Genomic DNA, 975,175 nt, shown 5'->3' on the forward strand with positions numbered 1-975,175 from the left:
AATTAAAAATTAATTAGCATGCTTTTTGATCGTACTAGATGATATTAGTACACATCCCTATGGATTATTGTTGTGAATACATACTATCGTAGTGATGTTTGTTATTCTTACAAACGACATGCACAACAAGACATGGCTGGTACTACTATCTATTGGATTTTGCAAACTAAAGGCAATACATAGTATTAATCTTCAAGAATAACACATTGTTGTCTAAAATTATGTAGTAATCATTAACACAAAATCAATAAAATTCCCACCCACATCATACACTAGGCCAGGCCCATCCAATTCCCTGAATTATAAACAGACACAATATATTATAATCCATACGTTTGCTAACCCTCACAAACCTTAGTAATAGTTGCAAACATGAAAGCCTCCCCCAACAACCAAATTACTACACATATTAAAACAAAACAACAGCTAACATATCAATGTAAATAAGTTAAAGTTTGCCCTCCAAGTTGTCCAAGGCCATACCGGGGCCAGGGGCCAGCCACTATGCCCAATTCCTTTGTTACACCCTGTCTGAACTAAAGCTCCTACATTCTGGAAACTACCCACTCAACCACCCTATTGGCCCTAGACTGACTAGGCAGGGGATTTCTTCCCAGAAAATTTTTATTTCCCCCCACAAAACAGGACTTAACCAGATACAGAATAAACATAGGCCCCCGAGTTAACAATCCTCTATTCAAACACTCGCTACCTGGCAAAACACAAGCTTGATATATTTCAATTACTGGAGTCTACTCAACCAGATGTCCTCTTTCTAACGGAAACTTGGCTTTCACAGGAATCCGCCCCTGATATTCTGGTTGTGCTTCCCAACGATTACTATATCCTTCATGCGAATCGCCCACCAGGAAAAATTGGCGGAGGAGTAGCTGCCATTATACGCCAGGAACTAAAATTTACCTTGCTAATTTCGTTAGATTTATCTTCGGTAGACAATCTAGTTATCAAACTGGAGTCAGTCTCAGCTCCCTTAATTTGTGTATTGCTATACAGCCCCTCCCCCCCGAACATGCCCCTGTTCCCCACTCCTTGGGCGAACAGATAGCCCACCATGCAAAAATCTTGTTGACTGGCGACTTCAACTACTAGGCTAATGATACCCTGGGTGGACCTCAATCTGCGTAACTGACTGACCTACGCAATGGGTTAAACTTTATTCAGCAGGTTACTTCTGCTACACACATTAAGGGACACATATTAGATCATGTATGGACAGCCAATCTCATAGTGGCTGCATTAACAGTCTCTCCTTGCACATGGTCTGGCCACTACCTAATACAGTTCGTTATCAACATTATAACTATGGTCAAACCTCCAGATGTCAAAGGGTCCTTTGCCCAGAATTGGAATAGCATTGATAGAGACATTTTTTGTGATACACTGGAAAATACAGTCCCAGTTAACCAGCCGTCCATCAACATCAGTGAGGAAAATCTCACAGCATTTCTAACAGCAGCCAACAACGAACATGCTAGGCGCCATGATGCTCAGAAATGGTTCTCTGCTGACCTAAAAACACAAAAATTAGCCCTTTGCCAAGCTGAAAGCAAATGGAGATGTAGCTACTCTCCTGATAAAAGAGAGGCTTATTTAGCTCAACTTAAGGAGTACAGAAAATCAATCTCTACAACTAAGGCTGCCTATTTCTCTGCAAATATTTTGATTTCCACCAATAGGTCAAAAGAAAATTTTTCAATTGTCAATGAACTATCCAACCCTGATAGATTCACAGTAATACCAATACCATCTCAAGCACTTTGTAATTCCCTGAATACCTTTTTTATCTATAAAATTACCACTACTAAAACCAGTATCCCTACCTGTTGCACCCTCGAGGTACTACCATCAATGCCGAAAAGCCCTGTTCCCTTGATCAGTTTCTGGCAATTGGCAGTCAGGCATTTCTGGACCTTCTGTCCAAAGTAAAATCTGGGTCACCCACTGATAGCTGTCAGCCCCACATCTTAAGTTTCCTCTGTACTCCCCGGGCTTGCCCTTTCTCTCCTAAATGAGTCACTGTCTCAGGGTTGTGTCTTAAGAGCTTTTAAAGAAGTGATTATTGTTCCCCTCCTGAAAGAAACATGCGCTGAACCCCAGACTTTGACCAACTATCGTCCAATCTCTCTGCTTCCATACTTGGCCAAGGTATTAGAATCCCATGTGGGCAAATGCTTGTTCGCCTTTATCGAATAGTCGGAATTCCTCGACTCCCACCAAGCAGGGTTTGCCCAGCCCACTCAACAGAGGCAGAGATATTGACTGTGCTGGACACATTTCAGAAGGAAGCCGATAAAGGCTCTTCCCAGGCCCTGGTGCTGCTGGATCTTTCCGCGTCTTTGGACACAGTAGACATGGTATCTTGATTGACCATGCCCAGGACGCTGGCCTCCAGGGATCAGCTCTCAACTGGATAAGGTTGTTTCTGGAGAACCGCTCCCAGTCCGTTTGCTTATCCCACTTCACTGCATCTGAAACGAAAACAACATGTGGAGTACCTCAGGGTTCCTCGTTATCTCTGCATTTGTTTAACCTTTACCTTCTTCCACTGATCTGGTCCTTGAAAGAAAGGAAGGTGTGCACATTCAACTACGCAGACGACCTACAATTAATGTTTACTATCAATAACACACCTGATTCTGTGTCCGAATTTCAAGCTACTATAAAACATCCGTAATTGGATGAACAGCAACCACTTAAAACTTAATCCTGACAAGACCGAACTTATTCTAATAGGAACTCACATTTTTGGCCAACTGAGCTGGGTTTTTTCCCCACTCCAGCTCCCTCAGTTAAGCATCTTACCCCCATGAAAACCCAGATTGGATTGGTAATTTCCACCTGCTTCCTTCAGTTAAGAAAGATAAGGAAGATCACTAGACTCCTTACGAGGGAAGCACTGGTACAGGTTGTGTTAGCCATGGTTATATCACATATAGATTATGCCAACTTTTTATATTGCAGCATCCCATCATATCTTACTAAAAGATTGCAACTGGTGCAGAACCAGGTGACCAGACTGATCTTCCAGCAACCCAGATGGCAACACGTCTCCCCTCTCAAGAGGATGTTACACTAGCTCCCCATTCTATTCAAAGTCCATTGTCTTATTTTTAAGTCTTTGCATGGCGCAAGCCCAAAATTAATCTCTAGCCTTATTTAACCTGTGCTCAGCCCACATGAATATTCTGGTCACACCGCCCTACAAACTGAAGCGTCAAGGCGGATGAAAAAAATGTCTTCACTTTGAGAGATAGAAATAATTGGAGCAGCAGATAATAATATGAAAATGAAATAAAAATTTGTTCCAGACCTACCAACAGGAAATCTAATTGACGTCTTTCACAAGATATTAATAAATGGCCTGGAAAATTGGAAAATAATTGGAAAGGAGAGACAAATGTAACAAAAATTGAGAGATGCTTTAAAAAATGTACAGAATGAGAGAGCAATAGAAATAAAACATTCTGATAAAGGGGACAATATTGCCATCCTCAACAAACATTAATATGGCAATGACGTCTTGAGACAGTTAACAGACACAGATTGCTAAAAAATATTGCCCAATAATCCTATCAACGAACTGTAAACATGCTACACAGAAAAACTGACTGGATGGAAAAAACAGAACTATACAAAAGTTTACTGTGCCATCGGACCCAACCTCAAATCAGAACGAACGTCTTGGGTTGCTTGTGTTCCAGGTCAGGGAGGGCCCGGCAGTTCTAACTAGACTATTCCTATTGAAGCAGGATCAAGACTTTTTTGCATATGGCCTGATTCAAACTGAGGTAGCATAGTGGGCAAAAGAACAATAGTGTTGGAATGCTACCATGAGCCTTTTCCAGTAATCCCATTTATTGCAAGCATACTCCCATCACCTTTTGTGTGTTAGATAGAAAAGAAAGCAATTATTAGATAGATAAATTCACATTTTTGATGCCCAAAGACTCAATAATACCTACCATATACTTTCTACCACAATTTCATAAGAGCAAAATAAATCCACCAGGTAGACCAATGGTATCATCGAAATGATAAATTTTCGAAAACATGTTAATTTACATAGATTATTTCCTCACTCCATAGGTGGAAGATTTCAGCTGCTTTCTATGAGACACTACTGATTTGCTGTGTCACTTACAAAACATTCAATGGTCTTTTAATTGCTTGATTGTGACATGATGCGGTATTGCTATATACAAGCATTAAGTATGAAATTGTAAATATTTTGTGAACAAAAGGAACACTAAGGGGTCTATTAGGATGGCGGTCGGATGGCTGCTGCTGAGCCGGCGGCGGTCATCTGCCCGCGATCACAACCCAGAAAACCGCTGGTCCCATTAGCCTGGCGTGACGGCCGCGGTGGTGAGATTTTCCGCCCCCCACTTTTCCGCCGGTAGCAGTCCGCACTCTTGCCTGGCGGGCAGAGCTGGACTGCTAAAATGGGGCCAGTGCAGGGTCAGGCTCCGCCGGCATGATGATGATGCCGGAGGTAGCCAGCCTTTCCACGGAGGTGGAACCGCCATGGAATGGCATGCGGAGAATGTCTCCGGGGGCACATTGCAGGCCCCCAATGTTTTTGGGGGGGTTTGGATGTACTGGGGGTACCCATGGTACCCCCCTACATCTCCCTGTACCAGATGGCAGGCACTGTGCAGTGCCTGCCACGCAGTGCAGGGATATGCTGGACATGCTTTTTTGGACATCACGGCGGTGCTGCTGGCAGCAGCAACCGCCGCAATGTTAAATGCCGCGATCGTACCTCCGGGGTTGGATTTCAACTGCGGAGCATACTAATTGGACCGGCGGTTATGCCGCAGTCCTAGCTGCCGGTGTTTTCCCGCTACCATGGCGGTCGGATTGATTTTCCGACCGCCATCCTAATAGACCGCTAAATATTTTGAATACACCCTCACGTTGCTAAAAAAGATGAGAATATATTTAGAGAACAACATCTTTCTGTTAAGTGGTGAAATATGGAAACAAAAATCTGAACTGCCATGGGTGTTTCATTTTGGCCAAACTTTGCAAAGCTCACCATGGGATAGGGGAGAAAATGATAGCTTGGGCTCAAAATAAAGAAAATATGAACAAAAGATAATCTGGCTAAGATTCATTGATGAGCTGCTGAATATTTATGATGGAACAAAAAGACGATTTTGAACAACATTTTAGCCTCAAATCGAAATGAATACAATTAGCTGAAACAGAGTAACATATCCGGACACTGAGATCTTCATTGAGGATGATAAAACCCAGACCACATTGCACAGTAATCATAAGACAACCAATAGTGTATTACGTGCGACCAGCTTTCAGCAATAAAACCTACAGCACAAACCTACAGCAAACCTCATGGAGAATTTTTAGAGTAAAAAGCAATTGCTCAAACGAAGTAGAGCTGCATAAATTGACTGAAGACACTATAGACATTTTTTTTACAAGGAGGATATCCATAGCAAGGGGCCGATTCCGATTCCGGCCGCAAAACGTACCGACCGACACGGACCGGGAACGGAGACCGACCGACACGGACCGGGTGCCGTACGACCAGTGCAGTACGATGCAACGCGTGTGAATTACAACCGACACGTATGGAATACAAGCCGTACGACCGAGCCGTAGGGAAACCAGTAATTCGCCCGGAAACGGGACGCGATTCGCACCGACCGACACGCACCAGGAATGAACCTGACCGACACGTACCCGCGATGTCCGATCCGCGCAGTACGATGCAATGCGTGTAAATCCAGACCGACTCGCACGGAGCCCAAGCCGCATGACCGACATGCACAGAAAACAGGGACCTGAAGCAATAGAGATCTCCGCGACCGGCGCGTATGAAACACAGAAGAAAGTCAGCGTGAAAGACCCGGAGAAGCGCACACGAGCCAACATCAGCATCCGTCTTGGTCGGAAGAACGTCTCCTTCATGCCTAGAAAACCCAAAGGGAAAAATACAAAAAAAGGACGAAACAAGCAATGACAAAGACAATAAATATCCCAAATAAAAAAATTGGAACAAAGACACACCCACAACTCCACCTATATAAAGGACACTAATCACTACCATGATCCTTTGCAAATTCAAGAGAACAGCCAGCAGAGAACACCATCAGACAGCAACCACAGACACACTCACAACTCACCCATCACACAACTTTCACACCATTAAGCACCTCACCAAAAACACTCACACATACACCTTGCAAAACTGACACTCACCCACCCTCACTTGCACCCTCACACACACATCACTCACCACCAACACCCATCACCATGCCCCCAAAGAAGAATCCAAAGTTCACAGATAGTGAGTTAGAAGTGCTGGTCGATTAAATCATCAGAGTAGAGCCACATTTGTTTGGTACATTGGTCCAAAGGACCCCCATGTCACAGAAAACAAAGATGTGGGCGAGGATCGTGGACAAGGTGAATGCACAAGCACCAATGTTGCACACAAAGGATGATATCCAGAACAGGTGGTATGACGTGTGCAGAAGGGTCAAGAAACTCATCTAGAAGGATCACGCCTTGAGTCAGCGCACTGGTGGTGGACCTCTTGCCAAACCAGTATACTTCAGGTCCTGGGAGGAGAAGGTGCAGGACATCCTACCACCAGAGAGTGTCCATGGTCTATCAGACATACCAGAGCCTGGTGAGTACACAACCAATATACTCAATATTGTGTGGCAAGGGGACAGTGAAACCATGCACCGTTAGCAAAGCCACAGTAACCAATAGATAATCACCCCAAGATGTGTATGCTAGTCAGACAAACTCAATACCTGCCATCTCAATGTGACTAGTGGAATAGTGGGTATGCAGGTGAAGTGAGTGTATGCAAAAGCATGATGGGGTTTGTAGTCACAGATAATGCTCCCCCTCCCAATTGGCCCATCAAGACCTCTCTGAACCATGCCCACATCACAGGGAGTGAAAAATGACTGACAAGATGGCTGACACAGGGTCCTGCTGTGGGGAGCACAAGGCCCTGGTAGGGGTTGTGCGCAAATCAGAAGCAGGACACCACTGCCTGACATCCTGACAGCCAACTTGCACACCCTCCGATGGAAGCACGTTTCATGGTGGGATGTCTGGCCGGGTGGGAAGGAGGACTGACAGCTCTGACCATACTTACCAGCATGTGTAGACACACACACCCCTCAACACAAACTCCACACAACTCACCAGGTATAATGCATTGACTCACATTGTAGTGAAATATCACCCAAAGATACACCGCACTGGGTTCTGCCGTGTGAAGCACAGGGGCTCTTTTTGGACTTGTAGCCAAACAAACACCAGGACTTCACAGTCAGCCATCTTGCCATTGCTGTCACACTCTCTCCCAGGGAAGCAGATCCAAAAGGAAGGAAGTATGGGCATGCTGGGAAGGGGGGTGTAGCCAAAAGCATGATGGGAGTTGCAGTCACAGAAAATCCCCACCCACCCACATGGCCCAGCAAGCTCACACTGAACCATGCTCACCTCACAGGGAGTGGAAATGGACTGACAAGATGTCTGACGCTGGACTCTGTTGTGGGGAGCACAAGGCCCTGCTGGGAACTGAGCACCAACAAACACCAGGACTGCACAGTTAGCCATCTTGCCATTGCTGTCACACTCCCTCACAGGGAAGCAGAGTCAAAAGGAAGGAAGTATAGGCATGCTGGGAAGGGGGGTGTAGCCAAGAGCATGATGGGAGTTGCAGTCACAGACAATCCCCAACATGGCCTAGCAAGCTCACACTGAACCATGCTCCCCTCACAGGGAGTGGAAATGGACTGACAAGATGCCTGGCACTGGACTCTGTTGTGGGGAGCACAAGGCCCTGCTGGGAACTGGGCACCAACAAACACCAGGACTGCACTGACTGACATCCTGAAAGTTAACCTGCACCCACTGCAATGGTGGGACGCTTCATGATGGGATAACTGGCCTGGGGGAGAAGGAGGTCCTGACCTGAAAACAAATAACACAGATGCTGGCCATACACACACCTTCTATGCTAGAACACATTGCACACGTGGTAACAGTCACTCACAAAGATAATGCCCGGGCAAGATGTCTGACACATGGGCCTGATAAATGATGTGGCTGAAAATCACACATATGTACCGGCAAAACCAAACACGGTCGCACACACAGCCATTGCAACCATATGTTCAAACTCATTGTCTGGGGATGCAGTGTCCAGGGGTGCCCCCTGGCCTGGCTGTGGAGGTGTGTCTTGCAGATGACAAGTGTGGAGATCCATATATAGTACATTGCACAAAACACACAGGAACTCACATATACATCATTGACAGGGGACATCTGACAGTGAATGGAATGGACACATCAATATAGCTGACACCGTAGCATGGTCTCATTCACACTCGGTGCTGTTGTGAGCTGCATTCCACTTCTACATCATGCTGCAACATATGCATCCTTCACACAACACACCACTCACTGACATAGACACTGTAGACACAAGGTCTAACCTGGACTGCATTGGAGGAGACATGCTACTCACAGCAGCCAAACCGCAACACACACAACACTGGCACTCACTGTCATGAGCATTGAAAACCAAAGTGCTTCCTTGCCCAATTCATGTCACCATGGAGAACACTGACAAGTCAAATCACATATGCACGTACAAAACTCAGCACCAGACTCATTAACGATGGGGACATCATCACTTCTGAAATGAGATGGGAACTAGGAACACTGTAAAAAAACACTTTCTCCCAAGAGATCACAGGCATACAGGACTGTGACCATGTTGTACCAATACACCAATGTGACACACAAAGACTAGCAAAATCTGCTACCACACATGCCCCAATCTTACAACATATCCTCAGTGGAATCGCACGTATGTCCCTGTTAAAGGTCAAATGTGTACAGGGATGACACACCTGTGTCAGCAACGTGTTGGCCCTTGAGTAGTAATGGCCATGTACAGCCAAATCTATACACGAGCTGGTCATGCACACACTTTGACATGCACATTGAAATGCTTCATGTTGGCTGGGCAATGTGCCACAACAATATCAATCTCTGTCCGTGACAACTTTGGACAACGCAGTGTACAGGCACGCATCCTGACGTACAGTAGCAAATGTCATGTATGTGAACCATTGATGCCTGTAGAAACATAACTTGCATTGTGTGTCTCTTCCAAACACAGGTGGTGCTGGGGACACAGCAACAAATGAAGAGGAGTCCCTGTCCCAGACTCCGGTGGACTCTCAGCTCTCTGGTGTGGATCAGTCTCTGTCCTCTTCGGATGACGAAGAGCAACCTGGCACCTCCGGTGTGAGTCATCATGCAGCACCAGCAGTACAAACATCTGCACCCCCTGTACCCACGCCTCCAACATCTGGCAACAGACAGGGCACCCCCGCCAACACAGACAGACCAAGGACACAGAATACCGACAGCACAGGGACACAGGACCCCCAGGAAGCTACGGACAACACCACAAGTAACAACACCCAAGCGGGCCCAGTGTCACCTGTGCGTGCCGCCGCAGGTCCTGCCCGTGTAGCTAGGCGTGGTGGGTGGGGTGGTAGGCAGAGGTCGCGGCTTGCAGAGTGGTCTGGACTGCATGATGACCTCCAACTGGCACGCATCATAGATGCGTACCAGGATAGCACAGGAGGATTCGGCCAGGTTGTTGGGATCCTCAAGGACATTCAACAGGAGCAGGCTGCCCATCATGCTCGCATGGAGGCAAAGTGGGATGCACTTACTGCGGTGCATAGGGACATACTCACATGCCTTCGCCAGATAAGCACCAACATGTCCACACCTCCCTGTGCGGCCACAACATCTGTTGCCGCAAGATCTGCCAGTGCCACAGGGAGGGAGGATGACTCTGGCAGAGAGTCCTCTGCACCGCAGATGCCTGCACCTGAGGATCCCCCCCGAAGAAGAAGAGGGGTCATCCGAAGAAGGACAAGTGAGACGCAGATGGCCATCCACATCCCCCAGGGCCTCAAAACCTGTTCTGGAAAATGTTCTTTGTGCGCAAACCGTTCACCTTGTCGTATCTAACCCAACTCGCCTACATGACATGGAGGGTTCATGTTGGTCCAATGTAGCAGATGACTGTGGACTTTACTCTGGACATTTCATCTACTAACACTTCCAACTCTACTGTGAACTTTGGATTCAAAACCCAATGTGCAGCACCCACCATCCTGTGCACTATCCTCACACATGTTTGTAAATAAACTCACCAGTACACTATACTTGCCTCTGTTGTGATTCCAAGTTGTTATGTGTCATGGAGAAGTTGATGTGCTAAAGAACACAGTGCATGCCAAAAACTACAGCAATGTGATCACCGTTATGCAAGTCATGGTGATGTGACACATGTGAGGGAGACACACCACTATGGCACCGCAACACATACTCACCATGGGCATGTAACTCATCCCATACAATGATGTTGACCTGAAATACAGTGGAATGCACAGACACCACACGTATCCACAGTCAGTGGTAACAAGCCCACAGGTGAGGTAAGCAAATGTCAGTCAGATGTGGGAAGACAGACAACGCACATAACAAAGCGAAGCACAGGTTCATTACACATCAGCAACATGTTTATTCCATAACAGTTGCAAGGTAATTCTACGTGACAGTGGACACACGGTCACAAAGTGTCGGAGAATTGATGTCCAGGGGTGTGTGGTACTTCACTTGATGGGAATCAACAACTTTCACCCTGGGGTTGGATTCTGGGTGTTGGGGGTCAGTGTTGACCAAACAGGCAAAGTACCCTGGGAAGGAGAGACATAAGACACAGTCAAAAGCACAGCAGAACAGGAGAGAAATGCAATACACATGCACAAAACATGTCAAAAGAAACCGACACAGAAACAAGTTAGCATTTCAACACTATTGTGGAGTACAGACCACCTGAAAGGACACATCACTGCATGCATCCAGTCAAGTAGCACACAGACACACTCAAACAGCAACAGAGCAGCCCCAACACATTCCAGGCTAACTCAATACATTGACATAACAACCCTGTAAACTCACATTCAGGTGAAGAAGTTGTTGATGAGCTGTGTGCGGACGTAACCCTCATCATCATCATCACTGGCAACGTGGCTCAGGCCTGGATCCTCCACAGGTGGCGGATGTAGGTCATCATCCTCCTGGATGAGAGGCAACTTCTTCCACACTGCCATGTTGTGTAACATGCAGCATACAAGGATAATTTTGCACACCTTTGCAGGGTCATATGGGAGGGCCCCTCCGGTCTTGTCCAGGCAGCGAAAGCGGCTTTTCAGGAGACCAAAGGTCCGCTCAATCACCCTCCTGGTCCGACCATGTGTCACATTGTAGCGCATCTCGGCTGGGGTCACAGGGTTCCTGAGGGGTGTCAGCAACCACGGCATGTTGGGGTATACGGAGTCACCTACATACAAACAATTGAACAATTAGCTGAGTTTTGAAAGAGGGTGGAATACAACATTGCCAAACACACACAATTTTAAACAGTCAGTACACACTGATTTGGCATCTGTGACATCAGCGTTGCAATGCGACTACTCCTCATGATGTAGGCATCGTGCGCAGAACCGGGGAAACGTGCACACACATGTGATACACATGTCTGCAAGACATACCACCAGAGCATTGATGGAGTGGAAATGTTTCAGGTTCCGGTATGCCTGCTCATGTGCCAGTGGTGGTACCAGGGCCACATGTGTACCATCAATAGATCCGATGACGTTCGGCATCCTCCCCAGTGTATAAAAAGCATCCTTTATGTCAGTGAGTTGACCTGGGCTAGGAAACTTGATGTACAGGTCAAGGAAATGCAACATCCCCTCCAAGACACCGCGTAGCACACGACTGAGCATAGTTTGCGACATATCACCAGCAGTAGCCACACTGTACTGGAAGGTACCAGTAGCAAAGAAGTGCAGGGCTGCCATCACCTTCACCTCTGGGGTCAGTGCTGTAGGGTATGTCCGGCCAGGTAGCAGATGCGGCGCCAACTGCTCTGCCAACTCCTCAATCAGTGGCCTGGTGAAGCGGTACCGTCGGATGCAGTCGCGTTCCTGCATGGTTTCAAGGTCTGGGAACGGTCTATGGACAGCTGGTGCCCTGCAGTACAGAGATGAACAAATGAAGATTGTCGATTCATCCACCCATGTAAAATATCACATGATACATCATGACAATACACAATGTACTGAGGTGTGTGCTGTTGGGTATGGACACATATGTCACCTACATGCCCATCACCTCACCTCTCAAGTCCACATGTCTACATAAGTTCCATGTAGCGCAATGGCCAATCATTGGGCTGTGTCACAGTACCTATGTACTGCTGTCACGTTCCAAACACACACCACAGTGACAAGTGATGCCTGATGTCTCTCAGGCATCACAGCACTTTGACATGCAGATACCCAGGGTCCCTGTATTGCCACATGGACAGTGGCATGACATGGCGTATCATGTACACGCCACAAAACAACCATGAGTCCCACAGGTAGTGGCCACTGTTGTCTCTGCAGGCCCTAAATGGACGTCTCATAGACACACACACAACATCAATGTTGATGCACAAACCACATGGATGTGAAGACTGTCTCCCATTGGGCACATTTGATCAGACACATCTGAGACACAACATGCACACAGACTGTGGGTGCACAACAGAATTGTGGCTATGGGTCTCACTGTGACATACATACCATCACACCCAGGACTCGGGGTGTATGTGACATGTCCTAAACATATCCAACCTGCAACTGTGTCCATGACTCATGCCCATAACTGTACAGTTGCACATCACAGTGGTAATGTGCACAACACACAAAGTATTCTGTTCCCATGAACACGTGCACAGCCTGGGAGTGGCTGGCCCAAAGTTCCACACAACAAACCAAATGTTGCCCCCCCTACACACACAGGTAATGCAGCCTTACATGCCATGGGACACAGTGTGGCACATGCTGTAGTGTGGTAGGTGTGCACCTGAGTCCCTGGCAAGTAATTGTGTGTGGAAGCCGTCAAAAAGTCACACCAATGTCAACCGACACGGGTGACTTCTACAGAGACGCATTGCACAGTTCAGGACCGAGCCGTGCGCATGCTTAGCCATTGACTGCAATGAGAACCGATGTGGGTGACTATCATGCATACGCTTCGTGCAGTCATGGACCGAGCCGTGCGTATGCTTAGCCATTGACTGCAATGTGAACCGATGCCGGTGATTATCATGCATACGCGTCGTGCAGGCATGGACCGAGCCGTGCGTACGCTTAGCCATTGACTGCAATGTGAACCGATGCGGGTGACTATCATGCATACGCATCGTGCAGGCATGGACCGAGCCGTGTGTACACTTAGCCATTGACTGCAATGTGGACCGATGCGGGTGACTATCATGCATACGCGTCGGGCAGGCATGGACCGAGCCGTGCGTACGCTTAGCCATTGACTGCAATGTGAACCGATGCGGGTGACATTCATGCATACGCTTCGTGCAGGCATGAACCGAGCCCTGCGCACGCATTGGCCATTGAATCGTATGGAGACGGGTGCGTGTGGATTTTCAAACTACACGTTGTACAGTCATTTAACCGAGCCGTGCGCACCTATTGGCTCTGGACTGTCATGGAGACGGACGCGGATTCAAAACTTGTACGAGTCGTGCGCTTGAAATTCAGTTGGATGCCTACAACAATGTTGCTATTTCCAGGGTGTCATGAAGGTGAATATTTGAATGATGCGGAAGACGTGTGAGAGTTGTACAATTCCATGGATTGGCCAGATTCATAGAATGCAACCGTATTGGACCTATCACTTGGGACACATGGCACATATTCTGCCTCTGCAGCACAGATATAAGACTGGCTGGCCCCCAGGGAGCTCACTTGCCTGCACTACTTGCTACTGGACTACATCTCTGCTACCAGTGCTGCTGTCTCTGCATCCTCTGGCTACTGTTATAGCACGTACTCTGGAGAGGGCCCCAGCCTTCACTGAGGAGCAGAACCTGGCCCTGCTGGACAGGCTCCTTCCACAGTATTGCAAGCTGTATGGGAAACCAGGGGAGCCGGTGAGTGTGCAGTCCACTGCCTTCCTAATTGTGCATGTTATCTGACTAGCAGTACTAGCAGTGTGTACACCAGTGGCAAGCGTACTCACTGAGTACTTTCAACCCCCAAAGTGTGTAGGTACATGTGATGAACAGGTGTTCTGCAGCAAAAGTGCATTTGTGCAAGCTTCAACTTCCCAGGCTATGTTAACATGTCAGACATGCAGGGCATTTCTCAATTTCCATGGGTGCACTACCTGTGTAACTCATTTTCCTTTGTGATGACGACATGTATGACAACATGTATATCCAACTGTGTGCAGTACAAATATGGGGCATGTGTGTTAAAGGACTTTTAACTTTGTCATCCTCACAGGTTTATGCCCACCAGAAGCAGGAGATCTGGCTGACCATCACCCGGGCAGTTCGATCAGTGGGGGTCTACAAGAGCCAGATCCGCAACTGCCAGAAGAGGTGGCAGGACCTTCAGGGTTGGACCCGGAGGATCGCAAGGGTTCAGCTGAAGCTGTCGCCTCTTCGCAGGAGGGGCGGACACCGGACCCTGACCCCCCACATGCTCAGGATTCTGGTGGTGGTCATCCCGGACCTGGATGGGCAGCTGAAGGCCAGACAGCAGCAAGGAGGGGGTAAGTCCATGCCTAATCTGTGTACCATGTCTGACATGCTATTTGCAGTCTTTTGGCCTGGTCACACTTCCACATTACGTAGGTCTTGTAGTCCAGGACTCATGTCCCTCAATTGTGTGATCCACCCTCCTCATCTGATCCACAGGTGTGGACCCTACAGTCTGTGGCTTGTGTCACTAGGGCACTGTGTCCCTGCAGTCAGCTGTGCTTCAGGTTCTGGACAGCATCTGGTACCGTGACTCTGTTGTGTGTTTCATGGGTGGGTCAATTGTTTACACAATGCCTGAGATCTGACATGTGATCTGTGTGTGCCCTTGATATGTGTTCCAATTGCTGGTCTGACTCGCCACATGTGCCTGGGGTATTTCAAACACACCCATGCAGCAGGGGACTCTAAATTTTGGGCCTCAGGAGTATGTATATCAAGTGTGTCACACTTGCTTAGCCACCTGCCTACTTTCCAGGGCTATACACCTTTTGCACGTAGACCTGGGCAGTCAAGCCTACTCAAGGGCATTTAGAAACACTCTGTAATCCCACTCCTGTGTATCAACTTACAGGTTGTGCTTAGTGATATGTGCCTTCAGGTGTCTGCCTCTGTGTCATTGTGGTGTGGCTTCCTTTTCAGGACAACTGGGGTGTTCATGAGTTTGAGGGTCAGCAGGACATCTGAGATGTGACTATAGGAGACGAGACCTGTGTGACATATAGGTGGGTGATCACTTGCCAGTGCACAATGGTGTATGCAACTGTGAACTTCAGGCAGCTGTGTTTCATGCACATCAGACTGTGAAGTGCTCATGTACAGGGAGTTGTGTTTGCAGAGACTCATATGTCTGTTTTGTATGATGTGGGGTCATCTGGGTCTGGGATATGTTGTTTGCAGGGGATGGACAAGTGTACTTGTCAGCTGCAGAGTTTGCTTTACACATGACCTATGATTGTGACACAGTGCATACTGTTGTTGTCTGGATGCCCTGCCCCTGTGACAGGAGACAGTGATGACTGACTTTCCAGGCATGCATGTGCCATGGCATTTAACTTGCTATGAGTGATCCTGCATTGGGGTCAAATGTGCTCCATGCCCCCCATTGTGGCATTGACTATCAGGACATGAGAACATCATTGTGTGTTTTGCTGGTATGTATCACAAGCATGTGAAATGAGACTCTGGCCATCCCTTCTTCCTGACACCTGTACTGAGTCAGTGGCAGGTGATGTGATGTGTGTATAGTAACATACTCCTACATGTTCACTTGCATGTCCAACAAATGTGTCTGCACATTGGGGAATTAGCATCCAACATGCAACAGACATATGGGTGCAAGTCCAGGAGGGATATGAGTGTCATGGTTGATGGTGAGACTGATAATTGGCTTATTCAAAACAGTGTGAGCACTTTGAGCAGGGTTCAGCTGATGATGCCAGGGCTTGCCCTGTGATGTGCTGTACTCACTGTGCTGTGTGCAGTCAGTGCAGGTGACTGATGTTGTTCTTTTTTTCCTAATTCTATCCAGATACATCCACGGCCACAGGTGGGGACAGCTACACGGACCAGGAGGAGCCACAGAGCCAGACTGGGATAGAAAGCGAGGATTGGAGGGACCCAGTGGCACGGAGGGCGAGTGGAGCCACACCGAGGAGTCCTCTGCACCATCCACCCCAGCTGAGGACCACAGCAGCTTGGAGGATGACTCCCTTGTGGAGGCGGGTGTCAGCAGCCACCAAACCCCAGCTAGTGAGGCTGCCCCTGCCGCCGCCACCACCACCACCACCACCACCATCACCACCACCACCCTCTCATCGGCTCCCATCCCAGAGGTCCGTGGAGGCTCCCATGTTCGGGAGCATGTCTCCTTTGTGCCAGGCACCGCCCCCCCTGCCCCTGTGTCCCCTGCTGGCCTGAGTGTGGAGTATGTGGACTTGCTTTGACAGATCCATGTAGGGCAGACATCAATGCTGAGTGTCCTCCATGCACACACCAGTCTGTTGACACAACTGGTGTCGTTCATGGAGGGCATTTCATCGGGCATGTCTGCCCTACAGAGGACCAATCAGTCCCTGGCCTACTCCCTGATGGCAGCAGTGTCCCTCATCCAACAGTCCCACACCCCTCCTACCGCTGCCCCAACCACGATTCCTAGCACCCTACCTGTCCCAAGCACACACACACACCAGCACATTCACCAAAACCTACAGACACGGGCAGCACACAAACACCCAAACCAAGGTCTAGACGTGCACACAATCAACCTCAGGGGACTGATACCACACTCACAGGGGATGGTTTGCAAACACACACACAGGCATCCACAACCACTTTGCAGTCTTCCGATACCTCTCCCTCCAAGACCCCTTCCCTTGCCTCACCTGCAACCCCATCCCCCCAGAAGCTCTTCCTCTGTGGCCTTGGCCTCTTCCCCACCAATCCAGCAGATCCAGCTTACAAGGGGAAGAGGAAGTCCCCACACACAAAGGGGAGTGCCCCTCACACCCGGAAACCCTCCCCCAGGTACAGTCAGACTGAGGCCCCCACCCGCAAGTCCCCCCGAGCCGGAAGAGCAAGAACCTACCCCCGCCCCGCAGCTCCACGACACAGTCTCCGTCCTCCATCCCCAGGCCACCACTCCAGAGGTTCCCCCGCCAAACCCTGCCCCAGGTTCCCCCACCCACAGATACACCATCCCCAAAATGCTCCAGCCCTCCCCCCCCTACCACTTGCTCTTCCACCCCCCCGGGTCAGACTGTTTGTGCCACTGTCCTGCCGACCTCACCTGAACCCCATTCCGCTCCCATGGAGTTGGGCACTGCAGTGGAGTCCACGACCACCCCGTCTGACTTGGGCACTGCAGTGGGGACCCAGTCCACTCCATCTGACCTGCCCACTGCAGTTGTGCCGGCACCCACCCCATCTGGCTTGTGCACCACAGTTGTGACTGCACCCACTATGTCAGACACCTCCACTGCAGTTGCCAGTGACACTTCTGCATTCACCACCCCTTCACTACCTCCTTCTGCTGAGCCCTGATCCTGTCCCTGCGGTGCCTGGCCTGCCCCCATGAATGCCCCTCCGAGTGGATGTCCCCTGTCCTTACCAGTGTAGGCAAGCAACGTGTGGCAGTTGTCACTCAAATCACATTGTTGACATTTGGATATGGACTGGCCATTGGCCTTTGTTTTGAAAGGACTTTGCATTTGCATTTCAATTTTGCTGAATAAAGCATTTGTATTTATCCTTGTGAATTTGATTTAGCTGTACATTATGTTGATGATGTTTACCATGACCTTGCAGTTATAATGCTGGATTTCCAATGTTGAATACTGAGGTGTTGATGTGATGTACTCCATGTGGTCCATGAGATATGTATCCTATTCTGGTCGGTATCCATGTCATCCTTTGGAGATAACTGGGTGTATCATGATTAACAATTTGTGAACATCTCTGTAAACATTTCATTTGCATGGTCACATCTGGGGCTTGGGAAGCACATATGATGTGCTTCCCATTGTCCAATTTGTCTATTTCCCTGACTGTGGGCGCATCTCCACTGGACCTGCAGGTGTGGGCATCATTGGTGTAGGAGCAACTAGGTCCTCTGTGCAAGTTCCTGGACATATGTATTGAGTATGTGCAGATGACTTAAGGCACACGCCCATACCAAGGCTGTTGTGACCAGAGCCTTCATTGGGTGGTAACTGATGGGTGACTGACCAAGTGTTCTGCTGACATGACTGAGACCTACTGGGACTATGTTTGGCACAGCTGAGCTTCCACAGGAGTTGAGTCCCCTCAAGTAAGTGTGTTGTTCCGTAACATTGCCTGGGCCTATGGTGTGTGTTGTGTGAGCATGTGTGTGTGTGTCCACATTTTTTTTATACACAGGCAGTGTTCCCTTGATATGTTCCTGTTGTTGATGCTTGCTGAGTTGTACTGTGTTCATCCCACATCTTTGTCCTGGGCTACCAGATGTGTGGGTGCATGACACACTACTGTTAATTGGTGTTTCATCATTGGGATTTGTCAGTTTGGAGTGGTGATGATGTGGTCAGACTCAGATGGGACACAGTCAGGGGTCCCCAAGGCACTTGTTTGTTCACAATATCATGCAGTTGTCCCTAGGTGGTACCTTTCGGTGATTGAGACATGTGTATGTGTTTGTGTTTGTGACTGCTCCCTCTTGTCAGGTTCTGGGCTGCAATGTTGGCAGGTGTCAGCATGTGTGCCTTGTGGTTCTCCTTGGCTTCTGCATTGTCCTGGGACTGTGGCAGGGATTCCAAAGGTTACGGGAGCTTTGACGTCATGGCCATGTACCACATACTAGGCAGTATGTCTGTCATTCACCAGGGTTGTAGACTGTCCTTGTGTGATGAGTCTGTGCACCTTAGTTCCTCCCATCATTACTGTGTTTGTCATGGGTGCATGTGCAATGTCACATGTCCATGTAGGCTTCACAGATGCACATTGGTGCAGTTCAGGGTGTGTGGTGTTGAGGATGGACAGATGTGAATGTTTGCATGGATCGGCCCCTACCTCCCGTTTGTCCATGGATGACGGGCCATGCTGAGTGATTTGTGTTTGTGTAGGTGTGATGTACGTTTGTGGCACAGGACACATGTCTGGGTTTCACAGTTTTTACGACATCTACCTCTGTCATCACAGTGGACGTATCATGCATGCTTGTGTCACCCCAATGTATGGTCCCTGGGGGTAGTGCTGTTGTGTGTCAGTCTCTTGCTGTTTTAGTTGCTGTTCATTCCAGCTTGTGTCACGTGTGTCTGTTGTGCTCCCTCTCATCTCACAATGCCTGATTGCCCACTAAGGGGGGCCCAATGATGGGTTACTTTTGTATGGCACTGTGTCCACATCTGTCTCACTGTGGTTCAGCCCCCCTCATGTGTTGTGTAGTTTCACCGGGATACTGAGACACACACACACATGTTGTGTCAGATGTGCAGTGTGAGGTAGCCTGTTTGTGTTTGTGCATCTGCACCAGTACATTGGTATTGCTGTTGGGGGCCATTGTCTGGATGTTGTTTTTGTGATTTTCCCTGCTGTCCCTGTGAGTCATATCACATCATTCTGCACATTCATCCTGGTTGTTAGGTCCCATTGCTGCCATGGAATGGGAGTTTGCGACCTGACACCTACAGTCTACACAGGATGTATTGATTTGTGTGTCTATTTTCGAGATGTGTGTATGCTTTGGGATGGTCACTTCTGCTTTTGTGTCATTGTACACTGTATGCAGTGTCAGCCCCCATGGGTGGTGATTGTCTGCAGATGGCCGAGAGTATGTTAGATTTTCACAGCACTGTTAGCCTCACCACATCTCTGTGGGTATGGGACACAACCACTACTTTGCCACAAAAGTGTTTCATGTGTTGGGACCAGGAATCATACATGCTGTTTGGTATTTGCAGCTTTGATCATGATGACACTTAACTTTTGGTCACTATGATGAGGGGGGTTTTAGACCCCATCGCCAAAATGCTCAACATTTGCTGCAGTTTGGAACCCCACACTTAACTTTTGTTCTACACAGTGAGGGGTGTTAGTGCACATTGACACAGTGCTATTGTGATGCTTGCCTTGTGTAGGCCACACTCAGTTTTTGGTAACACATGTGATGGTAGTTACATTGTATTATTCGAAGTCATATTCACTGTTGTGGGCATTTGTCACAGACTACACACAGTTGTCATGATGTTAGGGGGGAGGTATTTTGCTGACATACCTAATGTTGGTGTATGATAGATGAATGGTGCATCACACATCCTATGGGTGGGGGTGGCAGGAGTGATGGGCAACAGGTCCCCTATGGGTGGGGGTGGCAGCAGTGCTTGGCAACATAAGCCCTATGAGTGGGGGTGGCAGGAGTGCTGGGCAACATAAGCCCTATGAGTGGGGGTGGCAGTGGTGCTAGGCAACATAACCCCTATGAATGGGGATGGCAGTAGTGCTGGGCAACATAACCCCTATGAGTGGGGGTGGCAGGAGTGATGGGAAAAATAACCTCTATGAGTGGGGGTGGCAGAAGTGATGGGTAACATAACCCCTATGTGTGGGGGTGGCAGGAATGATGGGCAACATAGTCCCTATGTGTGGGGGTGGCAGTAGTGATGGGCAACATAACCCCTATGAGTGGGGGTGGCAGTAGTGCTGGGCAACACAACCCCTATGATTGGGGGTGGCAGTAGTGATGGGCAACATAGTCCCTATGAGTGGGGGTGGCAGGAGTGATGGGCAACATAGTCCCTATGTGTGGGGGTGGCAGGAGTGATGGGCAACATAGTCCCTATGTGTGGGGGTGGCAGGAGTGATGGGCAACAGGTCCCCTATAAGTGAGGGTGGCAGGAGCGATGGGCAACAGGTCCCCTATGAGTGGGGGTGGCAGGAGCGATGGGCAACAGGTCCCATATGAGTGGGGGTGGCAGGAGTGATGGGCAACATAACCCCTATGAGTGGGGGTGGCAGGAGTGATGGACAACATAACCCCTATGAGTGGGGGTGCCAGTAGTGCTAGGCAACATAACCCCTGTGGATGGGGGTGGCAGGAGTGATGGGCAAAATAACCTCTATGAGTGGGGGTGGCAGAAGTGATGGGTAACATAACCCCTATGTGTGGGAGTGGCAGGAATGATGGGCAACATAGTCCCTATGTGTGGGGGTGGCAGGAATGATGGGCAACATAACCCCTATGAGTGGGGGTGGCAGTAGTGCTGGGCAACATAACCCCTATGATTGGGGGTGGCAGTAGTGATGGGCAACATAGTCCCTATGAGTGGGGGTGGCAGGAGTGATGGGCAACATAGTCCCTATGAGTGGGGGTGGCAGGACTGATGGGCAAAATAACCTCTATGAGTGGGGGTGGCAGAAGTGATGGGTAACATAACCCCTATGTGTGGGGGTGGCAGGAATGATGGGCAACATAGTCCCTATGTGTGGGGGTGGCAGGAATGATGGGCAACAGGTCCCCTATGAGTGGGGGTGGCAGTAGTGATGGGCAACATAACCCCTATGAGTGGGGGTGGCAGTAGTGCTGGGCAACGTAACCCCTATGATTGGGGGTGGCATTAGTGATGGGCAACATAGTCCCTATGAGTGGGGGTGGCAGGAGTGATGGGCAACATAGTCCCTATGTGTTGGGGTGGCAGGAGTGATGGGCAACATAGTCCCTATGTGTGGGGGTGGCAGGAGTGATGGGCAACAGGTCCCCTATAAGTGAGGGTGGCAGGAGCGATGGGAAACAGGTCCCCTATGAGTGGGGGTGGCAGGAGCGATGGGCAACAGGTCCCATATGAGTGGGGGTGGCAGGAGTGATGGGCAACATAACCCCTATGAGTGGGGGTGGCAGGAGTAATGGGCAATATAACCCCTATGTGTGGGGGTGGCAGGAGTGATGGACAACATAGTCCCTATGTGTGGGGGTGGCAGGAGTGATGGGCAACAGGTCCCCTATGAGTGGGGGTGGCAGGAGTTCTGGGCATCAGGTCCCCTATGAGTGGGGGTGGCAGTAGTACTGGGCAACATAACCCCTATGAGTGGGGGTGGCAGGAGTGATGGGCAACATAACCCCTATGTGTTGGGGTGGCAGGAGTGATGGGCAACATAGTCCCTATGTGTGGGGGTGGCAGGAGCGATGGGTAACAGGTCCCCTATGAGTGGGGGTGGCAGTAGTGATGGGCAACATAACCCCTATGAGTGGGGGTGGCAGTAGTGCTGGGCAACATAACCCCTATGGTTGGGGGTGGCAGTAGTGATGGGCAACATAGTCCCTATGAGTGGGGGTGGCAGGAGTGATGGGCAACATAGTCCCTATGTGTGGGGGTGGCAGGAGTGATGGGCAACATAATCCCTATGTGTGGGGGTGGCAGGAGTGATGGGCAACAGGTCCCCTATAAGTGAGGGAGGCAGGAGCGATGGGAAACAGGTCCCATATGAGTGGGGGTGGCAGGAGTGATGGGCAACATAACCCCTATGAGTGGGGGTGGCAGGAGTGATGGACAACATAACCCCTATGAGTGGGGGTGGCAGTAGTGCTAGGCAACATAACCCCTATGAATGGGGATGGCAGTAGTGCTGGGCAACATAACCCCTATGAGTGGGGGTGGCAGGAGTGATGGGCAAAATAACCTCTATGAGTGGGGGTGGCAGAAGTGACGGGTAACATAACCCCTATGTGTGGGGGTGGCAGGAATGATGGGCAATATAACCCCTATGTGTGGGGGTGGCAGGAGTGATGGGCAACATAGTCCCTATGTGTGGGGGTGGCAGGAGTGATGGGCAACAGGTCCCCTATGAGTGGGGGTGGCAGGAGTGCTTGGCAACAGGTCCCCTATGAGTGGGGGTGGCAGTAGTACTGGGCAACATAACCCCTATGAGTGGGGGTGGCAGGAGTGATGGGCAACATAACCCCTATGTGTTGGGGTGGCAGGAGTGATGGGCAACATAGTCCCTATGTGTGGGGGTGGCAGGAGCGATGGGTAACAGGTCTCCTATGAGTGGGGTTGGCAGGAGTGATTGGCAACAGGTCCCCTATGAGTCGGGGTGGCAGTAGTGATGGGCAACATAACCCCTATGAGTGGGGGTGGCAGTAGTGCTGGGCAACATAACCCCTATGATTGGGGGTGGCAGTAGTGATGGGCAACATAGTCCCTATGAGTGGGGGTGGCAGTAGTGATGGGCAACATGTCCCCTATTAGTGGGGGTGGCAGTAGTGATGGGCAACAGGTCCCCTATGAGTGGGGCTGGTAGGGTTGATGGCCATGCAACCCCTATGGTGGCCTGTTGCTAGTTGATAGGATATGAATCTTTTGGGTGTGTGTGACATTTGGCGGGTATGTATCAATTGTTTGTGTGGTGGGTGTCTGACTTACCGTCTGCGCCGTCCGCGTCTGTTCCTGATCCGGTCATAGATGTACAGTACTGGTATAACCTGCGCGATGGGATTCATGATGTGTTCGTCTCGTACACGCTGCTTGTTGCTCCGTCTCGTACCCGTTGCTACCTGGTCCGTCTCCTAGCAGTGGATTGTGTTCTGGCGCGAATCGTACCTGATATGCTGCTTTCCCGGATGCTGTGACGTGCTGTACGTGGCGACCCGTCCGGTGCGTATGATTTGTGCATCGTACTTGTCCGGCCGGAAACTGCTGTGTGAACTGCTTCCGGGCGACTCGGTTCGACGATCGGAGGTACGGCTCGTACGTAAAATGAAGCTTGAATCACAGCCTACATGTCGGTCGGATTTGTGTCAGTTATGCGCATCGTACTTCATTGCCCGGACGCACCGGCTCCCGGAACGTGTCGGTCGCAAGGTAAGGCTACGAACAGCTCTCGAAGAGCTGTCCGACCCGGATCGGAATCGACCCCCAAGTAGTTAAAAAGAGTGATTTGAGAGCTACGGAGCAGAACATTTCAGAGCTGGCGACTAAAAGGAACTAAAAAAGGGATAAAAAGGAGACAACAAGAACAAAGTGAGAATGGTGATGGATAATTCATAGGATGGAGAGAATGATAATGGATTATTCAAAGGAAGCTAATACTATTGAAAGAATACTCAATAATAATTTGAAAACTCTCAGAAGTGACAACATTTAATTCAATGCTGGATGGTTAACCCAAAATAACTTTCAGGAGAATAAAAATCATCAGAGAAAAAAAAAGTGCAGAGTCATTTTAAAAATAAAGAAAAGAGTCATTGGTGGAAAGATCAGACAGGATTATAAAAATGAAGTCCTTGTCAAATTTGTGAGATAGCCACACTGACCAAGGAGTACATGTTTAGAGATAGAGGAGCAAGAATAATCAATAAATTTATCAATTGCAAAAACACATTTGTAGTGTATATACTGAAATGCCTGTGTAATTTCCAATATGTGGGCAGCACAACCTGAGAACTCAAGAACAATAATGAATAAGAACCGCAGCTTTTCAAGTGCTAGGCATTTTGAATCATAGCATGAGAGTCATTGGCTCAAACTGAAAGGTAATCTGAGACAAAATCCTAACTTTACGACTTTCGGTATTCACAAAAGGCATTTAGGAGTAGTAAAGTTAGGAATCCTAACTTTAGTACTCAACTGAGAAAAATCCTAACTTTATGACTTTTGGTATTCACAAAAGGCATTTAGGAGTAGAAAAGTTAGGATTCCTAACTTTAGTACTCCTAAACTGAGGTCCGGCGGAAGGCCAGGAGATCGCGCAGCAGCCAGGTCCATTGAGCCCGTAGCGTCTCCCTCCCGCCGTCGCTAGCTGTAGTGGCCGCTGTGAGGGGGGAGCGCACGATAGAACTTCATCCCCCAGGTTCCCCTGGGGCTGGGAACACGCCGCCAGCGCGCACGGAGGCGCTACTAAACGGAACCTGACCTCGGCGGAGCGGGGGACTAACCTGAGGTCCGGCGGAAGGCCAGGAGATCGCGCAGCAGCCAGGTCCATTGAGCCCGTAGCGTCTCCCTCCCGCCGTCGCTAGCTGTAGTGGCCGCTGTGAGGGGGGAGCGCACGATAGAACTTCATCCCCCAGGTTCCCCTGGGGCTGGGAACACGCCGCCAGCGTGCACGGAGGCGCTACTAAACGGAACCTGACCTCGGCGGAGCGGGGGACTAACCTGAGGTCCGGCGGAAGGCCAGGAGATCGCGCAGCAGCCAGGTCCATTGAGCCCGTAGCGTCTCCCTCCCGCCGTTGCTAGCTGTAGTGGCCGCTGTGAGGGGGGAGCGCACGATAGAACTTCATCCCCCAGGTTCCCCTGGGGCTGGGAACACGCCGCCAGCACGCCCGGAGGCGCTACTAAACGGAACCTGACCTCGGCGGAGCGGGGGACTAACCTGAGGTCCGGCGGAAGGCCAGGAGATCGCGCAGCAGCCAGGTCCATTGAGCCCGTAGCGTCTCCCTCCCGCCGTCGCTAGCTGTAGTGGCCGCTGTGAGGGGGGAGCGCACGATAGAACTTCATCCCCCAGGTTCCCCTGGGGCTGGGAACACGCCGCCAGCGCGCCCGGAGGCGCTACTAAACGGAACCTGACCTCGGCGGAGCGGGGGACTAACCTGAGGTCCGGCGGAAGGCCAGGAGATCGCGCAGCAGCCAGGTCCATTGAGCCCATAGCGTCTCCCTCCCGCCGTCGCTAGCTGTAGTGGCCGCTGTGAGGGGGGAGCGCACGATAGAACTTCATCCCCCAGGTTCCCCTGGGGCTGGGAACACGCCGCCAGCACGCCCGGAGGCGCTACTAAACGGAACCTGACCTCGGCGGAGCGGGGGACTAACCTGAGGTCCGGCGGAGGGCCAGGAGATCGCGCAGCGGCCGGGTCCGTTGGGCCCGTGGCGTCTCCCTCCCGCCGTCGCTGGCTGTGGTGGCCGCTGTGGGGGGGGAGCGCACGGTGGAACTTCGTCCCCCGGGTTCCCCTGGGGCTGGGAACACGTCGCCAGCGCGCCCGGAGGCGCTACTTAACGGAACCTGACCTCGGCGGAGCGGGGGACTAACCTGAGGTCCGGCGGAAGGCCAGGAGATCGCGCAGCAGCCAGGTCCATTGAGCCCGTAGCATCTCCCTCCCGCCGTCGCTAGCTGTAGTGGCCGCTGTGAGGGGGGAGCGCACGATAGAACTTCATCCCCCAGGTTCCCCTGGGGCTGGGAACACGCCGCCAGCGCGCCCGGAGGCGCTACTAAACGGAACCTGACCTCGGCGGAGCGGGGGACTAACCTGAGGTCCGGCGGAAGGCCAGGAGATCGCGCAGCAGCCAGGTCCATTGAGCCCGTAGCGTCTCCCTCCCGCCGTCGCTAGCTGTAGTGGCCGCTGTGAGGGGGGAGCGCACGATAGAACTTCATCCCCCAGGTTCCCTTGGGGCTGGGAACACGCCGCCAGCGCGCCCGGAGGCGCTACTAAACGGAACCTGACCCCCGTGTTGCGGGACCGCGCGTGGGTCGGCGCCGGGAGAAGCCCGGGACAAGGGCGGGACCGTCTGTGGCCGTCCGGGGCCGGAGGAGGCCAGGCCGGGCCCCGGATCTTGTATTTTACGGACTTGTAAGTAAGCAGCTCCATTGTTATATCCCTGTCCTGCAAGTTTTCACATTTGTCAACCCTGATGTCGAAGTCCAGGTCATCCAATTTATCCGGCACAAGTGAAAAGAGGACCATGGATAATTATCTTGTTAAAGTCGTCAATAAGATCAACAAAGACAGGAGACTCTCCTTGGGTAGACTGAGCCCTGAAGCTTCTCCATCAAACACAATAGCTTCTAATACTAAAACACCTTTTCCTGAAAGTTGTAGCGCAAATACTAACACTGCAGACGTTAATATTGATGTACCTCATGATTTGGTAAACGCTGAAAGCATGGATGAACATGTTTCTCTAAATGACTCAACTTCCTCACAGATTTTAGTACCCTGTTTAAAGATCACCCCAACTCCTTCTCCCATGCAGAGAAGAGTGCGGGCGTGTAGGAAGGCTCCAGTGAAGAGGGTGGTAACTCGAAAGTCAAAAAAGCAAGGTCTACCTCAATCAAGCAGGGGGGTTACACCAGACTCATTAAAAGAAACCTTAGTGTCTAATGACAATGTCGAGGGGGGTTTTTTCACCCAGCTTCAATAGGTCACTTGGTATCTGTTAAAATGAATGATGGTGCGCAGACAGGGTCTTGTATAAAGGATTGATGATTTATTCTTCAAGACAGATCACTTGTTACATGTTACAGGAAGATGTTCTGTTCCTTCTTAATGCCCCACCAGGAGCAGCGTCCTCCCTGCTCAGCCCCTTCTCACCAACTGATCTACACTAGAATCCAAACCACCCTCAACATTCTATCATACCTCATCAAAGGCTGAGCAGGCAGGCAGAGAACCAGAGTAGGGAGAGTGTATAGAGAATAAGCACATTACAACACATCTCCCCCCTTATAATAATTGATAACAATCAAAATGTGTTATGGTGAAACAACACACACTCAGCATAGGAGGATGCATTAATACAACTAATTAAACAACACCCCCCAGCTATAATGATCATGTACAATAAAATGCATGAAGATAATATCACACACATTTAGTAGAAAAGGAGGATGCATCCAAAACATTAAACACCATCCTTCCCCCTAATAATGATCATAAACCAATTGCAAGGCTAGCATTAAAACTCATACTAAAACTATGGGCACAGAACACAACACCCCACAACGTACCCACTGTGCCTCATACAAAGGCACAAGACTGCGGCAGAGCAGGGATCTACAACCCTAAACTGCACCAACTATGACAAGACAGATCTACCCCTAAGACAGATCTAAGACTAAAACTAAGCAAGACCAGACTTACTTTAAGACTCAAGCCAAACTAGGGCATTTTCTAACCCCAACACTCACGCAAACTCCACGGGTATTCATAACCCAAGACAAATTGCAAGGCAACTATAACCTCAAAACAACCTCGCAATAAACTATGGGTAACCATAACCCATGACAAATTTAGGGTATCCCTTAACCCTGAAACACACTCGCAAAACACTATGGGAATTTATAACCCATGTCAAATTTAGGGTATCCCTTAACCCTAAAACACACTCGCAAAACTCTATGGGTATTTATAACCCATGACCCTTTTGGGTATCCTATTGCGTAAAGGCACTAAACTTGTGGAAATATAATACAAAGCGCAACCCTAAAACAAGAGATAAACCTGTGATTACCACCCCGCCATTAGATGTCCCACCCAATGAAGGGAAACAAAAACTGTGGAATATCATAATACAAACAAAATTACATAAAATTTACAAAAACTTTATATGCACAATATCTTAAAACTGTATGCCACACCGGTGAGCGATCTCTCACCCGAAAACATTTCCACCACTCTTGTCGTGAAATCATCAACTCTCCAAACAGTTATGTTCAGCCCCAAAGTCCTGTAACAGGAACAACCTCTGTTAAACTACACATGTTCACGTGAAACGGGAACAAGAATCTGCCTCCGAATACTTTTCCAAGTGAAGGACTCCAAACTTCCACTCACCGCCGATGTAACAAACAGTTTCAGTCTTCTGAAAAGTGATCCAGACAATTACCAGGATCATAAGCGACCCACTTACACCAGTTAAAGTGACCTACTCGATCATCTTCGTGCTTCATGAAACTTTCCTCAACGTAACGTATAGAGAAAAAAAAAAAAACTGGTTGTCAAAAATACGTGGTTGGCAGAATACAGCTCGCGTCTAAAATGACGCTTACGTGGTTGGCAAATGTTGACAGAAGAACTCAAAATGGCAGCACGTTTTTCCCGCAGCGTCGAGTGGCTCACGGCACGTTCTGTGTGCCAAACATCCAAATGAACGACCAGGAAGACGTCATAGAAGACAGTATGAAGCTAGCAGCGTCTTCTTGAAGGTAGGCATTCACGCACCATACAGAGCTCGTGCAACATTTGTATTTAAACTAAAATGGGCGGTTGAGATCACTGCGACCAGAGGTCTCAAAACGGACATAAAAATCAATGTTAAAACCTCAAAAATAAGTCTCACTTGCCACTCCACGTAACACGTAATCGTCCCCAACTTGCCAATGACACTGCCCATCCTCATACTTTCCTTTGTGTGAATTTTCCACACTAAGAATGGCCCACAATGCTCATATATCATCGTTGTGAGAGGAAACTGCCATGAAATACATCAAAACTTGTTAAATCGACGTAAAACCATGAGGCAAAAACGTATTTCTTGGTTTTTTTTTTTAAACCCTCAAAGACACCTCCAGATGTCAGACTTGGCGTACACTGTATCCAGAGTGCACTATATGCTGTAACTACTCCCTCAAGCTCCTCCAAAGTAGCGCCAACAGCAGGAATCCTCAGAATATGGCAAAACTCCACATACCCCAGAACAGGAGCAGGCTTTAACAACAGAAATCAGCAAACCCAGGCTAGAGCTGACCGTTTCAGATAGTCAGAAATGTCCTTTGGGGAAACACTCACCCAAGTCCATCATCTGGCACATCCACGACAGGGCTGACCGGTCTTTTGGTCACTGGTGGGGCTTGTGGAGTGCAAGATTACTTCTTTTTCCATGCGCTTCTTCAGTTCCCAAACCATCCAAGGTTGGCTTTTAAGTTCCACAAATCCAAACTCCTATGAAAGTACACGCAGGTTCTTTAAGTCGTCGCCAGTGTTAAAATGAATGATGGTGCGCAGACAGGGTCTTGTATAAAGGATTGATGATTTATTCTTCAAGACAGATCACTTGTTACATGTTACAGGAAGATGTTCTGTTCCTTCTTAATGCCCCACCAGGAGCAGCGTCCTCCCTGCTCAGCCCCTTCTCACCAACTGATCTACACTAGAATCCAAACCACCCTCAACATTCTATCATACCTCATCAAAGGCTGAGCAGGCAGGCAGAGAACCAGAGTAGGGAGAGTGTATAGAGAATAAGCACATTACAACAGTATCCATCTTAGAGTCCAAACTGGAGGCACTAATTAGCCCTTTGTTGGCGAAGTTAGATTCAGTCTCTTTAGAGGTAGACAGATTGAAAGGCCTTCTGGATTCTTATTTAACTCGACCTTCTTCCCTGATAACCCCTCAATCGGCCCTACCGGCCTCCGCGGGCCATAGTCTATTGGATAGCGTCCCGGACCCCATTTTACATCCGCCTGGAATTTACAGCGAGGGAGGTCCTGGGGGCCCGGGGGGTAGTAGTCAGTTATGTCGGCCCACAAACGTTTCATCTACCACGTTACCAGTACATTTACCAGTGGCTACACCTTCTACTGTAGCCACCTCCTCAGGTAAATCACATTTAGTACAAACACGTTCTCAGAACATCCAGAAGCATTTAGCTGAGGGAGAAGTTTTGGGGCCTACCAAATACAAGAGAAATCATATTGTCAACCTCCCACCACAGTGCGTTCCTTACACAGTGGTATTGATTAATGTCCCTGAGGTTGACTCCTGTATGTCTAACTCCAGGCAGGAAATCCATGACTCTCTAAAAAATAAATCACTTGCCTGGCTTAACAAAAACTGCGGCTTTCCGCTGGCATTTTCTAATGACATATTATCCACTCGCAGAGTTGGTTGGATAGGGGACGGCAGGAAAACTACAAGAGGGGACTGTATTATAGTCAATTTCAAATATCCACAACATGTGGCTACCGTCCTCTTAAGAGCTGCCTCCTTATCCAAACAGGATAACGTAGTTTCTGTTAGACCTCTCGGTTATTTTTATAGTCATTTGAATTGCACACAACAGCGACGGCCCCAACAGCCCGAGCACTATGAATTTGGTACAACTAGGGGTGGGGTTGGTTGCCTTTCTAATATGCCACCGAGAGCCCCGATGCATCTTAATGGTGGGGACACTCATGGAAATTAGCCACCTAGCAGGCAGTGGGATTATATTCTCCCCCTTTCTAATCGTTACTCTGCCTTGTCCTCATTGGAGGAAAATGATTGACTCTCTGATACAACCAGGAAGCCTCCCGAGTCACCAGCCCCATTCCTCAAAATTGCCACTTGGAACATTGCCGGCTTAAAGAACAAAATGGGGAACATGGATTGGCTATTGTCATTAAGAGGCTATGATATTATCGCGTTACAAGAGACATGGGACCTGTTGAACAACTTTTCTCTGGATGGGTACAGCAGCTTTTTTATTCCAGCTTCCAGTAGTATGGCCGGACGCCCCAAGGGGGGCCTGTTAACCCTATTTAAACTAGACATCAAAGGGTCACTTAGTCAACATTCATCTGGCTCTGAAAACTGTTTGATCGTAGAACTTGCATCGCAGGAAAAGGTTAACATACTTTTTATTAACTTTTATAACTCTAATGCCAATGATTGTACCAGTCTCAATTTAGAAGTACTGGACAAATTCTTGTCAACCTATAGTACTAACGTACACACTTATGAATTAATATTATTAGGGGATTTTAACATACATCCATGCCCTTTATTATGCACTGGTCAGGATGTTGATGTCCCCCCGTTCTCATCCCAAGTGCATTTAGAGCATACCAGGCGTGGTGATTTGCTTGAAACCTTTTTGGCTAGCTGGAATTTATATGAATCAGCCTGTGGGGATGGAAATACTAGAATCCCCTCGTTTAAAGGAAATGACAAGGGCTCTATCATAGATTATATATTTTTGACTCCTTGTTTGTTAAGTAATGTTATCAAATATTACACAGAGGTATCAGTTTTTAGTGATCACAATCCTGTAGTCATAGAATTTATGCTTGTTAATGTATTCTCTCTTAAATCAGTAAAAGTTAGAGGGGGAGCAGACCTTGTGGTAAAAGACCAAAATCGCAGGTTGAAATGGGCAAAAATAGTTCCTGAAACCTTTTTAAAGGAGGTGTTGCACAGGAGGGGGGACGAAGTTGCAATTTGTTTATCAAATAGAATTGAATGTTATGAGGTCATAGTAGCCTTTGATAACATTTGTAATGAAATTGATCGTAGCCTCCAGATAAAATCTAGTCCGATGGTCCGCGTGGGAAACAGATGGTTTGACAAGAAATGTTCTAATGCCCACAGGGACCTATTAAAAGTATTAAAGACAACCCCCAAAAATAGGGAGGATATAGCGAGTGCTAGGTCCATATATAAAAAAAACACTTTTAGAGAGAAAGAGGGCTCTAAAAGACAATGCCTTGGCTCAGCTATTGGACCCAGCAACACTAAAAAATAGTGGCCTTTTTTGGAAAACAATAAACCAGCCACTCTTTTTAGAGGACTCACATACCCCTCTGGAGGCCAATATTCCCGACGAGGGTTGGATTAGACATTTTAGCGAGATTTACACGGATCCCACTGGCACTGATATTGACGTTGTTTCTCTATTAGTGGAAGAAGGGATCCCGTGCCCTGTCAAGCAAAATGTTATCTTTGCCCCGGAAGAAGTGGAATGGGCAATTGAACTGTCTCCAAAAAACAAAGCCCCAGGCCCTGATGGGGTGCCAGGGGACGTCTTTAAATATGCACCTAAGTTCTGGTCCAAAATCCTATGCAATGTCTTTAACGTTCTTACCACCGATAAGATTCCGGACTCATGGAAAAAGTCTATTATTATACCGGTCTTTAAAAAGGGTAACAGGCAAGATCCATCCTGTTACAGACCGATATCTTTAATTGATTCATCGGTGAAGATATTGGGTAGGGTCATCCTATCTAGGTTGAACGACTGGATTACTGAGAAGGGGATACTATCCAATATCCAGTATGGCTTTAGACCCAAAAGAAGTACAATTGATCAAAGCCTTAATCTACATTTACTGGCCGAAAAATATACGAAGGCCAGAGAGGGGTTCCTATACCTGGGGTTTATGGACCTCTCATCAGCCTTTGATCTTGTTAATCGCTCTAAATTGTGGAATATCCTGCTCAACATAGGCTTGGATAGGGCACTAGTTTATCTTTTGGCTGACCTCCACTCTAATCTAACAGCCGCGGTTAGAGTCACCTCGGAAGGGCGTTGCACCAGCTACTTTAAGTCAGAAAGAGGGCTGAGGCAGGGTTGTATTTTGGCTCCCCTCCTCTTTACCATTTACATAAATGCTTTGGAACCCTTCCTTAAGGCGGCAACTCTAGATGTCCCACGTATAGGTGAACTTGGTATTCCAGTCCTCCTAGTCGCAGACGACGCTGTTTTGCTTTCACGCACCGGTGTAGGTCTCCAAAGGTTATTGAATGCATTTGAAGCCTTTATGAGTACCCTGGATCTCAAGATTAACGCTAAAAAATCTCAAATTTTGATTATGGGGAGGGGTACGAAAAAGAGGTCAATAAAAACTTTTACATGTGGGAACCATGAGCTCAGTAGAGTAGCCACCTTTCCATATCTCGGGATCATGTTTGATGAGAAAGGCACTTGGGGGCCCAACATAAAAAACAGAAATATTGCTTTTGCTAGATCTTCTTTTGCCATCCAGAGTTTTATAAAAAAACTAGGAGCAAGACCTATAGTCACCCTGTTAAAAATTTACAAAGCCAAAAGTTTAGCGATAGCAACATATGGCAGTGCTATTTGGGGCAATTGCTTGACGGAATGTATTCAGATCACTGAAAATAAATTTTTAAGATCTGTCCTTTCCGTTCCCCAGTCAACTTCTACTTACATCGTACACTCTGAACTTGGCTTGGGTTATATTACTGACCAGATTAAAATGGCCCCTGTTCTGGCTTGGTTGAGGACCTGGCTGAATCAGGATATTCCCCTCAACCATATCATTATAAAAGACTGCATGCAGCTAGATAGAGCTTGTAAAATACCGTGGCTAGTCTACATTAAAAATAGCCTCCTTAAGATAGGGAGAGGAGATCTCTATTCATCTCCGTCTACAATAACTGTACAAGATCTAGTTCAGATCAAAGGACTGTTGGGAGATAGGTTACGATCTGACAGGGAACAAATAGAACATGAGAAACCTATGGTAAGGGCGGGTATTATTCTAAGCTCTCATGCTGGTCTTGAACCATATTTATCCATCGTCAACCTGCCTTATCATCGCTTTCTCCTAACCCGTTTTCGGTTGAATTTAATCCACTTATCCTTGGGTCATTTCCCGACCTGGTGTTCTCCCGAAAACGCCCTACCCTGTAACTGTGACAATTTCTCGACACAGAACACTTTGCATTTCTTGATGTTCTGTGACCACTTTATGGACTTAAGAAGGAAATACTTGCTCCCGATCCTTAGAGAGGCTGGGTTTATACAGGTCAAGCCCGCTCTTTTATTCTTACAGTTATTACAGACCCCGAGGATTACCTTTCACGTTGCTAATTTTTTAGTGGGGGCGATTAGAGTCAAGAAAAGGATGGTGATAGATATCACCCCAAACTTGGGCCCTTAAAAACGTTGTACTGTATTTTGCTCACGGCTAGTGGTCATTTGATGGAAGATTTTTATATCGATTCTATGTAAATGTTTTGTATAGTTCATTTTATCTTAACTGACCTCTTTTTAACGTACATATAGTATTGAATTTTATAGCATGTATCTATTTTAGCATTATTTATGTGTATATAATGATTAATTGCATACGAGATATGTTCTTATTTTGTATTAATTGTATTTTCTTTTGTTTGACTGTATTTAATTTTATCCCTTGTCTTTTTATGATATTGATTTATCGAAATAAAGTACTATGACTGACTGACTGACTGACTACTCCTAAACTGAGAAAAATCCTAACTTTATGACTTTTGGTATTCACAAACGGCATTTAGGAGTAGTAAAGTTAGGATTCCTAACTACTTTAGGAGTAGTAAATATAGGAATCCTAACTTTACTACTCCTAAATGCCTTTTGTGAATACCGAAAGGCGTAAAGTTAGGATTTTGTCTCAGATTACTTTTATGAATAGGGCCCTGAGATTCCAGCTCATAGACACAGTGAATAGAACTAGAGAGACTATACTACACAAACTGTAATACTGATACATCCAAAACCTTGGAACAATGACCCCTAAAGAGCTGAACCATGATGAAGAACTGTATTGTCCACCTAGCATATAACTGGTCATGAAGCACTTTGTAAATGAAAGCTATGTGATTAAAGTTGGAAACAACAAACCCCAGAATGCCAGCAAGACAGACTATGGGGATCACGTTGTGATGATGACACCTAAGCAACATAGAGAATGGACTAAGCTACCAAAGACCTGTTGTAGGTTGAAATGCAGTGGTATTTTATTATTGTGCATTTTGTGTGAATAAAAAGCAATTCACACTCTTTCATGAGCGAATTCCTGAGGTTTTTCTGAGAATCTTTCAAAGAAACTGGTATGGTTTAATATTACGGTGGGTCCCATGACCAGCAATGCTCTATTAAACAAAAAGAATATTGAGCACCATTTTGGTATTTCAGACCCATTAACTCTCACAGTATTTTATTTTTATATATTTTTTCTCATAGTTTATATATTTATATATATATATATATATATATATATATATATATATATATATATATATATATATATATATATATATATATATATATATATATTAATGTTACATTATTAGATGTAAAAAGGGTAAATGTTTTGGTGAATTTAAGTTGTTTTTGAAAAAAATATTAATAAGTTAGTTTTTAATTGTTTAACTATTTAAATTTTAGCTGTTGTGGATTTATTTTTGACAGTTTGGTTTTATTATATTTTTTTAATGTTTTTTGAAATTCACAAATTTCCCCAAATTGGTTAGGTTTCAAGTGGGAATACTAAATATGACCTCATCCAAAGTCTAACACTTTCCCCAATGTGGTTAAGTATGGAGTGGGAATAGGAAATGTACCCTCCCTGCCCCAAAGTTCAACTTTTTCCCCAATGTGGTTAGGTTTGAAGTGGGAATACTAAGTCTAAATCCTTCACACAAGTTGAACACTTTACCCATTGTGTTTAAGTTTGGAGTGGGAATAGTATATCTAATATCCCCAAAGTCTAACACTTTCCTCAATATGTTTACATTTGGAGTCGGAATAGTAAATCTAGCTTCCCAAAGTCTAATACTTTCCCCAGTGTGGTTACGTTTCGAGTGGGAATAAATCATTTTATCCCTCTCCACTTTCCTCACAACAGTTGTCTTTAATTTGTTTATGTTTATTTACTATTATTTAATTTAGAGAAAATACAAATTTAGGCTACTATTTTTTTTTTTTTTTTTTTTTATATACAACTTTTTATTGAGTTTAAAGGAGCACTCCTGTAGCGGTACACAGCTGGTTCGCCTACAACCACAGGGGCCGGCAGCTACCACATTCAATTAACAAAGGGCGAAGGCCCAACCAATCAAGAAGATATGCCACGACCCAGGAATAGCTATAAGTACAGGTCTATCATGTTCAAGGTCCCTCGGCCCCAAATCTCCCCACCCAGTGACATCTCCAGGGTATACCAGCGGAGACAAACAATCGCAGGGTTGCCATAGGTCAGCAGCAGGCTCAAAGAATGGCTACATGCCCCGTTGTAGGATCGGCCTGTTGCAGGATATCGAGAGTGGAAACCCCTGTGTGCCTCCTATGCCTGACATATAGTTACTGCACTTGCGCCGCCACCCCCGCCCCCTGAAGAGAGGCAACATCCAAACAAGTGATCTCCGGGCGGGAGTCCCACCCTTCCCACTTCTCTTCCAGCCGCTCATGGTCACACCTTCAGCATGCAGTGGCGGGGGGCCTAGGGCGATGGGAGCGCAGTATCTCTCAACAGGGGCCTATCCGGTAAGGGGCGGCTTAACCACTATTAGACGAGTCACGCCTGCAAGAAGCCGGCCATAGGGCATTTCAGATTTGACAGCGATAGAGTGGTGCGCGAAGCCCCCGGGGCCATCCCTGAGACCAGGAGTGCCCACCATACAGTCAACTAACCGGGGGAAAAACTGAGACAAAATGGGGGGATAGGGAGGATACCAGGGGGGGTGGGGGGAATGGGGGGGGGGGAACGTCCCAGGCGCGGGGAAAGCCAAAAACGTCCGCTACATTACCCCCTAAAAGGTGGGTACCGCGGTGTCCCGGCGCAGTAGAGGCGGAGTCTCCTCGCCAGTGGGCTGAAGGGCAGTGGCCGGCTCTCCCTGCCCACTACCCGACACCCCCCAATGACCTCCCGGATCCGCCGGGCATACAACATCGTTGAAGAACCTCAGGGCCCGCAGCCGTGGCGGCTTCATTCGGGCATGTTCCAACCGCCCCAGGTGGTCCACCAGGGGCGCCCAGAGTTTCCTAAATTGCTACTATTTTTTTTTTTAAATGATTGAGAATTTTAAACATTGTTTAAAATATAAAAAATATTTTAACAGTTTTATTTAGCATAAAACATGTTTTTTAACAAAGATTTTTAACGTTTGTAGACAAAAGAAAATATAAAATTATTTGTCTATTTCTTCACTTTTTGAGACATTAATTGTGTGTTGTTGCTTAAGTTTTTAACACAAATTCTCACATTTTTAATTTTATCTTATTTTTTGTGTTTCAATTTTTTATTGAAATTTACAAAAGAATACATATAGTATAATAACTGTTTGCATTATCATACAATAAATATATAAGAAAATTATTATATATAAGCATATAATAAAACGTTCTGAATAATTAATCATATTATATAATTTAATAAATACAGAAACAGATCCATGCAAAAACAAATATTTGACTTTATATTGAGGCCATAAAAGATGGAATTACGGGAAGGGGGGGGGGGAGGAGAGAGAAAGGGAAGGTAAAGAAGGGAACACAAAAGAAAACGATAAATGAAAATGTACACAAATATAAGACATAATGCTATATAAAGCTATATAAATATGTTCCTGAGAAAAGAAGATACTCTAGAAAACCAATAAGAATAGAGAAAAGATGAATATAAGGGATAATAATTTCACTTGATGTATAAATTTATATTAAAAGATACAGAATTATATGTAAGTGTTCTGGTGAGTAGCTATTAAAAACAACAACAAATAATAGGTAGACACAATATGTATTAAGATTTATTAACCACCAATAATGAATGATGAATGAGAATGAAAAGGGATAAGAATTAAATTACTGCGTAGATGGGTCATTAATATTAGCATCAGTATTTAAAGCTAGAAAAGGTGACCATACTCGAAGAAAGAGATCAGATTGATGCTGTATGTTGTATATAATACGTTCGTAGGAAGCTGTTTGAATCATGGCCACCATCCATATTTCTTGTGATGGTGGTTGAGGTGACTTCCTTTGCCGTAGTATACAAATTTTGGCTGTAGCTAAGGCTGTGTGTAAGAGTCGGGCTTGTGGTTTAGAGAGTGATTGTGATTGACGTGTATCATGCAGAAGAATGGTAGCATGCGAAAGTGGAGTTTGTAGAGGCATCGTGGAATGTAAGGTTTTACCTATATAATTCCAAAAGGGTTGGATCACTGGACATCCGCAAATGATATGAGAAATGTTACAAGACGTACTATCACATCTCCAGCAGTTTGAATGGGGAAGCAAGCCAGCTTTATGCAGTTTTGTTGGTGACCAGTGCCAATCATGTAAGATCTTGAATAAGCAAAATTTCAATTGTGCTTCACGTGCACCCTTGTTGAGATTGTTAAGAATGTCAGACCATTCATTATCAGTATAAGAGACTGATAATAAGGTTTGCCATTTAGTACGTAAAGTTTGCGATAAGGGTTGAGAAAAAAGATGCGAAGTGAGAGTTTGGTAAAAGCCAGATGTAGCTCCTTTCATCTTACCCCAAGTGTGGAGATATGTTACAATTGGTGAGTCAGGCAAGAGCCATGGTGGAGGTCCTAGACTCCTCCGTAAGGATTGTCATAACTGGTTGTATTTTGAGACTTGTATATCAGGCAAATGGAATTCTTCCTGCAGTTGGGCAAATGATTTAATATCTCCGTTTGAAAAAAGTTGATCTAAGGTGGAAACACCTGCTGTTTCCCAAATAGGCCAAGATATTGATTGTCTATTAATACGAATTGCAGAATTATTCCATAATGGGGCTTTTCTATGAAGACGAGGATGTGAGCCCAGTAAGCGGTGTGCCCTTTGCCAAGCAGCACACATAGCCGACAAAATAGGATGTGTGGTGGAGTCTTGGGGACGTTTATCTTATTTTTAAATTTTTATGTGTTAAAATCACTATAAATGATTTTAATTCTGGCAGTATTTTATGATATATTAGGAAATTTTTATAGAAGAATTTTTTAAAAACATTTGTTGCATATACATAACCATTTTTTATTTTTTTTAGAAAATATATTTATTATTTTCATTTATTTTTACCATTGGTTAGTATAGTAAGAAAGACTGCTTTATTTCTATTTTTCGCCACTTTTTTTTAACCACTGGCTTTATTTTGTAGTCTGGTTTTTTGTTCAAATATCTTTATTGCATTTTTTAATTTTGTAACCATCTAAGGTCGTCCGAGGTATCATACATACATATACGGATCAGCATTGTAAAAGAGTACATATTGCTGAGGAGCATAGCAGAAGCATGGTTACAAAACATGTGTGTACATATACGACTCTACAGGTTTATTTTGTAGTCTGTTTTCAACATTTTGGATGCCAGTGTCCGTGCCTCCCAGATTAGCAGTTCCTCATTGGTGTTCTCCAGTAAAGGTAGGTTTATTTATAATCTATATTATAGAGTTACTTTGTGTGGGGGTAGTGGGTAGTTTGTTAGTAGGGTTACTATTTGTATATTACTATGTTATGTTATAGTTAGAGTGGTGTTTGCCCTAATTGTTTGAGGTGTGAACAGTATATCTAATTCTGTTTTAGTGTGTATGTATTTTTATTTTAAGAAAGTATGCTATATTTTAATTTGAGGTGTAATAGTATTTGCCTGAGAAGTGTTTATTTTTAGGGTGGGTTTTTCTGTTCTGCTTTTCTTTACATGGTAGACAGTGGACGCATACATTTCTTCAGAAGGAAACATATTTGGGATTTTTTAACCAGCATTGATTTTATGTTTCCTTGTGTTCTGCGGTTTTCTGAAAGCGTTATTTTAATTACTAATATTTCTTCCGTTTTTTGTAGCTTGGGTGGCTTTCCTGGATTTTGTATGGTGTTAGTGGATGGATTATAATTGTTAGATGTAGTTTTTCATTTTTCTGGACACTATTTTGTAAATATTTTGGATGGATTTTCTGTTTTTGAGAGTTTTGTATTATTTACAGGGTACTTCTGCTTCAAAATCATGAGTAAGTTTAGTTTTATATCATTAATTTGTTGGGTGGATTTTATTTTTAGTTTGTTTGTGTTTGTTCATATTTTCCTATTTTGGAATTATGTGTAGTATGTACCATTGTTGATCTTCGTGTGATGTATATAATTCTATGTTAGCTTTGTTCCTTAGAAAATGTATTTTATAGAAATAATAATTATTATGGTAATTTTATTACTAGAGATCCAACATATTTGATAGTTTATATTTTATAACATTGTGTAGGTTTTGATTATTTAATTTTGTTAGTCTAGTGTTAATGTCATTTATTTTCCCGTGACTTTTTACAGTTGTGTTCTGGCTATTATTTCAAGGTAAGATAGACCTTAGTTGCTAGTAAACAGCTGCACTTTGTTTGGTAGCATTTTATGCATTTGTTTATTTTTTTTATTTCAGTTGTGAGTATAGGGTGGCATCTTACAATTGGTCCATGGAAGGCATTGTACCACTCTTCCTCTGCATTGTTGGTTTTTACTTTGTTGGACATGGTGCTATCGTAGACATTCCACCATTGAATGTGAACTTTTGGTTGGAGCTTGCTTCCTGCCCCATGCAGGTGACCAACCGAAGTATCTTTGAAATATTCCATTAGTGGCAAGTGTTTGTTTCATTTCTTTGATAGTATGGGGATTCTATAAACATCTCATACTGTTTACTTACTTTTGTGATAAGTTTGTATACTAACGCTCTTCATTTTTTTTACTTCATATGCAAAGTCTGCATGTGCTGCGTGTTCTGTACTTAGGGCCTCATTACGATGTCATTCGGAAAGTCTCCGAATGGCATTCAGTTTGACCAAACCTGTGTCGGAAGCCAAGTTTTCGACCAACTTGGAAACATTTCCAACCGACCGATCACAATACAAGGTAGTCAGTCTGTCATTCCGAATCAGTTCCGACCATCTGAGTCAGTCGAGCCGAATCGTAGAACTCCAAGGGCAGTGTTTCCGACCGAACGATTACGATGTTGGATTCCAACAGCAGTTACGACTCGGTCTGTCTGACACAGATAGGCTGTCAGAAACTGACTTTGGGGGCCCATAGCAGGCCCCCCTCACCAGGAAGACTCTGGTTGGGGACCGTGGGGGTACCTATGGGACCCCTCTTTCCAACCATGCACAGTGTGGCAGGCACCATGGGGTGTCCGTCAAAGGGTGCAAGGTTTTCCGCAGCCACCCCTTTTTTCAATGGGGGCCTGTGTTGTCGGTTGTAACACAGGCTCCCATTGAAGTCAATAGGAGCCCGACCGGACGGTGTTCGGAAACATCATAATTGGTCAGTCGGAGTCCCCGAATAAGAGTCTATCGGAAACCATTCCGACAAGGAGTCCGTCGGAATGCTTTCCGACCAACATCGTAATAAGGCCCTAAGTGTAGATTTTTGTAGGTGCCTCCATATACTGTGGTAGAAGTAGCAGTTGAACTATTGTATTGCTGTGTATGGTAAACCTTTAAGATAGTTGAAATCGTGGCTTAATTGAAATCAATAATGATTTTTGGGGATTGTAATTATTAGTTTTTTACTTCATTAACGTTAACAGTTTGTTATAGGTTGCACTTTGCTTGTTCAGCATTTGTGTAGTGTTAATGTATAGTTTATATTTACGTAAATGGTGGTGGCCATGATTAAAATTTTCCATCCATCTCCCACGTGCTACATTGTGTTAGGATTAATAAATTATTGTTAGTTGCATAGAAAATGATCCTTTTGTCATTATTTTCATTGTCATTCAAATCTTGGTTAGTATGTGTTATTTTTAAATGTTGGGGGAATTGTGTATTAAGGTAGTTGAAATCGTGGCCTGTTTGAAATCAGTAATGATTTTGGGGGATTGTAATTATTTGTTTTTTACTTGATTAATGTTAACAGTTTGTTATAGGTTGCACTTTTCTTGTTTCGCATTTGTGTTATGGGATTGTCAATGTATAATTTATATTTATATAACTGGTGGTGGGCATGATTTCAATTTGCCATCCATCACCCATGTGTTGCATTGTGTTAGGATTAATACATTCTTGTTAGTTGCATAAAACAACGATCCTTTTATCATTGTTTTAATTGTCATTCAGTAAGAAATCTTGGTAAGTATGTGTGATTTTAAAATTTTGGGGGAATTGTATTACTTCGGATAATCGGAGTCCGTCTAATGACATTAGTGGGGTGGGGCCAGGTCCGCACCACCAAAGCTGTGGTTAGACTGCCCGCCAGATTTTCCTCCTGTCTGGTGGGCTTTGTTTTTGACGTTCCCACGGCGGTGCCCTGAAAATGGGCACCGCAATGGGAACGCCAAAAACAGTTCCTGCACGACATGGACTGAGAAGTCTATTGCGTGAAGGAACTGGTGTGCATGAACACAGGGGGACACATGTTGTGCCCCCCTGTGTGCATTTACAGGGCAGAATGCACCAGGGGGCCCTGGAGGGCCCCTTTATTTCCCCTCCATCACGGTTTTCATGACAGTGGAACCGCCATGCAAAACTGTGGTGGAGAGGAAACTTGTAATATGCTTGGCAGGATCATGGCGGTCCCGCTAAGCATATTACTGCCTCCTGAACACCGCATCACCGCCCACCTAGTAATATTGTTGCTAAATGTTTTACATTATTCACTTATATTTTTGGAGATTGGTTCTGTGTTATTTGGAGTGGTCTTTGTCTTATTTCATTGTTCTCTTCTAAATTGTACTGTTGAGAAAGAGAAATGTATTTGTTATTGATATTAACATTTTTTAGTTTGCACATTTTTAGCTATTTCTAAAACAATTTTTAAAAAGTTTTTTTCATTCAATTTTTAGCAGTTGCATTTCATTTTCTTTTTTAAATGTACTTGCATTTTATTTTATGTTTGTTGTTATTCAATTTTATAATAGTTTTATGGCTTGGTTTTCTTTTTGCATTGTTTGGTATTATTTTTTGGCAGTTTTGTTACCTGTGATTTTGAGATATAGAGCCCCATTGGCAGTCGGACTGCCCTCCATCAGGGTGACAGAGTAAATGACTCCATCACCCTCACAGAGGTTCTGACGGCGCAGCGGATATTTCTAGCATAGGCAGGAACTGCCATCATGACAATTTCTGTCAATGTATTGTGCTTTCTTCTCTCTGGGCTATGCTGGTGTAATCATCTCTAGCAGTTTTTCTTGGATTCAGATACTATAGGTGAATATTTGCCATACCTCAGTGACACTATACTTTTATCCAGGTCCCTACTGGGATCTCCAACATGCCAAAAAACTGAGAAACTGTTTAGCTAGCCATGGTCTCCACACAGAAGGAGACAATAACTTTCATTTGGGACATCCTATATACCTTGTTCTATTAGTTTGTTCCAAAGGCGTCCACCGTGCCAAGAGTTATCTTCTTTGTCAAGTGACTGCTGATTCATTTGGCCCCAACAAATCCTTCAATCTTCAGAAACATTTTCTTTGCTAATTAGATAGTCTCCTCTTACACAATCAACACCAAAGAGTGGGAACCCTGCTCAAGCTTCAACAGATGCACACTTTGAATTTCTTTACCGCAACCCAGAGCACCTGTCCCTCACTGCAGAATGTGATGAGTGGCTTCAGAGTCTCTGATATCTTACAAATATTCCCCTGAATTATTGGGTGCCTTCTATAGGGTTCTGGGGTCCACTGCACCACAGGTATGCTTTCGCTACTACTCAAGCTATGCTGAAGAAGATAATGTTACAACAAACAAATGATGGACGGAATGCTGACAATGCAGGCATTCTCCCCCAGTCAAGAGATGTGGGTTAAATCCATCGTTCTTTTGCCCACTACGCCACCCCAGTTCAGACATGGCCATATGCAAATCAGTCTTGACCCTGTGCCTCATGGGAACAGTCCAGCCCGAACTGCCAAGCCATGTCTTCCCTGGACCGGAATCAAGCATCCTAGGACCGGTTTCTGGCTATCAGCCGTCATCAGCCAGGATAGCTTGACTCCAGTGGCGTAGTGAGCACGGGTCCCACGTCTGGGAATACCCATCCCACTTAGGGCGAAAAGCGTTACAACAAACAAATGATGGACGGAATGCTGACAATGCAGGCATTCTCCCCCAGTCAAGAGATCTGGGTTAAATCCATCGTTCTTTTGCCCACTACGCCACCCCAGTTCAGACATGGCCATATGCAAATCAGTCTTGACCCTGTGCCTCATGGGAACAGTCCAGCCCGAACTGCCAAGCCATGTCTTCCCTGGACCGGAATCAAGCATCCTAGGACCGGTTTCTGGCTATCAGCCGTCATCAGCCAGGATAGCTTGACTCCAGTGGCGTAGTGAGCACGGGTCCCACGTCTGGGAATACCCATCCCACTTAGGGCGAAAAGCGTTACAACAAACAAATGATGGACGGAATGCTGACAATGCAGGCATTCTCCCCCAGTCAAGAGATCTGGGTTAAATCCATCGTTCTTTTGCTCACTACGCCACCCCAGTTCAGACATGGCCATATGCAAATCAGTCTTGACCCTGTGCCTCATGGGAACAGTCCAGCCCGAACTGCCAAGCCATGTCTTCCCTGGACCGGAATCAAGCATCCTAGGACCGGTTTCTGGCTATCAGCCGTCATCAGCCAGGATAGCTTGACTCCAGTGGCGTAGTGAGCACGGGTCCCACGTCTGGGAATACCCATCCCACTTAGGGCGAAAAGCGTTACAACAAACAAATGATGGACGGAATGCTGACAATGCAGGCATTCTCCCCCAGTCAAGAGATCTGGGTTAAATCCATCGTTCTTTTGCCCACTACGCCACCCCAGTTCAGACATGGCCATATGCAAATCAGTCTTGACCCTGTGCCTCATGGGAACAGTCCAGCCCGAACTGCCAAGCCATGTCTTCCCTGGACCGGAATCAAGCATCCTAGGACCGGTTTCTGGCTATCAGCCGTCATCAGCCAGGATAGCTTGACTCCAGTGGCGTAGTGAGCACGGGTCCCACGTCTGGGAATACCCATCCCACTTAGGGCGAAAAGCGTTACAACAAACAAATGATGGACGGAATGCTGACAATGCAGGCATTCTCCCCCAGTCAAGAGATCTGGGTTAAATCCATCGTTCTTTTGTCCACTACGCCACCCCAGTTCAGACATGGCCATATGCAAATCAGTCTTGACCCTGTGCCTCATGGGAACAGTCCAGCCCGAACTGCCAAGCCATGTCTTCCCTGGACCGGAATCAAGCATCCTAGGACCGGTTTCTGGCTATCAGCCGTCATCAGCCAGGATAGCTTGACTCCAGTGGCGTAGTGAGCACGGGTCCCACGTCTGGGAATACCCATCCCACTTAGGGCGAAAAGCGTTACAACAAACAAATGATGGACGGAATGCTGACAATGCAGGCATTCTCCCCCAGTCAAGAGATCTGGGTTAAATCCATCGTTCTTTTGCCCACTACGCCACCCCAGTTCAGACATGGCCATATGCAAATCAGTCTTGAACCTGTGCCTCATGGGAACAGTCCAGCCCGAACTGCCAAGCCATGTCTTCCCTGGACCGGAATCAAGCATCCTAGGACCGGTTTCTGGCTATCAGCCGTCATCAGCCAGGATAGCTTGACTCCAGTGGCGTAGTGAGCACGGGTCCCACGTCTGGGAATACCCATCCCACTTAGGGCGAAAAGCGTTACAACAAACAAATGATGGACGGAATGCTGACAATGCAGGCATTCTCCCCCAGTCAAGAGATCTGGGTTAAATCCATCGTTCTTTTGCCCACTACGCCACCCCAGTTCAGACATGGCCATATGCAAATCAGTCTTGACCCTGTGCCTCATGGGAACAGTCCAGCCCGAACTGCCAAGCCATGTCTTCCCTGGACCGGAATCAAGCATCCTAGGACCGGTTTCTGGCTATCAGCCGTCATCAGCCAGGATAGCTTGACTCCAGTGGCGTAGTGAGCACGGGTCCCACGTCTGGGAATACCCATCCCACTTAGGGCGAAAAGCGTTACAACAAACAAATGATGGACGGAATGCTGACAATGCAGGCATTCTCCCCCAGTCAAGAGATCTGGGTTAAATCCATCGTTCTTTTGCCCACTACGCCACCCCAGTTCAGACATGGCCATATGCAAATCAGTCTTGACCCTGTGCCTCATGGGAACAGTCCAGCCCGAACTGCCAAGCCATGTCTTCCCTGGACCGGAATCAAGCATCCTAGGACCGGTTTCTGGCTATCAGCCGTCATCAGCCAGGATAGCTTGACTCCAGTGGCGTAGTGAGCACGGGTCCCACGTCTGGGAATACCCATCCCACTTAGGGCGAAAAGCGTTACAACAAACAAATGATGGACGGAATGCTGACAATGCAGGCATTCTCCCCCAGTCAAGAGATCTGGGTTAAATCCATCGTTCTTTTGCCCACTACGCCACCCCAGTTCAGACATGGCCATATGCAAATCAGTCTTGACCCTGTGCCTCATGGGAACAGTCCAGCCCGAACTGCCAAGCCATGTCTTCCCTGGACCGGAATCAAGCATCCTAGGACCGGTTTCTGGCTATCAGCCGTCATCAGCCAGGATAGCTTGACTCCAGTGGCGTAGTGAGCACGGGTCCCACGTCTGGGAATACCCATCCCACTTAGGGCGAAAAGCGTTACAACAAACAAATGATGGACGGAATGCTGACAATGCAGGCATTCTCCCCCAGTCAAGAGATCTGGGTTAAATCCATCGTTCTTTTGCCCACTACGCCACCCCAGTTCAGACATGGCCATATGCAAATCAGTCTTGACCCTGTGCCTCATGGGATCAGTCCAGCCCGAACTGCCAAGCCATGTCTTCCCTGGACCGGAATCAAGCATCCTAGGACCGGTTTCTGGCTATCAGCCGTCATCAGCCAGGATAGCTTGACTCCAGTGGCGTAGTGAGCACGGGTCTCACGTCTGGGAATACCCATCCCACTTAGGGCGAAAAGCGTTACAACAAACAAATGATGGACGGAATGCTGACAATGCAGGCATTCTCCCCCAGTCAAGAGATCTGGGTTAAATCCATCGTTCTTTTGCCCACTACGCCACCCCAGTTCAGACATGGCCATATGCAAATCAGTCTTGACCCTGTGCCTCATGGGAACAGTCCAGCCCGAACTGCCAAGCCATGTCAAGCTATCCTGGCTGATGACGGCTGATAGCCAGAAACCGGTCCTAGGATGCTTGATTCCGGTCCAGGGAAGACATGGCTTGGCAGTTCGGGCTGGACTGTTCCCATGAGGCACAGGGTCAAGACTGATTTGCATATGGCCATGTCTAAACTGGGGTGGTGTAGTGGGCAAAAGAACGATGGATTTAACCCAGATCTCTTGACTGGGGGAGAATGTCTGCATTGTCAGCATTCCGTCCATCATTTGTTTGTTGTAACGCTTTTCACCCTAAGTGGGATGGGTATTCCCAGACGTGGGACCCGTGCTCACTACGCCACTGGAGTCAAGCTATCCTGGCTGATGACGGCTGATAGCCAGAAACCGGTCCTAGGATGCTTGATTCCGGTCCAGGGAAGACATGGCTTGGCAGTTCGGGCTGGACTGTTCCCATGAGGCACAGGGTCAAGACTGATTTGCATATGGCCATGTCTAAACTGGGGTGGTGTAGTGGGCAAAAGAACGATGGATTTAACCCAGATCTCTTGACTGGGGGAGAATGTCTGCATTGTCAGCATTCCGTCCATCATTTGTTTGTTGTAACGAAGAAGATAATGTGGCAGACTTTCTTGTTTGCCTTGAGTGCCTAAAAACCTTCACTTCCATGTTACATTATTCTTGCTTCTGCCTCCTATACTTGTAGACCAAAGGGACTACAAACCTCTGTAGGGGTGTCCTGACAGACATGTTAAGAGAGAGATAAATAGTGCCCCAGCGGTCTTCGTGGACGCTCCCCTGTTGGCCAGTCTCCAGCAGAGGTGAGGAAGAGGTACACGCTGGTGTTTGCAGTTCCCACAATCCCTGGCTCTAGGGAGAAATCAGAGGTTCTCATGCCCAACACCGATCTTGAGAATGCCTATAAATACCCTTATGGCTCAATGAGAACACCTTTCTACAAAGAAAAAAGATGCACAGACATACAAGCTTCAGTTCCTTAACCACATCTCAGAGCGCCTGAGAGACAGACAATACATAAACACATTTCTTCCAGTTCCTTTACCAATGAGAACACCTTTCTCCAAAAAAGAAAGCCACACAAACATGTGCTCCAGTTCCTTCACACCACTGAGAGCAAATGCCCTTCACTGAGCTCAAGAAGCTCCAAAGCATGTGTTGGGCATAAGCTTCTCATGCTAAACACAGTTCTTGAGTACACCTTGCAATTACCCTTAAGAGTAGCCAAATCAGAACACCTTGCTCCAAAGAACAAAGATACCCAACCAGATTATTCATGGGTTACCCAGCTCATTTATGGCATTCCCAGGAATCCGAGAGGAAAGGATAGGAGAAAAAGGGGGATATATTTCATTTTAGAAAGCAATAAGGTGCCATATAAGAAGGTGTTTCATCTCGAAGAATGGGTCGGTCCAGGAGGTAATTCTAGTTTCAAAGTAAATGCTATTAGAGTTGGGTTTTAAAAGCATTCACTATGGAACTACCAAGACCTATTCAGTGGCGAGAACTCAGTTTTATAAACTAAAACATTTGCAAACGTGTATGATAAATAGTTTTAACATGCATGTAATACTTATCCTTGAGTTTGTCACTCTGATCGAGTGCATGTCTTGAAAGTTGACATGTATCAGATCCATTGGCTACCAGTCAATATATGCATCAAGGGCAATACCCATCGAGATTTGAAAAAGAAATGGACATTGACAGGCTTTTCTGCTTCTCTCCCACTGGCCATTCTAGCAAAGCAAAATAAAACCCAAAATGTTTTTCACCGTGTATGCTTTGCAAGACTTTTCCATGAGTAAGCTTAGGGGGTATTAAAATCAAATTCCCTATCTGCGCCTAGGAAAAGGCTAGAAAAGTGTACCAAAGAAAGTTCCTGCTTAGTTTTTAAAATCTGATTTAATGATGAAATGCAGTATCTATCGGCCGATGTGTGGTGGAATTGTAGGAATGTGAATTAGAAGTTGATGTGCCAGGAGCTAAGAATTACATTGCATATAGCTTGTTAGAGTGGGAGAAAAAACACAAGGAGTCTTTAGATGAGGAAGAGGAGCATGAAGAATTTGAAGTCTGTTACCTGATGAAGGGACCAATCAATGAAGATGAAGGGAAAGCCTATATGAATTTGGATATGATATTACTGTTATGAATATTGTGTCTTATCTATTCTTGGTGTTCTCCTGCATGAGTTACATGTGCCAGTCAATCAATCAATCAATCAATCAATCAATGCTGGCTGCATATGTATAATATGACGCATGGTTAGTTTACATTATTATGTTCTGCAATATGATAATTAAGCTAACGTGAATATACTTGGAGCATTTAATCTAAATGCTGACTGCTTTATTTCACAATAGCTGATTTCTAAGAATTTCTAGACGGTTGACAACTCTGTTATTGTTGTTATTTAAAGAAACACAATCTCAAACAATCAGAATAATTAAAAGAGCATCAAGCCACTGTCTGTTAATTGTTTTGCTAAGAGTTTCTAAGAGCAATGAGACTAGTCTATAAAAGCTTAGCATAGAGAGAGAGGAGTAGAGGGGAATCTTCATGCCAGACAACATTAAGACAGGCGGTTCAAAATCATATAAATCGTCCTATTTGAAGGCTACCGGGGGTCTGAAGTGCTTAGCCGTCGCCTGGTGACTTAGCAGTACAGCTGGCCTCATGAGAACACCAGACTTTGGTATTTCATTAAACATAGAACTCCATCCTTCAAACAGGTATGCAATTGTGCACCCTCTCTGAAACATGGACTAGGCTTTATTTTCTGCTGTGCTAGAATTATATTAGAGCTTAGAAGTAGCAGAGGGTGGGCAGGTATGCTATAGAATAAAGAGAAGAACATAGAGAATACAACTAAGGAAATATCATTGAGAATGTGGAAAAACAGAAAGCTGATGGAAAGGAAAAAACCTTCAACAACAAGAAAGCAATGCATGCCACTAAGATAAAGACAGAAGATCTAGTGATGATAAAGGCACCTATAGGACATGAAAAATGGTCTAAATATATGAGCCCCATCAAAGTAATAAAGTTGGGAATAGGAATAATATCAAGGAAAGAGAAAGGAGAACGGGGATTCAACTCAGTTACTTAAAAGACTTTATAGCAGGTTTTGCATAAATTGTGCATTTTTTTTTCATCTCATAAAATCGTTCTAACTTACCCAATATTTTAGTTTAGATGAACTAAACATCATTAGTTCTGTATGATGCAGGATTACTCAAGTTTTTTTGTTGATGAATTTGTAAAAGAAAGAGGTGTGCTGTATAGCAGTGTGGTGATGAGCCAGGATTCTCAATTAATCAATCAATCAGGGAATTGAGACGCTCGCTAATCACCCGTGACGTTCTCAAGGTGCTGGAGGGGGAGGGTCAATTTCTGAGTCAGCCGAAAAGCCAGGTCTTGAGGCTCTTCCTGAAGGTGTGCAGAGTAGGGGCCCGTCTGACGCTGACCGGGAGCTCGTTCCATGCTTTAGCAGTGACGTAGGAGAAGGCTCTTCCACCCACTCAGGTTCTGCTGATGCATGGAGTTTCTGCTAGGGCGAGGTCAGCGGAGCAGAGGATTCTTTTGGGTATGTGGGAGCAGACTCTTTCGTGAAGGTATTTGCGTCCTGTGTTTTGGAGAGATATGTAGGCGTGGGTGAGAGGCTTGGAAGGTTACTCACTTCTCGACGGGGAGCCAGTGGAGGTCTTGCAGGTGTTGGGTGATTTTCTCATGTTGTGGGATGCCAAGGACGAGTCTGGCCGCAGTGTTCTGGATGGTCTGGAGTTTGCATAGCAGGCCTTTGTTGATTCTAGCGTAGAGGGCCGTTCCGTATTCCAGTCTGCTAGTTATGAGTACATGGGAGACGGTCTTTCTGGCTTCAGGGGGATCCACTTGAAGGTCTTGCGAAGAATGCTTAGGGTGTTGAAGCAGGTGGAGGTGACGGCGTTGATCTGGTAGGTCATGGTGAGGGAGGAGTCGAGTATGATGCTGAGGTTCCGTGCGTGGTCTGTGGGGGTAGTGGGGTTGCCGAGGGCAGTTGGCCACCAGATGTTGTCCCAACCTGAAGGGGTGGGTACAAGGACGAGGACTTCTGTCTGCTCTGAGTTGAGCTTCAGACGGCTGCTGCTCATCCAGGCTGCGACGTCTTTCATTCCTTCCTGGAAGCTGAGTCTGGTGGCTTTGGGGTCCTTTGTGAGGGAGAGGATGAGCTGGGTGTTGTCGGCATAGGATACTATGCTGAGTCCATGCTTTCTGACGATGGGGGCAAGGGGGGCCATTTAGATGTTGAAGAGCGTGGGACTGAGCGAAGGCGGGAGTCTGATCCTTTGGGTTCTGCCGGCGAGGAAGGAGCAGAGCCAGTTGAGGGCAGTTCCCTGTATGCCGAAGTCGTGGAGTCTGGCTGCGAGAGTGTGGTGGGAGACAGTTTGACGGCTGCAGAGAGGTCTAGTAGGATGAAGGCCGCTGTGTGGCCTTGGTCGAGGAGAGTGTAGATGTCATCCTTGGCGGCGAGGAGGGCGGGCTCGGTGCTGTGGTTACTGCGGAATCCGGATTGGTAAGAGTTGAATATGGCGTTCTCTTCGATGAAGTTTTATCAGCTGGGCGTTGACGATCTTCTCTGTGAATTTGGCTGCAAAGGGAAGGAGAGAGATGGATTTGTAGTTTTTCAGGTCTGTTGGGTCTGCAGAGGGTTTCTTGAGGAGGGGCTTGACTTCTGAGCGTTTTCATTCATCGGGGAAAGTGCTGGATTCAAGGGTGGCATTGATGGTGCGTCGCAGCTCGGGCGCTATGGCAGCGGCGTCTCTGTGGAAGATGTGCGGGCAGGGGTCCGTGGGGGCTCTTGAGGGAGCGCTCTTCATGGCTATGGTGGTATCTTCTGTGGTGACCGGGGTCCAGGTGGTGATGGTTGGCTGGCTGTCATTGCTGGAGGAAAGGGTGGTTTCTGGAGTCTGTTCACTGAAGTTGTCGTAGAGGGCCTTGATTTTTAGGTGGAAGTAGGAGGCGAGCTTGTTGCAGAGGTCGTGGGAGGGTGTGACGTCCGTAGCTTCGCTGGGAGGTTTAGCGAATTGCTGGATGATGCTGAGGAGTTCCTTCGAGTTGCTGGAGTTGGTGAGGATTTTTTTCCGGATGAAGCTCCTTTTGGTGGATCTTATGAGTTTGTGGTATTCTGTCATAGTGTTCTTGTAGATTGTCTGGTCTTCAGTGGTTTTGCTCTTCCTCCATCATTTTTCGAGACATCTTCAGGTGCGTCTGGATTCTTGGAAGTTGGTGGTGAACCAGGTGGCCTTCAAGGGGCGTTGTCTGTTGGGGTTGAGGAGGGGTGCAAGCTTGTCTGCGCAGTTGGTGATCCATACATGTAGTTTTTTGGCTGCAGAGTTAGCATCAGTCAAGGCGGGCAGGTCGTGGATGAGGGTGGAGTTGAGGTGCTTCTCTGTGACCTTTCTCCAGTTCCTTCGTGGTGGGCGTGGAGTTGGTTTGTGAGCGGAGGCAATGTTGATTCTGAGAGGAAATTTGGAATAGTTGCAGAGCAAATAAAAAAAAAGATGATGGTGGAAGAATGATTTGAGTGTGGGGAGAAGGGAGATGCTAAGGAGACTAATTGGATCTCAAAATGTGGATCAATCAATCAATCAATCAATCACAGAATTTATAGAGTGCACTACATACCCGTGAGGGTCTCAAGGCACTAAGAAGGGGTGGGGGGGCTGCTGCTACCGCTCGAAGAGCCAGGTCTTGAGGAGCCTCCTGAAGGCGAGCAGGTCCTGGATCTGCCGTAGGTATGTTGGGAGGGTGTTCCAGGTCTTGGTCGCGAGGAAGGAGGAAGGAGAAGGATCTGCCTCCGTAGGTGCTTCGTTGGGTTCTGGGGCAGCGGCGAAGGCGAGGCTTGCAGAACGGAGCTGGCGGGCGGGGGTGTAGAAGTGGAGTCTGCTGTTCAGATAGGCTGGTCCAGCGTTGTGGAGTGCTTTGTGTGCGTGGGTGAGGAGTTTGAAGGTGATCCTCTTTTTGATGAGGAGCCAGTGCAGGTCTCTCAGGTGAGGGTTGATGTGGTTGCGGCGGGGGAGGTCGAGGATCAGGCGGTCCGAGGGGTTCTGGATGCGTTGAAGTCGTTGTAGGTGTTTGGTGGGGATTCCGGCGTAGAGTGCGTTGCAGTAGTCCAGCCGGCTGCTGACGAGTGCTTGGGTCACCGTTCTTCTGGTTTTGGTTGGGATCCACTTGTAGATCCTGCGGAGCATGCGGAGGGTGTTGAAGCAGGAGGAGGAGACAGCGTTGACCTGCTTGGACATGGAGAGGGAAGAGTCGAGGGTGAATTCCAAGTTGCGTGCGTGGTCCGTAGGTGTCGGGGCTGTTCCTAGTGCAGTTGGCCACCAGGAGTCGTCCCAGGCAGATGGAGATGGGCCGAGGATGAGGACTTCTGTCTTGTCCGAGTTCAGCTTCAGGCGGCTGTTCCTCATCCACTCGGCTACAGCCTTCATACCCTCGTGGAGGTTGGTTTTGGCGGTGTGCGGGTCCTTGGTGAGGGAGAGGATGAGCTGGGTGTCATCGGCGTAGGAGATGATATTCAGGTCGTGTTGGCGGGCCACTTGTGCGAGGGGGGCCATGTAGATGTTGAACAGCGTAGGGCTGAGGGATGAGCCCTGGGGAACGCCGCGGATGAGGTCAGTAGCTTCTGCTCTGTAGGGTGGGAGGCGGACTCTCTGGGTTCTGCCGGTGAGGAAGGAGGACGTCCAGTCCAGGGCTTTCTACCGGATTCCGGCTTCTTGGAGGCGCGCTCTTAGTGTGCGGTGGCAGACTGTGTCGAAGGCGGCAGATAGGTCCAGGAGGATGAGGGCAGAGGTTTCCCCATTGTCTAGTTGGCGTCGGATGTCGTCTGTGGCGGCGATGAGGGCTGTTTCGGTGCTGTGGTTCCGTCTGAAGCCTGATTGCGATGGGTCCAGGATCTTGTTGTCTTCAAGGTGGCGGGTCAGCTGTATGTTGGCGATCTTTTCGATGACTTTTGCCGGGAAGGGGAGCAGGGAGATGGACCGGAAGTTCTTGAGGTCTTTGGGGTCCGCCTTGGGCTTCTTGAGGAGGGCGTTGATTTCGGCGTGTTTCCAACTTTCCGGGAATGTAGCTGAGTCGAAGGAGATGTTGATGACCTTCCGTAGTTGGGGTGCGATGGTCGCGTCTGCTTTGTTGAACACGTGGTGTGGGCAGGGGTCTGCTGGAGATCCCGAGTGGATGGAGTTCATGATCTTGTGTGTTTCGGTGTTGCTTACGTGGGCCCATGAGGTCAGTAAGTTGGTGTTGTATGGGGTGGGGACTGACGAGGTCGGGGTGGTCGGAACGTTGAAGCTGTCGTGGATGTCGATGATCTAGCGGTGAAAGAAAGTGGCCAGTGAGTCGCATAGTTCTTGCGAGGGTGGCATGTCGTTGGTGTTGGCGCTGGGGTTCGAGAGTTCCTTTACGATGCTAAAGAGCTCTCTGCAGTCATGTGCGTTATTGTCCAGGCGGGTTGTGAAGGATGATCTTTTGGTTGTTCTGATGAGCTGGTGATGTCTGCGGGTGGCGTCCTTGAGGGCTGTGTGGTTGTCCGGCGTGCGTGCGTTAAGCCAGGTCTTTTTCAGCTTCCGACATGTGTGTTTGGAGGTCCGGAGTTCCTCAGTGAACCAGGCGGCCTTTTTGCTGGGATGGTTGATGGGTGTTTTTTTTAGCGGGGCGAGAGTGTTGGCGCAGGCTTCGATCCATTGTCTGAGTTTCCGGGCGGCAGTGTCTGGGTCAGCGGGGTCGCCAGGAGGGTTCAGGGCGAGGATGGAGGTCAGCTGGTCCTCGGTGACTTTGCCCCAGCAGCAGCGGGGCAGCTGTTGGGTGCGGTGGTGCGTGGTTGGCTTCTTGAATGTGAAGTGGACGCAACGGTGGTCGGTCCAGTGAAGCTCGGTGGTGTGGTTGAAGGCGACATGGAGGCTTGTAGAGAAGATGGGGTCGAGCGTGTGGCTGGCGGCGTGGGTGGGTGTGGTGATGAGTTGTCGGAGTCCGAGGTTGGTGAGGTTGTCGATCAGGGTGGCGGAGTTGGAGTCGTTGTTGTTCTCGAGGTGGTAGTTCAGGTCCCCTAGGAGGATGTAGTCTGTGGAGGCGAGTGCGTGGGTGCTGGCGAGGTCGGCGATGGAGTTGCTGAATGGGGCTCGGGGTCCGGGGGGTCTGTAGACGAATGTTCCTCTGAGGGTGGTGTTGGGGTCGGTGTGGACCCGGAAGTGGAGGTGTTCGGCGGAGTCGAGGTGGTCGTCTGCGAGGGTGTGGACCTGAAGTGTGGATTTGTGGACGATGGCTATTCCTCCTCCGTGTCCATGGGTGCGGTCTCTGCGGGATAGCTTGTATCCGTCTGGGATGGCTATGGCGATGTCGGGTGCTGAGGAGTCGTTCCACCAGGTCTCGGTCAGGAAGGCTACGTCCGGGGCTGTTGTGTCGAGTAGGCCCCAGAGCTCGACGGCGTGTTTGCGCGTGGAGCGGGTGTTGAGGAGTATGCAGCGGAGGTGGTTGGATCCGGTCCTTGGGGGCTTGGTGGTTCTGTTGCAGGAGAAGCTGCAGGTGCGGCACGAGAAGGGTCTGTGGGTGCGTTTCGGGGCAGCCTGGAAGCAGTGGTTGTTGCTGCCGGTATTGAGGGCGTTGAGGGTGCTGGCATCGTACCGGAGTCTGGCGTTGCGAGGGGCGCGGGGTCCAGGGGACCTGGCGCTGGGCGCGGTCCAGGCGCGGACGGGCACAGACGGGCTTGCCGTTGGCGCGCCTTCGACGCGCCAACGGCGCGTCTGCTGCGCTGCCGTGCGGCGTCCTCCATTTAAGGACAAGTGGGAGGGAGGAGCAGCTGGGAGGCGGGAGCGGGGCGGCCAATCGGTGGCTACCGTGGGAAGGGGGTGGGGCCGCAGGGAGGCAGCGGCGGGAACAGAAAGAAAAGTGGGCGGCCCGCAGGGGGCAGCAGCGGGAAGCGGGGAGCGAAGGGCACGAACAGTAGCGCTAAGGAGCGCGAGATAGACCTGAAAAGTAAGCACAGATGGGGCACAAAACAGTAGTGCTAAGGAGCGCGAGATAGACCTGAAAAGAAGCACAGATGGGGCACAAAACAGTAGCGCTAAGGAGCGCGAGATAGGCCTGAAAAGTAAGCACAGATGGGGCACAAAACAGTAGCGCTAAGGAGCGCGAGATAGACCTGAAAAGTAAGCACAGATGGGGCAAGGAGCGAGAGACACACGGACACTCACCGAGTAAACAGAGGAACAATTAGTCAGCACCGAGCAGGCAGCAGTACAGGGGGCGCGCCGGAGGCGGGCTCACCATGGCAGCGGCAGCGGAGGGGGACACGCGCACTGTGGAGGAGCCGAGTGGCGTGGGGAGTGACCCGATCTGCGAGCAGGTCAGAGTCCCACCCACTGCCGCGCGGCGTCCTCCATATAAGGACAAGTGGGAGGGAGGAGCAGCTGGGAGGCGGGAGCGGGGCGGCCAATCGGTGGCTACCGTGGGAAGGGGGCGGGCCGCAGGGAGGCAGCGGCGGGAACAGAAAGAAAAGTGGGCGGGCCGCAGGAGCGGGAAGCGGGGAGCGAAGGGCACGAACAGTAGCGCTAAGGAGCGCGAGATAGACCTGAAAAGTAAGCACAGATGGGGCACAAAACAGTAGCACTAAGGAGCGCCAGATAGACCTGAAAAGAAGCACAGATGAGGCACAAAACAGTAGCACTAAGGAGCGCGAGATAGACCTGAAAAGTAAGCACAGATGGGGCACAAAACAGTAGCGCTAAGGAGCGCGAGATAGACCTGAAAAGTAAGCACAGATGGGGCAAGGAGCGAGAGACACATGGACACTCACCGAGTGAACAAAGGAACAATTAGTCAGCACCGAACAGGCAGCAGTACAGGGGGCGCGCCGGAGACGGGCTCACCACGGCAGCGGCAGCGGAGGGGGACACGCGCACTGAGGAGGAGCCGAGTGGCGTGGGGAGTGACCCGATCTGCGAGCAGGTCAGAGTCACACCCACTGCCGCGCGGCGTCCTCCATATAGGGACAAGTGGGAGGGAGGGGGAGGCGGGAGCGGGGCGGCCAATCGGTGGCTACCGTGGGAAGGGGGCGGGCCGCAGGGAGGCAGCGGCGGGAACAGAAAGAAAAGTGGGCGGGGCCGCAGGGGGCAGCAGCGGGGAGCAAAGGGCACGAACAGTAGCGCTAAGGAGCGTGAGATAGACCTGAAAAGTAAGCACAGATGGGGCACAAAACAGTAGCGCTAAGGAACGCGAGATAGACCTGAAAAGTAGGCACAGATTGGGCAAGGAGCGAGAGACACACGGACACTCACCGAGTGAACAGAGGAACAATTAGTCAGCACCGAGCAGGCAGCAGTACAGGGGGCGCGCCGGAGGCGGGCTCACCACGGCAGCGGAGGGGGACACGCGCACTGAGGAGGAGCCGAGTGGCGTGGGGAGTGACCCGATCTGCGAGCAGGTCAGAGTCCGATGAGGAGTTTACAGCAATAACATTATAAAGGCTGTAGTTACAACTTCTGAAGCATTGTCTTTAATCAACCTCTCAGTGTAATTTGCTTGTCTTGAGCCATAACATGTGCTGAGTCCTGCCGTCCTGATACCACCTCCTTTTCACATTGCCTGGCCCTTCCATGGGGGAGGAAGATTCTCACCTAGGCGACACAGAGTGCAAGGATGCCATTGCTTCCTATGTGTGCTTCAGCCCTCACTACCATCATCATTCCTTTTGCTTTCCCCTGAACCACAAACTGCTCCGGCTTGGTGCTGAGTCTCAGGAGGGTGCAGGTGGTACAAAACTGCACAGCTCTGACTTCTGAATAGTGCTGAAGTCTAGCACCATGTGAATTTGCCCCGGGGGCCTTCAGCCCCTTCATCTCACAACCTTCTGCAGCCTGCACATGTGGATAAAATGGTCCAGTAGAGAACCGACTGGGAGATGTTGAACCACTGCAAAGTGTGGAGGAGGAGCGAGGTTTTGCCTGAGTGTTCGGTGTACGTGTGACTGTGTCTGAAAGAGTGTGAATGCGCATGTCATTTGTGTGACAGTTTCTGCCTGATGGGGAGGTACTTGTGCATGGGTGTATATGGCTGGTAAGGGGGTGGCAGGAAGAGGGCCTAGAGAAGCTTTCCACTATGTTTTAAGAGGGATGAAAAGGTGGGTGGGTTTCTAAAAGAGAAGTGGTCAAAGAAGATTTACTAGAAATGTACTCCAAGAGGCATGGCCTGCGTGGCATTGGTTCTGTAAACACATTCCATGTACTGGAATCTGTGACCTAATGTGTGGTTCTAGAATTTTGTGAGGGGACAGTTAGTGCTTTACTAGTGAGCATCTGGCAGGAGGCTGGGGTCCTTTCCCCAAATAAAGAGCACAATTTCACCTTTTACTTCTGCATATCATTACTGGATACCACAGCCTACATCATTAGGGGGTTGAATAACATCTTGACTAGATTCCTATGTTTGACACAATGTGCCATCTAAACAGTATTGGGGTTGACTCTCTGAGCTTTCCAGACAAGTCATGCAACGGTGAACATATACACCTAAAACAAGTCAGACCTTGTGACTTTGGCAATGCTTGTTAGCAGGTAGATAAGTATCAATGGCAATATTGTTGTAAATTATTAGAATTAAAAAAAATCAAATTCTGAGACTGTGAATTAAACATTACTAAGACCTCAGTAACTCCTGCTCTCCCCTTTTCTACTTTCCCCTGCAACTTCTCAATGTTAGACACATACACGCCTTTTCTCCCCGCATCTTTCTGAAATCCTCCATCTACAAATCTCACTCGGCATCTCCTTCATTTTTTCTTTACATAGTTTTATATAGCGAGAAATTGACCCAAAAGTATTGGGTTTCAGAGCGCTTTACATAGCACCAGTTGCGTTACATGAGGACACATTCATTTTTGATAGGCACTGGGAGATTAAGTGATTTGTCCAGAATTACAGGATGTTCAGCATCATTGCCGAGACTCAAACCCGGTTATCCAGATTCGAGGTCGACCACCCTAGCTGTTAGGCCAACTCCTCTCCTCTTCATCAGTATCTTTTCGCTGACTTTCTATGTGTGCTTCCCTGCGTCACCTCCAGTGGCGTCTGGTGGAATTTGAAACTGGTGAGCCGTAAGCAGAACGAATGCGCGAGCTCGCTCGACGGCAACAAGGGGGGGTTCGGGAGGTTCTCCCCAGTGAAGATTTTTTTTTTTAATTGGCATCTTTTTGGTGCGATTTTCAGCACTATTTCTGTGTTATATGGACTAAAAATTCAGTTCATCTAGGCATTCATAAAAGAAAACTCGTACATTATTTCAGAGAATTTCTGGGTTGCCAAGCAAGTCTGACTTCTGAAGAGGGCAAGGGTAGTAAGCAAGACTGCTTTGGCTCTACCCTTTCCAATAGAAAACACTAGTTAGCGATGTGAAAAAGTTCAATGGACAAACCTGGGGTCTAGGGAGAGTCCCTCTCCTGAGAGAGAAATTTAAAAAAGATTGGCAAATGGTGCATTTTAAAGCAAATTAATGCAGCGATAAAGCAAGGCTTATTAAGCAGTGGGAACGTATAATCATGAAATATTAAACACATTAAAAACTGCCCCGTATCTTCTTGCATTCATTTGTTCAACAGTTACTGTAATATGTATATTGTTCTGCATGACAACTTTAGCCCTTTAAAATGTATGCATGCCCAGTGTCTTGCACTGCATGCAGCATTAACTTTGGAAAAATATGCTCTAACCAGACACCAGGAAGCACCCACAGCAGCTCGCTGTAACCAGTCATATAGAAATATGTGCAGACCGGTCTTTAAGTGAGATGAAAAAAGTGGGTGCTCCCTATAAAAAAACGTGTCAAATACATTTCTGTGATTCCCATAGTGTGTCATCAGACCGGTATTTTGGTTTCTCTCTTAGATGTAATTTTATCCAGATAAATGGCACAGCAACTGACATACGCCTAAAGCCTGTCAGTATGACTGGCTTTGTCACTGGGTGTTAGCCGTTTAAGATAAATGAGTAACAACAATGATTTCTTATAAATAATTAACACTGAAAATGTTTAAATTCTGAAATAGTGAGTCTGTGAATTAAACAGCATTGAGACCTGTGGAAGGAGTTTTGGCCTTCAATTATGTGTGCTTTATGTTAGATATGTATCCTCTTTTTCTCTGCATATCTTGTCCATCTGCACATCTTCAACCCCCTCTCTTACTCTTCAGCATCCTCTTTTCACTCTTCCCCGAATGCCCTTCCTCACATCTCTATCACTTCACCGCCCCAAACATTCACTGCACTCCCTCAAATATAATCACTTTAATTTCTCTTACTTTTGCCTTGAAAATATTTTGACATTAGTGTACCCCCTTCACACACATTTCCACAGAATTTCAGTTGCAAATGGAATACACAAGCATTGTTCTGTGTGCTCTGCAGAGAGGCCAACCCACTGACATGCACTTTGTTTGGCTTTAGCCTTAGCGCCTGCGTGCTCAATCAAAGCCCCTCATAAACACCTGGTATGGCTCAAGCCTCAAAGTATGCCCAGAAGAAAATACAGATAAACAACATTATAAAATAGCTAACTCGTGGGGAATGCAAGATCAAGTAAACATGTAAAAAAAGAGAGGAACTAAATCGCTGCAATGCACTCCCTTGACGTTTTTAACATTCATTGTTTGCAAATCAATCCATGTTTTTGGCATCAGTGTTAACTTAGGGGCATGTACACAGGGTCAGTGTTAATGCCATACATCCGAGGACTGGCCACTGTAAGCACATGTTACACAGTAATCACATATCTCTCGCGTTGGGCCTGACTCTGATATTTGGATCCATTTCACAAGGGAGCAAATGCCGCAGCTCCACTGCGAGCAATGTCCAAAGCAATGTGCAGCGAGGGCCTGGGGTGCCAGTGGGGAGGTAAGCATGATGAGGGGTCTCGGCACAATATACAGAACACAGCATTAGCTTGCAAACACTTAGTGAGGGGACACCGTAACAGGGTGTTACAACTTAGCACAATAAATAGTCATGGGCCGATTAATGGATTTCAGCGGATTCCCGCCCCGCGCAGGTAATGACTTCCCCGTTCTCATTACTAATGCAACAGCCACCCGGACAACGGATAGAACAAAACATAGTGTGTAGCAAAATGAGCATCACAATAAGGGGTAGCGAGAAAACAAAATCTCAGTACGCCCCAGAACTAAGCGGAGTCAGACCTTGTCAAAATGTAGATTTTCCTAATAAGTTATGACGGAAAGTCTTAATTTTATTAAAGACACGGAGGCGAGTATTATGCTAACTTTTCTTGCATTTATTTCAATAGCAGCAAGATAAGCGAAAAACTACACTCCCCAGAAGGCTGTAGGAGAAACTACTGGCCAATGGGGAGAACAATACCAAAAAACAAACCAATCAGGACAGGCCAACCATATATGGGCTTATCTGACCGCAAGCAGTCCTCTTTTCTTGTGCGAATCATGAAGAAGTCGAAAACAAAGGAACCAAAAATAACAGTAAGTAAACAGTCAATATCCAGGTAAAGAGTTCTTGAGTCATAAACACCATGGAGGAAACATCCTGAGGAAACCATGAAGGCAGACAGATGGACGTGGACGTCGAGAACTCCGGTGAGGTAGGACCAGGCTCATGAGGAAGGCGGTGGTAACGCTGGAGTACCTAAGGGGGGGAAAAAAACAGAACAAATTAGAGCTGTTGTGGAGGGATAATACTCGCCTCCGTGTCTTTAATAAAATTAAGACTTTCCGTCATAACTTATTAGGAAAATCTACATTTTATGGCAAGACCAGAGGCTCCTATTATGCTAGTTCAAAGCATATCAACAACCAAAGAAGAAGCAGTAGCCACAGGTTTACAATAGAAGGACTTGAAAACATTGTCGTTAGACCAATCTGCTGACTTAAGGATATCTTCCAGGCGGGAGCTTGACCAAAAGGCTTTAGAAGCCATGGCGCCTCTGGTAGAATGAGCACCAAACACAGAGGTATCAATGCCCGCAAGAGACATGATCCAACGGACCCAACGGGCCAGGGTAGCAGAAGAAATAGGACGGTGAGGTTTGCGGAAAGAAATGAGCAATTGGGTATGAGAAGAAGTCCTAAAGTCGTTACAACAAACAAATGATGGACGGAATGCTGACAATGCAGACATTCTCCCCCAGTCAAGAGATCTGGGTTAAATCCATCGTTCTTTTGCCCACTACGCCACCCCAGTTCAGACATGGCCATATGCAAATCAGTCTTGACCCTGTGCCTCATGGGAACAGTCCAGCCCGAACTGTCAAGCCATGTCTTCCCTGGACCGGAATCAAGCATCCTAGGACCGGTTTCTGGCTATCAGCTGTCATCAGCCAGGATAGCTTGACTCCAGTGGCGTAGTAAGCACGGGTCCCACGTCTGGGAATACCCATCCCACTTAGGGCGAAAAGCGTTACAACAAACAAATGATGGACGGAATGCTGACAATGCAGACATTCTCCCCCAGTCAAGAGATCTGGGTTAAATCCATCGTTCTTTTGCCCACTACGCCACCCCAGTTCAGACATGGCCATATGCAAATCAGTCTTGACCCTGTGCCTCATGGGAACAGTCCAGCCCGAACTGCCAAGCCATGTCTTCCCTGGACCGGAATCAAGCATCCTAGGACCGGTTTCTGGCTATCAGCTGTCATCAGCCAGGATAGCTTGACTCCAGTGGCGTAGTGAGCACGGGTCCCACGTCTGGGAATACCCATCCCACTTAGGGCGAAAAGCGTTACAACAAACAAATGATGGACGGAATGCTGACAATGCAGACATTCTCCCCCAGTCAAGAGATCTGGGTTAAATCCATCGTTCTTTTGCCCACTACGCCACCCCAGTTCAGACATGGCCATATGCAAATCAGTCTTGACCCTGTGCCTCATGGGAACAGTCCAGCCCGAACAGCCAAGCCATGTCTTCCCTGGACCGGAATCAAGCATCCTAGGACCAGTTTCTGGCTATCAGCTGTCATCAGCCAGGATAGCTTGACTCCAGTGGCGTAGTGAGCACGGGTCCCACGTCTGGGAATACCCATCCCACTTAGGGCGAAAAGCGTTACAACAAACAAATGATGGACGGAATGCTGACAATGCAGACATTCTCCCCCAGTCAAGAGATCTGGGTTAAATCCATCGTTCTTTTGCCCACTACGCCACCCCAGTTCAGACATGGCCATATGCAAATCAGTCTTGACCCTGTGCCTCATGGGAACAGTCCAGCCCGAACTGCCAAGCCATGTCTTCCCTGGACCGGAATCAAGCATCCTAGGACCGGTTTCTGGCTATCAGCTGTCATCAGCCAGGATAGCTTGACTCCAGTGGCGTAGTGCGCACGGGTCCCACGTCTGGGAATACCCATCCCCCTTAGGGCGAAAAGCGTTACAACAAACAAATGATGGACGGAATGCTGACAATGCAGACATTCTCCCCCAGTCAAGAGATCTGGGTTAAATCCATCGTTCTTTTGCCCACTACGCCACCCCAGTTCGGACATGGCCATATGCAAATCAGTCTTGACCCTGTGCCTCATGGGAACAGTCCAGCCCGAACTGCCAAGCCATGTCTTCCCTGGACCGGAATCAAGCATCCTAGGACCGGTTTCTGGCTATCAGCTGTCATCAGCCAGGATAGCTTGACTCCAGTGGCGTAGTGAGCACGGGTCCCACGTCTGGGAATACCCATCCCACTTAGGGCGAAAAGCGTTACAACAAACAAATGATGGACGGAATGCTGACAATGCAGACATTCTCCCCCAGTCAAGAGATCTGGGTTAAAACCATCGTTCTTTTGCCCACTACGCCACCCCAGTTCAGACATGGCCATATGCAAATCAGTCTTGACCCTGTGCCTCATGGGAACAGTCCAGCCCGAACAGCCAAGCCATGTCTTCCCTGGACCGGAATCAAGCATCCTAGGACCAGTTTCTGGCTATCAGCTGTCATCAGCCAGGATAGCTTGACTCCAGTGGCGTAGTGAGCACGGGTCCCACGTCTGGGAATACCCATCCCACTTAGGGCGAAAAGCGTTACAACAAACAAATGATGGACGGAATGCTGACAATGCAGACATTCTCCCCCAGTCAAGAGATCTGGGTTAAATCCATCGTTCTTTTGCCCACTACGCCACCCCAGTTCAGACATGGCCATATGCAAATCAGTCTTGACCCTGTGCCTCATGGGAACAGTCCAGCCCGAACTGCCAAGCCATGTCTTCCCTGGACCGGAATCAAGCATCCTAGGACCGGTTTCTGGCTATCAGCTGTCATCAGCCAGGATAGCTTGACTCCAGTGGCGTAGTGCGCACGGGTCCCACGTCTGGGAATACCCATCCCCCTTAGGGCGAAAAGCGTTACAACAAACAAATGATGGACGGAATGCTGACAATGCAGACATTCTCCCCCAGTCAAGAGATCTGGGTTAAATCCATCGTTCTTTTGCCCACTACGCCACCCCAGTTCGGACATGGCCATATGCAAATCAGTCTTGACCCTGTGCCTCATGGGAACAGTCCAGCCCGAACTGCCAAGCCATGTCTTCCCTGGACCGGAATCAAGCATCCTAGGACCGGTTTCTGGCTATCAGCTGTCATCAGCCAGGATAGCTTGACTCCAGTGGCGTAGTGAGCACGGGTCCCACGTCTGGGAATACCCATCCCACTTAGGGCGAAAAGCGTTACAACAAACAAATGATGGACGGAATGCTGACAATGCAGACATTCTCCCCCAGTCAAGAGATCTGGGTTAAAACCATCGTTCTTTTGCCCACTACGCCACCCCAGTTCAGACATGGCCATATGCAAATCAGTCTTGACCCTGTGCCTCATGGGAACAGTCCAGCCCGAACTGCCAAGCCATGTCTTCCCTGGACCGGAATCAAGCATCCTAGGACCGGTTTCTGGCTATCAGCTGTCATCAGCCAGGATAGCTTGACTCCAGTGGCGTAGTGAGCACGGGTCCCACGTCTGGGAATACCCATCCCACTTAGGGCGAAAAGCGTTACAACAAACAAATGATGGACGGAATGCTGACAATGCAGACATTCTCCCCCAGTCAAGAGATCTGGGTTAAATCCATCGTTCTTTTGCCCACTACGCCACCCCAGTTCAGACATGGCCATATGCAAATCAGTCTTGACCCTGTGCCTCATGGGAACAGTCCAGCCCGAACTGCCAAGCCATGTCTTCCCTGGACCGGAATCAAGCATCCTAGGACCGGTTTCTGGCTATCAGCTGTCATCAGCCAGGATAGCTTGACTCCAGTGGCGTAGTGAGCACGGGTCCCACGTCTGGGAATACCCATCCCACTTAGGGCGAAAAGCGTTACAACAAACAAATGATGGACGGAATGCTGACAATGCAGACATTCTCCCCCAGTCAAGAGATCTGGGTTAAATCCATCGTTCTTTTGCCCACTACGCCACCCCACTTCAGACATGGCCATATGCAAATCAGTCTTGACCCTGTGCCTCATGGGAACAGTCCAGCCCGAACTGCCAAGCCATGTCTTCCCTGGACCGGAATCAAGCATCCTAGGACCGGTTTCTGGCTATCAGCTGTCATCAGCCAGGATAGCTTGACTCCAGTGGCGTAGTGAGCACGGGTCCCACGTCTGGGAATACCCATCCCACTTAGGGCGAAAAGCGTTACAACAAACAAATGATGGACGGAATGCTGACAATGCAGACATTCTCCCCCAGTCAAGAGATCTGGGTTAAATCCATCGTTCTTTTGCCCACTACGCCACCCCACTTCAGACATGGCCATATGCAAATCAGTCTTGACCCTGTGCCTCATGGGAACAGTCTAGCCCGAACTGCCAAGCCATGTCTTCCCTGGACCGGAATCAAGCATCCTAGGACCGGTTTCTGGCTATCAGCTGTCATCAGCCAGGATAGCTTGACTCCAGTGGCGTGGTGAGCACGGGTCCCACGTCTGGGAATACCCATCCCACTTAGGGCGAAAAGCGTTACAATAAACAAATGATGGACGGAATGCTGACAATGCAGACATTCTCCCCCAGTCAAGAGATCTGGGTTAAATCCATCGTTCTTTTGCCCACTACGCCACCCCACTTCAGACATGGCCATATGCAAATCAGTCTTGACCCTGTGCCTCATGGGAACAGTCCAGCCCGAACTGCCAAGCCATGTCTTCCCTGGACCGGAATCAAGCATCCTAGGACCGGTTTCTGGCTATCAGCTGTCATCAGCCAGGATAGCTTGACTCCAGTGGCGTAGTGAGCACGGGTCCCACGTCTGGGAATACCCATCCCACTTAGGGCGAAAAGCGTTACAACAAACAAATGATGGACGGAATGCTGACAATGCAGACATTCTCCCCCAGTCAGTATGCTCAGACGTGAGTCCCTTGCTCACTTTGCCACTGGATTCAAGCAAGCCTGGCTGAAGACGGCTGAAATGCCAGAAACCGGTCCTAGGAAGCTTATTTCCGGTCCAGGGAAGACATGGCTTGGCAGTTCGGGCTGGACTGTTCCCATGAGGCACAGGGTCAGACTGATTTGCATATGGCCATGTCTGAACTGGGGTGGCAGAGTGGGCTAAAGAACGGTGATGGATCAAACCCAGATCTGTTGACTGGGTGTGAGTGTTTGATTGGTTCTGACGCTCCCTCCATCACCACCCCCTTTTGTGCCGCTTTGTTCGCCATAAGTTGGCAGGGTATGCTCAGACGTGAGTCCCTTGCTCACTTTGCCACTGGATTCAAGCAAGCCTGGCTGAAGACGGCTGAAATGCCAGAAACCGGTCCTAGGAAGCTTATTTCCGGTCCAGGGAAGACATGGCTTGGTAGTTCGGGCTGGACTGTTCCCATGAGGCACAGGGTCAGACTGATTTGCATATGGCCATGTCTGAACTGGGGTGGCAGAGTGGGCTAAAGAACGGTGATGGATCAAACCCAGATCTGTTGACTGGGTGTGAGTGTTTGATTGGTTCTGACGCTCCCTCCATCACCACCCCCTTTTGTACCGCTTTGTTCGCCATAAGTTGGCAGGGTATGCTCAGACGTGAGTCCCTTGCTCACTTTGCCACTGGATTCAAGCAAGCCTGGCTGAAGACGGCTGAAATGCCAGAAACCGGTCCTAGGAAGCTTATTTCCGGTCCAGGGAAGACATGGCTTGGCAGTTCGGGCTGGACTGTTCCCATGAGCCACAGGGTCAGACTGATTTGCATATGGCCCTGTCTGAACTGGGGTGGCAGAGTGGGCTAAAGAACGGTGATGGATCAAACCCAGATCTGTTGACTGGGTGTGAGTGTTTGATTGGTTCTGACGCTCCCTCCATCACCACCCCCTTTTGTACCGCGAAGTCCTAAAGTCAGCAGATTTCTGCTCATAAGCTTTTAAACAGTGGGGGGGAGTTGGGGAAAGTTTCAAGTACTAAATACTGCATAGACATTATTTATAGCGGGGGCGGATACCCCGGCAGGCCTTGTAACACTTATTCTAGGATACTGAAGAATGTAACTATACAGCGATGGAATTCTACCACACACGAAGTAGGGTGTGATATGTACAGAATAAGGCTGCTACAAATGTATACTATAATGTCTTTGTACCGTGAAATCTCGAAAATCAATAAAAAGTTTTCAAAAACAAAAAATAAGCTTTTAAACAGCGACCCACACATAATTTCGGTTGAGCTGGGAAGTAAGGATAAAACACTGATTGTAAATTTGTCTTTGTGCGTCTCTGCACTTGAAACAACACTCCAGTAGGGGAATACTGCCTAGAAGAAAGATCTAAAGCCCTAACATCAGAGACACGTTTAATTGAAACTAAACATAACAACATAGTAAGTTTTGCAGATAACATTTTTAGAGACAGAGTAGCATTGTCAGGCCAATCCATAAACAATTTAAAAACCAAATTAACGTCCCATAAAGAAGAATACTTAGCCAATGGAGGTTTGGAAAATCGGACTCCTCTTAACAAACGACAAACCAGCGGATGAGAGCCCACTGGTTTATTGTCGATGGGATGATGATTAAGTGAAATGGCTGATCTGTACAGGTTCACCGTGCGATAGGACTTGCCAGCGCTGGCTTCCGAGGCCAGAAAATTAACTATGAAAGTCACAGAGGCTGAAAAGGGATCGATAGACCGTTCCAGACACCAGCTTGACCAAAGAGACCAAGCGGAATTGTATGCTCTGGAAGTGCCGGGAGCCCAAGCCCGGCTGATAGAGTGAAGCTTCCTGAGAAAGGAATTGGTCAGTAGAGAGACGCCGGAGAGCTTCCAGGCCGAAAGAGTCAGGGACCGATCCAGAATGAGGGAGTGAGGGGAACCTCGAGGATCCAGAAGCAGATCTGTGGAATGAGGAAGAAGGACCGGAAAGTCCACCGCTAGTTCCAGCAGAGAAGGAAACCATATCTGGGATTGCCAAAAGGGCACTACCAGGATTAGAGACGTTTGTTGGCGTCGAATCTGGGAAAGAACCCTGTTGATCATAATGAAGAGAGGAAAAGCGTAATTGAGATGAAGAGACCAATCCTGAAGGAACGCATCGGTCGCTAAAGCTAGCGGATCCGGGCGCCAGCTGTAAAAGCGAGGTAACTGGGAATTGAGGCGGGACGCAAATAGGTCGATGAAGAAAGGGCCCCACTTGAGTGAGAGAGAATGAAACACGGAGGGAAGTAACCTCCAGTCGCTGGAATCCCGGAGAAACCGAGAGTGCCAATCCGCTACGGAATTGAGATTGCCGGGGAGATACTCGGCTTGGAGGGAGAGATTGTAGAGAAGGCAGTAATGCCATAGACTTTTGGCGAGCTCCGCCAGGGGTTTGGATCTTGTGCCACCAAGACGGTTGATGTAACGGACCGCAGAAACATTGTCCATCCTGAGAAGAACCGTGCAACTTACCTTGTTCTTTGCGAGGCTGCGGATTGCAAAGGAGCCTGCAAGCATCTCTAAACAGTTGATGTGCAATGACGACTCCTCTAGAGACCATGTACCTCCAGTCGAGATTGGTCCACAACGGGCGCCCCAACCCGCCAGGCTGGCATCGGATTCTAATACAAGATCTGGGGCCGTGGTGAAGATGGTCCTTCCGTTCCACGCATCTAAATGGTCTATCCACCATTGAAGTTCGGAGCGAGAGTCTTGGTCTAGGAGGATAAGATCTGAATAAGCCAGCCCCTGACGCAGATGTCGTATTTTTAAACGCTGAAGGGCTCGATAATGAAGAGGACCCGGGAAGATGGCTTGAATGGAAGCGGAGAGAAGCCCCACGATCCTTGCCAGGGAGCGAAGGGAGATTCGGGGAAGAGAAAGAACGTGAGAAATTTCTGATCGGATATTTGCGATCTTTTCGCAAGGGAGAAAGAGAGATGCCGAGGGAGAATCTACGCGAAACCCCAGGAAATCCACACTTTGGGAGGGAATCAACATGGACTTGTCTGGATTGATAAGAAACCCGAGATCGAGCAGAAGGGATTGGGTCACCTGAAGGTCCCGCAGGAGACCTGATTTGCTCGCGTTCATAAGAAGACTATCGTCCAGATAGATAATCAGACGAATTCCTAAAGCTCGAAGATAAGCCACTACGGGCTTCATGATTTTGGTGAAACACCAAGGAGCCGAAGAAAGTCCGAAGGGGAGCGAACAAAACCGATAAGTGACGTCCAGCCATTGAAACTGGAGGAACTTGGAATGTGAGGGATGGATAGGAACTGTCAGATACGCGTCTTGAAGGTCCAAGCGGACCAACCAATCGCTGACTCGTAGAGTGTCTCGCAGATGAATAATGGTCTCCATTTTGAAATGTCTGTAAACAACAAACTGATTGAAAACTTTGAGGTTGATGACCGGGCGCATCTTTTTGTTCTTTTTGCGAACCAGAAACAATGTGCTTAGAAATCCTGAGGGATCGAATGGGAGTCTTAGAATAGCTTTCTTTGTCAACAGGGAATGAATTTCTTGAGAGATCAGACGCGACACGTCGGCGGAAAAAACCAGAGGAGGAGACAAAGTATCCTGGAAAGGAGGAGCGTAAAACTCTATGAGATAGCCTTGGACAGAACTGAGAACCCAAGGGTCTGAGGTTAAAGTTTGCCATTTGCTTAGAAAGAGCGCTAAACGCCCTCCCACGGGAGGGCCAGAAGACAGGCTTACCTTGTTGGGAGAAACTGGAGTTGTTGTTATTGCCTCTGTGGCCCCTCTGACCACGTCCCCGGAAGCCACGGCCACGTTGGGGGTAGAACTGTGGCTTGTACTCTTGATAGCCGGCATTGGAGGCGCCTCGGGAACCTTGGGAACTGGAAAAGCGGCCGGAAGAGCGGTTCCTACCTCTGCCGGCCCTGCCGAAAACCCGGGGGGCAAAAACTTTTTTGATGGAAAGCTGGGCCTTGTCGAGAGAGGCAAAAGTGGAAACAAATTTAGACAAGTCCTTGACCAAAGAATCACCAAAGAGGATGCCATCCGCTTTGACCCCGGGGTCCTGAGAAGCCAAATTGGCTAATTTAGGGTCCAGTTTAATAAGGAGACCTTTACGTCTTTCATGTGTGATGGCGGCATTGGCATTGCCCAATAAACAAAAGGCACGTTGGGCCCAAAGAGAAACTTCTTCGGGATTCAACACCAGCTCTTCTGAGCGCGCTGACTCTGCCAGATCCAGAATGCGGGCAAGGGGGCCCACCATATCCAAGAGTTTGTCCTGACAAGAGGACCATGCTCTGTCTACCCCCTTACGAGGGTCCTTTCCGAACTTAGAAAAGAAGGTGAGGAGCGGTTGATCGATGGTGGATTGACCGTAATGTTAGAGGCCAAAGATGGTTTGGGGCATTCAGAATTTAGTTTAGCTCTCACCGATTTATCTAGAGGATGTCGCAGCTTCGAAGAAATGTACTCCCCCACATGGGGAGTGGGAAACCATTCCGTAGAGTTTGGGTGTCTAATTAAAGCAGGGTCAAACATAGGCATCCCCTCAGGGTCGAGAATAGGTTCAGACTCGAACGGGGACAATTTCTGCTTTTTGGGCGAAGAATCGCCACCACCAAATAGATCAAAAATAGTGTCATCATCTGTGTCGCATAAATCATCATCATCCATGTCCAGGATTGTATTATTGACCAGCTTCTTAGGAACCTCCACATGTTTGAGTTTGGCTTTACTTTTGCCAAATGTCAAAGTAGACCCCTCCTTTGACTGAGGCCTGGGAGGAATAACATCCTCAATCTTGCGCGAGGGAACCTCGCTGCTCGTAAGCGACACCTTTTTAGTTAGAAGAGTGGCAGGAACGAGTTTTCGTTTTCTGCTTTCCCCCGCAGACTGGGCCAAAGCTTTGGTCATAATACTGATGAGAGAATTTTCCATGGACTTTGACACTCTCTGCATAGAGTGTTCTACCGCAGTCTCCACAGAAGAATGAATAAAATCGCTCAAATCCGATTTAAAATTAGTATTCTCCTCATTATCAAGCTCAGGAGAGCTGGGAACCTCCATATTCACAAAACTGGCACACAAGGGGCTAACCCTGTCAAGAGAAAAAGGGGGGCGTGTACCAACAAGCTTGCCGGAGAAGGAAAAGCCTGAGGAGGTGTGTTCCAAAGCAGGCAGAGGAGCGCTGAGGAGAGCGTGAGGAAACGACTTAAAGATAGGCAGGCAGCGGTGAAGAAACGATGCGTCACCGAGGCAGCCTGAGGGAAGAACCGGCCAAGTAAGCAGAGCGCGCGCGCGCGTGAGCAGACGCGTTCAGTTGAAGAGCGAGGGGGAAATGGGAAACACGCTTAAAAACGAAGCCGTAACCACGGCGAGCAAGCATGCAAAACGCTCGAGGAACGAAGCGGAAACAAGGTGAAAATACATATGTGAATATGGCTAAACAATTGAGCACAACAGAATATTAAGAGGAGAAATAAAATAATCGACTTATCTGACTGCAAGCAGCAAGAAAAGAGGACTGCTTGCGGTCAGATAAGCCCATATATGGTTGGCCTGTCCTGATTGGTTTGTTTTTTGGTATTGTTCTCCCCATTGGCATGTAGTTTCTCCTACAGCCTTCTGGGGAGTGTAGTTTTTCGCTTATCTTGCTGCTATTGAAATAAATACAAGAAAAGTTAGCATAATAGGAGCCTCCGGTCTTGCCATAAAATTAATGTATTCAAACATGTTCTTATAAAATATTCAAACAATCACATAAAATGAGCATGCGAAGATGCGAAGCGCTAGTATCCGCCATGGTCAAGCCAGTTGGCAAACAGCATATGCACCCTTGGCGACAGGCTTGTACTTAGAAACTAATCAATAAGTATCAATTGCCTTGGACTAAACTAGTCCAGTACAATGACAAAGGATGAACCGGTCTCAGGAGTGATTTAATATCACTGGGGCGAAGGGAGAAGATAACACGGGCTCGGTGTATATATTGTGAAGCTAAAAATGCCAGTCAAACGAATGTGTCAATGTTATCATAGCGCTGCGATACACGAAAGGCACTTGACATACCCTATAAATAGAAAGTAAATGCCAACTTTTGCAAGGTTTCCCCTCCTACCCAGACCGTTTCACCCCAAGACACCGAACAGACCCGTGGATGTGCTGCCAGTGGTACTCCTCGCTCCACACCCCAGACATGGTGCGCACGTCGCAGGTCCCCTTCTCGGCCTCCGTACCGGCTCCATGCCCTAGTGTGAGTGCTGTGCTGAACTGAAGAATGACATGACAGCGCTTCTCCCAGTCCCACTCAAGTGTGAACACGCCAGAAACCCAAGAGCCGAGCCCACCGTCCGCATCCACATGAATTTCAGGGCACATGTGACATTTCAAAAGCGAAACCATGCAGTTTAAAACGTGATGGTGATATAGGCAATTATTCAGGACTCAGAGAAGCACCCCTCCTACACCCCTCCCCCTCTCGGGATGACCAATCCACTACCTCTTTGTCTCCTTCGGCCGCAGCCTGGCCCTCCCCCTCCCATTGAAATGAATGGAGTTTTGTTAACTCCTTCCCGGGCCACTGTAATGTGCGCCCGAAGCCTCCTTGTAGATGGCAATGTAATTCACAGCCATTCCCTCCATGATGACATCACTCTCTTCGTGTGTGCTTCGAGGGCGAGCAATAGTCCTCGCCCCAGCCAGCACATGCGCAGGAGGTCCCTGGCCACACCCCTTGCTAAAAAAAAACGGAATTTGTATTCAACACGAAGCAGTGAGCGCTTCTGCTCACTGCTGCGTGTTGAATACAAATTCCGGTGTTTATTTTTTAGGAAGCGAGCTGCTGCTTTGTGTACACAATCTCTCTTATCTCCTCCCCGATCCTAGTCCCGAAGCTAGTGAGGCAACGCCCCTTTCGCCCCTTAACACCAGCCGCCACTCTCATCTCACCATGCTTCACTCCCCTCCAACTCTCTCTACTGTAGACATCTTTATGACCCACTGAAGAGAAACCCGTCCCTTTTACGAACAACCACATGCAACCTGGTGACAGTTCATACACAGGGCCTTATTCGCAAAGGTAAACATACTTTTTGGGAGTAAGTTTACTATTAATTTGCTATTCGCAAACTACGAGTGCAATTTTATGTGTAATATTTTTACAACAGCAGATTGGCCTATCATTTAATGTGCGGATTTCTTCACATTCTTAAAGATAGTACACGCAAAACTGCACGCGTAGTTTGTGAATAGCAAAAAATAGTAAAGTTACACCATATGTTTGTTTACCTTTGTGAATAAGACCCACAGTGTGCACTATAGAAGAGTCAAATGTGCATTAAAATGAAGTACAGAACAAACCACACATATCGGCAAAGCAAATGCTCTTAAGAAACGCAAGATAAAGAAAAACGTGAACTACCCGCAAGTAGCGCATCACTGACTTGAATTACCATGGCTTTTGACACATTGTTGAGAAATGTATCAGAGTTTTGGCCTATAAAGTTAAGTACATCAATAAGTCACTGAGCAGGTGCACGACTCGCCCCGTCCCTTTCAAAGCCCACCAGCCGCCCCTGAGACACTGTACACCTCCCAGCAGCATGCACACAGCCTATGCCTGCACACATCGCACGCGCCGCGGCGCATCAGATCAGTACCCGACCACGTGACGCGCGTTCCAGCTGACCGAACCACGCTGCTAAGTGCGCCTCGTTGACTCTGCAATGTGCACCTCTCTGAATGCCCTCCTGGTGCGAGTTTTTAAACCATCAATTCCTGCAGCAAATAACCCTGTTTTAATTAAATACACCACACTTGTCAGAGTTTACCCAGACGTACTATAATACACCTCGCAAGCAACCCGCGCTCGTTGTTTTTCGCGCGAGAAGCATTGTGTTTAATTGTCAGGCGCGCGCGCACGCGTTACTCTAATTGCTTAATTGAAATGCGTCTTGGAGAGCTCTGTGCACCTCCTAATCGGAAAACTTGCGGAAGTAATTGTGCGTGCACGCCCACGTCACAACCGCTCAGGCGCCAAGACCGCGCGGTGTTAGTATTGTCCTCGGGCATCTTATTGTCTGTCTTTTTGTAAACCCTCCTCCTCACCCCCGCAGCCTCTCGGCGCTGCACAGTCACGGTGGTGCACAATTAAGAGTTTTCCAGTCGACTGCTCTGTGACAATGACTCCTTCAGACCTGAATAAAATATTCAGTAATGAGCCATCTCAGGAGGTACCTGTGGTTCTCGACTGGTGTCCTGCAATAATAAGGCAGGTTGAGAATGATAAGGCAGGTTGAGAATGATGTGGCAGGAAAATAGCTCTGTACTGGTCGGGACCCAGCCAGTGCTTTAAATGGAAATGTAAAACACATTTGCAATGCAATAAGTCTCGCATTTGCAAGATTTTGAACTATTGGCATTGTAAATGACAATGCCTTTTATGTGTTTAAAAATCCTGCAATCATAAAAGGCATTGTCATTTACAATACCAATAGGTCAAAGTTTCGAAAATGAGAGACCTATTGCATTGCAAATGCTTGTTATTTCCTTTGAAGAGTTCTTGTTGACTCTGTTTCAGAATTAATCACACCCCTATGCTTCTCCAAACCCCTCTCCAAAATGCAGTTTGACAAAGTGCTTCTACGTTAGGTAATAAATTATGTGGGAATGCTGAAACTGTGGATAGATTATGTGGCGAAAGTGGGGTGTGGATCGATGCTGGAGCTGTTGAGAGATGTGACTGTTAGGAGTCTAAATAAGTGACCCACAGCTCTTGGCATGATGGGCCTACAGGAAGCAAGTGCAGCAGTGGGAAGGTTCCGGGGCTTTGGGGCGAGCTTAGGCGTAACTAGAGTTGCTGCTAGATGTACTTGACTTGTGAGGAGGTACGGCGAGTGATGCTGATGCAAGTAAAGAGACTGGATTCGTACGAGATGATGGTGCCGGAGGGAGATGATGGGACTGTGAAGAGATGCTGAAGCTGCAGAGGTGGCCCAGAGTAAAGAGCAAGTATGAAGGAACGATGGCTTGTGAAGAGTTTGTATTTAGATAGGAGGCATGTGAATGGATGGGGTGGTGAAAACTGCAGCGGGAGAGAAAGGATGGAAGATGCAGGGTTTGCTGACACAGAGATGGGACCGTGAAGAGAGTCTGGGGCTATGGTTGGATGGAGCCGTGAATAGATGCTAGGGCTGTGGCGAGATGGGAGAGTGAAGAGGGGCAAATGATTTAGACAGATGTGATCGTGAAAAGCCACAGGGGTTGTAGAGGAATGAAAGAAATTTGAAGAGATGCAAGGGACATGGCAGTAAAAAGATGGAAGGGGCTATGAAGAAAGGGGGCAGTAAAGAATCGCTGAGTCTGTAGATGGATGTGACACCGATGAGATTCAAGGTATATAGAGAGGGACGAAGTAGTTAAAAGATGGTGGGTCTGTTGAGTAATACAGAAGTGAAGAGAAGCGGGACGGTTGAGAAAAGCAGTGAAGTCATGTAGGAGGTGAGGAGAAATGAGTAATTGACGAGGGGCAGGAGCTGTGGAGATATAAGACAATGACAGAGGCTGTAGCGAGATGTAACAGCGGAGATGCGGGGCCATGGGGAGGTGGGGCACGGAAGAGTTGTGTCGCAGCGGCCAGAGCGGCTGACTCCGGAGCCCAGAGCTCGCGGTTCGAACCCCGGCGCCAGCGGCAGCTCAGCTCACCATCATGTGACTCTGGGCAATAGCTCACTTTACCTCCCTGGCTACCCTTGGGCGCGCTTCACAAATATGGGAGTTAGGATAGAAGAGTTGCAGAGACTGTAGAGCGATGTCACAGTGAAGAGATGAGGAAATTAATAAGTGGGGCCTGTGGAGGAATTGGGAAGTGAATAAGCAAGGGTTGTCATGTGAATACACAAGAGATTCAAAGCCTTTGGATGGAGAAGACAGCTAATAGATGCAAAGACTTTGGACAGAAAGCCAGGAAGTGATGCAGGGTTGTGGAGTGACAGGCTCATAAAAAGAAGTAGGAGCTCAGGAGCGTAGCTTCAAGGAGGGGATTGAGGTGCTACAGACACCCTATTAAATGTATTGTGAAGTATATTGTTGGGTACAGGTGCTCTCAGTCGGGTATGGTGAATTCTCTGCTGAATTTCACACGGATTTCTAAATATACACAGAGACGAAAACCCACACTGTTGGTTGATTTACAAAATACTATGTTTCCTACCACTTACTACCCATAACAAGCAACATTCCCCTCCGTCTCCACTGTCCCTTACACCCCCCAATGCCCTGCTTGTCCTATTGTTGTATTTTAACTAGACAGGCTGCCAGTGTGATTGTTAGAAAATCTGAAGCTCGCGCCCTCCCAATCTTTCTCACCAAGATACATGCCTGCAGGTGCCATGGAAAGCGGAACCTATAAACCGGATGGATCCATGACGTTTGTGCATTTCATGTTGAAATATGTACTTTTCACAGATTTTGGTGTAAATAAAGAGGAACAAAAGAGATTCGACTTGAGGCAAACCATAGACGTATTGGTTTGGACAACAATGATAATTCAGCCCTCTTCCTTTCACATGAAAACCTTAACTCTTGACACCCCATCCCCATATCAGTGAATCAAAGTTTCCCATACAAAACCACGGAAACGACTGGACCAACTGGAGACCAGAATCAGGTCATAAGAATTTGTCCGGCCTAGGGGCTCAGATCATCACCTGTGGATGCCCACTACCGAACTCAGTGGTTGTCCCAGATTTAAACCACCGATGCCGGGCCCCAGCAGAATCCCCACGTCATGTTGCCCAGATGCCAGTCCTACCCTGGGCTGAATAAATTGACTGGGGAATGGTTATATATGGTGGGCCCCCAGGGTTCCGACAAGTATGGAGATTATTATCCAAGTATAGCACGCTCACCCGTGAGGGGTGACCGCCCCACAAATGCCATCTGAAGGCCAACAAAGATCAGCTTCATTAAAGAGAATAGCTCTTTCTGCATTGAACGGGAGCTGTATGCATATTGATGCGGTGTATTCTGTAATATTCTATATGTTAAGATTTTTTTTTTAAATCGGGTTTATTTGTAAGGTGTGCAAAACAACAATTGATGGACAGAATGCAGAACAATGTCATACATTCACCCCAGTACAGAGATCTGGGCCTAAATCCATCGTTTTTTTGCTCACCATGCCATTCCAGTTTGAACCCAGCCATATGCAAATCAGTCTTGACCCTGTGCCCCATGGGAACAGTCCAGCCCGAACTGCCAAGCCAGGTCCTCCCTGGACTGGAAACAAGCATCCTAGGACCGGTTTCGGGCTTTCAGCCCTCGTCAGCCAGGATAGCCTGATTCCAGTGGCATGGAGAGCAAGGGACTTACGTCTGAGCATACCCTTCCCACTCGGGGTGACAAATGCAAAAACAACAATTGATGGACAGAATGCAGAACAATGTCATACATTCACCCCAGTACAGAGATCTGGGCCTAAATCCATCGTTTTTTTGCTCACCATGCCATTCCAGTTTGAACCCAGCCATATGCAAATCAGTCTTGACCCTGTGCCCCATGGGAACAGTCCAGCCCGAACTGCCAAGCCAGGTCCTCCCTGGACTGGAAACAAGCATCCTAGGACCGGTTTCGGGCTTTCAGCCCTCGTCAGCCAGGATAGCCTGATTCCAGTGGCATGGAGAGCAAGGGACTTACGTCTGAGCATACCCTTCCCACTCGGGGTGACAAATGCAAAAACAACAATTGATGGACAGAATGCAGAACAATGTCATACATTCACCCCAGTACAGAGATCTGGGCCTAAATCCATCGTTTTTTTGCTCACCATGCCATTCCAGTTTGAACCCAGCCATATGCAAATCAGTCTTGACCCTGTGCCCCATGGGAACAGTCCAGCCCGAACTGCCAAGCCAGGTCCTCCCTGGACTGGAAACAAGCATCCCAGGACCGGCTTCGGGCTTTCAGCCCTCGTCAGCCAGGATAGCCTGATTCCAGTGGCATGGAGAGCAAGGGACTCACGTCTGAGCATACCCTTCCCACTCGGGGTGACAAATGCAAAAACAACAATTGTTTGATTGGTTCTGATGCTCCGTCCATCACCACCCCCCTTTTGTACCACTTTGTTCGCCATAAGTTGGCAGGGTATGCTCAGACGTGAGTCCCTTGCTCACTTTGCCACTGGATTCAAGCAAGCCTGGCTGAAGACGGCTGAAATGCCAGAAACCAGTCCTAGGAAGCTTGTTTCCGGTCCAGGGAAGGCATGGCTTGGCAGTTCGGGCTGGACTGTTCCCATGAGGCACAGGGTCAGACTGATTTGCATATGGCCATGTCTGAACTGGGGTGGCAGAGTGGGCTAAAGAACGGTGATGGATCAAACCCAGCTCTGTTGACTGGGTGTGAGTGTTTGATTGGTTCTGATGCTCCGTCCATCACCACCCCCCTTTTGTACCACTTTGTTCGCCATAAGTTGGCAGGGTATGCTCAGACGTGAGTCCCTTGCTCACTTTGCCACTGGATTCAAGCAAGCCTGGCTGAAGACGGCTGAAATGCCAGAAACCAGTCGTAGGAAGCTTGTTTCCGGTCCAGGGAAGGCATGGCTTGGCAGTTCGGGCTGGACTGTTCCCATGAGGCACAGGGTCAGACTGATTTGCATATGGCCATGTCTGAACTGGGGTGGCAGAGTGGGCTAAAGAACGGTGATGGATCAAACCCAGCTCTGTTGACTGGGTGTGAGTGTTTGATTGGTTCTGATGCTCCGTCCATCACCACCCCCCTTTTGTACCACTTTGTTCGCCATAAGTTGGCAGGGTATGCTCAGACGTGAGTCCCTTGCTCACTTTGCCACTGGATTCAAGCAAGCCTGGCTGAAGACGGCTGAAATGCCAGAAACCAGTCCTAGGAAGCTTGTTTCCGGTCCAGGGAAGGCATGGCTTGGCAGTTCGGGCTGGACTGTTCCCATGAGGCACAGGGTCAGACTGATTTGCATATGGCCATGTCTGAACTGGGGTGGCAGAGTGGGCTAAAGAACGGTGATGGATCAAACCCAGCTCTGTTGACTGGGTGTGAGTGTTTGATTGGTTCTGATGCTCCGTCCATCACCACCCCCCTTTTGTACCACTTTGTTCGCCATAAGTTGGCAGGGTATGCTCAGACGTGAGTCCCTTGCTCACTTTGCCACTGGATTCAAGCAAGCCTGGCTGAAGACGGCTGAAATGCCAGAAACCAGTCCTAGGAAGCTTGTTTCCGGTCCAGGGAAGGCATGGCTTGGCAGTTCGGGCTGGACTGTTCCCATGAGGCACAGGGTCAGACTGATTTGCATATGGCCATGTCTGAACTGGGGTGGCAGAGTGGGCTAAAGAACGGTGATGGATCAAACCCAGCTCTGTTGACTGGGTGTGAGTGTTTGATTGGTTCTGATGCTCCGTCCATCACCACCCCCCTTTTGTACCACTTTGTTCGCCATAAGTTGGCAGGGTATGCTCAGACGTGAGTCCCTTGCTCACTTTGCCACTGGATTCAAGCAAGCCTGGCTGAAGACGGCTGAAATGCCAGAAACCAGTCCTAGGAAGCTTGTTTCCGGTCCAGGGAAGGCATGGCTTGGCAGTTCGGGCTGGACTGTTCCCATGAGGCACAGGGTCAGACTGATTTGCATATGGCCATGTCTGAACTGGGGTGGCAGAGTGGGCTAAAGAACGGTGATGGATCAAACCCAGCTCTGTTGACTGGGTGTGAGTGTTTGATTGGTTCTGATGCTCCGTCCATCACCACCCCCCTTTTGTACTTATTTGTAAGGTGTACCTGTGCAAAATGAGAAAAATGTATTCTGCCACATTCTGCTACTGTTTAAAATTCCTCCTCTACCCGGCAGGTGCAGTGGCACCGGGTTCCAGACAAGTGAGGGGATCACTGCATCCAAATTAGGTGTGTTGACAAGAATGTTTAGAGAGTTGGTGACAGGCCAGGCCCATGCATGCGCCTGGGCCCTCGCCAATCACAAAAAATTTGGTACAAACGTGATTAAATTTAGAAGCACATCTGAAAATACTATGTTAGTCTCTCGCCCCTCTTGACTTGAGTTGCGCAGACCACTGCATTCTTTTAATGCAGTTCATCTCATCTTCAGAAAGGTGAACGAATCACACATATTCAATAGGCGGGAAGAGTGGAGAAAGCCCAGGGTTCGGGCTATAGGTTTATCATCTGATAATGGTACCTGCTTGTTTTTGAGAAGTGCTGGTACTCTCCAAATAAACGTATTAGGTCACTCTTGAGAAGTGCAGGCATTCTCCCTCTCAAAATACAAAAAGTGCTGGTACTCAGTACCGGCCCACTTAAAGCGCTGCTCCCAGCAGTGCACATCAATCGTGACATGTCTCAACTTCAGTACACTCCCACGTGACTCACGACAGGTGAAAACGGACAGGTATGCCTTCTACTTGTAGGGCCTGGCGCCCCTCAGCATGACATTCGCCCCCACCTCAGTCTCTCCTCGAGCACCCCGTCCGAAGTAAATAAATGGGGATCCTTTTTTATCACCCCCCACACACCAGTTACCTTTCTCCTTGTATCCAGTGTTTAAAATCTCTCGATGTTGCCCACGCACTGCTCTTTACGTCAAGTTCGCCCAGCCAGGTCCCAAACTCTAACGGGGTCTGCTCCTAGAACGCCTCCCTCATGGGACCAGCTCCTTCCTCGAGCCATTCATTAGGCAGGGCGTGCTCTGCCCCCTTTCGGTGGGAAGCTCTTCTAATTCAATATGTCTTAATTCACATGACTTCGTATGATCTCCCTCCCCGAAGGCAGTGCGGGTCACCCGTCTCTTGATCAACGCCAGGCCGGCCCCCCCTGTCCAGAAAGTGCAATAAAGTGTCCAATTAAGTCCCTTATTATGATGTTACACGAGAAAAAAAATGCAACAATGAGCAAAGAAATTCTAAGTGAAAATAATTTTTCAAATATTGCATTCATCTAACTCCACCTGTGTATTATAGGCACAACGTAAGTTATACAAATAAGGCAAACAGGCGTAAGTCTCCAATATATGTGAAAGGCATGCAGTACTTATATTCGATCATACGTCTATTCTGAATGGATTGCACTACAATGGGTTTACGCTGTTGTGTATACATTGTATAAACATTCTTTGTGAATGGAGGCCCACTCTTTCCTTACATCACTCTCTACTTCCAACTTTAGTTTCTCTCTCTCTGAACCCTCCTGGCCGAATCCTCTCTAGAAAAACGCTTGTATGGCAGCTCTCTCTGACATAGTGTCACACTCCCTTCCTCCCCTCTGGCATAACAGACCCCCGCCCCATCTAATTAAAGTGGACTGCTATAACTTGTACCACTGACCCTGCTCCAGCCTTCTGCTCTGCCAGGCAGTGCCCAGTTGCCTCTTCAAACACCAAAACAACAGGGATAACTTGTATTCAGCACGTATTTCTGCTTACAGCACCAGTGGGTCAAATTCCAAGATTAATAACACCCTCATGCCACTGGAAGATTTCAATTTTTTTAAATGTATTTGGTAAATTAAATTGTAGGGGCTAAATGCACTAGGCTTCTCAGATGTTCGTGCCAGTCCCGCTTTTATGTATTAAAGAACACTTAGTTCATTAAAAAGAACACATTGTGAATAGTGCCATCTAGTGGTCTAGCTAAGTAAGCAGCCTCATTATTAGTAAAGACGGCATGCTTGCAATTACTCTAGAAACAAGAAAAAAGTGCTGAGCGGCTAATTAAAAGACACCGTGTCACACCGTGAGTAAAAGATCCAGTCCGGGTGGGCAAGGCCAAAAGGACACAGGGCGGCAACAAGGAGGGACTAAAAAGCCTCACTGACAATAGAAAGCCAGGGTTTAGCATGCACGATGACGAAAGCCAATGGGAAAAAGGGGCGGAGCCTAGACTTCACTTCTGAAATTGTCTTGATTACAAGAGGCCTCGCAGAGTGAGCAACGCATGCACGCTGCAACGCTAGGCGAGACCTAAAAATCACAGGTACTGAATTTTTAGAGTACCTATCTGCTCCTGAAATGTGTCGGTACTCGCCTATTAAATATATTTCAGCAGTCCTGAGAAATGCTGGTACTCTCCATTTGAAACTGAAGCAGTGCAGGTACTCAGTACCGGACAGTACCTGCCCATTTAATGCACTGGACCCAGACCTGGCAACTGACAAGGTTCTGCAGGGTGAGGCACTCATCACACAGCCCCCTGCTAAAAAGTCACTATCATGCAGGCAAAGTTTTAAGGCATGGGCAAAGTGGGCAATAGACTAGGGCCCGTACTTAACAAAGGGCCCTGGGGAAAGTGAGCTTTCTCTATATCTCACTTCTAGTTTTATATCTGATCCTCTCTCCTTCTCTCTGCCAACCTCTGTATCTCTTTGCCCAATGTCATTTTAAGGATTTGTGCGGCCCCCGAAATTACATATTTCAACTGTTTTTGTGTGACCTCATTTCTAAGTGTATGTTTAGCAGGCATCAAGAGGGGTTGGATTAGCAGAAAATGGGTAATAATGTTCAAAGTTGTCCAAACAGGCCTCCAAAATGTGTCCTGCCTGAGACCTTGAAAAAAACCTTGAGATGACACTATCACACGACGAACAGTAACGCAAAGTGGAATCCCTTGCACAAAATAGGTTTCCAGCATTTGTGTAAGGGTTCTGCACTGCTGGCGTCAATTTAGGGTCTCAAAACCTCCCCAGACATGGGCTGCAGCTCAGCTGGTTCCCTGCCAGCCTTGCCATTCCCTGAAGTCTGAAGGCCCGGCAGAGAGACACTGTGCAAAGTTGGCCATCTTATGCATCTTAAGGGGACTTGTAGTTTCTGCACATGCTTAGTCAGATGTACATGCACTGTAAAGTGGCAGTCATCTTGGATTGGGGAACCTTCAATGTGCCACATATACTCAGAGCAATATTATAACACTCACTACAAAAGAGCATGGAAGCACAACACAAACACAACACAAACACTTCTCAACTGTCTAGCTTTGGATGCCTCGCATACCCATTAGTTCTTATCTTGCTCTGCTTTCTAGGATAACTCTTGTTCCTGAATTGTGAAAGACTTTGTCACACATCCTGTTCCCGCCCTGTGTAAGACTCTGCCCTGCTTCCCATTCCTGCTGCATGTGAAGTTTCATCTGGTTCTCTCATGTGCAAGACTGAAGAATGTTCTAGCTGATGCGTCAAGAATTTTCAAGTCTATTACAGACACGGAGGCGAGGATTATGCTTCTCTTTTCCTTACTACCAATTTCAGCAGCCAATCACAGTAAAAACAAAACAAACTACATTACCCATGTTTCCCTGTACCTCCCATATCACATGCTCCAGTAGTATGCAAGCCACTCATATAAGTGTCGATACCACTATTTTGTGAACTCTTTCTTTGAGATAAGACTATAAGTACAGAAAATTCCAGAGGGAAACAGGGTAATAGTCACCAAAGTTCTAATCTATTCAAACGTGGACTCAAAGCTTCCAGGTGATCGAACAGGGATGTCCAACAACCAACCGGTACTCGTGAGAAAATTCCAAACTGGGCCTTCAAGAGCGAAGCAAGGCATCAAGCCCTATACGACTCCTCTCAGGGGAATGCTGTCCATCAGATCAGGGTTAGCATCCCAACTGTTCTTCTGGTCGTTTCCCGAAATAGAAAGTAACCAACGTAAAGTCTGGCCCCAAATTAAGTATTACAGACTATTGCTAACAATTATTGGGTGGGAGAAGAAAAACAACACAATTGTTATGTCAACACATTGTTATGACAGTTTTCAAAATTGTATCAATGCACCAAATAAAAATGCATCTAATGAGTGGGATAATCCTCGCCTCCGTGTCCTTTTTAGAATTGAAAATGCTTGACGCGTCAGCTATAAAAACTTGAATTCTATGTCAGGACCGGAGGCTTCGATTATGCTATTTTAAAGCTGCATTACCACCATAGACGCCAGATTCACAATAGGTGTATAGTAATATTTATTAAAAGACATTTCAGAAGACCAGTCTGCAGCTCTCATAATGTCCTCTATGCGAGAACCCAAAGTATACGACTTGGGTGCCATGGCCCCTCTTGCGAAATGAGCCTCGAAAACAGATATGTCAATACTGGCTTCTGCTAGCAACCATCTCATCCACCTGGCTAATGTAGCTGACAACACCGGTCTGAAAGACTTCTGTAAGGCAATGAGTAATTGACCCCCAGCTTCCTGTCTCACATCACAAGTAGAGATCTCTTAATCTTCTAAATATTAAATCACACCTAACTGAGTATTATCTGGAAAACTCAGGTAGATACCAACCTGGTATTTGATTTGGTCCGGGGAGTGATAGTGAATGTAACTCCTTCTAGAGAGAAAACTCTGCCTGCCAAATCCAGAGCACGCACATCTGATACCCTTTTACATAAGATCTGATATAATAACATTGTAAGCTTGGCCAAAACCTGTTTGCGTGACAAATACCTGTTTGCTGGCCATTGCTTCAAGAATATGAGGACAACATTCACATCCCAAATAGATGCAGAGTCGGAGGGTTGATCATACAATCCCTTTCATTAATTTGCAGAATGAAGGGTGTTCACCTACTGGTTTACCTTCTATTGGACGATGAAATTATTCACCTTCCTGTATGCTAACCCAGAAGATGCCAAGTTTGAAAGAAAATGTATTACCATACAACACTCTGCCCCCATGGAATCAACACCCCGTAAGTTGCACCAAGCACACCATCGCTTCCAAGCTGAGGAATATCGTTTGTGGGTGCTACTTGCTCAGGCTTGTCTAATGAAAACCGCAGCTTGTTGCAAAATGCCTGGGCTATACCATCTTTCTCTGAAACCATCCAAGTCATCAACTTGAGTTGCCCTGATAGGACCAACAGATGAGGAAGTCTCTTCAGATCCAAGGGGAGAACCGGTTGAACTGGGAGTTGAACTGGAGGAGAAATCATTAGAGTTAGAGCTACCGGGAACCAAGGTAGAGCCCTCCAATATGGGGGTCATAAGAATTTATATGATCTCTGACGCCGATTTGCGACTGGACTCTGGGTATCATCAGGAATGGGGGAAATGCATAACCCCGAATCTAAGACCAGTCCTGGAGAAACACATCTGTCGCTCGAGCTTCCGAGTATGGACGCCTACCGAAAACATTTGCAAGCTGCCAGTTGAGCCGGTATGCAAACTGTTCCACTCTGCACAGACCCCACAAGCTGTCCAGTTGTTGGAACACCAAAGGATTCAGTCTCCAGTCACTGAAATCCCGTAAATGACATAAGTTCCAGTCGGCTATTGTGTTTTTCTTGCCCGGGAGATATGCCGCTGTGAGGGAGATGCGATGGCCGAGGCAGAAGTGCCAGAAATCCTTGGTAATCTCTGCCAGTAAACAGGATTTTTCCCCCCAACCTATTGACGTATCAAACCTCTGAGATGTTGTCCATCCTCAGCAATATACAACAATCAGTCTTGATAGGAGAGAGACTCCTGATGGCAAAAGAGCTCACCAGGAGTACCAGGCAATTGACGTGGTGGCTCAGTTCCACCTTTGACCACCAACCCCCTGTCGACACTGCACCACACCACACCTCTCCCCTCAACCCTAATGGCTGGCATCCATTTCTATCACTATTTCTGGGGAGGCGCCGAAAATGGTTCGACCATTCCAGGACACCATGTGTTCTAGCCACCATGTAATCTCCGTCCAGGCTTCGCCCAAGAGGAGAACCTTTTCTGTGTATGAGGGGCCCTTCTTCAAATGTTGAATTTTTAATCTCCATAGGGCTCTGTAATGGAGGGGACCTGGAAAAATGGGCTCGATCGAGGAAGCCGGAAGGCCAACATTTCTGGCTATTAACCCCAATGATACAGTCTGTCTGCACAACGCATACCTCAATTCCCTCTTGATATTGCAAATCTTTTGGGGCGGCAGAATCAATTGTGCTTTGACCAAATCTATCTGGAATCCCAGAAATTCCATCTGTTGAGCCGGAGACAGTACAGACTTCTTGAGTTGAATAAAAATCTCAAACTCTGAAGAAGCTGAATGGTCCATGACAGGTGGGTATTGAGCGTCTGAGAGTCCTGGGCCATCAAAAGAAGATTGTCTAGATACACAATTTGACGTGCCCCTGCGCTCTCAGCGACTCCACCACTGGTCTCAACAGTTTGGTGAAACACCAAGGAGCTGATGAGAGTCCAAAGGAAAGGGATGTGAATTCCATGCCCTGACCTCACCACACGAACTGTGTGAACTGTCTGTGAGGGGGAAAAATGGAAACAGAAAGATAGGCATCCTTCCGGTCTAGGCAGATCATCCAGTCACCTTCTTGTAGGATATCCCTTAGCAAGAGAATGCCCTCCATTTTGAAATGCCTGTACAGTATCCAGCCATTGAAATCTTTCAGGTTTAGGACTAAATGGGGACCTCCACCCTTATTTTTCGACCAGAAAAATAGGGCTTATGAACCTTTTGGTATGCAGTACTGAGAGACAAATTGCCCCTGTGTCCAAAAGTGCTTGAATGTCTGTCTATATAAAAGATTGTTCTGTTTGAGAAAAATACACTTGCCTTGGTGGACCAGACTGAATTGTGGAGTTGTAAAACTCCAGGTTGAAACCTTGTATGTTGTCTAGCATCCATGGATCCATGGTGATCCGTTTCCAGTTGTCTGGGAACAAACCCACTCTTTCCCCAATAACACTTCGGAAATCTGAATAATTCTTACCAAAATATCCTGTGTCCTGGATGGAGCCTTGTTGTCTGTGTCAGGAGCCATGGTGGAAGCGGGAGCGAACACCTCTGAGTCGTGTGAGGTAGAATGTGGGTCCTGTTTGGTCTCCATACCAGCCACTTCAGCCTCGGGGTAGTATCCATGGTGAGAGCCTTGTTAGGGTCCTCGGCCTGATGCACGTCATCCGTAGTACCAAGCCCTGACAAAAAGGCCTCTCCGGAATACCCTTTTGAGTGACATCTGGGCCTTGTCAATTTGTTGAGTAGGCGGAGTAAAAGCTGGATAGTTCTTTAACAAAGGGACACCGCACAAAAGGCCATCTGCCACAAAGCCGGCTTCTGAGGTGGCTGAATTATTACGTTTCGGGTCTATGCTCATGAGACTAGATCTCCGGCGTGGATACAGTTGCTGTTACCTAGCGGGCAAATAGCTCTCTGCGCCCAGCCTATCAGATCATCTGTATTTACCGGCGAGTTTGACTCTTTGGCATAGTATGCCAACTCAAGAATTTTGCTCAAAGGTCCTTCCATGTCAAGGAGCTTATCTTGACAATTGCGTCATGACCGGTCTGGGCCCTTCTTAGGGCCTTTCGCATATTTTTTTGCATAAAAGTGACCATGGTAGGGTCTATCTCTAGCGCATCTGCGACCTTACCCGCAAGGTCTGGCTGTGGGTGAACCCAGACCTCCTTATAAAAACTTTGGCAGATGGGGGATTGTACATTCTTTGCAACTTCTGGGGGGGGGCAATTGTAAGCTCTGGGGTGAATTATTGCTGTGGGCTCAAAGTGGAGTACCCTAGGGGTCTTAGCAGGGGCTTTTTTCTTTTTACCAGGCTCTGGTTTATCACCCTCATCGCTGTCACCAGTGTCTGAGGAGGAGTCCGATCCCAGGGTATTGGCAAAAGAAGAGCTACGTGATTGAGAGGACTCTTGTCGGAGCGCTATAATCATGCTCAGACTCTCTCTTACGCCTCAGCTTCTCAAATGCATCTGCATGTACATCTGCCTGGGATTTGGCCTTGGTTTTGTCTTTTTTTGAAAGGACAGGGCTTTTGCTGGCTGGAGAGATCAGGGGTTGCCAGCCCTGTTGGCGTGCATAATCACGCAAGTGCCCAGTAAAGGGACCCAGAGCCCGTACCAGCGACTTATTCACTGATTGCTGCACACTGTAATCTAGTGCGTCCACTAAATCCAGCTCACACTGGTCACCAGCATCATTCTGGTAGTAGTCTACCTCAGCCTCGAAAGGCTCCCATTGTGCCATTCTCTGGATAAAGTATTGGATACACAGGAGATCAAGAGAAGAAAGGGGAAGTGGAAAAAAACCCTGCCAGGCAAATGTGGAAAAATCCCACCTAGGCAGTGCCTATGTAATTTAGTACAACCCGGTGCATAATCTGCACTCAGGGCTTAAGGGGAGCATTCCTACATGCCACCACACTAAAATCAAGGTTGTGCTATGTGCAAAAAATGCCTGCGAACGCTCTGATCACTTTCCCTGAGCATCGTGTTTGAACTCTGCACATGCTTGTTGTGGGGCTATCACTGTAAGGAGAAATAGGACTGCACTCATCACAGAGACGCGTGGTCCGCTTCCTGCCCCCACTCCACAGAGGCTACTCAGGCGTCGGAAATCCGACTGCCATTAAATGCAGGGGAGAAGAGTTAATTACCAATTAACCCTCACGCTGCAATGTGCATAACGTTAGAACCAAAAAACGTCATTAATGCCGCCACACATAGCACGTTTTACAACAACAAGGGAACCTAATTAATGGTCAGGGACCTTGGGTATCAATTATTTCCAAAGAACAGCACCCTGAGACAATGGGATGTCCAGGAGGGGTCTCAGCGTTCTTGTGTGGCTCCCATAAGAATTCTTTATATCCTGAGACACCATCTTCCTTGCCTTACCACTTCTTAATATCTACCCTTCAGAATTCTTCATTCCCCACTCCAATATGGCGGTACCACTTAACCGTCGCACGTCTGTTCACGTCATCACGTTGTGTCCTCGTGTTCACATTAGTACGCTTAATCACACCCACCTGGCTCCACATTGACCAGCAGAATCTGGTCTACGACTACAGTAAGAGCACTTAATTCCCTTGCCTCAGCCCTAATTTTGAAAGGCAATTCACGTCACTTACTCTCCTTTTTACTCTCAACTAGTGACGGGTCCTGGTCCGTTAGCTTTCACTCAATTTTGACCTTACCGTGCTTCATCCACCCTAAACAACAACATTGGTTGCCTCAAACAGCACTTTACAGTTTGTAACCTATTGCTCTGCACATTGGTTGTTGTTTCTCCTAATGCATGATTCCTTACGATCAACCAATTTCCCAATTCCCACCAGTAATTGAGCGTTCGGACCTGGTTCACTCAAACGTTTGCCGTCTGACCACCGGGATCCGGACGCCCTCCCGCTAATCGTTGTACATCGGCGTACTTGTGACCCCCCGCGAGGCAGGGATTCTCACACCACTGCGCTCAGGGTCTGTATTTATTATTCTTCACCTGATTTCAACTCATTATCTTATGATTCCTTAATAATAATTCCCCTTATCTCCTTCAGAATCACTAAGAACTGTTTTTCCCGGTTTACTCTACCGCTCTACGGTCTGAACATTCGTTCTAGGGTTAGTCATTACTTAATATGTGTCACACTGGACCTAGCATGCCCTACCCACCACAATAGTTTCTCTTAATCTATCACTGGAGACCTCTCAACACCTCTTAACACTTCATGGTATGCAATGGCAGCGTTGTGATTGGCTAGGACGCTGTATGTACAGGCGTCTATGGGGAGGCCGTTTTCTCCATGTAGGCTGAGAAAATGGGAGAGTGCTCATGACTGGTTTGGTCAGCCCGGCCGACCAATCAGTCAACGGCCATAACATTGGGCTAGCCACTCCTCCCCGACCTGCCCACACTCCCACCCCCAACCAGGCATATCTTTCTTCTGCTTTCTCGCAGTGCGAGAAGCAGATACGTTTTTACGTTTCTGCTACTCGCACTGCGAGAAAGCAGTGGGGCGACGCTCCAACGCCCACGTGGAGGAGCCGCCCCTGCATCACAACATTTCCCCTTTAACAAATATGAGAAGGAAAAGGAACAGAGCCACAAAAAGCAATTAAAAATGTGTTATGCAATACAGAAATTTTTCACATACAACATTCATTATGCAGAAGAACAAACTTGTCTTTAAACCTGCGAAGTAAAATGATTTTTTTTTTCCAGAATATAATCTTTAAATCTATAAGGTAATTTTCTAGAACGAACATTCTGTCTGTTGACTGTCACCTCACTCAAGGAAGTCACAGGGAATAAAACATCTTGTGGTGTCACAGAATCTCCTTTAGAAATTGTGGCAATAGCATTAGAATATGCAGTGTCTTGTAACCAATTATAAGATTGACTCCGGTCAGCATTAAAAACAGAACGTGCCTTGATGATATCTGCCTGTGAACCAGTAAGTAGGATCAACCTACTCTTGTTCCACCAACCCCTGTTTTGTAATAAGGCGGTACCTTTGCTCACCTGAATGACCAATGCAGGTGACGAATACCTAGATGTTCCTTTTATAACTCTTTTGGGCTTTTTGATTCTGACCCAATCAGCCACCTTTAAACCTGATCTTTAAAATGCTTACTAGAGTCAAAATGAGACTGCGTGACATTTTGTTTATCCTCAACTTTGGATTTAATGGAATCCAGAGATTTCATTTCTTGAGCGCTTCTGCTAACAAGCCAATTAGGACACAAATGGGAATGAACTTTCCTCCCTCTAAGCAATGTACACGGTGCGACCCCAGTGGTACTGTGAGGTGTGAGGTTGCATGACCAAATCTTGGGGCATATTATCAAGTGGCAGCGATAATTATCGCTGGCCACTCTTTGCGTGAGGATTTTTATCGCCGGCTACCGCTGGAAATTATCACCATGCTAGCACCGTATTAACAACGCATAGCGCAATGGCGATAATTATTCCAGCAATAGCGGTGTTTTACATGGAACATCGCTGGTTTTCCAGCGATGTTCCATGGAAAACGGCGATATCCATGATGATAGGGCCTGTGGTCTTAGCCACACAATCCACCCCCCATGTTAGGTATGCCTTAGTCAGGAATTTAACAGTTGTTAAATTCTTGCATAAGGCATACTTAACGCAATTTCAAGTATTGCTAGCCCTCGTTGATAATATCGTGAAGCTGCCTTTGCGATATTATCCCATGTTGTTTTCACAGCCACGCCTCCTTTGCATCTCATTATCGATGCGAGGCGAGACGTGTGGAAAACGGGCGCTAAGTCAAGGAATCACGCGCTAGCTTGTCCTTGATGATAATGCGATAAAATTATCGCCGCTTTTTGCCTGAAAACGGACGTTAAAGCGGCGATAATTTTATCCCGGCCCCTTGATAATATGCCCCCTTGTTCTTTACAAATTCTTGAACATTTAAACCCGAGGACAATGCAGTCTGCACACACTCCTTGGCCATTCTGTTCCCCCTTTTAACTAGGTCATTGAAGGAGGGTGAGTACAGAGCCACTTTAAGGTGTTGGAAATCATTATGCTAAAAAACATACACAATGATTGTGAAATGAAAGGGGTTCCGTTGTTTGTGACAATTTTTTTGGGTGGTCCCTCCAATTTGAAAACATGTTCTACAAATCTTATGCCATTATCAGTAGTGGGACCATCACAAAACCAGTAAAACATCCTAAATTAATCCACTATTAAGATTAGGTATTTGTTCTCAAAAGGCAACATTTCATAAGGACCAAAAAAGTCAAGATCAACTTTTTCCCAGAGTCCTTCAGGAAATGGTACAGGATGTAGGGGTGTGTTAATGGTTTTCCAGCGTTTGTCAGAGAGCAGACATTCTGCACAACTCTCAATAGTTAATCTAACTTGACTCGCCAGAGAAGGCCACCAATAGTATTGTTTAAGGCGTTGACATGTTCTGGTTACCCCTAAATGACCATGATAAGCTATCTGAATGATTTCTTTATGCAGACTTTTTGGAGGAATGAAGAGATCATGACGCATCATCATCTCATCAACAACTGACAGTTCTGATGCCACAAAGAGAAATTCTTAATCTCACCAGAAAGAGATCTGCTTTCTGGCCACCCTTTGATAATTAATTCCTTGACCTTGTTGAGGTAGAATCTTTGGAGTACGCCTCTCTCCAGGTCCCTTCAGAAATAGGAGCCCGCTCCAAAACAGCTTCCACTGCCACAACAACATACTCTATATCCACTGTATCATTCTCTACACACTCAAGAGACATGCATGATAAATAGTCTGCTCTAAAGTTCTTCCCACCGGGTAGATGCTTGATGACAAAATGATACTCTTGTAATGTAGAGAGCAAACATAATAACCTATCAAAAGCCTTATTAGTTCCTCCGACACTGAGGATATACATTAGTGGTTTGTGATCTATAAATACTTCACATTCACAAACCCAAATGTATGGCTTGAACTTGTGTATTGTCCAGACAAAGGCGAGTGCTTCTCATTTGATAGTCCTGTGGCGTGTTTCAGTGGGTTGTAGTGATCTGGAAGTGAATGCAAAGGTGTGTTCCTTGCCACCAACCAATTGCCCAAGTACAGCACCGAGTTCCAGCAAACTTACATCTACATTCAAAAAACATTTGCATTCATCCTGAAAGGGTTGCAAGGCTGGTGCCTGCTCAATAATGATTTTGACCTTGTCAAATGTTCACCCAAATGAACTTGGCACCTTTTCTAAGTAACGCCCTTAAAGGTTCTACACTTTGAGCATACTCATGCACAAAGCGAGCATAATATTCGGCCAACCCTAAGAATGAACGTAAGGCTTCTTTATCTCTAGGTGGAACAGCTTTACTTATTACTTTGATTAAGCAAAATGTGGGTTTGATGCCTTGTGTAGACAAGGTGTGTCCCAAATAATAAAGTTCTTGATCACCAAACTTACATTTCTCATGTCTGATGGTCATACCAGCATTGCATAATTTTGATAGAACTTTGGCCAATGTGACGTTATGGACCTCGTGACTGCTAGTGTGCAACAGAATGTCATCCTGGTTAGCTTGGACTCCAGAAATGTCTTCGGAAAGGGAATCCATGAACCTCTGGAAAACGCTAGCAGCGGAGGCCAAACAAAACGGGAGCCTGAGATACTTGAATGCCCTAAAGGGAGTCACAATAGTTGTAAGTTTTTGGGACCCAACGGTAAGGGGAATTTGGTGATAGGCAAAGAGAAGAATTTGGAGCCCCCGGACCAGCCAAAAGTTCATGAATTCGGGGGAGGTGATGAAAATCCACAAGGATACTGTTATTTAAAGAGCGCAAGTCCGCACATAGTCTCACCTCCCCAGACTTTTTACTTACAACTACAATGGGAGATACCCAAGATGAAGAATCACATGAAAAAATGATTTCCTCCGAACAAAGATTTTTTATTAATCATTTCTGACACTTAGAGGCAAAGGTCCAACCTTATGTATCACAGGTTGAGCATTTGCTTTAAGTCAAATTTGGTGCTCAAAATCTAGCACTGTGCCTATTTTATCAGAAGAAAACTGTGGAAAATTGGTTAATGATGGTTTCAATATCCGGAGAGGTACCTGGAAAAGAAGCTTTGTTAGAGTCTACAATAATATCTACAGTACACGTCATCTTTTATGTAACCTTCTGGAAGGTCACCTAGCACAACAGGATTATCCAGACCGGGCTTTAAGTAAATTCCAATTTTTGCTAGATCTTGCCAGCCTAAAATGCTTATCCCTTTAATGGCTACATACACTTTAGTAATGGTATGTCAGCCTGATCATACCACGTTTGCTCTAAAATAACCAAGCATGTAAATTTCAGTTTCTCCAAAGGTTTTAGGATTGCGTCAATCTGAGAGAGCGATACAGAACCAATCCATTTCTCCTGAAACGTAATATCTGATAGAATAGTGATTGGTGATCCAGAGTCAGCCATGACTTCAAGTGGTACACTCCCAATTATGGCCTCACACCATGGCTCCTTTGCATTTCGTACTTCACTTATTGAGTTGCATTCAATTGTTAGAACCACATTACTGAGTTCCTCACAAATGTGGGCATCTTCAGTGATGTCAATGCTGTTGATCTTGGTTTATCTCTAGGTGCTCTTGCAAACAGCTTGGAAATGTCCGATTTTTTTGCATGACATGCACCTTTTTCCAATGGCAGGACTATTGAGATTTGAACCACATCTAAAACATATAAGAGATTTCTTAAATGGGGGTTTACCGGGATTGTTGCCAGCAGATATAGAACTAATGGAATCCTCGGCGTGTAAATTGCCTGAGCTGACTGACTGTCCTTCATGAATGGCTCTGAAAGAAACCATTGAACGTTCTACTCTATCATTTGTCAAATGAATAGTTTCAGCCAAGGTGGAGTTCCTACAACTCGAAAGTCTTCTCTGAACTTTTTGAGAATAATATGCAAAGACAAATTGATCTTGTATTGAGATGTCCATGCTGCTCCAAACTCACAAGTTGAGGCTAGCATCATAAGTGCTGCTGCATAATACTCAACCATTTCATTGGCGCTTTGTTTCCTTTTGTTGAAATTGTGATGTTCAAGCATAATGCTTGGTTCTTCAGCATATTGCTTGCCCATTCATGCTAAAGCTTCCTTGTAAGGATCCCAGCCATCTCCTGATCCTCCTTGCGGTATGAAATGTGGCAAGTGCCCCTAATCCAATGCAACTATACAGGACTGCCGCTTTGGGTGCAGGAGAAAAACATGTGCCGTCGATTGCCACCAAATAGTTCGCAAATATTCTTACCCATTGGCGCCACTTAATGATTGGTTTACCAAGTGCTTGTAAGAACAGTGGTGGTGCAGTGATTTGTTGTGAAGAGGCCATTATCACAGGTAAGGGTTAACTTTAATTGAGAAAAGTGCAAGCTTGTAGTGAGTAGCAACAAGCTAATTGTATGAAGTTTTATAGTCAGTGAACAAATGTCAAGGATACTGAATAAAAACAATATAACTTTAAAAGGTCCAACTGAATAATAAATATTGTCTCTGTACCCATAGACAAAAATATTTCCAGTGTATTGCAGAAAGAAGAAAATAAAATATATGAAACAAAAGTGCCTGTGAAATACCTGTGTTTCTTGAAAGCAGCTTGTGAGGAGGAAGTGCTGCCAGAGACTTTGTGTCTGGGAAAGTCGAAAGGGCAACTGGGAGGCAATACTGTAGTTGCGTGAGTGAAGGGGTATGCACAGAATTTCAACGTGCTGCAGGTAACAAGCGCCAGCAGGCTGCGCTGCATAAAGCTGAAATAGGAGACAAGCACTGCCGTAGAATGTGCTGTTGCGCAATAAACAGACCACGCTGTTGTCTTAAGCGTAAAAGGCCATTTATTAGGACCAGGCTGCATAACAGTAACAATAACCAAAACAACATTAAATCAGTAACAACTCCCCACATCACTCTTCAACCCTTCACTCCTTTCACCCACTCCAAACTCACATTTTGTACCACTCCATGCCCCTTCCGTTCCTCATCCATTTCACAAACCTCCTAGCATCCTCTCCGATATCATCTGCCATTTCACTCATGCCTCCATTACCCCCACCTCGTTCACTCTCCCCCCCCCGAGGGATGGGTGTGCCCGCTAATGACTCCCCCCACCCCTCCAAAGTACCGCCAACCAGGTAATCCCCTTTAGGGCGGTTACCTGACCCCCCCCCCCCCGGCTGGGCAACCACTGCGTCCCCGTCTACTCAAGCATCCCTGCAACACCAAATTGCCTCATTCCAGAGCTTGCTGACCACATCTCTCATCGCCATCATGTAATACGCATTCCCCATCCTGGAAAGATGCACTCCGTCATCCCTAAACAGTAGCGGTTCCTCCAATCGCAGTCCAGGGTGAGCAATAACCTTAATGTCCTTGTCCCTACAAAAAACTTGCATTGCCCTGTTAAGCTTCCGTCATACTTTCTCAATAGCCCCATGTTTGATAGCACCCCTCCATATTCTTCTCGGAACAAATTCAGTTCAAGCAAAGCAGGTCCCTGCCAGTCTGTGCTTCAAAACCTCCAAGTCTCTTTGCATCTGCTGTAAGAGCACCAAACCCGACAGCCGAACCAAATCATTCTCTCCCAAATGGATGATCAACAGATCAGGGCATCCCTTCTGTGGGACCATCTTCGCGAGCCAGGGCAATAGTGGCCCCCATCGCATTCCCCCTTTTCCCCACCAGTGCACCTCATGATGTCCTTTGAGTCCCAGGTTACGGCCGTACACCTGTTGCTCCGCATACTTTGACGCCCAATGCACGAAAGAATGCCCCACAATCCACATGACCGTCTTGGCCCCAGGTCCGCCCACGCAACCTACGAGAGAAAACAATGTTAAAAACACGTATTGAGCCAGCCACCCCATCCACCCACGCCCCAGCTCCATTCGCCCAGACCCTTCACTTCCGAACATACCGCTCACAGCACCGGGACATCCATCTCCCAATCTGCCAAATCCTATCCCAGGACCACCCCAGCGGGGCCGCCGCCCCAATACGGAACGAGTGTGTCCCAAAACCTGCTGGCTCCAAGCCCAAGTGCACTAAAGCCTTACGCAACACCGCCAACAACTGCCCTGCTGTCACCATCTCACTGGACATGTGACACAATATCTCGCCACTCACAGCCTGCATGAAAAACACAAACAACCTCAATTCAGCCACCGGGCACACACCCCCAACTGACCTGTTTTGGACTGACCCAACCAAATCCCCAGTCGCCTGGCATCCAACCTGATCTCCTCATTCCGCCTACCAGCCAACGCCTGCGTGCCCAACACCTCATAGACCCGAAACGCCCCAAAAAACTTCCAAATCATGAACAAACGGAAAATTCGGACCTCAAACTCGTCATAACAACAGAGCGGCAAAACCGCAACCAACCTGACCAACACTTCAAACGTTATGGCCTCCCGCAAAACCCTCCCCCCCCCCGTTCGCTTCCTGGTCCAACCTCTGAGCGCCCTACTCACAATCACATCTTTCGTCGGGTCAAAACGAAAAACAAACAGCAATAAAACGACACTCCTGACAATTTCCCTGAAATAGTCGCCGCCGACAGCCTCTTGTCCTTGCAATGCAGTACAAACTGTAACACTCCTTGCTCCACTGCTGCACGTTCCCCAAAAGCAGAATCCCCGCGCCATCCCATAAAGGATCCAAACTCAGCCCACACCAGTCTGTAGATCCGCCTGGTGGTAGCAGCAATAGAGTTCTCAACTAGGCCTATCACCCTCACTCCCCCAAGGCCCAGATGTCGTCCAGCAAGCACGGTCTTGCACAGATCCGCTCCTGGTGCCAATCACCGGAAACGCTGCCACTGCGAACGAGACAAAGCATCCGCAATGTCATTATTCTCACCAGGAACATGCTTGGCTCGAAAAACCACATTCAAGCGTAAACATTTCAACATGAAACTCCTCAACAAGCGCAGCACTCTGAGGTCCCTTGCCCTCTGTCGGTTGACCAATTCGACCACAGTCATGTTGTCCACATGGAACAACACCGCCCTGTTCTGAAACTCGGGACCCCACACTTCAAGAGCCACCAGCAAGGGAAAGAAATCCAAAAACGCAATGCTCCTCCCCTGCTTCATCCAGTCAGCCGGCCAGGTCTCCGCGCACCACCTACCATCCCAGAAAATTCCAAAACCAGCTGCCCCAGCCACATCTGAGTAAATTTGTACTTGCCAAACCATCCTTTCGTCCACAAAGTCCAAGGGCACCCCATTGAAATCAGTCAGGAACGTCAGCCATGTTCTCAAGTCCGCCCGCACCCCCATGGAGATCCGGACCCTGTGATGGGGAAGGACCGCCCCCGACACAGCCATGCCGAGCCGTCTGCAGAACATCCGTACCGCCCTGACCACCCTGAACGCGAAGTTCAAGAAACCCAGCAGTTGTTGCACCACCCTCAACGCAATCCTCTTCTCTCCGATCACCCATATGAGGCACGCCTGTATTTCCGACACCTTCGCGGCCGGGAGCCGAGCTGTCCACTGGTTGGAATCCAGCTCAATGCCCAAGAATGTCAAGATACAGCATGGCCCACTTGTCTTCTCAGGGGCCAACGGCACTCCAAACTGCTGCAACAACTCTTAGAACCATGCCAGAGCCCTGCCATAATCCCCTGAGCACGCCTTCCCTAGGAACAGGAAATAATCCAGATAGTGCGTGACGTCTCGATGCCCGCTAAGGTGCGTAAACGCCCACTGCAAGAAAGTGCTAAACATTTCAAACAACACGCATGAAATCGCACACCCCATGGGTAGAACTTTGTCCACGAAGATGGCCCCGCCAAACTGCATTCCCAGAAGTGCGAAATCCGGGGGGTGTATAGGCAGCAGGCGGAATGCCGACTTCACATCGCAATTCGCCAGTTCCACCCCTGGTCCACACACCCGCACCAGGCGGATCGCATCATCCACCGACGCGTAAAGCACCCGTGAATCTTCCTCCGCAATGAAATCATTCACAGACTGTCCCTACAGCCAAGAAAGGTGATGTATTATGCAAAACTCACCCTCTTCCTTTTTCGGCACCACCCCCAACGGGGAAATAATCAAGTCATCCATTGGCCAGTCATAGAATGGGCCCGCAATCCTCCCCTCCTCCACCTCCTTTTGCAGTTTGGCCGCCACTACCCCTGGCAATTCTTTGGCTGATTTAAGATTGTCGGCCCACCTCTTCCATCTGGGACCTTGATAACCTACCCGAAAACCTTCCGTAAAACCCCACTGAATCTTCAACGCTGCTTCCCTGTCTGGGTAAAGGGAGAGCCACGGGGCCATCGCCTCTACCTTAACCGGTGTAGGGGCCCTTCTGTCCAGCCTGACCCCTCTCTTTCGAGTTCCTCCACTGCTCTGAAGGGGTGGCCAGTGTAAGGCATTGCGTAAGGGCATGTTTCCCCCCACACTTCGAGCATTCATGCTTGAACTTGCACTGATACCAAGAACAGTAGCCCCTGTTGTAGCTCCAACAGGCCCCGGTATTGTAGCTGCCTGGCTTGGTAGCCTGTCCTGCGCTACCTGTTCTGGCTGCGGTCCCCCCTGCCCCGCTTTGGGTAGGACGCGGCTGAAAAGACCGATACGTGACCGGCAAACCTCTAGCCGTGTGAGTCGATGCCGAGTAATGCGTTGATGCCATCCACTGCATCCACAGTTCTTGATCCACCTCCCCCCTGTGCTTGTCCGGATTCACACTAACCCGAGCCCTAAACTCTTCGTCATAACTTAGCCATGCGAACCGCCCGAATTGCATTTGGGCCTTCTTGATAATGTCCATATACTTCAGCAACGCTATGGCCCTGTCCAGATGCTTCTCGTAGTATATGCTAGCATAAATGAGAAACGCCGATGTCCAGTTTTACATGTTCACCGGTACCCTGGGCCACCTAATCAACTCCCGTTCCTCCTCCTTAGAGCCTTCCTTAGCCTGCACTTCCCGGTGTAATAATTTAAACACGTCTCCATATTCATGTTTCCATATCCTGCTCTTAATTTTGTCCGACAGATGCAACCCCAGTGGCATGGCCAAGCCCATGTAGGGCAGCTTCTTCGGGTGTTTGTCATCCGACTTGTCCCCTTTGTCCTCCTTCCCGTCCACCTTGTCCGTCTGCACTCCCGCTGTGGTCACCGACTTACCTCCTATCTGCTTGTCCACTGGCGTGGGCCTGCCCTTCGGTATTCCAATAACCTCCCTCACTGAACCCTCTCCCACTCCGATCGACCTACACGCCTTCTTCCTCCCCCCTTTCGGGCCACCGTCCCATGCTGCCCACCAAGAGCCCTCACCTGCTAGTGACGAGTGTCGCTCTCTGAGCCGGCCTCTGGAGGTGGAAGCCTGGCGTGTCTCCGCTTTCTCCTTCCCAGATGGTTGCCGCTGCACCTGTAATACACCAAGGTCTCCGTTGCCCTTTCCCGTGCCCGGTCCGTCATCGTCATCCCTCACCTCCCCGTCCTCAAGCTCCTCACTCTCATCCTCATGGTCCAACTCAACCTCAGGCTCCAAACCCACAGGCGTCCACAACACCTCTCTCACCGCTCTTTTCACAGCTCTTTGCCACTCACTGCACATGCCCCACGACCCCCCTTCACACACGACGCCGTTGCCCGCTCCCGCGCCGGAGGGATGGCGGCCGCGGACCGCCCTGCTGCTTCCTGACGGTGACATGGGGCCGTCTTGCGCCCCGCCATGCACCCCCGGACTCTGCCGACATCCGCCGACTTAGAGCCCCCCTACCCCTCAGGTCGCTCCAACCTGAGTGAACCCCGGCACCATCAGGCCTCAAGCCGTCCCGGCCGTCCCTACCTGCACCTGCGACCCTCTGCAGTTCTCCTCCCCCCCCAGACCTGTCTCTCCTCACCTTACCCAACTCCTCCTGCTCTGCCCACCTCTCCTCCTCTGACGTGGGAGTAGGGGGCCCCTCAATCTCCTCTTCCCAGACCGCTCCAACCCTGTGCGCGCTCTGCTCCGCCCGCCTCGCCTCAGAAAGTTGCGCCAAAATGCGCTGTTCACGAATCCGGTCGTCCCACGCCAATGCCTCCCAACTTGGGAGGGGAGGGGGGGCAGTAGCCCTGAAACCCCCATCCAGGCGGCAAAAACCAAGTCTGTGGAGGCAACACCCGGCCAAAATCCCCCCACCCGACCCCCTCCTGCACCCCCGAACCAGAAACCGCAAATACCTGGGTGGATGCCCTGGACCCCCTAGAGAGGTCGATGGGAGCGTCGTCCGTGAAATCTGTGCCCCCAACTGCCCCCCTGCACCAGCCCCAGCCCCTACAGCCGCCACTTGTGCCTCACCACACCCCCCTTCCCCTCCACCACTCCTGATCCATGCCCAGACTGCCCTACAGCCACCAGAGCTATGAGAGTCCCGCCCGCCCCCGCCCCCGTTCCCGCCTCCTGAACTGGGTGGGGCCCGCCCCCCCTCTACCACCACCTCCAACGGTCTGGCAGTGCCACCTGATGAAATTAGCAGCTCCCTCGTGGCAACCCTTGTGAACGCGCGCCCCCCCCCTGCCCCTTGTGCCTGAAATTCAAGCTGGGGGAAATGCAACCGCGGAGGCAGGCTCTTCCGTCAGCCCCCGATAGCCGGCAATGCGCGGAGCGTGCCCCTCCCCCTCCCACGCACTGAAGACACGGGCGGCGGTGGCAGCGGCTCCTCCTGACATGCAATTACCGCTGCCGCCACCCCCGCCGAAGCAGCCCGCTGGGTCTGCTCAAACACCACCCACGCCTCCCCAAGCACACCGGGCCAGAGGAGATCCTCCCGCCCGGCACGCCCCAGCACCAGTAAGGCCCGCCTCACCTCCTCATTAGATGCTCCTGCCATACCGCCTTCGTCGCGACACTCCCGCCGGTGATACACCCCTCCTCGCAGAGACCGAAGAGACCGCGCACGACAGGCTCATCTCCCACACCGCAAAATTCTCTCCACTCGTTCCTAATCCCTGCACCTACGCTAAAACCCTTCGCTAACTCCCACCCGATGGTACCGAGCGCAGGAAGAAGAAGTCGCCTTCCTCCCCTGCACTCTTACACCCATGCCCTAACTCCACCCCTTGACCCTGCCTGGTCCTACTCCTGCGCGAAAGACCCCGGGGGAAGACTAGTCTGCGACTCTGCTTCCCCTGGGGCCCAGCACGGGCACGCACACTCGCACATGACCTTCCACACCCTGCCATTGAGCGTGCTGCAGGAGCGTGCGCACACACTCATGTGACCTCACAGGCGTAGACGTCTGCAGTGGAGATCGATGGAACGAAGTGAGCAATTGGTCTGGAATGGCTCCAACAAAGTAGGAGACCATCAGCGACAGCGTGATTCAGTAATGAAGAAGAGATGGGTCGGTGGGTGCGAGGAATTCCAAAAGTCTACAAAATCGTCACCAATATTTGGAATGATCGAAGCACAGGTGGTAGGATATCCGAACATTAGTTTATTAAATATAGGACAAAGCACCCACGACCGGGAGCGTCCGGCATCCGCAGATCCCAACGGCATCTGGGGAGTTGCTGTGAGACCCGCAGTTGCTGTTCCGCTGCCCGAGCGTGAAACCACAATTGAACAACAATGTCTGCATTAATGACATCAGTCTCAAGGAGATTGCATGCACCTCCCCCAAGAGGAGTGAGGCGATTAATTACATAACAGAGAATCATTAAGGTAGTCAGTGTGGAAGTGACAACACATGATGTTACATGACGAAATACCCATTGAATATCAGATACCAAAAAAGACTTTGAGTTTTTTGTTCAACATGAGGAATGGAGCCAACTGCCAGAGTGGGGGTGGGGGTTGGACAAAGGGATCTTTGACCCCACCCCCAAAGAAAATCCATTGAGGTCCCAGACTTAATTGCAGCCATCGATGTTTTACATTTAGAGGTGCCAAAAATGTCCTGCAATTTCAAAAAAAAATCTGCCATTAACTAAACCAGTTTGTTCTTGTCCTATTAAATCGGGTAAAAATCTTTCAATTCTTATCAGCAATTTTTTTTGTAAGTTTTACATTCCGAGTATATTAAGGAAATAGGACTAACATTTTTGCTCAACGAAAGGTCCTTTTCCTTTTCAGGAAAAAAATAGCATTGCCTCATAAAAATTATCTCTCAGACCTGCTAGAGAAATGAAGATAATGGGGAGTAGTAATCATTTCGAAATTCAAAGCTTAGAACGCTGAATATTTAACTCAACAGTAAATACATGAAGCCCAGGAGCATACCCCTTGCAAAGTCTGTTAAATGCCAAAATAATTTCCTCCACCTCTATATCTTTTCCTAAGGATGGCATATTAATCTGATTATGAACTTCTTTCTCTAAAGGTAGAAAATAGTTTATAATTATTCTGAAGGATAATCAACTGGGGCATATATTTGTATTTTATAATTGACTGTGCAATTAATTAAAATCATTACAGTAAAAGCAATCAACATATTACTATTAAAACAATGATAAAACTTCAGTTTGTGAGTGGGGGGATTTACCACCCCTCCCCTGTTCCCCCATGATCAACCTTCCCCAAGGAATTGTACCTACGGAGTTGCAATCAGAAATCCCACGATGTTCTGTGAAGATGGGAAGCATTATGAAGCTGTAACTCATTCCCCTTGACCACTGGTCAGTTGTCCTTTGAGGCACTATCCTTGGGGGTGTGCTGGGAGTGCACGGAAGCGACTGTTCTCAATCGGGACCACCTCAACTGTCTCCCGCTGGATTTTTTTAGCTCTTCCCCTCTGTATTATTACATTCATTTGCCATTTTTAGGGCGGTCCTGATGTAATGAATGATTTTCCCCAGTCTAGCTAAGGTAGTCGTGCTGGAATTTGAAAAGCATATGGCTGACACTTCGCTGCAAGATTTTATTTCGTTGATGGTACAAATTGGGCGCAGTAGACGCCGGCGTTCATCGATGAGATTGGGGCAACAGCATAGGAAGTGCAGCCACGATTCCCTCCTATAGGGGCAGAGTCTGCAGTTTGTGGCATCCCCCTTCGGGCCCAAGCAGGGTTGAAGTCCACGATACCTAAAGTGGTTAATCTCATGGACAGGATTTTCCTTCGGGCCAATGGAGGGAGAGCGTCGCTTAAGTATGCCTGGGCTTCGCCTACCATGTATGAGCTGTTCAGCGGGTCTAAGTGTGAACTTGAATGAAGAGAGTTACGATGAAGATCAAATTAGATGTCGAACACTTGTTTATTTATGGCTCTTTTCCAGGCGTTCATCGGACATTCTGGCCGCGATAAGCTCTCTAACTGGGGCGTATATGTCACAGTATTATTTCAGAATCTTTAAAAACATGCTTGATATTATTATAAACAATATTTTATTATGAAACTCCTTTGTTATTATTTGAGATTGTTAGCCAATCATTTCCTCAATTTCTTACGACAGCTATAAAACTATGCATTAACTTTGGGTAAGAAACTACAAACACTTCGGGCCTCATTAGGATGTCGGGAGGACCGCTACCGACAGGCCATCGGTGGCGGTCCACCTGACCATCTGACAGCTGGATTAGGATACCCGCAGTTTAGAGCACAACGGGCGGGGCGACAGACTGCCGCCTCCTACAGGCTTAAGGAGCCCATTGGAGCAGCGGTCGGACAGTAATCTCTACAATGAAGGCACTGCCTGCCAAGGCATCACTTTAGGGATTATGATGTCCATTTCGAACAGCCTTTTCATGGTGGTTCCACCACCATGGAAAGACTGTCAGAAAGGGACTATGGGGGCCCCTAGCAGGACCCCTGTCACCTGTGGGCCAATGCTATGTGGTCATGTCCCCCCAAACATCCATGCATCGTGTGCCAGACACTACACGTGGCATGGATGTTTAAAAAACATGCTTTTTACTGCTGCAGCTTGTGCAGCGCCATTTTCCAGCCCGCAGCACAAGACGCAATAGTAAACGGCATGTTTCTGACCGCCTATACAGTAGTCTGAGCGTAATATGGAGGGCGGAATTGTCGACCGGTCTCCATCCCGCTGCATTGGCGATCGGATGCTCGTCTGACCGCCATCGTAATGAGAGCCTTTCTGTAGACTTCTTTTGAATTCTATTTTTCAAAATCATCTTTCTTGCTTGAAATATAAAATGAATGTTCAAGTTGCTTAATACCCTTTAATGTGGCAATTGATTCTATCTCAGGTCCTTTTCTTTGGAGGCTACGTATTAGATTATGAAACCTATCTGCAGGCTTTAAAGCATCCTAAATCAAACAAATTGAATAATAATGTAAATTGTTAACCTTAAAAAAATCCTCAGCAAATGTCTTTAATTCTGTAATAAAAATGTTAACCTTCAATAAATGATTATTGAAGCACCATTTGCCAGGGCCTAGGGTATCAGGCAACAATATAGATCAATAACTACTAGAGCATGATCCGAAATCAATGTAGAGCCTATCTCTGCATTAACTAAGTGTTGTACACGTTTTCTTATGCTATGTCTTGAAGACATTGACTACATGTAGGAATGTCCTTGATCAACATAAGTGACAAGTCAGAGTGGTGCAGTCATGTACCCTTCCCCCAATTCTTCCACTGGCGCTCATCTCCCCATGTATGTGGCCATAGTGGCCTGCAGAGCAGTAGTACTGTTTGGGCTACTAGGGTTATGCGGCATAGAGGACCACATTTTGTGGAAAGTCTTTTTTAATTATGCAACAAAAATGCTAATTATGCAGCACATTCTCTGGCATTCACTTTAGGTAGAAACAGCTTTTCAATTAAATCTACACATTTTGCAATATGTGTGGTAAATGCAGTAAATGCATTCTTATGGGTTAAACGCTAAAGCCACAGAATCACACAAATACACGCATCCTCTGCAGACACAGAATCAAATAAATCCCCTGACCCTTACCCTTTTCCATAGTTTAAAAAAAAATGTATTCATGAAAGGTATACCTAAATGTTATAATGGAAATCCGTGCCCGTTGTAGAATTTGAAGAAAGCCGTTTTTTTTAAGATAACTATCCCAAAATAAACATGTAATATAAACATACATAATGGGTAACATGTAGTATGGTGCTATATTGCAATCTTGAAGTTCTACATTTTCAAACCATTGATGATGTCAACATAACCATGCAATGGCAATGATGGAACAATTTACAAGGTTATATATACTACATATATGTATTCTATATGTGTGCATATGCCTGTTGGTTTAAAAACATTTACACTGCTATAAATGGCTACAATACATTTCATAAATGATCTAACATTATTAATTAAGTTTAATAATAAATCAATCAATTCAATTTCTATGATCTAAATTCAAATTACAGTTAAAGTTAGGCAAATTTAATAATTAAATAATTTAAATTATTTAAAATATAAATTCAAATTCCTATTGTTATATAGCTGTATTTAATGATATACAATTACATGCCAAGAGTTATGTAAACAATCCTTAGACTGTTTTAAGAAGCGTAAATAAAATTCAAGTATATATTTTGATTATATAAGAGTATATGTACATATGTTAGGTTCTAATATATAGCAGTATTTAATGATATATAATTACATGCAAAGAGTTATGTAGACAATCCTTAGACTGTTGTAAGAAGCGTAAATACAATTCAAGTATATATTGCGATTATATAGGAGTATATGTATATATGTTTGGTTCTAGTGTTATTACATATGTGTGTATGTGATAATCTAAACATATATAAATATGTATGTGTGAATGTCTGTCTGGTGCACCCCGTCTTGACCCATCGGTCAGCGGAATGTGGGGTTCCACTGGTCACTTGCCGTCCTTCATTCCGTTACTTTGTTCATGGTCCTGAGTCGTGAAGCGAGAATAGAAAGGATCCAGGAGCTCCGGAAGTGGTAACGTCAAATACCACAGTTGCTCTAGCTTCGCTGAAGTCTTATGCACTTTGCAGCTCCAGTGGTTGCTCCTAAAAAAAGTAAAGAGAAAACTGAGAGCAAAGCTCAAACAACCTTGTTACTGAATTGACGTAGAGAGTGAACACTGTGGCTAATGCCCTAGAATATGTGCAGTAGGCTTTCATATCTAAATGATAAAAGGCTCTACGACTGAAGTTAAATATTGATGTTGGGTCAAATTATTTTATTGAGGGATAGGCCCATGTTCATAATGGTTTAAATGATAAGTAATAGATATGTTAAATTTGTCAAACAAATGCAGAACTAATGGTCATTTTGTAAGTCTTCTCATACTGAATGTGACATTCTCCATCTAGAAAAATAAAGGTTCAGTTCAAGCTGTCTGCAGCTCCTCAAATGGGCTTGACCTCATCTGAATGGTTACACCTGAATGTCTGTTGTATTTCTGATGCAAATTTAGCCAAAGTGCATTGATGATCTTTTACCTGTCATACAATTAAGTAGAGGTATTTAACGCTTTGGATCCTTTTTCCTGTACCATATGTCCTTGCCTCAGGATCGATTGTTATCACCATCCCCTTACCAGTCGTAGCTAGACCAGTGCTTAATTTGAGCTAGTGGTTTTGGGTGCTCGGCACCGGCACTTAATTGCCTGGACAAGCACTTATGACAGCTGCCACATGGTGGCACTGTTTGTGTAATTGAAAGATGTGCAGAAAAACTGTTGTTTGTTAATTCAATATACATTAAAAACAACTAATACCTGCCACCCAAGACATTCTTAAAGCTTTGCGGCCTCGAACAGGCTATATTGTCATACTGATAGTGTGATGGTTAGTAGTTGCGCAAGTACAGTGGCAATGTGTGGTGCAAGCTGCAGTGGCATCCTGACGAGGGCCTTTTAAAAAAAATACAAATTAAGCACTAAGCTAGACTAAAATTAAATTTTCAAGTAAAGAAAAATTATTCATAAATAAAGAAGAAACAATCAAGTAACCATGCGTAGCACTGGCTCCGCCTATGATTGGCACCTGTGATGCAGGATTCGTTTGTTCCAGTAACAAGAGGAGTTTCAAGCTGTAAATCAGTTGTTACAAATATGTAGCTCATTTTGTTGTGATGTGAATGTTATAAGTCTATTATTGACCTTAAAATCAAGTCCACCTTTGAAATGTAGAAGGACACTGAAAAGACTCCTTGATTCCTTTCCCTGTCTGGCACCTCCTCTATTGCTTATTTGAGCAGTAACAATGCAAGTTCTTTCAACACAAGACGTGCATGGCCTTCTCACATGATGGTGGGATTTGGAGATATATTTGATAGTCTTTGCAGGAAGTGTATGCAGAAGCCTCTTTCATTCCCTAGTACTGTGCAGCAATCATAAGGTGCAAAGAAGTGCTTTGTGTTATGCAAACCTCACTAGTAAATAAACAAATCGAATTGTCGTGTGTGTTTGGGCAGTATCACTAGAGTTGAATCCGTACAATCATGTTTGTGTTAACTAGCTCTCAAGCTAGTGCACCTTAGTCTGTGTCCTTTGATCTCCTCTCGCGTAGTTCCTACTAATCTATTGGATCAGCGCATTGTTCGGACAACAAAAACTTGGGGCTTGGTGCCTACACTGATTTCGGGCACCCCACTGGATTTGTTGGCCTATAGACAAGCTAGCTCACTGCAAGCCCACCTAACTTACCAAGTAGCAAACAGTTTCTGGCGACCACCGAACATGACAACCCTGATCCCTCAGGAATCGTGGAAACAGTACAGAACCTTTCGCTCAGTCACTTGTGCTCACTTTTTCTCAGAGAAATATACAGAGAATACACAGTGGCATGTTTTCAATAATATTTATTGAACCAACGTTATTCTTACATAAAATATGTGCTGTAATTATTAGCAGACAGAAGCAAATAAAGGAGATTACAAGCACCAAAAGAGTAAACAGTAGATACATTTCTACCATGGTGCTGAAGCAATGGATATATGCGGGCATATATGTAAAACGGTAATTTAACGTATTCCCACGATGCAAACCCTACTCTAAGTGTACCTAGAGTGTGTGTAGGTGTAGAGCCAAGAATCCCCCCTAGGGATGCTCCAAAGCCCTTTACCTGATGGGTGAGAGTGAAGGACCCGTCTTGATCTCGAGTTGGACACCCCTCACGGAATGTCAGACTGGTGCGTGGTGATTTCTCAGCATTCATGGACCTTCGGGTGTCAGCATAAGTGCCTCCTCCACCAATCTATCAGGATGCCCAATATTTATAATAAAAAGCAGCCTTCGCAATGTGCGCGCTAGATTAGTGACATTTTGGTATGTGGATAGCACTGTCGCCCCGTGGATGAAGATAGGCTCGATGTATAAACCAAGTCGTTTTATCGAAACTAATACATTGCCGTGCATGCAAATGTGTGCAAAAGGTCACAGCTGAAATGTTATTTCCTAGGACAATGTAAGGAATGAGCTGCCTTGCTACATGGGCCTAACTCGGGAATATAACACTGCCGGATTTCTTGATCCGCTTCCGCGCCTCACCGTATCGATCGGGAACATATTTTGCGGGGGCTTAAAATAATGTCCATCACAAATCAGTGGAGTAACCCAATAATGCAAACACTGAAGTATTTTACAGGTCACCAGATTTCAGTAATTTCAGTTCTGACCGGTGAAGATTGGAATTAGTGGCTTTGTGTTGTCCACACCCCCAGCTATGACGCTTTGGCTTGAATAGCTCCTGTATGCTGATTTGGCGCAGCGAGCTCCTCTCGCGACTGCTTCCGAGACAAACATGTCCTGATTAAAAGCCTCTGAACAATACAGACAGTACGTCTATGAACAGCAAAGTCACATTTTAGAAGGCGTCGTGGGATGAAGGGGAGCCAACATGGCTGCGCATGCCTAATTAACTCGCTGTCGCCTGCTTGAAGATGTTTATTTTCTGCTGCGGTAAACATGGGGCGCGGGAGGAACAAGGGAGTTTTCGCCTCCATAGTGAAAGGCAGCGCGCGCCGCAAAGGGCAAGTTATTGAATAATCATGAACTCGTAGGCCCTGCTGGCTGGAGAACAGAACAAAATAATCAAAAGGTGAACATAAGAGGAATATTTTTACGCACCAAAGAATTGTTTCTTAAGAAGGCGAGCTCAGCTGCGGGGAACGGCGCTGGGCTTTGGCAGGAGTCGCCGGCTCATTAGTAGTACATTTTTGTCTACTCTAAATTAGTTATTTTTTTTCTTTCCTTATGTCGCTTGGGCGAAGTTTACAAGCCGTTTTGTCAAAAACAATGATTTTCCGTTTTTGTGTTTTTTTTCTTCATTGTTAGCTCCAAGTCCTCAATTGCCAAGGTTGTAGTTACACAGTCTGGAAATAATGTCACCACATCTCAAAAAGCCTCAGGTGTAGGTTTAAAAGAAATTAGAGCTGCGCAAGATTTAGGAGAGGGAAAATGCGTTTGTTCTTTTCCTCCGAAAGGACACGGGCTTCTTGGCGCTGACTAGAAAACGCAAGAAGATCGCTGTTAAACCATTTAGCGCCCGAACGCACGTATTTTTGGTGTGAACCCACCAAGTAGCAAACTGCAATACAATTTTTTCAGGTTACCCTAAAGAATTTGTATTCGCACTGGTTACACCTACGGATTTTATATTGAGATTATTTGCAGAGCAGACCAGAGTTCATTGATTATGGGTTGACAACTCCTGCCTTATCTTTGCAAAAGGCCAGGTGATCAGTAATGCTTGGACTAGTTACTGGTAATCTTCATAACTCGTCATCCCATTCACAAATATTTGCGGTGTTCCTACCTCCGACACAGGCATTCATTCCAGTGCTTAATTTGTGCTGGTGGTTTCCAGTGCTGGCACCGGCACTTAATTGTTAACACCGGCACTTGTGACTGTTTGCTTGCCACATGGTGGTGCTCTCAGGCTAATTTAGAGATGACCTCAACAAAAGTCAATTATTAATTGACTATACACTAAAATGTCTATTACCTGCCACCCATGCTGTTCTTATAGCTTTGGGGGCCTAGAATAGTCCCAATTGTCACCCTTGTAGGAGTGTGATGGTTAGTAGTTGTGTTGGGTCTGTCATTGGCGGCGCTGGCAGGAGCAATCGATGGTGCAAGCTGCAGTGTCCTCCTGACGAGGGCCCTGGCACTTATTTTTCTACAAATTAAGCACTGCTCCAGAGCTATAGGCTGAATGATAGATAGACTGTCCCACCTACGGAGCATTCAAGAGGACTGCCGTTCCCTGTGTCCTCATGTAATCCAGCTCAGTCGATGGTGGGGCACTCAGGGACCGTGGGGTACTCAGGGACCGTGGGGTACTCAGGGACCGTGGGGTACTCCGGGACCGTGGGGTACTCAGGGACCGTGGGGTGGAGGGAGGACTGTATGAGTGAGACAAGGAAGCAAAAGACTACTAGCAATGAAGATCACCGATAAGTGATCCAGATATTACCTCCGCTTCCATTTCTTCGTCCCAGTCATAAACATTTGAGGATTACAAAGGAAGTAAGTAGTCCATCTCTCTATCTTAAATAAAATCAGATGACAGACTGATGATGCTTCAGACGAAACACATACAGCCCATGAGAGAATGGACTGTAGAACCCTGAAACGCAAATTTAGTCCATCCTTCCTAAACCTGCCTTGTGATTCATAGCGGTCAATAAAAGTATAATGAGAAAAAAAATCTCAGAGAGAAGAAATCCTCTTACCTCAGCCCAGGAAGCTGCTATACCTCTGAAAGAATGCAGCACGCACAGAAAGAGGAAGAAACTAGGAGAAATATAGACATTTCTCCTCGTTACACCTTCCCTGGGAAGGCGTAACTTTTTGGCACATTCCCCTCTGGGAATGCATCAAAAACCACAGGAGTTGTCTGGGAACGCCCATGGAACGCCTTTCCAGGCCAGCGTAACGCAGCGACTTGCGCTGCATTGCATTACTTTAGATTTATGAAGCCACTCGGGCCCGCACAGTGGCTTTGCGTGGCTTCATAAATCTTGCTTAAGGAGGTGTCGTGCTTGTACCACGCTGCGTGGTGCAAACATAACACAAACCTCCTCATAAGTATACCCCTTAGGGTTTGATCACAAATGTAGGCAATACCACAGAAAACTACACATTTTCAGTATATGATGATATTTTATCATATCTTTCCAAAGCTAACATTTTATACCTACATTTTTTAGAAAATTGAATACATTTTATAGTGATTGGCGGTACCAGCTGAATCTTTATAAGGCTGAAGGTTGTGCCATTAAATATATTTTATCTTGCCGAAGACTTCCAGTCGTTTGCTTTAGCCTGGAACAATAGCAAAGTTAAATGTATAGGAAAATGGTAGGTAATTCTAACAGAGTCACGTTAACATATAATCTTGATGAATTTAAAAAAGAAGTATCAATTTGATGGTCACATGGCCAACTTTATTTTTGTCATGGTGGGGTAGATTAAATACATAAAAAATTACGATATTCCCAATTGTTAATTTTTTTCTCTTAGTGATTCCTATTAGAATTCCTAAAATGTTTTTAAGAAAGGCTGTATTATATTATCTAAATTACTCTAGAATAAGAAGAGAACTAGGATTTTGCTGAAAAAGTTAAGAGAGCAGAAATAAAAAGGGTGCTGTTAAGGTTCCAGATTTCATTAAATATCATTCTGCTTTTGGGTTACGACAAAATTGGAGGGATTTTCCAAGATTTAAAGTGACCGATGGCGCATTCCATAAAGTGGCCCATGGAGCATTCCAAAGTTTGTTCTTTTGCTCTTAAAGAAAGTGTTCATATAGCTAAAACAACGAGATTTGTATAATCCCCTATGATCTGCCACCCCTGCTCCTTCCTGCAGCCAATTGTAGTTAATGTACTTTACATCAATTAACAATTTGTATCACCTCCAATGTGGTATAAAAAAAATAAAAAAATTTAAGAATCAGGTTATTTATTGGCAAAAAAGAGGGTTGTGGGTATTTGCTGGATGTCACAGCTATTCCAAAATAACAATAATGCCGCCTTTACAGAGTTAAAACAGCATGATAGGGCAGACACCTTTAAAACATGGACGCTGATTCACCGAAATGCCAGGTATAGCAGAAGTGATATCACATGCTCTGTCACCCCAGATCATGTCACAGGAAGTGACATCAACGGACCGTTGACATGGTGACATCACAGGAAGTGACACCATCTGAACTTTGGACCTCTGTGACATGACAGGAGGTGACATTGCATGATTCTTTGACCAAGTGCCATCACAGGAACGGACAGATCTATCTTTGGTTAGTTTCATCACACAAATAGATTGGAAAATCTCTAGCAGATACAAATGAGCTACTCTATAAACAAGCATACTTTATTCAAATTCTATTTAAAATGCTTCTAGATACATTGTCAGTATCAAACTGTATCTTCAGTTACAGGTTTGAGATAGTGCAACAACGTTTAAGAGCCTTTTAAATAGTGAACAACAATGAAAAATATGCTGATCATGTTAAAATAAACTTATATCAAATATGTGTTATAGAATGAGTCATACGCATATAACGCTTAGCACAAGTTTACATGTACCGTGTTATGAAAGCTCAGTCTGGGAAAGTAGGTCACAGTGCTATTTAAAGCAGGTCACGTTCTCCCAGCTACCTTTTTTCCACAACTTGGTATACATCCTTGCCCAGGTGAGGAGCTATTGCAGCTTCCCAGGCTTAGTGGACAGCAAATTTTGCACAAAAAAAATGGAGACCTCTCGTGCTTAGCAGCATGGTAGATGTTGTTTGCAAAGAATACAATGGAGAAGCGAGCAGGTGTCTCAACTTCAAATTATGAAAATATACATTTTATTCATATATAACAGCTCCTTGAGTGAGGGCCCTTGGTCAACACAGGCTAAAATATCGCTATTCTTTCCATGCCTGCAAAAAAATCACACCCACCCAGCCAACTCATAACATTGCAGTCTGATCAACATCACACACAGTGGTTCCCTCTGACCATGTCCAAACACACAGATACTCACCGGTGCTCAAAGAATTACACAGGCTGTCAGTGAAGAGACGGATTGAGTTTAAGGCTCTTTGCATCGATTTTAAGGCCACACATGACATTGGGCCTGCCTTTTTTAAACAGAATCTACAGCCTTACATCCCTGCTTGCCATCTTCGTTCATCTCATCCCCATAATCTGATAGTGCCGAAAACAATGGGAAAGCAAGGGAAGTAAGGGGTGCGTCCGTATCCCCTGTGTAATATATGTTAAACAATGATGGACGAATCCAATCTATTTGTGGCACTATCACTGGTAGGCAGTGTTTGGAACCCACTGGGTTTGGTAAAAGACCCCTCACACACCAACCTAGTTGGTGTCATGCTTCATCATTGGGGTCCCAACCGGGTTGTGCTACGACGCCTGATTACAGAGGAGCTGGTGTGGTGCAGAAATGTGATGTGGTGTGAATTAAAAATACCTATGAGAATCCTTGCCTCTTTATGTTTATTACTGGCGGCTCAGGATATGGTTAAAAAGTATGTGTGATGCAACTAAAAAAGAAATAATTATCTTGTAGTTGGCTATGTGATGACCAGACTGTGGAACTCTCTTCCACTGAGGTTGAAAGAAGAAACTCACCTGTTGGCCTTTAGGAAGGCGTTGGAGACTTGGCTGTTTAATCTCTGATGTGGTTCTGAAACCGTCCAGATGGTCCTGTTTGATGAGCTAGCGCCTTGACACTCTCGGGTGAATGTTTCGCGCTTTACAAATTTCTTTTTCATTTCATTACATTTCACGACAAAACAACCTTCCTCAAACCACTGTTAAGCCTACTAAAAATCAGCCAAGCTCGACACATTACAAGGCAATACCAATAGCAGATGTGCACTATGCAAATTCCAACATGTAAAGAGTGCAGTAGAGCTAGAACTGTTAGTGCTTGCGGTGTGGTCACATCCTGAGCATCACTACTTAAGGACCGTGAATGCTTCTTTACACTTTGCATATTAAAATCATGATTGTACCTTCCAATTTCAAAAACAGTTTGAGAACTAATAGGAGAGGCACGTGAGAATGAAGGAGGAGGGTGAAATAGAGCCAGTGAGAGGAGAATGAGAGCATCATCACATCTGGGAAAAGATAATAAGGAAAAAAGGGGGAAAGCAAGAAAATAGAAGTGAGAGGGTCACAAGTGGAAGATAGTGAGAGAGGGCAAGGAAAGGAAGCTGTAGATGGAAGGTCAATGAAGGGAATGAAAGGGAATCAGCCACAGGTAGAGGTAGGAAGGTAGGTGTGCACAAAGAAGAGAATGATTGAAAGAGACAATGAGATGCTGAGATAATAAAGAGGAGAATGTTTGAAATATAAAGACTGCAAACAGTGAGCCTAAGAAAAAGAAAAGTAATGAATGAGACTGAAAAGCCAGGGGAGTGAAAAAAAACTGGCAGAGACAGAAGTTTCAGAAAGTAGAACTGATGGACAAACAGGGAGAGGAGAGAAAGAGAGAAGGTGATGTAAAAATAAAGAGTTGGGGAAACAGGACTAAAATAAGAGATGAGGTGAAAGAAACGAAATGTGGAGGGGCAGAAACCAACAGCGTGAAAAGACAGGGAGAGAAAGAAAAGAACAAGAAAACAGAATGGAGACCAAAACTCTGGGAAAGTGAGTGAGAGAGAAGGGGAGAGAAATACAAATGACAGGAAGGAGAAATAAGTGCATGGATGAATGGAGATAGGTGCCAAAAACATCAGCCAGAGAAGCTTGAAGTGAATGAGGATAAGGAATGAGTAGGGAACACAGATTTATATAATATTACCCAGTTCAGAATATACTCATCTAATCTTATTGCACCTTTGGGTCCATCCTGTAGAAGGAAGCAACAAGATACAGGTATTTTCTTTGGAGAGGTAACTGATATTTTTTCCTGCACACAAATTATGCTGCTCAAAGTGTTCGGCAGTGGGTTTCGAAGGGTGGGCATTGAGGGAAAGCAACATTCCTTTTTATCTGAGAGAAACTCGCCTATTTTATCAACTATCTCCCAAGGCATCAGCGTGTGACACTGCCACGCTCAGGGACACCCAAAACGTTCAATAGGGGAATCCAAATTATCCATTTCAAATTCATACCTCTGAAAAGGCAGGTATGGATAGTGGGAGACGACTCTACAAATTCCTATTCAGTGTCCAGCAGCGACTCAGTGCCTCGTAGTAAATGTGCACAAACATCATCTTACTGAAAAACTATTCCCAGATAAAATCAATACATGGTTATGAAGGTCTTTAAGTACTTGGTGTTGGTTTGGGCGGCAGAGAAATATCTGTATTTCTATGCATAGATTAGCCCTGCCGGAGTCAGACAATTCACAACTTTATTAGAGCAAGACAAGTATCATGCTCCACTACAGGTGCTCGGTTCAGTCTGACATGAGTGGGGAGAGAGAGGGACAAGAATTATCCAGATACACAATGATTCCTCTGACTTGGCCCCGGCACTGGAAAGCCATTTTCAAGCCTGAGCGCTGCAGCTTCTTTTTGAAATTTCTCCCCATACTCCCTTGGTCAAACCTGTTATTTTAAAGTGGGGGTTGAGTCAGCCTGCAGTGTGTTCTGAACCTAATCAGGATGTGAAGTTGGTGGGAATCCTAAGCAAAGACCAGTTTAGGAGTTGAATGTAACTTTCTTTATTGAAACTAGAGTCACTGCGTATGGCAGCAGGCAACCCATTAAATAACTGCCTTCACGGTTTCTCTGTGAAAACAAGCATTCTATATGAAACATACCAACATTGCATAACAAGTAGCCTATAGGAACCAATCATTAGTAATAATGCCACACAGGGCCCTCCCTCACCCAACAAAACCCCAAAAACTAAATCTATGACAACACAAGTCTGTTGAAATTCCCGATTCTACCACCATCCAGTATAGGTACAGTCTTAAACATCTTGGTCACTTTGTAGGGCTTCCTGAAGTGAGAAAACTGACTGCGAATTGTTTGGCAACTTAACCTTCAACATATCTCCATTCTTAATATAAGGTTTGACCACCTTGGAGCGATCTTACCTATCCTTTCTCACCTCCTATAAATGAAGTTCTCTTGATCTCCCCCTCTCTATCAAGTCTTCCACATCCGAAAACTTAGTGAAAAACTCATTTACCCTTGGGAACACACTTTAGCTCAAGGCATACGCTTCTTAAAGAGAACAAATGGACTGAAACCAGTGGTGGTACGAGGGTTAAATTATATTCTTCCACTCTGCGTGTCACCATGTCCACCCAACATGCCCCATTAGATTTTTCAATTCGTATAGTCTCTTTTAACATTTTATTGAATCTCTCTATCATACCATTCATCCCCGTTTTATATAGGGCACATTTCTTAAGAGTAATGCCTCTTCCTTTCAAAAATTCTTCCATGGCTTTCAAGGTCAACTGTAATGCATTGTCTGTAAGTATATATTTGGGATTTTCTTTTCTGGCAAACACATCTCCCAAGAACTTGATCACTGACAAAGTGGTAACCCTCTGTAGTGACCACAACCTCTGGACATTTTGAGAGCATATCCTTCACTGCTAATACATACCTCAAAGTGCTACCCCCACTTATGGGTCCCACAAAATCAAATAAGATTTCATCCCAAACTTCATCAGGAATATCTCGATAAATCCTCGAAGGTGTCCTTACTTTCAGAGTATTGTCGCTCAAACTGCACTCACAACAGCCCTGAATCATTCTTTCAACCATAAGGCCCATACTTGGCCCCCATTCGGTACACCTTGATCTCTTTTTCGTTTTACAAATACCGTGAGCCAGGAGCACAAGATGCTCTCTCACCTCAACAGGAGGAACTAATCTGCTCACTTTCAACAAGAGATTGTTGTTAACGAGTAGTTCCCCAGACACTTTAGTAAAAGCTGATGAACTCTTAACCTGATGCCCTGAACTATCTCCTGCAACAATAGCATCACTCAACTGTTTCAACATCTAAACTTTTTTCATCTCAGAAATTCACTCACTCTCAGTAACACAAGCAGATGTGATGATACACACCTTGAAATCTTCGTCCTTCCACCACATTTGATCATCTTCACACGACTCACGAGTAATATCAAACCATCTGGGTAAACAATCTGCGAGCTTATTATCTACACCAGGAATATACTTGACCACAAACTGAAAGTCCTGTAATTGAACCTGCCACTTACAAATGCGTGAAAAAAATGCAGTCTATTTTTTTTTACTAAAAACTTTGTAAAGTGGCTTATGATCTGATTGAACCACAACCTTGACGCCCCACAAAAACTGCTTACATTTCTTCAGGGCCCAATAAACTGCTAAGGCTTTCTTCTCAATAGTCAAATAATGTAACTCAGTTCCTTTCAAAGATCTGAAGGCAAATGCTATAGTAACTTCACTGTTGTTCTGAATCTGTTTCTAAACAGCCACTAGCCCTTTCATCGGTATCATTATACAACAAGGGAAACCCGGAGTAAAACGTTTCTAGCATGGTACTGAGGCAAAACTCACTTTTATGTCGACAAATTCCATCTGATACTCATTGGTCCGAGAAAAAGGAACCTCCCTTTTTTTAAACAAATTCCTGATATCAAAGGAGTGCTTGGCAAAATTAGGAATGAAGCTAGAATAAAATTCAGCCTTCCCTAAAAAAGCTTGTACATCCTCATTCTTGCTGGGTTTGGCTAAATCTTTGATGGATCTCTAAAAACAGCATGCCCTATTTAAGATATCTCAGGATGACAAAACGTGCACTTATTAATTTTAAGGGTAATACCTTTCATACTAAAGATCTTTGACACCTCTTGAACTTTAGGCAAATGTTCTTCAAGGGTATCAGTGAAAATCAGATCATCTTGAAAAGATTTGACTCCAGATACTTTGCCCAATAAATCATTATAATTCTTTGAAAGACTAAGGCAGCTGAACAAAGACCATTCTGTTAAAATGGAACACTTCAAAAGGGAGTTATAAATGCAGTAAGATCTTTAGACTTCTCACTCAGAATAATATGGTGATATGCAGATGTTAAGTCAAGTATTGTGAAATACTATGAATTGCCAAATAAACGTATCATCTCCATGATGTTGGGCAAAGGAAACTTGTCCTCAACGACCTCTTCATTGCGGTGTCTAAGATCAGCACACAATTTGATGTCTCCAGGGCTCTTGGTAGCCACAACCACTGGTGTGACCCATGGAGAAGGTTTTCAAGCTACAGGCTTGGCTCCTTCCTTCAGACCTATGTGATGCTAGTAATCCTTGATACATCCTATTTTGTCATAGAAAATATTAGGACATTACAACCTGAGCATTTCAAGTATGGTGTCCACCTTCCCGACTTGCACTTGTGGGTTAGAGTTAGGATCTAGATAAATTCCAAAAAGCTTTTGATGCGGCCAGCTCAACACCGTATACCCATGACTGGAACATATATCTTACCGAAGGCACAATCACCACGAAAGTGTATTTCTTCTTCAAAATAGCCAATGAACTCAATAGGTTATCCTCTGATGTGAAGCTAACCAAATCTATTTTCATATACTTACATCATTTCATAAATTCTCAGACTGTTTCCTCTCTGAGCCCATATCAAAACACTTAGCTATCATATATCCTTCAATGGATCTTTTATGTGAGTTAACATGGACTAGGATATTAAGAGAACATGCGGCAAATCCTTATGATTACCTGGAATAAGAAGATGCCAAATTCATGCTGAAATACAATCAACCTTTCTATAGACGTTAAATTATAAAACTTATGAGAAGAAATTTCACACCAAAAGGACTCAAATATGATCAAATGTATTCATGTAAACTTTTATCAAAGCCTCAATTTGAATGGTCAAGAAACATAAATCAAATGTAAGTTTTTGTTTATAGATACCATTTAGTACAATTAGTCACGCAATGTCATACAGATTTGGTAAAGTAGACATATGCTGATCACCTAGGGAATAAGAGAGAGAAACATTTGGAAAAGACAAGTTCAGCATTTAGGTTATACAAACCAAATATGCAGAGTTGAAGCGTAAGGAGTCACAGGAATGAGTTCATAAACTCTCCAGCTGAAGAGTTTTACCTGCCTGCAAAGTACAGGTTGAGTCAGTTCCGAAAGTTCAGTTAAAATGGGTTTGGCATGGGAACAAGAATCAAAGTTCAGTCCAACAGCATGCCAGGCAAGGATATTGAAAATGATAACCAGTACAGACTCCTCCTCTAAGGGGGCAATTATGCTTCCAAAAGTTCTCAGTTTATGCCCACAAAGTATCCGCTCCATCGTGCGTTATGGTTTCAATTGGTTGTCCACAGTGGACTGCTCACTAAAAAATCGGGTAGCATTAAGTAATCCTTTGGCCAAATCATCGATTTTGACAATTTTATCATTTTAATCCTCTCCTCGGAAGTTCAAAAATTCATTTGTTCACTGTCTGTACATTCCCAGTCGCTCTCTATGGGTTTGCAATTGTATTGATACATTTCTGTCAAAAGCATTTCTGAATCAGAAAAAAGCCTGTTGTTCATAAGCATGAAAAGAAACATCCTGAAAAGTTCTCATAGCATCTGTACTACTTCAGCTAGATTCTGTTTTTCTAAACCGGGAAAAAGAAACATTTGAGGCCTACATGAAAATGTACTAAATCATTACCACGTTATGATCAATATAAAACGCACATAATAATATGAAGAATTCAGCTTTTCTCAGTAAAGTCACTCATCATTATTTTCTCCAGAAGTTACATGTCAATATTAGGTACTATTATAAAAAATAATATTTTACACGTTTTTATTTTTCAGATTAATATGCGAGCCATTTTTGTTATTCACGTTTATATTCACATATTACTAAAATAAACTGCGAATCTTGTTACTATCAAGGACTATTAAACTAAACATTTTAATCGTTTCAAGTGTTTCATTACATAAACAAATAACTTTTTCTCTCTCTTCATTTGTGTCTTTTCACAATTTCACGTGTCAGAACATTTCTGCATGTTTTTACGATGCAGTAAAAGATCTCATGATTTCAGCTTCAACTCATTTTGCATAGTAATTTAAATCATTGTCGAAATTCTCTTCTAGAGAATTGATAGAGGCAATCATCTTTAAACTTTTTCACTCCATCACCTCCATAACTGTAGGGAGAAACATCTGAGTCAGATAGTGGGAGCTTCTCTTGAAGATATCTAGCATAGTCAACATCTAAGACCAAAGACAGTCTTGCATCTGAGTCCATTATCATAGATATATCAATAACATTGAGTTTCTATTATAAAATGCTTCACACATAGAAAGAGGAAAAAACAAGGAGAAATAAAAATATTTCTCCTTGCTACGCCCTCCCTTGGGAGGGAGCAGAATTTGGAATCATTTCTAGATCTACTTCTTATGGTAAATCTGAGAATGTGTGAAAAATGCATGGGTGGATGGGTGGGTATACCCACGCTCTACCCATGGAACACCTCCCTGAGGGGGCATAATGCAAGGCAGTGATTTGCGCTGCCATGCTATGCTCCAGATTTACCAAGCCATACAGGGCTACGTAAGGTGGCCTTGTGTGGCTTGGTAAATTTCATTCTAGGTTCTTCATCGCCCTGTTTCCCCTAGCATTGGGCAAGGGCGATGCAGAACCTTTGATAAATCTGCCACCTAATTTCTTAATAGAAGACTCAAATTAATTCAGGGAGGCATCACCATCATCTTCTCTGTCAACACTGGGTAACATTTACAAAATGTCCTGCCCTTCAGCATCTACACAGTGTAAAAACATGGATGCTCTTTTTCATGAGATACATTTGTACCATACACCCTAAATAGTTATAAAGACCTCTTTCCATTTTCCCCAAGGGAGCACAGCATCACAGTTGTTAAGAAAAAAGGTGGTGTAGAAATGTTCTGCCTGACAAATGCAATGACTCTAAAATGGAACAAGAAACAACACTTGGAGAGAATAAAATAAAAAAAAAATGTAAATATTACAAAGGTAGAACACAGAAGAATCACCTGTGACAAAGAGCACAACAAGAAATTCTAAACCAAAACACACATTACTCAAAATAAAACACAATCCACCTGGAAGAATAAAAGTTAAAGCAGAATGCAAATGCAAATAATAGAGAATAAAATCCTTACGGTATATAATGAAGAGGTTTAGCAGGAAGTTGAAGAATAAATGCTGAAATGTTGCTAGAAGATCGTGGTCCTAATTTTGTTACAATGACAGAATTTAACCTTTGAGTCTTTGCAAGAAAATCAGAGTTTACCTTCTGTTTTCATGAAAATAGGTGGAGTTTCCTATAATATACCAGTGGAACCTGGCAATCCTACCACCAAGAATAGACTGCAATCCAAGGAAGTCTGTATAGCAGAATCACATAGCTGCCAATGTTTGAGATTGGTAAGTGTGACTATTTTATAATTTTAGTGTTATTTTGAGTGACATTTCAATGACTATGAGTGACACTGTCTCGCGAGCAAAATTAAGGAATGAAGACTAGGAAAATATATACATTTCAGAAATTACACCCATTTGAGCAACAAGAAACTCTAAGATGTTAACTGCTGCAAAGCACCAGAAATGGAAGGGCACTAACCTAATGCCCTTGTAAAGTCAGAGGCACAACACTGCTGTTTACTGCTGCAACTAGGTGGGGTCGGGGAAAAAAAGAAGGCAGCTGCCGATGTCGTTTATGAGAAAGTGACTGTCTTTCACACACGCACTGGCTCAGCCGGCTGCATGCATTCACTCAGCTGCTGTCTCGAATCAGGATGCACACTGGGCTGTGAGAGGTGCTCCCAGAACTGGTGGCTGCACTGTGCAGGAGTTTGGAGAGAGGCCTGCTTGACCTGGTATTTGAAGATAAGCAGGGCACAAGTCCTATAAAAAGAAGTGGGGGGACTGACCAAGTTAGCCTCTATGCAAGTGACATCATGACGCATGCACGACGTAGCGCTATGAAAGAAATATAATAGTGCTATTTAAATTATTTGTGTAAATACTGGGACAGACCACCCCATCTGAGTCTTACAGTGTCTGCACTTATATACCGGGACAGAACAAAGGCAAAAGCAGGCCTCTCTTAAGTACCTGTGAAGAGATAGCAAGCTGTGTGCCTTTGTTTCCCCTCTGTGGCATTTACTGGAGGTAAAAAAAAAAACAAAACAACCATCGCTGCCTGCACGTTGCTGCCGGAAATGGAAAGCAGACAACCTGCAGGCGCTGCTGAACATGTCCCGGTGTCTTACACCATGACAAGTTCAGCATATTTCTGTGGGGCTCAACTTCTTGGCAGGGGGGACAGCGTCCACCCTGTAAAAAGAGTAGGGGGACGCCCTGTACCTGCGTGTACCCCCGACTCATGCCCTGAAGCATCACCTGCTCCAAAGTTCTAGTGTTGCCAGGCGACAACAACAATTCCAGCGGGCCCGGGCACAGGTAGGAAATTGAACAGGGGACACGTGCTGCCAGAGCCTCCGACACTGTTGGCAGACAGGCCGATTGTTCTAAGGGCACAAACGGAGAGCTCAAAACAATGGATTACCAACAGAAAAATAATTCGTCATGCCAGCTTTCACCAGCCTTGGTAAGCCCACCGGGCCCCAGGCTTTTTTGCTGGCAATCAATAGATACATAGAATCTGGGGTAATGGTATGCGTTGATACAACGTGGTTGTTGTAACAACCACGTTGTAACAACATGCAGGGTGACGGTTTCGTGGTCAGGGTTGTTTACCGATGCAAAGGGGTATCACTAGCCAGGCTGCTCTCCTGTAGGATGTGAGAGGCACAGACATGGATCTAAGCTGTCTCATCCTCCATAATTAGTCAGCTGACTCACGGACCCTCCGGCACACAGTCTAGGTCACAGCCCAGTAGCTCCCACAGACATATCTGAGCATCAAAATAAAAATCATTAATTATAGCTGAGAGTTCGACTGCCCCGTGGTCCGGCGTGCTGCTGGCCCGCTACCTCAGTTTAGTTGCACCAGTATGGCTAGTCTATTAAAAACCAAATAACCAATATGGCACAAGTTTACATGAAGATAGTTTAATGCTGGCTCACTCTCTCTTAAGCACTTCTAGAAGGCGGGCCCCCTGCAGGGACAGCCCGCAACAATTTGCCGGGCACTCCATGACAGTACTCACTCTGGGGGGCAGGCTGCACACTCGGACTGTCTTCAGCTCAGTCGCTGGCACTGGTGGGTCAGGCCTAGTGAGACGTGATCGCTGCACAGGCTCCATACCGCCATGCCGGTGAGCATTTGGCAATACTGAGCTGCTTGGCCAGTTTTACCACAACGGCAAGTCAGCCTTGGCCAGTGCTGTGTCCGGGAATCGATCCTCATCCAGACCGCCGTGGTGCGAGCGGGAAGGAAGACCGGCACTGCCATTCAATTGCCTAAACTAACACAGCTGCAGCCAAACCGTTTTAAAATGCTGTGCCCTTGTACCGCCGTGGGTGGCACCGGCAGCCGGACTGACGCTGTGACTTACTGACCCCTGACCTTTTCAAATTTCTCAAGTCTCACAAGTGCACTGTGTCTTATAAGCCAAGCCACTGGGCAATGACTCTGCAGTAATGCCGCGTAGTGTCGGCCTATGGTGTGTCCAGTCCTGTGTTGTTACATTCTGACAGAGTACAGCGCTGCGAGCAGATCATGAGCAAGTCCCTGAAACCTGCTGGGAACAGCAAGAAACGGGCGCTGCCACTCAGTCATGGTGCATCATAGCAGTGCTCCGGCTTGACAGCAGAGGAGGCGCTATAATGCGCGACTTTGTATTTCAGTGCTTTGATGCAGACCACCACACTGAAATGTGTTAGTCTAACGCCTGATGCGTAGTGCTTGATAGGGCTGGAATCAGGCAAGTTCCAGATAGGATCCGTAGGGTCCCCAAGGTCCGGAGAGGGGCAAGAGTTCAGGCAGGGGCCAGGCAAGCGCTGGTATTACTGCGGAGTACAATGGCAGCGTGCACACAAAAGCGCAGGCAAGAGAAATGCGTGGTTTGCGCACTGGCGGGCCCAAACACAGGCCAAAAACAAGCAGCGTAGTATGCTGTGGAAACGGCTCCTGTGGATGCAGGCGCATTAAGAAATCCAACAGCAATTGAACAAATGATTATAAACAGGGAACAGAAAAAAAATGAAGCAAATCCCAAAACAATGGTCCACAATAAAAAGGCACAGTGATTATATTACTAATGACAGGAAATATAAGACCCCGACAGGAGCCAAGTATCTAGAGTAATAGTCACGTTGATGGTATATAAATCCTTGAAAATAAATAGTAGCGACTGTACAAAGAGTCCAAATCACCTGTAAAGTACAAAATAAAGAACAATACCTTGGAGGACGATGAGGGGAGAAAGTAATCAGCACTCAGTAGTACAACAATGAAGCAAATTCAAAGGGGCATATTTAAAAGCCCCAATGCCACCGGGGTGGCACTGTTTGACACTCTGGTGGCGCTGTGTGCTGGCCCATATTCACAAGGCCACGCAAAGCCACTTTGTATGGCTTTACACAGCCTTGTAAATATGGCCGCGTTTCACACAGTATTCTGTGTTAAAGGGGTGTGTTATGGGTGTTGTGGGTGGTCCCACGCAACAACCATAGCTTTTTGACACTGCTCCAGATTTACAAGGATTGGTAAATCTGAGGCAGCGCCAAAAACGAATGCCTTTCAAGGGGAAGAGTTTAAGTGGCTAATGAAAAGAAATGCTTCTATTTCTCCTCGTTTTTTTCTCTTTCTGTGTGTGCTGCATTCTGCAGCATGCATAGAAGGAGCAAAACGCCATTAATGATTGTTTATGTGGAGGTAGGTGTCCCCTCCTGCACAAACACAATCATCCCTGCAACGCAGGCTCCCTTGCACTATGGTGCCAGGGTGTCTGCATTGGCACACGGTTGCTGTTTTAGCGCTGGCGCAGGGGAGAGCACAGGGGTGCACCATATTCCTGTAAATACAGCGCATCCCTGCGTTTGTGAAATGAGAAGCTTGGCGCAGCAAAATTGCTTGTGGTGCCGCGCTGCACCATTTCATTAAAAATATCCCCCAAAGCGTGTTGAAGTTTCCCCAAAGGTAGGTCCATACGCCACTCGTCACCAGTGTGAAGTTGGTAGGAATCCAAAGCGCGGACAAGTTTAGGAGATGAAGGTAACTTTCTTTATTAAGATGGAGAAACTCTTTGACAATAAACATTCCACATGGAACATACCAACACTGCCTAACAGGTAGCCTACATGGACCAACCATTAGCAGCAATAGCACACAGGGCCCAACTAGAAACCAAAATTAGCTCTTGCAAAATTATTCATACCAGCTCTACACTGCAAGAGGCCATGGCTAGAATGGGAGCATTGTGGGCATGGGTGGGTGATGCTGATCCATCCTGCTCTGAAAGCAGTCTTCAGCCCTAGGAGAATATGGCAGAGTGGATAAAAATGCCTGTTCGGCCTTACTGTCAACACTAGTTTTACTACTATCATTTGTCCCAGCTTCCATCCCCACCTTCCCATACATCCTGCTCCTCACCGGATCCTATCTTTTGTTCCTAGACCTCGTCCTCCTCTGGTTCCCCACTCCATGCTTTTTGTCTTACCATCCCTTCCCCAGCTCCTTGGCTTGAAGGACTTGGAAGTCATTTATTCTTTACCTGGCTCTATGACCCATGGTGCCTTCATCTCCCGTCATTCCAATGTTTGTCTCAACCCAGTACTTGGTCCCATGCCCAAGAGGCATTTGACTCTTTCTTAATCTCTATTCTCTCCAGCCCACATCCACCTTCCTCATGTACCTCTTCAAACCACCTTACAACCATACATAACTTCTGCTAACTCCATATGTCTGCCCGCTGCACTCATTTCCATGTGAGCCATTGGCCAAAGGCAGGTGGCTTTTCTTCTGCTGATCTAACACTTGAAGGAGCAAAACAGTAATTTCACATCACCGAGTCTGAATTTCTCTTTTTTCAAATGTGCTCACCCTACTAATACCGACTGTGATTTACTGCCCTTATCGTGCATATTCCAACTCTGCCCCTCCCCCCTGCTCCCCCATATATTGGCTGCACGCAACCATTACTCCATTAAAGATGCTGTTATTCGGCTCCGTCCTAAAAGTTGTCTCTTTACTGCTCTGTCCCTTTTAAATTGTGTTCTATTTCTCTTCTTCTTTTCCTTTCTAAACTTATATAGCATAGAGATTTCACTAAGCAAAGAGTAGCAGTGACACACTCTTGTATTACTCCTGAATTCCAAGAGTTAGCCAGAAGTACTCTAGGCTTACTCGTCGAATGCAGGAGTACTAACAGAGTAAGACACAGCAGAATGTTTGTGACTCAGGCCTATTATGTACCATCACCTCTTTGCTTGTTTCGACCCTAGTGCCCTCAATTAGACCTTAGTCAAGCGATTCTGATGCGCCTTGGCAGGGATGAAGGATGGCGGTGTGAGCTCCGGTGCTCCGTCATCTCTCCCTCCTTGGGGCTCAGTAATTCCCCCACTGGCCTGCATCCCCTGTGTGGTAGGCCTAGGGGTATCCCTGGAGACTTCTGTAGCCCATGAAATATGAAACGTCTTCCTCCCCCAGGACATGATTGTAGCACACTAGGAATGGCCAAGAACTGAACTCCTTGGGGTTCATGCAACTCTTTAACAAAAGTGAAACCTCGATTGTTTCCCTGCTGGCATGTGCACACGTGCTTTACAAACTGGTATTTTTTAGCACATTTGTGGTTGAAGCCCCCCCTCCTCATTTTTCTCCCCATATCCAGCCCAAAACACCTACTAATTCCCTCTGTTCTGTCTAAAATCTAGAATAAATTGTCCAAGGTTATTCCAAGGTGATCGATTTCACTCGGCCAAGGTCAGTGTGCGGGCTTGCCTTGCTGTCAGACCCAGGCATTTGCGGATGTGGCGAGCACCACCCGCGCCCCACCAAGTCTCACTCTACCCTGAGGAGGAAGCACCTGGCGATAAGTAGACTGAAGGGGTGGGAGGGAAGAGGGAGGGGATAGGAGGTGTCTCTCCATGGCATACCCTAATCCTCAGGTTCCACTGGCTGTGAGTCGTACACCTCAGGCCTTGTCACCCAAAGGGGACACTGAGTATGAAACTGTGATTAATCTGCTTCACCAAACCCATTTACATGACGCACACATACATCCAGTCTGTCCAACTCCCCTGGCATTAATATCCGCAGTTGGGTTAGACTGTGCTCGCTGTTAGTTATATCTGACAGTATTGCCAACCACCATATGATGTTAAGCTACACAATGAGGAACCTTTCTTCGTGCCCATGGGTTTTGAGCCTGTGAGTGGACGCCATTCACTCAAGCACAGTGCCGCGTTCATTCACACTGTGTCCTCCTTGGGTCAGTCAAGTGTTGTGCATGCTCGTGATGTCCTTCAACCTTGCAGTTGTGGCAGGAGGGAGAGGTAGGGTTCAAGCACCACTGGGCAAGTACACAGCACAAGGTGCACGGGGGTGGGCGGGCGCACAGGGAGGGCGCCTCCACTCTTGGCTTAATCCATCTTTTCTGCAGAGGTTGCTGCAGTTTCAAAGCTGGAGACCCTGTGCTGGGCACCACTAGACAAGAGATCGGGAACAGCCAAACAACAGGATGGAAGCTGAGCCGAGCCAACAAGACAAGCAGGGTTTGCAGACATGAGCGTGCCATGCTGCTCCAAAGGCCATATATTTGGCATGAGCAATTCAGGTCGTGTGCCTGCATCACCTTGGGCCATTACTTCACTCGACAACCCCAGTAGCTGAGTATGTGGAGACAGGAGAGGTGGGATGGGGGCCCATTGAGTGCAAAGGCGGCTTGAGGGAGGGCAGAGACTTTGGGAGTGAGGGGGTTGATCAAGACATAGGTGCAGACGGTAATTTGTTATAGGGAACCACGTTATGACACCATCGCCATAAAGATGTCCATGTCGCTGACAGACAAGATGCTAATTGCGCCCACTGCTTTCTTCTTCTGCATAAGCTCATAAACGTCACAACCGAGTTCATACCAAGCAAACCGCATGAATGCATCTTTGCCCACAGAGTACATTCTACTAGGTCCTTCAGATTGTGGAGGTGAAAAGGGACAGGTAGGAGGGGAGATTTTCATTGCCTGTGTGCAGTGTATCCCACATAAATTCTCTCTCTGACTCTCTGTCTGCTTCTGGTGACCTAGCATTGTTTATATCAACTGACATCTGTTTAATCTGAATGGCGATTATCTCTGGAGTTTGCAAAGTTACAGGGCTGGAGTAGGGCTGCTGAGAAGAGGCCCCAGAGATACCAGACCATACCTACAAGAATATGGCAGAGTGCGGTGTTACACCAAAACTGGTAACGCCGTGCTCCGTCAGTTTCAAAGTGCAGGGATGCGCTGTATTTACAAAAATACGGCGCACCCCTGTGTTTCCCCTAGCGCTGGCGCTTAAGAAGCTGTCTTGCGCCAGTGCCCACTTAAGCCATTTTGCTAGGGTGCCTGTGCTGCAGGGGGAGTTGTTTATGTGCAGGATGGGACACCTTCCTGCACATACACAATCTTAACAGGTGATTGCTCTATCCATGAGTGCTGTGGAATGCAGCACACGTGGAAAGAGCAATATACGAGGACAAATAAAACATTTCTCCTTGTATCACCTGTTTAAGACAAGGCATTTTCAGTTCTTATTTTTGGTGCTGCCCCATACCTTGTAAATATGGGGCAGCGTCAAAAAGCAATGGGTGTTGCGGCGAAACGCCCACTGCAACACCCATTGCTCACCCCTTTCACGCTAAATGCTGCGTGAATTGGGGCATTATTTACAAGGCGGCGTTAAGCCACATTTAGTGGCTTAACGCTGCTTTGTAAATAAGATGAAGGACTTAACACCACCTGAATGTCGCAAAAAGTGGCATTTACTCCTTTTAAATATGTCGCACAATGTGCTGTATCTGTCTTCACCCTGCATGGCCTAAAACCATAGCAAGGATTCTTGCAGCAAATGTTTGTTTTCTGAGGATTTTAAATGTCACTGTTCTTTCAGTTTCTCAGACCTCATGGCTCCAATCTTCGGGCCTCATTTATGGGGGTCACGCAATGCAGCGTAACAAGTCTCCTGGCTGCGCCGCACTCGGTGACAGGGAAAAGGCAGGAATGCACCGTATTTAAGGCAATGCAGTGCAGAATGCAGCACACATATAGGGAGGAAGAAACAAGGAAAAATAGAGATATTTCTCCTCATTATGCCTTCCCTGGAAATGTGTACGTGTTTGGCGCATCCCCAGGTGTACAAATTCTTGTAAATCTGGGGATGTGTGAAAATCCAGTGGATTTGCATGAGAACGCACATGCAAAACGCCCATGGAACGCCTACCGAGGGCAGAGTAACGCAATGCAGCAATCTGCGCTGCTTTGCGTTACTCCATATTTTTTAAACTAATCAGAGCCATGCAACGTGGCTTTGCGTGGGTTCAACAATCTAATTTCGAGTTTTGCGTCTCACATGTACCGCATTGCATGGTGCAAATATGACGCAAGCCTCTCACAAATGAGGCCCGAATCTCTATGATTTCTATAATCTGATCCATGTTGGGCTGTAGTTATATATTCTATGAGACCCAGAAGCAAAACTCACCACTAGGTGCCATTGACAGGCTTTGTTTTCCTGTCCCGTGCAACAACTGGGGCAATAAAGCACTATCATGGGTGTGAGGGCCTGTGTTTGCAAGAGGGCTCTAGGTGCTCAGATTTTGCATGCTTCTTGGCCTTCCAGTCTCTTGTCTCTCGATGCAGATATGGACAAGCAGTCAAGACCAAGCTCATGGGAGGTGGCATATGGTGGAGTCTAGGTACAGTGCAAAACAGTTATCACAGTCCCAGTGAGGATGACATGTCCAGAAACAGTTGTGAGTTTTCCATAAAACTCTTTGATAATATTTCACAATATAAATATGTACTCTAACAACTGCATCTGTCTCTACAACTAGCTCACAAGCTAAGCGGGTGATGGCACTCTCTAAGCAAGAGGATGAGGAACCAAATAACAAAGGTTGTCTCAGGCAGGGCCACCAAGGAGCTCACTTGCATGTGCACTTATCCCCTGGAGCAGATCTCCCCAGTCTCTGGTGGGAGGTGAAGAGGGTTCAAAAGCACTGTGAACTCTTTGGCCAGGCTTGGGAATCCACTTAGGCAAAGCCAGAAGCAACATCAGAAGGGCAATCCAGCAGAACCTCAGCAGGGCCTTCTTGCTCCTTCCTAACCAGGACTAAAATTAGGAGCACACTGATCCATGTTGTAGAAGGGATGTGTTCGATATTGTTCAACAAGCAAGAAGGAAACCTCAGTTTTTATGTAAACGTCCCAGCCATTGGGCAGCAGTCCGCTGCCAATCAAAAAGTACATTCCACAAATCAAAACCCCACTATCCAGGATATTGGAGGGTGCCACTTTGCTGGATGAGCTTTTGTGAAGGGAACCCCTTGCTCACCTCCTAGAATGCATTACAGTGGTCACTGCATACATACACTGCCTAAGGTCCTGCTCTAGTTGGAAATCTTGGGTATTCCTGCCAGACAGTCCTGGTACAAAGAAACTATAGAAGAACAGGATAGTGACAAAGGGCTGTTCCTTGTGTCCTCTGTGGGCTGCATCAATTCATGCCATCCCTAAAAGTATACAGATGTTCTCAGTCATCTGTGGGTAACTTTAATGACAGAGTATTAATAGTAATCACAAACTATCTCTGTGTGCACATTTGTTCACAAACATTTCAAACATAGAAAAATTAAACTCGAAGGGCCTTATTCACAAAGGTAAACTTACACTTTTGGTTTAAATTTACGATTTATTTGATAATCACAAACTACACGTGTATTTTTACGTGTAGCACCTTTATGACTGCAGATAATTCCCCATATAAGATAGGACAGTCTCTGAAATCACAACAGTGCTACACGTAAAACTACACTCGTAGCTTGTGAATAGCAAAAAATAACAAACGTACGCCAAAAGTGTTTTCCTTTGTGAATAAGGCCCAAAGTGCCCTCAGTTGGCCAAAGACAATGGATCGCACCTACACAGGGTGGTCAGTAGGCATCACCCGTGGGTGCAGCTAATTACTGCACCTCAAAAACTAAAGTATACTTTTCCAGCAGAGTGCCGGTTTTTAGTTTGAGAGTTCCCTCAGAATCAGGGGACCCACAAACTGTTGCCGAAAACCTAATGGACAAGGGATCTTTTGGGGAAAATGATGGCAAAGGCAGAGCTCCACAGTGTGTCAGGGACCTTTGACCTTACAAAGAGGATGCTCGTGATTGGCTAGGTAGGTTGCTCTTTAAATGAAACCTAAAGGGAGAAAAGGATTGAATATTTTTGATAATTGAATCTCCAGCATGAAAATGAGGGAACTACACAACCTAGGCACGCTACTAGTTTCAGTTTGTTACTGGGATCGGAAGATGAGGAAAGACTATAAAATTCAATGGCATTCTCTCTCTTAAATCTAACCTTAATAAGATCTCTCCAGCACCTACAACCCTTCCACTTGGATCCAAATGACACTAAAGCAATTGTCTCTCTTGCAGATTACCCTGGCCCTGAATCTTCCCCATAAACCAAAGTCTCTATATTGCTGTATTACTCCTCATTCGTGAAGCACAAAAGACCTGGTTCTTCTCCACCCATTTGACACATCCTTTGTGACTTGCAGTCCACCCAGCTCCTTCAGCTCTCAAATGGCCAGCCTAGGCTTGATTTTGTCTGCTTGTACTTTGTTTCTTGTTAGGTCCAAAACTGGTCTACATAAAGCACTCAATTTCCCCTGTGGGTAGAAATGCTCTATGACATTTTGTTAATAAAGTATCAAACATAAATATGGCAAACAAGCTGCAACCCTTTAACTCAAAAGACATTAAGGGCCATATGTAGGTAATTTATATTTACCGATTCTTAAATACCGAATTTTACCAATTCGGTATTTATGAATCGGTAAATATAATGTAGGTAAAAAATCAGTAAATTTTACCGATTCGGTAATATTCGGTATTACTGATTCGGTATTAACCGAATCGGTAATAAGGAATACCTTCCTATTCATTCCTATGGGCCAGGAGGCCCATAAGAATGAATGGGAAGCCATTGACTATTACCGAATCGGTAAATACCGATTCGGTAATAGGGGGAGCAGATTCAAGGGTGGCAGGGTGTCACATTGACACCCTGTTGCACCCCTGAATCCTGCATGTGTGCACATGTGGCGCACATACATGCCCTAAGGGCATGTATGTCTGCCACATGGCATATCTAGAAAAGCACAAATGTGCTTTTTAACAGGTATTCAGTATTTACCACCAACCTGTAGTTGGTGGTAAATAACGAATCCTTGAAACAAAAAAGCACTCACTTGAGTGCTCCCTACATAGGATTTGAGGATTCGGTAATTTACCGAATCAGTATTTTACCGATTTCTTAAAATACCGATTCGGCAAATTACCGAATCCTTAAAACCTGCCTCCTACATTGGAAAGGGCTAAATACCGGTCGGTAACGGGAAAATTACCGATTTTCGGCCGTTACCGACCGGTATTTAGCTATCTACATATGGCCCTGAGTGAGCAACTGGTGTGGACCCTTGGGAACAGGATAAACACAGTCATACTTCTTGGCACCTTTGATACGGTGCCCCGATTAATGCAAGACTAAATCACAAAGGAGTACACAGCTATCTTCTGAGGACACAACATTTTATACGCTTCAAACTTTTGATGTTTAATGGTTGCTGCTTGCAATCTCAGAAATAGGATATTACAATTGCATTTGTATCTATAGGTGCACACTTTTCAAAAGAAGATACTTTAAATACACTTCTCTGTAATTTTTAGTGCCACCTCAAAACCAGAATCCTCAGTGCTGTCAAAAGGAAAGATTGGAGTCTAGAAAAAAATCCAGAAGATTCTATTCCCGAATCAAATGGGTGAGATTCCACTCAAAGAAAGAGCCGAAGGGCACAACTGAAGCAAAGCTGTTAAAGAGGATGAGAAAAGAACAAATTCTATGTATGAGGGGTTTAGCTTGGGGCGTATAGAAGCCATCAAGGCCTCAATGCTCAGAGATAGTCAATCAGGCAGAGAGTTTGGAGGGTAAACATTTTGAAAGTACAGTTGTGTATCAGGGATAGAGCGCTCCTTTATCCAGCTGTCACATTCATTTGCAATGTGAACTTTGATTGTTATATGGTGCTCAGTTTCTCTGTGGAAGACAACTGCTATACCTGTAAATCACGTACCATTAAGTGAATCCATTTGGTCATATCAGATATATTGTATAAATATAAAAAATCTAGGGGTATATTCTCAAGAACGTGTGATAACCATCGCAAATTTAGCTTAGCGTAACTTTGCATATCGCAGTCCATCACAGGAAAAGAACACCATGTCAACGTGGTATTCGCAATCCGGCAGCACCATGCGATAGTCACACGATAACACGTTAAACACAACGCCACACCGCAAAAATGCGAAACACCAAAGCCAAAAAAGTAGCGATGAGGCCAACCGCGATACAAAAATCAGCGATAACCAGTGACAGGCCTGCAATTCCCACGCCTCAAGCGGGAAAACGCAGCATAAAAGCAGAGCACAAAAACGGCGAGATGACAATGTACGAGAACACTCCCACATCCGTGACGTAGAACAAATGACCATCGTCCCGCATCACATAGGCATCTCCACACAGTCACAATGTCCAATGACATGCAGCCTGCATGTAAACTGCTCCAATGCAGACACATGCTTGAAACACGCAGTGAAACCGCATTTTCCAACGGCATTGCAGAGGGACAAGCAACCCCTCCAGCACACAGACGTGTCATGACCATGAGCAATCAATCATGACAGCGTGGACAAATGTTGGGGCAGTGACTCCTGCTTACGTACATGTTGCACATGTTGTGGGATCTGAGTCACAGGGGGCATCCCTGCATCAAGGTGGTACATAACCGACCCCACAATGAGCCCTGATGTCACATGTAGGCCAGAAATGGCAGCCAAAATGGAATGACCGTGGGCACATTTGAAACGCCGAAGAGTGGTATACCCTACCAACTGTGACTCACAGGACTGACAGTTCGAATACGTGACACCACAAACAGTACCACTGCACAGAGGTGACACACCCACCATCCATGAACACATCACAAACTCGCCATCAACACATGTCGCACTCACACCTGACTGAGTGACGTACCGGTACAGATGAGTGACATGCACTTAGTGAATGTAGGTTTGTAAGGCATTTATTTGCAAATTCCGTGCCTGTGGTCAATCTGTGCTGTCCCATGAACGCCAAGGACAGTCACAATGTGACTTGATCATCTAAAGAAATTTGTAACGATGTCGTCCCTGCGGGCGACTCCTGAGGCCGCTACAGTGTGGCATGATCCACCATCCTCATCCTCATCATCCGGTGCCTCTGGGACTGATATCCATGGTGCCTTGCTGCGTACACATATGTTGCGCAGCACACTGTGTCATTGGTGTGTGATATGTGTGACTATGTGATTCCTGGATGACATGTACTGCCTGTTGCACATGAGTGGCATCAATGTGTAGTACGTAGCCTCACTGCTGCTCCACTCTCCCCCCGAGCCTATTCACCAGCGTTGCGCAGCGTGGTTGCATCACCTGCCCCCCACGGCACACCATTGCCATGCCCGTCTGCGCATGTCCACAAGCCTGACAACGACACTGTGATGTAGTATGCTGAAGGTGTGCGGCCACATGCGTGTAAGCCTATGGTAAGGACAGGGCGGACACAGATGTAAGGTACATGCCTGGCTGACCTCGCCCTGCGCTTGAATGTAGACCTCTGGCCCATGCTGCGGAAATAGCGACACACACAACATTTGGCATGTATGTTCCCGGACCCCTTGCGGGCTTGCCCACCCTCATGTACCCCTCGTATGAGGCCGCATGCTGTGGGCATGCCACGAAGCAACATCGCCCATTGCGTGATGGGTGGCGCCGGCACCACACCAGACACACACGCATCAGTTGCCTCTTTCTCAAGGCCGAATCTCAACCACGCCCAGAGCCACGTGTCGAAAGACCACACGCCATGCAGTACTCCAGTCAACTCACTTACGCTCACAGGGGGGTCCGATACAGCCACGTATCAAAGGTCTACACCACTGCCTGAGATGACAAGGTTGCGCACGCTGTGCACAGCACGATGTGATGTGGTATGTCCCGGGGCCCACATGATTACATAATGATCACATGGACACAATGAGATAATTTGTGGAACGGGCACGTGTGCCCGGCACCTTTATTGCCAGGGTCACACGTCCAGTGACGCCTGTGCTGTATGGGTGTTGGTTGATGTAAGCAACCCCTCAGGGGTTAGCTGGTGCTGCCAACAACTACAGCAGTGATATGACAATCAGAAGTTCAAAGTACAAACAGCAAAGGTCCATGAATTGAGCTGCACAGAGTCAGTGACACAGGATGCACTGCGACAGACACAGGCACACCCGCAAGAAACAGTGACTTGTGGTGCACTGAGATAGGGCCACAAGAGCTGAGCGAGTGCCCGTCGATGTCCCCGGAGAATGTCGCGGAGTGTTATGGGGGACAGTGTAAGGTGTCCATCCAGGTAATGATGCAGAGGGCAGGAGCAAGGAGAAACAGGCATAATGTAGGAGATGAATGCTACAGTCTCCTGTATCCCACCATGTGAGTATCAGCTATGTGATAAAGACAACCCCCAGGCCATGGACTCCGAAGCCAAATTAGTCCAACGGGAGGGTGCCCATGACTCCCGTGGCACAGTGTCAGTGGCACCAGAGCTGGAAGGGGATGCAGTCTGCGATGAGGCATGTACACTGATATCAACTCTGTAATTGACAAATCAAGCGTCTGTTCCAAATGAGTGTCTGACTCGACCGCAGTGTGTGCCGGAGGCAGGGGTCATCATGGGGCAGCCGCTGTGTAGCCAGCTCCTCCTGCATCACTAACACATGGCGTTGGAATGGCATGTGGAAAGGTTTCCTGAGTGATGGAGGTGTAGGCACCAGAGCAGGGCGGGTGTGCACACAGCGATGATGCCGTGTCCTGGCTGGGACGGGGATTGAAAGGATTTGTGCCGAGGCCTGCTGGACCGGTGTGTAGGCCTAAGGCAGAAGTCTGCAAGGGCCCACAGACACGTGTGGTCGGACTGCTATGCAAGGAGTTGGTGGCACCACATCGAAGGGAGTATAGGGAATTGAACTCTGCCTTAAATATGTACTCTGCCATTGCGCAATCACAATTCAGTTCCAAATGTGCAACCTACTTGTCCGCTGTGTATGCCGGTGGAGTGCGTCAACGGGAAGGAGTACTGCGTGACTTTCTCGCGGAGGCTGTGATGGTCTGAGGACTCGGCCATGGTCGCGGGCCACAGGCGTGGAGCTGGCACAGGCACGTGGTGAGCACTCATGGAGACATGCCAGTGTCGGCAGGTGAGCAGTGTGGCCAGGATGCACAGGGGCAGACGAGACTGGTTCGGGGAGCTGCTGCCCGGGCTGCGGCAGGCACACATGATCGCAGGCACCGCCGCACACGGCGTCGGCCTCGTGGCGGGGTGAGAGGCGCCACCCTGGCAGAGACGTTGGGCATTCCGGAAGAGAACCACGCCCAGGGCTACGTGCTTTTTATTCACACCCCTGTGTTGGCCTGGCGTACCCAGGGCAAGCCCACTACGCACACGCTTACAGGGGGGGCATAACAAGCTACATTTCCGAGATCTTCCCCACTGTCTGGGGTGACATGGTTGCGTCCACTGTCCACAACACTACCACCATCAGCAGTATTTGTCGGCATGGATATGTCTGCAGTCTGCATACTGCTGTCTGTCCAGCACATCCACGCCACAATTGGCAATGTGTGCATTCTCATTCATGGGTCACTCGCCTCCTTCGCACATGCCTGGTTGCCACCTACCTCCACATTTCGCTGGTGTGTGGCTGATGTGCCATGCCGTTGGTGGGTCATGTACATGGATAGCCCAGGTTGCCACAGTAAGTTGTGCTGTCGGGTCTGGTGGGTGCAAAAATCAACAGTTGATGGACAGAATAAAGAACAATGTCATACGTTCACCCCAGTACAGAGATCTGGGCCTAAATCCATCATTTTTTTGCTCACCATGCCATTCCAGTTTGAACCGAGCCATATGCAAATCAGTCTTGATCCTGTGACTCATGGGAACAGTCAGCCCGAACTGCCAAGCCAGGTCCTCCCTGGACTGCAAACAAGCATCCTAGGACCGGTTTCGGGGTTTCACCCCTCTTCAGCCAGGATAGCTTGATTCCAGTGGCATGTGGAGCACGGGACCCACGTCTGGGCATACCCATCCCACTCGGGGTGACAAATGCAAAAACAACAGTTGATGGACAGAATGCAGAACAATGTCATACATTCACCCCAATACAGAGATCTGGGCCTAAATCCATCAGGTCTGGTGGGGGGGCATATTGTTTGGCATGTTGTTTGTGGGTTTGTGACATGTGTATTGCCAGAGTTGTGGGTTGCATGATTGTGGAGTTGAGGTGTGTGGTGTGTTCATTTGGTACTTACCAACGAGCACTGCATTTCCGTAGGTGCCATCTTGGAAGCGCCGGTTGATGATAGACTGTCGAAAGATGTATGAGTCGTGCACACTGCCTGAATAGTTGGCCACGACATTGGTGAAGAGTCCCCGGTGGTCCACTATTGCCTCCACATTGATGGAATGCGTGTGCTATCTGTTGCGGTAATTGTGTGCAGTGTCGGCAGGGAGCACAAGTAGGACATGTGTGCAGTCAGTTGCCCCCAACACATGCGGAGATCCAGCTATGGCGTAGAATCCTTGCTTGGTCCCAGCTGTTCCTGCGCAGTTTGGGGGAAGTATAGGTACTGGAGTACCAAGCTGATGATGGTATCCAGGACAGGTGTGAGGAACTTGGATTGGGCCGGCTGTGAGACTCCTCCAACTATGGCAGTTGTTGGTTGGAATGTCCCAGAGGCCAACAGGTGCAGCACAGCCAGCAGCTTTGTCTGCAGAGGGATGTTGGTTGTCCGCTGTGTTGGTACTGTCAGCCTGTGGGCAATGATGTTCAGGATGCGTAGGATGGTTGTCATTTTGAGCCTGTAGTGGGCAATGACATGCTCTGGTGTTACGTCTGTGAGGCTGGTGCGTTTCCTGAAGGTCCGCTGTCTTTGTATGCGCTGCCTCTGTGGTGGTCTGAGGGGGGGGCGGTGGTGGTCCGGGTGGTCCGGGTGGGGGTGGCGGTCCTGGTGGGGGGGAGGGTGGCGGTGGGTGTTGTGGCCCTGTTGGGTCTTCGAGCTGCATGATGAGTAGCTCCATGGCATCTGTTGATCTTCAGGCGTGGCTCTGGGCTTGGTTCCCTTTCTGTTGCCGGTTGTCGTCCGACTTTGCACCAGGTCGGAGCAGGTGTTAACTTCCTGCTGCAAACACGCCTTATCGCCTCATTTGGGATCTTTTTGCCATTGTGGCTGGTCGTTGAGAATGTTGTGGAGGGGTGTTGTTGCGGCTTTTTGCTCGGGAACGCCTACTCTGAATCTCATTAGCGATAGTTGCCGGGGTCATATGTGGCGATGTTTTTAGAGGATGCTATCTCTGAAAAACTGGTGATATGGGCTGTTAGCACCGGCTTGTGAATGGGGCGGTAACTTTATCGCGAGTTTGGCTGCGATAAAGTGCCGTTAACTCGGCGATAGCTCCTTAAGAATATGCCCCCTATTTAGTTAGAATACTGCACACCCAACCAGCACAGCAGAAGATATCCTCATGCCATGTGGGCAGGTAGGGAAAAAACCGTTACAAAGCACGCATTACAACGCACGCTTTTACCACCGCATGCCATTACAACGAAAATGGCTTGCTGTAGGGGGCATAAGGTGTTGGATTTAACTCCAACACCTTCCCTACTGTTGCACATACTGGAGTTGGAATAGTAAATTATACTATTCCAAACTCCAGCGCACCACCGACTGCAAGTCGGGTTAAAAAATTGCGTTGTAACGGCATGCGGGGTAAAAGCATGTGTTGTAACGTCATACAATCGGGCAGGTACCACTCTGTTCACAACAACGTAAATCTCCAATCACAAACTGTGAGAAAATGCCCCCTTTTGTGTTGCCACTCCCATTTTATTTTCTGAATTGTTTTTTTGCACATTGGGGAGCTGCTGTCCAGTGCCCAGTGTAGGTGCTTTGACCACTAAACCATGTAAAATTTGACTAGTCCCTGATTGACGTATTTAACTCACCTGTATGGCCATAGTATAAGGTGTAGAAACGATACCCATCGTTTGGAAGGGTAAATGTTGCCTGAGGACTGCAGCCCTTGTTGTGCCATCCAATAGTGTGACACCACAGGAAAACATGGATCCAAGCCTACCACTACAGCCAGGTTGCTACAGTTTAAACCTGAAGCCTGACCTGTCAGGGGAAAACCTTCCTTTTAATTATTAATAAGTCACCCCTATGCAGAAACAACACCTTCATAGCCCTTGATGCTTTCATTACCCTACCAAGTTCGATTTACCCATTTTATTGGCTTCAGAAGGTTGAAAGGCTGGGGGGATCTGTCAGGATTAAGGTTTGTGAATAGTACATTGCTAACAGAGCTACACGATTTCAAGTGCATGTGCGTTTTCCAGCTGAAAAGTCATAGATGAACCATGCTTTGAAAGGAGCCAGGCAGCATGTTGAGCCCTTGTAGAGGACTATGTTCTTGTGTTTATGAAGTATTCAATCATGCCTGAAGACACAAAACCACTGCAGCATGGAGCTGGTGTGCCCATATGGAGTGCTGCAACTACCAGAAAAAAGTAGCTCCGAAACCGCAAGCAGTGGAAGGACACTGTGTAAGAAAGTAGTACATGTGCCATGCTCTGGGGGAGGGACAAACACAAGAGGAAGTGAAGCCGGCACGCTCTGACCAGAGAGATGCAAGGAAATGAGAGTGACAATTAAGCTAACCAATAATAAGCAATTGGCAAGCTCTGACCCCTTTTTAAGTAAAGAAAATGTCTTGCAAGCGACAGCGCATACGCTGACTCAGGTGAGACCAAAAAAAGCTGGAAACTCATTCTTTATTCAAGCCACACAATATGCCCGACACCCCCAGCGGAAGAACTGGCCCCCTTTCATCTCCCGTGCATCTCTGTGGTTAGTGTTGGCATCTTTTTGGGGGTGGGAAAGCATATGCTCAATGTTCTGAAATCTGCGAAAATCCTCATACATTTTTCAATATAGGCCTAGATTGAGAAGCACATGAACGTAAAATGCTGCAGCGCATTAAAACATAACATTTGAATTTGCTTAGAAGAAGTAAGTACATTTGTACTGACCGTGAAAGGCTATTCAGAGGAGGAGGGTGGATTAGAACATTGTTTTTTTAGTTTGCCAATCTTTTTGTAAACAGATAATTGATTGTTCAATTAAATTAATTGTCCTAATGCTGCCAAATGGTGTCGTAGTTTCTGGGGGCATTCCAATAGGCTGACCCCTCCAGATGGTGTGTTATTTTCAGGATCTGTCCTTAGCTATGTGTTTTTCATACTTCCTTGTTTATCAACTCGCTGCAGAGTGGAGTTCATTATGAATGGGTCAGTTACATTCAGTGACTCAAAATGGCTGAATGGTAGAGTCAGCACAGGGCAGAAATGGGGGCAACCAACATAGTAATGATGCATTACCTTACTAGTGTGTGAGGCTTAGAAGTGGATCTGCAGCAGCTGGATAGGAATGAATGCTGTCTTTAAGGCAGCTCGGGGAAAGACAGCAGGAGAGTCAGTGGAGCTCGGAAGAATGAGAAGCTGGTGTGAAGGAGCAATACAAGAAAAACATTTCCAGATGGTCAATCGTCTGAAAAACAAAATCTGCTTCTGTGAAAATGCCAAAGAACATAGTGCTGCAGAAAATGAATGTCCATTCTGGGAATGAAATCTTGGATTATCTTGTATCTTGCTGCCCAACACAGCAGTGGGGTCCCTGAGTTTTGTAGAACCCGCAAGTAGGGTTGCCATCTGGTCATTTATTTTACAGGCCTGCTCTGTATTTTTAATTCCAGACTGGTAAAAAGGTTGAGAAAAACAATGAAATCTGGTATTTATTCATTGAAATCATTTAAAAAGGACTTGAGGTTTGGCTAAATCGTTTCAGAATGACTATTAGAGCACATAGAAGTATAATTGTCATGTTCCAAAGGTATCATGACAATTCTACACAAATTGATTTTTACCTATCAGCTCTTGGCTGTTCCAAACTAACAAAACATATCCAAATGGTAAATATGTTTTCTAAGAAAAGTGGCAACCCTAAGGACATGTGATACCTAACTTAAAGCCTGATGCACAAATCTTTTGCAAGTCACAAACCAGTCACAAACTCGTGGCGGAGGCCCTACAGTTGTAGGGAAGTCTCTACACTATAGGCAGAATCTCCAAAATGAGAATTCTCATTCATGAGGGGAATTGCTAATACTATTGGGCCCATTACCATGTTGTTGGTACCGACACTGACCTGTCGTCGGTGTCGGTCCCACTGACATCCCTAACTGCGGTCAGACCAACTCATTAGGATGCAGTCGGTCTGACCGCATTGGCCCAGGGACCGACCAACAGCTTCCGATGGGCTCAAGGAGCCCATCAGGTGGTTGTCTGATCGCATTCCCCGCCTTGGAGGCAGTGCCTTCTCAGGCACCGTTGTGGGAATTATGATCCACTTTTTTGCCAGCCATTTTACATCGGTTCTTCCGATATGAACAGGCTGGCAGAAAGGCTTGGTTGGATACACTTGCTGGGCCCCTGTCCTCTGTGGCCCTCCGCCATGGGCCCTGGAGGGCACCTGTTTTGCCCCCGTAACCATCCCTGCATCGTGGGGCTGGCACCGCATGGTGCCTACCACAGGGTGCAGGGATGTTTCCATACAGGCCTTTTGGCATTGAGGCTTGTGCTGCGGCACTTTCCGGGCCGCAGCACAAACCTCAATGTAAAGAGGCATTTTTCCAACCGACTTCACGGTGGTCGGATCGTAATTTGGCGGGTGAAACCGCCGACTACCTGTTGGCCGTTCCCATTCCCGCAACAATGGCAGTCAGACGATTGTCCAACCGCCATCGTAATCGGCCCCTATGTGTGAAATAATCAAGTTTGCAAATAGTTGCAAAAACAGCTTTTTTGGTGAGCAAATTACCATCAGGTGAAAGTAGGTGGTCACCAGGTGCAAACTACAGCAAGTACTGTCAAAGTGGATCTGGCTTGTGATAAGGTCTTCATTTTGAATAAAAACAAAACAGGGCTATAATGAAGGCCTCCTTACTACCCGGATGAGCAGATAGCAATGCTAAGGGCCTCATCACAGATGTAGTGGCAGAATGTCCGGGAGTACCCAAAACGTATACATGTTTACATGATGGTTGTCTATTAGTTAAGTAACTAAAACAGTGCATGTAAGAGAATTTTCTCTCTAATGGGTGGTCTTCACCAGGGCAGTGGCGCCCTAAGGGGAAGTTCACAATATATTTAGAAAGCAATCACTAATTACATGCGGTGCCTAAGGGTAGAGGAGGATGTAGTAATCAAGGAGGCAGAGAAAGGGGGAAATGTTGTCTTAATTAAACGTACTGATTACGAACACGAGATCCTTACACAGCTTAGTGATCAAGAATATTATGAGACCCTTGATGCCAATCCAATATGGAATTTGCCTTATACTATTAATCAACATCTGAAACTATGGCGTGAACAAGGGTTGTTGGATGATGGAAGATGATGAATATATGTATTTAAAAGTGGGTAGACCGAGATATCCATGCATTTATACCCTACCCAAAATACAAAAAGACCTCCCCTTCTCTCTCGGCAGACCAATCATATATGGGAATTATAGTCCTATGGAATGATTGTCAGAATATGTAGATATTATTCTGGAACCTTTGGTCAGCAATTTACCTTTATATATTTGCGACACCAAACACAGATGTACAAGCTATATACACGAGCATCAAACGCAATACAGGGTTGCATGTAGTTAGACGTATCCTAAATACTAGATCGGCGAGTTTGTGGCATCATACAGAAAGGTTGATCAATATGATACAATTGATTTTAGACAATAATCTCTTTTTATTCACAGACACATGGTACCAACAAAAACAAGGCGTAGCCATGGGCTCCAGATTCTCTCCCTTGTATGCCAACGTGTTCATGGAGGAGATGTGGATCTTGGGCCCCATGGGCAAAGAAAGGAATGACTCAATTTTGTATTGGGGACGTTACATAGATGATTGTTTGATGGTGTGGACAGGCACAGTGGAGAAACTCTAGGGATTCGTTGAATACTTGAACAGTAATCAGTTTAATATCAGGTTCACAAGTGAATACAGTCAGAATGAAGTCATTTTTCTGGATGTTGAACTATATATTAAAGTTAATAAGATACAAAGTAAATTGTATCGGAAACCGACTGCCTGTAATGCTGTATTACATGTTAGAAGTGCGCATCCTCAACATCAAATAATGACAATCCCTTTTGGAGAATTTATAAGAGCTAGACATAACTGTAGCCAGGATTCTGATTTTATAGAATGTATAAAAGATATGACATTTTAAAGGGCGAGGATATGATCACAGGTTACTGAACAAAGCCAGATACAGGATAGAGTGAATCGATAGACAGGATACATTGAAAGAACACACCAAACAAGATGTACGAAAGGATAAAGTACACTTGGTGAAAGACTATACTAAATTATCAGGACCATTAATATGCAGCCTGAAAAAACACTGTTATGTACTTAGAGCAGATTAATCACTGGAGGGGTGTATTACTAGCAAGCCAGAGATTACATATCATAGAGGAACTTGTTTACGTAACCTGCTCAGTCCCAGCTATTTATGTGCCAGAACGAGTACCATTTGGATGACACCCTACACACTTTTCCCATGTTAAAAACAATGCAAAAGTGGTGCAAGGGGCTTGTAAATCTGCCCCTTGGTTTCTTCAAGTGTGGACATTGTGTGAACTGCAAATGGGCATATGTTAAAAAAGAGGGTTTGACGGTCCGCACAATAGAAGATACACTATCAAATTCTGTATTAATTGTAACACTGCAGGGTAGATTTACAAAAAAGTTGCGCAATGCAGCGAAGCCCCTCGCGAGGGGGCAGGGAGGGAGCAGGGGAGCGCCATATCTTCAAAGATATGGCTCTCTCCTCCCCTTTTCCTTGCGCCGGTGCTGATTTCAGCAGCCGTGCGCCATGCACACACCTTAGCACTGTAGCACTAGGGTGTGTGCATGAGTGTAGCATTGGTTTTGTACAGGAAGGGTACCTTTCCTGTACAAAATACTATGCTAGACATGATGGAAAGCTTTTCCTACTTTTATGCAAAGTCTGAAAAGGAAGGAGAAATGAAAGCATTTCTTCTTCCTTGCGCCTAGTTGAAAAGGGCGCAGTTTTCTCACGCTAAACCCTATCTAGGTGTCGATTCCGATCTGGTAAAAATAATTTGCGTACGACCCGCATCCATATTTTTTTACGTACGAGTCGCACAAGTACCGTACAAACTGGCAAGTACGATTGGGACGTGAAAAATAACTACGAATAGTGTTGGGAAATGTCTACGAGCGTGCGTCGGAAAGTGACCACGTCCGAATATCGTCTGGAAAAGTGTACGAAAGTGATCCGGACAGTTTAACTTACAAATCGTAAAACACAAGTCCGAGCGCGCAAGTACGATCCCGACCGCCCGTCCGAATACACAATTGCACGTAAAAAGGCCCGTACGGAGCCAACGCTGAAGCACACATATACACGGGTAAACTCATGCCCATGTACGAGCCGTACAGCCCCCCCCAATACGTCTGCACCGTACACCACCCTGTCCGCACTGTACCCCCAGTCCCCCCACCGCATTTACTTGCCGCACACCAACACCGAACCCCAGCACCCTCACACAGCATCGCGAATGTACGGATCGTACCTACGCGAAAAAGACACATACAGAACCAGGACATTGGAAAACAGCACAAGGAGGGCCAAACCGACTCGCACAAACACACAAAACACGTCTACACAACAAAATACAACTCAATGACTGACCTGCCACATCCAAACTGGCCAACAGAGGCCCCAAACACAACCACCTCTTATAACACACCCACCAAAATTCAAACACAGCCACACCCACAAATTGACCAATAAAAAGGCCCCACACCCAAACCATGAGCCCTTGCAACAGACCTACTGCGGACAGAGCTCACACACAAACCACCCCACAGAACTCATACCTTTGCAACACCGCCACTCACACACCTTCACACAACCTCCCCCACAAACATCCCCCTCTTCACAGTCTCACACACACACATTCACACCCACAACCGCCCACACACACACCCCACACCATGCCCACAGAGAAGAATCCAAAGTTCACTACAGCGGAGCTGGAGCTCCTCGTCAACAAAGTCATCAGAGTCGAGCCACAGCTGTTTGGAACAATGGTCAGACAGACCAGCATATCTGAAAAATCTGCCATGTGGCAGAGGATTGTCGACAAGGTGAATGCTGTTGCGCCCGTTCGAAGGACCAGGCATGAATGCCAAGCCAGGTGGTACGATCTGCGCAGGGCGGTCAAGAGGAAGATGAATGAAGAACATACCCAGACCAACATCACTGGAGGTGGGCCGCCCCGCAGACACGTACACTACCATTCCTGGGAGGAGAAGGTGATGGCCATGCTACCGCCGGTGGGATTACACGGAGTGGAAGGAGTCGCAGATCCTGGTGAGTACACAAACAACTCACGTAACATGGGGGGAATGGCATCCACACCCCAACAACAACAAATGCACGCACCCACCCCCAAGCACTCACCGCACACAACCACACTCAATAATCACGCCCATGCCACGAACGTCACCATTCACCCTTCACAAATCAAGGCAAGGCCATGTCCAAGGCTACAACAACCACAAACACAAGACAGGATGTCCGGAAGGCTGGGAGGGTGGGCCCCACACAACACATCGTGAAAATGAGACGCAGACACCAATGTCCCAGCCCATATGGCATAGGGACATACCCATGCACAATGCACAGGGACTGGCAAACTACTAACAAGGTCGCTGACACTGGGCCCTGCTGTATGCAGCACAAGGCCCTCCTGGGACCACTGTACACTCAAACACCAAATCCACAAGCACAGGCATCTAGCACAGGAACTCACACACACTGTCATGCCAGCATACACCATGGGGGGACACACACATCACCTGGGAGACCCAATGACAACTCACACAACACACCACAGCACGCCCGGTCACACCCCCCCCCACACAAACACACACCCCCGGGGCAGGCAACGGATACACCCACTCCCACAATGGACATGTGACACAACAAAACCAATCCGGAGCCAAGTAAGCATCAGAGCCAGGCGGGCAACTAGAGCCAATTTACGGGGGGGGCAGGAAAAGATTTGGGGGGGGGGGCTAAATCAACCAGCCATAGGCGGAGTGGCTGTAAGAAGGGGTGAAAACACAACAAAAGCCTCATTTACGAGTAAATGGTCTACCATACACCTGTGAAGTACTCGGGTCCGGCTGCAATTAGACGGACGCCAGCCCGTGAGGCTGTCTCAGCCGGTCTGACACACATGACGGGGGGGGCAGAAGCCCGGTGAGCCCAATGGGTGTTGCGCGCCTGATCAGAGCCAACTATCTACAGGCCACACACTCAGGAGAACATCCCAATCTGTCCCCCGCAACATACCCATCCCCAAGTGGACACTGAGAGGAATGCCAGGGACATCCAACTACCTGGGGGAACTGTGTCAACTTGAATATGTATGAAACATGGATGTGGCATGAAACAGCATTAACATTGTCTCTCTCTCACACACAGGGCGACGTCGACGATCTCCCCCCAACACTGGGGGGGAAGAATCACAGTCCCAGGCACCGTGTGAAGACAATCCCACCGGCAGCGACGACTCTCACCACTCCGTGGATGACCCCGACCAACCTGGACCCTCTGGTGTACAAGCACCTGCAGCACCTGCGTCAGGTACATCTGTGCCAACCACCACCCCCATTCCCGCCACATCCCAGGACACACCCAGGATCCCTGCTCGCACTGAACAACACAGCCAGTCTGACCAGGAGGGACAACGTTCTGCGGGCACCCAGGAGGAGGCAGACAACCCTGCCGATGCCATCCCTCAGGGGTCCCGTAGACCCGATGTGCCCACAACGGCAGGCCAGGCTCGTGTGGGCAGGGGTGGTGGGAGGGGAGGCAGGCAGAGGCTCGAACCTGACCAGCCAGCTCAGGACCCCGGTATGGCACACATACGCAACATCCTGGACTCATACCGGCGTGACACCAGAGGCATCGAAAGGTCGTGTCCAGACTTTCCGGGATGCAGGGGACCCTTGATGAGATAAAGAACCTGCAGGTCGAGCATCATGCAAGTCACCAACAACACCAAGGACGGATGGAGGCAAGACTGGCTGAGCTCCTGGCGGTGCACAGGGACGTGAGCCAATCACTCCGTCAGATCGCCCAAAGTCTGGCAAACCCTCCCTGTGCCACCAGGCGTAGACCAGCACCAGCCACAGGGAGGGAGGAGGAGGAGGATTCATCTGATGGAGCATCCCTAACATCGTCAAGGCCTGCATCTGAGGGTCCCCGGAGGAAAGTGGGTCGTCCACGTAAAAGACCGTGAGAGTCAGCGGACCATCCCCATCTCCCAGGTCACCTGGCCTGGCACCTGGCCCTCTGGCGCAACAGCAGCACCTCACCCAATGACATTCTCTGACACATGGACTTGCTGGTCCCAGTCTGACCAATGATGACCAACACTGTGGTCTGGACTCTGATAACTTCCAATGCCAAGGATGCCATCTCCCCCAGTGAACTTTGGATTCTATTCCCCCGGTAGAGCACCTTAGCACATGTACCAAAAGACTCACCCCACCAAAAATAAATTCACATTGTTCTGCACAGGAGATGTTGCTGTCAGTTTGCCTTATTCTACGACATATGTGTGTGGAAATGTCTAACTATGCCTGAGTGTTGAACCAACTCCAGCCATCCATCCCCTGGGAACAGAGTGTGGTACAGGACACACATGGGTCACAAGTATCATTCAATGTAGGCATGGAGCACAACACTCACCTGTGATGGCCTCTGGCTGCTGAGGGGGGGCTTGCTAAACTGTGCGGACAGACCTATTTGGGAGATCATCATCAAGGCGTAGAGGCCATGGCCCATGTGGAGGTACCCGGGAAGGGAGTCCCAGGTATTTGTGGCCAGGTGGGAGAACTATGTCCTGTATGCTGGAGTACGGTGGATGGGAAGAACGGTGGCCAGGGCAAGGTTGGATGCACGGAGATGGACCAACGGGATCTAGGATGACAGACGTACAAGGTTGGTGTGGGGTCGGGTTTGTGGACTGCCTCCTGAGTGTGGGTGGGGTGGGTGGGGTGTGTGGAGGACATCCTGCAGCAGACAGTGATCCATTGCAGCTATCTATGGTGGACGGTAAGGTGGCTGGGGCGCAGGGTGTAGAAGCTGAGGTGTGCAGATGCCCCCTGGAAGTGGACCAGTGTCCTTGGAGTTTGGATGTACTTGCTCCGTAGAGGGCAGGGCAGTATATGAGATGGATGTCGTCATGGACCTGGGGGATGGTCTGTCGTACCTTGGAGTGGATCTATCTGTGGATCATGTGCATGATGCAGAGGGCGTTGCAGCATGGGGTACAGATGCTGTGGACTAGCATGGCAAATGTGAGCGAGCCAAACATGATGCACAACATCTTGTGAGTGTGGCCACTGTGTGCCTGTGCAGGGCCTGCAGCAGCAGGCGCCATCTCCCTGCCAAATGGCCCATCTTGCACACAAAGACTAGGATGTCAGAAGGACAACTGCAAAAGGCGCGTGTGTAAAGTGAGGAGTGTCCAGTGTCACATGGCACACCCAGAGACAATGCATGCACAATCCCCAAAGAACCATTACACCGGATCAGGAAACTGAAGGCCGACCTGCGCACTGGAGACACACCCTCAGCAACTGGTGATGGCCCATTGTGTGGTTGACCTCGCTAAAAAACATAAACGACCATGTACTACATGCCCAATAGGGAGCCTAATCCATGAACAACTGCATGCATGTCGCTAAACTACACATGCACTCCTATGCATTATCTACAGCAAGTATGCCAGAGATGCCGCATGCCAAGTGGCAAGAGACCAGCATTGACAGAGACGAGGCACCTTGGAGTATGACGAACACCTTTATTACTCAGCCTCACACTAATGGAGTTGCATCCATTGGAACAGAATCACAGGTCATTCGGCTGAACATGTGTGACCCACACTGGACACCCCCTGCAACACACAGATGTGGTAAATCCTACTGAGCTGGCACACAAGTGAAGGGGTTGAGCCTCACACCCCTTGCTGCACACGGCGAGTCTACAATTCCACATTGAGCCTCATATGGGGATGTCCCACACCATGTCCAGCATGACCATCCCGTATGTTCCTGAGGGACGTTAGACACACATTGATGCCTTAATCAGAATCCACAATCCATGACAGATGACTGTCAGGAAGGGTGACTATCAATTCATGGGAGCCATGCAACACGTCACGTGGCCCATGGTGAGTCAACATGTATGCATGGTAACACAACATGCACAGGAGCAGTCCCCACATATCACAAACACGTACCATCCACAAAACGCCATGCTGCACTCCTTACCCAAAAATACTTTTCACCATCTCTGTGCATGTAACTCTGATCCAGCACACGTTGCAAAAATCATGAGGAATAGCAGGAGTGCAATGATGACATGAGCAGACGACAGCCGCAGGAACCTGGGGAGGACAGACACACAACAAGTCAGCGAGGAGCTAGTAATCCGCAGACATGTACATGCACTCTACAGGATTGATGTTGTCACCATGGAAATAATGATTTTTGTGTTCCTGCACAAATATGGGGAATGGCATTAGCACTTGTATGACACATCAGAACACACCTCCAAGTCACTTGGCACACAGTCAGCTCGACACACACATTGCAACACATGCCACACAAGGCACTAAGCGTGCACACTCAGACACAGGGACTCACCATCATGAGAAGAAGTTGCGGATCAGCTGACTCCGGATGTCCTCATCCTCATCCTCACTTGCCCCGTGCCCAAGCCCTTCATCCTCCACGGGTGGATGATCTTGCTCATCAGTATCCAGGGTGAGTGGCACGGCCTTCTCCACTGCCATGTTGTGCAGCATGCAGCACACAAGGAAGATTTTGCAGACCTTCACCGGGGCATATGGGAGGGCGCCGCCGGTCTTGTGGAGGCACCGGAATCTGCTCTTCAGGAGTCCAAACGTCCTCTCAATCACGCGCCTCGTCTGCCCATGGGTGTCGTTGTACCGGTGTTCTGCGGCTGTTCTGGGGTTGCGGAGAGGCGTCATCAGCCATGGCATGTTGGGATAGCCAGCGTCCCCTACATGGAAACATCATGGACAGAAGTGGGTCAGGAGAAGCAGTAAGATATGAAGAAATGGCTAAATACAGGACTAACAGATTATACCCACCAACAAGACATGCACGTTCGTTGCGCAGCTGCAGCATCATTTCAGGCACCCTGCTACGCCTCATGATGTAGGCATTGTGTGCTGATCCTGGAAAACGTGAACAGACATGGGATATCATCATGTTAGCAAGACATACCACAAGGGCATTGATGGAGTGGTAATGCTTGTGGTTACGGAAGGCTACCTCCTGTGCGTGTGGTGGCACCAAAGCCACATGTGTCCCATCAATGGCCCCAATGACATGGGGCATCCCTCCCAGGGCATAGAACTCACCCTTGACACCTGTCAACTGCTCACGAGTTGGAAAGGTAATGAATTCATCCAGGTGTACCAACATGGCCTCTAACACATCATGCAGGACACGGCTGAACATGGTCTGGGACATGCCACCTACATCAGCTATGGTCAATTGAAACGTACCCGTGGCAAAGAAATGTAGGGCTGCCGTCACCTTCATCTTGGGTGTCAGTGCAGTAGGATACCTGTGTAGCGGTTGGAGGTGTGGCTCGAGCCTTGTGGTCAAGTCGTCAATCAACGGTTGGGAGAAGCGGTAGCGGCGTATACAGTCACGTTCCCTCATGGCAGCCAAGTCTGGCATTGGTCGGGGGACAGGCGGTGCCCTGCAGAAATTTGGAAGAAATAACGAAGATTGAGTACAGCACTACACCACTGACAATGGACTGAGCACATGTTCAGCAGCTACTACACATATGCTACATACAGAGTCTGTACTGTGCAATGCATCCAGGACACGTATGCCAGCCAGGTAACACCCCTAACAACAGTCAGCTACACACGTGGGTGCGCAAGGTCAACATGACATGACATGGAACTTGCTGTGGGCCAGTGTAAGTGAAGAGGCTGACGCATTACAGGAGTGACAGACATCCACATATGTGCATAAGAAGGATGTATTATCACACAGACCGGTTGCGGGACACTAGAGGCACAGGTCGCATGTCCTTGAAACAGGACAGTCCACACACCTTGCCATGAAGGGGAACATGTCAGGTATGATGACACATACATTGAGACTTGTCTCGCAAGTCCATGTGCGATGCATACATACACCCGTTACGTCTGATTCCACATGTGGCCTGGTGTGCGTAATAGTGTGCCATGCCCATCGACATGCACACACATGTTGGATGCAGCAAATGCAGATGCATGTCACGGAACTAATACAGCTAGCTCATGGGAACACATGACACTCACATGACATAGTCACAATGTGCAACGCCGGTAGTTACATGTGAGGTGTCATTATCCGTGTCCCTGGCATCGGGGGACAGTTGCGGGTGTAGGTGACTGTGCCATGCCAGTGATGCAGTGCTCGACTGTCCCCAGTGAGTAGCTCCTCTGTATCGATTTAGAACAAGTAATTTGCTGTTGTGTCATGCTCCCCATTGTTTCCCAGTGGCATGGTGGGTAAACCAACTGTGTGGTGCAGGGCCTACATATGTTTGTAGTATTGTAGATGTCACTCATGTTGCCGTTAATGCTATGCGCTGTGTCCTATGTAGATTGGACTCATGTGTCATATGTATACAGGTGTCTGGTCATTTCCTGTCTCTTCACCTTGGCCACAGCATCGTCGGGGGAAACCGAGGTAGACACTGGCATGGCTAGGCGACAACAGGTGCGTGAGAGACGGCAAGGAGGTGTATTTAAGAGGTGAAGGGTGCACTTCCACTCCGGATCATTCTGTGGTGTGTAGGCACATTCAATTGCATGGTGCTTGTTACATGCACGCTCATGATGTAGCTTGTATTCTGATAGGGATTCGTGTGCCAGTCATGACCCCGTCTTGTGCGCTGCTTGCTAATGGTAATTATGTGCTATTCAATGCTGAAGCTTGCTGTGGGATGCTTCCGGCAATTTCTGACATCGTGACTGTATCACTACGAGTGGTTTTCTGTCATTTCGACCTTTTCCCACCCCCGCATAGCCGGCTGGATGTATCCATCTGGCCTTCCATTACAACCTTGAAAGCGGAGTACAACAAGATGAGCAGTATAAGGGCTCCATTGTCTCAAAAACAAGTCGTGTTGACTTCATCCCGAGAAACATTTGGCCTTCACGTAGATCACACGCGCACAGAGGTGCAAGCGCTTTTTAACACTGTTCTCCCACTACATATTTGGGACTCGGATTCAGACTATCTTTCATACCTCGTCAACAGGTGGCCTGGCTGTTTTTTTCTACATTGTGGGCTCCGGCCTCGTGACCTCCTTCCAAACTCTGTTTGGTGTGATCCCCGCATTTCATCATTCGATTTTGTCTACCGTCTTCGGAGGTGTCCCTTTGCTTCTCGCCCTCGTAGCTGGGGTGCCATAATTGATCTGCGTACTACGCTGTGGCTTCACAACTTGCGTTACAAGACAGCATGCACCGGCTGCTCCATCTTCGGAACATGATGCTTGAATTATACGGCACTCTGCCGCTGGCGACCTTAAGCAGTGCTTATGGATTGTCCTTCCGGTTTCCCTTCTTTACCTGCGTGCAACCTGTCTTTCATTGCCTAGATTGTCCATTCGAATGGGCTCTGGATTTGTGCCTGTCTAACTCGGTGCCTCCTGACCCGGATTTTGATGGACTGATGAGCCCCTTAGTGGCTCATGAGTTGGACTGTTCTGGCGTCAGTGTCATGGCCTGCGCTGCTGCACATGGAGTCCTAGGGAATTGGGACATCGGAACTGCAGCAAATGATTTCTTATCCAGAAGTTATCCTGATGTCCCCACCTGTTGTCCACAAATAGTGCTGGATGGCCCGATTGTTGAGGAACACGTGTGTTCTTTCCCCCTGCTGAACTGGATGGCAGACAATTTTTCGAAATGTGCAGATGATTTCCTCTTGGAAGCTGTTGCAACTTACAGTGCCTATGCCTTGATGGATTGACTTTAGCCCTGCTCATTTCATGGTGCATCCGTCGATGTGATATTTTTCTCCCCTTTTACATGGTTAATTGCCCTTCAACATCGTTCATGATTGACATTTATTTTCTGACTTTTTCGCTTCCCTTCTATGGACTTCCAGTTCATGCCCTTGGTTCCGTTCTATCAAACTTGAACTCTGCGTTCTCGAATTTGCGCCCCTAGTGGTAAGTGGTACGGACAAGGGGGGGTGTAGTGACGATTCCTATCTCCCTATGTACAATGCTAAGTTGGCACCACCGCGTTAGTTGTCAGTAAGCCATCTTGCCACTTTTTCTTCTTTTGCACGCGACACTGTGGTTGCGTGGTATTACTTTTGAAATGCCTACTCGAGTTTACTTCACATGAGGACTGTCTGTTGATTGACATCCTTCACAGTGAGCAGCGAGCTTGTACTGTGCATTGTGTACACACACAGTCAGGGTGACTAGACGGTGCATGTTGTTGTGTGCAGGTTGATCGTCGCACTAGTTAGCCATTACATGCACGCAGCTGCAGATACCTGATAGACGAGTGCTTGCCATATTGCAGTGCAGCACGTTTTCGTTTCATTGTGATGGAGGACTTTTGCAGGAGATGGGACTAGATGATCCTGTGATGTGATTCCACTGAGCTGATCTGTACGGTGGGGGGTCCCCCGCTCTAGCTTAGGGACCTGCTATTAGTCGAATGATACTACTATTAGTTTACTGTCGACAGGAAGGTTGCTGTTTCCACTGTCAGTTTCTTATGATTGCTCCTTTCAATGTCTATGATATTGCAACAATGCTGATGTTTCTGCCCTTAACCATTTGTCTGCTTATGTTAGCCACAGTCCTGCATCTTAGGACGCGAGGTTCATTGAATGTACTCATTAAACTTTACCTTGTCTGTGTCTATTCTGTTGTGGACTGATCTGTGAATCATGACGAACAGGTATGTCTGATTCCCACCATTCCTGAGGATGTTGTAAGTCGCTTGTTCTGGCTTGTCTATACATTGGGACCGCCGGACCCAACCTCGGATATCGAATGGGACACTTAGCTAGTCGGATGTGGGGTTCTGGGTTCTGAGGGGAGTTTGCGGTACGCCAAACATGTCTCCTTCGTGCCAGGCACCGCACCCCCTGTGGTGGGGTCGTCCGTCCCTGCACCCACGACACCTACCCGTGCCCCTCCTGTCCCTGCGGTGCTGGTTCTTCCCCCCACATGATGCCCCCCCTTCTGTGGATGATATGGTACAGTGTACTGTGCAGGCGAGCCTGGGGAGACGCGTCTCTACGTGTCCCCCCCCGGGACTTCGCATCTGGTGTGGCCATGGGCTTGTGGAATGGTGTACTGTGGCTACTTTTCTTCGAGATGCTGAATGTGGTTGTTATTTTATCGTTTGCACACTATTTCTATTCTGGTATTGCTGCTGGTGCTGCTGCTCCCTGAGTTGGGGTGGTGATGATGTGTTGGGTGTCTGGTAAATGTTGTTGTGTCCTGGTCATGGGGTGGACCCTGGTATCTGCATGCCGTCACAAGGTGTCTGCATATATTCGTAGGTCATGTTAGCTCTTACTGCATGGTGACATTGTCCCAAGGTGTGTTCCTTCCTCTGTGGCACCTGTCATCTTCCCTGCAGGGTGTTTCCCAATTGTTGTGCTGAGCTGCGTCAACATTGCCTTGGTGTGTGACACATCCCTTCGACTTTGGCCATGCATGCTCTGCAATGTCTCCACCTGCATCGTTTGTAGCATCCTTGGTGGGCACTGTACTTGTGTATGGCGTATATTGACATGACTTCATGTGGACATTTTCCCTTTTCCGCACTTTGCATGTGTGTACTCCCTGCCTCACACACATGTGTTACGTGTTCTGCAGGGTATTTGGGCACCTGCCTGACAATTGTGGGCATTGTATCTGTGTGTACTCCACCCTTTCACTTCCATGGGGGGCAACGACTTGTTGGCTGCCCCGGCACCTGTACATTCCTATCATTCGTGGAATGTGGGTGACAGTGTGTGTTCCCTTTGGCTCTCATTGTTTAGTGGTGTTTGACATGAGGGTGCAGTCTTGTGGCATGATCTCAGTGTGTGTATTGTGCTGCCTCCTCCAGGGGTGGGTATGCATGTGTAATTTGTCCTCACACCCACATGTGGTGTGTCATGCAGTGGGGGTAGGACGACCATCCTCCTGGGAGTGGGACACTGCTGTCTGTGATGTGTTGTTATGGCACTATCATCATTGTCCTAAGTTAGGGATACGTACATTCACCCATGGAGCTGTGGTCATCTGATAATGATGTACACCCCCCCATGTCTCTGTCCACTGCTGGGGGTCCTCGGCACCCACCCCTCATATGTCTGGGCACTGCTGGGAGTGATAGGCACCCACCCCTCATATGTCTGGGCACTGCTGGGAGTGATAGGCACACACCCCTATGTATCTGTCCACTGTCGTGGTACGAGCTGTACCCACACGCTGATGGCCTGGGTGGGGCCCGTACCCCTAGGGCACCCCAACTTTGGGGGTGCGGCCCGTACCCATGCCTTTGGGACGTGGGTATAGGCCGTACCGGCGTAGTTGGTGTGATGTAGGGGTGGGCGTGGTATGTGCCGTACCCACGCGCTGATGGTCTGGGTGGGGCCCGTACCCCTAGGGCACCCCAACTTTGGGGGTGGGGCCCATACCCATGCCTTTGGGACGTGGGTACAGGCCGTACCGGCGTAGTTGGTGTGACGTAGGGGTGGGCGTGGTATGTGCCGTACCCACACGCTGATGGTCTGGGTGGGGCCCGTACCCCTAGGGCACCCCACCTTTGGGGGTGCGGCCCGTACCCATGCCTTTGGGACGTGGGTACAGACCGTACCGGCGTAGTTGGTGTGACGTAGGGGTGGGCGTGGTATGTGCCGTACCCACGCGCTGATTGTCTGGGTGGGGCCCGTACCCCTAGGGCACCCCAACTTTGGGGGTGCGGCCCGTACCCATGCCTTTGGGACGTGGGTACAGGCCGTACCGGCGTAGTTGGTGTGACGTAGGAGTGGGCGTGGTATGTGCCCTACCCACGCGCTGATGATCTGGGTGGGGCCCGTACCCCTAGGGCACCCCAACTTTGGGGGTGCGGCCCGTACCCATGCCTTTGGGACGTGGGTACAGGCCGTACCGGTGTAGTTGGTGTGACGTAGGGGTGGGCGTGGTATGTGCCGTACCACCATTGTGGTGGTGACGGGTACGCGTCCACGTCCACTTCCGTTGTGGCGGGACGTGGGATTGGTGGTCACGCCCCCCGAAGTGACCAGTCCATGGTGGCAATTGCTGTGCATGATGTTGTAGTTATTTGTGGGGTGTGGGTTATGATTCCTGGCCCTTGCACACACACACACCCCCCTTTGCCCCTGGGGGTTGTTCTGACCTTCTGCGGCGTCTGCGTCGGTTTCTGTATACGAGGTGGTAGGCAATGAGGGCCAGGATGACGCGTAGGTTGGGGTCCATCGCTGTCCCTGGCGTGCCGGGGCTCCTTGTTCGCGGCGTCCTCACTTTCCCGGCAGTTTTTGGCTCCCGTAAAACCTGCTGCGTGCGGAGTGACGTCGGCACGAATCGTACTTGCTGGTCCGTAAAACGCTGCCTGACTCCGTCCGGATGTCGCATGTGCGCCATCCCGAAAGAGATTTGTATGTGAAAATTTTGCCGGTCAGTGTTTTTTCCGACTCGGGCGGTAATGGTATTTCTGTGCAAATCGTACTTGCGAGTTTGTAAGGTGTTTTTCCCGGGTAACAGCCGGACGGAAATAACGCTCCGTCCGACCATTCGTAACCGGGTTTTACAGGATCGGAATCAGCACCCTACTGTTTTTAGTAAATTGGATTTTAATGTGAGAAACCTTGGGTGGTTGCATGGGAATGCCCATGCACCACCGTTGGCACGCCCCTATGGCGCAACGTAACGTGTAGAAGCGCACTGTGCAGCTTCGCATTACTTTTACGTTATTTCCAGCGCTAAGCAAGTTTAGCGTTGGAAAGTTATTTAGGAAAAAAAGATTTTGCGCTATTTTGCGTTACTTTTGTGACGCAAACACGGTGCAAAATCTTAGTAAATCTCCCCCCAAGTTTGTTGTGTACATAATAGAATGTAGGTGTGGTAAGAAGTATGTTGGCAGTATGATTCGATCATTAAAAGATAGCATAGGGGATCATATGAGAGCAGTGAAACAAGCTGATATTAGGTATTCCATTTCCCAACATATATCAGACTGCCCAGCGCAAGGCAGGAATACAAGTTTCACGTTTTATGGTATTGACCATGTACAGAGACATCCCAGTGGGAGTAAGAGGGCACTTATGCTGAGAAGGAGGGAATCGACTTGGATCTTGAGACTGCGGAGTGTGGAGACAGGTCTGAACGTAGATCATGAGATGCATTACTTTTTAGGCACATGAACCTTTGCAATATCACATTGTGTATTGAGTCAATAGCGCAGTGTGGGGAGTATGGGTTTCACATCACAAATTAGAGACTGTGTAGCATGTAAAGGTTTGGAAGCTGTACTATCTGTATATCGAGCCCAGAGTAGAAATCATGGGGCATATGCATCAACCAAACGAATACCGATTCCTTAATAGCGAAAAATAAGGAATCGCCATTAAGGAATCGGTAATTGGCATGCATCAACAGATTCGGTGAAATTTAGCGATTCCTTAAAAATCGCTAAATTTACCGATTCCTTAATAGCGGGGCACGCAAACGGCCTCACTAGCAAATAGCGAGTTCGGTAATACCGATTTGGCTAATAGCGAGTTCGGTAATACCGAGTTAGCTATTACCGAATCGGTAATAGCGAAATCGCAAATTGCTGTGTCGCTCCGGGAACGTGCTGATGACATCACCAACCAGGAAATACTGCTGCCCCACCCACATAGCCTCGACAGAGGAGCAGACAGGAGCTGGAAATAAGGACAGGCTGTGCAGAGTGAGGCCACACCGATTCTGCTAATCACATCAGACATCCATCATGTCGCAGGAAGTGCCATCCAGCGCAGAATCTGCACGCAAGCGCAAGAAGAAGTTTTCGGACAGGGAGCTGGAGTACCTCATCGAGGGAGTGTCCAGCAAACACGACCGCCTCTTTGGCAAGCTGTCCCTCAAGGTGCCTGAGACAGAGAAGCGGCGCATCTGGCAGCGCATCCGTGAGAGGGTCAATGCGGTTGGCGTCACTACCCGCAGCATCGACGACCTTAAAAAACGGTGGTATGACCTGCGGAAGCGCGCCAAAGAGAGGATTGCTGAGAGGCTACGGGAGGCAAGAAGGACTGGAGGCGGAACATCTACTGCACCATCCAACACAGCCCTGGAGGACCTTGTGGAAGGGACCATAGAGCGGGAAGCCGTCGTGGGGGTGACCCAGATGGACACGTCCGGCGCAGCCACAAGTGCCCAAGGTAAGATGCATGCCTGTGCCACACCCAGCATAGCGTAAATCCATACCCATGCCCCCAGCCCAATCTCACTGTGTCTGCAGCTCTGGCACAGACAGCTCCACACATGACACTACTGCATCTTGGGAGTTGTAGTCTAGTCAGACCAGAGTGCATGTACAGGCGTAAATCCTATGAGCATACACCACATATTTTGTACATGGCTGGAGACTGTTCATTTGTTGGACAACAGAGGGACATTAATGGGTACAACACTAATCATGCACTGTTTCACACACAGATGCATCACCTGGGGACTCTGACGACAGCGACCAGCTGATCACTTCGGAGACACCCGTGGAGTCAGGCCAGGAGACAGCGCAGGATGCGCACACATCGCCAACACCTGCCACCCCACCAGCACCACCTCCACCAGCGCCACAATCAACGGCACCAGCACCAGTGCCACAAGCTAAGGCACCAGCACCTGCGCCACTAGCCAAGGCACCAGCAACAGCGCCACAAGCAACGGCACCAGCAAAACAGCCTGCAGCTAGTACAGCCACAATACCGCAGAGGCACAGGCACCAAGTTGCGCCCTTGCAGGAGATGGTAACACCCCCCCCGCAATTGGCACCCAGGCAGCGCACATCCACACCACCTGCTGCACCACCTGGAGGCTCAACACACGCACGGCGTCACAGGGCCCGTCGCAGTTCCGTCTCCTCAGCAGACCAGGATGTCCCAACAACCTCTGCAATCGAGGAGAGGATGCTGCGTACACAGAGCCTGCAGGGACGACATGTGGCTAGCATTAGCTGCAATATCGTGCGCCTTGCGAGGGAGATGCGCGCCATGACTGCAGCAGTCACCGACATGGGCTCCGCGGTCAGGGACATGGGCACGGCGGTCAGGGACCAGACCACTGCGGTTGCTGATGGCAATGCTCAGCTCAGGGAGGAGGTACGTGAGCTCACCCGTGCCATCAGGGAGGGCCATGAGTCCCAGAGGAGGAGTAACCGGCAGCTAATGTTGCGTTCCGCCGCCGCTACCAAGGCCATACAACGGCACAGCAACTGCACCGCTGTGTTGGCACGCCGCACAGTCTCCCTGCAGGTGGACCTTGGGCACTTCTGCGGGGATGTGGCTAAGTCACTGGGACACATCACCACTGCTGTGGAACAACTTCAGAGCAGCACATGCAGTGCTGCAGCATTGGGAGGGGATGACACAAGTGAGGCTGCCTCCAGTGTCAGCAGCGTGTCACTGGCAGAGGCCAGCACCAGGCGCCGCAGTTCGCGTGCCTCCACGGGGACAGGCCGTGGTGAGGCATTGGATGCACCTGAGCAGAGGCTTGGTGTACGTGGCAAGCGCCACTAGACATTTGGACATGCTGCAGGACCATGGTGGGGCAACCATGCCCATCCAATTATTGTGTTTGCACAGGCCTGACTTTAAGGCACCTTTTATTTACATGTATGCAATCGGAGCATGATTCACAATGCTAGTTCTGTTGCACATTCCTCAGTGCTTCTGTGCATTAAACAGTTGCACCCAAAACCAACTTGTAATGTCTCATTTTACCCAGGGTCAAAAATGATTTTGCATTATGTATGTCCGCCTCCTATGGCCCTCTGCTGTGTTTGGGATGTGTGCGGGTCGTCGTTGGGCGGGTGGTTGGTCAGCCTGGTGGTCGTCATCCCTGTCCACCTCCATGGGTATCCCCCTTCTGGTGGCAATGTTGTGCAGCATTGCACATACAGCAATTATCCGACAGCATGTTTCTGGTTGGTATAGCATGGCTCCGCCAGTCTTGTGGAGGATACGGAAGTGGCTCTTGAGAATCCCAAAAGTCCGCTCTATCACATTCCTCGTGCTGATGTGTGCAGCGTTGTAGCGATGTTCCTGCGGGGTTGCTGGATTTAGGTATGGGGTGAGTATGTATTCCCGCAGGGCGTAAGCACTGTCACCTAGAAGATAGAAGCATAGACTTAGCATTGGTGATGTACATACATGTGTGGTGTTGGTGTGGGGAAGCGTATTTCTACGTACCTAACAGGAGTCCCTCTCCAAATTCTCCATTGATTAGTCGCCTGTGCATTCCACTGTTGCGGAAGATGTATGAGTCGTGTGTGCTCCCTGGGAATTGTGCCACTAGGTCCGTTATGATGTTGTTGGCATCGCACACAACCTGCACGTTGATCGAGTGGTATGACTTGCGGTTCCGGAATAGGTACTCATTTGCTGACGGAGGACATATGGGGATATGCGTGCAGTCGATGCATCCAATCACATGTGGAAATTGTGCCACCTGGTAGAAAGCCTGTTTGGTGCGGTCCAACTGCTGTGGGGTTGTGGGGAAGCTGATGTGTGTGTGGAGCATAGTCAGCATGGCATCTAGGAATTTCTTGAAGTAGTGTGACAGTGCGCTTTGCGAAACACCTCCGGCCACCGCAATTACCCCCTGGAAACTCCCTGAGGCCAGTAGGTGCAGGCTGCATAGGACCTGAACGTGCGCAGGGATGGCATTTGTCCGGTGTGTCTGGTGCTGCAGTAATGGTTCCAGGTCTGCAATCAGGCGCATGATCATAGCGCGATTGAGGCGATACTTCTGGTACACCTCGTCCTCATTCTGGCCGAGCAAGGTTATGCGCAGTCTGAAAACTCGCTCCTGGACCCTTCTCCTGCGCTGTCCTGCTGCATTGATCCGCATCCTCCTTGCAAGCACGTAGAGGGCAGCCATTTTGTGGGAGCCAACAGGGTCTCCTGGGCCACATTTAAGGGTTTAGTGATTGCCTCAATCATTTGCACATGTAGGAAGAATTTAGCCTCATCTTTTTTTTTTTGTAACTTTACCTCCAGGTTTTGATTCCCCTTATTTAGCTCTTGCAAAATAGCGATTTTTGGGATTTTCGTTATTAGCGAGTTTTGTTGCATTGGGGTGCGATTCGTTATTTGCTATTGGCACTTTCCGGGAGCTAATAGTGATTTCGGTAATTGCGAATTCGGTATTTAGCGATTCGGTAAATTAGCATTTTGGGTATTAGCGATTCGGTATGTTCGAGGTTATTTATTTTGCGATTCGTTATTTGCTCGGGTTTTGGGTTGATGCATTGGGATTGGGTATTTTTCACGCAATACCGGGAGCTATTAACGATTCGGTATTTTACCGACTGGATTTTGGCTTGATGCATAAGGGTGTCTGTGTTTATTAAAGTGCATTATCATGTGTTAGGGGTGGGATCTGATACGCAGAAAGGAATTGCGACATATGTATATATCGAAACTATACTTTTGTACCCGTGTGCTGCTTGTAACGAGAAAATGCTGTGCACACTGAATTCACGTGTCAGGGCATTCGGTTTTGGTAACCACATTCTTAACACTTCAACGCAAGGTATCTACATTACATAATTGCCATCCCCTGGGGCTAGAGTTCGTTCGGTGGATCGAGCCGGACTACGCATTGGATATGATGTATTTTTGAGCTATTTTTAATTTTTTAATTTTTATCATTTCAATCTTGAATTATTACACACTACTTCCGTTAAAATAGTTAGGATAGGGCAGAGTATTTTTCTTGATCAGAATGATAAATCTCACAGGAATGGGTGGGTGATATTTTACGAAGAGGGAATAAGGATCTGTACTCAGAGAATGCATATATTTCAATATGGCGCCTGCACAGACTGGCTGGGACAGTCCTTTACTGAAGAAAGACAATAAGGTTATTATGGAATATACAAGTTCCAATATGGCGCCTGTTGCCACTTGTTAAAACAGTCCTAATTTTATGTTTGTGTCCACGTCACGTTGACACGATGAACGAGGATTTTCAAATGATATCTGATGGTATGCGGAAAACGCACATCTTCCTCAGCGTACTCCCGGAGTCAGCACAGGATATAGAGGTGGGGGGCAAGGGTTACCGCGGTACGCTGAGAGTAGTGATAGTTTCACGTGCACATAGACTCTCGTCTGTTTTCTCTATAGACACAGGAGTGAAGAATACTTGGTAACAAACGAATACAGCGGTGCATTTAAACGTGTCTTGGGATAGAATAGTTAGAATGAGAGACCGTCTAAAGCCAAGCAAGAGGTGCTAATGGTTTAAGATTTATAGTCAGAGATGGAATTTGATATATGTGTATATTTCTTTACACTACGTAGTGAGCAGGTCGTGTTATATATTAATGTCATGATGGCTGACAGGCTCATTTTGTGTATTTATCAGTAGATCTGACTCTGGGGACTATAAACACTTGATTATGGATACTTGAGAGGAACTTTTGCATCTGGTACGGAATTATCACCGGATGGATAGTAGGTGCATTTTTTGTTTGCACAGATGTTAATGAATTTATTTTACACTTACCATTGTATAGTTAAATCTTCAGGCCTTTCCTGTTACAGATATAAGGGTATTTGGCACCATTTTGAACAAATTTGATTTTCGGCCTAATATTTTACCTATTCTCACAACCAGGGTCTTTTTCCTTTTCTCCTTTTATGTTTTACACTGATCTGCATGTCATAACACGGGGATAAGGTGTGCATGGCAACTCGCATTAAAAATACTGGACAAATACAGTTTGTATTAGTACTGCCAATTGGTTGTATGTTGGGAACAGATCTGTGAATTGTATCTTTATTGTTATCTTTATATGATAATAAAGAATTTTGATTAGCAGAAGTACCACCCCTGGGTTTTCACTATATGATCATACATTTGGCTGTTTGAGGTTTTTGTTTTGGAGCATGAGAGAACTCCACGAATATCACCAGGGATCATGTGTATTAAATAAGAATTGTCATAGTTGTAGTACTGATCTTTACTTATATGCAATTTCTTAGCCCTGAAGATGTCCCGATAACTGAGACGAAACATGTGTTAGCTAAGCACAGAGGATTTGGTGAAGAAGAACAATAAAGAAGTGGATATACATTAAATGCTTGAATTATTTTTCAATTGATTGTCATAAGCGTGTGCTGGGGAATGCAATAATAGTGCATGTAAGAGACATTTATTAATCCAGTACATACAACATTGCCATCTGTTACTCACATCCTACATTAATTATCATAACCCAGTGAGGGAAGATTTAACATTGCTCAAAGACACACACAGTCTACTGTACAGCACACCTCTGGCTTACTTAAAGCAGATTACGGTGTCTGCCCAAAAGTGGAGGGGCACTGCAGTATGCAGTGTACATTTGGATGTTGTGTATGTTGTGTGTATAAATTATTAGTTGTGCGCATGTGATAAAGTCACTAACCTGTTAGGTCCAGATAAAGGTTTCAGTAATTTAAACCTGAGCTGAACGCTTAGTAGCTATGGCACAGAGCGTACAAGTTCAAACTTAGACAAAATGTGTAATGCATTTAAAAGTACCAAAGCAGATAAAAAGTAAAAAAATAAAATTCTATACAAATCTCACTCAAATATAGAAACATTTAGAAAATGTTAAAAAAAAATAACATCAAAACAACATAAATCCAATAAGGGGAAACATAACTACCAATTTTTAAATATTTAAGGCAAAAAGCACCAAGAAAAAGAAATGCGCTAATGAGTAGTCATTGTTTGTGAGTGACTAAAACCAAGGTGTATTTTCAGGTCGCCCACATTGGAGCGCAGGTTGGATACGCCTAGCAGGTTTGTTAGGTCAATGATTTAGCATTAGGATTTATAAACATTTTGCGCAGCGTAGCAAGTGAAGTTTCTGAACTGCATTGCGTGAACGGGATAAAGCAAAACTGCTCCATTTCACTGCACCACATGTTCAAGGAAATGGCCCTGTTATACTTTCTGCTGGCGAACGCTCAGCTGCTTAGTGTCAGCACAGACACCCTTGTGCCATAGTACGATGATGGTGGCTGCGTTATGGTTAGGCTAGGTTTTGTGCAGGAAGAAAGAGGTACGTTCCTGCACAAAGAATATCCTTAGAGACTTTTTCCACTTTGCATGTCTGCTGCAGAATGCAGCACATATGCAACGAGGAAATTAGCATGGAGAAATAAAGATATTTCTTCTCATTATGCCAGCATCAAGCAAATGCACCATTTTGGAGCAAACACAAGTCTACATCTCTTTGTACATATAGGTTTGATCAAAATCCATAGGTGGATGCACGGGAACGCACATGCACTACCCATGGAATGTCTTTCTGACACAAAATAATGCAAATCAACACTTGTGTTGCTTTGTAAATACCAAAATGGATTTTGCTTCGGTCAGCATCAAAACGGTGACGCAAACCTGATGCTAAATCTTTGTAAATCTGGCCATAATCTCTGTAATGAAAGTTTACATCCTCCAGCTGGGCAAGATTGCATGCAGTATTCAATGAAGCCTTTCAAACCCAGCTAGCTCTTGATTAAGGTCCTGCTGAAAACGTTGGTTAGGTGGCAAAAGCTCATTGTAGGTCATAGCAGGAAAAATTCATATTTCACACCCAGGGAAGGAATGTATGACGTTACAACGCATGCCTTTACAACACAGTTTTTACATTGCAACATCCTTTACAACGCATTCATTTACATTGCATGCCAGTGCATCGCATTTTCAAAAACTACCTGTACAACGCATTCCATTACATCGCATTATACCTTTACAACGCACGCCAGTAAAAAGCATACCATTAGATAGCTTTTAAGGTAAATGTTGGATAGTATAGGGGTAATACTTACTATTCTAACTCCAGTGAGTGCAACAGTAGGGTAAGTGTTGGATAGTGTAAGGGTACTATGCGTTGTAATGGTATGCATTGTAATGACTTGGGATGTAATGCCTGCTTTGTAGTGACATGCATTGTAATGACATGCGTTGCAATGACATGCGAAGTAATGGCTGCGTTGTAATGACATGCGATGTCAAGGATGTTGCGATGTAATGACTGCTATGTAAAGGTAGTGCGATTTAATGACTGCATTGTAAAGGTTGTTTCTCCCAGGGAAGTCTTCTCATCGGCCAGTTACTTTTCGTGCCTTCGTCTGGTCAAGATTTCTACAATCCGATTTAGGGCCTGTTTAGATCCTGCTGGATGGAATACTCCATCACACTTGAGACGGAAATCCCTTCCTCTGTTTTACAAGTACCATAGGATATAATGCACTTGTATCTGGATATCCGTCAGGTTTTCTATCCCCTCCATTAAAATATAAATCAAGCTCTCAGTCTCTTTATCGGAACTCAGAATCCTCCAGCGGGACAAGGGTGTGGACCGTATTTGACAATGAGTTCCATGAGACCGTGGTGGAGTGTAATTTTGATGCATAGAATGTGACAAATAAAGATTTATGTAACATTTACCTATTAATGTATCAGAGGAATTAACGTTTTACATCTATCACATTGTGAGGTTAATAAAATAGAATGTGTATGTATAGACTAATGTTTAAACATTTATACGTGTAACAAGAATTATTTCCATGCAGTTGCATTTGGACATCTTCGTAATTCTTTACAATTTATTCATGTATTAAGAATCTGCATTTATTATTGTGTATAAATGTGCATGTATTCTGTGACCCTGTGCACTGCTAAGTTGACAAGAGTAGGCCTTAGGAAACCGTTCAGTTCAAGCTCACGTTTAACGTCTAACATGTAGTTCATATTTAACCCTCTATGTAGAATGTATTTACTTGTATTTTGTTTCCACTATAGGTGTGGATAATGCCTCATTAGTTAGCATAGGAGGATTTTGTTTTAATTAGATAGCAAGGTATGAGATGACGCAGTTTGGCAAGGAGAGTTCTCATGAAGGAGGAAAAGAATGACCAAGGACAAATTAAGTTGCAACTTACCGATGTGGGAAAGGTGGTGCAAGTATCCAGTTGTGACGGAATAGTGGAAAAGTACTAGCGAAAGTCATGTGGGATTGTCTACCTTGAATATAATTGATATTTTATGCTGTAACTTAGGGCTCTATTATGATATCGGGTGGATCGCCACCGCCCCGGCCGGCCGTGGCGATCCACCCGCCATCTGTGCCTGATTTACCCCCCGTCATATTAGTATGGCGGGGGGTACCGCGGCGTACAGAAAGACTGTCCGCTGCTTTTCCGCCGGCAGGCAATCGTTACGATTGCCTGCCGTGCGGATCTGGGGCATGATATGATGGCGGTGCCGAGCAGGCACCGCCATCCATATTATGATGAGCATTTGTCAGGGCATTTCCATGGCGGCGATGCCGCCATGGAAAGGCCGGCGGAGATTGCTTTGGGGGCCCTTTACAGGTCCCCAGGGGTGTGGGGGCCTGCACTTGGGGGGTACCTATGGTACCCCCTACATTGCCATACACAAGGAGGCAGGCACCATGCGGTGCCTGTCACGTTGTGCATGGCAATGCACAACATGCCTATTTAACATTGCAGCTGGTGCTGCTTACAGCACCGCCCGCCGCAATGTTAAAGTCCAGAATGCGCCCGCCAGTGTGGCGGGCCATCCTAATTGGCGGTTGGTTTATCCGCCCGCCATCGTAATGGGGCCCTTAGTGAGGGACAGGAGAGACATTTTAGGACCTCACATGGAGCAGATCTATGCGTCTGCTTGTGTGGCTTTATGCTATGTGACCCATGGTTGAAGTGTCTTCTACTGAAGACTCCAACATCTGACACCTTTCTAATGTCACCTTTACTAGATGCTTTTTAGTTTAGGGTTGCCCCTTTAAGGCAGTGTAGTGAAAGACAGCTTGCTCATGCTTACCTTGGAGAATCATTTGGTGCAGTTAAATACTCAATTCTTTATCCTGATTATTTGTATTGTCATCATAGAGTTAGTCTTCTGCTTTGTGCTATATAGGGTAAATATCTTCAGGAGATTTTGACTTATGTTCTTTCCGTATTTCTATATGATAATGTTGAGACTGGTTTATATTGATTTGTTTCTAAATTTATAATTAAATTATACTTAACTCAGATTTAGTTGTCAAGTGGATTATTGTGTAACCAAATTGGTTACACTGTATTGAGATTCAAATATGATTGTTTTCTCCCTCTTACTTCTCAAGCTGCTACTAAGACCATATGATAGGAGATAAATGTTTAAGTGGGCCCAATCTCTTGCACCTGGTAGCAGAGGATGGTTAGCACTTGAAGTAGAGGGAGATAGAATATAACCTAGAACAGTCTATACCCCAACTCCGGTGGCCCTAGTCCAGAATCGAGACGTGGAGACTTGAAAGAGTTCTAGTGGCGTGCTTTGAAACATCAGAGGAGAGAGTATTAGTAGTGTTGTGTGTATGAGGATCATGCTTAGCTTGCGGTGCAATATTGATTGTGTGAAGTCTGGCGGAGATGTTATGAGACTCGTCTGAATGTGATGTTAAGTTGTTGAAGTTGTTGTTGAAGTTGCTATCGGGTCCAACCTGACCTAAGATCCTGGTATATATAATAAAGGTGCAGAAGATATAGTGCTGTAATTGCCTGCTAATTTTTTGAGGGGTTTGCCGTGAGACGTGGTTAATGGCCCAATTGAGATGGGGAACATTCGTGTGCAAGATAGAGTTGTAATTAATGTGGTGAACCTTTTTGCACAGAAGAGAAACTATACTGATTTAAGTGATTCCCAGCTGGTCAAGGATTAATTTGTGAACATGTGTTCTTTGGGTGATTGAATTATATTGATTCTTTTAGCGAAGCAGACAATTGTCATTTTTAGTATAATCAAAAGTGAGCAGGAGAGAGAGTGTGTAGAAGGTTTTGAAGAAGAGTGAACTGCTGCGAGGAGTGAGAGTGGCGTCAGAATGTGCCGTGCCGGGATAGGTTGGTTGGCGTAACGCTGTGCTGGGATTGGTTGAAATTGCCATTCAGATGCTGTGCTGTTATTGGTGATCATATTGCGGCGGAACTTGAAATTCGTTTAATTGTTATTTGAGTTGAAATTGCTAAAATCAAAGATTGAAAATTGAGATGCTTTAAAGCAGTAAGAGATATGAGACGAGGAGACGTAGATGTAGCTACTAGAACTGGCGAGAAAGTGCCACTGGAGGATATGCCAGCTCATCATATAGCGATGCATGTAAGGCTCCATACTATTATCTGCCCCACGAATTGGCACAAGGTCACAGAGAAAGAGGGTGCATTAATGTTTCCACACTATGGTACTTTTAATTTGAGAATAATTGATCATTTGATAGGAATATTGTTTGCAATGAAACCATTACCTAGATCCACACAGTTTGAAGCACGTAAGGCGTGGGAGCATTCAGCGCATGTAAAACAAAGAGACAAATATCAAGGGAGGATGAAGAAAGCGATGTGTTCATTTGCAGACGCAAGATGGGATGAACAACAAAAGAGATGGATGCTAGACATGATTGAGGGAGTGAGGTTATCCCCTGCCATAAGAAGTGTGGGAAATGATGCTGAGTGAAAGAGAAAGGAAAAGAAAAACGAGGGAGAGGGGCATCCAGACAGTGACAGTGATGTAGGTGATAGCCTTTTAGATGGACGTCCAACCCCATATAATCAAACCCACTTTGGAGGTGGGGGAAATACGAAGTGTTATGGGTAGTTCTCAAAGTGCTTCAGCATCAGCTGCTTCTAGTACTGGTGTTGTCGGGTTATATCAACTGGCAAGACACAGACTATAGCAGGAGTCAAAATGGGAGTGCTTTTCCCAGGCTCTTCAGGAAATTGTAACATCAATTTGGCTTCAAAACTTCCAGATGCTCTTAGAGTACCAGTTTCTATTGGTCCTATAGTCCCTTTGTACGATCCTAGTCCTGCTAGGAATGAAAGTGGGAGAGAGCCTGCTTCTACAGAAGCGAAGGTGCCAGAAAGAGGAGCAGATAGCCAGAGAATGCAGTTTGTCCTATTGGTTCCAATGAATGTGAGCTCACCGTGTGCAGCAAGTGCAGATCCTTCTGTAGTACAGAATGGATTCAGACCGATAAGGTATTTTGCTGGATTGGCAGGTATGGATTCACCTGTATGGGAAACTTTCCTGAATGTACGGAATAGTAAGCCCCAAGGCAGCACTACACAATAAAGGGCTTCTGAGAGTCAACATCTACAAGATTTAGAAGAATGGTTGAAGGAGCATAATAACAATAATTCAAATGAAAATCAGAGTGCAGAGGTGAGCCATGGAACTATACAATCGTCTGTTAAGGTAGATTTGATAGACGTGGGTAAATTAAAAACCGAATTGGATGAAATGATAAGTGGGGGTTTGGAGCTTAATCGAAAAGCTACCTACCAACAGAATGAATTGTTATTCATGAGTAAAGATGTCGATAGTAGAGCAAGAAAGGCTCATGATAAATTATCTGAATTAGGTCAGAGATATTATGTTGATATAGAATGAACGAAGGCTTTACAGGAAAATCATAGACTTGCATTTAGCGATCAGCACATAGAGAATCACAGATTACCAGGATTGAAGACCCAAATTAGAGAATGAATTATAAACATTCAGATTTGGAGTACTTTGGACAGGATCACTAACATAATATTGATTAACAAAATTTCCCCATACACAAATATCGACACATAAATATTGATGTAAAAAATATCATCATCCTATCTTTATAATGTAAAGTATAAAAATATAAATGTAAAATTATCGATGTACAAAATATCGTTTTTTAATCTATAAAAAAATGTTAAATAAATGAAATAATAAAATTAACTCAAAAAAATTATTTAGATGGAATGTACATTTTAACAAATATAATAAATAAATAAAATGTAAACAATGTAAACATACATATATGAAATGTAATATATATATAAGTATATTTTCGGTAAAACAATTAATAAACTAATAATTTTAATTTATTTTAAAATGTTATAAATATATACAAAATTACAAATAAATATATATATATATTCATACAGCTACAACATAAAATCTAATAAAAGAAAACATATTATAAATTGAAACATTAAAATATTTAATAATTTTTAAACTTACATTTTCCACTCCACTGAGTGCAACAGTAGGGAACGTGTTGGATAGCGTAGGGGTAAAATATAATACTCCCCCTGAAGTCAATTCAAAATTAAAAACAAACAAAATATCAACTACAATACAAAAAATATTAAAAACAAACAAAAAAATATATAAAAATATTAAAAATTACAAAAGATAGAAACATATTATGTTAAAAAAATGTACAAGTTGCCTACAAACATTATTTTATCAAAAAATATGGGACATTTCGGACCAGACATGACTGGTAATTGATTTAAACCAGCGGTTGGAGGGAGACTATGTGTCCTAAAACGGTCAGGTTCTTTTTTGGATCGTATCCACGTTAAGCCAAATGCCGAATACCTGGGAACGCCACAGTGTAACCTGATGCCCGAGACAGTTGCTGGAATTACATCCGTAATTGAGACTATGATTGAATAAGGCATTTTCAAAGAGATCCTGGGAAGTCCATGTAACTCACCCATTATGGGCTTGCAGAAGCTGAGCGGTAAGTAACGCACAGTACATAAGCTCAGAAAAATTAACAATTCCTTTTTGTTCCTTGGTACCAAATCCATTCGTGATTTTGTTTCAGATTCCATGTGAGACTGAATGGTTCACTTTGATTGATCTTTGCCAGGCCTTCCATGAGGAAAGCCAATTCTTATTCGCTTTCTGGTTGGGGAATTGTGTTTTAACATGTCCCACAAGGTTATACAGAGAGTCCTTCCATCTTTAACCAGATCTTGAAGAAAAATCTGGAGTTCCTGTTTATGTCCTGTAATTCTGTCCTAGTCTAGTATATCGATGACCTTCTGGTTGCATTGAATACTCAAGAAGCATGTAAAACTGATAAAATTGCCCTGCTGAAACAATTTGGCTGAAAATGGACATCAATGTCCCAAAGTAAGTTGCAGTACTGTATGACAGAAGTCCTCTACTTAGGACATCACATTGTGAAACGTGCGAGAAAGGTGTCACACGGATAATCTCAGCGATCATGCAAATGAATCTGCTTTGCACACAGATACAAGTCAGGATGTTTCTGGGAATGGTGGATTACTGTCTTCAGTGGATGCCCAACTTTTCCCTAGTGGCCAAGCCTCTGCAGAGGTTGACACATAAGAATGTGTCCGAACTGGTGCCCAGGGACAATGATTGCTTGAATGCATTCCTGGTGCTGAGAGACAGCCTTTGTCTCGCTCCTGCATCAGGAATGCCAGATTACAACAAATTGTTTTAGCTCTTCTGTAGTGAACGACAAGGTTGTCCACTTTTAGTATTGACTCAGAATCATGGAAGACCTGTTGCCTATTTTTAGCTACTCTGAGTCCTGTAGCATCAGTGTTGCCTGAATGTCACAAATCCGTTGCTGCAGCAGATGGCAGCATAGAGAGATGTGAGAGCATTGTAATGGTTCACCCTTTGATTGTCTATGTACCGCATTCAGTTGCAATATTGCTGACTCAAAGTCGTACTCAACACCTAACTAATAGTAGGCTCACAAGGTATGAGCAGGCTATTTTGGCTGCTGAGAACATCACCTTCAAAAGATGTTCAGTTCTGAACCCTGCAACTTTGCTCCCTTTAACTGATTGTGATGAGGATGAGATTGAAGTAGAACATGACTGTCTCGATGTCACTGAACTATGTGCCAAGCCCCGTCCTACCTTTACTAACGAGCCATTGTCTGAATCTGATTACACCGATTGTGGATGGCTCTTGTCTCAAGGACAATCAGGGAAACCTGAGGGCTGCTTATGCTGTCTGTACTGTTATAGGAGTGGTGGAAGCTGCCTGGCTTCAAGGAGTATTCTCTGCGCAGGTGGCGCAACTTACCAGAACATGCTGCATTTCAGACCAGCTAAAAGTGACAATATTCACTGATAGGCAGTATGGGTTCGGGGTCGTTCACGACTTCAGACAGTTATGGTCTCAAAGGGGATTCATGACCTCGTCAGGGAACTCGATCCACATTGGAGAAAATGTGAGAAAACTTTTAGAGGTTCTGCGAATGCCAGCACAAGTTGCTGTCATTAAATGCTCTGCCCATTGTAAGGTAAACTATTTTGCGACAATTAGAAATTGCTACGTAGACAAAGTTGCACGTTATTGGGCATTAAACTTCTACACTTTCAGTGGTGAATACACAAATGAGGGAGCTGATGAAACCAATTTCCACCTTTTGATGACAATTGCTGATACATGGGAGGAAGTAAAGAGATTACAAGTGGAAGTTACTGAGGAGGAACAGCAAGGTTGGATCAGAGCAGGATGTGTGAAACGAGATGATGATATTTGGGTTTCAGGAGATTGAAGACCAATACTGCCTAATAGGTATTTTGCCACCGATGATGAGGTATTATCATGGGTCAATGCATGTAGGAAGGTTTGCCATGGTGAGGTTGTTTAGGCAGACTTGGTTTGACTCGAAGTTTCGAGTGATGGCTGAGGCATTCTGTGACAGATGTGTGATTTGACAGCAAATGAATGTGGGAAAAATAACTGCTGTTACACTGAGTCATATAGTGAGATCTGGAGGTCCTTTGAATGCCAGTATGCAATGGATTGAGGTACATTCTAGTAATAGTGTGAATCTTTTCACATTGGTTGGAAGCCTACCCAATTAGGAGATGTGACAGCCTCACTGTAGCTAAGCTGTAGTTGAGGAAACTCCTTCCGAGATACAGATTTCCAACCTCTTTAGAATCAGACTGAGGAACTCATTTTAATAACAAGGTTCTGAGAATGCTATGTGCAGCGTTGCAAGTGGAGCAGAGATTACATTGCAGTTATCGGCAAGAAGCTTCAGGTATCGTGGAACAGGTCAACGGCACTCTGAAATCCAGGTTCGCTAAAGTGTGTGCTTCAGCCTCTCTAAAATGGCCTGATGCTTTGCCCCTTGTGCTGATGAGTCTTTGCAGTGTACCAGATCGAAGGACAAGAGCTATGCGGTTGCCTGATGTGCCTGCAAATGTGCTTGTGAACATCACAGACAATTTGGTGTTTGATTACTGTAAAGGTTTGGCTGACGTGGTTTGTTCTGTGTCTCACCAGGTTGAAGCGATGACAGCACCACCACATCAGGAGCAGTGCCATGACCTTAGTCTCGGTGAGTGGGTTGTGAGGAAAAACTGTCTTAAGCACCATTGGCGTCGCACCAGGTGATTTTGGTCACTATGACTGCAGTGAATTGGAGTGGTCATCCTAATTGGATGCATGCGTCCCGCACTTGCAGAGTCCCATGTCCCCTTGACAAAATAACAACGCCTCTCCCAGAAGAGATGCCAGCAGTGGTCAAAAGGTCATGGGAAGAGGTCAGCCAAGCTGCAGGGGACCAGACAGAGCCTGAGACAGCACTTGAACGATCTGAGGGGGGTCTCAACGAATCTGAAGCTGAATCTGAACTAGAAGAAGCTGATGCTGTGGTGGTAAATGAATCAGATTCCGACCTCAAAGAAGGAACTAGTGCTGTTGGACCATGAGCAGTGGCGGAAAAAAGCTGGCCAAAGAGTAAAGAAAGGAGAAGGTTAAGTTATCCTCTGAAAGAATCTTGCACCCAGCACGGAGCCATCTGGTGAATCTGAGCTGAGTAGAAACTAAACTGAAGGATCAGATCTCAGAAGGTCAAAAAGATCCAGGGTGCCTTGTTGAAGGTACTTTACTCCTGAGTGGACTTATCTTGCTACTGATGACAATGAGAGCGGCTTCTGGAAGTTCTAGAATAATAGTGGAAAACTGAGACTTTCGGAACTTGATATGAACTATCTCAGTACATTTGCACTTGCTTTCCACAAAAGACTAGGTGCTTTGAGGAAATTAGTGCTGAATGAATCTAAATAGTATGAAAACTAACATTACTAGTCATAGGTGTAGATACATTATGGGGCCGATTCCAATCCTGGAAAAATATTCCCCGTACAAATCGTATCTGGAGTTTTTTCCGACCGAATCGTACAAGTCCCGTACAAACTGGCAAGTACGATTCGTATGGGAAAAAGTCCATAAGAATCGCATTGGGAAAATTCCCCCACACGTCCTCGGGTCGGGAAAAGTCTCCGACACGTCCCTGGACATTTTTACGTACAAATGGGAAAACTGAAGTCCGAATGCACAAGTACGATCCGTCCCATCCGTCCGATTGTACAACTGTATGGAAAAAAGACCGTCCGGAGCGAACTCCCATAGCAACCATGGAGATGTCCCAACAGGTGCCCGGTACGTGCCGAACAACCCCCCAGGCCCACCCCGTGTGTACGCGCCGTACCCCCAGCCCCCCCGTATGTACGGAGCATACCCCCAGCCCCCCGTATGTACGGAGCGTACCCCCAGCCCCCCCGTATGTACGGAGCGTACCCCCAGCCCCAGCCCCCCCATATGTACGGAGCATACCCCCAGCCCCCCGTATGTACGGAGTGAACCCCCACCCCCGTATGTACGGTGCAGACCCCCAGCGCTATGTGCTGGGGTACGCTCCGTACATACGGGGGTGGGGGTACGCTCCGTACATACTGGGGCTGGGGGTACGCTCCGTACATACACGGGTAGGGGTACGGCGCGTCCATCCGCGGGGGTGCTGGGGGTCCGGCACGTACTTACGGGGGGGCTAGGGGGGTGTTCGGCACGTACCGGGCCCCCTTTTCCTCACGCTTCGCGGCGTACTTCGCTTTTCCGGCACTTTTTGGGTGCCGTAAAAATATTGCCGTCCGGAGTGCTGTCGGTACAAATCGTACTTACTGGTACGTAAAAAGCTGCCAAACTCCGTCCGGACGTCACGTCCGCGGTGTCCCGGATCACATTTGTATGTATTTTTCTGTCGGTCGGTCTTTTTTCCGATTTGTACGGAAATGGTGTTTCCGTACGAATCGTACTTGCAAGTTTGTAGGGTTTTTTTACCGGATACGAGTCGGACGGAGAAAACGCTCCGACCGACAGTTTGTACCCGGTTTTTCAAGGATCGGAATCGGCCCCTATATGTACAGTATTAATAATTGTAGTGTTAGGTTTGATAGCGTTAATTGTAGGGTTGTATTTGAGTTCGACTAATGTCTATTTATGCCCTGGTGCAAACAATCTCACAATGTAACTTACTCCTAAAATCTAAGATGGAAAAAAACATTTCTCCCTCATGCAAAGCCTGTATACCTGCCCAGAGGTAGGCCCAGGGAAATAAATGCTGCCCCTACTTTCTGGTCACTCAAAACTGGTTTTGGATGTACGTTCCCTCCTACTGGGATTGCTGCTAGCCTACAGGGGAAAACAAAGTTTTGCATTCCCCAGGTCTCACCTTACATTTGCTTTTTACAAGTTAATGAAGTTCCTGTGTTCACCCTAACTAGTCTTTCTGCAGTGGGAAGAAAAACACAAGACGAAAGGTCAGTTTATTCTCACAAGCCCATCTCTAGAATTCGGAATATGAATAAAATTTGAGCGAATGCCCTCTGTCTGAAAATTTCCTAGTATCCACTGCTTCCCCTGTTTTATTATGGTGCACAAACAGATTTTCAGTGTATTTCTAAGCTTTCCAAATGTTGGTAGATATAGTAGATGAGGCACAATGGAAAAGAGGTTGACCAGGATTACAGACTTTCAAGTGCAGGAGTTGGTCTAGAATTCAGTCCTCCTAGTTCCAAAGCTGACACGTTAACAACTAGGTCACACCCACGTGCCCCTCGCCCAGCAGTGGCGTTACTGTCCCTGGGAGGAGGTTCATTCTCAGTTAACTGAGGCTCTCCGGCCCGTGTACGGACATATAGATAGTACTCGTAAATGCACTTTGTGAATTCTCAAAGTTGTAAACTTGATTGTTTGGTCTAAGTTTAGACCAAACGTCTAAGTTTACCTTTCTGAATCAAGCCCCTCAAGTGTAATATATCATCTTTAAATCTTTGGAGATCTTCACATAGAGTCATATCATCATACAGTTCCCTATCTCATGTGACATATATACACGTTTACGATGGAGTACGTTATCAACCAAACTATAGATCAGGCCCTAATAACTAATATCTTTGCTCTCGCTAAGTGACTTTTATGGTAAATGTCAGGTGTGAAAATGCCACAGCGTTTAAGCACAGTAGTGATTCCATATGCAAAGACGTGGACAGATAGGAGGCTTGGAGCGGGAAAAGGTGTAAAATGTGAATTGGAGGTTGGCATCACGTCAGTGGGTTGATCATCATGGTGACTTGATTGATGAGATATCTGGACCTTGCACTTTGACTCCGTACGAAGGTATGCTTCACACATATAAATGGAATACATACATTTACATTGTTAAATATATATAATCACTTAACTATTAAATTACATTCATAGACTAATAAACATTAAAAATAAATTATAATTGAATTTAATTCACACTCTATTGCCCTACAAACCCAATAACACACTACTAAAATCTAAATTACTAATTCAAACTTAAAAAACAAAATAAACATTATAAAGTCGCAAATTACAGTTAAACAAATGTAAAAACAATAACCAATTAAGAAATGTACATAATTAATAACAATAATATTCAAAAATGTATTATTAAAATTACATTAACCAATTTGCAACAAAAAAAGAAATAATAATGTAGTTATTTTCAACTCTATTCCCCTACCAACCGATCAACCCACTGCGGCATCATAAATTAGTAATAAAATTGCAAAAAAATTAATTACCAATTTAAAAAACCAACTGTTAAAAAAGTAAACTAATAATACCTATAAGTTAAAATAATAACTAATATATACTAAATTAATTAACAATTATATTTATTAGCACTGGTAAAGTAAACAAGATCAAATACAATGTTATTCTTAAAAACTATTATATACAAAACAAAACTTTTCTTGACTTCAATATTCTGCTACACAATTTTTTTGTAGTGACAATATTTTGGATATGATATTCATGTCACATGTTATGTGTGTGAATCTCCTCAACTAGAATAGTCAGTAGTGACCTGGAAACCCCATGGAAAAAGGGCTGAGAACAAACTAAAATATAAATAGCAAAAAAAATGAAAAATCTAAAATAAAAAGTGGCAAAAAGACAATGGGCCTGATTACAATGTCAGGAAGACCACAACCGACCAACCATCGGTTGCGGTCCGCCATACATCTGCCCCTGCGGACTGCATTGCGATGCGGAGGGCCAAGGCATCGGGTGGAGAGACCATCTGCTGCTGTTCCGACAGGCTCCTTGAGCCCGTCGGAGCATCAGAAAGACTCACAATCCCATAATGGGGGCGGAGCCTGCCTCAGCTGTGCCGTCTGGATTATGATGTCACTTTCTGACAGCCTTTCCATGTCTGCATTTCCGACATGGAAAGGCTGTCAGAAAGTGACATTGGGGGCCCCTAGCAGGCACTTGTTCCTCCGTGGCCTCCGCTATGGGGCCTGGGGGCACCTATAGTGCCCCCCTAAACATCCCTGCACCGTGTAGAAGCACTACATGTTGCCTGCCACACGGTCCAGGGATGTTTACAAACACCCATTTTTCAATGACAGCTTCTGCTGTGGGCCTTTTCTGCCTGCCATACAAGCTACCATTTAGAAATGGATGTTCCCGACCGCCCATAGTGGAGTCACATCCAAATTGTGCGGTCGGAACTGCCGACCTATGGTTGGGGGGTTCCAATCCGCAACAGTGTCGCCCAACATCATAATCAGGCCCAATGTTGCGTGCTCACGACTGAAAAGGAAAGAGAGCATAAGATTTCCTCATTTGCTGTCATTCGCACCTACTCCCCACCCCCGCCCGTGCCTTCCTCCAGTATCATGTGTGATTGTTACTTAGGAGAATGGAGCACAGCACACGTGGAGGTTACACTTCAATGTGTAACAATATGCTGTGCTGTCTAAAATAACTGTGGAATGAAGAGTACAATGGACACACCATTGTCACATGTACACGCAATGAGGTTTAGAGCAGTTGAAAAAAGAGAGTTGTTAACACCGCTGTAAGAGTGATAACATACAAAATCCTGGTCTGAAGGCCGCATTAAGAATCGTTCACACAAAGAAGACAGAAGCCATTGGCTAAAAAAAATGGAATAGTTGGAACTCAGATGTGTGGAGTGGCCTTGAGCTGGCACACACAGTTTGGATGTTCAATAGTCTGATCACAGACCAATATATAACCTAGCATTTTTTCACAAGATTCTGCATTAATAAGAACAAGAACTGGTTTACTTTCTAATAAACAATGAGACTTATATGGCAATATCCAGCAGTGATTTAGAAATCATGAAAGATCTGAAAGCACCACAATGACTGCACTTTAGAGCAGCCTGTATATTTAAAGGCCAACAAGGGAGTTAAACAATGCCATGAGCAACCCACGTTCTCTGTGTTTGTTTACCAGACATGTTTGCATCAAAATTCAAGTGATCTCAGCAGGCCACCACCCTCTGACTGACATTAATCATATATGGTGCAAACCGAGATGAATAATTTATCAAATTCACGGAATATTACATCACACCCTTTAATTCTGTGAATGTACAGTTTAGTAATTGTTCTTCTCTAAGAGCATGGAAGTCTTATGGGATGGCAATAGAATCTGAATATGTTATATCTGGAAAATAATATATTATTCAGATAGTCTCTGCATTCCAATAATTCCCGTAATGCATTTAATAGATTCCTTTTGGGAATAAAAGGAACAAGCATTTAGAAGTGCAAACAATTTAGCAGCATCCGGTTCACATTTTTCTTCCTCTGATGAAACTGGATTTTGAAGAAATGCAGCAATATATGTCCTATCAGTGAGATGTTGTATGTGAGATCTGATAGCTGCAACCGAGTATGTCTAAGTCCATTCCTGTCAAAGTTTCCCTATGCCCAGTGTTGCCTTTTTGAATATTCAGACCCAGTTTTCATTTTATTTTGGGACTCCCCCACTGGTAATCCTGAAGTCTAACATTGGGGCACTGCTATCTAGTGCTCTGAACCCTAAAACATATCAAAATTGGTTTAAAGCTGATTTGCACATTTAACTTCACTATGAAACCAAACCATAGTATATGCACCGAAACAGCCCTCATCGCCGCCACCGACGACATCAGGGCCATGCTGGACAACGGAGAAACCGCGGCCCTCATCCTCCTGGACCTTTCGGCCGCCTTCGACACCGTCTGCCACCACACCCTCTGCACACGCCTCCACAATGCTGGGATCCACGACAAAGCCCCGGACTGGACCACCTCCTTCCTCACCGGCAGAACCCAGAGTGTCCGCCTCCCCCCTTTCCGTTCTAAAGACACCAAGATCATCTGTGGCGTACCCCAAGGATCGTCCCAAGCCTGACACTCTTCAACGTCTACATGGCACCGCTCGCCAACATCATTCGATCGCACGACCTCACCAAGGCCCCTGATGGAGCAGGTAAAACAAGATTTTGTATACCTCCTCTAATTTGCATGAAATTAATTACGTAATCATTCTAAAATTAATTTACATAACATGTTTGAAGTGGAAGTGGTACTAATCAATATTTGCACCTTGATAAACATGAATACACGTGGGACTAAGTTGCTAATTGCAGGACAAAATTAAATAATTAACAATGGTACGCAAACTAACCTTAGATTGTGTTGGAATAGTAAAATTACATGGTTTATATTGCTTCGTGATTGTATTGCGGCTTAAAGTTATCGTATGGTAAGTATTACCGCTTTAAATGCTGCTGCAGCTAGGAAGATACTAATATATATTATTAGTGTGGGTTTAAACATTAGAACTTTAATTTCTACATATTAATTGCTGTTATGTCTATTTTCGCTTAGTTAACATTCGGGCCTGATAGGCCGCAGTACTCAAGATGGCGTTCTCTGAAGTAGATGCCACCATGTGCGCACTATGATTTCTGCGCATGCCCAGATGGCTCTGGAAATCACGAGGTGAAATGAAATCGTGTTCCCTGCCAAGGTCGATGTGTTGGGGACTTGACCGCAAGACAGTAGATGAATGTATGAGAACCAAGGAAGAGACAAAGAATGAACCTGTCAATAGGACCCTTTTGCCTTGAAAAGATACATTTTCCTGGTCCCCACATGAGAATCGGAAGAACCATTACAAATTGTGAACTCTTGTGCCAAGTCACTATGCAGAACCAGAAGGAGAGTTCTTGTTGGGTGGTTGATCCTTTTTATTTTTCGACCTTTCTATTTTTTCATTAATTTCTATGCTGCCAGTCTGGGTGTGGAATTTATCCATGCTGCGGATTGATGTATGGACATTGTTGAATTTCTGAACTTTATATATTTAGAGTTATTGCGTTATATCCTGTATTCTATCTGATGGTTTGATCCCTTGGTGAGGGTCAGACAGCCTGTCTGCGGGAGTCTTTACCTGAGAACGCGGATAATTCCTTATTCGATCTGAAGCTATTCGTCGCCTGTTCATTGGTATTGCGTATTTCTAAATGCTTAATTACTCTTTAATAAATGTAAAATTCAAATGATGAGCTGTAGCAAATAAATGCAAGATTAAAGGGATTGATTGATGATTTAGATAAACAAAATTGAAATAACAAGAAACGAGTTTGTGGTTCTTAAATTAATCACTGAAGATATCAAATGTTTTCCTAGACTTTAATTGTGGTTTAGCTGGTTCTAATTCACCATCAACAAGACCAACTAGTTGGTCTATCGACCAAACAGTGGAGTGCCTTGATGATAAAGTCAGGATTCTGAAAGTTGTATATAGAATGTGTATATAAAGTAGTAAGAAAATTAATCCTGATAGATGATATGGTACCCACATGTCCAGCAGTCCCTTCTCCTATGTACAGATTCGAGTGAGTTTTGTGTGGATGTGAAGTGTGTTGGTGTTATGAGCCCCACCAAGGAATGCATGAATGAACTTTTGTGAATAAGAATCTGTGACATAAGGAGAATATGTAAATTTTGTCTTTCGCACTGGATCAGTATTTCATGGTAGCAGAGGTGATGGTTTCTATTGTATTGGTTTGGTGCTTATTGATTTATGTTTAGCACTTTATGTTGAGTATTGTTTATGTTAATTGTAGTTGGAAATTTGAAGCTTCCGGGAAATAGGGAGTGGATTTATGTGGCAAGAGAAGTCACATGGAATCGAACATTGTCTGGTTTCAAGAATTGTGATAACACGGAATTGTGTTATGTTAGGGAAATCTCCGTATGAGTGTGTGTGAGTGAAATAGCAATAGGTTTTCTTGTGAAACTCTGGCCTTAATTCTCAGGAGCATTGTAGTCTCCACATGTGTTTTATCCCCAGAGAAACGGGGTTGCCTTTTGCTTGTTAGAAGGGTAAGGTAGAGGGAAGTGCTACTTTATTGGCGAAACGAAAAATTCTGTGGTAGGGTAGAGGTAAGCGCTGCCTACTGGAAAGACAGAATTCTTGTGTAAATGAACAAAGCTATCTCTTTTGTTTAGCGAAACAGGCAATGGAGATGCATTTATGTTGTTACTAACAGATTTTGAGAAAGGATAACTTAAGAAAAGTTTGCCGATACATTTTGTAAAGGAGGGGTCAGCAAGAGCAGGAGTAGTGGGAAAGGCTGACGACAGAATGACCGTGCTGAGATTGGTCAGTTGCGGAAAGACAAAGCTTTCACTGATTGGTGCGTTAGTGTGAGACGCACTAGGATTGGAGAGTTACAAGGGTGACATAAACGCTCTGGATTGGTGCATATGTGTGAGTCGCGCTAGGATTGGTTAGAAAACAGAGAAGCAGGGAAAAGGTGAATTGCGGAGCTTAATTGATTAAGAGTTTTGGAAAATAAAATAAAGATGATGTATTATGATCCACCTAAAAAGGAGAAAAAGTCATGGTTTGGAAAAATCAAAAACCTATTCAAGAAAGATAAGTCGATTGTAACTAGAGATGGACAGATACTTCCTCCACCGAAAATGCCTGCATCCTTTATGATGACAAAATATGGTTATCATACATGCATTTGGTTGGAAAATTGGGTAAAATATACCAAAGATGATGGAGTACTAGCATTTACGGAGAATGGTTCATTTAGTCTAGCTGTACTACGAAATTTAAGAGATGGAATGATGAGATTGGAACCAAAACCCAGACCTACCCAATTTGAGGCTTTGACTGAATGGGAAGAAGAAATGTATGAACGAGAAAGGTATCGGAGTGAAAGAAGGTATAATTATGTGTTTGGTAGACATTATGGTCAAGAAAGCCATGATGACAGAATGAGAAGATGGCGTAATGCGATCATGACTGATGGCATGTTTCCTCTGAGAAGTGCTGGAGATACGGGTGGTAGAAAATGTATGGAAAAAAGAAATAATACGGAGTCAGAAGGTTACAGATATGGAGTGAGTGAATCTGAGGATGAAGTGCTGGAGGACATTTTCTATTAAAAAAACACCTCCATATGAACAGGATTCTGCGATGGTGACACCAAGTGCACCGCCAAGGGAAACTGTTACAAATAAAGGTTTTGAAGAAATGCCAAATAAATTTGGAAAAATAATCCTTTTTATGATTCAGAAATGTCACAGACTGTAAGATCTGATAATGAAAAGTATGTTGAATTAGCTAGAACAACACAGGAATTAACTGAAAAGATTAAAAAATTAACAAAGAATATGGAAGCAGTGACTGTGCCTGTAACTATAGGACCAGTGATACTAGTTTTTGATAAACAAAAAGATAATGAGCATTGTTTAACAGTGCCGTATAATTGTGGTATGCAAAAGGAGAAAGAAAGGAGTAGTTCAGGAGAAAATGAATGGAAGGTTACTGCAGGAATATCAGGATTAAGTACACCAAAAAATTTAACTGTAAACCAGAGTCCAGCAAGTAAGACACCTATGGCAACAGAATCAGCCACAGAAACCCCAGAAAAGATGGTAGATAAAATGAGAATAGCGACAACCCCTGTACGACCAACGTCTGAAGAATTAAGTGGTTGGTCAAGGAGTTTGCAGAAAAAGGGTACAGAACCACAACCGTTAGATGTGGCGAAATTAAAAATAACTTTAGAAGAATTAATTGTAGGAACCATTCCAACAGAAAAATTAAAAGCATACCAAGATGAGGAATTAATGTTTTTATGTAAAAGCATTACTTGGAGAGCAAGAACTTTGCATGAAAGTTAGAAGAGTTAGCGAGTGAAATGGGAATAGATTTTGAAAAAATAAGGTCATTGCAGAAGCCATACAGAGTAGATTTTACTGAAAAGGACATTGAAAACTTGAATACTACAGGAAGTTTAACCCAAAATAAAGAGTTAATTGCATTATTAAGAAAATGAGGTGATGTGGACCGATGGAAAAGTAGATGGTTTAGAAGGAGAGAGGAAACTACAGACAAAGCCTCTCTAGCTTTCCCAATGACAGAGAAAGAGCCAGTGGTAACAGAATGTCCCATGAGAGAAATTCCTGGAGGAGGATATGTACATGTTCCATGGACTAGACAGGATATTTTGTTATTTACAAATGATTTTCCAAGGTTGAGAGAAAAACCAGTTGAATGGTATAGACAGGTAGATAGGTTTGTCCAACTTTCAAAAGTATTATGGATAGATCTGAATGGTCTTTTTGACATTGTGCCTGCAGATTTATGGACAGAATGTAAGATCACTATGGATTGGCCAACCCAAGAGTATCCTAGGGATCCTAAGACAGGAGCCCCAGATCCAGAAGTAATGAAAAAATATGATCAAGTAATTACGTTTCTGAAAAATAAAGTACCTCCGAAAGAAACTGATTGGGTAAAAATTGACAGAACTCACCAGGAGGTTAAAGAATCAGTGCATGCATATTACGAGGTTACTGTTGGCTTTTAAGCAATATAGTGGAGATGAGAAACTAGGTGAAACGGATTTGAGTCATTTTGTTTACAGATTTGTCTATGTTTTAAGGCCTGAAGTTAGTGAAATGATTAAACAACATATGGTAGACTGGCAAAAATAAAAAAATAGACAAAGTGTTGCGTCATGCAAAATATTTTAGTGATGAAATTGAAGCCAAACAACGCAAGTTGAAGGAAAAGGCAATGTGGGCACAGGTTAAAGTAGCGGAGCGACAAGAAGCCCAGTTAATTGAACAAACCAGTGGAATAGGGCAAGCAAGACCAAAACCTAATATTGGAAAGGGAAAAGGGCAGATTAGCATAAATGAAGCTAAAAAAAAGTGGCCATGTCATAGTTGCGGAAAGTTAGGACATTGGAAATCCGAGTGTAAATTGCCACTGAAACCTAATGGTGATAATTCATCATTAAATCCGCAGGTGCAGAATGAGGTGAGTTGCCAACCGCCGCGACAGCAGCAGGTTGTTACCCAACAGTGTCAGGTGCCAAAGACACCTTTTCCACAGAACCTAAATCCTCAAAGATACAGTAATGAGACAGGATTCTATAACGAAAAACAGGTAACAAAGCTACCGCACGCTGGTGTCATTTCGCAGTATTGGCTGTAACGCGATGAAAGTGAGTCAGAGGAGCTCTATTGACGGTGCCTAGGAGAGAAAGAGGAGTGCGTACTTGGCACAACTCTAGAAGTAGACCAGACTGGACCCTTTGTGGATGGAAAGGTGAATGAAGTAAATGTTACTTTCCTAGTGGACACTGGTGCTACTCGTTCAACTGATAGATCAGCTGAAGTAAAAAATCTTCCTCTCTTGGGTGAGACAATCCAAGTGGGTGAAGTTTCTAACAAACAGATAAAAGCCCATCTTACCGATCCTGTCAAGGTTAGAATAGGGAAATTTGCTGATATGCATCGCTTTGTAGTATGTGACACTAGTCCCAGAAATCTGTTAGGTAGGGACTTACTTTGCAAAATGAACTGCACCATCTTTTGTACACCTGATTGTATAGCTTTTGAAACCCCAGACGATGATGTTCTTTATAGAATGACAATGGCTGACCTAGAACCAGAAATTACTGATGCATTTGTTGTATTTGATCCAGAGGGAATACCTCAGGAATTAAAAGAAACAGTGAAAACAGAAGTGTGGGATTTTACAGGAGAAGATGTCGGATTAATGAAAAGGGTAGATCCTGTGAAAATAACTGTAAAAGAAGGAGTAAATTACCCGAATACTCCTCAGTACAAGTTGACACCAGAAATAGTTACAGGAGTAATACCTGTTATAGACAGAATGATTGAACAAGGAATTCTCAGAGAGATAATGAGCAGTTCATGTAATTCACCGATTATGGGTTTGAAAAAGCCAAATGGGACATTTAGAATAGTGCAGGATTTGAGAAAGGTGAATAAAATTGTTATTCCTTGCTGCCCCATTGTGCCAAACCCTTCACTAATTCTATATCAGATTCCCTATGATGCAGAATGGTACACAGTCATTGATTTGTGTCATGCTTTCTTTTCTATTCCATTGCACCCTGATAGCCAACAATTTTTTGCGTTCCGGTTTGGCGAGCGTATTTTGGCATGGTGCTGTACCCCTGAAGGGTATACAGAAAGTCCTTCAATATTTAATCAGATCTTAAAGAAATCACTGGAAGATTTAAAGATGCCAGAAAGTTCAGTGCTAGTCCAATATATCGATGATCTATTAGTGGCATCGAAGAGGCGAGAAGCCTGTGTTGTTGACACAATTGCACTGTTTAATCATTTGGCAGATGGAGGACTTAAAGTATTACCATCAAAATTGCAGTTTTGTAAGAAAAAAGTACAATACTTAGGTCATAAGATTGAAAAAGGCCTGAGAAAAGTAACATTGGATAGAATTAAAATCATTAAAGGAATGAGAGCCCCAATGACACAGAGAGAAGTCAGAATGTTTCTTGGAATGGTGGGATACTGTCTCCAGTGTATTAGTAATTTTTCTTTGATTGCAAAACCTTTGGTACGTTTGATAAAGAGTGATGTGAGAGATCCAACTGAGCTGAACAAAGAAGAGATGAAATCTTTTAAACAATTGAGAGACGGCTTGTGTTAAGCACCGGCTCTTGGAATGCCTGATTATGAAAAAGAATTTGAGCTCTATTGCAGTGAAATAGATGGATGTGCTCTTTCCATGTTAGTGCAGAGACATGGAACATTGAGACGACCAATTGCCTATTTTTCCGCTGTACTAGATCCAGTAGCTGTAGCATTGCCTGGATGTTTGAAAGCAGTAGCTGCTACATGTAAGAGCTTGGAACAAAGTGAAGGAATTGTAATGGGATATCCTGTGAGAGTGTTTGTTCCATCGACATTACTGCCGGGTGCTGTGAATGCGGAAGTAAAGGATGATGTTGATCATGATTGTCTGAAAGTGCTTGATTTTTGCACCAAACCACGTCCTGATATAAAGGATGTGCCTCTGAAAGAATCTGACTATGTGATGTTTGTAGATGGGTCATGCCTAAGAACTGAAGAAGGAATTTTGAGTGCTGCATATGCTGTGTGCACTGTAGCAACCGTTTTGGAAGCATCTTGTTTGAAAGGAGTACGATCTGCTCAAGTTGCCGAGTTGTTTGCATTGATTAGAGCATGCAAGTTGGGAAAGAATTTCCGAGTCACTGTGGTTACTGACAGCCAATATGGGTTTGGAGTGGTGCATGACTTTGGGCAGATTTGGTCCCAAAGAGGTTTCTTGACGTCGAGTGGAACTCCAATTAGAAATGCAGAAATAGTTGGCAAGTTACTTGAGGCGATACAGCTGCCTAAACAAATAGCTGCCATAAAATGTACAGCACATAAAAAAGGAACGGATTATGTGTCAGCTGTTAATGAATTTGCAAATGACATAGCCCAATACTGTGCCCGAAATCTCACTTCATTGAATCGTAACAGGGAAAAGGAAATAGATTTATGTCCCTTGCTTTTTACTAACACAGTAAGTACATGGGATGAGGTGAGACAGTTACAGGAAGCAGCAGAGGAAGAGGAGAAAAAACAATGGATAAAATCGGGATGCACACAATGTGAGGTGGACAGAGTTTGGATTTACAGAGACAGAAGACCAGTAATGCCCGATAGCACGATCTCTACCATGGCACGGATGTACCATGGGCAGGCCCACATAGGAAGGGACGCCATGATTAGACTTTTCAAACAAACTTGGTATAATGCAAAATTCCGGCTTATAGCTGAGAGCCTTTGCCAGAGATGTCTTATATGCCAGCAATTTACTCCAGGAAGGAAAACTGTGGTGAGCTTGGGAACTATAGGACGGGAGGGAGGCCCTGTCACTCGTATGCAGCTTGATTTCATTGAAATGCCCTCATGCAACAGGCTAAGATATGTACTGGTGATTGTTTGTCTGTTTTCTCGTTGGGTTGAGGCTTACCCGACCAGGAGGAATGATGGAGGTAATGTAGCAAAACTCCTACTGAGAGAGTTCATTCCTAGGTTTGGTTTCCCAGTAACAATTGAAACAGATAGAGGAAAACATTTTCAGAATGAAATTATAAAACTGATTTGTGAAGCATTCGAAGTACAACAAAAATTGCATTGTGCCTACCGACCAGAGGCTTCTGGAGAGTTAGAACAGATGAATGGCACAATAAAGAACAGATTGGGAAAAATGTGTTTGGCCACAGGTCTCAAATGGCCAGATGTCTTGCCTCTTGTCTTAATGAGCATTAGATCAATTCCTGATAGGAAGACTGGTCTGAGCCCCCATGAGATTATAATGGGCAGAACAATGAGACATGTTTTCATTCCTGTCAACAAACTGCTGCCTATATCTGATGACTTCGTCTCAGACTATTGTAAAGGATTGGCTGATATGGTACATTCCGTTTCATCAGGTTGGACCAGATGCGACCACTCTCGAAAGGAAACCAGCTCATGATCTGAGTCCTGGAGATTGGGTCCGCACAAAAGTACACCGAAGAAGAAATTGTCTGGTTCCACGCTGGGGAAACCCACGTCCAGTGATTCTGACAATGACAACTGCTGTAAAGTGTGCAGGGGTGAAGAACTGGATTCATGCCAGTCACACTCTTTGAGTCCCAAATCCGGGAGATCAATCTGAAGAACAACATCGGGTAGTATCAGATACCAGTTCGGAATCAGAAGAAACAAAAACAAGACAAAAACCAGAAGCAGATGAACATGGTCAAAGTCAAATTATTGGTCAGGAAAATGTACCATTAAGACGACGCCTTGAAATTTCATATACTAGTTCTGAATCTGAGACAGAGCAAGCAGGAATACGAGAAAGAACTAATCATGAAACTGGAGAATCTGAACAAGTAATCTTTGACAAAAAAATCCCGAGTACAAGTACAAGAGAAATTCCTCCAGAAATTATAGAGATAGAAGGAGAGGAATGAGATACAAAGAGTGAGGGTGAAGTGATTGCAGAAGAACCCCGACTAGGTTTAGGGATACAACCCAAACAGGTAGAAAAAGGGTCAGATAGTCAGCAGGAAGATTGTGTGGAAGAAACACGAGGAGGGATAGATTCAGACAGTGAACCTGAAATATTGAGAATAAAATTAAAGGAAAGTGATATCCAAACGGAGACAGAATCAGAAGAAAGTGAAACAGAAAATAAAGGGGGAAGAAATTTGAGAAAAAGGGCTTGGAAAACCGAACGAGAAGAGAAAGGATCTAAATTGTAAAGGCCATTGAAAGAATATGTTTGGCCCAACAAAATCAAGAAATTGAGATACTGATTGACAAGAATAAAGCATGATAATGCTGAACAAGTGAATGAAGTGTCCAGTCATGAAAAACAAGAGGACACGGATCAGAAGCACTTGCAATGCACAAAGAGGATAAAAAGGCCTAACCAGAAGAACAAGTCACCGGAATGGACATATGTGGCACTTCCTGATATACAAGAGGAAGCTGATAGCCAAGAAAGTCTGAGAGTGACTGTGCGGAGGTGAACAAGGAAGAAGAAGACTCGGATATCCTGAGAGTAATATTTTCTGACACTAGAGAAGAAACGGATGACCAAGAAATTCTGAATGAAGACTGTGAGCTCATGGATAAGGATGATTCACACATGAATTAAGAGGCAAAAGACTCGGAAAAGAATTGAAAGCCCGGATAAGACCAACGACCAGAAAGAACCAAGTAGGCAACTAAAGCTTTAGGTTTAGACAAACAAAAATTTTGAAAAAAGAGGTTAAGTCAAAAGACACTGATCACTTACAACATGGCAAACACTGAGAATAGAAATCCAACATGTGGATTTTTTCGGAAATGGTGTAAAATGTGTTTTTGTTGTACAGGATTATTAATGCTTGTTTGGATTATATTGGCAATAACAATCTCATTTAGAATAACATTTGAAAATGTAGACAGACACACAATAAATGGAACTATTAGCTAGTACTCTGATGACAGTCATATCACAAAACTGGTAGATAGTCCAGAACTTCACAGAGATAAGTCCATAAATGATTTTTCTAAGAATGTTTTCACAAAGCTATTATATGAGTATGTAGAAACAATAGATGTTAGAAATTGTTACGTTTGTATGCAGCTGCCTACATTTGTATCTGAAGGTGTCACTTATCATCATCTTCCTTTGACATATGGGATAACTTGTAGGGCTATATTATCAAGGAACGGCGATAATATTATCGCCGCTTTAGCGGCAGGAAACTGCCGCTAAAGCGGCGATAATGGGCTCGATAATATGCCCCTGTGAATTCCCATAGAAGCCCAGGTTCTGGTGTGAACCTGGGCTTCTATGGGAATTCACAAGGGCATATTATCAAGCCCATTATTGCCGCTTCCTGCCGCTAAAGCGGCAATAATGTTATCGCCGTTCCGTGATAATATGGCCCATAGTGTCCTAGCAAGTTTGTTTTATAAAACAGGCAAATTAGAATATTATTACACTGACATAGATAATATTTTCTCACAATTTCCTGTAGTTCCTGAATTAAACAAGGTAAAGCCTGTTAAAACTCTTGGCGAATTTTTCCTAGAAACAAGAAAACTAACCTTAGAAAAAAATTTGTTTAGAAACAACCTTACTTGTAATTTAAGAAAAGAAGAGAAAACTTTCCTGAATATGGTGGAAGAGAGGAGAATTAAAATGCAAAAGAAAGTGACTGGGGAAAAAATGGAAACACCATCTTGGGATGTTTGGAAGGAAAATTATTTAAAGGGAGAAACAAACCCGGCAATGGCTTTAGATTGGCCCCAGAAAGGGAAATTATGCATAAGTAGAGATAATACTGTATATGATAATTATTTTGTGGGTGCAAGTGAGTGCCAGGATTCATACAAAATCTTGGGAGGATGGGTATTTAAAGGAGGAAAAGATCCAGTATTCCCTGGAATATATTACATCTGTGGAAACAGAGCTTATTATAGGTTGCCGGACCATTGGTACGGAACTTGCTATTTAGACCTGGTCTTTCCAAAAATATTTCATGTGGAAAGGGGAGAAAATGGATTGCATGAAATAGGTAGACAGCTTACACGTAGAAGAAGGGACAGTTGGTCAGAAATTTATGGTGATATTTTCGGAGCACTGATACCAGCAGTTGGAATATCTCTGAATTCACATAAAATTAGAAAATTGTCTACAGTTGTGGATTGTTTATCAACAAACACAGCTGGAGGGTTCTTAATGGTAAATACCAAAATGGTTGCCATGAGAGCTATGTTAATGCAAAATCGACTTGCCCTTGACATTATATTGGCAAAAGAGGGAGGAGTCTATGGAATACTGAAAGTACAACATTGCTGTACTTACATTCCTGACAAAAGTCAGAATATAAATAAATATATTAAGAATATAACTGAATTGCATGAAGAAATTGTTCCAATGGAGGTCGAAGGTGTATGGGAAAAACTTGGTAAAAGTTTTTCCTCTATTAAGAATTTGTTAACAAAATCAGGTAGCTCTTTTGTGGGCAAAATACTAATACCTGTGACTTTTGTGATTATTGTAGTGTTAATATTGAGTTTAGGATGTCTGTGCATTAAAAGAAGAAAACTACAAAATAAGATAAAAAGAGAAAACAAGAAAAATAAAGAGAAAGAAATAAGAGCTAGAGACATAGAGGAAATAGAATTAGAAGAATTTAAAGAAAATGTGTACAAGAAAACAAAGGATAACAGTGTAAAGAACACTATTGTTTAAACTAACACAAGCAAGTTAATTCGAATAAAACCATTTCCTTAGACAAATTTAGTGAAATTAGTGAGTAGTGGTGATGGTAATAAAATCACCAAAGGGGGGAATGATGGAGCAGGTAAAACAAGATTTTGTTTACCTCCTCTAATTTGCATGAAATTAATTACGTAATCATTCTAAAATTAATTTACATAACATGTTTGAAGTGGTACTAATCAATATTTGCACCTTGATAAACATGAATACACGTGGGACTAAGTTGCTAATTGCATGGCAAAATTAAATAATTAACATTGGTACGCAAACTAACCTTAGATTGTGTTGAAATAGTAAAATCACATGGTTTATATTGCTTCGTGATTGTATTGTGGCTTAAAGTTAACGTATGGTAAGTATTACCGCTTTAAATGTTGCTGCAGCTAGGAATATACTAATATATATTGGAATTAGTGTGGGTTTCAACATTAGAACTTTAATTTCCACATATTAATTGCTGTTATGTCTATTTTAGCTTAGTTAAAATTCGGACCTACTAGGCCGCAGTACTCAAGATGGCGTTCTCTGAAGTAGATGCCACCATGTGCGCGCGATGATTTCTGCGCATGCCCAGATGGCTCTGAAATCACGAGGTGAAATGAACTCCTGACATCGTGTTCCCTGCCAAGGTCGATGTGTTGGAGACTTGACCGCAAGCCAGTAGATAAATGTATGAGAACCAAGGAAGAGACAAAGAATCAACCTGTCAATAGGACCCTTTCGCCTTGAAAAGATACATTTTTCTGATCCCCACATGAGAATCGGAAGAACCATTACAAATTGTGAACTCTTGTGCCAAGTCACTATGCAGAACCAGTTTGCACTGGGAAGAGTGCAATGAACTATTGATAACCCTGAACTGTTCAATCAGAACATTTGGTCTGCCCCTAAAGTTGCCATATTTTGTATGAAGTAAGACAAGGAAAGGTATAATAACCCCTCATCAATCATAACGAAAGAGTTGATTGGGATATAGTTTTGCAGTTGCTGTAGTGGCCATTGCAGTTGCTGTTTGTTTTGGGTTAATCTTAGAAGGAGAGTCCTTGTTGGGTGGTTGATCCTTTTTATTTTTCGACCTTTCTTTTTTTCCATTAATTTCTATGCAGCCAGTCTGGGTGTGGAATTGATCCGTGCTGCGGATTGATGTATGGACATTGTTGAATTTCTGAACTTTATATATTCAGAGTTATTGCGTTATATCCTGTATTCTACCTGATGGTTTGATCCCTTGGTGAGGGTCAGACAGCCTGTCTGAGGGAGTGTTTACCTGAGAACGCGGATAATTCCTTATTCGATTTGAAGCTATTCGTCGCCTGTTCATTGGTAATGATTTATTGCGTTTTTCCTAAATTTATGTTTAATGGAATTTCTAAATGCTTAATTACTCTTTAATAAATGTAAAATTCAAATTATGAGCTGTAGCAAATAAATGCAAGATTAAAGGGATTGATTAATGATTTAGATAAACAAAATTGAAATAACAAGAAACGAGTTTGTGGTTCTTAAATTAATCACTGAAGATATCAAATATTTTCCTAGACTTTAATTGTGGTTTAGCTGGTTCTAATTCACCATCAACAAGTCCAACTAGTTGGTCCATCGACCAAACAGTGGAGTGCCTTGATGATAAAGTCAGGATTCTGAAAGTTGTATATAGAATGTGTATATAAAGTAGTAAGAAAATTAATCCTGATAGATAATAAGGTACCCACATTTCCAGCAGCCCCTTCTCCTGTGTACAGATTCGAGTGAGTTTTGTGTGGATGTGAAGTGTGTTGGTGTTATGGGCCCCACCAATGAATGCATGAATGAACTTTTGTGAATAAGAACCTGTGACATAAGGAAAATATGTAAATGTTGTCCTTCGCGCTGGATCACCACTGCCAAATCCAACCTCCACGAAGTAATGAAGGCCATCGCCGAATGGATGATGAACAGCCGCCTGAAACTGAACTCAGACAAGACGGAGGTCCTCACCATCGGATACACCCCCTCCGCCTGGGACAACTCATGGTGGCCGGCCGCGCTGGGAGCTGCACCGACGCCCACTGACCACGCACGCAACCTGGGGGTCATCCTGGACTCAGCGCTGTCAATGACCCAGCAAGTAAACGCCGTCTCCTCCTCCTGCTTCAACACCCTCTGCATGCTCCGCAAGATCTACAGATGGATCCCCACCGGAACCAGAAGGACGGTCACCCAGGCCCTCGTCAGCAGCAGGCTGGACTACGACAACGCTCTCTACGCAGGAACCTCAGCCAAACTCTAGAAACGACTACATTGCATACAGAACACCCCTGCACGCCTCATCCTCGACATCCCCCGCCACAGCCACATCACAGACCACCTGAGAGACCTGCACTGGCTCCCCGTCAACAAGAGGATCCCCTTCAAGCTCCTCACCCACGCTCACAAAGCACTCCACAACACCGGACCAGGGTACCTCAACGAACGACTCACCTTCTACATCCCAAACCGCCTGCTTCGCTCCGCTGACCTCGCCCTCACCACCATCCCCTGCATCCAACGAGCGACCGGCAGCGGCAGATCATTCTCCCACCTCACCACAAAAACCTGAAACACCCTCCCCATCCGCCTGCGACAGACCCAGGACCTGCTGGCCTTCAGGAGACTCCTCAAGACCTGGCTGTTCGTGCAGTAGCATCACCCCCCCCCCCGCGCAACCCCTTCCCCCCCAGCGCCTTGAGACCCTCACGGGTGAGTATTGCGCTCTACAAATGAACTGATTGATTGAGTATATGGTATAGAAATACTCACATGGCAGGGAAATGTAAACGACACTTGTGGACTGCAGCACCTAATGTGCCATCCACTACAGTGGCAGTGAAAACATGGCTTCAGGCCTATCCGATGTAGCATGGCCGCAGCAGCACGAACCCTGCTGCGCAGACCTGTCAAATGCACCCTTTTGACAGAATTAAATAAAGTCACCTCTAAGCCCCCCTAGCTGCCCACCCAGTAGGGTGCATTTGATTTAAGAGTTGAACATGTGTGACATTGGAAATGGCATGTTCCTCCAGTGACTAGGTCCATAATGACATTGTCAATGGTCAGCCAGTAGCTGGTACATAGGACACATCAAAGTATAGATTATACACTTTAATCTATAACCTTCAACCTGTATCAGCTACAGACTCCATTTAAAGACTTACAACAACAAAAGTCCAATCTGAACTAAGTTGGATTTTATTAAATACAAACCTTTACCCTGCCTGTATCTGCTGAAGTCTAATTTGCATCAGCTCTACAGAAACTACCCAGTCTGTACTTTTCCAGAATTAGGTGTGAAAGAGGTGTGAAAACTACTCCCAGATCAAGGAGAATGGCCTGGGAGTGGGGAGGTGTTTTCTTTCCCAGGTCCCAGCGTTTGTTCCCCTAGACCAGACCAAGTGGGAGGAAAGCTATCCCCCCCCAGAACTGGTTTAGAGTGACCACAGATGAGGGGACTGCTCATTACCCTGGAAACACCTTTAGGAAGGCACACCGGCTCTGCACACAGGGAGAATGGTTTCCCCATCTTCAATTTTGAGAGTGAGGGGCACTGTGGGTCTGTTTACAGTAAGGAAAACAGAAACTGCTGAAAAGGTAGGTAGGCATTGGCCTGACAACATTTTTGGCATTGGTCAGATAGGGACTTGAAGTGAATTAGGATGTCCCTCACTCACAGACTGGTGAACGTGGCAAAGCTTGACCCCCACCCAGACTTCCTCAGAACATTAACTGAATCCGTAAAAGATCAGATGAGGACTGGACCTGCTGTCTGTGATGTGAGAGGAGCCCTGAAGGCCTGACCTGCTCCCTCTTGCACCCAGGACAAAGTGATCTGTAAGGGTTGCGTGGCTGATCTCCTGTATGTCTGTAGGGACACAAAAGGCTGGAAGAGGACTTGCATTGGAAATAACCAGCCGACAAGTGGCAAATGGACCTCGACTGGACTTTGCTGTTGGTCTATGCCTGACACCCTGAGAGTCACAACGTGCTCTCCCCCGAGTTCCATGTGACTTTAGAAGTGTACTCCTGTTGTTGTTTGGTCACCAGAAGAAAGTTTGGAAACTTTGACCTTCAGAGGGCCTGCTGGAAAAAGTATCCGGCCTGCATTTTTCTACAGCATCCTGATTGAATTGCGGCTCTGTCCCAGTCAAGGCTCCCAGCACCTCTGAAAAAACACCTAAATTACATTCTGCATTGGAACTTATATCATTTTTAGTGAGAAATCTCCAAAGCTTAAGGGCTCCAGTAGGGCCAACCTGCTCCTTGTAGCAGGCCTTAGTTACCACAGCAGCGTCTACAATTTCAGCAATGGCCTGCTCTGGGAGGATTGTACTTTTCAAAAAGTTAGGACTTAGAAATGTTTCTGAACTTTTTCACTTACAGACTTTCTCCTGGACCAATCCACTTGTATCCGACCAGGATTCCATCATGGTAGGCCTCAAATCTCACCCGGGTCACGGCCTACTGCTTACATAGTCCATCATTGATGCTTGTGCTTTTTAGTCCTATTTTCACCTAAATCTTAAAAAATTCAGTCATTTTTTTTCTTTGTTTTGCTCATAAACATTTTTGATTGTTACAAAATTGGCTGTTGAATTTTGTTTTTTTGTGACTTTTTCTACTGTTTATGCACTGCTTAAATGCTTTACACATATTTGATTTAAGCCTGAATGCTTTGTGTCAGGTTACTGAGTAATGAGCACTGATTTATTTATTTTCATTTGTGTGACATCTAGCAGGTTGTGGCTTTATCCTTTGAGGTGGACGCTTGTCTACCCCAAATAATAATCTAGTTTCTACCTAATATCTGATCTACTTCTTAATTGACATGGCAGGAAGCTTATCATGGAATGCTGGATGCACTCATTTGAATGTATGGGCCACATTCCTTTGCCTTTTGAAGCATAACGTAAATATAACCATTACTGACTAATGTTTTTGTCTGTTTCTCTGAAAGGTTCTGACCCTGGGGCTAATGTTGGAAATCTGAATAATTCTTTTGAGATACTAACCAAAGTTGCATTTCTGTGGCTACAGCTATCCCTAAACATGTAGCCTAATATATACTTGAATTTTATAAAGAGAAATCATAGTGGTACATAGAAATAGAGAAAGGTGTGTTTCTGCACTTTGGAGTTCCCCGTGTACAGTTAAGGGAAAATTATGCATTTCAAAATGTGTAAGTAGTTGTTATATCTGAGACAACAAATTCACAACTGCTGGCAAATGTTAGACCTGTCAGCCTTAGGATTGTCTTTTACCAAACGTGTTGCCTTCTTCCTTGAGTTTTTCTGAATTAGGTTTTGCTGGCTTTAGAACTCTGTGCATGTTACCATTGCTAACCAGTGCTAAAGTACTCCCTAAAACATGGTAAAATTGGATTGCAGCTTATTGGTACACTTAATTTACTTATAAGTTCTTTGTGAAGTGGTATACTAAGGGGCCTGTAGCACTTATTGTGCCACCCACTTAGGTAGCCACTTAAAACATATATCAGGGCTGCTATTGCAGCCTGCATGCAGTTTTAACCTGCCAATTTGACTTGACAATATAACCCCCATGCCTTGCCTAAAACTGCCTTTTTGTTACATATACGTCACCCTTAAGGTAGGCACCAGGCAGTCCATGGGGTAGGGAACATTGTAATTAATAAGGCCTACCTCTCCCTTAGGATAACATTGGGATGTCTTATTACATTTAATAAGTGCTGAAGTTTGATTGGGAGCAACTTGGAAATTCATGTTTAGTGTCTGAGAACTTGTAATTCAGACTCCTCATTATTGGTAAATTTGAATTTTAAATCACAATTCTATGCACTTGTCTACTTTAAAGAAGGCACCAGGTATAAAAATAATATAGAACCGTCCGACCCACTCTTCACTACACTCCCGGACCTGCTGAAGACTCAGAAGAAGGACTGCTGTGCTGGTCTGCTGCAAGAAGGACTGCTCGTCTGCTGCCTGCTCCTCTGTTGCCCTGGTGCCTGAGTGAGAAGGACAGGACCTGCATCTTAAACCAGGACCACCAGAGTGACTCCAAAGGCAAGTTGGCTGGCTTCCTGATCAGAGCCTCAGGGACAGAAAAGGCTCCACCCACCTTAAACACGACACCTGGAGTCTGCCTGCTGAGAGCCCCATCCCCCCGAGTGGTGCCACTCAATCCTGGTCCCTCAGAAGTGGACCTGGAGGTGCTCTGCCACCCCAGTTGTGGTCCTAGCAGAACTGGTGCAGTGCCCTGCATCACCTTGCAGCTCATTGGAACTGCCACTGTGCAGCACATCTCGACACAGGACCTCACATCACAGCCTTCCAACAACTCAGAACCCCCGCTGCGCGATGCATCTCAAAACAGGAACTCGTATCGCAGCCTCGCAGATCCTCTGAACTCACGCTGTGTGACACATCCTCAATGCAGGACCTCGAACTGAAACTGCACAACGCATCCTCAACGCAGGACCTCGCATTGCAGCCCACAGCTCCTCTGAACTGCTGCTGCCGCAAGATGCATTCTTGAAGCAGGACCTCGCAGTGCTCCAGAATCAGGAATTAAGGTACTTTGTTCAGTGGGCTCAACTTGGTTCCTGTATCAGGCCCGCTCTCCATCGCGGTTAGCCTTAACTTCTAGCTTTGTCACGGCCCGGTGCGACCAGATAACCATAGTCGGCGCTTTTTATCGAAACCTCTAAAATTGTACATCTCTGCTTCTACTGTACTAATGGACTCCAGGTGCAGTCAAAGATTAGAGAGGAACTTTAATCCATTAAGGTAACTGAGCTGCCGCCATAGTACAAATGTACTCTCTCTCTCTCTGCTCCGTCAGTATCAACCCCCAGCTGTGTACATTCAAACAACAACATCCTCAATAGGAACCTGAGGAGTAGGAGGTTCTACTCCAGGCACAGATGTTCCGGTGCGAAGCAGGATACAACACATCTTCCCCTGAATCAAACAAAGGTTTTTAAATTGTATCACCTAAAAGAATGTTCACAATGGAATCAATCAACATATGATACGGAGCACCTGAAATAGGACCGACCTTCCTATGGTTATGAATGTTATCAGCACCTGAGTCACCTTCCCCCACACTAAGTACCAGATCATTCAAACCTTCAGTGTCAGACTCCAAGTCATCCTCACAATCAGACTCGATCACACACGCAACGGATCTAAGTGTATTGTTCTCCTTCTTCTCGCAGACCTTAGCTAAATACATACTTTCTTACAATAATTGCAAGTTACATTTTTAGCTGGACACATATTCCCACTTTTGCCATGTGGAGAATTTCCACAACGGAAACACATATTGGAAGATGGTGCATTAGTTTTAGCAAGACAACCCTTTTCTCTTATCTTTCATATGAAAATCAGTCATTTTGTGAGAAACTTTACCAGATTTAACTACACTTATCAATTCTGGAGACTTCTCCTCAAGCTTCCTTACTGAGATGTGTGAAATTTCAATACTTTTGATGACTTTGTCTAATGATGGGTACCCATGGTAAACAATTTTTATCGGATCGGATTGTCTTTGCACTGGCAGACAAACTGATCTCTAATTAACTGAACAACATATTTATGGTATTGCCCCCCCCCCCCCCAGCATAAGTCAACTGTGTATGCAGACAGTTGCTGGGATGGATGCTCAGGGTGGTAACTGAGATACATTGAAATGTTGGGCATGTGGAAGCGTTGACGTTGCAGATGCAGAATCGAACTGTTGCATAACAGATTCTTCTGAATCCTCCAAAGTGTCGGTGTTGTGGGAGCTGATGAATCTTGGGGTGCTGACAAATAAATGAGAGAACTGTCCTGAAGAGGATTGAGCCAGAGATTATGCAATGTTGGTGTTGGCTCGATCTGAGCAGAATCAGTCGCATTGCGTGGGTTTGCGCAGTCAATAAAACCAAAGGTGACTCTTTGATCCTGATAATGATGGCAGGATCACATGTACGCAATTACTGACACTCCTAAGTGCTTCTAACGCATTTTCTTTTGTACAAGCTTGCCTGGTTTAGGTGTTAACCCATCACTTGCAGCACTTTTAGGGACAGCTTCGTGTATCGATACCAAATGTTCTCTCTTCTCTTGCAGGTCCTGAATAGATCAAAGTGTGACTGTTGTTGAGGTTCTGGACCTGAGAGATCTTGAAATGCCTGAAGGATTTGGTATGGGTATGATCTTGAAGTACATTCCTTGGGAAATTTTGGAGGGCTCATTATGGGCTATATAAATTATTACAGTGCTAAGGAGTGAGTTCTGCTTATGTTAACACGCTACTCAGAGGCTCATGACTGATCATGCCATCAGGAGCAGAAAGGGGTGGAAGAATGCAGAGGGCATGGTCGCTGCTTGCACAGAGCCTTGCATCTCAGAAGGATGTATTTTTGTAAATCACCTAAATAAGGACAAGTAGGACTACATATCCCATGAGCCCCCAAGACTCTCATGAGACTTGCCGAAGGTGGCGGCCATCCATCCAGATTATGAACTCTTCAAAGTTTACTTTTTTCTCAAGGAGTCATCCTTGGGGATTAAAAACCTTATAGCATTTGTTTGTTTTACACAGAGTCATTGCTAAGGATAACAAACTTGATAGTATTTGTTTGCATGCATTAGGATTCTGAACTTTCACAGTTGCTGCTTCACGTAGAGTCAGCCTTACGATTCAGAACGTATTGTACTGCACTGGAATCTCACTCAAATGCATTAGGAACTATTTAAAAACTCCTATGTAAGTAAATGAGCACTATATATATATATCGTCATTATATATATATATATTCAGTGAAAAAACCATAGGTTTCACACATGTTATAGTTAGCTGGACATTTTACTCGTAAAAAACCAATGAAATTGCCCCGTTATAGTTAGTTCAGCTAACTATAACTCGCGCGCCCGCAATGCACTGCTGATGACGTCACATATTACATCACTCATGACATGGTCAGTGACATCACTCATGACATCACTGATGACATCTCAAATGACATCACTGATGACATCACTGATGACATCATCCAGTGAATGTGTGTTTTTCTGAAAATTAAATATGTTTTATATATGTATATCTCAAGGTCGATGGAAGAATAAATGGGTATATAAGTGTCTAAATGGATGATTTGTTTTTGAAAAATTGATTGTGTAACTGACTGATTAAGTGTATCATAGTGAATACATGGCTTAGTGAGTAATGTTTAAATATGTAAATATCTGTATCAGTCTCTCAGTTTGTGTATAAGTGGCTGCATGGGTTGGTGAGTAGCTACATGGGTGTCTATATAGGTTATTAGTTGGTTTTTTGAGTATCAGTCTGAGTGTCTGCATGGTTCGGTGGGGGGTATTACGTAGTGCATAGGTGCATGAATGAGTGGCTCACTGTTTGTATGTGTTGAAGACAGCATGTGTGCAGGACTGTATGGGTGGATGAGTGTGTGAATAGGTGTGTTAGTGAGTGACTGACTGTCTCAATAGTGTCTTTATGAGTAACTACATATGTTTTAAACTAGTATATGTGACTATTGGTGTATATATGTGAGTATATGTGAGAGTGAGAGATTGAAAGAGTTCCTGTATGAATAAGTATGTGTTTCTATAAGTGATTGTTTAAAAGACTAAGTATGTGTAAGTTTCCGTAGAAGTAAGTATGGTGGTGTGTGTATAACTGTATATGCAAGTAAATGTATGTTTGATTCTTTATTAGCATGAGTGACTATGTGTGTGAGTACCTCTATGGATGAGTGGCATTGTGTAACAGGATGTATAGGTGTATGAGTACATATGATGAGTGAGTACATGTATGAGTGACTGTATAGGACTGTTGGTGAATGAGTGGATGTGTATGTGGATCTTAGAATTACTGAAGAGGTTGTTGTAACTGGTATTGGTATGTCTATTGTTTTGAACATTGTAGTTTCTATTTTTGAATGTGTGTATCAAAGGTTATATTAGGGTGAGAGGAGGTCTGCCACTCTATCACAAGGATGATGTCATCAGTGATGTCATCAGTGATGTCATTTGAGATGTCATCAGTGATGTCATGAGTGATGTCACTGACCATGTCATGAGTGATGTAATATGTGACGTCATCAGCAGTGCATTGCGGGCGCGCGAGTTATAGTTAGCTGAACTAACTATAACGGGGCAATTTCATTGGTTTTTTACGAGTAAAATGTCCAGCTAACTATAACATGTGTGAAACCTATGGTTTTTTCACTGAATTTCTATGGTTTTTTAAATGCTAATTCCTAACTATAACGTGTGTGAAACCCATGGTTTTTTCAGTGAATATATATATATATATAGAGATATAGAGATATAGATATAGATATAGAGATAGATATAGAGATATAGAGATATAGAGATAGATATAGAGATAGATATAGATATAGAGATAGATATAGAGATAGATAGATAGATAGATAGATAGATAGATAGATAGATAGATAGATAGATAGATAGATAGATAGATAGATAGATAGATAGATAGATAGATAGATAGATATATTGGAGAAGTGTAGCTCACTGGTTAGAGGAGGCATACCCTGAAGCAGAGGTCAGACCCGGGACCAGGGTTCAATTCCCGACGCGGCAGGGTCCGGAGCCCAATTGTCCACGGATATGAATTATGGAGTATGACCCACTCGCCGCGCTGGAACCTACGAAGGCAAGCTAACACAGCAAATCTCAGTGCTGCGCTGGAAGGGATTCGGTGTGGAGAACTTCCACACTGATCGTGCTGGGGACGCGATGCTTTGGACGGAGTCTAAGAACAGTAAGCATTTGCGATAACAAACATTCACGTGACTGCATTGATTTTAAGATAAAGTGCACCGGCAAGACGCAGTGAGCACGACATCAGCTGTGCCACAAGAATTAAGAACTGTCGGGATACATCCAGCATTACAACATTGTTTCGAGTGCATTATGGAACATGCAGGCTCACAGATAGTCACGTGACTTTACATTTAAATGCGTGCATCAACGCACTTGGCGGTCAACTTCCTTCCGTGACCAAGGCTCATCCGCCGAAACATGTTGGAATTTAGGAAGCTTTCGTATGCCGCATGACCCTGAATAAAGCCTGTCTCCTCAGTATTGGGCTTCTTCTTGTTTCTTTTGAGTGAGGATTTGACGGGACCCCTCCGTGCCCGCCTAAGAAGCCGCCCTGAAGGGTCAGGGACTCCATGCCGGAGGTTCTTGTATGGATATGAATTATGGAGTATGACCCACTCGCCGCGCTGGAACCTACGAAGGCAAGCTAACACAGCAAATCTCAGTGCTGCGCTGGAAGGGATTCGGTGTGGAGAACTTCCACACTGATCGTGCTGGGGACGCGATGCTTTGGACGGAGTCTAAGAACAGTAAGCATTTGCGATAACAAACATTCACGTGACTGCATTGATTTTAAGATAAAGTGCACCGGCAAGACGCAGTGAGCACGACATCAGCTGTGCCACAAGAATTAAGAACTGTCGGGATACATCCAGCATTACAACATTGTTTCGAGTGCATTATGGAACATGCAGGCTCACAGATAGTCACGTGACTTTACATTTAAATGCGTGCATCAACGCACTTGGCGGTCAACTTCCTTCCGTGACCAAGGCTCATCCGCCGAAACATGTTGGAATTTAGGAAGCTTTCGTATGCCGCATGACCCTGAATAAAGCCTGTCTCCTCAGTATTGGGCTTCTTCTTGTTTCTTTTGAGTGAGGATTTGACGGGACCCCTCCGTGCCCGCCTAAGAAGCCGCCCTGAAGGGTCAGGGACTCCATGCTGGAGGTTCTTGTATGGATATGAATTATGGAGTATGACCCACTCGCCGCGCTGGAACCTACGAAGGCAAGCTAACACAGCAAATCTCAGTGCTGCGCTGGAAGGGATTCGGTGTGGAGAACTTCCACACTGATCGTGCTGGGGACGCGATGCTTTGGACGGAGTCTAAGAACAGTAAGCATTTGCGATAACAAACATTCACGTGACTGCATTGATTTTAAGATAAAGTGCACCGGCAAGACGCAGTGAGCACGACATCAGCTGTGCCACAAGAATTAAGAACTGTCGGGATACATCCAGCATTACAACATTGTTTCGAGTGCATTATGGAACATGCAGGCTCACAGATAGTCACGTGACTTTACATTTAAATGCGTGCATCAACGCACTTGGCGGTCAACTTCCTTCCGTGACCAAGGCTCATCCGCCGAAACATGTTGGAATTTAGGAAGCTTTCGTATGCCGCATGACCCTGAATAAAGCCTGTCTCCTCAGTATTGGGCTTCTTCTTGTTTCTTTTGAGTGAGGATTTGACGGGACCCCTCCGTGCCCGCCTAAGAAGCCGCCCTGAAGGGTCAGGGACTCCATGCCGGAGGTTCTTGTATGGATATATATATATATATATATATATATATATATATATATATATATATATATATAAATTCACTGAAAAAACCATAGGTTTCACACATGTTATAGTTAGCGGAAATTTTACTGATAAAAAACCAGTGAAATTCCCCCGTTATAGTTAGTGCAGGCAACTATAACTCACGCGACCGCAATCCTCTGCTGATGCTAATACTGTATTTAGACACTTATTTGCCCATGTCTTCTTCCATACATTTTTAGCTATACATATATTACAAATATTTTTTTTTCATAAAGACACATATGTCATCAGCAGAAGATTGCGGTCGCGTGAGTTATAGTTGCCTGCACTAACTATAACGGGGGAATTTCACTGGTTTTTTATCAGTAAAATTTCCGCTAACTATAACATGTGTGAAACCTATGGTTTTTTCAGTGAATTTGCAAGGTTTTTTAAATGCTAATTCCTAACTATAACGTGTGTGAAACCTATGGTTTTTTCAGTGAATTTGTACGGTTTTTTAAATGCTAAGTTACTTTACGCCATTCGTGGCGTGCGCGCCCACTTTACGCAGTTAGTGCCGTGCACGCACGGTGGGCACGCGGTGCGCTACGCGCACCGCGTGCCCACGTTACGCTAGATGGGCCATGTACGCACGATGCGCTTCGCGCACCGTGCGCACATGGAGGACATATGATGCACTTCGTTTTGAAAGGTAATATTTTAATTTTTCGTAATTTTTAAAAGCCATGCACAAATGGTGCCCTTCGGGCACCATTTGAACACGGGGTGGAGAGAGTGTGGATAATTTTTTCTTTTATTATTTTTGTTTAAAATATTATAGGTTATCATACCGCTGAAAAGCCATGCACAATTGGTGGCCGGCGGCCACCAATTGCACACGGGGTGGGGATAGTGTGGATTGTTTTTTTTTTTTATAATTTTTAACCGTACGCGTACGGTAAGCGTAATCGGCGAAATTAGCGAGAAAATACAAATTGCATTTTTGGCCTTGGGGGATCTTTGGGGACTCCCTCAACATGGCTATGTGTGTGGGAGCTGTCTAAACAGCCCCTTTACATGTTTTTTGGCTTTATTTTAAAACCTAACTCTCAGTGCGAGAGAGAAAATGGCGGCCGCCGCTTCCTGGTTTCGGCCGATTCGAATGTTTACTAAGATCTAAGAGCCAATCAGAATCGCGCTCGCGCACGCCACCGTACGCGTACGGTAAGCGTACCGTAAGCGCACCGTAAGCTGGCTCAGATATATATATTGATTTAAAGGCTATTTTCTCTAAATCTACTGAACAGATTTACACCAAACCTACAAAAGGCACTTCCTTGACCTGAGGACTACCTCTCTGCCAAATTTCTAGTAATTCTGTTCTGCTGTTCGGGCTGTAGCCCTGTCTAAAGGTCCTATGGAAAAATGCATGGGAAAAACGCGTTTTGGGACCCCCCTTTTATCTCAGCCCCCGCTTGACGAATCCCCCCGAGACTTTCAGGGTAGGAGCGGAGCATAGCGCCCCACCTATTTTTAAAAATTCGCGAGGATTCGTCGACCGGCGCCAAAGTTATTCAAAATAGAATGTTGAGGATTTCCTATGGAAACGTGGTCCTAACTATAACTACCTACTAGCGACCGCCAGTAGGTAATATATATATATATATATATATATATATATATATATATATATATATATATATATATATTCACTGAAAAAACCATAGGTTTCACACAAGTTATAGTTAGCGGACATTTTACTGATAAAAAACCATTGAAATTCCCCCGTTATAGTTAGTGCAGGCAACTATAACTCACGCGACCGCAATCCTCTGCTGATGCTAATACTGTATTTAGACACTTATTTACCCATGTCTTCTTCCATAAATTTTTAGCTATACATATATTACAAATATTTTTTTTTCATAAAGACACATATGTCATCAGCAGAGGATTGCGGTCGCGTGAGTTATAGTTGCCTGCACTAACTATAACGGGGGAATTTCAATGGTTTTTTATCAGTAAAATGTCCGCTAACTATAACTTGTGTGAAACCTATGGTTTTTTCAGTGAATTTGCAAGGTTTTTTAAATGCTAATTCCTAACTATAACGTGTGTGAAACCTATGGTTTTTTCAGTGAATTTGTACGGTTTTTTAAATGCTAAGTTACTGTACGCCGTTCGTGGCGTGCGCGCCCACTTTACGCAGTTCGTTCCGTGCGCGCACGGTGCGCTTCGCGCACCGTGTGCGCACAGTGAGCACGCGGTGCGCTTCGCGCACCGCGCGCCCACTTTACGCAGTTAGTGCCGTGCACGCACAGTGGGCACGCGGTGCGTAAGCGCACGGTAAGCGCACCGTAAGCTGCCACAGATATATATATTGATTTAAAGGCTATTTTCTCAGGATCTACTGAACAGATTTACACCAAACCTACAAAAGGCACTTCCTTGACCTGTAGACTATCTGTCTGCCAAATTTCAAGTATCTCTGTTCAGCCGTTCGGTCTGTAGCTGTGTCTAAAGGTCCTATGGAAAAATGCATGGGAAAAACGCGTTTTGGGACCCCCCTTTTTTCTCAGCCCCCGCTTGACGAATCCCCCCGAGACTTTCAGGGTAGGAGCGGAGCATAGCGCCCCACCTATTTTGAAAATTTCGCGAGGATTCGTCGACCGGCGCCAAAGTTATTCCAAAAAGAATGTTGCGGTTTTCCTATGGTAAGAGGGTCCTAACTATAACTACCTACTGGCGACCGCCAGTAGGTAATATACATATAAATATATATAATGACTAAGACTCACAGTTTTCTGTTTTTACCGTTTTTTATAGATAAATACAGACAGAAAACGTTCTTTCTGTACGCATTTATTTTTAGGAGCAGAAAAATATGGAAAATTGGTCTTTTAAGTGGCTCTCTTTGCTGTCTTTCAGGAATTCCAGGCCAACAACTAAGCAGATAGACAGCATGGGGAGTTAAAAAAACAAGATGGAATTTCATTAATAGACAGCATGGGGAGTTAAAAAAACAAGATCGAATTTCAATAAATACTGTCGTATGTCAACATATCAACATATATTTGTATAATAATGCTAATATTTACCTGTGGGTATATTCGTATGTTATATTTGACCACTTAATTTGCTAAAACACTACAGGAATCAAAGTATGAGTGCGCGTTTATCAGTCAAATGTACGATTTACAATTTAATTTAATTACAAAACACAAACTAAATACTGGTAACATAGCTAAAAAATAAATATGGATAGATACTTATGGAAATGTTAGAAAATAATTACCATAAAACGGGGAGCCTTAATTATGACTTAGAATAGAAACTAAACATGTAATACCAATAAATGTTTTTCATGTTACAGTTATCGCCTAGTCAATTAAACGTAAACCAAGCACAAAACTGTATTTTCAAATATTGAAGGTAGCTCCCATTAGCAAACAATCTATGGTAACCCTGATAATTTTCTGTCATAATATCGAACTTAATTGTAAATAATTGCTCAGAAGAAAGATTGAGCATAAAACCTTAATAGAGAATAGAAATACAAAGAGTTTAAGCTGGTATATCATAGACAATATTTATTGTTAAAACCTCCATGCTTAAACTTTTGCTACTCTAAAGATCTCCCTTACATGTTAGATGACAACGCTCCTGTGGAGCAGAGAAAGCGCAGCAGTGCAACCAGGCTTGTGATGATATCCACTGTCTCTGTTTATCACTCTCTTTCCATTGGTCCTTTCGCATGTGATGATATCCAGCGTCTCTGTTTCTCGCTCTCTTTCCATTGGTCCTTTTGCATGTGATGATATCCAGTGTCTCTGTTTCTCGCTCTCTTTCCATTGGTCCATTTGCATGTGATAATATCCAGTGTCTCTGTTTCGCGCTCTCTTTCCATTGGTCCTTTCGCATGTGATGATATTCAGTGTCTCTGTTTCTTGCTCTCTTTCCATTGGTCCTTTTGCATGTGATGATATCCAGTGTCTCTGTTTCTCGCTCTCTTTCCAGTGGTCCTTTCACATGTGATGATTTCCAGCATCTCTGTTTCTTGCTCTCTTTCTATTGGTCTTTTCGCCTGACCTACGGCATTACTTCACAATAGTAGTCTGGAGTTGGCGGTGAGTTTGGTACAGTCTGGAAACTATCATTGCTTCTATCGGATCCTGATTTCCAGGTTGCTATGTCCTGACGCTATGACGTCAGGGGTTGGTACAAAGTTCTGCTCAATCTCGATTCAATTTGATTTTGTACAGACAGGATCTGTGAACCACAACTGAAACCCCACACCAGGCGCAACATAAGATGGTTCATTATCGGAGTGAAAGGTACAGACCTCATCTACCGTTACTAAGGGCAGCAACTCTAATGTGCTGTTTCAAGCTGTCATAGTGCACTGCGGACACACCCAGATGAATCTGGAGCAGGATCTATAGCAACCATCAGTTGATAGGGAATAAAGCACGTTACAATGCCTGCATTCACAACACAGTAGTTTACAACGCGGTCATTACAACAACCGCGTTGTTACTATACGTGCCATTTCATCGCAAGTCGTAACGATGACTTGCTGTAGGGGGCATGCTGGATTTAGGAATACTATTAATTACTATTCCTACTCCAGTTTGTGCAACAGCAGGGAAGGTGTTGGATTTAAAATCCAACACATTCCCTAGTGTTGCACGCCCCCTACAGCAAGTCTTTGTTACGACTTGCGATGTAATGGCACGCATGGTAACAACGTGGTCGGTGTAACAACCGTGTTGTAAATTACCGTGTTGTGTTTACAGCGTTGTAAACACTGTTTCCGGTTGATAGGTCGAGTAGATCAACATGCTAAGTGCCCTGCCTCAAAAGGCAGCAAAGCCTATAGTGAGAGGGGCTAGTTTGGCATTAACTACAGACAGTATATTTGCTGAAACAGTAATAGCGTAGCAGGCAGCAGATATGTGAAGACAAAATTCAGGAATCCATTAGGACTTCAAGTTTAAGAAGTATATGAGGTGGGATTCCCATGCCAGCGCTCCATGTTTATGAAGCCCAGAAGTAATAGGGTTCTGCTTATCATAATTAGCTGTCTTCCCCTCACTGTCTGTCCCCTTGAGCTGCTCCTTACATGGCCCCCTTTACTCTTGAATACCTTGTGAAACCAAGGGGCATAGTTAAAAAAACAATGTCGGAGCATGGAGCTGCGCCACAATCAGCTGTGCCGAGCTTCGACATTTTTAAAATGCAGGGATGTGCCGTATTCAGAAGAATACGTTGCACTCCTGTGTTTCCCCTAGCTCTGGCGCAAAAAAACTGCCTAGCGCTAGTGCAGGCACCCTGCAGTCATGTTGCAAGGGTCCCTGTGCTACAGGGGCGATTGTTTATGTGCAGGAAGTGACACCTTCCCGCACATAAACAATAATTCATGGCAAATTGCTCTTTCTATGTGTGCTGCAGAATGCAGCACACATGGAAAGAGCAAAAAACAAAGAGAAATTAAGGATTTCCCCTCGCATCGCCATTCTAACGCCTGGTAATCCATGGTGTTAGAATTGCACTGCTTTTGGCGCTGCCTCAGCCTTGTAAATCTGAAGCAGCATCAAAAAGCAATGGGTGTTGCGATGGAACGCCCACAGCAACACCCATTGCATGCCCCTTTGCCACAGAGGACTGCAGCGGAAAGGGGCATATTTAACAAGGTGGAGTAAAGCCACGTTAAGTGGCTTAGTGCCACCTTGTAAATATGGGAAATGGCACATACGCCACCAGAGCATCAAAAAAGTGGTGCTCCGGTGGCAATTGGGGCCTGTGAATATGCCCCTAAGAGTACTAACTAGCTAGGGGGCATATTATCAAGCAGGGCGTTAAAACTATCGCCGCTTTAGCAGCAGAAAACTGCCGCTAAAGCGGCGATAATGGGCTTGACAAATATGCCGCAAAGAATTCCCATAGAAGCCCATGTTGACACCAGAACATGGGCTTCTATGGGAATTCTCTACGGCATATTATCAAGTCTATTATCGCCGCTTTAGCGACAGTTTTCTGCCGCTAAAGCGGCGATAATTTTAACGCCGTTTCTTGATAATATGCCCCTTAATTCCTCAGAAGCTAGGAAGGCCTCTTTGTTGCACTGGACAGAAACCAAAACTAGTTAGAGCACGTGAGTGTATGACCTGGCCAGAGAAACATCTATACAATGACTGTGACCTGGAAGCAAGGCCAACATACACACCCTTCAGACGGACACAGGCGGTCTGCCTATCACTTCACATCCTGAGTTTTGTGTCGTAAAGCAGAAAATGTCTGAGTGAAATACACATCCCTACATAGTAGTGACAGTTTCACCTGAAGATGGTTGTCATGACTTTGTGGTCTACTGATAATAAAAAGCGCTTTGGTTTGATTAATTCTCTCTGAACTTTTGAAGCGGACTTTGATTTTTACTGGACAGTTGGTTTGGAGCAACTTCTCTCTGGACTGGATGTAAGTAGTAGAGGCAGAATCGTTGGCTGTCTCCCTTATCAGGTGGTACAGTCCAAACCCTAGGTCCTAAACAATGATTATACTGAAGGAACTCAGAGGTATAATGCCCAGCGTGGGGGAACCTGCCCTGTTCAGCAAAAGACCACATTCAGCATGAACACCTTCCTGCTAGGAGGTCAGAGAAGACCAACCTGCTGAGGCTGGGAGCTGGAAACAGCTGCTCCACCTGACCTAGGTTCTACCCCCTCTGCAGTCCCTGATATGGATGTGCTTCTCTCTGTGACCTGAGTGACAATCGCCATGTGCCAGATATTACGAGAGACACATGAGCATATGCTCTAGATTGCAGCATCTCTATCTGGCTCCATGTTCATGAGACGCCCATTAGCTTTCACCCTGCGTTGCTGTACCTCTCTAAGCCCGGATGTCATGAAACGCCCATGTGCCCGCACCTTGCATCACAGCATCTCTCTCTGCTCTCAGTGATCCTGAGATGGCCAAGTACCAGTGCCCTGCATACAAGCATCTGCACAATGGCTGTGAGAGGCCCAAGGCTAGCACTGTTTGCATATTGTATTTATTACAAGTGATGCATGTGCACCCTGACATAGATGTTCCATCCCACAACACCCTGCATGAGTGAGCTTTGACTGTGTTACCTTCCTACCTCCTGGAAGTCGAAGCCTAAGCAGAAGACAGCTGGTAATTCATTGAGCTCATAGAGGTATCTGGGTCCTGTGTTTTCAAGGATAATGGCAATATTTGTTACAAGACTTGACCAGAGAACTGGTCTGACACTAGAACAATTCCTTGTTAGTCCAATTCAAACATGCATGATTTACAAGGGCTTGTTTTCATCACCAGACTACCCTGATGAGAAAAATGTGACACCCACAGGCCTCTGCAAAAACCGCATCCCACCCGCCACAAAGCCAGACATTCAGAAAGCCGAAATAGAAAAACCCATGGTCTTCTACAAATCAAGCCTGTGGAGCAAACTTCCTCTGCAACTCGGGTGATAACCTTACATACCGTACCTTAGGAAAGAGCTAAGGAAGCCCCGTTACTCCATATGAGAACATTGGAATGTTGAGAGCTCCATTGACGACAACAGAGTGGCTCTGGGCTTATAATGGCTGGTATATATCTTCCCCTCCAACATACCAATTTTAGTTTTTCTGTTTCTCCCACTTCAATTTAGAACATTCTACCCTTAGTGGGTGGAATGTTCTAGTAACCTAATAGCCATTCTGTCTCGGACTACACGTGTTGGTAAAAGGCCTCTCCCTCGTTATAGGCCCTCACCTATGGTTCGGGCCTATAACTCAGGTTCAGGGCCTTTAACTACCGGTATAGCCTTCGGCAGCGGGCTGTAAGGCCATATTTCTGCTGCCAATCAACTGACCTACCCCTGTCCACCCAAAGCTATTAAATCTGAATACCCATGGAATTTTGCAGAACTTGCATGTACTCGGCGACCCCACATGCTTGACTGATACTCCTGACACTCTGTAAAGCACTCCGCTGCTCCTTCGGGACTGGTTTGCTATGTAAAAATAATACACCCTATAAAATAAAAAGCATAAAAAGCTGCCACGTGCCAATGAATGCACAGAATTTGTGTATTTAAATTTGGCTGTCACTATATTATCAGTTGAACTACGGACATTTCTGGAGAGAGTGTCTGTGTGCTGAGATGTTACGTTGCTCAGGTGGACATGATTAAATGCGAAAATAGTTTTTTATAGATTCATTCAGTCTTCCATTGAAACAGAAGCTAAGCTTGAGTATGAATTTAAGTACGAAATTGAATAAATTTTCAAACTGTAACACCACAAACGTCATCTACAGACTCACATGTCAGTGTGGGTTACAGTATGTGGGCCTAACGACAAGGAAAATAAAAATTCGGATCCAAGAACACCTTAGCACTATTAAAGCTGGGAAACTTACCACACGTCTGGTACAACATTTTCACGAATTTAAACATGATGTACATGCCTTAAAATGGGTGGTCCTGGAGAAGGTAGTGGCCAGCAAGGATTGTATTGAGCAAGTCCTAGCAACCAGAGAAGCGCGCTGGATTTTTTCTGAGAAAGTGGACCAAGTGGGGCTAAACGACCACATAGAGTGGAACAAAGTTAGTAGACAATAGAACCCCTGATAGTAATGTGAAGAACTGTTTGGGTTCTACTGCAGGAAATCCCAGGTTGTAGGTACTCCGCCAGATTAGTTGTAAAGGCGGGTGGAGTAATTTACAATATCTCCACCCTACAGTCTCCTGATCGAATGTGTTCAGAGATGTCTCCGTCAATCTCTGGTGCTCTGAGACCCCGATTTTATAATGAATGATTACACACTTTAAGATGGCCGCCGTGGCGGGTAATCGATTGAGGGTTGCTTGACTGGAGTGATTGAGGGGGCACATTGTGGGTATGTGAAGAGCTAGCGCACTACCCGTGTTAAACTCGAAACCCTGCGGGACCACACACGCTGAAATTACCGTCTTCCTGCTTCCATTGAGTGTTCTGAGATTTGGATTTAATGATGGCACATTGAAACTTGTAGACACTCTAAGATGGCCGCCATCGCCGGGTTAAAGACCTAAAGTGGTGAGAGCTTGCACTCCGAGATGTGAGGTGGAAACAGAGGGGCGGGGCCCTAGTTTGAGAATATCAGTAGCCGCCTCACAACGGAAAAGTGAAGCGGGGATGAGAGACGGCCCTTCCAGATAGCGGTTGTGGTGAGAGAAATGTATCAGTGGCTGAGTGCTTTTATTAATGCCTTGTGCAATGTCGACCTTTCACATGTGTTGGGGCGATAATTGGACACGCTGAAATGACTGTAGACATAGCTACCTGGGGCATAACACGGAAATTAGAAACGCCTCCTGTACTTTTAAATGAATGTTGGATGCATTGAGTTTGTTAGCGTGGAATTACTTGGGGCTCGCGCTATTTGTAATACTATCTACACAATGCTACAACGTGCGATATGTATCCTGATTGACGCCTTCTTTCCACAGGTGATTAACGAGCTAGCAATAGTGCAGCTATAAAAACCGGGGAAAGAGTATTCAATACAACCCCGTGCGGTATAGTGGAGGCAGGTACGAATGCCCTCCGCCTCTACATGGTAAATACCCCCATCTGTAATAAGAAATTGATGTGTAAAATGTGTGACTATGAACACATTTGGTTGGTGTGTTTCATTTGATAATGGAACAGAAATTGGCTATTCTGTTTTGTTTTCTCTGTTTTTAACAGCCCTTCCGCAACATAAAAGCATATGTCCAGTGAGGTGCTTGATTGAAACCCTTGCCCTGATGAATTTGCCAGAACAAAGTTAAGTGGCAATGAAACATGTTGGCCTTCTTTACAAAGGTTAGCAACATCGAGTGCTTTTAGTTTGAGTAGACTCACCGGTCTGAATAAAGAGGGTTATTGCAAGTGAGTCTCTAACTCAATTTTAAATATTGCTTGGGACATCTGGTTCTTCGCAATACACGGGTTTCCTTTCTCTGATGGGAACAGTAAATATTTCTCTTTCTTGATCTGTTTCCTCTTTTTCTTCACTGGACTCTAATTTCTTGACTCTTGTGAGTGGGCAACCGATGATGAGAAAACGTGGGCATACTGGCGAGAACCGGCTGGTAGCCTCCCTGGTGTTGCGTACGTGAGGTGCCCACTCACTTTCACCTTCATTTTTTCTTGAGTATTCTTTACTTTTCTCTGTGGAGGTGTTGGATAACGGTGGGCTGTTATTTTGGTTGACTTTGAAATTTGAGGGGATTAGGACTACATCTATCTGGATGCAATACCAGTAGCTGAAGAGAAATAACTATTTCCATGAGCTGTGTAGGTCCTAAAGTAAAAATAAAATTATATCCCCTCCCAGTGCTAAGCCTTGTTTGGTTTAATGACTATTGAGTGGAGGGCGGCTTGGCACATACCCTCTGTAGCTCCTAGCTGTGATGAGCTCCCATTAGCAAACAATCTATGGTAACCCTGATAATTTTCTGTTATACTTAATTGTAAATAATTGCTCAGAAGAAAGATTGAGCATAAAACCTTAATAGAGAATAGAAATACAAAGAGTTTAAGCTGGTATATCATAGACAATATTTATTGTTAAAACCTCCATGCTTAAACTTTTGCTACTCTAAAGATCTCCCTTACATGTTAGATGACAACGCTCCTGTAGAGCAGAGAAAGCGCAGCAGTGCAACCAGGCTTGTGATGATATCCACTGTCTCTGTTTCTCACTTTCTTTCCATTGGTCCTTTCGCATGTGATGATATCCAGCGTCTCTGTTTCTCGCTCTCTTTCCATTGGTCCTTTTGCATGTAATGATATCCAGTGTCTCTGTTTCTCGCTCTTTTTCCAGTGGTCCTTTTGCATGTGATGATATCCAGCGTCCTTGTTTCACGCTCTCTTTCTATTGGTCCTTAAACATGTGATGATATCCAGTGTCTCTGTTTCGCGCTCTCTTTCCATTAGTCTTTTCGCATGTGATGATATAAAACCTCTGTTTCTCACTCTCTTTCCATTGGTCCTTTCGCACGTGATGATATCCAGTCAGAGGCGTAGCTAGAGCTTGTGGTGCCCGGGGCTATCCCTCAGATTGCCCCCCCTGGGGGGGGGGGGGGGTTGCTGGGGAAAAAGGACGGCAAGCACTTGAAAGAGGACCGAGAGACACGTAGTATCGCCGCTAATAATTACCTCGATCATGCAAGTTACATGCACATACATGACACGGTGTAAGGCTACACAGTTGAATACACCAGTGACTGGCAGTACAAAAGAGAACACACAGACTGCATGATCTATCTGGGGACTCAGAAAAACCGCATGTGACATCCATCAGAGAGCTGCGTGAACAATTACCTGGTAATCCCCTCAGCACAATGCAAACATGCACATACATGACACTGTTCAGGGATCCATCATCTATAGCTGACATTAAATGACCATTCATCATGGTCCCCCCATTAAAGCAGTGCACTTTGTGATCTGCATGGTACATGTTCTTTGCAGCAGGGACATTGACCCTCCGTGCCACCTTTCCAGGAGTCAACCCTTCCACTAGACAAAACTCGGATCTCTCTCTAGGAAGAACATTAATCCCCGAAGTTATCATTACATTTTTATTGTTTCTGAAAATTGCTGGAGGCCAGGAAGGAGGCAGCAAGTTTTTTTTTTAAACCATAATATACTTGCAAACACTATGCATCCACCCGAAATAGGTACCCTGTGCGGTCACACCGTTCGCACCGCCCTAACCTGCTCAAGGTTCATGTGACCTCAGTGACAGAGTCACAGTGACTGGATCACTGTTGCTCTAGGGTGTGCTGCTTCGTAGGCCTGCCCGCAAGACTGGAGATTAACTTCAGTATGGATTGTGGTGGACAGGCCTTCAAGGTTAACTCACAATTGACACCACTAGGGTACACCTGCTTGTGCTAAGACATCAAGCCTTCTAAGGTCTAGTGGGGCCTTGTAAGGTCTAGCATGGGAATATGCTCCCTCAGTAGAGTGGTCTGGTGGACTGGTCATGAAGGCTGAACCCAGTTCCCCAGTTCCAAATTCGACAGCTCTGGCCATAGTGCCACATCCTCTCCCCCACTGAACACCATACTGCCCCACTGAGAGAAACTCGCACTGCCTTCAGCTACAACCTAATTGTGCCCGCTATAAACACTTGGATGTGGGTGGCTCAATTCAAATTATGCACTTGATAAGAGTAATATGCTACCTAAAAAAAAAAAGTAAAAGCAACCACTCATAGGGAGTGTAAGATTAAGTAAAACATGTGAAATGTAAGCAGAAACAACATGGTTACCTTAACGATCTCTCACTCACTATTCAGAAATCAGCGAGTGGTTTTACCTGAAAAGTTAAGGACATGACTACAGGGCCCTGAAGGGAACCGTTTCAATGTCCATTGCTTATATCCTTACAAAACCTAAGCAGCATGGTTTAAAAAGACCACATCCATAAACAGAGCCATGGTACACATTTTGTTTTCCAATTCACCCATCAACCAGGTAATGTAGTACCTCCAGGAATGGTACATTTCCCCACCTGGGGACAACAATGCTGTTCAAAGAAAGACGAGAAAACAAAAGTAGCGCTTTACTGGCAAACTCTGTTGAGTGAGGCTGATGTGTTTGGATGTGAATAAAGCCAATCTGGCCACTTTGCAACCACTCTGTCTTGCTTTATTTAGTTATGTAGTTATTTTCCATATTTCAAACCTTCTATTTCTCTCCATCCCGCTGCACTTTGGAATAGAAAAATGTCAGAAAAAGGGCATGTCCCGCAAGAGTGTTTTTCTTTTTTGGATCCATTTCACAGGGAAGCAACTAAATGAAAGAAGGTCTCTGTAATTACCAGGCATTTTGCGCCAAAATTGACCTGGAGAAAATGGAGGGGTGTCGGGTGTGATATTTGTTGTACCTGGTAAGTGGTAACTACACTACACCGTGCAGAGAACTTTGCAGGAGGAATTAGAATTACGAGAAGTGTGAATAGGCAATAGGCCACAGGCCACTGACTCACCTGCTGAGTTGGTGGCAGACAGAGGGGGGACTACGTCGGTCGGCGGCTATCCTTAAACCAGGCTCCTGTCCTTGGAATAAAATTAAATTACAGCATCGGTCAAATCTGAGACGAGACCTCCTCCTCGTCCCTCGGGATGCCGCTACACCTGCCTTTTATTTGAAATGTCAAATTTTTTCTCAGAAGTGTAGCGCTATGGAAATACAGTTTAACAAGCACGCTGAGCGCGATATTTACGGCCTTCACAAACGTGGCTTAACAAGAATTACTGACTCCATCCGACTGAACTTATCTCGTGGTGAAAGGGCGCGCTGCATCTTCGGAGTGGCACCACGGCAGCGGAAATCGGTTAAAGTTTCAGGCGAACTCCAGGGGTCCCTAAACATTAAGCCACAAAGAGCAGCCGCCGCCACCACGATTTGTCTTGTTCATGAGACACTCAACACCGCTTTAAAAACCCTTAACTCGCGCACCGAAGGGATGGGGGCCGCGAACAGCCGCAGTGAGGAGTCAATCACAAGAAACTCCTTGTGAATTTGCTTTCCGAATTAACTGATTAAATTGAGCGCTTTGCTATGCGCTAGTCCGTAGAAGGGAATTATGGAATACTGTTGCTATCACTTAAGAAACCTACTTCGTCATAGACTTCAACGAAGGGTAGCCACTGCTACCCCCGGCTTGCCATCCAGCCAACTTGGTTACTCCTGGCCTCAGAAGCCATGGCAGCAGCCGCAGGGACATTGGTCAACAAGCTTTTACATTTACTTTCTGCATTTTTGTGCCCTTGCCCCACCCAAGCATTCACACACAGGAGGCTACAGGGGGGCGGAGAGTGGGGGTTAACTCTGTGACGTCATTTGCATCAAAAAGTTCATGCGATAACTTTTGCTACAGAGGCATTTGGTAGATCCAGGTACTTCAAGCGCATGTGCGCTTACACTTAACACGGGGGCCGCGCGGCACTGGCGGCCCATTGCGGCAGCCTTTATTATTTATTTGGGGACACTGACACTACTGTAGTGACTGACAGTAGTGTCAGTGAGTGTCCAAATAAATTATAAAGGCCGCCGCCACGGGCCACCAGTGCCACGCGGCCGCCGCCTACAAAATAGCGCCGCCTGGGGCGGACCGCCCCCACCGCCCCCCCCTAGCTACGCCGCTGTAGCCAGTGTCTCTGTTTCTCGCTCTCTTTCCATTGGTCCATTTGCATGTGATAATATCCAGTGTCTGTTTCGCGCTCTCTTTCCATTGGTCCTTTCGCATGTGATGATATTCAGTGTCTCTGTTTCTTGCTCTCTTTCCATTGGTCCTTTTGCATGTGATGATATCCAGTGTCTCTGTTTCTCGCTCTCTTTCCAGTGGTCCTTTCACATGTGATGATTTCCAGCGTCTCTGTTTCTTGCTCTCTTTCTATTGGTCTTTTCGCCTGACCTACTGCATTACTTCACAATAGTAGTCTGGAGTTGGCGGTGAGTTTGGTACAGTCTGGAAACTATCATTGCTTCTATCGGATCCTGATTTCCAGGTTGCTATGTCCTGACGCTATGACGTCAGGGGTTGGTACAAAGTTCTGCTCAATCTCGATTCAATTTGATTTTGTACAGACAGGATCTGTGAACCACAACTGAAACCCCACACCAGGCGCAACATAAGATGGTTCATTATCGGAGTGAAAGGTACAGACCTCATCTACCGTTACTAAGGGCAGCAACTCTAATGTGATGTTTCAAGCTGTCATAGTGCACTGCGGACACACCCAGATGAATCTGGAGCAGGATCTATAGCAACCATCAGTTGATAGGGAATAAAGCACGTTACAACGTCTGCATTCACAACACAGTAGTTTACAACGCGGTCATTACAACAACCGCGTTGTTACCATACGTGCCATTACATCGCAAGTCGTAACAATGACTTGCTGTAGGGGGCATGCTGGATTTAGGAATACTATTAATTACTATTCCTACTCCAGTTTGTGCAACAGCTGGGAAGGTGTTGGATTTAAAATCCAACACATTCCCTAGTGTTGCACGCCCCCAATAGCAAGTCTTTGTTACGACTTGCGATGTAATGGCACGCATGGTAACAACGTGGTCGGTGTAACAACCGTGTTGTAATTTACCGTGTTGTGTTTACAGCGTTGTAAACACTGTTTCTGGTTGATAGGTCGAGTAGATCAACATTCTAAGTGCCCTGCCTCAAAAGGCAGCAAAGCCTATAGTGAGAGGGGCTAGTTGGGCATTAACTACAGACAGTATATTTGCTGAAACAGTAATAGCGTAGCAGGCAGCAGATATGTGAAGACAAAATTCAGGAATCCATTAGGACTTCAAGTTTAAGAAGTATATGAGGTGGGATTCCCATGCCAGCGCTCCATGTTTATGAAGCCCAGAAGTAATAGGGTTCTGCTTATCAGAATTAGCTGTCTTCCCCTCACTGTCTGTCCCCTTGAGCTGCTCCTTACATGGCCCCCTTTACTCTAGAATACCTTGTGAAACCAAGGGGCATAGTTAAAAAAACAATGTCGGAGCATAGAGCTGCGCCACAATCAGCTGTGCTGAGCTTCGACATTTTTAAAATGCAGGGATGTGCCGTATTCACAAGAATACGTTGCACTCCTGTGTTTCCCCTAGCTCTGGCGCAAAAAAACTGCCTAGCGCTAGTGCAGGCACCCTACATTTATGTTGCAAGGGTCCCTGTGCTACAGGAGCGATTGTTTATGTGCAGGAAGTGACACCTTCCTGCACATAAACAATAATTCATGGCAAATTGCTCTTTCTATGTGTGCTGCAGAATGCAGCACACATGGAAAGAGCAAAAAACAAAGAGAAATTAATGATTTCCCCTCGCATCGCCATTTTAACGCCTGGTAATCCATGGTGTTAGAATTGCACTGCTTTTGGCGCTGCATCAAAAAGCAATGGGTGTTGCGATGGAACGCCCACAGCAACACCCATTGCATGCCCCTTTGCCACAGAGGACTGCAGCGGAAAGGGGCATATTTAACAAGGTGGAGTAAAGCCACGTTAAGTGGCTTAGTGCCACCTTGTAAATATGGGAAATGGCACATACGCCACCGGAGCATCAAAAAAGTGGTGCTCCGGTGGCAATTGGGGCCTGTAAATATGCCCCCAAGAGTACTAACTAGCTAGGGGGCATATTATCAAGCAGGGCGTTAAAATTATCGCCGCTTTAGCAGCAGAAAACTGCTGCTAAAGTGGCGATAATGGGCTTGATAATATGCCACAAAGAATTCCCATAGAAGCCCATGTTGATACCAGAACATGGGCTTCTATGGGAATTCTCAACGGCATATTATCAAGCCTATTATCGCCGCTTTAGCGACAGTTTTCTGCCGCTAAAGCGGCGATAATTTTAACGCCGTTTCTTGATAATATGCCCCTTAATTCCTCAGAAGCTAGGAAGGCCTCTTTGTTGCACTGGACAGAAACCAAAACTAGTTAGAGCACGTGAGTGTATGACCCGGCCAGAGAAACATCTATACAATGACTGTGACCTGGAAGCAAGGCCAACATACACACCCTTCAGACAGATACAGGCGGTCTGCCTATCACTTCACATCCTGAGTTTTGTGTCGTAAAGCAGAAAATGTCTGAGTGAAATACACATCCCTACATAGTAGTGACAGTTTCACCTGAAGATGGTTGTCATGACTTTGTGGTCTACTGATAATAAAAAGCGCTTAGGTTTGATTAATTCTCTCCTAACTTTTGAAGCGGACTTTGATTTTTACTGGACAGTTGGTTTGGAGCAACTTCTCTCTGGACTGGATGCAAGTAGTACAGGAAGGTGAGGACCAGAGGCAGAATCGTTGGCTCTCTCCCTTATCAGGTGGTACAGTCCAAACTCTAGGTACTAAACAATGATTCTGCTGAAGGAACTCAGAGGTATACTGCCCAGCGTGGGGGAACCTGCTCTGTTCAGCAAAAGACCACATTCAGCATGAACACCTTCCTGCTAGGAGGTCAGAGAAGACCAACCTGCTGAGGCTGGGAGCTGGAAACAGCTGCTCCACCTGACCTAGGTTCTACCCCCTGTGCAGTCCCTGATATGGGTGTGCTTCTCTCTGTGACCTGAGTGACAATCGCCATGTGCCAGATATTACGAGAGACACATGAGCATGTGCTCTACATTGCAGCATCTCTGTCTGGCTCCATGTTCATGAGACGCCCATTAGCTTTGCTGCACCTCTCTAAGCCCGGATGTCATGAAACGCCCATGTGCCTGCACCTTGCATCACAGCATCTCTCTCTGCTCCCAGTGATCCTGAGATGGCCAAGTACCAGTGCCCTGCATAAAAGCATCTGCACAATGGCTGTGAGAGGCCCAAGGCTAGCACTGTTTGCATATTGTATTTATTACAAGTGATGCATGTGCACCCTGACACAGATGTTCCATCCCACAACACCCTGCATGAGTGAGCTTTGACTGTGTTACCTTCCTACCTCCTGGAAGTCGAAGCCTAAGCAGAAGACAGCTGGTAATTCATTGAGCTCATAGAGGTATCTGGGTCCTGTGTTTTCAAGGATAACGGCAATATTTGTTACAAGACTTGACTTACTGTCCTCGAGACACATAGGCACCAGAGAACTGGTCTGACACTACAACAATTCCTTGTTAGTCCAATTCAAATTCAAACATGCATGATTTACAAGGGCTTGCTTTCATCACCAGACTACCCTGATGAGAAAAATGTGACACCCACAGGCCTCTGCAAAAACCGCATCCCACCTGCCACAAAGCCAGACATTCAGAAAGCCGAAATGGAAAAACCCATGGTCTTCTATAAATCAAGTCTGTGGAGCAAACTTCCTCTGCAACTCGGGTGATAACCTTCCATACCATACCTTAGGAAAGAGCTAAGGAAGCCCGTTACTCCATATGAGAACATTGGAATGTTGAGAGCTCCATTGACGACAACAGAGTGGCTCTGGGCTTATAATGGCTGGTATATATCTTCCCCTCCAACATCCCAATTTTAGTTTTTCTGTTTCTCCCACTTTAATTTAGAACATTCTACCCTTAGTGGTTGGAATGTTCTAATAGCCTAATAGCCATTCTGTCTCGGACTATACATGTTGGTAAAAGGCCTCTCCCTCGTTATAGGCCCTCACCTATGGTTCGGGCCTATAACTCAGGTTCAGGGCCTTTAACAACCGGCATAGCCTTCGGCAGCGGGCTGTAAGGCCATATTTCTGCTGCCAATCAACTGACCTACCCCTGTCCACCCAAAGCTATTAAATCTGAATACCCATGGAATTTTGCAGAACTTGCATGTACTCGGCGACCCCACATGCTTGACTGATACTCCTGACACTCTGTAAAGCACTCCGCTGCTCCTTCGGGACTGGTTTGCTATGTAAAAATAATACACCCTATAAAATAAAAAGCATAAAAAGCTGCCAAGCGCCAATGAATGCACAGGATTTGTGTATTTAAATTGGACTGTCAATATATTATCAGTTGAACTACGGACATTTCTGGAGAGAGTGTCTGTGTGCTGAGATGTTACGATACTCAGGTGGACATGATTAAATGCGAAAATAGTTTTTTATAGATTCATTTAGTCCTCCATTGAAACAGAAGCTAAGCTTGAGTATGAATTTAATTACGAAATTGATAGCATTTTCTGCCAGAAACATCATCCTGTGTGCATTTTTCTGCATGATACTCTGGCATGCTGGTATGACGTCTTCCCTGGTATATTTAAGTATAGCACATTAGCTCCCACAGAGAGCAGAAGCCAGCAGGCAGCTGTTCTAGGTGTTGACATCACCTTAGGAAGCCAGAAGTGTTGGATTTAGCTCTCTGTAACTAGTTCATGTGATTTTAAGCCTGATTCAATAAATGCTGAGATATTTCAGTCTGTTTGTTGACCCCAATGATCCTTGACCAATGCAGCTTTAAGCTTTGAGGAGATGGAGGACATTTTAAGGGGCATATTTAAGAAAAAGTAACTCGGCACAGCACAACAAGACACCGTGCTGCGCCGTGTTACAGGGAGACGGCAGGAATGCATCGTATTTATTACAAAATGGTGCATTCCTGTCCTGTACCAGTGTGCAAGGGTTCCTGCGTTGCATGCTGGATTGTTTTTGTGCAGGTAGGGGCATATTCCTGCACAAAAACATTCCTGAGAGGAATATTCCTTTTTAGGTCTCGGCTAGCGAAGGCTGCGCTTGCGCAGTCTCGCTCGCGAGAATTAATGACTTGGAGAAGAGGGGCTTGCACCCGCCCCTCTTCTCCCCTGTTCTCCATTGGCTGGCCTCTTGAATGCTGGCCAGCCATTGGAGAAGAGGTCAGTCATTCCAAACAGGCCCCGTCCTTTTCGGATTGGGGGGCGTGTTTTTTGCAAGAAGTCTCAAGGAGGAGACAACAGCAAAACACGCCCCCGAATCCGAAAACGACGCTGCCTTTCTCCGAGGCATTTCTGCTCTGCCTCGGAGAAAGGCGGTGGTGTGCTTGTTCCCTCTTGTCTTGGTTTCCTCCTCAAACCCCCCAGAAGTTGGCCGCCTCGGTGTTTAGAAGCTGCCTGCGGGGTCCAGGTGGGGAATTGATCCCGCTCGTCGCCATTTGTTAAGGAGAGTTCTAACGTTATTCAATTTTGGCCTTCCCAACCTAAAATGTCCGCTGTGTGTGACATCGTGACGCGCTACATCCTGTTTCTGAAAATGTGTGACGAGTAGGCAGAATACTCCAACAATCACGAACGGCGTGTAAGGTAAGCCGATCGCGAGCAGTGACTACAAGGCGCGTTGCTAGGCAGCTTTCGTTTGAAATCAGAGAGTTCTAACGTTGAACGGTAAGGCCTAGATGAAGTAAGCTTAAAATAAAGTTTAAAAGCGTTCTAATTTGCTGCGCTGCTCACTGGTAATGCTGCCTTGTTGTTTTCATCGTGTTGTTTCTTCAACGCTCAATACAAATGAGCTCCTGTAGAGTATGTATCACTCTGCCGTCCCGTCGACTCTGCCTGTCTCTTTTAGAAAATTATGTCCTCCTTCATTGGTCCTTGATTATCCCGCTCGTCGCCATTTGTTAAGGAGAGTTCTAACGTTATTCAATTTTGGCCTTCCCAACCTAAAATGTCCGCTGTGTGTGACATCGTGACGCGCTACATCCTGTTTCTGAAAATGTGTGACGAGTAGGCAGAATACTCCAACAATCACGAACGGCGTGTAAGGTAAGCCGATCGCGAGCAGTGACCCTGCCATCTAATGGCTGAAGTCATGTATTGCTCTTTCTTACACAGGACATCCCGTACATTAAATGTTCTTGCACGTTTCACCAGAGCTAAGGTGCCATTGGTGGTGGGTGGTGTGGGGTGGGGGAAGGGGCCTTCCCTCATGTTCATGTCAGAGAGAGATGCGGTGTAGTGTAGTGACCTGGGTCCACATGCATTCTGGAAACATCACGCTCCAGGTACTTCATCCCAGGACGATGCGCAGACCAGCCATAGTCTTGAGACATCTTTTTGCTGAGGTTTATTCGCCGATACAGCGTCTCTTCTTTTCTTTAGTTCTCTCCCGGTGACATCTAGCGACAGCATAGGAATAAGAAAGAGCCAGGGCGTGGGACTGCTGTTCTGGGATCTGTGTTAAAAACCTGCACGACAGGCTCTCAATTTTAGCAGTCGAGGCAGGGCAGACACAGACAGGTGCTTGACTTCGGCAGGCTATTTAGGTCTCGGCTCGAAGGCTGCCCCTTTTTACAGCCACTCTGCCTATGGCTGGAAGACGTAGCCCCCCCCCCCCACCGAAATCTTTTTCAGCCCCCCCCCCCACCCGAAATTTGGCTCTAGTTGGCCTCATGCATAGATCTTATGTGGGCTCCACTTTGAATCTGTCGGTGTTCGCTGTCAGGGCTTAACAACAAGCATTACAATGCAATGGTCTCGGCATTGGTAAAGTTAGAGCTATTGCCATTGCTCATGACAATGCCGTTTCTTTAAATGTTTTAAAAACAAAAACATAAACAAAAATAATGTCATGAGCAATGCCAATAGCTCTAACTTTACCAATGCCGAGACCATTGCATTGTAAATGCTTGTTCTATGTGTGCCACAGAGTGCAGCACATATAGAAAGAGGAAGTCATAATGAGAAATAAAGATATTTCTACTTGTTATGCCTCCCCTGAGATTACATATTTCTTTGGCGCATTCCCAGGTCTACCAGTGATGGTAAATATGGGAAAGCATTACAATGCATGGCAGTTGTGTGAGAACCCCCTGGCAATGCCCTTGGAGCGCCTTCCCAGGGCAGAGCAACTCAACGCAGAGATTTGCACTGCATTGCGGTACTAATGATTTATAAAGCCACACAGGGTTATGCAAAGTGGCCTTGCGTGGCTTGATAAATGGCATTTTAGGGTTTCCCTCCCACATGCACCACGTTGTGTGGTGCAAACATGATGCAAACCCTTGAAAAATAGGGCCCCATATGTTCCTGGAGTTGGTTTGGCCGGGAGTAGTGTGCTGCACTATTCTTGGATTTGGCTTGAAGTAGCTAGCTGAAGAGTATGTATGTTAATGGTGTGATGTTTCTCGTGAGTTTGTGGATCCACCCATCATTGACCAATGCGTCCCTTGGTTTTGTTGAGTTGGAGAGCACGTTAAGCACTCTTGGAATTGGTTTATCTGAGGGCAGTATGCTGAGCTGTTCTTGGATTCGGCTTAGAGTGGCTGTAGGGTATGTGTGTTATGGTGTGATATTCCTCATCAGTTTGTGGACCCACCCATCATTGACCAATGCGCCCCATGGGTTTTGTTGAGTTGGAGAGCACGTTTAGTGTGCCTGGAGTTGGTTTATCTGAGGGCAGTATGCGGAGTTGTTCTTGGACTCGGTTTCATGCGCATATCATTGCTTGTTTCAGTGCTCTCTTGGTGTCAGTGGTGAAGTCATTATTTAAAAGCAACAGCTACTACTGGTGTGCAGTCTTCAGTGTCAATGACACCACCGCACCTCTGCTGGCTTTACGGTGCTGTTCCTCTTCAGTTTAAGTTCTTTTTGGGCTGTTCTCGGTCGTCTGGGGTCATCCAGGATTTCATTAATTCTGAAGAGTCTGAGACTAGGGTCTCCTTTGGGGGGATTTGTAAATGGCGTCAATGAGTCAATCTTGCAGAATCTTTGGATTTGTCAGACTGTGCATTGCCCCCCAAAGCCCCTAACTCTCTTACCTGCCTCTGCTCTGAGAATTGCTTTTGGTCACTTGCAGACACCCCATGTAGTCTAATGGAAGCATTTTCTTAAACTACACACATGAGCCCCTGCAGCAAAATAACACATTAAAGGCTCCATTAATTTCAGAACAGCTTCCTTAATCATTGCTAGAATCACAGACAAAACCATCTTCGCACCCCGGGAGCTCCGTCTCCCACTGAGTTCAGACACATATGATGAAAATGCAGCAACGTGCAGCTCTGTGATGGTGCAGCCTCAACGTGCCGTATAAGTTCAATTAATCACGCTTTAATGGGAGTAAATTAAATATCGCAGAATACATTAGGAACCTACAAATGCCAGAACTATTAGGAGCTGTTCCGCGATTGGATCTCTGCGCAGTAACTTTTTCCCTGTGGAAAAGCACACTAGGGATTAGAGAAGGCCATGGAAACATCACACTGCCATCCAAAGCGAGTTCAGAGGAACCAGCTGTTTCAAGTGCTAAATAAAGTGAATTGACCATGAAATATGAAGTCACATTGAACAGAGATGTTCATTATATTCTACTTTTGAGCCGTGAGGAGGAATAAAAGTATTGTGTGTGACAAATATGGCCATTGTCCTACAATTGGAGTAAATATGTGGTCTTATTGAGTTTGATAGGGTGGTGTAGGTCTGAGCTACGCGTGCGCAGTGCAAGACTACTCACAGTAGTAAGAGATCTATTCCTGAAATGTGAAAGAACACTGTAGGAGTGGTGGAGCGGGGCCCAACTATGGTGCTTACACGCACACGAGCCAACTCGACTACGTTTATCTATCCCGTTGATCACTCCAGTGACGTAACAAAACTTCAGGGGGCGCCCCTGCAAAGTTAACAAAGGGGCCCCCCACGTTCCAGACCCAGTCAGGAGCCTAAGGCCAGAGGACCCACAGCCTGTGCACAGGCCCGAAGGGGGGCTCCTTGGAGATTGGCCAACCCCTCACCGCAGGACTGCGGAGGCTATTTTTATGCCACTGGACCACGCCTGACCATAGGGTGCATGCAGGGCCAGCTTTAGCCCTGGTTACGCCCGGTGCGACAATCACTTTTGGCATCCGCACACCCCATGACTGCCTCCTTGGATTCTTTCACTACCACCAGCAAAAGTGCCCCTCATCTCTCCAATCATGAGTTATTGCTAAACTCAGCGCCCCCTCCATAGGTCAGCGCCCAGTGTGGCCGCACCGGTCGCACTGCCCTAAGGCCGGCACTGGGTGCATGGGATGTGGGACTGCATTCTACCATAAATATAGGTGGCTCACTACAAATACTACTCAAACTGGGATTCCTGTTAGCAAAGCGACCTATAGCTAAATATTGAACATCCTTCAAAGCTTCACCAATGAGGGAATGGCTACAGGGTGTGGAAAGCTGTGCAGTTATGGAAAAAAGGCAATTTATTTGATTGATTTTGCAACTAAGCTCACCACACAAATGTGCAATACTTCGGGGACTATGGGTACACTACGGTACACTATACAGATGGGACCAGTGAATACACTCCTTTTGACAAACTACATGGAGGTCGGCAGTAGGAATAATATTTGTTACAAGGAAGAGCTTTCTTGAATAGACAAACTTTCCAACACAGGAACCCCAGTCTAGACCATTATGTTTCACCCAATATGCCATTCTTTACAAAGGCCAGCCATATGCAAATCAAACTTAGTCATGCTCCAATGGGAACAGTCTAACCCAAACTTCAAGGCCAAGTCTCCTACAGATGGTGACACAGACTAATTGTGGCCTAATTAGGCCTCATCAGTGAGGTATAGCTTGAGTCTTAATGTACAGTAAGCATGGGACCCACGTCTGGGCATACTCGTCACACTTGGAGCCAGGGGCTGGCCTTGCAGTTGCAAAGTGCTGGTCAGTTGTAGCATGCACATATTGTGAGATAAATAAATGAAAAGTGGGGTAATGCGGGAACAAATTCCTATGTCGTTAGTTATCCATTGATTACACAAATGAAACCAGCATGATCTGCACAATTTCAGAAAATGTATTTTAACATTTTTGATCAGCTTATAATCGTTCACTCCTGGAGTGGGTTCCAGGATTCTACAATGTTGCAAAGTACATTAAACATACACAAATCAACCAAATAAGCAAAACATGTCTAAGGGACAATCAACATACAAAGTTGCACATACATAAAACATATATCAAAAGCTCAACAGTAAATGTACCAACTAGGAAATTATTTTCTTCGCTCTTCCAGTTGTATTTATCAAATATGGATGTGTTCTGCTTTTTACACAGTCCATGGTGAAGATTGTCTGTGGATTGTATACACATGAGGAGCAATTCTGTCCTTTATATTCTTGTATGTGCAAGAAAATGTCTTTGAAAACGAATGAAAGTTATAGAGACTCCTCCATTAGAAGTGTTGATGTGTTTCTGCCTGGCTTCTGCAGGCCTCTTTAGGACAGAAGAAAGAGGAAGTACCTATAAGGGGGACAAGAATACATATAGACATTCTGCCTGGTGCAACACAACATTATCATTGGTGCACTGGCGGATGACGCCCAGGTGAGCATAGTTAATAAAACTTGACCACCAGAGCCACATATGGTAAAAGAGTTAGTATTATTCTCCATTAGTCGTCTGCAACGTTTCGGCTATTTGTGCATGCTGCCCTGTACTGTATTACCTCATGTGCGTCTATCAAGTGGCAGTGGCTGTTACTGCGGCATGGTGGGTGCTTGATAATCATACTACGGGGTAGGTGTCTGGAAGCCCTGCCAAAGGCTAGTGAAAGGTGGGGCATGCAAAAGAATTATGGCCAGTTTGGGGCTTACTGTTAGTCCCAACTTGTGGATGAGATACCGTAGTTCTCGGGGGAGGATTGATATCCAGGAAGTGAAAGGTGCCAGGCATCCTGTCTAAAGAAGGAGGCTCCAGAAGGAAGAGGGAACCGGATCCCTAAAAATCTCTGATGGGTTACCTAACCAAGATAGCCCAAGCCCTATACAAGTGGGAGAAAACCACAGTGCACTGAGTTCCTTCCAATGAGGCTGCTGAGCAAGTGTGCAGTATCTTAAATTGTAGGAACCACTAGGAATGGCCCCTTTTTCAGCGCAATTGTTTGATGGAACTACATGGGTGAATGTCTGGAAGACCTTTAGAACACTTGGGTGCTGCAGGTAGGTAGGACATGTAAGCAAGGTTTTAGATGTAGGTCCAACAAGTGTCTCACCATATTTAATATGCTGTACATTATAAGGATATTGCAAGTCACTGAGGAGTTTCATAACCATATAGAGGAAAAAGGCAAAAGGCCTAGATACTTTTGTAAGGTTATGGAACCCCAAGGTGACTTGGAATATCCTTATCATGTATGGCAGGGGATACTTTATCCCATATAATACATGGTCCACCATCACCTTTCCCACAAACTACTTAAATCCTTGATGCACAGGTCTTTCATATGAAAGAGTGAGCATGTTTGCAAACCTGAGGAATAAAAATAAAACCTCTAGTACACAATTAAACAGGAGCGGTCACTAGTACTATGAAGTGGTGAGGCGAGGGGAGGGAGAACACAAAAAAGACAATTAAAAATGAATTGACTGACCTGCTCCGATGGCCGCCACCTTCCAACCGATCCTCATATCCTTGTCAGGAACCTGGTGCACACTGCGCAGGCTTCCAGCTCTCAATCCCAGCACTGCTCACATGCTGGGTATGCTATTCCCAGCATGTGAGCTGTGCTGGGAAATGATCTGAGCGCCTCGGTTCAGAACTCAGACATTGATTGGAAGCCTGTGTTGGATTCTCCACCCAGCAGCCTAACGCAGCTAGGTGGAAAAAGGCTAAGTGCGCATGATGTTTTGGCCAGCCACACCTCCTTTCTCCACCACTCACCAAACGCACCTTCTGGCACACTGCTGATTGGGGGTTTGTAGTCCTCATGGATGCTGAGGGTTCTTGGGGGCCTAGAATTTCTCCTGTAGCCTACAGTAAGTCCGACGTAGCAGGATTCCTAAGAGGTGGTCAGGGGCCCGCCTCCTTTCTCTGCCACTCTGCAAACACGACTAGTATTTATAAAACCATAGAAATTCACTTAAAAAACCAAAGGTTACAGGGACGTTGTAGTTAGGAAATAATATTTGAAAAAACTTAGCAATTCAATAAAAAAAACATGGGTTATAGGGTTGTTATAGTTAGAAAATAGAATTTAAAAAATCCTTAGAAATTCACAGAAAAAAATAAAGGTTACAGGGACATTATAGTTAGGCTCAGATTTCCCCCATACAAAACCAATGAAATTCAGCAGCTATAGTTAAATATATGATGATACAACGTGTTCTATTACAACGCGGTATGTTACATCGCGGTTTTTACAACGCAAGACGTTACAACGACTTGCGCTGTGGGCGCTGGATTTTGGAATAGTATGATTTACTATTCCAACTCCAGTCTGTGCGGTCAGTAGTGAAGGTGTTGAAATATTATATCATACTATTCCTTAGTGTACAGCGCCATTCAGCGGAAGTCGTTGTAAAGACTTGCGAAGTATTATGTTGTAAATGTTGCGTATTAAAGGATGTCTCCTGTTATAGTTACCTGAGCTAACTATGAGGTACGCCCCCTCAATGCACTGCTTATGACATCACATTATACATCACTCATGACATGGTCATTGACATCACTGATGACATCACAGATGACATCTCAAATGACATCACTGATGACATCATCCACAGAACCACCCACTCACCCACTGACACCTCAAACAACCTCTTGTACGTGCACTCATATACCCATTCACAGACCCATACCAGTATGCACACACCCACTCACTCCTCCATAGAGGCACTCACAAACCCAGTCAGTCGTACAACCACTCACAATACCATTTACTCACCCATACAACCACTCACATAGCCACACACTCACCCAAACAGCTACTCACACACCTACTTATTTACCTACCCAATCACTCACAAACCCACTCACTCACCCATACAGCCTCTCAAAATTACCACTCCCTCAGCCATACAAGCACTCACACACTCACTCACACACCCACACAACCACTTACATACCCATTCACACATATAAACAAGCACTCACACATCTGCTCACTCATCTATACAGCCATTCATACAGACACTTACTCTCTAAAACAGCCACTCACACACCAACTGACTTAACCAAACACCCACTCAAACAGCCACCCAAGCACCCATACAGCTTCTTACACACCTAGCCACTCACTCATACAACCATTCACACACCCATGCACTCACCCATACAGTCACAACACACCCACTTACCCACCCATAGAACCAATTACACCACCACTCAATCATCCATACAGCCAATGACACACCCACTCACTCACCAATACTGCCACTCACACAACATCTCACTCACCCACACAACTACTCACACACCCACTTATACACCCATCCATCCACTTACCCATACACACAAGGATACATACAGTCACGCACTACTCACTTAATATATGTTACAAGTAATATCACTCAGTAGTATTGCACCTAGTATACTAATTTAACTTTTGTAGTAGGTAAGTATAAATCTTTAACGGGGGCGTGGCCGAGCCGAGCTGCAAGATGGCCGCCGTGTAACGAGGCTCTGCCGGCCGAACGCCAAATCCGTCAGCCCATCCGTCTAATACCGACATCCTGTACCGACAAAGCTGAGGCGAAGGGTGCCCGGGCGTAGAGGCGTCGATTCCTGCAATCTGGACCGAAATCGGTGGCGGCGATCCGGAGCTCTGTTCCCTAGGTGCCCAGGCGGCGGCTCTCCTGGCTCCCGGCCGAGGCTCCCAGCTACGCAAGTCCCGTGTCGCGGGCTGGCACACGACGTGGTGCGGCCGCGGCTACCGGAGGGAGGCGTATCCTGCTGTTCCTGGCGCCCCGGACGACCTAGGGGGCCCTAATCTTCGGCGATCACCCCTCACCCTGCAGTCCACATGAGCGCCGGCTGGGCGGCCCGGGAAGCGGCCGGTGCGGCGCTGATCCTGCTACCCTCGACGAAACCCCAGGTGGTGAAGTGCTCTTTCCTCCTGCCAACGCCGGGTGCACAATAACTGCGGGGATCTCGAGACTACGAAGTGAGTGCCTGCCGGGCGATCCCCCCCCACTGCTGGTCGCTAGCTGTGTGCCCATTTGGGGGGTCGGCCCCGGCCGCGGACCCGCGCCTGGGGAGAGCGGCAGGCCTGCTGGGCCCGATTGCGCATTGGAATTTCCCGTTGGTGGTGCGGACGGCAGGCGACCTTGGGTGAGAACAGATTGGACATGATAGACCCGTGAATGTGTCCGGGCCCCCTTTTCCTCACCTCCTCCCGCTGAGCCGCTGCTGTGGCGACCCCTTCGCTGCGCCATGGGGAAAACGGACGCTAAGCAGAGGAAGCTCCAGTTTGGGAAGCACATGGCTCAGGACACTGAAACTGTCCCAGCTTCCCAGACGGTGGTCCCTGAAACGCAGCTGGCGCCGACGCAAGGCGACGACGATGTCAAGAGCATGTTTCGGGAGCTGAAGGGCTGCCTAAAAGAGATTGACGGAAAGTTGGACTCCATGGCCCGACGACTGGACGGAATATCGCACAAGGTGGATCAACATGAAGAACGGCTGGCGGCGGTAGAGGCGCGGGTCGCCGACTGCGAAGAGAGTACCGGCGATACCCGGGAGAAGCTGCTGCGCATGGACAAGGTCCTGGAGGTGATAAAGGGTCGCAACGAAGATTTGGAAGCCCGCTCTCGCAGAAATAATGTGAGAATTATTGGTATTGCGGAATCCACGAACATTGGCAATATGGAGCACTTCGTCGAAGGGATGTTCCGTGACCTGTTTGGTGAGGCCCTGTCGGCCATGTTTCTGATTGAGAGGGCGCATCGCACTTTGGGGCCGCGGCCGGTGCCGGGGGCGCCGCCGCGCCCTATCCTTGCCAGGGTCCTGAACTATCGCGACAGAGACACGATCCTACGGCTGGCACGTGAACGAGGTGAGCTTACATTCCAAAATATGGCCATATCCCTATTCCCCGACTTCACCCAGGCTGTGCAGGCCGCCAGGCGTGAATTCCTACCGGCCAAGCGGATTTTCCAGAAAGTGGGGACAAAATATGCGATGTTATATCCTGCTAAGTTGCGGATCCACCACGGGGGGAAACCGATGGTTTTCACAGCGGCGACGGAAGCACTCAAATTTGCGCGGCAGGCGGAGGGGACGTTGAGAGACAACCGTGCTGGGCAGGGGACACCACCGCACGACCAGCTAAGTGACGTTGAATAACCAGGCCTACATTCTATGTACTAATGAACCTGGAACATATAGAGACGCCGGGCAGCTTGGTTGTACAGTATATCGCTTGATGCTTTATTATGGGGACTCTGAACTTATAGCATGTTGAGGCTGCTGGTGGAAACGAAGAGGCTCGGGGATCGGCGTTGGGCTTACCCCGCCGCAGGCAGATAGTTCATATGTTCGTGGGCGGTAATGTTCGGCCACCCTGTCGCCTTCTGGACAGGGGAGTTTGCCGGTGACCCACGCCCTCACAGGGATGATTCCCATAATTTCACTGATGCAATGCTGTTGTTGGGTTGGGTGGAGGGGGGGAAAAATGTCTCAACCTGATTGGGGGGTTGGAGTGGGTGGTAAGGGGATTTTGTTAATGTTGATTAGTTTTCTTACACTGCACGATTTATATATACCATTACAGGATGGTGTGGCCCGGCCGCTGGCCGTTGACATGTTCTTATTATTGGTACACAATCCAGAGCGAGTGCTCTCCCTGCGGACCCAGAGCGCGCTCCCCCTGCTGACCCCATTACTGCGTAGGATCCACCACCGCACACATACCTGACCGCGCTGCGCTGTTTCACTTGGAATATTCGTGGTCTGAATGACCATCGCAAGATTAGACTGACCCATGCATATCTGACACGACACCAAGTTGACATCTGTTTCCTTCAGGAAACGCACTTGCCCCAGGTGGCCGGGGTGAGACTTCGACATGCTAGATGGGGCGAAATACACACTTCCGGCTACTCCAGTTACTCCCGGGGAGTGGCTATCTTAATACGGCGAGGCCTACCCTGGCAAACATATCGGGTGCATGCCGACACTGAGGGGCGCTACATAATATTACAGGGGAAGCTTTTTCATATGCCGGTGACACTAGTTAACATCTATGGCCCAAACTCGGACGACCCTGATTTTTTCCGACATGTCTGGCACAAGACGCAGTCGCTGGGAGAGGGTGCATGCATGTGGGGCGGCGACTTCAATGCGGTGCTCTCGCAGGACCTAGACAGAGAGGGAGCGGCTCGCGTACATCACCCACATGTGGCCGACCTCCTCCGTGGACTAATGACGGACTACCAGTTATTGGACTCGTGGCGAGTGCTGCACCCCGAGGTACGGGAGGGCACCTGCTTCACCCCGCATAGGGGAGCTTGGTCCAGGTTAGATTTTTGGCTTTTAACCCCACAGGTACACGCATGGGTTTCAGACGTCGCGCACAGGGCGCGCACCCTTTCAGACCACTCGCCGGTGGAACTGCTGCTACGTGTGCCACAGCCATATGTGACGCCCTTTGCGTGGCGCTTACCGGCGCAGGCCCTGACGGATCCGGTGTTTCGGGAAGACATATACCAACGCGTGACGGAATATTTTGAGCAGAACACTGGCTCTGTTGCGTCGGAGGGCACCCTGTGGGACGCTTTCAAGGTGGTGATAAGGGGTCACTGCATCGCGGGTCAGGCCGCGGTGCTGAAGGCCATCAGGGGAACACTGAAGCGGCTGGAGGACAGCCTACATACTCTGGAGGTGCAGTACTGTTCGGACCTCTCGGCGGCAACTCTGGCGGACACGCGCACCAAGCTCACCGAATACCAGGCTGAAGCAGATAGGGAGCTTAAGTTTCTGACTAAGCAGGCTGTGGCCCGCAGATATGGCGAGGGGGACCGGCCGGGCAGAACGCTGGCTCTGCTGCTGCGCTCGCAGAGGCCATCCCCCTTCATCTCCTCAGTAGCGACACCGGAGGGTGGACATGCGTATACTCCTCCAGCAATTCTAGATACGTTTCGGACTTTTTATAAAGACCTGTACCGTACCCGGGGTGCCCCGTCGCTGTCGGAGCTGTCGGGATACTTTGATACGATCCAGCTTATCTGGTTCAATGCACACCAAAAGGGGTACTTTGATCGCCCCTTTGAGATAGATGACGTAAAAGAGGCGATAGGCGCATTGGCGGCCGGGAAGGCGCCGGGGCCGGATGGGTTACCGGCGCAATTCTACAAGGAATATGCGGACCTGCTGGCCCCTAAACTGCTGGCAGTATATGGTGAGGCCGTTGAGGCGGGTGAGCTCCCGGAATCGATGAGGGAGGCGGTCATTATCGCCCTCTTAAAACCGGATAAAGACGCGCAACACTGTGATTCCTATAGGCCGCTGTCCTTAATTAATACGGATGCAAAGATCTTCGCGAAAATGCTAGCGCTGCGACTGCAACCGGTACTGCCACTTATGATACGTCCGGACCAGTCGGGCTTTGTGCCGGGCCGCTCTACGTCTCACAATCTTCGAACCTTATTTGGGGTGCTACACTACCTAGCCCCGCATGTGAAGGCCGTGGCGGTGCTGCTGGACGCAACGAAAGCGTTCGATTCCCTGGAATGGGGATTCCTGTTCCCATTGCTGCAGCGAATGGGTATGAGTGAGGCGTTCATTGGCTACATTCGCCTGCTGTATACCAACATCACTGCCCGGGTACGGGTGAACGGACTCGTCTCTGCACCCTTTGTCATCGGGAGGGGTACGAGACAGGGCTGCCCCTTGTCGCCCCTGCTATTTGCCATCGCCACTGAACCCTTGGCGGCTCGTATCCGACAGCACCACGCCAACCGGGGCATAGGTTTTTCATCGAGGGCACTGACCGTGTCTCTATACGCGGATGATATTACTTTATATGTAACTGACCCGCAGGAAAACCTTTCGCCCATGACCGGTGAATTGATGGAGTATGGCTCACTATCGGGTGTAACCATTAATTGGGAGAAATCGGTTATTCTACCTTTGACAGCCGGGACGACTCGCTTTTCCCCGAATTGCCCGCTGAAGTGGGCGGACGGACCGGTGAGATACTTGGGGGTCTGGATCAGCACCGATATGCAACAAATATGGTCAGAGAATTATGGGCGGGCACTGTGCTGGGTCGAGGAGCGGGTGGGCCGCTGGAAGCATTTACCCCTTTCACTGGCGGGCAGGATTGCAGTGGCCAAGATGGTCATCCTGCCGAAGTTCTTATACCTCTTCGGGAACATTCCGCTGCCCCTGACTGCCAGTTTTTTGCGCCAATTGCGCTCGAAGATGGTGGAGCTGGCCTGGGGGGGTGGGCAGCCGAGAGTGGCGTGGGAGACCCTCACTCTCCCGCAGCGGCAGGGAGGCCTGGCAGCGCCGGATTTCTCGCTCTATGCCTACTGCGCGCAGGCACAGTTTCTACACCACTGGGTCCACCCAACGCCGTTCCAGCCCCATGTGGCGATAGAAACGGATATAGCGGCGCCGTTGCCACTTGCCTTGGCCCTGTATGTGCCGCACAAGAAGAGATGCACCGACATAGACCCGGTGCACGCACTTAGATGGGCCTGGGATGGGCTGCGGCGCAGGGCTGGTCTGGACCTCTTGCATGCCGGATCGATACCGCTGCACAATAACCCGATGTGGGCCCCGCTGCACAATATGCGCACTGGCGAGCGGGCTGCGTCGCACGGCCTTCGCGCGGTGGGTGATTTGTTCCCGGGTGGTTCCTTCATCACGCTGGAGCAGATGTGTGGCGAGGAGGCTCCGACGCTGTTGGACACACTACTCTACTACCAGCTGCGCCACACAGGTCAAAAACTGTTTCCTACGTTTCCGGCCCCTCCGCCAGATCTACCAGCCCTGGAGAACGTGCTGGCGGTGGAGTCAGGACGCAAGCTTATATCCAGATTGTACCAGCGTATGCAATATAGCCATCCAGTAGCGATCCCGGCGGCCCGTGAGCTGTGGTCTGCGGAATTGGGTGCCGCCATTTCTGATGAACACTGGGATCTCTGCTGTAGACTCCTGGAGGTCCTATCCCCCAATTACCGACTCCGCCTCATACATTTTAAATATATTCATATGGTGTATCGAACCCCACACCGGCTCCACCGCATGGGCTTGAGAGAGTCCGATGCCTGCTGGCGGTGTCACGCGGCCGGGGCGACCTTCATACATATGGCGTGGAACTGTCCCCCGCTGGCGGCTTTCTGGGTCCAAGTGCTGAATATAGTGGGAACAATCACTGGTCTACAGCTCCCATGCACCCCGCAAGTTACACTGCTAGGCATATTACATATGGTCAAACCCAAGCACCGGAGGTTACCGGCGATGCTTCTCCTACTGGCCAAACGCCAAATTGCGATGCATTGGGGGGTGGCCACGGCGCCTAGTATTAGGGACTGGGTTCGAAGCGTAGTATATTGCCAGTCGCAGCTAGCGCTATATTGGGAGCTGATGCCGACGCGATCCAGGCCAAAGGATATCTGGGAGCCCTTTACCCACTGGTTAGCGCAGACCACGCTACAAGCACTGTAATTCCCATGTACATGTCCTGATATTGCGGGAAGACAGATGTGGGTCAGATTACTTGTGGAGCACACTGGTTTCCATAGATGGTCCATGGGACGGTGCGGCGGGGGAAGATGTGTAGATTGTTGGGTCAAGTGCATGTTGCTCGACCACTCTGCGGGGGAGAGTATCTATGATATTACTGGCAGCGGATTGTTGAGCGGCTGTATCGTCCATGACATGTTATGTGTACTCAGCAGTGAATTGTGTTGTTTTCTGTTGTTTAAAAATGCAAATAAAAAGATTTATAAAAAAAAGTATAAATCTTTAACACCCATAAACTCTTAAAAACACTTACACTCACTTGATGATGTCATCTCTTAATAAAAAAACAACACGGCCAGAGAGTTGGGGTCCCAGGGGCCCATAGTGGCTTGGAGAGGTGGCTGTGTGCATCCTTTAAAAAAAAAGAAGGCCCTGGCGGATGGGGTCCCTGGGGCCTGCAAAGTCTTGGGAGGGGATTGTCTGCCCCCCCCCTTAATAAAAAAATACCGCCCCAGAGGATGAGGTTCCTGGGGTCTGCAAAGGTTCGATTTGTTTGGCAAATCAGCTCAAGGGATGGGGTCTGCCTAAGTGTGGCCTGGCCCTGTGACCAACACCTGCCATGCACACCTGAAGGCCGAAGGCTTTGTGCGACATAGGGTTGGCTTTGTGTATAGTAACAAAACATTACTTCATGTTAAAAAAAAAAATCAAAGGTTTTAGTAATGTTGTAGTTAGATGAAAATTTCAGTGACAATGTATCATTCAAAAAAACAAACAAAAAAACACCAGTGATAGTTATCTCTAGTAGCGACAACTTGTGCCCTAAGGTAACTATGACTTGCACCGTTGCCATGCACAGCTAATTACCCCACATATTACAACACTCATGACATGTTCTATAACATCACTGATAAATCACCGCAACATTTGAAATATTATTATTGGTGAGGAGACTGTGTGTGGTGGGAGCGCGAGTTACAGTTACCTTAGGGAACGAGGGCAATGTCTTATTACTCCATTCATCATCTCAACTAAACCTGACCACCAAAAATTTTCCCGGGCATGCCCATTAGAGGCAGATTCCCATGTATCCCTCTTTGCTCTGGACAATTATCCCCTCTCTTAATGCATGTGGTGAACTGGTCTTGTCGCCCTGCACAAGAGTTCATCCTTTCCAGGCTACCTCTGCTTGGGCTTTGACGTAGGCTTTGATGTCCCTAAGTAGCTTCTCTTCATCAGCCATACATCTCAGAATTGCCCCATGAAGCTTCTAACCATTCTTCTTCAGTACTAATTCAAGTTGTATCAAACTAATTCACTAAAGCAACATATAATGCACAGAAAACAATCTCCTCCTCATGATTTTCCTCGCCTTTGTCTGTAAAAGACAGGTGAGACATGCAGTCAGCATGCTGATTCCTCTTCCCTGACTCATGTTTGATTATAAATTAGTAGCATAACAGACTAACCTTCAACCTGGCTCACCTTGCTGTTATCTCTGTAACCCCGCCTTGAAAAGCACATTTTCTAGGACCTTGGGATCTGTTGTTATAACAATTCTTTTCCCTCACAGAAACAGGCAGAATAACTCAGTTACAAAGGTGCAAGCCAGAAGTTCTCTTTCTATTTCTCAATAGATTTTTTCTGACTTGTCTAAAGCCCTGGACTAACAAACTACATTCCACCCGCCACAGTCACAGCCCTGCTGTGACACAGCCCCAGGTGACATCCACTTGCATTGACGGCAACAACACACTGCTTCCCAATGATGAAAGGTTTCAAGCAAGGAGCATGAACAATGTCATGCTTCAGCAAATCAAAGGATTTCCTTTGGATCGCACCGCAAATTAATTTCACATTTTTTAAGTAGCATTCCTAATGGTTCACTTTGGAATAGTAAATATTCCCAAATTTTGAGTATAAGTAACAATTACATCAAGTGTTTTTTGAATATAGGTTCCGGAGCCTCCAAAATTGTTGAAAAGTGACTGTCTTTAGGCTTAGTTCCATCCTTTGAGATTGTATTTTCGAAGGAGTCCACATCATTCGCTCTGAAATGGCACCTCTTGAACTTCAAAGTCAACCCCTTGTCATCCAAGGCTTGGAACAGTCTTTCCAGTCTCAAATAGTGGTGTTCCACATTCTCCCCAAAAATAAGTATATATCGTCCTTGAAGGTTGTGCCTCCATCAATGCCGTCCAAGGTCCCCTTCACAGAGCTCACAAGTCTAAAGGATATCCATTTTAATTGGAACATTCCTTCTTCGGCCACGAATGCCATCTGATGAGTGCCTGTGCCCTTCCTCTAGTAGCACCTGATCATAAGCACCAGCCAGGTCCAGAGTAGCAAAAAAGGCTGTTCCACCTAAAGGGGACATCTTCTCATACATATTGGGTGAAGAGTGACAATCAACCCAAATTGTATTTTTGAGTCTTCGGAGATCAGTACATAGACACAAATCTCCAGAACCCTTGAGTGAAATGACTGTAGGCGATACCCTTGGAGATGATTCAATTGGTCCAGTATCATCCGTGTCAAATGGGTATTTTAAAATGTCCTTCAATGTACTTCTATAGAATAGTGAAACATTCCTAACTTGCTGTCTAATAGAGGTAGCTTCCTCTGTTAGCTTAATGTAGTGTTCAAAGAAGTTGCACCTTCCCAGCTTATCAACTTACTGAATTTCTCTTGCAACTTTTGTATGTAAACATCTCAAATGTTCTGAAGCCATCCTTGTGGGCCATCTCCTCAATTTTCTCACTTACTGAATCAATCACATGAACTGGGGATCTGCCTGAGTATCAAGTCTTATCCCACCTCCTCTTGGTGCAGCCATCCCAGAATAGCATCACATTTTTCTGCGACATATACCTTCCCACGAGTCCTACAACATTTAAAATGGATGCTGCTCCAAGAATATTGGTCTTATGCTTAGCGTATCTATCAGGGTGGATGTCTGTAGGTACCAACGTCCTTGCCTTCCACACCCTGTAGCCATTCCCTCATTGGTGAAGCTTTGAAGGATTTTCAATATTTAGCTATAGGTCGCTTTGCTAACAGGAATCCCAGTTTGAGTAGTATTTGTAGTGAGCCACCTATATTTATGGTAGAATGCAGTCCCACATCCCATGCACCCAGTGCCGGCCTTAGGGCAGTGCGACCGGTGCGGCCACACTGGGCGCTGACCTGTGGAGGGGGCGCTGAGTTTAGCAATAACTTATGATTGGAGAGATGAGGGGCACTTTTGCCGGTGGTAGTGAAAGAATCCAAGGAGGCAGTCATGGGGTGTGAGAATGCCAAAAGTGATTGTCGCACCGGGCGTAACCAGGGCTAAAGCTGGCCCTGCATGCACCCTATGGTCAGGCGTGGTCCAGTGGCATAAAAATAGCCCCCGCAGTCCTGCGGTGAGGGGTTGGCTGATCTCCAAGGAGTCCCCCTTCGGGCTTGTGCACAGGCTGTGGGTCCTCTGACCTTAGGCTCCTGACTGGGTCTGGAACGTGGGGGGCCCCTCTGTGAACTTTGCAGGGGGGCCCCCTGAAGTTTCGTTACGCCACTGGAGTGATCAACGGGATATATAAAGGTAGTTGAAGTGGCTCGTGTGCGTGTAAGCACCATAGTTGGGGCCCGCTCCACCACGCCTACAGTGTTCTTGCACATTTCAGGAATAGAGCTCTTACTACTGTGAGTAGTCTTGCACTGCGCACGCGGAGCTCAGACCTACACCACCCTATCAAACTCAATAAAACCACTTATTTACTCCAATTGTAAGACAATGGCCATATTTGTCACACACGATACTTTTATTCCTCCTCACGGCTCAAAGTAGAATACAATGAACATCTCTGTTCAATGTGACTTCATATTTCATGGTCAATTCACTTTATTTAGCTCTTGAAACAGCTGGTTCCTCTGAACTCGCTTTGGATGGCAGTGTGATGTTTCCATGGCCTTCTCTAATCCCTAGTGTGCTTTTCCACAGGGAAAAATTTACAGCACAGAGAACCAATCATGGAACAGCTCCTAATAGTTCTGGCATTTGTAGGTTGCTAATGTGTTCTGCGATATTTAATTTACTCCCATTAAAGCGTGATTAATTGAACTAATACGGCACGTTGAGGCTGCACCATCACAGAGCTGCACTTTGCTGCATTTTCATCATATGTGTCTGAACTCAGTTGGAGACTGAGCTCCCGGGGTGCGAAGATGGTTTTGTCTGTGATTCTAGCAATGATTAAGGAAGCTGTTCTGAAATTAATGGAGCCTTTAATGTGTTATTTTGCTGCAGGGGCTCATGTGTGTAGTTTAAGAAAATGCTTCCATTAGACTACATCGGGTGTCTGCAAGTGACCAAAAGCAATTCTCAGAGCAGAGGCAGGCAAGAGAGTTAGGGGCTTTGGGGGGCAATGCACAGTCTGACAGATCCAAAGATTCTGTGAGATTGACTCCACCCAGCGGACGCCATTTACAAATCCCCCCAAAGGAGACCCTAGTCACAGAATCTTCAGAAGTAATGAAATCCTGGATGACCCCAGACGACCGAGAACAGCCCAAAAAGAACTTAAACTGAAGAGGAACAGCACCGTAAAGCCAGCAGAGGTGCGGTGGTGTCATTGACACTGAAGACTGCACAACAGTAGTAGCTGTTGCATTTAAATAATACCACTGATACCAAGATAGCACTGAAACAAGCAATCATATCTACATGAAGTCGAGTCGAAGAATGGGTCAGCATACTGTCCCCAGGCAGACCAACTCCAAGCACACTAAACATGCTCTCCAACTCAACAAAACCCAAGGGGCATATTGGTCAATGATGGGTGGGTTAGCAAACTGACGAGTAACATCACACAATAACATACATACCCTACAGCTACTCTAAGCCGAATCCAAGAACAACTCCGCATACTGCCCTCAGATAAACCAACTCCAAGCGCACTTAACGTGCTCTCCAACTCAACAAAACCATGGGGCGCATTGGTCAATGATGGGTGGGTCCACAAACTGACGAGAAATATCACACAATATCATACATACCCTACAGCTACTCTTAGCCGAATCCAAGAACAACTCCGCATACTGCCCTCAGATAAACCAACTCCAAGCGCACTTGACGTGCTCTCCAACTCAACAAAACCATGGGGCGCATTGGTCAATGATGGGTGGATCCTCAAACTGACGAGGAACATCAAGCCATAACATACATACTGTACAGCTACTCTAAGCCGAATCCAAGAATAGTGCAGCACACTACTCCTGGACAAACCAACTCCAGGAACATATAGGGCCCTATTTATCAAGAGTTTGCGTCATGTTTGCACCACAAAACGTGGTGCATGTGGGAGGGAAACCCTAAAATGCCATTTATCAAGCCACGCAAGGCCATTTTGCATGGCCCCGCGTGGCTTTATAAATCATGAGTACCGCAATGCAGTGCAAATCTCTGCGTTGAGTTACTCTGCCCTGGGAAGGCATTCCAAGGGCATTGCCAGGGGGTTCTCATGCAACTACCATGCATTGTAATGCTTTCCCATATTTACCATTACTGGTAGACCTGGGAATGCGCCCAAAAAATATGCCATCTCGGGGGAGGCATAACAAGTAGAAATATATTTATTTCTCATTATGACTTCCTCTTTCTATTTGTGCTGCACTCTGTGGCACACATAGAAAAAGGAATATTCCTCTCAGGATTGTTTTTGTGCAGGAAGATGCCCCTACCTGCACAAAACAATCCAGCATGCAACGCAGGAACCCTTGCACACTGGTACCTGCGTCGGCGCTAGGCTGCCCATTGTGCACCAGCGCTGGAGAATGGACAGAAATGCACCATTTTGTAATGAATACGATGCATTCCTGCCGTCTTCCTGTAACACAGCGCAGCACGGTGTCTTGTTGTGCTGTGCTGAGTTACTTTTTCTTAAATATGCCCCTTAATATGTCCTCCATCTCCTCAAAGCTTAAAGCTGCATTGGTCAAGGATCATTGGGGTCATCAAACAGACTGAAATATCTCAGGATTTATTGAATCAGTTTTAAAATCACATGAACTAGTTTCAGAGAGCTAAATCCAACACTTCTGGCTTCCTAAGGTGATGTCAACACCTAGAACAGCTGCCTGCTGGCTTCTGCTCTCTGTGGGAGCTAATGTGCTATACTTAAATATACCAGGGAAGACGTCATACCAGCATGCCAGAGTATCATGCAGAAAATTGCACACAAGATGGTGTTTCTGGCAGAAAATGCTTTCAATTTCGTAATTAAATTCATACTCAAGCTTAGCTTCTGTTTCAATGGAAGACTGAATGAATCTATAAAAAACTATTTTCGCATTTAATCATGTCCACCTGAGCAACGTAACATCTCAGCACACAGACACTCTCTCCAGAAATGTCCGTAGTTCAACTGATAATATATTGACAGTCAAATTTAAATACACAAATCCTGTGCATTTATTGGCACGTGGCAGCTTTTTATGCTTTTTATTTTATAGGGTGTATTATTTTTACATAGCAAACCAGTCCTCAAGGAGCAGCGGAGTGCTTTACAGAGTGTCAGGAGTATCAGTCAAGCATGTGGGGTCGCCGAGTACATGCAAGACCTTCTGCAAAATTCCATGGGTATTCAGATGTAATAGCTTTGGGTGGACAGGGGTAGGTCAGTTGATTGGCAGCAGAAACATGGCCTTACAGCCCGCTGCCAAAGGCTATACCGGTTGTTAAAGGCCCTGAACCTGAGTTATAGGCCAGAACCATAGGTGAGGGCCTATAACGAGGGAGAGGCCTTTTACCAACACGTATAGTCCGAGACAGAATGGCTATTAGGTTATTAGAACATTCCACCCACTAAGGGTAGAATGTTCTAAATTGAAGTGGGAGAAACAGAAAAACTAAAATTGGGATGTTGGAGGGGAAGATATATACCAGCCATTATAAGCCCAGAGCCACTCTGTTGTCGTCAATGGAGCTCTCAACATTCCAATGTTCTCATATGGAGTAACGGGCTTCCTTAGCTCTTTCCTAAGGTATGGTATGGAAGGTTATCACCCGAGTTGCAGAGGAAGTTTGCTCCACAGACTTGATTTATAGAAGACCATGGGTTTTTCCATTTCGGCTTTCTGGATGTCTGGCTTTGTGGCAGGTGGGATGCGGTTTTTGCAGAGGCCTGTGGGTGTCACATTTTTCACATCAGGGTAGTCTGGTGTTGAAAGCAAGGCAAGCCCTTGTAAATCATGCATGTTTGAATTTGAATTGGACTAACAAGGAATTGTTGTAGTGTCAGACCAGTTCTCTGGTGCCTATGTGTCTCGAGGACAGTAAGTCAAGTCTTGTAACAAATATTGCCATTATCCTTGAAAACACAGGACCCAGATACCTCCATGAGCTCAATGAATTACCAGCTGTCTTCTGCTTAGGCTTCGACTTCCAGGAGGTAGGAAGGTAACACAGTCAAAGCTCACTCATGCAGGGTGTTGTGGGATGGAACATCTAAGTCAGGGTGCACATGCATCACTTGTAATAAATACAATATGCAAACAGTGCTAGCCTTGGGCCTCTCACAGCCATTGTGCAGATGCTTGTATGCAGGGCACTGGTACTTGGCCATCTCAGGATCACTGGGAGCAGAGAGAGATGCTGTGATGCAAGGTGCAGGCACATGGGCGTTTCATGACATCCGGGCTTAGAGAGGTACAGCAATGCAGGGTGACAGCTAATGGGCGTCTCATGAACGTGCAGGAAGGTGTCACTTCCTGCACATAAACAATTGCCCCTGTAGCACAGGGACCCTTGCAACATGACTGCAGGGTGCCTGCACTAGAGCTAGGCAGTTTTTTTGCGCCAGCGCTAGGGGAAACACAGGAGTGCAATGTATTCTTGTGAATACGGCACATCCCTGCATTTTAAAAATGTCGAAGCTCGGCACAGCTGATTGTGGCGCAGCTCCACGCTCCGACATTGTTTTTTTAACTATGCCCCTTGGTTTCACAAGGTATTCTAGAGTAAAGGGGGCCATGTAAGGAGCAGCTTAAGGGGACAGACAGTGAGGGGAAGACAGCTACTTCTGATAAGCAGAACCCTATTACTTCTGGGCTTCATAAACATGGAGCACTGGCATGGGAATCCCACCTCATATACTTCTTAAACTTGAAGTCCTAATGGATTCTTGAATTTTGACTTCACATATCTGCTGCCTGCTACGCTATTACTGTTTCAGCAAATATACTGTCTGTAGTTAATGCCAAACTAGCCACTCTCACTATAGGCTTTGCTGCCTTTTGAGGCAGGGCACTTAGCATGTTGATCTACTCGACCTATCAATGGGAAACAGTGTTTACAACGCTGTAAACACAACACGGTAATTTACAACACGGTCGTTACACCAACCGCGTTGTTACCATGCGTGCCATTACATCGCAAGTCGTAACAAAGACTTGCTGTAGGGGGCGTGCAACACTAAGGAATGTGTTGGATTTTAAATCCAACACCTTCCCTGCTGTTGCACAAACTGGAGTAGGAATAGTAATTAATAGTATTCCTAAATCCAGCATGCCCCCTACAGCAAGTCATTGTTACGACTTGCGATGTAATGGCACGTATGGTAACAACGCGGTTGTTGTAACGACCGCGTTGTAAACTACTGTGTTGTGAATGCAGGCGTTGTAACGTGCTTTATTCCCTATCAACTGATGGTTGCTATAGATCCTGCTCCAGATTCATCTGGGTGTGTCCGCAGTGCACTATGACAACTTGAAACAGCATATTAGAGTTGCTGCCCTTAGTAACGGTAGATGAGGTCTGTACCTTTCACTCCGATAATGAACCATCTTATGTTGCGCTTGGTGTGGGGTTTCAGTTGTGGTTCACAGATCCTGTCTGTACAAAATCAAATTGAATCAAGATTGAGCAGAACTTTGTACCAACCCTTGACGTCATAGCATCAGGACATAGCAACCTGGAAATCAGGATCCGATAGAAGCAATGATAGTTTCCAGACTGTACCAAACTCACCGCCAACTCCAGACTACTATTGTGAAGTAATGCAGTAGGTCAGGCGAAAAGACCAATAGAAAGAGAGCAAGAAACAGAGACGCTGGAAATCATCACATGTGAAAGGACCACTGGAAAGAGAGCGAGAAACAGAGATACTGGATATCATCACATGCAAAAGGACCAATGGAAAGAGAGCAAGAAACAGAGACACTGAATATCATCACATGCGAAAGGACCAATGGAAAGAGAGCGCGAAACAGAGACACTGGATATTATCACATGCAAAAGGACCAATGGAAAGAGAGCGAGAAACAGAGACACTGGATATCATCACGTGCGAAAGGACCAATGGAAAGAGAGTGAGAAACAGAGGTTTTATATCATCACATGCGAAAAGACCAATGGAAAGAGAGCGTGAAACAGAGACACTGGATATCATCACATGTTTTAGGACCAATAGAAAGAGAGCGTGAAACAAGGACGCTGGATATCATCACATGCAAAAGGACCAATGGAAAGAGAGCGAGAAACAGAGACGCTGGATATCATCACATGCGGAAGGATCAATGGAAAGAGAGTGAGAAACAGAGACAGTGGATATCATCACAAGCCTGGTTGCACTGCTGCGCTTTCTCTGCTCTACAGGAGCGTTGTCATCTAACATGTAAGGGAGATCTTTAGAGTAGCAATAATTTAAGCATGGAGGTTTTAACAATAAATATTGTCTATGATATACCAGCTTAAACTCTCTGGGGCAGATTTATGTTGCACTTGCGCCACTTTTGCGCCGCCGTTGCGTCACTTTTGTGACGCAGCAGCGGCGCAAATCCTGCGCCATGGTGCGGGGTATTTACAACATGACGCATCTGGGAGATGCGTCACGTTGTAAAGCCCTGCGCCACATGTAGGCGTTCCAGGGCAGGTGGGGGCGTTCCGCGCAGGAACGCCTCCTAAAAGTGGCTGAGTGAAATCTACAAGATTTCACTCAGTCACTTTTAGGCCCATGCTGCGTCAAAACCCTGCGCCTGCTTGAAGCAGGCGTAAGGATTGACGCAGCATTGTACAGATAGGGCCCCCCAGAACATTGCTGGAGCTGCGTCGCGCTTGCGACGCAACTCCAACAATGCGCCACTTTTACGGCACAGATGCGTCACGCATCTGTGCCGTTTTTGCCCCATGGTGCGCCGCATTATAAATGCGGCGCATCCATGGTGGCGCAGCTGTGGCGCATAATAATTGGCGCATCCCTGCTGTTATGCAGGGATGCGCCAGTTAACATAAATCTGCCCCTTTGTATTTCTATTCTCTATTAAGGTTTTATGCTCAATCTTTCTTCTGAGCAATTATTTACAATTAAGTTCGATATTATAACAGAAAATTATCAGGGTTACCGTAGATTGTTTGCTAATGGGAGCTACCTTCAATATTTGAAAATACAGTTTTGTGCTTGGTTTACATTTAATTGACTAGGCGATAACTGTAACATGAAAAACATTTATTGGTATTACATGTTTAGTTTCTATTCTAAGTCATAATTAAGGCTCCCCGTTTTATGGTAATTATTTTCTAACATTTCCATAAGTATCTATCCATATTTATTTTTTAGCTATGTTACCAGTATTTAGTTTGTGTTTTGTAAATAAATTAAATTGTAAATCGTACATTTGACTGATAAACGCGCACTCATACTTTGATTCCTGTAGTGTTTTAGCAAATTAAGTGGTCAAATATAACATACGAATATACCCACAGGTGAATATTAGCATTATTATACAAATATATGTTGATATGTTGACATACGACAGTATTTATTGAAATTCAATCTTGTTTTTTTAACTCCCCATGCTGTCTATTAATGAAATTCCATCTTGTTTTTTTAACTCCCCATGCTGTCTATCTGCTTAGTTGTTGGCCTGGAATTCCTGAAAGACAGCACAGAGAGTCACTTAAAAGACCAATTTTCCATATTGTTCTGCTCCTAAAAATAAATGCGTACAGAAAGAAGGTTTTCTGTCTGTATTTATCTATAAAAAACGGTAAAAACAGAAAACTGTGAGTCTTAGTCATTATATATCTTTATATGTATATATATATATATATATATATAATGACGATATATTACCTACTGGCGGTCGCCAGTAGGTAGTTATAGTTAGGACCCCTTTTCCATAGGAAAACCTCAACATTCTATTTTGAATAACTTTGGCGCCGGTCGACGAATCCTCGCGAATTTTTCAAAATAGGTGGGGCGCTACGCTCCGCTCCTACCCTGAAAGTCTCGGGGGGATTCGTCAAGCGGGGGCTGAGATAAAAGGGGGGTCCCAAAACGCGTTTTTCCCATGCATTTTTCCATAGGACCTTTAGACAGGGCTACAGCCCGAACGGCTGAACAGAATTACTAGAAATTTGGCAGAGAGGTAGTCCTCAGGTCAAGGAAGTGCCTTTTGTAGGTTTGGTGTAAATCTGTTCAGTAGATTCTGAGAAAATAGCCGTTAAATCAATATATATATCTGAGCCAGCTTACGGTGCGCTTACGGTACGCTTACCGTACGCGTACGGTGGCGTGCGCGAGCGCGATTCTGATTGGCTCTTAGTTCTTAGTAAACATTCGAATCGGTCGAAACCAGGAAGCGGCGGCCGCCATTTTCTCTCTCGCACTCTGAGGGGGGAGCTGATAAACAAATGCCAAAAACATATAAAGGGGCTGTTTAGACAGCGCCCATGCACATAACCATGTTAGTTGAGTCTTCAAAGATCCCCCAAGGCAAAAAACGGTAAATTTTAATATTTCGAAAATTTCGCCGATTACGCTTACCGTACGCTTACCGTACGCGTACGGTAAAAAATTATAAAAAAAAAAAATCCACACTTTCTCCACCCCGTGTGCAAATGGTGGCCGAAGGCCACCATTTGTACATGGCTTATAAGAGCACACCATTTCCCCAAAAAATTTCAACAGATTACCTATCACAAGGAAGCGCATAATATGTCCTCCATGTGCGCACGGTGCGCGAAGCGCATCGTGCGTACATGGCCCATCTAGCGTAACGTGGGCACGGCACTAACTGCGTAAAGTGGGTGCGCGGTGCGCGAAGCGCACCGCGTGCTCACTGTGCGCTCACGGTGCGCTAAGCGCACCGTGCGCGCACGGAACGAACTGCGTTAAGTGGGCGCGCACGCCACGAATGGCGTAAAGTAACTTAGCATTTAAAAAACCGTACAAATTCACTGAAAAAACCATAGGTTTCACACACGTTATAGTTAGGAATTAGCATTTAAAAAACCTTGCAAATTCACAGAAAAAACCATAGGTTTCACACATGTTATAGTTAGCGGAAATTTTACTGATAAAAAACCAATGAAATTCCCCCGTTATAGTTAGTGCAGGCAACTATAACTCACGCGACCGCAATCTTCTGCTGATGACATATGTGTCTTTATGAAAAAAAAATATTTGTAATATATGTATAGCTAAAAATGTATGGAAGAAGACATGGGCAAATAAGTGTCTAAATACAGTATTAGCATCAGCAGAGGATTGCGGTCGCGTGAGTTATAGTTGCCTGCACTAACTATAACGGGGGAATTTCATTGGTTTTTTATCAGTAAAATTTCCGCTAACTATAACATGTGTGAAACCTATGGTTTTTTCTGTGAATATATATATATATAGTGCTCATTTACTTACATTGGAGTTTTTAAATAGTTCCTAATGCATTTGAGTGAGATACCAGTGCAGTACAATACGCTCTGAATCGTAACGCTGACTCTACGTGAAGCAGCAACTGTGAAAGTTCAGAATCCTAATGCATGCAAACAAATACTATCAAGTTTGTTATCCTTAGCAATGACTCTGTGTAAAACAAACAAATGCTATAAGGTTTTTAATCCCCAAGGATGACTCCTTGAGAAAAAAAGTAAACATTGAAGAGTTCATAATCTGGATGGATGGCCGCCACCTTCGGCAAGTCTCATGAGAGTCTTGGGGGCTCATGGGATATGTAGTCCTACTTGTCCTTATTTAGGTGATTTACAAAAATGCATCCTTCTGAGATGCAAGGCTCTGTGCAAGCAGCGACCATGCCCTCTGCATTCTTCCACCCCCTTCTGCTCCTGATGGCATGATCAGTCATGAGCCTCTGAGTAGCGTGTTAACATAAGCAGAACTCACTCTTTAGCACTGTAATAATTTATATAGCCCATAATGAGCCCTCAAAAATTTCCCAAGGAATGTACTTCAAGATCATACCCATACCAAATCCTTCAGGCCATTTCAAGATCTCTCAGGTCCAGAACCTCAACAACAGTCACACTTTGATCTATTCAGGACCTGCAAGAGAAGAGAGAACATTTGGTATCGATACACGAAGCTGTCCCTAAAAGTGCTGCAAGTGATGGGTAAACACCTAAACCAGGCAAGCTTGTACAAAAGAAAATGCATTAGAAGCACTTAGGAGTGTCATAATTGCGTACATGTGATCCTGCCATCGTTATCCGGATCAAATAGTCACCTTTGGTTTTATTGACTGCGCAAACCCACGCAATGCGACTGATTCTGTTCAGATCGAGCCAACACCAACATTGCATAATCTCTGGCTCAATCCTCTTCAGGACAGTCCTCTCATTTATTTGTCAGCACCCCAAGATTTACCAGCTCCCCACAACACCGACACTTTGGAGGATTCAGAAGAATCTGTTATGCAACAGTTCGATTCCGCATCTGCAACATCAACGCTTCCACACGCCCAACATTTCAATGTATCTCAGTTACCACCCTGAGCATCCATCCCAGCAACTGTCTGCATACACAGTTGACTTATGGTGGGGGGGCCCCAATACCATAAACATTTTGTTCAGTTAATTAGAGATCAGTTTGTCTGCCAGTGCAAAGACAAAAAGACCCGTCAAAAGTTGTTATCCATGGGTACTCCATCATTGGACAAAGTCATCAAGAGCATTGAACTTTCACACATCTCTGTAAGGAAGCTTGAGGAGAAATCTCCAGAATTGCTAAGTCTAGTTAAATCGGGTAAAGTTTCTTGCAAAATTACTGATTTTCATACGAAAGATAAGAGAAAAGGGTTGTCTTGCTAAAACTAATGCACCATCTTCCAATATGTGTTTCCGTTGTGGAAATTCTCCACATGGCAAAAGTGAGAATATGTGTCCAGCTAAAAATGTAACATGCAATTATTGTAAGAAAGTATGGTATTTAGCTAAGGTCTGCGAGAAGAAGGAGAACAATACACTTAGATTCCTTGCATGTGTGATAGAGTCTGATTGTGAGGAAGACTTGGAGTCTGACACTGAAGGTTTGAATGATCTGGTACTTAGTCTGAGCGAAGGTGACTCAGGTGCTGATAACATTCACAACCATAGGAAGGTCGGTCCTATTTCAGGTGATCCGTATCATATGTTGATTTCATTGTGAACATTCTTGTAGTTGATACAATTTTAAAACCTTTGTTTGATTCAGGGGAAGATGTGTTGTATCCTGCTTCGCACCGGAACCTCTGTGCCTGGAGTAGAATCTCCTACTCCTCCGGTTCCTATTGAGCATGTTGTTGTTTGCATGTACACAGCTGGGGGTTGATACTGAGGGAGCAGAGAGAGAGAGAGTACATTTGTAGTATCGCAGCAGCTCAGTTACCTTAATGGATTAAAGTTCCTCTCTAATCTTTTACTGCATCTGGAGTCCATTAGTACAGTAGAAGCAGAGATGTGCAATTTTAAAGGTTTCGATAAAAAGCGCTGACTGTGGTTATTTGGTCGCACCGGGCCGTGACAAAGTTAGAAGTTAAGGCTAACCGCGATGGAGCGCGGGCCTGATACAGGAACCAAGTTGAGCCCACTGAACAAAGTACCTTAATTCCTGATTCTGGAGCATTGCGAGGTCCTGCGTCAAGAATGCATCATGCAACAGCAGCAGTTCAGAAGAGCTGTGGGCTGCGATGCGAGGTCCTGCGTTGAGGATGCGTCAGGCAGCTGCAGTTCGAGGTCCTGCGTTGAGGATGTGTCACACAGCGTGAGTTCAGAGGAGCTGCAAGGCTGCGATACAAGTTCCTGTTTTGAGCTGCATCGTGCCATGGGGGTTCTGAGGAGCTAGAAGGCTGTGATGTGAGGTCCTGTGTCGAGATGTGCTGCACAGTGGCAGTTCCAATGAGCTGCAAGGTGATGCAGGGCACTGCACCAGTTCTGCTAGGACCACAACTGGGGTGGCAGAGCACCTCCAGGTCCACTTCTGAGGGACCAGGATTGAGTGGCACCACTTGGGGGGGGGGGCTCTCAGCAGGCAGACTTAAGGTGCTGTGTTTAAGGTGGGTGGAGCCTTTTCTGTCCCTGAGGCTCTGATCAGGAAGCCAGCCAACTTGCCTTTGGAGTCACTCTGGTGGTCCTGTCCTTCTCACACATGCACCAGGGCAGCAGAGTAGCAGGCAGCAGACTAGCAGTCCTTCCTGCAGCTGACCAGCACAGCAGTCCTTCTTCTGAGTCTTCCACAGGTCCGGAAGTGTAGTGAAGAGTGGGTCGGAGAGTTCTATTTTTATACCTGGTGCCTTCTTTGAAGTGGACAAGTGCATAGAATTGTGATTTAAAATTCAAATTTACCTATAAACAGGAGTCTGAATTACAAGTTCTCAGACACCAAACATGAATTTCCAACTTGCTCCCAATCAAACTTCAGCACTTATTAAATGTAATAAGGCAACCCAATGTTATCCTAAGGGAGAGGTAGGCCTTTTTAATTACAATGCTCCTTGCCCTATGGACAGCCTGGTGCCTACCTTAAGGGTGACGTATATGTAACAAAAAGACAGTTTTAGGCAAGGCATGGGGGTTAAATTGCCAAGTCAAATTGGCAGGTTAAAACTGCATGCAGGCTGCAATAGCAGGCCTGATATATGTTTTAAGGGGCTACCTAAGTGGGTGGCACAATAAATGCTACAGGCCCACTAGTAGCATTTAATTTAAAGGCCCTTAGTATACCTCTTCACAAAGAACTTATAAGTAAATTAAGTGTACCCATAAGCTGCAATCCAATTTTACCATGTTTTAGGGAGTAAGCACAAGTACTTTAGCACTGGTTAGCAATGGTAAAATGCACAGAGTTCTAAAGCCAGCAAAACCTAATTCATAAAAACTGAAGGAAGAAGGCAACACGTTTGGTAAAAGACTACCCTAAGGCTGACAGGTCTAACATTTGACAGCAGTTGTGAATTTGTTGTCTCTGATATAACAACTACTTACACATTTTGAAATGCATCATTTTCCCTTAACTGTACGCGGGGAACTCCAAAGTGCAGAAACACACCTTTCTCTGTTTCTATGTACCACTATGATTTCTCTTTATAAAATTCAAGTATATATTAGGCTACATGTGTAGGGATAGCTGTAGCCACAGAAATGCAACTTTGGTTAGTACCTCAAAAGAATTATTCAGATTTCCAACATTAGCCCCAGGGTCAGAACCTTTCAGAGAAACAGACAAAAACATTAGTCAGTAATGGTTATTATTTTCGTTATGCTTCAAAAGGCACAGGAATTTGGCCCATACATTCAAATGAGTGCATCCAGCATTCCATGATAAGCTTCCTGCCATGTCAATTAAGAAGTAGATCAGATATTAGGTAGACTCCTATTGCTAGCACTACGGTGAGAGTAGGAAACTAGATTATTATTTGGGGTAGACAAGCGTCCACCTCAAAGCCACAACCTGCTAGATGTCACACAAATGAAAATAAATAAATCGGTGCTCATTACTCAGTAACCTGACACAAAGCATTCAGGCTTAAATCAAATATGTGTAAAGCATTTAAGCAGTGCATAAACAGTAGAAAAAGTCACAAAAACCAAAATTCAACAGCCAATTTTGTAACAATCAAAAATGTTTATGAGCAAAATAAGAAAAAAATTACTGTGTTTTTTAAGATTTAAGTGAAAATAGGACTAAAAAGCACAAGCATCAATGATAGACTATGTAAGCAGTAGGCCGGGACCCGGGTGAGATTTGAGGCCTACCAAGATGGAATCCTGGTTGGATACAAGTGGATTGGTCCAGGAGAAAGTCTGTAAGTGAAAAAGTTCAGAAACATTTCTAAGTCCTAACTTTTTGAAAAGTACAATCCTCCCTGAGCAGGCCATTGCTGAAATTGTAGACGCTGCTGTGGTAACAAAGGCATGCTACAGGGAGCAGGTTGGCCCCACTGGAACCCTTGAGCTTTGGAGATTTCTCACTGAAAATGATATAAGTCCCAATGCAGAATGTAATTTAGGTGTTTTTTCAGAGGTGCTGGGAGCCTTGACTGGGACAGAGCCACAATTCAATCAGATGCTGTAGAAAAATGCAGGCCGGATACTTTTTCCAGCAGGCCCTCTGAAGGTCAAAGTTTCCAAACTTTCTTCTGGTGACCAAACAACCACAGGAGTACACTTCTAAAGTCACAAGGAACTCGGGGGAGAGCACGTTGTGACTCTCAGGGTGTCAGGCATAGACCAACAGCAAAGTCCAGTCGAGGTCAATTTGCCACTTGTCGGCTGGTTATTTCCAATGCAAGTCCTCTTCCAGCCTTTTGTGTCCCTATAGACATACAGGAGATCAGCCACGCAACCCTTACAGATCACTTTGTCCTGGGTGCAAGAGGGAGCAGGTCAGGCCTTCAGGGCTCCTCTCACATCACAGACAGCAGGTCCAGTCCTCATCTGATCTTTTACGGATTCAGTTAATGTTCTGAGGAAGTCTGGGTGGGGGTCAAGCTTTGCCACGTTCACCAGTCTGTGAGTGAGGGACATCCTAATTCACTTCAAGTCCCTATCTGACCAACGCCAAAAATGTTGTCAGGCCAATGCCTACCTACCTTTTCAGCAGTTTCTGTTTTCTTTACTGTAAACAGACCCACAGTGCCCCTCACTCTCAAAATTAAAGATGGGGAAACCATTCTCCCTGTGTGCAGAGCCGGTGTGCCTTCCCAAAGGTGTTTCCAGGGTAATGAGCAGTCCCCTCATCAGTGGTCACTCTAAACCAGTTCTGGGGGGGGATAGCTTTCCTCCCACTTGGTCTGGTCTAGGGGAACAAACGCTGGGACCTGGGAAAGAAAACACCTCCCCACTCTCAGGCCATTCTCCTTGATCTGGGAGTAGTTGTCACACCTCTTTCACACCTAATTCTGGTCAAGTACAGACTGGGCAGTTTCTGTAGAGCTGATGCAAATTAGACTTCAGCAGATACAGGCAGGGCAAAGGTTTGTATTTAATAAAATCCAACTTAGTTCAGATTGGACTTTTGTTGTTGTAAGTCTTTAAATGGAGTCTGTAGCTGATACAGGTTGAAGGTTATAGATTAAAGTGGATAATTTATACTTTGATGTGTCCTATGTACCAGCTACAGGCTGACCAGTGACAATGTCATTATGGACCTAGTCACTGGAGGAACATGCCATTTCCAATGTCACACATGTTCAACTCTTAAATCAAATGCACCCTACTGGGTGGGCAGCTAGGGGGGCTTAGAGGTGACTTTATTTAAATCAGATTATCCTTTCTGTCAAAAGGGTGCTTTTGACAGGTCTGCGCAGCAGGGTTCGTGCTGCTGCGGCCATGCTACATCGGGTAGGCCTGAAGCCATGTTTTCACTGCAACTGTAGTGGATGGCACATTAGGTGCTGCAGTCCACAAGTGTCGTTTAAATTTCCCTGCCATGTGTGTATTTCTGTACCATATACTCAATCATTCAGTTCATTTGTAGAGCGCAATACTCACCCGTGAGGGTCTCAAGGCGCTGGGGGGGGGGGGGGGGGCGGGGGTGCTGCTACTGCTCGAACAGCCAGGTCTTGAGGAGTCTCCTGAAGGCCAGCAGGTCCTGGGTCTGTCGCAGGCGGATGGGGAGGGTGTTTCAGGTTTTTGTGGTGAGGTGGGAGAATGATCTGCTGCCGCCGTCGGATGCAGGGGACGGTGGTGAGGGCGAGGTCAGCGGAGCGAAGCAGGCGGTTTGGGATGTAGAAGGTGAGTCGTTCGTTGAGGTACTCTGGTCCGGTGTTGTGGAGTGCTTTGTGAGCGTGGGTGAGGAGCTTGAAGGGGATCCTCTTGTTGACGGGGAGCCAGTGCAGGTCTCTGTGATGTGGCTGTGGCGGGGGATGTCGAGGATGAGGCGTGCAGAGGTGTTCTGTATGCAATGTAGTCGTTTCTAGAGTTTGGCTGTGGTTCCTGCGTAGAGAGCGTTGTCTTAGTCCAGCCTGCTGCTGACGAGGGCCTGGGTGCCCGTCCTTCTGGTTCTGGTGGGGATCCATCTGTAGATCTTGCGGAGCATGCAGAGGGTGTTGAAGCAGGAGGAGGAGACGGCGTTTACTTGCTGGGTCATTGACAGCGCTGAGTCCAGGATGACCCCCAGGTTGCGTGCGTGGTCAGTGGGCGTCGGTGCAGCTCCCAGCGCGGCCGGCCACCATGAGTCGTCCCAGGCGGAGGGGGTGTATCCGATTGTGAGGACCTCCGTCTTGTCTGAGTTCAGTTTCAGGTGGCTGTTCATCATCCATTCGGCGATGGCCTTCATTACTTCGTGGTGGTTAGATTTGGCAGTGGTGATCTAGCGCGAAGGACAACATTTACATATTTTCCTTATGTCACAGGTTCTTATTCACAAAAGTTCATTCATGCATTCATTGGTGGGGCCCATAACACCAACACACTTCACATCCACACAAAACTCACTCGAATCTGTACACAGGAGAAGGGGCTGCTGGGCATGTGAGTACCTTATTATCTATCAGGATTAATTTTCTTACTACTTTATATACACATTCTATATACAACTTTCAGAATCCTGACTTTATCATCAAGGCACTCCACTGTTTGGTCGATGGACTAACTAGTTGGACTTGTTGATGGTGAATTAGAACCAGCTAAAACACAATTAAAGTCTAGGAAAACATTTGATATCTTCAGTGATTAATTTAAGAACCACAAACTCGTTTCTTGTTATTTCAATTTTGTTTATCTAAATCATTAATCAATCCCTTTAATCTTGCATTTATTTGCTACAGCTCATAATTTGAATTTTACATTTATTAAAGAGTAATTAAGCATTTAGAAATTTCATTAAACATAAATTTAGGAAAAACGCAATAAATCATTACCAATGAACAGGCGACGAATAGCTTCAGATCGAATAAGGAATTATCCGCGTTCTCAGGTAAACACTCCCTCAGACAGGCTGTCTGACCCTCACCAAGGGATCAAACCATCAGGTAGAATACAGGATATAACGCAATAACTCTGAATATATAAAGTTCAGAAATTCAACAATGTCCATACATCAATCCGCAGCACGGATCAATTCCACACCCAGACTGGCTGCATAGAAATTAATGAAAAAAAAGAAAGGTCGAAAAATAAAAAGGATCAACCACCCAACAAGAACTCTCCTTCTAAGATTAACCCAAAACAAACAGCAACCGCAATGGCCACTACAGCAACTGCAAAACTATATCCCAATCAACTCTTTCGTTATGATTGATGAGGGGTTATTATACCTTTCCTTGTCTTACTTCATACAAAATATGGCAACTTTAGGGGCAGACTGTAGTGGCTGGTGAGGCTTTAGGTACATGGCAGTTTCCCCAACACGGAACCGACACTAAAATTTAGTGTTCTTCCACCCTGGCCTCGAATCCATCACAGCCTATGTAGGTTGTGTTCGTTTACCCTCGATACCACACACTTTTTTAGGGTGCTGTATGTGTGTCCACCATTGATACCTCTTAGAGGTTGTGGCCACCACCAAAAAGGTGTAGGTAGCCGTCTTTTTCCTTGGTCCTGAAGAATTGCCATTGAATACATTATAAGGCAAGAAACATGTTGACCTTTTGATCCTTTTTTAGCACGTTTACTCACACACCTAAAGGTGAGAGATGTGCGGATTATTTTGATTTTAATCAGGATGGTGACCATGCTTTATTAAAATTGTCTGAAGTGGATCACCTACCCCTGTTTTAATACACGTTCCTTTCACCTCACATGCACCTACACCCACCATTTAAATTAACTCCTCCCCCCCACACACCTCACTCATCGGCGTTGGAAATAAAGATCTCCGATAGGAAGGCCCCATTGGGTGCCTGATCGGGCATTGCACCGCCGGCCCGATAAGGAGCAAAGACCCGGTGATGAAACAAGACACCCGCTTGTTGGGTGTGTGAGGGTCTTCTTTTCCAGAAGGAGTAGTCTTCACTCCTGCTTATCTTCACAGTTTCACCCTGGTATCTTAAGTTATTCTAACACACCTTGCGTTTATTTTAGGAACTGCATACCTCTTTGTTTTCACTCAACTTTAGGGGCAGACCAAATGTTCTGATTGGACAGTTCAGGGTTATCAATAGTTCATTGCACTCTTCCCAGTGCAAACTGGTTCTGCATAGTGACTTGGCACAAGAGTTCACAATTTGTAATGGTTCTTCCGATTCTCATGTGGGGATCAGAAAAATGTATCTTTTCAAGGCGAAAGGGTCCTATTGACAGGTTCATTCTTTGTCTCTTACTTGGTTCTCATGGAGATCAGTACATAGACACAAATCTCCAGAACCCTTGAGTGAAATGACTGTAGGCGATACCCTTGGAGATGATTCAATTGATCCAGTATCATCCGTGTCAAATGGGTATTTTAAAATGTCCTTCGATGTACTTCTATAGAACAGTGAAACATTCCTAACTTGTTGTCTAATAGAGGTAGCTTCCTCTGTTAGCTTAATGTAGTGTTCAAAGAAGTTGCACCTTCCCAGCTTATCAACTTACTGAATTTCTCTTCCAACCTTTGTATGTAAACATCTCAAATGTTCTGAAGCCATCCTTGTGGGCCGTCTCCTCAATTTTCTCACTTACTGAATCAATCACATGAACTGGGGATCTGCCTGAGTATCAAGTCTTATCCCACCTCCTCTTGGGGCAGCCATCCCAGAATAGCATCACATTTTTCTGCGACATATACCTTCCCACGAGTCCTACAACATTTAAAATGGATGCTGCTCCAAGAATATTGGTCTTATGCTTAGCGTATCTATCAGGGTGGATGTCTGTAGGTACCAACGTCCTTGCCTTCCACAATTCCTGAACCGGTTTTATCCTTAAGACGAGTCTACCATGACTTGTACCTGTTGCCCATCCAGCAATAAGGTACATTTGAGCAAAACTTTGCACTTCTTTTCCGCTCTTGCACTTAGGACGACATTCAGATCTAAATCTGCAATATCCCCACAAACCTCTTCAGAAACCATACTAATCTTCCTGCCTTTGCATACTCTCCCAAAATGTCCTTTCCTTCTACATTGACTCCAATATTTGTCAATAGCAGACAAATCCTTGAGCTACCAATGTGGCTGCTATTCCCACACATGTAACATGAAACACATCCCTTTTTTAGGTCTCGCCTGAGCTATCGCGTAAGCGATGCTCTGCGAGACTTATTGAGAGGGCTCCAAAAAGTGCTACCAGGCCAGCCTAGACCCACAGTGCATGTGCGCGGGCGTGCGCGCCATGCTTCTCCGATTACTTTCATTTTCGCGGCCGCTTTGATGTTTGATCGCGGTCGCGATCACTTTCACGGCCGGCGCTTGTTGTCATTGCTATACAACAAGTAACATAACATTGGAAACTCCACATTCCGAGCACTAACCCCACAGGCATTCTTGACAATGGTGTTATCTTCAAGAACATAATTATACTCTGAAAAGAAGCTGGGCACTTCTTCTGCACAGGTTGTCATAAAAGTCATCAGACTCAGAGTACCTAAGGAAATTATAACCGAGGTTAAATAAAGTGCAGCAACATGAAGAGCACGTCTAGTTGTACATGAGGTGGAAAGGTCAAGACTTAATCACTTTAATATCAAAATATATTTCATGTAGTAGGTCACATTAACCGAATTCCAGCACTAGGTGCTGAGAAAGATTACAGACCAGAGATGGAGAAAATCATGATGAGTTTCATAAACTGCAGACTTCTAAAAGGAGCCATATATTTCTGTTATAACTTGTGGTCTCGCCCAATATATCCAATTATTTCTTTTTATCCACGTGGGTATACTATACGCCAGCAACCACTCTCACAATATTTCAGTAATGATTTAAAAACGGGATTTTGAGCAAAATTTCCTAAAACTAACAACTGAATATTACTGTCAAGGTTCTCGGTCAGCTTTTCTGTTCTGTAACATTATACACGTCATCAACAATTCAGAACAACGCCTGATACCATGAGAGGGCTTTCTGCACTTATTGCGATTAAGCAGCACGTTTTGGGAATATATGGGAGTGATTGACAGGATGCACGTTTTTGAAATTCTATCTCTGTCTGCACACAGCTTTGAGCACTATGTGAATCGATATAAAAATAAACTTTACATAGGATCAAAAAAACCTGTGAAAAATATTGTAGCAGGGCATTTGTCAGACAGCAAATAAAAATATATTAAATCTCGAATTTTTAGCTAGTATAAAAAAGTTTCCTTGTAAGTCCTCGAAAAAGAAGTGATCGCCTAGCATTACCAAAAGGAAAACCTCATGACTTCCTAATGACCAGGATGCTGAGCACTCAGCCTGAGACACAAAATGTGGCGCTAAAACTTATTTGACACTCTGGGATGGCTTGATGGAGAAATCAAGTCATACCTACTGGCATGTGGTGTTAATGTTGACATTAGATACAGTATTACACAGTCATCAGAGACGTTTTAACGCATGGGCAAAGTGGGCAATTGCCCAGGGCCCCCACCCTCCAAGTGGCCCGCTCTGAAAGTGAACTTTCTCTCTATTTGACCTCTGGCTATTGTATTTCTCTCTCTCACTAAACCTCTCTCCCTCTGTCTGCCACTGCCCCACTCAGTCTTTCTACTCTGTGTCTTCTTAACTATGTTTGGGGTCCCGGGCAAGACATATTTCAATTGTTGGTGACCCTGTTATAGTTTGGCATATCATTTAGTATTGTTTGATATCGCAGAGGTAATGAATTATCAAGAAATGATCAGTACAATAGATTTTTTTTCCATATTGCCCTCAAAATAAGTATTGCCCGACCCCCCAAAGACATTAAGATTACAATTCTGTCATTAATATCCCAATAAAGATTTACTGCCGACAGAGATTATAATTTTGATCAAGGAGATCTGTTCTTTCTCAGGGCATTTTTTTAGGGTGCTTCTAAAAGTTAAAGAACAATAACCTTGAGAGATAAAGGTCCAGTGGCGGCTCGCAGAGGTAACGCTGTGGGGCGGTGAGGCGGGGCTGGGTAAGGGGGTAGTGTAGTCCGACATACGGTGGCAGATATTTATTTATTTATTTATTTACTTTCACCATTGCCGTCGTATGTCGGACTCCACTCCAAGGGCATCATTTACAAGCCCATTGCGCTGGGGAGGCGTCACATTTTTTTATGCACTGGAGGTGCAATGGGCCTGCCTATATTTACAAGGCCACATAAAGTCACCCTGCGTGACTTTTCGTGGCCTTGCAAATATGGGCACTTTTCACACATTGTTCTGAGTGACAGGGGAATTCCATGGGTGTTGCTTAGGATGCTCCCACGCAACATCCATTGAACTTGAGACATTCCCAGATTTACAAAGTTTTGTAAAGCTGTGAATGTGTCAGAATCCTATGCTTCCCCATGGAAGGAGTAGGAGTAGCGCAACCAGGAGGAATACTATTTTGTTTCTCCTCGTTTTTTAGGTCGTACATCAGCATGTATGCGCTGTGTGCAAGAAATTTTATATTCACTATATGGACTGTAATCCCACCTGCTGCTTACCATTGGTTGATTCCAGCATTGACCTTCTTTACAGCCTGCTAATTGGTTCACAACCTGATACATCACTTCTGTTTTGTTGCTCAGGAGCACCGCTAAACTGCAGAATAATTTCTATTAGTGGGCATCCGCTTTTATCAGGTACTGTTTCTTCTACCTCCCTCCCATTCCCCTTGCCCTCCATTTTTCATTGATTTTTAGGTCTCGCCTGAGCCAGCGCATGAACTGCCCAGCGAGACATTTAGTGTGTGGGCTTTTAAAAGTCCGACCACACGCTTTTGGCTGGCATAGAGCGTGCAGTTACGCGCACAATGATGAGCAGAGGCGCCATCTGGCTTTCCTCTCTCGTCATGGTGCCCGCACATCCCACACCTCTCGCCAGCCTGCTTTTTGCCATTTGCCGTCGCGCGCGCACACCTTAATTAACTTTCACGCATGTCTAGGCCCCCACTCAGCTCCTCACTCCTTTTGGCTTCAGTCTGCCAGCCCCGCCTCCCTCGGCATCCTTCCTCCCAATCTCTTGCTCCCCCCTTCCTCTCACCTCACTGTACCCTTTCTCTCCCCAGCCCCTCCTCTCTGCCCACACTCCTCTCGGCTCTACTTCCTTCGCTCGAGGGGCGCTGAGGCTTCCATCTCCCTCTTTCCACCCCCCACTTCCCCCGCCCCTTTCCTTCTGTGTTCTCCCTGCCCCTACTCACTCCTCGGTGTCTGTCACTCCCTAATGCCCCAGTGCTCTCTATTTCCTATTTGTCCTCCTCACGGTTCACCCGCCTCTCCCACGCTTCATGCCTCTCCCCTCCCCGGTTTCTGTAGTGCTGTGTATCACTGCCTTTCCACTGGTCTCTCTCCGTGTATTTTTCACCCTTGGCCTCTTCCCTCCTCACAATTCCCCGTCAGGTCCCTCCCACCCTCTCTTCCCTGCAAACACACTGGACAGAAAACAAAGTTTAATACACTTTTTCAGACGTGTGGTTAACCCAAAGTGTTAAGCAGTTTACAAGTATCTTCTTGTTAGTGTATAATCGCACTCTAAAAGCAGTCAACTGCACATTATTTTAATTTTACAGAACAGCGAATCTATTTGTACATCTCATTAGGTATTTCAAAACCTCCTCCTCAGCATAGGTTATATGATGATTCACAAAATGTGACAACCTCGGAGAGGCACTGTACGCTTTTGACCTTTTTTCTGTTGTGCGTGACATTTCCAAATGTTTCAGTGCTCTTTCGCCTTATGGAAAGTTGCCAACAGGATTTAAATAAAGAGGATTATAAAAAAGGAACACTGATAACTGCTGTCACGTGCAAATTCTACAGACTCATCCGTAATTGACTGTCAGTGATGAAAAAGAATGCCAAACGTACATTTATTTTATCTTTGTGAATGTTACGAGCATGGCACTTTTGTTACTTCCGGTTAGGTTTGAGAGTGAACGTTGTGTAACACACCCATGAAAGCTCAACTTTATTACATAGCCCTTCAACATCGGTGAGGATTGTTGTCATTCCGTGCCACAGTCTGTCAAACCGGAGTCCTACTTCTATTTCCTCAGCTGGACCCCCTTTGAGGTTTGCAAATCCGGTCACCAATCTAGGATGCATTTTGAGAGCAAATTAACCGTGTCTCACCTCAGATGCAAAGCAAAGGTCTGCCCAGGGCAGCCCCCTCCTCCCACCACTTTCTGACCCTGGGGGAAACTCAAACTGCGACCTTCACTCTTTCATATTGGGGCCTTGTCACATTTCCGGTGAACGATGGCTGCGTTACGAGTATCAATTCATTTGGAATATAAATTATATGATACAGTTTTGAATTAAATTTAGTGGAACGCTACACAGGAGGGCAATAAAGCACCAGCCTATTACTTGCCAGCAGCGAGGAGGCATCTGGGGGGCGGAAGCCGAGCATCGGCTCTGGAGACGCAGCCCTAAATATCACTCACCTCAGCCCTTCAACGTCACCAGCTTATTTTAGACGCAACATAAAAACAAGCATTGGCATAGCCAATAGGTCTCACCTTTGGGACCTTATAAGTGTTTAGTTATCCAGCACAATATCCTTGGTGCAACAAATCAACTGTTGCATGGCTAAACACTTATAAGGTCCCAAAGGCGAGACCTATTGGCTATGCCAATGCTTGTTTATATTGGATTCACTTTGTTCCTATCTTTTTCTAAATCCTCTCTTTTGCTGATTGCATTGACTTCAGCCCCGGCCCACGTTGACCTCTGATCTCTTCACTAATTTCTAGAAGTTCTCTATGCTCTTGGCCAAATCACCTGCTTTAATGAGGGTAAGGTTGAGGGTATCCCACTACCACCCTTCCATTTGATTATCATTCGTGCACATCAGTATTTGATCTCTCAAAACCTGATCATATTTCATTTTCTCCAACTCACATTTCACAGTCAAAGATCTGAGAGCTGCATCATATCCTTCATTGCTCTCATCTGCACCTTGCTTCCTACAATAAAATGTAAACCATGCCAATAAACTATCAATTTTTTACACCTATGTGGTCTCCAACTGTTTAATGGTATAGTCAATGTATTTTAATTAGCCATATTCACCATGGCACGGCGCAGTTTACATTGTTTCAGCCAGTGCTTAATTTGAGCCGGTGCTTTCAGGTGCTCAGCACCGGCACCTCTTTCACAGGGCCGGGGCTACGATTTTTGACCTTGCAGGTGGTGGTCTCAATATTAATTGCCTTTTGTTTTTGCACTCATCTGTCGGTGTAGGTAAAGAAGTAAAAGGCATGACTTAGGGAACAGACAGCAGAGCATGGTTACAGGGTAGAGACTGAGGCAGTGCGCGAGTTTAAAAGTTGGGCACACTGGAGGAAGATGTGGGCTGTGGCCTCCTTGGCAACATTTTCGGCACCGGCACTTCTTTTTTTTACAAATTAAGCACTGGTTTCAGCCCTTCCTCGTTCAAACTATTTTTCAAAATGGACTATTTTTTTGGGTGCAAACACGCTTCACCTTCCAATACTTCTGCATAAGCCAAAACATCTCTTCCCACACAATCCACCCAAAGGGTGGTTCCCCCAGGATATGAAGGACGATCAATCGTGACAGGCTCTCCAACCCCTGCTCTCTCCATGCCCCGCCCTTGCCATCTCTCTCCCCTTGTGCTCAACCACTGACTTGATTGGACTCAAATCAGCTCTCATGATTTTACGTGTTATTAATATATTTTTTTATGAACATGTACTTTTGTAAAGCGCTCTGATACCCACGGATCTTCCCAGCGCTATATAAAACTCTTAAATTAATTAGATTAAGTTATGAGGCTACCGGGCTTGTTGCAAATTTGACCTGTAAAAATTACAACAAAATGCATTTTAGAAGTCCTCAGTTTTGAGATTAGCTGACAAGAGGAACACAATTAAGTAAAACAACAAGGTATTCACAGTTGTCTTTTCTGAGAGCAAAAAAAAATATATATATATATATTAAATTAACAAGTGAAAGCTAGTCACCGTGGTCAAGGGTAGCAATTGTATAAGATCAAACTTCACTGAGAAGGTACCTGAACTATAGTTAAAACATGTCTATGTGTGTACAGTATGAGGAATATCGTGTAATTTTCAAATGATACAGGTACTTAACTGTGCCAGCCAGAAAGCACCACGCTTGTTTATTTTGTATCATCGCTACTGTCAACCTTGGAAAATGTGCCTCCAACCACCAGAAGGGGGCAGTGTTCAGGAGCGGTGCGCCCATACTGACATTTCTCAGATTATCCCTGCACAGCTGGGACCAGGGCTTGACATGGAAAAATAAAAGTATAGATACTCTGTACCCGAGTACCTGCTTGTTTCTGAGAAGTGCCGGTACTCTCTAATTAAAAGTATTGCATTTCTCTTGAGAAGTGCCGGTAGTCTCCCTCTCAAAATAAAACAGTGCTGGTACTCCGTACCGGACAGTACCGGCCCATTTGAAGCACTAGCTGAGACGCACAAGGAGTGGAGATGCAATGCCGTCCCCTTTGCTTTCCAATTGTCAGGGGAATGGTGGCACAAACAACCGAGCACCAATGTGCTGCAGCGGCCTCTCATGTTTGCGACGACCCCACCGCGTGATGTCTGCGAGGCTGTCCAAGGGTTAGAACACGCAATCTAAAATGGCAGCCCTTCAAGTGGAACGCAAATACTTTCCAGCAACTGTCGCCACAGCTGGAGGGATAATTGCACAGATGTGCCATTTCCAAAACTCAGGAAATGGATGGCCCTGCACGAACAGCTCCAGGCTCCTCCTGGGCATGTCCACACTCTGAGGTCCGCACCAGACAGCTCGCATGTTGCTCCCAACCTGCTTGATGCCATTGTCAGAAGAGAGTGGAATTAAAGTAGCGCACTTGTCTTAAGGTTTATTTGGGAAAGGAGTCTTCGTGCAAAGGATGAACAGGTGAGTGGCAGGACAGGACAAACGTTCCCAATATCATTACCTTGCACTTCCAGCTGTCACTTTACTGCCCTCCCCACTCCACGTGCCACAGCATACATCATCCCCTCAATTGCATCGGCCACCATATCGTGAAAAATAACAGGGACCCCCTGTCCAATTGATATGGCAATTCCTAGGGCAGGGAACTACACAAGTGAAATGTATATCCCTAGGCAATGTATACAAAACGTTCTAAATCTCTATATATCCATGCCTATCTAGTGCAAATTAATACCAATAATCTGAGTGTAATAATAAAAGTGGCAAATGGTTACATACATTCAAAAACATATATTTATTAAACTATCAAAATACATTTCATAGTACAAATTAATCTGTCATTCCTTATCTTGTGTATACAGTTATACATACATCAGCATTTTTGTACATATTTAATAAAAACAATAACATATATAAAAACAGTATTTCTTTGTGGCAGACAAGATACATTTCTTCGACGCGCGTTTCGACGCAAACTGCGTCTTCGTCAGGAAAAAAGCCACACGTTGACTTTGTTTTTATACTTTCTTTGTACTTTAAGCAGCAATATATAAGTATTATTCTTTCATGTATGCGCCAGCATCTCTTATATGGTATCCACTGCTGTAAAGATATAATTATATCAAAGGATGATGTTGGTATGTATGTTTAATTTAGTTTCATACAGTGATTTATATCAAGACGCTCCGTGATGTAATGTCCAAGTCCGTTATACTGTATGTATATAATCAGTCCTTTAGTTTATAGATCCTTCGTAATATAGTCGCTTTATAAAAGAGGGTATTAAAATGATGATAGTCTATTGGGCATAGCTTAATTATTTCCCATTGATATCGATACCGACGGCGTCTCAGCGTCCTGCCCGGTCGTTTTCAAAATATTTTCGATATCAACCACCATATCTACTTTCCAAGGTGAGTGCCATGCATGACACGCGCCACACACCACATATTACCAAACAGGAAACTTTTTTTTTTTAAAGCAGTCTGTGTTCCTTAAAAAAACCAATGTCTATGAACAACTAAGATTTTACAATGGGAAACTTAGCGGGCGAGCGGCTAGTGGTCCCCTTGACCACTGCCTGCTTTCCACAGAGGCTGCCCGATACAATTTACACAGAGGAAGGTGCCCTCAAATTACACATTCTCCCTATGCAAGTCAGTTATCACCCCAAAGCAACGATTTGTGACTCATCAAGGATTTGCAATTGTGATTATAAGCCATTTATACAATATAAACCATTGATCCAATTTGGAATAGGACGGGCGGGCCCTTTCACAGCCCTTTCCATTTGTGATTCGTAGAGGATTGCAAAAGCCGCCCTGTAAAAAGGGTTTTCTACACTCAGAAAAGTTTTTTTTTGCAACTGAAAACCCTTCGATTTTGAGAATTGTGGGATTTATGACCGCAAAACGGTTTTGTATATCTACTGCTTTGATCTCATAATTACACGTAAGTCAGAGTTAGTTTCAGGAATAGCAGTCTATCTCCAGTGTTGCGGTTGATGGATTGTATGAAGTCTAAGAAAAGAGGCCCATAAATGTAGGTGCTTGCTATTTCAGTTTTGATGGAGGCTGCTATCATCTCTAGCAACAGGACACTTGGCTTGCTTATCCATCACAGGTTGAAAGATACAGTGTAGGAGAGTAGGATCTGCATTTATGTTGCCCCCCACTTTTTTCCTGATGTATACACTGGTTTCTGGCTATAGCCTGGCTGGGTCCCTGCTAATCAGGGCCCCAGTCTCTCTGTTCTCTCTAAACAACTTGATGTGCATATTAGATGCACTAGTGATTGGATACTGTGGTACCTTATGAGCCCCTAGTATATGGTACCTTAGGTACCTAGGGCATAGGCACTTCACAGGCCTACCAGGGGCTGCAGCATGTAATATGCCACCCCTGGGAAGCATTCTCAATCTGACACCACAGGCCTGCTACTGCAGCCTGTGTGAGGTAGTGTTAGCACTCCTCACTGAGGTATAGGTTCCTATATCTCACCATACACACACATATAAACCTATCAGCCACCCCTATAGCAGGCCCTATCAATCCTGAAGGCAGGGTGCTTGGTTTACTATGTGAGTGGGTGCTTCTGCATGAGCAGGACCCCTCTGCAGCAGGCAGCGTCTATTCTCTGTGGCTGTTTGTGGATGCGGTTAAACCATATACTCTTAAGTGCATTATAACCTCGCGGTAAATGCTAACTTTGGAATGACTGTATCAAAACATGTCGTGTTTGGTGTCAAACAACTTGGAATCATACCCCCACACCAGTAACTGGTGTGGGAGTATGATCCCACCCTTCTAGAGGGGATGATATGTACCCATTGTACTAAACGACAGAAATCCTATAGAGCCCTGGCATCACAAAATGGATGCCACCAGCACAGACACTGGGCTGCCCTCCTGCTGCTGACTGAAACTGGCAGTGGAGGAAGCCCAACAAAAGGCATCCTGTCACAGGGAGGTGTCACCACCTTCCAGACAGGATTTAGTGTATTGGAGCTGGGTGGGTGCACTCTGAGAGTGCTTTGAAGTCCTGCACTGGGGGAGCAGTAGGCTCCTCTGTGCATATGCCAGCTCAAACCGGTTCAAGGGCTACCTGCCCCTGCTCTGGCGCGAAACTGGACAAAGGGAAGTGGGTGTAACCACCCCCTACCCTGACCCTCCTAGAGGAGTGGTCATAGAGCTAGTCCCTCCCCTATCTTCACTATAAGATAGCAAGCATTGCCATTGCAAAGCAGATAACCCTGGACGACGCTCTACAAAGAAGAATCCTGGCCCTTAGACATTCCACTACCTTTGGAAGACAGAAGAATCTCCCTTGGAGTCAAGGAGTGACTCCCCTGCTTGGCAGGCACCAAAAACCTCAATCAACAATTGCAAACTTTCCCGCTCCCTCCGGAATTCAATGTCCCTGCTGCCCCAGAAGTAGATTTCCTGACTTCTCGACAGCCATTGTGAGTCCCCAGCAGAGCTGTGGCGAGTGGACCCCACGAGTGATGAGGAACAGCAATACCCAAGGACCCTGCACTATTGTCAAGTGCAAACCCTAAACAACGTTCTATGAACTTGTGCATTGGACCATGTGTGGCCCTAGCCTCCAGCAGGTATTGCACCAAACATCAGGGGCCTACCCCATCCCGAGTGACCGTGGGCTCCTGTGAAGCATTTCCTGAGGAGGCGTCTTTGCGATCACTTTCCCGTTGGCTATTGGGTCCCCCGAAGACTTTATCATCAACTCAAAGGGCTCTCCTGGTTGCTCCAGGCCTGCCCTAATGTACCCTTGCTGGGTGAGTCCATCAGACCTTGCTGGTCTGCACCATCGACTTTCTTTAGTTTACACAAGACTTGCAGTTGTCAAGGCTTGTTGGCTCCAATCCGGTTGCTGACACTGTCATCAGCTGCAGACGTTGTGAAACACTCGGAATCCAGCTGCTGGTCATCGTTGATCCTTCCTGGACCTCGTGAGCGAAGAGTCAAAACACCATTGATGACCTGAAATCACGCGACATCTGTGGTCATCCATCTTGCTGGCCACCGGTCACTGGCAAGTGACCTTGAACACTGTCCCTTCAATTTTCAGGTCTTCTGCATCTTGAATCCACCTTCGGATTCCACCGGACACTTCTTCAGTCGACGCAAGCAGCAAGTCTTCTTTGGTCTCCATTGAAAACAGCGACGCGACCCGACACCAAAAGACACCTATGCACCCGGCTTCCCTGAGTGAGGTAACTCGTGCACTCCAGTGCCCTAGTGTGTGTTGGCCCTCGAAGTACTTACCTTGTAAGTGGCTTGCTTGTAGTCCTCCTCGAAGTACCCTAGAACTTTAAAAATCAAACCGCGACTTGATCATTATAATCAATAGGGAACCCGCGGCTGTGTTCATACACTGCACGCGTCTCCCGTGGGCCTGTTACTTACCTGCTAACACTGCAGTAGTGAAGCCCCAGCGATTCCCCAGGCCCTAGGCCTTGTCATTTTGCAGGTCGAAATTGTTATACCATTGTTTTAGTATATGGTCTGGTACGCCCCTAGGGCTCCAGCCATATTTGTGCTTAATTTATTGTGAAACGTTGACATTTGAATGTGTACCTGGCTTCTAATCTCATAAAGAGATTAGTAGAGTGTGTCTAGTAATAAATACATATATATTTGATATATATACCTGTGTGGTGTCCTTTCATTTGGTAATTCAAGAGATTATAAGGTAAAACAAGCTGCTTTACATTCCTCTGAGACTTAGCCTGAAGGCTGCTCTCCACAGCTACCACTAGGATAGCTTTCTTTAAAAGGTTGTCTTAAACCTATCTACCATAAGAGTCGAATTGGACTGGTGCAAGGTGGCCACTATAACTAGTGACCAGCATATGCCAGGCCAACTTCTCACATTGGTGGGCAGCATGTGGGATTCCAGCTTGCCATTGTTTTACCAGAAAATCTCTATGTGAATTACTAACTGAACACCACTAAAGGTACTCAAGGTACATATAAAGTCAAGTTTAGTATCAATAAGTTCTACTGAACTTAGAGCTGTTTGTGAAGGGCTAAGAACACCCATGCTACAGCTCAAGCTAGGTTCAGTAGGCCTCAAACTAGTGTAGGTAGTACAACACTGCACAACACTAGAATTTCCTCCCAGGGTGAAGCCAGTGGGTTCACCCAGCCTCAGTACAAGGACATGGCCTACACTGACTTGAAGGCCATGTGTTTTGAAAGACATCTGAGGGTAGGACGGAGTCCCTCCTCACAACACCTGATAGATCTGTTAGTAGCAGATGATCTTAGACTAGCTATAGGAGCTAGTGGATCTGGATCAGGGGGTAGGTCAACCATAGTCTCTGGGTCTGATGATGAAAATCAAGATGACCTGGAGTCTGTGATAGAAGGGCCAGACCCAGAAAGGTCTGAACAGAACAGAGGAATTCTCCCTAAGAGAGCTGACAGAGTGGAAGAAAGGCCTAGGTCCCCCTCAGGGGACTCTGACCATTCATATCACCCTGGAAGAGAATCTGTTCATCAGAGGAACTCATACTATCCCAGAGAGACCTCCTCTGACAGAAGGTTCAAGATGCTCCAGTATGAGGAAGCTAGGCTTGCCCTCAGAACCAAGCAATTGGCCTTAGATAGAGAAGCCTTTGAGCTCCAAAGAATTTCTCAGAAAGAGGGGTTAGATGCCCCTGGTGGCAGCAACAGTGTCCCTAGAGGCAGAGATTACATTCCAGACCATAGGAACCTGTCCAAGGTTGTTCCTCCCTACCAGAGTGGGGATGATATCCACAAATGGATAACTGCTATGGAGAGGGCCTGTAAAGTTCAACAGGTCCCCCAGAAACAGTGGGCAGCAATCTTGTGGCTCTCCTTTTTTGATAAAAGTAGAGACAAGCTCCTCACTGTTAGAGAGGAGGATGCTAATGATTATGAAGCCCTGAAGAGTGCTTTGATAGATGGGTTTGGCTTAACCACTGAACAGTACAGGTTGAAGTTCAGAGATACCCAGAAAGCACAGACTCAGGATTGGACTGACTTTGTTGATTGTGCAACCAAGGCTCTAGAAGGTTGGCTGGTTAGTAGTAGAGTAACTGATTTTAAGGGATTGTATAATCTTATAATGAGAGAACAGATCCTTAATAATTGCCAAAACCAGTTGGTGCATCAGTACCTGGTGGACTCTGATCTGACCTCTCCCCAAGAATTGGGAAAGAAGGCAGACAAATGGGTCAGAACCAGGGTGAGGCAGAAAATGTCAGGCGCTGATCTAGTGCGCCTACCGAAACTGTAACCAGACCACAACTTCCAGAAAGCTTGGCGGTAGAGGGCGTGGCCTCCGCTATTTAGTACGGGAGAGGAGGACCAATCGGAGCGCGTAATCCTGTTCACTTGAATTCCGTTCGGTGGGTTCCGAACGAAACGAAGAACCGCTGAAGCTCGCCAGCGCGGGACGCTAAAGTAAGCGTTGCCGCGTTATTCCGAACCCAGAATTTACCAAGGGTGAAGGAGCACTCTTCAATCGCGGGACGCTGATGCCAAGCGTTGCCGCGTTACTTCGAACCTAGGATTTGCCAAAAGGTGTAGGAGCACTCTGTACTCGCGGGACGCTGAAGCCAAGCGTTGCCGCGTTACTTCGAATCCAGGATTTGCCAAAGGTGAGGGACCCATCGCGGGACGCTGACGTAAGCGCCGCCGCGTTCCAGGAGTTCGGGACTGATATCTAAGCCTCGGACCAAAAGAGGCACTAGGAGCGGACACTTCCTCCCTGGCCGTGGAAGCCGGAGCGGTGCCATTCCCCGCCGGAGCCGCAGCCTGCCAATAGCAAGGTAGAGTCGTTCTAAGGAGGGGCTGCCTTGTGCGGGACATTTCTTGACTTCGACGAAGCCACCAGCCTGGTGTAATAGGGGGTGTGCGTGACTTTAACTCTACCTCACCTAAAGGGCTAAACAAGGGGGTCAGGGAAAGACTATAGTCACTGAGTCGTTTAGTATTGAAGCACTGCAGAACTATATCGGGTGCTACCACCTCAAAGGAGCCTTAAGTCAGGGGGAACAGAACCCAGAGAGCCATAACCAACCTGGGGTGTGTTAGATGAAAGGAGGAAGCCTCTTGTTGTAACTTGTGGCGATTTCGGCAAGGTTATTGGTGTTTGTTGTGTATGAGGTGACACATTGGGGAGACATAGTGAGACCTAATGAGAGTAGGTTACCCAGTGTGGTTGTACTATGTATTATGATTTCCTTCTGTTACAGATATCCCATTCCCCGCTGTTCCCTTCCTAATTCCCCATCCCTCGCCTGATTGCCCTGGTACTCTGTGTTCACATCCAGAGCCGGGGACGTCGGGAGGTGGAACTCTTGTACTTCATTCGCTCCCACAGAATCCACAGAGGATCGCGACAGAATTACGCGCCCAAGAATTATTTCTGTGTGTTCGAGTCAAGCACAAGTATGGCCTCCCTAGACGATGTATTGCAAGCCCTCCTGTTGGTCCAACAGGAATTGGCTGCATCAAAGATAGAAGCAGCCGCCCTGAAGGATAGAGTAGAACGACAGGGGCGCAACCCGTTTGATGCCTCGCCGTCAATATCGCCTATACATGTGAATGTATCACCACCCATCCCCCTGGCGAGCCCGGAGAGGTTCTCGGGTGACCCCCTCAAGATCCAAACCTTCCTGACACAAATAGCTTTACATTTTTCATGCAAACCCGCTTCTTTCCCCACCAATCATTCGCGGGTAGCGTTTGCGATTTCTTATATGACGGGGGACGCTGCCAATTGGGCAGTTCCCTTGGTTAAATACGATGATCCCCTGTTATCCGATTGGAACGCCTTTAGAGACGAATTCGAGCGAGTGTTGGATAGAAGGGCCACCACGTTTTCGGCGGACAGAGAGTTATTGGGACTCAGACAGGGCAAACATGAGTTAGTGACATATCTGACCCAGTTCAACCGGCTCATAGCCGAGACGGCGTGGCCAGAGGAAAAGCGTATGTCCCTGTATTATCAGGGCTTACATGATGATATGAAGGACGTACTGGCGCAGATCGATCCGCAGCCTACTACTTATACAGACCTGATGAACCTCACGTTACGGTTAGACCACCGATTGGCTGAGCGGAAGGGAGAGAGGGTGTTTGGCCACGTCGATAAAACGGAGAGAGGACCCAGGACCACAGGGGTATCTCCGGAGTCTCAGGCAGAACCCATGGAGGTGGGTGCGATCAGGGCCCCGTTATCTAAAGCCGAGAGAGAAAGTCGCCGACTCGCTGGTCTCTGCATGTATTGCGGGAAGAAAGGCCATTATGTTCGAGAGTGTCCGGTTAAACCCAAGAAGAGCGGGTATGCCGGGGCTAAGAAAGTGGCTGTGGCTTCGTTGCCGGCGTTGCCATCAGGTAGGCAAACCTCAGAAGTACTGGAGATGACAACCGAACCTCGGGTTATGCGGTTGCCTTCTTTGGCCGTGATAGAGTCGGTTGCATCCGAATCACACGTAGTGTTAACCATGCGATTGACCGCGGGCGCTAGCGAGCACGAGATAGGGGTGATGATTGATTCCGGGGCCACTGGGAACTTCGTGGATAGTGGGTTAGTACAGCGGCTAGGACTAAAACGCCTTCCGAGAACCAGTCCCGAGATAGTTTGGGCGGTGGATGGGAAGCCTCTTAAATCAGGGCCCATCACAGAAGTCACCGAATCTCTAACCCTGACCAAAGTAGGACTCCTGGGGGATCATGTGGAAAGGGTGGCCTTCAACATCATCGAGGCTCCGCAATACGAAGTGATATTGGGAATGCCGTGGCTGACAACCCATAACCCCACGATCGATTGGAAGCAGAAATTGGTGGAGTTCGACACCGAGTACTGTAGAGAGGAGTGCGCCACGGCGCATCGAACCCATCTTCTAGCCCTCACTCATGGTTTTCACCTCGGTACCGCAGCTGAGAAAGAGACGGTTCTCCCGGCGGCCTATGGCAAGTACAGGGAGGTGTTCAGCGAGAGTAAGGCGGAAACCTTGCCACCACACCGCGTTTACGACTGCCAAATTGACTTAATCCCAGGGGCAGTCATGCCGTCTTGTCGAGTATACGCCTTGTCAGAGCCGGAGACAGAACATTTACGACACTACTTAGACCATTACGTTGAGTTAGGGTTTATTAGACCTTCACGTTCTCCAGCGGCTTCACCCCTGTTCTTTATCAAGAAAGCCAATGGTGAATTACGAACGTGCATCGACTATAGAGTACTGAATAAAAACACAGTGCGCAACCGCTACCCTCTTCCTCTCATCCCAGTCTTACTAGACCAGGTGAAGGAGGCGTCCATTTACTCTCGCTTGGATTTGCGAGGGGCCTATCACCTGGTCCGGATAAGAGAGGGCGATGAGTGGAAGACGGCATTTAAGACGCGGTACGGGCTATTTGAGTACAGGGTGATGCCGTTTGGGCTGTGCAACGCCCCAGCCGCGTTCCAATACTTCCTAGATGACGTTCTCAAGGAATATATTGATAAAACTGCAGTAGTATATATCGACGATATACTAATATATTCCTCAGACCCCAAAGAGCACATCACGAACGTGTCACAAATCCTACACATACTACAAGAGAACAATTTGTTTTGCAAGTTGAGCAAATGCGAATTCAACGTAGAAGAGGTAGAATTCCTGGGGGTGGTCTTGAGTCCGTTAGGGTTGAGTATGGCTGAGAGAAAGGTGGTTGCAGTGCAGGAGTGGCCTATACCGAAGAACGTGAGAGATGTGCAGTGTTTTCTGGGATTTTCTAATTATTATAGAAGGTTCATCTCTCACTTCTCGCAGCTCGTCTCGCCTATCACTCGTTTGCTACGCAAAGGTCATCCGTTCTCTTGGTCTCAGGAGGCCATGCAGGCGTTCTGTGACTTAAAAAAGGCCTTCAACACTGCCCCAATCCTGCAACATCCTCGCTCAGATGTCCCATTCATAGTAGAAGCAGACGCTTCCGACATAGCGGTGGGGGCCGTGCTGTCACAGAGGGAAGCTCTAACAGGACAGTTGCATCCAGTGGCCTTTCTGTCCCGGAAACTGACTCCAGCAGAAACAAACTACACGATCGCCGAAAAGGAGCTCTTGGCCATCAGGAAGGCGTTTCAGGAATGGAGGCACTATCTGTGGGGGGCCAAACATCCGGTAACTGTTTTCACCGACCACCGGAATTTACAGTACCTAAAAACGGCCCGGCATCTCACGCAAAGGCAAATGCGATGGATGCTGTTTTTTGCTGGCTTCGAGTTCATCATCACGTATCGCCCTGGATCAGAGAACAGGAAAGCGGATTCACTTTCACGACAAGACGGGGGGCAAGAACACCGCTCTGAAGTCATCGAGGCCATCATACCCCCAGAGAAGGTGATATGCGCGGTACGGGCAGACTCGTTTCTGGACTCCGTCAGAAAACACCGCACGTTAATGGATTGGCTCCGATGGGAGGAACAGGAGGCGGACAGGCGCATAAAAGGGGGTTTGCCCTTTTATCAGAATCGACTGTTCGTGCCTTCAATGGAGCTACAAAGGCAGGCCTTCGCATGGTGCCATGAGTCCCAGATAGCAGGACACCCCGGTTGTACGAAAACGCAGCACCTGATGCAACGACACTTTTGGTGGGAACACATGAACCAGGACATCCGTCTTTGGATACAGCAGTGCGCGGTATGCGCTCGAGCGAAAGGAGATCACTCGAAGGCTAAGGGCAAGCTGGTTCCTTTGCCGACTCCTGCGGGGCCCTGGCAAACCATAAGCATGGACTTTGTGGTGGGCCTACCGCTGGATCAGGGATGTGATGCGATTATGGTGGTGGTGGACAGTCTCACCAAAATGGGACATTTCGTCCCGTGCAGGAATCTACCCTCAGCCAGCCAAACAGCCCAGTTGTTGTTGTCTCACGTGGTGCGCTTGCATGGATTTCCAGGAGTCATAATCTCGGACAGAGGCCCGCAGTTTGTTGCCAGGTTCTGGAGAACATGGTGTAAGGCACTACAAGTGGAAGCGGCCACGTCCACCGGGTTCCATCCCCAGACGGATGGCCAGACCGAACGTCTGAATCAGACGCTGAAGACGTATCTCCGGTGCTATGCTACAGAGGCGAGTACGTCGTGGGTGTCGCTTCTCTGGTTAGCCGAACTCTCCTACAACAACGCGTGGCACAGCTCCACCAAGGAGTCCCCCTTTCGGGCTAACTACGGATATCATGCCAAGGTGCTCCCTTTATCCTTCCCTGCGGAGGTGCGCGATCAACCTGCCATTTCTGCTCATCTACTGGAGTTGAGTAGGCTGCAAGGCCGCTTGAAACTCAACCTGGATCGGGCCAAGCGGTTGTACAAGGCGTGGGCGGACCGACATCGGCAGGATGGACCCCGGTATCAACCGGGCGACAGAGTGTGGTTATCCACGAAACACCTCCGGTTCAAGCTGCGCAGCATCTTCCATCCTCGTTTCATAGGTCCGTATCTGGTGGTGCGTCGCGTGGGTGCCGTGGCGTACAGATTGGCGTTACCTGCCTCTTTGCGCATCCACCCGGTGTTCCACTGCAGTCTGCTAAAGCCGGCGCTGGGGGCTCGGAGGGTGGCCGCCCCGCCAGTGTTCAGAGATGGTCATTTGGAATATGAAGTACGTAAGGTGTTGGATTCCAGGTTCCGGAGGGGTCGTCTGTGGTACCTCATAGCCTGGAAGGGGTACACCGCTGAGGAGGACTCCTGGGTTCCGTCTTCGGATGTGCACGCCCCGACCGCGGTGCGGTTGTTTCACACCCGTTTCCCGGACAAGCCTGATTCTAGGAGGCGCGCGGGAGGGGAGCATACTGTCAGGCGCTGATCTAGTGCGCCTACCGAAACTGTAACCAGACCACAACTTCCAGAAAGCTTGGCGGTAGAGGGCGTGGCCTCCGCTATTTAGTACGGGAGAGGAGGACCAATCGGAGCGCGTAATCCTGTTCACTTGAATTCCGTTCGGTGGGTTCCGAACGAAACGAAGAACCGCTGAAGCTCGCCAGCGCGGGACGCTAAAGTAAGCGTTGCCGCGTTATTCCGAACCCAGAATTTACCAAGGGTGAAGGAGCACTCTTCAATCGCGGGACGCTGATGCCAAGCGTTGCCGCGTTACTTCGAACCTAGGATTTGCCAAAAGGTGTAGGAGCACTCTGTACTCGCGGGACGCTGAAGCCAAGCGTTGCCGCGTTACTTCGAATCCAGGATTTGCCAAAGGTGAGGGACCCATCGCGGGACGCTGACGTAAGCGCCGCCGTGTTCCAGGAGTTCGGGACTGATATCTAAGCCTCGGACCAAAAGAGGCACTAGGAGCGGACACTTCCTCCCTGGCCTTGGAAGCCGGAGCGGTGCCATTCCCCGCCGGAGCCGCAGCCTGCCAATAGCAAGGTAGAGTCGTTCTAAGGAGGGGCTGCCTTGTGCGGGACATTTCTTGACTTCGACGAAGCCACCAGCCTGGTGTAATAGGGGGTGTGCGTGACTTTAACTCTACCTCACCTAAAGGGCTAAACAAGGGGGTCAGGGAAAGACTATAGTCACTGAGTCGTTTAGTATTGAAGCACTGCAGAACTATATCGGGTGCTACCACCTCAAAGGAGCCTTAAGTCAGGGGGAACAGAACCCAGAGAGCCATAACCAACCTGGGGTGTGTTAGATGAAAGGAGGAAGCCTCTTGTTGTAACTTGTGGCGATTTCGGCAAGGTTATTGGTGTTTGTTGTGTATGAGGTGACACATTGGGGAGACATAGTGAGACCTAATGAGAGTAGGTTGCCCAGTGTGGTTGTACTATGTATTATGATTTCCTTCTGTTACAGATATCCCATTCCCCGCTGTTCCCTTCCTAATTCCCCATCCCTCGCCTGATTGCCCTGGTACTCTGTGTTCACATCCAGAGCCGGGGACGTCGGGAGGTGGAACTCTTGTACTTCATTCGCTCCCACAGAATCCACAGAGGATCGCGACAGAAAACCCAGAACCAAGGGGGTGACACCAAGAAGCAAGATCCTAAAGGCTCAGATAAAGGTGGGGATAAGCCAAAAGACCAGAAGTCTTCACAAGGGCCCCAAAAATCTGCAACTGGTGGGGAGTCACAGTCTACAAAGGGAAAAGGCCAAAAGAAGCCCAGGTGCAAATTCTGTAAACAGAAAGGACACTGGACGTCTGACTGTAACAAGTCCAAAGACCAAACCACCACCACTCCAGCCCCTAAAGCAACTGTTGCCCCTAGTGCAGTCATTGGTGGAGGTAATAACCAGAATAAGGGTGTAGTAGGATTGACCCTGGGTTCTGATGTGGACTCTGGCCTAGTCAGAGTACCAACACAGGCATTGCTAGTTTGTGAGGGAGACCTTGATATGTCCTTCCTAGTGAGCCCCAGTAATCTGGGCAAGTACAAACAGCAGCCTATCATAAATGGCAAACAGGTTTTGGCATTCAGGGACACAGGTGCTAGTGTCACCATGGTGGCAGAGGATCTAGTGGACCCTGCACAGATCATCCTGGGTGAAATGTACCAGGTAACCAATGCAAGCAATGTCAGGACCAACCATAGCCTGGCAGTTGTGAATTTCTCCTGGGGAGGGGTAACTGGCCTCAAAAAGGTAGTAGTCAGTGCAGACCTCCCTGTCGAATGTGTGTTGGGCAATGATCTGGAGACTTCAGCCTGGTCTGAAGTAGAATTATGGACTCATGCTGAGATGTTGGGCATACCTGCAGAGGTATTTGCTGTGACCAGGTCACAAGCCAAAATACATAAAGCTGAACCAGCTCTGGATTCTGAAACTATGGACCAGATGCTACCCAAGAGGAGGAGCAGTAGGGTTAAGGCTGGGCCTTCCCCTCTGTCTCAGATCTCATATTCCCCTCCTGAGGGAGGAGAAGCAGATCCTGAAGAAGGAACTGCCCCAGAGGGACTTGAGCCTGATCAGGATGAGTTCTTGGGGGAAAGGGCACCTTCCAGGAAACATCTGAGTCAGGAGCAACAGTGCTGCCCCTCTCTTGAACTCCTCAGACAGCAAGCTGCTGCTGAGGCTGCTGGGAGTGCTAGTGTGTCCCATAAAGTTTATTGGGATGAGGGACTCCTATATTCTGAGGCTAGAGATCCTACCCCTGGAGCCACCAGGAGGTTGGTAATACCTCCGAAGTTTAGGGGGTTCCTCTTGACCCTAGCACATGACATCCCATTGGCAGGACACTTGGGTCAAAACAAGACCTGGGACAGGCTTGTTCCACATTTTCAGTGGCCACACATGTTTGAGGACACCAAGGAGTTTTGTCGCTCCTGTGTCACTTGCCAAGCCAGTGGCAAGTCAGGTGGCACAACAAAGGCCCCCCTGATACCACTACCTGTGGTGGGGGTTCCCTTTGAAAGGGTAGGGATTGACATTGTTGGTCCCCTTGACCCTCCAACTGCATCTGGGCACAGATTTATACTGGCGGTAGTGGATCATGCCACCAGGTATCCAGAAGCTATACCCCTAAGGACTACCACAGCTCCTGTGCTAGCAAGAGCCCTCATTGGAGTCTTCTCCAGGGTGGGTTTCCCTAAGGAGGTCATATCTGATAGAGGTACAAACTTTATGTCAGGGTATCTAAAAGCAATGTGGAAGGAGTGTGGTGTCAACTACAAATTCACTACTCCCTATCACCCACAATGCAATGGGTTAGTTGAGAGATTCAACAAAACCCTAAAGGGAATGATTAAAGGCCTCCCAGAAAAGCTTAGGCGAAAATGGGACCTTTTACTTCCCTGCCTTCTGTTTGCATACAGGGAGGTTCCACAGAAGGGGGTTGGCTACAGCCCTTTTGAACTTCTGTTTGGGTACCCTGTTAGAGGACCCTTATGTCTGGTGAAGGAGGGATGGGAGTTACCTCTCAAACCTCCTAACCAGGATGTGATGGACTATGTACTTGGTCTCCGCTCCCGGATGGCAGAGTACATGAAGAAGGCAACTAAAAACCTTGAGGCTAGCCAAGAATTACAAAATGCTTGGCATGACCAAAAGGCTGTCCTGACTGTTTATCAGCCAGGCCAGAAAGTGTGGGTGTTGGAGCCTGTGGCCCCAGCAGCTCTCCAGGACAAATGGAGTGGCCCCCACACAAATGTTGAGAAAAAGGGAGAAGTCACCTACTTGGTGGATCTTGGAACTCCCAGGAGCCCCCTTAGGGTGCTCCATGTCAACAAACTTAAACCATATGTGGACAGGGCTGATATGGGCTTGCTCATGGCATCTGATGAGGACCAGGAGGAGGAGAGTGACCCTCTCCCTGACCTGCTCTCACAGAACCCTGATGATGGGTCAGTTGATGGTGTTGCTTTGGCAAGCAGCCTCACTGAGCATCAGCAAACTGAATGTAGACAAGTGCTACAACAGTTTAGACATATGTTTAGCCTGACCCCGAATCAGACTTCCTGGTGCACCCATGAGGTGGACACTGGAGACAGCCTGCCTGTAAAGAGTAAAATCTACAGGCAACCTGACCATGTCAGGGATTGTATCAGGACTGAAGTCCAGAAAATGTTGGAACTAGGTGTTATTGAGCCTTCAGATAGCCCTTGGGCTAACCCAGTAGTCCTTGTGCCAAAACCTCATACCCAGGGTGGTAAGAAAGAAATGAGGTTTTGTGTTGACTACAGAGGCCTCAATGCAGTCACCAGGACTGATGCCTATCCAATTCCCAGGGCAGATGAACTTATAGACACTTTGGCCTCAGCCAAGTATCTTAGTACATTTGACCCAACAGCTGGCTACTGGCAAATCAAGTTAGCTGATGATGCCAAGGCCAAAACAACATTTTCAACCCCTGGTGGGCACTATCACTTTGTGGTAATGCCCTTTGGTTTGAAAAATGCCCCTGCCACATTTCAGAGGTTGGCGAATAAAGTTCTGACTGGTATGGAAACTTATTGCTCAGCTTATCTTGATGACATTGCTGTCTTTAGTTCCACCTGGCAGGATCACCTGGTCCACCTCAGAAATGTACTGGAGGCCCTGCAAAAAGCAGGCCTCACTATCAAGGCCACTAAGTGCCAGATAGGGCAGAGTCAGGTTGTGTACCTGGGCCACCTAGTAGGTGGAGGCCAGGTTCAACCATTGCAGAGCAAAATCCAAACCATAATGGAATGGGTAGCTCCAACAACCCAGACACAGGTCAGAGCCTTGTTAGGCCTGACTGGGTACTACAGGAGGTTTGTTAAGGGATATGGATCTATAGTGACCCCATTAAATGACCTGACCTCTAAGAAAATGCCAAAAAAAGGTTCAGTGGACAGCTAGCTGTCAAAAGGCATTTGATGACCCGAAGCAGGCAATGTGCACTGCCCCCATCTTACAGAGTCCAGATTATAAAAAGAAGTTCATTGTTCAAACAGATGATTCAGAGCTGGGTGTGGGAGCTGTACTGTCTCAACTTAATGATGAAGGTCAAGACCAGCCAGTAGCTTTCATAAGCAGAAGGCTGACCCCTAGAGAGAAACGTTGGTCAGCTATAGAGAGGGAGGCCTTTGCTGTGGTGTGGGCCCTACAGAAGCTGAGGCCATACTTGTTTGGCACTCACTTCATAGTTCAGACTGACCACAAGCCCCTCCTATGGCTCAAACAGATGAAAGGTGAAAATCCTAAATTGCTCAGGTGGTCCATTTCCCTACAGGGGATGGACTATACAGTGGAACATAGACCTGTGACCCAACATGCCTATGCAGATGGACTCTCAAGGTATTTCCACTTAGAACATGAAGACTCAACTGGTCAAGGTTAGTTTAATGTTCCTGTGTTTGGGAGGGGGGGGGGTTGTGTAGGAGAGAAGGATCTGCACTTATGTTGCCCCCACTTTTTTTCTGATGTATACACTGGTTTCTGGCTATAGCCTGGCTGGATCCCTGCTAATCAGGGACCCAGTCTCTCTGTTCTCTCTAAACAACTTGGTGTGCATATTAGATGCACTAGTGATTGGATACTGTGGTACCTTATGAGCCCCTAGTATATGGTACCTTAGGTACCTAGGGCATAGGCACTTCACAGGCCTACCAGGGGCTGCAGCATGTATTATGCCACCGCTGGGAAACATTCTCAATCTGACACCACAGGCCGTCTACTGCAGCCTGTGTGAGGTAGTGCTAGCACTCCTCACTGAGGTATAGGTTCCTATATCTCACCATACACACACATATAAACCTATCAGCCACCCCTATAGCAGGCCCTATCAATCCTGAAGGCAGGGTGCTTGGTTTACTATGTGAGTGGGTGCTTCTGCATGAGCAGGACCCCTCTGCAGCTGGCAGAGTCTATTTTCTGTGGCTGTTTGTGGATGCGGTTAAACCATATACTCTTAAGTGCATTATAACCTCGCGGTAAATGCTAACTTTGGAATGACTGCATCAAAACATGTCGTGTTTGGTGTCAAACAACTTGGAATCATACCCCCACACCAGTAACTGGTGTGGGAGTATGATCCCACCCTTCTAGAGGGGATGACATGTACCCACTGTACTAAACGACAGAAATCCTATAGAGCCCTGGCATCACAAAATGGATGCCACCAGCACAGACACTGGGCTGCCCTCCTGCTGCTGACTGAAACTCGCAGTGGAGGAAGCCCAACAAAAGGCATCCTGTCACAGGGAGGTGTCACCACCTTCCAGACAGGATTTAGTGTATTGGAGCTGGGTGGGTGCACTCTTAGAGTGCTTTGAAGTCCCGCACTGGGGGAGCAGTAGGCTCCTCTGTGCATATGCCAGCTCAAACCGGTTCAGGGGCTACCTGCCCCTGCTCTGGCGCGAAACTAGACAAAGGGAAGTGGGTGTAACCACCCCCTACCCTGACCCTCCTAGAGGAGTGGTCATAGAGCTAGTCCCTCCCCTATCTTCATTATAAGATAGCAAGCATTGCCATTGCACAGCAGTTAACCCTGGACAACGCTCTACAAAGAAGAATGCTGGCCCTTCGACGTTCAACTACCTTTGGAAGACAGAAGAATCTCCCTTGGAGTCAAGGAGTGACTCCCCTGCTTGGCAGGCACCAAAAACCTCAATCAACGGTTGCAAACTTTCCCGCTCCCGCCGGAGTTCGAAATCCCTGCTGCTCCGGAAGTGGATTTCCTGGTTTCTCGACGGCCATTGTGAGTCCCCAGCAGAGCTGTGGCGAGTGGACCCCACGAGTGACGAGGAACAGCAATATCCATGGACCGTGCACTATTGTCAAATGCAAACCCTAAACAACGTACTTGTGCATTGGACCATCTGTGGCCCAAGCCTCCAGCAGGTCTTGCACCAAAAGTCATCAGCCTACCCCGTCCCGAGTGACCGTGGGCTCCTGTGAAGCATTTCCTGAGGAGGCATCTTTGCAATCACTTTGCCATTGGCTAGTGGGTCCCCCGAAGACTTTCTCATCTACTCAAAGAGGTCTTCTAGTTGCTCCAGGCCTGCCCTCACTTACCCTTGCTGGGTGAGTCCATCAGACCTTGCTGGTTTGCACCATCGACTTTCTTCAGTCTACACAAGACTTGCAGTTGCCAAGGCTTGTTGGCCCCAATCCGGTTGCCGACACTGCCATCAGCTGCAGACGTTGTGGGACACTCCGAATCCAGCTGCTGGTCATCGTCGATCCTTCCTGGACCTCATGATCTGTGGTCATCCATATTGCTGGCCACCGGTCACTGGCAAGTGACCTGTTATGTTATGTTATACATTTATTTTTATATTGCACGGCTACTCCAAAGGAGTGTCCCGGCGCTTTATCAAGGCAGCTCGGAATAAAAACATAACACCATACAGCGAACAACGGAAAAAGAAATAACAGAGACACTAAAGGTTAAAAAGCCAGGTCTTCAGGCTCTTCCTAAAGTGAAGCAGATTAGTAGAGGACCGTAGGGCCAAAGGGAGGGTGTTCCACAACTGAGGGGCCCTCAGACTAAAGGAGCGCCCTCCAGAGCGTGCCTTCCTAATTCGAGGGGTTCCATGATGGAATATCGTTAACATAAATATCGTCAGAAATAAATATCGTCACTAAAATATCGCTTACATTAATATCGTCATCCTATACTTAAACAAGAATTCACACAAATATCGATTTTTTTTTATCGACAACCCTAATATCGTTCACACTAATATCGACAACATAAATATCGACTACTACATTATCGACTTTATTTTAAATAACATTACCTTAGACATAAATATCGACTACACTAACATCGACGACCTATCTGCTTATAGAAATATACAAAAAATATCGTCTTTTTATTACCAACTGGATATGCACTATTCTTTTATTTTACTCACTTTTTTTACTATTTTACTTTACAAAACTATTCACACATATAATTATTTAGTTTTCCTAATACTTATTGATATAAAAATATATACCCTTTTGATCAAAAATAAATTGTATTAAATAGCATAATATTTACCATATTTAGTAATAATTTACTTTTCATTGTTAAAAAACAAATGAATATTGTAAAATATACATTAATATGTTCAATAGAATTATGTATTAATTGTTTATTGTATATTAAAAAATGTTTTTCATTGTTAAATATTTTTCTCAGATGTTAAAAAATGTAAATTTATGTTATGTACATATCGTGATAAAATCAATGACATAAAAAATATGTAATATATTAAATTTTTATAAAAAATATTAAAATTTAATATACTAATTTATGCATAATTGAAACTGTATTTATGTAAAAAACTGCAATATAATTTGTTAGCAAAAATTATGTTAAATGTTTTATAAAATGTTCAAAATCTTTGCAGTAACAAATTAAACTATGAATAAAAAAAAATTAAAACATTTTTATTTCTTTATTTAGAAACTTGTCATATGTATGTAAAAATGTTATAAAAATGTTTTTAATTTATATTGTTGAAATGAATATTACAACATGACATATATTATTCTTATTAAAAATAGTAAATAGATAATGCTGGATAATAAACCATAATAATTAACTATTCTAACTCCAATCCTACGTAAGTCAGGGTAAATGGTGGATAGTAAACCATTATAATTAACTATTGTAACTACAAACATAACATAAGTCAAGGAAAGTGCTGGATAGTAAAGCATAATAAATTACTATTCTAACTCCAATCCAACATAAGTCAGGGAAAGTGCTGGATAGTAAACCATAATAAATTACTATTCTAACTCCAATCCAACATAAGTCAGGGAAAGTGCTGGATAGTAAACCATAATAAATTACTATTCTAACTCCAAACATAACATAACTCATGGAAAGTGCTGGATAGTAAACCATAATAAATTACTATTCTAACTCCAATCCAACATAAGTCAGGGAAAGTGCTGGATAGTAAACCATAATAAATTACTATTCTAACTCCAAACATAACATAAGTCAGGGAGAGTGCTGGATAGTAAACCATAATAAATTACTATTCTAACTCCAATCCAACATAAGTCAGGGAAAGTGCTGGATAGTAAACCATAATAAATTACTATTCTAACTCCAAACATAACATAACTCAGGGAAAGTGCTGGATAGTAAACCATAATAAATTACTATTCTAACTCCAATCCAACATAAGTCAGGGAAAGTGCAGGATAGTAAACCATAATAAATTACTATTCTAACTCCAAACATAACATAAGTCAGGGAGAGTGCTGGATAGTAAACCATAATAAATTACTATTCTAACTCCAATCCAACATAAGTCAGGGAAAGTGCTGGATAGTAAACAATAATAAATTACTATTCTAACTCCAAACATAACATAAGTCAGGGAGAGTGCTGGATAGTAAACCATAATAAATTACTATTCTAACTCCAATCCAACATAAGTCAGGGAAAGTGCTGGATAGTAAACCATAATAAATTACTATTCTAACTCCAAACATAACATAACTCAGGGAAAGTGCTGGATAGTAAACCATAATAAATTACTATTCTAACTCCAATCCAACATAAGTCAGGGAAAGTGCAGGATAGTAAACCATAATAAATTACTATTCTAACTCCAAACATAACATAAGTCAGGGAGAGTGCTGGATAGTAAACCATAATAAATTACTATTCTAACTCCAATCCAACATAAGTCAGGGAAAGTGCTGGATAGTAAACCATAATAAATTACTATTCTAACTCCAAACATAACATAACTCAGGGAAAGTGCTGGATAGTAAACCATAACAAATTACTATTCTAACTCCAATCCAACATAAGTCAGGGAAAGTGCTGGATAGTAAACCATAATAAATTACTATTCTAACTCCAAACATAACATAACTCATGGAAAGTGCTGGATAGTAAACCATAATAAATTACTATTCTAACTCCAAACATAACATAACTCAGGGAAAGTGCTGGATAGTAAACCATAATAAATTACTATTCTAACTCCAATCCAACATAATTCAGGGAAAGTGCTGGATAGTAAACCATAATAAATTACTATTCTAACTCCAAACATAACATAAGTCAGGGAGAGTGCTGGATAGTAAACCATAATAAATTACTATTCTAACTCCAATCCAACATAAGTCAGGGAAAGTGCTGGATAGTAAACCATAATAAATTACTATTCTAACTCCAAACATAACATAACTCAGGGAAAGTGCTGGATAGTAAACCATAACAAATTACTATTCTAACTCCAATCCAACATAAGTCAGGGAAAGTGCTAGATAGTAAACCATAATAAATTACTATTCTAACTCCAAACATAACATAACTCATGGAAAGTGCTGGATAGTAAACCATAATAAATTACTATTCTAACTCCAATCCAACATAAGTCAGGCAAAGTGCTGGATAGTAAACCATAATAAATGACTATTCTAACTCCAATCCAACATAAGTCAGGGAAAGTGCTGGATAGTAAACCATAATAAATTACTATTCTAACTCCAATCCAACATAAGTCAGGGAAAGTGCTGGATAGTAAACCATAATAAATTACTATTCTAACTCCAAACATAACATAACTCAGGGAAAGTGCTGGATAGTAAACCATAATAAATTACTATTCTAACTCCAATCCAACATAAGTCAGGGAAAGTGCTGGATAGTAAACCATAATAAATTACTATTCTAACTCCAAACATAACATAAGTCAGGGAGAGTGCTGGATAGTAAACCATAATAAATTACTATTCTAACTCCAATCCAACATAAGTCAGGGAAAGTGCTGGATAGTAAACCATAATAAATTACTATTCTAAATCCAAACATAACATAACTCAGGGAAAGTGCTGGATAGTAAACTATAATAAATTACTATTCTAACTCCAATCCAACATAAGTCAGGAAATGTGCAGGTTAGTAAACAATATAAATTTTTCTATCTAAATTATTTTTTAGACCCTATTCCCCTATAATACCAAAATAACGCTTCTTCAATATTAATTTAATCATTTTTATTAATATTAAAAAATAAATTTTGTGTAAAATTTTAAATTTCGATGTTAAATTTTGATTTCATGATAAATTTCTAATTTATTAATATTTTATACAATTTTTTAACACTACGGGCCTCATGTAGGTAGCATACCAGTTACCACTTCTAAAATACCGAACGATACCGAATCGGTATTTTAGAAGTGGTAACTGGTATGTAGGTAATGAGTCGGTATTTTTTACCGAATCGTTACTAGTCGGTAATTACCGAATCGGTATTTACCGATTCGGTAATGAGGCATACCTTCCCATTGATGGGAAGGTATGCCTCATTACCGAATCGGTAAATACCGATTCGGTAATGGGGGGAACACATACAAGGGTGGCAGGGTGTCAGATTGACACCCTGTTGCACCCCTGATTCGGCCATGTGTGCACATGTGGCACACATACATGCCCTAAGGGCATGTATGTATGCCACATTGCACACTGCTACGCGCGTAAAAATGCATTTACACATACATTCATTATTTACCACCAACTATAAGTTGGTGGTAAATACCGACTCTTAAACACACACACACACTCCCCCTACATCTCGATTTTGCTTTCGGAATTTACCGAATCGGTAAAATTACCGATTCGGAAAAGTTACCGATTCGGTAACATTACCGATTCGGTATTATTACCGAATCGGTAATTTTACCGATTCGGTAAATTCCGAAAGCAAAGTTTGTCCCCCTACATACCAATGGCCAAAATACCGGTCGGTAACGGTATAATTACCGAAAATCGGCCGTTACCGACCGGTATTTGGCTTCCTACATGAGGCCCTACATTTTTAAATTACTACCCACCCTAATCCCCTATAATACCAAAAACCCGCTCCTAAAATTTTTATTTGAAATTTTAAAATTTAATTACAAATTTAATTTCGTGAACAATTCGAAATTTCAAATTAAAATTTCGATTTCTTAATTATTTTCTAATTTGTTTATATTTTATAAATTTTTTAAAAACCAAATTTTAAATTACTACCCACCCTTATCCCCTATAATACCAATAACCCGCTACTAAAATTTTAACAATTCTTTTGTAGAAAATATTTTTTAACACATATTATTACTAGTAGGAGTTCCCCTATAATAGCAAAAACCCGCTCCTAAAATTTTTATTTGAAATTTTAAAATTTAATTACAAATTTAATTTCGTGAACAATTCGAAATTTCAAATTAAAATTTCGATTTCTTAATTATTTTCTAATTTGTTTATATTTTATAAATTTTTTAAAAACCAAATTTTAAATTACTACCCACCCTTATCCCCTATAATACCAATAACCCGCTACTAAAATTTTAACAATTCTTTTGTAGAAAATATTTTTTAACACATATTATTACTAGTAGGAGTTCCCCTATAATAGCAAAAACCCGCTCCTAAAATTTTTATTTGAAATTTTAAAATTTAATTACAAATTTAATTTTGTGAACAATTCGAAATTTCAAATTAAAATTTCGATTTCTTAATTATTTTCTAATTTGTTTATATTTTATAAATTTTTTAAAAACCACATTTTAAATTACTACCCACCCTTATCCCCTATAATACCAATAACCCGCTACTAAAATTTTAACAATTCTTTTGTAGAAAATATTTTTTAACACATATTATTACTAGTAGGAGTTTTGTAAGTTTTTTAAAAACATAATACATATTTTTTTATAAATTTTATAACACCTTATATTTTTGTGTCGATATTATATAAAACGACATTTTGATCAACGATATTCTGTTCATCGATATTTTTTTATGACGATATTTTTGTCATTCTCACGAAACGATATTTTTTACAACGATATTTTCTATTACGATATTTTTAACAGTCGATATTCTTACCACGATATTAATGCTAGTCGATATTTTCCCGTCGATATTCTATCTTTATACCATTCGAGGAACCACAGCCAAGAACAGAGATTCGGAACGCAAGGATCTGGCAGGGCGGTAAAAGGCAAGCCTGCGTTGGAGGTATTTCGCGCCCACGCCAAAAAGCGCTTTATGCGCCAGCGTCAGAACTTTGAACATGATCCGCTTCCGAATGGGCAGCCAATGAAGCAACTGCAACAAACCGGAGGCTCCAACTCGCCTATGGAGGCCAAAAATAGCGCGAGCTGCAGCGTTCTGCACAACCTGCAGCCGCTGAACAAGATAGTCCGGGAGACCACTGTACAGGACATTAGCGTAGTCCCATCTGGAACCAACCAAGGCCTGTACAGTGATCTTTCTGTGCTCTTCCGAGAGCAGAGGCAAAAACTTCCGGAGCATCTTGAGTAGCCCGAAGCAAGTGCCCGTTAGACCACGAACATGTGGCACCAGTGTCAGGCTATTATCCATCTTTACACCCAAATTCTTTGCCACCAGCGAAGCCAGGGCAGGGGGACACATATCCGTCGGCCACCAGGCCCGCCAATCAGGGTCGAGGGAGCAGCCAAAAAACAACACCTCCGATTTATCTGAATTGGCCTTAAGGCCATTCGACTGGAACCAGCTAAAGACCGACTCCAAGCAGCCCCGGATGTTCTCCCCATCAAAGGCCTGATCCTTCCCACACGTGAAAAGCAACTGCGTGTCATCAGCGTAGGAAACGATCTGGGCCCCAGAAGACTCCACCAGTGCCGCCAGAGGTGTCATAAAGATGTTAAAGAGAGTCGGGCTCAACACAGATCCCTGCGGAACACCGACTCCCAATGGCGGCATCTCGGCGGAGCTCGGAGAGGCCCAGCCCTTGAACACTGTCCCTTCAATTTTCAGGTCTTCTGCATCTTGAATCCACCTTCGGATTCCACCGGACACTTCTTCAGTCGACGCAAGCAGCAAGTCTTCTTTGGTCTCCATTGAAAATAGCGATGCGACCCGACACCAAAAGACACCTATGCACCCGGCTTCCCTGGGTGAGGTAACTCGTGCACTCCGGTGCCCTAGTGCGTGTTGGCCCTCGAAGTACTTACCTTGTAAGTGGCTTGCTTGTAGTCCTCCTCGAAGTATCCTAGAACTTTAAAAATCAACCAGCGACTTGCACCATTATAATTGGGGCTCCCGGTTTTCCGTTTTTTCGGATTTTTACATATAAATACAGACGGAAAACAAGTTTTCCTTCATCTGTATTTATATATAAAAAACGGGAAAATACTAGTACATGTTGCTGTGCTGCCGTCTGGTGTCTCCCCCTCCTTAAAGGGTTAAGAGGTGTCAGCCCGGGCTGAGAAAGCTTCACGGGCACACACAGAGCTGCCAGACGCACCCGAGTACTTCACAGGTCTTTGAAAGACCATTTATTTGTTAATGATGCTTTTTTGTTATTTCACCCCTTTTAGAGCCCCTGCCAGAGTCAGATTAGGAGCCTCTATTCACACCATTGTTGTGTGAGTTGTGGCTCTTGCACCATGTTGTGAACACGATTACAGCAATGGAGCATTTGGTGACAGGGTGGGACTCCGCTCCCTGATGGAATTAGTGGGTCTGGGAGGCAGCAGCTGCCTCTGGGGATGCAGAGCCGGTGCTTGACACGTGGATATAAAAAGTGCCCGCCCTCCCCCCTTTCTAGACGGCAATCTATAACTTTTCTTCCTGTCTCGTGGTCCCTCTACAGCTGATCGCGTTCCCACTTGTGTGGGTACATCAGCTACCATGTTCTGTGATGTCATGTCCATGAGAGCAGCAGTCACTGGTGTGTGTGTGTGTAATGTGACTGATGGTGGATGTATGCGGGGGCAGAGACTGTTATTATTAGATATGTCTCTGTACAGTGTGATCTGGAGCACTGGGCTGCACTGCTGCTGGCTGTACGCTGCTGGGCATCTCGAGAGGGGAGGGGGGTGTGGGAATGAAGGCAGCAGACCGGGCTGTGAGCCGGGAGGGAACTCGAAACAGGAGCGCTGTGGGTGAATACATGTTCTGACACATAGAAGCAGCCGTCTGGCGCAGTGCGGCCCTCTTAAACTCACGTTGGACATCCTCCGCTATGGAGACAGCGCTTCTAATAGCACCATTTAGGTGTTTCTAGTTACACCCTACACCATTCAGCCTTCCATTCAAACCATGGCTCCCCCTTCCTCAACACTACAAACAATCCCCCCCACCCCATACATTCCTCCAAATCCTACTGAGCGTGGCTACCACCCTGCACTCGCCCCAACTCAATGCAACCGCCTCCCATTCAATTCATCCCCACTTTCCACACCAGGTCACCAGGCCTTCACTTCTGTGACACTATCTGCAAATCTTTACACACCCTGCCTCTCCCTCGCCTACTAAAATTCAGGTTTCACAAACTTGTGTATGTTGCTTGGGGTAAAAAGCAACACAGGATTTACACAGAAGCGCCAATTGTGCATCTTTTTTAAAGCTTATTTTTCTACACATTAATACATCACAACATCCTTGGGGGGGTCTCGCCGCTGTTGCATTAGGAGCCCCTGCAGCAGCATGGAAGCAGTTTAAATGGACTCTTTGTTAATTTTCCAGGGTGGCATTAATCATTTCGGACATAGGGCACAATGCTGTCTTGTACGGTGCATCTCCTTACGTCACAGGGCATGGCAAATCTTTAGCAACAGACTTGGAACAGCCAAGACACACCACATTTTCTATTCAAGTAGTGTTACAAGAAGCTTGCCAGTCTCCCTAGAACATGCTATGGGCAGACAAAGGAGTAATAAACAAGCATTTTGAATGCAATAAGTCTTGCATTTACCCAAGTTTACGCTATTGGCATTGTAAATGATAATGCCTTTTATTTATGTTTTAAAAACAAAAACAAAAATAAAAGACATTATTATTTGCAATGTCAATAGCTCCAACTCGTGTAAATGCGAGACCTATTGCATTGCAAATGCTTGTTCTTTGTTGCGTCTGTTTTTCTGTCCTCCTACTTCAAGCACTCACTTAAAAAAACAAGCATTTGCAATGCAATAGGTCTCGCATTTACTTGAGTTTGAGCTATTGGCATTGTAAATGCCAATGCCCTTTATTTATGTTTTGGTTTTTAAAACAGATAAATAAAAGGCATTGTCATTTACAATGCCAATAGCTTAAACTAGCGTAACTGCGAGACCTATTGCATTGCAAATGCTTGTTCTCTTCTGCACACACAAAACATCAACCCTCATAGTGATGGCCAGGGACAGCTTTTAGCGCTAGTGGGGCACAATTGGGTTGCAGTTGAAGTCAGTGTGAGTTTCTCTCTGTGGGGCAGTATGATGTTCAGTGGGGGAAAGGATATGGCACTCTGCCGACGATAGAAACTGCAAGGCTCTGAGACAAATGGCTTGTGATAGCCCTTTTAAGCATATTTGGGACATTTTGCAAATGGCAAAGTTTTCAGGTGAATGTATAGTGTTGACCAATAACAACTGAGCGCATGTGTGCATTGTCAATTTAAATAAATGTGGAAAAATACTAGCTGTAGCGTCGTCTTTTGCTTGTGGCAAAAATAAATGTGGATAAATACAGAAAAATGGCCGAAAAATAAATATGGATAAATACAGACGGAAATGGCAAAAAAATAAATACCATAAAACCGGGAGCCCTAATTATAATCAATAGAGAACCCGCAGCTGTGTTCATACACTGCACGTGTCTTCCGTGGGCCTGTTACTTACCTGCTAACACTGCAGTAGTGAAGCCCCAGCGATTCCCCAGGCCCTAGGCCTTGTCATTTTGCAGGTCGAAATTGTTATACCATTTTTTTAGTATATGGTCTGGTAGGCCCCTAGGGCTCCAGCCATATTTGTGCTTAATTTATTGTGAAACGTTAACATTTGAATGTGTACCTGACTTCTAATCTCATAAAGAGATTAGTAGAGTGTGTCTAGTACTAAATACATATATATTTGATATATATACCTTTGTGGTGTCCTTTCATTTAGTAATTCAAGAGATTATAAGGTAAAACAAGCTGCTTTACATTCCTCTGAGACTTAGCCTGAAGGCTGCTCTCCACAGCTACCACTAGGATAGCTTTCTTTAAAAGGTTGTCTTAAACCTATCTTTCATAAGAGTCGAATTGGACTGGTGCAAGGTGGTCACTATAACTAGTGACCAGCATATGCCAGGCCAACTTCTCACATACAGTTTCTGGTAGCTTCCCTGCATGGGTGATAATGAACTTGTTTGTCCATGTTTGCCTTAGAAGCAGCACGTGCATGAGTACCTTGCTGGCACTAAACCTGAGAGTAAAACATCAATCAATCAATCAGTCAATCAATTAAAGCATTTATAAAGCGCACTACATACCCGTGAGGGTCTCAAGGCGCTAGGGAAGGGGGGACGCTGCTACTGTTCGAAGAGCCAGGTCTTGAGGAGTCTCCTGAAGGTAAGGAGGTCTTCGGGCTGCAGCAGGCGCATGGGGAGGGTGTTCCATGTCTTGGCGGCGAGGTGGGAGAATGATCTGTCGCTGGTGGTCACTCTTCGGATGCGGGGGACGGTGGCGAGGGCGCTGTCTGCGGAGCGGAGCTGGCGGGTGGGGGTGTAGAGGCTGAGTCGGCTGTTGAGGTACGCCGGTCCGGTGTCGTGGAGTGCCTTGTGTGCGTGGGTGAGGAGCTTGAAGGTTATCCTCTTGTTGATGGGGAGCCAGTGCAGGTCTCTCATGTGGCTGCGGCGAGGGATGTCGAGGATCAGGCGTGCGGAGGCGTTCTGGATGCGTTTGGCTCCTGCGTAGAGTGCGTTGCCGTAGTCCAGTCTACTACTGATGAGGGCCTAAGGTCTGATTTACAATATTTTTGACTAGCTAAGTGCAATTTTCTGGTGATGTAAATAATAGATACTGAGACACAGACATCAACAATAAAACTTTGCACACCAATATAAACACCCACACATAAACATATAAGCACATATAAGGTGGAAATGTGTGCCAAGCATCCCGATTTCTACTAAGAGACTAAGAAGAGAGTAGAGAGGTGTGGCTCACTGGTTAGAGGCGGCAGACCCGTAAGCAGAGAATTGGCCAGGGACCAGGGTTCAATTCCCGACGCGGCAGGGTCGTGGACCAGGGTCAAAACGGATTTGATAATTCTCGCCTCGGTACCTACTCTAACCAGGAACACACTCGGCAACTCTGGGCATTAAGCTTGCCTCATCTCTACAACGGCCCTCCACAGACGCTGGGGATGCCTGGTTTCACCTTGGAGATACCCAGAAAGGGACCATCTCACAGGGATAGCCAGGACGGGTTCCCCAGCGGTCTATAGCGCCGGGACACCTCCTCGTGAGGTAGCTGTTCGCGCTCTACAAATATCAGTATTAAGAAGATATTTCTTTACCACGACAATCCAAGAGTCAGTGAGAAGGAGCAACTGCCCCGCTAATACCTGGGGATGTTGGTCCTGTTAGCTCACAGTACTACATCTAAACTCCTAGTCCTAACCCTCCAGAGTTGTTGATGCTGTTGGTAACCTCGAACATGACCACCCTTATTCCCAAGGAATTTGTGGAAACAGATTTAACCCTTTCGTTTGTCACTTTTGCAAAGTTTTACAAGGAAAAGAAACAATAATACATTTTTAAATGTTTATTGAAAAAGCTAATCCTTGTAAATAAAACAGGAACTGTGATAATTAGCAGATGAGATACATCATTGTTATAAGCATTATTAGAATGGTGAAAAACACAAACAATTCAACCATGTTAATTGTTCCTAATATGACTCCTATCTATTACTATTAATCTTACACTAGTGAGAGTGTTGTGGGAGTACCCTTCTTCCAGACTCACTTGGTGTAATGTCTCAGGAAGTCGACCTCAGTGCATTAACTATTGCATTCCATCTGAGTGTGCAAGTCTGCACACATCTTAGCTTGTGCAGCTATCTTCCTTCTTAGAATGAATGTCGGGACCTGCAGGACTGGATTTCATTCACAGCGCTCTGCAGCATTCATGATAACTCCGGTGTGAAGTGCTTCTCACCAACTTCAAAATGGACCCAGTTTAAATAATAAAACTCCAGTCTCATCTCATTCTGCTAGAGATGTGGGAAAACATCTTTACGAGTCGCCTCCTATGAACACATAATAAAGCAATAAATCAAGGACATCGCGTTCTAGTAAGTGTGTCTCTGTAACTAACACTGCAGACAGCAGAACAACGTCTACCAAAAATAAATGTGCGCATAGCATATTCTCGTGTTAGTGAAAAACATGTTTTAACCACCATCTTATAAAGATGCTAAGTTTAAAAAAAACTAAAATGGAGACTAAATATAATCTCTTTAACCCCTTGCGTGCGCATGACGGAACCACGCCGTCATGAGCCACGGGCGGCGTGTGCTCATGACGGAGTGGTTCCGTCATGCTGCGGCCGCTCCGCCCACGCGTCGCTGATTCCCCGCCTGTGCGGGCGAAATGAAGAGTGGGCGGAGTCGTGACGGAACCACGCCGTCATGAGCACAGCTCGCCCGTGATTCATGATGGCGTGGTTCCGTCACAAGCATGGCGGCGCCGCGTTCACCCCGCACCCCCCAGCGCCACGGCGGAATTTGCGCCGCGGCGAAGGGGTTAACACCACAAGCTCAGCACCCAAGGACCATTGCAAAAACAACAGTTGATGGACAGAATGTAGAACAATGTCATACATTCACCCCAGTACAGAGATCTGCGCCTAAATCCATCGTTTTTTTGCTCACCATGCCATTCCAGTTTGAACCCAGCCATATGCAAATCAGTCTTGACCCTGTGCCTCATGGGAACAGTCCAGCCCGAACTGCCAAGTGCCAGCTCAGAAGGACCTGCACTCAACTGGATCTGCTCCTTCCTCACAGGAAGCATCCAAAAAGTAACACTGCCACCATTGGCATTGGAGACCGAGGCTGATCTGCGGAGTCCCCCAGGGATCCTCAGTCCCACCCTGTACAACGTCTACATGACTCCGCTCGCCACCATACTCTGTTCAACGTCTACATGACTACTTGCCAACATCTTACGATACCAAGGCATCACCCTCATCTATGCCGATGACATCCAAGTCAGTCTCTCCTTGATGGACAAGACAATCACCACAAGACCCAGATTCACCAATTGCATGACCATGGTAGCAAAATGGATGAGAAACAACTGCTTGATGCTCAACTCCGACAAGACAGAAGTACCGGTCTTTGGAAACAGGACTTCCTCATGGGATGCCAGCTGGAGGCCGACAGAGCTAGAACCAACACCAACACCCACCTACAATGCCAGACATCTGGGGATCATCCTGGACAACTAACTCAACATGACAGTACAAGACAACGCATTGAGCGCAGCTTGCTTCCACATCCTGTGTATGCTAAGAAAAATCTTCAGGTGGCTGCCACAGAACACCAGATGCACTGTCATTCAAGCACTCATCGCAAGCAGACTCGACTACAAGCAGCTCCTACACAGACTTCAGACCATCCAGAATGCTGCTGCAAGACTCATACTCAATCTCAGCCACAGCCACTTCTCACCCAACATCAGAGAGCTCCACTGGCTCCCTATTCACAAGTGCAGCCAATTCATACTCCTCATTCACACATAAAAAGCACACACAAAACTGGGCCGGCATACCTGAACAGCCGCATACACTTTGACCAGCTTTCCAGACCCCTACACTTAGCCTTACTCTCACTCGTGCACACCCCATGCGTTCACAAAAGCAGAGCATGAGGTCACTCCTTCTCCTAAATAGCATCCAAATCATGGAACGACCTCCCACAATACATCAGAGCCTCGTCCTCACTTCTCGAGTTCCGGGAAGCTGTAAACCTGGTTCTTCAAAAATCTGTACAAGGACCACATGCCTACACACCTGCTCCATTACCTAGATACCCTCATGGGTGATTAGTGCGTTATACAAATTGACATAACATAACTGCATCAGAAAAGGGCTTGGGTACCACAAATGTTAATATTCAGCACAAATTTGATCATGACATTGTCTCCAGGTACAATGCTGCTGTGAATGAATTATATCTTGACTATTTTCACCTTCTTATATACCCTAGAAACTGTGGTTTTCCTTGCATACAGTATGGATAAGTGGGAGTGATCTTTCAGTGCCAGTGAGTGCTCGGTGATGTAGCACTTAATGCTTGAGGAGACTTTTTTAGTGTTTCCTTGACTTTCAGCTGACTTTTCTGAAATTGCCTCTCTGCCCTCAAGCAAAGCAGTCACTATAAAGAATGGGATCATCACCACATCTTGCTCATTCTTAATTAGTCCTCTGTGATAGCCACAAAGTGTTCCTTACGTGTGAGGGTGATGAGCTGCCTCTGGACTTCCTTCACTTCTGTCTGGACACTTTAATTGTGGGCCGCATAAGCTATTACAAAAATGTATTCCAGTTTTCTACGTTTGTTCTGCGTTTTCATTCTGACACTTGATTTCTCAGTCTCTAATTACTTGTGGTTTCGGGCCTTCCCAATTTCTGTATTTCTCAAATTCTTGCAGGGTTTTTAACAAAAGCAATTTACACTTTTTTTTTTAAAGTATCTTTATTGGCATTTTCAATTTTTGCAATACAAGTCTTATAAAATAGGCATATTCAAAACCGTCCTAAGTACAGTTATCGGGATAGCCACAACGCATAATATTTGCCATAGGTCACAATACATGGCCCGTCCTACTCAATACTTGACAGTGTGCAGTGTAGGGCTAACCACCAATCTACCAGGGAACCCAAATAACAATTCGAATTAGCAAAATTCCACTTCAATTATCGAAAACATAATTCCAATAGCATGATAATAAAATAACTCCAAAACAAATGGTCCAACTGGGGCAAAATAAATGGAAAAAGGAGAAAAAGCAACAAAAAAAACCCAAATAAAAGACCTTCTTCAGAGGAGGAAACATATCATGTACATCTATTTCGGCTTGTGGTGGGGGAATTTTATAGAAAGAAATTACAGCAGAGAACAAGCAGGTTGACACATAGGTGAGAGGCCCATAGCTACCAATAAAGGCGCCTCCTCCAGGTTACACAGATTCTGTAAGCTCTTACTCACTCAGCAATTGGACAAATTGCCCCATCAGGGCCCCGAGCCTTCTAAAGTAGCGGTAGGTGACGCAGGCTGAGACGCCCCTGGGTGTGCATCCGTATTTGATTCGGGGCCCGAACCCATCCCCCTCTCCCCCGGTCCCTCTGGATTCTCCCAGGTCGCCAGCACTTCCCTCCATTGGCCAGCCATGGGGAGCTTCCTCATACCCTTGGATTCTTCCCAACTGAGTGCTCTACTCTCCGCTCCACCCCACACAAAAAAATCTCTATGCCAGGTCGCGAACCGTGGACCCCTGGCAGATTTCCATTCCAGTGCAATACGGCGTTTCGCCAGTCCAACCGCTAGGTCCACACAAGTCTGTTCCCCACCTTACACTTCGGTGGCCTAGGAAAAAGACCCAAAATGCAAGTCTGTAATGTGAGAGGTAAATCTCTGCCCAGTACTTCAGTTAGCTTACTCAGGACTGCCTCACAGAAAGGTAGCAAGGCACCACACTCCCAGATCATGTGACCAAAGTCCGCAACTGGGTGAGAGCATCTTGGGCAAGAACGAACCTCACCTCCATATGTCACATTGAGTCGATGTGGGGTCATGTAGGCCATATGCGTATAATTAAACTGAATATATTTGAGGTGGGTGTTTCGAGAGATTTTCTTGGGATAACGCAAGACCCTTCGCCATTCCACATCTGTTAACTCTTTACCCCCAATCTCATCCCATTTAGCACGTAGTCTGGTCAAGGGGCGTACCAAGGCCTCCTGGAGGGCCACATAGAACCATTTCCCAAGGTGCCTCGCCGTGCCGAGTGTGAACAAGGCGTGAAGCACCGGATGTGTTTCCGGTTCGTCTCTACCCACCTCCCACAACTGTGCAAAAGTTCGGACCAAGGCTTCATAATGCAGAAACTGGCCAGGGGGCAGACCACAATCCTCCCCTAGGCCAACGAAGGGAATTAGGTCCAAGAAACAATCTCCAACCCCGTCTAGTCCCACATCTGTCCAGGAGGCCAGTTGCTCAACGGTAAAGAAAGACTGGGGGTCGCCATGCGGCAGGCTCACCAGGGGCAGCACCGGGGTATATTTAGCGGTCTGCCGTCCTCAGTTCCCACATCGCCGCCAGGCCTGAAAGGCAGTGCATTGTAGTAAAGAACAGTAGGGTGTAAGTGTCCTAGGCCGTAGCAATTTTGCCATTACCAATCTAGGACGGGTATCCGGGTGTGCCAAGAATGTACCTTCCTCATTTACCTCTTCTATCCACTGCACCAGCCACTGTAATTGACCAGCTAGCATATAATATTCAAAATTCGGCACACCCAGACCACCCTCAGCAGCCGGATGCTGCAGCGTTGCCAGCGGCACCCGGAAACGGCCATCTGCCCACACCAGATCCCAAAGCAGAGCATTCAGGGGGCGGAAACACCGGCTAGGCATGAGGACAGGAAGATTGACAAAAATGTACAACAAGCGTGGAAGCATGACCATTTTGGATAAAGAGACCCTGGACATCACTGGCAGCCGCAACGTACGCCAAAACTGAACACTCCCTCGTAGGGATCCCACCGCCTTTCCGAGATTACCCTCCTTCAAGTCATCTAATGAATGGAACACTTGTATACCCAGATAAACATGTGCTGAGCCCATACAATATCGGGCGCCAATGCGTCCGGCCTAGGAAGGGGGCCTGCCACAGGGAATAGGTACGTTTTCGCCTTGTTAACCCGCAAGCCCAAGAGGCCAGCAAAATCTTCCAATATTTGCATTACCGTCGGGGCGCCCACCACAGCATCCCCAAGATACACCAGAAGATCATCTGCATATAGGGAGATGTAATGCATCTGCCCAGCAGAGTCCAGTCCAATTTCATTACCCCCTTGACGCGATCTCTCGGCTATAGGTTCGATCGCCAAGGCGAAAAGAAGGGGGGAGCGGGGGAACCCCTGTCTGGTCCCTTGAAACACATCGTATTCCCTGAATATTGTCCTACCCGTTCAGACCCTGGCAGAGGGCGCCGCATATATTAACCGCATCCAATGGATCCATTCGTCTTCTAACCCCATGCACCTCATCACTTCCAAAACTTCCATCCCACTGTATCGAAGGCCTTTTCCAGGTCAACAGAAAGCACCGCAGCTCGAGGGTGAAGCGGAGCATCAGCATGGTACAGTACGGAATAAAGCCTACGAAGGTTATAGGAGGTGTTACGGGTAGGTATGAACCCATTCTGATCTGGATGCACAAGCACCTTCATGTGAGGGGCCAGCCTGCCGGCCAACACCTTGCTCAGGGCCTTGAAATCCAGGTTGAGCATGGAAAGGGGCCTATAATCCTTGACTCCGTCCCTCGGTGACTTGATTTTCGGAAGAGGGATTACGAGGGCGCTCCGAGTGGAGTCAGGTAGAACCCCAGCCTCATAGGTATCTGCATACAGTCGGACCAATTGTGGCGCTAGTATATCAGAGAAGCGCTGGTAAAATTCGGCCGGAAGGCCATACCAGCTGCCAACGCATGAATGGCGGCTTTAATTTCTTGCAAGGTAATTGGGTCACCCAGCTCCCCCCAATCCTCTTCTGCCAACACCCGAAGGGGCAAAGGGTCTAAAAACTCTCCAATCACAGAACAAGGGACCTCCGCCGGAGCCGTATAAAGGCGTTCATAATATGCGGCAAAGGAATCATTAATGTCATCGGGGCAGTACTGCACTCCACCAGCCTCTGTATCCAATTGTGTAATAGGGGAGCCACCCAGTTCAGGTTGGATCAATCTAGCTAAAAGACAGACCGCTTTTCCTTCCTCTCTCTGCACTTTGTCAAGGTATTCAATATAATTGTAACAACGTGAACGTTCAAGGGCTGCATTATAACGTGCCCGCGCTTCCTGCAATGCCAGTGGGGCCGCCTCCCCTGTACCTTGAATGTTATCTAACCTGCGAATGTTCTCTTCCAAAGTGAGGACCTCCTGGTGAAGCTCCCTATAGACCCCTGTCGCTTGTCCTAGGCAATGGCCCCTCACCACCACCTTGAATACTTCCCATTCCACCCAGACTGAGGACGCAGTGTTGGCATTGATGGGGAAATATGTCTCAAGAAGAGTATCTAGCGAGGACCGAAATGTGTCATCGTTCAGCATTGCTGGATTGAGTCTCCAAGTGGGAACAGGAGGACACCGCCCCAGCGGTTGGTGTGTCATCATTAATAGCCTGTGATCCGACAGTGTACAGCCCAGATATTCTGTGCACGTGATGGTACTATTGAAAGCGGGGGAGCATACAAACATGTCAAGGCGCGTATGCATCTGGTACACTGGGGAGAAAAAGGAAAATTCCTTATGACTATTGTGCTGTAGCCGCCATGTATCTTCTAACCCCCAGTGTGCCATCCAATCCCGGAACCCCAGAGTGGTATGGCATGCAGGAGACCCCATTAAAGGTGGGTGTGACTGGTCTACAACAACATCCGCAACACAATTGAAGTCTCCCCCAAGGATTAGATTGCCCTGTACACTACCCGCTAAGGTAGCAGAAAATAGGTCCAGAAAGCCAACCTGAGCCTGATTAGGGGCATAAACATTTCCAAGCGTAACCTCACGCCCTGCCAGTCTCCCCGCCACCAGGACATATCTGCCTCCCTCATCCGACCATGCTCTCTTTGCTGCAAAAGGAACTCCCGGTTTCACCCGAATCAGCACCCCTTTGGCAAAGGCGGAGCAGGTGCCGTGAATACCTGCCCCCTCCAATGTCGTTTCAGTTTCCCACCTTCCTCACAGTTTAAATGGGTTTCCTGCAAGAGTGCTTTGTGTATGTCCCTACGTCTCAAGTAGGAGTAAATATTATGACGCTTCACCATGGATCCCATCCCTCTAATGTTCCACGTTAGGAACCATATATGCTGTTGAGCCCCAGCCATTCCTGCTGTAACACACCAAGAAGCATCCCGGCCCCCGGGTTCCCCACCCCACCCACCCACTGCATGTAATTTTCCACCCCTCTGCAGTCATTCCAGGTCATAAAAACAACAATGGAAAAAAAAAACATGGTGGTCAACTCCTCGATCCCAGGGCGGTCCAACAACGGTCAGCTTCCCAAACATCTTATGTAACAATACGTGCTAAGTGAGGTCCCAACCTAGTGAGGCACTCAACGGGGGGAAGGCTAAGCAGAGAAAAGCAAGAAAGGACTGAAAAGAAGTGTTCCTCTCAGGGAGAGTGCACCAGCCTACAATAAGCAAGTCACAGCACAGGGCTCAAGACAGACCACATTCAAACAATAAGTCTCTAGTTAGCAGTTCCGCCCCAGGTTACCAGACATATCAGATGATGTCATCCGCCGAGCGAGGCGTCACTTCAGGCATCTTCACACTATCACTTTGGGAGGTGTCAGTTTCATTGTCGCTGGACTCTCTAGAGGTGCCGGTCCCTGCACCCGGAGCTGAGCCCTGACTCCCCATCAGATCAACCCCAGCCCGCAGAGCCTCCTCCCCCTCTTTCTCTGTCTGTGATGTAGACGGCTTCTTGGAGGCCCCCTTGTGGAGGTGCCATCTTAACCGTTTCTGTTACTCCTGAGGCTGCTGCCCATCACTCCTAGTGTCGCCAGACTTGGACTGCTCGCCCCTGTAGATCTCAAACCAGTCCCATGCATCGCTAGGGCTATCAAAATAATGAGTGATCCCATCCAGTATGACGCGGAGGCGGGCCGGAAAAATCAGGGAGAATTGAAGGCCCTCCTCTCTTAAGGCTCTCTTGACCTCCAGATATGAAGACCCTTTCCTCTGGACTGCCAGCGTGTAATCTGGGAAGAGTGAGACTTTACTGTTATCAACAGTGAAAGGGACGTCCACTCTCGCCTTCTGTAAGAGGAGATCCCTATCGCAGAAATGGAGCAGACGGGCCACCACGGGACGTGGGGGTCTCCCTGGTGCCAGAGGTCTGGCCGGCACCCTGTGCGCACGTTCAAGAGTGCAGAAGGAGGAGAGGCCCTCCGGCGCCACAACAGATTTAAACCAGTTCTCAAGGAAGGCCACCATATCACCGCCTTCCATTCCTTCCGGCAGGCCTAGGACGCATACAATGTTCCTCCGGTTGCGCCCTTCAGCATCCTCCGCCCTGCGTTCCAATTGACCCACTCTGTCCGCGAGGGCCCCCACCTGTTGCTCCAATACCTTATGTGCAGGAGCCAGCTCTGCTACGGTAGACTCCGTCTCTTTGACCCTCTCCGACAGTTTTTTGTGTTCTTCGCGCAACAGGCCAAGCCTCACTGCGACCGTAGTAATGTCTTGGTGGAGGGTGGCTTTGGTGTCTGCAATCGCCTCCAGGATTTTGTTGAGCTGCTGCTGAGTTGGGTCATCTGAGTTGGTCAGTGACTGTTCTTGCGTGCTATCTTCCGGGTCCATTGTGGCGCCGGTCTGGCGACCCCTTGGTTTCCCCATGGCAGCAGACAATCCCCGGTGGGATCTGCGCCCTCAATGGGCACCACCCTCCTAGCTTCGAGTCACCAAGGGCCACCCACAACGGTGAAGCAGTCACTGCAAAGCGCCGAGCGGGTACGGTCCACACACCCCGCTGTCCCCAGTGTTCAAAGACTCACCCCTGCTCACTCCAAGGATCGGCCAGGGGGCCCCCGTCATGAGGTAGGCCCGACCTCCGCACTCATATCCGTCTCCTGAGTTCTGGTCACCCCCCAGTGGCCGGGCCGCAGACCTCTGGGTCGTCTCTCGCTAGGGGTCACTCCAGTCCGTCCGGGGGAAGGTAGCTTGAGCCCCCGCAGGCGCCAGTCCAACACAGAAGAGACAGGGGCACCTGTTGCGCACTTTTGCCGGCCTCCGCCCTCAGCGCCAACTTCCGGCCGTGTCCCCCACTCCTGCGTGCTCTGGGCTCAGTTGTCCTGTCCCCCAATCAGGTCTAGGGCTCTTTGTTCGATCCGGCTCCTGGTGTCTTGTTCAGGGTGACACCATCGTCAATTCAAGCTCATTCCACCGACGTAGGCCCAGGGCCTCCCAGGAACCGTGCCCCTGCCCTAGAGTGATATTGTGCTAGGGTACGGCACACTCCGTGGCCCAAGGGCAGTGTGCATTCCTCCGATGCTGCCTCCGAGCGCCCCCTCAATCATCCGGCGGCCGTCACGCAGCTTTCCGGCCGGGAGGTAAATTAATACTGCGGCCGCCTCAGGAGTCAGCGAGCACGGCCGTCATCAGCCCCACCGCGTCTGCAGCCACGTCTAACTGCACGGACCTCCGGGATCCTACAAAAGCGGAGCAAGTGCCCTCCTGATGTCCTTCAACACCCGACTGGGAGTAGAACTCTTAAAAGTGCCCCGGCTGCAGGTTTCAAAAGGAGAAATGATTGGCTGGTGCGGAGCTCCTCGCTCACTCGTCCGCCATCTTCTCCGTTCAAGTCACACCCCCACAAAAGTAAATTACACTTGTGAGTAAATTTACATATTTAATTTACTCTTACACTTTCAAGTAACTTTAATTCTTTTGGCTATTCACAAAATCTGGATGTAAAGTTACTCAAAAAGTGTAACGTACATATCTCAATCCCCTGAAAAAGGTGGTGGAGCCTAACTTATAGGTGTAAGTTACTACTAAAAAAGAACAATACTACGTCTAGCACCACACATGGCCAACCCCTGGTAGTGCAACTCCATCCGATATAAAATAATAGAGGTAGGAGCTTAAATTAAAACTCAATTTTCGGAATATGTAAAAATATAAATAAATATACTTAAATGTTAAAAATAATTTAGTGAAATAATACATAAAATATTGAAACAATTTCTTTGCATTTAACAATTAATTGAAATCTTTTACATTGAAAATTGAAAGTTTTAAAACAATCTGTAAATGTGAAGAAATTTGAAATGGGAAACTGAAAATTAAGTTGCCATGATTAGCCTGATTTATGGGTGCAGCACAAGTACAGCACACGTAATCTAGTTTGGGTGATAGGTGGCCTAAATTGAAGAAGCACTGGTAAGTGCTGGAAAAAAAGAGTGCACGAATTAGGAGCAAAAAAGAAAAATTGATTTGCTAGAGTGTAGCTTATGGCATCATCTTTTAGAAATAAAACACAGGGCTTAACTTAGAGTTTGGCAAACAGAGTACTCCGTATTATTAATTGAGCACTTAATGGTGAATATTGTGCCTGATTTGTTACTGATGTTTTTTGAAAAATGTAGTAAATATACAAACAAAAAAACAAAAGGTTTGGGGAATGGCTGTCAAAACCTATGACGGCCATCCACCAAACGTTTGGAACATTTACACGAACTGCTATGACAGAGTACATTCCTCCAAACTGTAAATTTACCCTTAAATTTTAAAAAGCTCCAACCTTCCTTTTCAAAATAACATTTTCACAGATTTTATTGTTTGTGAATTAAATTAAATATATTTAGAGGAGGGCGGAGCTCGTGGAGTTTATACTCAGCGGAATTCTGCAGAGTTTCTGAAAACTCAGCAACATTCTGCTGAGTTCCGTGAGCAGGCAGAGTAGTCCTGGATTAGCACAGTGTACTGGTACCACTGATGTGCGGACCTCGGCACAGCAGTCTAATGGTCTTTTTAGAGATGCAAAGCCTTATTTGAGCTGTTGTTTAACAGCAGTGGTTGTAAATGAGATCTCAGATGACTAACTCAGGAATTGTTAAAGAGTCAGGAATGAATGTTCACTCACCGAACACAGCTACACTACACATAAATAATTATCGTACAGCGCAGGTCGGGAGTTTGGATTACTGTGTTTAAATATACTGCAATCTGCAATATTGTGAGTGAATGCTTTGCTGACATATGGCTGTCGGATTTTAACTGTGTGGTTCCACATCTGGCGATTGACAACATCACATGGTACAATGCAATGCTTGTCCCATGCCGTTTGAAAACATTGTCATCACCCACAGCTCCTTCAGGGGGAGTTTAATTTAGGGGAATGGAGGAATGGAGGTGCATAATAATAACCATCCAGAAGAGGCGAGAGGGGTAGAGGTAACACAACTTTCTAAAGGCGGGAAGAAGGTGCATATCAAAAGACCTCTTAGATAAAGTCTCTAGCCCCCTACTGGTAGAGAAACAGAAGCCATGACAAAGGGTTGGAGGAATGGCTGCAGATGCCTTCTAAAAAATGTATACAATCTATGTACAGAATGGAGGCTTAACCCATCGGTGTACTTACCCATTAGTGTGGCCACCCAAGGTCTTCCTTCCGCACGGCCCATTCTCCTCCTTTCCCGCTGACCGACCCCTCTCTGTTGCTGCTTATCAATTAGCAGGCCCCCATCGCTCTGGAGAGTGCGGTGACACTAGAGAAAGTTCCGCCAGTCACAGAGCTAGAGAGGGGTCGGACGTCAGGCCAATCCACCAATTGCTGAGATCACTCGGGGAGGGATATCCGCTTAACTGAAAATATAGGCCTTTATCGGCCCAGGACAAAAGGAAGGAGGTTTGCATTGCAAGCATTACCTTATCATAACAACAGAAAAAGGACTACAATGTGGAAGAGAGTTAGGGAGTACAACAATGTCTATAGAAGATGGTGAAAATAAACTATGGAACAGCAGCTTGGGGCGCCACGCTGGTAAACTCCTCTTCGTAGTGGAGGCAGAGTTTTTGCTGAACTCCACGATCTAAGCGCAGCATGGAGTGACAAAAACTCTGCAAACTCTGCTGTTGGAGTGGAGTTTCCTTCCCAGGCCTAAATATTTCTTATTTTACATTTTTGTTTAAACTATACTTTCTACTTTATTCTGAGGGTCATATTGAAGAAAGTGCTTAAGCGGGGGTTCCCGGTTTCAAGCAGTGACTGAGTGAGGTCCACCAGAAAGTCAAAAGGTAAAGAACAGCTGGCATACATCAAACAACAGTGGTAACACTCCATGGCATAGAGTCTGTCAATGCAGGGAGAAAAGAGATTTCAAGGTGCCAAAACCTCATCTTGGCAACGATAGTTCTTGACGACACAAGTTCCCCTTTTCTTTGAGTAACCTGCATCTCTATCAGCAGGCTCCAATGTGAGAGGGGGACATGGACATATGTGAAATGTGCTATACATCTAGCAGTGCACACAGGTTGTTCAGGTGATTCAGGTGATTTTTGACTTGAAATACTTTTGTCATTGGAAATCCTGTACCAGAACAGCATACCTGTAGCTGGTCCACGTTAAGATACACATTAAGATTTGTGTACTGTGGGTGTGTGGCCAAGATGACAGCCGCATCGGACGCGTTTTAATTCAGCTCCGTGCGAGGCGCGCCATTTCTCCGGAAATCCAGTGACATCAGCCCCTTACCGGTGCAATCCCGTACTGCCCATCCCACGGCGGCCTTCTGTGGTGGGGGTTGGACGGGGCTGCTATTCGTTGAGGCGGGCTGTGGGCACCATTGGTACCGGTGGCAGGTGGCCTAGGGAGCCTCCTCTTGCTGGAGGTGGCTGCTCAGACGAGTGTTGTGCCCAAAGACTACGGAAAGACTCTACCACTTGAGGGACCACGGACCGCGGCCCCTGGGCCGGTGGCCTGCACCACGGGGAGCAGCAACGCCTTGAGAATCCTGGCAGTAAGATCCCTGGAAGGACCGCTGTAGGCCGCGACGGAGCAGGGTGGGCTCGAAGGCCCGGGAGATGGCCCTACTGGGCAGTGGGGAGAGCGGAGCTTATGGAACGCTTGGTGCAGGTGCAGCTGTTGGAGGGGCCGGCACGGAAGCCGTGGTGGAGGTTGCGGCGAAGAGGCCCAGTGGAGCACTGGGCCTGGACTCTCTGCGCACCTCTGAACTGCCTGCAGCTACGGGAGAGGCTCACCTTCTGCGGAGGTAAAAGACAGAGGAGTTGTGCTGACGCCCAGGAACGGTGGCCGACAGGACCGGGTAGGGCTGAGCTGTAGCGAATCAAGGACGCCCTCCCCCACTGAGACACAGGAGGTACGGCTGGCAACTGGCGGAGACAGAAGGCCCTGGAAGGTGTTATGCTCCTGAAAGAGAACCGCTGGAGTGGCTGTGAGTCCATAGTGCGAAATTGTTAATGTGTTGCCCTCTGGGGGTGCGCAGGAGCAAAGACTGGTGTGGTGGCCTGCCTGTCTGAACACGGCCCAGAACTCTAAGATAATCTTGCGGTGGCCGTTCGGAGGATAGCAACAGCATGCAGAACTATAAACAGTCAGTGGTCATTTTCTATCTCCTTAGGTGTTGAGCCACTCCACCTTGGATTGGCTGCCTCCCCTATACCCACCCGGTGCCCGACGGGCATGGATCTCCTGTGCAACCCCTGGATAAGTAAGGTGTGGAGGCAATCGGCTTGAGACACTGTTGGGACTGTGCAGCGAGGCCTGCTGTGCATTGCCACAACACATAGCCTTCATTGCTGTGTCACTGAGGTTGTGCGCCCCTCCCTGGGTGCCTTGTATTGGACAGCATACACCAGCTATTGCAGCCCTGATAGGAAAGGCACAACTTAAATTGGCAGGGGCCCCACCTGATGCAGGCGGTCCCCCGAGATGCAGAGACCGATAAAGATGAGATGACTCAGGTAGGGGACCCTCCAGCTAGACAAGATCCTAGCAGCCTTTGAAGACACTAAAACCACCCTTCAACAAGATATTGGCACAGCCTCGGTGGGCCTAGGCCTATTTCGTACAGAACACCATAAGTTGGCGGACGGAGTCAAAGAAGTAGAGGCCTCCATTATTGACCTTAAACCCAAATGCAACATGCTCCCTTGCCAAATGAACGACCTGAAAGACAGAGTACAGGTTCTTGAGTGGAGGGCGGAGGATGCCGAAGGCCAAAATAAGCGGAACAACATCAGGGTGGTTGCCCTACCAGAGAAAATCGCAAAGGGTGATATGGTAGACTACTTGGAGACATGGCTAAGCACAGCGGTAGAAGCTGGTTTGCTGACCCACTTCTTCTCCCTGGAACGAGCACACTGAGTACCGGTTGTAGCGCAGTTACTGCATTACCGGGATAGAGATATCATACTACAGAAGGCACGCTCAGAAGGCCCCTACATGATTGAAAATGGGAAGGTCTCCACATTCCCTGATTTTACGGTGGCGGTGCAGGCTAGTAGGGTTTCTTGGAACAAAAGAGGGCTCTCCGTGACAATAATATTCAATACTCCTTGCTGTTCCCGTTGAAACTACGAATTGTCCTTGATGATGCCACACACTTCTGTGAGGACCCGGAATCCGCCTGGACTTGGCTGGAAGCCTATAGGGCGGGAAAGACTCTCCCTTCTACACACATACGACCCTCGGTGTCCAGGAAGAGGGTGCGCAGGTGCCCATGCCAGGCTCTGAGAGATAGCCGTAAGGGAGGCCAGTCGCCCTCACAAACTGAGCTTGCAGGCAGTGGCAGTCATTGTGCAGGAACATAGGAGGTCATCGGAGATGGACACTGCCTCTGAACGCAAGTCGACATTCTCAGACTCCAAGTCTTCTCAGGGAGATTGAGGTAATTCAGTTTTCCGATCCCGCTCGTATTTAGCCACCATTTTGTGTTGCCCTCACTCAGGCAGCACGGTGAACGAGGTGTTGTTCCCCTCTTCCTACTGCAAAGTGTCAAATAACCTCCTGCCTATGTTTAAAGCTGGTGTCAGGGTCTGGCCGACTCCACTAATCCTCGTCTGGTTTGACTGCTCCCTGTCTCGACTATCTGTTGGTTCGCACCATTCTTTCCTGACTTTATCTTATCCTCTGACCTTCGCTATTCTTTACTCTTATTCTCTCATTTCACAACTGTCCTCCGGGGCATACAAATGTGTCCTGCCACCTGCAAGTCGAATTATAAACACTACCACTGATTAACTTGTGGGGAAGGGTGACAAACACAGTTGGAAGAGAGGCTTATTTGAGTTACTTAATATCTTGTTTTCACATTCTTCTCATTTGTTAACCCTGTATGCATTGGGAGTGTTCTTTGTGAATATGTGTGTTATAAAAGATTGTGCGCCACGAAGTAAAGTGGCAGTCTCCTAAGAACATACCGAGTGTACTTCTGGGACAACTGTACTTAGCTGCAGCTAATAAACCTTATCTTCTACGCCTAACGGAGTGTCCCGTGTCTCTGTTCGACAAAGCAGGTGAACTCAGGAGATTAAGGCGTACCCTGCGCCGCCAGGCCCATAAGGTCCCGGTTCTTCAAGATGACACTGGTCTCCCAATTATTACGCCACAGACAACAGATGATTAACTTTGATATCATTTGTTGTGCAAGACCAGAGGGTTATGGCGGGTTGGGGGTATCGGGGCAGGGGGCTGGATAAGCCAGCTTTGAATTTGCTATATGTCATCCTGCAGGCCCCCTGCCCAAATGTTATAGTTTACAGGCTTGAATGTTCACTGGACAGATCATTGTACTGTTCAATATGTGTTGGGCCGGATTCGCACGGAACTGGCCAGCTCCTGATGGTCCACGCCTCACAGAACAGCTCTTGCAGGCTGACTGAGGGAGATATTCACCTGGGAGTTGTTTGGGATGTTAAGTTTGGACGGCTGGCCATTGCTGTGCTGCCCTTGGGTGAGGGAGTTCACAGTTGAAGGCTGTTCATGCCCACATTCTTTTCTATCTTTGCCAATGTTTTCATTTTGTTCTCTCTCTTGTGTTTAAACGGGGGCTGCACGATACACCATAGAGATGGGATATGTGGGTGAGAAGCCCTGGGGGCGGGGCATCGATTAGGATACCTTGCTGTAACTGGATATGGCTGAACCACGACAAGCCCTGACATGTATGTCCTGGAACATCAGGGGGATGAGCTGTGCCCTAAAGAGACATAATATTCATAGATACCTTTGTCAGTGAGGGCTACAGCTTGCTATGCTTCAGGAGACACACCTGGTTGAAGCTGAGTTAGATAGACTGAAGCGTAGGAGGGGCCAGCTCTAAGTCACCTCCTACTCGGCGTATGCCAGAGGGGCCCTGATATGATTAGGGCAGGGGTCCCTTTCGAACGTACCCGTTCAGTTGTTGAACAAAGAGGGTAGATTTGTCTTGGTGGAAGGTAAATTATCTGGAAAAGAAATCATATTGGGATATCTATATGCTCCGAATCAGGATCAAATCTTCTTTTCAAATTCACTTTCTACACACCTGGTTACCCTCCCGGTTGATAACTTGTTGATAGGGGGTGACTTCAACTGTGTGTTGGACGTGTCATTAGACCGCTCAATGCCCCCGCTGACAGGAACGGGGACGGGCAAACTAGCAGGGGGGCTGAGAGAGTGGCTTGAACACTGGGAGATGGTAGATGTCTGGCGGACACACCATGAGGAGGAACAAGTGTTCTCCTATCTCTCTCACATTCATAACCTACGCACCCGAATAGATAGGTTTGTGTGCTTCCAGAGACTCACTCAACACGCCACGTACTCAGGATACTTGGGGCGCACTTTGTCCGTCCAGAGCCCTGTGCTTATAGGGTTTTGACTGACGGGGAGCGCCCGCCCGTTCCTATGTGGCGGCTTGGTCCGACCTCCCTGTAGGATGCTTGCAATCACAAAAGCCCTGGCGGAGGTGATCTCAGACTTCTTTGTCCAGAACTAGGAAACTGCATCCACGAAGCTCACGGAGTAGGGGGCCTTCAATGTGGTGAAAAGGGGTCCCTGCATTGGGCTGACGGTCGGAACCCAGAGAGAGCTGGGCAGGGAGCTACAAACACTTGAAGACAAACTGCAAGCTCCAGACAGGACCCTAGATAGTTAAGAGGTGCAGTGGAAGAACTTCGAGAGGCGAGAGAGAGCTATAAGTCCACCGTAGAGATACTGTGTTGTCATGATTATAAACAATAGATTACTAGAGTGCATAAAGAGGAAGGTAAGGCAGGACGGCTACTAGCGTGGCTTGTTAGGCCGGACTCCAGTGTAGCCCCTATCACACACGTAAGACAGGAGGCCGGCTGGTCGCTGCACTCCCAGACTGCTATCCATAATGAGTTCTATGAATACTACAAACAGCTATATGCTGCCCCTTTGCCACTTCCGGGGGATTCACAATTGACTTTCCTGGCAACCATACTGCTGACCTCTCTACCAGACAACCGTTGTAAGGAATTGGGAGGAACTATAACAGAGCAGGAGGTAAGGGAAGCGATTAAGGGTATGGGCAGGGGCAAAACGCTGGGCCCTTTTGGCCTCCCGGCAGAATTCTACCCAACCTATGCTGGGACGTTGACTCCGCGGTTGGTGAAAATGTACGCAAAAGCATGGAGACTGGGTAAGCTTCGGAATCCACTAACAATGCCATGGTTATACTGCTCCCAAGGTCAAGACACAGGGAGTACGGGTTACTGAATTTCGCCCTCTCTTGATGCTAAATGCCCATTTTAAGATCCTTAGCAAGGTCCTGGCACTTCGCTTGCTCCCTCACATGCATCTCCTCATATGCGAAGACCGTGGGACATATTCTCAAGAACGTGTGAGAACCATCACGAAATATTGCGACAAAATAACACTGTATTAACGTTGTATTCGCAACCCGGCAGCACCATGCGATAGTAGCAGGATAACACGCCAAATGACCGCCTAAAAAGTAACGTGATGCTGAAAAAATGTGAAACACGAACGTGAAATAACCTGCGATGCTCCAAATCGCGATACAAAAATCAGCGACAACTAGCGACAGGCCTGCAATTCCCACGCGTCAAATGGGGGAAAATGCACTATAAAAGCAAAAAAAAAACCACACACTAAAACCAAATCAATCTACGTAGCACCATGGATGAACCCGGACCAAGTGCAGAGGACAACCCGAACCCCACAAGCCCTACGGAGGACCAGCCAGGACCCCGTGTTCGGGGAAGGGCAAGGAGAAGAGGAAGAGGAAGACAGGGTTCAGTCCGCAGGAAGACCAGATCATCGTCACGGAGGTGATAGAACACTACCAACAACTGTTCGTCACCTCCACTGCATCATAGGCAACACAAACAGAAAAATGGCAGTCCATCGTCACCAATGTGACTGCAGTCGGAGTTTCGAGGAGGTCAATGGAGGAGGTCAAGAGGCGCTGGCATGAAGTGCACAGCCAAACCAAGAAGAAACTCGTTGCCAACAGGAAGGCAGCAAAGGGGACTGGAGGTGGGTGTCCTGTGCCACAGGAGGAGCTGGGTGTGCTGGAGGAAATGGTGGCCACAGTCATCAGTGTGGAGACAGTGTAAGGAGTTGGGGGACTGGACACAGCTCGATATAAACTGACCCAACAGCAACAGGGTGAGTAACAACCAGGGACTGAGGACGAAGGGAGATGAGCACAATGGCACACATGCAAAATCATGTGCAGCACACTGCACACCCACAATGAGTGTGGAACATGTCCCTGATACCATTGGCACACTGCAGCACACATAGAAACACCAAGTAGGCCCCCGTCCAAAATGTGCACAACTAGGCCCCCCTCCATATCACCAATGCCACAACCTACCCATGCACATGTGCTGAATCCAGAAAAGCAGCGGCTCTGTGAGCCACACTGACAATGCAAGTGACACTGCATGACAGATAGCACGGCTGCAATCACAATACATGACATGGTGAACGAGACGACATTGAGGTGGCTGAGTGTGGACCACATCCGTAAAGGAGCAGGTCACACTCTGACGCATCCACGTGCACCTACAATCCATGTCATCAAAAACACATCTGCAGACAAACAATGCACAAGAGTAAAACTTTTCACATCCACGTGCACCTACAACCCATGACATCAAAAACACATCTGCAGACAAACACAAGAGTACAAAATTTGTCAAAGAGCACAAATGACCCAAGTTGCAAACATCCCAGCACCCGAAAAGCACACAAGTCAAAGGCGCACCGACTCAAAGGGATAAGAGGCCGCCAAATCAGAGCTGCAGGGGTGACTCACCAACAATGCAGCACACACACATAGCAATCACAGTACATCAACATTGACGACAATGTGGTACAAAGTGCAACCCTTTCACCACAGGACAGAGGACACAACTGGTGCCTCTCATGTGTAGAAACTGGCCAATCACATCTGGCATTGCATGACACTGTGAGATGATAATGTACGAGTACAACCTCACATCCATCATGTACTCAAAATGTCCACTGTCACCCATCAAATAGGCAGCTTCACCAAAACTGTCACAATGTACATTGCCATGCAGTCTGAATGTAAACATCTACAATGCGTCAATATACATGGAACACACTGTTAACCTGTATATCCCCTTTACATTGCAGAGGGACAATCAACACCTCCTGCAGAGCAGACCACACATCTGTACAGTGATGATGAAGAGGACACCCTGCACATTTGCTCAGATACCCTCTAACAACTAATGGACAGCCTCCGCACCCCACCCCCAGGAGCAGGGCACCCCAGCTGTATCGCGGTGACTCCACACCCTGCACAGACCACACAGCAGGAAGTACACACCACCACGGCTGGCTCCCAGGACCCCCACGACCAACACATGGAATTCTTACGCCATGTGTTAGGGTGCCAGGAGAAGATGGCTGATAAGCTGCGTGTGGGGTTCGACCTCATGGCAGCCAAACTCAATGCCATACGTGGGTATCTGAGTCCCATCAGGGACCACTTACAGTCCCTAACGGACACCCACTGTCTGCATCATGCTCACCGACAATCCTTGGCTGACCTAGCTGGGGCCATTACTCAGATACAAGAACTGTCTGGTCAGATAGGCTCTAGCGATGACAGCACAGAGTTGGCACAGATGCGGAGGACAATGAAGACCATGGAGCCGATGCAGCCTGGATGTATGGCTGCCATGGCTGAACACCAGCGAGACGTAGCTGGGATCTTCCATGCCTTGCAGATCCTCATCTTGCCATTTGCTGCCACTGAGCCTGTACCAGATGAGTGCTGCAGGAACCTCGATACACACATCTCCACCCCGACATGTCACTGGCACACAGTGATGCAGCCCTATCACCTTTGCACCCTGATGTGTCAGTGGCACACAGTGATGCAGCCATAACACCACCACACACATCTGACACACCGTACACAGAAGATGTCTCAGAGGAGTAAGATGTGTAGGATAATGACTGTGTGAGGAAGGAGGTAGTAGCATCCGTCCCTGCCACATGGCCTGTCCCTGCATGGTTAAGCCCTATGCATCATGCCCTGGAACAACACCTCCCACTGTCCCCCGAAACACTCTGCGACATTCACCTGGACCCCGACATGGCCTGCCATATCTTCTCTGGTACCAATGACACAGCAATCCGGCTGCGAACTGAATTCTTCCTCTTCAGATTAACTTTGCATTCCCCACAAGGACTCTGGTTGGCCCACCACTGGGCAACCATGTTATGTGGGCTTGAAATGGCCATGTACTGCTCCAGCTCCGACTCTCCCCAGAATGTGAATAAACTTTCCGAATCACACAAATGTGTCATGTCTATGTTCACTCACGTATAAAAGTATGGATGAATGTAGGGACATTGATTGCACAAAAAGGTACACCCTGGTAAATGTCATCAATGCACATGTTTGACCCTGACCCACATCATCAATTAGATGACTGTGAAGGTGTGAACTATCTGTGGCCTCATGACCTCATTGCACATCAACAACAATCTCGCAACACCCCCAACGTAGCCCCACGTCCATGTAATAATTAAAGCTGTGTGTAGAAATGTCAAAATCGGTAGCAGGCCTGAAGTAGTGTCCCCCATCACATGTGGCTACAGAACTCTTTGCATGACCTACTCACACCTGTTTTGATGGATCACATTGATCCACATGGCAAGAAGTTGGACACCATACTCACATTGCTGAAGACACGTAAGAGCACAGGTCTACCAGCAACTATCCCAAGCACAATGTCTGGCTCACAGAGGTGGAGCTGCCAATAGGGATTCACTCCTAATGTACCTGCGGCAGTCTGTCCCTCCCTGTGTACGGACAATGCTCATTGAGGCACACGATTTGTCATACTAATCAACACTAATCACAGTTGTACACTGGTGAAGTTGCGTAGACTTTATTAGCATGTGCGTGTCAGTACGGGCAAGGCAAGGGCCACAACATGCAGATTGTCCAGGGATGACCCACCATGACTCTTCCAAATAGTTGTTTGGAGAAAAATGTTATTGTGATATTTTGTTTGGACTTTCAATGCCGGGGGTAGGGCCCAGGGGGGGAGGGGGGGGGAGGGCGGTGCAGGGGCGGTGGGTGTTGTGGCCCTCTTGAGGGTCCGAGCTGCATGATCGTTGGCTCCATGGCATCTGTTGTTCTTCAGGTGTGGCTCTGGGCTGGGTTTCCTTTTCTGGTGCAGGTTGTAGTCCGGCTTTACACCAGGTGAGAGCAGGTGTTAAATTCCTGCTGCTAACGTGCCTTATCGCCTGTTTTGTGATCTTATCGCAGATCTGGCCGGTCGTTGAGAATGTTGTGACGTGGTGTTGTCGCGGCTTTTTGCACGGGAAGCCTTACTCTGCATCTCATTAGCGTTAGTTGCCGGGGTCTTCTGTGGCGATATTTTTTGCGGCTGCTATCGTGGGTAAACTGGTGATATGGGCTGTTAGCGCCAACTTGTGAATGGGGCGATTAATTTATCGCGACTTTGGCTGCGATAAAGTGCCAATAACTCGGCGATAGATCCTTGAGAATATGCCCCCAAAGTGGCATTATCCCCTCGTGAAACACCTCCCAGAATCTTAGGTGGCTATATCACATAATGCACCATCCCATAGTCCTTGAAAACCCATATGCACTACTTATGTCGGTAGACCTTGAAAAGGTGCTTGACACAGTACGTTGGGACTATCTCTTTGAAGTCATGCTGAAGATGAGCTTGGGGCAGAACTGGGTCAAATGGGTTCGGCTGCTGTACACTACCCCGACGGCCCGGGTCAAAACTTCTCTCTCTGCAATACGCAGTTTGCAGAGGCACATGGCATCTCCGTTATTGTTTCCCTTAGCTATCGAGCCCCTGGCAGAGCTATTTAGATGAGAAAACAGGGTCTCCAGCATAACATTTGAGGGGCACTAACATATAATCTCCGTCTATGCAGACGACATCCTTTTATATTTACGAGACACAGCACAGGGCATTATGCGTGATCTGGCATGTTTGGGGAGTTTTGAGGCGGTGTCAGGCCTGCAAGTCAATAAATCCAAGACACACATCTGCCCCATCTCTCCGGAGGTGTTGCAACCTCGGGGCTTTCCCTTGGATTTGATGTGGTCGCCCACCTCTTTTCGGTACCTGGGGATACAGATCTTTCATCAACTGGAAGACCTTCGGGAAGCTAATTTGGCGAAGGCCCTCTGTTCCCTTAAGGCCTGTGTTGCTTTTTGGCAATCCCTCAAACTACCTATAATGGCCAGGATCGTGCTCACTAAAATGGTTATGTTCCTAAGGCTACTTTATTTTTCGCAAACCTACTGGTGGTAGTACCACCCATGTGGTTTAAGCATCTAGAAGCCCTGCTGGGGCAGGACTTGATCTGGGACAGAAGCCATCATAGGGTATCACTGGCTCCGATGCCCTCTGGAGGAGGGGGGATTAGGCGTTTCGGACTTCGAACTTAATTTTCTAGCCTCCCAGCTCCAGTGGATTGCAAGATGGCTTGGGGGCCGGTAGGGGGGGCTAGGAGTGATTGGGCTCATGACACGAGTGGAGACCCTACTAGCTGGGCTGCTTGATCCACTGATGACTCTCCAAAACCCAGGGGTGCTACTCTCTGCAGTGGTGAAATGCTGGTGCAGATGTGTCTCAAAGACAACAAGAACACAGTTATATGCACCTGCGCTGTCTTTGGTTGGTCTCCCTCATGACGAGCCTACTTCATATTTTACTGCCAGACAGATGTTGGCCTGGAAAGATGTAGGACTTGTCACAGTGGGTGATTGCTACCACCAGGGTACTTTATTGACACTAGATGAGTTGATTGAACAATATGACTTGCCACCGGGACGATTCCTTACATATGAAGCGTTGACACATTTCGAGACTCGTCAGAGGGGACGGGAAGGACCCTGAAACACAGAAGGTCCTGCAACTACTGGTCACACTGGTATTAACTAGACCCTTGGTAACATGGCTTGACAAATCCCTAGCGACAATGGTGCACAAACCCATGCTGGCCCTGCGGGGCATGTGAGAGAGGATCTTGGTAAGAGAGCTGTCGGACCCGGAATGGAGGAGAATCTTAGCCTCCCCACGGAAGATCTCTAGGAACACAAGATCAAAATATATACAATTCAATTATATACACATGATGTATATGACACTGCACAGGCTCCAGGTGGTGTATGGGGGTGGGCCCTGCCCTTGCCCCAGAGGCGGTCATTTAGATGCAGACTTTGTACACATGGTCTGGTATTGCCCTGATTTGAAGCCCTATTGGGAGGACATAGTTAAAGCCCAGAAGACGACTCTCAGGCGATCTCCTCTGAATAGACTTTTTCAACGAGTGTGATTACAATTTGCTAATGGCTGATTGATCAGCCCCCATTAAAGTGCTCACGCCGGCAAACGGCATTGTTCTGCTTGCACCATAGACTGGCAGATCTCCTCCCTGTACCCTGTAGGCATGTCTCTTGGGACTGTTCCCGAGACAGGTTTAGCGAAATGTTGGCACAAGGTTCACAGACTTAGTGCTGGTGCTGGCTAAGAGAGGAATATCCATGACTTGGAAATCAGCCAGAGGTCCTAGAGTACAGACCTGGAGGGAGGATGTCACCAGATGGGCGAAAGCTGAAGAGAGGGAATTGACTAGAGAGGAGGTTAGGGTGGTACGGCCTGCCCCATTGCAGACTTATGGACGGAGATATTGATAACTTCGGAACACCCGGAGATTGGTCAACAGACAATGGCGATCAGTCGGGGGCAGGCAGACCGAGACACCTAGAGGCCAGGCGGGGAGGAGACTTCGAAGTAATCGGGGAATCCTTCTTTCTTGAGTAAGGATCCCGCTCACATGGTTTAGACAGGGAGCGGAGAGGCAACGAGACCTCCACACAACCCACACCATGCCATGGACATGAGTCAAACAGCACTGATTATCCTCGAAGATGTTGGGGGCCCTTCCCATCCCTGGGCCCCCAATCCATTGGCCCACACCCCAGCGGCTCGGGGACCACCACCCATGGATGTTGAAAAAGTGATGATTTAATACTAACTGATATTTAACTATGTATTTAACTATGTTTGTTTATTTACATTCTCTTGAATTGTTTATTACCGTTTTCTGGCATGGTTTCCTGTTGTATAACTGGCATTTTAGACTTCTTGACACGAAAGCTCGTAATACAGTTGTGACGCCTGCATGTCCCCCCTTCGAAAAAGCAAGAGGCTGCTCTCCCATGGTTCTTGTGTTTTTTTAAAGCTTACATGAACTAGACCTGTTTTTGACCACAATGACGAGTGTAAATGCAGAGGCAGAATGATATATTTTTTCTTTTTCGATTTGATTAGTAAAATACTGAAGCAACATGTACTAACATAAAATGCCAATAAAAATATTTTTTTTTAAAAAAGAATTGGGGTACTGCCTCATTGCCAGTGTATGGTCTAGGAACAACAATGTATGGAAACAGAGGTTGAGGCAATGAAGGATAGAGTCATTCTGAAATATCAAGGAAGGAAACTAGCATATTTAAAGCCTGCTTAGAGTTTGGAGGAAAGTACAATTTCACCAATTTCTGGAGTAAATTCTAGATAAAGAGTGTAATCCACCAGCTGAATTTACTCCACAGTACTATTCATATGGTGGAGTTTCCTTGAACTGCCCTGGTATTTTTTTGCCAGTCTCTGTACTTCTGATGAATACTCACCACAGCTCGTGCAGTGCAATGGCGGCATCAGCACGCTGGGGACGCGCGGTCAGTGACGACATTACAGACACCGCCCCTTCTTCGCTTCCTCACATCCGCTTCCTTCCTTTTTGTTGACTAGTTGTATCAGGCTTTCAGTAGTGTGGAACTTTTCCACATTTGAACTAAAATGTGCATTAATATTAGTTGTTCTACATTTAAACATATACATGTGTATTAACATGGAGCTATTACAATTGAAACAAAATCATTATGACGAGTTTTAATGTGTTTTTTCTGACTTAGACTAACTAGGCATCAGTAAGGCCCTGTAATCATCTTTGTTAAACCTTCTGTCGAATCATGATGCCCATTCTGTGTTTGTTTTTTCTCTTGACACTACATGCAGCAAGATGTGCACTGTGTATTTCTGTGACTGTACTGTTCTAGAAGAACTCGCTGGAGGAAGCCTTTTGCTACTTTCCAGGCTCTTCCTGCAGGCACACTGGATTGCATTCCTTGACCATTCTTTTCTGTAGTTAATTTCACTATTTTTTTTCTGTCACCTCTGGATGACATTAGGTCAGAAACGGCACATCAATATTCATGTAGTGGGTTAGTACTAAGATGGTAGGGTTGTGCGACGTTTTAGAACTATGAAATATGATTTGCTGTAATAATGCTCACACCATGCAGACTTTGCAGTGTAGATGATTTCCTATACTGAGAATGGCTATATAAACCCTCAAATTTGGGGGTGAGCCACACTTTGCCCGAGCTTCTAGGGAAGCTTACTGATTTTCCATTGATTTGCTGCACAAACTTGACCGATATCTCGTCCGCCGTATTACAAGTGCACTGCATCCTATGGCATTTGCAATATGGCGGACGGGATGGCTTTTTTTTTTTTGCAGAGTTTTATATAGCGCGAACTTGACCCGAATCCAATCAGGTATCAGAGCGCTTTACATAGCACCAGTTACGTTACATGAGGACGCACATTCATTTTTAGGTCTCGCCTGACCCAGCGCATGCGCTGGTCTGGCGAGACTTATTGAGAGGGCTCCAAAAAGTGCTACCAGGCCAGCCTAGAGCTACAGTGCATGTGCGTGGGCGCGCGCGCCGCGCTTTACCGCGATTACTTTCACTTTCGCAGCCGCAGGGCCGCTTTGATGTTTGATCATGATCGTGATCCCGATCACTTTCACTTTCGGGGCCGCATGCCCGCTTTGCATAGCCAATAGGTCTCGCTTTTGGGACCTTATAAGTATTTAGTTATGCAACTGTTGCATAGCTAAACACTTATAAGGTCCCGAATGCGAGACCTATTGGCTATGCCAATGCTTGTCTTGTTAGGCATGGGGAGATTAAGTGCCCAGAATCACAGGATGTTCAGCGTCATTATCGAGACTCGAACCCAGTTCCCCAGGTCCGAGGTCGAGCGCCCTAGCCGTTAGGCCAACTCCTCTTCCCACACTCCTCTGTCACATTTGTGATGGAGTTTCCCATCCGCCAAAATCAGGCCCTTAGTTTAATGACCTGGTTTATGTTCATTGTTGCATTATTCTCAATTGCCTATATGTATTTTGATTGATTCAATGCTGCATTTACATTTTTCTAAATTCTATATTCCACTTTAAATTTTTTAATATACCTTCATGATTTCTCTTAAATTTCTATTCTCAAAATCCCTTTTTGAGTCAGTCCTTTCTTATAGACTGTATTTAGAAATCCTGTTTTGAAACTTATCTCTGGCTCACATTACCTCATAGTTCTTGAGGTTAGCACCGTCCCTGACACTCGCAAATATTAGGCACACCGGTGTCATATAGATTATCTAACAGACAGTGTGCCCACAGTCTTGGTGTCAGGAGTGGTATAAAGAGATAAGATGAGAGATCTATTCTGAAATCATTTTTTGCCCCATATCTGGATTTTGGCTATCCTCCCTAAGATTCCATACTTTGGATTATTTGCAGTGTTCCAGTGCTGCTCCTGAGCAACAGGATAGTGAGTATCAGTAGGGTGGAATGAATCCTGAGTGATTGAGAGTGGTTTTGGCACACTGCTGGTGCATTATGGGATTTGTAGTTTGGAAGTGCAGGTTTGTGTTCAATCATGACCTACTGCACATGAACTTTTTGGTTATGCATTGTTAATTTGTGGGTCATTAGGTGGTTTGATCATTGTGATTTGGATATTTTTTCATACCTATGAATTGGAAATTTATATCCCTAAGTGTGCTAGAATGAGGGTTTTTATTAATTGAATTGCATGTGCGTCTAAGACGGTGTTGAATTTCTATGCTTATTGTTAGTTAAGATAATCAAATTCGTGATAGTCCAAGATCTCGAGATATATTGTTGAACTTGCATGCAGTGTAGTGTGTTATTTTGAGGCCCGCGTACACACATAGAATTCTTCATTTTGATTTCTTTATCAATATGAGTCTTCACATTTTAGGTTGAATGTGTTTAGCATGCAGTGGTGTTTATTTATTCTTTGGTGCACAGGAGTAAAGGTGCTAATCAGGGGTGGACTACAGCTTGATGGGAATCTGCCATAGTGTGAATTTTGAAATTAACAAGTGCCGTGGAGTGACTGGTTCAGTTTCTATCAATTGCAGAATCATTTTAATCTATCACAAGTTTTCTTTCTCATATTGAAGTTGAGTAGATAAGATTCTGTTGTTTACTTGTGATGTGTGGTGGCGAGAGGCATTGTGTTGATTTCTATTCATGGAGAATTAGCACTGCAATTGACTGACCGATGCTGAGAGTCACGTCGTACTAGCATTGATTGGTTGCCCCTGTAAGCCATGCTGTGATTGATTTACCTTTGCCATAGCCATGCTGGGATTGGTTAATTGTTTGTTTGTTTGTTTGTTTTGTAATTCTTTTGGAATCATTTGAGAGACAATAATATGTGCTATATTGAAAAGGCTAAAGCTACGAGTGTTTCTGTTATGGATGGTGAGAAGTTGCCTCCTGAGGGTTCTCCTGTATTCTTAGGTCTCCTTGTATGGTTAAAAGACTGGCATGAGTTTACATCTAACGACAAAGACATGCAATTTCCTTTATAGGGTGCTTTTAATACCAGAAAGCTTTATTTCCTAAGACATGCAATGTGTAAGAGAAAGCACAACCTAGATCTACACAGTTTGAAGCATTAAATGAATGGGATCGAGTGGCAATAGAAAAGGAGAGAAAGAAAATGAAATGAAAATGCAGTTTAGAAATACAGAGAGTCAGTGGTTAGAATCCAAGTGGAGCATACAGAAACAAGCGTGGAGAGAGAATTCACTGCAAGATGTGTGGGTTTTTCCTGCACTAGTTAATGAATCAGACAAAAAGAAAATTGATGATTCTAAAAATGAAAATCGAAAAAGAGATCTAGAAATTGATTCAGATGAGCGTGATGATTTTCTAAACGATTTGCTGGATTCTAGATCTCCTCATTACACATATGGGTGCCGATTCCGATCCTGTAAAACCCGGTACGAATGGTCGTACGGAGCGTATCCTCCGTACGACTCGTACCCGGGAAAACAACCTTACAAACCCGCAGGTACGATTCGTACAGAAATACCATTTCCGTACGAATCGTAAAAAACACCGTGCGGCTAAAAAATACATACAATTCCGATCCTGGACAGCGTGTACGCGACGTCCGCACGGAGTCAGGCAGCGTTTTACGGACCAGCAAGTACGATTCGTACCCACAGCACTCCGCACAGCTATATTTTTAAGGGAGCCAAAAAGTGGTGGAAAAGCTAAGTACGCCGCGATGCACGAGGAAAAGGGGGCCCGGTACGTGCCGTACCCCCACCCCGTATGTACGCGCCGTACCCCCAGCCCCCCTGTATGTACGCGCCGTACCCCCACCCCCCGTATGTACACGCCGTATGCTATGCGCTGGGGTACGGCGCATACATACGGGGGTGGGGGTACGGCGCGTACATACGGGGGGGCTGGGGGTATGGCACGTACATACGGGGGTGGGGGTACGGCACGTACATGCGGGGGTGGGGGTACGGTGCATACATGCGGGGGTCTGGGGGTACGGTGCGTACATACGGGGTGGGGGTACGGTGCGTACAGGTGCGGGGCTGTGCAACGGTGTTGGGCTACGGTGCGTACAGGTACGGGGCTGGGCTACGGTGTTGGGGTACGGTGCGTACAGGTGCGGGGCTGTGCTACGGTGTCGGGGTACGGTGCGGAGGGGGGGTACGGTGCTGACATACGGGGGTACGGTGCTGACATGTGCGGGGTGAGGAGAGGCTGTACGACTCGTATCCGGGCACAAGTTTACCCGTGTACATGTGTACTACAGCGTTCGCTCCGTACGGGGCCTTTTACATGCGGTTGTGTATTCGGACGGGCGGTACGGATCGTACTTGCGCGCTCTGACTTCTGTTTTACGATTTGCACGTAAAAATGTCCGGCTCCCTATCGGACACTTTTCCCGACGCTATTCGGATGTAAAAATTTACGGCTCCCTCTCAAACCATTTTCCCGACGCAATTCGTATGTATTTTTCACGTACGAATCGTACTTCGCAGTTTGTACGGTACTTGTACGATTCGTACGTGAAAATATACGGATACGAGTCGTACGCAAATTTTTTTACCCGGATCGGAATCGGCACCATGGTATACAGTCACAGAGATCGCCAGTACCTGATATGGGTGCGGGCAAACCAGGTATGAGCGCACAAGAAATAGCACTCTGTACTGCGAGTGCTCCGCCTGAGAGTGCACTGTTAGCTGTACCTGGTCCTAGTGGGATTGGCACTATTGTGGATACAGTGGTCTCTGTTGTTGAAGCTGTAGCTATTACACCACTTGAAAAGAGGTAAGTTAATATTGCAAATTAAACAATTGAATATTCAGGAAATCTGCAGGTTACTATTGACACATAATGATTGCTGGTATATAATTCAGATGAATTGAGATTTTTAATCAAAGAAACAGTCAGATGTGCAAATGAGGCTCACCATAAGCTTGAAGAGTTAGCAGAAGAATTTGACATTGATTTGTACAATACTGGGAGCTTACGTAAAAACTATAGAATGGAATTGAGTGAGGTAGAAATACAAAACATGGGGCTAATGACCCAGTGAGCTCATATCAAAGAATGAATTGATTCCATAAAAGACGGGAAAGTTTTGAGGAAATAAAAAGATATGTGGAAGACAAAAGCTTTGCGAGAAGTGCCTGGAAGGAATTGTGTGCATGCACCTTGGTCCAGGGGTGGTCTCTATGCTATTATGACAAATGTTCAGAAATTGAGAGAGGAACCAGACAGATGGAACACTAGGGTTGAATTAAATACATCAATCAATCAATCAATCATAACATTTGTATAGCGCACTACTCACCCGGAAGGGTCTCAAGGCGCTTGGGGGGAAGGGTCCGCTACTGCTCGAACAGCCAGGTCTTGAGTTGTTTCCTGAAGGCGAGATGGTCCTGGGTCAGCCGAAGGTGGATGGGGAGGGAGTTCCATGTCTTGGCCGCCAGGTAGGAGAAGGATCTGCCTCCGGCGGTGGCTCTTCGGATGCGTGGTACGGGGGCGAGGGCAAGGCTAGTAGACCGTAGCTGGCGGGTGGGCGTGTAGAAGGTCAGGCGGTCGTTGAGGTACTTGGGGTACTTGGCTTGAGATTGTTGTTGCTAAGGATTTGGGGACAGATTGTAAAGCGGTTGGTGGATGGCCGACTGAGGAGCCAGCAAGAGTTCAGCCTAATCATGCCACAGCTTCTCTAGTCATGGAGAAATAGATCATTTAAAAAAGATGGTGCCAAAGAAAGAGATACATTGGACAATGATAATGATAGCCACATAAGAGCGGAAAGAGAGAGTGGCTAATGCTGATTTATGGTAAATGCAGTAGAGACGAAAAGCCGGCAAGAGTGGGCATTCGTGGATCCATATCAGCTTTTGATTTCAGTTTGCGTCCGGATCTCCGCTCACATATTCAGTGTTGAGAAACTATGGGTGATGAGTTATTCTAGAATGTTAAATATTGTACAGATTGTTTGAATGGGAAGCAGAAAATGCTCAGAAAAAACAGATAAACAGAGGTGGTAAATATTAGGTGGTGAATTCAAATATGGATTTTATGCCGCCTGCAAGTTCGGGTGTGAGTGTAAATTAGAATTTTGGAGGGCAAGGGATGCGCAGAGCTGGAACGAGGAGTGATATGTGGCCGGTACAAGCCTAAGGTAAAGGCAGAGGGTTTATGACTAATTCCTGAATGAATGTGAATGTCAATTTGCTAAAGAAGAGTACTACTTGTCATTTCTGTGTTAAAATTGACCATTGGAAGCACGAATGTAGGCAGAACCCGGATCAAATTCAAAATGATTTTGTTCCCCAGACGCAATAGAATAGAAATCACATAACACAGTTTGGGAGAGTAAGTTGTGTCCCAGCCCAACAGACTCCTATGCAGAATGTGAAAAAATCAGTGGCAATTTCGTATGAATATGCCTGTAGCAAAACACGACAAACAAAATGCCATACAGCTCTAGATTTCAACCAAGACCCTCCAGGATTTTGCGATTTGCGCACAAAATCTTGAAATTGTGACTTTTGTAATAATGCTGCAATTTTCACAAAAGCCACTGCAAAATCTTAATTAAACCCTTTCTTTAAACCTCCTATTATTGGCCCTGTGCTGCCGCGATGGGCCAGTAAAAAGAGGCTTGGCAGGAGAGAGGTGTGTTCCTACTCTCTCTGCTTCCATAACAAAGCAAAACAAAAGACTGCAGGAGACCTGGACTTAACAGACATGTTACTGTCCCAGCCTCCTTTGGCAGTCTTTGAGCCCTACAACCTCCACCATAACACTTATCTGTGCTCACCCCCAACCCTAGATAACTACTCATCCCACCCCAGAGCACCCATCACGCACAATTACTGTGAAATACATGGTGCTGGAGAGGAGCTGTTACTTTAGCCCCCTCCACCATCCTCACATCTTAATTTAAGGTAGGAGGTGAGTGGAAGGGACTAAAGTAACAACTCCCCTCCAGCACCATGTATTTGATCCTGGAAAGTATGCGGGCAGGGTGGTGACAGAGAATGTGCAACTTTAAAATTTAAATCAACGCTCTCTCTGGCACCAAACATTTGTCTTCCCAGCTCTGTACAGTGCTGGTTTGCTGTCCCCACCTCTGGGCCACAGTATTTTTGTGACAGGCATGTTTAGTGCCTGTGGCAGAAAAGCTGCAAATTCTGCCTTTTTGGACCGCATTTTTTTTTATTTTGAGGCAAGAAAATTTGACAAAACAGACAGCAAACTCCTGGGAGGTTTGTTCAACAGAATCCATTGATTCTGAGCACTTCCGGTAGTCCCGGAAATACCAAAAGGGGAGGATCGGCAGTCTAGGTGCCGATCATCGGGGGAAGGTAGAAGCACGGCCGCAGCACGGCCGCAGGACGGCCGTGCCGCCGGCGTGCCGAAGGCAAGCCCGTCTGCGCCCATCAGCGCCTGGCCCGTGCCTAGTGCCAGCCACTCTGCCAGTTTCAGCCCCCACTCTACATCAAAGCATACTTACACCAGGGACCAGCTGCTAGACTTCAATAATAGAAGTAAGTGATGTCGGAAACCTCGCCTTACCTCTCACCCGTTCGGTGTACCTTTTCACTGCCCAGACTACAACCTTCATATCTGCCCCACTAAACCACAATTTCTATCATCCAGCTCATCCCCCATCTCGAGAGGGCCACGCAGGACCAGATCAATCTTCTGTACCTTAATTAATGCACGCTCTCTATGTAGGCACGCTTCTGAATTTGCCATTTTTATGGACGCTCATGCTGTTGACTTAAACTTCATTACCAAGACCTGAGCTGAGGCCTCTTCAGGCCCAGACTTAGCCATGGCCGTTCAACTGGGTATACCATTTTTAAACAAGACCGGGTTGGAAAAAGGGGCGGTGGGCTGGCCATAATATACCGAAGTAGCTGGAAAGGGACATTCACTCCCAAAATAATTTGTCAACCTTCGAATCTCTACATTTCGAGATCTCAATAGATAACCGTTGTACTTTTAATCGCCTATTATTTTATCGTCCTCCTGGCCCCAGGGCAGACTTTCTAAACACTGTGGGTCAGTCCTTGGATGTGATATCTTAGTCGCCAGATTTCACACTTTTGGGTGACTTTAACTTACACCTTGGTGACCCTCTAGACAGAGATGCAGTACATTTTATCGATATCATGAATAGCCTAGGACTTACACAGCAGGTAATTGGCAGCACCCACTCTGTAGGGCACCTGCTGGACGGAGTATTCTCCAATAATAATTTACTACAATGTCTCCAGTCTCTCCCGCTTACTCGTTTGATCACAAAGCGGTCATGTTCTCCCTTTCTCTTCATCATTTCGGATCAGAGAATTTAAGAAATAAACACCCAAGACAGTTCCGACCATGGAACAAAATTTCAACTGAAACCCTAGAAAGCGCCCTGGCCCAGAATCCCCCTGAGATTAATAATGATCCTAACACAACAGCAGTCGCCTTTGAGCAGTGGCTCCGCAGCTCAATTGATCATGTTCTACTTGAAAAGTCCATACTAATCGTAGATCAAGACGCTCTGAACCCTGGTATACTGAACATCTTAGACTTCAGAAACAAAACTGCCGCGGTCTTGAAAGGAAATGGAGATATGGCTATGATATCAGTGACAAAATAGCATATAAACAATCTTTGCTAGACTATAAAAAAATTAATGCATGATGAGAAAACCCGCTATTTCACTACAGCCATAACATCAGCAAAAAACTCATCCAAGGAACTTTTTGCCACAGTAAAAAAGCTAGCCAAACCCCCCGAAATAGCAAACACACCGGTGAGCCAGGCTATTTGCAACTCCTTGGCCACCTTCTTTCAGGACAAAGTTAGATCAGTCTACAGTGGTTTCTCCACATCCCTGTCTCAATGTACTACCCCCTCCCAATGTACATCAGTCACTCCTAACATGACAAAGGAGGTCTCCTTAGCCACCTCAAAATCTATTGATCTCCCTGAGCTACTGCACTTTCCATCATTGACCTCTGATCAGGTCACCAAACTACTACTGTCTACTAAATCTTGCTCCCCATTGGACCCCTGATCCCCCAAGATCTTTTATCTTCTACCAGAAGTAATTGCTTTTCATCTGTCTCCCATCTTTAACCAAATGTTTTCCTCAGGCATATTTTCCACTAACTGGAAATTAGCATCAGTCCTCCCGTTTCTAAAGAAAGCAAACATAGATGGGGCGGATCCTAATAATTATCGTCCAATCTCAAGACTCCCCCTGCCCGCTAAAATGATTGAGAAGCGCATGAATGTAGTAATATCTGACTACATCGAGAAACATGCTTTCCTGTATCCCACCCAGTTCGGCTTCAGAAAGCACCATAGCACAGAACTGGTATTGATCTCGGCATCCGAACAGATCAGGCAGACGGTCGATGCAGGGGGCAATGCAGCACTTGTGCTGCTTGACCTCTCTGCCGCATTCAACACTGTTAGTTATAACAAGCATTTGCAATGCAATAGGTCTCACATTTGCGAGAGTTTGAGCTATTGGCATTGTAAATGATAATGCCTGTAATTTAGGTTTTAAAAACTAACACATAACTAAAAAGCATTGTCATTTACAATGTCAAAAGCTCAAACTCTTGCAATTGCGAGACCTATTGCATTGCAAATGCTTGTTAGTGACTGTTACTGCTAGGATGGACAAGTGACGGAAGCCTCAAAACCCCTCACTGGTGAAAACCTGCAAAGAATAAAGCTAGTCCTCTCATAACTGTTTCCAGGAACTGCACTCTCGATGCCATCGACCATCTAATCGAGGAAGTAGAGTCCATATTAAACGTGAATGCATCAGCCACTAGTGACAGACAGAATTTGACTAAAGTCCCTGGTATGTTCAAAGAGACCTAAAAACGGGCTCCTATACCCACCAGCTTGTTTGTAAAATAGAGCCATAAGTGGTGCGCGGAGACATGTTCCACATCTCGGGCCAGGTGTCACTTCACACACAACAGCAACGGAAGAGACGCCTCTGGAGCAGGGTGCATGTCTTTTGCGTGGTAGTAGGCTGGGGTTGCTGCACTCGAGCTCTTTCTTCAGAGCCTGGCCAGAGCCCTTTGAATTCTGTTCTGGCCTCACTTGGGAACCATTGAATAGTTCTGAAGTGTGTGGGCTCCTCTCGATGGTTTTTTCAAGCCTACCATCACTCTGCCCCCACCGAAAAACTTTTTCCGCAGCAACAAAGTGGGCAAAAAAACACACTAGAATATTTTAAATAAAAAAGAAAGGTTCATCTTCACATGGGCTGTCGGCGACTCCAGCCGGAAATTGCATGGACTGTGGCACAAATTAGGATGAAGACTTCTAATATTGAAATGTGCATTCATTTTTTTTTTGTTCGTCTTTCAGTGAAACGTAAAGTTCTGACTGGTGGTGACCTAACATATTTTGTAGCCATCTGGCCAAGCTCAGCGTCAGCCATTGGGCAGCCAGGAACGCATGTAGTATGCTAGCATGCACTCTACATGCGTGTGTGGACAGACACATTCTGGTGAACATCACAACTCATGGTGTTGTGTAGTTTCTTTAGTTTCTAACTATTTTCCTGGCTGGTGGCCTGGGTCCATTGCAAAGAAACAAGATAAGGTTATTTGTTTGGCACTGATCAGAACCTTTGTCGCCTGTTTTTAATCAAGGGACGCATCGAGGCATTTCCATAGGGCGTGTGCAAGACATGAATTCGACCAGAAGATGGCGCAGTTGCATTAAAAACGTTTTTCTCAGTAGCCACGCCGAGTCTGACATGTTCACTTTACTGCTACGTGTTTGTCATTTATGAACCCAAGTAAATAGTCAATTTCCTGTGCTCTACTCCATGTCAACATCGTTTTATATTTCACAGAATCCCGTTATTTAATATTGTAGTGGTTTTTGACACTGTGCCGGAGACTCCAAGCGTGGTTTCATATTATGCTGCCCCGTTTCCTCCCCTCTGATATATGCACACAAAGCGTTTACCTTGCGGGAGCGAGCCAGGGGCACCATGTGTTTGTAAGTTAATTACAAACATATGGTGTCAAGCTCGCTCCCGAAAGGAAATCGCCACACGTGCACGAGTTGCCATTGAAGGCAATGGAACGCGTGCACGTTTTTGACTGAAAAGCCAAAGCGATTGCTAAAGGTCTTTTGCCTATGCAGCGCATGCGCGCTGCTAGGCGAGACCTAAAAGATGACTGGAATGCCTTGAGAGGATAGGCATAAAAGGAAATGCTCTCACCTTACTTAGATCTTTTCTGTCTGACCGAGAACAGTTCGTAGCTCTTTCTGAAATAAAATCTCCCACTTTTACACTGCCGTGTGGGGTCCCCCAGGGCTCATTATTGAGCCCCACCCTTTTTAACATCTATGTTTTCCCTCTGGCACAGTTGATTAGATCTCTGGGTTTCTCAGCAATTTTCTATGCTGATGATACCCAAATTGTGGTGTTGTGACAAGTACTCCTTCGGATACAGTGTCACAGTTCTCTGCCTGTGTCAAGTCAGTGACTGGATAGCCACCAACTGCCTGAATTACCAGGTCACCTCTGTACCCTTCTACACATTAAAATTACTCAGAAAAATCCTTCCATTCATTTCTGTCACTTTACGCAAGCTGGTGATCTCTGCTCTGGTTCTGTCCAGAGACGACTACTGCAACAGCCTTTTCATCAACCTCAGGACTAAATGCCTAACTAAACTACGGATTGTACAAAATGCTGCAGTGCGCATTTTGCTGGACATTCCCAAGCACAAATCTGCCACTGCTGCGCTAAAAGAATTACACTGGTTACTAGTGAAAAGCCGTATAGAGTTCAAAGCTCTTTGCATAGCATTTAAAGCAACCCATGACATAGGACCAGTCATTTTCAAGCAGAACTTCAGACGGTACATTCCAACGCGCCATCTACGCTCAGCTCAGTTTCACAATCTGGTGATACCCAGGTTTGAGAAAAGCTCCTGGGGCAGCAGAAGCTTTCTGATCGGTACGACCAGACTCTGGAACTCTCTTCCCCAGAGGTTAAAAGTGTTGCCTTTCAGGAAAGCATTAGAAACATGGATGTTTAATCTCTGACTCTGAATTAAGATCTTACGGCATATTTTACCTGATGAGCTAGCGCCTTGGTAATCAGGTAATTGTATCGTGCTATATAAATCTCTTTTTCATTTAATTTCCCCCAGGTTTTAACAGATGTAACAAATTCGCAATAACGCTGCAGAAGAGGAAGAAGTATTGTAGTGGCTCAAATAATGAAATCACAAGAGTTGAGAGTTTTGTTGATCCCAGTTCCTACAAAAGAGAACCTGCCTCTGGATTTAAGACATAAGTGAAAGAAGAGGTATGGGATTTCACAGGTAAAGAAATAGGGTGAATAAAGAGTGCAGAACCAGTTAAAATTCAGATCAAAGCAGATGCAATTTATCTTAGAAATCAATAATGCAAGCTCTCACAGGAAGCAGAAGAGGGAATGAAATCTGTCATAGAAAAGATGTTAGTACAGGGTTTTACGAGAGGTGCTAGGTAGGCCTTGCAACTCACCCGTGATGGTCACTGAAAAACCGAGTGGACAATGGAGGGTGTCCAAGATCTTAGAAAAATAAACAAAATTGTAGTTCTATGATATTCTTTGGTACTGAATCCTGCTGTGATCTTGTTACAAATTCCTGCAGAGAATGGTACACAGTCGTTGGCTTATGGCAAGTATTCTTCTCCATTCCTCTTGATGAGAATAGTCAATACCTTTTCAAGGGGGCAAGGAAAGTGTCAAATAATGTGTTTCTGCAATCCTGAAAATAAATCCCCCGGCTACCCAGAGGGAAGTTAAGATGTTCATGGGAATGGTTGGTTAATGTCGTCAGTGGATTCCAAACTATTCCCTTCCTGCATAGTCTTTCCTCAGGCTTACTCGCAGCGATTTGGGGACCCTGGCACCATTTGATGGAGAATTCACAAATGCCTTCCTGGAGCACAGAGAGAATCTTTGTAGTGCACCTGCTTTGTGAATGCCTAATTGCGATAGGACTTTTTTACTCTGCTGCCGTGAAAAAGAAGGGTGTGTTATTTCAGTCCTTGTTCAAAAGCAAGGTGAGGTAAAGCGATCTGTCGCTTACTTCTCTGCTGCATTGTGAAGTAATCGTTATGGTCCATACACTTATTGTGTTCGTCTCTCAAACGTACTAAAACTCAGCATCTGACAAACAACCACCTTACAAAGTATGAACAAACTATATTGGCAGCTAAGAACATTTCAATAAGAATGTGTAATGCTTTAAATCCTTGAACGCTGCTACCGATTCCAAACAGTGACAAGGATGATGATGGCATTCCCGATCATGATTATATCAACGTTATGGTGGTGTGTACCAAACCAAGCCCAGATATTAAAAATGTTTCCCTTGAACTGACTGATCTGACTTTGTTTGTGGATGGTTCATGTCCGAGAGGCCACCAATGACTGCTGGGCGCAGCCTATGCAGTCTGTTTCTTTCTGAAGTTGAAGCACTATACTTGTTTGATGTAATTTCAGAACAAGTAGCAGAGCTGATTGCCCTGACAAGAGCATGTTGTTTAGCTAATGAATTGAGTGTGAAGATTTACACAGACAGCCAATACGGATTTGGAGTGGTACATGAGTTTGGGCAAGTATGGCCACAAAGGGGCTTCATCACAACCTTCTGTACTCCTATATGTAATGGAGAATACATTTTGAACCTGTTAAAAGCCATACTGCCATCTACAGAAATATAAAATGGAAAGTGCATTGCTTCTAAGTCTGGTGATGACTTAGTCATCATGGACAATCACTGTGCCGACCAGGTCTAGAAATACTGTGCTCTTGAAAATGTAATTATTAGGTAAAATTAACAAAAACAAGAAAAAGAATTAGAACAATGTGAAGCTGATATGAACGTTGATGATGCAGATAATGTAAATTGTTCTTTGTTGAGTCCAATACAGACAACACTAAGAGAACTCAGAGTGCTGGAAGAGGAGGTACCAGAGGACGAAAAGAAAAGGTGGGTCATCCAGACTCAATGCGCAGGGAACGGCCAGATTCCTACCTGGTTAAACTCACTTCATGTCCAGAATCATCAGAATCGTTACAAACTACTGGTACAATGCAAAGTACTGCTGGTCCATCAAAGGCGCTGTGGTTCAGTTGAAGAGCCAGGTCTTGAGGTCCTTCCTGAATTGAGGCAGTGACGGCGTTGCCGGAGGTGGAGAGGCAGGGTGTTCCAGGTCTTTTCTGCGAGGTAGGAGAAGGATCTTTCTCCTGCCGTGGTCTTGTGGATACGTGGGACGTTAGCCAGGGTCACATGGGAGGAGCGGAGGTCTCTGGTGGGTGCATGGAATGCGAGGCGGTGGTTAAGGAAGTTGAAAAGACCAATGGCACTATCATATCCAAGCTTGAAAAAATGTGTGCCTCAGCAACGTTAAAATGGCCAGATGCTCCTCCTCTTATTATGATGAGCATTAGAAGTGCCCCAAACAGAAAGACTGGTCTCTCTCCCCATGAAATCCTCATGGGCAGGGCTATGCGGATCCAATATACTCCTTCAACATCACTTGTCTCAATAACTGATGACATCACATTGGATTACTGTAAAGGTCTGGCTGATATGGTGAAATCCGTCATTCATCAGGTGAACTTGGCAACACCGTCAACAAAGGAAGCCCAATGTTATGCACTGCACGAAGGGGACTGGGTTCTGCTAAAGAAGCCCGTCCGTAAGAATTGCTTGGAGCCACGGTGGAAGGGGCCACATCAAGTCAGACACGTGACTAAGACTGCTGTGAAGGGCGTTGGTATACCACAGTGGATCTATGCAGCTCACATGAAAAGAGTGAAAACTGCAGATGAAGAGGTTGTGGCAAAAACCACTGATTCACAGTGGCATAGCTCAAGGTTGCTGTGTGGGTCCAGAGGGGGTAGAAGGAGATCCAGGTGAAGCTTTGAGTCATCAGATTACAGATCAGCAGTTGCAAAGCCATGAGCAACAAAACGAAGTAGAGACTGGTGTTCCAGGTCATGAAAAAGTAAAGCTGAAAATCCAAGTCTCAAGGACTCCCAAGGGAAAGCAGTTTACAGTGAGCTACGTTGCTGACATCAATCAAAGCACAAGTCTAGCGTGAATGAAGAAGTTTCAGCAGTAAACACGAAAAAGGTGATGGGAGGAATGCTTACAATTTGTCTCACCACTGCCAATTGCTCTGGGTCGCATGCCAACCCATCTTTCTTTTGCTCACCATGCCACCTCAGTTTGGGCCCAGCCATATGCAAATCAGTCTTGACCCTGCTCCTCATGTGAACAGTCCGGCCCGAACTTCCAAGCCAGGTCCTCTCTGAACCAGAACACAAACAACCCGGGGCCAGTTTCATCCTGATTAGATCTCATCAGCCAGGTATGGCTGTATTTCCAGTGGCACAGTCATCCACTGTACCCACATCTGGGCATAGTTTTGCCACTAAGGACAGTACATTGAACACACAAAAGGTGATGGGAGAAATGGTTGCACTTTGTCTAACTACTGGCCATTGCTGTGCCACTGAAACCAAGCCATACCTGTCTGATGAGCCCTAATCAGACACACAGACCACTATGTCCACTCACCTAATTTAGATGGACTGACACAGAGGTCAGTTTTCACTGCTCGTCACGGCCATGAAAGCCTTGGTGGTAAGGGGCAGTGAAAACTGTCTGATACCCCCCTCGCCATGAGAGATAACGCCTTTGACGAGGGCGGCATTTTTTTTCCTTCAGAGAGAAAATCCCGCATTGGAGTTTTCTTTTTGAAAATAAAAAAAATAAAACGTTTGACGGACAGCTCCGACATGCTGATGGAGCTGTGTGCCAAACTTCAAAAAGCATTGACAGGAGCCACTGTGATGGTTGTTCCTTCCAGTGTTTTAAAAAGTACCATTGGCTTGGCGATCATTTTTAAATTTGGTAGGTGCAGTAGTCTCGGTCTGGCGGACGTTAATTCCTCTTCCAGGACAATTGATATTACTCCATCTGCCAAACATTAAGGGCCAGATTACGAGTTTGGTGGTGTGGGAGCAGGCCGCCATGCCACAGCCACGATTTGACACTGCCAAATGGGGCCACCACCCGCCTGCCAGATTACGAGTGAAATTGTGGTCTGGCGGGCAGTCGGCGTGGCGGTCCTCTGGCGGTGCAGTAAAAAGGCTTAAATGTGAGCCCTAATGCTGCACGACTGCGGAACCGCCACAGCACGTTCCAGCACGGCATGGACTGGAACACAGGGGCAACTGGGGCTCCACTCCACTAATAGTGAATAAATCAAATCATTCACTAATAGTGTAATAAAAAAGGAGTACAGTCAGCGGGACTATGCCCTTCCATGGCAGCTGAGGTAGGTAAAAAATGCTTTTTAATGTATGCTGAGTGCCGTGCTTGCGGGTGAGAGTGTGCTTATGTGTGAGAGTGTATATGTATGAATTTGTGTGTATGTGTAAGTATGCGTCTATGAGTGAAAGTGGAGGTCAAAGGGCGTGTGATGTCACTTCCGCTGCCCCTAGCATTACGGTGAATTGATGTCCATGCCCTCTGGTCGACTATGCTTCTTTTATGTTACTTTTTTCAGCTGATGCCCCTCTACTGCCAAGGATGCGTTTCTTTGTACATCTGAGGCATTGACATATATTCGTCTATTCCTGTAGTCCCAGAGGTAATACATGATTTAAAAAAACAGAGACCAAACAAAAAGTGCTGATTTCATGAAGGCGATTTAATCTGTTTATGTGACTATGGAAAGACTGAATAATTTGACACAATCAAGTGCAAAGACCTTTCGACAATTCATCTCAGCAGCCGTCAGAGTAAAATGTGCCCTCCGTAAACATGGACTCGGGTTCAAATCTCTGACTCCATCCAGTCTGAACAGGCCCTGGGCTCGAGGACAATCACGTCTGATTTGTGCGCGCATCAATCGCGGGTGTCTCCTTTTAAAGTGTCTGCGGTGTGAAATACGCGAGCGTGCCCTCTACAGGCGTGTGTTATTTATGCAGTCAGACTCTGGCGACCCGGCTCCTCGAGCGCACACCAGGTTTGCAGAATGACGTTCATCGAGGCTTGGTGGCTGAAGAAGCCAAAAACAGCTCTTCTGTGAGTCAGATCATGTCACCCGCGCGGCTCTGAATCATATTTTTGTCATTGCTTGGCAGGCTCATTACCAATGGAGTAAAGATAGCAGATTGTCACGAGCCATGCTCTCGCGCTGTGCGCTCTTTAACCTCTGAGATGAATGAATGCTCGTTATGCAGGATTTACCATGAATGATCAACAGGAGAATTCATAGACTGATGTCTAGCAGGAAAGCAGGTAGAAGTTAACTGCAGGTACAACCTATGGTTATCTATCTTCCACAGTCCGGGTGAGTCACTAGAGGGAGCCAGAGAGCTGAATTGTGTGCACACCAGAACGCCATTGCCTCGAGGCGAGTGCACTGCTGCCGCAGAGGGAAGCGGAAAGCCACCGCAGTGAGAAAGGGAAGGGAAAGGAAAGCAGGCTGCCGGTCGGGCGGCCGGCCCTCGGCTTCACACCTGTCACTCGTCTCCATCTGCCGATTCAAACGGCTTACAGGCTGGTTGCTCCCTGCCCCCCCCTCCCCTGTGGTGTGCAGTGCAGACCAGAGCGCGGGAGCGCGACCGCAGGTGGCCGCCAGAACTCGCAGCCTTTGCAGCAGCGGCCGCGGGCAAAATTCGGGAACGGCCCGGTCGCGGCGGGAGCCCTCGGCAGGCAGCCGGCCGGGGCCACAAGAGCTCTTGGTCAGCTCAGGGCCAGTCTGGAAAGCGGAGAGGATTGCAGCAAGGTCCTCTACAGCGGCAGGAGCATTCCAGAAGCCGCGGGAACACTCAGCAGCAGGAACAGTAGCAGCGAGGGCTTCCCCTGAGGCGGTGGGAGTCGCAGGAGCCACTGAGACCAGCCTGTACATCTGTGTATCTGCCGACGCGGGAGACAAGAGGTAAGAGGTGGAGGCAAGCGTGGCAGCCGTTAGAGGTCGCCGCTAAGTAAGAGCCAGAGGGTGCTGTCTGAGGGGTTGGTAGACTAGGTCTCCAGCTTGCAGCCCCCCTTGTGTGCACCGCTTGCTAACCCCCTCCATCCCCCTCTATCCCTCCGTGCCCTCAAAACAAAAAACACAGCTCAACCCAGGGGCCCACATCAGCACTAGTACTGGTATTCCCTCCCCCCCAGCACAATCAGGCACAAACAAGCCTAGCCCCAGCAAACGGCGCAAAAAGAGATGACGCTGAGGAAGACTAAATCCTGCACGGAGGATGAGGGGGAAGTGAACCCTGAGAGTCTAGCACAAAGAAGGGTAACCAGAAGCATAAGCACCCAAAAATCCCAGGATCTGGTATCTGGCAATTCCCTCCCCCAAGGCCTTATCACTCAATTCTTTCAGGCCTCAAACTGCCCCTCACCTTTGGATGAAACGTCACAAGATCCCGCGACCAATGCCATACCGGGGATCCCAAAGATCCACCTGGACCTAAGGGACTCTTACGCCTGCGAGTCTGCTAACTTCGAATCACCTGGGAGCCTTGATGCTTGTTTCCAGCCTGAGGCCAGGACAAAGAGCCCGATTAGGGTCACTGCCGACATTCACGATAGGCCAAATCTGGGGGCAAACGTGGATTCAGATACTGGGAGGACAAGCGAGGCTGTCGCATCCTCCTCCCCAAAGAGCACAGGCACAGGCAAGGGTCTGAATGCAATTGTGACACCTAGGGAAATACAGAGGCCAATCCCCCAAGGTACGGAGGTTCCAACAACTTCGTTCTTACTAAAATTGGAACAGACCATTGAACGAACACTTGAAACTACCCCTATTAATTTAGGAAGAGCTAAGGCCCCGAGAACTGCACAAACGGAGGGTTGGAGTCCGCTGAGTTTAACTCATCACCAAGACTTAACCGACCCAATTGATGAACCCACCTCTAAAGACCTTAACTTGTCAGCAATAAGAGAAGTCCAGGACACAATGGCCAGGGCACTGCTATGGCAGTCCGCAAAGATGGAACTCCAAATCGATCTTTTGCAGTCGATAGCCCAGCATTTGGTGTGCCAAGATGATAAGCTGGCAAAGCTGGAAGTCCAACTTAACGTCCAACAAGCTCATGCCGCCAGCACCAATTCCTGTGACGTCTTAATTGATAAATGGGCAAGTCTACCTGAAGTCTTAAAAGAGATGCTTGCATTAGCCAAGGGTCAGGGCGAGACAACCACGCAAGAACAAGCCGCACAAAAGCCACCACCACAGACGACAGAGCATGCCGAAACAGCAACCCTTAGCACAACGGGCAATAGCGCCTCAAAGGTTCCCCTAGTAGGGCCCCGCATTAACTTTACTTTGGCTAATAAAGGGAATGGTGACCCCGAGGTCTCGGATCTCGAGACCGTTAGTGATGACCTGTCTGTTACTACCTCTCAGGTGGAGAGGGTCGAAGGAGCATTAGCAAGTGCCAAAGCCCCGTTATCAAGGAGAGCCAAAAAAAGACTCAAAAAACAACTTAAGAAGTCCAAAGCTAGAAGCAGAAACACACCCTCGGTGGTATCAACCCTGGGCGACACTGAAACTAAACGTATCCCTAAACCACTCTTCCCCATTTTCATACCCAAGCAGGTGTCTAAAATGGACAAGTCATGTGACGCACCTCTTGTTCGCGGTGAGGCCCAAAGTCAACAAATCCCTCTCATGGAGGGTCAAACCAATGAGCCTCTCCAACAAAGGCCTTCACAGGTGGCCGTCGCCGCTCCATTAAGTGCCCCCAGCCCTTCTGGTTGGGTTCTGGAACATGAGTCTGTAACAAATCCCAAACTACAACAGGGCGCACAGCCAGTACAGTCTAGAGTGGTAGGTCTACAAACTGAGGGGCAGGGGAATCAGCAACCAGGAGTCGCACTCAAAAATTACCTAAATTTAGCATCAGACCAGGGGGAGTGGCAAGGATGTCCGAGTGTGGAAGGCCAATCAAGCATGGGGCCCAATGGGCAGCAGCCAGAACCCACTCACAAAAACCCTTTAAATTTCAGTTACCAGAGGCTAAAGCTCCAGGGAGAAGGGGTGAGTTTGTGGTCCATCACACAAAAAAACAAACAATCCACCTATGAGCTGCAGTTAACCCCAAGGTACACAGCAAAAGGCTCATTTGACATCTTGAACAGGTCCAACATTGTCCGCCTGTTTGGCCATATTGCCTCCCTGGCCCAAATCACCTCAGAAAATATTGAGTGGGTGATATTCAAGAGACTGGAGACAGATACTCATGACGATTCCACCATAATCGGACTTGCGAGTCAGCAAGTCCAACAGGCTGTCCTTAAGGAAGCAACACTGTTCGCTGAATGGGGCATTGAAGTTGTTGCACCAAGTACACTGAAATATCCACACGTTCTGTTGCCGCAACAGGACACCCCAGAACCGTCATCCATTCTTAAAGGCATAAGGCACATCCGCCCAGAAATAGGGGCGAAATCAGGGCGGGCAAAAACCCCGCTAAAAATCAAAATCCAGCAAAATGACGGGCAACGGAGCGTGCAGCGGCATTTCCAGACATCGGATCACCTGGAGGCCACATGGAGACAGTGTCCCTAACCTAATAAACAGCCATGTAAATAACGCCTGTTCAAATCCACTTAGGGGCCTAGTCCGCGAGTTATCCATTATCTCATGGAATATTGCGGGGATGAGCAACATCTTTAGGGACATAACTACACCTGAATACCTCGCACAGGGGGACATACTGTGTATTCAGGAAACCTGGGCAAGGGCAACGACCGCCATCGGTGGCTTTTACTAACATTTTAAACCAGCGACCAAAAGGACAATCTTTGGACGCCCGTCAGGGGGCCTCTCTATCTACGTAAGTCATGCGTGCAAAATTAACACAACTGAATTAAAGTTGGGGTCTCCTGATCTTCAAGCCATCCTAATCAGTGGGTTGTCATCGGGTCGAAAATCTCGCCCCTTTCTACTAATTAATTGTTATTTCAACCCAATTAAGTATCAATCCTCCCAGGCCATGGAATCACTTATTTCAATTTTGGAAGATCTTTTAATAAATTGGAAGGACCAAGACGTAATAATCGCGGGCGACTTCAATCACAGAGGCTTGGGTTTAATTTCGGAGACTCCATCAAGCAAGAAGTCAGTCCCACTGACTGAATTTCTCGCAAATTTTAAGCTGCACTCCACCCATAGAATACAAAAAAAGACCCAACCTGAATGGACCACCATTCCGACCTTTAGAAATGTCTCTACTATAGACTACATCTTTATCAATGAAGGGCTTGCCCACAATCTTTGCAACTTTACAGTGGACGACAGAGAGGAAAGCGATCATAGGCCCCTCCGCGCCACATTCAATCTGGCGCGGGTACAAGCAGAATTACAAGCAGTTATTGGAACTACCACGGGGGAGGAACATCACAATGTGCTTAAAAGAATAAAATGGTCAACCAATCTCAGTTATAGCCTGCTAGACTATGTAGCTAGAAGGGAGGAAGAACCTAACCCAGTTCAAACTAAGAACATCATCCACCTCTGGGAAACTCTGACCTCCGACTTATTGGAACGTCTGGGCAATAACCATCATCCAAGAAGTCGCCAATTCCACTCTGATCCTCGCCGTGCAACATCGTGGTGCCTGTCACAGTGTAAGCGTGCTCTAAATAAGGCAATCAGGGCACAAAAGAAAGGCACTCATTTGTCAGGGAGATACTCCATTGCTGCTCTGCGAACAGACAATAAAAAGAAAGTCTGGGCCCACAAAAAACTGCAGACTGAACAGAATTGGTTGACTGTGTTCTCCTTAATTAAAGGTAATGACAATAGCAAGCTCTGGCGTTTCATTAACAGTCTGACCCCCAGAGGAGAGCAAAAGGAAAATAGTGTTGCAGGGAAAGTGTGGGAACAGTATGCCAAGGGGCTGTATACCTGTGAGTCAAATCAGGCCACTGCAGGAAGCCGTGCGTGGTCCAAGGTGGCGGCGGAAATTATCGAACCCGAAAGAGCTACGTCAGAAGGCGTAAACTCGACCTGCACCGGATCATTCACAGAAATGGAGGTACTAAAGTGCATCAAGGCCATAAGAACTGATGGCGCTCCAGGCCCAAATGGGATTCCGGCCCAGGTTCTGAAAACCGCCTCAGCCTTTTTTGCATCCAGACTCACCCCTTTATTTAACCATTCTTTTGCCACGGCAATGTTGCCATCCTCTTGGAAAGGCTCTATTCTATTCCCCATCCATAAAAAGGGGGACCACACGAACCCGGCCAATTATAGGCTTATAGCTCTCCTCGACATAGAAGCAAAGATATACGCCCGCCTTCTTCTCAGGGATCTGGAGGATTGGGTGGACAAGAACGGCATTCTTCCGCCCACATAGACCGGCTTTAGGGCCCATAGCTCCACTCTTGACAACATCTTAGCCCTTTCCTACCTCGCGAAGAAGGCCAATACGAGGAACAAACCGCCCCTGTTCTGCTGTTTCATAGACCACTCCACAGCCTTTGACCGAGTGAACAGGGGCCGGCTCTGGGCAAAACTTGACTCGTGGGGGCTACCACAGGCTCTGCTAAAAGCTATAAAAGCGCTCTATGAGGGCACCTGGGTCAAGGTGAAGCTAAGCCCCACAATAACAACTGAAAGAATTGAAACCAACTCGGGCCTCAAGCAGGGGTGCGTCTTGGCCCCCATGCTTTTCAACTTGTATACTGCGGACATGGGGACAGCTCTGAAAGATGCCAACTTAGCACCTCCAAAACTGGGGAGGCTCGTCTTGGGAACACTCCAGTATGCAGACGACACGGTGATCATGGACCACACTAGGGTGGGGCTCCAAAGAGCCTTAAGCAGTTTGGCCCTATACAATAAGTCAAATGACTTACGGATCAACGTGAGCAAGACCAAAATCGTCATTTTTGGCAAATACCCCCTCAAAAAAGAAGCTTCATGGTCTCTGGGGGAGCACCGTATCGTCACTGCCCCATCCTACAACTATCTGGGCACCTGGGTCTCTGAGAGTGCCTCTGCAGTCAAACATCTGAAGGAGCTTAAACCTAAAATTAACAAAACCATTCTGACGTTAAGACGCTTATGCCACCGCTTGGACAGTCCCTCAGCAGAACCAATGTTGACAGTGCTCCGGGCAAAACTGATCCCTGCCATTGCATATGGGCATATAGCCTTCCCTGGTGCATTTGACAAAGTGGTAAACGCGGCCCAAGCGAAAGCCTATAAGATGGTGCTACAGGCCCCTAGATACGCAAGGAACACTAGATTAAGGCTAGAAATAGGCCTTAAGCGACCGGAGCTGGTATTACTGGGGGACCTTTTAAAACTCTATATTAGAGTATTGAAAGCACCAGAACATTCGCTAAAGCACTCCCTAAAATCAATCTTTGATGAGGTGGGCTCCCCCTGGTACTCAAAGGTAGGACAAGCTATTGCAGCATTGAAAATTGAAAGAAGGAGTTTGCCCCTGCACGAAATTCCTTTCTCAGCCTGGGCCCAAGTAGTTAAGCGCCAAGTCCGGATCATCTCCTTTGGACTTGACCTTGCATCTCTTCGGCAAAATCCACTAACTCAGGCCCTGGACAAATCATATATTCCAGGTAAACCCCAACCTTACCTGCAAGATCCAGTATCTACTTGCGCGAGAAAGAAAATTTTGTATTTTCGACTTTTGGCCCTCAGGATCATGGACTTCAACCCCAAATGGGCCCGTACGGATGGCACCCTGGCCTGTCGTCTATGCAATTACCGCAGAGAATCCTGGCTACACTTGCTGTGTTGCTGCACAAAGTTGGCCAATGATCGCCATCGCTTGCTGCTTCCGATTTTACGGAATACGGACTATAGAACTTGCAGAGAGGCTTCGGACTGGTGCCTCTCAGTCTCCACGACCTGTTTGATAGCCAGAGTTGCGAAATTTATACACCAGGTAAAAATGGCACTCGACTCCCACTTAACGGCATTGTCTGTAAAGTAACTGGAAGCCTTCCGCCCCAGTTATCTAACCTGGGCTGGTTTAAAGACCCACGAAGAATCCATCTTTCGTCAACAGCCCTTGGTACATGAATTGACTCTACCGAACTTTCATGTGCCTCCCCTTATCAGTTGGGAAATACTGGTACAACCTATACATCACTCCTTTTAAAAGAACTCTGCTTTGGACAGCTAATCAGGACTAATATGTTAATATTTAACCCAAAGTGACTTTCACTTTTATGTGTGGATGGGACTTGTGAGGGGGTGAGTCGGGACGTTCATAAAGCTTCTTTTTTTTTTTTATTTTATCTTATACTGTAAAGATTTTAAGTAATCATGTAGTTTATTATTAAAATTGTCAAAAATTGTCGTTATGCAGTGACAAGGGAGACGCCCGCTCTGGTTACTGTGTACGGAACTGACCCACGTGCGGGGCGGGGCGCACCTATCCAGAGTGCCGCGGGTGCAGTCACACCGGGGCCCACGGGAGTGAGGGGTCTACTATACCTCAATTATTAGTTCTGTTATATTGCAAAAACCAGGGTGTGTGTTGGGGGGCTTCCTCGCTTGCATTAGGGCCTCCGGGGCGCGTGACACGGGGCCCTGCTTGCGTTGGGGCTCACCAGAGATAGCTTTCGGTCCAGCATCCTCCCTGTGAATCGGAAGCATAAACAGAAGGTTCACCTGCGGTTATATCAATATTTCCACGATAACAACCATCAATACCTATATCTCGATTTCTGGCATTAGGAAAGCGGCATGTCTGCCTAAGTGTAATTGAAAATCAGCTTTGAACACGGGGATCATTAAAACAAGCAATAAGAAAAACAGCAGACCCGCGTGTAGCATGGCTTCGCTAACTCCGAAGGAACATGTTGCATGGAAACGAGTTGGACCGGCTACCATTTACAAAGGGGCGCATCAAACCAGATTTATCCACATTGGCAGAAGTTGTTTACAATGCTTTTTTTTCGCTGTACATCGTTAGCAGCACAACCACCCGTGTTATTGATGTAAAGGATTGACTGTGGATCTCCACTGCCATCTAGCGGTCACAATAGACATCTGCATCAAATTGCATTTAAATCCTCGGCGCCACAGACATCAAAGAGGCTCGTTTCCCTGTCAATGCTGGAAGGAATAGTAATCTTTCTGAGAAAAAAAATACACAAAGACCGCTGCCACTCTCATCCGAGATTGCACAGGTTTATCTTGCGGTGGTGACATTTGAGAAAATCAAACCGAGGAATGTCATTTATTTCTTCCCCTCGATGCATATTTTTTCCGATTTCACGACCCTTCACTCACACTGTGGCAGAACAGGTTATTCTCTTACATTTACCTACGCCTTTTTCTCCCTCAAAAAGATGTATAAAAAGAGACAGTCAAGTTAAAGTTAAGGTCGCCTGGCTTGCCTCTTTTGTAGTGCCGTCTATAACTTTTACTCTCTTTTTTTTACGTCAACATTCCAGTGCATAATTTGTAAAAATATATACATATATATTGCCGGGGTGGCCTCTCCAGGAGGCCACAGTAGCTTGCAATACACACTGCCCCTGTCAATGCTGCCAATGAAAAAGTGTGACAATTCAGACTTTTCCAAGCGCTGAACACTATAAGAGTGGCTTGAGCGGCAGGTATTATTCATTTTTAATGTATATTGAATTAATAAATGACTGTTGGTTTGCTAATTTCTAAATTAGACAGTCAGCGCCACCATGTGGCAGACTGTCATAAGTACAGGTGTTGACAAGTCCGGTTGCCGAGCACCGGAAATCCCTGGCTCAAATCGAGTACTACAGCCTCCCCACTTATGGCAGTAGAAAGAAAGCTCAGTTCACAGTTGCGCTACTGAATCATAAACAATCATTGAATGCAGCGGTAAAAACAACTTGAGTTGTCCCCCAGAATTTATGCCATCAATAAAATAAAAAATGTACATAGAAGGGCTATCTATCAGCCCTCAAAGCCATTTCTTCTTGGAAGTGTTCTGTCCTACGGGCAGAGTTACTGGAACTAGGGGGTGCAAGAGCTTCTGCAGCACCCCTGTGAAACAATAAAACAATTCATAAAAGAATGAGCCATAAACTGGCCTGTTAATTCTTTTGTATTTTGAAACACTGCGCTGCTTATGAAGACGTTATTAAAGGCAGGTCATTTTGACACATAGGGGTAGATTAACTAACACTTTGCACATGGTTTGTATCACAAAAGTGACACAAAGCAATGCAGCACAAATTGTGATTTGCTTTGGAAAGTTGCCCTAAAGTAATTTAAAGTAGTGCTTTTGGAAATTACCATCTTTTGCATGGTATCCCCCCAGATGTTTGCCTTGACTGCTTTTATTGGCCATAGAACTCTGTACACTTTACCCCTGCTAACCACTGGTAAAGTGCCTGTGCCCCCCCCCCTTTCAACATGATTACATTGGTATACACCTTATTTATTTTTTTTGAATATATTTTATTAGAAACCGTTAGCACACAATAAAAGACATACAAGGGCCTACAACCACCAGGGCCGGCCGCTATAGAGCCCGAGGGCCCGCAGTGTAACGCCATACATTCAAATGAACCAGCGGCAAAGCACCCGGCAGTCCGTAAGCACCTATAACAGGCCATGGCCATAGGCCAGGAGCAGTTTAAAACAACAGTTTCATTTTTTATTAAACATAAAACACACTCAAGGCAATGAGAGTCCGAGATAGCAGCGTGCTCTTCCCAGGACGGGGAATAACATAAAGTGTCCAAAGCGATTCTAGTCCAGAAGCGGTGAAGGGGGGCAATGGGAAAGCAAAGCATGGAACACACCTCACACCCTCCCGCAGAATGCGCGGCTAGGGGGTCAAAGCAATATCGACCTCTAATGGCAAAGGCGGGGTGCAGATACGGCCTCGATATGAATTCCACGGACCCCATACCCTACTCCATTTCCCTGGCTTACCTCTCGCCACATACACCGTCTTTTCCCTAAACATACACCAGTCCATATTCTCCTTCCATACCTCAATCGTGGGCGGCCTCGGGGAGCCCCATAACTGTGCAATGTTACGCTTAGCCACCATGTACCCCAAGGTCACCCACAGCGTCTGTGCCGCAGTACAATCATTCGGTTCCCAAACATTCAACAAACACCTCCTAGCCTCTGGCAACAGGGCCACGCGCGTGACCACCTCCATAACAGTGTGGACATCGTTCCAAAATCGCACAACCTCCGAACATTCCCACAAGATATGTAGAAAGGTGCCCGGTAGGCCACATCCACGCTTACACAGTCCATCCGTCGAATAACCCATACGCAGCAAACCGGGCCCCGTGACATACACTCTATGAAGGATCTTCAGCTGAACAAACCGTAAGCGGGCCGGGATCGCTACCTCCTTCGGGGAGGCCACCGCCGACACCCAGTCCTCATCATCCAGCTCTAAGCCATCGCCCGTCCATGCCTCCCTCAGACGGAGCAGCAAGTCCGCGCGATCGTTGATGAGTTTCTTGTAAATCAGAGAAATAGTGCTGTCGGGCACGTAGCCATCCAACACTCTATCCTCCAGTGGGGAATACTCGGGGATGGCAGCAGCGTCCGGAAAAACCGAACACAGCGCATGGTGGACTTGAGCATACCGGAAGTACTCTCTATCGTTCAATTTATATTCCATTTTAAGCATTTCAAACGTTTTGAAAGCTCCCTTCACCCAAAGATCACCCACCTTACATATACCAATCATGTCCCATTTCTCAAAGCCTTTCGATCTCCACAAACAGCCCAACCGCCCAGAGGCATACAGCGGCGTCGCCCGAGTCAAACGATCCCTCCACCCCATCGCAGCATTCGCCGCGTGCCACACACGCACCGCCACCCGCGTGGGTCCCGTCAGCCGCGTTTCCGGGGTCACCGAGTACAGCGCCCTATTATAATCCCCACCCGGGAGCAGGAATTTATCCATCTCGAACGCCGGGTTTAAGGCAGGACCATATATCCCGTGGTTCACCGCCGCCAACTGAGACGCCCAATAGTATCGTTTAATATCGGGGAGGGCGACCCCCCCATCGTACCAAGGGAGCGTCAACTTGGCGAGAGCAATCTGCGGCCGCCCGTCCCAAAACAGTTGGCGCTGAAGACCCTCAACCTCCCGGAAATAGCGGGCCGGCACGACATCAAGAGTATTTTGCAAAGCGTACAAAAAGCGAGGCAGCGACATCATTTTAAACAATGCCGCCCGTCCAAGCGGCGAAAGCGGAAGTCGTCGCCATCTTGCGACGTCGGCCTTCAGTCGCTGGAGGGGAGGGAGAAGGTTTCGCTCATAGCGGACCGCGGGATCCAGTGAGATAAAGATTCCCAAATATTTGAACCCCAGGGTAGCAATCTGAACAGGGCAGTCTTGCGGCAGGAGGGGGGCGTCCCCCGAGAGGACGTAGACGCACGATTTGGCCCAGTTGATGAAAAGGCCGGAGTTGCGGCCAAAGGAATTCAATACGTCCACCAATACCATTAGTGACTGTCGGGGGGAAGTGAGATACAGAAGGATGTCGTCCGCGTAAAGGGAGACACGGTCTTCGAACTCCGGCGTCCATCTAATGCCTCGCAACGACGGCTCCCAACGCATCCAGGCGGCGAGAGGCTCCAAAGAAAGCGCAAAGAGAAGGGGTGATAGCGGACATCCCTGTCGCGTACCCCTCCCCAGTGCGAAGGAAGCCGACACCCTACCATTCACCACCACCTGAGCCAATAGGTCAGCGTATAGCAATTTTACCCAACCAATAAACTCAGGGCCGAACCCAAATTTCGCCAAAACGGCCCAAATATATGGCCACTCCAAAGTATCGAACGCCATAGTAGCATCTAAAGATGCCAAGATGGCCGGCTCCCGTATAAACTCGGCTCTAGCAAGCACACCGTGCAACCGCCTCAAATTTAGGGCGGTATTCCGATGGGGTATAAAACCGGACTGATCCTGATGAATCAAGTCGCCCGCGACCCGAACCAGTCGGTTAGCCAACACCTTAGCCAGAATTTTGGGTTCTGCGTTCAACAGCGAAATGGGCCTATAGGAGGCGCAGCGGTCTCGCGGCTTCCCTTCTTTGTGTATCACCACTATGGTGGCGAGGCGTTGGTCAGGGGGGAGGAAGCCCGCCGCACGTGCCGCCGAAAACATGTCTCGAAGATACGGTGCTATCTTATCAGGACGCAACTTATATAGTTCAATGGGAAGACCATTAGGACCCGCCGCCTTACCAGACGCGATCGAGCGAATGGCCAAAACGATCTCATCTGCCGACAACTTCGCCTCCATCAATATTGCATCCGCCTCCGATAAGGTTGGCAGTGCGATGTCTCTAAGCAACAAATGAGAATCCTCCTCCGAACGCACGGAAACTGGAGAGTATACCCCGCGGAAGTGATCCGCGAAGCAGTCAACAATCCCCACAGGGTCAGTCACACGCACGCCATCCATTCTCTCCACAACGGGCACCACCCTGCTCGCTCTCTCCTTCTTATCCAACCAAGCAATCAACTTTCCGGCCTTATCCCCCACGTCATACAGTCGCCCTTGCTGCTCTCTATACATCCCTTTTGCAGCTTCCGTGACTAGCGCTCTATAATCTAACTGTTTGAGGCTGAGAACATGCAATTTCTCGTCAGTAACTCCACGCTCCAAGTCCTCCTCCATTTCAGCTATTTCAGCCTCCAGGCGAACCACCTCAGCTCTCTCGCACCTCTTAGTATGAGAGATAAGGGACAAGGCCTGCCCCCTGACCACCACTTTATAAGCCTCCCATAGGGAGACGGCCGACGACACCGACCCCACATTATCAGTGAAGTAGTGATCCGTGGACTTGACCAACTCCGCGCGGATCTTAGGGTTACGAAGATACCAGGGGCTAATGGGTGCCACTCTTCCCTCTGTCCCAGGGTCAACCCTCAATTGCAACCATATAGGGGAATGGTCAGAAATACCTCGGGCTACATGACGCACCTCCCCAATCATCCCAGCTTGGGTCGCCGGCATGAGCATATAGTCAAGTCTCGAGAGACTCCCATGGGCCCCCGAGTGAAAGGTATATTGCGCTTGTCCTGGGTGCATCAATCTCCAGCAATCTACCAGTCCCAAAGTGTCCAAAAAACCCCCCAACCAGGCCTGAGCCCTAGGGAGATCCCTGGGGGGGGGTGACGGTCCTCCAATCCAGAGACCACAGCATTCAAATCTCCACCCAACACCAAAACCCCCCCAGGGAGCCCCAGGACCAAACTCCCCAAATCAGCAAATGTAGCCGTCTGCAACCCCGGGGGCACATACACAGCCACCAGTGAAATGGTTCTGCCCTCCCATCTCCCCACCAGCGCCACATATCGCCCTCTATCATCGTGAAGCACCTCGTCCACTGCCAATGGGAGGGAGGTCCTAACCAAGATGCCCACTCCCCTAGAGCCAGAAGTGAAACCAGAGTGAGCGGCAAGGCGATAGCCCCTCCTATTTAGGGCCTGGAAGGAGTTCCCAACCAAATGTGTCTCCTGCAGGAAAACGATGTCGGGCAAGATCCGCTTCAAGAACTGCAACACTACCCCGCGCTTGATCCTGTCCCCCAGACCATTCACATTCCACGAAAGGATTCGCAATCCCCTATCCCCCATCCCCCTCCCGCACATGATACCCACATCCCGGAGAGCACAACCCGGAGAAATCAGCAAAAAACTTCACATTGCCCTGCAAAACGAAAAAACAACCATCCCCAACAACCCCCCTCCCCCACAATCCCAAAACCACAACTCCCCCCTCCCTGCACCCCTGCTTGAGCACGAACAGCCCCCCAACTTGCATTGTGCCTGTCGCCCTAACATATACCACAAAAGAACCCCAGAAGGAGGAAAAGACCCCAATAAGCTCCCCACAACCCCCAGACATTTGAAGGGCATGATGTGCCGGATCAGAGTGCAATTGAGCCAAGGTGCAAAAAATAGTCAGTCTAGTCCAGCGCCAGGAACCAAGTTCTAGTCCTGCTCCACCACATCCCGTCCGCTCTCCTCCGTCCGACCGTCTCGATCCTGTCCCTGCGGTAGGGCATCCAACCAATCACCAACCGCCTCCGGTCGGTCAAAAAAGTGGGAGCGACCCTGGAACTCAACCCGCAGCCTCGCCGGGAATAACATCGTGTATTTCAGCTCCATGTCCCTCAGGCGCCGTTTGACACCCAAAAATCCCAGCCGCTGTTTCTGGACCGCTTGCGTGAAGTCCGGATAAAAGCTGACATTGGAGTTCTCAAACTTCAGCGGCCCAGCCACCCTCGACGCCTGAAGGATAGCATCTCTATCCCGAAAGTTAAAAAGTCGGGCGATTATAGGCCGCGGGGGAGCACCCACTTTGGGCGCACCACCCGGAATCCTGTGGGCCCGCTCCACCGCAAAGAACTTGCTCAATCCCTTGGGCGCGAGACGATTGATCACCAGATCCTCCACAAAAAGATCAGCAGCAGATTCCTCCGATCTTTCCGGCACTCCAATGATACGGACATTGTTCCGTCTAGCCCTGCTTTCCGAATCCTCAAGTCGACGATCCGTCTGGTCACTGGCAAGCCGCAACCTACGGACCTCCGTCTGCAGGGCGGCCACGTCCACAGTTAGGCTCGACGCCGCTTGAGACAAGGAGTCGACCCGCTCGTTGGTTTTGGACAGGTCTGCCCTGACCAAATTCACATCGATCAGGACCGCGTCCAACTTATGTGCCAGGGTATCAAATCGCTGACCCACAGCAGCCTTCATCTCCTCAATGGCGCCCATGACGTCCTGCAGGGTAAATTCTGATGCTGGGCCCGCAAGCTCTTTAGACCGCTCAGGCGATTTGTGCAGGCCAGCGGGGGATCCCTTTAGCTGCGCATAGCGGTCCATGTTGTTGGCCTGAGCATAGGATCCCCTCCGGGTTGACTTGGATTTCGACTTGTCCCCTTCGAGTCTCGCCGCCATCGTCCGGAGGCCACCAAGGTTGGCACCCGCCAGCGCCAGGGACAGGGACCAGTTGGCTAATTTAAGCAGACATTGCAATCGCAGACAGGAAGTCCGTGTATAGTCCGAAGATCAGGCCAGACACTCCGCTGTCCGCGCTCCTCTGAAACACCAGGGTCCCTCAGCCGATCTCAAAAAACAGACTTGAAAACGAAAGTGAAAGTGCGGGGCACGGGGCAGGCCAAGCCCAGCATGCCGCTGTTGTTCACTTCGTACCCGGGCACCTCACCAACTCGAGACCGGGACCTAGGCAATAGCAGGCCGCAAACTTCGGAAGGCAACCATTCGGGTTCCCGGCGTCCGATCAGAATTCGGAAAACGGGTGGCACCTCAGCGCGAATGCATCAGCAAAAGCCCGTCAAATTTAGCAGGATTTAGTCAGGATAGATGTGGGAGGTTGCCGAGGCCCTCGAGAGCCGTAAGCCTATGCGGCCATCTTGGTTGCGCGCTAGGCTCCTCCTCTGGTATACACCTTATTGACACATTTAACTTACCTATAAATCCCTAGTAGATGGTACAAAGTGTACCCATGACCTGTAAGTTAAATGTCACCAGTGAGTGCCACCCACTGCTGTGAGACTGCAAACCCGACCCCAGGCCTACCATTGTAGCCTGGCAGAGCAGTTTTTAAACTGGCAATTTGACCTGTTAAAGGAAACCCTGTTAACAAACCTCAAGTCTTCCTTTTAAATACTAATATGTAACCCCTATTGTAGGGGTTACATATAAGTATTTAAAAGGAATGCTCATAACGCCATGGTGCCTGGTATTTAAATGTAGGGCATATAAAAGTTTAATTTTCCACATGTCCTTACAGTGATAAGCCCTTCAAAGCTGTTTTCACTGCAGCAGGGTTGGCTGTCCCAAGCAAAGCATTGGTATTCAATATTAAATACTAATACTGTATCTTAGGAATGGGAGTAGCTAAAAAATAAACAACTATTTCATTAGTTATTACTAAATCAAATTCAATATTGAATTCATTTTTTTCCTAGATATTAAAAAAAAGTAACTTTTAGAAAGCTACCTTTGCTCACACTGAAATCCCTGGAAGCTAAGTCTGCATTTTGCTTTTGAGCTTCTGCCAAACTTTAATTAGCATTTCAATAGGCTTGAATAAGGAGTGAACTTGTTTCCAGGATAGGGTAAAAGGCCTTGGGTGTGGGGATGTGTTATGCCCATGAAAGGATGGCCTGTGTGCTGGGTGTAAGGATTGATTAACTTCAAAGAGGCCTACTCTGTCACAAGCAGATCTAGCCAACACCCTGACCTGCACCCTTCTCTTGACCCTGCTCCAGGCAGGTCGCTCCCCCACTCCACAACAGCACCACCTGTTGCGTCTGTGTCCCCCTGCTCGCCGCTGCCACCACTGCCGTGAGTTCGAGGCCCTCTTCCACCCGCAGGCTACCACCTGCGCCTCATCCCTGGTGGCCAGTGGCTGTCTGTAGGTCTGCTGCACTGTTGTTGTGTTGCTCTTGTGCTTGTTTTATTGTTTAATTGCTCGTTCTTTTTTCCTCCTTCGTTTTAACACTGTGCCCTCCTTTGCCTTCTGTCCCCCCGCCGCTCCTGACCCCGTCTTCCCCGCCGCTGTGCCCCCTGCGGCCCGCCCCACCTGCTTGCACTGTATTTGCCTCTGTTGTAATTATTTCTATTGCTCGTATTTGCCTCTGTCTTAATTATTCAGCTACTCGTTTTTTCCTCCTTCCCCTTGGATTCTGTGCCCTTGCCCTCTTGCCTTCTGTTCCCTCACCGTTTCCTGCCCGTTTTTCCCCCTGCTGTGCCCCCTGCGGCCCGCCCCCCCTGCTTGCACTGTATTTGCATGTGTTGTAATTATTTCTATTGCTCGTATTTGCCTCTGTCTTAATTACTCAGCTGCTCGTTTTTCCTCCTTCCCCTTGGATTATGTGCCCTTGCCCTCTTGCCTTTTGTTCCCTTGCCGTTTCCTGCCCCATTTTTTCCCGCCGCTGTGCCCCCTGCGGCCCGCCCCCCCTGCTTGCACTGTATTTGCCTCTGTTGTAATTATTTCTATTGCTCGTATTTGCCTCTGTCTTAATTACTCAGCTGCTCGTTTTTTCCTCCTTTCCCTTGGATTCTGTGCCCTTGCCCTCTTGCCTTCTGTCCCCTCGCCGTTTCCTGCCCCATTTTTTCCCGCCACTGTGTCCCCTGCCATCCCGCCCCCCGTGCGCCCATTCGTCCACTCCCTCCTCCCAGCTGCTCCTCCCTCCCACCTCCCCTTCTTATGGTGGCTGCTGCGCGGCCACGCAGCGGCCGCGCGCGGCGAGCACACCGCACGCCTAAGGCACGCTCGTCTGTGCCCGTCCGCGCCCAGCGCCAGAACCCCTAGCCCCCGTGAACGCCACGACGCCCGTCTCTGCTACGACTCCAGCACCCTCCACGCACTCAACGCCGGACGATCACGCACCTGCTGCCTGGCTGCCCCGAAGCGCACCCAAGGCCCCTTCTCCTGCCGGAACTGCAGCTTCACCAGCATCCGGCCCGCCAACCCACCGACCAGGAAAGAACCCAACTACCTCAGATGCATTCTCCTCAACACCCGCTCAGCCCATAAACACGCCATTGAACTCTGGGACCCACTCGACTCAACCTCCCCAGACGTCGCCTTCCTGATGGAGACCTGGCTGAACCCCTCCTCGGCACCCGATATCGCCATAGCCATCCCGGACGGCTACAAGATCACCCGCAGGGACCGCGCCAACGGAGTAGGAGGAGGAATCGCCATCGTCCACAGGAACACTCTCAGAGTCTCGACCAACACCGACGACACCCTCAGCACCGCCGAACACCTGCACTTCCAGATCTACACCGATCCCAACACCACCCTCAGAGGAACCCTTGTCTACAGACCCCCCGGACCCCGACCACAGTTCAGCGACTCCATCGCCGACCTCGTCAGCAGGCACGCCCTCGCCTCCACGGACTACATCCTCCTCGGGGACCTGAACTTCCACCTCGAAAACAACAAAGACACTAACTCCACCACCCTGATCGACAACCTCGCCAACCTCGGACTCAGACAACTCGTCACAACACCCACCCACTCCGCCGGCCACACGCTTGACCCCATCTTCTCCGCAAGCCCCCACATCTCCTTCAACCATACCACCGAACTCCACTGGACCGACCATCGCTGCATCCACTTCACCTTCCGGAAACCCACCATGCACCACCGCACCCAACAGATCCCTCGCCGCTGCTGGAGCAAAGTCACCGAAGACCAGCTAACCACCACCCTTGCCCAAAGCCCCCCTGCTGACCCCACCGACCCCACCGACCCCGACCGCAACCTCAGACAGTGGATCGACGACTGCGCCAACACCCTCACCCGGTCAAGAAACCCTCCAACAGCCACACCAGCAAGAAAGCCAGCTGGTTCACTGAAGACCTCCAGGCCTCCAAGCAAATTTGCTGAAAGCTAGAGAAGAACTGGCACCATGAACAGACACCGGACAGCTACGCAGTCCACAAGAACGCCACCTGCAGACACCATCACCTCATCAGATCCGCCAAAAGGGCCTCCTTCAAAGACCGCCTAGACAACAACGCACACAACAGCAAAGAGCTCTTCAACATCGTGAAGGAACTCTCCAACCCCAGCTCCAACACCAACGACATCCCACTGTCGCAAGACCTGTGCGACTCCCTTGCCACCTTCTTCCATCGCAAGATCGCAGACATCCATGACAGCTTCAATGCCATGACTGCCCTGACAACCACCGAGACCTCCACCCCCACGACCACCATCCGCACCAACCGCCTGCTCTCCTGGACCAACATAAACGACGACGACACCATCAAGATCATGAACACCATCCACTCCGGATCCCCGTCAGACCCATGCCCACACCACATCTTCAACAAAGCCAGCACCGCCATCGCACCCCATCTCCGGAAAGCCATCAACATTTCCTTCGAGACAGCAACCTTTCCGGAGAGCTGGAAGCACGCCTTACTCAAGAAACCCAAAGCGGACCCCAAGGACCTCAAGAACTTCTGTCCCATCTCCCTGCTCCTGTTCCCGGTAAAGGTAATCGAGAAGACCATCAACAAACAACTCACCCGCTACCTCAAGGAGAACAGCATCCTGGATCCATCCCAGTCCAGGTTCTGCAGCAACCACAGCACCGAAACTGCCCTCATCGCCGCCACCGATGACATCAGGACCCTGCTAGACAACGGAGAAACCGCGGCCCTCATCCTCCTGGACCTGTCAGCCGCCTTCGATATGGTCTGCCACCGCACACTGCGCACACGCGTCCACGACGCCGGGATCCAAGAGAAGGCCCTTGACTGAACCACCTCCTTCCTCTCCGGCAGAACACAGAGCGTCCGCCTCCCACCGTTCCGCTCCGAAGCCACCGAGATCATCTGCGGCGTACCCAAGGGCTCATCCCTCAGCCCAACGCTGTTCAACATCTACATGGCACCGCTCGCCCACGTCTCCCGACTACACGACCTCAACATCATCTCCTACGCCGATGACACCCAGCTGATCCTCTCCCTCACCAAGGATCCCCAAACCGCCAAAACCAACCTCCATGAAGGAATGAAGGCCGTTGCCGAATGGATGAGGAACAGCCGACTGAAGCGGAACTCGGACAAGACGGAGGTTCTCATCCTTGGATCCACCCCCTCGGCCTGGTACGACTCCTGGTGGCCAACTGCACTGGGAACCTTCCCATCACCCACCGACCACGCACGCAACCTAGGGGTCATCCTCGACCCCACCCTCTCCATGACTAGGCAGGTCAACGCCGTCTCTTCCATCTGCTTCAGCATCCTCCGCATGCTCCGCAAGATTTACAAGTGGATCCCCACCGAACAGAGAAGAATGGTCACCCAGCCCCTCATCAGCAGCAGGTTGGACTACGGAAACGCCCTCTACGCAGGAGCCTCGGCCAAACTCCTAAAATGACTTCAACGCATCCAGAACGCCTCTGCACGCCTGATCCTTGACATCCCTCGCCGCAGCCACATCACACCCCACCTGAGAGACCTGCACTGGCTCCCCGTCAACAAGAGGATACCCTTCAAGCTCCTCACCCACGCACACAAGGCTCTCCACAACACCGGACCAGCGTACCTCAACAGACGACTCAGCTTCTACACCCCCACCCGCCAGCTCCGCTCCGCCGACAGCGCCCTCGCCACAGTCCCTCGCATCCGAAGAGCGACCTCCGTTGGCAGGTCGTTCTCCCACCTCGCTGCCAAGACCAGGAACACCCTCCCCATCCACCTACGACAGACCCAAGATCTGCTGACCTTCAGGAGACTCCTCAAGACCTGGCTTTTTGAGCTGTAGCAGGATTGCCCCCCCCCCAGCGCCTTAAGACCCTCACGGGTAAGTAGTGTGCTTTACAAATGCTATGATTGATTGATTGCACCCCTCCCCAGCCAGACCTGCCCCCATAACAGTGGGCCTCTTGTTGACATCACAGTTTCAGATCCTGCTGGAGTGTCAAAATCTGCTTGATAGGTCTACTGTGGTTTTTCATGACATGTGATACGCTTTAAAAGAGGGAAAATGAATGCCTAAAATTTTCACATTCACTGTCTGGTAGCTGCACGCTTAGCTTTGTTCTACCAGACTTCTGTCTCTGAATTTGTTGGAGATACAGGGACTGCCTAACGCTCATTTTTGAAGTTAGATGTGGAGGACAGTAGGATTACCATCATATACTGCCACCCCTCAAACCTTCAGAGCCCAAGTTTAGTGTAGCTGAAGACTTCACCATCTTGAAAATGCCCAAACTTGGTAGGGTGAGCCGTGAGAACCTTACCCCATTGCTTAGGGTGTCCCCAAGGGTCATTCCAAAAACAAACTTGTGCCAGCCATGAAGGTGGCATGTCCAGACACCCACTTCAGAACACCCCTGCACAGGTGAAAGATCAGAAAAGGACTGAACCTGCTGTCTGAGACCTGAGAAGAGCTTAGAAGTTTGGGCCTGCAGTCTCTCTTGTACCCAGGTCAAAGAATGAAATCCAAGCATCTTAAGGTTAACCTCTTGTTAAAACTACAGCGGACACAGCAAGCTACAAAAGGCCTTTTCCTGCAACTGCAGCTGCCCAGTGACAACTAGACCTGGATTGGACCCTCCTGCTAGCCTCTGCCTGCCACAATGTGAAAGTCTCATCCTCGGTTCCACCCCTTCGGCCTGGGATGACTCCTGGTGGCCGACCACACTGGGAACAGCTCCGACATCCACCGACCACGCACGCAACCTAGGGGTCATCCTCGACTCCACCCTCTCCATGACTAAGCAGGTCAACGCCGTCTCCTCCTCCTGCTTCAACACCGTCCACATGCTCCGCAGGATCTACAATTGGATCCCCACCGAAACGAGAAGAACGGTCACCCAGGCCCTCGTCAGCAGCAGGTTGGACTACGGAAACGTCCTCTACGCAGGAACTTCGGCCAAACTCCTGAGACGGCTGCAACGCATCCAGAACGCCTCTGCACGTCTGATCCTTGACATCCCCCGCCGCAGCCACATCACACCCCACCTGAGAGACCTGCACTGGCTCCCCGTCAACAAGAGGATAGCCTTCAAGCTCCTCACCCACCCACACAAAGCACTCCACAACACCGGACCAGCATACCTCAACAGACAACTCAGCTTCTACACCCCCACCCGCCAGCTCCGCTCCACCGGCCTTGCCCTCGCCGCAGTCCCCTCCATCAAAAGAACGACTGCCGGTGGCAGATCTTTCTCTTACCTCGCCACCAAGACCTGGAACACCCTCCCCACCCACCTACAACAGACCCTAGACCTGCTGACCTTCAGAAGACTCCTCAAGACCTGGCTCTTTGAGCAGTAGCAGCACCCCCCCCCCCCCCACCCCCAGCGCCTTGAGACCTTCATGGTTAAGAAGTGCGCTTTACAAGTGATATGATTGATAGATTGATTGATTGAAGTGCCTCTCCTGAGGTCCTGGTGGCTTTAGAAGTGAACACCTGTGGTGGATTGTGACTTAAAGGACTAAAGTCAGAAGGTGAAATCTTTGACTTGGACAAACCTGGTTAGCATATCCCACCTGCACTCTATTGCGGCCAACTGACGCCTATGTCCTGTTCTACAGCGGCCATTGATCATCATTGCCATGTTGTGCTTCTTGGCACTAATTCTACTTAAAACCTTAAAAATCCAAAGCTCTGGTTCCCCTTATTAGATTTTTGTCATTTTATTAAATTTTTAAAAACAATTCTTGCTGGTATTTTTATTGTTTTGCAGTTCAACTTTATTACTGTTTTAGTATTCCATAAACATTTTACACATATCCTCTAAGTTCAGCCTGTCTGCTCTGTGCCACAGCTACCATAAGGTTTATTCAGTGACTTTAGTGGTTCACCCTGATACGGATTGTGACATACAACTAATAACCCAATTGCTCAAGTTTCCTTTGTTTGAGTGCAAAATTAAGCCAATGTGAAAGGAGAAGGCCGTAGGAAGTCAAAGCTTTTGCATATATATAGAAAACAATATGCTTGCTTTATAAACTAAAAGTTGTAATTATTTCATATAATACAAAAGCACCAATAAAAACACAAATGAATCACATTCACACTTTATTCTAAAGTAGTATGGGAATGCTTTTAAGATATTCAAAGTGTGAAGGGCAACCAAACCATATGATTTTAATTTATCAGCAGTGCTCTCCTGCTTGACCCCAGAAAATACTGAATAAATATGTGAGACTTGCAGAGCCCCTCAGATCCGCTGCTTGAAACTAAAAGAAGAAGGCTTGCAAAGCTGGAAGCTTGAGTTGCACCATCAGGCCCTGCATTCTTACTGACTGCTTGCTGCATTATCTGGAACTACAGCCCTTTGGATGTACCTTGCTTCAAGAGGAATAAAGAGCGGACTCCCTGCAAGCTACAGGCTAACGGAACTCACCTGGACCGTCACCACCAAGAATCCCTTGCCTGGAGTGTGTCCAGGCGGATTTGTAAGGGTTTGTTCCAGGTGCATTGTGGGAATTGTGGTCCCAACCTGTCAAGGACCATCTTGGAGATTCCAGACCCTTCTGTTGTATTTTGGATACTTTGGACCCTCAAGAGGAACTTCAGGAAGAAATTCCAGAAGTCTGGAGAAGTTTGGAGCAACTTTTGAAAAAACTCCATAAGGGGACCGACTCAACCGCGAGATCCACCTTCAACCATAAGCCGGCCTGACCTGCTGGTTCATCCCGCTGAAAAGCTCCAGAGGTCCGACTTCCAGAGTTTGACCGGGAGTTCCCTGGAAAGCAAGCCGGCGAACCCTGACCAAATCCAGACTGGTGAAGAGCATCAAGGGACCCCGGCAGAAAAAGCTCCAGAAAAGTTTCTAAGTCCGAAAGTAAAATCCCGACACAGGCCTACCGCGAGGGGTATCCGAGCAGGGCTCCATCACAGTTGGCCTGAAACTTTGACTTTGTCCAGGTCCAGCACGACCAGATGTCCCAGGGTGGCGTTATAGGTTTCTGAGTGCTATATAGTGCTAAATCTTTAATAATTCATATCTCTGTTTCCGTACATTGGATTTTTGTTGATTTAGTGTCATTTTAAATATAAAAATATTTCCTATTTTTAGGAATTAGTGTGGCATTTTGTGTGTTGTGTCTCAATTATTTGTGTTTTCAAATGCTTTACATACCTGTCTCCTAAGTTAAGCCTGCCTGCTCGCAGCCAAGCTACCCAGGGTAGCGCATGGGAATAATTTATTGAGGGGGCAAAAGACACACAATTGATGGACGGAATGCAGAACAAATCAAAACATTCACCCCCAGTCAAGAGATCTAGGTTAAATCCATCATTCTTTTGCTCACCATGCCACCCCAATTTAGGCCTGGCCATTTGCAAATCAGTCTCTCCATGCCACTGGAATCAAGCTATCCTGGCTGAAGAGGGGTGAAACCCCGAAACCGGTCCTAGGATGCTTGTTTCCAGTCCAGGGAGGACCTGGCTTGGCAGTTCGGGCTGGACTGTTCCCATGAGGCACAGGGTCAAGACTGATTTGCATATGGCTGGGTTCAAACTGGAATGGCATGGTGAGCAAAAAAACGATGAAGGCCCAGATCTCTGTACTAGGGTGAATGTATGACATTGTTCTGCATTCTGTCCATCAACTGTTGTTTTTGCAATATTTTATTGAGCCCTGTTCTGAGCCCTAGACTGTGTTAGTGGCCTTATTGCTAGTGGAAGATACACATTTACCACTACTAATAACCCACTTTCCAACTATGATTGAAAAGGAAGAAAGACTCGCATTAAGAAATGGGCTAAAAGACTACAGGATTGTGAGGAAACAGACTCCACAAAACATAAAGAGCAAATAAGTGCTAACATCCTTCCTGCAGCAGAAAGAGGCATGTAGGTCACGATTGCAGGATAGTGTGGGGGGACCAATCAGAAAGGAGCATGAATTCTTCCCGGAAAGCTAAAACAGCGACAAGGCAGAACCCAATAAAGCGAGCACAGAGGATGCCGACACACTACAAGGAGGAGCCCCAGACGGAAAATTCACGTAGCCTGGATCGAGAAAACACTGACATGGAAAAGACATAGAGGACTGGTGGTGCCCGCCTATCCACCAGTAAAGCTTCTCATCTCCACTGCAGCCCAGGAGTGCTGTGGGAAAAACCAATATACTATAATTTAGAAAAATGGGGAGGAGGACGTCCAGGAGACAGTGGGAACCTTAATAATTGTGAAAGATGGGACCTTCCTACTGATGTTCTATTAACAAGCAGGTACCTTTATTTGAGTTGGTGCTTTCATTTTTAGAATACTTTCAACTCTGAATGAGAAGAGAGGCAAAACATTTAAGGTAATGTTTTTATATGTTTAAAAAAAAAAATTATTAAGAGAGAAATAAGGAACCATAAGAAACAGGTTCAAAGGAACACCACAAGGACAGACCTTGAGCACTACCTGAAGCAATACCCTTTGGAAACAGGGCCCAGAACAATGGTTACAGAAAAAAAGGAAGAGAAAGGAGACAAGAAGTCCAGGAAGCTATTAACACATAGATTACAGTGAAAGTTAGAGAAGGAGATCCGTTTTAGTTTTATTTTCTTTCACTTTTCTAATACTTACCCGGTTCTTCTTCCGAGGGCGCCTGCCGGTGAGACGAACAAGGACTGGAGAGAAAGGAAGTGAGAAACACAGTTGTGATCACCTTGTGCTTACCTTGAGACAAACCCTTTGGCTATTAATAAGGAGAAAAGAATGAACATTTTAATTTTTTTTAAAACAAGCAACAGGCCAGCTCTTACATACCCCAGTTAAGGACACAGGGTTTCTCTTTTGTTCCATGCTTGGGCTAGGGCTTTGGTGAGTATGGGTCTACCCCCTGGTGCTGGAAAGTAAGCCCCATGATCCAGTAGATTTCTAGATCTTGTTTGTGGATGCTGAGCATCTCCATCTGCAGGATCATGCCCTGGGTCAATCACAACTCTACTTGAGTCCCTGGCTTTATAGAGACCTCATGCACTCAGGAAGGGACTGAGTAAGCATAGACTGGACATATAAAGGAGGCGTCTGGGGTCAGATGCACTGGTGATGTCATCAGTCATTTTCCAAGACACAAAGAAAGATTCTGCTAAGGGGAAATGTCCGCATGGGGGAAGGGACTCAGATGTGGTGTGCCGTTCCCCAATGCATACATGCTTCACAGGCTCCCAGGGATTGCCTGGATCTTTGCCAAACACCTCAGGAGGCTAATTTATATAAGGCTGTGAGACAGAACCTTTTCGTTCTCTTCTGATCTTTCAGCCATTCTCCGTATATGGTATTTGTATAGCACAAACCTAGCCAAAAATTAGTGATGTACAGGATCAATGTAGTGTACTTTAAAGAGGTGTATCATTCATACTGATGGGCATTCAACACTGGACCGGACCAGATGACTAGCGAGTCTGACTGAGAGCAGCTGCTTCAGCTCAACGAGGGTAGCACCGGGTAGGGTGTTCTCTCAGGCTAGTGCTCCTATATATATATTGCGTCAACTCATCATCAAACCACAGTGACCGCTTGTTTGCCGATGTGATGATACACTTCTGTACACTATGGACCTAATTCACAAAGGGCTTCCTCACTCATGGTGGTGGCCCCGCAGTCAGGGTGGGGGACGCGCAGTAGTGGGGGGACATCTGCAAAGAGAAACTGCAATGTGGAGGGCCTTCCATGGGTGCAGAGGCCCTTTGTGAATCAGGCCCTGTGTCTCTAGGATCTGATCAGGAGGATGCCACGGCTGCTACAACCAAGCAAGTAATGTTGTTTACCAGAGAGGGCACAGAGGAGCCACTCACACTGCGAGTAATTCCAATTGCTATTCACTCGACAGTGGATGTGGAACTTATTGCGTACCTTTACCTTGGACCGCTCTCATTCATCATGTGATTACCATGTCATTCATCCACAATGTGGTGTGAACCTAGTGACATTTCCTCGCTAAATGTCCACCCACGTATCATTTGGGCATTCTGCTCATCACTATTTTCACAGATCTGCATTGTTTTCTTATTCCTACAAACTTGTGCCAACACAGCTGCTCCTCGTTTGTCGTAAGAACCAGACACTTATTCCAGGAAGCATTAGTCACTACATAGTCCCAACATTAGGAAACGAATAGAACCAAAATCTGGTGGACAGGAATGCAACGATAAAGGATTAGGAGGTGTTCCTAGATCATCAGGCCAGGCGGCGAGTGGGTCATAATTTTTCCTATCGCCACATGTGTGTATTTCTGTTTTGGAACCTTTCAGTTTGCGATGGCTCCATGTCATTCAGTGATCAACGGCTCTGAGACAAGTGACAATTTGAGAGTTTCCAATCTCTTTGGGGCTGTTTTCATGAGGAACAGGGTCAAGACTGATTTCATATGGCTGGGTCCAAACTGGGGTGGCGTAGTGAGCAAACTAATGATGGGTTTAACCCAGATCTCTTTACTGGGAGTGAATGTTTGATTCATTCAGAATTCCGTTCATTATTTGTTGCCAAAGAATTTTTCGCAATAAGTGAGATGGGTATGCCCAGACGTGGGTCCCTTGCTCACTGTGCCAGTGCATTCAAGCTAGCCTGGCTGATGAGGGGTGTTACCCTAAAACTGGTCCCAGAATGCGTGTCCGGTCCAGGGAGGCCCCGGCTTGGTAGTTCGGGCTGGACTGTTCCAATGAGGAACAGGGTCAAGACTGATTTGCATATGGCTGGGTCCGAACTGGGCTGGCATAGTGAGCAAAATAACAATGGATTTAACCCATTTGTGATGGAGTGTATTATGAACTAGTGTGTTTGCGAGATGTTGTTGCACTGTTGCGTGTGTTTTGTTTTATTTTTGTTGAGTAGTGAGAGGAGATGATGATGTAGCAGTTTTCTTAGAAGACTTTGTATGTAAAGTATTGTTGGTGAGTGGAAGATTAATGGTAATGGGATGGTGATGTGTTTTGCAAAAGAGTGTATGTGATGTGTGTAAGAAACCGGCTCTATATATACTGCACCAAAGTGAGGTACAGTGTGTATAGAGTCCGATAGAGTCCAAGGGTCTCCAGAGGTTTGGCAGAGGTTAAAGTTAGATAGAACCTTACTCTCCAAAGTGGTAGCTTGGTCGAGCAGTAAGGCAGTATCAGAGGACAGTGTTAAGCATTTGATGTACACACTCAGTCAGCAAATGAATTCACACACTCAAGAACTGAACTCTAGGCCAATTGTTTTTGTATAAAAAATATACTGTTTTTTTGTTAGAACCAAGCAAGCCTGATACAGGTAAGCATTCAAGTCTTTTCAGTAATACGTTACTTGTTGACAACAGTTTTAAAAAGCAATGAAGATTGTACTTGATTTGATTTACAGGGGATGTAGTAGGTTGCAATACTTAGTAAATGCAGTACATTGAAATGAATGGCTTTTTAAAGTAAATGCATGTAAAATACTTTTGCGTTACTCTTGTAATCCAATGCTGGACTCCTAGGTTCAGCACTGGGACATTTACTTAAACAGAAAGTAATTATGTATTCGTAGTTTGTGCGATTTTTAAAGAATATTTTCAGATTTCAAAAGTCCACACTTAGAAACTTTTTGGACCAGTACATTGAATACATAGGCTTTTCCTGTAAATTGCAGGTAAGTTACTTTTGCGTTACTTTTGTAATCCAGTGCTGGACTCCTAGATTCAGCACTGGGACATCTACTTAAAACAGGTAAGTAATTACGTTTTTGTAGTTTGTACGATTTTTTAAGAATATTCTTGTATTTCAAAAGTTGACACTTAAAAACCTTTTCACAAAGAACCTCCAGTGTTATCCTATGGAAGGAACTTCAATTCAGAGGTAAGTTACTTTTTAGTTACTTTTCTTACTCAGTGCTGGACACCTGGGTTCAGCACTGGGACCTTTCCTGCAAACAGTTGAGAAAATTCGGTCAGGTTTTTTGTGCAATTTTTAAGGAATATTCTTAGTTTTCAAAAGTCGACACAGAAACTTTTTGGGAGAAAAAGTGTCAATGTTATCCTATGAGGAAAAACAGATTCTCGTTTTCGAGATAAGTATTCAGTCTTTGAAGTTAGGGTTCTGGGGCAAGACTCAGGGGTCTCCCAGGGTCAGTGATGCACTGTTGTTGCACCCCCAGTGGCACTAGGGCGGCCGGGTGCACAGTGTTGAGGCCCAATGTTATCCTATGGAGGATAGGGGGGCTCCTGTTGGTGGCTGCTGGCAAGCAGGCCACGGGGTTGTGGGAGCAATGCTCCTAGGGTTAAGCTCAGGACAAGTTGGGGACCAAGTTGGCACCAAAGGGGCACCCTCAGCGGCACTAGGGCAGCCGGGTGCAGGGTGCTGTTTTGAGGTCGGGTGCCCTGTTAATTTCAATGGAGATTGTCCGGGACAAAGAAACACTGCAGGATCGGGGACGAGGATCTTCCAGGAGTGACCACCACTTTGAGGGGTAAGTTGGTATGTTGAGGGTTGGTTAGGCACCGCTGGGTTGGGTACACAAGGCCTTAAGGCGTCTGGTGCCGGGGTGCCTTGGGACATCGGATTTTCTAACCCGCTTTGGTCGCGGTAGGGGGGGTCCTCTGAATTGAGGCTGCAGGCGTCATCAGGAGGCTTGAGGCAGGTCAGGGGTCACCGGATCTCGGGTCAGGAACACCGGGGGGACCTCTTCGGGGTGTTTTTCCACTCGAGTTTGGGCCGGGTTCGGCAGGTGCAGAGTGGGCTGGATTGGCGGGTCCTGGCTGGCACCAGAAACTGCTGTTCAAACACGTCCGGTGTTCACGGGAGAAACAGCTAGGAAAGTGAAGGCAGGCAGGTCCTCCGGTGTTTTTGAAGTTGCTGTCTGCTGGACATGCCGGGGTTGCAGGATCAGGTTTGAGGGGAGACAGGCCTATAGGGCTGGGGCCAAGTCAGTGGGCATCATCCTCTTGTTAGCTCTGCACGGCTTCTCGTCCTTCTACTTATCTTCTTTTTCTGTGGTTGCTAGATCTGAGGAAGGAAGGTTCAGGTTGCCCCTTAATACTAACTTTAGGGGTGTTACAGGTAGGTATGGGCAGGGACCACTGGGTCCCTTCACTGGGGTGGGTACACCCCCTATTCTGCCACTCTCCAGTGTGAGGGGGACAGGAGCCTGTCCCTGGTTGGCTGGGTCCCCCTGTGGAAATTTAGCTTGCAAACTGAACATTATCTGCGCCATCTTGCCTCTCCCCAGCGCCACGCACAGCGAATGCACGGCCGCCATTTTAGGCACCCCACTCTCTCCCCACTCATTGTCAATCGCCAGCGCGGTCCCCTTGGCGCTGCGAGCATCCCCCGCGCGCTGGCCACCCCCGCTCTCTCATACAGGCCATAAACCCTCTCTTTCTGCGCGACCCTGCTACGGAACCACTTCCGACCGACAACCCATACTTGGTCATGCCTCTCCTTTGATAACCCCCTTCCTCTGCGCCCCATTGTCTGAACTGGTCCCAGGCCATCACCTAGCCCTGCGGATGCAGTTTATTGCCCCTACTGTAAGGGAAACACCCCGCATCAAAGGGATTACAGTAGATCAAAGCCCCTACCCCCTGAGACCCGGCCGGTTGCACACACCCCCGGGAATTAGCGGAACTCCCTGCTGCGCGATAGCCATCTCCCACTGCGGGTAGGGTGGGAACCTCTACTGTAACTATGTGTGGGATCGGATCTGAGCCGGGGCTTCAGGGGATGTTCTTTCAGGCATCAAGAGAATCTCAAGAATGTACTATATGTAATAAAGCAATAAACCGGTGTATAAGAGACCAGGTCTCAGAGATGCGGTTAGAGCACCTCGTGACGATACCTTGCTGTCTGATCTGATGTGTTCTGCTCCGACGGAATAAAACTTTGTTTCCTGCCTTCCAGTCTCCGGCGCCTGCCTCTTTCATTGGTAAATTATCGAGTGGTATAAGAGGCGATTACCGCCGGGCAAATACTTGAAAGGTTATCGACTGAAACTGCCGCTACCATTTAACAATTGGCGTCCCAAACGTGGGGCCCATCAGCGACACGTGGATCCAGTGGGAGAGGTCCCGACGACAGAGTGAACGACTGCAACGATCGGGAGAGCTCCTGCCCAATAGACCCTCGTCTGGCAGCCGATCATCCGAACTTCACTGGTTCCGAGCAGACCTCTCTCGAGTGATCTACGGTCCTGACTGGGAACCATCAGGAGTGCCGCGGCAAATACGGAGAGTAGAGGACGTTCGGGCGCTGGAGGCGGAAGACGAGAAACTATCCACGCGGTCCGGGTAAGGTCGTGATACACGGCAAAATGCGAAATAATTGATTGATTGTTTAAAGCTTTGGAAATACTAGTATTGCTCATTGATTGTGCTCATTGATTGTTCTCTTTGAGATATTCGCTGTCTACAAACGGGGAGGAGTAGAAATACTCTCTCTCTCTCCCTTTGCAGATAGTGAAGGGTAGGTAACGCAGACTTTTGTCCCCGTTGAAACCCGTTGTGCCTATCTTTATCTCCCCATTGATTGATTGTCCGAACATTGATTGTTTTGGAGAATAGTGCTTTTTGAGATATTCTCTGTTTGCAAATAACGTAGAATAGGAATATTCTGTCTAGTCTTTGCAAATAGTGAAGGGTAGGTAATGCTGACTTTTGTCCCCGTTGAAACCCGTCATGCCTATCTTTATCTCCCATTGATTGATTGATTGATTGATTGTCCGAACACTAGTTGTTCGATATTGGTTCTTTGGAGGTATTCTCTGCTTACAAATAATGAAGAATAGAGATATTCTGTCTAGTCTTTGCAAGCAGTGAAAAGATAGGTAGTGCTGACTTTTGTCCCCGTTGAAACCCGTCATGCCTATCTTCTCCCCACTGATTGGTAGTTGGTTCTGCCCGGACCGCTTATTAGAGGTGAACCATCCGGCTCCACTGGAGGGCACCCCTAATAAGGACATGTTCACTAAATATGGACTAGTCGCCGTAGCTTATACCAAGCTATGGCATAAATATACAAAGAAGGACCCCGAGAGTCAGTGGCCACTGATGGGATCCTTCGACGACCATAAGATAGAAGCGCTAGAAATAGCTCTGCGTAGCAATAAGACGACGCCTACTATGCTTGACAGTATTGGCATGTGGCGCAAAGAAGCGACGCAACGGAAAAAGAGGGAAGAAGTAAAAGCAGAAAAGGAATTACGAAAGGCAGCTCACCTTGCCGCTAGGAAGTTAGAAGAAGACATAAAGGAGAGAAGGGAAACTAAACTAAGACAGGGGCCCGAAACCTCAGGCCAGTACGCTGTTAGGACCCCTTCTTTGCTCTACCCTGAGTTGTCCTCCAAGCAGCGAACGAATGACGAATTACTGTTAGGTCCCCCGATCATTTACATGCCCCCTCCGTATGCACCCTCCCAATCAATAGTGCAACACCCACAACCCCCGAACACGAACGAAAGCAGCACAGGGGCCTCGGTCCTCACAGCCTCCGCGCCGGCCGAGCCTCCTGTGCTGAACACAACGTCGGCTATAACGTTAGACGACCCAGAGATGAGAAAGAAAGAGTCCACCAGAATGAATCGGCTAGCGAAGGATGAACGAACAGGAATCGACAAGATAGTAAAGGCACTGGTAGGATCCATTTTGACCTTACAAAAACTAAAGTAACGCTAGGAGTTAGCCCTTTGTGGGACATATGGAACCAAGGGAAGGAGTCAAGCTCACGGTCGAGACGACCACGAGGTAGCCCGACTCCATTACTCTCGCTACCTAAACATGTCTACCCTACTGCCCACCCCGCCCAATAAGCATGACAAAATCCCGCACAAACGGAAGCCTGCTGACACCCACCATCGACGTCACCAAACTAGGGCTAGATCGCGCACAATTGGGCTATGTTATTTTTCCGATTGCACAGTAACCTCCTTGTGCTCGTCATCAGATTGCGAATATGTACAAACACTCCAACGAAGTAGTATAGTTATAACATTTTAATAACTTATAGGATATAACAAACACACCAACAGGGTAAACAGGTTAAAACACGTTTTAAAACAACTATTTACATGACAGTCTGCTGCAACCTCCATCCCAAAGCCTTAACGTCCACGTGACGCCGTCCTCGCCTCTCCTTCCTCGAAATTGCAACATTGGCCTGTTTTGGGCGGTTCTTTTAGTTGACTTTGGGCTATAAAAGCCATGCAAAAATCCCTTGACATCAGTGGCGGGCGACTGTGCGAATAGGCCGGAGGCTATACGAAGCGCCGAAGTTCGGGCAACACCAAGGCGGAGCCCGCCATGCTGTACGGGCCTACCCGTCTTCTTTCTTCTTTCTTCAATAAGGGCTGATGCCCTGGCGGGGGGAGGCGACGCGGACGGACCTCCCCCACCTCCCCAGGTGGAGGCTCGCCGGGCACCCCAACCGTCTTTGACTCACCGGCCAGCTAAGCTGCACCCAACCGTCTTTGATTCGCCGGCCAGCTAAGCTGCACCCAGCCATCTTTTTCATCGGCCTGCTGAATTTCACCCTGGCACGCTGTGCGGACCTTCCCATTCTCCTCTTCTTTTAAGGGCTGACGCCCTGGCGGAGGGAGGCGACGCGGACGGGCCTCCCCCACCTCCCCAGGTGGAGGCTCGCCAGCAGATGAGGGCACCCCAACCGCATCTTTCACACGTCAGCCAGCTGAGTTGCGCCCTGCCACTTCATTCGCCGTTCGGCTGAGCCGGCACCCCTGCACGCGGCCGCCAGGCAACCACCCAGGCACAGGGTTCACCAGGACTGCCGCTAGCACCCGACGCGGGGAGTGGGCCCCCGCAGCCAAGTAAGCAGGGGCCCACTCCGGTGGTGATACCATCCGAACTGCTGTTGTCGCTGCTACTGGAACCACTCCGGTGGCAATACCATCTGAACTGCTGCTGTAGCTGCTGTTGGCCCCTCTCCGATAGCCGTACCGAAGAGCTGCTGCTACTGCTGCCCTTGAACTCCGGCGGTTGACCCCTCCGGTTCCAGGCCTGGCCCACCGTGAGACAATTCTGGACTCGAAAGCTTGTTTGCTAGGGCATGGGCCCCACCCTTGACAGAACGCTCCCCTCAGCCTTGCAGAATTGGTTGGAGTCATTTGACATTCGACTCCTGCGGACTTCCGGTAAGGACAAACCGCCGCCATTGCTCTTTGCCCCGGACGGCAGCCACCTTGCCTCCGCTTGGTGCAGTGAGAAAGACTGGTTCGAAGCGTCGGCGGAAGAACCCGCCTCCTGCCCTGCCCCAAGAACGAACCATGGCATTTCTACGGGGTCGCAGTGACGCCATGCTGATGCAAAATTGACGCTAACGAAAGTTCTCGAACTGCTGAAAGGGATTCTGGTCCAACAGCTAATTCATGGAAAGACTTAGACTGTACTCTGGCCCGACCTCGCCCCAAGATGGCGCCGATGTAGGAGAGGCCTACACACCCTTGTGGCGTCCCAGTCACGTGACATTTGTGTTAAACAGATATATATATATATATGCAATGCTTCCACACATGATGGTCGGGGAGGGGCGGCAAGGGAACCGATTTTATGCCGTAGTAGCGTTGCTTATGACACTCGCCGCCTCCCCACCACGTGGCCGGCCTGAACGGTTGTAGGCCCGTATCTTGTATGCTGACATTGTTTTAAATAAAGGGTTTCTTGAAAGAATTACGGAATCAGTGCCATGACTAATCACATAGGTTGATAGGGATTTCTTCATTTGAATAAATGATTGTTACCCCCAAGCAATAGAAAACCGATAATGCAGTCCCCATTTGCCTGAATCTTTTTGATTAACGGAATTTGTACCCATCACACCTATCTTTTCCAAGAGTTGTTAAACCATGGTCAACCACAGCTCAGGGTATATGCCGAACGCAAGGTACGGTATCTTGCACCCTAATACACGACCGATTGAGAAATGCATATATGACAAGGGAACCCCGAATTTAGGAAATGAAATAAATTAGAGCATCTTTGTCTCGGACAAAGAGAATAATAGGTCTGTGGTATCACCCATTCCTGCGACTAGCTTGGTACGTGGTAAGTAGAACTTTTTCGTGTCTGCGCGCGCTGGGGTACTTTGAATACTGCACATCCCCTCCCCTCTTTTTTCCCCTCTATAGGTCACAACGAAGTTCCGACTGAAGAGTGGAGTGGACATGGACCGCACTGAGTTCAATATCAGGGAAAAACATAGACAAACGTTGTGAGATAGTGCGTAAAGTTACAGACCACCATTAGGAACATGAAAAACTGTATGATATGATTGTGCGTGTGTACTACGATTATACGGCATGAATGTGTATGCATTTTATATTTGGGTCACTTGAAGAGAGCGTCACTGTATGATTGAAGCGCTCGTCCACCGATCAAAGGGAGGAGAATAAAGGGTCCGACACCCCCTAGGATGAACTACAAAATACTGAAAGTACGCAACATAGAAAAAGAGGACAGGAAAGGAGAGGTCCCCATACTCAACGTAGCCCTGAGTCTCCGTCTTGCATGCATGTATCGTCACACCCTACCCGGCATTTGTGTTCACGTGATCACCGAATTTATGTCTTTTCCCCGCCTGTGTTTTCTTACATGGAACAAACCCATGCTCCTCCATGTTGTGTGTGCACCAAGTGGCCTATTATCTTACCCATGTCTCTCTCTCTCTCTCTCGTTTTGTGTCGTATGTATGCCAAATAGCCTACTTGATGCACACGTCTCTCTCTCTCTCTCTCTCTCTCTCTCTCTCTCTCTCTCTCTCTCTCTCTCTCTCTCTCTCTCTCTCTCTCCCCCTCTCTCTCTCTCTCTCCCCCTCCCTCACAAAAAGGCTCTTTCTTGCCCTCTTTCTTCTTGAATAAATTAACGACACATACCTTTTCGGTAAGTGTATAATTGGCCTGAACACGGTGGTGTTCGAACAAATTGACAGAAACAAAAACGACCATACTTTACCACGTTACTACCTCTCCTTTTTGCAAATGTTGAGCCTAATCGGCTGAGAAAGAAAGGACAGGTAAGACGACTGATGTCCCCCAATCTGACCCTCAAAACGGGGACTATATGTCAGTGGTTTTTTGTTTTAAGGGACACCATCTCCACCGCCCAGAATTACCCCCGCCCAATTACCCCGAAATAGAACGTCTAAAGCACCCCGCCCTCCCAAGATAACCCCAGCCCTATATTAGCCGCCTCACTAATAATACATCGCCTAAACTGTTAAAGGGTTACCTATTGCCGCCAGCAAAAATAATGCTTAGCCTATGTTCCTCCCCGAAATGGATACTCGTGAACCCGTGACAGTAGCACCTCGCACTTTCTTTTCATAAACTTAGCAGTCCTCGGAAGGAAATATATATATTAACAAAACTTGTGTTGAGACGAACGAGCCTCTGCCGGAGAAGCCGGTTCGAATTTTTAATAGACTAGAAGGTTGACAGATGTCAGGCTTCCTGCAACCAGTATCGGGCGCAGGAATCGGCACCTAGGGGGCCAGACGATGGACAGAGACACCCACAGAAACCTGCACCACAGCAATGATTAATAGATTAGTAACGCACACACTAACATCAGAGTTAAAAGACACCAATCATGCAGCAACCGATAAAAACATGTCCGCAACTACTCGGTGGTTGGGAGAGAGGATGAAGTATGTAAATGTCTTCCCTGCCAACTCTCTAAGACTTTTGTTTCTTGTACCCATTTAAAGATAACGTGCTGCCATCGGAAGGGAGGGGTCGGACGTGACGCACAGCCTGGCTGCAGACCTTGGAACATCTATGACATCGACCAAGGGGGAGGCTACGAAGCAAAAAGGGCGTGGGACGAGACACCATTTTCAGGATGATAAGCGCGAGGGGCTATATCGAGGCCCCCTGCTCACCGACCAGCGTGCCTGAAGTCTCAAACCCGTCGGGCCCGATTGATGGGCCCAGTGCTGGAAGATTCTGCTCCCCTTGGTCCACATTTTTGATCTGATCCCACTCCACCCCCTCTTCCCTCGGCGTCCCGAAGCACGTCACACCCTTCTCTCTCTCACCATCTTTTATATGGATTATGAATCTGACCTACCCACAGAAGAACAAAAGGCAGGTACCCTGTCTCAAAGTACCTATGGTGAACTGTGTTAATGAACAGGGCTGTGGTCGGAGAACAATGAATGATCACACCCTGCAACGTGAGAAATTGGATTTGAGCTGGACCTTAGCTCCACCGCCGGTGCTCAACAGTGCCAACGAAAGAAGAACAACAATGAGAGCTTACCAGTGATAGCTCTTCATAAAAAGGACACTGGAAAGAAGAACCCATGTCAAAGTCGAAAATCCTCTCCCAACCACCTTTTTATACTAACTATCTTCTTATCAAGTTTTTATGGTGTTGCATCAATCACTTCCGACTGTACACTGAGAAGTTAAGAAAATGTAACTTTGTATAGTAACATTCATACAACACCAGCCATGTACACGACTATACTGCAACTTTGAATGTACTTCCCCCTCGCCTACTTTATCAAACTGTATGAGACAATGTACAAATGTGTCAGATTACTCCTGCCTACCCTAAAGACTCTGTATCTTTAAATGTATGACGAACATTGACGATACTGTAACTGAAAGGCTAACAAAGGTGAATATTGGCCGGACAAGCTGGCGAGATATGTTAAAAGGGAGGACTGTGGAAATTTAGCTTGCAAACTGAACATTATCTGCGCCATCTTGCCTCTCCCCAGCGCCACGCACAGCGAATGCACGGCCGCCATTTTAGGCACCCCACTCTCTCCCCACTCATTGTCAATCGCCAGCGCGGTCCCCTTGGCGCTGCGAGCATCCCCCGCGCGCTGGCCACCCCCGCTCTCTCATACAGGCCATAAACCCTCTCTTTCTGCGCGACCCTGCTACGGAACCACTTCCGACCGACAACCCATACATGGTCATGCTTCTCCTTTGATAACCCCCTTCCTCTGCGCCCCATTGTCTGAACTGGTCCCAGGCCATCACCTAGCCCTGCGGATGCAGTTTATTGCCCCTACTGTAAGGGAAACACCCCGCATCAAAGGGATTACAGTAGATCAAAGCCCCTACCCCCTGAGACCCGGCCGGTTGCACACACCCCCGGGAATTAGCGGAACTCCCTGCTGCGCGATAGCCATCTCCCACTGCGGGTAGGGTGGGAACCTCTACTGTAACTATGTGTGGGATCGGATCTGAGCCGGGGCTTCAGGGGATGTTCTTTCAGGCATCAAGAGAATCTCAAGAATGTACTATATGTAATAAAGCAATAAACCGGTGTATAAGAGACCAGGTCTCAGAGATGCTGTTAGAGCACCTCGTGACGATACCTTGCTGTCTGATCTGATGTGTTCTGCTCCGACGGAATAAAACTTTGTTTCCTGCCTTCCCGTCTCCGGCGCCTGCCTCTTTCATTGGTAAATTATCGAGTGGTATAAGAGGCGATTACCGCCGGGCAAATACTTGAAAGGTTATCGACTGAAACTGCCGCTACCATTTAACACCCCCATCCTCAAGATGGCAGGGACTCGAGGTTGTGCTTCACCTCGCCTCCCTCACTTGTTTTTTCTGCCTATTCTCCTGCCAGAAGTGGAGGCCAGAACCGGTGGGGACCAGTTGCTGAGTACAGCAAGTGGTCTGGAGAAGCTTACAAATGTGGCAGGCCTTCGAAGCTTCCCCTACCCATCCTGGGGGAGGGAGCCTAGCACCTCGTCCCAGGATGTGCATTGTTGCAGGCCCTCGAGAGCGGATGGCTCTCGACCCAGGGCTCCAGCAACATGTCTGGTGGGTGGCAGCCTGAGCAGCCCCTCAGTCGGGACACTGTTTGTGGGTCAAGTTCAGGGGGCATTTCTAAAATGCCCTCTGTCGTGCATTTTACATTGAAACCCACACTGGCATCAGTGTGGGTACAATGTGCTGAGAAGTTTGATACCAAACTTCCCAGACTTCAGTGTATCCATCATGGTACTGTGGAATTTGTAATGACAAACTCCCTGCACAATATACTCTTTAATGGTACACTGCACTTACAATGTCTGAGAATGGACTCAGACACTGTAGGATTGTTTGGTTGTGTGTTTTTGGTAAAAAGAGGAGCAGGGTGTCAGTAGATGAAATGATTGAGGGCTGAGTATAGGTTTGGTGGTGACAGAGGTGGGTCTGTTAGGAGTATGTGGATGTTAGAGCTGGTGCACTGTATGTGAGTGTATGTGTGGATGGATTAAAGTTTTGTATAGTATGGCTTTGTGTTGATGATGTGTGGATTTTTCTGTCTACATGCAAGTGTATATTGTGCATGTGCTTTCCCCCACAGAGTCACCCTTTGGTTTTTTAAAACATTTTTTTATTGAGCGATTTCTTTTTTTTTTACAAAGTGTAAAGCAACATGCTACCGCTATAGAGTCTGTACATAGCTAATCAAACATAGGAAGCACATTGTCCATACTGAAGGAAGCTAGACAAACAGAGGAAGACTCTGCACTCTGAAACATCCAGTTCTCAAACCATTTTCGTTTGTAATATTAAGTCCCCATCATACAACTATCCCTCCCACATGGTATATCATTGCCTCACCCTGTCTAATGGTCAGGCTGTCTTTTTGCGACTCACACCGCCCCCAGGTCTATCGAGGCCGGTCGTTATTCCCCCTTCTTCCACTGTGAGACCCCTGTGAGATATCTAGAAATGTAGACTATACCGCTCACACGTGGAATCCCGGGTCGCACGCAGTATGTGTGGCGGGGTCTGCGGATAGGGTTGTGAGGAGTGCAGGATGGCTCCCCGGATTATCCATTATGGTTCAAGAACGTGAAGGAACACCCCCAAATGTCTTCAAAATTGTGGAGCCAGTCCTTACTGCCTAGCTCTACCGGCTCTTGATAGATACACCATATTCTCCTCTGCCTCCCTCCCAACATGCTCTTGGCTCTCATCCTTTGCTTGACCCTTCCTTTCTCCCAGATGAACACTGGGAAGAATGTTTCCATTTATACAGTTTCTCTCCCTGTGGTATTCCTGTTACACATGTACTGCTTCCCAAACTACTGTAACAGAAACAAACATTGACAAAGCCAATAGGGCTCACTTTTGTTAAACGCACAATGGCACTGTTAATAGGTCTGGCCTTTTTTTATTTCTCATGGGAAGTGTTTATAATAGGAGAGTGGCTTTGTGTGTGTTGCTCCCAGCTGTACTGGAAAGAAAATCCCACAATTAAGCATTTGTGGGATATACAAATATGAAAGAGGCTAGAAGGGGCCATTTGATGAACACACTACATTATCGGAGGTATCTGTACTCTTAAAGAAAAGTGTTATGAAAAATAGTAAGGACATGAAGTTTGTGGTGTAAGTGGTGAACATAAAAGCGATACACAACAAAATATTGCATTGCAGATACTTTTGACAATGGGCCAGTATTTTGTGTGCAACGGTAAGAAAACGTAGGTGCATGTATGTCTTTACTTTGTAAATCAAAAGGCGGAAAATCCAGCAAGTTATTACAGAAAAGGAAAACAAATGAACTTGCAAGAGTGATTAATGAATAGCAGCAGTCTACCCTAAAGACAAACAGGACGCACTTCCTAAGCAATAATAGCCATAAACTAGCATTTAAAAAACACACTGACTGACTCCTACAGTCTCACAGAACGACTATTTGAACACCATCAACAAAGAGTATGCAAATGGGACCGTGTAACCATCCTCAAAACCCCATGGTCTTGATGGACAGCTTATCCTATCCAATGGCAAACCTTGAAAAACCCATGAAAGCAAATGGCTGAAGTGGGTGCCCCAAGACCCCACTCTCTCTCTACTAATTGCATGCATGTTTTAAAAGTATTGGTCACAAGAGGTCTTCCAAACATTAAAGCTGTCTGTAGCGAAACCTAAAGAAGAACAACTGAGTTATCAATGCTAGAGTTATAAATCAGAATGGGAAATAAGGCCTAACAGGTGCTCAGTGTTAAAAGCTACATTTTTGCCCATATGAAACATTTGAAAACGATAACGTTTTCTGTAGGGGAAGTTCAAACATAGACCAAAAAAACTACGAAAACTGGAGTTCCCCGCGCCACACAATTGTCGGAAGGGTCCACAGTAAGGCAGTGTTGATCCAAGTCACACCCAGCAGACACTCAGCCAGCGAAGAGCTTTACACAGGCCAGCAGGATTGGGCTGAAGTCAGTAACCTTAGTGCTGTATGCTGCTTTTCAGTGGGCGGTGACAGGAAAGTAACATCGGTTCCCGAACCCCCAATTTGGATAGGGGTGGAAGAAGTTTGTTGAAGCCAACATTTTTTTTTTTTTTTTTAAGTTCAAAAGGAAGTTTATTGAGACAAAAGAAAATAATAGCACAAAAAAAGTATAAGGATAATAATAATAATAATAAAAGAAAAAAAATTACACATAATAAGCAATTCAGTGTTGAAAAGCATAAAGGATCAAAAAATGTAAGTCAAGACAACATACCAACTTTAAGAAAAAGAACAATATCATAAAGAATCGGTGAACATAAGAGTATTACAATCTACGTGAATATGCGCACTACAAGAGAAAACATAGTTAAACCATAGAATAGCAATATGAAGAGAGTCATGGAGGTTTAGTCACCTCTTGCTGGAGGGGAGTGAGAGACAGAGAGCATTGAGCACTAGAATCAATAAACAGTGTAACAGGCGACCATAGGTCCAAACGTTTGGACGCCATATGCAGTGGGTATACAAAAGTTGTGTCCAATCTGTGATTGTAGCAGACAGCATACCACCATGCTTGATACGACAATTTAGTAAAGTCCTTCCAATTCTTAGTTATTTGCTGAAAGGCAACTGCTAACAACAGATCTATAATTTTTACATTGGAACCAAAACTTGTCCAAATAGGGGATAGACTACCCAAAAAGATATGTGAAATAGAGAAAGGATAACGGGAGCCAAAGATCGAATTAATTTGAGACCACACTTTTTCCCAAAAACTATGGACGAGTGTACATGCAAAAAGTAAATTATATAAATCCGCAAGGGGCGAGGAACAAGTCCAACATACATCTGAGAGTGCATTATGTCTTGCATGGAGATTAAAGGGGGAGAGGAGGAGCCTATTGTAAATAAAAAAGAGTGTCTGTGTAGTATTTGCAGCTCTAGAGGACTTCCTAAGTTTAAGCCAAATTCTATCCCAAAGTTCCACAGACCAAGAAGCGTCTAAATCCTTTTCCCAAGATAACTCTACTTTAGTTTTCTCTCTTGGAGTGAGTGAACTGTGTAAGAATTTATATATGACAGAGGCCCTAGAGTTGTGAGTTAGAAGAGTGTGTAGCTTATCTGCAGAAGGATGTATGATGGTACAACGCGTACCATCACAACGCGGTATGTTACATCGCGGTTTTGACAACGCAAGTCGTTACATCGACTTGCGTTGGAGGGCGCTGGATTTAGGAATAGTGTGAATTACTATTCCAACTCCAGTCTACGTACAGTAGGGAAGGTGTTGGAATAGTAATTCACACTATTCCTTAGTCTAGAGCGCCCTCCAATGCAAGTCGGTGTAACGACTTTCGTTGTAAAAACCACGATGTAACCATACCGCGTTGTAATGGTTGCGTGGTAAAGGATGTTTCCCCTGCAGAAGAAGGTGCACGCGAAGCAGAAAGGGACGGAGTTTTATAATGAACACGGGCATTTTGGATGGCTTGTGATAAAAGGGAGTATTTCGAGTGGAAAGATGCAGGCAAATCAAAAAAGCCGCTAGCTTGTGAAAAGGACATAATCTCATCCTGGACATACAATTGCCGTACCCAGACCAGACCTCGCTTTCTCCAAGATTTCCAAAATAAAGGTTTATTGTTTATTAAAATAAAAACATTGTACCATATGGGGGAATTGAGAAATGATGGCCAGACACTAGAGTTCGAGGCGGAAATAGATAGTAGAATCTTAGAGGTATGCTTAATTACAGGAGTGGATACAGATTACGGCTTACGTGTAAAAGACAAATATTCTTGAAATGAGAATGGGGAAATGAAGGTCTGTTCAAGCGTGGTCCAAAGAGGGCAGTTTATAGAAGGTTCAGAGAGCCATCTCGAAGCCTGATGTAGTAGAAAGGATTTATGGTAAATGGGAAAATCAGGGAAATTCACCCCACCCTCTGATTTTGGACGAATCAATTTGGATAGAGACATACGTGATTTCTTATTATTCCATAGAAAGGAGGATAAAATGGAATTGAATTTCTTAAAATACTTTAAGGGAATAGATAATGGAATGTTAGAAATTGTATATAAAATTATAGGAGATAGCATCATCTTTATAGTATCCAGGCGACCCCACCAAGATAAATACAAAGGATGCCATTTCGTTGTTAACAAAGACAATCTCTGTGTACAATTCTCCATACATCTTGATATTGTTCCTGAAACTGAGGGGGTAAAATGGAGACCCAAATATTTGATGAATTGGGGGCTCCATGCGAAACCTGAAGTGGAAAAGTCAGCCTTAAAAGTGTATTTTGTTAAAGGTAGAATTTCACATTTATCTCTGTTTAATTTATATCCAGATATGAATGCGAAGGAATCAACCTCCTCCAAAAAGAGAGTTGGGGTTGTGAGAGAAATAAAAGAACATCGTCAGCATAATCTGCCATTTTGATGTTGGTCTCTTTAAAAGTAAAACCATGAATATTATCATTTTGGCGGATTTTCAACAAAAAAGGTTCTAAGGCAAGATTAAAAAGAAACAGAGAAAGTGGACAACCTTGTCGGACACCTCTGCCAAGTGGGAAATAAGAAGAAATACCCCCATTTGCACAGACAGCCGCTCTTAGGTTAGAATACAAAATAGAAATCAGAGCAATTATTTTTTGACCAAAGCCAAACCATTTAAGTTTATGAAAAAGGTAGGGCCATTCAACTCTATCGAATGCTTTCTCTGCATCCAGGGCTATTGCTGCTAAAGAGTGGGAAAGATTGGAAGCTTTGGAAAGAACATCAAAAAATAAACGAGTATTATCTGTAATGAGACGTCCTTTGACGAAACCAGATTGTTCTGTTCCTAATAGGTCAGGCAAATGAGATTCTAAACGCGAGGCTAAGGCCTTTGAATTTTTTTTATAATCAATGTTAACCAAAGAAATGGGTCGATAGTTTTTACAATATTGGGGATCCTTACCATCTTTAGGAATAAGACAAATTAGGGCTTCTGAAAAAGAGCCAGAAGATTCACCTGATTCTAAAAAGGCATTTATGAGTGTATGTAATTTGGGAATAAGTAAATGTGCGAAGTGGGTAAAAAATTCGACAGTGAAACCATCTGGGCCGGGTGCTTTGTCTTTTTTGAGAGTTTGCAAGGCGGCAAGAAGCTCCTTTTGTGTGAGGTCAGATTCTAAAAGTGAAAGATCCAAGCACGTGTCAGAAGTGCGTTGAATTTCAGAGAAAAATTGAGACATGGAATGATCAGAGGAAAGAGTTTCAGACGTGTACAGTTTTTTGTAAAACTGGAGAAATTCTTTTAGGATATCTTCATCTTTGAACTTCAATGTATGGTTATGTTCATAAATAGATTCTATATTAAGTTTGTTTTGTTTAACTTTCAAATAATTGGCTAGCAATTTTCCAGCTTTATTCTGACCCCCATAAAATTTTGCACTAGACTTCAGCAAAAAGTTAGAAGCATTACTTGTTGTATCTTTGTTAAACTGAAATTTAGCATTTATAAGTTCAGACAAACAAGATTTCGATTTGGAAGAGTAGTAGGAATGCTCCAGTCTCTTTATTTTAGCCAAGAGGGCGTTGGTTGTTTCTCGTGCCTTCTTCTGTTTTTTTGAGATATATCCAATAATAAAATCTCTAGCGGATGCTTTGAAAGCGTCCCAAACCACATGACAAGGCAAAGTAGCTGATTGATTAAAGAGGAAATATTCCTTAAAAAAAGAAATAAAGGAAGATGTAAATGATGTATCTAGAAGTACGGCATTATTGAAACGCCATTTTCGAGATAAATTGGGTTTCTGTAAAACATCAAGTTGGATAGTGACAGGGGCGTAATCGGATATTAAGATAGAACCAATATCTGCTGCCACCAATGATTGAGAAAAGTTGTGGGACACAAAAATATAGTCTAAACGTGATTGAGTGTGATGTGTCGGGGAGTAGTAAAAGTATTCTCTTAATGTGGGGTTACAAAGCCTCCAAGCGTCTATAAGCTTATGTTGTTCAATTGTTTGTGTGAAAAGTTTATGAGACTTATGAGGGACAAAGGGGACAGACGAATTGCGATCCAAAAAAGGGTCAAAAATTTCATTACAGTCTCCTGTAAGGATAAAATTATCATCAAAACATTGTGTGATTTGTTGGGCTAGGGAAGACCAGAAAGCGGTATCTCCAACTGTGCGCGCATAAATATTTAACAAAGAGAGCGGAATATTTCCCATCATTAATGTAACAAATAGCCACCTACCATCCTTATCTGTACATTGCGATAACATTTTGATAGGAAGAGATTTGCGACAAAGACTGAGAACTCCATTACGTTTGCCATCGCCTGGGGAAAGAAAGACTTCCCCTACCCAACCTCTCTTTAACTTTACAGATTCTTCAGCCATCAAATGCGATTCCTGTAAACATGCGATATCTGCCCCCAACTTAGCTAAATGGGTCAAAACCCTCTGTCTTTTAATAGGTGAGTGCAAACCTCTGACATTCCATGTAATAAGTTTTAAAGACATAGAACAAAACTGTAAATGAGTAATACGCACCGATTGCAACAATTCTCTAAACCATTCAAACAATACCAAATACCAAACCAACTACATATAATATGAGCCAAATAAAAAGGAGAAGAGAATAGAAAGGAAAGAAAAGTAAGGCGAGTAAACAACATTTGAGATGTGAAAGAGAAAGGTAAAAAGGGGAGTAATGTTACAATGAAAAGGCATCGAGATAAAGTCCTCAAAGGGAAGAGAAGATCAAAGAAAAAGAGTACGAAACAAGAGAAAAAGAAGCTTAAAACAGTGAAAGACTTACATATAATCCAGGACATACGAAAGGTGGAGGGGTGTGAGGCCACACGGAACAATGACGCGTCCAAAGCCCATGCGGGAAAACGGGGGAAAGAACAAACCAACGGATGATGGAACAGAAGGAGAGATGGGACACAAAGATATAACCTGTGAAGAGAAAAAAGGAGATTGCTTGTATAATCGAAGAAATGCTAATGAAAAACCTGCATTTTGCTATTAATCAACACACAGCAAACCGTGAACAGATCCAAAGAACATGTAACATAAGTAAAAGCATTTCAGGAGTCAAGACAACTATTTGACATGTGATGTAGAAGTGTCCATAGAGTCAGCGTGATAAGAGTAGAGGAAGCTCTTCAGCTTTATTGGATCCTCATAGGTGCTGGTCTTGTTATTGATGGTCACTTTGAATAGACAGGGATGAAAAAGGCCATATCGTGCACCTATTGAGCGAAGCTGCGGTCGCAGTGCTAGGAACTCCTTCCGTCGGTCTGCAGTTGGTTTGGCATAGTCCTGAGAGAAAAATAAGGAGTTTCCTGACCAAGTAATGTGATTCATTGCCCTAGCCGCAGATAGAATTTTTAATAAGTCAGTGTATTCCAGAAGGTATAAGATCACGCCCCTCGGTTTTCTAACTGTAGCAGAAGACGTTAAGGGCGATATCGGGCCCAACCGATGAGCTCTCTGAATGTTGAGAAGAGTACCTTCCGGCAGCTTTAGGAGCTTTGGAATGAAGGATTTAAAGAAGACAATTGGGTCCGTACCTTCCGTTCCCTCCGGCAAACCATAAAGGCGAAGGTTGTTTCTCCTATTTCTATTTTCCAAATGTTCAATGTGCTTGTGCAGCGCTGACACCTGAGAACACAAGGAATCCACTTTGGAAACAGAGGAATTCAAAGAGTCAACATTTTGTTCCAGTGCATTAACACGTTCTTCCACGTTTGACCATCGATCAGTAAGGCGCTGCAACTTAGAATTGGTTTCTTCCATAAACGGACGCAAGGCCCGGATTTCTTCAAGCAGTAAGTCCATTGTGGCTGGAGTAGATTGTTTAGGAGGAGAAGGAGGATCTTTCTTCAGCCTCTTACTCGGTGCTTTAGTAGCGCCTGAGGATGAGGTGGTAGCAGATGTCAACGCACCTTTAAATGAGCCATTGGTAGAGTCCTCCATGGAGAGACAACTATAACGAGAGCTGGTACGAATTAAAAATGTACGCGTTGAAGACTTAGGCTGAGAGGAGTTTCTAGTTAATCGTCCCATAAATAGAAACAATATGATAATTGGAAGACCAGTAACAGTGAATTGTCCGTGTGCAAAGCCTGAATATTTGGCTCTTCAATTAGATATAATTGAATAAATAGACAGAGCTAAGCAGAAGGAGAGGTACAGCCAGAAAAAATGATTACAATGACATAGTTCGTCTAGTGGTGCAAAAACAGTAAATAAGAGTCAAAGGACCCAAATAGCATTAAGATAACCAGATAAAGTTGACAAAAGTTGTAAAGGGCCAACTAGATTACGGGGAAAAAGGCAGACGAAAAAATAACGCTGATATAGCCTTCACTCGCTGAAAAATGTCATATGCAGTGGGGAGAGATTCACCAACCATATGTTAGCAAACAATACACAGTTGGTGTAAATGAAAACAGAATCCAACAATGCAGGGCAGCCTCACATGACCGAAGAGTCAAAGTGCGTGGAAGCACCACTGATATATGACCCAATGTTAGCTGTATTCAGGCGTAAAAATGAGATATTGCGAACAAATCAAGCATCAGGCAATCCCCAACGTGGCTCATAGCAAAGTGAAAAATAGCTGAAAAATTAACATTGCAGGAAGCGATCATGTTAAAAAGAACCACATTCTCAGCTTAAATGAATTATTTTCTGGTGCACTGAGGCGATTGGGCAGTAGATGGCAGCAGAGCGCTTGTAAGCAGGGAGAAGAAGATCAAATAAAAGGTTCCTGAAGGCTGTTGAAGATATTGCAGAGCATCGAAGAAATCAAGCTGCATGAAGGAGTCAGCGTTATCGTGGCAGGCAAAGCGCATACAATACATCAAAATCCAAATAAAGGTAAAACTGTGTGTTCCACTGTAGTAGCATTAAGCCTTGACAGTCAGCTGAGAGAGAATGCAGGGCCACAGCATGCAGAAACTCCGCGCGTGCAATGCTCAATAAAATTTCCTCAGAGTGCAATTTGAGATGGCGGCCGTTTCTGTGACGGAACCGCTCCAACACATAAATCAGGAAAGCGCCCCTTACATGACGTTGCTGCCGGTCATGAACACTTCAACGCGGGAAGCATCATCTCCGCCGAATGAGCTCATCATATGCAGTCCGTGTGAGAATGCAGCTTTGCGTCAGGTCGGTCATTCTCTCCCACGTCCCGGGAGAGCTAGGGACAGTCCGCCATCTTCTCGGGCGTTAGCCACGCCACCCCCAACATTTTATTTTTAAACTTTAATCAGAACAGTGCGTGTGAGCAAGGAAGACGTTGCATGCACCGGTCTGCAGTGACGACTGACATTTGACGGCGGTCACTGGTGAATATTCCAGGCTAATGGGGCGATGGATTTAATGCACCTCCGAGCCTTATCATGACACATGTGTGACAGTTGGTGGCTCAACCTCCTATGGCCAATTTAAAATGAATTCATTTATTAAATCGCATATGTCTGTCAGCACCACGTATATATGATTCGGTTATATCCCTTTCTGTTTTAGGCAAATCAACCATTGGAGCCTCACCTATGACATCATCCTCCTCCTGCCTGGTCTACTTTTGAACCGCACCCTCTTCCAACCATTCATGCAGGCGCTGACTTGCATCTGACTGGCAAGCCATGCTCTGCCTGCAACCATTCAGGTGAGGTATGCACGCTCTGGCCTGCAACCATTCAGGAGAGGTATGCATGCTCTGGTCTGCAACCATTCAGGCGAGGTATGCATGCTCTGGCCTGCAACCATTCAGGCGAGGTATGCATGCTCTGGCCTGCAACCATTCAGGCGAGTTATGCATGCTCTGGCCTGTAACCATTCAGGCGAGATATGCATGCTCTGGCCTGCAACCATTCAGGCGAGGTATGCATGCTCTGGCCTGCAACCATTCAGGCGAGATATGCACGCTCTGGCCTGCAACCATTCAGGCGAGATATGCATGCTCTGGCCTGCAACCATTCAGGCGAGGTATGCATGCTCTGGCCTGTAACCATTCAGGCGAGATATGCATGCTCTGGCCTGCAACCATTCAGGCGAGGTATGCATGCTCTGGCCTGCAACCATTCAGGCGAGATATGCACGCTCTGGCCTGCAACCATTCAGGTGAGGTATGCACGCTTTGGCCTGCAACCATTCAGGCGAGGTATGCATGCTCTGGCCTGCAACCATTCAGGCGAGGTATGCACGCTCTGGCCTGCAACCATTCAGGCGAGGTATGCATGCTCTGGCCTGCAACCATTCAGGCGAGGTATGCACGCTCTGGCCTGCAACCATTCAGGCGAGGTATGCACGCTCTGGCCTCCAAGCAATTGGACGAGGCAACCACGCTCTGATCTGCAACGATTCGGACGCGTAATGCTTGCTCTAACCTGTGACGATTCGGACAAGGCATGCATGCTCTTGGATGCAACAATTCGGACGAGGCATGCTTGCTCTAACCTTCACAATTTGGAGGAGACATGCTTGCTCCAAGCTGCGACCATTCGCACAAGGCATGCATGCTTTGATCTGCAGCCCTTCAGACCACGCATGCATGCTCTGATCTGCAACCATTCAGACCACACATGCATTTTCTGACCTGCAACAATTTGAACGAGGCATGCATGCCCTTGGCTGCAACTATTCGGATGAGCCATGCATCCTCTAACCTGCAAAAATTCAGACAAGACATGCTTTCTCTGAGCTGTAACCATTCGCATAAAGCATGCATGATCTGATTTGTAACCATTCAAACCAGGCATGCATTTTCTAACCTGCAACAATTCGGACGAGCCATGCATGCTCAGTAGCCTGCAACCATTCAGGCGAGGTATGCATGCTCTGCCCTGCAAGCAATTGGACGAGGCAAGCATGCTCTGATCTGCAACAATTTGGACGCGTAATGCTTGCTCTAAGCTGTGCCATTCGGACGAGGCATGCATGCTCTGGCATGCAGCAATTCAGAGGAGACATACTGATAGGCTCCTCCTTGTCCCGAGATCTGGACCATCACCAAATTGGAAGTCACACTTATAATTATGACTACGTGGCTTAATATAGTGATTCATACTGTACTTCTGCTTTTTCCAAGCTCTGTGAATAACTAGTGTGACTGCCATCCAATTCAAGGCTTTTCAATTTACCAGTCTCTGAAGGATGAAAAGATCAGATGTCCTTGCCAGTATTTAACACATGGCCTGCAGATTACAGCAGGTGACAAGTGAACCTTATAACTCACTGAGCCATCTTGGCAGACTCTCTCTGTACCTATATCTAATATGAATGGAACTCTTGAGAAAACTGAACCACCAGACTCAGCCATTCCGCCTGAGTGTCCTCTTTCCACATAAAGTAACGCCGTCAGAGAGAAAAAGATTGTGGTCTTCTCAAAGACCCCCAGACCCCAGGGATGTAAACTGTGTTCCCTCTCACCCCAGCCATCATCATTTCTGCCCCATGACCTCTCAGGCTTGGAGCAAAGGTTGTGGATTGCCAGTTATATTGCATTGCTTCTTTCTCTGGGGTCACCTCAAACCTTTGTGTTTCCATTTGTAGTCTTGAAGACTGCCCCAAAATTCCCAGATTATTCCTGGAGCGACACAGCCTCCATTGAAGAGTTCATGAGGAATGACGCTGCTCTGTGCTCTGATATTTTGAATTCTTACAGATACAGTTCCCAATTAGTAGTGACATGGATCAGCTGTGGCTATGTATGTGGTTTAGCTCAGGGGACTATCAAGACACTGGAGCTGCTCTCTAACAGGACTAGAGTCACAGATAACGCGTCATAACCTTGACAGACAGCCCACCAGATGACAAGTGAACCACCGAAATAGGTCTAATAATAAACTTGATCTTCTTACAAGGAATCAGATGAACCTACTCATGACTGAGCACATGGGCATACAACTACCAAAGGAGCCAGCACTCCAGGCTCCTGTTGTCTTAGAGAGAACAGCATGACAACAGAGAGCTAAAAGAAGGAGCATGTTCAATTGTGAAGAAAACTAAAAAGCTGACCCAAAGATGGTCTGGTAGTAGACCAAACATAACTTTAAAGGGCCTTGTTTTAGATGTGTTGAAAAGGGCATGTGGTAAATCACAAAGAATGCCGAGCACTGAAAATGGTATGTATATTGCACAAAAAGAAAAGAAACTATGCAAAGTGTTGCCATGGTATGAATGTTGAATGAAAGGTTAGTGAAGTGTCAAATGCAGCGGCAGCTCCTCTGCAATGAGGTAGGAGCGTCGCACCACTGCCTGGCTCAGAGCCCGCAAATGTCAAATAAAACGATGTTCTTGCATTGTTTTATTTTGTAATTTCCGGTTCTTAGCCAGCGCTGTAAAGAGAGGCAGGGCCGAGGCATGGGAGGGGGGTGGAGGAGTGCTACGTGCACTCCACTCCCTAAGTGCTCATGTGTGTTTGGCCGGCCGTCTGAGGCCGACCAAAATAAACATGCGCACTTAGGTTTCTCCAGCCCAGCTGCATTTAGCAGCCGGGCTGGAGAAACCCCCACGGACTCCTTGGTCTGAGCAGGGCGTCTTTCTATCCCACTCAGACTAATTCCTGTGCTGCTCCGCAGCATGGGGATTGGATGGGAGTCTGTCCCAGGGGCTGCTGGGACCCAGGAAGAGGAGAGGTGGCACAATGCGACACTAGAGGCGACCAGCGGCTGAAGATACATTTTTCTAAAACAAACTATCATTTCTACATGTCGAACACACGCCCACATGTGACCAGCCCACCACCCCCCACGCTCACTCCACCCACCCCACCACCCTTTTTTGTGGCAGCCATCACTAGTCAAATGATAATGAAGCATTTGTCTTACTGCAGTGCAGTTGTGTGGTAAGCCAAGAGACAGAGTAACGATTGGGGGAGTAAATGTAGAAATGCTTTTATTTTGATGCTTGGTTAGTGTTATTATAGTGGAAAAGTTTCAAAGAAACATTTACGAGAATACAACTTATGAAATCAGATGTATCGACTGTAGGTTATGGTGGTACTTAAAGGGTATATACAGAGAATATATGTGGCAGTGAGAGGTGATTGTTTATTGAGCTGGTCCCACCAAAATGGTTAGGTGTACTTTAAATCCTACTGCTCATCCACAAGTACAGCTGAATGAAATAAATCTTCAGGATATGAACTTTGTGAAAGAATTCCCCAAAGTATTTGTAGAAGGATTAGGCTGTTCACAAAGATATGTCAATAACATTAAACTTAAATTTAATGCTAAGAGTGTAAGAGAAACAGTCAGAACTGAAATAAAACTGTTAGATTTAGGAGTGATAGAACCTAAGGAAGCCACTAAAAGTGTAGCTTTTATTGTCTGAGAAGGCAAGCGTGGGGAGACATTCAACTCTGCATTGATTTGAAATGTTTCAATAACAATTTAGTGGAGGACAAACATCCAATACTCAAGATTTCAGAGATATTTACGGAACTCAATGGGGCTAAAGTATTCAGTAAACTTAATTTGACATCAGCGTGCCATAAAGTTAAACTACACCAAGATTCGCAAGATGTCACAGCATTTGTGACACCTTTTGGAACTTTTAGGTTCATAAGAATGTTCTTGGATTGATTACTGCAACATCCGTTTTTTTTATTATCAATAGGTTACTGGGTGGGCTATAGAGAATACAGAATTTTCAAGATGATTTTCTAGTATTTGGGAAAGATTTTGACAAACACAATACTAATATGAAAGTTGTTAGACCAAGTTAGACCTGACAGTCTCAGAGTGGTATTACCCCAAACCTTTTGCTTACATACCTCCAATTTTTGCTGAAATTCGTTTTTGTTGGCCTTAGGGCTCTATGAACTTTACCACTGCTAACCAGTACTAAAGTGCTTGTGCTCACTCCCCTAAAAATGGTTTGATTGACATATACCTAATTGGCATATTTAATCTACTTATAAGTCCCTTGTGGAGTGGTATACTATACACACAGGGAATGCAAATTAAATGCTACCAGTGGCCCTGCAGCACATGTCTCCGTTCTGCCATTGCTGCCTGAATGCTGTTTTTAACTGCCATGTCGACTTGGCATTAAACCCCCTTGCTAAGCCTTAAACCCCCCTTTTATTACATATAAGACACCCCTAAGGTAGGTCCTAAGTTAGCCCATAGGGTAGGGCACTGTGTAATTAAAAGGCTGGACATTTACTTTCAAGATTTACATATCCTGGTAGTGAAAAACTCCTAAATTCGTTTTTCAGTACTGTGAGGCCCACCATTCCCATAAAATAACATTGGGGATTCCTTATAACATTTAACAACCTGTAATTCCCTATTGGGGGCAGATGGCTATGTCTTGGGTCACATGACTGGGTGTAGCTGACAGTTAAACTTTGTGAATTACTCTCAGTCACACAATAGAGGGATTAGGTGTGCTTCAATGGGCCATCTGCTGGCAGGATGGGGAAGTGGAGCTGAGCACAACCCCACTTGCTACTGAATAGACTGTGCTCTGCCTTCACACAAAGGGCCTAATGAACCCACATCAACACAGCAGCCAGCTTGGAGCCAGGACAAGGGGAGTCTTGCAATTCCATGCACTTCAGGGAACCTTTCCAGAAGCTTCTTCCACGTTCCAGAATAAGAGCATCTGGGTATAAATATAGGGCTTTCAGACCCCCTCTTCAATTAACTACTGGACCTGTGAAAGGACTCTCAGAGGACTGCCTGCTGCTGTGACCTGCTGTGCACTCTGCCAGACTGCTGTGGTACCTGAAAGGACTGCTTTGCTGCCTGGAGACTGCCTTGGATTTTCAGAGGCCAGCCCTGCTGTTGAGCCCTACATCTTCACCTGCACCCAGGACTACTAGAGTGACTTCGAGGACTAGTTTGCTGGCCTTCTTTGTGCTCAGGACCACAGGGACACAAAAGGCTCATATCATCTTGAACCTGTGCCTGAACCCAGCCTGAGTGAGTCCTGAAACACCAAGAGGTGTCCCACAGTCCTGGACCCTTGGTTGTGGTGCTAAAGGTACCCAGATGGCCAAATCCCAAAACTGAGGTCTCAGAAAAATGTTGGCCAAAAACTGCTCTGAGAACCAGGAGGAGACCAGGACCGACCTGCTCGCCTATCTGCTCGAGATGCATCACTGGTCGGAATGACTTTGCAGCTTCTCCCACTATGTTTTTCTCCATGGCAGCAAATCCTTTTCAGCGGTCCTTTGCCAAATGGGTATCCGATTTAGTGGAATTGTCTAAGGTTACAGTCTTCTGCCTTGTCCTGCTGGAGAATTCTGAGTCCAAACTTAGAAATCTTCACCGTGGCTTCTAGCCAAGGCCACCCGACAACAACGTTCCCTCCTCGGATACCTCCTGCAGGCTTGCCCTGCTGAACTTTACCTTCTCCGACACTTTTTCTCAGAATTGTATCTAAATCCAAAGGTAAGCGTTGACTGAGCCCAATCCACTTCCTGTATCAAAAATGTGCTCCATGGTGCTCAGCCATATATTTCGACTTTGAACCGGCCTCGTGCGACTAGATGTCTGCGGTTCACACTTTAATCTTTTATGGACAAGTTTTTACAATAAAATTAAAAAATGCATTACTCCTGTTCTACTGATTGGATTTTTATTGTTTTGGTGTCAAATCATTTATGAAAATTTACTCTATTTTTTTAATTGGTTTGGGATTTTTCTTGTGTTTTGTTTTCACTTTGTGTCAGCTTTTCCCTATTAGAATAGACGCTAGTGACAAGGGTTTAGGAGCTGTACTTATGCAGGGGGATGGTACAATAGCGTTAGCATCAGGAGCTCTGAGAGAGGTACCTACCACTGCATATAGTAAGATCTAAACATACATGCATGGCAGTGACCCAAAATACAAGAAAACCAGGTTGAGAGACCACTGTTAAGGCTTGGAATGCCTTGCCTTTATCTCTTCAGACACAACCAAATTTCAAGGTTTTCAGCAAACAACTTAATACCTATTTGTTTGTCAACTACTTTCAACTGGCCTGTTCCCATGATTTAAAAAACGGATTTTCTATCTAGTTTTTCTAGAATTTTAACCTTACTGGCACTTCTTCCTCAAGTACCAGCTGCACCAGATAAATCAATTATTTTATCATTCATTCAAAGTTAAACACAGTTTTCAGTGGTAGAAAAGGAAGCTGTCGGGTTTTCTTGGACCATAAATAAGTTTAAGAATTTTCTGTGGGAGATACAATTTTGTGTATACAGTGATCTTAAACCACAAAAAGAAAGTTCCAACAAAAAGGAATGGTTAATGTATTAGCAATAAATTCAAAATAGATTGTACTCTGAAAGAACATGATTTTGAAGTCAAATATCTTCTTGGGTTATAAATTGTGACTGCAGACTGTCGGAGTAGATCGGTAAATATCAAAATAACAGAGGAAGTTGTATTATGGTAGCATGTGAAACATTGTGAAATGAATGCAGGGTGTATCACTCAGGAAGAGTGGTTGCATGATATGGGAATATATGAGGTATTTATGCATATTAGTAAATGGATCAAAAGTGATTGGCCTAATAAAACTGGATTAAACAGAGGAGTATCTTATCAAAATTCAGGATGAGTTGGCTGAAACGCCGGGTTCGCTAACACCATAACCACCTACAAGGCTACTTTCAGACGCTGCCACCAACTTCTGGAGGATACCAAACAAGCATTTGCAATGCAATAGGTCTCGCATTTATAAGAGTTTGAGCTATTGGCATTGTAAAATTACAATGCCTTTTATTTATGTTTTGGTTTTAAAACAAATAAAAGGCATTGTCATTTACAATGTCAGTAGCATAAACTGGCATAAAAGCAGTGTGCGGCGTGCAGCAGTGTGCGGCGTGCAGCAGTGTGCGGTGTGCAGCAGTGTTTCGTTTAGCAGTGTGAGGCATGCAGCATTGTGTGGCGCCAGCGGCGTGCAGCAGTGTGCTGCGTGCAGCAGTGTCGTGCAGTATGCAGCAGTGAGTAATGCAGCAGTGTTCAGCAGTGTGTGGCGTGCAGCAGTGTGTGGCGTGCAGCAGTGTTTCGTGTAGCATTGTGCGGTGTGCAGCAGTGTGTGGCATGGAGCAGTGTGTGGCATGCAGCAGTGTGCGGCGTGCAGCAGTGTGCGGCGTGCAGCAGTGTGCGGAGTGTAGCATTGTGTGGCGTGCAGCAGTGTGTGGCGTGCAGCAGTGTATGGTGTGCAGCAGCATGCAGCAGTGTGTGGCGTGGAGCGGCATGCAGCAGTGTGCAGCGTGCAGCAGTGTGTGGCGTGCAGCAGTGTGAGGCGTGCAGCAGTGTGAGGCGTGCACACGAAAAAAACTTAAAGAACAGTTTGTTTTCGCCATAACCATGCAATTAAAAGGTTTAGGCAGGTATAAGTGGCATCGGAATCTCTTCTACAAAAAGCACTTTTATTCGACAAATGCATGTTTAACCCCTCCAGCTACCTATCTGTAAGATAGAGATATGCATCAAAATAGAAATACACCAGAGCCATAGCCAATAGGTCTCGCTTTTGGGACCTTATAAGTATTTAGTTATGCAGCACAATATCCTTGGTGCAACAACAACTGTTGCATGGCTAAACACTTATAAGGTCCCAAAGGCGAGACCTATTGGCACGCTTGTTACTGTTTCTATGTGTGCTGCATTAAGCAACTCACATAGGAGTTTCGAATCGGCATTCTGGATTGTTTTGATGCAGGAAGGGACACCTTCCTGCACATACACTTTCATTCCCCCAACACAGACACACCCATGCACTATTGTGCAATGGTGCCTGCTTTGACACTGGGCAGCTAGATTTATTGCCAGTGCTAGGAGAAACGCAGGGGTGCGCCACATTCTTGTTAATACTGCGCCTCACTGCGTTTTCAGAATGGCAAATCTGTAGTTAGCAATTTTTGCTTAATACTACGCTTAGTCATTCTGTTGTAAATATGGCCCAACAGCTCTTAAAAAACACAAAGTAAGGGAAAACCATAACCAAGGTCAGGGATAGAAGCCATTCATAGTAAAGGAGGCCTAAAAGATTAAATGATGAGAGAGAGAAGTAAAGCGTGTTTATGGGCGTTGCTTTCATTAGTGCAACAGTTGCAATGGCACCAGGGCCAGAAGCATGAGGGGCCCACTGAACTATGCTTATTGCTGTATTTTATCATTCAAGTAGCGGTCAGGGGCACATTCCCTTCCTTGCATTAGGGCCCACGTTACACTGGGTTCGCTGCTGAGCTTGTGAGAGAGAGAGAGAAAGGTCGTGAAGGAAGAGTGGATGTAAGGACGTATGGAAAGAAGAAAGAAGCTTTGAAGGGCCAAAAGCATTATACGGTGAATGCATGGGTGACAGGACTGATGGGTGAAGTGTAAAACAACATTTGTATGGGTGGTTGAATGAAAGAAAACCAAGAATAATAAAAGGTTGGATGAATGCATGGATAGGTGGGTGAAAGTCTGGGTGAACTGATAAAAGGAGGGTGAAATAATGGACAGATGAACTTGAATGGATGTATAGATGGGGAAACGATGGGTGAATGGCTGGAAGTGTGAGTGAAAGGCTGGATGGAGGGACGGAAGAGTGTAATGATGAAAAGGTCAATAGACAGAATGGTAAAGTAAGGATGGGTTGAAGCATGAAGAGATGGATAGGTGGATGGATGTACGAAAGGATGCAGAGAAAGGACAGAAGGTGGGATGAAGGGTCCTCATATAGGGTGACTAGGACCAACTCGATTCACTCACCAATGGCATGCGTGGTATGGATGAAAGTGGGGGATATTTTAGGGCTCTGGCAACTCCAACAGTTGTTTTTGCTTTGGTCGCCCTAAGTTGGCAGATGATTCAAATGGCGTACCTTTCGCGGATGGAACATAGCATCCTACCTGCAGTATTTTTCACATTTGTATTTCAAAATTGGGTCGCCTGACTGTCTCTATTAATATTTTTTTAATCTGCCTCGCAGACTTGCTGGGACTCCTTTACTGCGTGCAAGCAGCGCGGTGTGCATGACAAGCACAGACATGGCATCAGTACACCGTTACTGTATTGTATGATAAGATTAGCAGACGAGTTCGCATTATTAGGAACTCTGGGACAGATTTACAAGCCCCTTGCGCTACTCTTGCGCCACTTTTAACACGGGAAAAGTGACACAAAAGTAGCGCAAGGGGCTTGTAAATCTGCCCCTCTGTGTTTCTGTCATGGGTTTCCCCCTTCAAATCTTCCTCCAATATGAGCATCGTGACTACAAGTCCCAGGATTCATTGCAGAGTTAAATGAAATCCCAGGACTGCAACATGGTGTCCTTGATGACACGGGGTCATCTGGTAAATGCTCCTTTATTCTCAGAGTAGACATGTTACTTAAACAACCCAATGTGACCTTTTCCTCAAAAAACGATTGGTTCTTTAATTACTCGTACAATTGTCGGAACAGGAATTGTAATGCGGCAGCGCCGGCTGCATTAAAGGGGCAGGAAGGCGGAGTTCCCGTGAGTCAGCAGGGGTGCGAATCTGTTTGTAATCTGAGGTACAATGTCTGCACTCGGAGGCCTTAATTGCATTTTCTTCCCTACAGTTCTGTCACCTAACCGCATTCCTGTGCTCGGCAGATTACAGCCAATCAGCGCATGCAGATGAAGCCCTTTGTCTCAGCCTCGCTGAGGGCAGGGGTTAAAGAAGAGAAGACTGTGGGCGGGGCAGGGGAGATAGCGCCCGAGGGGTGGGTGGGATCCGCAAATGAATCTCAAAGTCATTGTGGCTTCAAAGGCGCCAGGATGGGGGTGACGCGGCCTCGCCTCTCGCAATCAAGGTCAGAATAAGACCCTGTAAGTGCAAATGGCGGAGGCTAAGCCCCCTCAGCGGGAGTGTTGGGGGCAGGGGTGAGTGAGACGTCCCGCGGAAGGAGGGCAAATGGACTCTTATGTAAAGCATCAACAATCTCGAGGGTTTTCGAGGCAGCATGCAGATTGCCAGCTCGCAGGAAGGGGTGTCAGAGTTCACACCCTACCCCAAAGAATTCAACGAGACATTGTACTACAAGCCTCAGTTTGATGTAGCAGAAAAATGTAACCGAACCTTCGGGACATGATTTGATAAGTATGGGACCACACATTTGGTCACGTGTGAAGCAAAAGTGGGAGGCCATGTTATACAGTTAGCACATAATAAACAAGGAATAAATTTTTTCCGGTGAAAAACAAACCCTTACTGAAATTCTCTATATAAAAAAACGCTGGTGTTTCGCTGTCCCCAACACCTAAATGTACACAGCCGGCATTTGTGAGCACTGGCTTTAAATCTCGAACTCGGAAGTGGATTGAGTCATCTGTGGTCACATCCCCCACCCAACCAAGGAATACACAAGTTCGCGCCCCTGCCGCTATATTTAGCTCTGTTGAAAAAAAGCATTCACACTGTACTAAATTGCGAAAATACCGACTATGTGACTATCGAGAACTTGGTTGACAAACTCAACAAGAAGGGCTGGGCGAGAAGGGAGGGGGGAATGCCAGCAACAGAGGAGCCCGCGAAAGTGAAAGTGATCGTGATTACGATCGCTACGGAGGAAAGACACATGGCGCTGCACGCGTGCACGTTCACGTGCACTGTAGCTTTAGGCCACGGCAGCACTTTGAAAAGCCCACATATAAAATGTCTCTTCGAGCCTTTGGCTCGCGAGACCTAAAAAGGACACTCTCTGAATGCATAGAGGAGAGCTCCAACATTTGCAAGGAGATTCTTATGACTTATGCAGATTTCACAAGGTACATGCAAACAAGGAGTGAACACATTTGGCATCCATCTCCTCTTGAAAGTTATTGTCCTGATGTATTATTATTTCATTCACAAAAAATGGTTGCAAATTCTGCACATACTTTATACAAATGTCATAGTATTTTGCAAACCGACCTATGTACTGTGCTTCGGTTTACAAAATACTAAATTGCAAGTGATTGCAGAATCAATGTTCATTAGGCAAATGCCAATTTACGACCCTCTGTGATTGACTGTAATCACAGGGATGGGGGTCTGCAAGAGACAGCACACCACCATCTCTAGGACTGTATTCCAAACTTTTTTTTCAAAGCAGCCCATGTTCCTCATAGGAACCAGTGCTGGTTTCATAAACACAGATTTTGGTTTTGGAAAACTTATCCCTCCTGTGACTGCCAACATGATTTCCGAAGGGAAAGGGGTAGTAAGGAAAACCCTTCCCCATTGCAAATTAGTTACCACCCCAATCTGGGTGTCGTTAGCTCATATATGGTATGCAATAGCAATTGCAGTCACAAATTATCAAAATATTCCTTTCTGAATTGGAATGCGGAGGGGCGAAACCCCTTTCATAAACACTTTTATTTCAAATTTAGAAATGATCACAAAAGTCCTTTTACAAGTCAAAAGAATTTTCCAATGCATAAAATGGGTTTTGTACATATGATAAGCACGTTTGTAGTCACAAAACCTAAAAAGCCTAAAACTGTCTCAGACGCAGGCACTAACTTATAGGTCTAGAGGTCACAAATGTTTGAATGTTTCCAAGTTATTTTGACAGGCATGGCACATAATGCCACTCCATTACACCTTGGCCAAGACATAGCGACTTGGGAGGGTCTTTATGGAGCTTGTGCTCCACAAAAGCTCCTACTCCTTTACCTTTACAGGTGACAAATGATAAAGATGATAAGAACCTTTTCAAGATTAGTTAGAGCTGTCTACTCTTCTAAAGCTATGTGCTTGCTCTTACTCATAGATCCATGGGAATGTACTAGGGCCAGATATTGGATTACCAAAAGGTTCCATGTTATCAGAACTCCTCTTTTCTGCAGCATATCAGCGCATTCTGGAATAAATAATTCAGGCTCAGTTCAATTAAACAAATCAGACTTAAAAGCCTGAAACCAATGATTTGTAGAAGCAAAAATCGGAACTGGAAATGTTGTATCCTAGTAACATAGAGTCATCTAATATTTAGGGTGATTTTTTTAAAAATAGAAACAATTGCATAGGGCTTCATATCAAGTGACCAACATGGTATAGTTGAGAGGCTTCATTCCAATATAATGACAAAAGGAAATAAAACTATGGGCCTGATTTAGAGTTTTGAGGATGGAGTTAAGCTCCATCAGGTTGGTGGAGGACAATGCCTCCCTCCGCTGCCATCCTGAGGGACCTCCACCCGGCAAATTTAGAGTTCTCTGCTGGCCTTTGGACAATTCTCTATATTGACAGGAACTGCTGTCATGGCAGTTCCTGTCTATGAACCAAACGTTTGAAGAACAGTACAGTCAGACATGAGGGCCAGCCAGCAAATGTTTCACAAATGTTTTTCAATAACAAACTCCCAAAGTGAGGGTTTGTTTTTGAAAAACAAAACAACTAATGGTCCCACACGCTGAAAGTTTTCTCCCAGGGTGACTGGGGATGTTAGAAATTGTGTTTCTGGGTGGCAGAGGCATGCCCCCTTTCAAAGCAGGAACCACCACTCTAGTCAAGGTAAGCTAGAGACATACTAAAAGATAACCTGTGCTCACCCTCTAGGAGGGTGGCACAGAGCAGTCAGGCTTATCTAAAGAGGCAACGTGTAAAGTATGTGTGAGACACACACACACACAGTAACACAATGAAAACACCACAAACATACTCCACATAGATTATATTTATTTTTGGGAGTAAAACAATACCAAATTGACACAAATCCAATAAGTAGAACCAGTTTTATGATTTTTTAAAGATTAAATCAAAATATAGTACTTAGAGTCATGCAGCACCAACCAGAGACATCTCGTCACGTTGGACCGGGATAAATCCAAAGTTCAGGCCGACCGCGATGGAGGGCAGGCCGGCTACAGGACTCACGCAGGTCCCGCTGAAAAAGTACCTTGGATGGCGGAAGCATTGAGGACCTGATGTGAGGAGCAGAGAGGGTGATGCATCGTCTTGGATCCCGTGGAAGCAGGCTATGCGCAGTCAGTGAAGCCTCATTGACGGATCCCTTGGCAATGCAGGCGATGCCTCGTCCTCAAGTTGAGCAGTCTGTCGTCTTCGAGCCGTGCAGTCTGTTGAAGCAATGTCGTTTGCAGCAGCTGCGTCAGAGTAGAAGGGTGATGCACCAGTTCTGATTGGCGCAAAGTCATTGATTCGTGGATTGTGCTGGTTCTGCACAGAATAAGGCACTTCCAAGGGCCCAGCACTGGATTGGCACCACTTGGCAAAGCAGGACTACCAGATGGCAGAGTCCAGGTGCTGCTGCTGGGTTGTAGGAAGTCGTTGATGGCCCTGAGACTTCAGAACTAGAGGCAAGCCAGCAAGCTCCTGGAGTCACTCTGGGTTCAAGTGAGATGAGTCCAGTCTATTTCCTCAGCAGGGCAGAGGGTAGCAAGCAGCTGGCAACAGGAGGCACATCAGAGCAGAAGAGCAGTTTGTCCAGAGCAGCAGTCCAGCAGAGTGGTCAGTCCTTGTAGTAGCACAGCAGTCATTCTTACTGACAGGATTATTCACAGATCCATTAGTATGCTGTTTTGGTAGGGTCAGAGACCAAGTACTTATACCCAGCGGTGCCTTTGAAGTGAGTGACTTCAAAGAAGGATTTTTGAAGTACACACGGGTCCTTTCTTCCCAGCCCTGGCTTCAGACTATCAGTAGGGGGTAATCACCCTCTGTATGGGAAACAGGACACTGTCTATTCAGGTGTAAGTGCCAGCCCCCCCCCTCTCTTCCTGCCCAAGAAGAGCTATCAGAATGCCGATGAATGCAGATGAGTACTCTAACACACCTACCCTTACTGTGTTTGTGGCTGTCTGCAGGGAATGCACACAGTATAACCGTCACCCACCCCAGACGTGTATTAGAGAGGCTGCAAGCACACAGAGAATAAGAGCAGAGACATGCCCACTTTCTAAAAGTGGCAATTCTAAAATAGTAATGTTGAATCCAAGTTTACCAGTAAAGAGGATTTATCAGTACGATTCCAAAGATATAAAACATGATGCAGCTACTCCTTTCTTATCTGGAATTACAGCTTTAAAATGTTTTAAGAAATTAAGTGTTTTTATCGTGTGAGAAGAAGAGGCCTCACAGTAGTGGAAAACGAAGTTGGGTGTTTGGCACTACCAGTACATGTCTTACCTTTTACTTACACACCTTCCTGCACTATGGGCTACCTAGTGCCTACCTTAGGGGTGAATTAAGTGTAATCAAAGGGTAGTTTAAGACTTGGCAAAGGGTTTAAAATGTCAATGCAAAATGGAAATAAACTGCACACACAGGCCTTGCACTGGCAGGCCTGAGACAGGTTTGAAAGGCTCTGTGTGTGGATGGCATAATCAGTGCTGCAGGCCCATTAGTAGCATCTAATTTACAGGCCTTGGGTATATGGCATACCCCTTTACAAGGGACTTACAAGTAAACTAAATATGACAATTGTATATACACCAATGTTACCATGTTTAGCGGAGAAGTGCATGCACTTTAGCACTGGTCAGCAGTGGAAAAGTGCTCAGTGTCCTAAGGCCAACAACAAGAATCAGCAAAAAGCGGAGGTAGGACTGCAAAAAGTTTGAGGGAAGACCACCCTAAGGATGACAAGTCTAACAGGGGGTCATTATTTTTTCCTATCCCTTACAGCCAAGACTTATCCTAAATAAGTATATGGTATAAAGTCCTTCCTTTGACAGCTTATATTATATCGGGCCATCAGATGAAGTATTCCATCAAGGAGGTAAAGCGAAGGAATGCGACTGTATTTAATTGAACTGAATGACATTGGAATATTAATACATTTTCCCAGTAAATCAGAGAAAGACATTTAGGCATCAAAAACACAGAAAGAAAGAAATTCACAGATATTTTTATTCAGGGACTTTATTACAAATATTGTAAGAGGTAGGACACTGAATAAACAGAGCCATTTTGTTACCTTCATTCTTGTGGCCTATGTAACAATCATTTCACAGTTCCACTTTAACCATCGTTTTCCACACAGGGGATGTGGATCCACTATTGAGGTTTCAGAACTTATTCGGGGTGATTCCTTTCAAATATCATTTCCTGGCTGTAGCTCAGACACAGCGTCTGTGCTAGCTGATGGCTCTCACAGCAGTAACAATCGTGCTGACACTATGTCTAAGTATCCAAAACAAAGATACAGCAAAGCATGAGATCACAGCACCTGGTTGTCATCAGCCTTCCTGAGCAGTCATCAGGCACAGACAAAGGGAAGCCCTGCTTAGAAACTTTGACACCATTAACAACAGGAGAAACCTATGACCTCCCCCTTACTCCTACCATCTACCCTATGTCATCAATCAGGAAGAACTAATCAGCAGCCCTTTGTTAAAAAGGACTTCACAGAAATTTGTTGATTAGCCTTTTCTTCATTCTCCCTCTCCACTTCCAGGTCTCCGTGTTCCATCCACGGGGTTGCTGTAAATGCACGTCCACTGTGTTGGGAAGCTGTGTCAACTCGCAATGACGTCATGCAAATTGGATCATATTGGTCCATGCACTTAGACTTTCATCACACAAAAAGTCTTACTATGATGCACTTTCTTAATACCGACCACACATTCATGAACATGGAATGTCAGCGCAGAGACCTGGGTGTCACACAAAATCCCTCTTTGCTCCTGAGTCGTCTGAGACAATCTATCTGGTGACTCCATCACCCTTTCTTCTGCTCATCAGAGACTTCTTATGATCCTGAGCTCCCCTTCGCTGATTGTGATAGTCCTTTGACCCCTTTGTTAGCCATTAACCATTTTTATTGACTTTAACCATCTGAGTTTCTCAACCCTTTCTGCCATCCTTTACCGACCACACTCCTTTTCACCCACACTCCTGTAAACTCTTCTGCTAAGTCTCAGTCCCTAAACCCTCAGATCCACCCTCAGACTATTATGCCAGTGTCAGTCAGTGTCTTCTATCACTCGGAGGTCAGAGTGTAACTGTCCCGGCTTTTTATTCACTTTGCATGCTCTGATTTCTTCAGCAAATACTTATCCATTATATAAGTGAATGAAGAGGTGGGTGTTTCTAGGGGTTGGCAACATGTAAAGCACGAAAAAGATATATTCACAAAAGGGATTTCCTAATACATGAGACCAATAATCACATAGGTGTCCTCCTGCTTCTGGTCTTGTACCTTTTCTCCAAGCTCCTCTTGTGCTTTTAATCTTTGATCCTCCTCCTAGTCTTCCTTTTGTGGCCTATTGTTGTCCTCCTGATCCTCACCCTGACCCTGGTCTAACTAGTTCTGGTCACCCTGGTACTGGTTTCCTCAATCTGGTGCTCCTGGTTGTAGTCCTTTGTGACCCAGGTCTTCCTGGCCCTGCTCCTGGCTCATCCTTGTATTAGCCCTTCCTGGCCCTCCTCATCCTGGTACTACTGATTCTGTCCCTGATGGTCTGCTGGGTCCTCATTCAGGTAGTCCTGTTGTCCTGGTTCTCCTAGGGCTGGCACTCGAAGTCTTCCTGGTTTGTGTCATCCTGGTGCTCACTGCCCAGGTCCTTGTGGTCCACCTGGTACTGCGTCCACTAGTCAGTATGACTGAAAATTGGAAAGAAAAAGTGGGAAGTTCTTAGCGGTACTGTGGCCCTAACTTCCTCCTACATTTTGTATCATGGGGGAATTTAGGGCCACAGTACCCCTAAGAACCATTTTTAATCATACCAACTGGAGTATTGATTAAAGTAACACTTGCTCCTTAGGTTCTGCCCACTCCCCGGTTCTCCTCCCCCATCGTAGTCCCACTAGTCCTCAGATTTGCCTATTCTACCTTGTTCCTGTCAATTTAACCCTGGTCCCCTCTATCATGCTCCTCCTAGTAATGGTACTCCTGGGTCTGCTCTTCCTAGTTCCTCTGGCACTGGTCATCCTAATTCCCATGTTGTGGGTCACCCTGATCATATAGTCCTTGTCACTCTGATTTAGGATCCCCCTGAGTCTGGCCCTCATGGACTTTCTGATCCTTGTACCACTGGACCGAGATTTCCTGGTCCTTTACACCCCCCTTGGTCATAGTAATCTACAATCTCCAGCTCCTGCAAGCACAGGATCTTTCTGGTCTTGGTCTTCTCCACTTTCTCTGGCCCTTGGTCCTCTTTGATCTGATCTCTGTGGTCTTGACCCTCTTGTCTTTGGTCCTTACTTTCATTGGTCTCCTGGTATTTGTCCTCTGTGTTCTTTCTGCCTCAGTCTGCAACTCCTGGCCTTGGTCATACTTGTTCTTCTGATCCTGGTTTGTGCTCTCAGGCCCTCCTAGTCAATATTGTCCAGGGCTTTCAGTTCCTTCTACAAATGGTGATTCTGTTTCTTCAGGCCCTTGTTGAGTGGGTCCAGATCCTCCTGTTCTACAACCTCCTGGCCCTCCTGATCCTTTTTACCCTGATCTTGGTACCCCATGCCCTGTTTTTCTGTGTCCTGTTTCTCATCATCTATTTGTTCCTGGTCCCCCTGGCATTGGTAACCATAGTCCTCGAAGATTATGTCTCCCTGTGCCTGTTTTTTCTTTACCTGGTCCTCATGACTCTGGTTCTCCTAGCACTCCTGGTGGTCCACCATCTGACACTTATTCTTCTACTTGTCATTGAGTAAAAATGGGTTATTGGTGTACTGGGGTGATAACCCTGGTCAAGCAACAGCCACCATCCCTGTCAGGGTGAACTACAAAAGTTGCATGAGACTGGGTCATAGTCGAAAAATATGGCCGTTGGGGAGTGCAAAGAGTGGATTGTGGAGTGGATTGTGCCTGGTCCAGGCTTACCTTTGGACTTAGAAAAAATTCTGATGAAAATGTTTTGAGAAGGTAAAGTTCAGTGGGGCAAGGCTGCAGGTGGTGTCCAAAGAGGAAGTATTGCCATCAGGGAGCCACTGACTAAAGTCGCACTAAGGGACTGATTTAAATCTTGGTAGACGGGTTGCTCTTTCAAAACAGTGGCAGATATCCCGTCCACCGTAATATAAATCCCATAGGATATAATGGGATTTATATTACGGGACCTTTGTGACGGAGTTACCCATATGCCAAGATCTAAATTAAGTCTTTAGTCTCTTTTTTGGAAGTCAAAAATCTCCAGCGGGACGAGAAGGGTGGCTGTATCCGAGAGTTCACAGAGGCCCGGTACACCTTTGGTGAAGGACCGCTGAAATGGATTTGCTTCTGTGAAGAACACAGTAGCGGGAGCTGCCCTGAAGTCAGGCTGACTGGCGATGTATCTTGGGAGGCTAGACAAGCTGGTTGGTCTCGGTCTTTTCTCGGTTCTAAGAACAGTTTTTAGCCAAAAAATGTTTACGTCTGAAGTTTTGGCTTTTGGCCATTTGGGCACCTTTAGCACAACCACCAAGTGTCCAGGACAGGAGAAGCACCACTTGGGAGGTTAGGATTCACTCAGGCTGGGTCCAGGTGCAAGTTTAAGTTGGTTGGAGCCTTTTCTGTCCCTGAGGCTCTGATCAAGAAGCCAGCCAACTAACCCTTGGGTTCACTATGGTAGTCCTGAGTTCAAGTCATGAAACAGGGATCAGACAGCTGGGCAGGCTTCTGAGGTTTCAAGGCAGGCTCCAGGCAGCAAAACAGTCCTGCTAGGTGCAGCAAAGCAATCTAAAGAGGATTCCAAACCTCCGCTTTTCAAAACCCCTAGCGTGAACTCGATCCCTCACATGCCTCGTCGCTGCTTCATCTTGCTCCCCAACCCTTTCATCTCGTTTCACCACCCTTTCATCTCACTCCCCCTCTACCAACAGGACGCACATGATTATTTACTGTTTTTAAAGTGCCCAGCAGTGCTAAATGTTTGCAAAATCGTCCGCTTTAACTGGAGAGTTCTGTATTAATATTACCAAGTGCAAAGACATTATGACGGTGAGCTAATATATTTATTTACTAAGGCAAGGTGTTGGAGATGCGCCATGCGCGTCATATGAACAGAACTTACATTAAACCTTTTTTTTGCCTAAAATGACTAGCGCATGACCCGAAAATGGCTGCCTAGACCTTTTTTATTTTTCTTAAGATGTTATGTTGGAGAGCATGTCACGCGAGTTGGACTTTCTTTCGATTCACAAGATTTGCAGAGAGAGAGAGGTGTATTCAAAATTGACGGGCGATGTTGTCATAATCACGGAACCAGTGAAAGCTAGGAGAAAAGAAAACGGTAAGTATGAACTGCCATAATCAAGACATTTGTAGTGAATGAGAAAATTGAGTGTTCTAATGTCAGCGGCTATTTACAATAGACCACCGTGCAGGCATCAAATATTGGTGCGACAATAATAGTCGAAGCTCCCTGTGTTCATTTTGCCTCAGTCTCCATGGTTCAACTCTCTTCATCCACTTACTCCCTGTCAGCCAGTAAGTACCTCAGTCCAGGGGTCACTAGGGAAAAGGTCATACACATGTGAGGGCTAACCAGACAGAGCTGCAATCTTCAAGAAAAGTAGCGCTCTCACTGGCCCCTTCTCTGTGCTACCTCCTGACTGTTCATACCTATGCTATGTTGTTTGACGGAGGCCTTTGTCCTTCAGGTGGAGCCCCCTGTGCTACTTTCAGTTCTTGTATCTTCTCAAGTCTGCAGGTGGCAAACAGAATGGGAAGTGCCCTACGGTTTTCCTCTGTCACAAAATTGGGAAAGCAGCCCCGGAGTGCAAATCCAGCCAGTGGCACATAACAAATGGGATATCTTGTATCATTAAATGCTAAACATGCCACCTATGCCTAAAAATGTTTTCACCTAATAATATCCCCTTGGTACCTGCTGTGCCGTGCATAACAGTCGTCGTCCCGAGCCCCAGAAATGTAAGCAACACTGAAGGCAAAAGCCAGGAGAGCAGCTCCAGGTTGGCAGTTACTGCCAGTGGTGAACTGGGTCGGACAGGCATAAAGGGCAATGGGGCAGTACTTTTTGGGGCTGTCTGACAGTTCATTGCGAATGCTCCTTTTTGACCGTTTATGAGCCTGTTTAGGTCTCGCCTGGCGTTAGCAGCGCACATGCGCTGCCCTTGCCATGCGAGGGCCTTTTGGAATCAATACAGATTCCGAAGTAACTTAAAGCCACGCCCTTGTTTTCAATTGGCACGCGTCATCGTTTATGTTAAACGCTGGCTTGTGATTGAAAACCGGGCTTTGGGGTTACCGCTTTGTCCACTTTTAGGACTGCCCATCTGGACAGGCCGATGCCATCTTGTTGTAATTTGTTACAGTCCGACGCTGCAAGCAAGACATCTACATTCCGTGAAATAATACACGCCCCCCCTTCGGGTAGAGTTCGTGCTACGTAACACTTAAAAAAAAATCAAATACTGCATTACAGATGCATTTTTCGAAAAGACTTGAGCAGGGGCACTACAGTTTTAGCCGCCATCTATATTGCTTTAGTTTATGCTCACGGTCTTTCTGGTTGCCGGGCACTCGCTGTACTATTTTCAGCGTACTTTCAAAGCAGGAAGTAGATGCATTTTTACAACTCCAGTTTATGTGTGCACTGCAGGGTGAGGAGGAGGACCTCTCTGCTGAGCAAAAGGGTAGCTGCAGGAAGGGACAAGCCTTACACCGGCTCCCTTTCCCCCGTAGGTGCTGGGAAACCTGCTACTTCCATATGAATTACTATCTGGAACAAAAAGAATTAAAATATAAAGTGATCGTTTGGCTGTTGACCTGCCCGCATGGGAAGTGTTTATTTTTCTTTTCTAAAGGGGAAGCTGGTTTGAGGCCTACATAGACAGACGGAGGATAGGATCCCATGGCAGTTGCATTGCCCTTACCATTCCTATTAACAGCAGCAGCGGAAACATGGTTTGAAAACGTATTGCTTTTGTAAAAAAAAATTAAACTGGAAGGATGGACGAGAATCTGTGAGCGCTGTCAATCGGCACTTGGACTGGGCTCTACAGCAGCAGCTCGATGTTCTCCTCAGAGTTCCTGCTCATCTCGTGCACCGGAATGCCTATTGGATTTATTCAGTGTACTTTCAGCTGGAGGACACCCTCTTGAGCACCCCCACCATAGGATGCTGTGAAAATCAGGAAGGAAAGCGGCACTATCTTTTCTTTTTCAGAGCTGCACTAGGTCTTGGATGAAGAGTGCTACTTTACACAATCCTAACCCTTTCCACACTTGTCTTTTTTTCTGTTGTTGTATGCGTACTTTGAATGTTTCTCCGCCCTTTCATTCTTAGTTGTCAGCTATTTTCGTTGCTTCTTCTTTCCCCGCCCCGATATTTCTGTGTTGCTAGCTCCATTCATGTGTGTAATCTGTTTGGTTCCAGTGAGTGTTCTGTCTTTTAATGCCCTGTTAGTGTGTAGCTGACATGCTGATTGGAGCACGTGTGCACTGCTGCTATTACTTGGGCTGCTATTGCTTGGCACACGTGAAGTAGTTGTTTATTTTCCATGCATGTGGGTACTAGGTGTGTGTGCCCGTTTTTAACCATATGTGGCCGTTTGGCAATGTTTATAAGCTGGAAAAACTAGTAATTCAGTGGTGTGCGAACCTTTATCTCTCATGGGCATTTCCCTTTAAGTATGTGTACTCTTTCTAGCTAGGCCAGCGTTTTCTGTATGTAAACGTGACGTTGAGTACTTTGCCCATGTAACTAGGTGTTACTGGCCCCATTATAAATTGTGCCCCTCGCTTCCCTGTGAGGTTTATGTAGTCGATAATCTTGCATTGGGCGAAGCTACGATTATTTGGAATTTCGGTTGTGTACACAAATACTGTTGTTCCTTTCTCTATTTATTGGTTCTCCAAGTGTGTTTGTCTGCTTTAATCAATGACCGTAGTTACAACTTCGACAACTAGTGACACTGTGCTGCTGTTTTGACTGCAGACACTGTGTGTTTGAGTAGCTGGTGTGATTGGTGCCCTTTCCCCTGTGCAATTGTTAATGGAGAGCTTCTTCCGCTGTGTAGTTGTAAATAGTCGCTACAGTCACTTGTATTCAGGTGTAAGTAAAACCTGTCCAGCCCCCTGCGTTCAGCGTTTGGTGGTGGCACTGTGTGAGCAGCCGTTAATAGTGATCCCCTCGCGTGCGTGTGGTTGTTAAGTGACTCGTCTCCTGTGTTTAGCGGCTCTGTTTTCACCCCTCTCTCCCATGCTGGATGTGTCCAGGTCCCCGGAAGCAGCAGCTCCTTGTCCTCCCTGCGGCCGATGAACATGGGGGACTACTATGACACGGAGCACCCTATTGAGTAAGTATTTGCACTGGTGTGGCTGTTTATGTCCCTCCCTTGCTTGTTTTTTTAATCCTCCGCAGTCTAAACAAGCATTGAAAATGCAATAGGTCTCGCCTTTGATTAAGTTAAAGCCATTTGCTTTGCTAATGGTATTGTATTATAGCTTTGCATTATTTAGTGTATATTTGTGATATGTGCATATATTTGCTCTCCCCTCACCCCTTTCGTCTGCCTCATGCTATTGTAATCCTCACTATATGAAATTAACACATACTATTTTTCTATTCATTCACCTCCCAAATATGAAACACTGCTCTTTCCCTACTAACGCTATGCTTTAAACTACTACACAGCTAACAAAACAATTCTAACTACATACAACTACAACATATCATAAATATACACTAAATAATTCAAAGCTAGAATACAATACCATTAGCAAAGCAGATGGCTTTAACTTAATCAAAGGCGAGACCTATTGCATTTTCAATGCTTGTTTATGGTCTGCTGTGCCGTTTACATATCCTGCTTTGGCATTATCCTCACTCTTGTCATGCATTATCCCCAACTCCTTCCATATTTTTTTAATTCCTTTTTCCACTGGTGTGATTTATATTCCATCTTACCTCCCTCGTAACTGATTTTCCATTTTCTGACTCTCCAGCGCCGCGCGGCCATAGGAATGGCAACAGTGGTATAATCAGTCTGAAGCAAACAAAAAAATACATTGGGGCAGATTTACCAACCCCTTGCGCCACTTTTGCGTCACTTTTCCCATGTTAAAAATGACGCAAAAGTGGCGCAAGGGCCTTGTAAATAAGCCCATTGTCTTTTACAACGCCAATAGGTCCTACTTTCACAAATGGGAGACCGATTGCGTTGCAAATGCTTGATTTTATATACTGCTGTGTGACGTAGGGCCTATAAAAAGATCAAGCAGGCACTCCTGAGATGCACTTTTCCTGGCGTAAGTAATTTGACACAAATCCAATGGAAAATAGATCTCAGAACGGCCAGCTGGTCGAAGAGGCGCGGGAGCTTCTGCATAACTTCGAGATCCTGTCACTCTTGCTTTCGATTTACCGCCGGTCAACACATTTAAATATGATTCCAAGTGTCAGTCAAGGGCATTGCGTCAGAGCGTTCCGAAATGTCTTGGCCCTGCGCAGCACGCGCAATAATGATGGCGCCCAGAAATGAAATCTTAGGCTCTGAACCCAAATAAAGCCATTTCTCATCCAGGAGGGGCAAACTGATAGCAAACGGTATATTTATGGCCTGCCCTTCGGCAGATGATTTCAGGCTGGCTTCGATTTATGGCAAGGAGAAGGAACTAGGAAAGCGCGCAGCCCCTTCCAGGTTCCACGTCTCCATGTTGGCGAAACTGAGTGGCCGAACTAGTTGATGAAGGATGAACAAAGGTTTCGCCTCGCGCCATCTTTTACAGTCTGATATTTCATTCTTCTCTATGATGCAAATATATGAGGGGAGCCTTAAATTAATACAACCTGCCATTTTAAAGTTTTTATGCAACACACGCTAATTCAATCCTATTCTGATTTTGGAAGCTTAATTTTTTTTTTTTTGAAAACCTGACTCTTTTGAAGAGCTGTCTTACCTGTTGTCCACGCCTAGCGCCAAGATACCCCTTTGCAAGTTAATCGTTTTGCGCTGTACAAATGCCGTTAACATAACATAACAATTTCAGCGTAGTGCCAGTCCTACCAAGAGGTCCCTTCTTAATTCGCCTGATTTTAAAGCATCAAGTCATCTTTGTGTACTAAAAATGGTCAGCGGCGGTACATGCTCATAACTACACTAGAACAATCACCTCTTGAGGTATGACATGTCCATTTGTTTCATATATAGAGAAATTGACAAAGGGGCTTATTAGAGTCCGACACACTGTACTCTGGTCCGCCAGGGCAGTGGAAGGATGCCTTCTGCTCTCTGGTGCAAGATAGCCCACCACCTTTAGAGATCTTCCCTACCTTCAAAGGACCCGCCTGTTCCGAGGGAACTGTAGCCAAACACCCTGGGCACAACGGCTGGGTTTCTCCTCCTAGTGCAGTCTCTTCCTGCAGAGATTTAATAGAGTTATCAAAGAAAACGTGCAGGTTGAACGGCAAACTAGAACTCAAAAAAGCTGTTGTAGGTGGTGCGCACCACAGCCAATGCAGATACTGAAGTATAACCAGCCGCGGTCCGTGCAGGTAACAGTGGTGGAGGGATGGGGCAGCGTGGGGGGGATTTCAAGGGACGATGCAGAGGGAAAATTATTTATTTATTTAATTTTCCCCCAGCATCGTCCCTCGAAATTCTCCCGCCCCCATGCAGCCCCAACGCCCCACCGCTGTTACCTGCACAGACCGCAGCTGAGTATAACTAGGCTTTCCTGTTTTCAGTTTCTATTTTTGGTAAATTCTGGTGGTGTTTTTTCAGTGTTTTCCAGTCATTTCAATATCTCAAAAAAACAGTGCTTTTCAGTGGTTACTCATTTTCGCGCCATAAACAACAACTGAGACAGTGTTTTACCGGTGTTTATGGAATGCTTTGCTGTTATTATTGCTTGCTTTCTTTGTCAGGCCCCAGCCATGGTAAGGACCACACTGTATGACATTTAAAGTGGATAAGAGGGCGATCATGATGTGTGCTGAAGAGATGAATGCCAGAATGTCACCATCTGACCAGACCAAGCAGTGTATATAGGTACAAACTACAGAGAATCGTTTGTGGCAGCCAGCAACGTTCGGATCATTTTTCATATTTTACCCAACAATATCACTGGGAGCTTCGGACGACATAGTATCATCTGTCTTGGATTTGAAACCCAGGCTCCAACGTCCTGGCCACATAAAACGCGTGCTCCTCTTTAATCGCCTCATAAATAAATTATACAGACATTCAAAAATGTTGTTTTACGTAGCACAATTCACGTCGTGTTTTTCAAACATTTTTAGCTGCAGGAGTCCCGTGACAACTCTGCTTTTGCCTGAGCTACCGTCGAGTATTCCCTCGCTCGCCTAAGGTCGAACGTGGGGATGATAAAAGTGCGTTATGCACAAGGACCCAGGCCACCAAAAATGCTGTGCTCCAGGCCTGGGTCTTTTTTCTGCGTTCTGGTACGTTAGTTCCACGGACGTGAACGAGGACTACACGTCCCAGAATGCATTAGGTTGCTGAACTACATCCAAGCGAGGAGAACAATGTCCCCGGTGCCATGGGTACATCGGGTAACCTTACACTAATGTACTCTTTGCAGACTTTGCTTCCTGCGTGTAGCCTGTACCAAAATCTCATGTATTTGTCTGTCGTGCTGCATATCAATAAACAGTAAAACATCCCCCTTTTCTCCCCCCTCCCACTGAAGCATCCCAATCATGCCAGTCATAACAATCCCATCCCCCTGTTTGTTTTGTGTCAGTCTTCCCCATGTTCACAATTTTCCACGTCATGGAGCAGCAGTGGCAGAAGTCACTGGCGGGTATCCTCCCGCAGCTTTGTGAACATTGTATTTATATGATCATCCCAGCTTTATTTGACGATCTATTCTATGAGCGCATGTATTTCTCACCGTGATTTCCTCTTTTAACATGGCCCCCGTGTTTCGATCACTCTATCTAGCTCTTAGATCGCCAGTCCCCTTTCTATGCTTGGTTCTCCCCGCCCCACGTGGTTGCCTTTCCGGAGCGTGGGGAACCTAAGATACCTATATTAAGATCACTTGCGGCGTTTGCGGCAGCGAAGGTATTCCCGACGCCGTCTCCGCCGACACATCAGGACTGAGGACTTGAGGGATCTCTAGCATCGAACCAGCCAGTAAGTTTCACCGGGCTTTCTGCATTCCTTAGATTCCCCATTCAGATCGTGTTTTGATTTGTATTTAGATCACCCTTCTCCCGCATATTCTTATGATTCGAGGTTGCTCCAGTCCCACTTACAATCAGGCGTTTGACGCCGCAGTTACGCTCCATTGGTCTACTCATTCTCTCGTATATGTGTAGTTAATATACCCAGCACCCCTTTTTCAGTATGATAGGAGCAGCCTTTAGCGGCCGTTCACTGGGCATGTACTATCTTTCACTTTATATTTCCCTATTTACTTTTATCTGCAGATCTTTGCTGACACGCCCCCTAAGCATCCACGCCTCTGGCCTTCGGGCTCTCCATGTTCCTGAGCTCTATGAAACTTATTCTGAAGCCCCTGCGCTCTTTTCTACGGCGCCATCATTTACGGACAAGTATGTTGCCGTTCGCTTTCTCATATATCTTTTTTATTTTTTTTATTTTCTTGTGTAGATTATTATCTTCCCCATGATGTCGTAGGGTTTATCTGTTGACCCCTTCATGCATTTTGAGCTTTACTGATTCCGCATACGGTTTTCGCTAGATGTGTGGAGTACTTGATTACTACATACGCTGAACGCCCACACGCTGATTTTACCAGACTTACTTCCGTCCCCTGAATCCGTCTGGCAATTATCCATGACGCACTCCCGCGTCCCTTCTTATCTACCTTAGTATTGATATGCTGTTGCCACTTACTACTCTGACGATCCAATTTTAAGTATGTATATCTATCGGTCTCCTACCTCTCTTATACTTTGGCACTCTTACTGCTGCAAGTCCACGGGGACCTGGAAATGCGGTGGTGGTTTTCTTTCCCATCATTCCCTACGTGATTTATCATATGATGTGAGATGCATTTCTTTTTTGTTTTTGTTTTTGTATTTTATGTTATATATATTTTTTCTTTCACATATTTGATATTCTTACACTATGGGTGAGTGTTGGGTTTTAGCTACCTTGGTACCTATTGGACCATGTAAAAAATGTGATTGCTTTTTCATCATTACCCACTGGAACTGAATTTGACAGATTTGTGTAAATGTCTCTGCGATGAAGAATGAATTAGAATGCATTAGAATTTATGTTGTGGTTGATTTAATTAATCTTGATTGGATTGCTTACCTATGATTATTTGATTATTTCTAGGTTCCGTTCTTGTCCCTTCTACCCTTTGGTCTACGCCCTGATGAAGGTGGGGCCCCTTGTGGGTCCTATACCGAAACGCGCGTTGGCGCCTGAACTGTCGACCGCCTTTTTTTAGAGTATCTCCTCGATTGCCTTGGACGATACACTAATTATAACATCCATCTGAGCACCAATAGATAGTGTGTTCTATTTTTGATTCGAATTATTTGCATTGAATGTTGTCTGGAATGAATGAATGTGTGCATGAATTAGATTCTTGTGTGGGGAACCAGGTTCCTGATTTATACATATCCATATATATGTTTGTTAGGCTTGTTTTTGATTATTTGTATAACATTTATGTATGCATTATCCTCTTTGTCCTGTGTAAAATTTGAAAATAACTATTTAATATAAAAAATAAATAAATATTGGAAATGTATTTTTTATCCACAATTTCTGCTTGGAGCCTTTTGTGATTCTGATCTGTCTATTCTTTCCTTGTGCAGTTCTGCGAATTATCAGGGACCTAATTTTTAGGCCCTAATATATACCATATTGACCGGCATTGTGTCTCTTTCCTGGGTATCCTCCCGTGCCAAGGTTCACCTGCCCAGGTGTTCATTCCTGCCCTTAAATTACCCCTTTGCATAGAGTAGTGCCTTCTGAATTTCAAGGAAGCAGTGATTTATAGTTCCATGACCTTTTAATCATGACAGTGAAGCTTAAACTGGTCAGGGATTCACTGCACAGTCCGCTTGCACACTAAACTGTGTCCTGTTTATGCCTTCTGGGCAAAATGCGGCGTTCTTGCTAAAGTGTCCAGATCCAGCACCTACTGCGCTTTACTGTGGAAGGATAGTGTAGGTGCAGTGGGAGGATGAATAGAGGCCTCACAACCTCCATAACGACGTATTTGAGGTTAGTTCAACAGCAGTATGCTCAGCAGTGTCCATACTGCTTTGCCTCATCATCAGTGTGCCTTAAATATACTTTAATCCTGCTGGCAGTAATCTCTTGGCTGGGCTAATACAGTTGCTTTCTCTGTTACATCCGATCTGTATAGACGCGTGTTGCACGCTCCTGTGCCAGTTCACAGCGCACTCAGTAGCAGTCTGTGGTTTCTTCAGCGTGCCTCACGATCATACATGCCAACATTTCAGAAAAGCAAAGCGGGAGATTTAAAATAAAGTTTTTTAAAAAATCGGGAGAATGGGGCCTTCAATCGGGTTTCTGTCATGTATGGACTTTGGAAGTGTGCTGCTGCAGGATTGGACATTAGAAAGCAAATTCACGTGTTTTTTTTTTTTTTTTTTTAAACAATTTTTATTGAAACCACGAACAAAAGTACACCTTTCGTCATTACATGGTAGATCTGTGCGGTACAATGTGCTGTCATATCATTCAATTTCTGACATTGATTGCTATTGTCATACCGGTACATCCAAGCCCAGTTTTCCGCCACCCGCCACCTCCCTCCTCCTCCCTGACCCTCCCTCCGGTCAAGTCCCACTCGACAATACTGCCCTGAGTTTAGTCGCTTAGCTCGGACTCCGAGTTCGGTACAGGGGGTTCGCATAAGTTGCCTCTGTATGTGTTCCATTTTCCCCAACGTGTTTTTTTTTATCACCTTTCAGAAGCATGGAGCGCAATGGCAGGCAGAGAAAGAGGGGGATGCAAGAGTTTGCACTGGCCTGGCAGGTTGCGGTCAGTGCATACACCGCTCCCCCGTCAGCCCGGGCTGAAACAGCTTCGGGCACACACACAGCCGCCGCACCCTCCCCCCCAGTACTTCACAGACCATTCGCTTGTTAATGAGGCTTTGTTAGTTTTTCACCTCTTCTAGACCTCCTGCATCGCAATTCTGACTATTGCTGGAAGAATTAGCACGTTACACAATACCAAGCCCTGTCTGCAGAAACCCCGAGGAATCGGGTTTTTGCTTGCAGGAATCGGGAGGTGGGAGAATATCCATGAAATCGGTAGTCTCCCGCCTGATTCTGGAGTGTTGGCAAGTCTGCTCACGATATCCCGCTTTCCCAGCGCTTCGCTCTGATTAGGGCGGTCCAACAATAATACGGTTTTCTCGCACTGCCGCGGCCTCAGTGCCTGCAGTTATCTGCCGTCTCCCGGAGTGTTCTTTCTCCTCCCTGCGAGCGGGTGCTTATGTTCGCAGATCCGCTCTGTTTAGTGCAGAGTTGAAGGACTTGCGCTTGTATCAGCGAGTCATATTGCCGCCATCGCGCCGGAAAGTCTGTGGCCGATCCGCCAGCTGTTGTATCCTGCCCGAAAGCCATTAGGTGCCTCCGTAGAAGATAGTAGTTGACACTGTAGGGCTAACTAGGGCAAACCGGCATTCCCAAAGCGGGGATCTCGATATGTACTGCTTTGGCTCCCTCAAGTGGCCAAAAGGTGCAAATGGCCAAGTGGTGAATCCAATTTGGAAAATTCAGCAATACTCGGTTTAAACCCGGTCAGCTGATTTGCAATCGGTAGGGTAATCTCGGTCGGTTTTAACCGAAATCCGGGCAGCCTAAGTATAACCATTCATTTTATTGAGGGGAGGTCTCCCAAAATGTTGAGGAGGTGGATGGGTGAGTTTGGGTTGCCTGAAAAGAAAATAAGGGATGTGGGAACGGAAGCAAAACAAATATGATCACACTTATCTCAAGCAGGGGTCCGAAGAATTGAGAGCAAACGTAGGAGATCTTGTGAGAGTGAAGTGGTCTAGGATTATACCCAAGGGAGAGTCAAGTTTCAGCGATCTCAAGAAAGTTGTGAAAGTAAACAAAAGTGCTGTGAAACTGGATGATGGCAAATTGTGGAACAAGGGTAAGATTGCTGTGTCTCCATTGCGCCAAGGGGATGGGCCTGCGGAACATATGCCTGAAAAAGGTCATGGTGGCGACAATCTTGGGGGAAAAGGCCGTGACCTGTCTGCCAGGGCTATCAGATTGCCAACCCGATTCCGAGATTATGTTTTGCATTAATAACATGAAAACTGTACTGTGACTCTAACCTTTACTTTTCTCAATTTGCTATGTCATTGTTCATTTACGAATGCGCTTTGCAAAGCGCGACTTAGACCTGGTTAAGTATCACCTTTCTGAGTATTATCTACTTTTGTTTTGATACCTGTTCTTTATTTATTGCATAGGGGGAAGGTGTGTTCGGTCATATTCTTCTGGTGCCCGTGGTTACACGCTGCAGAAGAATGCATGAAATGTTGTGGGGCGGGCGTTAGGGAATGAACGATGGCAGGGAGGTTGGCAGTCGATCTCCGTGTGAGGAGGTCGCATTGTCTAGTCCTGCTGACAACTTAATAAATCAGGACTTCATACCTTCAATTTGAGTGACATTGTCTTTATACACCACTCACGTGAACACCTAGATTCTAAATCTAGATGATCACTTCTTCAATGTAGTAACAGTGGCTAACAAAAGTTGGGTCCTATTATTGCTATTTGAGGTCGAGCACCTCTTTGGGGTGGGGGACGCAGAAGTTGTTGGGTGTGGGTAGCAGGTGGACAGGTAATTTTTGTACATTTAGGAAAGGGAGAAGAGTCCTTTTTATGGAAGTCAACCTCATTCACTACTACCCATCTATTATTCTATATTTTAAGCCATCTAAAGCATGCACTTGATTGTGTGGAAAAATAACTAAAAGGGAATTCAAAAATAATGATTATGGGCCCGATTCACAGAACTAACTTAAGACAAAATCCTAAACTTACTACCATTTTGGTATTCACAGAAGGCACTTACTCATTTTGGTATTCACAGAAGACACTTACTCAATTCAATTCAATTCAATTCAATTCAGCTTTATTCGGAGCAAGTTAATGTCCATAAAAGCAATCACAGTCACATTCACAAATACAAAACATGAACACTTATAGCAGACATAATCACATTTCATATACAGTATTAATCATTAAAAAACATAATACACCTTAAAATTACATATCTACATCTAAAAAACACATACTTTTCCTCAGGTTGATGCATTTGTTTAAAAAGGAAGCGGTATAAAAACAAATATCAGCAGATTGTAAGTTAAAAATCAATTTCATAGCCTGCTCAACCGTCCGTGTACCATATTTAACAAACATGGGCTTTAGCAGAGTAACACGGAAGTTAGAGTACAGTTTACAAAATAATATAAAGTGCATTGTGCTCTACTTGGAAAAACCGTCACATCTACAAGGGCCTATAGGGTATTTTCTCATTACAGGATGTGCCACCAGATGATGCACTATTCCAAATCTCATTTCGGTATTCACAGAAGTTAGGAGTCCTAACTTTAGGACTCCTAAATGCCTTCTGTGAATACCGAAGTCTTAAAGTTAGGATTTTTCTCAGTTTAGGAGTAGTAAAGTTAGGACTCCTAACTTTAGGACTCCTAAATGCCTTCTTTTTTATTTATTTATTTATTTATTTTTTATTTGGAGAGAGTATATCAATAGGAAAAGACATTTACATTTCATGAGCATTATAATATATACATGTAGCTAAAATAATGTAGCGCAAGAGCAAATTCATATATATTTACAAAACAGAATGGTCAGAACGGGAAAAGAGGAATCAAAATAAATTTAAAAAAAGGGGGGGGCAAGAACAGAGAAAACTTAAATAGATATATGGGTATTATTTCATTTCAAAGGGTCTTTTGGCCAAGAGAAACAATACAACCTTGCTCTTTAAACAACATTTTGCTTTGTAATCCAGTTATTTATAGGGGCCCAAATTGCCCTCCCTTGCCTTTTTGCGCTATGGCCTTTGCACTTATATAGGGCTTCCTCAAGATGGTAGATAGCCAACAAACGACCCAGCCAGGCCTGAAATTGGGGGGGATCTGCATCCTTCCAGTGTGTGGCAATAAGGAGTCGAGTTACCGCTATTGAGACAAAGACAAACTTGTCCTTGTGACGATCACTTTGCGCCTTCTCGTCACATCCCAGCAATATTAGGGTTGGGGTTATAGTAACACTCGTGTCAATTGCAGTTGACAAGAATTCCCCTATCTGCTTAATCAATGGACCCAGTTTCTCACAGCCATAGAACATATGTACTATATCTGCTGGCCCTTGATCACACCGCGGGCAGTTATCATCCTCTCTTCTTCCCCACCGATGTAATTTTGCAGGGGTGAAATAAAGGTCATATACCGTATAGTAATGTTGAGCTTTCAGATTAGCTGCGAGGAACGTCCCTTTGGCTAAAGCTAATGAGTTATACACATCGACATCGGGATCTCCTACTTTAGTAACCCATTTGGTTTCTACTGCATCAAGGTCGTCTGAAAAGGTATCTGTCAAGATCTTATATATATTTTTGATTTTTGACTGCGGCAGGGACATGGTTTCTATTAGCAGATTCCTGCCTAGAAAAGTTCTCTCTTCATTAATTTTAATTTAAAAAGCAGGTAAGCTGCCTGTATTTAAGATATGTTCCAGCCGCAATGCCAAACCTTTGTTGTATTTATAGCATATTGACTGCTGCCCACACCAGGTGAAATCACTAGAGCCATTTGTTGTAGGAAAGTTAGTTGCATAATAATAATATCTAAGGTTAGGAACAGGCCATCCACCTCGATCTTGTGGTAGTGCTGGGAATTTGAGGGAACGTTGAATTTTTGAATACTTCCATACAAAGTTGCTAAATATACGATCTACTTTTTTTAAAAGCAAGTCTTCAACTACTAATGGGATCGATCTAAACATATAGAGGACCTTAGGGAGCATAACCATCTTAAGTATGTTACATCTTCCTATAAGGATTAGGTCTAGTCTATCTAAATTACGTACATCTGTGCTAATCTTAACAATCATAGGGATCATGTTTATATTCCAAATTGCTTCTACTTTACTACTGATTTTAATACCAAGATAGATTACCTCATCAAATCTTCGAGAGTCATTACACAAGGTTTTAGAATTGCATAGGATCTGGGTTTCCCTGCGTTTAATAGATAGCCAGATTTACGGCCATATTCGTAAGCTAAATTCTCAATTCGGCTAATTGCTTTTACTGGGTCAGTAGTGACCACTGCCAAGTCATCGGCATAAGCCATTATCTTTGTTTTAGATCCATTGCTCTTAACTGGTGTAATTACTTGATCTTGGAGTATTTGCTCTATAAAAATATCAATATAAAGAGCAAATAATATTGGGGAGCAGGGACAGCCCTGCCTTGTCCCTCTTGCAATGTCGATAGATTTTGATCCCAAACCCATTATATTTAACCTGGCGTATGGCCTATGATACATTGCTTTAATTGCTGTCAAAAGACCAGGCCCAAACCCTCTCTGTACCATAGTTGTCCACAGATATTGCCATGAAAAGCGATCAAATGCCTTCTCGGCATCTAAGAGGATCATAGCCATCCTTTCATTTGTTATCTCCGTTATGTCAAACAAGGCTATAGCGCGTCTAATATGGTCCGTGGTGCTTCTTGTAGGTATGAAGCCATTCTGCCACGGTGAAACAAGGTCGGCTATGATCCCCCCTAATCGAGACGTGAGAATTTTTGAATAGAGCTTGGCATCCGCGTTCATGAGGGATATGGGCTTATATGATGCAGGGTTGTCAGCGGGTTTCCCCTTTTTTTTTAAAACCACTATGTCTGCCCCCTCCCAAGACTTCGGGGGGGTCCCACTATATTGTATTCCGAGAAATAAATCTAAGAGTATCGGAGTTATTTCCTCTTGAATTAACTTATATAGTTTGAGTGGAATTCTATCGGGAACTGCCGCTTTCCCTGAGGCCATTGATTTCAGAGCAACTAAGACTTCTTCCATCATAATTTCCTTATCGAGCTCTTGTCGCTGTGCTTCACTGAGCCTACGATAGTTTCATTAAAGTTCATAAGATCAAGGTTGTCCTGTTGATACAGATCTTGATAAAACTTTTCAAAAACCTTAATAATATCTTTTAGTTCGGTGCGATGTTTACCATCTTGGGATCTTATATCAGTTATATTATTTCTAGCTGTTCTTTGCTTGGTCCGTAAAGCAAGTATCTTACCAATGGTCTCACCTTATTCATATCTTTCAGTTTTATGTGTCTGATAACTGGCTGCCTCCTTCCTAATGTAATAGCTGCTTATTTCTGCTTTTATGATGATTATTTTTTGTCGCAGTGATAATCCTCCCTCCTCTTGCTTTTGTCTAATTGCTTTAGTATGTTCTTCTTCTAGTTGCCCCAGTGTAGTTATCAGATCAGCCATCTCTTTCTTCTCTTGCCTTATCCTCTTTCCCACAAAACTTATTGTCTCCCCCCGGAGGCCTGCCTTGAAACTATCCCAAACTATGCCCCTCGATGAGCTGAATCGATTCACTTCATAGTATTTTATAACCCATTGTTTGATATGTTTGATATATTGATTGTTGGATAATAAAGATCTATCAAACGTCTATTTTGCCTGTGGTTAGTCTTCTATCTGAAATGCTAAGTCTATGAGTAGGGGATTGTGATCTGACATTAATCTAGGCAATTTCTTTATCCCAGCGGTCGTAATCAAAGAAGGTGACTCCAAAAAATAATCCAGTCTGACATACTTTTTGTGGGGATTTGAAAAGTAGGTATATCCAGGATCAGTGGGATGTTTGACCCCCCACGCACCCTTCAGGTCGTAAGTAGCCCGCAGGGCCGAGAAGGCACGATGAACCTGGGGTTTCCTGACTTGGTGCTTCTGGATTCCCCCACATCCCGTGTCATAATGGATGTTTTCAGGTCACCACAAATTACTAAAGGGCCTGACCATGATGCTAACTCAACTTCTAAATCGTTAAGAATTTGCAGGTCATCCTCATTAGATCCATATATCGTACAAATAATCAATCCCATACGGAGCTGTATGATAGCCCATCTACCCCACATATCTTCCAATAACCGTTTGGCAGAGCCAATACAGTTCTTCGCATGAATCGTTACTCCCCTGATAGTTGAAGTTTGGGTGGAACAGGCAAGGAGATTATATCCCCTTATAGCTAGCGTGTCTCTTTTCTCCCAACGGATGTGTGTTTCTTGTTGGCATATTATATCGGTTTTTAGGCCTCTTAGTATTTCACCAACTCTAAAATGTTTTTGTTTATCGTTGAGACTGCCAACATTAACTGAACAAATAGTTATTCTACCCATCTGGATCGATTAATTTTCGCTGAATTAAATGCTCTTGCTTATTTAATGTTACTATCTGATTCCTTTTTAATATACCCTCTCCGTTTATTTATTTCTCCACCCTGTGCCCAACCCCCCAACCCCTCCTCCATCCCCCTCTTCTGCTCTCCCCCACCCCCGTGCCCTTGAACCATTCCCCCACACCTCCCCCTGTAGAAAGGCATCCAAACTAAGAAGTCTGTTGTGATGAGGGCTGCCCCCCAAACCAGCATAATTTTCCCGGCAGTTAGGTACCCCAGTTCTGAAGAAAGACAAAAACCAGAAAAAAAACAGAATCTTCTCTTCCTCTCCCCAAGCATATTGAAACCATCCTCCAAGTGAAATGTTCATTGGCTACTGTTATACTGGGAAGAAAGAGAGAGAGAGAAAAAACAAAAAGAGGAAGGGGAAAATTAAGAAGTTCGAGTATATAACCACTTGGTCTGAAGAATAGTCTAAGACTTATGGTCCCAGGCCTCCAAATACTCTTTGACTTTGATTTCAGAAGTGAAAAACCGAGTATGATCCCCCTTGATCACTTTCAGACGCGCAGGATGCAACAGGTATGCTTGTCGTCGTCCCCCGATCTTGTATCGGCTTAACCATCTGACGAAGGCGCCATCGTCTCTCCACTGTATAGTGGCAAAAGTCAGGTTGAACAAAAAAAAATAGTCCCCTCCATTGCGCTTCGATGTTGGCTTTGCTTTATCATATATTGCCTATTGCAATAAAAAATTGCCAAAATAAACTAATATAGCCTGGGGCTTTGTATCAGGTTTCACTGTGTGCTTGAGGTTAAACAGGACTCCATGAGCTCTCTGTATTTCTAGAGACCACTTCCAGCCCCCAAGATCCGGAAAAGCCTTGGATAGCATGTCGACCATATACGCCCGAGTATCAGACCCCTCCTTTCCCTCTGGTACACTTAGCACCCGCAGATTGTTTTGGCGCAGTCGATTTTCATAGTCCTCTAGTTTCCACTGTATATCGACTATTTGAGCATCATGAGCATCACTGCTAGTGCGTGCGGCTGCTAGATCCTTCTCTAAGGTCTCTGTTCGGGTTTCCAGAGTAGTCAGACGTTCTTTAATATCAATGCATGACTTCGCCACCTTTCTTACGGCCCCTTGAATCTTCGGCATAGCCGTCTGTGCGCGTTTACTGTCTTGGTGCGTTTCTTCCCGATGGGAAAGAATGCATTGAAGAACCATGTCTAATGTTGATGGTTCTGAGAGTACTGTATTATCGCCTTTAGGAAAAGATGTGATACAGGTACTGAGTAAATCTGCGCCTGAATGATCCCATCTTAAACTTTTCTTTTGAAAACTGGGATGGATTGTCTTCCTCGCTGCCATACGTATTGTAGCTGTAGTCTCTTTTTTACCATTGACAGAAACCTCCTCACTAGAATCATCCAATGAATCAGACCCTGATCCAGAGCCTGACACAGACCAAATCCCGTCTGAGAGCGAGAAAAAACAGTCCATATCCTGTTCACTATGATTCGACGAAGCAGCGTGGTTTGCCACCGTGGCCTCTACGAGCGGGGAATTAAATATGTTAGTGTTAATGTCCGATATTATAGTTGATGTTTGACCCCCAAATCCATCTAGGTTGCTTCCATCTATGCAGTTCTTCAGCTCCGATTGCGGGCAGGGAGTGGTGGCGGTAATGGGGTGAGCCAGGGGGGTTAATTTAACAAATTTGACACATTGGGCTGGTTGTTAATCAATAAGAACGGTTCTTGCATGACATCAGGGACCTCCCCATCAGCCTCCCCAATTTTCTCATTGCCGTCTTTACCTTTCCCCCCACTGTAGATGCTCACCTTCTTGTGACTGCAAATTCTTTGATCCGGGCGCTGCTCACAAAAGATCCAACACCGAAGGCTCATTAGTAGGTGGCAGCACCGTGCGATTTTTCTTCTCCTCCATCCTATTGGTCCTGGATACCGCGGTCCCCGCAGTTTGTTTTTTCCCCCCACCTTGTTGTGGGTGGGGGTCCGTGGACAATGTTGCTTTGGGAGACAAGCCAGCGGTTACACCCCCACCAGACCGCATTTTCCCCTTAACAGCGGTAGCCACAGGGATCTTTGGTGCCATGTTGGGTGAGGGGAGGGAAGGGGAAATTGATTATGTTTTTCATGTTGCTACGAAATGTCTGCTGTGTTCTGGTGCTACTTAATGGCAGGATACGTGGATGTATACATCGACCGCCCAAGCTCTATCACAGACCGCTACTTATAGATGATGCACAACCACGCTAGACGAGAGTATAACTTCCTAACATGGAACGTCCGAGGTCTGGGTAATCACCATAAACACAGGCACATCCTGGCTTATTTAGACAGGCACAACATATACATTGCTATGCTCCAGGAGACACACATGAATCCTTCACTCCGACCACCTTTGTTTCTCCCTGGACAGCCCACAGTAGCTTTGCAGCATATTCCACCTACTCCAGGGGCACAGCAATACTTATCAAGAATGGCGTCCCTTATGCAGAAATGGGGTCCATGTAGGACATGCTGGAATGATACAATATCATGTGTGGCAGGCTAGCTTCACAATCCACAACACTGATCTGCTCTTACGGACCCAACAGCGATGATCTGGAATTTTTTAACAATCTATGGGGGAAGGTCATTAATATAGGCTCTACGCACATCATATGGGGAGGAGACCTTAACATTACCATTGACCCGCAGCATGATAGGTTGCACCCGCAGTCCCACCACAACACCAATGCCCAGTGGCAGGTCAGGAATATAGAAGAGCCCAACCACTTGCTAGATGCCTGGAGATCTCTACATTCCTCGAGCACTGAGGGAACGGGCCACTCAGCAGTTCACTCATCGTGGTCACGACTGAACTACTAGCTGATCTCTCGAGGGCTGGGCCCTTGGTTAAGAGAGACTTCTCATTTGACGCGCACTTATTGAGGCCACTCCCTGGTCGTGATGAAATTGGCACCTCGTGACTCCCCGTCTCCTCACTTGGCTTGGCGCATCTCTCCCCTCCCCCTTCTAGATGTTGCGTTTCGACATGAGTTGGGGCAGGAGATACAAGACTTTTTCCAATTAAATGATGGGTATGTGTCACTACAGGCGACGGTATGGGAGGCCTTCAAGGTCACCATGCAAGGCCTGTGCATAGCAAAGGGAGGAGGTATACTATGAGACATTCGCACCACCCTTCATAACCTGGAGACAGATATCAAATGGATAGAAAGGGAGCTAGAAGAGGCTCCTTGCGGAGACCTCAAAGCGACACTTAGACATACACTGCCTGAATAGCAGAGCACAAATGTCTGTTCCGAGGGAAATATTGCTAGGCCTGTAGATACAGAGAGGGAGAGAGACCTGGGAGAGCACTCGCTGAACTACTTCGCAAACCCAGATTCTCATAGAGATCACCACCGTGGATGGGAAAGTATGTAGAGACACGCCAGACATACTTCAAGCATTTCACATCTTTTACACAATATTATACACTACACAGGGAGGAACCCCCAGATATCGATCAATATATGGAGGACGTGGCTCTAAGGTGGCTGGGGGATTCTCAAAGAGAGTTCTTATTGCCGATATTGAAGAGGATGAGGTCAGGGTAGCCATTATGCAACTTTGCTCGGGACGAGCCCCGGTTCCGGATGGCCTCCCAGCCGACTTCTACAAAACATATGTAGATTACTTAGTCCCTATTCTGAAAGGCCTATATGAAGAGGCCGGGAGTCCGGCATCCTTCCGCCGTCTATGCGGGAAACCCTAATCATCTCAATTTTGAAACCAGGAAATAGATGCGAGTCCTATAGAGACCGCTGTCCATGATAAACTGCGGTGCGAAAATACTGGCTAAGATACTCGCTAACCAATTGAGCTTACTTATGGAATCCCTGGTCCTACCTGACCAAGCGGGATTCATCCTTGGGCGCGCCACGTCACATAATCTTCAAACCCTCATCGCAGTAACACAAGACATTGACCCTGATCTCTCCGCTGTGGCAATTTTTCTCGACGCCACTAAGGCATTTGATTCCCTTGAATGAGACTATCTCCTAGGTGCCTTGTGTCGTATGGGATTCCCATCTGTTTTTCTAGCCTACATTAATTGCTATATAGCCAGCCACGAGCGCGAGTATCGGTCAATGGGGCACTCTCTCCTCTTCTTAGCATCACACGCGGCACGAGACAGGGCTGCCCATTGTGCCCTCTCTTGTTTGCGCTGGCTGTGGAGCCGCTAGCAGCCAAACTTTGGCAGCATCACCGGAAATACACGCTCCGATACCCCACACGGTACTTATTCATCTCCTCTGCAGACAACATCACACTATACCTTCGAGACCCCAAATTCAGTCTCAATCTGCTCCTGTGGGAATTCATTAAATTCGGCGTGTGCCCTGGAATACAGATCAACTAGGAGAAATCCCAAATTTTCCCTCTTACTGCAAAGACCCAGAAATTAGTCACGGACTACCCTCTGGCCTGGTGTCATTCGGAGGTTAAATACCTGGGGATAGTAGTCACAAGACACAAAAATGGAATTTATGCATGTGAATTATGGAAGAGCGATGGACGCATTGACGGGCTGCATTACTAGATGGATCTCCATGCCTATCTCTCTGCCAGACAGCATCTCATTAATTTAAATGGTAATATTGCCAAGACTTCTTTATCTCTTTATTAACATACCATTTCACCCAGGCAGACACTTTTTCAAAACCTTGAAAACCCAGTTGATCCACCTGACCTGGGGCGGGAAGCAACCTAGACTGCGCTGGGAAGTGATACCCAGCCCTTTTCTAGGGGCGTATTTGAGGCTCCAGACATGGAGCTTTATTTCCTATGTGCAGAGGCACTTTTTGCAACTACTGGTTTAAACCGCCACCATATATCCCCCACTTGGCAGTTGAACAGGGCTACATGGATCCGGTCCCACTGTCTGCTTTCTTCGGGGCGCCCACTCGCCCCAGAATTGGAGACCCAACAGTTGTTTGTACCGCAGCAGCTTGGTGGGGATTGCCTAAACGACTGCAAGCGCCCAAGCTGTACTCCCAATTGCTGAACATTTCTTGGCACCCAGACCTTCCGGTAACGCAAGAAACTGGGTGTCCCCAGATGCTTCAGAGAGTGGGGAGGAGGGAGAGGGGAGACCTGTATGAGGAGGGCATTTTCCAAGACGACGGGGCATTCTTTCAGGGAGCACAGCCTACCTCGATGGAGAGGTTTCTATATATGTGGCTGAGACAAGACGTTAAGAAAGCCACCCCAGACGTTCCCAGTGAACCTCCGGTGCTGCGTTCCTTGCATAGGCTACTCCAAATCGACAACCAGGCACATGTGTTCTCGCTACTCTACCATACTACTCAGGCTGAGAGCAATGAGTTAGATCGAGGCTCGTGATTACACTGGGATCGGGAATTGGATAGGCCACTCAAAGAGGGCCAATGCCGATACTGCTGCCAACAGACAGGACAGATATCGGCAAGTAGTAAGCTACAAATCGTACATTTAAATTGTTTGCATAGGCTGTACTGCACCTCTGCTAGACTCCATCGCTTTCACTTATGAGCCGATGACAATTGCAATAGATGTGGGGGAATGGGGGCAGACATCCTACACTTGGCGTGGGAGTGTGTGCCGGTTAAAGCATACTGGGCAAAGATGTTCAAAGCACTGGAGCAGATGCCGGGATCTGTAATTCCTGTTACCCCACTTACAGCATTGCTGGGTTACACTGAGGCGCTACCGCCCTTGATCTGAAAGTATGTCTCCCTGGGGTTACTACTGGCTAAACAAAGGGTGGCCTGCTAATGGCGGAGGGGCAAGCCCCTAAGTTTAAGGAATGGCTGCAAGATTTAATGTATTGCTGTCATGCTTGCCGGCTCCAATCCTGGAGAACTACAAAGAATGTCGGTCCCGCTACTGCGCATGCGCGGGACCGGCAACAGAGCTTAAATTCTCTATGATCCCGAGCTGAGACTACTGCAAAGGCAATAGAAAACGAGCATTGGCATAGCCAATAGGTCTCGCCTTTGGGACCTTATAAGTGTTTAGCCATGCAACAGTTGATGTACCAAGGATATTGTGCTGCATAACTAAATACTTACAAGGTCCCAAAGGCGAGACCTATTGGCAATGCCAATGCTTGTTCTGTTACCATGTGATCATATACATAGCAGGAATTTTAAGGAGAAGAAAAAGAAATACAATAATCATCTTCATCACATTTCCATGACATTCAAACAATCGTTATGCTTAGCACATCTGGCATATACCAATGTCACAGATAAAAAATCTATTTTGACAGTAACCCAAGTTAATAGTAAAAATGCATATCAGTGTTTGTACTGCAATGAGCCCTGGACAGTTATATAGTATAACGCAATGTGTCCTGGGGTACTTCCTAGTAAAGGTTTGATCATCCAACTTGCACAGACTTAAGTAATTAAATCCCAGATTTCATCTAAGTCATTCAACCCAGTCACTACTGTTTTAAGTTTTTCGATCAGCCCTGCTTCTTGCATGTTTTGAGTATTCTCTATCCGTTCTTTACTCAGTCCCTGCTTTACCACAAATCAAACAAACCACACTCGGTCATTTTCTGTACGGTTCATTGCAATACAGTGCTGCACCATAGGAGCCCCATGGGTGTGGCACCGAATTCTAGAACAATGTTGCAAAATGCGTGTTTTAACAAACTGCAGTTTGTCTAATGTATGTTTTATTGCACGGACAGGTAATACAGTATATGAAATTTCTGGTGTTGCAATTAGAGAATGACATTTATTTAATGTGCATACCATTCAGTATCAAGCTTTTGGTGTCCGAGGTAAACTTACGGGCAGTACAAGCACCCACCACGATGAACCCTTTACCCCTAAATACGGCCCTGTAGTTGTATGCAGAAATATGTTTTATCTGCTTGCTGGTTGGGAGGTGACACACTATTTGAGGTACCTTTGCTGGCCCCTGCCTTCCATTTCAGAGTTGGAATGCACTTGGCAGTCGCTTGCCGGCCTGAGATGCGAACTGCTCAGTACCCTGAACTACACTGACATACCTGGGCAGGGGAGAGCAGGTTGGGGACTGTTTGTCAGTGTATTCCTATTTATTCGGTTATACGGAAAATATTAGAAAGAACAATGCTAGAAAGTAACCGATGCCTTTTTCGGCTCGCTCAACGTTAGTTACATGTGAAGACTTTGCGCTGTACTCATACACAGTTTCTGAGACCTGTAATATGTTTGCACTTCTAATTAAAAAAAAATCCTCAGTAGAGAAATATAATGCTTTGATGTCGTTAACAAAATTACGTTGTTAATGTGAACGTACTAACAAAATGAGTTACTCTGTAAGCTATCCAACAAGAATTCCTACTCTTTGTACGCAAGTGGTCTTTCATTGCTTATAATCCTCTGCAAGGTTCTCTCATTGGCTTTGAAAGCACATGTCTAACTTAAATATCACTAGCCCCATAAAACGTTTCTGCACAATAACGTCAACCTCCCAAGTTTTCATTAGTTCACTGCATCGCGTCATCTGCCATGCGCCCATGTCACAATTCGGAATGAGGTATCCAAGGCATCGAAAGTGAAAAGGTCCACTAGAGACCAAAAGGAGGAAGGTTTAACTGGTTTCATTTACTTCGGATATATTGAAGGCACCCAAAAATGTCAACAACATAACTAGAGGCTTCACATGAATGGAGTGAAAGGCAAAGCAAAGCTGTCCACATCTCCCATTTGTCAAACAACTCCCAGTTTCACCTTATCCGCCCCCAGAACACACAGTTCTTCTATTCCAATGCCTTATAAGCCTGACTACCAATCGCTCTCCAAAACCCCTACTTTCCTAAATAAGAACCACAGGCAACGAACATTCACGATCACATAGAGAATGCTTACTCGAGGTCCACCAGCTCAGGCTCCTCGGCAGCCATTTTCAACTCCCGAATGTCCTCGATCGCAGACTGCGCATGCGTCACAGGTTAGTGTCACCAAGACACAAATCCGAAACAAGGACGACCACCTTTGAAAACAAAACTAAAACAAATTAAACTAATGCCGATTGAAGCCCATCACTAACACAGCCATCAAAATCCAAGAAAGTAACTTTAAAAGGAATGACGTTATCATTTTCTTTTGAATATGCTCCCAGTTGTTTATCATTCTAGTTATGCTGCGCTGTTGTGTTAAGTACTATTATCACGATTTGAATTGCATTTATGTGATGTCAACTTGCGTTATCAAAGTTACCTTTGACAGTAGAAACCAGAAACAAACAACATTTTAAAAAGTGCTGTACCCCACAGAGGACGTTTGTTCATGAGAGTAAACCTCCACGTTATAAGATGGCCGCCTCTTAAGAGTGCTTTGTGAGTTACAAGCTGATTCCACCCCTTCACATACATGCACGCATCCGTTTAAATGGCAACGAGCCTTGTTGGGTTGTTAGGTCGGTCGCCAACATATGCTGTCATCAGAGCAGATGAGGGGATTGGGCTGTAAACGCTGTGATATACAAGCCCAAATATTGCAACAAGCGTTTGAACAAATTTAGAAGTGGTGCTGAGTAAAACAAGCACGGTCCGCTTTCACTTTCGTCGTCGTGAAAGCTTTCTTGTCTTTATGGGGCCATGTGTTTTGAAACACATGGCCCCATAAAGATAAGAAAGCTTTCACGACAGAAGGAAGGCAGACGAGCCCGTCCAAATGGGATGGCTCAGAAAGCCGAACTAAAACATCACCAACACCTCTTTTCCAATGGCTGGCCACCATTTAGCATAAACGGTGACGCCGGCCAATGGAAAGAGGGGGGGGGGGCTTAATGCCCTTTACAGAAAATACCCCAAATCATTAAATCTCGTCAGCGAGACTGCGCATATGCGCAGACCACGCCAGGCGAGACCTAACAAGAAAGCTGCTTAAACTCTCTATGGTAAAGGCGCTTTCAGCACTAAGCATACTAATTATGTTTTATTTACGCTAATACTTATCTGATTTAGAACCCGTGTCCTTGAAGGTCTGTTTTTCCCTGCCTTTTGATTACGTATGAAACCATTCCTGAAAGTCAAGGAAGTCCAATTATATATATACATGACGTCAAGGTGGATTTAATTTTTGTATATTAACCTTACATTCGAATATAGAGTTTGGAGTAACGAACCCAGTCATCATGGACCCATAGGTGGGTTGCAGTGCTCTCTTCTTCCTTTTTTTGTTTTATGTTTTCCGAACCCTTTATTTACGCTCTTTTCTTTTTTCTGTCTTTCAGACCACAAGCGCACCCCCTCCCCCTTGAATAAATTATCAGAATTCATAGAAGAAGAAAGGCACTTTCCAGGTAGTTAGGATTCCATACATGTTCCTGTATAGGCTTATAGGACTAGTATTTCCCTACATGCTTACATTCTCTTTCTTTTACTCAACAGATGAATACCCTGGCTACTTAGTTCTATCCCAGAGTGATAGAACATCGTGGGACATCTTCTCTACCTCTTTTGTTTTCCCTTCTTCCCCTGGTCTCCGTTGACACTTTGACATTGTTGGGTGCGATACGTGAGCAGGAAAGGTTGGGACCTTTCATCTTTTGCATAGCTTTCCTGCGGAAACGTGAGGTCAGATCTTGACAGTTACCAGGAACAATAATTCATTTACGTAGAGCTCCTACCACCTTCCTCCCGCCCCCGGGACATATGGAACCCTTTACGGGGATACCCATTAGAGTCGTGAGGACCTGCAAGAGCACCTGATACCCAGCTCCAACCCGATGAACTGGAAAGTGACGTGGGAAGCAATGCTGTCACTGAGTATTAACCCCACCATAGGCGCGATGTAATGCCATAGCTAGCAATGATGCGTTAGCCAGATTTTGAATAAGACTTTATGTACAAGCTACTGAAGATGCACATGAATGTATTATTTGAGTACGTTGATGTATGATGTTATTATACTGCCTAAAATGTATAAAGAAAGTTTACCCAAAAAAAGAAAGTCAGTTATAGCTAGGGCCACTGGAATTATGCGATTGTGTGGCCTGGCGTGATTTTCGCATAGTTATAGATTTGATGCATTTTCTACATAATTCATCATCTGCTGCATAATCTGCAGATTTTAACCCCAAAAAATTGTTTCTAGGTTAAACGGTTCAAAGGTTACTCAAAATGCAGTGACACGTGTTGCCGCGCAGTGTAAGGGCATTTGCCTAGCAGGACTGGTCACCTTTCTGTTGCTTATTGCTATACTGGGGTGTTGTAATGTTACTAATGAAGTGCAACCACTGCCATTACAGTGTGACCAAGTTTAAAAATGGCAAAATAATGAAGTTATACTATTATAAAATGTGCCGCATTATGCCCCATAAGTTGCCTTTTCTCGCCGCATAATTTACTCAGCCCTGTCACATAATTTTGTCCTCTCCTGCTGCATAATTCCAGTGGCCCTGGTTATAGCTAGAGAAAAGCCGAACGAGTAGCCACTCGTGGCATAGTGCCACCCTTGTCACAGTGGATGACAACCTTTGCATAATGATGTCCCAGAACATTCATACTGATGCTATTCTTGATATAGTACCGACATGACTTGTACTGTGGTGCCCAGTCCTGGCGGAGAGGTGACCCTGATACAATTGTAGGCATCCTTTACATAATATGGACATCCTCAGCATTATGATGTTCATAATTAACATGCTGGTGGCCATAGTGAAATCGTTGCCCATATCTACATATTGTGGCCATCACTGATATTAAGGTGGCCATCCCTGGCATGTGAGGTGAATAATTGGGGATATAAGGCACCTATACATGTGAGCCCCTGATGAAAATCACAAGTTAGTGTTTGGGGTCCAGACAACTATTGACTAAAAATAAAGAGAACCGGTATTCCAAAGTTTTTTTTTTTTTAGTCGACGAAAAGCATTCATGGTAAATTAGTTTTTTTTTTTTTTACAAAAATGAAAAGCAATATTCTTGTATCTAAATCTGTGCCGAGAAATGAAAATCTGATATTGATATTTGAATGATAATTCCAGCACAGATCTTGATAGATCCCAGATTTGTGCAGGTCCTGAGAAACAGTTGAAAGTAACTCCCAATGACCCCCCACCCTCAAGTATTCTGGGGGCCTATGCATCAACAATGCCATTTGCGATTCCTTATTAGCGAAAAATAAGGAATCGCTAATAAGGAATAGCAAAAGGCTATGCATGTAGGAATCGCTATTCAAATAGCGATTCCTTAATATTCCTTATTACCGAATCGGTAATACCGAATCGGTAATAAGGAATACCTACCCATTCATTCCTATGGGCTTGGAGGCCCATAGGAATGAATGTAAAGCCAGTCTGTATTAGCGATTCGGTATTACCGAATCGCTAATAGCGGGAGCACTTTCAAGGGTGCCAGGGTGTCAAAAGGACACCCTGTTGCACCCCTGAAAATGATATGTGCACATATGTTGCACACACACATGCTCTAAGGGCATGTGTGTGCGCAACATGAAACTTTGAAAAATGCACAAAAGTGCATTTTTCAAAGTTTTTGCAAATTACCATGCAGTTCATCTTCATGGTAATTTGCTCCCCCTATTAGCGAAATCGCTAATTTTTTAACTTTGATGCATTGCATTTAAGGAATCTCACTTTGGGATTCCTTAAATGCAATCGCTATTTAAGGAATCGGTATTTAAGGAATCCCTATTTAAAGAATCGCTATTTAAGGATTCCTTAAATAGCGATTTCTGCTTTTGGGTTGATGCATTGGGATTGGGTATTTTTTACTTAATACCGGGAGCTATTACCGAATCGGTATTTTATCGACTGGATTTTGGGTTGATGCATGAGGCTGCATGTTTTTTTCTTGAGTAAATAAGACTGATGTGGGGAGGGGGTGGAATGAAAGGTAGAGATAAAGATAGAAGTCTTCATTATGTCTTTGCTCTACCTCCTGTGCTCCTTTTTTTATTTTCGGGTTTCTTTTGCAGTACTGAATAATAAAGTCTCTCATCATTTAGTTTAGCAACAACTAACATTTCAGGTGATAACTGCATAATTGAACAACTTGAGCAGCAGCTGTTCACCCCAAAGAGTTGGTGTCGTCCCTGTATTTTGGGTTTAGAATTAACAACTGATTGTCGAAGGTTTTTTGGTCGACATGTTCATAGTTTTTTAGGTCTTGCCTAGCGATGCGGCACGAATGTGCTGCCATCGCTTTGCGAGGCATGCAGTATACACTGTAGTGTGGAAGCTTCGAGGAAGCTCCGCCCACTCTCTGCCCATTGGCTTTTGTCCTAAATGCTGCCTACCGATTGGTTTGAGGTTTGTTAGTCCCTCCTCAGTCATCATTTGTATCCTTCCACGGCTGTCAGCCCCTTTACTGCACAGACTACTTTCTTCCAGTGTCTCCCCCTCCCTCCCACAGTTCGTGACTTCTTGGCAGCCCCGCCCCCCTCCAGGCACTCCCAGTCATGCTCATGCCACTACAGGGGCCCAGCCTTTGCCTTGTTTTCCCCTGCCTGCAGGAGAGAAGCAGGAGCCCACCCCGCTGTTGCGTGCCCGTCGGATTGCATTACAGTCCTCCTGAGCGTGTGCACGTTGTGCTGCTCCCAGCTGTGTGGAGCTGCTCGCAGCCGCTCTCCCTCTCCCTCCCGCAGTCCGTAACTTTTTGGCGGTCCCACCCCCTTCCATGTACTCCTAATCTGCGAGGGGGTCGGCGGCGACTACAAGAGCCATCGTGCTGTGACAGCCTCTGTGCGTAGCTGCTCGCAGTCGCTCTCCCCCTCCCTCCCGCAGTCCGTGATTTTTTGGCGGTCCCGCCCCCTTCCATGCACTCTTAATCTGCGAGGGGGTCAGCTGTGACTACAAGAGTCATCGTGCTGTGATAGCCTCTGTGCGGAGCTGCTCGCAGCCGCTCTCCCCCTCCCTCCCGCAGTTCGTGATTTTTTTGAGGTCCCGCCCCCTTCCATACAGTCTTAATCTGCGAACTAAGAGCTTTAGTAGTGCTCAGTTGTGTTTGCCAAAAATGCTACAAACTACATTTATATAGTGCCTGACACCACAACGTCTTTTGGCACACTCCCCATGGACATGACTCCCCCGGCCTCAGTGCTACAGTCACAGTGTCTTCGGTGAGTTTGAGGCTAGGGTTGTTGGACTGGTGCTCATGCTTCGTATCGACAAACGTACTGATCCATTTGTGGATAAGTGTAAAATGGTCGCTCTCCGCCTCCCTCCCGCAGTAAGTGACTTTTTGGCGGTCCCGCCCCTTTCCATGCACTCTTAATCTGCGAGGTGGTCGGCGGAGACTAGAAGAGCCATCGTGCTGTGACAGCCCCTCGCCAATCTTGTGTGCGCCGAGGGAGGAGAGCCATTCACAAAGACCAAACTATTGAATGCTGGCCATTGTCCCTGGCACACGCTTTCTTCCTGTAGCAGGAGCATGGCTGCGAGCTGAGGACAATCGTGTCTTATGTTTTATTTACTTGGAAAAGGTTCATCAGGAACACAGAAATCGCAACATCCTGTCTCTTGCGGACAATGCCTTCTCCATGATCAAAGGAACAAATGGACGGGGCACTCACCGTCAAGATCATGCTCACTCGGCAACGGATTTTATAAACAGATTAACACACGTAGCTTAAAAAAATTATCTGGCTTGTAACTTGGAATCTGCATTTCAGTGAGAAGGACTCTGCATTCTGTTAACCTTTGCTCGCTGTGTTATACTGCATACTTTTTTAGCATATTTTCTCTTCTCTTAATACACTCTTTTATTTATGGGTTCTCGTAACTTCAACTTTACAGAAATGTGCCTCGGTTTATTAAAGTAAGTACATTAGGCAAAATCACATAATTCATGTACACATTTTTAAGTACCCCTCATAATGTTTACCAAACTGCTGCTTTCATCAAAGAATTCCAATATTAATAAAAGTTCTAGAGGCCATTAACTTTGAGAAAACGCCCCTCCACGCTTGTTGTGTGTATCTCCATTAGCGCCTTGTAAAGGTATTTATCTCATGGCAATGCCCACTACAGCGGTCATTAATGCTAGATTGGAGATATGGTAATAGTTTAAGCGGACTTTGGTCTCCTCCACCAAGAGCACATAATGCCTTTCGATGTTTCCTTTCAGTGAAGCCACCTCTGACATGACAAAAAGCAACTAGAAGTCTGTTGTTCCTACGTTTTTTTTGTTATCTAACTGAAGAAAGCACACCCCGAGGAGGCGGGCACCAACATTGAAAGGCTGATGCTTTTTGTCACAACACTGACACAATGTGCTAATAAATATTATGCCATAATCAGCTAATATTTGAAACAATAGCTCTTTGTGCCCTTCCTTCTCTCCCAGATGCATAATATCAGTTTATTTTATTACATCCTGCTGCCTGGAAAGCAAAGAAAGTGAATTCCGCTTTCACCTCGGCTACTGTTTGTTGGCATTGAACAGACTGTATCGTCCATTGCAGAAGCTCAAAGTGCCTGTGGTTGGCCTGACCCAGCCGAATTAAGAAATGTTCACAGATCCGCATTGCGAGCTTGACCATTTGCCATAGGAGCAATAGATATAACCGAACCTCATAAATAAAATGTCTTTCAGTTCCGTATTCATCGATTGGCCGGTTCAACTGCCATTGACATTTAGTTTCCACTTGCCATGGATAGAGCATGGACAGTGTACCAGCCCTCTTTATCCATTGGCTGCCTTTCACTGCGAGTGAACGCTTTTTGACTTATCAGATGCGTACATGCCTGAAAAAGAGTGCACTTTAGTTTCAGGACTTGTGTATTTTTTTCAAATCTTGTATTTTCAGTGATATGACAACCGAAGGCCCTGATTTTATATTAAAAACAGAGCTTTGGACTATACCATTTCCGGCTGAAAGGTAATATTACTCTCCATGTGCTCCCATACCTGGCGTGTCACGCAGTTTGGTGCTTACTCTCCCTCCATGTTAAAGAAGAGTAGATGTTTCAGCACCCAGGCTAATGTGCTGCATTGCTAAACACGTATAAGGTCTCAAAGGTGAGACCGATTACATTGCAAATGCTTGTTTATTTTATTATTTTAACTTAAAGCCCCTGAAGTCGTTTTAAATCGTTCCTCAGATCTTGTTCTATGACATTATTACTTGTATTTCCTTACTGTTCCCAGTAGATGGCGCCATTGTAGCATTAAACGCGTTTGTCTTCTTGATTACTTCTAAAACAGCATAAAAGTTCTTCAGTGGCACGGGTTGTATTGTATTGCTTTGTAAGCATTTATATAGCGCTTAATTCCCCTGAGATGCGTTGAAGCACTCTATAGTAGGTTGTATGTTACTCCGCTACCCAAAATTACTTGGTTAACCTAGTGGTTATTAATTATTGTTGTAAAGTTGTTGGTTATTGTGTCTGTCTTGTGATCCGACGTAGTTGAAGTATTTCCCCTAGTTTCATGTGGTGTATTAAGTCAATAGGAGTTAGGTGTGATTATGAGGGTGACTTCATGCAAGTGGATACATTTGGTAGGTAAATAGGGTGGAGGACATTAGATATTGTCAAATTGCAAGTGGAGGTTGCACCGAAGGAGAATTTGTGATTTATAAGAGAGGGGTGAGTAGATACGTTAGAAAAGACTAGATTCGTTTTTTCCAAAGGCTTGATGTCTTTTTTTTTTGTAAAAGACAGCAAAATTAAAATACTTCTAAATGAATTGTTAAGGATGAAGGCACAAATTGTAAAGAATATGTTACTTTGGTAGTTTACAGCATTTTGAAAGCATGTCTACAATTCCATTAAAAAATACACCCCGGCCTCATGTTCGCTTAAGCTGGGTGGATAACGAAAGTTTTTTGTTCTAAAATATGGGTTGTGGTTTTAAAAAGCTTAGGAAGGGCTGGGTTGGATACTGCAAGAATGGTTACTCAGAAGGAGAGGCTATGATTTGTAAAGAGGGGTATGGCTAGTTTACCAAAGTATAGCAGAGAGTAACACAGACAGCATGGGATAGAGTATGGTACACACAGAGGCAGTAAGGCAGGTGAGTGGTGCAGTGTAATAGAATATTATTTAAATAGAAATGGTAGGAAACAGAATAATCCATACCTGTATATCTGGTTCATTTTCTTGCAGGGTGTTTTGGAATATTGTGATAGGCTGCAATCTGAGGAGGTAGAAAGAGTGGAAATATAGGTTGAAAGTGGATTACCTGTGAGCTGATGGTATCTGACGTTGCATCTTTGGTTGCTCAGTTTAGCTGTTGCTGATGTTGGTACAGTTTGTCTATTTTCTACATAGATATTGAACATCATTGTAATTGTTTGACTCTACTTGTTTTTTAATATGGGTACAGAGTTTTGCATTATTTCTGGATAGCGGGTTGTTTAGGTTTATCTGGTAATATTTTGAGGAGTGGAAATTCTCCTGGGTTTGCGTTGATCTTTATGTTATGTATTGTTCTGAGACAAAAGCATGGGTGATACATTTTAGGGGTGCGTGGTTGTCCCTGATATTAGGGGTTGTGTTTTTTAAAGAGATTCTGCTGATTTAGCTCTTTCCTGATTTTAAGTGGTTCTGAAGGATAGCTGTCTGAAAGGAGAACATTAGATTGTGTGGATTCTTTGAGCAAAGAAGCAAATAAAAGATCTTAAGATCTAAACTACCCCCTGCCATAAATTATAAGGATATTGCAAGTCTCAGAGGAATTCCATAACCGTATAGAGGAATGAGGCTGAAGTCCGAGTTCCTTTATAATATCATGGAACGCCAAGGTGATGTACAATATCCTTATAATGTATGGTAGGGGGTACTTTATCCCATATAATACATGGTCACACCACAAACCACTTAAAAACCACTTAAAAACTTGCTGTGTAGGTCTTTCAGAAAGAGAGTGCATGTGTGCAAACATGAAGAATAAAAATAGAACCTTTAATGCAAAATTAAACACATCAAAAACCTGTGAGATATTTGTTGCAAAAAGATATTCGAAACAGTTCAATACAAGACAGTTTTAAAAAAAATTAAAACTGGAGTAACTCAGAATGAGTACAAACATGCAGAAACATTCTAACTTTTCTATAATTATCTTAAGAAATGCAAGAAACAATCATATTCTTTGTGCTAGTCACTGTAAGCTAGAAAAATAGAGCAGAAAAAACAAAAGCAACATTTCCTTTTCATTGCTTTAAACAGCAGTTCCATTACCTGACCTGCCTTTCACCTCAGCTGCTGACTCTGGCAGTAAGAATTGTGACTGCAGAACTCAACTGCAAGAACTTTATTACAGTCGAGTTCTGAAGTCTTTTCTTTATAATAAGCGACTGGGTGTGTCACTAGTCGCTGATTATAAAGATTGCAGAACCCATGTACTATGATGATATGACAAGATAGATAGGTAAAGGAACGAGAAAAGTGGATAGAAACAGAGATGAGGCAGAGGAAGCAAGAGAGACATATGATGGGAAGAGAAAAGTGAGGTATCCAGAAGAAAGGTAAATATAGATAGAAAGAGGATAAGGTAAAAAGAGAAAGAGAAGTACAGCAATTGGTTGGATTATAGAATGAGTTACTGATATCTAGAGATAAAGGTAAAGGAAACAGGAAAAGAAAAACAGGATTCTGGTATACTGAGGGTTTAAGCGTAGAATGAAACAAGGTAAAAAGAGAGGTGAGTGTCACGCTTGGCCACAGAGGTGCTTCCTGGGAGACAACATATTGGTAAATGAGATACCAAGCCACTCTGCTCACTGAAGCATCCTGAAAACTGGCAGCATCAGTGAGTTGAAAGAGAACATATAACACAACAGCATGCTATACCATGGTGCAATCCTCAACAGGCTGGAAGTCTCCTAACTGAAATGACAGACGTGATAGGTCAAAGCAAAGCGCAACATGTGTTCCTTCCCAAACCCCCAGTACCATGCTAATTAAATGTGAAAGAGAAGAAAGGCAAAAAGAGAAAAACAAAACAACACAATTATAGTTGTCAATTCACCAAAATGCTAGGGGTAGCAGAAGTGACATGGTACGACAGTTGACCTTTACTTTGCCTCACAAATACATGCTTACACATACTAACACATTCACACACTCTTGCACACATAAACACACTCTCACTCACAAGCGTGCATACAACATACATTCAACAGCACTTTTTACTTATCTTAGCTTCCAGATATGGTCATATTCCAGCTAATATACTCAATTTTTTATTAAGCTGATAGAGAATAATTTAATTCCCTGTTTGTACATTAAAAACATTGACAGAAACCAGGCAAATGGAGCCCCAACCAGGGTCCATTAGGAAGAGCTGCCCTTGTGTTCCAGGCACTGGTTTTTCCATCACTGAGGCCAGGAGTTGCAAAAGCAGTGCCAGGGGCAGCAGGGGGCAAGCCAAAAGTCGCAGCTGCAACTCCTGGCGACCTCTAAATGACGTTGACGAATACAATTCAAGGGTAGAACTAAACTAGAGCAAGCTGTCCATTCTACCTATTCCTATGCATCTGACAACTAAGTATTGCTTAGCCTTAAGCGCAGTCTCTTACATCTTACTAAATAGGTTTAAAGGAAATAGTTAAAGTCTCTAACCAGGGATATTGGTAATATCACGTACAGAAACAGCAGAACAAAACCAGCAGGACCAGATTTCTGCTCACGGACAGTAAAGGGGAGCAGATACCACAATAGAAAATGAGGAATTCAACTAGGAGCAGCATAAAATGTTTGAGGCAAGGTCCAGGCTATTTTGTTCCTTATTGCAGGCTGCTAAAAATTAAGTTATATAAAGGGAGAGGAACTATTGTCACCAGGAAGAGGTGGGAGACTATCCCATATTTTTTTTATTTGTGTTTTATAGAGCGTGAACTTGACCCATTAGGGTATCAGATCGCTTTGTAGGATTAACAGGTTAAATACAAGAGACTTAGAAGGGGGGTGGAAAACATATGGGATATAAACAGGTAAAAACAATATACGAGAAAATAGAGGTCCCAGATCCTTGGGTGGGATGCCCGGAGGTTCCGGGTGGATAGCATCCAGATAGTCCAAGGTGTGGCAGTAAACGGAAGAGGATCAGAAACACTGAGGTGATTGCACCGCAAGAGATTAGGAGAGGATTTTGCCCATTAGGAAGGTTTTGGCCTCCTATTTAAAGCATGCCAGGGATGAAATTCTTCTAATGGCGGGCGGGAGTGAGTTCCATATTCTTGGTGCGGCTCCAGAGAAGGCCCGATTGTAAGGTTTTTTTTTCCGGCAAGCGTGCTGGTTGGAGCAAGAGGTCTTTAGCAGAACGGGAGTTTCTGGTTCCTCCAGATACCACAAGTTTTTGGGCAAGAAATTCAGGGGAATTTGAGCATAGAGCCTTGTGAGTGAAACAGGCCAGTTTAAGTTGGATTCTGGCCTCATAGGAAGCCAGTTCAGAGCTTTCAGGTGTGGTGAGATGTGGTCGAATTTCCTTGAACCTGTTAGTAGTCTGGCGGCCGTGTTGAGGCCAGGGAAATCTTGGGTAAACCCAAGAGGGTAGAGCATCCATATTCCAGACTAGAGATGACTAGTGCCTGGACAGCCATTTTTAGGTCCGGTGTGTCAAGGAAGGGTTTCAGTTTTCTTAGGTAATTCAGGTGAAATCTGGCTGATTTGGCCATTGAGTTGATGTGGTCATGCATGTTCAAACTGCAGTCTAGGGTTATTCCAAGGGATTTGGTGGAGTCCACTATGGTCAGTGGGCAGTTCAAAGCTGTGATCACCTGAATCTATTCCTGAATGTCAGGGTTGGTTTTGGGTGAGGAGAGTAGGAGAAATCCTGGTCTTTTTGCATTGAGTTTGAGCTAGTTAGCAGGTGAGCCAATGGACAGTCAACTTCAAGGTCTCATTCAAGGAAAAAATCTCCTCAGGAGAAGAGATTTTGATGTAGAGCTGGGTGTCGTCGGCATACATGTGGTAGGAGATATTTGCGTTGTGTACAACTTCAGCTGGCTAGAGGATAGGGGACAAGGTTGATCCTTGGGGGACTCCATCCGTGATTGGAGAGGGAGCAGACAGGTTACCGTTGATTAGGAATCTCTGTGAGCGGTTCTGGAGGAAGGACCTAAACCAATCCAGGGCAGTGCCATCCAGACCCATCCTGAGTTTGAGGCATTCTAGGAGTTTTTCATGGTTGACCGTATCGAAAGCTGAGGATAGAGCTAGAAGGATTAGGAGACAGGTTTTGTCTTGATCAAGGGCTTGGAGGTCATCATCTGCGATGTGGAGAAGGGTGGTTTCAGTGCTATGTCCTGGCCTGAAACCGGATAGGAAGTCGTCCAGTAGGTGGAAGCTGGTGATGTGTTGGCTCAACTGCTGTTGCACACATTTCTCTAGAACTTTAGCTAGGAGTGGGCTATTAGATATAGGTCTAAAGTTGTCAGGGGAATCAGGATCCAGCATAGGTTTTTTTAAGATGGGGAGGACTTGGCCGGCTTTCAGAGAGCCAGGTATCGACCCCTGTAAAAGGGAGGCGTTGATTATTGCAGTCCAACTAGGAATGATAGATTGAGAGGCAGGGGCTAAGCAGTTAGAGGGGAGTGGGTCATTAAAGTGGTTGTTCGGGTTAAGGGAAGAAAGAATTTTCGAGACGGCGTGTTAATCATAAACTTTGAAATTGGTCCAGTGCGCTTGATTTTTGGGTGAAGTTTGGGGGGGTAGCGCGAAGAGCGGAGGCAGATCCGGAAGGGGTTGGGAGCCGGTGGCCGATCTAAGTTCATTTCCTAGAGTGGTGATTTTGTTGGAGGAAAAGGAGGAGAATTCCTCGCCTCATATTAGGGATTTAGGGATTTCCTTAGAAGTTTTAACCAGTTTGTTGGATTGGTGTTTGACCATTTTGAAAAGCTTGCGAGGTCTGTTCTTGGCTTTCCCCAGTTCGTATCTGAAGAATTCTTTTTTTGAGTTGAGGATGTTCCTGTTATAGGGGTTTCTGGACTGGTAGAGAAGTTTTAAATGTGCGTCTGAGGGGCGCTGTCTCCAAATTATTTTTGCCTGCCGGAGGGCTCTCCTCTCGTCTTTGAGGGCTCTGTTGAACAAGGGGTTTCAGTCTTTAATTTGGGTTCTTTTTAGTTTTAGCAGAGCAAGATCATCAAGAATGTTAGATATAGTTGTGGAGTAATGATCATTGAGGTCATTGACTGTTGTGATATGAGGGAGGGAGGAGGTCAGACTTGCAGCGAGCAGCCAATTCCCCATAATCAAGGTTCTTGGTGTCTCTGAACCAACATTTCGGAATCACAGGTTGCGGTGCCCATGTCTTATGGGTGCCAGGTAGTAGGAAAGTGATAGCGTGGTGGTCAGACCAATCACATGGGTCTATAGAGATAAGCTTGACCATTGACTCCTTAGCGATGATCCAGTCTAGAGTGGCGCCTTTTGAGTGTGTTGGGAGTGAGCAGACTAGGGTAAGGGCTTGGTCGGCCAGAAGGTCTTTGATGGCGTTGACCTGAGGGTCCTTGAGGTCGTTCCAGTGCAGATTGAAATCACCAAGGAAAATGTCTTTGGAATTGGCGGACATCTTGGCTGTGATGATTTCCATGAGGTGGTCGATGAAGGTGCAGTTCATGCCTGGGGGTGGTAAAAGATGTGCATTCTACACAGTTGGATGGCATTGCTTCATATGGAGAGTGCAAGGTATACGCAGAAGTCTGTGGAATTTGCCAGAAGTTCAGTGACAAGGAGGTTAGAGCAGTAGATGCAGGCAATGCCTCCCCCTTTTTTATTAGATTGCCTGTCCAGTCTTGCAATGTTGTAGTTGGGAGGGACTAGGAGGTCTAGGCAGGGAGATGAGGATTCAGTGAGCCATGATTCGGTCAGGATTGCTAGGTTGAGATTTTGGCTCAGGATGAGATCAGCGATATCCGCGGCATGCTTAGCTGCTGAGCGGCAGTTAATTAGGAGGCCGGACAGAGGGGGGTCAGTAAGAGTGTTGTGAGTTGGGGTAGACAAAGGTACTAGCGTTAGGTTGCTATCAACCACTCCTCTTTTGGGGAGGGAAGCTGATCTGTTGGGGTTGATTGCAACCGTGCGGATAGTATGTTCATCACTCACGTCTGGTCGATTTGGGGTTACCGGAGCAGGGGTGTAAGTAAGGAGGATGGCTACAATTTCCTCTTCTGTGAGGTCTAGTGAGCTTGGGGTTATAGGGGCACAGTTGTAAGTAAGGAGGAGGGCTAGAATTTCCGCCTTCCGATAGATGGCAGGGCTGCTTGCGAGGGCAAAGGTGTCTCAAGGATAGCGGTAACGGGTGATGGGGTGCTCGGTGACGGGGGGGAGTAGAGTTCAGCGGGAGCTTGAAATTAGAGAAGGAGATTTCGGTGAGGTGAAGGAGGTTCTTTAGTTCCAGAATGGATGATCTGAGTTAGTTTAGCTGCTCTGTGATGCAGAGTTTCAATATCCATGTATGAAGGAAGAGCTTGCAGGCTGGAGGTCAATGGTTCGGGGGTGATTCTGTTGTAATGCGCTAGTAGTGTGGAAGTGGGGCTAGGTCGACCTGTGTCATAGGTCCTTGGATGGGTTTTAGTATCCAAGGTGGCGAGAGGAGCTGGCTGGCAGGAGGACCATGATTTGGGAACGAAACCACAATAGAAAATGAGGAATTCAACTAGGAGCAGCATAAAATGTTTGAGGCAAGGTCGAGACTATTTTGTTCCTTATTGCAGGCTGCTAAAAATTAAGTCATATAAAGGGAGGGGAACTAATGTCACAAGGAAGAGGTGGAAGACTATCCCATATCAGGCTTTTTCTTGTGTCCACTTACTGCTCTAGAGGGCCTTCTACACATAGTATGGGTCAGATGCTTACCACACACTTCTCTTCCCTGGTGCCGCACAGACCTTTTATTCCATGGAGTTCCGATTTGAAAGCCCAGGGCCGCTCCTAGTGCCTCTGTCAGTTTCCCCAGCTCCCTGAATCCCTACAGCAGGCACGTAGTGGTTTCAAGAAAGAGAGAGACTAAGAGAGTGAGAGAGAGATAAAGGTAGAGAGAAAACAATCAGAAAGTGAAGCAAGAAAAAGGATTGAGAGAGAACGGATGGATGGAAAGAGAGATTGCACAAGGAGAACAAGGGAGCAGAGTTAGTTTCCATGGCTGTACTGTCACTTTGCCTTCCAACAAGTGGGGTTGATGGGTATAGTAGGAGCCTCTCCAAGCACTGATGTCCACCACCACAAGATCTCAGGGTTGGCCTGTCAGTGCCTCTCAGACACAGAATTTGCCGCCTAGTTTGCTTTAGACAGCATACACACAAGAGAGGGGACAGAGAAGGGTATCTCATAAAGCCTTGAACCGTAAACACCAGTTTGTGCACCACAGCCAGTCTGGGCTCAGTCCTGGTAGTTGGAGCCAGAGACAAGTGCCAATGTGGGCATGTCTTGATCAGCATAACTCCTGAGGGTCAGGGGTCTATCATAGGTGCTTGCTAGCAGTGCTCCAAAACACACCGCAACACAAGGAGTCACAAGAGAACATTTTACTTTCACATTGGTGCAGTGGCAGGAAATCATGCCAGTTTATCCACTCTGGCCTAACTAGATGGAGTGTGGGCTGGGCTGACTGGGAGGGGATGCTCAAACGGATAATCTCAGAGTCAGCAGCACTTCTGATTGTACAGTGGGACTGTCAAGTGTGGTGCTAAGGGACAGGTCAGTGCTTAATTCGAGCCTGTGGTTTCTGGTACTCGGCACCGGAACTTAATTGTCAACACCGGCACTTATTACAGTTTGCCACACTTTTAGACTGATTCTCTAATTTTGAGCAGAGTACATCAACAGTTGTTTATTAATTCAATATACTCTACAAATGACTAATACCTGTCGCCAAGACCATTCTTATAGCTTTGCGCAGCCTGGAATAGTCTGAGTCACACTTTTTTGGGAATGTGATGGTTAGTAGTTGTATAGGTAATGTCGTTGGCATCTCTAGCAGGGGCAATGGGTGGCACAAGCCGGATGTTTTTTACAAATTAAGCACTGGGCCAGGTGCTGCACAATGTGTGCCTATTAGTGCCAGAGGCAGCTTGCTTGGGTGAGCCCGAGCCTCCAAGGCAGGCAACAGCAAGAAAGTATGCAATCCAAGGAACAGCACTGGAGCCCACATGACTGGTTATTTATTACCAGTGATACTGTACCCATGGCAGTGTCACCAGCTACTGGTAAATGGCTCCCGTGCTACACATGTCACTTTCTGGAGCTAGCCTGGCTCCACTGCAAGACACTGAGAGAATGTCATGCAATCAAAGCTAATTATAAGCAAAATGCCGACAATCTCTGAAGTCTGAGGTGTTGTGGTAAAGAATTACCAAATGCGTTAGTCTATCCCAAGATATGTGACACTTGGCAGGACTGATACTGCCTATGAAAAGGTTTAAGAAGATGTAAGGCATGCCCATTTTCAAAACCTGCAAACACTTTTCATGTGGGTCATAACCCTTCTCTTCGATAGGAGAATCCAGTATCCTCTTTTTTTTATTTCTCATGATCCTCCACTTGCAATGAAGATACAGCTTCTGTGATCTAATATCTGGTACATACATTTTTAATAATGATACATGAAAAACTGGAAAATACCTGAAAGAGGTAACATAGTTAAAAGTACTATTAAGGGATTGATATTTTTTTCAGGTAGATATGATACAAACAAATTTGGCCAAAATTAAATGAAAAAATAAATGATACCACTTTCCTTGCGCTCACCGCATCTCCTAGTCGGAGATGCGGCCAGCGCAAGGTAAGTCCCCCACCCCACTGCTCTTACCTGTGGCGGCCACCGGTGCTTATAAATTACTTTTATTACTCACATATGGATTTGGAAGTCTACCATAATTCAGATAGGGTGTCCAATAGGGGAAATAGTGTTTACAACACTGCTGTTACCACGCAGGTAGGTAACAACGCGGTTGTTACAATGACCGCATTGTTACCACGCGTGGCTTTACATCGCAAGATGTTTCTACGACTTGCGCTAGGTGGCGTGCAACACCAGGGAATGTTTTGGATTTTAAATCCAACACATTCCCTGCTGTTGCGCTAACTGGGGTAGGAATAGTAATTTATACTATTCCTAAGTCCAGCGCGCCACCTAGCGCAAGTCGTAGAAACGACTTAAGATGTAAACCCACGCGTGGTAACAACGCGGTCGTTGTAATGACCGCATTGTAACCTACTGCATGGTAATGGCACGCGTAGTAACGTGCTATATATTCGTCCAATACACATGATCTTTGCATTATAATGAGCGACATCTGCTGCCAACGGAAGCGCCGGCTATTTTCCTGTGTGGTCCACTACATACTAGTGTAAATATTGCTCATGATCCTAAGTTATTCATTGAGTCAGACTCAGACCAGCAGTCTCAGAGTGATAACTAGTGGAACTCCTTGCTTCAGTTTCCACTCCCCGCTCAAAGGCTTGCCAAAAATGGAATACAAATTGTGACACCTCCTATGAGTAATAACAACTGATTGAATCCCGTGTAAATGAACTATGCTTGAGAAAACATTCTTGCTAATTTCTGACTAGTTGGATTTCCTTTTAAATTCCCTTTAAAGGAACAAAATGAGTCATCTTAGTGTGAGTGTCCTCAAAAACTTGTACAGCATTATACCCCTGACTAGATGGAATATTTGTAATTGAATCCATAGTTACTGTTTGCCAGTAGCAGGGATCTCTTGGAAAATAATGCAAATATCCCTGAGAAAATCAACCTGATTTTTCACTTGCACATATCTCCCAAGTCTCTATATATTGTTTAACTTGTGCAGCTGAATTGGGCCACCAAAAACATCTTCTCACCAAAACCACAGCCTTCCAAATTCACTTAAGCCCTGCTAACCAGATATCATTAAACTCATGATTTTTGTTTAGTTTTTTTGTTTTTTTAAATATCTGGAGATGTTAAATAACAACCCACAGATGAAATGGCAGGTCATCCCTCAGCTCTGTCTGGATCTAACTTTACCCAGTCCCTCATTTGTTAGAATTCCATCACTTGTTGAATCTCACGCTTAAAATCTGTACTTATTGCAGAACAAACGTGTCCACTACATTGTAAATTTGCTCATTTCGTTATCCTAGCCACAGATCTAATAGGCCATTTATTTGTTGGCAGTCATTGATTAGCTCATATGCATTGATGTGGATTTTCATGTAACAGTGTGTTCTACTTTTATTATATATTCTGATTGGATGCTTCTAGTTCATATATAGCTATGCTCATCTGAATGTTTGAGGATTAGAGAGAGGTATGGTGGTTGTAACATTAATTTGGAGTGATATTCAACTTTCTGCCCATCTGATACATGTCTGCCTACTTTCCCTGTAGTACCTCATGTGAAACTCTGTGCCCACAGGTATATTCCTTTATGTGGTATTTAATTTCGGTATAATAAAGTACTTTTCTTTAACTTAAGATAACCACTGAATGTGACAATCATCACTGTATGAAGCTTGGTAACTGGTGAGGTCTGAGCCTCTACCTCCCCCCTCTTCTTTAGAAGCCTTGGACTACTCTCCCTGCTACCCTGAGAGTCAAGAGCTGAAATGGTGTACTTGGTGTTCAATGTGCAATGCCATAGTAGGCCCAGACCCAGGGCAGTAGTGGAAAAAAGGCATAACCACCCTGATTGTGGCCCAGTAAGCCCTGGCTGCCCCACGGCGCCCGAACGGCTTCTAACAGCCTCAATAACTAGGAACAAGAATTGTCTTTAGTGGGGTAATGCTAAAAAGAATTGCTTCAGTCATATTAGTGGGACAGCTCAATTTACTGCAGATTAATACGTAAAGTGCACAAGAACACTTTACTACGAAAAATCTGCAAGTATAAATACTGAATTGCAGCATGATAAAACCCCAGCATCAGTAGTACAAAGAACGTATCCTAACATTCCATCCCTTATTTCACAAGTTTTCCAATTGATAATGTACACTGTCATTCACTCTTGAGTCCCTAACATAAAGTGAAGTATTTTCAATCTATTTAGCAACAGTGATTGATTTCTCAAAGGAAAGGTTTTTTGAGACTTATTAGTTTTGCCTGGATTTTCAGAGGTGCAGTTAATCAATTGGTCCCATATTATCTCTTGTTGTAAGTCTTTAAATTTGCACAAGGCTGCTAATGTATGTAGAGCAGTTATATACTCATCGATTGACTCTGGGCATTTGCACCCTTGGAAAGAGTTTGTGCCGCTCTGCTACTTCCATAGTACTCTTCAAGCACCTTAATAGCAACAACATACGCATCCTCAAGCTTCTCCATACAATGCATGTTCTCATCCTCTCTGTTCTGGTCTGATGGTTCTCCAGATCATGTAGACTCAAACAGAGACTGACGAGAGGGCCAGCTGGTCATTCTGATTAGATGCCACCCCAACGATAAGTGTCACCAATTTCTGCTTTTGTTGCGACCTCTCACCCCTTTGTACAAAGGCCCCTCTGGGGGGCCAGGGGTTGGATTGCATGTATTGTATCTAAACTATGCAGGTATCATCTTGCTTGTTTGGGAAAATCAATACAATTGTGTTAAAAAAGAGTCTGGTGGATGGTAGAATACTTTTGTATATCAGTCAATGGGGCAAAAAATTGCAAATGAACATTTTCATTTTTAGGTCGAGCCTAGCGCAGCACGTTGCGCTGTTCTAGGGGATGACCTTTAGTAATCGGTCTGCACTTTTCAAGCACTCGTGCTTGTGGTGGCATCCACCTTGCGGGAGTGAGCAGCGGCGGGCAAGAGCCATCTGTTTCCAATTAGCGTTACCGTGTGCGCTTGTTGACATTGCTCTACTCTCGCTCCCCTGCCTGACTCACCCTCGCCCTCCCTTGTTTTTGTTTTTTGTTTTTTTAATGTGGTGGATTTCACTTTGACTCACTGCTATCTAGTGGTCACTGCCATGAAAAGACGCCTCTATTAACAATGTAATCGAATAAATAAGATTTTCGCTTTCCTCAATGATAAAGTTGTTGTACAGTTTTAACTGTAAAAACACTGTTTTCAAGTCGGCGGGCATTCTAGAAAACAATAAAGAATTCTCCACATGTTCTGGAAAGAGTACAGAAATATTACTTTAGGTGATGCAAAAAATAGATATATACAATATATTGATATACAGTTTAAACTTGTGTGCCAGCATTTTAAAGTGTGACATTTGGTCGATAAAAATATGTTGAACTTCGAGCGTTAAGCAATAACATTTACACCGGATACGGTTACTTTTTATTCAGTCATATGATCTATGTTGTCTTTCATGAAGGGTGCAAGGCTCAGCCATCGTTCAACACGGATGAAACCAAAGGCCCAAAACCAAAGCAGAATATAACGGGTCCCTCCTATTAGGTTTATTTCTTTAGAGCAATTAATCGCCCAAACAGCCGAGAAAAGTAGGCGATAAAAATGAAGGTTCTACCATGGTTTAGTTCCTCTCACAGGGTCTGTAGCTTCTAAGCACCAGGCAGGTAAGCGGGACTAAGTATGGCTCACCTTTAACATTGATTCTTTTGGGAGTTTGAGACTGTTTGGGGACTGATAGTGCCTGAGTATTTGGACTCCAACTTCCGCTTAACATGGATGTGCTAAAGAGTCGCATAGTCACGAGGTGTTGGTTCACGTACATAATTACACAGCACTCTCATGGCCTCTCCCACAGAGTTAGTTAAAGAAAGAGCTGTATATATCGGCTCATGCTGCAGCTCCAACTGACGGAGAGCAGCTGCTGCGGAAGGGAGGAGGGAGACGGCCTCAGCCTTTGCCAAGAGGTACAGTGGACGTGTTAGATCTTGTACCATGTAGTGCATTACACCGCTCCCTCTAGCAGTGCCTGTTGTCAGTGAACAGCAGCTGAGGCAGCAGTCGGCATGCATGGAGTCAGCATGCATGGCTCCTGCTTCAATGGCCACTCAGGGAAACAAGCATTGGCAAAACCAATAGGTCTCGGCCTTACGAAAATGAATTTGTGTACGGCCTGGAGCTGTTTTTATTAATATACATTAATACATTAATATTGCCAGCGCCTATAGCTCTCAGACTGCCGAGACCTTTTGGCTTTGCCAATGCTTTTTTTTTGTTTCTCAGCCTTGCTCTGCCAGCGCTGCTTCCTGTCAGGCTCTGACATGGCCCCTTCTGTACGGGCTCTCCACCCTCTCTTCCTTTTCAAACTAAGCCGGGAAGCTGATCCTGTGCAGAAAATATCCCTGACATTTGAGGCGCTCCAGGAATACAGCGCGCATGCGCACTTCGCCCCACCCACCCAAAAGGAAGTTGCCTGGCATAGGAGCCATACCTAGCATAGCCTGCATGTCAGAGCAGCTTAACTTGCAGTGGACTGCGAGGACAACTACCCTCTGCCTTTGTCCTCGTAAATCTTTGCTCGCTTTAAAAAAATAAAATGAAAACCCCAATTTAAGGCATTTAGCAACCTTGTAACTTGTATCGACGACATAAACAGAATTTGTTTTACAACCCCCTTAACCCCTTCTGTGCCACGCCCTTTCCCCCTCCTGTGCCGGGCGTTTTATTAGTGGGTGGGGTTCATGACGAGATAGTCTCGTCATGGGCACAGCGCGACCGTGCTCCATGACGAGACTATCTCGTCATGGGCACTGAAGAGGTTAACCTGAAACCCTTGAATGGTGTTTCATCGCCGTTGTTGGCTAAAGTTTATTTGCGCGTTACTTTTGTGCCTGCAGTCGGAGGCCGGGCCTCTCGCTGTTGGAGTGTATAACCGAGCCTGGAGCTCGTCGCTTGCCGCCTTCCGCTCTCCGCCTCCAGGTGAAAGTTCACAAGCTGGTCTTCTCTGCTCGCCCGATCAATGCTGTTTATGAAGATGGACCTATTGAACTACCAATACCTGGACAAGATGAACAACAACATCGGCATTCTGTGCTACGATGGTGAGTCTGGCGGGTGTTTAAAAATGGCAGGGACTGTCGGTTTATGTTTTTTCCCCCTCAGTTGTAGATGATCTGTCCGAGCAACATTATTCCTGGTGAATTATTTATAATTTTAAATCGACCGAACCGGCTGATGTTAATTGTAGTGAGCAGATTGCTTCATGTCTCAAACTGGCTTTTTGGAAAGCAAAGTTAGGTTCTGTTTATGCAAAGTTAGAAATAACCGGATAGTTGACTGCGGGCCACGGAGAGCGCCTCTAAATACGTCTGCATTCAGTGTAAGTGTCTGAACACTGGGCATAAAAGCGTTGGTTACGTGTAAAGTGTTTCTCCTTTATTTGCAATATATTTATCTTATGGTAGGTGCATGAAAATCGAGTTTACGTGTCATCATATATTTGTATAGGTTGTTGGTGGATTTTGAAACAAGCATTGGCATAGCCAATAGATCTCGCTTTTGGGACCTTATAAGTATTTAGTTATGCAGCACAATATCCTTGGTGCAACAACATCAACTGTTGCATGGCTAAACACTTATAAGGTCCCAAAGGCGATACCTATTGGCTATGCCAATGCTTGTTTTCAAATTTTCCAACCTATTGTCATTTTTTATTTCAACTATTAGTTTATTTGGGAAAATGAGGGACACTATAATCAAATGACCCCTTGTTGAATTCAGAATTTTGTGAACATTTGAGACAAGCACAAAAACAGGAAAAAATGACTAGCTCCTAGAAAAAAAGAAAAAGCTCCAGTAAACTATTTTTTTTTACAAACCTTACTGTTCCAAAATGCTGTGAAAAGGGTAATCTTAGCACAGGAAAGCTTTTGTTGGTGCCAATGTTTAGGAACAAAACATACTTCCTTACACAGCACCTCTTCCCATTTTCCCCCCAAAAATATGTTTGCTATATTTTGGCTGATTTCTGGTTTCTTTCCAATGGAATGCACAAACCTTCTATACCTCTAGAATCCCCAACATGTAGGAAAAATAATTTGACCTAGGTACATTTTGTGTAAAAAAGGTTATTAAGGCTTAAGAACAAACTGGCCAATCATCAGAAACAGGCCCAGGACAGCGGAGACAGAGAAGCCTCGGTATTTCAGGGGTTAATGGCCCGGTTATTTGCAGGTAATCTCCATTAGCCTTAGTCCATCTCGTCACAGTCATTACAAAATGAGTTGGTGTCAACTCATGACAGGATCCTTGAAAGCTAGCCCCACCCCCTCACCCCCCAATCTGGGTACAATAAAGGGGGGTAGCACAACCAGCTCCTCCTGTGTATATCCAAGCCCCCATCAAAGGTCTGATAGGAGGGAGGTTTGCCAGTATGTAATTACTTTAATTAGGACGGAATGGACAAAGGGTAGAGAAGATTACAGGTAAGTAAGCGGGGCATTACCCCTACGTCCCTTGTCCTCATCCCAGTCATTACAAAATGAGATATACCAAAGCCAAAGTCCTTTGAGGAACTGAATTTGGACTCCCTTGGAAAGATTCCTGATCTCCAACCACTAGAGAAGACTGAGCACGACTTCCTGTGACAGAGGCTTCAACTTGTCCAAAGAGTAAACCGATGAGGACCAATGACTGTTCAGATGCCAGAACAGAAGACGGAGATGAAAACCTGCCCATTAAACTGCATGCACTGTCGCTGCCAAGTACCCCTGAACTTCCAACCAAAGTTTTGTCTGAGCCTGATCCCTGGAGATAAAATCCTGCACTGCCATCTGCAAATATAAAATCCCTTTTTATGGCAAAAATACTAAAACCAGGTCTTTTGCACGAGACAACTGGCACTTGGGAAGATTTAGGAGGAGGCCTAAGCTGGAGAGCACCTCTGTCAGCCAGGGGCGACTGGTGTTCATGAGCAAAAGGAGCGCTGTCCTGCCACCCTCGGGTAAAAGGCAAGGACAGGGAAAATAAACACAGAGCAGCAGAAAAGAAATTACTGCTCTTAGGCAGTGTGCAATTAGCAGATGTCCGAGCCGGGCGCGGTTTTCTTCGACCTGTAGGCACGAGCTACAGCAGTGACATCACATGAGAGGGAGTGCTACATTAGAATGCCATGGATCTGGTTGCTTTTGGGACACATGAACAGTGGCCCTGGGAGAAGTTACAAAACCCCTGCACTTCAATGGCTGGGGGTGGGGCAGGCCAATGAGGAAAAGGAGGTAGTAGGTGGCAACAATCTATTGATTATCACAGAGGGGCAGGCTGTAGGAGGGGTGCAGGAGTCTGTTCTCCTGGCAGTAACATATTTAATACTGAATTTGGTTTCACTTTGAAAAAAATATTATGGAGTTGAGCACACAGAGTGCTCCTTATCTCGACTCCATAAAGACCCAAGAGAAGAAAGTAACCAGCTGCGGACAACAATTACACTAGTTAAATAAGAGGTAAGTGTGCAGTTAAGATTCTGCATCAGGGGCATCATCACCCCCATCCCACCCCCTCCCTACTTTAGCAGCTACAGAGGGAGTGGGGTTCTAACTGGGCCTCTTTGGTCTGTTGCTTGGCAGACAAAGGTTCAGAATGAATTTGGGAGGGTGAGTGAGTGAAAGGATGGATTGGTGGATGGATTGACGGATGGATGGATGGAAGGAAGGAAGGAAGGATGGGTGAAAGGTTGGATGTAAGAATGGAAGAGTGAAAGGGAGAGAGGATGTATGATTGACAGGGAAGATGGATGGATGAGTGAAAGGGTGAATGGATGGAGGAGTGAAAGGCTGGATGGATGATGAGAGAAAGGATGGATGGATGGAAGAATGAGTGAAAGGATGGATGGATGGATGGATGAGTGGAAGTGTAAAAGTATAGATGGATGTATGGATGAGTGGAAGTTTAAAAGTATGGGTGAGTGGATGAATGGATGGAGTGAAAATATGGATGGATGAGTGAAAGGGTATATGTAAAGATGGTTGAGTCAAACAATGGATGGATGAGTGAAAGGCAGGGTAGACTGATATCTGGATGAAAGGATGGATGGATGGATGAGTGAAAGGGTGAATTGATGGATGGATGAATAAATGGATGAGTGAGTGAAAGGATGGATGGCTAAGTGAAACGGTAAATGGAGGGATGTGTGAGCGAATGGATGGATAGATGGGATGAATGGTGGATAGATGAGTGTAAGGATGGATGGCTGAGTGAAAGGGTGGATAGATAGATGAGCCAAAGGGAGGAAGATGCATGGATGGAGTGAAATGATGGATAGATGAATGAATGAAAGGGGTGGATAAGTAAAAGGATGGATTCTTGGTTTGATTGATTGGTTTGATGGATGGGTGCCCCTGGACAAGTGGTGGCTCTCCTTTATGGGTTCTACAGCTACACCACACCCTCCATGTTTTGTGGTTCATTTTTATTGTACCAAGAGTGAATTATTAGTCAATCTTGCTACAATTAAAATAAAATGCAGACCCACTTCCAGTCATGCAACAAACTGAGAGAGCTAGTGACATTGTTTGATTGCTGACACAGGTGCATGAATGTGCCTGTGCCATTCCAGCACTGTGTGCATGTCTGTGTACTATGTGTGTGAGTTAAAGTGAGAGAGAGTCAGTGAAGGAATAAGTCAGAGTGAGTGAGAATGAGTGACAGTAAGGACACGTATGTGTGAGAAAGAATGTGAGTGACTGAGTGAGACATAGAGGGTTAGAGTGGAATGAGTGAGACTGTGTGAATTAGTGAGACTGAGTCAAGGTGAGACCGTAAACTTAGGAGGTTATTTACAAGAGGCCTGCGCCACCAGAGCATCACTTTTTTAGATGCTCCCATGGCGCAGACTTCTCAGTCATATCTATGAGGCGATGCAAAGCCATCCTGCATGGTTTTGCATGGCTACATAGATATGGAGTAAGACAAGGCAGCGCAAAGCGCTGCATGCCTTACTCTTTGTCAAGGAGGCATTCTATGGGCATTGCAGTGGGTATTGCCACGCAACACCCATGGATTGTGACACTGCCCAAGATTTACAAAGTTACTTAAATCTGGAGCAGCGCCAACACCTTACGCCTCCCCAGAGCAGGCGTAACGAGGAGAAATGTTTTAATTTAAACTAGTTTTTTCCTCTTTCAATATGTGCTGCATTCTGCCCACATAGAACGATAACAATGTCTCCATGGATTAGTTTTGAGCAGGAAGGTGCCCCTTCCTGCACAAAAACAATCCTGCCAGCAACGCAGAACAAGGGTGCCTGTGTTGGCTGGTGCTGTGGTGCTGGCTGAAAGGAAAGGAATGCACCGTAGCTCGTAGATATGGTGCATTCCTGCCCTTTCGATTTGGCGTAGGGCAGCACAGCAAAAAGGCTTGCAGCGCTTCTCTATGCCAAATCTTTGTAAATGAGGCCCTTAGTGCAAGAAAGTGTGAGAGAGCCATTCAAGAAGAAGCACATTGGAATTTGAACCAAGGATTATGCCTCACCACTTTTATAGGTCACCAGCCGCCACTGCTGTCATCTTCTCCCAAAAAAGATAAATCTGTTCTAGACTTGGTGCATGCAAGAGCCAATCATCCAAGTAGGGGAATGCCGTTATCCCAAAAAGATGCAAATGAGCCACCACTGGAGCCACCATCTGGGTGGAAAACCCTCGGGACTAGTTTCAGACCAAAGGGGAGAAATTTGTATTGCCAATGGTGATCCCCCACCGCAAACCTCAAGAACTTGTGATAACAGCTCACAATTGGAATGTCAGGATAAGCGCCCATAAGATGCAGAGTTATTAGAAAGTGGTTGAGCAGAATCAGAGGAAGAATCAGAGGAATCAGAGGAATCGATGATCAGATGAAAGTCCCCTTAAGCCTTTGGAAGAAGGAAGACAAGTGAATAGACTCCTTGACCCCACTCTTCCCTGGGGACAGGAACAATAGCACCCTTCTCCTGAAATGACCGAATTCCCTCTAACAAAGTCTTCCTCTTGATTGGATCTTGAGGCAGCAGAGTAAAAATGATCCCCATAGAGACTGCAGGTGACAAGAAGTCTATCCGATAACCTCTTATTAAAACCTGAAGCACCCAATGATCTGTTTTTAAAGACTTCCTCTGAGAAGCGAACTGCTGAATCCAACCACTAACCCTGAATAGAAATGCCTTCTTCTCTGCATAGTGAGGAGCATTCCAGCTTGCTTTTCTTAAAAGACTTGAAGGAGGATCTGGGTTGAAATTTAGCCGACTGATCCTGATTTTGCTGCTTTCTTGAGGGTTGCCATAAAGAGGAATCAAACTTTAAAGAGCTTGTCCCCTTCAAGGAATGGTGCTGAAAAGAGGTAGAATGTTTCCTCTTCTTATAGATATCCGTGACATACTCGCCTGCAGCCGGTGTTACCCCTGATGATCCGCCCGGATCAGTCGGGCTTTATACCGGGCCGCTCAACGTCCCATAACCTCCGCACCCTCTTCGGAGTACTGCACTATTTGGCCCCGCATGTTAAGGCTGCGGCTGTGCTGCTGGACGCCACCAAAGCGTTTGACTCCCTGGAATGGGGATTCCTGTTCCCTCTGCTGCAGCGCATGGGGGTAAGCGAGGCCTTTATCGGCTACATACGACTACTTTATAAAGACATTACTGCCAGGGTAAGGGTCAATGGGTTGATCTCTGAGTCTTTTGCCATTCGGAGAGGCACGAGACAGGGCTGCCCCCTGTCACCTCTGCTTTTTGCCATCGCCACTGAACCTCTGGCTGCCCGCATTAGACAACATCATGCGGCCAGGGGCATTGGCTTCTCCTCAAGGGCGCTGACCATATCGCTATATGCTGATGATGTTACACTGTATGTTTCTGATCCTCAGGTCAACCTCTCCCCTTTGACACAAGAACTACTGGACTATGGACGGTTGTCAGGTGTCAATATCAATTGGGAGAAATCAGTCATTCTGCCCTTGACCACCGGGACTCCCCGCTTTACCCCGGACTGCCCGCTGAAATGGGCGACTGGGCCGGTGCGATACCTGGGGATCTGGGTGAGCACAGATATGCAGCAGATGTGGACAGAAAACTATGGGCGGGTGACCGGCTGGGTGGAGGAGAGGGTTGGTCGCTGGAAGCATTTGCCCCTTTCGCTGGCTGGCAGGATTGCTGTGGCTAAAATGGTGATCCTGCCTAAACTCCTCTACTTATTTGTGAATATCCCGCTGCCCCTGACCGCACACTTTCTGCGACGACTGCGCTCATTGATGGTGGAGCTGGCCTGGGGGGGTAAGCAGCCGAGGGTGTCCTGGGAGACCCTCACTCTCCCACAGAGACAGGGTGGCCTGGCTGCGCCGGACTTCTCCTTATATGCATACTGTGCACAGGCACAGTTCTTGCACTACTGGGCACACCCCACACCGTTTCAACCGCACGTGGCGATCGAGACCGACAGGGCGGCACCGCTGCCGCTGACTGTTGCCCTATATGCGCCGCACGTCCGAAGGTGCACAGAAATCGACCCGGTACACGCGCTCAGGTGGGCCTGGAATGGTTTGAGAAGCAGGGCCGGATTAGATATGCTTTATACCCGCTCGGTGCCCCTGCGCGGGAACCCGATGTGGCCGTCGCTGCGGGCTATGCGAACCGGGAGGCGGGCCGCGGAGCTGGGCCTCCACACTGGAGGCGATCTATTTCCGGGTGACACCTTCCTAACGCTGGAGCAGATGTGTGGATCGGAGGCACCGACAATACTAGACACGCTTCTGTATTACCAGCTCCGCCATTCAAGCCGGAGGCTGTTCCCCACTTTCCCGGCGCCACCGCCGGATCTGCTTGCTTTGGAGAATGTGTTGTCTGTGGATTCTGGTCGCAAGCTGGTCTCCAGATTGTATGTGCGAATGCAGGCTAACCACCCCGTGATGCTTCCGGCGGCGCGGGGCATGTGGGCGGCGGAATTGGGAGCGGAAATTTCTGATATACACTGGGATCTGTGCTGTAGGCAGCTTGAGCTTCTATCCCCTAACTACAGGCTGCGCCTGATCCACTTCAAGTACATACACATGCTTTACCGCACACCAAGACGGTTGCACCGCATGGGACTAAGGGATACCGATGAATGATGGCGCTGTCATGCACCGGGGGCCACCTTTATACATATGGCGTGGGGCTGTACTGCAATAGCGTTGTTCTGGACAAGGGTGCTGGAGATAATATGTACTATCACGGGCCTACTGATCCCCTGCACACCCCAGGTTGCATTGCTGGGGATTTTGCACATGATTGAGCCCAAACACCGTAAACTGCCAGCAATGCTATTATTATTGGCTAAGAGACAGGTTGCTATGCATTGGGGGGCGGGCACGTCACCTAGCATTAAGGTATGGGTTCAAAGCGTTGTTTACTGCCAAACCCAGTTAGCCCTGTACTGGGAGCTTATGCCGATGCGGTCCAGGCCCGGGGACATCTGGTAGCCCTTCGTACACTGGCTGGAGCAAACCCCGCTACAAATGCTGTAACACGTTGCTCTCCCCTCGGATGGGAGGGGAACGTTAATATTTGCTGCTGCTCGTGGGGCGGGTTGGTGGCTGTCGAGGCGGGATACCTGGATGGGCAGATGTGGCGGATTGCCGGTTGGTTGAAGAGTAGATTGCCATGTAATACTGACTTGATGTCCTTTACATTCCGTACCCTGTGCCTTGTTGGGGGGGGAGCTTGTCGTCACTGTCTGCGATGCGTACATAGCAGTGTGAAGCAATGTTTTAAGTTTGTTATTGAAAATGTCAATAAAAAGAATTTAAAAAAAAAAAAAAAGATATCCGTGACATGGGCTAACAGATCCCCAAGCATCTCCTTAGAAATATATTTCTCCTTTATATCAGCAGGAACAAGGGCCTCAACTGAAGAGTTCGAACTACCAGAGAAAGACAATGCCTTTGTGCCCCTTTAGGACATGGCTGGAGGGAGTCTTCTGCTTAAAGGCAGAAAAAGTTTCAAGGAAAAATTCTGCAAATTAGTTTCTTCTCCTCCTCCTGCTTATGCTTTCTTCTGCGTTTGGGAGAAGGAAAATGGCCAGAGGAGGAAGAAGAAACGGATGGTGTAGTAGAAATTTGCCTTCTCTTAGCTAAATACGTGGCCATTATGCCTTCCAAAATATAGCAGATCGTCAGACAGAAACACTTAAGTATGAAGAAAATAGTTGCGTACCGTAAAAATAATGCAACTTATAAAGTGCGCTAGCTACTACAAAGAAGTGTCCCAGCGCTGCGGCCCAAGCTCCCCCAAGTTGCACACTCGCAAAAGGTGACAGAATCAGACTAAACATCCAGGTTTTTAGTTCTTTTCTAATAAGAAGTTCTGAGTGGGCCTGTTGGACAGAAAGAGGCAGTGAGTTTCACAGATTTGATGTCAGAAAGCTAAAGGAGCTGCTACCAAGGGGTACTTTTCTCACTTTCGGAATACAGACCCTACTAGTCCCCGATGATCTCCGATGATCTAAGATTCTGCAGAGGAGTGCAGGGCTTAATGAAAGGCCGTATGTACCGAGGTCCAGTGTTTGTCAGAGTTTTGTAGCAATAGCACATTGCCTCTGCTTCATAGGAAGCCAGTATAACTTTGTCAGTGAGGGTCCCAAGGAGACACGTTTTTGGAGACTGAGTAGCAAACACATTGGAGTCGCATCATACAGGACTGTGACACCCCCAGGTACAACACCTCCCAATAGTCCAGCCTTGAAATAATCAAAGCCTGGACCACCGCCTTCCTCACAGTTTCTGGGAGCAGAGCCAGGATTTTTTTCAGGGTCCTAAGGATTCCAAAACATTTCCCAGCCAACACTGTGATTTGACTGTCAAAGGACAGCTCCTGGTCAAACCAAATGCCCATATTTTTAACCTTGTACTTAGAGCTGGGTAGAGGTCCAAGAGTTTCAGGCCACCAAGAGGTTGACCTGATGTTGAGATGTTTGCCCAAGAATTGTATTAGAATAATATTTCCGGCGAACATACTTGATGTGCCCATGATACTGGTTAATCACAGCCAGGTAGTTGCTTTTGCTGTCTGGGTCGTATACCCTACACCAAAGGCATTCAAGGTGTTTTACAATTCTATTTTAGCCCTATAGGTTCCTCATTGAACCATTCCGCTAATGGTTTCTGTCTTTGAAAAGACCGGTTGGTCAGTGGGGTTATTTGATCTAGGGCACCGGAGATCCAATTTTCCAGTAGGAGAGTGTCTCCTTCCACACTGCTGGCCAAACTAGGACGACTATCATCAGTGGCCAGGTAAAGCTAGACATGGTGACTTTAGCCCACTGGCGTATTTGTGCTATCTGAGCAGGAGCGTGATTCACAGTTGGTTTCGAATAAGAAACCGAGACTGGTATAGCCAGGTAGTCTGACCAGATAAGAGAGATTTTGGAGCCGGGCACTGACTGGTCCAAGTTCGAAAAGACAGGTCTGAGATATGTCCCAGTCTGTGAGTGGGGGCAGAAACAAACTGTGTTGACCCTTAGTGATAAAAGGAAAGCATGCTTCCCCGGGCATCCAAACAGAAAGGACGCACATGCGCTGAATGAGGTTTCCTGTAACACACATGCGTGAGGCCCCACACATTGTGCATGTGCTGGGTAAAGAGCACTCCCTTCGTTTGCCATGTCACCGGAGGGAACATCAGAAACAGTAATGGCCCTGATCCTTGCCCATTCCAACGGATGCTTCTAAGGCTGATATAGGAGGAGGAACCACCAATCCTCCCTCCCACTGTAAGTAGCTCCCTCGCTGGAGGCCTCCAACCTCTCGAGCCTGGCAGGAAAGGCGAGTCAAAGCACTGCGGAAGCTGAAGCCCCAGTCCGGCAGGGTCCTCCTGGTCCAGTCACAGGAAACAACAAGCATTTGCAATGCAATAGGTCTCGCATTACTGAAAGTTTGAGCTATTGTCGTTGCTAATAATAATGCAATGCCAATAGCTCAAACTTTTAGTAATGCGAGACCTATTGTATTGCAAATGCTTGTTTTTCAATTTATTGACTTTATAAGCAATGACGGCACCTGCGCTTTATCCATTGCTACAAAAGAAAACAAATGGAAAAGAAATGGCAGGCGCACAATTTTTTTTCTATTTATTTATTTTTGTTACAATCGGGGCACCTGTACTTTAGCTTTAAACATCTTCAGCTAAAGCACGGGTGCCGCGATTGTAAAGAAAAAGAAAAAAAAGGCGTACAGATGCATTTTTTTTAATTTATTTACTTTGGAAACAATTGCGGGTTTCACGCTTTAGCTTAAGATGTTTAAAGCTAAAGTGCTGGTGCCGCGATTGTAACAAAAGTAAAGAAATAGGAAAAAAAAGGGCAACAAAAGGATTCCGTCACTCGCTTGAGGCAACACCTCCACTTCATGCTTTAAAGCTCTTGTGTGATTTTATCAACATGTAGGTAAAGCTTGGCCCCTCCAAAGGAAACCTGAATTCAATCTAGAGAGTATGTTATGCTAGCAGCAAATGTGTGGTGTGTATCTGCCGTTACTAGGGACTGCAAAGGCTGGGCAATGGTGTGTATTACGGGAGCATTATAGCCGCTGGACCAGTATTATTTCATAAATGTAGAGACTGGAAAAATGTGCGCCTCACTGTGGTAATTAAGCATATTGTATGTGTATATAGCACTTGGCTACTACTATAGATTATGGGACCTTCTGCAGACAAATACAAAGCACACATTTACCTCGCAGCCGCCATTGTTTAAGATTAAGGGCGTGCCATACTACTTAAAGCTGTGTAAGCCACCCAGAAGAAAAGCAACGCACGGCTGCCTATGTTGCTGTTTAGAAGGTGTGCCGTGCTGCTTAAAAAGTGAATACTGAAAAAATAGAAGCATGAGCTGCGTGGCCGCCATTGTTTAAGATTAAGGGCATGTTGCGCTACTTATAAAAAAAATATAAAAAAAATAGAGTTTGGTGATCCGCGCCCAAGAAAAGAAAGGCGCGGCTGCCTTTGTTAAAGATGATGGGTCATGTGCAGCGTTACCATGCAGTTAAACCGCAGGCTGGGTTGCAGAATCAGGAAAGCGCGTCCTGCCTGCAACGGCTAGAGTAACAACACATATAAGAGGGGCAGTCCTATTTGGAGGTTACAACAAGAGAAAAGGCAATACTAAGGAGGGACTACTAAGCAGCACGCACGCTATGACACGCTGCCACTCCACCAGCTTTGCGACAATTTCAGTAGGAATTGGAAATGAATAGCAGTCCTACCGTTAACAGACTGACCAGGCAATATCCTTATAATGCGTGACTTCGCATTTCAGTGCGGTGATGCGGACCACCACAATGAAATGCGTTAGTCTAATGCATGATGCGTGGTACTTGGCAGGACTAGATGAGACTCGTTTTAATAGATTACAGTGCCAGGGCTGCCGGCTCACATTGACTGCCTGTGAGGCTGAGGCTTGCCCAGTGTCTGCTGCAGCAGTGTCCACGAGTCAGCTGACTGTGCTACTTAATTTTTGGGTCAGTGTGTTGTTGAGGAGCGTCAGCTACGACTACAACTGAAGGTAGTAGGGAGAAGTGAGCGTAGAATTGTGCCTGTTACAGATCAAAAACTGGAGTTAATTGCCATGTTTTAGGTTATTTATGTGAAATACTCCTTGTGTGCAGTGTTCCGGTGTGTGACATTTCAATACTTGTGTTGTGGCACTTTCACAGTTAATAGAATAAAGCAGTTATGTACATGCAACAGAGTTTATTTAAGTTATGACTCACCTATATGCAATGTGATGTTCTAGAATGGATGTTGAATTACCTGTGATGTTTTATGCAAGATTTACAATGAATAATGCATACGAACAGTGTCATGCCATCCTCACAATCACTCTGTAAAGCCTGTGTCTGCCTTTTTAACCAGCTTGATACATACATGAGCGTGTTTAGATTCAAAAGTTTTGGCGATCTAATACTGCAGGGCCAGGGACCAGAAGAACCCGCATCGGGGTGACGTAGGCTGCCTGTAATCAGTTCTGTGCGTGCACCCTATGCTCATCTCTGCTACCTCTGACTGGCTGTGAGGGAAAGAGAACAAATGGAGCACAGGGAGATAGGGCTTGACAGTCTTACTTCTGGTACCATGGTCAAATAGAGCATAATCTGATGATTAGAGCCTGTCATCATGTTTAATTTTGCTCGCGAGAAAGTGTCACTCATAGTTGTTGAATGTCACTCATAATTACACTGAAATTATGAAAATGTCACACATAAGCAATCTGAAACCTTGGCAGCTATGCTCATCACACCTAATAACAAGCATTGGCATAGCCAATATGTCTCGCTTTTGGGACCTTATAAGTGTTTAGCCATGCAACAGTTGATGTTGTTGCACCAAGGATATTGTGCTGGATAACTTAACACTTATAAGGTCCCTAAGGTGAGACCTATTGGCTATGACAATGCTTGTTGTCATTTAGCTGTCTGTCCTCCAGTGGAGAGAGTGCGGGCAGCACTGTCCCCTTTCAAACAACTTTATTGAACTTTTATTCATTTTAACAATTGCATCCCAGCCAAAGCGTTTTGTCATTGCGGACCTCATCAGGGTTGGGTTATTGCTCAGTTCCTAATACTACAAGGAATGCAGAAATATCAAAAAAACAATGTCCGGTGCAAGATCTAGTTAGTAGGTTGGGTGGTATAGTATCCCCTATTCTATCTTAATCATTCCAGTCCAAGTTCCATGTCAGGAGAAAGACGGCCTGGCATGGAACTGACTGGAATGATTAAGATTGAACAGGGGGTACTATACTACCCGTAACTTGCACTGGACATTGTTTATTTTTTATATTTCTGCATTCCGAACAGTACTCTGAATTGAGCAATAACCCAACCTTGATGAAGTCTGCTAGGACGAAACGCGTTAGCTGGTCTAATGTGCAATTGTTATAATGAATAAAACTTCAATTAAGTGGATTGAAACTGATGCACAAGACTCCTAAGGAAATTGATTTGTTTTGATGTTGAATTACTAATGTTCGGGGACAGAACATCACATGGAATTTGTTGTAATGCAGCTAATTGATCTGACAATGTTATGCTCCTTTTCATTTTTGTGGGTCTTTGCATATTTGTGATCAATGAGCAGTGGGGTCACGTGAAGTTGAGCATAAACTAGATGTATATGAATACTACTATACAGTAGTGCGACGTCCTATGGCCCACACTGCTATTGTACCTTATTTGTAGATGCATTTGGTTAACAATTGACATAACAAGCAATTATTAATTGATTAACGAAGTTCTTGGTTTCTAAAAATAAATATAAAGATACAATTTTCTTTCCTAATTGGTCTTGGATTTATTCTAGTGTGTGTCTCATTTATTGCCTCTGGGTGTGACAACAAATGCTTAACACTACGCCTTTGATAAGCCTAACTGCTCGCCCACACTACCACAAACAGAACATTAGAATTAACTGCTTTTGACTATGCACGCCTATTGGGGATAAACTGGAATCTCTGCACAGTGTGCATAATTTTAGTGCACTATATAGAGAACCAGCGCTCTAGAAGTGTGTTTAGTTAATAACAATTTCTGAAAGTTAAAATTTACACAAACGTTAGAAACGTAATAACTTCCGTTTTTGCGATTTACAAGACAAAAATGTTCCAAATAATATTGCATGGTTTGAAAGAATAAAAAAAGACTAAATTCATAGTCTTCTGATATTTACGGAAACCGGTCGAGAGCAAACCATAAACCCCGATTACTATTGTGATATCATCGGAAAATAAAAAGGTATATACACATTTAATCTGCAGATGTGAAAGTACTGGCGCTTTAACTAGACTGGTACAAGCCCAATTAATAAATCAATAAAAAACAAAACTGAGCTCTGTGGGAGGAAAGCCCTCAGAATGACGAGGTTACAGCGGATATGTAGGCTCTTCACCATCTCACGTCTTCAGTGAGCTGTGAATCGAAGGATTTAACATCATTCATACGTCGATCTGCTCAAGAGTCGAGCTGATTATTCATGTTCGTTCATGGTAGATTAGGTGGTTGCCCGTGCTGGTTAATCTAAAATACTGTTTATAGACATCAATAATCTTCCCACTTTGTAATGTTTTTAAAAACGTGTCTCCGGTTGAAAACGAGACACTTCCGCTGGATCAAAAAAGGACGACTTGTAATTCACATCTTCGCAGATGGCTAAGATTACCGTGTAAAAATAAAACTTGCAGGCTAATAAACTATGTTGGGCCGTGTATTGTTTGTTTATCATACAGAGTGTTTCTTTACTTTTCTACGAGATGCTACTGCCAAGCACGCGCTGACTTACTAAATTGGAACACGTGCTAACCCCACTGCTATATAATGCCTGTCGCGTCATCATGACCTGTTGATACCACTATTAGAACGCAAACACTGCCGTGAAGAAACTCGTGCGTACTTTTCAGAAGTTGATGCAATAATAATAATTACAAACATTCACTGCGGATGGCAAGAAAACAAATGGAGATGTGCCATTATGCTAGCATTATTTACACGTATTCCCATGACACGTATCTCCATGACAACTGGGGAATGTTGATGTAAAAAAACAAAAAAAAGCTTAAGTCTCATTGGGATTTTCTATTCACTAATTAACAGCTTTTACGAAACTCAGAGGCTCTTGGGAGAACATGGTCTTGAAGTCAAATCAGTAATCACGCATAAAATGGGCTATGATGAGGGACAGTTTGTTTAAGGGGTGGACTGTATAAACTGCACAAAAATGCCCCATTCAAGACTAATAGTGCATTTATAGAAAAGTACATCATACAGTTAAGATCCAACTACTCAGTCACTTGAAAACATCAACCTGTTCTCACTGTAACTGGGAAGTCACAGAGAAACATCAAAGTCTCACTCATGAGAACACCAAGAAAAATAAAATGGGATGGGGACTGAATGAGTTAGAGCTGAAAACTAACTACATCAGCACAACAAGCGTTGGCCGCGCGCGAGCGGCCGGAGACGCAATAAGTGGTGGGGGAGGGGGAGAAGCGGGAGTTGTGTGTGCACGTGCATCATCGTGATCGCGATCGCTCTGAAAGCGAAAGTGATCGCGATGACGCACGAGTTTTCAAAGTGCTGCTGGCGGCCAGCTGCGCGCGTGCACGATCGCGTGAACGCAAGCGTTAGGCCAGCCAGCAGCACTTTGAAAATCGCACATACAAAATGTCTCTCCGAGCCAGCTGCGCTGGGCTCAGCGAGACCTAAAAATCATGATGAACCCGAAATTGGTCCGCGCTACCTACCCAGCCTTGTAGCCAGCGGCACAGATTAGGTGCCTAAATTTAAAATTAAGAGAGTCAACACAGCTGACTCGTGGACAATTAGCTGGGTACTAGGCAGCTGAGGCACACAGGTCACTTACAGCAAAGCTGCATTAATTCAACATTACTTCTCGACTCACTGACACCCAAAAATATTCATACCTTAGTCCGCCCGCTCACCCTTACCTTGGACCCGCAGATCACATCACAGCAGGGCTGTCACAGAGAGCTATCCAATGATACTCTGCTGAGAGACACCGCTGGCAGACTCCTGTCAAGTACTGTGTGTGAACTTCTGCTACAGGGGCACTGGCAGGCAGGTGATCGTGACAGCGCTACAACTGCTAATTTAAAACCAATACCATTGCCAACCAAATAGCAGAGAAATGATACACACTTCAGGGGGCACTGTGACACACACTTACTTTGCTAGGCTCATTGCAGCAATTCGGTTACGAGCCGCCTCGTGGTCTCAACGACAACTCCTGCTGCAAGCGTGCCGCGGTCTGTGCCGGGGGTTGGGACCGTCCGGGTCAGTCAGTCAGTCTTGTTGCGGGGCTTCACATTAATTTTAAAAGTATTACTGCGTGCCCGCCCTCCCTCCAATAGAATTGTAGCCACCGCTCGTGCAAATGTGGAGGCAGCAAAACACCCGACCCCGCCTATTAGTATTCACGTGGCCGCTGTCTGGACTTGTTACAAAGTAGCTAGCTGCTGCTCAGTCAGCCCCCATAAGCCGCCTGCTGTGAGCAGCGCACACGCTATGACACACTGCCACTCCACCAGCTTTGCGACGAATTCAGTAGGAATTGAAAATTAATAGCAGTCCTGCTGTTAACAGACAGGCCAGGCGCTATCCTTATAAGGCGTGACTTCGCATTTCAGTCTGGTGATGCGGACCACCACACTGAAACGCGTTAGTCGAACGCCTGATGCGTGGTACTTGGCAGGACTGTGCTGCAGCATGTTTCGAAGAGACAGTACAAGCGCTGCCTAGGCGAGACCTAACAAACAGGAAGAGTCAGGAGTGCCAGCCCCCGTTATGGCATCCAGGTTGGGGGGTAGCCTTCGAGGATCCTCCTGTATTATCCGGTCATGAGGTGACACCACCTTATTTTGTAATGACTGGGACGAGTATGGTAGAGGTAACTGTGGTGTAGCGGTCTAGTGTTGTGCGCGCCGCCCCGTGACGTCACAGGATGTCCGGTGGCGGCCATTTTGGCTGGTAGTACGAGCGCCGGATTCAAACGGTACGGAGCTCCGAGCCGGCGCTCCTGTGAAGGGAATGAAATACCTGACACCACACACACGTGTACGTGTGGTTATTGGCGCGAGCGGCAGCAGGGCACTACATTACAATGGCGACGAGCTGGTGATCAAAGGGGGGATATCACGAGTCACCCCGAGTCTAAACCCCGCAGCAACTGTAGCCCATCAGCAGCCATCTCACGACCCACAGGAGCGCGGCAGCGCAACGGAGTCAGCGTGCGCCGGCACCAGCGCAGAAGGACCCCAGGGGGCGCCAACCGACGCGCCGCGGCGGGAAAACCTCGCAAGGGAGAAGCCTAACAGGCAGTGGCACGGTGCATGTACCGCCCTCACCCGTGAAGAGTGCGGAGTACACCCTGGAGGAAGCAAGCAGCAGCCCCGTGGATGGGAGTAGTCCTAGCACGGAGGACAACGGTGGAAGCGGCGCCAGCGGAGAGGAAGAGACAGTGAGCACACCCACAACCGGAGGAGGTAGAGCTAGCAGCAGGAGAAAGATGGCCTCCCAGATGTACTCCCTAACGAACCCGGTACCGTTCTTAGCCAAGCCAGGAGCACCTGAGATGCCGTGGGAAGACTGGAGGATGTATTTTGTCAACTATCTGGAAGCACTTGAGGAGGAGAGTGACACACCATACACAAGTTCACGGCGGAAGAAGATCCTCCTGCACAACCTGGGCCCGGCAGGACAACGGGTATACCAGGACTTGGTGAAGGCAGATAGTCCAGCAGCTGATGACGACGTGTTTCGACACGCGTTAGAGGATCTGGACGCTCACTATCGGCCAGTGGTGTGTACGGCGATCGACAGATACAACTTCTACCACCAGAAACAAGGCAAGAGCGAAACAGTCGACGAATATGTAGCAGCCCTACAAAAACTAGCTCTAACATGCAAGTTCGGTAACCTCCAGGAAGATCTGATAAGGGACCAGATCATAATGCACACCGTGAACACGAGTATCCAAGAGAAACTATGGACCAATGGGGACGCGCCACTGAGAACGGTGGTGGCACTAGTAAAGAAGGCAGAACTTTCCAGAAGGTGCGGGGAGGCGGCCAAGCGCGAGAGTCCCCCAGGACAGACCGTGTGCAAGGTAGAGGACCGGAGGACGACAGACAACAAACAGCCGGTGGGACCACAGGGCACACGATCGAACAGAAGATTCAACCCTAGGACGCAAAGAATGCAAGGACAAAGACAGAGTAACAAGACAGCCTGCTACAGGTGCGGCAGCGACAACCACGCAGGCAGCGACAAAAGATGCCCAGCGTTTGGCGCCAAATGCCTGTATTGCGGACTCATGGGGCACTACGAAAAGGTGTGCAGGAGGAAATCCCAAAGGCAAGAAGTGAAGTTCGTAGCCCAGGGGGCGCGGGAAGAAGAAGACGACGAAGAAGGAGCGGAAGAGGATGAAATCCTGATCATAGAAGAGTAGGTGCTGGGCATAGAGGCCGTAACGGACAGAAAACCCCGGTGCGACATGAGAATTGGAGGAATACAAACCACCATGGTGGCCGACTCAGGGTCGCCCTACACCATAGTGCAAAGAAAGATATGGGAGGAAGACTTCGCACCGAAAACGACCTATTACTTGAGGCCCACGGACATCCATCCCGTGACCTTCACGGGAGAACCGATACCCATGGTAGGGTACTGTCCGCTCACCTTCGAATTCCGAGGACGCACATGCGAAGGAAAACTGTATGTGGCGGAGAAAGGACCATCGGTGTTGGGCTGGAGAGATCAAGGAGCGTTGGGCATAAAGTTGAACCCAGGTGGGCACATGCAAGTCCTCATGACGGACGACGGCCCAGACACGGAAGGAAGGCGTTGGAAAGAGGAGTTCCCGGAAGTATTCAAAGACACCATCGGCCGTATGGCGAAGTTTACGCACAAAATCCAACTGAAAGCAGGAGCGGTACCAGTGTCCCACAAGGTGCGCAACATACCTTTCCGCGTACGAAGTGCGGTACAGGAAGAACTACAGAGGTTAGAGGATAATGGCGTAATCGAGGCGATAGACAATGCAGAATGGCTGGCACCCTTAGTCGTAGCGCAGAAGCCCAATGGGAAGGTGAGACTGTGTGTCGACCTTAGAGAGCTGAATAAGAACATCGTCGTCGACAAGTTCCCCTTGCCTAGGATCAACGAGATGCTGGCAAAGACCCACGGAGCACAGTGGTTCTCCACGGTGGACCTTACATCCGCCTACCACCAGATCGCCCTGCATAAGTCATGCAACCATCTAACATCCTTCATAACACCGTTTGGGTGCTACAAGTTCCTGAGGATGCCGTTCGGACTTGCGTCCGCGGCAGCGGTCTTCCAGAAGCTGATGCACAAGCTATTCCACAGAAAGACAGGCATCCAATACTTTCAAGATGATATCTTGGTGATGGGAGCCACCCGAGAAGAACACGAGAAGAGACTGGCAGAAGTCTTAGCGGTGTTGCAGCAGAATGGGCTTACCGCCCAATGGGACAAATGCAAGTTCAGTGTGAACACCGTCACCTACCTGGGCCATGAAATAAGCAAGCACGGCATAGAACCCAAGTCATCAAATGTCGCCGCTATCAGGAATGCGCCTACACCATCAAGCAAAGAGGACGTACGGACCTTCCTGGGCATGGCGGAGTTTTATAGCAAGTTCGTAGCCCACTTCGCCTCCAAAACGCATCTCATGAGGTCACTCCTCAAGAACAAGTCCACCTTCGTATGGACGGGAGAGCATCAGCAGGAGTTCGAGGAGATGAAAAAGAATATCAGCGAGGCAGTGCCGATCCACGGATATGATCCGGAAGCCCCCACCATACTGACGACGGATGCCAGTGATCGAGGGCTGGGGGCAGTCCTCATGCAAAAGACAGCAGAGGGGGGCGTAACTACGATCAGTTTCGCATCACGGGCGCTAGCGCCGAACGAAAGCAAGTTCAGCGTCATCGAAAAGGAGATGCTAGCAGCTGTGTGGGCGATGGAGAGGTTCCGGCAATTCCTATGGGGAGGACGGTTCTTGCTGCGAACGGATCACAAGCCGCTAGTGAAGGTCCTCACGTCAGGGGGGCACGAGCACGCTACACCGCGGATCGCGAAAATGACGCTCAGGCTATTAGACTATGTCTACGACGTGGAATACCTACCAGGCCACCGCAACAGTGTGGCGGACTTCCTGAGCAGGGCAGCGGCCAAGGAGACCGCGGAAACTCAAGAGGAAGGTGGCTGGGAAGACTATGCGGTAGCTTTCACAGGCGACCATGAAAGAGCAATAAGCGCCCAAGAATGGGAAGAGGAGTACGGCAATGACGAGCAGTTGAATGCAATCAAAGCATACGTGACTAAAGGATGGCCAGAGAAGAGATTGTTGAGCGAGGAGCTAAAACAGTTTTGGGAGGTGAAGGAAGAACTGTCCCTAGGAGACAACCCAGGGTTCTTGCTGCGCGGCAGTAAAGTGATTCCTCCCAACTCGTTGAGACAACGCATACTATTTCTCACCCATGAAGGACATTTGGGCATCGTTAAGACCAAAGGAAGAGCCAAGGAGGACTACTGGTGGCCGGGGATCGATCTAGCAGTAGAACGGCATGTACGAGGGTGCGAACACTGCAGCAACGCAGACAAAACACAAAAGATGCTAAGACCGCCACTGGGCAAATTTGCGTGCCCGGATAACCAATGGGAGGAGATCTCCATCGACGTCCTCGGACCCAATACGGATGCGAACGAGATCCAGAAGTACATCACCGTAGTGGTAGACCGGTATTCCAAGTGGCCGGAAGTCCATGTGGCAGACAACGCGGAGACGGAGACGATTCTGGAATTCCTGACGGATATCTTCATAAGGGAAGGGATACCCAAAGGGATTCTGAGCGACAACGGCCCGCAATTCACCTCCAGCAAACGGGGTACATTCATGGACCGAAACGGAATTTCCATCAGGCACACTCCCATCTACCACCCAGCCGGGAACGGCGCGGCGGAGAGGTTCAACCGAGTGATCATGGGTTCTGTCCAAGCCGCCATAAGCCAAGGGAAGGACTGGGAAAAAGAGTTGAAAAGGCTGATGTGGGCGTATCGTATCACCCCCACGTCGACGGGGTACAGTCCCTTCCGGGTGCATAGGGGGCGAGAACCCTTCACGAAAGACAATGTGGCCTGGAAGTGACTCACCGTGCAGAGCCATTGGTCCCCAGTGGTGGTGCGGAAAAATTGGGAGAAGGCACAAGCAGTGTACACAGAACACTACGAGAGGGCACACAACACTAAGGAGGTGGCCCTGGGAAAAGGGGAGTGGGTGAGAGTCAGGCTACCCACCATGCAAAAGAAGGGAGACAGCAAGTTCACGCCGCCGTTCCAGGTGCTGGAACCATACTCACGATCGGCGCTTCTCAGCGACGGGAAGATATGGTCACAGGACCGCATGGCGAGGTGCTTACCCGCAGGAGAGAAAACAGTGGCTGAAGCGACACCTGCAGAGACACCTTGCAAGGTGATGAGTCCCGCAGAAGAGGGGGGGAGCCCTCCAAGAGACATGGGACGAAGTCCCCAGGCAGAGAGGAGACACAGTGTCGGTGAGAAGAAGGAGCAGGAAGGAGAAGCCCGAGAGGACAGAGCGGGCACTGCAAAAGGACAGGCAAGCCGGAAAGGTGAAGAGGGGACACCTGAGCTACGGAGCGTGACCACCACCCCGAAAACTGGTGAACCTGACAGGCAGACGCGACGGGGAAGAAGGATCATACTGCCCCGGAAGTTTGGAGAATATTGTATGGACAACAAGTAAGACTGTACAAGTTACAGGGGACTTTCCTTGGGATGTTGTGTTGATAAAGGGGGAGATGTGGTGTAGCGGTCTAGTGTTGTGCGCGCCGCCCCGTGACATCACAGGATGTCCGGTGGCGGCCATTTTGGCTGGTAGTATGAGCGCCGGATTCAAACGGTACGGAGCTCCGAGCCGGCGCTCCTGTGAAGGGAATAAAATACCTGACACCACACACACGTGTACGTGTGGTTATTGGCGCGAGCGGCAGCAGGGCACTACATTACAGTAACAAAGCTTTGTCTAACTTTTTGTTGCAAAACAACCAAAAAGTTTTCTTTCTTCTGCTCTTTTCTCTTTCCCCACCCTTCCTTGCCGTTTTTTTGCGACATTATTTTTCTCCCCTTCTGCTGCCTTTAAGTCCTCCGTTTGAGTTTATGTTACGCTTTCACTCCCCTTATGTTATTATTATTGTTGTGTGCTCGGGGGCCCAGGGAATGCAGCCACTAAGGTAGGCAGGCAGCACGGTCTCCAGACTCGGGGAGAGGAAATAACACAGACCTACGCAGTGTGTGTGCTTCGGTGCACTGACCCGGATCATCCGGTCCAGCCCCCATTTATTTACCTGACCGCTTCCGGGTCACAGGCTAGACCACCCACTCCCTAGGCAGGGGGGTGTTCCCCTCAAACATAACATTCCTCCTTTATCATGGCAAACAAAAAGCAAACACCAACACCGGGTAGAGAAGACCCTTCCAGTATGGAAGACGAGAGAGATGGAGGAAGAGAGAGAGAGAGAGAGAGCCAACAGAGAGAGAGAGAGATAGAGAGAGAGACAAAGAGAGAGAGAGAGAGAGAGAGAGAGAGAGAGAGAGAGAAGAAAATAAGAAAAACGAGGAAAAAAGAACGAGAAAATCCACTGCATTTCTTTTCCTCAGTCCATCACAAAACCTTTCAGTCGAGACGACACCGCCGGGTTGGCTCGGAGATGATATCGGTGACCACCTCGCCCTTCGCTCCCAGCTCCACTGCCTTCAGCTCCGGCTGCCCCCGGCAAATGTTCCACAGCTGCCTCGGGCATTGGGGAAGCAGATCCAGGTGAGTCATTCTCCTCATTGACGACGTCACCCATTGTTTCGCCATCCTCAAACTCTGGCCCCACCTCACTTTGTTGTGCAGGGCACTGGTACTTTTTGAACTGGGACACGTTCCTGGTGACTGTCTCACGACCCCTCTGGGCAGTGACCATCGTGCCCTTTACTGCCTGGACCACCCAGGGCTCGGGTTCAAAAGGAAGGGAGAACTTCCCTCGGGGATGTCGGTTCTTCACCAGCACCAAATCACCGGCCACCAACGCGCTGCTTCTGGCATGGCGCCTCTGGGACATTCGGTCATTCTTGGCCCGCCTCTGTCGGAGGCGTTTGGACACTTGACGATATGCAGGCGAGGATGTTGTCACCTGAGGAAACACATCATTCAGCATCCGTTGGTTACACAAGGACCCAGGGCTGGCCATGGTGGTCGAGTGAGGTGTCAGTCGGTATTCTTTTACGAAGTTGTACAGGGCACACTCCATGTTCTGTTCTCGAGATATTGCTATCCGGAGTACTTTGTTCAGGGTGCGCATGAAACGCTCCGCTTCACCATTAGCCTGGGGCCACCGGGGCGTGATTTTCACATGTCGGACACCTCTTGACCTGAGGTATTCAGAGAACTCATGGCTGGCGAAAGTTGGACCATTGTCTGTGCGTAGCTCCTTGATTAACCCATGGCTGGCCATGATTTTCTCGAACCGAGGTATGGTGTGGCTTGCAGTAATGGAGTCCATTATCTCAACCTCGGGGTATTTTGAAAAATCGTCAATGACGACAAGCATGTGTCGGCCATCCGGTAGGCTCCCAAAATCTGCACTCACCCGGTTCCACGGGTGAGGAGGTATATCCTCCGTCAGGATTGGGGCAGGCGGATCAGCGGGCCCCGCCGCTTGGCAGAGCGCACAGGACCGGACTGTTCTCTCCACCACACTGTCCAAGTCCGGGAACCACACTTTGCTCCTCAGGCGTGATTTGGTCTTAACCACCCCTTGGTGCGCGTTGTGAGCAAGATCCACCACCCGCTGCTGTAGTGACCTGGGGATGACTAGGCGCGTGCCTCTCATCAGGCATCCCTCGGGGGACACAGCCAATTCGGACCGGACGTTGTGAAGAGCTTTCAACGCCACTTGTGCATCAACTGTACGGTGTGCCAGGTTCTCCAGCAGGGAATGCCACCTTCCAGATCCAACCGCTGAGATCACCATCTCCCAGCAATCATCTCGTTTGGTCGCCTCCAGGATGTCCTCTAGCCTGATGGGCAGAGGGCGAGAGCGTTCCACCACCAACCTGACGTACTCCTCCGTCTCTTGAGCTTCAGACTCCTCTTCTCGGGTAACCGGCCGGGCATGTCTGGACAGGAAGTCCGCTGGGTTTTGTGCCCCGGGGCGGTAGATGACGGTGAATTGGTACTCTTGCAGCTGCAGGATCCACTTTTCAATCCTTGGAGGTGGTTTCGACGACACGCCCATGAAGAGAGGAATCAGCGGTTTGTGGTCAGTGTGAACTGTGAAAGGCTGTCCATACAAGTAGAGGTGGAAATGGCGACACCCCCAGTGTATTGCAATCGCCTCTTTTTCGATGTGGGAGTACCTTTGTTCTGTTTCCGTTAGAGCCCGGCTCGCGTAGGCTATCGGGGCCCACTCACCGTCCAGTTGCTTCTGGGACAAAACGGCACCCAAACCAATGGGACTGGCATCCACCGATAGTTCAGACTCCCGGGCGGGGTCAAAATACGCTAAGGTGGTTTCAGCAGACAAGGCGTGTTTGGTGGCCTGAAAAGCATCCTCTTGAGCGGGACCCCATTCCCATGTGGCAGCGCTCTTTGTGAGGTCCCGGAGGGGTGCCGTTAGGTTCGTGAGATTCCGGATGAACCGACCACAGTAGGTGACCATGCCCAGGAAGCTCCTCACTCCGGTAACTGTGGTCGGGGCAGGGGCCGTCTGGATGTCACGGACTTTCGCGGGGTCGGGCGATACCCCCTGTTGTGAGAAGTGATATCCAAAGAACGCTATCTCCTTTTTTAGGAATTCGCACTTTTCACGATGTAGCGTCAGGCCACTGTCCTGGAGCCTCCGGAATACGCATCGTAGACGGGTCATGTGTTCCTCCAGAGTCGGTGCATGTACCAGGATGTCATCGCTGACGTTTATAACCCCACTGAGGCCAGCCAATACACTCCTGATGGTGTCCTGAAACACTTCTGCCGCGCTGGACACCCCAAAACTGAGGCGCTTGTAGCGGCGCAGTCCCACATGGGTGGAGAAGGTGGTTATGGCCCTTGACTCGGGATCCAGCAGGAGTTGATGGTAGCCGGCCCGGAGGTCCATCTTCGAGAACCAGTGCGATCCGCTGACCTCCGCAACGATGTCGTCTACCGTGGGTGTCAGATGGCGTTCCCGCTTGATGGCACGATTCGGCAAACGCATGTCCACACATATTCGGACTTCACCTGGTTGTTTCGGTTTTCAAGCTATCACAATGGGGGAGACCCATGGTGTCGGGCCTTCCACTCGCTCAATGATGTCAGCGGCCTCCAACTTTCTTAGTTCTTCCTCGACCTTCGGCCGCAGATGGAACGCTACTCTCCGGTGCTTGAGAGCAACCGGTTGCACTGATTGGTCTACGTGTAGCCGTACCAGGTGGTTCTTTAAACATCCGATTCCGTCAAACAGGTTTCGAAACTCGTCCACCAGTGACTCAACATCTTCCAGGTGCACAGCGAAGGCAAACACCACTAGTTGCAAATGTTCCGCCGTACGACAACCCAGCAGCATTCCCGCACCCTCCTTGGTGACGTACACTTTTGTGCGAACGGAGTGAGCCTCATGGGCGATGTCGGTGGTGAAAACGCCTAGTACCGTGAGCGGTGTGCCGGAGCCATAGGCAAACACCTGTATGGACGTGGGCTTTAGGACAGGCTGTTCCGGGAAGGATCTCAGCATGGACTGGGCCATTATGTTTATGGACGCGCCTGTGTCAATCAGCACCGGCGTCAGATGTCCAGCAATCCTGACGTGACACTTTGGGGCCCTACGCCTCGGACATCCATCCGGTTGCAGGGCGTGAATGACATGGACCGTGCCTTCGTCCTCATCGTCGTCCATATCATCTTCCTCAGCCTCCTGTAGAGGGGCCTCCACCGCATTGATCTGCCGACTTTGACGTTGACGTCCCGCCGAGCGGCATACTTTGGCCAGATGGTTTAGACGACGACACGCCGTACACCTTTTCCCCTGAGCAGGGCATTGACCTTGGTGCGGGTACGGTCCTCCACACATGTAGCAGGAACGAGACGAGGATGGTGGTTTGCTTTGCTCCGCTCTCTTTGAATTTGCTTTCTTCGAGGTCATCGCCACCACCGCGTTCACTGGCTCCGTCTTCACTTGACGTTGAAGGGCTGTCTCCATATGTGCGGCACGCACTTTGGACAACTCCTTAGACCGGCCCATGGTAAGCATGTCAGCCATGGAGATGCCGGGCGTTTCGAGGATCCTTTCCCTCAACTTGACGGACGAACAGCCCTGGATAAACTGGGCCCGCAGCTCGTCGTCTGTGTCCGGGAGGGTACAGGTGCTCGCCAGCTCCTTCAACCGAGCATAGAAGGTGTCAACCGATTCCTCCGGTAGTTGCCTAGCTTGACGTAGGAGGAAACGTTCGTAATCTGGATTTGCTAGGGGTTCAAAATGCGCGGTCAGAGCTGCCTTGAGCGTAGCGTAGGTGTAGGGAGGGCCCACTTCCACCACGGATTTGGCCAGCCGGTGAATGGCCGAACCACCCAGATGCAGTAGCATGGGCCGATGTCGTTCGGGCTTGAGGCCGACTGCGGCATAATAGTTCTCCAGGCGCTCCAGCCACTCTTTCCACTTAGCCACCTGGGCGGATGGCGGGCCGTCCACTATGAACGCCTCAATCGGGGGCACCGTCGTCATCCTCCCACCGGCTGGGCGAGATGTCCGATGCAGCAGGCGCCGGCGCGGGACAGAGTACGTGCTACAGGGGCGGATGCAGTCCCACAAGAACCAAAACCCCTCACCTCCGGCACAGGTAGTGGAGAAATCGCGGCCTCCAGGTACTCAGCAAACAGGCCTCAGGGTCCGGGCGGTCAGCTTGGGACGGCGCGCCCCACGTGGCGATCAGAGGCCGCAGGATCGGCCCCCCGTGGCCAGATGCAGCAGTCAGAAACACCCCGCCGTCTTCCAGCAGCCCAGAATGCACACCACCACCTCCACGACAGCCACACGTACTGAACCTGGCCAGGAATCAGCAGGCTGCAACAGGCGTCCGTCTCTCCGGCAAATCAGCACCACCGGGACCCGATGTTCTGCAAGGAAACAGCAGGCAGCAGGCCGGTCGAGGAGAGCTCCTTCACACGCGCTGTTCGCGCGGCGCCAGGCCTCTGCGCGTGCGCCGTCACCGTGACGACATCGGCCCCGATGCGGGCCGTGGAGGAAGAGCGGGAGCAGCGAGGCGGCAGACACAGGCCGCGGAGGCGCACGCACGTGCGAGAATCTGCGCTCCGGGAGGCAGCCACCACCAGAGCGGGTCAGGCAGCGCTTCGGCGCTCAGGAGCACACCCGGGCCCAGGAAGGAAGCAGGCAGCGAGGAAAAGCAGCCCGCGTGGGTCAGGAGGTCATCATCCCATCCTCGTCGCCAGTTGTTGTGTGCTCGGGGGCCCAGGGAATGCAGCCACTAAGGTAGGCAGGCAGCACGGTCTCCAGACTCGGGGAGAGGAAATAACACAGACCTACGCAGTGTGTGTGCTTCGGTGCACTGACCCGGATCATCCGGTCCAGCCCCCATTTATTTACCTGACCGCTTCCGGGTCACAGGCTAGACCACCCACTCCCTAGGCAGGGGGGTGTTCCCCTCAAACATAACAATTATACTTGCTAGTCCTTTATTTAGTTTCAGTTTATATTTCCTTGTTCATTTTATGTTCCACTTTCTGTATTTTGCTCGCTAGTTTCCGTTTATTTTTTCTTGTTCATTTTATGTTCCACTTTCTGTATTTTGCTCGCTAGTTTCCGTTTATTTTTTCTTGTTCATTTTATGTTTCACTTTCTGTATTTTGCTCGCTAGTTTCCGTTTATTTTTCCTTGTTCATTTTAGTTTCCCTTTCTGTGTTTTGCTCGCTTCTCTTCTAGCCAGCGTTGAAAATGCAGAAATAGACAAGGCTAAAATACTCTTGACATCATTTTGGTGAGTAGACTGTAGTATTAAGGAACATAGGCGTCTAGAAACGGGAACTGCTTAACACAGGAGGGAGATAGGGAGGGGGAGAGAGATACACTCACTCGTGAGAGAATATACAAGCTGCGTCGTCCAATGAGGGACGTGATGGGCGTGTTCGCGAGGCTGCTCTTATTTATAGCTAGCTCGCTGCCAATCCGATCCTACGCTGCGTGCAGCGCACAATTCAGGGCAACAACTGGACCGCGCATGTGAGTTCCGCCATGTGTTCAGTTGTTATGCGACCCGGAAGTGCTGAAATTCTGGACATATGACATTCATTGAAAGACCAAGTATGTCGAGCGGGCATTAGGTTTTATTCACACATGGCCCGTGTAAGTAGCGGGCAAGTGGTCACCTTAATGCTGGGTCTCAGGATTTTGCCCCGGACTTTAAGAAGCTGTTCCCTCCGTAACTCTAGGAGACATATGAGTGGAGCACTGAAGCTGAGTGTCCGTCAGGCTCTAGCTACCCAGGCAGGTCATGGAGAACCGCAGCAGGAGGTTCTTGTGCAGGTGAGTCGTTTCTCATGTCCACTGCTCTGGCGTGTGTATTTACACATCACCCGTAATAATAGGTGCATACAAAAATGTGTTAAATATGTGCAGTTTGATTCTCCTTTTTGTAGGGGCACCTGAGTTATCAAATTGAATGGCATATGTGTACAATGTCCCCTTGTCAATATGACACTGCACCTGGGTTATATATTGAATGGACATATGTGTATATTGTCCCCTTGTAACGTATGACACTTTCAGCCAGTCCAGCACGTTGCATTTTGGGACTAGAAGTTTGACACCACTCATGCACCCTAGAGGCAGTAGTGCTGGAACAATTATCAGAGTGAGTTGTGCTGCCATCAATGCTACATCACTGAAGCCATAGGGATTGTGAGAAATCAAGGTATAGCAAATGCGTCACGTCCATTCAGCAGCAAAGTGGTAAAGATGTAGGGGCAGATTTACAAGCCCCTTGCGCCACTTTTGCGTCATTTTTAACATGGGAAAAGTGACACAACAGTGGCGCAAGGGGCTTGTAAATCTGCCCCGTAGTATGTAACCAGTGGCGCATGTTGGAGCACACTATCACAAATATATTGCTAAACCATGGTGTGGTAGTACACTGTAATTTACAGACCACATTTTCCCTTGAAATGGCCACAACATTCTCACAGACATGCAGTTTTACTGATTAAAACGATATAGCATACAAACTGTAATGTGTGGAAATCGAGATTCAGCAAATATTTATCATTTACACATCACCAAGTAAAGTGTCTTGATTTGTTTGATGCTATTAAAATCTTTGTTTTCAAAATTACAAGAAAAATATACTTCATTTGTGCTTCTCAAACTGCTCATGTATTTTGAAATATTTGTACAGTTAATTTAGAGGAATTTAAATGTTCTAAGTTAGAAAAAAATGTCACCCTACAGCCTTTTCTTTACAACTCCCAGTACCCCACCAACATTGTCTAATAATTCACTTTAGAAAATCTTTTAAGTTTGCCGTCGCAGAATGAAAAGCAAACACTAATCTCCATATTAAAAGAATAACCAGAATTTGTCAGAAAACATAGCATGACATTTGACCTCTGTTTTTGAACGCACAGCAAATGTGGCACAATAAAAAGTAAATTTAAAGTCATCTTCATTGCTCATTCACCCTTGGAGATCAAGCACGGTCATTTTGGGAGTTGTGCAGCACCCCCTCCAGACGCTTACTTGCAGCACGTAGGCCTATAGTGACTAGTTGTAGTCTGACTCTGAAAAGATAGTACTAACTGAAGGCGACGTACGTTAAAGTGAGCGTCTTTGCAGTACAGGTTGTACATTCTAGAAGGTGGAATTTGCAAAGTACATACTTGGAATTACTTTTTCACCCAATGGGGGCATTATGGCACTCATAACACGTTTATTGTTATCGAATTCAATGATGCTCATTTTATTGACACCGGGAGGATAAAAGAGTAAGTGGATCTGCCAGAATTGGAGCCAGAGACTGAAACAGATATCTGTAGTGATGCATTATTTTACTGACCCGTTGGACCCAGCTAAATCTATATATTTTTTTATTTATGAGCAGGCCTCCTGTGTTTGACAAATTGCTGCTAAATGTGATATTAACACAAATTCAGGGAATTTCCCTGTCAAATCCTTAAGTATGCAACCAACCCCTGCTGGCCTATCTCTGGGGTCTTGCAATGCTTTCATTTTCACATCTTATGTTCCTGTATGGTGAAGGAGTGCTTGCCTATCCACAGAGTGGCTGATAGCCATACCTTTCAGTTCTCCTTCAGTTGGAGGGTGTCACCTGCCTTTGAATCATTTATATCCAGCTAAAATAACTAATTCTTGCTATAGACGGAATAGGGGTCATCCACCGCAAATACCTGACGTCACCCTTCTTCTAAACTCATTAGGATGCAATATATAAGCATGTTTTGAGGCTCACCATTAAACCTGAAAAATGCTGCTTGGCCGTATAGTCTGACTTTAGACTTCCCTCTACTCCTCTCCACTAAGTCTAAGCTTCAGGCTGTGTCGAGCACAATGTGCAAGGGGTTTCAGATAGTGAATAGGAATGTCAAATGGGTGGTTGACAGCCAATTCATAGGTTTTTATTTGAACTCCAGAACTTATAATATTACTTTGACGTTCTCATTACCGCCATGTCGTTCTTCTTTGCCTCAATCTTTAAGAAACGAGGTCCGCCCGCCGACTGACAAGCACATAACAATAATAACATTTGACAAATAAGCACATCATTACTTGCCTGCTGCACTTCCTGTTTCTAAGGTGCTGAGATTTGCAGGCATTGCCATTGACTGTTAGGCTGTGCCAGTCTCTTTGTTTTTTTCCCCTCTCGTTTTAGGTTCCTGTTACTACTGTTGCTTTCACTCTGTGCAGTCATTTGGGCAACTACTGATATTATTTGACCTCTGGCTGCCGTTTAAGCTCTTTAAAGCCATCTCACTGTGTAGCTGCCAGGTTTTATTGCACACCTATTTCCTCAAGCCCCCTTCACTTTGGTTCCATTGTGGTTTTCGAGTGTACGGTGCCCAGCCCTTCATTTGTTGATATGTAGACTGTTTCCTGGCCAGTGTAAAGACCTAAGGTAGTGGAGAGGGGTGTTTGTGTCATATTAAATGGATGCTCTTTGTGGTTGGGGTAACAGATTGGTGTTTTATTCTTTTTCACTGCATGATTGTTATGTTTACTCCATCATTATTGTGAAATACTTTTTCTCCATGAGGTGTTCGTCAACAAAATGAGGCTTGCTGGTTTAGTTCGCAGGAGTGTTGTAAACCAAATGCTGTTTCCTAGTCAATGATGGGCTCTTCTTCTTCGAACACTCCTGATGAGAGGAAGTCCCACTATCATAGAAGAAAGTCTAAGAAGCTCCACAGGGAGCCTTCTTCTTGTGCTTTTTCCCTACAGCCCCTTTTTAGTTCTTGCTTAAAAGATTGCACGTATGCACTGGCTCTTGCAAGACATTTTGTTTACTAAAAGGGGCTTGGAGCCTACCCACTGCTTACCATTTGTTGGCTTCATTGTCACTCTTATTCGCTGCCTACTAATTGGCCAGAGCATGCCGATGTCACTTCCTCTTCTTTTGTTTCTCCCTTCTGTGAAGCATGGACCAAGTACTGATTGCTTCAGTTTTATTAGTGTCCTTCCACTGCTCATGCTGTGATTGAGGTACTATTTATTTTATTTTCTTCTTCCTCTGTCGTAGTTGTTGTTCCCCACTGCTGTTTGTGTTGCTTTTTCTCTCCCACTTCCCATGCTCCCTTTGTTTGTGTTGCTCGTTCCCTCCCCTTGTCTGTGTTGGCCCACCACCTGCCCCTTTGGTCATTGCTGTTGCTTGTTCCCTCTCACACTCTTGTTGTCCATGTTGCTTGCATTTATGGAGGATGTTTATTTGCATGTTTCAAAAGTTCTTCCTCATCACATATCCATCAGATTTTCAGTCCACTCAAGCCACTGCCAGTTTCAGGTTTCACCTTTTGGCTTGAAATCTGCCCCAAATGTATTTTCCAAGGTTCTGGTTCCCTCTTGTATAAAGAGTACAGAGAGGAATCTTCTCCAAACTTATCTGGATGATTGCATGATCCATGCTTCATCTATGAAGTTTGTTCAGTCTTACACAACTTTAGTGCATTCTTTGCTTCAGGGATCTGGTGCATATCAATCAGAAGTAGCCTCACCTGACACCGTCTCAAGTCTGGATAGCATACACCAGCTTGGGAGTATGTCTCCCTCCGGACAGGGCACTCAGTTTGAGGTGTTGACCCACATATCTTTTTGGAAGGACAAAATCTCTGCTTATGTGTGGTTGAGGTTAGAAGTTGGCGGTATATGTCTTTGTGGTTCCCTAGGCAATCTGAAGCCTTGTCCAGTTTGTATCCCATCGGTGGAACCCGCTATCCAAGCATTATGGTGCTGATTCCTATCACAGTGGGTATTTGTGTTGGTCTTTAGTCGGGATTGAATGAATCTCATCTGCCAACGGGTGTGTCCCCTTCTATTCTTAACCACTCATTCTATTGGGAAGCAAAATTCAATATTTTGAATTGCGCAGACGGGGGTCCATGCTCTTACACATGCTGCATTTATTTGTTGGTTTCAAAATAAAGGAATCAGACTATCAAAGAATCAGAGAGTGGGATGTTATACAGCATAAACCAACGCAAAGTCTTTGCGGGCATTACACTGACACCTTAAGGGGCCCCCAAAAATAAGAATATTAGTGAAGGATACACCTATTTAGAGATCTGCCAGTTGGGCAGGAGGGGCACTGTGATAAATAGGTCCTAACAGTAAGGTGTGAAAATGTCACAATTGGGTGATATTTTAAGTGTATGAGGGTCTAAAGTACCCAACAACATGTATTTGGTGGATTGATTGGATTGATTTTCTTTCTATTTTTAATCAGAAGTATGTGGAATAAGGTGGGGTTGACCTGTGATTCCCTCGAAATAACACTTTCATCTATTTGAAAAGAAATATTGTATGAGCTGTAATGAATTTCATGTGAGATGTGAATTCGAATCAATTTGTAATGCTTTTAGCCTGTATTTTATATATAAGGTGATTGGAAACTATTTTTTAGAAAGTTTTGAATTATATTGTATTGAAAATACATATTAAATGTTCGTAAAAAAATTACAGAATTCTTATCTGTATGCAAGTATAAGATGTGGTTCAAGAAATTAATTTATGCCAGATTGCAAGGCTTTTAGAGGTCGACGGGGAATTATATTTATGGATAGAATCTGGCAAGTAGTCCAGTTTTTTGCTCCTCCACTCCAGGATCAAGCACTTCTACCCCAGGATCAAGCATTTCCAACCCGAACAGGCAATCAAGTGTCCACATGTTATATTAACTGGTTTGGGGGAGAAAAAAACTTGGAGCTCCTGGGCACTTTCTGCTGTCATGGGTAAACCCCCCCCCCTTAATTTGATCAGTGTCTTGCATTCTAGAGGTGAAGAACATTCAAGCAAATGCTTTCAGCACAGTGTTCTTGTCCAAGGACTTCCTGCTTCATCCTCAGATATGCAAAACACTGGTAAAATAGGGAGGTCTTCTGTAGATGGACCTCTTTGCGTCCAACAGACCTCCTAACTTTATATTTCACTCCACAGGCAGGTCAAATGGCACTTAGCACACTGCCCTGTCTAGTATAGAAGTGTGGGTTTTACATCTTCCCTCCTTTTCCTCTACTCTTCTTTTGAAAGGGGTCTCAGTAATTATTTGGATTTACCCTTTAGTCTGTGTGTAGGATGTGGTTTCCATTGTCCAACAATTGGCTGTACCAGTGCGGCATCTTCCTCTGTTTTGGTCTCCTCTGAGACCGCCTCTGCTGCCATCAGATAGCCAGACTGCATAGAAGCTAAAAGGTTTCCAGATTTCCTAGAAACCTAATCTAGACCCCGACAACCCAGCAAATTATCGCCCTATCTCTAGGTTGCCCTTTCCAGCAAAGAGAGTGGAAAAACGTATCAATTTACAACTGACTCAGTTCATTCGTGGCAATCAATTATTGGACCCCGCCCAATTCGGTTTTAGGGCCGAACATAGCACAGAAACGGCCTTAATAAAAACTACTGATGAACTGAAAATCATTCTCGATAAAGGAGGTTCTGCAGCTTTTGTCCTCCTCGACTTGTCAGCGGCGTTCGACACAGTCGATCATGCTACTCTTGCTGATTGCCTTAAACTGGGCATCACCGACAAAGCTCTTGACTTATTTCAGTCTTTTTTAACTGACAGGGAGCCGTTGGTTATGATGGAGAATTTTACATCCAAGTCTTTCTCCCTTCCCTTCGAAGTCCCTCAGGGATCTTCCCTGAGTCCCCTACTTTTTGATATCTAAGTGGTCGAACTCTCCTCCCTGATCAGTTCCTTTGGGTTCTTCCCACTTCATATGCGGACGACACGCAGATTGTCGTGTCAGCCTCCAATAATGTGGAAGCTACCATTTTCCAATTTTACGACTGTACTAGAGCTGTCAGCAACTGGATGGGTAAGCATTGCCTTGGACTGAACTCGGAAAAAAACGTGGCATTCTTTTTGGCAACAAACCTCATTTTTGGAACCCAGCGTGCTGGCCTAAGGAGTTACAAACTCCCCCCATCCTGGTCCAGAAAGCGAAAATTCTGGATGTAACCATTTATGGCAAACTGAACTTTAACAAGCATATCTGTTCCGTCGTCTTCTCCAGCTTCAATATGCTGAGAATTATCAAGAAGATTCTCCCTTTCATCCTTCTGACCTCCAGAAAAGCAGTAATTTCTTTACTAATTCCTTCAAAATTGGACTACTGTAACAGACTGTATGTCAAACTCCAGAAACAGTGCAGAAGGAAATTACAGAGCATTCAAAACGCGGCAGCAAGACTTATTCTTGATCTGCCCAAGTTCCATCCTGTCTCAGTATCTATCAAGAAGCTCCATTGGATCTCAGACAACCGTATCAAGTTCAAAGCACTGTGCCTTGCCTACAAGGCCTTAAATGACTCAGGCTCCAGCTATCTGAGACATTCCTTCTCCTTGTATACCCCCAATCGAGATTTACGATCTAAAAATAAGTTGATGATCTCTCGCCTCAAATTTAAGATACTTAAATGGGGGAGGGGGGGGGTGCAGTTGCTTCTCTTCCGAAACCCCGGCACTCTGGAACACTCTGCCTATACATATCAAAGCGGCTCCCACACTATGGAGTTTTAGGAAACTGTTAAAAACCTGGCTTTTTAATGCCTATCCTTTTTCCTGTTACTGCCTCACTGCAATGCCCAACCTAGCACCAAGACACCCACAGGGATTTGTGTGCTTTAGAAGTTTTACAACCTAACTTCTAACCAAACATTTCCAGATGCTTGTTCCTTAATTAGTAGCCTAGACATTGAGAGGCTTTATGTAAATTGTGAAGGACCCATTCATTTGCTTCATTGTTTTGTGCCCCTTTCGCATTCCTTGATCATTTTAGAATAATAGTTTTGAACAGGGTTTAGCAGTTTCCTTCTCAAGTGCAAAATTTGCTGCTTTTAAGGTGTTTAAGGAATCCTGTGCAGTGTGGAGTAAGCAAATGGCTTTGCATTGTAGTGTCTTTTTAGTATTGAATTATCTAAACCTAGAATTCACCAAGTGTTTCTCTCCTGGGATCTGCCGCTTGTCCTTAGGACATCTGTTTTTTGGGCCACTAGAATCGGTGAGGTTGACATTTTTGACCTTCTAAGGTGGCATTCCTGGTAGCTATGGCAGAAATTACCCTTCACGGTAGGCTCACCAAGAGTTGATCAAAGTTTCTATTTATGCTTTAGAATTTAAAAATAGATAGTGGAACTGTATTTCCTGAGCTAGAGGATGTAGTCTGAGACAATGAAGTAATGTAATGAGACATTTGTAAAGCGTGACCGTCACTCCGGGGAGCATCCTGGCGCTGATAGGGTTACTAGATAGGAACTAAGGATAGCTGAGGGCGAGAAAAATGTTAAATGAATGTTTTGCACAGTTTATCTGAGGCTGAGAAAATTCAAGTTTTCAGGGCCTTCCTAAGAAGAGTTTCAGATTGGATGTGACGGAGATGGTTGGGAAGTTGGTTCCACGCTTTGGAGCCAAGCACCCCAAGCGATTTCCCTCCTTTTGAGGCATATCTGAATGCAGGGGGTTTTAACAGATTAGCGTTGGATGATCTGAGGTTCCGGGTAGGCATATAGCGCATGAATCTGGTCCTAAGATATTGAGGTCCTGAGGAGTGGAATATTCCGAAGTGTGGAAAGCTAGAGATAGGGGTGTCTCAATTATTCATTTATAAATGGATATGAATACGCGCTACTACCTTGTTTATTTTGTTATCGTAGTTATTGATCTTTCTGAACTTTTTATGCGTGCTCCTGGGACGGCGTTTTCATTCAAAGCGTCGTCGATACAATTGGTTGCTGCACCTCATTCATAGATGTGTCCCCCTGGGCACAGCGTTAATCAAATCGAAGTTTTGAAATATTTGAGGCGACTCGTGGTTGATTGGATTTCGATTCATGTATTTATTCATACATTGTGAATTTCCGCAATACATGATTAATCTTTGTTATTGTATATTGTGGACTTTCTTATCCAATGCATTTCGGGTATAAATACCCTTCGTCAGGGATTAGTCCTATGGTAAGAATGTAAGTATCATGAACAACTGTGCACAATGGTATTCTATTGGTTCTTTCGCATTAAACAAGTATGCGTTGGTAATCAGATTTAGACAAAAGCATAAACATAACATTGTCTATCAGTTACATTGAGGGTTACATGTGAAGTGGAAACTGAAGCGTACCATTGAAGTCGTCAACTTCAGCTTAGATTTAAATGGAACGCATATTGGTGCTTGGTGTTGTTAGTATTTTATGCAAATTGTACTGAAAAGAGTGCACCGGTTAAGAAGCATGGTGCGCGGTGAAAAAATATATCGTGCCGATATGGTTTTCTCAACGTGTATAATTCAATTAGGTGAACGGTGTTTTGTAACAACGAGTGTGTGCCGGTTAAAATTTTTTGGGGGTTTAGTGCTGTGTGATTTAAAAATGAAAAGGTGAAGTGTTTCAGTCCGTAATAAATGCGGCAAGATATAAACGACGATTAATGTGAGCGACAGTTAAAATCGTTTCATACTGAATTGTCACTCATTATGTTATAAAGTGAGATAGGTGACGGCGGATATAATGCCGGGAGGTTTATCGCGCTGTGCCGTTTAAAAGCGGAGGAGTGTTAAAGTTAATGCCCGTGCGATGTGCAAAGGTGAATGGGGATAGGGTTCATACCATTACATACCTTGTGTAGATTAATCCATTGGGTGCTTCGTTTTTGGGAATGTTAGTTGCCGGTATGTGCGATTAGGTTCAGTGGCCATCTTATGTTGTGAATCGTTTGTGTAGGTGACATGGTTAAAGGACTAAGATGTGATGACTTTGGGGGCCATCTTGGAGTGTGTTTGTGGAACGCTGTGAGATTTGAGTATGGTGTTTGAATGAGAATATTAATAAATAAGAGGAAAAAGAGGGGAAAAAAAGAAAAAAAAAGAGAAACAAAATTTATAATTAATAATGAAATTAATAAGGATAAAATTGAAATAACAAATGAGAAAAATATACAACCAGTTCAAAGATAACAGGCAAATTCAATGCGTTCGTTTATCCCATGTGGGTGTACGCTGTCCAGTTTTTTGATCCAGAAACTTTCTCGCTGTAATAACAAAAAATTCTTGTTGCGTCCTTCTGTTTTTTTGTACCACTTCGAGGATCAGGAATCTGAGTTGGCAAATGTTGTGTTGATTTTAGTGAAAGTGTTGAGCCACTGTTGATTTTAGTTGTTTAGTGCGAATGTTAGATTTATATTCATTGATTTTTATCTTGATCTTTCTTTCTGTTTTTCCAACATAAATCTTGCCACAAGGGCATTTTAACAGGTACACTGCGTTGGTGGTATCGCAGGTGGCTGTAACCTTAAGTTTTATTGTGTTTCCTTTTCTTGGGTGCGTTATGGTTGTGCCTGGTATGATGTTATTGCAGTTGTGGCATGCCATCGTTCCTTAGTAGGTGTTTGTGTCAGCTTTATAGGTTTGTTTGAGTGTTTCTCCCAAGTTTTTATTCCTAGTATATGCGAAGGTGGGTAATTCTTTGAATACGTTTTTGAAATCGGGTTCCATAGTGAGCATTGGCCAATGGCGTTTAATTATACGTTTCATGTCTTGGCTGACTGTAGAGAATTTAGACACCATCACTAAGGAGTTTGTTTTTTCTTGTATTGGTTTAGATAATAGGTCATTCCTGTTTGTCGATTGGCATCTATTAAGTGCTTCATCTAATAGTTTCGGTGGGTAACCTCTTTGTAAAAAACGTTCTATGGTTTCTTGCAAGTGTAAGTTGATTGTTTGTGGATTAGATACTATACGTTTTACTCGTAACATTTGTGAGTAAGGTAAGTGCTGTTTCAGCGGCTCTTGATGGAAACTGGCATAATGCAGCGTGTTGTTTCGATCGGTTGGTTTCCTGTATAAGTCTGTTTCGAATTTGCGATTGATAGGAGATACTTGAACATCCAAGAAGTTAATATGTTCACTTTGTATGTCATGTGTGAATTGTATTCGTTCGTTGATTTGGTTGAGATTTTGAAGTGCTTCAGTTAGTGTAGGTAGTTTTCCATTCCATACAACGAATATATCATCGATATAGCGTAAAAATAGTTTACTGTGTTTCTTCCATGAATCTTTCATGAGTATATGTTCTTGTTCGAATTTGTCCATGAACAGATTAGCGTATGCTGGTGCGGCGCAATTGCCTATGGAAGTTCCGGTGGTTTGTATATACCATTCATTTTTCCATTTGAAATCGCTATGAAACAATGTGAATTGTAGAAGCTCCATTAAAAAGACTTGGGTGTCCAAATTTAGATCTGAGTGTAATAATGCTTGTTCAATTGCTTCTATCCCTAAGTTGTGTGGTATTGACGTGTATAGAGATTTCCGCTTTTTGGCAAGTGATATTCGGGTTGTTAGCTATGCTGTATTTCTGTAGATCGTGTTTGACTAGGTTTTCAAAAGTGTCCAATGTTTTATGGCTGATGGGTGCCATATATGTACTTGGTGTAGATAATCCCTTGAGTCACTTGCCAAAAAACGCATAAGGGAGGAGCATTGGTTATCCTCAATACAACAAATTATGAAGCGGCAGTAACCAGTCATTTAGCGGATGAAACAACATACATAAAAATGGACATCAACCCGACGGATACCTATCACAACATACTGAAAAACCTCATCAACCAAGCCCATGACAAAGGAATCATCAACAACAGAACCAAAAAATTCCTAATCCAAGAATTTCCGAGGAGTCCTACCATCTACATGGTACCAAAAATACATCAAGATCCATCAAACCCACCATTCAGACAAATCGTATCTACGAAAGGAAGCATACATGAACCCATTGGACAATTCATCGACCGATATCTCCAACCCATGGTCCTCAAAATGAAAACATACGTAAAAGAGACCACAGACTTCCTCAAAAAATAAAAAATAAATTGTAATAGGTCCAGAAGAAACCATTTTAATGTGCACCATCGACGTGAATTCTCTATACACGTCAATACCACACAACTTGGGGATAGAAGCAATCGAACAAGCATTATTACACTCCAATCTAAAATTGGACACCCAAGTCTTTTTAATGGAGCTTCTACAATTCACATTGTTTCATAGCTATTTCAAATGGAAAAATGAATGGTATATACAAACCACCGGAACTTCCGTTGTATGGAATGGACAACTACCTACACTAACTGAAGCACTTCAAAATCTCAACCAAATCAACGAACGAATACAATTCACACATGACATACAAAGTGAACATATTAACTTCTTGGATGTTCAAGTATCTCTTATCAATCGCAAATTCGAAACAGACTTATACAGGAAACCAACCGATCGAAACAACACGCTGCATTATGCCAGTTTCCATCAAGAGCCGCTGAAACAGCACTTACCTTACTCACAAATGTTACGAGTAAAACGTATAGTATCTAATCCACAAACAACCAACATACGCTTGCAAGAAACCATAGAACGTTTTCTACAAAGAGGTTACCCACCGTAACTATTAGATGAAGCACTTAATAGATGCCAATCAAACAACAGGAATGACCTATTATCTAAACCAACACAAGAAAAAATAAACTCCTTAGTGATGGTGTCTAAATTCTCTACAGTCAGCCAAGACATGAAACGTATAATTAAACGCCATTGGCCAATGCTCACTATGGAACCTGATTTCAAAAATGTATTCAAAGAATTACCCACCTTTGCATATACTAGGAATAAAAACTTGGGAGAAACACTCAAACAAACCTATAAAGCTGACACAAACACCTACAAAGGAACGATGGCATACCACAACTGCAATAACCTCATACCAGGCACAACCATAACGCACCCAAGATAAGGAAACACAATAAAACTTAAGGTTACAGCCACCTGCGATACCACCAACACAGTGTACCTGTTAAAATGCCCTTGTGGCAAGATTTATGTTGGAAAAACAGAAAGAAAGATTAAGATAAGAATCAATGAACATAAATCTAACATTCGCACTAAACAACTCAAATCAACAGTGGCTCAACATTTTCACGTAAATCAACACAACATTTTGCCAACTCCGATTACTGATCCTCGAAGTGGTACAAAAAAAAAGGACGTGACAACAAAAAATTCTTATTACAGTGAGAATTTCTGGATCAAAAAACTGGACAGCGTACGCCCACATGGGATAAATGAACGCATTGAATTTGCCTGTTATCTTTGAAATGGCTGTATATTTTTCTCATTTATTATTTCAATTTTATCCTTATTAATTTAATTAATTTCATTATTAATTTCAATTTCTTTTCTCTTTTTTCTTTTTTTTCTTTTTTCCCCCTCTTTTTCCTCTTATTTATTAATATTCTCATTCAAACACCATACTCAAATCTCACAGCGTTCCACAAACACACTCCAAGATGGCCCCCAAAGTCATCACATCTTAGTCTTTTTACCATGTCACCTACACAAACGATTCACAACATAAGATGGCCACTGAACCTAATCGCACATACCGGCAACTAACATTCCCAAAAACGGAGCACCCAATGGATTATTCTACACAAGGTATGTAATGGTATGAACCCTATCCCCGTTCACCTTGGCACATCGCACGGGCATTAACTTTAACACTCCTCCGCTTTTAAACGGCACAGCGCGATAAACCTCCCGGCATTATATCCGCCGTCACCTATCTCACTTTATAACATAATGAGTGACCATTCAGTATGAAACGATTTTAACTGTCGCTCACATTAATCGTCGTTTATATCTTCCCACATTTATTACGGACTGAAACACGTCACCTTTTCATTTTTAAATCACACAGCGCTAAACAATTATTTTTTTTTTAACCGGCACACACTCGTTGTTACAAAACACCGTTCACATAATTGAATTATACACGTTGATAAAACCATATCGGTACGATATATTTTTTCACCGCGCACCATGCTTCTTAACCGGTGCACACTTTTCAGTACAATTTGCATAAAATACTAACACCAAGCACCAATATGTGTTCCATTTAAATCTAAGTTGAAGTTGACGACTTCAATGGTACGCTTCAGTTTCCACTTCACATGTAACCCTCAATGTAACTGATAGACAATGTTATGTTTATGCTTTTGTCTAAATCTGATTACCAACGCATACTTGTTTAATACGAAAGAACCAATAGAATACCATTGTGCACAGTTGTTCATGATACTTACATTCTTACCATAGGACTAATCCCTGACGAAGGGTATATTTATACCCGAAATGCATTGGATAAAAAGTCCACAAAATACAATAACAAAGATTAATCATTTATTGCGGAAATTCACAATGTATGAATAAATACATGAATCGAAATCCAATCAACCACGAGTCGCCTCAAATATTTCAAAACTTCGATTTGATTAACGCTGTGCCCAGGGGGACAAATCTATGAACGAAGTGCAGCAATCAATTATTCATTTGTCACTTGCTAGCCGTGGTCTGATACAGATCCCTTCCAGAACAGTGTCATTTATGTTTATACCGGGGAAATAGAAGCAAGTCATCAGATTCTGTTGTTAAAGAGAGGGGCTCTTCTTAGCAGGTTCTGGCCTCCTTGTTTCTTTACTGAGTGTTGCTACAAAAGGCAGAAGACAGCCAAGTGCAGAGTCTCCACACTTCATTGCGCTTCTGTTTTGGGTGCTTTAATTGGAGTACGCGCTGTCAAAACCTGCTATGAAAACCACCATCTTTGACAAAGAATGTGTCTGCTCCGCAGGAGGAAAGATGAACTATGAAAAGGAACTGCCCCAGACTGGTTCCTGGATCTTGACCGTGAGATAAACCTCTCCTGTCTGGAAAATGTGTATAAACGTGGGGCCCAAACTATCCCACTTGGATGAAGTTCTTCACTGACAATCTGAGGGAGTGCTCCACACAGAACTTGAAGGACAGCTGAAATCTATGGATAATATATTAGTTAGCAGATATCCCAGAAATGTGGGGGCATGACCCGAAATATGTACATATTGCTGCAAAGCTGTGGATCTGTCTGTGCCCTGGCTGCTAAGAGAGGAGAAGGAGCCCATGAATCTGCAGGAAGAGACTGCACTAGGAGGAAAAACACAGCCGTTCTGCCCAGTGTCTTTGGCTACCTAGAAGAAGCCGACTGATCTGGGAAGTGTAACCGGTGCCGATCTGAGTCTGGAAATGGTCACTCATTCCAGATCCCAGTGTAAGTTAGCCAGCAAGATCATGACCTGTTTGTCTAACAGAAGCTGGAGAACTGCTGCTAACTGCCTGTGTGTTCCAAAAGCGTCCAATCCACCTGTAACTTGAGTTGCAGGAATTTCAACATTGACTGTCTCCATCAAAATGACAGATGCTGGAAGAAGGATCAAAATCTTGGATTCTAAGGTGGGGACCCTCCAGACAAAATGCAGAGACTTACAAAATAGGGCAAGAAGGGACAATATTAGGATTCAGAATGCAATAGAGAACGTGGAGAGCTCAGACATCCAGGCTTACATCCAATCGCTGTTCAGCTATCTGTTTAAACTCAAAGAAGCTGACTTGTTGGAGTGGATAGGGCCCACAGACTGGGTCTGAAGAAGAGAGGGATGCCAATCGCCTTAGAAGCATAGTGGTGAAACGTTTACTCTATCCTCAGAAAGCAGAGATCTTGCATAACTTGAGGGAGGCAGCTGTCCCACCTTCTGTTTGCTGACGAGAAATGTATCCTTTACAGGATTTAACTCGATACACCATGGAGAAATACAAAGCCCTCCAGCCACTCATAGAGGTGGATAAACAGGAACCTTGATTTAGATGGACTTTGTCATGTGGGGAAAAGTTTCAAATAGGTGCAGCTTATTGTGTTAACATTGTTCAGAAGGGTTTTCAAGCACTTGGGGTGTCGTGGAATAATGGTGAGAGCGCAAACTGTGATGCCTGACCTGCAGAGGGCTGTATTCCTGCTAAAGAGCCAAGGCAAAAATGCATAACATGATGTTGCACCAGAGACTGAGAGAAATGGAGCTACAGAACCATAGACCCCATACGATAGGAGTAACCCCATGATGGTGAGCAAAAGTGGAAGCTGCCTCTTTAACTGTAGTAGATGGACTTAGGGAGAAGAAATGATGTTTGAGGACCCAGGTTAAGCTCGGGAAGGGAGAACGAGTAATCCACAAATGACGACTCTGATAGTCAAGCCTGATAGAGGGCTAATTACTATTTTTCAAGAACCGCTGAAAGGATTTTTAGATAACCGATGAGAAGTGGCACTCCTCTTACTCAAGAGGAATTTTTACCCGGGCTGGAAATGAAGCCAAGTTCACTGCTGAAAGTAGGTAAAGGTTAGGGAATGATGAGAGGGTCAATAATTTTTGACACAATAGGAAGACGGCCTAGGTTTGCTCCACCCTGCTGAAGAAGATGCTAGCATAGTGTGGATCCCATTACTATAAACCTCTATACAAGATGATGAAGAGAATGTGAATCCGAGCATCTATTTTTTGGATAATGGGATGTTTCCTAAACTGTCTCCACTAGAACTAAAAGAGCTGACAGTCCTGATGGAGAAGGAGAAAATTTGCAAATCTGTTAGATACCCAAAGTCACACAAAACGCAGGTTCCTGGTGAGTTTAGTGGGCATTTTTCTAAGGTATTTGTGCCCAGATTGACATGCATTATCCAAAACTGTCCAGGGACTCCCACAATGGAAGATGTGAACATTGTCTGTACCAGAACCTGGAATTTATCACAAGAAGTGCTCAGCTTATAGGTACAATATGCTTCTTAACATAGATGTCAAGATCTACATGAAAGTCCTGACGAACCGACTATCCGGACTCCTCCAGTCTCTCATACACGCAGATGAGCGTGCTGTCGTACTAGGAAAAAATTGCTTTCAACAGCCATTTCCAAAAGAGCCAACTGTTGGCGCTGTTAATGCTGAACGCAGCAAAGGTTTTTGAGATGGTGAGTTGGCCCCGTTTGACGGTTATTATATGGTTTAGCTTGAGAATTATATTTGTTAATATTGCCCAGGCAAACTACCAGAACCCGGAGAGTGGAGTAGTGTTGGACAGGGGGATTGAGATCCTTTGATTTAGGAAAAGGTACGTGGCAAGGGTTCCCTTTGTTCCCTTTACTTTTTGTAATGGTGATTAAACCCCTAGCCGTGCACCCAAACTGAGGAAAAGAGGGTTTTTGATGTTGGAGCTGAAGAACACAAAATATCTATTTGCTGATGCTGTTTTGATCTGGTTAAGGGAACCACACTGCTGATGAAGATGCTTGCATAGTGTGGATCTTATTAACATCACAGGAGACAATATCCTAGATTTAAAAAGCAGGAGAGCTTTTACGATGTCAGCGAAAGAAATCCAATAACTGGGAATCAATTGAACTCATCGCTAAGTCTGTGTGTTGAAAACATAATCTCTATCTCACAATATTAACAATCATTGGCATAGCCAATAGGTCTCGCTTTTGGGACCTTATAAGTAATTAGTTATGCAGAAGAATATCCTTGGTGCAACAGCACCAACTGTTGCATGGTTAAACACTTACAAGTGTTCACTTATAACACAGGAAGGAGAATAATGCTGGGGAAGGCGGAGGTGGTTTGTGGGGGTGAGTCGGATGCTCAGCGCGGAGCGGCATAATGGTGCTCCACCCCCGGTTTCGCCCGGATGCCACCTTGCATTCGATTACGACAAATGCATTCGTAAACGGTGATTGGAACAGACGTGGTGTCTTGCTGAACAATGGTGCGGCTGAGCGCAATACACAAATAGCGTCCTCATTCCATTAGCGGTTGGTAGCGGCTTTTGCAAGATTTGGTATTACCAATGAATAATGAACGAATAAACGGCTCCTAGCGACAATGTGGTTTACTCTCTGATGGGTTGCATCCGCGGCCGCCTCTGCCGGTCGGAGGATTCGGGTGTGGAGTGTGCTCATCTGGTTCTGGGGGCCGTGGGTGTGGGTGGTCGTGGTGCTTGGATGTGGCATATGAATGCAATCGTTCAGGGATGAAGTGCGACAGAGGGATGAGGAGGACCACAGTGAGGTTGGGGGCGAAGTTTTGGATGGTTGGGCTCTGGGTTGCACACGGGAATGCTTGGGTGCAGGAAAGGGCGCACGAGAAATGGGGTGGATCTCGGGCTGTGGGATGCTCAGTTGAGTGTTGCGGAGGCGTAGATGGTGGGGCTCGGGAGCACAGGGTGGCGTAATAAGACAGTGGGGATGGCGGGGTTTCCGGGGCGGGTGGGGGCTTATGCTCGGAGCTGCCGATCTTGGAGGAGGGGTGGGGGCTGGGTTTGGGTCTTGGCGTGGTTCAACGTCCTGGATTCCAGGGCAGGGTGATTGGTCTCGTCGGCGGGCTCAGCTGGAAGGGGGCAAGGAGGGGACACCGTGATTGAGCAGCCTGGGGAAGGGGCAGCGAGGGGTTTCATTGCGAAGTTAAGGAGAACGCTGGGAATGCCGGGTGGGAAAGCGACGAAGCGCAGGAGCAACGGGGGGGCTTGCAGGAGGCGACGTATGCATGAGTTGGGTAGTCTTCATGCCATAGCCTTTCATACTTCTGAGCCCGGTGTGGTTGGTTACAGTTTCTGCGGGCGCTCGGGAGACATAGCGGGGGGCCGGGCACGGTCATGGGAGGGGTGAAGGGGTGTATTGCAAGGAGGGAGGATGCTGGGTAGGCCGAGGGTGATGCAGACTGTCACTTTCAAAGGTGGGAGGTAATAGAGCCTGGTTGGGGGGGAACTTGGGGGCAGAGGGTGTGCAGTTTCCATGGGGAGGTTGGGTGCGGCTGCACCCGAGGCTGGGCCCAGGGCCACCTGATGGACCTTGCAGCGGCGCGCAAGGAGGATGGTGGTACGGTTTGGTTGCCATTTGGATGGAGGTGTTGCCGGGCTCGATCTGCTAGCGGGGGGGGGCAAGTTGTGGAGAGTTGGGAAGGAAGCGGAGGTTTCAGTGAGTGGGGGAGGGGGGATTGGGGGGGCAAATTAGGGATGGGTGACTCGTATGTCTCGGGAGGGGGCGGAAGGGGGGATTGGTACAGGGGGGCGCCCAATAGGGGGGATTGTGTCCCGGACTGCGGGAGGTTTCAATGGAGGGAAGGAATGCTGGGAGGGGGGGGTCGGGAGCAAGAGGTGGTGGAAGCAGGTAACAGTGGGCAGGGTCGCTGTCTCGGGAGGAGATGAGTTTGTGGGCAAGGCTGGGTAATCCAAACATTTAAAAACACATACATGCTGACTAGGGTTATAAGGCGATAAAAGCGCGCCAGGGGCACTGATTTAAGTGGCTAGGGAAGAGGCGGCAACGGGTCGGATTACAGGGTAAAGGAGGGAGGGACCAGATTGGGGGGATGAGGCCGTCCAAGAGGAGGAATTTCTCGATTAAGGAGATCAGGGTGGGCGTGGTATGACCAGTTGGGCGGTCCGTTAAAGCTGGGAAGTAACGAACGCTATGTTTTCCTTCCATGGGGGAGGCGGACGGTCTTGCATTTTAGCTATTGTGGCAGAGCATGGCGGCTTTTATAACCACTTCAAGCTCAATTTGTGTTTAATGCTAGACTCGCATTTGCATACTGCGGTATGGCTGCATTAAAAATACATGCAGTTACGGTTGGAAGGCCTCGAGCACGGCAAGGGGGAAGGCCATGTAGGGTAATTAGGAAGCCACACCTGTCCGCGTCTGGAATGGTTGGATCCCACATGTGAATGGTTGCAATGAATGAGCTTGTCCTCTTAGGCAGGGCCAGGCTTTGTCAGGACAGTGCTGCCAAGTGTTAATGCTGCCGTGTTTGGAAGCCCCTCTAGCAATCCCTCTTATGAGAAAAATTAAGGATGTTGCGCATGTGTAGCTAGGGGGTCATGTCTGGTCAGCGGTTGTGTTTAAGCGTGCGCTTGGGAGAGCAAGCCCGCGAGCGATGCGAGGAATGCGCGTGCGGCCGTGAAAGTAAAGACAAGACCAGCCCGGCCACAAAAGTGGTGCACACACGAGCGCCCGCCGCGTCGAAAGTTGAAGCACGCACTTGGGAGAGCAAGCCAGCGAGCGATGCAAGAAATGCGCGTGCGGCCGTAAAAGACCAGACAAACCCGGCCTCAAAAGTGGTGCACGCGCGAGTGCCGGCCGCGGCGAAAGTGAGAGCACCGTGTTTTAATGACCCATGACGGAGGAAAGACAGATGGCGGCTGCGTGCGTAACCGTAAGCTTGAGACCACCAAAAGCCTGTGGTAGCACTTTCAAACCCCGCTTACTAAATGTCTCGCAGAGCAATACATGCGCTGGCTCAGGCGAGACCTAAAAATGAACTAACTATGCTTCCTGACTGGTCCAAACACATACAATTCAAATGACAATTGTGTCTAGTTTTGTGTACATATCCCATATACTCCAATTACATAGAGACTGTTATTTAGGAGACCCTTCGTATAAGTCTGCTGGACTTTGTGCAACAAGTGAAGTCCACACTATACCCATATTACAGAGCATCCCAACTCAGGATTGTCGGGGAGTGATTGAGGAGTGAGTCTGATAAACACTGGGTTCTTATGGCTAGATCATCAGCTTGAGATTCCTTTAGATCAAATTAGGCTGTCGATGAAATATGTATGCCAAAATGTTCACTGCAGTCGGATCACAAGCACCCTCTTTGACTTATGTGACAGAATAGCAAATAAAATATAGGATAACTGTATTCCCATCACCATTCATGACAACTCTAAATTTCACCTGGCCACTGTGGTTTCGACATTCCAAAGATGGTGAGAAGTTTACCGAAGAATGATGGTCGTTAGTCATTATTTCTCATGTAATTACATAGAGCGTCTTTATATCATGGCCACAACTTTGGGAGTCACTACATCCAGAGTACCTTTATCTAGCAATGTTGCTAGTAAGTTTATAATTAACTTATTGATGGAATTGCACAATGATCACGTCTGTCTCAGCCCTCCAAAATGCATTATGGTAAATGCAGTTCAAGTTAGTCCATAACCTAGTTTTTCTTGTGTTCACATGAGAACGGCAAAGAGTATGTTGGGGGGAAGCATGACCTGTTGCTTGTTGTCTGTGGATCCTTGCCAGAAAGCTTCCAGGTGCAGAGTCTAGGCTCTGGAAACCAATCGCCCGCTCCCCCAGGGGATAGGAGCTCATATGTGCATTGTTTGGTGGTGGAGTTGAAAAATGGTTACAGGTCTGTCCTAGTTCTCCCAAGTGAATTATGGTCATATTCCTCAACAAGATACTCTTTGCTCTGTGTTAAGGGCTAACATCAGTGGCTGCACGTCAACACTCAAGAGACCACCAGTAAAATTGCAGGTCATAGACTTCTTTGAACTGCATTTACCATAATGCACTGGGGAGTATTGAAACAGAGCTGTGCGACTCCACATCCTAGCAATGTATATAACAAACTTGTATTTTCTACACAGGGCTTTCACCACAGTATTATTATAGCCCAGCCTGACTTCCCATTAACTCCTACAACCTCTAACCCCCGTGGATATTCTTGCACCACATTTTGTAGTCACTTGGAGGTGTGGGCTGAGGACTGGGATGGCAAATTTGGTTCAGAGTCGTGCAGGCGAAATAAAGTTAAGGGAGGGTGGAAAAAAGGTCTAATAGGAAATGTTGCTCGGGCCTACAGCCCAAACTGCTAAACGAATTTAAACAAAATTGTGCATGACAGTAGAGCTTTAGTTTGCTGTGAGATATAAGCATTTTAAAAAGTTGTTGAGTGGGATTTAAAGAGTTAACCGTTTCGAAAATTTTGACCATTTGGGATCCACTGGTCTTTCAGGAATCTGAACAGTCAGAAATTAAGGGAGTACAGTCACCATGTCCAGATTAAATAAAATTAAAGGTCCATATAAGTGGGCAGGATAGTTACACCCTGACCCTGGAGCCACTGGAGATCCTGGGGATGCACAAATCCACGACTGTGAAGCAAAACAGTTAAGAGAGAAAGCAATGAAGGGTCCATGGTTTATCAAAAAATAGCAGAACTGTATAAACTAGCTAGTATATTTTATTGCGTGTTCCTTTCAGAAGCGGCTTTGTGTTGTATGTACCTTCTTTATGCGGTCACTCCAATATTCTGTGCTGTGGCAATTGGATGTTTCTGTTGAAGAGTGTCCTGTGCAGCGTTATTTCTCAATAATAATTCCATTCTTATTAAATTACTTCAATACTTCCATAGTTATAACAGCAAAGAGCGACTGAACGCTCATCTTGATGTTTCCTCTCAGTTTTGACCACTAGCAACAGATCAGTGCCTGCTTGAATCCCTGCTCCAGCATCAACGCCTCCTCCTCTTTTCCCCCTGTGTTTCCGCTCCTCCCAGCCTTAAGGCAACAGTCAATGGAGGTACTGGTCGCATCTGGAAAATATCCTCAGCGGAAAGCTATTGTCGTCTCCTGGCTGGGCTATTAAGCTGATTTGCTCATTCTCCGTGCTATGCTGAGGTGCATCCGTGGTTCGCGGACCTCGCAGCATTGAGCTGCCTTGGCCATTTTGCATGTGTGCAGAGCTTCTTGTAGCCGACCATGCCACAGAGCACTCAAGCGCCATGCATAGGTACAACACACATTTGCTCTTGCAGTCCAGTTACTCAGTCTTCAAGGAACCATACTGTGTTATAAAGGTCAGTGTGGCATAGCTGTGGACAGTATGCAACAATGTGAAGGCTAGAGGAGGGTAATTTATATTTTCTGTGGTACATTCAGCTCGACTTTCCATCCTTTAAGTCGGATTGTGTTGTATAGCCATGCAGTGTACAAATCCTCCACCACCCTTTCTGCAGTAACATGGAGAACAATCTTTGAAGTGGGACATGTGGGTCAGATTGTTTAACAATTGTGTGCTGACCATAAACGGCAAACCTCTATACCCGGCTCTCAATTAGTATTACTACCTCTGCTGATTGTGGTAGGGCCTAGTTTATAGAAATATTTGCTGCCAATTGCAGCTCCATGGTACGATTACTAACTTTGCTGATTGTGGCAGGACATGTAATGTTTGTGGTAGGACATGGTTTATTTGAACATTTGCTGCCAATAGCAGCTCTACGGGGTACCAAGAAACTATAGAAAGGATGACGTTACACTTAATTAAGGAACCATACAGTATTATGTAACACCATCCACATGTTAGTGGATGAACACATTGATTCCTACATTGCAGCATTGAGGATTGTGGAAGCAAAAAAGGATTTTGAAGACATAACTGACAAATACATTGGTGATCAACTAATTGTCAGATGTTCAGGTACAAAAATACAAGTACAGTTATTAATCCCACTTTGGCCAAGACTGTTGACACTGCAAAGTGTGTTGAGGGTTCCATAAAATTGTTCAAAACCCTAAATGAAGAAAAGAGCTTAACAATGTCGGTGGCCAGGTATCCTTTAAAAGTACTGACAGGGCTACTGGTTTTGAAAGTTACAAAGACAAGTTATTTTACAAAAACAAGCTCATTTGCAATAAGTGTGTTCCCGAAATCGCACTTCTCTCAAGAATATTTTCTTCTGGAAAGTAATGCTTCTGGTCTAGGATGGTTGGACACTTACCAACGTGTGCTTAATAGAAATTGCGCCAAATTTGTTCAGCAGGGTGTACAAGTTAAGAAATTAAGGTTCACTCAAAGTTTTTTTTATTTTTTTTTTTATTGTGGTTCAAGGTTAAAGTGAGGTACGTGAGTCTGAGGAATGTGAAAAGAATGTTGAGATCATCGACCCAGAATCTTACCACCCGCCAGTCTGCAAATGTACTATTGATGGATGTTGAGGTTTTAGTGGACACTGGTTCTTCTTTCACAATCATTTCTGATCAGTATTTGTTCAGACACTAGTGAAAACCAAAACCTGATACCAATGATATCAAGACTATTGCATTCGGTGGTAGTGTTATAGACCGAAGTTGTTTTGTATTTGTCATAAAATGACAGGTTTTGAAAGTAATAAAGACAAATTCTGAGCAAAGAAAGCTAGGAACTGGACATGAAGCAGGGTTTACAACTGCAGTCTATTGCCTGAGTTACTGTGCTTTGTACCTGGCCAAGCAACAATACAAATAGTTGATCTATAGTCCGCACTTCTGTGTTTCTTTTGTTGTTGTGAGATTTAATAAGTATCTGCAGTGGGTTTGATGTTAGAAAATATGTTACTTTATGTTATGTTATGGTATTACAATTTATAGAGTGCACATTTAACCTAAGGTGTCTTGGTGCTAACTGAAACGCCCTTCGTTTTGGAAAAGCCCGGTTTTATGTTTTTCCCTAAAGATACGTAAGGTAGGGATGGCTCTGATGTGAGGGGGCAGACTGTTCCAGAGTTTAGTTGCACCTGTGAAAAAGCTTCTTCCACCACGGTTCGATTTCCTGAATCTGGGGTTTGTGAGTTTTGTCACCCAGGGAACGCAGAGATCTGCTTGGGGTGTACCATTGAAAGCTCTGTCTAAGAAAATCTGGGTCAGAATTATGTAGTGCCTTATGGGCAATGCAAAGAGCTTTGAATTTAATACGACTCCTTAATGGGAACCAGTGAAGCCTACGTGTTCCAAGGAAGATTGAGTGGAATTTAGGCAAATCTAGGGTCATTGTGGCTGCAGCGTTTTGTACTAACTGAAGTTTGTTGGTATATTGGTATGTAAATGCACCTTCTTAAACTGAATATGGTCTGTTCAGCCGAGACAGTCGAAGTTGTCGCTATTCACCCAATGACATCATGTTCCAAAATGGTTCTATTTTGTCAGCTAAACGATGGTCAGATGATCTGGGAGTTAAAAACTCAGCTATTGAAGCTTGCACCAACTATACCTTTACATTGAGGAAAAGCAAGACCGTTACAGCTGTGTTAATCACATACCTGACAATGCATGTATATTCTTCCATACCCATTCATGTTACCAGGGATCACATATACGACCATTTCCTTTTGTGACTCGCAATGTGCGAATTTTAGCAACTCGCAATTTGCGAGTCGCAAAAAGAAATGCACTAATGTGCCTCAGACAAATTTTGTGATTCCAAATGTGGTCACAAATGACCTGCCTCATCAATATTTATGAGGCAGGTCGCAATTTGTGACCCATTGGGAATGGATAATAACACAGGGATAGTGGCCTGCTAGGGACAGCATAGCCCTTGGCATGCCCCTTCCTAATAGCGACTTGCAAACTCTATTTTGAGAGTCAATAACAGGTTACCAACTCGCAAAATCGGGTTGGTACATGCTACAACCCTTTTTAACGGTCTCAAACATCCCGGATCTCTGTTTGCGACCGCTAAAAAAACAGTTGTACATGTGCCCCCAAATACCATAAGAAACAAATACTTACATTCTCTCTCACTCTCTCTTTCACTCTCTTCCCCCCAATCATGGTCCTAAAATCTCTCTAGAATTTTCTTATAATTTACTCATTGACATTATGAGTTCTCTTAGAAGGGCAGTCGCAAGATCAAGATTGCAGATGTTACACTTTCATATGTATGTCTCTAAATATTTCTCAGTAAACAAAAATATTGGCTTTCAGGTTCTGCATTCTTCTCCTTCATTATAAACAGGCTTTTTCAAAGTCACCCGAAGAGTCCGTAGTATATGCACAGGAACGACTGATGAACAGCATGCGTGTGGCAGAAGCAATGCATCTCAAAACTTGCAAAACCCTGCCTCTTGTATACATTGGCTTTTCCAGTATAGAACCTTCTGTAAATTATCTGCTGGGATATGCTTTTTTATTCTCTTCATCATTAGCTAATACATCACCTGCTGTCTGTTAAAGTAAGAATACTGCTGCATTACATTAAAGCATGAATTGGCACTAGAATCATTAAATGCAATTGTTTAATAAAGACCTTTTACTTTTTCCTCCAGGGCTGGGTTCGATCTGTTCGTGCGCAAAAGGAAGTTCTGTTTCTGCACATAAATGATGGCACATCGCTGCAAAGCCTACAGATCGTTGCTGATCCAAGCATGGAAAGCAGGTTATCTTTTTATGTTTGCTTATTTATTTTAATATATTTATTTTCATTGCCTGAGGTGGTGAAACAAGCAGTCTCGCGTGAACTCCTGGAGTAGGTGAATAATCGCAGAGCTAACACGTCGCTGCAATCAGTCTAGAAGTGAATTGTCAGAACCCCTTTTAGAGGGCCACGGGCTCGCAGGGGCTGCTGGACACAACCATGGTGTTTGAGGCCTTTTACTCCTAATGTCCCGGGGCCCAATCCTGAGGATACTGAGCAACTGGACCAAATACCCCTTTTGCACTTGACTCTCCCCGTGGTAGCTGTGGTTGGGCATTTAAGACATGGTCGGAGGGATGTAGATACAGGTTGGTGAAAACGACTCATAACTCAAAGTGCTAACAGTACGATTAATAGATCAATGTCCAGTCCAACACTTGCTTCTATAGAAAAAAGATGTTTTTTTTATTTCTAACTCTACACATGCAAAGGTATACGACATTCAAAAGCAATAACCCAGTCCCCCTTGAGGTCTGGGCTCTAGCATTTATCAGGCACATCCCTGTCCCACCCTCCTTGGTGTAAAGTATTTAGGGTTATTTCCTATTCAAGGGTGGCCTCATCCAAGGAATGCAAAGTATTTGCCATACTCAAGAGTTTTCCCTTTTACTCCTTAGGAATTAGTCCAAAGTGTTTATTATGCTGCAGCGCCATTAGCAGCAAGTCCCCCAGGGGCCCAAAGGGTCGCTTTCATTCTTACCAAGGCAGTGTGGGGGATGAGATGCTGGTGTGATCCTCTGTCTCCCGAGTGGAGCTCCGAGTTTAGGCAGACTTTGGTGAACCTCAGGGACTTTGTCATGACCCAATAACAGCATGTGGGCTCGATCCGCTGGTCACAGCAGTCTTCTTCCAGTCCGGGTGACAACGCGAACCTTAGGCCAAAGGGATACTGGCAACCCTCCTAGCATATGGGATTACTGCCGTAATCACGATCCAGGTGCAGACTCTCCTGAAGCGATCACTTCACTAAGGTGGCACCTACTGGCATGTAGGATTGCTTGTATCCGAAGTCACAAGTCCCACATTTTTGGCCCAAAATCATTTCACTGGTGACCCCCTCTGGCATACAAGGTTACCACGGTGCTGCCTGGTGCTTCCAGCCCAGTGCCTCCAATATGGCTCAGAACCAGCATACAAAGGTCACAGAGCCGATACTGCACACCACAACGGCCCAATCAGTGCACAGCCTCACACCTCGCTCGGGAATAGAGGAATTCTCATGCAGGGTTCCCCACTGGACCTCACTCCCTCCAACACTCTTTTCTCCTTCACAGGGCACACTGGTCTTGCAGGCCGGCTCCTGGGCAGGTGATCTTGGTGCCCTAGGTGATGTCACTTGTCTCAGCAGGGTGGCATGCAGGCCTTGGCCCCTAATCCTGGTCACAGGCAGAAGTCTTGCAGAGCTTCGTCCTTCTCACACAGCCTGTCTGACTGCTTGGCTGATAACACATTTTTGGAGACTCTATCTCCCCTTCTTATTGTCCATATGTTATTTAGGGTCTGAATCTTTGACATTTTATGTTGGGGTTCTACTTCTTTTGAAATGAGCACTTCAATCTTTCTTCTTTTTCTCATGAAAGATGTCTGTCACAGCAGGCAAAGCTCCTCTAATCGGCATGTCTTCACCAGGCAGACCTGGGCTTCCCAAAGTGGAACCCAGGATCCTCCATATAATGTACCATTGCAGGCACACTGACCTGGTGTACATTCACAGCACACTTACTGTTCGGCAATAATAACTCTATGCTTTGTACCCTTACATGTACACATGCATTCAGTAAACACACTCTGTCTGCTCGCACTGTTCAGCACTGAGGTGTTTGTTCATTTAGCCAGGGTGTGTTATTTACAACACTCCCATATTGCCAGCACATACACTCGCTCACCATGTGCGCTGCACAACACTTAACCCTTCATGAATTGTACTTCACACAAGCACACATACACCCAACACATGCTTTCATTGTGCACGCACAGCACTACATCTGTCATGTCATGTATTCCTTACAGACAGACATACATACACTCACCCTACACATGCACTACACAGTATTTCTCTGCCACTGTACTGTACCCTTCCCAGGCACATATGCAACCACGCAGAATTGCTACTCCAGTTCTATGCAGCACTCCACATCTACCTGATGTTGGTCAAGTGTGAGTTAAGCACACAGCAGCGGAACTTTTGAAAGGTGAGATCCTCTAGGCCTCACTCTAGTGAAACATGGTAAAAAGGTCCTGTTCACTACTAATGATTACTACACGGTATGCTGCCACCACTGTGCTTGTGCAGCTTAACTCCTGTTGAAGAACTTGGTATACTTCCACCACTATGAGGGTGGGACTTTGGGTACCCGTCCCTGTCTAACAAGACCGCAATCCTGAGACAGGCCTATGTCATGGCGCACACGCATGATCTGTGTTGGCCGATGAAAAAAAGTCAGAATTAGAGATCCAGACAACAGTACAGTTGGACACTTGGGGAAGGAGTACATGTCTTTACCATGAAGAGGGCTTTTCTGTCCCAACATGGATGATTATACATGTTGTGGCTGCTGGGAAAATAAGTGGCATCCTGCAGTAAGTTGAGAAAGTACATTTTTAGCACATCAATAAATGATATGACAAGATATTGCTAGAATTGTAAGTTTTACATTTTTGTAGATTTGTCCACCTAATGTCTGTCCATAGTTCACAGGGGATATACACAAGCTGTAAATAATAGCTAAAGTGAGAACCAAAGGTAGGTATTTAATCTCAGTCTGTTCTTAAAATGATAGTCCAGTTGGAGATTCAGTGTAAAGCAATGACTCCATTGCAAATTAAGTAAATATACAAATCCAAAAACCTTCCTGCTAATTTAAGATTTAAAAAAACTTGGAGACACACCTTCAAATATTTGATATTTAAATATGTGCAAACCCACATCTAAGTTTATCCTGCCATCGCCACGCTTCTCACACAAAGTTCAGATATGCCATATGGTTGTCTATGACCAAACTCCCTTCATTACTTACCCCTCAACAATATATATCATTCAGTATTCTTCTGATAGGCTCTTACTCCCTCCAATCCAGTAAAACACATTATGCAGCTATTGGCAAATGTAGGCATACAAACACTTCAAAGCCACATGGTTGGCATGTGCTACCAACTCAGCAACCTGTCTCACTCTTCACACCAAAATAGATCGTATACCATTCAGTGCAAGTTAGCACAATCTTTTCCACATAACATTCTGCTTCTGCTGGACATTCACCCTATTAAAGCTAAAGAAGTGACACAGCCATGTGGTACATGCATCCATGCACATAGCACAACATCAGGATCCCCAGCAGGATCATGTATGTCTTAGATTTCACATTAAACCAATATGAACCGTTACAAGATAATATTTTGGACAAATCTCTGTTAACTAACCAAACGCCATTAAACCTGGAACCAAACAATCAAAACATAGTGGGTCGATGAAATCTGAGAACTTTATGGAAGGAGTGTCCACATGCTGAACCATCACAGGTGGAAGTGTGCTAAGAACAGAAGATCCTGCAGTCCCTCCATTGCCACTTGTTCAAGATTGGTTCAATTAGAAATAGACTTTTATCACTACAAAATCAAATCTATATACAACAACTTCGATCCCCTAGCACCCTGCCGAAGATATAATCGGCCAACTACCTACCGCCACTAAAGAGGACCGTCACTTGATGGACTGGAACACCCTCACAATGGAGCATACCACAGAGATCATGAAATCAGTCCACTCTGAGGTCCCCACTGACCCCCTCCCCCCCACCATCTCTACAACCTAGGAGGAACCCTGATCAGCTTGAAGCTGACCACCCACATCAATTCTTCCATTCAAAGCGCAACCTTCCTAGAAAACTGGAAACACACAGAGGTCAAGGCTCTCCTGAAAAACAATTCAGCAGACCCTAAAGAACCTAGTAACTACTGGCCCATCTCGCATCTACCCTTCCCAATCAAAATCATAGAGCACGCCATCAACAGACAACTCTTCTACCATCTAGAGAATCACGAGCTCCAGGATAGTCCTCAGTCAGAATTCCGCAGCAACCACAGCACCAAAACCTCCTTCATCACAGACACGATCCAGACCATTATGGACCGAGGGAAGACAGCAGCACTCATCCTATTCGACCTCTCCACAGCTTCCGACAGTGTCTCCCAATAGACCCTTGGCCCTGAGATGCATAGTCTTTTTCCTCTTCAACAGAACTCAATGAGTCAAACTCCCAATGTACACCTCTGGACCCAAAGAACCTCATCTACGGAGTCCCACAAGGACCATCGTTTATCCCTACCCTCTTCATCATATACATGGCACCGCTCACCCACACTCCACGGAATCAACATTGTCTATTATGCAGATGACACACCGCTCATCCTTTCCCTCTTGGACTATGCCAACACCACCAGGACCAACTTCGCCACCTTCACGTCCAGTATGGCGACCTGGATGAAACAGAACTGCCTAAAGCGCAACACTGACAAAACTGAAGTTCTGACTTTCACTACAATAGCTTTCTGTGGGACTCCTCCTGGTGGCCAGCTGAACTGGGACCCACTCCACTCCACCCCTACAGACCACGGCAGAAACCTCGTAGTCATACTGGACAGCAAACATACGATGACCCAACAGGTGAACTCCGTAACTTCTCCTTGCTCCTACATTTTACTTAGGCTCCGCAAGTTCTTCAAATGGCTTCTCCAAAACAACTGACACCCCGTCTCCCAAGCCCTCATCACCAGCAGACTGGACTATGGCAACATACTCTACGCTGCTATCCCACCTCATACAAAGATTTCAGAATACCCACAACGCCGCCACCAGGCTCCTTCTCAACATCACCCGCAGCACCCACATCATGCCTCTCTTCAAAGTCTACATTGGCCTCCCATCCAGAAATGCTGCCAATTCAAGCTGCTCATCCACGCTTACAACCTTTCCATAACGCCAGACCTGCCTACCTCAACCGCCACCCACACTTTGACAATCCAGAAAGACAACTGCGCTCAGCCACACTCCCTTGCACAGATCTCACACATTCGCAGAAGCAGGAAAGGAGGCCGCTTGTTCTCCTACATCACTGCTTAAACCTGGAACAACCTTCCCCAGCATATCAGGACCTCTCCTTTCCTTATCAATCTCCTCAAAAACTTAGCTCCTGATTGGCCTATACAACTGCTCTAGCACCTGTATACCCTCATGGGTGATATGTTATGTAGATTTGTAGAGTGCACATAACACAACATTACAATATCACCCCGCTGGCTGTCTACACTTTTGCCGTATCACACAGGAAAGAAGGCAATCAAAAACCTTGCATTGATGCAAACATCAAACCTAAATTCAGTGCGAAGCTTTCGTTCGTCCTGTACATGGTTTGTAACAGTTAAGGGGTTTCTTCATCAGTATTTCTCCATGTCTAACTGGTTGGTCTGACTACCTCGAGCTTTCCTTCTAGATACTGATTTCTGTGAGGTTTAAACACTCATCAAATTGCAAATGATACATCAACAGGCCTCGGAATCTTAGACACTTGATGGGAGTTCTCTTTTAGCCCACGGTAGAGCTCTATCCTCCTACTCTTTTAGAAATGGCTGGCAGTCGCCCTTCAGACAGGAGCAGTGAAGAAAGGAAGCTTCAAAGGGTTTGATGCATCACTGTGATCTTGGTGCCCAAGCGAACACTTGAAGAATGATAATACAATATAAAATGTATAATATGCAAATCCATCACCCAGAAGTACTCTGTATTAATTGAAGACTTGTTAATCTTTATTCCCCTTTGTAGTAGAGTCCGGTTCGGGTGTTCTAGGGAAAAACCCAGATTATGGCGTTGGGAGAGCCCTGATTCTTTTTGACCCACATGCTACTTTTGACACACGGTACCATAACACACTGCGATAAATACTCAAGCAGGTTGGGATACAACATCTTCCACTAGCATGGATTCAATTGTTTATGTCTGGTAGAGAACAGTCTATGACAATTACACATTTCAAGACTTGCATCTAGAAGTGTGTTGCTCTGCAGGCCTCTGTGCTACCCCCTATCTTTACAGGTTGTCACCTCAATCAGTAGAATTGATTGGATGTTTTGATGGCCATCGTTTTAAGGATCATCAAAGTGGTCCACATGTGTTGAAGCACAGACCATGATACCCAAGTGCAGAGTGAGTGGGAATGGATGTATACATGCAAGAAAGTGAGAGCGTGAGAGACTATGCAAACATACGTACGTTCATGCTGTCCGACCATCCTCAAGGTTAGGATGAAGAGATGTATGTGCAATTTGCTTGGGAGCCTTTAGATTTGATAAGACCATGACTTCTAGAAGATTGCATTACTAGCATAGGACTATTTGCTGTGTTCACAGAAGGTCAAAGTTGTGCAAATGTTATGGCATGATAGTTTTCTAAATGGGTGGAAATGTGCTCTTGGCTTCTGTAAGTAAGGTTGTTACTGATTTCTTGTCGGATGTTTTTCTTGGAGGAGGGCCTTTCCCTAAACATAGTGTTGGGTAAAAGGATTTTATTAGCAGTTTCTTACAAATTAGTCGTTTTAAACAGTGGCACTGTATGATCCACAGAGTCAAACTTGATAAGAAGACTGCTCTAAGGTGTCATTATTCATGCATGAAATCTCTCTTTTCAGTTTAATTGAGGAAGTTTTGTAGCAAGTGTTAGCTAGAATGTGTAACAGAACTTAGTTCTAATAACAAACCGCCAATCGATACATGTGCTCTTCAAAGACAAAATATTGGTCTTGTTAAGCCATTGATTAACTGGTAGATGTAAAAACTACAACAGTTCAATAGTTTCAATTAAGACAATGTTTTTGCTTCAGAACCAACTAGTGCAGAAATCTATGTATGTTTAATGAGTTGTAATGTCTTACATTGGTTGTTCTTTGGCTGATAACCCCCACTTAAGTTCTCCTGCCAATAGGTAAAGGAGATATAGGTGGTGATTCTGATATCGCAGATGAATTGTCTATTGCCGCGGTCAGTGGCTGTTGGGACAATCTGAAAGCTGTCGCCTGAAGAATACCAGTAAATAAACGAGGTGGCAGTGTGTGTGGCCAGAATGCTGCATCGCGTTTACCCTTGGTTTCCAGCTACTTGAATCCTTCATCCGTATAGTTCAGAGACATTAAAGCTATTGTCTAATTAAACCTTGCATTGTCAATCCATTGGACCAGGTGAATATTTTGGAAATTCATATATGAAATGTTTTTGTGGGATAATTAGCATTCAGAGTTGTTTGTTCATTTCAAAAGGATAACAATAGTGTTTCAGTCATCTTATATTTGAAGCACTAAAGTTTGGTTGTGTGTGTGTGTGCATAGTGGGAAGTGCCTTTTCCCCTCTTGTTTTCCCCCGAAAAGTGAATAAGTGGGGTAGCTTTGAGGAAAAATATGTTTATTTTTATATTTCCTGTGCTGTAGAGATCTGAGTTTTGGAAGTTCAGTGGAAGTGAAAGGGACACTGCTGAAAAGTCTTCACAAAAAGCAAAGCATTGAGCTGAAGGCTGGAGAGATTAGAGTCATCGGCCCCTGTGACACTCTGGTATGTATTGTTTGTTCTTTGTGCTGTTCCTGCTGAAATAAAAGATTCTTTATTCAAGTTTATGGTGAGGGTTAACACCCAGAGAGGGGTTCTAGGTAAGAAAAGGAGGTGCTTTCTTTTTATGTCTCTCTTCATGGAGGAAGTTTAGAAACCATTGAATGGTTTGGTGGAGATCAGCATGTGGTTGTTCCCAAGACTTGTCTTTCTTTCCAGTCTCTAATTGTTTTGAAATGCTCTAAGTTGATAATGGGTTTGGTAGACCAAACCCATTAGTAGGCTGGGGTGCACCCAGGAGAGCCACTTAGAGGTAGTTGGAGAGCTATCAGTAGCTCACGAGCTACTCGTCCGAGAACCCTGGTTTAGGATTTTAGTCTCTGGGGACGTCAGGATATGTCCCCCATGTATTTTGTTGCTCTTTTCAGTCTTTGAGATTGGAGTAAATGGTGAGCTGGAATTTCAGACGCCATCCTGGTGACTTTAAATGCCCAAAAATGCCCTTCTGAAGAAGGTCACTACTCACTTTGGAGTTCCCTGTAAACCATGTCGACATGTCCGTATGACGTGTTGCCCTTCAGAAATGCAGGAGGCTGCTATATGTTGCATGTGCTACAAATTGTACCATGTTTAATCTCTTAGTTTCAACCCATGTTCACCAGGTCCTATCTGTCCATACAAATTGTGGCTGTGGTTGATCCTTTGTGGTGCATATCACTGTTACTTTGTCCTACGTGCCCTTTTAATAATTGCCACTTGTAGGCCCCTCCTCTATCCAATCCAACTGTTAGAATTGGGAATCTCTAGTTGGCACAGGTATGCACTTGTGACAAGCAGGGACTCTTACTTCTAAGTCAGAGTAAGTGGATCACCCTTTCAAATAACCCCTGCTCACCCTTCAGGTAGTGTGGCGCAAGCAGTCAAGACTATTCTCAGGGCGTCATAGGCTAAGCATTTGTGAACACATACAGTAATACAATGACACACCACAAATGGACACCAGTCAAGGTTGTATCAAAAATAGTTTTCTTTATATAAGGCTTAGCACAAGACCAGAATAACGAATAAAATGACCACAGTATTATTTTAAAGTTCAATGTTCTTGTAAAAAGGCTTAAAATACAAAAATAGGCTTCTTTTAGTCAATTCTGCTTCTTTTCAGGCTCTGTACGGTTCGTTCCTGGATGTGCGACTCGTAGGCATTAAAAACAAGGAAAGTACGAGTCAAACAATCGTTGCGGGCTCCGGGGTCCGTGACGTGCACGCTGCGGTGCGAACAGAACAAAGTACCTTGGTTTGGTGGGGTCCGCGACGGACCGTGTGGGACAAATTGATGGGTCCGGGTCGTAGTTCGGCAGCGTATTCAGATGCTGGTCGGGTCGCGGCGTCGGGACGCGGCATTGGTACGGGACCTTCAGGGATACGTGCGGATGGCCCGGATCGGCTTGCAGAGTCCGTGGCGGTCGGCGTTTGAGCCGTACCTTCGGTGCGGATAGGCGGCGACACTTCTCTGCGCCGTACAGCGTACGGGGAGGATCGGTGCGATGCGGCGTCTCAGCTCTGAGCACGGCACAGTACAGTACGTCTAGCAGCGTACGGACCGTACCTGTGGGACAATGAAGCTTGGGTCTGGCGTACAGGGTTCGGCAGCCAGGGCTGTACGACTCGAATCGGCGGGGAAGGTTAGGTGCGATGCGGCCGGGAGGGATATGGTGCGTACTAACGCTTTTGGATCAGCGTAGACACACGGTGCCAGGCGGCAAAGACACGGCTTCGCGGCGGATGGAGTACGAGTCGTACTGGGGCCAAATCCAGCGGGAAACAAGCAAGAATTGTCCAGGCAACTCAGTTTTGGAAGGCAGATGAGTCCAATGGTCCTGGGACTCAGTTCAGGGGGCAAGCTCTTCTTCCAAGCCCTTGGAGATTTGTTGAAAACAAAGTGTAAAGTCTCTCTTAGTCTTTTCCTCTCCTTTCTCAGCAAGGCACCAACTGCAGGCCAATCCCCCAGGTTAGGGAAAGTTACTCCTCCTTCAGCTTCTTCCAGGTCCTTCTAGTCAGGCAGAGTTCCTTCGTGGTTCAAGCAGGATCTGATTTCTTAGGAGCATGGCTCCTACATTTATACCAAGTTTCTTTTGTCTTTACAGGCCAGGGGGGCCTTTGCATAATCCCAGTCCAGTTCTTTTCAGTGAGGAGCACTTTGTTGTTGGGACTCTGGCTTCTTCTTTCAGCTGGCAGGGCAGAGACATCAGACGCTCCCCAGGGGGTGGAGCCAGCATTGTGGTGGCAGAGCACTGCCCTATTCAGAGTCAAGGTGCACTCCTCCCACCCATCCTGGTGTAATCTCTCTATTCACCACCTGGCAGCCCCAGCCTGTCTCCTGGAACTTCCCAGCCCTGTCACTCAAGCTACACACAAAGAAGATAGCCCTCCCCTCCAGAGGCGGGCTGAAATGGTTAGGCACGCAAAGGCTAACTTTCTAAAAGTAGCATTTGCAAACCCAGGATATTAAAATAACCTTTACTAAAAGATGTATGTTATTATTCTGAGTTCAGGCATACTAAACATGAATTTCTACCATGCTTCTTGAGCCTGCTAGGATTATAGAGTGTTATAATCTAGCAGCCCATTCTGGCCTATGGAGAGCAGGTAGCCTTACAATAGTGAAAAACAAAAATGGCTGTAATTCACTATTAGGACATGCCACACACCTCAGGGCATGTCCTACCTTATCCTTACAATGCACCCTGCCCTAGGGCCTACCATAGGGGTGACTAACATGAAGGTAAGGGAAGGTTTAGGGACTGGCAAGTGGGGACACTTGCCCAGTCAGCATGACAGTACCTGACTGCATGCAGGTTCTGCAATGGCAGACCTTAGATACATTTTACCAGGCTGCTTCTGTGGGTGGCACAACCAGTGCTGCAAGCCCACTAGCAGCATTTGTATATACAAGCCCTTGGCACCCCTGGTGCACTCTACTAGGGACTGATAGTAAACCAAATAGCCAAACATGGAAGTCCATTCACATAATACATTTTCCCATAGGGAGCACTTGCCCTGTGGCACTGGATGGCAGTGTCACAGGGCCCTGAGCAGCTAACACCAGCACAAAAATACATTGAGGCACAGACAAAAATGGAAGGGTGACCCACGCCAATGGTGCCAGGTCTAACACGTGTCCCCTCCAGCTGAAATGTGGGGAGAACTACCCTACCCCAGGGAGTTCTCATCACTAAGGCGGTAAAATCTGGAAAGACCATCAGCGTTGGCGTGGTCTGTACCAGGGCGATGTTCCACCGTGAAATCCATCCCCTGCAGGGAAATGGACCACCTCAACAACTTAGGATTCTCACCCCTCATCTGCATCAACCATCTGAGGGGCCTGTGGTCTGTTTGAATCCGGAAGTGAGACCCAAACAAGTAGGGTCTTAGCTTCTTCAATGCCCAGACCACAGCAAATGCTTCTCGCTCAATCGCACTCCACTTTTGTTCCCGGGGAAGTAACCTCCTACTTATGAAGGCTACAGGTTGGTCCCAGCCCTCCTCAGTCATCTGTGAGAGAACAGCCCCTACACCATGCTCTGATGCATCTATCTGCTCAAGGAATTCTTTGGAGAAGTCAGGAGCCAAGAGCATGGGCGCCGTGCACATGGCAGTCTTCAGGGTGTCAAAAGCCTTCTGACAGGTGTCAGTCCATATCACTTTTCTGGGCTGCTTCTTCGAAGTCAGCTCTGTCAAGGGGGCAACAATGCTGCCATATCCCTTGACAATCCTCCTGTAGTACCCTGTGAGTCCTAAAAAGGCCCTCACCTCTGTCTGGGTCTTTGTGGGCTCCCAAGCCAGGATGGTTTCGATCTTGGGTTGGAGGGGCGCCACCTGGCCGCTCCCCACTTGGTGTCCCAAGTACACCACTGATCCCTGCCCGATCTGACACTTGCTTGCCTTGATCGTGAGGCCTGCCTTGCGCAGTGCCATCAACACTTCCCAGAGATGTTGCAGGTGTTCTTTCCATGTGCCACTGAACACTGTGATTTCATCCAGGTAGGCGGCGCTGAACTCGGTCAGCCCAGCCAACACCTGGTTGACCAACCACTGGAAGGTGGCAGGGGCATTCTTCATCCCAAATGGCATAACCCGGAACTGGAAATGCCCATCTGGTGTGGAGAATGCGGACCTCTCTTTGGCCCCATCAGTCAAGGCGATCTGCCAGTACCCAGACGTTAAATCAAACGTGCTGAGGTACCGTGCAGCCCCTAACCGATCGATGAGCTCGTCCGCTCTGGGGATGGGGTGCGCGTCAGTCTTCGTGACTGAGTTGAGTCCTCTGTAGTCCACACAGAACCGGAGTTCGGGTGAGGCACCCGGCGCGGTAGCCTTTGGGACCAAGACCACTGGGCTGGCCCAAGGACTGCTGGAGGACTCAACCACCCCTAGAGCAAGCATCGTTGAGACCTCCTCTTTGATGCAGGCTCTGACCCTGTCAGTTACCATGTAAGCTTTGTGTTTCACAGGTAAGCTGTCTCCTGTATCCACATCATGGACGCACCAATCTGTGATACCAGGAACCAGGGAGAACAGGTCAGGAAACTGCCCCAGCAGCTGGCGGCAGTCATCCTGTTGCTCAGGGGTCAGGGTGGGTGAGAGGTTAACTCCATCCACTGACCCGTCTCGCTCTGAGGCTACCAGGAGGTCAGGAAGAGGCTCAGACTCCTCCTCCATCCCATCATCTGTGGCCAAGAGCATGCCCACTTCGGACCTCTCCAAGTGGGGCTTTAGTCGATTGACATGTAGGACCCTTAAGGGGTTCCTAGGAGACTGCAAGTCCACCAAGTAGGTGACAGAACTCTTGCGCTCCACAATCTCAAAGGGTCCTGTCCACTTGTCCTGGAGTGCACAGGGCTCCACAGGGGCCAGGACCCATACCTTTTGACCAGGTTGAAGCTCCACCAGAGTGGCATTCTGGTCGTACCACCGCTTCATTTCCTCCTGGCTGGCTTCCAGATTTGCCTCAGCAAGTTGCCTGAAACGCCTAGTCTGGTTCCGAAAGGCCAGCATGTAACTATATACATTCTGGGGAGGTTTCCTGGGAGATTGCTCCCAGCCTTCCTTGACCAGACTAAGAGGTCCTCGTACTGGGTGGCCACTCAGGAGCTCAAAGGGACTGAACCCCAGAGACTTCTGTGGCACCTCACGGTATGCGAAGAGAAGGCATGGTAAGAGGACGTCCCACTTACGCCTCATGGGCTCCTCAAGGCCCATAATCATGCCCTTTAGGGTTCGGTTGAATCTCTCAACCAACCCGTTTCCTTGGGGATGGTAAGGGGTGGTGAACTTGTATGTCACACCACACTCTTGCCAAAGGGATTTCATATATTTCGATATGAAATTGGTCCCCCTGTCAGACACCACCTCTAGAGGGAATCCTACTTGTGAGAAAATTCCCATCAGTGCCCGTCCCACCACGGGGGCAGTCACTGTCCTTGGATGGATGGCTTCAGGGTACCGGGTGGCATGGTCCACCAAAACCAGGATAAACCTGTTACCCATGGCTGTCTTGGGGTCCAGTGGCCCCACAATGTCAATCCCCACTCGCTGGAATGGGGTACTGACCACAGGGAAAGGTTGGAGTGGGGCCCTCAGCTTCCTTCCACTCTTACCACTTGTCTGGCATGTCCTGCAGTGAGTGTCAGAACTCCTGCGCATTTGAGGCCAATAAAAGTAGGTGACAAGCCTTTCGAAGGTCTTGTCCTGCCCCAAATGCCCTGCTAACGGAACGTCGTGAGCCAGCCCCAGTAGGAAGGCTCTGAACTTCTGGGGTACCACCAGCGCATGGGCTGACCCAGGTTCAGCAACCTTAGGCTCGGAGTACAGGAGGTCGTTCTCCCAGTAGATTAAGTGAGTACCGGACTGATCACCATTGGCCTGGGCTGCAGCCTGCTGCCGCATACCCAGTAGAGAGGGGCACTCTTTCTGCTCCCTGCAGAATTCCTCCCTGGTGGGGCCTCCTTCTTGCTGCCAATGGGTCAGCTCAGGCAGGTCCCCCAGTTCGGCTATCTGTTCCCCGGTAGGCTCCAGGGCATCCCCCTCAAGGTCTGCTTCCTCCTGGGCCGTGGGAACGTTAGGAGCCGTTTTCTGTGCCTCCTGCGCCCTCTCCCTAAGGCCGGTTCCTGGGCCTCTCCCTCAGGCTCCAGGGTCCCTTCAACACCCCTACTGGCTGCCATTGACCGGGTGGTCACGCACGCCCAATCAGGTAAACCCACCATCCGCAGGTGAGTTGTCTTCTCCACCTTTTCCCAAGGGGAGCTCTCCAAATCATTCCCTAGGAGACAATCAACAGGCATGGCAGTTCTCACAGCGACTTGCAGAGTACCAGAGACCCCCCCCCCCCCCCACTCAAAGGGAACTTGAGCCATTGGACGATGACTCTCTGTGTTGTCAGTGTTAACAACACGGCAGAATGCGTGTGGGACCACCTGCTCTTGAGACACCAGGTGTTGCTTGACAGCAGTCACACTGGCTCCTGTATCTCTAAGAGCCCCCACCCTCTTGCCATTTATGGTCACCCACTGCCCGTACTTTTGAGTATTGGGGGGCAGTTGGGCCTCAGCGACCATCTCACTGTCTCCTAATGAGACTAGGGTCATCTGTACGGGGACCCCCTCCCCTTGGACATCTACCTCCCTCCCAAAGGCTACACTAGCCACCTGCTTGGGGGGTGGAGCACCAGGGGGTGCTGGTTTACCAAACATGGGGCACTTGGGATCCATGGAATAGTGCCCCAGGTTGTTAGACTTGTAACATCTGGGGGGCCCTCTTTGAACAGCGTTACCTGTCGGGGCACCGGTCTGCTTCGGGGGTGGGGGTGGCTGAGAACCTTTCCCTTGGTTCCCCTGGTAATTACTTTGGGGCCCTCTGTAGAACTCCCTCTGTTTACCCTTGTCCCCCCCCACTTTTCTGCTGGGGACCCTGACCACCTTTGGCGGGGCCTCCCACGGGACCCTTGTGGACCCTGGTGCTGATCCAGCGGTCCGCTTCCTCAGCAAGCTTCCTAGGGTTAGTCAGCTTGCTATCGATCAGGTGCTGGCGTAGCTCAGGAAAACAATTATCAGACAAGTGCTCCCATGCAATTAGATCAAACAGCCCTTGGTAATCATTCACTTTGCTACCCTTCACCCAACCATCTAGCGCTCTGGAAAAAAAAAGTCACATATTCTACATAAGTGGTGCCAGGTTTCTTGGTGCAATCCCTAAATCTCTGCCTGTACAATTCAGGAGTTAACCCATATCTTGTCATCAGAGCTTCCTTCATGTGCGGATAGGATGTGGTGACATCAGAGGGGAGATCCAGCCGTGTGTCCCGCCCCTCACTCAGGAACCTTCCCCACAACCCCGCTCCCCAATCTCTCTCAGGGACCCAGTGGGAGGACATGGCTACTTCATAGGCCCTGAACCACTGCCCAATATCATCCTGCTTGTAATACTCTTTCACCACATCTTTAGGAATGTGCACCCTTGACTCTGTTAAATTGCTGCCACCAGAGGGAGAGCGGTCTAAACTCTTGGCCTTGAGATCCAACTCCCTCATTTTTACCTCATGCTCCATGGCCAGCCTTTGTCTTTCCATTTCCATTTGAAGTTTTGCCATCTCCACTTTATGTGCTCTAGCAGCCATCCTGTCAGCCATCTCCTCTGGCGACAGGCCTCTGCCAGGCTCAGAAGCACCTTCTGGGGGTATCACCTCCAGCACATTCTCTGGGAACTTGGATTCGTACCAGGCCCTCACCGCCTTGGTATACTGCTCCTTGTTTTTCAATCCAGTGTGGTTAATTCTGTACTTGGAGAGGTATCCTTTCAAGACTCCACTTGTGCACCTCAGCAGTGCCCTCTCCTCCCAATCTATGTCATCAACCCCAGAGAATATAGAGGACGCCCTGCCTCCATTGACTGAGCTAGGCATGGTTTCTTAAAGTGGAGATTCTTCAGCAAAAACTAAAATCAATACTGTGTGGCTGCGTTATTGGTCTGAACTCACTACGTGGTGTTCACTCAATCACTGTACTTGAATCACAAATGCAAATTCAAATCCTCACCGCTGACCACCAATGTTAGAATTGGGAATCTCTAGTTGGCACAGGTATGCACTTGTGACAAGCAGGGACTCTTACTTCTAAGTCCGAGTAAGGGGATCACCCTTTCAAATAACCCCTGCTCACCCTTTAGGTAGTGTGGCGCAAGCAGTCAAGACTATGCTCAGGGCGTCATAGGCTAAGCATTTGTGAACACATACAGTAATACAATGACACATCACAAATGGACACCAGTCAAGGTTGTATCAAAAATAGTTTTCTTTATATAAGGCTTAGCACAAGACCAGAATAACGAATAAAATGACCACAGTATTATTTTAAAGTTCAATGTTCTTGTAAAAAGGCTTAAAATACAAAAATAGGCTTCTTTTAGTCAATTCTGCTTCTTTTCAGGCTCTGTACGGTTCGTACCTGGATGTGCGACTCGTAGGCATTAAAAACAAGGAAAGTACGAGTCAAACAATCGTTGCGGACTCCGGGTCCGTGACGTACACGCTGCGGTGCGAACAGAACAAAGTACCTTGGTTTGGTGGGGTCCGCGACGGACAGTGCGAGACAAGTTGATGGGTCCGGGTCGTAGTTCGGCAGCGTATTCAGATGCTGGTCAGGTCGCGGCGTCGGTACGGAACCTTCAGGGATACGTGCGGATGGCCCGGATCGGCTTACAGAGTCCGTGGCGTTAGGCGTTCGAGCCGTGCCTTCGGTGCGGATAGGCGGCGACACTTCTCTGTGCCGTACAGCGTACGGGGAGGATCGGTGCGATGCGGCGTCTCAGCTCTGAGCACGGCACAGTACTGTACGTCTAGCAGCGTACGGACCGTACCTGCGGGACAATGAAGCTTGGGTCCGGCGTACAGGGTTCGGCAGCCAGGGCTGTACGACTCGAATCGGCGGGGAAGGTTAGGTGCGATGCGGCCGGGAGGGATATGGTGCGTACTAACGCTTTTGGATCAGCATAGACACACGGTGCCGGGCGGCAAAGACACGGCTTCGCGGCGGATGGAGTACGAGTCGTACTGGGGCCAAATCCAGCGGGAATCAAGCAAGAATTGTCCAGGCAACTCAGTTTTGGAAGGCAGATGAGTCCAATGGTCCTGGGACTCAGTTCAGGGGGCAAGCTCTTCTTTCAAGCCCTTGGAGATTTGTTGAAAACAAAGTGTAAAGTCTCTCTTAGTCTTTTCCTCTCCTTTCTCAGCAAGGCACCAACTGCAGGCCAATCCCCCAGGTTAGGGAAAGTTACTCCTCCTTCAGCTTCTTCCAGGTCCTTCTAGTCAGGCAGAGTTCCTTCGTGGTTCAAGCAGGATCTGATTTCTTAGGAGCAGGGCTCCTACATTTATACCAAGTTTCTTTTGTCTTTACAGGCCAGGGGGGCCTTTGCATAATCCCAGTCCAGTTCTTTTCAGTGAGGAGCACTTTGTTGTTGGGACTCTGGCTTCTTCTTTCAGCAGGCAGGGCAGAGACATCAGACGCTCCCCAGGGGGTGGAGCCAGCATTGTGGTGGCAGAGCACTGCCCTATTCAGAGTCAAGGTGCACTCCTCCCACCCATCCTGGTGTAATCTCTCTATTCCCCACCTGGCAGCCCCAGCCTGTCTCCTGGAACTTCCCGGCCCTGTCACTCAAGCTACACACAAAGAAGATAGCCCTCCCCTCCAGAGGCGGACTGAAATGGTTAGGCACGCAAAGGCTAACTTTCTAAAAGTAGCATTTGCAAACCCAGGATATTAAAATAACCTTTACTAAAAGATGTATGTTATTATTCTGAGTTCAGGCATACTAAACATGAATTTCTACCATGCTTCTTGAGCCTGCTAGGATTATAGAGTGTTATAATCTAGCAGCCCATTCTGGCCTATGGAGAGCAGGTAGCCTTACAATAGTGAAAAACAAAAATGGCTGTAATTCACTATTAGGACATGCCACACACCTCAGGGCATGTCCTACCTTATCCTTACAATGCACCCTGCCCTAGGGCCTACCATAGGAGTGACTAACATGAAGGTAAGGGAAGGTTTAGGGACTGGCAAGTGGGGACACTTGCCCAGTCAGCATGACAGTACCTGACTGCATGCAGGTTCTGCAATGGCAGACCTTAGATACATTTTACCAGGCTGCTTCTGTCGGTGGCACAACCAGTGCTGCAAGCCCACTAGCAGCATTTGGATATACAAGCCCTTGGCACCCCTGGTGCACTCTACTAGGGACTGATAGTAAACCAAATAGCCAAACATGGAAGTCAATTCACATAATACATTTTCCCATAGGGAGCACTTGCCCTGTGGCACTGGATGGCAGTGTCACAGGGCCCTGAGCAGCTAACACCAGCACAAAAATACATTGAGGCACAGACAAAAATGGAAGGGTGACCCACGCCAATGGTGCCAGGTCTAACACCAACCCACAATGGAGTTCTGCTGTCAAGTAGTAACATTCCCCCAGACCTTCCTCCTTGTTGCTTAGCACTCAACTCAAGGACCCATCCCAAACCGGTCAGTTCAGCCAACAGCACAGTCTTTTAATTGTTCCCTTGGGCTATGTACACATCCAGCTGTAAAATATGTGTAGTCAAAGAGGCAACATAATCCTTTTTGGCCAATGCCAGTTGGCTGTACATAAATAATCTCTCATTCTGAAGAGGAACGCCGGACTGACTAAGGATTCATTTATACAAATTACTTGTGATTACCCTCACCACATTACCGATGGCTTGACCACGGTTATCCAAGCAGCATTTACACTGCGTTGAAGGATCTTTTGGAATTCATGTTCCTCTTTAAGTGTCCATCCCTCTTACCCACGCCATTTGGAGCCTTGGAGCCCCATCGTCCTTAACGATACGTCTGTACCTACTAGGTTTTCTATCTGAATACGGTGCCCCTCTCTCCCACCTTCACTTTTGTCCTGAGGAAGACCCCGTCAGTAAGGACCAAAACCAACCTACATGGTTTAAGGGGTCGAAACGTCAACATATCATAGATGCCAGTATCATCAATAGTGCACTGTGTTTTTTTCTATTGTACATGGCTTTGTAAATGAATGTAAACTATTTGAAAAATGTCATTGTGATTATGTGGCATTGAGAACATGCCTAACAATTTGATTGTGATGTTTCTGAATATTATATGTCACTCGCCTCACTACCTCACTCAAGTCACCCTCCTCCCCTCCCCTCACCCAGTTAGGCACTCCAACCATTTTTTATTCTAACATTGTTTATAAATTGTTGCCTTAAATCAAAAGCTATCGGGTGCTTTGTGTGATTAAACAACACTTTAGCACAAATTAATTTTTCTCTGTTATTGTTTTTTGATACTGTTTTCAATACTGTATTTAAATATAACTGTGCTGGGACCACTTCATTATACAGTACATATATAAAGACAGAATTCCCCTGAGACTCCCAAGCCCAATCCAACCATTTTAATAGTTAGGTCACGTGCCTTCTTTGCCATGCGGCGTACCATAATGGCAAGATCTGGGCAAGAGGATTGTCTGATGGGTTAGAAAAATGCCACTTTGGCTGATAAAATCATCCTGAAAGACAGTCTTTTAAAGAAGTAGAGATACTCCAAACCTTTTTTGTTTTGTTTTCCAAACTGTGTATTGTCCGTGTGATAGGGTTGCATGTTATGAGAGTAGTAAAGATAAAGAATTGACTTGTACCAAATAATGTCTTTATTTTAAGTATATTAAAACCATCTTCATGATAATATGCTCACTGCACAGGTTTACAGCTCCCTTTTCATGTAATTTCAGCCCATGATCAAGGTGCAGGTTGGTCTTTCATTATGTTCTGACATAAGTAATAATGTGACTTGTATGGAAGAGATGTCCATGGTACCATGTGCAGTGGAAGTGTTCAATATTAATGTCCGTGTTCTCCCCAATGCAGGCTTTTCCTTTCAAACCAAAAGAGTGGCCTTCTGTGGATTATGTCAGACAATTCCCACACTTCCGTTGTAGAACAAACACCTTTGGCTCTCTCTTGAGGATCCGTAGTGAAGCGACTGCTGCCATCCATTCTTTTTTTAAGGTACTGAACAATGGTTTAGTTTCTTTAAGTATACGTTTTGCTCTAAATCTTCCTTTGGAGATTATCTTCACCACTGATGTGCAGATGTGGTCCACACTCCTCTTAATTGGCTTTGGGCAGGTGTTTGCTTGAGTATCTTCAACTTTTTATGTTTGTTTCTTTTTTATGAATTCTGTTTTCCCATAAATGGTTTGCATACAAGCAAATATTCCATTACAATAAACTCGAAGCGGATAAAGTCAGCAGATGTGATAGGTGTACAGTGGAGCGGTTCAAGAGCAGCCACCATCAGAAGCCACCTTTCCTGGGGAGCAGCTTGTGCTTTGAGAAAGAAAGGCACAACAATGGGAAACAAAAGGAGTAAATCTCTTGTTCTTTATGGGGGAGGGTCGGGTTAATAATTGGCATTAACTCCTGTAATGCCAGATTTAAACTAACGCACTTTAACTTCTTGCATCGCACCTACCTAACCCCGGTATCCCTAAAACGCATTTCATGTGACAGAGGGGATAGATGCCCGAGATGTAACATGGAGAAAGCGGGCTTTTTACATTTGGCCTGGGATTGTTCCGTGGTCAGGCAGTTTTGGGCGGAGGTGGTGGGCAGGATTGTTGCGGTCACGGGCCTTCAGGTGAAGCTGGAACCCTTGAGTTGTCTACTTGCATCTGTCCGGAAGCCCAAGAAAAGGAAACTCCCATATAAGCTACTACAATTAATGCTAGTGCTAGCTAGGTGCAGGGCAGCTATAACATGGATGGGGCAGAGTGGTCTGGAAGTGCCAATCTGGCAAAAAGATGTTTGAGAGTGGTCTCTAGCCGAAGAAGCCCATATGAAACTCACCCGTAGGGACGAGAAGCTACAAGTGGACCTACTGGTTTGGTGTGTAATGTGTACTTCTGGGTTGACAGAGGGGGAGCCCTCCACTCAGGATGCAACCGACAGCGGGGAGAGTGAGTTAGATGTAGACGACAGCCCTAACCATGATGAGGAGCGAGAGAATCGATCCCAGTAGTATACACCCTGAAAGTCAGTGGCATGTCCCATGCTTCCTCTTCACTGTATTATGCTACCAACTGGATATGTGTCCCCATTGTGCCTTTCACCCCTGATGCTTCCGCCTGTACCATGTACCATTAATATTATCAATGGTATGCCTCTATATGCTGTAGTGATGTCAATTTGTATTTGTAAAATGAAAAATAAAGTTAAAAAAATATTTGGCATTAAAAAATGTGTAGAATGGGGTGCCTCAACGCAAGGCCCCTGCCTGGGTGGTAGGTGGTCTGATCAGCAAAAGGGGCATGACAATTCAGAGAATCAAACAATATCTTGAGAACTCTAGGTGAGAAAGTGATTGAGTACCCGAGGGGAGGTAATCCTTGGCATAACCTGGGTGTCCTGGAAATCCTGGGTGAAAAGAGGGGTCTTCTGCTTCTCCAACTCAGGGAATCTTCAGGGATTCTACCACAACTTGGGGCTGGGAATCTCTGGGGATTTTGTGAGCGGAGACCATGTAGAGGAGAGACGAGGGCTACTACAAGCTCCGAGATGGTAAAGCTAGTGTCAAGGCCATCAATTCGACAGCCCGGCCATATAAAAATCACCAGGATGATCACACACCTGATCCTTAGATTCTATGTTTTGGCAGGCTGCTGGTGGTAGTATTAGGGCAATATAGCCATTCGCTTGGCCCTATTGCCAGCTCCCCCTCTGCCTTGTCCCTGGCAGTCGGGAGGTGAGAAGCTAGCGGGGAGAGGAGACTGCCCACCGCCACCAAAATCTGAACTGAAGTGATGTTCTGATGGGGAGAAGCTCTGATAAACTGAGTGGCATGATTACTCGGGGATACAAATGGGATGCTAAGATGAGGTCTTTTATGGGAAGAAGCTCATGTCTGTGCTATGTCCCTGTGCAGTGTTTTTTTCTGGCCCACACCCACCTCCTCCACCCAGCCTTGGCGATGCCACTGGAGCAAGGGAAAGAAGTTCATGATAACTGAGAAAACAGATGCTTGATGATTACTGGCACAGCTGTTGCCTTTGTGAGAAAAGTACTTTGTGATTGTTGAGTCACATAAAACACAAACAACTTGGTAAAAAATGGTTTACGAGGCCATGTTACATTTGAAATAATTCATTCGAGTAGTCAATCAAAAATGTTTTGAAAGAATTTAGATCGATACTTTCATGGTGGCCGTTTCTGTTACTTCTAATAACAACCATTTGTTACCAGATTTTAGACTAGTGTGAAGAAAGAAATTATTTGTTGAATTATAAAGTGTTACTATAACTGTAACACATTATAAACAACATTAAATACCCCGCTATTCCAGACTAGGATAGAGCAGTCACGTGCTGGGTATAGATCCATCTGTTGCAGGGATTTGAGAGGAGACTGTCAACAGCATAACATGAAAAGTAGCTTTTCTGTGCCTTTTTCACAGTAGAAAAAATGCAGTGTTTTTTTAAGATCAGTGGTTCATAGCTTGGGGTCCACAACACCTATTCTAGTAGTCTGTAACTTTTTAGAAAATGTACTCCTTTTAGCAGCTTCTCTGAGTGGGTGTGTATATAACTAAAAAAGCAAAACTGGAAATTGAAAATGTTCAAAGGCTCTGTAAATGTAAAGGAATATGCAATCGGTGGCTAAAAACATAAATTGGTAGCCTTAGCTTGGTTCCCAGGAGCAGGGCAAGTGCATCAAACGAATTTAGTGTGGATGGTTGGTGGCCTCACGTAAAATACAGGTTTTTGCCAACAAATGGAGAGCATTAATAGTAAAAAAGACAAAGCAATGTATCCAAGCTGAAGATAAGACCTCACAGTGAGTAACAATTAGGAGTCTATTTTATGAAGATGTGCCTGTCCATCTGAACCAATGAGTGTTGGCAGACACAGAAAAGCAGAACAAAGAACGGAGGCGGGTTTACACAGAGCTCCTAGCCCCCACACCTCATCAGAGCCCAGTCCACCTTACAACTGCCCTAAAACATTCTACTTTGAAATGGCGTATTTCTAGAAATTCAACTCAATTTTCTTTAAAAGTAAATGTATTCTACATAAGTAAACCGTACTAAACAAAGGCAAACCTTTGACACGTCACAAAACAGAACACGACCTGACACTGTGATTCTGGGGCTGTACATTTGTGGGCCTGCCCACCTCCTAGCTTTGTGTGTCAGCATTGGAAGCTGCAGAGAATTGCACAGCAGACTCAAGAACAGAGCCAGGAGTTAGTTCTTGATCCATCCCAGTGTTCTGCACTAGCACTTCTCCTGGGGTTTACAATTGGAAAGATGAAATGCGCCTTATGGAGGCAAGAATGTTGTCATATTTGGAAACAACACATCTGGATGCACTGGTGAGAGGGCTGATCCACTCAATGCTAAACTCATTCCATCTATGAGGTTCTGGGAGGCTACACCCCGCCTCATACCAAGTACTAGCTAGCGGCAGGACTGCCTCAAACCCACCTCCTCCATAAAACAATGTTTGCCGAGTCTGGTTCCGATGTGTTGGGATGTTTTCACCAGGGTCGGACTGGCCTATATGACAACCTGGCAGTGCCAGACGGGCTGGACTGGAAGGTCATTATGGGGGCGATTTTTGTTCGCTGCTTGTGGGCCTGTTTTATGGTTTGGTGGGCATTTTCTTTTACTGTTGATATAGCCTCCAGTGTTTCCTGCAGCAAGCATAAATGCCCGCAGTCTTCCATCCCGTGCAACACACATTACAGCTTGTCTTTACAAGTTCAAAAGAGTCGTTTTGCAAACGTGGGTGACTTTATTAGCTATCTGATTCACTAATTGTTGCCACTTTATTTTGCTGTCCGGGCCTATTTTATTTCCCAGTCTGGCCCTGGTTTTCATACTCCTTAGTGGACATCGGCTCTTCAACGCTCCTAAGCTGGAATCCACTCTTTGCAGTGGTTCCCAGCTCGTTTCCCCCGCCACTGTGTGATATCTGGACTTCAACGAAAGATCCACCAGGCAGACGACATGGTTACCGGTTTGTTTTTGTAACTCTGCATGAAGGGAGACGAGATCGTGTCATACACGGTGGCACATGTGAGTTTGCAGGTCTGAGACTTCCTGGTTTCTGAAGTTCGCACGAGGCACTGCTGTTTCTGGAAAAAAAGAATTTGTATTTTGTTCAGGGGTTCTTTTAGCTTCACTGACATGATCTTACTTCGCTCCCTCACTACTCTTCGTCTCTCTTTCTCGCTCTCTCTCACTCGTCATTTTAATTTTCCGTGGTCCCTTCTCTCTTCCATGCATCATTTATTTCCCTAATGCTATTTTAAAAAAACACCTTACTGTTTAAAATTCTACAACGTAATCATATCAGGAGACGTTGGATATGGTTAAAGTGCTCCTTCTTTGCGTAAACGAATGAACTACAGCATGATCCGTTTGTATAAACAAACCTCAGAAATACTAATATTATTAGGAAATCGTTTTTTCTGTTATTTCTGTGTGTGTATTTGGACTCGTATCCGATAGGGGTCTCTTACATTCTAATCTCGAGGAGCCGGCCGACGCGGCAGCACATTCACTTGACGTTTTCACCTTAGGACCGCTTGATGGCGCTACTAGCATGCAAATATCAAAACAACCGCTTGAAATTAACTGATGTGCATAAAGCACCCCATAGACTCCGAGCCGCTAATGACATCCGGCTTCTTGTACAAAACCGATGTAATCAAATGATAACGGAGTCCATTATTAATGACCCTTTCGGTGCGATGCTCCCCCTGTAGTTTAGACATCATGGTCTATTCCGTGTGTGTTATAAACACTGTTGTGATTCATGACATCACAGCCCTCATCGGTGACCTCTTCATTTATATTTCTGATCGGGCTAAATACGTACTTCCTACCTTGGATATATCTTGATTAGGGCAGGGGTGTATGACGGTTACAAATTATACATCTTTGCCGTATCCTGTATAAATCATGAAATGTGTGACAATTTATATCACAAATGCCCTTATTTAATACTAAAAGAATAGTTCTGCATAAACTATACTTTGCAGACAACGTATCTTGTTCTTCTTCCACGTAACGCTAATGCACGTAGAAAAGTAGTGCAAAATGTGCACTTACAGAGAAAAATACTGCACATGTTTTGCTTTTGCACGTAGAAGGGCTCTGCAGGGGGCAAGCTTGCTGGGAAACGTCTGTGCACGTATCCTGTGTTCGCCTTCTATTCCATCTTGGGCTGGCTGTGTCCGACTAGAGCGAAGCGGTTCTCCCTATACAGTGAAAACTACCTCTTGCAGTGTGGAGACAGCCTTTGCAAAGGTAAAGCACGAATAATGGCACATTTAACAAAGGTTAACAAAAAGAAAGATTGCAAAACTGTGCTGCAGAAAAATAAGCACACAGAATAAACACTCCTTACGTTGAAGTACATTGCATAAGGGCCCTGCATCTCTTCTGAACCTGCAGTACTGGGGAAACAACCAAAAAGGTCACATAACGTCATTCGAGGAACTTGAAAAAAAATACTCCTTAAGCGACTGGCTGCCGGCCTTTAATATGCAAATGGAGGCCCTTAAAGGAAGAGCCTCCACAGTGGGAGGAAGCATCTAAGGTAAAGGAATAGAATAATCCAGTGTGTGGATGACCGCCCCAGAAGAGAGGTACCAGGCATTCCAGCAGGCAGTGGCAGCTCTAAAGTGAAGCAGGCGAGAATCCTTAGATGCTGGAAATGTCCCGCATGCAGAAGAGTGAAGATGGGAATGGTAACCGAGGGAACAGCGAAGGCGCATCCTTCCTTCCAAAGGGATGCAGGACGCATTGTGGTGATGCAGGACCAGTGCTGAGCATCCTGCAAGAGGATATCTTGGCAGAATCCTGCAAGGGAAAGGCTTATACACAAGGAATGCAGGGCACTGCTCTTTCCTGACATGTGCTACAACGACTGGTGGGAAGTAGGTCCAGGAGCTGCACAAGCAAGGCAAGGTTAACCCAATGTAGGTTCAAAATTATTTACTTAGAAGAGGCCAATCTCGCTGCTTACACATTGCAGATAGTTGATATACTGTGGGAAATATGTTAATTTGAAGTTTAACGTTATCGAGCGCAGTGGCTTGGCCGCCATTTTGTAATATAAGGACCCACTTCACCCAGCACCTGAAAGACCTCCACTGGCTCCCTGTCCTGACGAGGTGCCAGTTCAAGCTTCTGACCCACGCCTACAAAGCCCTCCACAAGCAAGGACCCACCTACGTGAACCGTCGCCTGAATATCCACCGACCTCCCAAGAATATCTGCTCCGCTCACCTCGCCCTCACACAGTTACCACGCATTCGCCGCTACCGCACTGAAGGATGCGCCTTCTCCCATCTTGCTGCCAAGTCCTGGAACTTCCTTCCCCTACACCTCCGTACATCACCCTCGTTGACTCACTTCAGGAAGGGACTCAAGACCTGGCTCTTCGACTGATAACCACAGCGCCTGCATACCCTCTCGGGTGATAAGCCGCGCTATATAAATGCCACTTGATTGATGATATAAGGTGGATTTATAGAGCGCTGCTTGTAAAGGTATCCAGACGCTGATTGCCCATTTCTGCAAAAGGTCATCACATTTGGATGTCTGAAGAGTATATCATGCAGAACTTTTAATTGTTAAACTGCTCCGCCCCCATACTCCCATGGCTTAAACCGCCAACGTGCTTTCACACATTCTGTATCCAGAAGGGTTGCCGTGAAGATGCAAGAGGTATTGGGATGGCATAGGCTAAAATCGATGAAGAGCTTCAAGGGATCTACTGTTTGACATACAGAAAATATGTTAAGTTGTGAGCAAGTCCAGTAAGATAGCCATGCACCCTTCTTAAAGTTGTGTCTAATTGACACTGGGTTTCCTTAGCAGAATCTTTTATTTGTTGAAACGCCCCACTGTGTCTTGCCAGAGTTTGTGCCCTTTGGGTGTCTTTTGCTTTGGGCAGTGGTAGGCACAGCGGCATTGCCTCATCCCAGTCCCAGTGCTTTGTGGGTATTCCTTGCAGGAGTATTGAACACAAACCAGTTTCTCAGACTATGCGTTGTGCCTATTGGTATGTAATGGGTACAGGACATGGCTGAAGTGCATAAGCAGTGAATTTTGGGGGTGGGTTATTGAGGCTGGTTAGCTAACTGCAACTAATGCAATACAGTTGTGGACCTTAAAAATAACACCTCTTCCATTGAAGTTTGTTTACCAGCTTCTTTATATGTAATGCTTTACTATTCTTAATTGGACAAACATCAGGGGTTTTAAATCCCATAGTTCACACAAATGTCAACTCCTGTATTATTTTTCACAATTTGCAGAAATGATATTCTTTCCTCTGCAGGAAAATCAAATTGTTAATCTAGTGGTTAGAGAGGTCATTCTTTCATCAGCGAATTAAACTTGCAACTTATTTTGACACCTGACCAAAATAACAATACAACAAGCATTTGCAATGCAATAGGTCTCGCATTTGTTGAAGTTGGAACTATTGCCAAAGTAAATGGCAATGTTTTTAATTATGTTTTTTTGTTTGCAGTGGAGTGATTAATTAAAGAAAGAAAGTGCACACAAGAACATATTATTTTAAGCTTTTACAACAATTGAACGGTAAAACTATGTCTATGTTAACCTGTGAATTTCAGGAAAGTGGCTGGCACCAACGAGGGGATGGGCACATTGGGGTTTATGTTTCAGTACATGCAAATGCACCATGACAGGGTGTGTATTTTATTTTAATTGACATTTAGGTGCAATGCAGATGACACACTTGAACAAATTAATAATAAATGCCTGGCGCTTAATATTGCTCTTAGACTGATTCAGACAACTATACACTTAGGGCGTCGAAAGAATGAGTCAAGAGCGGTCATGTACGTGTGTCAAGCAAGTAGCTAAACAACTAAGCTACCCAAGGGCAGCATATATCATACACAAGAGGCCTGCCTATCTTGTTTGCTCACATGCAAAAATGGTTGCCCATTCCTTATTATAGAAGCAGTAAAAATGATGAGAATAGGTGTATGGTGTGTTTTTTCTTTTTTATTCCACCAGCGTAAAGTTTCTGTAGTCTGACCCCTGTTGCTGGTGGCACAGCTCACGTGATGCGCGAGTGCTGATATGGCCCTTTGGTGAAAGACCTGTAACTGATCCCTCAGTCATTGTGTGTTAACAGTATTATAGATGTGCACAACACAAGTATGCGTACTATTAGCTAACAAGTGTGAACACTCACCCCACGCAGTACTACTGAAGCAACATTTGGTCTTTTGAACAATACAGGCGCATTGCTTATATGTTTGCAATCTTTCCAGTTTTACACTAAAGGATGTGCTGTGTGTAGTTGCCTTTCTACAAGGAAATTCGCGTATTTTTCAACAGAAAGGGTATGCCAAATCAATAAGATGTGATCAAAGAAATCTTTCTAGATGTGGAAAAAAATTATTCAGTTGCACAAGAGGCAAAGGGTACAAAAGTAAACGCACATTTTAACCTTCAAAGCAATGCAGACTACACTTCATATTTTAATAGCAAAAGCCCCCTGAAGTAAAGTGTTTTTGATAACGTACTTCCAACCAAAAGCGAGCTTAAGGCTAATGATCTCATGACAAACTTCCCTACATTTCCTTGCTTACAAGATTGCATGTCAGATTTACTCCCTGCACTCTGTCATAATCATTTGTGTTCAACACGGCTCCAGAGGCATCTTCACAACCATGAAAATAAACAGTTTAAGGTCCAGAATTCACTGACAAGAGGTTACATTGGCCTCACGGTGCATTCTACACCGGATGGATTGTAAACAAAGCAATGCAAACTGGGCGAACAGTCCATCTGAAAACCCATCAGTCCGAGGCGGACCGAAATCTTGTGTACTAGGCTGTCCTGCCCACAACATCGATGCCGGCCCAAGTTTCTCAGGGCTGTTATAAGCCCCCTCACCCCCTCAACAACTTTATGTAAACTTACTGCTGTTCCAAGAGACGGCCCATGCCCTCTGACATCTGCTGATAAAAGCCCTGACACCACCCCACCTCCCCCCGCTCCGTAACTCATACGAAACAGGCCAAAAAACACAGCTGTTCGTAATTTGGATAACTACATACCTGAGAGGAGTATTGCATGGATCCATGCTTGGCAGCACCAGGGATGCCACAAACAGTAAATATTCCCGGATGCACTACCCCGGCTTTTAAGGGCCGTGGGCCTCCGCGACTGTCGAAACAGAGACACACACTGCATTTGTAGGGAATGAAGGTGGCCGCAAGAGAGCAGGCAGATTGGACCGGAAAGGGGTGGAATAGCGCAATCGTCACCCCCTCCTGCTTTGCCACTATCTTGCCCAGACACCGCTGATACCGGGCAGAGCTTGTTGCCCGCGAGCGTGTAAAAAAGTTGTGCACGTACAGCGCAGTATCTTCTGATTTTAAAGTTAATTCTGCAAAGAAAACACGTCGCTTAACACACATTCAGTGATGTCGGCTTGCCTGAGTTACAGACGGAGGCGCTTCACGGTTAATCAGCAGGAGTGCGCGCCGTGAGGTCGCCTCTGTTCTCAAGCTACCCAGATGTTAGAAGGTAGATGTTAGAAGGTAGCGAATGCGAAAAGGGGGGACATGGGGAGGGCAGGAACAGGGAAACTTGGACAACACAAGCCCGGCGGAGCGTGGTGCGCGCGCTTGGCGGGGGAGCGCATTCCAGGTGGGGTGAGCGGACCCTTTGAAGTTTGATGCCGAGGGCGCCAGTGGGCTGAAGCGCTTCCCCAAAAGTGGATTGCATGGCGGCACGATGCACGTGATTGTGCGCGTACTCGCTATGCAATCCACTTTTGGGAGCACTTTGAAATGCCCCTTTACTAAAGTCTCGCATAGCTATTGCGATAGCAATTGCTAGGCGAGACCTAATTATAAAAATAAACGGAGAAGTTTAAATCATGTTATTTACAAAATAGGATTCAGCTAGCAAAATGCCACAAAAATAAAAGATTTCTTTTGTGGGAACATCAAAAAACTCTTTCTAGCACAAAATAGAGAACATTACCTTATGGAAGGGGAAGAAATGAAAACCAGCATTTGCAATGCAATAGGTCTCGCATTTTTGAGAGTTAGAGCCATTGGCTTTGTAAACGACAATGTCTTTTACCTATGTGTTTTGGTTTGCAGTGCAGTGGATGTATGAACAGCACTGCCTAGAGGACTTAGAATGGGGGAGTTACTGACGGGACCAGAGAAGCAGCTAACAGCATTGTCTAGAGGACTAAGAATGAGGAATTACCACTGTAAACAGAGACAAAGCTGCAGCACTGCCTGGAACATTTAGAAAGGGAGAGTTACCGACGGGACCAGAGAAGCAGCTGGCAGCATTGCCTAGAGGACTTAGAATGAAGAATTACCGACGTGACCAGAGAAGCAGCTAGTAGCATTGTCTAGAGGACTAAGAATGAGGAATTACCACTGTGACCTGAGACACGGCTGCAGCACTGCCCAGAGGACCTAGAATGGGGGAGTTACTGATGGACCAGAGAAGCAGGTGCAGCACTGTGTGGAGGGCTTAGAATGAAGAATTACCGATGGGACCAGAGAAGCAGCTAGCAGCACTGTCTAGAGACAAAGAATGAGGAATTACTGACCGGATCAGAGATGTAGCTAGCAGCACTGCCTAGAGGGCTTTGAATGAGGAATTACCGACGGGACCAGCCTAGCAGCTACATCACTGTCTAGAGCGCTTAGAATGAAGAATTTCCATTGGGAAGAGAGACACAGTGGCAGCACTGCCTAGAGGACTTAAAATGTGAGAATTAACGATGGGACCAGAGAAGCAGCTGCAGGACTCTGTAGAGTAATTTGAATGAGGAATTGCAGATGAGACCAGCCTAGCAGCTACCAGCACTGTCTAGAAGACTTAGAATGAGGGATTACCATTGGGAACAGACACACAGCCGCAATACTGCCCAGAGGACTTAGAATGGAGGAATTACCGACAGAAATAGAGAAGCAGCTGCAGCACTGTGCAGAGGACTTAGAATGAGAAATTACAGATGAGACCAGAGAAGCAGCTAGTAGCATTGTCTAGAGGACTCCGAACAAGGAATTACTGACGGGGCCATACTAGCAGCTAGCAGCACTGATTAAGACTTAGAATGAGGAATTGCATACAGAACCAGAGAAGCAGTTAGCAGCACTGTCTAGAGGACTGAGAATTGGGAGTTACTACTGTGATCAGAGACACAATGCAGCACTGCCTAGAGGACTTGGAATGAGGAATTTTCGATGAGACCAGAGTAGCAGTTAACAGCGCTGCCTAGAGAACTTAGAATGAGGGATTCTGATGGGACCAGAGAAGCAGCTGCAGCACTGCAGAAAAAGGCACCTTAACGAAGGGAGCAGCCGTTGGAGTCTGGACTGGGAACAGTCCGCTATGGCAGGCATTGAGATCCAGGTCCAGCAAGAAGACGTAGTTGAACTGGAAAAGCTATGATCGGGACAGCCAGCAACAGAGGCCGACATTACACAGGCCCAGGACCCGACCAAGAATAAACTTCTAGGAGGCAGAAGCGGCAGGGACCAGCAGCTGGCTGCTGACGTCATTTGAGTCCTGTGTGTAGAGACGATAGAGGCTTCCCCTGTCCCAGCAGCTGCGACGTACCGAGCGCCCGGGATAAGATTAAGGATAGGGGAGCTTTGTGAACAGAAAGGAACATCTGCGGCTTGCCCTATGCGGCACCAATAGGATTCCGACTGGAATGTGGTGGGTCCTTCGCATTTGGCATTTGCTGTGGATGGAAAGGTTATCTTAGACATTGAGAGAACAAAGGGACACCTATCGGGAGGTCTGGCGCCCATTTATAATCCTTCTATCCCAGGACTTCACAGAGCTTACCTGTCCTAAGTATCTAAAATTATTGTGACTGACTGGAGATTAGAACTGTCTCCTTTGATGAACATTGTGGTCAATCCGGATATCTGCCAATCGCTTTGTATTACTTTATGGCCACCCCGGGGGAGGTGGTTGGGAAGGGGGTTGGGGGCATGCTTTCACATTTTCTTTCCTCTTTTGTCATAAGTTGCATAGATGGCTGCCAAAGGCGGAATGTTGACGATATGTCGATTAATGTGTGAACTTCAATATCCTGTGCATTGCAACAATATAAACAAATTAAAAGAGAAAATTGAGCCTTTTATTCAGAACTTCGGTTTAGTTTCATCTGGTTCTCTGGATTTCTCTGCGGCAGCACCAGCTTTCTTGTGTCCAGAGTCCCTTCTGCACCTCCCAGGCATTCTAAATGCACAGGCAGCTGAAATTGCTTTTCAGGTTCACAACCTGCCCTTTTCCATGTCGTTCTGCGTTTTCCAGAGCGAAGGCCCACAGGGGAGAGCCTGGTGTGCACTGGCGCGACCTGCACCCCTATATTCCCTGGGGTCAGCAAGAGTTGAGTACTGTTACACCTCAAAAAAAGTTCTGGTTCCAGAGATTCAAGGTCCCAGCCCTGAGACATTCTATCCAATACTCAGGCAGCGAATCAGGAATTTCTTCTTATCCTTACTTATACCGGAGTATAAGTATCAGAGTTCTCCTCTGATTTTGGGATCCTGCAGGGGAAAAAAAAGATTTGTGACAAACCTTGAATAAATCAAAACTAAAGTTCTGCCGCTTTCTCTACCCAATATTTATGGTGAAGTGAAGAAATGTAATGTGGCTAAAGCTGTCTTCAAGTGAAGTCCCTTACTCAACAGCAACAAACATGGCAGAAGTCTGCCTTCTTCCTGCTCATAGTGCCCTCTCTCCAAACTCCTCCCAAGGCCTGCCCAGTTCCCCTCAAATACATGCTCCCCCCTTCTATGGGTCATTTGTTCTCCCTCCCATGGTGTGAGTGGCCCCTCTTGTCTGAGGACAGGCTCTGGTCATATTGTTCAGTCTCATTCCTTCCCTTCTCAGGTGGATGTGAGCGCGGTCTGGGTGGGAGCTGCTCTCCCTCTCTCCCTCTCTTCCTGCATTCTTTGTTTAAGTTGGCCCTGGCCCCAGGCAGTCATCCAACAGAGCTATAGGGATGCAGGTGTGAATAAAGGACTGTGAGGTGTGAACTTTCGGGGGTGAGCCAGAAAAGAGAAATAGCCTTATGCAATAAATACACCATTGTTGACTTTTAGGTGGACCGTATGACAGGTTTTAAAACATAGATAAATATTATATATAATGAAAACAAATGATTCTGTTGATTTTGTTCTGCTTAATTGCCTATGCACTGCAAAAGTTAGGTTTACACAGGTATTTTTTGCCCAAACATAAGTTCACAGCTGAAAATACTTCATTTACGCCTGCCAAAAATTGACAATCTTGGATTAAAAGACAAAAATGCATTTCTACAATTTGAGAGGTCATGGGTCACGCAGGGGCTACTGGGCCTAACCGCAGGCGGTTGAGGCAGTTTACTTTATGACCCGGGGCCCGGCCTAGAATGGATTCTGAGCTACTGGGCCAGCTACCCCTTCTGCACTTGACTCGCAGTGGTAGGCGTGGTGGAGCAGTCCAAGGCTCCCCGGAGGGGTGCGGAGGGAGGGGCTCACAAATCAAAATGTATCCTGCAGCAGCAATAAATCATTGTCCAGTTAAATACTCCCTTTGATGAGAAAAGAGAAGTATTTTATTTCTCCTGTTACCCACACAAAGGAAGAATGCGACATTCAAAGGCAAGTACACAGTCCTCCCCTGAGGTCGGGGCTCTAGTGTCTCATTACCTGTTCCCTGTCCGACTTAATCCTTGCATTAGCAATCATGGTTCTTCCCCATTTACTATAGGTAACATCCAGGGTATTGACGAGTTTCAAGCGTTCACTGTGAATCTGACTTAGACAATAGTGTTTCAGCACAAATGCGCTCAAATTAGCAGCAAGTTCCTCCAGGGATATTAGGCCCAAAACAAGTCTTACCCACACAAGCAGGTATGGCGTGTCCTGAGATCCATAGTGCCCCCCCATCCGTGGCCGCTCACAGCGGCTAAAGCCAAGTTCGGGTAAGTCTGCCGCACGCGGCCCAGGTGGCTGGACTCAACGGGTGCGGATTCTCTCACTTGCGGTTGCCATCCTGAAGAGACCGGCTGCCTCCTTCAGCTCCTCCTGTCTGGTAAATGTTCTCTCATCTCGCAAAGGGGATGGCTATGAATATTATGTCTTGGGTCTCTCTCCTCACTTCTCCGACAGGGGGGAAAGAACAAGTCAGTCCTTGGTGCTCTCGGTGACCCCCTTCAACATACGGAGTCAACGCAACTTACTGTCCACGGGCTCCAGCCCAATTTGCATAGTGAAGTGAACCACAGTGGCCCCTCCTGGCATCCTGGGTCACTGCACCACTACCAAACAAAGCATCCGCCCTTATCGCACGGCAGTCTTTCACACGGCTATCTTTACGGCAGCCCCCTCTTGGCATACGGGGGTTGTTGACTCCAACATGTACTCTGGCCACAGCCTGATCAGTGCAGAAGCTGTTTGCAAACACCTTGCACAGAGAGTCCTCGCAACAAGGCTCCCCACTGGACCTTGGTCCCTCCAACGCTCTCCTCTTCCTTACAGGGTGCACTGGTCTTGGAAAGCAGGCACAAGCTGTTGCTCCACGGCAGGTGGTTGTGTCCCCCCAGCTTAGAGGACTGTGGCAATGCACAAATCTGTCTGGGGGGGGATCTCTCTACCTCCGTTCCATGTTTCACCATGCAGACCTGGGTCTCCAAAATGGAACCCAGTGCACTCCTTTTATTGTACGATTCACAGCCACATATACACGCAGTGGATGTATACAGCATGTATGCACTGCACAGTACTGTATCCTCCATGTAGTGTACCATTCAGAGGCATACATACATCCAGCACTTGATTCTACATACACACACTGCCCAGCATTGTACCCTTTATGTGATGTACCACTCATATGCACACATACAACAAGCATATGCATTTAATGTGCGCACACTGTACCCTTCATATATTATACCACTCACAGGCATGCATACATCCAGCACATGCATGTATCCTGCACGCACCGTACAGCACTACATCCATGCACTCACTGCGTAATTCTGGATTATTATTGTATTTCGCCCTTCCCAAGCACACATCTACACAGCGCAGTTACACCATCTCTGTCCTGCACAGCACTTCACAGCGATCGGATGTAGGCCCAGGGTGAGTTAAGCACGCAGCAGCAGAACTTTAAAAGGTGATTGTGAGCATGTAGGCCTCACTCCAGTGACGCAGGTTAAAAGTGACCTGTTCACTCCTATCGATCACTACACAGTATGCTGGCACCACTGCACTTGTGCTGCTGGTGAAGGCGGTTCAGCAACACCGCAGTCCGTGAGACAGGCCAATGTCATGGCACACATGCATGATCCATGTTCGCCTATAACAACAAAAATCATCATTCGGGATCCTTACATCCATACAGTTGCACAGGGATGCACGTCTATTACTATGTAGAGAGCTTTTTCGTTCCAACAGATCCATTCCCCTTGTTGGGTAATGTTGCTGAACTGCAAAAATGCCTTGGAAAACATTCTAACAATATTTGGTTTAATATTTCCCAGGCAAGATTTAAAAAACCTTTGATGGTTAGGGAAATTATTTATCACACCATCCTAATAAAACGACAAGTTTCAGCTACTTTCGTTAACATCCACAAGGTTTTCTTCAGGGCTGTGAGATCCCCTATTTGTTTATATGTTACTGTCAGATATTGCCTTGATTGGCACATACAACACTTAAGACAAGATAGGCGTAATGAGAAGCATGCCTAATTCTCGCTTTGTATCTACTGATCTAGGTAATCCCTGTTTGTAGAGCTCGCTGGCCTCATCATGAAAAGGAGAGAGGATACCTCCTTGTAGTCATACATTCGTCAAGGTACTGGTATCACTGCTGCACATCCTATCCTCACTGTATGTGCTAATCAAACAAACTTTTGAGAGCAACATTTAAACAAAAGGGGCATCTCACAGTCCTGAAGAAAGGCTTGTGGCCCTGTGGGTTTTAGCAAAAGAGGCTGAAACATGTCAACTCATCAGGATGGAGGAATACATTATTTCTCTAACCATCCAAATTTTTCATTTTAATCTTGCCTGAGAAAAATGAAACTCAATTTATTTTTATTTTTTTACTTAAGGCATTTTTACATTCAAAAACATAGCTCATTCTCAGATCCCATACAAAATGAAAGAAACCAAGAGCGCCCACTAGTGTTATAGGGCCTACACTGACACACGCTTTGTCGTGATGAAAACCCCTAATGAGGAAGCACGCCACAAATTGTGGGTGAGAGCCAGTTTTACAAAGTAGTGAATATTCTTTTTGTAAAGAGTATCATAAAACTCACACACTATGAAGTAAATCATAGCTTACTATACTTTTTGTGTGATGCGTATTTATTAGGGAGGATGTAAAACTAGGCTTTAAGCCAACTCTCCTTCCTTTTCTGAGTGTAGGTACAATGGGCCCAGCAGCAAAATAAATACTGAATATAACTAACTAATTCAAGCATCTTGATGTACACTGATTATTTTTACTAATTCTGTTGTTCTAAATTCAAAGATATGTAAATGTAAAGCGCTCCGATACCCTCCTTTATGGTTATATTCTCGCTATATAAAACACCAGATAAATAAAATCATCACATTTGCGTAGATTGATGTAAAGGAGAGTTTTTGGGAGAGGCCGGGCGGTATCCATCCACAAGTTTTTATAGCTCCAAACTTTCCATGTTATAGTAACTTTGGTGTAGTAGAGTAACGTGTATATGGATTGGCATAGCAAGCGTGGTCGGAAAGGTACAGAGGTTCCAGCCTGGTACAGAGTGGGCTTGCAGATATTCTAGTACTGGGACCTGTTGGCGTGTTGTTGATCGGGTGGTGTAGAACCAGAAGGGCTGGTGGTAGGTGACTGCATTTATGGGCATGTACTGGTGTACAGTATTGCTACATGAACAAACCTAAAGCTATTGCCCATGAATGGAGTACACAGGGAATGACAGGAAAAGACTGATTTTAGTTATCGCCCATGAAATGATTCTGTATTATGTGAATGTGCATTGCTCTTAGTGCTATAGCCGAGTGACCCTGTATCACCTTACAAGAAGACATTGTTGAACCTCACCTATAGAGTTCTCACTTGCCCAAAATTTTTTATAAAATATTGGATTCCATAGTCTTTCACATGTATCCACTATGTACCCTTTGTAAATTCATGTTTCTTTCTTCATTTTTGTAGGATAATGATTATGTACACATTCATACTCCTATAATTACATCCAACGACTGTGAAGGCGCTGGAGAACTCTTTCAGATAGAGGTGGGTTATGCTGTTTAATTCCTTTGTCACTGATAAGTGAAGCGTCTGCATGTTTATGGTCTACCCGAGACTAAGCGTAGACTTCATGGAAGAGATGAACTAAATGATACTCCGTTAGTCGGTGCTTTTTTCAGTTTGTTTGTGTTTTTGTTTCATAATGGTGTTAGGATTCTGAAATAAATTCCCCATCTGCTTAAGGCCATGTTATGACTTGGGGCTTGTTTAGGTGTTAAAGTATGTGGTTTTAGATTTGATTTGGGGAATCTTGGTAATATCTGGAACAAACTTTATTTGCTCTCAATATTTGTCTGGTTTATGCCGTATTCCACTAAACGCTTAGAGCCGATGCGCATTAGGAATATAATGCAAATTGCACTTTGGTTTGGATTTTGTGAGCCGTCTTTCCTCCAGCTACTAGCTGGGGGTGAAGTTCAGTGCACACCAGGTGGATTATGGGTGTGCATTTATTTCCTTTGTGCAATTAGAACCCAGCAGAATTTGAGCACGATTGTGTTTACAATTTATTATGTTGCCTAATCCTTGTGGCTCATACAGTAAATGCTCTTTCTCTTTTCTCAGTGTATTATCCATGTGTCCACTGTCAGGATTGCATTCTTTTTGTCATACCTGCATTCTCATAATTGATTTAACCTCCTACATTCTAGCCCTGCATTTATTTTGTTTTGTTTCTTTATCGCCTTTGTATTGTGCACCATTTCAAACTGAAATGTCTCGGGCAAAAATCTTCCGGCTCCCTGGGACCCCACAAGCTCCAGGATTGTTTCACAATAATATTATTAACAATATGTCCTATCTGGGATATCACTAAGAAAATCAGTTGGTTTCTTACAAAAGGCCAAATGGATCCGTCTGGGCTGGTCCACTCCAAGACAGGCAGATGTAGTCCTTCCTCTCCTTAAATCACAAACTTATGGATGTTAGACTGTATAGAGGACTGATAACGCTTATAAGTTGAGTTCTATTGGGTCATGTGTTTGTGTGTTGTTTTTGTGCAGACATTTGTTGTGGCATCCCTGTGTGTGTGTGTGATGTTTGCGGCTACCCCCAGGGTGTGTGATTGTGTGTGTGTGTGTTGACTGGCAAGTATTATAACAACATGAGCAACTATGAGTCTCGCCTATATGAAAAACTTGACACAATCGTAAGGGTAAAGCTAATGTTGTGAGAACATGTGTACATGTGTGCGTGTACGCATGCGTGTAAGATTCCCATCATCCACCCGAAGTGGTTTGCTTCATCATCTGGGAATTGAGGACTAATTTAGAGAACCATCTTCTACTGAGCAGGTCGTAGATATTGGTCTCTTATTTGTCCCAAAGTGGTGGAAACTAGTTTTGCTCGATGATGGTAGGGTGTGATGGTCGCAGTGCTGGTGTGTGGTGATGGTGTATAAGTGCTGGTTAAAAATGTCTAACAAGGTTCTAAAACAACTTTATTAGTAGCTACCTTGTTGACAAACTCTAAAAACAGTGCTCTAACAGTTTCAAATATAATAACTGTGTTGAAAAACGGTCAACATGTTTCTGCTAACGGATTTAAATCATCCTAGCTTTCGTCAGGACCTGGAAGCTACTGCGAAAAAACTGTGTAAAATAATAAAGTGATTGATACAACCTGGACCCTGATAGGTGTCCAAGAAACTCCGTGGGCGGTAGTTAATATTCACTGACCTGCATAAATGGAGAGAAAGATAAAAAAACACAACATAGCAAAATACCCTTCACATAGTGTGATTCTCAAGATTTTACAAATAGCATCCGGCACAATGTCCGATAAACCAAATACTCTTGGATGTATTAAGACTGTGCTAAGTCTAAGAACTCAAATCGAAATTAGACGATTTAAAGGCACTTACCCTATCTGTAATGGGTGTGCGCCTCACCTCACCTGGCTACTGCTCAGGTATAAGGAGGCCCCGCTCTGTAGAGAAAATCAGAGGGTTCAACAATGTTAAAACCTAGTGATTGGTTAAAATTTAAACGCTTAAGCCCAGCCGCGTAATGTCAAGAGACGCCTAATGTCACCGGGAATCATCCGACCGCTACAACAATGGTCTTTAGAAAGCGCTCGATCTCGGTGACGTTTTTAAGGATAATGGTTACGGCCTCAGCAGAAGGCCGACTTATGCCACTAATATAGTGCGTGTCACGTAGCATCAACTTATAGTAGAATGACAGCTCACCTGTCCGTCGGTACCTCTTGACAGTACTGAGCTCGTAGGGGAGGCAACCTACGAGGTGTCCAAACACGGCAGAAATAGAGAATGCCGATCTAAGTTGTCATGGCAACTAGGGGAAACCGAGGCTGACGTGCGTGCGCAAAGGTTGCGTCATCGCGTTCCGTGTTAGAGCCTGGGAAATGTAGTATTTGATCAGATGATTGTCAGGGGCTGCCGTAGTTAGAATGCAGGCTCCAAAACATCGCTCGTATAGGATAAAGATAATGAATGTTTGTGGGTAATGTACCAGGGAGATGTTACGCCCGTGTATCCTAACAAACAGATAAATTGATAAGAAAAGCGAAACACCTGGTGTCATGGTATTAAAAGCATATGGTAGACAAGAAGGCCATTCCTTTGTAGAGCGGAAATTTCCTAAAGAATTCAGCACCTCCTAATACATCATTGCCATACATTTGAAGGGTACTAATAGATGTCTGCTCTTAGAGTGAGGCCCAAGGAATATCATCATTCAGCCCATTGCGATCACTCTGGAGTTTGAAGACCCATTTCTGTTCCTTGTGGAACAGAAAGTTAGTGATGTCTGTTATATGTGATGGAATGAATGGTTGTTCGAGGACTAACCACCTGATGTCTTCTGGTTTATGATTAAGTGAGAGAAAGTGGTTAGACATTTTTGTCGCTTGTTTCTTGCGTCTAATAGTACTCTTGTGCTCACTTATTCTTACTTTGATTTTTCGGGTGGTCATCCCTACATATTTCAATGAGCAGGGACATGTAATCAGATAGATGACTTTCTCTGAATTACAGTTAGTGTGTTTGTTGAGAATCCAAGGTTTTGAGGTGCCAATGTCAACCGATTTAGTGGGTTCTGTTTGAGGACAAACCGAGCAAGAACCACAAGGGTAGTGGCCTTGAACCGGTGGAAGGTGCCAGAGTGTAGATATGGCAGGATCCTTCTTTGTTTTGGGTCGTGTGTGTACCAAATTGTCTCTGAGGTTAGTACCTCTTTTGAACGAAAAAAGTGGAGGAGGGATTTCTTCATTGTTCAAATTGAGAATCCGCCAATGTTTGCGTACCACTTTTTGCACGTCATTTGACAGTGTGCTGAAGGTGTTTACAAATGTAAGTCTCTTAAGTGGTGGTTTGGGTGTAGCTGGTGCAATGAGAGCGTCCCTATTATTGTTAGCTGCTCTTTTTTTGGCTTGTCTGACCAAGTGTCTGGGGTATTGCCTGACCTGCAATTGCTGTGACAGATCGGCTGCATGCCTGTCAAAAGTCTCCCTCGTGGAACAGTTTCTGCGTATACGCAGGAACTGTCCGACAGGCAAGTTGTTCCTAAGGGACTTAGGATGGTGGCTCTGGAAATTCAACAGAGAATTCTTCGCTTGGGGTTTCTTGTATAGTTCACTCCCCAAAGTCCCTTGTGAGGGATAAATGACGATGTCTAAGAAGGGCAATCTGCATTTGTCGTGTGTTACAGTAAATCTCAAGAAATTGTTTTGTGTGTTTAACCAAGCATGGAAGTCAAGTAAGGTGGTCACACTGCCACGCCAAACCACAAGAATATCATCGATATACCTCTTCCATATGACAATTTTGTCACGGAAGGGATTCGTATTGGTCAACACGTTGTTCTGTTCAAACAAATGGACGTAGAGATTTGCTAGGCTGGGAGCAAAAATGCTCCCCATCGATGTGCCTGAGGTTTGGAGGTAGATGGTTTCCTCGTACCTGAAGAAATTTTCTTTCATCGCCAGCCTGGCACATTCCATGATGAAATTGATTGGGGTAATCGTGACCAGATCTTTGGTGTCAAGTAAACCCCTGATGGCCTCTAATGTTTCATCCTGGGGGATGCAGGTATATAGTGACTCGACATCGAAACTAACCAGTAGGTCTGTTTCGATGTCAAAGGTGGTTTCGGGTAGCAGTCTGAGGACATCTTTGGTGTCCTGAAGAAATGTTGGCATTTCCTTGACCAGAGGCCGGAGGAAAAAGTCTACAAAAGTGGACAAGGGTTCCAGGAGAGACCCGATCCCTGAGATGATGGGACGTCCTGGTGGTGGTCTAGTGGCTTTATGTATCTTAGGAAGGACATAAAAGTAAGGCATGACAGGATGTGTCGTGATTAAGAAATCAGACTCATGTTGAGTGATCCATCCGGATTCTCTGGCTTCATATACCATGTCTTTTATCTCCTTAGATAATCTTGTTGTAGGGTCCTCGTGCAAAACCCGGTAGGAATTGGTATCGTTTAGATGTCTTAGACATTCATTACGATAGATGGATGAGTCTAAGATAACGATAGCTCCCCCCTTGTCAGCGGGCTTGATGGTTATAGTGTCATCATTAGATAGTGTAGTCATGGCTTGTTTTTCCACAAAAGGTAGGTTACAGTAGCCTTTTCTGCTTCTAGAGCAGAGAGAGTCAACATCATTGGTCACAGCTTGTTCGAAGACTTTGACATTATCCGGCACTAAGTGTGCAGGTGGTGAGAAATTAGAAGGTGGTCTAAGACCTGTATTGGTTTCTACTGATAGATCATCTTGATCTATCCTATCGCCTCCTTTTTCTTTATTCTTGAAAAAGAAATGTAGACGTAGTTTGCGAAAGAATTTGCCCATTTCACATCTCAATTGGAAGGGGTCACCTATGATGACACTATAACCATCAAGCCCGCTGACAAGGGGGGAGCTATCGTTATCTTAGACTCATCCATCTATCGTAATGAATGTCTAAGACATCTAAACGATACCAATTCCTACCGGGTTTTGCACGAGGACCCTACAACAAGATTATCTAAGGAGATAAAAGACATGGTATATGAAGCCAGAGAATCCGGATGGATCACTCAACATGAGTCTGATTTCTTAATCACGACACATCCTGTCATGCCTTACTTTTATGTCCTTCCTAAGATACATAAAGCCACTAGACCACCACCAGGACGTCCCATCATCTCAGGGATCGGGTCTCTCCTGGAACCCTTGTCCACTTTTGTAGACTTTTTCCTCCGGCCTCTGGTCAAGGAAATGCCAACATTTCTTCAGGACACCAAAGATGTCCTCAGACTGCTACCCGAAACCACCTTTGACATCGAAACAGACCTACTGGTTAGTTTCGATGTCGAGTCACTATATACCTGCATCCCCCAGGATGAAACATTAGAGGCCATCAGGGGTTTACTTGACACCAAAGATCTGGTCACGATTACCCCAATCAATTTCATCATGGAATGTGCCAGGCTGGCGATGAAAGAAAATTTCTTCAGGTACGAGGAAACCATCTACCTCCAAACCTCAGGCACATCGATGGGGAGCATTTTTGCTCCCAGCCTAGCAAATCTCTACGTCCATTTGTTTGAACAGAACAACGTGTTGACCAATACGAATCCCTTCCGTGACAAAATTGTCATATGGAAGAGGTATATCGATGATATTCTTGTGGTTTGGCGTGGCAGTGTGACCACCTTACTTGACTTCCATGCTTGGTTAAACACACAAAACAATTTCTTGAGATTTACTGTAACACACGACAAATGCAGATTGCCCTTCTTAGACATCGTCATTTATCCCTCACAAGGGACTTTGGGGAGTGAACTATACAAGAAACCCCAAGCGAAGAATTCTCTGTTGAATTTCCAGAGCCACCATCCTAAGTCCCTTAGGAACAACTTGCCTGTCGGACAGTTCCTGCGTATACGCAGAAACTGTTCCACGAGGGAGACTTTTGACAGGCATGCAGCCGATCTGTCACAGCAATTGCAGGTCAGGCAATACCCCAGACACTTGGTCAGACAAGCCAAAAAAAGAGCAGCTAACAATAATAGGGACGCTCTCATTGCACCAGCTACACCCAAACCACCACTTAAGAGACTTACATTTGTAAACACCTTCAGCACACTGTCAAATGACGTGCAAAAAGTGGTACGCAAACATTGGCGGATTCTCAATTTGAACAATGAAGAAATCCCTCCTCCACTTTTTTCGTTCAAAAGAGGTACTAACCTCAGAGACAATTTGGTACACACACGACCCAAAACAAAGAAGGATCCTGCCATATCTACACTCTGGCACCTTCCACCGGTTCAAGGCCACTACCCTTGTGGTTCTTGCTCGGTTTGTCCTCAAACAGAACCCACTAAATCGGTTGACATTGGCACCTCAAAACCTTGGATTCTCAACAAACACACTAACTGTAATTCAGAGAAAGTCATCTATCTGATTACATGTCCCTGCTCATTGAAATATGTAGGGATGACCACCCGAAAAATCAAAGTAAGAATAAGTGAGCACAAGAGTACTATTAGACGCAAGAAACAAGCGACAAAAATGTCTAACCACTTTCTCTCACTTAATCATAAACCAGAAGACATCAGGTGGTTAGTCCTCGAACAACCATTCATTCCATCACATATAACAGACATCACTAACTTTCTGTTCCACAAGGAACAGAAATGGGTCTTCAAACTCCAGAGTGATCGCAATGGGCTGAATGATGATATTCCTTGGGCCTCACTCTAAGAGCAGACATCTATTAGTACCCTTCAAATGTATGGCAATGATGTATTAGGAGGTGCTGAATTCTTTAGGAAATTTCCGCTCTACAAAGGAATGGCCTTCTTGTCTACCATATGCTTTTAATACCATGACACCAGGTGTTTCGCTTTTCTTATCAATTTATCTGTTTGTTAGGATACACGGGCGTAACATCTCCCTGGTACATTACCCACAAACATTCATTATCTTTATCCTATACGAGCGATGTTTTGGAGCCTGCATTCTAACTACGGCAGCCCCTGACAATCATCTGATCAAATACTACATTTCCCAGGCTCTAACACGGAACGCGATGACGCAACCTTTGCGCACGCACGTCAGCCTCGGTTTCCCCTAGTTGCCATGACAACTTAGATCGGCATTCTCTATTTCTGCCGTGTTTGGACACCTCGTAGGTTGCCTCCCCTACGAGCTCAGTACTGTCAAGAGGTACCGACGGACAGGTGAGCTGTCATTCTACTATAAGTTGATGCTACGTGACACGCACTATATTAGTGGCATAAGTCGGCCTTCTGCTGAGGCCGTAACCATTATCCTTAAAAACGTCACCGAGATCGAGCGCTTTCTAAAGACCATTGTTGTAGCGGTCGGATGATTCCCGGTGACATTAGGCGTCTCTTGACATTACGCGGCTGGGCTTAAGCGTTTAAATTTTAACCAATCACTAGGTTTTAACATTGTTGAACCCTCTGATTTTCTCTACAGAGCGGGGCCTCCTTATACCTGAGCAGTAGCCAGGTGAGGTGAGGCGCACACCCATTACAGATAGGGTAAGTGCCTTTAAATCGTCTAATTTCGATTTGAGTTCTTAGACTTAGCACAGTCTTAATACATCCAAGAGTATTTGGTTTATCGGACATTGTGCCGGATGCTATTTGTAAAATCTTGAGAATCACACTATGTGAAGGGTATTTTGCTATGTTGTGTTTTTTTATCTTTCTCTCCATTTATGCAGGTCAGTGAATATTAACTACCGCCCACGGAGTTTCTTGGACACCTATCAGGGTCCAGGTTGTATCAATCACTTTATTATTTTACACAGTTTTTTCGCAGTAGCTTCCAGGTCCTGACGAAAGCTAGGATGATTTAAATCCGTTAGCAGAAACATGTTGACCGTTTTTCAACACAGTTATTATATTTGAAACTGTTAGAGCACTGTTTTTAGAGTTTGTCAACAAGGTAGCTACTAATAAAGTTGTTTTAGAACCTTGTTAGACATTTTTAACCAGCACTTATACACCATCACCACACACCAGCACTGCGACCATCACACCCTACCATCATCGAGCAAAACTAGTTTCCACCACTTTGGGACAAATAAGAGACCAATATCTACGACCTGCTCAGTAGAAGATGGTTCTCTAAATTAGTCCTCAATTCCCAGATGATGAAGCAAACCACTTCGGGTGGATGATGGGAATCTTACACGCATGCGTACACGCACACATGTACACATGTTCTCACAACATTAGCTTTACCCTTACGATTGTGTCAAGTTTTTCATATAGGCGAGACTCATAGTTGCTCATGTTGTTATAGTTTGTGGATCTGGGGATTGCAACTATTTGAGTCTTTAAACTTTATCCCTAGGACCCCCACTCTTTTTCAGAGATATCTTTATTATAGACTGGCAAGTATTGCCAGCCTTCATCAGTGTGTTTGGCACTGGTGTTGTGTGCTGCTGGTGTGAGGGGGTGTGTGTGTGGATTCCTACTGGTGTTTGGCAGTCATGGCTTGTGTCAATGATCCCTGTGTGTAGTGCTGCTGGTGTATGTTGGAAGGCGTCCCCCGGGGAGGCTGCGGAATGTGTTCCTGACCACCCTGAGGCCCACCTTTCCCAGAGCTAGGCCGAGCAAGAGCAGGGAGGCCCTTCCTGGAAGGGTCTCGTACCTAGGATCGCACACGCTGCGCTTACTCTCTTCTTCGGATAGAGGGACACCACAGAGTAATTCGTTGTAAGAGAATATACTTTTATCGATGGTTATCAGGGATCTTTATGATCCGGCAGGCAGGTGCAGAATTAATGCCACAAGCGGCAGCGATCTGGTGATGAGGGGTAAGGGGTAGCGGGACAGTCTTTCAATCAGTGTCTCTGCGAGGTATCCGGCGCCCAGCTCTCAATCCTCGAGCTGAGGGGATGTTGCTTCTCTCGGCGATCTCTGCCGATTCTCTTGGAGGAGCGGGCCGCGAGTCACTCAGCAGGCACCGGAGGTTCTTAGTTCAGGGAGCCGCGACGGCGTCAGCAGGGCTCAGATGGTTCAGAGTTCGGGGAGCCGCGACCGCATCAGCAGGGCTCAGATGGTTCAGAGTTCGGGGAGCTGCGACAGCGTCAGCAAGGCTCAGATGGTTCAGAGTTCGGGGAGCCGCGACAGCGTCAGCAGGGCTCAGATGGTTCAGAGTTCGGGGAGCCGCGACAGCGTCAGCAGGGCTCAGATGGTTCAGAGTTCGGGGAGCCGCGACAGCGTCAGCAGGGCTCAGATGGTTCGGGGTTCGGGTAGCGTTCTTCTGTTCGGGGAGCGATCGAGCCGCGACCAAGTCCGCAGGCTCTCGTCAGTCCAGGTCTTCTCTGCCTCCCGTCCCTTCAGCACCCCTTGTTATACTCCCCCTCCTCTTTGAAGTCCGGAGTCCTCGCAGAGAGGGGTCTGGTGCCTGGGGCGGTGTGTGGGGGTTTTCCCGTCGCTCGGCCCTTTGATCTGTTCAGGTGTGTCCGGGAGGGACTCCAGACGCCCAGCAGGCGAGGCGCCGCTCACCGGGGGCCTGGTGGTCGATCGAAACCTCCCTCGGGGAAGAGACCAGAGGTGTGACAGGGTCGGCGCCTCTCGGTCTGGTCTGGGTTGGGGGGTTTCGCTCTCCCTCGGCCAGGCATGTGTGTTGGGGATCTGGTCGGCCCTCGGGATGTTGGTCCACGGGAGCCGGAAGGCCGTGTCCACGAGGTTCGGCGTGGTTGTAGTGTAACTTGCTGGTCGGGAGGGCCCACGCCACGAGGCCGGTCTCACACGTGCCCCCCCCCAGCTGAAAGGCGGGGAGAACTACCCATCCACTTGGGAGTTCTCCTCGCTGAAGCGGAAGAATCGGGACAGGGCGTCCGCGTTGGCGTGGTCAGTCCCGGGGCGATGTTCCACAGTGAAATCCATCCCCTGGAGAGAGATGGACCAGCGTAGCAGCTTGGGGTTTTCCCCTCGCATCTGCATCAACCACCGCAGGGGTCGATGATCTGTTTGCACTCGGAAGTGGGTTCCGAACAGGTAGGGCCGTAGCTTTTTGAGGGCCCAGACCACTGCGAACGTCTCTCGTTCAATTGTGCTCCACCGCTGTTCCCGGGGCAGTAACCTTCGGCTGATGAAGGCTATGGGTCGATCTATGCCTTTGTCGTCGAACTGAGAGAGGACTGCCCCGATGCCGTGTTCCGAGGCGTCCGTCTGGACTACAAACTCCCGGGCGTAGTCGGGTGCCTTGAGTACTGGCGCCGCGCACATTGCGGCCTTTAGGGTGTCGAACGCCTTCTGGCAGGAGGGAGTCCAGTGTACCTTCTTGGGGTGTTTTTTGGAGGTTAGTTCTGTGAGAGGGCCTGCGATGCTGCCATAGTTCTTAATAAACCTTCGGTAGTAGCCGGTGAGGCCCAGGAAGGCTCGGACTTCCGTTTGGGTTGCAGGGGGTTCCCAGGACAAGATGGCGTCGATCTTCGGCTGGAGGGGGGCGACCTGCCCACTTCCCACCTGGTGCCCCAGATATGTTACGGAGCCGTGCCCAATTTGACATTTGCTAGCTTTGATGGTGAGGCCGGCCCGGCGCAGAGCCAGCAGGACTTGACGGAGGTGCTGGAGGTGCTCGGCCCATTGGGAGCTGAAGACCGCTATGTCGTCGAGGTATGCTGCGCTGAACCCCTCTAGTCCGGACAGGACCCTGTTCACCAGCCACTGGAAGGTGGCCGGGGCATTCTTCATTCCGAACGGCATCACCCTAAAGCGGTAGTGCCCATCCGGGGTGGAGAAGGCGGAGCGCTCCTTGGCTCCCTCGGTGAGGGCAATCTGCCAGTACCCACTGGTCAGGTCGAAGGTGCTGAGGTAGCGAGCGGCCCCAAGGCGGTCAATGAGTTCGTCGGCACGGGGGATAGGGTGAGCGTCCGCTCGGGTGACCGCATTGAGGCCTCGGTAGTCCACGCAAAACCTCAGCTCGGGGGCAACACCCGGGGTCGTCGCTTTCGGAACCAGGACTACCGGGCTGGCCCAGGGGCTGTCGGAGGGTTCGATCACCCCGAGGTCTAACATCTTTGCCACCTCGGTCTGGATGCAGGTTCGGACCCGATCAGGGACCCGGTAGGCCCGATGTCTCACTGGCGGGCTGTCTCCGGTGTTCACGTCGTGGACACACCAGTTGGTGACCCCGGGGGTCAGGGAGAAGAGATCCGCAAACTGCCCTAGTAGCCGGCGGCAGTCGTCGGTCTGTTGGGCTGTGAGGGCGGTTGACAGTCTCACTCCCTCCACGGATCCATCGGTTTCTTTCGCCCCCAGGGGGTCTGGAAGGGGCTCAGTGTCTTCTTCGGCCTCATCGTCGGTGGCCAGGAGTAAACTTAATTCGGTCCGTACAAAGTGAGGTTTGAGGCAGTTCATGTGGAGAACCCGGAGGGGGTTCCGCGGGGACTGCATATCGATGAGATATGTGACTTGGCTCTTCCTCTCGACCACCTTGAAGGGCCCAGTCCATTTATCTTGGAGAGCGCAGGGTCTCACCGGGGCCATGACCCAGACTTGTTGGCCCGGCTGGAACTCGACCAGCGTGGCATTCTGGTCATACCAGCGCTTCATTTCTTCCTGACTGGCCTCGAGGTTTGCTTCTGCGAGTTCTCTGAATTTTCGGGTCTGGTTGCGGAGCGCCAAGATGTATCGGAACACATCCGGGGGGGTCCCCCGGGGGGGTTGTTTCCCACCCCTCCTTGACCAGGCTCAGGGGTCCTCGGACGGGGTGCCCATATAGTAGTTCGAATGGGCTGAATCCCAGGGATTTTTGGGGAACCTCCCGGTAGGCGAACAGGAGACATGGGAGGAGGACGTCCCACCTCCGGCGTAGGGGTTCCTCGAGGCCCATGATCATTCCTTTCAGCGTTTTGTTAAAGCGCTCGACTAGTCCGTTTCCTTGGGGGTGGTACGGGGTGGTGAATTTGTACGATACTCCGCACTGCTGCCAGAGGGACTTCATATATCGGGAGATAAAGTTTGTGCCCCGGTCACTCACGACTTCGCGGGGGAACCCCATGCGGGGGAAGATCCCCATCAAGGCCCGGCCTACCACGGGGGCCGTCACGGTGCGGAGAGGGATGGCTTCGGGGTAACGGGTGGCATGATCCACTAGGACGAGGATGAACCGGTGGCCCTGGGCGGTCTTCGGGTCCAGCGGTCCCACAATGTCTATTCCTACCCGCTCAAAAGGGGTACTGACGACGGGGAAGGGCTGTAGCGGAGCCTTGCGCTTGCCCCCACTCTTTCCGCTGGCCTGGCACGTGAGGCAGGACTTGCAGTGGGCCTCCACATTTGCTCGCATCTTGGGCCAATAGAAGTGGGTGACGAGTCGTTGGTAGGTCTTATCTTGGCCTAAGTGTCCGGCCAAAGGTACATCATGGGCCAGGCCTAGGAGGAGGCTTCGGAAGCGTAGGGGTACCACCAGTACCCGGGCCGATCCCAACTCGGCCGACTTCTGTTCGCTGTACAGGAGGCCGTCCTCCCAGTATATCCAGTGGGTGCCAGTCTGGTCGCCTGCTGCTTGGGCCTCGGCCTGTTGTCGGGGTCCGATGAGGGACGGGCAGGTGGATTGTTCTTGGCAGAACTCTTCACGGGAGGGGCCCCCTTCGCAGGGCCACTGGGCCAGTTCTGGCAAGCCCTCGAGGTGGGTCAGGGTTTTGGGGTCGGAAGGCACTGACCCTTCGTCGGGAGCGGTCGGCTCGTCCAGAGGGGGGTCATTGGCCTCTGGTGGTGTATTCTGGATCTCGGGGGTGGTGGCGGTGTCCAGCGGCCGGGCCTCTTCCCCCTCGGAGGGAGGCGCCCTGAGAGTCATTGAGCGCGTGGTGGCGCATACCCATTCGGGTAGGCCCATCATCTCGAGATGGGCTCTCCGTTCCACTTGTCCCCACGGGGAGTTCTCGAGGTCGTTGCCCAGGAGGCAGTCCACGGGCTGGGAGGTTCGGACCGCCACCTTTAACTTGCCGGTGACTCCCCCCCATTCGAAGGGGACTAGGGCCATCCGGCAGAGGCTCTCGGAATTGTCTGAGGATATAACGGGGCAAAATGCGCCAGGCAGGATCTGATCTTCGGAGATCAGGTGACAATGAACCGCCGTGACACTCGCCCCTGTGTCCCGGAGGCCCTCAATGCGGTGACCGTTGACCGTCACCTGCTGTCGGTACTTCTTCGTATTGGCGGGCAGGGACGTTCCGGGGACCATCTCCCGGTCCCCTAGGGAGACCAATGCCATGGCGGCTGGTTCCCATTCCTCGTGGTCTTCTATCTCTTCACCCAGGGCTACGGAGGCCATCTGTCGAGCCGGCGGGGCTGTTGTGGTGGACCGCTGGTACAGGGGACACTGAGGGTCGCTGGCATAGTGTCCGGTCTGTTGGCAGCGAAAACAGGTGATCCTCACTCGGGGCCCCGGCCTCCCTGGTGGCCCGGTGCTGGCCGGAGGTGGAGCCGGAAAGGGCGGAGATGGTCCTCTGGGCGGGCTGAGTGGGGGTCCCCCCGGGAGCTCCCGTTGCCGGCCTTGATTCCCTCCGCCCCTCTGGCGGGGGGTCCCTGACTGTGGCGACCGTAGTCTCCCACGGGGCCCCGGGAGGCCCGGGTGTTCACCCATCGGTCAGCCTCGACGGCCAGTTTTCGAGGGTCTGTGAGCTTGCTGTCCAGGAGGTGCTGGCGTAGCTCTACGAAGCAATTAGCGGACAAGTGTTCCCATGCGATTAGGTCGAACAGCTCCTCAAAGGTGGAGACCTTGCTGCCCTTGATCCACCCGTCCAAGGCCCGGCTGTAGAAGTTCACGTACTCCACCCAGGTGGTACCGGGTATCTTTTTACAGTCTCGAAACCGTTGCCGGTACATTTCAGGGGTGAGCCCATATCTGGCTACTAGAGCCTCTTTCGTGTGACTATAGGAGTTCATCACGGTGGAGGGCAGGTCCAGCAGGGTATCTCTCCCCTCGCTCAGGAACCGGCCCCACAGCCCAGCCCCCCAGTCTTTCTGCGGGACTCGGTGGGAGGTCATGGCGACTTCATAGGCCTTGAACCATTGCTGAATATCGTCGTTCTTATAGTATTCTTTTACCACATCCTTGGGGATGTGGACCTTTGGTTCCACGATGGAGGAGATGGGTTGTGTTCCCGAGGGTTGGGCCCCCTCCTTCCTAGCCTTGAGCTTGATTTCTTTTAGGCTACGTTCGTGCTCTAGTTGGAGTTTTTTTTCGTCGTGCTCTCTCTGTCGTTTCTTTTCCTCTAGTTCTCCTTGTAGGCGTAACTGTTCCACCGCCAGTTTTTTCTCAGCCAGTTTTAGCTCTCCTTCGATTTTCAATTTTGCTAGTTCTAGTTCGTGGTGGCGATCTCTTTCTCGGTCCGCTAGTTCCTCTGGGGATAAGCCCCTCTCGGGGGCGCCGTTCCTCCCCGGGTTGCTTCGTGGTTCGTTGGGAGGCTCTCCTTCCGTTTGTGTCCGGGGAGTTTCCGCCTCGACCCATGTTTTTAATGCCCCCTGGAAGTCCTCTTTCGTGCTTAGTCCGGTGGTAGCGATTCCAAAGTCTTTGCAAAATTGTTTCAGTTCTCGGTGCGTATAATATTCTAACTGGTCCTTTTGGAATGCCGTGCTCGGGTTGGTGCCTGCGGCACCTAGGGAAGTTTCTCCTTCCATTCTTCTTGGTAGTGCGTACGCCGTCTACTGTACGATCTCTAGGTGTTGGCTCGGATCCCGTCGCCTGCCACCAAATGTTGGAAGGCGTCCCCCGGGGAGGCTGCGGAATGTGTTCCTGACCACCCTGAGGCCCACCTTTCCCAGAGCTAGGCCGAGCAAGAGCAGGGAGGCCCTTCCTGGAAGGGTCTCGTACCTAGGATCGCACACGCTGCGCTTACTCTCTTCTTCGGATAGAGGGACACCACACAGTAATTCGTTGTAAGAGAATATACTTTTATCAATGGTTATCAGGGATCTTTATGATCCGGCAGGCAGGTGCAGAATTAATGCCACAAGCGGCAGCGATCTGGTGATGAGGGGTAAGGGGTAGCGGGACAGTCTTTCAATCAGTGTCTCTGCGAGGTATCCGGCGCCCAGCTCTCAATCCTCGAGCTGAGGGGATGTTGCTTCTCTCGGCGATCTCTGTCGATTCTCTTGGAGGAGCGGGCCGCGAGTCACTCAGCAGGCACCGGAGGTTCTTAGTTCAGGGAGCCGCGACGGCGTCCGCAGGGCTCAGATGGTTCAGAGTTCGGGGAGCCGCGACCGCATCAGCAGGGCTCAGATGGTTCAGAGTTCGGGGAGCCGCGACAGCGTCAGCAGGGCTCAGATGGTTCAGAGTTCGGGGAGCCGCGACAGCGTCAGCAGGGCTCAGATGGTTCAGAGTTCGGGGAGCCGCGACAGCGTCAGCAGGGCTCAGATGGTTCAGAGTTCGGGGAGCCGCAACAGCGTCAGCAGGGCTCAGATGGTTCGTGGTTCGGGTAGCGTTCTTCTGTTCGGGGAGCGATCGAGCCGCGACCAAGTCCGCAGGCTCTCGTCAGTCCAGGTCTTCTCTGCCTCCCGTCCCTTCAGCACCCCTTGTTATACTCCCCCTCCTCTTTGAAGTCCGAAGTCCTCGCAGAGAGGGGTCTGGTGCCTGGGGGCGGTGTGTGGGGGTTTTCCCGTCGCTCGGCCCTTTGATCTGTTCAGGTGTGTCCGGGAGGGACTCCAGACGCCCAGCAGGCGAGGCACCGCTCACCGGGGGCCTGGTGGTCGATCGAAACCTCCCTCGGGGAAGAGACCAGAGGTGTGATAGGGTCGGCGCCTCTCGGTCTGGTCTGGGTTGGGGGGTTTCGCTCTCCCTCGGCCAGGCATGCGTGTTGGGGATCTGGTCGGCCCTCGGGATGTTGGTCCACGGGAGCCGGAAGGCCGTGTCCACGAGGTTCGGCGTGGTTGTAGTGTAACTTGCTGGTCGGGAGGGCCCACGCCACGAGGCCGGTCTCACAGTGTACTCCTGTGAAGTAGGTGTATAGATGTGTGGCTGTTCACAGTTTGACTTCGGGGCCTTCCTTTCATCCTTGTGCCTCTACATGCCTCTACATGGTTTGCCTTGCTGTCTCCCTGTGTTGTTGCACTGTGATGTCTGTGGTTTTTCCTCACTGACTGTACCAGCCATGTGTGCTTTGATGGTGTGAGGGTGTTGTTCTCTGTTCCTTGTCTTGCATGTGATGTACACATGCTTGTTGTGTGTCTCCTTGGCCTTCCATTTGTGTGCATCCCACTTTAGTTTTACTATTTGTTGTGCTCCATTGCTGTTGACATGTGGGGTGTGTATGTGTCTGGGTGTCAATCTGTGGTATGTATGTGTGACTATGCAGGCTGTGTGTCCATTTGGATGTTTGTTCCTTGTATGTGTTCATTTGGTGCTTGTCCTTGGACCGTTGTTGCCCTGATGAATTCCGGTTTAATTAAATATAGGTAGAAACATGTTGGCACAATACCAGGGGACTGCATTATACAGCCTCTTCAGGTCTTTTGTTGGTTTTTAATCATGTGATAAGGAGTGAGCAATTAAATACATGCAACTGTCACACTTTCTACACATTTTTACGTTTCTTTATTTGCAGGTCCCCGGGGGACGTCTAGCAATATAAAAAACAAAGTCTGACATATTGACCTACTCCTCCACTTTCTGCGTTTTTCCCTTTGTAGAATCTGATCTTATGGGACTCCAAGTAACACATTTATAAGTGTGTGTTGAGTACTTTTGTGACTGAGTTTTTTCTGGACGATGTACTCTGACAATGCTAGCTTTTCACCTTCTTCCTCCATCTCTTGTGATATGAAATAAATGTAAGCATTCCGCCCATCACTTTTGTTTTTCTCTGTGGGACATCTGAGTGCAATAACTATGTCTAGATATTGGTCAAGTGCATGCTTTGCCGTGAGGTTTGGGATGCCCCTCCCTGGTGATCCCGCACTAGGGAAAAACTGGTCTAGGGTTGTTTTAGTTCCCTTTCCGAAGGAATGAGGTTTGGGTATTCAATCTTAACCAGTCTTATTGGCGCAGTACCAATGCTGATGTGCATAAGGTTGATTCTTGTGTCTAGTGGTAAAGTGAGGGAAAAAGATGGACTGGAATGTGACACAGTAGTTACAAGTGGTGGAGATTAGTTCAGGCGTTCGAACAATCACCTTTATTTACTTTTCTTTAGGGGATCAGTCAATCATAATCATAATAGTAGGACTGGTTTATGAAGATAAAATAGATCAATAAAAGGAGAGCTGGGCAATAACTGGTATCTGGTGTACATTTTTGCTCCTAGCATCCACAAAGAAGTGAAAGGATTTTCTCAAAAAGTGGGAGAAAGATACAGCCTACGGAGCAAGAAGTCAGAATTGATGGATGAAAAGGCATCCTTTCAGTACTCCTTTTTTTTTTTTCTTCTTTTAAAGAAAGAAAGGGAGAGGACGTTGTGAAGAGTGGATGGAATCAAGTTCTTTACCCAGAGGTTTAGGTTACCAGCAAAAGACTATCCACACTTCAGGGGCGGTGAGACCCACTAGATATTTGAAGGCTGTGTGTGTCTCTTATAGTGAGGGGTTTTAGAGGGAAGACTTAAACAAGCCTCTTAGTTTAAGCCTCTTACTGCAACAGAAAGACATTTCAAAGTTTGGAGCATGGTCAGAAATTCTGCTTCGTGAGATGGGGTGTTTTAGGATTCCCTGCAAAGATAGTCACCTATTATATTAGATCATATTAAGAATTTTTGGCAACAATCTTTATGTATTTTGAGGGTTGCTATGTTGGTCTATTATGGAACTGAGGGATTTCATGCTTTCAATAACATTAGCTTGGCAGTCTATACATTTAGTTTCATCCAGCCATGCTTGCATAGGCATATTTGAAGAAGAGGGATGATGAGTAGAAACTCTGTGTGTTACTAGCATTACATTTTAAGTCATGCAATGTCATTCTTGCCTACGTATCTGCTAGTGATTTAGCAAAATGACCAATATCCTTAAGGGTGGAGTATTTCAGGTAAGTGTAGTCCCATTTGCAGCGCCTTGAGACCCTCATGGGTATGTAGTGCGCTCTACAAATGTTTGATTGATTGATAATAGTGAAACACGCTATAATTTCTCAGTATATCACCCACAACTTCAAGATGCAAATTGAAGAGAGAGGGTGCTAATCTAGAGCGCTATGGGACACTTTGTTGAAGAGGATCTTTCTGTCATTACTTATTAATTTTTTTTTTTTTAAAGATTTTTTTGGGAAGGTAAGATGTAAATCTGTCATCTGAGCCCATACTTTATTTGAGAATTTTCAGAAATATTTCCTGATAAAATTGTCAAAAGGTGCTGCTGGAAGATCTAGCAGCCTGAGCAGGCAAGATTCATTGGTGTCCGAAAACCGAAGTGTCGTCGGTAATTCTTAGGATGGTGGTTGAAATACGGCATCCTGTCCTTACACCCAAAAAAACTCCTCTAGAATGTTGTTGTTTATGAACTGTTTAGGAAGATTAGTCACACAGTGCTTGAAAATTTCCGCAAAGCGAGGAAGATCTGAGATGCAGCGATATTTTAAGGGAAGTGGTTGATGGGTTTGAGGTTAGTCATTCCATTTGTAAATTCAATCTAAGATTTTTTTTTGAATTGTAAGCAAGTGTTGGATGTTATCTTGCACAGAGATATGAAGGGGAAAGTCGTTGCACAATCAGTAATAAAGAGTTTAGAAGATCTTTTTTATGCAGCCATATAGGGGGCGTAAGTAATTGTGTAACTGTTTTATTTTATAGGTATGAGAGAGTATCAATTATTTAGTAGCATGTGTATCGATCTCAGATTCTACGAATGTGCCCTAAAAAGATCTTCTGAAAAAGTAATTGAACTACTGTGCATTTGCAGCCAAGGAACCTGGTCTAACAGGGATTTCATTCTCTTTATTCAAGGGTCATGAAGTTGGAACATGTAGTTTGTGGATTTGGGAACCCCACCCACAGACCGATAGTAGACATATTCTGCTCACCTCTTCCAGATCGATTCAGCATGTAATAGAATTTCATGATAAGACAATAGTAGTTGCCCTGACTGAATGAAACTTGAAGGCAGCAGCCTTACTTGACTGGTCTTCTGCGGTCAATATTCTGTCCCTAACATTCCTAAATTTACCAAATCCTAGGTTAGTGAAATCTTTTTTTTTCTGCCCTTCTTGCTTTTTTCTGATCCTTTTGGAAATTCACCTACATTTATTCTAAATTCACCACCGCTCCTCACTAGGAAACTCATTGACCTCAGCAAATTATTTTTTCGTGTTTCCTCAAATCGGATGCAACAGCTTTTCAGATGAACTAAGAGTCCTAAAACTGGGCAATAGGATAGGCAGCTGCGCCTCTGTACCACCATGCCTTCCACCCCAGCAACACCAACAATTTAAAGGAACAGCTTCTACCTCCTCCACTGCGAAGGGGAATTCGCCCGGCCTCCTTGTTCATCACGCCACAGAGAGAGAAAACAAAGGATCATATCATGTGTACAGCGATGCACATGCAAGCAAGCCTCATTCTCTGGGACACTGACTGCCTCTAGAGGATCTCTCACAGGCTTTCGTGGTCCAGAGTTATGTATTTTGTTTCATATTGCAAATCTGGCTAAAAAAAAACTAAATTCTATACTCACTGATTTCATGGCTATTTTCTTCTAATGCTACCCTTCCACTGTGAGGTCAAAAAGCAAACGTCCTCATCCAGAAGGCAGTCATTTGCACCTCCTCATTGCCAATAGTTGATGTGCATTTTATACCCCAAAGTCTTGTTTCCACTGTGTCTTAACTCAACCCAAGTCTCTCTTCTGCTTTCTGCTGTACTCTCCATTTGCCACATCCTGTCTTTTATTTCCATTGAAGCCTCCAGTAAACCTTCTATGCTTGATACTCCTTTGCCGATTGCTGTATGTCTTGTTCAGCCTGCTGTGACTATTTTATTCTTGGACAGAAAGCAACGATGATGAGTGCAGATGAGTTCCCTCTGCTCAAGGACCAAGCGGTCCGTTCCAACTCCCTTTGGTTAACTCCTTCCAAACATTTTATTCCGCTCTTACTCCGCAGGCGGTCCGCACACACCAACTACAGCTCCCGCAAAACCTCTAGTTTGAATGAGCATGCCATGCATAATCTGTAAACATGGTTTGAACAAGTGCACAACAATTGCATTGCATAAGTCTGAAGATTTCTAATGGGTCGGTCCTTAGAGATGCATTCTTGTCCATCACTTCCCTCCTTCATACACCTACCTGTTACCATAACGGCAGGGACACTATATGTAAACAAAGTGTCACCGTTCATCTTCAAAAGACTTGTGGTGTTTTAAAGGGCATGTGATCACCATCACCCTGTATCTCACAATGTGTTAACGGTACAGTAGAAGAACTACCTCTCCATCCATTGTGCTTTTGTTGTGATACACACGTTTTAACGAATTCTTGTGTCCTGAATAAGCTTGTCAAGCAGTGGGTTTTCTCTTTGGTCACTGGTCTTTGAACTGGTGTCATCGTACTCTCTTTCCTCAGAAGCCATAACTCCTTCTTTCTACATACTCTGGAACAAGAGTCCTGGACAATGTGTCCTTCTCACCCTTGTCCCTTGGCCCATAACATATGAAGCGCCTGTTGTGACCATGTCAGGCTCCTGGCAAATGGCCCTAGATGATGACTGCGAGATACCGCCAGCGGCACTGGTATTTCTCTGTACGCATCCAGAGTGTAGCAGTTGAGTACCGCAGCCGCTGCTTCACGGGTTCCCTGCATGGCTTCATCTGGACGCCATGACGGGACTTGTGAAGTTCTATCTTATTTTGGGCCATATGTTGTGGCAATGGGTCTTTTCAAGATCTTTCTGAACCTGGGCTCACAGACCTTATCCTGTGGTGACTGTATGAGGAGATCTTCCTCCTCTGTCTCCAAGTCCGTCTTGTTTGATTTTTTTTTTTCGTAGTAGCTTATGATAGTTGATTTACTGTTTATTTGAGGCGTAATATCAACGGCTGGAATAAAGTTGTTTCCTTGTAATGTGTTTCCCCTGAACACAGATAAAGGAGTCGTATTGGAAATTTTTGTATTTTATATTGGTATTGGAGCTTTTTTACAATGTCTCCACGGGTCCATCGTTACAAAAATACAATTGACAGTATAAGGCCCAGATTATAAATCTGTACATCTCCACAGTAATAAATCAACTGAAGAGAATCTAACTTTTAAGAAATCATCATTGATTTTCTTTTTTACCACTGGCAAATGCATTTTGAAACTCGGCTGTCATGGAAACAGAAGAAAATAAATGACTATTATTTGTAGGATAGACAGTCCGCCATCCTCCATGAAAGATGTTCGGAGCAGCGGGCCTGGCCTGGGCGGATGGGCTGCCATCTTTGCTTGAAGGCACGGTGTTGTTTCCAAGCTGGGCCTGGGCGCGCGCTGGTGATTGCTGGTGCGTGTCGTGGAGCTGGCAATGGAATAATAGAAGACTGGCAGCTTATGATTGTTAATGGAGTGTGAAGGTGTTATTATCTGTGCATTGGATGCTGCTGATCCATCAAGAGCAGAAGTAGAATGCAAACTGCTGAAGTGGAAACTCATCCACCCACATGTACATGAGAAGGGAGGCCTTCTAAGAAGAAACTGCTGGGATTCTGCAGGCATAGTAAAGGTGTAGGGGGATGGTAAACATGTAATCCTGACGTCAATTCTCAATCGCTCACTCCCTCCATACCCAACCCCACACCCTGCCTGATAGATGATGGAGTCACTAGTGTAAATGATGCCTTGCACCACATTGACGTTAGCCCATTCCGCGTACACAACGCACTTCCTGGTCATTGGATTCAGAGACCTAAAACCTACGTGTGAACAGTGACTTGCACCGAGCGCTTGATTTAATTCCAGGAGAATTAATATGAATTAGCTAAAAAAACAGGTCTTTCATACACTCCTGTAGAAGCATGTGTGAAGAATTCCAATGCTTTCACTGCACCCCGCCCCCTTTGAGGAAGGATTAAGAGAAATGTCCTACTAAAAGATCTTTGGGTTCAATTTCTCTAAATATTTGTTCGAAAAGCTATTTGTCTAGGTTTTACAGGAAGTTGAAATAATACTATACTGCGGTAGTCACCATTAAGTTCCTCAACTGCCTATTACGTGCCCTCTCCCCACTCTTCACCAACTGACAGCCTCATCTCCATCATGTTCTCTTATAAGCAAAACAGAGCAGAATACAATAGCAACAGACCACTTTGACTTTAATCAACAGTAATCCTGGAACTGTAAACTCTGAATCTACACAGAGAGAGGGGCGCAGGCCCACATCAATGTGCGCCCACTCACAAATGCTCATTCACACAAACAAAACAACTCTTCCTCCTACCATATACCAGCACACCGCTGTGCAGTCATTCCGTGGTCATGTAAGCACTTCCATGCATTGTCCATTCACAGGCTACAGGATGCTGGCTTCACAGCCAATAGCAGCCGGCAGGACCCCTGGCAGAGTTAATCACCCGAGCTAGCTACGGGCTAATGCTGTCTGTGCTGTGTGAGTCACATTACATGTTACATGTGCAGTTCAGTGGCTCTCTCAGAACACTAACCAGCCATTCCCATAAAATGCCAGTTTTAGCCTTATTCTGCAGTGCCAGTGAACTAGACCATTGAGACTGTGGAACTGACTTTGACTTTACCCTTTACCCTATCCTCACTGGCTGGGTCGTGGTCAGTGAGGCTTGCTGTACCCTCCCCCAGCTTGTGGAAGCATTTCATTATCTTGAAGAGCCCTGAGAGTGGGCTGTATGGAAGTATGCTGTGGTGATCATATTTTGAGAATTGCTGCCTTGGAAAGATAAGGGTGCAACACACACAAACACACACACACACCACCTTCCCCACCCGCATCACCCCAAAATGACTATCATGACTTGCGTTTGGTTGGGTTCAAACTGGAATGGCATGGTGGGCAAAAAAACGATGAATTAAGCCCAGATCTCTGTACTGTGGGTAAATGTTTGACATTGTTCAGCATTCCATCCATCAATTGTTCTTTTTGCATTTGTCACCCCGAGTGGGACGGGTATGCCCAGACGTGGATCCTTTGCTCTCCATGCCCCTGGAGTCCGGCTAGCCTGGCTGATGAGAGGTGAAACCTCTAAACCAGTCCCAGGATGCTAGTTTCAGGTCCAGGGAGGACCTGGCCTGGCCTGGCAGTTTGGGCTGGACTGTTCCCATGGAGAGCAGGGTCAAGACTGATTTGCATATGACTGGGTTCAAACTGGAATGGCATGGTAAGCAAAAAAACCATGGATTTTGGTACAGATCTCTGTACTGGTGGGTATGTTTGACATTGTTCAGCATTCCGTACATCAATTCTTTTTGCATTTCTCTTATTCTGAGCACCGCCTGGGAGGCGGTGGCTGGAAGCAGGAATGATTTGGGTCTGCCACACACAATAAATGTAATAATTGACTAACATTCATGGCCCACAGTTCGGTGGCAAAAACAGAACTTGATTCGAAGTTTTGGTGCCATTCATTAACTATGATTAGATTTGTCGCTCTGTTGAAGTAACTTCTTCCACCCCAATTCCACCATCATAGTGGGACTTGTAACACTTCTTGAGGGTGATCCTTGATTCCATGAGAAGCTACATAACAGGGAGTCGATACGCCCAAACTCGAAGTGCGGGATCACATATGGGAAGTTCTGGAGCAGATGTAGTAATTGTGGCAGCTCTATCATTTTGACTGTGGTCATACGACCCATAAATGATAAAGGAAGGTGGGACCAGAATGTAAAATCACTTCGTAATTTATCTATTCTCCTTTTAATGTTTCATTACCAAGCAATATTGTCATCCAAGGACACACAAACTCACAAATGCGTAAACCCCTCCTTCACCATCACTCAGGTCTAGTGTCCCAACTGAGGTCTTATGGTTGTGAGCCAGTTGGGAACACTGTTGGTTTTGCATTGTTAATCTTTAGGCCCTTTAAACTGCTGAAAAATAGGAGGATCTGGAGGGCTCGTGGGATGGACCATTCAGGCTTCTGCAAAAACACCAAAACGTCAACAGGATATAAAGATGCCCTATCAGCAATGCTGTGGTCCGTTTGAAACCCCTGAGCATGTTATCTGTACTAATGTATTCCACCAGGTGTTTTATTGCAATGGCCAACAACATGATTGGCAGCAGACAGTCGTACTTGCTTTACCTTTTTATAGGAAAGGGGATCGTTCCATGTCCCCCACTTTGACCCTTGCCGATAAGACAGTCTATACTAACATAACCTAACTGATAAATCCAGGGCACAGATTTGTATTCGCTATAAAGACAAAGTGGTAGTCCCACCCCACCGAATCAAATGCCTTCTCGAAGTTTGCCAAGATGAGCACCAGGGTTCATTCGAGGCAATTCTCCAGTGGTAGGATATTCTATAGTTGTCTTATGCTTTGCCTGGTGGCCCTCCACAGCATAAAGCCAGACTTGTCAGGGCAGATGAGAGCCAATCATTTTTGGCAAACGGTTAACCGGAACTTTAGCTAAGATTTTGGTCTCTGCATTCAGAAAGGATAACCAGCAGTATGAGTACTATCATTTCGGGAGCCGACAGGTCTTTTGGGTCACTATTATTCCAGCCATCCTCCAGTCAGTAGGAGGTTCACATGCCATGATCACTTCATCGACCAGATTTTTTAGCCGGTTTGTTCTTAAAGAATTTAAGCCGGAACCCCTAAGGCTGCACCCCTTTCTTCCCTAGTAATATCCTCCTCAAGGTGGTCACCTGCTACATTTTGCCTTTTTTTTTTTTTTGCAGTTTTATATAGGAAGAACTTGTCCTAAAGGTATTGGAGTGCTTTACATGAACACCAGTTACCTTACATAAGGACACATTCATTTTTGGTAGGCATGGGGAGATTAAGGGATTTGCCCAGAATCACAGGACGTCCAGCCGACGCTGAGACTGGAACCTGGTTCCCCGGTTCCAAAGTCAGCAGCTCTTGCCGTTACGCTACAGTTGCCTCATTGGAAAGTCTTACATAAAGTGCTCAGTCACGGCTTGTGTGGTATCTTCAAATTCTTGCATATTGCATTCCTGTCCTGTGTGTTTATGATGTGAAACCTTCCTGTCTTTTTATTAGTTGTCATACATTCTTTAGCAGAATGTATACTTGTGATGTAAATCCCAGAAACAGTTAGTGCTGTCATCTGGGCCCTTTGTGCAACATTCCAATTCTTATCTGCTCCTGAATATAGGTTACTTGTACAAGAAATTCTCCTCAGTGCTTACCACATTTTTGACGATGAGTTGCTTCACCAAAATTTAAGGTAGAGTATATTTGTATCAATACTTAGAAGGTTGCAATCTGATTGATTGGACTAAGGGCCCAGGGTTCCTATTTGGATGTTTAGGATTTCTGTATTTGACTCTTGAGCTGGCTGGCCCATACATTGATTTTTTTTGGCATATTTTTAAGTGCTGGGCAAGTTTTGTATGCTGTTTGCAAGAAGCGACCGTAATTCAAATTTCAGGCTGCATGCATATGTTCCTTGTGCACGCCTCTGTCAGAGTGCAGAGGAATCTCTAAGCCATTGGCACTCTGGAGACGAGTTGCTAAGGTCTAGTCTCCAGGCCTCTTCACAATGTTTGAGGCCTTCAAAGTGGAATCCACTCAAGTGCTAAGCCAACCGCAGTGGGTGATTTCCAACTCACTTCTCCAGAGACCGCTTTACATCATGTTACACTACTCACGTGTTCGTCATTGTTCTGTGCTAAAGTCTTCGATTATCAGTAAACCTTATCAGTTGTGCACAGCCAAACGTGTCTGCCTTCCTTCATCACTGTAAGGATTGTTTTGTCACTTTCTCATCTTGGAAATTATTACTCACTGCTGTCTAGTGGACATTGGCTGTATTTATTTTGTGCTAATATTGACATGCTTTTACCAGTAGTGTTAACAATTATACCAACTATTGGCATGTTCATTATGAATAGGCTTTCCTGTTTTATGTTTTAACCTATAATAACTGACAAAATCCCATTGAAAGGGGAATAGCCCTTATTAATGTAAAAATGTAAACCCTGATAAACACCTGCACAACCACCAACTAAAGTGGCATTAAAAAAAATCAAGTGACAGAAAAAGTGTAATTTTGTATTTCTTCCTGAAGAAGCCCACACATTGTGACTTTGATGTACAATGCAGCGGCGTGAAAGACTGTTCTAAGATTCGATGCTTGCATTTTGTTGTTTAGAAATGTCGTTAAATTGTTTTTTCTTTTTCTGTTTTTCCCAGTTTTGTGTTCATGGGTTAAACATGTGGATTTTGAAGCATGTTTTCAGACTCGGTCTAAATATTTTATACACTGAATATAATCTGGCATATAAAATCACATTTGATATTTTGACACTTTAAATCTGTCACTGACTTGTGAAATGGCTGGCTCACAGGAATCGTATCTAGTATGTACGGTTACATTTTCCCATAGACACAAAATAGGTGAATTCCTTTGATACACCCCCCTCCCCCCCCCCCCCTCTCTCTTTGCTCACAAGTGAGTATAGGTTGCTGGTCAAATGCTTTAAATATTCATTGCAAGTTGACAGGTGCCTGTGGTAAGTGTGTGGAAACCATATACCAGGGAAGAGGTGTGGCGCCAGGGCGACTGACTCTGAAATCTGGGGATCATGGTTCGATCCCCGGCGGCAGATTAGCCCAGCACCATGTGACTCTGGGCAATAGCTTGCTTAATCTTCCCGACGGCCCCCAGCGCCTAGAGACCCTTACGGGTGATTGTTTGCGCTTTACAAATGTGGATTATTATTATTATGTACGTGGGACAGTGGCGACCGCATGAATGAATGAAAACATTTATAAAGCGCAACTCTTGCCGAGGTGTCTTTGCACATACTTAAGAAGCAAACAACTAAAATTCATAGTTTCAAGTTGTCCCTTTGTCATGTGACATGTTCAGCTGATCCTGGCTTTTTAGCCAGCTGCACTTTACTGCTGGGTTTTTTGAGGCCATACTTAAAATGTTGACAGTAAAATTGTAAGCCCCAGAATACCATGTAAGGTCAGTTAAAAAGTCAGGACTGTCTTAAAATATGATACTTGACATGGGGACACTTGTCAGCTATGAGCCTCCATGCAACAACAGCAGCACCACTTCTATGTAGTCAGGCAAAGAACACAGGGCTACAAATTATTATTGTATAATTTAAAATGTTAACATTCTGGAAAGTGCTATTATTAAAAATAAAACAAAATCCATTAGGAACCTAAAGTCTAACTTGCGTTTAATGCAAAATACCAAGCAACACAGCAAATAGTTAAAAGGCAATTGGAGCCTAATGCTAAAAATACATACAGTTTAAGACCAGTTATAAAATATAGGTTTTCTCTTAATACAAGTCTACGGAACCTAATCACATGACAGAAACTTATCTAATGAGTAGGTTGCAGGATCTTCTCCAAGAGGAACTACCAGGCATCCTTAAGGAGAAGATATAATTCATGAATACAGTACTGGACTCATTCTCCAAAAATCCTCCTTCCAGTTGTCAAATCTGGAAACAAGGGCACGCCTTGCAAAAAAGTGCACATGTACAACTCTGAATAAAATGCCTTCCAAGTGACTCCCTCCAACCACATTCGGATGCCATTGGGGCTTAGGTCTGTGTATCTCACATAGTTTTCTGATGCTCTCCTTCTAAGGGAAGTGTTGGGAAGATGGATATAACATTAGGTAGCTACAATTGCGGAGGCCCCCCCCACTCCACCCCCCTTTTAGCTGCCAAGAGGTAATCTATTGCCATTCTGTTTTGAATTTACTATTTTTTATAGGTGTGTATTTATCCAATACTAATCCCAAAGCTATTGCGATAGAATTAGATATTTCTTCGAAGCCATTTGTGTTTCTTTTCATTTCATCTAAAGCATCAGTCTCTCATCCATGGGAATTAAAGCTGAAAAGAATCTAGTGGTGGATGAATTTACCTGCCTACCCATTCTCTGTTCCAAAGCATGATCTTCACGTTATCTTATAGAAGGAACAGAATATCCTGGAAAACAACAAGTCCCAGTCCAGTCTGTGGGCAGCCAAGGGCAGTCATGTGACCTGCAAAATAAAAATGCCAGACCTCCATGCAGGGCGCTCCGATGAAACAACAGTTCATGTGGAAGATGACACTCAAAAGAAGGTAATGTTAGATGAATGTTCTTCACTGTCATCAGACTTCCTATGTCCAACAAAAACACTGGAGACGTTTGCTTCTCGGTGCTGGCAAGTAAATCCTTGCTCCATCTTTGCAAGCTCAGTTGCATCTGGTAAGTTACGTTGGAAAGGATTGTTACACTTTTCAAGGCCTGGGTGGAAAGTGAGTTAGATGTCCGCACACTCTGGCAGTCTGTGACCATAGTGAAAAAGATGAGGGCAAGTGTTATAACTGATGGAAACTCTTATGAAAGGAATGCTATCTCCCACATCAACAGGCATGTGCGTGTAAATCCAGCAAGAGGAAGAATGAATTGTCCAAATGTACTTTTCCAACACAGACATATTGGGAGTTCTTACTATAGGCAGAGTGGCAGCTCCGTGCAACGGAAGATTTAGTACAATTTCATCTAGAATAATTCCCCGTTGTGCTGCTAGAATGTGATCCACCAACATCCAGACTCTTTAAGCAGTAACAAAGATAGCAGGCTGGACCCACAGAAGGATCTGGTATACAGAAGGGGAGGCGGCTTTCCTCAGATGGAGGTATTCGCGAAGAGAGGCTGCAGGAGTAATACAAATGGTGGAATAGGCAAAGAAGGTGGACGCAAAGAACTGAGCCACTGGCAGAAAACAAGGCTTTTGAAGGAACAGATTTGGGACACCGGCCCAGTAGCCGATGATAGAGCAACCGTATCTCTAGAAGGAGCAAATTACTTCTAATGAGAAGAGTGGATGCAAGTCACCAGATCTTGGCATTTGATGAGTTTAGTGTGTCCGGGCAAGAATCTGGATTTTTTATGGTTGATTATGATAAAATATCCAATTGATGCAAGTATATCAAGCGATACTGGTGAGAAGTTTGTGCTTTTATTTGTTTATCAGAAAAGAGCAAGGATGGCACAGCCAACACGTGTTTCGCCCTCTAACCGGCCATCAGGCCTAGGGCTTCTTCAGGGCTGAGCAGAGATAGAGTAGCCATAAGAGTTCATAGCACCCAGTCAAGTGGATCATATAGTTAGTATATGAGGGTGTGTTAGGTGGGAATAGAGGTGGAGGGGTGAGGAAGTAAACAAGTTGTTAAAGGAGACCAGTGAAAACGGAAGGAAGGAGGGAAGAGAACAGAGTTAGAATATGAGAGAAGGGCAAGGGTTGTTTCCGAAAAAGAAGGTGTAGTTGCAAGGAGAAGTATATGTGTGGGTTAATACAGGATAGATATTATGTGGGGGTCAACGTTAGTGATTGGGGTGGTCGAGCAAGGAGCGGTTAGGTTGTGCGGAAAGAGGGGGAATGTGATAACGGTATTTGGATCACTTAGATGGTGAGGGAGAGAGATAGAATAGAAAGTAAGAAAAGCGGTAGGTTGGCATTAGTGGAGGAACATTACATACATTTAGGACATTTGCATGATTATTTATGTTTAGTCAAATGCAAACAGAATGACAAGTGTGATAATGGAAGGTAAATAAATTACGAGGTTTTGGATAACAACAAGTAACGGTGGCGCGCGTATGCAAAAGGACATTCAGAGCAAATAGCGATTGACAATGTACATGTTTGTAAAGATTTCATAATAACAATAATTATGACAGCGTTTGTGTCCAGGACAGGAGTGGGATAGAGATCCGTTCGTAACATGCATGTTTGTAACACCATCAAGGTCACGAAGGCATTATTTCAATTTACAGATTCAAGCGGACATTCAAGATCACAAATGAGGAGAGAGCATGTCATACAAGAAGTCGGGTATTAATAGTTAATAGTTAAGGTACAATTCGTGATGGTAAAGCAATGACATGGTCGAGAGACGTCAAAAACAGGATATGTAAAATCAGATGTAAGATGGTAGAAACACAGTATATAATTACAGAATTATTTGGAGTTCAGCGTCAAGGCGGTCCGGTCAGGTATGAAGGGAAGAGAGAGAGGTTGACTTTAGTCACATTATTAGGAGGTGGCGTCAATAAAAGTGAGGCGGTGACAAGGGCGGGCCGCGGGTCGAATGTGTCCTTCGTTTAAGAACAAGGTGATTTGAAAGATGCAGTATCATGCAGGTATTAATCATTAATGATCTTGTGATATCTTTAGAAATAATCGAGACAGTAGTCATGGGCATTGTGGCAATATTGTGGAGTGTGGCTAGTTCAAGGTGTCAAGAGGTGCTCATACGCGCTAGACTCAGGTAAAAGTGTAGGAATCGTTCGTGAATGCCAACCGTAGCGTGATACTGGTGTTTCATTTAAAAGTGTGTCGAAATTGTGAAACGTACAGATGCGCTCGGCGTATTGGGTGAGCAAGGCCATGTGAGGTGCTCAAGAAGATCGAGGTTCCCTTACCGGGAGGTCAGGTAATGGGATATCAGAATGATTGTAAGGGTTTGTCAACCCGAAGATTCTAGAGGGAAATCAAAACAAAGCAGAACAATTGAAGTGCGGGTAAAAAGGCCGACGTCAATTGGGACAATACGGGGGTGGTCTGGTAGCTCTTACCTATTGTCTTGGCTAATGCCAGGTGCCGAAGGGTTTCTCAGATCGTGGCGCGATGTGAAGCCGGTAGGATTGTGCGCAGATAAGGTGATCGTGTGTAAAGACTTCCGGGTGAACTGGAAGTGACGGTGAACTAACGATTGGCGCCATATTGGAGCGGGGTGTTTGGAGAGGAGCAATTGGCCAATTAGCAAGTAGGACGAGAAGGGCGGTTGCCATTTTGGATTGGGGAGAGGAAATAGGTAAAAAAACATAACGAATGAACATTTGCATGAAAGCCAATCGTTAGTTCACCGTCACTTCCAGTTCACCCGGAAGTCTTTACACACGATCACCTTATCTGCGCACAATCCTACCGGCTTCACATCGCGCCACGATCTGAGAAACCCTTCGGCACCTGGCATTAGCCAAGACAATAGGTAAGAGCTACCAGACCACCCCCGTATTGTCCCAATTGACGTCGGCCTTTTTACCCGCACTTCAATTGTTCTGCTTTGTTTTGATTTCCCTCTAGAATCTTCGGGTTGACAAACCCTTACAATCATTCTGATATCCCATTACCTGACCTCCCGGTAAGGGAACCTCGATCTTTTTGAGCACCTCACATGGCCTTGCTCACCCAATACGCCGAGCGCATCTGTACGTTTCACAATTTCGACACACTTTTAAATGAAACACCAGTATCACGCTACGGTTGGCATTCACGAACGATTCCTACACTTTTACCTGAGTCTAGCGCGTATGAGCACCTCTTGACACCTTGAACTAGCCACACTCCACAATATTGCCACAATGCCCATGACTACTGTCTCGATTATTTCTAAAGATATCACAAGATCATTAATGATTAATACCTGCATGATACTGCATCTTTCAAATCACCTTGTTCTTAAACGAAGGACACATTCGACCCGCGGCCCGCCCTTGTCACCGCCTCACTTTTATTGACGCCACCTCCTAATAATGTGACTAAAGTCAACCTCTCTCTCTTCCCTTCATACCTGACCGGACCGCCTTGACGCTGAACTCCAAATAATTCTGTAATTATATACTGTGTTTCTACCATCTTACATCTGATTTTACATATCCTGTTTTTGACGTCTCTCGACCATGTCATTGCTTTACCATCACGAATTGTACCTTAACTATTAACTATTAATACCCGACTTCTTGTATGACATGCTCTCTCCTCATTTGTGATCTTGAATGTCCGCTTGAATCTGTAAATTGAAATAATGCCTTCGTGACCTTGATGGTGTTACAAACATGCATGTTACGAACGGATCTCTATCCCACTCCTGTCCTGGACACAAACGCTGTCATAATTATTGTTATTATGAAATCTTTACAAACATGTACATTGTCAATCGCTATTTGCTCTGAATGTCCTTTTGCATACGCGCGCCACCGTTACTTGTTGTTATCCAAAACCTCGTAATTTATTTACCTTCCATTATCACACTTGTCATTCTGTTTGCATTTGACTAAACATAAATAATCATGCAAATGTCCTAAATGTATGTAATGTTCCTCCACTAATGCCAACCTACCGCTTTTCTTACTTTCTATTCTATCTCTCTCCCTCACCATCTAAGTGATCCAAATACCGTTATCACATTCCCCCTCTTTCCGCACAACCTAACCGCTCCTTGCTCGACCACCCCAATCACTAACGTTGACCCCCACATAATATCTATCCTGTATTAACCCACACATATACTTCTCCTTGCAACTACACCTTCTTTTTCGGAAACAACCCTTGCCCTTCTCTCATATTCTAACTCTGTTCTCTTCCCTCCTTCCTTCCGTTTTCACTGGTCTCCTTTAACAACTTGTTTACTTCCTCACCCCTCCACCTCTATTCCCACCTAACACACCCTCATATACTAACTATATGATCCACTTGACTGGGTGCTATGAACTCTTATGGCTACTCTATCTCTGCTCAGCCCTGAAGAAGCCCTAGGCCTGATGGCCGGTTAGAGGGCGAAACACGTGTTGGCTGTGCCATCCTTGCTCTTTTCTGATAAACAAATAAAAGCACAAACTTCTCACCAGTATCGCTTGATATACTTGCATCAATTGGATATTTTATCATAATCAACCATAAAAAATCCAGATTCTTGCCCGGACACACTAAACTCATCCTACTTCATTTTAGGGGGATAGGGGTTTCTCCCCCTGTCTCTGGGCCAGAAAAACAAGAAGAAAATACACGCTTATTATATGATGAGTAAGGGATGTGGATCTTTTTCCCCTCACCTTGGCATTTGATAACTGTTTGTGATGATCATGTTCCTAAGCGAGGCTGCAGTGCCGTCTTCCTCTGTTGTACACGGATATAAACCCACTCGCTGGGCTGTAGGGAGTGGCTGGTGTCCGTTGGACACTCGGGTAAGTTTGCTTGCACCTGAGAACGGAAATTGTAGGGTTCTCCAAACTTGTAGTAAGAACTAATGATTTCAGTGAAAATAATCTGTAGCTACTGATATTATTAGTGTTGTATAAGGGATTATATCAGAGACAATTACGTTAGCGGCCACCCCATGCAAGATTGTCAGCAGTGATCGTCTCAGTGCATCGGGCAGGGTTTCTATCAGATATGTAAAAAAGGCTTTGTCAATTTGGAGTGCCTCTACATGGGTAATGCATAAGAGCCATAGCTACATGCCCCTGGGACCAAGGTAATAATATGAGTAATAAGTCTCACCGACACTACTTTATATAATCTTTAAATATATTTTGTAAGTTGATCCATTTTCCTCCAAACATCAGTGTCTGAAAAATGTTCTGAAAAAACACACATTTTCATCTTAAATATATGCTTTTCAATTTTGGTCGACATCTATTTATTAAACCAAGTACAAGCTTGTAATGTAATAGGCTTGGCTGCACACAGGGGAGCTACTTACAAGTATCTGAGCTACCAGAAGCTCACTACCTACTTGTTGGAGAAACCTGGTATAGACCTTTTATAAACATTCTGCAATATTGTAAACTGCATCCTCATTTAATTATAAATCCAACTTGGTAATAGAAACTGGGAGATTTAAGGGTATTAATGGGTCTGTCAATGATTATTTAATGCGTGCTCAATTTTGTCTTCTGCGAAGGAATTTCTGTACGGAACTATAATAGTAGTGGTGAGGCAACAGGCCATTTTAATTGTGTTTTTTTTTTTTTGTCTTTGCTTTCTTTTTCTTAAGGGTTCCGTAGCTCCTTTCTTCTTTGCCCGTGGACTCTGGGTGATAGGCACAGTGGAAATGCTGATCTATTCCTACACCCTTGCAACTAGTACTGACTCAAAGTGTGTTCCGCGGTCACGGCTGTTTCTGTTTGTTACCCTGAACCGAGGGATAAAGTCTCTTAGTAATCGCCTATCTACTGTAGTGGCATTGGCACCAGCTCAGGGGTATGCCGCCACTGATCCTGAGGACATACGCACAATAACCTGGGTAATTGAATAATTTTCACATTTAGACATCTGGATAAAATCCGTCTGAATTTGCATGAAAGGATGCCAAGTGAGAGTGTGAGCAGCGAGGTGGCCTTAATTCCTTTTACGGCACTGGGTGCTAGGCAGATCTCACAGGACTGGCAATAACTGCGGGCTATGGAAGAAAAGGCAGCATACCAATGGGTTGCTGCTGCACCAACCATGCCATCCCTACTGGCAAGGGCTGCCCTACTATTCATCCTGGCGAGGTTTCGGAGTAGAAATGTCGTTGCAACCACACACCCAGTGCTGTCTTTCCATACCCCCTCAGGGTCTCTTATATTGCTGTTTGTTCTAAAAGTGTTTTTCATTCTCAGAGGCTTGCTCATGTATTGAGACAGGTCTTCTAATGTTATCATGGAAAACAAATCAGTTATCATAACATACATAGCAACGTTAGAAGTTCTAGACAATGCATCAGTTTTGGCAGCTTAATGACCCGGGCATTGCCCTTTGAGACTTCATCTTGAGGATGGTGGTGCACAGTCCACTTGACCACTGCCACCTTCTCTGGTAATTGTAAAGCATTCAAAAGATTTTGGGCTTATAGTTTGTTATTAATAGGGGTTCCAGACCCAAGAGTCCAAAATTGTGCATCCCTCCAAACGTGTTCTTAGAGTCTGTGTATACAGCTACAATCTTTTCTTTGGCTTGGATGCTGGCTCAGGGGAGAGTATTAAACTCTGCAACTTAAGCGATTTCAGAGTTGGTAGTTGGCAGCTCTCTATAATTAGATACACACAGCATATTTATTTATTTTTTATTTATAGAGTTTTATATAGCGCGAACGTGACCCTTGGGTATCAGAGCGCTTCACAGTTACATGGGTTACATTTGGAATATAGCGGGTGTAGCTAAATACAGTTATATACAGTATACAATGTATACTGAGGTACATTTGGAATATAGCGGGTATAGCAGCATTGTTGGACTTGGCCCTTCTGGCAAGTTCACCCCTAGAACTTTTTGCATTATCCTAGCCTTTTTCCTGTGTTGTACAAGTGGTTTTAGGCCTCTAGGCGCTTTCACACTGTGTCCCAGTGGAAAGCGCGTGCACTCTGTATATGGTTTAGTGAGACTGACCTGCCCTCCCATAGGAATGCATGGGGGATCTGAGTGACTGTGTTAAGTCCTGATGTGAGAGGAGTGCAGGGCCGAGTTTGGTATGTGCGAACTCGTGAGAGTGAATGCTGCGCGATGATGTGTGCGGCGTTACTGTGGCTAGGGTAGAAGTGCCACTTCTAGACGCTGGCATAAATGTGCAGTGACTGTCTGGCTTGTGATTGGCTGGTGTGTCTGTCTCCAGGAGTCAGGATGGGTCTGCCCCGGTGGTGGGTGGAGAGATCTACATGTTGGTGGCAGGGAGGAGTACACCTGGGACCCTGAATAGGGCTGGGCTTTCCCCACACAATGCTGGCTCCACCCCCTGTGGTGCGTCTAATGTCCTTGGCCTGTCCTGTGAATAGGGAGAGGGGCTGAGCAAAACAAAGTGCTCAGGAACCAGTTGCATCTGGTTCGCCCCTTCCCTGCACCTTTGGAAACAAAGGATTTGGTGTATAAAAGAGGGGCTGTGACCCCATGAAAATGTTCTCGTTCTGACTTGAATCTACCGGGGTGTGTTGCTGCTGGGGCCCAGGGGAAGGCTTGCCTCCCTGGGCCCTACCCAGCCCCTGGATGCCTGGTGGACTGCCGGGACCTTTTTGGAGTTACTTCCCTTGCCCCAGGACCTTTGCTGACTTCTAGCGCCTGGGAGCGCTTTATCTTACTTGGCTCCCCTTTGATTCAGGAGGGATCCTGTGCCGTGTCTTTGCAGCGCTGGGCTGCGATCTTCTGAGGGAATCCCGACGTAGGGATTCCCCCGCATCGTGGTGCCTCTCGTGGGTGTCCACCCCGCACTCATGGCGCTTGTTCTCATCGTAATAGCGGCGGGTGCCCACCCCGCCTTATGGGAGTAATGTCACCTCAGCGGGAGCCTACCCCGCTTTATACTTCTGCCGAAGCGTGTGCCCACCCCGCAGTGCATTATTATGACGGAGGGAGCCCACCCCTCATTTTGCCAGAGTCAAAAATCGCCGCCGCGGCCGCCCGGAGGTCAGGCAAGTCTGCCTGTGACGTGGGTGGGGCCAGCGGCTGGGGCGGAAGCGGCGCGAGAGGTGCAGGCCCCAGAAAAGGAGTCATGGTAGGAGCCGCGAGGGCTCCATCCTTTAAGTCCCGGTCCCAGGAGGGGGCCCGGGTGAAGACTGCAGCGCGGGGCTCCCAGGAGTGAGGGAAGCCCCGCACCGCGAGAGGAGTAGAGTCCTACCTTCGCCCCAGCCAGTGAGTGACGAGGGCTGGGGGGGGGAAGAGGGGACCAAGCCACCAGTGCCGGTGCCTACTGCTTGAGCGTTCCCACATTGCAGAGGGCTGCTCCATCGGGGGTATGTGTATTTTAAGAGCCCCGTGGCTCCAACGTGAACATAATGATTTCCAGAGCCTGCATGGCTCCAAAGGGGCATTCCTGATTTTCAGAGCCTGCGTGGCTCCAAAGGGGCATAGTTGTTTTCAGAGCCCCGGTGGCTTCAGCATTTTGGCAGGTTTGTACAGAGCCTTGGTGGCTCCAACACGGGGGCCAAGTTGTTAGTGATCTCAGAGCCTGAGTGGCTCCAACACGTGGGCAAGTTGGTTCTTAGAGCCTAGGTGGCTCCAACGTTTTGGACATTACTTCAAGGGCCATTGAGAGCCCATGCCTCATTTTACTTCCCCAGCTGCGCAGCACTTAGTGCCAGCTGCAGCGTTTAGGCCCTGTTCTTGTCCCCAGCTGCCCAGCAAGTAGTGGGCAGCTGCTACGTTTAGGTTCTGGCGCAACCTGGACCCTAATGTGATTTAGCGATTTATATACTAATGCGTTGGGTGTTAGGAAATGTACTGTGTGTAGTATGTTTTGCGCACCCTGTGTTTTATACCTCTAAATATGGTCTTTTCTGATTATGAGGTTGTTTTTGCTAGTGAGATTATGTCTCCCTGTGTGATGTACGCCCCTAGTGTAGTTATACTTAGGCGGTTAGGTCTAATGCGTTAGACTAATGAGAAATTGCATAATGTGATTATGCCCCTGTGATGGATGCAGGATAAGTTTTATACCTGATGCTAGTGTGATGACGCTGAGGTCATTATTGCGCCAGTAGTTACTGGTTGTGCTCTACAGTGATAATTTGTGTTACAGTTAGTATATGTTCTACATGTACAATTGGTGATTTGTGCTGATTCTGACAGTGGTCCAATGTGGCCCTGTCCCGTGTAAATAGTCCCTTGTAAAATTCTGCCCAGTGCCAGTTGGCACAGTGTAAATTATGTGATTATCATCTAATGTGTTTATTATAATACAAAGGCTATTTTTATATATAACCTTGTGTGGAGTTTCGTTTGTGGTGGGCCTAGGGTGTTGTTGCTGTGTGCGCGCGCAAACGCTTTACACATTGCCTCCGGGATAAGCCTGACTGCTCGTGCCAAGCTACCAAGGGGGTGAGCAGGGGTTATCTTTGGCGTGTAAATCCCCAGCCCTGACTTAGAGTGGTGGTTTCTGCCTGGCTTTGGCGCAAGCTCTAGCCAACCAGAAATCCCATTTCTAACAAGCATTAATATATATAATAATCCGGTACATAATTCTCCTAGCAGTTTTGGCAATACAATTATATACAACATAACCAGCAAGTAGGACACCACCATCATTTTTAAGACCTGATCCATCAACAAAATATGTTAATTTACAGTCACTAATTTGCACATCAGTTACAGAAGTACAGGTTTGGTAATGTGGACAGTAACAAGGATACAATTGCAAGGCTCCCCATCCTTACTTGTAGACAGTGTCCCCATCCAGGTCGGATCCACTGTCCGGCAGGTGGCCACAAATGCAGCACAGAGCCAGACACAGAATCGTGTCCCTCTGTATCTCCACCGTGCCCAGCTAGGCCGCAGCACCATGGCAGAGGAACTGTCCACCGCACTTCACAAGTGCGGCTCCCCAGCTGGGCAGGTTCACTATAGCCGGTGAGCGGGTTACGAGCATTCCAGCAAAGGGGTTCTGTTGTATTACTTACGCGGCCGGCAACGCCACATGAAGTAGCAGCTATTTTATAGCGCAACTCTCCACAGCACCCGCCCCCACCTGGGCAGATCAGCTTTACCCACTTCACTTAGGCAACGTAAGATCTCACATAATGGTGGGAGTACCTTTTTTTTGTGCTTCTGAGTTATATTTGAGAACACCCCCTTTGGGGTACAAAATTGTGCAGTTGATCGTACTCCATATGTCCCTGCCTAAAATATTTATTGGGGACGTTAGGCTAAGGACAAGGAATGCTTATCACTAATGGGTGCCACAGACCTGGATATGGGATCGGCAATATAATGGGGAACTTGCTTATTAGAAATACCAACTATGACTATGGACATACCTGGGAGTGGTGAAGAAGGAAAGTCGGAGGTTTTTAGAGCCGAGCGCCTAGCACCCGTGTCACTGATGCAAGCAGAACCCTTACCATCGATGACAAAATTTAAATACAGAACCTCCACTAGGATTAGGATTTACATATCATAGTCCGAACCTCTCGGGCTGTCCTACAATTCAGGGTAAAGGGTTTCAGCAACTTGATGAAAACCTGGTTGGTCGGGGAGACCCAGGCACGTTAGACGCGAAATTGGGACCGGTTTGTTACCAATACCCAAGCTGTCCACAAATGTAAATGTCCAGTATTTGTATTTGTAAAGCGCAAACAATTACCCAAAGGCGTCAAGGCAAGTCCACAAGCATTAAGAACTTACCTCTCCCCAGGCCTTTCTCTGGCCCCTGCCATTCCCTCTCCCTGTCCTCTCATTCCCTCTCTCGTTTGTGGAGCTGTATGTCCCATCCCCTTGACTTTTTCCGCATATTTTGCAGTTTTAATGACCTTAATTTTGGCTCCAGGTTCTCTTTCGTTCTCGATTCTGAGGCCATATAATGATTTGTGAAAGTGACCAACTATGCCAACTTCTTGCTCTAGTTTACGTTTAATGTTTAGTTAATTAAAACCTTAACAATAATGACATAAAATAAACAGATCACAATGACATTTATCAACTAAGACAATTAAATTTACATTAAGCAAAAATTAATTGTGAGGCAAATGAACCAATGCAAGAATGTATTGTCAAAGAACAAATACATGAAGCTGACAAAGCTAAAATGACAAGCTTCTACCACCATATGTCCCTATTGTTCCTTCCTTTTGAGGCGTGTTAATCCATGTGCAAAGGTTCAAATTTATCAATTCACGTGAAAGGATCAGGGATAACCTAGGTTGCAGTAATTGTAAAGTGCATTTTTTGCCACTAGGAATCAACTCTCCTTACTTAACATAACATACTTAAATTGCGGCCTTTTCTTTATCACGCGACATAACTTAAGTGCATTTGTACATTATATAGTTATTTAGTTACTAGTCCCTTGCAGAACCTGATAAAACTTTTTGGTCTTTAAGACCTATAAAACTTTGTTTATACCTTAAAAACTGTTTGTGCCTCTTATTCTGCTCGGGGATGGCCTGGGTTTCAGTGATTTTAAAGTGCATCTGAGATTGCCACAAGGAATCAACCCTCCTTTCTTAACAAAGCATTATGGCCTTTTATTTATCTTCTATTTATCTCCTGGGGAAGTCTGAAGTGCCTCAGTGCATTATTTCGAAGATTTAGTTACTAATCCCTTGCAGAACCTGATAAAACTTCAAGGTCAATTGTAAGACCCGTAAAATCTACTTTAGACCTTAAAAGCTGTCTGTGCCTCTGTTTCTGTTCAGGAGGCAAAGAAAATTTGCAATACGAGACATAGTGGACACCTACCTATTGCATGAGAGCAGTCTAAGGTTATTCTAAAGTGCCTTGTGCGTTAAATAACTAATCGTGCTGTACCAATGATCTTGATTGTTTAGTTTCAAGCCCCTTTCAAAGCATGTTAAAAATTCACACTTGGTTCTAAAATCCTATTTAGGCAGTTAAAAACTGTCTGTGAGCTCTTGGGCTAATCTAGTAACAAAAAAAATTACAGTACTAGCTATTATGCCCACCTAGTTTTTACATAGGGGCAGGGCAAAGGACGCAATTAAAGTCTGTCTTTGTTCCCACTGAGGCACTGTAGCTTTTGGTTGATAGAGCAGATATTTCAATGTATTCACATATTTGGCGCATCTTCCCTGTACCCTAGGTGAACTACTATTAAAGCAAAAAAAACGATGCCTGCGTGCAAGTCCGTACTCCCTCGGCCAGAAAAACTGTTTTTAGGTCTCGCCTGACCCAGCGTATGGGCAGGTCTGGCGAGACATATTGAGAGGGCTCCAAAAAGTGCTACCAGGCCAGCCTAGAGCTACTGTGCATTTGCGCGGGCCCGCGCGCCGCGCTTGACCGCGATTACTTTCACTTTTGCGGCCGCACGGCCGCTTTGATGTTTGATCGCGATCACTTTCACTTTCGCGGCCAATAGGTCTCGCTTTTGGGACCTTATAAGTATTTAGTTTTGCAACTGTTGCATGGCTAAACACTTATAAGGTCCCAAAGGTGAGACCTATTGGCTATGCCAATGCTTGTTAGCAAATGTCTTCTTTGCAGCTCCAAAGTGGGGCAGTAGCACAACAAGTGAGCCCATGTTTCTTGGCTTTTGTGGCATAACTTGCAAGCTTTGTTGATACCCAGTCCAGGCCACCTTGGATTAAAGTCCCACATAGGAAGAGCAAGTAATTTCAAATAGAGTATCTGAGCCCGAATCACTGCATTAATTGAGTCCAAGAAATAGGGTTGTGGTTTCCCAATTGGTAAGAGTCCTGTAAAGACTGCGCCACCATGGAACTTCCCACCGCTTAAACATCTTGCTCCCATGATATAAGTTTCACTTGTCTGTTAATTGCTGTCTTCCAAACAGAACATGGAATCTAATCCTTCCCAATAGCAGCTTCTTCAATATTAAGTAATAGGATCGCTTTATTGCGCGAACCATGGATTACCAGGGCTTTCATAAATATTTTTTTCAAGACTTTTAATGGTATTCTTAGGCGCCTTCCAACATTAATGTAGTATTTTAGCAAGGATGCCTTACACTCAAGAGATTGGTTTGCTAGTCCCAACTCTAATCTCAATCTTTAATGATGGGTGTATCGGGACTGCTGTTATATTTTCTTATATGCTCTACTGCAGCATAGTTCCAGGGTGGCCTAGAGTACCCCAGGATAGGCATGATGGCCCTACCGTAAGGTTGGGGTTAATGTTTACTTCATTCCTCCTAAATTAGGGGCCGTTGAGGTGCTGCTTAGTAGACGGTTTAGTTGGCCAATCCCGTATGTGATGGCAGCCGCCTTCTTTTTAAGGATGTTTATTTGGGCTGTGGCTGAACCATTTTTGCTAGACCAAACCCCTAAGTACCTGTAATGTCTTTCTATGGAGATACTCTTTCCACCCAGACGCCACGTCGTGGTCTTCTTGCGCCTGTACTGCCGAATATTAAAACTTTAGTTTTGGCCTGGTTCACCAGTAGGTGATTGGCCTTGTTGAATCCGCGCAATGCATAGAAGGCCCTTTGTAAGCCAGATTTAGTATGATCCATGACAACTTTGTCGTCTGCATATTGAATAATTTGCAAGGTGACTGAGCTTAATTTTGAAGGAACCAAGCAACTGGCCTCTAGTACCTCCCTAGATCTGCAATATACAGATTAAAAAGCATGGGGGCCAAAAGGCAGCCCTGTTTTAGCCCCGGTTAGAATCAATTTTCCGTTTGACTGTGAAAGGACCTGTTTTTACCCGTACCCACATCTCTAGTGTAAGGAAATTATTTCATTTAAAAGGTTTGAAGGTCTTCCCCCCCATCCATCCAAATTTCTCCAAAGGCTGGCCCTGTCCACTCTATCGAAGGCTGCTATATAGTCTATAAAACACAGCAGGGGTAGGCTGTTCTTCTGGAGCGCACGGTACCTGAGAATTGATAGTGCTTGGATGTTGTCTATAGTAGATGATCCCGCCCTATAGCCTGACTGAAGAAAAAAAAAGAGACCCTCCTCAGCTACCCCACCTTCAAGATGATCTATAAGGGTTCGGGCGTAAGCTTTTGCCTCGATATCCAATAAAGCAACCAGTCTATAATTTGCAGCTAGGAACCGATCCCCATTTTTAAATATGGGGTATAAGATGGATCCTCTCCAGCCATCAGGAATATTAGTGCCTTTGAAGGAATGGTTGTACAGCGCTGACAACATCGTGACACAAATTGTGTGTGCTACCTTGAAAAGGCCAGCTGGAAGGCCATTCAGTCTGGGGGCTCTGTCTGATTTTAGCTGTTTTTGTATTTTTTCTACCTTCCAGAATTTTGCTAGACGTCCTGTGTCTAATAGGCTGTCCTCCCAGTGGTGGTCCACCACGTAAGTCTGGTCATCTTGCTGGTGTGGCTCGAGCTTGCTAACAGCCAAATTGCCATCGAGAGGTACTTTTAGGGCTGTGGATTCAGTCTTACTAGTGCTGGTTGTAATGGCAGACTGATCCATGTACAGCTCAACATATGCCGTACCCATGCTGCTCCTGAGACTCCATTTTCCCTGGACAGATTGCTGTTTTTTGATTTGCTGATTTGGGCAAAGAAGCGTGCGTGGTTAGAGCCTTTCAACAACTGAAATACGGTGGCCCATTCCTTGTTCTGCCTTTCTGTCTGGTGCTCCCATACAGGTTTTTTTTGTGTGCCGATCAGGCTAGTTTTACTGCTTTACTGTGGAAAGCTGGCTTGGCCTGCTTCAGATTCCCCTGTGTCAATCTGGGCTTGTGGACTTGGCCCAGTAAATACTTTCTTAAGTCCTCCATGTGTTTCCCCCACTCTTTTCGGACACATTCCGGTTGCTTAGCTAGTAAAGTGCAGTCCAGTGACTCTAACCAGTGTGTACCTTGTGACAATTTTCGAACCACCACTTGGCTCTCCCTGCTAGCTTCACAGTCTCTTCACCCGTTGAAGTGTCTATCTCATATCTGCGGGTTGTGCTACAAGATTTAAAATGCACTTCAGTGGGTTAAAGTCACTCTCTGACCTTGCTGGTTTGTCAAAGAGGACCAGGCAGGTAGTTAACGCCTCTGATAAAAAAAACGGTAATCAATGGTTGATATGCCTTTACATGTTGGGGGAGTGCCTTGGCCTAGTTTGTATATTCGATTACCGTCTGAGCTGATACAAACTTGTAAAGCTTTAAAAAGTCATTAATTACTGACCCTATTCTTGACTTGTGTGCTCTTCCACTTGTCTCCCCCAAGCCTCTAATGTTAAAGTCCCCTGTGATTGTAAATTCATGTTGGGGGGTAATCTGAAAGAATGTTGTCGCGACGTTCAAGGAGGTGTTTAACCAGCTCTGACCCTGCTTTCCTTGGAGCATTAAGATAGCAGTTGACCAAGATCAGACCCGTATGTTTGTGATTAATTTCCAGACCATGCATTTGGATGATTTGCACTGCCTTCCTTTATTATTAAGAACCTTAGCTTCCAGATTGCAAGAAGTTTAACTTCCAGATTGAGCTTCCTGCTCTACCACCTAGGCATTAGCTGGCTCTGTCATTTGTTAAAAATCCCTGCACAAATCATCACCTACAGCTTCCTGTCATACATTTAGTCAAATAATCGGCTCCTACTCTCACCTTTATTTTATTTACATTTCTAGAACTTAATCCTGTTTCTTTTCACTGGGCACACATCTGCAATCATATTCATTCATGAATCCTTCACTACGCCCAACTCTCCATCATTTGCAATGGCACTCTCCGCCACGGAACATTCTCCACTAGTCTTTCTCTCGCTTCATTTGGCACCACCAGTCGGAATAACTGATTCATATTCGCCCAATTGGGTTTCTACCCCTCAAAAACACTTAGTAGTTCTTCTCCGAACTGAGCGGGATTCTCCAGAATATTAGGAAAGTGTTTATTAATGTTTATTAAATTGGACCAGCTCCACGGAACGTGGATCATAATTGTGCCCTATCTGTCTCAAGCTTTCTATGATAATAGTGGGAGTTTGTTCTTGTTGGTCTTTGTGTCCCAGGATGGAACGTGGGCACGCACTGGACCGATCCACCCAAGTTGAATCGGCCTCTTGACTTCTTACTGGCACTCCTCTACTGCGCAATTTACTGTCAGTCAATCATTTTGCCATGCTTGCCTATGCATTACCTCCTTGTGCTCCAATCACGCATCAACCCGCATCAACAGCTACACCCCCAGCCTCATCGGCCAGCATGGGAAACCTTTTCAACAGATCCTCATAGTTTGTCTCCTTGCACTCTTTCTGTTTCTCCTATGATTCAGTGATCTGGTTGAAAAGATATGGAGGAGGTGGCGCAGTTGCAACACAGGCCCTTATTCTTAAGGTACTGCAGTTTCTCCTAGATATCTCTAACTCCTCGAACTTGAGATTCATGGTAAAGTTTGCGTGCTTCTTCATGACATTGTAAGAAGGGAGGCCATTGTACAGCATCTATCTTATTTTTAAGATCATTCCGTTTCTTCTATAATTTAGCTGATCTTTCTGTATTGAACGTACCAGGCTCAGAAAATAACTTCTTCCCGTCTTTAGTGAGTACCACCCACTCTCGTGAATATTTGCACATGCGTTTACTGTATTGTTGGTTAAAAGTATGGGCAAGAGTCCCTTTCTGTTGGGGCTTGCTACGATTAGATTGTCCTGCCTTTATCACTGTACCTTACTGTTTGCTAACATCGGAGTGACAGAGAAGGGGTCCGCAGGTCTTGTGCCTGCAGCTCATCCCTTGGAGGGAGGTAGGGAAGGAAACTGACAAAAGGTTGGGGGTTCCCTTCATTATATTTCTTCTAACTGATCTCGTGGAGGTAGGGAGGGAGATATCATACACTCGCTCAAAGATCTCCTTGTGTTGGACGGACCTTCGCTCCACACCTGCTTCGATTCTTGGTCCTCCTACTCATCTTTCCTGTTACCACTTTATTTCTAGAGTCCACCCTATACCAAGGGTTCACATTCATACTAATATTTCTACTCCCTCTACTCCGCTCAGCCCTTCCTACCCAACCTATTTCATATTCTCCGTCATATCCTATCAGGATGACATGTGTGCACCCTTTTTGACAATACATCAACAACAGGACAATATAAGCAGTGCAAATTGCACAAACAAAATGCATGGTAAACACATTTAGACTTTACACTTAAGTTTGGTTACATTCACGCGCCCTCCTTTAGCCAATTCATCAGGTCCAGTGCTGGGCCATTCTCTACCCCATTCCCATGGAGAAGGCTCTCTTACCTATAGCGCCTGGAGTCCTCATGTGGAGCCTGGTCCAGCACTCCCCATCTTCTTTCTGGTGGGGCGATTCTGCTGCCACATTCACATCTGTTCAAAACAAAATGCAACTCATCGGGAAGTCCACCGGTCTAACGTGTTTAATGCAAAAATAGCAAGTTATATAGCAAATAATCAAAACTCAATTGCCAATTCAACTGACCGGAGCTCTCACTAGAAAAAAGTCAGCTGGAGCATAATTCTAAAATACTTGAAATGAAGGACAGTTTATATATGTTTCAGTACAAGTCTATGGAACCTAATCATATGACAGAAACGTGTTACTTTCAGCAGAAATGTACCTAATGAGCAGGTAGCAGGATCTTCTCCTGGAGGAAATGCAAGACCTCCTTGAAGAGATGATATAATTCGTGAATACAATGCAAATTTTTATTTTCTCTTAAAAATCCCAATTCTGCTTGCCAATACTAAGAGCGAGGTTATGCTTTGCATTAATGCGCGAATGCACTAGCCTATACAGCGTGGCTTCTAGGGCTACCAAGACTTACGAAACGTAACAAACATAGATGAAGGTAATCTTTACTTCAGATCATTAAGAAAGAAACCTCCATATTTGATAATAAAATGTATCTCGGTACACTCGCATATATGTGGGAGATATAAAGCAACATGCTTTGTAAACACTGGAAAAACAGTTTTGATCTATTTTGCGGGTTTAACAGCCAAAAATACCAATAAACACTGAATTTTAAAACTTTTGGAAGACACCCCTGATATCCACAAAATGTAGACACTGAAAACCGGAAACCCTAATTTTAAACTTTTTTTATCTACAGCAATTGGCCTTTTTCTTTTGCAAATGTATTCAACACCTTTAAACAATGAGTGGCACACTTTAAAATGAATAATGAAGACCATGGTTGTATAACTATACTTGCTCTGCATTATTTTTGTATGCTGTATAATTGTTACGGTTGAGCCCTGAGCCAGCACGCAAGCGCTGCTCTGGGGTTGATCTGTGGTTGTTCACTGCACGAGAGAAGCCCCGCCCATCTTTTTCATTGGCTTGTGGCTTTGTCCTTCCTAAATGCTGCCTTCCGATTGGTTTATAGGCTTGTTAGTCGCTGCATATGACGGCCATGTCATTATTTGTATTCTTCCATAGACACTGGCTTCTTTTCATCGAGTGTTGCACGGTATGTGCTATTTAGATTGTGAGCACTATTTTCTTTAAAGAGGTTTTCTTACTGCCCGTGCCTTCTCCCCCCCCCCCCCTCCTGCAGTCCGTGCCTTCTCGTCCCCGCCCGCCCTCCCATTGTTCGTGCCTTCTCACCCACCTGCCCCCGCCCGCCCTCCAGTTTGAAATGCAATCGGTCTTGCGTAAATCCGAGTCCTATCGCATTGTAAATGCTTGTTTTTTTATTGTCTCTTTATTTGTTGATAAGCAATCTGTAATTCCACCAGCACCATTCTTTCAGGATGCTGGCACCAGCCTCTGAAATGGCATTTATGGGTTCATTCTTTCAATGCTCTTTTAGGAGCCATAGAGGGACAAAAATGTAAACCAGATAGAAAATTAAACTTATTATATTATTATTCAGTTGTGAAGGGTGAAAATGATTTTGATCATCTACCTGAATATACACCAGTGCAAGAAAAAGCTCTAGATGAGTACCAGGCCACTGTTAAACAGTTAGAAATGCACTTTGAAGGGAAAGTTAAGCTAGCTTTACACGGTCAAAAGCCCAAGATCAAGCCCAAGATCCTAATGAATCTCTTGACTCCTATATTACGGCTAAGAAAGTAATAGGCACATATTATGATTTTGAGAGTTTTACTTCTCGATTGATTCAAGATCAACTAGTATCTAGGTCCTAATCGAAGAAGGTTCAAGTAAGGCTTTTTGCTTGATTTGATAAAGCTGTAGGCATAGCCAAAAGCACAGTGAGTTCAGAAGAAGGTGCTAAACTATCAGAAACACTGTATGCTGCCATGCATGAATCTAAAGTGCTATCTACTAACAAATCTCAGAATTTCATACTGAATAACAACAGTAAAAGAGGAAGAAACTATACATGTTTTCAAACAACAACTGTTATAGGAATGGTTTACGACTCATTCGTACAATGTTTTAAAAATTGTCCCGCTCGAGGTCATGAATGCTGGAAATGTAATATAATTGCCCATTTTGGGATGGTGAGCACCAATATTCTCAAGAGTGGTGAGTAGGATCTCATGACTCGCAGTATAAAATGCCACTGTTAAATCTAGCAATGTTAAAGCTGTTGGTGTTCATATCTGTCATCAACCTTAGTTCATCTAAGATTGACACTACTGTTAGTTCAGTGCGATATTCCTCTCTAAACTCCTTTTGTGCGAGGTTCGGGAAGTTGTTTGTCGCCATATAAGTTGATAGTTGCTGGAATTTTTTTTTTGCAGGATGTTACTGATGGTAATAGTGAGAATGGTCTGTAATTTGCAAAATACTTCAGAATCCAAACTTGCCTTTTTAGCAAAGGGTTTAAAGAGGCAGTTTTTAATGTGTCTGGGACCTACCCTTCAAGCAATCAGGATTTATAAAGCTCAGCTAATCACCACCGATAGGGTATCCAGACGCTTGCAGTTCCCCCAGGCTTATTCGAACACCCAGGTTTTGAGGGTCATTCAGAATTCTGGAAGTAATGTGATGGTCCGGAGGTGCGTGGGGCTGTCCCAGGTCTTTGCGATGTGGGAGAAGGAGCGTTCTCCACTTCTGCTTCAGTAGATGCGGGTAGTATATGCAAGTGAAAGGGAGGGGCAGCGTAGTCTTCTTAATGGTTGATGGAAGTTCAGGTGGTGGTTAATGTAGGCGGGTCCTTGGTTGTGTAGAGCCTTGTGTGCATGGGTCAGAGCTTGAATTTGCATCTCTTCTGTACGGGGAACCAGTGGAGCATCATGAGGTGGGGTGTGATGTGGGTTCATCGGAGAAGGCCTAGTAAGACTCTGGTGGCGGTGTTCTGTATGGTCTCTTTTGAAGGTGTGCATAGATTCCTACGTAGAGGGCATTGCCGTAGTCCAGTCTCCTGGTGATGAGGGCTTGTTTCACGGTGCGTCTTGTGTGTAGGGATAGCCACTTGAAGATCTTCCTTTAGAGATTAATGTGTAATCACTTTTATCTATATATGATCCTTTTGCAGATATTCCTCGTATAGCTTAGCTGGTAGTGGATCTGCCAGAGAGCACGACAGTCTCAGAATCCATATTTGATTCCTGTACTGTAGGTCTACATACTTCCTTAATTACTGAGAATATGGCCCGGGACAGGTTAGGTTCCCTGTAGTAGTCTCTCCAAGTAAATATTAGCTTTTGATTGTTTAATTGCTTTCTAATAGCCTCTGTTAACAATCACCCATTCCATTTTATAATTTGGATCATATCCCTTTGTCCAATTCCTCTCTAAATGGATTAAAACATTGTTCATTGTTCTAAGTTCAGCTATATACCACCTTTTTGTATGTCTATTCCCTTTCTTATTTTGTCTAATTTGGGCTAATTCGTATACTGCTGGTTGAAGCAGCTCATAGTATTGGGCTGTTCTGTTTCCTACACTGTCCCTCTTTGGAACCCTTTGCTGCAGGTCATTTGATGAAATGGGACTCCAGTTTCTATTTGTAACTTTTACCCTTGCAGATAAGCTCCATATTGTAAGGTGGTCTCTCTTACAGAAAAAGGGCATTCCGTAGTGATCAGTCAATGGAAATGGTGTCAATGCCGGACAATTTGATGAAGTGCAGCCCATTATGTCCGACAGTGTCCATGTAAATGAGTTGTCAAATGCAATTCCAAATTCAATTTCATACATGTCCAATAAATCAAAGTAAATATTTAAATCCCCTATTACCAACAATTTTGTCCTGGCATTCCTTGCTACATTAAACCATTTCTGATAGATCGTTCAAGGATTCTATGGAGGCTTCAGGGTGAAGGAATGCAACTACAAAGCTCTAATCAATGCTGGTTGAGTCTGTAAATCATATAACTAAGATTTCAAATTGTGGCTCATAAAATGAGAAAATTAGTCTATCTCTCTTAATATCTACTAATACCCCCTTTTCTTATTACCACAGGGCATTTAAAATCTAGTATAAGATGCTGATGTAAAATCATTTAATAGGTTGCCCGTTGTATCTCTAAATCAGGTTTCTGTTATTGTTACTATATCCATATCACAATTCAAAATTAGGTCTCTGATTATCAGTGCATTTTTGACTGCAGACCGCACATTTATTAATTTGCATGTGGTAGAAGTTTCCCCCCTTTAGCTCCTGCAGGGGAGGAAATTGGCTTTCTTGACAAAATGTTGACAATTTTACAAGAATTTACAAGAACATGGCATTACATTGAAGGGGGAGGGGGGCAAATGTATCTTTAACATAAATGAAATAGAATATTTGGGCCATAAGTTAGTCGAATGAAGGAGTCCTATCCAAGCCCGATTTAGTAGATGGCATCCCAGAAGGCACCTTGTCCCACAAACAAATGTCAACTACATTCATTCCCAGCTTTATGCGCGTTTTACTTGAACTTTATAAAAACCTTTTCTGATGTCACTGAATGTAACAGGAATGTGAGAAAATAGGACAATGATATTTATATAGTGTCATGTATGTCAACAACATTTTGATTTAATTAAACGAATTATAGCATTTTCTCTGGCTCTACACCGAATGTTGAAGTCCATATAACAATTAAAACTGTTGATGCTTGTGCTTATGGGATGGGTCAAAATAAGTCATGATTGGTTTTACGTCTCGGAGTTTGAGAGATGATGGTAGCTTGCTTTTGAGGAATTGACAAGTTCAAACCATATTTGTGGAGAACAGTACTTAACTTGAGGACAGATCACCGACCATTAGTTGATATTTTGTCAGGTGAGAAAGGTTAGTAGGACTAGCTAAAAGTGCTTGATTATTATTTCCGGGTCAAACACATTGCAATAGGAAAAAAATTTACAACCTGATTTTTGTTTTTAAAATCTTGATTACCTCAGTTTTATGGTATTTATGTTTTTTTAACATTTTTCTCTGTATTTATCCATGTTTATTTTTTGGACATTTTATTGGTATTTTGTCCATATTTATTTTATGTTTTGAAAATAAATTAGGTCGTAAAATGGTGTATTTCCACATTTTGTTTAACTGATAAACATACACTTATACTTTGATGCCTGTCGCATTTTAGCAAATAAGGCAGACAAATATAATAAAACACTACTCCGATAGTAAATATTAGCATTCTATACAAATATATGTTAACATATGCCTGTGTTTAGGAGAACCTCCGCCTGTTTTTAAATCCCCATGGTGTCTATCTGCTTAGCAGTTGGTCTGGAATTCATGAAGCACAAGAAGGATAGTCACTCACAAGAAGCGCAATTTTTTTTGTATTTTTCCGTTTTTAAAAATAAATACAGACAGGACATAGATCTTTTTCTGTCTGTATTTATCTGTAAAAATGGAAAACTGGAAGCCTTACCTGTAAATGGCTCAGTGCAAATTGATCCCCTTGATTGTGGTGTTGAGGATTGTATAATTGCCAAAGTAGTTGAAGAGCTTATGATTTGTCATATATACATGGATGAAAAGAAAAGTTGGATAAAGATTTGGTTTTAAATGAGGTGATGAAATTTGTTGAAAAAATATGGGTAAAAGAGTGATTTCTGAATGTTGATCTGCAATCATTTCATAAGGTTGCTGATTAATTATCCTTGGAAGGGGACCTATTAGGTGAGAGAGAAATGTATTCTACCTAGCTGCGTGACACAAAGATATAGCCCATTATTTGATTTGACTGGATTTAATTTTTGGTTTTGTAGAGCGGTGGAATGCTCTGACATGTTTCGGGCTGCATCTGTCTATAGGAGGAGGGGCTGCTAACTTGTTTCCAGAAAAGCAAGATTTTAAGTGATTTTCGAAAAGACCAGAGATCTGGACTGTTCTTCCGCGACATGGGGAGGGTCACTTAGGGCCTGATTACGAGTTCACCGCTGAACCCGTGGTGGAGGTGTGGTGACGGTCAGGTACCACCGCACCACCTGTCCGACCACCGTATTGAGAGTACAGGGTTTGAGCATTTCAGGACCGTCACAACTGCCAGGGATCCATGATCCCTGGCGGTGGCGCGGCAGTCTGAGGAAAGCAATATGCATGATGGTGCTTCTGCCACACTGCCATGCATATTACGGGTTTCCCCACCGCCAGGCTTTTCATGGAGGTGAGCCTGCCATGAAAAGGCTGGCGGTGGGGAAACAGAGGGCCCTACAGGGTCCACTGCTGACCCTGTGCATGGGGGTGCATGCAGGTGGCATATGTGTGCCCCCCTTTGTGAATGCACCCCTGTTCCTGCACAGCATGGACTGTTCAGTCCATGCCGTGCAGGAACGTCCATTGGCAGTCTTGCTGTGGTTCAGTTATAATATTCACTATGAGCCTTTAAACTTCACATCCACTGGACCGCCACACCGCCCACCCGCCCGGCAGACAACGAAATTACTTGTAATCTGGCGGGCAGCAGGGCGCTGGAGCAACGGACCGCTCCAGGGCCGCAAGACTCGTAATCAGGCCCTTTGTGAGGAATGCCACTAAGCAAACAGTTAAATAGTTTTGGTGGTCTGGGATTGACAGAGAAGTTGAAACTGTGGTTAAAAAGTGTGTGCAATCTTATCGATAAAGGTTTGGTCATAATGAGTCCCACACCACACTGTATCCTAAAGAATGTCTTGACAAAGCATGGGTTGGAGTATATTTGAGTTAGAGTTGGTTTTCTGGGTCCTTTTAATGTTCTGCCAAATAGCAGGAGATATTTAATTGTGTTGGTGGATCATTTTTCTAGGTGGGTTGAAGTTAGAGGTGCTTCACTTATGTCATAAATTCTTGTAAAGATATTTTTGTGAGGTAAGGTGTTCCAGTGAAGTCATAACTAATAGTATGGTCCAGTTTACTCCCTCCGTTAGGAAAAAAAGAATGGACAAATGTCGAATCAAGCATGTAGGTACTTCATTGTATAATTCACAATATAATGTAAAAGTGGAAAGTTTCCACAAGATTATGGTGGAGTGCCTTTGTCTTGATCGGACTGTGTGGATGCCAAACGAGACTTATGGTCTTACCACACTACTTCACGTTCAGTCTTTTGAATTAATGAAAGAAAAAAGGTGGTTTTTGCATTGTCTGTTTTGTATGGTTATAATCTTTGAATCAAAAATGTTAAGCTGCCTGCTTCCAATAAAGCCAAGCTTACAAACAGTGTCTTTAATGCAGAACGTAAACATGAAACAAAATTTGATTACAAGAGCATTTCGCATGATTATTGTGAATGGTTGCATTTGCAAAAAGGACTCTTTATTGTTAAGAAAAGGGATGTCCAAGTTTAGACCTCAAGTGCAGGTTGTGGTGGTTAGGCTAGTGGTGGAAATGTGCCATGTGTGGCCAAAATGTGTTATGGTATGTGATATGATAGAGCGACTATAAGGAATAATCTGATGGTACAACGTATTGAACTTGCTAATGACAATAACATTTTAAGCTCAATTTTGTCACCTAAGTCTCCTGAAGTGTTGGCTCAGAGATGTCTTAATAAGCAAAGGTTTCCTCCAACCATAAATTATGCTGTTGGTTGTCCATAACATGCTCATGATGGGTTGCCTCATGTCAAAAGGATTCCCCAAATGCTTTTGGACTGATATTATGCTGAATTTTGCTATTGTTATTTTTATGGTTTCAATTCTTGTTGGTATAAGAGATATGTGCTATCTGCTTATGCTTGCATATTGTATTACTGTTTGCGTGTTTATGATGTGAAATATTTCTTTTTACTGGTTTCTACACATTATTTATTAGAATGTACACTTGAGATATAAATCCTACTGGCCTTTACTGTTGTCACCTGGACCTTTTGTGCTGCAGTCTTATTCATCTTTGCTTCTGAATAAAGGTTTTTCTACAGGAACTTCCCAGACATATTGATACCATATTTCAAAGGTCTACTCTATCTCATGTGTCCAATCGCAGAACTATCTTGTTCCAATATTGAGGCAATATAGCCACTAGCTTCTCTGTTACAACACCGCCAATACAGAGCCTTACTGGCCTTATTTCCTTACTGGTACATGCGGTTCTGAGTTCCAAGTTATGCCACCTGACTTCATTCAGCATGGTTTGCTGAGGTACAGTTTTGTTATGTTCAATGTTGTGGAGCACAAGCAGGAATGGAAATCTCTAAATCGGTTATCTCCTGTTGCTTGGTTTTGGTTTTCTACCTGTGATATAACTAATAATATGTGCTCTGATCATGGCTTTAAATTTCTCCCAAAGCAACCTCGGAATTTCCAATGTAGCAGTTTCTCTCAAAGAATTTGTTTGCAACTTCCACAATGTGTTTTGGACTGAGCATCAGTTAGCCACCATTCCCATATAAACACCTCGGCCTCCTCACCCTTGGCCCCATGTGTACTATCAGTTCCACCGGGGAATGATCTGAGATGTCCATCTCAAGAATGTGGGAGCCTACCGAGTTATTTAATACTACATTTGGAACAAGGATGTTGTCCAGTCTGGAGAGTACCTATGGGCCCAAGAATAAAATGATTACTAAAGTACTGTGGGATGAAACCAACGTCCGATATCCGTGATTACTAAGGCATCAATGAAATTTGCCAATACTGTTTACCCTTGACAGATGGGCGGCATTGGCTCATTCGGTCAAGCAATAAGCCGCCACCCCTTTTAAATCCCTGCCCAGGATGCAGCCAACTGTCGGAAGTTGTGGCAACAGATTGCCAATTATGTCTAGAGTGGTTGGATTGAGCGAAGGCGAAGTTTATATATACAGTATGGATGGGGGCTTACCATTCAGTGTGCCTGATACAACACATATCTTCCCAACCTAATGTGCCATGTCTGTGTTGCGTGAAAGGGTACATGATTTCTAATCAGAAAGCTGTGCCATGAGACCCTCTAAGAAACCCCACATGGAACACTTGTGAGAAGCCATAATGAGCCAGAAAGGGGCACCTACCACCTATCATGAGTCTTCTATAAAAGAGGTATGTCAGGGTTTTTTCACGCAGGTTTCTTACGAGCAGCACCCCTTTTTATTTATTTATTATTTAGACCATTCCAGTTCCAGCTGAGGCCTCAGAGGTAGCCCGGCAAGAGCATTTCCCGTCTGTTGGCCATAAATGAGTGTAATAGTTGGTGAGGTGCCTGCACGGCAATGGGGTATTATGTCATAGAAGTAGTAATGTAGTTTGCCTGAGTAATCAGAAAACCAAACCCACCCATCACTTCTAAAAAATGAAATATCTGTTGTAAGATGGCACTGCAGAGTGTCCAACATGGTACAGGAATCAATCACCCTCCCTCGAAGATATCTAAACCAGAGCCTTCTATAACTCTAAACATAACAGGAATGTGACTAACCCATAAAGGCACCCAGGGGTTTATTATTGGGTTGTTATAGGATTACCATTGAGCCACTGTACCTCCTCATTCTCACTATAGGCAATCCCAGGACGCCAAGTTTCTTGTAATGAAGAAATCTGTATGGTCCAAGCATTTAGGTTGCCGAGCAAAAAAATAATCAAAACTTTGTATCGGATTGCATGGTCATTACAACTAGAGGGCTAACATTTGAGACTTCACCACATAGTGGCGAGATAGTAGAGGCTTCTCTGATTCTGAAGCTGTGTCTATTTTGGCAGTGAGGACACTGTTCTCGAGGTCGAGGGACATTCCTCGATGTCAAGGGTTCTCAAGAAGGGGTTTGAGTTGTGTTTGTTCTGACCACATGCCACTTCACAGGCTGCTTCAGGTGTATCAAAAAATATTGTGCACGCCTGGAAATTGACTTTCAGTTTTGCGAGGTTGAGGGGATAGGGAGGGTATAAAGAAATCAGCAGACGTTTATCTTTCTGTAGCGTGTGTAGCCAGTTTTCCAGAGAGTGCTCTGGGCAAGATCTTTCCATACCCATGGGAGACCACAAATTGTAAATTATTTCTGAATGTACAACTTCAGTGTCCTCCAATAGCTCCTCCAAAATCTTAATAACCTTTGACAAGCTAGTCACCGTGAGCTACAAGGACTTCACTGTCACAGTAACAAGACACGTAAGCCAACTTCGTCAATTTTGGCCCTTAATGCCACGTAGACAACTGTATGGCCTGCAAGATTGCGGCTGTCTCTTGTGAGAACCCATGGGGAGTCTCCCACCGCAGGGCCAGTGTATTAACATATGGTGTTATGCCGCAGTGTTGGGCTGTGAATATTCACCCATAATAGATAATGTGGTTGACTGGTGGAGTTTATCCTTCACGTTGGTTAGGTTCGACAGTCACTTGCAGATTGATGGAACTGTGCCTCTAGTTCTAATTTGCAGCCTTTTTCAGGCCCACCAGCCTTCAACGATCACTCGCTCCACGAGGCAGCACAAACAATCAGACACTGAGACCAAAGGATGGGTCTTATAATTGAATCCCAGACATATTTGAGTGACCATCTATCGGGTAGTGTTATTCAGATTTAAAATATTTACTCCAGTCTGAGTCAGTCACTATTGCTGACTATTATGTCAGTCAGATGGCCTTCAATCAGGCATGTTCATGTGTTGTAGGAAGGTAGGGGCACGGACAATGCAAGGCTCACCGGGGCAACAGCTTTGCGACTCTCAATCAATCAATCAATCAGAACATTTGGAAAGCGCACTGCTCACCCGTGAGGGTCTCAAGGTGCTGGGGGGGGGGGGGGGTGTAGGGGGGATGCTGCTACTGCTCGAATAGCCAGGTCTTGAGTAGCCTCCTGAAGGTTAGTAGGTCCGGTGTCTGCCGTAGGGGGATGGGAGGGTGTTCCGGGTCTTGGCAGCGAGGTAGGAGAACGATCTGCCGCCGGTGGTCGCTCTTCGGATGCGGGGGACGGTGGTGAGGTCGGCGGAGCGGAGCTGGCGGTTCAAGGTGTAGAAGGTGAGGAGTCTGAGGTATGCCGGTCCGGTGTTTTGGAGTGCCATGTGTGCGTGGGTGAGGAGCTTGAAGGTGATCCTCTTGTTGACGGGAAGCCAGTGCAGGTCTCTCAGGTGGGGTGTGATGTGGCTGCGGCGAGGGATGTCGAGGACCAGGCGTGCAGAGGCATTCTGTATGCGTTGTAGTCATTTCAGGAGTTTGGCCAAGACTCCTTCGTAGAGGACGTTTCCGTAGTCTAGCCTGCACTGACGAGGGCCTGGGTGACCGTTCTTCTTGTTTTGGTGGGGATCCACCTGTAGATCCTGTCGAGCATGCGGAGGGTGTTGAAGCCGGAGGACGAGACGGCGTTGACCTGCTTGGCCATGGAGAGTGTTGCGTGCGTGGTCGGTGGGTGTTGGTGCTGCTCCCAGTGCAGTCGGCCACCAGGAGTCGTCCCAGGCCGAGGGGGCGGAGCCGAGGATGAGGACTTCCGTCTTGTCCGAGTTCAGCTTCAGACAGCTGTTCTTCATCCACTGGGCGACGGCTTTCATTCCTTCGTGGAGGTTGGTTTTGGCGGTGAGGGGGTCCTTGGTGAGGGAGAGGATCAGCTGGGTGTCATCAGCGTAGGAGATGATGTAGAGGTCGTGCAGTCGGGCGACGTGGGTGAGCGGTGCCAAGTAGATGTTGAACAGTGTCGGGCTGAGGGATGAACCTTGGGGTACGCCGCAGATGATCTCAGTGGCTTCGGATCGGAAAGGGGGAGGCGGACGCTCTGGGTTCTGCCGGAGAGGAAGGAGGTGGTCCATTCCAGTGCCTTGTCTCGGATCCCTGCGTTGTGGAGGTGTGTGTGTAGGGTGCGGTGGCAGACAGTGTCCAAGGCGGCTGACAAGTCCAGGAGGATGAGGGCCGTGGTTTCGCCGTTGTTCAGCAGGGCCCCGATGTCATCGGTGGTGGCAATGAGGGCAGTTTCGGTGCTGTGGTTGCTGCGGAACCCAGACTGGGACGGTTCCAGGATACTGTTCTCCTCGAGGTAGCGGGTCAGTTGTCTGTTGACGGTCTTCTCGATGACCGTCGCTGGGAACAGGAGCAAGTAGATGGGTCAGAAGTTCTTGAGGTCTTTGATCTCGGTGTGCTTCCAGATCTCCGGGAAGGTCGCGGTCTCGAAGGAGATGTTGATGGCCTTGCGGAGGTGGGGTGCGATGGTGGCGCTTGCTTTGTTGAAGATGTGGTGTGGGCATGGGTCTGACGGAGAGCCGGAGTGGATGGTGTTCATGATTTTGATGGTGTTGTCGTAGTTTATGTTGGTCCAGGTGAGCAGGAGGTTGGTGTGGATGATGGCCGTGAGGTCGAAGGTCTCGGTGGCTGTCGGGGCGGACAGGGTGTTGAAGCTGTTGTGGATGTCTGCGATGTTACGATGGAAGAAGGTGGCAAGGGAGTCACACAGGTCTTGCGAAGGTGGGATGTCGTTTATGTCTGAGCTGGGGTTGGAGAGTTCCTTCACGATGTTGAAGAGCTCTTTGCTGTTGTGTGTGTTGTTGTCTAGGCGGTTTTTGAAGGAGGCGCTTTTTGCAGATCTGATGAGGTGATGGTGTCTGCGGATGGCATTCTTGTGGGCTGCGTAGCTGTCCAGTGTCTGGTCGAGGTGCCATTTCTTCTCTAGTTTCTGGCAGGTTTGCTTGGAGGCCTGGAGGTCTGCGGTGAACCAGCTGGCTTTCTTGTCGGTGTGTCTGTTGGAGGGTTTCTTGATCGGGCGGGAGTGTTGGCGGAATCGTCGATCCACTGTCTGAGGTTGCGGGCGGCGGTGTCAGGGTCGGTGGGGCCGACGGGTGGGCTTCGGGCTAGGGTGGTGTTTAGCTGGTCTTCAGTGACTTTGCTCCAGCAGCGGCAGGGGATCTGTTGAGTGCGGTGGTGTGTGGTGGGTTTCCGGAAGGTGAAGTGGATGCACCGATGGTCGGTCCAGTGGAGTTCTGTGGTTTGGCTGAAGGAGTCGTGGGAGTTTACGGAGAAGATGGGGTCGAGTGTGTGGCCGGCAGAGTGGGTGGGTGTTGTGACGAGCTGTCTGAGTCTGAGGTTGGCGAGGTTGTCAGTCAAGGTGGTGGAGTTGGTGTTGTTGTTGTTCTCGAGGTGGAAGTTCAGGTCCCCGAGGAGGATGTAGTCTGTGGAGGCAAGGGCGTTCGTAATGACAAAGTCGGCGATGGAGTCGCTGAACTGTGGCCGGGGGTCTGTAGACGATGCTTCCTCTGAGGGTGGTGTTGGGATCAGTGTGGATCTGGAAGTGCAGGTGTTTGGCGGTGCTGAGGGTGTCGTCGGTGCTGGTTGAGACTTTGAGAGTGTTCCTGTGGACGATGGCGATTCCTCCTCCTGTTCCTTTGGTATGGTCCCTGCGGGTGGTCTTGTAGCCGTCAGGGATGGCTAGGGCGATGTTGTGTGCCGAGGAGGGGTTCATCCAGGTCTCTGTCAGGAAGGCAACGTCCGGGGAGGTGGAGTCGAGCAGGTCCCAGAGTTCGACGGCGTGCTTGCGGGCAGAGCGGGTGTTGAGTAGAATGTATCTGAGGTGGTTGCGTCCGTTCTCGGTGGGTGGTTTGGCGGATCGGATGATGGTGAAGCTGCAGCTCAAGCAGGAGAAGGGTCCTTGGGTGCGCTTCGGGGTGGCCAGGACGCAGGTGTGTGATTGTCCGGTGTTGAGGGTGCTGGCGTCGTAGCGGTGACGGGCGTCGTGGTGTTCGCTGGGGCCAGGGGGTCTGGCGCTGGGCACGGTCCAGGCGTGGACGAGAGCAGACGGGCTTGCCTTATAAGGGGAGGTGGGAGGGAGGAGCAGCTGGGATGCGGGAGCAGGGCGGCATATGGGTGAGCAGGGGGGCTGGGACGCATCGGCGGGAAAATCGGGAGGGAGAGCGGGCGGGAGGATACAGAAGACAAAAGGGAGCAGAAACAATATAACAGTGCAAAAGGAAAGGAATAAAAACGAAATACAATTAAACACAATACTGGGCAGGAGCACAGTTGCAGCAGTGCTGGCAGAGAGAAGGGGGCATATCGAGCACAGAGAGCTGCGGTCTTGAACCTACAAGCAAGCGGCAGCAGCAGGCTCTCGGGGACACGGACACACAGGTGGTGTTGTGCACCGTGGGGAGCGACCTGCCTGACAAAACAGGGTCAAGGGTCGCTCTGGTGGATGTAGCACCACATCATCTAGTTATATTCATTACTGTCTGTTATGGCAGGGGAGACAAGTTGGGGGGAAGATGTCACCCTCCAGACAGCGACAACATTCAATGATCCTTCACCACACAACCTCTAGATCATGGGAGACCTGGGGGGTGCCTGCAATGATGCTTTTACAATCACTGGGAAAGCATGCTATGGAGGGCACAGCCCCTCCGAACAGACATGGGATCCAGGCCACACCGTGTGTTTATCTCTTCTGGCACGGAGCCAACTTCAAAGTACGTCCCAGAACTGCAGCTGCCCCAGGCTGATCAGGCAGAGTAGAGACTCCGATAGAGACTCCGAGAGGAGACTGGTTGGGGCAACATTACCCACACCCGAAATATCCATGGGGTGGTACATCCAGGCCACCTCCAGCCCCCACACTCCCAAATAAACTTGGAGCCCTTACCTCACGGGGCTGTAGCAGCATCCATACCCTTCATGTCACTGCTTCTGTCTGCGTCTCATGCCAGCCCCAAGGCCTGGCAGGCAAAGAAGCTTGCAGATCCCCAGCTGTGCTGCGGCTATACCGTCTCGGGACCTGAAGTCTTTGTTGACTGACACTTCAGTGCAGCAGCAGACATGCAGGAGGAAGGAGCCCCCAAGGATCCAACAGCACCAGCTGGAAATCAAGGTATATGTTCCTGCAGCAACACCAGATAATGAGAGTGTACCGCTGCATATGGAGAGATAATGAAAAGCCAAAGAATTTTCCTTGGTGCCTTGCAGAGTACTACAAGCTCACATTTGCCATCCTAAATAGCCAATCACCACCCCCTCCCCCAATTCTTATGTCTGATTTTGTATTTTTTTTTATTTAGAAAAATGCTACAAAATGTAAACTTTTCTTGGAAGTCTTAAATACCTGGCCAAGATAGCATGAGGATATGTGTTTTAGAAATAACATTTTATTTTGATGGCTTCTTCCATTTGAGCTTTGATGCAGACCAAACGACTTATGACTATGCTGCTTTCTTACGGTTTCCTTATTCTTCTCAGAGTGCTTACACATTTGTCCTTTGGCATTTAGTGTCAAGGATTTTCTGTTTAGGTTACCTCATCTATCTTAGTTGATGGCAGCAGCAAAGCTTTGTGGCTTTCTTTATTGTTTTCCTTGTTACTCTTAGGTAGGCATGTTTTCTTATAAAGAGTGTGGTTGTCTTGTGGTATTGGGTCATTGACTGCATTGACGTCATTGCCTTCTTCAAAGGGGTTAAAGTGTATTGTGTTTATAATTTGTCATCGTGTAGTCCCAGATCTGCTCCACTAAGCCAGCAAAGAGAAGAGGGATGGACAGAACCCCAGGGATGTCACGGCCATCTTGGCCTTCGGCTGGCCGCATCTGTGACTTTTTACCTTAATTATGACCAAACTTCATGTCATTGATCTACGTTAATTGATTTCACCGCACAATGTTTCTGAAAAACCACCAGTGCGTTTTCAGTGATATTCCTTAGGATCTTTGGCATTTGTTTGTCTGCTGTGATTATAAAATGGACTTACCCAAAACCTCAGATTTTTTTTTCATCTGTCGCTATGTTTGTTTAGTGTACTCTTTCTCTTCCCCTTTCCACACCACAGATAATAATTATTTTATCATATCCTTTCTTTATATCCAGCCAACAAGCAAAGTGAAAGAAAGTGGGGACAATCCAAACTTTTTCGATGTTCCTACATTTCTAACAGTCTCTGGGCAGCTGCATTTGGAAGTAATGACCGGGTAAGAGCTTCTGATGTTTGTTTGTGTTTTTTTCTGTGTGTCTGCGGTTGGTGAAGTCCTGCGTGGCTGCAATAACTATTTATTATGACCAATAATTAAGAATATACCACTTACTGCTATAACAGACTTCATTGCCAGTATCTTCAGACAGGAGGCAGACATATAGCTGAGGCTGGTTGCACAAATTAAAAAATCACCAATGCAGAATGACCTTTCAGCAAGTACCCCAATAAATTGGTTTCCAGAGATGCAGCTCTTCAACCTCCAGTCTTAAACAGTTTATTTATTTGTGTTTTATATGAAGTCTAGACTGGCCATTTTAAGTGTCAGGCTTCTGTACACCCTATTATGTTTGACAATAGTGTCATTTGTACCAATATTTTAGGCATATGTGTGTGTTCTTTGGATGGGCACAGTAAGGTATTTGATACTCCAAAAAAGATTTGAAAATTATAGCACTATAGTGCATAATATTTGAAACATCTTATTGAGATATGGTTTTAATGCTCGTTATGCCAAATGTCGTAGAAACCTGTTGCTGCAGAAGAGGCAGTTCATCACAATCTTTGAAATATTGCTTTGACATTTGTAAGATTGGAGATAGTAAATTTGTGCAATGAGAGAAATTCTGAGACATTCAATTGAATTAGATTTTATATTTGCTGTTGAAACATTCAGGTGAAAGTATGCAATACACATCTTAAGCATATAGCGCTATCTAATTTACCATACTGGATATGGTTCTTGAGCAGATAAGCAACACTTTGGATCTTATACTTTTGTGATTTGAAATTTAAAATGGTTTATAGGGGCCTTTGCTAAGAAAACTGGAATAATGGAGTTCTTTAAATCATGCACACACATGCTTTAGATGACATCGTTCATCTTTGACACATACGGAGGATCAAATATTAGGTTTGGTTAGTGATGGTACATATGCTATAGGACAACATGGGGAAAGCATAACATCTTAAAACATATAGCCTTGACCAGTATCATGGGTGTATCTAATGAACGGGATTCTGTGCTTATTCCTTTACTAAGATATATATTAGTTCTGAAATAGAACTTTGCAGTCTAGTTTAGTAAACAACTGTTTAATTTCTGAATGTGTAGACCTTGGATTGAGGAGTGAAGCAATCGGACAAAAGCAGTGAAATATATATGTTCTAACAGAAAATTAGAGATTGGTGAATGAGAGGCATACCATTGTACACACATATGCCCTAATAGGTGATCCTAAAACCATATCTGTAGGAGATTACCATCTCTTGCATGGTGCACCCCCAGATTTTTGCCCTATCTGTTTTTGATGGCTGTAGAACTCTCTGCACTTAACCACTGCTAACCAAAAGTAAAGTGCCTGTGCTTTCCTTTTTAACATGGTGTAAGCCTCACTGTTAACCCCACCCTACCCTGCCCTGTGACCAATCAAACTAGGCGGGCTAAAGTTAAAAGAAAGAAGCTGCTCCATGATTCCTCGCACCTCCAGTAAGGGAAATGAAAACCGTGTTTACCTTTGTTTGTGCCCTCCCATTATTAGGTCTCGCTGGCGTTGCAGCGCGAACTATTGTTGCCGTGTTTACTCCCAAGGGAGACAGACCTGGGCACGAGCCGATTCTGGTCTGTGAACGCGCTTCACAGTGGAACAGCTTGTGCGCGTTAATTCCAGTTGAGTGCTCGTCTCCGGAAGACGTGCTGCGCCGATTCTGGTCTGGGCACGAGCCGATTCTGGTCTGTGAAACGCGTTCACAGTGGAACAGCTTGTGCGCGTTAATTCCAGTTGAGTGCTCGTCTCCAGAAGACGTGCTGCGCATTAATTATAGTTGAGTGCTCCAGCAGCCTGGGGCGCCTGTCGACATGCTGTGCTAATGATTACTGTGGGGTCTCATGCTGTGATAATTCTCACTTTCTGTGTTGTGATCGGGAGCAGGCGTATTACTGGCGCCACCGCCACGCCTTCATTAGTCATAAAAGCTACATGGCAAGCGATAATTAGGGCGGCATGTTTTAGGACATTTTTAGCAATTACTTTGTTTACTTAGTGCTATTAGTGATATCTTTCGTGCATCCAATGCTCTATTTAAACGTGCAGCACTGAACATTTTCAAAGAAGGCGAATCAGCGACATTCATTGGAGACACGACCTATTTGAAGACGCTTGTTTTACTGGGGTAAGTTCTGTGAACTGTTTAGTTTGTTTACTTTATTATAGTATAACTGGCAGGGTTGGCTAAATTATGCGAGAAAAGGAAAAATATGCAGGAGATGATGGTATGAGGCAAGTGTGGCAAATGTATAATTATGCGTACACCATATAAAAGCAAGTTGCAAAATGTCCGGTGTTGGGCGGATGGGTTCACTGTGCTGTTGCGTCGCCTGTAGGTGTGGTTATGAGTGCATGTGACTAGCTGGCGACATGTTCTTGTACTGTTACTTGCCTTTGCACTTGTTTTTTTTTGCATATATATATATATATATATATAGCACGAACTCGACCCGAAGTTTATTGGAGCGCTTTAGACGAGCACCGTATTTACATTACACATTCAGGCACGGGGAGATTAATTGATTTGCCCAGAATCACAGGATGTTGATGCGACCTCGGGGCTCAAACTCTGGTTTCCAACACCAAAGTCGGCAGTTTAGCCGACGGACCACATCCTCGCCCTTGCCCTGCTGATTTTCAGGGACGGTTGCTCTGTCTTCACAAGGGTCAGGCGAACTATGACTCCACTGCCTGACCTGGAACAGATCTGTTAGGTGTTTGTATTTATTTTTTAGTTTTTTTTATTTAGCGCAAACTCAATCCGTAGGTATTGGAGCACTTTACATGTATACCACATCCATTATAGAAGGACACATTCATGTTTGGTAGGTACGTGGATATTAAGTTATTCATAACCGGCGGAGCTAAGGCTGGTCTCTCTACCTCTGTGACTCCGGTTGCTGCTCGCGCCTCGTGTATAGCTGGTTTTCCTAGTTATCTGGCGAATACAAAAGCGGGCTTTGCTGTGTTTCTGTTTAAAGGCTACACATAAGGGGCTCAACTGATCGAATTGTAACCAGCTGTCCAACACAATACTGGCAGAAGGGCTCAGTGAGACGTACACTTGTAAGGGGCAGAGGTTACACTCCCGGCAAGTCTGCCTCAGCCTTCATTCTTCCGAGGTGGATCAATTGAATACCATTGATTGGGTAGTAGTTATATCTGTTAACCGAGCGTAGAAATGGAGCAAATTTAATACGGAGGGCTATTTGAAAAGTATAATTTTTTTCCAATGTGCCAGATGAATTTGTCTTTATGTTCTTGGGACTTATAAGAATCTTGTAGTGTGTACATCAGGCGGGTCATGTGTCTTTGGAAAACTAGCACCTTTTTGTGATATTGTAGTTGCATGATAGTTTCACATTATAATAGTGGGGGCTCGGATGTCAAACCTCCTTTCCGGGTGTTGGTCCTTGCCAGCAGTCATCACCTACTGCCAAAGACCTGCTTTTTAAAATGTATATCACCTGTCCACCTCCTTCCCCTTCCGGTACCCCCCTCACTAGTGCCCTCTCTCCCTTTCGTTTTCACCCTTCCAGCCTCTCTTCTCCCGTTCTCTCTCGGTCCGCCATTTCTCTCCATGCCCCCATTTCTCTCTCCCTGTGCCCCCTTTCTCTCTCTCCCTGTACCCCCCTTACTCTCCATCCCATTTTCCCGTGACCCACAGCTTTGGCTGCAGGTGAGTTGGCACAACGCCTGTGAGAGAAGTGTCTCTAGATTAGGTGCACGTGCCCCTGCTGGGACCATGGTCTGGCGTTTGTCTGTTACACAGTGTTGGAAACCGGGCAACCGGGTTAGCAGTCACCAGGTTCCCAACACGGTGGTAGCTTGGCTCGAGCGGTCGGGGTCAGGCACCGTGTGAAGCGTACGTCACACCCTCACAATAACCATGCGTTCATCCGTTCCAAAAACGACACTACACCGTAAAAAAATTATGAAAGAAAGAAGTTTGTCTTTATCTTATTTTCTCTTAGTTGCAGGTTTCAAAACATACATACAATACCATAAGACTTTTCTTGAAAATAGCAGGTCAAATAAATAATACCACAGTGGGGTTTCAATAAATAGGATCAGGTCATAAATAAACACGGAATAAATATAGGTGCAATAAATACAGATGGCAAATAAATACAGTCAGGAATAAATACAGTGGAAGTCAATAAATAAAGCACCCTCAATAACTTAAATACCACAATCAATGACAATTACAGTTCACAACCCTTTCATGAGGTAGTTTGGTTTCACTTTGCCCAAGTACAGCTTGTGGTCATTTGGATGACATGGGGGGGTGACCCACCTAGATTGGTCAAGGCTGGGCCTGAACTGAGGTAGAATAAGGGTAACCTAAAGATCTGGCTCTCCCAAAATACACAACCCCTCACAGAGGTCACTGTACCAGTCTCAGTTCACCCCTGGCACTCCCAGGCTGGTTCTAACACCCCTCTAGCCCCTAGAATGGTCTTTTAGGGCTCCACGGGGCCTCAGACGCCCCCTCTACCACTTACTGCCCTTTTCACGCTGATCGGCTACGCTCGGCGCCGGTTCGACGTCACTGGACGGCTCCGGTTCGACGTCGCTGGGCGGCTTCGGATCGGTGTCGCTGGGCGGCTTCGGATCGATGTCGCTGGGCGGCCTCGGCTCGATGTCGCTGGGCTGCTCCGGCTCGATGTCGCCTTCCGGCGTCGCAGGGTCACGGCCTCCCCGCTTCCGGGTGTCTCCGGAGTGCGACCTCCACTCCCGAACTCCGGCGCGCTTCACCTCAGATTCCGGCGTCTCCGGAGTGCGATCTCCACTCCCGACCTCCGGCGCGCTTCACCTCGATCTCCGGCGACTCCGGAGTGCGATCTCCACTCCCGACCTCCGGCGCGCTTCACCTCGACCTCAGGTGACTCCGGAGTGCGATCTCCACTCCCGACCTCCGGCGCGCTTCACCTCGACCTCAGGTGACTCCTTACTCGACCTCCGGTGCCTCTCCACGACCTCCGTCGGCGCCCTCTCTCGACCTCTGACGGCTCCGGGTACGACGTCTGCTTCCTGTCAGCGCCGCTTCTCCACCTCAGGCCTCAGGTCTCCAGGCTTCTCGACGTCAGGACTCCAGGAGGACACCGCTAAACAGGTCAGGAGCTTGCTGGTCTTCTTCTTTAAGGCCTCTTCACAATATGTAGGTCCTTAAGATGGTTTTTCTGGTCTTGGTCCCACACAGGGCTCTAGGCTGGGCTTGGTCAGTAGGGACTAGCATCAAGGGTGGGTTTCTGGACCCCACTCCAAGCACTGGTTTCCACCCCTGCTGCCTTACTCCGACCTCCTTCTGAACTGGTCCTCTCTCCTCTCTAGTCAGATGCCAACTGCCACTCTGAGATGGCCTCCCAACATTCTAAACTGCCTCTCACTGTCACAGGGTTCTAGAATGTTACGGAAGGTTCTAGAAATCTCCAGTGGGTTCTGATGATGTCACAGGTTGCCGCCATTTTGTGTCTCAGGCCCTCAGACAGAAGTTCCAGGGGTAGGGAAAATGGCTCCCTGACCCTGCATCAACACTAAAAAGTCTGGTGGTTCCCAAAAAGGAAAAATTATAACAGGGTTTGAGGCAAAAGTGGGACAAAATAAATAATGATGAGGAGGGACCACCCAAAGGGCTGACAGGTCTAACACACAGAAAACCACGTCTCCGTTAAACTGCAGTTTGAGAGTATTTTTGGTTATTGTGTTTATTTACTGTACCAAATGAATCATGGTGGAACCGGGAATCTTATGCCAGAGCATCCCAGGAATCCAAAAAGTAAAACTGAAAAAACACATTTTGGAGAAAAATCATGTGATGTTGCAGAAATCGCTTCATCTCTTAGTGGTGTTTAATGTAGGTTCATTTACAAACCCCAGCCATCCTATAAGGTCTCTGGAATGCCTTAGACCTGGCAGAGTCTCTTGATGCCCATGAGCAACAGTAAAGAGCATGTTCACCGCTGAAGAGAGTGACCACTTCATCATTCATCCCTTTGTGCCTGCAAACAGAGCTGAATACTTCACCTTTCACCACTTTGCTTCTGCTAACAGAGCTGACCACTTCACCAGCCGAACAACATTTGCACAAGCGTCGCTGACACCCCGTACTACCGATTTTTTTTATTTTTTTTTTTATTTTTTTTTATTGCATATGATGCCCCAATCACTTCAAGTACATTTGTTGTGATCGGTAGTCCCTGTCCCCTGCTATACATTCCATCGTAAATTTTTAGATTGTTTTTTGTATTTTTATTCATCCATTCACACTCCTTTACGTTCAAATAGCCATAGCTTTACTGTACAGTTGCTAGAATAGCTTATAATATGGTATAGTGTGTAATTTTTAAATAATCACTCCACTGCAAACAAAAACATTGATAAAAAACACTGCCATTTACAATGCCAGTAGCTCCAACTGCAACAAATGCGAGACCTATTGCATTGCAAATGCTACGTTTGCAGTTTGTGGCTGGAATCCCGAAGTGCTTGATAGCTCCGCTCGACCTTAAGGGGCCGTAACCTGTAGCGTTTAGTTGCCATATTGACAGCCCACGTGAAATCCTTTATTAAAAAGCGCATGTTGTTTGTAATTAATATGTCATCAAAGCACATTGTGCCAGTTACAGGTGGAAAGCATGAAATCAGTTTGTAAATACCTTTCCACCTAACTGAGCCCAATAACCTGAATGTCATAATAGCACAAAGATTTCTCTGCACTGCTATGAGGCACACTTCGCATAGGAGCAAACACTACTTAAACACTGGTTAAATATGCCAAAAACGATGAGTCACAGCAGATGCACCTCGATTTGCTTTTCAGCACTCTTTATTTTCACACGTGGAAGGGCTAATGTACAGCTGTGGCTTCATATGGTGACAGAATGCTGCTTCTGCTTGGCTGCAAATGTGGCCCCTTATAAAATGTATTGTGTTGTGCTTGAGTCCCAGAAAATCCTATCTGACAGCAGAAATGTGATGCAGAAATGTGATGCTTGATGCTTATTTGTTAAATTGTAAATTTAGTGCTGGATGTCAATAGGGCAGGTACAGCATGAGGCAGGCTCCAGGGATGCCCAGGCTGCTGACCATTGTGGAATAGGAAGAGGAGGGTGTGGTGATGAGAGAGTAAGGGCAGTCTGAACTAAACAGCGAGGAGCTACCTTGGGAGAGTTCTAGTTCATATCCACCAATGATGTGTAAACAAAACGTAGGGTAAAATGCCTTTTTTATTTGGGGTTAGGCTACGTAAACCTGAAGTGGGGCCACAGCTAACATCAATCAACATTATGTGTAGAGCACGGACCCAAACTAGAAAAGTGGTAAACAATACGTGCACGCATCAGGATGTTGAGGTTAGGGTGTGTGCAAACCACTGAAGGCCTTACTTGTACATTCATTAAGACTTTGCAATGTAGGTAACTGAGCTTCAAAGGTAAGCTTGAGATGGACGATCGGGAACTCCTGTTTTAAACCATCGACCACTATTTAATTTGTATTAATCATTTTTTTAATGAGCACTAGGGCTTGAATAGTATGTTGCTGCAGGCCAGCAGCCCCCGCTGCCAACAACAATACTAACCTATTTTATGACCCTTTTTTCAAGTATAGATTCTGTCTCAATGCCATTGCAATGTACGGTGCTCCCCATATGGGCTATTGATGAAGCCATGTCTAAATATCAGTGTGTGTGTTATATTTCAGTGATGAATTTACCGAGTTGTACCATGTTCGGTTTAAATAGCTTGTCCTATGCCGATTTTTAATTGCATTCCGGTATTTGGAGGCTTGCATTTATAGTAAAATAACAATGTACCAGAATTGAATGTAAATACAACTGGACAGTTCATATTAATTTTTGAAAGGTTTCTAAATGTGGCCACCTCAATTCTAAACCAACCTGCGGGTCACCTACTTGCCACTGAAAATGAATGATTGTGCAGGAGGTTGCAGGGGAGGGCTGGCACTGGCCTCTCTGGATCAAATCAGCCAACGCGAGGTAAAATGTAGGGCAAGCCAGAAGCTCTCTCTGCGTGTAGGTGAGGTGGAGGCTTAGAGATGCCTCTTGTGATTTGCTGAGGTTTTTGAGAGGTCTGTCTGTTGTGTTTGCCAAAGTATTACCGTCCTCGTTGGCATAAAGTGTGCATGTCACTCACATTTAGCAGTGATGGGAACTGAGCCACTTATGCAGAGATATGAAAGGGCTGCACAAAAGTGGGCATAATGTGAAAGCCTGATTGCTTCACCTTAATTTTCAGCTTTATGAAATATATATGAAATGCCTAACATTTGTTAAAGTAATTACGAGAGTTACATGTTTTTATAAACATTTTCTAAAACATATAATTGAGATGAAAGCACTGCCACTCTGGACATAGCCAGCATGGGCAGGAAGCACTTGAGAGCCCTGCCCAGTGCAGGAGAGAACCAGTTTTGGGGGAAAGTCAATGGGTGCTTCACTGTGCTTTTATGAGTTAACTGACTGACTGCTTCTGTGGAAGTTGTTTAGCTGTAACAGGATACAATGTCTTTGTACAAGTAAGTTTAATAATAATGGCATGGGATGTGTGGTATCATATGAGTTACATACCTCCTCAGCGCATATGCTAGTTTTGCTTTCCATGATCAGAAATGTGCTAGTTTTAAGCCACTGATTTTCATGATGGTGACAAGCGAAATTACATCGCTCACTATTTTGTCTGATTATGACATAACAGTAAAACTTAGTGCACCCTCCCCCTTCACCAGTTACCTCTTTCACTTCTCTGAGCCAAAATTCATTTAGCCCGCCACGCCAAAAATGCATATGTGCTGGTGTGAAATCAAATAGAAAAACATATTGTTTTCTCTCGTCCGCTTGAATCGGTATCCTAGATTTTGGGGGTGATGCTTTGTCAACCGTCTCAGGGAGACTGAAGTCACAGAAATGTGTTTTAGGAATACTTATGAGATCTGCTGCAGTCCTTTAAAATAACATCTGAGACATATAGATGCATCTTTTGGGCATTTTTTAAACAAAATTCCCTGTAGTAGAATCCTCTGTGCCCCCTTGGGACAGTTGTGCTTGCTCGCCACACTCACACCTGCAAATTCATGATTTAGTCTTATGCCTACCATTTTGAAAGTTCACCAGCCGTCACTGTGGGTAAATGAGTGTGTTGTGTATAGTTGTGGCACAGGACATACCTTTCGCTAAATGTGGCACTGTTAAATGTATAACACAAACATAAACCAGTTTTTTTTTTAATGGGAAACATTTAAAGTGCAGAAAAATGTTATGCAAAAAAGATTTTTTATTATGGGTACAATGCTGTTTGTTAATGAAACACTTTGAAATGGGATAAAATTAAAATGAAGAGTTACCTTAATCATTAAGTTAACTCTTCTTTTTTTATTTAAAGGTATTCAGAAACATCATTTTGTTCTCATGCTCCAAGATTGAGTTGAGAAGGACTTTTATTTAAGATGCAAATACCTCAGTGCTTCACATCTGTGCCCTCGGTCATAAGCCTGACTCCAGCACTTCTCATTATCAGGCCCTGCTATCTGCAGCCTGAAGATAATAATTTAAAATAAGTTAGCCTTCCCTTAACTGTAAAACTAAAATGTGAGCCTGTGCTTAAAAATGTACTCAAGGCTGTGAGCTACTGGTAGCTTACGCTCGACTGGCTGGATATGCATGCTATAGGAGGACTTTCCTGAAAATTCCCAGCTGACAAGTTGCAGCTGGTCCTGGCCTAGATCCTGCTGGTGGCATCTGCTGAGGTGAGCTGTGGCCCCCCACACCCCAAGTGAAATTACTGAGTTCCTGGAACATGTGGCTGTGTCTAGCTGGAATTCTCCTACCACCCCTGAAAACCTGGTACTAAGAAGGTTTTGGCTCCAAATACCTCATCAGGACTGGAACAAACCTACCAAGTCCAAGGTGTGTCACTGCCCGTCTGAGCTTTTTTGTTATTGGACCTTGTGGTGCCGTCCTCCGCTTCAGCCTGCAGCATTGCCCCCTGAAGACTTTGGACTTCCATTTTTTGAGGCTACATCCCAAGGCAAACCCTCTGACCGGGTAAGGCCTGGCCTCTGCATCTGACCCACCCTTGAGGTTGGCCTCAAATTCCATAGGTCCCCATCTACAGTGGCCAGTGGTTGGCACGTAAAGCTTTTTGGCTCTATTTGTATGTAAATCTTTACATATGCATATTTCCTGTTCCCCTTATTGGCTTTTTGACGGTTTGGAGTCATTTTATTTATTAGAATTCACTCCATTTTTCTAATTCATCTTGGGATTTATGTTGTGTTGTGTTTTTACTTTATTACTGTTTTTGGTACTGCATAACTGCTTTACACATTGTCGTAAATTAAGCCTGTCTGCTCTGTACTATAGCTACAAGGATGTTGAGCTCAGGTTAAGTTAGTGGCTTTAGTCGTTTACCTTGACAAGGATTGTGTTTGTTTCTTGAGGTGGGTAGTCTCTGCCCTCAACTAAGAACCCAATTTCTCCAGTCTCCAAATGAACGAATATCCTAACTCATACACTGCCTCTCAGGATATGATTGTTATTGAATATGTTTCATTTGTAAAGCATTTTCAGAGGGGTAGTGTACTACAGTAGGTCTGAACCTGCAGTCCAATGACTCCTAGAGGGGCAGCGATGCAGACTCAGGGTGACCACAATTAAAATTAAATATTAGCAGATTAATAAATTATGTATGCATAAAAACCTAACTTGAACATTTTAAAGACCTGATTTTGGAATTGGAGGTGTGGCATTAGCTATGTTTCCATTCTCAACAAGTTTAATTTGTTAGTTAAGGAAGTGGTTTTAAGTAATACACACTGGACTAGAATATGCCACTAAAGGTAGTGGACAAAAGAGGGCACTCTCGGGTCACGGACCCACTCCAAATGTATGCAGAATTGGAAGGCATTACTCAGAAGCAAACTAAGCTTGTTTCAGTGTGGGTGACGTTGAGATCTCACTCAGTGGGCCCCAAAGCTAACAGGTGGTGGTGAGGGGGGTGGCGGGGGGGCGGGGGAGAGTTAAGGGCTTGTAAATTCCGAAATTCCTCACATGTACCCATGTATCACTCACACTATTGGCGTTTGCGCCCCATTATTGGAGGCACCTCAGAAAGATGAAGATGGCTGGCTTTGGTAAAAGGGTTAGCATGAATAAACATGCAATTTTGGGCCCATGAATGAATAATCTCTTTTCTAGAGCTGGATTTTATTTAGAAAAATGTGAAGGTTTGGCAAATCATTGAAGGACAGTAAGTTTTAGAGGGAGGAGTATGAACGAGGAGGCAGAAGGTGCGATAGTAGAATAATGCTTATAGAAACTGTTTACAGTAGTCCGACAAACCTAAGATGTAGAACAACTCAATGTTGAGAAAATTGAGTTGGCTTTCTTCGGAAAGCCGATGTAACACCGCTCAGAGATTGTTGTGAAAACTCAGCCCTGGAAGTTGAAAGAAGAATTTCTCATGAAACCCATGTTAATGATGAAAAAATTTAGGATCTGCAGAACACATTTTAATTGGTACTCATTCCCATTGGCTCCTCAACTTAAACCCTTGTGGGATCCGGAAGATTTTTCTGCTTTTTCCTGGCTTCAGGTGGCACTGTCAGACCATAAGTAGAAGTGGCAAAACCGGTCAACGAAAGCACCACCTGCTGCTGGTGACACCAGTTCTTTCTTTCTGCATGCCAAAGATGAGGAATTTGGAGCCGTTGAGGTTTTTCTTGCATCAAATTGGGAGTTTTGTATTTTCCAAAGCAATCCGGCTTTTAGCCTTTTCTCAGTTTCAGATGCCAAATGTCCAGTACTGACCTACCTGCATGTTTCCTGGTGGTGGTGCCTTGGGTCCAAAAAAGGTGTGGCCCAAGTTTCGTTTATTCCCTCATGTAAACAAAGGCTATTTCATGTCCGCCATAAGGAGTCTGCTTTGAAATCAAAATCTTGCTCTCCCATGTGATGCCGCTCTCTGAAATCTCTCTATAAAAATGCTTGCAGTGCCATAGGAAGTACAGGTGTTTGTTGTCCATTTCACTTCACAGAAAATGTAAAGTAATGCAGGGATGAGCACATTCATTTGTACTCCTCTGAATTGACGCATTTTGCAGAAATTGGCCTCCACCTCAGGAATGTTTCATCTCCTCTGGTATTACTGTTTTTTTCACGAAGTTGTGCTGGTTATTTTTGTCAAAAATAGGAATGCCTCTGGTGTTCCCATGGGAGTTGCTTCAGGGCCTGCTGTTGCCTCTGTGCTTTAGGGCCCACCTCGAAGTTGGTGGCTTCAGTCAGGAGCACATCCCACCCTGAGACACATCCTCCATCACCTTCTTCAATTTCGTTTAAATGTTTCTTTCCCTTGTGTAAGAATTCTTTGGTCACTTCAACATATGCAGCTCCTGTTCAAAGCCTTTAAAGTCCAATTTGGCACCAGAGCCCTTAGGCAGAGACTAGAATCAATCATTCTGCCTACTCCAGTGGACCAACTTATCGGATAGACTACAAATGAAAGATCTGAAGACTGACTTGGAGAAGAGCAGTCTGCGATAAAGAATGTCACCAGACCAGAGGCCCTTACAAAATTATATGACTTTTTTGTGTTTGACTGAGATGCTCTTTGATAGCCGACGGGTATCCTGCAGAAGATGACAAAAGCCAGGCATTCTGACAGTTCTGACATAGAGCTTCTTTTTGATTGGCAAAAAGCCAGAGCCTGCATAATTCTCCAGAATGCTATTTCTGTCCCTCAATGCCTGTTATTAGCTCAGCAGTCCGCAAATGACACACCTGTATGTAAGACAGCCAAGATTCTGTAATTGCTATTCCACACAACTCCAGCCATATCCAACTTACTTATACATATTTTTTATAACTAAGCAGGACTTCATGTTGCTCTTCAGTGGGGCTCTTCCAAATACCATTTATGTGGCATGGGTCAAGCCACAATATACACAGGGGTGACCGGACAAGCTTTGAGGAAATTAAAGCAGGCATCATTTGATCAATGTTTTTCCTCCTTTTAGCCTAAGTTGAAGAGCCACAGGATTTTCAGGAGATGCCCAGTTGATGCGAATCATTACGATTTGTGATGGGCTCCACCTTTTTGGGGTAGAAGTGGGCATCTCCGTAGACTGATTTTAAGAGAGCAAAGCCACAACTTGGGCTGCTGGTTTAACCTCATCAGCTAGACACTTTCATAAGCAGTCTTGAAAACTTAGTAAACAGTAAGCAGCACCTATCCCAGCCAGCCAATATTTCCAGCAAATTATTTGACCTCAAGGGGTCTGGCCATGGCTGTTAGCAGCAATAGCACTTCTCCTCCTCCTTTTCCAACCAATCCACCTTTATGCCACTTTGAATCCTTAATAAAGAAATGCTTCAACATCCCTGTTGGTGGATGGGTGGTAGAATAATCAGAAAAATTAAAAACTACCTAAAATCAGTGGCTTCTCCTGAGCTTATGTGCAAGATATTCTCTTGTGTTACTCGGGAAACCACCACTTCACCCTTCTCAGCTGATGAAAAAGGGTTAAATGTGTATAAAAAAATTGAATATTGGAGAGAGTTTCCCTTACATTAAGAGAGAACAAGTTCTAATCCAGATACCTTCTATTCCTGAAGTAGAACGAAGGTCTCAGACCCATTTTTGACAGTCTGTTAGTACACAAGTGCCTGCAAAAGCAGTAATTCAAGATGATGACCATATAACAAATCATTCAACCATTTCAGGATCAGGACTAGATTTTCTCCTTGAATCTCCTACCATGTGTCCCTCAATTGTACGCTTCACAAAGCGGCATGGGCATTTCCATCTTCATTGTCTACACTCCAGACTTGTTTTCTACCCAAAAGTGTTCACCATCATGACAAAGGTAGTGGTGGCTCACCTTTTCAGTGAATGAATTTATATTTGATACATGGGCGCTTGAGTGATCATAATGTCTTCTCTAAGATAACCTTCCGCCATTTGTAAATTGTTATGAATCACCTACACAGCTTGGATTTCTCCAGCAAAGTCCTTCCTAGTGCAAACACAGAGGACAAATTTCCTTGCAGCCCCTTTGGACTCTTTTGGATTTGAAAGTCCATCAACAAGAAATGCCATCTCTTCTACTTAGTACAATGCCCTCTGTTGATGCTTTAGGGGATACCTTCATTAAAACCTTATTTTACGGCAGCACTTTATCTTTGTATCTTTTGTCGCGTTCCAAAGGTGTGTGGAAATATACCTTTTTAGAGGTACACTGGTTCAGGGTCACCCTTTTGTCCACGGGTTCAAAAACCAACTAAGTACAGATCAGCACTGGAGTAGGAATAAATAACAAGTTTATTAATCACTCATGAGTGGGACCACGTCCACACAGCACTCTCAAGTGCTGGAGGAGGTAGTACACTGAAGTCACGGAACACAGGGCTTTTATACAGTTTTTCTGCAATGTAAGCATGTGAACAAAGATGGGGAGAACAATTTTAGAAATAGTTTTCAGCAAACAAGGGCAGCTGAATAACCACTTGGTCAGCAAAGTGGGAGGGGGAGCAGGAGTGCTTATGGCAGCAGTAAATGATTTACAGTTAACAGGTGTACTGACAGCTACAAACTCTCAGCACGTACATTGCTTTTAGCTGAGTCAGGAAGTCAACAAAAATAGATCGCACAAGCAGAGTGAAAAGCCTAAAGAATTACGAAGGAAACTTAAATGGACACCACAGCCAAACTGGCTGCAGCTTATGCCAAGTAAAATATTACACGTTTTCCACAGGTGAGTCAAAGAATTCTTGGGGTAGGCCACTATAGTTGTCCCAGTTAGTTCAATGAGATCTTGTTATCCTGACAATCTTGAGTCCAGCTTGTAGCCCTCCTGGCCCCTACCATTGACAGAGGATTTTCTGTCTCGATAGTCAGACTCATTCCTGCATCCAGTTGTGAAAGTCCTGAATCTACATAGTTGGAACTTGAATGGAAACCACTGTTTGATTATTCTCTTCCTTCTTATGAGGTGAAATTAATGTTTGCATCGAGTTAGCCTTCAACCAAGGCTGCTTACTCCAGCAAGTGGATAATCCGCTCTTGTTGGTGTTCTTTTAGATACATTAATCAGTGGTCTGCTAGTGTTCCGTTGGTGTTGTAATCTAAACTGTCCCTAGCACTGAAAGTTTTCAATGTGGGGTACAATGAAGAGTTACCTTTCTTTTTATTTATTTATTTATTATATATTTATTGAATTTTCAAACCTAGAAAATACAAAGGCATCAGTAATTGCATCATAATGTGAGATGGCATATTGCATGTCTCTAATCTTCATGTATACGCCTATTTAACAGATTACATACATCTAGTAAACAGTTCCCATTTCCATTCCTCCCCACAGATCTTCAGAGCATCCTAAAATTGCTGGTCACATCGATATCTCACAGCACTTATGCAAGGTTTATTATCTTAATACATGCAGTACCTGTTGTGAGTGGGACTCATGTATTCCCTACCGCTGAGTTTTGGGAATTCCGTACAGACATCTAGCTAGGTATTCAGGTCTTCAATCATCTTGTTCGCATAAATATGCTAACCGGGGCTCCCAGATATCTCTGGAGCGAGAGGCAGCTGGTAGTAATTCTGCATATATCGTGAGCTGATCTTTAGCATATATTAAATCAGTGAGCCAGTCTTTGAACTTGGGGGCACGTCCCCTACCCCATCTGCAGGCCACCCTACGCTTCGCCAGCAACAACCCCAGAGCAATAAATTTCCGATGAATTTTGGGAATATCCACCGTGTATCCCAGCAGCGCAGACAGGGGGGACCACGAGAGTTGGGCCCCAGTCATTTTGGATAGTGCCTCCATCACCTCACGACAGTACACCTGGACTTGCCCACGCCAAGTGCAGTAAGTCTGCACCCTCCTGCCGACATCTCATGCATCTATCATCATTTCTCAGCTTATATTTACATAGCAATGCCGGCATATAATAGATTCTATGCAAGAACTTAAAATGTATAATTTGCAGCCGGGTACTGACAGTGATGTCTTCAGTCTGCGCACAGCAGTGAGTCCATTGTGCATCTGACAAGGGAGTTCCCAGATCTTGGTCCCATGCTTCCCTGGCCCCAGATGGTGAGTGCGGCCTCTCTTGCAGCGCAGCGCGATATATTTGAGACACAGCATGTGTTGGACTGGTCATCTTGAACACTGTGTGTAATACCTCTAAGGTGGGAGGTTCACAGGGGAATCCCAGGATATTGGCCCCGATTTCATGTCTCAGTTGTATATATAAAAAGATCTCCAGTGGGGTGACTCCCTCCCTGGTCAACAGCTCCGTGCGATACTTGAACTTGCCCTCCTGGTGCATATTCACCCCCACACATGTGGTTAGCTTCTTTTACGAAGCCTTTCCCAGCATATAGCTTCCTGGGTGACAGGGGCATGTGGGAGGTGAGACAGTGGCACTAGTGGGGAATAGAGTACAGGTCTGTCTATTGCTCTAGACAAGCGCTGCCATGCATTGTTAGTACAGTATGATGTGTCACTCCCTCTCCGGGGACATGTGATCCCAAGAAGGAATGCAAGGGCGTGGGTGCCATGTATCCCTGTTCAATGGTCAAGTACGGCATGAATGACGGACGATGTAGCCAATAAACTGTGTAATGGGCTTGGGCACTAAGATAGTACAGCTCCATATCCGGAGCTCCAAACCCCCCTCTGGAGAATAGCTGTGTCATGAGTTTCCAACCTATCCGGGGCTGCTTCCCACCCCACGCCAGTTTGATAAGCAAAGATCTGAGAGTGTTAAAATGGTACGTCCTCGATTATATGGGATGTGAATGAAGAGGTATAAAGCTTAGGAAGAATGTTCATCTTCATCAGGGCCACCCTGCCAGCCAATGAGAGCAGCAGTATGATCCAGCGTTCCACCCAGTTCCTAATCGTTTCAATCGCTACTCCATTGTTTGCCCTGAGAGTATCTTCCAGGTTCCTGGTTATGTTCACGCCCAAATATCTTACTTCAGTCTCACACCAGCATAGTGGGAAATCAGGAGAGAATTTTGCTGTGTTGGGGGTGAGTGGAAAAATGTGTGACTTGCTCCAGTTCAATCTAATCCCGGAAAGATTGCCATATTTAATGAAGTCTCTTAAGGATTGGATTGAGGCTAACGTTAGGATCGTTTAGATATAGGGTAATGTCCTCGGCGTATAACAATATTATTATTTGCCGGGAAGGGTAAATTATAGCATAGTCCCTGTGATGTTGTCTTATTTTAGCCGCAGGGGTTCTATAGCCAAGGCAAATAATAATGGGGATAACGGACATCCCTGGTGAGTGCCCCTTCTGATAGGGACAGGGTTGGAATACAAGCCATTGATCTGAACTACAGCCTCAAGTTGGGCATAAACTAGTTTAATCCACGCAAGGAATAGCTGGGGGAAGTCTCATTCTGCCCAGTATGGTGAACATGTAGTCCCATTCAAGGGAACCAAAAGCCTTTGTGGCGTCTAAAAAAATCCCAGCAGCCGAACACGCAGGGTCTATATCATGGAGGAGCGCAAATGTGGTGCGCAGATTGTGTGAGGTGGCTGTGCCAGATATGAAACCTGCCTGATCCGACAAGACCAGCCCATCCATTAGCAAAGTCAGACGATTAGCTATAACTTTAGAAAGGATCTTTGTGTCACAGGTAATTAGCGACAGAGGTCTGTATGCCTCGCATCTGGTTGCCTCCTTGCCTGGTTTGAGCAGAGACATGATTAGGGCTTGTCCCATGGACAGTGGGAGAGTCCCGGAGTCCCTTGCCTCCTCAAAGACTTGCTGAAGAATGGGAGTCAATTGATCAATGTAGCATTTGCAAAAGTCATCTGGTAGGCCGTCGGGTCCCGGGGCTATGCCCAACGAAGCCCTATTATTGCTGCCAAATTTAGTCTTCCTCAAAGTCCGTGGCTAGGAATTCTCTGCGAGAGTCACTGATCCATCCAAGAGCTGTGTCCTCAAAGTAAGAGGCTATATCCGGGGGTTCTCGACTAGAGGTGTGATATAACGCGGTATAGTATTTGGAAAAGGCGGTAAGTATTTGCCGTGAGTCAGTGTGCCTGTTGCCCTCCTCGTCAGAGATTTCAAGTATCTGTGTAGAGAACCTGGGGATTCTACTGACTTCAACCAGAGCTCTGCCAGGGCGTTCTCCCTCCCCCCATAAGATCTGGCAATGTAGTATTTCGAGCGAAATTTGGCCTCGCGTTCCGCCTCGTCTGCATATTCAGTTAACAGCTCTTTGAGCCGTGCTTGCGAGTGGGAGTGAGGTGAGGCAGCTATTTGCTCCTTAGGTTGCTTAATATCTGCTTCTAGTTTGCTCAGAGTCCCCCTGATGGAATACAATAGCTATACAGGGACCTCTCATAGTGACTTTAAAACTTTCCCAGACACAGGCGATTGTTGAGACACTATATCACGTGGGAAAAATTCCACAATTTCCTGGCGCAGTCCCTCCCGAAAGGCACTATCCAGCAAAGCCGTGGGCTGCAGCCTCCAGGACCGATATGGGGACTCATCACCCGGCAGTGTTATCTTCAGCAGTACAGTGGAGTGGTCCGACAGAGTGCGCGCCAAATGCGTCACCTCGCGGAGCCCAGCAGAGCGTCTAAACGGGGCCAGCTGGAGTGGACGCTGGAATATAAAGTGCCCTCCCTCTGGGTTGGATGAAGGGACCTCCATGCATCGAAAAGGTGATGATCGGTAATGATGGCCGTGAGATGCCTGATAGCATGTGGATGCAAGAGTAAATGTGGGTATGAGCGATCCGTGTTCGGATCCATTGCCGAATTAAAGTCCCCCCCCCATACTATATAGCCAGATCCTATTTCTAAAATGTGCCCCCATAAAATATTGAAGTATTCAGCGTCATCTGTGTTGGGCGCATAGCAGCTCACCAATGTTATTGTGTGCCCTTCCAATCTACCCCATATTAGTCTGAATCTGTCCTGAGAATCTTGCAATGTCACTAACGGACAGTACCCTAGGCCTGTTTTAACTTGAATGGCTGTACCTCTTGTGTATGTGGAATAGGAGGAGAAGCAACTGTGCGCAGCCCACTTCCTGCCAAATATAGGCAACACCTTGGGAGCCAAATGCGTCTCCTGCAACATTGCCACTTGGATCTGGTGTCTGTCTAAATAGTGCAAAACCTGTCTGCGCTTACGAGGGTTGCGGAGCCCAGGCACATTCCACATTAGGCAAATAATGGTAGGGGTTTTGCTCAACTCTAAGTTAGCCATAGATTTTTATGTGGACCCTGGGAACATAAAAGCACATGTGGGTAACCATACAAAAACTGTTTTACATAAAGAACATGCAATCTCATCTGTGCGGATAGTGAGTGATGCCATACATTGCAAACGTATATGTCCTCAACTGAACTTAACCCCCCCGCCTACCCCTGCGGCCCAAACCCTTAGGGGAAATCTATCCCTCCCAACCCGTGTAAACATCAGTACAGTCAATATACTTTGCACATATTGGTAGGTGCACCTTTCTATTCTGACTTTTCCAAGAGGAGGCCGTGAGTCCTCAAGGAGGCGTAATTTGCCAGTAATTGCAACCTGAGAATGCATTAGCAATGACTGAAAAGTGGCAAAAAACAACATAACATTACAAAAGATCCTTTGGGGGAATTTCTCTCTGGGGATATGCTCCAAAGAGACCGTCTGCGAACCTCGCATAGTGCGAGGGGCCTGGGAAATCGTTATTGTGTGACTAATATATCAAGGTAATGTATAACGTTGTAAGAGCACTTCGGTGCAAGCGTTGGGCCAGAGCGTTCAGTGTGGTATGCTCTTAATGCCAGTTTAAGTTTGATCAGGGATCAGAGCCTTACCGGATCTAGGCAGAGTGTCCAATCTAATTTAGTCTGTCTTTAGTCTTCCTCATGAGTCGTGATCCATGGTAATCCTCTTGAATGAGGATAAGCGCCCTGTGCAGGATTTCAGAAAGTCTTGCTGCGGGTTATTGAAAATATGCATCTTTCCACGGTGCTCGAACCGCAGACGCGCAGGGTAGAGCATGGCGCACTAGATATTGGCCTGCTGGAGTTTACGCTAGACAGGGCATACATTTTTTCCTCTCTTCCTGTACCGCTAATGTAAAGTCTGGGTATATCGCAATTTTAATACCGTCATAAATCAAATCCTGATTTCCCCTGGCCAGTCGTAGCACAGTATCGCGATCCTTGTAGTTGGTGATACACGGCAGTATAGGACGTGGTGGTGCACCCGGTGGCGGTCTCGCCCCAAGTGACCTGTGGGCCCTCTCCACCACCATTACTTTGGAGAAAGCCTCCGCCCCAAAAAGGCCCAGCAGCAATTGCTCCACGTACTCCTCCATGCGGCCTGTGGCAGTGGACTCCGGGACACCTACTATGCGCAGATTATTTCTGCGTGAGCGCGCTTCTAAGTCTTCATTTTTGGCAGCTATAATTTTCAAAAGCTTCTCCATGCCCTGTATCTCTGCACAGTTAGTAGTAGAACCATCTTCAAGTGAGGAGATGCGCTGCTCTGTCTTCAATATGCGCACGTCATGCTTTTTGAGTTTTTGCGCAATAAAATCCATTCGCAGGTTCATGGTGTCCATTTTAGACTCAACAGATGACAAGCTGTGGCGCATATTCAGGAGTAAAGTTTTGATGTCCTCTTCCTGTTCTTTGGTGGGGGGAGGATGTTCTTCCTCCCATTGTGATTCTGCGTCGTCATTAGGGATTTGTTTCCGTGCAGAGAACTGTAGCTTTGCTTGTTTGCTGTCCATGCGGCCCATTTTGCTCTCTGTCTTTGGAGATTGTCACTTATCCCGCACAAAGAGCAGCAAAAGTCACTGTAGTGAGAGGAGCAGGATATGTGAGATGTTTCAGTGGGTTTACGTTCCTCCACGTTTCTGACAGCAGCTGTGTCTAAGCTCAGACCCACAGCTCCACGTGAGGTCCCCCACCGGCTTTCCACAGGCATGTTGTATGCGTCCGCAGGTCCTTGCATACTGCAGGGCGGCTGAGCCTATCACCACCCTCACTGTGTGATCGCTAATGGTCAATCACCTGCTGATGGTAGCGCGGAGCTTGCCGCCTGTCCCCGCTGTCCTCTAATCTCGAGGCGCTGTAATATGGAGCGCGGGTGGTCAGCTCAGCCCCCAAGAAGCAGTCACTCTTAGTGTGCCCAGTACAACAACACTGAAACCGGGAGGCAGCACGGGCACAGCCCCCACAGTCCCGCGACTGTGGCCTATGTAGTCTGCACCAGCCCCTGGCCTAGCTCCCTGTGAGGCACCCAAGGAGACTCGGGCAAATCTCACCAGCCATGTGGGCTAAAGGAAGGTAGGAGCACAGGCAATCAGGCCCTCTTACCCACCACGTTGGGCACCTGTGGCAGATGTGACAAATTAGTCCCATGACCTTCTCAAGACCGCAGCACCCCCGCGGTCCCCCGGTGCAGTGCCTCCGAATCGAGTCGGAAAACGTGGCCGCGCCTGTCCAGCAGCCCCAAGGCTGTGGCCTATCTGGCTGTGCGGCTTGCTCCTCCCCCCCCCACTCAGCGAGCCCCCGACCAGGAGACCCGCTAGGTGCCCAGAGGCCCAAGCTGCTCTCACCTTCCTGCCAGGCAGAAGGAGGATGTCGATGTACACCTGAAGGGTCGCTCGTCCACGACTCCTCGGTCAGCCGCCACTCTGTCTCGACTGGTCCTTCTATACAGTGCCCGTCTCAGCCATCCAATCAAGCAGTATCCAGCTGAGCGCTATCGCAAAATGGCAGCTCCGTGCCTCAGCGGTCCCACCTCACATCAGCAAGTGGCACAACCAGAGCCCACAGCGGTCGCCGTCTTCATAGGTTTCCACACAAGATGATGGACGGAATGTTGCACATTGGCAAAACATTCACCCCCAATCACAGATCTGGTTTTAATCCATCGTTCTTTTGCTCACCACGCCACCCCAGTTCAGACATGGCCATATGCAAATCAATCTTGACCCTGTGCCTCATGGGAACAGTCCAGCCCGAACTGCCAAGCCATGTCTTATCTTGACCGGATTCAAGCATCCTAGGACCGGTTTCGGGGTTTCACCCCTCTTCAGCCAGGATAGCTTGACTCCAGTGGCATAGTGAGCATGGGACCCACGTCTGAGCATACTCTTCCCACATAGGGCGAACAGCAAAACACACAAGATGATGGACGGAATGTTGCACATTGTGGAGAAGTGTGGCTCAATGATTGGAGCGGCAGACCCTGATGCAGAGGTCTAGCCCGGGACCAGGGTTCAATTCCCCGCCTTGGCGGGTCTTGGGCTCAAAAATTCCACGGACCTGATAATTCTCGCCTCGGTGCCATTCCAATCATTGAGTCCCACTCTGCAACTTCAGGCAATAGCTTGCTTAATCTCCACAACGGCCCCCACAACGCTAAGGATGCCTGGCCTCCACCTTGGGGGTGACCAGGAGTGGACGCCTCACAGGGAAAGCCAGGATGGGTTCCACAGCGGTATTCGTACAAGCGCCTTGAGACCCTTGTGGGTGAGTAGTGCGCTATACAAGTATCAATTTACCTCCAGTCACAGATCTGGGTTTAATCCATCGTTATTTTGCTCACCACGCCACCCCAGTTCAGACATGGCCATATGCAAATCAGTCTTGACCCTGTGCCTAATGGGAACAGTCTAGCCCGAACTGCCATGCCATGTCTTCCCTGGACCGGAATCAAGCACCTAGGACCGGTTTCGGGGTTTCACCCCTCTTCAGCCAGGATAGCTTGATTCCAGTGGCGTAGTGAGCACAGGACCCACGTCTGAGCATACTCTTCCCACATAGGGCGAACAGCAAAACACACAAGATGATGGACGGAATGTTGCACATTGGCAAAACATTCACGCCCAGTCACAGATCTGGGTTTAACAGGGTCAAGACTGATTTGCATATGGCTGGGTTCAAACTGGAATGGTGAGCAAAAAAACGATGGATTTAGGGCCAGATCTCTGTACTGGGGGGAATGTGTAGGACATTGTTCTGCATTCTATCCATCAACTGTCATTTTTGCATTTGTCACCCCGAGTGGGACGGGTATGTTCAGATGTGAGTCCCGTGCTCTCCATGCCACTGGAATCCAGCTATTCCGGCTGATGAGGGGTGAAACCCTGAAACCGGTCCTAGGATGCTTGGTTCCAGTCCAGGGAGGACCTGGCTTGGCAGTTAGGCCTGGACTGTTCCCATGAGGCACAGAGTCCAGACTGATTTGCATATGGCTGGGTTCAAACTGGAATGGCACGGTGAGCAAAACAACGATGGATTTAGGCCCAGATCTCTGTACTGGGGTGAATGTATGACATTGTTCTGCATTCTGTCCATCAACTGTTGTTTTTGCAGTCTTCATAGGTTTGGCTCCTCCATCTTGTTTTCTGCCGTGCGGGCCTTGGCCGTAAATATGGAGAGGTAGCCCCGGGGGTCCCGGCAATCAGCCAGCAGCTTTTAGCTAATCCGAAGCTTCCTGTTGCCTCTGCGAGAACACGCCGCTGGTTTTCAGGCGTTAATAGCTCTCTGCCATATAGGATTATGTAGGATAATGTTCCCGGGCCGACAGAGCCTCCCTAGGGTGTAGCCATCTTGTTCGCCGGCTCTCTAGCGCCCCAGGAGTTACCTTTCAGCATTCCGTCCATCATTTGTTTTTTGTAACGCTTTTGGCCCTAAGTGGGATGGGTATTCCCAGACGTGGGACCCGTGCTCACTACGCCACTGGAGTCAAGCTATCCTGGCTGATGACGGCTGATAGCCAGAAACCGGTCCTAGGATGCTTGATTCCGGTCCAGGGAAGACATGGCTTGGCAGTTCGGGCTGGACTGTTCCCATGAGGCACAGGGTCAAGACTGATTTGCATATGGCCATGTCTAAACTGGGGTGGTGTAGTGGGCAAAAGAACGATGGATTTAACCCAGATCTCTTGACTGGGGGAGAATGTATGCATTGTCAGCATTCCGTCCATCATTTGTTTTTTGTAACGCTTTTGGCCCTAAGTGGGATGGGTATTCCCAGACGTGGGACCCGTGCTCACTACGCCACTGGAGTCAAGCTATCCTGGCTGATGACGGCTGATAGCCAGAAACCGGTCCTAGGATGCTTGATTCCGGTCCAGGGAAGACATGGCTTGGCAGTTCGGGCTGGACTGTTCCCATGAGGCACAGGGTCAAGACTGATTTGCATATGGCCATGTCTAAACTGGGGTGGTGTAGTGGGCAAAAGAACGATGGATTTAACCCAGATCTCTTGACTGGGGGAGAATGTATGCATTGTCAGCATTCCGTCCATCATTTGTTTTTTGTAACGCTTTTGGCCCTAAGTGGGATGGGTATTCCCAGACGTGGGACCCGTGCTCACTACGCCACTGGAGTCAAGCTATCCTGGCTGATGACGGCTGATAGCCAGAAACCGGTCCTAGGATGCTTGATTCCGGTCCAGGGAAGACATGGCTTGGCAGTTCGGGCTGGACTGTTCCCATGAGGCACAGGGTCAAGACTGATTTGCATATGGCCATGTCTAAACTGGGGTGGTGTAGTGGGCAAAAGAACGATGGATTTAACCCAGATCTCTTGACTGGGGGAGAATGTATGCATTGTCAGCATTCCGTCCATCATTTGTTTTTTGTAACGCTTTTGGCCCTAAGTGGGATGGGTATTCCCAGACGTGGGACCCGTGCTCACTACGCCACTGGAGTCAAGCTATCCTGGCTGATGACGGCTGATAGCCAGAAACCGGTCCTAGGATGCTTGATTCCGGTCCAGGGAAGACATGGCTTGGCAGTTCGGGCTGGACTGTTCCCATGAGGCACAGGGTCAAGACTGATTTGCATATGGCCATGTCTAAACTGGGGTGGTGTAGTGGGCAAAAGAACGATGGATTTAACCCAGATCTCTTGACTGGGGGAGAATGTATGCATTGTCAGCATTCCGTCCATCATTTGTTTTTTGTAACGCTTTTGGCCCTAAGTGGGATGGGTATTCCCAGACGTGGGACCCGTGCTCACTACGCCACTGGAGTCAAGCTATCCTGGCTGATGACGGCTGATAGCCAGAAACCGGTCCTAGGATGCTTGATTCCGGTCCAGGGAAGACATGGCTTGGCAGTTCGGGCTGGACTGTTCCCATGAGGCACAGGGTCAAGACTGATTTGCATATGGCCATGTCTAAACTGGGGTGGTGTAGTGGGCAAAAGAACGATGGATTTAACCCAGATCTCTTGACTGGGGGAGAATGTATGCATTGTCAGCATTCCGTCCATCATTTGTTTTTTGTAACGCTTTTGGCCCTAAGTGGGATGGGTATTCCCAGACGTGGGACCCGTGCTCACTACGCCACTGGAGTCAAGCTATCCTGGCTGATGACGGCTGATAGCCAGAAACCGGTCCTAGGATGCTTGATTCCGGTCCAGGGAAGACATGGCTTGGCAGTTCGGGCTGGACTGTTCCCATGAGGCACAGGGTCAAGACTGATTTGCATATGGCCATGTCTAAACTGGGGTGGTGTAGTGGGCAAAAGAACGATGGATTTAACCCAGATCTCTTGACTGGGGGAGAATGTATGCATTGTCAGCATTCCGTCCATCATTTGTTTTTTGTAACGCTTTTGGCCCCAAGTGGGATGGGTATTCCCAGACGTGGGACCCGTGCTCACTACGCCACTGGAGTCAAGCTATCCTGGCTGATGACGGCTGATAGCCAGAAACCGGTCCTAGGATGCTTGATTCCGGTCCAGGGAAGACATGGCTTGGCAGTTCGGGCTGGACTGTTCCCATGAGGCACAGGGTCAAGACTGATTTGCATATGGCCATGTCTAAACTGGGGTGGTGTAGTGGGCAAAAGAACGATGGATTTAACCCAGATCTCTTGACTGGGGGAGAATGTATGCATTGTCAGCATTCCGTCCATCATTTGTTTTTTGTAACGCTTTTGGCCCTAAGTGGGATGGGTATTCCCAGACGTGGGACCCGTGCTCACTACGCCACTGGAGTCAAGCTATCCTGGCTGATGACGGCTGATAGCCAGAAACCGGTCCTAGGATGCTTGATTCCGGTCCAGGGAAGACATGGCTTGGCAGTTCGGGCTGGACTGTTCCCATGAGGCACAGGGTCAAGACTGATTTGCATATGGCCATGTCTAAACTGGGGTGGTGTAGTGGGCAAAAGAACGATGGATTTAACCCAGATCTCTTGACTGGGGGAGAATGTATGCATTGTCAGCATTCCGTCCATCATTTGTTTTTTGTAACGCTTTTGGCCCTAAGTGGGATGGGTATTCCCAGACGTGGGACCCGTGCTCACTACGCCACTGGAGTCAAGCTATCCTGGCTGATGACGGCTGATAGCCAGAAACCGGTCCTAGGATGCTTGATTCCGGTCCAGGGAAGACATGGCTTGGCAGTTCGGGCTGGACTGTTCCCATGAGGCACAGGGTCAAGACTGATTTGCATATGGCCATGTCTAAACTGGGGTGGTGTAGTGGGCAAAAGAACGATGGATTTAACCCAGATCTCTTGACTGGGGGAGAATGTATGCATTGTCAGCATTCCGTCCATCATTTGTTTTTTGTAACGCTTTTGGCCCTAAGTGGGATGGGTATTCCCAGACGTGGGACCCGTGCTCACTACGCCACTGGAGTCAAGCTATCCTGGCTGATGACGGCTGATAGCCAGAAACCGGTCCTAGGATGCTTGATTCCGGTCCAGGGAAGACATGGCTTGGCAGTTCGGGCTGGACTGTTCCCATGAGGCACAGGGTCAAGACTGATTTGCATATGGCCATGTCTAAACTGGGGTGGTGTAGTGGGCAAAAGAACGATGGATTTAACCCAGATCTCTTGACTGGGGGAGAATGTATGCATTGTCAGCATTCCGTCCATCATTTGTTTTTTGTAACGCTTTTGGCCCTAAGTGGGATGGGTATTCCCAGACGTGGGACCCGTGCTCACTACGCCACTGGAGTCAAGCTATCCTGGCTGATGACGGCTGATAGCCAGAAACCGGTCCTAGGATGCTTGATTCCGGTCCAGGGAAGACATGGCTTGGCAGTTCGGGCTGGACTGTTCCCATGAGGCACAGGGTCAAGACTGATTTGCATATGGCCATGTCTAAACTGGGGTGGTGTAGTGGGCAAAAGAACGATGGATTTAACCCAGATCTCTTGACTGGGGGAGAATGTATGCATTGTCAGCATTCCGTCCATCATTTGTTTTTTGTAACGCAGGAGTTACCTTTCGGCCATTTTGATGTGTATTTTTTGATAGTTCTGCTTCAAATTGGGTTGAAACTTTTTAAGCGTTTTAAAGAATCTGTACCCTTCTCCATCTTTTGAAATTCTATTATGAGACTTGGACTTTGTTCTGCCATATTCACTCTTGGCAACACTGCATTTCTGTCCTGTGGACATCTCACCGTTATAGGCAATAAGGCCTACTTTATGGTGACTTGTTAATATTTAACAGGAAGATTTAGGCCTATTAAAAGGGCAGGTTGAATTTGCAGTTTACAGCTGCACAGCCAGGCTACAATGGTAGGCCTTGAGGCTTGCCTTATAGTGCCACTGAGGGGGATGGCACAATGAATGCTGCAGTTCACTGGTAGCATTTAATTTACAGGCCCTGTGTACATCTTGATACCTCATACTAGGGACTTATAGGCAAATTAAATAAACCAGGTGTACACAAATTTGATCATGTTTAAAAGGGGAGCACAGGCCTTTTGCCCCGGGTTAGAAGTTGTAAGGTGCACAGAGTTCTAAAGCTAACAAAACAGTTGAGGCACAAATCTGGCAGAATACCTTATTAGTAGTAATTTCTAACACATCACATAACTGCTAGAGGCCAGAATAGGGTCTCAGTAATCTGGGTTTAATGGAAATAACCCAGATTCCTCATTAAGAAATGTTGAACATGCAGATGTAGACTAGCCTTCGAAGCAGAGGACCCCGAAAACAACTGGAAGAATGTGTGGGAGGTATTTTGATAACCAAATAATGTTTGCTTAGCTATCCTGAATGTTTTGAATAAAAAAAAGATAACACTGAACTTTACAGAACTGTGCTTTTCTGGTATTGGCTAAACTCGGCCTATGCTAGGCTCAGACACCATCTTAAATTTCAGGCGCCGCCATGTTTTTTTTTTTTTAACAAATCTTTTTATTAAAAGAAAACAAACCAAATTATAAGACACAAACCAATACAAATAATAAATAAAGCAGTCATCAAGATAAGCAATATTCATAAAATAAGAGAGTGGTCAAACACAAATCATAACATTGGAGCGTACCGAAGGTTATATCATGGTCTCATGCAAGCAAGCGATTCGAGTGATCAGGAGATTACAGTGACTAATTATCGACAACAAATGACGAAGCATCGTCAAAGAGGGCACACAACCAACATCTACTTTCATTCCAGGGGGCTCATATTTTTGTCCATTTACCCTGGCAACCTCTGCTTTCATACACCACCCTCTCTGCTTGCAAACACCAATCCATGTCGGACACCCAATCAGTGCATTTCAAATCAACCCCTCCCTTCCATGCTCTAGCAATGTTTCGTTTAGCCACCATGCATAACAGCGATACCCACAATCTTTCAGTTTGAGATAAATCAGTGGCTTCCCAAATATTCAAAAGACATAACCTCGGAGTAGCCTCAATGGCTTTACGACAAATCTGGGACATAATAGGGATGACCTTGTCCCAATACTTCTGAAGGGATGGACAATCCCACGTCCCCATATTTTTATCCCTCACTGATTCCGCATGCAGCAAAATGTGCACTAATGCTTAGAGATGACATGCCTTTTCTGGTGAGCCACAGAGGAAGCTAGCTGTATTGCAAAATTGTAACTGGTCAAGGTCCTTCCTGCTTTGCTTGCGGACCTGTAGGGCCCCTTATTGTATGGGGCTGGTATTGTTTTGTATGTAACTACATTTGTACTGTCACATTCAATAACATTATCTCAGGGAGGATACTTTAGTGAATGAAGGTTGGAATGGTGTTAGATTATGATGTATTTAATTCTGTATTGTGATTTGTTTAACCTTTGTAACAATTTGCTCAACAGTTTGCGAGCTGTGTGATTTTCACTGTCAATTGTGTTATTAAATAAGGGTTTCTTTGGAGGAGACCTATGAGTTGCCTGTCCGACTTTTAGGTAGCAGACCCTTGCTGCTTTGTTGCTTACTCTGGATTTACAATACTTTTTTGATTATATTTGAAAGATACCCTAAGTCGCATGCTGCATTTATTAGCTTTGGCAATAGATTTCTGAAATTTATTGGCCTAATGCTAATTCGCTACAAATGATTTATATTGCATTTTGATTCTTTTTTTTAAACGAACCATATTTTTGCCTTTTGATTTGAACATTATTCATGTAATAAACCTTTATAGTTTTCATCTTCTCCCCACCTCAAGGAGGCTTAGTTAATTTATCATGTGCTTGATTTGTTGACTAAAATATAATCTACGTTGGAGAATGTTTCCTCATATGTTCTTGAGGACAACACCGCCCGATCCTGCGTAACGCCCCCGATTCTGCGTAGGCGCTTTATCTTAGATTATCAGATAAGACCGTGTCAACAAATGTCTAGTTGCTTCTCTGAGAGAGGCATTGGAATGATCCAGAAGATGAAGCTGAGAAGTTAGATGAAGAAAGTGAAGTCTGTAAGGGTTGAAGACAAAGGGCTTTTCAAAGCATACAAATATATTTCCACATAGTTTCCATGCTTAGGGGCATATTACACGCCACAGCAGCATATCTCATCCATGCCCTGAGCATGATCACATCGCCCCCATTGTGATGGAACTCCATTGGCTCCCGTTTCCAGCATGCAACAGCTTCAAATTCAGCTGCATCATTTACTAAGCCATCACAACCAGCACCACCCTTATCTTGCAGACAAGCTCACCATCTCTGGTGGTTCTCGGCACACTCACAGCCAGAACACAATCAGACTGCAGACTAATAAGTGTAAAAAGGAAAAAACAAGACAGCAGGCCTTGTCCATCTATGCACCCAGGTTCAGGAACAACATATTTGTATCCATCAGGGCCACACCCAACACTGCTCCAATTTATGAAACAGTTGAATACTCACCAATTTAAAGAACACTCCATAACAATGCATTAACCATCCAGAACCCAGCATCCGCTCCTATTACTCGTTGACTTTGCTTGTCTTTGACAATGTACAGTGCTCCCCTGCCTTTTGACTAGGTTTCTGCTTTAGAAATACCACATGCATGGATACATACATACATAAATACATGTTTTGAGGAGAGTTATGGGGTTAAACTATTCTATTCACACGTGTAAAATATGGGCCAAAAACAGATAGATTTTCCTGCTAGTCAAGGAAGCGGTCACGGATCCACCTAATTTGACTAAGTGATTTATAGTTGAAGGATTGGTCCTTTTTACTTAGCATTTGAGACTCTATAGGATCTGAAGGCAGTCGCGGTCATGCAGGTAACAGCGGTGGGGCGGTGGGACCGGTTAAGGCGGATTTCGAGGGACGATGCAGAGGGAAAGTTAATTATTTATTTAATTTCCCCTCAGCATCGTCCCTCGAAATCCTCTCTTACCCAGCCCCTCCGCCCCACCACTGTTACCTGCACGGACCGCAGCTGTCTGAAGGTAAGACACTGGGAGGCGGGACCATATACACTCTGGGAAGTAGAATACATAAAAATGTGTACTTCTGGTGAGAATATATGGGCTGTAAATGATAACCAGTGTGGTTTATTGTTGTGTTTACGCTGTTTCAAGGGTTTCAAGGGCCACCATCGTAGCAGAGAAGATGCGTTTATTTTTGTTGGTTATAAATGAATTGTGTAGGGGAATAATGAAGTGGGGAATGTGAGTTATGAGATTGTCAGGCAATTTGTATTTATTTATAGACCAAAATTATGAATGGAATGAATGCCAACCAAATGTAGTTCTTTCTTCTATCATTAACATAGATTGTACACTCAGACCAACAGTGGTGAGGTAGCCCCTTGTTTGATACACTTGAATCTGCATAAGTGTTTAGTTGTATGGTTTTTTACCTTGGCTCCCGTGCAAGTAGGAATATATCTACCCACATAGTAGAAGCTGGCCTTGAACAAATGAGAGAGAGAGAGAGAAAAAAAAATGTTTGTGCAGAAGTCCCAATATGCAATGCTTGTGTCTCTCAGTGGTGGCCACTTAACAGTTGATTTTGGTTTTGAAGGAGGCGATGCAGGAAGCTGACCCTGGTGGGTTGTCCCTCATTTTTCATTTAACGTGGCTGTAAGTAAAGAAGACTCCCTCTTTTATAATTACTGGTGCCATGTGCGCTCATTCTACTATGGTGTGCTGCATAGAACTTTCCAAATAAATTAATTCAATTATAAAGCTCTCCAGGCTTACCAGACTGGGCGTCGGAGCGTCTTGTAGAGGCAGGTTTTGTTTGCACTTTTTAGAACTGGCTCGACAGCGCAGCTAGTTTACAAGATGACATTTAGTTACTAATTCTTTAAAAATGTACATGAAGTGGGCTTTGGCTGCCCCTGGGATGTATTTCTCTCTCTTCTCAGGCTGTTGGTTGCTTGGTGTATCATTGCCCCTTCAACGGTAAGCTTGCATTTCAGTGCATAAGGCACTATTTCATGTCCGAACAATGCACTCAATTACAAGGCATTCAGTGCAGCATCTCATACATGTATTGCACTGAAATCACAACTTTTATGTATTTCACTTTTTTATTGCAGTATCTTTTTTTTTGTTTGTTTTAATTGTCGGGTCTAGTGCATGCCATTACCTTTACCATCATCTCCACAACCACCACACCAGTACTACCATTATCACTACTATGACCCTCATAATGGCAATTACAAGGACTATTGCCACAACCTCTGCCACCGCCGCCAATACCACCACCAGCATTACCAACACTGCTGCATTTGTGCATACCTGTGTTTCCATGCGTTGCCATAGCTTTGCTTAGCTTAGCAGGGCCCGTTCAGTTTGTAATATTAGCTTGATTTTGGGTTGAAATGAATTGATTATGGATTCAAGAACACTGTGATCCGCCTCCCTTTCAGTTGCCCATACTCACTGCATCTACCGAGGCAGAAGGGGAGGACCTTCCTTCTCCCACATCCCAGAAAAGACCAGGAACAGCCTCCCCACGCACCTCCGGAGCATCACCTCACTTCGGAATTCCGAATTATCCTCAAGACCTGGCTGTTCGAATAAGCCTCTGGGGCCTACAAGCGCCTGGATACCTCATCGGGTGATTAGCCGCGCTTTATAAATCCTGATTGGTTTATTGATTGAAGGGGACTCTGTGTTACATTAATGAATAGAGGTAATGTTTCTTATATGAGCATGTACAACAGCTGCGTTCCTCACACGGATAACATTTCAAAGTGCTACTCTCTAGCTTAACTTGAACATGTTGGGAGGAGTCAAATGACTGGTCGCCCCACCCACCTTCCCATGGGGAATATCGTCTAAACAAAAGTCCACTAGGAGGATTAGCAAGGGGTCCTCTCGTCGTACAATGAAATTTTAACCATTGTTAAATATTGTACTTTTGGCACATTTTCTCGACATGAATAAGTGTCCTTTATTTTGAGCATCATTTCCAGCAACTGTGTGTGGTTCCCCCGGAAGCTGAGCCCACTCCTTGGGCACTAGCAGAATGGTGGCAAGAAGACCATTTCATTTCTTTTGTTTTGAGGGCTTGGCACCTTGGTACATATCCGTGGCTGCTGCTCCCAGGCAGTAGTGGGGGAGGGGTTAAAAAAAGAAAGAAATGAAAAGATCACTTACCTGTCAGGAGCCTCTCCTCCATCCTCCCCTTCTGTGAACCGGAAGCACACAGACTCCTAGACTCCCCTAGCCAATCATGATGCTGCTGTCACCAGCATGACAGCAGTGTTGTGATTGGTCTGAGCGCTGTGGGAAGGCACTCAGACAGGGAGTGGAAGCTTGTGCCTGTTCTCCATCCAGGCTGTGCAGTACAGTCAGGTGGAGAACATGCAAAGTGCGCATGACTGTTGGGCCAGCCCAAGACGGCCGGCCAAATTGTCAGGCGTACTTAAGAGCACTCACCACTCCTGCAACTGCTGGCTGTGACGACAGCCATGCCCCACCATAAAAAAACTGGCTTCAGAAGGAAAAAATAAAATGATAAAAACATTGTGTTATCATTATTTTGTTTTTCTATTTTGGCACTTCTGAACAGCAGTGATGCGATGCTCCACTGCCTTAGCGGAGGAGCCGCCCCTGGTATGATGCTCCAAGATAAATCTGGAATCCCTCATTCAGTGGCGGCCGCCATGGTTTGTGGGTAGCGGGGGGGGGGGGGGGGGTAAATAAAAAATGAAAATTTACTTACCTCCTCGCCGTGCCCTCTTCGCCGTGTCTCTCCTTCTCGTCCCTCCGGCCAGAACAGGAAGCACACAGGCTTCCCTGAGTCAATCACAATGATGCAATGCAGCGTTGTGATTGGTCTGAGCACCGTGGTTCGCCACTCAGACGGGGACTGGAAGCCTGGACATGTTCTCCACCCAGGCTGTAATGCAGCCTCGGTAAAGAACATGCTAAGTGCGTATGTTACGTTTGGCCGGCCAGTGAGGGCCGGCCAAACATTCATGCGCCCTTAGGTAGTGAAAACCACTCCTCCCCGCCCTGCCCTGCCTCGCAAAGCTGCCGTGCCTGCAACAGGAAAAAATAAAATGATAATAACATTGAGGTATTATCATTTTATTTTTCCTTACACTGCCAAAAAGCGGTTGGGCGATACTCCTCCACCTTAGCGGAGGAGCCGCCACTTGTCTCATTTACTTCCACTTTCCATCTCGTTGTGCGTTTTTTTTTTTTTTTGGTTTTTTTTTCCCACACCCTCGGCTTTTGTTGCAGTAAGCATCAAAATCTGCATGTTATTCCCTCAAAAGTCACAAGAGGCCTGGCGGCGTGGATACGTAAAGATGTACAGATCCGTGGCCTACGGTGGTCAGCGGACTGGGAGGACCGTATATCTTTATACGCGGACGATATTCTCCTGTATCTCGCGTCCCCGAAGAGATCATTAGTCGTAGTCTTTGACATACTGGATATCTTTGGCAGGTACTCTGGGTTTCGCGTCAACTGGCAAAAATCGCATCTCTATGTCCTATGGGGGAACTCCCCTCCACTATCCCACACCTGCCCCATATCTGTAGTCACAGAAGGCTTTAAATACCTAGGAATATTTGTCTCTCTTGATTCCGCAGTCCGATATGCCCGTAACCTGCTCCCCCCAATGCAGAGGCTGAAAAGCGACTTACTAAACTTGAAGTCGCTCCCGCTCTCGCTTCTGGGCAAAGCTGCGCTATTTAAAATGATGTCGCTGCCCCGTTTCCTGTACGCACTGCAGAATTCAATAGACCCTGTCCCAGATTCATATTTTAAAGATCACGAGGGGCTCCTACGTGACCTACTTTGGGGAGGACGACCACGTATTGCTCTTAAAAAGCTTACACTCAGTTGGTATGATGGTGGAATTGGCCTACCAGATATTAGGTAATATTATTGGGCCGCGCATCTTACAGCTATAAATCATTGCACATATGGGCGCCCTGATAACCCGGTTGTTCTTATGGATCGATGGCTTTTATTTAATGGTACCTTCTCCCGGGCGCTATACTCCACGCCTAGTAAATTCCCACTCACTGGCCCCACGGACCACACAGTCAAAATATGGCATTCTGCACATAGGTCACTCGGCTGGCACAACAAGCTGACTCCTGCAACGCCTCTATGGGACTCACAGAAACTGGAATATATGGGAAACTCAAAAGGGTTTGACAGATGGGACCGAATAGGCATCTCCCAAGCCAAGGACCTTTGGTGCGCCGAGGGTGTGAAGTCCTTTCACACTCTCCAAACTCAGTTCGCTCTTGCGGATTCTGAGCACTACAGATACTTACAAATCAGACACTCGCTGCAAGCGGCATTCCCTGCAGGCGCTACACCACCAGATGCCTCTCCACTGGAGGATAGGCTGTTGGATGGCTACCTACCTGACAGAGCCATTTCGCTGACCTATCGAAAACTCATTAATAATATGGAAAACCCCCTGTCGAAACTACGAGACAAATGGACCGAGGATGGAATAGAGTTGGATGACGAAACATGGCAGGAAGCCGTCTCCTCTCCCAGAACGGTTGCTATCCCAGCGCAACTTAGACTGGTGCAACTAAAGATCCTCCATCGAATTTACATGACCGGGCCCCAGATGGTACACATGGGTGGAGTGACAGATGGCACTTGTAGGAGGGGTTGCACACAACTGGGTAGATTTTTGCATATATTATGGCACTGTGAGCAGATTCACGAATATTGGCGTAATATACATATAATCATGAGTGAAGTGTTGGGGGTAGAAATTAAGCCAGAAGCGCCCAGGTGTCTCCTTAATATCTGGGAACCTACCGATCTAAACGCTTATGCTGAGAAATGGGTCACACTTGGTTGCATGATCGCTAAGAGAAATATTGCACAACTCTGTGGAGCTCTGAAACCTCCTTCGATCACTGATTGGGAGCGGGACCTTGATTGGAGTATGTTAAGAGAAAAATCTGTTTATGTGGCCCGTGTCTGCCCCCGAAAATGGTCCAGGATGTGGGCACCCTGGAATGCATACCGGGGCAACATATGAACCCCTCCTCGTGATGTAGAAGATGCTGACCCCCCATCCCCGTGAATTCCAATCATTTATGCTGATATATTCGTACTTATCTTGATTGCACTGTGACCCAAATATTGATGTTGTGCATATTTGCATGCATGTCGAGATTGTTTAATAAAAAGATTTATAAAAAAAAAAAGTCACAAGAGGCAGTAATTGTTGCATAGCATAAATCCCGAACACGTGGGTGTCGAGTTTTTTGGGGTGCGATAATAGTCATATCCAGCAGGGCCACTTGTTATCGCGCTCTTGGTGAAAAAACATTGTATTTAAGACCTAATCCGCGTGTCTGTTGTTTCCGATGGCTTTCTGGGATGTGTAGGCGGAATCTTTTGGAGACTGCCATATGGGTGAGATGGCTTCATGTTTGAAGTACTTTATAATAAAGTGCTCAAATTGGTTTATTTTTTCATTTTCATTCGCCAGCAGGCCTGTGAGTGACCTTAGCTGTACTCCCAAGCCACGATGGATCCTTAGTTGTGATAAAAGACTAAGTGGGTTTTCTGTGATTAGGTCTGCGCTTAATTAGATCACTGAGTCTATGAAAAGAAACCGGCGTGCCTGTTTTTATTAAAACTAATACTGAAAGGATTCCTACTCGGTGATTGGCCGCTGTTTTGGATGCTAATTGTTTTACAGGACGCTGACTGGCAGATGGCAGTCTCATCAAGTACAATTAAAGAAGTAAAAGAATTTTCGTCTTGGAAAAAGCACTTTGTTGATTAGTTTGTTGCTGATAACACCGCATTTCCGCCTTCAGGCCAACATACTGGAGGCTGCTATCCATCTCTCCTTGGCTTGATTTTCAAATGCAAAATTTGACATCTACGTCAGTGCTTACGTGTGCTGCCTCGTAGCACGAGGCCACGTGCGATGGTCACGTGTTACGAAGCACTGACTTTTAGATGTCAAATCTCGACAAGGATTGGCTACCAGCGTGATGATACAATCAGTAGATTCTCTGTAGGACACTTAAGCAGCAAATAAATAGGAAATAAAAAATAGAACATTTGTAAGAATTTCCTTCAGGCATAGGAGGTGTCATTAACATCACCATTTAGTATTTTCTTAATAAGTTTTTGAATAGTAACAACACACTATATATTGATTTATTTTTTAGGTCTTGTTAGAGAACGCGTATGAACTCTCACAGGTAACTGTTTTAAAGATTCCTGAAACATCTTAGTGAAACATGCAGGTCTTTCATTGACATGCTGTACCTGACTTCTCTGATTGGTATGTTTGAATGCTGCAGGGTGTGTGCGTCCACCAAACCGATCAGTGCAAAAGACTGCATTCACAAAGTCCCTGTTTGCAAAGCGCAAAAATGCCTTGCGTTGTGAAATGGCCATTATGAATAGCAGGGTGCACATTGCCACCCTTGATGAGTGTCAAAGGAAGGAAGTGGCCAAGAAGTATTCCTTTACCGTTTATGCGTGTTGTAGCACACACAGAAGCTTTTTAGGACTCACCTACTAGAAAGCGCATGTGCTGTCTATTGCGAGATGTATTGTTAGTTTACAATGGGCTTAGAGTTTGCCCCTTGTTTGCATTGATTGGCTTTATTGTAGCTCATTAGCTTATTTCTTATTTGCTAGCTTGTTTGGGCTTCCCTTTTTCTGTATTTGTCCCTCCTCTTGCAGCATTGACGCATTACTAGGGAGACAGCTGAAAAACACAAGCACTCTTGTGTAGCGCTTAAACCAAACGAAAAGATGGTTCTGCTCTTTTCGTTTGGTTTAAGTGCTACACGAGTGCTTGTGTTTTCCAGCTGTCTCCCTAGTGTGATTGTCACCCACCTCCACACTTTGTATTGTTGTCTCTTGCACGTGTGCTTCTCCAGTGCCCACTACTGTTCCTTCCGCACCCATTTACTTTCCCCCCCCCCCGCACTTCACATTGCTCTCTCTCTGTTAGTTTACTTCCCTCTCCTCAGAGAAGCAAAGAGACTGCTTCTTCTTTCTGCTCCACACGTTTTAGATTTGACTCCCGAGGACCCCACAGTTTTACAGCATCACAACTTTTAGGTCTTGCCTCGGAGACATCTTTTAGCTATCTGTAGGCAAAAGCCTAGTGTGGACCACTGTGCTTAAGTCAAATAAAAAAGATGGGGAGTGGCCTCTAAAAGGGGTGTGGCCTAAGTAACTAAGGGCATGGCTTACATTTTGTGAATTGAAAATCTGTGCTTTATGCAGCATGCTGCCTTACCAGCATTTAGGCGCCTCTTAATGAGTTTTCTCCTATTGCATGCAGACAAATCACACAGCAACAAAGATGTGCCTAAAACAAGCCTCACCTATTGGGTTTGGGAGTGCTTGTTAGCAGTTTGACATCCATGAGGCACACATGCCAACATTTTACAAATGGCAAGTGGTAGATTTTGAAACGAAAATTGGGAGAGTGCATTTTATCCTTTGACATTCATTGCTACTAAGGCAATGATAGGTGGGAGATAGGTGAAAGAAAGCTATTTTATTTGCTTAAAAAATCTGGAGTCTCCCGCCTGGAGAAGAGGGCATGCATTGGATGATCATGTAATCTCAACACTGCTCTGGCCCTTGGTTCACACTGCCTTCAGCCTCAGTTGTTCCCATTATAAACACCATTTCCATAAACAGAACTCTCCTGGGCACCAAAATGCAACTCTATTCACTTGTACCATACAAGCATTAGAAAACCCTTGGTTTAGCCTTTCGGAGGCAAGACCTCTTGGCTTTGCCAAGACTTAGTAGAGCAAATTCACAAGTTACCACACAAAATTACACTAAAGCAAAGAGAGCTTACAAATGAGAAAAAAAAACGGAGTCTTTACTTACGTAAAATATGTCATGTAAAGGCAATATCATATTGCTCAAACCATTGGCAAAGCCAGTCGGTCCGAAGGGGAGACCTATAGGCTTTGCCAATGCTTCTTGACTGTTTTGCAGTCCCAAAGCACTGAATTTTTAGTGCCAGCTGATAGCACTCACAGAGTGTCAGTATTTACATTCTGCCTGTGCAGGTTGCTCACATCATGTCAGACAGCGGTTTCATAGGTCACTACACGCATTTCCTGTAGGATGTGGCTCTTTATGCAGTATATCAAAACGAGATATACCGTGCAAAGAGTCCAGGTATTATCTTACAAGTGGACAGAGGCATGCTGTAGCAATCCCAAGGTGCTCTTATAGGGGGTAGTGTGGTCGAGCAGCCTTAGGCGTATCAGAGAGGAGTGTTCGACATATTCCTGTACACACAATATTTAATAAATGATGCACACAACTCAATAAGGAGGTCCACACTAATTCATAAAAATAACACACATCTTTGTAAATGTTTATGCACCATAATCAATATGATGAGGTAAGTACGTTTTCCATGAGAAATACTTTTCCGTTTAAACAGTTGACAGTGCATTTTTCCGAAGCTGCTATGCTATGCTATACGTGACCAATCTCCGGGACTTAAGGTGAGTATGGGGCAAGGTCCAAGCCAGCTCCTGTAGGTCACCTCCAGCGGCATTAGGGCAGCTGGGTGCAGTGATGCAAAATAGAATCGGGTGCCCAATCTTAGTCAATAAAGATCGGTCTGCAAGACGAGAGGCTGCAGGTTTGGTCTAGAAGGCCAGTCGGGCTGAACCAACCAGCAGGTTTGAGTCTTGAACTGCTAGGGGACATCGATGGTCCTCTTCTCCTCTGGCCGGGGTGGCCGAGTGCAGAGGGTCTTTAAGGTGTCTGGTTTCTTCTCCCGGGATCACTCGCAGATAAGGGGGCCTGCACTCAGAGGCTGTAGGTGGATTCAGAGGATTTACGAGGGGTAAAACCAAAGTGGACTCTGTCTCTTGAGGGCTTAGAAACCACACTAACACCATTGGCCCACTTCGACTCTGGCTGGAGGCTCGGGTGCAGGGGTGCTTGGTGGCGTCTGGTGTTTGTGGGGCTGAAGTCCTTACAGTTCCTCTTTGGGTGCCTGCAGGATGCAGGAGAGCAGCTCCGATACTCCACCAGAGTTCCTTGAGTTTTAATTGAAGGCAGGCCATCCTCCCAGGCTTTGGAGGCACGACAGCTTGCAGTACGAGTCGTCTTTGGCACAATTAGTCATGGGAAAAGCAGAAAGGCCGGCAGGGCTAGGGCCAAGTCAGTTGCTCTTCTTTGGTCTTTGCTTTTGCAGCACTTCAGTGTCCTTCTTCGTAGGTCGTTCGGATCTGATTCTCTGGCGCCAAGACTCCCCTAAATTCGGAATTTAGGGGCATTTGGCTACTATCCGACACTCCCTTAAGGGCTACCTACCCTTGGGGTCACTACGTCCCTTTTATGACCACTTACTGGGGGAGGTGGTCATAACCCCGTTGCGAAATTACTGATTTTGCCATCTCCAAGATGGCTAACTTTGAAAAGTCACCTCCACTTCAAGTAGCCCATCTTAGGGGTGGTTCTAGCCCAAGGGTGAACTCGCCTGTCTGACTAGCAGATTTACCCGCCTGTTTAGGGTGCCAAAGGGCTTTGGACAGGGGGCCGGCTTCTTCTCCTGTGAGAGAAACCAGATTTGCATACCAAAGGCAGTAGGCCCTTTGAAGCTCCACTGCCTTGGAATGCTAATCTGCAGTTCATCCTGTGGCACGAGGTATACCATACCCCCTGCCCAAGCAAGCTAGGTGTATTGCCCCTGGAGAGCAAAGGCCATCAACCTGGGGGCTCAGAAACTCGTCTTTGGTGGCAGGCTGGTAAAAATCTGTCCGCACACCAGTGGCTGGTAGGTTTTCAGGGTGCACCACTTAAGTGCCCGCTGTATGCATGTTTTGCTGAATCAGACACTGGCATCAGTGCCGTTTATCACTACGAGATATTTAATACCAAACAACCTTGTTTTCATTGAAGCCATCATGTAGCTGGGGAACTCGTTTCTACCAGTGTCCAGCCCACGCTTGTAAAATGGCTTCCTTGCACACTTGTACTGGCAGCAATGGAACTGGCCGGCACAGGGGCATACCTACTAATGCGTTGATGCCCTTACATGTAGTATATTACACCCTGCCTTAGGGCTGTCAGTCTTGCTGTAGGGGTGGCTTACCTATACTGCATGCACAGTCGGTACGCATTGGCATACAGGCTGTGTGCCATGTCATGTTTTCATTTTGTCTGCACCAAGACATGCAGCCTGCAGTGGCAGTTTGGATGAGCTTGGCGAGGGATCCCGTAGGATGGCACAATTTGTGCTGCCGTCTTTGAGGACCCTCTTCAGTACCTCAGGGCCTAGGTACCAGCGGTACCATTTAATAGGGACTTTCGGAGGGCACTAAAAGTATAGCCAATTGGGTATGCAAGTGCACAGTTTTAGGAAAGAGCTCTGAGAATGGGGGCCTGGTTAGCAGGAACACAGTGCGCTTTCAGTCAAAATTACATCCAATGCCAGGCAAGAAGTGGGGGGTGACCATGTCGAAAAGGACACTTTCCTACACTACCCAATAACAAAATCACATTGTGCCTGTAAGAAACAAGAGCCACAGCACAGACACATTACAAATGTGAATGCTGGAATGAAAGTAAGCTATCCCAAGCAGACCTCCATCGCAGCATCCACTGTTTTTCACAATCATTTGCGTTCTCACCACATTTATATTAATGCAGAGGAAGACATGCAACATATTTAGAAGTTCATTTACGTGTCAAGGCATTTGAGAATCTCTTGTACCGCAAATGTTGAGCTGATCAAAATATAGTAGAAAATGTGTGTATGAGGTCTAAAAAGTGTGCCTCAAGTGCCAGATGTATTAAAACATTAACAGACAGCAGTGCTGTTGAATAGAGATTTCTCAGTTCTGCACTAGCCTTTCTATCACTTTTGCAACCTTTCCACAGCAGCCACTGACGTAAGCTTCTCCACCTCCTTAAACCTTAAGCACTCCGCTCCTCACTCCTTTTTTAAAACTTAGGTTTGATCCCCTTCTAATGTAAACTTTTGCTGAACTTGCCCTCACTCAAACACCACTTTGACATCTTCTGCACTCACCCCTCACTTTGACATACCAGAACCATAAATCTGATCAGTAGTACCAGCAAACAAAATGAAAAAATGCTGTTCATCTCTCATCCCAAATGTCATACACATCCATCAGCAGTTAGGCAAGTTTGATTGCTTCAGAGAACATAATCTATCTTTTTCTCAAAACAGCTGTGTCCTGAACTAATCACTGACAATCACTGGAGTTTTTTTTTCACTTCTTTCTTGCAATAATGCGCTTTCTTAAACATTTCTTTCCCCGCAAATGGTCTTTTAATAATAAATGTAACTGTACTTTTCAAATAAGGACACAGTGTAGAATTGGTTTTCATTTACCTTAAGATTTAGAAAGGGATCAACCCTGTCGTAGAAGATGGAGACCTCTTTTATGCATACTACGTATTCCTCACTGCCTTCTTCACATTTATATCCCCCACCCTGCACCACCCTCCCCGCTACACCACTCATTCAACGTCTTAACAAACCTCTCAAATTTGCCATTACTTTGAGAGAGATGCAAAGAAGATGGTTTGGTACCCATCTTTTTTAAATAATTCTTCCATGTTTCTCAATATTAGTTCTCCCCATTGTCAGTGAGGCATATGTTAAGGAATTTTTCTCAGAAAATTCTCTTACATCAACCAAGTCACCTTTATGTTTGTCACGTTTGACACCATCATCACGACAGGCCATTTAGATAATCGATCCATCAATCAAAGTAGTTTGGCTTGGCAGTTTAATAAATGCTGTCTGTTGATTTTCCAATGGTGATGTTTGAATCCCTTCTTTCTCAAACTATATGAATGAATGAATGAAATAAAATTTATATTGCGCAACTAAAACCCGAAGGCATCAAGGCGCCTACAAAACAAATCAAAATCAGAAGGCAGAACACAACTACAAGTATGACCTCGCAAAAAGACGGGTTTTCAAAGCATTTCTAAATAGCTGTAGAGTGGGAAGGGACCTAAGTTCCAGTGGGAGATCATTCCACCACTTAGGTGCCAGAATGGAGAAGGCTTTGCCCCCCCATTTAGTTTTCCGGATACGGGGGACTAATAAGAGAAGTCTGTTGGAGAAGCGCAAGTTCCTGGAGGGGCTATAGAGAGAAAATAGATCCAACTCCGGAGGAGCTACCATTAGCTAAAGCCCTATAGGTCATGCACATGGTCTTAAACAGTATCCGGTCCTCTATAGGAAGCCAGTGTAACAGTTTTCTGGCAGAGGTAGCCGAGGCACGCCTGGGCAAATCCAGGACAAACCTAGCTGCTGCGTTCTGGGCCATTTGCAGGCGCTGCAGCAGACTTCTATTCAGTCCCGCATATAGCGCATTGCAATAGTCCAGCCGGGAGCCAATGAGAGCAACAGCAACTTGTTTCCTTGCCTGCTGCGAGAGGTAGTGCCTAATTTTCCTCAGTATGTGTATAATGCCCCAACAGGTAGAGACAGTTCTATTAACTTGTTGACACATGTTGAGGGTGGAGTCGATCAAAACTCCTAGGTTCTTGACCGACGACGCGGGAACAGGACACGCTCCCAATGAGTCCGGCCACCAATCGGATGACCATACCTCTTCCTTTCCTCCAAACACCATCACCTCCGTCTTCTCCCCATTCAGTTTCTTTTTTTTTTTTTTTTTTTTTTTTTTTTGTTGAAACCGTTTATTTCAATCTCAAGTATATACAAGTATGGGCCTACAACCTTCCGGCCGGCCGCTAGAGTGACAGGAGCACCTGACAAACTTACGAAAGGGCACTTGGCGTTACAAAGAAGCAAATCAGGAGACATCAACGACGTAAGCCACATGACTCTAAGCCCACAATACGGTTTCATTTTATACACACGCAACAACATAGAAAAACACACCCGCAAGGCAACCCGCAATCGAAGGTAACCACACGTGCTCCTCGAATAAGGGACCCCGACCATCCACAGGAATCTGAAGAGGGGGAAGGGAAACAAGTCCAGGACTGGGGGAACTCTGTGCCCGGGGCTGGGGGAGGGGGTCAACTAGGGGGACGGAGCCGGTGAGGCAGCAGGGAGCAGTGGTGGCTCGCAAATACCCCCGCGGTAGGCGTTCCAGGGGCCCCATATTTTCACCCACGCCCCAGGCTTGCCCCTCGCCACATACACCACCTTTTCTCGGAACATGCACCAATCCATATGTTCTTTCCAGGCCGACACCGCCGGGGGCCGCTGGGATCCCCACAGTTGAGCGATGTCACGCTTAGCTATCATATATCCCAGAGTCACCCATCGCGTCTGCGGAACCGAGTAATCAGTTGGTTCCCACACATTCAGCAAGCATCTCCTCGCTTCAGGCAACAGTGCGACGTGCGTAACCAGACGCAGGACCTCATGCACACCACGCCAGAATCGCTCCACCTTCGGGCATTCCCACAAAATATGCAAAAAAGTCGCCAAAGCACCACACCCACGCTTACACAACCCATCCTCAGCATAACCCATACGCAGAAGCCTTGGCCCCGTCATGTAAACCCGGTGGAGTATCTTAAGCTGGACGAAGCGAAGGCGAGCCGGTATGGCCACCTCCTTCGGAGAGGCCACCGCGGAAATCCAGTCTTCGTCGTCCAACTCCAGCCCGTCGGCAACCCAAGCCCCACGGAGGCCGGTCAGCAGGCCCGAGCGGTCATTAATCAATTTTTTGTAAATGAGGGAGATCGTGCTATCCGGAACGTGGCCATCCAGCACTCTATCCTCCAGGGGGGAAGACTCCGGGATGGAGGCGGCGTCTGGGAAGACGGAGCCCAGCGCATGACGGACCTGCAAGTACCGAAAGTATTCACTGCCCTGCAGCTGAAACTCCGTCTGCAGCGTCTCGAATGTTTTAAATCCCCCTCTCGTCCAGAGATCCCCCACTTTACTGATGCCAATCGTGTCCCACTTCTCGAAGCCCTTCGAGGTCCACAGGGAGCCCAACCGCTGAGGCGCATACAACGGCGACGCCCGGGTCAAACGGTCCTTCCACCCCATAGCTGCATTGGCCGCGTGCCACACCCGCACCATGACACGCGTGGGCCCCGTCAAGCGGGGATCCGGCGCGCCAGAGTAGAGTGCTCGATTGTAGTCGCCACCGGGCAGGAGCATCTTGTCCATTTCAAATGCCGGGTTCAAGGCGGGCCCATAGAGGCCGTGATTAATTGCAGCTAGCTGGGAGGCCCAGTAATACCGCTTAATGTCCGGGAGGGCAATCCCCCCGTCATACCACGGGAGCGTCAACTTCGCCAGGGCTATACGCGGCCTCCCGTCCCAGAACAGGCGGCGCTGCAGACTCTCCACCTCACGGAAGTAGCGCGCCGGGACTAGGTCCATAGTGTTCTGGAGAGCGTACAGGAAGCGCGGCAACGACATCATCTTAAACAATGCCGCCCGGCCGAGCGGCGAAAGCGGCAGGTGCCGCCAGCGCGCGACGTCCTCCTTCAAGCGTTGGAGGGGGGGAAGCAAGTTTCGCTCGTAGCGGGCCGCCGGGTCCAGCGTGATATAGACACCCAGGTACCGAAACCCCTGCGAGGCAATCTGGATCGGACATCCCCGCGGGAGGACGGGAGCCTCCCCGGAAAGCACATAGACACATGATTTAGCCCAGTTGATGACAAGGCCTGAGTTACGGCCAAAGGAGCGCAGGACATCAACCAGGACAATCAGTGATTTGCGCGGGGAGGCTAGGTACAAAAGGATATCGTCCGTGTAGAGGGACACGCGGTCCTCATACTCGGGGGTCCAACGGAGACCACGGATGGAAGGGTGCCACCGCAGCCACTCCGCCAGGGGTTCCAAGGCCAATGCAAACAGGAGCGGCGACAAGGGGCAACCCTGTCGCGTGCCCCGTCCCAGCGCGAACGGGGCCGAGACTCGCCCATTCACTACCACCTGCGCTAACGGGCCCGAGTACAACAATTTGACCCAGCTGATGAATCCCGGTCCAAAACCAAATTTCGCCAGCATCGCCCAAATGTATGGCCATTCGAGCGTGTCAAACGCCATGGTGGCGTCTAAGGACGCCAAGATGGCCGGCTCCCGCACAAACGGAACACGCGCGAGCACCCCGTGCAAGCGCCGCAGATTGAAGGCCGTGTTGCGTTGGGGGATAAGGCCAGACTGGTCTTGGTGGACCAAATCGCCCACCACGCCGACCAGCCGGTTGGCAAGCACCTTGGCAAGGATTTTGGGCTCCGCATTCAAGAGCAAGATAGGCCGATAGGAGGTAACCCGGTCTCGGGGTTTCCCCTCCTTGTGGATCACCACGATTGTAGCCAGACGTTGGTCCGGCGGGAGGGAGCCCCGCGAGTGGGCCGCAAGGAACATCGCGCGGAGGTGGGGTGCCAGTACGTCCGGTCGCAGCTTATACAACTCGATAGGGATGCCGTTCGGGCCCATGGCCTTGCCAGATGCAACCGAGCGTATAGCGAGGCCATTTCGTCCGAGGTAGGAGCAGCATCCAACGACTCCCTGTCCTCCACCGAAAGGGAGGGCAGCGCGATATCTCGAAGCAGGGCATGAGAATCCGCCTCCGAGCAGGGAGAGACCGGGGAATACACCTCGCGGAAATAATCCGCGAAGCAAGAGACAATGTCTTCTGGCTCGGTGACACGTACACCATCCATCCTCTCAATCAGCGGAACCACACGACTCGCTCTCTCCTTTTTATCCAACCACGCAATCAATTTACCAGCCTTATCACCCACATCATACAGTCGCCCCTGTTGCTCTCTACTGAGGCCCCTGGCTGCCTCCGTGACGAGGGCCCTATAGGCCGCTTGCTTAAGGTGTAGAACATGCAGTGCAGCATCCGTCACCCCACTCCCCAAATCACCCTCTAGTTCAGTAATTTCGGCCTCCACTCGGGTCACCTCCTCCTGCTCGCGCCTCCGGGCATGGGATATGAAGGAGAGGGCCTCCCCCCTAATAACTGTCTTGAAGGCCTCCCAAAGGGAGATAGCCGAAGGGACAGACCCCACATTCTCCTCGAAATACCGCTGCAAGGATTTAATCAGGTCAGCGCGAATAGTGGGGTCGCGCAGATACCAGGCATTGATTGGAGCTACCCTGCCCTCCCCCCTCGGGAGGACACCAAAGTGCAACAGGAGCGGGGAGTGATCTGAAATACCCCGCGCCAGATGGCGCACCTCTCCCACCCTCCCAGCATAGGCCGCAGGGACAAGGATATGATCAAGCCGCGAGAGGCTACCATGGGCACCCGAATGGAAGGTGTATTGCAGCTGCGTGGGATGTTTTAAGCGCCAGCAGTCCACCAATCCCAATGTATCTAAAAGGCCGGACAGCCACGCCTGCGCCCGGGGGAGGTCCCTAGGGGGGTGACGATCCATAGTCCCAGAAACCACCGCATTGAAATCCCCCCCAACCACCAGAAGCCCCCCCGGAAGGTCAAGGAGGAGGCGCCCCAGGTCCGCAAAAGTAGTAGACTGTAGCCCCGGTGGGACATACACTGAAACAAAGACAACCACTTTGCCCTCCATTCTCCCCACCAAGGCAGTGTAGCGTCCCCTCTCATCATGGCGCACCTCATCTATTTCCAGCGGGAGCGAGTTCTTAACCATGATGCCCACCCCCCGCGTCCCCATTCAGTTTCAATGAATTGTGAATCATCCATTGGCCGACTGCCTCCATACAAGATCTAAAATTGGAGGCAGTCGAACTAACTGACTGGGAGAGAGAGACGAGGATCTGTGTGTCATCTGCATAGGAAACTACCTCCATCCCAAAAGATCTAATTAGTCTGGCAAGGTGGGTCACGTATATGTTAAAAAGGGTCGGACTTAATGCCGACCCCTGAGGGACCCCACATTGCACAGACATGGATGGAGATAGGAACTCCCCCAACTTCACTCTTTGCTCTCTTTGGTCGAGGAAAGAGGTCAATAGACACAGGGCTGCTCCCTCAACCCCAATCTCCCTCAGACGAGATGATAAAACTGAGGGAGAGAGGGTATCAAAGGCTGCCGTGAGGTCCAGCAGGATCAGAAGGGCGGTCTGACCCCCGTCCACACGTGTGCGGATATTATCCAGCGCTATGGTGAGGGCCGACTCGGTGCTATGTTCCCTCCTGAAACCATGCTGGGAATAATCAAGGCAGCCTGAACTTTCTACAAAAGCTGCAAGATGTTTATTCAGATGAGTTTCTAACATCTTCGCAGGGGCAGGGAGCAGTGAATTGGGCGAAAGTTCTTTAGAACCCCAGGATCAAGAGATGGTTTCTTGAGTAAAGGCTTCACTACCGCCCTTTTCCATTGAGGGGGGAAAATACCATCCCTCATGGCCCTATTCATGATGTCAACGAGAGGGGGCAAGAGGGTTTCCCTGCATTGCTTAAGGATCTTAAGAGGACATGTATCCAGTGGTGAGCCTGACTTGGTATTATTCAGGAGGATCTCTAAATCTTGCAAGGAAAGGGGAGGGAAGGACTCCAAACGTCCCAGAGAGGAATTCTCAGTAAAAGCAATGGGAACAGGAGCCACATCCCCAAGTACAAGGGGCTCAGTTGTTAAAGTCCTCTGCAGCTCTAAAGCGGAATAAATGTCAGAGATCTTCGTCTGGAAAAAGACAGCTATGCTGTTACAGAGCTGCTGCGAAGCAGTAACAGGGTCCGGGGTTTGAAGGGACATAAGAGAGTCCACTATCCTGAAAAGCTCCTTAGGGGAGGAGAGTGAGGAAGTAAGGGCCGTGAAATATTCCTGTTTAGCCCTTGTCACTTCCATCTTATATTTCCTCATCAGGGTTTTGTGGGCCTCCTTGTCCACCCGATCCCAGCTAGTATGCCATAGCCGCTCCCGTCTCCTAACTTCCTGTCTGAGAGATCTTAAATGCTCCGAAAACCAAGGGGCAGAAGGCTTTTTTCTCGCTGTGTAACGCGCCCGGATAGGAGCCAACTCATCCAGCGCCTCAGTGACAGCCTTTTCAAATTGCGCGACCGCCACCTGGACATTCTCCTCATGAGGAATGGACAGGCTAGAAGCCCAAGGAGCAAAGGAACTATTAGTGATTTTCTTAAAATCCCTACGTAGTTCCATTTTGCTCAGAACTTTTTCGTACCTGTCGATGGTCGAGCAAGACACCTCAAACGGGACGGCCAGATGATCGGACCATGAGAGGAAAAAGGGGTCCTTTACCACCAACCTCCCATCATTCGAAAAAATCCCATCTAGCGTATGACCCGCTCGATGGGTAGCACCTCTGACCAGTTGAGTCAGTCCACAGGCTGACATAACATCCACCAGGGAAAGAGTATCAGTGGCCTCCAACAACTCTAGGTGATAGTTTAGGTCTCCCAGAACAATTAAATTTTCGCGGCCAAAATAGGGTTCTAAAATATGGAGCAGCTGTTGTCCAAAGTCCCCTCTAGGACCAGGGGGACGATAAATCAGAATCCCATTAAAAGTGGTCTCATGAACACCTTTTAAAGAGAAATACAAGGCTTGAAAGTTATCCTTGGGGTCTGATAGAGGTAGGGTATGGCAATAGAAGCTGTCTTTGTACAAAATCGCTAAGCCTCCTCCCACACGACCCATTCTATCCTGCCGGGACAGGCAGTAGCCCACAGGGACCGCTTCAACAAGATCTGGGCCAGAGGAGTCCTTTGCCCACGAAGGGAAGGGTAGTGTGGAGACCTGCCAGGAATTCTACCAATGGATAAACAACTTGAACCCCCATCTACGCTTTACCAAAACAGAGAGTGAAAAAGAAATCCCCTTCCTGGATTTATTGATCACTCTTGAGGAGGGAAAACTCAACACTACCATCTACAGAAAAACGACTGATCGCAACAGTCTTCTGGATTTTCACAGCCATCACCCCAAAGCACTGAGGGAAAATTTGCCCTTCTGACAATTCCTGCGGATTCGCAGGAATTGTAGTGACACTCATGAATATGACATTCAAGCGAATTCCCTCACGTCAAATCTAAAACAAAGACACTACCCAGAGAGGATTGTACAACGAGCATGCAAACGAGCCAGGAACAACAACCGCCAGGCATTACTGGAAGACAGAACTAAGGAAACCGGTAATATCATCACATGTGTCACAACCTTTACCCCTCTGTCAAACCAAATCAAAAACATTGTGAACCGGAACTGGAAAATTCTAAACACGGGGAACCTCATGATGGAGCGCCCCAGGTTTGCGTTCAAGAGGACCACCAACTTACGGGACCAACTGATCAACACGAGACCCCGCGCTAAGACCAATCGTCAGGAGTCCACGCTATGGTCCCTCCCCGCTGTGAAAGGCCATTACCCATGTGGCAGTTGCAGTACATGTCCCTTTACCAAACACACTACACACTTGGTGCTGGACAAGATCACGTGGGACCAACGGAGCCACACGAACTGCAACACAAAAAACTGTGTGTACCTCATTACCTGCCCCTGTGATCTTCGCTACGTGGGGATGACCACAAGACAGGTTAAACTGAGGATCAGTGAACATAGGAGTACGATCCGACGGGGCAGAACAGCAACCAGACTAACTAATCATTACATTGAGAAAGGGCATACATGTGATGATATCAAGTGGACAGTATTGGAAAACAACCAGCTCTGGAATAACAACACCCTACTGCGCAGAGAACAACGCTGGGTACATCGTCTCCGGACCAATGAAGTGGGCCTCAACGATGAGATACCATGGACTGAATTATAACCCAGCCTGCTGGGATGAGAGTTAAACGATCAGCACACACCCTCACCAGCATTATAGCAAGCACATACCGAGCCACTACATGCCTAAGGCCCCTTTTGTCTCTGTAGTATCTCTACTTTAGTAATTCTGATTGAACAAGGCACATTGCTGTAGTAACTGCCTTCCTGAGTCATCTTTCGGACAGTTACATTGACACTGAGGCACCATCCGTCCATCTCTGTGGGTGTCGTTCACAGCTAGGAGCACTTAACACACGTAACTCCACCATCTCTTCCGACATTCTGGTCAATCGGGCAGGCAGCTACCTTTGAAAACATTAGGGGTTGGGCATTTGGGTATGATTCTCTCCCCCCTCTCCCCGTTGCCCCCGAGACTCACCCAGCACTAAGCACGTGGATCTATACGAGTCTGTGATTGATTGAACATATACGGGCACCACGTTAATTCAAAAAAATATACTGTCTTCCTATAATAGAGCGCCGCATTTTACCATGGGAGATTAGCCTCTTCATAAACTTCGAACTGTTAAGATACACTGATCACATAACTGTTCCTTAGCGAAACGTAAGAACTATTGACTGCGCAGGCACATTACCATGACAACAGCAGAACGCTAGCCGTAGTCAATATCCGATACACGCAGGCGCGGAGACCGCTTGTCTATCTCCTGCACATGCGCACCATTACACACAACGCTGTAAACACACCTGCTCCTCGTAGATGACCGGACACGGGTATTGCCCCAATTAGTCCACGCGGGAACTACAAATGAGACCCGGAGAAGTCCTCGTTTCCATTCCAGATAGGAGGACGATTGGGGTAGGTGGTTAAGAGGCCACGCCGGAGCTAAACTGTAAGTAAACGTATGTAAAGGTGCCGAGGAGAGTGGTTGTTTGCTTAAAAAAGTTTATACGAGAGCTCAGACCTGATTTTGAATCATTACTATTTAGGCTTTACTAGTAGTTGCCTGTTATTTATTCCTTCTTCACAGTACTTGAAGGTGTGTACGCTCGTCCCCTAATCTATGGAGCATTATTCTCCCCGTTTTTAGGTGAGTGTTGTAACATACTGTTGTATTGGCCCAAACGCTATGGGCTTACTCACTGTATACCGTATGAGGACTTATACACCTGTCATGATCTCTTCCACGGTTAGTGTCTGGACTAATGGGTGACTCCGATCGGCGACGGGTAGTCTTTATTCCAGGTCACTTTCCCTGGTCTAGGCGCCCAGTAGCTTATCGTTGAGACCCCATCACGCCACCACCCGTGAGTGGAGGTGATATCCCTATTGAATGAAAGTGGTCTCATGAACACCTTTTAAAGAGAAATACAAGGCTTGAAAGTTATCCTTGGGGTCTGATAGAGGTAGGGTATGGCAATAGAAGCTGTCTTTGTACAAAATCGCTAAGCCTCCTCCCACACGACCCATTCTATCCTGCCGGGACAGGCAGTAGCCCACAGGGACCGCTTCAACAAGATCTGGGCCAGAGGAGTCCTTTGCCCACGTCTCCGTGACAAAGACCCACGAGGGTTTCCTGTCCAGTACAAGCTCCTTAAAAGCAGTATTATTCTTTATCAGCGAGCGGGCATTAATAAGAATACAGTCTTCACTCACCAGACTGATTCCTATATCAATATTATGTCTTGCCGAATGGGAGGATGGGGGAAGGATCGGATCCCCAGAACCTACCAATGAGCATCCACAGCCTAGAGGAAGTAGAAGATCATCCGGAGCGGTCTTGTGGGAACATGAGAGTCCGAATGGTTTCAGCCTGAGAAGGTCGTGCCTAGAATATCTAAAGGACATAGGATTCCCCCTGCAATGATCAGACGTCCAGCCGGCCAGCCCGTCCTCAGCGCGGACGGGCGCAGACGGGCTGGACTCTGGCGTGACTCCGGCGTCACTGTGGCGCACACGCTGCGCGCAAACGCTGCGCGCCATATTGTCCAGTTAAAATAGGGCTCTATCCAGTCCACCTGACTGCTAGAGCGCAGAGTGAGGAGAGAGCTTCCCTAGAACCCACCCAAGATGGCGCCCAGTACTTGCAGAACGCGAAGGTCAGAGCCGCCAAATAGCGGTGAGGGGCACGATATATATCAATGCTTACAGTACAGTCAGGTTCAAGTTATCAGCTCAGTATTTTGGTCACAGTTACTTCCATTAATATGCAAGAACTTAGTGGGTGTTTCTAAACTATAAAAAGAACAGTGTATTACTACCTCTGTCAATCTCGCCATTCATGACTTCCTAAACTTTACACTGAATGTAAATTTGTCTGTCTAGCCCAGTTTTCGAAGTTATTTCTTTTGTACAATGTGTATAACTTAATTATACAGCATGTTCTCTAAATAGTTGTCCTTCGTCACAAACCATACAACACTCAATGTTGCATTTACACTGCACATTAATTCATTGTGCAACGTAGGACGCAGTATTGTTGTCTATAATAATATCTCGTTATGAAGCGGAGTAGATCATTTTCACAAATCAAAGCAATACTTCTCCGGAGGATACACACAGACACTCAACTTAGTATTTGCATTCTTTAGATTCCATACCCAATATTTTTCCCTTACTTTTTTAATGTAATTTTATTTAGCGCAAACTCAGCTTGAAGGTATTGGAGTGCTTTACATAAGCCCCAGTTACAATACACAAGGACACGTTCATTTGTATGTGGCACAGGTAGATTCAGTGATTTGCCAAGAATCGCAGGATGTTGAGGAGACTCAAACCTGGTTCCACAGTTACAAAGTCTGCAGCTCTGGGCGTTCCGCCATATCTTCTGCCTTACTAGTCTAATGGTGTACACATCTCCTCTGCTACGGGTTGAATAAAAGTTTTCGTGACCCAACATTTCAGTTCATTGTGGACATGTACAGTGCAGTGTAGTACCATGGGACCATTCAGTTGTTTGCCTTTGATGCAGTGTGATATTCATTAATTCATAGCCACAACTCTCCCTTTGTTTCTCTTACATAAATCTTGCTGCATAGGAATTTTACGACATATACTACATTACATGTCCTGCAGTTAGTAGATGTTTTATATCAGCATTTTCTGTCATACTCCAGACAAGCTTCCTTAACAGTAGAGTGACATAATTTATGTGTACCACATTTGTGATGTTTAGAGACTCCGTTGTTACTCCGTAATACAGCCTGAGTTTCCTTCACAATTGTTTTCATATAAGCAAGGATTAGAAGATTTCTCAAATTATTACATTTCCGGTCAAACAGTGGTTTTTCAATGCTTTCTCCGCCAATAGAATACAAGATGTGCCATCTGGTCTTCAGTTGAGATTCTTTAACACAGTTGTCTTAGAATTGAACATAGTTGCACATCCCATTTTGTCATTGACCTGTTTATAGACTTTTGGTTGAAATATCTTTTCCCTGTTATATTAGCCGGTTGTCTTTATAGCTTTTCTTATCACCGAGGATTTCCTCTCTAAAAGAGTTTGGAGCACAGATTCTTTGCATAGAAGGGATAATCTCTTATATATGTACAGTTTTGCCAAAGTTTAAGAAATTGGCCCAAACAGCAGATGATATCCTCACTTCCTTGGTGTCTACTTTTTGATAGTGTCATCAGGTATTTTTGTCTGTTGTTTTGACAAATAATTCTGCAATCTCTTTGCCCTAATCTTCCTTTATTCCAGTCTCCAAAATGAAACATGCAATTGTGCCTTATTTGCTGTAAATCTTAAGTTTCATCGCACACATTAACCCATTCATTTAATCTCTTCTATCCCACGACATCACAATCACAAATGAAGATGTTGTTAGTATATCTTGATCAATGGCTCACATTCTTGAAGAATGTGCCACTTCTCTGAATATATTCATTTTCTCAAATTATGTCATGTAATGGTTCTCTAAACTTCGGCAAAGAGTGGCCCCAAAGATGCCTCCTTTGTAAGAAGAGCTTGTTGGAAATCAAGGAAAATATTATTGAACAATACAGTTTCAAGTAGATGAATTAGAAAAAAAGCTTGGTTTAGGGAAGTTCTAGTGTTTCTCTCATAAGCTCTTAGATATAACCTTATTTCTGTATTTTTGAGGAATATTTGTATAAAGCGCTTCCATGTCCAGTGCTTTTAACAATTGTTTCTCCAAAATGAATGGAAGGCTTTCCAGTTTTTGACTCATGTTGGTAGTGTTTCATATGCATGATGGGGGCTTACTCACAATGGGTTTTAGGAAGATGTATACAAATTTAGAGAGGGGTTCATTTATGGAACCTTTATGTGCTTCAGTTGGTCCTAGAGAAAGGTCTTCAAGTTCTTATGGATTTTGAGCAATCCATATATAATAGGCATCATAGGAGATTAGTTATTCAAAAACCGATACTCCATTCTGCTATCCAACCTTCAGATACCACCTTGTCTCTTAACTGATCAATTTAGTCTTTAATTTTTTTTAAAATTTACTTTTTAATAAACATTTATTTAAGTCATGCGCAGTTAGAGCAACAGTACAACAGCATATCACAGTTATCCCTCTCATGATTTTATATCTCTGAATCAGTGAACCCCACTAATCGTCTGTCTGCCGCCTCGCGCACCTGTGGGTGCAGCGCCCAGTGGCGAACCTGTAGGTACCGTAACCTCTCTGTTTCTGGCGATGCATAATCTTGTCTGAGGTCCGTGAAGGAGATAATCCCTTCCGCATTGTATAGATGGCATAGAGCTCTGCATCCTGCCTCTCGCCAGTGCCCGAACGCGCCCCTCTCCGTCCCCGGAGGGAAGTCTGGGTTGTCCGTCAAGGGCGTCAACGGGGAGGGGAACGTAGTCAGCCCGTGCGTGAGATTTGTGGCGTCCCAGACCTGGAGCTGCACTCTGGTGATAAGGGAGGCATATAAATTAGCGGGTCGGTGAGCTCTGCGCAAAAATGGGACCTCCTGTAGAGGCCTCCCCGCCACCGCCTGATCCTGGAAGAGCCAATGCTTGTCCGACTCCCACCTGCTCCACTCCACCAGGTAACGCAACTGTGCTGCGTAAAAGTATTTGCGGAGGTCCGGGACGCCAAGCCCCCCGGCTCCGGTGCTAGCAATGAAAGTGCTCTCCTCATTCTGGGTTTCTTGCCCTGCCAAATGAAGCGTCCCAGCTCCGACTGCATCTGCCGGAGCCAGCCCGCTGGTGGGCGCAACGGGAGTGCCCGAAACAGATATAGGATCTGAGGCAGGATTGTCATCTTGACTGCTGCCACTCTGCCCAGCAACGAAAGGGTGCCTCGGTCCCAGCGCGTCAGTTCTTCCCGTATTTTCCGGCCCAAGGCGGTGTAGTTGGCCAGCACCATTGCTGGTAGGGTCGGAGCCAGAAGGACCCCCAAATAGAGCACTGGTTCCCGAGACCAGACTATTGGGACCCGATGTTGTAAGAGGGTCCTGGTCACTGGTGCTAGGGAGAGATCTAAGGCCACTGATTTCCCCATGTTCATCTTAAATCCTGCCACCTCTGCAAAGCAGGTTAATTCGTCCATGCAGGCCGGTAGAGCCGAGAGCGGGTCGTCTAAGGAGAGTATCACATCGTCCGCGTATAGGCTGATGGCATGACTAAAGCCACCGAATTTCACCCCTCTTACCACCGGGTTATCCCGGATTCGCTGTGCAAACGCGAAGAGTAAGGGTGACAGCGGGCATCCCTGTCTCGTGCCTCTTTCAATGTTGAAGCTCTGCGAGCTGTACCCGTTGACTCTTACTACGGCCGTTGGGGATCTGTAGCAGTTAAAAATCATGTGGCGAAATTTGTCCCTCACCCCCATCTTCTCCAGCACCTGTTCTAGGTACGGCCAGTGTACGCGGTCAAACGCTTTTTCGGCGTCCACCAATAATAACATCCTCTCCCCTCGGATTCGTGACGCCTTCCCAATGAGGTGTGCGATTCTCTTGGTGTTATCGACCGTTTGCCGTCCGGGAACGAATCCCGCTTGGTCCGCGTCGATGAGACCCGGCAAGAGGGGGGCCAGACGTGCCGCCAAGATTCCCGTGTATAGTTTAAGATCGATATTTAGGAGCGATATCGGCCGGTAGGAGCCACAGTGCGATCTGTCCTTTTCCGGCTTGGGGATGACCGCAAGGGACGCCCGCAGCAGATCTGGAGGGATTGCACCCGGTGTTGCGAAGGTGTTGAACAGGCGCGTGAGGGTCGGTGCCAGTAATGTGCAAAACTTTTTATAGAAGAGGGACGTGAAGCCGTCCGGCCCCGGGGATTTACCATGTTTGAGACGGGCTATAGCCGATATCACTTCTTCGGTCCTAATGTCCCCCTCCAGTGCCTCTGCCTGTGAGGGCATTAAGGACGGTAGGGAGACTGGGGCCAGATATCGCTGCGCTGCGAGGGCGTTCGGAGGATCTCCAGCGTACAGGTCCGCATAGTACCTGCGAAAACGTTCCGCTATGTGAGCATCCTCCGTAACCGTGGACCCCGTGGGATCGGTGATCGCCTTCACCGTGTGTTTCTGTCGTGTGGTTCTGAGCTTGCTCGCTAACAACCTACCGCACTTGTCCCCTCCGGTGTAATAGATATGTTTAAGGCGCAGCACGATCCATATCCAGGGCCGTCAGGAGCTTTCTCGCCCCTTGGAGTTGCCGCCAGATCCGGGGCGCACCCGTCCGGCCATGCATGTGTTCCAATTCGCGGACCCTCTGCGTGAGCTCCTCCCGTTTCTCCCGTCTGTTAGCGTTATCTGCCGATGCAATCGCGATAAATTCCCCAGGAAGTACCGCTTTCAGACCCGCCCATTGGGTCGCCCGAGACGTGTCAGGGGTCTCATTATGGGCCAGATATTCCTGTATCGCCTTCGTCACCTGCTGGACTACATCTCGTCTACTGAGCAGTGTGTCCCGCAAACGCCAGACCCGAGGAGGGTATGAGGCCGGCGGTAAACTGAAGGCGGCTGTCACAGGGGCGTGGTCCGACACAGAAATCACCCCCATGTCTGCCTCCGTGGCTAAAGCGCGTACCGGTCCCGAGACCAAAAAGTGGTCCAGCCGTGCATACGTCTTGTGCGCATGCGAGTAGTACGAATAGGACCGTTCCGCAGGGTGCATGTGCCGCCAGAGGTCCCCCAAACCCATTTCTGCTAGGTGTGCCTTACTCTCCTTCGAGAACTCCCCTGTCTGTGGAGAGCGCTGGGCAGATCTATCGGCAGCGCCGTCGAAGACCATATTGAGGTCGCCCCCTATGATAATGTGCCTATCCTGCGTAACCGCGATCTCCTCCAGTGCCGAGCTGAGGAAGCGTTCTTGCCGTTCGTTCGGGCTATAAATGGACCCAATCGTGAATGTGAGACCAGCCACGCGGACTCTATAGGCCAGGAATCTACCTTTCAGTTCTGTTTGTTTGTGAAGTATTTCCCCTCTAAAGCGCCGGGCCACTAGTATCGCCACCCCCGCTGTTTTAGTGTTGCAGGATGAGTAAAATTGTGTAGGGAAAGCGGAGGATCGCAGTCTGGGACAGTCCCGGGGCAGGAGGTGTGTCTCCTGTAGGAGGCAGATATCTGCCTGGGTGTTCTCTAGCAGGGATAGTACGGCCCATCGTTTGATCGGGTTATTAAGGCCCCTGACATTGAGCGTGACAATTTTAAATGTTGTAGGTGTCATGTTGTAGACTCGACCAGACCGCCCCTGCCTCCTGAGAATCTACGGACTATGGTGCGTTCGCCACTACGGCGGTTGCGTCCCCGGACACGCACTGGACTGCCTCCCCTCCTCCCCTGGTTCCTCCCCCCCCCCCCCCCATTCCCTTCCCAGCGTCAACAAGTACACCTCCCTCCCCACACCACCCACCAGCTCCCCCTTTGACAACGAACCTACAACCCTGAACCCCTTTTCCCCTGTACATCCCTCCCCAACCCCAGACCCTGAGTCTTGATGAAACCCCAACAACCTTTGAACCCCTTCCGTCCTCTCTCCCACCCCCAGCCCCAAAGACCCACAAACCATAGTCCAAGTCAAGTCCCAGGGGGACTAGTCCGTGGAAAGTTACCTGAGTGGACGTCCAGCCACTGTCCCCTCTCAGCGGCCCTTCTCCCCCCCCGGCCCCCAAACCTGCAATATGAAGTATGCTGCGATGATCTCCCCCCGGAGTGTTCTTACGCCGTCACCGCAGTGTCACTGGCGGCAGTGTCCCGGGCCACCTCGAGCACCGCGTTTTCCATGCCGGCTCTGACGGTAGAAGAGTCCGGCCTCCCGGCACGTCCACGGGAGCGTCTCCTCGACACCCTCTGCCAGCCATCCCTAGTCGGGCGCTCCCGGCGCGGGGTAGTCCCCTCTTCCTCCGTTGCGGTAATGCCAAGGACCCCACAAGTCTCCTGCAAGGAGCGCAGTTGGTGCATGGCGCCGTTCCACCGGAAGATAAGGCGGAAAGGGTGACCCCAGGCGTAGGGCGTCTCGTGCTCCCTCAAAAAATCTGTGACGATCCTGAAGGCTTTGCGTTTCTGGAGCGTGATTGCTGATAAGTCCTGGTATAAAGCAACAGGGTGGCCGCGAAAGGTCAGAGATCGTTGCTTCCGAGCTTCAGCCAAAATGCGCTCCTTGAGCGGGAAGTCCGGGAGGAAGGCCAGAAGGTCCGGTGGCGGGGCCGACGCCCGCCGTGGCGGCCCCACTCTGTGCGCTCTGTCTATCCGAATGGGGAAGTCCACCGGTTCTCCCAAGATCTCCCTAAACAGGGCCTGCAGGTAGCCCGACGCATCGGCGCCCTCCTCCGAGGATGGCACTCCCCGGACCCGAATGTTGTTCCGCCGGGATCTGTTTTCAAGGTCCTCGTTGTGCGCCTGGAGATCTAGCTGTTGGTCCCGAAGGCGCAGCACCTCCTGCTGCAGCTGTTCGATTTCGTTGTCTCTCTGTTGGCTTGCGCTTTCCACAGTGGCCACCCGTCCCCCCAGGTCATCCACCTCTCTCCGTACCTCTCGTACCTCGCTGGCCACTTCCTGTTTCAGCGTTTGAAAGTCATCTCTGAGGGAGCTGAAAAGGGACTCCAGGAAAGATCTCGTGACCGGCGGCTCCTCGTCGTGCGCGGTCCGCGGGCTCCCGGAGGGGCCTGGCGATGGCTGCCCCCTCTCTGTCCGCTGGTGGTGCTTGCTTAGCATCTCTGGGAGAGTACGGTCTCCCTTCTTACCGCCTCTGTTGCCCGCCATTGTGGTGAGAACAGAGATCCGCCAACTGCCACTGTGCCTCGCACCAGTCCCTGGCACTTTACCCTGGGAGGTCTCCTCGCACCCCTCTGGGCACTCGTCATCGGCCTGTGCCGTGTAATTAGTCACAATCCACTCTCATGCACCAGGGTTCTACCAGTCTGTGCCACGTTGCTCAGGCCTGTGCCCGCCCGCCCCGCAGACGGGCCCGTTAGGCCGCACCGACCCAGGGACGTGAACCGCTCGTCACCACTCCCTCATACCTCAGGGGGCAGCGCTGGGCTGCGAGGCCCACTCCGCCTCTGGGGTCACACTCCGCAAGCCGTCCGCGGCGCAATCGCCAATGAGAGGAGTGACCGCTCTCCACACTCCAGGGGCTTCGCCAGGCTCGTCTGCCCCCTGCTCCTGCTGCCAGGCCCTCGGTCAGCGGCTCCGCCTGAACCGGGCACGATCGCCAGGGAGACTAATCCCTTCCGTTGCTGGGCAAGTGGTCCCCTCCTCAAGGTCGGGCTACGCAGTTCTACTGCACAGCCTTCACCACGCGGGACTTTGGGGGCTCCCTCCGTCCTTCTCTACTACCCCCGCCGTGCCTCCTCACCAGTGGCCTCGGCGCGCTGCCTCATCGGCGTCGCTCCACACCATCGGCGGCGTCGTCGTTTCTCGATGGCCTGTGTGTCCCCGGGGGTCTTCCTCTCCACGATTCCGCCGACACACCGTCCACGTTGCGCGATGGGCCCCGACCGGGTGCTTCTCGGCCGCCGGCCGCCCCCTGCTCCGTGACCGCTGCCCGGCTCCTCTCCGCGGCCCCTCGCGCTCGGGCTCCGGGGTGCTCTGTCTCCGGCTGCACTCCCAGCCAAGCTCAGGGAGGCGGCGCCGGTCCCGGGGGTCCTGTCCCGTCCCCAGCCGCTACCGCAATCCCCCGCCCAGCGTGGCTTCTCCGATGGCTCTCCTCCAGGCAGTATCACCAAGCGGGGTTACGCCTCGCGGCGCGATCTCCGCCAGCACCCCGGCCACACTTCAGCAGGCGCTCCGGTAGGCCGCAGGGCCCGGCCCCGCCTCCGCGCTGCTCTCGGCCGCGGCCGTGTCTCTGGGTCCCGGCTGGACTCGGCTGGCCTTCACAAGCTGTAGAGGTGTCGCCGTCAAGCCTCCGCCGCCACCATACCCGTTTCCAGCAGAACGGGGGGAGATGCTGCCAAAACGAGCGGTTCAGGGGCCAAAGGGCTCAGGAGCTCGCGGAGAGTGCGACCGCTCACCCCGCCATCTTGGCCACGCCTTTAGTTCTTTTCTAAACACCTGTTCATGTATAGCTCTGCCTGCTGTGATAAATGTCGTGAATGGGTGAGCCCTGGAGTGGACACCCTAATCCTCCTTCTCATGTATGCTCTAGTGAAACACCTAAGTAACCTTATGACTTAAGCTTGTAGTAGAATTCAACTATACCAATGGATATTCCAGGGTCAGGTGTTTCTTGTTGTGTATTCTCAACCAGTCCAGCTAGTAGTCATCTAGTCACAGCCAGATGTTTGATGACATAATTTCCCTGTTTTATAGGTAGTCCCTGAAGTCTTGCTTAGTCTGTAGTAGTGGGCCCCGGGGGCTCATTGTTCCTCCTCCTGCACAGCATCTTCAGTTTGGAGCTCTCCTCCTATATCTAGGTCTATGTGCTTAGCAGATTTTCTCTCTCCATTTTCTTTATTTGAGGTCGGACTGGAGTACCCCTTCTGTCACCATCCATCCAGCCATGGAGTATTTCACCTCCCTTTCCTGCAACGCTTTTTTGACTTCCATGAAGCTTCTTTGCCACTGTACCTTGATGGTTAAGTCCGAAAAAAGGTGATTGAGCTATTTTCATATTTCACCGATGGGGCACTTCGGGCTGTTTGCAGTATAGCGTCTCTGTCTTGAAAATTGAAAATGCGTGCCAGGATAGGTCGCAGCAGGACTCCAGACTTTAGTCTGCCACCAGGGACTCGGTGAGCCCTTTCTACAGAAAAATATTTAGATGGTTGCAAGTGTTTAAGGATTAAGTCCTCCACAAAGATCTATCGCGAGCCCTTCCACCCGCTCCGGGACTCCTATGATTTTAACATTATTGCGGCGGGACCTTCCCTCAGAATCATCCAGTTGGGCTTCAAAGAGCTTATTTGCTTACCTGAGTTCCGTTACCCGCTTCTTAAGGCCCGCAATGTCTGATTGTGAACTTGCCGTCTTCTCCTCCATTTCTGTAACTCTCACACCCATTTTCCGAAGGTCAGCCCTGAGGAGGGAAACCTCTGTTGCCACTGTGTCGATGCTTGCTTCCAAAGAGGTGCGCATTCCGTTGACTGCAGCCAAAACGTCACGCAGTGTAGGGTCTTCTTTGTCTGTTGTTGGTTGTGTAAGTGATTGTGTCGGGTTCTGGGAGCTCCTCGCTGTATCTTGATACTTGCACCATGAAAATGTATCTAGTTTGGCTTTAATGGTGTTCAGTGGGTAAGATGGTGTACAAGTGGATTTTTGAGGCAGTCTGTGTGCCAAGGTACCCACCGCTGCCAGCCTATGGCTGTTAAAAGCTCCCAGCGGCCTGTTGGATTTCCCCCAGCAACAACAGCCCGCCTCCGATTTCGCATCAGTCCCACACAGGCTCCACTCCATATATTGTCGTTGTGCGGAGTACTGCAAGGTCCACACCGCCTTGCAAACAGACCTTGTGAGGGTGCGGGCTGGACTTGCCCCCAGCAGTGTGGCGCTGTGGGCCCTACTTCTATAATTCGCAGTGGATCGCTCTAGTTATTGTGGTAGAGTCTGGAGCAGCACTGCCCTGCCTGGATTTCAAGGGCGTTTGGTTTGTGCTTATCTCAGTAAGCTGGGGCCCGCGTGGGCGAGTCAGATGGGCTGTGTCGCTCAGATTAGCATTCCCAGTCCATGCTGAGCACCCAGGACCAGGCACAAAGTATGATCCAGTAAGGTAGGTAAGGGTTGCCTCTCCGCGATTGTATGTTTGGAGGGGTGTATCCGCATTTCTTGCAGCTCTGCTGCCAGTTCCGCAGCTCCAGATTTCATGCCTCTCACTCCGACACTCCCCGGCGGCCTCCACCGGTCCACTCCAGCTCTCTCGGTTGGCAGCACCAGGTCCAGTCCACACTGCCGCCGAGGCTACACCGCCTCTACGTCTTGCGAGCCCCTGCTGCGCCGCTTCCACTCCGGATCGTAGCCCTGCTTCTTTCGGACGGATACATAAGTCTCGGTCCGTCTCCTTAATGTGGGTTGCTCTCTCGGCTCATTGAGCATAGCAACTTCGGGTGGTTGAAGTGTCGAGCCCTGCCTACGTGAGCTCCCGGTCGTCGCCTCTAGGTAGGCCGCTCCCCCGGCCTCCCTAGCTCCACCATCTATCTGGGTGTCTCTAGTGGTTGTTGTGCACTGCACACGATTCGTTTGGTACCACTAAGCCAGATTTATGGACGGGTATTAAGGGATTTTAGCGGTTGACTGCTGGAGCTCCCTTTGCGTGCGGCCATCTTCTTCTCTGACCGGACACGCCGCAGTCATTCAAATTTTTGAATACATATGATCTTTTTTCCAATAGTGAACGGTAAAATTAAGAATGGACTTAATATTCCCACTGTTCTGGTTTATTTTAATCCATCCCTCCACCTTTTATCCTCTGGCTTTACAATCCAGCTATTTTGTGCTTGCAAAATCTTAATGGCCTGACTGACATAATCTCTCTTTACAGATGGTATTCCTTGTGTTCTATTGCTTTAGGATTTTTTTCCAACTCCCTCCAAAATAGGTTTTACCGTTTCTTTTCCAACACATCTGTGGTAGAGGTAAAACAAGACCGAGGACAAAATAATAGAGTCTGCATCTATCCATTCTGTCTTCTGAAAAAAATATTTTAATCTTACTTCCTGGAACAATATATAAATGTCGGAACTTATCTAACTGTTCAGGTGGTACAAACGATAGACCCTTTTTTAAGTTTCTGTTCTCTGGTGGGGTAAGATACTATTTCAACAGGTTGATTACAGTAGACACCATTACCAGTTCTGCCAATACTTCTGCTGTTTTGTCTGGATATACTCTCTTAGAGGTTCCAGTGATAGGTTCTGGTTTTATTCATAACTTGGCACTCAGCATCTCCTTCACTATCCAAATCCTTAAAGCACCTGTTTTATACTCTGCCCTCATTCCTCTGACAAACCTCTTTGTAACTTCATTCTTTGTGTCTAACCACTCATGATTTGATGTGACCAACAATGCAACACTTTTTTTACAATCTCTTCATATTTGCAGAATAAATTATCTTTTGCAGAAAGATGTGACAATCTGATGCCAAATTCCCCCCAAAAAGGAGCCTCTTTCATTATGAACACATGCCTGAAGCAGGGTTACTTACACAACAATAAATGCTGCTGGATACACTATCCCGACCCTTGGGCATCAAAATGTGACTCAAAGGTTTCTTGTCTGTCCCGATTGTAGGACTACAGAAAAATATTTATACAATGCTAACAAAGTTGTGCAATATGCCTGTTGTGCAGTGTCAAAGCAAAATGTCCAGCTGTGAATCTAGCCTTGTCTGCACCCAAGCTTCAATTTTGGAGTGTTATCTACTACCTGTTTCTTTGATTACATTTTAGGTCGAGCCTATAGCGGCAGCAGGCATGCGCTGCTCGCTCTGCAAGGCATGCAGTAATGGAGCATGGAGTGGAAGCTCCGCCCATGTTTTTAATTGACTCGTGTCATTGTCTTTCGTAAATGCTGCCCTCTGATTGATAATGAGGCTTGTTAGTCCCTCTTTATTAGGGCCATATTGTCATTTGTACCCTCCCATGGCTACTGGCCCCTTTACTTCGAGTGTTACATTGTAGGGTACGTGCTATTTAGACTTTGAGCACAACTTTGTCCGTGCTCCCCCCCCCCCCTGTTGTCCGTGATGCAATGCAATAGGTCTCGTGTAAATGCGAGTCCTATTGCATTGCAAATGCTTGTTGTTAAAAGATGCAGAGCCCCTGTGTTGACGTTTAGTGTCTTGATGCGTAGACAGCTGTCGCCGCTGAGTTTTAGTATGCACCTTGTCCCTTCTTTTCTCCCTCCGTGGCGACAGGCGCTATGCAAAGCTGGGGCCCTAGATTTGCACCATGCCATGGCGCTTACATTTACATTTACTGGCGTTGCTGCGGCTCAGGCTGCACTGGTTGCTATGCCTGGGCATTGGACAGTAGTGGGGTGCCTGGGCTGGAATGCCTATCTCCCCAGCCGTTCCACAGCTCCCCTCTTGTTCCCCGCCCTCATACGGACGCTACCTTTTACCCACCGAGGACAAGTATGGGCAGCGGTACAGCACCTTCTCTCCGGGACTGCGCTACCGGATGCGGGAGCAATCCCGTGGCATGTTCAGCTTCGGCTATGACAATTATATGCAGCATGGCTTCCCACAAGACGAGCTCAACCCACTGTTGTGCGGGGGACGTGGCCCCGACACCAAGAACCCGTAAGTATTCGAGGGGCTGAGGGCCTTTGTACTGCCAGGGTGTGTGCAATATATTGGCTTGTACTGTTATGTTGTAGACGAGCAGTGTGTGTGCGTGTGTGAACTTTGTTTTTATTTTTTTTACAATTGTGTTTTGTTTTGTGGAGGAGAGAAGCGGTTAACCCCATGATTCTAGTGGGGCAGATGCCGGGTGATGACATGCATACAGGTTACTGAAGCATTGATTTGTAAAATTTGCGGACCAAAATTGGAAAGTTACACATTTACGTTTTGGGCACAATTCTTACGGCCAAATCGGCGATTAAATTCTAGTAGTTTTCATTTAAATATATGTTTTTGATGTGACTAAGTGAGATAATTCTTGAATGTGTATTGCTGTGTTTTTTAAGCAGCACAGCCGGCCCATAACACGGGTGCTCGCTTTCCTTTTAACCCGGCATTATCTCGTGTCTGTTTCAACCCCCCCCAAGTAAACTGGATTTAGAAATTATTCGCGAATTAAGTCATGTAAATTCCAGGTAGCACATAATGCTAATGGGCTGGAGCTAACAACAGCACATCTGTGTTACATGTCATCTGTGCTAAAGCCACCTGACGGGTTGTTTTCAAAAGCCTATTTTATGAACACTACCACCACCACCACCAATACCACCACCACCAATAATACCATTACCAGCACGAATGCCACCTCCACCATTACCACCACCACCACCACCACCACCACCAATACCACCACCTTAGCTCCTCTCGCTCACTAGTAATAGCACGGGCACTGTATGAGGCCGGAGCTGCAGCCAAGACCATCCCTCCCTCCATGCCTGCCATAAAGCACAGCACGCCTGCACCAGGAGAGGAAGCCAGGGCCCTACTACAGCTGGAGTGTTTTTTATTAGGCCAAAGTTAGCAATGACATTACGCAATGCCACACTGCACACTCAAATCATGGAGAGGGCAGGAAATAGACCCCCACCCGATCGTCCTCCTGGGCTGCGACAGTGTAATCACAGAGCGAAAGGTGTTGGAGTGCTTGGTTAGTGTTTATAGCTCGGATCATATGTAACTCCCACTTCACACTTTGTGTCTGTGTAATTTACAACACTTACACATCTTCTTCACTGCACTATTTATCACTACTTTGAAGACTTTGCAGGCCGGTCTCTTCCTCTGATATTTACAATCTGACAAGCGGTAGAGAAGGCCCTTTAATGCACTGCAATACGTCTCGCATTTGCGAGAGTTTAAGCTATTAGTATTTTAGAATGACAATGCCATTTATTTGTTTTAAAACCCAAAACCTAAATAAAAGCCATTGTCATTTACAATGCCAATAGCTCAAACTCGCGTGAATGCGAGACTTATTGCATTGCAAATGCTTGTTTGAGAAGTAAGAAAGGCTATCTGTACAACTGCCTTGAAAAAAAATACCCAGCCGGCTACAGATCTGACACGAACTGCTCAGTATTCTAAAACCTATTGCCAATTGTGACAACCACTCCATTACCATCCTGTGTCCTTCCTCACTTACTGCTCAAAAGCTATCAAGTGTGGTCTTCTCTAATTTTCCACTGTCTACCTCTCAGTCTGTGTTTGGGGCTGGGTGAACCACATATTCAATCTTCATGCGTGTCTCCAATGTCTGTATGTCTTCTCGCAACAGCCACCTCTCCTCTTTTCACATGCTACTTGACCTTTCTGCAGCCGGCTTCTTGGCCTCCCTTCTGCTCCGACCAACCACTTTTAGATCCCTAGTACTGTTAGCTACCCTGCAATGCAGTGCTCTTCATTTGTAAATTAGGACCATCATCACCCAACGCATCTTCAAGGAAACCCTCAGGACGATGTGATGAACGAGTCCTGCACCCTTTATAGCATTCCCTGAGTTTGGTCTGATGCTGCAAGTGATACCGCTCTCACCGCGAAATCCACATAATCCACCCCCTACTCAAAGTATTTATGATGTTTCTTCCATCATCTTCAAATAAATGCAACTCTCTTTCTGCCAAAAGTCCGCTTTCCTTACCGTGATCTTCACTTCTCCCATATCAGCATATATTTGTTTCTTCCAAGTCTTTCCCTCTCCTCTCCACATAAACCGCTTCGCTCCCACAAACTTTGTCCTTCTCACCAGCACAAATTGCTCTTGGTTGTTCATGAATCATCTCATCCCCCATTGCGGCTCCCCTTCTACTCGCTGTTCTTAGGCAAAGATAGGTGCTAGGGCCCAGTGAAAAGGAATAACTAAGGAATTGATCCTGGAGTGATTGAGTAGGTCACTGCCTGTGCCCTTAGTCTGGTCACGGGAACTACCAAACTGTCCCTGTGACGGTCTAACTTGCCAGTCAACCCTGCACGTAACCTTTTTCTGCGGTTTCTACAAGTCTCCGCGGAAACGATGGCTGGTTCCTTTGCTTCGACATTTAGGGCTGAGAAGATGCAGACCGGCTCTTTTGGCACTTCAATACCTAGATACCCCGCATATAGCCAAAACCGTAGCCTGCTTTCTTAAAGCCTGCTTGAAAACTCATTCTCAATTATTGGCAACTGTTTCTTAAGATTTTACTGATTGTTCGGCTATTATTCCTGTATATAGAGTGTTAGCGTTTACTCCTAATTGTCTGCTTTCCTCAACAGCCATCGAACAAACTGATTTTTACTGATTACTGTGTTATTATTTTTGTACTTAGAGTGTCAGTGCTTATATGTAAAATGCGTCACTTTTTAAGCAGCCAATGAGCAAACTGATTTTTATAATGTTGTAATCCTTTAAATGTACTTTTTATGATTGTAAACTCAATCGAAATAAAGTATTTATTGATTGAGTAGGTCTTCATATGCAAGTATACCCATCCTACGTCCAACACTCAACACTGCCCCATCAACCCCTTTTGATCCACCATATACCCTGTCCTTATCAGCCACTTCTGTCTTCTAAAAATTGCATTAGGACTCTGTGTAGGGAAATATAGGCCTAAAATTTGACAGCATAACCAGAACATCTAGTCTGCTTATAGCCCTGCCTTCTGCAAAACGAAGGATCTTTGGCAATCTTACTCTTTCCTAAGAAAATTCAGTAGAAGATTAAGATTACCTCCTAACTATCCATAACCTGTCTAGCATGACCTAGATAGCTATTCTCATAGGCTGGTCCATAGAGGGCTTGATTAGCTACAGGTGATAGGTTATGCTTTGTTTCTATGTACTACTGTATGCAGTTTCCTACTGTTGTCATGGCATTGGGTAGCTTGAAGTCTGCTGTGGTTTGTATCAGATTGTCCCATTTTAAATAGTGTGCCTTTCACTAGCTGATCTACCCTCGGTAGCGTCTTCTCTTCATATTTTCTGTAGCCGGGAGTCACGCATTATGCTTGTTGTCCTGATACGTACTTCCCAAACACACTCTCTTGTGTCATTAAGACTCAATGGAAGCTTGGAATTTGACTGATCAGTCCATCCACTACTCCAAATGGTCTTCCTAACCTGAAGACCCTACTTGGTCTTTAGCGTTCATATTTATTTTTCAATATGATTTTGTCATTACCCATCAGTTTGAAGGTGCAAAGGAAAAATAGTGATGCAAATGTTTCTGGATGTGTGCACGAAGTTGTTGTGACTTAATGCATCCTTCCCAGCGTTCCAAGTCCCTGCTGCTCAGCCAGTGTGTGAGGTCGTGTAGAATGTATAGAGTGTCTGTGGGATTGGAGGGTCAGTTGGAGCTGTTGGCTGAGCAGCAAGGATGCTGCTGCTGGTGGGGCTTAGCTATCTACTTACCTACTTGTAACTAAGATCCAATAAACCTTTCTTCTTATAATCTTCACTTTGGCTACTGGAACTCCTACTAAAGGTCTTACATAAATCTTTTTTTTTTTTGTTTAAAGGCTATTTGTTTGAAAACAAAAATACTTACACCGGATACGTCTTGAGCCATCATAGCTCACAGCAAACTACTAAATTCAAGTTAGGAGGTTGCTGTCGATTTCCGGGGATCATGGTCTTTGTGAGTCAGATTGTTTAGTAATGGTTTCCTTCCTGAAACTAAGGGCGTTGTCTGGAATTACTACCTTGTATCACCCTAATATCTATTTTTGGACTAGTCTGTTCTAGTTTTTAATGAAGAACACCAGACAGAAAATGACTAGCTCGTCAGGACACTGATCACACCCAATTCTTGGAATAACCTTGGGGCATATGTTTCTTTAATGAAACAAAATATGAATTATGGAGGCGAGTGGAACATTGGAATCTTGTTTGACTGTATACTTTAAGCATCCTATCCGGCAAACTCACCACTGATAGTAATGTTCTCCTGGAAGTTCTAAATGGTGTGTTGTGTAATTACTGTTTTAAGATTTTCTTTTGTAAATACTTTGAGTAACTCTTTTTTTAGCTCATAAAACTTAGGGCTTGATTTAGAGTTTGGCAGATGGAATACTCCATCACAAACGGGACGTATATCGCGTCCACCATATTACAAGCGCCATTGACTATAAATGCACATGTAATACGGCAAACTCGATATTTGTCAGTTTTGTGATGGATTGGCCATTAATTTTTCACCTTGCTTTGAAAGTGGTTTTCTTGTGTAATTACAGGTCATATACCTATATAACAAAGTGAGTTCACTCAAAAGCCCTTTTAAATGCAAAAGAAAATGTATTAATTCCCATATGCACACGGTCGCTGCCATCCTCGGAATAGCTAAATTAGGCACACGTGTTGATGCACTAGCAGAGGTAGAGAAGCGTTTACAAGTGCTTGCAAGTTGTGACTTTGAAAAGTAAGTGAGTTCCTATTTTGCAATCCACTGCTCCCCCCTGCGTTAAGAGAAGAGATGGCAGCCAGCAGTGGATGGAGCGTTTGGCAATAAGCTGTGGTGCTGCTTGGTGGGATGGTGCCTGTTCCGGGGCGCTAACCAGCTTGGCTCGCTGGAGATGGATGTGGGTCATCTGCAGGATTAAGTTGGCCTTTTGCGTTGCTCTCCTTCTGTTGCAGATGAGCATCACAAAGGATTGCTCCCTGCAAGAGACTGCAATATGGCCAAGACGATAGAGAAAGTGCCAGACACAGCATCAGGGTTGCCCATGTTGTGACTTCCGTGAGATGTTCAGACGCACAGGCTAATACGTTGGCTATGGGGAATTGGAAGGATGCCCATCCCATCGCTCCAGCAGGCATAAGCACCAATGCCCTAATGGAAGGACAGGAAAAAGATGAGTGAGCTTGAGTTCTCTCCAACAGGGTCAGCGCAAGTTCAGCACCTGTGAAGAAACAGCTGCAACTGGTACTTGTACGTATTTGGGGGTGAGGGACAGAGGAGTGTTGGAGCCAACCAGAAAAGGGAGTGTTATACCCTACTTATTTGTATAACATGTATCCCAGCCCTGCTGCCTCTAGCTGTTCAGCCAGAGTGTGAGTTGGTCATGGAATGTTGGTGTGCCTGTGACGCGTGGAATGTCTGGGTGTCTGAGTGGATGAGTGTTGGCAGTTGGAGATGGGCTGAGCAGCTAGGCAGGCTGCTCCTGGTGGGGCTGGTACCACGCGGTACAAAAGGGGGTGGTGATGGACGGAGCATCAGAACCAATCAAACACTCACACCCAGTCAACAGATCTGGGTTTGATCCATCACCGTTCTTTAGCCCACTCTGCCACCCCAGTTCAGACATGGCCATATGCAAATCAGTCTGACCCTGTGCCTCATGGGAACAGTCCAGCCCGAACTGCCAAGCCATGCCTTCCCTGGACCGGAAACAAGCTTCCTAGGACCGGTTTCTGGCATTTCAGCCGTCTTCAGCCAGGCTTGCTTGAATCCAGTGGCAAAATGAGCAAGGGACTCGCGTCTGAGCATACCCTGCCAACTTATGGCGAACAAAGCGGTAAAAAAAGGGGGTGGTGATGGACGGAGCATCAGAACCAATCAAACACTCACACCCGGTCAACAGATCTGGGTTTGATCCATCACCGTTCTTTAGCCCACTCTGCCACCCCAGTTCAGACATGGCCATGTACCACACCAGTGCTGGCTGGAGTCAAGACTGATGTAACTTGGACTGAAGACTGAATAAAGAAGACTTGAAATTACATCCTGACTCCTGGTGTCTACCTTCATAGGACACAACAGAGAGAGAATTAAACTTATCATAAATTGCTGCATGTAAGAGAGGGGGGACTAGGAAGCACTCCCTGAAATGCTTCAGGCTCTCAGAATGACATGCAGTTTGCCAGATCCAAAGAGAGGAAGCATGTCAGCACAAGGATAACATTGCCGAAGTCAACAAGACAAACCTGCTGAAACTAAAAGATGGTAAAGACAAGGGATATAACCACTCGTCTCATAGGGGGAAAGGCTGGGCCGATTGAAGCAACTCCATATACTGACTCTAGTTGGTGGTCTTGATTCCTGGGGAATGGGAGCACTGCCCACAGCTCTGCTGAACTCTAGGGCCTGGATTACATCAGTTGGTTGCTTTATACCCTCTACCCCTGCCCTTTTCCTAATATTGCAAGTGGCACTCCTGCATTAGGCCCCCTGGGTCCTTCTACAGGGTACCCCTTGTTTTCTACTAAACCAAAGGGCTTAGTTTAGCGAGGTCTGCCCGCCCCACAGAGATCTCTCTACATTGACAGGAAGCGCTGCCGTGGCGAATTTGTTGTTCATGTCAATGTAGGAAAGGTTTGACAGCTAGTACTGTCAACATTGACACTTGGTTGTCAAACTTCCCAAAACTTTTTTGTTTTTCAAAATAAACTCTATTTGTCCAGGTTCTTCTTGGTGGTGACTGACAGGGAAAAAGGCATTACACCGTCCACCCTAAATAGTGTTGATGGTATAAGACCCTTTCTCTGGTAACCCCCTTACTCTGTCGGGAAGTATTCTGTTGACTGAGCCAATAGTGGCTTTATCGACTGAATACTTAAGGTCTGCTCATCCGAAGGTTTGGCAGGCAGGGTACTCTTTGCATTTCTGACCGAATACCCTTTACGCCAAACTCTAAATTCGGCCCAGTGTGCTTTATCATAAAGAACATGCTACACTATGGTTACCATTGTTTGACAGCATGGTTTTCAAGGCTTAAATATTAAATTTTTGTACTTTGTCTTTGCTGTGCAAATATCTTATTAGTTGTATTCAAAAGCGAGGTAAATAAGATGGCTGGCTTGAAACATGTTTCAGAGGGATTCTTGCCCGTCAATAATGAGTGATTTCTGTAATGTTTACAGGCATTGTGAACATCTTATGCATGTGCACTGGCCACTTACATTTCAGCTAATAACTTCCAAATGTCTGAACGAAAATGCACCAAACACAGGCAATAAATAGCAAGTACCACTAAATGTCTGTCAGTCAAAATATTGTTTGAGTGACAAGTTCACTAAACATCAATACAAATACTTTATGCCAGTTACGAATACAAATCAAGTTACCTTATACATTCACATATCACATAAAATACAAAATAAACAATAGCACCTCAACAGATGATCAAAACTCAGACTCTTTAAAAGAACCTTAAAACATGCTGCCAATCAATGTGCACAAATAAGGTACAAATTATTTTAAAACTTTTAGAAAAACAAAGGACTGCATTTGAAATGGAAAGTTCCATACAGCCAGTCTTGATCTTAAATTTTCCTTTAAAAAAATTGGCGTTAAAAATGTCCTAAGTGCCACTAAAAAATGTGGTCAGTCCAGTAAAACATATATTCATGTGCAATGCTTCAGCAGTCCACAACCGTACATCTCTTCCGGATTCTTAAAGGAAAATATTCCTAAGGGGTGAGTGGCAAGGGGGTGGAGTCCTGTTGTAAATTGTTTAATTGCATTGCGCATTTGTAAGTTTGCAAGTTCATGCAGATATGAAAAGGAAGCATTTAAATCCTGAGATTCATATTAATCAAAAGCAGAGGTCTTAGAGCGTAAGTAATACAGGCCCCTTTCACATGAAACTGTCTGTCCCAGTTCTCTCAATTCTTTTTTTGTGTTAGGAAGGGCTAAAGCCACTTCAAAGTTATTGATTCTGAGAACAGCAGCTACGGCACATAACCACATCCTCACCTTTTTTTGCCTAACTAAGCTCACTTTTGTACTTTTAATAATTTCGTCTTTGCAAAAATTGGCAATTTTCGGCTGCTCAGATGTTATCAACTTACTCCAAAAGGCATGGGAGTGTACCAGTGAGATGGAAAAGCAGGACTGAAGACCGGTTTCCAATCTTATGACTTAAACCATGGTACATTTTGGCAAGGATAGTACGTTTTTTTTGTTTTTTTAAAACAAACCCCTTGTACTTTTCTCAGTGTCTAAAATTACTCAAATCCAATAGTTCCAATCCATAAAGGATTTGCATTGGAACCAATGCTTTATATGTCGCCAACACTGGGAGAAGGTAAGGGCCCTCATAATCGCTCTTAATTTTTTTTAATCTACCTATTGTTGAAAGTGCTTTAGCACTTAAGGTAGATAATAGGGATGACCAAGTAAGGAACTTATTAAAAAAAATATATATCCCTGAATAATCATATTCAGAAGTTTCTTCAATCCTAGTTTGCCCTATTGTCCAGACACAACCATATTGCTTCGTGCCAAAAGTCGTAACTATGGTTTTATTAAAACTTATTAACTTTCTCCTTTGGCTGCGTTTATTAAAGTCCTCCAGTTTCTATCCAAGAGCCTCCCATTTGGGTGAAAAGGAGCGTTTTTGGTAGATCTGCTAATAAGAGAGCAAATAGCGTGGGTGTCAGTAAACATCCCTGGCGCAACCCAGTATTAATAAAGATTACCCTGGAGTCCAGCTCTGTGGAGCTGGACTCCAGGGGTAGTCTTTCATGATGGATAAAGCATCATGAAAGACTACCCCTGGAGTCCAGCTCCACAGAGGTCCAGTTCTCCTTGTGGAGATCTATTAATATTCCTAGGATATTACCCGGGATTCCCTGCAATTTTAATTTAAACCACAACATTTCCCAATTCACTAGATCGAACACGGCCCGAAAATCCATGTAAAATATATAAAATACTCCCCATCCTCTATGGAATTCTGCGCTATAGCCCAATGTAGTAGTGGTCTAAAGTGGTGTGTCCTGCCTTAAAACCACCCTGTTCCATAGTGATCAAATCAGTCTCCTTACACCATTGCTTAAGAGCTTTTAATATTATCTTTGCATAGAACGTAGCACCATCATTGATCAAACTAATTAATCAATAGTTCTTTGGGTCCCCTGGCTCACCCTTTTAATGAATAGGTTTTATTATTGCACTTTTCCAGTTTAATGGGTATGCCCTAGCTGAGGTATACTATTTAAGCATTTCAGAAAATAATTTGGCCCACCTGTCAATGTTAGATTTTATTATTACAGCTGGGAGATCATCCGGGCCAGCTGGCCAAGTTAATTTGATCAATGAAATTTTGTCTTTCACTGCTGATATAGAAAATAAGGTGGAAATGTCATTAACTGCTGGCGCTCCCAAAAGTATGTCAACCCCACCTTCCCAATTATACATCAAAAACAGGTAACCACCCATGCCTCTTTTGTATCTGTACTTCCAGCTCTGATCTCCTTGCCGTGTAGATCTAGTCTCACTAATTTACAGAATTTCCAAGATTCTTGGTTTGAATTATGGCCAACATTTCCTCCCAGTTATCCATAAAGTATTGCACTTTATTCTGCATTTTCCTTGCTTTGTATACATTTAAAACTTCATGGTAAGAGTTACCTCCAATGGATAGATGATTTGCCGTTTCAATTTCCTCAACTTCTTTCAGGTTCTGACAATGGAAATTGAATCAAGGCGACCTAATTGTCCTTTGTAGATGGAGAACTGTAGTTCCTAGAGGACCCTTTTTCCAATTCGCTTTCAAACAGTTGACCAGTTCATTTATCAAAGTATCATAGTTGGAAACAGTGTTCTTACCTAGGGAGATAAACCATTCAAATTAAACTTTTCTTACAAATCATACAACAACTGAATATGGAAAGGACAGATTATTGTCCTAGTTTGATGGGGAAAATCCACCTCCAAGGGGAAAATTGTGACTTTAGCCACTGTTCCCAAATTGATTGTGGATTTTAAAGGTATATGATCACTACCAGGCAATGCAAGAGGTCTGAACTCCAAAATTAGAGGCAAGTGGCATGCCTGAATTAAAATTTAATCAATCGGGCCCATTAGATTCTCCTGTTTACACACGTTTGGGCTGTCAGGGAATCGGTCCAGAAGCGACCATTCATCGAAAACAAAACTATTTGTTTCCAAGTATTTTTGCAATTTCCCCACTAACTTTGATTTGTGGCATCTTGGAAAATTTGCCGCCGGTATCGAATAGGCTGTCATGAGACCCCATAGGGCCTCTTCCTGAAGGGGTTTCAAGCGCATGTTAATATTGCCCAGAATTACGAGAGCCTTAGAATATAATACACAGATAAGATCTAAATCACGTTGGAACAAAGAGAATTTGTCCTTATTCTGAGAACTTTCTTTCGGGTTTATTTACACATTTGCAATTATCAGATCCCCTAAAGCTTCCCTATTGTTACACAAATCAGTTTTCACGGTGTGCAACCACTCATACATTGTAGGGAACTGCGAAACCCCTTTAGCAATTTTAGCGGAGACTAGTGCGATAAGGCCACCTGAATTACATCTGGAATTATTCTGTACTGCATCACAGTAAATTAAACTAAAACCCGAAACTTCAGATTTGTCCACAGTAGCCTAGCTTCTTGGCCACTTATTACATCATTCTTTTCTAATATTCTCCTAAATGCCTCCAAATTAAGCATACTGCTTAACCTAGGCACCTTCTATACAAGCAGCAAAAGATAATCTCGGGGAGACGTGCCCGAATCTAAATAACTAAAATCACTGTAATCCTGCCAACCTATGACTTCCGGGTGCAAGCAATCCTATTGATTTGCATCGCTCACTGCAACAGTCATTAATAAACCATGCTTGCCCTGCCTCACTGTCTGATTGAAGTGATTAGTATATCTTTCTTCTGCAAAGAGGACTAATTGTCTAGGTCCAAGCCCTACATGACAATTAAGGAAGGCTCTAGTGGAATGAGAACAGACATTGTGATTTAGAACCACTTGAATCCCTTTGTTATTTAATTATTTTTCTGCTACCAGTATCATACTCTTTATTGCCTTGGAGAACAGTGTAACCTTTATTTCCTTTAATGACTTCCAATCAAGAACCACACGTGCTTTAAATCGCTGGTTATGTCTTTTAACGGGGGACAGTACTTGAATGTACCCAGCAGATTCAGTCAATTTAAGGGTTTTACCTTCTTTCCTTTCTCCCCCAACTTTAACATGTTATAATAAAGAAATAATTGTTTCATCTGCTCTTTCAGGATCTGTACATGCTTGTCCTTATTCTTTCCAAGGTCTGTTTGAATTGAGATCGTCTCCCCCTTTGATGGACCTTATCGAGACTGTTTATTTAACATTAAACACAGCCTTGGTGGTCTGGCTAAAACCTGCTTGGACCCCTTCGAATAGGGCGGGGTCTCTATGGCTTCCTCGACAGCTTACACTGGTTGTACTGGTGCACATGAGATTGCCAGGCCGTTAAGCTGGATCTTCAACAATAAAAGCCTACCTGGGAAAACAGATAATCATTCCTTACCCGTACAGTGGGGAGAAACACCGGTGCTCTTAACGCAGGTTCTCGTATTTTTCCCCTTTGGTTCTAGGGGGTTTTGGGTCAATTTTTTAGAATATTTTTCTTGATTTTCTTTATAATACCCCTTCGTGGAAGACTGACTCTTTTGTAGAATACAAAATCCTCTCTCTTAAATGTCTATAAAATAGGGTGTATTTCTATTAATTCTTCATTTCGTGCATAACATTTTCTGTGGGAATTCCCATGTTAAATCATCCAAGAACCACCTTGCTTGGAGCTTTCCTCGTAACTTTGTCCCTTCCCCAACATAGACCAACCTACACCACATTTGTTGGGACTTAAGTCCGAATTTCATACTGTGTTTTCCTAAAGTATGCCACAAATGATCTAAAGGAATTCACAATTCAAAGGACTTTCATATGGAGTGTTCTGTCAACATAAACTACAGAGGCAAATTTATTTTTTATTCTCTGTGGTTCTAAGTTACTCCTATTCTGTTTTTGAAACATTACACTTGTTTTTACTATCTACCACTCTAAGGTAATTCTATCTCACCATTATGCCCAGCCTTTTTTCCTTTGATAAGTATCTTTTTTGATCGCCTTATTTCCTAAACTTCATTTAATTCGCTGATTCATCAGTACACCACCCTCCCTACTAACCCTGGGCGTAGTTCGCGAAGTAGCGCTACGTGTAGCTACGCAAACTGCACTTCACACTACGCGAGCTACGCGTAGCACTTCGCGAACTGCGTAGTACCCTGTGCGCACTGTGCAAGATGCCGTTTTCAATGATTGCACAGTGCGGACTGTGCAATCATTGAAAACGGCATCTTGCACAGTGCGAGCTGTAGTTTTCTGCCGCTCGAGTAGATTTTCACTCGAGCGGCAGCTTTCTCAACACGGACTGGTAGTTTCTCATCGCGAGCGCTCGTGAGCATGCGCGACCACAAGCAATGAGAAACCTGACCTCCCCGCGTTGAGAATCTCGCCAGGAGGTTTATTTTCCACGCTCGCGATAGCCAACTTGATGTTGCTGATCGCGAACGAGGAAAAAGTCTTGCCGGGATGTCATTTTGCTTGCTCGCGGTCGCCAACTTGAAGTTGAGGACCGCGAGCAAGCAAAAAATGACCGCTGCACTACGCAACGCTACGCTATGCGTGATTGCACTATGCTACGTGCAATTCGCGTAGTGCGAAGTAGCGCAAACTTCGCAAACTACGCAAGCATAGCGTAGTGCTTGCCCAGGCTTACTCCCTACCAGGCTGTTGGATTCCTAATACATGGCTGACTTTGTAAAAGATGGCATAGTGAAGAACCGAGAGTTAGCTGTAGCAAGGCATCTCCAGAGTGTGCATCTTTTATACTGTCAAAGCATCCATACACCATGAATCCCCTCTCATCTCAGAATTAGTGATTCTTTTGCCTGAACATTGTAGTGTAATTATTATCCAGAATTTATTAACTTTATGTAGATACCCATGATACAGCTTCTTCACATGACAAAGCGAGTCGAACTATGTGAGGAAGAAACTGTATCATGGGCAGCTTAATAAAAAAGACTCTGTTTGCAAAAAAGTATTATCGAAAGAAAAATCTGAATATAAGGAAGTATCGGGAAATGGAACAGGTGATTTGCATCAAGCATTTCTGAAGAATTGATTGTGAGATACGGAGTAAAGTAAATACGCTGATAAAGCAGAGTACCGCCAAACATGTAGCTGGCAGAAGAAAGTTGAAATTTGGTGATCTAGTAAAGATAGTAAAGGTTGAGAAGAAAACACATTGATCATATTAAGGACTATGAACAGTCGTAATGAATGTTGCATGTCTGAAGTCTTTCTTGAAAATTTGTTTAAATACATAAAAAAGTTATTGTTTAGACAGTTACGATTTATCGGTGTTTGATGATTTAAGGCAACTCGTAGGTCAAGTAATTGTTGAAGTTGTAGTACTAGTGGCTAACTAGTTGAGTGTGTGCACCCTGATTTTCAGCACCGAGCTCACCACATGAGGTTGATGGTAAAAATTAATCGAGTGCTGAGGTGCCCCTTGGTCTGCAACGATGGTATTGAAGTGTTGTCTATTTGAATCTATTGGACTTCATTGGAGAGTAGGAGAAGAACTATTGGAGAATGCCACTCTTTGAGTACGTAGCCAATGTTTGTATTCTTCGAAGAAACCAACACTTGATAACTAATAAAAGGCTAGTGATATTTTCTGTTATACCTGGTTACTCCTTCAGCCTCATCAGTGATTATTTTTTTTAAGGTTTTCCCCTTGCTTTGCAGGGCGTTCACCAAAGTCTTTACATTTGGCCCGACATTCAGAGCTGAGAACTCACAAAGTCGGAGGCATCTTGCGGAGTTTTACATGGTGGAAGCAGAGATAGCCTTCACAGAGACCCTCCAGGACATCATGCAGGTACTGTGTTTGAGGCAAGAAGGCTATTTTATTCAACTTAGTGTCCTTCACACTTATTTAAATCCTAATAGCCAATTTTAATAGTTTCTGTTATTTTTAATAATTTATGTGCATTCAGTTCTCTCTAGGTACCTTTAAGGCCAGTGAAATGGTTATTGTCTCTCTGGGCAAAGTAAAGTTTTGCTGCCCTCTGGCAAGAGATGAAGTAGGAAGGCTATTAGACGGGCATGTGTTGCTTTGAGAAGTGATGCGACTAGCTAGGCATGCACCTCCCAATCAGAATCCTATTAGAACATCCAAATATCTCTTGCATTAACATCTCCCTTATCCCTTCCTTCTAATATTCCTGTCACTCTAATACATTTGGATATGTAACACCCCCAAAATCTCTCACAATAATACTTCCCTCACTATCTCCGACAGTAATACCTCAAAACCTCAGCAGTACGTCTCCAAATACCGCTCAAAAAAATACCATCCGTGATATTTTTTATCAAAAGCTGCGAATAAACCTCACAGTAACTTGTCTCCCGCTTGCCTTTCTTGGTGACACTTCCACATAATTCACAAATTAATGCTTTAAAATAAAATCCTCCCAAATATCATAGTAATGGCAACCAAACCCACAATCTCAAACACCTTAAACAATTCCCTTACAGTACAATTCATCAAGTCAAATTTCACCCAATCAATTCTCCAGCAATATCACTAGTACTTTTCAAAGTAAGGCCTTATCTAGGGTGTGGAGATGAGCACCATTGAGGCCACCATGGTCTTATTCTCTGAGGCAGTTTACTTTTCCAGCCTGAGGGCAGAGGTGTCATGAGAAGCACCCCTTGCAGCTCTCTCATCGCTTCTCTCCTGTTACTAAATCTTTCCTATTTTTTCTCTTACACCCTCAATCTACAGCTAACCTCCCTCTCTCAGAAGGCTTCAGTAGACGCTCCTTTTTTCATCCTGCAGCTTTTCCTTCTCTTGACATTTCTCCCTTTTTCCATCTCTACTCTCCCCACTGTCCTTTGCCCCATCACTTATTTTTTCAGCAGCATACTGTTCTCACATCCCTCCTTGTAGCTCCCCCTTGTTCCTCTTACCTCTTCACTGAAACTCTCTTCCCTTAATCTCACCTCCCCTTTGCAGCTCCTGTTCCTCAACCTGACATATTCTCCATCCCTTTGCCTCTCCTACTGAAGGTCTTCTAAAATATGAATTACAAATTTTGTGAGCACAATATGAATTTTACCAGCCTCTTGCAGCTCTGTGTCCTGTTGCATTGTAGACAAGAGAAAAACCAACCGACACATGTTTCGTCGCATTTGGAACAATATTTCCGCAACTTCCTCAGGGCTGTATATAGAAGATTGATAGCTTTGGACGTCGCTCAGCCGGTGATAATTCCAACCCAGCTGGGCAAAGACAATCAGGTGAACTCCGGTCGTCCTAGGGAGTCCTAGGGAGTCGGGGTAAAAGTAGTAAGTATTGCTTGGCGCCGTGGGGGGGCGGGCTTTCAAAAAAAGGAACGGATAATTCTTCGGACGTCGATGATCTGAAACAAAGATCCTCTGGACGAGTGTGCCTGGAGACCCTCCCGAACGGACCACTGTGTTCCGGGTTATGGTCCATAACCCGGAACCCAGCCCTGAGGAAGTCGCAGAAATATTGTTCCACATGCGACGAAACACGTGGCTTCTATATTGTAGTTCATGTTTATACTGACATACTGCTTACTTACTATTATGTGTGCCTAGGTTAGTGTCAAATGTTATATTGTGAGGGTCTTTACCCACACTCAGTTGGGGGGTTATAGGGCTTATCCCCTCGCCTAAGTGCACCATACTGATCTCATATCCCTTCAGACTTCCGCAGAGCGCCTAGAAATTTCCCTGACCACTAAAAACCCTTCTTTTGAGTGTGTCACGTCATGATCAATATCCTTGATTCCGGGGGGAATGCCGGCGGGAGCGCCCCGCCATATAGGAGGTGGAGTATGATCATGTCTCCAAGAGCCCATTTTTCAGTAGCGTAAGTTTGGTATCCCTGAGTGTCTGACTACCACTCATTGACGATTACAAGGTGAGATGCCCTATAGTAACTTTCTACATCTGCAGCTGCAATACCACCGTCATAGGTGGCCCAAAGCATTTAGTAATCGCTAAGCTGGGGTTCTTATAATACCACAGGAAGCCACTGAGTAAAGAGTGAAGGCGAGAAAAAAAAGTATTTAGGTAGGTCATGGGGATAATTCTGCAGTTGATATAAAAGACGGGGAGAGGCACCCTCTTGAAGATGGTGGACCGCCCCAGGAGGGTCAACAGGAGGGTCAACAGGAGGGCGGCCCAAATCTTCTCCTCCGCCTGTCCAACAAATGCTGGATATTCATCGCCCAGGCCCGTGTGGCATCTGGTGTCACACACAGCCCTAAGTATTTAAATCCCCGGGCAACCACAGGTATACCAGCCACCCAGCGTAAATCTGGCAACGGGGTACTGACCAGAAAAATAGCAGATTTGAATGAGTTAAGTATCAGGCCACATGTTTTCCCAAGCACCATTTGAAATATCTGTGGGCATGAAGTCTCAATACACAGCCACTCCACAAGTGGCACTATTACTATTACAAATAGCAGGGTGATAGCCAGTAGGGAACTGGTCGGACACCGCCACACCGACCTGAATATGCGCAGTCAAGTCCGTATAAAGAAGGCAGACTTAAGTGATGAATCTGGGACCAAAGTTAGGCCGCCACAGGAGGGAAAATAAGTAAATCCAACTAACAGAATTTAACTCCCTTTCTACGTCTGCCAGACGTATGGCCGCAGGGCGACCAAGCAGGGCTGCCAGGGCTATAGCGTTGTGAACCTTGCGAATGTTGTGTTGAGTGGCCTGTCTGGGCATGAACCCCGCCTGGTCTGGGTGCACCAAGGAAGGGATGACCCCAGTCAAACGATCCGCCAGGCCCTTGGCTAAGATATTCACTCCCACATTAAGCAGGGAAATGAGCTTATACGAGGCATACTGGTCCGGAGGTTTCCTGGTCTTTGCAATCACCACTGTTTCAGCCCAGCGGAAGGCAGGAGGCAGCCTGCTGCAGTAAACCGCCTCCCTGATCACTCCCTCAAAGTCCTTGTCAGCTTGTGCACAAAGGGTTTGTAAAACTCGCTGGGCAAACCTGTGGGGTCTGGCATTGTACTGGAGCAGAGCCAAGCCAGGGCCGTTTTAAGCTCCTTGCCAGTCAGCTCTCCCTCCAATTACTCCTGCAAGATCACCGTGAGCGCCTGAAGGGGCAAATCAACACCAAATCGAGAGATCAGCGGCTCTAATAGGGTGTCACCACACTTGTAGAGTGCTGCGTAGTATTGCGCAAATTGTTGAGCTATCACCTTCTCTCTGATAATTTTGTTCCCACGTCCATCACAAATACATTAGTCTGGGCCATGGTAAGTGACAGTGGAACAAAAGTTGTTCAGGAGTTTGAAAGCCTTGTCACTCCATTGTTAAAGGCAAGTCACACCAATTTAGCATCGTTTATTAGGATGGCTCACAGCCCACTCCCGCATCTAGTTTACATCCCCCTGTCGTGAGCGTTGAGAGCTGGCCATGTACTGCCGCTCTAGATGACAGATTTGCGCCTCAAGTTCCTATCGCTTATGCAGTTTTCTGCGTTTTTTGGCTGGTCAAATAACTGGTGATCTCCCCCCCCCCCCCCCCCCCCCCCCCGAAGGGTTGTCGGCATCGCGTCCAAGAGGATGCCCAGGGAAGGCACTGTAGCTCTATTGTCTTCGAGGTAGTGTCCCAGGGAATCATGCACATGGTAGATGAGCTTGGCATCTCCTAGAGACCATGCCAGTAAGCGCCAGCGCAAGAGGGTCAAGCGGTTGCCAGATCGCAGTGTGAGCGAGATAGGCGACTGGTCGGAGAGGCATCCAGGAAGAAGCTGCGCATCTATGACGTTGCGGATGACTGTCTTAGTAACAAAGATATAGTCCAGACGGAAGGAAGCGTTGTGGGTCCTGGAATGAAACGGGTACCCCTGCATCCCCGGGTGAAGCATCTACCAGGGGTCGACAAGGCCCAACGCTAATAGAAAGGGCTGCAGCAGCGAATGGGCGACTCTCCCATCCCGCACCCCACGAAAACGGTCAAGAGTCACATCCATCACCCCATCCCAGTCACCTTCCAGCACCAACAGGCTCGCAGGAGGTCTCAGAGGAGTTGTGTGATCACCTCTAGCAAGGAGGAAGACAGTGGGGGCGGGGCACATACATTATTAAGTGTCAGTGGGTGATCATGCAGGTGTCCTGTGAGTGCCACATATCTGCCCCACTGATCCAACTACGTCTTAGTGATGGCTTAATAAAGATGTTCCTACAGCAGTATTGCCAGCCCACGAGAGCCCCATGTGAACCCCGAATTAAATACCTGTGAATAACCATGGTTCACCAAAAAAGGGGTTTCCCAGAAGATGATTTTTCTGAAGGAAAAGAACAGCCGCATATAGCCGTTTTGCTGCCCAAAGCACGGCAGTCCGTTTAATCTTATCCAGGAGGCCATTAGTGTTCCATGATACTAGCCCAGTCTGTGCAGCAGGGTCCGCGCTGCCTGCTAAGGCCATCTAAGGGTGATAGGCACTCAGGGGAGGAATCTGCAGCTGCCCAGCACCCCCCCCCCCCCCCCCCCCGCAGCAGCACACAACAGAAACAAGGACAAAAACAAAATTATCCCGGAGTCCCCAACCCACCCCACCCTTCAAAGATCATGAAGCATCTGTTGCAGGGTCAAGATGTCTCGCTGCGTGCGCCATTGGAGCACAGGTGACAGCAAGCCCCAATAAAACCCGTCCTAACATTCAAACTTAATTAACCCACTTCACCCCAGGTGCCGGCCGCACCAGAAACCTGACTCGCCAGAAATCAAGAGAGCAGTTGCAGCCGGCATTGCTCGTGGGTGGGAGGGCGGGCACTAGGAGTCGCAGGGGGGGGGGATTTGAAGGGGGTGTCACAGGGGGATCACGGGGAACTTTAAAAACAAAAATAACTTTAAATTAAACTTACCTTTCCTCCGCGCCGGGTCCCGCGTCTTCTCGACTCCTGCTCTCCTGCCTCCGACAGGAAGCAGACAGCCAGGCTCCCTCCCCTAAGCCAATCACAACACTGCAAGCAGCGTTGTGATTGGTCGGGACGCCGCCCAGCCAGGGGCTAAAGGAGTCACCCTGTTCTCTATGCAGCCTGCATGGAGAAGGGCAGAGTGCGCATTACTGGCTTGAGCGGCCCAAGAGGGCTGACCAAACAGTCTTTGCGCACTCCGGAGTGGGCAAACCACTCCTCCCCTGCCCTCCTCAAAGAGCAGAGTACCCCTGCCCGCCCGCAATGCGCAAAGGAAATATATAATGGTAATAACTTTTAGTTATTACCATTTTATGTTTTGGCTTTCTCGTACTGAGAGAAAGCAGTGGGGTGACGCTACGCCCTAGTGGAGGAGCTGCCCCTGCAAGAGAGACGTGCCGAACCATCAAGAAAACTATACATTCCACCACCTGAGCAAAAGAAGAACAATGTTGCAGCTCCAGAGTCACCCCACGCGAATCACTCGCCCCAACACCCTCTATAGTGGCCAAAGGAAACAATTCTTTGGTTCATCACTGGGTTGAGGCAGACTCCCCCACCTCCTCTCCAGGCAACTTCACCACAGGCCCCCAACCGCCATCCCCCGGTGGATCAGCAGTGTCAGTTGGTTGGTCCCTCCAGGATGATTCAGAGCTGTTCCTGCCTCTGCCATGAGCCCTAGGAGACTCCGGAGGGTACCGCCCCACCCTCTGACTCGGGAGGCCATGTCTCTGGGTGGCACAGTATGGGGAAGAAGAGTGACTTTTTTTTCATCGGACCATTGGAACAATTTCTCCGGGGTATCAAAGAAATGGGTCTTTCCTTGGTAGATCACCTAAGTTTTGCCGGATAGAGCAGCACGTAGCGTAGTCCCTGAGTCTTTGTTTGGCTGCAAGAAAAGATTGCCGCTGATCCTGAACAAGCTTGGTGTAGTCGGAAAAGATTAGGATTTTCTGGGACTTGTACATGACAGTGTCACAAGTACAAATATGTCTTCGGATCGCATCCCGATCCACATAATTTAGGATCCGGGCATTTGGGGGTCATCTAGCAAGGGTCCGATGTGCTCCTTCGATGACAAAGCAAGATGTCTGGAATTTTTCGGGGGAGGGCTCCTCACAGCCATTAGGAAATCCCTCAAAACGGGGTCTGTTTCTCCTCGCTCATCCCTCAACATCTTCCACCCATGCTGCCAGCTCTTGTGACCAGTCTTGTGATTGTTCCCTGCATGTCAGTGACATTGCCCTCCACGTCGGAGACATGCACGGCGGCTTCCTTTATCCTGTCAACCACACAAAATCATGAACCCAAAATACAACACCAGTGCATTAAATCAACTTAAACTCAACAACAATAAAATGCTCCCGCTACGAAAACCTCGAGTTTGTCAGAGAAAGTCCATAAAGTGTGTGATGCGTCCATCAAGTGTTCAATTTCACCATCCTTCCAATCTGGCATGATGTTCTGATCCGTTTATGTAGTCCATGCACAATGAGTTGATGTTCTACTGTCTCCGGGGTGATACTTTTAGCCATTTAAATCCAATATTTACTTATCTTCCTCAAACCAATGGGGTGCAACCACATGTTGGGGCGATAAAAAAATTGCTCAGCAAGTCCTCCATCCTGCGTGGGTTCCGCTTGCCAAGGCTTGTTGGGTCCTAGCTCGACATCGACGCCGCCGACAGCAAGAGCCTTCGTGGGACAGCTCATCTCCTGGTCCTGGTCATCCTCGACGCCTCCTGGTACCCGTGGCTGCTGCGACAAGCTTCACCTCTTCACCTGCATCTTCACGACATCACCTGGTTCCTTCCTGGTTCCTTCCTGGCTCCTGGCTGGTGACCTAGACTCTGTCCCTTCTGCTTGCAGGTATCCTTCCTTCTTGATTCCATCCTTGGGATCCACCGGACACTCTTCACTGACTGCCTGTCAGCAACTTTCCTTCAGGCATCCATAGGAGTCAACGACGAAACCCGACGCAAGTTCACACCTATGCACCCGCAGCCCGTGGGCTAGGTAACTTGAGAAATCCGGTGCTCACAAGGGTATTGACTATCCTAGAGTCTAGTTTGAGTCTCGACTTCCTAGTTACTCCAGAAGTGTCCTAAAACTCTTCATTTCTAATTGTTACTATTTCTATCGACTTTTACGCATTAGGCGTGAGAGTTTCCACTCTGCACCTGAATCCCGTGGGCCTCCCACTTCCTAACCTTTGGTAGTATAGTGTAGCCCCAGCGATTCCCTAGGCCTAGGCCTAACCTGTGTTTGTGACAGTGGTTCTTATACCACTTACTTAGTATATGGTTTGCGTGGCCCCTAGGGCCTAACTGTATTACTTACCTGTGTGACTTAATGTATGCTTAAATAAGACTGTGTTGTACTTACCTCGAATCTCATAAAGAGTGCTGAGGGTTTGACTAGAATAAATGCATTCTATTTTTATATATATCTGTTGTGGTGTCCTTTCATTTGGTATTCAAGGGATTACAAATGGTATAACAGCTGGCTTCACATGCCATACAGAGTTTAGCCTAAGACTGCTCTTGTCCATGCTACCACTAGGATAGCTGGTCTATAAGGTTGACTTTACAACCAATCACCATAAGGGTTGTTTGGACTGATACAAGGTGTACACTAGAATTAGTGACATCATATATCCGGCCAACTTCTCACATCGGTGAGCAGCGGTTGGGATCTGAGCTTGCTGTTGTTAATACCATTGTAATCTTGAGATACTAAATTGAAAGATCGCACAGATATTGTTAGGTACATATAACATAGATTATAAATACTTAAGTCCTACTGGACCTAGCTGTTGTAGGTTGAAGGGCCTAGCACACCCTGACTACAACTACTAGAGAGGTTCAGTAGATACAACTAGTGTAGGTAGGTGCACACACCACACCCTCACTAGATCATGTCTCTGTGAGATCAAGTTGATTCTCTCTCTGGAGGGGTAGATCCTAGAAAGATCCCCTCTAGATATGACACCCTAACTTTTCAGGAGATGAGACAATTGTGTACCTCCAGAAAGTTAAAACAGGGTTCAAACCCTACCCTCATTCAACTAGTGGAGATCCTAGAGGAGTATGATGCTCAGAGGGCCTCCCAGGTTAGTACCCTAGGTACAGGTGAGGGTCTACCCGCTACAGATGAGTCAGATAGGACTTCAGAAGATGAGGTAGACAGCCAGGTCAAAGTTGGGAGACTTAGCGCCAGGCTAACTTAAGCCTACATGGGAGTCTGAATGGGGTCTCCCCATTCAGATCCTCAAGTAGACTTAACCAGAGAAGCAGGAGAGGAAGATCCCCTTCAAGGGAATCTATCCACTCTCATGTCTCTAATAGCTCCAATGCCTCTTCTCACAGGGGAATGACTTCTCCAGAGAGAAAAGAGCATGAGGCCAGAATGAGGGAAGCCAATCTGAGGATTGAAAGGGAAGAACTTGCCCTTGCCAAGATGAAGCTTGCTCTGGCCAGAGAGCAAAAGTTAAGTGGGCTAGGACCCACTGGTGGCAGCAACATTCCTAAAGATAGTGATAGGTCTTATGACCATAGAAACCTAAGCAATATACAGCCTCATGCATCAACCGAAAATCCAGTCGGTAAAATACCGATTCGGTAATAGCTCCCGGTATTAAGTTAAAAATACCCAATCCCAATGCATCAACCCAAAAGCAGAAATCGCTATTTAAGGAATCCTTAAATAGCGATTCTTTAAATAGGGATTCCTTAAATACCGATTCCTTAAATAGCGATTGCATTGAAGGAATCCCAAAGTGAGATTCCTTAAATGCAATGCATCAAAGTTAAAAAATTAGCGATTTCGCTAATAGGGGGAGCAAATTACCATGAAGATGAACTGCATGGTAATTTGCAAAAACTTTGAAAAATGCACTTTTGTGCATTTTTCAAAGTTTCATGTTGCGCACACACATGCCCTTAGAGCATGTGTGTGTGCAACATATGTGCACATATCATTTTCAGGGGTGCAACAGGGTGTCCTTTTGACACCCTGGCACCCTTGTAAGTGCTCCCGCTATTAGCGATTCGGTAATACCGAATCGCTAATACAGACTGGCTTTACATTCATTCCTATGGGCCTCCAAGCCCATAGGAATGAATGGGTAGGTATTCCTTATTACCGATTCGGTATTACCGATTCGGTAATAAGGAATATTAAGGAATCGCTATTTGAATAGCGATTCCTACATGCATAGCCTTTTGCTATTCCTTATTAGCGATTCCTTATTTTTCGCTAATAAGGAATCGCAAATGGCATTGTTGATGCATAGGCCCCATAGTCCCCCCATATCCGAATGGGGATGACATCCACAAGTGGATGACTGCTTTGGAGAGGGCCTGCAAAGTACAGCAGGTACCCCAGAGTCAGTGGACAGCTATCTTGTGGCTCTCCTTTTCTGACAAAGGTAGAGACAAGCTCCTCACAGTTAGTGATGAGTATGCTGACAATTACAAAGTCCTGAAGAGTGCTCTGATAGATGGGTTTGGCTTAACCACTGAGCAATATAGGTTGATGTTCAGAGACACCCAGAAGACACAGACACAGGACTGTTCTGATTTTGTGAATTGTGCCACTAAGGCTTTGGAAGGTTGGTTAAATGGCAGCAAGGTGCAGGACTATACAGGATTGTACAACTTGATTATGAGGGAGCAGATCCTTAATAATTGTCAAAACCAGCTTCTCCATCAACACCTGGTAGACTCCAATTTGACCTCTCCCCAAGAATTGGGAAAGAGGGCAGATAAATGGGTCAGGACCAGGATTAGGCCTAAAAATCAGGGTGGGGACCAAAAGAAAGATACCACCAAGCCTCAAGAGAAGGGTGGGGATAAAACAAAAGAGAAATCTTCCTCAGGGCCCCAAATCTCCACACAGGGTGGTGGGTCCCAAGCTCCCTCCTCTACCACAGTTAAAAAGCCTTACTGCCATGAATGTAAAGTTCCTGGGCATTGGAAAACTGACAGCAGTTGCCCAAAGGCTAAAAACAAAACTGTTCCTCCAATTACTCCTGTAACACCACCTATTACTGTCAGCAGTAATCCCCCAGGTGGTGGGAGTGCCCCCAAACATTTGGTTGGGTTTTCTTGGGGAACACAGGTGGACCCTGGCTTAGCCAAGTCCCCTACAGCAGATACTCTTGTCTGTATTGGTGGCATGGGGTTTGCCAACTTCACTGCCTGTCCCAACACTTTGGGTAGGTACAGACAGGAACCCTACATCAATGGTAGAAAAGCTGAGGCCTACAGAGACACTGGAGCTAGCATCACTATGGTGGCCCATAGGCTAGTTCCCTCTGAGCAGCTTTTGCCTGGTTTCTCATACCAGGTAACTAACATTGATGGCAAACAGAACAGTCATCCCATGGCAGAAGTATGTCTCGGCTGGGGAGGTGTCATTGGCCCTAAAAGGGTGGCAGTGTCCCCAACCTTGCCTGTAGACTGCTTACTGGGGAATGACTTAGAACTCTCAGCTTGGGCTGGAGTTGAACAAGACACCCATTCTAAAATGGTAGGCCTTTCACAAAAGGGTAGTGGGGTTGTGCCAGCCACAACCCCTGTCCAAGTAGATTTCCTCCCTGAAAAGGTTGGAAGGGCAGTGGTAGCCACAGCCCAGGCAAAGACAGACTTCCCTGTAGAGATTGGCAGAGCTGTGACAGTCACAGCTCAAACCCAAACTGAGTGCCCCCCTGAAAAGGTTGGCAAGGCTGTAATGGTCTCAGCCCATACTCAGACTGACATAGGTGTAGTGAAACCTGAAACTATGGATCACTCCACACAAACAGAGAGTAGTGGAGAGGAAGAAAAGTCTCCCTCTCGACAGACATTAGGAAAAGGTCAGCCTCCTCAGGGATCTGACCTCACCCCTTGTGAAGAAACTGCCCCAGAGGTAGCCAGGCCTGGCCTGGCAGAGCCTCTGATGTCAGTGGACCCTTCCAAGGTGGGACCCAGTCTGGTGCAGGTAGCCTGCTCTCTCTACCCTGCCTCAGTCAGCCCAGGGCTGCAGAGGGCAGGGAGGCCAGTGGACCCCAAGAGGGCCCCTGTCCACAAGAACCCCCCCATCAAAAGGATGAGGATTGCCTGGCTAGTAGCCCTAGCCAGGTGATGGTTAAAAACATTCCTGATGTGTTGCAAAACACTCCCTTGTCCTTTCCGAGGCCTTGGTTTCGCGAGCTGGACGGGATGGCGACCAGATTTCTCTGGGGGGGTGGGAGACCGCGGTTGGCCCTGTCGGTATGTCGCCTGCCCACCTTTGATGGGGGTCTGGGCATGACCAATCTCTACCTCTACTACCTGGCCACCCGCCTCCTGGTCGTCCATGATTGGTTTGGGGGTGGATGGTCCGACCCGGCCTACAGAGTGGAATTAGAGGACCTGGGTTTCTCACGTATTCAGGACCGCTTGTACGGCGCCCCCGCCTCCTGCCAAGACATCACCAAAGCGATCTTCCTGGCCTGGCGAGCGGCCCTTCGCCACACCCGGTGGACCGGGAAGCTGACTCGCGCCACCCCCCTCTGGCGCGGGACATGGTTGCGGGATGTTGCGGAACTGGAGGGCTTTAAATCATGGGATCTACTCGGCATTTCCCAGCTGGGAGATGTCTGGCGGGGGGGACGCATGTGCTCATACTCAGAATTGCAGGCGCGCTTCTCCCTCCACTCATCCCAATTTTATAGATACCTCCAACTGCGACACGCCATACGCACTTACACCCCACTGGACATTAGGCTGCTGGACCACAGCCCCCCGGAGGCTCAGGTCATGCTGGGTAACCTGGGGAGGGGGGGTATTTCCAGGATATACCGCTCTCTTATTAACAATACCCCCATGTCCCGGGAAGGCCTAAAGGAACGATGGGAGGGGTGGGTGGGTCCCCTGGACGAGGCCGACTGGCGGGATGCCCTTATGGCCCCCAGGCTGGTGACGGCCTCCGCCAAACTGAGGCTTATTCAAATTTATTACCTCCACACTGCCTACCTCACACCGGCTCGCCTGCACCGTGCGGGCCTCTCCGCTGATGCAGCTTGCCCCCGTTGTGGCTTTGAGCCGGCCGACTTCATCCACGTGGTGTGGTCTTGTCCAGATCTGGGGGGGTACTGGAGGGGCATAGAAGCCGAACTCACGGAGGTCTTGGGGTGGGAGGTGCCACATGACCCTAGACACACCCTACTGGGCATCACTGAGGGCCTGGATGGCACACGCCCAGAGAAGTTATTCCTCACGACAGCGTTAATGGTAGCGAAACGTGACATTGCAGCAGCATGGAAGCTACCGCAGCCTCCTAGCTTGGCCAAATGGAGCACCGGGGTGGACTGGTGTGCGACACAGGAACAGACTCTCTACCAGGCAAGGGGCTGCCAAAAGAAATACTGAAGGGTCTGGGGGAAATGGTTGGGCAATGTACCATGAGCGTGCTGTTCGGGGGGGAGGGGACGGGGGGTTTCGGGGGGGGGCGGGAATGTGGCGTGTTCTCATGCTATGTTGTTGTATGATGGTAGTTCGACAGGCTCAACGTTTTTTATGTTGTATCACTCAAAACAATAAAAACTTGTTTATCAAAAAAAAAAAACATTCCTGAGGGATCTCCTTTACAGGTAGTTGGGGACCTCCCCCAGAGGGATTCTGTTGGGCACAGGCAAGCATGGGACCTTAGGGCCCCAAACCTGACCTGTCCCTCCAGTAAGCCCACCAAAGGGACCCAGCCTCCAGCTTTAGGTAGCCAGAGGCTGACCCTGAGAGCACAGTGCAACTCAGTTAAAGAAAGAAAGGCATCCATGGTGGAGGATGATTGGAGGAAGCTGAGGCCTCACCTTGAGGACACTCACTTCAGTACTCCATCTCAACACCAGCCTTTTACTTTGCAAAGACACACCAAAGGTAGAGATTCCCTATGGTGGAGACCCTATGATACCTTTAGGATGAGGGATTGCTTAGTGGACCATGAGACAGGGGGTCACCATGCCAGTGCTGGTTCTTCCTTATATGGCCACTTAGGCAATATAGGCTTACCTGGTCAAGGACAGCCTTATCTCCTTTCGTTTGGGGGGGGGGGGTTGTGTAGGAAGGTGGATATCTGACTATGGTTACCCCCAACTTTTCGCCTAGTGTTTAGCTTGTTTTTCGACTTAGTTGGCCTGAGATCCTGCCATTCAGGGTCTCAGGCTGTCTGCTCTCTCTTTAAAATGGACTCCATGTACCCTAGGTACATACCCAATTGGTAAGGGTCACCTTATTGGACCCTGTACAGTGTACCCTAGGTACCCAGGGCATAGGTGTACCCTAGGCCTCCCAGGGGCTGCAGCATGTATTATGCCATCCCTGGCGTGGCCTTCCAATCAGACACAACTGGCTGATCACTCAGTTGGGGAAAGGTCGTGTAATCACCCCTTGCTTAGGTGTAGTATTCCTATACCTACCTTATATATAGACACATGTGTACCTATCAGCCACGACGAGGGACGTGGGACCGGCGACTTGGGAAAGTGGCTAGTAACTGACTAGCGCGACTTCTGAGGCTTCCTCGAGGCTGTGCTTGGGGAATTGAGAAGCCCCAATCCCGAGCACAATCTGCAAAGAAGATCAGCTCCCCACACTTCACGTGTTCTGCGTGGGGCCCTTCTGCACCCGAGTTGCTCGACGTGTTGTCCGGTTGCTGGCCCGTTGGCTAGTAGCCTCTGCGACGATGAACCTTTGATTCTAACTTGCTCTAACTCCTCCAGACTGGCACCCGCTCCTCTGTGAAAGAGAAGCACCCCAGACCTTCCTGGTCTGCACCAGAAGCAAGTCCTCCATCCTGCGTGGGTTCCGCTTGCCAAGGTTTGTTGGGTCCTAGCTCGACATAGACGCCGCCGACAGCAAGAGCCTTCGTGGGACAGCTCATCTCCTGGTCCTGGTCGTCCTCGACGCCTCCTGGTACCCGTGGCTGCTGCGACAAGCTTCACCTCTTCACCTGCATCTTCACGACATCGCCTGGTTCCTTCCTGGTTCCTTCCTGGCTCCTGGCTGGTGACCTAGACTCTGTCCCTTCTGCTTGCAGGTATCCTTCCTTCTTGATTCCATCCTTGGGATCCACCAGACACTCTTCACTGACTGCCTGTCAGCAACTTTCCTTCAGGCATCCATAGGAGTCAACGACGAAACCCGACGCAAGTTCACACCTATGCACCCGCAGCCCGTGGGCTAGGTAACTTGAGTACTCCGGTGCTCACAAGGGTATTGACTATCCTAGGGTCTAGTTTCCGAGTCTCGACTTCCTAGTTACTCCAGAAGTGTCCTAAAACTCTTAATTTCTAATTGTTACTATTTCTATCGACTTTTGCGCATTACGCGTGAGTTTTTCCACTCTGCACCTGAATCCTGTGGGCCCCCACTTCCTAACCTTTGGTAGTATAGTGTAGCCCCAGCGATTCCCTAGGCCTAGGCCTATCCTGTGTTTGTGACAGTGGTTCTTATACCACTTACTTATTATATGGTTTGCGTGGCCCCTAGGTCCTAACTGTATTACTTACCTGTGTGACTTAATGTATGCTTAAATAAGACTGTGTTGTACTAACCTCGAATCTCATAAAGAGTGCTGAGGGTTTGACTAGAATAAATACATTCTATTTTTATATATATCTGTTGTGGTGTCCTTTCATTTGGTATTCAAGGGATTACAAATGGTATAACAGCTGGCTTCACATGCCATACAGAGTTTAGCCTAAGACTGCTCTTGTCCATGCTACCACTAGGATAGCTGTTATATAAGGTTGACTTTACAACCAATCACCATAAGGGTTGTTTGGACTGATACAAGGTGTACACTAGAACTAGTGACATCATATATCAGGCCAACTTCTCACAACAGCATTCTGCTCTTTCACAAGGAGCATATCGGCACACAAAGTAGTTTTGTTCATTGCCAGTAACTTCTGTGGCAGTGTGTGCTTTTTCAGATCAAAAACAATTTTTGCTTTTGCCAATGTTGGTTATAATGGTGAGGGCCCAGCAGCTCCCACACCAATAAGGTGTTACCAAAACCATGCCAAAACAAGTCACACATTGACAAAACTAAAAAGTTAATCAACAATTTCAGACCTACGGGCTCTCTCAATGGTTGTTTATTTTGATTTCCCATAATCTTATTGAAACTGGTTACACTGAGTTTTCCATTATGAATATTTTAGGGAAATACTAGCATGCATCAATACATTACTACATGGTGCTGCAAATTAATGGTACCTGAAATTTTACTGTAGTTTAGCAAATTGTTTTTTTTCCTGCTTTATTTTTTTTATGAAAATGTTATTTTCAAAGCAATGAGTCATCAATCTTGCTTTCAGATTTCTGCAAATATTTGCATCAAATTAGAGCATTTTGGGAGCATTATACATAGCCTCATATTGCAAAACTTTGAAAATGTGTACCAATTTTTATACTGGAACTACTGTAAGTAGTGCAGTCAGAATTTACATCATTTACCTGGAGCGCTCACCCTAATAATAAAGGCTTTCAATTAATGAACCATAAGTACAAATTTGAACAGCAGTAACATATGGACAAAAGTATTACCTTAACTGCAGACAGTGCCCTTCCCTGATCCTTAATGGGGTACTGCAAACTGGCAGCCAAAGGATTTGTGCTGCAGGGGTTTGGGCCTACTTGTCCCAAGGACAAAATACACATGAAAACCTGTTGCTCTTGACCCCAAACAATATGTCCTGGGCGTCGGGCTATGGGAATTCCACATCCCTGTTTAGGGGATGGGCTGAGTTGTTTCATACAAAGTCAACGACAAGGGTTAGAACGGTGCAAACTATTGGCCTGTAGGAGTAGTATCAATAACCGGGTATAACAAGGTCATGTAAGGAGCATTGTACATCTCTTTATGTGAACAACATGTTGATTCTGAAATACCAACGTACTGACGCAGAGGTAACTGTGAAAGCGCTGAACAGTATCCGTACTCTGTCTGGCTTGCGGATACATTTGTATAAATCTAGCGGATACTCAGTGCATTCGCTTGTAGAAGCGGGAGTTGTCCCAGTCACCTTAGGGAAATTTAATTGGGATCTCATCACTATACACTACTTGGGAGCGCAGATCTCTCGCGATGAAAAATACTTCCTTGGTGGCATCATCAGGCCTGCAGTGCCAGCTCTAGGGAGAAGTGCACAATTCTGGAAAGCACTACACCTGTTAGTAGCAGGCAGGATAATTGCTGAGCTGATTTGAAAGCTAGTAGACTTAGAGTGGGCTGACTAAATTTTAACTCCCCATCCAGGTGGGAGGACTGCTCCAAACATGGAAGCCTACTACCTGGAGGCACAACTGCAATCGCAGATGAGGTGGGTGGCTGAAAGAACATGGAATATCACAGGTGCGAACCACCAACCCCCAATGCTGATCAAGCTGACCAAGGCCTTGCTCTGGCCTAGGAGAAGAGATGCAGTGATGCGAGAGTCTCTGAGTGCTTAACCACTGCTGTAGCAGATGTCTCCAAAACACATACATCTATACCATTGGCTACTTCAGGAGCTTCACTGTGAGGGTAGTTGGAGGAGGCTCCAAGAATGGTCAGATAAGGGAATTACTGAGTTGGTGCAGATGTACAGGGGGGTTGAAGCATTATTAGAGTTCAGAGAACTAGTGGTGGAATGCTCCTCAAGGCTTTATTTTACTATACCTCACTTTGATACCAACGTTGAAGCAGTTGTGGAACATGTGGGGAATAACAAACCTCAAACACATCAGGGGCTACAAATAATATTCGCCTCCACAGGCAAGTGCAAAGTAGTCACTTTACCATGCTATCATCTCTCAATCCACAATGTTGTTACACTGAATAAAGGAGAGATATGCCGGTGATTTCCAGTAGCCTCTTACCTAGGGCTGTGAGTGTATAGTTTGAAAGGCCTATCCCTAATACATGTTTAGATAAATTTCTACCATTTACTTAGGGTATACATAAACCCAAGCAAAATTAATACTGGCATTGATACTAGCTGAAAACTGGATAAAAATTCAGTGGAAAGCGACAGAGGGCCCTAGCGCGAAGATACACCTTGGGGGGGGGTTGGAGGGGAGGAGGGGGGGAGGGGGGTGGGATGATTCGGGCGCTTTATAAACTAATAAATATCAAATATCAAAAGGGAATGTTCTCAAGTGGATCAAATCTGAGAGCATGGCACGTCATTGGGCGGTAAGAGTGAAATTGGGGTGGTAGATGAAGCACGGGCCTAGGGCGGAATGATACCCACATTAGCAATACTAGAAAGTGAATAAATGAGAGTAGCGGACCTGGAGCGGCACCAGAGTACGGCCTACGCAGCTAGGAAATGCATCATGACTAGAGCAGGGATGGCGGAAGAAGGGTAGAACCGTAAATGGGGGCACATTCTGGAGGCGAACTGGTGGGGTGTTATCTGGGCAGATAGGTATGCCGGGAAATCAAGTTTGTTAGTTAAATTAGTAGCATTGCTAAGTTTGCTGATTAATAGGTGAAATGGCAATTGGAGACGTAAGTTCAAGTACGAAAGGAGGGGCACTAGGGGTTGATAGTAAGACCATGTTCCAGACTCATGCCAACTGCACTTAAAGAGCCAGAAGAAGGTCTGAATGTAAAATCAAGGTACATGAACTGGAAGCAAGGCTAGAAATGTGCTAGGGTCTAGTGGGGAAGAGAGTGATGGACCATTCTGTGGATGGAATTAATGATATGTCAACGGTTACAAAATCATTAGAATGTGTTTGAAAAAACTATTTAGTGCATGTAGCGCGTGCTGGGTCATAACCAGCATATAACTGGATCAGCTCGATTAGCCCACAAGCAAGAGTGCAGAGGGACAGCAGCTGGAGATACGGAGGCAAGAAAGTGGTGCTGTCCGTGGAAGGGGGCACTGAAGTTACCTGCGCTGACTGCGTCATAGCGCTTTGTTTTTATTTACTTTAAGACCTGTTGCACAGCAGCCCGTGCCACTGTGCAGTATGCCTTAAAACAGGGCGAGGGTTTGGGGGGGGTGGTTGGTAAGCAGCCCTCTCCCGTGGGGAGAGGATGTGGCATTACAGCCAGAGCTGCTCACTGGGGGATCAGGTTAGAGTCTCTGCATTGGCTCAACATCCTGTCATTCTGGGCTCATCACTTAATCTCCCAGTGCCTCGTCTAAGCAAGAGCTATTGGCTTTGCCAATGTGTTTAAGCCATGTTATTCATCAGTGTCGCTGCTGGTCAGCATGACTAAACGTTAGTGGTGTGGTGTTGAGTGGAGGAGCATACAGTGGCATACAGTGGCAGAGTAGAGTGTTATAGAGTACTGTATAGTAAAGTGGCATGGAGTATTGTAGAGGGAGTTGTGTACAGTGGAGTAGACTGTAGTGGCGTAGAGTAGTTTGTCATAGAGTGGTGTGGCATTGAGTGAAGTAGTGTCATAAAGTGGAGTGTCGTGGAGTGGTGTAGAGTGTTATGGAGTGACGTAAAGTTGAGTGGCTTAGTGTGTCATGGAGGGAGTAGAGTGGAAGGGCGTAAAGTGGACAGTGGTAGAGTGGAGTGGAGTAGAGTATCGTACATTGGAGTGGCACAGAGTGTCGTAGAGTGGTGTACAGCGGAGTGGTGTAGAGGGAGTTGTGTACAGTGGTGCTGAGTGAGTAGACTGTCCTGGAGTAGTGTCATAGAATGGAGTGACAGTGTTGTGGAGGGACATGGAGTGGAGTGTCGTGGAGTGGCATAGGGTAGAGTATAGTGTAGTAGAGCTAGATTTAATGTCCCTCTTACAGAAAGCGAGCGCTCGTGGAAGAATTATTTAAATGGGCTTTGCTGCAACGGAGGGACGAACTCCAGCTGGGCAGCCTTAAACAAATCACGCCAACAAATAGAAAGCAAACAAATGTGAGTTACAAACCATAAAGTCAATGATAAGCAATGGGCAGGATACATTCCGGGGAAAGTTTTCAGAATGAGGGGGTGCTGAAAAGTAAAAGTGGTACCTGAAGGAGCCTGTGGCTAGGAAGCACACTGGTCACAGGATTGGTCCATTCTCCATGCAGAGACGAAGACTGAAGCCCAGGAGGAAGAGGCTCCTACCAATAGTAAGGAAAGAAGAGTGACGTGGAAGCCAACCAATGGTAAGTAAAGGTAAGTAATGGGTGGGCTCTAAGCCCCTTTAAATCTTTTATTTTTTATACAGAACAATAGCTTTTTCTGAGTGTGCATGCACGCTGTAGGCGAAACCCCATTAACTGCTGCCCAAAGACTAATTTGTACCCTCTTTGTGTGTATTCATTCATCCAATTCATGCATGTAGTCATTGTATGTCAATGGACAGACAGTACAAAGGACTGGAAGTTATAGTAAGTCTGCAGCTTATTTTCTGCCTCTTTTAAATAGGGTTGCATTGCTAAAATTCATGCCGCAGTGCCCTCTACAGCTGCCTGCTGCGTCTGTTCGCCGTGAAACATGGAGAAGGCTGGCAGGAGAAGCAAATGTTTGGTGCAGTCATACTAAGCAGAAGTTGCACACCGTACTGGACCCGGTGGCAAGAGTGGGAACCTCTTACACCTCACACTAACAGATACACACTATCACCACCTAGGCAACGCCTACAGCACAATGCACAGCCTAAATCCCAATCTACAGCCCTGCGGTAATTGTTCACGATCACCAAAACCTTACACCACCATGTACACCATTCACAACCTATACCCTACCCGCTACTCCACTGCAACTCTAACACCACCCACAGGGTGCAACTAAGACATTCCAGATTACACCATGCACATTCACCTACCCCCTTTCCCGTACATATGTGGATACGCGTTACTCCAGCTACACTCTAAACCTAGCAATGCCACCTATACTGTCCACCCTCGCCTTCTGCTGCTCACCTCCACTTGTGCCTTTACGGCTCCACTTCCATCCACACCCCATACACCACCAGATGCACCCTTCCCATCAAAGACCTTAGCATAGGGCATTGGTGTCGTAGGTAGGGTGAAAGGTGCAAGTGTCCGTCTATCAACTAACATCCTACAGCATGCACACCACCAGTTGTGCATTTACAATGCACCCCAGATGCTAACAACTTCACCACTTTGACTTTACGATTTATGGTGTCGCCTGTACCCTAAATCCTCTGTCATCTGTACACTACACCATCTAACTCCTACCTACCTGTCACCATACCCCACTAACTACACCACCCCCATCCACCAATCAACAAAACACATCCCTTTATTGAAACCACTGCCACCTACATCTTGCACCTACACCCTCCTAGAGCCTCCATTAAATGTTGCCCATGTAGATGACCTGCTCATTCACCGCTCCCATCCTTCCCAAAACACGAGTCTGACATAACTATTTCTGAAAGTCAGGGACAAAAAGTGAGTATTCGTTTTATGGAATGGTGATGAAAACAAATCAGAAAAAAATTATTTCGACTAATTCCTATATCAAATCGTTTTCCCATCACAGCAGATGTGTGAGCTATTTGTAAGTTCGATGTGGTGTAAATACAATGCGCACCTTTTATCTGGTCGTTAAATTCCACTTTTTCACCTTAACAGAGGGTTAAATTAGCCCCCTTTCCTTTATTTTCTTGTTCATGTGACACACTGCACTTTGCTGTCGCTGCGGACACCTGGGAGCAGTGAATCTCTCGAGCGCTTCCGGTTTGTCAGATGTTGGTGAGTTTCTTCTCAGAGTGGAAACCCACAGCCCAGTGCAGGAGATATCACGCCAGCATGCCGTGGCTGTGCCATCTAACAGGAAAGTGAGAGAAAGCCATACATCTAATCTGTCATCTACATGAATGTGCGAGCGAGGTAAAAACCTGACCAAATATGGCTGCATCTTGGTTCAGATCAGCCATGGTTAGCATCTCAAGGGGAACAGCCAGGGCGACCGCGCGCCTGTGGATGTTGAGGGTATGACCACCTCCTCAATATGGAGGGCACGTACGTCATTTCCGCTTCAGCCAGGCACTTCCTGATCCTATACCTATGCTGGGGCCAGATAAGGACAGACCACCAGCAAACGTATTCTGGCTTCCTCGATAGTGATCAAGAAGAGCAAAGTTAGAGAAAGCAGAAGACAAATAGAGCTGGATACATAAACAAGGGAATAAAGAACAGATATTGTGAGTGACTGAGGAGATATGCCCTTCAGTTGGAGTCAAGAAGATGCAGCCACATGGGCACCATGATATACTCATTTACATCCCCTGGTGCTCCATGGGAGCAGGATTTACCCCCACATAAAGGTATCTTCGCATTTTGTGAATTACAAGTGTGCATTTACACTCGTTAATCATCGCATTTACAATTTGGCCTGTGAACTGTGTCCAGCATTCCTGTCCTGTTTTATGGGTTGATTTCTCCAACCCCCCCCCCCCCCCCCCCGCCCCCCGCGCTCAATGAATGTTATGACTGGTCAAACTTGGCCACACCTTCACCTCCAGGGCCAACTTTAGCGTTGGTACCGCCCAGTGCAGCAAGGCCTGTTGCCCCCCCTCATCCATGGTGGAGTTGTTGACCAACTCGGATTCCCTCGCTACCACCTTTTAACAGTGCCCCTCATGTCTCCATAACCACTGTTTCAGATGCATTTAATTAGTTATATAGCACCACTAATACCAGTGTAGGGTATCCGAGCATTTTGCATGGCACACACATTACATCTGTAAATCAGTGTATAGGGAATGTTACATAAGCCAGAGGACTACAAGGTGTAGGAGTCACATGACAACCATACTGGTACGCAGTATAGTTTAAGAGTGCTTGGTCTGGAGAAGCACAAACACAGAATTGAAAACGGAATACCATAGTTTGGGGGGGGGGGTTGTTCTCTTTAGTAATAAGAATCGATTTCTGCCCAAATGAACCCTTTTTACAACATTCATTTATGCTCTAATCCATACTTTGCAGTTTGCATTCAGTTATTTGGTGATGGTTAATAAGTCACTGTTATATATTAGGATTTTAACTTATGAACTGCAATTAACAAAAGTATCTCTTCGACAAAAGCAGTAACCAACTGAACTATTTACATTAAATGCACTTTGTGATCTGAAGGGTACACTTTCTTTGCAGCAGGCATATTAACCCTCTGCGCTACCTAATGAGGAGACAAAACTTCCACTAGACCAATCTCTCTCCAGGAAGAACATAAATCACCGAAGTTACCTTGACATTTTTATTGTTGCCTGGAAATTGCTGAAGGCAAGGAACATGGCAGCAGGTGCTTTTAAAGCCAAACTAAACTAGGAAGCAGGGCGCCCCCTCACATCAGCGCCTGGTGCGGTGGCACCGGTCTCACCGCCCTAGAGCCAGCCTCGTCCATGGACAGAAAAGCTGCCTACTTCTCTGCCTCTAAGACCTAGAACTTCTACCACTGGCGTTCTCCTCTTCCAGTTTTTAAAGGCTACGCCTCAGAAACAAGGGCCGGGTACCGTGGGGACTCAGTGCTTCACCAGGAGATGTTTAACTGATTACAAACGCATGGCGGAATAAAATGTCTGTTTCAAGAATCTATGGCTCGTATTTTCTCTGATTCTCCATATTTCAGACAGTCTCCTATAACGGAAGATCAACCCGCAGCCCTCGGGCCTCACCTGCTAGCTCTTTACAAAACACCTAATTACAACATTTTTCATTTTGGAGCCGAGTAATCCAGGGCGGAGCTATATCCGTAAATGTCTGGTTAGTTTTCCTCTTTATTACTGTTTTGTCTCTGCCTTAATTGCTCGTCGCCCTGTTTAGTAGTCGCTTCCTCTTTGAAACACATTAAACCTCCTGTCAGCGTTGTCGCTTATGTGTAATGCTGGCCACCAGAACCGGAGGTGAGCAGGACTGTGTGTAGGGCTGAGAGTTGGGTCTCGCAGGCGAGTCCTCCTCTTCCTGTGGGATTAATCACTGGTGCTCGTTTCCTCCCTCGCTGGTGTTTATTACATCCTTTTCTAACACCTCTGCCGTGCAGCCCCTCCGTCGTGTGTTTGTGTGTAATTATATTCTACCATGAAGAGTTGACACTTTGCCAGCCTGTTATTACGGAAGCGCACCTACACATGTAGGAAACCTCCTAGCTGCATCATCTAGTGTTAGTCTTTGCTAAGTCTTGCTGAGTGCCAGGCAAACTCTCAATTTTAGATGTGTGATGTGCTAAAAAGCAGAGTACGTGTGAAAGACTATGTTATCCACCTTTTATAATTTCATTCAAGTTATTTACATAAAATACATTAGTTTGGCATCTATTACACAAGTATATTTTACTCCTATTTCCACTGCGAGAGAAGCTGCCCGCATGTTTCTGCACTGGCTGCTCACCCCACTGATGTAACTCAAAGGCAGCTATGAGTACGAAAAATATTATTTTTAGATCTAAAACAGCCGAGAAATAGACCGATCATAAATCCTGCTTAACGACCTGTCTTGGACCATGGTAAATACATCTCACATTTCTTCAATCGTACACAGTAGAGGGCGGGGGCTCTGGGAGAACAGGGTGGGCTGGCATGGCTAGGCCTTGCACACAGGCGAGGCAGCAGGGTCTTTGGGCTGGAATGGAAAGCGAGAGGGGGCAGGTTAACCATTCAGCCCACTCCAAGTGCTCGGAGGTACCTATAAGCAATGTCATTGGAATTATGCAATTCTGCGGCCCTGGCGATTTTCGCATAGTTATGGATTTGACACATAATCCATCATTTGCCACATAATCTGCTGATTTTAGCAAAAAAAATGTTTCTAGCTCAAACAGATCAAAAGTTACAAAACATAAGGCGACTTGTGTTCCTGCGCTCCGGAAGGCTTTTTTGCAAAGGCTAAATGGTCATCTTTCATTTGCTTAATGTCGGGTGTTATATTGGCACTAATTAGGGTGAACACTTTTCTCAGACACTGTTATCAGGTATAAAATAAAAATTACAATAGCAGCGCTCGCACTTCCATAGATTCCAGTCTCCACGAATGAGGATTTAAGCAGACCTATTTCCAGTGAGGAAGTACACAGGACAATAGACTCACTTAGACAAAAAGCACCTGGCCCTGATGGCTTAAATGCCCACTTCTATTGTACGTTTTCCCCCAAGCTGGTGCCTCGCTTAGTATCTTTATTTAACGATATTGCAACCACACAACATGTGATCCCATCCATGGGGAAAGCGCTTATCTCGGTCATCCCCAAACCAGGAAAGGACCCCACAAATTGCACCTCTTACAGGCCTATTGCGCTTCTGAACTAGATGCCAAATTCTACTCTAAAATTCTGGCCATGTGCTTAGAGAATGTCAAGCCATATCTCATTATGCCGGATCAAGCAGGGTTGATTAAGGGGAGGCAAATGCACAACAACCTAAGGCGTGTGGTACACATAATCGAAAAAAGTGCAGAAAAAGAACATCCCAGCAGCCATTCTCTCGCTAGACGCGGAGAAGGCCTTTGATCAGGTCGATTGGGCCTTTTTGTCGCAAACAATGAGGAAATTCAGCTTTAACGAGTCCTTCATAGGTATGGTGCCGGCTAACTACTCCGCTCCCCGATCGCTGGTTCTAGTAAATGTAGTGGCATCGGAGCCCTTTGGTATCTCGTGGGGGACCAGACAAGGTTGTCAGCTTTCTTCCCCTACTCTTTGCCCTTAGTATTGAACCCTTCGCAGAACGAATCCGGGATAACCCAGACATAGGGTGCCTCTTGGGACAGAATAACACAAAATCTCCCTCTTCGCGGATGACATATTGCTCTCAATCACGAAACCGATGTCCTCTCTCCCAGCCATCCAGAACGAGCTCGCTTCCTTCGAAAAGGCCTCGGGGTTTAAAGTTAATTTATCGCAGTCATATCTCCTTAATCTCACACTGCCCAGGGAATCCATCAGAGCTGAGGAGGGACTGTCCTCTTTTCAAAACATGCATAAAGACATTACGTACTTGGGAGTCAAACTTACCCTGAGATGCGCATGCAGGAAGGAGCCGCCACCTCTGCTCTCAGTGGATAGACAGACACAGCACAGCATCTTCTCGCATGTCCAGTTTAACAAGGGTATCTATGGTAAGATTATGTGCGCATAATGAGTCGCATCGTCACAGAAGGCCCTATGGGAGGGACAGTGAACAAACTGCTTCCAGTCAGAATGCACATCAGTTCATCTCAGAAAGTATTAAAAATCCCCCAGAGACCAGGAGACTACTAGAAGACTCCTGAGAGCACGAAGGGCCATTAGAACTCCCTGTGTGTAGTGCAGGCTACTGGGGGGAAGTGGGTGCCCTGGGTTCCATCAATGGCTAGATGTCCTCTCGGAACACAGTAGATTTCAAGATTCAGGCATTTACATTAGCCAGGACCCTGGAACATGCCTTCCTGATGAGAAGGACATCAGGCGCTCTTCGAGAATGTCTCTTTGGAGGGATTGTCTCCTTGCATCGACGGCATCTATGCTGACTTCACCAACGCACCATATGTTACTTTACAAAGGGCGGTTTCCACTGATATATTTTTTTCTTTTTTTAATTGTTACACCAACCTCTTAGTGGCCTGTTCCAAGGTTAGTGCAGGGACCTTTTTATAATCCATTATGAAAAACTGGCCAGCAGCAACAGCGTCTCTGGCTTTTGTAGGACGTATCCACATGCGAGAAACTGTGCATGAGACATAGCATGATTTTAAGGAAAATACGTCCTTTTATTTTCACACTGTAAAGCTCTGTGACCCAATGCACATTAAGAGCACTACTTTCGTCACCCATACATAACGTCAATGCGCTTCCTCAATCTGTTCACAGCAAATACGGAGCAATTTTTTTTTTTAAACAATTTTTATTGAATAAATAGGAAAGTACAAGGTTACAAACAGCATATGGAAGAGAAATAAAGAAAACAAGAGATATAAAGAAGAGATAATATGATACTATAAATGGTGGAAAAGGACTGTAAAATATAACCTTATACTATAGATCAAAAGAAAAGAGATTAGGGTACCTATTAATTATTAGCTATTCATATATTTTTAGGATACAGAAAAGGAAGAAAGAAAAGAAAAAGAAGAAAAAAGGGAAAGGAATAGAAGAAGGGAAGGGAAGGGAAAGGGGTAATGGAATAGTTATTAGCGTAAAGATGAGTGTGAAGATAAGAAAGTAGTAAAAGTTAACCAAAGTAAATCAGACTTGAATTTTTGAGATAACAATGAAGTTGCAACAGTAGAAATTCTGTGTTTGTCACAAATAAGATTCCACCTTGTTGGCGTACATATTTTAGAATTATCTTTCCAGCAAGTAAGAATAACTAAGTGCAAGAGCAATAAAAAGGTCAAATAATTTCAACTTCGACAAAGTGTCATGAAACTCAACAGACATGGATCCAAGAAAAACATTTTGAATTGATAATGGAATAAAAAAGTGAAATATCTTAGAACATTTAGACAAATGGATTTCCAAAACTTAAAAACATTAGGGCAATGATATATCAAATGAAGTAGTGTGCCAGTAGAGTAAAGACATGACCAGCAGAGAGGAGTGGAAGAGGGGTTGATTTTATGTTTAAAGACGGGTGTCCGAACTACTCTATTGTATAAGGAAAATAGCGATTGAGTGATATTGGCAGCTCTAGAGGTGGTAAAAACTTTGTGCCATAATTTGTCCCATTTTTGAGTTGAAAGGGCCATCAAGAGGTCTAGTTTCCAAGCTAGTTCAATTGGGGATTTTGGTCTTTCAGAAATAGGAGTAGATAAAAGTTTATAAAAGAAGCTTTAGAATTAGAATCGGAAGAAATATTATGCAAAGGAGTCAAGGGAGTAAGTGGAATAGCGTTGGCAGGAACATTGATTGATGAAAATTATTGAAGTTCCTGTGGGAATAAGTGGGATTATTGGGATAAGCAAGAGGAGGGTAAATCATAACGTTCTTGTAGTGTAGGGTATAACTGAGTTATGAGATACAAGTTGGTGAAATTATAGAATATTCTTCTCTTTCCAATGATTGAAGTAGAAAGATTTATGGCGAAACATAATACATGTATTATACCAAATAGAGGAGGCAAGAAAAGATTGATAAAATTAGAGCTGTCTGTGAACAGTGAATGTATTAAGCGTTGGGAATATTTTAAGATAGGATGTTTGGAAATAAAAGTGCAATTGGACCTAAAACAAATGTCATAAAAAGAGAATTCATGTAATAAAGGATGTTCAAAATTGATCCGGCTAGGTATTGATACGTCATGATATTGTCTGTTCAATGCATAAACTTGTCTGATTAAAAAAGCAGTGTGATATAATTCAAAATTAGGGAATCGTACACCCCCATCATTTTTTGGTTTGATTAATTTAGATAAAGCAACACGGGCACGTTTATTATTCCAGAGAAATTGAGTACAGAAAGAATTAATTTGGTTAAATTAATAATTGGAGATTTTAAAAGGTAACATAGAAAGCAAGAATAGAATGAGTGGTACAATCATCATTTTGATGGTATCCAGTCTACCCTACCAGGATAAATGGAGGGTAGACCAGGAAGAAAGTGAGTTTTGAAACTTCAGCTTTAATGCACAAAAATTGTGGGTAAAAGTTTGAGGGATGGTAGGAGATAACCAGACACCTAGGTATTTAATTTTAGATGGACACAATTTAAAGTTGGTGTTAGAAAACATGAATTGGTGGCATAAGGAATTTAATGGCAAAATCCCAGTTTTAGAGAAATTCAATTTATAGCCAGATATTTTAGAATATAAATTGATTTCCTCTAAGAAGGGAGGCAGGGAGGTAGCAAGTTTCGAAAGGTAGATCAGAATATTGACTGCATAAGCAGATAGTTTAATTTCATGGGTGGGAGTTGTGTTGGAAGCCAGTTATCAAAGAATCAAAGAATTACGGCGAATGCGTTCAAAAAAGGGTTCGAGACATAAAAGAAATAAAAGAATGAGGGGGAACAACCTTGCCTGGTGCCTCTGTGTAAGTTAAAGTAAGGGGATAAAAAACCATTAACAGAAACACAATAGCTTGACTAAGGAAATGAATTTGGGGTCGAAACCAAACCAGTGAAGGGTTTTGAACATGAATTGCCAATTTATACGGTCAAATGCTTTTGCAGCGTTAAGGGATAATGCAGCCAGAGGATCAGGATATCCTCTCCCCAGAGCAAGAATATAAAAGAACATCCTAGCATTATCTGAAGTGAGCCTACCTTTAATGAAACCATATTGATCAGATTTAATAAGTAGGGGTATAACATCTTGCCTAGAGGCAAGGATGTTTGCAAAAAATTTGCTATCATAGTTAATTAATGAGATTGGCCGATAATTTTGACAAAGGGAATGATCTTTATCAGGTTTGGGAATAATTACAATGAGAGCATGAAGGAAGGGGCCTTCCGGTTTAGATTGCAATAGAAAAGAGATGAAGAGCTCAAGTAAGTGTGGTGCAAAAATAGACGAAAAAGAAGAGATAACTTCAGTCCATCAGGACCAGGAGCTTTAGCTCTTTTTAAAGGTTTAATGGCATCCAAAATCTCCTGAAGAGTTATATCTTTTTCAAGGAGAGCCTAGCATCCGATATAGAAAGAGGAGAGGGGAGACCATCAAAGAATGACTGAATGTCATGTTCGGGAGGATGGGTGTCTTCTGTATATTATGAGTGATGATAGGACTGGAATGCTTTAAAAGTATCTGAGTCAGAGTGTAGTAAATTGTTAGTAAGGGCATTACAAATAGGTCCAATGGTTTTCCTTTCTGATTTCACTTGTAAATAATTGGCCAGCATTCTACCCGCTTTGTTCTGACCCCCATGATATATTTATTTTATTTTAAGTAGAATGTTACAAGCATCAGTTGTTCAAATCAGATTTAGCCTTGATTGGGTCCCGGAGGTGGACCGGGTATTTAGAAGTATAGTAAGTGTGTTCAAGAGCCTTAATATGTTTGAGGTTGGAAAGGTATTGGGAATTTAATAACCTTTTCTTTCTGGCAGTATAGGCGATGGTAAAGGCTCTCAAAGAGGCTTTAGAGACATCCCAGTTATTGTGAACAGAGGTATCCCTTGATTTATTAAGCTGAAAGAATTCTCTTATAAAGGAGGTAACCTCTAAAATATAAGTTTGGTCTGATGGTAAGGAGTTGTTAAATCTCCATCTAGTATGTCTGGGGGTAGCGAGGGACAACTCAAAAGAGGCTGAAACAGGGGCATGATCAGAAACAAATAGAGCTAATCTCAGAAGATTGAAGAGAAGAGAGTTAAGGTTTTGAGACCAAAATGTAATCCATGCGATACATGGTGTGATGAACATTTGAAAAGAATGTGAACCCATGTTTGTCAGGGTTACTATTTTTCCATGTGTCAAAGACTGGACGAGAGGCAATAGCAGTTTGAAATGCTTTATGTGATTTATCTGGTCTAAATTTACAGTTTGAATTCCTTTCAGGAAAAAGGGTCTAACCAATTGATGAAATCTCCAACAATAATATTAGGGTTAGTAATGGAAGATAATTTTAGTTTAATAATGTGCCAAAAATCCGGATCAGACTTAACCGGCCCATAAATATTGAAGAAGGTGACCTGTTTATAAAAGACCGTAGCATTAAGTATTACCCATCATCCACTCGTATAATTTTTTATTTGATGCAAATTGTATTTTCAGAGATTTATGACATAGAATGGCCACACCACCCTTGCGGTTGACAGCTGTAGAGAAAACAACCCAACCTACCCAATTTCAGTTTGTGTGATTCAACATCATTACAGTGGGTTTCTTGCAAAAAAGCAATCTGACAATTACGTTTCGATAAATGAGAAAGTACCTTTTGACGTTTAACAGGATGACCCAGACCACGGACGTTCCTTGATAGAACATTAAACATGTTGATGCTTAAAAAACAGGGGTACATGCACTATGCAAAGACAACAATGGAAACAAAAAGATACCAGTCGTCAAAAATCGGGTAACATGATGGAATTAATAGGAACAGAAATAAGTAAAACAAATAAGCACTCATATAATTATAGAGAAAGGAAAGGGAGAGTAGGAGAAGAAGAGGAAAGTGTAAAGGAGGGTATAGGGATAGAGAGAATGAGAAACGAATAAAGGAGGTAAAGAAAAAAAGGGATAGATAAAGGACATAAATCCAGATCTGAAGTAAAAAGAGAAAGAAACGTGAACCGGGCACGTCAGCACCCAGAAACAAGAACAACAACGGAGAGAAAGGAAACTGAGAGGTGAAATAATAGAGATATTCAGGCTTCATATCCCATATTTGAAAAGCAGAAATTGGAGATTACAACCAGAAACGAGAAGCCTGGAAGCATTAATAATTTAACAGTTTAAGGACATTGAGCATTTGTTTCCATAGGTGTCTTAGTGATGGTTTGCTAAAACAGTCTTAGCTTAAACGGATCTTCGAACGAGAGAGAGACACCTTCATGGGCAATAGACAAAGATGTAATATGCCATAACGGATGTTAATGGATCTTACTTGTGGTCGAAGTGCTAGGAATTCTTTATGTCTGGCATTGGTTGCATTGGAAAGATCCTGTGAGATAAAGATGTTATGACCAGACCAGACAAGACTATGTTTTTCTCTGGCAGCTTTTAATACTTGCATCAGGTCGGTGAATTCTAAGAAGAGCATTATGATACTACGTGGTCTGTTAGGTTGAGGGCGACCAAGATGATGTGCCCGCTGGATTTTAAGAGGAGTAGAAGAATGAAGGTTGAAAAGGTCAGAAAAACTTTTCTTTAAGAAGGAAAGAAGATCAGGACCTTCAACATTTTCAGGTAAACCATTAAGTCGAAGATTGTTCCTTCTGTTGTGATTTTCGAGATCTTCGGTATGTAGTTTAAGCTTATGAATTTCTTGTTCCAGCAAGGGTATTTTAGTAGCCATGTCCTGAAGATGGCTTAGACGTTGTTCAATTTCGAGCATTTTACCTTCCATGTTGATCCATCGGTCTTCAATCCATTGTAATTTTTCATTGGTGGTATTCATGAATGGTTTTAGTGCACATAGTTAATCTAAAATTGAGTCCAAGACAGTGTTAGAAGAGGACTGGACGGAGGATGGAGGATCATTTTTGGCTCTTTTAGGTTTAGTGCCAGGTAAAGATGCTTTTGTGAGGTTAAAGGAGTCACTAGCCATCTTGACGATATGTACCTGTCGATGAGGTAGTTTTTTAATAGTAGAGAGCCTGCCCATAAAATAAGTGAACAGTAAGCGAAAGTTCAATGAAGTTATATGATGGTTCACTCACTGTATAAATGAACGCCACAACCAATTCTCTTGTGACTGGCTTGTAAGCATGCAAGGAAACAGGGTGTGAAATGATTTCTGAGGTATCGCCTCACAAATTGTGTGCTCTTATTCACATCCCCTCAGGCTCAAACTCATGAAGGAAAAAGTGGGACCAAATCAGTAGTGCCGTTATGACACATATACACAGTAATAAAATATATATACCACATGGTAATTATTCAACTCACCTGTGAGCAAGGCGTGGTGACGCCGAAACCGGTCAGGACTTGAGTTATATATATGCTGCTTCAGATGAATAAAGTTTTGTGTTTGCACAGAAGTCGGAGTGGGGCTTTACTTTTGAAGCATATATATATATATATATATATATATATATATATATATATATATATATATATATATATATATATACTCTTAACACAAGGATGACGACGCCTTGTTCTGGCCAAGAAAACTTTATTCAGGTCGATTGCTACCAGTCGACCTGAATAAAGTTTTCTTGGCCAGAACACGGCGTCGTCATCCTTGTGTTACGAGGAATTCTGCAATTTCATACGGACCGTGCTGGGGTGGTCCGCTTCGACGACACACCCTCTGTTTAGGAGTGCGGTGGCAGTTACCCGAGCCGGGAGGAAAAAATATATATTTATATATATATTCCATATGCAAGAACCCAACACTTGGAGGCCCACTCACAGCGTGTATGAAAGCTTTATTCTGCAAGGCGGCATTAATCAGCAGTACGGTAGGACACAGCAGGGATTGAGCCATTACTTTCCCAATGCGTTTCGGGCTTCATCACGCCCTTGTTCACGGGATGGCAATGAGGAAGAGCAGCTAGCAAGTTATTACTTATAACATGAAGTCCCGCCCGGTGGGCGTGTGCACTCGCTGCACTCTGGTAGTTATAGTTAGGAATTAGCATTTAAAAAACCTTGCAAATTCACTGAAAAAACCATAGGTTTCACACATGTTATAGTTAGCGGAAATTTTACTGATAAAAAACCAATGAAATTCCCCCGTTATAGTTAGTGCAGGCAACTATAACTCACGCGACCGCAATCTTCTGCTGATGACATATGTGTCTTTATGAAAAAAAAATATTTGTAATATATGTATAGCTAAAAATGTATGGAAGAAGACATGGGCAAATAAGTGTCTAAATACAGTATTAGCATCAGCAGAGGATTGCGGTCGCGTGAGTTATAGTTGCCTGCACTAACTATAACGGGGGAATTTCATTGGTTTTTTATCAGTAAAATTTCCGCTAACTATAACATGTGTGAAACCTATGGTTTTTTCAGTGAATATATATATGCGATACACTTGGTGGAACTGGATATATATATATATATATATATATATATATATATATACACATACATACATACATACATACTGGCGACCGCCAGTAGGTAGTTATAGTTAGGACCTATTTTCCATAGGAAATCCGCAACATTCTATTCCCAATAAGTCTGGCGCCGGTTGATGAATCTTCGAGAAATCTTTCAAACTTTTGGCCAGATCCGGTCCGCTCCTATCCTGAAAGTTTCGTGGTGATTCGTCAAGCGGGGGCTGAGAAAAAAGGGGGTTCCCAAAACGTGTTTTCCCCATGCAATTTCCCATAGGATCTGTTGACGCAGCTACAGCCCGAACTGCTGAACGGAATTGCACCAAATTTGGCAAAGAGGTAGTCCTCAGTTCAGACTTGTGCCTTTTGCATAAATGGTGTAAATCTGTTCTGTAGTTCCTGAGAAAATGAGGGTAAAAAAGATAGTGATATCTATGGCCTCGAAGGATCCGCGCACCCTACCCGCACCGTAAGCGCATCCTCCCCGAACCCAGCATGCACCCTCCCGATCACGAGCTGAATGCTAATTGGCTATCGAGTGTCTCTCTACATTCGAAACCAGGAACTGTTGCCAGCCATTTTGTGCCTCGGTAGAAGCGAGGCTGAAGAAGTAAGGGGAATAAGTGTGTAAAATATATAAAGGGGGCAGAGTGGAAATACTCTGACCCTTTAAAGCTGCTTAGGGGGTCCCAGATGGATCCCCTGGGGCCCCCTTTTTTTTTTTTTTTTTTTTAAACGGCAAAATGCGCGCATGGTGCGCGCATTGTATCGTGTTGGGTGCACGGTTCCTAACGCGTTGGGTGCGCGGATCCAAGGAAAAAAAATTGAAATTGATTTTTAAACATCAAGCCTAGGTGTTTTGTTGTTGAGTGGCTCTAAAAAGAGCTGTTGTGTTCATTGAGAGTTTTTGGTACTTATAAGTACTTACCTATACAGAGTCTAAAGTTGTTGAGGAAGACTCTGTTTCCTTCATCAGTAAAGTGTACTCCATTTCTCCTATACATCTCTTGCATATGAAAGCGCAGATTGTTATTGAAAATGGACCACATTCTATAGTCTCGGAGAAAAGCAGAAACAGATTTATTCACATGTTTCCTAGCTTTCTCCATTTGTGGACAAAAATTATTGGACCAGTTCCATTTCTGCCTTTGGCTTATGTTAGAATACACAAACGCAGTTTTGGGGAAAAGTGAAATCAGTTCTGCAAAGGTGTCCTTCATAAGCATTTCCAGACCTACCCCAGTCAAAGTGCCTAGGTCATTGCCACCACAGTGCACTATTATGAGGTCAGGGTGTTGGATATGCATGAAGGATTTGACCAATGGCATCAATTGGTGCCACTTTAACCCTCTCTGTCCAATCCATTTAATGTCTACAGTTGGCAAACCTAGGTCTTTGTGAATGCCTTTGTTTTCTGCATACCTTTGGCTCCAGAAAATATAGCTGTGTCCCACAATCCACACTGTAAGCATCTTGAAGGGAGGTCTGGATGCACTCAGATGGTCTCTGTAAATGAAATGGCAGTTTGGGAAGTAAGATTTTTCTAAAATTGGTGGCTAAGATGCAGTTTTGAAAAAAGAAAAGAAATCATTGGTTGTTTGACAACCTTCTACACTGAAAGGTAGGGTGCATGTTTCTGTTTCTTAAACGCATGATTCTTATTGGTTAACAAAAACTGATTGAAAGGAACATTATATATGATAAGCTGATATGTTGAAAAGTCAAGCACACTTGCTGTTTTGATTAGCAACATAGTGTGCTGAACTTGTGACCTGTGTGCTCAGTACAGTGTTCCATGACCTGTTTCTATGGTAACAGGCAGAAGGCAGATTGGGGGGAGGGTTCAAATTTATGTCATTTGGAAAGGGTTGAAATGTTTAACCAATAGAAATGTGTGTTTGCTTTTGAATTTATGTGGGAAGGAATGTGAGTTGATGTTTACATGTATATGTGTGGAAAATGAGAGGGAAACTTTGCCATTCTTTGGTTTTGCTGACAGGTGCATAGTGCAGAGATTCTGTATAAGAAAATCTGGTGTGTGACTGATATACTTCTTAATCTTCAAAACAACTTGAAAGGTGAGTTATTTAATTGAGAGGAGGTGTATGTGGTCTATTATGATTTTAAACATACTAATGTATTTCAGCTGCTAAAGTGCAGGGAGTATTTTCTTTTGTCTACAATCTTATTGACAGTGTGTGTGTGCATGTAGAAATCATTTTGTGATAATCATTTGTGTTTTTCATGTGTTTGCAGGGAGATAACTGTGGTGTTTTTATATTTTGGTACAATTAGAAATCAGTGATTCTTTATGAATTTGCAAAATGAGTCATGTTTCTACACTAAAATGTAGTACTCCTTCTAGATGAAGAAATGTGTTTTGGTATAGTGGAAGGGATAGTGTTGTTTGTCTAGAATCACACAGTGAGTCTGTGTGCATTTGGGAACCACTGTGAGAGAAGCATTTGGTAACATCATGTATTTGCTGACAGATAACTCTTTTGAAACCTGTCATGTTGTCAAGTTTTAGTAACATTAGAAGCCAGTCTTTGCTTATGCATTGATAAAATTAGTCCTGCTTTGACACTAATGTGCAGTGCTTTAATATGTACATTGTGCGCAGTCCCCTTACCCCTTCCACAGTAGTGAATGAGTTTTGGTAAACTGCTAGGGATAGTGTTGCTTGTCTAGAATCTGTGTGCATTCGGGTAAGGATTGTGAGAGAAGCATTCGGTAACATCGTGTATTTGCTGACAGATAACTGTTTTAAAACCTGTCTTGTTGTCAAGTTTCAGTAGCATTAGAAGGCAGTTTTTGCTTATGCTTTGATTAAATGAGTCAGGCTTTGACACTAAAGTGCAGTACTGAAATATGTAGATTGTGTGCAGTCCCCTTACCCCTTCCACAGTAGTGAATGAGTTTTGGTAAACTGCTAGGGATAGTGTTGCTTGCCTAGAATCACACTGTGAGTCTGTGTGGATTTGGGTAACCATTGTGAGAGAAGCATTTGAACCAGGCACTCTCCTTGCAGTACTCTAATCATTCAGTCAGTACGCAAGTACTCATGCACTGTGCCAGGCCTTAGCACATGGACTGCTTCAAACGCCTATATACTATGCATGCAGTCCTCTAACCACCTACACACTTGTCTTTCACAACTTCAATGCCCCAGTCAGTATCCATACACTTCCAGCAAACACCCTGTCACTCCCCTTGCACTCCTCTAGTGACCCATTCAGCACCATGTACTAATCCATTCACTGCGCCAAAACCCAAACACTTATAAATTCACCCAGGCACTCTCTTTGCAGTACTTTAATCATTCAGTCAGTATCCAAGTACTCGTGGTGCGAGCCAGGCCTAACAACATGGACTGCTTTAAACCCCCTTTACAGTATGCATACAGGCTTCTAGTCACCTACACACTTGTCTTTCAGTTTTTTAATTAACTAGTCAGTATCTATATATTTGAATAAACATCCTGTCACTCATCTTTCACTCATCCAGTGACTGATTCAGTACCATGTACCATTCTCTTCACTGCGCCAAAACTGAAAATTTGAATTTTTTCCCAGGCACTCTCCTAGCAGTAGTCTAATGATTTAGTTTCCAGGTACTCATGTTGTGAACCATGCATTACCACATAGACTGCTTCAAATGTCTGTGAAGTATGCATGCAGTCTTCTAACATAGTATACACTTTTCTTTAACAGCTTCAATTCCCCAGTCAGTATCCATGTACTTCCAGCAAACATTCTGTCACTCCCCTTGCACTGTTCCAGTGACTTATTCAGCACCATGTAGTAATGCATTCACTGTGCCAAAACTGAAACACCTATAAATGTATCCAGGTACGCCTCTTGCAATAGTCTAATCATTCAATCAGTACCTATGTAGTAATGGAGTGACGCAGGCCTTAGCACATGGACTGTTTCAAATCCTTATGCACTATGCATGCAGTTCTCTAACCACCTACACACTTGTCTTTCACACCTTCAATTCCCTAGTCAGTATAGATACACTCTAGCAAACACCTTATCACTCCCCTTGCACTACTCCAGTGACTCATTCAGCACCATGTACTAATGTATTTCCTGCACCAAAAGCCAACCACTTATAAATTCACCCAGGCACTCTCCTTGCAGTACTCTAATCATTCAGTCAGTACCCAGGTACTCATGCAGTGAGTCAGGCCTTAGCACATGGAGTGCTTCAAACGCCTATTCACAATGCATGCAGTCCTCTAACCACCTACACACTTGTTTTTCACACCTTCAATTCCCCAGTCAGTATTCATGCACTTCCACGTAGTTTTGGAGTGATACAAGTGTTACTCTATGGACTGTTTCAAATGTCTATCCAATATGCATGTAGGTCGCTAGCCACCTACACACTTGCCTTTCAAAGCTTCAAAAACCCAGATAGTATTCATACAGTTCCTGCAAACACCCGGTCAGTTCCCTTATACTTCTCCAGTGACTTATTCACCACTATGTACTAATGTATTTACTGCACAAAAATAAAAATACTTATAAATTCATCCTGGTACTCTCCTTGCAATACTCAAAACATTCAGTCAGTATCCAAGTACTATTGAACTGAGACATGCCTTAACATATGGATGGATTCAAACACATGTCCAGTATGCATGTAGGTCTCTAATCACCTACACACTTGTGTTTCACACCATCAATATCCATGTCAGTATTCATACACTTCTAGCAAACACCCTGTCACTTACCCAGTGTGTCTCCTTATAGTACTGTAATCATTCAGTCAGTTAGCATGTAGTCTTTTAGTGAGGTAGGATTTAGGGCATGAACTGCTTCAAAGTAGTATGCACTTTGCATGTAGTGTCTTACCCATTGTTACAATTGTGCTTCAGGGCTATAGTTTCTTAGTCATTTTTAATACAAAATGTGTTTCTACAGTAATAGAGTAGTATAAATTTGTAAGTTATTAATATACATTTTTGTGTGATCTGTTTTTTTTACAGATACTGTTTTTCAACGTTAAAGTAGAGAAATCATGCCAGAAAAAAAAGAAAAAGAAAAGAACAGAGACAGGAGGATTAATTGAAGAAACATCAACCACAAGTATTGAATGAACAAAATAATGTGGCTAAAAAGAAAAAATCTTCTGGTAAGATCACAAAGCAATTTATTAAAAATGTTTGTAGGACCAAACAGAATGTACAGAACGCTGGAACTACTGAGAATGCTACAACTAAGAAAAAAATTCAAAATAAGAGGAAAAGCAAAAAAGCAAATGGTCAGTCAAAGGAGACAAAGTATGGTAAAAGAAGGCAAAATCAGTATAAGGAATTACGCAAAAAAATATTTTACAAGAGAGTAGTGCATTATTTGCTGAAAGATGTGAAGAAATATAAAAAGAGAGCTCTATTTTATAAAAAGAAGAAGCATATTGAAAACATTGTTGAAAAGGCTTTTGAAGTAAAAAGGAAACTATTCATTTTAGTATTAAACAGAATTCGATCACTAGATAAACCAATCCATGTAATGAAGGCCAAAAGTAGAAGGAAAAGAGTAATTAATAAAAAACAATTGTGTGATTTTTTTTGGGAGAATGGAAACACAGTTCCCGTTCAGAGCCTTTTTTTTAATGAAGAGAGTTATTTACAGAGTGAAAAGTTATTGTATGCGGTTGACACTAGTGGTAGAGGTTATGAGGTTAGAGATGGTTGTCCAATTGAGAAAGAGAAAATGGTTGAAAGAAATGCAGAAGAAGTGATAGCTGATGAAGTTTTAGGGAGACGTCCTAAACACCCTGTGTACACTTGGGATTGCAGTAGTATTTGCAGTGTTTGACAGGAATCTATTGAAAAATTATGTAGTTTTTTACGAGCATATACTAAAAAAAGTGTTAAACAAAAGATTAAGGTGTTGCAAGGACTAGACCCTTGCAGAGTGAGAAAAAATACTGGTTTGCAAAGTCACTCTCTGGCTTGTCTTTCTAGGAAAGTTTGGCAAAGTGTTTTTCACCATTTCAGGATGCTGGCAGTACATCATACTCAAATGCGGAAGTTAGTGAGAAGATTGTATTATGCAAAAAGTCCAGCACTAAAGTTAAATGAGTTGAACAGTGCTCTTTTGCGTGGGTCAGTATCAGATGTGAAGAAGGTTTGTGGTGATATTGAGTTTTGTTACTTTGGTCCTCAGCAAGAGAGTGCAGAAACTGACACATTAGTAGAACAAAATGTTGAAGACAATATAGAACCCGTAATTACCAAAACATTTGAGGATGAAATCACAAAGTTTAAGGTAATTTCAGGTGAAAGATCAAATGTTTCTTGTATTTGTTGTCGGCGAAGTCACTATAAAAATCAGACTAGGGGTCTCAATCTGTATTTAAAAAGTGAAATAGAAGATAATGATAAGTGGATGGAATTTACAACTTATTTGTTGGTAGAGGATTGTTTTGATTTGGGATCTGAGCAGCGTATTTGCAAATATTCTTATAACAAATTAGATGAGAATAAAATGCCTGCAAAGCTGTTCATAATAATCTAGAGTTGGTTGCTATTCCTCCAGAGCTGATAGATTTAAATACGTATGAGTCTATTCTCATTCAGTGTGTTCATCCGTTTCAGGCTATTGTTCGTATGGAGCCTAAAACAGGTAAATTACCTCCATCAGAGTTGCAAAGAGGATTGAAAGGAAGAGTTGTGTATTTACCGTTAGATTTAAGGAAAAATATTGAAACGATTGGTGTAGACCATGAAGAAAATGAGCCACTAGTCATTCTAGTTAATGGTGTTCCTACTAAGAATACGAAAATCTGGCAAGAGTTAGTGGATGTTAGAAAAGTGCAAAAGGCGTCATTGTATCTGTTAAAAAATGAGTACTATAGAAATGTGTTTGTTGGAGAAGAAGAAATAGATTTAGCAGAAGATACTGAAACATTAAGTGGACAAATAGAAAAAAGTGGACATGTCCAGATGTGAAGAAATCTATGAACATTACAGTGTACATCAACTTCATTCCAAAGAGGTGATGGGGAATACGATTGAGTTGTTTCAAATGAAAAAAGCAAGAGGAAGTCCCATGAGTGTATGGGAAGAGAGCTTGGAAGCTCGTTGTTTCCCGCAGTTGTTTCCAACAGGAAAAGGTGGACGATATGATGAACGTCCTGTGCAGATTCCTGCATCTGAATATCAGACAACAAGATTATATGCAGAAGATCCAAGATTTCGACACTGTATCCCTTATATGTTTCATCTTCTGTTTGAAAGTGACTTGTCTGGACTTTCATATGCGGTAAATCACATTTTAAAAACTGGAATGCATCTTCAAAATGTAACTGCAAAGGATTTTATGGATAAAGTGCATCAGAGAGATGATCATTTCGAATCTCACTTGATTAATCTGATGGCATGTCAGCGTGGGACTAATGAATATTGGTACCGTCGACATGGAGAACTGAAATGTATGCTACGGAACTTGGGAACTCCTACATGGTTTGTTACACTAAGCTGTGCTGAGTATGCGTGGGATGATTTACTTGAATTTCTCCGAGAGGCAAATTCCAATATAAAAAATATTGAATACAAGACACCTGGGGAATTGTGCTCTTTGGATCCTGTCAATGTATGCAGATATTTCAATCATAGATTTGAAGCTATGATGTCTTTCATCTGCAATAAAAAGAATCCTCCTCTTGGCGAAGTTGTGGATTTCTTTTGGAGAAAGGAGTATCAAGCAAGATGTGCTCCTCATATACATATGTTGTTATGGATCAAGGACGCCCCCAAATTTGGAACAGATTCAGATGAAACTGTATTGTCTTTCATTGAAGATTATGCTACATGTGCTGTACCCAATAGCAGAGAAGATAAAAACTTAAAACAACAAGTCTTACGATTCCAAAGCCACAGGTGTGGAAAATACTGTCGACGAAAGTACAAGTCAAAGGATAAGTTCTATACTAAATGTCGTTTTGGATTTCCACGTCCTGTATTATCCAAAGGAAGAGTGAACAGTTTTATGTCAGCTATGCGACATACCATCACAAGAAAGTCTCCGAAAAATACCTACAACTTAAGAAGAAGCGAAGAATCGAAATACATAAATGACTACAATCCAGTTATTTTATCCATGTGGAACGCTAACATGGATATTCAGTATGTTGCAGACAATTCCATTGCTGTTGCTCGATATGTAACGTCCTACATTACTAAATCAGAAAAGACTGAATTGAAAGAAATGTGGGAAGAGATTTCTCATGAGAAGACTCTAAGTAAGAAATTATACAGTTTCAGTTTGAGGATGTTATCGCATCGTGAAATTGGAGCATATGAATGTTCAGATCGGTTATCATCTGCAAGTCTATATTCCAAAAGTAGAAGAATCATTTGTGTGAGTCTAGGTCTTGCAGGAATGCGAAATCGGGTACTGAAATCTGTTCCAGAAATTGAATATTTAGCAGAAAAAGAACCAGAAAGTACAGATATTTTGAAAACGAATATGTTGGACACATACTACCCAAATAGAAGTCATCATCTTGAGAACATGTGTCTCTATGAAGTGCTGCAAAACTACACTTTTAAACAGAATACTACAGAGAACATCAACGATGGAAAATATGCAGTGATTAGTTCCGAAGGATGTCTGGTGAAACAAAGGAAAGGAAATTTAATTAATCACAGGAAACTGAGTTGCGACACTGCTGACAAAAGGGAATTTTACTATTTAGCCCTTTTGCAAATGTTCAAACCATGGCGTTCAGAACTGGAATTACTTGGAGATTTTCACAGCTATGAAGATTCATTTAATGCTTCTAAAGATAGCATACAATGCAGTGCTTTTGCAAATTATGTGAAAATGTTGAATGATGAAATTGATCAAGAAGCTACAATTGCAGCTGAGATTGCTAGAGACAGTTCTCAAGACAGTCAAAGTTCTGCTGCACTGAGTCAAGATCCACTAGGACAACAAATTGTTGAAAATGAAGCAGCAATTGCAATGAATGAGGTGGAAACAGCAATGTATCAAGCTCAAGAAGATGTAATACAGTTAGGAAACTTGGAAGAACAACTAAATGTTACAGAAACAAATATATCAGCAAGTGAAAGAGCAGGTTGACAATGGATTACTTCATGAAAAGAGAGGGTGCTCATGTACATCATTTCAACCTATCCGAATGTATGTGAGTGGTCAAGCTGGAACAGGAAAAAGTTTCTTAATTAAAGTAATTACAAGTTATCTGCAGAAAACAACTGAGTCGCATTTGTCTTGTGTTGTCACTGCTCGAACTGGGTTGGCAGCACATAACATTAAAGGAATTACTTTACATCGTTTACTAATGCTGCCAGTAGAGCATGAGAACAAATTGGAATACCACAAGCTATCTGGCGAAGCTTGTTGTGGAGTTTCAAGAGTCCTGAAGAAAATTAAACTTCTCATTATTGATGAGGTGAGCATGGTTTCAAACTTGATGCTTGCCTTTGTGCATTTAATAATGCAGCAAATTCTTAAAACAGAGTATGACGTGTTATTTGGAGGAAAACACGTCATAGTTTTTGGAGATCTAATGCAGCTGACTCCGGTAAAAGGACAACCGGTATTTAAAACACTTGCCCATGAAGATACCAGAAAGTCTCTTGGCAGTGTTGGTAATGTTAACATTTGGAGTAATTTTGAATACGAAGAACTGACAACAAAATGCGACAGGCAAATGATGCTGAATATGGAAGTATTCTTCAAGATATAAGAATTGGAATTCTTACAAAACATGGCAAACAAGCTTTGGAGAGTCGATTACTTTGCAATGTGTTTCCAAATGAAAATGCAGTTCCTGCAAAAGTGTACATGAAAATTGCTCAAAATAAATCAGTGATTTGCTTAATGCCAACACTGCGCGAGTGTACCATATTCAACTAAGAACTATTGAAACTGTAAAATGAAGAAATTGTAAAAATGGAAGCCATCGATAAAATACGGCATGAAGGAATCACTATTATTTTGACGGAAAAGTTGAAAAAAAACCTGGATTGTTTAGAGAAAAAAAATATCTAAAACAGCTGGTTTAGACACTATATGCGTGTGTAAACTGTCGGGTAATTTTAAGGCGTAATTTGGATGTAGAGAAAGGTTTAGTTAATGGTGCAATGGGTAAAGTGGTGGATTTTGTTAATTATCAGAAAAAAGGAATTGAATTTTTAAAAATTAAATTTGATCAGATTGAAGAAGTTAAAGAAATTGGTCGTTGTTCCGTTCGTTTTTTGCTTGATAAAGATTTATATGTCCGTAGGAAACAATTTCCATTTTCTCTGGCATATGCAGTGACTATTCATAAATCTCAAGGATTAAGTGTGGACAGTGCTTTGGTGAACATTGGATCTACCGTATTTAAAGAGGGTATGGCATATGTTGCTTTGTCGCGAGTCAGAACATTATCTGGTTTGTTTTTGATTGATTTTGATGAGACAAAGGTTACTGCAGATGCAAACTGTGTAAAAGAGTATAATAGGTTAAGAAGGGTGTATGCTCCAAATTTATTTCAATATCCTGTATTTGAAAAGCGTGTGGTTGGTCGAAAAAGAAGGTTTGAGAATATCTGTTCTGAAGGTGTCGAGAAGGGAAAAGAACAAGATAATGTTGTGATTGCAAGTAAAAAGAAATTGAACACTGTTGAAGAGATTGTTGGTTATCAGTTTGAAAATAGTTTAGGTGTCAACTGCTACGCTAATGTAGTGGTCAATGTTGTTTTTTATCTTGAAGGTTTGCAAGAATAAATTATGCAGAATTAGCAAAAAAGATGTTGTTCTCTGTTGCATTCTGTTTATGAAAAGTTGACAACAGATACAAGTAAAATACAATCTGTTTCAGATGTTCGTAATCTTTTGGATGTGTGGTCTGGTTCTACACAATTTTCACAAAATATCCAACAAGATGCTCAGGAATTTTTTATGTATATGCTTACCATTTCTGAAAATGAAGGTGTAGAAATAGAAAATATTTATGGCCTTACTTACAAATGGGAACATTATTGTGAAAATTGCGTGTATACATGTAGCACCAATGTAGACACTGAGAGATTTCTGTATTAACATTACCAGACTGTAAATCAGTGCCTTTCAATAAATTAGTGAAAGGTGCAATTCAAAACATGGAGTGTAGCCAATGTAAATCAGAAATGTTATCCACATTATTTTTAACAAAATATGGCAAATACATAATTTTAATGATGCAACGTTGTATAGCTGACGGAAGAAAATTGGATACTTTAATAAAGCAATTTGTAGCAGCACAACTATCAATATCAGGAAGGACTTTTGTAGCAATTGCTATAATTTTCCATGATGGTCCTTCCACCACATCTGGACATTACACTGCCTATCTAAAATGTGACAAAGGCTGGACACTTTGTAATGATTCCCAGTTGGTTTTCAAACAACGTTTGCCTAGGGAATTACAAAATTCCTACCTAATATTTTTAAAGTCAAAGTTTTAGGAAGATAATTCATTCTCTGAGGAATTTATTATTGTAATTTAATAGGACTACCATTGGACAATTTACATAAAAAAGGAGTGCAAATTACCATTTGGCCTCAAGGAAAGGTATATGTTTTGTTTGAATTATGGACTTTTTGTTGGCCATTGATTCGGTGAATATTATAAAGCGGCAACATTTACAGTTTTTATAAGTTAAAGTTATAAAATTTTGTTAGTTGTAAGCATTTCATATATGTGTGATTTGTATTTTCTGGTATTTTACTGAGAATAGCATGTTGGTTTATTTTAACAATCTTTCTGATTGTTTTTTTTTGCCCGCAGTTAAGTGATGAGTACGATTGAAATCACTATTTCTAGTGAAATTCAATATATTCTGAGAACATCAAAAAAGGCAAACAAATTACTTTGTGGAAATTATGCTGTGTTGTAAAAAATGTATTATTACATGTGATAACTATTTCTTTCTTTTCTTTCACAGATACTAATTTTAAAATAAGCAATTTACATCAATTTAGATTGCAAAGAAAATCTGAAAAAAATGTATACCATTTTATATTTCTATTACTGTGAAGGTAAGTTTAACTAAGTATCAATATGCAGACTGGAGAGATCTGCAAGAAGCAACAAAGTATAAACACGTTTTTAAAAACACCCTGTTTATACCTATGTAGTTTTGAAATCTGACCGTAATCGGATATCATGTGACCTGCAAAAAAAGAGATTTGAGGGGTTCATAATATTTCCCGTTGTACCTATTGAAGGACCGCAATCATTCTTGTTTGAACATCTTTGCAGACACAACTCTGTGCTTACCTTCTATCATTCGCAAGCAATTTTAAAAACAGAAATATGTCACTTTTTGTAACATAGTTATTGCGCAAGACACTCTTTCATATTTACAAAGAGAGGAAAAGGCACTCTTTGCACTTTTTCTACTCCATGTAAATACAACCTCATCATACACACCACTTTGCGTTGAAAGGGTGTTCTATAAGTGTTGTTGTGCATGATTGCACTGAATACTCATAGAACAAGACACATGTCTAGATTTATCAGAAATCATAAATCTCGATATGTGTGTGAATGCTGCACCATTCTAAAATTGGTGTAGGAAAGCACAACAAGGAGAATTGTTTTCATTTCTCCACATTTTTATATCTTCAATGCATGCTAAAATGTTCAGCATACATTGAAGGAGAAAAATGTGTTTTCTCATTGTTTTTGTGCAGGAAGGTGTGTCTTCCTGCACAAAAACAAACAGCACATGACACAGATATCCTTGCACCATGGTGCAAGGGTGCCTGTGTCACCAAATGGCTGCAGTTTAAGCAGCCGTGCAGAGAGAAGCATAGATTTGCAACATATTTATGTACATACGTTGCATCCCTGTGCTTCGGAAGTACTACAGCACACTGCAGTTCAAGAGGTTACTGTGTGATGCTGCAGCACTTCCTCATAGTTCTGCACTTATACATTCACCATACGCTACTAATGCATTCATTCAGTCAATTACATACTACACATACATTCATCTAAACTTTCACACACTAACAAAGAAATATAGCTCTTTTTTAAACTAGGAAAGTTAGTTCTTAGAAGAACTTTTTTTTTTCTTCTTTCTTCTTTTATATTTTTTTTTTGTTTTCTGAACAATTTTTAATTTTTGGGGGTTTTTCTGGAAAAAAAAAGGAAAAAACAGAACAGGAGGAACAAAACAATGAACTTCAGGGGGAAAAAAAAATACCAATGGTGACTTTCTTGTCTACGGCAGATCAGATCGATAGACTGCTCCCCGTAGCATAAAGTCGCATTGCATTTAACGCAGAGCACTTTCAAAAATTGGAATTGTGGATGGATGTCCAAATTTTGAGCTGAAGGATGCACTCTTGAAGTGCTCGGCTGCGATGAGTCGGAAGGAGCAGGAGCGACTCTCATCCTTCGGCATTCCTCCCGAGCAAGATTTACCGGGTGAAGGGTCCTTAGATGTTTCATCATGCTAGCTGTTCCGCATGAGTATTTTTTGTTAGGATCCCCTCGAGACAGCACTCTCTGGCAGATCTTGCACGTCACCAAGGTGGCATTGGTCTTTGTTTGCCCCTCAGGATAGGTAAAATATTTCCACACCACAGATGAAAAACGTGGTGGGCGTGATGGCTCTTCCAAAAAATCATCCTCAGATGTATGAGGAGATGCAGGAGATGCCTGCTGCCCTGAAGCCATTATTTCCGATCTTCACTAACATCCAAGAGGCAGTCACTGATATCCCCTCCCCAATGGGATGGACAGATCACTACCTCGTTAAACTTATGGTTCCTGCACCACATCGGCAGTTCAAAACTGAATCCAACAAACGCCTTAAAAGACCTTGGCATAAGCTCTCCACATCCGCCTTACACAAAACCTTAGGTGACTTCCACTGTGAAACTCATCAGGAGATTGAAGCGGCTTACGCCTCGTTCACTACCTGGATTACCAATGGCCTTGACACTCTCATCCCAGCTAAACTGACTAAAGGACGCAACACGCCCTCCAATCCATGGTACGACGATACCCTCAAAGCGCTACGCAAGGATTGTAAAAAAGCCGAGCGCCAATGGAGGAAAAACTTTGATAATCAGGATAAAACAAACTATTTATCCAAACTTAAAATCTACCATAAAGCCATCAGATCCTCCCGCGCTTCATTTTATGCTAACAAAATCAGCTCTAACTCAAACCCAGCTAAAGCCATTTTTAAACTAGTCAAAGAACTCCAAAACCCTAGGGCACCATTTCCTAAAATTTCCTCCAACGAACAATGTGAGCAGCTTGCCATATACTTCGTTGAAAAAGTTCAAAAAATATATGCCACCTTTCTACAGAACTCCCCTCATTCCAGACAGCCTGCAACTTTAGCCCCCAGCCGTATCCCTCTTACCCAAATTCCTGCCATTTCGGCTGCCGAACTGAACAAACTTTGCAGGAAGGTGAAGTCTGGTTCCCCCGCTGACCCTATGAGCCCCTCTCACTTCCTGGACTCACTGGATCTTTTTTTATCTCCCATGTTGGACATCCTCAACCTTTCCTTTTCCTCGGGCTCTGTACCCATTACCTGGAAACAAGCGTGGGTATCACCAATAATTAAAAAACCCTTCCAAACCAGAAAGCTACCGTCCAATATCCCTTCTACCCTGGCTATCCAAGATAGCAGAGGCCCATGTCAACGGCATTCTCTCGAAACATGTGGACCGTCACGGTATTCTGGATCCTTCCCAAAATGGCTTTCGAGCGGGCCATAGCACTGAGTCTGCCTTATTGGCCACCACCGAACATCTCAGGACGATCCTGGACTCCGGACAAAGTGCTGCGCTGATTCTATTAGACCTCAGCGCAGCCTTTGACACGGTGTCCCACGACATCCTTTTGGAACGTCTAGAGGAGGCCGGTGTGACAGGCCTTGCTCTTTCATGGTTCCAATCCTTCCTAAAAGACAGATCCTTCAAGGTGTCAGCCCCCCCATTTCTTTCTAAATCTCATCCCATAGCCCAAGGAGTCCCCCAGGGTTCAGCGCTGAGCCCCTCCCTCTTTAACTTATACGTCCAGCCGCTTGCTGATGTGGCCAAAGAGTGGGGGCTCACGCTGGTCTCATACGCCGACGACACCCAGCTTGTCGTCACCCTCTCTGAAAGCCCGTCCACCGCGGCATCCAAGTTTAAAGAGGGCATGGCATCAGTGGCTCAATGGATGACGGACAACTACCTCCAGCTTAATGCCGGGAAAACCGAGGTGCTACTCCTCGGCCGAAACACCTGCCTATGGAATGAGCACTGGTGGCCGTCATCCCTTGGCACCATTCCATCCCCTAAAAACTGTGTAAAAAATTTGGGAGTTTGGATGGATGCCAACCTCAGCTTCCAGTCACATACTAAAAAGGTGGCTGCCACCTGTATAGGGCTCCTAAGAAACCTCCGGCCTATACTCGGGCTATTTGACTCTAAAGCTCGCCAGCTAATTATCCAGGCAACCATCTTGTCTCGCCTGGACTATGCCAACGTCCTTCTATTGGGAGCAAATAAAGCTGAAACGGCCAGGTTCCAACGTATCCAGAACACGGCGGCCAGAACTCTGGTCGGTCTCCCACGTAGATGCTCAGCCAGAGCCACCATCCGCAAACTGCACTGGCTGCCCGTAGAACAGAGAGTGAAATTCAAAGCTCTTATCACGATCTTCAAGATCGTCAAACAGGGAAATCCCCCTCTGTTGCGAAAGCTGGCCCGACTCTATGTCCCTGGCCGTGACCTTCGCTCCTCTAATCAACTTCTTCTGACAGTTCCCAGAGTCAGACTTAGTCGCATTGGTGGCCGTTCCTTTAGTGTCCTAGGGCCCAAACTATGGAACGATCTCCCCCCCAGCATCCGCTCCATAGACTGTCTCCCAGTCTTTCGCAAAGCTATCAAGACCCACCTCTTCCCCGCTCTCTAGGGTTCTTGGCCTTCCCTCCCCCGTTCAGTAGGAGTTTGCTTGTTGCTAGCGCCGGGACACCCCATTGCTGGGGTAGCTGTTGCGCTCTACCAAATCTAGAAATAGAAAATTTGTTCTGAAAAAAGTTTGAGCTAAGTAAAAATTTAGTCAAAAAAGCTTCTTCTCTGCAAAGAGATGCTCTTCCAAAGAAGGACAAAGAAGAATGATTGAAATGGGTGGGGTCTTTCAATAGTTAGAAAAGGAAGTGTAATGAACCAATCAAATCTCTTTTTTTGCAGGTCACATGGGATCCGCGCACCCTGCACTTACGCTGCACGCACTCAGCGCGCATCGGCGAAATTGAATTTAAAAGGAATATAGGATTAGATGTAAAAATATATTACTTTTAAGAGTAGTTTAGAGTTTGTCTTCAATTAATATTCACATGAAATACATATATATATGTTTTTTTAAATGTTAAATATTTCGCGGGATCCGCGCACCCACCGCGTCATACACGCATAGGACGCATCGCGGAAGCGTCGCGTAACGTAATCATACGTTTTGCGTATAGACTTGGAGTCGCGTACCGGTCGCATTGGAATCGCTCATCAAACACGTACCCAACGCATACCGTGCGCAGATGCTTTCTCTCAGGGATCGTGAACGGTGCGCATAGGGTGCACGGATCCCAAAAAAATGGGGAAAAAAATAAAAAATAAAGTTTAGAAAATATAGTTTAAAAAATATTTTTAAAAATATACAATTTTCTTTTAACAAAACCCAATAAAAACAAATATTTTTTAATTTTTAAAAGAATTAATTGAAAAAATAAGTTAAAAAAATGGTGATAAAGTATTTTACAAAAAGATAATTTATGAAATTGACACACTGAAATTGTAAAATATAGAAATCCAATGAAAATCATTAAACGTGGTGATATCTTTAGCGATAAGTTATAGATAGGAATTAGCATTTACAAAACCTTTGAAATTTACTAAAAAAACTATAGGTTTCATGCACGGTATAGTTAGGAATTGGCATTTAAAAAACGTCTACACACACATCCACTCACTCACCTGTACAGTCACTCATACTTGCAGTCACTCAGTACAGGACTATCATATGCATTTATACACCTATATAGAGACTCACACACCACCAATCATCCATAGAGGTACTCACACACCTAGTCAGTCATGCAAATAATTAATCACACTCCCATTTACTCATCTATCCAGTTATACTCACACAAGTTCACTTACTCATAAAAATACTACCACATTCTTACGCTCTTATACAATTACTGATACAAGCACACACTCATCCATACAGCCACTCTCACAATCACATACTCACACATATAGCCAGTTATATACTCTTACACACATATATACTGCCTTTCATATATGTAGTTAATCACACATGTACCACTGAGATATACATTCAATCACTAACACACCAATACATACACTCACCCAACCATACAGTCCATCACAGATGCACTCTTAAAATCATGCACCCATAGAATCACCCACTCACACATCTATGCACAGAGTCACACACACCCCACCCACACAAACACTCGGGCACCCATACAGATACTCAGACAACCAATCAATAACCCATATAGACACTCATATAGCTATTCACAAAACCATGCAGGCACTTATACACCACCAGACAGACAGATACAGTCATTCACACAGTTTAGTCACAAGTCTGCAGTAAGATACATTTAATGACTCACTTATAGAGTCAGTCACGCACCTACTAAATCATCCATTCACACACTTATACACCCACTCATTCTTCCATAGGCCTTTCCCTATATATATTAAACATATTTAAACTTTACAGAAACACAAACTCACTGGATGACGTCATCAGTGATGTCATTTGAGATGTCATCAGTGATGTCACTGACCATGTCATGAGTGATGTAATATGTGACGTCATCAGCAGTGCATTGCGGGGGTGTGAGTTATAGTTAGCTGAACTAACTATAACGGGGGAATTTCTAGGGTTTTGTACAAGGGAAATGTCCAGCTAACTATAACGCCCCTGAAACCTATGGTTTTTTCAGTGAATTTCTAAGGTTTTTTTAAATGCCAATTCCTAACTATAACGCCCCTGAAACCTATGGTTTTTTCAGTGAATATATAAGGGTCATTAGGCATAAAGGTTAAAGTAAACTGGAAGCGATGTTTCATTTGCAGGGGACCCAGGCGTTGTTTGCCATATTAGATACCAGAGGAGAAACAAAATGAGCGGTGCGCTAACAAGATTCGGCGCCTCAGTCCGTGAAGATCTATGACATTTTAGTTAATATCTTAAGCAAATGAAGGGTGGGAACAATGACTTCCCTTGTTCTTCTACACCAGTTGTTTCATCTGTCCACAAAAGGCGCCTTCTAGAGCATCTACTGAAATGTGCTCATATTTCTAATCATCTGTGTGCTGGTAATGCTTGGCACAGATTGAAATAATCTCTGGAGAAGTCAACCTGCCTGTTTTTTCTTGTAAGCACATCCAAGTCTGGACTTTTTATAATTTCATGTTAATTCCCCTCACACAGAGTTCTGGTTAAGTAAGGTTGAAAGAAGCTTACCCAAGTGTAGACTGCTGCATTAGAAATCTGAGGGGAGATATTGTGAACGGCGTGCTAACAAAATGGCGGTCGCTGGCATCTGTGAAACAGCATTGTCGCGGCAAAGTCAGTCAAAAGGCGAGTTGCAAGCTCACCCGTTAGCTCATGTGTGTGCCGCCACACACCGAGGCAAAGGACCAGCCTAGATAGTGCAGAACAAGGTCTCGATGCGGCTGAAAATCACCTTGTGCGCACCGTGAGGAGACGGAGCTCAGCAGTTCACTGCCATCTTGTTCAGGCGCACAAGCCACGTCCCATATAGAACTATTCTAACCAAGTGCTCCCCGCAGTGTAGCGTGCTCCCTGACCAATAATGCACTTTGCTGTCCCAAAGTGGGATATAAAGTGCTATACAAATGCAATATTTCCAATGAGCTTTAGTGCCAAATATTACTATGCCTGCTTCTAATGCAACAACCTGGTTCATTCCTGTCATCAAATGTGTGGAAAACCTGAACCAGAATGAGTATCTTTGCTTTATTCCCCACATTTAGCAACTGGAAAGCACAATTTTGACAGAATGACTTGAAGTCAATATTAGTTTTGCATAACATGTGCTTGCATCAAAACCCTAATTAATCACAACTCATAAATCGAGGGGCACTGAGATTGTAAATTTCCAAACTTCCTACCAGTTGACACCTGACAATTTCTCTTTTATCTATCCTTCTGGCCCCTTGATCCAAAACCTGAATTAAGGACCTTGCAAATCAAAGAGATTGCACAGAGCCCAAAAATATATAAAAAAGGAAAACTAATAAAAAAAAAAACCAACTTTCAACAAGAGAGGTGTTGTATCTCTTCCTTTTATATGTGTCCCTGCTTGGTTTGGTGGGCCAGTCGAATGTGACTTTAGATAATAGGTTGATGACGTCATAGCGGCAGAGACAGAAGAAGCTGCTCTCCTCCTGTTGGGGCGCCATTACTTGCTTGGTGCCTTTAACTAACAAACAAGAAGATATCTATTTCTATCTACTAAGTATGGACCTGCTGCTTGCTTGCACACAGGGATGCATTTCTGTGTTTACAACAAGTGTTTACACCATGTATTGTTGGTACTGTGTAGGAACGTTAACCTGGTGTGTGAATTAATAGAAATGATTTAACAGCTGCATGGTAAAGATGGTTTGTTGAAAGGGGTGCAATGATCTATTACAGAGGCAAATGTTACGGCCAGAGCCTTTCAGATCTAACTTTCCTTTCTCAGTAGGATTGATCCTCCTTTTTCTCTTCAGGGTTTTTTGATTTTTCTTTTTCAAAACAAAAAAATATTATTGGCTTTTTCTGTAACATCCATGCACATTCTGGCCTACAGATAAAGATAAGACATCCTAAATCAAATGTCTAAACTCAATGAAACTATTATGATATGCACAGAACAACCCCACCTCCCGCCCACGCCCCACAATTCGACAATGACGACATCATGCCGTACAGACCAGAAGCACCCCAAAGAAATCTCAGGAACGGGCCCCATATTGTTGTACTTCCGCATCAAATAGGGTCTCCATAGTGGAGATCAGGCCAGGACAAGACTCCTATAATCCACTCATTGCTGTCAAATCTTTGTGTGTTTTTGTGGGCACCCTCGCACCAGATTCATTGCAACTTTCAACCTCATGCAGTGATTCATTCCCCTAGTCTAGCAATATCCCATTTCGCAAGTGTCAGCCCCAGGAATAGTAAATGGTGTTTGTATCGATTACCTCCTATCCCCTCAGTGCTGTGGAGCAAGAGTAGCCTCTGATCCCATGGGACCACCCAAGAAAGAACCTCCTCGAGGCAAGACACCACACCAGAAGTCGCTATCGCCACCCATTCCCAAACTGTGTGAAGGAAAGGGTTTTTGGAAATTTGGGCTCCTACTTCTGTCAGGAGTCTGTTCTCTGTATTCAGCATTCACCGCAATATCACTCAAGCGGCGTTTGTCTTTTCACCATGGACCCCGGTTTGTACTTTTACATATCCCCGTGTGTTCATTCTCATCAGGAGTTTGAATTTGTCCATCAGATTCCTAAACACTTGTTTGTTTCCAGTTTATAAAAATTCAGCCTCTGAGGCTGCTCCTTGTTACACCTGTGTTTGAACCACACCCCTTTGGAAGCCCTTGTTTGTATTGTCTCCATCCCGGTTCTTTCTTTATTTAAACATCTTTATTTTGATGCCATTCAGAGTGACAGGCTAAAACAGACTCCTGGAAATATTGCAGAAGGTATCCGAATTTGTAAACTTAAATAACACCTACGTATGACTAATCATGAGATACATAATGCTAACAAAAGGTGAAAGAAGAGAACTACAGCATAATCACAGGGACTCCTAGGCAGATGGACAATGTTTGTTGTCTTCCATGAGCTGTTTTTTTGTGCTTCTTTCTCTTCACTGACGAAGAGCCTGGCAGAAGTAGGATCCCATAATTATGAAGACAAGTCTTTCCTACATCCCCTTTCTATCTGCCCACACTGTGTGTGTAATTGCACTGTTCGTGAAGTGTTCCAGCTTCTCCCCAGTTGGATAAAGATTGTAGTCTTGTCAGCTCTGTACAAGTGCTAAATTCCTCGTATTCATTTGTTTTACTTATTTATTTATTTATTTGATGAGTTTTATATAGCGCTGGCTATGTATCCGAGTGCTTTACATGAGGTTCCACAGTGTGACAAAGTTACATCAGTTGCAAGTTACATTTGTTGCATGAAAACATTAAAGAGCATAGAAGACAAGATAAATGGAGCGTAGAAGGATAGGGGAGTAACGTAAAAGGGTAGCAGGGAGATACGGCGGAGAGACGAAGGAAAGTCTGCCCAAAGTCCGGCTGGGTAGGTGACGGCCGAGGGGGAAGTCCACAGCCCACCTCCTCTATAGCTATCAAGGTAGCTCCACTGGGCATCGGCCAAAATGCTAGGTCTCAACGGTCGGTGGCAAGTTCACAGATTAAATGTCCAGATGGGTGAGCTGGATAGGGGATATGCTCGAGGTCTGGTCGATGTCCAATTTTTGTCCAAGAGTAGTAGCACATCGTGGTAAAGGGCCACTGTGGCAGCCATCTTGGAGTCAGGCAAGGGATTCTGCCCCTGGTGTTCCATTCAGCCGGTCCCCATTTTTATCTTTCCCCATTTTTATCTTTCCCCTATGTAGTCTCAGGGGCCCCTAGGGTACTCGGCGCGTTGCTATCGGTGGCCTCCATTCTTCCCCGATGCCGACTCTGGGGTCACAGCGCCAGCTCTCTCCCCTTGATTACTTCGGAGCCAGACAGCCCACAGTTCACAGCCGCTCTCCTTTCACAGCCCAGTCAGGCCGCGACGCCCACCGCAGCTGCCATTTTCTATTTCTTAGGGTCAGGCACTGAGGGTATCTCCGTGCATGCCAGCGAGTTGCTCCTCAAACTTCTCCTCCAATGTCAGGGGACAAACGCCTCACCAGCAGGGTTTTTCAGTTCCAGCTCCCCCAACCAGTGATATCAAAAGGGCTGCTGCGCTCGTTTCACCAGGGAAGCCTCTGGTCGGGCGCCATCTTAAAGTCTAGTAGGATGAGGGCCGCAGTGTGGCCCTGGTCGAGTAGCATGCGGATGTCATTGGTGGCATCGAGGAGGGTGGTCTCGGTACTGTGGTTGCTGCGAAATCCGGACTGGGAGGAGTCGAGGATGCCGTTCTCTTCGATGAAAGTGGTCAGCTGGGCGTTGACGATTCTCTCGGTGACTTTGGCTGCGAAGGGAAGGAGAGAGATGCGCCGGTAGTTTTTCAGGTCCGTCTTGTCGGCCGAGGGTTTCTTGAGAAGGGGCTTGACCTCTACCCGCATCTAGTTATCAGGGAAGATGCCGGATTCGAGGGAGGAGTTGATGGTCCGGCCTAGTTCGGGAGCTATGGCGGTGGCGGCTCTGTGGTAGATGTGCGGTGCGCAGGAATCCGTGAGGGCTTTTGAGTGGGTGTTCTTCATGGTCGTGGTGGTGTCTTCGGTGGTGGCAGGTTTCCAAGTGTTGATGGTCGGCTGGTTGTCAGTGGTGGGGAATGGGGGGGTAGTGTCAGGCGTCTGTTTGCTGAAGTTGTCATAGAGGGCCTTGATTTTCAGGCGGAAGTAGGAGCTGAGCTTGTTGCAGAGGTCCTGAGAAGGTGTGACATCTGTGGCTTCACTGGGGGGTTTGGTGAACTGCTGTATGACGTTGAAGAGTTCTTTAGCGTTGCTTGCATTGGTGTGGATTTTGTTCTTGATAAAGGTCCGCTTGGTGGCTTTTATGCGCTGGTGGTATTCATTTGTGGCGTTCCTCTAGTTGTTCCGGTCTTTGTGGTGTTCCTCTTCCGCCAGAGTTTCTCGAGGCATCTGCAGGAGCGCCTGGCTTCTTGGTGAACCAGGCGGCCTTCCGGGGGCGTTGTTTGATGGGGTGGCGGAGGGGTGTGAGCTTGTCAGCGCGGCCGGCGATCCAGCGGTGTAGTTCTTTGGCTGCAGAGTTGGCGTTGGTTGTGGTGGAGGGGGGGGTGGTGGAGAAGGGTGGTGTTGAGATATTCCTCTGTGATCTTGCTCTAGTTCCTTCGTGATGGGCGTGGGTCGGGTTTAGATGCAGTGGTGGTGTTGAAGGTGAAGTGTACGCAGTGGTGGTCTGTCCAAACGGACTGCGTTGTGTGGCCTAAGTGGATGTTTATAAGTGTCCTATGGGACCTCTTTTGGCCACATATGGTACTTCACCCTGCAACATGGATAGGTAAAACACATTGGCAGTTATAATGCCAATAAATCCAAGTCCAACAAATGTGAACCCACAGAAAGGTTCTGTCATGCCAGTCATCCAGTCTCTTAATAGCCTGGCAATAATACGTTAGGTTTCTGTGGCTGCCTAAATTAATCAAAAGGCAATGTAAGACTAAGAATGCAAGCTTGCTTGGGTGGGAATATCGATCTATAATTAAAAAGTACCTATGGCTGGTGTAAAGGCAAACAGGAGTGTTAGCATACACGAGAAAGTAAAACAAAACATGGCACTCGTGGAACGTGCTCTGCACTGTTAGTTAAAATGTTTATAGTGTGGCGGGAGGGGGCTGCGGGTCAGAGCAGGATCCATGTATGGGAGACCATGGGGGGAGCAGAACAGGAAGGCCGCTCTGAGCGACCACAGCTATCCCGCTAGAAGCAGCCTGCGGTGATGTATGAGTGTCAGCCACAAAAGAGCAGTCTTTCTTTGAATAATAGTAGACATCATGCCACGGTTTATTATTAAAATACCAACTGCTTTTTAGTGACTATAGAGGGCATTAGCATACAAAAGAATGTAAAACTAAGTGTGGCGCTCGTAGAATGGGCATTGGGCTGATAGTTAAAATGTTTACAGTACGGCGTGAGGGGGCTGTGGGCACCAATGTTGACTGTGCGCCCGTGTTAATGTAAAGGCCGGTGCCGTGCTGAAACCTAAAGCGCTGCACCCGAGGGCGGGAGTGGGCGGAGAGTGCCATTGTTGACTGTGCGCCCATGCTGTTAATTTAAAAGGGTAAATTTGCAGAGGTCTGCAGGTAATTTAAATTGTAAAAAAAAGTTTGACAGCCGACAGCAACAGAAAGGCGCAACTAAACCATGTTAAAGATAAAGCGCGTTCTGAAAGAAAATGTTTTACTTCCACGATGCCTCTCGCGTTGTGTGCCGCTTCTTCTGAGCGTTTGGAAGCAGTGAAACAAGGCTGGTTAAAAAAAAAAAGAAAACGGCTGCAGGAGAGCATGTCATGCCTGCAACAGCAGGTAGGAGAAAGTCCTTTAAGAAAATAGTGCTCACAATCTGTAATTAAAACTTCCCAAGTAACAACACAAGTAAAAGGCCAGTCCTCATGGGAGGTTACAAAAGTAGAAAAGGCGGTACTAAGGAGGGACTATTAAGCCTATTGACGAATCAAAAGCAACCACTTAGAAAGGACAGTAACAGGAGCCAATTGAAAAGATAGGCGGCAAATGGGCAGAGCTTCAAGTCCATACCTGAATACATCATGTCTCGAAGAAACAACGCAAGCGCTGCCTAGACGAGACCTAAAAATATTACTGGGTCTCTGGCCAACTACCTGCACCATCCAGTGTTCTGTATACCTTCTTCCCGTTAGCACCCAAACTGGAAAAAATACCTTTCCTCTTACCACCCATTTGCACCACCCTCTGTGCCCTCCCTCTCTGCAGGAGCCAACTTTTCTGCCCTCACTTTGAGAGCAGAATGCTGGTGCCATGCTGACAGGGCCTCTGTTAATGCTGCTCCTCAACAGGGTCTGCAAAGACCTGCTGCTGACAGGGGAGAAGGAGTTGGAAAAAGAAACGCAGTGCCTGCAGTCTCTTGCCTTCCTTGGGGCTGTGGAGACCCGGGAGATGTGGTGAAAGGTGTTTGAGGCTACCAGATGAAATGTCATCTCGTTCTCCACCCAGGCTGCATTACAGTCTGGGTGGAGAACAAGCCCAGGCTCCCAGTCATCAACTGAGCGCCAAACTACCGCGCTCAGACCAATCACAACGCTGCATACAAATTCTTTTCTACTCATCTGCAAACAAAAGCATGACCCTGTCCCAGAATCCATCTTTCCACAAAAGCCTACTTACCTGCATGCTATACTCTAATATGTGCTTGCATTGCTGCAGCTCCAGCTGTCACTGTTGTTACTGCACAAAGTTTCCCACCACTTGCGCCATCATTAGGAGTAGCTCGTAATTCTCAACTGGGCTGATGACAGCAGTTGCCTGCTCCATTGGGGATCACAAGTGGTGTGGTTTTTTCGCAACCGGTTTTCCAGCATACATTATACCACATTTTGTACCTGGAGCAAAACATGTAGCTACTTGGTAGACTACCCCTTTAAAAAGCGTGCGATTACTGGTTGAGATGTGGAAGTCGGTGTAGAAACTCTGATTTTCACATGTTCTTCCTCGTTCTGTAGTGCCGTACAGGTTGTCAACCTATAACCATAGGTGACATCTCAGTAAAACTTGATTTAGTTGCTCAGTATTCTGCCAGTCAGTACCGGGTGGCTTGTAATGTAATGGGGCCTTAAAAATCCAACTGCATGTTGCAGCCTTATGCACAATATTAAAAGGAATAGAGCAATAATAACACCCTTGCAGTACTTTAAAAAAACCAATTTCTAAAACCCACAGAAGTAGCACAAAAGAGCCAGGCAGTATTAGAAAAAATCATTACTTACTGAACAGACAGTCTTTGATATTACACCAGCATGCCACAGCGGAAGCACAAGACAACATGTGATGACCTGCTTGTGCTAGGCATAAAGCAAACTCTCATAACTGTTCAGTGCTGTGTCTGGCTAAAAGCTGATTGCAACATCGCCACACCTTTGTTATGCAACACCTGGAGTGCACAAATCTAAAACTTGGCATATAGAGGAAATATGCACTGTAAGAAAATAAAGTACAGCTCCTTGCTTAAGCCAAATCCCACAGAAAAAATAAATTCCAGGGTAGATGTTTAAAAAAATGATAAAGGACACAACTATCAACACCAGTGCAGTCCCCAGCCCCTTGAGTCTTTGATAACCATCGCACTAGAAAGAAAATGCAGACACAAATCACTACTCCTGGACCCAGAGGGCTGATGGGTAAAAGCACTGCTAGTAAAACATTGCCGTGCTCTAACATATCAATCAGACATAAAGCTAACTTTATAAGCCTGGTCTTAAAACAAAACCAGTGGTTTCTAGATATGCCACACATGATTATACCCTTGCACACCTGCTTTTAGCCATGACACGGGTGCTAATCCTATGTGCCATACTGAGGTTTTTTTTACATAATATAGTGGATCGTACAGGGTGCTCTCTTCTTATGTTGTATTTTAACCACCATTCACATATTCCATTAGTTACACGGCTAGCTAGCCCACTCACTTGCACTCATCTTTACGGCGACCTCAAATCTAAAAGATCTCCGACAAAGAGCCCCCAGGCCCGTCAGTCATTGCAGTGCCGGCCTGACGAGGAGCGCCCAATGATGAAGCATGACACCCTAACGGGTGTGTGTGGGCACCAAGATCTAACCTTCAGGTCTTCCTACGACAGGATTATCAACCACAAGCGTCAACCCTTGTTGACCGCCTTTGGCTGAGGAGGAACTAACCCTATCTTGAGATCTCTTCATATGTTGCTCATCCTTTCTATAGTACGTTGAGTAGCGATGGGTTTGTAACCTTTCAAACATAAATAAGGACTTCAGAGTTGCCGCAGAGCTATACACTGCCCAGTCAAACTCAATCCAATGTCGAGTTTCGCCGCCATGCTGTTAACTCCCAGTACTGTTCTAAACAGCGATGTTCCTACTCCACGACCCCATAAGAGGGCCGGAGTTAGGTTTCTGGTGGTTACCTTGAATGGCATACGGGCATAGCTGGCCTATTTGGAAATCAACCTGAAAATCTGAACATCATTTCAACACACCTGGCAGACGTAAAAAATGGACGTTCTCCAACAAAAATGTGCCTCTACATGCAAAAAAGCTGTTTCCTTGTAATAGGCTCCGAATGGGAATGCAGCAAACAGAAAGAGGCTCAAATCTGCACGTAATTACAAGAAGTGAGAATTATAAAAAATATAATTATTGGTCACCTCTCAGTCGAGTCACAAAACAATTTCATGGTAGCTTAGGGATGAAGAATACAGTTCTTATTGTGCAAAATCTCCTCTGCATTTGCAAAAAGACCTAATAATCTTATTGCAAAACCTCGTGCAAAACCTTGTGCAAGGAACATGCACCTTACACTATACTACGTAAAGGACCCCTGATCTTCCAGAATGCATCCACCAGGCAAACACTACAGATAGGAAAAAACACACATGGCCACAAGAGACATACTGTTACTGTTTCCCTGCCACTAAGGAGCTGATTCAAGAGCTTGGATTGTCCTATTTTTACAATTGTTATGTATTCATATATAATTTATGCATTGAATGTGTTTGGAATCCAGCACTCTAGACAGTAGTTCCAAGTGAATAATAAGATTTGATTAGAATAGGAATTAAAGGACTCTGTTCGTTCAGAATGTTTCCCATGGTCTCTATAGTATCTAGAAAAAGGTCTCCGAAAGAACTAAAACCTTTAGAAACTGTTACGAAAGCTCGCTAAGCCAGAGGCCTGAGTACCAGAATAAGAGAAGTGGATCCTGCTTGATAAAATCGCAATGATGGGCCTCCTAAAGACCGCAGACAAAACTGTACTGAAATTCCGGAAACCTCCAAAACTGCAACAGTTCCATAAGGCATACAACTATAGTGTAAATACTGGCACACTAACGAAAGGCTCTCTTGGTGCTAGAGTTGTACTAGGACACTTGTAAACCAGACTGAACTAGACCAGGTAGGCTTTCAATTGACGTTTGATAATAGAGTGAACTTCTATTGTTCAGGGAATTTGTTCCACAATCTGGGGTCCTGAACAGAGACGTCGCATCCTGTGTTTGCCTTCTCAGATCTAGGAATTGCCTATTGTTCCAAATGATTCTGATGGAGTGGGGATATTTGAATCAATCTCTTGGTAAAATCATCGAACGGTATCCCCCTCTGGAGTTATTTTTATAAGTTGTTTACCTGTATTAGAAAAGGTGCTGATGTCATTTTTTGTTTTATTTAAAGAACCTTACTTTATGTATTTATCTCTGTTCTTTAAAAAATGGCCTTTTAGTCTATATCATTAATATACTAGAATTTGGCCTTTCAGTTTATATCAATAATATACTTGAAATTGGCAATAGATTAGAGGAGCTGGAGATGAGCTATTGAAAAGTTGTCCTGAAGTTGGATCTACTCTATGTATTGCACTCTATATTGCACTTTTGATGCACAAATGCACTTTTTTCTTCAAGACACTGTAATATACTAGGAATGTGATCAGACATTTAAAATAAGGCTGGAGAATCAAGTAGAACTGTTGCACTTTAACTCTTTTACGCCGCGGTGCGGCACCTTTGAGTGGGCGGGGTCGCGTCTGCCTACGGACGTGTGCAGCACTACGGAGGTAGTGTGCGCGACGGCCGTTGGCCGACAGAAGCACACAACGGGTTAAATTGCCTATTTGCCCATATCGTAGATGATGATCAAAAGCTTGGAAAAAGATCAGACTTTTTTTTTTTTTACTTCTTTTTATTGAGTAGATGTTCTCCTAAAAAATTACGGTTTCAGAACAAATGGTTGACATACATTTGTGCTTCACACTACATTCAGACTCCTGTGGTAAACTTACAGTATTACATTGAGATTTTGGTAGATTAATTGACAGTGCTTTGCCCCCCGTTTCAGTCACTGATGTCCTTTGCTGACTCGTCCGGAGGTGGAGTGCACATATTCCCTCTAAATTTGTTCCACTTTCCCGACTCCCGCTCCCATTTTTTGGGGCACCCTCGATTTATATATGCCTCCTTCTCAGCCACCATTGCCCCGTCATATCGCCACACCATTCACGGTACATCGGAGTGGCTTGTGCTCCCCAGTATTTGGCGATGTTCCGCTTAGCGAACATCATACCTAGCGACGCCCAGTCTTGAGCCGCATGGTCAAGATCTGTAGGTTCCCAAATGTTTAGAAGACATCTTTTGGGCTCTTGCGTGACCGTGGGGAAAAAGATCAGACTTGAGTTATTTTTATGTCTTTTCCTGTAAAAGGAAATTTGTTGATGTAATTTTCTGTTCTATTTAAAGAAGCTTACTGTATGTATCTATTTCGGCTCTATAAAAAAACAGTATCTCCCACTGGCCATATGGATTTTGATTGTCGACTTGAAGGGTTGAGAGAGAGCTAACATCGATAATGTATTTCAACCACAGTGAAACCAAATGTTGCTCCACAATAACGACAAAGAGAACGGTATTTCCAATTATTAGTCGAATCAAAAATCAACAAATTGGCAAAGGTTAGGAAAATATATTAATACAGCTAAAATATTAAAATGCTCAAGTATTCTAAATTTCAGTATTATGAAATACAGAATGGTAACAACCAAAATGTACAGGATGCAAAATATACAAATTAGATGTTCCATAAAGAAACTCACCCTGTCTAAATTAAGAAATGCAAAGGAGTTGGAGGTTTCTAAGGGGGAATGGTAGAACTTGTCAGCAAGATGCGAACATCAGTAGAGGTTCAGTGGTTTAAATAAGAGTGTCAAGCATGAAGCCTTCCACTCTGGGAAAGCCAGCAGAGGCCAGCTCTCTCCAAAGTCAGGATAAAAGTCTGCCCTAAGTAACTATGGAGCACTAATTAAAAGCACAGTCAAAGGTTCCAGAACATCCATATCTTGCTCCCACAGTCAGGAGCCAATCCCATGGCGGCATTTGCAGGGAGTCTGTAAGTCTCCTAAATTCCCATCCCCGCACAGTTAGGTACACATCTGCTGGTACTTGAAAGTTGCATCTTCCTAGTATCAGTCGAATACATAACCATAAACGTTTCTATAACTAGAAAGGAATCCGATAACGCACCTAGAAAGAAAAGGAAAACAGCATACTGGCATACTTTGAGGTGTGCAATGCACAGCTAAGGCATATCAGCTAACTAAGTTAACTCGAGAATCAAATTAGAACAGCACATTAGACCATAGTTAATCTGTAGAACTTAACATTTACTAGTAATTAGTAAATTTCAGTAAACACAGTTACATTGATTATTCAATTCAGTACAACTGCACGTGATTTCTTAACGTTTAAAAAAAGATGGCCTTCTACAATTTCATTAAGGTGAAACACACGAGTTAATACAGTTAATCACACACTGAATATATAGGTTAACACATAAAGGATGTATAGAAGGTGGAGCCCTAATTCACGCTGCTTCAATTCGATCTAATTAGCTGTTGCTTTGTAGGGGGTGTTCTTGTTCTGAATGAAAGAGGGTCTTGCTGCTGGGGGTTGACTTGCTGAACTTTATCAAGGGTCTTAAACCTGACCCTCTTGTGGGGTGGAAGCCAATGGAGAGAGATTCTTTTTATTCATGATTAACTGCAAAGAGTACTTTTGCTTCGCCAAGCCTGTGCTTCTCAAAAGTCCTATGTTATGGGATGCTGGCGCTCACATGGGTCTCTACTTCAACAATTCCGCCCTCACTCTGGAAGTTCTGAGAGTGTGGGCCCAGGAGAAGATGCAGTCTTGATTAATGCAGAGTAGGGTCAAAACTGACTGAAATGGCTGACTGTGTTAATCATAAATTTGATTGATGGGTGTAATTAGGAATGCTACGATAGACGATTGTGCCCAATAAAATTACCTGAGTGTAGTTGAAGGAACCCGATTGTTTAGTGCACCTGTTTCGTCTTTAGTAAAGTTATTGCTCTCCAGTTGATGCAAATCTTTTTTTAAATTAAGAATATTCACAGCCTTAGCCCGTAATCTTCCCTGCAGAATTTAGATGACAGATGCTGCAACTTCTTAGAGATTGAAAAGTGATCCTGTTAAAGATGGAAATAAAATCAAGTTTTTTCCAGAAATCTGGCATTGGAATGAGCGTGTAGATTGGTTCTTCAGGCAAGTCTCACTGGCCATAAAGCACGGAACCTTCACAATTGAATAGGAGACCTTGATGGTGACAGGAAGAGTCTACTTCACTTGATGGCCCGTCAGATGCGCAAAGCTAATTTGTTCTCCAAACAATCCTATCCCTAGGCTAGTGGAACTTTTTCATGCCCCTGTATGGTCTTTCCAGTGGCAGTTCAGCACACACCTGTACCTGGATACGGGCAGTCCTGTTCCTGCAATAGAGCAAGACAGTGGACCAGACAAATGCAAAATATTTAACAAGTATAGGGAGCAATCTTCATATAGTAATAAACACAGCAAAAGCCCTAGCCCTCTTTTCCTCCTTTTCAAAACTGTCTAGCTCACTGTGGGAGATGAGCTTTGATCTACTACTGAAGGTAATTGGGGACAAGGTCATTCCAACCTTGGTTTATGGCAGTGACAATCCTGTTGAAGGACGGGAAGCTCCTAAACGGCTTCATCACCAGGATCTTTATGGCCACTCTTCTCCTGCCCAGATCTCATCAGCCGCACAGATCCGACTGGAACTCAGCCTCCTTGATCAGCAGGTGACCCTGGCAGGTGCATTCTTGAATATTTGCTGCGAATGACCAGAGGAGGAAGCTTGGAGGCTCTATTGTGGCATGAAATCCAGTCAGGCGGGGCCAGACGGCCTCACTCGATGTACCTTGAGAAATGTTGCAATCAGTTGAATGTTGCTGAGCTTTGGAACGTGCCCGTCTCCCAAAACGCCTTCAACCAAAGCATCAGAAGACTAGTACGATTTTGATCGTGCCAGCTTGATATGGATGTTTTGGCAAGGTGTAGGCCCACCTGGGCAGTTATCAGCTCCTACTGACAGAGGTTTCAACAACCCTACCTGGCCTGTACTTATTCAAAACATAAAAAAACTCAAGTTTTTGGCCCTTAGGCTAGAGGAGTGTCTGTGAAGCATCTAGCTAGGTGGCGTAGACAATTGCAGATTCCTTTCTTGATTGAACTTGCTGCCTGGTGCGCTTCTCCCATTGGAAGACACAATAAAGACTAGTCTTGCAAGAATAAGGTCAGACCACAAGTTTCTTGCAGACATCACAGTGCATACAGACATGTTAAAATTTTCATTTTTGTGAGGGTTTATGAACCACTTACTGTGGTCTTCCTGCTACATCAGAAAGCAGCAGAAGTAAGGTTCTCTAGCTCATCCTTCTCTTCCTCTCTCTGCTCGGTGCATACTCCCTCAGCTACATTATACCTAGACTATGCAGACCTTAATAGTGTCATACACCTCCTACAGACCACTAAAAGGTTCTACGGCCTGGCTTGTATTCGGTTTGATGCGGTTGTGACACAAGCCGAATGCAAAGCTCATTATGCTGCAGTCCAAACCTATACAGGTCAGACTTCTAACAAACTGTGTGGACTGAGAATGCAGTCCAGGACAAAATAGTTCATTCAATTTCCAATCCATGGAGCTGCCATAGATAAAACACAGAATGCATTTGGAATTACACCCTCAACTGTGAGACCATTGAAGAGGTGTACTACATTACCCCAATCAATTCCATGTGCCTCAGGTAATCTATTACAGGACATGCAAGCTGAGCACTTCAAATATACTTGTGACATAGCAATTTGACAGCTTTGTTCACCTCCCTTGCTTTTCCTGTCTTTGTGTCTGTAAAAGCCAAAAATGAAGAAGTCAACACTGTCCCCCCCCATGCTTGCTAGCAACTCAAGAGTGCTAAGAGTTGATGTGTATGTGTGTTGCTTACCCAGCAGTTACAATATGATTTTCCCATGCCCCAAAAATATCTAGGCTACATATATAAAGTGCCTTAGGCATCATTTAGCAGGAGGGACTTAATTAGGTAGCGCGTGAGTCCCACGGTCAATGTAAATGCTCTCACTCTTGAGAGAATTAATTTCAGTTCAGGATTAACTATGAAATAGTCTTACATGGGTTGCAATCAAAATGTGCATTTATCCAAATTCTCTGCAATTGTAAAAGTGACATTTATTTATCAAAGTACAAACTCTAGTGAGTGTGTAATCATATACAACATAAATATAAGACACTGTATCACCAACGTTCAATCAACAATCATAAACTCGGAGAGATAGCCTGGCTTTGCATATATATCCTAATCACAACTTTTGAGTGCTGACATACTGCTATTTGGGTTTCTGTTTCTATTTCCTGCAGGTCCTAGGCAAAGCAATCTGGTCCTGAGACGACCTTACAAATTATCCAGGGTCAAAACGTCATCTTCCCCGTGGTTCAATATATCTATTGTGATTAAGTAAATGCACATTTTGAATGAAACCCATGGTTTATCCTGAATTGAAGTTAATTCTCTATAGATTGTAAGCAATTACATTGATTGGCGGGGCTCATGACTTACCCAATTGAGTCCTACCTACTAAATAATGCCCACAGCACTTTGTATATAATAGCGAACAAGTTACCCTGATCCCGTAAAAAAAAACGTAATCTGGCCATAGGTCCTTATAATCAGTCAGGTGAATTAAACTCTCACACCCTGCCCGATATTAGGAATTCCTTTTAACTGGTGATCGTTTACTCCCAAGGGCTTTCCAACAGCTTACTCCTAATTTCTCCCAGTATGTTGCTAAACTCTTCTCAGCTTGCAAGGAAAGCCTAACAAAAGAAAACTGAGCTAGTTAAATCCCATGCCTTACAAAACTTGCAACTGTGGTTTTTTGTTCAAGCGGGTCAAAAAAGGGGAAAATGAATCTTTAATGAAAGCGATGATTATGATTTGAGCATTACATCAGTTTGCTTTAACAAGGACCGATTTTCATCAAATATCTTCTCTAAATTCCTTACATTTTTGCACGGAAAGCAGCAGGCCAAGCATTGGGTGATAGGTGAATGATGAGAAAGATCATATTTTTCTGGGTGTAAGAAAGATCAACTTTTTTTCCGAAGAATTTCTTTTCAACAAAACAGTGGTCGTTCATGGACATCGCTTCACCAAAATCCCAGGTGTAGCGGCAGTGGCATCATATACCCTTTGGCCTTAATGATGTCACAGGAAGTGACATCATATGACCTTTCACCCTGAATCGTCCCAAGAAGTAATGTATCATGACCCTAATCATGATGACTTCACATTAATTAACATTGCTAAAGTTACATAATTATTGCACAATTAATATTCTATATTCTTCTACGGGAGAACAGCCATAGGCTCTGAAAAACACTCACTAAATATTCAAGTCCTTTCATGGCGTGCCTAGCTAATTAACCTGACAGTCACCATGAGTTCACTCAATTATATTTGTAAAATGTCCAACTGGTGCCCCCCTTATTTAAAATATTACCTCCATTGCTGGAACCACGATTTTGCTATGGTGGACCTTTTTGCCCAAACATTACATACAATATGCCAGTGCCAGAATTCTCCTAATACTGCTTCTCTTGCTCTATGGATGTCCCTTATGTCAAAGGTCATGTCTAACATATTGTGGACCACATTGTGTCATGGATGGCCCCATGCCATTGCCACAGTTGTCTTCCCATATGTCAAGAATTTCCTCCAATGTGCATCACCAGCAATTTGCCACAGGTGCTACCTACGCCAAAGATTTCATTCAGGGGGGCGTGGCCAAGCAGCGAAGCGTAATGGCCGCTTGAAACTCAGGCTCCGTTCTTGCTGTCTCCCCCACGAATATCCGGCACACTTATCTGTAACCGAAGCTTGAATCCACGCACCGGAGGGGGCGCGGAGTCTCAACCGAACATTCCCGTATTTTGCAGTGACCCGCCGCCGGAGCTACAAGTCCCGACAGATTGGGGCCTTTGCATCTGCCCGGACCGGGGCCTGAAGTGATTGTGGAGGCCGGGATTGGAGCGGGTGAAGGCGGCCACATCCAGACGCAAGATCGGGGTCCCGCTCGGCCCACCTACTTGATACTCCCCTCACCTGAACCTCTCGGTGGACCTCTGCAGTCGCCTGGGTGGTGCGGCGCTTATCGCTGTGGGGGCTCCCGCCAATGCCAGATTACGGAGCGGCTTAAAACCAGAACACCTATGGGCCAATGCAGCGGTGATTAATCCTCTGACGAAGGGATATAGGTGGTAAGGAGGAACCGGGGCCGACATCGGGGACTGGAGAGTGGCGCTCTCTCTCCCCCCACTTCCCCCCCCTTCTTATTTGTCACGACTTCACCGCCCCCCCCCATATACCACAGTGGGGTGAGAGTAGGACTGTGGATCTTCCCCCCCCAGTGCGGCGACGTCGGCGGGGGACACATAGAAACCCCTTGATCAGAAGAACCCGGGGAGGGCTGGACTAGTCTGAATCCCGTTGAGCCCCTCCGCTTGTCATCCGTCGTGGGTTTAATACTGCATGTCCTTGAGGATTCCGGCACATTGCTCCGATTGACTGCAATGGACGACTTTGAGGGGCACCACCGACTACCAGATCTGACCCACCAGCCCTGGGGGCCCAAGTTTGAAAAGCGACGAATCGCCCCAGTCGCCTACACCACACATCGAGGAGGGGGGGGGGTCTGACCCGCCGCGGCCTGCGCTCACCAAATGGCCAGCTCGGAGAAATCCACGATAACAGGCGCAAAGGGCCCCAAAACGGTCCAATCGAATAAGATGGACCGATACACGGTCCTCAAAGACGCACCTCAAGACCCACACCCGAGAAACAAATCGATGGGAGAACCCGGAGGGGAGAGCCAAGACCTTACGCTAAAGGATGTCATGGAGGCGATCGCAGGAATTAGGACCTCCTTGGAACACAAAATGGACGCTCTCTCATTTGAAATGAATTTCATCCGGGCTGACCTCACCAAAGCCACCGAGAAGGTCAAACAAGTGGAAATCACCACAGCGAGTCTCGTGGAGGACGTGACGCACCTTCGAGGAACCATCCAGGATCTCCAAACAATCCCTAAAGTCACTGAGTACAAACTGGATGATTATGAAGGGCGTCTCAGGAGAAACAACATTCATATCCTAGGGGTCCCTAAAAGGGCGGCGGGACAGTCACCGGACCTCTACAAAAAAAGTTGTATTAATTCCAACCGTTTAGTGGTGACATGTGCACATGTATTCATTTTTTACACAAGTTGTTATTAGTTGATAAACTCATGCAGTAGCAAGATTTGACAACTTAGGTCCTGAAGAAAGCCGTGGGCAAAAACTTTTCCCATTTGGCTGAAACATGTCGACCTTGATGAATAGCACTTATTTGTTAACACTGCTTTTTGCACTGTTGTTTGGTTTTAATTAGTGTGTGAGGCGATTTTTTCATTAAACAGTGGTTTTCTCCTCACAACTCTATTTTAAACACTGCACTCACTTTTCTATGCACTGCACGATTTCTCTATGTGATCATTAATAGAATATACATGATCAGTTTTTTACTGTCTGGTGCTCCTTCGCTGATCCTAACGAGAGAGCTTTCCCTAGAAGATAGTCTCTATGATCAAGAGACATATCATTCGTTTGGGTGGATGACCAGATGATAAGATTGATCAAGTAGACAATTGATGGGAATCCAAGCTTTGCTCAAGGGTCCCTACACTTTCACAATATTCTGTTTTTTGTGTTTTGCTTCTTTACACCTGTCCCTTGTAGCCCTAGGCACTTGCGGGTACTTTTGATGTAAGACCCCCAGTTCATGAGGTTTTTGATATTGTAGATATTGGGGAATAGAACTGTGGCAGGTCGTTAAAGATTTTCCCTTAGACCCTACTATACTCTGTTTGTTTGGTGATATTGTTGCCAGTTGCCAGTAGACCAGAGGGTAGCGACAATTGTTACTATCCTCAAAGAAGGAAAACCCAGGACTGAATGTGCGTAGTACCGCCCTATCTCGCTCCTCAACGCAGAACCTAAAATCCTCGCCAAACTATTAGTGAACCGTTTAGTAAAAGTCATAGGGGGCCTAATTCACTCAGATCGATCTGGCTTCATGCCGCACAGATATTCAGCACTGAATCTACATAGGGTCCACGGTGGTCTGGGTAGAGCGGCCACTATTCAAGAGCAGCCAGTAATTATCTCCCTGGATGCCACCATGGCATTCGATACTGTTGAGTGGTCGTACCTCTTCGCAGCACTAGCGAGGATGGGATTCGAACCAGGATTTATACAATGGGTACGTCTCCTATATCAAGAACCTATGGCGCAAGTCGTAGTTAATAACAAAAAATCATACACCTTTCGGCTCAGTCGGGGGACCCGCCAGGGGTGCCCTCTCTCTCCCCTACTATTTGCATTGGCCCTAGAACCCCTTGTGGTGTGGATCCGGAGAGATCCAGTTATACGCGGATTGCGGTGGTCCCCTGACTGGGAAGTTCGTATTTCCCTCTACGCAGATTATATCTTGCTGTACCTTCCATCCCCCAGGAGATCCCTGGTTGCTGTCCTTGACATCCTGGCTATATTTGGCAGGTACTTCGGACTTCGGATTCAGTGTCAACTGGCAGAAATTTCTCCTTTATGTCCTCAGTGGAGACACCCCGTCCGTCCCCCCCCCCCGCCACCGCGAGATTGCCCAATACAAACTGCTACAGACGGTTTTAAATATTTGGGGATATTCATCTCCCTAGTTCGGACACTTCGTTATGACCGTAACCTCATCCCGCCATTGGAAAGACTCAAACAGGACATAACTAGCTGGAAAACGCTTCCTCTCTCGATGTTGGGCAAGGCAGCTCTTTTTAAAATGATGTCGCTACCCCGGTTATTATATGCTTTGCAAAACTCATAAGATCCTAGCTCGTACATTAGAAAAATTGAAGGACTCCAGCGTGATCTCCTGTGGGATGAAAAACCGCGAATTGCTCCACATAAACTCACACTCAACTGGTATGATGGGGGTATCAGCCTACCAGACATCAAGAAATATTATTGGGCAGCACACCTTGCGGCCATTAACCACGGTGTATATGGCCGACCTGATGACCCCGGCTATAACTTGGACAGGTTGCTTCTCCCTGGGGTGACATACAATCGGGTGCTCTACTCAAAGCCAGGTAGATATTCACTTACTGGCCCTACTAAACTTTCGGCCGACGTATGGCACGCAGCCAACAGATCACTTGGATGGGGGCAGAAACCCACCCTAGCAGCTCCGTTGTGGGACTCCCCAATGCTGGGCGACCTATGGAAATTAAAGGGATTTGACAAGTGGGAACTTATTGGGATTTCGCGTATCGGGGATCTCTGGGACAAGGGCGAGGTGAAGTCATTTACCTCACTTCAACACCAGCATGAGCTAGCGGAATCGGAATGATTCCATTACACACAGGCCCGCCATGCGCTTCAATCACTTCTTCCGGAAGGGTCTTCCCCACCGGACGCTTCCCCCCCAAGAGGACAGGATACTAGATGGCCGAGAAAACCATATCCCTAATATACAAAAAATTGATCCAAAATATGGAAAACCCCCTCCACACACTACAGGAAAAATGGGTGAGGGACGGCATTGAAATGGATGACGAGGAGTGACAGGAAGTGGTTTCTTCCCCGAGAATAGTCGCGATCCCAGCACGCCTTAGACTGATACAGCTCAAAATCCTCCATAGATTCTACGTCACGGGGCCTCAACAGTTACATATGGGCGTATCCGGAGGGGGGGACTTTAGAAGGGGATGCAATCAGCTAGGCACATTTATCCATATAATTTGGGACTGTACACATATCCAATCCTACTGGCGAGAAGTACACGATGTACTCAGTGAAGTTCTGACAGTCACTCTACATCCGGAGGCTCGCAGATGCCTCCTAAACATCTGGGAGCCAACTGACCTAAATACTCATCAAACGCAATGGGTCACTCTTGGGCTTACTGTTGCCAAAAGAAATATAGCACAGCTCTGGGGAGCAGCGCACGCACCCACGATAGTAGACTGGAACAAGCATTTGCAATGCAATCGGTCTCGCCTTTGGGACCTTGTAAGTGTTTAGCCAGAGCTATTGGCACTGCCAATGTATTTAAGTTATGTTAGAAAAAAATACTTAATCTAAAAGCTATTAGCGATCCCTATCAGTGATGCCTCCACCCACAATAGTGCAGCAGAAGGCAGCAACTCATCCCTGCCCAGCATTGTCACGCATTTTGCCACTGACCTGGCTGCCAACGCCAGCCTGCCTGGTGCTAGCGCACGCGCCGGCACCTCTGCACCTGTGTGCCGTGCTCCCGGCCCGGGCAGCAGCAGACTTCAATTGCGGTTGCCAGCAGGCTCAGTAACAGTTATAAAGATCGTGCTCGGCTCTGCTACAATGAATCAATCTGCCCTGCTGCTGGGATTGAAATTCCTGCCCGCTGCGCAGGACCGTGGCTGTCACACTCACTAGTCACACTGACGGCTCAATACGAGAGACCCGGCGAGGCCTGCCCTCGTTACGTACAGGCTGTTGTGGCGCCGTGGAGGGGGGGGGGGTTGTGACTTCACGTCCTGAACAGGAAGGAAGTGAGGTACCGGTCAGAAGTGGCGGGGCCTGGCACTCGAGGAGTTGTGCTAGTCAGTCGGCGTGGAATAGGTCCCTCTCAGTGAGTCTGAGAGCGCTGCTGTCTGCACAGGAGGCAATAATTTATAGGATGCATTTCACTGAGGTCAAGTCACTGCATGGCAATGGTTCGTACCGAGCCATTTAGGCAGTGAGGTTAGGAGTGCGATTTTCCATCAGACTCACAGATATAGGCGAGTGCGACGAGTCCGTAGGCCGCCGCCCATCCGTTACGCGAGCGGGCAGCAGTTGAATTTAAGATTAGTGGCTATGCTGCCCATAGCTGTCAAGGTGTCAGATTGTCATGTGAGACATTTTCATAATTTCAGTGTAATTACGAATTACATTTCAACGACTATGAGTGACACTTTCTTGAGAGCAAAATCAATCATTGAAGACAAGGGAAATACATAAACATCAGAAATTAAACCCATTTGAGCAATGAGAAACTCTAAAAAGATCTTAAAACTGCTTCAAAGCACCAGAAATGAAGGGCATTGTTGGACTCTACTGTACCAAACAGGATGTTAGAGGTCATACTGCCTGCAAATGAGGCTCAAGTCCCTTAACGCCCCATCCACCTCACTGCCCACAAAAACAGGATAGAACTACCTGCCTCATCCTCCCTCTGCATGGACTGATCAAACTGTGCTGAGAAACCCCCGCACGAACCGGCACAAACTCCTGTACCATGAGATGCTCAAAGCTAATTTCTGACACAAATGTCACCTTAAAAGTAGGTTAAGGCCTTAATAAGAAGTGACAATCAGGCCGCAAACTCTCCTCAGTCTGAACATTGACACTCCTCCCAGTAATAAGCACCTGTGTATGACCAGGGCTGGACTGGCCTCTGTGGATTATTGCTTTTATTAACTGCAGCAGTACACAGATATGTCCTTCTGAACTGGCCACTTACCAGTAGAGTTACACCTGGTTGTCTTTTCATTGGCATGAGGAATGTTCTATTGCTTTTGCAAAAGTTGTGAAAAGCACCTAAAGCCTGTATTTTTCCCTCAGTTGTACATACTTAGGACAGCAAAAACAAGAACAAGAAGCACTTTGCAGTGTTCTGGAGCTGCCGACTTAATTATCACTGTCTGCTAATTAAATTAAACAGACAGAAAGGCGAACTATAAAAATGAATACACTTTATAAAGACAATTTTTATAGCGCTGTATATCTTATTTGACCCTTTCCAAATTATAAAACGAGGTGAACAAATGGCGGGTTTTTCTTTATAAAAGGTGGCAACCCTACTTACCAGTCGTTTACTATGCTGCTTAGGCGTCGGTCGTGCGGTAGGCAGGGGCACTATTGGAGGCTGTCTCTCATTGTTTTTGGAGCTCAGGACAGTTCTGAATCCCCGCAAATCATGCATCAGTCCAGTTCAAAGCTTACTGGCCTAGTCCATGTTGCTGATGAGCTGCTTCAGGCAGTGGGTCTCTGGTGGGCTGAGGTAGAGGAGTCAGACTGCTGGCAAAGCGGAGTCCAGTCACTGTGCCTCAGTGACGCTGGCAGGACCAGGCACATATGTCTTGGCAGGGGCGGCCTTAGGCATGTGCAAGCTGTGCACCTGCACAGGGCCGCCAAACCCCAGGGGCCGCCACGAGGAATCGGATACAATACATATTCGTGGCGGCCCCTGGTAGGGATTTGGCGGCCTCCGGGCGGGGCCCCCTAACTACGCTCCCTGCACAGGGCCACCATGAGCCTAGAGCCGCCCCTGGTCTTGGCCCCCTCGCACCCTCACAAATGGGCAGATGATGTTTTCTTGATCCGGCGGGGAGACTGTGAAGTGCACTCCCTCCAACACGTGCAGAGCTGGGCATGTGACAGTTGCTTCCATCCGGCAGGTTCGGGCGATTGCCAGTGCCTCGGCATGGGAGGCCGGGGATCACACAGTATTTAAGAAATTACAAAAGACATCCTCCTTCCTCGATGTCATGTCCGATGCCAGTGAGTCCGTCACACGCTACGAACTAAAAAGCACATTTGTAGATTAATACTCAGATGGCACTGTTTCACTGACACTTTTGTCAAAGTCTGCCTGTTATTTTATCTGATAAAAGCCACACTCTGCAGACACGTGGCTGGTGCTGGCTTCAGACACAGGTGGTCCATTTTAAATGAAGGTAAAGTTTTGTTCACATAGCTGCCAAGGTTTCGTATTGCTACGTGTGACATTTTTATAATTTCAGTGTAATTATGAGTGACATTTTAACCACTATGAGTGACACTTTCTCGCGAGCAAAATCAGGCCGTAAAGAGGAGGGAAACATGTACATTTCAGAAATGACACCCATTTGAGCAAGAAGAAACAAAGAAAATCTTAAAACTGCTACAAGTCACAGAAATGGAAGGGCTCTAAGCTAGTGCCCTTGTAAACTGATCGTAATTTTGGAAATATGCAATGTATCATTGGTACGGTCAAGTGCTTTCAACAGGGTTATCGAACACCTCCACTGTGATAAATCCCTGCGGTAGCATTCATTGAATAACGACTTACCTTTTCTCTAGTAAAGTCATACCACTACATTGCACAAGCTAGGTAAGGAATTTTTTTTTTTTTAAATGTCAAGAGGCAAGATTATAGGCAAGTTCTCCAGGAAGATGCTGAGATACCACCTCTCCGGCCGCCGCATGGAGTAATCAGTTAGCCCCGGTGGGCCCGGCTGGGTCGGGTTGGTCATGGTGTCGGTCGCCCATTACCACAGCAAGATCATTGCGTGCAGGCGGCAGTAAACAACAAGGTAGGAGGGGGCTCGTAAACGCGGCTCCAGCTGTACACGTGCACATCCCCTTTCCTGCAAGTTAATCTAACGCCGTCGTACACGTTCACAATTGAAATCCTTTTGTGCGCGTGCACATGTCCTGTCCCCCTTCCGAGGCAAGTCGACAACAATAGATCTCGCTAGCGAGACCTAAAAAGGACCTCGATTGGTGCATACACAGGGAAAAGACAGTCTACGTAGCTCGAGGGTGCCCCCGAAAATGGTCCAAAATTTGGGATCCATGGAATTCCTATTGGGGGAATATATGTAGCTCACCGCTTAGCATAGACTACGATGATGCCCCTACTCCGTAGCATCCAATGGAAATTAATGTTTTATATATTATTACTGTTTGTCTCCATTGTATACACACATGCCAAATCATTTGTACTGTATGTATATGTCGATGACTGTTAATAAAAAGACTTATAAAAAAAAAAGAGAGATTTCATCCAGTATGCCAGCGCTGGCATTTTTTCTTTGGTGCCCGTTCCAAAATGTACCTACAGGGTGCCAGCACTGACATTTTGCTGAGGATATCTCATATGCAAGTATTGCCTCCAGTATGCCAGTGCTAACATTCTGCCAAGGGTGCTTCTGTACTTCAAGAAGCATGCCAGGTTCAACCGCGGCTTTGCAAGCATAACAACACAGGTTAACTTACATTCACTGACTGGCACTCACTCTCTCATTAACACTCATTTGCACTCATTCATTTCCACCTAGTGTCTTGCACTCATTGTTACCTTCAATCACTCATTCACACTCTCTCTGACTGAATGATACATACGCACTCATTTTAACACACACACACCCCTACTCACACACATACAGGCTCTCACACAAACTCGCTCTCTCCAACATGTATGCACACAACATACATTTAAAGCCCTTTTATTTTTCTTACCTCAGATGCCAGTGAAGGTCCAGATCTCGCTGCTCCACTTTTTATTACACTAATAGTGAATAATAAACTATTATTCACTATTAATAGAATAAAAATGAGCAGCAAAGAAGGTTGAAGCCTGACTGATAATGCGAGACACCCTTGTGTACCTGGCACTGATTTTGCCACCTCTGAGGCCAGGGGTCGCAAAGGCAGTGGCATAGGTAGCAAATGGCAAGCGTGGGGTCGCAACTACGATCCCTGGCTACTCCTAAATGACGTCCATGTGGCTGTTCACTCTTTGCCTTGCCAAAGGCGGGCAGTGCTGCGTGCATAAGAAGGGTTTTGTAGATGTGCATGTTGCAGACCAGCAATGCAAACGATATTCTGTTAGTGACGTGCATTTTAAGGTTAGCGCACTGACAGGTCTCCTCTTGAGATCACATTCACGTCATATTTTAGCCCTGTGTGAACTCTTTCCAGGGTGCGTGACCTGGGGCCCATGTTTTCTATCAGAATCCCATTGTGCATTGTGTCACATGGTGTGGAGTGCTCATAAAGCAGAGCAGCCTGTGTAGAGCAAATGAGATGAAATCCGGAGAGCATGTGACCCAAAATTCTTGTTTTTTTGCAACTGGCAAAACACCATGCTCTTTCAATGGCCATTGTTTGAAGATTAGTGATTAGTAGGCGGCTAATAAAATCATGCGTCTAACGTGTTTTTTTTTTTTTTTTTTATTGTGACCGTACTTTTATCTGCTTCCCAGTTTTGAGAGAATGGTTAAAACTGTTGCTTCCGATGGCAACAATATGAGATACATTTTAAAGTAATGGAAATCTTTGATTTTTAAACACCAATGTTATTTATACAAATGTGGAAGCCTTAGCCACAGAGCGGCAAAGCCACCTGTCTTCCCTTAACTGTTCACCTTGCTTTACCCAGAAATCAAATGTTTTGCAGCGCCCTGCACCTCTAAGATGAGCCAAGCCCTTCCTAAACCCGGTTTTAGAAGTTTGGTGTATTAACCCTCCAAAATTATGTTGGACAAAAAGTCAGGTTCGCGTTCCCCAATAGGTGAAAAATGAATTCTCCTTATGAAATTGGGGGCAGACCTCTGTCTCTGGTATAACCATACCGCAAGTGATTACTACGTAATCATCCATTTTTACTTTGCAGAATTTGTGTTTTTTAGACTGAAGTTATTGTGACGCAGTTGACCACTTTCCAATGTATGATAATATACCTTGCCTTATCTGTGAATATCACAGTGACGAACAATACATATCAGTGTGCATCTCTGTGCCTATTAGTGCCAAAGCTACTTTGTTAAATTAATATACTTTTTGGAATTTTGAAGAAATCATATTTTCATTAATTAGCACGGAAGCCCTTCCTTGGGGTTGTGTGGCCGTTTCCCAGTGGTATGTGTAGTAACAGTAGATTTCGTAGCGCCCAGTATATTGTGCTGCATGGCTAACCACATAAGGTACCAAAGGTGAGACCTATTGGCTATGCGAATGCTTGTTTCATCAGCTCCTGTAGTATCTGTACCCTACTCTGTGGGAAGCCTGGCAAGGTTGTAGATGAACAGATGTTAGCTGCTTCTTTGTTGGGGTTGCAGAAAAGGTTAGCTTTGGACCGACCTGCTTTACTGGCAGGCATGTTCTTCATTGAGATGTATGACGGAACCACGCATGCCATTACCACTCAGTCTTTACCACGCAATGCCTTTAACACTCATGACCTTTACCACGCAAGTCTTTACCATGCATACCTTTACAATAAAAATGTAAGAATATATCCGGTAACTGAAAACATATATAAATTGTTATTAACCCCCAACCCCTAATCTCAACCACCCCAAACCCTAAATACATCCTTACCACCCAATGCCCTTACACACCCTGAATCATAAAAATACCCTTACCATCCAATACCCCTACCAACCCTAGAAACACCCTTTCCACCCAATACCCTTACCCTCCCCTAAACCCTAAAATTACACTTACCCACCCAATAACCCTACCCAGCCTCAACCCTAAAAATACCCTTACCACCCAATACCCTGACCCACCTGTTAAAAATGGGAGTCTCTTGTTGGCAGTGGTTTGCACCCTATCCAAGTAGGGACCCTTCCTTCTAGCCAGGAAAAGGGGATTACACACCCAAGATAAACCCTGCTCACCCCTTTGATAGCTTGGCACGAGCAGTCAGGCTTGTCTCAGAGGCAATGTGTAAAGCATTTGTACCCAAACCACAGTAACACAGTGAAAACACCACAAATGGACCCCACATCAGTTTAGAAAAATAAAGTATCTTTATCTAAATCAAACAAGACCAAAATAACAAAAAATCAACATACACAACTCAAAATATGATTTTTAAAAGGTTTTAGCAATTCTGTCCATAGGAAACTATAGATGTAGTGATTTCACACAAAGTAACTTCAGATGCATCAAAATTCACAAGGCAAATCAGCTGCAGAGGAGGGAAGCGTTGAAAAACACACCGATGCATCAGTTCCTGAGTCCTTGAGGAGGCGATGCATCCGATCTGCTGCACGTAGGAGAAGTGTTGCGTCGAACCCAGGCTTAGGGGAAAGCGATGCGTCGAAATCCAAGACTGTTCTGGTCTGCGGGTGATGCTTCGGAAAAACCTGCCGATCAGATGCAATGCGTGAAAATCTGGACATGCTGGAGGTTGATGCATCGCCAATCAGGTGCTGCGTCGATTTCTTCAGCCCTGGTCCAACGTTGCGTAGATTCTTTTAGCCGCACAGCAGGGCCTGCTTTGTACTCGGCGTGGTGGTCTTAGACTTCGGAGACCGGTGCACTGAACTTGGGCTGTGGCAGTTTCTTTGGCCGTGGGCAGGTGCTGCGTCAACGTTTTCAGCCCCACGGCGGTGGTGCGTGGAAATTCTTCCCACAGGGCGATCCTGCATTAGAAAAACAGGCCCTGGAGGGCGATTCGTCAGTTTTGATGGTTTCTTGATGCTTTTTATTGCGGGAACAACCTCCAATGGCCCAGAACTGGAATTGGCACCACAATGCAGGTCTGAAATCCAAGCAGGTGAAGTCTATGTATCCCTGAGACTTCTTAACAGGAGGCAAGCTCTACTTCAAGCCCTTGGAGAATCTTGATAAACAGGATACAGCTAAGTAAAAGTCTATTTTTTTCCACTGTCCACAGACAGAAGCAGCAACTGCAGGCCAACCCAGCAAAGCAACACACAACAAAGGGACATTACTCCTCCTGACAGCTCTTCAGCTCTTCTTGGCAGGGTCCTCTTAGTCCAGAAGTGTTCTAAAAGTCTGGGGTTTTAGGTCCCATACTTGTACCCCTTTTAGCTTTGAAGTTGGCATACTTCAATAGAAAGTCTTTGTGGTTTACAAGTTCTTGCCTTGCCCAGCCTTGCCTCCAGACACACTCCAGGGGTGCGGAGACAGCACTGTGAGAGGACAGGCACAGCCCTATTCAGGTGTCAGTGACAACTCCTCCTACCACTCTAGCTCAGGACGACTTATCAGCCTGGTGTTGGGTCATCAGGATATGCAGGACAGACCTCGGCTCCCTTTGTGTGACTGTCTAGAGTGAATGCGCAAAAAAGACCCTGTCAGTCTAAACCAGACGTTACTTCCATAGGCAGGCAGAGGCAGAGTATGGCTAAACAAGAAAATGCCCTCTTTCTAAAAGTCTAAATTCTGAGCTCAGGGAGCCCAAACTCCTAATCTCTATCACTTCCCAATTGAGAGTTACACATGTAAAATGTTAAAAGGTAGCTCCAACGATAACCTATGGGAGAGACTGGCCTTGCAATAGTGAAAAACTGAGTTGGCAGTATTTCACTATCTGGACATGTAAAACACACCAGCACATGTCCTACCTTTCACATACACTGCACCCTGCCCATGGGGCTACCTTGAGACTTTCCTAGGGGTGCCTTACATGTAGTAAAAGGGAAGGTTGGGGCCTGGCAAGTGGGTGCACTTGCCAGGTCGACATGGCAATTTGAAACTGGACTCACAGACACTGCAATTACAGGCCTGAGACAAGTTTGTAGGGCTACTCATGTGGGTGGCCCAACCAGTGTTGCAGGCCCACTAGTAACAGTGGATTTACAGGACTTGGGCACCCACAGTGCACTTTACTAGGGACTTACCAGTAAATCAAATATCCCAATCTTGGATCAATCAGTATTCCAATTTACACAGGGATCACTTGCACTTTAGCACTGATCAGCAGTGGTAAAGTGCCCAGAGTACCTAAACCAGCAAAAACGAAGTCCAGCACACAATCAAAAATACAGGGGGTAGAGGCAAAAATACAGGGGAAACTATGCCAAGGATGCCTGGTCTAACACCATCCTTAAACCCTAAAACAGCCTTAGCACCCAATACTCCAACCCACCCTAAATCCTAAAAATACCTGTACCACCAATATTCTTACCCATCCCTAAACCCTAAAATCACCCTTACCACCCTATACTCTTTCCCACCCCTACCACCCTATACTCTTTCCTACCCCTAAACCCTTAAAACGCCCTTGTCCTAATTTCTAATTTATACATATATATAAAAGTTGTTCACTTATCTGATATAAACGGACATTTTCGATGAAAAGGTATGCATGGTAAAGGCATATGCATGGTAAAGACTTAAGTGGTAAAGGCAATGCGTAGGAAAGGCCTTTGCGTGGTAATGGTAAAATGTGGTAATGACTGCGTGGTAAAGGTTGTTTCCTTCTTCATGGAGGATATGTAACCAGAGACTTGAACTTACCATAGCATAAATATTCTATGATTTATCTTAACTTTGACTGATTTAAAACTGTAAAGGTGGCTGTATTTCAGGAACTTTCCAGTTGCTTTTTCTGGGGCCTTAAATCCACAAATCTGCTTTAGAGTTCTCCTTTTATAATGTCAAGATGCGGGATATTCATTTGGGAGCCCAGTTCTTAGCACAGGTGTAAGTCCACAAAACACACGGTTTGTAGCTTGTCCTAGAGCTGTTAAGATGTGGGACCAGTAGAATTCTGCTACTCCAAGTCATTCTTAGTGCAGATGCCACTTCTGTTAAAGACCATGATGCCAATTTTGTTATTCAAAAAGATGGCATAATGACCGCCGTTAGTGACCTTTAGTAATTGTCCTATAATTTGGCATAGACATTAATGTGCTTCCATAAATTGTCAAATCGTCTCTTGTATTATTGTGTGGTGTTTTGTAAAGTACATTAATCGCTTTGGTCTCTCTAGAATTCTGTGTTTTGTAGTTCCTATGTTGGGTTCAGAACTATATTACCAAGCATGCAGCCATTTTGATTGTGTTTGTGTGTAAACTTATCTTTTCCTTTCTTGAGACGTTATAGAGTGATTTGTGGCTCCTGAGGGCCTGTGTTCCATTCCCTCTGGTTCAGCAAACCCTTAGCTGTTGTTTCCAGTTCTTGAGATTTTGCTTCTGGGTAAATTAGCAGTCCATTAGTGATCCTGAATGACACCAGCATAGCACGTGGACCAGGCGTTTCCTAAGATCGTGATTTTGGGTCCCTAACCAGATTCTTTTTGTAAATATTAACATTTTCAACCATCTTTGTTTACTTTTGGACTCTTTAAACAGTTTGTTGTGTTATTTATGTTAATATAACATTTAACTTGTGAGCTTTTGTTATTTACACTGATTTACATTTCAGTTGTAAGGTTAGTAAGAACACACATTCTCAGTCCTTTCTTTCCCACTTTCTTCTACCATCCTCTATTGCTCTGCAGGTGTTTTGCTCAGTCTTGTTCACCTATTGGAAACTGTAATACTAATGTGTCGCACGCCTGTGCTGTCTGTGGTTCTCTGTTTGCTACTTCATATTCTAATAGTGTTTATCTCTGTCTCCACCCACTTTGATGTTTCAGTGTTCCAGCTTGCTTGTTACCATGAGTGCTTCTGTGGTTCTCCATTTCCTTGAAATCTGAAGTTTAACTAATAGTAGTGATAAGTCTACAAATTAACTTTCGATTTTGGCCTTTTTTGGTTCTTGGCATAGATCCCAGTAGGCAAGTCGTTATGTTGTTCAAGTTTCTTCTGCCTTTTTGTTTCAGTTAATGTTGATGTAACTTTTGTTAGATCAATGTAACAAGTTAGATGGTCACATCACCGTACCATGTGGAGAAACAAGGATTCCTCCCTGCATCTGAGACATGTGTCTCAAACTCTAGGGTATAGGTGATGTGAAACCAGATGTATTAAATGGTTTTACAGCCACAAACAGCCCAAATTGGATAGCACAACACCAAAACCACTTTTTCCTATGTACTAAATCCATTTAGGAGGTCAGTAATGTTTTATATTGATAATTGAGTCCCTGAGTCCACTGTTTGTGAAGAGTTTTCAGCCCCACCTATTGTTTTTTCCTCTCATTGTTCCTCTGGTTACTTGATGTGCACGCTTGGTCCATTTATCATCTTTGTGAATCTCTTCCTTTCGTTACCAAGTGCCAGCATATTTATCGATCCATTTGTTAGCTTCAGTTTCCTCAGAGAACAACTGGGCCTCTCCATCTGCTATTATTTTTTACTTTGCCGTAAATAGTAGCGTGTTTTTCTCCCTATGCTCCTCAGTTTTCTTTTAACTTCAGGAAAGTTGTTTCTGGTATTTTCAAACAGGAGTGTGTATTCCAGGAGCACAAGAATCATGACATTTTTTTACATAAGGGGCGCTTTTTGTCTTGCTTTCAGGAGTGTTAAGTCCCTATCCTAGTAATTCAATATTGTAGCTATTATAGGATGTTGGTCGACCCCCAGAAGGTGTTGTGAAAATTCCAAAGATCTTTAAGAAATATTCAAGATTAATTGTTTTGGTATGCCATACTTCCAACAAGGAGTTTCCTTCGGTTGTGTCTGGCAACCTCCCAATCCAGATATTCCATCTGGATCTAGATCACCCCTTCATGTCTTCTGCCCCGAATTCCAGTGGTTTGGCTCTTTCTTAGAGCTTCTGTGTTTGTTGTCGCATTTCACAGATTTCTGGAATAACCTTGACATTCTTTTTTTCAATGTTGGAGACTCTTTCTGCCAATTTACACTGGTCTGTTTGCAGCAGGCTGACCTCTGTTGCCACGAAGTCTATCTTGTGTTCTACTGCAGCACTTGCTTCCTCCATAGACAAAAGGATGAGGTCAAATGTGCTCTCCGTGAGGGGTTTATATTAGTGATCTGACAGTTTCCTTGTCTTGTGTCGATTTCTTGTATTACTTTTTTGTGATCTACTACACCTATTCCTGCTCCTGTCTTCATAGTTTCCTTGTTGGTGCTCGTATTATTTAAAGGAAAAGTGTGTTCTTTAGCAAAGGGATACATACCAATCAATTTCTGTAGTCCCTATGCAGTGCTATAAAGTGCCGCTTGCCTCCTTCCTGTACCTGGTTGTGAGATATTGCACACTTTCTTTCCTCGAGCATCTGCGGTCTTGCGAACAACCTTAACTTATTTTGTTCTCAGAGGCCCCCTATTTCCATTATCAGTTCAAGGGTCAATACTCATAATGTCAGTCAAATCTTTATGATGATCTACTTTCTCTGCCCAACCAGTTGGGGCCTAACAACTGTGCTACACTTTTCCCATGCTGTTATATTATAAATGTTAAGGTACACCTATATCAGTGTTTTAATTTTAATGTTCAGTGCCCACTCACACAGGTGCATTTCCTTTCCTGCCCCGGTTCTACAAGCCCAGGTTAACATCTCCTTTGCGAGCTCCGACCACAAGTCCATGACTCTACCTTCCGCTGGTTGTCACTTGTAAAGTAAAAAAAAAATACGTTTTCTGTTGGAAGCTGCCACTGCCTTTTATGCTCCGGCCGTTTGAGTGTTCGTCTTCCCCCCTCTGAAGCACAGAGAAGCTTACTTCCTGTCTCACTGTCTCCTGGAATCAAGGATGAAGTGTGCTGGTTTACCAGCTTTCCCCGACCTTGTCTTCAGGATAGGACTCAAGCTGCCAGCTAGATTTTAGATGCAGTATGACTTCTGCGTCGCAGCTATATTCTCCTGTTGCCACCCCTTTTCAATATGGCAAGCGACATCTTATCGTATCTTACCTTCAGCTTTGCTTTTCAGACAATCCGACTCATACTTATATTCTGCTCCTGGGGGTGCAGGATGAGTTTCTGTATCACAAATTTCTTATTTCTTAGGTTTTTATGCTTTTCTCTCAAAGAATGGCAGAAGCTGAGCAACACTGCGTCCTCACTCTGTCGGCCTGGCCACGTCCCCAACCAGATATTTGTTTAAGATCATTTTGGCATAGACACTTTCATTAGGTTGAGTGGACAGTATTGAGACAAGCAAACAGAGCCTTTTAGTAAGATGTTCTGAAAATCTATGGATACTAATGTATTTAAGAGGGTGTCGTTTCTGTGCTTGCACCCATGTACATCAGATCTTTTTGCCATCTTGAGGTTCCAAGTCCAGCCTGCATGCTTTTATCTGAAACACTAAAAACCTTTTAAGAAAAATAGAATGTTAAACTAAGACATTTCCCAAGAAACGTTATTGTAAGAATATTGCAAAACCCAGTAGGAGTTGGAAATTGGCAGTTAGCTGAACACTGTTGGTATTGTTTTTATGGTGTACCGCTCCCAGATTTTCTCAATAACAACAAAGCAAGCTGATAGGACAGACTGCAGCTGTTCCACGAATCCTTAACCGTGCTGTGGCATGAAAGGTTTTTATTGTTTTGCTTGTACTGGAAGAAAAACATATTTCATTAATGTCTTGTAAGCAGTGATGATTTCAGTATCAATTTTTTCCTTGGCTTTATGAAATCTGTTATAAGACACTATGAAATTTACTGCGGGCATCTGCCAAGCTGCAGTCACTCCCTCTTGAGAGGACATTGTGTTAGAGACTCGTCTTTGAGAGAAACATCTGCAAAAAACCTGCAGCATGAATCTCATGGCTGCAGATAATTTTTGGCCTCAGGCAGTGCCTTCTGCTGCCTAGTCCTCTTTCATATCCTCAAGACAGCTTCTTTTTGAAGGCAGAGACCAATCTCCCTTGACCAGCTTCCACTTGAGTGAGAAGAGCATCGGAGATTCTGCAAAGTCTGAAAATAACCAACTAGCCCTTCCCCTAGCCTTGAATATTTAAGGCCCACTCAACAGTTTCAAGGAGACGACATGTGTTCCATGCAAGTCAAGGCTTGGTGCTCAGTAGAATATTAGCATTCCAAGTCTCTTGACTCTCTCCGAGGAAAATTAATGTACCAGTCAAGGTCTACTTCAAAGAATGTGGTGTCGTGGTTGAGACAAGTACAACACATTTGGATTAAAATAAGAATGTTCACTTTAATAACACTGTAAATATGTACAGTGAAAACAGGAAATCAAACAAGACAAAATTTCATAACCAATGTCCATAAAACAATTACAGTGACAACACAAGGGCCCCCACCTTACACTAAACAAATATTGTTCACCATCTGTCTAACGTCTGAACTTGATCAGTTTGATGCTCATAATTATTTGAGTACAATAAGCATCACAGTCATTGATTGTGTGCCCTAAGAAAATTACTCTAAACAAACAATAGGTACAGTGCAGCAAATGGGGGAAGATACCTAGTGTCCAGGAGAGTAAATAAGTGTCTCTGTTTTTGCTAAAACGTTATTGGCTCTGTAGTCCTGTCCTGTTTTTTGGATTAGGTGCTAGACGACATCGGTTCACTGTGTCACAAGCATAATGTTCAGAGTAGACAGTTCTTGGTGCTGAAAGAGGCACCCAGGGCTCTGATCCATGTGAGGAGTTGGGGTGTGGATCATAATTGGCACACACAGGACCTCTTACGTCTTCTGGATCTGTCTGGCGTCCAAGTCAGATAGATGTTGGACCAGAGTCAGGGGTCCATTGCTCCGGAACACTTCTTTATGCACCCCTGCAACTCAAGGTAGTGTTAAGCTTGTGCCACACTTGATGGATGCTAAAGAAAAGGCAAGTGATGGGATGCCTCTAGGGTGAGCAAAAAAGCAAACATAGGCACTGGGAGAGAGTGTGCTCACCTGCCAGCTTCTTCACATGGTTCACCTTTTCTTGTCCATGGCAGCCTTCCTTTTGGGAAGAAGTGGGGGGGGGGGGTACATTCTGTATCTTATGGCTTGCTGAGGGCTTCCATGCATGCAAGGTCAGCAGCAGCACAGACCAATAACTTCAGGAGGGCAGCATGCTTATTCATTGTCTCTTGAAGCAGCGGGCTGGACTCCGCTCCACATTCAGGGAGCAAGCTGCTGGTCTGTGTTAGTAGATATCGGACATCTGCCCTTTCCCAGAGGAGGACACCAGTTTATAACCTTAGGCCATGGTTGTTGGACAGGTGCCACTGCCAGTTGATGCAAGTACCTTCCACATGTTCAAAAATCGAGCCGTCAGGTTAGAATTGATTTTGCTTCCTCAGAAGCCAGCTCTTTTAGGGAACATGGTCTGTTCCTTTCAGGCAGGCTTTTGAATGAAAGGATGTGTTGCATAAAGTGTGACATTGGCGTAGTTCTACAAAGTTTGCTTTGGCACAAATTAACTTAGTTCAATGCGCCAACGTTGAATGTGAAGGACAAGTTATTGTAGGCCTACAGAACCCTATCTAATACATTATTGAAATAGAGTTATTGCTTTTGGGTTATTAACAATACCTGTGAAGGAATCATGAACACTGCGGTAACAGAAGCAAACCTATTTAATTATTTACAGCATCACAAACACACTGTCTTTAGAAGAATGGACACTTTTAAGTAAAAGCCTTTATTATGACAGGGATAACTTATTTCTCAGTACGTCTAAAACAACTACTCAGGATATCGTAAAAACAGCAAGTTTGCACGTTATGAACACAGATACTGAAATTATCATTTCTAACAGGGTTAAAATGTCATTTAAAACCTACACTAAGAAAGCATGGAAATCAGAGAAACTTGCAGTCTAGATTTTAATAGGAAGAAATGACACACATCTTGATGACAGCAAGGGCTGTCGTTATCAAGGGAGGCATTAAGGCAGTGTTTGTTGCAAAAGGCAAGCGTGCTGTGGTAGCAGCCTACCTCCAGGACTTGGCTTTATCAGTACTGAGCAAGAGTTAGCATCTCCGAAGTGTGCCAGCAGTAGGTGAGACAGTCTTCTAGCAGAATCACATGCGATAATGTGGATTGAGGACATCTCCTCTCAAGTGGTCAAATGGCAGTCCTTGTATACAAAATCTTATTAGACATTGGAATTTCCTAACAAAGTGGACACCAATTCAGACTATACTATTTTAACTATCTGGCTGTACTTGTTCTTATTTGACCTTGACATGGTGATAAGTAGGCACTTAGACAGATGTTGCATCAGGTGTTATATCTGACATCAGTTGGACGACCTGGCATTTTCGAAGTTCTTAGAAAGAGAATGCTAGACGGCATCTGCGTCAAATGAGAGACATGATGATGATTCTTCATAAATTGAGAAAGATGGTGACTTCTGCGGTCTAAGATGGCGATGTCAGTTGGTCTAAAATGGAGTCAGACAAGTCGGACCTTGGGGTCTTTACATCAGATGCAAAAAGAAGAAAGTAATGGGCAGTGCCTAACCCTGATTCTCAGCCATTCTCCTTCTTAGACTATATGTCCATACTATACGACTCCTGGGGATATATTCAATGGGACCTTGATCTCGTTTCTAATCCATTGCAATCCCTGGTTATTATCATAGAAGTCCATAATTCAATATCTATGTCTAAAAAAAAACTTTCAGAAAAATGCCTGACATTCTCAAGACTATTGAGACAACTCTTTCTTCCATATATTGCAATGAAATTCTAGATTTTCTAGATTTACCTTTTTGCCATCATTATGCTTTAAACATAAGAAGGGTGTGATCATTAGTGAAATCTTTAACCTTTTGGTGCAGCTTAAAGATCTGTAAATCTTTGTTCAGCTTAATATTGCAACCTGGATTATCACTGATGGCTTTACCAACGAACTTGCAAAAAAGAGATCTTGGAACCGGAGAGAAACATATACAGGTCTTTTACATATTTGTCACCTTATTTTCAACAGCTCACTGAATTCATTTAAAGTGTTTTGCCAGCTTTGCAAATTTTATGGGGATCTTCTTTAGTGTGAAATCTGTCTATAAAGTAGTAAGCTTAATCAATTGTAACACTAAGTTCTGAGATATTTCTAATATGTTTCTTTTTGCTAACAAAGGCAACTCTCACTTCAAATTACCGCAGGAAAAATCAGCTATTTTAATTCCATGATCTCCATTCATGCAGCATGCTGTATACATAATGCTTTTTCAGTCTGCAGCCACATTCAGTCTTTTATCAAATTCACTCCCTTACCCGATTAATTGAATACCAACTATTTCTTCTTACTCTTACCTTGCAAATATTTAAGCCTACTCAGAATTATTTGAGTCTTGAAAATTAATTTCAAGATTTAAGTGCCTCATATTCCAAGGAGTCTCAGGCGATCTTAGTTCTTTCCTTCTTCAAAGGAGCACATAGTTAATGTCTACACATTTCCAGCTAATGCTCAGAGTCCCAGACTAACAATTAGAGTATTGTCTTTCATGTGCCATAACCAGTTAGCGACAGTAATGCTTCAGTCAAATTTTCCTGAAGTGTTTGGGGCTCCTCAGTTTGTATGCAGATGTTATTGTTGGTAGTCCATGCCTTGCTCTCTATCAACTTTGATTTTCTCAATTACTTCCTTTATTTGACTTAAATCTAGTTTAATTGTATTGCTCAGCAGAATATTACATCCAAGGGTGTCCAAATCGGTTCTTAGGTGTCCTGCACCGCTTTTATATATTTTTTTCTTATAGATTAATGTGCACCTTTTAAATACCCACACATGGTTGTCCATAACTGCTTGAAGAGATTAAGTCTCTTTTTATAAGCATGTAAAGAGGGATGCATTTTATTAGGACATTCATTTTTGGTATAACGTAGCTTGCTCTGAATGACATGTTTATTATTAGTCAACTCAGTGGTGCTCATTTTATCAACATTACAAAGATGAAAGTTGAGTAGACTCTCGGTTTTGAACCCATAACCATGTGGCATACCTGCCAACTCACACGGTTCCACCATGCAACACACGATACCAGCTCCCAGTCACCCAGTGAGGAGCCGATATCACACAGCTACAGGGAAAACGAGCTGAAAACTACTGTAAATAATGGATTTCCAGCTTGTTTCCCGAGGCTTTGAACTGGGGAGGAGGGGGTTTGGGGCATGGTGGGGGCAAAAGTGCCTTGTAGGTATTTCTGGCATGAGGCCCCTCCCCTCCTAGGCCCGACCCCACTCACACGGTGAGATTTGTATTCAAATTGGCAGGTATGCTGTGGTCAAATACAGATTCACTGTAGTCAACTGAACGACCATTTTCTATGGTAATGTGTGGGATGCTAATTCCTGAAATAAGTTCTTGTCACAATCCTTACAGGTTCACTTCTTCATCGAAATGTAGGGAGATAGACACATAACAGGTTATTTTGCATATAGATCTATTGTTTTTGCAATTATTTTGTGGAAGTTAAAAGAAAAGCATATGAGAACAAAATATATATCCGATTGTCTGTGTAGTCGTTTTTTTCCAATACCTGTGAGGAAAGAACCAATTGCATTTGATATTCATTCAAGAGATAAAAAGTACATCTGAGAGCCAACGTTATTCACCCCTTGTAGGCGCACAGGCCTGGACTTTTTCAAGGCAATAACGGTAACCAACATTATGCTAAGAACCCTTAGTTTACATAGTATACATAATTGCAGTATTTATTTGGATAGTACACTCGCGGACAGTGGTCACACTTGTGTGTTCACATTAAAGATGATTAAGCCTGTTATTGGGAGTTAAACACACTTAAGATGGCCGCCTCAATCGTCTTTGAACTCGATCCAGCAGAATTTTCCACTTGTTTGCCTTTGACATGGGCACATTACGTTAACCAACTAAACAAAAGTTGAAATATTCTATGCTAGGCTTCCCCCTAGCCTCCCCTCCTCTCACACCCTACCCAATCTAGAACTTGCATACTAATGCATGTCACATAGACTCGACCATTGCAATATGGCTGCCTTTCAGCAGGCTTGGAGCTTAACTCCGTTTCACTTCCAGCATTGCTGTGCACCCTAATTTATGGTACAAATAGCCGGAGCAGGCTTCGGTGCATTAAGCAGGGTGGTTTTAAACACAGACCCAGCTTCCAAACCACAATTCTGATAGTGTCAACTAAGACGGCATAACTTCTTCTAAGAACGTCCTTCTGCCTAGCTAATACAGCGAGTGTTTTCACTATCTAAGGGACATTGTTTGTTATAGCCCACGGTATGCTTCCTTACAATTCTACAATTTTCACTACCCTTGTTAATCCCCCCAGGATAGAACCACGGATCTACAAAGTTAGCAAGTTAGCATCTCAAAGTTAGCGAGGTTTTCACTATTGATGCTCTATTGTCAAACCCTGACTTAAACTCTTGACGTAGTTAACTGCAATATAGGATTAAAACATCTCTTTTCCAACACCTCGTTTTTCGGCAGCACAACACCAAAAGATATGAATTTTTTTCACACATCATGATTTTGGTCCTCAGAAAGCTCAGACCAGGCTCATCTATTTTTCGCATCAAACAGCATTCCCACAACCTGTAGAACTTTGCTCATCACCTGTCCCATTGTCCTCTCCCCCACAGCATCATTCACAGATCTCTCTGCCATCTGTTTTCCTACACATCTCTGATAAAAACAACTCTCTCTTTAGAAGTAAGAGCAACAAACGTATATTTTAAGGCCCTCCCTAAAACTCTTCAAAATGTCCTTAAATTGAAACCATTGTCATATCACACCATCAGCATGTTACCTCAGAGAGATATGGCCGCCCCATATTTTATAGGAGCATTTTTGCACAATCATATTATTCATGGCCAAATAAAGAACGTCTACTCTTAATCTGACTACAAACCGATGACAGATTCTTGATATCGGATTTTTTGCGTTAATCTTATCTTCAAAAAAGTCTACCAAAGAATCGCATTAAGATTGGGAGGCTGGGATGGAACGATTGCAAGCACGCGGCTTTACAAATTCGTTCAAAGTTTTGAAAAGTTCCTTAGTGGAGTTTCCTGCTATATGTAGTTTCCCTGTGGTGTAGTGTTTGCAGCAGACTTTGATATGTTTATGGTAGCTGTTAAGCGACATCCTATAGGTTTCTCTAACCCAAGGTCATTTAGTCAAGCGCCATCTGCGTTTTAGGCACTTCAATTTTTCCGGACACAATTCATCAGTGTACCAAGGAGCACAGTATCTGGGTGAAATAGATGACAGCTGTTTATGTGGAGCGATTTTATCAAAGGCCTGAGTGAGAGAGCCGTGGTATGCTGTTAGGACCACCTTCCTCCAGGAAGCAGTCCTGAGTCGGACTTCGTAACTGTTTGGCCACCAGGGATTTGTAGCTTAATCAAATAGTGGTCAGTCCATGTTAGAAGTGGTGGAGGTGCACTACTGATTTCTCTAGAGTTGGATGCTTGATGTGTAGGCCCTGTAACTTTGTGTAGGAGCCCAATCATCTCCATGTCCGTTAGGAGTTGGGCCACACTAGTATCCTCAGAGTTTTCCCCACTCTAGTATCCTCGGAGTTTTCCCCAGAGAAATTAAAATCATACTGTAGCTAGGAAGTTGTTAGACGATAAGACGTTTGTTACTATATAGTCCATGAGTGCATGGTAGAAATCTGTTTTTTGCACCACCCGGACAGTAAACATGTGCCTTCCTTCAAACAATTGGTGGGAGAAAGTCTGCAAGTAGGGTATCAATAGTTTCAACATTAGTAGAATCTTGAAAGGCGATGGCGACACCGCCCCAGGTCTGATCTCTCTATCTAGTTTAGTTTAATCCTGGAGTAATTCTCTGGTAGGGCCAGTGGGGTGGAAGGAAGAGCTGCAGAATTTAGCAAGGTCTCTGTAAAGAAGTAAATGTTAGGGGGGAGAGTAGTAATAAGATCCCATATTTCAGTGGAATGTTTGGCCACAGACCTGATGTTACAGTGTAAGCCCTTGAGTACCTGTGGTACCTTGGAAAATGTAGCCACCTGCCCTTTGTCTGTTTAGTGATAGGTGGTATGGGCAGAGAGGTACGCAACTTTGCAGTCCCAGTTAAAGATGGGACAGCCAAACCAGAGAACCCACAATTCTTACATAATATTGGGCCCTATAAGAAGAGTAATCGCTGTGAGCAGCAAAGAGGTGGATACATTAGGGTGCTAAGTTTGTTTCGCATGTGGTACAGTTCCAGAACAGTGTTACACTGGATTGCATAGCTTCCCATGAGAATTGAGAAGTCATGGACCAAGGAGTAAGTGGTCTGGCAACGTCCAGGCGCGGATGGGCGCAGACAGGCTTGCCTTTGGCGCGCCTTCGGTGCATCCACGCCCTGTGGTCGATTAAATAGGCATCTCCAGAAGGAGCAGCACCTAGACCGCTGACCTGCCAAAATGGCAGCGTTTTTTGGGGTGAACCAGGAAGCGGACAGCCCTTAGAAAAACTCTCTTTGCTCAATCGGCTGTTGCCGCGGCATACCGGAGAGTGTTAGTGCATAGAAGGAACCCCCCTTAGAAATGCAGCGCAAAGATTAACAAATAAAATCACTAGTAATACACAAAGATCACAAATAAGCACGGAGTGACAAGCACTTGCCAAGCAGTTACAGCACTTTCTGGTGGTTAGACATTAATCGGTGCCGGAACAGTCTTAGCGCTTGCCACAGTTTTAGGTGTACGGCCATTCAGTTGTGTCTTAGTGTGAACACGCAAGCAATTTGTGATAGTGACATAGCATTACGTGTATTTGTAAAGCTTATTTGTACCAAACTCCACAGTTCTCGTTTTATTAATCAAGGGAGGACGAAGGGTAGTTTGGACCCACTGGGATTCGAACCTGGGACAGTGGGTTCAAACACACAATCCTACAATAGATGCCATCGGACCGGTCTCTGCTCTACAGATACAAGTTGCAGTTAAGGCTAATCAAGCTTCTGTTCATAGAAAACGTCTAATTTATAATGAGAAAAATACAAAAATGTTTTTAGAGAAAAATGTCCTTTTGTTAACCTCATGCTCCCATAATTTCCCGCATGTTTTGTGTGTCTTTTTTTACCGCATTTTATCAACAACTGATTTTCAGCATTTCGTTACATTTCTGTAAACAGAGAGCAATATCAAAATAAAATGTAATTATTGTGTTTTGAACTTCAAGTCATAGCAGTTTCGTTTGCTAAGTAAAGGGAAGTTCAACTAATAGAACCTGCTCTGAGGTTGACTGTGTACATATTTATAGAATATTTTTTGCAATAATTTCTTCAGAAGTTATATGAAAGTTGTGAGGGTTTTTTTTAAAATTTCGAAACTTGTGCTAACTCTCGCCCCAAAATACAAATAAAAGTAGCGACATGAGTTAGAGTTAAGCGGTCAACAGCTCGTTCACCTTTTGATACAAAATCTAAACATTTCCTTGGTCATTCCCCAAACCTATCTGACTTCAGCTGTAGCCAATAGTTCAAAACAGGAATCGAAACACATGCAATAAAGTTTTTATTGCCATTGCGCTGGAACACGTTGTGAAAATGACAGCAATTAACTATTGTATCTAAAGAAACATTTACAGTTTCTTCAAAACAGCCTGAGCAGCAAGCATGTCACTGGACGTATTCGGAGATAATTTATCTGCTGTCAGATATAGGCCTGGGTGGTAAAATCCACTCCACACGCAAAGTTGCTGAGTTTTTCTCACTCTGCGCTCCACATAGTGTGTGGAGTTTGGAACAACTCAGTGGAGTGGCGCGGAGCAGAGTTTTTCCTCTTGCGGGCTATGTAAATCCAATACAAGACCATCTACCGTCGAGATTTTTCTTGCGGGCTGTCGCAGCAGGTCACTACGTTGAGAAACCTGCAGCTCGCATTGAGAAAGCTGCCGCTTGGGTAGAATATCTACTCAAGCAGCAGAAAGAAGCTGCACCACTATTGCACTGTGCGTGGTGCTGTTTGCGCTGATTTTCTAGTGCGGGACAAAAGCCCGATGCTAAAAGTCAGCGCGAGCAGTGTGACTTACCTCACTCCACCGCTTGTGGACCTGCGTGGCACCTGGCAGAGTTTTTTTGTCACTGCACGTGAACTCTGCCCAGGCCTAGTCAGATAGTCTTGTGTGTAGAAATTCTATGCTTATATTTCCATTTTTAAGTGGAGACTGTGGTTCTTTATCTTCGCAATGTTCCCTGGAGGCCATCATTTGATGAGCAGTTTCATGTTGCGTATTCTATGATGGTCCCATCTTTGTGCATGTGGGCAAGCATATTTTGCCAGGTCTTGAAAAGCAAAAAGGCGGAGAGGAGCAGAGCATTTTGATTAGATTTTTCTGGCAATTTACAGATTTCTCTCGTCATTTGGCTCCAGTCTGTGTATGTTACTTATTGACTCCCTTTTGTTGGATACATCACTCTACACAACTTTCCTTACCAGTGGCTAATTGATTTTTTTCCCACCTTTAATTTCCATGCCAGTGGGCAGTCTTGTACTACTGCTTGTGCCATAAGCACTGATATAGGCAAAAACTTTCCATCTGGAGTTTTTTTTAAAGATTTTCAAACATTATCTTCGATAGCAGAGCCGATTGTTTTTATCGTCATGGGGAGGTCAATGGAGCACAAAATGAAACACAGACACAGTTGACACTGATCCACAATATGACAATTAACATGCATAGCGGTACTCTCCACAAAACAGATGCCCATACTAGGCATATGAGGAGCCCCAGGTAAACACTCAAGATAAGAGGTGCAGGGAGTTACATAATTTGGATCTCAGTGATTCTAGGAACTGTGAGTCTAGTTCGTGTAGCAGTCACGTGGATACTTTGTTATTTTTGGTTATCTAAACTTCACTTTGAGGATTAGGATAAAAGTTTGGTTCTGACTCAGCCTTATTATGATCCATGCACTGAGATCTGTGGAAGATTGACACAAGAGATCCCTATTGCACTCTTTTGCAGCAAGACTCTAAATTGTTCATGCATGTAAATTCCTTTTAATCAGACACATTTACTACATTGTTGTTAATATGAATCACTCACTATTACGCATTCCAAAAATTCAGAAGCTTATGTTTAAAACATTTAAAGTTGTCTTTATTCTTTCTTTAAACCGAGTAATTCAGTTAACCATTGGTATCAATTGTACACTTTTCATTCCACCGATATTGATTAATAAACGGCGACATTGTCAACCCAGCTTAATTTTCAGGTATCTCGTTTGGTGTAAAAACTGGATGCTTGCTAGTTTCAGCCCCAGGGTGATTATCACAGAAGCAAAGCTCCTGGAAATAATAGACATACTTCACCAAAAAAGATGCAACATTTGTTTTCTTCAGGAAACATATCTCCTAAAAACCTGGTTCTCAAACAATGTCTACCATCAAGCTCTACAAAATGAGAGAGGTGGTAATTCTTTTGTCACAGCAAATTTGTGTGAGATCTTAAGGGTTGTGATAGATAATGGGACTGGTCACTGATCTTACTTGCATGCTCCCAATTTCGTACAAGAGAAAATTCTCAATTCTGCTATAGCAGAGACATTGAATATCGCATAGGGGGACCTGAGCAGAGGAGGTGACCAGAACATAGGATTGGATAGTGTTAAGAGCGTCTTTGATTCCTTCATCTGTTGATTTTGCGTTTTTTGAAGAGCCTTGTGGAAATGACAGGAATGAGAGGTTGGGTTTTCAGAGATGCGTGTTAATGATATTGTCCTTTTGATCTTGATACGTGAATTTAAGCATGTATTGCAATTTTGATTATTTCTGAGAATGTAGGCAGTGGTACTTTTCTATCATTTAAAACTCAATGAACAGATTTATCCATAAGATTATCATCAGCAAATAATGAACAAAAATGTTTATGGCCTCACACTGTGTTTAGAAATATATGTGCAGTGCATTATGAAGCTAGACTTTGGTCTCTGTATTCCTTTATGTGCTGTAGTGCCAATGTTTTTAAAATTCCTGGTTGAGTGGAAAGTGTTTGTTATCTAAATCCCATCTTTGGCCAAATTTCACCATGAAAGTTACATTTTTGGTTATGTATTTTAGTGGTCCAGTAGTCTCTTTGATCACTAATCCTAGTGTTCCATTAGTCGCCATGTGAAAGGGGATGATCATGTTCTTCAGATATCAGATTTTACTGGTTTAATATGAGAGAGAAGGGCTTCAGTTCTACTACTTTGAAACATGGTTTTCTGGATAAATATGATCTCTTTACAATGTATTTTCTTTCTCTTCTCCCATAGGTTATGGAGGAACTCTTTAAGGTGGTGACCACCAATATCCTTTCAAAATGCCCTGAAGATGTGGAACTTTTCCATAAATATGTATCACCGGGACAAAAGGTATTGTGTGTTTCTAAAACTATTCTCCTGGGTGTTAGCAAATATAGCGCCTTGTGTCAACCAGAGTACTGTCATGTTATTAGGTGAATATTGGTATCCCAAAAACTGTGATCATGTTAAAATGTATGTCTGTATATGGGATTTTTGGAGTGCAGACTTAGTCACAATGCAACTGTAGTTGGTAGAGGAATTGAATGTAGGCTGGGGAGTGAGATAAAGAAAATGGTGGGAAGGAAGCAGGCTGGACAGCGGGAAGAGTTAAAGGGTAGGGAAGAAGTAGGGGCGGCAGGTGTCGGAGAAGTGTGGCTATTCCTGAGAGGTCCTGAGAAGTTGTTGAACAGAACCAAGACTGATTTTCATATGGTGGCTCCCTGTCTGGGCAGGTTTACTTAGAATAAAAATGATGGATCGGAATGCACCCCATGCAGTTGCTCCTGGCTGAGACTTCTACGAACATTCCACCCATCACTTTCTTGTTGTTTTAAAGTCTCTATTGAACCTATCGTTCACCAACCCTAGGTATGTCATTCAGTATAGCATCACCAACCCTAGGTATGTACATTCAGTGTAGCATTACTGTTGCTGGGCATAGCATGAGTGTTTCATCCTGCTAGAGGTAACCGCAGTTGAGACTATAATAGCAGGACATCCCTTTGGCAGAATAAAATAAATATCACACCAAGTTAGAGATCTGGATTTTCACCGACCACGGAGAACACACATTTTGCATAGTCTCTCATGCGTTTTGAAATACAGGTTCAACGTTCATTGTTTCACACTGACCCAGGGGCATCATAAGAATTTTTGGGGCCCTGGGCCATACGTATTTTTGGGGGCCCTGTTTGGAACAGTTTTGAATTTATGATTCAGTTTCAGCTCTTTCATGCCCTCTTTGGCCAGGTCACTGACAGTGCACAGGCAGACTAGTCTGAATTCTAAATGTGTTTACATCTAATGTTCAGGGATAGCGATGTGTGTCTTCAATATTGTAACACAGCATCAGCTCACTAATATTACTGCAAGTAATCTATGTGACACCTTCCCATTTCTCATATGTGAGGTCCTCTTTTGATTTAAAAGAATTTTTTTATGGATGTTACATGAAACATAAACACAACATTTCTCTGCAAAATAGCTGTAATAGGCTCTCACACCATTACCCACATTAAAAATAAATTAAGGGAATAGCGGTATTTAAAACAATCTGTTTAAGAATTATTCATGGTCATCAGGGCTAGAATCTCTACAGAACAGGGCTGGCTCTATGAGGGGCCCTCTGAAAGGCTGGGGCTCCGGGCCAGTGCCCACTTTGCCCATGCCTTAAAACGCCTCTGCACTGACCTAATTTCTAAGATGATGGCAGAGCAAAGAATGTACAGTTCTGCATCATTACTCTAATAGAGACTGCAGAGTAGTACTAGGATAGAAAGCTATGGAAATAACATCTGTAAATGTTCTAGGCTGCCCTTTGAGGTTTATAAATATATTTATATATGCATATAAATTAATATAGCATGTGTCGACACTCTAATTAAATAATTAAGAGAGTCGAATAGTTGTATCGGTGCTGCTTAATACTTCATATGACTTAGCCCTAGTGCCAATAAATTATACCTCTAAAACACAAGAATTCAAGTTAAAACCATAAAAGTTTATTTGAAATTAAAATCAATATAAAACGAAAAAGAATTGTTAGTCAAATCATTTGGAATCAAATAAAACAAAAAGAATTAACATAAGGTCAGTCTTTAAACCAAGTAGCAGCCAAAACCTAGGAATTAGTAAGCAAGTGGAACGACATAGAGTCTGACTCAACAGGAAACCCAAGAGAGCAGAAAGTAAGTAAACATACTGGTGCATAGATTCAGCTCCCTGAGAAAATTGGCAAAAGAATGGCACATCTCCCAAAAACAACATATTTTATAGGATTTCAGGCAGAAAATTCACACACTTAGTATGGTCTGCCATGAGCTAATAGGTTTATTAGAATTAATCACTTTTCAAATACACTAGATACAACAAATAAGATATATCTAGTAAACACCTCCTTTGCTGTATTTTAATGAAGAGGGAATAAATAGGAAATGAAGGAGATGATGTTGCATTTATATAACTTAACCAAACATAACACATTTGATAAATGAAAGGTCTATGCGGCATACAGGAACATCTTAGGCATGGCTTCCTCAACAGAACACAAATGAATACATTTTATTAATAAAGAGACCACAGTGTAAGCTTCTATTTTGCTTAGTTTCTGAAATGGAAATGCACACAGATTGTGGAGAAGGCTCGTTCACATAAAATTATAGTGCAAATTTCTTTCTGCAGCCAGGAACGGATGTCAATGCAATTTGTCTGAGGCCTAGTCATGCTTACTAAACTATATATAAATTATTAAAACCCACCACACACTCTCACGCTGAGGTAGGTTCTAGCCAAAATCAAGGCTTGAAAACCTGATTTGTGTCTAGCAAGTCCAGTGTAATAGTGACGACTTAGCCCCATAACATAACACAAATCAAACCAGTTGCTGGATGGAACCTCCAAAATCAGAAACTAACATTAGGAATAAAGCTTGAAAAGGTTTTCTGGATGGTTAAAAATGCCATGAGCATTGGACTGCTGATCATTCCCAATCACTTGTTTATGTTGGATCATTGGCGAAGCTACATTGAAAATGTGATTCATTGAAATGTGCAGTTTTTCACACCTTGGAATTCAAAATGTTCACCTACTTTCTACTGAAAAGGCCAGAACGTAGTTGGTAGTAAGAAAGAGATAAGGGGTAAGACCCACCAGGCATTCCAACATGTTACAACTTAAAGTAAGAAATGTAATGGGTTGATAGCTAGTGGAAAGACTGTTTTGTATTCTGGAACCACTTCAAATGAAGATAATGCATGTGTCAGGGGAGAATTATGGATTGAAGGAAAAGTGGGAATATAAAATATGGGGTACCTCTACATCATGATCATAATCTACTTCAACCCTAAGCAATAAGTGACTTTATTCTGGAAGACTGGTATTCTTATTTTGTTGAATGACAGTTATTTTTCTATAAATAATCCAACCCAGAGTTTCAAAGGTGATCAGTTGTCCTTCCAAATTTGCCTTTTTGTGGAAGAGGGATTTACAATACCACTGAATCAGACCTTTGTTGCCCCTCATCCTACCTCAATTAATGTGTTCTCTGACTCCCGGTGTTTCTGGCTCTCCATATCTATCCATGCTTTTAGGTACCCCTCACAACTCTGTTAGGGTCTCTCTCTTTTCTTTATACACCAGTGACATGGGGATGTCCTCTCCACTTTCAGCATTTCTTTACATGGATTACACTGATATATTTTTATTTTTCCTATTGCTTTCCTAGTACCTCATAACAAGTGTCTCTGAATGTCTTTTGGCAATTTTGCATTGAGGTGGATTCCAGTTATTGATCCTGAACTCTGCCAAAACATAGATAATGTATTTCCTAGCATCTAAGATGCCAGCTCTTTTTTCCCAGAGTGATCTACTCTCTCTTGATACCTCACCTCAGCATCTTATGTTGGAAGTCTCAAGGTGCTCTTAGTTCAAACATTAAATACAACTGTTTATTGAACAATCACAAAACTGATCTTCTACTACTTCCACACAGCCATTGTACAATCAACTAATGACACCTTCTTAGTCAGTATTGCATAATGTTCAAATGTCTCCTGAACATGGATATTAAGTTTGCCACGCAAAACTTTTCAATCACTCTCTATCGGCTCCAAGTTGGACAGCTGCCCATGAAGCAACGAGCCCTTACAAACTAATCACAGTGTGTATTGACCCATGGCACATCCACAATCTGTTTCTGACAAACACTAGCCAGATACACTGGATACACTCCTTCTCTCAGCTGGAGATCTAACACAATCAATCTTATTGCTACCCCCTTATCATCTTTTGCCTTGTTTAGGTTTCTGCCTGACAGCCTGCCCAAGACATTTCACTGGGATCCTATCCCACCTACTTTGTTGTCTTTCACCGTCCTCTCATTATTTAAGACCATTGCGAATACTGACCTTCCATGGCTTGGCTGCTTAAATGACTACTTGCTAATTTACTGCAACCTTTTACATAAACTCTTTTATGCATTCACCTGTGTATAATCAGAGAGCATATGTTGCAAAGTCATCCTGTGCCTGAGCACCCCCCAACATTTTGCTGACTGATGCTGGTGGTAACTGACTCCGACTAACTCTGGGCTCTGCCTAACCAGGCCCAGGGCCAGTGCTATGCTGAAAGAAACACATTAGAATACAGTTAAAACACCTACATACACTAGGGTACACAATGGTATGGTGGGGGATTGAAACTACCTAGAAGTCCCCAGTAGCCTGAGGCATGGCAGTTTAGAGGCCAGCTGCCTTTTTCTGCACTTGCATGTGTGCACTGCTGATGCCTGGGGTCAGTTTAAAATCAGCCCTGGGTGCTAGGACTGCTTTTAAAAAGTAAATTGTGCCCAAACTTGACTTTGGTGTGTGGGGCACTTAAATTGGATAACCTACCATGGTTTGGCATATTAGGGACCCCCATGGTCTCCCCTAGGCATCCCAGGGGTGGGGGGTCGGGTATTTATAAGGTACACCCTTATAAAATGAGTTTTTATATGCCTCGGTAAAGTGAAATTTCCCATTTAACTCCCCACATTGTGGTAAAGTGCTGCTCAAATTCGACTTTGATGCTAGGAGCACTGTAGAGGGAGAATCTGCAATATTTCTACAGATTCAGAACCCCTAAAGTCTCCTCTAGTTGCACATTGGGTGGGGCTCCTGTAGATATAAGACAAGTACTTATAAAATATGTTTTTGTAACTCCTGGTGCTGAAAAAATAGCCCAAGCCATTCTTCTCATTGCAAATCCCTTGTTACATAGGTTAACATGGTAGGAAGTTATTGATTATTAACTATTGATAGGAGAGGACTAGAAATGCCATTCAAAGACTTCCCAGAATGGTACTAATAAATCCGACTATATCCTATTGTTGAATTTCTCCTAAAGTGTACATACAAGAAGTTATAAGACTTTCTTGTTTGTAAGTCCAAATTCAGCCTTTCAGTGGTCTGCCCTGATTGGTCAGAGTTAAGTGGATTAGCCAGGCTGCCTTGAAAAGGTGATAAAGAGCCCCTAGGGTTAAGCAGCTCTGCTGGGAGGGCAGTGTGCTGTTCCATAGGAATGCCAGGTCAGGGGGAGGAGTCATAAACCATGGTCTTCAAAGGCAGAGGGATGGCCACAATGTCAGTTTCCGCTTCACACTTTTGACCCCCACCAAACCTATGTGCAGATGGTAGGGGGGGGGAGTCTATGGAAATAAGCCATCCTAAGGGGTGTGTTTAGCCAGCTCTTACCTCCTTGCTGGAAAATCAACCTTATGGATTTGGAAGATTTGATTTGATGCACTCTGGGACATAATAATGCCACACTCGACAGGATGTGGTTGAGAAGTTACCCTGCTCCCATTGGTCAGAAGTGACCTCCTGCCTGACCCAAAGAACTTGGAATAAGTATCTGAGAGGGGCAGAGCCCGCCAGATCTACTGCTTGAAACTTACTGAAACAAGAAGTGCCCTGCTGAGAAGTTTTGCGGTGCAAAGATTTCTAAGGCCTGACCTCTGAAAGCTGCCCCATCTGAAACTACAGCCCTGTGGATTATTTTGCTGAAAAAGAGCTAAAGAGTGGACTCCCTGAAAGCTACAGGTTAAAAGAGCTCAACTGGAACATCACCAACTAAATCTACACCTTGGAGAACCATCAGTGGATTTGTCAGAGTTTTGTACCAGTGGATTGTGGGAACTGACGTCGTCAACTTTCAAGGACCATCTTGAAACTTCCAGACCCTTGGAGTAAGTTTGAGACACTTTGGGACCCCTTGAGGAACTTCAGGAAGACGTTCAAGAAGTTTGGATAACTTTGGAGCAACTTTGAAAAAAAGCTCCATAGAGGGACCGACTCAACCTGGTCAGCCAGGGCGCCTGCTTTCAACCGCAAGCCGGCCAAGCCATCCAGATTCGTCCCGCTAAAAGCTCCATAGGTCAAACTTCCAGAGATTGACCGGGACTAGAAGAAATCTACCGGATCCGGCTACATGAGGAGCATCGAGAGACCCCGTGAGAAAAAGCTCCAGAAAAATTTCTAAGTCCGCTCGTAGAAAAGGTGACCAGGAGCAACGGCGAGAGCCAAGCCGCCTGCCTTCCATCGCGTGTCGGCCTGGATTCTTGGGTTGTCCCACGAAGCAATCTTGAAATATTTTCTAAGTCCGCTTCAGGGAAGTTGACCGTCACCTTGTCACAATTCAAGCCGGTGAACCCTCACCGGATCCGGACTGGCTGGAAGCTTTGAAGACCCTTGGGAAGAAAAGCTCCAGAAAAGTTACTAAGTGTGAAGGTAGAAACTGAGACCGGGTCCTGCCGGGAGCTGTAGCCACTCGGGGCTCCATCGCGCCTGGCCTGAAACTTTGACTTTGGTCCGGTCTATCGCGAGCAGGTTGTAAGTGCTATATTTTATTAAATCTTTGAAAATTCATATCTCCGGTTCCCTACATTGGATTTTTGTCGTTTTGTTGTCATTTTAAAGATAAAAATATTTCCTAATTCTATAAATTGGTGTTGTATTTTTATTATGTGTTGTGTCTTTATTATTTACTGAAATGGTGTTTTTAAATGCTTTAAATACCTGTCTTTGAAGTTAAGCCTGTCTGCTCGCAGTCTCGTTTCCAAGGGTTGAGCATAGGAATAATTTTCCTAGACCTATGCTAAGTACTATCATGTGTTAGTGAACTTATTGCCAGTGGCAGACCTACATTTGCCCCTACCAATAACCCACTTTCCAACAGCATACAACAAGTATGTTTGTAAATGAATAATTTACTTATTGTCAATGTTGTTTCCCTCTCTACTCATCAACACCTTCACCACTCTATATATGTGACTGCTCAAGATGACTGGTTTCTGTGTATTCTGTGACCATACCCAAAGCACTTCTCGGACACTCACTCAAATAAATAAACATAGACACCAGAATATTTTACTGTGTATTTCTAAAGTACTCTTTGGGTGGAGAGAGCCCTTGCACAAATGTGTTAGGAAAGTTCCTGGGGGGTTTGCTTGAATCATACAAAGCTGTTCAGGTTATATATCATGTAGTACCTATTGACCATACTTACAGGCATGTATAGATCCAAACTGCTGACTCATAAATCTTGCCTCCATGATGATTTCTTTTCCTTCAAGCTTGCCTCTCCAGTCAATACAACTACATATATCTTCATGGTGGTCTGTGTTTTTACTCCCCCTAACTGTATCAACCTCCTAGGTGCTCTATCCCAGGTGCAATGCAAGACCTTGCCTTCTTTTTTTTCTTGTAAAAATCAAAGCCTTTATGATGAGGGATGGCCGGACTGCTCCCCAAGATTGGATGGGGACCAACTTTCAGAAGCTCAAAAGACATAAAGCTGAATGTTTTCGTTACTGCCAGTCAGTCTGGTCTGAGGCCATTTGGCTCTCTTCCCTGGGTGCCCGCCATACCACTGTGGTGAAGATGCTAAAGAATCTTGTCTTAGTTTGTGCAGTGGCTTTTTTCAATACTCAAATCCAAAAAACAAACTTGGACATCCTGTTTTCTGCTTTTAAAACCCAGAACGAAATCCTACATTTTCTCTCCAGACAAGTGGGCATCTGTGATTAATTCCAGCATTCATGCTCAGATAGACACTGGTTAGCTCTCTGTATTGATTTAGCAGACTTTCTGCAGAGGATTCAAAACATGGCAAATGTCTCAGCAGCAGGTCATTGGAAATTCAGTCCTGTCTCCGAAACCTGTTGCTCTTCGCATTGGCTGGCGGTTAAACAACAAATCTACTTCAAGGTCCTCTGCCTGTTCCACTGTACTCTTATCATTTGGGCACCAAGAATCTGTCTTCACTTATCTCACCCTTTCCTTCCTTTGAGATCTTAGATCAGGACTCCCTGCACTTCTTTCAATCCCACAGTACCACAAGACTCCTGGTAGGAGATGTTCCTTCAGGATCTTGACCCTAAACTTTGGAATAGCCTTCCACTGAACCTTCATCAGACCTCTTCCCATCAATCTTCTGTAGAAACCGAAAAACCCTTCTATTCTGCTGAAGTAGTCGTTCCTTTTTTTATGCTTTTGGGCAACAGAGCATACAAATAAATACAAAATAAAATAAATGTTCAGTGGGTGTAATTTGAGCATTATCTCCTTCTAGTGGTTTACTGCACGCTATGTAGTCAAGGTTCTCCCCCTACTGATGGTATCACCCAGTTAGAGTACTATAACTCAGTTGGCCTGGCAGGTAAGTGTTCTATTAGATGTGATCCATATAGCACCAACTTGGGCGACTCTCTCTGCTGTTTGCAATTACTATTCACCCAGCACCTGCTGTAAATTTAGTGTTTGACTTGATCAGTCTGTGCGAAGGAACATTTCTCTTTAGGCTTGACTTGTGTAGATTCTTGTTGCCTCCCTCCATGTTTAGAAGTTTTTGGATCTTAGGACAATTCTAGAAGTAGCATGGAAAATTATATGCTATACATACCTTTTGTTTGCTGCAGTGAGTTTTGCATCTCCTGGCCCTTCAACCCCATTCCTCCAGATGATCTACCCTCACACTATTAAGTCTCTGGGAGGGAATATGTCAGTTTTGTTTGGTATGGTATCTGGACACAGTTTGGGTACCACGAGAGCGCAGCCTTCCTTCCCTGCGCTGCGAAAAAACTCACTGCTTATAAAATCGTTGGGATCCGGCCACAAAGGTTTTTCAAAAAGTCCGTAGTATATGCATTGCTGGAATTGTTGGAATTTGTTACATTTCAGAGATTTATAAGAAACCGCATGACTATCCAAATCCATGCAATTGCAAAAGCACTTTTCCTTTTTGTGTTTTTTCCTCCCCCTGTACAATATTTTTGCAGGTGGTGAAGTCCTTTACTATACGCCATCTTAACATTTTTGTGGCACTCAGAGTAAGTGAATAGAAGACCTAAGTTACATATTTGTGGATGTTCACTACCTTCCCAATGATCGACTAATTATACCTCATATGCATGAAGTACCCGAGGGTCTCTTGGTGTGGCTCTAATGTTATTTTAGAATAAATGTGTTTTTTGTACTTTTTAGGTCGATCCTACCAGACAGTGCAGGCTGTCTGGTTTCAAAGGTCTATTGTCTGCTTACCAAGATCTTACAGCTGGCTTAAACCCCACCAGTTGCTTACTGTTGGTGGGCTTTGTCACTCTCATTTGCCTGCTTCTCATTCCATGGCTTGCCTTGTCTATCTGGTGTTTGTGCCTCCGCTGGGGCATAGAGTCTTTAGTTGGGTCTTTCCTCTGTTCAATTTTAGGGAATTACTGTTTTCGTTTTGCTAAAGCATTTCACAAGTAAATGTGTTTTCCAGCTCTCTCCCTTGTGTGTTTCTTTCCCCCTCCCACTCTGTGTTGCTCTCTGTCGTCTTTGTGCTACTCTCACACTACTCCATATTCCTTATCGCTCTCTTTAGCCCATGCGCTTCAGTGGTGTTCTCTGCCTTTTGTGCTTCTTGCCGCAGCCCAGCCCTGTCCTGCGTATACCGCTTTTCACCTTCTTTCCACCCCAGCTCCTTCATTACCCCAACACCTTCTGTCATTAATTTTTAATTGCCACTTTTGCGCTAAAATTCCTAATATTTGTATTTACCAATCCAAGTGCCATCCTTGCCATTCCTTTGGCGCTCATGCTTTCTGATGCACGCGCACATCAGTAGAATAATGCAACCACCATCACACCTTTTTCTATTTTTTTCAGTTTGGCAATGCTGCTCGGCATCCCCATGCTGTACCGCACCATCAAAACCTATTGGCTAAGCCAATAGATTAGATCTGTTTGCTTTACCAATGTTTGTTTAAAGTAGCCAATAAACATCTGATTTCATAAAGTATGCATCACTTGCGATTTTGTCCAGTGGCAAGTGAAATTTGCGATCATAAATGTCTGGCAATTTCCGATTGATTTTATCACATTTTGCTCACCTATGAGATACGCAGATGCTACTAAGGTTTCTGAAGTATGAACATACTAAAAGGTAGAATTGATTTACATGTAGGTTGATATTTACTTCTGAAATCATTGTTTGTTTCTAACCGGATTATTTGTTTTAATGCTGCGTTTGTGTTTCTTTTATCTAGGACAGGTTAGAAAAAATGCTGAAAAATAAGTTTGTTATGTAAGTAAAATCATGTTTATCACTTTTACCGCACATGTATATTATCATATACTTTGATTTAAAAAAAAAAAGATATATATGGTTACTGTTTGAACCTTATGTTGTCAGTTTTGCTTGATCAAATACAAATAGGTTTGTAATGAGTAAAATAGTGTGAAATCTTAAGTCTGTCTTGAGTTCTTCCAAGGTTTACAAGTGAATGGTGTCCTCTGCAAGGCTCAGAAGAGCAGTTTGCCTTTTTTCCATATTTTTATGGTCTGGCTTGCCAGCACAGCTGGCAACCAGAAAAATGTGTGAGCGACACTGGAGAGGGTCTTGGGATCCCCCCACATGTTGAGAGCCAGGAGTACATGTTTTGATTGAGCAGAAGTTGTGTGCTTTCACAAAAAAGTGCTTGCCATAGATGGTACTTGCCCTCCATGCAGCTGTTATCATTTTGTTTATTTATCCAGCTGCCTAAGCTCAAACTTTCAAGGGCATACACATGACATTGGAATGCTATTAAAGTATCTTGGGTAACTATTTAATTTATGTTGTTTTTCTCTGGCAGCAGCACACATGGGAGGAGGACAGTCATTAACCGGCTTGGATTTTTAGATCTGGCTTGACCGTGCAATTGTCACCTTTTTTTGTAACCTACACCAACAGTATTCTATAGTTCTATGCTTCCACACAAATACATATCCATTCCTATGCTATTTACTTCTGATGCTCCGCATTAACATACAGTCTTTCTTTGAAGCCAGACCTAGTGGCATTGCCAGTGCTTGTTTTACAGTTCAACAGTTAGATCAAATACTTTGTTCTGTAGTACTTGGAGTGGTCTTATCACGCAATGCACTTTAGATAGTGAAACACAATTACAAGAGTAATAAGACCAAAAAGTGGTTGGGTTAGACTTGCGCAAAACGCGTGTTTATAGTGCACCCTATATTGTATTTGTGGGGGTGCTCCAAGAACCGGATGGTGCCACTTAAACCCCTCCAAAATTTGAGGACGGAAATCCCCAAAACATAAGTATCAAAATAGTCCTGAGCACCAATTAAATTCAAAGTGGGTAGTCCACACAATGTAATCATCGTAATTCAATCTTTATTTTCAAGCTTCATATATGTCCATTGAAATACAACACCAAATTGTAGCCAACGCGTGTTTCGTCCTATGATGATTCAACCGTTGACTTTATCAGGACCCATTAGGTAAAACTTCAAATATATAGCAATATGTATCCTTCGTTCCTAAATACAGTTGATATCTGGTAGCTACCACATATTTCTCTTCGCTGAATCACTTGTTCATATTAATATCTATGATCCGAGTCCAAATACATATGCCGACACTGCATGGACTGGGATTTTTGCCATTCCACAATATGTATTCAGAAACAACGTATGTATTTGGACTCGGATCATAGATATTAATATGAACAAGAGATTGAGGGATGAAAAATATGTGGTGGCTACCAAATACCAACTGTATTTAGGAACGAAGGATACATATTGCTATATATTTGACGACTTATCTTGATTTACACAATGGGACCAGATAAAGTCCACGGTTGTATTACCGTAGGACGAAACGCGCGTTGGCTTCAAGTTGGTGTTGTATTTCAATGGCCATACATGAAGCTTGAAAATAAAGCCTGAATTACAACGATTACATCGTGTGGACTACCCACTTTGAATTTAATTGGTGCTCTAAACTATTTTGATACAATTACAAGAGATTGCTTTCAAACCCTTATGAGCACAGATAAAAATATAAAAAGATGTTTGTGGCGTAGGGTTTTTTGGGGGCTGCCTCGCGTCTGGAAAAGTATCCTTTTTTAGACATTGAAATGTATTTTGTGTATTATTGAGAAGCTCTCTTGGTATTCCTAGAACTCATCTGAAATTTGATGTAGCTGTGTTCTTTGTCTCTAGGTTTGTCCTTAGTGATATATGTATTATGTAATAAAATTCTGTATTTCTCTTATATCCTGGATTCTGTATATCACTCAGGACAGTCTCAGGGAACTTGGGTAGGAGATACAAATGAAGGGGAAACATTAACACCCAGTGGATAGTCACTCAGTGAATTGGCTTAAGGCTGAAGTCTGTTGTTAAGACCCTTAGTACTAGCAAATAATTAGTGATTTTGAGAACCTGATTAGACAACCCAGTCATTAGAGTTACCAACCCAATCCATGTCATTATGGTACAGTCTCTAGTCTCCTAAACTTTTAAACAACAATCACTGTTTTCAGATGTGTTAGTATAATTAATTTATTGGAAGCATGCAAGACTGCAATACCCAAAATGCATTAAATAATCACATGAAAATTTAGGACTGGAAACAGTGTCCGTAAAAACCTGGAAGGTGATGGTCAACCTGAAGGTCCTCAATTTGTTCTTGCATGATAAGGTAGTAGCTGGTCTTAGGCATCCACCCAGCTGGCCAGCAAGTCCTAAATGTAAACAGTTCTAAATATGTTTGCTCTCTCTGATAGTCTGTGTTGGAAATGGCCCTTTCTGCATGGTCACCCCCAAACCATTTGCCTTCCTCCTCCACTTTTTCCTGAATTTGTTTTTGTTGGCTTTAGGACTCTGTGCAATCTACTGCTTCTAACCGTTGCTAAAGTGCTTGTGCTCCCTCCTTAAAACATGTTAGAATTGGCTTATACCCAATTGGAATGTTTAATGCACTTGTAATTCCCTAGTAAGGTAGCACTACATGTGCCCAGGGCCTGTAATTTTAATGCTACTAGTGGGCCTGCAGCACTGATTGTGAACATGTCTTAGGCTTGCCATTTCAGAGCCTGTGTGTGCAGTTCACCTGCCATGTCAACCTGGCAAGATAAACCTCTTTGTGTCGAAGCTGGAACCTTTTCAGGTCCCCCAAGTCCCAGATGCACAGCCAGCAAATATGAATTGACAATCAATTTGAAACAATTTCTTAATCCCATTTAATCCATTAGCAATCCATTTGAATCCATACGGTTTTGTGTTTCAATGTTTCAACAACAAGTTCAACAAAATGCCTATCCATGCTTTTCTCCAGAACACATGGCGATTCACCATTCCTTATAATTCAGCATAGATGATGTAAACCCAAAGCATTTTGAGCAAACTGCCCTTCCTCAGGTGTAACTGTGATAAAAAAAGATCTCATAAGAACCAACAATCACTAGAACGACATCAAACATACTAGTATGACATGGCTTGAAATTTAAATTGTATAATCTGATCTTCATCAAATGCATCCAATAAATTAATAATTAAACACGTGTATGTAAAAAATAAACCTAAATAGTTGGTCAACATTAACATGCATAAATTACATCATGAAAATTATATGCTGAATAATGTGCCCTCGTATTCGTACCCTGTTCTAAGCGAGCGTGCTCTGTGCTGAAAACCTTCACCGAAATTGTGCACGGAATATGCGTAAAAATACTACTACAGTCACCAAAAACCCATAACATAACATAACTTTTAAACTGATAACTTAAATGCGCCAGTAACTGAAAAACTAATTTACCTGCAACAATAAAGCCCACCAGAACTTTCCAATACATAAGTTAATACTCAGATAAAACAAATGTGAGTGTGTTGAGATATTTATAAATTATCCCATGTGATTAGCCCGTGGGACGTGACACCAAAACCAGTGAAAATAGACAAAAATCACGCCATACACCCGCTATGATGCAGAGAAAGTGAACCACGAATGTACAATGCTAAATGAAAATCTGTTAGCATGAGTTACTTTGAAGGAAAAACATGCATGTAATAAACAATACAATTTTCAAAACACAAACAATATTAAAACATGAATAAATGAAACAGAACATATGATAATATAAATACATATGAATGTTTAATCATTGACAATTTCTTGGATGTACACAATTTGTTTGATGTTTACTAATAAGTGTAAAAAAAGCATAAATAAATCCTGTTGGTATTCTCGAAACATCAAACTATGAAAAAAAGTGAACCTCCAGTGTTATGTACCCAATAAACTGCTTTCTTGACCATGATAACAACATGATGCAACTGTCTCAAAACACGGTTGTAAAAAACTATCCCATGGACGTAAACTTGTTTGTCAATCCATATTCGCTGGCTGTGCAACATATTCATGCAGACGGACTGGGCGCGCTCCAGGTTGCACGCTTAAACATTGCCTTTAAGCATCACAAAACTTTCGGAAAACTATTGTAATTTGGTGTGCATTCTACCACATTGATGCATAAAGATAAACATCTTGCCAGGCCCAAACCTTCCTTTTTAATAAATCTAAGTCACTCTTAAGGTGGGCATTAGGCAACCAAATGATAGGGTGCAGTGTATTTAAAAGTTGGACTTGTCAGTCAGTCAGTCAGTCAGTCAAAAGGTCTTTATTTCGATTTACGTCATAAAAGACATGCTATACATATAAAACACAATCCATAATAAATTGTCCTAGTATAGTCCATAAAATCCATAAATAAATACATACTAAAAACAAAATAAAAAGTTATTAAATACAATACAAAGACTCATGACTGATGCAATCAATAGCCGCTAAAAAAAAAAATAAGAACAAATTTCATAATATAATGAACAATAATAATGAACAATATGCTAAACCACCTGCAACATTATGTATGCTACTGAATTATAGACTCAAATTCCGGGTCCGTATTGACCAAGCCCAACTAACAAATTTAGATACCCCTATGACAATATACTTAGTGGTGTCAGATTTTAGGATTCGACTGGCAACCTGTGCTGATCTTGTTCCCAGTGAACGGCATACATGCTTTAGCCATACACATCTAGGTTGAGTGTACATTGGACAACAAAAAAGGAAGTGATCAGCAGTTTCTACCTCCTCCACACAAAAGGGACATTTATCACTGCCACATAGATTCCATGAACTCGTTACCCCACGAAGAGGGAGGGAGCCAACTCTTAACTGATGATACAATTTGCGATCAGATGGCTTTGTTATGATGTCCCAATATTCATCATAAATGGGGACATCCTTGGTGACAAGGAATAATACTGTCATGGGGCCACCCAGAGCAGCTGCTAATCTCTTTTCCTTAATCCTACTCCAATAGATTTCTTTAAAAAGCTTCTTTGAGGGGAAAACAGCAATAACAGGATCAACCCATAAGGACCCCAGCCCCATATCAATCAGGGAAGCTTTTATTGCTGATAACCAAGGAATCCCTGACGAACCCCGTAGCCCTTTTACTTCCAGGAGGGCCTCGGCATACATAGAGACAGTTCCGGTGTCGTCCACAGGCGCCGCCAAAACGCAAGTGGTCTATACCGTACCATGTCCTCCACCGGGTTACAGCCTAGGTCATACAATAGGGGAATACTAGGAGTTGATTGCGGTAACCCTATTGCTGACCTAAGGAATTTGTTCTGTGCAACCTTAAGTTTGGACATATCACTAAAGCCCCACAACTCCGCCCCATACATAATGGCTGGAAGAATTTTAGAACCATAGATTTTAATCAGTGGAGCCAATGGTTTTGTTAGCGAGTTTCTATGTTCCTTCAACAGAGCTCCGCCAAGTTGGGCGTGCTTAAGGGTAAGGACATCTATCTGGGGTTTCCAACTCAAATTTTTACTAAATGTGACTCCCAAATAAGTAAAAACAGCTGTCTGGTCAAGAATAACCCCAACCATTTTAACCCTTGATTTAACTGATCTTGGACTATGAATTTGATCTTCCCTACGTTAACTTCCAGCTCATGATCGCGGCAGAAAAGCTCAAAGCGAGACAGAGCAAGCTGTAACCCCTGTCTCGTCTTAGCAATTAAGAGCGTATCATCCGCGAACATTAGTAAGGGGACTTTCTTGCCAGCAAGGGAAGGTGCATCAGTGGGGAAGTTAGTAAAGTAGTTCATAACCCCGTTAATGAACAGGGAAAACAGGGTGGGAGCCAAGACACACCCTTGTCTAACCCCTTTAGAAACCTCAAACCTATCCGTCACCTCCCCGGGTTTACCCCATCGAACTTTAGCATACGTATGTTCATGCAATTTAATAAGAAGAGCCACCAGCTCTTTGGGCATGCCCATCCCCAATAAAACATCCCACAACTTAATCCTTGGAACAAGATCAAATGCGGACCTTAGGTCCACAAATGCCGCAAAAAGCAAGCCACCCCCAAGGATAACCTCTTTCCAATACAGGAGCATAACCCTGAACGCTTGATCTAGGGTTCCAATATGCGACCGAAAACCCGCCTGGAGTGGTGTTATTATATCGAAATCGGCCATCCAGCCCTGTATACTGTGGTAAATATTTCATTACCGGTACTATTTTTTATGCGGTAAAGTCTAGTAAGAATAACTCAGTAAAAATAAGAGGCAGAATCCGTGGTATTAGAGGTTCTGAAAGGCTTTATTCCTCTACAAAGGAATTACAGTTCGAACTGTAGGCTTCAAATTCCATCACCACGAAGGTTCAGGAAGGGAAGGCAATACATTATTGACAAGTAATGATATTTATATGAAAAGTATTACATTAAGACAGATGCAAGAGGCGTAACAGCTGATAATACAGATAATGATACACATACGTAATGGAAAAAGGCGTACATATAGGCGTAACTAGAAACGTCATTAAACATGATGTCACAAGTGGGTGGATCCATAAGAGAATCCTGCAATGTCAGCAGAAATATTTGGCAGAGATGCGCGCGCAGCCGCATGACGTGTGATTGACGTGCAACTAGAGGGTGAAGGGGACTTGACATTTAGCTCTACATGTGGAGACAGAAGTCTGGGGGGTCATGTCAACCTAATCCCAAATCATATCTAATATCTTATGTTTAAAGAACTGTATTATCCAAAAGGAAAGGTCTCTAGGATGGAATCTATTCTATACTGACTGTTAGTGCGTGTACAAGCGTCTAAGTGTCTACATGAGATGCGAGGGGGCAGGAATCTTTCATGGTAACAGGGGCTATGAATTATTTGCATGAGGACAGTGAGGCCTGGCCCTTTGCTCGGTAGCTGGAAGAATGTTTACCTAAACTACTAGACAGGAATGCATCGGATGAGGAGCGGAGCAGATAATCTTGAAGGTGAAATACAGTTTTTGGCAGGCAACAGGCTGGATCAGGCACCGTTAGCCGCGCAGGGAGTAGGACAAAGTTCATGGATACAGATGCGGGCTCAGACTGGAGCTTTCAGAGGCAGAAGGCAGGAAAAGGCTTGATGGCAGAATTCAGGGCCTACTCGCCTGAATCTGTAAAATGTGGAAAGTGAACCACATAAAGTCGGTGGCCTTTCATACTTAGGAATGGAATATCTGACCCATTCATGGCGGATCTGAAAGAGGACATGTTGACGGTGGACGCACATGTATTTGCGTCTTCATAACTGGAACTGGAGGGAACATACATGTACTTGTAGCATGTACATGGAGCCGTTGGGGTCTACGATAGGGGACATAACCGATCATAAAATTCATATTTCCTCATTCCCTCCTTGTCCCCTACGGACCCTCAGGAGATATCGATCTTCATCAATCCATCGATCTGTTCATATAGCATCATTTGTTCTTCTTTCTTCTTCCGGGATCTTGAACGAAAACTTGGATGCGGGATACACGATGTGGCACACAGACCACAAATCGCTGGCCCACATTGTAGACATAAGCAGCAACTGAATAGTATGAGAAAGCCAATACCTAGGAAGGATAGGATCCTCCATCCCCAGGCTGACAACACGCTCCAGAACCAACCGGACCAAGTCCAGGTGCCTGGACTCTGGTGTATCTGGCTCATAATCTTATGAAGGCGAGTTATGGCTTTATATACTGACGGCGAATTTTCTGGTATGAAAACACAGCAACTTGACCCGATGACCCTACAAGCTCCGCCCCTATCGGCCAGGATGACGTCAAGGACAAGACGATTTTGAAGCACAACAATCCGCATAGCAGACTGCTCTTCTGTTAAATTGCCTAAGGCGGAAGTAGTCTCGTTCACTACTGCTTCAAGGGTTCTAGTTAATCTACGTATCAGCTTACTATTAGTGACTGTACCTATATAGGGAAAGAAACCTTTATTGAAATCTGTGTATTGCTCCCATGCCGTTTCAGTGTAATCGACGATCGGGAGATCTCTCTGCTGTCTATTGTGTACTAAATGGGTATTTCTGTGATAGTCAGGAGGGGCTAGGAAAACAGGTGGCAGAAGGAATGCTATGTAACAGGTACCATCCCAATCTAGAGGTAGACGTATATATGCAGTCTGGCCACATATGAAGTAGGAATGACGAGAGGCTCTGAATGTAGACTTGCCTTGATCACTGAATTTTATTACAGTGGTGCATTTACTATGGCCCATGTGTATGGAACCATTCTTTCTTACACATAATTCTCCTTTAACTGGAAATACTGACATAGCGGGCAAGATTGGTGTAGCTTCGGATTCAACATTCAGAATCATGAGGTTAAGTGTAAAGTTACCTAATCCATATACTTCATTTTCTAGATCGGTTCCTGTTCTTTTGGGAAGTCCCTCCTTGTTAGGGTAGCAGACTTTAAGCAAAACTAGGTTCAGGTTTCCCCATACCCAGTTGTCTTGATAAACTGCTGAATTTGAATCTAGGGAATTAATCAAACTAAACCATGCTCCACAGGAGCCATTGTGTGTGAACGGATACGGAAAAAGAGGCAAAACTCCCTTATAGTTCTGATAGGGAGGGAGTCGGCCACATATCCAACAATTTGTAGCATTGCTAGTCTGATGGGAATGATGTAACATACTAATAAAAGTGTTGTTGCGCAGCGCAAATCTATAGGATAACTCATGCGGAGGTAATTCGCTAAAAGAATGTTCAGCAGTAACATTGTAAGCACGTTTAGAAATAGGGTAATACATATGTAGCAATACACTAGAAATGATGATCAGAAGACTTAGAAAAAACAAAATTAATAATGTCACTATGCAATGACTACGAAGCGATTTACAGTACGCATGTTTTCTAAGCTGTATCTGTCTATTTCTCTCTCTATTTCGGTCTAGAGGATACATGTCAGAGACAAATTCAACCGATTCACCTTGGAGAGGACTTAAACAATCAAATTGTCTGACTTGCTAGACCTTAGTTTCAGTTTATAGAGTTGGTTTTTTGTCTGTTCAACCAAGGGGAGCTTTGAGTCTGTCTGTGAGGGAATGCAGGGCTGAGTGTTCACATCGGACGGTAATCCATAAAATTTCTTGATATGACTCGAGTGCAACCACCCTTTACGTCCCTCAATCTTCACGGCTGTCCTTGTTGTAAGCAAGACGAGTTTGGGCGATTTCCACCTGGGCTCCAACTGGGTCTTCCGGTCGAAATTCCTCACAAGGACCAGATCCCCTGGAACCACGTCATGGGGCTTCACCTCAGTGTTATCGGGAAAAGCTGCAGCTACCTGTGAACGACAAGATTGTAGTGCAGACATCAAGGAAGCCAGGTAATCTGTCAGCATATTACAGTCAACATCAGTGATTTTGCGAGGTATAGGCGTCCCCCACATATTTGGTGGTCTACCGAAGATCACCTCATACGGGGATAGCCCTGTTCGAGAATGTGCTACCATTCTCATGTAAAAGAGCGCAACTGGTTAGGCTACTATCCAATCGACACCTTTTTCTCTACATATTTTGGACAATCTAATTTTCAGAGTTTGATTATGGCGTTCCACGAGACCTGCTGCCTCGGGATGTCGGACACAGTGGAATTTCCATTGGTAACCTAACAGAAGTGAAACGTGTTTCATTAGTTCGGATGAGAATGGCTGGCCGTTATCTGAGTATACAACACGTAGCAAACCATACCGTGGGAAGAATTCTCGAACTAGCTGTTTGGCAGTAGTCGGGGCAGTGTAATCTGAAACCGGGTAGGCTTCTGTCCAACGGGAAAGAGCACAGACAACTACGAGAACATATTTGAATCCTCGACATCGTTCCATCTGGATATAATCCATCTGGAGGACTTCAAAAGCATGATCGGGAGGTTGAAATCCACCCTGCTCTACGGGGATGCTTTTACCTGGATTAAACTGACAACATATCATACAGGTACGCACTTTCTGTTTGGCTGCTGCTCGCAAGTGCTTGTTGAACCAAATGTGTTGAATGCTGTCTAGCATAGCTTTTTCTCCTAGGTGCGCTGGACTATGTATTGTGTTAATGATGACTTGAACCATGGAGTCGGGAAGAAACCATATAGATTTTCCCTTCGTCATCCATCCTTGATCCGTTTGGATCCCTCCTAATTCAGTCCATTTCTTTATTTCTTCTGGTGTAGCATGTGTCTGTATGTCAATTACATCAAGGGCGGGATCCTTAACTGTCATGCAATGTGTTGGTGTCGGAACTATTGTCTTTGTCGTGTCAGTTGTATGAGTCTGATTCTGAACAGTCTGTTTAGCTGTTCTGTCAGCTAGGTCATTACCCTGAGAAATGATATCGGTAACTTTGGTATGGGCTTTGCATTTCATAATCGATATTGCAGTAGGTAGATGAATCGCGTCTAATAGGGCTTGAATGAGGGGTCCGTGTTGGATGTGGGCACCGTGAGAAGTTAAATAACCTCTCTCTCGCCACAGTACGCCGAAGTCATGGACGACTCCGAATGCATAACGTGAATCTGTGTATATGTTGACTTTCTTATTTTTGGCTTGAATACAGGCTTGTGTCAGAGCGATGAACTCTGCTGCTTGAGCTGACAAAGTGTTAATACAATTTGTTTCAATGACTTCAGTGTCTGTTGTGACTGCGTAAGCGGCCACTAACTCTCCTGTACTTGTTCTCCTACATGAACCATCTACATACAATGTCAGGTCTGGATCTGATAAAGGGATATCTGTCAAGTCTTGTCATGACTTCAATACAATCATGTGCTAATGGATCTGTTCCGTTTACTGGCAAAAGTGTGGCAGGATTTAATGTATTACAACGTCTGATTTCTATGTGTGGCTGAAACAATGTTAATTCATAACCGGTGAGTCTTGCTATAGTCAAGTGTTGTGTTTGTGTGCGGTTCAAGAGAACCTCTACTGCGTGTGGTACTTGTACTGTCAATTGATGTCCTAACACTATGGCATCGCTTTGTCTGATTGCTAAAGCTGTTGCTGCCACTGATTTCAGGCACGCAGGAAGAGCCTGAGCTACTGGATCTAATGTACTAGAGAAATAAGCACATGGTTTGTGTGATCCTGCTTGTTCCTGAGTGAGTACTGACAAGGCAGTACCTTCGCGTTCTGTAACAAAGAGTGTAAAAGGCTTACTGTAACATGGTGTTGCTAAAACAGGTGCTTGGCATAAAGCTTTCTTTAAGCTTTCAAAGGCATGTGTATGTTCTTGAGTCCAAGGGAGGACAGTCGATGTGGCTGCCTCCTGTGTTGTCAACTGGATGAGTGGTTTTGCTAGAAATGCATATTGAGGGATCCACTGCCTACAGTATGAAGTGAGACCTATAAAAGCCCGCACCTCCTTTTGTGTCTTGGGTGGTGACATGTTAGCAATTAACTGGATGCGGTCGGGTGTAAGCTGTCTTCCCTCCTTGGACAGCAAGTGCCCAAGGTAAACAACTTGCTGGACACAGAATTGCAGCTTAGAAGGGGACACCTTGTGCCCCTTGTCGGCCAGAAATTTCAAAACCGTCAGTGACGCTTTTTCACATTCAGGTTCGCTTCGGGCGGTGATCAGCAGATCATCGACATATTGAAGCAAGGCAGTGTTAACTGGCATGTGGATACTGTCAAGTTCTCGTTTCAGTGCTTGGCTATAGATGCTGGGGCTTTCTGTGAATCCTTGAGGAGCGCGTGTGAATTTAAAACTTCGTCCATTTAAACTGAATCCGAACAAATATTGACTTTCCGGATCTATTGGGACGCTAAAGAAAGCATTCTTGAGATCAATTACAGTGAAGAACGTTGCTTCTGAATCAATAGCTGTTAATAATGAAGAGATATCTGGGACCACAGGGTATTGTGGTACAATACATTTATTTAATTCGTGCAGATCAATAACTAATCGATATACTGGTGGTGCTTTTGGATCCGATCTTTTAAGAATCGGAATTATCGGGGAATTACATACATTGGAGTCGGTTTCTACAACCACTCCTTGTGCAATGAGCTCGTCAATGATTTGCAGCAAAGCCACAACAGCATCTGGTGGTAACTTGTATTGTCGCATTCGTGGTAGTACTACTCCTGTTTTTAGTGTGACTCGATATGGTGTAATGTTCATGCAACCAACATCAGTGGGGCCTTGTGCCCATAGATGTGTAGGTAAATTCTGCAGCCGGTGATCCATGTCTCTGGACACGTAGTGACCTTTGAAGTCACGTAAAAATAATCGTACTCCTTCCGGAGAACAACATATTATAGCTCCTAGAGCTTTCAATGTTTTTATACCTAACAAGTTTTCTGGACATGATTTAGTAAGCAATAAATCTGTAGTACGTGTCAATGGACCAACCGTAAGTGGAAGGGGTTGCGTTACTTCATTAATGATAGGCTTTCCTGAGAATCCAAGGGAAATATTCTGTGAGCCTGAGAGGGGTGCCCCTGGAACTTCACTGTGTCGTATAGTTGTTCTGCTTGCCCCTGTGTCAAGTAAAAACTTTATGTCTTCCCCTAATAGTTCACTATGTACATAAGGTCCCTCTTGATCTACAGGAACCTCGATAAGGGGTAAGCCAACTTCCCTCTCTAGGCTATTTCATGTGTATCGCTGATAATCGGGATAGTCATTTTGTGCATACTGGTACATCTGTTGTGTCGTTGCTTGTGTTGCAGCAATAGGCTGCGCTTGTGGTGGAATGGGAACAGCTTCTTCGAGTACCCCTTTTCTGGTTTTGATCTGTCTTAATTTTGAAAAGAGTGGCATTTTTAGACCTTATTACTTGAACACACTTAATACCATAAACACAATAATGAACAATCATTCACACCACAATATGTAGAACGTATTAAAACATTTAACAGTTTAACGAACGATGATAACTAATAGGAAACTAGTTACTGACATAATACTAACACTAGATAATACTGAATTATATGCAAGACATACTAGATATACTGCTAAACAGTACAGATACACTGCTGAAACAGTGCAGACCGGATTTGTGTACCCAAACCCGTCTTGACCGGCACAACCTATGTGCACGTTTAAATGCCTCCCCGGCAATGGTACTCACCGGGTAGCGCGGAACGGAAGGCCTCGGAACTGAACTGAAACTGGACCGGACTGGACTCGACTCGACTGGACTCGGAACTTCGGAACCTGGTGGGCCTCTGTATACCTCGGATCTTGCTCTCTCAGCTAGGCTCTGGTCGGGATACTTCGCACTTCTCACCGCCTCGTCTGGGTGTTGATCGCAGCCTCAGTCACCCCCACTTGGCCGGAGGGAGATACAGGAAATCCTGCAGGTACGCGTTTTTGTCCGTTCAGCTGTGGCAGGAGACCGGGCCTGCAACGCACCTCCGGCGCGTGAGATGAGAAAGTGTCCCTATTCGGGCGCCAATTTATGTGGTAAATATTTCATTACCGGTACTATTTTTTATGCGGTAAAGTCTAGTAAGAATAACTCAGTAAAAATAAGAGGCAGAATCCGTGGTATTAGAGGTTCTGAAAGGCTTTATTCCTCTACAAAGGAATTACAGTTCGAACTGTAGGCTTCAAATTCCATCACCACGAAGGTTCAGGAAGGGAAGGCAATACATTATTGACAAGTAATGATATTTATATGAAAAGTATTACATTAAGACAGATGCAAGAGGCGTAACAGCTGATAATACAGATAATGATACACATACGTAATGGAAAAAGGCGTACATATAGGCGTAACTAGAAACGTCATTAAACATGATGTCACAAGTGGGTGGATCCATAAGAGAATCCTGCAATGTCAGCAGAAATATTTGGCAGAGATGCGCGCGCAGCCGCATGACGTGTGATTGACGTGCAACTAGAGGGTGAAGGGGACTTGACATTTAGCTCTACATGTGGAGACAGAAGTCTGGGGGGTCATGTCAACCTAATCCCAAATCATATCTAATATCTTATGTTTAAAGAACTGTATTATCCAAAAGGAAAGGTCTCTAGGATGGAATCTATTCTATACTGACTGTTAGTGCGTGTACAAGCGTCTAAGTGTCTACATGAGATGCGAGGGGGCAGGAATCTTTCATGGTAACAGGGGCTATGAATTATTTGCATGAGGACAGTGAGGCCTGGCCCTTTGCTCGGTAGCTGGAAGAATGTTTACCTAAACTACTAGACAGGAATGCATCGGATGAGGAGCGGAGCAGATAATCTTGAAGGTGAAATACAGTTTTTGGCAGGCAACAGGCTGGATCAGGCACCGTTAGCCGCGCAGGGAGTAGGACAAAGTTCATGGATACAGATGCGGGCTCAGACTGGAGCTTTCAGAGGCAGAAGGCAGGAAAAGGCTTGATGGCAGAATTCAGGGCCTACTCGCCTGAATCTGTAAAATGTGGAAAGTGAACCACATAAAGTCGGTGGCCTTTCATACTTAGGAATGGAATATCTGACCCATTCATGGCGGATCTGAAAGAGGACATGTTGACGGTGGACGCACATGTATTTGCGTCTTCATAACTGGAACTGGAGGGAACATACATGTACTTGTAGCATGTACATGGAGCCGTTGGGGTCTACGATAGGGGACATAACCGATCATAAAATTCATATTTCCTCAATACGACCCAAAAGTAGGCGGGCAACAATCTTTTGTACCGCATCTATAAGGCTAATTGGACGATAATTGGCCGGGGCAGAGCGATCGCCCTTCTTATAGATTGGCAATATCTCTGCCCCTAACCAAAAATCAGGAACTGAAGCTCCATTAGCAAGGGCATTGGCTAGCATGGTCAAATATGGGACCCATAGGCCTTGCTCATGTTTAAATAGGTCAGCAGGGATACAATCGGGCCCCGGTGCTTTGCCACTCGGGATGGCCTTTAAAATAGACTTCACCTCACAGGGGACAAATACCAAGGGTTCCTCACACATAAGAGACGGTGTCGCAGCTGTAGTCCTACTCTTAAGTTTGAACTGGTTTTCAAAATACGAAAACCACTGCTGTGGCTCCACTTGGGTGGTAGATACCATATCTTGTGGGTGGTTACCCCACTTAAGGAGATACCAAAATTCTGTCATATTCCGCCCATCGCACGCCTGTAGTAACCCCTTCCAGCGATCCTCGTCCCAATTCCTTTTAGCTGATAATTGGCCATGTTTATAAATAGCCCTACAGCTACGAATAACATCTGGTAATCTAGATTTAATGGCAACAAGCAAGGCTCTTTGAGCCTGTCTACAACCATTATCGTACCAGGATCGGGATCTCAACTCTTTGTTTTTGGAGTTATGGGGTAAACTCTTAATAAAGAAGGATTTAAGCTCCGAGAATAACCCAATATGAATACCGGGAAATTTTCCATTAATCTCAACCTGGGACTCAGAACAATTGAGTTTGTCTAATGTATTAATAAGCAAAATCCTAATCATGGACATAAAACCCTCATTAATAACTATTTTAGGCCAGCGTACCCTTCTTTCATCATTAGTTAGGAATACTTTTGCCTGAACAGTAGGGACATCATCCATAACAATATCAATAAAACTGTTATCAAGCATGGACAAAACTAGGGGGTTATGGTCGCTTTCTGTTCTACATACAACCACCATATCATCAATCATCGACCACAACTCCACATTAACCAGTATATAATCAATATGGGACCCAGATTTCCATTGTCAAAGGTCACTACCCCAGATCTATCAGACTTCGATCTACCATTAACAGCCCGCATACCCTTTTCGAGACACAAGCCCTTAATAAACAAAGCCGCTTGCGTCCATTTTTTAATGGGGATCAACTCCAACTGAGGTATGCCCCACATAGTCTTCAGCATCTGTAAGCTTCCCATCATCCACTCCAAGAGGCTCAAAACAGGTATTGAAGTCCCCAACAACAACCCTGTTTACTTTTTTAGTTATGGTTTCTAAGAAATCCTCTAATATAAGGGCTGTTGGAGAACATCTACCGCCTGGGAGCCCCCTTAAATAAATATTAATAATAATGATGTTAAGCCCCTTAGTGGAGCAGACCCTAATAGCCATAATGTCTGGGCTATCTATCGGAATCTCCACCACTGACACACCCTCTCGTTGGCGTACCCAGATCGAAAACCGCCCACAGTTCTTCCCCTAATACCCTTAGCTGCTGGTTTAAAAAGGTTCAAGTAGCCTGAGCAAAAAAGTGGAGCTATTGCCCAAGTTTCCTGAAAGGACCAGATATCAGTCTTATCGATAAAACTAGCCCAGTCTGGTAGATGTAATTTAGATTCCAGCCCCGCAATATTTCATGACGCTACCTTCGCAGAAGGAGTAACGGGGCTAGAAGTAGCCACCTGACTATCCACCATATTACAAGAGGCAGTACTCCCCATCACAACATTATTGAAGATAGGAGGAGAGAACTGGAGCGAGAGGGAGTCATGAGGCGGTGATACTGAACTACAACCATTTACCCCAGAGGTTTGAAACTGGCACCCATATAACGATAACCTATCCAGATCCTTTCCATCCCCATGTCAATCATTTTCCTCTAGGGTGTACAAGGGGACAAATTGGTTATAGGTAGAAATAGGGTGATTGAATAAGGTATCAAAATGGTGGGCCCGAGGGAGGTGACTCTCTACCCTAAAAGCAAGATTAGAATGTCTATAGGGTGTTTCAAACCTATTCCATGTAAGCAGAGGGGTACCTGAAGTTGATCGAGGATAAAAGAGTAAGCGTTTGGATCCCACCCCCTCCTCTAGAGACCCTTCCTTCACAGATAAACCTTACTGCTCTGGGATCTCTAAAATTTACAATAATACAATCCCCTACCTTGTCCTTACATCTACTGCTCAACCAGCTCACCCTCCTTACATGAAGTATTTCACCATTAATGTGGCCAGGGAGTAGTCTATTGTTACTAAGCCAAACAATGACTTTATTTTTCAGCTCCCTGTGATTTTCCAGTTTCTCCTCTTTGATCTCTGGTACCCCTGCCAATATCACAGTGTACGGCACTGAATCGGGGGGGGGGGAGATCGATACAGGGATGTTTCCTTTTCCTGACAACAGTTCCTACAGCCTCCTTCTCCTTATGGATAACCTCTACTGCCAGTTTGGCTTGTTCAGACTCCTTCCTACCCTCCCACCCTGGCACATCAACTCTCGTACTATTGTGGTGACTATTCTTGATTACCCCTGTAGTGACCCTACTATCATGATGTCTTGGATGCATGGGGTTTTGGGGTGGGATATTATTGGAGCTGACAGCAAGAAAACCATCCAACTCCGACGCTGGTCCTCCTTCTGCTACACAATTAGGGACTATAGTGCAACCCACAACCTTTTCTAATGCAATAGTATTCGCCATAACTATTTTTCCCAATTTCCCCAAATTTTCAAGAATTAGTTTCATTCTTTCGAATAGAGGGAGCATTAACGACTTCATCAAATGCTCTATCTGGTCAAAGAAGCTATCAGTATACTGTGCTTTCAAAGGCCAGCGCTTAGGCAGCTCAGTAGTCTGTTTCCCTAAAACTTCAGGATTGGGCAGATTATTCTCAATTACCAAATGAGGCGCTATGACTGAGGCCCCTCCAGATTTACTGGTTTTAATTATTTTGGGACACCTGCCCTTATGAGCCCCACCCCCCTCTCTTTCTTTTCCCGCATTTGGAAGGTAAAACAGTAGCTTTTATGGAGCTGTCCCCTGGTAATGAATTCGAGATCATAGGAGCTACTGAAGAACAAGCGTCAGATACATCAGTAGCCTCCAAATCTCGGCTAATAACCTGCCTGGTATCGTCGCGGGGTGAATCGGTGACCAACTGCTCTGGGGTAACAGCATCCCTAATAGCACCCAGTGAGGAGCGATTGGAGAAGATGGAATCTAACGGCAGTCTCTTCTCGGTTAGCGCTATCTATATTTAAAAGTTGGACATGTACTTTTAAGTTTTACATATCCTGGTAGTGAAAAGCTGTCAGTTGTTTTTGACAACTACAAGGCCTATATCTCCAATAGGATAACATTGGGATTACCTTATTACGTTTTGTAAAAGTAATTTCCAAATGGGAACATATAATTGATTCAAGTTTTGTGTCTCTGGAATCGCAATTTAAGATCACAACTCCTGGTGAAGCCGGATTTTAAATTGCAATTCTGAAAATAAATTCCACTTTCAGAAAGTTGGCATTTTCTTACTTAAGCTCATTTGGTGCCTGCTGACTGTCTCATCATGTGTCTGGGGTATTTGACAGCTGGGCTTTGTGTATTCCTCCTAGACAGCCACACGCAATGGGGACTTAGTTGTGACCTGATGGCCATCCTGGGAGGAGTTGGGCACAGCCTCACTTACACCTGAATAGACTGTGTCCTGTCCACACAGAAAGGGCTACATAACCCCTTATAATGAGTTTGGAGCCAGGGCAAGAAGGTCAGAGACTCTGTGCATTCCAAAGGCATGTCTATGAAGTCTACCCTACTTCAAAGGCACAACTGGGTATAAGTACTGGACCTCAGACACCATCACCACTGTACATCTCTGGACCTGTGGATACTCTGCCAGGAAGATGGACTGCTGTGCTGTTGAAAGGACTGTCACTCTGCTGGATTACCACTCTGAAGGAGCTGCTGCCTTGCTGTGCTGACCTGCTGCCCTCTTGCCTGGAGAGGAAGACCTGGACCTAAAAGCTATCTTGAACCAAGGACCCCAGAGGGACTCAAAGGGCTACTCAGCTGGCCTCCTGATCTGAACCTCATGGATATAACAGGCTCCCCAATCTATAACGAGTTCCTGAACCCTCCAAGAGGCACCTCTCAAGTCCCTGGGCCCTTGGTGTGGTTCTCACGCTCTTAAAGTCATGCTTTTGGGCTCTTTGCAAATGAGCCCTTTCTCTCTGGAACGACACCGCTCGCACAAAGATATGCAGGTGGATCCCGACAGACACAAGAAGAACAGTCACCCAGGCCCTCGTCAGCAGCAGACTCGACTCCGGAAACGCCCTCTACGCGGGAACCCCGACCAAGCTCATCAAAGACTGCAACGCATCCAAAACGCCTCTGCACGACTGATCCTCGACGTACCACGCCACAGCCACATCACCCCCCACCTGAGAAACCTGCACTGGCTCCCCATCAACAAGAGGATATCCTTCTAGCTCTTCATCCACGCACACAAGGCATTCCACAAGACCGGCCCAGCCTACCTCAACGGATGACTTTCCTTCTACATCCCCAAACTCTAGCTCCGCTCCACTGACCTTGCACTCGCCACCGTCCCTCGCATCCAAAGAACAACCACCGGCGGGAAATCCTTCTCCCACCTTGCCGCCAAGACCTGGAACACCCTCCCACTGAGCCTACGACAGACCCAAGACCTGCTGACCTTCAGGATACTACTCAAGACCTGGCTGTTTGACCAGTAGCGCCCCCCCTCTCAGCGCCTAGGGACATTTGCGTGTATGTAGTGCGCTCTACAAATGATTGATTGATTGATTGATTGCAAGTACATCTCTTCACCCAGCAAACAATGTCCGCCGGCGTGGATCACCACCGCAACGCCCGGCCTGCTCTTCGCACCCTGCGACTATAGCCAGTGACTCTTTCCTTGCTTCCTGCGAACTTCTGCCCTGCGAATGGGGCTCTTGGCACAAAACTTGAGAAGTACAACTTCAGCAGGACTAATCTGGGACTGTATATGACCCGCGCTCAATCGCGTTTATGAACTTTTGGATTTGACCCCGTCCTGCGTTTAGAGATATCCCCGGTTGTCGCTTTATGCTTTTAAGCACTATTTTAGTTTATTCTTTAAAAATTCTATAACTCTGGTTCTACCGACTGGATTTTTGTCGTTTTGGTCTTGTTTTATTTATTAAATTAAGCTCTATTTTCCTAACCTGGTGTGGAATCGTTTTGTGTGGTGTTTTCACAGTTTTACTGTTTGAAGTGTTGCACAAATACTTTACTCATTGCCTCTAATGTTAAGGCTGACTGCTCTGTGCCAAGCTACCTGAGAGTGAGCACAGGTTAATTTAGGGTTTGCTTGTGCCTTACACTGACTAGGATTGTGGTTACTGCTTGACCTGGGCTCATACCCCAGTCATCCAGGAACCCAATTTTCAACAGTCAGCGTGCCATAGAAGTTGGCCCTTGAAAGATGTTAATGCCCCTTTAGTGCCAGTCATACTTCAGAGCAGATCTCCAATTCCTGCAGTGTTAACCAGTGCTATAATACCTATTATATGAGGATAGAGGAATTATAGAAAATTCCTTACCCAACATTTTTTTCCCCTCAGATTCTAGTGCTAGAGATTCCTCATGCCCAGCCCACTCTATTTAATTAGCTGTGATAGCAATAAGACATTTATTTTTGCAGTTTTAAATTGTTTTTCCCCTGAATTTGCTGGTGATTGCGTAACTTTCACCCACATATTTATGGAGTATGTGTTATCAGCAAATCCTCCCGAATAGTTGGATGAGTCATTTGTTATGGTCTTCTAGCTTTATACTAAGAAGTAGACATTATTCATTTTTCGTGGTAAACATATGACACACTGGAATCCTGAGAATCCGAACATCTTCTGTTAAAAATGTACATTTTTTTACTTGCCTCTCTTCCATCCCTTTCTGATCCATTCCTAAGTCTTCCTACTCGAATACTGTTCATTTCTGAAAATTGGATAGTGGAAAAATACCTGAAAAACGAATTATCCACAGAAGTATACAGGGCTGCATTCGAATGGCTGCACACATGATGTTGAATTAGCCGACTCTCATTCAGGGAATGTTTCTTCACTTTCTGTATCCTGTTTTTCTCGTGTGTTACATATCTAACGGTATCAGGGTATTGCCGAAGGGCAGCTTCCTCCATTCCTAAAGTGTGGCCCTGCCCCGCATTAAGGGTTGTATAGGATTAAGTACCAGCGTTTTAGGTTATGATGTGAAAGTGCATGTGTGCCTTCTACAAGCCCTAGCCCTGCCCCGCATGCATCTTTGGCAAACCTTCCCCCACAGTCCCACCTTACCGTAAGTATACCTTTACCCTAGCTACTTTCTTGGTGCTGAATGAAAAGTTAAACCTTAATGCCCTGCCCCGCTCATGGAAAAAGATACTGTATGAGGGAGGGATTTCCATAGTACTGTCTCTAAGGTAGAAAACCGACATCTACCAGGGCGAGGTGCATTAAGCCTTGGCATTGTTAACAATAAGGTGCAGGAAGTTCTCTGGAGACACAGTGGAATAATTGCTTGTGTGATGGTGGTAACAAGCAACAAATGGTGGGGAGTCAGAAGAACACATTACAACTGCAGCTCATTGGTCACAGAGATGAGGCAAAGTCACAGTAAACAATGTAGCAGCCACCAGAAGAAAATGTGATTCCTGGCATTTGGCTACCGCCTTCCGTGCTGTATTTAGCAGCTCTTGATACCCTCAACACTGCTGTAGGGATTGCTGTATCCATCACCATTGATGTTTTTCTTTCCGTACCCCTCTCATAGTAACGTTACATTGTCGGGTATCTTGCGGGTTGGATTTGGGAGCATCATCCTTTGCATTTCAAATAGGGTCCCTCTACTTAGACTTGTTGACTATCTCCATCTTCCACGGTCTGGTCTTAGAACAAATCTGCAGGAGCGCTCGACTTTGTGTTGACCATCTTCATATGCGCAAGCCGTCCCAGTTTGGGCCCTGACCATGTTTTCTATGGTGTATGCCCAGCGTACCAGTGTGTCAATTTTGGAGCCTTTTATTTAAATGTGCTTAATGAAATTCTGTAAAAATAAAAATTGCGGAATAAGAAAACCTCCTGCGGTCTTTTGACTTCTATTGGTAAATAAACATCTGTGCAAAACAACATTTTTATGGGAGAAGTTTTATGGAACAAAGGAAGTTGCAAAGAAAAATATTTTTGAGGAGTTGAAGTAATTCTCAGTACTGATGGGATAATTTTTAAGTGGATAAATACTTAATTAAAATATATTTTTAATTTTGGACCATGGGTATTTGTTGATCAATGATTAGTTATGTTCCTTGTTTACAACTGACGTGTGTGATAAGTTGGTTTGTTCACCTTCAGGCCTCTCTCTTTAGATGAAGCAGCAGCAAATGCAGAGTAGAGTGCCTTCTTGTGGCAGGTCACAATCATTACGGATGTGACTGATCTGAACATAAATAAAAATGTCAATGGTGCATCTTTGATTGAACCTTTTTTAAGAATCTGTGTATTTGTGGGGGTATTTGTGGAAGTACAAGGAGTAAACTGAGGCCGTAAGCTACTTATCTGGAGGTGGCCCATACCACCAGTTTAGAACAATATATATTATTGGATTTTTTTTGCCTGACCATTTTTAGCTGCATTACTTGGAGTGTTTTCCATGGAAGTGGCTGGCATTTTTCTGTTTAGCAATAGTTGCAGCTGAATACACTAAAAAGGTGGATATTTGCAAGAGACGTATGGGCACTCAGGCTGCAATTGGGGTGCAGGATTCAACATCAAACCTGCATGACGTGTATGGCAGGTTAAAATCAATGTAAACTATGTAAAACATGCTTAGAAAAAGGCAACATCAGAAAGGGCACATCATTGGCAATGTATACTTTTGAGTGTGTCCTCTCTTCATTAGGAGCTGGTGGTAAAAACACGTGTCGTGCCAGCATATTAAACCACTGGGAACGAACCTTAAGGAATAAGGGTTCAAAGCAATACAATTCTCCTCATAAAGGATGAGAAACTCATAGTCTTCAAACAGAGAACAATTGTGGACACTTAAGGCCTGATTACAAGTCTGGCAGTCCACAGACCGCCAGACTCACGGGGGAGCGGTGGTGGCCGTCTTCTGACGACCCTATTACAGCTAGGGGGGTCAGACCACCATTGCAACCGCCAGGGATCAGTGATCCCTGGTGTTGGCACAGCGGTTTTGAGCCCGCGAAATGCTTGGCAGGACCGCTGTCGTCCACAAAGCATATTGCAAGTTTCCTCTCTGCCATGGTTTATAGCAGATCCTCCTCCGTGAAAACTAAGATGGAGAGGAAACAAAGCCCCCCTGTTGCCGCTGGTCCATGGGGTGTATGCAGGGGGGCGCATGTTGTGCCCCCTGTGTGCATGCACCCCAGTACATGCCATGAAGGTACTGTCTTTGATGTTCCCGTTGAGGTGCCTATGAAATTGGCACCGTGTTGGGAACGCCAAGTAACCACTCTCCAGTGACTGAAAGTCATAATCTGGCGGGCTGTGCGCACACAGGTTTGGCATTGGGCGGTCCTGCTCCAGCACCACCAAACTCATAGTCATGCCCTAAATGTGCTACACCGATGCAAAAAGTCCAAGGCGACATACTCTGAACCTCCCACAAGGACGCATTATTTTATGGGGCATCAGCTTCCGCGTAAAAGGTAGAAAAATGCCAAACAGTCCTAATGCAGCACTCAGGAATGACTGGGCCCTAACGGTGGATGGATTTTGTCATAACATCCTGTCAGTTTGCAGGAGAACTGAGAGCAAATATTAAGGGAATCCCAGGGTCCAGACCCGCTAGGTGCTACAATGTTTCACATAAGTGCCCCCCCAGGTAAAGGAGAGAGATAGCTTTTCTCGACGCCCCTCACGCAACAGGTGGGGGTTATGTGTTTTACCTCATGCATCACCCTGTACCTTTAACTTGCCCACGCCTCCAGGCTTTGGACCACATTTTAGTAAGTATTCTGTGTGTATTATTAGAAGCTGTGGCATCCATGCATTCTGTATCGTTATAGTGCCTGTCACAAGCTTAATAGCCATGAAGGCCGACTTGCACACGAAATACAACTGTTGTATTTGTATTGTATTTTTTAAATTTTTAAGCAGACACATGCCAAAGCTTCATGGCAATACAAATAACCATAATAAAAAGAGAATGAAAAATAATATGTAAGAAGTCTATGCCATGTAGAAAAAAGTACTGCTGCTTAAATAAGTATGTTTTTTGAAAAGGGAGTATGTGGGAGAGGTTTCCCCATGGAACATATTCCATTCTATGGCAGTCACTACAGAGACAGTTCTGTCCCCAAGGGTTTTGATCCTGGTTCTTGGGATGGCAATTGTCCATCAGCCTCTTGATCTCAGGGATATGGGCTGCCTGTTTAAACCAAATGTGTGCTTTTTAGAAACTGTGGTTCTGGGAAATATAGGACATGATATATTACCACCATGGCCCTAAATAAAGCTTGCCTCCTTAACGACAGGCAAAGTTGCTGTCTCAAGACCAAGTGAATGTGCTGGAACCTGGGTGGGCGCTCTTTGTGTACCAACCTGCAGCCGCTTCAGTGCCTTGTCCGTTATCTCAAATAACGGGCATTAATGTGATCGAGGTGCAATGAGAATAACGCTTGAATTACTGGCCCAAGACAGATGAGATCTACAACAAGCATTGGCATAGCCAATTGGTCTCGCCTTTGGGACCTTATAAGTGTTTAGCCATGCAACAGTTGCATAACTAAATACTTATAAGGTCCCAAAAGCGAGACCTATTGGCTATGCAAGCGGCCGCAGTGATTGCAATCGCGATCAAACATCAAAGCGGCCGCGAAAGTGAAAGTAAGCGCAGAAAAGCGCGGCATGCGCGCCCGCGCACATCCACTGTAGCTCTAGGCTGACCTGGTAGCACTTTTTGGAGCCCTCTCAAAAAGTCTCGCCAGTCCAGCGCATGCGCTGGGTCAGGCGAGACCTAAAAAGGAGAATTCACTTAACGAGCTTTATCTGCCTGAAACAAGTTCCGTCCACTTGTGTTGTCTGATGTTCTAGTGATAGTCTTTTTTTCCACCTCTATTCTTGGGTTCTTTCTTTATCCAAGTCCAGAAAAAAGTTGTCACCAGTGATTCATTCAGTTGTAGCTGTTTGGTGTGTGCTTTTTCAACCTGATTTGACCTTATTTGCAGTTTTAAGGCGTTGCATGCTCAGTAAGATTGGGGGGGGTGGGGGGGGGGGGGGAGCTTCAGCCTTCCCAACAATCGCCCTGGAACATAATGTTAAAATACATTTTACGACAAGCAGGGCGCTGAAAGGGAGAGAAATGCGGATTGGTAGTGTTACTAAGAGTGAGAAAGCACATTATTTTGTGAAATAACCAACATTTTTTTAAGTCTTTCCAAACCGATAGATGAGAGAGGCTGTGCTTTTTTTTGTCTGTTTTTGTAAAACTTCTTGGTGAAATTCGACAGACACCTCACCATACCCAACTGAAAGCACATGCGCCCAACTATTTATCACAAAAAACATTTATTATGGGGGTGTAAACACCCCAAACACAGCCCCCCCCTCCCCATCTGAAGCTATGCCCCTGAATTTTTGTTTTTATCAGCAAGGATCCTCAGTGGAAAGGGTACGCGTAGTGTGGGACCCCTGGCTTGGTGCGTAAAAGGGCGCTAGCGACAGCTTCCTAATGGCTGAAATATATCTGTAGTTGCTTGTTGTAAAGGAGTTCTCCAGCTTGTAAATCAGCTTCCATAGTCATCTTAATATATCAGTTGAATGTCCCTTGTGCATTCCTTAAGCCTTAACATTCTTAACATTCTTTTAGAACTAATGACATCATAATGTCATTTACACATTATCACACTTGTGTTCCCATGAAGCGGGGCTCGACGGTCCCTCTGGGGCGCAGGCAAGACTGATCAGCATGAATGTAGTGGCAACGCAGGGGAAAAAAACAATTATGTAGCCCTGAGTGACCACCAGTGGCTTAGAATAACTCATGGGTTCCATCCAACACTTTTTTCTCTTTAGTTTGCAGCGGGCAGTGCTTGCACTTGTAACTGTGAACGGCGGAATGCCAGGTCTGAATTGAAAATTAAATGAAAATGTTGTTCCATCGTCTTGCACTTTTAAGCATTTAGATTTATTTACCCATGACTGGTTTTGGTGTATTTACAGAATGTCATATACTGAAGCCATTGAAGTACTGAAGAAAGCTACAGATGCATTCACATTTAAACCTGAGGTGGGTTACACTTTTGGACTCAAATGACTAATATTTGGATGGACTGTGGTAGCCTTGAACAACCTCATTCAGGGCTTTCAGTGCTCTGAAGTGAACAAAAGGGGACCCAGTAAATTGTGATGCAGCAGGTGGCTAGGTTTCAGGTCAGAGTTGGAATTCATGGTCTTGGATCATCAAAGTGCTTCTTTAATGATCACATTGAATGTTCTATGTTACTGTAAAACATTTGACATAATTCAAATACTACCTCTGCTTGTTAGTGTCCCTACAGTGTGCATGGGTACTGTGAATATAAGGGTAGTCTAGTGACCTAGCAGAATAGTACATCCTCCAGAATGTATGTTATATATGTCAAAAATACTTCAAGAATGTGGGAATTAAAAACATTGAGAAAGTGATAGAAGGTGGCATCCTACAACAAAACCTGTTAAGGTGTGATGAGCCTACCCCATAGAAAAGATGACTGCCAACATCTGATGCCCTTGATATAAAAATATCTTACACCAGACTTTAGATTTCTGAGTGCTTTAGCCAACTGTTGCAGGACACTGATTTGCACAAAATACCTCTTTTGTAATCCACTATTATTTACTGTGGACCTTGTCAATAATGTTAGTACATTGCACAGGCCTCACCTATAGTTTTGAAGCACCCACAAGGGGCACATGAGGCTATGCCACAATAACTAACATTATTGACTATGACAGTGTCGCTTGATGCTTGTGATCTATGAATGTGCCAGTGCGGTCACCTCCTTCTCTGGTCAGGTGTCCATTGCGCTAATCTTCCCCTTACTGTGCAAAGGGTGAGTGAACCCGATATGAAAACAAAGAGTTCTGCTTTGAGCTTAAATAAATCCAGCTCTCTGCTTCAGTGATATGATGGCCTAGCATACATGGGGATGGAGGTAACTCGGCCACAACATAATGTGTAAAGCTCACTGGTATTGGTGTGCTGGGGAAAAGATATTTTGACGGAATCTGTATGTCACAAATTCTACTGAAAATAACGTCACTGGCTTAAGAACACTTTGACCTCATGGGGAGGATAGGTTGGCAAGAAGCAGACTAGCCCTACAATATGCAAGTTTGAATGATAGATTTCCAGATTTGTTTTGTCTTCAACTCCATAGGAATTAGGGAAACCACTAAGGTACAGTTCCTTCAGTGCCTGCAAGCACTTTTCTGTAATTTTCAACAAAAGCACTTAGACCCAATCAATGTGTTGCACTTCTTGTTGAAAAGTTTGCATATAGTTCCACTTTTTAGGTCTAGCCGATTGTGAAAGACATATTGTGGGCTTACCAAGAACACAAAGGGACATGGAGCCTGCCTGTTGCGTACCGATGACTGGCTTTACTTGCTTTCTATTCTATGGCTATCCTTGTTTCAGCCTGTCCATCTTGTGTTTGTCCTTCCATGGATCATAGCCTGTTTGCCATCTCTTTATTTGGCTAGCTTTTGTGCTTCCTCTATTTGCCTTTAGGGAACTGTTATTTTCTTAAGCCCTCTATGGCAGTGCATGTGTTTTCAGCTGTCTTCCTTGTGTGCTTCTCTCAACCCACCTGCTCCTTGTTGCTTTCTCTCGTCACACTTCCTACCACTGCTGTCACTCACTCACCCAACCTTTCCCCTCTTTTCTCCCCACAAGCCTTCCTTTCTCGATTTTCTTCAGGCCCAACAGTTGCAGTTTGCTGCCAGGCCAGAGACCAAGCAATTAGCATTAAACAGCGCGAGTCACTGAAAGAGCAGCAAACATCTCAAATCGTCTCACATCCCAATCAGTTGTCGGTTTCTGTTTTGTACTTGGTGAACTGTTTGAGGCTGCCCTTTGTAAATCAGTGGTTTTGGTTATAGTGGAAATAAAAAAAAAGTTGGCAATAAAGAAAAGCCCATTCGCGATGAAAAAAAAATATGCCCAATTACACTCCCATCAAAATCATTCTCACAGACTTTCCCAAGAGCAGATAGCAATAAATGCTCGTGTAAAAATGACTAAAAGCAAAAACTGAAAATAGCTATTTGGTTCATTTGTCAACATCACAGTAAACATCTGCATGCCATTTCATCATTCATTATCTGTGGAGTCCAAAACCTATCATACAAATGAGAAACTAAGTTTGTTGCCAAGTCAAGCATTACTCCACCATGAAGGAAAGCTTTCTAGCCATGAAGAGTCCAAATGTGATAAAGTTTTGAAGCTGATTGCAAGATTTTTACCCACCTGAAAACTACTAGCATCTCCTCCTAATAATTGGCTCCAGTGGACTAACAGTGCACCCCTGAATGCGTTGTGATTGGCCTGTCACGAGTTTGAATCCCAGCAAGGTCTCTTTATTATTATGAAATCTGTTTATTAGCATTTTGTTAATATAGACACAGCATAAATCATAAATGGAACATCTCGCAGGCAATGAGTCTGGTACTCGGAGGAGTCTCCGCCAATTGTGAATGCGGTGAACCACAGGATCTATCGCCACAACGATGTGTGGAGTAATGCAAACTGATAAGTGTCAGGGCCACCGCCCGCATTTAAACAGATTCATGGAACAACAAAAAGGGGGAAAAACAGGTTAAACAACAGAAGCCCAACAGAACAACAGCAGCAGGTTCGATCTTGACCACACGACCCTCAAGATACCTCCCCCCAGTCCACCCCCCCCCCCCCCGGCCCGGCCCCCCATCCCCCGTTACATATCGTTCCATTAAGGGCAATTGTCATTGTCCGCACATCCGCCCGGCTCGGCTAAGACCTCCCCGCCAATCCCAAGAGTGGGTCTCCCAGTCTCGCCTCTGTTCCCCTCCCCTCCAGGAAGTGGCTCCGCAGTATGTGTCCCACAGAGTCCCAGGGCATCCCCATCCAGCTGCATCAGGGCCTGTAAGTGTACGTCCCATTGATTCGCTATGGGTGTGCGTCTGAGGCCTAACGTTTCCTCCCGCAAGAGAGCCGTACCCTCCGCCCCCGCCAGCAGGGAACTCCGCCACGCCTGCGCCCGGGGGGGGGGCTCAGCCGCCTTCCAGCGCTTAGTAATTAACCGCTTCGCCACAATCAGGCCCAGGTCGAGGAAACGACAGGCAACCTTCGTGGGGGGAGTTCTACGAAACAAGTGTAACAGACAGGTCTGCCAGTCCCGCCGCGCCAGCGGACCGGCGCAAGTACGTAACGCTCCGTGCACCGTCCGCCAGTATGAGTCGAGCGCTGGACAGCTCCATAACATGTGCACCAGTCCAGCATCCAGAGCCTTGCAGTGTGGGCATTCAGCGTCCGCCCGGTGGAAATAGCGATTGATGGAGTCGGGAGTGAGATATGCTCTGTGCAGTATGAAGTACTGGATTTGGCGAAACCGCAGGTTCCTGGGGACCCGTGTGGGCCCCCGTAGCGTATCCCTCCATTCCTTGTCGGTCATGGGGCGGTCCAGATCCACTTCCCATTTACCCCGCAACGGAGACAGGTCCGTTGCCACCTGCGTGCGCAAGGAGGCCGCGAACCAACGAATCATGTGACTGCCCCGTCCCATGACATGGAGGTACTGCATCATGAGGTGTTGTGCCGGTTCCTCCTGAAGAGCACCCCACCAACTCGTCAGCGTCACGATTAGCGAGCGGTGACGGAGGAACTGACCGTCCGCTAACCCCGTCTCCTCCGCCAGTTGAGCGAACGGTATAAGCGCACCATCGTGGTAGAGGTCCCCCAGCGTACAGATGTCCGCCGCGTGCCAGTCCGCAAGCTCCGTCGAGCGCAATATCCCTCGACCAGTAGGTGAACCCTCAATCGGTATGGCAGGGGCGTATGGGGTATGCGACCGAGTCAAGTAGAGGGCACGCCGATAGCACTTACAGGCCACCGCCACTAGAAGGGGGCCCGGCTTGACCACTCTGGCCGTCGGGTGGAACAACGCGATAATATCCGTCAGGGGGAGTGGTGGCTCCATGGATGCCGTGTCATCCCTCTCCCTGTCGGCCAACCACCTTGGCCACCCATTGCAGCTGTGCTGCTAGGTAATAGTGCGCAAAGCAGGGCATCGCGAGTCCCCCCTGACCCGTGGGGAGGTACAACTTAGAGAGCGCCACTCTGTGGCGTGCGTTGCCCCATACAAAATCCCGAAGGGAGCGCTCCAAGGCGGCGAAGAAGGATGCTGGAATGTAGGTCGGCAGATTAGCAAAATAGTAGAGGAGTCTGGGCAGGGCCACCATTTTGACCAGTGCAATGCGGCCCGTGACCGCAAGGGGGAAAGTGCCCCAGAAGCGCATCTGGGCCCTGATCGCCGTCACCGCCCTGCCCAAGTTACCCTCCACCAAGTCAGCTGGTCGCCGATACACCTGGATGCCCAGGTAACGGAAGGTGTCCGGCTGCCACCGGACAGACACACCCCCCAACTGAAACCGGGGATCCAGAGCATCATCACAGAACGGGTAGAGACACGATTTGGCTGCGTTCACCCTTAACCCGGAAAGCGTTGCAAATTCCGTGAGAACCCGCTCAAGGTCCCCTGAAATATTCGCCACGTCCCGTACGAAGATCAAGAGGTCGTCCGCGTATAAGGAGACCTGGTGGGTGGTGTCGCCCATTGGAATGCCGTCCGTCAACACCCTCCGCAGGGTGGCCACTAAGGGCTCTATGGCAAGCGCAAAAAGGAGGGGTGAGAGGGGGCACTCCTGCCTGGTACCTCGGCCAACCGAGATGGCCTCGGAAATATACGGGCCAGTTCTCACCCGGACCACAGGGTTCTTGTAGAGGAGCGCCGCCATTTGCAAAAACCCAATGCCTAGTCCGTAATGCGATAGTGCTGCCACCAGATAGCCCCACTCCAGGCAATCGAAGGCTTTTTCGAGGTCTAACACTAGACAGCCCGCCCGTGGCCAATGCTGTGCACCGTGTGCGGCAACACGGAAGAACCGGCGGAGATTAAGCGAAGTGCTGCGCTTCGGCACAAACCCATTCTGGTCCCTGTGCACCAGTACAGGCACAGTGGGGGCCAGCCGCTCCGCTAGGACCTTGGCCAGGATCTTGTAATCGGTGTTGAGGAGGGCAAGGGGGCGATAGGACCCTAGATTAGTAGGATCACGCCCCGGCTTGGGTAAAGAGATCAGGTAGGCCTCCCTCATGGAGGCGGGCAGGGTGGCCTCCTGAAGGGCTGTGAGATATAACGCGTGCAGACGGGGCACCAGAGACTCCCGATATGCTTTGTAGTATTCTGCCGGGAGTGTCAACAAGGCAATCCCAATGTAACCACTCAATGGTACAATCCTATTATAAAGTATCACACATGTATAACTAAGGTTCCAGAATTATATCACATTTATTAAAAAAAGGGGTTTACAATAAAAAAATCCTAAATCAATCAATACAGTACATATTAAAAACAATCACTTCATTTCTTCATTCATGTTATACATTTGGAAATAACAAGTACAAAACACAAACTGTTATGAGCCCGCATAACAGAAAACAAACACAGACAATGAACTTTGTCATTTATGGCACATCCTAAATGACCGTAATTTTTACACCGTGATTTGGGATATATGCGACCCACTACTATCTCCAATTTTCTACGGCGGTCCCTTGGATTGTGTATATCTTTGGCGTCGACGCGTTTCGATGGTTTTGACTTTATATGACCATCTTTGTCAAGACAAATTTATAGGCTTGATTTGCTTCCGGCTCAATTTCGAACCTTTATCAATTCTGCCCTCTGCTTAGAGCTTGCTTCCTGAGATGGTTGTTAGAGGAAGGATTACGTGCTGGTACAGTGTGTTTATTTCAATTAGCCAAGGTACACTGACATGAGTTGCGGTATGTGTAGATGCGCTAACGTAGCATAACGTGGCGTATTTCTTAGTGGATAAAATCGTCGGAGACGGGGGTCCGTTTAGCATACCCTTGTATAGCGTCTCCTATCGAGTCCCTTACGGCTTCCAAATTATTCCGCCGGTATGGAGTATTCTGCCGGGAGACCATCCGGCCCAGGCGCCTTGCCAGAGGCCAGTGAGGCCACCGCGTCCCCTATTTCCTCCAGAGTGAGGGGACCCTCCAGTGTTTCCTGGTGGGCATCCGGAATTGTGGGGAGGCCGGCGGCCCCCAGAAACAGATCAAGATCCTGTGCCTGCCGGCGCCCCACTGAGGTGTACAGGTCTTTGTAGTGTGCCGTGAGTATCTGGTGGATCTCCCGCTGCGTGTGCACCAGCGTACCGTCCAACCCACGGATGGAGGCTATTGGCGCATAGCCCGATTCCTGTCGGATCAGCCAGGCCAGCAATCGCCCCGCCCTGTCCGATGTGGCGTGGACCCGTGCCGAATGGGCACCGTAGTTGTGGCAGCGCAACCTCTCCAACAGCTCAGCATGGCGTGCCCGGAGCCGGGCCAGCCTAGTCGAGTCACGCCCACCACCCTCGCCATGACGTTCGCATGCCAGTAGCCGAGTTTCCAGGACGGTGAGTAGCAACATAAGCTGCTTACGGATATTCCCTGTCGCCCCCAGGCAGTGTCCCCGCATGGCCGATTTGTGCGCGTCCCACTCTGTCAACGTGCTCTCCGCCGTGCCCTCATTGAGGTCAAAGAACTGTTCGACCGCTGTGCCGAGCGAGGCCCGGAACTCCGCGTCCTCAAGAGCAGCCGGTTGCAAGCGCCAAGTGGGAATGGGGGGTCTCCCCGGGTCCCAGCAGAGACGCAGTCTAAGAGGATTGTGGTCAGAATGAGTCCGGCCCAGGTAATCCGCCTGGATTATCAAAGGGTCCAGCGACGGAGAGCTCACCACCCTGTCGAGGCGGACGTGAAGATCATGTACCGCAGAATAATATGAATAGAGCCGGTCAGTGGGATGTAAGGTGCGCCAGACGTCATGAAGGGCCCACCGTGACAACCAATCAGTAAGGTTCCTCGCGTTCGAGACTGCCTGTGTGCTACGGAGTGGCGGGTAGGATCTATCAAGGCTCGTGTCCAGCACGGCATTAAAGTCCCCACCTAGCAACCAGGGAAGACCCACATACGGGGTCAAGGCCACCGAGAGGCGATCAAGGAACGACGGTTGGTCAACGTTCGGGGCATAGATAGATCCTAGGAGCACAGGGTGCCCGTTGAGCCGCCCCCGCACCAGAGTGTATCGACCAGCAGGGTCAAGCGCCATCTCGGAGCATGTGAAGGGTGTGCCTGCCTGTACCCAAACCAGTGTACCCCGAGCATGCGCGGAATATGTGGTCCCGAAAAGCTGTCCCCTCCACCGGGCGCGCAGCCTGTCCAGTTCCGGCCGTGTCATGTGCGCCTCTTGGAGAAGGGCCACCCCTATCTTGTGCCTCTGGAGATAGTCAAAAACAGAATATCGGCGGGCCGGTGTGTGCAGGCCCCTAATGTTCCAAGTGACTATTGCAGTGTCAGCCATCGGTGTAGAGTGCGGACAACACTAGGCCCATCGGCCGAAGCGGGCCGGCCGGGGGAAGGGGGGGGAAAAAAGACCAGGAGGACCGCTACCCAGACCGCCTGCTGCAAGAACATGATGTGTGAGAGAACTGCAGAACAATGCAGAATGTAAAGAGGCAAAAGTAAATATAATGTTAACAAAAGGAACTCCATAACCGCAGGGGCGAACCCCAGAACCGGGCATTCGTCCAAACATGTAAGGCTCAATCGCCTGTGAACTACCAGATCAGAGATGGGTTTACGAGGGGCTAAAGAGCAATACCATTGGTCCTGGCCTGCAAGAGCCCCATGTTACCCCCGTCAGGGCCTCGTGTGCCTGTAGGGCTGCCAATCGCCCAACCTCTCCCCAGAGGAGTGTGTGTGGAGATCGCCATCTCCCCGCTCCCCCGCAACCAGAACATGCCCGCGCTGCCCCTCCAGCCCCGCGACCCCAGCAGCACCCCAACCTGCTCACTCATGGAAGCATACAGGGCCCCAGAAGTCACAGTCCAGGGGACAACAGAGGCAGAAAGCTCCCCCCCCCCCCAAGAGTAGTTCGGAGCAACCCACCCAACACCCCGGGGTACCTGCAGTGGACACAGTGCAATCAAACAAGAGTTCACCCCAGAAGGTCGGCTGTCTGGGGGGTCACCTCTGGCAACACCTGGTCTTCCGGAATCAGGATGGACGGGGAGGAGGACAGGTCAGTCTCAGTGTCACTGTGAATGCGAGCCGCTACGTCCCCCTGGCTGCTCACAGACCCCAGAGTGGCCACCGCCTCCAGAGCCTCCAGCCGCTCCACACGCATCCTCTCCGGACTCGGCGCCACCGGGGTACTCGGCCCCATCCCACCACGTCGGTCCCTCTGTCTCCGCCGCCTCAGCCTCTTCTCCCTACGCACCACAGGCCCCGGGTCCGCGGGCCGGGGGCCACCATGTTGGCCCGTTTCCTCCAGCCAGTCTCAGACATCGGACGGGGCATCGAAAAATCGTGTCTCATCTTTCGTGACCACCCGGAGGCGCGAGGGGAACAGCAGCGAGTATTGGATGTGCAGCTCACGGAGCCGGCGTTTCACCTCCAGGTAGTTGCTCCTCCGCTTCTGAACAGTCGCAGTGTAGTCCGGGAACAACATCACCGAGCCACCCCCTATTGTAAGGGCACCCATCTTCCGCGTTTCCCGGAGGATCACGTCCCGGTCCCGGTAGTTGAGGAGGCGAAACAGGAAAGGACGCGGCCGGGCTCCAGGGACAGGCTTCCGCATCGGCACTCTGTGCGCCCGTTCCACCACGAACTGCGAGGAGAGCACTCCGGGGGGCAGGATGTCCCGCAACCAGTCCTCAACAAACTGCTCTGGTTGCCGCCCTTCCTCGCCCTCCACCAGGCCCACGACTCGTATGTTCTGGCGCCGAGAGCGGCCCTCCGCATCCTCCGCACGGTCCTCAAGGGTGTTAACGCGGTCGATCAGGTCCTGCAAGGTGGCAGAGTGATTGCGCACTATCGGCTGCACGTCCTGTAGCGCCTGGTTGTGACCGGCAACGGTGTCCGAAAGCCTGCGATGGTCGGCGTGGAGCAGGGTGAAGTCAACCGTGACTTTGTCGATCCGGGACTCCAGTGAGGTGCGGGTTTGTTCCAGCGTGTTGCCCAGCCGGTCGACCGCTGCCAGCATGGCGTCCATTTTGGCCTCCAGGGTCGATGCAGGCGGCGCCACGGTCCCAGCAGGGCGCCCCGGCGTCGCGTCGGGGCCGTCCGCCCTCAGTCTGGTCTCAGCCTGCTTGTTCCGAAGCCGCCCCATGGCCAGCTGCTGCGCCGATGGCATTCAGAGGGCTCAGTGGTGCACGAGGCCGATCGGGGCTCCAATTACCACCAGACGCCGTTATCGAAGGGGGTCCAGTCCCACTGCCACGAGCCGGGCCAACGCCAGGGGTGTCAGGGCGCAGGGCAGCGCCGCCGGCGGGGGAGGTGCGCCGCGAGCTGTGGGCAACCAGTAGCCAAGGTCCCCCAGGCCGCACTCCGCCGGGTCCGCAGCAGCCACTCCCCCGCGTCCAGCAGCAGGCAAGCGGTCAGTCCCCTGGGTGCCGCACCCTGATCCCGGCCTATCGGTGCGAGTAGTAGGGCCACAGCGCGGCCGCCAGGGTCGCCTCCGCCACCACAGTGTTCCGCTTCGCCTCCAAGGGGCAGCAGTCGGGCGCTCACCAGGGGCCCGTCCACAGCCTCACACCCAGAGAGGGGCCCTCCACACCAGGTCACTCACCGGGCCCCTGGGTGGCGCAGGCTTCATGTCCGCCTCCAGTGCCTCCGGCCGCCACGTCCTCCACCACCGTCCACCGCGGCAGGCTCCTGCTGACTTGGGGTGCTGGGACTGGCAGGATCACAGCGTATGTGGTCATCAGCACAGCGCAGGCGATTTAGCAGATATCAGGTGCACCGTCACCCCAGGGGAGTCCCTCGCGGGTCCTCAGTCCTCCCGCTGACGGTCCGCGCCTCGACGCGCGGCCCAGCCGCCTCGTGGCAGGCCGCGGCGTGGGGTGATGTTCGCGGCCGGACGCCGCTTCCAGCGCTCTCCGCACTGCTCACCGGTCAGGTCCCCAAGGGGGCGGCACGCAGGCTGAGGCCGCCCCCGCCGCCACTGTTCGTCTCACCGGGCGCCGGGGCCCCACGGGCAGGAATAGGCAGCCCTGGCAGCCCCGCAGCACACTCCGGGCAGGAGAACCAAAGGAGAACGGCTCTGTTGCTCGGGAGCTTCACTCAGGCACAGCCATCTTGGCCGCGCGCTCTCTAGCGCCCCCCCCAGCAAGGTCTCTTTAGACAATTTCAATTGAACAATTGAGTGTGGGCCTGCAGGGCCCACAGTGAAAATGTGTTAGTTGGGTCCATGGTCAGCGCAAGAGCTGGGAGAGCAGGATGTGGATCCTGAGCCGAGACAACAAAAAGGTGTGTGTGTGTGTCTGTCTGTCTCAGTCATTGTGTCATTATGTCCCTGCCGGAAAAACTGTCATTCCCAAGAAGCTATACCTGGTGTGAAGGACCACCAAAAGTATATGCTAACCACCCGTAAAAGGGGTCACTCTCTGTCACAGTTGTGTCTGTGCTGGCATAATAATGGCCATTCAAGACTATTCTGGTCAATCATGGTCTAGTCGTGGCATAATAGTGGCCATCATTGGCATACTAAGAGCATGAAAGGCCTACTTTTAGCCATCCATGACATAGTGGTGGCCACCCTGCACGTAATAATGTCCATGACTGATATATGGTGGGCATCCTGGATCATATGGTATCTCGGCACAGTGATGGCACTGGCATAATGGGGGGGGCATTATTGCAATATTTCAGCCATCATTGGTGTTATGGTGAGCCTCCGCAATCTATAATTGTAATGCCTGTGCATTCTAAGCAGAAACTGTCCAGGTGAGGCATTTATGCATACGAATAGTCGGTGAAAATGATAAATTGATGTTTGGGGATTGAGTATTTCCTGAAAATGAAAACTGATTTTTGAAGGCAACAATTATGTTTTTTCAGAAAAGATTTTTCTTCTGGAAAACATAGTTTGTTTGCACTAAAATGGAAAGTGGTGTTTGATAGAAAACTATGTGCATATTCAGAAACTTATATGCTGATGCATACAAAAAAGTTGCAGCTCGAAAAACATGCAAAGCTGATAGTTAAATGGTAATTCAAGCTGAGTTGGAGAGACGTACTGCTATCGTTCTGTCCTTTGCACACGATGCGTGGCTGGTATTTCATTACTCATTTCATATTGATAGGCTTTTTCCTGGCATTTCTTATGGTAACCTTTCCTGGAATGCTTGGGTGGCCAGTACTGATAATTCTGCTTGCGGTGCATATACTGTAATGCAGCAGTGTCTGCCTCAGAACAGGGGTGGTGGTGCGGGGGTGGACAAAAATAATTAAGAGAACTTACCTTCCCTTCGCTGCATATCTCTCCTTCGTCCTCTTAGTCTGCACTGGCAGCACCGGAAGCAAACTCTCCCAGCCAATCACAACGCTGCATGAGCAGCGTCATAATTGGTCTGGGCAGCCTGTTTGGCCGCTCAGGTAGTGCCTGGGAGCCTGGGCATGTTCTCCATCGGGCTGTGCCACACAACCAGACGGAGCACATGCTAAGTGTGCATTAATGTTTGCCCGGCCCAAGAGGGCTGATCAAACATTCATGTGCACGTAGGGAGTGCAAACCACTTCTCACTTTGCTCAGCCCCGCCCTGACCTGGCTGTCTCCAGTCCGGCACAGAATAATAAAATGATAAGAACATCCTGTTATTATCATTTTATTTTTATTTTTACACTGCTCAAATAGCAGTGCGGCAACGCTCCTTCGCCTTAGTGGGGGAGCCACCAATGCTGTAATGTTACTTATGTGGACGCTCATTTATTTTTATGGAATTTGCGAGTAGGTGAGGAGGACTTTCCTTGGGCAGAAGTAACTCTTAGTACAAAAAAGGTTGGAGACCCCTGTTGTAGACAGAGAAGAACTGGCATTTCAAAACAACCCAATTACGTTTTTAAATATACTTTCCTAAGCCTTTGTCAAGGGTAACGCCTGCAAGATGTAGCTCTAAAGACTCATTTGTGTTTAAATGACACGCACAAATGTCGAGGGTGGGAGTGTCTGGAGGGATTGGGCGGTTTGCTTTCATTGAGTCAAATGTTTTATTTGAAATGTGGTTTCAGCTTGCCCATTATGCATGCTATATCTTTGACTCTGCAGGGTGTAGTTGTAAGTAAGCTCTCAACCTTTTCTTGCATGTGAACCGTTTTGTGAGCATTAATGAGCACGTGGTGCCGAGTTATTTTGGACGATCCCAGTAATTAAAACACTGCTGTGATAATGACAATATCTGTGCTGGGCGGAAACCACCGACCACATCGTTGTGTTGACAGACAGCAACAATAAAGCACGCATGTGTGCCACATCAAACGGACCTTTCTGCGCGTGAGGCGAGCCCCGCTAATGCAGCTAATCTTTCTTACAGTGGGGCTGCGATCTCCAGACAGAGCATGAAAGACACCTGGTGAAGCACTGCGGAGGTGTGCCCGTCTTTGTTGTCGACTACCCCTTTGATCTCAAACCCTTTTATATGCGTGACAATGGAGAGAGCCCTCAACACACTGTAAGTAAACAAACAAGATGGCTGCCGTGTTCATCCCCTGCGTTCACATCTGCTGGGAGACGTCCATGATCAAATGAGATGTTTGTGTTGCATACTCTACAAAGTGATTCTAGTAAGCTTACCTGTGTGCCAGTGCCCTTTTCCACAATCAGTATAAAAAACAGAGCAAATTAAGGTCTCCAGAAAGCAAATTATTTGTTTATCAATTCACAAAAAGGTCAAAGAAAAGTTTTAGACAGCAGAGGAAGGACTATTCTCAAATCTGTGTGCGTGTGTGTGTGTGTGTGTGTGTGTGTGTGTGTGTGTGTGTACACGCATTGTTTTTTGTAATTAATTCTTTATTGAAGTTGTATAGAAATGTTATAAAGATCTTTTTAACACTCCACATAGAAAATAAAGTAACCCTGTTTTAGTAGTTTCCAGTAATCGAAAAACTGGAGAAAAAAAACTGTCTCCCAACTGCTATGTGCATACAAGTACCATACTACTTTAGTACAATCTATATTACTATATTAATATCTTGGACAGACGACTGGGGCATGATCTGAGAAGATGTGGGCATGAATGCAGGGGAGAGGGGTCAATCAGACTTTTTCCATGTTTGACAACGGAACGTAGCCATTTCTCTTATCCCTCAGAAATATCATAAGGCACTGGTTGACTCACTTATCAATACTCAGTTGGACTATGGGAAAGCTTTATATATATGTTTGTCAATCCACATTGTGTTAAGACTGTGGGCAGTCTAGAACACTGTTGCAGGACTCACTTCACTCCTAATGAGTGACCTGCATTGGCTCCCGGACACTAGGTTTGAGTTTTTTTTCTTAATTTGCCATTGGAGTACTTTTAATAATGCTATCCCCATTGAACCTCTGGCAGCTCAGATCAGATCCACACCATCAGTTCAGGACTTCACTTTTGGTGTGACAGAACATAAAATATTTCTTTTTGCGGATAATGCTGTCCCCAAATAGTTGAGAGAGAGGATGTGTCTGGATACACAGAGTGCTCGGTGATCTCAACATAGGGTTAGTGGTCCTGAAATATAGATATAAACTAGGAGGGGTCGTAGGTTGTCTGATCAGGCACTTCTTTTATGCAATACCCTACCTCACCATCTCTGCTACATGTCTAATTCCATGGATTTTTTGAAAAAGCCCTGAATATGTAATTTATCTGATAAGCTTTGGGATTTGAAACTGTGTTGTCTTTGGGACTTTTGACCCCTGCCAGACAGTTTCACTCAATTTGGGGGCTACTCCTGAGGTTCGGCATACAGGCACTGCCAGGCCTCTGCCGCAGCAACAGTCCATCAAATTCTTTTGAGTTCTGGGAGCCGGTATCAGGCAGGCAACTGTTGGTCCCCAGGGTCACTGATCTTCCCAATCCTCCTCCCCTGCAGCATCAGCAACCAAACTGTTTTAGTTTACCCTTAGTGGTACACGACCGCCACGTGGAAGGCAGGATTAAACATTTCCTCCAAGGGTGTCAAAGAAGTATTTCTGACGTATGGGTCTTTCAGATCGTTCAACGGGCTGTGCCCTTCCGTTCTTTCCGACCCTCCGCACCTTCTGCCCAAATCAGAGCAGCTTTCAGAGAAGCACCTGTCCATCTTGTTGCAAGAGCTGCAAGCTTTACTGTCCAAGGGGGCTATAGAGAGGGTAATGAGCACGGAAATTGGTACTAGTTTGTTACTCCCGCTAGTTCCATATAACAAAGAAGCACCGAAGTTCCAACCTTTTTTTGATATTTGATCTCTGAATGGCTTCCTATGGATGGACAAATTCAGAATGCTCACACCGACCCAGGTTCTTTCTACCCTGGATCTGGGCAACTGGGTAGTTGCCTTGGATCTGTAGGACGAATACTTTCTTGTGTCCCTCCTGCTGTCCCACAGATGTTACTTGTGGTTTAAGGTAGGCCAGACGCATTTTCGGTTTGCCATTCACCCCTACGGCTTTATCCAACACCCCTCAGGTGTTCATGAAAGTGAAGGCTGTAGTTGCCACACATCTTCAGAGGTCGGGGAAACAGTTCTTCCACTACTTCGAGAACTGGCTGCTGACAGTGGGCTCTCCAGAGTCAGTGGTAGACCACCTCCAGATGGCAGTAAACCTCTTGACATCCCTGGGGTAAACAATCAACATGCGCAAGTCACACCTGACTCCTTCACAGAGGCTTCCTTTAATAGGAGTCATCTTGAATATGTTGTACTTCTGAGCCTTCCCTCCATCATAATGAGTCCAGAACATTTGGTCCCTCATCCCAATGTTTGAGCCTCAGTTATGTGTTTCAATGAGAGTAGTTCTGAGGCTTTTTTGACCTTCTGGCCTCATGCATCAAGCTCGTCGACTATACTAGGTGGCATGTGAAGGCTCTGCAGTAGAATCTGAAGTCGAAGTGGGCCCAATACCAAGGAGACCTGTTGGATGCCATCCATTTATCGGATGAAATTGCAACACATCTGCAGTGGTGGCTGCTCGACTGCAATTGGATCAGTGGTAGACCCCTCTCCCGACCCCTCCCAGAGCTGAGGGTGATGACGGATGCATCATTGCTGGGTTGTGCGGGTCATCAGGGTGAGGTGGCGATCAGAGTTCTCTGGTTGAAACCAGACTTCATACTGCTGTGTTAGAGTTGTGGGCCATCCTCCTGCCGTTGAAAGCCCGCCTACTGGCCATCAAAGGGAGGCTGGTACAGGTTCTTATGGACAACACTAATGCCTTTTGGTACCACAGTAAGCAGGATAGAGTGTGATCCTGTGCCAAGAGGATCTATCACTCTGAAGTTGGCTGGAGCATATGGGCATCTGCCTGATCGTGTGCCACCAGGCAGAATCTTTAAACATCAGTGAATGAGCTCAGTCGGCGGCACCAGTGGGTAGATCATTGACTAGATCTTTGCTGTCATCGAGAATTTGCAATGTCAAACCTTTTGTGTGTTGGAGTTTTCAAGAAGGCTCTTTCTGTGAGACATATTCTGGCTAGAGTGGAGTGTGATACTCCTCTATGCCTTTCTGTCTCTCCTGACTCAAGTTCTGAAGATCAGGTACAACCATGCCCAAGTCATCTTCGTGGCTCCAGATTGTGCCAGGATAGTATGGAAGTACGAGCCTCTGGACAGGAGCATTTTTTCTCTGCTCATACTACAGCTTCGGGAGGATCTTGTGTTGCAGCAAGAGGGCAGGGGTCTGCGCGATCCTCACTTCTATGTTTGGCGATTGAGCAGCAGTTCACTTTGTTCGACTCACAGTTTGAGGCAATAACATTTCTGTGGCGAAGCCAGGGCTTGCTGTGGGCATAATTTCTACTTTTTTGTGTTTGCTGGACCAGCCATCTTTGATTAACTCACCAGGTGGGATGATGTTCATGGAAGTTTTTTAAGCCACATCTTTCCTCCAAAACATTTTGTGGTGCTACAGGATGATCTGAGTTTGGTCCTCACTTTCCTAACGTGTACTCCCTTTGAACCGATGCACAGCTGCTTGCAACATCTTCTGACTCTAAAGACGATCTTCCTCATTGTGATTATTTCAACTCATGGTGTGAATGAACTCCATGCTCTCTTGGTGCAGCCACCGTACACCACGTGTTTCCCAGATAAACTGGTGTTGATGACCAGGGTGGCCTTTTTTTGCCAAAAATTGTGACTCTGTTTGACCTTGCGCAATCCATCACCCTCCTAACGTTATTTGCTCCGCCTCACCCCTTGAAAGAGAGACTCGATTGACTGGTCCCCAGAAGAACCTTTAGTTTTTACATCAGTCACAAACCATGTTCAGGTTTTTGTGGGGTTGTCTGGGACAAAGAAGGGAAAGGCGATGCAGAAAAACACTTTGTCAGGGTGGACAGTCCTCTGGATTAAAACCTGCTTTGCTTTGGCCAAGAAGCAGCCTCTAGAAGGACTGAGGGTGCATTTCACAATGGCCAAGGTTTCTATGTGCCATGGCGTTCTGAGTGCCTGTTCTTATCATCTGTCAAGCCACAAGGTGGGTATCGATGCAAATTTCACAAAGCACTACTGCCTTGATAGCCAGGTCTGATGGGAAGGGCATTTTGCTTGTTCAGTCCTCCACGACCTTTTGGTCTGGGAAAAGTACACAGACCCTCCACCTTGAGAGGTACTACTTTGGTATCTATTCTAAAGTGAGGAATCTGCATTTAAAAGTATCCATAAGACGAGCAAGTTACTTACCTTCATTGACAGTCTTTCTTGTGTATACACTAAGCTCAGATTCCTCACTGTCCTCCCACCTCCCATTTCTGTGAAGTGGTCCCTTTACCATCTACAAATGTCCCAAATTAGAGATTTGCGTATTGTTACTTCCACTTTTTTTGTGCTTCCTGTCCAAGAGCAAGGAAGGGACCACAAAACAAAATGACGTCTACACGTATGGATGGCATCTGTATGTGGCTCCACTCCATCACTTCCGGGGTGGAACGGAGTTACTGCATAGCCATGCGGTGCCACCTGTAAGCTCGTGGGAGCACTGCTGTGTATGCTTTCCAGATCTAGTCTGGGTCCCGAGGAATATTATAAAGTTGAGGAATCTGCATATAGATAGAGTATCCACCAGAAAGAGCATCACTGGAGGTAAATAACTTGTTCTTGTGGGCAGTTCTCACCTACATCTGCATCTTACATTTGGGTGGACTTGACAGGGACAATCACTTCAAACTGATTGGGGTGTTTGAGGTCATCTATTAGCCACCTCTGCATCTTGCAATTGGATCGGCCTGACAGTTGGGTTTACTCTTTATTTTAGATGACATTGGCAAAGAGGCCCCAGAAATTCTTCAATACAAATTTCCCTGGAGTACATCTCTGTTTTTGGCAAGACTGAAAAACTGTGGAATTATTTACAAGTTTGGAAAAACACAGGGCCATCTCTTATTCCGTAGAACCATCAATTACATTTGACTGCTCCTGTCCATCAATCTCCATACCTGGACTGAGGAGGATCGAAAGTGTCACAAATCTTTTGGATTTTTTCAGAAAAAAAGTTTGGAAAACTCGTACAAAATTACTGGGTCCAGAGTTTGAGTCTCTAGACAGTAATTTCACTTCTGCAGCATACAATTCTGTGTTATTCCACCAACACTGGGGAATAACACACAAACACAGTTTTACGGGGTCAAAAACAGCATGTGCATTCCCATTGTGAACTGAATAGCCGCATAATTCCATATCATAGCTTGATATCCCATTTTGGTCAGACTCCATTTTGTTCATTAGGGTCTTTCTACACTATGCCGGGAAAACAATAATGGCTAATTTGCATTTCTGTCTGAGATTTTTAGATTTTGGAATTTCTGCATGTGTGTGTGCATCTTTTGCATTCTTGTTTGTATTGATCCAGGATTATATGTCTTATTCTAGACTGTTTATGATTGCAAATTACCATTGATAAAGTCCTCTAAATGTCATTCATTTTGTAAGGTGGCAGCAGTAGATCTTCTAGTGCCTGGAATTGGGGAGCTTTTTGGTGGTAGCCTGAGAGAGGACCGGCTCAGCATTCTTCAAACACGCCTGGACAGGTACACCAATGTTAGGTTTATTTCTTTTTGTGATTTTTTGTTTTTAGATCATTGCACCTTTATTTCCAAGCCAAGTTTTGTAAGAAGATTGAAGTTCTCATTCTTCTAGCCATGCGTGATACCATTTATTTTTTACTGGATACCCTAACATGATTGTAGCTCTCATGTTTTTGAGACAAAACATAGTGGAACATCTGCAGGTAAAGTTTAGTATCTTATTATATATTTCCTTGAATTGTCAGCAGTGTATTGTTTTTCATTTTTTTTTCATCTGTAGCACTAAAGCTTTAGCCCCTTCTGGGCAAAACAAGGTTAATGATCTTGATATGCTTTAAGTATTTCACTTTCAGTAGCAAATTAGTGTAATTTGCAATGTATCACATAAGTGGGTTAGGTCTCTTACAGTCCAGATAGATAATACCTTTGTAGGCCATGTGCACAATTTAATACTAGTTTATTTCTTTACATTTATCTTCTAGATTATGAATACAGACCAATGGCTTGTCTACATTAATTTGAAAAAGTGGATTGAGGTTGCTTGTTGTTGCACATGTTCTCTTCTCCACATGCTGACGAGTATAATACGTTAGCCCCCATGGTCGTGGTGCTTCAATCTGCTTCTCATCTCAGTTCATTCTTTGGTTTCCATATAACAGAATTGTGATGTTGTTATTAAGCAGCCTTCTTGGCCAAACAGGGCTCTATGCGGCTTCCCCCTCCTATGGAGGACACTCCAGCCTGGCTTCTACTCAAAAGACGAGTCTTGGAAGATTCTCACCCCATCATGCTACTCTCCACCAAATTTGAATCCTAGCCCTGCTAAAGTTAGACCCAAAACTGGAAGTCTCAATAAAACATTCTAACTTGGTTTCCCTTTGGAATAACTCATCATTCACGATTAACGCCATTCCACTTAATTGGAAATCTTGGTCTTCCAAAGGGATCCATTTTCTGTCACGATTAGGCCCAAAAAACCACCTACTTTCCTTCAGAGAATTACAGTTGCAGTTCAACCTTGACAATATGGACTTTTACGATTTTCTTAAGCTTAAATCTTGTATTTCTAAGGCCAATCTACCCTCCCTTCCTAATCTAATTCCCGTTGCTAACATTCGGGGCCATCAGGGGCCATATTACACATATGGCGCATATGCGTTGATTGCGCCAGGCGCTCCCTTTAATACATGCGCCTGGCGCAATAAAGGAAAATGCGCCACCTTAGGATGGATGCGCTCCCCTGGGGGCAGTGCATTCTCGTGAAAAACAGAGCGGCTGCTTCGAAGCCACTCCTTGTTTTCACAGTGCAAGCGGCTACCCACATGCACTTTCAGAAGAAGAAGGCGCAGAAGCAAAGGGATTTCCTCATTTGCATGGGGCCACGCCCCCCATGCAAATGAGGGAACACCCTCTTGAGGAAGCGCTGGCACTGTATGTACGACAGCGCTTCCGGTATTACAGAAAGGGACGCACAAGTGTTTGCAGCCCCTTCTGTAATACCAAAGTGCCCCAGGGCGCGCAAAGCGGTCGCATACACCCTTTGCGCCCCTGGGGCACTTCTATAATACGGCCTCTGGTCTCACGATACTATAAACATTTACAGCCAACCTCCACACGTCTAAACTTAGTTTGAAAATCAGTTGTTTTACATGAAATCATACCAGCACTCTCTGAAACCAAGTTCTGTCTTTTTCATAGAATATTTTGGACCCCATCTCGTCTACATAAAGTTGGCCTTAAAGATGACCCAACCTGTTGGAATTGGAACAAAGATACCGGAGATTTACCTCATTTACTTTTTTTCCCACAGTGCTGTTAGGACGTTTGGAGACAGTGTGTTCAGATTTCTCTCATCACTATTTGGGGTTCAGATTAAATGAGATTTCCACACTATCATTATGGGATTTCTTGATCCTCACATATCCTCCCATAATGATGCTTTACTTCTAGATTTTTTATTGGTAGCAGCTTGTAGATTCATCCTTACCAATTGGAAAAATACTGCAGCCACATCATTCAAATCCTGCCTGAACTGGGTTGCACATATTAGAGACGCACACAATATTGCTTTAGAACATTCTCTCTGGAAGTCACAACATAGAACCTTCAGGGGGAACCTCTGTGGTAAATAAAAATTCCTTTACCGGGACTGAATTTGATACAGAAACATTATAAAATAGCTCAGTAAAATGAGAGGCAGAATCCGTGATATTAGAGTTTCGGAATGGGCTTTATTCCAATAATCGATTATAATCGGATGCTTCAAGTTCCATCACCACGGGGGTTCAGGAAGTGAAGAACATACTTTATTGACAAGAAGTAACTTTTATAGTACATACATTATAATGAAGTGAATACAGTAGGCGTAACAATTGATAAGGACATTGACGTTTGGTCTGCGTAACCGAAAATGGGTGTAATAATGAGTAAAAAGGAACATGATTGGTTATGATGTAATACATAGGTGGATCTATAAGATAATACTTGGCATTGATGCGCGCGCAGCAGTATGACGTGTAATTGACGTGTAACTAGGGGGTGACGGGGACTTGACATTTAGCTCTATATGTGGAGACGAGAAGTCTGGGGGGTCAAGTCAACCTAATCCCAAATCATATCTAACATCCTATGTTTAAAGAACTATGTTATCCATAAAAGAGGGACTCTCGGACAGAATCTATTCTATACTGACTGTGCGTGCGTGTACAAGCGTCTAAGTGTCTACACTGAATGCGAGGGGGTAGGAATATTCCATGGTAACAGGGCTATGAATTACTTGCATGAGGACAGAGAAGATGGGCCTTTTTGCTTGGTAACTGGAAGAATGTTTACTTAAACTACTAGGCAGGAATGCATCGGCTGAGGGGGAGGCAGATAATTCGAAGGTGAAATACAGTTCTTGGCAGAGAGTAAGCTGATGTCAGGCTTCGTGAGCCGCGCAGAGAATGAGACAAAGTTCATGGTCACAGATGCAGGCTCGGGCTGGAGCTTTCAGAGGCAGAAGGCAAGAGGAGTTTTGATGACAGAATCAGGGCCTACTTGCCTGGACTGAAAAGTGGCATAAGTGAACCATATAAAGCCGATGGCCTTTCATATTTAGGAATGGGATATCCGGCCTATTCATGGCGGATCTGTCAAAGGACATGTTGACGGTGGACGCACATGTGTTTGCGTCTTCATAACTGGAACTGGAGGGAAACATACATGTACTTGTGACATGCACATGGGACCGTTGGGGTCCAAGATAGGGGACATAACTGACCAGAAAAATCCATATTTCCACATTCCCTCCTTGTCCCCTACTTGCCCTTCAAGAGATATCAATCTTCATCAATCCATTGATCTGTTCATATAGCATCATTTGTTCTTCTTTCTTCTTCCGGGATCTTGAATGAAAATCTTGATGTGGAATGCACGATGTGGCACACAGACCACAAATCGCTGGTCCACATTGTAGACATAGACAGCAACTGAATAGTATGAGAAGGCCAATACCTAGGAAGGATAAAACTCTCCATCCCCAGGCTGATACCGCATTCCAAAACCAACTGGACCAAGTCCAAGTGCCTGGGTTCTGGTGTATCTGGCTTACAATCTTATGAAGGCGAGTGATGGCTTTATATACAGATGGCGAATTTTCTGGTATGAATACGCAGCAGCTTGATCCGATGACCCTACAAGCTCCGCCCCTATCAGCCAGGATGACGTCAAGGACAAGACGATTTTGAAGCACAACAATCCGCATAGCAGACTGCTCTTCCGTTAAATTGCCTAAGGCGGAAATAGTCTCATTCACTACTGCTTCAAGGGTTCTAGTTAATCTACGTATCAGCTTACTATTAGTAACAGTACCTATATAGGGAAAGATGCCTTTATTAAAATCTACATACTTGTCCCATGCCGTCTCAGTGTAATCGACAATGGGGAGATCTCTCCGTTCTCTGTTGTGTACTAAATGAATATTTCTGTAATAATCAGGAGGAGCTAGGAAAACAGGTGGCAAAAGGAATGCAATGTAGCAGGTACCATCCCAATCTAGAGGTAGACGCATATATGCAGTCTGACCACATATAAAGTAGGAGTGGCGAGAAGCTCTAAATGAAGATTTTCCTTGATCACTGAATTCTACCATAGTAGTGCATTTACTATGGCCCATATGTATGGAACCAACCTTTCTTACACATAATTCACCCCTCGCTGGGAATACTGACATGGTGGGTAAGACTAGTTCAATTTCAGATACGACATTTAGAATCATGAGATTAGGTGTAAAATTACCTAATCCATATACTTCATTTTCTAGATCAGTTCCTGTTCTTTTGGGGCGACCCTCCTTGTCAGGGTAACAGACCTTGAGTAAAGCTAGGTTCAGATTTCCCCATACCCAATGATCTTGGTAAACTGCTGTGTCTGAGTCTATGGAATTAATTAAGCTAAACCATGCTCCACAGGAGCCATTATGTGTAAATGGATGTGGAAAGAAAGGCAGGACTCCTTCATAATTCTGATAGGGAGGGAGTCGGCCACACACCCAACAATTGGTGGCATTACTAGTCTGATGGGAATGATGTAACATACTAATGAAAGTGTTATTGCGCAGCGCAAGTCTATAAGACAATTCATGCGGAGGTAAGTCACTAAAAGAATGTTCAGCAGCAACATTATAAACATGTCTAGAAATAGGGTAATATATGTGCAACAACATACTTGTAATAATTATTAAAAGACTCAATAAAAACAAAATTAATAATGTCACTATGCAGTGGCTACGCAGTGATTTACAATACGCCTGTCGTTTCAACATTTTTCGGGTATTTTCTCTACTCAGGTCCAAGGGATACATGTCAGAGACAATTCAACCGCTTCACCTTGGAGAGGACTTAAACAATCAAATTGCTCGACTGGTTGGGCCTAAGCTTTAGTTTGTAATTTTCAGATTTGTTAGGTTCAACAAAAGGGAGTTTTGTATCAGTCTGTGAGGGAGTGCAGGGCACAATGTCTATATCCGAAGATAGTCCATGAAATTTCTTGATGTGGCTTGAATGAATCCAGCCCTTGCGGCCCTCGATCTTCACGGCTGTTCTTGTGGTCAACAGGACCAACTTGGGTGCTTTCCACCTGGGCTCCAGCTGAGTCTTTCGGTCGAAATTCCTCACAAATACAAGATTACCCGGAACAACGTCATGGGGTTTCACCTCAGTGTTGTCGGGAAAGGCTGCAGCTACCTGTGAACGAGAAGATTGTAGTGCAGACATCAAGGAAGCCAAGTAATCTGTCAGCATATTACAGTCAATATCAGTTATTTTGCGTGGTATAGGCGTCCCCCACATATTCGGTGGTCTACCGAAGATCACCTCATACGGGGATAGCCCTGTTCGAGAGTGTGCTACCATTCTCATGTAAAAGAGTGCAACTGGTAACGCTACTACCCAGTCGACACCTTTCTCTCTGCATATTTTGGACATTCTAATTTTCAGTATCTGGTTATGTCTTTCTACGAGACCTGCTGCCTCGGGATGTCGGACACAGTGGAATTTCCACTGATATCCTAACAGAAGTGAAACGTGTTTCATTAATTCGGATGAGAACGGCTGGCCGTTATCTGAGTAGACAACACGTGGTAAACCGTACCGTGGGAAGAATTCTCGAACCAACTGTTTGGCAGTAGTCGGGGCAGTGTAATCTGAAACCGGGTATGCCTCCGTCCAACGGGACAGAGCGCAGACAACTACGAGAACATATTTGAATCCTCGACATCGTTCCATCTGGATATAGTCCATCTGGAGTACTTCAAAAGGATGATTAGGGGTATGAAATCCACCCTGTTCTACGGGAACGCTTTTTCCTGGGTTGAACTGACAACAGATCATACAGGTACGGACCTTTTGTTTTGCTGCTGCTCGTAAATGTTTATTGAACCAAATGTGTTGAATGCTGTCTAGCATAGCTTTTTCTCCTAAATGTGCTGGACTATGTATAGTGTTAATTATGACTTGGACCATTGAATCAGGAAGGAACCATACAGACCTTTCCTTCATCATCCATCCTTGGTCCGTTTGGATCCCTCCTAATTCAGTCCATTTCTTTATTTCGTCTGGTGTAGCATGTGTCTGTATGTCAATTACGTCAAGAGTAGGATCTTTAACTGTCATACAATGTGTCGGTGTCGGGACTATTGTCTTTGTCATATCGGGGGTTTGAGTTTGAGCAATCAGTTTAGCTGTTCTGTCGGCTAGATCATTGCCTTGGGAAATGATATCAGTAACCTTCGTATGAGCCTTACATTTCATAATTGATATTTCAGTGGGTAGATGTATTGCATCTAATAATGCATGAATGAGGGGTCCGTGCTGAATGTGGGCACCGTGGGAAGTTAAATAACCTCTCTCTCGCCACAGCACGCCGAAGTCATGTACAACTCCGAATGCATAACGTGAGTCAGTGTATATGTTGACTTTTTTATTCATGGCTTGAATACAGGCTTGTGTCGGAGCGATAAGTTCTGCGGCTTGAGCTGACAAAGTAGTTATACGATTAGTTTCAATGACCTCAGTATCTGTTGTGACTGCGTAGGCGGCTACTAACTCTCCTGTACTTGTTCTCATGCATGAACCATCTACATACAAGGTCAGGTCTGGATCTGACAATGGGACATCGGTTAAGTCTTGTCTGGGTTTTGTTGTTATTGTAATAACTTCAATACAGTCATGGGCTAGTGGGTCTGTTCCGACTACTGGTAAAAGTGTGGCAGGATTCAATGTGTTACAGCGTCTGATTTCTATATGTGGCTGAAACAATGTAAGCTCGTATCCTGTAAGTCGCGCTACAGTCAAGTGTTGTGTTTGCGTTCTATTCACAAGAACCTCTACTGCATGTGGTACTTGAACTGTCAATGGATGTCCTAACACTATGGCATCGCTTTGTCTGATTGCTAAAGCTGTTGCTGCTACTGATTTTAGGCATGCAGGCAAAGCCTGAGCTACGGGATCTAATGTACTAGAAAAATAAGCACATGGTTTGTGTGCTCCTGCTTGTTCCTGTGTGAGTACTGACTAGGCCGTACCTTCGCGTTCTGTAACAAAGAGTGTAAACTGTTTTCTGTAACATGGCGTTGCTAAAACGGGTGCTTGACATAAAGCTTTCTTTAAGCTTTCAAAAGCTTGTGTGTGTTCCTGAGTCCAAGGGAGAACAGTCGGTGTGGCTGCCTCCTGTGTTGTCAACTGAATGAGCGATTTTGCTAGAAATGCATATTGAGGGATCCACTGTCTACAGTATGAAGTGAGGCCTATGAAAGCCCGCACCTCCTTCTGTGTCTTGGGTATTGACATGTTAGCAATTAACTGAATGCGGGTGGGTGTAAGCTGCCTTCCCTCCTTGGACAGCGAGTGACCAAGATAAATAACTCGCTGGACACAGAATTGCAGCTTAGAAGGGGACACCTTGTGCCCCTTTTCGGCTAGAAATTGTAAAACTGTCAGTGATGCTTTCTCACATTCGGGTTCGCTTCTAGCGGTGATCAGCAGATCATCGACATATTGAAGCAGGGCAGTGTTAACCGGCATGTGGATACTGTCAAGTTCTCGTTTCAGTGCTTGGCTATAGATGCTGGGGCTTTCTGTAAAACCTTGAGGTGCGCGGGTGAATTTAAAGCTACGCCCATTTAAACTAAATCCGAACAAATATTGGCTTTCCGGATCTATTGGGACGCTGAAAAAGGCATTTTTGAGATCAATTACAGTAAACAATGTTGCTTCGGAATCAATAGCTGTCAATAATGACGAGATATCTGGGACCACAGGAAATTGTGGCACAATACATTTGTTTAACTCGCGCAGATCAATAACCAATCGATATACTGGCGGAGCTGTAGGATCTGTTCGTTTAAGAATCGGAATTATCGGTGAATTACATACATTGGAGTCTGTTTCTACAACTACTCCTTGGGCAATAAGCTCGTCAATGATTTGTAGTAAAGCCGTTACAGCATCTGGTGGTAACTTGTATTGTCGCATTCGTGGTAGCACCACTCCTGCCTTTAGTGTGACTCGATATGGTGTAATATTCATGCAACCAACATCAGTAGGGCCTTGTGCCCATAGATGTGTAGGTAAAGTCTGCAGTCGGGGATCCATGTCTCTAGATACATAGTGACCTTTAAAATCACGTAAAAACAACCTTACTCCTTCCGGAGAACAACATATTATGGCTCCTAGGGCTTTCAACGTTTTTATTCCTAACAAGTTTTCTGGACATGATTTAGTAAGCAATAAATCTGTAGTTCGGGTCAGAGGTCCTATCGTAAGTGGAAGAGGCTGTGACACTTCATTAACAATAGGTTTTCCTGAAAAACCAAGGGAAATATTCTGTGAGCCTGAGAGGGGTGCCCCTGGGACTTCACTTCGTTTTATAGTTGTTCGACTTGCCCCTGTATCGAGTAAAAATTTTCTATCTTGACCTAATAATTCACTATGTACATAAGGTCCTTCTTGATCTACAGGAATCTCGATAAGGGGTAAGTCAACTTCCCTCTCTAGGCTAGTTCATGCGTAACGTTGATACTCCGGATATTCATACTGTGCAGTCTGATACATTTGTCGTGTTGTTGTCTGTGTGGCAGCAACAGGCAACGGTGGTGCAGCTGGCACAAACTGTATTGGCTGTTGTGCGGCTGGCATGGCCTGGGCATGCTGCGTAGCTCCTTGTTCATTCTGATCTTGTCTTAGTGGCCGTGATCTTTCTTGTGTTTTACCTATGGCGATATTATGTTTTAGCACTGGACAATCGTGTACGTAATGACCTGGCTTTTTACAATAATTGCATGTCCCTTTTACAGGTCCTGCTGAATCGGAATGTGTCATACCCTTTTTATGTCCTTCAGCTGGAACTGTCTGGGAAACTAGCATTTTCATTTTCGTGTCTTTCATGCGTCTGTGTTCATGTTCTTGTTCCTCTTTAATTCTATTGTGGTGGTACTGTAACATTTGTAACATTTGTGTTGGAGTGTTACCTTGCCAGGTACTCTCGAATTTTAATACTCTATTCTTTACTGGGGGCAGGGCATTTTCCACTAATTTTGTTACAAACAGATGCGGGTATGATTCGCTACTTGCTTTTATGCCACTATTTATACCAAAACATTTCTCGAATCGGGCATAGTAATCGCTAGTGTCTTCATCTTGCTTCTGTTTACAGGCTGAAATTGTACCCCAATCTTCCTTTTTCGTAGTTAATAAACGTGGCAGTACCTGTACTAGTAGACCTGGTAGTGCTTTAGTTTTGTCCCCAAGCCCCGAACCTGGACCTCGGGCCCTTTCTTCTGCTTCTAATGCTGACCATTCTATCTTTTGATCACCTACCTCCCACTCTTTTTCCTTGAGTTTCTCATAAATGCCAGCAGGCATCAACACCTTTAATATTGTCATAATGTCGGGGTAGGTATACTCTCCCATGAGTAACATGTCTTTAATTTCTCGGTGAAAACCCGCTGGGTCCTTGTCATGACTGGGTACTACTTTCTTCATTTCTAACAATTCTATTTTCGATATAGGCGTATATACAAATACACGTTTAAACTGATTGTCCTCGCCTTTTATTGGGTGTACTTCTCGTAAGGGATTCTGTCTATCCAGGTGATACGTCGTTCTTTCCTTGACAGGCAATGAGACATGCTCTGAGCATACAAAAAGAATATACTGCTTTCTAGATACTAGAATTTCTTTAATTAATTTGGTACCTGGACCTCTCCATTTATTCATAAGCAATTCAGTCAATATGTCAGGTAAGGGACCAGGGTCCGAATGCTGACTCTGATATAGTATAATGAGTTGTTGAATCATATAAATCCCAGCTAACCTCTGCTCATCTGGGGTGAGATTCAAAAATGTGCGTACTACTGTCTCATCACTATATTTTCCGGGACTGTCCACCCAATGAACAGCTGCCCTCGCTAAATCTTGTTCATCCATAGAATCGAGAAAATGATAACCCCTTCGTTCTCGGAGTAGTTTGTCGGCGGTTTGGAACGAATGCTCGTTAGACCTTATGTTAATTATAGGTATTTGGAAATTCCTGTCATTATCTGGACATATTGGACGTATTGGGTCAGTATGACATCTAGTCTGATTCCTATTACAAGATCTTCCTCTACCTACATAGGCTATGGTGTCTGACTGTCCGGCGGGCAGTCCTGACCCTTCTTCCTCGCTTTGCTCGAACTCGTCTGTCTCTAATCTCTCTTCGTGTAGGCGTTCTATTTCTTTACGGATCTTTCGGCACATGGCTATTATACAATTTTGCTTATCGTGTCTCCCTTCTGATATATTCTGGCTCCATTTTGTAAGAATTTTCATTGCTTCCGGATCTACCCCCGGTCGGTCTTGATTTCTGATCACACAGTTTATGAGGAAACGCAACAGTTCCCCCTGTATCTCTACTTTCTGGTATTCCATAGCTCTGTTAATACATTCTGGATCTCGCCCTGTTTGAACAAAATGATATATTTTATCTAGATGCGCAGTCATTCCTGGTAGCTTCGCTAAATACCCTGCGGCTCGTCTGATACGTAATGATGCCAGGATCATTTCGTCCTCTTTACCGAGCACCGGGTCATATCTACAATCTATAAGAAGTTCCTTAAGCGTACGATCACTTACGAATTTGGGTGTACGTGAATGCGCTGACTCTTGGAAAATAAGTTTATTTATTCTAGGTGGCGTAGAAAAAATATTGGTAGCACCTCCCGTGGCCCCGTCTGGGGCGTCGGGTGTGAAAGGATTCGTCGAACGTGACACAGCAACTATAGGTGTGGACTCAGCTATAGAAGTACTTGTAGGAACAGATGCAGAAACAGATGTGCTTGCCGGAACTTGTGACTCGATTTGTTGCTGCAGGGATACGGGTGCTGGATCTTGGCGTTGGACCTCCCTGGTATGCGGTCTACGTGGGGCGGAATTAGCATACTCGGGAGCTGCGTCATCTAAATATGAGGAAAGAAAAACATCTTCTGCGGTTCTAGGATGCCCCTTAGGATGTACCTTGATTGGGAATAATGGGGGTGGCAAGTCTTTCGGTATCTCTGGAGTAGCCTTAGGTAATCCTTCGGCCAGAAGGGGATACATACCATTCATAAGGGCATTTCTTTGTCTGTCTACTTGTTCTGATTTCACTCGGATACCTTCCTCAATTAATAGATTCTCTCGAACTTTATTGGAATTCTCTTTACTCTTCTCTTCCTGTCTACGTGCTTTTTCTGTTCGTCTATGTGATTCTTTACGCCATAATTCAACGGCGTCTTTCTGTGACTGTCTGACTTTTCTTTTCCATAACTCTTCCTCGACTTTCATGATGCACTCTGCATCCCAGGTCCCCGCTGTGGGCCACCTCTGACTTTCTGGTAATCCCTTGGTATAGTCTACCCATAAATCAAGAAATAATATAGCGTCTAAGCCATGTTTGTGATACATAAAGTGCCCTGGAGTGTCCCTAGGAGGAATAGGGACGGCTTCTTCGAGAACCCCTTTTCTGGTAGTGATCTGTCTTAATTTCGAAAAGAGCGGCATATTGAGAACTGACCTTATACTTGATTTTGACCTGATACTTGAATTTGAACAGACTTAATACAATAAACACGATAATGAACAGTCATTCATACCACGATATACAGAACATACTTAAACACTTTAAACATTTAACATTAAACCTTTAACTGAAACAACAATGATGATCGTCTGCATAACTAATCACCAAGCTTAATTCTCGACAATAACTAGACAATAACTAGATACTTCGGAATACTTCGGAATACTTGATATACTGCTAAACAGTACAGATACACTGCTAAAACAGTGCAGACCGGATTTGTGTACCCAAACCCGTCTTGACCGGCACAACCTATGTGCACGTCAGAAATGCCTCCCCAGCAATGGTACTCACCGGGTAGCTTCGGAAACGGAAGGCCTCAGTAACTTGAACTTGAACCGGACTGGACTCGACTCGACTCGACTCGTCGGACACTGGGCTTGACTTCGGACTGGTGGGTCTCTGTATACCTCGGATCTTGCTCTCTCAGCTAGGCTCTGGTCGGGATACTTCGCACTTCTCACCGCCTCGTCTGGGTGTTGATCGCAGTCTCAGTCGCCCCCGCTTGACCGGAGGGAGATACAGGAAATCCTGCTGGTACGCGTTATTGTCCGTCCAGCTGTGGCAGGAGACCGGGCCTGCAACGCACCGCCGGCGCGTGAGATGAGAAAGTGTCCCTGTTCGGGCGCCATCATGTGGTAAATAAAAATTCCTTTACCGGGACTGAATTTGATACAGAAACATTATAAAATAGCTCAGTAAAATGAGAGGCAGAATCCGTGATATTAGAGTTTCGGAATGGGCTTTATTCCAATAATCGATTATAATCGGATGCTTCAAGTTCCATCACCACGGGGGTTCAGGAAGTGAAGAACATACTTTATTGACAAGAAGTAACTTTTATAGTACATACATTATAATGAAGTGAATACAGTAGGCGTAACAATTGATAAGGACATTGACGTTTGGTCTGCGTAACCGAAAATGGGTGTAATAATGAGTAAAAAGGAACATGATTGGTTATGATGTAATACATAGGTGGATCTATAAGATAATACTTGGCATTGATGCGCGCGCAGCAGTATGACGTGTAATTGACGTGTAACTAGGGGGTGACGGGGACTTGACATTTAGCTCTATATGTGGAGACGAGAAGTCTGGGGGGTCAAGTCAACCTAATCCCAAATCATATCTAACATCCTATGTTTAAAGAACTATGTTATCCATAAAAGAGGGACTCTCGGACAGAATCTATTCTATACTGACTGTGCGTGCGTGTACAAGCGTCTAAGTGTCTACACTGAATGCGAGGGGGTAGGAATATTCCATGGTAACAGGGCTATGAATTACTTGCATGAGGACAGAGAAGATGGGCCTTTTTGCTTGGTAACTGGAAGAATGTTTACTTAAACTACTAGGCAGGAATGCATCGGCTGAGGGGGAGGCAGATAATTCGAAGGTGAAATACAGTTCTTGGCAGAGAGTAAGCTGATGTCAGGCTTCGTGAGCCGCGCAGAGAATGAGACAAAGTTCATGGTCACAGATGCAGGCTCGGGCTGGAGCTTTCAGAGGCAGAAGGCAAGAGGAGTTTTGATGACAGAATCAGGGCCTACTTGCCTGGACTGAAAAGTGGCATAAGTGAACCATATAAAACCGATGGCCTTTCATATTTAGGAATGGGATATCCGGCCTATTCATGGCGGATCTGTCAAAGGACATGTTGACGGTGGACGCACATGTGTTTGCGTCTTCATAACTGGAACTGGAGGGAAACATACATGTACTTGTGACATGCACATGGGACCGTTGGGGTCCAAGATAGGGGACATAACTGACCAGAAAAATCCATATTTCCACACCTCGACACCTTCGCTGCTAATAAACCTCCATGAATCCACATGCCAAATGTATTGACTACTCCCCTCTGAACTTATCATCCTAGTACTTACTAGCTCCCCCTAAAAATGACATAATCACAGTGCTTTCTTACCATCCTTGCTACTACGACCCTGCGACATCTTAAAATTGTGAGCCATTGTCGATAAATATTGTTTTCATACTGTCCTTATGTTTGCTTTTCTGTGTCATTGTGAAATATTTTTAAGATCATCGTATATAATATCTGTATGTCTTGCAAATGGAAAATTCTTTCGATACTATGTCATATTATAATCATTGATAATCACTATGAAATACTATATTCCAACTCTATTCCCTCACAGCTGCCAGTGCTACTTTTTGTATGTTTTACTTTTGTCATCTGCATTTTTCATTTTTAGATTTTATCGGATCACTCAGGCGGGTACATTCCTGTGTATTCTTTTTGTTCTTTCCCTTCTTTAGATTGTTTGTTTATGCAAAATTCCCTAAAATTCTTTGAAGGAAAAAAAACAGAATTGTGATGTTGCAGCTTGCACCTTAGTCCTTGAAGGTGTCAATATCCTATTGGACAATGCGAGCCAAAAATTGTGTGCTAGATCCACAAAACTGAAGCTGAAGGAACATATGTAAAGTTTTATTTTTATTCTGGGTGTTTAACAAGCATTGTAATTATTGTTTTGCCCCTGAGAAGTGTCTTTGTAGCACAGTTGAATTGCTTACCTGTGGACAGGAAGTGAAGTTGTGTAGGCAGTGTGCCTGTCTCTGCAGTAGTAGTACAAGTTTCTTCAGCCTTTTCTGGTTCCCCCGTATTTTTGCTCGTTAACGCTCCAAACTCTATTTGCTTGCATAGTGTTGAGAAAGTGCGCTGCCTGTCTTTGGTTATATGTGTTTGGGTGTCACAGGGGTTTTTCCTACCTTCACTCTTGGATTATTTTTAAGGTAAATTTCATAACTGCTTCTATGAGTAGAAGAGATTATTTTCCCCAAATTATCCTTGAGCATCTAAGTTATAAGCAGCTCCACATGTAGCAAAAGGCTGCTTTAGTGTGTTATATTGCAGAAAATGTAAAGCCTTTGATGTAGTTGATAGGCTACCTAAATGGCCAAGATTTCTTCATACAGACTTTATTTGATTTGACAATGTAGCCTAAACTTCAAAGGTATTAAAAAACTGCATGTACACAGTTTAGACTGCCATATCCAAGTAGAAAGCTTCAGAAATCTTGCAGTCTCGATCCTTCGCAACTCAAATCACTGTCGGGAACACAACTCGACCTCCTTGTTGGTAGCTCTAGAGATATCCTCAGGTGGAATACGCTGCCTCCCAACGTTTTGGGCTGAGTAGCCATCTATAAAATGATAAGCAAAACACACAAGATGATGGACGGAATGTTGCACATTGGCAAAACATTCACCCCCAGTCACAGATCTGGGTTTAATCCATCGTTATTTTGCTCACCACGCCACCCCAGTTCAGACATGGCCATATGCAAATCAGTCTTGACCCTGTGCCTCATGGGAACAGTCCAGCCCGAACTGCCAAGCCATGTCTTCCCTGGATCGGAATCAAGCATCCTAGGACCGGCTTCGGGTTTTCACCCCTCTTCAGCCAGGATAGCTTGACTCCAGTGGCGTAGTGAGCACGGGACCCACGTCTGGGCATACCCTTCCCACATAGGGCGAACAGCAAAACACACAAGATGATGGACGGAATGTTGCACATTGGCAAAACATTCACCCCCAGTCACAGATCTGGGTTTAATCCATCATTATTTTGCTCACCATGCCACCCCAGTTCAGACATGGCCATATGCAAATCAGTCTTGACCCTGTGCCTTATGGGAACAGTCCAACCCGAACTGCCATAAAATAAAATGATGGCACTGCCCAAACTCCTACATGCCGTTCAAAACATTCCATACGAAATCCCCCAGTATGTATTTCAATAAAATGTTGACAGGCAGGCAGACTTTGCTTTCAGTTGAGAATCACCCGAGAATCACCTTTGACAAATGTATTCAATCGGTATAGAAATGAGGCCTGGGAATGGTATAGTACTGTTAATACTGTTTGGCCAGGGACAGAAACAACATGGCTCTTCACATTGCACTGGACTTATCTGAAGAATTTCAGCTGTAATAATGTATTAATGTGGTCCTGGTACGTAAATCCCTTCCCCCAGTGAAAAGTGTGACTATGAACTGCTGGTGTAGAGCAGGGATGGTGGAACATTGCCACAATGCTGCTCCATCCAATCAGACTGTCTGACTTCATGAAATAGGATCAAATAGGGATCTCTAGTCAAGAAGACATATGGGAAAGTGACCACATGAGATGCTTTGCCACTGTACAATAGGAATGTGACTTCCATAAGCCTCTTTTTGTAGGTATTTACAGCTTAGAAAGGCTGTGGACAGATGTCCAACAGGCACGAACACCCTCTGGAATATAACCCACAGAAGGTAAAGTTAATTGTAGACAGCATAGGTAGCAAAGGCATTTCAAGACTTGTCAAACCCTAATATCCATACCCCACTCACTTTGCAAACTTGTGAGTTCAATGGGGAAGCAGCCTAGCCTAGATGGCAGCGGAAGATTAGGGTGATGCATAGAAGGCACATTTGGAAGTGGCCATGACAGCCAGGTTGCACCTGATCCCGTTGAAATACTTGTGTAGAGTGTACCTCACGAGAGGCAAATTATTCAAAATCAATAGATTCCCCTCACCTGACTGTATGTGATGTCATTATGAGGTAGGGGATCTTCCACCTTTTATGGGGCTGTCAGGTAATGCAGAAACACTGGCTCAGAATATTCCAGACATTATGTATGTTTAGAGTGTGACCCAGCCATTCTAAGGATTCGAGAGGGCACCAAAGGCTTCTGGGAGGAAACCTCAATTGGAGTGTGCTCATACCACAAAATGGTGGAGATTCGAGGAAGCCCTCTGAAAGCAGGCCTGGTCGAAGGGCATGGATACTGAATCCATACAGGAAAAGCAGATCTATCAAGCCAGGGAATGTACACATTACAATTGTAAGGTATGGGGACAGTGGTACCTCCACTTAACCTCTGACCTCTTGGTCAGAGACCTGTTCTCACCCGCAGGTGTTCAAAGCCCTCCTCCAGGACTGTGGCCAGCGCCAGGAACACTGGATCTACGACCTCCCACCGCTACAACTCCGCCGCCCTCCTCGCACTTAACCCCGGAAGGAACAACAACTGCCAGAGATCGACACCGAACACCACCCACGACCAGTTCTCCTGCCTACTCTGCCGACAATCCTTCACCATAGACACCTCCCCCACGACCGCTGAACCCACGCCGGACACCCGTACCACCGAAACCCTGACGTGCATCCTCCTCAATGTGCGCTCCTTACACAGACACGCCATAGAGATCTGGGACCTGCTTGACACCCTCTCGCCAAATGTCACCTTCTGCACAGCAACATGGACCAACGCCACCTCCGCCATCCCCGACGGACACAAGATCCAGAGAAAGGACCGCCTTCACTGCCCAGGAGGAGGACTCGCCAAGAGCTCCCTCCGACTCTCCAACTCCAGCACGAGCGACCCCCCTCTCCAACACTGAGCACCTCCACTTATAGATCCAGACCAGCCCTAGATTCACGCTGCGCAGGACCCACGCCTACAGACCACCTGGGTCTTACGCCTCTCCCGCCACCAGCATTGCCAACCTCGTCGCACCCCACGCCATCGCCTCCACGAACTACATTCTCATCGGAGACCTGAACTTCTACCTCGACAACCTCAGCGACCTCGACTCCACCTCCCTCCTGGACAACCTTGCCAATCTCAGACTAAAGCAGCTCATCACCACCCCTACCCACAGAGCTGTACACATCCTCGACTCAACCCCATCTTCGCAGGAGGGACAAACATCCACTTCAGCCACACCATGCAGCCCCTCTGGACTGACCACCACTGTGTACACTTCACCTTCAACATCACCACCGCACCCAAGCCCGCCCTGCGCCCATCACAAAGGAACTGGAGCAAGGTCACAGAGGAACACCTCAACACCACCCTCCTCCACGGCCCCCCTCTCCACCACGACCGACACCAACTCTACAGCCAAAGAACTACACCGCTGGATTACCATCTGCACAGACAAGCTCGCACCCCTCCGCCACTCCATCAGACAATGCCCCCTGAAGGCCGCCTGGTTCACCACCGACCTCCAAGAAGCCAGGCACTCCTGTAGACGCCTCGAGAAACTCTGGAGAAACAGGGAAACCACTGGAGACCAGAACACCTACAGGAACGCCATGACTGAATACCACCAGCACATAAGAGACTTCAAGAGTACTTTTACCAAGAACAAAATCAAAACCAACGCCAGTAACGCAAAAGAACTCTTCAACGTCATACAGCAGTTCACCAGACCCCCCCCCCCAGTGAAGCCACGGACGTCACACCATCCCAGGACCTCTGCAACAAGCTCAGCTCCTACTTCCACCTGAAAATCAAGGCCCTCTACGACAACTTCAGCGAGCAGACTCCAGACACCACCCTCCTCTCCACCACCTACAAGCAGCCCACCATCACCACCTGGAAACCGGCTACCACCGAAGACACCGCCACGACAATGAAGAACACCCACTCAGGAGCCCCCACAGACCCCTGCCTGCCACACATCTACCACAGAGCCACCGGCGCCATAGCACCCAAACTATGCAGGACCATTAATGCCTCCTTCGAATCCGGCATCTTCCCCGATAATTTAATTAAAAACTATGTACAGTCAGAAAGAAAGTGATGTTGTCTGTAAGTATGTCGGCAGGTCGAGGTTCAAACTAACGTGCTATTTATTTGAGTAATATTTGTATGTAGGCCTCCGAGCTGATAGTATGTTGTTCTGCAAGTTACGGGTTAACACATCGGTGATTCAGGCTTAAACATTGGATCTAAAGAGGTTTTTCAGTTGCCCTTAACAACCTTACTGGATGGCTTTCAGTTTGCCTTTAAATATTGGGGGCCTTTGCTATACAAGAACTTGTGAACTAGTGTGACAAGTTTAAAATAGTGGCATTGCTTTCTGGGTAACCAGTGAAGGGCTTTCAATAGCTGTCCTCTGTCTCTGCCAGCAACAATAGATCTCGCTGGCGACAGTGCTTTCGCGCTGTGTTCACCAGGCGAGACCTAAAAAGCATTAGCAGGTGGAACGAACCAAGGGAGTAGCCAGAAATTTAAAATATTTCCTACTTTCAACTAAAACCTTTTATGGCACCAAGCCCTTTATTTTGTCATTACACTTCACACAAACAACCAAATAAGCCCTGTCTAGTTTCTTCTTTATTTAATAAAAGTGTGAGAGAATTTCCAGAATAGTCCAAACACTGTTTTTCTAGTCAACCTCGTTTGTATTATTGTCACTGACTTTTAGGTCGAGCCTGGGCAGTGCATGCGCTCCTCTCCGAAACATGCGGTATTTGAATATGGATTTGAAGCTCCGCCCACTCTCCACCCACATTTTTCATTGGCTTTTGTCTTTGTCCTTTGTAAATCCTAGGTTCTGATTCGATAATATGCTTGTTAGTTCCTCCTTAGTACTGCCTTGTCTTCATTTGTAACCTCCCATGAGGACTGGCCCTTTCACTTCTGTTGTTACACAGTATGAATTATTTAGTCTGTAAGTACTTTGGGACATATTATCAAGAAACAGCTTTAAATTTATCACCGCTGTAGCGGCAGAAAACTGCAGCTAAAGCGGCGATAATGGGCTTGATAATATGCCCTTGAGAATTCCCATAGAAGCCCATGTTCTGGTGTCAACATGGGCTTCTATTGGAATTCTCTGCGGCATATTATCACGCCCATTTTCGCCACTTAAGCGGCCGTTTTCTGCCGCTAAAGCGGCAATAATTTTAACGCCGTGCTTGATAATATACCCCTTCTTTAATGAGTTTCTCGTACTGCGCCGGTGGGGAGACCTTCGAGAGGAGCCGGAACAGCACCTCACGGTGCAATACCTCCATGTCATGGGTCGTGGGAGGCATCTGATCATATGGTTCGCGGCCTCCCTGCGTGCTCATGCGGCGATCAGTCTGACTCCACTGCGTTGTAAGTGGGAGGCGGATCTGGCCCGACCTATGGCTGATAAAGAGTGGGGCAGAGTGTTGCAGGGCTCGACAAAGGTTCCCCGGAACATGCGCTTCCGCCAAATACAATTTTTTATTCTCCATAGAGCGTACCTTACGCCTGAGACCATCAACAGAATTTTCCATCGTGCGGACGCGGCTTGCTCTCGCTGTGCAGAATTGGATGCCGGATTGGTTCACATGTTATGGAGCTGTCCCGAACTGAGCTCGTACTGGCGGGTGGTACACAAGGCACTTTGTACATGCACGGGACATATCATCCCGTTCGAATGGCGTACCTATTTGCTGCACCTTTTCAGCAGGACTCCCTCCACTAAGACCGCCTCTAGGTTTATCGACCTGGGGATGGTGGTGGCGAAGCGACTGCTTACTAAGCGATGGAAAGCAGCCGATCCACCTCACGCGCGCACATGGCGGGGGTCGTTCCTAGTGTGGGTCAAAGGCGGAGGGTGAGGCACTTTCAAGGGAGGAGACACTGGGCCTCAGGAAGACGCCCATAGCACATCAGTGGGAGGCGCTATTGCAAGCCATGGTGAGACTAGCCGGGGAGAGTACAGGGATCGGTCACGGGAGTGGGATGAGCGCTCCCCCAGAGAGGCTGGAAAGTGAGCGGCCCAGGTATGGGGCAGACAGTATGGCGACAAGGGTATAGCCACATGGGTGGGGGCACACAACGAATATGACATTGCTGATAGAAAGGTCATACAAGGGGCAGCGAGACGGGGGGATGGGATTGGGGATTGAGTTAAATGACGCTGGAACATATGTCAGATGTCGCTGGGGCTGTTGTTGTTTTGCTTGGGTGTTTGATGTTCTACCCCATTATGTCCTGGTTTACTAACTGTTTATGGAAAGACATCTGGGAAAAGTGGCCGGAATGTTGACAGGCCCCTATGGGAGAAAGGTTTCTCGGCGGCAGGAGTTTGACAGGGACTATTTGGTTCCTTGCAGCTGAGACACCATGACTACTGCTACGAGAGTTGGACATACGCCTGCCTTCTGATACTTCATGTGTCTCTACCTGGGTTAATGTAGTTGACATCGCTATTGCTTTCAGTTGTCCTGGCTTCAATGTGTGCTGTAAACCTTGATAAATGTCAATAAACAGATTATATAATAATGAGTTTCTCGTACTGCAGGCATGACATGATTTCCTGCAACATTCAGCACGCCATGCATGCTTTCTCTTTCCAAGCAGCCTGGGACAATGGCAGCCTCTTTCAAATTAAATGGGTCTCGCATTTACAAGAGTTTGAGCTATTGGCATTGTAATCGACAATGCTTTTTATTTATGTGTTAATTATCAAAACTGATAAATAAAAGGCATTGTCATTTACAATTCCAATAGCTTAAACTCTCGCAAATTCGACACCTATTGCATTGCAAATGCTTGTGTTTATTTAACCACAGCTATTTCACAGCATGGTAGATTATGTCCATTTGAAACTGTTTAGGTCTCGCCTAGCATTGCAGCGCGCATGAGCTGCTCACTCTGCGAGACATATTGTGAGAGAGGAGATTTGAGAATGGGGCTTGAAGTCCCGCCCCTCATTTTCATTGGATGGCGTCATTGTTTATGGTAAATGGTGGCCTCCGATTGAAAATGAGGCTTCTTTGTCGCTGCCCTTTCTCCTTTTGGGACGGCCCATCCGGACTGGATCGTTTGCTTCACGGCTGTGGTGAAGCAATTTCTTATCTAAGGAGGTGTGTTATATAAACAAGCCGTGAAGCAAAGGATCCAGTCCGGATGGTCTGTCCGGCTGCGAATTTAGCCGTTCACCATGCCGAGGTCGAACAAATGCATTAAAAAGTATAAAAGCGGGGGAGGAGCCTAGCGCGCAACCAAGATGGCCGCGTAGGTGCGAGGCTCCCGAGGACCTCGGCGACCTCCTATGTTTATCCTGTCTTCATCCTGCATCGGTTGAGGGGACTGTGTCGGTGAGCCTGAGCCGAGGTGGTACCCGTTTCCCGTTTTCGAATCGGACCTCGGGTGCCGGAGTGAGCACCGATTGAAGTCTGCGGCCTGCTTCGCTCCTGACCCCGGACTCGCGTTTGGGGGCGACCCGGTGGTAAAGTGAACAACAACGGCGGGCTGGGCCTGTCGAGTCGCGTACCCCGCACTTTCACTTTCACTTTCGCGCCCCCTTGCCGTCTTTGCAGGTGGGATCGCGGCGCTCTTTGTGTTGGGGTGGCCTCGCTGGGTGACCCAGCCTGCCTGCCTGCTGTGGCCCGCTCCGCCGTCCTGGGGTGACCCCCCGGAGCCCGTGGCCTTGCTGCTGGGCCTTTTACTGCGTGGCTGGTGAGGGTGTGAGACCCGCGACGATGGCCACGAAACAAGATGGCGATCGGTTAAAGGCCAAGTCGACCCGGCGTGGCGCCGCACATCAGGCCAACATCCTGGACCGCTACACCCTCCCGCAGGGATCTCCCGGTGGACCGCACAAGTCCTCTGAGTGCCCCCCGGATGCCCCGGATCTGCCCACAGAGCTGACTCTGCAAGACGTCATGGGCGCCATTGCTGAGATGAAGGCCTCGGTGGGCCAGCGGTTTGACACCTTAGCCCATAAAATCGACACGGTCCTAGTTGATGTCAACCTGGTGAGGGCTGATCTCTCCAAGACCAACGACCGGGTCGATTCTTTGGCTCGCACCGCGTCGGGCCTCACGACTGAGGTGGCGGCCCTCCAAACGGAGATGCACCGACTTCGTCAGGCGAGTGCGCTCATGGATCGGCGCCTGGAGGACTCCGAGAGTCGGGCCCGGAGGAATAACATCCGCATCATCGGAGTACCCGAGGGACGGGAGGAAGCGGCGGCGGATCTCTTTGTGGAGGACCTGATCACTACCCATCTCCAGCCTCGGGGGCTGAGTAAATTCTTTGCCGTGGAGAGGGCTCACAGAGTTCCCGGGGGAAAGCCGAAGGTCGGAGCCCCTCCGCGGCCTCTCATTGCCCGTATTTTTAACTTTCGGGACAGAGACGCGATTCTGCAAGCCTCCAGACTGCAAGGGCCGCTTAAGCTGGAGAACATGGAGGTGAACTTTTATCCTGACTTTACCCAAGCGGTCCAGAAGCAGAGACTAAGTTTCCTGGGCGTCAAGCGGCGGCTTCGGGACATGAACTTAAAATACGCCATGCTCTTCCCGGCCAGGCTGCGGATAGAGGTGGATGGTCGCACACACTTTTTTGATCGTCCTGAAGTGGCCGGGGACTGGCTGGACACTCTGTCTGGGGGTCGTGATCGGGATGGCGGGGGGGGGGCGGCGGGAGGAGAAGGCCCACTGGACCGGGACTGAGGTGTTGATACTGGGCCTCACTCTGGACGGATATGATGCCACTCTCGGCCAAGCTTAGGGTTTTTCGTTTTTCTGTATTCGTTTTTCCCTCCTCTGGAGGTGGTGCGGGGTCTAGAAGGGGTACTCTTTCCTCCTCTAGGGGGTCTAGCTAGTTTCATTATATAGGGGCGACAGGCACACTGCAAGTTGGGGGGGCTGTCTGGGCTCATGCAGGGGTGCAGGGAGGGGGGAGTTTTGTTGGGGCGGTTGGGTTGGGGTGGGGTGTTGTTCGTTTACACCACAAGGCAAATGTATCGGTGTGCTATTTCTAAAGTGCTTTCTGGGGGACGAGTGATTGCTTTCGTTTATGATGGGGGGTAGGGGACTGAGTCTTTTGTCCTGGAATGTTAATGGACTGGGGGACAGGATAAAACGAGGTGTGGTCCTGCAGTTCCTGAAACGAATTTCGCCCAATATAGTTTTTCTGCAGGAGACACACCTCATTGGTAACTCCTTTTGTGCTATGAATCGACGGGGCTACCGACTTGTGGCCCATTCGGGCTTCACGTCTGGTTCAAGGGGTGTGGGCATCATGGTCAAGAACTCGCTCCCGTTGGAAATCGATGAGGTGCTCCATGATGACAGGGGACGTTACACGGTTCTGGTGGGTAGAATGGAGGGCAGAGTGGTCGTTTTTGTGTCTGTCTATGTCCCGCCAGGGTTGCAGACGACCACCTTTGCGGATTTGGGGCGCCTCCTCCTTGGCCTTCCGGAGGGGATTCTAGTGGTTGGGGGGGGATTTTAACGCTGTGGTTTCCAGAACGGAGGATCGTCACCCCCCTAGGGATCTCCCCCGTGCCCAAGCGTGGTTGTCTGGCCTCTTGGATACCTTGGGACTGGTGGATTGTTGGCGTTTAAAACATCCCACGCAGCTACAGTACACCTTTCATTCTGGGGCCCATGGTAGTCTCTCACGGCTAGATTATGTCCTGGTGCCGGCGGCGCTTGCGGGGAGGATAGGGGAGGTGCGCCATTTGGCGCGGGGTATTTCAGACCACTCCCCACTCTTGTTGCACTTTGATATTCTCCCGAGGGGAGAGGGTAGGGTGGTCCCGATTAATCCTTGGTACCTGCGTGACCCCACCATTCGCGCAGAGTTGGTTAAATCCCTTAAGCGATTCTTTGACGATAATGTGGGGTCTGTGTCATCGGCGGTCTCTCTGTGGGAGGCGTTCAAGACGGTGCTCCGGGGGGAGGCCCTGTCCCTTATTTCCCATTCCCGGAGGCGCGAGCGGGAGGAGGTGACCCGTATTGAAACTGAGATAACCGAGTTGGAGGATGATCTAGAATGTGGGGTGACGGATGACAAATTACATGTTCTCCGACTCAAGCAAGCGGCCTATAGGGCCCTCGTCACGGAGGCGGCCAGGGGCCTCAGTAGAGAGCAACAGGGGAGATTGTATGATGTGGGTGATGAGGCCGGTAAATTGATTGCGTGGCTGGACAAAAAGGAGAGAGCGAGTCGAGTTGTCCCAACGATTGAGAAACAGGATGGTGTGTGTGTTACTGAGCCGGAAGAAATTGTTGACTGCTTTGCAGAATATTTCCGTGGGGTGTATTCCCCGGTGTCCTCCCGCTCGGAAGAGGATTCCCATGCCCTGCTCAGAGATATCGCGCTGCCTTCCCTTTCGGAGGAGGACAGAGTGTCGTTGGACGCCGCCCCAACTTCTGAGGAAATTGCCCTCGCCATACGTGCGGTCGCTTCCGGCAAGGCCATGGGTCCTAATGGTCTTCCCATCGAGTTGTATAAGCTGCGACCGGATACGCTGGCGCCACATCTCCGTGCTATGTTCCTCGCGGCCCATTCGGCGGGTTCCCTCCCGCTAGACCAGCGTCTCGCTACTATTGTGGTTATTCATAAGGAGGGGAGGCCGCGGGACCGGGTCACATCTTATCGGCCTATCTCGCTGTTGAATGCGGAGCCTAAAATTCTCGCCAAGGTGTTGGCTACTCGGCTGGTTGGCGTGGTGTGCGACTTGATTCACCAGGATCAGTCCGGCTTTATCCCTCATCGCAACACTGCGCTTAACCTGCGGCGCTTGCATGGGGTGCTCGCACGTGTCCCGTTTATACGGGAACCGGCCATTTTGGCATCCCTGGATGCCACTATGGCGTTTGACACACTTGAGTGGCCATATATTTGGGCGACACTGGCGAAGTTTGGGTTTGGCCCGGGATTCATCGGCTGGGTGAAATTGTTGTACTCGGGACCGCTAGCGCGGGTGGTTGTGAACGGTAGAGTGTCGGCTCCGTTTGAGCTGGGCAGGGGCACGCGACAGGGCTGCCCATTATCACCGCTCCTCTTCGCGCTTGCCCTGGAGCCCCTGGCGGAGTGGCTGCGGTGGGAACCTTCTATTCGTGGTCTCCGCTGGTCCCCCGAGTATGAGGACCGCGTATCTCTTTACGCTGATGATATTCTTCTGTACCTGGCTTCCCCACGTAAATCACTGATAGTACTGGTTGATGTACTGCACTGATTTGGCCTCAACTCCGGCCTGGTCATCAACTGGGCTAAATCGTGTGTATATGTCCTTTCTGGGGAGGATCCTATCCTTCCGCGGGGTTGTCCTATTCAGATCGCCCCGCGGGGATTTAGGTACCTGGGTGTCTTCATTACCCTGGACGCGGAGGCCCGATATAGCCAGAACTTGCTTCCCCCCCTCCAGCGCCTGAAGGAGGACGTCGCGCGTTGGAAACGTTTGCCGTTCTCGCCGCTCGGCCGAGCGGCATTGTTTAAGATGATGTCGCTGCCACGTTTCCTGTATGCTTTGCAGAATACAATGGACGTTGTCCCGGCGCGCTACTTTCGCGAGGTGGAGAGTTTGCAGCGCCGACTGTTTTGGGAGGGTCGGCCGCGTATCGCCCTGGCGAAGCTGACGCTCCCGTGGTATGACGGGGGGGTTGCCCTCCCAGATATCAAGCGATATTACTGGGCCTCCCAGCTGGCTGCGATCAATCACGGCCTTTACGGGCCCGCCCTGAACCCGGCCTTTGAGATGGATAAGCTCTTGCTGCCGGGCGGTGACTATAATCGGGCGCTTTATTCTAGCTCGCATGACGCGCGGCTGACGGGCCCCACGGGGGTCATGGTACGGGTGTGGCACATGGCTAACGTGGCGATGGGGTGGAAGGATCGCTTGACCCGGGCGACGCCATTATACGCATCTGAGCGGCTGGGCTCTCTGTGGACCTCGAAGGGCTTTGAGAAATGGGACATGATAGGCATCAGCAGGGTGGGCGACCTCTGGACGAGGGGGGGATTCAAGACGTTCGATGTGCTGCAGACAGAATTCCAGCTGCAGGACAGGGAGTATTTTCGATATCTGCAGATTCGTCATGCGTTGTGCTCCGTTTTTCCGGACGTCGCCTCCATCCCGGAGTACTCCCCGCTAGAAGATAGAGTGCTGGATGGGCATGTACCGGACGGCACTATTTCATTAATTTATAAAAAACGTATCAATGACCGTTCGGGACTGCTGACTAGCCTCCGTGAGGCATGGGTTGCCGATGGACTGGAGCTGGATGACGAGGACTGGGTGTCTGCGGTGGCCTCCCCGAAAGAGGTGGCCATACCGGCCCGCCTTCGCTTCGTCCAGCTCAAGATACTCCATAGGGTCTATGTTACGGGGCCGAGGCTGATGCGTATGGGCTATACTGTGGACGGGTTGTGTAAGCGTGGGTGTGGCTCTTTGGGGACCTTTCTCCATATTTTGTGGGAGTGCCCGGATGTGGCGCGATTCTGGAGTGGAGTGCATGAGGTTTTGCGGGTAGTTACGCGTGTGCCGCTGCTGCCCGAGGCGAGGAGATGTCTTCTGAATGTGTGGGAGCCAACCGACTACTCGGTGCCGCAGACGTGGTGGGTGACTCTGGGATATATGGTGGCCAAACGTGACATTGCTCAACTGTGGGGTTCCCAGAGGTCGCCGACTGTCTCGGCGTGGAAGGATAACATGGATTGGTGCATGTTCCGGGAAAAGGTGGTGTATGTTGCGAGAGGTAAGCCTGGGAAATGGGTGAAAGTGTGGGGCCCCTGGAACGCCTACCGTGGGGGAATTTGTACCCCGCCGTTATTGCCCGATCCGTTACTGGCCCCGTCTCCTTAGCCAGTTTGTCTTTCCGGTTCTGGGTAATGAGTTTACTTAGTCCCCGTCTAGACCTTTTCCCCCCCTCTATACTCCTATGGACTAGTGGGGTCCCCCCCCTCGGGGAGCACACGCTGCCGTTTCTGATTGTGGGTTGCCTTGTGGATTTGTTTCTGGTTTTTTTTGTTGTTGTTATTTATATTAAAAGAAACCGTTATGTGGGGTCCAGATGGTGTGGCTGCCGCCGCTTTCCAACTCCTGTGACTTTCCCTCTGCCGCAGCATGCGTGCTATTGTCTGTATCACATGCTCCTTCTGCTTGCTAGCGGCCGGCCTGAAGGTTGTAGGCCCATCTTTGTATATTTTTGGGATTCTGTAATAAACGGTTTAAAAAAAAAAAAAAAAAAAAAAAAGTATAAAAGCATACTGCAACGCCTTGTATTTAACATTTGTAATTCGCTAAAAAGGGTTTTGCCTTCTACAAACTATTTTAAAAGCGCCCCTGACTTTGGGGGATTACTTTATTGACTGCAGCATTTCCGTGTGCACTGTACTGTAGATACGGCTGTGTCCCTGGCTTCATGCTGTACAGAGATGTATTTGTAAACAGGCCCACTTCGCTTCTGGGATGTATGTATACACCGGAGGGTCCCATCAGCCCCTACTAAGGGATGGATCGTGGTATCTCCAAACCACTAGCTTCACCCCATTGCTGCCAGCAGCAGGGGGCACTGCCCCCTCCTGCATTGAGACTGTTCCCTGTATATCACTCTGCCGAGCGGGCACCACCGCACCACATAACACCTTAGGCCGGTTCATCTCCCGGTTTACACTGCGTCGTGAGTATATAAACCGCATTATCTGACCCCACGTTTAGAAATATTTACTCGTAATGTGGGCTCAGTTCCCTACAACCTTAAACCGGTTCATCTCACTGTATACACGGGGGTTGCTTCAGAATGCGAGGGGCGTCGCCAGGTCACAATTCGCTCCATCTAGCTCAGAGTTCAAAGATAGCTACACCTAATTTTGGCTCCGTCTCCATAACTCCTTAAATCGGTTCATCTCGCTATATACACAGGGGGATGTCCCATAATAAGAGGGGCTCCAGCAGTTCCTAAACCGCTCCACCTGTCCCGAGTTTAAAGTTCTTTTCTCTTAATGTTGGCTCAATCTCCGTGGCACCTTAAACCGGTTCATGTCACTATTTACACTGGGAGATGTCCCATAATAAGAGGGGTGCCACACATTCATAAACCGCTCCATCTGCCCCTGAGTTTAAAGGTATTCACTCTTAATATTGGCTCCTGGTGCCGCGTACTTTACAATATAACAACTTCAAGTCACAAAAGGTCGATTCATCCTTTCGACGTTCTGGGCAAACTGCAGATTGTATTATATCACGAATCTTCCAGATATATGAACCGATCTATTCCACACCCGATACTGTTGCACTGATATAGTTTCACGTTTCACCTGGTTCTCGTCGAATGTATAGGCGCGTCTCCTGAACGTAAGTATATCGCAGTGACCGAACCGTCTCGGCCGCCTCCTCTGTATGGGGTTGTTGCATTATTGGCTCTTTCGCCTCTAGCACGGGGTGTTTTTTGCATCCATAATCTTCCCAATCGCCTTCTAGTATCAAAGGCGATTGCACGGATAAACCTGCCTGGTTTGCTGCTACATAAGGGTTTGCTGTATTGATTTATAGTGCTTTACACCGCACTTCTGCTGCTTCCAAGCGCGGGGAGTAGCAGGTTTTATTGTACCCCGATGTATTGCACCCCGTGTACCCACTTCTTAAGAATGGGAGTCTGTGTCGGCCTTGCTTCTTGCGACCCAGAACTCCGCATGTTTCAGTGCGAGAGTTCATCTCAGTGAGCTGGCTGTTCCCTGGGTTTTATGCGTATAAAACACTCCTCTAGACCTCCTATATTCGCGCTTCCTGCGGGGATAAATCGGTCTGTTTTCCTCCCGTGAGGTGGGTTTAATGGTCAGATACCTTTCGACTCCATTATCTGTCTGCATTGTGCATTTATTTCTTTATTTCAGTATAACCCGCTTTATTTCACATATGAACAGCTGTTGCTTTAAAAAGCGCTGATTTAAAGAAATCTTGACATTTTTCTTCTTATCAACTTTGACCCCAGGAAGAGGTCTCCCGTCTGTTGACTTTTTAGCGGTTGTCGCATTTACCGTTTTGGTACTTTCTACCTTTGCCGGGGTACGCAGTTTTTTTTATAGCGTTGTGGTTAGTGTCCGTGCTTGGTGTGTACAGGCATATTTGATGTTTATAAAACCCAGAAAATGTTCGTGTAATATGTTAAAGCAACCAGTCTCTATGTTAGCCGAAAAAGTTTGTGCAACGAAGTCATTTTAGCTTTGCATCACAAACCTATGAATTTCATTTCAGTTTGCGTTCTAGCTTTAAAGCTGGCGGGGTTTACAAACAAAAACAGCCTTGCATATATTGTTTATTTTATTATTATATGTCCACGCACACACTTATAGCATTGTTACCAATAATTGTTTGTTTGTAGCCCAGTGGCAGTGGGCTGGCGCGCAGACGCTTAGAGAGCTCTCAGAACCTTTTCCTGCATCTCCTCAATTTTACTGTGCAGCGTCCCGCTGATTCGAGCGGTCGGCGCTTTCACCCTACGCGAGGGTTTTAAAACTTTTATTGGTAACCCCTGTACTTTTGTTATGCAGGTAAAATAGCTATACCTTATCATTCCAGGTATTCTGCTGGCTGGGGGCTGTTTGAGATCGCCGGTCCCCGCCGGTAGCGGCCGCCATCTTTGTTTGGGATCGTTTGATTGGAGTGGAGCCCTGAACTCCACCCTCGCTCCGCCCCTATTTAGGAGCACGCTTTGAGCCTCGCTTCGTGTTTGTTTGTAGCCCAGTGGCAGTGGGCTGGCGCGCAGACGCTTAGAGAGCTCTCAGAACCTTTTCCTGCATCTCCTCAATTTTACTGTGCAGCGTCCCGCTGATTCGAGCGGTCGGCGCTTTCACCCTACGCGAGGGTTTTAAAACTTTTATTGGTAACCCCTGTACTTTTGTTATGCAGGTAAAATAGCTATACCTTATCATTCCAGGTATTCTGCTGGCTGGGGGCTGTTTGAGATCGCCGGTCCCCGCCGGTAGCGGCCGCCATCTTTGATTGGGATCGTTTGATTGGAGTGGAGCCCTGAACTCCACCCTCGCTCCGCCCCTATTTAGGAGCACGCTTTGAGCCTCGCTTCGTGTTTGTTTGTAGCCCAGTGGCAGTGGGCTGGCGCGCAGACGCTTAGAGAGCTCTCAGAACCTTTTCCTGCATCTCCTCAATTTTACTGTGCAGCGTCCCGCTGATTCGAGCGGTCGGCGCTTTCACCCTACGCGAGGGTTTTAAAACTTTTATTGGTAACCCCTGTACTTTTGTTATGCAGGTAAAATAGCTATACCTTATCATTCCAGGTATTCTGCTGGCTGGGGGCTGTTTGAGATCGCCGGTCCCCGCCGGTAGCGGCCGCCATCTTTGATTGGGATCGTTTGATTGGAGTGGAGCCCTGAACTCCACCCTCGCTCCGCCCCTATTTAGGAGCACGCTTTGAGCCTCGCTTCGTGTTTGTTTGTAGCCCAGTGGCAGTGGGCTGGCGCGCAGACGCTTAGAGAGCTCTCAGAACCTTTTCCTGCATCTCCTCAATTTTACTGTGCAGCGTCCCGCTGATTCGAGCGGTCGGCGCTTTCACCCTACGCGAGGGTTTTAAAACTTTTATTGGTAACCCCTGTACTTTTGTTATGCAGGTAAAATAGCTATACCTTATCATTCCAGGTATTCTGCTGGCTGGGGGCTGTTTGAGATCGCCGGTCCCCGCCGGTAGCGGCCGCCATCTTTGATTGGGATCGTTTGATTGGAGTGGAGCCCTGAACTCCACCCTCGCTCCGCCCCTATTTAGGAGCACGCTTTGAGCCTCGCTTCGTGTTTGTTTGTAGCCCAGTGGCAGTGGGCTGGCGCGCAGACGCTTAGAGAGCTCTCAGAACCTTTTCCTGCATCTCCTCAATTTTACTGTGCAGCGTCCCGCTGATTCGAGCGGTCGGCGCTTTCACCCTACGCGAGGGTTTTAAAACTTTTATTGGTAACCCCTGTACTTTTGTTATGCAGGTAAAATAGCTATACCTTATCATTCCAGGTATTCTGCTGGCTGGGGGCTGTTTGAGATCGCCGGTCCCCGCCGGTAGCGGCCGCCATCTTTGATTGGGATCGTTTGATTGGAGTGGAGCCCTGAACTCCACCCTCGCTCCGCCCCTATTTAGGAGCACGCTTTGAGCCTCGCTTCGTGTTTGTTTGTAGCCCAGTGGCAGTGGGCTGGCGCGCAGACGCTTAGAGAGCTCTCAGAACCTTTTCCTGCATCTCCTCAATTTTACTGTGCAGCGTCCCGCTGATTCGAGCGGTCGGCGCTTTCACCCTACGCGAGGGTTTTAAAACTTTTATTGGTAACCCCTGTACTTTTGTTATGCAGGTAAAATAGCTATACCTTATCATTCCAGGTATTCTGCTGGCTGGGGGCTGTTTGAGATCGCCGGTCCCCGCCGGTAGCGGCCGCCATCTTTGATTGGGATCGTTTGATTGGAGTGGAGCCCTGAACTCCACCCTCGCTCCGCCCCTATTTAGGAGCACGCTTTGAGCCTCGCTTCGTGTTTGTTTGTAGCCCAGTGGCAGTGGGCTGGCGCGCAGACGCTTAGAGAGCTCTCAGAACCTTTTCCTGCATCTCCTCAATTTTACTGTGCAGCGTCCCGCTGATTCGAGCGGTCGGCGCTTTCACCCTACGCGAGGGTTTTAAAACTTTTATTGGTAACCCCTGTACTTTTGTTATGCAGGTAAAATAGCTATACCTTATCATTCCAGGTATTCTGCTGGCTGGGGGCTGTTTGAGATCGCCGGTCCCCGCCGGTAGCGGCCGCCATCTTTGATTGGGATCGTTTGATTGGAGTGGAGCCCTAAACTCCACCCTCGCTCCGCCCCTATTTAAACGGCCTCCATGTGTCGGCGCAGCGGACGAGCGCAGCGGGCGCGACGTAGGCGCGCCGGAGTTGCGCCTGAGTTAAGCCCGTCTGCGCCCGTCCGCGGCAGGCCGGGGCATGGGGCATGTCACTCTGCTCCTTTACTCATCTACACTCGCTCCTTTCTAGTCTGTGCTCATGATCCTGCCCTCCCACCCCCCCTCTCCGTACCGAAACTGCTTCTTCATAATCTGTTCACGACTAGAACCTCGTTCCCGGAAATTTCCCCTATCTTTTTCGATAATGGCGTCCATTCTTCAAATCCCGCGTCCCGGGCCCAGTCTCTCCCTCGCTCTACTTCCTCCCCATTATCTGTGATGTATCTTAACACCCGGTCCCTGGTCTGTCATCAATCAGAAATATTTTACCTCCTGGACTCGGAACAGCCTGATGTCCTGTTCTTGACCGAGACCTGGCTCACTGACGATTCATCTCCTGACGTTCTGGCGGCCATTCCCCCAGGCTACTACATCCTGCAGACCAACCGCCCTGCTGGTAAAGCGGGCGGCGGCGTTGCAGCCATCATCAGACACCCCATTAGGTTCTCCCCAGTGTTCTTTCCTAGTATCGCCTCGACAGACTGTCTCGTATTAAGACTGGAGCAGCCTGGGTCTTCACTCATCTGTGTGTTGACCTATCGCCCCCCTCAATCTATGCCTGACTTTTCTATCCTGTTCGGTAACATGATCACCCAGCTTACCATCAGCAATTCCAACGTGTTGATCATGGGCGATTTTAATTACTGGCCATCAGACACTCATGAAACTGCTGATTCGCGTGCTTTTTCTGACCTAATTTGAGCCTTAACTGCACTCAACATATACATGCACCCACACATGTTAAAGGCCACATTTTAGACCAAGTCTGGACCACCTCTCTTGCCATCTCTGCTCCCCTCATCGCCCCTTGTCTCTGGTCTGACCATCACCTCATCACTTTCTCCGTATTCCTGTCTTCCCCTATCACCGCTGCCCACCAATCCAATTTCCTGGCGCGCAATTGGAATAAAGCCGACCTTAACAAACTTACGGCTCTCCTGAGTTCTTCACCCCCACTCATGACTGGACCCAACATCTCTATCGACCTTCAGTCCAAAACCCTCACACACTGGCTTACCGCCGCGGCCGACTCTGTGGCACCACTAAAACCGGTTAAGACAAGGCGCAGGCACGATGCTCAAAAGTGGTTTACCGCTGAGCTCCGCGCACACAAACTTATTCTCCGCCAGGCAGAGAGACGCTGGCGCCGGGATTACTCCCCCGAATCGAAAATTATCTTCTCGTCTCGGCTGAAGGAGTACAAGAACGCTATTACTGTGGCTAAATCATGCTACTTCTCAGGCAAAATTTTAAACTCATCCAATAAATCTAAAGATATTTTTTCTATAGTGGATGAATTATCCAACCCGGAAAGAGTCATCTTAGCCCCTCTCCCTTCTCAATCCTTGTGCGACTCTCTTAATCAATTCTTTGTGGAGAAAATCACCAAAATTAAAACTAGCATTTCCACCTCCCCACCTGCCCCTACATCCTTTTGTGTCCCCAGTTATTCTCCCACACACACCTTTACTCACTTCCCTCCTATTTCCAAGGATAACTTTCTCTCACTCCTACACAACGTCTCTTCTGGCTCTCCCAGCGATTGTTGCCTCCCCTCGGTCCTTCGAGAAGTTTTTACCGCCTGTCCTGACCCCCCCCTTGCCCTCTTGAACAACTCTCTAGCCATAGGGGAGGTTCCGGGACCCTTCAAACAGGCCGAGGTGGTTGCCATCCTCAAAAAACCTTGGGCAGACCCTTCCATCATGAGCAACTTTCGCCCTATCTCTCTTCTTCCCTATCTTAGCAAAGTTCTAGAGTCGCACGTCACTCACGCTCTCAGCTCCTTTGTGGAAGAATCTGGTGTACTGGACCCCCAGCAGGCTGGATTCAGACCTGCGCACTCAACAGAAGCCGTCATCCTTTCTGTTATGGAGGAACTGCGCAGGGGCGCGGACGTGAACATCTGCCAGGCCTTGGTCCTCCTGGACTTGTCGGCCGCCTTTGACACGGTCGACCATCAAATTTTGGTCGATCGTGTCAGGGAGGCTGGCATCCAGGGCACCGCTCTGGCCTGGGTCCGATCCTTTCTGACCCAACGCCATCAAGCTGTCAGACTATCCCAGTTTACTGCCTCCCAGGTCAAACTGTCCTGTGGTGTCCCACAAGGCTCTTCCCTCTCCCCCCTCCTTTTTAATTTGTATCTTTCCCCACTTATCCGCGCCCTCCGTCAGTTCAATGTCACAGCATTCAATTATGCTGATGACATACAACTAATTTTCAACATCAACTCCTCTGCTGACTCTATTGCCACCTTTCAAAATACCCTGTGCTTTATCAGCAACTGGATGAGCTCAAACCATCTGAAGCTCAACCCCGACAAGACCGAACTCGTTCTTGTCGGGGGTCCCCTCAACCCTTGGGATTCTTCTTTTTGGCCTCTCAGCCTTGGCAGTCCACCTAGCCCCGCCAACTGTGTTAAAAGTCTGGGAGTCGTCATCAGTAGTAATCTCTCCATGACGCCCCAGATTAGCGCGGTAGTCTCCTCCAGCCATTTCCAATTAAGGAAAATTAAGAAAATCTCCCGGCTACTTACTTCCGAGGCTCTTACCTTGGCCCTGATGGCGCTTGTAATATCGAGGTTAGACTACGCCAACGCGCTCTATGTAGGCATCCCAGCCTACCAACTCAGGCGGCTTCAGCTGATCCAGAATCAGGCTGCCCGCCTGATCCACTGCCTCCCTAGAGATCATCATGTCCGTCCCCTCCTAAAGAGCCTTCATTGGCTCCCTGTAGCCGCCCGCTGTAAGTTCAAGCTGGGTTGTATCATTTACAAATCTCTAGCCGGCCAGGGCCCCCTCTTTATTTCTTCCCTTCTTCAATCCTACGTCCCTTCCCGCACTCTCCGGTCTTCCCAAATGGTCTTGCTTTCCATCCCTAGATATAAGAGGAAGAAACACGGCGGGCTCAAGTTCTCCTTCCTGGCTCCCACTTTTTGGAACTCCCTCCCCTTGTCCCTGAGATTGACCACTTCGTACCCCAGCTTCAGATCTGCCCTTAAAACTTTTCTTTTCACAGAATCTTATCAATAAACGGCCTTTGCGCTATCTTCTGCTCTCTTTACTTTGGCGCCAAGAAACCTAATGGTGTTAGTTGCGCCCCTATAAATTTATTTAACATTACATAACAACATAACAATATGTTGCACTTTCAAAATGTTAATGTAACCCACGCTCTGAATTCCCTTTCATGCAATACAGGCCGGAAAGAAGTCCGCAATAGCTCAGTGGAAATCTCTGTATGGCAATTGTGTCTCTTTATGGCAATTGGAGAACGCCCTCAAGTGACATAGGCGTTTATGGCACTGTAGAATGAGTGTTTGCTTTTAATGTAATTTCCTATCTGTTATAAGGAGAGGTAAACGGTAGAAGCGCTCTATTGTAAATTTAGCATTTGAAGCTGGCGTTGAGCGTATTTTAAGGGCTCCCAAATGGGCGACATCTGGAAACTGTGTAAAACTGAGGAAGGCACTCGAACACCAGCTTTATCAAGTGGGAATGGCGGTGTTAGAATCTAGACCTGCGCCCCACGGTCTACGACATGGCTGCAGCTGTTGCGTGTCTTCCTGCATTTGTGTATCAAAATCCCTTTTCACTGACACCGCGCTATGCAATGCAATAGGTGTTGCTTTTGGTATTGTAAATAACAGGGCCGGACTGAGAACCAAAATCGGCCCTGGCAAAGTTTTCGGCCGCCCCCCTCGGGCTTGGGGGTGCCTCTGAGCTCTTTGCCAGGGCAGGTTTTCGGCCGATTTTGTTACAGGGCCTATTTTGCAGCTATGCTGCAAGAACGGCCCTGTAACAAAAATGGCCCCCAGGGGCCCAAAACCGGCCCCCACCCGTGCGGCGCACAGGGGAATTGCCCAGTGCCCGCTGTGGCCAGTCCGGCCCTGGTAAATAACAATGGTTGTTAATTTTTCAAAGAGCATTGCCATTTACAATGCCTATAGCTAAAAAATTAGCAGTTGTGAGATCTATTGCATTGTAAATGCTTGTTTTAGTATGGCGTAAGGAAGTGCATTTATACATGCACACCCTATTATCATATATTGGTATGTATTTTAATTGAGGACTACAGTTATATATGTAAACCTATTAGTCTGGCCTGCTTGTATGGCTTCTAGTTTGCTTTCGGTGCACTTATACGTCATTATATTTGTAAATAAAGTCAGTCTTAGATCCTGCTTGTATGGCTTTCTCGAGTGCTCTTGTATATTGTGCTTCTATATACATTTAAGTATTATATTACTGGTTGAAGCCTTGCTATTTATCCCAATATTGTGCCCTGTCTATCCAAACTCTCTGCACAACCCAGTCTATCTATGCAACACAATCTGTCCATCTATACCACCCTATTCTATCAGCCTATAGAACCCTATCTATCTCTCTATCTATCTAAACATATTTATCTATAAAACCCAATCTAGCTATACAATCCTATCTATAGCTATACAACCCTATCTATGTCACTATAAAACCTGATCTATCTTTACGCTCATTATCTATTCATTCAACTCTGTCTAGCTATACAACTATCTAGCTACGCAACTCTATCTATACAACTGTCTATCTATACAATGCTATTGATCAATAAAACTCTATCTGTACAGCTGTCTATCTATCCATCTATCATTTTGTCGCATGCCCTCAGTCTATCTTCTTTGGCATATGTCTCAGTCCATCTTTCTTGGCACACCTCTTAGTCTATCTTCCTTGGCACAACTCTCAGTCTATCTTGCTTCACATACCTCTCAGTCTATCTTCCTTGGCACACCTCTCAGTCTATCTTCTTTGGCACACCTCTGAGTCTATCTTCCTTTACACACCTCTCAGTCTATCTTCCTTGGCACACCTCTCAGTCTATCTTCTTTGGCACACCTCTGAGTCTATCTTCCTTTACACACCTCTCAGTCTATCTTCCTTGGCATACCTCTCAGTTTATCTCTCTTTGCACCTCATACACTTCAAATACACACACAGGCTGTATCGTACCCCAGCCCAACTTCATAGATTAGGTCTTGTAGCAAGTGACAGATGCTTGCGCTGCTCAGCGCCCGCGGCTGATTTTGCTCATCTTGCCTGGCTGTGCCCACGGGTCTCGGCATACTGACGGGAGGTTTGCGCAACTATCTCCGAAATCACCTCGTCACCACTTCAACCTGTTGGTCCTCTCGCAGCACGTAGGATCTCAATGTATTGGGGTCGCAGGCCTGCGACTAAGGCTTCCCTCTGGCTCGAAGATGCGTCCTGCTGCCAAACCCTCCTGTCAGAGTTCTGGGACCTCTTGCCAGCCAAGTTTCGTCCACTGGACATATGGGGCCCACTTGTAACTTACCTTTCAAGCCATGACCCCCTGCAACCTGCGGCTTCTCCCGCGCTCACTGCCGGCACCCCGCCCGCGGCGGCCGCCGGTGTTAGTCCACGAGTTGCTTCCTTTTCGTTCATGGCCCCTTCACTCTCTCTGCCTTTCCCCTCTACACTTGGTGCCCCCCCGGTCGTCTGCTTCCACCTCTCACAGGGATTTAAGACAACTCTCCATGGCATGGTCTCCAACTGGACACAAGTTTGCGTCTATCTCTGCTGTGCTGCAATGTATTGATGTGCTTAATCTTCTGATATTGTCTATATGTAATTATGCTGTGCAATTTTTTCCAATAAAGGTTTTTGAGTTTTTAAAAAAAAAAATCCTCTCAGTCTAGATTCCTCGGCACTCCTCTCAGTCCATCTCCCTCTGCATACGTCTCAGTCGATCTTTCTTGGCACACGTCTCAGTCTATCTTCCTTGGCACACCTCTCAGTCTATCTTCCTTGGAACACCTCATAGTCTATCTTCCTTGGAACACCTCACAGTCTATCTTTCTTGGCACACCTCTGAGTCTATCTTCCTTCACATACTTCTCGGTATATCTTCCTAGGCACACCACTCAGGCCATATATCCTTGGCACACCTCTCAGTCTATCTTCCTTGGCACAACTCTGTCTATCTTCCTTGGCACAACTCTCAGTCTATCTTCCTTGGCACAACTCTCAGTCTATCTTCCTTGGCATACCTCACAGTCTATCATTCTTGGCATACCTCTCAGTCTATCTTCCTTGGCACACCTCTCAGTCTATCTTCCTTGGCACAACTCTCAATCTATCTTCCTTGACATACCTCTCAGTCTATCTTCCTTGGCACACCTCTCAATCTATCTTCCTTGACATACCTCTTAGTCTATCTTCGTTGGCATACCTCTCAGTTTATCTTACTTGGCATACCTCTCAATCTATCTTTCTTTGCATACCTCTCAGTCTGTCTTTCTTCGCACACCTCTCAGTCTGTCTTTCTTTGCATACCTCACAGTCGGTCTTTCTTCGCATACCTCTCAATCTATCTTTCTTTGCATACCTCTCAATCTATCTTTGTTCACATACCCCTCAGTCTATCTTTTCTTCGCATACTTTTCAATCTATCTTCCCTGTCACAGCTCACAGTCTGTCTTCCTTCGCACACCTCTCAGTCTATCTTCCTTCACACACCTCTCAGTTTACCTTCCACATTTTTCATCCAGCCACTACAGTATGCATTATGCCGCAATAGGGCAGCACAAATCGGCCACCTACTGACTTCACTTTGAGATACAACACAAGGATCACATCCACAAAGTAGGCACATTCATTGTTAGGGCTTCTATGGTAATGTGTGTGGGTTTTTCATTTTTTTTAATTTAAATTTATTTTTGCCTTAACCTATGATGTTTTTAAATTGATGAGAGTCCAGCTGCTTCCCCAACAATACAGTTTTCCACAAACCATGAAAGAACAAAACGGGGCTTGCCAAGGCCAAAAGGCTGGTGGTCAATGCTAGACCTATTTGCTTTGCCAATGTTAATTTCACTTTTATTTTTAGCTTTAGGTGTTTCATATCCCAGATAGTGTTAACACTGATTCACATCATTAACTATTACTGTGAGTGCCTTGTTAGACCTGTGATTTGCATTCTGATGGCTTTAATGTATTACTTGTCTAATCAGATCAATTTATTCATTTGTCTGCTATTCTGATTCTGTTGCTTTACTAATATTTTTGATTTGTGAGAGGGTCTTTGTGATGTCCTCAAACCCAAGTAACTGGTGTACGCTCGCAAGATGAGAGACAATGTCAGTCCAATTGAAGCTATATCAGAAGCACTGATAAGTATTATTCTCAGTATTTCCTAATTATAATACAGTGTATTAAAGAGTTGTTTACTGAAAAAAAACCATTAATGAAGTGGGGTATTATGAAACAGAATAACTGCATAACAAAAAGACCAGAAAGCAAGGACTTTGGGAAGTAAAGTTTATTCTTTGAGGTGAATTCACATTGTTCCTGTGCTCCAGTTGGCTGGGTGCTCTTCCTTGTGTGGTACAGAGATGTCTTGGCACATGTTCAGCCTCAGTAGATTTTGCCAAGTATTCATTGTCCCTTCTGTGCATCCTCTGTTGGGGCTAACTGTCCCAGTATATATCTGACACATGTTTTTGTTTCACTGTTTTCCCCCCCCATCAACTTGGACAGATTTAGTCATTGTTGCTCCTATCATCTGCTGAGAAAGATCTGTTTTTTTACTGGGGTTTCAGAGCATCTGCATTTGAGGAAGATTTTTGGGTCCTCACCTTTCTTACCGTGTGCTGGAACACAACGTTTTTGGTTGCAGGATACCCCCATATCTGCTGGGGCAGTAGTCTAATCTTTTCAGCAATGATTTTAAACATCACTGGAAACACTGCATATTGTCCTGGAATATCTGCATTTGTGTAAGATAGAGGCCTTTGTTGAAAGTACTGCAGTTACCTAATACAGAAGACCGTACAATCTGTACCTCTAAGGACTATTTCTTCTAAGGAAGGAAGTCAGCAATGATTCTCAAGCTTTTTAGTACCCCGCATCTCAACAAATACTGACCTTCATTAGAGATTCTGTTAACAGTACTGGGTCTGAGGCCCAGGACAATGTGTCCGATATATTTTTAAACAACCTTGTACATGGAAAGATAATGGTAGGATATGGAACTTCCAGTTTATGCACACATAGGAGCTCCAAACAGTGTTTGGATAGAGCACTTTCAGAGAAGGCTACACTAATTGTTTGGAGTGGATGATGGTGTTCGGCTGCCCTTACTTTCATGTGCCCGTCTCGCAGTCCCTCTGAATTTTAATTTGGTTAGTAGCACTTTTGGAACACTCAATGTATTGTCCTGCCTTTTAACCTTATGTTAGCCCCAGCCCACCTAGTGTTTAATAAGGTGATGGCGGTGGTAGCAGTCCATCTTCTTAGGTTGGAGATGTGCATATTCCCTTGCCTCTACGCTCTTGAAGGTGAGCTTTCAGCAGTCCCTCGCAGACTACCTACAGACAACTGTGATTCTCTTGTCATCGATGGTATTCTTCATCAACTAGTCGAAATCCCATCTGCAGCTGAGGCACAGGATTCACTTAATAGGAGCCATCCTGGATATGACGGCTTTCAAGGCCTCTGAAGCCATGCAGGACATTCAGGTTGTGATCCAGATATTTCGGTTCGCTTATGGGTTCAGGCTCGGAAGGTTTTGAGGCTTCTTGACGTCATGCATCCAGCTTTTTGCCTTCTGCCCAAGGCACATGTGGGATGTGCACTAGAACCGTCGTCTACAATATACCCAGCATTGGGACTGCCTCTTGGATTTCATCTATATTTCAAAATATGTAAAGCAAGACTTTCAGTGGTGATTGACAGAAGCCAACCTGGCCTCCTGCAGGCCCTTTTTCCTACCTCAACCAGAGCTCAGAGGAGTGACGGATGAATTGTCTCGGAGTTGGGACAGTCACGTTGGATAGATGGATGCCATGGCCTTTGGTTTCCGCTGAAACAGAAGTAGCATATCCATATTTTAGAGCTTCATGCAATTAGGTTGGCCCTGAAGGCCTTTCTCTAGTCCATCAAAGAAAAGTATGTTCAAGTCCTGAAAGACAACACACCTGCCACCTGCCAACACACATCGCTGTAAGGCTGTATGTAAGAAGAGGCTTCACCAATTGGAACCTAAAACAGCACTTACTTTTTACATTGGACACATAAAGATCACCTGGTGCAAGACCAACTTTTCATTGGGAAGAGAGATAATTTACTTAATATCTATATTTTTCCTTGCAGGCGAATTATGTAGGGTGCCAGATCAGATTATCTATCTATATTGCCTCCAAGGGTGATCTTATTTCTCCAGCTGGAGAAATTGGTTTGCATGGTGATACAATACAAATTTTAAAGTGTCTGAGAATCTGCACTAGTAGTAGGTGAATGTCAAGCCTCTAAACATATGTAGTTATAGTCGCTTGTTGAGTAGGGGGAACTCTCACATGTAGTTATGTTGAAGCCTTTCATATTTATTACTTGCAATATATATTTTAAGTTAAATTAATCAAATGTTTTCTCAGAGCGTACACTAGCAAATACTGTTTGAATGGATTTCAAACCAATTTATGCACTGAGTTGTGTAATGGTGAATAAAATAGTACATGAAAGATAGGCAAGGGATGGACTTTGTCTGATATTCACTCATCAGTGAGGAATCACTGAAGACAGTGTCTAGTCAAGTACATTCACAAGGTCTTTAACACTTGTGTTTGTTTGATCTAACTAAGTTATGTTTTTGGCAGACACTCCCTTGTGAGGCCTAACTGAAAAACTTCCAGTACATGTTAGATGCAAAAGGCTGATGAAATTCACAATCCAGTCCATTCTAAAACACCCCCTCTTAATTTAAAGATTGTGAGAGCCAACTCTTAGGAATTCTGCTCTGGCAGCTACTTGCCACACATATGCACTTACTGGCAACTGTACCAATTTTGCAATTATAAGCAGTTTGGAAAGCCTTCCATCCTCACCTGCCAAAAACTCGCAGGTCTTTAAAGCTGACGCACCTCCAGAAAACCAGATCAGACTGCAGGCTGGGTTAGAAATTTTTGGACAAATCATACAGTGAACTACCAAATGCACTGTAATGTCAAACTAATGGTAGATTGTGCTAATTAACAAGAACAACGCTAACAGTGAGTCCACAGGATGTCACTTTTTTGTCAGTGACTGCTGGTCAGGGACTGGTAACAAACCAAAGAAAATCTCACCAAGCTCTACATGCTCCTTTCTATGGCCACTCCCTCATCATCCAGGTAAAAACATCAACCACTGCCACTCCCCCATCCAACACAAGTAAGATTTGCATTCTTGGGACTTAAAAATAACAGAGCCTCCTGGCAGGTTGTGGACTCCCAGGAGGTCTCCTGACTTGTTCCTGGCTGAATGCACGAGGCTGGTCTGTTTAAAGTGAACATCCCAAGTCCTATTTCATGTCCAAGCTGATATGAAACTATTAACAGCTTTCCGGATGACCAGCTGCCTTTTAATATTTTCTGGAGTCCAGCTTCAGGTTTTTCAGAATAAGCCTTCAATCATGAAATTTCAACACACTGAAGCTGTCACAAACGTATTATCTCTTCTTTTGCTCAGGCCTCTGTTAGCTAAGGGATGTGTGATATTTTCTAATATACTACTTGGAACATGACTGATGCCAGAACTTATGATGGCTTCCAGTATCTACCTGTGTAACTGCACAATAATCCAAAATCGTCAGAATTCAGTAGAAGGTTTGGTAGACTTTAAGTACCTGTAGTACATTAACTTAAGTGCGGCAACTTCACTTCCTAGTGGCCATTTTGTCCTTTTCCACATGGTTACAGTTATTAGGAAGGCCTGCCCCTCTTTGCAACTTCATTGACCCAGAGTTTTGTTTTCTTTTGTAGTAGATGAGCAACCTCTGGTGCTGGAGTCGCACACAGCCTGTTTCTCGTTATCCAATACATGAAGACTAGAGCACAATACGTAGACATAGATTCAATCAATCAGGAGAATTGTAAGTACCCTTGCCCAGTAGCAATTGCGAAAAAGGCGTCGGAACCTTTAGCTGGGACACTTACTACTCTTTTTAATGCTATGTTTGTTGAAGGAATTTTTCCTAAATTGTGGAAAATTGCGTCTGTCCTGCCACTCCTAAAAAAACCTAGCTTAGATAGTAAGGACCCAAGTAGCTTTCGTCCCATCTCACGCCTACCTTTGCCTTCTAAATTGGTGGAGAAACATATGAATACTGCTTTGAACTCTTTTCTGCATGAAGCAAAGGTTCTGTATCCCACCCAGTTTGGGTTTAGAGAGGGTCACAGTACTGAAACTGCCCTCCTTAAATCCACGGAAGAGATTAGGAAAACACTGGCTCAGGGAGGAATGGCGGTATTGATCCTGCTTGATCTCTCCGCGGCCTTTGATACAGTCTATCATGGGGTTCTGATGGATCGTTTATGGGGCTGCGGAGTGAGAGATAAAGCCTGGTCTCTCCTTAAATCCTTCCTCTCTGATAGAAGCCAGACTGTCTCACTAGGTGAGTTTGTTTCCAAACCTTTTTCTCTTCCTTGTGGAGTGCCTCAAGGGTCCTCTCTGAGCCCAACGCTTTTCAATGTTTATGTCTCCTCTCTGGCCCCCTTGATTGAATCCTTCGGCTTTGGTCTAACATCTTACGCAGATGACACTCAAATTGTCATCTCTCTGCAACCAGGTCAGGAAGAGGCAACGGGTGAGAGGCTTCACGATTGCATGGGGGCAGTGGGAGATTGGATGCTGCACAATTGTTTAAAATTGAATGCTGGCAAAATAGAAGTGATTCGGTTCGGGAATAATGTTAATCTTTGGACCCCTGGTTGGTGGCCTGCGGCCATGGGTACTCTCCCAGCACCCTCCAGGAAAGTTAAGAATTTGGGGGTGGTGCTTGAGGAACATCTTGATATGCATGATCAAGTAAACACCGTGGTCTCTGCCACCTCGTATACTCTCAGGACCTTGAGGAAAGTTTTGCCCATGCTGCCGGCAGATTGCAAGCAGACAGTGGTCTCGGCCCTGACTATGTCAAGACTTGATTACTGCACCACTGCAACAGCCTTTACTTAAACATTCATGAACGTAGCGTTAAAAAACTTTAGATGCTCCAGAACGCAGCAGCCAGGTTGCTTACTGGGATTCCAAAATTCGCTTCCATTTCAAGTACAATTAAAAAACTACACTGGCTGCCAGTGAAAAAACGAATACTTTTTAAATCCCTGTGTTTGGTTTTTCGAGCGCTCCATGATATAGGTCCTCTCCATTTGATGCGACAATTTCAATGGTATGTGCCTGGAAGATCACTACGCTCATTTGGAGCCAAACTCACTGTTGTGCCCACCTCTAAGAGAGTTAGATGGGGAGGCAGAAGCTTTTCCATTGGGGCAGCCAAGGCCTGGAACAAACTTCCTGTTGGATTAAGAAACTGTAATGATTTATTTACTTTCAGGAAGGCGCTGAAAACATGGTTGTTCTAACTCTCTCTGGTTAAACTTTAGGAGGACTGTAGCAAGCTCCGGGACACCTTCGGGTAGCTGCGCGTTATATAAGCTTTCATAACATAACATAACATAAGTGCGCTACTCACCCATGAGGGTCTCAAGGCGCTGGGAGGGGGGGGTCCGCAGGTCTGTTAGCCGAAGAGCCAGGTCTTGAGGGTCTTCCTGGAGAAAGATTGTCTATCTCTCTGCAGCAGCTGAAGACTTGTGTGTTGAATAGAGACAGAGGGCCTGGTTTAGAGCTCGGTGGACAGGTTACTCCATCACAAACGTGAGAGATATCCCCTCTGCTGTATTACAAGCGTCATAGGATTTAATGCACGTGTAATACAGCGGACTGGAAATCCGTCACATTTGTAACGGAGTAATCCGTCCGCCGAACTCTAAACCACACCCAAAGTGTTTTCATCATATACGCAGCGACACAGGGGCGGAGGCAGATACTTTGTTTACTCAAGAGATGACTCTTTTGTGCTAGAGATGGACACGATCTCTTTCTTGTATGGCAGCAACTGAATGTACTCGGGGAACAGCTTTCTCCCTTTTTCTCCATTCTCCAGCAGCAGATGATATTTAAAGACTAATACAGCGAGGTACCCAGGGGTGATTTGTCAACATGAAGCTTAAAAATAAATCTGTGATCTAATTCCATTGTTCAATCTAAGGTGACCCATGCCACTTCGATGAGAAACCACGTATGTGTTTAACACTAAAGACATTATTTGGAAACCCCAACAAATTTAATAAACAGTTATTGAGGAAATAACTTTGTTTAAGCCTTCTGGTAAATAATTTCAAATTTTCGGTGGAAGAATGCAAAGTTAAAGTAATTAATCACTGGTCAGCAAAAATATTTTCCAGTAAGAGCTTCTTGTGACCTTAAAAAACTCAGTTTACTGCAAAGATTCATTTAGAAATGAACTATGCAACTTGCTTGATTTATAGTGTTTCTTCCCTATCATTTATCTTGTCTCTTTCCTGCTTTCCTTTTCCCTTAATACATTGAATATTGATCCAGTGAGCCATGGTTTCTGACAGACTGTATATTTAGTTTTTGGATATGACCACTCATGAAAAATTGATGTCATCGGAAGTAATGCAGTTATGGCTTCTCAAAATAATACAGAGCGCGTAGTGTGAGCAGCATCACAAGTTGGCACAGAACAGAACTGGACATGGGAGAATTCAAACTTTGCATATTTTAATGCTAAGCAAACATACTATCTGTGCAAGAAGTAAGGTCCTAAGGTAGAAGTAGTAGTTTTGGAATAGTCCTGCAGAAAGGTAATGTTTTCTAAAGTGGGATGAGCCACGTCCAGGCAGCACTCAGTGGTTGATCAAAAATACATGTGCACCTTTATCCTTACTGGGGACCAGTGAGGATATTGGTCATGAAATAATCCGACTGTTTGTTTTCTCATGTGATAATCGACCTAAGAAAGTGTCTGCCAAATATGAATAAGAGGTGCTACAAAAATGCATTAATAGGTTATTTATGGAAGAGTCTAAAATAGTTCTTTTGTTCACAATTATAAATTGTCTTCTGAAGTACGAGTCTCTAGGCTTTGAATAGTCTTTAAATTAAAGATGGAGCATCTTTGATGATGAAGCTCTGCAAATGTCTCATTGCATGAACCCTGTTTGCTTGTGGTGATGAATACAGACCAGTGTTTGTTAGTTTAGTTTACTGAGAAGATGCATGATAGCGCCTTAGCACCCTTGGCGGGTCCGATCGGCCTGAATCGCTTGGAATGTCCCCAGAATGACACCAGAGATGTTAGATGAGGCGTGGTATGTGCGTATGTATGTGGCAATGGGTATTATTATTGTTACTAATGTGATTATTGATATTCTAATTACTACTTCCATTATTAATATTACTGTTTGTTTCAACACCATTCTGTTTTTCCTTTCCTGCTGTTATTGGTGTAACCTTTTTCAGCACAGTGGCTCAGTGAGTTGCGTGCCCTCTGCTTACACTGGCAAGGCTGATTCAGTTACTTTTTTTTCCAAGGTTGAAAATTTGTTTTCATCTACTTGGGTGGTTTTACACCTAATATTTGCAGCACTGTGAAGTGGCAAAAGTGCTTCAGCCAGGATCTACCTATTTTCTTTTTATCTGAAACTATTTTGACACCCCCTATGCTGCTGCAATATGGATTTAACGAATTCCTACCTTTCCAGAGATCCAATGTTTTCTAGTTTTAGCCTTGATGCTCTTCCTGAGTCATCCTAACAGCTAATTCTAAGAGTTTAGGTACCCAAGGTTTGGATTTTGTACTGCATAGTATATGCAGGTGTGTGAATATTTAAGTGCAACTTACAAATGATTCCATTTCTCCATATTAGTTAGCCTCTCTTTATTTTCTGTTGTCTGCTTTGTTTCTTGGGATTTATGTGGTGGTGATGATGGGCAGTTGAGAATATTTTTATATGTGTTTTCATCTGCACCATCCCGCGTTTTCTGTAGATTCCACCTTCTTGTTTGCTTTTTCATCTACGCACGAGGGGCGCCTGCGACTGCGTGTTAGCTGTAATTCCTTCACTGGCAGAGTGCTGCATTTGATTTTCACAGGAGCTAGATAATAAACATATGTGACCCACCAATGATAAGTGAATGAAGTTTAGAAGGCTTTAATTCAGTGGTGTTCTAACTTTTTAATGATGCCCCACTGTGTAAAAAAATAATAATTGGCACCCAAAACGACAAAGCTATAGTTGAGAAATTATTGCATAAATCAGCAGCTCTGAACATATTTAACAATTAAAATGTTTAGTTATCCCTTATAAAATGCCCACCCCATGATTAATTCAGGCCCACCCCTCTATATGGCATTTGCCTTAATTGAATAGTTTCAATGCTAAAATGGGTTTATTTGTCTTGAAAATCTAATTTGAAGTATACATCTGTATTGTAGAGTTACTGCAAAATTGACAAAAGTTGCCAAGAGGGGATAGCGACACTTATGGACTTCTCAAGTCTTAGTTTTTCAAATACCTGCAAGTATGTCATGATCTTGAAGCCCACGGGGAAGCTTTGGAGGGAGCCCCAGACGTTAGCCCCCTGGGGGCCGAGCCAACAATTGGTCCTCTGGGGCAAATGGTATTTCCCGCCTCTACAAATCCCTCCTACTCAATGCCCCTAACCCCCTTGAACAACTACACGCCAATTGGGACGCTAGCGTACAGGACCTTGATAATGATGTCAGACGCAATGCGAAAATTGCCATAAAATCGTTGGCTATCCCTTCCAGTCGCAAGCTTATGCAGTTTAACTATTTCTGCCGTGTATACGAGAACTCAGGTGGGTTGTGGATGACGGGGCGGCCCACTTCTGCGAACTGCCAGCGATGTGGGGACCCAAACGGATCCTTCTTTCGCGTTATTTGGACCAACCCCATCATAGCCACCTATTGGAAATCCATACAGAGTACAGTTGCACACCTTACACAGACTCCTGCAGCACTGGGCCCCCAGGCGGCCCTCCTTGGGATCATGGAGGGTTTTGGTCCCTACCAGACACTTGCAAACACTAGCTGGCATTGGTTACCTAGTAGCTAAAAGAGACTTTGCTAGAGGCTGGAGATCCCCTGACACCCCTGGGTCCATTTAGTCACACGGAAATTCAGCATTCAAAGTGTATTAAAGAAAAGCAAGGGAACTGTGCACAATGAGGGCGCGATGAGTAAGCGTGGGGGCAGGGTCAAATGTGTGGCTTAAAATAAAACAAAATATTCTGTAACTTTTTTACATTGTTTCACCTTCAGGTATGTACACATAACATAATTCATAGCTTAAATGCAAGTTAAGTTAGTCAGTGGGAAATGTACTTTATGAAACCTCTATTCATTAATGAACTGCAGAGGTCTGTGTCTGTAACCAGAGAGCCACAGAACTGAAACCTGATTGGAGCAGCGGAGAATAGTTAGGAGCGTTATATAGGCCTCTGCAGCCCCTTCGTCGCATGGGGTCTGTATTACGCCCCTTTGAAAAGCACACACTTCACAGCTCAGCTGGTAACTCCTTTCCAATACCATTCCAAAATTATAAATCTGTGTCATCAGTTAGTTTCAAAAGATTTTATCAGTAAAAGCCTATACCAGCTTCCAAGCAACCTTTACATTTACAGATTGACCCGTTGTGCACATCTACCTTTGTTTCAGTCAGCAGGCACCCCGGCAAGAAGGCTTCTTTAGCTGTCTGCCTACCTAAAGAATGACGATGGTTTCAACCCAGATCTGTGACTGGGGGTCAGTGTTTAAAAAGTTTCATCACTCCGTCCATCCTCTCCTTGTGTTTGCTTTGTTCGCCCTAAGTTGGCAGGGCATGCCCAGACGTGTGTCCCTTGCTCACTTTGCCACTGGATTCAAGCTAGCCTGGCTGAAGAGGGCTGTTAGCCTGAAACCGGTCCCAGGATACTTGTTTCCGGTCCAGGGAAGACATGGCTTGGCAGTTCAGGCTGGACTGTTCCCATGAGGCACAGGGTCAAGACTGATTTGCATATAGTTGTGTCTGAACTGGGGTGGCAAAGTGAGCTAAAGAATGATGATGGATTCAACCCAGATCTGTGACTGGGGGTGAGTGTTTGAAAAGTTTCAGCACTCCGTCCATCATCTCCTTGTGTTCGCCTACGGTTTCACAGCACAGGAGACTCCCTGCTTTACACTGCAGCTGAAGTATTTCAGCTCTCGTAATTAACCGTCCCAAAATGGTTCTCTTTTCACAGAAAGTAGGAGAACTGTTTCCCTTAAATTCAAAAAGTATGGACCAGTGGCTTCTCCTCCGCTAAGGCAGAGGAGCATCACCCCACTGCTAGAAACTTTGTTGTTATCATTTTATTTTTCACTATGGGCTGAGTTAGTGCGGTGCGGGGCTGGTGGCACAGGAGCGGAGTGGTTTGCACACTCTTAGTGCGTATGACTGCTTGGCCGGTCGTCGGTTGGGCAAATAGTAATGCGCACTTTGCATGTTCCCCACCAAATTGCATTACACAGCCTGGTGGGGAACATGGCCAGCTTCCCATTCCCCATCTGAACGCCAAACCACGGTGCTCAGACCAATCACGCTACATTGCAGCGCTGTGATTGGCTTAGGGGAGGGAGGCTGGATGCTTCCTAGTCCAGAAGCTGAGGAGAGACAGTGTCGTCAGAAGAGGCTGAGACGGTGGCTGTCAAAAGGTAAGTGTTCCTTTTTGGTTTTTTTATAATTTGTCCCACACTGTGCCACTACCGTTCCCTGGCAGCCGCCACTGGAATGGGCACGTTGTGCCCTTCCGATCCCACCCATTTCGACCACTGAGCGGAATGGACCATTGCTGCAGAGATGAAAAGGAAATATATAAATGTAGAGGATGCTCACACAAGCATCAAAAGATCTGGAGACCGTAGATTTAATTGCTACGAGAATGTTTAATGTGCTTTGTCTGTATCATGATACTGTGTGTTGATGGGAGATGATTGTCCTGAAGTACATTGATGCTATGATACAGAAATATGCAATACTGCCTTGATGTTTTGTTCTGTGTATTCTGCCTGTTTGATCTACAAAACCTGAAACAATAAACATGTGTTTAAAAAAACAGAAAAGCTTCCAAGAGTATGCTTGGAAACCTGCACATTTCCATGAATTTAATATACAGACATTTCTTTATGCATGACTGTACAAATGCACATATTAACACTTTTTCACAATAATGCAATATGTCTGGTATTCATTTATTTTCTCTCTAGTTGGACTCTATTTTTCCTAGTGGAGAGAGTAGTGTCCTGCGTCCCCACCAATTTTGGGGTGTTTCCTGCCATTTCTCTGGATGGAAAGTTACTCCTGCCCTTGACAGGCATGAATCGCTGGCCCTTTCCAGGGAGGGAATGAACTAAGAATACTGTTTTATTTCTCATTAATTTCAAAATCAATAAAACCACATACCATTTGTGGGCATTTTACAATATGGGATTTTGTAAATCCTAAAACAACCGAGTATATATAGAATTCCCTAGTACTGCAATAAAGACAATTATTAGTCGCCTATGTGAATACAACTCTAAAATATTTATGATGAAGTAAAATTTGAGGAAGTTGTAGAAAATAGCTCAACTTTCATTTTGACACATTGGGAACCAACAAAGTATTTCCAGAAGCAAAATATATGCTCGGATTATTGATTGTAATCAAGTAATCACATTGCCCAAATTCCAGCAATTAAATATTTATTGCATAATTTAGCATAAAAAGTGCACATTTTCTCTACAGAGTAATTGTTGCAGTCAAATGTTATTTACATTACACTGTGTCTCGTGCCATCTTTCCCTATTTATTTTTTAATACAACAAATCCAACAAGTCATAAAAACCTGGAAAGTGTAGTAGTAGGTAACCACTCTGTTGGGTCTGGCCCTTTTTGCAGGGTTATCCCCAAACATTTTGCTTCTTCCTTCTATTTTTCTGAGCTTCTTTTTATTCACAATAGGGCTCTGGGTACTTTACCACTGCTAACCATTGCTAAAGTGCATAATCTCTTTGTCTAGAGTGTAAAGTAGTTGGTGTCTCCATGATTGGCATATCCGATTTACTAATAAGTCTCTAGTATAGTGCACTGCGTGTGCCCAGGGCCTGTAAATCCAATACTACTAATGGGCCTGCAGCACTGATTGTGCCACTCACATGGGTAGCCTTCCAACCATGTCTCAGACCTGCCACTGCAGTGTCTGCGCGCAGTTTTAAAGGGTGCAGTGTAGCTAAAAGGTTGGACATGTACTGTGGTGTTGCACATGTCCTGGTAGTGGAATACTGCTAATTTTGTGTTTCTCTATAGCTAGGCCTTTCCCTCCCATAGGTTGGCATTGCAGCTGCCATGTAACATCCTACAAGTGTATCTGCCAATTGGGAGTTGATAGAAAATTGGAGCTTGGTGTCTTCAACCATTCTGTGCCTCTGCCTGTTTGTGGAATACACATCTGGGTTAAGGTGACAGTTGGGTTTTTTGTGCATTCACTCTGAATAGTCACACAAAAGGGAGCTGAGGTGTGGCTTGCATATCCTGATGGCCCATCACCAGGCTGATTGGTCTTCCTGAGCTAGAGTGGTAGGAAGAGTTGACACTGACACTTGAATGGGGCTGTGCCTGTCCTCACACAAAGCCGTCTCCAGCCCCCTTTAGTGTGTCTGGAGCCAGGGCAGGAAAAGACAGGGTCTTCTGCACAACAGAGACCTTTCTTTGAAGTTTGCCTACTTCAAAGGTTGAAATGGGTATAAGTACTGGACCTGTGACACCATATACTCCTGAGGCTTGAGCCGGGAGTAGGAAAAGCGCGATACAATCTTGACAGGCAGCATTCACCGCACAGCGCGGCTCGAGGTGACTGGTTTTACCTATTTTAGAACAGTTGTTTGCTACATTATATTTGCACATCTGTTGGTACGCTTATTTTGCACATCTGGTTTTAAAATGATTTTAATTAAAACTAACAGCGCATTGTAGCTGCTTTTACCCTGCTCCTCTTACGCCCCTGACGCAGCATAGACCCGAACAGGTTTCACCTGTGGAACGGGCTTACGGGTTAGCGGCGGCCATCTTGGAGGCATGTTCAGTTGGGCGGTCTAGTCTTTCTGAGACGTCTACATTAGGGGCACTGGCGCGACCGCGCTCTGTCCACACACTCCTGAGGCTTGAGCCGGGAGTAGGAAAAGCGCGATACAATCTTGACAGGCAGCATTCACCGCACAGCGCAGCTCGAGGTGACTGGTTTTTACCTATTTTAGAACAGTTGTTTGCTACATTATATTTGCACATCTGTTGGTACGCTTATTTTGCACATCTGGTTTTAAAATGATTGTAATTAAAACTAACAGCGCATTGTAGCTGCTTTTACCCTGCTCCTCTTACGTCCCTGACGCAGCATAGACCCGAACAGGTTTCACCTGTGGAACGGGCTTACGGGTTAGCGGCGGCCATCTTGGAGGCAAGCTCAGTTGGGCGGTCTAGTCTTTCTAAGACGTCTACATTAGGGGTACTGGCGCGACCGAGCTCTGTCCACACACTCCTGAGGCTTGAGCCGGGGGTAGGAAAAGCGCAATACAATCTTGACAGGCAGCATTCACCGCACAGCGCGGCTCGAGGTGACTGGTTTTTACCTGTTTTAGAACAGTTGTTTGCTACATTATATTTGCACATCTGTTGGTACGCTTATTTTGCACATCTGGTTTTAAAATGATTTTAATTAAAACTAACAGCGCATTGTAGCTGCTCTAACCCTGCTCCTCTTACGCCCCTGACACAGCATAGACCCGAACAGGTTTCACCTGTGGAACGGGCTTACAGGTTAGCGGCGGCCATCTTGGAGGCAAGTTCATTTGGGCGGTCTAGTCTTTCTGAGACGTCTACATTAGGGGCACTGGCGCGACCGTGCTCTGTCCACACCCTCCTGAGGCTTGAGCCGGGAGTAGGAAAAGCGCGATACAATCTTGACAGGCAGCATTCACCGCACAGCGCGGCTCGAGGTGACTTGTTTTTACCTATTTTAGAACAGTTGTTTGCTACATTATATTTGCACATCTGTTGGTACGCTTATTTTGCACATCTGGTTTTAAAATGATTTTAATTAAAACTAATAGCGCATTGTAGCTGCTTTTACCCTGCTCCTCTTACGTCCCTGACGCAGCATATACCCGAACAGGTTTCACCTGTGGAACGGGCTTACGGGTTAGCGGCGGCCATCTTGGAGGCAAGCTCAGTTGGGCGGTCTAGTCTTTCTAAGACGTCTACATTAGGGGCACTGGCGCGACCGCGCTCTGTCCACACACTCCTGAGGCTTGAGCCGGGGGTAGGAAAAGCGCGATACAATCTTGACAGGCAGCATTCACCGCACAGCGCGGCTCGAGGTGACTGGTTTTTACCTGTTTTAGAACAGTTGCTTGCTACATTATATTTGCACATCTGTTGGTACGCTTATTTTGCACATCTGGTTTTAAAATGATTTTAATTAAAACTAACAGCGCATTGTAGCTGCTCTTACCCTGCTCCTCTTACCCTGCTCCTCTTACGCCCCTGACGCAGCATAGACCCGAACAGGTTTCACCTGTGGAACGGGCTTACAGGTTAGCGGCGGCCATCTTGGAGGCAAGTTCAGTTGGGCGGTCTAGTCTTTCTGAGACGTCTACATTAGGGGCACTGGCGCGACCGCGCCACTGGCGCGTCGAAGGCGCGCCCAAGGCAAGCCCGTCTGCGCCTGTCCGCGCCCAGGTCGTGCTCCGCGCACAACACTCTGCCCAGTTGCACTCTGGTATGCATAAACGACGTCATTACTCTAGAGCCACTTTGCTGGAGCTAAACTCGAGGGGAACTAATGGCAAATGTACTCGCCGGCCGGCTGAGACTGGCTACTCTCAGTCCCCTGACTCTTGCCCTAATTGCTTAACGCCATTTCGATCAATATGCTCAGGACCCAACAAAGCCATGACAGAGGACGGACTCTCAGCTAGTGCTGTGTGGGAGTCCGTTTCCTGTATTCTTATAAATGCCAGATCACTGGTGAAGCACAGCGTTGAATGTGCTCATCTACTGATGGATCTAGACATCAAAATCGCTTTCATCACAGAAACCTGGACGGACGAGGCATCCGGCCCAGACTTAGTCAAAGCCACCCCCCCTGGTTTTCACTGCGAGGTTCTCAACCGACCTAATAAGAGGGGCGGCGGTCTGGCCGTCCTATATCATAGCGCATTTCAGGGAACTTTTAAGGCGCTTTCTCTGCCGGCTTGCGAAGCACTCGCATTTAATCTTAGGTTAACAAATAATTTTTCCTTTAAAGGTTATCCTCATTTACAGACCCCCTGGTGCTAAACACTCTTTTTTTCCCACATTAGGAACCCTGTTAGAGGATGCCCTGTTGGGGAATTCGCATACCATACTAGGGGATTTTAATTTTTACCTCGAGCAGGCAGACGAGCCAGACACGGCTCGCCTCCTAAATCTTATGGAAACAGCAGAGCTGTCACAACATGTAACTGGCCCGTCTCATTTGGCTGGACACACCCTTGATGGGGTTTTTTCTAACACCCCTGAACTATCTTTTTCAGCTCTGTTACCTCTGGCCTGGTCAGACCATGCGGGAGTCCGCTTTAATCGCAGACCCACACCCCACACAGCCAATGGGCAGTACCAAACAGAGCGGAAAGAAGTCAGAGCCTGGAACAGGGTGGAAGCTGAGACTCTATCTAAAGTACTTACCACCTCTTCCATACCCATTGCCAGCAACATGGAGTAGGCTGCATTGTCCTACACAAAATGGCTTACGCAGGCCTGTGTAGACCTCGCTCCTCCCAAACAAGCCGTTTTTAAAAGAATGGTGCCCTCAGCCCCCTTTAAATTGCAAAAATGTACATGTAAGAGATTGGAACGTAAATGGAGGAAGGGTTATACTGAGGAGGAAAAAGTGCTATATCTGGCAAGCTTGGCCACATATAAACGCATGTTACGTGAGGCCAAACAAAAGCATTACGCTGCTCAGATATCAGCAGCTAAAAACTCAACGAAAGAGCTTTTTTACACAATTACTAAGTTAACCTCAGTCAAATCTGCCTCCGTCCCGTCTAGTACAGAGCTTTGTGAAAAAATTGCTTCATTTTTTTCAAAGTTATTAACATTTTTACCAGTCTCTGCGACTCAATTAGGATTGAGCGGGAGTCCGAGCAGGTGGCCAAAGAGGGGGCAACGACGTCGATCATCCTGGAGGCTTTAGGCCTCTCACTTTACAAGACACTTTGGACCTACTTGCCAAAGCCAATTCTGGATCCCCTCTAGACCCTTGCCGATTAAAAATCATTAAACTGGCCCCGGTGCCTATAGCCATCCACCTTACACCTATTTTTAATGGCATGTTTGAAGGAGGAACATTTCCAAAAGTTTGGAAGGAGGCCTCTATTCTCCCTCTGCTGAAAAAACCCAGTCTGGATCCGTCTGATCCGAACAACTTCCGGCCCTTCTCCCGTCTCCCCCTTCCAGCTAAACTAGTGGAGAAGGCAATGAACCAACAACTCACTGCGTTTGTGAAGAAAACTTCTTTGCTGGATGCTTCCCAGCACGGATTTAGGGAGGGACACAGCACCGAATCCGCTCTGATCACGGCCACAGAACAGATCAGGTCAGCGGTGGATCAGGGAGGCAGAGCGGCCTTGATCCTTTTGGATCTATCGGCCGCGTTTGATACGGTCCATCACGGTTTGTTGATGGACCGATTGAGGAAAGGTGGAATTCAGCAAAAAGCATGGGAATTGCTAAATTCCTTTCTTTCAGAGCAGAGCCAAACAGTTGCCTTAGGAAATTTTTCTTCCCTACCTTTTTCTTTACCCTGCGGGGTCCCGCAAGGGTCCTCACTGAGTCCCACCTTGTTTAATATTTACGTGTCCTCCCTTGCTCCCATTATTCGATGCCACGGTTTCAGTGTCACCTCGTACGCGGATGACACGCAAATAGTTGTGTCTCTACTTCCTGGCTGTGAATTGGGGATGGACCACAATTTCCAGGCCTGTATGTCGGATGTGGCCCACTGGATGGCTAGCAACTGCCTTAGGCTGAACTCAAACAAGACCGAGGTCATGCTGTTTGGGAACAACCCTAGTTTCTGGACCCCATTATGGTGGCCGCAGGAACTGGGGGCCCTCCCTAGCCCGGTCAACAAAGTAAAAAATCTCGGGATGGTGGTGGACGACAAACTTACCATGGCATTACAGGTTAAGGCGGTAGCCTCTAAAACGGGCTTTATCCTGAGAATGCTGAAAAAGATTTTGTTCCTGCTACCTTATGAATGCCGACAAACGGTGGTAATGGCACTTGTAACGTCCAGGTTGGATTACTGCAATAGTCTGTACCTGAATATTCAGGAAAACCTGCTGCACAGTTTACAGCTATTGCAGAATGCGGCTGCCAGACTGCTAACTGGCATCCCGAAATTTTCTCCCATATCAAAGGCCATCCGAGACCTACACTGGCTTCCAATTAAAAGTAGAGTCCAGTTTAAGTCTCTTGGCTTGGTGTTCAAGGCCTTGAATGGAGATGGCTCTGACTACCTTACAAAACGATTCATAAGGTATGTTCCTGCCCGGCGTCTTCGCTCGTCAGAAGCCAGTTTGATCACGGTCCCTGTCATAAAAAAAGCCCGCTGGGGAGGACGTAGCTTTTCGCACGGGGCAGCTAAGCTTTGGAACGGACTGCCGCTCCACTTGAGACGCATCGATAACCTATTGCATTTCAGGAAGGCATTGAAGACCTGGTTGTTCGGCAAATAACTCGACCTTTAGGAGCAGGGAGTAGTGGACAGCGCCAGGACACCTACTTGGTAATCGCGCGCTTTACAAATCACTATAATAATAATAATATACTCATAACACTTCTGGATTGAGGACATTCTGCCAGGAAGATGAGGTGGATGCTGTCAGGAGAAACTGCCACTCTGCTGTTTGCTTTGCTGGTCTGCTGCTGCTTGCTGCTTCTGTCCTGGGAGTGAAAGGACTGGACTTTGCTATCTACAGCCTGCTTTCTGCGATTCCCCAAGGGATTGAGTTGAGCTTGCCTCCTGTTAAGAAGTCTCAGAGCTATCAAAGACTTCTCCTACCAGCACCTGTGCTCTCTTGCTGAGAGTCCTGTTTTGCCAAGTGGTGCCAAATCCAGTTCCTAGGCCCTCGGAAGTGAGTTCTGGTGCAACAAGAAGGAGAAATCAATGCATTGGCTCACGGCGTCATTTGAAAGTGGAGCATCCTTACAAAACTCACCGCGTTGCCGCTGCCTGCACCGAAGCATGTTTCCCGCTCGATGCAATGACCACGACTTACAATGCAAGCCCCAGATTTCTGTCGCAGCACCTACGAGAGATTGACGCAGTGTGAGTTTTGAGCACCACATCACCGAAGTCCCTGACGCACCGACTCCGGCGCTGTGCCTGCTCTGACCATGGGAAACCAACGCAGCGCAGCTTGACTTTCATTGGATCATCGACACACCGTCCTTTGGCGCCGCTTTTGTCACCGACGCCGTAGTAAGGAACCAACTCGTCATGTTGTGAACAACGCATCACCTCCCCTATGCCAGTAAAGAACGAATGCCTCACCTCCCCTGCCTAGCAGTAATGAACTAACGCATCACCTCCCCTGAATCAGTAAGGAGCTGATGCAATGCTGGCTTTTCCGAAGCTTCACCTGCCCTGCGCCTCACATTGTCTTTTGCTTTTTAACTTATCTAAGGTACTTTGGCCTAGTCAAGTACATCCATTGATTTCAAGGAACTACAATTGCATTTAATCTTTAAAAATGTATATCTTGGCTTGTGTATGTTAGAATTTTGTTGTTTTGGTTTGTTTTATTCAGATAAATATCGCTTATTTTTCTTAATGTGCATGGTGTCCTTTTTGTGTGTGTGTGTGTGTGTGTGTGTGTGTGTGTGTGTGTGTGTGTGTGTGTGTGTGTGTGTTGGTGTGTGTGTGTGTGTGTACGTGTGTGTACGTGTGTGTACGTGTGTACACAAATAGTTTACACACTGCCTCTGAGAAAAGCCTGACTGACTGTGCCAAGTTACCAAGGGGGATATCTTAGTTATGCGACTCCCATACCCTGACTAGAGTGAGTGTCCCTACTTGGACAGGGTGCAAACCACTGCCAACTTGAAACCACATTTCTAACAAGCGAATAGAAAGAACATATTTTCAGGAGGAAGGAGAAAAAGTAAAGAATGACAGAATAACAAATGCATAATTGCAGGAGAGAAGAGGCAGTAGATGTTCAAGGCAGCTTCACAGTTTCTGATGTTACAGATGGTACATGTGAGAAAGTTGCACTAACAGTGTCCAAATATGTTGTTAGTGGGAGCCAAAATGAATATCTATTAACTGCAAGTACTGATGAGCCCACAAATACCCTATCCAATCGATGGTGATTACAAAATGCAGACCGCCATGCTTTGAAGAACACTTCCAATTGAGGATTATTAGTTGAAAAGCAATGGCCAATGAAATAAGGGCAAATCAGTAGGATCAGCAAGACTTCCAAGAAATCGATTCGAAATACTCAAAGTACAAAATCTAAAAATACTAAATCAACTTGATTTGATTTCACACTTTGTACCATAAGGTCAAAGTATGAGGACACCAGAATAGCATATGCAGTATGTCACAATTGGGCTGAGAACAAGACCAGCAACTATCGGATGATGGTTGGGAAAATTTAGCAGACAGGGTAGGAGTAATGAAAAGACGGTTATGTAGAAAAAAGGGTCTGGATGATACTGACTGTTCTAGCGGTTTTATGGATTTTTAGTCAAAGTTTATCCCAAAAAGATATTGGCCAGGTAATACTAATATCTTTTTCCCATGCTAGTATAATTCTAGATTTAGGTCTCAGTACAGTTGAAGAAAGTAATTTAGAAAGAAGAGGGGCTTTGGCATGCATATATATAAAAGATGAAGTAGGCTATTAGTAATGAGAGCTGAATCCTGAGAGTTATCTACAGAATAAAGAGCATCAAGTACTATATGTTTTAGAAAAGAAAATCGAGACTGGAATGAAATAGGACAAATACATTTTAATTGAAATTGGGAAAACTTAATAGGGTCAGTATCTTGAAGAGGTCAGATACCAAAATAATATAGTAATCCCTTAAATATTTACAATAAAGACATCCATTTTAAAATGTAAGGCCTTTATTATGCCATAAAGTCAAATTAAGAAACTCTTTACAAAAAGGAAGAGGACGGGGTGAGATAAAATGATAATAACGAATAAGGATGGATGATCACCACCGGAGTAAGACTCCAGGGGTGCGAGGAAAAAAAAGAACCTCTCAAAAAGAGAAAGGAGTAAGTAACGTTTGGTCAATTTCCCACCATAGTGCAGACAAAGGGAAAGCTGATTTTCTTTGCCAAAAATAAGCCAGACAAAGTCAAAAGTCCTTGTGATATTGATGAAAATCTGGGAAGTGTATCCCTCTCTCCCATGTGTTTTTCTTAAATTTGCTCAGGGAAATTAGAGATTGTTCCGTCTGCTACAAAAATTTCAAAAGAGAATCAAGTTTCTTAAAATAAGTGAGGGCAATGTAACCAGTATTATCAAAATGGTATAAAGAATAGTGGGTAAGACAATTGTTTTAACAGAATCTAAATGACCCCACCAGGATAAGGGTTCCAATTATAAGTTAAAGATTCTGATTTAGACAGTACTTCCCGAAGATTTATAGTGACTGTCTCGTTAATAGAAGAAGTAAACCAAAGACCCAAATATTTTATTTTGGAAGAATTCCATATTAATCCTGATGGTTCAAATGAGGTTTTAATACAAGGCTTGTTAAGGGAAGGATTTCAGTTTTGTCATTATTAATTTTATAATCAGAGACAGATGAGAAGAGAGAGAATTCCCATAGTAATGCTGGTATGGACGTATCTGGATTTGACACAAAAAGAAGAATGTCATCTGCTTAGGCTGCTACTTTCAATTGAGAATCGCCCAATACAGGCCAGAAATTAAGGAATTGTCATGAATACACGAAAGAAAGGGTTCCAATGCCAGAAGGAACGGAAGATGAGATCGTGAGAAACACTAATGTACACCTCTATGAAGTGTAAAATAAGGGAAAGTCCTACCCTTCACTACCACTGAAGCCTTAAGTGAATTGTATAATGAAATAAATTATCTCTGTCCAAAATCATGCCAATGTAAGAACTTAAACATATGATCCCTCCCTAACCTATTAAAGGTTTTCTCAGCATCGAAGGTGATTGCGCTAGGGAATAGGGTGAATGAGAGGCTCTATTTAAGACATTTTGCAAATATTTTGTAATCAACATTAACTAGAGAGATTGGTCGATAATTTTTACAAGAAGTTGGATCTTTACCCTCTTTATGGATGAGACAAATGATGGCCTCCTGGGATGTACCAGTAGTAGTAACGGAGGAAGTGATGAAATGAAACAATTGTAGTAAACTTGGCACCAATATGTAAGAAAAATGCTGGGAAAATTCCACAGGAAAGCCATCTGGGCCAGGAGTTTTACCTCAAGAGGCAGCAGAAAAGATTTCTTGAAGGAATTATGTATTTCTCAAGAGAGGAAAAATCAATGCTACTTACTTTAGAATTGACAGGGTTTCCTCCATAAGTATATATCTAAGATTGAAGAGTGACAATATCAGGAGTATATAAAGTTTGATAGAACTTTTCAAATTCACTAAGGATTTCAGTATCCTTGAAAATGTGATTGCCTTGAGAAGTCTTAAAGGAATCAATTGAAGTACGTTGCTTTTTGATCTTGAGTTAATTAGCTAGTAACTTACTAGCCTTGTTTGAACCACCATAATAACAAGCACTACTTTTGTATAAGGTGGTGGATGCAGTATGAGTACACATTTCAATGAATCTCATTTTAGCTGAGACTAAGTCTCGAGGGTGGTATTAGACTTCTATTTTCATGGAAGCAAGTATCGAATGGTGTTCTTTAGCATATTTCTGTTTCTTTTTGGATACGTGATCAATTATAAAATCACAAGCAGTAGCCTTAAATGTGTCCCACACTAATGGAATTGATAAAGTATGGTCGTGAATGTTTAGAAATTTGGAAACAAAAGAAGTGAAAGCTAAGAAAACTCAATGTATTTTAGTAAAGAATTATTGAATTTCCATCTGAAAAGGAGGTTTTAATTTTCAGTCTCTGCAATCTTCCCAATAACTGCTGGTGAGGTCAGGCAAGGGAAGTTCAAAGAAAAAATAAGGTAAATAAAAATTATCACGCAAAATAGCCTGGAAGCATGTGGTGAAATACAGAATAGAAAATGAGAGGAGTCTGTCTCGAAATTATAATATTCCTCCAAAAAGTGGTGATATATATTACATGTCTTAATGCAGGCAATTAAAAGAAGGCATACTGGGATATATTACGGAGAAGCAAAATGCTCACTATAGGACAACTCCAGGAAAAACGTAGTCACTCTGACAGAAATAGAAAAAAAAAAGAAAATGGCTGCCGTGACCGGCATTTACCTCTGAGGCAGTGGCGATGAAGTCCGAAGGTAATTAGTGACATGGAAGAAGATTTCAGAAGAAACCATGGTCTCCTTACATCTTAGAGATGTGTTCTGCACTCTTCCCCCTCCCCCTCCCACCCCCCACCCCCCGCCAAGATCACGGTGCCGGAGTCGATTTAAAGGTGGCGCCATGCATAGCTCACAACTAGGCAGCCATCTTTTTCGGCTGCCAAGCCACACCCCCTTTTCAATTCATTGTTGATGCACTGAACTAAGTCTTGCATCAGAAAGTTGGAAATCCTACCCTGTGGCTCTGGGGTCCTCAAGATTTTATATTATTACATCTTTACACTATTAGGCTATACCAGCAAGATGATTTAGTGCTCGCTGTTGATTTACAGAGCAGTGATCTTGGGATCACAAGTTCATGTTCAGGAAAGCCAATTCACCCTTTCATTCTTCAAAGAACAATAAAGTGACTATAAAGTGGCTTGAAGTGATATGAAATTAGCTCCTGGTCACTCCTGTTATACACTGCGCTGTGAAATGCAAGATGTGATGAAGGATGTCCTTTATGAAAATGAAGGTTTTATTTTTAATTCTTATTAAGGAGGAGATATGCTTCAGCCAAAGTTTTCTTCAGTTCATTGGTTACTCGTGATGTCATGGTTGTATGATAAAACCTCTCACAGATCCACATTTTTGCACCTCTTAGTCCATTTCTTCTGTCAACATACCAAAGCGGACAATTACTTCTGTGTAACTGCACCCTTCTGTAACTTATGCATGATAATCTAGATAGCTGGAGTCATAGAACATATATCTTTAGTAATTGCTTTAATGAATTCTTCCTTGCTGTTCCAGCATACTGACACCCATAGCAATAGTACAGAATTATTTTTGCCATCACTTATGTAATTCAGACCTACCTTGTGTTTAAAATGAAAACTGATTTTGACCCGAGACTGTTCAACCATTTACAGAGGAATCCGTCTCCTCCTGTTTCGTGTGTGACAAGTCTGCATATCTTTAGAAACTGTTTGAATATTGTGCACTAGCTGCTGACTTAGCTTTTGAAATTTGCACCATGGCAGTCACAGGACAACTCCCCAGAATGTTGAAACCATAATGACTACTCAGTTTGCTTCAGTCATTATTTTTTGTTATTTATCTGTTCATTACAGATCACACGTGTACTAAACCTAATTCCTAGATCCCTGAAAGAATGAAACCTTGTTATAGGTTGTTGCTCACCTTTCAAGAGCCTCCCTTTTTTATTTTTTCCACCTTGACACATAAACTTTAATTTTGGAGACATTAATTATACAATATCTTATTCTGATTCAATGTACATCATGCTCACTCAAACATTTTATGATCCATCTGCAAGTTCCTCTCTGACATCCCTAGTTGACTAAACAGTTTCAGTCAGTTCTTTATGAGGACCATAGCCAGAGCCTAATTTGAGCCAGTAGTTGCCGTGGAGGGCACCAGCACTTACTTTTGGGGACAGGCACTTATTTATCCGTATCAGATATTTAGAAGAGAGGGAAAAACACACAATTCGGAATGACAGAGGAAGAAAAAAATGGTGAACTTGTCACAAACACAATGCACGAACCAGCAAGAGTGAGAAAAAGGGGTAGAGAGTGTCTGATAGTGAGTTAAAGACTACTGGTATTTGGCACGCCGACGTCTATTTGCACCAGCCACCGACTTCTGAGTAGAGCTTTGGGCACCGACACACTTTCTTTCACAAATTAAGCACTGAATATAGCTAAATGAAATATATAAACCTATTTGTAATTGGATCCAGACAATTTATAAGAGTAAATCTATTCCTATATTCCTTAGAGTAGTCTATAGTGAAGCTATATTATCCCTTCTGAATGAGACTTAATGTCCACAAGTGCTAACATTCAATACTCCCCAAGTCCTTCCTTGATAACTAATTGGATATCAGATTGAGTGAATGAATTGATGATTATACCCTTACGATGTGAACGCAATAGTTTACTAGTATATTTCCCCATTTTGTAATTCAATAAAATAGGCCTAGAATATTTCAGGTCTGATCTGTCATCTTTCTTAAATAGGGCTTTATTCCAACAATGTGGGCTAAACGCCTGATGTAGGTATGAAGTGATAAACCTTGTTAGGAATAAGCAGGAAAGATCTGTTTAATGTGTCAATAGATAACACAGCATCCATCAAATCTTTCTGTGGCCTGCAAGTTAAGTACTGTATGTCAGAAGACACCACAGTATTTTTCAAGGGCTGCTCACAGTTTACATATTTGAGTTATTCTAGATTGCTGCAAAGTGAGCAACGAGTGCAGGCCCGTATATAATCTGCCCTTTTCTCTTTGTGTATGATATCTAATTTTTCCATTTTCCAATCTTCCAAAATCTAGAAGTTCCTCCCCCCCCCCCCCCTTGCAACTGTACCTTTATCTCCATTGTTTCTCATGAAATTATTTCTATATTTATTGAGAAGTTTTATAAAGTACAACTTGCCTCCTCTTGAATATTTCAGAGCACTGATTGAGGTGTGGCGGAGTACAAAAGTATGACAGGCAGATAAAATGAGATGAACTGATGATTAACCTTCTCCATACTTCTTCGATGGTGACCCTTGTTCGGTGCCGAGTTCAGCTAAAGGGAAGTCTTAATAGATTAGGTTTCACAACTTTCCTGAACTACATATAGCTGGCTTCAGATTTCAAATTAATGTGGAAATCATTCCAGAATATAAGTCCCTGTTCACCTACTGATCTTCCACTATTTCATCCTCTTCACTGATCGTTGGGTGATATGATGTATGGCCATTGAGTGAAGGGCCATGGATGAGGCATAGTGAGATATCCATCTTTGTTTTGTTACAAAAAATTGGTTTTCCCAGCACACGCAAATGTCAACATGTATTACATAAATAACAGATATCAACAATACTTGTCTTTCTTTGTATTTGTTAGGTTTATTCTCATATGTTCTTGTTTAGTTCTGTTTTTCACCCTGTTTTTTGCCAACACGTGTTTCATCACCCATGGCAGGTGGCCACGTCTTCCTCAGGGCTAAAAGATACAGGCATATGTATTTGCTACTAGAACATGATCGTTTTTTCTAACAATTTGAAGTATAGGTGACATATGTGGCTATATCAATCTTCCTTTTCATTCAGGTGACTTTTTGTGTGTGGCAACCCATGCACATTGGTTATATCATACAGTACTGGTTCGATAAGAAAGTGGCATGAGAATGAGGTGGCTGGTTGTGGCTTGCAAGGTGGAAGAGGCAGAAATGTGATTGGGATAGAGTAAAACTGGGACAGAAAGTTAGGATGGGAGTGTCCAGCCTTTTAAAGCCTCTATCAGTGATGAGGGCTGAAAAGATCGTGCCTAAATTATCTGATGGAAATGTGTGGAATTTAAGACCGATTGCTCAGAAGCAAGCAATTGTTCTTGAGAAGGACATCCGCATGGCAGTACTTACATCGTCAAGCTCCCATCCCTTCCAGAAGCCCCATACATTATGGAGAGTTGCCACCAACGATCCGAACTTGTTGAAAGCGGGAAAGGGGCCTAAGTGGAAGGAGTACTTGTACTCTGTTCTAGATAGTTGTTAAAGTGACCAGCACCCCCAATTCAGATGTGATGATTTTTGTTGAGGCTCTATCAAGCAGTACCCAAGGAGAGCCCTGAGGAGGACTGTTTCCTGCTTCTCTGTGGAGTAGCTCAAGAGTGAGCTAATAGGAGGTCACCTTGTTGGATTGGTTTAATTCGCTCTACCGAATGTATAGAGTCTAACTTGAACCTAGTTTAAAATGCACCCATCTTACGATACTTCAAACACAGCTCTCTTGCATTTGTGCAGGGCTTGCCTAACTAGGCCACCATCTCGGAGCTCCTAAAGATCCAAACAAACCTGCTTATTCATCAAAGGCACAGTGTGCCTCGTGAACGCACTACTTACACAGATCACAAGCACATGAAGTGATTTCTTTCAGAGAGCATGTAACCGGCGTTCCCATTATAGCATTTCCCCGCCTCCACAATCCTCAATTTTCATATTCAATATTTTTATCCACAATCTAAGTGAGGCAAGTATACACTTCTCCCTGTAACATCCAAGCAAAAGTCTGTGTAATGCAGCATCCCACGTCTGTGGTTTTATCATTTAAAAAAAAGATCTACATAAATTACGCGTTCTGTTGTAAAAAGGTACTTATTATTTGCAGTTGGCATCCAAATGCCACATAATTTTCATTAAAACTGGTATCTTTTTGGCTTTCTAAAACAGATAAGGGTTCAATAATAAATTGTTTTCACAAGGTTATCGTTATAGTATGAGCTGGGATAGCTTGTCATGTGTCAAGTGTTTGTGAATGCCTGCAGGAGTAGCTGGAAAGGGCAGAGTGATAACTGGGACAAAGCAATCTCTAGTTTACAGTTCCTGTCATCGCCATTCTGAATCTAAGCCGATAGCCAGTGTGCTGTTTTCTATGATAGGAGCCTCTTCCTATCTGAGTTCTCTCATGTACCTGATTACAGCAGCATGAAAAGGCTGTATTTTGGATCTGGAAAAATAATGTTTTCTCTGTGATCATAAACAGGGGAGATGATAATGTGTTCTATTAGATCGCCTTTCCAACGTTGATAAAGTTCTCCTGCAAGGGACAAAACACATGTCTGATATGAAAGCTTGTTTGCTGTTTGGAAGCGGAAGAAACAAAAAGATAAAGTAAACAAGAGCAAAACTCAAGAATTTTGAAATTTGTTAACACTTTATTGTAACAATGTATTGTGTTTGTGTGGTCCTTTTGATCAAGAATGTGTAGTGGTTTTCTGCAATTGTTTCTGAAAGGATCTATGTGTGATGCCTGAGTGCAGCAAGGAGTTGGGACATTCACCTCACTATGCAGCACATAAACATTGTTCCCCAAAAGGGTGGAGTTTTAAGGTTATGGACTGATGTTCTACCATTGCTTAGTTCTATTGTTTGCCAACTTCCATTCAATTTTGACCTTATCTTAGTATCCCAATGAAGCACAGTGTCTGAGGGAATTATCCTTCCACTGTCTGTGCCCTGGGAGATTTTTCCATTCCATCAAATTGACCATAAGGTGATATTGGCAAGTGGTCTACCAATGACCCATCATGACTATGCCAATACAGTGTAGGCTACCTAAAAACTTGCAGACAATTCTGCAGTCTACAGGTTAAGAAAGCCAGAATCTTTTGGAAAGTGATTCTTTGGAGCTTAATGGTGGAGCCAAAGAGAGGTTCTAAGGAATTCGGACACTAAAAAAGCCCTATTGAAACAAAGGCTAGGAGCAACCCATTATAAACCAGTCCTCTATCTCTGGTAAACATTAATACAATGAACATTCTAGTGTCTTTAGAACTTCCTGGCCCTAATCCCTGTAATTCTTTGAATGGGATCCTGATGGCGGAACCCACTAACCTGCACTGCAGGCATATTCTGAAAATTAAGTTTTCATACTGACTGCTATTACCTGAAACTCGCCCTTCAAAAAACAGAGTTCGTGCATGTATAATCTATTACAGCGGAATAGTCTTTTCAGAGCTGGGTCAACTTCCTGAAACCAGGTGGACTCACACTCACAGTTGTCTCCAGTGCAAAGTTTCTAGGTTCCTGCTTAATTGTATATTCCACTTTAGACAACACTCCAATGGATACTTCTAATAGCAGATTCCTCACATTTAGAATATCACCACGTGCTAGACAGGATCTGGAAGATGTTTATGAATAGCCCTTGCGTGCCAGTAGGTGGCATTGTGCTGCTCCCACTTGGATCGGTTCCACTCCAAAATTGAGGGTGGGGGCTACATATAGGCACTGCCCATGCATGCTGACATCACTTGCTTTCTTTTGATACCTTCATACGCGGATCCAAATCTAGCTCCTAAATTTTTCTCTTCAGTTAGCAAGTTTTTTGTCTTGAAAATGTTTTTCCATTATGCATGTGAACAAGCCCCCTCCTAAAACTATAGGATGTACAGCTTGTAGAGAGTGTTGTAAACAAATATGTGTGACAGATCTCTATGAGGTGTGTCTGTGTTTGGGCCATGACTTCTAGCAAGAACCATGCCCTGATGCACTGTACTCGATCTGAGAATGCAAAACCAAACTGTACATCTTCAAGCACCGCTGGAAGTTGTTTAAGTTCCACTTTTGCTCCCACTCTTAGTCGAGGACACAGACCCGTTTCCGCTCTTGGAGCTGGTCCAAGTGCAGACCCAAACAGAAGCACAAGAAGTCCAAGCGGACCTTGTCCCAGCCTCTCCACTCTCCATCTGAGATGCTGCGAGAGGACGTCAAGGTGCCCCTCTGTCTGAATCCAAGTTTCCTGCTGAGGAGCCGATTCAGCACCTGATCCCAAATGCACCCCGAATTTACATATCTGTCGGCGACTGCACAACAGATTGAGATGTTTAACGATGCTATGTTCAACATCTTCGGTTTCCTCTGACATGCCTTTGGGCCCCATGAATCAGAAGAGGCCTCCAGTTAATCTACTGCCAACTGACCCACCGTCTGTGCCTTCTGAACTTGCTTTGGGTTCAGTTCCGACTTCAGATTCGATTCCACACTCAGCATCACGATCCATACCAGTTCCTGCCACACAGTCACAAACGCCGCTGATGTCAAAGGAGGACATTGATCCCATTATTCTGTCCGACTCCGAACTAAATCCTTCTCGACCTCAGCCAAAGTCAGGTTCTGGACAGTTCCAATGTGCCCAATACCCTTTGACCCTGATAAGACAGTGCCTTTGCATAGGAACAGCCCTCAGTGCTCCAACAGCTGTTTGATCGAATGATGGTGCCAGTGGGAATAAATTCTACCCACAATATAATGATGGCAATTTTTATCTGGACCTACAAAAGGCCAGTGGGCTTGGATCCCCGGGGCTCTTTCATAGAAGAGTAAGCTTCATTCGCTGTGGTCCTTAGATAGTCAGCTGAAATATTAGATTTGCAGTTGCCTTCCATTGAGATAAAAACCAATGTTCTCATAACTGGACAGGCCTAACCTGAACCACTACTGCCATTCAACAAAACCCTTACCCGACACCATCATGGATATTAGGGCTAAACCCTGCTCATGCTCCCCTTTTGACAGACAGGTGGCACATCGCTCCAGACCTGCTCCGTGTGACCCTGCATTCCTGATGCACCGCCCTACTCCTGAGAGCCTGAAAGTACAAGCCTCAGCTCGCAGGGTTAACCCCAGTTCTTCCCTAATACCCCCTCTCCTCCAGACAGACTGTCAAAAAGCACTGAGGCATTTGGGAATAGAATGTTTTCTTCTGCTAGCCCTGCCTTCTGGGCAGTCAATAACAGATGTTTGCTGCCACAGTACCCCATTCATCATTAGACACAGTCACAGAGAACTTGCCAGCATTCCCAGAAGAATTCCGTGCCAACTTGGTACGTAACATTCAGGATGGCCCGGATGTGTCCAGTACGAAATATGGTGAGGCCTGGACACAACCAACTGTTCATGCCGATTGGTCATCACTAACGTGGTGCTCTGGCGCCACGCATAAATGAGATCCACGGGCTTCCAGCATCACTCGTGGATATGCCTTTCTATGGGTTACGCCTGTTAGGTGAGAATGCAAACTCCATCCTCAATAGCTTCAAAGAGAGTAGACCCGCAGAGTGCTTCCTTGATCTCTCAGTGCCTGCAAAACAGGATTTCCAACCATTTCACCCCTTTCTAGGCATTGCCAAGGGTTTCTCCTTCATGCTGTGTCAATTGCCACCACCCCAACAACAGACAACCAAGTCCATTGGGGTTTGGGATGGGGAATCCAGCAGACAACGTCAAGGCCCACAAGGACAACAAACGCCCAGCCCGTCCGGCAGCAGCCTCTAGGCTGCTTTGGTTTACCCTTAGAAGCACCCTACCACCCCGTGGGAAGCAAGTTCAGTCATTTTCTCCATGAGTAGCAAGGTTAGCATCGGACAGGTAAATAGTCCAATGAGGCTACATCTTGCCTTTCCTTACCATTCCTGCTGCATCTTTCACCCAAATCAGAGCAGCTTTTAGAGGATTATTTGCCACTTTTGTTGCAGGAAGCTAAAGCTGTTTTATGCAAAGGAGCCATAGGGAGGGTACCGGCCAAAGAGATCAGAACTGGGTTCTATTCTAGTTCTTTCCTCGTACTGAAAAAGAGCAGAGGTCCTCGCCCAATTTTAGATCTTCAACCCCTTAATTTATTCATCTAGAAGGACAAAGCCCCTCGTCCTATTTTAGATCTTCAACACCTTTATTCCTGTGGAAGGACAAATTGAACATGCTCACGCTGGCCCAGATTTCATCTGTCCTGTATCTAGGAGACTGGATGGTGGTGTTGAACCTGCAGGATGCCTGTTTCCATATCCCTCTACAGCAATACCACAGGTTATTTATCCTGTCACACAAATTCAGTGAAGAAATCACCCTGCATAGTATGCTTGTGGTGTCAATCAACTTTTTCACCACTTGGAAAACACCCTTCTGTGGACACCAACTGACCTCCTCCAACAGTGTTCTACACACCATGGTTCCATCTCTACCAGTCTCAGGTCCTCAGGACTCTATGGGGTATTCACGTCCCACCTGTTCTCCCAACCCCTGTCGACATGCCTCCGCACAAGATGACAGACCCGACTTTCAATTGACTACGAGGAGGAGGACTGGACAGAGCTCCTAGAGGGCTTGGATCATGGTACCCGAGAGGCAAGACTGAAATTCTATCTCTTCAGGATACTACATGACTGGCACTGGTCACCAGCGAAACTGCTCAATGCACACTTACTCCCACACGCTCAGTGCTGGAGATGCACGGACTCACACTGCGACATAACCCACATTATATGTGAATGCCCCTCGGTCCAACCCCTATGGTCATATGTGGGACAAACCTTGAGTGCCACAATACCCCTGCAGTTACCACTTGCCCCAGCCGTCATTCTTTTGCATGACCTGCGGCACGCTCCAGAGCTCTCGAGACCACAGCACCGCCTTCTCCACACGGCACTGGCCACGGCGAAAATATGTATCATGCGACAGTGGAGGTCTCCATCCCTGCCGTCGCAGGAGTTCCTTCAAGTGTGGGAACCTTTTCTACATACAGACGCCAGTGATGAGCAGAACACTATAGGGGACAGCCCAGCCCCGGCTAAAGCAGGACCACCAGACTTAGACGCATACACAACGACAGTCCCCACCTTCCCCCTCCCACATACAGCTTAGACACAGGGCTTTAAGTGGGCCGGGTCTGAGCACCGGCAGGTTTTTATATGGGGGCTTGAAACGGGTCTCTATGGTGCTCTGTTTTGTGCCCTTTCACAGGCGGTCTGTTTTTTTCCAGACTGCAGTGACAGCAGGCACATGGATGTACTCCTGCTCGCTTCTCACTAGTGGAGAAGTTACTGCGTGACTTCACGCCAGGTGAGCGTTGTACGGGGAAGGGATATCCTTTAAAGAGAGTCATTTTCTCTCTGGATTTCCCTTCTCTTTCTGAGACTTAAGAGCAGCAACATTGTTGTGGTGTCACCAGGGCTTGAAGTGGAAGCTTTCTCAATATTATATACAAGCCACAGCTGCTGCTTATTTCTCTTTTGCAACTAACAGCCATTGACAAAGCCAATAGTCCTGACTTGTAGGTATGATGTTACTTGTTGTAAAATATATCTGGATGCAATACAGAACCAGCAAAATACAAGTCGGGCCGCACACTATGCTAATCACAGATTTTTGGCTTACGTGTTTTAAGCCACGTCCCTAATTACATTGGGCACGCTCCTTTGAGAGACCCCCCAGTTTTTTTTATCCCACTTAAAGCCCTGCTTAGACACATACAGTCGGCCCTGGACCCCTGTCCCCCACCTCTACAACAGACTGCCCTGCGTCTCCCCGGTGCATGCTTAACCCCTCACATACGCACACCCTTACCTACACATCCCTATCGACACATCTAAGAACTTTTTCTACACCTCCCGAACGCACCACCATTCCCCCCTCTCCCTCCCTCCCGTTTACCCTCATATCCCTCCGCCTTTTCCACCCTCTCTCCCCCTGTATCTCCGAACCCACCCCTATGACCCCCGTGGCCTCCCCACTCCTACTACTATCTACTATTGGTATCACTACTATTATTGTTATTACTATTAGCTTTCTTTTATTGGCCCCACTAGCCTTCCGTCTTTCTCCCCAACCCCTCTCCCTCCCCACCCCTCCTCCCCCCTTCTCCCCACCCTGACACGACAGAGCCACCGAGGATCAGCTCCACAGGCTGACAGGGCTGGTCCAAGTGGAAACATACAAGTGCGGACGACCAACCTCTATCCATTATATCATCTGCCGGGCTCCAAAGCCACGAATACCCTAGCACATCAACAGCACCGGCACTACCTCAGATTGTCGACGGTCCAACCACCACAACAGTTCCAGATCCTCCCTCTCTATGAAACAAGACAGAGCATGCAGGCCCCCATCAATCCACCGATCCACTGCCCCTCGGAGCTTCAGGCCTCTCATCATATCACCCCCCCACCCCCTTATATGTCTCTTCACCACCTTATGTTCCCCCACCCTTCCATCCATATATGTTTTATATATGCCCCATGTTTAACACTGGTGTGATTCACAAGACACATGGGAAGTTACAATGTTGTTTTCTTATGCTGATGTTATGTGTAACCAATTATGCTATGACCACTGTGATGTAACATGCCAAAATTGCCAATAAAGAAATACTACCAAAAAAACAAACATAAGAGGCTTACATCGGCTGACCTTAGCTATCTCCACGAAACATACAATTTTAAAACCTCAAGGAGGTAAGCTGGGCCCTGCTGGTGAATTGTCCATGGACCATGCATATTGTCTTGAAGAGGACAGACCAGGGTGACATGGCCCTTGAGCTTTAGATTAAGAGTTGTCCTTCAAAGGAGTTGGGAGTTGACAAACAGGTGTTTTGTTATGATCACGGATGTACGAAGGGAAGTAACTGTATAGTATAATCATTCTGGTATTAATGTAATTGTTTATTAACTGAATGTTAATAAACATATTTGAAAATAAAAGATTGAGCATTGTCCTGGATGTGACAGGCTGGCATAGTCATAGTTCACAAAAATCCACACGTTAGACCTACTACATAAGTCCTATCCGTCAGAAAATATTTTGTCCTTCCTGATTCCTCCCTGTTGGAGCGGCGCGGCAAGGATGCAATGGTTAATAGAGCTGAAGGTAATAGAAACATTGAGCTTTATCAGGGCATCGTTGTCATACAATCTCCATCTGAAATCATCAAAACTGAAGTACTGACACGGTACATTTCATTTCAGGGGTCTAACATTATCAAGGGCTGGACCCAAGAGATTGTGATTGTCCACAAAAGGTGAATGCATTGAATTGCAACCTTCCCGCCATCTTAACCGGGTAACTAAAGTCGAATATTGGGCTCTAGGTGTACAACTCTGCTTGAGCTGCTATAGAAAAGTGCAAAGACGCTGATCCTCCCACTAGGAAAGAACACACTGGCAAAGTGCAAGGCTCTATCTTCAATGCAAGAATCAGGTGCTCTTGAATCCTGCAAATTAACACCATCCTTCTAAATGAAACGCACTGGGGAAAAACAGGCCAAGATGTTGTTCCTATAGTGATATTGGCGATGTGGCAAAGGTAAGTATTCGGGAATCCTACCCTTGGAAGTCAGGTGTATGTCATGCATTTAGTAAAAGGTAGCTACCTCTTTTTTGAAGAGGGTCAGGCAGATGGGTCAATGGCCAGGAGAGGGGTTCAGGTATGTTCTTGAGGTTCTCACTTCTGGATCCAGTCGCTTCTTGTTCGGGGTGGGGGAGATATTGACCTTCGTGCTGGACTTTCTTTCAGTAGTCACTAGATCCAGATAAGTAGAAGAGCTCACAGCTTTGTTTATATCACTCGGGACATGGGTAGCGGGATATAGCCATATCACCAGCAGTCCAATACTGGCTGAGAGGTTGTCTCTTACTTACCGCAAACAGAGTAGAGATATAGGCAGATACTATATATTTTCTGTTTTTGCTTTACCAGGTTTGTTTTTAAGGTTTTAGCATAAATACAACTAAACAATACATTTACAATTCAAATGTGTAAATAAATCATACATTGGGTGGGGGTGTAATGACGACTTTTCACGCAAGGAAATGAAGAGGAGCACAGTTTATTCTCCACCATTCCAGAGAGCGCCTAGATCAAACTGCCAGGAGAACATTCCTGGCTAATCAAACATCAGCATTTCATGAACATTGATAGGATGTGGAATGCTATAAAGTGCTGCTGAAGTTAAAGATAGATCTCCAGATCATCTTCCCTTCTTGAACAATTTAATATTTCATATTCCTATGCAAAATTTAAAACCACATTCTACAGAGATGAAAACGTACTATAACAAGCATTTGCAATGCAATAGGTCTCGCATTAGGGTAATTTTGAGCTATCAGCGTTGCAAATGATAATGTTTGTTAGATTTTGTTTTGTCGAAAAATATTCCAGCAGTACCATAACTAATAAAATAAAATCCATAAAACAAGGAAAGGGTGCAGTACCACAGGCTGTTACTAGGTGTCCCTGTGGAGTTGCAAAGGGACCTGCATTAACAGCTTAAGGTACTCCACCCTTAATGCAATTATAAAAATAAAAAAAGATTGCAGCTGAGCCTACTTTTCCATTTGTTTTTATTGAAAGTATTCTTAGTTACAATCTTTCTTTTTATAATTGCATTAAGGATGCAGTATCTTATGTGGATAATAGAGGCCCATTTACAACTCCACCGGGACACCTAGTAACAGCCTGTGGTATTGCACCCTTTCCTTGCTTTGTGGATTTCTTTAATTACTTATGTTACTGCTGGGGTATTTTTTGACCAAAACAATAATCTAACAAACATTCTTATTTGCAACTAAAATAGACACTATACTGCCTTTAATAATCATGAAACTGGCAATATATCTGTGCAACATGACAACTACGAAGAACGAGAAGGGAGAGATGGTGACCATGCCTTTGTAAATAATACGCTCATTTCCGTCACCCAGAGTGAATAGAGAAGGTTGCAGAAGCAGGCTTCTTCGCTTCCATCAATGTGACACGGCTTAAGTGGGGAGGCAAGGGAGCGCCGACATGATTATAACCAGAGCCGCAAAAGAAATGTCCACCAATGAATCACGTGGGATGATGGATTCCCAGGGGAATTGTATAAGTAATGCAAGGGAGAGACAATCTCCTTGTTGTAGGGTTTCTCCAGGTATAATAGAAAGAGGAGACAAAGAGAGAGCTAGACAAGGGCCTAATATTGGATGACAGCGAGTGCTGCAGTTACAGCTCACCTCTGCTAAACTCCAGCTGGGGCATGGGGATGAGACTTCAAGAAGCAATTCCACCGGTGAGTCACAGGTAGGTTTTGTGCAGGGACGCTCGTCCAGAGACAGCCTGTGATTACTGGTACCCGTAGAGGAAGGAGGATCACAATTACAACATTGGCCGCTGAGAGGAAGCACACCTTCAGAATTTATGTTGTGTGCTGGAGAGTGTGTAGCATAAACCTAGCTAGACCGCAAGAGAGCGCTACACAAGGGCAGCATCGGCATGATTTATAACCCCTGTATGAAGCGCCATCTGTGGGGACAAAAGCACTATGGAAGTGGGGGCGCAGCAATGGCAGTTTATTGTTCCTGAGGACTGACACAGAGGCTCAATTTCCAGGAGGGGGTCTGGGCGCGTGGAGCAGGGAGGGATGCTGCGAGACTTTGCCTCCCCTCATTATTTGGCTCAGCTGCTGCAGGAAGTGTGTGGGGCTAAAAGAGCAACAAACCCGAACACGAAGAACAACAAACCCGATGCAGCAGCAGAGCGGGTGGTGCAAGTAGCTGAGTCGGATTCCTGTCCCTGACGTCTGTGCAAACGTACCCCCCTCTTCATCCCCTTCACCTCTTTGAAATATGAGGGGCTTTAAGGAGCAGCGACGCTGAGCTGGAGGAGGAATGCACATCTACGAGCTGCGCCGTGCTAAACAAACAAAGGCGCAGCCGCAATAGTTTAAGATACAGCTGGGCATGCCTGCGCTGCAATTAAAGAAAAACAGAAAGAGTTCTCCGAAATGCCACAAAAACTATTTAAGCTCGACGCTGAGTTGGAGGAGAAATGGACATCTGAGAGCGCGCCATGCTTAACAAACAAAGGCACGGCCTCCATAGTTTAAGATACAGCTGGGCATGCCTGCGCTGCAATGAAAAAACTAGCGTGCGCGCCTCGCGCTGCAAGTAAAAACTAAAAACAAAAGGAGGCACATCTGGCGAGTGGTGTGCAATGTGCGCACACCATGACGAGAGAGGAAAGGCAGATGGCGCCTCTGCTCGTCATTGTGCGCGTAACCGCACGCTCTATGCCACCCAAAAACCTGTGGTTGGGCTTTTTAAAGCCCACTCACTGATGGTCTCGCCAGAGCAGCGCATGCGCTGGCTCAGGCGAGACCTAAAAAGGAACATTACACATTTTGCAAAGTTCATGATTGCGTGCATAAGACTGAAAACGAAACTGAGGAGGAATGAAACAGAAGTGCAAATGAACAATTCAAGTGTTGCGATATTTAACAGGTTTTCTGATAACCCTTTCCTTTTTGATCTTTCGCAGTAGTTTTTGGGATCCGTCCAGTCTTCTCCACAACCGACACCCTTTATTTCCCTTAAATTCTAAGCATGCTGTTCACTTAGACAAGTTTTTTCAAGTTCCACCTTTCATGTCCATTTACTTTGACCATGTGTTCAATCACAGCTTCAACATGGACTGGTGCCCTAAATGTTGACAACCCCTTCTGAACGTGTAGAGGCTGTTTGGAATGTACCCACCCGCCAACTAAAACTTTTGTTTTACAAACTTTAACACTATTCTTCATGTTATACCCATATTTCAATTTAAGTTGATGTGTCTTTTACTTTGATTCGAATCAATACATCCATCACATGTTCATGTTCTGTTTGTCTTTAAATATGCAGGACTCATCTTGAATGCAGGGATGCACCCTCTCATAACCTGGAGTTACCAGTGGCACTATTGTGATTTGTATGTTGTGACCACAACAGCTTCACATATGTCAACCTTGTTTTTTTATTATTGCTCACTGGACACACTCAACCAGCATATGATTCATTTTTTCCACCAAGCCAATAGCTTGGGTGATAAAGTGTGATTCGTCGTTGGGTGCTGCTACGTTTGTTCCAAAACTCTCATCTCCTTGGATAAAACTGAACCCCATTGTCTGGCACAGGCATTGATAATTTCCCATCTCGATTACGCTAATGCCCTCTATCTTGGTATCTCAGCAGGCCTGTGTCATAAACTTCAGACAGTCCAAAATGCTGCCGCCCGGCTTGTAGAGAGACTTCCTGCTAGACACCATGTCTCTCCACTTTTACGCAAACTGCACTGGCTACCCATTGCTAAAAGAAGTGTCTTCAAAGCAATGACGCTGGCCTTCCGAGCCTCTCAAGGGTCTGGATCGGCACACCTGAAAAACATCTTGCGACCGTATGCCCATTCAAGGACATTGCGCTCCAACTCCCTATTCTTCTTGCACACCCCACGATTTAAACGAGTTCGTGCAGGTGGAAAAACCTTTGAGGTCTGTGCCTCTCAGAATTGGAACAAGCTCCCGCTAGCTCTACGTACCAGCCAATCAGAATCAGCATTTCGTAAACTGCTGAAGACATATCTTTTCTCCTCCTAGACAGGTCCTCCATTTCTGGCTCTCCTTTCCCAGAGTTCTCAGCGCCGGGACGCCCCGTTGGGGCAGCTGTGCGCTTTATAAAATACACAAACAACAAACAAACAGGTTCCTTAGGAAAACCCTCTGTCAGAAATCAGGGCCAATTAAATCAATAGCCAATTTTGACCATGTTCCATCCAGTAGTTCTATAGGTTAAAACAGAGGAGATTCAGTTTTCAGGCATTTGTTACTACTAGATCGCATAGGCGGTCTCCCGCGCTCTGCCCTCGCATCCGGCATTTCAGGCGATCCTTTTACACCGGCAGGTAGATCTTTTGAACCTGCACGCGTGTCACTGCTTTTGCCAGCTTTTTTAATTGATTCCTAATTTTATTTCGCCATAGCTTGGCTCTCGATCCTGTCCGCGCTCATGCTGTAACCTGCGCAGTTGCGCCTGCATTTTGGCGGGGTGTGAATAGTGAGTCTTACCTGCACTATAATAATTGGAAACTCACCCGCATTTGTGGGATTTAGTGAGTAGGGCTACCTGGGAGGCTTACATCGCGGCGTTAGCCGCCATCTTGGGTGAGTGGTTGGGAAAATGGGCCAGTGACTAGGCGCCATCTTGGTCGGCGGGCTAGACGATCGCATAGGCGGTCTCCCGCGCTCCACGGTGATAAATAGTAATGGAGGGCCCAGCGCAGCGGGCGCGCCGTAGGTGTGCCAGAGGTAAGCCCGTTTGCGCCCATTGCGCACAGGACGCGCTGGCAGCTGGAACTGCTGCCCCGTCTCCCTTATGCCCTTAACCTACACGAAAGAAGATCTTCTTGTCCTGAAACCTGATGTTTCGGTAGAACACCAGCCCTCTACTATTGTTAAAAGCCACAATTCCTTGGCCTGTGGTCTGCTAAATGTGAGATCCTTGTGCAGGCATCACACAGAGATAGCGCTACTCATAGAACAACATGAGTTAGACGCTTTATTCATGACGGAAACATGGACAAGGACAGATAGTGGAGTAGAATTGGGGCAAGCCTGCCCCCCAGGATATAAGATTAGACATAATCCTCGTGTTGGGGCTAGAGGAGGAGGCGTAGGGTTGATTTATAGGGAATCGCTGGAATTTTCCCAGCTAGAAATTAAGAGAATCACGGAGTACGAACTGATGGGCTTTTCTCTGAAGGGACAGGGGGGGTGCTATTCACTGGTCTCCTGTGTTATAGACCCCCGGCTGGCGTTACGTTTGCCGTGTCCGACCTTACTGACTTGATCTACGATCTATCAAACTCCCATGCCAGACTGATGGTATTGGGGGACTTTAATCTGTGGCCAGATGGGCCAACAGACTCAGCCTTCACATACCTTACCCAGGCATGTGGTAACATTAATCTGGAGCAGTTGGTTCTTTCTAAGACTCACCAGAGGGGACATGTTTTGGACTTGATCTTTGCTGACTCTAGTCAGGTGAGGGTTGGAAACATCCTACCGCAATGCTGGACGGATCACGCCCTAGTTCTTTTCTCCGCAGCTCTCCCGGTAGGCTACTCTAAGAACAGTAGCACGGGAACTGCTAAGACTGGGAGACAATGGTCACGGCTCTTGAGAGGCGCAACCCTACCAAATCTGCTCTCTGAAGCTTTTCAGCTGGGAGACAATGCGGATGAAAGTTATAATTCCCTTATCCAGCGAATTATGGCCTCTCTGGACAATCTGGCCCCGCATAAAAAACGCGAGACAGAACAAAAACTGCCATGCCATGGTTTTCGACGGAGCTCCTCCAACTTAAACATCAGTGTAAACGTGCAGAGCGGAGATGGAGAAAATACTATCTGGCATCGGATAAAGTCCTTTTTAAGCAGGAGCTGGCAGCTTAAAAGTCACAGATTAAGTGTGCAAAAGCGAGGTTCCTAGAGGAGACTTTATTGTCAGCCTCAAATAAAGCTCAGGCTTTGTTTAAAATCGTCAACGAGTTGTCACGACCAGCCTGTGCTACTACAGCTATCCCAGCCTCCGTTACTATGCGACTCGCTGGCCAAGGCCTTCGAAGATAAGATCGCGACCATCTTGAGTAACTTGAGTCCCATGACACCAGGGGCTGCTCTCTCATCTACATCAGAGATGGAGGCGGGGAAAGCAAGGTTGGATAGTTTTCCTCTTCCCTCCTTTACAGAATTTGGTGCTTTAGCGGATAGTGTGTCTTCAGGCTCCCCCCTTGATGTACTTCCGCACAAACTCTGGAAAGTGTTTAGGGAAGAGCTGTTCCCTCCTCTCCACGCAATCTGCTGCCAGTCTCTTGGTTCCGCCCAGGTCCCGGACAGCTGGAAGCTTGCGGTAGTTTCTCCGCTGCTGAAGAAAGAATCACTGGACCCCTTATGCCCCGCTAATTACAGACCCATTTCATTACTCCCTTTCCCGATTAAGATCTTGGAGAAACTGGTCACGAAACACCTGTCCAGTTTTTTGGAAGTCAATGACTGTCTGGATGCGGCGCAGTTTGGGTTCAGGCCAGCGCATGGAACCGAATCAGCTTTGGTGACTGTTTTGAGTGACCTTCGTTCGCGTGCCGACTATGGACGAGCAGCCTTTTTAGTGCTGCTTGACAAGTCGGCAGCGTTCGATACGGTCAGTCATGCCATCTTGACCAGGAGATTGGAGGAGGCTGGTGTGATGGGTCTGGCCCGGGATTGGCTTGTCTCATACCTGGCCAATAGACATCAGGTGGTTGCCCTGCCTCCCTTCAAGTCTACCATCAGAAGGGTTGGTCAGGGCGTACCCCAGGGATCGGCCATTAGCCCCATTCTTTTTAATCTCTACCTCCGCCCCATGGTCAAGCTAATTAAATCTTTTGGCATTGCAGTCACCAACTATGCTGATGACACCCAACTCATCTTCTCTTTTGAGGGGGAGAATGTGGTGTCACAGGAGACCTTTCACCATTGTATGGTCACCACGGCAACATGGCTGAGTAACAACTCGCTGCAATTCAACAGCTCCAAGACGGAGGTGTTGCATTGCTCAGCGGACCGTGTCCCGCGCCCTCTACCGCAAGACTTCTGGCCCCCCTCCTTTCAGGGCACGGTAGCAGCGGTAGACTCGGTCCGAAACCTGGGTGTGACAATGGAACCTAATCTTCAACTGGATGGTTTCATTGATAAAACAGTGTCTACCTGCATGGGGCTGATGCGTACCCTGCGGAAGATTCTCCCTTTGCTTCCCGCCCATGCCAGACCAGAAGTAGTGCGCAGTATCATCTTAAGCAGACTCGATTACTGCAATGCTCTGCTTCTGGGGGCACCTGTCACTGCATTAGGCAAACTACAACGGGTACAGAACTTCGCTGCCAAATTAGCACTTTCCCGCCGACGTCTTGACTCGTCATCCGCAGCACTTAAAGACTTGCACTGGCTGCCCATTTCTCAGCAGGTTGAGTTTAAAGCTTTATGCTTGGTCTTCCGGGCCCTTCATGGCTTGGGACCGTTGCCCTTACAGGAGATATTCTCTTGGTACATCCCTACTAGATCTCTCCGCTCTGCCTCAGCCTACTTGGTAGTTGTCCCCAAGATCCGAAGAAAGCGGATGGGTGGCCGTTCCTTTGGCTTTACGTCATCCAAGTTGTGGAATGATTTGCCACTGCCGCTCAGATGCTTAGGAGACCTTCTCTCCTTTAAAAAAGAACTAAAAACTCACCTGTTCCCTAGGATAGTGTAGTATGCTGATATAGTATTGACTGTGTTTCAGGATCTGTTAGATCACAGCGCCAGGATGCCCGTTGGGTGACAGGAGCGCTTAATAAGTGTGTTATACATACATACATACAGTCGCGGCAACGAATGTGTCACCCTCTCATTAACATTCTGCCATTCTCAAGAGACAACTTGATAGCTACTTTAAAATAAGGTTCTATGTTTCTATGTAATTACGTTTCTTTTGGCCACCCTTCCATAATATATTTTTGGACTATATTTAAATCTTCATCTTGTGACAACCACTCTAACCATTCTTGTTCAGCAACTAATTTTTCACCAATCACATCAATTACAGCAACTAGACATTCTTTGTCAGTTTACAACTATCATTTTACGCTGCCCATATGATGATGTAAGATGTGTTTCTGTGGATGCTAACAGTGGTCTAAAACTATTCTATTGAAAATATAGCATCTACTCATTCATGAAATTCATAGCTAAGAGGCACGGTTCAGTGGGCTAAACGCACAAAGCAATTTTTGCAAATGAGCTTCGTTTAGCTCCACAAATAGTTACAAAAAATTACAAGTGTAAACCGCTTTTTGGAATTTACAAAAGTGTTTACGCTGGCCAAACGTTAAAATCACCCAAAGATTTTTGAGAAAGTAAATTCATGTCCTGCGGTGAGGAGCAAGTGTTCTAGTCGGTGCTTAATTTGAGCCGGTGGTTGCAAGAGAAGTCGACAGGCACTCTTTTTTGTGGACCAGCACCTATATTTCCACTATAGACTTTGACCCAGGGTAAGAGAGTGAAAATCCCACAAGGGAGAAGAAGGAGGAACAAAAAGACGGAATACTCACGACAAAGGGAGAAAGCAGGATCCTGCAAGAGTGAGATAAAGAGACAGGCCGGTAGGTGGATTAACAGGCGTAAGGTGGAATCAAGACTACCAAAACTTGGTATTCTGTACGCCGGCATTCAGCATCGCTGGCCGTGGGCATCTGAGTAAAACTGTGGGTCCCAGGCCATTCATCCTTTTAAAAATTAAGTACTGGTATCAGTGCTAAAATATCCTGAAAGTTTGGTCAACACACAAACTTGCACATTTGTGAGCATTCACAAATATCTATCCAAGCCATTTCCCAATGCGTAGTTGTGCCCTTGGTAAAATTGAATATGCGGTAAGGCCTTTGCACAATCACTAGTGCAAGGTTTCCCAGAATGGACAATTAAACTTGTGAATGCCTAACAGGAGTTAATAAAGAACACACCTCTTCAGTTGTAGATTTACTCATTTGGAGGATGACACAACAAAATAAAACAATGCATGACAACACTAGAACCGACATTTCGGGAGCATTAGGCGCTCCAGGGCTTGCATTCCATTCCATCGCAGAGTGGGACCAACCGTATGTAAAAATCAGCATTAGGCCCGCCTCAACTGGAGCCTTCAACCCAAACTGCGGCATTTAGGAAACTTGGCAGAATCAAGAGAGGAGGAAAAATAAATAACATCTAGATTCACCAATCAATGATCCTTCCTGGAAATTGTTGCCTCAGTCGCTGGCCCTCGAGGTTTCATTAGATTGTATGTAAAATACCAACAGCAGCTTAAATAATCGACAAACAAAGGCACAGCTAACGCTGCGGGTGGGGGGATTTCTGATCAACAGGAGGAAGGCTGCGGCTGTGTTTGTAGCCGGTGTAATTGATTGTGCGTGTAACAGGGTGATATGTTCACTGACCTTATCAAAATGCGAAGGCTGTTGCTTTATGAAGTTGTAATTAAAGGACACGCAGAGTCTCGCCCCGCACCACTTCTGTGTTCTTTCCTTTTTACACAGCCACATGCACAAGTCCTGGTTGCACCGCTCGTGTGTGTCCTGCACAGACTGGAGTGCTGCATAGGAGGGGGAGCTAGAATTTGTGCGGCCATCTTTCTTATACTCACAAGTTTCACAGAGGCTCGTTGGCAAGAACCCATTCTACACGCATACCTTGCTTCCTGTTGGTGCTCTATTGAAGTGTGAGGCACACGATGTAAATTCTGGCCACTGCCTTGTTCTGTAGATTGAATTTTTGTATGGTATTCCTTCCACATTGAATAATCAGTATGTTGTTCTTGATATGCTTAGGATTGTCATTTTAAATATTGTTATTTCTTCTTGCACTTACTCTTGTGTTTTTTTTCTCTGGTTTCTCTTTTTCTTTACAGATTGGGTCTCACGGATGCCTATCAGTGGTAAGTCCCTGAGGCGCTTTTTATTACAGCTTTTACTTCTGCCTGTTAATCAATGTTTGCATTGTGGGTCCAGTTCTCCCTGGGGCTGTCAAAGGTTTTTGTTCCTATTTTGGCCTCTATGGAAATCACTTGTTTTTAATGAACGAGGCCGTTTCTTTCTCTTTTTGGTCGGCAGCAGCATTAGAGGTCATGGCAGAGTTTAGAGGTCATGACATACCCAGCTGCCATTAATAATACAATGATTGAGCCCTGTCTGTGTTGGCCCCAAAGGGCGTGTGGTATTGTCCAAGAGTGAATGGTCCATCTACAGCCATCATCCGTGCTTTCTCTTCTTGTCCTTGCTTTGGAGTGGGGGTCTGCAGTCCAAGGGCATAGTCAAGTGTGTTTTGAAAAGATGTTAAACAAGCAGTGGCAATGCCAGTAGATCTTGCTTGTGAATAAAAGTGTTTTTTGTGTCATTCATCGGTGTAGGCATTCAGTAAGTCATCACAGATGCACTCTGTCACTCATCTTAGAACTCATGCATCCATTTATCCATCGACTCATTCTTGCATTCACCCTCTGACACAACATCAGTAAAACACACACACGCACAACAATTTATGTAAGATATATGTTTTTAAATGCAAGTACAAAAAAAAACTGCTGCCTTCTCCCAAGGCGGCGAGAGGTCGGGTAGGTTCAAGCACCTGCACAAACCGACGCAACTATTGTGACGGCATAACCCTAAGCCGAACCTTATTGGACAATACGCTCACAATGAATAGATAGGATCATTCTACAATTCCAATAAGTGGCACTACGAAATTTCATTTGGCCACTATACCATGCTAGCACTCACTTCACTCCCTTCCCGGTCCTGAAGAAGCGCAAAGGATCTCCTCCTGAGACCACGACACTGCACGAAACATGTCGACCCTACCCCCGTCCAAAACAGTCTCCACACTTGTCTAGCTACTGAGGGCCATTATAAACCTCGAGCAGCACACAACCTTCTGTTTTTTTAATGATGACAGAGGAACTTTTTCTATTCAACTGTACTACCCTGACTCCCCTCTAGCCATCTTTTAAAAAATTTGCACTTTACACCACTTTACATTCAGACCCGCACACACGACTAGATCACTCAAAAGATCTCCGACAAAGTTACCCTTCGGGGGACCCCTATGGTATTGCAGCACCGCCTGATGAGGAGCACCACCCCATGATGAAGCATGACATCCTTCGGGGTATGTGAGGGCATCAAGTAAAGGACACACTGTCCCCTACCACTGTCTTTAAAGAACTGCACTCCCCTATCTCTTTTCCTTACTCCTTCGTAGGAACTGTGACTCCCCTCAGTGACGGCCTTCTAAATATGGGCAGGCGTATATTTGCAACTAAACATAGCAGAGGTGTTCGGTTTGCAGAGGTATTGTTAGACCCGTCAGCCTTATGGTGGTCTTCCCCCCAACATTTTGCCTTCACCCTCCTATGTTGCTTATTTAAATTTTGTCGGCTTTAGGACTCTGCACTTTACCACTGCTAGCCAGTGCTAAAGTGCTCAAGCTATCTCCCTAAAACATAGTAGAATTTGCTTACAGCGGATCGGCATATTTAATTTCCTTATAAGTCCCTGGTAAAGTGGTATACCATACACCCAGGGCCTGTAAATTAAATGCTACTAGTGGAGTGGAGTGGTGTTTCTTGTAGTGGAGTGTCGTAGAATGGAGTTTCAAGTAGTGGAGTGTCATGTCGTGGAGTGTCATGTAGTGCAGTTTCATGTAGTGGAATTTCATGTAGTGGAGTGTCGTAGACTGGAGTGTTGTGAAGGGAGTAGAGTGTAAAGTCGAATGGTATAGAATGTCAGCATGGGGTGGCATAGAGCAGAGCAAAGTGGTGTAGAGTGGAGTAAAGTAACATGGAGTGGCATAGAGGAGTTGCGTAGAGTGTCGTAGAGTAGAGTGGCGTGGAGTAGCATAGAGAGGAGAAGTGTAGTAGTGTGGCATGGCATAGAGTGGAGTGTTGTAGAGTGAAGTAGCATGCAATGCAGTGGAGCGGCGTGTCGTAGAGCTGCGTGTCATAGAGTGGAGCTGCGTGTCATAGAGTGGAGTGGCATGTCGTAAAGTGATGTGTCGTAGAGTGGAGGGGCATGGGGTGTCGAGTCATAGAGTGGAGTTGCACAAAATGCAATGGTGTAGAGTAGATTGTTTCAGAGCGGAGTGGCGTGGAGTGGTGCAGGTTAGAGTGCAGCGGTGCAGAGTAGATTAGAGTGGATTGACATAGAGTGCAGTGGCGTAGAGTGGAGTAATGCAGAGTAGAGTGGCATAGAGTGTGGTGGCTAACAGTACATTGGCATAGAGTGCAGTGGTTCAGAGTAAAGTGAAGTGGTGCAGAGTGGAGTGTCTTAGAGTGCAGTGACACAGAGTAGGGTGGCGTGGAGAAGAGTGGAATGGTGTAGAGTGTCGTAGAGTGAATGACATAGAGAGGAGTAGAGTGGAGTGGCGGAGACTGGACTAGTGGAGTAGAGTTTCGTAGAATAGAGTGGAGGGACGTAGAATGGCGTGGAGTGGAGTCCGGTAGAGTGGAGTATGATAATGTGGTGTGAAGTCGTTTTTCATAGAATAGAGTGGAGTAAAGTGCCATGGAGTGGCATGGAGGGCATTGTGTAGAGCGAAGTAGAGTGGCATAGATTTTTGTAGACTGGAGTGGCGTGGAGGAACATAAAGTAGAGCCACCTAGTTTGGAGGGTCATAAAGTGTCAGAGTGGAGTGGCAAAGAGTGGAATAGAGCGTCATAGGGTGGAGTGCCGTAGAGTGGAGTGGGTTGTTGTAGAGAAGATGCAATGGAGGGGCATGTCGTAGAGTAGAGTAGCATCTCATAGAGTAGAGTGAAGTGGCGTTGAGTGGAGTGGTGCAGCATAGGGTGCAGTGGCGTAGAGTGGAGTGCAGTGGTACAGAGTAGAGTAGTGCAGAGCGCATTGGCATAGAGTGCAGTGATGTGGAGTGGAGTAGAGTGTTGTAGAGCATAGTGGCATAGAGTGCAGTTGTGCAGAGTAGATTGGCGTAGGTTTTGAGTAAAGTGGTGTAGAGTGCATTAGCGTAGAGAGCAGTTAAATAGAATGCAGTCATTTAGCGTAGAGTGGAGTAGAGTAGTGCAGAGTACAGTGGCAACAAAGTGGAGTGGCGCAGCATTGACTGCAGTGTCGTAGAATGGAGTGCCATAGAGTGCAGTGGCGTAGAGTAGACTGTTTTATAGTAGAGTGAAGTGGCGTGGCATGGAGTGGTGCAGGATAGAGTGATGTGGCATAAAGTATAGTGATGCAGTGTAGATTAGAGTGGAGTGGTACAGAGTAGAGTGCATTGGTGTAGAGTGCAATGTTGTACAGTGGGGTGGAGTAAAGTGGAGGGGCCTAGACTGGAGTGGTGTAGAGTGCAGTGGTGTAGAGTGGAGTAGAGAGTAGATTGTTTCTGAGTAGAGTGAAGTGGCGTAGAGTGCAGTGGTGCAGAGTAGGGTGTCGTAGAGTGTAGTTGTGTACAGTAGAGTGGCATAGAGTGGAGTGGTGCAGAGTAGAGTACAGTGGCGTAGAATACAGTGGTGCAGAGTAGAATAGTGTACAGTGACGTAGGGTGACGTGGCATAGAGTGTAGCAGAGTAGATTGCCTTAGAGTGCATCGGTCTTGAGTAAAGTGGTGTTGATCCAGTGCCAATCAGGGATCGATAATCAATAACAATACACAGGCCCATACAACACTTACTCAATACACATCCGTTGAAATGACGATGGGTGAGTGTCGGCGTGTGGGTATTGCGGGCCGGAAAGTCAGACGAGGAGGCCAGATATAGTGGGCTATAGTGTTGTTTTATTGAACAGAAGTTCTGTTTACACGGGTGGAGGGTTTAGAGGTAGCTGTGGAAGAATCCCTCGTCGCGGTCGTCGGGGTCGGGTCGTCGGGGTCAGTACTTCAGGGACGTCTCCGTTCTTGGTTGCAACCGGCGACAGTAGACAGGGCGGGTGCTCCTCGGAGGACCGGAAGAGAAAGAAAGAGGAGCCGTTAGTCCTGCTGGGACTCAGATGAAGACGCTGGCCCCGTTACCAAAAGGTGAAGAGGAGAAAGCAGACTGTGTGGGAAAAGGGGTAAGAAGGGGAAAGGCAAGGGGTTGGTACAGGAAGAGTGCTCAGAAAGGTTCGTGAGACCAAGCTATGTACACGGTGTAGGGTGCTGTACACAATTTACAAGGTGGCGGGACGGGATGGTGAAGAGAGAGACGTTATATACAAGGGAAGATTACGTATGTACATAGAGTACTTTAACAGACTGAGGGTATGGTGGGAGGTACTCACGCGCTCCGCCGTAACTCTCCTCCGAGTTACGGCCGCTCTTCAGCTTCCTCCGTGGGACTCCACCAGTCTTCCGACCACTCCTCGAGTTCTCCGCTTCCGTCTTCGTTCTCCCCGTTATCGCCAGCCGAGAGTTCCTGCCACGATCTTTCGACGACTCCAGTCTCTTCGGATCCGCCTTTTCTGTGGGCGTCTGGTTGTAGGTAGGCGGGACTTCCGGGGCACCGGGCGACTCCTTCCGCTCCGTCGTCACTCCTGATTGGACCCTGAAAGAGAGAGAGGGGTGGGGACTCCGTTGTCACGGACGCTTTGGAGATCCTTCGGATTTGTGAGTCCTGGAAGGGATAGCTCTGGAAAGGAGGTAGTCCGGGTGGTGGGCGTGAGGGATTGGGGACCGGGGGAAAGGATCCGTCACAGTGAGTTTCAAAACTAATGAACACTCAAAATCAGTTGTTCATTATACAGACTTGTATCTTACACTCTAAATACATAACTGAGTCTGCATATCAACTTCTTTCCTCTGGTCGATGGACCTAAAGTTGAGAAGTTTATGGTAATAATAATAACTAACTAACTATCTATCCTTTTAACCAAATAACCACAAACTCGATGTAATGTTTATAATGTTTATCACCAAATAATGCAGTAAATAAGAGCTCAACATGTACAGATTCACAAGGCAAACAATGCAGTAATCACAGAGGGAGAGAGAGAAATATTTATCAAATGCAAACAGTGTCAAACTCCTATCAAATGAATAAAATGTTTATGAAGGAGTGAATAGGCGTAGAGACAAATGTTTCAGAGATAAAAGACATTTGCAAATAATTATGCAAAGTACGGAATCATTAGTTAATACTAACCTAAGGAAATAGTGAAATACCACCCCCTCGCCACGGAGGTAGTAGGAGGTCCCCCGAGATAGATTCAGGGAACAAATATTAACAGGATACTGGTTGCAGGACAGGAACAGGAAACAGGTAGGCCTCAGCAAACTGACAGACAGCGACGATCTCCCTCTAGGCTCTCCCAAAGCTTCCTCAAACACACCCCCTAAGGCACCTCAATTATTTCCTAAAACCTACATGTCCAACCCACAATAGTTGAAACATTTACAAAAACTCGATCTCTCATTGGCTGATTCGGAGGGGTGTTCTATCACACCACCATAGTCACGATCATATTTTCTTAACGCTCTTTGTCTTTCATAAATTACACTACATTATTCACGTCTGATGACTTCATATTTCCTTTGGTAAATAACATGTTACAAATTACTACACATTCATTGTTCATTGCTGTTGTTTTCTGCACAAGAAGTTTGTGCAATTCTCTTGCTTCTCATGACCATCCTTTCGTTACTTGGCAGTCAAACAAAATGCCTCTTGAAGGTTTCCAGCCTCAGCCACCGCCACTTTTCTCTCAGAGCTTGATTTTCGGTTTATTAAATGATTTTTCTTTTTTAACCCACTACAGACATGCAGAAATGTAGGCCCATGCGTTTCTCTACAATGAATGGAACACAGACATTACTAATTTCACGAAATGTATTTTCTCTCCGTTTACCACCCACCATTGCACTATCCCATGTTAAATCCCTAGCAAGAGCATTAATGTGCAAAAGCGGCATTATTTTTATTTTATTTTAGAAGCAGAACACAAATGCGGCCTAGTCTGGCATGCATTAGTCTCATATTATTTCACGCATGCGCAAAGCATTTTCTCGTGTTCTTGTATTTTTGCACGTTAGTTTCACAGCACTCTAATAATAAATGTTACTGAGGAATCAATCCGAGCATTTTTTGTTTTCTCAAAACCCTCCTCCATCAGTGTAGAGTGCATTGTCGTAGATTGCAGTGGCGTACAATGCAGTGGTTTAGAGTAGTGTGGCTTAGAGTGGAGGGGCACAGCGTAGATTGCAGTGCCGTAGAGTGGAGTGGTGTAGAGTGCAGTGGTGTAGAGTAGAGTGCATTGGCATAGAGTAGAATAGAGAGGCGTAGAGTGGTGCAGAGTAGAGTGTAGTGATGCAGAGTGGATTATGCATGGTGTGGTAGTGCACTGACATTACAGATAACACATTTGAATTGAAATGAGTTGAAATGAGTCAATTGAAATGACCATTACATTGGCACAGATCTTTTACTGATAAAAGTATACATCGCACAAAGGATAATGTGTGGAAATGTCATCACCCAGTGTGTTGATTTTTTGGGATCATATTCAAATATTTGTTTCCATCACACTTCAGAATTGCTAAACAATGTGCTCATTTGTGCATTCCTAATTCTGAAATATCTGGACAGTCCATTTACAAACATTCAAATGTTGTTGTGCGCTAGAAACAAATATCGTATAACCTTCCTCCAGCACACCCCTGCTAGCCATCATGACTGTCACATAAATCCTCTCACTTTGAAGTCAGGGAAAGAAAAGCAAACACCAAGCTCCCTTGGAAGTCAGAGTCTGGTATTTGAACTCTGTCTTTGAATGCATAGCAAATGTGACAAAATGAGATCAATATTTAAAGGCCTGTTTACAAAATCCGAGCACTGGTAGTAGAATACAGTAAATAGGGTATGTTCCACAGGAGGGACAAACTGAAGCTAGACAGCCTAAAACAAATAAAGACAGAAAATAGAAAGCAAGCAAATGTGAGTTACAAACCACAAAGTCAATGGTAGGCAAGGAGTAGAATGCATTCCCAGGGAAGCTTACCTAATGTCTCCAAGATGTCTGTAGCAAACCAGACAGCTGCGCTGTCTGGTAGACTTCAGCCTAAAAATGGGACCCTGAGACCTGCTCTCCAGTTCATTTTCTGTACATGCGGAAGGACTCTCAGAGGACTGCCTGTTGCTGTGACCTGCTGTGTACTTCAGAAGGCTTCTATGCTGCACCTGGAAGGACTGCTCTGCTGCCTAAAGCCTGCTTAAACCCTCATATGCCTGCTGTGCTGCTTGAACCCTGTTTCATCACGTGAACTCCGGTCTACTGGAGTGACTCTAAGGGCTAGTTGGTTTGTCTCCTGATCAGAGCCTCAGAGACAGAACCCGCACCTGGCCCTAGCCTGAGTGAGTCCTATCCCCACAAGTGTGCCCCTCTAGTCCTGGACCCTTGGTGGTGGTGCTAAAGGTGCCCAGATAACCAAAATCTAAAACTTGAGACTTAAATATATTTTGGCTAAAAACTGCTCTGAGAACTGAGAGAAGACCATGACCAACCTGCTCATCCATCTGCCCAAGGTGCTTCACCGGTCGGCCTGACTTCGCGGCAACTCCCACTGCATTCTTCTCCAGAGCAGCAAATCCTGTTCAGCATTCCTCCGCTAAAAGGGTATCAGGCCTTGTAGAACTCTCGTCGGCCACAGTCTCGTCCCACTGGAGATTTTCAACTTCCAGAAAAGTGTCTAAGTCTGAATGAAGAAATCTTCACCACGGCTTCGTCCAGCAGCTCCAGCGGAACTTTCCTTTCTCAGATCATTTTCTTCAAATGTTCTTCTAAGTCCGAATGTAAACGCCAACTGAGCCCAATCCACCTCTTGTATCCAACCCGCACTCCTTAGCGGTCAGCCAAATCTTTCGACTTTTACCCTGTCTTGCGCAACCAGATGTCCACAGTCGGGCCTTTGATCTTTTAGGCACTCGTTTTTATCTTAAAATTTCAAAATTCATAACTCCAGTTCTACTGATTGGAGTTTTGTTGTTTTGGCATCAAATACTTAATTACAATGTACTCTATTTTTAGGTCGAGCATTCAAGACCTCTTCTATATACTTCAGTATATATTTATTATATACTTATACATGTATGTACTTTCTGGGCTCTGGAGATCATCCCTAGGACTTGTCTGCTTCCGCTTAGGGACTTTTTTTTCTGTTCAACTGCCTCTATTAACTGTCTTGATAGAAAACGACCAGCAGAGGTCAGTATAATACCAGAATTGTTTTCTGCCGAGGGACTATCTTTTTCGTATTTTTCTGGCAACTGCCTCTATTTAACTTTCTTGATAGAAAACGACCAGCAGAGGTCAGTAAAATACCAGAATCACTTTAGCATTCTCTAGATTCCAGTCCATAGAAATGGTCTTCCACGAGCACCCGTAGACAATGTTTTTTTCAAATCTTGTATTTTCAGTGATATGACCACCGAAGGCCCTGATTTTATATTAAAAACAGAGCTTTGGACTATACCATTTCCCGCTGAAAGGCAATATTTCTCTCCATGTGTTCCCATACCTGGTGTGGCACGCAGTTTGTGGCTTACTTTCCCTCCATGTTAAAGAACAGTAGATGTTTCAGCATCCAGGTTAATGTGCTGCATAGCTAAATACATATAAGGTCCCAAAGGCGAGACCGATTGCATCGCAAATGCTTCTTATTAATTGGTGTGGGATTTTTCTTGTATTGTGTTTTCTGCATGAATACTTTACACATTGGCTCTGAGTTAATCCTGGCTGCTTTTGTTGCAAACTGCCACCGGATTAAGCTCAGGTCAATTTAGCAACGTTTTGGGTTCACCTAGATGGGTGTTGTCGCTGTTGTTTGAGCAGGGTTAACACCCCCCTCAACCAACCACCCAATTTCCCACAGATATTATACATAGCCAATTGTTTTAAAGTTTCAGCATGGTCGGCACGTTTTAAACCAACATGTTGGCCATCTTGGAATGGTAAAACAGTGATACCCTTTGGACAACAACATTCCTTAATGGTCACCTGGCTTAGAGGAAATGGCCACATGGAGTACATTATTTATTGATATTTTTAATGCAATATATATTGGAAGACAGCTAAGCTTGTCAGGCCTTCTGAACAGATTCTAGCAAGAATTATTACCGTGGAAATCTTCAACCCCTTGGATATGTCAGAAGGAGTAACCAAGACCAAAGTCCTCCCCTACATAGGTAAGCTGTGAGATTTCATGTTACAAAATACCTACCTGTAGGTTTCAATACAGAGTAATAACAATCCACTCATTGAATGGCTTCTGACTTTGACTTATTGCTTTTGATATTGAGTTATTTTATGTCTGAGGCAATTGGAAAACAAACCAAACAGAAGTGAGAAATCACCAGCCGGGGCCTATGCCTAATCACACCGGGTATGAAAATAACCAGGTTTTAAGATGTTTCCTGAAGTTAGAAAGGTTAGGCTGGGCTCTGAGCTGGTAAGTCATTCCATTAATTGAGTAGTAATGTGGAAGCTTTTCATAATCAAGGTCAGGCTTACTACTTTTGTCATTACTTTCCAATATAAATAATCAGGCTTATAACCTTTATCATTGGCTTGTCCCCATAACCAAATCATACCTACTGTGTTGGTCATAAGCTTTCTGTCAAGGCATCAGGTATACTGTAATAAAATTAAAAATCTGTAAAAAACAAAATCCAGTTGTCAAAACTATATAAAACCCCTACTGATGGAGCCTAATGAGGATGGCCATAGCACAAATCTTCCATCTCCATAGTTTGGTCAGGTGTTTCAGCAAAACCCTTGCCTACTATGATTATGTCTGCAAGATTCCATGTTATAAAATATTAGGCTTGCTGGAAATTTAAATTGCGGCAACATAATTCTTGTAATTTCCGAAATTTCATGTTGTGCTTGTTATGTAATATTTCCCAAAGTTACACCACTTCGTGTAGCATGTAGCTATGGCAAAGTTTGTTCCTGTGATATAATTTTGCTACAAAGTGAACAACCAGAATGCAAGCAGCAGTTATGTTTATTGTGATTTTTTTTTTTGCCGCCGCAATATGCATCCTCGTGTCAGTCAGTCAAAAGCATCCTCATATCAAAAATTGAGGTGATAACACATTTTCTACTAAAATATAGTGTTAAATGACAGCTTTGCATCATATGTAGTTACGCATCATTTTCTCATAATTTTGCATAATTACATGAAAGCAAATTAGACCAATTTTCCACTCCTCTATACAAAATACCTACTTACAGACTGTAGCCTTTAACACACGCCTTTCGCGATAATTAGGTCAGGCCTACTTGCTTTGTCATAACTTTTCATTAGAAACATACAGGCACAGCATGAAACCTGACGGCAAGATGGCGGCCGATGCTTCGGTCGAGTGAGCTGGGTTGAAACTCTCCCTGCCGCTGGTGTTCTCCCACTGATACTGCTACAGAGAGGACTGACATTTGGCAGGACGATGCGGATTTTTTCGATTACCAGTGTTTAGGAGGTGATACTGTTCGTAGCTCCTTGGTGATGATCTGGCTCGCAGCTGCATCCCTGCTGATTCCGACACACAGAAGCAACTGGCGTCTCTGAGCTGTCGGTGCTTTCCGCCTCTCCGCTCAACGTTTTTTCACTGCTTCTGTCTCCGTGGATTTTGGCAATCTTCAGGAGACCTGTGGAGAGATGCCACCTAAACCGATCGTCAAGGCGTCTGCCAGGAGTAGTAAGCTTCGTAATGCTCAGTCGGCAACTAGTATTAACATTTCTGGAAATCCCGGGGGCTCCCGAAGACGCAGAAATCTCCCTCTGGAAGCGGCCTAACAGACTCTACGAAGACATCGGCCGGTAAGACCCCCGCTGCTTCTGCAAACGTAGCTAAGAATACCGCCCCCCTGTTTGTAAAACGCTCTCTGAAGAGCTCGGCGCAAAGTGTATCTAAAACTGCCAGTACTGGGCCCGCCCTTGAGGTGTCCTCAGACCCTCCCCTGATTGGCAATCAACTGAATCAACTGAATCATTCTCTCGGCCAAGAGTGTGGGGGGGTACAAACCCCCAAGGACATTGCAGCTTCTGAGCTAACGGCGGATTGTCAACCTGCAGGATGCATTATGGGATCCGTAGTCCCCTCTATCCCTACTATCCTTTCCTCCCTGGCCGGTAGGGCTATAGAGGCGCCAGATGATATCCTTGAGGTCGAGCCCCTGACGGGGGCTATTGGGGGAGGTCCAGTGGTTAATGACACTGGAAGAGCTGAGCCCAATCATGATAACGACGCGCTGGATAACTTTTTTTCTCTCTCAGATGCATCATCGACCACGGATGACGATGACGCTACTAGCAGAAACTGGGCTGAGTATGAGGCTGGATCTGCGAGCCAGGGCGAGATCGATGATTGCTTGATGGGTGGTTATATGAACTCGGCTCTACTTGATGGTACAGTCCGGAAAATCAAATCATCAAGCAGACAGGAATTACCTATAAGCTCCGCACCAGTCAACAACACCTCTGACCTTCTGGTGGAGAATCTGGCCTGGGACTATTCGTTGTCAACCACACACCCACTGGCAATCGGCAATGACGGGATGGAGGGGATCTCAGCCACCGCCAACTCTTCAGATCCTATAAAACCGATCACCTTGGAAATGATTTATGACACAATGCTTTCACACAGGGCTGAGTCTAGACTTGAGAATGTCAGAATGCAGGGTGCTTGCCGCAAGTTGCAAAACGCAATTAGACGCATAAGCAAGACATGCTCTGAAATCGGCACCAGAGTAGGGGAGACAGAATCTCGCATATCTATCCTGGAGGACGAAGTAGCAACACAGAGAGGAGTAGTTAACGAGCTAAGGACCTAAAAAGATGATGTCTCCTGGAAACTCCCGTGCCATTTTGATCTCTATAAATAATTTTCTTGCACGAGAAGCCGTCTATGATCTTGCTAGACCTAACCAGAAGAGATCTGCCGAAGGGGCCAATTTTTTTGTTAGGCCTGACTTTTGCCATGAGACAGTTGTCCGGAGGTGGCAGCTCCGCCAACTAATACCTCTCTTTCAAGCTAAGGGGGGTCAAGCTTTTCTTCTTAATCCCGCAAAGTTAAAAATTGTGTATCAGGGCCAGAATAAGTTTTTTTTTTTCTGAAGTTCAGGCCAAAGACATTCACTTAAGGCTGGCTCTTGAAAGTAGGAATGGCACAAGCTGGACATACAAATAGGTTCTCTCTGTAGGCTATCTCTCTTTTTTTGTATGCTATGCTGATTTTTTTGGGGGGCACCGCAGGGAGCGTCACCAGCTTCCCATCACAGGGACCTAGGTCCCATTGCCACAGGAAAGGGAGGGTGTGATGGGGTGGGGGCCCGAAGGGGGGCCGCGTGGGGTGGGGGTGGTCGAAGGGGGAGGGTCCAGGGGGGGTATATGAACAAAAAATTTGTTCCACAGTACACCTTTAGATTTTTATTCTTTTTCTGTTTTTGTTTATCAGGTTTATTTATGAAAAGGCTTAAATGTATTGGTGACTTATTACACGTTGGATTATGGCTAATACGAGGATTAGAATAGGTACATATAATGTCTGTGGCCTCAATAACTATGATAAGCGCAAGAAGATTCAGGCTGAATTAAAAATTATTAATCCTGATATCTGTATGCAGGAGACGCATATCTCTTGGTCTTACAGGCAGAAATTAGCTGATCTGGGATATACTACACTTGCTACCTCCAAACAATCTGATACGACGCGAGGGGTGGCTATTTTAGCACGACCCTCTCTAGTCCTTTCAGGGCGCTCTTTGGTAGATATTCATGGCCGATGGGCAATCCTCGAATGTTTAGTGGGGGAGACAAGATTTACCCTTTGTACTATATACGGCTCCAATTTAGACGAACCGGACATTTTTTATTACCTAAATGGGGAACTTGCTCTTTGGCCCACTCCATTAATACTCTGCGGAGATTTGAATATTGATTTATCTGGTGATTGGGCTCGTATGTCTATAAGGGTCGTAAACCCAAAGTTTTTCAAGCTCTTCACAATTTAATGGACGATCATGGGTTAGCGGATGTCTGGAATATGATTCATCCGCAAGATCCTGGGTATACTTTTTTTTCTCCACCTCATAGTAAACTATTTCGCTTAGACTATTTTTTTGTACCTGTTGCTTGGGCTCCTAGCACTCAAATTCAAATCTTCTCGAGATTATTGTCTGACCATGCCCCCTTAGTCATTTCCCTTCATAATGTTACTATCTCTAGAGGTGTTAAGCCCTTTTCCTTTGACAGGAAATTGTTACATGATCCTCTTTTTTTGGGTCATATGAAAAAATGGGTTCAGAATTTTTTTTCTGTGTAATCGTGGCTCTGCCTCCCCCGCGGGTGTTTGGGATGCCTTTAAGGCCTGTTTTCGGGGTGAGGTTCTCAGTTATGGATTATTTGTTCAAAAGTCACTTAGACAAAAAACGCTAGAGCTTTTTTCTCATCTACGGAACGCTGAATTGGACCTCGCTACCCAGCTACGGCAGCAGTGGATCCTAAGGAAAGCCTAGCAAAGCTTGCCCAGTGCAAAGCTAATATTAACCTTGTATGGGCCCAGGAGATCGCACTTAAACATCATCTTTACCGGAGACAGCTCTATGAATTTGGTGAATCCTCAGGGAGATTTTTAGCCCAAAGAATACGTGCTAAAAGTCAGGCTTCAAAGATTAATGCTATCTATGATGCTCAAGGTACACTAGTTCATGATCCCCAGACTATTATGAAGGTGCTTCACCACTTTTATTCTGAGTTATATAGCCAACCGAATATTGGTGACCTTCCTCTGGATCTGGGGTTACCTGCATTGACTTGGGAACAGCTGGATCCAGTAGATGTAGAGAAAATGGATATGCCGTTAGCTCTTGAGGAAATTGATCAGGCATTGCTTAAAATGCCTTCGGGTAAGGCTGCTGGGCCAGATACTCTCCCTATGGAGGTTTATAAGGTATTTTTCCATGAACTGCGAGAGGATATGTTTAATACTTTTGAGGCGGCTAGACAGGGATCCCCTCCTCCATCTTGGGACGAAGTGCACATCGTTATATTTCCTAAAAAAGGGAAGCCTCCTGATCAGCCGGGATCCTATCGTCCCATCTCTCTGGTTAATTGCGACGGTAAATTGTATGCCAAACTCCTTGCCAATCGAATGGCCCCGCTTGTCGCTGGATTGGTTTCATTGCAGCAGCATGGGTTTGTTCCTGGTCGTGGGGAAAAGTTGACCATGTTAGCCGGGTTGTTGCTCTTCTCGACGTCGCGCAGGTCGAGTCCATTTCTCTGGGTCTCGTCCTGCTCGACGCCGAGAAGGCTTTTGACAGGTTTGCATGGAGTTTTCTCTGGGAGATAATGGTGCGTATGGGGTTTGGGGGTGGTTTCATCCGCGCTCTTCAGGTCTTCTATCAGGCTCCTACTGCGAAGATATGTTCAATGGGAATTAAATCGGATTTGGTTCAGATCTGCAGGGGGACCCGTCAGGGTTGTCCCTGCTCTCCTCTTCTTTTTGCGTTGTATATTAATCCCTTTGTGAAAATGTTGGAATTAAACACCCAGATCCCCCCTTTTGTTGTTCAGAATTTGCCCTATATTGTTTTTGCTTATGCTGACGATATCACTGTGGTTACCTCCAACCTTGATACTGCCTTGCCGGTCATCAAACAGCTTGCCGACTCCTTTGGTAGATATTCTGGTTACAAGTTGAATACTGCCAAGACTCAATGCCTCTGTACGAATCCAGCCACAGTATTCGATCCTAGGGTAGTGGAGGAAGTAGTGTACCTTGGCATCAAGATTAGATCTAATTTGGATGACATGATTTCAGTTAACTGGAATGATATCTTGGATAAAACTAAGTCTACCTTAGATTCTTGGCAGAGTCTCCATCTTACTTGTGGGCAGATCCAACCTGCTAAAAATGGTTATTTTACCAAGAGCACTTTATTTCTTTCGTGCTGTCCCCTTATTAGTCAAAAAACCTCAGATTCGGCAGCTTCAGTCAGTATGCGAAAAGTACCTGTGGGCTCCTGGAAAGATTCGAAGAGCCTCCCGTCTGATGACGCTACCATTTGCTCGTGGTGGATGGGCTGTCCCTGATTTTGCGTTATATCAAATGTCATGTCTTTTGAAGATGCGCATCCTTCTTACAGGGGAAGAAGTTGGTAACCCTGCAGAAGCCCCTACTATCTACCAGATGGCTCTTGGTTGTTTTGCTAAGAATTGTTTGCAAATTGAAGTTGAAGGCAGTTATTACAAACGCACACGTTTTAAAATTATTGCCTCAGCTTTTTCTGTTTGGGAAAGCCTCAAAAAGATGTTTCAGATTCCCAAATACACAGTTTATACTCCTCTTGCTGCTCCTCATTTGTTACCTCCATTTTTTTGGGACTCAATAGTGCGCCAATGGCACACTAAAGGGATTACTCGGTTAGGGGCTTTTGTTTCCACAGAGGGTGTCTGTTTTTCTTTTGATGAACTTAAAAAGAAATTTGATTTAGTCAACATCCAATTTTTTAAATTCCTTCAGATTCGGGATTTCTTGCAGAAACACACCTCTCACCTTGTTTCCATTCGTATTATAGATGCTATAAGATCTCAATTACGAATAGGTTCCATTTACCACATATTATTGGATTCTAGATTAGATGACCTCGATAAAACAAATGCGAAGTGGAGGACTTGGCTCTCATCTCCTTCTATCCATATCGAAGATTCTATTAGTATTGCTCATAAGATTTTTTTATTCGGCTTCGTTAAAAGCCCAGCACTTTAAAACTGTATTTAATTTATATCACACTCCTGCGGTTATCGTGAAATGGGGCAACGCCTTACAAGTTTCAAAATCTGGGGAATGTTTTCGTTGTCAAGAAGGCAATGCCGATATAGTACATATTTTCTTTTTCTGCCCCTCTTTACGTCCTCTTTTTAACCAAATTGAAAGTTTTGTGTTGCACATCTTAGGTAAACCTATCTCTGTTTCCTCAAGTTTGATTTTATTAGGGATCGATGTGGTTTTATCTGTGGGACAACCTCCTCTTGTAAATTTCGATATTTTTTGTTTATTATTGCTGCTGTAACGCGACTTTCTATTGCTACTGCTTGGTTACAACCTGAGGCCCCGAGTTTTGATCTATGGCGGGCCAAATTATTTAATCTTTATAATCTAGAAATTAGTATGTATTTGTTGGAAAAAACGCGTAAAAAGAAATTTGGTATGGCTATTTGGCAACCATTAATTGATTATTTTTCTGATTAGTTTTTTTTCTTTTTTTTTGCTCTCTCCTTTTTATTTTCCTTAGTCGTTGTTGGAAAAGTCAATCTTATTGTATGTTTTCTTTGTTTTTGTATAGTTGTACATGTGGAACATCAAAAAAAAAAAAGAAAGAAAAAGAAAGAAACATACAGGCACATGCATCAAGGTACGATTTTGCGAGTCCTTAATTGCGATTATTAAGGAATCGCAATTAAGGACTCGCAAAAGCCTATGCATGTAGGAATCGCTATAAAAATAGCAATTCTTACACATTCCTTATTTGCGACTCTCAAATTGCGAGTCGCAAATAAGGAATGGCTTCCCATTCATTCCTACAGGTTCATAGGAATGAAGGGGAAATTGCATGCGCAATTTGCGAGTACCAATAGGTCCTCGCAATTTGCGCATGCAATTTCAAGGGTGCATGGGTGTCAAAAGGACACCCTGTTGCACCCCTGAAATTGATCAGTGCCCATATGTTGCGCACACTTTTCCCAATGAACGGTAAGGCCTATATCCGGGGTCTCCAACCTTTTCTATAATAAGAGCTAGTTATGGTCAATGAAAATCATGCTGAGCTACTACTATTATTCGTGTTGTATAAGACAAGATTACATTAGTGCCCACCTCGTGTGAGGTTGTAAGCAGTCTTCACGTCGGTGCATCAGGCAGGGTTTCCAGCAGTAATGCAAAAGAGGTTTATCAATCTGGAATGCCTCTACATGGGCAATACATACCAGGCCTAGCTGCAATGCCCTTGGCACTAAGGTTATAATACGAGTGGTAAAGCCTCCTCTGCGCTACCTGATTGATCACTCAAATGTCATCTTTAAATATACTTTGAAAGTTCATCCTTGTTTCTCCAGGCATCAGCTAATTCATCTTCAATACATTCTTCTCAATTTTGGTTTACATATGTTAATTCATCTGTGCAAAAGCTTCTAACTCAGTAGGCCGGGCTGCACGTGGGAGAGCTACTCACAGGTAGCTGGAGAGCTACCAGTACCTCGTGAGCTACTTGGAGAAGCCTGGCCTATAGTCTTTACCATCGGCTTTGCACCTTAACCAAAACAAGCCTACTCAAGGGCACATAAACTGGTAACCATCATGCTTACAGTGACAATATTATAAATATGTGGAAAAATACAGTTTGCAAACTAATATACAGTCCCTCTCAGCACAGCCTTACATGAATCATCACAGTGTAAACCCACAGGGTTTGTTAGAATGGATGGCTAACACCAAAACCTTCGCCTACTATGGTAATCTGTGACATTACAAGCAATACAATACCTGTCTTGCCTGGAACACAATGTGATAACAACCAGCTGTTAAAGGCCTGCTGACTTTAGTAAATGGTTTTCACAGTAAATAAACTAGGCCTAATGCCTTTGTTATACCTTTTCATAATAAACAAGTCTTTGGCATCAGATTACATTTCCCAGAGCACTAATCAGGGTTATAGAGTTTTACCATAACCTACTGTTTTGAGTGTAACCTTTTCCTCAAAGCAGCCATCAGGCATACAGTCATAAAATTAGAAATGTATACAAAATTATAGTTGGCTAAGCCAAATACTATCTCTCCTAGGTGGGCCTAACAAGGATTGTTACGGAACAAATCTTCTATATCCACTGCTGTCACAGTGGGTAACCAACACCAAATCCTTGACTACTATGGTAGTCTGTGAGGTTCTATGTAACAAAATATCTATTTGTAGGGTTTATGAAATAGTAATCCCTATCAACCCTATTGACTTTAAAATATGCTTTCGCGATTAATAATTTGGGCAAACTGCCTTTTTTCGTTACATTTCATAATAAACAGATCTGACCTATAGCCATGATCATTGGTTTACCATCATAACTAAGTGCTGTATGGAGTATACACTTTGCCACTAGCCAGCAAGTGCAATACGAGCTCTCCTCTTGGTAGAAGCACAAAACTTCGGCACAATTAAATCCACTACTGATGGGAACCCACCATGTGGTGTAGCCAAAGCCTCCCTCTTTGGAGTACTCAAACATCTTTTTGTTTTTAATCACTTATGGTCAGCTACAGCTGTACTCTCAAGGCAGACTTAAAAATGCATGTAGATTAGTGTAACTCTGGGCATCCCTTATTGCTTTCAAACACACAATTGCACTCAGAAGTCTAAAGTTGATGATGAAAAGGAAAGAGCAATTGGTGCTGTCAGAGATAGAGAAACATTGTAAATGATCTACTTTACACTTTAACAGCATTGCACTGCCATGTTAAAGCTCTATCCTACTGTAAACTTGATACTTTATGCGTAATAATGAACCTTCTCTAGGCAACCATACTGCTGCTGGCTCATGCTGCAGGATAAACAAACACAATCATTAGAGCTCCGTGAAGGAAAGCTCATTTTCTGTGGAGTCAGAAACCGTCTGCCCAATCAAACATGTCCTCCTGCCCGTCAACATGTGCCCTCTCTGTAGTCCTCCTGAAGGCTCAGGTTTTAGGTGGATCACATAAGGTTCCACAACATTGTCAAGCCAGACCTACAAAAGTGGAAATAGATACTGATGGAGCCGTTCATGGATAGTGCCCAGAGTGGTGTACAAGATGCCCTCCAATTAATTAGTTTCTCAGACAAATAGGCTATTGTAAATGCGCAAAATAATAAACCAGCCTGTGATCTTTCAGAGTAGACCTATTTATTCAGTTACGTCATATTTTTGGATTTGTCTTAGCCTAAACAAATTGTCTATATTTTGCGCTTTTACAAACTATACTCCTCTCACTATCATATTATTCCCCCATTGTTTATTCGTGGGCACTATTACTGTCCAGTCTTTACACTCCACCGCTCCTCACTCATGGAACTCCACCCACTTGGAGCGAAAGTGTCCTTCAGGGTTCTACTTGGACAGCTTCCCCTCTCATTTGTTCCTCTTCAATAAAATGTTACTACCAGCAGCATTCACAAGAAGCAGACTGCTCTACTAGATGGCCATAAGTGTGTGAGCTGCCACCTATCACGTAGAGCTGCAAGACAGTAATTCTTCTGCTGCTATGCCATAGAAAATCATCGCTTTCATTCTTCTAGTTGATCCTTAAGCCGGATGATATGGTGTGTGGATGCACAGCTACCAGCAAACACTTGCTATGTGCAGAGATTGACCAGATTCATTACTTTGACAACAGAAAATATTTCGGTATCCTTTCTAGGCTGACTTCCGGCCTCACTGAAGAACAATCAGTAGTGGCTGGTGTCATGGTGTCAGGGCAGAGTGGCGAATCAGGGTGGGGGGGTGCGGACACTGACGAAAATAAAAACAAAAAAGCAAAAAAAAAAAGAACTTAAAAAGCTGCCAAATCGCCATTCTTCTGCCCCTCTCTGGCTCCAGTCCACTGCAGCACAGGCTCCCATGCTCCCCTGCTGCCAATCCAGACGCTGCTCTCATGCTGCTCGCACATAAGAGCAGCATCAGGATTGGCCTGAGCGCCCTGGATATGCGCTCCCAGAGAGACTGAGAGACTGTGCCTGCTGGCTCCAATCAGGCAACACAGCTCGGGTTGGAGACATCTCAGTGCGCATATCAGTTTGGCCGTCCTAAGACGGCCGGCCAAGTCGACATATGCACTGACAGCAGTGCACACCACTCCTCCTGCAGCCTGTCACCAATTAGGCCCTGACCAAGACTCGGCCCAGGAAAGAAAAATAAAACGATAACCCGTTTTATTATCGTTTTAGTTTTCGAAGTTTTGAGGCTGCTGGCAGGGGGTGACGCTCCTCCACCGTAGCAGAGGAGCCGTTGCTGAGAACAGTCTCTGCTGACTGTGTACTTGTTCTGCACTCTAGGGACCCTTTATCTCTCGGCTTGATTTGGCACTGTCACTAAATGCCTACTTGATGGTCATTTTGCAAGAAGTGGTCAACAGAGGGTCAGCTCTGGTTGGAGACCTCTTCGTGTGTTTGAACACAGAAATGACCCCTGGCTGCTCCTATTCTGTCTTTTGGTTTTAAGTTTATCATCTGTGCTGTGGCATTGATCATCATGGAATTCAAAGCATCTAGCTCCTAACACCTAATAAAACTATCATCAATCATCTTGATGACTTGGATCATTTGTTTGACTATTTAAAGGTGAACCTATCTCAGGTAGAATGTTTGATGGTTTGAAATGCACCAGCTTCTATTCTGCATCCTCATCCCCTGTCCTCTGCCTTATTCCAGCAAGTATTGGCAATTCTAAAAGTGCTCCTGAGGTCTGATTGCACAAACAGTGTTGATCTTTATCTAAAAAAATAGAAGGTTGCAGCATTGGAAAATGCAGTAGTCTTACTTCTTTCTGAAGTACCATTGAAAGCCCATAACTCACCCATGCTGGGACCGTTGCACCGGCCCCCGGATGAGAAGCGCGCACAGATCAGGTCATCGTCTATCAGGTCATCCATGCCGAGGACTCTCCCATTGTGCAGGACCAATTGGCTCCTTATAGACCATAGTCTCCTCTGAAACTGCTAATTTGTTCTCGTATGCAGTGCTGGCCGATAAGATCAATCACTCAATCAATCAACAGCATTTGTAAAGTGCAACACTGGCACACTTTGGGCGAGCTGGGCACTGTGTCTCCGTCGAAGAGCCAGGTCTTGAGTCTCTTTCTGAAGTCTGCCAGGAAGGGCGCCGTGCAGAGCTGGAGGGTAAGGTCGTTCCAGGTAATGTGATGGTATAGCTCCCTTTTTCCAACTAAACTACACATGTATGGAATGAGCTCTCTGTTCATGTGTACTCGATGTGGGACTGTTTTCAATTTTAGAAAATGCTTAAAATGTGGCTGTTTATTCTGGGACTGGCAAGCAAACACCTAATGGCGAATGAGGAACCATACACAGCATATTTAATACAAATTGAAAACATTCTGTCTCCAGTGTTCTAAATTGCTGCACAGGCACAAGCTACCAAGATGGAGTATCCCAGATATCACCCCCTGACAATTTCCAATGTTGCCTCTGACAAGGCTTATGTCATAAACAAAGGCACAGGATAGCTGTGGGGCTCTAAAAAACGCCTTCAGACTCTAAGAACAAAAGACTCTCTCTATGTGCACCTTGACAAGTTATAGCCACCCCACAAAGTAGTGGTGGAATTTTGAAGCATCTCTAAACACGCGTTTCAGGTTAGTTGTTCTTCTTCAGTAGAGAGTAACACATTCTTTTTGGGGGTGCTGGAAATGCTGTCCAAAGTCTTCTCAGGTCTCTGTACCACTCGCTGGGCGCAGGTGCATCAACCAGAGCTCGTCTGCTCATTAGCTCAAGGGAGATACACAGCACTGGCTGCACCAACACGGGTGAAAAACTAAAGCCTGACACTGAAGTAAGTGTTATCATGCACTGCATTTATTAGGATGCATTGGGGCAAACTGAGTGCTGGGATGTGAGGCAGTGTGCGCCCACCCTCCTCCTGGTCTGTATCATAGAGTTTCAACGATCTTGAGTATGGGCATAGGAAGTAACCAGGGGTGAAAGGATGCTACTCTTAGGGATGCAGTCTTGCATCGTCAGCAGTGTATGCTCTGCCTTTCACACAGGAGCTGTACAGGGTCCACTTGAAGGAATGGGTTTTATGTCGTTAATAAATCGAAGTTTAGTATGAACAAATGAGCTACTGTGTAACATTACAAACCGTAATATACATGATGGCGTCCAGTTTCCTTGCGTTTCCCTATTTTTAGTGATTACATTACGAGGTAAGGTGCTTGTATGTGTCATATAGTGCAATAATACATCTTTACGTGGCACATATTTTAAATGAATAAATGTTATGTGCACTGGCATTTAGCTGTGTGTGTACTTCAAAACAATATGGTAATTGCCCTTTAAACGCATGAGCTAGGTGACAGCTCCATTAGTTGCTACTCATAAACCTATTAGTTTCATACTGGCAAGCAAATGGATGCGGGAAAAGACTTTGTTTAAAAAAAATAAAAAATAAAAACAAATAGAACCCGATGTTTTAAAAGCTAGTGGAAAGCACGTGTCTCTAAGCGCCTAGGCCTTTCGTATTCATATTCTGGCATGGGCCGGAATTTTGCCCTCGCGGTTTGCTGCATGGACAAGTAACACCGCAGTATTCACCTAGCTTTTTTCTGGTCTCCAAGCTTACACCTATATGCACTGCTAAAACCTTCTGAGCATGCCCTTGTGTGGTTTATGTTCTTTTGTGCCGTCCTCAGTTCTCTTTACTTTCAACTAAATAGAAGTTATGATAGGTGTGTTGGAACCAGTGCCAAAAGCAGCCTACTGTTCGACAGGTGCCTGGTTGAAAAAGAGCTATTGGCATTTCCGAAAACTTATAGTTTGCTTCAAGCTTGTACATTGCTGACCATTGTTTTTGTTTTTTACTTTTATATATCGCGAACTAGACCCGGAGGTATCGGAGCACTTTACATGAGCACCAGTTGCATTACAGACGGGCACATTCATTTTGGTAGGCACCGGGAGATTACGTGATTTGCCCAGAATCACAGGATGATGAGCATCCCTATCGAGACTCATGCCTGGTTCCCAAACTTCGGGGTTGACCGCTCTAGCCGTTAGGCCACATCCTCTCCCCTGTTGGCTTTATTGTCACATCTGATGTACTTGCTTCTTACTTGCGAGCTTTCCTTGTCCATCTTGTGTTTGTCCTTTCCCTGGAGCATACCCTCTTTACTTGTGTCCTTCCACTGCTCACTTTTTTCTTTTGGCTTAAGCACTCCATGTGTTTTCTAGTTGTCTCCCTCTTGAGCTTTTCTCCACTACCCCATGCTCTGTGGTGTTCTCTTATCCATGTGTTACCCCTCCCCCCATTGCTCTCTCTCTCTTTCGCGTGTGCTACTCTCCCTCACCATACCTGCCAACTCGAAGAACAATCTCACCGTGTGGGGAGGGGCGGAGCCTCATACCAGGAGTACATACCAGGCACTTTTGAATCCCGCCCCAAGCCTTCTCCCCTTAACCCCAAAAACGAGCTTGTTGAGGCTGGTGCTCATGTCCTGGGGTGTTTTCACACCCCTTACTGGACGTCGACAGCTCAAAGCCTCAGAAAACGAACTGGAAATCCACTGTTTACAGTGGTATTCAGATTGTTTTCCCTGCCACCATGTGATATTGTCTCCTCACCGGGAGACTGTGTGATGGGAGACGATATCGTGTGTCACACGGTGACACCATGTGAGTTGGCAGGTATGCTTCACCCGTGCTCCCAGTTGCACTATCTCACTCATGTTTGCTTTTTTCCTCCCTCCCCCACAGCTTCCTGTTCCCAGTGGCTCCTCTATTGCCCTACACCCCCATAGTCCTGTTATTTATGTTATCTTTTTTTATATGGCAGGGCCAGTCAGCAGATTGCTTCTGGCCCGTCCGCTTTTTAAATAAAAGCGCATGGGTAAATTGTGAAAAAAAATGGCACCAGAGTCACTCTCCTATATCATGAAAGATGCACACGCCTACACAGTGAGGCAGCCATAGCAGGCGCGTCATCGAGACTTTTTCCCTCCTTTGTGTTCATGCTGCACAGCATCGGGGGCACAGTATGAACAAAAGGCATTGGCAGAGACTCAACATATTGTCCTTGCCAATTCTTATTTCCTAGTGCATGCTTGCCAATCACTTTGTGTCTTCGCACTTCGGTGCAGAGCTTGTCTTTGGTTGTGGCTCTGCCCACCGTTGTGTGGCTTCCTGGTTTGGCATCAAGTCCATTTGGCAAATACAGCTGGATGGTACTCCGTTGCGTCATGGAATTCAAAGCATGACCTACTTTCTAGACCCTTCCCTCCTCCATCCCTCCACTATCCTTTTCAATCCAACTAACAGACTCACATGTCCACCTCCCAATTTAATCTCATATTTACCTATACGAATTCACCACTAATCCTTTTTTTAGGGGGGTTCCGGAGTAGGGTGCTAACCGCCGAAAAGCGCTTCAACACCTCATCAGGGGTAGCAAGCACCATATAAATGCAAACCCTTCCCTCTTCTATCCCTCCACTATCCTTTTTCTATCCAAATAACAAATTACCGTGTCCTCCACTCAAATGAATTTCATATCTCCCTGTACTAATTCACCACTAATCCTGTTTGGGTTTCTGAGTAGCGTCCTACTCGCCTAAAGCGCTTCAACGCCTCTTCAGGGGAAATAAGCGCTATATAAATGCAATTACGATTACTAAACAATGTAAAAGGAGGAGATGGAAAGAGGGTGACTCGGGTGGTCTCCCCCTTAAAGAAGAAACCAATGCAACAAAATCCAGACTTAAGTATTTGTTTTTTTTTCCGATTTATTGCCACTTGGGTATAGAAATGCCACTGAATTGGAATGAAGCCGCAAATCTAATCAGAATTTCCAGCGCAGCCTGGCATCGTGTTTATGAACCCTCGACACTAACGTGAACACACCTGTGCGGCTCTCTGGGCGTGCTCAGCTTCCTATGTTAAACTGCAGCGAGGTCATTGTTCATGCGAACACCCACCCACACATGCACTTCAAAGCAGTTTGTCAGACTTCTTTGTGAGTGAGTTTTGTTAAGGCCCATTATAGAAAGCCCGTGTGCCCCCTTTTTCATTTGTTAAGAGCCTCATGAAAAAAGCCACAGCACACAAATCCTTGAAGCGGCAGGTGTGTCTGTCCACTGATGCTTGGCATACTGTCTCAAATGTGGTGCCCCGGGTACAGCGGAAGATGTGTTTTTTGTCCAAAAGTGAACCTAGTTGCTGGAAATAACTATGCACGCCCAATCGGACTCCTAGCAACGGCGCTCTACACCTCACACAAAATAAAAACAAGCGTTGGCAAAGCTGATTGCTTTTTTTAATCATAGGGAGGGTGAGGCTTCAACACTTCAATGTGTATATTCACTTTTGCTAGACTAATGTTTTTTTGATTCTTTCATTGCCTTTGAAATATGCTTATGCTACCTTATGATGCTGGAAGCCATCACAGCTTTAATTGTATTGTCTGGAGAAAGGCAGATAAAACACTATAATATTGATAGTATTACCTGTCATGGTAGTGAGAAAGTGCCCGAATCTGCACATCTAACTCATCTTGATCTGATTGTCTACAAGGTTCGCTAAGGAAGGTCAGTGGCACCGGCACACTAGCCTACTTGGTTCGGAAACAGTAAAGTGTCATTCTTTCCAAGTATTGTACTGACAAGGAGAATTTCCTCATCTAAGATGGCTGTGGCAGCATGACGTTGAAGCAGTAGCAATCCTAATGTGAGTGGATTCTCCTGAGAATCTAGTGGTGTTGACTAGCCTTGGTATCCCTTCATCTAAGATGGCTTCTGCATCATGATGTGTTAGCTTGGTGGCCATCTTGGATGACGTTGCAGTCGCACGTACTGCTAATCCTGAGAGGCAGTACTTTGTGAGCCAATCACTATCATCTACGCAGAGTGTATTGTGGAAATATAGTCATCCGAGGACAGATTCAGTATGTGAAAGACACATCACATAAGCAATGGCTGAAGAGGAATCATCCAAACAAGCCAGTAACGAAGGGGGCAAATCCAGTGACCCTCTCTTGTAATTCCTTTGTGTTCATTTTGCGTTGATGACATGAGCTCTGTCAGACAGCCAGAATCAAATAATAATATTAATGCAGGCTGGCCTTTAAAGCCCTTTTATGCCAGTTGGGTCCTTCAGACGTCTAGACCCTCATTCCACAGGCTGCTGTAATTACTTTTCCAGTGCAAACAGAATTTTGGTCTGAATCAGGACTGCAAGTAGTGAGAAAATACTAGACTTTTTCTATGTTCAAATTTCAGCAGGTAAAACCTGGTAGAAGTTTTGTGTGGAAACATAGCAATATATTCCAGGTTTTCCTGCTCAGAACTGGTGAATACATGTTGTAATATCCCCTGTTCCAAGGTGGACCTTAAGAAAGGGGGAAGGTGATACCTGGCCTGTTAAATGCCATATCTTAGTGCTGGATTAAACCCTGCCCCTAGACAGTCAAAATGTTGGGACCCCCTCGCAAATTATCTCATAATACCCAATGCACCGGACTTTTTTACAAACTGACAGCTGCCAGAAAATGACTTTTAAAAGACAATAAGTTATGTGAATCTGATGTCTTTGGTTTATGTACTTTAATTTGTATTTTGATCCGTAGTTTCGGGGCCTCTAAAAGTAGTGGGGACCATAGGCTGGTGTCTACTTTGCCTATTTGGTAATCCGGAACTGCAACATGTAAAGGAATGGGAATTACCTCTACGTCCCTCGTCCTCGACCCAGTCATTACTCATGAGGCATATTCCACTGGCAGGAAACAAAACAGGAAACGCTTGATGGCTTCGCCTACCCTCCTGCCAGGGGCTATAATGCTATAGCCAGCACAAAGCACTTCCTGTTTTGATTCCTGTCAGTGGACATGATGAGGGATGCTGAGGTAATTGCCGGACTCTTACCTTCTTCATGTTGTCTCCTGGCTTCTCCCTTTGCTAGGCTCTGGGGGTGCCTTGAGACCATAGTGGGAGCAGCTGGATTCGGGATGCAGTTGGTGGCCCTGGACTCGGTGAGTTGCTGCCGAGTGCCTGTCTTTCTGGGCTTGGTTGGGCCCCAGTCACTTTCTCTTTCTTCATGGCATGTTGCTGCTTCTGGTTGTTGGGACACGTAGCCAGAGCGTACTTCTACATTTCAGGATTGGCCGCAGCCTGTACAGGTCGGTATGCTTGATACGCATGCACCTCCCGCAGTGATTTCTTGCATCCGTGGGGGTGCCGACGTGTTCCTGTGTAGTTTGCGGTTCTGGACCGGCTTTGGTTGCTGGTTACAGGACCCGTGAGATCCGACTGCGGGCTCCCGATGTGAGTGGAGGCTGTTCTACCGTTTCTTTCTGGGCCCACCTCTGTGTTTGGTGTGGCTGGAGCCCCTCCCCGTGTAGTGTGGCATGCGGCGGGCTGCTTGTCGGATGCTTTCCTTGCTTGCTTGGGCTAGGTCATCATTGGCAGTTTTGTGTCCTCCCTTTTGTCCTGCGCTCCTTGCCCAGGATCTTTAGCAAGGTAGTGGCTCCCCTTGTGGCTCACCTTCACCTTCTGGGGGTGTCTGTGTTTCCCTACATTGACGACTGGCTTCTGCAGGCCCCCTCTACCCTGGTCATATCTCAGCATCTGGATTTGACCATTTGTACGCTAGAGGGCCACAGCTTTCTCCTGAATTTTCCAAAATGCCATCTTCTTACTGCCATCCGGAGGTCTTTTATAGGGGCGGACTTCGACTCTGTTCTGGGCAAGGTGTTCCTGGCTCCTTACAGGATCCTGCGTCTGCAGTCGTTGTTGGGGGCACTGTTATCTCGGACTTCAGCTTCCATGCTTCAGTGGATGGAGTTACAGGGGCACATGGCATCCTCGGTGTTCACTGTTCCATGGGCCAGGTTGCATCTTCGCCCCTTGCTGTGGCATCTTCACTGCTTTGTTCCTTACCCTGTTCGAGATTTCTCCTTGGAAGTGGCTGTGGGTCCGGAGGTGGTGAGCAGCCTACAGTGGCAGATGGACTCTGCCAATCCCTCCCGCTGCATGTGGTTGCATCCCACTCCGCCTGTGGTTCCGACGACGGATGCCAGTGTGTTGGGTTGGGGTGCGACTCTGGGTCAGCTGACCGTGCAGACTCGTTGGCAAGGGTTGGAGTCTCACTGATCTTCCAACTGGAAGGAAATGTCTGTGGCGGAACGGGCCCTTCAGTACTTCCAGGGTCATCTGTTGGGTTGCAATGTTCTGGTGAGGTCTGACAACACCATGACTGTGGATTACGTGAATCGTCAGGCATGAAGTGACCCAATGTGAGACGCCTCAAGACTCTATTGACAATGTTTCTAAAAATATGCGTGGAACCACAACCAAGCCTTCCACAGATTTTTCAAAGATAAAATGTTAGAGATTTGGCAGCACCAACTACTCCTCCAATTACCCTCAATGTTATGCAAGAAACACAACCTGCCTGAAATGTGGAATTAAGGGTCACTATGCCAGAGTGTGCAAGTCTGGTGGCAGGGTACGCACTGTAGAAAATGTTGATACTTGTGACACCTCGAAAACTGTCATGCTAAGCGTATGAGGTGATGGCATGGTTGACGCTGATCTCATCAGTATGCCAGAATGTGAGATGATGATTGGTGACAAGTTGATAGTGGTTTTGGCAGTCTCTTGTTCCCCTTTCACAATGCTGGGCAGTGAACTGTGGGACAAGACTTTTCCTGAGCTCCAACTTTCAGCCCCTGACATTACTCCTGTCAGTTATGGTGGCTCACATATTGACGTAGTTGGGTTTTCCATCATGAAAATTCATTTCAAAGGAAGAGAGACCATAGGGAAGATTTATGTATCCAAACGAGGCGATAATCTTCTTGGGTGGAGACATCAGAGAGACTTGGGAATAATCCTCAACCCAAATGCTCGGTTTCCATCTGAGCAAGTCATGCTGGTTGACCAAGCAACAGTCTCTTGCAAGTTTTTTGAGGAGATCCCTCAAGTCTTCTCTGACAGCCTTGGTCTTCTTAAGAACTTTGAACACCGTACAGTACTCAAGCAGAACACAACACCTGTGGTGCACAAGGTTGGGAAAGTTTCCAACATGATGCTTGAACCACTCAGAAATGAACTCAAGAGACTGGTACTTCTGGGCGTGATTGAGGAAATTGAATCCTCTGAATGGTTGGCCCCAGTGGTTTTGGCCCCCAAAGAAGGAGGGAGAAGTATTAGGATGTGTGTGGACTTGAGGAGTCTAAATAGATGGATATGGGTTGACCGCCAACCCCTGCCAAATATCTCTGAGTCGATCAACATGCTTGATGGTGCCAAGGTTTTCAGCGTGTTAAACTTGTCCTCAGCCTATTACCGGGTGCCCCTCCATCCAGAGTCCAAACATTTAACATCTTTTGTGACACCTCTGGGGGCCTTCCGTTTTATCAGAATGCCATTTGGGTTAGCCTCTGCAGCTGCCTGTTTTCAACGCATTATGAAGATAATCCTGGGTGATATTTCCAATGTCATGTTCTTCCAGGATGACATCTTAGTCTACGGGAAGGATGATTTGGAACATGACAAAGTTCTGAGATCTGCTTTACAAAGACTGAATGACAATGGTTTGACTGTCTATAGACTAAAATATAAGATTGGGGTATCTTCCGTCACGTATTTGGGACATGTTATTTCCTGGGAGGATATCCGACCAAAACTGGATCTGGCTAAGCGTATTGTGGATGCTCCTGCCCCAACTGACAAAGAGCAGGTCAGGTCTTTCCTTGGCCTTGTCGAGTTTTACTCTGTTTGTTCCATGTTTTGCCTTGGCTTGTGTCTTGGCTTTTGATTCTGTAAAACAAGCAATAGGTAAGATGCCTACACTTGGTCATTTTGACTCCAAGAGGAGAACTTTCTTGACTACTGAAGCCAGCTTGTGTGGCCTTGGAGCGGTACTTTCAAAAGTTGATGGATGTGTGGAAAAAGTTATTGTATTCGCCTCAAGGGCGTTGAAGAAACCAGAGCAACAGTATTCCTGTATTGAAAGGGAAGCTTTGGCTATTGTCTGGGCAATTAAGCACTTTAAGTTTTATCTTTGGGGTATTCCCTTTTCAGTTAGATCTGATCATCGCCCCTTGATTCAAGTTTTCTTGTGTGTGGAGAGTGAAAGACTCACCCCAAGACTTAAGCGTTGGAGTGAGGGGTTGGAAGAGTACAATTTTCAAGTACAATATCTTCCTGGCTCTACCAATAAGGCAGCGGATTGATTATCGAGACTCCCCATTGACTGTTGCAATGATTCTTTAGACTGTGATGCTGTCAGTGTTTGCTGGGTGAGGGAGCCTGCCATTCAAAAGCCCGAATGGGAACAAGTTTTGTTGGAGGATAGGTTGCTTTCTATTGTTAAGGATTTTGTGGTTAAGGGGTGGCCAGACAGCAAGAGACTTAATTCTGATCTATTACCTTTCTGGTCCATTAGGAATGAACTTACTCTATGTCAGGATCAACTCATGTGAGGTGAGAGAGTTATACCCCCGAAGGCTTAAGACCTAGGCTGGTGAATTTAAACCAGATTGGTCGCACACTGCTACACCTACCAGGCGTGTTCCCCCAATGAAAATGGTCCCTGAAGGTCAGCGTCGGCGGATACACCTATGCTCGAGTGTGAATGCAAGTATGCGTGGCGTGTGCCATCCCTGGACACGTGTTTCGAGGTAGTTGCCTCTCGTCAGCAGGGAGTAGGAAAATGTGTGGGGTTGCTGTGTAAGCTGCTAAAATCGTATCCGGTCTAGTACCTCTCGTAGCGCGCAGGTGCGTAACCATGAGTCCGTCGACTCCACCGGCTCAAGGGAGCCTGAATATAAAGTTAAACCAGATTGGTCGCACACTGCTACACCTACCAGGCGTGTTCCCCCAATGAAAATGGTCCCTGAAGGTCAGCGTCGGCGGATACACCTATGCTCGAGTGTGAATGCAAGTATGCGTGGCGTGTGCCATCCCTGGACATGTGTTTCAAGGTAGTTGCCTCTCGTCAGCAGGGAGTAGGAAAATGTGTGGGGTTGCTGTGTAAGCTGCTAAAATCGTATCAGGTCTAGTACCTCTCGTAGCGCGCAGGTGCGTAACCATGAGTCCGTCGACTCCACCGGCTCAAGGGAGCCTGAATATAAAGTTAAACCAGATTGGTCGCACACTGCTACACCTACCAGGCGTGTTCCCCCAATGAAAATGGTCCCTGAAGGTCAGCGTCGGCGGATACACCTATGCTCGAGTGTGAATGCAAGTATGCGTGGCGTGTGCCATCCCTGGACACGTGTTTCGAGGTAGTTGCCTCTCGTCAGCAGGGAGTAGGAAAATGTGTGGGGTTGCTGTGTAAGCTGCTAAAATCGTATCAGGTCTAGTACCTCTCGTAGCGCGCAGGTGCGTAACCATGAGTCCGTCGACTCCACCGGCTCAAGGGAGCCTGAATATAAAGTTAAACCAGATTGGTCGCACACTGCTACACCTACCAGGCGTGTTCCCCCAATGAAAATGGTCCCTGAAGGTCAGCGTCGGCGGATACACCTATGCTCGAGTGTGAATGCAAGTATGCGTGGCGTGTGCCATCCCTGGACACGTGTTTCGAGGTAGTTGCCTCTCGTCAGCAGGGAGTAGGAAAATGTGTGGGGTTGCTGTGTAAGCTGCTAAAATCGTATCAGGTCTAGTACCTCTTGTAGCGCGCAGGTGCGTAACCATGAGTCCGTCGACTCCACCGGCTCAAGGGAGCCTGAATATAAAGTTAAACCAGATTGGTCGCACACTGCTACACCTACCAGGCGTGTTCCCCCAATGAAAATGGTCCCTGAAGGTCAGCGTCGGCGGATACACCTATGCTCGAGTGTGAATGCAAGTATGCGTGGCGTGTGCCATCCCTGGACACGTGTTTCGAGGTAGTTGCCTCTCGTCAGCAGGGAGTAGGAAAATGTGTGGGGTTGCTGTGTAAGCTGCTAAAATCGTATCAGGTCTAGTACCTCTCGTAGCGCGCAGGTGCGTAACCATGAGTCCGTCGACTCCACCGGCTCAAGGGAGCCTGAATATAAAGTTAAACCAGATTGGTCGCACACTGCTACACCTACCAGGCGTGTTCCCCCAATGAAAATGGTCCCTGAAGGTCAGCGTCGGCGGATACACCTATGCTCGAGTGTGAATGCAAGTATGCGTGGCGTGTGCCATCCCTGGACACGTGTTTCGAGGTAGTTGCCTCTCGTCAGCAGGGAGTAGGAAAATGTGTGGGGTTGCTGTGTAAGCTGCTAAAATCGTATCAGGTCTAGTACCTCTCGTAGCGCGCAGGTGCGTAACCATGAGTCCGTCGACTCCACCGGCTCAAGGGAGCCTGAATATAAAGTTAAACCAGATTGGTCGCACACCTGATAACGATTTTAGCAGCTTACACAGCAACCCCACACATTTTCCTACTCCCTGCTGACGAGAGGCAACTACCTCGAAACACGTGTCCAGGGATGGCACACGCCACGCATACTTGCATTCACACTCGAGCATAGGTGTATCCGCCGACGCTGACCTTCAGGGACCATTTTCATTGGGGGAACACGCCTGGTAGGTGTAGCAGTGTGCGACCAATCTGGTTTAACTTTATATTCAGGCTCCCTTGAGCCGGTGGAGTCGACGGACTCATGGTTACGCACCTGCGCGCTAAGAGAGGTACTAGACCTGATAACGATTTTAGCAGCTTACACAGCAACCCCACACATTTTCCTACTCCCTGCTGACGAGAGGCAACTACCTCGAAACACGTGTCCAGGGATGGCACACGCCACGCATACTTGCCTTCACACTCGAGCATAGGTGTATCCGCCGACGCTGACCTTCAGGGACCATTTTCATTGGGGGAACACGCCTGGTAGGTGTAGCAGTGTGCGACCAATCTGGTTTAACTAGGCTGGTGAATCTTGCGCAAGAAAGATATCCAGGGAGGAATCTCACAAAGTCTCGTTTACATGAAAGATATTGGTGGCCCAGGTTGGATAGCCATGTCGAGGAGGTTGTTAGAGAATGCTGTCAGTGTGCCTCCAGTGATAAATCGAAAGTCACAAATACTGCTCCTTTGCCACCTGTTGAGGTTCCATGTGAGCCGTGGATCAAGCTTGGTTTGAACCTTATGGGTCCCTTTTAGCTCTTGGGTCCCTCAGAAAGGTTTGTGATTCTTTTGGTGGATTATTCTTCCAAGTGGGTGTCCAATAGGTGTGTGAGTTCTGTCAGCACCAGGATTGTTATTGATTTCCTTAAAGACGAATTTGCGTATGAGGGTATACCTAGATTCCTCATTACGGATAATGGGGTGCAGTTTATCTCGCAGGAGATGCAGGATTTTTTGAATGACTATGTGATCACTCATCAGAAAACTGCGCTTTATGCACCGCAAGCCAATGGACTTTCGGAACGCATGAACAAGGTGGTAAAAGCATGTGTGCAGAGAGCTGTTGACGAGAGGGTTTCTCTCAAGAATGTCTTGAGAGATACTTGGTGGGCACATCACACTGCTCTCAAAACGGTGTTACAAAAATCTCCTTTTCAGATATTGAGAGGGAGAGTTGCTATATCCAAGCTCAATCCTGGTTGGTTACCTCTTATTGAAGGTCCTGTTTTGGATAAGGAGGAGGTGGGTGCAAAAGTAAAGTCTTACCAAGAGTACAAGGAGAGGTTTTATTTTAAGAACTCAACCAAAGCCACAACATGGAAGGTGGGTGATTGGGTGCTTATTAAAAGACCATGGTGGCATAAAAAGGGTATCACTGAATTTATGGGCCCTCCTGTCATCATTTCTGTTTACAAGAATGTGGTTACTGTTCATAATGGTAGCAAATGGAGTATGTCTCGCCTGGTGAAATTTCTGGGTGACAAATCCTTGTTTACATCATGTTCAGAAGAATTGCCTGGTCCGAGTTTGCCCAAATGTGGTTCTCCTCCGAGTTTTCATTCAAGAGGTCCGTCTCCAAGGTTTTGTTATCCTCCAAAACGTTATGAAGACTATGAAATGTATTGATCTCTTTTATGATGTTTTGAACTTTTTATGCTATGTTTTCACTTGCGCATTTCTTTGTATTTTCAGTAAGGTGGGTGTGTTATGTTCATTGATAAGCCTGCATGAGTCTGATGTTCTATCTACATGGTAGCGTCTCGTGTGAGACGGTTACTACCAGGAGAACTGTACAGGTTGACAGTTGGAGTTGGTGGCTCTGTTAAAGAAGTAATAATGAAGACTTTGGAACTTACCAGTGTGAGTCTTCTTAACACACTCGCAGTCAGTCATTGAATCTGATGGCCTGTGCTATTGCAGGTTGGGCGGAGCTTCAGCTCCAAGCCATTTCAGCTCAACAGATCTGGGGCTCGGACAATGTGGTGGCAGATGCCCTGAGTCGCAGGTTTCCGCCCTATCTGACCTTGTGCCTGTCTCCCAGAGTGTTCCGTTTGATTTGGCGGAGGTTCGGAACTCCCAAGATGGACTTGTTTGCTTCCAGGACCAATGTTCTCCTGCCCCTCTTTTGTTCCCGGATTCCGAACAGGGGTGTGAGGTGTGGAGGCCTTGTCCCTCACATGGCCCCCTTGGTTGCTGTATACCTTCTTCCCCTTTCCCCTCATCCCTGCATTTTTGTTGAAGGTCTAGAGAGTGGGGGTCCAGGTGGTGGCCTCACTGGCCCCGGAGATCTTGGTTCCCGTTATTGAGTCTGGCGGTGGGTCCTCCTTTGATCTTTCCGAGATGCCCTTATCCCCTGAGGTCTTCTACTCCTCTGCTTCTGGTCCCTCTCACCTTAGCGGTCTGGAGTTTGCAGTCTCTAGGTGGGAGGGGTTTGCCTGACCACATTATTTCTGTGATGCAGGCCTCACGTAGGAGGTCCACTTTGTCTTCTTATTCTAAGCATTGGTCTTCTTTCAACACCTGGTGTTATGGTCATGGTCTGTCCTCTACTTCTTGTAATGTCTCTGAGATTCTTTAGTTTTTTTTTGGACGGGTTCCATAAGGGTTATTCTTTATCTAAAGGGCCAGTGGGTGGCTGTCCGGACTTTCTGGGATTCGTTTTCTTTGTCCTCTTTGGACGGACTGTTGGTGTCCCGATTGTTTGTGAGCTTTTCTCTTTCCTCTCCTGTTGTTTGTCTTCGGTGCCTGCCTGGGATCTTTCTCTGGTCCAGCATGCTCTGCAGTCTTCTCCTTTTGAGCCTTTGTTGTCTGTTGATGTCAAGTTCTTGTCTTTTAAGGTTTCCTTCCTGGTGGTCATCACCTCGGCTCGGAGGTTGGGGGAACTCTCTGCTTTGCGTCGTTCTCTCCCTTTTTAGGTCTCGCCTAGGCAGCGCGCATGCGCTGCACTAGGAGATGACCTTTAGAAATAGGTCTGCTTGGTGCTTGTGCTGGCATCCACCTTGGGGGAGCGAGCAGCGGCGCGCGTGCTAATTTAAAACATCTGGCTCTCGCGCTGCCGCTGCTCCCTCCCCCAAGGTGGAGGCCAGCACGAGTGCTTCAAAACAGCCGCTGCTTGTTAACTTCAACAATGGAACATGCGCAGCTCAGTATTCTTCCTCACCCAGGTCACGGCGCTTGCTGTCATTAATAACACAGGCGCCACATGCCGCCCGCAAATGCTTGTTTGCCTCTATTATTTACATTTTAATGCATACCTATTTCTTTCTAAGTTTGTCTCTTCTGGCTTCTCATTACCACAGTTTTCCTGTTTCCATCTCACTGATTCCACGTGCCTCGCTCTCTACATCTCTTTCTCGCCTCTACTTCTGACTCCCCATCAGCTCTCTCTCCCCTCCCCCCCCCCCCCCCCATCCCCCCCCACAGTGACAACCGACCAGGCTTCCCCCCTCCTCATTCATTACAGGTCAACCCTGCCCCGCCTCCTCCACCTTTAACAAGCGGATTACAGGCAGGAAGTGGCGCATTAAAGCGCCGATCCTGAGATTAGTGCCTAATTGATTTTTATATTGTCCTCACAGACAGCTTCAAGCTATCTATAAGGATATGGGCTACTGGTTAATACCCTTTGTGCTCCCCAAGCAGGCCTGCATCGACCTGCTCTCCAGGGCTCTTTTGCTTCGGGGTCGGGAGCACAGCCCACCCCGAGGTAGCAGGGAGGGTGGAGGGGTGTTATCAGGAGAGGCAGCCCCTGAGCTCAGGCCCTGCTGGAGGGGATTTATCCTAGATATCTAGTTACAATAGACCTCTCGAATACTTTGTGGATGGTGCCCCGCTGCTTATAATCGGTTGACTTGGTCACTCGTTTGCTTGCTTATTTGAACCTGCACAGCCTCTTGTCCTTTTTGTTAGATGACTTGTGTTTTTTTTTTTTTTTGCACCGCAGTTTCCATATTGCCGCCCCTCCAAACATGCATGTGCTCTCCTCGCCCCAAATTCACCAGCAGGTCTGTTGCTTTCCCTACTTATCCATGCCCCCTCAAACGCCCTAATCCTTATGTTTGATTAGCATGACAGCTCCGCATGTCACGATATGGTTTTGCACAAGTGAAGTAAAATAAATTTAGCGGATGCTGCGTGGTTCAGGAAATATAATGGTACAGACTTACTAAAGAGCGCCCCCGCCAGTCAGTGCTTCAGTAAAATGTCAGTGCTTCAAGGGGGGTCCATCTAAAACTACATTTCTGATTAGCATTCATTTCTTTTTTTTCTACGCCTCATTGTAATGTCCGATTTGTTTTGTTTCATCAGTTTTGTTTGTATTTAGTTAGACTGTGTAACATAGCGCTTGAAAGGCTGCGCCACTCACACTGACCTGTGTGAGTACTTACCGACCCAAGTGGACAGCGTCCGCTCTGCTGCCAGTGAAGTCTACCTGCCTCTCTCACACAGTCTCCGCCCCTCTCTCTCTCCCTCTCTTATTCACCCTGTTTCTCGCTCGCTCTCTCATACTCCGTATCTTTCGGTCACCTCTTTCTCTCTTTCACAGTCTCGCTCCTGCGCTACATGTGTGTCTTTCTCTCTTCCTCTCACCTATCTTCTCTTCTACTTTCTCTATTTTCTCTTTAACTCTTGTCTTATTTCTTGTTCTAACCCCTCTCTTCATTGCTATTTCTCATATTTTCTTTTTTTCATTCACTCTCCCTCCGGCCCTTCCTCTCTCCCTCCCTCCGGCCCTTCCTCTCTCCCTCCTTTGCCCCTGCCTCGGATTGTGTGTTAAATATTTATAAGGTGAAAGCACGCACAAGTTGCAGTAAAGCGTGCCTTCTTCATTGATTGAGATATTATAATTTCCCCATGCCCTCTTCTCGTTTGATTAAACTGCAGGTACTGAATGTATCAACGAGGTGTGGGATCCCTTTATGTTAAATTGCATCTCTTACCAAACTTCCAAACACTTCTGGCAAAACACTTATAAGGTCCCAGAGGCGAGACCTATTGGCTATGCCAATGCTTGTTTGAGGTTTGTGGAGGATGCTGTGATCTTTTCGCTCGTCTGACAGTCTGTTTATGACTATTGGGCTGTCTGGCCATGGGAAGGCTGCCTCTTAGCTTACCTTGGGTCGTTGGATCAAGTCAGGTACATCCTTGGCTTATCTAGGCTCTGGTTTGCCTTGTCCTTCGGGTGAACAGGCCTGTTCCAAGAGGGGTGTCTCGCTTCCTGGGCTGCCTTCCATGATCTGTCGTGCGGGGACTTGTGCTTCTGAGTCTACCTTTATTAAGCATTACAGGTTGAATTGCGCTCTGACTGACCGTTTGAATTTTGGGTGTGGTGTTTTGTGTGCTGTGGAGCCTGATTCTCCTCGTTGATGTTGAAATATAATAAAAGTTTCACTGTGGTGCGCTTCTCTCCTGTGTGCTGTCTGGTTTATTTTCTACCAGTGTTCCAAGCGCCTTCGCTTTATGGGGATTGCTTTGGTATACCTCATGAGTAATGACTGGGTTGAGGACGAGGGACGTAGAGGTAATGTCATGATTACTTACCGGTAATCCTCATTACTCGTAGCCCTACTCATCCTCGACCCAGTCATGTTTCCCACCCACCCTCCCTTTGACAAGCTCTTCTTGTGCTTGGTATGTCAGGAAGTGCTTTGTGCTGGCTATAGTATTATAGCCCCTGGCAGGAGGGTGGGTGGAGCCATCAAGCATTTCCTGTTTTGTTTCCTGTCAGTACAATATACCTCATGAGTAGTGACTGGGTCGAGGACAAGTAGGACTAAGAGTAATGAGAATTACCAGTAAGTAATAAGTACATTAATTGAGTCCTGCATCCCCTCCCAGAATTCTCAGGTTCTCATAAGCAAGATATTAGAGTTGCGTTAAAAATTGAATTCTCTTTTTCTTAGTTTGCTGTTCCTCTAATTTAATTGTGTTTTACAGGCAGTCTGGCGTACTCACCCTTTTGCATTCTGGACTCTCATTTTCCTTCTCTTTCGTCCCTGTTGGTTTGTTACTTTTGTGATAAAGACACACATTTGGCTGATAATGATAACACTTGCATAGCACACTAAGCAGCTTGGTTTCTCAAGGTAGTGGCGTTATCCCAGGAGCTGTAGGTGCTAGTGTGACACACCAGTGAGCCAGGCTTATTGGTTCTATTCTTTTTTACGCATAAGAGGACTCGTTTATTCATACTGCAAATTCTACACAGCCTTTCCCTATGCCAACACCCAAAACAGTGTATACCGGAGCAGCAACTCAAAATTGGACTTTAAAGTTCATTTACCTTTTTATCTCTAGAAAGTTTAAGAATAGAGCCGGGTACAGAACTGACCAGCATGGACAAGTAAAGGAAGTGATCGAGCAGAAGATAAAAAGCAGGATCCATGTTATGTTGTGTAATTGCAGAAAGCAGTAGTAGAGAGTAGATTCAGCACTGAGGGGCAGATCTCCCGCTGTGGGTGAGTGAATGCCACTGAGCAAATCAAATCTGCATCTCAAAGAAAAGATACTTGCACTACTTTCGGAAATTAGGCTTTTCACATTGTCCAGCATGGTATTTAAAATTTGGTTGACTGGGTATTTAGCGACCCTGCTAATATATTGAAGGGCTTCAACCACTCAAAGTCTCCAGGAACGCCCACTTCACATGCATTCAAGTCTATGTTCTACATAGAGCATACTTAACTCTAGACTGATTACATCTTGTATATCTGTATGCAGCGGATATATGCCTTCTCCGTCATGCGTTCCAGGTCTTTGTGTTTCGTAGGTTATGGGCTTGTACCGAATTGTTCACGTTCTAGGGGTGCATTGATACTTGACATTACTCAAACCACAGAGCGTACAGATGTTTCCACCGCACAACATTGTCTCCAAGGTTCATTCCTCCTCCCTAAAAACAAAAAGGCCACTATGAGATTTGAGATGTATTGCTCTGTCGTTGCTTCTCTCCAAGAGAGCTTTGGCAATCATGGAAGTCTCCAATGCCACCCTCGCTTACACTTCAAAGAGCATAAGTCCTTAAATGGGCCCAGGTGGAGAGCAAGGCCCCCCACAGGGAGGAAAAACTGTGTGTGAGGACATGGCCTCTGGCATTATACTGGGGTGCAATACTTCGAGAATTCATAGAACAAGTCAAAAATGATGTATGAGTATGATCACCTTAGATTCCGGGTAGCATCGACAAGTACGTAAGGAGGTCATTCCCTGATAAATTGGCTACCTTAATGGAAATCTGAGCTAATATGCTTGACTCATGGTGCCCCCTCTGCATATGTTTCCCTACCATTTGAGTTACCTCTCATTTAGCAATGCCCTATTTGGGTCCAGAGTCTGGTGCTGCTATGAAGAAAAGCAATGCTACTAGTCCTGTGGTGAGATTTTAGGAGGTAGGTTGGCTGAGTTTAAGAACGTGTTCATGGCCTAATTGTATTGATGCAAACAACCTTGTGATGTTCATTCTGTGCCCTGAGGAACCTGATGCTAAGTAATATATAAGGCGGAGCACGGACTTACTCAGAATGGATCTTGATAATATATTACGCAGCCCATTTCAATGATGCATTTAGGAATATAAATATCTAACTGCATCATACACTGCAATACCCAGAATGGCATCCAGATGAAGAGCAGCAAATTACGCCAGACTGAATGTCCTCAACCGATCAAAAAGAGATTGGTAAAAGACGATGGAAGAGCATCTGTCTTTCAGTTACTCCATCACTTCCCAGAGAAATGCCATTTCTTGACCAGTACTCTCGTCTCCTTTTTAAAAAAATATATATATATTATTATTTTTTTTTTTATTTATTCATTTTTTTTTTTTTTTCTTATTTATGTATTTATTTTTTTGGGGGCCAAAGTGCGTAGTGTTCCAGTCTTTCACGTGAAACCCAGCTCTAAGAATGATAATCTAAGATTAGCGTGGGCCCTACCTAATCCCTCCCTGTTCTTGGAATCTATGGTTAAATGTCATCTTACCCATTTCGATATTTGTCTTTCCGAACAGTCAGGTAATGGCATAGTTCTGTCGACTTTTGTAATCCTGTGCACCTTGGTAATAGGTCTACTTCTTAAAAAGCTGTCCCTCGTGAAGCATCCATCGCCCAGGTGGTTTAATGCAGCCTGCTCGCTCTCAAACAGACGCCTGAGGAGGGCTTGGTCAAAATAACAAAGGATAAAAAAGTGATGAAGAAATTGCCGCCTGTTGTGCTGTTTGCGGATCCACTCTTGGAGAAAGGGGAAATGAGACCCAGTAAAAATATTGTCAATCGTTAACTTTGGCTAGCAAACCCAAAAGCTCTAAAGTATTTTGGTATACTGTTAATAACATTAGGGCTATGAATATGTTTGCATCATTTCGTAGTAGACATATCGTGTAAAATGCAAATAATACAATTGACAGTTTCATTGTCTTGTTTCAAACATTAGGTATACCTCTCCATTATCTAACCAGCTTTGGGGGCTTCTGTCTTTTACATGCACTAGGGTCTTTGGCCCCCTGTTTTCTGTTCATGAACAAACAATTGCTATCCATGGTTTATGCATGGTCTAGTATGGATGACCATTGTTTAACCTTTTTTTAATGCATGTGTGACCACGAGGTCGCTCAAGCATTTTATCTATAACTGCGAATGAGATTGAAGGGGCTAAGAGGGAAGAATGAAAACATTCATGGCTTCACGAGGGACAACTTAAAAAATAATTGAACATTATTAACCTATATGTATTTTCTATTGGGACAGACGAGTAGGCGTTCCTAAAGCAATCAAATGCTGCAACATATTCCCTTCCCCATATACACGATGCAGCAATATTTGCAACATATATAAGACTTCCTTGGACACACTTATTGCCCAGGTACTCTCTAATTTGGTGGATGGCCCTACAGCAGATAAAATCAATCTGCCCCACCATATGTACTGGTGAGATGGGAGGAAGATGTTGGTCACCCTTACTGCGAACGAGTGAAAGGAAAGCTGGCAAACAAAATACTTCTCAAAATATTTCAGACACCTTCTGCTTAAACAAAGGACATTGGTCACACATAAGTCTCTTAAAGCTGAAAGAAATCTTCTTAATAAAATAATTGCCCGGTCCCTATAATTACACATTGTTTTAATCCACTCAATTACTAGGTGACAGACAGTATCGCACCCATTCCCTCCCACGGTGCCTGTGAAAATATTAGAATGGATACTAAATAAAATCTATAATTCTTCAATGCCATCCATCTTCTGACTGTGTGCTATATAGGCACAGCCGCCTCACTTATTTTTCTCAGAGATATGAGCAGAGTCTTATTTTAAGATATCAACCTTTTAGCAAAACATAATTTTCTTTTATTGCTATATGTGCCACCAAGAAAAGTTCCCACATTGATCGGCTGCGGTCCAGACCTCCTTAGTAGGTCCATTGTCTCCAGGTGCCACTCTCTGAACTGATATTGCCATACTATTGCTATACAAACTGTTGGGTGAGTAGCACCTTTACATGTAGCCTGTGGATGGAAGGTATGGGAGGATAGAGTTTACCTGACCAGTAGCATGGCAATACCAATTCTGCTGAGTGCTCCTTCTTCGGCTCTCAGAGACTACAGTTAAATACTTCCAACAAGATTCCACACTTGTCACAGAATAAATGATTGAGCTTTTAGTTATTCCATACATCACTGAAGGTGAAGACATCTTTGTTTAGCCAGTAACCTAGAAACCTAGTACCCTTCAAAACAGAATTTTTCAGCCCAAGACGGCTGCCTGCAATAAATCGAAAGGATCTTAGTATGGTATTTGTTTATTTAGTTCAGATTGAGTGCTATGTGTTGCCTTAAGATTACTTCATAGTGCCATACATTTCCCAGAATTTGTGAATTATTCTGGGATTAGCCTCAGGGGAACATAGGGTGTGAGAAGAGAGAAGATAGAGTCCAGTCGTTGAAAGGTGCTCCCCAGTTTGTAGCCTGGTAGCCTTCAGTCTCTTGCCACAATGTTCTTACGTTGTTATCCTCAGGTGGGTGTTTATCAGTTATAGGCAAGCCAGAAAGGTCTGTTTCCAAGCCCTTTCCGAATCACATGCTATTATACGCTGCCTTAAGGCAAGTGTTCAAAGCATATCACTGTCTGGAACCCTTTTAACTCCAGTGTCCTATCTCCACGCTTGATCTATTTGAAAGATTTTTAGGTAATCAATTTGGCTGTCAATTGTTTGGCGGAATTTGTAGCTGGCTGTTTTTTTTACGATTTTGGCTCCTTGCCCAGAGACCTTGTGAACTGATCAAAGAACTTTTAACTTGATGCTCATGTCCACAGGGAGCCAAAAAGAACTTTCAAGGCTTGCTTGATGTGCTCGTGTATCCTCGTGTTTAAGACAGCCTGATTTGGAAGCCTTTGCAACCTGTGTATAAGCTTCTTAGGGAGGCCCAGTGCACATGGTAGTGTAGTAGTATTATCAAACCATCACCAAAGGTCTAGTAAACGCCACTCAGTGGTCAAATCCAAGGTGTGGGTGGAACGTTCAGATGCATTCGATGTCCTTGACAATCCTATTGATTTAGGGCATAATAAAAAGTTCTAAATTCATGATGAGACTCAGATTTTTGTAGGCTACTCAGAGTGGTGTGTTGAGTTCTGCTCCGTTCAACACCAGGATCTCAGGCTTGGCTCTGTTCAAATATGGGAATATCTACTTCATCCAGTGAAAGATTGGTTCAGACCTGTTTCACTGACCTGTTTTCCAGCAGGATTTTTATTTGAGTTTTGTACAATTGGAGGCTCGCCAAAGTTTGCTGCAGGGTTGGGTTGGAAGGTAAATGTAGATATTGAAGAGGATGTGGGATAAATGAGTACTTTTGGTGACCTAATAAAAGCACATTTATTATGGTTGGAGAAGGATTGAATTAATTACAGGGTGGGTCTTGATGACTTTAGTTATGTTATTGGGTCATGGACAAGACCACTAATCTAGACAAGGCTTTATCAGATAATCCCAGTCTTTAGGACCTACCTAGCAGAAAAAGGCATTCAGAGAACTCTTGCAAGACTTATTTTTCAGTCTAATCAGCCTGTGTAAATTCAGAAAATAGCTTTTCTTTGTATAACCCGGTGATCATTCTGTGGCTGATTACGCATCACCAGCATGAAAGAACCAGTCCCTCAATGAGTTCTTAATCCCATACTGGTGCATCTCATCAGTAGTGTTTAAGTCAATGTCACCATATTCCTTAAATCTTGCTATTCTTAAGACATCTTTCCTAATGGTTATAGCTTCACCTGAGCACATAAGTGAGCCTATCCCATGAGCCATGAGTCTTTTGACTGTGGCAGGACAAGCGTTTGGATTCTGGGTTGATCCTCTGGGTAGAAAGGGAGAAATGGGGCGGCAGCAGCTCCGAAAGATTGAAATGTACAGTTCTGGTCCTGCTCCGCTTTCTTGTAGCTTTGAGAACCGTTACATTTCATTAGGAACCTCATTACAAGTGGCCAGATAATCCGCTGGATTTCGCCTACCTGCATACTTACTGATACCAGAGCTACTGGTAACTCTAAGGAGGGAAAAAACAGGCGCATTATTAGTTGGACCCTGAGGGTCAATTACAAAATGAGAAATTGATAAGGCAGTCAGTAATTCCAGGTCTCATTCCCCCAGTAATTCCTTATTTTTCCGCAGACTTTCACAGTTTTCAGCAGTTGATACCCCCATGTGAAAGTAAAAAAACCGTATATATTCCAATGGGGCCAGTAACTGCTAGTATCAGCCCTCTTGGAATTAAGAGGGCTAATGTGACAGTGTTTCCAGTCATAGTTGCGCGTATGGCAGGTCCATTAAGGTTGTCAGAATCATTGTAAAGACAAAATTGCTTACATATTACTGTTGACGATTCTACAAATTACTGACAGTCCTTTTGAGGCATTTGCAAGTGCAGTTAGGTGCCAGCTCCATGGCAGTGACAAGGTTGGTTGTAGTGGGTGATCTTGAGGTCACTTTATGTTAAAGAGAACAAGTAATAGGAGATCCATCAAAGATCCCACGGGGGAGCTGAACAGGGCCGGCGCTAGGCTTGGGCACTGTGGACCGCCGCCCAAGACCCCACACTCAGCCCACTGACATGGGACCCTGCGCTAGTGCTATAAGTTGGTGGTGAGGGTGCACTCAATTTTTCTGTATTTCTAATATACATTTTCTAAACCACGGGTGCTATACTACTGGTATGTGTTGACGTCACACACTGGTTAAACTAAAATGGGATACAGGTTGAGGACCTGATTGTAGTGTTCCGAATGAACATATAAGTTCATAATCTTGTTTAGCAAAACAAATAACTCAATGTTTTAAAATGTATGTTTGTTATTGCACATTTTCACAATGTTCCCCCTTCCCATCCAGGTGAGAGCGAGGTGTGTCATGTTGCAACTGGGAAAGGGGAGTCCCCCCTCTCTTGAGTTCAGCTGCAACAAGACACATTAAGCAAGAATGTCCTGCAGTAAGGGCTCCTGTCTTGGTGCCCGCAGAGAGGCATTGCTGGACACCCATTCTCCTGCATGTTGGTGCCCGTCTGCTTGAACCCTCTCAAAGGACAAGTAACTCTTACTCATTCCTTCCATGACGTACTTTAAAAGAGGTGCTGGATGGTGGCTGGAAGGAAGTCGCTGCAGCAGAGGAGGGTTCCTGCACCATGCAAATGGAGCACATTCATCTAATGAGATGGAAACAGCCTTGAATTTGTGAAATATAATCATGCTGGGGACTTCTGCTGCCATTGGTGTCTCTTTCTTCCATTAAGCCTGTTTCAAAGTGCAGACAAATTACAAGATCAATTGACAGAGACACAGGGAGAGTTTATTTACTCCGTATTTAACAGTTTGTTGAGTTAGTAGGTCCAAGACTGCAGCACACTGCTACTTGCTGCAAAGGCGATATACATTTACCTCTTTATTGCATTTTGGTGAATATACCATGTGACTGAGGACTTCCCCCATCCCCTGTAATGTCTAGTCTATTTTTTTAACCACATGCTTGTTAGCAGTTTTACATTGAATCTAAATACACAAACAGGGAGTAGATTGAAGAAGTTTAAAACATTGATGCCGAAGAGCACACCGTGTGGGCATGTGGGAGGAGGCTGGGTTTAGAAAACGTTTCTTTTGATTCCACTCCACATTTTCAACTAGTCCATTAGACCACATCAGTGGTGGCAGTGATTTGATGACAAGACCAATGGGCTGCCCTTTCCGTGGAAATGTCTCTGTGTTGTTGGCCCTGCCCAGCTTTAGAATACAGTGTTTTTGTCAGTATATTTAGCTGAAGTGGTAAAGCTGATATTAGATGTCAAGTACCCTAGCATCATGGCTAAAACGTACCCATTGGATCAAGTTTTCTGGCAATGGGTCGTGGTAGTGTGGTAGATATTGATATTTACGATTGGTGTTTCAAAGCACAAAACTGTTTTATTCCATTTGAGTTTGTCATTTTCTTAACCTGCCTCTCACAATTTACAATAACAAGCATTCAAGGTTTACTTCAGGAGGAGGTAAAGGGATTAGAACTCAGTAGTAATAACATTCTATAAACTGAACCGGAAGCCTCTTCAATGGGCCTTGCAGCACTAGTCCATGGCAGTGAAGTTTAGGCGATGGGACCACCATCCCCTGGGCCTTACAGTGTTGGACCGTGGCTAGGGACATCAATCAATCAATCAGTGGTTTATAGAGTGCGCTACTCACCCTTGAGGATCTCAAGGCCCCGGGGGTGGGGAGCAGCTCCGGATCAGTCGAAGAGCCAGGTCTTGAGGTCCTTCCTGAACGTGAGGAGGATTGGGGAGAGTCTGATGTTCACCGGGAGCTTGTTCCAGGTTTTGGCTGTGATGTAGGAGAAAGCTCTACATCCGGTTCTGTTTCTGCAGATGTGGTGGACCTCAGCCAGGGCGAGGTCAGCGGAGCGGAGGTTCCTCCTGGGTACAGGGAAACATACTCGGTCATTGAGGTATTTGGGTCCGATGTTGTTGAGGGATTTGTAGGCGTGGGTGAGGAGTTTGAAGGTGACCCTCTTCTCGGCGGGGAGCCAGTGGAGGCTTCGTAGGTGTTGGGTCATATGTTCGTGGCGCGGAGTCCCCGAGGACAAGTCTGGCTGCGGCGTTGTGGATGGTTTGGAGTTTTTTTAGAAGAGTTTTGTTGATTCTGGCGTAGAGGGCGTTGCCGTAGTCTAGTCTGCTGGTTATGAGTGCGTGGGTGACGGTCTTTCTGCAGTCAGAGGGGGATCCATTTGAAGGTCTTACGGAGGATGCGGAGGCAGTTGAAACTGGTGGACGTGACGGTGTTGAACTGGCAGTTCATGGAGAGGGAGGAGTCGAGGACATGAACTTAAAACAGTGCCAAACAATTGCTTTGAGGCCCAGAGAAGAGGGCTCTCCTACCATGGGCTCCTGTCCCCTGTGTCTTGCAGCCCTAGACCTATGGCAATGGGGGCACGTACCTTAGACCTCGTAGCTATGATATTTTACTATCTAGCCTGTGGACGGGCGATTGAGGGTGATAAATATACCTTGCTTTCGCCTGGGCCAATTGCAACTATTGTTACACCAAGGGTGCAGGATTGTACCTCATTTTAGCTGTTTGCCCTGCCGCATGCAGTGAGCTCAGGCAGGACGCCAAAGGTCCAACTTTATTTTATTAGCCAAGGGACTGATCCATGTAGGCAGGCTACTCAAAATGGGATATAAAACAAACAGCCAGCTGTGAAGCCTGCAGGTTCCCAGGCCAGTGGAATGTCCCAACATTGACCCTGGTTGAAAAACCACAGAGCTGAAGTGCGAGAGGCTAAAGTTTGTTAACTCATTAATTGGGAGGGAGGTTATGTAATTGCATTTATATAGCGCTTACTACTCCTGATGAGGCGTCAAAGCGTTTTTTCAGCGAGTAGCACGCTACTCTGGAACCCAAAGAGGATTGGTTAGCACAAGAGGTGACCTACACATGCCACTCTACTAAAATGTTTACCTTTAGAGGTGCTGAAAAGGAGGAATCTAAAATCTGAGAATCAAACAGTCCTAACCGAGCAAGCCCCCACCCTAAAACCTTTAAGATAATGGCCATTCAGTCCAACAAATAATTACAGATAAGTAGAAAAAGATGAGCTCTCCACTGCCTTTCAGCTAGGATTGTGCTACATAAATACCACATACATATTTACATAACAATGCACTAATCTGGAAGCAATTTGTTAACATCTGTTTTACTGATATCCACAATAGGAAAGTTGCTTCTTACAAAGTTTCTTCAACAATTCCAGTGAACCAACAGTTAGTTGATGGCACTTCCTGTGTTGTTATTTCCTGTGATGTCATATTGTATGCAAATTAGAGGGGCCTCACACATTCCTTTTCTGTCTGGGGACCCAAATATTCTAGAAGTGTCCTTATATTTTGAAGGAAGCTGTAGTGGAAGGTTTCAAAGTTAATGTCTGTGATTGCTTAGGTAAGTGGAAGAGAATCCATGGATAACATGAGATGGTCTTTCCTACTCCGTAGAAAGAATTCAGTGGAACTCCATTGTCTATAATGTCAAAGGGAGTGCTCCTGTCTCCTAGGCAAGCATCACTTCCATCCGCTACCTCAAACGCACTACAAGAGTTTGAAGAAGTGCAGATTTTGTGACTCAGCCAGGTCAGAAGCCAGGCTGGAGAAGATAGTTGAGATAGGATATGTTGAAGTTTAGGAAGCAAGGCCATAATTGTCTCGCATTTATTTTTCATGTAGTGGAAGGTATTTTGTAGGCCTGTAGTTAGACATTAATTGGACTGGGGACAGTCCGCTAGCAAGATGGCTAATCAAGTTAATGTATTAGGGCCAAATTTAAAGTTTGGTGGGACTGAGTTTACTTATTCAGGATAGTGGAGGACATTACCTCCACCATCCCAAGGGACCTTCGTCTGCCAAATTTAGAGTTGGCCACCAGCCCTGCGGACAACGCGCTAAATTGACAAGGAACCGCCATCATGGCGACTCCTGTCATTGTAGTAAAAGTTTGATAGATGGTTCTGTCGACCATGATGGCTGGTCATCAACCGTTTCAAATTTTTGCTTTTCAAAATTAAACTCCCAAAATGTTTTGTTTCCACCCAGGGCATGGGGGGTCGTCATTGTTTTTTTTACTGTCCCTTACTGCCAGGCGTTTCCTGTTGGTGACAGCGGGCAATAAAAGACTTTACACTGTATTCTCTAAATAAGGCCGACTGTGTAAAATCCTCCTCTGACGGCCCCTAAACCTTTGAGCCATTGGAGGAAGCATTCCTTCGATGGATCCATCGGAGGCTCCATCAACGGAATACTTTGGGTCTGCGCGAAATTAAATCAGTTGGGCGGACCAGTAATTTGGCAGACCAGGTACTCTGTCGCGGTTGTGATGAGTACCCTGTCCGCCAAACTCTTAATCAGTCCCTTAATGGTTATCTCTCCAGGTGATCTAAGTCAGACGTTTGACTCTGTGCATATACATCAATGCACTTCATCCTCCTGTGGTCAATAATGCAATTACCTGTTATGAATAGCGCTTACAAAGCGAAAAACTGTTGCCTTAAGTGAAATAAAACATCAGATCTTTTACTTATCATTATTGATATTATTTTATTTTTATCTTTATTATTGTTGGTATCTCTTGATTGACTGTCTACATACAAGAATAGGGCGGTTCTCTTTTCCATGCTTACCTCGGACTTGTTCCCAGAGTCATTGTTCAGCCAGCCCAGGAAGAGCCCCCGAAGGAGCAGATTCATCTGCCTTTCAGCACCATCATTCATGAAGTGACTTCTTTCTGCTCTTGTTAAGTTCTGTCCCTCAAAAAGAACTGTGACTGCTTTTCGACTTTAGAAAGGTTGATAATTTGATAAATTCCAATATGACTAAGGTGTTCCTCGTCTGTGAACTTATCTTTCGTGAAAGGAGTACACTGTTTGATCTTCACTTGTTAGATGCCTTTATCATCCTTATCAGAAAGACCATTAATAGCACCTTACTAGATTCTTGCCACTTTCATTCAGGTTTCTTGCATTTATACTCCCCTTAACAAAGTGGCTCTTTATTTTCTTAGTGTTTTTGTGCCAAACATTTGGCAATGTGTCAGGTTCAAGACTAGGATTTGTTAAGTTTGTGCGAACTCTCATTGGGGGCTGCTGGGGCACACTGGGATTCTGCACCTGATTTGATTTGCAAAAGAAACATTGGCAACGCCAATAGGTCTAGTCGTAGAGTGGTTAGCCTACCTTTTTGGCTTTGCTAGTTCTTATTGCTAAAGCTGAGAAGCATCAGCAAAAAAAAAGTAGAAGCTTTTTACCAATGCTGACATGCCAGCAGCAAAAGAATAAGCTAAAATGAAGCTCTTGAGTGATGTTGTAAGACAATGTCAAGAAAGCATTATAGTGGATGAGAACCCAGCGTTCTCATTGTTGAGTGCGCCCTTCTACCAGTTATAATGGTGCTGTCCATTTGCTGGTCAATAAAAAGCAATAGAAGCTAAGCCTTCTGTACTGGGACAGGACAGCTCAGGGATGGACGGGCAAAACAACTGATGAGCTGGGGAAAGGAAGGGGAAAGCAGGGAAGGGGCATGGTTAACTCCGGAAGGGGAGGGACAGATGAGCAAAAGAAGAGCTGGGAGGGGGATTTCAGTGGGGAAAGCAGCACAGGAGGGAGAATACATGCCCTCACCTGGTGTGCTGAAAAACAGGACCACTGAGGCCACAGAGGAGCAGGTGGGTGTGAAGGAACAATAAGATTGCAGGAGGAGGGAAAAAGCAGCACATTAGAGAGAGCAACACAGAGGACTGGAGGTGAGAAGCACACGAGGGAGACAACTAGGAAAACACCTGCATTCTCATGGAGTGCTTGAGCAAAAAGAAAGAAGTAGTTTCCTAAATTCATGAGCGGTAGAATGCCACAAGTAAAGAGGCTAAGCTCCAGGGGAAGGACAAAGACATGATTGACAAGCCATCAAATAAGAAGCAAGCAAATGAGAGTGGCAATACGCCCAACCAGTGACAAGTAATGGTGGGCAATATGCCCCTGTAAGTTCTTGGTAAGCCCACAATAAGTCTTTATCAAACAGACTGCTGCACTGTCTGATAGGCTCGAACTAAAATGCTGACTCCATGAGGTAGTGTTAACGGGATCGCCTGGGGGGTTTGCCGGAGGGGCTGGTGCCCCATCTATAAATGTCCTGGTTCCCCCACCACTGGCAACAGGCGCAGATAGCCAACAAAACAGACTTTCCTCTACCTGGGAAGTGCGTTGTTCCTGCTTACATTTCAGGTTTTACTTTATCTTCCATTTCAGAAGAGTATTTGCTTTTTCCAAGATTGTGTGTTTCTGTAGCTTTTTAATGCAGCATGTTACCTATGTATAGTGTATCGCGTGAAACGAGTTGCCTGTAGGTCTGTGGGATTTCAAGTTCTGGGTGGGTCACGATTGAGAGCTGTGGAGTTCAGGCGTAAGGCCATGTGAATTTCTTAGGAGTCAGTGGGTAATAAAGTTGGCCAATCTACTTGCTCATCTAATGATTGGCCTCTCTGCAGGATGCACAGAGGAATGGTCAGGTGTGCCAATTGTAACGGATTATATACGAAAGTGTGTGAAGGAGGTACACCACAGGGCGAAAGGTAAAGAAAATGCAGTGCTTACAAGTGAGTAGGTACAGTGTGTGTGTGGGTGGGGGATGGTGAAGTGAAGGCGCTGCAAGGAAGTACATGCAGGAGAGAGTGAAATGAGGGCGCTGAAGAGGAAAGAGATGTGAGATGGACTGATGGAGTATTTCAGAAAGGTATTGAGAAAAAAAGTGTGAGAAAAATGAGGAGAAAAAGACCCAGAGACTGAAGAAAAGGGTGGTGTGACGAGAAGAAAGGAAGTGATTGAGACACACTGAAGACCACTGCACCTTACATAGGCCATAGTAGTGTTTAATTCACAATCTGCTTAAAGTGTGTGTGTGTGTGTGTGTCTGTCTGTACAAACGTGCACACAATCTTCATGATCTCCTCTTTCCAATTGCACCCCTCCCGTTGTAAACGGTGCTTGTGAGGGCTGATCAGGGCCCCAAGCGCTGCACAGAGTGAATGCAGAAGGAGCCCAAAGGCTTAGTCTTCTTTCCCTTTCAATGGTGATGACGTCAGCGTTCCTCCAAGCAGCAAGGGATTTCCCTACCTTAGGTACAAGATTGTAGCTGTCACGTGCAATGCGCTGGAATGGTTGAATCCGAGCGCTAATGCTAAAACTACACTTAGCTGGCGATAACTGTTGAACAAAATGTAAAAAAATACAGAAATGAGCACAAGCAAAAAAAAAACTCTGTTTGAACTGTTTATTCCCATTGATTTTACAGCAAGATCTAAAATCACACCCAATGTGTGGCGCAAATGTTACTTGTTCTAGGGTGGTTTTGTGTTAGTAATTCATAGTGACGTCTAAATCACCTCTTTGGCCACTATGTGGCAATTTGGGGTGCTGATCTTTATATGTAATGGGTATTTGATAATGGGTGACTTACCGTCTGTATTTGTTGCCACTAATTTGTTGCTCCTGAAAATGTTGACACTAAATTATTATTCTGAAGCGCTCATTTCCGGTGAGGGGATGGGGGGGCGTGTGTGAGTATCAATAGACGATGACCCTGAAATAGAGAGCAATCAAGTTAACTCATGCTTACACCTGGCAAGGGTCAATGTCAAAGCCATGGAGAATCATTGGAATCATTACAGAAGGCCAAAGCACTCTGTTCCAATCGAAATAACAATATGTTTTCAAAATGCAAACAATGAAATTTAAAATAGGACCTATTTTATATTTTGGTTAAATAGTGAAGACTAGATCTGGTCTTGCACTTAGTAACCTAATGCAACTATATTAAATGTATAAAATCAAAGAGCAAACTGTCTTAGGGACCGCTCAGCTTTAAAATCAAGGAAAGTCCCTAACATCTTTAAAAACCAACTTGAAGGCTCTCTTTAAAGAGAGCATGGAAAAGTCTTATGTCAAATACCAAAAACAGCTTATTTTAAAGGTTTACATGCTCTTTGCTTGGTGTGAAGTGGCACCAAGGGCTGTACTAATAAAGATCCATTGATAGAAACCAATCAAGATTGTAGAAATTATATTGCAGAAAACAGACTATTTTGGAAACTCTTCCAAAACTACCCATGTTAACTAAACACACATTATTTATGTTATGTGATGTAATGTTCATTTGTATAGTGCACTAATTAACCGAGAGAGTATCCAGGCATTAAATTTATTCTCACATATTATAGCATTTGAACCATTTGATTGTATTGTCATTGAATTTATATGATGCCTCTTACCCCTGGTGATACGCCAAAGTGCATTTGCTGGTGGGTAGCTCTGTGGTGGAATTTTTGGGATGGAAGTGTGCATATTTGTCATCTGTCTTATACGGGTAGCGTTAGGATGTTGCGTGTGAGGACCAGAGTTGTGCTGTTATGATTTGAGGCTGCGCTTGTGCGTGGATATCAAGTGTAAAGCAGTGAGGGGTAGAACGGTTAAGACGCTAGTGTCTGGATGGATAGAAAGAGTGAGCCTCTGTGGCAAGTGTCTTGGAGTGCTGTGTGAATGGTGGGGACTGCTCAGATCCTGTCACCACCAGCATCCACCTACCCCTTCCTCATGGATGCAGGAGAAAGTGCGATGAGATGCGGCCATACATGCACATACCTATGTGTGGCGTGGTCTGTATCATTCAGTGTGTGAATTTGGTGCCTTGGGGGTGCCCAGGGGAGAAGTGTGCTAGCCTTGGGGATGCAGACCTGCATCAACTGTATTATAAGATCGGGATTCTACCCGGCACAGGTAGAGGGGCAATCCCGACGATGGGCATTAGGTATCCAACCATTGTATATGCTCTAAGGAGTTGCTTAACAGCAGCAGAGAGTAACCGATAAGAATGGGCATTATACGACCAGCAATATTATAGGTTCTCAAGGATCCATTATGAAGCGAGTAGGAGTGTGATGACCAGGTGCATAACGAGCCATAATTAAAGCACTGAGGATCCTACTCGTGGGCTTTAGCGATTGACCCATTGTTAATGGATCATACCACAAGCCACAGTATGTGAGCGGCTGAGGCAAGAATCCCTGAGGAATGGGCATCGCACAGCCCCAGTGTATGTTTTATGGGTTGGTTTATCAATGGAGATGACCAATCCATGAAATAATGAAACACCACTTGGAGTTGGGCGTGTGGGCTCCCTTCCTCCCCTGGAGTGTAGTGGTCTGACCCATCCATGTCTGACTATTGTTGAGAAAGACCAGACCTTAAGCTTGCATAAGTCTGAGACCCCACAGGACTGTGCTGGAGGTCAAGGAACCAATTTACAGGAAGGAGGGAATGTCACAGGCTGAGAAAACCTGGCCTGCAGACACCGAAGGGGGAAGGAGTGACCAGGGGCGGAACATCCAAGGACCTAGTACTCCTCCCAGTACAACAGCTTACATTTTACACAAGTGTCATTTTTTGATACAAAATACCAATAGTCCAAGAATATGTTTGATTTCATGCTATTGTTCCCAGCAATACAGCAAGTTTCACTTCACTGTGTCAGTGGTGCAGCGTTTGCAGATATGAACAGTTCAGGAATATATTTCAGTTCCGGTGTGCCTTCATGTAGCACGTTCCAGAGTATCGACACGTTTTGCCGGTGTATAGTCATCCGTGGGTCTGCACCTGGGAGGTCGTTATGCAGGTGGTACTTATGTCAATCTCCATTGCGTGAATCATTGTTGAAGAGTAACAGCATTTGTCAGTCATGAGTTAAGACGAATCATGTTCACATTTTACACAGCTGGCATACTCGCCTCCAGTCTCACATTTTAATATTTATTTTTCCCCCACAAAACAGGTATTTGGAGCTACGTCAGTTTGGATCTGTCCCCCATGGAGGCTTTGGAATGGGATTCGAGCGCTACCTGCAATGCATTCTGGGTGTTGACAACATCAAAGATGTCATTCCTTTCCCTCGGTTTTCTCATTCATGTCTTTTATAGTTTGACGAATTTCACCTTCTGAATCATGTATGTGTCTATAGTAAAACCTATTTTTATGATTCTCTGTTCCTGGTCATCTTTCCTGTAACTGACAGCATTTACGACTTGACCAGAGGCAGATATCACAGGAATATTTCACTGTTGTTTCCGAGCTCTAAGCCTCCTCTGACATTCCCGCGGGGGCTCCTTAATGCCACGATTTTCTTCCATTTGCTGGCAACTGAAATCCTGTAACAAATATTAACATAGCAAAAAGCTTTAGCTTTGTAGTTCATGCACACACAGACACATGCACAGATCACACATACTGCACATATGCAGGCAACGTGTTTTATGCACATAGTCCAACAGAAATGTATGGACATTGATCAAGAAATATAGGCATTGGCCTTCCATGCCCATATGCACCAAGCTTTCATGCACACATACCTTTATATCCATTACCATCTAAGCATACAGGCCAACACAGGCAGAGGTAGCCATACACATGGACCAAGGAATAGACCCACACCCATAAACAGAGACCAGAAAACACAGAGGTACCTATATAGACCTGACAGACATGCAGGTAACATTGCACAGAGACCATCAGGTCCCCTAGAGTCACAGATCAACAGACCTACAGGTAGACATGATAAAGTCTATAAGCGTCCATAACTGAAAATCAACAGGCATCTATAGATCTCTTCCAACGGGCAGACCAAAGTGTCATAGATCTAAAGTAATTGTATGATCTTGATCTTCCACAAAATCTGAAGGAATGTTGCTGTCAGACTTGTGCATGTTTTATAACAAGACCGTAAAAATGTAGAGATGGTAATACAGGGTGATCTACAATGGCGGCTGGTGAACTTCGAAAGTGGTAAGGCAAAAAATATATCACTGTTTATTATTAAAGGAGCGAGCACAGAGAGCAAGCCTGACTCACGGTGGGAATCGTCAGGGAGTTGTAACACTGAATAATGTGATATTGATTTAAGTGTCATCTACTACATTCTTCTACGTAAGTCTTTTATAGAACTACTCATCTAAGTGTAGGGTGTCCGAGTGCTTTCATCACACACAGGGGCACAATAAATAACACAAGTGTGTAAATCAATGTCCAGGAAATGTTACACAAGATATTGAGTCCTATAGGGTGTAGGAAACGCATGTCATCCATACTTGTAGATGTTATATGTTAAGAGTGAATGGCCGGGAGGAATACAAAGTCAGAATATAAAACGTAATGCCGTGGATTGTAATTGTCTGTACTAAGAAGACTTTGTCACCTCCCAAAGGAACCCTACTTTGCAATCTTAGAATAACAACGGATTGAGAAAAAATAGGGATGATTTACAGTTTGCATGCTGCGCCTTGACGCCAGTAAATGGATCACTGTACTATATTAGAAGAATTTCAGCTTATGATCTGCAAGTAAGAAAATGATCTCGGTGTCAGAAGCAGTAGCTCACTTACCTGGCTAAATAATCTGTGATCTGCATGTTACACGGTGAGCCTTGCAGCAGACACATTAATCCTCTGTACTACTTAATGAGTCAAAACTGTCAATGGGCAAATCAAAGAACTCTCCCAGAGCTGTGTTAATCACTAGAGTCATCTTACCAGTACAATCCCTTCTGCATCAGGTGCCTTAACCCTGTCAAATATTTTAAAATGCAGCCTCTTTGTGACCAGAAAGATAATTCAGAACAGATTTACTGTCACATATTTGCTTGATGCCAATTTAATTGCAGAAGATTTATTTTGAATTATATTTGTAAATTGACTTTCAATTGGTTTTCAAGCTCTGACCCTCATGACTTAAAACCCCTTTCCTGTGCCACACACTGGAGTATTTTTTTTTCCAATTCCAGCACTTCCACTCACTGAAGTAAAGCAAACAAAGACAGAACAATTATTACAGACGATCTATATAAAACGTGCACAGAGGCGTGACTGTCATGTATGAGGTAAACTTGAATCCTTCCAGCAGGGAACATTGGGAAATTGTGTCAAGCGTCATTTTAAGGCAGTGTTGCATCTTGGTAGGCACTGTGCCCTTTATAATGGAATTCTGCTCTGGAAGGTTTCCTTTTCATAGTTTACTTACCTGCGTGTTTTTGCATGTCTAGGATGGCTCCATTCAGCTTTTTATTGCTGTGCCACGAACGTGTTGATGATAGCGGTATGAGAAATCAAGATACAGCTGCGGGTTAACCCTTTTTTCAGCCCTGCTCAATTCTGACTTCTGATAGGGGCTGGATATACCTGGGAATATATTGCCATTACCTGACACATGGTGGATACCTGGTCATTTCATGGCATTGACTAGTATGCTACTGGTTAAAGCTAAGCACATAGTGGCATTCA

At 45.8% G+C, this 975,175-nt stretch overlaps 1 protein-coding gene across 1 annotated transcript; it reads left to right on the plus strand.

Annotated features, from left to right (window-relative positions):
• Positions 1-481,729: 481,729 nt before the first annotated feature.
• NARS2 (asparaginyl-tRNA synthetase 2, mitochondrial) lies at positions 481,730-972,887 on the plus strand. Its single transcript, XM_085623239.1, has 14 exons — positions 481,730-482,078; positions 507,057-507,166; positions 514,678-514,798; positions 526,770-526,910; positions 544,158-544,238; positions 605,516-605,616; positions 684,587-684,719; positions 780,905-781,003; positions 791,217-791,254; positions 817,250-817,316; positions 829,706-829,843; positions 835,286-835,383; positions 918,594-918,620; positions 972,679-972,887. Exons 1-14 carry the CDS (start codon positions 481,890-481,892, stop codon positions 972,821-972,823), a joined length of 1,488 nt encoding a protein of 495 aa, XP_085479365.1. The 5' UTR covers positions 481,730-481,889; the 3' UTR covers positions 972,824-972,887.
• Positions 972,888-975,175: the final 2,288 nt, after the last annotated feature.

This window comes from Triturus cristatus, chromosome 8 (genome assembly GCF_964204655.1).
Source record: "Triturus cristatus chromosome 8, aTriCri1.1, whole genome shotgun sequence".
Taxonomy (NCBI): Eukaryota; Metazoa; Chordata; class Amphibia; order Caudata; family Salamandridae; genus Triturus; species Triturus cristatus.

Excerpts from the sequence above, each read along its gene's own strand:
- NARS2 (XM_085623239.1), top strand. The coding sequence starts at position 481,890 with ATGGCCCGTGTAAGTAGCGGGCAAGTGGTCACCTTAATGCTGGGTCTC. Across the intron at positions 514,799-526,769 it reads TCGGCCCCTGTGACACTCTG|GCTTTTCCTTTCAAACCAAA; the intron begins GTATGTATTGTT and ends TCCCCAATGCAG. Across the intron at positions 544,239-605,515 it reads GAGAACTCTTTCAGATAGAG|CCAACAAGCAAAGTGAAAGA; the intron begins GTGGGTTATGCT and ends CTTTATATCCAG.